The 1,153,433-nt window shown below is 39.9% G+C and overlaps 4 protein-coding genes and 1 pseudogene across 6 annotated transcripts in view; 2 read left to right on the top strand and 3 right to left on the bottom strand.

Moving 5' to 3' along the window:
- Positions 1-228,482: 228,482 nt before the first annotated feature.
- On the top strand, positions 228,483-228,892 carry LOC141498627 (activated RNA polymerase II transcriptional coactivator p15 pseudogene; annotated as a pseudogene).
- Positions 228,893-274,842: 45,950 nt separating this feature from the next.
- On the bottom strand, positions 274,843-792,030 carry FGF13 (fibroblast growth factor 13). 3 transcript variants are annotated; one of them, XM_074202173.1, is made up of 6 exons: positions 791,897-792,030; positions 513,804-513,971; positions 397,132-397,242; positions 390,540-390,643; positions 280,729-280,927; positions 274,843-279,410 (listed from the first exon to the last, which is right to left on the bottom strand). In XM_074202173.1, the coding sequence occupies exons 1-6, from the start codon at positions 791,943-791,945 to the stop codon at positions 279,271-279,273; spliced, it is 771 nt and encodes a 256-aa protein (XP_074058274.1). In that variant the 5' UTR covers positions 791,946-792,030; the 3' UTR covers positions 274,843-279,270. The 3 variants fall into 3 exon arrangements, with proteins under 3 accessions (XP_074058274.1, XP_074058276.1, XP_074058275.1); XM_074202175.1 differs by lacking the exon at positions 513,804-513,971; XM_074202174.1 differs by lacking the exons at positions 513,804-513,971; positions 791,897-792,030 and adding an exon at positions 399,377-399,563.
- LOC141500830 (exosome complex component MTR3-like) lies at positions 668,274-670,255 on the bottom strand. Its single transcript, XM_074204314.1, has one exon. The coding sequence runs from the start codon at positions 670,058-670,060 to the stop codon at positions 668,579-668,581; it is 1,482 nt and encodes a 493-aa protein (XP_074060415.1). The 5' UTR covers positions 670,061-670,255; the 3' UTR covers positions 668,274-668,578.
- Positions 792,031-1,049,669: 257,639 nt separating the features above from the next.
- Positions 1,049,670-1,097,727, top strand: F9 (coagulation factor IX). The gene is made up of 8 exons (XM_074199587.1): positions 1,049,670-1,049,788; positions 1,057,396-1,057,559; positions 1,058,511-1,058,535; positions 1,064,691-1,064,804; positions 1,074,833-1,074,961; positions 1,081,847-1,082,052; positions 1,096,074-1,096,188; positions 1,097,059-1,097,727. Exons 1-8 carry the CDS (start codon positions 1,049,722-1,049,724, stop codon positions 1,097,604-1,097,606), a joined length of 1,368 nt encoding a protein of 455 aa, XP_074055688.1. The 5' UTR covers positions 1,049,670-1,049,721; the 3' UTR covers positions 1,097,607-1,097,727.
- A 17,029-nt stretch (positions 1,097,728-1,114,756) lies between these two features.
- Positions 1,114,757-1,153,433, bottom strand: part of MCF2 (MCF.2 cell line derived transforming sequence) — a 125,357-nt gene continuing 86,680 nt past the window's right edge. Inside the window, exons 14-28 of the mRNA XM_074201817.1 lie at positions 1,147,528-1,147,613; positions 1,147,033-1,147,121; positions 1,141,989-1,142,055; positions 1,140,663-1,140,778; positions 1,140,494-1,140,563; positions 1,139,742-1,139,834; positions 1,138,474-1,138,566; positions 1,136,433-1,136,558; positions 1,135,304-1,135,525; positions 1,130,207-1,130,299; positions 1,127,141-1,127,219; positions 1,125,685-1,125,748; positions 1,121,199-1,121,305; positions 1,119,599-1,119,711; positions 1,114,757-1,114,834 (exon numbers count right to left, since the gene is read on the bottom strand). Of these exons, the coding sequence (XP_074057918.1) occupies positions 1,114,757-1,114,834; positions 1,119,599-1,119,711; positions 1,121,199-1,121,305; positions 1,125,685-1,125,748; positions 1,127,141-1,127,219; positions 1,130,207-1,130,299; positions 1,135,304-1,135,525; positions 1,136,433-1,136,558; positions 1,138,474-1,138,566; positions 1,139,742-1,139,834; positions 1,140,494-1,140,563; positions 1,140,663-1,140,778; positions 1,141,989-1,142,055; positions 1,147,033-1,147,121; positions 1,147,528-1,147,613 (1,496 nt within the window). The remainder of the gene's footprint in view (positions 1,114,835-1,119,598; positions 1,119,712-1,121,198; positions 1,121,306-1,125,684; positions 1,125,749-1,127,140; positions 1,127,220-1,130,206; positions 1,130,300-1,135,303; positions 1,135,526-1,136,432; positions 1,136,559-1,138,473; positions 1,138,567-1,139,741; positions 1,139,835-1,140,493; positions 1,140,564-1,140,662; positions 1,140,779-1,141,988; positions 1,142,056-1,147,032; positions 1,147,122-1,147,527; positions 1,147,614-1,153,433) is intronic.

Consider the following 1,153,433-nt stretch of genomic DNA (forward strand, 5'->3'; position numbering starts at 1 on the left):
TTTCTTCTTTTAACAACTGTCTGTGCATATCTGTTGACCCTTTTTCAATTAGGAAATGGCTTGATTTTATAGACAAGGTAATCCTTGACTATAAGATTTTAGGTGACAGATTTTAAAGCAACATTTTCCCTAGACCAGGTCTTTTTTCCCACTTAGTATGCTACATTGACTTTATTTTTATTCTGTCTTTGTTGACATTAGAATGTCAACTCCTTGAAGGTAAGGGCTGTACCTTTCTGGACTTTGCTCATTCTAAGTGTTTTAGAGAAAGTGCTGATTTTTTTTTTGTCCAAACTTTTTATTTTCAAATTTTATCACTTTTTGTTTCTTATTGTACTGCCTATACTACAGCTGGTTAAAGTTCTTCCCTACCCATAGGTGAATAGATTTTTATTTAGTTCATTAATCCATTTCAGTAGCATTCTTGCTTTCAGCTCATTTTTTTTTTATTAGACTAGCTGTTATTCAGTAACTCCCATTATTTTTATTGAATGGAGAAAGAGCCTTCCTCAGTAGTTGGTGTTTCGCTGTTGTATATATTTGCTTCTAGTCTTACTTATATAAAAAAAGCTTACATTTATCAAAAGATTTGCAAAGTATTTATATTCATTAGCTTTTTGTATTCTTGCAATCATCTGAAAAAGCAATTGTTATCATTACCCCCATTTTACAGGTGAAGAAACTAGGACCTAAAGAGGGTGATTGTTCAGGATCTCCCAGTTGGCACATATCTGAGGACACATTTGAACTAAGGTCTTCCTAATAACAAGTCCTATGCAATTCTTTCATTCTACTTAACCAATAACATTTCTATTTTTATCTGGTACCAGAGAATTTTTATAATTATTACTTGATAATATGCCTATTATTATGAATCAACATAGTAATTCCAGATCTTATTTCCATCTTTTTCATCACTTCTTGGTATTCTTGACCCTTGGCACCCTATATGAATTGTGCGATTATCTTGTCTAATTTTATAAAGTAACTCATTGCTATTTTAATTGGCATAGTGTGTGAATACTCCCCAATAATGATGGAGCAGTTTTGGCTTATTGGAATAAATATATGTTAATCTTCCCAGAGTTAGTCATGATCAGGGACAAACATTATTTGAGGTTTTGCACAGAATTAGGTTTACCTACATAGATACATATTTACCTACATATTTCTCAAAGTCTCTGACTTCCACTGGTGTGTGCGTGTGTGTGTGTGTAGGGGCCAGTAAGCAGCCAGAGAGCTTAGCACCCCCTTCCACACACACACAATGTGTGTGTAGAATGTGGGTAGGAGATACTTTTATTCTTAAATAGTCTCACCCACTTGCAAGTGTGATCTGAACTATTACCTCTGACTTGTCCAATCAAAGAAGGGTACAACTCCTCCAATGTAGTGGGCTGGGGCAAGGTGAAGAAAAGATGGAGGGAATCCAGGAACAGATAGAGTAGGAGTGATTCCAGTAAAAGAAGAGTCTAAAAGACCTTCTATAGCAAATATAGGGGCTACTGATCAGATTAGAAGGTAAACCTATTCTGTTTTACTATTTAGGGAATAATCCCTAAGCACCCTTTTCAAGCGCTAAATTGATTTCAAGCCTACTTTGGCATCTTGGACTGTTCTCCCTTCTGTTCTCTGATTTGATCAAAAGGAATCTTTATGAAATAGATGAATTTCCAAATATATATATATATATATATATACATATATATATGTATATATATATACATATATATACATATATATATGTATATATATATATATATATGTCACTGTTCACAAGTTTTAAATCTCTTTCCACTCTCAGTTGTAATTCTGAATCTTACTGGATTTTTCCACCATTACACTCAGCTATCTTCTTGCCTTTGAAACAATCTTCCACCATGTCAGCTCCTCATCCATTGGTGAGTTCCTTCCATGTGGTATCCATTCTAGAAATGAACTGTGCTTCAATCTTTCAGCAGTGCTTCCAACTTTGAACTTTTAAAGCCACAAGGTCCTGACATGGAACCTTCTCATTCTCACCTATGTGGTATCTTCTTCTTTTAGAATGTTAGTTACTTTAAATATTGCTTATGTTTGTATTCCTAACAGTATATTTGAAAGATAATAAAGTCATATTTAATACTATACACCTCTGTAGTCATCTAAGTATTCCTTTATTGCTATACTAATTATTTTATGGCAGCATTTACATAGGTTTGTAATGCCACCTGCATTGGTACACTGATTCTCAGATAAGTAATACATTTTTTCATTATTTAACTGATCTTTTGTTTTCTGTGGGGTTTTTTGTAACATGCTGATGACTTGTAGATTTTTATTCTGATGCTATTTAGTAGCACAGTTAATTTGAGGGGGGGATTCTTCAGGGTTTTCTAAGTAAATCATACTTTACTAAGCTATCCTAGAAATATTTTTGCTTCCAATTTTTCCAGTATTTCTTCTCTTATTTTCCCTTTTCTTGCTGTTGTAGCTACCATTTCTAAGACTATGTTGAATAATAAGCAATAGGAAAGCTTTCATTGTTTTCTTCAGTACAAACAAACATTTCTTATTTTTAGATAAAAGCTTTCAATCATAATGTGAAATGTTCCTTTCATTATTATGTTTTTAATGTCTTTTAAACATAAACAAGTACTGTATTTTATTGAATTATTTTCCTGCATGTTTTGATATAAGCAAATGGGTTTTGCTTTTTTAATTAATTTGATTTATTATGCTAATTGCTTTCCAAATGTTGAATCATCCTTGCATTACTTATATAAATCTAACTTGCTCATAATGAATTTTTTTGATATATTGCTGTATTCTTTTTGCCACTATTATAGTTTGAATTTCTTATCAATATTCATTAGTGATATTGGTTTGGATTATTTTTTCCCCTGTTTAATCTTTGTTTATGGATTAGCTCCCCATTTGTCTCATAGCAAGAGTTAGCTAAAATTGTTCTTCCCCTCCCACTGTATCCCTCCAACAACTCCCTATACCACTTTTGAGAAGAGTTTATGTAAGCAGACCCTCTGTGGAAGGTTTATAGGACCATATAAGATGAGGTATGGAAGGAGTGCCCAAATTGATGGTTCTAGCTATATTCCCTTGTTGTTACATTACCCATATTTTCTTTAATATAATGTTTTGTTGTGTGAAAGCAATATTTTCTCATAACTATATTGTGATAGAAGATTAATTCCCTTTAATGAATACTAGGCCTGTACCACATCACCTAGTTAGAAATTTAGCTTTCTATGTAAATTAGGAGAACAATGCTCAGGATGTGAAGGAGACTATCCTTCCAGGAAGAGAAGAGAAGAGAAGAATTCAGAAATAGAAACAAAGATGATAATCTTTGTAGATCAGTTTTAGGTAGATATATTGTGCAAATTCCTATGTACAGGCTGCTAAGGAGGTTGATTATTTTCTTCTTTTCTCAAATGGTATAAAGTTTAATTTCTTTTCCAGTCCCTCGTGCCCATCATGGGATGGTCTCCAATCACTTTAGGTTTGTAAATTTAATATCTAATCTATATTTTCCTGTTATGCTATTTTAAACCTATGTTTTTCAAGTTCATACAATCTTAGGCAATTCTATGGTTTTGGCAATGACCTATTTGTTCTTTAGAATATTATTTTCATGTCTTTTTCAACATGCCTCTTTTGTTCATATTTCCTTTCAGATTTATATGTTATAAGACAGTTATTAAAGCACATTTAAAACGTCCTCCTTTCTACATTCGTGTATTCTTTGTGCCCCTACCAAGATCAAGTTTTGTATAAGTCCCAAAGTGAGCCTGAAAATGAAATATACTCTAATACTCTTTCCATATTCTCAGTAGGTCTACCAAATGCACCCTCACTAAATTTCCGTTCAAGTCTGTAATTTCGATGTTAGTCGATATGCCCCAAAAGAGAAACGTTAAAGTTTCCTGCTATTAATTCTGTACCATCTAAGTGTTTTTTTTTTCTTTTTGGATCATCTTTTCTTTAAGTACCTGTTATGTTATATTTTCTACATTCATATTAATATGAATATTTTTATACCTTGCAAGGTAATACTGATATCTTTTAATTGTCTGTGACTCCTTTTAAACATATCTTCCCTGTTTTCCTCCCTACATGTTATTATTTACTTTTGTTACTTTACTTTATCTAAAGCAATGGTCATTACTCCTGTTTTTTTTAATATTCGCCTTTCTTGCTTTCCAGTTTTGTTTATCTTGTTGAGGCTCTGGTCTGTGATCAGTTTGTTGTTTAATGTCCTACCTAGGTTTGGCTTTTTCTAAAAGACTTGTAACATAAACTTGCATTTATTTACTATTTCTCATGGTTAAGATATTTTGGGGTAGAGATCAAGTTACCATCTTTTTTGGAATCCCATATCATAGCCTTTTATTTCTCAGCCTCTCTGAGTAATCTCATACAATTCAAGTAAATGCTTTTTCATAAGTTTTGTGCTTCATTCTGGTTGCTTTGCAAAAATCATTCTTTGATATTGCAGCTCTGAATTTTGTTGACTATATTTCTTGGCAAGTTAAACCTGAGGGTCCTTGGCTCCAAATTCCATGTAATCTATAGATCTGAACTTTATTCGCAGTTATTTTGTTTGATGCCTTTCTGGCAGACCAATAGTTCCTAGTATGTCTCAGCTCTGTCTGTTGACTCTATCACCTTTAATTGTAGATATCTCAAATCTTCCATGTGTGTGCTGCTTTTTCTTGGCTTTGTCTTTTGTTTTTCTCTCTGAATTTTTCTACTCCATCTGGGCCATTCCACCAGGGAATCTACCATTTTATTAAGAATTTCACTAAATATGCCAGGCTCTTGAGTCTTCTCTTGGTCTTTTTGCATTCTTTGATGGGAACAAGATCCGGTGTTCAAAGCACAGGCCCCAGAATGAAAAACAAAAAATCTAAATTCATGTCTTAGTCTAGCCACTTAATACTTTGGGGACCTTGTTCCCCCTTCTTGGAGACCAAGTTTCTTTATCTCTAAAATGAAGTGGTAAAACTGTAAGACCTTAAAGCTTCCTTTCAGTTCTAACTTTCTGGCATAACAAAAGATATTACAACTATAAATACGAACCTCTGACTAAGGTTTTTAAAGAACCTTGTATAATCATTTTCTTTTCTGGGTATTTAATTGTTTTTCTATTTCCTTTTCTTCTTGAGATTTCTGCTCTCTTTCTATTTACCCCATAATTGTCCATTAATTGTCTGAGGTCTCCTTTTTTGCTAATTCCTTCTCTCAGTTTCTTTTCAGATTTTTTTCCCTTTGAAGAAATTTTCTACCCCCTTCCCCTTTTCATAGTTTTACAACAATGAAGACAATGTTCTCTTTCCCTCTTCAATATCTTACTCTCATAATTGTTAAATAATTATTTTGAAGACACAAGTAATATCACATGCTATTTTTGTTCAAATATCTCTAAGCTCCTAGAAAACAAATTCCTCAGTCGAACATCTCAAGTTTTTTGACTGCTTGGCACCTGTGGCTGCCAGCCCCCCACCCCTTTTACATACTTATTTCATGTTACCCTATTTTCCCATGTATAAGGTGCTCCCGTGTATAAGGTGTCCTGTGTATAAGTTGCACCTTAATTTGGGGGCCTGGAATTTGAAAAAAATCTATTTCATAAAGTTATTGAACTCAAGTTCTGTTCATCATGAAATTCAAGGACCTTCTGCTCCCAGCTTTCAGGCATCTTTCAGATGAGTCTGAGGCATGGATGCATGCTTAGTCCATTCTGTTCCATGAACCTGAAGCACCATTTATATCCTCCTTGGAAATGAGTCACTTCTTTTTCATCACAGTTATTCTGGCCTACTGCTCAATCATCTTTGTGGACACAGGAATTTCTTTTTTTTTTTATAAATTTGCTGGGGTGGCGTAGTGGCATAGTGGATAAAGCACCGGCCCTGGAGTCAGGAATACCTGGGTTCAAATCCGGTCTCAGACACTTAATAATTACCTAGCCGTGTGGCCTTGGGCAAGCCACTTAACCCCACTGCCTAGCAAAAACCTAAAAAAAATTAAAAAAAATAAATTTGTTTATTAATTTTTGAATTTTACAATTTATCCCCAAATCTCACTTCCCTCCCTCCCCACCCCTCACAGAAGGCAATCTCTGTTGATCTTTACATTGTTTCCAGGCTATACATTGCTCTAAATTGAATGTGTTGAAAGAGAAATCATATCCTTAAGAAAAAAAATAAAATATAAGACATAGCAAGATTATATAACAAGATAATATTATTTTTAATTAAAAGTAATTGTCTTTGGTCTTTGTTCAAACTCCACAATTCTTTCTCTAGATACAGATGGTATTCTCTATTGCATATTCCCTAAAATTGTCCCTGATTATGACACTGATGGAATGAGCAAGTCCATCAAGGTTGATCATCACCCCCATGTTGCTGTTAGGGTGTCCAATGTTCCTTTGGTTCTGCTCATCTCACTCAGCATCAGTTTCATACAAATCCTTCCAGGTTTCTCTGAATTTCCATCCCTCCTGGGTTCTGATAGAACAATACTGTTCCATAGTGTACATATACCACAATTTGTTCAGCCATTCCCCAATTGATGGCCATTCACTCAATTTCCAATTATTTGCTACCAGAAATAGAGCTGCTATGAATATTTTTGTACAAGTGATGTTTTTATCCTTTTTCATGATCTCTTCAGGGTATAGCCCTAGTAGTAGTATTGTTGGATCAAAGGGTATGCACATTTTTGTTGCCCTTTGGGTGTAATCCCAAACTGCTTTCCAGAAAGGTTGGATGAGTTCATAGCTCTACCAACAATGCATTAGTGTACCAGATTTCCCACATCCCTTCCAATGTTGATCATGTCCTTTCTGGACACAGGAATTTCAATGGCCCTTTGCTCTCCAATCCATCTCTTCAATTCCTTCTCTAACTCAGGTCATTTGGCTTCCTTACCTCTAATGGCCTTCTTCCGCCATGGTGATATTTTGACTCAGGTTTCTTCTTCCTTGAGCCAGGCTTGGATTGTTTTTCTCAGTTGGAGGAGGCCCAAACTGACCTTCAGCAGCATGATTTCCATTCACCTTGCAAAATAGATCACTTACGAACTTGAATTCAGTCCTGGACGAAAAACTTTTTTTTAAGTTTTTTTGCAAGGCAAATGGGGTTAAGAGGCTTTCCCAGGGCCACACAGCTAGGTCATTATTAAGTGTCTGTCGTCACATTTGAACTCAGGTACTCCTGACTCCAGGGCAGGAGCTCTATCCACTGTGCCACCTAGCCGCTCCCCGCCCCCAAATTTTTTCTGAGTCATTTCTGGGCAGAACGTGGTAAAACATCACCTAATATAATAGTAACAAATGGGAAACAATGAGTGCAAAAATAACAGATGTAAAAAGGGGGGAAAATGCAAGGAAAAAAATCTACAACTACTATATAAGATACTCTGGTCCTTTCCAGCTTGCAAGCTATATTCTAGCCGAATTGATCTAACTTACTGTCCTCCTTTGGGCCTTGACACAGGTTATCTTCCATGATTTCAAAGTATTCCCCTTCCTCTCTTCTGCCTCTTAGAATCCTTAATTTCCTTCAAGTATTAGGTCAGATGCTACCTCTTCTCTGGGGCCTTTTTTTATTCCCTGCTCTTTTATAAGACCTTTTCTCCTTAAACTATATTGTATTTACTTATCTGTATAGACATTTAGCTCTGGTCTGCTCCCCCCACCCCCAGTCAAACACAAGTCATGAAATGCTTGGGTATTTTTCCCTTTATATACCTAAGGCCTCATATCCCTACTTATAGCCACCCTAGAAGTATATTTGGTTGAATGAATTTTAAAGGAGGGAAGATAGTCTTAATCCTGACAATTTGTTTTAACTATCCTGCAGAATTCACCCAATGAAGCCATTTTTACAAGCATAAATGAGTACATCAGATTGACATACATAAATCACATAGCCTTGCAGTGCTCCAAAAATGTTGGTCTTAGTGGTCTTTGCAATACCAGCAATGAAAAATCTTTTAGGGGCAAAGGAATGTTTTTAAAAGCCATTCCCCAATTGACAAATGGTCAAAGGATATGCAAAGGCAATTTACAGATGAGGAGATCAAAGTAATCCAGTCATATGAAAAATTGCTCTAAATCATTACTTATTAGAGAAATGCAAATTAAAGCTTCTCTGAGGTACCACCTCACACCTCTCAGACTGGTCAATATGACCAGAAAGGATAATGATCATTGTTGGAAGGGTTGTGGGAAATCTGGGACACTATTACACTGTTGGTGGAGCTGTGAACTCATCCAACCTTTCTGGAGAGAAATTTGAAACTATGCCCAAAGGGCAACAAAAATATGCATACCTTTTGATCCAGCAATACCACTCCTGGGTCTATACCCTGAAGAAATGATGAAAAAGGGAAAAACATCACTTGTACAGAAATATTCATAGCAGCCCTGTTTGTGGTGGCAAAGAATTGGAAATTAAGTAAATGTCCTTCAATTGGGAAATGGCTTAGCAAACTGGTATATGCATGTCATGGAACACTGTTGTTCTATTAGAAAGCAGGAAGGACAGGAATTCAGGGAAGCCTGGAGGGATGTGCAAGAACTGTTGCTGAGTGAGATGAGCAGAACCAGAAAAACACTGTACATCCTAATAGCAACTTGGGGCAATGATCAACCTTGATGGACTCGCTCATTCCATCAGTGCAACAATCAGGGACAATTTGGGGCTGTCTGCAATGGAGAATACCATCTGTATCCAGAGAAACTACTATGGAGTTTGAACAAATACCAAGGACTATTATCTTAAATTTAGAAAAAAAACCCTGATATCTTATTGTCTGATCTTGCTATCTCTTATACTTTATGTTTCTTCCTTAATGATATGATTTCCTCTCTCATCACATTCAATGTGGAACAATGTACACCATGGCAACAATGTAAAGACTAGCAAATTGCCTTCTGTGGGTGGGGGGGAGTAAGATTAGGGGAAAAATTGTAAAACTCAAAATAAATAAAATCTTTAAATTACAAAATGAATGTTTTTAGGGAGGCGCCTTTATACCCCAAAATGAGAGATTCTGCGGTCCCACCTTGCTCCATCTGAGTAAGCTGGAAAAGAAAGTGAGTGGCCTAGGGTATGACCATTGAATAATAACAGATAGCTTGCATAATAAATGTACTAAGTCTGGGTTTGAATTTACATTTAATTAATTTAAAAAATCTATTAATGAAAGTCATTTCCAGATTTTTATGGTTTACTATTGTTATAGGCTTGCTTGTCCACTATTTCAAAATTCCAGATGGGCTAATGGATATGATGAAACCTGTTGCAGTTTCTGAGAATGGAAAAGTTTCTGCCTAACAAAGGTAGGTAAGTATAAGTATAAAACACTCAATATATACACTCTAGAAGCCACTGAATCCTCCGGTTTCTTTAAAACAAATATTTCCTGATGATGCTATATTCTGCAATGCCATCTCCATAACCCAAAAAACAACAAGGAAAATCCAAGACAAGAGCAAACGGGGTTTCTTACTAGTGATGACTTGCCTGTGCAAAAGTGGACTAAAAATATCTTCAGCAACTCATGGGACTAGACTAAAGAAAGTTCAGTTATGAGAATAGATGTTTGACTATGTTCTGCTGGACACTGTGCTAGAGAAAAACAATAGCAGAAATACCCCATGGCATTAGATGGAATATCTTTGGGAAAGCTATGGCAGTACATGGACTTACACAGGAAAAATTACAGAAGAAGAAAAAACCCCGAAGGAGCTAGAGAATCTAAAGAAGCCTCTAGGAACAAAGAAAAAAAAAGCTGGTGCTTTGAAGCCCTTCACAGTATGGCTCTGGACTCTCTTTCCAGATGGATCAGGTATTATTCCCTCTTATGTACTCTGCATTTCAGTCCAATTTTGGTACACTTGCTGTACTCTGAAACATCCTATCTCCCATTTCCTTATCATTGTACAGGCTGGTACTACCCATGGCCTTTCCTCACCTCCGCCTCTTGGAACCCTGCCATCAGTAAACATGCCATTGCCAATTTGAAGCCTTTCTCAAAAGTTTCCCCTCTCATCTGCAAGTTACTAGATATTGTCTGTCTCATCCCCCAGGAAAATGTGAGTTCCCTGAAGGTAGAGGCTGCTTCATTTCTTTTTTTTTTTCCATGATCAGTGCCTAGCACTGGTATGGACACACAGCAGACACATAATAAATGCTTCCTGAGTTCAAATGAGGTGAATTGTGTCTAGGGAAAGAGCACTCACATTGAAGTTATCACGGCTCTATTAAAATGTTATTTTTTTTTCCAAAGGAATCTTAGCATAGGCGAAATCATGTACTTTGCGTTATTCCAGGACTCTATTAATTGAGTTCAAGTCAATGAAAAGGTCTTAGCACTTGTACTTAGGCGGTCCAAATCCTGCCCAGTTCATGCTGCCAAACCGCTGGGTAGATTTTAGAGCAAGATAAAGCCTCGAGGGATTGGTTATTTCCCACATGAAATCACTAGAGCGTGGGACACAATCTGGTCCCAGGAGACCTCTACAACCTCCTCTCCGACTGTTTGCAAATATGGGCCCTCGTAACCATCTGACAGCTTTGCAGTCGTGCTTTAGAAATTCTCATGATTCTGCTCAAGCCATTGCATTGTGGGAAGATCCTTCCTTCTCTGTTGACAGAGAGAGCTGGAAGGGTCTACAGAGACCATTGTGTCCAACACCCTCGTTTTACAGTTGTAGAAACTGGTCCGGGAAGGTAAAGTGACTTATGACCATAGGATCACAGATCTAGACTTAGGTAGGATCTTAGTCAAAATAATTAACCAGAAAACTTACCTCTGGACACAAGGTAAGTAGCATTAAAGACAATATAGTGCTCTTTTGCTGCTTAAAAAAAAGACAACCACACCACTTATTTAAAACCTGTTAGACCTGATGAGAAGGAAGCACTTCTGATGCAGATTGTGAATGAGTGAGAGATAGGGAATAAAAGGAGTTGATAAAGCAGGGTACTACTGTGATGGGAAGAGCTGCAAATGGTGTTCCTGTAGAGATCAGTGCTGGGTCTGGTCTCATTTAACACTTTGTAGAAATGTTCTAACCACTGGAGTTTGAAGTCCTAGGGAACCCCATGGTCCTTCTAAAAAATCTACCCCTTTGTGTCCCTGGCAGGGCTGAATGAATGATAAATCATGGGTCTGACCTAGTGGGGTACCTGTAGTTCAAGGTTCTTTTTTGTTCACCTCACTGTAGGACCATGGAATGACATTTCTGGAGTATCTAAAATAAAAGTCCTGAGCACTTGGAAATGGGATTTCTGTATGACTTACATTTAAATGTGAAAATGTTCAAGTTAATGAACATTATTTTGAAGGGTAAACTTACTATGTTCTGCCACCCCAAGCAGGATGTCTCCACCAAGCACGCCTCATAGACTTGGACACTTAGAGTCCTCCTGAGCTTCCATTCATTTTTCTTTTCTCCTGACCCTGTTTCTTCATCAGTGAAATCCAATGCAGATGGGTTATCCTCTGTAACTTAGCTTTATTAGAAATTTGTGGGAAACTGAGAAGTTGAGTGACTTGCTCATGTTCAATTTGCTTGGACGAGTCAAAGAAAAGACTTGAGCCCAGGTCTTTTTTACCTTAACCTTGAGACCAACTGCTTATCCATTATGCCAGGCTTCCTCAAGCTCCCAAAATCCTCATTCACTATCTTCAGACTATCCTTTGGGGAAGAATATTGCAAAACTGGATGCAGGGAAAAGAAATGAAAGATTACAAAGGAGATAGAGACCACCTCTCTTCTGGCAAGGAATTTAAATCATCATGTCTTTCTCATTTCAGGATGCTGAAAGAAATCCAATAGATACAACCACTGAAAAGTCCGAGAGAATAATAACAAATATTAGGAACTAGTGCTTACGTGGTCCTTTAAGGTTTGCAAAATCCTTTTCCAATAATATGTCATTTGAATCATACAACATTGAAAGGCAAGGGCTATTTTCTTCCACATATTTACAAACAAGTAAATTAAGGCAGACCAAGGTTTAGAATAGAGAGGTTCCATGGACTAGGAAGGAGCAAATGTCCCAATTATTGACTGAGAAAGTAGAGTCTGCACACTAGACTGTTTACTTTGTCTTCAGTTTCCTTCCAGATTATAAAACACATTATTAAAGGAATTGTTTGGGGCAATTTTGGAAAAGGAAATAGTGATCACAGCTAGCCAGTATGGTAGCAATGAGAACAAGCTATGCCAAATTAACCTTCTCTCCCTTTTTGACAGTTACTAAACTGATATCTCAGAGCAATGCTCTAAACAATATTTCTGCATCTCAACAAAGTATTTCATACTATCCTTGTTAATAAGTAGAGAAATAGATGGATTTCACAATGACTGAATGAGTAAACCCAAAGAATAATAGTTTGATGTCACCTTAGAGCAGTAATTCTTAACCTGGGGTCCATGTACTCTCAAGGAGTCATTCGTAAATTTGAATTGGACAAAGTTATGTCTTACTTTTCACTAACTTATAGCTGAAATTTTGCTTTTCCTTTAATTATGGATATATGCAACAAAACCCACAGTAACATTAGGCGTCAGCAGACTGGGAAAGAGTTTCATTGCAGAGAGGTTAAGAAACCCTGACTTGAAGGGAGGTCTCCAGTAAAGTACCCCAGGCATCTATCTCAGTCTCTGTGGTGCTTCCATATTTTTATATTTTCATATTTGTAGTTCGATGGAGACACAGCTGAAAGCATAGCACATTTGCATATGACCCAGTAGGGAGGGAGAGATAGCAAGTAGGAGCAGAATGTCAATATGCAAAATGGTCTCACTAAAATAATGGGCTGAATCTAAGGAGATAAGGTTGTAAGGAATTAAGACAGTCTTATCCTCAAATTCTTTGCAAAAAAAAATCAATTTCCTAAGTACAGGAAGTTAGAGATGCGATTCTGGTAAAAAAATGATCTGGGGGCTTGGTGGACTGTGATTTTAATAGGAGTACAGAATGGGATCGACGCAGCTGAAGCTTAGGCACATGGAGAAACAGAGGGGTCAGAAGACAGTTCCGGCTATTTCGGTTGTACTTTACACTGGTCAGGCCATGATGGGGGTATTCTGCTCAGAAATCAAATGTCTCCTTCAGCTCCTCTATTCATAAGAGGAAAATACCTTTTACAACTTGGTTCCATCCTACCATTCCTGCTTTATAAGACACAGCTCTTCTTCCATCAAAGGGGCCTTCCTCCTTTTCTTCACATGTGATCTAGCATCGCCCACCTCCACTCTTTTGCATCTCCTATTTCCCATGCCTGAGATGCTCCATTTCCTCATCTCCATCCTTCAGAATCCTTCATTTTCTTCAGAACTCAGCTTGGGTGCCATCTTGTACCTGACCCCTTTCACACACCTCAATTGGCAATGCCCTCTCCCACTTCAAAACTCCTTCATACTTATTTAATATGGATTCAGAGACAGATTAAGTGTATTCCCCAATAGACCATAAGCTCCATGAGTGCAGGGACCACTTTTTTTTTTTGGTTTTCATATCCACAGTCCCAATGCCTGCTGCTTAATAAAGGTTATTTCATTGAATGAGTCCAGAGGAGCTGGGAAGAGCATATTAAGAATACCAGATTTAGGGCGGCTAGGTGGCATAGTGGATAGAGCACCAGCCCTAGAGTCAGGAGTACCTGAGTTCAAATCTGGCCTCAGACACATAATAATTACCTATCTGTGTGGCCATGGGCAAGCCACTTAACTTCATTGCCTTTCAAAAACTAAAAAAAAAAAAAAAAAAAAAAAAAAAAAAATGAAGGGTTTGTGTTCAAAGAGTATCTGATACCTCCCCCATTTTAGTCAGTATAGTGAATTTTAGTATAAAGGGGTAGGACCTAAGATTGCAGAAGGAACCTATACATCATATACATACCCTCCCAATGATCAAAGGAGCATAATTTACAAATTGCATTGTATGTTAACCTAAATTCACCAAATCCTGGGAATATGTGCCAAATCAGAAGAAACCACCTAAGCACTGATGTCAAGGTTTCTGGTCCCAGGATATGAAAATTCCAGACCAACAGAACGTCAAAGGGGTACTGATAACTTTGAGATGATTTGTAAATGTTAATGAACTAACTCCAAGGTAGCACTTCACAAAACCTCTCATAAAAATGAGACCTCAAACTCCTGCCCCCTAGGCTACTCAAGACTCCCAAGTTTAATCAGCTGTTACTCAGGGTACTGAGGGGAGGGCTTCCTCTCCATCCCTCTTCCTCATTCTATTTGTCTCCCTTCTCCATCTCATTTCTTCCCATCCTCTCATCATAGTCTGTCTTTGTATCCTTACTTTATCGCTTTTCTCTGTATTTTCTAGGCTTTTTACTCTCATATACTTTGTCGTCATTAAAGGGTGGGTGCCACCCCATTTCTCACTGCCAATCATGGTCTTTACTGGCAAGGACCCAAAGAACTGGGCATGCCTGTCCCATGTCATAATTTCATAAATTATCAATTCACATCTTCAAGTCGATGAACAAGGCAGTGATGGGTCAAGGTTTTGCACTGTGTTGCCTGAAGAAGAAAAGTCTCAGGGAGGCTACGAAAGATGACTAAAAATTTGAAGGGCTACCATCTGAAAGAAGGAGTTTGCTGTTTTTTCTTGGCAGGAAAGGGGGAAAGGAGGATGAATAATGATAGCAATTATGATTATATAATACTTTGAGGTTTGTCTTTTAGAAATGTGATCTCATTTGATCCTCACAAAAACCCTGGGAGGTAGATGCTAATTGTAACCCCCATTTTACAGATGGGGAAACTGAGGCAGACAGAAATGAGGTGACTTTCCTACAGTCACACAGCTAGTAAGTGGCTGAGGCTGGATTTGAATTCGTATCTTCCTGAGTAGACCCAATGTTCTGTCCACGAGGCTCCCAAACCAATGGGTAGGAGCCGTTGAGACAAATTGGGATTTGCTAGGAAGCGACTGAAAAAACTACTGGAACAACCGGGGTTAACCAAGAATGGGACAGGCTACTTTCAGAGGGGTCTCCCTCATCAATGAGTTCATGTGTTCTCAGGTCTACTGGTGGCTGTAGAGTAAATGAGATGACCTCAGAGCTCCTCTCCAGTTCGGGAAGTCTGGGATTCTCAGGGCACCCCAGTTGGTCAGGCAAGCTGTTCATTCTTCCCAAAGAAAAGAAGAAGGTAGCTGGCTTGGGCAGCCCATTCAGGAGTTCATTAGAAGAGGGAGGTGACAGATGAGACTTCCTGCTGAGAAGAACAGCAGCAAGAAAGGGAAAAAACGAGCTCGTTAGGGTTCTTGTTTTCAACTTGCATGAGTTAGTGTCAAAGATGAAATCTGGAGAGAGGGGAGGAAAGGACAGAGGGGTCAGATATGAAAACAATACAACATGATAATGTAATTTGTCAGATTGCTTTCTTAACCTCAACCACTAAGGGATTGTGATGGCTGAAGAAGAGAATGGGGGGATGCCGAGAAATCATTTTGGAATAGGAGTACTGAGGCAGAGTGAGAAAGTCTGAATGTGCATCTAGAAAGAAGAACGCGGGGCTGGCTGGGCAGAGCTTTGGGGGGCAGATCCAGGTAGGCGTCCTTGGGTTGGACAGTGAGGAGCTCTGCCCAGAGCAGGCCTTCTTCACCTGAAACCCATGAATTCTTTTGTTCAATACATACATATTGCAGTCGAATTGCTTTCCTTTATGATTTCCCTTTGTATTTTATTTCTTACATTTAAAAGCACACTTCTCAATCCTCAGCAAGTTCATTGTTGTCATTGTCCTTCATGCTCAAAGAAAACATCAAGGAGATAATGCCATGACAAGCATGTGGACTGGATTTAAGTGTGTGTGTGTGTGTGTGTGTGTGTGTGTGGGCGCTGTGCTAAGTCACCAGCCTCATTTTCTCCTCCAGAGCCACCTGGGTCCAGTAACTGGATATGGTTCAGGATGCCTGGAGATGGCCCTGGATTCTAGGCAATCAGGGTGAAGGGACTTGTCCAAGGTCACACAGCTAGGACTTGGCAAGTGTCTGAGGCTGGATTTGAACTCCATCCACTGCACCACCTAGTGGCTTCAATAGCCTTCTAAGGGTGTTCAGATATGATAACCCCTGGTTAAGAGGGATGCTTAAATAACAATAGCTGCTTTGACCAGGGGTCAAATCCAGCCTCAGACAACAATGAATAATAACTAATTTCAAGAACTTCAAAGTTCATAAAGCATTTTATATACATGAAATCATTTGAGCCTCACAATACCTCTGACCTTATTAAGTATGCTTATTCCCATTTTTACAGTTAAGGAAACAGATGCAGAGAGAGATGAACTGATTTTTCCAAGGTCACACAGCTAGTAAATATTTGAACACATATCTTCAAACTCAAAGACTAACCCTGTGGCCACTGTAAAAAAAATGGCTTAGATCCAGTACTACACATAGAAACGACTTGTGGTTCCAAGAAAAAGCCAGGCCATGAATCCTGGGGGATTGAGGTTCAGAGAGGTGCAATCACTTGCCCAAAGTCACACAGCTGGGAAGTAGCCAAGGCAGAATTCCAACCCAGGGCTTGATTTGGAATTGCCTGGGCAGGGTCCTATCTACTCCATCACTCGATCAGTTCTCATGGTCTCTGACTCCTTCCTTTTCCCTCTTCATACACAGAAGTTGCAATTATCACAGCTCCAGTCCCAGAGCTTGGCCACACAGACAATACCCCCCTCACTCTTCATAGATTTCGATCTCCATTTAGCAGCAGAGAACTTGGGGTGCCCATTCTGAGCAGCAGAGGGGTGAGGGGTGGGAAAAACCTTAAAGACCAGTAAGCAAAATTGCTCAGTCACAATGGTAGGATTTGAACCCAGGGCAAATCCAGGAGCCTTTCCCTTGAACCACACTACCTCCTTCCCAAGGGTGCTTAGGGGAGTCCAGCCTAGCTGTGATAGTTCTTTTGAGCATGGAGAGAGTTTGGAGTCTTCATTGTATGATCTAACCTTTTCTCAGTCCCCATCATTCTCTCTGAAGCCTTGGACACTGCTCAACCTCTTCTACTGAATACTCTCTGCACTAGATGCTTTTGTGACCCCACTGTGTTTTTTGCCAAGTCTTCATGCAGATTTCTTCCCCCAACCATAGAAGGCTCCAAAGTTCTGTCCTGGGCTGCTTTCTTGTCTCCTATACTCATGCTTGGTGAGAGCTCTCATGGGTTCACTGAGGATCTCTATGGGATGATTTTCAGGTCTACACAGCTAACCTAAATCTCGCCCCTGAGTTTCTTACCTCCTACTTGGATATCTCAGTAGTATGTCCCTTAGGCATCTCAAAATCAACATGTCCCAAACAGAACTTGTCTTTGCCCGCTCTGCCCTCCCTTCGCCCTATTACTATGACCCTGCCAACCTTCCAGTTACCCAGTAATCTCAGCCTTGGTGTCATCTTTGACTCCTCACTCTTTTATGGCCTCCCTCTCCTCATCTATGGTCAAGATTTGTTTTTACCTTCAATGGCATCCTCTCCACACTGACACAATTGTCACCCTGGTTCGGGCTCTGATCACCTCTTATCTGGATTTTTACAATAACCTTTGGGTTGGTCTCCTCAAGTCTCTCTTCTCTCCAATCCATTCTGCACTCAATTATCCAAGGGAATCTTCCTAAATAGCAACTCCAACTCTGACACTTCTCTCCTCAATATCCTGCAGTGGCTCCCTATTTCCTTCACTAGCCAGTGCAAAAGCATATGGGCATTTAAAGGCCTTGTGACTTGTCTCCTTCCTATTTTTCTAGTCTTTTCTCACATATTCTATGGAATGCTAATCTTTCTCACCTCTGCCTCTTAGTCCCCAATTAAACCCCACCTTCTCTAGAAGGCCTTTGCATTCTCCTCTCAAATTGCCTCCCCACCACCACCACCACCACCACTACATGCCTTCGTTTTGAGATGACATTTCATTTATACTGCCCAGATCCAGGAACTAATGATTGACATGGTGCAACATATGTTCCAGGAGCAGAGTATCTATGTTTTTCACTTTTTTGTCTCTTCAGTACTTAGTGATGAGCTTAGTATGTATTTGTTGACTTAGAAGTCAAAAAGATTTGCTATTGCCTTCTGAGGTCATCTGCTCAGACTACTCATTCTTTCCCAACACTTGTGTGGAGCTTCTGTCATAAGAGCAGGTTCCAGACAGTGCAAAGAGCAGCTCCTTAACCGTAACCCTATCTAGGTAACTTTTGGGAGAGGCCAGATGATGATTCAGACAGAAGCAGAACAGAGGGGAAGTAAGGGCAAGTGCAGTGTGGAGGGAGACTCTAGGCTAAGAAAAACTCTGAGAGGAGAGGTATCTCTTGCTAACTCGGCCAACATTTCCAGTTCTTATTGTATTCCGTCACAAGCAGCAAAAGCATTGTCTTGTTCCTTCTAGCCACAACTACTGCAGATTCTCTTAAGAATAAAATGAGGCAAGAGACAGATGCAAGGCCTATCATCAGTCTGCAACCCTCTTTTTGGAGGTATCATTGGTGTGTAGTAACCCAAGTGGTGTCAATTATGAGATCCAGGATTGGGAGGCTAAACTGAAAGGGCCTTGACCCAGGGGCAGTTTCTCCAAAGGTCTCTCACTGTGTGCCTCCAAAACCACTGCCTGCCCCCTCTAACTGTATACTTCCTCTGTTTCCCTTGAGCTGCCCTGCGTCTCCGAAGTCCCAGGTTTTCCCTTCCTTAAAGTGAAAACAGATCCTAGAGAGGCTAAATAGGGCCACAGAAGCACAGGATCCAGTTTAGGCCAGCCATTTCAGCTTTCACAATGGGTCCCTGAAACTCAGTCAAGACACGGTCTTTGGGTCGTCCCCAGAGGCCATACATCATGCCCGGTGGAACATACCAGAGCCAAACAGTCAGCACCTGGACTATTCCTCAAAAGCATCCCAAGCTTCAGGGCTGCAGACAGGGCCCAGATGCATCCTAGGCTTCTGCTATCAGCTCTCGAGGGACTGGGCCTTCCTGTCCTTGTGCTCTGCCATGGCCCTGGATTCTCAGTGACAAACACGGAGTTCAACTTTAAATGCTAGAACACAGCCAGGGAGATTAAAGCCGAGCAGCTGGATCAGCGTCTACATCTTTTCAAGCTTGTTTTCTGGACTCTCTGGAGAGTCCATTGAGCCAGGCAGGGATTTTTTTCCCCCCACCATCTGGGCTGCTCCTGCGCTAATACACTTTGTCCCCACGCTGAGAAAATGTCATTTAAAATCCATGATCTGGGTGGGCAATTGTTCTCTCCTCCCCTCTCCGGCCTTGGGTTTTCTCCTTGCCCCTCCCTGGGCGACTTCCTTTGAGATGCATCAGTGTAGGTGAACAGCTCATTTCTGCAATGCTGTCATCTGGAGAGAAAATCATTCTAATTGTGGTTTATTTAAACTACACTGGTGTCTGTGCTTTGGAGGCCCCCAAATGAATAGTGCTGTGGGAAGCAGCTGCTACATTGGAGCTTTTGTTGATCACTCTGTTAGCTTGCACTTGAATTTATTTATTCTATTATGTCAGCCAAGCAGTGATTGGGGAGGGGGCCACATGGAGCCCCTAGACCCACAGGAGAGTCCCACACGTTTGCAGGAAGTTTACGAGAATTGTGAAATCCAAGACCCCACCTCCTGCCAGCCCAGAGAGCTTGGAATCCCGTGTGGCCCACCCTCTTCCCCTTCCCAAAGGCACCTCTCCCCAAGCCTTTAGGCTTCCAGAAAGCTGAGCAAGCTCTGGGTCCTCATGGGGGAAAGGGATCGGGGAGGGAGGGGCAATTTGCTCCTTCCTGACCAGTCTACCTTTGCCCCCTCCCTTTAATGGCACGAACACTGGCCTTATTCTGCGATGCCATTTTAACAGGGGACCTTTTCCCCAATGTCCCTGCTCATTAGACGAGCTGCAAGTGTGTGGCTCAGAGCCGACTGTCCACACCCACTAAGCGAAAATGTCAGCTAATGTTGTTGCTGCTGCTTTATGATGGGCTAGATAGAGGCTCCTGGGGGATCTCTGCCTAGGAGGTCAGCAGGAAGATAATTAAATGGAGGAAGAATTTTCTTCTTCCTAGGAAAAGGCTTTTGCAAGTGGAGAGAGGCTGTGGGGTCAGACAATATTCCTCATGAAGCATTAACTTGTTATTCTGGTTCATTTTGAAGATTTAGTGGTGTTTGCAAAGGAGTTGGCCCTAATGTTAAAAGGAATAGACCTTCTCTAGGGTCTGTTTTCACTTCAGGCAAGGGAAAACCTGGGACTTCAGAGAGGGAGGGCAGACAAGAGAAACAGAGGAAGGATGCAGCCAGGGAGTGGGCAGTGTTTTGGAGGCACTCAGGGAGAGTCCTTTGGAGAGGCTGCCCCTGGGCCAAGGCCCTTCCATCTTGCCCTCCCAAGCCTGGATCTTATGACAAAGACCGCTGGGATTGCTCCACGCCAAGGATGCCTCCAAAATGAGGGATGCAAACCAGCACCCCCAGACCATTTCATAGGTGGGGGGCCTCGGGCTAATTTTCTTCTTGCACCATGAGGGAACCAGGTGAAGGAGGAGGTTCATAGGGAGGAAGTAGCGGCTACTCTGCTATTCTCATGTCCAAGTCAGAAGCTCATATGGCCTGTGGACGTTTCTATAGCAGGAAAGATTTCAGAACAATGGGAGGGGTTACAGTGCTGGCCCAGACCACACAGCCTGTCTCGCCAACAAGGTCAGGACTGAAAGCAGAGGTTGGAGGGTAGGGCAGGGACTGCCTCTACATAGCGGTCCACAGGGCCACCCACACTGCCTCAACCTCTCTCCCCATACTACTGCAGCAGCTTTCTAATTGGCAAAGGCTATTATGCACTTTGCTGCCAAGTGATCTTGCAGAAGCCCACATCCATGGCACTGCCAGTAGCGACCTGCCTGGAGGCCAAGCCTCTCTCTGGGTCCTCCAAAGCCCTTCTCAGTCCAACCACAGCCTGCCTGCCAAGCAGGCCTCTTCTGGTGCCTGCTTTTAGGATCCCTGACTTCAGTTCAAGGGCCACTGGCCACCCCAGGCCTTTCCTCATTCCCCTAGTTGCTAGTTAGTCACTAAGCATTTATTAAGCAAATCCTAAGAATAAAAAAAGAAAGGCAAAAAGAGAGCCTCTGCCTCTGATGAGCTCCCAGTCTAATGGGCCCTCACCCTCAGTCTCTTGCAATTTTTATTTTTTTGTACTTGTGTACCTGGGTTCAACTCTCACCTAGAGCACATCCTGGTTGTGTGACCCTGGGCAAGTCACTTCACCAGTTCCCTTAAGAGTGTGAGTTGGAGGCTCATTCCAGAGTTCTCCAGCATTCCACCTGGGTCTGGGTCCCTGGGGTAGCTGCCTAACAGAAATGGAGGGGAGGGCCCATAGGCTCTCACTGTCTGCAGTGCTCCATAAATGCTTATGGCAGAAAAAGCTCAGCTTCCTGGGGACTGTAAAGGCCATGATAGACTGTTTTACTCAGAGGATAAAGGCAACATCCCAGCAGAATGAAAAGCCAAGTGGCTGCTCTAGTCCCCCAGGGCTCTTTAGGGGCCTAGCCCACCTGCTGGGGGAGCAATACTCCCTGGGAATTCTTTAGATATAGACTGGCAAAAGTGAGGGAGGCTCTGCTGTCTGAAGTCCCAAGACTGGAGTAGGGCCAGCATAGACTTCTCTGTCTATCCTGCTGCCCCCAAAGTCCCAGAAACCACTACTGACTCTCAAGTCTCCTGCTGCTATGCCTGACATTTGGGATGCCAAGGGCTGCTGAACCCATGGGGGGCACAGTGGCGAAGTGACAGAAAATCCCAGCCCCCTTGTGTGCTGCCTAAGATCTCAGGCCTCCACTGCCTGGAGCTCAGAAGCTTTAGGCCAATTCCAAACAGAAGCTTAGCAGAAAGGAAATTCTCTGGACACTGGCATGTTTGCTCACTGGCTGCTGATGCTTCCGGGGTTAGGCCAGGACATGAGGGGGAGGCTGGCTTTCTGGCAGGCTGGAGTCCTCCCTGCCTTGGAAGGCAGCTCTACTGTGGTCCAGGAGGGGGCAACAGCTCTCTAGAAGGAACAGAATCTCTGAGAGCCTCAGTTTCTCCTCTGACTTTTAACAAAAGAGGGGGGCTGGGACTAGGGGATTCTTAAGGTTCCTCCTAGTTCTGACTGTTCCTGTGTCTCTGAAATAGTATAGAATATGTTCTGGATAAGAGACAGAATAGCTGGACTCCAATCTCAGACTTGCTTTATCTGGTCCACTTCCTCTCTCTGGGCCTCAATTTCCTTCTTTCTAAAACAGGGTTTGGACAAGAGACCATAGCACAAGAGATGTGGGATCGGTCACTTAAACCAACCCTCTTATTTTACAAATGAGAAAAGTGATGTCAAGGGTGATTGATGGCCAAGGTCATGGACATTAGATAACTTCTGACTGCAAATAAAATGACTTTGCTATAATAATTCCTGCCTCCCTCCTCTTCTTCCCCTTCCCTCTCCCCAGGCCCTCTCTAGCTCTCAGTTTGTGATTATGGCAAACAGGAATATTTGTTGGTTTGGAAGACCTTTGATTCAGTTCCCAGCTCTCCCATTTAGCTCTTGGGTTATCTTGGATAATCACTTCTTAGGTCTCATTGTCTTCATCTGTGAAATGGACCAATTTGAATCAAAATACTCTAAGATCTCTTCCATAGCAAAACCTATATTCCTATGAACAAGGGATATATTTCCCCTGGAAACCCTAGTCAAGAGATCTAAATCTGATAGCAGATCTCCAAGGTCCTTGCCTCCAGGGACCCTGCTCTGCAGCTTCCTAGGATTGTCAAGGGGTACAAAACAGAGCTGGCTGAGGTATACTCCTCTCCCCAACCCCCTCAGGCGCCTCTCTGTCTTGTTCCCACCTTGCCCTCCCCGCCTGGACCATTCCAGAGACATTCCAGCCTTCCTCCAGGCCCCTAGACTTCAGGGAAGCCACAAGTATCTTCCCTTCTAGAGATTGGAGATCCTTCTCCTGCTACGTGATGCTAAGGGGAAACAAGCAGCTCCTTGCCTTCTTTTTCTGGGATTTTTGCAAGGCAATGGGGTTAAGGCACTTGCCCAAGACCGCACAGCTAGATAATTATTAAGTGTCTGAGGTCATATTTGAACTCAGGTCCTCCTGACTCCAGGCCTAGTGCTCTATCCACTGTACCTCCTAGCTGCCTCCTTGCCTTCTTTATCTGGCTTTTGTAAGTCTCCATTTTACTGAAGTGTTTTCTGTAGAGAGTTTGAGAGTCAGCCATGGGAAGCCTTTAGTATCAACAGGTGGCACCAGACCTCCAGATAAGCATTCGCTTGCCTAGGCCAAATTGTGGAAGATGATCATAGATGAAGAAGACAGTCCCTTCTCCAGGGGCCCTGCTTCCTTAGCCCCTCATTCTTGCTTGTTCCTCTCATACTTCTGCCTCTTTCTTCCCCTTATCTGCTTTGGAATGACCAGCAGAAATCAAGAGACAATTCAGCTATGAAAATATTATTCATTCATTCATTCTCTCTCTCTCTCTCCTCCCCTCTCTGTCTTTTTCCTTCCTCCTTTCCCTCCCTCTGTCTGTCTCTGTCTATGTCTGTCTCCCTCTCCCTCCCTCTCTCTGTCTCTCTTTCTTTCTCCTTCCTCCTCCTCCTCCCTCCCCCTGTCCACCCGCCCCCCCACCCTAGACATGAGGTCCTGGTGTTTGTATTACCCCAATACTTCCCTCCCTTAAAACAAGACTGAGGCAATGATGGGTTGGGGAGCAGCAGGGACTGAGTTCCCAGGGACAGGGTAAGATTTGTGTTCTTTAACTCAGGGTAAGATTTGTGTTCTTTAACTCAGGGTGTCCAAGGTTGCATGAGGCATGGAATAAACCTAGTTTCTAACATGAAATAACCTCAGTATGAGGCCAATTAATGTCACCTGAGGAGGGTGTGTGTCAGGGGTTAGGGACATTAACTTGGCGGTGGAGGAAAATAGTGGAAAGAATATTGGATTTAGAAGTTAGGTCCAAGTTCAAAATCAAACTCTCCCACCTCTGGAACTTTGGATGAGTCACTTATATCTCCAAACTCTAAGGTTCATTCCAGCTCAAAATGAACATTATTAAAATAGCAGCCAGATACTGAGTCTACCCATTCTCTTCTTATCCCTTTCTTGGGCTCATTTTTTTAGTGTTTCCACAAACTACAAATTTTCCCTGAGAATCTTTTTTTTTCTTTTACCACAGCACAGAGAAAGACTGGAATGACTGCCTTGGTTTTACAAATGGGAAAACTAAAAAGGTCAGACACTTTGGTCAAGTTCAAGCAGCAAGTTAGTGTCAGAGCCCAGATTGGAGCCCCAACCTCTCCATATCTATTTGGTGCTAGAAGCCCACAGAGACATCAACTTCAGCTTGTGAGATGGGACTCTTAGACATAAATAAGTTTAAGGCTTCAAGGGGAGCTCAATCAATCAACAAGCCATTCATTTTTGTGGCTCACAATGGTTCCTTCTTCAGTTCTGTGACAAGAAAAAATAAATCAATCCCTCAGTTGCACTGAAGCCACCTGGCTAAATGTACACAATACCAAGATGAGTACTTGAAAAGTAAAGGATCCAGTCAAAGATGGCTCCCATGTGGATGGAGTCTCTCCTACAAGTGAGTCATGGTTCTCAGATCATTCCTCTACCCCAGTGACTCTGCATTCTCTTACAAGAGAACATTCCTTTGGGTGATGATCACATCCTTTGAGTACCTGCCTATCCTCTGTGACTCATCTAAATCCTTCCCTAAATCTGCCACACTGAGACCACCTAAACTACCTAGGGATTTTGTCTAGTCCTGATATTACATGAATAATCGTGGAAGCTGGGGTCTTCAGTTAGCTACCCCATTTTCTCCACTCAAGTATTTATCTGATGACATGCTTCATATTGTTTCTCTTAGGTTCCTAGCCCTAAAAGTTCCTCTAGTCCTCATTTTAGAGAGAAGGACACTGAGGCACAGAGAGGACAAGAGACTTCTTAAGGTCTCATAAGCATTATCAGCAATGAGATTTGCAAACCAGCTCCTCTGTTATCATGATAAATCAGTGTTCAATGGAAGGAAAAAAACAGAAGTGATTTTGCCATCATGGCATGCTTTAGACCAGCTAGGCAACTCAGTGGTATAGTGAGTGTAAGTCTGGAATCTGAAAGACCTGAGAGTTCAAATCCTGTCTCAGATATTTTTTTTATCTGTGTTACCCTGGGCAAGTCACTTTACCTTACTCTTCCTCAGTTTTCTCAATTGTAAAATGGAGATCATGATGGCACCTACTTCATGGGTTATTGTGGAAATCAAATGACATGATACTTGTAAAGCACCAGACACAGTGCCTGTTACACAGATCTTTTCTTCTTTCCTCCCCTCCCTTCTTTCTTCCTGAAATATGGCAGCCAAGAAATTGAATTCAATCTTACACCTAGTATATTAGCTGAGCAAGGTAGGCACAAGACACTATCCAAGCTGGAAAATGATCAGAAAGGTAGCCTGGGTGGGGACAATTCTGGTGTGCCATATGAGGGGGAAGTTGCAGAAACGTAGGATGTTAAAGCCAGAGAAGATGACCTAGGGAAACCATTAGGGATTAAACTTTCTTTGTTTGGCACAGAGTATGAAAAGAAGAGTAATTGGATAGAAATGGCAGACAGAAATTGATGTTAGAGGGAGGAACACAAAAACCCTTTGCAATCACTATCCCCAACAGAAATGACCTCCTCTGGGAGAATTGGTGGGTCATTTTTCACCGAGATTCATCAAGTTAATGAACAAACAAATGAATGTTTCTTAAGTCCCTGCTATGTGTTAAGCCCTGGGCTAAATGTTAGAGATACAAATAGAAAAGCCAAGGCATTTCCTGCTCTTAAGGAGCTCTGATTGGGAAGGCAACATATACAAGCAAGTTCAGCCTTGGCTGAAGGTTGGCATGTTGGGTCTGACAGCAAGACCCAGGGATTCTTACATTATACAAGGAGTTAAATTAGGGGCTAGAGGAGAAGGGATTCTTAGTTAGGTCCAGGATGGTCTCAATGGCCCCTATGGGGTCTCTTCTGATTCTGAGATTCTGTGCTCTGACCTCACGAATGTCCCTTATTTCCCTATTATTTCTATACCTTCTTCCTGATTCCTTCTACCCAAGACCCTTTATTCTTTCCTTCCCCTGCCCATTCCAGACACTCATCCATCTACTGAAAAACAGCCACATCCAGTTTATCTTTCAAGTAACTCCATGCCTTCCAGAGCAGAATCAAATCCTGAAATGATTCTTGGAGACCCTTGGCTCAGTTCTCTTGTAAGAAGCTAAGGTACCTATCCAGAGGGTGAGGGACTTGTTTAAGGTCACACCAAGAAAGAACTAAAAGTGAAGCCTCTAGCTTCCTCTTATCCTCCAGAAGTCTCTCTGATATCTCACTCTCTCTACAAAGCTTTCGCTTGTGAAGTAGCATATAGGAACAGATTGCCATCTCCCTCAATTAGAATGCCTTCATCCCCCACCAAGAGAGAGAGAGCTACCTAAATAACACATAAAAAGGGGCTCATCATTACCTGTCCATTTTACCTACTTACACAGGAAGCTGAAGAATGTCTTTGTACTCTGAAGCTGGTTGATATTATTATAGCTGTCAGGAGCTGGGGAGGGGGGTGGCGACAAGGATGTCTATTGAATATCCAACTCTGAAGTCTATGACTTGGGTACTGAGGGAATAGACTCGCCCTTTCGCAAACTGTCAGAGTTCTCCTTTATGCTTAGTTAGGCAACAAACATTTACAAGGCGAGGAGATGAGAGAATTCAGAAAAATTAAAAAAAACACAACCCTTGATTGTGGAGAAGTTAGGAAACTCTAGGGAACGGGCAGCATGTATACAAATGACTTGAGAATGAATTACAGAAAAGGTGTCAACAGGAGCACAGTGATCTGCTAACTAGGGAAGACAGAAGGACCCTCTCTCACTCCCCCCTCTCCTCAGTGCTTGCGTGGTCCAGTATTTGCTCTGCCCTTATCCTCAGCAACACACACACTTTCAGAACATGCAAACACTGTCAATTGCCCTGGGAATCTGTACAAGGACGCGATAGGGAGCCCTGCCCTTGAGAGGCTGACAGTCTAAACCAAATGACAGGTGGGAAGGCCAAGGAGAATGCGACTCAGTAGGTTCCATGATGCCAATGAATAGTTTAGGGAAAGATCGGAAGGATCTAGTCAATCCAAGAGAACTGTTAGAAGCAACAGACAATGAGTTCAAATCCTCAGGCAGTATTAGGTAAGTCCTAGGTAAGTTACTCTGTCAGTCTCAGTTTCACTCTCTGAAAACTGAGGATTATAATAGCAACAAACTCTAAAGGCTGTTGTGGGGACGAATGCTAGAATACATATAAGGAGCTTTCCAAACCTTAAAGAGTCATGTTAATGCTAGGAATTATTATTGTTATTACTACATAATCTTAGAGTTGGAAGGAACGATAGCGATCAGATAGATGACCCTGAATTCCCACAATGCCAAGTCCAACAGAAGACCTCCAGGCTATGCTTGAAGACTTCCACTGAAAGGGAGTTTCTTATCATGTCTTCCCATAGTGCCGCCCTTCGGACCAAACCCATCCTCCATCTGCTCTTGGGAAGCTGTCTTTAATTCTCCCCTCTTCCTACAAAATTTCTTGAAGCATATCATGTCTCCCCCACCCCACTGCATCCTCAATTGGCCTGGGATGTTTTGCATTTTTACATCCTTCTCCCAAGATCCTCTATGCTCTTCCACATTTTCCTTGTCTACCCCACTTGGCCCAGACACACCCAGACTGGTGCTTACATAATTAAAGTGAACAGCCTTGGGAGGCTATCGACTTTTGTTTCTCACCATAGGAGTTCTAGAAGCAGGGATGGTTGGGAACGACTGGCAAGTCAGGTTCCTCCCTAACTCTCAGATTCCAGGACTCTAGGAGGTGGACTAGAGGTACTGTGTTGCATGAAAGGATGATGATCTCTCTCCGAAGGAACAGAGAACCTTTGGGGAGGCATTTGCAACTTGGCCCTGGGGATACATGGGAGGATGTGGAGGTGGGTTATATGCATTCAGGAAATTCATCTGACAGCACCGGATAAGATGGATCAAAGCAGGGGATAGAAATGACAACACCAAAACCCAGGCTTGTAAATGTATATGTGCAAACAGAAACCTGCAGATGTGAACTTTATGAACTGAAAATGACTAAAATTATAGCAACTGGCCAAAGAGGAGTTTTAGTGGAAAAGCGAAAAAAAACACTACATCTAAAAACAAAGATCAAAGGACAGAGTTTATTCAAAATCAATAGTCAAGTCTGCAATGATTTGGCATATTTGACCTCTTCCTCCAATTTCATGTTTTCAAGGAAATAAAAGAACAAGGTGAGCATTGATTGTTTTCATTTAATTATGCATGAGCAAGAGCCAGCAAGTATCTGGCATGTTTTAAGTCTATTCTTGAAGTGGCTAGCCCAAGGTGCTCAGAGCAAAGAGCTAGGAACAGTTGCAAAACAAAACAAAAAACAAGGAAAGGAAAGGAAAGGGAAAATGGGGGGGGGGCTCTTCCCACATTGAAATAACCACATAACTGAGTGGCAGATTCAAACACTTGTATGTTTGACTTACATGCATGTAACATCCAGCCCCTTGAAAATATTTGGATGTCCTCTCTACAACACAGCTGTGTAACCTTATGATTTTTCCACTGCAGATGTATGTAGACATGGATGCATGTGTCAGTTTCTATTACTAGAACTCATTAAGGTTTATAATATGCTTTAATTAATTTGTTTCTATAATTTATGTTCATATCATATAGTCATACAATAATATAATACATATAAATTTAATTATATTATCTTTGACTCAAAACCACACGTCAGTAGGTGCTATTATTATTCCCATTTCATAGATGAGAAAACTGAGGCTCAGAGAAGTGACTTGTCTGTGATTACACAGCTAGAATGAATCACAGTAAGGATTTGAATTCAGGTCTTCCCACCCCCAGATCCAATTCACCACACACAAAATGGTTTGACGTGTTTCTGACATTTAATCTGAAAATCAGGATAATGTTTACAGAGGTATAAAGGACTAAAAAGCTTTCCAGAGGTTGCATAACTACTCAGGAAGACCTGGGTTCAAGTCTCACTTCTGACACCCTGGACATATGCTCCTGGGTAAGTCACTTATCTTCTGTCTCTCTCGTTCCTCATCTGTAAAATGAGCAAAATAACATCTCCCGCCCAGAGCTGTTGTGAGGCTTAAATGAAATGATATTTGGAAGGTGTTTTGCAAACTGCACAGCACTAGATCAAGGTAGGTATTGGGATGACTATCATCATCATGCTCATTCTTGCTTCACTTTCTCAGTATCTCAGGCAACTCTAAGACCAAATTGGGGATGAGTTGTCAATCTATATCAGAGGAGGGGATTCTGTCTCTCCCCTTCCCTTCCCTCTCCTCCCTTTTTCCTCCCAGAAAGTCCTTAAAGTCTTCCATCTAAGTCAGAATCAGAACTCTACTGTGGTGGCAACAGCAGCAAACTCAAACTACTTTGTGACTTGGAGCAAATAATTGCATGTCATGGGTCCTCAATTTCCCCATTTGTAACAGTAGGGTTATTTTGAGGAAGAGCACCCTACAAACTGTTATTCCCCTGCTATCTTCCACCCCCATCACACACATGTTCTTGAGTTAGCAGAGAGAACTGACTGTGCCATCTGAGCTCCTGGTGAGGTACAGATAGGTCTGTTTGCTAAGAGCACAAACAGATTCCAGAAGGAGACTGATGGCAGTGACTTTGATTCAAATGTCACTACCGGTAGGAGCTGCTGAGAATTTCTTCTGAGCACACATCAGGACCCCAGGAAGGGACTTGGGTGACCATCTAGCCCAGTCCCCCACCTCCAAGAGATCCCTGATGATGAAGGTTCAAGATACTAAATTCCATAGGGATAATAATACCCCAGGCTTCTCCCAAGGCTCTCAGGGAAAGCTATTTGTTAACTCAAATGTGAGAAGGCTCAGAAAGCACTTGGCAAATATTCCAGCTTCCTACCTGTCAGCATTGACTCTTAGTATCTGTGAGTATCATTTCTTTGTTTTTTTTTGTTTTTAGGCTTGTATAAGGCAGTGGGGTTAAGTGGCTTGCCCAAGGTCACATAACTAGGTAATTATTAAGTGTCAGGCCAGATATGAACTCAGGTCCTCCTGACTCCAGGGCCGGTACTCTATCCACTGCGCTACCTAACTGCCCTGAATATCATTCTGAAGAGCCATGATGTGAGGCTGAGACTCCTTAGAACTTGAGGGAGCCCTGCCCCACCTCCTCCTACCCTGAGCTGTACCATTGCCTTGTCCCCTAGCATGGAGGTACTGAACACGCCCCTCATAGAAATGGATGTTCTGTGTGAGCAGGGCAAGAATTGGGTGCAGGATGGAAGGTGGATGAGAAGGCAACAGATTCTCTTGCCTACTTCTCATAAGGTCTCTAGAGTAGATTCCAAACTTCAGCAACAGTATGAAAGGGAGAAGCCAGAAGAAAACTGGGGTCACAAGGTAGCCAAACCAAAAGGAAGTAAGAGGCTGAAGCAACAGGAGTCAAGAGGACCTGGGCTTAAATGTCACCTGTGGTACACCTTGATCAAGTCATCCAACCTCTCTGGTTCTCAGTTTCCTCCTCTGCAAAGAGAAGTTAGACTTGAGGGAAGCTCAGGTCCTTTCTAGCTCTCAATCTCAACCCAACAAATATTTATTAAGAAGGACACAGTGATTTGTGTACCTTGGAGAACTGGCATGAGAGAAGGGAAGTGAATCTCTTAGAGATTGGCTCCCTGAGGGGAAAAAGGGTGCCCTAGGACACCATGAGATTTCTAAGCTACTACATGGAGAAAAAAAAAAAAAAGCTTCCCAGAAAAAGGATTCCTGGTTGGGCCTGCCTGGGGAGAACGTTTGCCTCAGGATGGTGACCCTCTTACAGTTTTTCCACCTGGGACCAAGACCCAATTCATCCCACCTCCTTATAGTCCTGTTTACCCTCTAGGAGCTTACATTCTGTATAACAAAGAAAGGGTACATCAATTGGGGAATGTCTGAACAAGTTATGGTATATGAATGTTATGGAGTACTATTGTTCTATAAGAATCCATGAATGGTCAGAATCTAGAGAAGCATGGAAAAAATTACAGGAGCTGATGCTGAGCAAAGGGAGCAGAACCAAGAGAACATTGTACACATTAACAACAACAGTGTGAGCTGATCAACTTTGATGGATACAGCTCCTCTCAACAGTTCAGAGAGCTAGTAAAACCCTAGGAGACTCGTTAGGGACAACACTATCCCCAATCAGAGGAAGAAAAGTGAAGCAAAACAAAACCAAAAAAACCCCTGCAGAATCTGAAGGAATACTACATATACTTTTTAAAAAATTTCTCTTGTGTTTTTCTTTCCTATCTCCTGGTTTTCTTTCTTTTCCCTTAGTCCTATTTCCTCATACAGAAAATGACTAATCTACAAAACAGAAATGGACATGTACAACATTCATCAGACTGTTCATCGCTGAGGGGAGAGCAGTGGGAAGGGAGGGTGGAAGGAAATTTTGTAACTTACAAATAGGCATATGCATGTGGATGAATGTTAAAACACTTTCATAACATGTAATTGGAAAAATAAAATAAAATATCAATTAGAAAAAAAGCAAAGTAAAGGTACATGTGATTGTTGGAAGAGGAAGAGGAGGAGTTAGAGAGTACTGGTTACAGCCATGGGGGAGAGGGGCCAAGAGGAGCCCTGGAGTCAGCAAGGTGAAAACCTTGATGCATGATGTCTTTCAATTCTCATTCTTCCAGAGTACAATGAAGTTCTCAAATATTTTCCTAAGCCCTTCAAAAAAACACACAAAAAAACTCCAACCAGCAGCCATGAAAATATTGAGTTGGCTATGTGTCTACTCATTGAGCCTTCCAAATCAGTTATCTCCATCCTTCCCCAGCCTTTCCCTTTGTTGACAGCTGTTATTATATTAAATTCTTGGTTTTCTGTGTGTGTGTGCACATTTGATGATGAATTTTTTAAAAAGAGAGACCAACACACACACACACACACACACACACACACACACAAACAATGGCATTCTAGAGCATGTCAGAACCCAGTGTCAATCTCCATTTTTCTCCAGCTGGCTGTGGACAGTTGCCCAAGCAGAACTAGTCTCCAGGAGTTGCTCCTGCGAGTGCCAGCTGCTATGCCTTAGGCCTGTTAAGTGGGAAGGGAGTGTGTAGATCCATCTCTGTAGGCCGGACTTCTCAATTAGCCTCCCCTCAGCCTCTGGGATTGCTTTGACAGCCTCCTGTGAAGCAGGCGGGCTTATTTATTTGGTCTCAGAGCCAGCCCATTTCCCATTTCTGATCTGTAGGCCACATTTTATAGTTGTATTTCTTTCCCTTGTGAGACTCTGGCAAGGATTTGCTACTGGGTAAATAAAAAAAAGAAAGATTGCCTTTCCTAGTTAGGAGGCAATAAGACCTTCCTAGTTTGGAAATGAAGCTTACCTTTCTCTCACACCTGCACCCAACCAAATGTGGGAACATTTTTTTCCAAGTCAAGACTTTCTTTAGGTGCTAGGGGACATGATGTTGGGTACAGGGCTGACCAGTTTCTGCACCAGTGGTTAGCTGGTCTGTATAAGCCATACAACTAAGTCATTAAAGTGGTGAAAACATCCCACAATGCTCCCTCTCCGCCACCCAACCCAGGCCACCCCCCCCCCACACACACACAAGGATCAACCATTGGAGGATCTGTTTTTCTTATCATATATACATGGCTGCCCAGTGTAAAATTTAAAGTTAAAAACCAATTTTACAGTTCCTTCTCTTTCATTTCATTTAGTCCTATCACCAAAAGACAGGCCTAAGTGAAATCTTCATATTCCTAGGGCTCAGCCTTTCTTCTTATCACAGACCCAGCCTTAGCTCTGTGTGCTTTATTTTTATTTTGTTTTAAATAGGCAATTACCCTCATGGCTTAGTGTCCTCTGAGGTGTTACAGGAGATGTGTCAGAACAGTCTACCCCCTGCTCCCCAAAAGCTCCAACAGTGATAGGCTAAAACCTTAGACTTAAAAGACCCAGAGACTCATTCTCAAAATAGCTACCTACTCCCAGTTCTCAAACTTCCCACCCTTATGCACTGAAGCCAGAGGTCCTGCCCCTACCAGGTTGCCTCAGTTTGAAGAAGGGATCACTGCAGCCATGGGGCTTAAGCAGTTAGAAAGTGATGGGAGAGTTAACCTAGAATACAGTAGTCATCACTCCTATCTATGGGGGAGAATTGAGTCTAGAGCATGTTGGAGGCAAAAGAAAGGAATTCCTCAAAGCTTTTCTAAATAATCAATTTTGTGATTGTGTGTGTGTGTGTGTGTGTGTGTGTGTGTGTATGAATTTACAATAATAGGGTTAAGACTGAATCCTTGGGATTTCATTGGCATAGGAAAGTGCCAGATGGACAAACCACCTATCTGGATCTTCAGGTCTCAGAGGCAAATGATTTGCCCAGGGTCCCAGCCTTGATGTTTGAGTGCCAAGCATGTGTGAACTGTTTTGCCTGAAACAAATATAAAAATAAACTCAATCGAATCAGCAACAGCCTACCTCTGGATCATTTGTAAAATAAATGAATAAATGAACAAAATGAATTTTGGAAAGTTGCTATTGCAAGGATTCCAATCTAGTATTTGTCCCAAGGGGACTTACATCTGTGATAAACCTAGTGAGAGACAGACTGCATGAACTATTAGCAGCAGCAGCTCACATTTATACAAAGTTTCCCAAAGCCCTTTCACGCCCCATATATAAAGATGGTCTGTTTTCATTCTTGTCTCTTTATCACCAGCAATTAGTGCCTTGACCCTAGTAGTACCATAATAAATATTAATAATAATGTTTGTCCTTCATTTTCGAAGATGATCACAGCATCAGGGAGTTGATGTCATGATAAGCACATGAAATGAATTTGAGTGAGGGGTGCTGTGCTGGAAGGGACTGTGGATATTTCAAAATAAGTGACATTTCAGATTGTGCTTTAAATATATTATTTTATTTGCTCCTCATGACAACCTCAGAATTCACTTTCTCAGACTCACTTTCTCCTCCAGAGCCATCTGAGTCCAGTGGCCAGATAGGAATCAGCCTGACTGGAGGTGGCCCTGGATGTGAGGCAGTCAGGGACAATGGACTTGCCCAAAGTCCCACAGATACTAAGAGTCAAGTGTCCGGCTGTATTCGAACTCAGGTCCTCCTGACTCCAAGGCCAGTGCTCTATCCACTGTACCAACTAGAACCCTTGTAATAAGGATTAGTTCATTGGTAGATGCTGACAGAGAAGACACAAATTGCTCAGGGTAATGTCCCAAGTGAGATTCCTGAGCATGGTATGGGTCTTTGGTGCCAGGAAATGATTGCATAGGGAGAAAGACATAAGGGCAAGAGCCTCATCTTCTCCGATCGACTACTGATCCAATCCCACCATCACTTGTCAGGTGCCTACTATAGGCAAACCACTGCACTAGCATGACAAATCTTAAGACAGAGCTGGTAAAAAACAATCTAGGGTCACAGATACAGAAGTGGAAAGGGTTAAGAGTCTGTTCAGCAGTTCATTTTGCAAGGGGGAGGAGGCCCAAATAGGGGAAGGGGCTTGTCAGGAGGCAATGAAGTACACGGGGAAGAGCACTCTTTTTGGAGTCAGAGGATCTGAATTCAAATCTTACCTCAAATACTTTCAGTGGGAAAGTCCCTGGGTCTCAGTTTCCTCCTCTATAAAATGAGGAAGGATTAGATAAGACAGCCTCTAAAGACCTTTCCTGTTCTAAGTCAACCCATGTGTGATTCTCCCTCTCTGAGTCTGGTTTTCCCAGCTGTAAGATGAAAATACCATCCAAGTTACCTTGTTCTGAGGTTGTCATGAGGAGCAAATAAAATAATATATTTAAAGCACAATCCGAAATGTCAATTATTTTGAAATATCCACAGTTCCTTCCAATGGAACAACTGTTTCCAGTTGTGTCAATCATTCAATAACCATTTCACGAAGAGATGAAATAAAGTATTTATAAACCTAGGTAAAGGTTGGAACTTGGACCCCTTCCAATGCAATCCACAAACACTTATTAAGTACCTACTATGCAAGGTCCGGAAAAAGGAGCAGTGAACATTAAGACACAGAATGAAATGGTCCCTTCCTCAAGGAGCTTGTGCTCTAACGTGGGTACAAGTACACCGGTGAGTTGTTGCTGTTCCTGTTCAATCATTTCAATTGTTATCTGACCCTTTCCTTGGCAAGGATTCTGGAGTAGTTTTCTGTGTTCTTCTGCAGTCTATTCTACAGATGAGGAAACTGAGGCAAACAGGGTGAAGTGACTTCCCCAGGCTCACACAGCTGATAAGTGTTTGAGGCTGAATTTGAACTCGAGAAGATGAGTTTTGCTGATTTCAAGCCTACTGCTCTTCCGCTGCACTTCCAGTAGCTACAGGAAAAGCTTCTCATATCAGGTCATAACAGAGCAAAGTTTTGAAGAAAGGAAACGGTCAAGGTGGCAAATGCTGGGAGACAGATTGCCAAGTTAGGGGAAGAGCAAGTAGGCTTGTTGGGCTTAATGTGAGTGTGTGAAGGAGTAATGTACAGTTAGTTTGGAAAGGGAGACTAATGCTATACTGGAAAGGGCTTTAAATGCCAATCTGTGGATTGTTATTTTTACTATAGAGGCAATAGAGAGCTATTATTGGGCATAGGGGTAACATGGCTAATCCAGTGTTGGAGAAATGTCAATTTGGCAGCTGTGTGGAAGATAAATTCAAGTCAAGAGGCCAGTTAGGAAGTTATTGCATTAGTCAAGGTAGGAGGTAATGAGAGCCTACACTAGGAGGGTGGATATAAAATAGAAAGGGAGAGCCATGAGAGATGCAATGGAGGCAGAAGACCAACACACTACATCTTTTTCCAAATGGAGATCTATGGGATGACTCAGTCTGTGGACCTGAGTGACCGACTGGCAGGACGATAGTGCCCTCAATGGAAAGGGGAAAGTTGGAAGGATGTCTGCGCCTCTCTCATTGTGCTATGTCTACCTCAGGTTTCAAAACTTCATGAAGAAATGCAACATTCTTTTTTATGTAATATACTTATTGGCAAATAAGCTGCATGTTCCTAGACTAGGGATTCTTAACCTGGGGTCCATCAACTTAATTTGTTTTAATAAATGAATTCCAATACAATTGTTTTCTTTTGTCATCCTAGGTCTGCAAAATTCTGCCAAAAAAAAACCCCCAAAACATAATTCGAAGAAGATTGTAAAATTCAATAAACAAGAGATTCAGAACACACCTCATGGGTCTGCCCAAGGTATCCAGGACCTAGGAGAAACTCCAAGTAAGTAAACTCCAGTTGTATTCATACTCTGCATCTCATCAATCATGATCCTCTAGCAGACATTGGACAAGTGTTGCTGAATTAAATTCTGTCCTTTTTAACATGAAGAAGTGTTCATGTGCAACCCCCCCCCCCCGATATTATAGTTCCCGGGTCCCAATATCTTTCTTTATCCTGCATCTTTCTGTCTTTCTCCACTACCCCTAGTCTTTTCTGGCTTTCCAGATCTTTTCATCTTATCTGTACTTGACCATCAATCTAGAAAGGTTTCCTCTAGAGAGGAACTAGCCAGCAACACTTGTAGAGAAGGAAGACTCAATTGGCAGTTCTAATTCAATCTCTGCCCTAAACAACAGTAATCTTTAAAACTAAACAATCTTAGACTGTGAGTGTTGGAAGGGATCTTAAAGCTACACTAGACTGAGGTTTTTATTTTTGTAATATAGAAATATTGTATGTTTCCAGTTATCTACAATACTAATTTCTACCTATCATTTTTGTAAGGATTTGGGTTTTACAATTTTCCCCACCCTCCCTTCGCTTCCCTTCACCCACCCCCCACAGAAGGCAATCTGACAATCTTTATGTTGCTTCCCTGCTATGCACTGATCAAAATTGTATGTATTGAGAGAAAAAACAAATCCTTGAGGAAGAAATAAAACATTAGATAGCAAAATCATGTAGTATGTAAGACAACTTTAAAAAATAATCTTTTAGACCAGAGATTTTTAAACATTTTCTGTGTCTTAGACCCCTTGGGCAATCTGTCTGGTAAAGTTTATGGGACCCCTTCTCAGAATGATGTTTTAAAATGCATAAAATAAAATATATAGGATTACAAAGGAAATCAATGCCATTGAGATAGGAAAAATCTTTTTTTAACTTCACAGATCCCAGGTTAAGAAGCCCTATTCTACTTAATCACTTCTGTTTACAGAGAGGGAGAAAGGAGGCACACAGTAAGGGAATGGCAGATCTGGTGTTAGAGACAAGCTTTCCCCAGCTGTAGTCTCATGTGCCTGGTTACTACCCTTGTACAATTGATTGATCGATAAAGAAAGCAAATAGATACAGTCTTTTCCTCCAGGCCTCAGTTTCCTTTTCTGTGCAAGGAAGGAGTGGAGTAGACAATCTCATAGGACCCTCTCAGCTGTGACATTGTCAGCTGATACTAATATTGTTCTCTCCAGCAACTCCAAACACCACTTCCTGATGCTGCCACAGCTGCAGTTGGGCCCCAGTGATTCATTACATGATTTTCCTCTCTCCTACTGCCAAGGAGAAGAGAGTTGGCTGGTTATCTAGACCACAGCATTAAGGAAACAATGGGGGTTCTTCTTGCCATTTGGGTTGCAATAGATCAGTGAGCTTGGTCTCCACATGCCCACTCCAAGCACAGCCAGCCTGTTGTTTTCACAAGTTCCACGATGGTCCCCGACTAGGAGGAGATTGAGTTAACCACTAACCTCCCTGCTCCCAGGGCACTTTGTTTCTCTTTTCTTCTGAGCCCTACTTTAATAAGAAAAGGGCAGTTTTCTTGAGCCTGCCAGCCTGTTATCCAATAATACCTTGCTAAAGTGATTAAAATTGATTAAAATGAAGAGGCAAACTGCTCTTTAAAAAAAGGAAGAAAATGATTGAATTTCTGTGCTTTAGGTTACACTTAAGAGAAGATTGAATTAACTTGAGTTTGATTGGATAAAGTGTACTTTACAAAAAATTTCCAACTTACTAAAAGTCCAAACATCTTTTTTTTCTCCCCTGGAACAGATCCCTATGCTTCTGGACTTTCTAAAGACTACTCATGATGACTTAGACAAGGATCTTAGCATATGGATATTTATATTTACCCTGGTCCAAAAGGACCAAGGAAGAGTGCGGTGGTTCCTCCCCAGTCTGAAAGAAGACAGACAGCATCCGAGGCTGAAATACACAAGCAGCATCCACTGCAGAATCTCTCATTTACATAACCAAGAGGTGGCAGTATAACATCCAAAATGTATCTGCTACATACTTCCAGTATCATTCCACACTAGAAACCAGTCAAAAATTATATGTATGTATATGCGTGTGTATATATGTATGTATATATGTATATAAATGCATACACACACACACACACACACACACACACACACACACATATATCCAACTATTTGGTTCTGTCTAAATGATTGCAGTAACAGAAGACTTCTTGTCAACAAAGAAAAAGGAATGCTGACTACCAAGCTACATTCTGTCAAGGGAACATCTTCTGAAAACATCTGCAGTGAGTGGCTTCCTTTTCTTGCCCTGGACTCCCACCCCTCTTCAGCTTTCTATTGTCCCTTTGAGCAACCAGTTTTACCCAGGTATATTCTCTCTCTTTTTACCTCTATTCCACGGAAACCTATAAAGCATTTTTTTTAATTAAAATTTTTTTAAATATATTTTAAAAATAAAGACACATAAGAAAACCAAATAGTTGAATTCAAAGGCCAGGGTTCTTAACCTGGGGTCTGTTGACTTTTTTTTTTTTAAACACATTGATATTTGTTCTATTCGATAAAATCAAATTTCTATTTGATATAACATTTGGTATTCCAATAAAATTGGTTTCCCTTGTAATCTCATAGATTTTATTTTATGCATTTAAAAACATGATTCTAGGAAAAGATCCCTAGGCTTCATCAGACTGTCTACCAAAGGGTTAAAACAGACCAAATAAGGTTAAAACTTCTTGGTCTGAGGAGCAGTTATTACACAATCCTCTGCAGGTTGCTTTCTGTTCTCAGTAGCTTTATTGATATTTCTCAAGCTATCTTTTCAGACCGCATACTCCTCCTTCATGCAGTTCACGTCTCACTCAGACTGGGCTGCTGGCTGTTCCACTTACATGACTTTCCATCCTCACTGTCTTAGCACAAGCAGTCCCCTCTGCCTGGAATGCGCTCCCTCCTCACCTTGGAATCTCAAATTCCCTTCAAGGCTCAGGTCAAGTCCCACATTTTCTAAGGGGCCTTTCCCCATTCCCCAAGTAGATACTTTAGCACATGGATCCCTTCTTCTCCCCATCCTCCAATTACTATGTATTACTTGACCAGTATTATGTGCCCTTTCCCTCCCTGGAGGCTGAGGGGAGAATCTGGCTCCTTCTCTGTATCCCCGGGAGTTAGTAAAGAATCTGGCACATAGTATGTGCTTAATAAAAAATTAAAAAAAAATTCTAGTTGAGCTCTAGAAAATCAGGAGAGATCAGCTTATTTGAAGGTAGGGGGACAAAACAGACAGCAACAAAATGCACACAAAAAAATAGCTTCACTACAGAAGGATCCATACTGTGGAGGACTATTCAACGAAAAATCAAAGAAAGTCATTTTTGGATTCATCCCACAGCCTAGTTACTGGACAGCTCCCTGGTCCTGAGTTTCCAGATTCTAGAATTTTAGGATGATTACTCCAGGGTAGGGTATACAGCCCTACAAACACCAAGGCTAAGGGAGGCCTAGGTGCAGAGGATTCTTTAATTTATAATGTTCCAGGCTAATAGTAGCTGTCATTCCAACCCTGTGTGCAATGTCCTGAGTTCTCTCATAAGAAATGGCTAATGCTCAGATGCTTTGTAAAGAATTTCTACTCATTAAGACATAATTCATCACATCCAGAGCCTACATGGATTAGCTTTATCTCCTCTTTTTTGGGGGATGTGTTGGCCCAAGTTATTAGATTTCAGTAATGGGATGGAATTTTTTGACTCCTAATATTTTTCAATTAACTATCTGTCTGCATTCAATCCTGAGTTTTGTGCCCTCTGCCTCAGGTTCCTCAATGTGTTTCTATTGAGACAGGACTGGAAACTGACCCATATTACTGTCTATCATCAAGACTTTCATCTAATTTTAAGGGAACTTCAGGCACCCACTTCATTTCATTTTGGACTAGAATTCAATCTATGTCTTATCAGTAAGGAATGTCGACCTGCTGGTCCATCAGTTTTATGGTGTTCTTTTCTTAAGGGAAATCAAAATCATAATTACATTGGAAATGCTAGTTTGAATAGAAATGCAAGAGGTTTGCAGAAAGCAGAGGGGTACAGTGAAAAGGCTAGGGTGGAGTGGGAGGCAGGCCACTTGAGTACTAGTTCCAACTCTACCACCTACTCATGGTGATCTCAGATCCTTTTCCTGTTTGGGCCTAGAGCAGAGGAAGGCACTGAAGTCTATGAGCCTCAAGGTGCCTTCCAGTTCCAAAATCCTATGATCCCTTGGCTTCTCTACCTTGCTCATCATATTATACTTCATCGTGGATTTTACAATATAATAATCTTCTCTCTTGCAAAAAGGGAACAGTATTCCATAGACTGGGAATTCTTCACAGGAGCCAATAACTAACCCTGCTAAGGCACTCTCAGGTTTACAGATTGTATGACAGACCTTCTCACTTGACCTCCATGACAACTATGTGAGGATGGTGCCATTATTCCACTTTCACCACTGACAAAACTGAGGCTCAAAAAAGATTAAGTAGTTTACTCAAGGTTACATATCTAGGACAAATCTGAGGCAGGATTCAAATGAAGGTATTCCTGAATTCAAGAGCATCCTCTCCATTATATTATCACCCTTAGGAACAAGCCACAGGAGGATTTGAATCAGTTCTTAGATCCATGTCTATGATCCTGAACAGGGCCTAAAGTGACCTTGGCACACTGTGAGATAACCGTAAGGCAACAAAAGTCACATGAGATGGCTATCTAGTGGGCATCACAGGTCCAAATGACTTCTTTTATTTCACTATGAAAACTTCAAGACAAAGGTGAATCCTTCTTACAAACATTGTTAACTTTTATTTCATTATACATCAGAAGCTTTGCTTCTGTTGAAAAGCCTTAGAGATTCTTGCCCTCAGTCCCATTTCAGATCAAAACAATGGAGATTCTGTGTTTAGATTCAGCAACTAATTTGGGGGGAATATGATACAATGCCTTTCATATTCCAAAATCAGACATAAAGACTATAGTTGAATAAGAGCAGAATAAGTAGATTTTGGGGGCCATAGAAACTAATGAAGTCTGCCCTTCCCTTGACCTCAACCCACGTGAGTATTTTCAATCTTAAAAAATGTAGGAAGGCATGCCGTTTATTGATTACTTTCCGAGTGATTTTCTGTTCCCATGAGATGGATAATTATCTTCTCAACACTTTGAAATTCTCATCTTCCTTTATCAAATCACATGCTACAAGCTCATATCTCTAAAGGTAAGCAGCAAGAATTATATTTTAATCTGTATGAAAATTTAATTGAACGTCTCATTGTATATTGAAGCAGCAGTAATTTTGAGGGTAGCAAAAAGCTGGAGCCAGAGCGAGTGCCCACCAGTTGTGGCATGGATAATCAATATTGAGCCTTGAAAAGGAATTGGCCAGCTGGGTTGCTCAGTGGATAGAGTGCTGGAGTGAGGAAAACTAATTTTTCTGAGTTCAAATATGGCCTCAGATGCTTACTAGCTGTATGACCCTAGGAAAGTCACTTAACTCTGTTGACCTCCATTTCTTCATAAAAATGAGCTGGAGAAGGATTGGCAAGCCATGAAGAGCTGGATGATTGAACAACTGAACAAGAAGAAATGCCTGGAATTCAAACAAAGGAAATCAGAGAAACCAGCGAAGATTAGCACAAACTGACCAAGAACAGAAAAAGCCAAACCAGAACAGCACATCCACATTAATGTAAATAAAGATACAAAAGCTGATTGACTCCATCAGGCATACCCAAATCAGTTACACTGAATGAGGCAGATGCAACTATTGCAATGCTAAGTTTTTCCTGACTTCTTATGTATTATGAGGGAGGGGTATGGTGAGGGAGGAAAGGAAAGGACAAAGTAAAATCATTCATTAAAAACCACCAAGACATTTTAAAAAGTTTACATTTGCTTTCTTATGGGCTTCCTTAAACTCTGACCTTTTTTTGGAAAAAAAAAAAAAAAAAGATTGCCAGTGCCAAAGGCAAATCAGCCTAGCTCATTTCTCCTTACTCTGAGGGCTGGCCCTAAACTAATTCTGCCATGACACCAGAAAAAGAGGAGACAAGGAGCCAAGAGCCTCCCTGTCAATATTGACTTTCTTCTCTGGAATTCCTCTGCTTCCTCTTCCGGTAAAGACCTTCATGTCCTCTGACCTGTTGTACGACTATAATAATTTCAGTCTTTCTCACCTCTAATGTCTCCTCCACCCAGCTGCCAAAAGCCATCCTGAAATGGTTGGCATGCAGAAAGCTTTCCATTTCCCACCTCCCCAGCCCCCTAACTCCAAATCAAGAAGCCAGGCATCAGAATATTTTTATTTGAATTAAGGTAAAAAGACTTTAAACAATTAGCTTTGGGAATAGAAAGGTAAACTAATACACAATTCATGAATTTGCTAATCGTTCTTCCCTACTGTGACTCTTACAGGGATGAGGAGAAAGAAAACAATGAGTGATTTTGAATAATTTTCGTCTAATTTTCTGTTCCACCACTTGATATTGTGATAATTAAAATATGATTTCTTCTTCTATTGCATGTGCATGCATACAAACATAATGTTCCATCATCAGTAAGACATGAAGAGCAATGGATTAAACAAAAAAGAAGCCTTTGACATTAACTCATGTGAGTAAGTCTGGAACAAGTGCCCATGGGCACACTTAGAGATAATAACTCACAGTTACACAGTGTACTGCAAGTTCCAAGGCACTTTCTTCTCAAAAGTTCAGTGAAGAAAGTATCAGTATGCCCATGAACTGAAAAAGAAATGAAAGCCCAGAGGCTCCCTAGTACAGGACTTGATACACACACATAGTAGGTATATTATAGAGTTTGGTTGAAATGAATTCAAAGAGTGAAGCGGCTTGTTCAAAATCACTGCACTAATTGACAGTGACACAGAATCAAAGTGTTGTCTCCTTACTCTACATTTACTATGTTGGACAATTATTCCTGTTCCATGCACTATTCAGAGGTCTACTCAAGAGGTTATGGAGTTCCAGATCAGGAGATATAAGCAATTTGTCACTCTTGCCTACCTATAAAAGCTAAGATTCCTTTGGCCACATCGAGGGGGTACTCCCAAGATCGTTTCTGATTATTGAGGTTTCATTAAACTTGGAGTCAGAGGAAAGCTACTAGAAAGTATTATTCAACTGCAAAAAATAAAGTCTTTGGCCTGGCTCTTACACAGTACTGGGCATGATAGGAGATCAGTAGTTATAGAAGTATGAGATACAAACATTTAATAACCAACAATTCCTGTTCTTAAACAACTTATAAAAGATTTAGAGAGATCTCACACAATTTTATATGATTTTCCAGAATGACCAATTTAACCTTAAGTACATTTGAAAATGCTCGTGGTCCTTCTAAATAAATTTACTCATGTTTAAATGTAATTTTAAGAGCAACTCTGCTGCCTTCAATTGTTCCAAAAATTCAAGGCATTCAATTAAAGTCATTTTATGGGACACATATTGACTTGATGTCCATACCAGAAATGGATAAAGCAGAGAAAGAACCATGAACACAGTCATATAAAGAAATATTAAAACCATGGCTAGCAAAGTGTCTACAAAACTTTTGACAAAATGCAGCACGTGTTTATGCTAAAAACACTAAAAAGCATAACAGACTGATATCACTAATGAGAACTGCAAGGATCCATGATTTCACTCACCAGGGATGGGAAACTCTTGGCATGGTACTTTCCCTCCAATTCATTTTTTGACATAATTGGCTAAAACTTTGGGAGTTGACTGAAGAAACACAGAGGTTAAGTTACTCGCTCAAGGTTACCCATCTACTAAACAGCCACTAACTGAGCTCAGCACTTTATCCACTAAGCCATGCTGATACTCACTAATGAGTATTGATGCAAACACTTTAAATGTAATTTTGCCAAGAGGCTCTAGCAATATATCCAAAAAATTATTCATTATGACCAAGTTGGATTTCTACCAGGGGAAAGGATGGTTCAACATTAGGGAAACAATTAGCATAATTAATCATATAAAAAAACCAAAAACCATATTTATAGCAATAGATGCCTAAAAAACCTTCAACAAAATACAGTATTTGTTTATGTTAAGCCCATTAAAAAGCAGAAATATTGGCTACCTTTTCATAGGAACAAAATCATTTCTCTCAAACCAAGGTTCAGCATTTTTAGGTAATGAAGAACACTGGAAACTTTCCCAATCCTAGGGTGAAGCAAGGATGGCCCTTTCTCTCTCCACTATCATTGACCATAGAGTGCTAGCAATGTTCAGTTCGGCAATAAGACAAGGAAAAGAAATGGAAGAGACAAAATTATCTCTATTTGCAGACAATATGATGGAAAACCCTAGAGAATCAATGAGGAAAACTAATAGAGATGATTAATAGCTTGCAGCAAAGTAAGAGAATACAAACTAAACACCCAGAAATCATCAGCATTTCTGTATATTACTAACAATTACCAGGAGAGGAAAAAGAGAAAGAAATCTGATTTAAAATGTCTACCAAAAGGCTCAAGATATCTGGGATTTAACGAGACATATAAATGTTGCTTCAAAACAAATCTTATTGGAAAAAAAAAAAAGATCTGCTTGGACTAGACATGGATATTGATATATGTCTGGAAAGTCTTCCTAATACTTAAATTGTATCTTCCATTAATAGGCAGCAAGCCTATGAATTATTTGTATTTGCTAATTATTTATATTTATTCTTCTCTCTTTATAAATATATATATATGTGTGTATATATATATATATATATATATATATATATAAAATATAAAAATCAATGTATATGCTGTCTCCTAAGTGAGGGAAAGGAAACAAGCATAATTAAGTACCTACTATGTGCCAGACATTCTCACAACCACCTTGGGAAGTAGATGCTATTATGATCCTCATTTTATCACAGTGAAACTGAGGCCAATAGAGGTGAAGTGATTTGTCCAGGGTTACTCAGCTAGAAATGTCAAGTTCACATTTGAGCATAGGTCTTCTTGACTCCAGGCCGAGCACTCTATCCATTGCAGTGACATCTGTAAGCGGAGAGTACCCACCCCAGGTGTTCACATGGACTATTTGTGCCCAATCTGTGGTAGAGCCTTCTGAGCTCATATTGGGCTGATCAGCCGCAGTTGGACACACTGTAACTTGGTTCAAACAAAGTGATGTCATTTGGGCTTTGATAACAAAGGGCAAAAACCCACTGGCTACTTTTACAACACAAGCAACTTGAGAGTAGGGATTCTTTCTTTGTCCCTAGCATATAGCAAGTGTTTAACAAATACGAATTGACAGATTGACTGAACTCTCTATACTCTTTAACCCAGAGATTTTGTGATTGTTCATATACCTTTGGAATGCCAATGACCAAAAAGGCCTGCATTTAAAGCAAACTATTTAGAGCAGTACTTTTTGAGGTAGAAATTGGAAACAAAGTAGATGCCCATCAATTGAGGAATGACTAAACAATCCATGGCATATAAATGTCACAGTATATTCCTGTGGTATCAGAAATAAGGAACATGATTAGTACAGAGAAGTAGGGGAAGATTTAAATGAACTGACTGTAAAGAGAATTAAGCCAACCCAGAAAGCAAGATACATAATGATAACAGTACAGATGGAAGAAACAATAACCACAAAACAATCAAAAGCGAGGCTGCCCAACTTGGATGACTGAGCTTGGTCTCCATGCTTCTAACAAGGGAACACCCCACTATGCTTTGCAGAAGAAGAGGATAAAGTGTATAGAATACTGAATATACTATGAAACTTTGTGGTTGTTAGATTAGTGTTGCTGAATCCCACTCTCTCTTTTGCTCTATGCCTCTTATTATATGTCATTTATCATCTGTTTGACCCTAGGAATATCACTTAACTTTTCTCTGCCTTAACTCAGTTTCCTCATTTGCAAACTGGGAAAAATAGCACCTCCTTCCTAGAGTTATGAGAGGATCAAATGAGATATCATAAAGTGCTTTGAAATCATTTTAGTACACTATATAAATATTTCACTACTACTACCACCACCATTATTATTACTTAAGAGACTGGCTCTCCAGGAGGTCAAAGAGGAAAAGAATATATTATTAGGAAATGTAGGTGACATAAAACAAAAGATTATCAGCACTTCTTTTTGAAGTTCTCTTTAGGGGAGAGTGGGAAGAATTAGCTGAGTTTGTTTCAAACTCCATTTGATTTTAAATGTCTCTTACCTTCCCTCATCTGTATGTGAAGTGAAGACATTGGAATCTGAGGGCCCCCTTCCATCTCTAAATTTATGATCTCCGGAAAGTGTTCAAATTCTGTGACTAACCTGAAAAAACTCTGAGACTGGGCTTGGCTGTCCCAGAAGATGGATGAATTGGAGACGAAGGGCTGGATAGCAGCAGCAGGACCCCTAAATTGCCAAAGGTTGGTCTGATCTGATCAGTTCAATCTCTTTGCTCAAAATTCTTAAAAGCTTTTCTCCAGAAGAAAACACAAAATCCTCAGTCTGGCATAGAAAGAACCCTTCATGTACGTAATGGAATATTACTGTGCTGCAAGAAACAACAAACATGATTTTCAGCATGGAAAGATTTGTATGAAGTGACACAAAGTGAAGTAAACAGAACTAGGAAGACAATACACAACATGTAACTTAAAACAATATAAGTGGCAATAAAAATCAGCCCCAAACAATCCACACCGAGGTTACAAAAACATTTCAAAGAACTAGAGATGAGAAAGACAACTGACCAACCTCCCCATCCACCTGGGGGGGGGGGCTCTTCTGCAAAGTTGGGGGATGAAATATGGCAGATAATGTCTAATTTAGTTTTTCTATTTTATGTGTTGGTTCCCCCCCTTTCTTTTTTTTTAAAAAAAGTCTTTGTTTTAAAGGATGGCTATCTGGATAGGGAAAGGGGGAGGGAAAAGATTGCAGGAGATATAAAAACAAAAATCATCAATAAAAATCTATTTTAAAAAGGCTTACACCTTTCAAAGATGGGGGTGTGATTATAGGTAAGCAAAACTCCAAACAATGTTTAGACTTTTTTAAATATATTGGCTAATTTTTGTTATGCTTTGACCTGCCCACCCCCTTTTGATTCTCCTTTCTAATAGGAAAAGCACTCTAAATTGGGAGAACATGCTGGGAAATGCTGATGATTTCAGAAGAAAATATATCATTACAAGTTGATTTTTTAAAAAAGGAAATAGCCCCTCAACTCTCACCCTACCTCACTTCCACCATCTGGTTGACAACGGTCCATAATCCCCTAAGGGAGAAAAGGACCTTGCCTAGGAAGAAGATGGATAAGGAGAAAAGCTAAGTTTACCACAAGATTCCTGCTTTCCTTTCTTTATCAGGTTCCCTTATTCCTTAGAATTCTCCAAAGATTATTCTGTCCTTACTCCATTATTCTAGAAAGGTTCTAAGCTCATATCTTAGACAACCACACATTTATAAATTTTCCAGATCAGTTTCACTTTAATTTCCTTTTGCCATTCTACATTCCAGGCAAACTGATCTAACTGTTCCCTCAAATAACATTCTGTGACCTGCCTGTCTGATTTTTTGTAGAGACTGGTGACTTCTTACTGAAGTACCCTCTGGTTTCCCCTTCCCTTCTCCCTTACTCTTCCTCTTTTTTCCCTTCCTCTTCACCTCCCTTTCTCCTTCCCTTCCTCCTTTTTCTTTCACTCTTACCCCCTCTTCTTCCTCCTTTTTTTCTTCCCCTCTTTCCCCTTCCTTTCTCTGTCCTCTCTTCCCCTTCCCCTCCCCTCCCTCTCCTGCTTTAAGAGAGAATCTGGGCATAGTTGATATTCAGTTTTGAGCTCTGCTGTTAGCCTGAGCCGCCCACACAAAGCAGTTCAGGTTGTATAATGTGTCCAAATATGCAATAAAAGGGGCAGATTTGCTCTCTCCACCTCCTTGCTTCTAAACAAGTTTTCTTGCTCAGTCAGGTAGGTGCATTTCTAAACACATATATGTATGTTATTGTGAATAAGAAGCCAAGCCAGCATGAGGAAATCAATGACTAGGATCCTGGCTGTGTTTAAAAAATACTTCCTAATATTTCTACTAGCTTCCATGGCCTCAAATGGGCTAATATTATGTAAAGCACTTTTCAAACTTCAAATCAACAATAGACAAATGTTAGTTATTGCTATTATTGCTATAGCAACCTTTCTCAAAGCAGCCCTGGCAGGGCTGGAGATCACAGACTATTCAGGGACCAGGGCTCATCATGGAAGATACAAGCAGGGCTCACACTCAAACTTTAAAAGTCATTTAGTCTAGTCTTCTTGTCACCTCACCCCCATTTTAGAGTTTACTATGATTCTAAGGTCTAAGACCTTCAGAAGTCCTTATAGAGATCTTCTAATCTTAGATCCCAAAGATTCAGTAAAATAAAGAAAAATGAAGGGTTTAGACAAATAGCCTCGAGGGTCCCTTCCAGCCATGAATCCCATGATCCTTTGTGACATAATCTACATCCCTCACAGGGAGCAGGATTCAGAAAGGTTTCTATAGCAGTAACTAACATTGGTATATACTGCCAAGTTAGCAGGGTGTTTTGGGAATGCTCAAGGTCTGATAGGAAAATTAATTAGTATGTACAGAAAGAAAATTTAAACCAAAGACTTCCAAGACACTCAATCTCTTCAAGTCATTCTCCAGTTGGTAAATGGTCAAAAGATATGAATAGGTAGTTTTCAGATTAAGAAATTAAAGCTATTTATAGTCATATGAAAAAAATGCTCCAAATCATTATTGATTAGAGAAATGCAAATTAAAACAACACACCTATCAGATTGGCTAAAATGACAAAAAAGGAAAACAATCAGTGTTGGAGAGGATGTGGGAAAATTGGGATATTTGTGCATTGTTGGTTGAGTTATGAACAGAACCAACCATTTCTGGAGAGCAATTTGGAACTAGACACAGTCTAGTTCCACCCTCCTCTTCCTCCCTGAGATAAAAGAATATTGCCTAATTTTGTTGGATCTTTTCATGAGGAAGGCATTGATAGAAATGTTTTGTTTGGCCTCCACCAGCTGAGCAAGGTGAGTTGAGAGAGGAGGTCAATTGTGTATTCTCATTATGCTCCATTTAGAAGGACTGGGCTTTTTGTCATACTCTGATGTTAAGGATTTTTATAGCCCTGCTTTGACAAAGACATGGGGACCACTTAAATCCCTTCACATTCATTTTATTTTATGGTGTTGTGGCTAAAAGGCAGAACATGACTTAGATCTGGATGGTCTAGCAAACAAAGAATATGGGCATGATGAACTGAGGGCTATCCCATTTGTGTTGGCTCCAGGGACAGTCCCATTCATACCAGATGCTTGTGCTTGTCATGGTGGTGGTGGGAACCTTTGAGGCTTTGAATCATGACTTATTTGCATGGTAAGAAGGGCCCTATAGGTTCATGGATGATTTGTGGGTATGCAGGGCTCCATCTTTGTCTGGATCCCTTCCATAACCTACAGTTTCTCTGTGGCTCTCTGAATGACTGAACAGGCAAAAGGAGAGCTGAGTCACTTCTGGCTCCAAGTTCTCATTGGTCAGCGCCTGGAATATTCAGCTGCAGAACCAAGAGAGGGCCCTTCAGCCCCTTCTGTCCTATTCCCAGTCCAATAGTACAAAGTAGTACCTCAGAATTGTTGCAACCCACATTTCTCATAACAATAGTGAATTAGGATATTTTTTAAATAATTTAAATAGATTGCATTGATAGCCTCATTTGAGCACTGTTCATATCTGTTGATCATTTATCAACTGGGTAATGGCTCTTATTTATTTTTACAAATTTGACTCAATTCTCTATGCTTGAGAAATGAGGTCTTTATCAGAGAAACTTGTTTCAATATTTTCCCCCCCAGTGGATATTGCTAACTGTATTTCCTTCCATCCTATCCCCACCACTTCCATTTATTCTTCTCTATGTCTACTTTCACCCTGTCCCTCCTCAAAAGTGTTTTGCACCTGATTACCCCCTCCCACAATCTTCCCTCCCTTTTATCCCCTACACACTCACCAATTCTCAACCCTTCACCTGTCTCCCATTCCTTTCCTCTCCTACCTTCCGCTAAGGTAAGATAGATTTCTATACCCAACTGAGTGTGTATGTTATTCCCTCTCTGATCCAATTCTAATGAAAGTAAAGTTCACTCACTGTGCCTCACCCTCTTCCTCTTAAACTCCATTGACAAAACTCTTTCTTGTCTCTTTTAGGTAAAATAACTTACTCCATTCTACCTCTCCTTTCCCTTTCTCCTAGTACATTCATCTTTCACCCATTAACTTCTTTTTAATATATCACACCTTCAAATTCAACTCCCACCTGTGCCTTGTCTATATCTGCTCCTTCTAATTGCCCTAATAAATGAGAAAGGTCATATGAGTTATCAGTATCATCTTCCCATGCAGGAATATAAGCAGTTCAACAACATTAAGACCCTTATGATTTGCCTTTCCTGTTTAGCTTCTCCTCTGCTTTAACTGAATCTTGTATTTGAAGATCACATTTTCTGTTCAGCTCTGGTCATTTTATCAGCATTTTATCTCCTGAAAGATTATGTTCAATTTTACTAGGTAGTTGATTCTTGGCTGTAATCCAAGTTCTTTTGCCTTCTGAAATATCATATTCCAAACCCTATGATTCCTTAATGTAGAAGCTGTTTAATTTTGTATTATTCTGACTGGGACTCAATGATATCTGAATCATTTCTTTCTGGTTACTTGCAATATTTTCTTCTTAACTTGGAAGTTCTGAAATTTGGCCATAATATTCCTGGCAGTTTTCAATTTGGGTTCTTTTTTGGAGGAAGTTCTTTCAGGAGGCAATCAATGGAGTCTTTCAGTTTCTATTTGACCCTCTGCTTCTAAGATATCAGGGCAGTTTTCCTAGATATTTTCTTGAAAAATGAAGTCTAGGTTCTTTTTTTATGGTCATGGTTTTCAAGTAGTCCAATGATTTTTAAATTATCTCTTCTGGATCTGTTTTCCAGATCATTTTTTCCCCAATGAGATCTTTCCCATTTTCTTCTAGTTTTTCGTTCTTTTGGTTTTGTTTCCTTGTTTCCTGATTTCTCACAAAGTCATCTACTTCCCTTAGCTGCAGCATTCTACATTTTAAGGAATTATTTTCTTTAGAGAACTTTTGTATGTCCTTTCCCATCTGGCCAGTTTTGCTTTTTAAAGCATTCTTCTTTTCCTTTTTTCCATTTGACCCAAATTGATTTTTTAGATGTTAATTTCTTCAATATTTTTTGGTTCTCTTTCTTCAAGCTGCTGACTTGGTTTTCATGTTCTTCCCTCATTGCTCTCATTTCTCTTCCCAGTTTTCCCCACTACCTCCCTTAATTGAGTTCTCAAATCTTTTTTGAGCTCTTCCATGGCCTGAGATCAAATCATATTTTTCTTAGAGGCTTTGGATTCAGAAGCTTTGACTTTGTATCTTCTTCTGAGTGTGTATTTTGATACTCCATATGACTCAAGTAATTATCCATGGTCAGATTTTTTTCTTCTGTTGTTTGCCCATTTTCCTAGCCTATGATTTGATTTTAATTCTTTGTTAAGATGGGGCTCTGCTTCAAGGGTGGAGGTTGCATTGTCCCAAGCTTTTCAGGATTTCTACAGCTGTTTTAAGAGCTACCTCCAAGGACCTGCAAGTTTTCAGTTCTTTCAAGGTCTTATGAGAGACTCTGCTCTCCTGGCCTGTGCTCAGGTGTGTGAGTGACCACAAGCACTCCCATCTGCCCTGGAACTGTGAGGAGGGTCCCCACTCTGAATAGGTAGCAAGCTTTATTGTGCTTCTGCTCATCTTCCTGGGACTGGGCCCTAGACTGCAACCCAGGTCTGAGTATGGGCAAAGTTACAGTCTTGCCTCAGGGATAGCAAAGAGAATCTGTAACTTCCTTCAGACCCTCTTACTGACCATGGGCTGATTACTTCAGAAGCAGCTGTCAGGTGGCACCTAAGGCCTGGTTTACTAGGGTCAGATTCTGTGCTGAGGTCTGTGCTAGACTGGGCTCTCCTCTCACCCTGGTATCGCAGAGTTTTCCTGCTGACCTTCCAGATTGTTCTTGATAATACCTGGGCTGAGACATATGAAAATTACCACCACTGCCATGGACCCAGGCACCCAAGTCTGTTCCTAGATGACTGGAGCTGGCTCCCTCCCGTGCAGCCCAGGCTTCACCGTGGGTCCTTTCTAATCTTGGTATAACAGACCCTTCCCACAGATCTTCTCAGTTGTTTGGGGCTGGAAAATAGTTTTACTCACTCTTTTTGTGACTTTTGACACTCTAGAATTTGGTTAGCATCATTATTTTAAGGTATTTGGCATGGTTTGGGGGAGACAGATGAGTTACTGCCTTTACTCTACCATCTCGGTTCTGCCCCTCCTGGAGCTATTTTTTCTGCCATGATTTCCAAAGTCTCTCTCTCAGAAACTATTTTTAAAAACAAACTCATTGGGATTAGTATAAGAGTTAGACATAATTTAAAATTCCACTCATCTAAGGAATACTTGGGATCCTGGGGAATACTGAAAAGAGGCTTAGATCTGGAGTCAGAGAGACTCATTCCCTGGTTCAGGTTTTGACTCTGTCATCTACTCTACAGAATCTAGGGAAAACCACAATTTCTTTAGTCCTCCATTTCTGCATCTGTAAAATGATGTTTAAGAGCTACTACTGCTCTTGGACCCTGTTTCTTCTAACAAAACAAAACAAAAGACTGAAAATCTTTAAAAACATCATCCTCGCCTGTTGATACCACTTACATTGTGGGGGCCTTGTGAGGGAGATCTACTTTACAAAGAGTGACACATGAGGAAGGAGAAGACTCAGGTCCAAAAGCCCTTTCCATAGGCTGTGTATATGAGATACTGGTTTCACTGAGATACCAGAGCAGCTATGACAATTCTCTGTTAAATGGGAGATGAGGGAAGCTTCTCTTACTAATATTATTATTAATTTCTCTTTTAGTAAAATCTTCCTTCTCTTCACCCCCCGCTGGCTTAACATGTTTATTCCAAATTGGCGATTCATGAAAAACTCTGAGAGATCATTTTGATTATTCAAGCAATCAGCCAAACTGATGGAGTGCTTTGCTACGTGCAGAACCTTGGACATTTAACAATCACAGGCAGACTAGGAATGCATACGAAAACTGGGAGGCTAAAAGACCACCAGAAGCTTGGTGGGAAGGGTGGAGAATGTTGTCAGTAGATCTTGTGAACAGAGGCATCTTTGCTCGACCCCAAAGTCCCTCTGGCCCTTGTGACACAGACCCCTGGCTTTGACCCCCTATCAGACTGATCTGTCCACTGATAATTGGCTCATTGTGCAGGGCTTGCATATATGGAAAGCATTTAATAAATGTATAATGGATTGGACTTAAATCCTATAATGTTAGCAGTAATGGGCCCTTAGAGATTGGGTTGGATTAAAATCACCGAGAAACCCCAGAGATCCTCAGCCATTCATTTTACATATATGTGTCATATGGGACATGACCAGAGTCAATCCATCTATTGATCAATATGCATTTATTATGTTCCAGGCACTATGCTAACCACTGGGAATATAAAATGAGGCAAAAAGCTGCAGAGTTGAGCTCCAAAAGCAGATTCTCCAAAGGGTAATGCCCACTGACTGTCCCTTACACTGATAGCCTTGGCAATCTCTTCTGATTCTTCTAGCCCTGTGAGGAGGTAGGGAAGTTCTTGCTGCCCTCTGGACAAGATGGCAAAGTAAGGAGTAGTGGTTAGCAGAGGTAGATTGAGAGGGACCTGAGCCACCAGTCCTTTTATAATATGAGTGGAATCTACTTTGTAGGCTTTGAGAACTCAAGCCAGAACTGTAATCTGGTCCAAACAAATGCTAAGTCAAACACCCCTTCTACTTACAGAGAGGCACACATCCTCACACATGCTCAATGGGGTCATTCGTTTTCCTTGAAATTGACCATCATAGAGAGGACACTGGCCTCCTACCCTCACCTTCTCTGAAGATCTCAGGGTGGTGGCTATGAATATTTATGGAAGACTAAATAGAAGAGATGGGTTTCTGTTGGTTACTTTTTTGCTCTTTTTATTCCCTTTTTGATTTTTTTTTTTTTTGCTTAAAGAGAACTCTCTGGAGCAGAGGGAATTAAAAAAAATTACGCCTTTAACATTCCAGCTTCTACTTACCTTTTCAGACATTTCCCATTAATCAGCCTTCAGGCATTCCACAATCTAGGCAATTAGACCTGATAACTGCTTCCCAACCTCTACATTTCATTGCTTCCCTCTATCTATCTTCATCCTGAAAAGTCCCCCTCTCCCTCTTGGACTCACTATCTTCCTCCAAGCTCTGGGCAGCCTTCCCTTTATTACCCTCACTCCAAGTTGTTAAGAAGGGAAGGTTGCTATTCAACTAGATCTTTTAAAATATCCAGTTTATAGAGCACCTGGCCTGGAGTCAGGAGGACCTGAGTTCAAATCTGCCCTCAGACACTTCATAATGACCTAGCTGTGTGGCCTTGGGCAAGCCACTTAACCCCATTTGCCTTGCAAAACAACTAAAAAATATCCAGTGTGTCCCTGTTTTTCTTTTCTTCTAAATCCAACACTAAGGATAGGCAGAAAAAACCTGAGTTCAAGATCTGTTCTATGACAGATTGTTTGACCCTGGGCAAGTGAATTAACCTTGAGACAATGGTTAATGCTTGGAGTCACTCACTATCATTATAGATTTCAGAGAAAGAGTCCACCTGTTAATTAGTAAAAGATTTTCTTCAGCTGGGAATTCTCTATAGCACTGAAATCACAGGTCCAGTTCCCATCTCCATCCAACACTTGAGCCCCAACATTTACCATCTCTCTATCTGTATCAGATTCACACAGAGACCCAAATATTCCCTAAAATCTCATGGCTAGTACCCCAGACAAAGCCCCAAGGGCATCTGGATCAGTGCTGCAGAATAATGTATTTTCTGACTGCTAACCTGATGCTGTGGGTGAGGGGTGCAGGGGGAGAAACCAGGGACTGGAGAAAAGCCAGATCACCCCAACCTTATTCCAAATACCAACTGTAGAAATCTCATATACCATGGAGACCTGGAATATTTATTACTCTGTTCTTAAAGTATTCCTTTAGAAAAGAGAACATTGTGTTTCATTAGGAAATCATTTTAAATTGCTTAGATTCACATAAGCGCTAGAAATAATTTTAAATCCCATTAAGTCTGAAGACTACTCAGGGCCCTTTCCCTCTCTGACAAAATAAAGACCACAGGAGCTCTCCAAAGCATTTTACTGTCCTGGTTGTTTTATTTTTTGATCTGGACAGACTGAATCACTACAGAAGTAGAATATTATTAAGGTAACAGATGGTCTTGATATGCTGAATGAGAGTATTGCTGGAAGGGGGAAAAGAGACCATTGACTACTCTCTTCTTGGCATGGTGTTGGTGGTAGCATTGTGAGTGTGTGCTGGACAAGGGTTTTGTGAAGGATTTAGAAACAGTAGGACCTGATTCCGTTCTCCACATGAACCTGAAAAATCAGGGGGTAGGGTGTTCGACGATTAGATGAGCAAGTCTTTGGGAAGTGCTGGCTCAGTGGGATGGCAGTAGGGGGCAGAGAAGAGGTGATGCTTTCTAGAGGGTCCTGCTCCAGAAGTTTCAGGGCAAAAAGGAGTCGAATTACTTGGCAGCCTAATGCATATATTCCATCCAAACAGCCAAAGAACAAGATGAAAAGTATTTGGCATTTGAAGACTTGCCAGATGACTTGATATGCATTCTTTTGCCCGTGAACAATCAAGGAATAGAGTAAGGATGACATCGAGATGGCATAGGTAACAGTGGGATTCTGATGCAGGTATTGTAGATATTTCAGCAGTCTCCAAAACGGGATCAGGGCCAGATAGATTGTGACCAAGAGGATCAAGAGCCAGAAAAACAACAGATGCAGAATGTGTTTCAGGAAAAAGAATGTGAACCTTAGTACCTTAGTGTGGAATATCGTGACCAGGGTGATGATGACTTTTCTGCATGCTGACAGGCCGTTGGACAACCAGATGATGGAGATAGAGAGGATGTGAAAGACCACAATTATCACGCTGATGATGAATCCCAGGAATGGCTTCAACAGGTTTGTCCAGAACAGCTTCAAGAAGCAGTTCACCACAAATAACAATATGTGGAACAGCCCCCAGCCCAGAGAACTCAGATACTGAAAGGAGCTCCTATTCATCTTCTTAGCTGGTGAAGATGGCAAAGGCTCCAGTGGCCCTTCAGTTAACAGGGCTGGATAAATGGGGGATGAGTTCACAATTGTTAGCATCATAAAGGCCCTTGTAATGACATCATCCTGAGTGGTAGGATCAGACTTTTTCCAATGACCACACCTCACAATGGATGTGACATGCCCCTCTGGGTGACCTTTGACAGGCCACTCCTCTGAGACTCAGGTTTTGAATCTATAAAATGAACACCATTGTTTTTCTCACTTCAAACTCTGGTTTAAGGGTCCTGGGATCCACTGAGCAGGGTTTTTTTTTTTAGGTTTATTTTTTATTTTTTGCAAGGCAAACAGGGTTAAGTGGCTTGTCCAAGGCCACACAGCTAGGTAATTATTAAGTGTCTGAGTCCGGATGTGAACCCAGGTACTCCTGACTCCAGGGCCGGTGCTTTATCCACTACACCACCTAGCCGCCCCTCACTGAGCAGGGTTTTAAGGCTCAGGTGAGATGCATAAGATCTGGAGAGCAGAAAGCCCGAGTGAATGGAAAAGTCCCTGGATTTGGAGTCAGAGAAAAAATATTCAAATGCTTCTCATTTACTCATTCTGTGAATTGGGCACGTCAACTAGATGACACTTTTCTAAAGTGAGTGATACTTTTAAGAGCCTGCCCAACTCCAACATTCTGATTTGAATCTACTCTAAGCAGCTCCTGTCAATGTTCTCTGAGTCTGATCCAATCCAATATGCATTTTTACAGTATCTGTATAGGAATTGCCATCGTGCTTGTACTCTGAGCTATATGAAGATGGCTATGAAAATATTCTGTAACCATAACTCTGAAGGATTTATATAGAGTTAGAAACCTTCAGAAAGCTAAGGGAGAGTACTGACTCATTCTATTCCATCACCATCATGCCCCCTTTATTTGGAAAGTGGTAACAAAGGTAAGGATGACCCAAATCCCCAGCCACTCGAGTAATAGAACAAAGGAAAGGGCACTTGGAGGTGGAATGGAGTGGAGTCAGGCAGCCTGACTTCAATTCTTCCCTCAAATATTTGCTAGCTTTGTAGGACTCTGGGTAAGTCATTTCCCTTCTGTCCCTGTTTCCTCTTCTGTAAACAAAAGACATTGCTCATCAGCTTCCCTTTCAGCTTTGAATCTTTACAACCCTCTGCAGTAGATTTTATCCTTTGCTGGCCAAAAGCACTTTTGGGTGTTGTTTTGTTTTCCCCTTGTGTCTGAATATAATTTGGTAATCACAGCTGTGTTTCACAAACAAGATTTTTCCCTTTGGGGTATCACTTACCATTTGGGCTTCTAACCTCAGGATCTCAGGTAACATTCCAGAGTGATATTAGACAGAGAGAGTAGTTTTTAACTGAATTCAGAAAGCTAGGGAAATGGACAAAAGGTGTTTGATTCTCCTGCTTTTTATATTGCTCTAAAGTAAGAGTAACTGAGAAGGGAAATGTGGCTCATTCCTTGTGATGGGGACTCTGATGATCTCAGACACTGAGAGGAGCACATACAATGTGCAGCATCTTGGAGTCTGAGATCTAGAGGGAACTTCAGAAGCCATCTAGCAGTCCGAAGTCCTCATTTGATAGAGGGGGAAACTGAGTCCCAGAGAGGGGAAGAGACTTAGAATCCTAGATCTAGAGCTCCAAGGTACCTCACAGGCGATTAAGCTCAATATCCTCATCTTGCAAAGGAGGAAACGGAGACCTATGGAAGTGAAATAGAATACCAACTCTAGGGCTGGCAAGGATGTCAGAGGCTTTTGAGCCTAACCTTTTTATTTTACAGATGAAGAAACTAAGTCCCAGAAGGTGAAGTAACTTGGGTTCCTAGAACTAAAACTGGAAAGGCACTCTGAGGCTATCTAGTCCAACTATCTCATTTTGCAGAAGGAAATTAAGGCCCAAGCAGGGGAAAGGAACTGTTGAATTCCAACTTCCTCATATTCATAAAACAGGATTCTAAATAGAGCTTTGGCCCTTTGTCTTGGAACTTCAAAGGTAGGTCAAAAGAAGTACCTATGGGGAGGCTAGGTGGCGCAATGGATAAAGCACTGGCCCTGGAGTCAAGAGTACCTGGGTTCAAATCCGGTCTCAGACACTTAATAATTACCTAGCTGTGTGGCCTTGGGCAAGCCACTTAACCCTGTTTGGCTTGCAAAAAAGTACCTATGTTTCCAGGAGAGACAGCCCTCTTCTCTTCACAGGTTTTTCCATTTAACAAAGTGTCTTGGTGTAGCTCTTAGTGCTGAATCTGGAGTCAGGATACATTCCAGTTCTGATCCTGCCTCTGTCACCTCCCATTTTGGATGGTCCAGAAAAAGCCATTTCCATGTTCATTCCCTCTAAAGTGGAGATGATGATATCTATTTCATGATCATGCCAAATGTACTAGAATTTTAGATGCACAGGTAATTACTGTTTTGGCTTTCTGGTATTTCATTTTCTGTTAGGTTCTTCTGATAATGAGGTCTTTTCTTTGCCTTCATGATTTTGGGAGAGGTGTACTCATCTTGTTACCCAGAGCTGAGCAAGTCCCTTACCATCTGTGGCAAAATCTAGATGCCTCATCATGCTGATAGCCTTCCTCTTTTAGACCCTGAGGACCAGAGAGGGGAAGAACTCAAAGAAATGTGGGTATAAGGATGTAAAAGAGAAAGAGGACATGACACTCTGTAAGCCTGGATTTGTAAATGGGATGATGGTGGTGGAGAGGATTTGGGAGGAAAGTTAGATACTGACAGGAGGTCCAGTCTGAGAGACATAACAGGCAGAGATGCAAGATTCAGATCAGCAGAGAGGTTAGGACTTCGTAAGGAAATATGGGAATCATCAACATAAAGATGATAATTGAATTTATGGGAACATGATGAGGTCACCAAGTGAAACAGCATGGAGGGAGAAGAGAAGGGAGCCCAGAAAAGAGCCCTGGGGGGCCATCCATGATGGGGGACTTCAACAAAGGAGACTGAGAAGGAGCAATCTGAGAAGTAGAAAGATAACCAAGAAAGATAATGGCATGAAAACCTAGTTTGTTACTCTCCTGTTTGTAGTGTTATGACAATTTCTAAAATAAAATGACTCTGGTGACATCTAGTATCATACTTATAGGATAGGAATTCTTAACCTGGAATCTGTGAACTTTTAAAAAATGATTTTTAGGGGCAGCTCGGTGGTGCAGTGGATAGAGCACTGGCCCTGGAGTCAGGAGTACTGGAGTTCAAATCCAGCCTCAGACACTTAATGATTACCTAGTTGTGTAGCCTTGGGCAAGCCACTTAACCCCATTTGCCTTGCAAAAAACCCCTAAAAACGATTTTGATTACTGTATTCAATATAACTGGTTTCCTTTGTAATCCTATGGGTTTTGTTTTCTGCACTTCAAACATGATTCAGAGAAGGGGTCTATAGGTTTTACCAGGCCATGATGCCAAAAAAGGTTAAGATTCCTGGGTCTAGAGTTGACAGGGCCTTCAGAAGCCACTGAGTCCAAACTCTACATTTTATTTTTTTCTGGAAAGATAATTTATTTATTTTTTTAGACCAAAACCTTATATTTTATTCCACAATATATTCTTTTTTTTCTTCAGAAAGATTTTATTAATTTTGAGTTTTACAATTTTTCCCCATTCTTGCTTCCCTCCCCCCCACCCCCCACAGAAGGCATTATCTTAGTCTTTACATTGTTTCCATGGTATACATTGATCTCAGTTGAATGTGATAAGATAGAAATCATATCCTCAAGGAAAAAATAAAGTATAAGAGATCTCAAAATTACATAATAAGATAACTTTTTTTTTTCTAAATTGAAGGTCATAGTCTTTGGTCTTTGTTCAAACTCCACAATTCTTTCTCTGGATACAGATGGTATTCTCCATTGCAGACAGCCCAAAACTGTCCCTGGTTTTTGCACTGAAGGAATGAGCAAGTCCATCAAGGTTGATCATCGCCCCCATGTTGCTGTTAGGGTGTACAGTGTTTTTCTGGTTCTGCTCATCTCACTCAGCATCAGTTCATGCAAATCCTTCCCGGCTTCCCTGAATTCCCATCCCTCCTGGTTTCTAATAGAACAATAGTGTTCCATGACATACATGTACCACAGTTTGTTAAGCCATTCCCCAAAGAAAGACATTTACTTAGTTTCCAATTCTTTGCCACCACAAACAGGGCTGCTATGAATATTTTGGTACAAGTGATGTTTTTACCCTTTTTCATAATCTCTTCAGGGCACAGGGCCAGTATTGCTGGATCAACAAACTACATTTTAGAGAAGAGGAAACTGAGAACTAAGGTAGTGAAGTTGCTTGCCCAAGGTCACAAAGGTAGTTTAGTGCAGAAGTGGGATTTGAACCCAGGCCTTCTGCCCCCAAATTCAGCACTGTGCATGCACTGCATGCAGATTCTTTGGCTACAAAGTTCAGTAGAATGCAGAGTGTGTCAAAGCCTTCCACAGCAGGGGTCCATTCGGGAGATCTCACAGGTGGGCAGAGCTGACCCACTGTGGGACAGCTTCAAGGCCCACAGGGCCTGGTGAACCCATGTTGTGATAGCTCAAAGGGAACTGATACTTGGATAGCTTACCTCCTATCTTCATAGTTCTAGTTTCCAAAGGTTCTTGCCTTTGACTGAGTCCCTATTGATTACCAGTTCCTTATTTTTAATTGCTTAATGGCTGCAACCACTAGCATCATTTTTCCTCAGACCCCAGCTGACACAGGCCAGGACCCTCCACCTAAGACTACTAGGAATAGTAACAGCCTTGGACCACCAACCCTATTCAACCTGCCCCCTTCAAGCCACTGCCCAGGAAACAACCCCTGTGGAGAAAGTGCCCATCATCCCCACCAACAACTGCTAACCAAATGGAACCAACAGGACAGGTCAACCAGCCTAATGAAATCAAGGAAGAGACAGGAAGTAGGTGTGTCATCACCAGCACGAATACTTTCTTTTCGCTGATCTCTATAACCAGTGGCTCTGAGAATAATAGCAAGTCATTTGGAGAACTTGGGAGGGCCCTGACAAATAATGGAGAGGAAGAATAGTGCAAAACTAAAGAAGATGAGTATTGATCAGGGGAGTCCATGGTCAATTTGATGAATACCATAAGCCACTTGAAATCACAAGGCATCTTCCTATTTCCTCAAGGTACTTCCTATTTAGACATATTCTTTGGTACCTTGGTGAAAATACACAGAACTCAAGCCTCTGATTGATACCCAATGCTAAGAGCTGCCCCCAAGCTGATTATGAACTATGAATTAAAGGAATAGACTCTTACTGGAAGCCTCTTCCTTACAATCATCTTTAAAGTGAACTGTGAAAAAGTTCAGCCAAATTTCCCAAAGAGTAGTATTTGGTCTGTTTCTCTCTCTCCTCCCCTCTCTGTGTCTGTCTCTGTCTCTTTGTCCCTACCACTCTGGACTTCCAGATAGGAGGAGATATATGCCTACCCAGTGGACTATAAGCCTGAGAATACACAGTTCATGGGATCATAGCTTCCTAATTGTAGAGTTACAAGGGACTGAAGAAGAAACTCTTGCCCACAAGATATCACACAGATACAATTTGTTCCTGGATGCTTTCTTCTGCCTTTTTGTTTCTTTTTCTGACCAAAGGTCAGCAACTAGGGAATCCAAGTGTGGACTCTTCCAACCTTGGTGGTTACCTCCTAGGTAATCCTGAATTCAAGAATTGACAAATTCAAATATTCAGATACCAGAGAGAATCCTGGGAGAAAGAAGGTACACACCAATGTGACAGCCATACAACTGGGATGTTATAGGGGACAAGGAGATGTGGACCCTACCAACCCTGCCCTGCTGCTTGGCCAATATTGGTTCAAAGTGAAGAAGAACTGTTGGTTACCAGTTCTCCAAAATTCATTTACCTTTAGAAGACAGGTTTATAGGGTGGGTCTAAGAGATTATTTGAGGGATTTTTGTTTCTATATTGGTTTGTGGACACCTTTGAGTCCTTTGATTCTTATGAATTGCTTGTGATTGATGAACTACAGCTGTTCAATACCCAGGAGTGACTGAATGCCTGGGTAGCTGTTGGAAACTCTTTTACTTAGCTTTTGAAAAATTTAAGCAGGAATTTGCTTTACCTAAAAGATTTCCCTGGAATAAAACTTGGGAGTAGAGGCAAAAAAGCAGAAAGAGAAAACACCTTTTTTGGGTGTAAATTTCCTTGGATGGAGTCCAGGCCTGGAGGTTCAAAGGAGAGAAAGCCATAAGATACTAGATTTAGAACTGAATGGGACCTTGGAGACCAAAGCCAAATTGTTTGGCAGTTTGCTTTCTCAGATTGCAGGGGCTGCAGTTCCAACTCCCACTTTGATTCTCAGTCATCAACCACCTTGAAGGTAGCCTAATTTGTTGAGACTCAATCAGAGGAATTTTCAAGAGGTGCCAAGGTTCTCATGTAACTCCATGGCAGGAGGTGCAAGGATGACTTTGTGTTACAAAGGTTTCTCCCTGCTATCTCATCATCAAGGGTACTTAGGTACTCTTCAAAGGGATTAAGAGCAGCTTACATCTCATCTCCACTTGTGGTGAAATTTACCCAGACCCTAAAACATGGCCACACACCATAGGGCCTCTTTGTTTCCCCCCACTGGTTCCAAAACCCCTTCTCTGACACTGGGATGGAGTCAGACTGTCAAGGCCAGACAATTTCCTTCAATCCCAGGGAAGAGTGGAAAGTTGCTTTTTCCCAAATGTTGAGAAAGTTTTGGATAGAAGAGTTATGGGAAAAACAATTAGAATGCACTGCCAAAAAAAGTTTTCATAAGAGTCAAGTCAGCCTCGAAGTGTACCATCATTTGTAAATGTGTGAGCTAAACCTAGAATTGATTTTTTCCCTATTCACACTGAAACATACCATTTCCCCTTAAATAACTAAATATGGATCAGAGCTTGAAGTATTAACTTCTAATGCATTCCCAAATGGAGAAGAGGTCCAATCTTCTGGTATTCCTTTCAGATAAAATACCCACTGACAGATGGAATTTACCAAAAAATGGGAGGAAAAAGGTCTGAACCAAAATTAATGGATTGTTAATTCTTCCACCTGCCTATAGTGACAAGGAGAAAGGAATGTATTCATTTACTTGGTTGATTACTTAAATGCTATGGATGGCAAGGAATCCTGGAAATAGTACTAGACTGGGAGTAAAAGTACGTGACTGGGTGAGAGTGGGCAAGTCACTGAGCCTAGTAACGTCAAAGGGAACTCTCGGAGATCTTAAATTACAGAGAAGGAAAGTGTCTGCATCTGTGTATGGCACTGCCATGCTGGGTATGGCATTCTCCACACAGACACCATCACAAGTCTCAACAAAGACATTCAATTTTTTTCAATGTTTTCCCAATAACTGATTGTTACCTCTGCTGCAAATCTTCTGTTTGAGTAGGTGGGAATCCAGTAACAGACTACTATCACATTCACAGCCCCCAATTTCTTTTTACTCAACTTCCCTCTTTCTTTTCTATCATGGATTTGGATATAGAGAAGACCCAAATATCTTGCATATAATAGGTACCTACTATATGCAATGAGTTTGCTGAAGTTCCTTACCCCAAGTAAGGCTGAGGAACACAAGCATTAAGTCACTTAAACCAAATACTCAGCTCTTTGATCAAGGAAAGGTGCCTCAGGGTTCCGAAATGTTTCCCATTCCACTAATTTCTCCTGTCATTTTAAATCTTTTATTTTTTAAATTTTGTTTTTCTACTTAAAAATTGCATTAAAACTCCTTCACTTTCTTGACAGTGTTCATATTTCCTGATATTATTCTCCATTAAGGGAATTTTTTCTAGTTTGGTTAGGCAAAACCAATTACCACATAGACCATATCTCATAATGCACGACTCGTTCTGCACCTGCAGTCCATTTCCTCTCTGCTGAGGGGAGCCAGGTCCATTTCACAATCAGTCCTCTAAAGACTTTGGACCTCCACTTTTCCATCGAGGTTAGGTGGACAACAAAAATTTATGTTGTAAAGTTCAAATCAGTACTCTTCATACACCATCATTGGTCCATGCTAAGGAGCTGATATGTTAATAGAGGGATAGCACCAGATCCTTATTGTCACACTAGCTGGAACCAAAGCCAGGACATAAGGAAGTTGCAGCTAAAGAAAAGACTAGCTAAAGAGAAGGCCATCTCAGAAGTTCTCAGAGAGGCAATTAAAGGAGTTGGCAAAGTGGCTTCTGCTGTAGTCCAAAGGGAGCCCAGCACTCTCACTCCGGAGAACACTGTCTCACCTTGCCTGGTGGCACAATAAAAGTGAATAGACAAACCACTCTGAAGATAATTGCAGCTTATGTGCCAAAAGCCAGTGGAGAAGAAGATGGAACAAAGTTTGAGGGGAAAAAAAAAACCTTGAGAGATCCTCCAAATTCAATCAACACATACATTGCTACTCAGTGACTGTGCTGTGAAAAATCTCATCAGGAAATGGGGTTGAGGGCTGAGGACTGAGCAAGGCTAAAGCCTTGTGAGACTAATCAGAAGTTCACACCTGTGTATTAGGAAGGTTTTCTTCAAGAAAAAAAAGTCACAAGGTGGTAAACATGGTGAAACTAGTTAGAAAATGAAATTAATGATATCATAGTGGACAGGAGGGGACTTGTTACAAGACTGGAACAGTCATTTCAGAAGCAGCATGTCTGAGAACAAATGTGGGAGCTGTTGTTTCAATTGTTTCCTTAAAAACCATAGTTTTATTGATGTCCTTTATATTCTCTCACATTTTTTCTAATTATTAGGCTCTACCTCATTAGCAAAATAATTCAGTTAGGCCCAACCAAATGAGACAAACCTCCATCACATGTACCCTCCCATATTGGCAGTGATTCCACCACTAAAAGTGAGAGAAATGAAAAACAGCTAGTCAGGACAAGGCTTCGTTGCCCAACACTATGATTTCCTCCCTGTGTGACCCTGGATGAGTCCCTGCCCCTTTCTGGACTTCAGCTTTCTTATCTGAACAAGAAAAGGCATGGAGTAGATAGACTCAGGTCATTCTAAGTTCTAAATTTATGATGCTGTGATTTAATTTCCAGCTGAGTCCCTCAAGACCTGTGAGAACTTGGACTTGTCTAAAATGTGTCCAGTCTGTTAGGTTCTTTGGGGCCTTGATTTCAACAACAGAAAACCTAAGGGGGTTGGAGTAGATGGCCTCATCTCCTCCAGCTCAAATCTTATTATCTTACAATTCTATAATCCTCTATATTCTCTGGGTCTTTCTGTTTGTCTACAACCTTGATGTTTTCTGGTTTCAATAATATTTTTCTTGAAGCAGTTGCATGCAGATCTCCCAAGCTACCCAATCCCTCCAGGGCTTACTCAGGAGAAAAAGATGTTGCTAAAGTGGTGGGGGATTATGGAGCTCTGTCACAGTCAACACCCACTTGTCTTTATTGGCTAATCCATCCAGTGTGAATTCTTCCTAATTTTCCTGTAACCTAATGGCTGTCACTTGGCCAAGGTCTTGCTATGGATAAAATCCATCTGTATTAGCAGCAAGTGAATTTTAAGTGCTGTGTTGGAGTAAGTGACGTGGTTGCAGTGCTGCATGGAACTCTTCCAGGGTTTTAGTTTGGGAGTGATATCATGGGGAATGGTTCTGGAAATGATTGTTTAATAGATTGTATCTAATTCTAGAGAAGATTATTAAAGGGATGGCTAGTGACCACAAAAACAGAAGTGGTAATCACTGCAAGCCAGCATGGGTTCATTAAGAACTTCATGCCAGAATAAACTCATTTGCTTTTTTGTAAAATTGATACACTTTGGTTTGAGACAACATTTTTCCAACAACACCCAAAGTACATTCTCCAAGGACAAGAACAACGTGATGGCCACTGTCATGGTGAATGACCAGAATTGTGGCAATCCCTCTTGTTGACCTTACTTCAATGTTGTAACAACTTCTCAAGATTGCCAAGACTCCCATGGCTTCAAGAATAAGATTGGACGATAGGGCCTGGATGAGAGAATGAGAAGAATTCAGAACAAGAAGTACACCCTGACCTGAAAGACTGATTAATGGACTAATAGCAGGCTAGCAAGGAGTTCCCCAATGGTGTATTTGATCTTATTCTATGCAACATTTTTTCCCCTGTGATGCGAGTATCGAAGGCTCATCATATATACTATTTGTTCTTCATTTTCTATCTTCTTTTTTTGGTTTTTGCAAGGCAATGATGGGGTTAAGTGACTTGCCCAAGGTCACACAGCTAGGTAATTATTAAGTGTCTGAGGCCAAATTTGAACTCAGGTATTCCTGACTCCAGGGCTGGTGCTCTATCCATTATGCCACCTAGTTGCCCTGTCCTTCATTTTCAAAGAGGACCATCATCACATCAGGGAGGTGATGCCATAACAAGTACATGGATTTGATTTGAGTGAGGAGTTGCTAACTAAATCATCAGCCTCATTCTTTCCTTTGGAGTCATCTGGGTCCTGTGGTCAGGCATGAATCAGGATGACTGGAGATAGCCCTGTATATACAGCAATCAGGCTTAAGAAACTTGCCCAAGGTCACACAGCTAGTGAGAATCAAGTGTCTGAGGCTGAATTCAAACTCCTGTCCTCCTTATACCAAGGCCAGTGCTCTACCTGCTGTGCCACCTAGCTGCAGAGGAAATAAAGCCAGGAAGGAAAGCTCCCAAATGATGATAGCATTGGGATTCAAAATTAATTTTTTTTATTTTTGCAAAGCAATGGGGTTAAGTGACTTGACCAAGGTCACACAGCTAGGTAATTATTAAGTGTCTGAGGTCACATTTGAACTCAGGTCCTCCTGACTCCAGGGCTGGTTCTCTATTCACTGTACCACCTAGCTGCCCCCAAATTATTTCAACAGGCTAAACCTATTAAGATGAAATTAAACCCAGAGAAAAGGGTTATACTTAATTAAAAAAAAATAATCAGCTGTTTGAGGACAGAGTGAGGGGTATATAGAAAAGACCCTGGGGTTCCAGTAGATTCCACACTTAGAGAATATGATATTGCAGTCCCCAAAGTTTATTCAGAACCATGGAATGCATTACCAGATGTATGCTGACTTTTCCAACACTAAAAAATCTTTATGAGAGAAATCTACACACTTATCAAAGATATCATGGAAGAAAACATGAAAAAGGAACATTTTGCAAATGCCATTCCCTAGCAGACCACATCAGTCACAGGCCTGACTCAAAGAACAAGGTCTCACTATCTTTATCATTTTTTGACAATAAAGAAATTGACTTGGTAGAGAAAATTCTGTGTTCCAGACTCCCCTTCAACAAGACGGTTTCTATGTCAATGTTAAGATCATACAAGGTTCCTTGACAGATACAAAACCAGAGGTGTTTGTTCATCTGTTCTCTGCTATAGGGGGATGCACCTGGTACTTTCTTGAGTCCAAGGGGAAGCCATTTCCTATGGATCCCCAAGTCGTGGATGACATGTGCAGATTGCACCAGCCCAGAATACCCCAGCGGCTCCTAATTGAGATTCCTACCCAATGACATGGATGAGGAATGTCGACTGGCTACTGGGATAGACATAGACCTGGGGCAGAACTGAGTAGGGGAAGGAGGGAGCAGGCTGCATAACAGTTGAGGAATTGTGGGGTGCATTCCACAACTTTAACTTCCTGCTGAAACAAAAAACATCTATTTAATACTAATATTCTTCCTGTGATACTAGATGGCTACACATGATAAAATACCGTAATCTCTGAGGAAGCTAAATTGTGGGTCACCCAAAGGGCACTGGAGAGGTGCGTGGTCAGAATAAATAGACGGCAACAAATTTCCCACAGCAACTCGGATATGTGAATCAGGACAAAAGATATCGAAATGATGAATGAATGGAAAAGATGATGAGCTGGTCAGGTAGGGAGAAGGAGGAATAAATTATGGACCATCTATCTTTCCACTGCTCCGGTACCCACATGATGTTAAGAACTTGGAAGCATGCGGAGTAGATCCCTGCCACGTGATGCTGGTGGTGGATTTATAGACAGCCAAGAACAAGAATCCTACAGGGAGCACTCACAGCAGGGAGACCACAGATTAGTCAAAGTACTGAAGAATGTGTTCCAAATTGGTGTGGTGATGGAGAAGCGACAGTTGTTCATGGAACTGAAAAAAACAAACAAACTGAGTGGCCACCTTATCCCACCCTCACAATGAACAGAAAAAGAAAATGATGGCCAGGAAGGTTGTGACCAACCCAAGGTTACAAAGGCAATAAGCATATGAGGCTGGATGTTGGGAAAGAGCTTAGTAGCTGTGACCTGACCTCTGGTAATGAATGTCCTCTCACTCTCCCCCCTCCCCTCCTTCTCCTCGCCCTGTGCTAAAGTCGAGAACTTTTACTTTTGACGCTACTAGGCTTAGGACAGGTATTAATTGTCATTCATTGGAACCTCTATAGAAATATTTGTGAGTTTTATATGTTTAGTATTCTTGCTAAGGATTCTATTTTTATGACATAGCTGTCATTGCCGACAGATTTGTATGTTGTCCAGCTCAAGATTCCTCTGATGGGCCATGGGCTGAGAAGCAGATCAACCTGCACTACATTGGCAGGACCATTGCACAACTAACAATTCCCCTATGGTCCATATTCTTATAGATTACATTTAAAAAAACTCTCTCTCCCTCTTACACACACACTCTTTGTCTTTTTCCCTCCCTTTGTTTTCTTTTCCTTTCCCCCTCTCTCTTTTTGTCTCTTATTCTATTTCTCTATTACTCTCACTCTCTCTCTCTCTCTCTCTCTCTCTCTCTCTCCCCTTTCTGTTTCTCTCTTTTCTCTGTTCTCTCCTGCTTCTCTGTTTTTCTCTTTCCCTCATCCTCTTTCCCTTCCCTCTCTTCCTCTTTTTCACTTTCTTTTTCTCTATCTGTTCTCTTCCTTTCCCTTTCTCTTTTCCCCTCTTTCTTGCCCTTCTATCCCTTGCCCATCCCCCATTTTTTCCTCTTCTCTCTGTCCCTAACCCTATTCTCTCTCTTTCCCCCTTCATTCACCCCCCACCAGGTTAACTGTATAGTTATTTGATGAGGTCAGTTTTACTGGCATACTAGAACGAAGATCAAATGATTCCAGGAGTCCTGGTACTCTAATTTTTAATGATGTGGCACAAAACAGCTTGCAAAATTTAAGGACTGTGCCCTCAGTCCAGTAGGTTTATCAATACTTTGCTCTTACTCTTTACCTTAGAAAGGAAGGAGAGGGCTCTCATCCTCCCAGAACTCCCCAGAAAGTGATTTGGGAGATTCTCTTCACCGAGACACTACCAGCTCAGCTGGAAGCAATCTTTCCTCTCCTGAAAATCCCTCCCTCCCACATTATACACCCTCCCCCTGTCCAGGGCAAAATGCTAGGAGAGTACAAACACCTTTGCTCTATTACCCTACAATCTTTCCTATTGCCCAGAAAGTGGCTCAAGGGCTCTCTTGCATCTTAGAATCTCCCTCTTTTCCCCACCTCCCACAGAATAGAGTGAGGATCCCAGGGGGTTATGATCACATCCTTCTAGAGGCCCATCCATCCATCTTCACCAACTCCAAATGCTCTCCACTTCCCCAGCCAAGTCACCAAGACCATGGCCCATTCTCAGTCTAGCAGAGCCGGACTGAGTTATTCTTACTCCCACCTCCAACGGACCTGTATACCAGGCCTCAAGAAGGTCTGATTCATCTCCCATCTAGGAACCTGACTACACATTCCTCCCTGACTCATTCCCTTGAAACTGCTGTTCCAACCTCCTCTTTATGCTCACTCCCCCCTATCTGCAAGGTCTGCCCTGTTTACCATGTCTAACCCAGACTCGTGGAATAAAGAGCAAATTAAATGGAAAAAAAAGCCCTCTATGAATCACTAATGGTCTAAGGGACAAAATTCTTTCAGAAGTGCACGTTGAATCATCAATGGCTAATGCAAAAGTTTCAAATGATAAATTAAATAGGATCCAAAGTCTCCAAAGAAAATAAAATCTTATAAACCATTGCTATGTGTAGAAAGAATAAGAAGAAAATGCTCAGAGGAGATAAAGGAGTAATTAGGGACATCCGAAGATAAAGCAGCTGAGGACCAGAAACATCAATGGAAGCAGCAAATGTCGATCAATGCAGTTTGAGGAAAGAGCAAAAGATAACACAAATGAAAGTGAAGAAGCAAGAAACACAAATTAGAACAGAAAGAAACCAGCAACTAATGGATATGGAGGACACAATAATGGATAGAAAATCAAGAGAGAAATGGAAACATTGGTGTAATTGGGATAACAGAAGCTACAGGAAAAAAAGTCTGAGAAGCTGTCACAGAGCCCTAATCAAAGAAAATCTTCCAAAGTGAGTAACTCTGACTAGTCTCTCTATGTAAGAAAGGAAGAGTAAACAAGAATACATAGGGGAACATTTGATGACTAATTGATTCATTCTGTAACAGTCCACAGTACCCATTCCTCCCATTCTCTCAGTTGAGGAACTTACATTATATTTCACTGATAACACTGAAACCATTCACAGGGGTTCCCCTTCTCCTGACCTCACATCATTCCTCCGTCTGCCTTCTGCAATCTGGTCTTGGATGAGGACATGGTTCATCTCCTGACGGAAGTCAATCACTCTACATGCACTCTTAATATCACACTTTGCCAGTTCTGCAGTAAGGTGCCTCCACAGTCCTGTCTTCCCTCCCTCTCATCGTCACTCTCATCGTCAATCTGCCCCTGGCTCCTTCCTGTTACATAGGAACATGTCCACATATCCTCCACCTTTAAAAAATATAAACTATGTCCTTGGATCTTGGCAGCAAGGATCTTATATCTCTCTCTCCTCTCCTGACTTAGCTTCTTGATCAAGTAATTGCCACAGGTTCCCCTTCTCTCCTTTATAAAAGCCTCTGAAATCTGGATTTTGACCTTATTGTGCAACTGAATCTGCTCTACTCTCTCCACAGTTACCATCAATCTCTTGACTGCCATATCTGATGACCTATTCTCAATCCTCATACTTCCTGACCTTGCTGTGGCCTTTGACACTTTTGATCCCTCTCTTTAGGTTTCTGTCATACTACTTCTCTCCACATTCTCCTCCTCCTTCTCAGTCATTTAGCTGGCTCTTCATTCAGGTTAATCTCAATGCCCACGGATTATTCCTGAAGCATTTTCCTGGGCCCCAATCTCTTTTCATTTAATACCATATCATGTAGCCACCTCATCAACTCCCATTGGTTCACCTATCATATCTATGCAGAGGATTCTCACATCTATATACCCAGCTCCAAATCCTTCTGCTGAGCTCCAGACACAATTTTCAACTTCCTCTTGGTTATCTCAAATTCAACTTGTCCAAAAGAGAATGAATGATTCTTTTGCCTGAAATTTTCACTTGACCATGACTTTTCCTGAACTAAGTTTTGACTGCCTTCTTAGGCGCCACTCAAATCTTATCTCCTTCATGAGGACTTTCCCCATCACGCAGGCTGGAATGGCTTTCCCACTTAGATTTCCTTCCCTCTACTAGCTGAATATTTTATACATATACATACATACATATACATATAAATATACATATATATATATATATATATATATGTCATGCCCCTCCCCCAGTTAGAATGTACACTCTTTAAAGGAATGGAATGTTTTATTTTTGCTTTTCCCTTAATTATCACCATATTTGGGCCAAAGGACGTGCCTGAGAAATGTTTGCTGACGCACTCACTCACTCACCAATATCAATAAGAGATCCTTAGTATGATGCAAGATAAACATATACATGTGAAACTACAAAGTTATCATGGGAAAGGAAAGAGAAAAAATCTAGCAACCTTGAAAAAGAAAAAAAACAAACTTTTAAAAAGGTAAACTATTATCCAGTTTAGAAATAAATGTAGCATTCTGTGGAACATAAATGCATTTAAAAAACCTTAATGAAAATGCATTCTAGGACACTCTATCTTAATTAAATAGCTAAATGTTTTTCAGAACTCAGTCAACTCAAACATATCCACATCATCCAAAGCTAACAATCAGAAGAAAGAAAAAATTAGCTTTAATGTATGCTTCACATATTCAGTTTTCCCCTTTTAGAAAATATATTTGTTGAAGATCAATTATAGACTTGTGAAAAAAGGTAATGGAGAAACACCAGACTTTCTTAAAAGAACAAAGGAATACCATCAAAGTTGGACCAAAAAATACACAAAAGTCTAATAAAAATATAGAAACGCTCTCTACAATATACCCCTCAAACATGACTACACTGTTATAAAACAAATACCTTCACTTCAAAGACAACATGTTATTGATGAAGCCATCAGCCAAGAGCCACCATGAAAGAAATGCCTGTGAAGTCTAGGAGGGGACATTCAAAATGACTAAAAGAATTATTTATAAATGTAGTAAATTCTCCAAGTCGGTTACTGCCTACGATAAGATCATGTATAGAATGAGAGAAAACGACATACCATGAACTATCTGAACTATAGCAAAAACACTCAAACTGTTATTTAGAATAAAATAATGTATTATGCTAGGATGAACTTAAAAGGACAAAGTTCACTAAGCTACCTCTGTATGGAAGTAGCCACAATATCTTTAAGAGAGATGAAAAACAAAAAAACAACTTTCAAAACAGATAGAGGATATCAAAGAAAGCCAGTTAGGAGCAGCACCAAAGGCGAAAAATTCTATATCTCTAATCACAATGTAGTTAAACATAAAGGAAGATTGAGATGAAAGGGACAGAAAAATGGAAACATTGTGTTTTGATTGCTAGCTTTAAAAATGGAAATAATTATTATAAATTAGGATATGCTTCACTCACAGCCGATCACACCAGAACAATGAGGAGGAAATAAAAGAAAATGCATCAGATTTATTGTTTAAAGATGAATGGTCGAAAAGTCCCTTTCAAATTTTTTATCGATTACAACAGCAGAATTCAAGTATCAATATGGCTAGATACAGATTAACAGGCTGCTTAACCATGTGTCATGCAACTGCAAAAAAAAGAGGCGTGTCAATAATGAAATCTGATTTCAATTGTAAAAGCTTGCAAGAAAAAATAATCAGTAATACAGAACAGTAAGAGGAAAAACAATAGGAAATACATAACAGTCCTCTGCTTCTCTGTCCCCAAATTCAAACATGACAGTAAATTTGTAAAAGGGCGCGTAAACAATAGGAAGGAAGGGGACACAATTCAGTGAGCAGAAGGAGACCACAACACTATGTTCACTAGAAATCAAATAAGGAAATCAATGACAATTAAGAAATCACTGATCTGAACTGCTTGCTGCTATAAGGATTCCCCAAATGGTTTTCTAAAAGAGAGCTCAACAGCTGACACAGAGGCAACTCAGTCTGGTCAAATGCTCACGGAATAATCACCCAAAGTGATTCTCCAAAAGAGACAAAGACACTAAGAGACAGAGATATACTGAGTGATATAGAAATAAGGCGAATTAACCAGGAGAAAGGAGAAGTAAATCAAGAATCCAATCAGAGAATACCATATTCACTTGTATTCTACCAAATGAGAGGATTTACAAAGAAGAGGGAGCATCTGCAAAGAGATAAATTGTCCAACTTGGCACAACCAGAAGTGAAGAAATGAAATAGAATAACTTTGGGGGATTAAACAAGATGAAGAATACCAGAGTGAAGTACCATGCCATATAGATATACACAGCCACGCACAGTAAACATGAACACAAAGGAACATACGCACACGCATGTATACAAGATGCATGGTCATGTGAAGCACACATGAACACAATACAATACAGGTGCGCACAACCCCACACGTGTAGATACACATTCACATTTACATGTGTACATGCACGTGCATATCCACATATATATGCGTTCATAGCCATGATAACAATGCACACAAGTACATACAGACACATGCCCATAGGAGCATAGCCATACACACATGGACCTGCCTCCCCCCCACAAAATACATGCATACATGCTTGTACAAAACACCAGAGATGACTAGGGTGAAACAATATGCACATGTATACACAGAGCCGACACAAAACATAACTCCAGAATTAAACACACACAAATACATACCTATGTAGACATACACACAGAATGCATCACATATACATAGGTACACTTGCATCCTGGACACTCACATCCACACTGATGTCCACAACACAGTAACAAACACATATACACACTCATACATGAAGACATAATACACAAAAGATAACAAATGGACACACACATACACAATACATGCATATAAGCAAACACACCCACATAAATACCATCTACATAGAGGCATATATGTAAACAAAAACACATGCACACAGGCATATTCACAAATATACTATAATTTCCCCAGAAACAAACATGTTGCATTATGCACAAACCCAGATATATGCATGATACACTTCTATTCAAGCACACAAGCACACAGAAGACACATGTTGTCACAATTATGCAAATATACATTGTACACACATATGTACACATGCCCAAACACAGATACACACAGACACACTACAATACCCCACACATAATATACATCCACACACAATACAACATACATATACATAAACACACATATAAGACAAATGTACACAAACACACATTCATGCAAAGAGACAGAAATACACATGAACCTCTTGTCTCATGAAAGCTCCTTGAGGGTGGATAAGATTTTATTTTTCAGTGCTTGGAATATGACTGAGCACAAATTATCTGCATTCTTGTTTATTGACTGATTTATGCATCAGTCACAGCCCAAATATTTTTCAGATTTTCCAAAAATAATCTCTAAGTTATATAGATTAATCATCAGAATGGAAAAAAGATAGACTACTTCCCAGAACATTTTAGGATGTAAATACGACGTTGATTTTACAACAGAGATTATATAAAAAGGAACTTTATAGATCAATTTTACTTCTAAATGTGGATACAAAAATATTAAATAAAATATCCAATAGAACATAGTAATACATTAAGGATTATTTCACCTTACCCAAGAAGGGTTGGTACCGGCTACATAAGCTATCGAATACCAAAAAGACCAGACATCATAAAATATATAAGCCAAAAAAAACCCCCTAAAACAACAATAAAAAAACACAAAACCCCTGGATAGTATATGAAGTCAATATACAGAAAAAATGCTTTGGATAAAATTCCATATTCATTCAAGACATAAACATTTAAAAGACTCAATATAGAAAATTTCCCCAATACAAAAATAATATTTATCATAATTCAAAGATGAATAAAAAATGCAATAAACATCAAAGATATTTATTCCCATTTACTTTAAAATAAGGATGCTTGCTGTCTCTACTTTTATTTGACATGATATAAAAAATTCTGAAGATTGCACTGACAAGAAAAATACTAGAGGGCTTACATTGGAAATGAAAAGGCAAAAAATAGCATTATTTGGAGATGACATGATAATTTATCTACAAAAATTCAACTGCCTCAAACCAAAAATTAATGGAGACAATGAATAAGTTTATCAATATTGTAAGATTTGAGATAAACCCACAAAAATCATTTGTATTCTAATTTACTAGTAGTAAACACCAATGAAACATACTAAAAAAGAAAAAAACAAAACTGATGAATTTTCAGAGAATCAACTTCCCTAGGAATAAGCAGAACCAATGTAAACTATAAAATTTAAATGACCAAAATAAAAGAGGAGGTAAATACCAAGAGGGACATTCAGAGTTCATGGATAGGTCAGATTAATATAATAAAAAAGATGAGGCGGCTAGGTGGCACTGTGGATAGAGCACTGGCCCTGGAGTCAGGAGGACCTGAGTTCAAATCCAGTCTCAGACACTTAATAATTACCTAGCTGTGTGGCCTTGGGCAAGCCACTTAACCCCATTGCCTTGCAATAAACCTAAAAAAATATAATAACAAAGATTCCTCTCTTCTCCAAATTTCCCATCAAAAACAAAAGGGCTTCTGACAAAATCTTTATGAAAGTTATATGGAAAAGCAATAGGCAAGGATAGTAAAAGATATACTGCAAGAAAAAGGGATGTAACAAATTCTCTACTTGCAAACTTTAATACATTACCAAAAAATATAATGACTATTAAAACTATTTGGTAAAAATTTAGAGTAGATAAATAGGATAAATTGTAAATAGAAATCCAACCACATGTATCTAAACTATTTGCATTCGACAAATCTTAGAAAAATGAAAAGAATGAGATGATATAATATTTTTAAAATGTACTAGGAAAATCAGCTGTCTGATTGAGAAGGAATTTGAACTTACATTATTTCTCATCTAACTGAAGTCCAGCTGCATGAGATATAAGTACTAAAAATACCAGTAATTAGGCTCTTTAGGTGGAATGAAATGGAATGAACGATTTATCTCAGGCATAGAGAAAAGACAAACTTGTTTGATTTCAACATATGGAAGAAATTACTAGTACACAATAAACGTGATGGACTAACAGAAAATAAAATTTAAATATTTATAGAACTAAAACATGATTAAATTAACTAGAAAGAGAACAGAGAAAAAGGTTTACTACAAATGAGACAGACAAAAAGATGACATCTAAGACATATAAGGAACTCTCAAGCATCACAATGATCCACAAGAGATAAATGGGCAATGGATGTAAAACATTTTCAAAAAATAAACACAAATTGTTAATATCCACTTGAAAAATCCTAAACCACACTGCTAATCAGAGAGTTTTAAGTGCAAACAGTTTTGAGGTCCTACCTCACAGAGAAATTGGCAAAAATAATTTTTAAATACCTCAATGTTGGTAGAGTTTTGACAAAAGAGCTATATTCATTCATTGCTAGAGGAATTGCAAACTTGTAGAATGTTTCAAGTGAGCTATATGAAAGATAGCAAATGTTATAAAAATCAGCACACCCTTTGGGCCAAGAACCAATTTGTGAAGAATATATCCTGACAATGTTATTAGAAACAACAAAAAGTGCTCTCTGCTCAAAGACTTTCGAAACATTTTGAAAAGCCTCCTCACAAAACAGAACAAAAACAAACTTGGAAGGAGCTACAATATGGGAATGGCTAAAAATTTTGGCACATTATGCTATAAGAAAAAAAGATTCTTAACCTGGGGTCTATAACTTTTTAAAAAACAGACATTTCGTTAACTATATTTCAATATAAAGTGGCTTCCTTTACAAATTTACGGATTTAATTTCATGCATTTTAAAAACATTATTCTAAGAAAGGATTGATAAGTTTTACCCAACTGTCCAAGGGATCCAGGCCACAAAAGCTTGAGAACTTCTGAGTCCTAAGACCAAGAACTAATTATCCATCATTCCTGCCCTCCAGGAGAATGTAGTCCAATTGAGAAGAAAAAAAAAGAAGTTTGTGAAAAGAAAACTAACTCCCAAAGAAATGCTAAGTATCAAATGAGTAAAAAAAAAAATCAACTCAGTAAATCAGTTAACAAAAAAACAGAATGTCCTGGGGGTGGTTGGAGAAGGAAGAAAGCTCCTAGCAATGGGCAATCAAGGGAGACTTGCTGCCAGAGATGAAACTTGAACTGGGTCACAATAACCTTTCTCTTCTGCAGGGCAGGAACAACTCTGGAAAGTAGCTGATAGTATTTTCACCATTAAGTCTGGGGAATATTATAAGCAGTCTGACTTGGATATGGAAAAAAAACTGCTGAAAACCAAAGTGCTAGCCTCTCCCTCCCCCTCCTCCATTACAGAGATGTAGTATGGAAAATTGCATATAATGTCAGATTTTTTTTCCCTCCGTATCGATTGGATTTGCTGGAAAATATTTTATTTTCTTTTTTAAAAACATTTGCTATAAGGGATGTATTGATTGGATTTGCTGAAAAAATATTTTATTTTCTTTAAAAAACATTTATTATAAGGGATGTCTCTATGAGTAGCAAAGTGATACAGGGGCTAATCCAGGCATTGTAAAAACAAATCAAAAATATTAATAAAATCGACTTACAAAACCCAAGGTGTTACTTCAAGGTAGAGTGGATAGTTAAAGCCCACCACTCTCATGGATGCCAACAACCAACATTTCCCTGGATGTGATAGATCTGGTACATTTGTACAGAACCGCATGGTTGTGTCATTGTGTACTTGTGGTTCATTAACACCTCATGCCTCCAACCCTTTTACCAAGATCTGATATTGCCAAGGACTTGGAGTCTCCTACCTTGGTCTCCTGTAATAGGGAGCTAAGGGGTGCCGGGTGGGGTTCAGCTTGGTGAGTAGCTGTCAACCACCACTTCCATTTCTCAGAAACACTCCTTGGCTGGTGTCCCACTGGTTGTCTGGCTGGAAAGGCAGTTTCCAACCCGCAAAGAATGGTTTCATTGAGCCCATAATCATTTACTTAAAATGAATTTTATCAATTTGAATCAAGTTTATAAAGCTCATATAAGCTTATCTAAGCAGCATCATGAACATTTCACTCCCAGAGAAGCTAACCGCTCCTGACATTCTAATTCACTTCCTAGTAAAATCAGAAGATAGTCTCAGTTCTCTCCTCTGTGATGTACACTATTGGAAGGAGCTGATTCTGGTCATCAGGGAACGACAAGGAGGTGCAAAGGCTAACAGGAGCCTTGGCATTAGAGGGCCTGTGCCCATGTCTCACTTCTATCACATCCTTAAGTGATGTTGGACAAATCACTTCCCAAATCTTCTCCTCTCTGTAAATTATACATATAAATACTTGCAGCATCCAAGGTTTATGTTTCTTGTAAGGATCACGTGACATCATAACTGTGAGTTGATTTTCTAGCACTGATAGACTTTGAGGTTTAAAATATTAGAAAAACTTGAATAGTAATGACAAAAACTGCCATTTCCAAAGCATTTTAGAGTTTACAACGAGGGGGCCTAGAAAAGAGACAGCTGGTCTTGGACACAGGAAACCAGTTTCAAGTCCTGCTCTTGGCACATAAAGCTTGGTGATTTATCCTTAGGCAAGCCAGTTCAACTTTGGGTGTCTCCAACTGAGGGGCTAACAGTTACAGATGACTTGCTAGTCTGCAGGGATGACCCAAGTTCTCAGGACAGAGGGAGAGAGAGAGGGAGAGAGAGACAGAGAGACAGAGAGAGAGAGAGAGAGAGAGAGAGAGAGAGAGAGAGAGAGAGACAGACACAGACACAGACACAGAGAGGGAGAGAGAGGAGGGAGGGAGGGAGGGAGGGAGAGTCAGAGACACAGAGAGGGAGAGAGGGGAGGGAGGGAGGGAAGGAGGGAGGGGGAGAGAGAGAGAGAGAGAGAGAGAGAGAGAGAGAGAGAGAGAGAGACAGACAGAGAGACAGACAGAGAGACAGAGAGAGAGGCACACAGAGAGAAACAGGGCCAGAGAGAGGCAGAAAGACTGAGACAGAGAGAGAGAGACCCCACTAAAGGAAGAGAGAAACAAAGAAAGAGAAAGTTTATGAAGCACTTTAGAAAGAAAAGATTATCTTGTTTGAGTTTCACAACTCCATGCATCTTACAAATGGGAAAACTGAACCTCAGAGAGGGGAATTAGCTAGTAAATGATCGAGTTGGGACTAAAGGTATCTCTTTACTCCCATTTATCTCTTCTTTCCAGAACATGTAGTGCCCTCACTGAGGCTTTCATGTAGATAAGCAGGAAGTCAATTTAATTCCAAACTTCAGGCCCCTCCTCCATCCCCCAGAGGCCTGTCTCAGGCGGTGCCTACAATGCCACCCAAATAAGTGCTCACAGGTTGAAAAATGTGATCAAGCTAATTATTTGCAAAGCAAATGTTTTGTAATCATTTTGGAGACAATTTCCTTGTTGTCTGACAGAATTTTAATGAATGAATGAATATATTCCATCACACAACTCCCTTGGCAGCAGGCTTCTGGTAAACAGTTGGTGCCACTTTGACAGGATGCTCTCCTCCTGCCTTTCTGCATGCCCAAACCCAACATAGCCCACCACAGGGCTCACCAGCTTTCCTTCCAGATCTCCACCTCTTGCCAACTCCCCCCCTGACCATGTTGGGCAGAGGGGTCACACACAAGGCACTGCCTTCAAGGGACCTGCAATAGTCTTATGTGCAGCCAGAACCAGATGAAAACACAATTGGGAAATATTTAACAAACTCAATTAAAATGCAATAAAACAGAGATAATATTCTATTATAAAACAAAGTTAATCTGTAGCTCTCAGGCGTCCTTCGGTGTGGTTGAGCAGCACAGTTTCTTTTTGAGTTTGACCCCAGTGATCTAGTGCACCCAGGGGAGTAACCTCAGTATCTTCCTCCTCGTCCATCTTCGGCCCCACAAAGCAACTCAGTCACACCAAATATTGTTTCGAACTTCATAACAGCTCTTAAATTTTTTTCCCTTCTCTCCACTTTTATGACCACTACTGAGTTCAGGCCTTCATCATCTCTGGTCTGGATTATTTTATTAGTTTCCAAATTAGTCTCCTTGCTTTGTCTTTCCCTTTTCAACCCATACAGATATGACCATATCTATCATTCCTCTACTCGGTAAACATTAGTGATGTCTTATTGCCTATGGGATCAAATATCAACTCCTCTGCTCACATTTACTGTTTTTCACAACCTGGTACCTCCCTACCCTTCCCATTTTCTTACATTTTACTTACTTCCAACAAATAAATGATCAAGCCATATTGGCCTTCGTGCTGTTTCTCAACCATGTATCTACATGCTTTTGCAAGACTTGCTGAGCCCTTTTCTGGGCTGCTCATTCACTTTTGGTGCCCATCTGCCAACCAACTCTCACCTGTGTCTCCAAGAAGCTGTAGCATAAGCAGTGGCCATACTCCAGTAAAACCATCTCAGCAGACAATCTGAGGGCAACCAATAAGTTTTAAACTCATAGGTGAGTTAGGGGGTTTTCTGTCCAAAACAGGTGAAGACTTTCCTAGAGGAATGAGTGGATGAGAATAATTTGTTCCCGAAGGCAACCGAAGCAGGTTCTGAGAAGGGCTTAGAGCTTGGTTAGACGTGGAAGATGCCAAGGTCATCCACCGCGTTCTAGGCCATTGCCGGCCATCCTGACTTCTGTTCTGCCACCAGATCTTGTTGACTCTGGAAGAGAGAGTGAGGCTGATGACTGTGCAGCTCAGTCTTACCTTTAGTTCATGCTCAAGTTGAGACATCACCCTGTGAAGTCTTTGGTCCTCTTCCAAAGTGGAGAACAACAGCAACAGCATTCTTTTACATCCGCTCTCCCAATGTGGAGAATGGCTCAGCCTTTTCACTTCTGCCCCTTGGAGTCACTGGCTTTCTTCAATACTTAATTCAAAGACTACTTTCTACATGAAGCCCTCCTGATGCCCAAATTACTTGATATTTCTTTTGGATGCATTCTCTAAAGTATTATAGACACCAAAGATCCTAAGACTCAGTTGATTAAATGAATTACTAAATCAGAGGTAGTAAGGAGAAGAGGCAGAATTTGAACCCAGATTGTCTGACTCCATAAGGAAGAAGGATAAAGCATGTAAAAGTTCCTGTATTTACATATTTCATGTTACCATTCCCCTCCCCATTCTTAAGGAGAATTTAAGTTCCCTGAGAACAATATCTCCAGAGTTTAGCACAAAAAACCAGCTACTTAATAATGCTTCTTGAGGGGCCTACTTGATGCTAATGATACTAGTACTCCAAGGGAGTTCATGATCCAAAATATTCCTTTCCCCCAGGTCTACCAGGCAGCTATGAACTTGTTTCCTCTAGCTCAATCTCCCTAGCAGATACTTGTCTTGGGTTGGAGAAATAATAGTGGTTTCTTCCATCTGAGAAGGCTGAAAAGTGGGTGAGTTGGAGTGACATTGAGATAATTTTTGAGCTAATTCTGAGAACTTGGCCCACACTGCATCATCTTTCAACTCTACCATTGCTTTTTCTGCTATATCTCCACTAAGAAACTTCCCTGAAAAGCTTGCCTGGTATATTTAGTTTTCTTTAGCTCTGCCTGCACCTTCTGGTTCTTGGACCACACTAATCACAAGCTCAGGCTTCAAAATCCCATAGCCATGAGGAAGGCAAAGTTCCATGGAGCCAAAGTGGAGAGAGTACAAATATCAAGGAAGAGATGTTTTGACAGCCTTTCCTTCTGCACTGTGGAAAGTATTTTACCCATTTCACTCCTCTCAGTCATAAGGGGCCATCAGATGGGGGACATGGCCCATGCTACCAGGCCTAGTCACTGTGTCCTTTGGCTCTGTTTTACTGCTGTTTTTCTTACAAAGATGGGTTCAATTAGTAATGTTTTGGTGGGGTGGGGGAATGGGGGAAAAGGGCTTAAGAAGAAATAACAGCAGCAGAACAAAAGACAACGATAAAAAAGAGAGAAAAATTGGTTTGTAAGAATAATGAGTTAAAACAGAAAGCTACCAGATGGTCATGCTGCCTTCTTCCTGGTAACTGCATACCAGGTATGCTTGTCCCCTGTTCCCTTACCCCTCCCCCACAGCCTCTTCCACAGCAATGGCCTTAGGGTACTCCCAGGGTCTTCCCTCCTTCTTAAATATGTCTTAATTACTTATAGAATTATTTTCCCATCATGAACTTCAAGGTTGATTTGCATGCTGCTTGCTCCCTGGAGTCAACATTGCCATGCTAGCTTTGGTAAGGAGGGTCAGAGAAGAGACAGAGAGAATGAATGACATAGGAACCCTGTCTCTCCATCATAGCATCATTGATTCCACTGGTGAGGCTGATCCCACTCTTCCCAGCTAAAAGAAAGAAGGTGCAGAAGCTGTCTCACATAAGGGTTCATATGTGGTATTTAGGAGACTAGGCAGAGAAACAGAGAGTTAATAGAAAAATACAGATGCTAAACAGAAATATAGATAAACATACATAGACACAGGTCTCACAATGGAATATAGTCTTGGCCAAGTCCCCATTATTGTTGTTCTTATTCCCTTTTCCCAACCCCATTTGGGGTTTTCTTGGCAGAGACTCTGGAGCGGTTTGACATTTCCTTCTCCAGCTCATTTTACAGTTGGGGAAACAGAGGCAGAGTTAAGAGACTTGTACAGGTCACATAGTTAATAAGCATCTGAGGTCAGTTTTGAGCTCAGGAAGAGGAATATTCATGACCACAGGCCCAGCACCGAATCCACGTGCACCACCACTTAGTTGCCTAATCATTAGCTAGGACTTATCATCCTCTCAGGAAGGATCAGGTTAATAGAAGATACCGTTTTTGGATGTACTGATTTTTTTTTTAAACACCAGGTCACGTCTGGTTCTTTTGCTCTATCCTTGGAAAATAAGGAACAAATTTAGTTCTTTGAGAACATCTTGATATTCTTTACTGGCTATTAACATTTTCAGGCTCAGCAAGGATGTGAAAAAGAAGGAAAAAGTAGCAGGAGGGAGATGACCAAGCATCCTTTGGACATAATTCTGACAGGTGAATCATCCAACATTAGCATTGTAAAGGACCTGAGACACAATCTGATCAAGCTTCCTCCTTCCTCACCCCTGTCTCTGCAGAGAATAGTCCATTAAAACTGAGTTGAATTGAAAAAATGCTTTCACAACCTGCCTTTCTATTCAACAGAGACAATTGACTGGATAAGTAAGACATGAATGCATCATTTCTCTCTTGAGCACATATCCAGTCTCTTGACTTGTCACAATGGCAATGCAGCATCAGTTGACAAGCACAGGAAGATATCTAGAAGCTCAGCAGGCAACCAGGTCAGGGACTTTCAGCCCATTGCCCCTGTGCTCTAAGGATCCTTGAAAAGGAGAATGTTTTTCAACAGAGAGCAGAGGTGAAATTTCCACACTTATCCAGGGGCCCAATAAAGGGGATATACATGTACTAGCCATATGCTGGGTAGGATGCAAAGAAGGAGCTACACAGTCTCTGTAGAGGGATTTCTGTGAGTTTACTACGTTAGACTTAGGAGAGTCTACTTTGGGTAGCAAGCAAGAGAAACTTAGAAATGTCCACAAAGAGTTTGTCATTTTTGTTTGGAATGCTGCTTAAATTTCTAGCAAAATCCATAAGCTTAATTCCCCAAAATAATTCTTTAAATGATCAATATATATATATATATATATATTATTAAGTGCCTACTAAATACTAGAAAGTGGTCTAGGCTGGAGATTATATATACATATATATGTGTGTGTGTGTGTGTGTGTGTATAGATAAAGATATATATATATATATATATATATATATATATATATACACACACACATATATACACACACACACAAAAGTGAAATAATCTTTTGCCATTCAAGTCCTATTTAAGGGAGACAACATAATCTCCAAAGGAGCTGGCTGTAATTTAAAGTTCCTTTGGCATGTATTACAGAGCTTGGAAGCAAAAAGTGATGCTACATGGGCAATATATTAGAAAAGAAGACATTGCAGTTATAGTAGAAAAGATACCAGACTTGAGGTCAAAGGTTCTGCGTTCAAATTCCAGTACTGTCTCATTACCTAGGTGAACTTGAACTAGTTACTGAATCTATTTGGGCCTCAGTTTCTTCTAAAAAGGAACTAGACCATAGGAGCTCCAAAAGGCGTCTAACTACTTGGTAAAATCTAGTCAAAGGGGGACAAAATCTGGTGAAACAGAGAGAGTTCGAGATTTGTAGTCTGAAGACCTTTACTGGCTCCTTGTAGAATTTTCTACATGTTACTTAATCACCATGGTCCTCAGTTCCTTCATGTGCCAACTGAAGGCCTCTGGTATCCTAAAATCCTACACAGATTACCTTCAAAATAAATACAGGGTCATTTGGTAGAAAGGCTAGCACTGGGGAAATCAATAAAGGCTTCATTTTTGGTCCTTCTTAGCTCTAAATCTATCATGACTTATGTGGCCAAGGACAAGTCATTCTATCTCTAAATCTCAATTTTCCCATCTGTTAAATGAAGGGGCTGTCCTAGGTGGTCTCTCTATTCCCTTCCAGTTGTACATATATCATTTTGTGGGTGAACTTGGATAAGGCCCTTCTCTCTCAGCCTCAGTTTCTTCCTTTGTAAAATGTGGGAGTTGGACTAGAAGATGGTCCCTTCCAGGTTGAAGTCTATGATTCTATGATCCTCCTTAAAGTATCAGGGGTGAGCATAACGTTCCTGATCAATAATCACAAACTTCCCTGGGGAAGTGAACAAGTTCTTTCATTTGCTAAAACCCCATGAAAAAAAAAAAACACATGGAAATGACAATGCCAAGCTCTCTCCTGGGCAATGGCACACCTTACTATAACATATCCAGAGTGCCAATGGACTTTCTGGTCATGTCCCAGTATGGTCTCCTCTCAACTTAGGCATGTCTATGAAGATTCATATTTGAAGTTGGGTTGGGGAGCTGGTGAGACACTACCAGTTTGGATACAAATAACCATTATTGTTAATTCATATGTTAAAACAAATAAGCAAAAATTCTCCTAATTTGGGAATGTGCTCCTCCAAGTAGATTGCAATGCAATGAGGACTAAGTAGCCAAGCTGGCTATAATAATATCATGGACAGTGAAGTAGTGCTGCAGTGTGGGACCTGGAGTCAGAAGACCTGAATTCAAATGTGATCACAGACACTTCTTAGCTTTGTGACCCTGGGCAAGTCATTTCACCTCTGTCTGACCTCTCAAGGATCATTTTAAGGATCCAATAAGATTAGTGATGCACCTGGCACACTATCAGAACTGAATGAATACTGATCACTTCCTCCATCCTTCCCTAATCTCAGTGGACTCAAGTTTAGACTTCATCACCTATGTCCAGAGAGTGGCCTAAGAGAGCCTCAGTAACTTCAGATATTAATAAGGGTCAAAGGCAGGATTTCAATTGGGGCCGTTTTGACTCCCAACCCAATACTTTATTTCCTACACTAACTATTTGCTTCTAGCTCTACTTCACAGATGAGGGAATGGGCTGATGGGACTTGCTCTAGGCCAAGGGCCCATGTCAGAAATAGAATTCCAGTTTAAGCCTTGTACCTCCAGGCCAAGGCTCTCTCCATCATGGCACAGCTGCCTCCTCTGAGGAAAGTGACAGTTTCTCTGGGCCGACCTCATGCAGTGGAAGATGGACTGCCCGTAATTAGGACCTAATCAACCATTCATTGGGCACCAGTTCCCTGCAGTAAATCCATTGTCTCGAGGAATGTGATTTAGTCTGCTCATTTAGAAGCAAGTTAGTAACTGAGCATGATATTTTTCTGTAAATATCTAAGGAGAAATAGCAAAAGGAAGAAGGGGAAATGTATTCAGTGTGATCAGTGGGGCAAGAAAATGATGAAATAGCTTGGTGGATGTTTTCTTTTGCTTCTGGCTAGCCACAGTATTCAGGGGGACAAACCAGCTGTCTGACAAAGTCAGAAGCACCAGCTAGCTTCCCCATTCAAATGCAGATATTACAGGACAGTATTTCTATAGAGTACCATTACTGATACAATCCCATCCGGGGAGAAGTCTTCTTCTTCCCCCAAGGATTTAGGAATACAACCTTGAGAGCCCAAATTGCTGGAGAAGGAATTGAGGACCCTGGACAGCACCCAATCCAAGTCCTTTAATAGAGAAGTTGACAGCTTGCTCCAGGTTTGTTATACCTGGGTTGGGGAACGTCCTGTATTCTAAACCTTCAATATGCCCCCCCCCTGCAGCAAGCTCTCCCCAAATGGAGAGGCAGCAGCTGGGTCTTCATAGACCTTTTATTTGGTTTGTTTTTGCAAGGCAATGGGATTAAGTGACCTTCCCAAGGTCACACAACTGGGTAAATAAGTGTCTGAGGCCAAATTTGAACTCGGGTACTCCAGACTCTAGGGCTGGTACTTTATCCACTGCACCATTCATCTACCCCTTTCCTAGACTTATAAATCTTCCCACTACGACTTCCCAGCTGTGACCCTGGACTAATCACTTCATCGCCATAAGCTAAAATGTCAGACATTTTTGGCCACATTTGCATCTGGATTGCTGGGGCTAAGTGCTATCCTAAATGTGGGGAAAGTCTGCAAAGGAACAGAGAGACCTCAAAACACTAGAAAGAGCCTAGAGAACTCTCAGCACATGAGCTCAGGGTTGGTGAAGAGGAGGGGAAAAGAAGGAACCTATTCTAGCCCACCTTTTGGTACCTTCAATCTGAGCTAATCAGTCTTCCTTTTCATGTGCCACACTCCATTATTTCTATTTTGTTACAAGATTAAAGTGGCTCTAATTTGGATACCCTGAAATAAGGCACCGGTGGAACTCCTGTCAGAGGGGTGGAATTCTGCTTTCATTTAGTAAAAAGAGACTTGGAGATTAAGATTTCACCTCCATCACTGTCCAGGGTGAAGGGGGTCTTGATTCCAATAACCAGTCCTGGTTCATTAGAAAGAAATATCTCTAGACTGGCAATGGACAATTCATCAGACTACCACAGCTTGAGAGAAATGTTCCTTAAAAATATTCAACTCCCTTTCCTATAATTCTCTGTCTGCTAAACAACAGTCTTTGCAGTTTAGTCTCTAGAGGGGGCCCTCCCTCCCCACCAGGAGACAATGTCCTGGGCAGATGACCCAGGACTGTTTACGCAGGCAGTGATAGCTCTCATTGAAAATGAATCAATTAACTGTCTGGCTTAAAATAAGGCTCCTGTAAGTTTGATTAGCGTGAATTAGTTCCCTGGAGCCTGATCACCCCTGGGTGAACAGAGAAAATTGAATTCCAGAGCATGTGATGACGGGGCTCAGACCCTCGACTCTTGGTGACCCAAGCAAGGAGCTGGGGAAGTGAAGCTCCGTCTGAAACAGCCAAATTGCCTCTGTCCATCTTAATGACTAGGTTGTTTTCAGGCCCCTGTTGTTGCTGATGTATGTGAAGCTACAAGGAGAGAGCTTATTAAAATGTCTGCAAGATGGGAAAAGTATAAGTCTGAGCAAGGCACAACAAGAAAAGGCAGAGGATTTGGCCTCACATACAAGTCGTGACCACCTGGGGGATTTGGAACAAGGCCCCTCCTTCTGTATTTTCCTACCCCTTCTCCAATAGGATCCTCCTCACATCTCTGCAAAGAGAGGCAACCCATTGATAAGTAGGTACCTAGGTGGCTAGGTATTCAAGGGCAAGGATTTGGGTCCTTTTGACAAATAAGGAAAGAGAGGGCCAAAGTGATGTCACATAGCACTGTCAGATCAGAGACATGGAACCTGCAGACCCCTACCTAGGCCAAATCCCTCATTTTGTAGATGAGGAAAGTGAGACTCACAGTGTTTTAGTGACAGGTGAGAGACCAGAGGTACAGGCAGGTCTCAAAGCAACAGAGTTCCTACCACACCATACTGTTTCTGTCATAGTACTGAAAATTAGCATATAGTGCCTCTGGTCTTCACAATAGCCTTCAGTGAGGCTGGGGGTAAAGGCCCAACCAGAGGGGCCTGGAGGGCAGATTATTCCCACTGTACAGATGGAGCTCAGTTGGGTTATGTGACATAGCTAGTGAGTGGTAGCAGTGGGATTTAAATCCAGGGTCACAAAATCAGGGTCAGGACCCTGTTCCTGGAAATCTCTGACTACTCTTTCCATTAGATTTCACTGCTCTTCTTACTTTCTCCTATGTGGTAGGGAATTCTCAGATGCTGTACAGACTGACAAAGACTCCAGCTGATCGGGTCCCACCTCCCTAAGCACATCAAGCCCAATCCCTCAAAGCCCCTAACATGTGCATAATCAAGACGAGGACAAACCATCCTCCAGTTCCTCTCCAAAGATTTAAGCAGACTCATAAATTCATAGACTAGAAAAACTTGAAAAGACTTTACTCATCTCCATTCCAATGTCCCCATTTGGCAAGAGGCAAGTGAGGAGCTGCAAGGGGGAGTGATTCTCCAAGATGCATACAATTATTTAGGGGCATAGTCAGGACTAGAATCCGGTTCTCTCAGCTCTGCCTCTTCACGATCTGGTGGTGAATTGTAACTAAGGTGGGGTTGTTTTGTCTCAGGATGCCAACATTGAGAAGGCACCAACACCACCACCCCTGGGTTTGCTTCCTACCTGCAGCAGCTTCATCCTGGCTAAGCTCTTTCCTCCTGAGACCCACCCTGCACCACATCAGCCTTATTCCCCTCTAAGGGGCAGCACTCCTTGTCCTTCAGCCATTGAAGACCAAAGTAACTTTCCAGTTTATCAATAGACCTTCCTCCTGGCAGCTCCACCTCAAATAAGCTGCCTTGCCCCTTGGTGCACTCTCCATGACCACCACCTCCTTTTCCACAGACCTTAAAAACTCCTCCTTTGGATTGGGTTCCCAGACTTATTTTGCTGTTCCAGTCTATTGCATTTAGCCTGGAAAGAACACTGGTTTTAGAGTCAGAGAAATTTGCTTCAAATCAAACCTTCCAATATGACCCTGAGCAACTTACTTTCCATTATCTGGATCTCACTTTCCTAATCTGTAAAATGAGAGGGTTGTACTAAATGGCTTCTGGGGTCCCTACTGGTTTTAGATATAGGATCCTCTGATTATAAGCCTAACCTCTCTTTGGACAATGAAAAACTGATGAGAGAACATGAAATTAAAGGCAATGTTCCTCCCCGTATCTCATTGTTGGAGAGGATTGGGGGCCCTCCTGTGCATTTAAAACCTATGTTCTTCTCAGAAATCTGAAGTGCTGTCCTTTATGATAATAAGCAGCCATTAACCTAGCACTCTCTGTAGCGCAAATGGACACTGAAAAGAGCAGCCATTACCTTTATAAAGCAAGTCCAGGACAGCACAAGAAAGGCTGAGGCCCAGAATGGCTCTGGGGAATCAATTACTGCTGCAGAGGCATCATTACCATGGCAACCCCAGAAGGCTAGTTGAGAGAAGTGGACAGCAGGACACTAGGAGGAGAGAGACTGAAGAGTAATGTCCCCAACTCCAACACACGCTAATTCCAGTTATAGCAAACACAGTATGCTCTCCTGGAAATACGCCATCATGGTGCTCCTGAGGATTGATTTTTAAGACAGGAAGGACAACCCATCCTTTCAGAAAGTCCTCTAGGGCTATTTCAGAAGAAGCAGAACCAAGTAACCAAGGCCCCTATGCGGTATTTCAAATGGACCTGTAGAATATCAAACCCCAGGTGTAGCAGAAACAAGCTTCTAAAGAGTTCAGATCCCTGGTGTGGCTAAAATACTTAAGGCTCTGGGAAGGAGCCTATTTTAACACCTGAATGGACATTCTAAGGTGGAAAAAGCTCTAAGTTTTCAATTATAGAATTTGGGTTTGAATCTTCAGTTCTATCACTACCTCAGTGACCTTTTCCCTCTCTAGGATTCAGTTTCCTTAAATGTAACATGGGAACAGGGGATTGGGGTGGGTTGGACATGCTTCAGGTAGACATCTGAAAGTGCTTCCAACTCTGGATCTATGTCCATCTGATAATTCTTACTTTCCACAGAATGTACTATCTTCCCTGGGAGCCATCACTAAGGATTCTAGTTGTCATCAATCCCCTGCTGCCAAGGAAAAGATCTGGCAAAGCAACTGTGGCATCTGTGATAGATCAACTAAGGAAGAACAAAAGCTTGATTGTGCCACAGTGGAGGCCCAGTTGAAATTAGATAACACATATCTGGAGTGACCTCAGTTGAGTGACATGAATGTATTCTGCAGCACTATGAAAAGGAACAGACATAATAATAATAATAATAATAATAATAATAATAATAGTAATAATGATGATGATGGTGATGGTGATGGTGATGACAGTGATGGTGATGTTTGACCTTCATTCTCAAAGACCATGGAAACAGGGCGGTGATGCCATGGCAAGCACATAAATTGGATTAGACTGAGGGAGATGCTGTGCTAAGGTGCCAGGCTCACTTTCTCCTCCAGAGCCATCTGGATCCAGGATGTGGGGCAATCAAGGTTAAGACATTTGCCCAAGGTCATATAGCTAGCAAATGGTAAGTAGCAAGTGGCTGGATACCAACACCCATCCTCCTGAATGCAAGGCCACTGTTCTAATCATGGTACCAAGGAAAAGAGAAGGCTAATACTGGAAGTAACACAGAGTTGGCTGTTAGTAATGCAATAGGACAAGGAACAAGAGATTCCAAGGTGGTAACGGTATGAGCGAAAATAGAGTCAAGACTGTGAAGGGGAAAGAGCAGAGAAGGGTGTTGTGGACTGGAAAAGTGGGTAGGTAAAGGTCTAAAGTGCATCATGAGAAGGTGTACAGCAGAAGGAGGAAGGGATAAAAGCAATCCAGGAGGCTGGAGAAAAGAATTTCACTTTTAGTTCACAGAGGTGGAAAAATGATGGGTGATGGTGCAGGGGGGTACAACCATCTATTTGTGTGGCCAACGGGAATGAAGATGGAAAACCTGGAAGCTTAGGAGGGTGAGGCATTAATGGGCAGGTCAAAGAACAATGACCAACATACCCAGGCCCTTTTGACCTAAGACCAATCTTATCATCCTAAATACCCATTTTCCCACATGCTAATTGAGGTGGATGAACTTGATCTCTAAGGCCCATTAAAAGTCAGTCTCTTCTACCCTCTAGGTCTTTTGGTCCTAACTAGAGATCTGACTTCAGAAGGTTCTCAGCTTTTCATTCTCTGGGACCTGAGAACTGCTCCTGTAACTAAAAAGTCCTCAAGACCAGAGGTGAAAAGTCTGCCTCAGACAATAACATGAATATGCAAAACAGGAGACAAGAATTAATGCATCTGTACTCTGCATAATATTTCATTTATTGAGCCTTAATCCATTCTACAGACACAATGAGGTTGCATTCAAAGCAGAAGAAGAGGTAAAATGGTGAACGACCTAGTAACCATCATTTTAGAAGAGATGAAAAGAGTGAAATTTACACATGTGAGATATTCATGAGGAATCAAAGTCAAGCAAGTTTAGGAATTAGGAGCTCATGAGATAGAATAATTCATATGAACATCTTTTGGTCTAAGTAATACATACAGCGGTTGACACTATTCAGCTTTCTCAGACACTTTATGGATATGCCAACAGCCAGGGCCAATGGAGAATGAGAACCCGCCAGGACTTGGTTTCCTTGACAAACAAGACAAGGGATACAAGATGGAACAAGGGTAGAGTTGCAAGCTGGGAAATTCATTAATTGATCTTCCTCATTTTGCAAGTCAAATGTTGGGGCCAAGAAACACAGTCATGCTGAGGCTTCCCTAGATCCTGAGAAGTGGGTAGCTTGACAAAGTAGAAAGGATTAGGCCAGCCCTCAAGCTCATATGCCAGGCCTGCCCCCTCTTCTCCTGCCTTCCACAGAAGACACATGAGAAGCTTTTCTCTTCAGCGACGTACCTTAATCCCTGGAGATCACATTTAGGGTCCACCTCAATGTCCCAGAAGTGACTTCAGGGCTCTTGGGGACTCTTTTGCTTTTTCTCTCCCCTCCCATGCACCTTCCTTACTAATCAATCAACAAGCATTTTTCTGTGCTAGGCAATGAGGGAATAGTCTCTGCTCTCTAACAGCTTACATTCTTCTAAGAGGATAAAATATGTTCAGAGGTATCTATATACAGGATCACGAATCAATCAAGAAATGAGTTATAAAAGTTAACCTATATGTAACGGTTACTAGGGACCATGCTCTACCCTAAGGGCTCTAAAATGGTCTCATTTGATCCTCAACAACAACCCTGGGAGGTTGGTGCTGCTATTGTCCCCATTTTATAGATGAGAAACCTGAGGCAAATGGAAGTCAAGAGACTTCCTAAGGATCACGCAGCTGATAGGAGTCCGGCACTAGATTTGAACTCAGGTCTTCCAGAGTCCCAGTCCAGCGCTCTCTCCATGTAACTCCATTCAGCTACACACTCAGTGAAAGGAGGAAAGGGGACTAATATCTGGGGAAATCATCCAGCATTTGTGTCGCCAAAACACAAGAGTTCTGGTTTCCAAATCAGAAGACCTGAGGTTGAACATGGGTGCTTCAACCCCCATTCCTTCCCTTCTGCTGGTTGTGGATTGTTTTTTACTGAGAAAAAAGAGCAAGTGTGAGACTCTGAAATGTGCAAGGTGCCCTCTTTCCTAAAATCTATCATTCAGTGTCCACGTACTCATATGTGTCTTGTGATGAGCACTTCTGGCCATACCACTATACGCATGCTCCTGTCTCCTCATATGCAGCAGCCCAGGAGATGAAATAGAGACCAGAGTCAGGATATCCAGAATGAATCCACCAATCAAACATTTGTTAGCTGCTTACCATAAACCAGGATCCAGTTATCTCTCAGCTGTTCAGCAGGGCTGTTTCATGTTGACTTGATCATCAAACTGTGAACTCCGCGAGGCCTCACACAGTAAGTGATTAATAAATGCATCCTGAAGGACAGGCGGAAGAAAGTACAGAAAGCTACATGGTAGGTTCAGGGATGGTCAGCTTGAGGAATCTTATAACAGTATGACTAGAACACTGGACTTGGACTCAAGAAGACCTCGACTGGAATGCTATCTCCGTCACTTGCTACTTTTCATGACTTAAGCAAATCATGTAACTCCCCTAAGCCTCAGTTTTCTTATCTGTAAAAGGGGAATAATACTATTGATACTACCCCCACCAAAGTCAATCAGGATTCTAGGTCTATGATCTGTGGTCTCTTAACATCTCCAGGCCTCTGTTTCCTCATCAGCAAAGAGAGGTAGTTGGACCTTAAATTTGATTTTACTATCACTTGCTAATTTTAATGACCTAAGCAAGTCCTGTAACTCCCCAGAGCCTCAGTTTTCTAATCTGTTAAAGGGGAATAAAACTACCTATAGCACCACCACCCACTAAAGTGAATCACAGTTCTAGGGTATATGATCCTTTGTTTCAACATTTCTAGGCCTCTGTTTCCTCATCAGCACAGTGAGATAGTTGGACCTTAAATTTGTTTTTATTGCCACTTTCTACTTTTCATGACCTAAGCAAGTCAGGAAACTCCCCTAAGCCTCAGTTTTCTTATCTGTAAAAGGGGAATAATACAAGCTATAGTACCACGCCCCCAGTAATGTCAGTGAGTATTCTAGGTCTATGATCCTTGGTCTCTTACATCTCCAGGCCTCTATTTCCTCATCAGCCAAGAGAGGCAGTTGGACCATAATTTGTTTTTACTGTCGCTTCCTACTTTTCATGACCTAAGCAAGGCATGTAACTCCCCTAAGCCTCATTTTCCTATCTGTAAAAGGGGAATAAGACCACCTATACTATCACCCTCAACTAAAGTCATGGACAATTCTAGGTCTATTCCCCTTGGTCTCTTAATATCTTCAGGCCTCTGTTTCCTCATCAGCCAAGTGAGGTAGTTGAACCTTAAATTTATTTTTCATTTCATTAGCTACTTTTCATGACCTAAGCAAGGCATGTAACTCCACTAAGCCTCAGTTTTCTTATCGGCAAAAGGGTAATAACGTCACCTACAGTACCACACCTCAATAAAGGCAAGGAAAATGCTACACCTATGATCCTTGGTCTGTATAGATCTCCAGGCTTCTGTTTCCTCATCAGCCAAGTGCGGTGATTGGACCTTAAATTTGTTCTTACTGTCACTTGCTACTTTTCCTGAACTAAACAAGTCAAGTAACAACTCCCATAATTCACAGTTTTCTTACCTGCAAAAGGGGAATAATATGAATTATAACACCATCCCCCAATAACGTCAATCACAGTTCTAGGTCTATGATCCTGGGTCTCTTGACATCTCCAGGCTTCTGGTTCCTCATCAGCCAAGAGACGTAATTGTATCTCAAACGTGATTTTACTGTCACTTGCTTCTTTTCATGACCTAAGCAAGTCATGTAACTCCCCTAAGCCTCAGTTATCTAATCTGTTAAAGGGGAAAAAAGACACATATAGTACCACCCCCCAATGAAGTCCATCACTCTTCTAAGTCTATGATCCTTGTTCTCTTAACATCTCTAGGACTCTGTTTCCTCATCAGCCAAGTGAGTTACTTGGAACTTCAATTTGGTTTTACTGTGACTTCCTACATTTCCTGAACTAAGCAAGTAATGTAACTCCCCTAAGCCTCACTTTTCTTATCTGTAAAAGGGGAATAATACCACCTGTAGTGCCAATCCACACTAAAGTCCATCACAGTTCTAGGCTTTATGGTCCTTGGTCTCAACATCTGCAGGCCTCTGATTCCTCATCAGCTAAGTGAGGTAGTTCGACATTAAATGTGTAGTAACTGTCCCTTGCTACTTCTCATGACCTACGCAAGTCACGTACCTCCCCTAAGCCTCAGTTTTCTTATCTGTAAAAGAAGAACAGTACAACCTATAGTACCGCCTCTCACTAAAGTCTATCACAGTTCTAGGCCTAGTATCCTTGGGCTCTTAACATCTCCAGGCCTCTGTTTCCTCATCAGCCAAGTGAGGTCATTGGAACTTCAATTTGTTTTTACTGTAACTTGCTATTTTTCCTAAACTAAGTCATGGAACAACTCACCTAAATCTCACTTTTCTTATCTGCAAAAGGGGAATAATACAACCCATACCCCCCACCCCCGCCAGTAATTTCAATGACTGTTCTACGTCTTTGATCCTTGGTCTCTTTACATCTCCAGGCTTCTATTTGCTCATCAGCTGAGTGAGGTAGCTGGACCTTAAATTAGTTTTTATTGTCACTTTCTACTTTTCCTGACTTAAGAAAGTCATATAACTCCACCTAAGCCTCAGTTTTCTATCTGTAAAAGGGGAGTAAGACCACCTATACAATCACCCTCCACTAAAGTCATTGTATAGGTGGTATTCTAGGTCTATTACCCTTGCCCTCTTAACATCTGCAGGCCTCTGATTCCTCATCCAAGTGAGATAGTTGCATCTTAAATTTGTTTTTACTGCCACTTGCTACTACCCATGACCTAAGCAAATAATGCTACTCCCCTGATCTTCACTTTTCTTATATGTAACAGGGGAATAATACCACCTACAGTGCCACCCTCCACTAAAGTGAATCACTCTTTTAGGTCTATGATCCTTGGTCTCTTATCATCCCCAGGCCTCTGTTTCCTCATCAGAATAGTGAGGTACTTGGAACTTAAATTTGTTTTTTCGGTCACGTGCTACTTTTCAGGGCCTAAGCAAATTATGTAACACCCATAACCCTCAGTTTTTCTAATCTGTTAAAGCGGAATAAAACCACCTATATTAACAACACACCACAATAAAGTCAATCACAGTTCTAGGGTTTATGATTCTTGGGCTCAACATTTCCAGGTCTCAGTTTCCTCATCAGGCAAGTGAAGTAGTCGGACCTTAAATTTGTTATTAATGACACTTGCTACTTTTCATGACCTAAGAAAGTCATATAACTCCACTGAGCCTCACTTTTCTAATCTGTAAAAGGGGAATAATACGACTTATATTACCACCCCCCCCACTAATGTCAATCAATGTTCTAGGTCTATGTTCCTTGGTCTCTTGACATCTCCAGCCTTTGGTTTCCTCATCAGCACAGTGAGCTAGTCGGACCTTAAATATGTTTTTATTGTCACTTTCTACTTTTCATGACCTAAGCAAGTCATATAACTCCCCTAAGCCTCAGTTTTCTTATCAGGAAAAGGGGAATAAAACCACCTACATTACCACTCCCCACTAACATCAATCACAGTTCTAGGTCTATGATCCTTGGTCTCTTAACATCTCCAGGATTCTGTTTCCTCATCAGCCAATTGAGGTCATTGGACCTTAAGTTTGTGTTTACTGTCATTTCCTACTTTGCATGACCTAAGAAAGTCAGGTAACTCCCCTAAGCCCCAGTTTTCTTATCTGGAAGAGAGGAATAATACAACCTATAATACTACCCCCCAGTAATGTCAATCTCCGTTCTAGGTCTATGTTCTCTGGTCTCTCGACATCTGAAGCATTCTGTTTCCTCATCAGCCAAGTGAGGTAGTTGGACCTTAAATTTGTTTATTCTGCCACTTGCTACTTTTTAGGGCCTAAGCAAGTCATGTCACTCCCCTAAGCTTCAGTTTTTCTAATCTGTTAAAGGGGAATAAAACCACCTATATTAACACATTCCAATAAAGTCAATCACAATTCTAGGGTTTATGATTCTTGGTCTGAACATTTCCAGGCCTCAGTTTCCTCATCAGGCAACTGAGGCAGTCTGACCTTAAATTTGTTTTTACTGCTACATGCTACTTTTCATGACCTAAGGAAGTCACGTAACTTCCCTGAGCCTCATTTTTCTTATCTGTAAAAGGGGAATAATACCATCTATACTATCACCCTCCATTAAAGTCTTTCACAATTCTAGGTCTATTACCCTTGGTCTCTAAAATTCTTCAGGACTCTGTTTCCTCATCAGCCAAGTGAACTAGTTGGACCTTTAATTTGTTTGTTTTTTTTTTTGTCACTTTCTACTTTTCATGTCCTGAGCAAGTCATGTACCTCCCCTAAGCCTCAGTTTTCTTATCTGTAAAAGGGGAATAATATTGCCTATAATACCACCCCCCAGCGATGTCAATCACTGTTCTAGGTCTATGAACCTTGGTCACTGAAATGTCTCCAGGCCTCTCTTTCCTCATCAGTCAAGTGAGGTAGTTGGACCTTAAATTTTTTTTACTGTAACTTCCTACTTTTCCTGAACTAAGAAAGTCAATTAACAGCTCCCCTAAATCTCAGTTTTCCTATCTGCGAAAGTGTAATAGTAGCACCTATAGTACCACCCCCCACCAACATCAATCACAGTTCTAGGAATATGAACCAAGGTCTCTTGACATCTCCAGCCTTCTGATTCCTCATCAGCCCAGTGAGCTAGTTGGACTTTAAATTTGTTTCTATTGTCACTTTCTATTTCTCATGACCTAAGTAAGTCCTGTAACTCCCCTAAGCCTCTGTTTTCTTATCTGTAAAAGGGAAATAATACCACCTATAGTACCCCTCCCTCCGTAAAGTCAATCCCTGTTCTATCTCTAAGATCCTTGGTCTCTCTCCATCTCCAGGGCTCTTGATTCCTCATCAGCCAAGTGAGGTACCTGGACCTTAAATTTGTTTTTACTGTCAGTTGCTGTTTTCGTGACCTAAGCAAGTCATGTAACTCCACTAAGCCTAAGTTTCGTTATCTGCAGAAGGTGAATAAAGCCACCAAAAGTACCACCCAGCACTAAAGTAATTCACAGTTCTAGGTCTATGATCCTTGGTCTTTTAACCTATGCAGGTCTCTGTTTCATCATCAGCCAAGTGAGGTAATTGGACCCTAAAATTGTTTTTAAGGTTCTTTGCTACTTTTCATGACCTAGGCATGTCATATAACTCTTGTAAGGCTTAGTTTTCTTATCTCCAAAAGGGGGAATATTGCCTGCTATCGTACCACCCCCCACTGAAGTCAATCACGCTTGTAGTTTTATGATCCTTGGTCTCTTAACATCTCCAGGCCTCTGTTTCCTAATCAGCTAAGTGAGGTAGTTGGATCTTTAGTTTGTTTTTACTGTGACTTGCTACATTTCCTGACCTAAGAAAGTAATGTAACTCCCCTGAGCCTCATTTTTCTTTTCTGTAAAAGGGGAATAACACCATCTATAGTGCCCATCCACATTAAAGTCAATCACAGTTCTAGGCTTTATGGTCCTTGGTCTCAACATCTGCAGGCCTCGGTTTCCTCATCACCCAAGTGAGGTAGCTGGATATTCAATTTGTTTTTACTGACACTTGCTACTTTTCATGACCTAAGCAAGACATGTAACTCACCTAAGCCTCAATTTCCCTCTGTAACTGGGGAATACTACCACCTTATACTATCACCCTCCACTAAGGTCATTGACAATTCTAGGTCTATTACACTTGGTCTCTTAACATTTTCAGGCCCCTGTTTCCTCATCAGCCAAGTGAGGCAGTTGGTCTTTAAATTTATTTTTACTTTCATTAGCTACTTTTCATGACCTAAGCAAGCAATGTAACTCCCGTGAGCCTCAGATTTCTTATCTGTAAAAGGGGACTAATAGCACATATAGAAACAATCCACATTAAAGTCAATCACAGTTCCAGGGTTTATGATCCTTTGTCTCAACATCTCCAGGCCTCCATTTCCACATCAGCCAAGTGAAGTAGTTGGACCTTAATTTTGTTTTTACTTTTATTTGCTACATTTAATGACCCAAGCAAGTCATGTAATTTACCTAAGCCTCAGTTTTCCTATCTGTAAAAGGGGAATAATGTCACCTATAGTACCATACCCTAATAAAGGCAATCAAAATTCCACATCTATCATCCTTGGTCTCTATACATCTCCAGGCCTCTGTTTCATCATCAGCCAAGTGAGGGAGTTGAACCCTAAATTTGTTTTTGCGGTTCGTTGCTAATTTCATGACCTAAGCATGTCATATAAATCCTGTAAGGCTTAGTTTTCATATCTGCAAAAGGGGAATATTATCACTCATTGTACCACCCCCCACTGAAGTCAATCACACTTGTAGTTTTATGATCCTTGGTCTCTTAACATCTCCAGGCCTCTGTTTCCTAATCAGCTAAGTGAGGTAGTTGGACCTTTAGTTTGTTTTTACTGTGACTTGCTTCATTTCCTGACCTAAGAAAGTAATGTAACTCCCCTGAACTTCATTTTTCTGATCTGTAAAAGGGGAATAATACCATCTATAGTACCAATCCACATTAAAGTCGATCAAAGTTCTTGGGTTTATGATTCTTGGTCTCAACATTTCTAGGCCTCAGTTTCTTCATCAGCCAAGTGAGCTAGTGGAACCTTAAATTTGTATTTTTTTGTCACTTTCTACTTTTCATGACCTAAGCAAATCATATAACTCCCCTAAGCCTCAGTTTTCTATCTGTAAAAGGGGAATAAGACCACCTATACTAGCACCCTCCACTAAAGTCATTGACAATTCCAGGTCTATTACCCTTGGCCTCTTAACATCTTCAGGGCTCTGTTTCCTCATCAGCCAAGTGAGGTAGTCGGACCTTAAATTTGTTTTTCCTGCCACTTGATACTTTTCATGACCTAAGCAAGTCATTTAACTCCCCTGAGCCTCACTTTTCTAATCTGTAAAAGGGGAATGATATCACCTACAGTACCACAGCGCTGTAATATCGATCCCTGTTTTAGGTCTATGATCCTTGGTCTCTGTCCAACTCCAGGCCTCTATTTCCTCATCAGCCAATTGAGGTACCTGGACCTTAAATTTGTTTTTACTGTCAGTTGCTATTTTCATGACCTAAGCAAGTCATGTACCTCCCCTAAGCCTCAGTTTTCTTATCTTCAGAATGTGAATAAAGCCACCAAAAGTACCAGCCCCCACTAAAGTAATTCACAGTTCTAGGTCTATGATCCTTGGTCTTCTCTCCAGGCTTCTGTTTCCTCATCAGCCAAGTGAGGTAGCTGGACCCTAAGTTTGTTTTTAAGGTTCTTTGCTACTTTTCATGACCTAAGCATGTCATATAACTCTTGTAAGGTTTAGTTTTCTTATCTGCAAAAGGGGAATATCACCTCCTATAGTACCACCCCCCACTGAAGTCAATCACAATTGTAGTTTTATGATCCTTGGTCTCTTAACATCTCCAGGCCTCTGTTTCCTAATCAGCTAAGTGAGGTAGTTGGACCTTTAGTTTGTTTTTACTGTGACTTGCTACATTTCCTGACCTAAGAAAGTAATATAACTCCCCTGAGCCTCATTTTTCTTATCTGTAAAAGGGGAATAATACCATCTATAGTGCCAATCCACATTAAAGTCAATCACAGTTCTGGGCTTTATGGTCCTTGGTCTCAACATCTGCAGGCCTCGGTTTCCTCATCACCCAAGTGATGTAGCTGGACATTAAATTTGTTTTTACTGACACTTGCTATTTTTAATGACCTAAGCAAGTAATGTAACTCCCTTGAGCCTCAGTTTTCTTATCTGTCAAATGGGAATAATACCACCTATAGAACCACCCCCCACTAATGTCAATCAGTGTTCTAGGTCTATGATCCTTGGTCTCTTTACATCACCTGGCCTCTCTTTCCTCATCAGCCAAGTGAGGAAGTTGGACCTTAAATTTGTTTTGACTGTCACTTGCTACTTTTCATGACCTAAGTAGGTAATGTAACTCCCCTCACCCTCAGTTTTCTTATCTGTGAAAGTGGACTAATACCATATATAGAACTAATCCACACTAAAGTCAATCAGAGTTCCAGGGTTTATGATCCTTTGTCTCAACATCTCCAGGCCTCTGTTTCCTCATCAGCCAAGTGAAGTAGTTGGACCTTAATTTTGTTTTTACTTTTACTTGTGACATTTAATGACCCAAGCAAGTCATATAATTAACCTAAGCCTCAGTTTTCCTATCTGTAAAAGGGGAATAATGTCACCTCTGGTACCATACCCTAATAAAGGCAATCAAAATTCCACATCTATCATCCTTGGTCTCTATACATCTCCAGGCCTCTGTTTCCTCATCCGCCAAGGAGGTGTTTGGAACTTAAATTTGTTTTTGCTGTTAACTTCCTACTTTTCCTGAACTAAGCAAGTCATGTAACAACTCCCCTAAGTCTCAATTTTCTTATCTGCAAAAGAGGAATAATACCACCTATAGTACCACCCCCCACTAATGTCAATCACAGTTCTAGGTCTGTGATTCCTGGTGTCTTGACATCTCCAGCCTTCTCTTTCCTTATCAGCCCAGTGAGCTAGTTGGACCTTAAATTTGTTTTTATTGTCACTTTCTACTTCTCATGACCTAAGCAAGTCATGTAACTCCCCAAAGCCTCAGTTTTCTTATCTGTAAAAGGGGAATAATACCACCTATAGTACCACCCCCCTGTAATGCCAATCCCCGTTCTAGGTCGATGATCCTTGGTCTCTCTCCATCTCCAGGCCTCTGTTTCCTTATCAGCCAAGTGAGGTACCTCGACCTTAAATTTATTTTTACTGTCAGTTGCAATTTTCATGACCTAAGCAAGTCATGTACCTCCCCTAAGCCTCAGTTTTCTTATCTGCAGCCATCAAATGTACCACCCAGCACTAAAGTAATTCACAGTTCTAGGTCTATGATCCTTGGTCTTTTAAACTCTCCAGGCTTCTGTTTCGTCATCATCCAAGTGAGGTAGCTGAACCCTAAGTTTGTTTTTACGGTTCTTTGCTACTTTTCATGACTTACGCATGTCATATAACTCTTGTAAGGCTTAGTTTTCTTATCTGCAAAAAGGGGAATATCACCTCCTATAGTACCACCCCCCCACTGAAGTCAATCACAGTTGTAGTTTTATGATCCTTGGTCTCTTAACATCTCCAGGCCTCTGTTTCCTAATCAGCTAAGTGAGGTAGTTGGACCTTCAGTTTGTTTTTACTGTGACTTGCTACATTTCCTGACCTAAGAAAGTAATATAACTCCCCTGAGCCTCATTTTTCTTATCTGTAAAATGGGAATAACACCATCTATAGTGCCAATCCACATTAAAGTCAATCACAGTTCTGGGCTTTATGGTCCTTGGTCTCAAACATCTGCAGGCCTCGGTTTCCTCATCACCCAAGTGAGGTCCATGGACACTAAATTTGTTTTTACTGAAACTTGCTACTTTTCATGACCTAAGCAAGTCATGTAACTCCCCTAAGCTTCAGTTTTCCCCTCTGGAAAAGGGCAATAATGCCACCTATACTATCACCCTCCACTAAAGTCATTGACAATTCCAGGTCTATTCCCCTTGGCCTCTTAACATCTTCAGGGCTCTGTTTCCTCATCAGCCAAGTGAGGTAGTTGTTCCTTAAATTTATTTTTACTTTCGTTAGTTACTTTTCATGACCTAAGCAAGCAATGTAACTCCCTTGAGCCTCAGTTTTCTTATCTGTAAAAGGGGACTAATACCACATACAGAACCAATCCACACTAAATTCAATCAGAGTTCCAGGGTTTATGATCCTTGGTCTCAACATCTCCAGGCCTCTGTTTCCCCATCGGCCAAGTGAGGTACCTGGACCTTAAATTTGTTTTTACTGTCAGTTGCTATTTTCCTGACTTAAGAAAGTCATGTAACTACCCTAAGCCTCAGTTTTCTTGCCTGCAGAAGGTGAATAATGCCACCTATAACACCAGCCCACACTAAAGTCAAGCCCTGTTCTGGGTCTATGATGCTTGCTCTCTTAACATCTGCAGACCTCTGTTTCCTCATCAGCCAAGTGAGGGAGTTAGACACTAAATTTATATTTACTGTCACTTGCTACCTTTCCTTAACTAAGCAAGTCATGTAACTCCCCTAAGCCTCAGTTTTCTAACCTGTAAAAGGGGAATAAAACCACCTATAGTACTATCCCTCACTAACGTCAATCAGTATTCTCAGTCTTTTATCCATGGTCTCTTAGTATCTCCAGGCTTCTTTTTCCACATCAGCCAGGTGAGGCTGTTGGACTTTAAATTTGTTTATACTGTTACTTCCTACTTTCTATGACCTACAGAAGTCATGTAGCTCAGCTATGCCTCAGTTTTCTTATCTGTAAAAAGGGAACAATACCACCAAAAGTACCACACCCCACTAAAGTAATTCCCATTTCTAGGTCTATGATCCTTGGTCTTTTTACCTCTCCAGGCCTCTCTTTCATCATCAGCCCAGTGACGTAGTTGGACCCTAAATTTGTTTTTATGGTTCTTTGCTACTTTTCATGAGCTAAGCATGTCATATAACTCCTCTAAGGCTTCTTTTTCTTATCTTCAAAAGGGGAATGTTACCACCTATAGTACTACCTCCCACTGAATTAAATCACACTTGTAGTTTTATGATCCTTGGTCTCTTAACATCTCCAGGCCTCTGTTTCCTAATCAGCTAAGTGAGGTAGTTGGACCTTTAGTTTGTTTTTACTGTTATTTGCTACTTTTCATGACTTAAGAAAGTCATGTACCTCCCCTAAGCCTCAGTTTTCTTATCTGTAAAAGGGGAATAATACCACCTATATTACCACCCCCCAGCAATGTCAATCACTGTTCTAGGTCCATGATCCTTTGTCTCTTAACATCTCCAGGCCTCTGTTTTCTCATCACCAAGTGAGTTAGTGGGACCTAAATATTTTTTTTAGCTACAGATCTAGGAGCTTTTATATTGAAGCACTCTAGACCCTCAGGCCAGGCAGGTCAATGTCCCCATGTGCAACTCTCTCTTCTGTTTACATATATTCAATTTGTATGCTTCCTCCAAGTTCCTCAGAATGCCCCTGGCTTACACAATTCAATCATTCTATACTATGTGCTTAGCATCCAGTAAAGAAGAAAATTTCTCTCTTTCGGGGTTAGGGAAGAGCTGGATGGGAATAGTACATAGTTCCAAATAGGACATTGCTTGGTTTAAGTAGTGCCTATCTTCAATCTGTTGGATGGCAGCAATACCCCAGATACAAAGCCGTCTCCCTCCACCTCCTGATTAAGGACTAATGATGTCCTTTTGCAGGAATGCTTTAGGAAATTACTGTGCTGATATAAAAGACTGACTTCCCTTATGGGGAACTTAGTGATCTTGCTTCAACTTTTGAGTTGCTAGAGAGATGAACCCAGCCACAATATAAGAACCAAAGGATTGGGTGGAGAGCAAAACACAGTGGTTCCCACTGGGTTGCCTGCCATGATAGAAAATATGGAAATTTTTGCTAAAGTTAAAACTTGGCAATGAGTCAGTAGGCCTGAGTCTGAGTCCCATTTTATTGCTTGCTAACTCTGTGGGACTCAGGTGAACCTTTTAACCTCAGTTTCCTCATCTGTAAAACATGTTTAATTTCACAGTACACATAGATTATAAAGTGAAAGCACTTGAGAAAAGTGATCTCTTATTATTTAGTCATGTATAACAGCAACATTGTGTGATGATCACCTCTGATACATTTAGCTCTTCTTAGAAGTACCATAATCAAAGACAATTCCAAAATCTGTGATGGAAACAACAAACCATATCCTGAGAGAGAACTATGGAGTATGAATGCAGACAAAGCTTACTATTTTTCATTTTAAAATTTCATTTTAATATAAAAGACAATATTATAAGCAAACTAGGAGAACAGGGAACAGTTTACCTGTGAAATCTATGGAAAGGGGAGCAGTTTATGAACAAGGAAGTGATGGAAAACATCATTAAAAGCAAACTGGATAATTTTGATTACATCAAATTAAAAAGCCTTTGCACAGACACAATCACTACAACCAAGATCAAAAGAAATGTAGTAAATTGGGAAACAATTTTTACATCTAGTATTTTCTGACAAAGGACTCATTTATAAAATATATAGAGAACAGAGTCAAATTTATATAAAAAAACACCAAGCCATTTCCCAATTGACAAATGATCAAAGGATATGAAAAGGCAATTTGCAGATGAAGAAATCAAAGCTATCCAAAGTTATAAGAAAAATTGCTCTAAATCATTACTGATTAGAGACATGCAAATTAAAGTATTTCTGAGGTAGCAACTCATACCTCTCAGACTGGCCAATATGACCAAAAAGGACAATGACCAATGTTGGAAGGGATGTGGGAAATCTGAGACACGAATTCATTGTTGGTGGAGCTGTGAACTCATCCAGCCTTTCTGGAGAGCAATTTGGAATTATGCCCAAAGGACAATAAAAATGTGCATATGCTTTGATCCAGCAATACCTCTATTGGGTCTGTACCCTGAAGAGATCATGAAAAGGGTAAAAACATCATTTGTATTCTGTGGTAGCAAAGAACTGGAAATCAAGGGGCTGTCCATCAATTGGAGAATGGTTGAACAAATTGTGGTATATGTATGTCATGGAACACTACTGTTCTATTACAGACCAGGAGGTGTGGAATTTCAGAGAAGCCTGGAAAAACTTGCATGAACTGATGCTGAGTAAGATGAGCAGAACCAGAAGAACATTGCATACCCTAACAGCAACCTGGGGGCGATGATCAACCTTGATGGATTTGCTCATTCCATCAGTGCAATGATCAGGGACAATTTTAGGGGATCTGCGATGGAGGATACCATCTGTATCCAGAGAAAGGACTGTGGAGTTTAAACAAAGATCAAAGATTATTACCTTCATTTTTTTAAAAAAAAGTTTTCTTATATACTACATAATTTTACTATCTCTAATATTTTATTTCTTCCTCAAGGATATGTTTTTTTTTCTCTCAATGCATTCAATTTTGATCAATGGATAGATTATAAGATTGCCTTCTATGGGGGGAGGGGAGGCAAGGGAGTGCAGGGGAAAATTGTAAAATTCCAAACCTTACAAAAAAATCATAGATGCAAACTATTATTGCATAAAATTGGAAAACAAATAAAATACTTATATAATAAATATTTTGTTATGCTTTATTTTTTTTTACTTTTCATGGTTTTTGTTCCCTTTTGCTCTGATTCTTTTTTTCACAACAAGAATAATCTGGAAATATGTTTAACATGTACAACCTATATCAGATTACTTGTTAGTGAAGGAAGGAAGGGAGGGAGGGAGAAAAACATGGAGCTTGAAATCTTTCAAAAAAATAAATGTTAAAAACTATCTTTGTATGTAGTTGGAATAATAAATTGAAAAAAAGATTCAGTGATGGATTTATTATACTCCTACCATATATAAGTTCTTGTGCTAGGGAATGGGGATACCATAACAGAGAGAACATAGACATCACTCTCATGGGGCTTCCAGTTCTCAAATAGGGATATATCAAAATGGAGTTATAGAGTAAGAAGGGTTTACAATTGTAATCGATGGTGCCAAAGCACGGAGTAGAATTATCTTATTTCTTTTGCTCAGAAGGTCAGTGAGCTAAATACCATGATTATAATTATCCTTTATCTTGATTCCACAATCTCTTATCTGTTTCCTCTTTATTCACACAACCATCATTCTACCTTAAGCTCTCACCTGGACACTACAACTGACCCCTACTTGATTTTTCTGCCTCTTGTCTTTCCCATGTCCTATTCATCTTCAAATCAATATTCTTTTTTTTGGTTTTTGAAAGGCAATGGGGTTAAGTGACTTGTCCAAGGTCTCACAGATAGGTAAATATTAGGTGTCTGAGGCCAGATTCGGACTCAGGTCCTCCTGACTCCAGGGCTGGTGCTCTATCCACTGTGACACCTAGCTGCCCCATCAAATTAATATTCTTCTTTTTTTTTGCAAGGCAAACGAGGTTAAGTGGCTTGCCCAAGGCCACACAGCTAGGTCATTATTAAGTGTCTGAGACCGGATTTGAACCCAGGTACTCCTGACTCCAGGGCCGGTGCTTTATCCACTAAGCCACCTAGCTGCCCCTAAATTAATATTCTTAAAGCAAAAGTACTTCCCTCCCATTATCAAGAATCTTCAGTGGCTCTCTAATGTTTCTAGGAAAAAAATGTTTGGCATTTAAAACCCTTCCGGAGCAGTTTCTAACTTCTTCCAGACTAATTTCCCAGCAGCACCCCCATACTCTAGGCTTCATAGCTGAACTTGCCCACTTGCTATTCCCTCAGACTGATTAAAGGATCACAGATTTAGAATGGAAAGAACATGAGAGGCCACATATATCACTTCTCATTTTATAGATGAAGAAACGGAAGTCCAAGGAATTGATAGAAAACTGGATGGCACCTCAGAGACCACTGAGTCCAATCTCTATGTTCCACAGAGAAACAGTAGGCATCATGGGCGAGATCTTAAGCTAAAGGAGTCAGAAGAACAATTGATGTAGAGAAATCCACCAGGATGCAATTCCCCACTGTGTCCCAAAGTAGATGATTCAATGTGCTGCCTATTCATTTCTGCCACTCCTCCCTCATTTTCCTCACCCACTCTCACCTCTGTCAAGGCTTTTAATTTTACCAAGCTTTCAGCTGGGTACTCGATGACATGGAACTGACAGAGCATTCATTGCTGCTGGGTTTGTACTCCCCTGCAAGAAGTCTTGCCTACTAACATCTTAAGCTAGGAATTAGATTCAGAATCATAACTAGGGCAGGGCAACCGGTGTTTGGCTCCAGGGTGTTGAATTTGGAGGGGGCTTTACAGATCCCACAATCCTTCAGCAGCTGTGGGGAAACAATAGATCTCAGCATCTCATTAAGTATCAGATACAATGGGAAGCAACCAGATGATGGGCAGCAATAGTTCTTACCTAGATCCCTCCTGCAAATGAGGGCAAGCTTCACATGTATCATCTTGTACCTTCTTGATGATGTTTGCCCCAAGAGCAAAAGTTCCTCATTTCTAACTCAGGTTGAGGGGTTTTTTTGTTATCAATCCTGAGAAATGTGTATACTGACATTTCCAAACTGGCTTCCACATTATGATGACTTACCAGTGGCAGAAAAATTGTCCTCTGAGGAATTTCAGATCACATTTTAAACATTTGCAATTATGACAAATGATCAAGGAATTGTTGATAAAGCACAAATATAAATCCTAACACATCAGCACAGTGTCTGTCTGACTATATAAGATAAAACATACCATTTTGGAACTCAAACTCTGACTCAGTCAACATTTAGTGCTGCCTTCAAAATATAAGAAGAATAAGAATACTGAATTCTCTAGAATTGTAAATAAATGTTTACAAAGCACTTTCTTGACAAATCCCCTTTTGGGTAGGCAGAGCTAGTATTTCTTATGACTCAGGTACCAGACAGCTGGTGATGACAATGGGAAGACTTTGGTTTAAGTCCCATTTATGTTAGATATTGGCTGTCTGGCCCTGAGTAAGTCCCTTGACTTCTAAGATTATGGTTTATAGAAGAGATGCCAACCTGCCCTGGAAGAGGGAGTTCCCCATGACAATGAAATCACAGATCACTTCTCAAGTCTTCCCCATGCCACATTACAGGTGAAGACACCAAGGTCCATAGAGAACAAATGATTTGCCCTGCACCACATAGCTAAGATGTAACCGAGTTGACACAGAGCTCAGGCCTCTATGTTTCCAAACAACTGGGCTCCTTCCAGACCATGCTACCTTTCATCTCTTTCCAGGACTGTTCTAACTTTAGTTGTCAAAAAAAAACCCCAACAAAAAACAGTTCTGCTAAGTCATCAGCTCTGTAGCACTTCCCAAACCGATGCATCTGTATCACCACTTTTAGGTTTCATCTGCATTATTAACATTGCCCCATCATTTTCTTAAGTCTAGACAATCAACAAAGCAATAAATCAAACCCTGATTTGTAGTGTTTGCTTGATTTTAGAAACTCTAGCGACCCTTGAACAAGCCACTTAAAACCAGGTTGCCCTTTTCTCCTGCCTAACAAAGACAACAGGTCTCTGTCCAAGTGTGGAATCAATTTAGAAATCACTCAGGCAATGGAGAGATGGTTTTGTTGTGATAAAGAAGGAAATGAAAAAAAATCTGAAAACTCATCTTCATTTCTGTAGGAGAGGAAATGTGGTAGGACATTTGTGCTTATGCCCCCACTCCTCCAAAAAAGCTCATATCCTGAGATGAGATCCAAAGGACGGCTCTTAATATCTCTGTCTAGCTCAAACGTGCTGAGAGTTCATGACATGAACTGCCAGAATTCTTTGCATTGGAGTATATGCCCACAGGAGGTATCTTCAGGAGTGGACAGATGTATTTTTGACTTTTCACCATCAAATCTGGAGACTCCTGGGGAGGTGGCTCGCTATTCCCTTTGAGGCCTCTTTTAAAAGGCTTACCCACTGCCTCTTCCTTTCTTATCAACACCACCCAGGCTGTCTTTTTTATGTGATTCTTCTTCCCTCTAAAGCAACAAGAGTAACTATGTCGCCTCAAAGTCTTAGTTTCTTTGAATGGAATATGAGATGGGTGGACTTGTTGACAGCTAAGGTTCATTTGAGCTCAAAATCTGTGACCACAGGTGGGTCTCTGCCCTCTTCTCCCTAGAACACACATACATCACTGTCACTTCCCTCACCTTTCTCTGTGTTTGTCTTCCTATATCTTTTTCTTCTTTCCCAAATTTTCCATTCCCTCATAGTGTTGCTCTACAATTTCTGCTCAATATTGGTTCCTCTCATCCTTGTGTCCTTAGGCCAAGTTTGAAAGTTCTCTATCTGTAGTAGTAAAAGGTTTGTCAGAAATATGGAGGGGCGCACAGAAGCCATGTGACTGAGTAACGCCACTTGTTAAATTGTCATTTTGGCTTTAACACTTTGGAAACTGGCAAACAACAAACGAGGCCTTGATTTATTGCCTTGGTGATGGAGATAATGTAACTTCAAATTAAACTTTAAAGTGTATCTGACATACATTTTTTTCCAGAGAGCCAATTACAACCCATTTATAGGCAGTGATGCCTTCATTATGGCCTCATGGTCCACAAAATGAGGATTATATATGCCTATAATGACCAAATATATATACATGTATCCATACAAACTGAGCTAGGAAAAAGGTTTAGGAAATAAATATTTAGATACAGATTAGCACCTTTCCTACTAATCCTTTCAATTCAAAGACTTTTTGTGACTCTATTCAATGTAATGTGCCAGGCAACAAAGAGGACAAAATGGCTGTCTTTTCCCAGAACTCCCAATCTAGTAATGGAGACAAATGCGTCTACAGGAACAGCATGGGGGGGTAAAGGAAAGAGCTTAAGTCCAGAGACACAGAGACCCCCACATTGAATTTTCTGGGCATCACTGTCATTTGTAAAAAGAGGGATGGGCTTAACTGTTCTGTGATAAATACCATGCAAAGGAGAACATGCTTGATGGCAGAGGATGGGGATGGATGCTCAGAGGAAGAAAAGAGTGTAATTGCCTTAGGAGCAAGGAAGGAATCAGGGGGTGCTTCCTGGAGGAGACAGTATTTGTGCAGGAAGTATGAAAGAGTGGAGAAAAGAACTATATAGTAATATGAAAACACTTTATAGAAATTATGTCACTTCGAGCTACATAAACCTATAAAATAGGCACTATTATTATCCCCATTTTACAGATGAGGAAACTGAGGTGGTGAGAGTTTAAGTAACTTGTCTGAGGTCAAATAGTTAAGTGTATGAGGCAAAATTCAGGTGTTCCTGACTCTCAAGTGGAATGTCCTATTGAGTATGCTGTCTAGGACACAGAGGATGGACATTTTCAGATACCAACAAGGAGTCCACCTGTGCTGGTAGAGGTTGGAATCAAGTTGTTCCCTGAATGCCAGACTGAGGACTTGCGATTGACCCTGCAGGCCATGGGGAATTAGTCAATATTTTGGAGTGTGACAGTTAAATGATTTTATCGCCTTAGGTCTGGGTTATGGCAGTAGCCTGCTGGTTGTTGTCTTTCCTTGTTCCAGTTCATTCTCCACTCAGTCATCAACGCGCTCTTCCTGTCACCTTCTTATTTAAGCAACTACAGTGACTCAGATAGAAAATTCTGTTTAACTTTCTCCCCATCTCTGCCCCTTGCCCCAAGTATTCCTATATTAGTACAAAATGACAAAAAAGAGTTCACATTTTATCCCAGAGGAAACTGTGAGCCATTGAAGTTACTTGTGGAGTAGCCTGACAAGGTTAGTTTCCCTTTTCAATTATTTCTTCACAGGAACAAGTACCCATATTCTGTTTTCTGGAAACCACTATAACAAAAAAGCTTAGGGCTATAAAACTGAAGAAGCTTTTACTATAACTTTTTTTAAAAAACACATTTCAACAGTACTTTTTCTTCCCAAACAGATATAAAGCAGTTTCCCCATGGCTAATTAGATTAAACAACCTCCAGAAATAATTACATTAGCAAGAACAAATGATGTGTTAGACAATCTCATCATTACTTGCTTATGTTGGGGGAACTGTTAATCAATTGAGCCTTTAAAATAAACTCCATGATACAGAAAAATAAATTTCCAAAAGGAAAGAAAAATAAACAAAGAAAAGAAAAGAAAACATCACATTCTATGGTCACAAGTACATTACGCAAGAGTGACTCTGATTTTGAGACTGAGATGTTGGAGATGTTTGATCTTGCCTTCGAAAATCTGGATGAGGCAGGTAGCTAGATAGCCAAGATTTGGCTAGATTCTATTTGATGGTTAAATGCCTGTCTATTAAAGGCATAAAAATAAGCCTGGGAAAAGGGTGAGGACCCTTTAGGAAAAAAGTCAAAGCAAGGTTGCTACAGTTAGACAAACTCCCAATTGAAATCAAAAGGAAGCAAGCCAGGGGAGATCTTTCAGGCAATGGAAAAAGGGGGATTTTTCAGTTTTATGGGGGTGGGGGGGTGGGGGGGGGACAGCAGCATCAACTTTGGTTGGTTAACTGGACTTCCTGGATATTTGCCCTGTCCCTTTTTTTCCACTATTAGCAGTTGAAAAAGGTTTGTGGAATAAAAAGAGGTAAAGAGGAACTTTTTCAAACTTCTTCCTTGCCTTAACTACTGGTCCAACTCCACTATTAAAGGTAAGTTTCCTGATGCTGTCTTGGCTCACTAATTGCAAATGCAAAGTCCAAAAGGAATGGTGGCTCAGTGTTCCACCAAGAAGGGAACCTGTGAAATGTGTCAAAAATGTCACAGAGTCATTCACTGGTCATCTCTTCAAGTAGCCAGAGGATTGGGGTTTTGGATAATAATAACCAACATTTCTTCAGAACTTCAGGGTTTGCAAAGGGATACACACATATTATTTGATTATGACACATGCTGGTACAGGGAGGGGAGGGCTTCTTCTTCGGGAGTCAGGATCTGGGTTTAAATTCTATCTTTCATGGGCAGACATAATCTAGCTAGGTTTCAGTTTCTTCAACGATAAGATGAGGTAGTTGGAGTAAAGGGTCTTTAAGGGCTCTTCCAGCTCTAAATATAAGGGCCTGTGATCTCAAGTGACTTCTCACTGGGCCTCAGCATTTTTTTCTGTAAAATGAGGGACCTTCACTAGATGAACTCTGAAGGCCCTTAAGAGTTCTAAATCTATACCGACATGATCCACAGACACTCAATCCTTCTGTACCTCAATTACTGGATGCCTGTACCTCAAATACTTGATGCCAGCTTCAGATCTATGAGTCTCACAGTAACCCTGGGAGATGGGTGCTTCTATTAGTCCCACTGTTATAGGCAAGGGAACCAAGGTTGAGAAAGCTTTAAATGATGTATGAGTCAGAGATAGAATTAGAACCCACATAAGCCCAATTCTAGCACTCTTTCCATGAGGCCATGCTTTCTCTGACAGATGAGTGACCAGTAGGGAGGGTAGTGTAGGTATAAAAGGGATGAGGAACTAGGTGATGGCACATGGGGCTCCAGCAGTGGGGTCCACCTTGTTTCCATCATGAAATCTACAAGGACTCTTAAGAGTCAAAGCAACATTGGATGTGGGAAAGAAACTATTAAAGCTTCACTCTACCAAAATAGTCCCAGGTTATGTCCTGTAAGCAAAAAGAATGTGCGTGCACATATTCAGGACTCAAAAGCAGAAGGGACTCAAGAAGCTATTTGGTACAACTCCCTCATTTTGAAGAGACAGAAACTTGAGTCTGTCATTATATCAATTCAGTTGCTTGAACTCCAAAATCTAACATTTCCCTCCTTTATTCCAAGAATACTCCTCACACCCATTCTTCTAACATCTCATGGCACTGTCTTCCCAACAGCCTTTGAGGGTAGATGGTAGCACTGACAATTACCCAGTTTAATAGATGAGGAAACCAAAGTCAAGGTTTTTCTTCCATGCTTCCCTTCATTTAATCTGTGATTCAGTGACACCAGCCTCCTGTTTGACAAACCAGACACTCCATCTCCCAACTCTAGCAATTTTCACCAGATGTTCTCCATTAACTAGAAGGCTTTCCCTCTTCATCTCTACCTCCTGGAGAGCTTCAAGTGCCAGTAAAAATCTCTTCTATGAGAAGTCCTTGTTGGTTTCTCTTAATGCTTGTACTTTCTACCTCTCTACCTCTCCACCTCCCTCCCTCTGTGTGTGTGTGTGTATCTTTGTACAAAGTCCTCCCTTATACAGAGAATACCATTTCTGACCTCCCTTTGCATCCCCAGCTATTAGCATAGTGTATGGCACACAGCAGGTACTTAATCAATGCCTACTGCTGAACAGAAGTGACTTCTAGCTTCTTGATAACATGTAAGGTGGGGTCCTTAAATGAAACTGGTTGGTGTAGAGAACAGAAAAGCAGACTTGGAATAATTTCTGGGGAAAAATGGCAGAGGGCCCAGGAGAGGGAAGATAATGTCAATGTGAAATGGGTCCAGCCAATAAGGGCACACAGCTTCCCTAACCACAACCCTGAGGAGTAGGTGAGGCAAACAGTAGTTAAGTGATTTGCCCAAGGCCACTACAGCTACTAGCATTTTTATAGTGCCTACCTTGTACCAGGCCCATTGCTAAGCACTTTCCAAATATTATTTAATTTTATCCCTGGGAAGGAGATGCTATTATTATCCCCATTTGACATTTGAGAAAACTGAGGTAGAAAGAAGTGACTGATTCAAGGTCACACAACTAGGGCAGGATTTTGAAGACAGGATTTGAACTCAGGTCTTCCTGACCACAGGGCCTATGCGTCTAGCCGCCTGCAAATTGGAAGCAGTGGAAGTAGTTTTTGTGGGTATTATCAGGTCTAAGGATGTGTCCATCACTGTATAATGTTGAGGGGGAAGATAGAGACAGACCACAGGATCTGAGTAACTCCGACGGGGGGGGGGGCATGGTTATTGAGGGAGCATCAACATGACTGATGTGGAAGATGGAAAACCAGATCCAGATCTCTGTGAGAAGGAGGAGGACCTAGGGTGCAGCAGGAAGGCATGGCACAGGAAGACAGATGGCAAAGAAAGGGGCATAGGGGGAACAGCATCTAGAAATGGCAACAGGGAGCAAAGAGAATTCTGACGCCCCCTCTAGGACACAGGCGCAGCTAGATGTCTCACTGGGCCTGGAATCAGGAAGACCTGAATTCAAATCTGCTCTCAGACACTCAACTATCTGTATAACTTTGGGCAAGTCACTTCACCCTCTTTACCTCAGTTTCCTCATCTAGAAAATGAGAACTAGAGAAGGAAATGGCAAAGCACTCTAGGATCTTTGCCAAGAGAACTCCACATGGGATTATGAAGAACCCGAGACTCAACAGCAGGTAGGCCGAGGTACTGCAGTGCTGAAACAGACCAGTTACTTAACAAAGGCACAGTAGGAGGCAAGCAGTCAAATTGCAATAAGCAGTGTATTTCTGTGTGCTTGTAGACTCCAGAAAACTCTTGAGTTTTCCCCTCATAAGGTAGTTGCTAACTAGAAAGAAGACTAGCATTTAGTGGAGAGAGAGCAGGACCTGTCATTGGGAAGACCTAAATTCAAACACAGCCCAGACACTTCTTTAGCTGTGTGAGGCTGGGTATCTAATATCTGGAGGACTTGGAGTCAGGAAGGCCTGAGTTCCAATCCTGTCTCAGACACTTATAAACAGGGTGACTTTGGACAAGTCACTTAACCCTTCTTTACCTCCATTTCCTCAGCTGTAAAAAGGGGATAATAATACTGCCTCGCTCACAAGACGAAATGACATAAGGAAAACTCTTTACAAATGCTAGCTCTTATTAATATTATTGCTGCTTATTCTCAGCAGAGTTTTAGATTCATAGGATTAAGGGCTGGAAGGCACTTTAGAAGTCACAGGATCATAGATTTAGAGCATGTTGCAACCTCCCAGGCCATCCAGCGCAACCCCTTCATTTTACAGAAGAGGAAATCCAGAGAGATTCGAATCCTTGCCCGGGATCACAAAGCTAGTAACTGACATGTGGCAATTCAATCCAATTTGTCATGCTCCAAATTCATCGTCATCTAATTCAGCCTCCATACTTTAAGGACTGAGGCCTAGCCACAGTATCCCAGCTTCCCCCAATGGAACAAGGAGTTTGTTTATGCCTGCTGTTAAAGAAAGGCTCCAACCTGGTCCCCACCAGAGAGGCAAGGTAAGCAGTACTTTTCCTCTGAAAGAGGGGAGATTGGCCATGACACTGCTCTTTGCTTCAGTTCAAAAAGCTCTCACACTACCTGACCACTAGAGGGTGCTAAAAAGACAACCTTTGGGATTTGTGTTAGCATTCTGTCTTAAAAAAGAAAAAAGGAGATGGCAGGTCTGTAGGTTTGGGGTTTTTCTGAGAGAGACAGACAGAGACAGAGAGAGAGAGAGAGAGAGAGAGACAGACAGAGAGACAGAGAGAACGCACATATATAAGTATGGGTGGGTGTTATATGTTTATAAACACATAACTCCTCTAAACCATCCAAATATGCTATGGCAAGCATGTTTTAGTATTGAATAATAGCGTTGAGATATATTTTGCCTCTTTATGGTTCTGGGCGCATCCCAGCACTGTCATCTGGAATATGATGGGTTGGACTTGATGGTAGTTAGGTTCTCTTCTACCTTTAAACTGATGATTCTATGATTTTATTTCCAGACCAAGTTCATTTTATTTGTTTTTGGCTCTCTCCTGGTCTAGGAGTCATCAGGCTCATAGTATACACTCAGTAAGATACTTGTTGATTTAAATTAAAGAATTTCTTCTCATTGCACATGATTCAACAAAGGTTGCAGACAATGCTAATTGGGCATGGTAGAAATATTTGCTCAATATATAGAATTTATTCCTTCCTTTTTGTTGGTTAGAGTATAAAAATGGCTCCAAAATCCTAGTTGGTCTGACAAAAAAAGGCGCTCATAAATATATGTATAACGCTTTAATCACTTTGTTCTTTTTAGGCCTTTTTTTAGTTAAAATGAATTTCCCTGTGTCAGAAAAGAAGTACTTAAATGATAAATTCATAATTTATAAGGAGTCAAAGAAATATGCCAGGAAATGGAGAGAAGGGAAAGTAGAAAATGGTGGCTCCCTGAGAACAGGCCAGCCAGGCTAAGATCTCACCACCAGGATGCCAAGGAGAGAGAGCTGAGATAATCAGAGTTAATCGGTAATCTCCAGGGTGTGGGCAGGCATCCTCTAGGAACAATGTAATCTGGAGAGGAGGATAGCACTCTGAACCTTATTATATTGCCATGGTGATAACATTTGGACTTATCCTCCTCATTCTTGCCACCATTTCCATAGTTTTTGCAAGGTCTCTTCCCTCTCCTGATGCAAAACCAATATGACCCATGGAAGCATGGAGATGGCATGCCCAGGTCCTTCTCTGCCAAGAGAGAGGACTTGGGTTCAAACCAAATAATCACAGAAGAATGTCTCTTGCTATTTCTGGGCTTCTCTCCACAGTGCAAGGTCGACTCCCAATTCCATCTTCTCTTCCCTTAGTGAACACTTCCTGAATGTAATTGAACATTTCCGAGTCTTGTAGATTCTACCTCCTCAGCATCTCCGGTATTTATTCCCTTCTCTACACTCAATAAATGGCAACCACCCTAATTCAGGACTTTAATATCTCTTGCCTGGACTACCAGAACTTCCTCTTATTTTTGTCTTCTGGCTTCCAGCCTCACTGTTCTCCAATACATCCTCCACACAACTATCAAACTGATCTAATCATGTGACCATTCTGCAGATCTTCATTTAGCCTCAGTGGTAATTTCTTGCCTCAAGGATGAAATATAAATTCTATTGTTTGGCTTTCAAGTCATATTCCACCTTCTTTTTGCATATTGTTTCCCTTCAAACAATTACAATCTAATCCAAGAAGCAGAAATGCATTCTATCGAAAAGTATTCTATCTCCTGCCCTCCCAACTTTGCACCGAAAGGCCCTCATGCCCTAGCTTTCTTCAAGCTCCAGGTTTTGAGCCACTGCTTATAGGAAGTCTTTTTTTGAGCCCTTTAGTTTTTAGGGCCCACTCTCTTTCCACTCTGCAAATTAACATGAGATCGTAGATTTCTAGGAAGAAGGAACCTTACAGGCCCAGTATGAACATTTCATTTTATAGAAATGGAACAGATCCAAGAAGGTTAAAAAGGTTACATATTCAAGGTCATACAGGTAGGGAATATCAGTGGTAGAATTTCAACTTAGATCCTGTGATTCTGAAGACATATACACGCATATTTCCATCTCTGTTCCTACAAATAGGTATAGGTATAGATAGATAGATAGATAAGGCTATATGGATATATTCATATACATTTGTATATGCCCATACACACTATCTCTCTGTGTGATCTGGGACACGTTAGGCAGTATAGTGGCTAAAGGGTTGGACCTGGAGTCAGGAAGATCTGATTCAAATTGAACCTCAGACACTTCTGAACTATGTTTACCTCAGTTTCTTCAAGAGTAAAATGAGGCTTAAACCTATATCTCAGGATTGTTGCTAGACTCAAATGAGATCAATTTTGTAGAGCACTGAGCACAGTGATGGGGACATAGGAGGAAGTGTTTAATTCATGCTTACTTCTTCATCTTCTTCCCTTATGTTCATGTACATGAATGCATTCATCTATAGACTTGCTACAAACTCCCTAAAGTTGGAGTCTTTTTCATTGTTTTTTTTTTATTTCCCAGCACTTAGCAAAGGGCCTTCAATATGGCAAGTTTTTATTGGATTGGTTTGGAATTCCTTGAAGTAAAGACTAAAGCAGGACCCTGGACTACTCCCGGGGAATGAAACCTGAGTTAAGAGTCAAGAGATCTGGGATATTAACCCAGGTCTACTACCAACAATCTGGATCACTCTTCATTAGTGCTATTTCTTCACTTGTAAAGTGTAGGCAATCCCTCCCACATGTAACTATCTGAAATCTACCCTGAGGAGCAAAGCCTGTGAGTTTAGGATTAGGGATCATGGTCTCATTGGGTCTGAATGGATCAGAAGTTTAATTCTCTGTCTAGGTCCCCGTGATTCTTGGCGCCAAAACAAAGAATAACCATTAAAGGAGGGTCCACTTTCATTCCTGCTCTAAGTCAATGATTCCATGCTCCTGATGCAGAGAACCCCAGACGCTAGCATCTTTTCCCTCTAAGATGAGCACAGACTAAAGGAGAGGAAGACAAAGACCTGGGGAATTTCTGAATTCCAGAATCACAGAATGGCACAAATGGACAGAAGCTCAGTAGTCATCTAACCAATCCCTACCTGACAGATATATCCTCAATAACATGCCTGAATTCATTGTCTTTGCCTAAAGACCTCTGTTGTAAGTCCACTCCTCTTTTCATTAACTAAGTGTTTTGAAGTTTTGCTTGCCATAGTGCCTCTCTGGAACTGCTGTCCATTATTCTTGATTCTTTCCCTCTTTCTAGGATAGGCCGTCAAATTCTTGAAAACAGTTCTAATACCCCCTTCCCCCAGTGTTCTCTTTCTTTAGGGCTAAACATGTCCAGTTCTTCCAACTAATTCATAGTCATGTGACAGGAATTCAAGACTGTTCCCCTCTCAGGTGCCCTCCTCTAGAGGTTCTCTAGTTTATATATGTCATTAAACTGATAAGTGGGGTACCTAGGTGGTACAGTAGTTAGAGCATTGGCCCTGGAGCCAGGAGGACCTGAGTTCAAATTCAATCTCAGTCACTTTAATAATTACCTAGCTGTGTGACCCTGAGCAAGTCACTTAACCCCAATGCCTTGCACCCCCCAAAAAAAAATCTAGTATGTGGTTTGATTAAGGTGAAGTATGACAGGACAACATCCTCCTTATTCCTCAGCATGCTGCCACACCTAAGGTGGCCCAAGTCTCTATTAGCTTCCTTCTATTCAATTTCAGTCAATCAGCATTTATCGAGAGCTTACTTTGAGTCAAGAACTATGTTAACACTGGGGATGCAGAGAGCAAAATAAATTTGAAAATTTTCGCTCCTCGGTAATAGACATAGCTGGTACACAGAAGACTTGGAGATTGATTGATGCCAATGATAATATAAATGCCATTACCTAGGCTGGCCATTTCCTACCAAATCCTAGAGGATAATTTCTAGGCTTTGCCTGAACTCCTGAGACTAGCCAAAACAAGTACATGTCCTTTCTTAATTGTAACTCAGGTGCTGTGCTCTTGAGTCTCCAGTAAATACAAATTTGAGCCTTGTGCCCATCAGATTAAGGAACTGGACTGTGACTCACTGAGGATTAGCAAGGTCTCTCTAGCCTACTTTCCAAAACAATACCTCTTCTGTAAGGATAATGAGGCTGACTCAACTCATTTAGATCAGCCTCAGAGATGCCTGAAAGTTTTGTGACCCATGCTTACTTCCATTCAGGACCAGGGTAAAGGAACTTAATATCTTTCAATTGAAGTCTGAGATCCAGGAAGAAGTCATGAATGATTACATTTCCCATCAAAGTGGGACTGAAGGGGAAGACAAAGAGGTAACAAGCCAAGAATCCTGCCCCCAAAGAAGTAGCTGCTGTTGTTCTCCATCCCTGTGGCAAAGGCCTGGCCTCTGGTCCACATTATTTGATATTATGGACACTCCCATTATTCCAAAGCAAAACTGTGTGGTCATTGACCACCTTAATAGAAATGTACAGCCAAGAGTGAATGAGTAAGTTAGGCCTTTCTAATGGGCCACCAACTCCTCCCAGGTCAAAGATGATTTCAGTAGCATACAAATGGGATCTTATCACTACGGCTGCCTCTGCTACCTTTGGAAATCACCATCTGGCCATGCTTTCTCTCATCCTGAGTGATTTGTCCACCTCCTTTCCACATACGTCTCCATTCAGATGCAGTGGGAGGGGCTTCCCTTGCTATTAAACTATTAAAGTAAATATTTAAGACACAAAATGTTTGGAACATCCTTAGAATCATTGCATTTTAGCTGAAAAGACTTACATGAACTGATGCTGGGTGAAGTAAGAAGAACCAAGAGAACACTGTGCACTTAAATAAGCAACGTTGTGCAATGATCAGCTATGATAGACTTAGTGCTCAGAAATACAGTGATCAAAGACAATTATAAAAAAGACTTGTGATGGAAGATGCCATCTACATTCAGAGAAAGAACTATGGATTCTGAATGCAGACTAAAGGAAATCATATTCATTTTTAAATGTTTTTCTTTCTCATAGTTTTTTCTGATTCTTCTTTTGCAATATGACTAATAAGGAAATATGTTCAATATAGTTGGACTTGTATAACCCTTACTGGACCACTCTTGGAGAGAGAGGTTGGGAGGGAAGATGGAAGAAAAAACTAGAACTCAAAACCTTACAGAAAATGAAAGCTGAAAACTATCTTTACATGAAATTAGAACATATACAATTAAATTGTAAAAAGAATCACTGCATTTTGAATGTGAAAGGGACTTTAGAGGTCATTTAATAAAAAACTCAGGCCTTGGAATCAAGAGAAATGGTTTCAAATTCTGCCTCTGACATTTAACTAGCTATGTGATCTTGGGCAAGTGACTTTTACTTCCTGGGTCTCAGTTTCCTCCACCATACCATAAGGGAATGATTCATCAGTCATATTCTTCCTGTCTCACAGGGTTGTTGTGAGGACAACATGCTTAACAAATAGGGGCCCCATCTTCACTTGAATGCCTCCGGTGACAGGGTACTCACTGGAAACTAGTATTTATAAACAGCTTTAAGGTGGTAAAACACTTCATATTCATCAGCTCCTTAAGGGTAGGACAGATCAGATGAAAAACAAGTTTTTGGTCCCCTTGGAGCCAAGATGAGTAAATTTAATCCTTCTTCCATATGTCAGCCCATGAAAATACCTGAAGTCCTTTCTTTTCCAAATTAAACATCCCTATTAGTCTTAACTGATCCTCTTAGGACACAAACTTCAGGACCCTCATCAACCTGCTCTCCTTCCAGGATGGTCTTCATCTGACTGAAGTCCTTCCGGAAACAAAGAGGGGCATCTAACCAGGGCTGAGGACAAGATAGGACTATCATCTCTTTGCTCCTACCAGTTATTCCTCTTTAAATACAGCTGAAGGTGTCATTAGCTTTTTTTGAATGTTACATTAGTGACAATTCTGCATAGGGAATTTTAAAAAATTAAATCTTATTGCTTTCAAGGGGCTATGAAAACATGAATTCAGTAACCAAGTGTTGCCTGGATGTTTTGCCAAGGAGAGAGAGTCAGAAGACTAGCATTCTAGTTAAATCTCTGCCACTAATTTAGTGGACAAGTCCCTTCTCTTCTTGGACTCTCAAATGAGCTGTTTGCACTAGATAGCCATTGAGCTATTTTCTAAAATTGCAAGTCACTATGATTTTAGAGTCTCTCTGATGGATAGGTGAGAATGAATCATTATTAATAACTTGTCTGTAAATAAATGGATAGTTAATCAGTTTTTTTAGGTTTTTGCAAGGCAAATGGAGTTAAGTGGCTTGCCCAAGGCCACACAGCTGGGTAATTATTAAGTGTCTGAGGCTGGATTTGAACTCAAGTACTCCTGACTCCAGGGCAGGTGCTGTATCCAACGCATCACCTAGCTGCCCCCCCCCCCCGCCCACGCTTTTCATCATAACATCACTCCCTCATTAGACGAACTGTTTTTCCTCCATTAAATTTTAATTCATACCCTATTCAAATACTCACATCTGTTAAACCAGTGGGCTTCAAATAAGTCAACTATAATAATATTTGTGGCAAGGTTTCCTTTCTACTTTATTGTCTCCAATATTTCCAGGTATGTTTTGGAGTCTGGGGCAGGAATTCTTTGCTCAGAAACAATCTCACCTTTCATGAACCTTTGGACATTGATAAAGCACTGTGATAGATGTAGGGGTTGAGGGATGGGGTAGACGGGGAATACAGGGATGTGGCAAGCATTTCTCCTCCTACTCACTAGACAGAAAAGACATTTGGCATTCCTGTCCTGTGGCCTTCTCCCTGAAAATCAGCCACCTTCAACACATCAGGCAGCTCCACCTCTAAAGAAGTCATCTATTTCAGAAGGAGAATGGGGGGAACCTTAAATGGCATCTTGCAAATTGCTTGTCCCTTTCTTACCTCAATGAGTTCAAAAAGATGGAAGACTCTCCTTGAGCCAATGCGGCTGCTACAGTTCCAACTTCTGCAGTAAAGGAAAGTAGCCAACAGTCCACTAGCTGTCCCTATTGATTTGCTATTTAATCATAGGCACACAATGAATACTCAAAGTCTGATCTAAAAACAACAATCAGAATAAGCTATTATGCCTTCTGGAATCTCATTTGAAATCTAATTAGAAAAAAAAAAGAGAAAAACAGAAAGTGAGGGGGGGTGATATCAAGGAGTTTTGAGATAAAGAGACTAAGAGAAGGGGTAGCTCACATGATTGGCTTCAATTTTCTTAGTAAAGATTGCTTCCAACTTAAAGGGCAAAACGTCAGCATACTTCTTTTACAGTTGGAGAAACTGAGGCTTTGATAGATGAGATGTCTTCCAAGGTCACATTGATAGTTTTTAAAAAGTTGGTATGATAAAGATAGGCAGTTGATAATTTTTTGGTTTTGATGGAGAGATCTACAAAGCAAAATGGTAGAATCTTACTGACAGCTTAACAACATTGCTAATTCTCTTTGTGGAGGTAAAGTTGTTGCATTGCTAGTCTCAATTGGAAGGGCTTCCTAGGATACTTGAGAATGAATTGAAAATACAAAATTTGAAGGTAAAAGTAGACAAAAATGAATTTCTTTCAGTCTGATTATAATCCAAGTTCAACTGATGAAAACCTTGACCTTGAAGTTGGGAAACAGACTCAGCATGACCAAGGCACAATCAAGTTCAAAGAAGCAAAACAAGTTTTTGTTTGTTTTTGGAGGCCCTTGAGCTTAAGTGACTTGCAGCAGGTCACACAGCTAAGTTTCTGAGACTAGATTTGAATTCACTTCTTCCTGACTTCAGGACCAGTTCTCTATCTGCAGTGCTACCTTGATACCCTACAAGAAAACAAGTTTTACAGCAGTCATTCTTGGACTAAAATAAAAATGCTTCTAGATGAGGAAAAAAAATGAAATCTAATTAGATCTGGTAAGAAGCTAGCAGAGTCCTGTTGGTCTGTTAAAGAGACAGATCTATTTCCTTACCCTGATCTTTCTTCCATAAGCCAAGATTTCTTTATTACTTATTTATGCAGGTATTACTTTTGCTTCCCTTTGTGCATACTGAAACAAGTGCAATTATAGGGCCACCATATTTTTATTTCACTAAGTTCGGTCGGGTTGGAATGACATTAGGTGCTGTGACATCAATTAGAGCTGAATCAAGGAAATGGTTTTAAGTAAACTGTAGTCTCACTGGGAATCAGGGTAGTATGGAAGTCAAAAAGGCAAATATCATCTTAGGTTCCATTAAGAAAGACAAACATATTTACGTGAGGTTGATGAACAGTGAGAAGGTCCCATTCTATTGAGGGATTCTCCAGTGGTAAATTTGTGGAAGGGCACAGCAGTCACATAAGCTGGGCAGGCCTGGATGGGCAGATATCTGCATCACTGAGGGGAATTCCCTTGAAATTAGAAGATCCCAATCCCGAAGAATCCACATCTAGAGGTTCAAAAAGAAGAAACTCTTTGCCCAAGAACATAGAGTAGGCAGCAGGACGGATGACTACAATGGGAAGAACACAGCTCTATTTGCATAACTGCAAATACACATCTAAGAATGAAGCAGCAGGATACTTCCCTCACCAGAACATACCTGGAGTTCTCTGTTAACTCTCAGGCAGTGTTTTAGAAGGCTATTCAGAAGCTGGGGAGGGGCCACAGAGGGGCAACATAACGTCAAGGTCATGCTATGGGATTGAAAGAATGAAAGATGCATGACATGGAAGAGAGCTGATTTAAAGTAATATCCAATTCAATCCAACAAATACTCACACGGCGTTTACTAAATCACGTTTACAGGGTAGAGTCAGGAGTTGAGTTCAAATCCAGCCTTAGAGATTTACTAGCTATGTGCCCCCGGACAAGTTACTTCACCTTATTTGTCTCAATTGCCTCATCTAAAAATGAACTGGAGAAGGAAATGGCAAACCTCTCCAGTATCTTTGTGAGGAAAGACCCAAACTGGAGTTCGACATGACCTAAACAACTCCACAACAAAACACTGAACTCATGAGAGTTGATGTGATTACTGAGAGAATATAGAGGAAGTAGATGACCCATGACAGAAACACGGTAACATCCACGTGTAAGTAAATGAGAACGAGCAATAGTCAGACACAAAGGAGACGAGCCAAAGCGGATCAGAGGAGAAGGTGGTTAACCGTGCCAAGTATAGTTGAGAAGTCTTAGAGGAAGAGGTCTAAGAACAAGTCATCACACTTGGTAATAGAAAAAACATTGGAGCTGCTTTCAAGTATCTGAAAGGTTATCATATGGTAAAGAGATTCTACATTTTTCACTCCCCCTGCAAGACTCCCACTCAGAGCATTAGGAGCATCATGTAGAAGTTGCTGAGAGCAGTTCACCAGAAGAATGGGTAGTCTAGGGAGCTCATGGCTTCCCTCTCACCAAGACAATGCAAGCAAAGTCTAGATGGATGAAATTTGGCCATTAATTGACACTTTGGACAAATGATTTTGGAGTTTATTTCCAACTCTCTGGTGGGCTGGTATACTCTGCATTTTCCCAACTACTGCTTTTTACTCACATCCTTCCTTGCATCAACAATATCCTCACCCAAACATCTCTGTTGAAATTCTTCCTGTAATTCAGGATGTGCCTTTGCTATGAAACCTTACTGACTTATCTCTCCTGAACTCTCAACACAGCAAAAAAAAAAAAAAAAAATCATCCAAACCCAAGATTTGCAGTTCAAAGGCACTCCAAGGATCATCTCATCCAATCCCTTCATCCTACATATAAGAAACTTGACATCCAGAGCAACAAGGGCCATAGTCAGACAACTACTAAGTGCATCTTAGGATGGGGCAACTAGGTGCTGCAGTGGATAGAGTACTGGCCTTGGAGTCAGGAAGACAGGAGTTCAAATCCAGTCTCAGACAACTGACACTTACTGGCTGTGTGACCGAAGGCAAATCACTTCACCCTGACTGCCTCTCACCCAGGGTCATCTCCGGTCATCCTGATTCACATCTGGCCACTGGACCCAGATGGCTCTGAAGGAGAAAGCAAGGCTGGTGACTTAGCCCAGCAGTGCCCACTCAAGTTCAATTCATACACTTGTCATGGTATCATCTCCCTGATGCCATGGTCTTCTTTGAGAGTGAAAAACCAATATCATCATCAGATTCAAACTCAGCAATTTGTGCTCCCCATGAAATTATCTCACACTTTGTATTATTTGTGTCTGAATGGTATACCATCCCGCACTCCCCAGACTGGAAGCTATCTGAAGATAGGAACCATATCTTATTCCTATTTTTGATCTCTCAGCACCTGGAACAGTGTTGGATCCATATCAAGCACCTGATAAATGTTTGTTGAATAAATGAATAAATATTTACAGAGAAAATTATGCCAGAAGATTGACTTTATACCTACTCAGATGGCTCTAAGGTAAACTTTATTAAACATGAATTCTCTGTTATTAAAAACAAACTGAAGCATAATCACATTCATATCTTGAGACATATGCATGAACCAAATTTTTGTCTACAGTTACCATTGGATTGAAAATTGAAATGCAAACAAGACCTCAAATCACCTCTCCACTGTCTGATCTCTATCCCCTGGGAAAGATCTAGCTGTCTGAGAGACTGTCTAAGCTGAAACTCATTTTTCTTCTTACCTCAAGACCCTAGTGACGCTAAAGGCATCTTAACAGGATATAGTTTGGGTTAGAAATTTGGTTTAAAGCTGGTTCTGCCCTTAATTAGCTGTCAAACTGTGGACAAGTTGCTGAAATTCTCTGGGACTCAATTTTTTCTTGTGGTGCTTGCAAAGTGTTTTCTTCATAGCTTATCTGTGAAGGCAATTGCATAAATATCATTCCCACTTTACAGAGGAGAATACTGAGGCTCTAAGGCACAAAATGAACTGGCTAGGGTTGCACAACTAGTAAATGATGGCAGCAAAGGTCTCCTTCAGATCACCGGACTCCAAGACCCCATTTCTCTTTTCATTTATAGCATGATGCCTCTCAGATGATGAGACAGAATCAGCCATTTGGTTTTTCTGTTATATGGTTTGGTCCCCTGGCACAAATTCCCTGGAGTTGTCAAAATTCTGGATCCCTCTCCCCTATCTTTAATCTTATAAATAAGGATTTATTTAATCTGACTCTGAAAGCCATAGGGAGTGGTTTGGAGATATCAATATGGGAATATTCCCCGAACACATTTTCCTGTAATTGGAGAAGGTCACATGCCCACCTAGCATCCTGGATTCCTGAAGAGTCATACTATTGGTAGACAAGTTCTCAGAGATACTACTGATCTGAAAAGGTTTTTGATAAAAGGGCCTATGTCTGTCTTTGAATGAACAGCCTCGATAGCAAGTTGTGATAGGGGTGGTGGTGAGGAGGAGGAGGAGGAGTAATAACACGTATATAGCTCTTACTAAGAGCCAGACAATAATTTACAAATATCATCTCATGTGATCCTCTCGACAACCCTGGGAGGTAAGTGCAATTATTATCCCCATTTTACAGTCGAGTCAAACAAAGTTTGAATGACTTGCCCAGGGTCACAAAACTAATCCACAACTAAAGGTGGATTTGAACTCAGATCCTCCTGACTCTAGGTCCTGTATACTGGCCAGTGCAATGTACCACTTAGCTGCCTTAAATAATGACTTTCTCCCTAAGAACTCACATTGCCCTTTGTTCAGTAATTATCTAAAAGATATACTATTGACTATTGGCCTATCTGAGAACTTGGCTTATCCCTCTTTCTAAGGCTGGAAATTCTATGAGGGCAGGGATCATGACTTAACTAAACATTCTATCTCCCTAGCACCCAGTTCTGCTCCTGTTTGTTAAAATAGCTGCACTATATAATGCTTCCTACATTTGTTTATCCTGATCACAAGATTGGCTTCAGAAGATACCCGATGCCTTCCTGAATTCCAGCAATTACGCTAATCTCTCATTCTAATAACCTCATAAGAAAAGGAAAGAAGGGGATTTAATAAGGAGCTGTTTTTGACAAATCCATGATAGTTTTTAATGAGCACCTTTTCCTTTTGCATGAGTTCATAAACTGGGCCTATACGAATATATCTTTGGGTGTTTACATTTTAGTAATGGCATAGTTTATTAACTCTTTTTCCTCTTACCCATGCCTATAATTAGGGAAGAGAAATGACTTCCCCTTGTCGCTCCCAACATTCAAATCCTTAACCTCTTCTCATAATTCAGATGAAGTGGAAGAAGGGGAGGGTAGGAGGTCAATGGACAAAAGGGATTGAAAACCTTTGCTCTTCATATCAGAAGTTAGAATATTGAGTTCAATGGGCATATCCAGGAAGATGGCAATTTTCTAGAACTCATCATACTGACACTGGATTGTAAAGAAATTCTAAGAGTCCGGGATAAATCAGGAACCTTGCTTTCCAGGACTTGGGTCTCAGAAGCCTTAGGTCTGACAAGAATCATAGCTTGGGGGGTAGGTGGCTCAGTGGATAGAGCACCAGCCCTGGAGTCAGGAGTTCCTGGGTTCAAATCTGGCCTCAGACAGTTAATAATTACCTGGCTGTGTGGTCTTGGGCAAGCCACTTAACCCCATTTGCCTTGCAAAAACCTAAAAACAAAAGAATCATAGCTTTGAATGCATGTACCTGGGATAAGAACCACTCTCAAGTGATCAGGAAGGATATGCTGGATCACTGCTTTTCCTGGGGACATAGAAACTTTGGAACAGTGGCCCACCATGGAGCTAGAATGTAAGGATACTGGGAAAATGTTTACCCCACTGTCCTAAGACTGTAAGTACTGTACATGTCCTCTAAGGTCAGCATCTGGAGCCCTAACTTTGACTTCCCCTTCTTAGAAACTGGTCTGGATCAAACATTGATATGATGGCATAGATGTGTAATTCCTTCATTAGACTGGGAGTTCCTTGAGGGCTGGGACTGTCTTATGCCTTTTTTTATGTATGTCTAGAGCTTAGCACAGGGTCTGGCACTTAATAGAAGGTTAATAAATATGGATTGATTGACTAGTTATAGCTAAAATGGAGGCCATTAAGCCTAAATCTTTCATTTTACAGAGATGGAAACTGAGGGCCAGAGTAGAATCAAAGCAGAATTCAAACCCAAGTCTTTCTGCCTCCCAAGTCTACCCTGTCCAGTGTACCATGTAGTTTCTAATTCTTTCATTTACCATTCAGCACTTTACCACAATGTTCCCTACCCACCCAGGGATTTGTACCTGTATTTGGAAATCCTGACTATGCTATATGTCTTCTTTCATCTCTTTTCCATCAACCTCTTCCCAGAAAAAAACCTGTTTGGGACTCAAAACCAGAGCCATTGCAGACTGCTAGGAAACAGTCTGAGCAGAAAGTTAATTCTCTATTACAGAACCTGGGGTAGGGCGGGAGGGGTTGATGGGAGCCTCTACAAAGCCTTTTGATTTAGTGACTTTACTATTATACGGGACTGAAAAATATTCTGAGTCATTCTACATATTTTGTGAGCATTATTCAAATTTTGCCAATATTTTCCCATTGAAATACATAATATATCAACTATATGAGTAATTTCATCTACCAAATCATCTGTGAATTAGACCCTAAGGTCTAGGAAGTCACTGGAAGTGAAGAAAAGTGAAATAATTTGGTTGGGATTGTAGAAACAGTAAATGGAAAAGTCAGGAACTGAATCCAGGTCTTTCTGGTGCTAGCTCCAGTGCACTGTACATTAAAAGCTTCATCTCCTCTACATCCTTTTGAAGCCCAAATACCTAATTTTGTAAAAGGTTTAAACTAGTTACCCAGTCTGTGAAACAACCAAATCAGTCCAAAAGATGTTTATTAAATACCCGTTATGAGCCTAGAACTAGAACTGAAAGGGACCCCAGAGAATTACTAATCTAACCCCAATTTTATAGATGAGGATACTGAGGTGTGAGAAATGAAAGGACTTGTCAAAATCTATAGGCAGCAACCCTAGCCCTCTTCCTCCAAAGCCTGGTTGTTTTCCTGTTTCAGGTGCTTGTGTGCCCGCTTTGGAAAGAAAGATTCATTCATGGGGATGAGGGGATTAGAATGTTAGGATATGAGGAACAAACATTGTTTCTCATTATCCCTGACATTTTAAAAGTTCTTTCTTTATTTAAACCTACCTTTGAAAACCATCCTTCTGTGTCCGTTGTGCATTATGAGGTCTGACTCAGTAAGGACCTCCCAGAGGCCTTTCCCTTGGCTTTTCTGTACTTTGCATAGATGGCCAGGATGATGTCCATCATTTCAGAACTACTTATACAGTTCCAAAATTGACACATCTTATTTCTCTAAATTAAAGAATTAGGCCTTTATAGAACTTTTTAACAGTCAGTAACATTCATTTAACATCACTGCCCCCACAACACATTAGGCTTGGCTTTATGAACGAGGTCTGTTGCTGGAAAGACTTTGAGCCTCTAGGGACAAAGGGGCTCAGGGCGAAATGATTCTGCACACTACCATGATCTTTTCCCCTTCAATGCTTTTTCATGAAGATAAAAGAACAAAAAGGTGTTGATGTTACCATGACTTAGTACAATCATTCTGGAAATCAATTATGCTGAGTGACAAAAACATCCATGCCCTTTGACATAGAGATCCCATTATCACATAAACCCTAGGGAGATCAAAGTCAGAAAAAAAGTTCCAATGCACGTCAAAAATATTCATGGTATTACTTTTTGTTTTGGAAATAGAGAATGTGCCTATCCATTCAAGAATGACTAAATAAGCTGGGATACACGAATATAACAGAAGATTGCTATACTGAAACAAAGAAAAAAAGATAAATTCAGAGAAACACTGGAAGACTTATGTGGACTGAGTCATAGTGGAATAATGAGAATCAGGAAAATAATACACATAGTGACTAGAATAATTTAAAAATAAAGGGAAAAAATGAAACTAATCTCTATGTAATTACAATGACTAAGAGGTTTGCCGAAGGAGTAGAGTTGAGAAAATATCTCCCACTTTGTTTGTAAAGTTGGAGAAACTAGGGATGTGGAATATTCCATATACTTTCAAAGTTGGTCAATGTTTTGGTTGATTTTTCTGTCTTTTCTTTTAAAAGTTTTTCACAAGGGGTGGCACACTACCTAGGGGAAGGATGAGGAACATATTCTGAAATTAATAAATATTTACTAAGGACCCCCCCCCCACGCACACACACACCAATTTGAGAAGCAGCCTGCTGTGGGGGCTAGAGTCCTCTCCTTGGAGTCAAATAAAGTTTGCCTTCTAATGAGGTGGTTGTAAAAGCAAAAGATGTAAATACAAATGGGACTTTTAGGATTTTGAAACCCTGTATACCAGGCAATTATCTTCTGATGGTGCTCTAATTAGTGCCAGTCACCTTAGGTTTGGGGGAACTCAGCCTTAAAATACCTTCTGTGGTCACTTTTTAGAATCCTCTGGAGATGCTTTCTGAAACTAACTACCTTGAAGTTGCCATTTTCTACTCTTTGGAAAAAAAAAAGGGGGTCAACTCTTTTATTTCTTTTTTTTTTTTTTGTTTTTTATGGGGTTAAGTGGCTTGCCCAAGGCCACATAGCTAGGTCATTATTAAGTGTCTGAGACTGGATTTGAACCCAGGTACTCCTGACTCCAGGGCTGGTGCTTTATCCACTGTGCCACCTAGCCACCCCTCTTTTCATTATTTCTTTCCATAGTCAAGTTACTTTGGGAAAGAGCTACAGAATTTTGCAAGGAATTGCACTTGCAGGTTCTGGAGCAAATAACTTTCCCTCAAGGTTCCTTTCTTCCCTAATGGTTAAAAAAATGATCTTTTGTCCATGTCTACCATTATAGATAAGAATCAACAATCAATTTCTAAACTCAAACTCACTTAATTGGGCTTTTTTCCCCCCAAACAGGAACACAGTAAGTTATCAGATAACTCAAATTCAAGGCAAATACATATGGCCTATCTCTTTTGTCTAAAATACAGTCATTGATTTGAGACATAATAATCCTCTCAGCTTTGTTAATTAAAATCATTAATGAAAGGTGACTCAGTAGCAATGAATTTTCACTGGCTTCTCAATGAACAGTTGAATCTGAAGTCTTATTTTCATTTTAATGTATTTATCAGGATGAATCTTATTGAGTAGATGAAATTAGCAAAATGTAACATTGCACTCATTGACCTTGGGCTTGTTTATGATATCGCTAGAGTAGGAAGCAAATGACTGATTTATGTCAACGTGCTGAGGAAATAACACTTTATCTTACTTCAGATACACTTCATTGTCTCTCTTTTGCTCACTTGAACAAATTCACGTTCTCTGAAACCGTCCTACCTTTCCTGTCTTTTCCAGTATTGGTATGAGAAATTAGCATTTTCCAGTTTCCAAAACCCATTCATACAGTTTTTCAGGACTGTCACAACAATCAAGTGAGTTAAGATGAACTATTTCCCCTTTATAGATGAGGAAATTGTTGGGAATTCCTGTTTCTTAGCTCTGTGCCAGATCACAGTAATATTGGATAGATGGCAGTGCCAGGGTCCAGATGTCGATCATCTGACATCGAGTTTATTCATTAAAAAAAAAAAGGTTTACTGATAGCTTAAAAAAAGCTCTTAATATTTCACTTCCCCAGAAGAGTTACAAAGAACAACAATTAAGTTAGATCAATTGACCCAGTGCCTTGCATCTGCTGGGGCCTGGGAGATGTGGCACTGGGACAAGATCACTGCCATGACTGACTGTGACTACCTTTTAGCACTTGTAAGTACAAATATCATTGTAGCTAGGTAGTATTTATTGCTTTTCCCCTACCATGCCATACTCCCTGCTCAGATTACACTAATTCCACAAAACTGACATACAGTTTCTACCAGTTTCTGGCTAATCATTGTCCTTTCTCATTCTGGAAGCGTAGAAAGCTTGCATGTGAATCTGTAAGCAACTGGGCTCAGAGCTGGCTACCTTCTGCATGAATCCCAATCTGCTAAGGAGAGAACTGAACCAGACCTCCAAAGAGAATAAACTCAGCAATTGATATTCATTTTCTTACTTTCAGGCCTAGCAAATACTTTCCTCAAGCAACCTGGGGATTTCTAGAGTGAAAACATTTTTAAAATTATAGGGGAACAAGGACTTGGCAAACTTGCCCAGAGTCACAGGGCTAAGAGTCGGAGGCAGAGTTCCATGCCATAATCAGACTCCAAGGAGAGGACTCTAGCCCCCGCAGTAGGCTGCTTCTCAACAGATCAGGGAAGGGATTATCTCAATGGGGATTACAGGCATGTAAAGGGAAAATAACCGAGAAAGCCTTCAGGAGGCTGATCAATGTGATGTTCAATTGACCTTTTGAGGCTGAATCATGACGGCAAAGAACAACCCTCCCACCTATGAGCAGGGAAATGATGGGCAAAAGGCACAGAATGAGTCGTATACGCTGTCAGGCCTGGCAGACGGGTTGATTTATTTGACTTAAATCTACTCTGCTACAGGAGAGGGTTCTGTAAAGATGGGTAGTTATAGAGAAGTAACAGCAATATTTAAAAAAAAGAGCATCAATAAAACATTGTGGAAAAATAAAATTAAATTTTTAAAAAGGTCACAGTTGGCACTCTCATTTTTATTGTGAGATACAGAAAATGTTTTCAGCAAATAGGGTATTCTAAATAAGATGAAAACACATGAGATGCCTTCATTTTTCAGTTTTTGTTTTTTAACCCTAAGTCAGTGATGTTTTTGGGAAGGAATGGGATTAATATTCTTTTTTCTTGAAAACAACCTTAATGAAGTCCAAGCAAAGGCTTCAAGCCAGTTCATTTTTTTTTGCTCTTCTTAAGGCTTTCCAGTTCTACTAATGACATCCTGCTCCAAGAGAATTAAAAGCAAATCATCAGATAATTTTATCTGTGAACATGAAGCTATTTTCTTTCAGTATTCAAATCCCTTTGAAATCATCTTCCCTTTAGCTCTTAATTTCTTATTAAGTGTGTTTTTGGTACAAGCCTGAAATCACCATTTAATTACCACAGATGGCTCTGCCTTGATCACATTTTTTTCATTTTTTCCCAGTTAAGTCTTACACTGGATTTTGCTCCAAGCAAGCTTTCTGTTGTGCCGGGGCTAAAATTCTGAAAAATGGAAAAGCAAACATCATTTACTCAATAAAACTGTGTGCAATGGATTTTTCCCCCCTTTAACTTTTTTTTTTTTGCTTTCCAAGTAGTTCTTGGGAGAAGCTGTTATATAAGAGGTGCTTTTAGGTCTTCAGCTCTTTCTCATTCTGTATGCCAGTGTTCCACCCACCCCCACCCCTTGAAATGTGCCTGAATTGTCCTGATGGCCTGGTCGTCCTCGCTATTAAAGTGAAGTGGAAGATTGGAGGTAATTATCTAGATTATTGAAAGAAAGACATAGTCATCTGGATGTTTCTGCGAGAAGGACTCGGGGTTTGAATGATGGAAAGCCTTGACCCAGTTTGCCCCCCTCTGTCCTCATATTGTAAACCTGCTACAGATAAAAAAGAAGGAAAAAAGAGACTTTTCAAGAAGCTTCTGTTTGTTCCCAGTACAGGTTAGGATACATAGAAGCATTACACATAGGTGAAGGAACCAGAAGGATCCAGGCAGTGTGAGTCTGAGGCAGGATTTCAATCAAGGTCTCCTGACTCCAGGTCCAGAGCTCTAACCAGGCTTCCTCTCAAAAGATCATGAAAGGCAAAACAATTTGGAGGTGCTTACAATGGCCTGAAGAAAAACAACTATTGAAGTTAAAAAGGACCTCAGAGGGTCTCTCAACCAAACACCCTCACTGGACACAGGAAGGATTAGGAGAATTGGCCTTGGAAACAGTATATCACCAGTTCAGGTTCCACTTGAGACACACGTCTGTTTGATCCTAGGAAAGTCACAATCTCTCTGAGTCTCAGTTTCTTTAGGTGGATAGTGAACAGTGGCGTTATCCTCACGAGTTCAAATCTACCCTCAGCCACTTTCTAGCTTGTGACCCTAGGCAAGTCACTTAATCCTGCTTGCCTCAGTGTATTCAGTTATAAAATGAGGTGAAAAGGAAATGACAAATCCTTCAGGATCTTTGCCAAGAAAACCACAAACACGGTCACAGAGCGTCAGACATGACTGAAAAAAAATGGTAGAATGATAGAAAGTTCCCTCTTAGCACTAAATTGAAGATCCTAGTAGGCAACTTGATAAACATCTTTTTGACTAGATTGAAATCTCAGTTGTTTCATGAATCGATAACCACTTGATGCTTGTCACAAAATCATAGATGGGGTCCTTTGGTCTATTATTTTGTGCTCTCATATCTAATCCTACCCATCAGATCCACTGGACCCCTGATGGCTTCTGAAATTCCAATATCTAATCCTAACCAACCCAATTCAAAGAACAGACGTTTCAGATCAGTTGTGCATCTTAACTGGTATAGGACTTTTTCTCAGCATCCCTAGATAGATAAAATGACAAATTTGGCTCTAGTCTCTCAAAAACAAAACCATGTATAAAATACCTCTGTCTTAGGAACGTTGTGAGGCTTCGATAAGACCATGATTGCTAAGCAGCCACATTTAGAGTTCCACCTCAATGTTAGCCCCAAACAGCACTTGACATGGGGCAAGGCACACAACAGACACTTAATAAATGTTGATTGCCTGAGGTCATCGTGACTTGGTCATCTACTGAGAAATCAAGCATTAGAAGCTGGGAAGCTGGTTCCATACTCATTGCTCTAAAAGGAGCACCACCAATTCAGAACTGAATGAAATTGTGAAGAGCATTGAGTCCAACCTTTTCACTTGAAAGGGAGAAACTAAGTTCTGATGGCAAGGGAGTGACTCATTTAAAGTCACACTAATAAGTTAGGAGCTAAGTCCAAACTAGAACCTTGAACTTAAGGGCCCTCAATCTACTAGGGTTGATATCAGACTTTCCTTGTCTCCATTCCAAGGATTGCTTGATGGTTTAGGTTTATAGACAATTCTCAGTCTGATTCTATGACTTGGAAGCTCCTTGCAGAGAAAAAATCTTTGTCTATTTTTGCCTATGACACCCTAAGGACAGAATGTAACACAGAGAATCTTGAATGAAAGCTTGCTTGGTGGATTATTCCAACTCACAAATAATGGAGAAAACATATAAATTAGGAATCAAATTGGAGAGCTGATCTTAAAATGCCGTTTAAATGAATCCGAGAAACTGTAAACATAGGTAAACACAGAGATTTTCATGTGATTACAAATAATTAAAAGCACTGGAGAAATCTGAACAACATGAAAGCAGAGAGAATGCATAAGAAGAGAGAGAGGCAAGAGTAGAAGTCATCAAATTTACAGCCCAAATTTCTTCTTTTAAAAGGAACAAAATTATTCCTGGACAAGGGAACGTACTTATTCTTTAGAGAAGAGCCACAAGTGACTTGAGAAGTAAACAGTCTGCAGGACTTGGAATCTGGAAGACTTGGGTTCAAATTATTCCTTGGACCCTAAAACAGGGATTTAGGCTTGATCAAGGTATCTTAAGCTGAGATCTATGAACTAGTTTTTAAAGAAATAGTTTTATAAACATATTTCAGTAAATCACTAATCCTGATTGCCTCCCATCCGAGGTCATCTCCAGTTGTCTTGGCCATACCTCACCTCACCATTGGACCCAGTAGGCTTCAGAGGAGAAAGTGAGGCTGGTAACTTATATCTTATATATATATATATATATATATATATATATATATATATATATATATATATATGATCCCCCCACTCAAATTCAATTCACATGCTTGTCATAACATCTCCTCCCTGATATCATGGTCTTCTTGGAGAACAAAGGAAAAACATCATCATCATTTCATTAAAAATGATTTCTCCTGTAGTATTGAACTTTGTAATCTTATTCCCATTCTGAGAAGAGGTTCACAGGCTTTCTCAGACTGACAGAGGAGCACACAAAAGATTAAGAAATCTTGACCTAGTCTCCAACTTAATCAATCAAGGAACAAACAGAGTCTATTGTGTGCTAAGGACAGGGGATAAAAGCCCTTGGAACCAAGTATGGACAGTTGTTAAATGAAGGAGTTGGAATGTAAGGACCCAGATTCAAAACTCACTTGTGTTTTGCTATATGAACTCAGGGAAGTCACCTGGCACGTAGAGTCCAAGTTCCCTCATCTACAAAACAAAGGATTCAACCTTCCAAATTTATGCGTCTATTACAGGATCATTACAGGTAGCTTTACAGCTCTGTCTCTGCTATAATCTAGAAGTCAGTATCACAAACTGGAATCCTCACCCATTTTCATCCTCAGGGGAACACATTTATAGCAGTGCAAAAAAAATAATAAAGGAGGAAAGTACCTTAATAATTCATTCCCATTTTCTAAAAAAAAAAAAAAAAAGTACAATCCTACAAACGGCTATGAATTCCCCAAAGGTCTCAATCAAAAATGACATCCCAGATGCCCATCCATCCATTTTTACTTCTATTTACTTCCCAGGTGGACAGGGTAAGAGGAGAACTCAGGTATCCAAAGCCTATTTTTTTATGCTTATGCCTCATTGGTATGAAACAGAAAAGACACTTAGAGATACAACCTCAATGTGAAATTAGCATGCTCTTATGTCTGATCCAAAGTACATGATTACCCATCTCTGTTAAAAGGACATATTAATGAGTGTGACCCTTTAGACAAAGAGCCTCACGAGGCACTTGAGATGGTCCAGCTCTGCCAGAGACTGAGAAGGTTAAATTACCGATCATCAGACATAATTCCCTCATTGCCAAAGAAATTGCATAACCTTTTGTAAATCACGAGGCTGTCACTCTTCCATATAGAAATGTGAAAAAACTACTTGCCAAAGAAATCTACTCATCTTTAAGTTCAGCATACAAAGTTACTGTCCTAATACAGAACACTCCTTTTTTTCCAGAAGAACAAAAACTTCACAAGATTGAGCTGTGTATACTGGGGTGGTTGCAGAGAAGCCTCGCTTTCCCCAATCTGTAAAACGAGGCTACTGTTTTTCATAATCTGCTTTATAGGGTTGAAGTGAGAAAAGAACTTTAAAGATCTAAAAGGAGGACTCTTGTCATATTTTGGGTTTGTTGGTTTCTTGGACCCTTTTGGAAGTCTGGTTAAGTCTAAGGATTCCTTCTCACAATAGTATTGCATAGAAAAGTAATGAAAGTAAAATAGTGAAGAAGAAAAAAAAACACAGTTCAGAGACCCCAGGTTAAGGACTCTTTTTCCAAAGCAATGGAGAAATGAGAGAGAATTGTGAAAATTTAAAAAGCAAACAATTGTCATTTTAATATATATTAAGCTATAATTTTTCTCTATATATGAAACAAATCTTTTCCAAAATGTGAAAATATAATTTCTACACATGCACAAAATAAATGTTACTTTTCTAATATGTAATTTTATGCATATTTAAGTATACTTTGATTTTCTAATATCTTAATATGTTTTTCTATATATACAAAATGGAATTTTCTAATATCTCAATATTTAATTGCTTTGTTGGGCATATGTAAATATTATTTTTCTAATTCAAAATATTTTTCTGTGCATATATATAAAATAAACATTACTTCTCTAATATTTTAAGATAGAATTATTTTCTATACAAATATAGGCATTGCTTTTCTAATATATCAATATATAATTTTTTCTGTGTATATATAGATGTATAAAATCAATATTATTTCATAAATATGAAATATATATATTTATATATTTATATATATATATATATATATGTATATAAAATAGAGAGACATGGATGATAGAGAAGATAGAGATCTGGTCTGTGAGACCTACCATATTCCAACCTCATCTCTGACACCTACTGGTTATGAGACCCTGGGCAAGGCAAGCACCTCTGAGGCAATGCCCTTAATTGCCAGTCTCCAGATGTTATTCAACTGTTGAGGGATGTTCTATATTGTTGTGGAATGTTCTATACTGTTGTATATCCATAAAGCCGCAGGTATGGACCCTGCACCTCTCTGAAGTATTGCTCGGTTATACACTGTATGCTGCGTCAAAATGACAGCTTATATAAACTAATATGGCTTTAGTGATCAATAAAAATGCTCTGGATAACTACATATCAACACTGTTCTCTTTACCAGAAGATTCTAAAGAGACAATTTAGGCTGGCAACAGTGAAAGAACATTTAGATTTAATTTCCACATTGCTTTGGATGGCTTACAAGGTATTTTCCTAAGATGATTCACACAATCATTCCATAAGTTGGAGAGTCAAAAAAGTATGATTATCATACCTACTTTACAATTGAGATAACTGATACTCATAGATGTTAAATGACTTTGCCAAGGTCACTCAGTGATTCCCAGTCAAATCCACTGAAACCCTCATTGCTCCTGACTCTAGGCCCTGAAGTCAAAAAATTATCTTATGGGTCCCTGAGTTCTCAGTCTAAGGGCAGCAGGATGGTATAGGGGATAGTGCACTAACCCTAGAGTCAAGAGAACCTGAGTTCAAATCCAATATCAGAAACTTACTAGTTATATGACCCTGGGCAAGTCACTTCACTCTGTTTGCCTCAGTTTCTTCATCTGTAAAATGAGCTGAAGAAGGAAATGGCAAACTTCACCAAGAAAACCCCAAATAGAACCATGCAGAGTCAGACATGACTGAAAAACTAAACAACAATTTTTAGTCTGCTGCATTAAGGATTAAAAGTACTAACTTTCTTATTGTCTAAATTTCAGCCTGACAAAGATTTCCCCTTACTTGGGACTCTATATCCCCCACTTTAAAATGAGGGTTTTTAGACTAGATGATAAACACAATCCCTACCTAGGTGACTCCAAATGATCACCTCTGTATAATAAGCAGTGAAGTAGGAGAAATTCTGTGGTGTATGAAGAAGGTGGGTCCAGGGAGTGTAAGAGAGAAGAAGTAATAGAGAAGAGTCACTGGGAAAATATGAAAACATTAGTCATCTGGGAAACAAAGGAGTGCAGAAGAGGTGAGAAAGAAGTGAAGGTACATTTCACTAACTCCAGTATAAATTCTACTCATCAACCTTATCCCAAAGCTCACTTATGCTGGAAAAGTTTGTTTAAAAGAAAAAAGAAATCCATTTTGAAAAAGAGAAAGACAGCAGGGAAAAAAGCAAATCCAATCAAATGAATTTAACTTATCCCCTTCCTAAATAATCAGGTTTTCTGCCCAAATTTGGTTTCTTTTTTCTTTTAAAGAAAGATTTCATTTATTTTCAATTTTATGATTTTTCTCCCAATCTCCCTTCCCTCCTTCCAACCCCCCCCGCCCCCACAGAAGGCATTGTTTCCATGGTATACATTGATCTAAGTTGAATGTGATGAGAGAGAAAAAACATATTTCAGGATGGTTTCTAAAGAACAGGCAAGGGTCCTTCAGATTTGGGGAAGAGCAAATATTTTAATTTTCAAAATAGCAAAGAGAACAGAATCTGCACAATATAGACTAATGAGCTTGACTTGAATTCCCAGGAAAACTCTAGAATATATTATTAAAAGGATCATTAGAAAACAATTAGAAAAAAAATGAGAGACCACAAAGTCATCTTAATGACTTCATTAAGAACCCCTGTCTTAAAAAAAATTAAAGCCACAGAACTTCTGGCAAGGTAGGTAAGTGAGATGGTATATCTAAGTTCAGATTTATCTCATTACCTCAAAATGGAAAAAAGAGGGCCTCAATACAATTGGGATAAAGTAATGCAGAGAACAAGCTGTACTAATTACAATTAGAATCCAACAAAAGAGAATGTAATAGCCATAAATACAGCCATCATGCTTAAAAATTATAATAAAATAATTGAAAGAAGAGATAAGGAATGAACTTAGAGTTTTCTTACTGAAAAGCTCAAAAAGAATTGATGGCTCAAAAGAGAAGCTAGAAAACTTGAATGAAAACAGCGCTAACCTTGAAAGAGATAATATAGGCAAAGCCAAAATGATGAAGAAACTCACCTGAGTGCTCCAAAATTCCTGACCAAACAACTTTAAGTTTTTAAATTCAAAATGAATTCTGGAGTGGTAGAAACCCCAAAAGGATGATGTGAAACAATCTTCCAGCCCAGGACAACTTAGAAGGTCAGCAAGAAAACTTTGTCTCACTAAGATAAGAGCAGAACCAACCCTAACCTAACACAGGTCAGGATGTGTCCCACCTCCCTGCTTGGCTTCCTCCCAGTCATGCCTCAGCAGGTCTGAATGGGCAGCACTTGTTTTTGTTTTGGAGCTCTCAGATAGTAAGGGAATAGGAAAACTGGTCAAAAGATTGCAGGGGATCACTTTGCTGGTACTGGGTTTAGGATTCTCTTGCTTTGCCAGGTCCCAGTCCCAGGGTGAGGAGGAACAGTAGTACACCAGAGCTTGTTGCTAAAGGGGAGAGAAACCTCAGTCTCAATTCCAGGGCCCAAAAGAGTTCAGAACACAGGCCAGCTGAGTAGTAAACACACCTAACCTTGGAGCATTACATGGAAGAACTGAAAACTTTCAGACCCCCCCCCCCACTAGAATTAGCTCTGAAAACAGCATCACAGAAAACTCCTATAGCTTGGGATACTGCCCTATGCATTCTGGAAGTTGTATTCCACGATAGCATAGAGTTAAAAGTCAAGAACAAGCCGGAAAACTGAGCAGACAGCATTAAAAAAGCCTGACTATAGAAAGTTACTATCATGACAGTAAAGATCACAACACAGACTCAGAAGAAGACAACAAAATCAAAGCCTCAAAGAAAAATGTGACCGGGTGTTGGGTCCAAAAAGAATTCCTGGAAGGACTAAAACGGATTTTCAAAAATCAGACAAGAGCAGGAAAGAAAAAATTGGGAAAAGAAATTAAAATGATATAAAAAATAATGAAAAAAGTCCAGAGTTTGGTAAATAAGGCAAAAAAATGAAGAAAACAACAAATTAAAAACAAGATTAGGTCAAATGATAAATTGGAACAATCAGTGAAGAGGAAAACTTCTTTAAAAGCAGAATGAGTCAAATGGAAAAGGAGATACAAAAGCTCACAGAAAATAATTCCTTAAAAATCAGAACTGAACAAACGGAAGCTAATGATTCCATGAGACAAAGAAACAAAGTGAAAAGAATGAAAAAATAGACAAAAATGTGAAATATCTCATTTACAAAACAACTGACTTATAAAATAGTTGCAAGAGAGATAATAAAATAGTTGCAAGAGAGATAATTTAAGAATTATTGGACTCCCTGAAAGCCATAATCAAATAAAGAACCTAAACATCACTTTTCAGGAAATTATAAAGGAAAACTGCCCTGATAGTCTAGTACCAGAGGGTAAAATAGAAATTGAATGAATCTACCCATCACCCCTTAAAAGACATCACTCCCAGGTTAAGAAGAAAATATCACAAGCATCTAGAAAGAAGCAATTTAAGAATTGTAGAGTCACATAGTCATGATCATCTAAGATTTAGCAACTTCTAAATTAAAACATCCGAAAGCTTGGAATATGATACTTCAGAGGGCAAAGAGGTTAGGATTACAACCAGGAACTACTGACCCAGCAAAACAAGTACAATCCTTCAGGGGGGAAATGGATATTTAATTTCAAGCATTCCTGATGAAAAGACCAAAGCTGAACAGAAAATTTGATTTTCGAATACACAAACCAAGAGAAGCATAAAAAGACAACCAGGAAAGAAAAAATCATAAAGGATTCACTAATATTAAATATAGCTTACACTTCTACATGGAAAGATGATACTTGTAGCTCCTAAGGACCTTATTATTAGGACAGTTAGAAGAGTGAGTATCCATAGACAAAAGGAACAGGTGTGAGTTGAATATGATGGGATAATTATTTAAAAATAAAATGAAGGACTGAGAGAGAGGAATGCAGTGTGAGAAGGGAATAACACACCTTCAATTGATTACAGAATCTTTGTAGGAAAGTAGGAAGGGAAGCAGATGAGAGAAGTGGGGCGGTGATGATAGAAGGGAGGGCAGATTGGGGGAGGGGGTGCTCAGAAGCAAAACACTTGAGGATGGAGAGGGTGAAAGGAAAGAGACAGTAGGATAAACATGGGGGAACAGGATGGAAGGAAATACACAATGAGTAATCATAACTGCAAAAAATGTTTACAGCAAGTTTCTATAATTAAGGCCTTATTTTTCTCACACACACATATACACAACTGAGTTAAATTTATAAAAATAAGAGCTATTCCTCAGGTGATAAATGGTCAAAGGATATGAACAGGCAGTTTTCAGATGAAGTAATCAAAGCTATACATAGTCATATGAAAAAAATGTCCTTATTCACTATTGATTAGAGAAAGGCAATTAAAACAACTCTGAAGTACCACCTCACATCTATCAGATTGGCTAATAATGCAGAAAAGGAAAATGACTATTGTTGGGGAAATTGAGACACTATGTGCTGTTGGTGGAATTGTGAAGTGATCCAATCTTTCTGGAGAGCAATTAGGAAGTATGCCCAAAGGGCTATCAAAACACGCTTATCATTTGATCTTGCAATACCACTAATAGGTCTGTATTACAAATAGGTTAAAAAAAGGGACTTGTATGTATAACCATATTTATAACAGCTCTTTTATGGTGGCAGAAAATTGGAAATTGAGGGCATGCTCACCAATTGGGGAACGAATGGGCAAGTGGTATATGATTGTGATGAAATCCTAATGTAAGAAATGACAAGTAGGTTGCTTTCAGAAAAACCTGAAAAGATTTACATGGCCTTATTCAAAGTGATGTGAGCAGAACCAGGAGAACACTGTACACAGTAAAGCCAATATTTCATGATGGTCAACTGTGAGTAACTTAACTATTCTCTGCCACATTGATCCAAGATATTTCTGAAGGACGTGTCAGTGTAATTGTTTCATCAATTTGACTAAACATTAGCTGTGATTTCAATAACTTTTTAATTTAAATTTTATTTTTCCAATTACATGTTAAGACAGTTTTCAACATTCATTTTTGTTAAGATTTTTTAGTTCTTCATTTTTTCTCCCTCCTTCCCTTCCCCTCCCCATGACAGCAAGTAACTTGATATAGTTCAAACATGTGCAATCATGTTAAACATATTTCCCTATTGATATTGTGAAAAGAATCTGAAGAAAAGGCCAAAATAAGCATGAGAAAAAAAACATAAAAGAAATTTTAAAAAGTGAAAATAATATGCTTTGATTTGCATTCAGACTCCATAGTTCTTTCTCTGGATGTGGATGGCACTTTCCATCACAAGTCTTTTAGAATACCACAACAACCTTTATGGAAGAACATCAGAAAATAATAGGTGATCATAGATCTCGAGGTTTTTAAGGTTGACATGTAGTAGCTAGGTGGCACTGCAGTAGTTATGCTGGCTGGGCCTGGAGTCAGGAAGATGCATCTTTCTGAGTTTAAATCCAGACTCAGACATTTACTAGCTGTGAGACCCACAGGAAGTAACTTCACTTTGATTGCCTCAGTTTCCTCATTTGTAAAATCATCTAGAAAAAGAATGACAAACCCTCCAGTATCTCTGACAAGAAAATCCCATATGGGGTCACAGAGTGGACACAACTGAAAGGACTGAACTACAACAATAGCAAAACTGACCTGCAAGGTGTGTTCTAAGGCACCACTGTTCCTATTTTACACTGGAGGAGATACAGACTCAGAGGAATGGACTTGAATAAGGTTAAATGACTGGTGAGCAGCAGAGTCAACTAGAGGACCCAGGTCTTCAAGGTTCTATCTTGGCGCTACCCTTTCTCTAATGAACATTTTTTGGAATAAGCCAATTGCTTCTTGAAATTCTGCCATAGTGAAAAATCTCAACCTCTGGACTACAAAAAAGTCAGACTTTGCTTGAGATTTTCTTCTGATTAGATTTGATATAGATTGCAGATAAAAATAATGACGATCATGGGATTACCATTTTTGATATGGCAGGATCTTTAGAAGTCATTCTGGTCATTTTAGGGAAGAGAAAACTGAGACAAGAAGATTTGCATTTTAACAGGAATCAAAGCAGCAGAGCCCCCAATGGTGCATCATAGATTTGGATAATACATGTATTTTGTACATTTAAGAGGCCTTATCAGTTTCCTACAAGTCATGCAGATATGTAAATACATAACTTCATCCTGAAAAGTTCAGTCTTACAATGTCTTATACAGTTAGCAATGGTAGAGTGAGAAAAGTACTGTCTAAGATTGGAATGATGGAATTTGTTGCACGGGAGGACCTTAAACGCTCTATGAATAGAGGACACCTTCAATGTGTGTATAGACCAGTGGTATCTAACTCAAGTTGAAACATATTTCCATGGGCAGCATGTTGACTTAGAAAATAACACATGGGGGCAGCTAGGTGGTGCAGTGGATAGAGCCTGACATTGGAATAAGAGAATAACATCTAACATTATTTAAATTATATTGAATTTTTATTTCTTTTGCCAATTACATTTTAATCAGATTTGGTAGCTTTGAGTATTGAGTATGAGACTGCTTGGGGAGCCCATTTTTGAAGCTCTTACTAAAAATTGCGGAGTAGGCGATAAAGATTGTTATCTTTCTAGTATCAATTTTTGGGGAGGGGGGAAGATTAGGGGAATGATTTCACTATATATATATGATCTTTTTTTGAGAGAAAGTGAAGTATAAGAGATAGAGAACAAATTTTGGCGTTAAGATTCAGACTTGGATACAAGTAGTGGCTCTTTGACTCTGGCAATGATACTTAATCTCTCAAGGCCTCAGGCAATTTTCTAAGACTGTGAGTTTCAGAGCAGGTGCCAACCTCCATTGGTAAAAGATATTTCTTCACCAGGAGTTCCCTAAATGAATAGAAGTCACAGGTCCATTTCCCTCCCAGTCTTCCCCTCCTCTCTTCCAAGTAATCATCTTTTCTAGTCTTTTGGAATTTTGCCTTCTTTGAGAGGGATTACAAATTGATGCTTGATTGCTTTTGAAAATCGTGAATAACAATAATGATATTATTCTGGTCGATGAACTCTCAGTCAGAGAACTAGGCTCAAAGTTTATATTGAACAATGCTGAAAATTGTTCATTCTTTTTGCAGGCATAATTATAACAAGCCAGCAGAAAACAAATGCTCACAATATTGTCGCAGGTAATTTGAGTTTTCATCTCCCTCCAGGACTTAATTTGTTCAGATGCTTTAATGTTCCCGGAAGCTTTATAGTTTAGCTTTAAACCAGATATAATTATGGAACTAGTTATAACAAACTTGGGCAAACTGAATTCAATTACAAAACTAGTTACGTAAACTTGTCTGGGCTACTTTCATTTGCTGAGCTTCAAGCAGAAACCGAAGGAGATTGGAGAGGCCTCCAAGGACTTCACCAAGTGCTGACATTCTGGGGATCTAACATCAGCCCTTTGGGAGAGCTCGATTCTCCTCTATCAGGGCAAAGATACACTGTAAATGAAAGGACCACGGGTGCAGTGTGCCAATAAAGACACAGATCCCCTACTATGGCCAGGACCTGTCAAATCCATTTTAATATTGTGTTCTAACATTGCTTGACTTCAGGTAAACAAGGGAAATGGTATACGGTCAAGTTTAAGAAGGCTGAAAGCTGAAAGTGGCTATTAAACTGGGTTGCAATCTGTGTCTAAGATAGGGCTCAGCCACTTTTCTGAAAGGAAAGTCAAATCGTTCATCCTCATTCTCCATGTGTTGAGAAGGTGGTTGGTGGGGACACGGGGGTGGGGAGATTTGCTGGAATACATGAAGCAGGCAACTTGAATTCGGAAATTCCTTTCCCATACATTCTACAAAATGGACAGTCTTCTGGCTTAAGAATCTCTGCTGTTTAAATACAAACAGCTCTCTAGAATCTTGGGTCTGTCAGCCATTCGTATTTCAGTTTAAATGACTTGAGGGCAACTAGGTAGTGCAGTGGATAGAGTACTGGCTTTGGAGTCAGGAGTTCAGATCTGGGCTTGGACACTTGACTCTTACCAGTGGCTTTGAAAAGCCACTGAATTTTGATTGCCTCGCATCCAGGGCCATCTCCAGTTGCCCTGATTCCTAGCTGGCCACTGGATCCAGATGGTTCTGGAGGAGAAAGTGAGGCTGAGGACTTAGCACAGCTCCCCCCATCACTCAAATTCAGTCTATGTGCTTGTCATGGCATCACCTATCTAATGCCATAGTCTCCTTAGAGAATAAAGGACAAACATTAATTATTATGCCCTATAATAGAAAGAACACTGGTTCTAGAGACAGAGGACCTGTCTTCCAATGCAGTCTCTGATGTTTACCGCTTGAGTGATCTTAGACAAGTTACCATCCCTCACTGAGCCTCAATGTCCTCCTCTATAAAATGAGAGGGGTTGGCTCTGAGGTTGCTCCAGTTCTAGAGAAAGAATCTTTTGATTCTAAAGAGAACCTGGAAAAGTTGGAGACAGAGAGAATAGCAAGCAATGGTACTAGAAAAGAGGGAATATGAGGGGGGGAAAGAGTGTGGAGATGAAATAAATAGGATCTGGTCACTGACAGTTATTAAGCGTGACAGAGAAGAGATCTTAGCTCATATTTATAACACATTTTAAGGTTTTCCTTGACCCTCATTATCTTCTTTAAGATTCTCAACCACCCTGGGCTAAAGGAGCAAGGGGTAGGCTATGCTTCTAAGTAGTAAAGAAGTAAAAAGGAAAGTTATGGGACAGATGAGTTAGGGACTGGCAAAGTCTCCTTCATTGTTCCCTTCATTCTCGGGTCCCATTTTCCTCAAGGGATGCTTCACTGTCCTTGAGCAGCTGGAGAGTGGAGTGGCCTTATCCTAACTAATCTTTCTTCCCTTTGCAAAGGGAGACCAACCTGGACCTAGGGACATTATGAGAGTTTTCAGGTTGACCCTACAATCTAAATGCAATTAACTCATTCATCAGTTCGTTTAACATTCATTAAGTACCAAACCTATAAAGATAAACCAATTCTTAACCTGAAAGAGTTTACAATCTACCAAGATCTTTTCTTTTTCACAAAGTTAAGTCAATGGAAAAAAGATACACGCTAAATACAAATTAGGTTTGGAGGTGGGGAGACACTAGCAACTGGGAGAACTTGGAAAGGGTTCATATAGCATGTAGCACCTGACTTAAGTCTTAAAGGAAATAAAAGCATGAAGACAGGAGATGGGAAATGGTTTGATTGAAAAAGAAAGTGGTTGAGGGAACCGATTCGTGTGAAGGGGCAGAAAATATAATTGCAAAATTTCCCTTTGCCTGGTATGCTTGCAAGAAGTCAGATTCTTGGCCCAAAGTCCTCCATCTAGTCTTAGGGCCTCATCCATCACTCTTGCTCACAAATTGACATATCCAGCCTTGCTCTCTTTCCTTGTGCTCTAGTCCTACATTCTTCATTGCCCACTGAACGTTTCCAATTGCAGGGTCCCAAATCAACCCCAGCTCAATATGTGTGGGCAGAGCCTGAGCGTCCTCTACTTTCCACACAGACTCGTCTGCTGCTAAAGCTGAAAAATGTCAAATCAATGCAATGCCTTCAGACTGCCCCATTTTTTTCCCCAGACTGTTCTGCTGATGAGCTGAGACTCTGTCTGGCACCAGACTAGGATCTTTGCCTGGGGCCATTGTACATCCCAACCAACTCCCAGCCCAGAGTACCTTCCTCCCTCCTCCTCCCTCTTCTCTTTCCTACTCACTAATTCCTCACTATCAGTGAAGAATTAGCCCAAGAACCACCTCCTAGGAGAGGTCTTTCAAACTACCTCCATTTCCTTCCCCCAAATAACTGTGTTACTTAGCTAAATTTCATGCACTGTCTTGTAATGTTACTTATTATTTTACATGGATACACGTTTCAGGTCCTTGAGGGAGGCGTGTGTGTCATATTCGTCATATTCTAACTCCGAGTCTTGCACATAGTAGGTCATCTACTTTCTGACATGGAATATGATGGCTTTGGAACATTACTCCCATCTCCCAGCCCAGAATGCTTCCCCCACTTACCTCTGTCTCTGGTAATTCTTATTTCCATTCAGAACTCAGCTCAAGGGCTGCCAAATGGTTTTCTGAATTGCCCTTCAAAAGTGTATGTGCTGCTCTCCCCCGCACTCCCTAATTCATTAGACTGTAAGCACATTGAGAGCAAGTACTTTTGGTCTCATTCTTCCTTCCCTGCCTCTGGCCTTGTACAGAGGACAAGTTTTAATAAGAAGCTTATTAAACAGGATTCCGTCATTTAGAAAGTTATCCAAAGATAGCATTGGCTTGAGTAATTGTTAACTCAGATTCAGAGTAATAGAGCTGAAAGGCATCTTTGAGAAACATCAAGTCCACTCCCCTCCCCTCCCACCATCTGACAGGGAGACTGTTTTGAAGAGTAGAAGGAACTGGCCTACGGATACACAGAAACGGACTAGGAGAGTAGGGCCTTCAAGACTAGTCTCCTCAGGGGCTGACCAGGGTCTCTGTTCAAACTTGATCTCCACGATGGTCAAAGAGGAAAGACAAATGTTGCTGTTTGGAACATCCGGCCATGAGGGCTTTGACTTTGTAGGAGCCTCTTCTTTATTGTAAAGTAACTGTCTGGGACTACTGCTTCATCTGAAGTGTTATGCTGACGCATCCTTGGCAGCACAATCCATCTGTGAACCCCCCAGAGACTCCTTAAAAATAAGAGAAAACGCAGATCTAGTGGAATGGCCTTCCTTTGGACCCTAGTGTCAGTTTAACAGACATGAAAATTCAAATGATTCAGTAGCCTCCTGTAAGAACATTCATCTCACTAGACAGTTTCTGCAAAGTCAATACACTGGCCCTGCTTAGGTCAATACTGTTGACCCAACTTCTATAGGATCGGCACATTTAGAGTGAGATTGAGGCCAAGCCTTTCATTTTATGGATAGGGAAACTGAGGCTATGAGCATGACAAGGATCTGATTAAAGGAACAGACAACAGAGCCTGTTTTAGAGCCCTGCTTCCCCAATCAATGAACTGAAAAGAGCCCCAAGACTCAATCATACACAAGGAGGAGGAAAGAGATAGTCCCTCCATTACATCTTCCCATGGCCAAGACTTTTTAGAACTTTGAATGATGAATTGAAGGGGAAACCAGGTGGCTCAAGTTCAGCTCTGGAGTCAGAAAAACTCATCTCCCTGAGTTCCAATTTGATTTCAGACCCTTCTGAGCTGTGTGACCCTAGGCAAATAATTTCACCCTGTTTACTCCAGTTTCCTCAGCTGAAAATTGAGCTGGAGAAGGAAATAGCAAACCACTCTAGTATCTCTGCCAAGAAACCCCCAAATGGGATCAGGAAGCATTGGATATGACTGAAAAAGAAAATTGTTGAATTGAAATGGTAAACACTTGCAGAAAAGCTTCTCCTTCTCTCTTTTTTCTCTGTTACACTCTCTGACATAGAGAAATTCAACTAGAAAGGAATTGTTAAGAAGAAGAAGCAAGAGAAGCACAGGATATGTGCTGATGTGCACGGCCCAGTGCTTCCTACACCATGAGTTTTCTCTTTTCTCAAGAGGTGGGAGTAAATCCACAAAAGAAAATGAAATTTGAAAGGTACCTTAAATTTTAAAATAAACCTATGCATCCCCTGCCCTTGACTGCTGCCAGTAATCCCTGCTATCAGCCTCAGGTCTACAATATTTTCTACGGATTTCACTTTCATCATCTCTTGGGATCCTACTAACACCTTAGCAAGTTAAGATAGGGATTATCTCCTTTTACAGATCAGAAGATCCAGAGATTGAGAAACAGAAAAACAACCTCAGAGGTCACCTAACCCTACCCCCTTATTTGATGTATGAGGAAACTGAGGCATATGGAGATTAGACAGCTATGCCTCTGTTTATGTAGCTATTTGGTGACAGAGCTGGAACTAGAGTACCTATCCTGAGGCTATAATATACTTCTCTGAGAAATACTGAAAATAAAATACTACTGGCTTTTTGTTTAACCACACAAACACTACATTGTAAATCCAAACATCTGAGTTTTCCATGGGAAGCTGAAGAATTCCAACCCTATATTAGAGAATCAGGTACTTACCATTCTTGGCATTAGGACTCAACTGATTTCCACCCCAAACCTAGCTAAATGGTGCTGTATTTATTCATCTTCCCAAATAAGATTGCTTTTGCATCAAAGATTTCTGGTTAAATTATTCTTTGAAGAAAAAATGGTCAAACTCAAATATTTATTTTGAAAGGGAAAGTGAATTGATTTTGTCCTCTGGAAACCCTATTAAAGCATTTGATGGCCAACTGTCCAACAGGTTTAGCATATGGAACTTTAGCTTCCCCACTTCTCTACTACTGAACACTCTAAGTGATGTCTATAGCCATTGGCATGTGACCCTTGGCTAGCTACAAGCCAAGGAAGAATGTTTGAAAATCAGTGATGGGGATGAGGGTAAGATGGATGGAGGGCAAAAGGGTAAAAGTTAGGGAAATCACAGTCTGTTAACTCAGGAAAACTATCTGATATAGAATTGGACTATGCTCGGTTGCCATTAGAATAAAACATCAAGGGGCTACAAGCTAATATTCCCAAACTAACCTGTGGGTCAAGAATGGGTTCAGGAGCATTTCTAGGTCAAGAGAGGAGCTCTAAGAGAAGCATTGCACTCCAGTGAGGATGTGTGGCTGTGTTGCTGGAGGTAGTGGATGGGGATAGGTACCAACATCAATGAGTTCATAGTTTCTGAACTAGAGGTAACCATTGTGGCACCTGGGGCAAGCAGCAGCAACTTTGAAGTAACTCATTTCTTAGTAAGACAAGGCGAACCTCAAACAAGTTGATAGTTTAGAGACCAGGGGATGGAACAATCTTGTCTCCAAGGCTATGGGGAGTTGCAGTCTATAAGGCTACAAGTCACTGTTGTCACCATAGAATTTCACATAGGAAATTCTATTGCAGCTTTTTTTGTGTTCATGTACTAGGAGGGGTGCGGATTGGGGTCAAAGTTTAGAAAGTCCAAGATGCAACTACTAAGGAATGGATAGGTGCTGTCCCTATGGGTGAATTATTGCAGTTTGTTGCTATATTTGGTTGCTTCTCTTAGCGTACCTCTGGCTCGTGCTCTCTTCCTACTCAACTAGAGTGGCGAGGACTTCATTGCAGAAAAAGTCAAGGAGAGAATTCATCTCACACTTTTGTTTCAATGGGATCATAGACTAACTAAGATCCTCAGACTCCCAAGGAGTCTGAGGAGAGATTTCTAGGTTTCTATGAACTTGGAAGCAAAAAAAGACATTTTTACTGTTGCTTACCTTTGATTTTATTTATAACTTTGTGTATTTTATGCATTGAAAGACATTTTGAGAAAGGGTCAAAAGGGGCTCATTGCAAAAAGAGCTTAGAAATCCCTCATGCAGAGATCATAGGGGTCAATGAGAATAGCATTCTTGTTGTCTTTGCATGACTGGGAAGCTGATCCCCTCTACCTACCTTTATCTAAGGACCTAGGTTATGCTAAGTGGTCAAAAGTTAAATGATTGGACCAGGGTCAAATCAATATTATATATCAAAGGTAGGATTTGAACTCAGGTCTTTCTTGATTCCAAGTCTTATCCACTATATCATTTTGAAAATGATTCTCTTACCCAAAGTTTAAACCTCAAAGGCAATATCCTTGATAATTCATTTTTCTTTGCTTTTGTTTAAATTTCTTCAAGGGATGGGGAACTTATTTTTTTTCCAAGAAAGACTGCCGAGCTCTTCACCCAAGCAATGTGGTCAGATTCACCTCTTTGAGGGACACAGAATTATTAGTACAAAGTCAGGTTGCAAGTCGAAGTAATTTCAGTAACCATTGGGTATCCTTCCTGCTGCTGGCCATTGCTATTGGCTTCTCCTTGCCCTCAAGACTTGCTCTCTCTGTCCTAGATGGCTCCTCTTTTGGTGGAAGGCTTACAAAGTAGGTTGCCTATGATGGTCCCACTTCCTCATACCATACCCTAAGACTTGCAGAAAGAGAGCTAAAAGGGGGACCCCCTTGAGTCTCTCTATTAGCCAGTTTCTTACCTATCCCTCCTTTTTTGATCATCCCCCCATAAGGTACTGATTGGATTAGAGAGGAGATTGTTAGGATTAAGGGTTCAAAGTTTCCTGTATTCAAACAGAAACATAGTGAGCCAGACTTTGTAATGTACAGGGAAAGCAAACAGATTAAAGGATTCATGAAATCAATTTATCTGTGGAGAACCTGCCTGCTTTATTTCATGTAATATTGAAGAAGTTCATTGCATGACACTATCTCAAATAATACCTCATCTACATAACTTTTGCAGATTGTATTACCAGCCTTAAAGCAATAACTGTGTCCCCTCATGCTTCTTTCTAAGACGTTCTATCTTGAAGGATGGTCTGAGTTTAATTACAAGAAGACACGCCAACTGAAAGTGCTTTTGGCAGCCAAGTATTTGTATCTTGCCAAACTGTAATTGCTATTTGTATTAACCTTCATGTAAGTATATTTCCCTTCCCTTCTATATTCTGTCCCAAGCACCCAATGCGATAGATGCCTGAAGAAAGAAAAGAGAGGGCTCATTACTTCGATTCATCATCTCACTGAGGTAGACTGTAACCTTCCCATGCCTTCCTTAGAATGGGCTGTCCACCTCATGTCCAGACTCTTCCGTTCAGTCATGCTTCTGTTGATATGGTCTTGAGCTGCTACTGCCTAGGCATGGCTCATGGTTGGCAGTATGCCACACAATGCTAAAACCCTGGTGAAGATCTGCAATTTAGATTTTCTGGAATCATTGGGCTTTATTATCTGTAGACCTAGAGTATCACCAGGAAGCTATTTGTGATGCAGTAATGCAAAGTCCAGGAAGTTGTAGTAACCCCAACTCTTCCTCCTAACTCAAGTTCAGCCTACTATCATCCTACAGGATCAAATCAAGATCGACTATTACAGGCTGGGATATTCATTCTTCTCAGCAAAATAAGGCAGCAGTCTCAGTGCCGAAAGGGATCCTGGAAGGTATCCTCCATGTCCACCCTCCCACCCTGTGAGTTTCCACTCTAACTATCCTGAGAGGTAGTCATCTAGCCTCTGCTTGAGTGCTTCTAAGAGTGGACAACTTGCTTCTCGACCTATCAGCCTGCTCCATTCCTGGAGGATGCTAGGAAGAAGCTACAGAGCACTCAATGGGCATTGAAAATCAATGAGAGAAAAAAAAGGGATAATAATTGAGGATCCACACACTGTTTTTGTGACTGCACAGAAATCATATGCTTGTGGTCAAATGCTCGGCTGATCATTGCATTTGAGTCTCTCTAAAGAATATTCAGGATCTTGCCAAGAGATACATTTCTATTTTACAGAGAGAGATCTGGCGAGGGGGTCCCAGTCACCCCCCAAGTACCTCCCTCATTGGTAAACCTTATCTGAAAATTGCCATATTTCAGTTACTCGTTAGGTAAAGTCATCATTTTTCTCTAGAAAGTCTCTTAAAAAATATAGCCAGGTTGATTAACAATCATACAGATTAATCATGCTACCAATCAAACTTGGAATAGCAGTAAGTAGACCAGGGAGGGAATAAGATGTGGGAAATGGAGTTTTGACAGTCAGGAAGGAGCTGGCTACTGTTCAGAGAAAGAAATCCTCCCTGGAACAAAAATACAAATGGGGGGGAACTGGAGGAGGAAGACTACTGTAGGCACAGTGAAAGGGATTAGGGCCCAAAAGAAAGGGCCACCATCACCTACTTCACACTTTGGGCTAAGGGCCCATCCTGAGGAGGACTGGCCCTCCCAAGTGATCTCTTCTGTCTTTGTTTCCAAAAGACTTTGAACCTCATCAATATTATTACCTATTCTGCTAGGCACTGTAGTTATATGTGTGCATATGTCCATGTATCAGCTCCCTTACAAGGCTGTGAACTCCTCAAGGGCAGGGATCAGGGGATCTGGTAGAGATGAAAGAGACCTCCGAGACCAGTTAATCCAGTCCTCTTCTTTTTAAAGGGGAGGAAAATAAGACACAGAGAGGTATCATATGGTCAGTAAAGATCAGAGGTGATATTTGTGGACAAATCCACTGCTCAGTGTTGTGCTATCTCATTCATTCTGAGATCCTTCACAACATCTTGGGCAAAGTTGCCAGTTCAAAAATGTTGGGCTTGGGTGAGAGACTAGAAAGTCCCATCATTCTCTGAGAAGTCAATTCAGAGTTTCTTTCTTCTCCCTACTCCCTTCTCTTCCCTCCCCTAGTTTTGTTCATGAATTGTTTTGGGAAAAATATAACCCTCAGTACTGCAAACATCTAGGTAGTCCACCCACTCTTGTATAATTATAGCTACTTTAGATTACCATTTGGTATTTAATGAGTTATCCACCTTCATTTGTTAGGAAGAACACAACCCACAGCAGCCATATAGGACTGCTGGAATAGTGAAAAAATTGCGCCATCTTCCTAAGACCAGTGACAGTGAGTGGGCGGCCAACTCATACTATATCGCCATACAGGTTTCACTGCAGTTGGATAGCGTTTCCTTTAGAGTCACAAAACAAGTAAAATCTATACTAACTGCCACTTTATTATAAGACAAATGACGTTACCGACCATCTGCTTATTTAGAAGAAAACCAGGGCAATAAGAAAGTTAAGCAAAAATTTCATTGGGAGTCAAGTGTCAGAGAAATAAGACTGCAAAATGGACTCAAGGAAAAGAAGTACAAGGTTTGCAAGGTTAGGGTAAACTTACATGATCCTCCATACCCTGTCTCCATGTTTGTGTACCTTCAGTCTCCCATGCCTGGAATGTTCAGGAAACCTTGTAGTTTCCTTCAAAGATTTAGCTCAAATTCCATTTTCAGCAGGAGGGCTTTCCTGCTTCACCTCCACCCCAGTGGCTAATACTTCTATTCCAGGGCTAATTTTGTTTTTTTAGTAATCAAATAGAAGTTTAATTAATTACTTTCATTGCAAGCAACAGATTTGCAAATTGCAATTTCATCATCTTGCTGCAATGGAAGCAGAGATTTTATATATGATCAAAAGGGGAAAAAGAAGGGGGAAGCTGCATCACAAAAACAATCATTTGGGGGGCTTGAGTGATCTTTCCAGGACTAACCCACCAGTGCAGAACAATATAATTACAACAGACATAACCATCCAAGAAGTATAACACAGATGTCCATCCTGTGGGAATGGTCAAGTTGATTCTTTAGTCTTGGGGGATACCCAAGCAATATTCTGCTTGGGTGCAGAATAGTTCATATAGTTTTCTCATTTACTTCATTTAAAATAGGCAACTATAGGTCAGGGAAAGAATGTAGGATTGTAATTGCTCCAGTCTGCTTTGTTTTCTCTGCTTCCCACACTAGTCTGCCTATGAAATAATCTAAATTATTAGTATATTCATTATACATATTATGTATAAAATATAACTGTGTATAAGATATCATTTTGAGCAATGTAAAAATCATAATTCTCTCTTTTTTTTTAGTTTTTTGAAAGGCAAATGGGGTTAAGTGGCTTGCCCAAGGTCACACAGCTAGGTAATTATTAAGTGTCTGAGACCAGATTTGAACCCAGGTACTCCTGACTCCAAGGCCGGTGCTTTATCCACTAAAAGGCCAGTGCTTTATCCACTACGCCACCTAGCCACCCCAATAATCTCTTTTAATAGAGGTGAGGAAAAGTATATTCCAAAAACTTGGGAATAGTCAGTAAAAAGAACCCAGGGCTATCTTCTAATTACTCTGAAGATAAGACCTTCCTCTTTCTTCTCATTAGAATATAAATTTCTGGAGGGCAAGGATAGTAGTTTTTATCTTTCTATCTTCAACACTTGGTACACAGTCAAAGCCTAATAAATGCATCTTGACTGAGTAATCTCCATGCTTGACAAAGTGGGAGGGCTGAAATGAGAAAAATACCTGCTTATCTTTAAAACTCTATGTAACTGTGGACTGTGATTGTTAGTGGAGTTGTGAACTGATCCAACCTTTCTGGAGAGCATTTGGAATTATGTCCCAAGAGCAATAAAGCTGTGCATACCCTTTGATCCAACCATGACACTACTAGATCTGTATCCCAAAGAGATCATGAAAAAGGGTAAAAAACCACATGTACAAAGATATTCATACCAACTCTTTTCGTAGTGGCAAAGAACTAGAAATGTATGGAATGTTCATCAATTGGGGAATACTTGAACAAATTGTGGTCTATAAATTTGATGGAATACTATTGTTCTACAAGAATTCATTCAGGAGGGGCCTTCAGAATAACCTGGAAAGACTTGAAAGAACTGATGTTGAGTGAAGGGAGCAGAACCAAAAGAACATTGTACACATTAACAGCAACACTGGGAGATGATCAACTATGATGCGCTTACTCATTTCAGCAGTAAAATAATCAAAGACAATTCCAAAAGACTTGTGATAGAAAATACTAGCCATATATTCAGAGAAGAAATTGTAGAGTTTAAATGCACACCAAAGGTTAATATCTTCAATTTTTAAAAGTTGTCTTATGTATTATGTTTTTTCTCTCTATTATTTTTGCCTCATTTTGATTTGATTCTTCTCTTACAACATAACTAACATGGACCTATATTTAGCATGATTATCTATGTATGGCCTATATTGAATTGCCTTCTATCATGGGGAGGAGGGAAGGGAAAGGAGAAAAATGTAAAACTTGGAAAATTTGCAAAAAATGAGTGTTGAGAAATGTGGGTTGTGAATGTCGAGTTGGGGTGTTTGCTGTCGCTGTTGTTAAGGCAGGGATATTTGAGGCAAAAATGGTCTATGGGATGGTTGTGGCACCAGGAAGCCCAATTAGTCTGAACTCATTTTAGGGAGTGGAAAACTAAGGATCAGGGAGGAGAAGTGACTTACCCAAGTTCACACACAAGGATCCTATATTTAAAGTTGAAAGGAACCACAGAGGTCAGCTAGCACAACCCCCTCATTGTACAGAAGAGGGGAACTGAGGCCCAAGGAACGGAAATGCCTTGTTTGAGGTGACAAAATCATAAGCATAAGAGGCAGGAATTGAACCCAAGTGCTTGGACTCCAAAACCAGTGTTCTTTCCACTGCCTCATGTTGCCTTTCATGATAGGTCTAGACTTAAAAAGTGCCCTGATAAAATATCAGATGTCAATTGGCATTGTTGGGTCATCTAATTCAGCCCTTTTTAACGTATGAACTGACTCAACAACATGTTCTAAGGATCCTTGTACCTACCCTTGGTACTTCCTGTATGATCCTTCAGATCCTACCGAACCTTCCTTTATTTGTGCGAGAAGTGTTTTGTAGTAGCTTTCATAGAGTTTCTGAGTCTGCCTTGGCAGGTAGACTTCCAAGTATTTTATAGTGTCTGAAGCTATTTTGAATGGGATTTCTTTCTAGCTCTTGCTGCTGTATCTTGCTTGTAATACATAGAAATGCTGAGGACTTATGAGGGTTTATTTTATATCCTGGAACTTTACTGAAGTTGCTAATTGTTTGTAGTAGTTTTTTAGATGATTTTTTTCATATTCTCTAGGTAGACCATCATGTCATTTGCAAAGAGTGAGACTTTTGTTTCTGCCTTCCCAATGAACCCTCCTTTAGTGAAGAAACATTTCTAGCTTCATCCTTTCCAATGTGGGTCATTGCTAATTCTCAGAAAGGGATTCCTTATAGTGATCCTAATTCTGCCTGAGATTTCCAATTGGCACCTAACACCAACTGGAACCAGCTCTGCCCTTGGGGACCTCGAAAAATTCTTAAGCCCTTTTGAACATGCCAACAGTCATATCTCTCCTTCCAGACACACAACACAGTCAAGATTTCTCTGTGCCTACCATCAGTGATCCCAAGCTGGCTTCCGTAAATGCTGGGTTTTACAATGACAGTCAGAGGTTTGCTCTGGTGAGCTTCTTCTCAACTCTTAGGCATGTTTCTTAATTTGATTTCTCGATTAAATAATTTATCTCTCTTCAATTACTTGAGGAAATATTAAACAACACTTCTACTCAGTGTGCCTGGGATATTTAGTTATTAACATGATGAATCCTTTGGGGTGTTTAAGCATATATTAGTCATGTTGACATCGCCAGCACTGATGCCAGTGAACTTTTCTGATGCATTTTCTGGAGGCTAGCAAACAGGGGTCATCCTAATAGAACAAAAGGAGGCTTACCTGGGTCCCCCACTGTCAGTAGCTAAAATGAACTGCTCTTTCAATCTACAGAGAGTGCTTGGAATCCAGCAGGCACTAGCCAAATAATATTGCAGGCCAGGTCAATGTGCCAGAAACAAGTGGATTAGATCCTGACCAAAAAAAAAAGGTGAATTGTAGTCCCTTATTGCTGCTTCCCAACATTGGATAGTAGAAATGGACTCTGGAGAAAGTCAAGTCATCTGCTACATTCCTGACAGGTACTCAACCAACCTTGCAGGAAGGTCTCCAGTAAAAGAGATCCCAGGGGCAGCTAGGTGGTGAAGTGGATAGAGTACTGGCCCTGGAATCAGGAGGACCTGAGTTCAAATCTGGATCTGAGACACCTAATAATTGCCTAGCTGTGTGACCTTGAGCAAGTCACTAAATCTCATTGCCTTAAATACAGAAATAAAGAGATCCCACTTCCAAATAAACCAGCTTGGTTCTCTCTCTGGATTAGCTTTCACTGCTAAGACAGCCAGCTTCAATCTACCTAAGTGGGCTTCTTAGCCATTATTCCCTAGTATGGACCTGGAAGAACAAGTCCAATTCTTCAATCACATAACAGTCCTTCAAATACCTAAAGGCAGCTAAGAGGTTTCCCTGAAGTCTCTGCATCTCCCTTCCTATGCTAAAATTGCTCTTCACAAAAACGTGGAACCGAAACTCGAGCACAATAATTCAGATGCCATCTAACCAGAGCATCTTATTGTTACTTCTTCAGAACTCCCATTCCGGAAAGTTTCTAAGCCTTCCTATGTTGACGACTTCTGTAAACTATTAATCCACGAGATCCTCCCTATTCTTTCTCTATAGACTTTGAAATCTATTCTCCTAAAATCAACATATTTAATCAAACATTCTCTCTCTCATTCTCCATTACATATTCTAATATGGAATTCTCATTTTCACTAAAGCCTCTCACCAACTCCACTTCTTCAACCAACCCCTCCCTTCCTGTTGGTAGAAATAAATCCAGATCAGAAATTTCCTTCATAAATTCCTAAATGATACAATTATACTAAAGGAGGGATAGAAATACTTTTAGCCACACTTTCTTCTACATGTACTTTTTCAAAGAATTAAAAATAATAATAATAATGTCTCCTTTAAGTATTTTTTCCTTCAGATTAAAGTTATTTCAATTTTTCTTCTGATAATTTCATTCTGTTCACCTTTTAGGCACTTCCTGGTTGTCAATCACTGTCTTTCTATTGACTTAAACACAGCATTCCAGTTTTGAATCCAACAGAACTTGTCATGATCCATTTAAGTAGACATATGTAGTTCAACAAAATGATTTGACCATGAGATGCTTCTTTCATTCCATAAACTCCAGTGGTTCTCTATCACCTCCAAGATCCCATATACAATCTTCTGTTTAGCATTCAAAATCCTTTATAACTGGCCCCATCCTACCACCTTTCCAGTTTTATGTCTTTCCTTCCCTTCCATGTACTATGATCTAGTGACACATGGCCTCCTCACACAAGATAGTCTATCTCCTGACTGGACATTTTCTCTGGTTTTCTTCCAATCATAAAATTCTCCTCCTCTTCTTTGCCTTCATTGCTTCTTTCAGGTGTCAGATAATGTCTCATCTTCTGCAAGAAGTCTTTCCAATTTTCCTTAATGCTGATGCCTGCACTTTGCAGTGATCTCCAATTTACCATGTACATCTCTTATTTGTATGTAGTTATGTACATATTTCCTTCCTCTGTTAAGTGTGAAATACTTAAGGGAATAAACATTCTGCCTTTCTTTCTATCACCAATCATTAGTACACTGCCTGGACAATGACCAGCACTTCATACAGGCTTGTAAACTTGAATATTTAAGGTTTCTGGAGAAAAGGGCTAATCCTTGATAATATTCATAGCTAGAATGTATATAGTTCTTTAAAAGTTTGCGAAATGCTTTGCATTTGTTGGCTCATTTTAACCTCACAACCATCCCAAGAAGATAATATGCATGCTATCCCCATTTTACAGACGAGGAAACTGAGATATGGTGTGGTTAAATGACATGCCCAGAGTCACAAAGCTAGTATCTGAAGTAAATTATCTAAAGTATCTGAACTCAGGTTTTTCTGACTCAAAGTCTAGTGCTCTATTAACTATACCACCGTTGTTGCCTTCTTTGCACTTTGGTCTTCATGACCCTAGGATTCAGCACAGTTGCTCACAAATGCTTGTGATTGATTACATCTCAGGTTCTATTTCTATTGCTAGCCATATCATACTGACTTATTCGGAGCTCCTGGCCAATTTGACATTTCTTCCACATGAGCTATCATCAAACTCTGTTTACTGTCTTTGTACATTTGACCTGTTAGAAACAACTACAAGTTCAAAAGTCTTCCTATCACAATTCAGTTGGATTTTGTCCTAGTTAATAGAAAGAATGGCCCTAATCTCTTTAAGTCCAGTCACCCTACAAATGGGAAAACTCACTTCATTGATTTGGTCCCTTGGTTCAACTTACAGGGATGTGAATAGACTGACCAAATGCCATTCCTTGATTCTTCAGAGTCCCAACTCAGTTTTAGCCGTACCAACCCCTAATCAAATTCCCTTCTGTTCTCATTTTCTCTCCTGACCCATTCCTTCTCTCAAATCTGTGTCTGGACTGGGAACATGGAATGCATTTTGCTGATGCCATATGGATACCAATTCCTACCCCCACTCCACTCCCTCAAGACTTACACACAAATATATTCACAAAGATACTATTGGGGTAGCAACTCCTTTTTTTTTTCTTTTAGAGTCAGCAAGTGCTTGGAAGTGACATGATATCTGTGCACAGAATAAACAGCTTCTTAATTATGCATTTTAGAAGTATTGTGTCCAGCTCCTCGGGAAGTGAACCCAAGATAATATATGCAATAGAAATGTTCTCATCAATGTTAAGCACTTTCTTTAAGCACACATAAAGGATGCAATTTAGCCATAAAATGTTCAGAAATGCAAATATCCTTTTTAAAATAACAAAATGGAGGAAAGGCTTTAGAAATGGCTTTTTGTTGAATGACTTTCTTCTCCTCACCAATCTTCTCACCACTGGGTCATCAAATGGAGTGTACACACACACACACACACACACACACACACACACACACACAGACCCTTGGTTGTTGGTCAAAGGAAAAAAAACCTCCTTGCAGATGTTTAGACACTAAAATTCCCTGGTAGCTGGAAATGCTATTGCTCTGAGTTTGTGTTTGTTTTTTTTAACCTAATACCAAGTTATCAGCTGGGCAAGTTAAAGATATTTGCTGAATGAAAACAAAGGGGTGGAAAAGAAATGAGAATCAGAATGTAGGGAGAGGTCATGTGGCCACCCACCTCCCCAAGGCCTGAATCTCTTCTCTAGCATTCTCAACTGATGGTCATGTGACCTCATGCAATATGTCCAAGATCCCCAGTCATTAGGGGCCCTTTGTAAACCCGCTAAATGTTCACTTCAGCTAGGGTCCTGTAAATAGTCTGATTGCTTTGGCGGGGGTGTCACTGAGCATCTCCCCCTCCTCCCCCTCTGCCTCAATCTCTTTTAGCTTTCCATTTGATCCTGAATGTGTCACTGCACCCAAAGGACTCCAGTATCTTTCCACAGGCAACGAACTATAAATGTTGATGATCTCTTAAGCCCTTTACCAAGGGGCTTGAGAGACCAGGGATTAAGATGACTCCAACCTCTAGCCTTGAAACCAAAATACAGCTAATTTCCCCCCCAACAGTGGAAATTGATATTTCTTTGTTTCCATTTGTCACACTAAGCTGTGGCTAGGAGGTTTCAGACCCAGACTCTAAATGAGTCAGCTGTGCAGAGCCCCAGACACACAGAGAGGTTTCCGTAGCAACAGGAGATGTGTGGGAAAGCCTTATGTACACTATAGCTTAGGAAACAGGTTTCTTTTTAGCTTTGCTAGCTGACAGGCAAAGCTTTCCCTAAGTCCTAGAGAGAGAGAGAGAGAGTTTCTCATTGCATGTATACTTGAGGGGAGTTTGAGAAACAATTTCCACAGCATAATTTCGGTGTGTGTTTTTCCCCCTGCTGTCATCAACTTTCCATCAGGTAATGGCACCTTAAGGGCTGATAGTGAATTCTAGCAACTAGACCTGCCCTATTGGCAGAAGTAGGTTCTGGAGGGCAGCTCCCATTCAATGTCTGTCCACTCATCTACAACACACGCTGTGTTTGAAATATAACTCAAATCCCTCAACAAGTAAGCGCTTGCAACGATCTCCACTCCATATTAGGGCGGACGAGATGGAGCATGCTATCTGGGATAGTGAGGGGACATAAAACCAAGTCTAATGAAAAAAATGGGTAAAAGAACCAGGAAAATTGGGATGGAGCATGATGACTGAATTGAAGTCTCACAAAGACCATTTTGGGGAAGAGGGAGAGCATGGTGCCAGACAGTAGAATTCAGATGAGTGGATGGAAGGAAGAAACGAGGAGGTAGCCCTAGATCAGGCATTCTTCACCTAGGCTAGACTCTGAACATTTTTTAAACACTAAAATATTTTAAATCAGAATTACTTTATTATTCGTTCCCTTTATATTGTATTTTATGAATCTTATAAAACTGTGGTTCTGAGAAGGTTAGAGACTACCCAAGGAGTCTATAACACATAATCAATGTAAATAAAGGGATTAAGGTGATCTTTAAAGTTGATTTGAGATCTATTACCTCAAGTCCCATTGGAGGTGGACTCAATTTGATATAAAGAGATCTATCAGAGTTGTCCAAAAATACAATATATTGCTGGGAACATAGAGCATTTCTGAATGATGACCTCTCAAGATTGTTTTAAGAAGACAATTGGAGACATAAGTGAGATTAGATGATGGCTAAGATCTAAATACAGGGTTATGATTTTAATGTTCAATTCATGTCTAGTGAAATGGCTATAGGAGATATAATCCTGAAAACGTCACTTGCAAATCCCAATATCACCTTCTGATGTCTCGGTCTTCTTCAAGAGTGAAGGACAAACAGCAATCAGGAAGTAGCAGTAGTTGTTCTCCTGGGGACCCAACAGTCTAGTTTCAGTTGTTCAGCAGAGCTCCTTCCCCCTCCCTTTCTTCCTTCTTCCCTTCTCTCCCTCTTTCTATCCACATGATCCTTATAAGGCCAGGATTACTCATCTGATCTCTACTTCCTTACAAAAAGTCTCAGGTAGACATATTCCAAATGCAACTATTGGTTAGTCACAAGGGATTGAGACTATGGTTACATTCCTACTCTGGAAAGTAGAACATTGTCCTTCTGTAAGACAGTTGTCAAATAACCCAGGGTCTCTGAAAAATTCTGCAATGAATAAATTAGCAATCAGGGAAATATTCCAGGTAAATCACATGAAGAACTGGAGACCAACAAACAAACGTTACACGCTACTTTTTAAAGTACCATACTGAAATTACCATATTTAACATGGGAATGTTTTGCTTGACTATTCATATTTATTACAAGGATTTGATTTTGTTTTATTTTTCCTCTCATGGTGCCAGAGGTAAGAGGAAAGGAGAAAAAAGAAATGCTTTTTAAAATAAAATTTAATTTTATGAAAGGCAGAGTAATTCCTTAGGCCAGACTTCCATTGCCCTAAACTCAGGTATTGGCATGTCTATTATGACTTCAACCACCCTTCCCTATCCTTCATTCCACAGAGACTGGTTTCAGCAGCCTATGCAACAGACAGCACTTTTAGATTACTTGGGTGATTGCTTGGGGAGAGGGTAGAACATTCATCTAAGAAAACCCTGGAGGTATCTATCTCCAGATGGGCTTGTACCATCTATACTCACCTGTGATAAGAAGAAATTTTGTTACCTGTCCCCTGAAAGCTCACAGTATGATTTTCTATTTCCAGGCAGAATCATTTTATTAACTTTAATACTGACCACATCTTTTTAAGTTAAACTACTTTGGAGAAATAATCACAGCTGATGAATAAAATATCACTTACTCCTTTGGATGACTACTGATAAGAGTTATGTATATGAGATGTTTTGAACATTTTTTTAACTGGATGATGGTCCCATGAACCTCTCTTATGAGCTGTAATAATGAGCTGTTCTTGACTATTTTCTCAAACATTCAGATCATAGAATTTTCTAAAATGCCAATCTTGATAACTTGTATTTCAATAAAAAAAAATCAAAGAGATTTCTTTTTTAAAAATGTATTTACTTATTTTTCCAATTATAAGTAAAGATAATTTTCAACATTGATTTATGTAAGATTTTCTCCCTCCCATTTTTCCTCCTCTCTCTCTAAAATAGCAAGTAATATGATATAGGTTATACATGCATAATCATGTTACACATATTTCCATATTAGTCATGCTGTGAAAGTAGAATCACAACAAAAGGGAAAACCACAAGAAAGGAAAAACAAATTTAAAAAAGAAAAAAATAGTATGCTTTGATGTACATTCATATTCTACAGTTATTTCTCTGGATATGGATGGCACTTTCCATCATGAGTCAATTGGAATTGTCTTTGATCACTGTATTGCTGAGAGGAGCTAAATCTATCATAGTTGGTCATCATACAATGCTGCTGTTAATGTGTACAATGTCCTTCAGGTTCTACTCAATTCACCTAGTATCAGTTCATGTTAAGTCTTTCCAGGTTTTTCTGAAATCTGCCTGCTTATCATTTCTTACAGAACAATCCCACAACTTGTTCAGCCATTCCCCACTTGATAGGTATACCCTCAATTTCCAATTCTTTGCCACCACAAAAAGACCTGCTATGACTATTTTCATATATTTGGTCTTTTCCCCTTCATGATCTCTTTGAGATTTAGACTAGTAGTAGTATTGCTGGATCAAAGGGTTCTATGGTCCTTTGGTCATAGTTCCAAATTGCTCTCCATAATGATTGGGTCAGTTCACAACTCCACTGACAGTGCATTAGTGTCCAGTTTTTCCACATTCCTTCCAGCATTAATCATTTCTCTTTTCTGTCACAGTAAGTAGTATATCGGAATTGTTTTAATTTGCATTTTCTCTAATTAATGTTGATTTAGAGCCTTTTATGACTATAGATACTTTTATAATTTCATCACCTAAAAGCAGCCTGTTCATATCTTCTGACCATTCATCAATTAAAGAATGACTTGTATTCTTATTAATTTGATTTATAAATTTCACATATTTTAGAAATGAGATCTTTATCAGAAATACCTACTGTAAATATTTTCCCCCCAGATTTCTGCTTTCCTTTCTAATCTTGGTTGCATTGGTTTGGTTTGTGCAAAATCTTTTCAATTTAATGTAATTAAAATTATCCATTTTGTAGGTCACCTGTATTCTATTTCTTATTGGTTTTAAATTCTCCTCTCCATATATCTGACCGGTAAACAATACCCTGATTTTCTAATTGGTTTATGGTATCACCCTTTATGTCTACAGCCTGCACTCATTTCAACCTTATCTCGTTTTAGGCTGTGAGATAATGGTCTATGCCTGGTTTCTGCCATACTATTTTCCAGTTTTCCCAGCATTTTTTTTTTTTTTTGACAAATGGTGAGTTCTTATCCTGGGAGCTACAGCCTTTGGGTTAATCGAATAGATTAGTATAGTTAATACCTACTGTGTCTTGTGAACCTAACCTATCTCACTGACTCACCACTCTATGTTTTAGCCAGAACCGAATAGTTTTGATAACTGAGATCTGGTACATTTAGGCCACCTTCCTTTCCATTGTTTTCGCCTTGCTAGTCTTGATCTTTTGTTCCTTCGGCTCTAAAGTTTAATTTTTAATAGTTTGATTCCAGTATGGTACAGAATAAGTAGCTAGAGTTAGAACTGCCATTTTTATTCTATTAGCTCAGCTTACCCATGAGCAGTTGATATTTTTTCAGCTTTTTAGATCTGACTTTATGTGAAAAGTGTTCTGTAATTGTATTCAGACAGCTCCCAGTTTTGTCATGGCAGGTAGACTTGCATATATTTTATATTATCCAGTTATTTTGAATGGAATTTCGCTATTTCTTACTGCAGGGCTTTGGTAATACATTGAAATACTGAAGATTCAAGTGGGTTTATTTTATATTCTGTAACCTTGCTAAATTTTTAATTGTTTTAAGTTGTTTTTTAGTTGTTTCTCTAGGCATCTCTAAGTATACAATCACATCATCTGCAAATGGTGACAGCTTTATTTCCTCATTGCCTATTCAAAGTTCTTTCATTTACTTTTTTTCTTCTTTATAAGATACTGAATAATAGTGGTGAGAACACAAAGCATTCTTTCACCCCTGATCCTATTGGGAATGTTTCTAACTTAGCCTCATTATATATGATGCTTCCTTATGGTTTTAGATAGATACTGCTTATTATTTTAAGGAGAACCCTATATATTCCTCTATACTCTAGTGTTTTTAATGGGAATGGGTACAGTGCATCTATTGAGATAATCATGTGATTTCTCTTATTTTTATTATTGATGTGGTCAATTGTACTCATTGTTTTCCTAACATTGAACCAACCCTGAATACCCAGTATCAATCCCACTTGGCCATAATGTATATTATTCTAGTAATAAATTGCTGTAATCTCTTTGCTCATATTTTATTTTAAAATTTTGCATCAATATTCATGAGCATTTCTAATAGAACAATAGTGTTCCATGACATACATATACCACACTTTGTTAAGCCATTCCCCAATTGAAAGACATTCACTTAATTTCCAATTCTTTGCCACTACATAAAAGGCGCTATGAATATTTTTGTGCATGTGATATTTTTACCCTTTTTCATCATCTCTTCAGGGTATAGACCCAGTAGTGGTATTGTAGGATCAAAGAGTAAGCACATTTCTGTTGCCCTTTGGGCATAATTCCAAATTGCTCTCCAGAAAAGTTAGAGGAGTTCACTGCTGCACCAACAATGTATCAGTGTCCCAGATTTCCCACTTCCTTCGATCACTGTCCTTTCTGGTCATATTGGCCAGTCTGAGAGGTGTGAGGTGGTATCTCAGAGATACTTTAATTTGCATTTCTCTAATAAATAATGATTTAGAGCAATTTTTCATATGACTGTGGATCGATTTGATTTCCTCTGCTGTGAATTGCCTTTGTGTATCCTTTGACCATTTGTCAATTGGGGAATGGCTTGGTTTTTTTTTTTTTTTTGAAAATTTGACTCAGTTCTCTGTATATTTTAGAAATGAGTCATTTGTCTGAAATATTAGTAGCAAAAATTGTTTCCCAATTTACTACATTTCTTTTGATCTTGGTTACAGTGGTTTTGCCTGTGCAAAAACCCTTTTTAATTTAATGTAATCAAAATCATCTAGTTTATTTTTAATGATGTTATCCATCTCTTCCTTGGTCATAAACTGCTTCCATTTCCATAGATCTGACAAGTAAACTACTCCCATCCCAGAAGGGATGGGAATTCAGGGAAGCCTGGATGGATTTGCATGAAGTGATGCTGAGCAAGATGAGCAGAACCAGAAAAACACTGTCCACCCTAACAGCAACATGGGGGTGATGATCAACCTTGATGGGCTTGCTCATTCCATCAGTGCAACAATCAGGGACAATTTTGGGCTATCTGTAATGGAGAATACTATCTGTATCCAGAGAAAGAATTGTAGAGTTTGAACAAAGACTATAATTGCCTTCAATTTGGAAAAAAAAATCTTTATCTTGTATAATTTTGCTAATCTCTTATACTTTATTTTTCTTCCTTGAGGATATGATTTCTCTCTCATCACATTCAATTGAGATCAATGTATACTATGGAAACAATGTAAGGACTAACAGAGTGCCCTCTGTGGGGGGTGGGAAGCAAGAATGGGGGGAATTGTAAAACTCAAAATAAATAAAATCTTTCTAAAATGAAAAAAAATACTTCATCAGGGAAATTGCTCTATATTTTTCTTTTTCAGTTTTAGCTCTTCCTTGTTTAGGTATCAGCACCATATTTGTGTCAGAAAAGGAATTTGGTAGGACTCTTTCTTTGCCTCTTTTTCCAAATAGTTATATACTATTGGAATCGATTGTTCTTTAAATGTTCAGTAGAATTCACTTGTAAATTCATCTGGCCCTGGAGATTTTTTCCTTAGGGAGTTCATTGATGACTTGTTCAATTTTTTTCCTCAAATAGGGTTAAGTATTTTATTTCTTTTCTGTTAATCTGGGCAATTTATAATTTCGTAAATATTCATCCATTTCCTTTAGATTTCCAGATTTAAACTGGCATACAGTTGAGCAAAATAACTCTGATATATTATTTTAATTTTCTTTTTATTGCTGGTGAATTCACCCTTTTTATTTTTGATACTGGTAATTTGATTTTCTTTTTTAATCAAATTAATCAAAGGTTCATGTATTTTGTTGCTTTTTCCCCAAATAACTATTTACTAGTTCAATTGTTTTCTTACTTTCTATTTTATTAGTCTCTCCTTTGATTTTTCAGGATTTCTAATTTTGTAATTAATTGGGGATAAATTGGTGATCACTGCTAACCTGCTGCATTGCTGTTCTGTCCAGTGAAACTGGGTCTCAGGGATCTCAGTTACTGATATATGCTGTGGCTAAGAGCCTCCTGCTGGCACCCTCACCCCACCCACCTCCACCCTCTGCTCTGGACTGCACTCCTCTTTCACCCAATTGGAAAAAACCTTTCTTGAAGACCCTCCAAGATATCTTAAGCAAGGCAATTCTCTTTTTTTTTTTTGTGGGTTCTGCCTCCCCAGACTCTGTTTAGAGGCTTTAAAGTTTTTTCAGAGGGGGAAATTAGGAAAAGCCCAGGCAGCTTCCTGGCTGCTTTCCACCATCTTGGGATCAGAGTTTTTAAGTTGGAAAGGATCTTAAATAGTATCTCTTTGGACTCCTTTGTAATACAGGTAGGAAAACTGAGACCCAAGTCAGTGTAATGATTTGTTCAAGGTACTACAGATAGTAATCATCCTGGCAGGATATGAATTTGACCTTCCAAGCTGAAAAGGATCTTAGATGCTATTTAGTCCAAGTCCCCTGTTATTCAGGTAGGGAAACTGAGGCCCAAGGCAATATAATGATATGCTCAAAGTCACACAGGTAGTAGTCATCCTGGCAGGATATGAATCTGACCTTCTGAATCCACTTTATTTGACATAAAGCCTTACTTTTTAACAAGATCAACTCTCATTTACAGAGGGGGAAGTTAGTAGAGCATAGATGGGAATTCAGGTACTTTTTGCCTGAAGTTTCTCTACATTTTATTCTTTATTATAAACTTCTGATAGTCTGTTTTTAACCTTATTTTTAATTGTTTTTAACTGAGGTTTGTCTGTACACAGTTTCTGAAAGCCATTTATTGATTTAATCTCTCCACTGTTAATCACCAGCTCCCTCCCAGTCACAATAACTGATTTTTGTAAGCTATATCACATTTATTAGGTGAATGGCTTCAAATTGATCAGTAAGATAGCTCAGTACTTTAGATTGACCAGTTTCTCTCCTCAGTCTAGAAAGTAGAGTTAGTTAATTCCATAATAATGAGGGTGTCTTCTGAGGTCAGTGTTTAATCAAGAGCAGGGTACCTGCCTCATCCAAGCTGATTTGGAAAGTATGTTCCTACAGAGAGAAGTCTAGGTCTGCTGCCATTTGATAAAGGGAATGACACTTGCCAGCTTGGAGAGGCCTTGGATTGGAGATTCATTTTTCAATTCCCTTTAATGAATACTTTAAAGTCACATCATAATTACTTAATATATGCATGTTTTTCTTCAAAAGATTTTCTCCATCTATAAGGTACTTCACCAAATGAAGCCCCTTGTTCTCCATCTCCATTCGAATGGTAATTGCCATGGGCCCTCATAAAAAATTCCATGTAGCTTTCAGAACCATAATAATAGTAATCTGAGGATGGCCTCATTTTACCCACTTGTTTATGATGAGAAGGCAAATGGTACAAACACCAGTGTCATTATCATAGTAACGATGTAGTGCTCATTACAATTTGGGTCATAATGTAAGAAGAGGAGTTAGTCTTGACACTGATGGGGGTGCAGTGACATTGGGAGCCCCAGGAAGAAAAAATGGGCAGGTTGGTGAACTTGACCGAGGTTCTCCTAAAGCTTCATTCATCTCTTTATTAGGTTGGCTAGTTTAGGAAGAGAAACTAACAGCTTGCTCCCACTCCCATAGCTTAAATATTTCCAAATCACTATATTTACTGGAAGCCGGGGATGAAGATAGTCCAAATATTGTCCTCAACTCATAGAAGGAAGGAAATGAAAGCCAGAAGGGACTTTAGAGATCATGAAGTTCAACTAACCTGGCCGTTTTTTGCCAGATAAGAAACAGGTTAAGTGAATCTTAAGATGCTGGCCTCTTCTTTCATAGAATCAGAGTTTGAGAGCTGGAAAGAGCCTCAGAGACCACCCCGTGTAACCCTCTCATTTGAAAGAAGGGGAAATTGAAGTTTATGGAGATGGAGTGACTTATTCAGGGTCACAAAACAAATCAGTATCAAGAAGTAGCCTGGCTTTGGCCCATATCACTGTTGCTCTAAGGGCTGCAAATTGAAAAAGCTGTTGGGTTGGAGGCGGAGGTGTGGAGAAGGTTACGAAGGTCCTGAGAGCCAGTCTATGAGAGGACCAGTTGAAGGAACTGGAGTGTTTAGCTTGGAGAACAGAATCAGGAAAAAATGATAGCTATATGCAGTTGCCCTTGTCACATACATAATGAATGGTCATCCAGCATCTGTTGGAAAACCTCCTTTTTGAGGTAGTCCAGTCCAAATAGACTTCTTTTATCCATTGCTCCTGGCCTTATCCTCTGGGAACAAACAGTACATGTCTAATCTCTCTGATCGTCTTTCGCACAGTTATTAAGGGCCTCTGCTGAGTTGAGGGCTTAAATATGACTCACTCCTTCTGCTGATCCTCATATGATATGGCTTCGAGAAGATTCACCATCTTGTTTATTCTCCTCCTAGCACTCTGAATCTTATCACTGTATTTCATGAACCATGGTACCATGATTGTACACATATAAGCTAAAATTGATTGCTTACCAACTCAGAGAAGGGAGAGGGAAGAGAGATAGCCTTTGTAACTCAAAAAAAATGTTAAAAATGTTTTAACATGTAATTGGGAGAAAAATAAAACATATTTAAAAATAAAATAAACCAAGGTACCCAAAATTGAACACAAAATTTCAGATGAGGACTGATGAGGGCTGAGAACAGTTGAATAATCATCACTCTGTCCCTGGAGGATTGATTCCTCTTAATACAGTCCAAGATAGCATTAGTTTTTCTGACTGCTCTTTCCTGATGCCTCCAGATCTTTTTTAGAACACTTGATATTCACTCACGCCCTCCTTCATTCTTGAATCATGGAGGGGACGTTTTTGGTGATCAAGTACATCGGTCTCAAATTAATTTCACCTTTTTACATTCTGTCCCATACTTGGGCCAGTCAGATTCCTCTTGGATCGTGGATTTGTGGGATTTGTGTTATTCCCAAATTTGATCTACATGTTTTCTGTGCCTGTATCCCAGTCAGTGGACACCGTGTTACACAGTGCAGCACTTGTTCTTCCTTGCTTCCTAAAATGGTAACTTTTGGATAAAGCCACTTGAGGCTGTGAATTTATACCTGTCCTGGATGCTGTCCTTTAGTTTTGTACTTTGGGGCATGGATCCAGGCAGTCTTCTGCCTTCCCCATTCCTTTTCATTGCCTAGCTTTACAAGACAAATGGCAAACACCATCTTACTCCCCCCCTTTCCAAGATGTGCCCCATTTTTGGCCAGGAATCTACCAAGCCTGTGTTGTAAACTACAATCCAGAAATTTGTTTAGCTCCAAAGGGAGAACAATGCAAGGGGTATACATTCCAAAGAGAAAAAAAAATCAAACTGAATATAAGGGAAATGTTTCCTACCAATGAGAACCATGCTGAAGTAGAAATAAGGGGTTTCCCCTCACTTGGTCACCTTGTCAGGCTGTTAGAGTGAGGATGCTAGCTGAAGTACACATTGGATTAGATGGAAAAGGGAAAAGAGAGGATAAGCATTTTCATTTAGCTCCTACTGGATGCTAGGGCACTATGCTTTTTTACAGATATGATCTCATTTAATACCGTAAGCTAGGTGCCACTACTATCATCCCATTTTACAGTTAAATAAACTGAGGCAAAGGCCAAGCGACTTACCCAGGACCATACAGCTAGCATGCTTCTGCAAATAGATTTGAATTCAGGTCTGCCAGTGAGTCCTTCTGCACTTCTTGTCAAGTGAATTTCTCAAAGTCACACAGTACAAGAATCAAGAGATTTTTAAAGTTAATTTTAGAGAAAAGGATACCAGTTCTATTGCCTTATGTGTTTTCAGCTCAAGAAGCAGTAATATTGAATTCAAACCTAGTTACCAGTTCTCTTGCCCAAACAAAGAATCAACTTGTCAAAGGGTTCACTCTCACTCAACATTATTTCATGTGGAAAAAGAAATGGAAAATGACAGTAGCTAAGTGTAAGACAGAACACAGGAGGGCTCAAAAGGAGAGGATGAAGAAGGCAAGAGCAAAGGGAAAGACAGAAAGACAGTTTTAAAGAGTAGAACCACTGGCTCTTGCTAAGTTTTAGAACCAGGGGATTAGCATGACAAAGGACCTAAGGGACCTCTGAGTTTAAGTTCTTCATTTGACCTAGGAGTAAACAGACAGAATTTCAGCGATTTGCTCAGGATCACACACAGATAACTAAGTTATGACACGAGAACTGAACTGACCTTTCTCAATTCAAATTAGCTTTGGCTCTACTATGCCATACTGATTTGTCTCCTGCTCTGTCTTCCTCCCACACCTTGGCTTCATTAACGACACTGCTGGAAGAATGAGGGATTCTGCATGGCAGATGGGATGAGGCGGTGCTTTCCATGCACAAGGGCCCACACAGGTAAGCAAAGGTAGGTGACTTCTAAGCTTTCAGCAGATGCTGAGCCAGAGGGCTAAATTTGAGTAACATTTGTGGAGAACATTAGCAAAGAAAATCCTGGTTGACTCAAGGCAGAGGCTCTTTTCAACAAAGTATTTAACCACCAGATACATTAAATAAAAAGTTTATAGAAAATTTATCTTGAACTATCAAAAAGCTCTATGAATTATAGAATTCCTTTTCATAACTATGATTCATCCCTCTCATTTTCTCACTGATTCCCTGGCCTTAGGCCACCCTTGTACCTTGGCTGGCTGGTTTGGCTGCCCAGATTCTGGCTGACCTTCTGTGGATTTGAAGAATGAAATCAGTAAATAGCTGGGGTCCTGCCAAAACTCCCCATAAAGGAGGTTCCATTAGTAATAAACATGTCACTAGCTAATGATCTGCAAAGGCAAGAAACTCTACCTAAAATGAAAAAATGAACACCTCCTTTGACAAGTGAAACCCATTTTCCCCTGTTATCAATTCAGTAGAGATGAGCAAATGTTCCCTACCACCAGCTCAATATTACTATTCTTAGAGAGCTTTATTACAAGACTGTCTACTGAGTAATAGCAAAGAATGGCCAGGAGACTTGGGAATGACGATATCACAAAACATAATTTACGTCCATTGTTTTAGACTTAGCCTGGTGTTTTGTATTTTATCTCTTTCATGTAATTATCTAGCATCAGCAATGCAAGCAAACACACCACTTGAAAGTGAAAGGCTATAGGAAAGTTGTTCACCTCATCTGATGGGAGTATCTAACCTGGAGCATCTGACCCTGATGAAATCACAAGTCTAGTACAAAAATAAAACAGTCATTAGTAATGCCAGACACAGTTCAGGAGGCTGAGTTCAATTCAATCCCTCCACAGTGAAAGAAAAAATATTAGAAAGCTGCTCGCATCAAGCTTATCAATGCAGGTCAGTGAAGGAAGTACATGGAAATGAAAGCCACACTTGGAGAAAGGAAAGATAGAGTTTTTTTGTTTTGTTTCAAGGCTCTTATTTTTCCCTGATTAGTCTTCTGGAAACTGGCCTTCATTTACAGGGTGGTTAGACACCTCCTTGGAAAAGTGAGTTTGCTCTGAGCATATCTAACTAGATTTCTTTTCCCCCCTTTTATTTTCTCTTAAAAGATCTTTCCAGCAGATATACTAAAATGTCTACAGCTTTGCTCCCTACTTCATAACAATACCCCCAAACAATTTCATAGGTCTCATCATATATTCTATTAAAAGTCTCATATTAGGGTCAGGAAACCCACTGGACCACTATTATATCCTAATTCTTCTAATTCTGACTATTGGAGATGCAATCTAGAGATTAAGCATGATCCTAACCCTACACTCCCCCCCACACACAATGTTTTCTTTTTGGTTTTAATGAAGTCTTTTATTTTTATATCATACAGGGTTCTGGATATTACCAATCCCTCAAATTGAAACCTTCACTTTTGCAAGAAAGAACCAAAACAATTGATTAAATGACTGCATCTGACCAAGTAGAAAACATTCTGCCTCTGTGGCATATTCTACCCTGTAGGACTCATGTATCTGCTGAAAACAAAGATGTCTGTTCCATCATCTGACCCTCCTTCCTTGAAAAGGTTTACTTTTCACATTCATTTAATTTATAGTGCTATAGTTATTATGTATATGGGTCTTCTAGTTCTGTTTATTTCACTCTTCATTGATTTGGAGAAATTTTCCATTGTTTCTCTGAATTCCTCCTAGTCCTCATTTCTTACCAAATGGTAATAATGCTATTTGCATATGACAGTTTTTTTTCAGTAAGTCCCTAATCAATGGTTTTCAGTTTTCTGCCACATAAAAGTTAATGAATAAGTCGGTAAATATTGGACATTATCTCTGACCTCCAGTAGAAGGATTATTATGTATGAATAATTTTAACCACTCTTCTTGTATAATCCTCAAGGTATTGACATTTGGACCCATCTGTCATTTTCCTAAGTGCATACTGTCTGTCTTCACACACTCACATCAAAGAGGCCTTTTATCATCTTCCCCGATTTGCAAGATATAGGACAAAAACTCAGGGTGGTTTGACTTTTCATTCATATCAATGATTTGGAATATTTTTCATACATTCCTAGACAGTTTGCAATTCTGTTTTTATGAAATGTTTGCTCATGTTTTTTAAGTATTTGCTTATTTCCCTACTATTATTTTATCCAGTCTGGTTTTGAGGAACCAAGTAATGATGTTTGGAGGCAGGGGGTGGTATGCTTGGACAGGTTGGTAGCTGACTTCATTTCCTATGCATGGAGACTATTTTAACCTCCTATTTTGTATTATAGTCGACTCTGGGGATGAGGCTGAAGTGGGAGAAGACATGTCTTTTTTTATTCCATAGTTAGAATTCTTAGTACATATGCCCAATTTCTTGCCTCATTTTATGTTTAAGAAGTAATTTCACAGTGGATATTTAGATTAAAACTAAGGTTACACTTTATAGTGTAGCAGTTAAATGAGAAAGTCTTTCTCTGGCAAAGTCATTTAATTAGGACTTGAGGTCTAATTAGTTTCTGGGGGGTAAAAGAAGAGATGAGGACTTCCCTTTATGACAGTAAACTAATACAACCTCAAAAAAATCAAATTTAAAAAAATGACTTTATCAATTCATAGGAAAAGCAGATATCTTTAAGTAGCACTTCCCCAGCCCCACCAGATTCTCCTGTGGTTTTTCTTTTCTTTTTAAAATTTCATTTAAGGCAATGGGATTAAGTTACTTGCCCAAGGTCACACAGCTAGGCAAATGTTTGAGATGGGATTTAAACTCAGGTCCCTCCTGACTCCAGGACTGGTGCTGCAACCACTGCACTACCTAGGCCTGAAGTTTTCTACAGTAGCCCATGTTTTAAGGGGGGATCCTTGAGTTGAAAATAATCTATTTATATTCTCCCCCAATATCTGTCCTATTTATTATGCTCTCATTTTTTATTAAGTAATTCTAACTGATCAGCAAACATTGGAGTGGGGAGTACCAACTCCCTCTGCCCCGCCCCCCATCAGCCAGGCCCACATCTGAGACCACAGCCACCTAGTCAGGAAATAAGAAAAACAACCTTCAACTTCCAGGCTGAAGCCAACATGGTGGCACAAAACTATGAAGGTCCTGGAACTTTTCCCAACATAACTTTGAATGAAGCCTCTAAACAAATCCTAAAGTGACAGAACCCACGACAAAACAAAACAAAAAACAAAAACAGTGAAACAACTTTTCAGTGAGCTATCTTGGGGGAACTTCAGGAAAAGGTCTGTCATGTGGGTAAAAGGAAACTATAGTGTAGGAGGGAGAGCTGGGAAGCCAGAAAAGAGACTTTTAACCATGGAGCAGCTCTGTCAGAAGTAAGGGTCCCAAGCCCAGCTTGGAGAGCAAGATTTCAGGCCCTGGGAATCTGGTGACATGTTGGACTATCCTAGTGAAGGGAGCAAATTGGAAACATTGAAATAACCAGAGTAGAAAGCCAGGGATCAGAACCCCAGCCCCAAGCAAAAAAAAAAAAAAAACAACTCCAAAGTTGGAACTATACACCCTATACCACAGGAACAAAATTCAACTGACAAAATGATCAGAAAAACATGAAAAAGCACTAACCATTGACAGCTACTATTCTGATAAGGTGATAAAAAAAAACCATGTCAAAAGAGGAAAGCAGTGACAAAATTCTTACATGTAAAGCCTCTAAGGGGATGATGAACTGCTCTCAATTCCAAAAAAAGAAATCATGGAAGAACTCAAAAAGAAATTTTAAAAGCCAAAGTAAGAGGAAGAAGAAAAATGGAGAAAAGAAATGAGAGTCATGCAGAAGAATTATGAAAAATCAACTGAAGAAAACAATCTTAAAAGTAAGACTGACCAACTGGAAAAGAAAATAAAAATGCTAACTGCAGTAAATAAAACCTTAAAAACTAGAATTAGAGAAATGAAAATGAATGACTCTGAAATACCAGGCTTCCATCAAATAAAATCAGGAGGCTGAAAAACTAGGAGAAAATATAAAGGACCTCTTAAGAAAAATGATCAAACTAAAAATAGATCCAGAAGAGATTATTTAAGGATTACTGGTTTACCTGAAAGCCATGATCAGAAAAATAGCCTTGACATTATCAGGCAGGAAATTAGCATGGAAAATTGCCTTAATCTATTCCTAGAACAAGAAGATAAAGTAATCCTTGAAAGAATTTCCTGATCATCCCCAGAAAGAGATCCCAAAATAAAAACTCCAAGGAATATTGTAGCCAAATTTCAGAATTCTCAGATGAAAGAGAAAATACTGCAAGTGGCCAAAAAGAAGCAATTTAAACATCAGATAATCACAGATTTTGGAGGATGTATCAGCTTCAACATTAAAGGATTGGAGGGTCTGGAATATGAAATTCCATAGGGCAAAGGAGCTTGGATTATAACCAAAAATCAGCTACCCTGCAGAATTCAACATATCCTTTCAAGGGAGAAATGACCTTTCAACAAAAGAGGATTTTTAAACTTACCTGATTAAAAACAAAACTGAACAGAACATTTGATCTTCAAATACAAGACTCAGAGATGCATAAAAAGGTAAATAGAAAGGGAGGGGAATGCTAGTTAACTCTGGGGAAACTATATTTCTTTTAGGACAATTGAAAGGAACAGATTTAGACAAAGTGTGTGGGTCTAAATTGACTGTGATGTGATCAAACTTTTAGCTCTTTGCTTGACATGATACTTTAGCTCATGAGAATTGTATTTCTATAGAGAGTTCTTGGAAAAATGACGTGGCCTATACTGATTATAATAAGATGATATTTATGGCTCCTGAGAATTGTACTTCTAATGGGACAGTTGAGGGGAGTGTGCTTGGAAAGGGGTTGTGGGTATAAAATGATTATGAAGTAATCTTACCTATAAATCAATCAATCAACCCTTGATAACTATACTTCTATCAGGACAGATAAAAGGAATATATCTTGATAGAGGTTTTAGATACAAGACAGCTTTAAAACAATCAAGACATGAAAAGGATCATATTAGGAGAAGATGAGGCATTCGAGGATAAATAAGACCATATGAAGAGGCACAAAGACCTATTAAAGTAGAGGTAAAGAAGGGAGAGTGGAGCACTGAGTAAATGTTACTCTCCACAGATTTGGTCACAACATACATTTTCAATTGGGTTTAAAATTTTATCATACCCTACTGGGAAATAAGGTGGCAGGAAAGACTAAAGAAAGGGGAAGAAGGGACTGATAAAAGAAAGGATGAAAGTAAAGGTAAAGTTAAAGTTGAAAAGAAAAGTAAAAGGGGAAAGGGAAAAGGCCTTATAGAAAAAAGGACTGATCCAGAGGGAACAATCAGAAGAAAAACATTAGTATGGAGGGATAATGGGAAAGGAAAGACAAAAGTATAAACAGGGAGAAGATAGCATGGAGGTAAATACAGAATTAGTCATCATAACTGTAAATGTAAATGGGATGTTTTCTTTCTTTCTCATGGAATTTTCCCCCTTTGTTCTAATTCCTGTTTTACAACATAACAAATATGGAAATATGCTAAACATGAGTGTACATGTACAACTTTTATCAGATTGTTCACTGCTATTGGGAGGGGGAAAGGGAAGGGAGGGTGTTAAGAAAATATGGAAATCATACATTTGCAAATAGATGAATGTTGACAACTTCCTTTGCATGTAATTGGAAAGGTAAATTAAAAATTTTTAAAAATCATGAGAGATGCGAGTTCAGAAAACCCTGGAAAGACTTGTATGAACTAATGCTGAGTGAAGTGAGCAGAACCAGAAGAACGTTGCATATACTAATAGCAACAGTGAGTGATGATTAACTATGATGGACTTGGTCTCAGTAGTACAATAATCAAACACAATTCTAAAGGACATATGATGAGAAGTACCATCCACATCCAGAGAAGAAACTATGGGGTCTGCATGGAGACCAAAGTTCATTATTTTCAATTTTAAAAGTTTGTTTTATGTTTTATAGTTTTTTCCTTTTTGATGAGACTTCTTTCGCAACATGATTAATATTGCTATATGTTTAACATAGTTATATATGCATAACCTATATTACATTTTTTTTATCAGGGGAGGGGGGAAGGAAGGGAGAGAGGGAGAAAAATGTGAAACTCAAAACCTTACCAAAAAAAGGACTGTTGAAAACTATCTACATGTAGTTGGAAAAATAAATGTTAAAAAGAAAATAATTGCAACCTCTCCTTCACAAACAACTCAGAGCAAACCCTAAACAACCCTGCCCTAAATGTACTCATTTGTTCCACACATTCAATTCAAAAAGAATTAATTACTAGGATCCATGCAGAGAGACAGTGTGGTGTAATGGCTAGGGTGAGCCACAAAGTGAGGAGGAATTCTGTTCCTTGGACACATACTGGCTGTGGGGCCTTGAGAAAAAAAGCCATTTTCCCTCTTAGAGCCTGGCTGCAACAACTCTTAAAGCTTTTTAAGTTTCCCCAGAGCTGCTGCTCTGCTCCCTACACCAATGAAGTCATCCCTGGTGTGGTGCAGAATTCAAACAAAAACCACCTTACTGCCAGGCACTGTACTAGATCTTAAGAATCTTTTGCTCCAGTCAGTCCAAAGTTTGGGTACTCTGTTCAGTTCTAGGTGCTGCGATTTCTGAGGTTGACAACATTGGCAAACTAGAACATAATCTGTATGTGATTTGGGGAGGGCACAGTTATGGTGACCATGGTCCACAACTCAGGGAATATAGAACCAAAGGTTATCTTGCCTCCTGCATTGCAATTTCCCTTAAGCTGCTAGTGGTCTCCCCCCCCCCCACCTTGCCAAGAAATTGCTTCATATTCATTTTTTTTTTTACACAGGGTGTCCCAAAAGTTTTGGGGCAATTTTAAGCTTTTAAAGCTGAAAACTGCACTAAGACTTTTGCGACACCCTGTAGAGTTTGTGTTTGCTTAGGAGTTCTCTGGTGTACACTTCAGTTCCATGGTGCCAGGCATCATGTGGTTTTGTTTTTGACTTCCCAACATGAGGGTGACTGGCACCAAACAGGTACTTAATAAAATCTTATCGATTCATCTAGTCTCGTCTCATCTCACCCCCTTCCCCCTTTAAAGAACCTAGCACCAGGAGGATAATTTGACTGGACAAATAAGGATTAATAAGCAGCAGAATGAGGACTCAAATCCAGGGCTTCTTTTTTCACTAGGCAACACTGTCCTCACAAGATGAGGGGGCTAGAGACCAGAAGAATCATTTGAAAGCACAGAGTGAGTTTAAACTGGGAGAAAAAGGTATTTGAAAAGCTGTGACTCAATAATACCCACTTAGACTCATCCTAGAAGCTAAGCTAACTGAAAAAATGCTCTCAAAATTTTGGAAAAATATTACCTGCTTGCTCTCTATGGTTCAAGGACTTCTAGAGGGGCATTAACCCGATTTCTTCTTTGGGAGGCAAGAGCAACAACCATTCACATAGTCAAGCAAACAGGACCTCAGAGATAAGTGACTTTTAGATGATGTACAAAACAATCTACTATTACCAAGTTCGAATGTCCACAGCTAGTGCCTAGAAAATGTGACTAGATAGAAATACCATTTGGAACAAGAATTAAAAACATGCAATATAAATCAGACTCACCTAGCAGCCATTACATAGTTAAATATGAGCTGAATCATTGAGTGTCTAGAAAGCTCTGCTCAAAAGACTCTCCAGAGCTGCTCCCCACCTGCTCGAAGTTCTACTAAAATTGGACTCAACTGTACCAAGTCACTGGCCTTCCTTTATGCTGACCACCTGCATACTGGTACAGAGCTCTCCATAGAACAGCTCCTCCTTATGGCAGGGGCCAGACTTCTCCACTATGTCTGCCCCTATTCTGCTGTCTAACTGAAACCCAATGGGGAAGAAAGGAATGGCAGTCCATCGCCCTGTTCTGGGCCAACATCCCTACTAATCCAGCAAAGCTAGTTCTGGGAGAGAAGTAGGGAGCTCCCTCCCTCCAGCAGCTTCATTCTAGGTCTGTTCAATGCTTCTACTCCCCCCACCCCCACACACCCCTATTTCCAGCTTAACTACTTTGGGGAGGAGAGGGGCATTTTAATGACAAAATTAGCTCCTGGGGAGCTAAGGACTGATTTATTATCATCTTTGTAACTTCAGTACCAATACACAGTAGGTGTTTAATAAATCCACCCTGAATGATAGGTTAGCTCCAACAGGTAGCTGCCTCTTAAAGCTGTAATTTGCTCCTTCCTTGATCTCCTGACAAGTCAAATTTGCTCTTTAAAAAGACTCGAACCTTCCTTCCCCTTTCAAAATGTTTTGTCCAAAATATGGAGAACATTTGAAATGATTTGTAAACTGTTAAACAGTACAATTTAATTTTCCCCCCAGCAGGTAAGGAAGCTGTGGGTGGAACAGTACCAAGTCCCTTGTACAAAGGACTAAAAGCACTCGCTAGGATTCAGGGAAATGACATCCCTTCTGTCCTGATGGATTTGCTTTTACCGCAGACAAAGGATGCTGCGCTTTCGACATTATTTTCAGAAGCTGATGGATGGGAACCAAAGTATTTGCATCCTATCCGTCCCTACTCTCTTCCTGCATTTAGCTTAGAGTAGTGGCCTTTCAGCCTCCAGTGGGGAAAGTCATTAAGCTGACATTTTCTTCCTCTAGGCTATTTCCTGCAAACTCTGCTCTGTCTTAGTCAACCAGTCTCTCAAATCGCTTCTGCCTGGTGGGCAGGTTTTCTTGAGACAACTGAATGGTACTTGAGGTCTGGGCCTGAAAACATTTCAGAAAGCTAGTGTTTTATTTGTTTCCCACTTTGGAGTGGCTGAAAGCTTCAAACTCACTTGGATGAGTTTGTTTTTTATGTTATTCAAACACTGATCAAGTAACCCTTTAAGTCCCTAGTCCAACTGGGAGGATCCTGGCCCAGAGGAGACCTCACCTAGAAGGTGAGACCAGAGATGGACAGTTGGAAGGAACCTGTGAGGTCATCTACTCCCGACATATTTACAGATGAGGGATCATGTCTATTACGTCTCTCACGTGCCAGGCACTGTTTTGTGAAGCTATTTGTTGAAAGGAAGAGAGGTAGAAAAAGAGAAGGACTGGGATTCGAACCCATAACCCGGGCCTCTAAGTTAGTGCTCCTTAGTGAGTGGTACTGCTTACCATGTATCAGAGAATCCAAGGAGGGCAGAAATTTCTGTACATCCTCTAAGGCAACTCACAGAAGGTCAGAAAGAGGGGAGAATGTGCCCAAAGATACACTAAGGGCAGACCTCCAAGTGGGATCCAAGACTGTTGATTTCAAGGCCAGTGACTGCTGCTGCAATTGAACTCAGCTGTACCAATTCACTGGCCTTTTATGCTCAGCACCTGCATCCCTGAACAGTGTTCTCTTAGTTCACTTATTACATTGCACCACTAGATGCTATCAGGACTACCCTTTATGTGCCTTGAGGCATAGTCTATTTGTTCATTAGAATTTTTATTATTGAGAGGAAATATAATGGATTGAGACAGTGCTGAAGGGGATAGAGATTTCAGGCTTGGAGTCAACAAGACTCATTTCCCCAAAGTTCAAAACTGGCCTTAGATATTTACTAGCTGGATGACCATTGGCAAGTCACTTCACCCTGTTTGCCTCAGTTCTTTTATCTGTCAAATGGGCTGGAGAAGGAAATGGCCAACCACTCCAGTATCTCTACCAAGAAAACCCCAAATGGGGTCAAGGAGAGTCAAGCACCACTGAAAAACAACTGAACAACAAAATAGTGGATTGATCACTGGACTTGGAGTCAACAGAATCCTAGATTCAAATCCTGTCCCTGGTGCAACTCTGGATAATCCAGCTCCACTCTCTGAGGTCTAGTGTCCTCATCCATAAAACAGGATGTCAGGGATGCCGATGGCAATCCTGTTTCTGATAGGCTACAATCAGGCACCCTGGGAGAGGTTCCTTTCAAAGACTATTAAATGCCTCTACTTGGATTCCCTGCGTTCTTTATCCCAGATGGAAAGAACCCCTTTATTCTAGAAGTCCCTGTAGGCACCTATCCAGAATTTCCTTGGCCCCATCCAATGGTTAAGCAAGTATGTTGATGCTTTCTCCCTGCAACCCAGTTCTCACTTTTTCTCTTCTCCCTTCCCAGATACCAGAGTGATCTCTGAAGCTGAGATGGATTTAGTGATCTCTTGGGCTCCTTTCTATTTTCCCTTTCTGAAACCACTTCCTCTTCCTTCTCTCACCCCTGGAGCCCTTCACCAGGTTTTTTCAGAGAAGAACCAGGATTTGGACCCAAGTCCTCCAACTGCAAACCCACAATGGTCCACAAGTCCATGATTTAGACAGACCTGCTTTATCATCTGGATAGCAGAAAAGAGAGCTTTCTGGTTGGGCTGGCTGCTCAATGGGAACAATGCAAGGCAGGGTCAAGAGCACTGGATTTGGGGTCTGGGGTGCTTAGCTCAAATACCTGCTCTGTTGCTTGGTCTGGATGACCCTGGACAAGTCAATTCACCTCATTTGTAAAATGTACTTGTACTCAGTGACCTTTAAGTTCATTTTTTTTATTCTGGATTTATGATCCTAAGCCACTTGACCTTTCTAGACCTCAGTTTACTCATCTGTAAAATGAGTTTGTACTAGATGACCTCTGAGATCTCTCCTCACTTGAAAGCTAGGATCCTAAGATCCAAAAAGAAGTTACAGCGGCAAGAACACAGATTATAGTTAGGTACTTGAATTCACATCCCACTTCTGAAGCTCTCTCGGTCTCAGATTCCAAGAATGAGAGGATCTGAACAAGTATTAAACATGCCACCTTCTGACCCATGTGGCCTATAACACTCCTGAGTGTGGCAGAATCAAATTACAATGTACCTAGGAGATCCTGAACAAAATGAAGAAAAATATAATCAAATAAAGACAATATCACATTTTAAATTGAGCCAATATGCTGGCCACAAGGATCCTAATATCAGGAAAACTACCTCTGTTTCCATTTGAGTTTGATACCACTGGTCTAGATGACCTAGGAGTTCCCTTTCAGCTACAAATCTATCAGAATACTCTTTAGGAGCCAGGCTGAAGAAGAAATCCAGTGATACAACAACCAGCAATGGAGGAAAGAGGAGTAATGATGAAAAATGAATGAGCTTTGGAGGCTGGGAAGCATATATTCTTGGTGACAAGCAACACATGACTTTATACTAACTGAACAACAAAGAAAAACACCAGATGAACTCGTTTTTGTTGTTCAGTCATTTCAGTTGTGTCCAATTCTTTGTGATCTTATTTGAGGTTTTCTTGGCAACTGAAATGTTTTCCATTTCCTTCCCCAGTTCATTTTACAGATGAGGAACTGAGGTAAACAAGGTTAAGTGATTTGGCCAGGGTCACTAGTGTCTGTACCACCTAGATGCCCTCTGAGGAACTTGGGGTTTATTAATATACATATGTATAAATAAATATATATATGATATTTCTATTTTATATATATGTATATGAATATAATGCATACTTCTATGGAGCCAAAACAAATAACCACTATTACAACGAAGTTATTTAGTTCCTTTTTTCCCAGGAAAGCTTTTGGAACACTCACAAAGGGGATCTGTAAGGTTCAGACAAATGTGATTCCTATTTAATGGCCTTGGGGATTATGAAGGGCACCTGGGCTACTGGTAGAGAACAGATATAGAAGCAGATTGTCTGTCTCTGACCTCCTCCTGGGCTCTGTCCCTCAATTGCCCAAAATTTAATGTAGATAGGAGAGATGGACAAAGAGTTCCCAATTTTTTTTCTTCACCTTTTTATAGGGCCAATTTAGTCCTCTCTGGAGTAAGCCATTCTTAAAATTTGAATTCTTCAAATGCTGGCCATTTCCTTTCTTCTACTCTCATGAAGGGCTTACAAACTGTATTAGAAATATTATAAAAATCAGAATTCAAAGACCTGGGTTTTTCAAAGTAGATCTGTGACTTCACTTCTCAGAGCCTTAGTTTCTTGTTCAGTAAAATGAGGTTGATGGGAATAGTTTTACTAATGCCCCCTTCAGTGTTTTTGTAAAGCAACAATACATCGAATGGTTTATTGCTACTGCCTTGAGACTCTTTGGGGTGGTGGAGGCTGGGGAGAGGAGTAAGATGGAGAGCCATCTGATAGGGATGCATCCAAGGTACCGATCAGACTCAATACTGGGAAATGGGTTGACATTTCTACTGAGCCAATAATTTACCAGTGATTATCCTGAAATTGCAAAGGACTTTCTTCTTAGGAAGGCACATCTTATAAAGGTCATTTGGAAGACCAAGGGAGAAAGGAAGGAATGCTGATGATTTTTAGAAGTCAACAAAAATCCCTTGGGAGAAAGTTGCTGCAGAATTTGATTTGCTAATGAATTGTGCAGTGATATAAGTAGATGTCATCCAGTCTCTTTGAGAGGGACCAAACCCCACCCCCAAACAACCCAACAATCCTGGCATTGGATTTTGTCAAGAATCCCATGTTCTCTAGCACATCAGTGTTTATAAATTTTTCCAGAGTAGCTCTGGGAGCTAGGTATTGTAAGCATTTGTATCTCCATTTTACAGCCAAGGAAACAGAGACTCAGAGTACAGAGTGACCCAAGTTCTTAGTAGCACAGCTTGGGCTTGGATCTAGGTGCTCTGATACCAAGTCTAATTAATGACCTTTTCACTACACCATACTATCTCAAGTAAGGACATTCCAAGGTCATGAGAGGGGGTCAGGGACTCTCCAGTCCTATGTCTCCTATTATCTCTAACTGCTTCTGTATCTAAATTGTCTCTATACCTGAGTAACTGATGTTAATAAGATTGACCCAGTGTCAGTAAGAAAAGGTAAAATTTAGATTCTGCAACTGGTTAATGAGGAAAGAATATTCCAATTCAATTTACTTTCTGAGAGGGTACCACTTGGGGAAGAGGAGAGCATTTAAGCTATGTTCTTGGTCCCCTTTCTGCCCACCTTGGTGAGAGAAGACCCTTGCAAGCAGACCCACAGGTTGCCAGGTGCTAATACTAATATCCCAGCACTCTGAGGAGATGCAGGATTCCATCACTTTATGGCTCCAGACAGTAACTCTGAGGGCTTAGGGGTACCTTTTTAAATTGATGACTTTAACCACAACAGCACTAGGGCTATTCAAAACTGTATAACCCCCAGTGCAGAACCAAACTTGCAATGTGCATTTAAACAGTCTAGAAAATGGGTTTCCTTCTCCTAATGTCCCCTAAGTGGTCTTTGTTAAGTCAGGTACCTTCAACTCCTCAGGCTATTTTGCAGCCTAGGAGGTGGGCTTAGGGGTCAATCATAGAAGTGGATAGTGGGCAAGTGCCTGTGGGAGAATTTGAGAGGCTAAGGAGAATGGCCCTAGGATGCTGTCATACCAGAGCAGCAGGACAGTGTTAGCCAAGATAAAGGGGCCAGCCCAGGGGAAATAACAATAATAAATTGTATGAATATTTTACTTTAAGGCATTTTTAAAAATCACATTTAATCCCTGCAACTCTAGAAAATAGATGCCATTATTAGCTCACAGATAAGGAAATTGAGGCAAATAGAATTTAAATGACTTGCCCAGGGTCAAACACCTAGAATTCATCTGAATCAGAATCTGAATTCAGGTGTTCCAGACTTGAAGGTTCACTGCTCCCCCTCTCCCCCTAGCTGTTTCAGTGGGCAGATCAGTGGTGGTAAAAGTCAGCTAAGGCAGAGAAGAATGGCTAGGCTGAATCTCAGTCAATTTGAGAGAAGAGGGAATAATGAAAGGAAGACCATGTAGCATTGCCTACTACATGCTATCTGACCCTCACAACAGGATCAGAAGGAAGGTACTGTTATTATCCTCATGTGGAAATTTAGATAAACAGAAGCAAAATGAGAAAACTTGGTGAACAGGTATGGGGAAGGAGAGAAGCTGGGTGCACTGTGTCCTGACCTGTTGTACCTCCACAGTCTGTTCCCATCTCCCTTTTAGATTTTTTTATATGATTCTCCTTATACTCTCCATTCTAATTAATTTAGTCTATTTGCTTTTCCCTTAAAACGATATTCCAGTGTCTGCTCATGTCTGACCCTTTGTTACAAACTGTCTGCAATGTCGTCCATCCTCATCTCATAGGATGACAGAATTAACGTCAGAAAACATCTTAGACAATATCTGGTCTAATCTTCTCATTTTTCAAAAGAGAAAACTGAGGCACAAGAAGACCTCCTAGGTTTCTTGCCACCTTATAGCCAAGGCCCTTCATCATCCTTCCAATTTATGAGTGTTCTCCCTCCCTTCCATTAATACTTGTATATATTTTGAAGTAAATGACTTGTAAATATGTTGCATCACATACATACACACACACACACACACACACACAATGTAAATCATTTGAGGCCAGGGACTATTTGGTCTTTGTATCTCCAGTACTTAGTACATAGCAGACAAGTGAATAAATGCTTGAAGGAGGAATGAATGGATGGATGAGTACATGAATGAATGCAAGGTACACACTAAAGGATCCAGCCAACCAAATGAAACACTGCCTGCCCTCAAGGAGTATTCACCCAGTGGGTGCTTAATAGTTGGTTGTTGAGTTGAATTGCATTGCCTGCTGTCCCTCAGGAAGAACCACAGCAATGAGCAAAAGTTTGTTGACTGAGGGAATGTGAGGCGACTCCCTGCAATCCACTCGTGTTATCTCCAACTCAGACAATGATAATGAGCTTCCCCACATTCTAATTACTGATTTCTGCCTGGAGAAACATCTTGGCTTTTCCAATTAACAATAATTTAATATGTTATTGCTTATCCTTTTGTTCTTTTTTTCTTTGAGCTCATCCAATTACTGCACACGGCTTTGTTTTCTTGGCCCTAAACACTGGTTTTAGTTTTTTCTGATGAGATTTTTCTTAGATCATGTCCTAATTATAAAGTATTTCCAGTTGTATTTAAAACCCTGGCTAAATGCTTCACATTTGACATGTATTATAAGGGTGGAGCAAGTCTCATCTGCCTGGATACTCTGGGAATATTGAAAGTTAACAAAAGGTTATTTGGGTTTTTCTAAATTAGCACTTTCCAAATGTCGAAACCATTATCTCCTGCTGCCATATTTCAAATTATATGTAACTTAAACGAAATGACTTTTTCTCACACTCCTCCCCAGGCCCCTGTATGATTAGGTAGTTGTTTATCAAATTATAACTGGAAGCCACCTAGTCCTCAATACTACAAAGGTTGCCAAACAGTCATAGGATCCAGGCCCTATGCTGGGGCCAAGAAGACAAAAAACAAACAATTCTTGTCCTTAAATTGCTTCTAATATCCTGGACCCACCTCACACCTGAGAGAAGCTTCTTGCCCTTCCTGTTTGCCTTTCACTAGAAAATGCCCACTATCTTTCACTTGAATCATAAGGTTCTAAATAAAGAGCTGGAAGGAACCTCAGAAGCCATCTAGTACAACTCCCGAGTTTTATGGTTCAGGAAACTGAGGCCTACAAAAGTGAGAGGACTTGCCCAGGATCATAAAAGCAGGCACTGGCAGGGCCAGGCTTTCAAGCCAGGTCCTCTGACAATGTGTTCAGGATGTTTTCCGTTGTGTCTATAGAACTGAATATTTTCTACATTGTCTCAACTCACCCCTTGGGATATATTATCTAGAATTTGTCTTTTTCTCTTATTTGATTTTAAACTCATTAGGGGTAAGGGATTCTTTTTAAAGATCTTTCCCTTCCTAGAGCATGGGACAGTGCTGAGGAGGGCAAATATATAGCATTATATCCATACCTAAAAAAGGAAAGGAAAGAAGAGAAAGAAAAGAGTGACTTGCTTAAAACCAGAGTGCCCCCTTTTGTAATGGGAGTTATTGCCAGGGTTAGATGTTCGAATAATGTCTCTCCTCCAGCTTCCAGCCTGCTTTGTACAACCAGTCTGCAATGACACTGTGTGAAACTCTATGAATGGTATGGGGGCTAAAAACTTTTATCATCATCATCATCATTAATAATAATGATGATGATGACAATAATGATAATAGTAATAATACCTAGATGAATCTGTCAGTTCAATCTCTTGGCACTCAACATTTTTCTGGTTACTCCACTGATTGGGTCCATCTCTGCTATCCTCTTCTCTCTCCAATCTCCATTTGAAGAGCATATACCCTAGAGGCTAAGGTACAATCAATCTATTAAGAGGGCTCATCAGCGTTATTGCACTGATTTCATTTATAGAATTTCTGATCTAATGGAAGAAATGTACCCTTTCAACCATTTATTATAAGAGGACTCCACTTTTAATCAGGCTTTTGTACTTTTAAAAGGGTCATACATTTCTGATTATCCCCATTAGTTACCAACTCAGCCTTCTCAAGTGATTGGGCAGTTAGCCCTGGTCATACTAAATCAGTGTCATGTATAAATAAATTCTCGGCAATGTAACTACGTCCTTGTGCATTACATGCAAATGTTTAGGTGACAATCACTTATGGGAAACATGCTGTCTGGGATTCTGCGTGAATTCAGGATTCTCCTGAACCAGGAGTTTGACACTATCCATCCTATAACTCCTCAGTGAAATGAAGGGACCTGTCCAAAGGAGCTAATCCAGAGATTCTTAGCCTTTGTGGGGGGGGGGGGGGTCCCATACTCTTGGACAGGCTAGTGAAGTCTCAGAATAAACACAGGGGGCTACAAAAGAAACCAATCATAATGAAATTAAGATGGATTTTTCTCAAACAAATTATGAACCCCCCTGAAATTTATCCATGGAGTTCAGGTTAAGACCTCCTGAAAAAGACCAACTCCTGTTTAGGGGCAAAGAACAGCAAGACCAGAATCTTATTCATTCTGGGCACAAGGAAGGCGAAAAGAAGAAAGGAAGGCAGGAAAGAGGAAGGAAGAAAGAAAGGAAGGGAAGGAGGGAAGAAAAGAAGAAGAAAGGAGAGAAAGAAGGAAGGAGGGAAGGAAGGAAGGAAGGAAGGAAGGAGGAAAGGAGAGAAGGAAGGAAAGAAAGAAGAAAGGAAGGGAGGGAGGGAAGGAGGGAAGAAAGGGAGGAATGAAAGGAGGAGGGAAGGAAAGGAAGGAAAAAAGGAATGAGAATAGGGTAGAAAGGAAGGAAGGAGGGAAGAAGGAAGGTAAGGAAGGGGGAAAGAAAGAAGGAAAGGAAGGAAAGAAGGGAAGGAAAGAGGGAAGGGAAGGAAGGAGGGAAAGGAATGAAGGAAGAGAAGGAAGGAAGGAGAAAGAGGAAGGGAAATGAAGGAAGGAAAGGGGGAAAGGAAGGAAGGAAAGGAGGGAATGGAAGGAAGAAAAGAAAAGAAAAGAAAGAAGGAAAGGAAGGAGGGAAATGAAGGAAGGAAATAAAGAAAGGAAGGAAGGAAACATATATATATATATATATATATATATATATATATATATATATATATATATGATGCTTGGTATATGTGCTAAGTACTGTGGTAAATGCTGAGGATATAAATACTAGTTAAAAAAAAACTTGCCCTGTCCTCAGTAAACTTATATTTTAATGAGAGGAGCCAATATACAAAAGGGACCTAAAAAGTTGGGATGACAGGAGATAGTTGGGAGGGATTAAGGACATTGTTTTGAAGGTCCAAAGACAGGAACAGGATCAGGAAGGAAATGAAAGCAGGCTTGAGCTTCTCTATAAAATGAAGGCCCCAAGAGGAATTCACCAATGGGAGAAGGGGGCCTTAAAGAGGGGTGGTCCATATTGAAAAGGCCATAGGAGTAGTTGGATGCTCCACTGGGAAGGAGTCCCCAGGCACTGAGGAAGTCCCCAAATGAAATAGAGTGGTTTTGAAGGGAGAAGCCAAGAACAAGTTCAGGAAAAGAATGAAGACCAGTCTGGGCCTTATCCTGTTCATATCAGCCTGTCTTTAACATTAGACTTTGTGACTGCACTCTTGATTCATATTCAGTTTGTGGTCCATGAAAATCTCTCAATTTTTTCTTCCACAATCTGCTCCTAACAGTGCTTTTGCCATTACATACTTCCTAAGGTGGTGCATTGACCCTCAAGTGTAGGATTTTACAGTTCTCCCTATTACTTTTCGTCTTCCTAGGTTTAGCCCCCCCTTTTCAGTCTGTCAGTTTTTAGGATATGATTCTTTCCCTCCGGTATCCCCACTCATCCAGCTTTATGTTATCTGCATTTTGATAAGCACATGTTTGTTTTCACCCAAGACACTTATAAAAATGTCACCTGAAACATGGTCAAAAGTAAATTTCTGGAACCCTCCATTTGAGTTTTCCTTCTAAGCTGACAGAGTCAATATTGACTACTCTGGATCTGATCATTCAACCAGTTCCATCTCTTTCAATTTTGCCCATAAGAATTGTATCAGAGACTACCAAAAGCTTTGCCAAAATCTAAGTAAACTACCTCTACAGCATTATCAACTAGTCTAAGGTTAGGTTTTTTGATGGGTTGGGGGAAATCAGAGGAAATGAGTAGGGGCAGACTTGTGATTTCACCAATGAAGAAAATTTATGATACAGATTGGAAACCAATCAGTAATGCAGTTTTATAAAATTGTCTGGAATCACAAGAGGTAAAGTGAATTGATCAGTGGCACTCAGCTAGTATTTTTTAGAGTCAGGATACGAGTGCAGATCTTCCTGATGCCAATGCTGGTCCTTTATCCACGCCACTACATTGTCTCTATTAATCTACTGACCATGCTGAGAAAGGACATGAGGCAGGTGTGTCACCTTCAAGCAATGCAGGCTCTTTGGGATCACCATTTCCCTTCCAATGGTTCACAAATAACATTATAGAATTTTGCCAGGAATCTAAGTCAAGCTTGCTTCTTTGGAGTCAGAAATATCCCCCATCTTCCCATGCATCCTTGCTCTTGCCTTTTTTTTTGGATGATGTTGACCTTCCTTAAGTCCTCAGTTACCTCTAGCATTTCATTCCATTCTTTCAAAGATTACTGCCAGTTCTGTACATTCCTTGTGATGCCAGATCTAAATAATTTGGATTCAGTGAAGGTAGCTAGGACTCTCCATATATCCTCTTATCTCAATATTCAACTCTCTATTAACCCCTTTTTACCCTATCTTCAATAGTCCAAGGACTAACTCTGACAAAGGAAAAAGATAGGGAATTTTGCCTGTTGCCTATGATTCACGATCATCTCTCCATTCCTGCCCCACCTTCCAAGCCATAGTCCTGTTCCTTCTTTAGTTATTTCTCTTTTTCCCCCAATAGATGTCAAAATAAAACAAAAATCTATTCTACTTTTATTATATTCCAATCCTTTTGAACTTCAGTGCTTCCAACCCAATTCTTCCAGGAGGATGCCAGACTTTGGTATTCCTTCTCTGCTAGCTGCCCTTTCTCCCCTCTTCTATACATGTCTACTTTAAAGCTAACTTGAGTGATGCATTCCTTATGCATTAACATCAGTCCTTTTAAACAGTCCTCCCTTTTCTCCCTCATCAAAAGTGTTTCTCTTTGTATCTTTATAATTGCATTTTTGAGAGCTTCCCATCCTCACAGGCTGACTTTCCTTAGAGAATTTTCAGCCTTGGCCCTTCCCTAACCCCACTCTTCTCTTTCACTCACCATTGAGTCCCCCTCTTCACTTTCTCCATCTCATAAAGGAGGAATATATGTAAAGCATTGTGTAAAACAGAGAGGTTTCAATAAATGCCAGCTATTATTTATTATTTCAATGTATTTCTAACAAGTGAACCGGGCCAGTTCCCCCATTGTTCTCTAAAGATGTCAAACCAATACCCATCTCCTCAGCTTTTCTCATACTGCTCCTCCCAATATACAGTATCCTTGTCCTTCCAGAATCTGAATTTGTCCCTGGATCTAAGTGGTTATATAATTCAACATACTCATGAATAGAATTATTGCTATAACTGATCTGACAAGTGATTGTCCAGCTTCTCTTTGTAGATGCTCCATGGAAGGGTGGACTACCTTCCATCAAGGCAAACCCATGGCTTTCCTTGAGAGGTAGTAGATTCACTTTCATGGCCTTTTGATCAGTTCTTGTTATTATGAAGTTCCCCGGATATCAGGTCCCTGATATCACATCTATTCTCCTGCTACCATTCAAAGTTTTGTTGTGATTTTCCCTCTTCCAAGATTCCTCCCTTAACCATCATCCATCATATGCAGCTCAAGAAGATGTGTTCAATGAATGTCATGTTCTGTCATCAATACACAATCTTTCCTAGTAGAATGTTTGTTAATCCTTCTTCTTTTCTTCCTTTTGGATAATTTGCTCTACAATCTAATTTTGCTGATTAGAATGGGATGATCAGTAGGAAACCTATTAGATATTTGTTGAATTTGATTCTGTTTCTTCACCAAAATCCTACTGTCTTTGCTGCCTGTAGTACCACTCATTCTCCACTCAATCTCCGGCTGTCTTGTTTGGTTTAAATGTTTCCTTGGCGTGTTATGCTTTGGTGGCTCTTATGAAATCTAGCATGGTATTAGGTACTCAATACTGATTACAATCTGCTTTCTATAAACAGATAAAATCTAAATTGAGACCATAGGACTGCTGGAATTATAATATACAGTTGTCTAGGGCAGCTAGGTGGCATAGTAGATAAAGTACTGGCCTTGGAGTCAGGAGGACCTGGGTTCAAATCCTGTCTCAGACACTTCATAATGACCTAGCTGTGTGGCCTTGGGCAAGCCACTTAACCCCATTTGCCTTGTAAAAAAAATAAACCTAAAAAAATATACACTTGTCTACAGAGGGGAAGGGATAGCACTAGTCAATCACAGTCACTGAGCATCTATCTACTGCATGCTGAGCCGTATTAGGTGCTGTGAGTCATCAAAATAAGTGATGATGATGATGGTAGTAGATCAGAGGACTTGGAATCAAGTCCTGGCTTTGTCATTTTCTACCATATGACTTTGGGAAAGTCCCTCAATTTCTATGGACTCAGCGTCCTCATTTGTAAAATGATGGCACTAGACTAGATGACCCATAAAGCTGTCCCAGTTTTAAATCTTTGACACTATAGGGGCTCCTATGGAGTTAGAGAAGATTTGATAAATCAAGGTGAATGTCTGTGTTTTTCAGAGATTTTAATGATTTGCCCCTAGAGATGCACAGTGGGGTCTATGACTGCAGAAGCATGAACAGTATCAGAGTCAGGATTTACACTGTATAAGCCTAATACAGGTAGCACATCCACACCCCCTTCAGGAGGCGAATGGTCTGACTTTCCTCTCCTTTGCTTCCCCTGATGGCACATCTCTGTTTGCCCCGCAGGTAGTAAATAGCATAGGCAAAATTTGAACCTGAGTCTTCCTGTTATTCAGAAGATACCAAATCTGCCTATTTGGAGCTTCCAATTCTAGATGGAATTTTCTAGAATGCATATCTCAAACTCCATCAATAAGACAGTCAGTATAGAGCAGTCAATCTGAATAGCCTTGTCATCATTTTTGGAGATAGCCTGGGAGCTATCTTTCTAACTAGCACTGTGTGGCTCCTAGTTTAGAATGGGAAGGTCCTACCAGTGCCAGCAAAAAAAAAAAAATTAAGATGCTAGCAGCTTTCGTTTCATTTTTATCCAAATTGATAGTGTCTTCTAACAGAACTTGATTCACCACATTACTCTGTGATTCTGCTACTAAAAGTTGTATTTGCTGTGTGCCTATATTTAAATCCCTTGCCCTCTCTGGGCCTAAATTTCTTAATCTTTCAAATGGAGTGGGTTAACCTAGTTGATGCTTCTAGCTACCATATTCTATGATGCTATGGCTACTAGCTTTAATACTCTGTACCATCTTGGTTTCCTGTGATTGATTTCCTGTGATTCAAGGCTATCTCATTCATTCACCCAATATTTATTGAGTATCTCTATGGAAGGTACTGAAGCAAGGTCTATAGCAACGCTCACATAGGCAGACACACACACAGAATCTTGTTCTATTACATCATGCAAAGAATGGTGGCAGGAAAGTGAATGTATGACTGTATGCTTTCCGTAAGTCACCTAAGAGCAGTCAGACAATTTCCAGAGATTTGCCAATTTTCTTGCCCCTTCCTGCCCTCTGCACTGATAAAAGAATGAACAGACTCCCCAGTGCTCAAGTTCAATGGGCTAAGATAGGAGTGAGAAGCTGGACAATTTCTGGGCTCTTTAAGTGATTCTGTGGCAAGGGGAGCTGGACAATTTCTGTGATCTCTAAGTGATTCTATGGCAAGGGATTGCAGGGTTGAAAAGTGCTCTGACAGCTGGTACTCATATCTGGGCCTCTTCCTTCTTTGTCTCTTTCCCCCACCCCCTTTTAGGACTTCAACTCACCCATCTGCGTTCTTGAATGATGTGCTAATCAGGAGGGGACTAATGTGATCAATTTATTTGAGACAGAGAGAAGCCCAGTCAAATTTTTAAAAAAATGATTAAGCATTCCTTTTGAAATTGCATTATTAACTTATCAGGAGCGACAGATCACATGGTGGGTGAAAAGGAGAATGAAAAATTCATCAGGGTGTTAGGAAAAAAGGGGGGATGACAATTGGAAAGCACCACTCAGAGGAATCACTGAAGATGCAAATGAGATGAATTCCATTTGAGCTGCTTATTTCGGTTACCCTAGGATTTGGTGGGGTTTTTGTAAGTGACTTATTTTTGTACCAGAAGATAAATGAATGAGAATGTTTATTAACACACTGAATTGCGTTAAAAATTGGGACCAGGATAGTTTTCCTCTATGTTCCACTGTGTGACAGGTTGGAATGAATGCTGAGATTCCCAATCAATACGTAATCTGCGCAGCCGCCCCTGGATGGGCACTAATATTACTTATCGCCATCATTTAAGTCAAGAGTGTTTTCCATTCATTTGTTCTGCAGTCTAATTTTCTCCTGATTAGAATAGGGTGATCAGTCAGACATCCCCATTTGTATTCCTTGCTTTGCAACCAGCTCATTTGATAGCCATGATCCCGTCACTTAAATCATAATAGGACAGTCATATAATCATAAGACTATTTTCCATTTCTTTGACACTTCGTTATTATTTTCAGAGCACTTTCCCCGAGCCAGAGTTTATGGGACCCTAACAAAACCCTTGTTCTGTGAGCAGAACAGGAATGGTCCCCACAGTATAGATGAGTAAATTGAAGCCCAGAGTTTATACCCCAAGGAAAATGGTTATATAAAATGGGAGACAGTGGGGAGGGAGGGAACAGTATTTGTAGTCAGAGGCCCCTAGCTCTGCTACTTTCCAGCTCTGTGACTTTGAGCAAGTCACAATGTCTTGTTATATAATCGTATGATCTGGCCATTCTTCTCTTTCTTCCTCTGTTAGATTACGAAGTTGGACTGGATGACCTCTGCGGTCTTTCAAGTTCTAGATCCAGGATCTGACAAATAGCTGAAGTACTTCTGAGTCACCTAGAAAATGTTTCACAAACATGTAGCCTCGAAAATCTCTATGTGACCAAACAATGGGAATTATTGAGTGCTATGCCTTAGTGCAGCTATTCTGCTCTCATCCTCCAACGCTACCTCTTGTCACGGACAAAAAGAAAAGCTCTCTATTCATCAAAATATTTATAACAACACTGTTCACAGTAGCAAAGGAGTAGAAACAAAAATGTATGCCCACTGGCGAAATAAAGTATGTAATAGCGTATTACTGTGCTATAAGGAATGGCAAACATGAATACAGAGAAGCATAGAAAGACTTACAGGAACTGATGCAAAGGCAAGTAAAGAGGGCCAGGTAAACAAGATACATATGACCACAATAATGTAAAAAGAATAAACAATATCCATAAAATAATTTAAAATGAATTTTGTGAAATTATAAAATTAATGAGTTTGGTCCTATGAAGAAATATGAAAAGACACCCTCCCTGTACTCATTTGCCAAGTAGACATTGCATATGACATCAGATATGTTTTCCATGTGCTGATTTGTTTTGATGAATTTTTTCTCTTTTTCCTTGTTCTTTTTTAAAAATTCTTGGCTATTAAGGATGACTTTTGGTGAGGGAAGAAGGTAAAGGATGCTGGGGGGGAACTGGGCAATCTAAAAACTAACTATATCAATAAAAATCGAATTTTTTAAAAGAAGCCTCCTCATAGCTATCATGTAGCTGTATATACAATGAATTGAGTTCCATTTCACCTCTTAAATCCAAGATTTAGTTGTTCTGAGCCACTAGTGAAGACTGTTAATATGTGACAGTGACATGTGTTCTATATTATCTTCCTCTGATATATTCCATTGCATGGAGCCCAGTACACTGGTTTTTTTTAGAGTAAGTGAGGACACCATTTTGGCCATCCAAGTGACTAATTTGTCCCTTGTACTGTCCAAAATGTTTCTTGGAAGTCGATCAGATTTGACATTTCCCTTTCAAAATGGCTTATTCAAATCCTTAAAGGTTATATTCTTATTTCAACTCTGTAAAGAAATAAAAGTTTGTGGTCATTTATCCTTAATATCCCATGAAAAGACTAGAGGATTTTCTTAAACATTTAGGTCAAATGAATTGTACAATAACTAATGAAGTTAAACTGATCCCAATGGGCCCACCATCATGGAGTCTTCAGAAGCTGGAACACCTTTAACCAAAGGTTAAAGGTCATTTCTGGTCATGAAATGATTCTTAGATTCCTAGCAAACACAAACCTTTTAACATTCAGCCAATCAGAACTGAAACTATTTTTAGTCTTTTCTCCATTTCTGGTGATTAAAATGAGAGTCAGGGCATATTTGATTTGAAAAACAAAAACGAAACCTAGAGAGTATTTACAAGGTTGAGCGAATGGAGAACAAGGAGGGGGAGGGAGTAAATGACAGTAACTGGAGTAGAACCCAGATCTCTTGACTAGGCTCCTCGTTAAGAAAAACTGAGAGGGACTTCAGAGGCCACCTAGTCTAATGCCCTCATTTTACAAATGAGGTAACTGAGGTCCAGGGAGGTAAAAGACTTTCTCAGATCCTACAGATAGTAAATGGCAGAAATGGGCTTTGTGCTCTTTCCATTGTTCTAAATTTCCTAAGGTCCTAGGGACCAGTCTATGCTTAGCACACCTGAAAGGATAAAGCTATTCATTCCAAAGTCCTGGCAGCTACAATGGTAAATGAAAATATACATTCCCTTTGTCAAGGAGACTGACCCCCCCCCCATCCCAGTGCTTGAGGTTAAAAAGCAGTCACAAGAGTCACAAGGAACCCAGTCCCCTTTCCAACACTACCAAGCAGTTTTTCTTAGAGGGCTTAACAGTGGCCTGAGGTATTTTCTCCTGCTAGTCATGCCTGTTTCTTCCATCATTCTGATCCCTTCCAAACCGAAATAAACTCTCCTCTCTCCAATATCTCAGCTAAGACACTAGAACGACATGAATTATATCCCAGCTTCCACTGTATATGCCAAGGCTCAGAGAGGATTGATTCATTCTGCAATTGATTGGGAATGGAGAAAGGGAGGGAGGGAGGGATCCTAGGATGCTCCTACATTTGAACCCCTGGAAGCACTGGGGGTGGGGGTAGGAATGGGGTTTATGTCTTCTCTCTTTGTTGTTGCTTCATCCTGTAATGTTGATGAACCACAAGAGATCCTAAATAGTGAGAAGTTACAAATCTAGTCTGGCTTTAAGGGTCTCCTTCTCATTGCCCTTTAACTGAGTCTTTTCCATAGCTTAGTCAATTTTTTAATAATAAAAGGAATATCCATTAGAACTTAACTTGGGTATTCAGGCTGAAAATTCATTTCCCAGCCTTTTTTTTTGAGTCAAACTAGAGGAGTTACTGACTCGCCTTAGCATTTTAATTGAGGAGAACAATCCTGAGAGTGACCCAAGGGCCTTTTCTCTATGTTCTTGGAGTTCACTTTTTTTTTTCTTTTTCTCATTAATTTCTAAGGTCATGTCCATCGAACAGTCAATTCGTAATTCTTACCCATGTTAATGGTCAATTTCTGCACCACAGAGTTGATAGGCCACTCCGAGAAGGGAAATATCTTGTTAAGGGAGGGAAAATGTGACGTGTTATCCTCATAAGACAGAATCCCTATGGTGAAAATTATTGCTGGCAACAATTCAACTCATTTTTTAAAAGAGGATACTGTCAGAGCACCACTGACTAGTGTGAAAAGCTCAGCCTTGGTCCATTTTCTAAGGGCAATTAGTATCCCAGGCATACCTTTTTGAGACCTTGGAACAGGGGAATAAGCTCTTTCTTAGGTTAAGTGAACCTATCAATATACAGAAAAGAACTATCTTGTCTTCCTGATCGGATCAAGCATGCCCAAAACTTTGAAAGTCTTGAAAAAAAGACAAGGTTTGATTTCTCAGGTCCAAAAGAGAAAACACCAAACAAGAGATCCTGGACCAGGAAGAAGCTAAAAATGTGTCTGTCCATAGGAGCCCCAACAGCCTACCTCCTTTTCAAGATTCCTTCTAGGTGCTTTTCCTGCGACATCTGCAGATTCCTGATAAGGTATGGGAAAGGAGATAGAACATTGCATTTAGAGACAGACGTTCAAAAGCTAGCCCAGAAAAATCCTAGTTCTATGACCCTAGGTGGTTCACCTGACGTCTCTAGACTGCTACTTTGGACAGGGAGAACAAGGGGACTAGACATGATGATCCTGAACATCCCTTCAAGATCTCTGTCTATAGGCCTTTGCTCCATTTTGTCAGTTGACACACTGCTGCCACATTAGCTCAGGTCTTTATTACCTCTCATGTAGACCAGCATAAAAAATCCTTCACTAGCTTTCCTGCCTCATTTCTTTTTCTTCTCCATACTAGCCCATAAAAAGCTATTATGTTGATCTCCCGAAGGCAATGATTTGATCATATGGTTTTCCAACTGAAAAACTTTCAATGGTTCCCTCTTGCCTGCCCATAGTTCTCTGTTATCTGACTCCATTCCACTCTTTCCAGCTAGGTGGCACAATTGGATGGTGCACCAGGCCTGGAATCAGAAATACCTGAGTTCAAATTCTGCCTTGGACATTTGCTAGCTATGTGACCTTGGACAAGTGACTTTACTGCTGACTACCACAGTTTTCCCAACTGTAAAATCGAGATCATAATAGAATAGAATCTACCTCCAATAGTTGTGAGGATAAAATGAGATTATATGTAAAGCACTTAGAACAATGCTTAGTATTTAGAAGGCATTATATAAATGCTTGTTTCCTTCCTCCCTTCTTCTAGTTTTCATACAATATCTCATACCAGATACCAAGATAAGGTCAAAAAAGATAAATAATTTAGACATAAAGGGTGATATCACAAATAAATTAGAGGAATTTGGAAAAATGTACCTGTCAGATCTATGGGATCTGAAAAGAGTCTATGACCAAATAATAGATAGAGAGGATTATTGGAAGTAAAACCAATAATTTTGATTAAATGAAATTAAAAATCTTTTGTACAAATAAAACTAATGCAGCCAAAGTTAGAGAAAAACAGAAAACTGGGAAAAATTTTGCACCAGGTTTCTCTGATAAAGGCCTCATTTCTCAAATATATAGAGAACTGAGTCAAATTTATAAAAAGAGTTATTTCCCAATTGAGAAGTAGTCAAAGGCTATAACCAGGTAGTTTTCAGAACAATAAACTAAAAGCTACAGATGACATGAAAAAATACTCTAAAATTAGTACTGATTACAAAAATGAAATTAGAATAACCCTGAGATATTACCCCCACACATTATCAGACTGGCTAATTGGTTTTTTTTAGAAAGATTTTATTTATTTTGAGTTTTACAATTTTCCCCACATTCTTGCTTCTCTCCCCTCACCCCCGACAGAAGACATTCTGTTAGTCTTTACATTGTTTCCATGATCTCAGTTGAATGTGATGACAGAGAAATCATATCCTTAAGGAATAAAAATGAAGTATGAGATAGTAAAATTACATAATAAGATATTTCTTTTTGCTATTTTGAAGGTAATAGTCTTTGGTCTTTGTTCAAAGTCCATAATTCTTTCTCTAGATATAGATGGTATTCTCCATTGCAGATAGATCAAAATTGTCCCTGGTTGTTGCATGGATGGAATGAGCAAGTCCATCAAAGTTGATCATCACCCCCATGTTGCTGTTAGGGTATACAATATTTTCCTGGTTCTCCTCATCTCATTCAGCATCAGTTCATGCAAATCTTCCCAGGCTTCCCTGAATTCCCATCCCTCCTAGTTTCTAATAGAAAAATAGTGCTCCATGACATACATGTACTACAATTTGCTAAGCCATTCCCCATTTGAAGGACATTCACTTGATTTCCAATTCTTTACCACCACAAACAGGGCTGCTATAAATATTTTTTGTACAAGTGATGTTTTTACCTTTTTTCATCATCTCTATCTCTTCAGGGTATAGACCCAGTAGTGGTATTGCTGGATCAAAGGGTATGCACATTTTTGTTGCCCTTTGAGCGTAGTTCCAGACTGCTTTCCAGAAAGGTTGGATGAGTTCACAGCTCCACCAACAATGTATTAGTGTCCCAGATTTCCTGCATCCCTTCCAATATTGATCATTGATCCTTTCTGGTCCTATTGGCCAGTCTGAGAGGTGTGAGGTGGTACCTCAGAGATGTTTTAATTTACATTTCTCTACTACATAATGATTTGGAGCAATTTTTCATATGACTATGGATTGTTTTGATTTCCTCAGCTGTAAATTGCATTTGCATATCCTTTGACCATTTATCAATTGGAGAATGGCTTTTTTTTTGGAAATTTGACTCAGTTCTCTGTATATTTTAGAAATGAGTCCTTTGTCAGAAATACTAGTTGCAAAAATTGTTTCCCAATTTACTACATTTCTTTTGATCTTGGTTATAGTGATTTTATCTGTGCAAAAGCTTTTTAATTTAATGTAATCAAAATTATCCAGTTTGTTTTTAGTGATGCTCTCCATCTCTTCCTTAGTCATAAACTGCTTCCCTTTCCATAGATCTGACAGGTAAACTACTCCTTGATCTTCTAGCTTGCTTATAATTTTGCTTTTTCTGTCTAAATCCTGTATCCATTTGGGTCTTATCTTGGTATAGGGTGTGAGCTCTTGGTCTAATCTAAGTTTCTTCCATACTAACTTCCAATTTTTCCAGCAGTTTTTATCAAAGAGAGAGTTTTTAATCCCAATAGCTGGACTCTTTGGGGTTATCAAACAGCAGATTACTATAATCATTTCCTGCTTTTGCACCTAGTCTATTCCATGGATTCACCACTCTATTTCTTAGCCAATACCAAACAGTTTTCATGACTGATGTCATTTTTATTTTATTAGTTTGACCATATTCATAAACAGCTGATGTTTGCTCAGGTATTTAAATCTGATTTTATTTGTGTGAGAAGTGTTTTGTAATTGTTTTCAAAAAGTTTCTGAGTCTGCCTTGGCAAATAGACTCTCAGGTATTTTATTTTGCCTGAGGTTACTTTGAATGGGATTTCTCTTTCTAGCTCTTCCTGCTGTATCTTGCTAGTCATATACAGAAATGTTGAGGATTTATGAGGGTTTATTTTATATCCTGCTACCTTGCTAAAGTTGCTAATTATTTCTAGTAGTTTTTTAGATGACTCTTTGGGATTCTCTAGGTAGACCATCATGTCATCTGCAAAGAGTGAGAATTTTGTCTCCTCCTTCCCAATTCTAATTCCTTCAATTTCTTTTTCTTCTCTTATTGCTATTTCTTTTTTTTTTAATAAGGCAAATGGGGTTAAGTGGCTTGCCCAAGGCCACACACCCAGGTAAGTATTAAATGTTTGAGGCTGGATTTGAACTCAGGTACTCCTGACTCCAGGGCCAGTTCTCTATCCAGCTGTCCCTGAGACTAACATTTCTAATACAATATTGAATAGTAGTGGTGATAATGGACATCCTTGCTTCACCCCTGATCTTATTGGGAATGCCTCTAGCCTATCCCTGTTGCATATAATGCTTCTTGATGGTTTAAGATAGATATTGGTTATTATTCTAAGGAACAAACCATTTATTCCTACATTCTCAAGTGTTTTTACTAGGAATGGATGCTGTATTTTGTAAAAATCTTTTACAACATCTATTGATATGATCATATGATTTCTGATAGGTTTGTTATTGATATAATTAATTATTCTAACAGCTTCCCTAATATTGAACTAACCCTGCATTCCCAGGATAAATCCTACTTGATCATAATGTATTATCCTAGTGAGGACTTGTTGTAATGATTTTGCTAAGATTTTATTTAAGATTTTTGCATCCATCAGGGAGATAGGTCTATAATTTTCTTTCTTTGTTTTAACTCTTTCTGGTTTAGGGATCATCAACATATCCGTGTCATAGAAAGAGTTAGGCAGAGTTCCATCTTCACCTATTTTTCCAAAGAGTTTATATCAAATTGGAACCAATTGTTCCTTAAATGTTTGGTAGAATTCACTTGTGAATCCATCTGGCCCTGGAGCTTTTTTCTTAGGGAATTCAATAATGGCTTGTTGAATTCCTTTGTTTTTTAGATAGGGTTATTTAAGTTTTTAATTCCCTCTTCATTTAATCTGGGCAACTTAGATTTTTGTAAATATTCATCCATTCCACTGAGATTGTAAAATCTATTGGCATGCAGTTGGGCAAAATAATTCTGAATTTTTACTTTAATTTCCTCCTCATTGGTGCTAAGTTCACCTTTTTCATTTATGATGCTAGCAATTTGGTTTTCTTCTTACTTTTGTTTAATCAAATTGACCAGAGGTTTATCAATTTTATTGGTTTTTTCACAAAACCAGCTCTTGGTTTTATTTATTAGTTCAATAGTTTTCTTGCTTTCAATTTTTATTAATTTCTCCTTTAATTTTTAGAATTGCTAATTTGGTATTTAATTGGGGGTTTTTAATTTGTTCTTTAATTCTTTTAGTTGCATATTTTGTTGATTGATTTCCTCTTTCTCTAATTTATTTGTGTAAGCATTTGAAGATATAATATATTCCCTGACAGCTGCCTTGAGTGTATCCCATAGGTTTTGATATGTTGTTTCATTATTGTCATTATCTAGGATGAAATAGTTAATTCTTTCTATAATTTATTGCTTGATCCACTCATTCTTTAAAAATGAGGTTATTTAGTTTCCAATTAGTTCTAGGTCTATATCTCCTTGGCCTAATATTGCATATGATTTTATTGCATTATGATGGGAGAAAGATATATTCACTATTTCTACCTTTCTGCAATTCATTAGGTTTTTATGTCCTAATACATGGTCAATTTTTGTGTAAGTGTCATGTACTGCAGGAAAAAAAAGTATATTCCATTTTATCCCCATTCAATTTCCCCCCTAAGTCTATCATATCTAGGTTTTCTAACAAGCTATTTACCTCCTTAACTTCCTTCTTGTTTATTTTATGGTTCGATTTATCTAAATCTGGGAGCAGGAGGTTGAGGTCTCCCACTAGTAGAGTTTTGCTGTCTATGTCTTCCTGTAGCTCTTTCAACTTCTCTGAGAATTTGGATGTTGTTCCATTGGGTGCATACATATTTAGTATTGAAATTACTTTATTGTCTATAATACACTTTAGGAGGATATAGTTTCCTTCCTTATCTCTTTTAATGCTATTTTTGTAGCTGCTTTGTCTGAGATAAGGATTGCTACCCCTACTTTTTTCCCCTTCAGCTGAAGCAAAATATATCTTGCTCCAATCTTTTACCTTTACTCTATATGTATCTCCCTGCTTCAAAAGAGTTTATTGTAAGCAGCATATTGTAGGATTGTGTTTTTTAAACCACTCTGCTAATCGCTCTTAGACATTTGATTTTTAAGATCCTAGAGGCTTTGTTCACTTGGCTTAGTAGTTCCAAGGGCCAGCCAAAAGGGGGTCCTGGTTGCTTTCTCTGGAGTGTTTGAGGTCCTCAGCAGCAGGGTCTGAGTTGACCTTGAATATTGGGCTAGGCCCTGGGGGAGGGAGTTAATCTCTTTCTGTTGAGTGAACTCTGTTGCCCTGAGGGGGGTGGGGTTGTTTATTATTTGTTCTGGGCAAAGAGCTCCACTGAAAGTATGGAGCTCAAGTCCCCAGCCCAGCTGGTTTTTCTCCAGGTGGGCTCTGAGACTCTGTGCTGAAATTCACCCTCCCGTAGCTCCTCTCCCCCACCAAAGGCTCTGAAGCTAAAGTTAGATCTCGCACTCACCCCTCACCCAAGTCTCTATGGCTGAGGCTGGCCCTCTGGCTTTCCCCAGCTGCCATCCCTATGCTGATCCTCTGCTCTAGTCTCCTGGTTCACCCATGGTCCCCTGAGACAGACCTTCTTGGTAGGTATTCTTCTCCTAGCTTCTCTTTCTGGTCTTTGTTGATCAAATTTCTGTTGAGGTTTCTCTCATGTTGTTTCTGAGGGGAAAAAGGAGCACTTATCACAGTGCCTGTCTTCTGTCCACCATCTTCGCCCGAAGTCCCTGACTTTATATCCCGATTGGCTAATTGTTGATGGAGCTGGGAAGTAGGCCAACCATTCTGGAGAAAAAAATTTGAAATTAGGTTCACAAGGTTGTGCAATAACCCTTTGATAAAGAAATACCACTACTACATCTATATCCCAAAGATAACAAAAGGGGTGAAAGGATCTATTTGCACAAATATATTTATAGCAGCTCCTTTTGTGGTAGCGAGGAATAGGAAATTGTGGAGATTGTTCATCTATTGCCAGATAGCTGAACATTTGTGGTATAGGATTATGATAGAATATTAGTGAAATATAAAAAATGATGAGCAGGAAAGTTTCAGAAAAGCATGGGCAGTCTCATATGAATTAATGTAAAGTGAGAAAAACCAGTAGACCATTGTACACAGTGATAGCAATTTTGTAATATTGTAAGGATGATGAACTTGAAATTCTTAGCTGCTCTGATCAATATAGTTATCTAAGACAATTCCAAAGTACCTATGATGAAAAATGCTATCCACCTCTAGAGGGAGGACTGATATAAAGACTGATTGCAGACTGAAACACACTTTTTAAACTCACTTTATTTTTATTGTTTTATTTTATTTGTGCCTTTTTGCAACATGGCTAGGAAACGTTTTGCATGACCTCACATTGTATAATTAAAATCGTATTGCTTGCCTTCTCAAGGAAGAGAAAGGGCAGGCAGGAGGAAGAGAGAATTTGAAACTCAAGTTTTAAAAAACAATTATTGTTAAATTTTTATATATAATTAGGAATGTTTAAAGAAATAAAGAAAAAATATTTAAAATAGGGCCTAAACTCAGAGTTGGTGCAAATGAGGTCATGAAGAAAGATTCAACAAATGTTGAAGCTTGAATTACTGAGGATGAAAATCAAGAATGCAGGATCAGAAATGACAGAGAGGCTTTAACTCTGATGGAAATGATTTTATTGGTTTTTTTCCAGGATTTTTTCTGAATACATTTATCTGGGGTTGAATTTGTCATCATCCATTTTCTGTGTTACTCCTTCTTCAAAATTGGTTAGTTTATTTTTTTGTGTAATTATGTTGTGAGAGTCTTTAAGCTGGATTCCTGTTTTCCTCTTCATATGTCAGTTCCACAAATATTATCCAATGATGCCACCTCCATGAAAACGTCCCTTATGAATCTGTAGTGCTCAGAATAATGCTTTCTACAAAGGAGGTACTTACAAATTATGGGAAACCCATTTCTACTATAGGGTACTGAAAATATGTGGTATAGTGGAATAAGAGGGAGAGAGAATAGATTTGGGAGTCAGAAGACTTGTTGAAAATGTGGAAGAAAAGGCATTGAATGTGAAGTTAGGTACCGAAGGTTGGAATCCTGGTTTTATATTTGGCGACTTGTGGCAAGTCAATGAATGACTCTGGGTCTAAGTTTCCTTATCTGTGAAATGATGAGATAACCTCTAAGGCCCCTTCCAGTTCTAGAACAGTTCTGTATCAGTTCTAGAACATACCATCAACCAGTTTCATCACAGATTATAGGATCTACTAGGTTCAAATTTTAGGTTTTGCTACTTAGTACCTGTGTAACCTTTGGTAAATCACTCCCTCTGAGCCTCGGGTTTCTATTCTGTAAATGATGAAGATTGGGCTTTTTGAAGGGATCTTTGATGTCCCTTTTGGATCCAAATCTAATAAACTCATGATTTTCTGCTAGGTTTATATCCCAGATCTGCTATTGATTAGCTGTGTGAAGATGGGCAAATCCCTTTCCTCCTAGAAGTCTCATTTTCCTTTTCTGTAAAATGAGGAAGATGACCTTCAGGGTTCCCTCTAGCTTGAACTCCTATAATCCTACATGTGGATGGTACTTTAAGAGTAGCAAATCTGCCTCCATCCCAAGAAAACTGACCAGTCAAAAGCTCATTATTTTAAGCTCAGTTGTGCTGATCCCAGGTGCATGATACCACTATTGGATGCCTTGAACTGTCCATCATAGCGGCACCAGAAGGTGTAAGGCAGGAAGCAGTAGGGAAGTGAAGGAGGGATGGTTTCTGTTGTTTCACTACCCCTTTGCTGCAGTGAGTAAAGCTTGAAAGGAGAGTCCCTTCCCCTCCCTAAATAGTATGGACTATTGATTGTTTATGGCTATGCAGGAAATTAGAAAATGGAGAGTTAGAGTGAAATAATTCATCTTTGTCCACAAGAGGGAAAGAGCAACTCCAGTTTCTACTGAAAACCAGCTCCCTCCTAGGATGCAATTTTTGAGAATCATAGATTTCTGTGCAATTTGGATGCATTATTGTGGAAAATTCTCAAATTATTATAATCATGTATAATCACAATTGTCATCTAAGAGCACATTTTAATCATATTCAACTATCAAATCAAAGAATTTGAGATATGAGGCTGAAATGACCTCCTCATTGTACAGGAAGCTCTGGCAAAAAGATGTTTTTAAAAAAATGAAGACAATTTGTCCCCTTTTGGCAGTGGAAAAAAATGTTTTCACAGAAAAAAATTATAAATTTAGATTTGGTGGGGACCTTAGGGATCATTTAGAACAAGCCTTTCATTTGAGAGGTGAAGGAACTGAGACTAGGAAAGGGAAAAGCTTACTAAGCCCACAGAGCAAATTGAGCTTTTAGCTTGTAGGGGCAAAGCTGAGATTCAAAGCCCCCCACCTCTGCCTCCCAAACCTGCTGTTTTCTCTGTGTGCACTGCCCCCTGTTGGTGCTATTGTTGTCGTTCATTCTTCATTCTTAGAGAGGACCAATGACATCATGAAGGTGACGTTTTGATATGTGTGTGGACTGAATGTCAGGGAGGCACAGCTGCGCAAAGTCATTAGCCTCAGTCTCTCCTCCAGGTTTCTACCACCAGCCTCTTAGGCCAGAGACACCGCCTCCTAACTGAACCCTTTTCCATCACCATTCTCTCTCACTCGTTTCACTGGCTTACCACTGCCAGCTCTGTCTTCCCTCTATCTACATTGCTCTTCTACTCAGAAGCATTCAGTGACTCTGCAATAGCTACACAATTTTAGTTAGAGGTTAGTGCAAATAAAGATGGATTTTGTTCTCTATTCAAGATCATAGGCCCTCTTAAATCAATTCCTAGACTCCATAAGGTCTGTGAGCCCAGGTTAAAAAGCCCTGCTTTGAATCCATTCCACTTTTATCTCTTTCCTCTTGTATTTTCCTGTGCTTGAAATGCCTTTCATCCTATAGCTCTGCCACTTGAAAATCTACCTGCATCATTTAAGACTGAGCTCAGACATCACTTCTAGACATTCTTCCTTGACAGCCTCTGAGCCAAAAGCTTTATTCCATCCCTGAATTTTCCTAGCACTTTAATTTCTGAGCTCCCAAATGGATTTTTCTAAAGCTCAGATGTAACCATGGCTTCCCTATGGTCTCTGGGATCAAATATAAAGTCCTTTCGTGGTCACTTAAGGCTCTTCACAGTCCTTAAAACACACTCTAAGTTCTACCCAAGATGTCTTTCTTGGCATTCTCCATGTCACTTCTGGCCTCCAGGCCTAAATCCTACTCCTCCCTCATCCCTGTCTCTTGGGACCTCTAACTCTCTCTTCAACACGAAGCTCAAGTGCCATTTCCTAAATGACACTTTTCCTGATCCTCTATATTTGGATATAAGTTACTCTCTCTATATTTCATATAAAATGGTGTATGTTCAAATTCTCTCCCTGGTTTCCACCCTATGGAATGTAAACTCCTTGAAGGCAGGGATAGCTTCATCTCTATCTTTCTAATATCAGGCCCTAAAAAATGTCTGGCAAATAATAGGTAGACAGCTAGGTGGTGCAGTGGCTAGAGTATTGGGAGTCAGGAAGACCTTCATCCAATTTCAACCTCAGGTACTTACTAGCTATGTGACCCTGGACAAGTCACTTCATCTCTCTCTACCTCCTTTTTCCCAGCTATAACATGAGAATGATAATACAGTACCTGACTCCCAGGGTTGTTATGAGATCGAAAAAGACATTGTAAAACACTTAGCTTAGTATAGGTGTTTAGTAAATGAATGTTTCCTTCTTCTACCTCTTCCCTGTACTGAATCATTGAAACCCCTTCTGCACACTCTACTTTGTGTCCCTGCCTTAATTTCTCCTGCTAAATTGTAGAAGGTAGACCCCCAAATCATACCTGTCACATGGTATGTGTAAATAAAATTTTACTGAATTTCTCTAAGTGTTTACTGTGTAAACAAATAAACTGAATTGACCAGTTACGTTGATTCCATGGTAATTTTTCCATTAAAGAAAGAACATGAGGGGCGGCTAGGTGGTGCAGTGGTTAGAGCACCAGCCCTGGAGTCAGGAGGACCTAAATTCAAATCCAGCTTCAGACCCTTAATAATTACCTAGCTGTGTGACCTTGGGCAAGCCACGTATCCCCATTGCCTTGCAAAAAACATTAAAAAAAAAGAAATAACATGTTGCGTAACCGATCAATATTAGTTTGATTTCCTTCTCTAGGAATTCTACAAAGAATTCTAAGATAGTGTTCCTCACTTCTAGGAATTCATGATCTATAAGTAAGAGAAGACAAAAATGTAAGAGAAATAAAGCATGGCCATGACACAGGAAGATATTTAAAGAGAGCATATTATTATGTGCCAATGGAGTTATAGAAACAATAAATGGAAAAATGTTAAGCACCTCCTATGAGTCAGGGACTGCTAAGCACTCTAGATACAAAGTGAAAAGCAAATAGACTCTGCCTTCAAGGAGTTTAAGAAAATCCCAGAATCAATGGAACATTTAGTTCTTGCCATGTCTAGCAATTCTGATTCTCATTTTAAGTGGATTTTTATTAATAGCTTTTTTATATTACCTAGATTTCTCCTTGTATCCCTTCCTCCTCCATTCCCAGAGAGTCAGTCTCCTTTGCAAATAATATTTTTAGATAAAGAGAAAAAATAACAAAAAGTGATTGGAAAAAATTAAACAAATCTAATGCTATATGTAATATTCCACACCTGTGTACCTTACCTACTACCTACTACCTCCTACCTACCCCATGAGTGGAAGAATTGACTTCTTTTATCTCTTCTTTGAGCCCAGACTTCTTGGCCATAATAAAACATTTCAGTTTCCATTTACATCATTTAAGTTGCAAGTCTTATTCTGCTTTGCTCCAGCTCCTATAAGCTAATTTTTTTTTTACTATTAGATAGGCATCATGTTAATAGTTTCTTGTAGCACAATAATTTTAACTGACAAATAGCCATTCCCCAATTGAGGAGAACATACTTTATTTCCAATTTGTTGTTACCTCAGAAGCATAAATACTTTGTTATATATGGAGCCTTTCTATGTGTCAATGATCGTCCTGGGGATATGCCTGACAGTGGACTTTCTGAAATGTATGGACAATTTGATATACTTCACTTACATAATTATGAATTGAAGACTGATTTACTAATCCACAGGTCCATCAACATTACATTAGTGTTCCTGGCTTCCCACAACTCCAGCAACATTGACTATTCCCATCTTTTGTCACCTGATGACTTCTAAAAGAAAAAATCCATGGCATTTAAGTAGGAAATGTCTAAATAGTTTACAAGACTTTGTCCTCTCTCCTTTCTTAGTCATGAATCACATCATCCAAAATAGTTTTCATTGTCCCTCGTGATAAGTCTACTCTTTCTTTGAAGTCAGCAAGCATGAAAATCTGTTGGTTTAATTTAGAGAGTCTTATCTATCTCTCCAAAAATGCCTCTATATCCTCATTCTCTACAAAATTGGGGAAAAACTTCAATGATTACCATGAAAGTCTTTTTGAAATATTTCAGATGTGCAATGCAAATATGAAATGATCAAATATTCCATGAAATAAAATTTCTTATGAACTTTGGATGTACAATAAGACCAACTCTACCAACTCTTTTGTCTCTTAGGAGAACCTGTGAGTCATCCTTTCATTTAGCTTTGACTTTCTCTTGTCTTCTGGTTTATATAATGAGAATGTCAAGATAGATGTGATTCTGTGCTTCCAGCAGTATTTCATTTGATTAAGTTGACCAGTGGACAAGGGGTCTATATTTACAGTGTGAAAATAAAGGTTGATGTTTATAGACAGTATAAAAATGAGAGATAATTAACCAGTCGATTGTCCACTCCCCCTTACATAAAATGAAAGAAGCTGCACAGGAATGAAGGTAAGTTGGCATTTTTTTTCCATGTTTCATGAGTTGCCATGATCAAGCAATTTATCAGTAAATGATTGTCTTCCTGTACTACGTCTGGTCCTCAGAGTGGAGACTACTAAGCTCAGATACAAAGTCTTCATTTTGCCAGCACCACCATTGAGAATGTAGGGTCACTCCATCCCACCATGAGGCAGCAGAGGAGGACTTCATGGAGATATCTGCCATTTGATGTTCAATTTACCTTCCACTTCGATTATTTTTTAAAAGTACTTATTAAATGTATGCATATGGGCTTCTATAAACCTTAGTTGATTTGCCCTGTAAGATGGAGTGATTATAACTATGCAACCTACCTTCTAGGGCTGCTGTAAGAAAAATGCCTGGTAAATCTTGGTGTGCATAGGGATAGGAGCTAGGATTATTTTGATTACTAGTACCATGGTTTCTAGAATGACTGATAGAATGAAAGCTTCATCCATAGGAATTATTGAAAGGAATAGGAGGGACTATAACTCACAGGCAAATGACCCCTGGAAGCAAAGCCAGCTCGACTACTCCTTATACCTCCTTCAGGGAAGCAGATAATGTCTACTTCAGGTTCTTCCCATCAGTCTCTTGACTACTGGACCTATCCAGAGAGATGAATACTGCTAAACCATCATAATCTCAAATGTAAGGCACAGAAATTCGACATTCTAATTGTCTTTTTTTTAGTTCAGATGCTGGTAGGTAACTATTCCAATGGTTCAAATGTATTGACATCTCCCTAATAATTGTGCTATATCTAACGAAGCAGGTACTTTAAGGCAAACAACTAAATTAATGCCACTTGGAACAAGCTGTTCATGGAGGAAAACGTTCCTTGAGGTTTCCGTGAACACAGTGATGGACAGGTACATTTAGCAGCTTGTGTCTTGTCATAAAAATTATGGTGCTAGGCCTTCAAGGAGGTCACTCCAATTCTCTCATGTAATTTGCTTTCACACTTCAGAAAGGAACATTCTCTTGAATCAGGAAATTGCTTTTAATTCAAACACTAGAGTAGGTACAGTGCTGAGTGTGGGTGCTCAGAGGATGTATTGTCTTGGTTTTAAAACAGAAGCTAGAGAGCCTTGTTTTGGGACAGTGGAGGAATTGTTTAAGAAAGAAATTGCACTGTTGCAGAGTTAGCCCAGATGTTTTTTGCCTGTACATTTGTTACCTCCCAAGTGACTGCTAGAGATAGGGTAGGGCAGAATGTTATTCTTGGGGTACCCTGAATACGGTATGTAAAATTGCTAACTTATAGTACTCCAATATAAGATTAACTCCCTGTCCCCAGACAGTTGGGGGGATTGGTATATTACAGATGTTAGGTGATGCTGTGAGAATTACAGATCTTTTGAAAATATGCCTTCTGGCATTTTGCCTCTTGTTAGCCAAGTATTAACCAAAAGATAAATCTTGGGGTTATGAACTCATTTTGTTGACTCTGCCTTAAATAGGGATGAAGGTACATGAAATGACAACCAATATTTAACAGTGAAAATAATTTCTTACCAATTAATGAAATTAGAAGAATAATCAGGGACAAATAGAAATGAGAGAACTTATAGGCAAGATTAGTTTTATTCTATTTGTCTTCAGTGGGCAGAACTAGGAATAGCGGATCAATGGTTGGAGTTTGGATCAATAGTTGAAAGAAAGAGATGGAATGATTACATGCTAGTAATGTTATAAAGGCAATACTTTACCCTTTGATCCAGCAAAAACATGAAGGACAGAAACATGGAGTTGATGATCAACTTTAATGTTCTTGCTCATTTCATCAGTACAACAATCGGGGACAATTTTGGGGTATCTGCGATGGAGAAAACCATCTGTATCCAGAGAAAGAATTGTGGAGTGTGAACAAATACCAAAAACTATTACCTTTAATTTTTAAAAAATTATCTTATTATGTAATCTTGCTATCTTTTATATTTCATTTTTTCCTTAAGTATATGATTTCTCTCTCAACACATTCAACTTTGATCTATGTATAACAGGGAAGCAACGTAAAGACTATCAGAGTGCCTTCTGTGGGGGGTGAGGGAGAGGGAAGTGAGATTAGGGGAACAATTGTAAAATTCAAAAATAAATAAATAAATTAGAAAAAAATTTTAAAAATAAAAGCAATGCTTATTCAAGTATGAGTTGTACTAGATGTCCTCTAAGGTCCCCTCTAAATTTAAAACTCCATAGTTTTCTTTGAAATTAATACTCTGCCCACAGATTATTAAATTTTCAGGTTGAACATTTACAATTTGGAAATCAGGTCTTGTTTTATTGATTACCTACAGTTAAGAAAGTGATCAAGGGGGCAGCTAGGTGGCACAGTGGATACAGCACCGGCCCTGGAGTCAGGAGTACCTGAGTTCAAATCCGGTCTCAGACACTTAATAATGACCTAGCTGTGTGGCCTTGGGCAAGCCACTTAACCCCATTTGCCTTGCAAAAAAAAGAAATTAAGAGTACATATAATCACCATCCAGTGTAGGCATTTAGGCAGCATATTGGATTGACTTCTAGGACCCTCCCAACCTTGCAAGTTCCAAGAATCACTAGGTTTCTGATGAAGAAGCTATAAAATTTCTTCCATACTTAGCCAAGAATAGCACCCTCTATTCCTAATTTTTGTGGTTTGCTGTTGTTGTTCAGCCAATTTTCAGTAATGTCCACTTCTTCATGACCTCATTTGGGGTTTTTTGGTAGAGATATTGGAGTGGTTTTCCATTTCTTTCTCCAAATTATTTTACAGATGAAGGAAACTGAGGCAATCAGGGTTAAGTGACTTGCCCATGGTCACACAGTAAGTATCTGAGGCTGGATTAGAAGTTAGGTCTTCCTGACTATGGGTACTCTATCTACTATGCCCCCTAGCTGCCATTTCCTATTTCCATACCCTAATTTCTCCTTCCCAACTAGAACTATTTGCTATCTTAAATCTAGTCAGGACACAAATTAAATGCTTCCATTCATTGATTTCACTTGAATTTGAATTCTGATTTGAGTGAACCCTCCCAAGTATCCATGACCAAAGATCCTGACAGGAAGACATCAACAGATGGATCATAAAATGAATTTGTCAGCGTTTCAATAATAATTTCCTTTGGTCATCATTGACAGTAGAACCATGACATTTAGACCCTAGGGCTTACGTCCCCAGCATGCTATATGAGGAAGCCAAAATGGCATTTAAAATATATTCAGAAAAAGCAAGTGGACCATAATGTTATAGGCACACAAAGTCCTTTCCTTCTGAGAATTCTGTGAGAAAGGTAGTATGGGGTTTACTATTCCCATTTTATAGATCCTAGGATTACTGACTTTAGAGGTTAAGAGGTTACCTTATTTTACAGGCAAGGACTCTGAGGTCCAAGGAGGATAAGTGACTTGCCCAAATTCACCGAGATAATAAGAAGGAGAGGAAGAACGTAGGTACTCTAATTACAGAGGCAGGGCTCTTTCTCCTGCATCACTCAGAGTAATTGAGCCTGCCAGTATATGCAACCACTCTCTCTTCCTCCCTTCCCACTTTCCCCTTCACTAACTGTTCCTTAAAACTCTTCTCTCTAAAAGTGAAAAAAATGGGTGTTGTTATTTGTTTTCTGGGACCATGATTGATTATAACAATTACACAACGTTATGTTTCCTTTTTAGGGTGATTTTCCCATGCATTACTGTACTTTCTAGTTATATTTAGCTTATATTGTGTCAGTTCTTGCCATTCTTGCTATACTCTTCTAAAATTACTCATTTTTATAATTTATCACACAGCATATTCTACTAAATTTATATAACACACTGTGTTCAGTCATTTCCCAATGAAAGGAACCCTTCTTTGCTTTAAGTAGTTAATACTAGAAAAAAAGGTGCTGTTATAAATAATTTAATCAAGTGCATAGTAGAACTTTCTTATTCTTTGAGCTTGCCATTTTTCTTTTACAAATAGTTTGTTTGTATCGTTAAACCACTTATCTGTTAAGGATCAGCATATATTTCTACTCATTCCCTGTCTATCCATCTATTTTATTAGATTTTTATGCTATGTTTGATACAAAGATTTCTTTTCCTCAATTTGTTTTCATATTCTAAGTACAAAGATTTTGTGCACAAAAATTGTATACAAGTGCAATTATTTACTTTGCCTTTAATGATTATTACTATCCTTTATATTTTGAAGAATGTACTCATATGGACTTATATCTACACACACATACACACACACATATATGAACTTATAACCAAATGAGATATAGAGACCATAACAAAAAAATAGAGTAGAAACTCATGATTACAAGAAACCGAAAAACTTTTGCATGAAAAATTTACTTCACAGATAAGAAGGGTAAAATCTTTATGTAACATATCTTTGATAAGGATTTGGTATTAATGATAGAGAGGGAATTGATACAAATATATAAGAGCAAAAGTTATTCTCCAAAAGATAATTGATCAAAGGATACAAACAAACAGTTCTCAAAAGAAGAATACAAGTATTAAATATATGAGGAACTTCTAGGGGTAGAGAAGTAGAGAAAAGTAGAGAAGTACTCAGCCAAATTCTTCCAACATTCTCCTTGAAAACATTTTAAAATAATACCTCAAATAGAATCCCTCTCCAAATAACTTTAAAATAATGCCTCAAATTGAATTTTGGAGTGGCAGAGTCAAAAAGTCAGAGTGAAATATTCTTCCAACACAAGACAAAATAGAGGCCAAGAGAGACACAGAGGCAGAGACACAGACACAGTGAGAGAGAGAGCAAGAGAGACAGAGATAGAGACAGAGACAGAGATCTATGACATAGGGATGGAAGCTGACCTGGGTCCGAGTGGAAAAGACACCAGGGGTAGCACTGAGAGGTGGTGACAGAAACAGCAGCAGTTTGGGGAGCTCTTAAGGCAGAGAGGGTAAGGGGACCTGGCAACTAGTCAGAAACAGATTGCAAGTGAACTTTGTACTAGCACAAGATATAAGACTAGATGCTGTTCGAAAACTCCATTACCTATACCCACGTCTAGGTCATGTTCAAAGGCAGAGACTTGTCAAAAGTGGAAGCCTAGAGGGGCAGTATTACTTCTGGTCCAAAGGGAGAAGGGGTCCTGAGAAACACTGCTGACTGTAATCAGAAGGGATCAAAGTCTCTTTCTGAGGAAGTAACACAGCATAGACCAAGAGAGCGGTGACCACCCACCTCTTTCTAGATCACATTACTTTGGAAGCACCAGAAACTCAAAACCCTCAGAAATTAGCTCAGAAAATAATAGTGCAATCAAGCTTGAAACTCAAGACAGAATCATCCACCCTCCCAAACTGTGGACAGAGCCAAACATTAAAATAAATTTCCAAATTAAGAAATAGGGTGTAAAAATGAACAAACAAACAACAACAAAAAAGAACATGTCAAAAAGCTACTAGGGTGTCAGGGAATATCAAGACACAAACTCAGACGCAGTTAAAAGTAAAGCCTCCAAGGAAAATATTAATTGACCACAAGGTCAAGAAGAATTTCTAGAAGAACTAAAATAGTTTTCTAAATTAACTAAGAGAGATTGAGGGGGAAATAGGCAAAGAAAAGAAAAGAATTATGAAAAGACAATTAATAGCTTAATAAAAGAGGCACAAAACTATTGAAGAAAAAAACACCATAAAAATATAATTGCAATTACTGCAAAGGGATAATTATCAAAACAATTTGATACTGACTAAGAAATAAAGTGGTGGAATTAGTCAAATAAATTAGGTACACAATACATAGTAGTAAATTACCATTAGTAATCTAGTGTTTAATGAATTCAAAGATCCAAGATTTGGGAATAAATACTCATTATTTGACAAAAATTGCTAGGAAAACTGGGAATTAATTTGACAGGAACTAGATATAGATCAATATCTCAAGCTGTATACAAAGATAAGGTCAAAATGGATATATAATTTAGAAATTAAGGATGATATCATAAGCATTAATTCAGGGAGCATGGAAGATTTCCAGATTACATCTATGGATAAAAGAAGAATTTATGACCAAACAAGATAAAGAACATTATGGATAATTTTAATTATGCATTTTGCACAAGCAAAAAGAATTCAGTCAATATTAGAAGGAAAGAACAGAGCAAGTGTCTTTGATAAAGTTCCCATTTCTCAAATATATAGAGAACAGAGTCAGATTTAAATTATGTCATTACCCAATTGAGAAATGGTCAAAGGATATAAACAGGTAGTTTTCAGGGGAAGAAATCAAAGATTTCTATAGTGATATAAAATACTGTAAATGACTATTGATTAGAAAAGTGCAAATTAAAATAACTTTGTGTACCACCTTACAACTATCAGATTAGCTAATATGACAGAAAAGGAAAATGACAAATTCTGGACAAACTCGGATAGAGTTATGAACTGATTCAACCATTCTGGAGAACAATGTGCAAGTATACTTAAAGGGCTATAAAATTCTATGAAACTTATATATCTCAAAGAAATAAAAAAGTAAGAGAACTTATTTTGTAGAAAAAAAATATTTATAGCAGCTCTTTTAGTGGTGGCAAAGCATTGAAAATCAAGGGGTTGTCCATCAGTTGGGGAATGGCTAAACAAGTGTTGGCATTTGATTGTGCTAGAATAGTATCATGCTGTAAGAAATGATCAGCAAGCTTTCAAGAAACAAAAAACATGGGAAAACTTAAATGAACCGATGCAAAGTCAAGTGAGCAGAACCAGGAGAATATTGTACAGTCATAGCAATATTGAACAGTGATCAACTGTGAATGATTTTACTTTTCTCAGGAATCCAATGAACAAAACTATTTCCAAAGCATTTATGATGAAAAAGGATTTCCACCTCCAGGAGAAGAACTGATGGTATGTATCAAAATGAGGACAACAACTAACTAAATTTCTAACTCTAAATTCATTTATTTTTCTCATTTTATTTTGTCTCAAATCAATGTAAAAAATTAATATTCATTTTTAAAAGTTTGAATTCCAAATTTTCTCCCTCTTTTACTCCCCTTCCCCCTCCTTAGGAAGGCAAGCAACTTGATATGGATTATACAGGTACAGCCAAGCAAAAGATATTTCCATAATAGACACAATGCAAAACAAAACAGACAAAAAAATCCAAGAAAAACAAAAGAAGTAAGGAAAAAGTATGCTTTGACTTACATTCTGATGTAATGAAAGCTAGAAGGTCCCAAGTCCAAACTTTCTCTGAGATCATGCAATAATATACCATTCTATACTCCCTAGAAAGCTGCAACAAGACCAGCCCAGAATTTCCCTCCAGCCCTAACAAAGTCAAACCTTAACATTAAGTCCAAAGTTACAAATAAAGGCAAAAGAAAGAGCAAAAAATAAGAATTCTACTATAAAAAAGCTATTATGGTGACCAGGACAATCAAGATATAAGCCCAAAAGAAAATGACTACAAAACACCAAAAGCAAAGTGTGAGGAATATGGGGGTGTTAGGGTTCCACAAGAATGTGAAGGAAGAATTGGTAGTTTATATGACAAAGACTGGGTTCTGCCTGTATTGTTGCCTATGGGCAGGCACTGAATTAAAACAAAAGACAGCCTCAAGATGATCAAAAACTACATTTGGTCAGGTCTGCCCCACCTAGATCTGAGATTAACCTAGGGTCTTTGCCCCTCTCCTTTGCTCATGCTCAAGAAGGTAGCTATTCTTGCTCATTAGTATGAGTAGAGTGGGGAAAATTTATAGGGAAAAATGTATCAATTAGAGTGTGAACCCAGCCAATGACTGGCACAAAGGGGGAGGAACAAAGCCTTTCAAAATGCATATAACACCTAGCAGTTCATGATTTTGGTGCCCCTCTCCCCTTGAGAGAGGTGTGCCATTCATTAAGATACCTTAATAAAAAAATTTTTAATCATTCTGGACTAAGTATTCATGAGCCATTTATAACAAAAGCATCAAGGAAAAGTGTACAGCCCTGAGCATAAGTCCAACCATATCTTTTTCCATCCTCTTTTCAATATTTCCCCCCACCCATTCACCCACTTTTATTCCTGAGAGATCATAGTGTTGAATCCAGGCCTGAGTTTCATCGTTGCCTAGTAGAGCCCGATTGATTACCCTTTCCTAAGGACTTGAACCCTAATCTCCGAAACCCAAAACAGCTGATTTCACCTTGGTAAAGCCCCAGACAAAACAAGTTCTCCAAGGAGACCCCAATGGCTCCCATTTCCTATAGAAATTATACCACCCTGCCACCTGTATCCAATACCCTATAAAAATACTTGTTCTCCCCACTACCCACTGTTGGAGTCTGCTTGGATCCTTCCTTCAATAAACAGCTTTGCATTCATTTCCATTTTTAGTGCCGTCTTCCTTTTTACCCAGGGTTCACCTTTTGACTGTTCACATAAGAGTCACTTTTCCCCTCACTAACTGTCCTTTACTTAACCAAGGAATATCACATTTCTCCCAGTCTTTTTCTCTCCTCCCCACTTTCTACCCTTGCATTTTGTAATGTAGTTTCACAAAACAAAACAAAAAACAAAAACAAATATTGATCAATTATTAGGGGAGGGCTGGGGCTAACTGTTCATAATACCTACAACGCAGTCTCTTTGTGAGCACTTAAACAAGAAGTCCCTAATTGTTCTCTCTGCTGTCACTATGTTGCTAGATCTATCTTTGGCTATTGCATCTATTTATCTCTCCTGCTTTTATATTGTATGAGTTAATCAAGAGGAAAAAAATCTCATCAGGGAGGATTTTCTTTGTAGATCATCTTTACGCATCCTGCCTTCAGTATCTATATGTTTTATTTGAATAGAAAGTTCGTTTTCTCCTAATATTATTTTTACTTAAATTAACATTGATAATTAATTTAATAGTATAGTTAATATTGGTCTTTTAATATTATATGAATATTATTACTTTTTGCTTCATATATTTTGGATCCTCGTATTTTTATATTTGCATTCTCTATCAGAAGTCCTCTCTTTTGCTTTTTTTGTTTTTTACATTTACTATTAGAGATTTTAATTTTTCTATTTTGCCAATTATTTTTTGTTGTGCAGGCCATAAGATCTGCTATCAATGATCATTTCTTTTATAAATCCCTCAGGAATAGCATGTTGTGGTTCCATGTTCTTCTCTAATACCACAGGGTCCTGCCTCATCAGTTGTTGGAGTATATCCATCCTATTGTTTTGTAGCTTTTGGTCATATATTCCTGAACTCATTTATTTCATCCATAGGCCAGATTTTACTCTGCTGCTGATATTGTCAATATTCCCCTTTGTGTTTATGCTCAGTTTTATTCTATTTGAGTTTTTAGGTAATTTCAGTCTTTACCTTATTTTTTTTTAAATTGCTCACTCTCGGGGCTGCTAGGTGGCATAGTGGATAGAGCACCAACCCTGGAGTCAGGACAACCTGAGTTCAAATCTGATCTCAGACACTTAATAATGACCTAGCTGTATGACCTTGGGCAAGCCACTTAACCCCATTGACTTGTAATAAAAACCAACCCTCCCCCCAAAATAAAATTTCTCACTTTCTAACTCTGTCCTCTCTGCTGGTAGTCTCAGACTCCTTTAGTACTTGACTTCACAGCTCCCCATTCTGCTCTGAGTGAATTTTGGGGAGTCTAGTTCAACTAAATATTACTCTTCCCTTAGACTTAGCTCCCCAAGTGATGTTCTATCCCATTCTCTCTCTCTTTTTTTTTTCCTCTCAGTTCTCTGACCTGGCAGGACATAATTCTGCCTCTCTGATGCTATTGTAACTTGGGATGATTTCTGTCCCTCTGAGAATCTGGTCAAAGTGTGATGTTGAACTCTATTTCTGGCCCATAAATGTGGCCTGCCTCCTTTTCTCTTTTCCTTCACTATTCTGAAGAGATCTTCTGCAGCACAAAATTTTGTTAAAATTCTAGCTATCTCAGCAGAATTCTGCAGTTTGGAGCCTAGATATCTATAAGAGTTTAACAATGAAATCCTAAAGAGAAAAAACATAGAAACTATTAATAATTATGTAAAAGAAAAGTATAATGATAGAAAATTTAGCAAAATTTCTAGGATGCATTTAAAGCAGTCCTCAAAAGAAAAATCATGTGCATATATACTTACATTAACAAAACTGAAAAAGAAAGAATTAACAAACTGGATGTTCATTTTAAAAATTACAAAGTCAACAAATGAACAAGCCTAAAGAAAATGTAAATGAAGATAAATTAGAATTTAGCAAGGAAATAGACAAATTGAAACAAAACTCCACAGAAATAATAAATAAAACTAAAAGCCAGTTCTTAGAAAAGAGTAATTAAAATTGATAACCCTTTAGCTAATCTTATTAAAAAGGAGACAGAAAATCAAATAAATAAAATAGCAAATGATCAAGGTGAAATCACAACACAGCCAGTAGAAATACAAAAGGAAAACCATAGGTCAAAATCATTAATGAATATTAACTAATGTTATGCAAATCTCTAAAGATTGTTTTGCAGACTACAATGCTTCATCTGAGAAGTCATTCATTATGACCCAAGTGGGATTTATAACAGGGGCAAGGATAATTAATTAGGAAAACAATTAGAAAAGTTAATAACATCTAAAACAAAACCAATCACAATCATATGATTGCCTCACTAGATGCAGAAAAAGACTGACAAAGTACCACATTCATGTATGCTATATAATTTTTTTTTTTACAAAACCAGACATGGAGGGACCTTTCTATATCATAAAAAGATGTATCTAAAACACAAAACATGCATCATATGAAAACAAAATATGCTAGAATCTTTTCCAAAACCAATGTAAGAGTAAAATAAGGATACTATCTTTCCCCACTATTCTGTGATATGATTCTGGAAAAGTTAGCAATAGCAATAAGACAAAAAAGACATTAAAAAAATAAAGATCAGATAAAACTATCCGTATTTGCTGATGACATACATGATCGTATATTTGGAAAATCTGATAGAAGACAATTAGGAATTTCAGTAAATTTGCAGGTTACAAAATAAACTCTCAAAAATCAAATTCATTTCTATATAATAGTAAAAAAATTCAAGAAGCAATAATACTAAGGAATTCACCATTCCAATAACCTACAAAATACACAAAATGTCTGGGGATTGATTTTTACCAAAGCATGGAGGAAAAAAATGTAGATTCAGTTACAAAGTGCTCCTTAAAGAAATAAGAAATGGGGTGACTAGGTGGTGCAGTGGATAGAGCACCGGCCCTGGAGTCAAGAGTAACTGAGTTCAAATCCGGTCACAGACATTTAATAATGACCTAGCTGTGTGGCCTTGGGCAAGTCACTTAACTCCATTGCCTTGCAAAAAAAAAGAAATAGGGAACAACATCAGTAACTGAAGAAACATTTAATGCTCCTAAGGGGAACATGGTAATAAAATGAATGTAAGAATATTACCAAAGTTGATTTCTACTTTTAATGTTATACTAATCAGTTACCAAGGGGATACTTTATGGAACATCATGAAATAATATTAAAATTCATTTAAAAAACAAAAAATATCAAAATAGAAGATAAAATACATAAGAATAAAAAAGGAACAGCACATCCAGATCTCCAACTATATTATAAAGCAGCTGTCATTAAAATCACCTAGTATTGGTGAGAAAGAAAGTGAGAGAGAGAGAGAGAGAGAGAGAGAGAGAGAGAGAGAGAGAGAGAGCATGAGAGACTGGATATAAAGTGCAGTATGAAACATTGGCACTCAACTAAGTGTTTGACAAAATGGAAAATATGAATTAGTTAACAAAAACTTATTTGATGAAAATTTCTGAAAACACTCTAAAAGATCTCATATCACCTTCCACAATATCTTTTAAATTCATAGGCAACTTTAATAATAAAGATCACATTATAAAAAATAGAAAAGAAACAGGTCATACACCTCCCACAATTCTGGGGAGATGTATTCTTAACCAAACCAGATCTAGAAGTAAATTTAAAAAGATAAAAGATTACTTTTATTACAAAAAAAAAACTAAAAAAACTTCTGCACAAACAAAACTAATACACTTAGGATAAGAATAGATGAAAAAGAATGGAGGAAAAAATCTTTAAATTATATTTCTCCAGTGAGGGTTTGGTATCCAATAGATAAAAACTATATAAACAAAATATATATGTAAACTATATATGTATATGACTAATAGCCATTTCCAATAGATAAGTGGTCAAAGGATATTAATAAGCAGTTCACAAAAATATTGAAAAGTATTCACAGCCACATCTCCAAATTCCTGATAATGTGAGAAATGCAAATAAAAACAATGAGGTTTCGCATCACACCCTGCAAATTAACAAAGATGATAAATGACATTTGTCAAGTTTGGAAGGGTTCTAGAATCATAGGCACACTAATATAATGTTGGTGGAGTTGTGAAATGGTATAATCTTTTGGAAAGTAATTTGAGATTGCAAATGAAGTGTCTAAAATGTATTTACCCTTTGCTCTAGAGACTCCATTGCTGGACTTATACCCTATTGAAGCCAATGATAAGAAAGTTCCCAGGAGGGTGGGACCAAGATGTCAAGTTCTCCTATATACCAAAAAATTTATACCAGCCTTTTTGTTTGTTACAGCAAAGATCTAGAAAGAAATTGGATATACCTCAGTTGGAGAATGGCTAAACAAATTATTGTAAATGAATATAAGAAATGATGTATATGATGAATACAGAAAAGTATAGAAAGATCCACACGAACTGATACAGTGAAGTAAGCAGGGCAAAAAAAAGCAAAAAAAAAAATACACAATAACTGCAACAAAGCAAATAGAACCACACATAAAAAATAAAAAATGATGGTAACAAAACCATAAAGATTAATGACTGAAACAAAGAGATATTAAAAGCTACCCCTTCACAGAAGTGAAATTTCTACAGGTCTTGTATACTGCATATGGTACCAGATAATTTCAATTTGATTCAATTGATAAGTTGTACTGATTATTTCTTCTTTTTTTTTTATTAAAAATATTTCTAATAAAGGAAAGTTTTCTGGAGGAGAGGAAGGAGAAAATAATGAGGGATGCTATGATGATGTAAAATACAGAAGATATCAATAAAATTTATTTTTAAAAAGGACTAGATATCATATTTCAAGAAACTTTGAAAGAAAATTACTCAGATATCTTTAAATCAGCATCAAAGCATAAATAAACAAAAAACCCCAAATAAAGGTTATCATCAAAACCCAGAATTTTCAAGTCAACCAATAATATTGTAAGCAGCCAGGAAAAAAATTCAAGTACTGAGGAGTCTGTCAGGATCATGATTTATCACCCACTAGAATAAAGAATTGGAGAGTTTGGAATAGAAGGATCTAGAAGGCAAAGGATCTAGATTTATAGTAAAGAATAACTTCCAACAAAACTGAGTATAATTCTACATATGAAAAAAATGGATCTGAAATGAAATTTAAGGGGAATTCTAAGCATTCCTGATGAAGACATAGAAACTTTAAAGTTCAAGCACTGGAGTTAAGAAAAATATAAAAATGTAAACAAGAATAAAAAACCATAAGAGAGAAAACAGGGATAAATTGTTTATCATCTAATGTGGGAAAATAATCCCCACTAAATCCTATCATAATATGAGGTCATTATAGAAATCTATTTAGCAGAGGCATAGGAGTGGTTGTTATGTCTTAGTGATATGAAGACAAAAATGAAAAGAAAGAGGAAGATGAATAAACTAAGAGAGAATTAAAAAATGAGGTAAAATATTTCATGTAATTAGGGTGCACAAGAAAAATTCTATACAAAGTAAAAGGGGTAGAGGGAAGAAATAGCTCACAGACAATCTTATCAAAGGAGGGAATAATATGTGCACACATATTTGGGTAGAGAAATGTCTTTCACTCAAGCAGGTAAAGAGAAGAAAATCAAAGATGGGGAATTTGAGTGAAGATATGTAGATTACAACAATGCAAATGGAAAGAACAACACATGGGTCAAAAATAAATGTTGCAAAATTATAAATAAGAAATTAAAAAGAAGAGATATGAGGACTTTCTGGGTGGAGCCAAGGTGGTAGAGAGAAGCCAGGAACTCCTAGAGGTTCTCTAAGTTTCCCACTGAAATAACTTTAAATGAAATCTCTAAACAGACTCTAAATTGACACAACCCACAAAAAGATAAAGTAAAAGAATTCTTCAGCTCAAGACTTCTTGGATGGTCTTCAGGAAAAATTTGTCTCATTTGGGTAAAGGGAGTGCAGCCTAGCAGAGGTGGGGAATGGGGAAGTCAGCAGGAGGCTTTTAGCCACGGTGCAAGACAGTAACTGAGGCACCTGGGTCCTAGCTGAGCAGGCTAGGGGTACAACAGGCCAGCAGTGAGGACCCATCCTCACCACTGAAGGTATACTGTGAACCCAAGAACAATGGTGCAGTAGGTTGGACTGGGGTTATGCTACCCTAATGTAGGGAGCAAGATGCAAGCATTGAGGCCTCAGTGCAGAAAGCCAGTGACCGGACTCCTGGACCCCAGCACAAAAAGCTTGTGCCCCAAGTGCAGAGTTGAACTTTTAAAATGAGCAAAAAGACCAAAAAGAGCCCTGAACATAGAACGTTACTAGGTTGGCAGAGAAATTAAAACACCATCTCAGAAGAGGAAGCATTTACAATATGCCTATCTGTGAAGCCTCAAAAGAAATTCAAAAAGTCCTCTTGGATGAGCTCAAAAATGATTTTTAAAAAATCAAATGAGAGGTAGAAGAAAAATTGAGAAAAGAATTGAGAGCCATGCAGGAGAATTAAGAAAAACTGGAAAAGGAAGCACAAAAACTGACTGAAGAAAACAATACCTTTAAAAGTAGAATTGGCCAAATGGAAAAAGAAAACAACTTTTTTTTAAAAGTAGAATTGGTCAAATGGAAAAGGAGATACAAAAGCTAACTAAAGAAAATAGACCCTTAAAAATTATAATTGGACAACTGAAAAGTAATGTCTCTATAATACATGAAGAATTCATCAAGCAAAATCAAAAGATTGGGAAAAATAGAACAAAATGTAAAGTACCTCATAGGAAAAATGACTAACCTGGGAAATAGACCCAGGAGAGATAATTTATGAATTTTTATTCCACCTTAAAATCATGACCAAAATAAAAAAAAAAGAGCTTGGACTACATCTTTCAAGAAATTATCGAGAAAACTGCTCAAGAGAGCCTGAGGCTGCAGGAACTGAGCAATGCCCAAATCAAAGGAACTTTTTTCTTTAAGCTAATCTGGGAGTGATTCTGACAGTGAAATTGACAAAAAGGCAAAGAGAAAAAAAAAACAAGCCTTCCAGAAAAAACCCATAAAGAAGCAAAAGACAGGAGAAAGTTCTAAGGAGTCAGCTTCATCCAAGGAAAACAGCAGCAATCGAGATGATCATATGGAAAAATGAGATATGTCATTGTTCAGGACTTTAAAGGAAAAGTCCTAATTGATATTAGAGAATACTGGATGGATCAAGAAGATGAAATGAAACCTGGTAGAAAGGGTACTTCTTTAAATCCAGAACAGTAGAGCCAGATGAAGGAACAGATTTCTGATATTGATGATGCAGTAAGAAAACTGTATGATCAGAGTCATATGAAACTTGTACTGTTTTAGTTGTTTTAATCAGTGTTTTTACATTGGCTTTTGTTTTCTAAACTATTTGTTTTCCAAGCTATTATATATTTGGATTGCAAAACAATTTGTAAGATGAATCCTTTTTTTAAATAAAATGTGCATTAAAAGTATTTTCTGAGTGAAGCTAATTGTCTATACTTTATTAAAAAGGAATGCTTTGCATCTACCTCTTGGTGTGAAATAAAATCAAGTAATAAAATCCAAAGAGAAAAGGAAAAAAAAGAAAAAAGCAAAACTGCTAAAACATCCTAAAACAAGACAATGAAATAGTCCTTGAAATAATCTAGTGATCACTTCCTGAAAGAGATCCCAAAATATAAACTTCAATTAGGCAACTTTCATTATTATCAGCAAAAGTAGAAAATATTGCAATAAAGTCAAAAAGAAACAATTGAGAAACCAAGGAGCCACAGTCAGAGTTTTATTCATCATCACATTCATACAACTCCTCCTCATTGCCAAAACTTCCATCCATGAGCTTGTCCTCATCTGTGTTTAATGTGTCATCCATGTCTTAGGAGAGGCTCTGCCTGCTCTTCTACCTATGCTCTGCTCTGGCATTGACCACAAGCACTCCCTGAGCAAGTCATTCCAGTTCATGAACCTGAAGCACCAATTGTGTCCTCCCTGGAAATCAATCACTTCTTGTTCATCAGCAATTCATGCCTCCTGCTGGACTATCTTGGTGGACACAGGAATTCCAATGGCCCTTGGCTCTCTAATGCATCTTTTCAGTTCTCTCTCTAACGCAGGCCACTTGGCTGCCTTGCCTCTCATGGTCTTCTTCTGCCTGGGGTATTTTCAGTCAGATTTCTTCTTCCTGTCATGGGTCTTGAATTGTCTTCTCAGTTGGAGGAGTCCCAAACTGATGTTCAAGTAGCACGATTTCCATTCTCTTTGGCGAACCAAATCAATTTGAACTTGAATTCAGCACTGGACAAAAATCTTTTCTGAGCCATTTCTGGGCAGAACGTGGCAAAACATTAACTACTATACTGGTAACAAATGTGAAACAATGAACGCAAAGACAAAAAGCAGGAAAAAGCAGGAAATGCAAGTAAAAAAAATTGACAACCACTGTATAAGATGCTCCAGTTTTTAGATCTGAAATTTTTCAAAGAGTACATCTCACACATGCAGAAATACAGTACCAACTTCATCATTAAAGGATCAGAGTCTGGAATATGATATTCTGGAGGGCAAAGGAGTTTGAATCACAGCCAAGATTCAAATACCCTGCAAAAATCATTTTCTTTAGGAGGAAAATAAGGATATTCAATGAAATATGAGACTTTCAAACTTACCTGATAAGACCAGAACTGAACAGAAAATTTTGATCTTCAAATACAAGCCACAAGAGATTTGTAAAAAAGTAAATGGAGGGGCAGCTAGGTGGAGCACTGGATAGAGCACTGGCCTGGAGTCAGGAGACCCTGAGTTCGAATGCAGCCTCAGACACTAAATAATAACCTAACTGTATGACCTTGGGCAAGTCACTTAACCCCATTGCCTTGCAAAAACAAAACAAAATAAAAAAAACAAGGAAAAGGTAAATGGAAAGAAAAAACGTTAGTCATTTAGACAAAAATTGTTTACCTCCCTACACAGAAGGAAAATATTTGTAACTGTATTTCTATTAGAAGAGTTGAAAGGAATATATTTAGAGGATATGCATATAAGATCATTATTATGTGATGATATTAAAAAAAACAAGAAATTTTTTAAAAAGGATTAAACTGGGTTAAAGGGGGAGGTAGAAGAGGGTAAAACATCACATGAAGAGGCACGAAAGGATCTATTATGGTAGAGGGAAAGAAAGGAGGGTGTGAGCACTGACTGAATTTTTTTTTGAGGTCACATCACAAGAAAGTGGTTATGTATTAGAATCCAGTCTAGGCTTTTTTCCTTCTTTTCCATTATATTATCTGGCCTCTCTGGAAAGGCATAAGAAGGGGTGGGGTTGAGGGATCACAGCTGAAGGTTCAATCCTCAGAAGATCTTAGTCCTCCATGGCTCAGCCTCTGCTTCTTGGGTAAGATCATGGATCAGAATGGAGACTGTTTTCTTCTGGCTCTGAGAGGCTTTGTAACATCTATGACTAGGGTCCATCATAAAAATCATATCCCCAATTCAGATTCACTGGGTTTTTTCCCCTTCAACGTAGGTCAGGGGATCTAATTCCCTAGGACTTAGTGCAGCAATTAAGGGCAAATCCAGGGGAGGGAGCAAAAGAATAACTTTAAGACACCCCCCCCCCTCCCCACAGACACAGATATAAGGAGGATGGCCAGTAGCACAGCTGAAGACTGTGAGCTCAGAGAGGGAACCTAAAGCTTCAACAATAGATTTTAGGGAGGTAAGGTTATAAATTTCCCTGCTGATCCCAAGGGAAAATTTTTGACTTTGCTAGGATTCCATATTGAATCATTGCCAAAGAAACAAAAATATGGAGATGGATAGGACCTTCAAAGCCATTTGGCTTCATCTTACACTTGAAGAAACTGAGACCTAGAGATGGTAACTTTTCCAACTTTCTGATGCACATACATAACTGGAAGAGTTAGGATTTGAACCATACATGTTGTGATAACTCTCCCTGGGGGTGGGGGGAGTGATCCAAAGGAGAGGTCATTTGCTATGTGAAGAAGAACATGGGGGTAACCAAGGAGGGAATTAATAGGAGATGAAATCCTAGGGCTTTAGTAATTGAGTGTAGAAACTCTCCCTGGGTTGAATGTGGATGGTTTGGTCTGGAGTCTCATCCTGGGACAGAGGAGAAGAGAGATTTGCATTTGTAGGTTGGTGTTACTGTATATCTGTCTTTCTCTGTGGGTCTGTCTGTGTATGATTGTTATGTATGGTTGTCTCTTCTTGGGTCCAGTGTCTGTTTCAGTGTGTGTGTCTGTCACTCTAGTAATGTTGTCTCTCTGAGACTCTGAATGTGAAACCTGTCTCTGTGTGTGCATATCTATATCTTTTGGTACATGTGCCCTCAGAGGACAGCTTTGATGATCTAAGCTGAGAAGTAAGAGGATTCTGGGTAGTGGAAGCTCCTGGAAAAGATATCTAGCAGACTCATGCTACAAGCACTTGTGGATGTAGTATCTGGTATTATAGCCCAAGATGAAGAAGGACCCAGAACAGAATGATTCCACCTACTACCTTCATGGCGATGCCCAGCTTCCCAGTGCATAGTTTGGTACAGATTTTCTCACAGTCTGAGAGCTCTCCGAGGCTGACACATTCATGCTGACCTCGTCCTGGCTGTTGTTCCATCTGCTATATTGGACGGCACTCTCCTGAAACTCCATTATTCCATCATAGGAGTGAGAAAGCTGGGCTCCGGGGGGGGCAGGGCAAGGGCTGGGTTTCTGTGGCTTTGGGGGTTCTGGAGAGGATGTGGGATTCAGGGGTGCTGTCCTCTGCCCCCCATCACCTGCAACTCTCACCTGGGATCCCCACCTGGGCTCCCAGACCCCTGGCTCTGGGGCTTGGATGCCTAGTCCCTCAATCGGTCTCTAGCTTTTGGAAGAAATAGCTGTGGAGCATCTTGCAAGGCCAGGAGTTGAGCTGGTTGGGCTGTTCAGTCATGCTGATTGAATCTTATTCTCAACACATTTGACACAAAGAGGGAATAACATACACTCCCAATTGGGTTTAGGAATTTATCTTACACTAAATTGAAGCAGGAGGGGAAAGGAGAAAGAAAAAGGGGGAGACTGATAGAAGGGAGAGCAGATTGAGAGGTAGTAGTCAAAAGCAAAATATTGGTGAGGAAGGATAAGGTGAAAGCAGTGGAAAAAATATAAACGGGGGAAAATAGGAGGGAGGGAACTATAGAATTAGTAACCATAACTGTATGAATGGGAAGAACTCTCCTATCAAATGGAAGCAGATAGCAGAGTGGATTAAAAACTAGAATTCTACAATATGTCGTTTATAAGAAACATAAATAAACATAAGTAGAGAGATACACACAGAGTAAAGGTAAAATACTGGAGCAGAATATTCTATGCTTCAGTAGAAGTAAAAAATAAACAGGGGTAGCAATCCTGATCCTAGACAAAACAAAAAGCAAAAATAGACTTAATTAAGAGAGATAAGAAAGGAAACTACATCTTGCTAAAATGCACCACAGACAATGAAGTAAATATCACTATGAAACATATATGCACCAAGTGGTATAGCAACTATATAGAAGTTAAGTTACAGGAAGAAATAGACAGTCAAACGATACTAGTAGGGGACCTCAACTTCTCTCTCTCCCAATTAGATAAATTTAGCCACAAAATAAAGAAAAAAGAAGTGGAGTGTGTGAAGAGAATCCTAGAAAAGTTAAATATGATAGAACAATGGAGAAAACTGAATAGAGATAGAATGTAATATACCTTTTTTTCAGTGGTACATGGGACCTATGCAAAAAGCAATCATTATTTAGATATAAAAACTCATACTCAAATACAGATAAGAAGAAATATTAAGTGCAACTTTCTCAGATCATGTCAATAAAAACAACATGGAACAAAGGGTCATGAAAATATTGATTAAAAATTAATTAGAAACATTATACTATTATGTAATTTTACTATCTCATACTTTATTTTTCTTCCTTAAGGATATGATTTCTCTATCATCGCATTCAACTGAGATCAATGTATAACATGTAACCAGTGTAAACACTAATAGAATGCCTTTTGTGGGGGGTGGGGGAGGGAAGCAAAAATGGGGGGGATATTGTAAAACTCAAAATAAATAAAATCTTTCTTTAAAAAAATTAATTAGAAATTAAATAGACTAATCCTACCGAATGGGTGAGTCAATGAACAAATCATAGAAATAACTTTATCCAAGAGAATGACAATACTGAGACAACAAACAAAACTTATGGGATGCAGCCAAAGCAGTTCTTAGGGGGAAATTTTATATTTTAAAATAATACATATATAAATAAATTAGAGAAAGAAGAGATTAATGAATTGGGTGGGCATCCAAAGAATCTAAGAAAAGAACAAATTAAAAATCCCAAATTAAATGCTAAATTAGAAATCCTGAAAATCAAAGGAGAGATTAATAAAATTGAAAGTAAGAAAACTATGTAAATAAAACTAAGAATTGGTTTTATGAAAAAACCAACAAAACATATGAACTTGTGATTAATTTGATCACAAAAAAGAAACCAAAGTACCAGTATCAAAAATATAAAGGATAAATTCAGTTAAAGGAATAATTGAGATCTGCTTTGCCCAACTATATGCCAATAAATCTGACAATCTAAGGAAAATAGTTGAATATTTACAAAAATACAAATTGCTCAATTTATCAGAAGAGGAAATAAAACCCTTAAAAATCCCCTTTTCAGGAAAAGAAATTGAATATACTATCACTGAACTCCTTAAGAAAAAATCTTCAAGGTCAAATGAATTCACAAATGAATTCCACCAAACATTTAAAGAAAAAAGTAGTTCCAATTCAATATAAACTATCTGGAAAAATAGGCAAAGAAGGAGTCCTATCAAAGTCCTTTTTTGACACAAATATGATGTTGATACCTAAACCATGAAGAGCCAAAAACGAGAAAGAAAATTATAGACCAATTTCCCTAATTGAATATTGACACAAAATTTTTAAATGAAACACCAGTAAAGAGATTACACCAGGTTATCACCAGGATAATACTCTATGACCAGGTGGGACTTATACCAGGAATGCAGGACTGGTTCAGTATTTAAAAAAACCTACCAACATAATCTACCATATCAAAAACAAAACTATCAAAAATCATACAATTATCTTAGTAGATGCTGAAAAAGTTTTTGACAAAATATAGCACACATTCCTATTTAAAAGACTAGAGAGCATAGGAATAAATGGAGTTTTCCTTAAAATGATAAGCAAATATCTGTCTAAAACTATCAGTGAGTAGCATTTGCAATAGGGATAAACTATAAGCCTTCTCAGTGAGATCAGGGGTAAAACAAGGATGTCTTATCATCATTATTATTCCATACTGTACTAGAAATGACAGCTTTGGCTAAAGGAATTAGAAGAGGCAAGGAGGAAGCAAAACTCTTACTCTCTGCAGATATGACGGTATACTTAGAGAAGCTGAGAGATTCCATCAAAAAACTAGTTGAAACAATTCACAACTATAGCAAAATTGAAGGATATAAAATAAACTCACATAAAAATCATTAGCATTACTAATGAAGTCCGGTAGCAAGAGATAGAAAGAGAAATTCAATTTAAAAAAAAAACAAAACAACATAAAGTATTTGTAAGTTTACCTGCTAAGACAACCAAGATTCTATATGCACATAATTAAAAAGCACTTTTCACACAAATAAAGTCATATCTAAACACCTGGAAAAATATCAGATGCTCATGTGTGGATTGAACTAATATAATATAAATGACTATTTTATATAAATTAATCTTACTTATTTAGTACAATGCAATCAAACTGTCCAAAAATTATTTTAGAGGGCTAGGAAAAAATAATAAGATTTCTCTGGAAGAGCAAAAGTTCAAGATTATCAAGGTAACTAATGAAAACAATGCAAAGGAGGGTGGCCTAGCCATACCAGATCTAAAACTATATTATAATGTAGCAGTTATCAAAACTATTTGATATTGCCTAATAGAATGGTAGATCAATGGCATAGGTTAGGTTTACAAAACACAATAGTAATTAACTGGACTAATCTACTGTTTGATAAACCAAAGATTTAAGATTTGGGCATAAGAAGTCACTATTTGAGAAAACTCTTGGAAAACTGGAAAAACAGTATGGCAGAAACTAGGTAAAGACCAATATCTCAGACCCTATACCAAGATGAGATCAAGTTGGTTACTTGATTTAGACATGAATTGTGATACCACAACCCATTAAGAAGAACAAGGAATCATTACTTGTCAGATCTATGGAGAGAAGGAGAATATATGATGAAAGAAGAGATAGAGAATATTATGAAATGCAAAGCAGATAAGTTTCGTTATATTAAATTGAAAAGTTTTTGCACAAACCAATATGACCAAGATTAGAAATAAAACAGAAAGCTGGGAAACAATTTTTATACCCAGTGTTTCTGACAAAGGCCTCATTTCAGGCCTCTTGTATAGAGAACGAAGTCAAATTTATAAGGATACAAGTCATTCCCCAATTGATAAATGCTCAAAGGATATAAACAAGCAGTTTTCAGGTAAAGAATTAAAAGCTCTTTGTAGTCATATAAAAAAGGCTGTTAAATCACTATTGATTAGAGAAAAGAAAACTAAGACAATTCTTAGGTACCACCTCATACCTATCAGATTGGTTAATATGACAGAAAAGGAAACTGATAAATGTTGGAGGTAATAACTGATAAATGTTGGTGGAGTTGTGAGCTGATCCAACCATTTTGGAGAGCAAGTTGGAACTATACCCAAAAGGCAATGATACTTTAATCCAGCCATACCACTACTAGGTCTGTATTCCAAAGAGTTCATAAAAAAGGGGAAACAGCAGCTTTTTTGCACTGGAAAAATACTGGAATGCCCGCCATTGTTGTTGTTTTTGTTCTTTGTTTTCCAAGAAAATAATATGAGGGGATGCCCATCAATTGGGGAATGGCTGAATAAGTTATAGCATATAAATATAATTTATTGCTCTATAAGAAACAAGGAATAGGCATATTTCAGTGAAATCTGCAAAGACTGAAGTGGACAGAACCAGGAGAACAATTGTATACATTAACAGTAACATTGTGCAATGACCAACTATGATAGATTTATCTCTTCTCATCAGTACAATGATTAAAAAAATTCCAAAAGACCTATGATGGAAAACGTCATCCACATATAGAGAAAGGACTATGGAGTCTGAATGCAGATTGAAACATGTTAATTTTACCTATTTAAATTTGTTTTTTCCTTCTTATGGTTTTCTCCTTTTTCTTCTGATTCCTCTTTCTCAGCATGACTAATATGGAAATATGTACAATATGTACATGTATAATCTCCTTCAAATTACTTGCTATCCTAGGATGGAGGAAGGGAGGGGGGAAACTTTACAAAAATGAATGTTGAAAATTATCTTTACATATAATTGGAAAATCAACAATGAAAAGAAGAGATATTAGAAGATATCCTTCCACAATTCCCAGGCATATATGAGAGGTAGACATGTGTTGGATATTGCACATATTTTCCGCCTATTTCAATAATTTGATAAGTTATGCTGTTTTTTTTTTATTTTTTTAACTTAAATATTTTTTTATGTGACCTGACTGTGAAAAGGAGAGGGACAGACTGGGAAAAATTATAACGACATAAAAACACATGAATAAAATTATTAAAAAATGAAAATTAGGCAAACTTCTCTTATAAAACTATCAGAATCAGGAGTCTTCCACGTTTTGAGAATTTCTTTATAGCTAATTCCATTTTCTTTTCTGAGATTTGGTCTTCTGTAAGTTTAGCTATTTTATGATCTTTGAAGATGTTCCTCTATCTTTTGTGTTATCAATCTGTTAGCATAACTACATAGGGAGTTCAAATTTTTTTTCTTCTGGTTTTGTTGTGATTTCATCTCATTTATTCGATATTAATTTTGATTTTTTGCCCCCTTCATTTTAATTAAGTCATCTAAAGGTTTATCAAAGAACCAGTAGTTAATTTTAATTATCATTAGATATTATTTTTGATTTAAATTTATCTGTTCCTCCTCTAATTCTCAGTGTCTCCTCTTTTCTGTTTGCTTTGGGATTATTAATTTTCTAATTTAAAAAATGAATATTCAATTAATTAATCTATTCTTTTTTCTTTTAATACATGTTTTATGGATATTATTTTTCTTCAGAAACTGCTTTATGTGTATCCCAGAAATTTTGGTTTGTTTTTTGTCATCATTTTCACATAATTATTAATAGCTTCTATAATTTTCTTTGAATTATTCATATTTGGGATTTCCTTGTTAATTTTTCATTATTTAGAATTTTATTTAGGCTTATGTCTTTTGCTTGTACTCTGAAATGATTACTATTTTACTGTGTTATGCTCATCAAAAGATGTATTTACTGTTTCCATATTTTTATATTTATTTGTAATATTTCTTTGCTCACATATAGGGTTATGTATGTAAAAGTTCCATGGTGTTTCTTTTAGAAATCTCATTCAGAAGATGCTATAAATCTTTTAGCTTTATCCAGAAGTTTTTCAATTCTCTGTTTCCCTTTATTTTAGCTTTCTGTTAGATTTCTCTAAAATGAAGAGCACATTAAAGTATTACAATATTACTGCATTGTTATGTCTTATTGTAATTCAGGAAATTTTTATTTTATGAATTTATATACCAAGTCTTTTGGAGTATATATGTATAACATTGAAATTGTTTTGAAGTCTGTGTTTCCTTTCAGCTTGAGGACTGGTACCTCTGGTGTGGGGCCTTGCTGAGTCATTTTCAGGGCTGCTCATCTATCTTTGGTGTTCACCTGATTCATTCCACTTTCATTTGTGGCTCCAAAATTTTGCAGCACGCACAGTGGCTGCAACCTAGTAAAACCAGCATGGTAGATAGACAAAACCAGGTTGAAGAGATAACTGATAGGCTTTGACAAGATGTCTACCCCCAAGCATGTGAAGACTTTCCTGGTAGAGTGGATAGATAAGAACAATGTATTCCGAAGGTCATGAAGTTCACTGAAGCAAGTGCTATGGAAAGCTCAGCATTTGGTCAGATATCAAAGATGCCAAGGTCATCCACTGCATCCCAGGACATGACCAGTTGTGTTGACTTTTGTACTGCCACTGGGCTTTGATGACTGGAAGAGAGTGAGGCTGATGACTTTGTGCAACTCTGACTCACTTAAATCCAATTCATACAAATCAAAATATCGCACATGATGCCACTAGTCCTCTTCAAAAATGAAGGAAAAGCAACAATTTCTCTGTTTATCTGTGTTGTGAATTTTTGTTCTTAGTCTGCTACCATGCCAGATTTTTTTATTCACTTGATGAATAATAAATTTTGCTCTGTCCTCTCATTTTTGTTATGTTGTATATTTTTCTCTTTAGGTTTGTTTCTTGTAAGTAACAGATTGTTGAGTATTGTTTTCTTATCCAATCTGTCACTCTCTTTATTTTGATTGGATTATATAACCCAGTCATGTTTCAAATTAGGAGAGTTAAGTCTACATTTTCCCACATTTGTCTCTACTATTGATTTTTTTTGAGATTAGCATTTGTTTGTTGTTCTCTTCTTTAAAGGCAGCACTGTCTCTTTAGTTATTTTTAACTTTATGTACATTAATGCAACTTTATTTCCACCAGCTCTCTTCTCTCTCCCCACTCAAGTCATGCTAATCTCCTCTCACCACCATCCGACATCCCTTTCCCTAGTTTTGGAATTTGACTTATTAATTGCTTTTTTGTTTCTCCCTTTTATCTCTATCTAGTAATATATTTTTTTGCCTTCTTTTTTTCTCTCACCTCCAGAATTAAGTAACTTTCCTTTTTTCTTTGACTTTTTTGTTTATACTATTTTTCTGTAAAGGATTACTTAGCTTATTCTTTTTAGGTTTTTTTTTTTTGTAAGGTAAATGGTGTTAAGTGGCTTGCTCACGGCCACTGTTAGATAATTATAAAGTGTCTGAGACCGGATTTGAACCCAAGTACTCCTGACTCCAGGGCTGGTGCTTTAGCCACTACGCCACCTAGCTGCCCCTGCTTATTCTTTTTTTTTTAATCAATTCTCATCTTTCTATGTCTTTTCTAAAATTTTATTCCTTGATTTCAAGGTTCTCTTATTTATTTACTCCCTCAGTGTCTGTGTTCATCATGGAGTTAAGGTTTTTGAGTTCCCTTTTCTCAATAATTTCTATATTGTTAAGTTATTGTTCTCACCCCTCTCTTATTTCTGTTATGCTTCACTCTCAAAAATATTGATTTCCTACATTAGATGGTAAGAAAAGTATTTACTGTAGCATGATAGAAATACTCTTGTGTTCCTGATCATATGGTCCATTTCCATTCACTGCGTTCATCACAATCATTTTCTCCCATTTAGGATAAATTCATCTCAATGCATGTCCTCCCTTCTTTTGGGATACTGCTTGCCCCAGGCACTCTCATTCCCACTGAAGGGCAGCTTACTTTCAGAACACCAAATCTCTATAGATTATACTTATTTTAAGCTTCTCATTTTTCTATTATAGAATATATTACCATCCCTATAATATTACACTTAAAAAGGGTCCCTTTCTCAACTCTAAATCAAGATTTCCTCCTTTTTTTCCTTCCTTTTGCAACACCTCTTTTTGCTTCCAGTTAATTAGAGACAGCTAGGTGGCACAATGGATACAGAAGTGAGGTTGGAGTCAGAAAATCATGAAATCTGAAATTCACCTCAGATACTTACTGGCTCGGTAACCCTGGGAAAGTCATTTTACCTCTACTTCCTTCAGTTGTTTCATCAGTAAATTTGGGATCACACAATTGGAATCATAACTCCCAGGATTTTTGTGAGGCTGATATGAGATAATTGTGAATCATAAAAAGTGTTATACAAGTGCTATCCAGTCATTTTTCAGTTATGTCCAACTCTTCATGGTCCCATTTGAGATTTTTTGGAAGAGATACTGGAGTGGTTTGCCACTTCCTTCTCAGACCATTTACAACAGGGAGACAGGATTCAGTGACTTACCCAGGGTCACACAGCTAGTCAATGTCTAAGACCACATTTGAACTCAGGAAGATGAGTCTTCCTGATTCCAGGCCCAGCAGTCTTTCCACTGCAGCAACATCTAGCATCACATAAAAATGCTCCTGACTTCCTGAGGTCACATCCTTCATTTCTGTATGGTTTTCCTCCACTCTTCCCATATATGCATCTTCCAGTCCTACACTTTAGTCTAACAAAACAAACATACAAAAACTCATTAATTTACCTTTGAGAGGAAGGTATGCCATTTAGTCCATGATATTTTAGTCATGTTCTACCATTGTTACTCTTAAGTTCCACTTTCTCCCTTGTTTCCTTCTACATTTTTGGAAAGAAATCTCTTATTAACAAATCTTTCTTGTTATTTGGTAATTGTTGCTACTGAGGCTGCTGCCGCCACTGTTATCATTGTTAACCTATACATCTTTCTCTTTCTATTTTTTTCTTCCTTTCTGGGATAACTTATTTAGTTTCCTGTTCCTTCTTTATTTGCTTACTATTCTTGAGGTTTTGTCATCTGGAATGTTTGCAAAGCAAATAATCTGCTCAGACCTGTTTTTGGTTTTTTGAAGGAAAGTTTCTAATATCTGTCATTTATCTATTACCTTTTTATTATACTTTCTTTTCTATATTCTTTATTGATGATGAGACTCAGGTTTGCAGAGTATATTACTCGCCTTTGCTCTTCTGAATTTATCATTCCATTCCTTCTTGCAGTTTCTGGTAGGCCTTGTGATATTTGAATTTCCTTTCCTTTATATATGGAGGTCTTTCTGTTGGTCATAGAAGTTTGAGGTTTATCAAGGGAATTATTACACACACTATAGACTTTAGAGTAGCTACACACATCTTTTTCTTTTGTAGGCAGTGTGAGAATTTTTTTTCCAATTAGCAATGTTTTCCGTGTTCTGAAGTTCAGGAGTTTGCTTGTATTTTTTCTTGAATTACTGTATTGTTTTTTGATTCATCATGTTCTCCTGGGAAACCTTTGGTACTTAGGTTGTATCCTTGTATCTTGTCTTTGTGATTAGTAGGTTTTGTGTATATATATATATATATATATATATATATATATATATATATATATATATATATAGAAAGAGAGAGAGAGAGAGAGAGAGAGAGAGAGAGAGAGAGAGAGATCATGTTTCCTTCCAACATGATTTCCTTTCACTTTGCTTCTTCTACATTGTCCTTTACCTAGGTATACAATTCCAATCTTTTGTTCTTTCTTTTCCTTTGTCACCAGACTTGCCATGATGCTTCTCACTTTTCTTTCTGTCAATCACTTGTGTTGTCCAGACCACAAATTCTGCTCTCATGAGACTTATTTTTCAATTGAACTATTTGGTAGCATCCTAATGTGTTTCTTCTCCTTTGAGTGAATCTATCTAAGAATGTAATCGAGACTCCAACCCTGGTCAGGAACTGGCTGAACTTAGACCAGGAGAGTAGTGATAAGACTCCCCAGATCACACCCCTTTTTAGAGCATGGATCCTGGAATCAGTACCCCAAGAAAGTAGCTCATGGTTTCAAGATGATGAAAACTCATTCCAAATGTAAAGTCCAGTGTAAAGAAGAAAGAAAGTTGAAAAACAAATAAAAAAAAAGAATCCCAGTATAAAGATCTATTATGATAGTAAGAATAATTGAGATAAAAAGCCAGAAAGAAAAGAATGACTCTTCTACATTTACAGGCAGGGCCTCAGAGAAAAACATAATTTAGAACAAGTTCAACTAGAATTCCTTAAAGAATAATAAATTATTAGACATTATTTTACTCATTTAAATACCAGCAAAATTGACAATCGAAATGAATGAATATTTGCCAAAAATATGAAATGTCCATATTAATAGAATAGGAAATAGAGAACTTATATAATCCAAACCTAGGAAAATAAATTAAATAACTCATAAATGAACTCCCAAAGAATAAAAACTTAAGACCAGATCAATTGATCAATTAATATTTATTAAGCACTTACTATGTGCAAGACACTGTGCTGAGCTCTAGGGTTCAAAAAGAAGCAAAAGATAGTCCATGTTTTCAAGGAACTCATAATCTAGTGGGAGAGACAACAAGCAAACATATACATATAAAACAAACCATAATCAGAATAAAAAATAGACAGAGGGTATTAGAAGCATTGGCAAAAGTTTGGGACTTAAAGGAAGCCAGGGAAGCCAGTAGGTAGAAAGAGACCAGAAGACCCAGAAGTGGAGGACAAACAGTGAAAATGCTAAGTCAGGAAATGGAATGTCTTGTTTAAGGTCACTGTTACTTGATCAAGAGTGTGTGGTGATATATGGTTAATACATAAGATATAAGATTTTCCAGGGTAAGACCTTAGAGTTTAGCTACAGAGAATCGCTGACCCCCAATTCACCCCTTATGTACAGGGAGGGGAGATGAACAGGATTGATCTCATGCACATATTTAAAACAGCTTAAGCATTTTAGAGAACCACTGAATGTCCTTGACTGGTCCTGGCCAGACTCTCAAGGCTGTACTTGATTAACATTGCCTATCTCTTCAGGAACTAGCCATTCCTGAAAGTAAACACCATAATTCTTGGGGTTTGGGTGGGGTGGCTCCCTCCTAAGACAACCTGGAAAATTTGGTTTTATTCCACAAAAAAAATTGGCAAGAAGCCTTCTTTGTTCTCAAGCTATTTAAGATCTAATTAGTCCCTCTTCGGATTGGAGTTTCACCCAAGGAGAGGATACTCTGCCTGGGGCCTTCCTAATAGGGACTCTGAAGGCTGTACCCCAAGGAGTCCCCACTTGCTGTTGATTCAGATGTTGAAGCTCCCCCAATTGGTGATGTTTTCTTTTAATATCTATGTTTATGTAGGCTTTGTTCTTCTTTTTATTATATTTTATTATATTGAGACTTATTGGTTACTTTTGCTGTAAAAGTGATTTATTTCTACCTGTTTTATAATCACTTTATTAAATATACTTTTTTAGTGTTGTTGGTGTGAACTTGTCATTTTGTAGGAGTGAATCAAAACCAAAACTCCTTAATCAAACAGGTGGGGGGCAGCTAAGTAGCACAGGGGATGGAGCACTGACCCTGGAATCAGGAGGACCTGAGTTCAAATGCGGCCTCAGACACTTAATAATTACCTAGCTGTGTGACCTTGGGCAAGCCACTTAACCTCATTGCCTTAAATAAATAAAATTTAAAAAAAAGAATCTTTGGTGGGGAGTATATAGCATGACTGGAAAGGTAGAAGTGGACTAGGTTATGAAAAATTTTGAATGCCAAACAGATAATTTTGTATTTCATTTTGAAGGTGATAGGGAGCTACTGGAATTTCTTGAGTAGGGGGCTGACATTGTCATACCTTTGCAAACATCTTTGGAGATTGGATGGAAGATGGATTGCAGTGGGGAGAGACTTGAGACAAGAAGACCCCTTAGCAAGCTATTGTAATAATCCAGAAGTGAGATAAGGCTTGACACCAGGGAGGTGGTAGTGTCAAAAGAGAAGTTTCAAAGGAGATGTTGAGAGATGTTGCAAGGGAGACATCAACAGACTTTGGCAAAAGAACGGATATGGGGAGGGTGAGATAGTGAGGTGTTGAGGGTAACATTTACATTGTAACTTTGAGGGATTGAGAGGATGGTGTCATCCTATATAGTATTTAGGTAAGATGGGAAAATTTTAAGGATAAGGATGAATTCTGTTGGACATGTTAAGTTTAAAATGTCTACTGGAAATCCAGTTTGAGATGTTCAAAGGCAGTTGGAGTTGGGCAATTGGAGGTCAATGGAAAGGTTGGGGTAGGATTTGAGAATCATCAGCATAGAGATGACAATTGAATCCAAGGAGGTAATGAGATTATCAAGTTAAGTTATGCAGTGAGAAAAGAGGATCAGGACCAAAGTCAGGAATTTACCAGATAACTTTATAAGTGAATTCTATAAAGCATTTAAAGAGAAATTAATTCTAATACAATATATAGAGTTGGGGCTTTTAAAAATCATTTCCATATTAGTCTTTTTGCACAAAAGACTTGAATAAAATAAAAAAGGAAGAAAGAAAGTGAAAAATAGAATGCTTCAGTCTGTAATCTATCATTTTCCATTCTCAGTGCTTTGGGATTGTCTTGGATCACTGTATTCCTGAGAATAGCTAAGTCATTCACAATTCTTCATCAATAATACTTTTGTTACTGTATATATGATGTTCTCCTGGTTCTGTTCACTTCATTATGCATCAGTTCCTGTATGTCTTTCCAGCTTTTCTCTGAAATCATCCTATTTGTTAATTCTTATAACATAGTAATATTCCATTACAATCATATACCACAACATGTTTAGACATTCTCCAATTGATGGGCATCCCTCTGATTTCCAATTCTTAGAAGTCATAAAAAGAGCTTCTATAAATATTTTGTACAAATAAATCATATTCTCCTTTTGGGGGGAATATCATTGGGATATAGACTGAGCAGTGGATTTGCTGGATTAAAGGGTAGGCACATTTTCATAACCCTTTGGTCTTAGAAATTGCTCTCCAGAATATTTGGATCAGTTCACAACTTCACCATCAGTGCATTAGTCTCCCAGTTTTCCCACAACCACATCCACTCCAACATTCAACATTTTCCTTTTTTTGTTATATTAGTCACTCTGATAGGTGTGATATGACATTTCGGAACTGTTTTAATTTGCATTTATCTGATAAGCAGTGATTTAGAAATTTTTATTTTACTATAGATAGCTTTGATGTCTTTGCCTGAAAACTGTCTATTCATATCCTTTGACAATTTATCAACTTGGGAATGACTTTTATTTTTATGAATTTGATTCAGTTCTCTGTATATTTGAGAAATGAGGCCTTTATCAGAGATACTTGTTGCCAAATCCCCTCCCACCTCATGTTCTACTTTGCTTATAATTTTGCTTGCATTGGTTTTGTTTGTGTAAAAATATTTTAATTTTATATAATCAAAATGATCTATTTTACATATGGAAATGCACTCTATATCTTCTTTGGTGCTAAATTCTTCCATTACCCACAAATCTGACAGATAAACTATTCCATGTTCTTTCTTTCAGTTTTTTTCTAAATGTATGTCCAGATAGATTTCAGTATTCATTTTTGTAAAATTTTCTCCCTCCCTCCCTTTCTTCCTCCAACCCTTAGACAGCAAGAAATTTGATGTAGGTTATACATGCATAATCATATTAAATATATTTCCATATCAGTCACGGTATGAAAAAAAGAATTAAAACAGAAATGAAGGGGCAGTTAGGTGGTATAGTGGATAGAGCATCATCTGTGGAGTCAGGAGGACCTGAGTTTAAATTTGGCCTCAGACACTTAATAATTGCCTAGCTGTATGACCTTGGGCAAGTCATTTAATCCCATTGCCTTAAATAAATGAAATAAAAAAAAAAAACCAAAAGGGAAAAACCACAAACAACAAAAAAGAAAAATAAAAAAGTGAAAATAGCATGCTTTGATCTGCATTCAGATTGCATAGTTCTTTCTCTGGATATGGATGGCAGTTTCCATCATACATGCTTTAGAATTATCTTTGGTAACTGCATTTCTCAGAGGAGTTAAGCCCATCATAGTTGATCATCACACAATGTTGCTGTTAATGTTGTACGTACAATGTTCTCCAAGTTCCACTCAGTATCCACTCCACTCGGTATCAATTCATGCAACTCATTCCAGGTTGTTCTGAAGTCAGCTTGCTCATGATTTCTTACAGAACAATAATATCCCATCACATTAATGTATACCATAACTTGTTTAGCCATTCCCCAACTGGTGGGCATCCTCTCAATTTCTAATTCTTTGCCACCACAAAAGGAGCTGCTATAAACATTTTTATACATGTGGGTCTTTTTTTTACTTTTTATGATCTCTTTGGGATAAAGACTTAGAAGGGTTATTGCTTCCCAGTTCCATAAAATAATTTTTTGAAATGTGACTGGTATGGCACTGAATAAATGGATTAATTTAGGTAGAATTGTCATTTTTTAATATATTGGCTTGGCCTAGCCATGAGGAAATTAACATTTTTTCCCGTTGTTTAGATCTGACTTTATTTGTGTGAAAAGTGATTTATTAAAACTTGTGTTCATATTGTTTCTTTGTTTGTCTTGACAGGTTGACTCCCAATAAGTTTATATTTTGAATTTTTCTCTTTATCTATAGATGTTGGACTTTGTCAGTAATATAGAGAAATGCTGTTTATTTATATGGCTTTATTTTTATCCTATAATTTTGCTAAAGTTGTTAATAATTTAAAATAGCTTTTTAGTTGATTCTCTAAGGTTTTCAAGGTATAACATCATATCATGTTCAAAGAGTGATAATTTTATTTCCTCATTGCTTGTTCTAAATCCTTTAATTTCTCAGAAAAAGCTTTTGACAAGATATGACACTCAATCCTGTCAAAAATACCAGAATGCATAAGAATAAATGAATCTTTTCTTGCTATGATATGTTTCTATCCAAACCAAGAGTCGACATTATTTGTAGTGGAAATAAGCTACAGGTCTTTCCAGCAAGATAAAAGGTAAAAACAAAGATGCCTATTATCATCATTCTTTTTTTCTTTTTATTTCTTTTTAGGTTTTTTGCAAGGCAATGGGGTTAAGTGGCTTGCCCAAGACCACACATCTAGGTAATTATTAAGTGTCTGAGGGCAGATTTGAACTCAGGTCCTCCTGACTCCAGGGCTGGTGCTCTATCCACTGCACCACCCAGCCGCCCCCCACATCATTATTTTTTTAATAGAGTCTTAGAAATACTAGTCCTTGCTATAAAACAAGAACAACAAACTGAAGGAATAAACAGGCAAAGAACCAAAATTATCACTTTGCACAAATTATATCGTAGCTTACTTAGAGAACCCTAGAGAGTCAAGTAAAAACAAGACTAACTGAAACAACACAGACTTCAATAGAGTCAAATATGTAGCAATAAACTTACATAAGTCTTAAGCATTTCTGTAACTTACTGACAAAATCCAATGAAAGAGAAAGAGAACTTCCACTGAAAATTACTACAGAAAATAGAAAATACTTGGGAATGTCCTGTGAAGACATATGAAGAAAATATTTGAAGATAATTACAAAATATTCTTTATACAAAAACAGAATTTACTAACTAGAATAATATTTATTATCTGTGAGTAGGGTGAGTCAATATAATAAAATCAAATACAACTTTTCCTTATTCAGTCCCACCATAATCAAACTATCAAAATACTACTTTATGCTGGTAAAAAATAAAAAAAAAATTCATTTGAAAGTTTAGGAAAAGGGTAATATAATGAACCTTCGATCCATATGGCCCTTTTTTGTTTGCTGTTTTATGGAGTTTGTAATTAAGTATTAATAATAATAGCTTTATTCTGGGTCAAACAAGAAAACAGAGGGGCCTGCAACCTCTCTGTTCCCCCTGGCTTCAAAAATCTTCCTAAAACAAAAATTATATACCCAAAATAAGGCACCTTCAGCTGAAACTCAAAAGGTTAAAAAATTATGAACTCATATATTGAGATTACTCTGCACTCTTCCCCCTTCCGCCCACTGCAAACTATGCTGTTGTCAATAAGGCTGCACTAGATGATCCAAAAGCCTGACCTATGCACTTGTAATAAAACAACCCCACACCTTGATCCCTAACTCTTTCCAATTCCAGGGAGAATCTGGTTCCAAGACATGCTAATGCTACAGTAGCCTTCTGTGTTGCCATAGGATTTTGCTGGAGAGCAGAAGAACAGAGAAAGCAGCCTCACAAAGTCTCAGATACCCAAACTACAGAAAGCAATCACTTAGCACCAGAACGGCACTGCCAGAAAACTAAGGAAGAGAAGGAATGGGATAGGAGATCTGGCCAGAACACTAAGTATCTGTGATGGAGGAGTGGGAAAGGTGTCATGTGATACTACTAAGCCTGATAGAAAGAAGTCATCACCCATCTGGGAACAGTTTAATCATCCAAAAGTCCATTGGGGCAGAGATCTAGGTTGGTGAATCATGAATTGTCCATCATGGGAGGAAGTTGAGATTCTTTGAAGTCCAGGCCTCAGGGGCACTACTACTATCAGAAGGAGAAAAGAAAGAGGAAAGTAATGGTATAAAACTACTGTAATTTTTGTGGATTTTCATTTATAATTTTTGATATGAACAATTTGGTTTCTCTCTCTTTCGAATCACATTAGCTACCTCGTTAGTTATGTGCCAAATTCACTAATTTGATACTTCTGCTTTTACTGTCTTTTAAATTAATTAATTAATTTTTATTTTTGTGCAAATGTTTTTATACATTATGAAAACATTCTTGTTTAAGAGTAAACATAATATCCCCTCCCCCCCAAAATAGAACCTCATGAGAAATAAAGGAAAGAGAAAAAAATGTGCTTCAGTCCGTGTTGCAAGACCACCAGCTCTGTCTTGGGTGGATCATATTCTTTATGATAAGTCCATCACAAAAGCTACTTCCATATTTTTCTACCATTCTGTTGCTGATCACAACTCCCTCCATTCATACCTTCCCACTACCATATACTATATTTTCTCTCTCCTTTCACTCTGTCCCTCTTTTAAAATGTGCTGTAGGGTAGCTGAGTGGCACAACAGACTGATCACCGTCCCTGGAGCCAAGAGGTCCCAAGCCCACATACCACCCCTGAGACCCAGCAACCACTTGGCTCTGTGGTCCTAGACAGGCCATCCAATCCCAGCCCCTTGCAAGAAATAAAAAAGAAAATGTGTCATATATGACCACTCTCCCCCATGATCCACTCTCTTCTCCATCACTCATATCCCCCCTTCCCCCTGTCTCCCTTCTCTCCTTTTTACTCTAGATGTTTATACCCCATTTAGTGTATATGCCGTTTCATCTCCTAGCCACCTCTGATGAGAGTGAAGGTTCCCTCCTTCCCCCTTGCCTTCCCCCCTTCCATATCATTGCAACAGCTCATTGTAAAAAAAAACCTTTCATACAAAATAGCTTAGCCTATTCCACCTCTTTCTCTTACTCCCAGTACATTTCCCTTTTAGCCATTGACTCCATTTTTACAATATATTATAGCTTCAAATTCAGCTCTCTCCTGTGCTTCATCTATAAAAGCACCTTCTACCCATTGTATTAAATGAGAAGTTATATTTGAGTAATATCAGTATCATTTTTCTATGCAGGAATACATGAAGTTCATCATCATTAAGTCTCTCATATTTTACCCTTTTCCACTCTCTATGCTTCACCTGAGTCCTGTATTTGAAGGTCAAACTTTCAGTTCAGCTCTGGTTGTTTCAACAGGAACAATTGAAATTCCCCTGGTTCACTGAAAGTCCATCTTTTCCCCTGGAAGAGCATAGGATGTTCAGTTTTGCTGGGTAGTTGATTCTTGGTTGCATTCCAAGCTTTTAGCCTTCTGGAATATCATATTCCAAGCCCTACAAGCCCTTAATGTAGTTGCTGCTAAGTCCTGTGTGATTCTGACTGCAGTTCCATGATATTTGAATTGTGTCCTTCTGGCTGCTTGTCATATTTTCTCTTTGACTTGGGAGTTCTGAAATTTGGCTATGATATTCCTGGGGGTTGTTATTTTTGGATCTCTTTCCAGGGGAGATCAGTGGATTCTCTCCATATCTATTTTGCCCTCTGCTTCTAGGATATCTGGACAATTTTCCTGTAGGAATTCTTTAAAAATGAGGTCAAGGCTCTTTTCCTGATCATGACTTTCACATACGGTATTCCAATAATTTTTAAATTATCTTTCCTGGATCTATTTTCCAGATCAGTTGTTTTTTCAATGAGATGTTTAACATTTTCTTCTAATTTTTCATTCTTTTGGTGTTGACTTCTTATAAATTCAGCAGCTTCCTTTAGTTCCATTCTGCATCTGAAGGATTTGTTTTCCTCATAGAGCTTTCTTATCTCTTTTTTCCATCTGGCCAACTCTGCTTTGGAAAGCATTCTTCTCCTCAATAACTTTTTGAACTGTTTTATCCATTTGACCTAAGCTGGTTTTTAACATGCTATTTTCTTCAGCATCTTTTTGGATTTCCTTGACTAAGCTGCTGACTTCATTTTCATGTTTTTCCTGCATCTCTCTCATTTCTTTTCCCAGTTTTTCTTCTATCTCCCTTACTTTATTTTTTTAGGTTTTTGCAAGGCAAATGGGGTTAAGTGTTTTGCCCAGGGCCACACAGCTAGGTAATTATTAAGCTTCTGAGACCAGATTTGAACCCAGGTACTCCTGACTCCAAGGCCAATGCTTTATCCACTACACCACCTAGCCGCCCCTCCCTTACTTTATTTTCAAAATCTTTTTTTGAGCTCTGTCATAACCTGAGCCCAATTTTCGTTTTTCTTGGAGTCTTTAGATACAGGAGCTCATACTTCCTCATCTTCCGATTGAGTATTTTGATCCTTCTTGAGATCATAGATGATATATTTCTCAATGGTGTTCCTCTTTTTTCCCTGTTTACTCATTTCTCCTACCTGTGCTTCCTGAGCTTTTGAGTATTATTGGGACACACACACACACACACACACACACACACACACACACGGATCTCAGTGTTTGAAACCCTGACTTCACTCCTGCTCTATGAATGACCATAAGCACACCCCTTTGCCACAGGGCTGAGGTGGGGGGGGGGCTGTTTTATTGTGGGGGGGGGCTAGACTGTGATCAGGATATGAATGTGGTCAGAACCCAGAGTCCTATTCCAGGTACAGAGGACAGACCTCTGAAGTCTCTCTCCACTCCCATACCTTCAGTGGGCTGAGCATTCAAGACTCAGTTGCCTGGGGGCTCCTGCTTAACTGCTCCATTCCTGCTTACTGGCTCCATACCTGCTTCTGTTTCCTGGATCTGGGCTGCTCCAAGGCTGCTGCTGCTAAGCTGACCCCGTTGACTGCTGCAACTGCCCTGAGGGCCTGGGCTTCATGAGCTTGCTTTGGCAGAAGTCCCCTCCTCTGATCCTCCAATTTGTGCCTGTTGCTCCCTGGGGTATAGGTCAGGAAACTGTCCCCCCACTGCCTTGAGCCGTGGCTCCCAGGTGTCCTAGGGCTGCCTCCAAGAGGCTGAAGTTTCTTCACTCTGGCGGGCAGCCCCTCTAACCCCATGGAGCAGATCCTTTCCACTATTTTCCAGGTTGCCTTGGTCTGGAAAATTGCTTCACTGTATCTTTCTGTGGGTTCTGTCTCTCGAAAATGTAGTTAGTCATAATTTTAAGATTTTTGAAATTATGGAGAGAGTACCTAAGAGAGGTTCTTCTCCTGTTGTCATCTTGGCTCTGCCCCACCTTTTACTATTTGTCGATGAAAATATTTAGAATAAAATTTTCCCTGATGACTGCTCTGGCTACATCCCCCAAATTTTGGTATGTTGTGTCATTATTATCATTTCCCTTGATGAAAATTTCCATTGTTTCAAAATTTTGTTCTTTGACTTAACAGTTCTTTAGAATTACATTATTGCATATTCAATTAAATTTTAATTATTATTTTAAATTTTTCATCAAATGTCACTTTATTGTACTATAGTCAATAAATAATACATTTAGTATTTCTGCCTTTCTGAATTTGTTTATGGTTTATATATACCAATAAATGGTCAGTTTTTGTAAAGGTTCCATATACACATGAGAAACATATAATTATTTTTCTTTTTATTCAATAATAAGGAAATATCTATCATTTATAATTTTGAAGAATTTCTTTAGAACGTTACCTTTTTTATCTTTTATTTTTAAATTTGCCTAAGTCTGAAGGAGGATATTATTATGCCTCATTATTATGGTTTTACTCTCTATTTCTCTCTTTAATTTGATTAACATTAAGTATTTAGATTCTATGTAGTTAGGTGAATCTATCTATTTATATCAAATATTGGTATTCATTCATTATCTTTAGGAATTTAAGCATAAAGCAGCTCCCTGCTTATCTCTTGTTAATGAGTCTATTTTTATTGTAACATATCTGAAGTTATGATTTCTATACCAGCTTAAGTTCTTTCCATATTAACTGTATGAATGTTTTACCTCTTTATTTTATACCCATGTGCATCTTTATATTCTAAGTATATTTCTTATCATAAGATATTTTTGGATTCTACTTATATCCACTTCCATTTTATGGGTGAAGTAATTTCATTCTCATTTGTAGTTATGTGGACAACCTTGTTAAAGAATTTACCCAGGGGTGGCTAGGTGGCGTAGTGGATAAAGCACCGGCCCTGAAGTCAGGAGTACCTGGGTTCAAATCTGGTCTCAAACACTTAATAATTACCTAGCTGTGTGACCTTGGACAAGTCACTTAACCCCATTGCCCTGCAAAAAGAAAAATAAAAAAAGAATTTTGCCACAAAAAAGCAGAAAGGATATGGAATGACAATTAGCACTTAGAGGATCATGTGATAGTTTTTGAAGATGAGGGGCGACATGGGCATGTTTGTAGGTAGAAGAGAAGCAGTGAAAGAATGAGATGATAAAAGGGGCAATCTGATAGAAGTGAGATGGAATGAGATCACTTGTGCATTTGGAGGAGTTGGGTCTTGGCAAAGGCATAGAGAAGGGTCTCTTCATCATATGAGACAAGGATAAAGGAAGAAATAGTGGCAGAAGGAATTTGTATGATGTAAGATAAGGAGGAAAGTAGGGAATTCTCAGCAAACAGCCTCATTCTTTCCAGTAAAATATGAGTCAATATTCTTAGTTCTCAGAGTAGGGGAGAGAAAGTAAGGGAGGTTTGAGAGGGATGAAAAAATTTGCAAGAGCTACTCTGAAAAGTGGGATACAAAGTCAATTATGGAGGGAAAAAAAGGCTCGTCTTGCCATAAAGGGGGCTGATATGAGGGTATGTAACACATTTTTAGTGAACCCAGTCCAAAAAAACATACATTTTATTCTTTACCCTGAGACCATTGCCTCTCTGTCCAGAAATGAATATCATACTTTATATTGGTCCCTCTCCCCAACTTGCCCCCAAATCATCTCCTTCATCACTTCTTATAGTATAACAATATTCCATTACATTCACATACTATGTTAAAATCCAGTCTCTGACATTTACTAATTGGGTGACCCTAGGCAAGGCAGTTAACTTCTCTGTCTCATTTTGCACAACTATAAACGGTGATAAAAATAGCACCTACTTCCTGTCCTTGTTAGAATCAAATGAGATAACACTTGGAACCCTTAAAACACTGTCTGTTGCTATTTCGATTGTTATTGTTATTCCAGAATTTGTTAGCCATTCCCAGATTTGCTGGCACCATTGTAATTTCTAGTTCTTTATCATAATAAGCATTGCCATAACTGCTTTTGTACATGTAGATACTTGTCCTTTATCCATTTATCTCTTTGAAGTATAAGTCTTGTAGTGGTATTGTTACATCAAATGGTTTGCACAGTTTAACAACTGTTTTGCATAGCTCCAATTACATTCTTGATTATCTTATCAATTCACAGATCTACTGACAGCATTTATGTGTCTGTTTTCCTGAAGCTTTTCCAATACTTTTCTTTGCTGGTGGTGGGGGGGATCAACTTTACCAATCTGATGGATGTGAGGTGGAACTCAGTTGCTTTAAATTACGTGTCTAAATTACTCATCGTTTAAGACATGTTTCACAGAGCTACTGATAATTTGTATTTCTTTCTTTCAAAGCTGCCCTTTGATTTCCTTTTGGACATTTGCCAATTAAGGAATGCCTCTTACTCTTTCAGTTAAGATTTCAATATGTCTTGGAAATAAGACTTTATTCAGAGAAACTTGCTGCGAAGTTTTTCCCTGTCAGCTGTTTCCCGTCTAACTTGAGCTACACTTGTTTTGTTTGGTCTTAATTTTTTTAAAAAAAAAACTGTATATGATGAAATTATCCATTTTGTATTCTATTTTAATCTTTGGATTCATCATGAATTCTTTTCTCATCAAGAGATTTGAAAGGAAATTTCTTGCTTCTTTCTCTAAATGATTTACAATAGTGCCATTCTGTTGGAGTTTATCTTGGAAATTTAGGGTTGTTCTATTTTTTTTGCTAGAATACCTTCCAATTTTCTCAGCAGTTTTTATTGCATAATGAATTCTTTACCCAGTAATTGGAGTCTTTGGGGTTGTCCAACAGCATTCTATTGTGTTGGTTTGCTTAAGTATGTTGTGTACTTAATCTGTTCCATGGACTGACACTCCTACCCATTACCCACTAAATACTTAATCAAGTAACAATCAAAATCTTTCAAAAATTACTGATGTGTAGTATAGTTTGAGATTTGGTCTTGCTGGGCCCTCTTCATATCTACTTTTCATTATTTCTCTTGAGATTTTTTTTTACCTTTGGTTTTCCCAGAGATCCTCTGATTGTTTTATCACACTGAATAAGCAAATTAAATTAGGGTTGTATTGGTAAGGGTTACCTATGAGCAATTAATACTTCTTCAAATATGTTGGTATGTTTTTACTTGTATAAAGAATGTTTCATAATTGTATTTAAATACTTACTATGTATGTCTTAGCAGATAGCCTCCTAAGCATTTTATACTTCCTATAGTAATTTTAAATGAAATTTATCTTTTCATGATACCTTTTGTTAGTAATATACAGAAATGCTGATAATTTTGTAAGTTCATTTTATGTTTCTGTATAAATGTATAATATAATAGTTTATATCCTAAAACGATGCAGAAGTTATCAATAGTTTCATTTAATTAATTAAATTAAAGTTAGCAATAATTTCATTTAATTTACATTCATTTAATTTTGGCTAAATAGCTGTAGTACTAGTGGACATTCTTTCCTTACCCCTGATCTTATTAGAAAGATCTCAAGTTTACCTCCATTTTTTAAGGTGCTGGCTTTTGGTTTTAGATAGCTATTACTTATGATAATTTTTTAAAAGTCCATTTATCCTTATGTTCCTCTTCTTTTACAGGAATGAATTATGTTCTCTTGTCAAAAGACTTTACTGCATCTGTTAATATGACATGATTTTTGCTTTCTTGTTATTTATTTAACCTGTTATATTGATAGATTTCTAATATTGAACTAACCCTGAATCCCTGGTATAAATCAAACTTAGTCACGGTACTGATGTTTCTCCTTCATTCTCGAAGGAGACTATGACATCAGGGAGGTGAGACCATGACATGAAAGTGAGTTGGATTTGACTGAGGGGGGCTGTGCTAAGTGTCCATCCTCATTTTGTCCCCCAGAGCCATTTGCGTCCAGATATGGATCAGGATAACTGGAGATGGAACCTGGATGTGAGGCAATCAGAGTTAAGTGACTTGCCCAAGATCACACAGCTGGTAAGAGTCAAGTGTCTGAGACTACCTTCCAGTGTTCTCTCCATTGTGTCACCTAGCTGCTCAGGCACAGTATATAAAGAACCTAGCTAGTTCATTGGATAGAGAACTATACCTGGAATCAGGAATACATGAGTTCAAGTGCAGCCTCAGATGCTTACTAACTATGAGATCCTGAGCATCTTATTTGACTTGTCTGTCTCAGTTACTTCATCTGTTTCTTTCTAATATCTTATTTAAAAAATTGATATCAGTGCTCATTAGGGATACTGCTCTACAATTTTCTTTCTATGTTTTGACTCTCTATAGTTTGGAGATCGACATTTGTATCATTAAAAAATGAATAGCACCACTTCTTTTCATACTATGTCTTTTTTTTTTTTAGATTTTTGCAAGGCAAATGGGGTTAAGTGGCTTGCCCAAGGCCACACAGCTAGGTAATTATTAAGTGTCTGAGGTGGGATTTGAACCCAGATACTCCTGACTCCAGGGCTGGTGCTCTATCCACTGGGTCACCTAGCCTGCCCCATATACTATGTCTTTTTAAAAAACAATTCTCAATTACTTGTAAACAAAAAATTTTAACATTTGTTTTTTAAACTTTTTCTATTATTTCAAATAGTTTACACAATATTAGAAATCCTTATTCTTTGAATATATGATAGAATTCATTTGTAAATGTGTCTGGTGCCAGTTTTTCCCTTTTAGGAGTTCATTTATGGTTTGTTAAATTTCTTTTTTTCCCTCTGAAATTGGGTTAAGTACTCTTTCTTCTTCTGCTAATTTTAGCACTTTAGATTTTTATAAATATTCAGTCCTTTCATTTAGATTGTCAGTTTTTCTGGCATAGAATTGAACAAAATTGTATCTAATAATTTCCTTTATAGCTTCTTAGATGTTTATTTTGGAGCTTAGCACAATTGCTGGTACATAGCAGATGCTTCATGCAATCTTGTGGACTGGAATTGACTTTATATATTGTGAATTAAACTTTTTCACTTTTGATACTAGTTATGATAGTTAATTCTTTATTTCCTTCCATAATATTCCCTTCTCTTTGTTTACTTCTCCCTTTCTACAAAGAAGAGGGTAGTGATAGAATAATGTACTCAACACCAATTTTTTAGAGATGATGTAATAAGATTAGCTTTTGGCAGAGGGGGAATTTTCTTCTTTTTCTCCCTGAAGAAAAATCACAAGTTCTTACTTATTATTTCTTTACTTTTTTCCTTTTTTTTCTTTTAAAATTTTATTTATTTAAGCTAATGGGGTTAAGTGGCTTGCCCAAGGTTACACAGCTAGGCAATTATTAAGTGTCTGAGGCTGAATTTGAACTCAGGTCCTCCTGACTCAAGGGCCAGTGCTCTATCCACTCCATTACCTAACTGCTCCTATTCCTTTCTTTAAATACTCTCTTTGAGCCTCACTCTCTGTGGTTATTTGTTTAGTTTATGACATACCTGCTTGAAACTACTCTCTCTTATTCCCTCCTTCCTTTTTCTTCTTGTTTCCTTGTTGAATTAAATGTATTTCTCCACCAAACTTTGTGCATATTTCTCAACTAGTTTAGATGAAAGTGAGGTTCAAGTGCTACCAACTCCCTCCACTCCTTCTTTCTTATTTATATATTTTTGAACACCACAAATATGTAAGATAATTTCTCTCATTTTTCCTCTCCTTATTCTATGTGCCCCACCTTACATCGTGCATTCCTTTTCTCCTCTATTTTCTTTCATTTTTAAAGATAATAAAAATAACATCTAAATTACTCCCAGGTCTTCTGTCTTAGTGAACTTCCTCTTTAACTTCAATAATATTATGATGCTTAGGATCCATTTGTATCATCTTTCCTTAAAAAGGTGTAAATACTTCTTCCTTGTTTAGTTCCTTATGTTTACTCAATTTACATTTTTATGTTCCTCTGCATATTTCCTCTGTGTATGTCCCTAGTGTATTTCAAAGTTCCAATTCATCTTTAGATTTTTTTCATCAGGAGTTCTTGGAGATCCTCTAACATTAAAGATTCACTCGCCCCCCCCCTTTTGATTATTTTCAGTTTTTCTGAGTAATCTATTCTGGATTATAAATCTATAAATCTTTTGACTTCTGGCATATAGTATTGCTAGCTTTCAGACTCTTCATAGTGGTGACAACTAAACCTTACAAGATTATAATTATGAATTCTTGGTATTTGTTTTTTTTTCTTTCTTTGTGGGTGCTGGCAATGTTTTTTTCTTTGACCTGAAGCATTTTTACTATAATATTCCTATGAATTTTCATATGGAAGTTTCTTTCAGGAGGTGGACATGTTGCCCTCTGGTTCTCAGAGATATGGACAGTTTTATTTCATGATTTCTTTTTTTTTTAGGATTTTGCAAGGCAGTGGGGTTAAGTGGCTTGCCCAAAGCCACACAGCTAGGTAATTATTAAGTGTCTGAGACTGGATTTGAACCCAGGTACTCCTGACTCCAAGGCCAGTGCTTTATCCACTGCACCACCTAGCTGCCCCTTTGCACCACCTAGCCGCCCCTTCTTGATTTCTTTAAGTATGATGTTGAATCAAGATGAATTTGACAGAAACCAAGAATCAAGATGAATTTGACAGAAACCAAGAATGAGTTCAGAGACAAAGTAGCCTACTGAATAGGCTTTTTCACTATCTGTTACAGGCATAAGCCTTAGTTGCTAATGCTCATTAGTAGAACTGGAACTGACCCCCCCCCAGGGAGTTTTACGTATAATTTATATATAATTTTATATATAATTTATATATAATTTTATATATAATTTTATCATGCCTCTTATCTAGGACACCACTTAGTTTAACTAAGTATGGGTGTTAATACTTGTGGTCATCTAGTGTTTTCAGGTACAAAGTCATTGGACAGCCACCAGAGCAGTCCTTCATTCTATAATCACCAAAAAGTCTCCAAATATGTCTAGGCTCTTTTTTGGTTATGGTTTTCAGGTAGTCCACTAATTCTTACATTACCTCTCATTGATGTACTTTCCAGATCAGTTGCTTTATATATGAAGCACTTTATATATTCTTCATTTTTACCCAGTCTTTTCACTTTGTTTAAAAATTTACTGTTGACTTATGGAGTCATTAAGTTTCATTTTGACCATTCCACTTGCCAAGGAGTCTGTTGCTTGGGCAAAATTTTTCACTTTTTGTACTATGTTCTTAATACTCTTCTCAGTTTTCCTCCCTATAACCCTCTTCTCTTTTCCAGTTTTTTCCTATAATGCTTTAATTTAACTTATAAAATTCCTTCAAACTTATTTTGTTTCATTTAAAATAAATTTTTTGATTTTTTTTCCCATCACCAGAGTTTCCCCAAGTATCCCTCCCTCTCCCTTTCCTAGAGTGTCATCCTATATAAAACTATTTTTAAAGGCAAAAAAAAATTGAAAAGAGAAATAAGATGAAAAAAAATTAGCATAACTATCTAAAATGTGACAGATGTCATCAGATGTTGATTAATTTCCATTTGTTGTGTAATATTTACCCCTAAAATGTTTTACTTGATTTAGCGGATATATTTTCTTTTACTATTAACATCTTCTATGTTGGTTTATCTGCTTATGCTCAGGATCTTTCATTGTCTTATTTTCCTCCTGAGACCTTCGGTAAGATCTTTCAATCTCTCTGCCTGCTCCCCTTACTACTGTCCCCTATTGCTCATTTTCTGAGACGTTTCCTTTTGACTCTGATTACTCTCGGACAGTTGAACATGCCCAATCAAAACTCATGCTTTCTCACAGTTTAAGTCAGAGTAAAACTGGATCATTAAATCCAGGAGCACTAGACCCATAATAAATCTACCCTGCTTTTTTATTTTGTTATGATTCTATAGTTGTTAGAACATCTTCCTCACAGAAGTTCTAGGAGCTAGGTAAGAATTATGGTCTATTTTACAGATGAGGAAACAAAGATACAGCAAAGCAATTAATTGGCTCAAGGTCCCCACCTGGGACCCTTCTGAATCCAAGTTTATTGCTTTACCATGTATGACTAAGTTGGGTTTGTAAGGTCTCCTGGTCTAGATGTCACTAAAGATATTATTAAGTTAACTTGGGTAAAAGAGGAATTCCTAGTTTCCTAGCTAGTTCTTTTGGTGAATTTATGATTTTAGTCTATTCTACCTTTGGTCTATTCCAACGTATCCCAGTTTCAATGGAGTACTTCTCAGAAGATAATAGATTTAAAGCTAGAAGGTACCCTGCAGATAATTTGGTTGGCCCTGAGATTTTACAGATGAGGAAAATGAGGCCCAGATAGGTTAAGTGGTAGAGCCAGGATTTAAACCCAGTTCCTCTAATTCTCCACACTGTGACAAAAATTCTCATCCTAAAGAAAGGACCTATGGACACCAACATGTTTCTAGCTGTGCACTGTCATAGCACCAAAGAGCTAGAAACAACCAATGTAAGAAATATGAAGAATCATGGGAAACTTTGTATTGGAAGTACAAAGCCAAGTAAGCAGAACTAAGAGAAAAAGTACACACGATTATTACATTAATAACAATAAAAAGAACAATAAAATGAAATGGAGTGCTGTGTATTTGAAACGATCAATTTCAGTTAAAAATGATAAAATTACCACTATTTCTTTCTTTGGAGAAGTAGAGGACTGTAGATATGAAGGTAAATTTTGTTGCCATGGATAGTAGGCAGATTGGTTAGTTTTATTTAAGCTACTGTCTTTTATTATAAGGAAAATTTCTCTGGGGCAAGGGTAGTGTTAGTATATATATTTGAAAATTACTGAGATATATAAACAAAAACCATCAGTAAATCTTTAAAATAAATAATCACAATCAATATTTGTCTTTCCCTACTGGTATAGTGACTGTGGAGCTCACAACTAATCTCTTAAGAATTCTAGTTAGATGGAAACAAAATAAAGACTGACAGATTGCTTTCCATGGGGGGGGGGAAGTAAGATTGGGAGAAAAATTGTAAAACTCAAAACTCAAATAAAATCTTTAAAAATTAAAAAAAAGAATTCTAGTTAGATCTTGAGCAGCAAATACTTATTAATTTAAAAGTACAGCATTTACCAAATTATTGTTCAATTCACTTTCACAATGCTCAAGGATTTGCAGTGGATTCAAATTAGGGGATATTTTTATTATTCATTTACCAATGATGGAGTTACTAGAATGTCAGTCCCAGGGCTTTATAGACTTTTTTCATTTGTACTTGAGAATTTTTGATCAAGTTAATCCAACAAGCATTATTAAGAGTCTGTTATGTGACCATCATGGTAGATATGTAGGGAAAAATCCTTGCCTTCAAGAAGCTTACATCCCACCAAGAGGAGAAATCATGTATGCCAACAAGCAAATATGAAAAATATAGAAAAGAAATATAAAGTAATTTTACAAACAAACTGCAGCAATCTGGAAACATGTTTTGTAGGATGTGGCTGAGCTGAGCTGAGCTGAGCTTCGAGGAAACTACATTCTGACATCTAGAGAACAGAAGGGTCTATGTTCCAAGTACAGGAGGCAGAGCTTGTTCAAAGGCATAAGGATAGGAAATGGAATGTCAAATGGGCCAATCTGCTCAGATTCTAGCATGTATGAAAGGGAGTAATGTGAAATCACTTTGAAATGATAAGTTGGAGGCAGATTGGATTGAGTTTCAAAGGTCAAGCAGTGGGGTAAAATGAGCCCAGTATGATCCAGTATACTTTGGCGTACCTTGACTAGTTCCAGTTCAGCAAATTCCTGGTGTAAACTCCAATTGGACATTCTCTTGAGAAGAGTGGGTTAGACAGATGAGGTATTTAGCAGACCAGATTATAACCTCTCAAATCTGAGAAATTCCCATAAACAATGAATGATTTATTGATGCCATCTTTTTTCACATTATTCTCACTTTTTTTGCTAGGCAATGGAGTTAAGTGGCTTGCTGAAGGCCACATAGCTAGGTAATTATTGTCTGAGGTCGGATTTGAACTCAGGTACTCCGAACTCCAGGGCTGGTGTGCTCTGTCCACTGCGCTACCTAGCCACCCCTTAGTCTCACTTTTCACAGATGTCCTCAACCAGTCTCTAGCTGGAACTATCTGACTGGATAGTATTATAGATGGGGCAGGTGAGTCCCTTCAGCAGCTATCCTGGGCATCTGATTCAGTTTGCATCTATCAACTTATAGTCAATCAAGTTCCATTCCCTGGCATTCCAGCCTTACCATAATATGGCATCTCTTCACCTTTCTAGGCTTAGATAACATGACTTTCATCCATAGGCTCTGCACTATAGACAATCCAGAAAACTGAATTCTGAATATGCACAGCACCTATCTGGCCCATGGGTGTTTGCTTGCTCTGTTCCCTCCAGGTAGAATGTTCTCTTTCCCTATTAAATAGGAATAAAGATTGGATTATATAGCAGCTGTTTTCATGTGTTTGAAGGCCTATAATATGGAAGGACAGGACTGCTTCTACTTGGCCACAAAGGGCAGAAATAGGAGTAATAGGTGGACATTGCTGGAGGCATATTTGGGTTCTGTGTAAAGAAAATGTTCCTTACCATGAACGTTATCCCCCAAAGACATCAATTGCCTTGGGAGGTTGTAGGTTTCCATTCACTGGAGTCTTTAAACAAGGGCAAGAAGAGCACTTATCTGTTATGGTGCATAAGATGATTCTTAGTCAAGTATAGGTTGGACACCTTTGATGTTCTAAAATTCTCCATTTCTCTTCTAGCATTCTAGTGACCGGAAAGAGTTAATAAAGCCTCAACACTTGCCTCCCTAAAGTCATGTCCCTGGGCAGGCTTCAAAAATGAACAATTGCTTTGCAAAACGCATCTAGATGGTTCCCCTCTGCTAGTCTGTGTGACAGCTTGTCATGCTGATTGGAGGAGGCTCCATATATCTTATGAAAGGCATCTAGGACCGACTGTAGAAACAATGTTTGTCCCATGCACTCTTCCTTTCTCTCAGATCCATATGGATACCTAGTCTGGGGGGGGGGGTGTTATTAAACGATAAACTTCATGGGTTTTAATGAGTGCAGAGAATCATGAGATCAGTTTTCAGGGTTACCCAGTTGAAACCCTGCCAATTAAAGAGGAGGCCTAGAGAGTTTAAGTGACTTGCAGAGCTAGGTTTTTAACCTATCAGAGGACTCCAAAGTCCTTATTAAGTCTACAAACATTGCCTCTGGATCTGCTAATAAATAACAGGCCTTCAGTGAAACTGAGACCTGTTAAAGACCCTAGCTTAAAAAGGCCAAGGACTCCCACTTCATCCAGGGTCATCTCTCTACTCATCTTGATCCATATTTTGTCATTGGACCCAGATGGCACCAGAGGAGCTGGTGAGGCTAGTGATTTGGCACAGCATGGCATCATCGTCTTGATATCATAATCTTCTTGGAGAACAAAGGACAAATAAAAATAAATTTACTCCTTTGGAGCAATCAACCTTTACAGGGATAAGAAAGAAACACAGACAGTTGTGATACAGTCTTTCCTGATACGTGTACTAGAGTTAGGGAAGCAAGGGCTAAGTTGAGAGTCTTTTTTTTAAGGTTTTTTGCAAGGCAAATGGAGTTAAGTGACTTGCCCAAGGCCACATAGTTGGGTAATTATTAAGTGTTGGAAACCAGATTCGAACTCAGGTACTCCTGACTCCAGGGCCGGTGCTCTCTCCACTGTGCCACCTAGCCGCCCTATAGTGAGAGTCTTTCTGAACAGAAAAGGGTGGACCAGGATCATATAGGAAGTGGTACGTGAGCTGATCTTGAAAAGAGAGGTGACGATTCAGTAACTAAGAGAGGCAAGGAAGACAATATCTGGAAAATTCAGTTTCAGTATTTAAAAATGAGCCACAGTTCTTGCTCACAGGAAAACTAGTTATTATTTCTTGTGCCTGACCCATGGAAGTGACTCCTTGCACAGAGGGCTGGGCCTTTAGTCAGCCTCAAATATTTACTAGCTTTGTGACTGTGGGCAGATCATTTAACCACTGTCTGCCTCAATTTTCACAGCTGTAAAATGGAGATAATAATGCCCCCATGCACCCCTCCCATGCACCCCTCCCATGCACCCCTGCCAGTGTTTCTGTAAGGATGAAATAGAATAATTGTAAAGTACTCAGCTCACTTCCTGACCTGTGGTAGGTGCTATCAAATGAAGGATTTTCAGAAGTTTGGGGCAGTTCTTTTGCATGGTGATTCTTGAATTTGGGGATCTGTCATAGCCTGAGAGACCTCTGATTCCAGTCTATCTTTGGGATTTCTGGCTTTTCCTTGGATAAAAGGTCTAAGTTCTTTGAATATTATTTTGTTTTGCTTCTCTCTTTTCAGATTGTCCTTCATTTCAGCATGTTAGCCTTTCCAATCCTTGTCTCTCTCTTTCATAAAGCAATAATTAAAAGAGATCACAGGTCACCTCCCAAACCACAAGACCAAACAAAAACTCTGCTTAAAAGTCAGACACAATTGCTAAATGACAAATACCAAATTCTGCAAGTAACCAGGCAAAAGATCTTCAAATATAGACGAAGAAAAATTCAAATAACATAAGATTATTATATGCCCACTAGAAACTACAGAAGGAAATGGATTAATATTGTCCAGAAGGCAAAGAAGCTAAAGATGTAATCCTGCAAATCTGAGCTTAATCATCAGGGGACAAGAAAGAAGGACATCTTATAAAAGAGAGGAATCAGCAGTATCTACAAAAAATACACTTCAAACAACAGAAACACAAGGAAGGAAATAATTGTAATAACCAAGGAAAATAACAATTCGTTCCAACTGTATTTTTTTAAGTTGTTTTTTTTTTTTTTGCAAGGCAAACGGGGTTAAGTGACTTGCCCAAGGCCACACAGTTAGGTCATTATTAAGTGTCTGAGGCCGGATTTGAACCCAGGTCCTCCTGACTCCAGGGCCGGTGCTCTATCCACTGCCCCACCTAGCTGTCCCCAACTCTATTTCAAAGGAGGAAAGCACATATCTAAAATGAATGAAAGGAAAAAAAATGTTCAGAAAGTGCTTTCTATGTGCAAGGTAGCGTGCAAAATGCTGAGGATAAACGTAAGGGTAGATAATAGAGAAATCATATAAAAGTATCCCATAAAAATAGCTCCAAGAAAATGAAAGTGTAGTATGAGTTGCTCTATGTAACACCGATGCAAAGAAGAACCAAAAAGCAACATTTTAAGAGTAAGCGCAAACAAAAGCTAGGACCACAGCTCAGGAAAGATGAGAAAAGACGAGGAAGAGAAGGCAGAATTTGCCAATTGTCAAGGAGAATGGTTTTCCTGAGTCACAAACACACAAATGAAAACAAGTACCATCAAGAGGAAGTTGAAACTTAAGTAGGGATTTAGCACCTCACTGTCCTTGAAGAGTACAAAATACCAGACTAGGAAAACTCAATTTGGGGGTAATAAAAACCAAACCAAATCAAATGATCAGATGTGCTTGATGAGCCACTGTCTTAGAAAGATTATGGGGGTGGCTAGGTGGCACAATGGATAGAGCACTGGCCCTGGAGTCAGGAGGACCTGAGTTCAAATGTGGCCTCAGACACTTAATAATGACCTAGCTGTGTGGCCTTGGGCAAGCCACCTAACCCCATTGCCTTGCGAAAGAAAGAAAGAAAGAAAGAAAGAAAGAAAGAAAGAAAGAAAGAAAGAAAGAAAGAAAAAAAGAAAGAAAGAAAGAAAGAAAGAAAGAAAGAAAGAAAGAAAGAAAGAAAGAAAGAAAGAAAAGATTATGGAAAGAAGTACAGCAAAATCTAAAAACTGTACCAGACTGATTAATTAATAATCAATTAATTATCAATAAGAATCTATAGAAAGTGACTTCTTCCACTTGGAGAAATGTACAAAAAGTCATTCAGAAGCCTAATAGGAAAGGGGGTGGGGGCACCAGGCAAGCTAGCATACCAGTACAGGTCAATAAACCAGTAAATTTCTAGTATCACCAGAGATGACACAGAGGCAAGAAGATCCCACAGAGCTCTGTATACAGAAGGGGGAAAGTGTATTTCAGAGCTGGGTGACCTAGTGTAGATTTTGTAGCACCCAGACCAGGAAACGCCAACATTCTGAGATCCCTAGCATTCTTGTCTTAAGATTCTGTAGAGAGCAGTTATTGCATTAGGAATTAGATTGGTGGTGGGTTAACCTCCAGATATGGGAGTCAACAGTGGAATCTAAGAAACCGAGTAGGGAAGTCAATCTATCCCAAAAGTAAAGTGGAAACAGGGTGTTGCACTGGCTCTGGCTGAAAACCCCAGTTCAAGAATTGAGATAGGAGAGCTATATAAATCAAAATACAGCCTGATGGTTTTGAATAGTTATTATATATAACCAGAAATGTCCAACAAAACCCTAGAGGAACAGAGAAATGCCAGGACAACTTTTTAAAAGGCTAACATTCTCTATTTTAAAATTTTAATTCAATTTTTCATTTTTTTCCTAATTAGGTAAAAATTTTTGGCATCTTTTTGAAAAATATTTGAGTTTCAAATTCTTTTCCTCCCTTTCTCCTCTCTTCCTCTCCTTGAGAAAGCAAGCAATTTGCTATAGATTATACATGTGCATCCATGTAAATGATTAATATTTCTATATTAGATGTTACAAAATAAAACAGACCAAAAGAACCCAAAGAAAAAGAATGTTTAAAACTATGCTTTGATTTGCATTCAAACTCCATCAGTTTTTTTCTCTGGATGTTGAAAACATTTTTCATCAAAGTCCTTCAGAATTGTCTTGGATCATTATGTAGCTAAGTTACAGAACAAATAAAGTGAAGATTCATAAAGAAAAAATTAATTTTCCACAAAGACTACATGAATGGCTAGAAAAAATAATGAAAGAGACAAAAAAGAAAAGATAAAGACAAAAGCTCCAGAGGAAAAAATTGGAAGGAGAATTAATAGCTCAGAAGAGATTGTTATAAATCTTACCCAAGTAATAGAATCCCTGAAAATGAGAAGACACAAAACAGGTATAAGTAACTTAATTAGATAGCAAAAACATTTTAGAACTAAATTAAGACTGTAGCAGTAATATAGTAATAAAAGTTTTTGATGTCAGCTTTTTAAAATGTGCCTGGAAAAATAGATCACGGTGAGATAATTTAAGTATCCTGGACTCCAAAAAAAAAAAACAGTGACTTAAAAAAAATACCTGAACTCCATACAATCAGATATATCTATATCTAAATATCAAATTTACATAATAAATTGCCAAGTTCTATTAGAAGTAGAGACTTAAATTGATGATGGAAAGACTCCACTGTTCACTTTCTGAAAGAAATTTCAAAGGAAATATCTTAGGAATGTTATATATCCTTAACTCAGAGCTTTCACATCAAAGAAAAAATTCTGTAAGCATTCAGAAGGTATTTCACAAGGATCCCACAGGATCTGGCAGCTTCTATCATAAACAAGAGGACATTAGGAAATGAAAAATTCCAAAAGGCAAAAGTTATAGGCTTACAACAAAAAATACCTTACCCTACAAACTCAAATGTAATCCTACAGGGAAAATAGATCTTTTGTAATCCTGTAGGAGAAAACAGATCTTTAAAGGAATGAATGATTTCCATTCACTTCTGTTGCAAAAATCAGAGCTGAACAGGAACTTTGAAGAGCAAACACAAGAGCCAAGAGAAATCTAGAGAGGTAAATTTGTTTGAATTGCAAGGGGTGATGTGATGTTGCAGTACTAAGATTTACATACAAAAATGAGAATCGTCTGCATAGGCATAATAATTTAGTCCAAGGGAGCCGATGAGATCATCAAGTGAAATAATACACAGGGGAAAGAGAAGAGGGCCCAGGACAGTGTTGGGAGACATCCATGTTCAGTTGGAATGACATGAAGAGTCAGCAAAGGAGACTGAGGAGGAACAGTCAGATAAGGAAAACAGAGAAGAACACTGATAGCAGAAGATAGTATCAAGAAAAGAGTGATGACAATGGACATGGTGGCAACGAACAAGGAGTATTCCAAGTACCCTATATGACTGTGAATCTGGGGGTTTACTTGAAAGTGCAATGATTATAATTGCCTAGCTGTGTGACCTTGGGAAAGTCACTTAACCCCATTGCCTTAAATAAAAGCACAAAAGAAAGTGCAACAATTTCTAGAAAAGGTGACAAGGGACACTATATCATCAGGAGGGAACCAAGTGACTACAAGAAGATGAAAAGAGTGAGCAAGGATTTTAAAATGAAATCAATTTTCTATGAAGAAAGCATTACAGAAAACACATTAGAAGAGGTAGGAAGATTTTGAGAGGGATATTGGGGAGGGAGGGTAGGTGAGGGTGAGCGCAATGAATGAATAGGCAGGAGGGGATGGGGAATGAGGCTTGTTTAAATGACAGTTTGAAACCACTGTCATGGGGAGGATTTGAGGTGATGGGAAGAGGTTGAGAGTGAAGGAATGGGTTCAGAAAGGATATCTTTAGGGTGTAGAAGTTTCTTCTTGAGCAGGAAGACAGTAAGGAGAAAATCACTGGCAGAGGGACTAGTCTTTAGAGGATTATTGCAATGTTCTAAGCAAGAAGTAATGAAGGTCTGAACCAGAGTCGCGATTATGGGAGTAGAGGATGGCTGTCCACTATTAATATGGCTATATATTTAACATATATTTAACACAGTTGTATATGTATAGCCTATATTAGATTACTTGCTGCCAAGGGAAGGGGGAAGGAAGGGAGGGAGGGAGAAAAATGTGGAACTCGACCTAACAAAGAAATGAATGCTGAAAATTATCTTTGTATGTAGTTGGAAAAATAAACTTATTTTTTAAAAAAAGATATTGTGGAGGAATACTATATGGGATCAATAAGATAAATAATTGATTATTGGATGGGGAAGGGGAAGGGAGCAAGAGATGCATTCGAATCATATCCAAGTGAGGTAGAAAGAAGTTATGGTCAAGGATCTTAGAGTCTCCTCTGGATTGTGCATTACCCAAGACCCACAGTTAAATAGCATTTTTATTTTTTTGTCTAAAGAAAGGACTTCTAAGTCATACTTGGGGATATTGGGCAGAGTCCTCATTTCAGGGAAAAGGGAAATGCTGGTTTATAGCTTAGAGAGGTAGAGACCATGAATTACTAGCTCAAACCATTGTTGGGAAAGGTATTACATGGAGGAGAGATTGGGGTTGGGTAGGTGTTCACCCTAGCCTACAGTCTGGGAACTTGCTATTTTAATTAATTATCCTTGCTAAGTTGATAGAGCTGAGACTGAGATATAAGAGCTGATAGCTGACTAGTGGTTGGCAACCTTGTGCTATCTGTCAGCCTTTGACTTGGGAAGGCATTTTGCCCAGGCAAGTTGCCCTTGTTCCTCTCCTTCGGGGCCAATGATAGGGAGATGGAGATCATTGCCACTGTCAGTTTTACTACAAGGCTAAGCCAAGCTCAGAGTCAGAGGTCCAGGAGGGGTCTACCTTAAGGAAGGGTCTAGTCTTGAACACCAGCTGTATATTTAGTTGTGTGATATGATGGGGAGGGACTTTGGGGAGGCCTACTTTCCCTCTCCCCATAAATTGTACTTCTCATGCCTAAAATACTCCCATGATCAATAGAGTTCTTTTGCTTGTGCTTCACCTATCTACCAGTAACAAAGAAACATCTAGGTGATTCAGTGAATAATAACACTGGGTCTGGAGTCAGAAGACCTGAATTCAAATCTAGTCTGAGACACTAGCTGTATGACCCTGAGCAGGTCACTTAATCTCTGTTCACTTTAATCTACTGGAGAAGGGAATGGTAAATCATTCCAGTATCTTCGCCAAGAAAGCCCTATATGGGGTCATGAGGAGTTGAACAGAGCTGAAGAATAGCAATGGCAACAACAAATCTGGTAAAAGGTACCAGGAAACACTGTGGAAACAAATGTCAAAAGGTCACAAGATGAAATGAGGCGACTAGACTCGTAACTCTTCTGATTGGTGTTTTGCCTAAAGATAGATATTTCAGTATAGTTGTGTGCCAGACTTAGAGCCAGGAAGACCTGGATTCAAATCCCATCTGACACTTAAACTCTTGGTATCTCATCCATAAAATGAAGGGATTGAACAAGATCTCTAAATGCCTTTCAGCCCTAAATCTCATGCTTCTAAGACATCAAGACCAGGATGACCTCTTTAGTAAGGAACTAGGAAATTTCTAGTACTATGAAAACGCTTGAAAGTACAAAAATATAAGGATGGGAATGTGGCAGAAAGAATGATTCTGAATTCTTTGGACTGAAATCTGTTCTTGGTAACCAAAGAACAGGGCAACAGATGAACAGTCATGAAGCATACCAATCGATCACTCTTGATGGGTGCCATTGGTTGGAGAAGCTTTAATGAGCTACCTGATCAAGGCTGAATAGCAAGTTGTTAGAAAAATGGATGAAATGAAAGTCACTCTGAGTTATTAACTAATTGCTGTAGGAATTAAAAGAAGGTGGGCCTATAAGATTAAAAAAAATCTAACCTTGAGCTTTGGCAGAGAAAGAAGGAAGATATTTTAGAAGGCATAAAACATTTGCCAACCTCATCTGGTGCCTCTGACTGCTTTGTTTCCTCTCCTCGAACACTTCTCCTCTTCCCCTTTTCCTTCTTACTACCTGAAGTCTTACCCATCGTTCAAGGAAGTCTTTGATTTCTCCCCAATCATGAATAATCTTTCCTTCCTTCCTTGAAATACAGGGAGCACTATTTACCTCATTTATGCCTTTTGGGGTTTGTTTGGGGTTTTCTTTTTGTACTTATACTGTAGTCTCATAGAGATTGCAGTTACCAACTTCAGTACTTCAATGGCACCTTTATGTCATCCAAGCAAGACCTCCCTCTACTGGCACACAAAGACAGTCCTTTCATGCCTTCTTTGGGATTCTTCTGCATGTCTTCCTAGAAATCCTCCACAGAAAAACCTTCCCATCTACTGCAGAACTCCTTTCTTCTGGGTCTCTGAATAATTTTGAAATATTATGCAATGATTATATCTAAATATGTACCCTCTCCCCACCTATTACCACTGGTAGCTCCAAGGCCTCAGGGAGCATGGCTCTATTATCTTCCTGACTCCTCCAGACTGCCACTAAGCAGGTATTCAAATGGTTGTTGAATGAATGAATAAGGAAACACTTATTTGATAAGGCATAGATGAAATATAACCCATTTTTATATGGAACAGATAAAACATCCTGGAGGATTTAATACTTTAATTTCTGGAACTTCTGACTTGGGCCCCTGCTGAACTGATTGGTGATGAGGGTCCTGTTTAGTCCACTTTATCTAAACACACCTGAACCATGATTCAACGTACAATTTAATCTCTAGTTTTCTTGTTTCCCAGCCCACTCCTCTTTAGTCAAACTAAGTCCCTTCCAGTTTTGACCAATAATCAAATCAATATTGCTATTGCTACTGCAAATGGTATACCCCTGCAATCCCCAAGAATTACCTTCATTATTTCCCAAATTTTCCAAAGCAATATACTCTTCTCTTCTCAATTCTCCTTCATGTGCTGCTTTCCCCATTAAAATATAATCTAATTGAGGGCAAAGACTCCATTAACTTCTATATTTCTATCGCCAGGAATTCTTCAACATACAGTTTACTTTCTAGCTTTCTTGCTTCCCAATCCACTCTTCCTTAGTTAAATCAAGTCCCTTCCAATTTGGATCAATAATCAAATCAATAGAAGTGGTTATGAATGCTGTTTCATTCATTCACCCAACACAGTGTGACACTGAAGAAGAGACTTTACGTCTTGGGGAAAGATCATGGGATCATGGATTTAGTTCTGGAAAGGACCTTAGAAATCTCATTCAACCACTTTGTTTTATAAGAGAAACTGAAAATCCAAAAAATGTTAAGGGATTTGGAAGGTCATACAGGTAGCCTTCTGCCTCTAAACTTCCTCAGCACCATACCAACTCAGTGAAATCTGACCACATGGAAAAAGTCTTTGTGGCCAAACATATTCAATGGTCTGAAGCTGTCAGGGTGGTCATCAGGATGAAAGCCTGGCACAATCTATGACAGAGGTTGGTTTTGTTTAGGTCATGCAAGCTGAAACAAAGTCATAGAAGGCAGGGGGCCTTAAGTGCAAACCTCAGATATGTTCTGAAGGTGGAATTTGTAGAAGGGAGGCAAGGGACATAACAGCTATGATCCAAAAGGTCCTAAATTCAAAAACACCTCAAGGGGGGCAGCACAGAATAGGAGAGAGATCAGGACTAACCAGCAGCAAGCAAGGATGAAAAGGGGTACTGTTACCTCAAGGGTATGTCAAGGATTCGCTCAGATACCCCCTTCTATGGGAAGCCTTTCTTGATTCCTCCAGGAGTTGGTACTTTTGAGTTCTTCAAACGATCATGTATTTGGATGCCTATTTATATGTTACATTCCATCCTCCTCTCCATGAAAATGGAAGGCCCTTGAGGGCAGAGACTTTCACTTGACTTTGTATACCAGGGTACCAGCTAAGTTACAGTACTGAAAGGTAAAAGTCTGTTTACTTGCTTTGATGGATAAATGTGGGATTAGTTTTCTAGGAGGTTTGCATCTGTGGGTCTGGGCAAGCCTTGAAAGCTTTAGGGGGTGATTTGACCCAGAAATGGAGTTGGGCATTCAGATGGCAAAGCTTAACTTCAATGCATTCAGGTTTCCCAGAGTACCTCCTCTTCCTCCCTTCCCTCTCCCCTCTCACCTCGCACCTTGACTCTGGCCTTCCTCCCGAAGAGAGGAACTGAGGCGGCCTCTTGAAAATATTCCCCTCTGATGACTGAGCTAAGATAGGATTCTGCCTGGCTGGAATTGGAAACTTAAAGGACATGAACCCCATTAGAATAATAGGCAGTAAAGTGAGGGAGACCTTAGGAAGCCTATCTTTTGCCAGCTGAGTCAGAATCAAGGTATTTTGCAACTAAAGCATTACTAAACACACCTGAGGCAAGAAAAGAGGCCTCAGCTGAGAAGGTGAAGCACTGGGACACTCCCACAGAAGGCAACTGGTAGTGAGGAGTGAGCATCATCCCAGGATGCCATTGGGTAGCTTCCTATTTAAACTGCTTTTTCTTTATTAAGCTGTTATTTCTCCATGACAAAGAGTGTAAGCTCTGCAGCTGGCCTCTAAATGAAGCACTCAGGAGCAAAAACTCAGTGACCCTGCCACAGTTAGTGTCACTGGCCACAAATCCTGTGTCTGTCCAAAGTTGGTCCTGCAGCTAAATCTGCTTCATTCAGGGTGGAGGGGTTAGTCTTTTCCTGCTTCTCTCCATGTTCAAAATGATGCCCCCCTCCCATCATTTCTCAGGGGGAAAAGGTCCAGTTTGTATCTGTTTATGTCTTCTGTCTTAGTAGACAGCTGCCAAGAAATATACTTACTGACCAATCTTCCCATCCTATCAAATCCTTAATATTAATTTCATCCTGTTCATTTCATGTCCTCTGCCCTAAGCCCCCTAGATGCTGAGAATTCAGTTTATTCTCCATATGTATGTACCCCCACCTTGGTTTGGTCCAGAGTTCCTATTGCCTAAAGCTGTCTTGGCATTCAGGACATTTGGTTTGGAGAACAGAGCACTTGGTTATGTTACCCAGATTTACTAGACAGGTGATGAGAAAAGGAAGGGTGGGTTTAGAATGACTAAGGAGCTGGGGTAAGAGAATGGCAACAGGGCTAAGTGCACCCCAGCCATTCAGGATACTGGTGTGAGACCCTAAGGATACATGTATGTGTACGGAGGTTTCAGGAATTTGTATCACTTGGTCACAGGATCAGTGATTTGGAACTGCAAGGTACCGTTGAGGTCAATGGATCCAACCCTTTCATTTTATTGAGAATGAAAAACTGAGACTCACTAAGGTAAAGCTACTTTCCACGAGTTACCCAATGAGTTAGTGTTTGAAGCAGGATTTCTTTTCTCTATCCATGGTGCCACTTTCACAGTGAAGTCAATGATAGTTACATGCTGAAGAACGGGGAATGAAGAAAAGGAACATGACTTGGTAATGGAGGTTGTTTGAATATTGAAAAAGAACAGGAAATCGGGCATTCAATGGGAAACCTTATGGTCAGTTAATAGGATAACCTTGGGGTGGCTAGGTGGCGCAGTGAATAGAGAGCAGCAGCCCTGGAGTCAGGTGGACCTGAGTTCAAATCTGGATTCATACACATAATTACCTAGCTCTGGGGTTGGACAAGCCACGTAACCCCATTGCCTTGCAAAATAAAATAAAAAAGAAAGAAGAAAAAAAGGCTAAACTTCCTAAATTTCAGTAAGAAGCCCACAGCCTCCCCACTCTAGGTCAAAAGCCAGGATCTTCTGCCTCTTCTTGTTAACTGTTCGACTACATATTCCTACATAATGTTTTATTGGACAAAGAAACCTGTGGTTCCGGGCAAGATTTCTTTAGGCCGGGGAGGGAAAACTCTGTTCAACCCAAGAGGAGGGATGAAGATCTTAACTTGGTCCAGGCTAATAAGCCATGTTGAGAATGCTCATTTGCTTTAGCCATTTCTTCTATGTTTGATGTTCATTGTAGGGAGTATCTTATATGTTGGGTTTATAAAAAAATATACATATATCACAACAGAGATGATTCAATAACCCAAGCATCTGGACCAGAAATTCCAGGCATGGTCTGAGTCTCTTAGAGTTCTAACTGTAATGAAATAGTCCAGTGATTGGTTAGAGAGACAAGATCATTTACCAATGATGTCAGAGGGTATGGGTTCAGATTTGGGCTCTGCTACTTTTTGGTCTTGGGGCTTTGTCTACATTCCAGTCTCAGTTTCCTCCTCTGAGTCATGGCAGCAGGTGTGTCTCTATGCACGTGTGCATTTTCTGTGTAAACGTGTGTATCTGTGTGTGTGTGTGTGTGTGTGTGTGTATACGCGCAGTTGCAACATTGACTCAGTCACACAATGAATGCCTTTGAATGAATGCTTTATTCAGGCTGTTGTTACTCACTGTGCAACACGGACAGTAGAAAGTCATCCACTCAGAGCCAATAGGCCAGGCCATTAACCAACAACAGTTGAGCTTTTTACTAGCCTGGATGCATTTTTTTACTGTATTTGATAACATTACATAATTGAAAACAAGTTCTTACAAGAATACACACAACTATTTACATTACCAAATAGACAAGGCATGGGCACATGCAGTCGCCCTTTTTCAATACTGGGCACCTTAGAGTACAGGATTACCATAGGGACAAGGGCATTTTCACAGGTCAGGGAAGCTCTTTCATCTGCTTGACCATCCAACGCTCCCTTTGGGCTGGTCCTCTGGCCAAACGTGGCAGCATTCCCAAAGATCTTGAGCATTCCCTGAGCCCTGAGGGGGGCAGGGAGGAGGGGGGATTTTGTGAGTGTGGAGGATCTGTCTATTTCAGCTAGGGTGCAAGAAGAGAAATCAGATTGGAATTTGGTGAATTGGTTTTGATGCCAGAGATTGAAAACCGGGTACAGGTTATATGGTGTTGAGAACCTTACTGCACCATGACAGAACACAGGTGTTACAAACATCCTCAGAACACACTCAAAAGAGAAGTCAGAATAATCCATAACGATATAATGTACTCTTCTGGATACTTTATTAGAATATAGAAGACAAGAAAAATCAAGAACATGAAGCATTCCTTGAAGTCAGCATAAGGGCTGATTCGTTTTGTCCTAAAGAAACCAACATCATATAGCGAGACAGACATTTATCAGGTTATCATTTCCACATTATTTGTACAGAGTTGAACAAAGTTCTACAAAGCAATAATAACACATTAGGGAAAAGACCAGTTAGGATAGATAATGAAATATTTAACATCAAAACACTACTTCAGCAGGGTTGGGATTCTCTTCATCAATGCCGGGGGCAGTCAGCAATTAGAAACCTCTCTTGTTCATACAGCAGGGGTTAGAGAGTTTCCAGCATAACTCGAAAAGAGTTATAGTGGGTGGGGGCACACTGTGGGCTTTGGACTAGAGTCAAGTAGGCCAGCCGGATGTTCCTTTCTAGGAGAGTGAAGCTAGGCGAGACAGACCATGAGACCTTGCTCTTTGTGGATGGAATTATGGTCACTAATGTATGAAACTGTGGATCATAAAAATGTTTACATATTTTTGGCTGCAAATGTCCAGGCATCTCCTCAGTGTGTCCCTTGTTTCTGTAAATGAAATTTATAATTACAGAAACAAAATAGTGGGGATATAGGGAAAGCTTTTCTGTAAACCAAACTCTAACATAATGGATCTCTGAAGGCAAGAAGGCCTGGGATTTCATTCAAAATGGGAACCAAAGTGATTTTGACTACTTGTTTCTTCGTGACTCCCCCCCCCCCCCCAAGTCTTCTGACTCTCTTAAGCTTATACAACCAGACTGATCCAGTTGCATCCCATGAACTCAATAACTCATCCACACACACTTACATATCATCCCCCTTCTCATACCCGTACTAGTAAGAACTAGTACAAATAATTAGAGACTAATTAAATTTCACATTTGAATATTTGAAGAGTCGATACCTGCAAAGGTTTGGTAACTTTGGGTCAAGGGTACTTAAATTTGGAACACACCCCTTCTTAGAAAAATCATCAGAGTAAATAGTGGGACTATGGTCCTGGGCTGAAAGTATATGGGTGTGGTTGTGTGCGTGTGTATGTGTGTGTGTGTGTGTGTGTGTGTGTGTGTGTGTATGGGGGGTGGCAGCCACAAAACTCTTCTGGTCTAAGTAGTTATGAAAAAAAATACTTGTCTTTCCCAGATGTTCCCCCTTCTCCTCCTTCTCCTCCTCCTCCTCCCTTCTGATCCTGCAGCATCCTTCTAGGTCTCACTGGTGATGAGGTGTACATTCTAACATGGTGCAAAAACAACTAAGGAACCATAGAAGTGAATGAAAAAGACAGTGAATTCTGGACATTTAGGTAGTCTTCATAGATGTGGAAGCTGTTTGAGGGAAGCAATCCATTTTTTTGTCTATTTTTTGTTTTTTTTTGTTTTTTTTTATATATTTTCTATATTACTTAAGACAGTACCATGTACATGAAGAGATTCACTATGCAGGGATGGTGATGATGAAAGCAGACGAAGAGTAGTTGTAGACTATTGTGTGTGAGGGTGTGTGCCCACAGTGTGTTGGTCACAGGTTTGGAAACCTTGGTAATAAGGACAGCATTTCAGCTTCAGCACTATCACCTTTGGAAGTGTCTTCCAGAGGACACATTCTTTTTGAAGCACTGGGCCTGGGAATTCTGTATTACAAGACTTAAAGCTTTCCACTTAAGCTTCACGTGCCGACTGAGGCGCAGCAATCGCCTGGTAGAGGCCAGGTAGCTTCAGCATTTGAACTCCTGTTCTGTGGGGAGAGGAAGTCGGCTACTTCCCTCAACCCATTTAAACCCAGAAAGCAAAGCAGGCTTGTGCATCCACTGATTGGTTTAGAAAGCATTGCAGATGCAAAGCAGCTCAAGCATTCTTTGAGCTCCAGGGTGACTGAGCAGGTTAGCTGTTGAAGCTAGGCAGGCTGCCCCAAAGAGCCCCTCCACATGCCTCCACGTCAAACCCAAGGAGACCAAGAGCTCCAGGGTGACGATTGAGCAGGTTAGCCAGCCGGCAAACCTGCAGAGTGAGCTAAGTGGGTAGGGGGAGTAATCACAGGCCGGAAGGCACTGGCCACCCCTCCCAGATGTGCCTGCATGGGCACATTGTTCGGGCCCTTGCGGAGCCCTGAAAAGCTTGCCTACATCTCCATTCCACCTCTTAGGTTATTCACCATCTTCTCTTTTTACAGCAGAAGCTGTTTCCAGGTAAGAAGTGCCCTTCTACCCATTCAAAAACTGGGGAATGGTCTCTTCCCCAATGGCCTTACAAGGCTAAAACTCCAAATATGGTTACAGACTCGTTTCCAACCTAGAATCCAAATAGAGCATTTGTTCAATTAACTAGCTGTTTAGAAAAGGACATCTTAATAGAAACAGCTGATTCAGAGCATGTGTGTGTGTATAGTATGTATATGTATATATATCTCTATATATGTATATTCACATACATATATATGTGTCTATATATATATGGGATAACACATGCCTCTTTTGTACAAGACAGACAGCTGCCTGTCTAGAGATGCTCCACCCAATATGGGAGCACAAGATTCAACAAAGATTAATACACATAAATTAGACATGTCATGCAACTTGATGCCAAGACTCCCACTTTCTCCCATGCAACAGATAGGGTGAGCTAAATGGACATCTAACTAAATGGCAAGACTTTTCTGGTAGAAGTAGCAGTATATGCATTTTAGAGCTAACCTGTCCTAACACTGCCATAGACACGATATTCATAGGTCCAATACATTGACAGGAGGACTTCTACAAGTAAGACAGTTCTCATCAAAAGAAAAAAAAAACACGACACAACAACACAGTAAACGACATCACTTCATTCCACAGTTCCTGTCTTTAGAATAAAAGCCACGATAATTGTTTTGCACATGTTTACATATGTCTACACTGGCGGATTGCTGTTAACCTTAATGTTATCTTCCACTGACCAGGGGGTGACAAGATTTCTACACATGAGGGTCAACACAAAAACTTGACCAGGGGGCTAAACAAACCTATAAAAATGTATTGATCATCATGTGTCAAAATCACCACGGAAAACTTAAGCCTGAGATGCCGACTCAGTTCCAACCCTGAAGTAGAGTTTGATTTGAAAGACGCAGAGCGAGAGAACCATTTGAAGTTGGAAATAAAAAAAAAAAGGTTGCGCTACTCTAAATTAAAGAAAGAGTTGTATCAAGCTTAGATATAAAACAGTAAGCAAAGAAAAAAGACAAGAAAAGTGATTAATGGTTGAATTGATTGGTTTGAGCCAATAAAAGTGGAAAGTTTTGAGATTCCCCTTGAAGAATAAAAGTGGTCTTTTTTTCCCCCTTGGTTACAAAGCAAATTCGTATCAGCAGTGTGTGCTGTTAAGTATTGTTTGGTTAGTTTTGGTTTTCCACCAAGCATAGGTAACCCCTGGGGAGGGGAGAAAGGGAGGAGGGGATGGGATGAGAGACTGGGAGAAGGGGGGTTTGGATACTGACTGTCCAATTAATTTTTCCCCCAAAGATTGGGTTTTTGTTGGCTAACCTGGGCCTTGTGATATGCATGAGCATATCATATTCTATATTACTGAACTATATCCACTGCTAGCCAGTAGATATAGTGGCTGATAAAAGGGGAGGGGAGGGGGAAACCTATGCATATTTGGTGGTTTTTATTCTAAAATTGGCCATTTGGATGAAAGACCGCCATTAAGAATTCAACTGCATCCGGAGGTAAGGTTCCAGTATAGAGCACTTGGACTTGCCTTAACCTGGCTACGTTGATTCATTAGGACTCATGGATTTGCCACCTCCATTTAACACTCCGGAGACACTGCGGCTTTTGGTGGGGGTGCCACTTCCAGATCTGGAGAATTCTGTGAGATCGTGAAGGGATGGTTCTTTGTACATAGCCACTGAAAAGCACAAAGTGACAGCAGGTGAGGTCTGAGCTTAGGGAAGGCAGGCCTCAAACGCCTCCCTCCCTCCCCTCCCTCTTTGGCAGCTGCCTCTTAGGCTTATCTGGAATTCCCAGAACAGCTTCAAGCCAGGTGCTGTGGTCAGGCAGAGGCTCATGCTGGATAAATTCGACCTTAGTAGAGGACACACAAGATTTGGAGGGGAGATCCCTAGACTTGATTTTCTCAGACACCATTATTATTATTTTTTTTTTGCTAAACAATTTCAGCTAATCTTCTTGGCCTTCCTCCACAGTTTTCTTTTGGTGGACAAAAAATAAATTACAATACTCTTAGGCTAAAATATTAATCAAAAGCTTTCTCGGGTAGAGTGCTTTATTGGTAAGGCTTGGCATACTACAACATTTAAAGACATTTAATCATAGATTCATATGAATACCTAGTGCCACATATTTAGAGCTAGGATGGTCCTCAGAGGTCATTTAATCCAACCATGTCATTTCACATAGGAGAACAAGAGAGAATTCAAAGACAATGCCAAGATCACACAAGTTGTAAATGATGGAGGCTGTCTTGGAACCCAGCTCCTCAGAGACCAAAGTCAGTGTTTTTTTCCTCCATTGCACCAAAACTCCTTAGGGAGTTAATACAAGTCTCTGAAATCTCAAAAACCATATTTTTTGTATCCATAAGTCAGTAATAGCTACTTTAAGTTTAAAAAAATCAAAAACAGACAGACAAGTTTCCTGATAACTGACATGAAGTTAAAATTGATCTTAAAAATCAATCAACCTAACACCACACAGTCAAAATCACCTCAGACATCATTTATGTGACTCTATTGGTGGAATCTTTTTTGATAAAACAGTCAATGCAAAGGACAGGTTGACAATAAATGTTACAGAATCAACAATGGAAACAACTGAACCCCTATTTATATATTTTCATTAAGGAATGAGGGGTTCTCTATGAGTAGTGCTTCAGGATGACAAATTGTTGTCTATGTTTCCTTAAAGAGAAAATAATGGAAATTTAGACAAAACCTGTAGTCTTTCGAGGCCTTGCTTCTAAGTGACTCCTGGAAAATGACGCATGGCCATGTTTGGAGAGCAGAATCTGTGGTAAGAGTAAGTAGGCAGATGTACCCATGGTTACCTTAATGGTTTCAAGTGTTATTCAATGACATTGACCTTTTCAAGAAAGGGTCTGGCATGGGAACATTGTGTTTTATTCTAATGAGATTTACTATTAATGAAAGTACTGTAGGTTTTGCAAATATAATGTGAATCCTGAGCTTCTGGAAGACTAAATTTACCTTTCAGTGGTTTGGGAAGGAAGTGTGCAGCCGGCTTGTTTTTCTTCACATGGTTTCCTTTCATTATTTCTCCTTCTTTGTTCAGCCCTAAATACCATCCTCTGCCCGACTGCTGCTGTCTGTATATCATTGATGAATACGTCACATAATAATTTTCAAACACCGATTCTTTGAACTTGCATTCAGGGGTGAAATGTTCCTGTGGAAACATAAAAAAAACAACATATATGTGGTTAGACACTCAGGCAAAATCATTCAGTATTCACTGTCCTGTAGGTGATCCTGTGTTGTCTTGGACCTTTAAAAATGAAGCACAGTTAACATAAACAATAACCAAATGGTAAGCTTGAAAAGCGAAACAAGATAACCAATTTTGTGACACCAAGAAAATTTCCAGTGATACATCATTGACCATCAACCAGCAGTATCCCTACTTGATGATGGGAATTTTTCGTAACTGTCAGCAATACTATTCTATACAAATAGAGAAGTACCCACATTCTCTAGAAGTATATGTGGCGGAGATGTCAAAACTGAGACAGAACATAGAATTCAATGCTCAGGGATTGAGCCTGAGACAGACCTACTCACTGGATTGCTTCATGAATTCTAGTCAAGTAAAAATTACCCTTTTTAGAGAGAGTTTCTTAGTCTTTTCCCCTGATGACCCCAATGTTCTTTTGATGAAGAACACCACAGCCCAATACACGGGAAGGAGGGCAAGATTTAGAAACTGAGGACCCAACTTTAATCTCAGTTCTGCTACTTTTTTTGCCTTTTGAGATCTTTGTGGACTTGGGCTGTCTTTGTATTTCCTACTCTTAGCAAAGTAAAGGGTACACAAAAAAATTCAATAAACACTAGCAGACTCCCTGACCTTAGACTAATCCAGAACCATTCCTTGGCTTCATTTTCTTCCTCTGTAAAATACAGGGGTTGAACCAGATGGCCTTTAAGGTTCCTTCTAACTCTAGACTTAGGATGGTTTGCCTACTTTCAGGATACAAACTAGGGTGAGAATCTTTTGCATTTAAATTTCAGAGTACTGGGGTGGACACATGGCAACACTCTGGGGCTGAGCCCTGTATGTGGACTGACCTTGTAGCCCAAGTACATATTCTGAAATGATCAATGACTATATCATTCTATGATGAAGGGATCATCAACAACCATAATAAGTCTCCATATCTTTAGCTTCCTGAAAAGAGCTTTTCAACATTGTTGCCTCTTTGGAGCAAAATGATTTAGTAAGATGGAAGACCATTTGTTCTAAAAAGTTATGAGACTTGAATGGGAACCTAGTAAATGCAGAATAACAAAAGGAAATGCCTGCCTTCAAAGAAATCTTAGGTCTAAGTCCAAATCCTTCAGTAGATGTATCCCCCAGGATCTTTGCCTCTGTAATAGGTGTGCCAGGCCTACACGGGATTTCTCTGCTAAACTAGGACTTTGGGGTTAATTAGACATTCAATAAAAGATGACTTTCTTCTTAATATTCCTCTTCCTTTCTCATCAATCCAGAAAAAAATTTACAAACAATTCTACCTCTTTAACTCTTTAGAGAAAATAATTAGGTACTTCATAATCCCAGGAGACAGAAAGAAATGAATGGTATCAAAAATAGGTAGCTTGCTAGTGGCAAAAGAGCATGGTGATTCTATATATATTTAATGGGTCCAAAGATGTTCTAAGGAGAAAAGCACCTTTGAAGAAAGAAGAAGCAGAGGGAAGATATTGATCAGGTTCATTTCTCCATCTTTAATTTTTAGAATCTTAAGATCAAAATTGAGGCGGGGGGAAGATGTCCCTAAATATAATCAAAGGGAGAGAACAGGGGCACAAAAGTCTTGTAATGATCTAGGAGAAGGGACATTCTGAAAATCACTATGCTATTTACGTGGAAAATGGTTGGAACTGGGAAGAAAAGAGGCAAGGGTCCCAATTAGAAGGCCATAGTAATTGTTCAAGGCAAGAGGTGATGAAGGCATGTAAAGTGGTAGCTAGATAAATAAGGAAAAAAAGAGTTTGAGATATTGTAGAGGAAGAAATTGCAAGGTCGGGCAGGTATATATCAATTAGATAAACAGAAGAAGAGAGAAGATTTTAATTAGACACTGAAGTGGACAGTAATAGGGAAGTTTAGAAGAGGAGAGTGCTTGTACATACTCATCACATAGCACCTGGAGACAGGTATAGTTTTTACTTTTCTTTATATTTCCCAGTGCTAAGAATAGCACTTGGCACATGTTTCCTACATGTTAGGTCACTGATGGTGGGAGCTAGGGGTAGGTTTTTAATCTTCTGGCTCTTTCCCATCACATTTGTCTGAATAAGTGATTTCCCATGAACAGATGGTCACACTATATGAGAAAACACCTCTATTTTTTTTCTTTCTTTTTCTATCTAAGAATGTGTTAAGTCCAATGGTTTGATCTAAAGATTAAGCAAGGAGTGGGAAGGCCAAAGGGATGAGCTGAAGGGCACTCTGGTTACAAAGTAGAATTAGACAAATGGAGAGACCCTGAAGAAGTTCCTCACTCTGAGGCATTGTGGCAAGTATGAAAATGCCATCTCCCTGCTCCTAGTCTGATGTTTGTTCTTGAACATTCTGCTCCCCACTGCCATCCCCTGGAGAGTCAAGTAATGATCTTTAAGAACCAGTGTATATGTGTGTATATATGTGTGTGTGGTGTGTGTGTGTGTGTGTGTGTGTGTGTGTGTGTGTGTGTGTGTAAAGTATACAAGTGTGGAAACAATCTAGGGTATAGATCAACATGGTTGAATGGAGTCCAAGCAGGTCAGGAGTCTGATGAGGGCCACATGATGAACACTGAGTACTACGCTATACACTCAGGGGGCTCTCACTAAATACGGGATTCAAAAATGAATGAATCTATGCCTGAGCCTCCGATATGTCCTGATTCAGCTTGGAAGGACAGCCACAAAGAAAGAACTTGGTAGGACTTAAGAAAACAAAAGAAGAGGAAGTTGTTATTTTGTTATTATTCTGCATTTCTTTCAGAGGAAAAAGTCTGATTTTTCAAGTGATAAATCTTTCTTTAAAAATCTTTATTTCTTATAGTTAAGTCTATTGCTTTTTAAACTTTTATCATTTCTTTTTGAGATATGGTGAATATTTTATGCAAGGAATCTATAAAAGTTAAGTTATAATGATAATGTTTTGGATAGAAAAATGGAAGGACTGGCATGCTGGTTAATCTAAGAACAAAAGCTAACACTCCCTTTTCTTGTTTATTTCTTGAATTATGGAATAACAATTGTTTTGAGATTGGAATTCTGTGATCTGATATAAAATGTGGCAGCTCTAAAAGGAGGAGGCTTAGACTGCAAAATGAGAGCATTCAGAATGGAACTTTTCAGCTGGAGATCTTGAAACTTAACTGGATGGCCTTGATTAAGTCCACATTCATTCACCACCAGTCCCTTGGTGACTGAGATTACCTTATTGAAAAAGATGACAGTATCCCTGGTCCTTAGCATTACTGGGGAGAGAGAAAGATATTTAGGACTACTAGTTCAGTCTAGAACCCTGAACTAGTAGTTACAAATATCAATTGTTATTCCACATGGGCTTCTGGGTAGGAAGAAGAAAGCACCAAATGCCACAGCATCCATGTCGAAGCAATAGTTATGGCAAGTGATGATCTTGTCAAATGCAAGCTTAAATGCCTACATGACTTGAGTGGAAAAGGGACCAAATGGGAAAGCCCTGGCTCTGTGGGGCTCATTTTTACTAGTCTCTTGTCCTCTAGAGACCACCATAGGACTCTGAACTTCAAGAAGTTGTTTCATAACAACGTGCCCCTTCCCTATTTTCCAAAGACCATACTGCACAAAATTACCCAGGGGAGACTGTCTGGGTACCCCAGTGGTAGAAGCACAAAGAAGGATTAAAACAAAGGGCAAATTCATCTTTTCCTTAAGTCTCAGCTGCTGGTTGTGAAAGTCACAGATATGAGCAAAGAAGAGTAATGCCACATTTCCATTTAATGGATTTTGAAGTAAACATGGAAATGAAAAAGAAAATGATATTCTAGGAACCTTGGCAACATCCTTACTACATGTTTCCCAAACTGTTGAAAGATTTTGGCACCTTTCTGTGATATGACCTCAAAATCCTAAGCAAAGCTAATATGGAATGCTCTATTTTCTCAGAACACATACAACAAAAGCACTACATTAACACAACAAATTAGAAGAAAAAAGTCACAGTAGAATAAAAAGTCACAGTAGAATAATAGAAGGTCAATTGTCCATAATTGTAAGGGCTCATAGATTTGGAGAGTTGAGATAACAATCAATGGGCAAGATCAGGAATTTCAGATATTATTCAGTGCCTTGTAAATGGTTTTCTTTAAGCTTCAACTAAAATCTCATCTTATCCCAGCAGCCTCTATCAGCCCCTCTTAATTACTTTGTGTGTGTGTGTGTGTGTGTGTGTGTGTGTGTGAGTGTGTGTGTATGTGTGTGCGTTTGGTTTCCTCCATTTCATTCTTTTTAGCACAGTGGCTGTCACATAGCACTGCTTAATAAATGTCTATAGATTGATTTATACTAAATGCAAGGCCCTGGAAATAGAACAATGATAGATACAGTCCCCCTTGAGGAGGTTACAGGGAGACTATGGTATATTCAGAAATGTATATCTGTGTATATACTAACTACAAAGACTATAAGACACACAAGAGACACATTCAAAATACTCTAGGCAAATTTTAGTGTTCACCTTCAGCTGGAGGGGGAGAAGGATCAGCAAAGTTTTTATGGAACGAGGTCAATGCGTCTACAAAAGTAATGGTGTTTCAAATAACACTGGTTGGTCTACTTTTGATTTTCTTTTAAGGAAGGAGGTAGATATTCTAATTACATGTTATGACTGAGAAAACAAAAAAAAAGCTAAAAGAGGAGAATTTAGGGATCTGAGCTGAAGGAAGAATTATGAAGAAGGCCGCACATTGAAGAAGCTCATGGGATCATAGACGTTTGGTGGGAAAGGCTCTGGAGAGCACATCACTTACAATGTCCTCACTGATGTCCAGAAATGGAAAGTGACTTAAGATCACAGAGACAGAATTGAAAGGAAGTAGAGAGGACATCAAGTTCAATTTCAGTATTTTATGGACAAGTAAGCCGAAGATGCGAGAGAGAAAGTAACACAGGAACTGATTGCTAGATTTAGAGCTAGAAGGCTCTCAGATGCCATTGAGCCTAATCTCTCACTTAACATGTAGCAGGATTTGGAAGGAACCTGTAAACGACCCTTTTGACCCCAACTTTCAGAAACTCCAAGGACACAGTTGACTCAATGCTGAAGAGCCACATGACTAGCAATGACAAAGCCTGTTCTTTATTGGTCACTGAGGAAGAAGAATTAATCACTCTGTAGATGAATAAAAGGGACTGACTCGCCATCTAGCGCAGTTTTCTTTTCTTGTTTGCTGAGTATAGTAAGAATCTTCCCTTATCTCCTTAGAGTAGGAGAGGTTCCATTACTCTTTCCCCAAACTGGCCAAATGGTGAATTGTATGGAGAGCTCCAGAGAAGCCAAATCCCTTGTTTACAGATGACTGGTCAAAGGAGTAGTTACATATTTTAAAACATATAAATTGTTATTGATTACTTCTTTTTATATCAGTTACATTTCTAAATGGGTCCTTTCTACAAAGGAACTTCCCAGAGAACCATCCCTTTTTAATAAAGAATTCAAAAGAAGGTGGGGAAAGGTACAAAAAAAACTAACCAATATATCATAAAATATTATGTTATATACAGTATTTTTCACCAGCTGAAAAAGAAAATGGGAGGAAAGAGAGGTACTTTCTCATCTTTCTCTGTTTTTTCAGGCCAAGCATGTTCATTACAATCTTGAAACATTCATTTTTGATGATTTTGATGTTCTTACATATATTTATGCCATTGCATTGAATGTTTTACTGGTTCTGCATACCTCATTTCGCACCAGTTCATAAAAATCTTGTCCTGTTTCACTGTATTCATCATGTTTGTTGAATCTAACAATGAGTTCTAATAATCCATTAGGTAGAAGTACTACAATTTGTTTAGCCATTTCTCAAATGATAGGAATCTATACTGTTTCTAGTCCATCAAATGTAACAAAAAAGTGCAGCTAAATATTTTGGTAAACATAAGACTTTTTTGCAAGTTAGTTTCTTAGAGTAAAAATCAACAATGAAATCTCCAGTTCAAAGCATATTTTAGCCACTTTTTTAAAGTATCAACTTTCTATAATCACAAAAATAGTTATGTTATAGTTAGTTATAAGTTTTTATTAAAGCATATACCTATTCTATATTGTACTTAGTACCTTTCTACTTACAGAAGGGGAAAAATAAGAAAAACCTAAGTGTAAGTATTTTTCCTCCAAACTCCTGCTTGGAAATGTAAATAACCAAAGGGACTGAGCAAAGGAGGTTGGCTACTTTCAGGACAGGCCATCCTCCTGCAGGACTAACCTCAATCACAGCTTCTATCAGTCTGAGGCAGAGAAGATCCTTTTGGGAAAAAACAGAAAGACTGACTCTAACAATGACATTTTACAGAAGGAAATTGAAGTTTTGAAAAGAGAAATGATAGGACCACTGGGTCCAAAAAAAAAAAAAAAACCCGGATAAGGATGAGAACTAAGTCTACCTAGCCCAGCATCATTTTACACATAGCAGTGGTTGGGACAAAATTGGAAATGTCCTTCTAGGGCAAGTCCTTTCTATATATGACAGACCTCTACTAGGAATTTCCAAAGATATAAAGCACACAAAGAACCCAGTGCTGATGAAGAAACAAGCCTTTCACTGGTGATGTGCCAAAACCACTGCATCTCAAAATAAAAAGACTTGACCATTCATTTCCTCACATATTCCCATCAGCTGAGCAGAGCAAGAAGCAATGAGTTTTTCTCTGGGATGAAGCAGGAAGGCCTGGCATCCTGAACTGACTCAAGGAGGAAAAGGTAACTTGGCACAGCTGAAATCTAAAACATTTCTGTGGGTCTTGTCTAGGTTAAGACACATTCGGAGGTGGCTGGAGACAAAGGTGACCACAAGGATGAAGGGTCTTATGCTTTTAAACAAAGAAACATAACTCTCATTAGTATCAGAGGAACATTATTCAGATATTAAGAAAAGGCCTTGACCTCTCTTTCTGTGAATTCTTTACTCATCAACTAAGCATAGCAAGAAACTAAGAGTTTAATTCTAAGGTTATCAGGCCCTGGAAGTCCCTTTGCCATCCCAGGTAGAAGATGGGATTTGTGTATTCATGGCACTAATGCATGTGTGCACCCCTTGATGACCCTGAAGAAACTTCTAGGGACCCCAGGGATAAAATAGCTGCAAAGCTGAAGGGCTTTGTGCTTTGAGATGAAGAAGTAAGCCTTAATTAACAGCAATTGCATAACATCACTCAACTACCAGAGACAAAAGACTTGATCTGCCATCTCTCCATATTTGCTTTTTCAATAAGATGAGTAGAGCAGGAATTAATGACACTCTCTCCGGAATGGTGGAAGAAAACACAGGATCTTTTGTTGTCTCAAGTAAAAACAAAGAACTGCATCCAGATCTAGATAGAGATATAAAACATAATCCATATATGAAGCACAAAGGTGATCTTGAGGAGACAACTGGGTGCATCAAGGACAGGATGGCTGAGAAGAGACCTTGAGAGTTGAGATGAAGAAGCAAGCCTTTAATTAGCAGCAGCTGTGTAAAATCACTCAACCACCAGCAAAAGGGCTTCAACTACCATCTCTCCATGAGGAGAGGAGGAATCAAGGAGCATCTCTCCAGAATGGAGAATCACACACAAGTCATTTAACAGATATCTGGAGATCTTGTGTCTGAGGAAATTTCTAGGGAACCCAGTAACATGATGGTTAACATGCTAATGGACTTTGTGTTTTGAGGGAAAGCAGCAAACTTAGCAATTGTGTAACAACACTCAGCTATTGACTAAAGGGCTATGTTCCAGTGTTTCTTCAGAAGTGAAGTGTCCCAGCAATCAATAAATCTCTTCGAGAAATGGCAGAAAAAATCTTGAAACCCTTCTCTGTCACAGGCAGAAGTAGAGAGCAGCACATCCATGGCATCTCAAAGAAATCTGGATTCCTCAGCAAGTTTAAAGAACATCTGAAGTTAGTATGGACAAGAGGACCCCAATGCTAAAGTACTTTGTCCTTGGAGACAAAGAAACTCTTGATTAACAGCAGAGTAAAATTGATTAATATTAATAAAAGAGTTTGAACCACCATTTCTCAGTATATTTTTTTCCTGAAAGGTGAGAATAGCTAGAATCTAAGAGTCTCTCACTGAACGGTGAAAGAAAGCCTGATATCCTTCCATGTCCTAGATAAATAGGAAATTGAACAAATATGGCATTCAATATCTATCTGGTAGCCTTGTGGAACCTGAGGAAATTCTTGGGCACATCAAGGATAGGATGATCCCAAAACGAAGGACTTTGTGATTTGAGATGAAGAAGCCATTCCTTAGTAATTAGGATCTAAGTAATATCACTCAGATATTTTATAAAGGGTATGACTCCTCCTGCCTCCCGCCCCCCCATAATATCCTGGACTCTTCCCATCAAGTGATGATAAGAGGAATCTAAAAGCCTCCTTCTGTAGACTGGTGACCCCCCCATAGTCTAAAAGGAGAAATACATCTACATGTCTCGACCATATATGTTAAACTCTGGTGACCTTGTGGTAAATTCCATAAAGGTCTGGGATAATGGCCTCAGTGACAAAGAGTGTTGTGTTTTAAGATAAAGAGGCAAGTCCTTTATTCATAGATGAGTAAAATAACGCACTGTTAAAAAATAAAAGCTTGCCCCGCCATCTTCCACTGCCTTCTGCCATCAGCTAAGCAGAACAGAATTTAAGAGCTTCCCTCTAGTGACATCAAGAAGAGCCTAGTGCCCTGCTCTGTTAATATAGGGGAAAAAAAACCTACATATATCTTAACGGGCCCTTGTGAACCAAGGAAACTTTGGAAGACCCTGGGAAAATGATGACCCACTTATGGAAGGGCCTTGTGCCTGAAGATGAAGTAAACCATCAAATAGCCCTGAGCAAGATAACCAATCTAATAAGCAAAAGGCTTGACCCATCACCTCCCAAAATTTTCTTTGAGCCATTTCATGAGCCATCATGAATCTAAGAGCCACTCCCTGAAACACAGTAAGAAGAATTGGTACCTTTTTTTCCTTTTAGAAGTTAAAATACGCAATGGTACATATATGTCATCAAAAATCCTAAGTAAACCTAAAGAATGTCAGGAGATGTCAGGTAAACGTGAGTCCAGGGCTGAAGATCCTTAAATACAGAAGACAAAAAGGAAGCCCTTTATTAGTTACTGATTAAAATAAGTAAAATAATAAGAGGTTGCTCTACCATTTCCCAGTGTCTTAGTTTTCCATCTATTGAGTGCAGGTTAAATCTCAGAGCTGTATACAGGAGGAATTAAGCAAAAGTAGGAGCTTTTATATAGTGAAAGGGAAAATAGTGAACTGCACAAATAAGGCCTAGGGGGCGGCTAGTTGCCGCAAAGGATAGAGCACCAGCCCTGGAGTCAGGAGTATCTGAGTTCAAATCTGGCCTCAGACACTTAATAATTACCTAGCTGTGTGGCCTTCGGCAAGCCACTTAACCCCATTGCCTAGCAAAAACCTAAAAAATCCAAATAAGGCATAGTAGGGAGCCTCAGAGAAATTAAGGAAACATTTAGCGATGTCAAAGTTAAAATGCCTCCAGAATGGAAAGGAATAGTTCTGTGAGATGAAGAAATAATCCCTTCCTTTAAGTTTGAATAACATCTCTAAATAAGAACAGTGGGGGCTTTCCTTGCCTTCTCCGTGTATCTTCATTTCCCAACAGTTAAACAGAGCTTGACAACCAGAACTTTATTTTGGAGGAGTTGGGGAGGGGGTGTTACCTTTCCCTGTTTAAAGGAGAAATAGGAAACTGTACATATAAGGCATGTAACACATATTAGGTGATGGCGATCCTAAGGACGATTTGCAGATGACGGAGTCCAGATGCCTCCAAAGCTGGAGGGTGTCGTGTTGTGAAATGATGGAGCAAACCCTTACTTTCTGCCTTAGTAATGTGTCTAAGGCAGGGAGGTAAGGGCTAGCCCCACCATCTCAGTAGGTCTTCTCTGTCCGGCCACGCAAAATTTGCATCTCAGATTTTCATCTTAGAGGAACCTGGGCATGGGAAAAAATCTTTTAAGGAATAACATCTCTTAAATATCTGAAACATGTGTAAGGGATCGGCGAATCTAAGAACAATTTGAGGATGGTAGAGTAAAGTTTAAGAATATTGTGCTATGAGATAAAGGAGCAATCCCTTCCTTTCTGCTTTAATGGCACCTATCAGATAGATGATAGGGCAGCTAAGTGATACAGGAGACAGCTCACTGGGCCTAGAGTCAGGAAGATCTAAATTAAAATCTGGCTTCATAAACTTACTAGTTGCACGACCTTGGACAAGTCACTTAACCCTATTTGCCTCAATCCCTCATCCACAAAATTGGGGACAACACTGGAGAAGGAAAGTGCAAACCATTCTAAGTATCTTGCCCCCAAAACCACCCTTGGACAAGTCTATGGGATCAGGCAGAGATGGACACGACAGAACAGCAACAAATCAGATAGAGGGCTAAGGGCTTTCGTCATCAAATGAGTATAGTTTCATACTCAGAATCTCATTGCACAGGTTTTGGGCAAGGGAGAATACTCTTCATGGAGTTGATATTTAATTTCTACTTTGTGTTCTTGACTTAACTACTGACATTTCCAATCATGATTGGGACAAGATAAGTCCTGAGCTGAAGAGTGTTGGGCTGGGAGATAAAGGGACAAACTGGTTGGATTAGCATTTCTGAGTTGGAAAGGAAAAACAGCCATGACCCATCAGGTGAGTGGGTCTTCTCAGAGGCAGAGCACACCCTGAATGTGAGAGAGTCATTCTGTAGGGGCAGGGCAAGGGCATTCTTTTTCTGGAGTGAAATGGGGAGCTACACATGCAAAGCTTCTAATACAGATTTGGGGATCTGACCAATATTAAGGAAACATTTAGAAACGACAGAGCCAATACATGTCTAAAGGAGAAGGCAATGAAATAAAAGAATATCTTTCTATCCTAGTAATACTGTAAGAACATTGCTGATCATCTCAGTAGGTCTTCCTTTCCCATCAACTGAGCATACTGTGTATGTGAAAGCCACCTTCCATAGTATCAGGGTAGGAAATATGTCCTTCACAGTTACGGGGAGACATGAATACATAAACTGCTTACAAAAGACATGCAAGACATTTTTCAAGAATTCGGCGACTTGGGAACCTTTTGACGATGAAAGTGTACAGATGATTCCAGCGCAGAAGACTGTAGGGTTGTGAGATGAAGGAGCAATCCCTTCCTTTATATTAGACTTAGATTGATCTAATATATTGGTAAGGGCTTGCCCCGCCATCTCAGTGGATCTTCCATTTTCATCCGTTGAGCAACTCTTACATTACCAAAACCTTGTTCTGAAGGCTTTAGCCTTTCCCTGTATTAGAGAGAATGTAAGACTACAAACACCAGGTATCCAATATATGTTGAAGGTCCTTCAAGAGCCTAAAGAACTTTTCAGTGATATCAAGGTAAAGAGGACTTTAGGGTGTCAGGCTGGGAAATGAAGGAACAATCCCATTCCATTTTATTTGGTCAGTATCTATCAGATAGATGGGTAAAGCTTTGCACCATGTACTCAGGGGAGTCTTCCCTTCCCATTCAGCTGGGCATAGATTTCATCTCAGAACTTCATTCAGGAGGATTGTGAGCAGATACATATGTCCTTGAAAAGGGCAATGGCACATACAAGGTTTCTAACATAGGTTTGAGGGTGATGGTGATCTGAAGATATAACTGGGAATAAGAGGATAAAGATGCCACCAACATTGAAAGGTGTTGTGCTGTCGGATGAAAGACCAAACCCTTCCTTCATATTAGACTAATGTTTACCTAATATTTGGTTAAGGGCTTGCCCTACCATCTCAGTGGGTCTTTCTTTCTTATCAGCTGAGCATACATCATTCTGGAGGTGTCAGGCAGTGTCTGACAACCTTCATTTATCCAATGAATAAATCGTACATGCAAAGCATCTAATATAAGTTTGGGGATGTCAGTGAGCCTCAGAACTCTGGGGATGACAGGGTCAAGAAGGCTCCAAAGTTGAAGGGTGTTGTGCCGGGAGATGAAGGAGCAATTCCTTCCACTCTAACTAATAAACATATATTAGTTAGCTGGGTAAGGGCTTGCCCCGCCAACTCAGTGGGTCCTCCTTTCCCATCAGCTGAGCAACCAAAAGCCTCACTCTGAAGGTACTGGGAATGAGCTGATAACCTTCACTTTCTTGGGAAGAAATAGGCAAATATGCATGCCATACCTAATAGCAGTTTGAGAGTGCTGGTGAGCCTAAGGACTATTTGGAGATAATGGAGGCAAGATGTCTCCAAAGCTGATAGGTGTTGTGCTTTGAAATGAAGGAGCAATTCCTCCCCCTCTAACTAAGTAATATCTATTAGTTAGTTGGGTAAGGGCTTGCCCCGCCATCTCAGTGGTTCTTCCTTTCCCATCAGTGGAGCAGAGCTTATACCTCAGAACCTCATATGGGACATCGGCGAGGCTAAGATCCATTTGGAGATGACAGGGGCAAAATGTTCCGAAAACAAAATGGAATGGAACTATGAGATGAAGGAGTAATCCATTTGTACTCTAACAGATAAATATATTATTAGCTGATTGGGTAAAGGCTTGCCTCTTCACCTCTTTTCCCATCAGTTGAGCATCCCAGAACGGTGTTTTGGGGGTGGTGCATGGGCTGCTGATGTTCTCTCTTCTGGGAGGAAATAAGCAACTACATATGCAATGCATCTAATACAGGTCTGAGGATGTAGTGAGTCTAAAAACTATTTGGGGATTACAGGGCTCTCAGCAGCAGAGTATATTTTGCATATCAGAACTTCACTCTAATACCTTCCAATAATGTTTGTTCTTCATTTTCGAAGAAGACCATGGCATCAGGGAGGTGATGCCATGACAAGAACATGAATTGGATTTGAGTGAAGGGGGCTGTGCTAAATCACCAGCCTCACTTTCTCCTCCAGGACCATCTGTGTCCAGTGGTCAGATATGAATCAGGACAACTGAAGATGGACCTGGAGGGAGGCAATCAGGGTTAAGTGACTTGCCCGATGTCACATAGCTGTGTGTCAAGTGTCTGAGGCCAGATTCGAACTCCTGTTCTCCTGACTTAAAATCCAATGCTTTATCCACTGAGCCATCTAGCTGCCCTACATTTCAGTGAGCCTAACAACTATTTGTGAATGAAGGACACAAGAGGCCTCCAAAGCTGAATGATATTATGTTATGAGAAGAAGGAGCTATCCATTCCCCTCTAAAAGATTAGAATCTATTAGTTAGCTGGGTAAGGGCTTGCCCTGCCATCTCAGTGGCTCCTCCTTTCCATGAGTGGAGTAGAGCTTACATTTTGGAACCTCATTCTGGAGATATTGGGCAATGGGGTTGCTATGTTTCTCTTTTCTGGGAGGAAATGAACTGCAATGCATCGAATTGTGCTTTGAGAATACTAGTCAGCCTAAGAAATACCTTGGGAATGGAGGGTGTAAGAAGCCTCCAAAAGTGAAGGAGGTTGTGAAGTGAGATGAAGTAGTAGTAACTTCCCCAGCCCTAAGAGATTAACACTGATTAAAAATGAGGTAAGGACTTGAATCCTCCATCTTAGTGGGACCTCCTTTCTCATCAGCTAATCATACAAGAATAAGTTATTATAAAAAAGGTATTATACATGCAATGCATCTGATAGTAGTTCAAGCAAATCAGTGAGCCTAAAAACTATTTGGGAATGACAGACACAAGATACCTCCAAAGTTGAAGAGTATTGTGCTGTGAGATGATGGAGCAATCCTTTCCTTTTGATCTGATCGACAGCTATCAGACCAAATGTTGAGGGCTTGTTCCTCCATCTCAATGGGTCCTCCATTTCCATCACTGGAATATCCAAGGACCACACTGTGGAGGGCTTGGGCGGGGGGTGGGGTGGTGGTGGTGGATGCATTTCTCTTTTCTGGGAGAAATTAAGCTATTACTCATGCAATGCATCAAAGAGAGTTTTGAGCATATTGGTGAGCCTAAGAACTATTTGGAAATGAAAGGTGGGTGCAAGATGCTTCAAAAAGCTGAAGGGTGCTGTTTTGTGAGATGAAGTAATAGCACCTTCCCCTCCCCTAACAGATTAACAGATATTAAACAGAGGGCTAAGAGCTTGAACCTCCACCTTAGTGGGATCTCCTTTCCCATCGAGTATACAAGAATTTCATTCTGGAGCTATTGTCTAGGAATCGATGTTCTTCCCTTTTCTGGAAGGAAATCAGTTACTAAACATGCAATGATTAGAGCATAACAGCAAGCCTAAGAAATATTTGGGAATGACAGGTGCAAGATGCCTCCAAAACTGGAGTGATGTACTGTGAGATGAAGGAGCAATTCCTTCCTTTTGCTCTGAGTGGCATCTGTCAGAACAAATGGTAAGGGCTTGACCCTCCATCTTGGTGGGATGTTCTTTTACATTGGCTAAGTATCCAAGAACCTCATTCTGGTGATACTGCGCAGCGACCAATGTGTTGCTTTTTTTCTGGGAGAAATAAGTTGTTACTCATGCAGTACATCTAACAGCACCTTGGGTATATCAGAGGAGAGTCACAAGATGCTACCAAAGCCGAAGCGTGCTGTGCTATAAGATAAAGGAACAATTCCTTCCTTTTGTTCTGAGTGACATCTATCAGAACAAATGGTAAGAGCTTGGTCCTCCATTTCAGTGGGAACTCCTTTCCCATTAACCGAGTATCAGAAAAGCTCACTCTGGAGCTTTGCAGAGGGATCTATGCTCTCTTTTCTGGGAGAAATAAGTAAGTTAACATGCAGTACATCCAATAGTGGTTTAAGCATATTGGTAACCCTAAAAACTATTTGGAATAAACACCTCCAAGGCAGAAGGGTGTTGTGCTGTGAGATGATGAAGTAGCACCTTCCCTTACCCTAACAGATTTGCACCTATTAATCAGTGGGGTAGGGGCTTGCCCCTCCATCTCAGTGGGACCTCTTTCCCATCAGCTGAGTATCCAAGAGTCTTATTCTGGAGGAATTGAACAGAGGTCACTGGCCTCTTTTGGGGAGAAAGAAGTTAGTTATATACATACAATGAATCGAATATTGATTTAAGCACATTGACGAATTTAAGAATTATCTGAGAATGACAGATGCAAGATGCCTCCAAAGCTGAAGGGTGTTGTGCTGTGAGATGAAGGAGCAATCCCTTCCTTTTGCTCTGAGTGACATCTATCAGATCAAATGGAAAGGGCTTGGCCCTCCATCTCAGTAGGTCCTCTTTCCCATCAGCTGAGTATCCAAGAACCTCATTCTGGAGGGACTGGGCAGAGGTCAATGGCATTCTGTTTTCTGGGAGAAATAAGTTAGTACACGTGCGATGCATTTAAACATGGTTTGAGCATATTGGCAAGCCTATATTATGTGTGCAAGATACCTCCAAAGCTGAAAGGTGTTAAGAGATGCAGGTGTATGCCATCCTCCACCCTAACAGATGAATACCTATTGAGCAGTGGCGTAAGGGTTTGCCCCTCCACCTCGGTGGGGTCTCCTTTTCCAACAGCTAAGCATCCAAAAACCTCATTCTGGAGGTTTTGTAAAGGAGTCAATGTCCTTTTCTTTTCTGGGAGAAAAAAGTTATTATACATGCAAGGCATCTGATAATAGCTAAAGTATATTGGTGAACCTAAGAGCTATGTAGGGATGAAGGGCGCAAGATGCCTTCAAAGCTGAAGGATGTTGTGAAATGAAGGAGCAATTCCTTCCAGCTGATCTGAGTGACATCGATCAGATCAAATGGTAAGGGCTTGGCCCTCCATCTCAGGGGGAAATCCTTTCTTATCAGCTGAGCATCGAAGAGCCTCATTCTGGAGGGATTGGGCAGAGGTCAGTGACCTTCTCTGTTCTGGGAAAAATAAGTTAGTACACATGCAATGGATCTAATAATGGTTTGCACATATTGGTGAGCCTAAGAACTTTTGGGGAATGATAGGCGCAAGATACCTCTAAAGTAGAAGGTTGTTGAGTTGTGAGATGAAGGAGCAGCACCTTCCCCCACCCTAACAGATTAAAAACTATTAAACAGGGGGGTAAGGGCTTGCCCCTCCATCTCAGTGGGATCTCCTATCCCATTTGCTGAGCATCCAAGAACCTCATTATAGTCCGTGTCCTTCTCTTTTCTGGAAGAAATAAGTTATTAGATTTACAATGCATCTCATAGTGATTTGAGCGTATTGGCGAGTCTAAAAACTATTTGACAATGACAAGCACAAGATGTCTTCAAAGATGAAGGGTGTTGTGTTGTGAGATGAAGGAACAATCCCTTCCTTTTGATTTGAGTGACATCTATCAAAGCAAATAGTAACGGCTTGGCCCTCCATCTCAGTGGGACATCTTTCTCATCAGCAGAGTATCCAAGAGCTTCATTCTGGAAGGATTAGTTAGTGGTCAGTGGCCTTGTCTTTTCTGTGAGAAATAAGTTATTATACATGCAAGGTATCTAATAACGATTTGACAAGCCAAAAATCTTTTTCAGAATGATGGGGCAAGATGGCGCCAAAGCAAAAGGCTATTGTGCTGTGAGATGAAGGAGTACTACCTTCTTCCATTCTACCAGATTAATCAGATTATCTCCTCCCATTATATCCTTACCCCCCATGTCAGTGGGTTCTCTTTCCCATCATCTGAGCATCCAGTAAACTCATTCTGGATGTATTAGGCAGACGTCAATTACCTTCTCTTTTGTAGGGGAAAGAAGTTGTTACACATACAATGCATCTAATAGTGATTTAATCATATTGGCGAACCTAAGAAGAATCTGCGAATGATGAGCACAATATGACTCCCAAGCTGAAGAATGTTGTGCTGTGAGAAGAACGAGCAATGCCTTCCTTTTGAGATGAATGACATCAATCAAATCAAATGGTAAGGACTTGGCCCTCTGTCTCAGTGGGACCTCCTTTCCCATCAGCTAAGGATCATAGAACCAAAGTCTAGAGGAATTGGGCAGAGTTCAAAGGCCTGAACATTTCTAGGAGAAATAAGTTATTTTAGATTACATAAAATGTATCTGATGGTTTGACAATGGTGAATATAAAAACAATTTGGGACCGATAGGTGCAAGGTGCTTCCAAAATTGAAGGATGCTGAAAGTGTTGAAAGGTAAAAGAGTAGCATGTTCCCCAACCCTAACAAATGAACACTTACAAACTAGTGGAGTAGGGCTTGACCCTGCATGTCAGTGGGATCTCTTTCCCATAAGCTGAGCATTCAACAAATTCATTATAGAGCTATTGTACAGGGGTAAATGGCCTTCTCTTTCCTGGGAGGAAAAATGTTATTGCACATGCAATGCATCAAATACAGGTTTAATCACATTGGCAAGCCTGAGAAATAACTTGGAACAACGAACGCAATATGATTCCCAAGCTAAAGAGTGTTGTGTTGTGAGAAGAAGGAGCAATCATTTCCTTTTGATTTAAATGGCAATTATAAAAGCAAATGGTAAGGGGCTTGGCCCTACATCTCAGTGGGACATCCTTTCTGATCAGTAGAGCATCAGAGAAACTCATTCTGGAGGTATTGACCAGAGTGCAAATATTTTTACTTTTCTGGGAGAAAAAAAGTTATTACAAATACATTGAATATAATAATGGTTTGACACTGGCAAGTCTAAAAATTATTTGGGAACGACAGAGCAAGGTGCCTCCAAAGTTGAACAATGTTTTATTGAAAGATGAACAAGTAGCATCTTCCTCCAATGCAACAAAAACTGGAGGAAGGCATGGGCCCTGCATGTCAGGGACCTCTTACCCATCAGCTGCTGAACCAACAAACTCATTCTGGAGCTATTGTATAGGGGTAAATGGCCTTCTCTTTCTTGGGAGGAAAAAAGTTATTATACACGTAATGCATCTAATAGGGGTTTGAGTTTATGGGCAAGCCTAAGAACTCTCTGAGGATGATGAGCACAAGTTGACTCCAAAGTTGAAGGGTGTTGTGCTGTGAGAAGAAGGAGCAATCCCTTCCATTTGAGATGAATGATGCTGATCAAACCAAAGGGTAAGAGCTTGACCCGCCATCTCAGTGGAACCTCTTTTCCATCAACTAAACATCAGAGAATCTCATTCTGGAGGTACTGGGCAGAGTTCAAAGGCTATTACTTTTCTTGGGATAGAAAAGTTATTACACAAGTAATATATCCAATAATGGTTTGACATTGGTGAGTCTAAAAACTATTTGGGAATGACCGGAACAAGATGTCTCAAAAATTGAAGGATGTTTTATTGAAAGATGAAGGAGTAGCATCTTCCCCCAAACCATCAAATGAACACTTATTATCATTGAAATAAGGGCTTTGATCTTCAGGGGGGAACACATATTAGCTGAGCATCCAAGAAATTCATTCTGGAGTTATTGTACAGGGGTACAAGGCCTTCATTTTTCTGGGAGATAAGTTATTGCACACGCAATGCATCTAATACTGGTTTGAGTATAGTGGCGAGCCTAAGAACTACCTGTGAATGACAAGTGCAAAAACCTCCAAAGCTGAAGGGTGTTGCGCTGTGAGAAGAAGAAGCAATGCCTTCCTATTGAGTTGAATGGTATCTACCAACTCAAAGGGTAAGGGCTTGATCCTTCATCTCAATGGGTGTTCCTTTCCCCTCAGCAAAGCATCAGAGAATCTCATTCTGGAGGTACTGGCCAGAGTTCAAAGACTTGCACTTGTCTGAGAGAAAAAAGTTAATGCACAAGTAATATATCTAATAAAGGTTTGACATTGGAGAATATAAAAACCATTTGGAAACGATGGGAGCAAGATAACTCCAAAGCTGAAGAATGTTGGGTTGAAGGAGGAAGGAATAGCATATTCCCCCATCCTAATAAATTAATATTTACTAACCCATGGAGTAAGGGCTTGTTCTTGCATCTAAGTGGGAATTCTCTCTATTCAGCTGAGCATCCAAGAAACTCAGTCTGGAGCTACTGTAGAGGGGTAAATAGCTTTCTCTTTTCTGGGAGGAAAGAAGTTATTACACATGCAATACATCTAAAAGTAGTTTGAGTTTATTGGTGAGCCTAAGAACTCCCTGGGAATGATGAGTGCAAGATGCCACCAAAACTGAAGGATGTTGTGTTGTGAGAGGAAGGAACAATCCCTTTTCCTTTGAATGAGAATGATCAAAGGATAGGGTAAGGGCTTGGTCCTCCATCTCAGTGAGACGACCTTTGCCATCATCTAAGGATCAGAGAACCTCATTATGGAGGAATTGAGCAGAATTCAAAGGTCTGTACTTTTCTGGGAGAAATAATTTATTACACATGTAATATATCTGATAATAGTTTGACACTGGGGAGTCTAGAAACTATCTGGGAATGATGGGAGAAAGATGCCTCCAAAGTTGAATAATGTTGTATTGAAAGATTAAGAAGGAGCATCTTCCCCCACACCAACAAGTTATCACTCATTAACCAATGGAGTTTGGGATCTGTATGTGGGACCACTTAGCCACTACGTGAGCGTCCAAGAAACTCATTGTGAAGCCATTGTACAGGAATGGCCTTCTTTTTTTCTGGGAGGAAAGAAGTTATTACACATTTAATGCATCTAACAGTGATTTGAGTATATTGGAGAGCCTATAAACTATCTGGGAATGATGAGCTCAAGATGCCTCCAAGAAGGGTGCTGTGTTGTGAGACGAAGGGGCAATCCATTCCGTTTGAGTGGAATGACATCCATCAAACCAAATGATAAGGGCTTGGCCCTCCATCTCAGTGGGATCTCCTTTCATATCAGATAAGCAAGAGAGAACCTCTTTCTGTAGGAAATGAGCACAGTTCAAAGGCTTATCGTTTTTGGAGAAAATTTATTACACAATACTATATCTAATAATGGTTTGCATTGGTGAGGCTAAAAACTATTTGGGAACGAAGGGAGAAAGATTGCCCAACATCTGAGCATCCAATAATCTCATTCTGGAGCTACTGTATGGAACCGAAGGTTCTTCTTTTTTTCTGGGAGGAAAGAAGTTAGTACACATGCAAGACATCTAATACTGGTTTGAGATTATTGGTGAGGCTGAGAACTCTCTGGCATTGATGAACACAAGATGCCTCCAATGCTGAATGGTGTGGTGCTGTGAGAAGAAGGAACAATCCCTTCCTTTTGCGTTGAATGACATCGATCAACACAAATGGTAAGGGCTTGGCCCTCCATCTCAGTGGGATCTCCTTTCCCACCAGGTAAGCATCAAAGAACCTCATTCTGTAGGAATTGGACAGAATTCAAAGGTTTGTACTTTTCTGGGAGAAAAAAGTTATCATACAAAGTAGAAGGATGTTGTACTGAAAGATGAAGGAGTAGCATCTTCCCCCACTGCAACAAATTAACACTTATTAAATAACCAGTGGAGTAAGGGCTTGGAGCTGCATGTGGTGTACCACTTACCCATCAGCTGATAATTCAAGAAATTCAGTCTGGAGCAGTATTATCTAAAAATGGTTTGACATTGGAAAGTCTAAAAACTATCTGGGAACGACGAGCACAAGATGCCTCCAAAGCTGAAGGATGCTGTGTTGTGAGATGAAGGGGCAATCCCTTCCATTTGAGTGGAATGACATCCATCAAACCAAATGGTAAGGGCTTGGCCCTCCATCTCAGTGGGATCTCCTTTCATATCAGATAAGCAAGAGAGAACCTCTTTCTGTAGGTAATGAGCACAGTTCAAAGGCTTACAGTTTTTGGAGAAAAAAGTTATTACACAATACTGTATCTAATAATGGTTTGCATTAGTGAGGCTAAAAACTATTTGGGAATGAAGGGAGAAAGATTACTCGAAAGTTGAAGGATGTTGTAAAGAAAGAAGAACGAGCAACATTTTCCCACAGCCCAACAAACGAACACTTATTAACCAATAAAGAAAGGGCTTGGCCTTCCCTGTCAGTAGGACCACTTGCCCAACATCTGAGCATCCAAGAATCTCATTCTGGAGCTATTTTACAGGACTGAAGGGTCTTCTTTTTTCTAGGAGGAAAAAAGTTATTACACATGCAAGGCATCTAATACTGGTTTGAGATTATTGGTGAGGCTGAGAACTCTCTGGCATTGATGAACACAAGATGCCTCCAATGCTGAATGGTGTGGTGCTGTGAGAAGAAGGAACAATCCCTTCCTTTTGAGTTGAATGACATCGATCAACACAAATGGTAAGGGCTTGGCCCTCCATCTCAGTGGGATCTCCTTTCCCACCAGGTAAGCATCAGAGAACCTTATTCTGGAGGAATTGGACAGAATTCAAAGGTTTGTACTTTTCTGGGAGAAAAAAAAGTTATTATACAAAGTAGAAGTATGTTATATTGAAAGATGAAGGAGTAGCATCTTCCCCCACTGCAACAAATGAACACTTGTTAATTAACCAGTGGAGTAAGGGCTTGGAGCTGCATGTGGTGTACCACTTACCCATCAGATGACCATCCAAGAAACTCATTCTGGAGCAGTATTATCTAATAATGGTTTGACATTGGAAAGTCTAAAAATTATCTGGGAATGATGGGAGCAAGGTGCCTTCATAGTTGAATGGTGTATTGAAGGATGATGAGATAGCATCTTCCCTCACCCAAATAAATTTACACTTATTAGAAGTGGACAGAATTCAATGGCTTGGATTTTTTTGGAGAAATAAGTTATTACACATGTATTGTATCTAATAATAGTTTGACACTGGCGAGTCTACAAACTATATGAGAATGGCGGGTACAAGATGCCGCCAAAGTTAAAGTGAGTTGTAATTAAAGACAAAAGAGTTGCATTTTCCCCCACATACAAAAATAATACTTATTAATCAATGCAGTAAGGGCTTGGATCTGCATATGGGACCTCTTAGCCATCAGCTGAGCATCCAAGAAACTCAATATGGAAATAAAATACAGGGGTAAATGGCTTCTTTTCTGGGAACAAATAAGTTATTACACATGCAATGTATTTAATAGTGGTTTGAGTATATTGGTGAGCCCAAGAACTATCTGGGAATGATGAACACAAGATGCCTCCAAAACTGAAGGGTACTGTGTTGTGAGATGAAGGAGAAATCCCTTCCATTTGAGTGGAATGACATCCATCAAACCAAATGGTAAGGGCTTGGCCATCCATCTCAGTGCAATCTCTTTTCACATCACATAATCAATAGACAACCTCTTTCTGTAGGTATATGGCAGAGTTCAAGGGCTTATCGTTTTTGGAGAAAAAAGTATTACACAATACTGTATCTAATAATGTTTTGCATTAGTGAGTCTAAAAACTATTTGGGAACAAAGGGAGAAAGATTACTCAAAAGGTGAAGGATGTTGCATAGAAAGAACAACGAGCAACATTTTCCCACAGCCCAACAAAGGAACACTTATTAGCCAATGGAGAAAGGGCTTGGCCCTGCCTGTCAGTAGGACCACTTGCCCAACATCTGAGCATCCAAGAATCTCATTCTGGAGCTATTGTACGGAACTGAAGGTTCTTCTTTTTTTCTGGGAGGAAAGAAGTTAGTACACATGCAAGACATCTAATACTGGTTTGAGATTATTGGTGAGGCTGAGAACTCTCTGGCATTGATGAACACAAGATGCCTCCAATGCTGAATGGTGTGGTGCTGTGAGAAGAAGGAACAATCCCTTCCTTTTGCGTTGAATGACATCGATCAACACAAATGGTAAGGGCTTGGCCCTCCATCTCAGTGGGATCTTCTTTCCCACCAGGTAAGCATCAGAGAACCTTATTCTGGAGGAATTGGACAGAATTCAAAGGTTTGTACTTTTCTGGGAGAAAAAAGTTATTACACAAAGTATAAGGATGTTGTATTGAAAGATGAAGGAGTAGCATCTTCCCCCACTGCAACAAATGAACACTTATTAATTAACCAATGGAGTAAGGGCTTGGATCTGCGTGTGGTGTACCACTTACCCATCAGCTGAGCATTCAAGAAACTCATTCTGGAGAAGTATTATCTAATAATGTTTTGACATTGGAAAATCTAAAAGCTATCTGGGAATGATGGGAGCAAGGTGCTTTCATAGTTGAACGATGTTGTATTGAAAGATGATGAGATAGCATCTTCCCTCACGCAAATAAATTTACACTTATTAGAAGTGGACAGAATTCAATGGCTTAGATTTTTTTGGGAGGAATAAGTCATTACACATGTATGATATCTAATAATAATTTGACATTGGTGAATCTAAAAACTATATGAGAATTATGGAAACAAGATGCCTCCAAAGTTAAAGTGTGTTGTAATGAAAGATGAAAGAGTTGAGTCTTCCCCCACATACACAAAATAATACTTATTAATCAATGCAGTAAGGGCTTGGATTCTGCATGTGGGACCTCTTAGCCATCAGCTGAGCATCCAAAGAACTCATTATAGCTGAGCATCCAAGGAACTCCTTATGGAACTAATATATAGGGGTAAATAGCTCCTTTTCTGGGAACAAATAAGTTATTACACATGCAATGTATCTAATAGTGGTTTGAGTATATTTGCAAGCCCAAGAACTATCTGGGAACGACGAGCACAAGATGCCTCCAAAGCTGAAGGGTATTATGCAGTGAGAAGAAGGAGTAATCCCCTCTTTTTGAGTTGAATGGCAATGATCAAACCAAAGGGTAAGGCCTTGATCCTCCATCTCAATGGGACCTCCATTTCCATCAGGTAAGCACTAGAGAACTTCATTCTGGAGGAATGCAGTAGAGTTCAAAGGCTTGTACTTTTTTGGAGAAAAAAAGGTTATTACACATGTAACGTATCTAATAATGGATTGACACTGATGAGTTTAAAAAGTATTTGGGAATGATGGGAGCAAGATGTCTCCAAAGTCGAAAGATATTGTATTGAAAGATTAAGAAGTAACTTCTTCCCCCACCACAACAATTATGAATCAATGGAGTAAGGGTATGAGCCTGCATGTCAGTGGTACCTTTTGCCCAGCAGTTGACCATCCAAGAAATTCATTCTGGAGTATTGAACAGAGGTAAATGCCCTTCTCTTTTCTAGAAGGAAAGAAGTTATTATACATGCAATGCTTCTAATAGTGGTTTGAGATTACTGGCGAGTCTAAGAAATCTCTGGGATTGATGAGCGCTGGAACGTTTTGTGCTGTGAAATGAAGGAGCAATCCCTTCCATTTGCTTTGAATGACAATGATCAAAATAAATGGTAAGGGCTTGGCCCTCCATCTCAGTGGGATGACATTTCCCATCTGCTAAGAATCAGACAACCTCATCCTGGAAGAATTGAGCATAATTCAAAAGATTCTACTTTTATACACTGGTGAGTCTAAAAATTATACAGGAATGATGGGAACAAGATGCCTTGAAAGTTGAAGGATGTTGTATAGAAAGATGGAGAGGCATCTTGCCCCACCCAAGCAAATTAACACTTATTAACCAAAGGAGTAAGGGCTTGCATCTGCAAGTTGGACACCTTACCCATCAGCTGAGCATGCAAGAAACTCATTGTAGAGCTATTGTACAGGGTAAATGACCTTCTCTTTTCTGGGAGGAAAGAAATTATTACACATGCAATGCATATAACAGTAGTTGAAGTATATTGGCGAGTCTAAGAACTATCTGAGAATAACGAGTGCAAGACGCCTCCAAAGCTGAAGTGTGTTGTGCTGTGAGAAGAAGGAGCAATCCCTTCCTTTTGAGTTGAATGACACTGATCAACACAAATGGCAAGGGCTTGGCCCTCCATCTCAGTGGGACCTCCTTTTCCATCAGCTAACCTTCAGAGAACCTCAATCTGGAGGAATTGGGCAGAATTCAAAAGTTTGTACTTTTCTGGAAGAAAAAAGTTATTACACAAAGTTGAAGTATGCTGTATTGAAAGATGAAGGAATAACATTTTCCCCCATCCCAACATATTAATGGTTAACCAGTGGAATATGGGCCTGGATCTGCATGTGGGACCTCATACCCTTCACCTTAGAAACCTAGGAACACATTCTGGAGATGTATTATCTAATAATGGTTTGACATTGGAAAGTCTAAAAAAACCCTTTTTGAATGACAGGGACAAGGTGCCTCCAAAGGTGAACACTGTTGTACAGACAGATGAAGAAGTAGCATCTTCTCTCACCCCAACAAATTTACACTTACTAGAATTTGGCAGAATTCAATGGCTTGGACTTTTTCTGGGAGAAAAATGTTATTGCACATATACTGTATCTAATAATGGCTTGACATTGGCCAGTCTAAAAACTATTTGGGAATGATGGAAGCAAGATTCCTTCCAAGTTGAAGTAGGTTTTGTTAAAAGATGAAGGAGTAGCATTTTCCCTCACCCCAACAAATTAACACATTTTAACCAACTTGGTCCTGAAATTCAGTGGGAGCTGCCACTCAACAGTTGAGCATCCAAGAAAGTCATTCAGCAACTATTGTGCAGAGGTAAATAGCCTTCTCTTTTCTGGGAGGAAAGAAGTTATTATATATGCAATGCATCTAATAGTGGTTTAAGTATATTGCTGACCCTAAGAACTATTGGGAATGATGTGTGCAAGATGCCTCCAAAGTTGAAGGGTGCTGTGTTGTGAGATGAAGAAGCAATCCCTTCCTTTTGCTTTGAATGAAAATGATCAGAGGAAATGGTAAGGGCTGGGCCCTCCATCTCAGTGGGACCACTTTCTATCTGCTAAGCATCAGAGAAGCTAATTCTTGAGGAATTGGGCATTATTCAAAAGTTTGCGCTTTTATGGTAGAAATAAGTTATTATACAGGTAATGTACCCAGGAATTATTTGACACTGGCAAGTCTGAAAACTAATTGGGAATGATAGGTGCCAGATGCCTCCGAAGTTTAAGGATGTTGTATTGAAAGATGAAGGAGTAAGATTTTCCCAAATCCCAACAAATTAACAGTTACTAACCACTGGAGTAAGGGCTTGGCCATGCATGTCTGTGCAACCTCTTTCCCAACATCTAAGTATCTAAGAAACTCATTGTGCAGTTATTGAAATAGTCTTCTCTTTTCTGGGAGGAAAGATGTTATTATACATGAAATGCAAAGAATAGTGGTTTGAGTTTACTGGCGAGCCTACAACCTACCTGGGAATGATGAGCACAAGATGCCTCCAAAGTTGAAGGGTGCTGTGTTGTGGGATGAAGGAGCAATTCCTTCCTTTTCCTTTGAATGACAATGATCAAAGGAAAGGGTAAGGGCTTGGCCCTCCATCTCAGTGGAACCACTTTCCATCAGCTAAGCATCAGAGAAGATCTTTCTGGAGTAATTAGGCAGTATTCAAAAGTTTGCTCTTTTCTGGTAGAAACGAGTTCTTATACATGTAATGGATCAATGAGTGATTTGACACTGGTGAGTCTAAAAGCTATATGAGAATGACAGGAGCAAGGTGCCTCCAAAATTGAAGGATAAATGTATTGAAAGATGAAGGGAAAGCTTCTTCCCCCGCCACAAGAAATTAACACTTATTAAGCAATGGAGTAAGGGATCTGCAGATGGGAAGATTTAGCCAGTAGCTGAGCATCCAAGAAACTCATTGTGAAGCCATTGTACAGGAATGGCTTTCTCTTTTCTGGGAAGAAAGAAGTTATTACACATTCAATGCATCTAACAGTGGTTTGAGTATATTGATGAGCCTAAAATCTATCTGGGAATGATGAGCACAAGATGCCTCCAGTGTTGAAGGGTGCTGTGTTGTGAGATGAAGGAGCAATCCCTTCCTTTTCCTTTGAATGACAATGATCAAAGGACATGGTAAGGGCTTGGCCCTCTATCTCAGTGGAACCATTTTCCATCAGCTAAGCATTAGAGAACCTCATTCTGGAGGAATTAGAAAGTATTCAAAAGTTTGTACTTTTCTGGGAGAAATAAGTATTTATAAATGTAATGGATCAATGAATGATTTGACATTGGCGAGTCTAAAAACTATATGAGAATGACAGGAGCAAGGTGCCTCCAAAATTGAAGGATGAAGTATTGAAAGATGAAGGAAAAACTTCTTCCCCCACCCCAAGAAAATGACACTTATTAACCAATGGAGTAAGGGATCTTCATATGGGACCAATTACCCATTAGCTGAGCATCCAAGAAACTCATTGTATAGCTAATGAACAGGGGTAACTGGTCATCTATTTTCTGGGAGGAAAGAAGTTACAATACATTCAATGCATCTAACAGTGATTTGAGTATATTGGCAACCCTAAAAATTATTTTGGAATGAAAAGCGCAAGATGCCTCCAAAGTTGAAGGGTGCTGTGTTGTGAGATGAAGGAGCAATCCCTTCCTTTTCCTTTGAATGACAATGATCAAAGGATAGGGGGTAAGGGCTTGACCCTCCATCTCAGTGGAACCACTTTCCATCAGAGAACCTCATTCTGGAAGAGTTAAACAACATTCAAAAGATTGTACTTTTCTGGTAGAAATAAATTATTATACATGTAATGGATCAATGAATGATTTGACATTGGCGAGTCTAAAAACTACATGGGAATGACAGGAGCAAGATGACTCCAAAATTGGATGACGTATTGAAAGATGAAGGGAAAACTTCTTCCCCCGCCACAAGAAATTAATACTTATTAACTAATGGAGTAAGGGGTCTGTATGTGGGACCACTTAGCCATTAGTTGAGCATCCAAGAAACTCATCGTGGAGCTATTGTATGGGGGTAAATGGTCTTCTTTTTTCTGGGAGGAAAGACGTCATTACACATTCAATGCATCTAAACAGTGGTTTGAGTATACTGAGGAGCCTAAAAACTATCTGCAAATGACAAGTGCAAGATGCCTCCAAAGTTGAAGGGTGCTGTGTTGTGAGATGAAGGAGCAATCCCTTCCTTTTCCTTTGAATGACAATGATCAAAGGATAGGGTAAGGGCTTGGCCCTCCATCTCAGTGGAACCACTTTCCATCAGGGAACTTCATTCTGGAAGAATTAGGCAATATTCAAAAGATTGTACTTTTCTGGTAGAAATAAGTTATTATGCATGTAATGGATCAATGAATGATTTGACATTGCTGAGTCTAAAAACTACATGCAAATGACAGGAGCAAGACGATTCCAAAATTGAAGGATGATGCATTGAAAGATGAAGGGAAAGCTTCTTCCCCTACCATAAGAAATTAATACTTATTAACCAATGGAGTAAGGGATCTGTATGTGGGACCACTTACCCATTAGCTGAGCATCCAAGAAACTCAGTGCAGCCATTGAACAGAGGCAAATAACCTTCTCTTTTCTGGGAGGAAAGATTTTATTACACATACAATGCATCTAATAGTGGTTTCAGTTTATTGTCGAGCCTATGACTATCTAGGAGTGACGAGCTCAAGATACCTCCAAAGTTGAAGGGTGCTGTGTTGTGAGATGAAGGAGCAATCCCTTCCTTTTCCTTTGAATGACAGTGATCAAAGGATAGGGTAAGGGCTTGGCCCTCCATCTCAGTGGAACCACTTTCCTTCAGAGAACCTCATTCTGGAAGAATTACACAGCATTCAAAAGATTGTACTTTTCTGGTAGAAATAAGTTCTTAAACATGTAATGGATCAATGAATGATTTGATATTGTTGAGTCTGAAAATTATATGGCAGGAGCAAGATGCCTCCAAAATTGAAGGATAATGTATTGAAAGATGAAGGAAAAGCTTCTTCCCCCACTCCAAGAAATTAACACTTATTAAGCAATGGAGTAAGAGATCTTCACGTGGGACCACTTACCTATTAGCTGAGCATTCAAGTAACTCATTGTGGAGCTATTGTACAGGGCTAAATGGCATTCTGTTTCCCAGGAGGAAAGAAGTTATTACATATTAAATGCATCTAATGAGTTTATTGGTGAACCTACGACCTATCTAGGAATGACGAGCACTCGATGCCTCCAAAGTTGAAGGTTGCTGTGTTGTGAGATGAAGAAGCAATCCCTTCCTTTTCCTTTGAATGACAGTGATCAAAGGAAAGGGTAAGGGCTTGGCCCTCCATCTCATTGGGTCCACCTCTGCCATCAGCTAAGCTTCAGAGAACCTAGTTCTGGAGGAATTTGGCAGAGTTCAAAGGTTTGTCCTTTTCAGAGAATAAAAAGTTATTACACAAAGTTGAAGGATGTTGTATTAAAACATGAAGGAGTATCATTTCCCCCCACCCCAATAAATGAATACTTATTAACTAATGGAATAAGGGCCTGGCCATGTATGTCATTGGGATCTGTTTCCAAAAAGCTGAGCATCCAAGGAACTCATTCTCGAGCTATTGTACAGAGGTAAATGACCTTATGTTTTTCTGTGAGGAAAGAAGTTACTTCACACGCAATGTATATAATAGTGGCTTGTTTTAATGACAAGCCTATCCACTGTCTGGGATTGATGAGCCCAAGACGCCTCCAAATCTGAAGGGTGTAGTGTTGTGAGATGAAGGACCAATCCCTTCCTTTTGCTTTGAATGACAATTATCAAAGGAAATGGTAAGGGCTTGGCCCTCCATCTCAGTGGGGCCACATTTCTTATCAGCTAAGCATTAGAGAACCTCATTCTGGAAGAACTGGAGGATTTCCAAGGTTTGTACTTTTCTGGGATAAATAAGTTATTACACATGTAATATATCTAATTATGGATTGACATAAGTGAGTCTAAATATTATACTGGAATGGGGGTGCAAGATGCCATTAAAGTTGAAGGATATTGTAATGAAAGATAAGGAGCAACATCTTCCCCCATACTCACAAATTAACAATTGCTAACCCATGGAGTAAAGGCTTGGATCTGCATGTGGGACTTCTTATCCATCAGCTGAGCATCTAAGAAACTCATTTTGGAGCAATTGTATAGGGGTAAATGGCCTTCTCTCTTCTGGGAACAAATAACTTATTACACATGCAATGCATCTAATAGTTGTTTGAGCATATTGACGAGCCCAAGAACTATCTGGGAATGATGAGCACAAGATGCCTCCAAAATTGAAATGTGTTGTGCTGTGAGAAGCAGGCCCAATCCCTTCCTTTTGAGTTGAACGACTTCAATCAAACCAAAGGGTAAGGGTTTGGCCCTCCACCACAGTGGTAACTCCTTTCCTATCAGTTAAGCATTAGAGAACCTCATTCTGGAGGTATTGGGAAGAGATCAAATACTTGTACTTTTTTGGAAAAAAGAAATTGCATATGTATTGAATCTAATAATGCTTTGACAATGATAAGTCTAAAAAGTATTTGGGAATTACTGGAGCAAGATGCTTCCTATGTTGAAGGATATTCTATTGAAAGAGGAAGGAATAGCATCTTCCCCAACCCCAAAAAATTAACAATTATTAACCAATGGAATAAGGAATTGGCCCTGCATGGCAGCGGTACCTCTTACCCAACAGTTGAGGATCCAAGAAACTCATTCTGAAGCTATTGAATGGGACTAAATGGCCTTCTCTTTTCTGGGAGGAAAGGAGTTATTAAACATGCAATTCATCTAATAGTGGTTTGAGATTACTGGCGAGCCTAAGAACTCTCTGGGATTGACTAACACAAGATTCCTCCAAAGCTGAAGGGTGCAGTGTTGTGAGATGGAGGAGCAATCCCTTCCATTTGCTTTGAATGACAATGATCAAAGAAAATGGTAAGGGCTTGGCCCTCCATCTCAGGGTGACCACCTTTCCCATCAGCAAAGCATCAGAGAACCTCATTCTGGAGGAGATGGGCAGAATTCAAAGATTTGTTCTTTTCTGGTAGAAATAAATTATTAAACATATGTATTTAAGTAGGGTTTGCCATTGATGAATCTAAAACATATATATGAATGATGGGAGAAAGGTGGCTCCAAAGATGAAGGATGTTGTACTGAAAGATGAAGGATTAGCATCTTCCCCAAACCCATCAAATTAACAATTATTAACCAATGGAAAAAGAGATTGGATCTGCATGTGGGACCACTTACCCATCAGTTGAGCATCCAAGAAACTTATTGTGGAGCTATTCTACAATGGTAAATGACCTCTTTTCTGGGAGGAAAGAAGTTCCATGCAATGCATCTAATAGTGGTTTAAGTATATTGGCGTGTCTAAAAACTATCTGGGAATGACAGGCACAAGATAAATCCAAGGTTGAACGGTATTGTGCTGTGAGAAGGAGGAGCAATCCCTTCCTTTTGAGTTGAATGACATAGATCAACACAAAGGGTAAGCGCTTGGCCCTCCATCTCAGTGGGACCTCCTTTCCCATCAGCTAAGCATCAGACAACCTCATTTGGGAAGAATTGGGCAGAGTTCATTGGTTTGTACATTGTAAATTTCTGGGAGAAAAAAAGTTATTACACAAAGTTGATGGACATTGTATTGAAAGATGATGGAGTAGCATCTTCTTCCACCCCAACAAATGAAAAATGGAGTAAGAGCTTGGGTGTCAATGTGGGACCACTTACTCTTTATTTTAGCATCCAAGAAATTCATTCAGGAGTTGTATTATCTAATAAAGGTTTCAAACTGGAAAGTCTAAAATTACTTGGGAATGATGGGAGCAAGATGCTTTCAAAGTTGAAGAATGTTTTGTTGAATATTGAACGAGTAGCGTTTTTCCCCACCCCAACAAATTAATACTTATTAACCAATGAAGTAAGGGATCAGCCCTGCATGTCAGTCGAACTTCTTACCCAGCATCTGATCATCCAAGAAAGTCATTCAAGAGCAATTGTACAGAGGTAAATGGCCTTCTCTTTTCTGGGATGAAATAGGTTATTACACATGCAATGCACCTTATAGTGGTTTGAGTTTATTGGCGAGCCTAAGAACTCTCTGGGATTGACGAGCGCAAGATTCCTCCAAAGCTGAAGAGTGCTGTGTTGTGAGATGGAGGAGCAATCCCTTCCATTTGCTTTGAATGACAATGATCAAAATAAATGGTAAGGGCTTGGCCCTCCATCTCAGTGGGACCAGTTTTCCCATCAGCTGAGCCTCAGAGAACCTCATTCTGGAAGAACTGGGAAGAATTCAAAAGTTTAAACTTGTCTGGTAGAAATAAGTTATTAAACATATAATGTATCTAAGAAGGGTTTGACACTGATGAGTCTAAAAACTATAGGCGAATGATGGGAGCAAGATGCCTCCAAAGATGAAAGATGTTGTTTTGAAAGTTGAAGGAGTAGCATCTTGTCCCACCCCAAGAAATTAACACTTATTAACCAATGGAAGGGTTTGGATCTGCATGTGGGACCACTTACCCATCAGATGAGCATCCAAGGAGCTATTCTACAATGGTAAATGACCTTCTCTTTGGGAGGAAAGAAGTGATTACACACACAATGCATCTAACAGTGGTTTAAGTATATTGGCGAGTCTAAGAACTATATGACAGTGACAAGCATAAGATGCCTCCAAAGTTCAATGGTGTTGTGCTGTGAGAAGGAGCAATCCCTTCCTTTTGAGTTGAATGAGATCAATCAATGCAAATGGTAAGTACTTGGGCCTCCATCTAGGTGGGCCCCCCTTTTCCATCAGCTAAGCATCAGAGAACCTCATTCTAGATGAAGTATGCAGAGTTCAAATGTTTGTAGTTTTCTGGGAGAAAAAAAGTTATTACACATTGTCGAAGGATGTTGTATGGAAAGATGAAGATGCAGCATCTTCCCCCATCTCCAACAAATTAACACTTATAAACCCATGGAGTAAGGGCTTGGACCTTCATGTGGAACCACTAATCCATTAGCTGAGCATTCAAAAAACTCATGCCCTAGCTGCATTAGCTCATAATGTTTTGACATTGGCAAGTCTAAAAACTATTTGGGAATTACAGGAGCAAGTTGCCTCCAAAGTTGAACAATGTTGTATTAAACGATTAAGGAGTAGCATCTTCGCTCACCCCCAACAAATTTATACTTATTGGAACTGCATAATTCAATGGCTTGGACTTTTCTGGGAGAAAAAAAATGTTATATATAATGTATATATTATACATATAATATATCTAATAATGACATTGGTAAGTCTAAAAACTATTTGGTTTTTGCAAGGCAATGGGGTTAAGTGACTTGCCCAAGGTCACACAGTTAACTAATTATTAAGTGAGACTGGATTAGAACTCAGGTTCTTCTGACTCCAGGGCTGTTGCTCTATCCACAGGCCCATAAAAACCATTTGGGAATGATGGTAGGAAGATGCCTCCAAAGTTGAAGGATGTTGTGGTGAAAGGTGAAGGTATAACATTTTCTCCCACCCCAACAAATTAACATTTATTAACTAATGAAATAAGGACTTGGCCCTGCATGTCATTGGGACCTCTTCTCAACAGCTGAGCATCAAAGAAACTCATTCTGGAGCTATTGTACAGAGGTAAGTGGTCTTCTCTTATCTAGGAGAAAAGAAGTTAGTACACATGCAATGCATTTATTAGTGCACTGAGTTTACTGGTGAACTTAAGAACTCCCTGGGATTGATGAGTCCAAGATTCCTCCAAAGCAGAAGGATGTTGTGTTGTGAGATGAAGGAGCAATCCCTTCCTTTTGCTTTGAATGACAGTGATCAAAGGAAAGGGTAAGGGCTTGGCCCTCCATCTCAGTGGGATCACATCTGCCAGCAGCTAAGCTTCAGAGAACCTCATTCTGGAATAATTAGGTAGAATTCAAAGGTTTGTATTTGTCCAGCAGAAATAAGTTATTATGCATGTAATGTATGTAAGAATTATTTGACATCTGCGAGTCTAAAAACTATTTGGAAATGATGGGAAGAAGATGCCTCCAAAGTTGAAGGATATTGTATTGAAAAAAATTGACAAATGGACAAAGGATATGCAAAGGCAACTTACAGATGAGGAAATCAAAGCAATCCATAGTCATACAAAAAATGCTCTAAATCATTACTAATTAGATAAATGCAAATTAAAGCAGCTCTGAGGCTCCATCGTATACCTATCAGATTGACCAATATTACCAGAAAGGACAACGATCAATGTTGTAAGGGATGTGGGGAATCTGCGACACTAATACATTGCTGGTGGAGCTATGAAGCTTTCTGGAGAGCAATCTGGAATTATGCCCAAAAGGCAATAAAAATATGCATACCCTTTGATCCAGCAACACCACTACTGGGTCTATACCCCGAATAGATCATGCAAAAAGATAAAACCATCACTTGTACAAAAACATTCAGAGCAGCCCTGTTTGTGGTAGCAAAGAATTAGAAATTGAATGAAAGTCCATCAGTTGGGGATTGGCTGAACAAATTGTGGTATATGTATATGATGGAACACTGTTGCTCTATTAGAATGCAGGAGGGATGGGATTTTAGAGAAACCTGGGAAGATTTGCATGAACTGATGCTGAGTGAGATGAGCAGAACCAGAAAAACATTGTACACCCTAACAGCAACATGGGGGGTGATGAACAACCTTAATGGACTTGCTCATTCCATCAATGCAATAATCAGGGACAATTTTAGAGCACCAGTGATGGAGAACACCATCCATATCCAGAGAAAGAACTGTGGAGTTTAAACAAAGAACAAAGTCTGTTAATTTTAATTTTTAAGTGTCTTATGTACTATAGAATTCTGCTATCTCAAATATTTTATTTTCTCTTCAAGGAGATGATTTATCTCCTAACACGTTCAATTTTGCTCAATGTATCGCATGGAAGCAATATAAAGATTATCAGACTGCCTTCTATGGGGGGATTGGGGGAGGGAAGGGAGGGTAGGGGGAAAATTGTAAAATTTAAAACCTTACAGAACTACAGTTGTATATAATTGGAAATACAATATTAATAAAATTTAAAAAAGGGAAAAAGGAAAGATGAAGTAGTAGTATCTTCCCCAACCCAACAAACTAACATTTATTTACCAATGCAGTAAGGGCCCAGATCTGCTTGTGGTACCAGGTGACCATCAGGTGAGCATCCAAGAAACTCATTCTGGATCTACTATACAGGGGTAAATGCAATTCTCTTCTCGGGGAACAAATATGTTATTACACATATTTAACAGTGGTTTGAAGATATTGGTGAGCCCAAGAAGTGTCTGGGAATGAAGGGCTCAAGATTCCTCCAAATGTGAACAGAGTTGTACTGTGAGAAGAAGGAGCAGTCCTTTCCTTTTGAATTGAATGACATCAGTCAAACCAAATGGTAAAAGCTTGGCCCTCTACCTCAGAAGGACCTCCTTTCCCATCAGCTAAGTATTAGAGTACCTCATTCTGGATGTATTGGGCAGATATCAAAGGCTTGTACAGTTTTGGAGGAAAAAAGTTAGTGCACGTCGAATGTATCTAATAATGGTTTGACATTGGACAGTCAAAGAAGAATTTGGGAATGATGGGAACAAGATGCCTCCAAAGTCAAAGGAGTGTAGTATTGAAAGATGAAAGTGTAGCATCTTCCCCCACCCCAAGAATGTAACACTTATTAACCAATGGAGTAAGGACTTGGCCCTGCATGTCAGTGGGACCTCTTTTCCTTCAGCTGGGCATCCAAGAAATTCATTCTGGAGCTATTGAGCAGGAGTAAAAGGTCTTTTGTATTCTGGCAGGAAATAAGCTATTACAAATGCAAAGTATCTGATAGTGGTTTGAGTATGTTGGGGAACTTATCTGGAACTGAGTACAGAAAGATGTGTCCAAAGCTGAAGGGTATTGTGCTGTGATGTGAAGGAGCAATCCTTTCCTTTTGAGTTGAATGATATTGATCAATATAAACGGCAAGGGCTTGGCCCTCCATGTCAGTGGGACCTCCTTTCCCATCAGTTAACCTTCAAAGAACCTTAGCCTGGAAGGATTGGTCAGATGTCAATCGTTTGCACTTTTCTGGGAGAAATATATTATTACACATGCAATGCATCTAATAGTGGTTTGAGCACAGTGTGAATCTAAAAACTCTTTGGAATGATGGGTGGACTCAAGAAACCTCTAAAGTAGAAGGCTGTTGTGTTGTGAAGCAAAGCAGTAGTACCATCCCCACCCTAATAGATTAATGCCTATTAAATAGTATGGTAAGACTTGCCCCTCCAATGCAATAGAACCTCCTTTCCCATGTGCTAAGCATCTGGAACCAAACTCTGTATCCATTGTAAGGGGGTTGATGTTCTTCTCTTTTCTGGAAGGAAATTAAGTATGACAATGCATCTAATCATAATTGTGCCTACTTGCTAACCTAAGGACAATTTGAGAATGATAGATAAAAGATGCCTCCAAAGCTGAAGGGTGTTGTTCTGTAAGATGAAGGATAAATTCCTTCTTTTTGATTTGAGTGATGTCTATCAAACCAAATGGTAAGGGCTTGCCCCTCCTTCTCAGTGGGACCTCCTTTTCCTTCAACTGAGCATCCAAGAGCCTCATTCTAGAGGGAGATGGTCAATGAACTTTGCCTTTCAAGAAGAAATATGTTATTTACACATGCAATGTATCTAATAGTGGTGTCAGCAAATTGTGAGGCTAAAACCTATTTGAGAATGATGGGCAAAAGATGCCTCTAAAACTGAAGGATGTTGTGTTGTGAGATGGAGGCACAACCCCTTCCTTTATATTAGATTCATATCTATCTAATATTGGGGCAAGGGCTTGCCCCTCAATCTCAGTGGGACTTCCTTTCCCATCAGCTGAACATAGTTTGCATCTCAGACATATTCTGACTTGTTTCTCCAGGAGCGGTTGCTTTTCTCTAGTCTAGATGAAATTAGTGACCTCACAAATGAAGTATCTAATACATATTTGGAGCACCCAGTGAGACATTGGAACTTTTTGGTGATAACCACATGAATATTACTCTACAGCTGAAGATTCATGTTGCTGTGAGATGAAGTAGTGATCTCTTCCCTTCAATCTGAATAATATTTCTCAGATGGAACGGAATGAACTAACTCCACCATCTCAGTGGGTCCTCTTTTCTCATCAGTTGAGCATAACTTGTATCTCAGAGTCTCATTTTTAGAGATGCTGGCAGGGTCTAATGGCCTTCCCTTTCCTGGAGAGAAATGAGTATGCGTACATACAATCCATTTAATACAAGTAAGGAGTTATTGGGCAACCTTGAGTACTCTTTAGGAATGACAGGGTCAAAAGGCCATCAAGGCTGTAAGAAAGGAATAGAAATTCTTTTCTTTATGTGTATTAACTCAAATGTAAGGGCTTGCCTTTCCATCTTAGAGGGTTCTCTTTTCCTATCAACTAAACATACTTCGACTCTTAGAAACTCATTCTGGAATATTTGGGCAAGGGAATATAATCTTTCCTTTTGTAGAGGAAGGTGAGATAAGGTGTCACAGAAGTGGACACTGGAAGCACATAATATAGGTTTGGGGCTAGAATTTTGGTGTAAGCCTTCAAAGCTGAAGGGGGGGGTTGTGCTGTGAGAGGAAAAAGCAAGCCCTTCCTTCATCTTAGATTAAGATTTATCTAATATTTGGGCAAGAGCTTGCCCCTCCCTCTCAATGGATCTTCCCCTCCCCCCCCATAAGCTGAGCATATTTTATATCTTAGAGCCTCATTTTAGAGACGATTTGGGCCTTGGCGATAGGCAGAGCCAATGACTTTCAGTATTCTGGAAGAAAATAAGCAACGGCACATGCAATGTATCTAAAACAAATTTGAGGATGTTGGTGAGGCCAAGGAATATTTGGGGGTGACTGGGGAAAGGTGACTTCACAGAATATTGGGCTGTGGGATAAAGGCACAATCCTTCCCTTTATATTGCATATTATAGCATATTATCCAATATTTGTACCCCAGAGCCTCATTTTGCTGGTTGAGACCAATGCATTCCCTTTTCTAAAGGAAAATTGGGAAGAACTGCATACACAAACACACACACACACACACACACACACACACACAGACAGAACATTTAATTTTCTTTTCAGTACCTCAGAAAGCCTAGGGAGCATCTGAAGAAGAATGGGTCAAGCTGACCCACCACCCTCCAGGTTTTCTTTTCCCATGAGATGAGTGCTGTATTGTGAGATGAAGGAACAAACCCTTCCTTCATATTGGATTAACATCTAACCAATAGATCCAATTTGGGCAAGGGCTTGTCCCACCATTTCAGGGGGTCCTCCTTTCTCATCAGCTCAACACAGTTTCCTTTGTAGAGTCTCATTTTGAAGCTTTTCACAGGAATGGATGCATTTCCCTTGTTCTTAAGGAAATGGGTGACTCCACATGCAAAGCATCTAATATGGGTTCAAGGAAGTGAGTCAGTCTAATATTTGGTGATGAGAAGGTCAAGATGCCTCCAAAGCTGAAAAGTGTTGTGCTGTGAAATTGAAGAAACAAAGTCTTCCTTCATATTGCATATTGCATCCAATAGATCCAATTTGGGCAAGGCCTTGTCCCTCCACTTCAGGGGGTCATCCTTTCTTATCAGTGGAAAAATAGCCTTCTTCCTTCACAGAACCTCATTTTGAAGATATTTTTAGCAGGAATGGATATGCTTTGCTTTTTCATAAGGAAATGGGTGACTCCACATTCAAAGCATCTAATACAGTTTCAAGGAAGTGAGTCAGTCTAATATTTGGTGATGAGAAGGTCGAGATGTCTCCAAAGCTGAAAAATGTGCCGTGAAGTAAAGAAACAAACCCTTCCTTCATATTGGATTAACATCTATTCAATAGATCCAATTTGGGTAAGGGCTTGTCCCTCCATTTCAGAGGGTCCTCCTTTCTCATCAGCTGAACATAGCTTCCTTGACAGAGACTCATTTTGAAGGATTTTAGCAGGAATGGCTGCCCTTCCTTTTTTCTTCAGAAATGGGCAACTTCACATGCAAAGCATCTAATTCAGGTTCAAGGAATGTGTGAATATATTTGTTGATAAGAGGGTTGAGATGCCTCCAAAGTTGAAGAGTGTTGTGCTATGAGATGAAGGAACAACCCCTTCCTTTCAATCTGATTAACATTTATCAGAGAGTTGGGTAAGGGCTTGCCCCACCATCTCAGTGGGTCATTTTCTATCAGTATAGCACAGCATGTGTCTCAGAGCCTCATTCTGGAAGTTTGGGACAGGAGCATAGCGTCTTCTCTTTCTCATGAAGAAGTGAGCAACTGCACATATAAAACAACTAATAAAGTCTTGAGGACATCGATGAGCCTTTAGAGATGACAGAGTCAAATTGGCAATGTTATTCCCAATACCAGGAGAGGATAGGTAACTGCATATACAAGACATCTAATATGTATTTGGTGGCTCTGGATAACTTCTTTTTTTTAGTTTTTTTTTTTATTTTGCAAGGCAATGGGGTTAAGTGGCTTGCCCAAGGCCACACAGCTAGGTAATTATTAAGTGTCTGAGACTGGATTTGAACCCAGGTACTCCTGACTCCAAGGCCAGTGCTTTATCCACTATGCCACCTAGCCGCCCTGGCTCTGGATAATTTTAAGCAACTTTTCAGTACTAGCAGGGTAAAGATGTCTCCAGAGCTGAAGAGCATTAGGTTTTGAGATGAAGGAGTAATCCATTTCTTTCTGAATAGCATCTCTTAATTGAAAAGGAGAGAGTTGCATAGTGTCTCTGGACCTTCTTTTCCTGTCAGGTGAGCATGGCTTGAATCACAGATTCTCTTTTTGGTGGTTCTGGGGATACTAGAATGTCCCTTCCTTTTCCGGAGGGAAATGTACAACTTCATATGCAGTACATCAAGCATATATTTGGGGACCGTTGGCAAGCTTCTCTGAACTTCTTCTGATTGTAGGGTCAGGATGCCTCCAAAGCTGAAGGTGTGCTATGAGATGAAGGAACAATTCCTTCCTCTCTACCTGAGTAACATTTATCAGATAGATGGGTAAGGGCTTGTCCCGCCAGCTCAGTGGGTCTTCATTTCCCATCAGCTGTGCATATCTTTCACCTCAGTCTCCTTCTGGAGTTATTGAGTAGGGGTTGATGGTCTTCCCTGTTCCAGAGTAAAATGAACACCTGTACACAAAAGGCATTTAATCCAGCTTTACGAAGTCTGAGGGGGAATTTCAGGTATGAAAGAATGAAGGTACTTCCACAAATGAAGGATTTGATCTGTGATGTAAAGAAGTAGTCTTTTGGTAAGGGCTTGCTCCGCTATTTACATGAGTATTCTTTTTCCATCAGCTGAGTATACTTTGAAACTCAAAGCCTCATTTTTGGAGGGTTTGGGTCCTTGTGGATTTCCTTCCCTGTGATTGGGGACAATTGGCAACTACATACACAAAGCATTTAAAACACATTTGCAGATCCTAACAAGCCTAAGGAAATTTCAGAAGCTGACATAGAGAAGCATGTCTCCAAAGGTTAAGAGTATTGTGCTGTGAGATGAAGGAATAATTCTTCCCTTACTAACACCTCTAATAGTTAATGTAAAGGTCTTGCCCATCATCTCTTCATTAGATGCCTCTTTTCCCATCAACTGAAGATATGAAGAATCTTAGTGTCTTCCACTAAAATGATGGATGATTTCCTAATACCCTTCAGTATAAATTTGGGGGGGGGTTATAAGCATCAGCATATATATGCCATCATCTAAAGTATGTTTGAGCATTCCATAAAAGTCAGGGAAATAATAGGGAAGTCAGGGAAGAAATGGTCCCGTTACTGAAGGAATTTGTGTTTTGAGATGAAATGTAAAGCTGTGCTTAACACTACACTTGAGTAACTAACCTCTCTCAGGCATTTACAAAAGGCATTGACCCACCACCCTCCAGGTTTTCTTTACCCATGAGATTAGAAGAGCAAGAATCTAAGAGCATCTACCTGGAATTGTGGTAGAAGATCTAATAGCTTTACCCTTCCCAAACAGAAATAGGAAAGTACACATTCATAGCATCTAAAACATTTGCAGAGGGTTATCTCTTCTAGGGAAATATCTAGCATTATCAGGAACAAGATAGTGCCAATGCTAAAGGGTTCTGTGCTTTGAGATAAAGGTACAAATGTTTCTTTAGTGACTAAGTAACTTAACCATATGTCCAAGTTTCTTCTTTTTCCATCAGTCAAGTGTAGCTTGAACATCAGATGTCTTTCTGTAACTATCTGGGGACTGGTAGCCTCTCTATCACAGCCAGGATTATGCAACTGCACATACCTGGATCTAAGTCACATCTGAAGGTCTCAGAAAGCCTGAGAAAATTTCTGGGGATACCAGGGAAGAAGTAACCCCGATGCTGAAGGATGCTGTGCTTTGAGATGAAGAAGCACGCCCTTCATTCGTAGCTGAGTAAGATAACTCAACTACTAACAGAAGGGCTTGCCCTGCCATCACCTTGGGTCTTCCTTTCCCATCAGCAGAGGAGAACAGGAATCAAGAAGTCACAATCTGGGATGTTGTCTCAGGCATAAACAGGGAATTGTGTAGATAACACATTTGAAAGCATACTTGGGGCACTCCGTGAGATCCTTAAAGATGCCAGTGACAAAATGTCCCCAATGGTGAAGGGTTTTGTGCTTTGAGATGAAGAAAGAAAACCTTTATTAATGTCTGAGGAAAATATCTCAATCATTAAAAAAATGGCTTGCCCCACCATCTCTCAGTGGCCTCTTTTCTCCTCAATTAAATATGATAGGAAGCAAAGAGCTTCATTTGGGAAGCTTCCTACAAGACACTCTGCATGAATGAAATCTAATACATATTTGGGGATCTTGCTGAGCCTGAAGAAATCCAGGTCCAAGATGACCCTAATGAAGGAGGGTCCTGAGCTTTGAGATAAAGGTGAAAAATCCTTGATTCTCTTTGGAATAAGATCACTCAGGTTTTAACATAAGTTAAAAGGTCTTGTGCCGTGGCATGAAGAAAAATGCCTCTAGAGTAAAGTATTATCACATGACTACTAATAAAAAAGCTTGAAGAAGTCATCTCCCAATGTCTTCTTTTTTTTGTCACCTTACCAAAGCTCCTAGAAACTTCCATAGATGCCAGGCACATGCTGGAACCACTGCTGAAGGGCCTTGTGCTGTGAGATGAAGAAGCAAGCTCTTTATTAGTCACTGAGTACGATCACGCAACGCAGATGATTAATAAAAGGGCTTGCCCCGCCATCTCCCAAGGTATCCTTGTCCCATCAGCAGAGCATAGCTGGAATCTAAGAGTCTGATTCTGGAGGAATCAAGAAAAAGCTAGTATTCTTTACTGCCTCAGGTAGAAATAGGGAACTGTTCATTCATTATATCTAACACTTATATGTATGCTTTCCCAAGTCTGAGAAAATGTCTGGTGATGTCTCTGGTGAGATGGTCCCATTGCTTAAGGATCTTGGCTTTGAGATGAGGAAGCATACCCTTCATTAATAACTGAATAAACTCTTTCAATTATTAATATAAAGGGCATGATTGTCATCTCTCCATTTCTTCTTTCCTTGTCAGATTAGCAGAGCTCCTAGGAACTTCCACAGATAATAGGCACACAATGAACTCAATGCTAAAGGGTATATTGTGCTGTGAGAAGAAAAAGCAAGTCCTTCATTTGGCATCAAATAAAATCATGAAGATGATTAATAAAATGACTTGACAAGCAATCTCCCAGTCTCTTCTTTTCCCATCAGCTGAGCATAGCAATGATTTTTAAGCCACATCCTGGAGGTGTTGGTCAGAAGATGGTGGTCTTCCCTGACAACATCATAAATGGTAAATTCTGTATCCTTACCTAGATAGAACTTTTGAAGTCATAAAGTTCAACTTCAACATTTTACAGATGAAGAAACTGAGGTCCTGAAAAGGGAAGTGACTTAGAATTTATAGACTGAAAGTCGGAAGGGATCTCAGAAGTCATTGCATCCAGTTCTCTTGTTTTCCATGGACTGGTGATTGGAGCATAAATGAAAACATCTCTTTGGGGGCCAGTCCAAAGCATATTCTTTGAATATGCCTAGGTCCAATGCTGAAGGCTGGTATACTGTGAGATGAAGAAGCAAGCCCTTCATTATTGCCAGAATAAGATGAGTGCCACATGTAATAAAAGGGCTTGACTGGCCATCTGCAGGTTTCTGCTTTTCCCATGAGTATGAGCAGAATAGAGAAGAGAAGACCAAGAATCTAAGAGCTTCAACCTTGGGGATCTTAGGAGAAGGAAAGAAGGAGAGGATAGGACTGCTGGTATTCTTGGAATCAGGCTGAAACAAGGGACCACATACCTACAAATCATGTTTCTGGGCTTAGGGAAGTCTCAGGCTGGGTCTTGAGACCCTTGGCGATCATTTGTGGTTTTATTCATTTCCTGAGTAGAAGAGGCTGCAAAGTAATCTCAAGTCTGTATGGGTTCATTCTGGAAGACAAACCTTGTAAGTTCTAGAGGTCAAGAGGTCCTGTGCAACTTAACCAGAGGTCATTGGCATCTGGCAAAACTTCTGCAATAGAGAGAATGATCAACATCTCTAATTCTGACCAGATGTATGAGAGGACTGGATTTAAGGTGAATTCTTTGAACTGTACAGATCTGACATGAATTATAAAACTTATATTCAGTCATATCAATCAACTAGATCATGTCTGTATGACTTAGGGATCAATATCATGGGAGTAAAAACAGGAATTCTAAGTTGTCAGATCCTGTTTTGTGCATTGTGAGTCTTCATATTTTGCTTATAGGAGTGTACAGGAGAATTAAGAGCTACTTCATCCTTAATCTACATACTGCTTTGCATATTTTTCTAGACCCCCTTTGAGAAGAAGCAAGATAGGAGTAAAATGTGAGCATTTAATTAGATTTCCCTTGCTTTCCAGGGTGGGGCTATAAAGAAGCATAGATTGTGAGGACTTGGCCCCTCTTATAAGTGGCCTTTTGCAACTTATAAGGTTACAAAGGCTACAAAGGTGATAAAGATAGAAAGGGAGATAAAGATGAAAAGGGAGATGAAAGTAAAGAGGGAGATAAAGTAGCAAGGTGAGAATGTGCCCAGGGAATGGTGGAGTGTCCTGAAATTCTGCCAAAATAAGGTGAAAGCTCACTCCAATGTGCTGAGAGATCCAAAGTTCTTGTGGGACAGAGATAAAGATCAAGCCAGAGGACAGGCAGCCAGGTGAATGGAAAATGGTCTTTAATACCCCCTTTGACATTTTACAGATGAAGAAACTGAGATCCTGAGAGGGGAAATGACTTAGGATTCAGGATTACTGACTCAGAACTGGAAGGTGACCTCAAAGTCTATTTAGTCCAGGCTCATGATTTATATATAGCAGTATGTGAGTATGTGAACATGTGAGCTTGGTATATTGTCTAGACCGATAAACCCAATTACAAAGTTCATGTTGACTTGACTTTGGAATTTAATAAGGAGAAAACAATAGGAATTTGTTTTAAGTATTAATCAAGAACAATTTAAACAAATGAATAAATAATTACTGTTCATGCCTATGCGATACCAATATAATAAAAATGATGATATTACAAAAATGAAGTTACACTCTTAATGTTATACCAAACAAATTACCAAGAGGATACTTTCGAGAACCAGATAAAATAATAACAAAGTTCATTTGGAAAAACAACATAAATGTCTTAAATTGGTAGGGGTAAAGGAAGAAAAATCACTCCTACATCTCAAAATAAAAAAAATAGCAGTCACCGAAGTGATCTGGGATTGATTAAAGAACAGAGAGATCAATGTAATAGACTGGAAAAGGGAGAATTAGAAACAAAAGAACTAAATAACCCAGTGCTTGATAAAGAGGAAAACATAAATTACCTAGAGAAAAAGTCTCTATTTGATAAAAAAAAAAAACTGCTAAGAAAAGTAGAAAAAATCTGGCAGAAATTTGGCTTAGACTGGTTACTTGTACCATATTTCACAATACATTCATTTTTTTTTAGATTTTTGCAAGGCAAATGGGGTTAAGTGGCTTGCCCAAGGCCACACACAATTATTAAGTGTCTGAAACCGGATTTGAACCCAGGTACTCCTGACTCCAGGGCCGGTGCTTTATCCACTACGCTACCTAGCCACCCCTCACAATACATTCTAAATGAATTTGTGACCTTAATGTTAAAGAGTACATTATAAAAGATTAAAAGAGAAACCAACCATATGCTTCTCACAGGTATGAGTAGGACATGTGTTCTTAACAAAACAAGGAAATTACACAAAACAAAATAAATAATTTTGATTCCATGAAACTGAAAAGTTTCTACACAGACAAAATAATATGAGGATAGGTATAAATGTGGTATCGGATGGGAAAAAAAAACCTTTGTATCAAATTTCTCTGATAAGGGTTTAGTATCCAAGATATATTAAAATTATGTGTGCATGTGCATATGTGTGTATATACTAATAACCATTCATAATAGAAAAATGGTCAGAAGATATGAACAATTTTCGAAAGAACTGCAAAGAATTCACAACTATATGAAAAAATGTTTTAAATTAATAGTAGTAAGAAAATTGCATATTGTAAGATTGCAAAATCACATTAAAAATAATGAAAAGGCTTGGCCTGCCATTTTCACTGTCTCCTTTCCTTATAAACTATGGCATTCTATGAGCCTCATCCTGGGAATGAACCATTAAGCTGAAACATAATTTTTTGTTGTTGTTTAGTTGCATTTCAGTTGTGTCCAACTCTTAAGGTCCCCATTTGAGGTTTTCTTGGCAAAGATACTGGAGTGGTCTGCTGTTTCCTTCTCTAGCTCATTTTACAGATGAGGAAACTGAAGCAAATAGAGGGAAATGACTTGCCCGTGGTGATACAGTAAGCATCTAAGATCAGATCTGAGATTAGACACAGAGAAGTCTTCCAGACTCCAGGTTCAACACTCTATCCACTGCAGCCCTCCCTAGTGCCTGAAATGTATATTATGTATGTATTCCCAGGAAAAGTTCATAGATTGCCATATCCTCCGCCCATGGGAAAAGAAGATAGTGAATTCAAGAGTCTAAGTATTCTTTATTAAGAAAGGCACAGGATTCGGTATCCTAGTCTCTAAAGACCAGCAAAAAATTATAATTAACACAAATGCAGGTGATAAAATGGAGGCCCAGGAAGGCAAAATGATTTAGGATCAAAGAATCATAGATCTAGAAACGGAAGGAACTTTAGAGGTCTTTTAGCTTAAGGTCATCAGTTTATATTTGAGGAAACGTAAAGACCAGAAAAGGAAAGGTTACAAAAATGGCAAGTGGTAAAAAGGGGATTCAAACCCAGATGTTTTGATTCCAATTCCAACACTCTTTCCTCTATCACAGGTTCTTTGACTTTAAGAAAAACCAATCAACCGCTGAAAAATGGCAACTTCTGAATCTATGTGTGAGAGCGGAAAGAGCGCTGGACGAAGAATTGAAAGACTGTAGTACAGAAGTAGTCCTGGTATATTATCTTGGATAAAATCATTGAAATAGGCCTCAGTGAAACAAAGTTAATGGCACTTGTGTTACTGTCAAGAGAGTTAAAGAGGAGAAAGTATGTGGAGGGGGTTTTGCAACTGGAAAGGGCTAACAGGATGTATAAAATTATTTTTAATATCATTACTAATAATAAAAATCAAAACTTCTCTGCTCTTTTGTCAATGCAAAATTAATTCCAACCCCCCCCCAAACAAAGGAAGACCTTGATGGAAGAAGAGCAACCCTGCCTCAAATTAGGCCTTCTGAGGAATGAATTCATCCATGAGGCCTTGGTTGCCTCTGCTGTCCTTCCAACCCTTACTCATACTTTGCATACTTGAAGCACTCCAAATCTTCAAAACCAGGCTTGGCTAACCCCTAGGGAGCATGAAACAGAACCCCATAGCTAGATGTGTGTAGGGAAGAGGGAGGAGGAAAGACATATCCTCTCCTGTGATGGCTGTCAATGCCTGCTTTGGTTTTGGAGAATAAACAGCCATCACTATAATGTCCCTCATGCTAGACAAGGATGCATGGAGCAGAATGTATTTTCAAAAGTGGAATAGTGGAGAAAATGCATTTTTGTGACACTTCATTTACCAGTCAAAAAGAAAGTAACAAGAATCATTTCTTTACCAAACCTGATGAAGGCAATTCATTAGTCTAGATTTTGACTGCTCCATTGAAGCATCACTGCTGTGTGCCTCGAAAAGGGCTGGGATAAAAATCAAGAACATCTGGTCGAGCCTAAGATACTATGCATCAGTGTTTCTTGGTGTAGCTACTTACAAATGGCTTTTGTCTCTAGGGAGCTACAGAGTCAGCCATAAGAAAAGGTTTACATATGAGATGTAGAAGATGGAGGTTATATAAATGAGGTCACCCTAAGTAAGGACAGGCTTATATGGAAGTCCCAAAACACTGACAATGCTCCTCTTTTGTTTTTAGGAGCTATCTGATGAGCATCTGTCCTTGAAATGTGCCAAGAATTCCTACAAATCAACCAACCAACAACTCAAACTAGTGATGCTTTCTATTTTGCATCAGAAAATTCTGTGAAACATTCTGTACCTCCTAGTCCCTTTGACAAAACCTCCCTTTAAGCATGTGGACTGTCTGAAGTTCCTTAAAAAGAATTTGGGATGTAAGGAGCTGAACTGTCATCAGTACAAGGAGCATCTAAGACCAAGATCTGTTATTTTTTATACTAATTTATTTATTTTTCCAAGTAAAGATAGTTTTTAACATTCATTTTTTTGTAAACTTTTGAGTTCCACATTTTTCTTCCTCCCTCCCCTTCCTCGCCACTTGACAGCAAATAATCTGATATAGGTTATATATGTGTAACTATGTTAAATGTATTTCCATACTAGTCAGACTAAGATCTTTCAGGTACCTGTGGTATATTGTTTTAAAAAGATAAGTCTTTTTTTAATGTAGGGGATAAAGATTGGTCCTGTAATTTCAATGCCACAGGGAATTCCCAGAAGAAGGAATTCCATCTATCAAGAGAGGTAGTCACCTTTTGGCAACTTAAAGTCCTGAGATGTTAAGTGACCTCTCCAAGATCATATAGGAAATATATACCTGATGTAGGAAGTGAATCCCAATCTGTCCACCTTCACATCTGGCTCTCTATTCACTAGACCAGATTGGCTTTTTAAAAAATATATTATGGGAATTACCGACATGGGGTACATAAAAAACTAAATGAAAGACTAATAATAAGGATACTTGCTATTCCATTCTCAAGGTTGTAAACATATTCCACACATTATTCTATATAAGCCTGAATGATTCTTCCATTTTATCAAAGAAAGAAACCGAGGCTCACAAATGTGAATTGCCTTACTGAGGATCAAACTGTCAGAGGCAGGATTTGAACCCAAGTCTTCTAGATTCCCAGTGAAGTCTTCTATCCACTAGGCTGGGTAGCATCCTTTTCAATTACAACTCAAAAAGAAGCCAAGCTCCATCTGTGTGGGGATCAAAACTGCACTGCACTGCCCAGGCAAGTTTTCTAACCATTCATGGAATAAGGACGTTGTAGTGAACACCCAGTATTTTTCACCCTGCCAAGGTACCCTCATCTACATGTTCTCCTTCCATCTTGATAAAAGATCTTAAGTTAGCAGGGTAAATATAATTATCGCACTTGACAGAGGGGTGAAACTAAAGATCCAAGCCTCTAAAAACTTTGCTCAAGAGCATAAAATACATCAGTCAGGGGCTGAGATCTGAGCAAAATCCTAAGTTTGCCTTTCAGATCAGAAAACTTGCAATAACTCCCAATGACAAGAAGAGCGGTCTCTACCTACTCATGCTTGAAGCAGTGTTCCAATGAGTCTGGCTAAGGAGCCAGGATGATGAGAGTCATCTTCGGGAACTGCTAATAGCCAAATGGCTGCTTAAACCAAAACACAGTAACGATGGAACAAGCCTTCTTAGAAATTGGATTTATTCTTAAGACTTATCATAAGATGAGCTATCAGTGAGATGGACACCTGAGAAAAGATGATGGGCCTTTGAGAACAGAGGACAAACAGAAAGCTGCACTGGAAGGAAAAGAAGAAAGACCCTCTGTGGAGAATTGATAGAATGACCAAGAAAAGTGTGATAATCCTGAATGAGATGGTGTGGAAGGGCTGCATTTTGTATCACTGAAATTGTGGCCATATCAGTGAATTCGCAGAATCATTGAATTCTCCAAGTATTAAAGCAATTCAAAGTCTATAAATTAGCACTTTAGATGATGAACCAAGTCCCAAGCTGGAGATAATCCCTTAATTGCTAAAACCCAGGACAGGAGGACTGAACCCAGGACTGAATCTATCTATGATTTCACTGCTATGTAAAACTCCCAGATGAGGAAATTTCCTTTGCTAATGCAAATTAGCACCTTCCCTGCAAATTATAATCTTAGAAACACTCCTAGAGCACTAAAAGAATGGAGACCAGGGCTACACAGTCAGTACGTATTGGATGGGCAGAACTTGAACCCAGGTCCTTCTTATTCTGAAGGAAGTTCTATTTATCATACCAGGTAGCTGCTTTTCTCTTAATTGCTAAAAAAAATCCCCTTAAAATTCCAAGTCTATTTAACTTTTACACAGTAAAAGCATTACTGAAAGACTGTGCATAAAAATGTATACATATATTTAAATACATAAAGTAACCTTTTGTTGTTCAGTTGTGTCTGATGCTTCATGACCCCATTGGGGGATTTCTTGGCAGAGATACTAGAGTGGTTTGCCATTTCCTTCATTTTGCAGATAAGAAACTGAGGCAAACAGGGTGAAGTGACTTGCCAGAGTCACCCAGCTAGGAAAAGTCTAAAGCCAGACTGGAACAGAGGTTTAGTGAACTGGACTTTTTTAATGTTGGCATTTTCCTGGAACTGAAAGCACCTGACCTCTGACTAGAGCTCCCAGAGATCCACCAAAGTGGTGGACAAACACAGGATTTCTGGGGCTGGGCTGTCATCTGCCTGGAATGATTTGGAATTAAACAACCTTGTCTATTGCATAGGAGGCTCACTTCTCATAATCACATACTTAGGAGAGTGCTCTTACAGAGTGTGTCACAAAAGGATATTCCTCATGTCCTCCCCTTATAGAGGAAGGAAATGTGGTTAATCTCGAATTTGACCCACACTAACATTTCCTTTTTACCACAAATTACAAAACTTGGAGTTAGAGCAAGATCCAACATAAGCCTTAATCTCAAATGAAGAGAAAAGTGTCTTGGAAGAGTGCTGTCCTGTGTGTGCAGTAGTTTGGAGGATCTCTACCATTCTGCTCTTGTCGTATAAGCAATAGAAGAATCATGGCCTTCTGAGGGAAGAACACACTTTGCTTCTTCACAGAAGTTAATGAGTGGAGTTGCCAACAGAGGAATCCTCTTGGAGTAAATCCTAGGGGAAAGGGACAGGCTTTAAGGTGGCCCGAAAATCTGGCAAAGCTTATTAAGAGGTTTCCCATCAAAGAGACCAGCTTCTCTTTTGTAATCATATTTCCAAAGGTAAAAAAAAAATACTTCCAGGAGCCCTGAGGTGAGAGTTAGGGTTAGTGCCAAATAGTTCTTGAACTAGAACACAGGCTTGGCTAATTCTAACAACGGTGATGCTGTGGGGTGAGTGGTCATCCAGGGAGGTAGGAAAAAGGTGATGTGGAGCTGTGAGAAGAACATGTTCTGGACATTAGGATGTGCATGTATATTAAATGTGTGACCTGGAGTAAGGCACATAATATCTCCAGGACTCAATGGAGAGTAAATCTTACACATGCTTTGGTCTTAATGCTATGGACAGACACAGTGCTTTTAAAACGATTTTTCTTGGGATCATTTACTGAAAGGTTTCCCCTATACTGGGGAACGTTAGCTCCAAACACATCTAGGAACTCAATCAAGAAATATTTAGAGAGTTATCTATCATGTGCCAGACACTAGGGGTACAAAGACAAAGAATGAAACAGTGCCTATTTACAAGGCACTAACAATCTAAAGGGAAGAGACAAGTACATATAGAAACATATACAAAATAAGTAGGAAGTTAATAAAATAAGACATAAACAAATGAAACAGAAAGTAGAGCGGGAAGGTCACTAGCATGTAAAAGGGGGAGTTTCTAGAGTTCTTGCAGTTATTTCTCCTTCATTCAGATGCCAGGGAAAAGACAGGTATAGGACAATGCTGATCTCTTCAAACTTCAAATTCTACCCAAATTTGGAATTTCGACCATGTGATATATCATCTGGGAATAGAAAATGTTTGTCCTTTATTTTTGAAGAAGACCACAACATCAGGAAATGATGCCATGACAAGTACATGAATTAGATTTGACTGGGGGAAGCTGTACTAAGTCACCAGCCTCACTTTCTTTTCCAGAGCCACCTGAGTCCAGTGGTCAGATAGGAATCAGGACGACTGGAGGTGGCCCTGAATGCGAGGCGATCAGGGCTGAGTAACTTGCTGAAGGACACACAGCTAGTAAGTCAAGTGTCTGAAACTGGATAGAAATTAAGGCATATATCTGCCCAATCCTAACTCACCTACCAGATCTATTTTGGGAGTTTCTGGGAAACTGAATCAACAAGATTACAAATGACAAAGAAAATTAAGCATGCTTTTTTTCATTTGCAAAGAAAGGAGATGAATCAACCCATTTACTACCTCTTTGCAGAGGTGGATGTGTGTATATATACATACATATATATATATATATATATATGTATATATACATATATATATATATATTACCTATAGCTATGAGTACAGGTCTTTCTAATGATTCCAATGATAGGAATTAACTAGACTTCTAATTTGTAGCTTAACTAACCAGAGATTCTAAGGTTTGAAAAAGTATTATGCTGTAGCAATGAACTCCATAGTATTCAAAGGGGCCCAAGGAAAGAATATCATTCTTATTGGGGATGGGATGGTGAAATCAGAAATGTTTCACTGGAATGACACTACCTCAAAAGGCATGGAGTTATTAGATTAAAACCTTTGTCCAGTCAATACCATTATGACTATTTGTACTTCTGAAACATAGGCTTCTCTCAGCAGCAACAATGCAAAAAAATCATAGAAGAGACTTGATATTTCAATATGCTTCTCCTTGAGGAACATTCAATATTGAACTGATTTTTTTGGATAGGAGCTATTTTAATATCTAAATGATAATGCAATCACAGATTGTGGACATATCTTTTCCTCCCAAAAGTTATTTTACACTTGAAGAAAAGGAAGAAGAGAGGCTAACTTCAGGGCACCTTGCTATTCAGCTATTCACACCAACCCTATTGAGTGCCAACAGCAGTAACACTCTTAATGAACTACACAATTGGGTATAGCACAGACTCTTCTTGGATCTCATCTAAAAGTTTAGTGAATGGGCCAAGATGACCAAGAAGACAGCATGAGGCTGGGGAAAGAGCAATAGACTAGTGATGAGTTCAGTTCCCAAGGCATCACTTATGAGCTGGGGCCTGGTGACAGCTGATCTACATTGTTCAAAGTCTGGCTCTCTCACTTGCTACTTGAATAACCAGGAATGATTCACTTACCCTCTGTAAGCCTCACTTCATCATCTGTAAAATGAGGGGATTGAAGTAAATTAATGGTTCCCAACTGTCTTTCCATAGACTACACAACAAGTTTCTTCCCAGGCCACAAAACTTCCTAACAAAGCTCATTTCTTAAAACTCAATTAACAAAAAAGCTAACAACCACCATTTATTGACTCATCCTTCTCCTTCTGAGGACCAATGAACATCTGGAGCTAGGAAACAAATAAATGCTCTTCCCTAAGGCATGGGTGCTCTTTGCTCTGAGGAGGAAGCAGCTACTTTTCCTTCAAGGAGGAGAAAGTAGATCTCCAGGTGCTGCTGTCAGGTGAGAGACCATGCAGTAGAGTGATGCATCCTTCTAGATTGTCCTAAAGCAACTGCTAACAGCAATGGGGGGGGGCAACGTCTTCCCAGCAAGCTTCAATCCAAAATCTGACAGAGACCTTTCTGAGATGGCAAAGCAAATGAAAATGACCCATTTGTTGTGATAATGTCAGAAAGGATGAAGATAATAATATCTAAATATAACACGTTATGGGCAAGAAATTGGATGAAGATCTTAGAGGCACAGATGGTGTTTTGGTCATTGGTGCCCATTGAAGGCCAACCAGGACTTCAGATAACAAAGAAAGATTTTTGGAAGTGACTGGTTCAGATTGGGATTTAGATTTCTAGATCATTTTTTAGATTACAGGAAGGAAAAAATCATGGACAGGGATCATCTACACCATAAAAGGGCTTCTGGAATTTTTCAAAACTCATCAGAAGGTACTGCACATAAAATAAAGGGTAAAGGAGAAAGCTATCTATGCAATTCCACCAAGTCAAACATGTTAGTGCTTACTATCAAAACAAGAGTAGGTAATGGTTCCTGGACTTAAGACAATTTCCATCTTCAAAATTCTGAGGAACAAAATGACTAAAGATCTTATTCTCACCAAAAGCGTAGGGGTGAGATATCTTTTTTAGGAAGAAATGACAGTAACTTCAAGAAGGAGTGATCACTTTCTCTTAGTGTTTATGACAAAGAGGATGGGGATCCTGAATTTGAATAGTCTCAAGATTTATAATTCTATGGGGAAAGTCATAGGGAGGGATGGGAAGCTCTCAAGAATAAATTCTGAACATATCAAGAAATATAATTCAAATTAAGCTGAACTGGGGCTGAGGATGATGGTATAATCTCTAGTTCATGACCTTAGTCTCAGTCTCATATTATATAGTACAAGGACTATCAGGGTCTTAAGCAAATGCAGATTATACCAACCTAGAAAGGAGAGCTAATATATCACATGACAGGTTTTACAAAGATTTGACTAAAATGTTGGGCTAAATTTATGAAAATTTCTCCTGACTCTAGAGGTTCCAAAGAAGAAATCAGATATAATAGGTAGATGTACAAAGAGGCAAAGTTTGACTTGATTCCCTGAATATCCTAAAAAGTGGAATTATGCAAAAATGGAGTGGAGGCATGGTATTTCTGCAGGTCTTCATGCAAAGGTTAGATGATACTTGTCAGACATGTTACAGCAAAGATTCTTTTTCAATTAGAGTTTGGACTAGGTGGATATTGAAATCAAATTATGAGATTCTCTGATTTAAGAATCTCAACAAGAAAAAGTCAACTCCCTTTATCACCGTTGGATGTCATTGAGTTCGGCAGCCTCGCAAAGTAAACACAATGCTTTCATGGCAGGAAGAATTCCCTCTCCCAATGCCAAAAACTCATTTTGTTTTTCCTACCCCATTTCCTCACCAGAGATGTTTTCTAATCTCTGAGCAGTTCCTCTAGGATGTCAGAGAACTCAAACATCAATGAAGGTTTGACGGTCTGGAATGATCATCATTTTCAGTGGAAATGGGCTTAATGAGAACTGTATCTAGTTCAGTTCCACAATGTAAAGCAATCTAATTGGGTTATGCAATAACAGGAGGCAGGTGAAGCCAGAGAAAATGAATAATATCATGTTTGTCCTGTTAAATTCTCTAACCCTTTGGGTTGGAGGAGTGAGATGTCATAAAGTCAGAGAGACTTGCCCTCCATAGGCTTTTCGTGTGTGTGTATCTGTGTCTGTGTGTATAAGAGGTGAATGATGTGAGTTTTCTCTCTGTATGGGAGCACAAGGACTCTCCACACAATCTTGGGTTGGGAAGAGGATAACATGCACACTAAGTCTACTGCACTAAGCTTGAAAATGAAATTCTTATGGGGACAGGGAGGAGGCCTGTGGCTTCTGGCAATTCCAGAAAGTTTCTGGGGGAAAATGGTCTCATGACTCAGGCAGCTAGGTGGTGTAACAGATGGAATGCTAGGCCTGGAGTCAGGAAGACCTGAATTCAAACCTTGGTCTAAGGTACTTCTTCACTGTCTCTGTAAATGGAAATAATAATTGCACTTACCTCCCAGGGTTGTTGTAAGGATCAAATGAGATTTTATACACACACACACACACACACACACACACACACACACACACACACACACAAACACACACACAGAGTGCTTAGCTGTTACTATTTTTATTGTTAAGACTACTCATAGCCATTCCAGAGATCTGACATGCCACACCTCATAAGACTGGCACTTTGGGTTTAGGGGTAAAATCAGAATAAAAATAAACAAATCCAGTGCAATCGATAGAATTGTTAAAAATAGCGCAATTAAACCTTATCAAGGGTACCTAATACTATTTTAAAAATATTGTCCTAAAGACAGTCATATTTATGTAACTGAGACTAAGTGTTTATCTATAACCATAGTTTTTATAATACAGCAGTGGTTCATTACACATCAATTTTAATCTGTTGGAATATTGGTATTTTAGTTACAAAAATTATATTAGAATATTGCTTTAGAATTTATAAAGCACTTGCTTGACTATTATTTAGTGAGGTTTATATTAAAATTCTGTAAGATTTATAGGAAAGAGATTATTGTCCTCTCCTTTTTTTTAAGCAGGTGATGAATGGTAGATCAGAGACATCATGAGACTCATCCAAGGCCACATCATTGCTAAGTGCCTGGCCCATCCAGGGTTATCCACTCAGTTTTCGTGCTCCTAGTTCAATGCTCTCTCAATTTCTTCCTCTAGAAGCTAAAGCAGATCTTTGACAATTGTCCCCATGTGGGTTTTTAGGGTTGTTTTAGTATAAGTGAAATTAAATCACTTGTTGAAAAACCATAACACTTATCTACAGGAACTAAAAGGAAAGCTTTCTACTGCAAATAGATTGAAAATGATGGGGTTGGCTTTCGAAAGTACAGGATCCACATGAGATGTGGGTAGCTTCAGGAGATGACTGCCAATGGTAACACAGCAAATATCATCTATGCTCAACAACAGAGGGCTGGCGGGTGGGGCTGGCATGTGAGGAATTCTTCATCACTTTTGCATGACCATTACTATTTTAAATAATGTTCAGCTTTCTGTTTCAGCAGTATAGCCTGGTAAAACATTTGCATGAGAATACAAAATGCATCAATTACCACTGCAGGAAGCACTTAAAACTTAAGGTAATTATATAGTATGGGCATGGTTTCCCAGAACTCAAACAAAATAACAACTCATTCTCCAGTCACCCTCTAAGGCAATTATTATTCTGTGTTACCCCTGATCTTGCGCACTAAAAATCCTTCTCTTTACAATTATATTCACATTATAAATTCCTACTTTGTTCTTTTGCCATCAAGCTTTCCCAGTTGCCTCAGAAAATTTGCATTCTGTAAAAAGCTGACCTAGACAGCTAATGGAGATGGATTCTCCAGTTACGCTCGGTTAAGAAGAGAAGCAATGCAAGCTTTCCGACTGTATTTAAACAAAGTATTTCTATGTGAAACACACTCCCCAAAGGGATCCCTTGTTTGGCATCCCCTTGCCCAGAAACTTTCCACAAGGCCAATGACTCCTTTGGTTGCCACTTAAGTCCTACCACAATGTGATTCAGAGCCCCTTTTATCAACCTCCTCCCTGTTGTTGTTTTGTAAGACCCCTCCTCCACCCTAACTACGCCCCCCCAAGAAAACAAGACCAGGTCTGCTGACTTGGAACTACATAGAAGGAGAAAGGTGTAGCAATCATGGAAAACGTGCAGCCTCTAGGACTGTGATTTCTTTAGGCTAGCAGTAGGAGAGACTGCAATAGTTCATCTCTGGGATAGGAAAAAATGTCACTAACTGCCCTTCAGTTTCCTTATTTCAGCTTCCCAACCTAGAACAGGATTAAATATACTTGCAAGGATCTGACCAGATAGAATATCATGCCAATAATGCTCTACTCTCCTTTCTTTATCCTCAATTCCATAGTCAATTGTCATGCAAACATCCATCCATTCAGTCATCCATTCATCTATTGCTTTTGACAATCCTGACTTGTGGCCATCTTGCTATTTATTTCGCTGACCCTAGGTCTTGGTATGTAAAATCTAAACTCAGTCTTTTCTTGTCTTTCAAGACTATTTTTTTCTCTCCATATACAACTGACAGTTATTCTAATGGAAAATTATTCCACTTGTATCTGATCACATCTCTGATAGTTACTGTATGATTGTGAATTGTAGTAGCTTTGAGAGGGTAGAGCCATGGCTTCTTCACTTCAGTATTTCCCATGGTGCTTTGGACAGGGCCTTAGTGAGGAGGTACTCTGTAAATATTTGTTAAATAAATAAATGAAAGCATGAATGAGCAGTTCCCACCTCCAAAGGTAATGTCACTTTATTATTAACAAGAACACCACATTTCAAACCATCTCAGTTGTGGTTGGCTCCTAGGAAACAGAACTCCATGTTTTAAAGTGGTCATCTGCTCAATGAGATTATCATTTGGATGCTTCAATCATCATTCAGCAGTCTGGTTTGGGATCCCACAAACACAGAAATTCCTTGGGTCTTTTATACACACAGAGACTTATGTGTCAGAACTAAAATAGTTGCTTATTTTCAAATCCATTTACTACAAAACTGATGAATGCAAAGGGAAATACATTCAGACCTTTATCTTTGTGAAATTTTCTAGTCCAAAAAGAGAAAGGGATGGTGGTGTCTCAGTTTAAGAATAAACTAGGCCAGAGGTCTTCAGCAGGAGGCAAGCCTAGGGTGGAAGGTGTGCAATGCCCCCATGTTAGGTAACCCCACAATATATCGGTGTCTTATGTGAGCATATCTCCCTCCAAGGGAGTGGCTAAAGTATCATACAAAGTACAGGGGTAAGATTTGGAGGATCATAAATCTCAAGCTGGAAAGGACCCTAAAGGTCATTGAGTCCAGTTCTCTCTTTTTAAAGATGACGAAACAGACACAGAGAAGGCATTGATTTGTTCAAGGCCACAAAGCTAGTAAGTCTGAGATATAGGATTTGAACCCAGTTGATAAGCCTGGTAGGCTAACTGCTACCCGCATGCTGCAACCTTTCCAAGAATAACTAGTAATCTGCCTATTACCCCCCAAGTTGCCCAGCTGATACTCCATGGAGTAGGCCATGGTGTCAGTTACAATGTCATTATATTGAAATCACAGTTTCAATTACTGTGGCATTCTCAGAACTCCTTATCCCTGACCCCGTTCTATGTTATCATGATTCCTAGGACACTAAAATTGGACTGCATTTCTTTATTTGTTGGAAAATTTCATAAAGAGAAAGACTTGACTAGTATCAAGCTTGAAGAAATCAGTTTAATAGGATAGAGTTATCTTTGTCAAAATACATTAGTCTACACTGCAGTTTCACCAAGCACCTCTTCCCTGAGAATATCTGCTAGCTCTCACTCAGCTCTACACCAAACAAAATAAAAAGTTCATTCAAAGAAACCCAAGAGATTGGGTTCTTTTTGCAATGGCAATTTTGGTACCAATTCTAAATGGGGCTCCTTCACATAAGAATTTACAATGATCCATGGAGTTAGTGGTTCTTGGGGGCTACCTTCTAATACTGGCACTTATTTTTACTCCTCAGATAGTGATTCAAACAGTAGCACGTCAGGAAAACTCCAGTTTCATCATTGGACATTGGATGAAAAAAAGGCACCTGACAATTGATTACTTTTGAAGATTTTGTTTTCCAATATCAAAGAAGAGAGTAATGAAATTGTATCTGAGCAGAAGGAAGCTAAATTATTTATCTCAAACTAAATTTTACCAGATGGTTGATGGTACAAACTCTCCATCAGAGAATGTGCTGTATATATTACTTTTAGGATAATCAATGGACCTAACTTTGAATTTGAATGGTATATTTATATTGAGCCTTACAGCTCCCCCTGATTCGTTGTACAAGAGGCTCTAAATATACATGATTAGAATATAATACATCTTATCATGGAGTCCGGATATCATCTACTCAAAAATCGCATCAGCCCAGAAGGACTGCTGATCTTTCCTTTTTATCTTTCAAAAGAGAAGAAAGGTAGAGACCAATTCTATCCCTCCCACCAAAAGAAAGACAGAAAAGAAGGAATCTCCCTGGTCTTAACCCTGGATTATTCTAACCCTAAGGGCCCCACAGACATACTATCTCGCATGGAAAATGAACTTTTTCTAAGGGAATAAGGAGGTCCAGACATATATCTCAGCTCCAAATTTCTTCTTTCCAATCTGCACCCTAGAACAGGGATGTACAGTACTTAACACATATTAGATCCTTAATATATGTTTACTGAAGGATTTATGGATTGATCCACTGTGACTTTGTGGAGAGTTCAATGACTCATTCATTTGCCTCTTTCTCAAGTTCTCTTAATTAGAATTTACAAGTGGATATTAAACCAAATCTCTGTTAGAGGTCATTCTTGATTCTTCCAAGTGTTAGTACCTCCTCCCATTAAAATGTAAGCTGATTGAGGCCAGGGAAGGCTTAATGTTTAGATTTGTATCTCTAGCACAGTACTTGTCTCACACTGGATGCCAATAATGCATATTCATTCATTCATTGATCTCTGAATATACTTATCCTCTCAGTGGAATGTAAGCTTCTCTAAGACAAGGATTCTCTCATTTTGATACTTGTAGCCTCAGTATCTGAGGCAGTAGTATTAGCAGCAACTTGGTGACTCAAACTGCCCTAAAGGCCTCACTTTCCACCCATCTTGCTCTGGTGAGGAGTCATTTTATATCCTTAACCATGAGCCATGAGGCCCTGAGGAAATTGGATAGTAGCTAAGTAAAAATGTGATAAAAAGAGGGTCACTAACTGACTGAAGAATGTTTGCTCACAAGGGTCTCTTTCATTTTGGGAAGCCTGCTCCCCATTAGCCCAAGCTGCAGAATACCCTTTAGGTCCCTAAAGCAATCAATACCTGACTAGAGAGCTAATTAGGGGAGGGGGCACAGTGCAGTGGAAGCTTTGCTGAGGTACAGCTTCATTCTCTGGAATGAGTTTCACATGAGGAGGAGGGAGAGAAAGTAGGAGAGAATGGAAGAGAGCAGGATTCCCCTTGCATTTGTTTTGTGATGTGTTCTTTCTAGAAGAAAAGATTGCACTTCATCTTGTATTCTATGCTTAGACATGTCATGGTACTAAAACCATGTTCTGAGAAATGACATTGGAAGCAAATCTGGAGATATTCTGAGTCTCAGGTAGAATGAATAGAGAGTCACCAAAATGCTCTAGCTGCCACTGGAGTGTCAGTTCCCCCACTCTCTGGGATCTAAGTAGTCTCATTTGGGGAAAGGAAGAGTGATCAGACATAATGGCCCATGCCAGTAAATGGACATTTAGCTGGGAAAGGAAGAATGGAACTGAAATTTGTTTTTTTCTCATATTATTAAACATCTGGTTAAGGACTTCTGTAGGATCCATTGTTGGAAAGTAACAAAAGGGGTAGAGGTCATGCCAAAGAACAGTGATTTCCACTGTGCAACTACAAAGGGGAAGGAGAGGCAGGTGGACAGCAAGCAACCAGTCCCTGGAACCCAGGCCCATATCCATCTGCACACACACACACACACACACACACACACACACACACACACGAAGTGAGGGAAATGACTACAGAGTACAGATTTGTCTTTTCAGCAACATCAACTCCTCATTCTGCTAAATCGACTCAGGGTACATCCAAAGTCTATTCTCTGCATTTTGAGTAAGCCACAAAGGACTTTCCCTAGTCTCTATATTGCCCCCGCCCTTTCTCCAGCAAGCCTGGGTCTCTACTCACTCTTGTTCCTTCAGGCGGGCCTGACTACTACCACTTCTCCCCTCCATCCCTGAACCCCAGATTCTCATTCAACCCTTCCCTTGCTCTGGAAGAACAAGCAGGACTCCATCCTCCAAGGTACTATGAGGGAGCTAGCTCTGAGGAGAACATGTGGCTGAGAGGGAACATGGACAATGACAGATGGGGAAGGTAAAAGTCCAAGTGTTTACAACTGAATCTTTTTGAATCAACTGACCATTCAATCCTGGTCTTCCAGGTATGAAGCCATTCAAATTAAAAAGGATTTATTAAGTGCCCACCCATGATGTTACACAAATGCTGGGCTGAGAACTGGGAATTTGGGGCAGCTAGGTGGGTGCTGTGGATAGAGCACTGGCCCTGGAGTCAGGACCTGAATTCAAATCAGGCCTCAGACAATTAATAATTACCTAGCTGTGTGAACTTAGGCAAGTCACTTACCCCATTGCCTTGCCAAAACAACAATTGGCAATGCAAAGAAAAGCAAAACCAGTCCCTGCTCTCAATGAGCTCCCAGGCTAAAGGAGAGACAAGACGCCCACGAACATACAAACAACTTAAAGCCAGGAAACCTTGGAGATGCCTAACAGAGAGGGGAGGGGAAAAAGCTTCTTGGTGAAGGGGGGGATTTAGATAAGAACTGGAAGAAAGCCCGGAGATAACAATCAAGAGGGAGAGCAGTCCAGGCAGATGGGCCAGCCAGAGCAAATGCAGAACTGGGAGAAGTGTCAGCAAGAAGTCAGTGGATTGAATCCTACAGTGGGATGCGAGAAGACTTGGAAGGGAAGGAAAAGATCAAAATACAAAGGGCCTTGACGATGAAATGAAGCATTTGGTCTATTTTCCTTACCTTTCCTCTGGCCCCTGGGGCCAATTTTATTTCCACTGGGTGGTAGGGGTGAAGTCAGAGCATCCATTTTCAACCTCCCACTTCCTTTGTTCCATCTCAATCTGGCACTCTCCTAGAGCCTTTCTTTCTCCATACTTCCTCCTCACCTCAGCCCTGCCAAGCAGGATGCCCCTGAGAAGAGTTATCCTGAATAAGTCCCTGCTAAGAAATGAGGAGCTTGGGAGGAGCAGTAGCTCCCAATACCTGGGAGCAGACTGGCAGGAGAGCAAGCTTAGTTTCATTTATAAAATGAAAGCAACCCATTGATCTCAGGAAAGTTCTTTTGCTCAGGTTCCTACCTTATCTGTCTTCACTCCAACCCAGCCTCCTCCATGTTCTGTGATCGATAGCAAACAAAGCCAATGCTACCAGCCTCTACCTATCAAGTACCTACTGGCACTGGGACAACAGTCTCAGCCCTCAAGCAGCTTCCTTCTGCTTGTCCCAGAAGTCAGCTCTCTACACACTGTGCCCTGATGCCTCTCTTTCATAGCTATAGAGGATTTCAATCACTGGCTGAGCCTTGTATTTACATTAATCCATACAGAATATTGCCATCTCAAAGTAAACGTATTGTTTGAAAGTTCCAGGCATGTGCTCTTGGAAATCTCCGTGGCTTCATATCAAGTTCTCTTAAAAAAAACCAAGAACTTTTTAAACGGAGTGAACTTAAGTAAGAACTAAATGTTGCAGCTTGCTGATGAATTACAACAGGCCAGAAACATCACGTCAATAACATACTTCAGATGTTATTATGAGAGAAGAATACTTTGGAAGAAGGCAGAGCAGCTGACAAAAAATACCATGGCCTCAATTTGAAATTCGAAATTCTCACATTTCAAAAAGAAGGCCCATTTAAACAACCACTGAGCTTTGTAGCCAAGAATAATTACAACACTGATTGGAGCAATGAACTCTCTGGCTGCCCCCCAGAAAAGGTAAGAGCAGAACCCTGGCATCGGGGAATCTCCCTCATTCAGAGGTGTCCAGCTCAAATTTGACACCCCTCAAGCTTTGACTACAGCCGGAACCAGAGAAAAATGGCATTAGGCAATATTTAACAAAATGAAGAAAAATCCAGTGTAATACTGAAAATGTTCATTGGCTGTTTCCTCAGTTAACAGTCAGTGGGGATCTGGATTTCACTGCCTTATACCATGGTTCTTCTTAATTCCTGGGTTTAGATGGACAATCTGAATGGAGTCAGGACAAACTTTATAACCAGATACTGAAGGAGTATATAAGTTGTATATAAGACCCAAGCATACCAAGAGGAAAATGATATGCTATCTTCCTTCAAGGAACTTACAATCTGGCCTGTAATGGAAGGTATGGATACAAATCACACATGAAAGTAGCCTAACACGAATGCAGACGCTCTGGCCCCCATACTGGCATTTATGGAAGAATCCCTATCATTTGGAAGGATTTACCACATTTTCATAGCACCAGATTGACTCCCCATATGATAAATAACCAAATGGATCAAGGGGGAAAAAAACATGGGTGTAGTCTTTGTGGCTAAAAGTACTCATAAGGCATATTTTCCTCAGCTTCCTGTGCAGAGGTGACAACTAAAAGTTCCTTAAAATGCCTCCCCAAAGAGTTTCAAAATTCCTAGTCTGCAAAGTTGTCTTCATATATATTCCTTTTTTTCCTTCTCATGATCTCTCCATTTCCTTTCTTTTATATTCTGCACACAGTTATTATGGATCCATTCTTGAGCTTTCTCCAGTCAGTCACATATGTGTCTTCAGCATAGAGAGGAGGCCACCTGCCTCTCTTTTCCTGATTCCTCCCTCTCTGCTCTGTCTGTCATCTTTACTCAATGAGACATTTAATAACTCTTCATTTACTGGGTACTGGCCAGTCAAAAGCAGAGTGGAATCCTGGGCCAAGGCACATTCCTCTGTACTACCTGATGATTTTATATCAATTCCAGATCTCTGGAATACATATCCTAAGTAGAAGGGGTGACAGGGTCACTGGGAAGGGTCTGATAGGGAAGGAAAGGGAAGGGAGGAAAGAAAGAAGTGAGTGAAGAGAAATGCAAGGTAGAGTCAATGGAAAGGGGGGGGGGGCGTCTTTCATACATGACCAGCTGGAAGTCAGGGCTCAATAAAGTCCTGCCATTACACTTTTAAAAAAAATCACATTTCCATGTCTACATTTTATTCATCTCTTGACATCAATTCAAACAGACCAGCCCCCATCCCCAAGTCCCTTCTAAAGCCATTAGTTTGCCAAAAATCACAATGCAAATGGAAATCAATTAGCATCAGGAATCTTAATGGACTGTACAAATGTAGGACATTTTGTTAACACCTGTAATAACATCTTTATTTTAGATTGGCATCTAACTCAAATCTTACAGTATAGGAACATCAGCACAGGGGAGAGACAATAGGATCAGAATCCAAATGATTTTTAACAGACTACAATACTGGTTCGAATCTTATAAGGTGAATTTTTTTGTTTTCTTGTTGTTCAGTCCTTTCCATCAAGTCTGACTGTTGATGACCCCTGTTAACCATAATTTCATAAAAATGAAATATCAAAAAGTTAATTTTATCCATGAAGTTTTATTCTCTAGGACCTTACTGAATCCATGGATGGATGTTATCATTAAGGATACAAACCAAGAGCTTAATGAAGAAACAATATTTATAGCAATTGTAAAATTTTGCCAGTCAATCAATCAGGTGACACATTAGTACACAAAGGTATCATTGATTACTTTATGAAACTCTGACCCATCCATAAGGTTTGTCGTATGTCAGAACTGACAAAGATCCAATTAGCAACAGGACTACTGTCTCCTCTTCTGATTTGATATTTTATGGTGTTATCAGATATAATATAGACATAAAACATTGACATTTCTCCCTTTCCAAAACATCGTAAGAATTTATTCAGTCTCTTATAGAGATAACCAGACCAGTTTCCTGCCTTCTCACAATGGTCTTTACTCTGATTGTTCACACAACCGTGAAAGCCCAAACTTACAGATGCAATTAGAGGTGGACTAGGCTGTTTCACTTAGAAAGAGCCTGGCCTCAGATTTATAATTAAAGACACAGACCTTGAGGAGGGCAGAGCCTAACATTCAGACTCACAAATGTCAATTAGAGGTTCATAAAATTAATTTTTTTTATCAGAAATATAGAATTAAAGAATATCAGTCTTAGACATTCCATTTGGGGTTTTCATGGCAGAGATACTGACAGGGTTGGCCATTTCCTTCTCCAGTTCATTTTACAGTTGAGGACACTGAAGCAAACAGGACTTGCCCAGAGTCACACAGCTAGTAAGTTTCTGAGGCTGGATTTGAACTCAGACTAGTCTTTGCAACTTCAGGTCCAGCACTTTAACCACTGCAATACCACATAAGGGCCCCACGATGAAATTTTGTAGAGGTCAAAGCAAACTCTTAAGTTCATAAATCTACTTTACCAGTAGTACATGGGGCAAGAGTAGTTCTGAAAGAAATCTGGAGGGATGGTGTGGGTTAGTGATCTGTGACCCAATGGAAGTCAGCTGTATTATATGGCAACTCCAAAAGCTAATGGAATCTTAGGCTGAAGTGGGAGGGAGACCAGTCACTCTGTCAGTAAACATTTATTGATTGCTTACTAGGTGTCAAGTACTTTTCTAAGTGCTGGAGTTCTTGCTCTCAAGAAGCTTACACTCTAATGGGAGAAGAGGTCACATAAAAGAAACTGTAGGGGGAGATATGAAGAGGAGGAAAGAAGTCAGGGAAGACACCTGATACTGAGACATGGTGGAACAAAAAAGTCCCAAAGTAGTGCATTTAGGGGAGAAACGAGCTCACTTGAGCTTCTTTCTTAGATGGAAGTTTTGGAGTCTGTGCGTCTCCTTTCCAATTCAAAGGACAGAAGATAGTGATGAGGTGGAATCCCAAGGCTGATAGAAATTTGCAGGATGATCGATTTTCCTAAGTAGTGGAGAAACCAGATTAAGTATCAGAGTCCTGTATACCAGTGAAAAATTAGATGTCTGAGCTGAACTCCTTCCTTACATAGAAGCTTTGGAGTTCATGTTCCCACTCTCCAGACAGAGGCCAGTTATGAGATTGAGTCCTAAGGCAATGGAATCTTGCAGGATGATGCGATATTCCCATCTCTGTCCTCCTCAGACTTCCTCAAATGATGGTGTTTGGTGTAGGTACCACAGTTTAAGTAGACTGTGGATAACCTGGATCTGCAGGATGTTGATGAAGGAGCTGGAGTCCACATTGCCTGGAGAAGACTCGACGGATACGATAGCTGTCTTCAAGGACAGAGTGGTCCAAAAAGCTTAGTGCAGTTTTAAGCTTTAACAGCACTAAGAGATCTGGGACACTCTATCATTGAAGGGTGGTAATATGAAGGCTGGATTCAACTTGTTCTGTTCATCCTCAGAAAGCAGAACCAGGAGAAATGGATAGAAGTTTCAGAGAGGCAAATTGAGGCTTTGTGTAAGGAAAAGCTTCACTGAAGACAAGAGCTGTCCCAAACTAGAATATACTGCTTTGACAAGTGGTAGGTTCCCTTCCTTAGAGGTCTCCAAGTGCAGACTAGAGGATCACTTATGAGGTATATCATACTGGAGATTCTTGCTGGTAGACTATACATGGTTACCAAAATTCTTCTCATCTCTCAAATTTTACAGCTCTTTGAAAAAGTTATCAAACAAAACAAATTCTTAGGTTGAGTTTCCATGCCATCTTTAACTCCTTGAACTGAGTCTATTAAACTTTTCACTAAGATATGATGGGGATGGAATTAAGTATTGCTCTTAGGATAGATGTCCAACCGCAACTCAACTTTCTTTGAATAAAGTAAAGTATACTTTCTTTCTTGTGACTGGGAATGAATGATAGCAAGAGCTTAAATTTAGATAATGATCTTTTGCAAAATGCCTAACATTAAGTCAAGAAAATAAAAAAATTTAAGAAAACTCTTCTATTTCCATTTCTTATGGACCATGTGTAAGTCTAAAATTTGGGTGTTCTTTTTATTGGGAGTGCTAATCAGTTCATTAATAAACATTTAGCATGGGGATACAAATGAAACAAAAGATAATTTTTGCCCTCAAGGAGCTTAGAAGCTAATGTTCTTTCTTTTAAAATGGTGTAGCTGTGTTAGCAAGTTCCAAAACAATGAAAAATTGAGTTGAGTTGAGAGTCATCAGAAGAAAGGTAGTGAAAACAGTAACTAAAGTTAAGATGATCTTGTACTGTAAGATGAAGAAAAAAGAAATGAAATATAAGAAGGAATATGAAAGTAATCTTAAATAATAATAATTAGAAATAATAGTGCTCAATCAGAATGGTTAAGTGGAAGCAGAAGTGACTTACTTGGTCAGGGTGAAAGAGGCAGATGATTACTTTGAAGGGGATGTTGAAATAACTAATATACAAATGAAACATGGGAGAAGGAAGTATCAGTCAAGGGTTCCTAGAGTGAGCATGCTTTAACTAATCAGTTCAATATTCTATAATGATGGCAAAATTGTGAGATAATTTATGATTAGTAACATATCAAGAATGTTCTGCTACTTCCAGTTGGAGATTATTAGTTAGAGATGATATTAATAGTTTTTATATAATCATAAAATATATGTCAATTATTATTAACCCTGTCTTTGGTGTTAAAAGGAGAAGGGACATCTTTTATTTGTTTATTTATTCTATTCCCACTTCAATTATCTCACTATATTGTTAACCCCTTCATTTTCATTGAGCATTTGTTTCCTGTTGCTATTGGGTCATCACAGCATAGCCCTGAATTTGGCACACTAGACCAAGTCTGAGAAACCATTGTAACCCATGGCTAAGCAGAGAGATGAAGCAATGTCATTGCCATGAAGAGGGAGGAAAGACAGAAAAGGACAGGAAAGCAAGGGGATGAAAACAAAAATAAAAGGTTATCAGAGAGTAGGAATGAATGAAAAAGGAATGAGGAGTTAGAGATTTCTCCAATGGAACTCATTGTTCTTCAGGCCAATGCCGGCCATACTGGACTTGGTGAGATCAGTCACATGGCAGTGATAGGACAATGGTTTCTAATATATGCCTAATACTGGGAGACAACAGAAGAAACCACCTTCTGGCACTCTCAGAAGATGAAGAACACAAGTTCTCAGTTGGAAATAGCAGAGAGTCCACACATCAAAGTAGAGGGACCCACTGTTAGCCTCAGCAAGATTCCAGTTAGTAACCACTGAAAATCTGATGCTGGTGGGAAACAAAGGTACACATTGAAAAACAAGCATCTAATTTCTTGTACTGCATATGGATAAGGCAGGGGGGTGAGAATAGATACCAACTGGATAAGGGGTTTTAATCATCTTAAAAGGGAAGATTCCCAATATCCAGGATAGCCAGAAAAGTTGGTAGGCTTTATATATGGAGTTTCTGGAAATTCTCTTAATCAATCCAGGAAAGACTATTTTGTTGGGGAAAGTGACAATAATGAAAGAGAGAAATGAGGGAAGGAAGGACAGGTGGATGGAAGGAGAGAGAGCCAAAGTGTGAAGAAAAGAGCCCACCAGTACTTTATGAAGGCCAGCCAGCCAAACTTGCAACTCCAGATTGATTGTCAGGTGGCAAACATCTGTTATTTTTAATGACTTCCAGTGAAGCTTTTTAGAGTTAGGAACACCAACCCTAGTCACTTTAAAGTGCATTTTCCAATTAAGAGAAGAAAAGTTCATTTTACAGAAGCATATCGCCATTTGATTGCAGGCCCATTTCAGTATCCTCTCTCAAAATCGTAGAGGTTTCATCCATTGCTTTGGCCTTAATATTTTCTCTTTGAAAGGAAAATCCTATTACTTAGGAGTCAACTCAAATCTCTTAGGCAATACTAAATCTCAACTGGTTCTTAACAAGCATTTCTCTGAGAGCCTCAGATGTGTGGGAGGGTGGGGCGGGGCAGGGCTGAATTTATAAAATATGGTATGGAAGGAAGAACACTGGATTAGGGAACAGGAAGTCTGCCTATGTGGCAGGAAAAACTACCTATAGGCTCTGACAAGCTGCTACCCCTTCCTGAGGACTTCCTTAGCTGGAAAATGAATGGGTGTATTGGATTAGTTTATCTCTATGAAAACATAATCAAGTTGAAACTTTTTTTTTTTTTTTTGCAAGGCAATGGGGTTAACTGACTTGCCCAAAACCACACAGCTGGGTAATTATTAAGTGTCTAAGGCCACATTTGAACTCAGGGCCGGTGCTCTATCCACTGTGCCACCTAGCCACCCCTAGTTGAATCTTTTAAAAAATGATCTGCTACTCTTGTTTAACTTAAGAGGGTTGTGGGAATATTCAACTCCTCATCTTTCCTATTGTTAATGCTGACTTCTCTCCCTGTAAATCATTATGTGTTTATATGTATATACATATATATGTATACACACATATATGTACACTTACATATAATATATATACACGTTTTTCTATTTAATTTTCTATGTTCATATAGTTTCCTCCCCAATCAAATATATAAGTTCCTAGAGGGCAAGTATTCTCTTTTCCTATCTTTGTATACATAGGGCCTGAAAACCTAATAGCACTTCATAAATGCTTTTTGAATGAATGTGTTGTTACAATTATTCATAACATAGCTACAATTAGGTAAGTAATGAAAGCATTTAACAAACTCTCTGGGTGCTTCCATCTTTACCAATTTGTCCACTGTGCCTATCATTAGAATAGCATTCACCAATCAATGCCCTTTGGTAGTCTCATAATGAGCAACACAGAAAGGTGGACTTAGAGATACATCAAATAAATCACCTTTCAAACTTTCTAACTTAATTGTTAAAGCCAAAATTCTGAAATGGAATTTCACGTGACGGTGGGAATGGATCTAAATATGCTACTTTTCCTCAATGATCTCTTCCTACTCATGGTTTTGTCTGCAAGAAGCTCTATGTGCCTTGGATTCACCGAGGTTTATTCTAGTTGTGTATGAAAACAAATCCAAGTTCACATCCAACTCCCCCTTCCCAGCTTTTTTTTTTGGTAATTCCCAGTGGGGAGAAGGTCAAACTTCGATAGAGTTATAGCCATTAACATTCCCAAATCAAGACTGAAACCCGTTGATTTCTATTCTGATTTCTTAAAGAGGCCATCTTTAAGGTAATAGTCCAAAAATGGATCAGGCTAAAATGATCTGATAGATTCATTAATTTTTTTCCATTAAAACAGTCAATTACACACAGTATGGTAGATTACAAAGAGCCATTGAATTTGAAGGAAAATGAAGTGAAATTGAGTCCCAGCTTTGCCATATAGTGCCTGTTTCGGCTTTAGCTGGTCACTTAAATTCTCTGGGTTTCAGTTCTCTCCTTACTCTTTTGAATTTTAAATATGTGATGTTATCATCCTAGCTCTAACTCTGATTTTTTTTGTAGAAAAATTTGTCATAAGTGTGAACATTATAAAAGGAAATACTATGTGAAAATGTGTTCCTATTTGTGACTGTAACTTCCTAACCACATGCAATGTTTCAGAGGTATGTTTTTTTCCCCTGAAGATAAGAGGGAAGAGATATTTTCTCATACAAATCATAATTTTCAGAAGAATAAAAAATGTGAACTTGTCAAAACATGCAGTTTCCTTTACAGAGATGTTATGGGAAATCCTCCCAGCAATTACTAATTGAAATCATTGCTTACATTCAGAGCCTACCCAGCAATGTGTAACCAATAAGAAAGACAGCATCTTCTCCAACATTACTGATTTGTACATGATCAAGACATACCTTCCAAATCCTTTTGTACATGATTAAGACATATCTCCAGATCCTTTTTTTATTACAAAAGATAGGAGCTAGCTGAAAGAGCTGAGAGGTTAGCAGTTAACTGGATTAGATTAGAGGGGGACAGTTTCTTAGATGAGAAACCTTGAATGAACATGGACAAATGACCACATCTTGGTGTTAATTTCTTCGTCTATCATAATAATCAGCATTTCACTGTCTATTTTATACTAGATAATGTGAGTTTTTATTTTGGTGTTTGGGTTAATTATACTGTTCAGTTACTTAGGCTAAAGGGATGATCCCAAAGTCACACTGACAATGAATTTGAATTAGATGAGTCCTCAAAGAAACCACATTCAAATTTTGTTAGAGAAAAAAAAAATGTTCCTGAATTCCAAAAGTGAAAAGTAATGTGCATTACTAGAAATAGAAGCTAGATTTTAGAAGCCAAAGGTAGAGTCCAAACTCAAGCACTTATTAGTTGTGTAATTATGGGCAAATCATTTACCTTCTTAAGGCCTCAGTTTCCTCATAAACTACTTTAGGGATGTAGACTCATCCTTGTACTGCCTACCTCATAAGGGCTGTTGTAAAGGAAAGAATTTTGCCAACTTTAAAGGACTGCATGTCCAAGTGAGTTTCCACCTTTTCTTCAGACATGTGACCATCTCTTCCAGCTGTCTTGAATAGCCTAGAAGCAAGAAGCTATTCCAAACAACATTCCCTCTGCAAGGTGCATGCATACTCTGGGATAAGTGAAGCTCATCTTTTAATTCCTAAATTTGAAAATCTGTGACATGCTGAATATTGGTTGCCCTCAAATTCCACATGTCCATGGCTATTTCATTCCCTGCCTCCAGAAAATTTTGGGGCCAGGATCTGGCATGGGTATTGGTAGAGCACAGAAGCAAGCAGGAAGTAGGGCAAGAAGACCAACTACCAGTCTCTCAACAATAACATAGTTCCCTTCTGCCAGGAAAGCAGAAGAGAGGGCAGAGGCCAAGGAGGAAAATCACGCTGGTGTCAAAGTGGTAACTTTTCAATTTGCCTACACTATTCCATCTTATGACAAGGTCAAAGAGAGAATTTTTGGCTCAAACTGTCAATGGCAATAATAGGTTATTTTTCTTACTGTCAATCTTTTACATTTTTGAAACTTGATTTTCCTATCTCTCTAATGCTGATACTGTCAGAAGTTCACTTTTTTCAGCAATGGTTTGAAAACAAATGGCTTTTGCCATATTATACAAGTACCCTCTAATACAGTGGAACAGACAACCAGCTCTTCCATAGGAGGCGCTGGAGTGCAATGGAAAATTCAAGAGAGCTAGAATCAGGAGAGCAATAATGTAGTCCTTCAACTTCATGGTCTTAAATATGCCATTTTCTATTTGGAGTCTCAATATTCCCATTGTAAAACAAGGGAGAGAGTTAAATTAGATGAGATGATCTCTCATCCCATAGGGTCAGAGATCTCCAGTGGCAACAAATCTTAGAGGTCATTGATTTGAATTTCCATTTTGCAGATGAGGTAGCTGAGGAACACAGAGGTGAAATGACTTGCCCAGGGAGAAAAGAACTAGAAACTGTCAGAGGTGAAATTAGAACACAGCTCCTGACTCCAAATCCACTGCCCTGTCTACTGTATTGTTTCTCAAAGGCCCTTTTTGGTTCTCTTTCATAAGGTCACCTTATTTTCAAATCCCTTCATGGCACAGAAGTAATGAGAATGAATGTACAAGGCCAACTGAAGACTTATTTCCCAAATGCTCTTCCATGTAGTTTTCTTTGAAGTTTCACTATTTTGACAAATTTCATTCTGATGCAAAATTTCATTTGATTTTGCTTAATAATTTGAAGGAAGAAATTGAATGTTCATGAAAATGAGTTTGAATCAAGCTGTGACAATTTCCCCAACAAAGATTCACTAATGCCATTCATTCACACTCGATTACTCCCGAGCCTCCTGATAGGTTTCACTGCCTCGCAACTTGGATCAAACAGTCCCTACTCTCTCTCACATGATAGGACATGAGCAAACCATGCTGAAGTCTCCATCAGGAAGCCAAACAAGCATGTTCAATAAGCTGGATTCATTCACCTGGTACTGAAGGATATGAGATGGCAAGACAAAGGAGCAATGATAAAAGGAATGAAAGAGTTAGTATTTATTGCAAACTTCAGATGAGCTCATGCCAGCATTTGGCAGTAGAGGGGTACAAATTAATGAGCGTTCACTGAAGTCGAGCTGCCTGGCAATGAACAATTTATTTCCTCTTCATTAACAGGATCCAATTCATTATCCTTTCCATTTTACCCTTTTTATCTTCAATTAAAATTGGTTCCCTTTTAGGCAACAGTGTGATGCTCTTACTGGTTTGATGAACTCTTGATAGATAATGACAAGTGGCGTGAAAATGTAAGTCTTCCAAATGACCAGTGCAAGTTTAAGCTATCTTTAGAGCAGTCGATATTAATATTCTTATTGTCAGAGTCTAAAGATGATGCTGATATCCTTCAGCAGGCATTTAGCCATGTCTTGATGAGTTAAACAATATTTTCTGAAAAGCAGCAAAAAATACATGCAACACTTAGTAAATTCAAATTCATTCAGAACCATTGCATGTTCAAAGACAAATCGCCTATTATAGGAAGAGTTGAAGCTCTTTGAGGGCTGAAGCTGTTTTGCTATTTGTTATATTCGCATCTCTAGTATGTAGTTCCATGTGCTTATTTATGAGATGCTTAATAAACATTGTTTATTTTTATTCTTACTATTATTCTTACTATTATTATCCATGAAGTTCAGCACAGATCACACGTCATGACGCTCCAAGGGAGGGTTACCTTGCTAGTTTCCTACAGACAGAGATCACAACTTTCCAAATGCTAATTGCTTCTAATCAATTGTGAGGCCAATCACTAGGCATAACAAAAGATTTGTTATGGATGAGGGGAACCATATAAACCATACAGGCTTCTTGTATTATGTTGGGAGGGAGTAAGGCCTGCTGCAGTTACTGTGTGCTGTCACTGCCCAAGAGGGGTGTGAGTCACTAAGCTCCTTTCCTTTGGTGAGCATCTTTCTAATAAATGTTTTCTTCTAGTTCCTTCTACCTTCACCACCTCTAAGATGGCCATACCATGAGAGGCACTGACAGGCCATCAGAGGACAGGACAGCCTCCTACACAAAGTTCAGAGTTATCTGTTTAATTTTGCAAACAAATGGTTCAGATAATCACAAATGCATTTCTACAGAATTTTCTGATTATGTCATATGATTCTTTTTTGGCAACCAACTTATCTTTCAAATTGTATCCTGTTTAGGTGAATGTTAAAAATGATATTTTATGGGTCCAAAGCTAGCATGCAACCCAAAGAAGTATAGTGGAAAGTAGAGTAAACTGAGCACCAGGGAATCTTGAAGTTTGGTTTTGTCCCTAACCTAGTATATGACTTGGTTGCTTCTTTGGGACTCACTTTCCTTATGCTGAATAATTTCTTCTGAGCATTAAAGTATATTCATGGAACCAACCTATAATCAAGAATTTTTGATGTGATGAGTCACAGTCATCCACATGTTTATCCATTATTCCTGATCAAAGACAAATCACCTATTATAGGAGAGTTGAAGCTCCTTGAGGACTGAAACTGTTTTGCTGTTTGTTATATTCATATCTCTTGCTTGATAAGATCTAGAAGGGGTTAAGGCCATCTCTGCTATCCACACAGAGAGTAAATACTAGACTAGTAAGTCTCAAGCAATAAAATCTACAAAACAGAAGTCCTTCATTTTCATGGGGGAGGGAGGAAGACAAGATGGAGCACTAAGAGAAGGTCCCGTTCAATGTGAGGTACACGACCCTATACATAGCAAATGTTCAGTAATTTTTTGTCAGACACAAGAGTTGAAGCCCTGACATGAGGATGGACCTCAGGCTGGATTGGGGAGGGGAGGGTGATGGTGGGAGTGGTAAGAGGACTATTCTTCTAATCGTTATTCTATTTGTTTGCAGTAGTATGGTGGTCCTGAAGCACCTGGACCTCTTGCCCAAATAGAAAGGTATCACCCTTCAGAATAACATTTATATTTGAAAGAAAGAGGAATCAACATATACAAAAATGATTTCTGCCTTCATTTTAGGTGATACACTACAGGCATAATAACTATTGTTAAGGCTTGAGACCCCTTGAAAAGACAAGTAAAGATGACCTCCGATTGGTATAGTCTTTTGAGTGCGGTACATTTGCAGTGAAACAGTGCATTACGTTTCCCACACTGACCAAATTCTCAGAAACCTCATGCTCGATATAGATATAGTAGCCAGATCCAAATCATTACATTGGGTACGTGCTCAATGTCCATGTAGAAAATATACATTCTTTTTCTTGAGTGAAGTCATTTCAGTAAGGGGATGTCACTCCTGGAACCTCACAGTGTAGTCTAAGGTTTTGTGTATATATGTGTGTGTGTGTGTGTGTGTGTGTGTGTGTGTGTGTGTGTTTGTGTGAAAGATGCAGCAAAGGAAAATAAATTAATGTAAAAAAAATCCTTCCCCAGATGGTTGGTTACAGAATAGTTAGCACTAAGAAAATGCCAAGAAGGTTCCCACATAGAGCCAACAAAAATGCTTCTATTTCTTTTTAATAGCAGTGAAGGGGGGCAGGGGGGTAACTCTGAGACATTAAGGCAGAGGTTAACAACCCAATCCTCCTGCCACCAATCCCCACACCATGTCTCCTGGGAACTCTGGTGGAAGCAACATATGCTAATTTTGCCCAATGAAGCAAAAAATAGAAATGCTTCTTTCACCATCCTCTTCTACTCATTTGCACCTCCTCACCACTGTGCCACCTGGGCCTCCCTCACCATAGCTTTGGAAACCTAGCATCAACCTTGAAATTCAGTTAGCAGATGGGATCCAAGGAACTCTCTGGATAATGTGGGAGAGAAATCAAGGTTCCAAAGCTGTCGGAGAGGGAGTGGGATGGGATCAAGGTTCAGCAGTTTGCTTGTGCAGATCCTTGGAGCAGTGAAGGGTCCACATCTATTAAACTCTACAAATTCAGATAGGTGGGCTGGGACAAGGCCTAGAACAGGGTTCCTTTGGCCTACGAGAGCTTGGTCAGAGATGTCTTTGTTTTCTCAGGTGTAGAAAAGTGAAGCTAAGAGTCTAGGTCATTTCTGATTCTGAGGAAACCAGGAAGAAACTGATGATCCTCGTATTATCACATATTTAGAGCTGGCAGGGACCACAGATAACATCCAATTTAAACCCTTCATTTTACAAATGAGAATAATGAAGTTCCATGGGGTCAAGTGACTTCTCCAAAGCCAGGCTTGGAATTTCAGCTGCCCATAGTTTCTGTTTATATAGGATCCACCTTCCCAACCACCTTCCCAGTGGATGGGTTAAGTGTTACCTGTGTGGAAAACTGAAAAGTCAAATGAAATGTTACAATTATTTGTTATTAGGGGTGATGGAACCATAACATTTAGGACTTAGAAGGCAGGTCTAGGGATAAAACTGTTTTGAATTATTTATTTAGCAAACTAATTTTGAACTCCAAAGACACTGTATAACGTGCCTTGAGAAAACAGAGTTTGTGATTGTTGCTTTTGGCTTGGTATCCCCAGGACCTAGGTCAATTATCTTATACATACACACCAGTCAATTAACAAATGTTGGCTTAATTAAACTGAAATGGCATGCTTTATATACTCAAGAGTTTTTCAAAAGTATTTATCCTAACAAAAAGGGTAATACTGAGTCAACACTTTTATCTGCAGGATGAACATCTAAGCAATTGTACTGAGACATATGCGTTCCCATGGCTTATTCAATGCACACACTTCATCTTTGACCTGATACTTAATAGGTGAAAGACATATGTACTTCGTGATGCTTTTAATAGTTACTGTGAAAGGAAGGAATGTGTCATGAAGGCACAGACCAAATTACAGCACCCTGCCTCCGAGTGGTGGCCACTGTGGATTCAGGGAGGAAGTGTCAGCAAATCCTTCCACCACTGATGGGGACATGGCATGGCATGGCCTGGCACAGCTCGAGTTAGCAAGGGAAAACATTAGACCACACGACTCTCAGCAGCAGCATTTGGACTGTGTTCTGTTCAAGAAAAACCTGTGTTTAGATTCTCTAAGCTTTGTGATGGGAGGAGGGGCTCATTATCAGACAGTCTATTTGCCCTGCTTTAATGTGTGATTTCTTAGTGATAAAAAAAAAAATCCTTACATTTCTGTAGCCTCAAATTCAGTTCAATTCACCTATCTTTTATTAAGCACCTGCTATAGACCAGACCCTGTTCTGAGCAAAAAGAGGTGAGTTTCTGCCTTCATGGAGCTTAGGTTCTACTGGATTAAAAAATGATTTCTCTACATTAAGATAAATTGAGATCTATCTACATTTTCCATGAGGAAGCAGACGAAGTATCACCTTGGAGGAATAAAAAATAGGCCTCAGGTAGAAAGAGTCACTTGAACTAATGTTGTAGAAGTAGAATCAACAAGATGACACCTACCAGGATATAGAAGAGGAAATGAAAAGGGAAGAGCCTATATGACTATGAAATTGCTGAGCAGGGTGCATGAAAATATTATTCTACTATCAAAAAAAACCCTAGAAATTCAGGAGACTGGGTCTCTGAATGGATGTGATTTCTTTTTTGGGTATGTTGGGCTTCAGATACGGAAGAAATGGGCAACGGGTGGAGATGGTCAACCGATATTTGCTATGGTATTAGAACAGGGGATCTCAATGAAGTCTGCAAAAGGAGATTTTGAAGTTGATAACATCAACAAGAGAGAGTATAGATAGTGAAAAGATAGAGGCCTGAAAAGAATACTAGGGTACCATCAGCAAAGAAGACTGAGAAGCAATTGGACAGGTAGGAGAACAAGATGAAAGCAACATCATGATAATCCAGCAAGAAGAGAGCATGCAGGAGGAACCAGTGATCAAAATGGTCCAACGTTAAAGGTAAAGGAAATTTGAAAAAAAATCTTTATTAATCTGACTGCTTCCACCTCTAAAATACCATGAAAGATGCCCTATTTTCAAAACAGATTTTGGTAATACAGGATACCTATAATAGAAACGGAGGATGAAAAGAAGGAATCCCCCCTCACCCCAGGTTGAATTACCTCTTAAAGGTAGGTTAGATATGTTTTTAGCTATCCAGGCCACTGGGCAGCACCTATGAGATGGGCTGTGCCTGCTATACAAGAAAACCCAGTAATTGCAAAAAAAAGGCAGATGGTGGCATGGGACAGGATCTTTTAGCAATAGCTTGTATGTCAACGCATAATTCAGTTCATGATTTTGACTTCTGGGCTTTATTTGTATGTGTGAAATGAATGGATCATACCAAGGTCAATACATTCTTTCTGACTGTCAATCCATTTGGCTGTAATGATGGGCACCTGTCAGGAGCTGGCTGACTTAATGGACTGCTGGTGTCATGGGTCAGTTCATCCACCATGCATAAGTACAGGCTTCATTTGAATCTCATTAGCTAAGCCCTGTTGATTTGTTGATTACAAAAAGAATTCGACTCAGTAAAGCAAAATGAAGCCTTAAAAGCTCTCCTCCAACAAGGATACTGTTCAAATCGAATCAGCTTCATTGTCAGATATAATCACAAAGATAACTTTGAGTAACGTTCCTCAGATTACCAGTATCAAGTGAGGCATAAGACTAGAAGACCAACACAGCAAAGCTGTTCACCATCCTTAGAGAATCTCAAAAGTACAAAGTTGGAAGAGACCTCAGAGGCCAGCTAACCAGCCCAATGACTGACAAAGAATCCCTTCTGCAACATTCCCTAAACTCCCCCTCCTCAGGCTTTTCTAGTCTAGTCAAAGCTCAAAGATCACTTGTGAGGCAAAGTTTGCTACCTCCTGAAGCAACCAACCCCTTCCACTTTGTGGTAGCCCTAATTGTTCAGACACTTTTCCTTCCACTAAATTAGAATATGTCTCACTAACATTTCCATTTCCTTCTAAGAGTTCAACCAGAACTTTGAGGTCAAGCCGTGTAAATTAGTAGTTAGTAACATAATAGTTAAGAAACACAATGATAGCTATCATAGCTATATGAAACTATCCTTTATCCAGGTGAAATATTTCCATTTTCTTCAACCCTATCTCTTATGACACAGCCTCAAGGAGCATGGTTATTCTAGGAATACTTGCCAAGCTTTGTAGTGGCCTTCCTCAAATGTGATCATTACATTCTAGATGCTGACTGAACAATGCAGAATAAAACAAGACTGTCACTTCCCTTGCCCTAGATATTATGCTTCTTTTAACATAGCCTGATACTGCATCAGCTTTTGTGGCTGCCATGTGATACTTACTATTAACTTCTATTGAGCTTACAATCCACTAATAGCCCCAGATCTCTCTTTCCTATGAAATGTTGTCTAGCCACATCTCACACTGAGCTCGTGGCAATGATTTTTTTTTTTATTTATTTGGCAACAAACACAGATTGTGGAATAGTAGAAAGAGTACAGTATCTGGAATCAGAAGACCCGGGTTCAGATTCTGACTCTCCCACTTCTTTGCTGTGATGTAGAAGTCCTTTCCCTTCTGTTTTCTGGGCCAATTCTATAAAATGAAAGGATTGTGTCAGCTGGTCGCTAAGGTCCTTTTGAGTTCTGAACTTCATGACTCCACTAACGGTTAGCATGGGATTGTGTGGACTAAAGCAGAGGGGGAAACTAAAGGTTATTTAGTGAAATTTAGGCTGTGTATACATGCAATTATTCAGATCAAAAGATACATGGGGTGGGGGGTGAGGAGAAGAACTGTATGGATTGACTATACCTACATCGGACAGATCAACTGGAGTTGGGTCAATCCCATCATTCCCACCCCTTTTGTACTACCCCCCCCTCTTCCTTTCTGAACTATTTTCTGTTCTGGTTTCTCTTAATTGAGGCACCTGATTGGGACCAGAGTGATGGCTGCTATGAACATAAATGAATAGCAACTGATGAAGAATTTGCTTTGAGTATTACTTTGATAATATGGATTACAACTTCTTTTGCCCTTTTATAGCACTCGCCCTCCATTCTCCCTTAAAACATCCAAAAGATTTCTCCTGGGTCCAAAAATGCCATGATATACATTTAGAGCCCTTCTTCAAAGCAGCTTCCAGGTGCCAGCTACAAGCAAGAGAAGATTTGGATTTTTTTCCTCCTTTAGATCTAAGTAGTCTGAATCTCAGTATTGCTCTTGGGAACTGTTTCAAAGGCTGAAAGTGTCAGCATGAGAAAAGAAAGAGATATGTGGGTGGAAAGTTGCTACATGCAAACCTGTCATACTCTTCTTTCATTTCATGACCTGAATATGCATGGATGCAGAAATTATAGCTTGTTGCAAAGTTTTTATTCTCCGCAACAAATAGAACATGGAGTGTCAAGGAGAGAAGACTGGTATATTTAGGGAAAATGTTCATCAGATCTGATCTGCAACTCCAATAGTTATTTTTTGTTAAGGAGCCCTTTCTTTCCAATGGCATACAGTGGGAAAGCCCTGCACCAAAGGCTCCAGAGCAAAATGGGGGCAGAGCTAAGCATCGTTAATTCAGACTCCAATAATTTGGAATGTGTGATGACTCACAGAGGGACTAGATAAAGGCTTACCTTTCTTACAGCAAAAGAATAAATGAAATGCCTTCAAGGGAGGAATGTTTAAAATACTTTAAAATGACGTTCATGAACTCTCAAGCCTTTTAAAAGCACCTACTTAGTGACAAACAACTGTTATCATAATTATGAATCATGTTTATCTCTTCATTAAAGCCTAAGGACCTCAACTAGAGAACATTTTCTCTGTGTCATCTGGGTTTCAGTACGTACTGGAAAGCAATCAAATGATTTATTTAAAGAAGAGCATTCTATAAAGCCGACTCACACTCCTCCCAATTAGTGGAAGGGGGTGGAGGAGGAGGAGGAAAAGGGTGTATTAGCTGCCAGCTAATATCAATACAAGTTTTTTGCTCACACACACACACCCCTCCCTGTATCTTTCTGACTTTCCATTCCTAATCTATATTAACACGAAAGAAAGAGATAAAACTATTCAAAAACTGGTGATACGAAAGCACTGAACACTCATTCACTAAGTTCTTGTGTCCTTTGGCAGCAAAGCAAGATGAGCAAGAAATTAATCAATGGCTAGACAATTGAAGCTCCCCGATCTAAACCATGAAGTGTACAGTCTCTGGTTAAGTGATCTACATTCCCATCTGAATCCTAGAGAGACAGAGCCTCTGGAATTTTGAGTGGCTCTAGGCAGAGACAACAATCATCGTCAAAATGCTAAATGCTCAAATATGGACTGTGCCTTGTTGAATGTTAAACCACTGGGCCCTTCACTCTGCAATCCTCTAAAACCCTGGTCTCTTCAGGAGCAATAGCTACCTAAATTATACTATCCCCTTTCCAGGTATTATACTGGACAATATGCTGACATTGCCCAGTTCTGTTAGATGAAATAATGTTTCTAGTGAAGGGAGCCTAAGTCATGTTTAAAGACCCACTCCATGCATCTGTGTATGTGTCTGTCTGTTTGTCTGTCTCTGTATAGCTGATTCTCCACATGGCCCTTGAAGCTTGGAGCTCTTACTGGGATGAATCTAAGAATTACTTTCAGGAGTCAGTGCAATCCCTGTATTGCCCTAGAGAGACTCTCACAGGACACGATCTTCCTTTTACAGGTGGGGAAATCAAGACAGTAAGAAGAAAGAAGCAAGCAAAATACAAGGACAAAGAGGGAACGAAAGGATGTCTTGGATGTTGATGCTAGTTGATTCTAATGATGGCAAGCCCCTTCTTCCTGCCCCCATTTAATATTCTCTCTTCCCTGGTAGTCTATGACCTTCCAACTAACATCTGGCTCTGCTGTTGCAAGCTCCAACTCTCCAAAAAACAGTCTTGTCTTACGAAGGCTGGACAGCTCCATAAATCCAAGTATGCCTGCCTATTCAATTCAGATGATTGCAAACTCAAGTTCTCACCTGCCTCAGTGGAGAGTAAAGATCTACTGCAGGCTGAATGCAGCTTCGCTGTAATCTCACCTCTTCCTGTTCTCCTAAGATCTTGAAACATCACTGCCATGAGAAATAAAGCTTCCATAGCATATTCTGATCTAAAATGTGAATATGTATATTGTTGAGAAAAGCATCTCAATTACCTGAGTAATTTAGATCAAAGTGATCAACTTTGCAGAAACTATCATTTTCTCATTAGGCATGATTTATTATGAGGTTTTGAAATATATAGAGTCCCTAGATCAGCTACTCTAGAATTCAAATGATGGGGGATATTAATCACACTAAAAACTAACTGTTCCTTCAGATTTCACTGATGTTTTCCTGAAAGAGCTCTTCATGCAAAATCAACTGCATTATGCTGGCATTTGATAGTCACACACCCTGTGATGATAAAACAGTTCCACAAAACAGAATAACAAAAAATGGAATAAATAATGGCATGATTTATTGGGAAAGAAAGCTGAGCACCAAATAAGGGAGCTGCTGCAATGGATACAAAAACTGCTCAATTATATCATGTCAATTTTTTTTTCTTTTAATGCCATTATTATTCTCATCTCCCTTTCAGGTGGGAGCTTTTATGAAATTAACATCCTACTTCAGTGGCCCATAGCAGAGTTGGCAAACATACAAACCACTGATGGAGAAGCTGTCAGAAAACCCTTATTAGAAACACTTGATGGCTTAGCTATAGAATTCTGATGCTAGACAGACCAAACAGGGATGGCCTTATAATGGAAATGATCTAAAACCTGTATACAGAAAAGAAGGTGATGAAATTCTGGTGCAAGTGGGAGAGTTTTCCATCCTGAGAATGTATTCATTTTTCACCACTCAGGGAAGTGAAGTCCTCAGACCTGGGGTATGTCCCATACCAATAGCAAAAGAGATAAATGGACTGGGATTTGGTTCTGTTATTCTGGGCAAATCCTTTCCCTTCAGTGGGCCTCAGTTTCCTTCTATGTAAAATAAGAGGATTGGACCAAGTTGGTTCACAACTCAGTGAACCACAGCATTGAATTTGGAGTTGAGGCCTGGATTGGAATCCTGGTTTTGCCAGGATTTAATTTAATGTGTGACCTGGAGCAAATCATTTAATCTCCCTTTACCTTGGTTTTTTTTATTTGTATAATAAATAAGCTGAATTTGATTACCTTTAGAATCCCTTTTAGCTCTGAATCTATTAACCTATCATTTATAATCCTATGTAATCAACAAAAGCTCCTTTCAGCTCTATTTTTTTTATTTATAGCTTTTCTTTTTTCAATTTCTTTTTGTATCCTCACTCCATTTTAATTTTTTTCCACTTAATAGTATTTTACCTTCTTCTAAATACATGTAAATATAGTCTTCAACATTCATTTTGATACGATTTTGCATTCCAAATTTTTCTCCCTTCCTCTCCTCCCAAGATAGCAATATGATATATGTTTACATGTATAATCATGTTAAACATTAATAAATCAGTCATGTTGTGAAAGAAGAATCAGAACAAAAGGGGAAAATCACAAGAAAGAAAAAAATATTAAAAAAAGTGAAAACAGTATGCTTTCATCTGCATTCAGACTCCATAGTTCTTTCTCTGAATATGCATAGCATTTTTTATCATGAGTCTTTTGGAATTGTCTCGGATCATTGAATTGCTGAGAAGCGTTAAGTCAATCATGGTTGATCATCATACAATGCTCCAACTCTAATATTCTAAGATTCTCTAGAGTTCTTTCTCAATTTTTCATTTGAGAAAAAAAAACTGAAAAGGGCTTCAGAGGATGTCAATGGAACTTTGTAAAATGGGCATCCCATCTTACTCATTCTGATATTTGGAAGTTCCTGCTAGCTCTAGGTCCCCAACTCTAATCTGCAGAAATTCTAGTTTCCCTGGGTGGTGGGATCAAAGTACATGCGTCACTGTTGTAGCAAATCTGTTAGATCTCAAGTTTGAGACTCTATAAGAGACTCCCTCTAGACTGAAAAGAAGGTAAATCACAAAAAGGAATCACAAATGATCTAAACCCAACACTAGTCAGGGCTATGACTGGGAAATGTCCTGTAATTTCTGGCCCTCCTCAAAACAGCCAAACCTGGGCACTCAGTTCCTCTGAGGTTTTGATAAGCAGTCCAGCAGGAGTGCTATCTATTGTCAAAAAACAAGTAGCCTCCCAAGGTAAAGGACATCCTTTCCTCCCACAATTTCCAGTGGAATTATATATGCTTGCATCTTAAACTACAATGTAAAGGCTAAGATTTGGGGAGACATTGAGCCTATATTTTAACAAAGTAATACCAGAAATAGGGTTAGGGTGATTTCATCACTGTGATTTAATCAGAATAGTAAATGCCCAAGTGAAAAAATTCCCTTTTGCCAACATAGGTCAGCACTTTATCTGCAATGAAATCTTTAGTTTCCTGAGCTGCTGAGAGGTGAAGTGACTTGTCCAGTCCTTTGTGACTCAGTGGTCAGCTCACTACCCACTAGATTAGCACATGCAACCTCATCATCATCATCATCATCATCATCATCATCATCATATTTCACTCACCATGGCTCTGGAAGGGAGGCAATGCAAGTATTAGCAATCAATGTGACATAAGAAGCAACTGAGGCCCAGAAAAGGGCATAAAGTTAGTCAAGATGCTCGAGAAAAGAAGCAGCTGAGCAGAGAGACCACTGACTCCATGATCAATACCTTTTACCACTACAGCACACTGTTCTATAAGGAGCTAAGACCGTTCCCATGAATACGGTCTTCATGAAAAGATACTGTGACTCTTAAAGACATGTTTAATTTCACCTCAATTCAGACTCCTCTGAAAAGATTCTAAAGAAGTAGCCTATGAAACAGCTTTTCAAAGTTCCCAAGCCAGGGAAAGGGAGGTGATATGATGGGCAGAGCTCTTGTATTTAAATTGGAAGCAATCTCAAACATGATAAAATTGTCAATTCCACTGAAATTAAATACAAATAAATAGTAACGTTAAATCGATCCTGACACACTTGTCCTTGCTTTCTCTCCATGAGGGTCCAGAGTTTTCTCTTTTCACAAAGGCCCAGAAGCATTTTCAAGACCTGTTTTCCTTAGAGATGAGGGTCACTTGGGGGATAAGCTACTGAAATGGGAGGTAGTGGGGAAGATTTTGAAATTATTAAGAGACAAAAATTCTCATGCACACGCCAGATTGTGATTTTGTATCTACAGTGAGAAGTTATGCTAACAGAGTGTGTGGCTAGCATGTTTTTGGCAGTCTATTCGCTTTATTTTGACCTGTGAGCACATATATTGAAATCCTACAAAATTTAACAAGTAGCCTATTAAGTTAGCTCAAAAGTGCCCCATCTTATAAATTTTAAGTTTGTTAATAGTGTTTTACTGAGTTTGGGGAAAAGTAGAGATTGGATAATTACTATCTGAAAGCCTGTAACTACCACAATTACCCACATTAATTCAAATTGCATGAAAAGAGAAATAACAAATGTTTAGAAGACTGCACTACGGGGGAAACTAAACAAGCCAGCACAAAGAGAACCCTGGTATTAGCAGAGAAAGGAAATCATGTATTTTCTCTTGCTGTCGGTGGTAATGAAATTAGGGCTTTCAGCACACTAGATTTGCGTATGGAGTCATTACCAGTTGGGTAAGAATACAGGTTGGCAAGTGAGATTTCATTTGATGATTTAATGACTAACAGCACTATTAAGCCTTCTTTAGAAACCCAAATGAGGTTTGGGGATTTTGCTAAGAAATTTCTATACGCATACCTCTCTTCAAAAATAATAAATACCTACAGCAAAATGCCATATTTCGACACCTTTTGTCAGTCGTCTGATTATGTATGAGTCACAGACAGAGGAGAGGAACATTTCCCAGAATCATGGGATACATGCTGGGGTGTTTAGGTGAAACAAGCAGTTCTCCCTCATTGGTCAAAAACAATTATTTCTCACGTAAAATCTTAATGAATCCAGTCCCTTAGTGAGAGTGAGGCAATTAACGTATAGTCTATGTGATCCATTAGCATCCTAGTAATGTTAAGAGCCAAAAGAAGATTCCCCAGTGTGTTGGTTGGGCCAAAGTTGCAGGAGGAAATGGACAAAAACTTACGCGAAGTAGCAGGCAACAATGGGTCATAGAATGTCTCATTGGAAGAATTCTAGCCCTAAAGCTGGAAAGGATCTCAGAGGCCATCTGTCTCTAACCTCTTAAATTTACGGTTGAAGAAACTGAGTCCCACCAAAGTTAAATGACTTGTCCAGGGTCACACAGCTATTAGAAAAAAGGATTTGAATCCAGATCCTCTGACAACAGAATCAAGGCTCTTTCCCAGAACTATATTCTGTATCTCACCTCCCACAATAGAATACAAATGCTTTGCAACAGTGTCAAAGGATGATCTTAATGTTATTTTCATATATGTAAATTAGAGACATGATAATTGAATATTGTTTATTTCTAGTGATTATTCAGAAATTCTGTACTCAGTGGGAACTAGAACTTATTATGGGAAACATACATATACTATATTAACCGTGGGCCTAAATTGCAAAGATCTAGATTTATGTCACATTTTCAGCGCTGTGTGACACTGGGCAAGTAATACCAACTCTCTGAGCCTCAGTTCTCTCATTCACAAAATGGACGAAGTAATACATACAAGGCCAACCTCAAAGGATTATTCTAAGAAAAGGGCTTTGCAAACCGAAAGCTCCAGAGAAGTGAGAGCCATTCCTCAAATAAAGCAATGCCCTCACAAATGCCCCAAAGGAGTTATGGTCTTTGTTTAAGAGAAGTTACAATGAAAACTATTAGACTCCTGGAACCACTGTTTTGCTTGTAGTAAATGAAATATAATAGCCAGTTATATCAAAATATCTCAGATGACCTAGTGGTAATAAGACCAAAGGGGGAATCGAGAAAGCACTTATTAAGCACCTAGTATATGTCATACATTGTGCTAATAAGCACCTTACCAAGACATCCTTTGTTATCTCAGTGAAGAATGAGCAATTGAGAGTTCCCTTCCCTAGTCCACTTTGTTGCTAGACTTTACATTACAATTTCATTAGTGGAGATAAACGAGAAGAAATGAGGATTTGAAACAGATTAGTAAAGAAAGCCATGTTCTCCACCTGGGATCACACTAGGAAGAGGTGTCCTGGCTCTTAAGACCCTTGCTTTTTCCATCATCCAGACTCTTAATCATAATGCCTTAATGTTGGTTCATCATGGTATCATCTTTAAAAGACATGGGCTATCCCTTGAAAAGCCAGAAGCCTTTTGGGGACAAAAAAGCAAAATAGAGGGCAAAAGTTTCTAAATACTCATCATTTTTGTATAAACATTCTTCAAAAATAAAATGGCATAGCCAGGTTACTTAGTAAAAGAAGAATACTGGGTTTGTGGTCAGAGGACCTGGATTCAAATCCTACCTCTCATACTTTATTCCCTAATTACTTTAGGCAAGTCATTTAACATTCTTGGGTCTCAGATTCCTTTTCTGTAAGGTGAGTAGATTACCCTGGTTGCCTCTGAAGTCCCTTCCAACTCTAAATCTAGGATCCTATGAATTTAGTTCTTATATAAAATCTCATTTGCCAAAGACAAGTGCTTGTGTATGCACAACCAACAGACTAAAAAGCTCAACAATACATCGGTGAGCACTTGGGCCAGACATGAACCATCTACTTTCCAGTTAAAAGGGGCCATGGTGAGGGTTTTTCCTAATTTCCAGGTACATCAGCAGCAGGAGCATTTGTATAGCACTTTAACATTTGCAGGCCACTTCATATTTAATTTGATTCTTACAACTCTGGGACTCGTATAGTGATATTATGATCCCTATCTTACAGATGAGGAAACTGAAGCAGAAAAAGGATAAGTGACCTGATCAGGGTCACACATAGCCATCAAGTATCTGAGGTCAGATTGAACAATCATTATTTCTTTGTCCTACAGTGGGGCTGTAGTGCTAGAAGTCTGCAGGCTGGAAACACAGACAGTCGCGCTTGGAGACAAAATCAAGCCATTAACTTAGACTTCTTTTCTCTTGTCTCCATATTCCTAAGTGACTTAATGAAGGACCAGCAGCAGATGTGCACATCCCTTACTTGGGCAATTTGGCTAAGTAGGAATATGAACCAATGAATCATTTTCTGGGCAATTCAGGAGGAAAAGGAATAATTAGAAATAAGGGGGAAAGACATTTAGGATCCTTGTCTCATTGAACTCAGAATGTGATACCTGAAGAGCAGATGTAGTTTTAAAAACAGAAAATGTGAATTTGAAAAATCAAAATTAAAACTCAATTCAGTAAGGAGGTATGTACTTGCCATCAAAACATTTTTGGTAGCTCAGTCAAAATTAGGTACCTGGAAGCCATCTAAACTTTCCCTATCACTTCATAAATAAGAACAGAAGAATTTGGACTGTGGGTGAGCAGGTGTCAGCAGCCAAGGAAATACTGTACACATCATATTAATCTTGCATTAAATTGACCTAGTCTAGAATGGTCACTCTTTTAAAATGCAAATGTTTTTGATTTAAATCATTTTCCCCCTATAAAGAATCTTCGCTGTTTCAGTCTCTGCCACTATGAAGCAGTGATATAAATGCTGTCCCAATCAAATGAATCTGATTATTATATTCAGTACTAATCAGAGGCATGGCCAAATGTTGGATACCATCAGAAAAATCAATTCCTAATGGCCCCCGTCCTATCTGCTACTTTTTAAACAAAGAGATCCCCCCCCAAAAAAAAACGCAACAGAAATCCTCAGCAGAGTAGGCCCATCTGTTGACAGACTCCTTGGATGCCAAGAGTTATTTGGAAAGTATTGACATTCCACATTTAGTACAATGGTTCAGAAAATGGAAGAGCCCATTTTTCCTTAGCCCCATTCCAGTTTCATCAGTTATGATGCCAGCCTTAGAATCCTGAAAAGATATGATTCTATAATAATATCCTTTTGGTATGTGAGTGATTAAACCCCAACTTGGTTGGGGCCAAGAAGGCCAAAATTTATATTTTGCCCTACCAGCACTGATGTAATTAAGGATCCTAAGGAGTGGGCACTTCTCTAGCATCAGACACATCTGCATGTAGCTTCCTACAAGATGAATTTCTTCAATATGTTCAACAAAATGCTTTCTCATGTTGGGCCAATAACACTGCCACTGCATCAGCAACAGAAAGGTCACAGTGCTTGTGGATTTCAATATAATAAAACCTCAGAAAGACAAATTTTCTTTATAGCAGGGATACCCGGGTAAATTCTCTATGGAAAATCTTGACTCCTTCTACCACGTTGGGTCTAGACTTTAAAAGAGTTCTGGAGAGTAATAGAAATATTGTACTTTTTTAAATGTACAAGGAATAACTACTGACTTAGATTTTTTTTTCTCATTTACCCCCATACAAACTATTTGGGGAATGTAACTTAGCAATGCAGTTTGGATAATACAGTTGTGAATTTATAGCCCATAAAACTAGTAATTGATTCATTAAGAAATTAACTGTGAGTATCATTTGAAAAAGAAAGTGCATTTCTGCTTATACAAGTGCAATGTGAACAAGATGACCAATTTGTGAAATAATTAACTAATGTGCCAGAAATGAGCAACTTAGTGATACTTTCGAGATTTCTGTACCATAGGTCCTATTTTCATTTCTAATGAACTGGAAACTCTGTATGGAAGAGATAAGTTTGGGTGGGAAGCAAAAGCACAGGGTTGTGTGAAATCGAGATCTTATCTGCTAAGAGATGCTATTTATGTAAGAAATCAAGTAGTAAGCTCCCAAACTTTTGGGACACATTTTATGTGCTAAAAGGTTAGTTGTTTGTGATATCAATCTCTCAGCTTTGTCTGAAGTTGATGGATTTTTTCAGATTACTCAGTTTGAGAGGTGTTCAAACTATCACATCAACCAAGCAAATGATATCTCACTGAATAAAAAAAAATCAATCCAATCATGGGAATCATATGGCAATAATATGAAGATGAAATATATTGAGGAAAAAGCTGAGATTGTAAGCTAGGAGCTGATACCAGATCTATTTACTAACAAGTGTCATTAACATTAATATGCAAAGAACATTAACTATTTCAGGTTGGAGACCATGACTTCAGTGGAAATCATTGGCTAGCACTCAATTATGTCCCAGGGTGGAAAAATGCCATTCTTATCCAGATTCAATGAACAGTCGATCTTCTGACACACTTGTGTACTTTGGGATACTGCCATAACATCCATAACCCATCATACTAAGAGTCCAGTCTCACGAATGATTCCAATTGTCGACTAAGACATTTAGACAAAATAGTCTTCCTATTGCTTAGACAAAAACCTTAAATCTAAGAATCACCAAATGCAAAGAAACAAAGCAAAAAATGTTTCTCTAGACAGTTTTGGAAGAGTACCTTAACACATTGTTGGGTAGGAAGCTCTGAATATTTGAAACACTAGTAATTGCATTTTTGAAATTGAATCATAATGAATCAAAATGATCAGTTGTAAAGTTACTTTTACCCATTTGAATGGAATAAGAACACTAAAGGGGAAAACGGGATAATTTTATTCAAAAGTATGCCCTCTTTGGAACAACAATTTCACTTCTAAAATGGAAAGGGGCGTTACAGGTTATTTTGCAATGATTTGGTGGCCACGGTGCTAAGTACTGCAGCCAGAATATAATATCTGTAAGTGCTCCTCTCCCAATGCCAAGAAGCAGCTACATTTTTCTGGTCAGAGCCCAAGTAATTTAGTTTTGCTATTTACGTCTAGCTGTTGAAAAGTTAGCTATTTATGTCTAGCTGTTACTTAAGTTTATTAAATTTTTCAAAAGGTATTGATAACCCCAGAAAAAAAATCAAGCATTATATGGTTTTGCTCTCTTAAAACTTCTACTGGTGAGGTCGCTATCTGGGTTGTAGCAATAAACCAGTGCTATGTCTATTTTCTAAATCTTACTCAGATTTGTATAACACATAATAACCTCAGATGGTTAGATTTTGCTTCCATTCCTACCCCAAAGAGAGAAATCAAATTCCTTCGAAAGTCATCTAACTGGTTTCCTCCCCTTGCCCTGCTCTCACAAAAATGGAATCCTGAAAAGAATGAAATAACTCAAGAAAGCCAGCAGGACTGGACTCCTCTGTGCAAAATAACAAAAAAAAAACAAACAAACAAGAAAAATCAACAAGACTAGGTAATATAAACAACCAAACAGGACCAGAATGCATTCTAGAAAATAATAACGGTTGTTCTTCATTTTCAGAGAAGACTGTGATATCAAGGAAGTGACGCCATAACAAGAACACAAATTGGATTTGTGCAAGGGGATGTTGGGTTAAGTCACTAGCCTTACTTGATCCTCCAAGGCCATCTGGGTCCAGTGGCCAGATAGAAATCAGGACACTGCAGAAAGCCCTGGATGAGAGACAATTAGGGTTAAGTGGCTTGCCCAAGGACACACAGATAGTAACAGAAGTTGGATTAGAACTCCCATTCTCTTGACTCCAAGGCCAGTGCTCTATTCACTGCACCAAATCAAACACCTAAGTTGAAATCACAGCAGTTATTAACCTTTGGAGGTTCTGGATTGGTGTTCAAGTGTATGTATATACATACATACATAGTCACACACATATTATGCATATATGTATGTGAGAAAGTAAATGAATTATTCAGAGAAAAAACTTAAAACCTGAAGGATGGCATACATAAAGAATGAAAACATACAGTGAGACATGGAATTAAAATGAATTACTTTTTCTCTGTTGAAGGAACATATATAATCTTTGACTGAATGCAGACTATTGTCTACATCAAGAATACACAGTTATCAACTTCACGAATTATGACTATTCAAAATAGATAATTATTGGTTTGAATCAATTCTTATGCTTGGGTCAGAGGAACCTGCATGGAAAAATGTTTTTGGAGTCGGTCTCTTTCTTGGAAATTGCTAGACTTATGAGAAACGAACACAACTGTGAAATTATAGGATCAGAGAATGGCAAAGTTGGAAGTGACCTGAAAATCATGTAATCACGGAACCATAGAATTAGAGAACTGGTGACCCACAGTCAAACTATTTAGAGCAACACTGATATGGGATTGGGCAGCCTTCACATAAAGAAACTGACTCACTGAATGTGCATTCTCTCCATCAACAAAGGCAAATTAAGTTCCTTCTGGGTATGAGGCACAGAGTTAGGTATTGGGGATACACAGGCAAAAGATGATCCATTCCTTGACCTTGATGAGTTTGCACTTGACTTTAGGCAGTGTATTCTACTTTTGGACAGTCCTAATTATCAGGAAGTGCATGCTATAGTCTCTCTGGTTCTAGCTCTAAAAAAGAGGCTGGAGTCAAAGACAATAAGGGAATCCTTCCTCCACATGACACCCTTTCAAATAACAATTAAAATAGTTAGCATAAAGCATTTTGAGATCTGCAATGTTCTTTGATTTTATTCTTATGACATAGTTCCTATGCCCTGCCTCCCCATTGCTCCTTTCTCCAGATTTAATGGCCCTAGCTTTTACAACAGATCATTTGATGGTAGATTCAAGCCTCCTTCACCATCCTGGCTGACTTCCTCAAGAAGCTTTCTAGCTCATCAATATCTTTTTGAAAATGTTGTGCCCAGAATAGTGCACAATTATGAGATATTGTTTGACAGGGGGACTCCAAATTCCCTTCTTGGGGCCAGTATACCTCTCTCTACATTGCCTAATGAACACTAACTCTTTGCTAACACACCATACTGATGATGTTGAGTTTGCCTTGCAGTTTGCCCAAACTCCCAAGTCTTTTTCATATAAACCACCATCTAGTCATATGTTCCCCATCTTTTATAAGTGGAATAATTAGGAAAACCCTGATTTTATAGGTGAAGAAATAAGGTCCAAGGAGACAAGTTAATGGCCAAGCCAAGAAGAATTTGAATTCCTTCCACTAGACTAAATTTCTGCTTTCCAAACACTAATGGTCTATCATCTTAACCAAACCTTTTATTTAACCAAATAATTGGATTGGGGGAAAAAGTATACAGAGAAACACAATTAATAAATTTGCTAACTTTTGCCCTCTGGGGATGAATATGCATGCTAAGAGTATAGATATAACAAATAGCTTTAATAAGTGTACTTCTCATATCTTATCTTATTTTCTGTAATACTTGGCTCCAAGCCAAGCTGAATAAGAGCCTGAAAGTAAGCTGAGATGGAGGCCATGCTGGGAACATTCCATATCAGCTTACATAAGAGACCACTAAGGAAGAGATGATGGACCCAGAAAGCATACACTCTAATGCTTCATGCCCATGCCCAAAAGGAGCAAGCTCACCTATCTTGCATTAATAAACAGAAACATAGCATGAAGAATTGCCTCTATCAATGACGGACTACTCAAGTTGACAGGAATTCTTTTCCATGTAAAATTATATCATGGGGGAAGAGGGGAGAGAAAAGACAGAATTAGAGACTCCTCCAGTCAATATCTTTGTCTATACAGCTGAGAAGGATACAGATGAGATCATGGGGTTTCATGCCTTGAATTTTTTTTTAATTATATCTGCATGGTCCAAGTAGACCTTGAAATAGGAATCAAAGAACGCTTTGTACACTGTGTTCAAGAACCCTTCTTGTATATGGATTGACACCATCCCAGTCTGGCCTTGCATACAGTCATATGCAAGATCTAATCTAACTGGTAAGGTCCCATCAGGAAAGCTCAAAACAGTCAAATAGGTTTATCTAATTTAATTGTGCTAATGTGAAGCTATGATTAGAAATTCCACTGCTATTTTGTAGGAATCCCAGGCTCCCAAAAAGCAAAAAGTCAATGTGCTGGCAAGGATAAATGGTGAAAGGAAAGAGAGAAGTCACACATGAAATCTCTTTCCTTTTTCCTCCAAGTCCCAGCTTAACTCCTCTATATCTTGTGTACATGAGGCTATGAGATTTTAGAGGATGGTTTGGGGAGCTAGGGGAGAGGAGGTATCTGGGAGAACTGAAGGGCAACTGGTGTTTAGCTTGTGAAGATGCCAGCTAAGTTCTCCCCTTCCTCCTCTTCAATGCCAACAGCCCACAGCCCCATATTTTTGTTAGAGTGAGTAACTGCTCTGTGGGTGGGAAATTAAGAAAGGCTTACTCTACAGCATTATTCATTTTAGAGAGTTCTTGTAATTTTCTCAACAAAGCACTGTTTCTATGGTACTTCTGTTTCTTTGTGAAAAAAACTCTGCTGTCATGTGGAGGATTTTCTATGTTTTATACTTAATAGCTATGAACCTCAGTTTTCTCCTCTGTAAAATGGAGCTCACTAATCATCTTTACACAGGTTGTAGTTGTAAAAAAATACTTTATAAACCTTAAAGTCCTGTGGAAAGGTGAACTATTCTTATTATACTGATGACACAAGCAGAAATTTGTTCAAAAACAGATCTTTCACAGTTCACAAATTATATTAACAGGAACACAAGCAAGAGGACATTTTCCTTATGTAGATGTTGGCCATGGTCAAAGAGTAATTCTACTACAGAGGGCAAAAGGGTTTCCACTAGAGATGATGAGGTATCTCAGATAGTACCAGTGCTGGAAGACATCAAACTCTGGGATAGTGTAAAGCTTCCTATATGAGATTCACAGTCATGCAAAAGAGTCCAGGCTGACAAGCCATATAGGAAAAGCCAAATGAATGACCAATGAATAGCTGCCTACTGTCTAGCCAATGGCATTCTGGAAAATGGAAAGACCAGCCTTCAGAACTGGTGTATGTGTCCCTCTATGTTGCCCAGTTGGTAAAAATGGCCAATGAGCTGGGCCCAAAATTGAAGAGGGGAAAGAAAACAAGTCAGATTGCTTGTATTTGAGGAATTATTCCATGTTTTAAAGAACCTCATACTTCTTCCTTTTATAACACCTATATTCTTCTGGGGAGACAATATAGCTGTTAATCACAGAATATACCAATGTCCAAAGATTTAAAATTGTTAGTAATCAAAGGTCAATAGATAAACATATGATGGTCAAAGATATGCTATGAATCATGTAACACTATGGTATCCAAAGATTTAAATTTTCAGTTCACCCAGAAAATAAAGGAGAGTTCCATACTGGTTACAATTAGGCTACAAAATATTGCCAGTGGAAAACTGTTTGAAGATACCACAAGAGACATATATGCCTGGAAAAGGAGATAGGTCAAAAATGTAGCAAGAATTAGGGATGACTTAAGGCCAATCCTGCACCTTCTCTGGATAACTACACAATATCAAGCAATCTAGAAGTCTCATAACATACTGACTTTAAAGGAAGGGCTGTAGGATGTGGACAAGTAATCCACAGGATGAGATATGGTTGAATTATGACCTAAACCACTGGGAGAAGCCATATCAATGCAATTACAGAGCCATCACACTACCAACAGATTTAAGTCTGTTTAAATCACTGACACAGGTCTCTGTTCTGTTTGTATCTTTTTTTTTTAGTTTTTGCAAGGCAATGGGGTTAAGTGGCTTGCCCAAGGTCACACAACTAGGTAATTATTAAGTGTCTGAGGCTGGATTTGAACTCAGGTACTCCTGATTCCAGGACCGGTGCTCTATCCACTGCACCACCTAGCCACCCCACTCTCTGTTCTGTATGTATTGATATCCCATAGGAATGGGAACTATGACTAATGTTATGTTCAACTTGAAAATATTTATGAAACATTAGGTATTTTATTGATGTTTACTGTAATGGATACTCATCATGAAGTAACATGGTTCATTTCTGCTCATTTTCAATCATTCATCAAGCATTTATTGAGTTCATACTATATGCCTAATACAATTTACCTAAGGAGCAATTCTAGAATAAGGTATTCTATGGAAAGGTCATGGGTTTGGCAAAGTTTTATACTTCTCAAACTTTCATTAACATGTGTGATAATATTATTCTTCACCTGTTCCACTAGAAAACCAATGGAGCTATGCAGCTGTGCTTAAGAGGGAATGTCCAGCGCTTCCTAGGAATAAACATTTCACTTCTAGTATTATAAAATTCAGTCTGAATCCTAATATATAATGAAATTGCTTTTTTGCATAGACGTTTGCCCTGAACATGGCTAAGACAGATGCAACATGCTTGTTCGTAACCTTGATTAAAGGTATTCAAATGAACAAAGAAACAGCGTGTTAAGATGTTAAAATGCCACCTCTTTTGCTTTAGTTACACTAATGGGCACTACCATTTTGATATTTTAAAAAAATTACCTCTCCTGAAAAATGTCATTTTATGGAATCACAGAATGTTAGAAATAAACAGCAATTCAGAGATCATCTTATTACGTCTTTATTTTGCAAATGAGGAAACTGAGGTCTAGAGAGGGGAAGTGACTTGTCCCATTTTGCTCAATACATATGGTACTCTCAAATTTGATGCTCTGGGCTAACAATTCATACTTTTATATCAGTGGCCTTTAATGATAACCCCCTGCTATAATAGCCTCTGTTATAATATACAGTCAAGAAATAATTGTATTTTTTCCATTATAATGACTAGAAGGTAAATGTAAAGTCTAAGATTTTTCAAATAACTGGGGTATCCTTTCAATTTTCTCATCTGCGAATATTCTCTAAGAAAAAATCCCCAACACATCAATAGCATCAACAGGTTCAAAGATCACATGGGAGCAAAAACACTCATTTCTATTTATCTGCCTCATGAACTTCCAATCCTCTTTCCCTCTTGTCCCTGTAATTCTTTAAGCAGGTTGTGGTGGGGGGGGGGGGGGATGTTAGTTTCTTGATTAGGTCTCTATCAAACCCAAATGAGTAAAGTTTCTAAAATGTTTATTTTTCAGCCTTCAGCAAAATTCATTACTATTCTGAGATTTTAGTACACACAAATAAAATTTGAAGTTTCTAATTAAGAAAAGTTCAATGACCATCCAACAAGGTCTAAAATGTATTTGAATGGTCAGGGAATTAGGGAGCATCTGAGTGAGAAAACACTTTGCAAGTCATCTGGCCCATCTGAGGCCAGAACCACAATCCCCTTTGCAGCATCTTTCATGTATCATCTTCTAGGCTTCTGGTTTGAAGGAAGACCTTCAATGAAGTTTACCCATAATACCTTTCCATATAGCCCATCTGATAATGGACTAGCTTTAAATCTGTCTCTATGTACTTCTACCATTCTTCTGAATTCTACTTTGTGGGGCAAAGAACAAGTTCAGTCCTAAGGATGGATTCATTTAGGCCTGAGTTCAAATATGATCATAGACACTTATTAGCTATGTGAGGCAAGTCACTTAATCTTTGTCTGCCTCATTTTCCACATCTGTAAAAAGTGGATAATAATAACAGTTAACTCCTATGGTGGTTGTAAGGATCAAATGAGATCATGTTTGTAAAAAAAACTTTGCAAAATTTATAGCTCAATATTTATACTACTTCTACTGCTGCTGCTGCTGCTGCTACTACTACTACTACTACTACTTCTACTAAACAGACTTTCAAATACAAAAAGACAGTTATGATACAGTAATATAAGATCATACATTGAAAGCTAGAAGGTTTCTCAACCAAGCCCTTCATTTTATAAATTAGGAAACTGAATGCTAATGAGGTAAAATCACTTGCTCAACGTTATCCAGGTAGTGACTCTCTTTCCTAAGTGTTCTCTTCTGCAGACCTCCCAAATTTGATATACTTTCGATATCGTCTGAACAGAATAGACAACAGTCGGACCATCATCTCTTTCACTTTGGATGATATGCCTCATAATTTAGCCTACAATTGTTATACATATATATGTATTATGTATAATATATACTTCTTGAAAATGTCATATCACAAAGTTCACTCATGTTTCACTCAGTTTGCTAAGATTCCAGGTGTTAGATGAACTTTCACCTATCTTCCTCGGATATTTGATTTTAAACCCAAGTCTACTACTGCAGTACTTATTACAATGTAGGCAGGCCACTGGAAGAGTAGATATAGAGTTGCCTTCAAGGTCAGAAGTTCTAGGTTCTAAGACTGTCTCTGATAGATCCTAGCTATTGGAGCCTGAAATTTCATCTGATTAGATTTGGTTCAACATGTTAATATGTCTCGATCTTAGTGTTATGCCATCTTACAATTAGATAAGCATGCTAACTGTGTTTTTTAAATCCACTGATAAAAATGTCAAAGGGTACAAAAGTAAGCACAAATGTATCAATAACTTCTAACTTAAGTCATTTAATTAGTTCCAAATTTACCTAATTCCATCATTAGGTATTTCACCTCTCTCCATCTCTGACAAAAGAAATGTTTTAAAGACTAGATCAAATTTGTTAAACACTAAAGAACTCCTCCATCTACCAATAAAATAATCCTATTAAAAGAGAAAGTGTTGTTCTTGTGTTAGTTGTTCTTGATGTTGGCTCTCTGGGATGACTGCTTCCCCCTTGAAATATGCACTAAATTTCCAGAATTTTAGCAGTAATCAAAGCCAGGCTTCCTTGTCTATATTTTACAATATCTATTATTGTTCCTTCCTTGCAAACTGAGACAATCTCCAATCACGTGTCATTTCTCCTATTTTCCATGAACTTTCAGAGATTACTGACATTAGAAAATATTCACATCCACAGAAAGAACTATGGGACATAAATGCAGATCAAAGCACATTATTTTCACTTTTTAAAATTTGTAGTATGTTTTTTCTTTCTCATATTTTTTTCCTTTTGTGCTGATTCTTCTTTTACAATATGATTAATATGGAAATATGTTTAACATGATTGTACATGTATAATCTGTCATAGGGAGGAGGGAGAGAAAGGAGGGAGGAAGAAAAATATGAAACTCAAATTCTTACCAAAAAAAGAATGTCGAAAAGTATTTTACATATAACTGGAAAAAATTAAATAAAAATTTAAAAGAAGGAATTACTGATATTCTACTAGCACTTTCAATACTCTGGAATGCAGTTTGTCTAGGTGTTAGGATCTGAACTCATCAAGGGAATCCATGTGCTCTTATTATTCCTTTCTTGATCATAGATTTCAATTCCCTGTTAGCAATTTTTTTTTCTATTCTTTCTAATCTTAAGATTATTCCTGGCAGAGAAAAAAGAAGCAAAATAAGAGTTAAGTAATTCTATCTCCTCTCCATCATCCATTATCCATTATCCTTCCATCTACCATGAACAACCTTCTTTGTCTTTGGGCTTTCTCTTTTGTTTAATATAGCTCTTAAAAACATCCCTTTCTGTTGCCCTTTCTATTCATTGTCAGCCTCAGTTTATCATGAGTTTTAACACTCCTGATGCTATTTATATACAACTATGACACTGTCTTCTGTTACTTGCCCTTTCAAGTAGATGTCTTTTACAAATCTTAGTTTGTTAATAAGGTCCCTGTGCACCTACGTTGGTCTTTTTAGATAATTCCTCCATTTCTTTCCCATTGAAACTACTTCTGTATTGAATTCCAGAATTTGAACTTGAAGACCTTTCATGACCTGTGGGCTTAGCCTGTTTCAGATCATTGTATTGCACCTCTCCTTTCTGTCTCAATCTCTGATATCTGCTGTGTATCTTCTATCACAAATTCTAAGACAGAGGGATCACTTCCCTGAAAATTACTCAACAGTTCCACTTCAAATATTTGTTCTCCTTGGTGGTCTGAATGAGGTTGAGAAAAGCAGTTCATTCCTGACTTTTCCAACTTGTTAAAGCATTTCCTCCAATAGTGTTGAAAAAGCTACTATGCAAGGAGGGATTTGTTTGGTTTGGTTTGGGAAAGAGAATAAAACTAGGGAAAATGGGTGTAAATTACATAGGGGCAAATTTCTGGTCACCAGAAGGCAAAAGTCCTAACAAGAGAAGTTCTCTGAAAGTAGAATAAGTTAAAAAAAAGTGGAAGAGAGAGAATCATCATCTATCAGAGATATTTAAGGAGAGGCATGTCAGGGGTGTCTTAAAGGGACATTTTAAAGAGATATTCAATTCCTGCCCTCCTCACTGTGTCTTCTGACCCTGTCTAGGTCCCTGCTAACTTTCTCGAGCTCCTGCTTTGCCATAATCCTGGTGCACTGGCTGCAATTCTCTCCAATTAGTCAAGTCCTAGCAAACAGCCTAGTTGGCTAATTTCTTTTCTCTGTAAAGCAATGGTATATTTCCAAGTCCCAGTTTCCTGGCAAAAAAAAAAAATTATCTCTCACTGTTTTACCAAAGGGCTCTCTATAAACTTTTAGAAGATTGGGTTATAAAAAAGATGAAAACAAAACAAAAATACATTATCATCCTAACATGCTTATGAAATAGTACTGACTATGCTATTCTTACTGTCATGACTCTGACTTTCTCAACATTATTCTTCCAAAACACCAAAAAAATTTGTCTAGGAATCTCACTACTTCAATTACAAACATTCTAATGATGAGACACAAATCAGAGTTAGTCAGAAAACCTGGGTTGAAGTGACTATGTGAAATTACAGACAACCACTTTCCTCCTTGGCCTGAATTTTCTCCTGTGCACAGTGAGAACCTGGATTTGATGATCTCTAAGATTATTTTAAACTGATGATCTATGACAGTAGGCATTCTACAAATATTAATGTTAACTAAGGAAACTATGATTTTCTTTTTCCACTTAAATCAAAAAGATCATTGCTGCAGTCAACTGTATAGGCAGACACATCCCAAATCTTAGGGTTCATTTTACTTTCATTTGTAGTTATGTCTTCATGTAATGATGAGGTCCCATAATAGTAATCTAATGGGTGAATAAATGTAAAGATGCACATTTCTGGAAAAATAATTCAGTATTTGTCAGAAAATTGCTAGAAAAACTGGAAAGCAGTTCAGCAGAAACAAGTTATACACTATCATCTCACACCATATACTAAGATAAGGTCAAGATTCATACATAATTTAAGCATAAAGGGTGATATAAGCAAATTAGGGGAGCATGGAATATTTTACCTGTCAGATCTATAGATAAGAGAAAAATTTATGACCAAGAAATAGAAAGCATTATGGGAAGTAAAATGTATAATTTTAATCATATTAAATTAAAAAGCATTTGCACAAACCAATGTAACCAATATTAGAAGAAAAGCAGAAAACTGAGAAAACATTTTTTTACAAGTTTCTTTGATAAAGACTCATTTTTCAAATAAGTAGAGAACTGAGTCATTAAAAAGGGTACATATCTTTTGGAAGTAGCAAGGAATTAAAAATAGAGCAATACTCATTAATTAGGAAGTGGCTGAAATTGTTGTGGTATATAATTGTAATGGAAAACTATTGTGCTATAAAGAAATGATGAGCAGGATTCTTTTAGAAAAACGCAGGAAGACTTATATGAACTGATGCAAAACCAAGTGAACAGAACCAGAAGAACACTGCATACAATAACAGCAATATTGTCAAGTGAACAGAACCAGAAGAACACTGCATACAATAACAGCAATATTGTACAATGGTCAGCTATGACTGATTTAACCAGTTTCAGCAATACAATGATTCAAGAAAAATCTGAAGGACTTATAATGGAAAATGTTATCCACCTCCAGAGAAAGAACTTAAGGGAGTCTGACGGAGACTATAAAGCATACTTTTCTAAACTATCTTTTTTCATTTTTTTGGTCTGTATTTTCTTTCACAGCATGGTTAATATGGAAATTATACTTTGCATGACTGCACATGTATAATCTATATAAAATTACTTGCCTTCTCAAGAAGAGGGGAAGGGAAGAATTTAGAACTCAAAATTATAAAAAAAAATTTCAAAAATAATGTTTACATGTAACTGGAATAAAAGAAAAGAAAATTTTAACAGGCAGGAAGAATTTGAGCAAGATCTCAGCCAAAATTATGCATATTAGAAGTTAGAAACAAAAGTAATAGTTTCAATAATATGCATTCGAATAATACATGACTAAAGAATTTCCTTTGTTCTTTTCCATAAGGCCATTAGCCAATACCAGATAAGTAGCAACAGCATCCTCCAGAGATATTCACAGTTGATAAGGAACTATATTTAATATTTTGTATTCTTTTAAGAATTTCTAATTAGCTAAATACTACAGTTGCAATACAGTACTGAAAATAAGATTGACTTGTTTTTTTTTTCTTTAAATTATGAAAACCTTTTTAATTGGGTTTCACTTGAACCAATTCCCTCAGTTGCTCCTGCCAGTGAATCTTTTTCCTAGCTCCAAAAGACTAATTTTCCCTTGCAATTTCAATTATCTCCTGAGTCAAAGCCATGAGACACTCTTAAAATTTGTGCCCTATGACCTGTCATTTGAATCCTTTTTCAACTTGGCCTCTGAAGTCGAGTACAGAGCCAATCTTAATGTATGTAGATGATAATTAGTATGTCTTTGATTTCCGAGAAATTAGCATACTCAGTCATTCTTTCAACAGAGGACCTAGACTTCCCCCAATCCCATATAAGTATGTATCTTGGTAAATTTTCCAACTGGAACATCAGAAAAAAGCATTTTCAGTTAGATTGGATACATATATACAAATGCAAAGATTTTCAGACTCAATTTTAAACTTGATTCCTTTCATAAAGAATGAAAACTTCCACTTCCATCAAGAAATGTACCAAACATGCAATAAAATTTATGACTTAAAGTGTTCATGAGGAAAGTTTATATATATATTATATATATATATATATTGCATTACAGTAATATCTTCAATATAATTTTTAATAAACACTCTTAATTTGGCTTATCTCTTCTATTCCTAAACAATCTCAGTTCAGTCTAGGCTTCAGAATTACTTACATCATAATTATAAACTATATTATCACACTTTTGATTGATTGATTTATTTATTGTTACTTACTCTTGAAAATATAGTTTTTTTAAAAAAAAACGTTTGTCAGAGAGTTCCCTGAGTGGCCACATTGATCTTTTTTGCAAAACCGTCATTTCTTCCTTGTTTCTTTTTGTGTTTTCAAAACTTCCTTCAACAAAATTCAAATCATTTCTATGTTAATATTAATAGGTCTATATCACCTTCTCCCCAAAACCAAAAGTCCTTTGACTATATTAAAATTATTTTCCTTGGGTGAGTATAATCCCTATCTCCATTGCTTGATTTCCTAGTTTTCTCTCTGCCTTCCATTCCCCTCCAAAAATTCCACTTTCTATAAGTTGTATTTTTAAAGTGATATCCCATGGGCCACTCTCAAGACTGTAAGTTGCACAGCAGGTATCAATATGCACTGGTAGAATTTTCTCAAGGAGAGTTTCTTCCACCACTGAAACTACCATTCGAGATTTAAAAACTATTCAGAAATGCATTGTAAAAATAATGATTTTTTTACTTTGTATAATTTCAAGTAACTTTTTAGATAAAATTATCATCTTCAATAAACCTTCATTTCTAGGGGATCTTTTGAAAAGCAATCTTGAGACTATAAAATGACCATGAGGCTTTGGACTTTCACAAGCTAAGAGCAAATTATAGTAATGTGTTTACTTTATCATTTCATCAATACGATATTGAATTATGAAGAAAACTGGAGTATACCTTAAAACATGAAGAATTTTTAAGTGTAAAGAAAAGCATGGTGAAAGACTGAACCTGCAAAATTATATAGCTTAGCTGATCATCTGAAAACTTTTTCATTCTTTCATTTTTTAACCATTTATTTTTTTACATCCTTAATATTTTATTTTTCTATTACATGCAAAAACAATTTTTAATGTTCATTTATGAAAATTTTGAATTCTAAATTCTCTCCCCATCTCCTTTCCCTACCCCTGCCCCAAGGGAGCAAGCAATTTCGTATAGATTATACATGTGCAGTCATACAAAACAAATGAAATGAACTTTTCAAAGTGATAGGAACATACAATAGTAGTTCTGAGAGCTTAAATATATGAATTAACTCAAGGTTTCAGGAAGCATAAGAAATAATGAACAGTACAGGTAGGAAGCAGTCCAATCTCTGGGAATGAGGATACACAAGGCTCTCTTATTTATCTTAGTTTAGGAGAGACTATGACCCAAGTGAAGGCATTGGATGAGTGGCTATCATATTGAATACTAACTTATCATATAAGACAATTTATAACTGGAAGGTAACTAGATACCATCTAGTCCAATTCTTTCATTTTTACAGAGTGGAAATTCGGGTTCCCAAAGGTTCATGCTACCTTTTCCCTTAGCTATAAAACAAAGTAAAAGTGTGAAATCTCACCACTTGTAATCAGATCTTAAATTCAAGAACTAAATAAATCGGTAACTAGTGAGTTCATCATCTTCTCTTCACTAACAATTGATTAATCACCAGGGGAGTAAAGTCAGCAGAAGATGAGATTTTGCTTTCTCTGCTACTTTACATGTGAGTGACTACCTCAGTTTACTTATTTGTACAGGTGATATGCTTAATCTAAGCTTTTAATTGACTATTAGGTGAATTTGTTGAGATACTGATTCACCTAGGTTCATTTGTATTCTGGTCCACCATTGTTATGCATTATGCCCTTGGGCAACATCAAACTAATTTTCCTAACCTTCAGTTTTCACACCTGTTAAATGGACATAATGCTATTTGCACAATTAACCTCAGATTTGTACATTACAGGATCATAAGCTTTCCACCACAACAAATTTCCTCCATTCAGGAAATGTAAGATCAAATAGATTTAGGATGATCCAATCCAAAGGCAAATAGAAAGACTTTGTATATACTGTAGTCCTTCCTTTGGATCATAAAATTAAGACCTAGTTATTCTCCAAATGGAAATTACCTTGTTTTTTTTCTAAAAGTGAATATTTATTATTCAGGCAGTCCTGGATCAGTCAGTAAAAAGACATTTATTAAGCAACTACTACATGTTAGGCACAATGTTAAATATTAGGGATTCAAAGAAAAGCAAAAGACAACTGGCCCTCAAAGAGCTCACAATCTAATGAGGGAGACAACATAGAAAGTTCTATATAGGATAAAGTGAATATAATCAGAGGTAAGGTTCTACCCTTAAGATAACTACAATAAGCATGTTTATTTTCAGAGGTATGTAAATTAGAACTATTGTTATCTTTATTATTTCAGAGTTGTGAGAATCAAAGAAGATAATATGCAGAGACTGATTACTAAGCTGTAAAACCCTAGAGAAACAGTCCAAGAAACACTCATGGGCTTGGGTACAACCTGTGAACCATTCAAGAGATACTGATGATGAAGTGTCAAAGGTAAGATGAAAGATTCTGAAACACATTTGAGTCCTTTTATGTGATAGAAAGTCTTCATTAATCATTATGGATGAAAGCAAATACAATAAGGAATGACAACTAATTACTGAATCTTTGAGCCCTTCAACGTTTCTCCCTGTCACTTGAACCTACAGCAAGTCTGTCCCCCAAGGCAACAAGAAAATATCGGGGGGGATTTAAGAATCCAGAGATCAAAGTAAAAAAAAACACTCTAAAACCCACAATAAATGAAGCTGCTTTTGTTGTTTTTAATGGCCTAAGGGTAATCAAGGGATAAATAAGGGTATTTTTCAATTGCAGAGACTAGGACTAACCACCTTTAAGAGAATTTCTATCACTGGAATCCAAATGACTTTGCTTACAAGTAGAAACACAAGCTGGTTATGGCCAAGGATAAAATAACACAACTGGGCAATAGAAAACTTTTGTAGAATATTCCTGAAAGAAAGCATTAATATCAAATATCAATTACTAGACTTGGTTCTGAGACCATCAACGAATGGACAATCATCCTTTTCCTACTGAGATATCATAATCAACCCATTAAGTAATACATTTTGCCTGATTGCTCAATTGAGGTGACATGTAAGAAAATGTTAGTTCGTGCTGAGTCCTAAAGAACTGTGGGGAGGAAAAAGTTCACTTTTTCATCCATCTGGGAATACATTGGTTATCTAATCTGCTTTAGCACTTAGTAAGAACACTAGTTCTTACTATGATAAATAGTTACAAGTACAATGGATTTGGAGTTGAAAGAAATGAGTTTGCTCTGCCGCTTAAGTCAATGAATGAGTTCCTTCCCGGCTCAAAATCTGTTTTCCTAATTGATAAAATGGGGCTGATATTGAAAACCCCTCTGAAAAAAGGCAACTTCCATATCTAGGAATATCATTAACTCACAGGATTGATAGGAGCATCAAATGAGATCATCTCAACTGTAAAGCACTAAGAAAGTCTTAGCACAACTTGTTTGCATCTGTTTCTTTAGAACATTCTACAATGTTTTCACATGTTTGGTATGGTTGCCTATTGTAATGCTCTATACCATGGTACTTTGAAAACATAAATATAGAAATGTTATCAAATCTCTAAAAGATAGCTTTGACCATCTATGATCTTCCAATTCTCCAGAAAGGACATTCTCCTTCAATTCAGTTCATGAGAACCATAATTCCACATGGAAGATGGATCAGTGACTGAACAATTAATTGTATCATCATTCTTTCATATCATGGGCCAACTTCAGCTGTTAGGAGAACTTCATTCCAAGTGTATATTGAGGAGTAGTACTCCTTTCTTGGAAAAGTACTTTATTGAATTGCTCTATCCATTAGAGGTTGGTTGCATCTCTCAACTTTTAATTGAAAGATGGACACAAATAGAGAATAAAACTGTCTTCCAGTGAAAATCATCCTATCTTTTGGAGATCAACTCAGATGTTATAGGTTGAGATGTTGATCACATTTGTGTTATTGGTATTGCATTGTTGTCAAAAGTAATTACATCTACTTTTAATTGAATAAACTCAGTCTGATGAGTTTTTGATTTTAGGAAACCAACCACTAATTCAGAATGTTTTGTGCTGGTGTGGATGGAGGGTGGGGGTGGAATGTAGGTAAAAGCAACTCTTTTCTCTCAATTTATATGCACTAAACTAACCTTTGACTGGATCGTGAGAAGATGCATAAACAACTCTTAGCAGTAGCCTAAAATGTAAAGTGGAAATCTATCATCTTTCAACAAAACCAATATTGACACTATCTTAACCCATTCATGCTTAAAATAAATTATGCTAAAATAATTTAGAAGTGCTTTGGTACTCTAAGCTTTAGTCAAGAGATCAAATTTGGGAGGTTTAAATTAAAAGATGCTTTGCTTATTTTACTTATACAGAACTCCTGAATTTATTTAACAAAATACAATGACCCTGTGAGGTAAGTGCTAATGCTATTATGATCACCCCCATTTTACAAATTAAAAAAAATGGCAATTAGAGGATTAATGACTTCCTAGTCAGGGTCAGAGGCAGAATTCAAAACCAAGATTCTCAACACCAAGTCTAATGCACTTTCATTATTTTTTGTTTTCCAAACCAAAAAATTTGGAATCATTTCTAAGAGGAATTAAAGGATAATATATGTAACTAAAAGAAGAAGGGAACAATTCCAATTAAATTTACTTTAGCACTAGTTTTTTTTAATAATGCCTTTTGCGTTATAAATGATTGCTAATCACTAGATCAAAACAGCCCACAGAGATTTTTCAGCTTGAACCTTTAGTGAAACCGAAGGGCCACTGAGGCTTAATTCAGTCACAAGGATGGAAGGAAATGTGCACCTTGTATATATTTCATGTTTAATTGCCTGTGAACATATGATACATGTACAATGTAAGCCTCTTCAGAACAGAGGCTGTTTCATTTTTGCTTTTGTAGTCCTACTGCCCAGCACAGCATCTATCAAATAGGAAGTGTTTAATAAATGCTCACTGATCTACTGAGTGATCTAACACATTCTTTCCTCCCCTGCCTTTGAGAAGTGAATGTATCTCATTGGTTTTCTATCTTATTTCAAAAATCTATAAAAAAGTTACCTAATCTTTCTTGGGAAAATGCTCCTGTTTCTTCTAAAATCCATGTTCTGGAAGACTTTTCTAATAACTAGCCTCTACTCCTCCTGAAGCTAGTATTCATCAAGGAAACCACCTTTCTGCAAAGAGAACTGTTGCTCAACTAACTCTCTCTCTCTCTCTCTCTCTCTCTCTCTCTCTCTCTCTCTCTCTCTCTCTCTCTCTCTCTCTCTCTCTCTCTCTCGTCTAGATTACCACAAGGGTACTGACTCAAATGTATGGTCTCTCTATACTGGTGCTCTAGGTTATGATGGGGCAGCAGAGAACAGAGGGCTCTGCTGTCCTCAAAATCATCTCATGGACTGAGCACTTGCCCCATTATTTCTAGTTTCTCTTTTTAACCCATTTTAGAATTCAGATTCCCTAAACTGACTGAAACTCTCAGGGATCTCTATGTTCTGTGTGAATCACTAATCACTAGGGTTAGCTTAGAAACATTCTTAAATGAGGAGACAGGGAGGGAGGGAAAAAGGGAGAGAGAGAATAAGCATTTATGAAACACCTACTATATGCCAGATGCTGTGCTAAAGACTGGAGTCTCCAATCTTCCTGTGTGATATTTCTCTCTGTTTCCACTTTCAATCGTTTGACCAAATTTCATTGAGAGCCACTTTCTTACAAATCTAGAAGTTGCTAGGTAGATCTCTTGATTTCCCCTTCTCCTCCTCCTACTTCTCTATCCCCCCTACACACTATTGGACTTTAATTGTATTGGGGAACCTTATCTCCCATTCCTAAAAGTGTGTTTCTCTACCTGCTGAGGTTTATTTCTCAGAACCAAGTCTAGAGCATTTCATTTGCACATGGATCCTGAATATGTTTCAGGAAGAAGTTGCTGCATTATCAAAAATACGTACCTATTTTCAGGTCCGGTTAGGAATCCAGTCCATCAAAGTGAGGAGAGCTAAAACCTGTTATTATAAGGCTAATTGGCCTTAAGGAAACACACAAATACCACAGAATAGACCATCCCCCCCCCCCCTCCCATTTTGAGGACTTCTTAAACCTTTTAAAACAAAGAGACATATTTTGGAAGTCTGCTATAGACTCCTACCCTTGCTTAGTAAAATATATTCATAGGGATCATGGGACCATGCCAATGGCTGTTTTTTGTTTTTTTTTTTTTTGCTAAGGTTTAGGGGAAAAAACAAAAGCATGGCTTTTTTTCCCCTTTTCAATGAATTGGAACATTTCCATGAATTCTAGGGAACTCAAATGAAGTAAACAATTTAGGACACTGAAGTCACCATATATTTCTGATTGGAAAATTAGAAATTTTTCATGTTGTATCAGAGGAAAGTATTAAGGCACAATGGAGGATTTAATTTCTTTGTCATTTCAGAGATATCTAAAGTCACAGTGACATCTTATCAATAATAATAATAATAATATAATAACAAAAGCAACAATGGCTAGCATTTACACAGTGCCAGCACTGTGTTATTTGTCTTCCATAAACCATCTGTTGCCCTATGCTGTAGATTCTCGAATTTAGGATCGGAATGGTGACATTTTGCCCAGGACTTCTTTTCGGTCAATATTTGCTATATGGTTTTTGCTGCCAAGTGCAATGGCTACAACTCCTCACCAAAATGGACAAAAAGCCTCCTGGGCCTCATTATGCATGTCAGAGGGACTTTTTGTTTCAATCTTTAGTAAATTTAAAAAGAATCCCCTATTCCCTCTCCACCCCACCCCCCACCAATATGAACACTGAGAAGAAGACAACACTGGTCTTGATGGAGGAGTTGAGATGGGAAGACAGAGTTATTGGAGGGGAAGACAGAGTACTGAACACTAATGAAGAAGAGGTCCATGGCATTCAACTTGAATCAGGGAGAGCAAATTAAGCATCAGAATAATATGCCCTGGAGGCAATCAGAGGGGGAGGGGAATCCTATTCACTTCTAAAGGAATAAACAGAAACTGGCTCAGCTTTACAAGTCCAGAAATTGAGAGAACAGTGAAACTGTGACTTTCCCTAGTGTTCAGTGCATTAAGGACTAAAGCGAAGCTGAATGCAAGGATGCTATCTCATCAATTTAGGAGAAACAGTGTAAGCTTCAAATGATTAATGTTGATGTGTAGATGATTTTCCCATGAAGCTCATTTATCTATACAAACGTTCAATTTCTATCAAGGCCAATTTTCCCTGCAGTGCCAATGAGCACTTTTAATGCTGTATCTGACACGAACTTCTAGAGCTCAGCTAGTTCAACCTTTACCTAATGCAGCTTCCCTCTAAGAGGTCATCCAGCTGCCAACGATAGTGGGAAACACCAGAGCAAAAGCAGTCAAAGGACATATCTTAAATTTATTTGACCAAGCATGGAATGATTGCAAGAGAACTGAATTTGGAGCCAGAGGATCTGGGTTTGAATTTTGCTCCAACCTGTGTAACCTGAAGCAAATGAATTTATCCTCTCTGGGACTTGGTTTCTTTAATTGCAAAATAAAGGAATTCACCTAGGTTTTCTCTAAGGTCCCCTCCACCTCTGATCTTCTCATCATTCTCATATATATTAAACATGATACAACTTACCGATGGGTACAGGTATCCCTCGCTGTTCATTGCCAGGTATAATTTTGTTTGAACTCCTTGGATGGCCACCACTCGTAACCCCACAGGTATGAGGTTAAACAGAGCTGAGACGGGGAAAAAAAAACAAAATATTACGACCATGATTTTCACACAAATGAGAAAAAAATAGTGCATCTTCACTATACATAGATGCTTTTTTTCCCCTTAGGAAAGATGCACCTGTTGAGGACATTTAAATTCATATTGTTTCCTATTAGCAAGTATTGCTTTTCTCTTCCCAAAAAGGGAACAAAAATACCTTATAATTTTCTATAAACCCAGGAACTCTAACTGGGGGAAGGAGAAAAATGTTGGGAAAACTGGAAAACCCTCTGGTAGAAATTAGAATATTTAATTTCCATATGTACTAAAAAAGAAAACCTAAGCAGTATCTATTCAATATAACTGAAGTATGCAGTCCAAAAAGCTCTTTTTTGACATCTCCAAGGTGAGGGTGAAGAATTTTCCTAGGCTCTACGGAGAGGCATTTCCCAGGCTTTAAAAACTCCCTTTAATGGCTACTGGTTTAGTTTTAGTTTGGACCCATTCGATAATTACTTCACTAGAATACAATTATATCTCAAACCTGCTACTGGTTTGGGGGAGTAGTCAAAGGCTTAGAACAATGACATAAATTGGTTTCTAATATAGGCTTCAGTATTATGGAATTAAGCTGCCTTAATCTCTAAAGAAAGATGAGTAGATATGAAAAAGGATGTAAAAAGGACTTTCATTCATAGATAGATCACTGACCACCTCTTTGAAATTCAATTTCTAAAGTTCCTCATTTTGTTAAAGATATCTAACACCCTCATAATTCCATTGGAAAATAAAGCTCTATTTCAAAATTAAATTTTGAAGTTTGAAAATAAAAGTAGACAAGCTGTTTGCCAAGATAGAGAAGGCTGGTTTCATCTATTAGGGAATTACTGAGTACAAGGCAACATACCTTGATGCCCTACAGTGTAGATATGTGGCTTACCATCTACTAACAGATCTCAGAACCAAATGAGGCTCTATGTCTCTCTTCCTCTCCTTTTCCTACATCTTTCTGGCCTCCTTTCCTCAACTTCAGTCTGCCTTTCTTCCATTTTGTATTTTTCCTTTGCTTTCTCTCATTACCTCAACAAATATGATTGATAACTATTTTCTGACATATTAAAATATCTATTTATACGTATATACACGCAGATATAATTGTTAGTTTTATATTCAATTTTAAAAGTAGGGAAATTGTACACACATTTGTGTTTTGTGTCACACAGAGATGTTTGAAGATTTTGTATCCTTAAAGAATCTTGCAAATGAAGGTGTTTGAGGAAGAGGGGGTGTTGATCGATAAGTAGGGGAAAATAAATATGACTACAGATTTAATTTGATGCTTTTCTTTTATAATGGTCAAGAGCCAAATAAAACTAGGAGCCATAGGAGACCTGGGAGAAATACCAAAGGGAGACGACAGACCACCGTGCTTATGTGAGGGTTCCATACAAATACATAATCCTGAACTATCTTAAAAACATACAGAGCACAGTCCAAACATCTGTCTAGGCCCACTGTAGGAATTCAAGGAGACCATCAGGGAAACACTGTAAGTCTGGTAAAATAGCATTTAGCACCCTTTGGAATAGTATAATCCCAACTTTTTATTTTTAAAATTGCCTATTTGCAGCCATTTAAAATGCCATTTTCCCTGAAATATGCCAAGGATAGTCTTCCTTAAAGGACTCAGATCTTTAAACAGGCAAGGATTGTTTACCCGGAGCCTTACCATTGGTCAGCAGCAAAGGTCATAGATATATTACCTTTATTTCTACTAGAAACACTGGGCTCCAGTTGGGTTTATTTTATTTTTACTTGCAGAGTAGGAGCAAGCGGGCAGGCAGCTGGTGAGAAAGAGGCCCACATTGTGTTTCACCGTTAGTAGGTTTCACTGTGTGAAACCTACACCCAGACTCTGTTCACAATCGCATACCACTCACTGAAGGAAACCGGTGGGCGTCCTCCCCCTACCAGCTGTCTACTCACTCCCACACTGTGAATAAAAATAAAACAGTACATTTTTAAAACATAGTGCCTGCAAGAGAATCTTTTGGAGGCAGTCTGTGCACCTTCTTTTCAAGACATTACGGACCAGCGTTATTGATTTCCTCTCACCGTGGATATTTGTTGACGTTGGTCAGACAGTGCTCCTTAACAGAGATAGTTACTGTGAGTGTACAGAAGTGTGGAGTCACCCTGGCTTCTCCTGTCTTTGCATACATACTGCCCCAACATCCCCAGTCCTGATAACTGGAGTACACTGACAGAAGACATTAGCAAAAACAAAGGGATTTCCTTGGGTGAATCTCTGTTGGATCGTTCACTTAAATTCAGGGTGTAACCAATGAGGAGTTAGGACATATTGTACAGTTCAAAATATAAGCATTCACACCACATGTCACTGATGGCACCCCATTCACTACTCATATTAAAAGCGGTGCCCTTCTGTTATGTGCGACACAGCTTGTAAGCCAGTAGCTCATGCTATATTTGACAAAGCAACACACATCCCTGAGGCTTGCTTTATATCAGATATGTGCATATGTTATATAATGGGATGCTGGTCCCTTGTGGAGTTGTTGACTGATGATCACTAATGCCAAAGGAAAATGACATAGAATTTTATCACTAGAAAGATAATTATATTATTTAAAGGTGCCATGTTTACAAAATATTGAGGACCTAATCAATTTTCCCCAGCCCACCCACACTAGGAGCTAAGGTCTACCTTACTAAAAAGTATGTCAACATCCAATTTACATATTGCCATAGGTGACAGTGACACAACGACAAAGGCTGTCTCTCCAATTTTGTTGGCTAGCCAAAACCTTCTTATTTCTCCTATCTCTATTTGTAAGCACAAAAATGGGCATAATGGATTTTTACCTCTTAATCTCCCCTACTTTCTGATTCAAGTTTTAATGAGAGGCAAAACTGGAGAGAAAAATCCAGAGAAGATGATGATCTACAAAACAGGGTAATGAACTGAACCCTAAATGAAATAGATGACTCTGTATTTCTTTTTTACCCATTAACACCAATTTCCATGAAAACTCAACAAAAAATGAGTCAACAACAACAAAAGAAAAATGAAGAGCTTATTAAAATTCTCCCTTTGTCATTGTTTTCTTCTAGGGATAGACACTAATTGGGCTTAGCTGGTTAAAAGCCCTTTTTAAAATAAAGAGGCTGGCTAGTCTGGATCGAAATGCAAAATTGAGCATCTCGGGTGGGAGGCAGAGAATCAACATCTTCCTCCATGCTCTTTTTGTAAGAGAGGAACCCTTCTTCATGAGAATATGACATGAATTCAAGCATACTAGCAACAAAAGCTAGTACCTTTTATTTATGAACCCAAGATGAATCCATTAAATCTCTTAATTCTCTTTGCTGGCTTGAATCATAGACTGGAATGGAAAGTTAGTCTATGAAATACCTGTTCTCTCTGATTTCTTGTTATGAAAAGAAAGCAAATCTCTCTCATTTTGGAGATAGTAGTTTAGCTTCATGTGAGCTACAGAAACAGCACTGTCTCTATAAAAATAGCTTATCATCCTACAGAACTCAATGCATTCTAGTGCTTCTCAGTTTGGCTAAATTGGCCAATTTCTTGAAGGCAGGAAATAATAAAAATCTCTTCAAACAGGTGGGAAATGATGACCAGGTTCAACAAACGTGGTGTCCTCATAACTTTAAAACAGATGTATTCTTGAACTTTCAAAGGGAGTACAAAACATTCTTCTGAGAAAAAAAAATAGCCATCATTGCTTCCAAAGCTGTTACACTAAAGTAGTTTCCATGAACTGTCTATTATCTCTTCCTTTTCAGGGGGAAAATACATAATTTATAAAGGCTGATGTTCTCATGAGAATTTTATTGGACTGATATTTACCACTGTAATGAATCTATGTTATGGAAGCTTCAACGTATGATGCCCACACGTATCTGAGAAATAAATAAAGATTCGGGCAAGTGTGAGGAACACAATTTGCTCAGTCATGCCCTTGTCTGGCATGTCAGAATGACCAACAACATGAAAGCAATCAAAATTAAAGATCTCAGTAAGATAGTAAAAAAGAAAAAAAACTAGAGAAAATTTCATAAGTGCTTATTAATTACAGACTATATTAATAAAACAGTTATAGAAAGAGAGCTATGTATTTGCTTGAGGCACTTTAAAAAACTAATGAAGAGAAAGTTCTAAATATTTCAAGGAATAATTCCATAATTCTATATCATTCCTGCCCTTTCTGAAGAAAAAGAACGAGATTGAGTAGAAAGCATTTTTATTTTTTTATCATTTAATTATATTTTTTCTTAAGGATCATTTAGGGCACAAAATAGCCTTTAAAAATTAAATGGAGATCCTGGGAGCTTAGATCCCTTAGCCTCTGTTTGCTTTGGCAATCAGTACTATGACCAACACATTTTATTCTTATCTTGGTGCTGGTTCCTCTGAGATGTTCAAGGTGCTGCATCATGATGTGCCAATAGCTACTACCTGGTTGGACAGCTGCCGATAGCTTCAACAGGCCTAAAAAAGAGTGAGCTGGGGCATTAGGTAGTTTTTATAATACAATTGTCAAAAATGTTCCATGGAAATTCCTTCAATGATCAAAATTAAAGATAATGAAGAAAGAAAGAAAGGGAAAGAGAAAAATGAAGCGAGAAAGAGGAAGAAAGAAAAGAGGGTAAATGTATTGGGGAATTGAACAACACAAATGGTATCATATAAACCTGATGCATTTGGTTAAAATCCCACAGCAAATCTAGGCAGGAATGGACTTGGACCAACTGCATAAACATAGCTACAATATCTAGAAAAGAAAAGAATAAAATGTGCTATGGATGAATTAGGTTTATCAGTCTTCAAATGCATCTTCAAAAAGATTATTCCAAGTTTTAAATTTTTTTTTTTTTTTATAAAACATATAAGTGAACACTGGATGCAGAATAAATCATCTTCAATAAGGGAACTAGACAAGGTGCTGAAGATGAAACTGGGTGAGACCGTAAGGTTGGGTGTGGTCAACTAATATCTAAAATACGAATGAGTCTCCCTTTCTGCTGCCAAAGGTCCTGATTTTCTCATACAACCTGATATGCCATTCCAAAGGACACAAGTTCTCCAATCAAGTTCGATAAAAGAAGACATAGTCTTATGGCATTATTTTACTGATGATCATGATAGGATCAAACTAAAACTCAACTTTACACTTTGCAGAGAACTGGGCAGTGGTGCAAATGGCAGGAACGTGTAAATTAAGGGATGTTCACTAGAATTCTGCTGGTCATACATACTCTTAAGATATACGACAATAATGCAGTTTGCTGCAAAGCAGTCACTCAAGTGGTCATTAAGGATTTTTCTCATCCCCAACCCCAGAAGAGGTTTCTTTGAGGGTAGGTGATGGCAGATCTCTCTGCAGTATGCTCTCGGGCATCTGCTCAGGAGACATCACTAAAGGACTTATTAACACCTTATACTGGGACCCTTCCCTATAGGTTTGCCGACAAGGGGCAATGCCGCTCTAAAGATGAGGTTGAGCAGTTGATAGCTGAGAACAGAAAAATGCTGTCTGTTCTTCTGGGCTATATTCTTAACCAACCTTGATGTTTACCAAGCATTTCTAAAGCAGTACAAATTGAGAAAAATACACTGTATGTTCCGAGACCACATTATATTAATGTTGTAGCTAATTTAATGAGTCTGATAGATAATAGCATGATAGAAATCATAATCATTTAAATAAGACCATTCACTGCCTGTGATTGTTTTTACTTTCATCCCATGTAAAGGAAAGCACATCTAATTAAGGATAATGTAAGTTCTCAGAACCACAGTTTCAGGTGTTATATATGATAGTGAACAATGTCATTTTTGAAATATTTCCCTTTGGTTTATCATTTTAATCACCATCTTGGTCTTTCATTAAATCCTGGTTGAGAAAGAAGAAGAAGCTAAATTGCATTATCTGTCTAAGATCTCTCAAGTTGTCAGATCTCAATTAGTGTATGAGTTATCAAAAGAAAAAATGGGACTGCTCTGAAGAAATGATGATTTTTCATGACATGTAACAACTCTACTCTCTTAGGATCAGACCCTTCTTAAGGGGGGGGGAGAAAACATTCTATTTCAGGCTCAGTGTGTGGGTGAGTAAATTTTCTGTGGGGAAAATGTAATAAAATCCAAAGGACAGCCATAAACCTATCGAGATTGCCATGGAGATGACATTTGGATTGCTTTTCGGAGGGTGTCAACGTTATTTCCTATAGGTCATTGTTTTAATTGTTTGTGTGTATGCGTGTGTGTCTGTGTGCGTCTATTTGTGTATGTCCCCTGATTCCTTTTTAGTAAAATATATTTAAAAAATAGAACCCTAGAGTGAGACTGTTGTAGGCATCCATGTCAGGAAATGGCAAAGTGAGTTTATGGGGGTCAGGGGGGGAATGAACAATATTTCACCAAATACACCAGGGTAGGCTATTTATTCATTCTATAGGCACTTACTGTAGGTACTGTCTTCTTCTTTTGTCCCATCAACTGTTCCATCTGCCTGCAGCTGCAGGTGGTATCCTTGTCTGCTGTACAGCTTTGTAACTATACCCTTAAGTTGGGGCTCTGTAAATAAAACAATCATCAGGTTAATTGTAAATATGTGAACATGGACTTGCATCCTCCCTGATTTCACAGGGTAGTTCTAGAACATTCTGTTTCAGTTAATGACAGAACTGTAGAGGCGTCCTGCTGAAGATGAAAATCGACAAGTTTCCAAATCAATCTGTAACATGATTAAATATGGTTTTCGATACTGTAATATACATGAGAACATCAAAGCTGCTTATAGTGTCTACAATTTGAACACTGTGTCACAAGCCTTAAAAAGCACCTCCCTAGCTTATTGTAGATTACGGATGTGCTGGCAAATGGCGCATTCCACCTTTTTATTAAGAAGGTGCAATTTCTCATAGGGGAAGAAAAGAAGGACCACAAAGATAATTTAGAGCTGGTTGCCAATCAGAGATCAAAAGACATACGCATTGAGATTTCCTGCCCCATGACTTCAATTCAAATAAACAAAAAAAAAAGAGCTCAGGCACACAACCCCTTAGGAATCAAAGGATTTGCCATTTCAGTGGAACTTAGGCACAACAGAAGAGGAAAAGGAGAGAGGGAAGAATGCAGGCAGTTATCAATTTAAAATTTAAACATTCTTCTCAGAGGTCCCTGTCTATTATTACTTAACATGTCAAAAGATGCAGTGATGCAGGGTTTTTTTTTTCCTGGGTACAACATGATTTCATAAATCATTTTCAAACTTAATCTCACAAAATAGCACATCCCGATAGCCTTATTCAAGAGTAAGATGATTATGCAATAGGCTTCACTCCAAATTCATCCTGATTTAATCATAAAAATCACAAGAACCCAAATCTGCTTTTTGAGTGTGCAGACATGTCAGCAATATCATATGTTCATGCTGACTTATATGACACTAACATGTTTCACTTCCCATTTCTTATGTATTCAGATCTGCATATGCATGTAGAAGATACAAGTACAGAAATGGCAGGAGATTGATAGTAGCTTTTTCTGTAATAATGTTTACACTTGTTAACAGAAAGCAAACGGTCCAGTGAACTTCTTTTGGTTCCGACTTGATAGAAAAGATAGAAAAGACTTGCTGCGCCAAGGCTCGACACCTTCCCTTTAACATCAAGAGACATGCCAAGATCACTTGTCCTCCCCCCCACTGCCTGCAACCCCTGAAGATGGTTTCCAGGCTATTTCTACCCCTGGGACTGGACAGAGGCACCCCAACTGGCCAATTTCAGGTCTTCTCCTTAGCAGGACAAGGAGGTAATCAAGGTTTCCTTCCTCTTCCCCGTCTTCAGTCTTCAATTATTACTCAGCTTAATGAGCTAGCTCTGTGCTAAGAGACATGCAGAATGTGGGGGTGGGGGGGGCCTGGGCAAGGATTTCAAAGCTGCACCACAGCTGAGCCTCAAGACATTGCCACAGGATAAAAAGAAACCCAGCACCCAAGCAAGGGAAATCCCTGCCTCCTGGGATGTGAGATAGCAGGCAAAGGATCAGAAACACTTTAGAATAGGGGGCAAGAGGGATTCCCCCTGATTTTCTTATAAGCAATGTAGTGCGGATGGGGGCAGAGCGTGGGCTATGTGGCCGAGACCTAGCTGTCATCCTGAAATGTCTGTGCCATTCACATGCCAGCCCTGCCCTGTTAGCCATACATGTGATGCGCATGTATGTTGCAGGAAGGAGTCTGCCTGCCTCCTTTGCTGCTGACCTCTGGCTTGGGCTCTGTTGCTTTCTCTCCTCCTTCCTTCTCCCCCTCCCCCGCCATGTCTCCTCTCCTTCTCCTTCTCCCCCTCCCCTCTTCCCCTCTCCCCCCCCCCCACCAACAGTTGCACTGCAGCAAACATGAAACTGTCACGAAGGAGGCCAGGCACGCATCGCCTTCCCACGCACACACACGCAACACACACACCCCGCGCACCGCACCGACTGGCGACGCCAAAAACCGAAAAACAAAACGAAAAACACACCAAACCAAAACAGACCCCCCCCAACACGCGCGCGCGCACACACACAGACACACAGACACACAGACACACAGACACACACACACACACACACACACGCACACACACACTTTCCAGGCTGAGCTGCCCACGGGGGTGGGGGTGGGGGATCGGGGGAAGGGGCCAGAAGCAAGCCAAGCTGCCCAGACCTGGTCTTCTCCTCCGCCTCTTCTTGGAGCCAAAGAGTTTGACCCGGGAGAAGACGTTCAACTTGTTTTTGTCGCAGCTGCCCTTGCTTTTGCTGGGGCTGCTGACACACTTGCAGGCATTGGACTTCTCGCGCTCGCGGGCTTGCCTCTTCTGCCTGATCAGGGAACTGGCGATCGCAGCCGCCATGGCCACTAGCCCCAGCACTTCGCTGCCGCCCGGTCCCCCCCTGCTGCTGCTGCCGCCGCCGCCGCTCCCGCCCGCCTCGGCTTTCGCGCCGCCGCCGGGACCGCCGCGGCCGCCGCCGCCTGCCCGGCTGCTCCTTCCTGGCGCCTCGGACTCGAGGGCTCAGAGCGGAACGAGCCGCGAGCTGGCCGCGCTGCCCCGCACCCTGGACGAGCTGGGACTCCTCCGGAGCCGGGCGCAGCGCGGCGCGGCGCAACGCAACGCAACGACAGACGGCGGCGGCCGCGGCGGCGGCGGCGGCTGCGGTGGGCGAGGGGAGGCGAGGCGGGGCGCGCGCCGCCCCCGGACCCCGGGCGGGGGGAGGGCGAGGGAGGGGGAGGGGGGCGAGGGAGAGGGGGGAGACAGACGGGGGGGGGGGGCCCGGGCGCCCGGAGAGCCGCAGAGACACACGGGCTTCGGGGAGACTAGGGAGTCACGGAGAGAGACAGGGAGAAGGAGGAGGACAGAGACAGACAGGCAGACAGAGACACGAGCAGAGACAGCGAGACGGAGGAAAAGAGAGCAAGGCAAGGGGGCAAAGGGCGAGACAGAAGCAGCCAGGAGAGGGCCACGGAAAAGGAGACGGAGACAGAGAGCCAAAGAGTGGCCAAGACAGACAGCGACAGCGACAGAGACAGAGAGAAGATGGAGAAAGAGACGGAGGCGGAGAGACAGAAGGAGAGGGAGAGCCCGAGGGAGAGCCCGAGGGCCAGGCCCAGGGAGAGGCAGAGGGAGGCGCAGAGCCAGAGGCACGCAGCTGGCCGCGGGCGTCCGGCACGGCAGGCGCCCAGCCAGCGAGTGAGCCGGCCCGAGCCGCCGGGCCCCCGGCCTCGAGGCCACACACACGCACACTCACACCCGGCGCGCCAGGCGCGCGCACACACCATGCAGACAGACGGACGCACGCAGCGGCAGCAGGAGCAGCAGCAGCAAGCCCAGTCGCAGACAGAGGCAGAGCCCCAGGCGCGCGCTCCGCTCTGGACGACGACGCTCTGAGCTCAAGTCCAAAGCCAACGGGGCCTGGGCACCGCTGCCCCCGCCCGCCCGCTCCCGCCTCCCGCCCCCCTCCTCTCCGCCTCCGCCCCCGCCTCCGACGCCGCCCTTTGCGGTAAGGGGCTGGTGGGAGGGGGGAGCCGCTCGCTCGCGCTCTCTCTCCCTCTCTCTCTCTGTGCCTCTCGCTGTCGGGTCCTGGCAACTTCTCGCCCCCCTCCTCCGCGCAGGCGAAGTTGGCAAGCGGCGAGCGGCGTCGGGAAGGGGCTGCCACAGGTAAAAAGACCTGGCCGTCTAGCCGCCGCCGCCGCCGCCGCCGCCGCCGCCTCCCCGTGGCCCTGCCGTGGCCACTGACTCTGGCTGGGACAGTACGACCACCAGGCCCCTTCCATTTCCTCGGCTCTCTCTCTTTTCCGGGTCTTTCTCCACGCCCCCCCCCCCCCGCCCCTCTCCTCTTTCCTCCTCTGCCTCCCCCAGCCTTTCCCTCCTCCCTTCCCCTCTCTCCTCTCCCCCCTCCCTTCCCCTCTGATCATTTTCCTTTCCTCCTCTTCCTCCCCCCTCCCTTCCCCTCTCTCTCTCTCTCTCTCTCTCTCTCCCCCTCCCCTCGGATAATTTCCTTTTCCCTTCCACTTCCTCCCTCTCCTCTCTTCCTCGCCTTTGCCCTCTATGGAAATTTACCAGCATTTCCCCCTCTTCCTCTTTCCTTCTCCCAAGGAGAGACACAAGTTAAGTGATGAAAAGACCAACGAATATTCTTTCGCCCTTGCTGCTTTCTCTTCTCTACTTCCCTCTTTCCTGTTACCTCTGTTCCTGCCTCTTTCCCCCCGTCCTCCTCCTCTTCTCTTCTCCGGGATTCTTTCTCTCCCATCTTATCTTCCCTTTTCCTTCTCTGCCTTCCATCTCTCTCCTCTCTTCTTCCTTCTTCCCTCCTCTCCCGCCTCCTCCTTTCTCCTCTGCCTCTGTTTCCTCAATCAGCACCTTCCCTACCTTTTCGCTTCTCCCCTTCCCACTTTCACAAGCCCCCACACACACACCCCGGCCCCCCTTCTGCTGTGTGTGTATTGCCTATACATTTCCTAGTTCCCTTCCTCTCCCTCTTCCTGGAAGGAAAACTGCAGGAAGAAAGATGGATGACAAGGCACCCAAGGCCGAAGTGGCTCCGGGGTGCATGGAAGGGAATCTTGCGGGAGGAGGCTCAGCTTCCCAACTTCCCCTCCCTGGAAGGTCGCTAAGTAGAGAGACTGAGGGCTCCCGGAGGGTTCCCCACTGCCCCCCCCAAAGCCCCAGCAGCAAGCGCCGCCGCAAGGCAGCCACAGGTCAGGGGAGGCCCGTGCAGCCTACCAGGCGGGGGTCGCTGAGGACTGCTCATTCGGGGGCCAGCGGGGAGCTCCTGCTGCACTCCCCAGCTTTCTGCGGCTCCCCACGGGATTTCCGCAGAAGAGCTTCGAAGCAGTCAAGGTTGGACAGCTCCTACTGCTCGGCTCTCTCAGTCCCGTTAGCCAGACGAGAGGGAGGGGCTCTGCTTTCCCCGGGGCACCCCCCCCCCCCCGCCACGCGCGCGGAGCTAGACGGATCTCTTATCAGTTTCCTTGCACAATCCCAGTACATTTGCACACTCTTCTCGGCTTCTCTGAAGGAAGAAGAGTCGCGGAGAAGCAGCAGTTTTGTAGCTAGGACCCGGTCCCGACTACCACCCCAGCCCGGACCGACCGGCCCAGTGGCCCAGCTCCCTTCTGCTCCCCTTTTTTCTTGTTCTTTTCAGATCCGACGGCGCACGGGTTAGACCCGAGACTTTGCCCATCTCCAGGCTCGTTCTCTTTACTGCAAAGGATGGGCTTTCTCCCCAGGCTTATTAAACCAATATGGCTGAAACAATTAACAGCCAAAATCAGTGTCCAGTACTTCTCACCAGAAGCTATTGCCCAGTTCCCTCCCACGTGCGTGTGTGCGTGCTTGTGTGTGTGTGTGTGTGTGTGTGTGTGTCCTTGGTAAAGAACACTGGTGTGTGTCTGGGAGGCACAAAGAGAAACCTGCCGGCTTGGTTAGGACCCAGTATCTAGGGAGACGTCGGGCAAGAAGCCTTCCATTTTCTGCGGGTGAGCTTCTTCACATGCCCTTTGGGCTTATCAACGATGAGAAGGAAAGGACAGAAGGAAAAAAAAAAGAAATGCAGGGGGTGGGAAAAGGAAGACGAAGGCAAGTCAAAAGAGGGGTGGAGTGCAAAGAAAAGAAACAATGTTGTTTGGGGAGGAAGAAAATAGAAAGGAGAAAATGGAAGGGAGTGATCAGAAAGAAAGAAAATAGGAGGAAGCAAAAGGAGGAATGGAGGAAATAGAAGGGGAAATCCAGGGGTACAGAGAACGAAAATGGACACAACAAAAGAGAGAGGTGGTTGAAAAGAAGAAAAATAGAAGGAAAATTGAGAGATGGAGAGAAGGAAAATGGAAGGATGGTTAGAAAGAAGGAAATGAGAAGGAAATATTCATGAGTCCAAGGAAGGCAAATGAAGGGAAGGGAATTGGAAAGGAGTTGGGATGAAAGATAAAATGGAGAGAAGGAAAATGTAGGGAAGAAAATGAAAGGGTGGCTTTCAAAAAGGGAAAGCAGGGATGGGAAAAAAGGGAATAAGAATTTATATAATACCCATATCAGCCAGGCCCTGTGCTAAGTACTTTAACAAATTTTATCTCACTTGGTTCTCAGAACAACCAGGTGAGGTGCTAATATCCCCATTATCCTGCTGAGGAAACTGAGGCAAACGATGGCTTGCCCAGGATCACACAGTTAATAAGTTAGCTGAGGCCATGTATGTCCAGTTGTGCCACCAGCTGAGTCTCAGCAAAGACATTAGAAGTGGAACATATGAGGAGGATGGCAAGAAGAAAAATTCAAGGATGGAAGAAAGGAAGAATATCGAAGGGATGTTTGGAAAGAAGGCAAAAAAGAGAGGGAATTCAAAATATGGATCACTTATAAGAAGTGGACATGTTCAGAGGGCAGAAAAGAAGTCTTTTAGGGAGTCAGAATAGCTATATTCAAGAAAAGAAAGGGCTAGTATGTAAAAGATGGATCAGCTGGGTTCCATGTAGCCCAGGAGAGCAAAAGCAAGAGCAGGAGCCCTGGAAGCTACAGAGAAGTAAGACTTGCCAATGCTTCTGAGAAGGTATATTGTACAAGAGTTGCAGGTTGACAAGGTCCCTGGCTGACTGATCTTCATTTGAGGTTCTTTTCCAGCCTGAGAGCATGTTACTTCTGTTCCTCTAGAGTCCATCTTTCCTCCCAAGTGCCAAACCCAGAAAAAGATTAAGCCATTCTTAAGCAAAGACAGAAACTGAATAGTTCCCTTGAGAGGAGAAGGATTTCCCATCAAAACAGAGAGCCCAGTAAGTGTTCTGTCCCATGATCACCCAGGGGTAGACTCCAGACTTGAGACAGTTTAGCCAACTTCTGTTCTCATTGCACCAGGTTGGAACATTTCTCATTTCTGTAGCCAGTGCAGCTGAATAGAGAACAAAGGCAGAAAGACCTTGGTTCTGTCCTGTCTCTGACACATCAAGGTGAGCAAATCACTTCCTATTTCTAGGCCCTCATGTAACTCTGAAAGGCTGATGAAGTTTCTTCTTCCAGAAATTCTCCTCACCAATGAAATCACAGGAGGACTAGTTCCTATCCATTTACTAAGTAACTCTGATGTTTTTCCTCTACCTTCTCCATGCCCTGAGTTCTTACTGAGAAGCTCAAGGGGAAGCAGGAAAGTGAAGGTTTCTAGACACTGACACTGATCCCCAAGGTTCTTTGCAGTATGCCTACTGACTGGCTTGGCCAGAGGTTCATGGATATCCGAGGGCAATGCATAGCCCCAGCAATAGATGACACATGAGATGCGATGTGTCTGAATCCCCAGCACTTAACATTGTTTGGCACATGGAATAATTGTGGTCTCACTGAATCCTTGTACCTAGTCTGTGATATGAGTGCTACACGGATGAAGGAAGAGAGAAGTGGGCAGGTCAGACCAAATCATCCCCTTGATGCCAAGCTTCCATGTTCTTTATATGGGGCTACACCACCAGACTAGAAAGATTCACTCTTAGATGGCTTGGAGCCATGCAGACCAAGCTACCCCACAGCTAAACACCCCAGCTAAACACCCCCCCCACTGTAAAACAAAAGCAAAATCAAGTAGCATTCCCTGGGAAGGGAGGAAATAAAGGCCAGTTCGTGGTCATGCATTCATTAAGCTTACCAAGTGACAGTCACTTGATACAAAGAAAAGCCAACATGAGATTCCTGCCCTCAAGGAACTTACATCCCAATGACTGACAAAACAAGCAATACAACAAGCTTACAAAATACAGCCAGGATAAATGGGATGGGGGAACACTCCCACCAAAGGTAGCACCTGGAAAGCTCCTCTGTAGATTCTGCATGGCAGAAGGTGGGGTCTAAGGTGAATCATGAAGAAACCAGGAGGTAAGAAGGGAAACTTTGCAGGCCTGGGGGAGAGCCAGGGCAAAGATACTAACCTGAGGGATGAAGGGCAGAAAATATTAATCCGTGATAGATTACTGCTTAGTCTACACTGCCTCCCTGCTGGACATTTTGGTTGAAGGAGGGGATCCGAGTGAAGCCAGACCTCCTGCTTTGGACAAAGCATGATACCAGGCTAACCGCTGGCCTCTTGTCATGTCACTTTTGGGCCTACGGTCCTGTGACTTTTCCTGAGCTGGACACAGTCCAGCTTCCTGTTTCTAGACCTCCTCTGAGCAATGATATGTTTCCACATACACCCCCTTGAACCTACCTAGAGCAGCATTGAAAAAGGGGGAAAACAACTAACACCAAAAAGCCCAGCAACAGGAGCCAGATCAGGAGCCAGGAGATCTGACTTCTAAACCTTGTCCTGCCATCTATCAGTTATGGGACTTGAACAAATCATTGAACCTGGGTTTGCTTCTACTTTCTCACCAGCAAAATAAATTGGCTCTTAGAGTTTCTTCTGGCTAATATCCCATAAGAGCTAACATTGACATAGCAAACAGTTTGTAAATATAGTCTCATCCCTAATGCCCCCCCTACCCTGTACCATGTCCTTTTCAGTCCAGTGACACTTGATCTCTGTGCTGATCCTCAAGCAAGAAACTCCAGGTATTTTTCCCTAGTTGTTGGCCCTCCACACCTGAAATGCTCTCCCCTCCTTATCTCCCCTCCTTCCCAAGCTCCCCTTGCTTTCTTTGAGTCCCTCCTACAAGAGTCCCCCCCAAAACTCTCTTGAATATTAGTGCCTTTGCTTAGAAATGATCTCCAATTTATCCTGTCTGGATTTTCTAACTACAGATTTCTTTGCAGGTTGTCTTCCTTATTAGACTATGAGTACCTTGAGGGCAAGAACTGTCTCCTGCCTTCCCTTGTCTCCTCAGATCTATGAGATGGGAGCTATTATTATCCCCATTTTCCATATAAGGAAACGGAGGCTATGAGAGGTTAAGTGAGATATGGCTATACAGTTAGTAAATTTCTGAAGCAGAATATGAACTCATGGCTTTCCAACTCCCAGACCAGTCCTTTATCTACTATGCTATCTAATGGCTTCAAGAGTTACAGCTCGTTCTCTCTCACTCTCTCTCTCTCTCTCTCTCTCTCACTCTCTCTCTTTCTCTCTCTTTCTCTTTCAAGTCAGAGCAAGATAGAACAAAGCACACTCTAGTACAGCTGAGTATAATCACTTAAACTGTAGATTCCTTGAGTGCAGGATTCCTGTACATGGTAGACTTATATGCACATACTAGCATATGTGTACATTGAAGATATACATACAGACATGAAAATATAAACATGCCTCTGTAAAAAAAATCCTTTGGTTTCTATCACTTTAATTTCCCATGAAAAACAGGCAGGATTGAATCGGTTTTTGCAAACTTGTCTAGGAGAGTTATGGGAGTTATCGGGGCATAGATTTCTCATCTCTTTCTGTGAATCCCTTTTGGCACGTCACAGATGAGGTGAAAGGAATCTGAGGAAAGCTGCTCTCAGGGGCCTTCTCTCCAAGAGAGACAGACAGTCAAACAGACATGACAGTGATGAGCAAAAAAAAAAAAGAAAGAAAAAAGAGAAAAAAAAAGACAAGTGAGCCTCTGGCTTTTGCAATCAAGAAAGAATCAGCTGCTTAGAGGACACTCAAAAAAGGAGAGGCTAGAAAAGTGGCCTTCCTTCTCAGGATTAAATCCCCTTTGCCTCTTTGCTCAGTCAGCTTCTCTTCTCTCAAAGTTCATCAGCTCATAGATATGGCCAGGCACACAGCAGAAAGCTTTGTGTCTGAGATAAGAGGCCTGGGGTGGGAGGCAGATATAGAATCCAAGAGGTCAGAAGCCTGGGGAAGGCACAGAGGTGGCAAGAAACTTGGCTGGACCCAGCCACCTTCTTTAGATGTCCTAATTATGCCCCCAAAGCATTGGGGGAAAGTCTGGGGAGAAATACAAATGAGCAGATTAGAGAAAGGCTATGCCACTTAACTGGAGTCCATAAGAAAAATGCAATTTCAAGAAACCCTATCAATGTCACATGGCTGGGATTCCAGGAACAGAAAGAGGGAGTTCTGCACTCCAGAACAGAAGTTGGCACATTTCTGAGCTGGCAAAGAGTTGGTACTAGTCACAGACATGGAGAAGAGATGCATAAGAAGCAAAGGTTTCCTTAAAAAATATTTAGAACAGAATAGACTAGCACTAGAGAATTTTTAGAGTTGTTGGATGCCTTAGAGTTCACCTAGTCCAAGGGGTCTTATCCTTTTTTAAAGCCAATGGACCCCTCCTGAGAAAAATATTTGTACATGCATTAAAATTAAAAAAACCCATCAGATTACAAAGTGAATCATTAATGCTGAAATATAGTTAACAACAAAAGCAAAACCCATGCTTACATACTCCAGAGATTAAGTATTCTTCATCTACTGCAAACCCTTTCTTTTTTCAGGGGTGGAAACTGAGATGCAGCTGAAAGGTAGTGACTTGTCCAAGGTTACAGATTGACTGGCTGTCCTGATTTGTATGCAGAATAAAAAGCCAAAAAGTCCTGAGCCTAGGTCTTATTGCTACAGCGTCCCTGTCTTCATTATTCCTTTTATCCGAGATCATTTTCTAAGTACTTAAGCTATAGAATTTACTGAAGCCACTCCTGATTTATATTTAAAATCAATTGGAAAAACACTGATTAATTCTGGTTCTCAAGAAAGAAAATTCTATAACCCCCATAAAAGTTCATTATTCACTCATAATTAATTAACATTACAATCATAAAACACGGCTGACAGTCTTCATTCCATCTATGTACTCAGTGACTAGCTAGTTAATTAGCCATAGGAGTAGCAACAACAAGAGATTCTGGCTTTTGTTGACCTCTTTGGTCATTCAGTCACCAGAACATAGAAATCTACGGTGACTGGGGTAATGACAATAATAATAATCGATATTTATATAGCACCGGAGGGTTTGCAAAGTGCTCACATATGTTATCACATTTGCTGCTCATTTGAGGTAGGTACCACATGAATTACCATTCTCATTTTCCAGGTGAGAATGAAGGTTTACCTCATATCCATAGAGGTAGACTAAGAGAAGACAAGTTTAGGCTGCCATGTGCTAAAGTTATATTCCTCAGGACCTTAAGGGTCTATGAGTCCCATAGGTGTGGACAGCTATTCCCCTGAAAGTAGACAGACAAGCTTCTACAGCTTAGCAGACTATCCTTGGCAGTAGCTGTATATGAAAAAAAGTCATCTCAGGCCTCTGGTCCTCTGATGATCAACTGGTCTCCCACTTAGCCAAGCTTGTCCTTGGCTGACAACCCAAAGTTTGAGTTCTATATGTCGATTAAGTACTGGAGGAGGGCTTTGACTGTATATGAAGAAAGAAGGAATTTTACCCCAAAGATTGTTTATTACAAGAAAGGGTTCCCAAGGGAACTTCCTGAACCCTTTTCTAAATAAGTTTTTACAAGCACAACAGAATCTCATTTCTTTGACATGCAGGAGGTGTGAACACACTAGAGATTGGTGAAACCCTACTTTTCTGGGCACATGCTATAGGAATGGCATCTCACAAAGGAGCAATTAGGTTAGAACTGATATCACAGTAGGGTGCAAAGTCCACAAGGTAGAAGGAAGATTGGTCTTAGGTCTGGTTCTATGACTTCTCCATATATTGTTGAATCAAATGGGTGGCACAGTAGAGAGACAGTTGGATGTTGAGCCAGCAAGAACCAAATTCAAATCCTGCCACACACATTTACTAGCTGTGTGACCCTGAGCAAGTTGTAGTGTCCCAGGGTAGTTATGAAGATAAAATAAGGAAATTTATGTAAATCTTAAAGTGCTACATGGGTTACTAGAGTTATGATCAAAAATGGTGTTGGCACTGAGCAAGCTACTCATCCTCTTCGGGTCTAAGGAAATTTGTGCTACTTAGCTCCCAAGGTGTTAGAAAAATTAAATGATAAGATCTACGTGATGTTCTTTGGAACAGTGAGGGATTATATAAATTTAGGGGCCAATATAAGGACCTTGTTCTTTTGAGTCTGATTTTTTTTTTCCTCAGCCTTTAACACAGCCTAGAAGGAGGATTTAATCAAGTTAGAGTTCGGCACAGCACTAGGGCCACTGCTGGTTCTTATGATGTAATGAGATTTTCTTGACTTCTTAAAGAACTGAATTATAATTAGCAGTAATCAGGGGGCCTGCTAGGTGGTGAAGTGGATAGAGCACCGGCCCTGGAGTCAGGAGTACCTGAGTTCAAATGTAACCCCAGACACTTAATAATTACCTAGCTGTGTGACCTTAGGCAAGTCATTTAACCCCATTGCCTTGCAAAATCAAACAAAAATAATTAGCAGTAATCTCTTATTTATACTTCCCTCTTCATTCCTAAAGAACTTTTTTTTCCCATCTGAAAGAACAGAGAGATAGTGGAAAATCAATCAGGGGATACCTGTGCTTTGCATTCTAGATACCAATAGGGAATGAAGAATGTGTGGAACACGGGGGTCAGTAATGCCTGTTCTACTCCTCAGCAGAAGCCAAGTGTGAGATCCACCTAAGAAGGATGAGAATCCACCAGACAGATCTGCAGCCTTCCACTTGGCTTGAGTTTTATAGGTTAACAATGGGTCCCTATGTTCATAATTTGATGCCTGTCTTCCCAAGATTGCTGCCCAAGTGTGAAACTCAGAAACCTTAGCCAGTATAGCTATATTTTTGCTGTCATCATAGAATCTTGAGATTATAAGGCTAAATCTTGAAAAGCTGTTCATTTCATAGCTGTTCACTATGCCTGCAATATAGCTAGGCATCCAAAGGCCAGTAATGGTTGCAGGCTTTTGGGTATGAGAGTTAGATTTTCCTTTAGGATGGGAAAATGAGCAAAATGTAACATAATGTGGTTTATTTACTGTTTTTTTAAATAAATACTATAATAAATGAACAAGCATGAAAATAAGCAAATCATTCAATATCTGCATCATACTTTTTTTAGGTTTTGGCAAGGCAATGGGGTTAAGTGGCTTGACCAAGGCCACACAGCTAGGTAATTATTAAGTGTCTGAGGTCAGATTTGAATTCAGGTCCTGCTGGCTACAGGGCAGTGCTCTACCCACTGTGCCACCAAGCTGGTCCCTGCATCATACGTTAAAAAAAGAATTATATAAATTAGAACAAGAATCAAAGAACTATTTCTCATTTGTACTTAAAACATTTTCCATCACTATTTAAATAAGCTTTGTTTTTCCTACCCCAAATAGACAGAAAACAGAGTACTTCCTTCTAGTTGGAAGCCTTGGAGGGAATGGGAGGGGAAAAGGATGCTTAGAGCTTTCTATTTCACTAACGTATTTGGGGGCTTCAGAGAAACTCTCTTTCCCCATATTTTCTGGCAAAGTTTTTGACTGCTTTCATACCTTAGCCCAGAAATGCCACTGGAGCTAATTCCTGAGTCCTTTTGGACAAGATGGATACTTGCTTCCTTTTTTGGTGCTCTTTAGGCTTTTTTTCAACTGCACCCTGCTTTATGCCAGAAGAGTCAAATGTGATGCTCACACTAGGCAAACATGGGTGCTGTCCACTGCTTTGTGACTCTCCCGTTGCAATCAAAGGTTTCCCTGGCAACCAGGCTCACTAACTCAATCCACTGCCCCTTCCCCTAAAAAGTCGCTGATATGCTTATTCAACTGGTTAAGTGTATTGGGGACACTTCTTTAGGAACTCTGCAGACTTTGAACTGGGCTTTTCTTTGAAAGGTTTTTGGGTGGTTTCAGAACCCTGCTTTAATAGAACATGCCACCTATCCCCAAGACTCTCCTTGGAATTTTCCATACTGAGTGCTAGTCAGTTCAAGCAAGAGAGAAGAAAGTGGAGGTCCACAAAAGCATGTCCAGAGACCAGGTTATTTAGTCTCTGCTCAAACTTTTCTTTTTAGCTCAACTTCCATGGTTCATTGAAAACTGAGTTAGCTTCATTATATAGCTAATTTGTCAACCTCAGATTCCAGATGAGTTGTATAGCAGTACAGTGGGGAGAAGAGTGATCAGGAGGCAGAAGCCTTAGGTTTGCCTTCCAACTCTGCTGCTTACCAGGACACTGATCTGGTGTGAGTCTCCCAACTCTTCCCTAAGACTCAGTTTATCTCATCTGGAAAAATGGGAAAAGAATAAACACACTGGGAGACTGGGAGCAGGCTGCCTTTCAAATGTTAAAGCACTATTAGAAACAGGCAGCCTTTTTCTATCAGGCGGCATTGCAGAAAACAGTTTTGGGCATTTTGGTCAAGAAAAAATTCAGCAGTACTTTTCTGATCAGCATCAGCAAGCTGTTTTGGAAGAGACTCTCCCTTTTCTTCCTGATCATGCTCAGCACATATTGTCAAATGTCCAGTTGCCGGTCGATTTCAAACGGCTATCAGCAGAGGGCTTAGTAGCAGTCCTCATACTGGGAAGATGCCAATCAAAATGAAAATTAAATTGGCATCTGAACCACAGTGACTCAGCCATTCTGCTAATGCAGCAACTGGGTGAGCCGGAGAGCCTCAAGACCAGAGATGCCCATGTGGGCTCTTATTAAATGTGCTTGATGAAGATGATGGTAAGGGTGAGGATATACTTTTAGCCCCTAGTTGTGTGAGAAATAACAGGAAAGAGGGAAAAATCACTAGTTTCTTGAAGCATATAACCAGAGTCTTATTCCATGTGCAAATTTGAATGTTCCTATTGGAGGGTAAACAGCAGGGCATTGGGGCAGGGGTAGGGGATAGAAGGGAGTGGAAATGAGCCCCAGATCCTATGATCCTCACTAGAGCCTTCTGTCTGAATTGAGAAATTCTGCCTCTGTATTGTCTGCCAAGATCTAGTTATTTTGTCCAAGCAAAGAGTGCTTAGGGGTATTCTTAGGAGGGACTGCTCTGGGGATTAAAAAACACCTTCCACCGAAAAGATTTTTCTCTGAAAAAGTACACAAAAATAAAACAATATGGTAGGTGACTGAGTATGGGGATTAATGTGGCCAAGGCATGTGACTGAGGCTTTTGTGCCTACCTTCTTTCTAAAGTCCTCCTGTTGGCCCCATCTCATCACCCAGTTCCACTAGGGTCCCCTCTGGTGAATATCTTTCTAGCTGGGCTGCCATGGTGCTGACTCTTTCTAATTCCTCTCTTTCCCCAACTCCATTACAGTCTTCCACCTCCAGGGTCTAATTTTCTGCAGGCTCATCTCTTGGATAAGCTGTTCTTAGAGTCAACTGGGCTGTAGTAGTAGCTAATGGACCTCCATTTACTCCCAGAGGACAACAGAAGACAAGGCCTTAACCCAAAAGAGTGACTCTAATGGGGAGAACTATAGGTGATTAACAGGCTAAACAGAGAAACTGAAAGGACAGGTGGGGTCTTTGGGGATGCCTTGAATTAAACCTTCTCTTGCCTAAGTGCACTTCTGGGCTTATGAGGTTATGTATGGAACACACACGACCTGCCATAATGTAGCAGCATAAGCACTGCAATGGGGTACTCAGGCCCGAGCTCTCACTCAAGAGTTGCAGGACCTTAGGTAAAGTCCTTCCCCTCCCTTGGACAAAATGATACGTTTAAAGTAGCTCAAAGGCTGCGGAGCTAAAATGGAACCTTGAGGATCATTTGACTCAAGGGTTCTTAATCTGGGATCCACAGCCTTGATTTAAAAAAAAAGTTTTTGATTACCGTGTTTCAATATAATCAGTTTCCTTGTGATGCATTTAAATAGATAATTCTGAAAAAGGCTATACCAATTTTATCAGACTGCCTGCTAGAGGAGTCCAGAATTCAAAAACAGAATTACATCAGTCATCCCATGGTGCAGGGGAGAAATAGAGGCACAAAGCAGGGCAAAAACTACCTATCTGTGGGTATAGACTCAGTGGGATAGGGAGAGGGAAAGAGAAGCAGGGTGAGATAGTTCATAGAAAGCTGGATTTGATGCTGGGAAGATCTGATACTCGCTGACTATGTAATCCTGGACAAGTCACTTAACTTCACCTCCTAGTAGGTAGCTGAGACTCTAAATTACAGAGATGCAGGCCACCCTACATCTGTGGAGGGAATTTCCTTCCTCAGAGCTTAAAGGAAGGAACAAAAACCTAGACCTATTCCCTGTCCTGGTCTTATGCGTTAGTCATTACACTGAGTGCTGAGGATCCAGAGACAATAGTTTCTATACACAAGGAGGTTTACTCTTTTATAGGCAAAAACAAGCTCTCTAGAACTGATGACAGGACTAGAGACCCTTATCCTAAAGAGATAAGGAGGCCATACATTTTGGTAGGGTGGATATTTGAGGCTAAGGTACTGAGGTGAGAAACACAAGTTCATAATATTACATATGGTACTATATGAGATGCCTCTTTCTTCCATGCAGAGAGATGAAAGCATTGTCTAGATAATCACTTGAACCATCCACAAGAAAATGCCAGCTCCTTCTCCCATGTACATTTGTACATTATTCACAGAATCCCTGACTAGTATTATATATTGCTAGATAGAGAACTTTGGCAAGTGTTCCTCATCTAAGAGTGCTGTGTTCGAAGGAGAAACCCTTTGGCCCCACGACAAAAGTAGCAGACTCTCCTGGCCTGGCTTTCATCAAAGAGAGGCCTGGGAAATTAAAGCCAAAGTTGAATTACTGCAATTATACTGGAAGAGAAGCCTCATCAGCCACCCGACTGACTAGGAAGAGGTGAAATGAGTTGACACCATGGATTCATTTGTCTCACGAAGCAGAAGAAACCTACATTTGTTTGTCTGAATCAAACATATATCAAAGAAAGGTTCTGGTCTCTATGCTAGACTAACTCAGTTTGTGCAAGGCAAATGGGGTTAAGTGGCTTGCCCAAGGCCACACAGCTAGGTCATTAGTAAGTGTCTGAGACTGGATTTGAACTCAGGTACTCTTGACTCCAGGGCCAGTGCTCTATCCACTGCACCACCTAGCCGCCCCCTAGACTAACTCAGTTTGGACCAGCCCAACTGGCAGCAAATTTTGCACACATCCATCTCTGCTTCAGTAGGAATTTAGATAAAGAACATAGATTTCCTTGTTCCAACCAAGGATGTCAGAGTTGGAAATCAGCTAGTCCAGTTCCCTCATCTGATAGAGGAAAACAGAGGCCCACAGAGGGGAGATGATTTGATACCCAAAGGAGAATTAGAAAGTTGTGCTTTCACAGATCTTACACTGAGAAAGTCAAAATGAAAACATAGTCCATGCTCACATTTTCAAATCCCTTTCTCAGAATTAAAGAGAAGTTTCTTTAAAAGAAAATCAGAAGACTGGAAATGTACACATAGTTTATCCTGCATTTTCTGAGCTAACCATGGAACTGAAGGGCAATGTATACTTCAGAATTCACAAGTGAATTACAGAAAAGGGCAAATAAGCGCACCAGACAAGCCAGAGTTGGTTTTCATTTCCTTTCAGCTGGAGATTTGTGTTTAGTTTGTGAATTTTATCTAACATTTACTTTAAATCTCCTTTTCTTTGTCCATTTTTGGTATATTTCACAATTCATCAGTATCCCCTAGACTTGGTGTCAAAAGAGTGTTAGCCATGAAGGCAGAGAATGACTTGAAGTTTGGAGTAGAGACTGGGGTAGTGGGTTCTCTCTCACGAGTAGAACTAAGATTAAAATAAATAATTTGAAGTTGAGATTGTACAAGGGGATTTCTGTTCATAAATGAGTTCGAATAGACAGCCCAGAGTCCTGAGACTTAATAATACAACATAGATTCCAATCTTTCTAATGAGTATTAGCCATGTGACCCCAAACAAATCACTGACCTTCTCAGAAGCTTGTGTTCCTTATCTAGGGATAATACCTGCAGTTCTTTGGGTTGCTCCATCAAGCCATCTGGGATCTGGACTTTTCTTGGAATAGGAAGAACATGATCTATTTTGAACTTCAGAGGCTTAGAAAGGCTTTCTGATGTGCAGAAAAGATAACTGTTTTGTCCATGGTCATAATAGCTAGCAGGTGGAAGTGAGGGGGTTTGAACTCAGATATTCCTGACCCTCACTAAGCTGTCAAGTTGCTTCCTTACTAGGTTGTTGGACAGTCTATATGGTGGTTTGTAAACCTTTATAAACCTGAAAAGAGAGGAAGGAAGGAAGAAATGAATGTAAAGTGATGGAGAGAGAGCTTGCTTTGGCTTCACGAAGACCTGAGTTCAAATCTTATCTCTGAAACAAACTAGTTATGTGACCTAGGCACATCACTTCAACTCCCAGTATTCCAAACCACCCTCTAAATAAGTATGTGTATTTTATATGCATGGAAATATCTAAGTATGTGTGTGTGTGTGTGTATTAGGTGGGAAGGGAAAGAAATAAGTATTTATTGAGTGCCTACTAGGTGCCAAACATAGGGACTAGGTGGCAAAGTGGGTAGCACATTGGCCCTGGACTCAGGAGGACCTGAGTTGGAATCTGGCCTATTATTTGATATTCACTAGCTGGGTGACCTTGGACAAGTCACTTAATCCTGATCGCTTCCCATTCAGGGCCATCTCCAGTCATCGTGATCCATATCTGGCCACTTGACCCAGATGGTTCTAGAGGAGAAAGTGAGGCTGGTGACTTAGCACAGCATTCCCCTCACTCAAATCCAATTCACCTGCTTGTCATGGCATCACCTCTCTGATGTCATGGTCTTCTTCCAGAATGACGGACAAACATCATCAGCATCATCATTATCATGTGCCAGACAATCTATTAAATCCTTTTTACAAATATTATTTTATTTGTTTCTTGTATACCTCTGTGAGGTGAGTGCTATCATTATCCTCATTATATAGCAATAGAAACTGAGCCAGAGGTTAAATGATTCAGGTCTTCTTGACCCTGGTCCAATCTTCTATCAAATGGACCATCAGGTAACTGTCTAAGAGTATAAGGTGCTGAAGAGTAGTTGATCTCCACTGGGAGAGTTTCCTCATCATGAGCTCCTTATGTCCACAAAATCATAATTCTTGTCCCCCCCAAAAAATACAAATTCCAACAAATAAAAATACCTGATCAGATGAATTCTTATTACCAGACAGAGGAAGACTTAACAATAAATACCTTTCCATTTCTAGAGCAGTTTTTAAAACACTTTCCTCAGCTTGGAAAGTTTTCTGAACTTCCTCTAGAAAGCAGTGACTCCCCTCATCGGTTACATTTGTGTGTTTTAAGTGAATGACAGTATTTATATTGCCCTTTAGAGCTCAGAAATCACTTATTCCATGTATATACAGTTCAACCAGGAGTTGCCATAGAGATTTTGATCAATGCTCTGAACTAGGGCCTAATTTGCACATTCTGTTGATTAGCTGGAGTTTTTGCTAAGCCATGCCAAGCCATTCCTCCACTGCTATGACTAATCTCCAGAGCTGGCTATATAAGGAATATATGAATGTTACGAACCAATCAGTTCCGGTTAACTGTACAATTCTAGCTGTGGAGCCAAGTTCGGTAACGTCCCATCTGATCATGAAGGGAAAAAAAGCAAAGCAGAAAAACAGAATTTTGGAGACTTGAAGGGGAGTAAGTGCGCCCCCACTGACATCCTCTAGCTGTATCTCATTGTGATGAGATGGCAATACTGACCCTGGGGCCTACAGGATCCCACTGATGGGACACCAGATATGGTGAGTTATCTGAAATGTGAAGAGACTGACAATGTTATGCCACACATCTCTATATGATTCACTAGCCTAAATGTGGACACGTAGCCACCAGCAAATAATGTCCCTTCCCAGCTATCTCAACTCATAAAGACCATCTATTAAAGTATAAGAGGAACTGTGTGTTCTGTTCCAGGAAGAAGGGGCACAAATACTACGGAAACTAGAACTCTCTGGTCAAATGAAGTAAGCTGAAGAAGTCAAGTGCTGATTAATTAAGTGGAAGGAGTGAACTCATGAGTTCAGTCCTAATTTGGCCATTGATTTGTTGTTTGATGTTGGAAAAAAATCACATTCTGTTTTCCTTCTCTATTCAACAAAATTAAGGGACTGTCCCTAACTTACTGAGATGCTAAAAAGAGCAGTAAAGAATCTAAAAGTTCTGGGTCTCCCAAACTTGGCTATTCCTTAAATGTACTCTTCATCTTAGCAGAATTCTTCAATGTCTCCCTACTGCTTCCTAAACAAATCCCAGATAGCTGAATCTGACATTCATGGCCTTTTATAATCTAGCCCCACGTTTCAAGACATTTCAAGTCTTACCTCATGACATTGTACTCCGCACCTTCTGTGTTCTAGCACAACTGGATGACTGTTCAGCAAACATGTCCAGGGATTTCCTCCCTTGGTTACAGCCATTCCCCATATCTGATTTGTGTACCAACCTCATTAAATGAAGGAACTGAATCAGATGAAGTCTGAGATCCACTACAGCTCTCGATCTATGAATTCAAGGAAATTACTAAAAATCCAGCTGTAAAAAAAGGTAGACTATAGAATAAAACCTATGGATGTTTGTTGCCCTCTGTCACCTCTTAGATCCTCCTCCTCACTCACAACAAAAATTCTAATTATTCAAAAGCTATAGCTAGGTACAATGACCTAGTTAAAGGGAGGTTGATATTGGCTCACAATGAGGAAAAGCTATGCAACCAGCTGAAGTTGTACAAAATTGAATGGATTGCTTTGGGAGATAGTGACCCTTTTACCACTGGCAGTACTCATAAAGGAGATAGTCAATCATCGGTTAGACATGCCATAAATGGAATTCCTAAATTGGACAGGAGATTACACTAGATTATCTCTTATGATCTCTCCCAATTTTAAAGCTCATGATTACTTGATTCACACAGACTTTCTACATGTTTTAACCAATATTCACTTGGGGACAATAATTCTGGGCAACTATGGAATATCTGGGAACCAGAGGGCTGATTACTTCTGATGACAGGATTAGGAAGGAAGGCATTATTTAAAACAGGACTGAAGGTTGTTCACCTCATCCCTCTTTGAACATTTTTCTTCTCAAAGCTTTAATGGAGAGGGTAAACAAATGACACTGTGTCAACTGGGCAACATGGCGCCAGATGAAGCATATACAGAGGAAGCCACATGGATGTTCTATTGCTCCTAATGGAAAGATGGCAAATAAATAATTATAATGAACACAATGTGGTCAATTAACAAAGGATCCCTCTCCAAAGATCACACTACTGCAGTGCAGGGACTCAAGCCAGGTATGGAATGGCTTGTGAATGTCCCACAGAATCAGAAATGATGCCCTTGTTCTCCTTTGCCTGACAGGTAGACTCATAACAATATAGTTGTCAGCCTTCCATATTACCAAGCCCCTATAACATCATTCAATACTTTACTCCTCTTAGGAAGAGCCAACAGGAATAGCATTTGTGACTGCTGCAAAATACTACTCATTTAGGGACTACCCTTTAGGACTTATTCTATTGATATGACCATGTCTTTCCTAACTAAGGCAATTTGGCAAACACATCCATGAGGATTTACTTTTCCATGACTATAAAGTCATGAGCACTCTGGTTTTTGTCTTTAAAAATCTTGATGTTATTGCTAATGAACTAGGCATGACTTTGCATTTGCAATGATAATGAATAGGCATTGATAATGCAGTTCATAGCTCTAAAAATGTTAATGAAGGCTTGGTGCATTGCTACTAGACACAGAGCTTTGCAGAGTTTGTTCGAAACAAGCATTTCTAGTTAACCAAAGTACATTCCAGTAGTGCATCTTGGGAATGAAGCATAATGAAGGTTAATCTGGGACAAAGAGACATGGCATAGATTGTGTCCCACTCATTGTGTCACCCTCATCAAATATTCCTCTATGGGCCTCAGTTTCTCCTCTGTAAAATAAGGGATTTGAGATGGTCCCTCTTGTCTCTTTCTGTTTTTATTATCTGATACAGAGTGGTAGAAGGAATTTGGAGTTGGAGGATCTGGATGACTGTGAGCAAGTCTCTTCGATTTTTCCAGGGCTCTCTGGACCTCATTTCCCTCCTTTGTAAAATGAGGAGGTTGGACTAGATGATCCTTAAAATCCTTTCCATCTCTAAAAGTCTCTGCTGGAGAATTGCAGTGGCATTATAGGAAGAGTAGTGGCTCTGGAGATGGAGAATCTGAGTTTACCCCCCCACCCGTTCTGCTACGTCTTAGTTATGGAACCTCCAACAAGTCACTTCTCCTGCCCTGGGGCTTCATTTCCTCTTCTCTAAAATGAGAGAGTTGAAGTCTATGACCTGCCAGCTTCACAAGTCATCAGTAATAATCTAAGTAGTAATTTGCTTCCAGAACTGCTTTGGGATCAGAGACTAGTTTAGGTTCCAAGCTGAAAGAGACCAAAAGGATCTATAGCATTCGGGATTGGGGGGGGGGGGGGTTGTACATGAGGAACTTCTAGTAGCAGCAGTAACACAGGTAGACAGAGGGGGGTGCCTGGCAAAAAAAATGCTCAGATTTCAAGTGCCCCTTTTTTTTTCACCAATCCTATTGTCTTGTTTGGGAGAACCAGAGGTCATTTTTACCTTCCAGATGGACTCAGCTTCTGAAGCTGCCTTGATTAGCCCATCAGGTAGGAATTGAACCCATCTGTGGAGGTGGCCAATTGACACCACTGCCCCCCTCCCACCCCCACTGAGTGGCCAACTGCCAGGAGGAATGTGGTCAGATAACTGCAACACAGGAGTCTCTCCCTGGTCAAATGCAAAGCCTTCACATGAAAGAACCCTGAGATCAAAACCTCTCCCCTGCTGATACTTAGAGATCCACAGGCCCTGAGGAATTCTAGAAGCCTCTCTGACAGGACGATTTTGCCTTACAGAAAGAGAAAGAAGGTTACTGAAGCACACAGAGAGCTTTACTCTGAAAGGCAAATTTGTTCAACCTTCCTGAGAATGAATCTAAAGTGAGCAAAATAACATTCTGACTCAGGCCTGTAATCACATCACTTTTTACATGATGAAATACAATAAAATGCACTAGACCAAAAACCGGGGCTCAATTTCACCCTATATAATTCTCCTGGAGAGAACAGTTCTCTCAGATTTACCCTAAAATTCACTGGGATATGAATCAAGCCAATGCATTTTCTGCAATCTACCAGATAAAAATATGCCTAATTCAATTTAAAAGCTGGTCCAGCTATTTATTTCAATTAGCAGCTTGGAAATATGGTCCACAAATATGGCAAAAAGACATTTCTGCTATTAATAACCATCAGAAAGCAATGTAATTTCCATGATTTTCATCCTTCCCCCAGCCAATATTATAGTCATATCACTTCATTTTTCAATTCTGGGCCAAATAAAATGTCTCTGAAATTGTCAACAAGGTTGTGACCCAAAATAAGAAAAAAGCAGAAAGAAGGGGGAGTTTATAATTTAACAGTGACTTTTCCTCACCCACAGTTCTAATATTCAATATAGTCTTTTCAAAGTATAACTTAACACACACATGCTCTGAGGGGGAAAAATGTGTTAATTCATGCTCTGATGGGAATCCTTATGTGCAGACCAATATAAACTCATCTATATTAAATCAAAGCCGCCTCATGAAAGACCATCCATCATGCTTGTTTCCCATTCTCAACCGATCACAATTCAGGAGCATTCTTCCCTTCTAACTCAGTGGGACACAGGACCATCCTGGCTAAACTGTAGTGATGAGATATGCTTTTCTCACTATTCCCATGGAGGTTAGAAGAGAGCAATACCTTTCCCAGTGTCTTCTGGATTTTGAATCATAGTCCATTCCTATGAAAGGTAATGACAACCAATCTTGGACTTAAAGTTTGTAGAATAGGGAGGATTAGGAGAGAGTGCTAACTCCAGATGTTTGCTACCTATAGAAGTGAACTTCCAGGCAGAAGAAACCTGGGTTCAAACCTTATCTCAAACACTTAAGAGTTGTGGGACCCTAGAAAAACTTTTGTTTGTCTGATGTGTCTCAGAGCCTCAGTTTCCTCATCTGTAAAATGAAGCTTTTAAGCTCTATCTCACATGCTGTGTGAGCCTGCACAAAGGACTTAAATCCTCTAAGCTCCCACTTCTTCAGCTGTAAAATTGGAATAAAAATAGCTTCTTATTACACAGTTGAATCATGTAAGGTCTCTGAGCTATGGTTTCCTCATCTGTAGAACGGGCATAATAGCAACCCACTCATCCCCCATCCTAGCTGACATGAAGACTACATGAAATGATGTATGCAAGGTACTTTGCAATCCCTAAAACACTGCACGAATGGCAGGGCCTATCTTCAATATCACCCAGGAACATACAATGTTCATTGTTCATTCATTGTACTGAGTACACAACTTGGTTCTTTCACTGTACTGAAGCCCTTTGGATAGAGAATTCTGGAAAGGAACCAGTTGCCTCTAATATTGATGCCGATTTACCAAGCTTCACCAGTGATAAAAATGAGCCAGACTTCTCCAGTCATGACACCATCCTGACCACCAATCAGTCATTTTGCTTGTTTGCTAACCATTATATTAGTGTTTGCAAAAGCATGAGAAGAAGAAGCTGAGAGCCATTTTATCTTTTTTTCCCCCCAAGACCAAAGGAGAGGAGTCAGGGAGGAATTAATGGAGAAGCATGATTTATGGGATATTCACTAGTAACTGGAAAAAGTTCACAAGGGAAAAATTTTGGAGCTAGGCAAAACTAGAGCCCATGATGGAAATGTTATCTAAGGCATCTTTATGGGCTAGAAATTCAACTTTCATATGCCCATAAAATAAAACAATTTTATGGGGATGAGTTAAAACTGTAATTTCTATTAGTGTGTCTTGGAATCTCTAGGAATTTGACAGTAGCTTTACAATTGTCCCTGAGATCTTAAATCATCGTATTATTTCTGTGAATTTTAGATTAAGGATGATAGCCATCATTTGCATAATGCTTTTCAGTTAATGAAACACTTTCCATACATTATCACATTTAATCCCAACAACAATTCTGTGAGGTAAGCACTATAGCTTCCCCATTTCACAGGCAAAGAAACTAAGGCACAGAGGATGGGAAATTATTTGGTCAGGGTCACACAGCTAGCCATTGTCAGAGGTGGCATATGAACCCAGGTTTCTCATTACTCTAAGTCCAATGTTCTTTGCACTACAAAAATGTGAAAGGGATATGGCCATCTCGTTAAAATAATGCTTATGTTATTAAGCAAAACAGATTCCAGAACTAAAAAGAACATTAGACTTAACTCCTGTTAAAAGGTTCTTTTTACTTTAAGCTTAAGATAGACCTTCAAATAAGGGCCTGAACATTTAGGAAACGATTAATGGAGAATGTAAGATTAGAACTTGGTCTCGATGATCAATCTTAATTGATTTGCTCATGCCAATGGGGCAGCAATCAGGCACAGTTCTGGGCTATCTGCAACAGTGATGGAGAATGCCATCTGTATCCTGAGAGAGAATTGTAGAGTTTGAACAAAGACCAAAGACTATTACCTTTAATTTTAAAAAACTGTAATTTTTATGTAATTATATAATTATTATGCAATTCTGCTATATCTCATACTTTATGTTTCCTCCTTAAGGATATGGTTTCTCTCTCTCATCTTATTCACCTTAGATCAATGCATACCATGGAAACAACATAAAGTCTAACAAACTGCCTTCTGTGGGGAGGGAAGTGAGATTAGGGGGAAAATTGTAAAATTCAAAATAAATAAAAATCTTTCAAAAAACAAATTAAAAAAAGAATGAATGAAATTTCACTGGGTATGGTATACAAGTCTAGTGGTGAGGGAGACCAGTCTGGTTGGAGGAGAGGGTAATAAAGGCACTTGCAACTAGAAATGGAGCTGGGGACCAGATTGTAGAGAGCCTTGAATGCCAACTCAAGGTTTGGAGACCTGATCTTCATAGTAACATAGAGCAACCAAAGGTCTCAAAGAAGCTGGGGCATAATATGACAGTGGGGTTCAATTACCTTGTCATACACCTGAGTCACCTGTGCAGTCAAAAGGTTTGAATTTTAGTGGATCAAAAACCTCAATATGCGGTGAGAGTATATCATGGTGACCTAAAATGTAGTGCTATGCTACATTTGGGCCATGATATATTACACTTAGAACACAGAATGTCAATCATTGCATTTAGGGAAGGATAGTGGCCAGGTCTAGGGACATGATGTTTTATTCTGTTCTGCCCTTGTCAGACCACAACTGGAGACTGTGATTGGTTCTGGGTCCTGAATTCTAGAAAGGATATTGAGAAGTTGTTATGCATTCAGAATGGAACAACGAAGGTGCTGGAGGACCTTGAATCCAATTCATGAAGGACTGGTTGAAGGAATGGGGCATATTTTGCCTAGAGAGAAGACTTCGGGGGTAGGGTGGGGCAGGAGGAAAAGACACTTGAAGAGCTGTCATTTGGAAGAGAAATGTAGCTTATTTTCCTTGGCCTTAGAGGGCAAAACCAGGAGCTAGTCCCAATAAGCAAATGCAGGCTAATTGGTGAGAACTTTTTCACAGTTAGAGCTGCCCCAAAATAGAATAGTCTGTCTTTGGGAAGCAGTACATTTGTCCTCACTTAGTTCAAAGATTCAATGAACACCTGAAAATATACAGACATGTGTATACATACATACATACATACATACATACATATACATACATAGATGTTTTTTGGAAGGAAGGGGAATTCCTACTGAGCCATGGCTTAAACTAGATGGTCTTTAAAGTCCTTTCCAGCTCAAAGCTCCTATGAGCCTGTGTTTACAGAGTGTAATATTTAGGTTCCATGGAAAAATACCAGTGAAGAAGTAACAGTCTACAAATTTCCCTATGGAAGCCTGACCCTGTGATCCATGATACCATCCCAAACTATAGTTTGTATATTAGAACGCCCCCAGATAACAGGTGTCACTACAGATAAGACCTTGAATCATAGATCATGGACTCTGATGGGAAGGGACCTATTTTGGCTGTCAGAGCAGCCAATAAATTCTATAACTTTCTGGACAAAAATATCAGTATAAAAGCCAGTATTATTAATTTCTCATTAAAGAATCACCATTGTGCCCAAACATGGAACTGAGTCTCTCCCTCTCCAAGACTATTTAAACTGTCTTCCCCACATTAATACAATCTGATACACAGAAATTTAGACTTTCAAAACAGGTGAGTCAGGAGGTGATGTTTTGGGTTACAAGTGGATTCCTCATTTTTCACTCCCTGTCTTCATTTCCTCACCTCCCACTCACTTGTCAACACCTTGAGATTAGGCTTCTGATGCCACTGAAACTGCTCTTTCCAAAATTTTCCTGATCTCTTAGCTGTTAAATCCCTTCATCTTTTTTAGGTCTAGACTTATTTTACCCAACTCTTTGAAATATTGCCCTGTTCTTCCTAATCTGTTCTTTGGGCCCAACTGGGACAAACCTAACATAAGATAGTCCTTCAGATCATCAAGAGCAGTGATGAGGCTTTTCCCTTTTCCTCCAGTTCAGACTGATGTCTGAATTGATGGATTCTCTTTCTGCCTCCATTCCTCATCTCCAGAGTTAAGACTCAAACTCCCATTCCCATCCCTCTGCTCAGATTTGTGCATGGCTGCAGTTAGATCCCACCTTACCAAGGCCTTTCAGGGTCTTCACTTTGCTCAAGACACAGTTCAGATGTCAGTTCTTTCAAAAGCCTTCCCCATCCACCCCCAGCTTTACTGCTTTCACCATTCTTAAATTGTCTTATAGTTCATTTTCATCTACATGTTATATGCTTTTCACTAGAAGATGCTAAAATCTTTGAGGGCCTAGATGATTGCATTTTTGACTCTGTGTCACCAGCACCCAGCACGATGACACTTCATTTATATTTGACTTTTCAACAAAATATGTACTGTGTAAAACCCTTTCCACGGGATCAATGTTTGATGATGAGATAGGACTACTGAATGTATAATGACTAGAATAGTAGAAAAGGAAAGAAGGAAGGAAGGAAGAGAGAGAGAGACAGCAGACAGACAGAAAAGAAGAAGGAGGAGGAGGAGGAGGAGCAGGAAAGAAGGGAAACAAAAAAGGGAGAGAAAGGGAGAAGGATTTGAAGAAGGAAGGGAAACAAAAAAGGGAGAGAAAGGGAGAAGAATTTGAAGGAGAGGAAAGGAAAGAGAAAGAAAAGAAAGACTATCTGCTTACATTCCTGGATATATTATCCAATGCTATAAACATTTAATTCTTTTAAAGAAATGACTCCATTCAGGGGTGGCTAGGTGGCATAGTGGATAAAGCACCGGCTGTGGAGTCAGGAGTACCTGGGTTCAAATCCGGTCTCAGACACTTAATAATTACCTAGCTGTGTGGCCTTGGGCAAGCCACTTAACTCCATTTGCCTTGCAAAAATCTAAAAAAACAAAAAACAATAAAAAAGAAATGACTCCATTCAGTCACTGTTGAAATCAATGAATATCTGGAGTAGTTAGCAAGAGAGATGAACTGGATTCAAATTCTGGTTCTGTTATCCACTAGCTGTGTGACTTTGGGTATGGCATATCACCTCCCACCCTGATCCTCAGTTTCCTCCTCTGCAAGATAAGAAAAGGAATCTTGGCACTGTCTCTCTTACAGGATTGTTATAAGCAAAGTGATCTGTAAGCCTGGCATTCTAATAAAAATGTGATTAGTCATTAGCTGTGGCAAAGGCATTTTTAACTGGAGCATTCAATATGGAGATGCTGGGTGGAGAACTAGTCTTTGGAGGAGGGTCCCAAATGATAACAGGCCCAGGATTCTCTACAGCTGATCTGTGCTATGTGTGCACCTAAAAACAACTTTGGGCTTGTAGATAAAATGAAGTCATTTTCAAAGATGTTTCCTATCTTCCTGAAAGATAGAGATGTACCTTCATTGAGGAGATGTGTGTGCTATTATAAAAGAATATGCAATGCATGTATCCTCCCTGAGATCAGTGATCATACCAAATGAAAAGACTTAGGTCAAGGTGGCCTGCCCCTTGGTGAAGTGACCTTGACATGCTGAAATAGGCAGAGAAAATAGAAGTAGCACCCAGCACAAATGGGGGTGAGGGTGGAGAAAAGATCTAAACAAATACAACACCAAATAAAAAGACTCTTAGAGGATAGGAAAAGGGACCTGGAATTATGTATCTTGGGCATAAGAAAACTGTGACTTCTCCAAATCCTTGAACATTTCTATGGAGTGGAGCTTCTAACTCATCTTGATCTTCACTGAGCATCCACTGTGAGAGGAAATGGACTGAGATTTCAGTACTGGGGATTTAGGACAAATTTGCCTCTGGTGAGGGTTGTTGCAAGGCATTATTTGAGAGAGAATATGGCTGCCATAAAAGGGGAGACTCTTAGCTAAGGGAGATACATGTTTTTCACCTTGAAGTCATTGAAATAGATTGTATTTTTCAAGAGAATCACCTTACATTTCAGTGAAATCTGTTCTGACACTCTTATTTTCCTTGTGTTTTAATGAATTGAAAAATCAAATATGGCATAGTGGAAAGGCTATTGGACTTCAAGTCATGAAGAATTGGGTCCAATGCTGTCTCAGACAGTTACTAGTTGTGTGACCCTTGGCGAGTTGTTTAACTGCTTTATGTCTCAATTTCCTCATCTATAAAATTTAAGGGTTAAAGTTAAGGGCCTCTAAGCTCCTTTCCAGTCCTAAATTTATGATCACGTGGGACTATGATCTGTGTCTGATGTAAACTTTTAACATCATTACTAAAAAGCAAAAAACAAGATGTCTCTAGACCTAGTCTGTTCCCCCACTAATCATTCCCGACTCATCAAACGTACCTAGGTTTTTACAATATGGGGTATACCTCATTAATTATATACACCCTGATTTGCAATACTCCGTTCAGTAATCAATTTCAAAATCGTCAGTAAGCCCAAAGTCATCCTGAACATGAGCTTAACCAGCCAGCTCAAAACAAAAGCTGACCCACTCCCATATAACTAGCACATAAGAAGGGAAGAATTTCTTAAAACAATAAACTATGTCAGCAGCCTTACAAAGTAGGTAATTAATATAGACATTACACTCAAACACTCTCCAAGCACGAAAGAATGTTGAAGATGCTAGCTTCATGGCTTAACTGTTGGACCCAATGCCCTTTGAGAAAAGGAAAAATAACAGAGCTTTGTCCTGCCTCTGTCCATGGTGCTAATTTTTTTTTAAAAAAAATACAGACACCACTTCAAGTGTTACTCTATTAATGTTCATTTTAACACTGAAATGACTATTGATGCACTCCCTTTCATACAGGTCCATTTTATTTTTCATGATCAAATTGCAAGCATACAGTATCTATACCCCTGAACCAGCCATACCATCTAGTTCTGCAATATCACTGGATCATATTCATTTTTGAATTCATTTAATATAGCACTTTTTAGGTTGGGGAAGGATCTTGGTGAGGAAAAAGGGAAGGATTTTCATAAAATTTTGTTTAGATGATAACCAATTGAGGAACCACTAATCTAGAGGATTTTATCACAGCACTTATATGGAGTTATTTAATCTGTTTGGGATATATCTATAGCCTTTTCAATTCAAAGAAAAATAAAATTAAATACAATATTTTAATGTACTTGCCTTCAGGATGTTATCTTGTCGAGGTAATATGAAAGGAAGACCACGGTCTCCCAAGATGGTGATTCCATTTGTCAATTAGCTAACGGGTTAACATTTTAAGTAGGATATTAGACAGCAGAGTCAATTTGAGGCTTCAAAAAAATAACCAGGTTTGTTATTCTAGTAGGGGCTTCAAAGTAGACACAGAGGCTTGTTTTTCTCCCTTAGCCTGAGCGGTCTAGGGCGTTGGTTCCAGCAGCTCTCTGCAGCATCTAGCGTACTGCCATGGAGGATCAGAATATCTCCTTTTTCCTGACATGACTCTCTTTCATGATTTCCCAGAAGGTAGATCTAATCAGAATCTCTTAGAATTTATATACTTTCTATATTCACTAATTGCATGTGTTCTCATTCCTCAACCTCCCCTAACCCCTTCCCACTTTAGCTAAGCCCTAGGCAACATAGACTTACAGCCATTTGGTATTATTTCTTCAGTTTACTTTCTTTATAAATTCAAATTGAAGGTCTATGCTTGATTAGAAGGATGACTGAGAGTTTAGAAATGCGAAATTCTGTCAATCAATCCAGTCCCAGAGTTTAGTAATTAACTATGGGATTCCAAATAAGCCACACACACACACACACACACACACAAACATATATATATATATATATATATATATATATATATATATATATATATATATCCAACAGGATGTGATACTTGTTAAATCCATTTCTATTTACAAAGAATATAGATGTGTTTTTTCAAAGTTCTTCTGCCCAACAACCATATCAGCCCAAAGAGTCACTATCCCATCTGAAGAGAGAGAAAGCAGCACAACAAGGTTTTCAGACAAATCTGATCTGTTGTACAAAGGCATCTGGAGCCAGGACGAACTCAAACTTTCCGTCCCTTAAAAATAATATATATGTATATATGGCTTAAATAAAGCTTACCTGAATACGACTTCCTTAATAAGGCCATGCTTCTTTCTTAGGCTGATCCTACCCAGACAGTTGTTGTCTACATTAGGAGCAGACACAGAGAGAGGAGATCGGAGAAAGTTTGAGGCATTATTTCAAGTATTCTCCAAGGTACCGGCCAGAAGCATCCAGACCATACTGGCGGTATAGAGAGATCATTAATGGGCATTAGTGACAGGCCGTTATGGCTTTCAAAGGTCATTAATGATTCATCATGAAGCAGTATTGTTCTGGCAATAACCAGTCCATTTCTTGGACTCAGCTAGAAGCTTCCCCCATACTATTTGCTTAAACTTATTATTTCCAGGCATAAAATTGTATTTTGTCTTCTAGAATTACGAAAAATGACTTGTAACAGGATTCCTGAGCCCATTAGATGAGCTTTTGGAATTCAATGCCTTATTTGGTAGACAGATGCTTTGTGTTGGTAGGCATTCTCCAGGCAAAAAACCTCCCCAGTAGCTTTGGGGAGGCAGAAAATGTATCTTTTAGTTTGTAAATTGAATTATTGATGAACAGAAAATGCTACAAGCAAACGAGACATTTACAAGAATTACGTTTGCTCAACCTTCTGCAACAATTACTTGGAAAAGGTTAAAATTCAACCTGAAATTTTAGGTGTCTGATTTTAAAAATTCCTGTTATACACTAAGGCTTTGTTTAATTTTTTTAAATTAAAAATAACAGAATAGAAAATTTACTAACTGCTTATGAAAAAAGATTCCCAATATTAATTATGAAAAGGCAAGAATATAGAAGTTTTCAGCATGCTACTGGAAATGTGATTCCAATACTTTTCCATAATTATATATTTTCAGAAATGTTAAAATTTGAATCAAAATTCTTTTTTAAAAACAGGCAAATTTTCATTAATTTTTTTCCTTTGGTTTTCTGTGAAAACTTCAAATGGAAATATAAGTTATTCAGAGAGAAAAAAAAAGCTTCTTTCCTCCTCATCACAGTACCTTCTCATATTGGAGTCTCATTCTGTAGGACTCTGGGAAACCTTCCCTTGAGGCAGACAGGATGGAAATCTGTCGCAGGGTCTGTATATCATCAGCATCAATGAATATTGAATATTTACGGACACCCACAGGGAGCTATATTTATTGGACACTACTGTTTCCCATACTAAGTGCTACATGTAACAAGATTCTGCAGATCCAAAAGCATTCCATATACTTAGAAAAAATTCTACTCTAACCTTGCCTTAGTGTTCTTTTCCTTTCTCCTATTGAAAACAGATTTCAGCTATTTCAGCCACACTAAGAAGTGATTGATAATATCGAACGTATTTATTCCTCTATAAAACATTTGCATTTTCTTTAAAAAAGCTTATATTAATATAGGCTTATGGTCCTATATAAAGCACATTATGTCCCAAAAGGCCTGGAAGGCAGTGAAGCAACAAAATGGATAGGATGCTAGAATTGGGGTCAGGAAAATGAATTAAAAACTTGCCTCTGAAATTTATTAGCTGCATGACGCTGAGCAAGTCATTTATTCCATCTCTCTTGGCCTCAGTTTTTTCAATATATAAAATGGGGCTAAGAGTAACAACTCACAGGATTGTTTTAAGGCTCAAGTGTAAGCAATAACAGGAATTTTAAGTACTCCATAAAGACTATTATCATGATCATAAATGCAGCCTTGGGAGGACCTTCCAGATGACTTGGCCCGAGCAAATCATTTGATAGCTGGTGGTCATTTTGGTATTAAGGTCAGGAATCCAAGTGAGCATACTTTAACTCCAAAACCAAGACTCAATCTATGAGATAGCAAGATCCTTGAAGTCTTGACAATGTGAAGCTTCCATATTGCAAGTGTCAAATATCATGCTCCGGAGAGAATCCAGTTACCTATCTTTAGAGCTGAAGGAGACCTCCATAATCATCTAACTTAAGCTCCTCATTTTACAGATGAGTACAATGAGATCCACAGAAGTCGAATGACTTATCTGAGATGGGATGGCTAGTAAGTTTATACAGACAGGATTCAAGCCTAGGCCTTAACGTTCTGGGTGTGGAATTTTTCATCACCAGAGAAAAGCTTGGGTAGAATTTTCTGGATCAGTTCAATGCCCTTGAAATCATGTAATGTCCATCTTTGTCGGCAGGAAGTCTTTCTCATATATTCCCATCTCTGCCAGTCTGTTCTCTATGAGATTATTTCTCATCTACTCTCTATATATCTAATGCATCCCTAGTGTTTTTTTAATTACTGTTTCCTCCATTTTCTAATGGAACTCCTTAGAGGGGAGGAGAGGACCATGGTTAATAAATACCTGTTGACTAACTTTGTAATGTATATTTGCTGATGATGGTAACAAGAAGGGGATTATTATAACTTGAGAAATTTTACTAAGACTTCAGTTAGCCCCCAGACAGGGGCAAGGACTACTTCTGGATATGTGGAGGCTTCTATATCTGCTCTATGGTGTGCAGACGGTTTCTTCATAAATGCCATCTGATGGGGAAGCTGAGATTGGGCTGGTGCCCACTTGTGGATTGCTACACATTCTCAGGTATCTGGTCCCACAATGGCTCACAAAGGGGCTGGTGGGTTTCTGGGAATGCCTCTCCCCTCCGCCCCAACATGTTATGGTGATTGGATTCAGACGAAAAGGAAGAAAACAAATAGATTACAAATGGAGTCATAACTGCCAAGAAAGACAATGGCTGCTCAAAATGCATTTGTTCAGTAGAGCTCACATGCCTTGCCTCCAATGAGCTTACTAAATGATAAGAGTCTTCTGAAGTACTATAGCTTCCTCATAGTCTGTGTAGAGGAGAAGTCTGAGGAGGAACCGAGGGCCCTGCTGCTCAGAGCTAAGTTTGGGCAAGCCCTGGGGGATCAGAGCAACTGAATCTTTGGTACACACACTGGTCCCAGGGACTCCTAGACCCTGAGAGACCTATCTTCCACATTCAAATCTCAGATAGCCACCTTCTTCATGCTCCCATCCCTTGTATTGCCTTTCTCTCTTTCTAGATCCAACTCAAAATGCCCATTCTTGTGGTATGGATGACTGGCAGGTGCTGAGAAGAGAACAATTTGCGTAACTACTTCAAACTGAGATATGAATAGCTGAGAGTTCCATTAATATAATTCTGAACAAATTTACATACTTCTTTAAGGTTATTTAGGTGTTATATATTTGTGTATTTGTACACATGCACAAACACACACATATTATCTTATTTACCCCTGTGAGGTAACTGCTAGTATTTCACATTATGAGGAAACTGAAGCAGAGAAAGGGAAAGTGACTTGATTTGCTGGGGTCCCATAGCGAGGAAATGCCTGCAGGGGAACAAAACCAAACCCCTTGGGTTAGATTTTTAAGTCATGATCATCATAAGATCTGACCTTTCTGTAGCAGACAGAAAGCTCAATGGTCAGGTAACAAAGAAGTAACTCTGGGACTGGGGTCAAGAAAATCTGAATCAAAATCTAAACTCAGACACTTACTAACCATCTGTCTCTGAGCAAGTCCCAGAGCCTCCATCTGTCTCAGTTTCTTCCTCTGTTAAATGGGAATAATAAAATCTTATCTTCCAAGGTTATTGTGAGGATCAAATGAATAATAAAAAATTTAATAAATGCTTGTTTCATTCCTTCTCTCTCTCTCTCTCTCTCTCTCTCTCTCTCTCTCTATATATATATATATATATATATATATATATGTATGTATGTGTATATATATATATATATATATATATATTAGTGTTTGCAAAGTATGACAAACATCTCTTTTGATTCTATGGAATAGGTACTATTGTTATCTCCACTTTACATATGGGGAAAATGAGTCAAACAGCAGTTAAGTTTACTCAGAATCACTTTACTAGGTGTCAGAGGGAGGATTTGAATCCAGAATTAAATCAAGTAATCTGCTTGCCTGTGCTATAGTTGACAAGAGAAACTACCCTCATCAAAATGAGTCAAAACTCAAACTTAGGCCAGTCCAGGGTACAGACTCAGTTTAACCATAGCATGCTTCTCACCCTTGATAGTTTTCTCTGGAGGCTGTCACAATCTTGAAGACTATTTGGAGTTTTCTTTAATGACTTCCCAATTGTGGGGCATATGAAAGGGATGGAAGTGACAACCCTGACTTTGGACACACTCTGTGCGAGGAAAACCAGTGACTCTGAAGTTAGAAGAGCTGGATTTAAATCCCAGCTTTGCCAGTGTGACCTTGGACAAGTCACTTCTCCATTTAGGTTTCCATTTCCTCCTTTAGAAAAATGAGAAATTGTATTAAATGACCTCTAAGTCTTCATATAGTTCTATATTAATGAACCTATGAACCTAAATCATTTAACATTTCTGAGCCTCAACTTACTCATCTGTCAAATGGAAGACCTCTGAGATTCCTTCCAGCTCATGATCTACGGATCCCAAGTGGAACCTTGGATAAGTCACTTCCTTTACTTAAGCTTTAGTTTCCTCATATATAAAAATTACTTCTAAAGACCCTTCCATTTCAAAATCTATGATCCCATGAAATTATTTAACCTCCCTGGAACTCAGTTTCCTCCTCTGTAAGATGACACGATTGGTCTAAATGACCTCTAATTTGATCTCTGAGCTATGATCCTCAAAGTCATCAGCTCTCTAAACCCATTTCCTTCTATGAAAAATGAAATGTTTGAATTAAAAAATCTTTAGGGTCCCTTCCAGCTCAAAATGTAGGACTCTATGGGCAGCTAGGTGGCGTAGTGGATAAAGCACCGGCCTTGGAGTCAGGAGTAGCTGGGTTCAAATCCGGTCTCAAACACTTAATAATTACCTAGCTGTGTGGCCTTGGGCAAGCCACTTAACCCCATTTTCCTTGCAAAAACCTAAAAAAAAATAGGACTCTATGCATGATCATTTTTCCTCCATGGGCTTCAGTTTCCTCCTATGTAAAGTAAGGGAGATTCACCAGAGGTGCTCTAAGTTTCCTTCCAGTCCAAATTCTAGGATTCTATGAATATTCTTACCCTTCCTGTACCTCAGGTTCAACTTGTATAAAATGAAGGGTTTTGAATTAACTGTTCTTGAAGATGCCTTTCAGCTTAAGCTCTATGACCTATGATGGCTATAGGCATATTATAGAGAGCAGCAACCAATTCTGCTGTCCCCATTGAGGGACAAGGTTATTAGCCCTCAATTCCACCCCCTCCAGCCTCAGAAGCCATCAGCCTTCTGGAGTCAAAGCTGGGGTTAGAGCCAGATAGATCAAACCAAGCTTGCCAGATACCTTCACCTGTCCAGAAAGTCTCCTTTAATCAAGTGGAGCTGTGACACATCTCACAGCTTTCATTGGCATCGTGGGTCTGAGCCTTCCTGGAGGCCCCAATCAATACTTTTACCCTCTTCTGAAAGCACAGACACATCAAAGGAAATATCGTCTGATATTTAATCATTGGCTAGTCAAAGTCAAGGTGACATCTCCAGGCCCCTTTGCCATTTACCTTGTTTTAAAAGGTCTGCACCAAATGGATGGAAAGAGAAGGGTGGGGCATCATTGGCCCACCAGGCCAACTCAGCCTCTTTCCAAATCAATCTGGGTATTTTACTGCCAGCTGGCATGGAGACTGCATTATTCTATCAATTAAAGAAGAGCTTAACATTTGATAGGGTCCACTCAGATTTTTAACCTCTTCCTGGATGCTAAACTTCCCAGTATGGGAGAAGGGAAGGAAGGAAAACAATTCTTTGGTTGTACTGAAGGAGGACATTGTGTCTAGAATGATGGTGCCTGACCCTGGTCACAATATTATCTAGATGATTGTACTTAGTTTTGTCCCATTCCCCATTTTGAAAGGGATATTAACCAAGTGAAAAAAAAAACATTCTGTGGAGGGTAAGAAGGAAGGTGAAGAGGAAGGAATCAGGAATGCTTAACTTGAGAAAAGAACTCTTAAGGGAAACATAAGAGTTGTCTTCAAAAAACTAAGATGCTCTTCATGTTGAAGAGTGATTCAGCTTGTTCTACTTAGGTTCAGAGGACCAAACTAGGAGCCATGGAAGGTGGAAAAAGAATGATTTAGGCTTGATCCCTCCCAAACTTCCTAGTATTTAGAGTTTTCTCAAAATAGAATGGCTTGTCTTAGTAGGCAGTAAGTTCCCTGTCACTGGAGCAATTACAGAACAAGCTGGAAATGTTAAGAAGGGGATTCTTGATCAGAGAGCTGTTAAACAAGATGGCTCCTGAGATCAGATGCAACTCTGGGATTCTGTTCTTCCATGATGGCAGACCCTTGAGGAAGTGCTACATGCTACTCACACTTCACTCATTCTTCTGCCATCATTTTTTCTATCATAGGCTGCAAAAAAGCAGGGCTCAAAGTCTAGCAGGCACTGGGGAGGCCTCAAACATTTCCCCACAAATGATCAATTTATTAATTGTAATGTGACAGCAAGAATAATCAAATGGCAATCAGCAAGGGAGCTGCTTCAGAAGCTGTAAGTGACTCAAGCTATAGGGCTTACTTGGCAACCTCAGGCTACTACAAGGCTCCACATGGCCTAGATGAGGACTTGAAGCTGTTCTTCCTTGAATGTTTCTTAGGAAACTTCTGGAACAGCTCCCTGGATAGACTGGAGAACTAGAATGCTCCAAGATGCCAGTCCAGATCTGAATTTCCTCATCTGTAAAATGAAGTTGAACTAGATGACCTTTGACACCCCATTTAGCTCTGAGTCAATGATCTCATGATTCTAATAAGTGTTAATGACTGGGGTTCAAATTCAGCTACTCTGAATTCTCTGCCTGATACTCTATCCACTATGCCAAGCTACCTCTACACAGAAAAAATAGTTTTAAAAACTATAATAAGGCATATTTTTTTTTTTTGTATAGCCAGATGGGTAGTGCAGTAGATATAGCACTGGGTTTGGAGTCAGGAAGACCAAAGTTCAAATCCAGCCTCAGATATTTACTAACTGTGACCCTGGCAATTTACTTACTTATTCTGCATGTCTTGGTTTCCTTATCTGTAAAATGGGAATAATAATAGTCTCTACCTCCTGAGAATGTTGCTAGGATCAAACAAATTAAAACTTGTTAAGTGCATTCTTAACCTTAAATCCCTTTCTTCTCCTCTTCTCCTCTTCCTTCTTTTTCTTCTTCCTTTTTCTCCTTCATCTTTCTCCTCCTATATATTCACTCTCTCTGACTCAAGAAACTCTTAAGGACCAAGGAACTGATTCATAGAGGATGCGACCAGAGACAGAAGGAATGCTCACTCTGGAGCTCTCCACCCTGGCAAAAACCAGAGATTCTCCCTACTATCTAAACACTGTTTTCTTTTCAAGGAGTCCATTTAGGGGATGGACTATATTATAAACAATACAGTATTTTTCTCCTAAAATGAAATTCTGTGTAGACCTCACAGGGCTATGTAATCACTTGCTGAATTACTATGCTCATAGCTGGTCAATTTGCATATGACTCATTTGCAGTTATAATGGAGGTACTATTGAAGAAGCTGTTCCAGGAGAGAAGAGAAAGACTTGTGTCTGGAATGGGGGCTAGAGTTAGAGAGGCCTGGGAGGCTAGGGCAAACTAACCCCTAAGGTCTTCTCATGTTATAGAACTCCATACCACATCCTGTCAAAGCTCAAAACTGAATGTCATGTAAGTGAGAAGATATCAAAGAAGAGAAGGGATGAACCACATTCTTTTGTATTTGAAAGCATTTACCTATTTGGTTTTTTTTTTCCCCCCAAGGAATGGTAATGGTACTTCAGTGCTCAGATCTAAGTTCAAATCCTATCTCAGACATTTTCTGTGTGATCCTGGACAAGTCACTTAATCTCAGAATCCCAGGCATTTCCTAAGGACTAAAAGTATGAGGTGTGATGCCATGGGGGTGTTCCTACAATGATGAAATCACAGGCTCTTGATGGATTTTTGTTACTCATGTGTACTGTAAAAGAGATTGAGCCAGAAAGGAGTGTAGAAATCATCTGGCCAAGTCCCCTCATTTCACAAACAAGAAAAATGAAGCCCAAGGTTGGGGAAAGGACTTACCCAAGGTCACCCAGCAGACCTAGAACCCTTATTGCCTATTCCTGACTCTACTGTCCTTGCCAATGTCCCAGAGTAACCTAATCTGAACCTTTCCAGTATTTCTCTAATTCCGGCTCACATTCCCATTCTTTGGTAAAGTTCTACCATCCCCTGCATTTCAGCAATCAATCACTGAACCAATACTGATGGTTTGCTTCCTGCCTAATACACCTTTCTGTTCTTTAGGGTTTTCCCAAGATTCACTCCTGTTAGAGTTTCCCCTCTTCAAGCCTTTCCGGGCACCCTCTCTTGTCTCTCCTTCACAGCAGCCTGTGCTTCATCCTAATGAGGAAATGGCTACCTTTACAGCAAGTTTCCTCTTCTTATCTACTCTATATAGTAAACCTGTGGACGACTCCCTACATCTTTGCTTTCCCTCCAGTTTTTGATGGAGTGGCAGGTCTTATCCATGTCATCTACTTTTCTACATATGCTTTTGAGACACTACCTTCTTAAAGGGGCAGCTTGCCCTATACAATCATCCTCTACTCCCTTTCTCTCAACGTTTCAATATCTCCCTATCTAACCTGCAAATCTGCCCAAGTCTCCACATTTTAATGTATCAGTGACTCTATTATTCTTCTTGAACTAGGCTCCCCCTCAGGGTTTCTAGAGGTGCTCCCAAGGGAAAGGGGTATGTTCCTCTCCTGCTATTAGCTCAAACTCTCACTCTTCTTCTCTTTTTGTTTTTTTTTTTTAGGTTGTTGCAAGGCGGTGGGGTTAAGTGGCTTGCCCAAGGCCACACAGCCAGGTCATTATTAAGTGTCTGAGGCCAGATTTGAACTCAGGTACTCCTGACTCCAAGGCTGGTGCTCTATCCACTGCAGCACCTAGCCATCCCTGAAACTCTCACTCTTACCAGTGATTAATTCTAAAGTTCCATTGAATCAATTAACATCAATTAGCAAGGTATAAACAGAATATGAATTTAAACCTGGAAGAAGTCAAGTAGTTCAGCCCCCCTCATTTTACAGATGAAGAAACTCCAAGAAGTTAACTGGATTACCCATGTTCATTCAAAGGGTCAGAGATCTAAATTTGGAAGGAAGTTTGGAGTCCACTGTGTCTAAAAACCCATCTAAGGTTATGCTCATGTGATAGGGAAATCACCAGTTTCAAGCCAAGCTCCTTTCCATTCCCTATTATCTGATATACAGATTTAACCTAACCACAACTGGGTTTTGTCATTTTTCTCCTTTCCTAAAAGCTGTAGGAATTTTATCCTTTTCTAACTGCCTTGAAAGAAACACATAAATGATGGTTTATGTGCTGCCTCCTCCAATTGGATTAAGAACTCCTTGAGGGCGGGGTTTGCTTATTTTTTCTATTTGCATCCCCAGTAATCGGTATACTGCTTAAAACACCAGAAGCATTTCAGAAATACTTTTTCATTCTGACACTTAAAGAGTTTAAGCGACTTAAGTTTTCATAGAATGAGAACTGCAAGGGGCCTTAGAGATAATCCAGGCCAACGTCCTTCTTGGACAGATAGGTAAACTGAGGGATAGGGAAGTTCACAAAAGCAAGATGCCAGGAGCTAAATTTGAACCCAAGCTTTCCAAAGTTCAACACGACTGTGCCTCTTCCTTGTGTTGCCCTGCCCTTCTCCTTTCTAAACTTCTGTGCTCCCTCTTTTGTAAAATGAGGAGAACACACCAGATGACGTTTGGTATCCTTGCTGTCTTCAACAAGGTGTTTATTTAACCAGAATCAATTTACAACACCAGGTTACCTGCATTTTAAAAGAGGTGCCTACTTTGTTCAGATTAAGCTTTTATTGATGGAATCTCAAATCATGAAAAGCAAATAAAATGAATATTCCTAGGTTAGTGTTAGGGGTACTCCACCTGGGGAAATGGCATCCTTTGCAGTCTCCTTAAATTATGTTGCTTGCTTCCAAGGACTTTACTATGTAGTGGGCAAGGCATGCTTTAGACGGATGCGAAAGTACCCAGCATATACATGTGGTAGAAAGCAGGAGGGTTTGAAGGGTTCCTAGACCTGGTTTAGGCATCTGTCTTGGAGAGCCCTGTGAGCTAGGGTAGACGAGATAAACTAAGGGATGGAAATTGCTACTTTGGATGGGAGGTGGAGTGGGCATGAGCAGAAATTCAGATGCTGACTTTAACCAAACCACCTGGGGTGCTGAATTTACAAAGGGTCAGGGGCTGATGCTTCTCTTATTTCTTCATAGTGTATAACCACCTGGGCAACAGGATATATATTTCTCAAAGTCAATCAGGAAAGCAAAGCACCGGGGAAGGGAGTGCATTTAGGACCCTTTGAATATGAGAAACAGACCTCTGGGTTCAATGACTAGTGCGGACTGTACAAAGAGCTACTGGATAAGGAAATGCATCTGCCTACTTTGTTAGAGTCAGGAGACTTAAGGGGATGGCATGTTGCAAACACAATAAGCTGTGGTTGATATGATTGGTGGTTTAGCTAAACTGCTCTTTATTGTTGTAATGGAAGGCCCATTGGGGAGGCAGGTGAGGCTCTATCAAGAGAAGATAAGTAAAAACAATAAAGCATTGATAAAGCTTACAAATATTAATGATATGAATAGAGATATGGACTAAGGATTGGGCTTGTGATTTTACATCTGAGTGAACCTGGACAAGTCACCTAATCTCCTAGTGCTTTAGGTCATTCTTTAAAGACTGCAAAATCCCCAGATGCTGGCCTGCATTAGCAACAATAATAAGAACATAAATTGAAATCTGATTACATAAATGGCCTCAGGATGACTAGCTTTAGAAATGGTGAAGCAGGGGATCATCTGATCCAGGGGTTCTTCATCTTTTTGTGTCACAGTCCCTTCTAGCTGTCTGATGAAAACTCTAGGGTCATTCTCCAGATAATGCTTTGTTCTCTACATCCATCATTGAAAGAAATGCTCAATTTCAGTTAGAGGCTAGTGAAAATAAAGATATATTTTTTTCCTCATCAAGTTCAAGGATCTCTTGAAAACTAAACAGAAATCTTTTGGGGGTCCATGAACCCCATAGTAAGAACGCTTTGTTTAAGCCAACCTTTTCATTCTTACTCACATATGGAAAGGGGAATTGCCCAAGTTCCCACACTGACCCTGCAGGTTTAAAAGTCAGAGCCTCTGACCTTCCAACCAATGTTGTGTCTTAACTCAGGGTACAAAGTAATAGATCAAATCATCCCTTCTACCTGATCTAGACTGGCAAGGATGACTGGTACTATTAGAAAGATGACGACGAGTGAATACAAAATGGCCAGTTTCAGACTTGATGACACTCAGAGCACAAAGATGGGTTCTGCTATTGCCAGGCAGGCCAGACTGCCCATATCTGCTAGGAGCATGAATATCTTCCTGGAAAAATGGACTGGCTGTGGGAAAGCAGAACAGGATTTAAATTTCTCAGCTCCTCTCCGCAGTTGATGCAGAAAAGGCAGAGGGGAAAACACATTTCACTTTGGGGTTGCAACGCCCCCTGGTGGACACCTACCACATTTTGATTCAAATCAAATCAAATTGAAACCCGGGTTTCTGGATGTAGAGGCAGAAGACACTGACTGACCTAAGAGGCCATCCCTAAAAGAGGTTTAAGGAGAAGAGGAGATTTTTGGATTAGATGTTCCTACACACACACACACACACACACACACACACACACACACACAGAGTCCATTCCCTTGACTCAAATTCAATGATGCTGTAATTCTCAACATGGTTCCCTTCATATGATGGTTCCTTTGGACAGATCTTGGAAATGGCAGAGGACTTCTATTTTAGGAAAGAAATGGATTTCCTGTACTCGCCCAACAGCCCTGAGGATCTAACCTAAAACCTTCATTTTTTTTTTCCCTAAGTCTCTACTTTGACTGAATCCAAATTCCTCTGAGAGCAGTCCAGAACCCATTTCCAGCAGGCCTATTTAGAACACTTCAGCCTGGTCATCCCTGGTCCCTAGTCAGACCTGCTCACAGTGGTATGGAATCAACAGTATTTGGTCAAAGTATCTAGGGAAGCAAGGACTCTTCTATTCCCTTTACCAGCTTCCTTTCCTTACAGCGTCCACGGTTCAGTGAAGTCAGAAGACAGTTCAAATCTCACTTCTGGTACTTAGCACCTTTGAAATCTCGGCCACCCCACTTCCTTTCCCTGGGCCTCAGTTAACTAATCTATTCCATGACCTTTAAGATCCCTTTTAGCCATAGAAGGCCACAGCCACAAAGCTAAGAGAGAGAGAGAGAGAGAGAGAGAGAGAGAGAGAGAGCTAAGCACTGGCTCTGTGATTTCACTGATTTGGGAACTTTCTCAGAAGGAATTCCCTCCCAGTGAAGGCCAGCCCCTTTTAATCAGAGGACTTTCTGATAAGTGTACTAGATTACCTCAGAGTCGCACAGCCAGGATATGTGAGAGGTATATCAGTTCTCCAGCCACTTCTCTTGATGTTTCTCAGTCACATAGGTAAGAATGCTAAATAGCATATAGATGGTGTTTTAATGTATGCAAAGGACCTTGGACAAATTTTATGTCACTTGATCCTTATAACATTCCTGGGAGATAGGCATTATCATCACCTCCATTCTACAGACAGGAACTTGGGCAGGGGGAACATAAGGAATTTTCCAAGACTCAGAGTTATAAGTATCCAAGTTCAAATTGGAACTCGTGTCTTCCTGATTCTAAAACCAGTGCCCTGTCCACTGGGCTAACCCAGAGAAAAGCTCCCAGCTCCAAATTGGACACTTCGGTCAAGACAAATTATCGTCAGACTATTAAAAGCACAGAATCACCCATGAACATGAGGATGATCTACAATCACCAAAGGACCTTGGAATACTGGTTACCTCAGGCTGTTGCCCATTCCACCATGTGAATTTAGATTTGGGATCAGTGATAAAATTCAAGCTAGGTCTATGTTCCTTCTCTGTTCTGTTGTGAGGAGAGGCAATGGGCCATAATGGCCAGAGACAGTAAGAGACCCAGGTTAGAAGCCCATCTCAGACCATTAAGGTATGAGACCATGGACAAGATATAGGGTCTCTCCTTCCCTTAGCTTCTTTATCTCTAAAATAGGAGTAATCACAGTACCCATTTCCTTGGTTGGATGTGTGAGCATGGACAAATTACCTAGCCTCTCTAAACATCAGCTTCCTCATCTGTAAAATGGGAGTATTCATGGCAACTATTTCAGAGGCTGACTCTATGACCATGGGTAGGTAAGTCATGTAACTACTGTGTTCCTCAGTTTCCTCACATACAAAATGAAAGTCATTTATAGAACCTACCTTACAGGATCAGTTGAAGGCTCAAATAAGATACTATATCCAAAGTCCTTTGCAAATCTTAAGGTGCTACAGCACTAGAAGTTTAGTTTGACTGCAGTTGACTGTGGTTCAAATCAATTCTAGTGTTTTTGACTCCCCTTACTTTAAGCACAAGGAAGCAGGAAACAGATTGGGATGTTCCCACTCCCCTAAAAAGAAAAAAAAGCTTTTCATTTAATTAAAAAAACACACCAACTCAAAGCCTCTCTATCACTTTGAATGGCTCATCAGTCCATTTCAAGGCAGGAGGCAGACAAACATCCCCACCTAGAGGAGCAGGCAGCAGCACCCTGAGCTGGCAAAGGCCCATTAAACCAAGCAATGAGGGGGCCACATTGAGTAGAGACCTGGGGTTTCAATCAGGGGGATGAACTCCTAATGAAAGAGAAAAGAAGGAAGGGGAGGGAGGAGGGAGCACATTTCCTAAATGACAGACTACAAATGGGCTGGAACATTATCAGGGAAAGCTGGCCCTTCATTTGAAAATGTTTCTAATACAATTGTGGAGTGAAATAGAGTGAAAGTTGCTGGGGTCTTAAAGACCATCTAGTCCAATGTTCTTGCTTTCCAGAAGAAGAAACTGAGGCACATTTGGGGTAAGGGGTTTTCCCATGGTCAGTTGATCTTATTTCTTACCTATTCAGCCTCTGCTTTGGGTGAGTGCTGCAGTCATTTGGCAACATTCATTCATCCACACATACAATCATTCTTTTTCCATTACACAAATGCAGAGATTTACAGAACCTGAGCATCTCAGTACTGGGAGGTCCTCTACAGCCTTCTAGTCCAACCCAAGTATGAACAGGAAAGCCCCTGAACAACATAACTGACACCTGAATGGTCAAACTCTTGGCCTCTTCCACCCACTCATCTAGGTTTGGCCCTCTCAAAGCAGAGAAAACAAATCTAACCTTTTTTCCACATGACTTTTGATGACATCTGTCATGGCCTGCCCCAAGCCTTCTCCTCTCCAGAAAAAATATGTGTTGTGTTCAGTTCCTTAACTATTTTTCATATGGCCTAGACCTAAGGTTCTTTGACCATTTTTATTGTTCTGCTCTGCAACTCACCCTCTTGTCAATGTGCATTCCCCAAACTGAACCAAATACTCCTGGAGGAGTCTGAACAGAAGAAAGGACAGCAGAATCACTTCCTTATTCCTGGAATCTGTGTTTCTCTTCAAACTGAACATGATGGCATTGACTTTCTTGGCCACGAAATCCCCCTGTTGACTCATAATGAACTTGCAGTCCTCTAAGACATCCAGACATTTTCTCCCCCAGATGATCTGTTATCTAATCATGGTTTCTCCATCTTATACTTATAAATTCAATTTCCTCAACGGACTTTATTAGATAGAAACTCAGAATTAAGGGAGGTTTTTCTCAGTCATCCAGATCATCATATCACTTTTCCAAGGAGAAATCTGAGAGGGAAAATATTTCTTCCTCAGAGATACAAAGTATATGTTCTCATTCAGAGAGTTTTAATTTAAAAGACATAAACAAGTTGAAATCACCATCAGGGCAATTACACTTTACTAAAAGATTATACATTTTTCTGGATGTGGGATCTGAGCTTGAACCCCAGACCCATCCCTTCCTAGCTTCATAACTTCAACTCCCATAGCTCAGTGTTCTAGAACTATGAGGAACCTTAGAGGTCATTTAGGTCAATTTCCTTATTTTACAGAAGAGGAACCAGAGGGCCCAAGAGGTGAACTCTAGACTAGAGTGGCCAAGACAATAAGTAGCAGGGCTAGAATTTGAACCCAGATCTTCTCACCCTAAAGCCATCTCTTTTTCCACTATTTTTGTTCAGTCTTTTTTCAGTTATGTCTAATTCTTCATGACTTCATTTGCGTTTCCTTGGAAATGATACCAAAGTGGTTTGTCATTTCCTTTAGTACATTTTACAGATGAGGAAATACAGCAAATAGGGAAAAGTGACTTGCCCAGGGTCACATAGCTAGAAAGTGTCTGAGGTTGGATTTGAACTCAGGTCTTCTGTCTCCAGGCTTTATACTTTATCCACTACAGCTCCACCTAGCTGTCCCTTTCCACTATACCTCACCTCACTATTTTGGATTATTTTATCTGTCATTTGTAAAGTAGGGATTCATCATATTTGCATTTATAAGGTTTTAATGCATGTAAATCACATGTGAGTTATATTCTTATAGATTAAGATATGAAGTCTCAAACAAATATTACCTGATTAGCCTTGAAGGCTGAAGTTAAAACAATATTTCACATTTCTCTAGCACATTAAGTTTTATAAGGCATACTTCTATGAATAGAAATCTGTGAATTAGCAATGCAGTTGAAATAAACTTATTTCAGTTGTATATATAGAAGATATTCTCTCAGAATCTCCATGTTGGGAGAGACTTCAAAAGATCATCTAATCCTACCCCCAGCTTCAATAAGAAGCCCTCCTATAACATAACAAATCCTGAGCTACCATTTGAAATCCATCAATAAGGGGTAACCTATGACTTCATTCCACTTTGCAATAGCTCTGACTGTTAGCAAGGTTTTCCTGCCCCAAAGCCCCAGTTTGCCAGGTGGCAACTTTTGCCCAATGCTTTTAGCAGTTCTGCCTTTTGAGACCTAAGCAGAATGTCTAATATTTCTTGCTCAAAGTTACCCAGCTTAGAAAGAATAGAGGTGAGATCTGAACACAGTCTCTCTAAACTTGAAAGTTTGCATCCCCAAATGCAGAGAACACATTTCATGTTGGATGTCTTAATAGGTACCTGGAGCTCAACTTCACTAATAAAACAGAACTCCCTGTTTTCAAACGTCCCTATTTCTGTTGAGGGCACTACCCAATTAATAATCTGGGTATCATCTTCAAATTCTCCCTCACCTCATATAATCAATTGCTTATGAAATCATTTTATCTCATTCTCTACAATATTTTGATTATATTTCCCTTTATCTCTGCTCCCCCAGTCATGACTCTAAAGACCTCATCACCTCTGGGCTGGACTGTTACAATAGCCTCCAAGTTGGTCCTCCTGCTTCCATTCTCTCCTCATACAATCCACCTTACACTCAGCTGGTAGAGTGACTTTTCCAAAGTACAGATCTCCCTATGTCATGTTCTCCCCCAATCAGCTCCAATGGCTCCCTATTACTTCCAGAAACCGACATTACCACCTATGCTTGATACTGAACACTCTTTTACCTCCTTGCCCTCATTGTTCCTTCCAAGTCTTCAATATTGCTCTTTCTACCCACCCTCGAGCACATTCTGATCCAGCCAAACTGGACCCAGCTATTCATTGCACATGCTACATCTTTGCTTCTCCCTGAGCCTTTGTATTGGCTTCCTCATATGCCTGGACCACTCATTTTCTTCACTTATGTGGCCTAGAATCCCTGGCTTTCAACACCACTTTGTGCAAGGTTTTTCCCAATCACTCCGAGGATTGCGTTCCTCTCAAATGTAACCCTCCACGTACTTTGATTGTACTTTGTAGAGACAGGAATTGGACCTGTGATTTTCCTGGCAGAAAAAGCTTTTGGTGAGACACTTTCTCAAATAAACTAATATATTTATAAGGCCCTTTTAGTTTACAAATATGATCTCTTTGGATCCTCTCAGCAGCCCTGGGAGGTAGATGATTATTGTTATTGCTATTATTTGATTTTACCGATTTTAAAAAGTTGAGACTGAGAAATATTTATGACTTGCCTAGGGTCCCATAGCTAGTAAGAGGTTGAGGCAGAATTTGAACCTGAATCTTACAGACTCCAAATCCCATACTCACTGTGCCACCTAGCTGCCAGCTCCACCACATGCATACTGGCATCAATTCCCTAGAGTATTGTCAGGTTAAACAAGCTGACCATGGTCACACAGTCATTGGATCTGAAGGAAGGTTTTCCTGGTTCGGGAGCTGGTTCTCTTTCCCCTATTTATGTGTATGTCTTTATGTCTTCCTAATTTCCCAATGTACAGTCTGGGAGGGCAGACCTTGGTGTTCCTTATGTACCTCTAGCATTTCATACAGTACTTGGTACAGTCAGTATTTAATTGCTTCTTGCTGATTTGATTTCCTCCTCCTATTCCCCAGATATATTCAGATTGTTGATGGATGTATCAATTCTGGGTACCAAAGTTGGCAGAAAGTCAGGATTATCTAATGAAATGAGCTCTCTTGCCTGTCTGCTTCTTGGAGGGGCTCTGCTGGCCGGGAGGGGCAGTGCCTCTTCTACCATCCCAGCAACCTCTGCAGTATTTCATCAGTCAGCTGAAGAGTTAAGCCTGCTGAGCTCAGAGGAGTCAGAGCTCTGCATTCTCAAGAGGATAGCTCAGACCATGGATTTCAGCTTAAAATGAAGCCTGGGCCGACGTCTCTCCTAGACACTTCTTCCCCCAGGCGATTACTCACTGTCAGGAAAAATCGGAGGCATCTATGTTTGGATCACCACCTTCCATAACTCATTTTTATTGATGATGATGTTTTTTCCCCCAAGATAAAATATGAAATGTATCTGAAATTTCAAAACAAGTCCCCATTTTGCTGAGACAGCATCAGATCACTGGTTAACCCCACTTTTCACATATTCACTTGGCATAGATGGACTTTGATGTGCCTAGTCAATGAAAGGAATGACTGGTTTATGATGCAGTTAGATGAAGTCTAGGCATGGAGCAGAGGGGAGAGGACTGCATTTGGAATCAGAGGTTATTGGATGGAATCTTGACTTGGCTGTTTCTTTCCCATGAGCCCTTGGGTAAACCATACCCCTTTGCCTTCTGCTTGCCTCCTCTGTACAATGAGGTGATGGAATGTGAAGCTCAGTAAGTTTCTGACCCCTCTAGCCCATAACTACATGCAGTAGTTGGGGGAGGGAGGGGAGTGCTGCTGCTGGCTAATATGCTGCAGTGTGCCTGCCAATGAGCAGCTCCATTCCTGGAGGGGGCAGTATTGGCTCAAGATTCCTCCCAGAGCCTACCAGGCTATGTTTTACCCTTCACAGGGGTAGGGTGCAGTCTTCTGCCAAATTCACCTTTAAGGAGGAGTTAATGGCTCTGTTCCTCAAGCATGAATGGGTTTTGATGCCATCAGGGGGGTCTGAAAGCAGACCTTTCAGAAAAGACCTCTGCCACCTGCTAAGCAAATAGATCTTCAGCAAAGGAAACTGTTGGTCCTGCCTAGCATTCTAGTCCCTAAACAATATCTCCATTTCCAATGGCATGGTTGAGACATGGGACCATAGGAACCTAGATCCTGAGCGATGATCGACCACAGAAGCCATCTAGTCTAATCCTTTTATGAAGGAGCAAATTGAAAAATGGGAAAGTAAGGTGACTTGCACCAAGGACATATATAGACTCATATGTATCTCTCTAGAGCTTAGTAGGGACTGCAGAGATCATCTAATGTGACTCCTTCATTTTATGAAAGAGGAAACTGATGCTGAAGGAGAATGAATGAATGAATGAACGAATGAATGTAAGCATGAAAAGGGCACTTATGAAGCACTCACTATGTAAAAGCATGGTGCCCTGGGAATACAGGCCCAGTTCTCAAGAACCTCACATGGAAAAATCTTCTGGTTCCTAGGGTACACTAAAAAGCAGATGGTAATAAATCATCTTTAATGTTGTCTCCCTATTCCACCTATACAGAGCAGATGAAGTGATTTACCAAGTCTCACCAAGAATTCAGCCAGCCTTTCCTATGCCAGGCCTTCTGCCTCCCAACCCACTAGACCTACTCTTGGCTCACAATTTTACTAAAGCAAGCTTCATTCAACCTTTGCCAGATGAAAAGGTCCATGTCCATATTTCTCTATATCTTTCTCCTTCAGACACAGTATGCCTACAGCTACAAGGAATAGCATCCCCTCTTGGATACATATACTAGTCAAAACAAAAATCAATCCTCAACTTGCACTTCTAACCCTCTGAGTGAGTTTTTACTCTAACTTGTTTAACGGATTTGGAGAAATTCTTAAGTCATGATTTGGAAAGGACCTCAGAGGTCATCTTGGCCAACTCCATGAAGGATGAAGAATGAAGACATTCTATAAAATCTCTGAGAAGTGTCCAACCAGCTTAGAGTCATAGAACTCTAGCAATGGGTAACTTACCACCTCTCAAGGGACAATTCTAGTATTGAACAGCTCTAACTTCTAGCATCTTCTTCCCTATATTCAACTAAAATTTGACCCCCTAGTTCTATCCTTCAAGCTACCCACAATTTCTAATGCCTCTTCAATATGGTGGACAGCCCTCCTACTATGAGTTCCAGGGCACATCAGATTATGGTTTAAGTGAGTGCAAACCCAGACACAAATCCCCCCAAAACCCCTTTCTTATGACTTTTCAAGACAGATCTGCCCTTCAGGACCGTGCTCAAGATTTGCTTTTTGGATGTTTTTCTTTAGATAACAAATGCTCTACGGTTCCATTATTTATCCAGCAGCTTGTAAAAGGACAAAGCCCAAATCAATACATGTATCATATCTTACAATATGGTCATTTCATTTATGCTAATTAAATAATATTTCCACAATACACAATTTGGCTATTTGCTAATGGAAAATAATGGCAAAGTAACTCAGGAATAAATTAGTGATCACTGTCTCTGTCTCTCTCTTCCCTCCTTTCTCTTTCTTTGTCCCCCTCTCCTCTCTCTTTGTCTCTTTCCTGTTTCTCTTTCTTTGTCTCTTCTCTGTATCTCTTTCCCCATCTATTTCTCTGTTTCTGACACACTTTTTTCAGGACTCATGTCATAGCCATATCTAGATACAGGAGCAGGCTTTGACCTTCTAATGAAATACACTCCTTCAGGCCAATCAGGAATCACTGTGTATACCCCAGCTAGGTGGGGTGTGAGTGTTGCATCCCTATTTTCTACCCTTCCTATCTCCCTCGCTAACTGGGGTACGTTGCCTTTTTACCTCCTACAGAAATCACCTAAGCAGGGTAAGATTGTCTACCTTCCTCCAGGCACTCTCCTTGGGTGACAAGATAAGCAGTAGCAGTACTAGAGCAAATCAGATCTTACTCAGTACCTCCCATCATTATTTAGTCCTGGAATGTTATATGCTAGTGTGTGTGTGTGTGTGTGTGTGTGTGTGTGTGTGTGTGTGTGTTGGGGTATATGTACCCACCTTCCTGTAACTGCCACTGCACTACTTACGGCTACTCCTCACAACCACACCCTTTCACGTCATCAACTTGGAAACTTCTTAATAAACTGGAGAATTTGCTATTAATTATTCTGCTCCCTTAACAGTAGCTCCAGGGAGGAGGCCCATAGAGGGAATATTTCAAACCAAGAACAGTCCCTATACACCTGTCCTCTGACCTGGCCTGTGAAATCCCAGGGTCCTGACAAGCATTTTCCTGATGAGGTGGCCGTTTAGTGAGAAGGCTTACACTGCAGGGATGAATTGGTGTGACCTCATTGTAAACTTACTAGGCTGGGAGCCAAAAGGTTCTAGGTCTGATTCCATTGTTATTTTTGGATAAGAAATAGTGCAATGCAATTAGAGTTCCACTTACATAGGAGGCAGCTATAGTTGATTGGATGGTTCAACGCACAGTTGCTTTTTTTTGTGGCTCTGAAATCATAAAGACTCAAGTTCAAATCTGACATCAGATACTAACCAGCTGGGTGACCCTGGGCAGGTCATTTCATCTCTGTTTGCCTCACTCCAATAGAAATCATTTGAGATTCATATTGAGATGATGTCAATTCAATACCGTTATTTCTACTTATGACCCATGCAACTATGGGCAAGTCACTTACAATCAGAGTTCTAGTTTCTTCTTGATAAAATGAATAGATTGAGCTGGATGTCTCCTGAGATCTTTTCTAGTTCCAGTTGCAGGATTTGGAGCAAATGACTACACTTCCCTTGTTCTCAGTTTCCTTCACTGTAAAATGAGGAAGTTGGACCTGTGGACCTCCCAGGGTACTCTCAAATCTAGATCTGTGACCCTTCCTCTCAGAATGAAAACTCCTTAAAGCGAAAGGATGAATTTTCATTTTCTCTTTATGTCTCCAGTTCTGAGTATAGCTCTTTGTATTATGAGGTCTTCTGTTTCTCCCATTGACTGCCATGTTGATTACAGTCTTAATGACCACTTTCCAGGGAAGGGTTGGGATTCCTCCGCTGGCCTCAGGCCTAAGCTTTCCTTGAGCCCTTTGGATTTGGGGAATCTGGATATTCCATATGGCAGGTATTTGATGACTATCTCCTGACTGAATTAATGAACATGTGTATATATTTCAAGAGCAAATGCTAAAGGTAAAGTCTGAGGGGGTTTTCTTTTACTATGGCTACTTCACTCTTATAACCAAAATGGTAGAGTATTTAAAGTGTTCTATAAATCCAAAAGTCTCATATGAATGCCATTATTAACATTATCATTAATTTACTAGAGGATAGAAAGTCAGCCTTTGAATTTGAAATATCTGTGTTCAAGCCCTGTCTCTAAGACATACTGACTGTGTGACCCTGGGTTAGTCACTTAACTCCTCAGTGTCCACAGACAATTCTCTAAGAGTAGAATTTGCAGAGAAGGTAGAGGGGATTTCTTCATCCTGAGATTCCCTCTGTTAATGAAATCACAGGTCCCACTTAATCCACTCTCCACTGTGACTAATAGTTAAGAGTTACACAAAGCAAATACAAATATTCCAAATAGGAATCAGGGTCAGGCACGTATGTGTCTTGGATATAAAGAGAATAATATCACCATGGGGAAGCTCAAAGATTGATTAATTTGATACTGAGCCAGAAAGAGAACCTCAGAAGAAAGAAGAAAATGAACATTTATTAAGTGCCTACTATGTTAAAATCTTTACAAATATCTCCTTTGACCCTTGCAACAACCATCAGAGGAGTGTACAATTACTATCCCCATTTTTCATCTGAAGAAAGTGAGGCAAGCAGGGATCAAGGGATTTGTCATATAGCTAATAAGTATCTGAGAACACATTTGAACTCAAATCTTCCTGACTCCAGTGCTTCTAATTTCCAGGTTCTATATTCCAGCCTTGTGGCTTCTTACTGCCTAAAAAACAGATGAAATGCTATTTCTACCTCACCACCAAATTTCTTTAGAGATTACTGACTCCAGTTCCTTCTGAGACCCAGAAAGACAAAGAGACTTGTTTAAAACCAGAGAGGTAATAAATGGCAGAGCTAGGATTCAAACCCAGACCACTGTGACTCTGACCTTCTGGGTTGCCTGGATCACATTGGCAGAATATGCCTGAAGCTTCCTCCACCTGGGGCAGAGAGGAGACAAGCAGTTAAGACAAGTCTCATCACAGAGAAGGTAGAGCTCTTACCTTGCAGGGGCAGTTGCCACTAGGCCTAAAATCCTGAAAGGGTCAAAATGATTGTGTAACAATAGGAAATCATAGCACTGGGTTACACAAAGCACAGTAATCATCACTTGTGGGGAAAATACCTTTGTTCACAAAGTGATCAGGGATCCTGAAAGAAGGGTCATAAAATTAAACTCATATGAATTTAAGTCCTTCCTGGCTTGTAACTCAAAAGCAGAGTTCCCCAAGGGAACCACTAGGGAAGTAGATGGAGGAATGAATTATTGGAATCCTACACTACCTGCTTAATATTTAAGGTGACTGTCTGTTCAATGTGATGCTTAGATACTATTGCTTGGAACTTACTGCTCATAGCAATTCCATATGGTGAAGTGTTGATGACATGTCTATTAAGTGTGAGCAGTACACTAAAGGCAGGGGAGGCAAAGCCAGAAATGAAATCATTGTGCCCTTGAAGAGTTTATATTTTCCTGGGGGTTGGGGATGAATATCACAGGGACACAGTGAAATAAGGGGGAAAGATACAATGTCGTTTTAAGAATATAACAAGTGGGCACCAGAAAAGGCTTCTTGTAATAGATCATCCTTGAGATGAACCAATGGAATTCTAAGAGGTAGAACCTGGAACCTTCAGGATCCCAATTTAAAACCCAGTTCTAACACTTAGTACCTATGTGACCCTGGAGAGGTCACCTCAGAACTTTGGACCCCAGCTTCCATATCAGTGAAAATGAGGCACTAGGTGAGGTGGCTTCTAAAGCCCCTTCTAGATCTTAATTTGTGATCTTGTGGTTTCCCAAACCAAAAAACCAACCTATTCTGATAGACAGGTTTGAGGTCACCAAATCTCTGCATTTGGAGCTCAAAGACTTGCATACACACATACGTATGTAAGTTCGCACACATACACACCTGAGCTTGGCTAATTCCATTAATGGAAGTCCCCCCTTTCCCAAGTCCACGTGTAATTCATTATTCACACGTGATGGTATGCTCTTGTACCCATGCAGGGGAATGTTTTGGATCTGTCTTTCATAGCAGTAAAGATAATTGCAGGGGCAACTAGGTGGCACAGTGGATAGAGCACCAGCCCTGGAGTCAGGAGGACCTGAGTTCAAATCCAGCCCAGACACTTAATAATTACCTAGCTGTGTGGCCTTGGGCAAGTCACTTAACCCCATTTGCCTTACAAAAATTAAAAAAAAAGATAAAAAAGGTAGCTGGCAGCCAAGACCCATGAGTCAACATTTGGTTTTGGATTTAGTGTTCTGGTAACTGTTAATTAGTACTCTTTCTTGTACTATTATCCTGCTTCTGAATTCATAGGCCTTAACCTGAGATTGTGCATCAGAGGATGCTGTAAAATTTAAATCCTCTTCTAAGACCTCCACTATAAAGCAAGGATTTCAATGATTCTTTCTGCTAAAGAAACGCTGATGCTATGATGCACCCAATATCTAGGGACACGAGTTGAGCATGAAGGTTGGATCGCTGCTATTCAATTTATTGTACACTGCTCAGTTCAAGAAGCAGGAGCAAGGCTTTGGGAGGCACCCAACCAAATGAATTAAAGGTTCATGCTGGCATTTGGTTGTTCTAGAAAGCAGGACAATATGCAAAGATACTTGATACCTTGTCTTTTAGACCTCTGTGAACATGAGACACTGAGGCATGAGCGCCCCCACCACTAAATCCCCTTTTACATGTTGAGTCATCAGTCATCTATGGTGTTGCTATATGGTGAACTACATGTCCCCTCCTTTTCCTGGGGCTTTTAAACCTAGGATTAAGTGAATGATACCCCAGTGGCTCTAGAAAAGGACACATTTCATATATAATCTTAGTTCAACTAGGTGCTGGGAGCTGTCATCCTTTAGAAATGAGCACATGGAAACCTAGAAGATCACTAGGACTCTAACAGAATAAAAAATCAGCTTCTCTCATTTAGCTTGAAGTAAAAGGTAGAGAAAATCATGGGCTCTTTGCAGAGAGAGTAGCCCCTAAACCATACATAGGTCAAAGCCACCATTCTGAGTTAGTCCCTAGGAAGTGAAAATCACCACTCTCCCACTCTGTGAGAAGCTCCAGTACTGGGTTGTATATGGGATGACTCTGTGCCCTCAAACAGAGAACCCTGCTTAGGAGCTTTGGTGCAGACATAAAACCAAAGTAATTTTCAAAATGACTTTACATAGAAGTCAACTGAACTGTGGAACAGTCATTGGTCTTCAGCCCAAAAAAACCTGGTTTTGAAGAGCTGCCCAACAAACTATTTCAATGAGTCAAAGCACTCCAATGTCTATCTATTGCTTGACATTATGCTGTTAAATACACCTTCTCCAGCAATCTAATTTAATGTACTTCAACTGGCTCAGCACCTAAACTATTACTGGGTGCCTGCTGGAGCTTTGGCTTCCAAGGAAGAAACTTGGCTATACTCCCTGGACACCTGGATGGAATTATTTTTTTTTTACTTTGGCAAAGAATAGCCACTTGGGTCAATTGATGGACAGTTAGCAGGCTGGAACAGAAATACTAATATTGGCTTAGGAAGCCCAAATAAATGGGTTGCCCTGGATTTGGGAGGGAGTACTGACCTTGGACATTGTCAAAGAGAAAAACTCTCCAGTACTTGATTGATAAATTATGCCAGTGGCTCTGGAATCTCATCTATTTGGGAACTCCTTCCAGTGATGCAGCTCAAAGTCCATCACATGCAGCTCTTGTCCTGTTTCCACCTGTCCATATATTCACCTTAGGGGGTCCACCCAACATTCTGGGGCCCTTGTTCTAGTTCTCTTATCATTATGAATTAAACCAGAGGAGTACATAAACTGGTCAGTAATTAAATTTCATTTCTATCTAATGATCTCAACCAAAAACCTCAATAAGATGACAAAGAACAATGATAGCTATAACAATGTGGCAAGTGCTTTAAGGACAAAAACAATTTCTTTTTCACAGGATGACCCTGTGGGGTGGGGAGCACACACAGTTCTATTTTTATCTTAATGTTGAAAATAGGGGCCTAGAATAGTCAGGTAACTCAACTGAGTGTTGATGAAAGGATTTGAACCCAATCTTCCGATTTCCAACCAACTGGTCTTTCTAGAAATTGCTCATCTGGGGACATGTGCCTATATTGTTTGGTGCTGGGATTTAAAAGGTGAGCCTCAATTCAGTGAACCAGAAGGACCCAAACAAGGCCACACTAGGTCAGATCAAAACTCCACCTCTGCCCAGGGGTACCGAAAGACCTGATAGAGGAGGAAGAGTTGCCTATGCAGTCAAACTCAGCAGTAGTTATATTCCTCAGGCACCCCTGAGGAACAGTCTTCTATTAGTTTACTGAAACCTTTGGGATGTTCCATAGCTATCTTTTTTTCCCCCTAAAGTTCCTTTTATTAAGCTTTGAGGACTGTTGTGACCTTTACCCACACCATCCAGCATTCTAAAATTTCCCAATTGCTGACTAGTGATATCCTGCATGATTTCATAGAAACTGATTACATTCCCTATTAACTTTCAAACCAAAGAAAACTAGATTTTTAGAGAGTATTATTAAGGAGAAAAGATAATCATTAAGAGTTAGTACAAAGTTACTGAGAATAAGTCTTTCTGGTTTTTACAGAGTTACTGGACTAGTCAGTGGTAATGAATAACCACATTTCAGCAATGCTCTGGACAAGATGAAGAAATAAGGGTTTGTTTTTTTTTGAGTGTCTAGTGTTCTGGATTTGGAACAAGTCAAATAACTGAAGCCGAACAATAATGATTAACATTTTGATTTCAGTCTAGAAGGAGGTCTTGGGGAATAAATCCTTGCTTTCATGCAACTCAACATCTTCAACAAGAGCCTGACTTAGACAAAAGAAGATTTATTTATCACATTTGCAGAGGACATGAAGCTGGGATGGCAAAATTAAGATAAGCAAAAAGCAGTAGGCTGAAGGTATAACAACTTTAACTACCCAAAGGACCATCCCATGGAACTTAGTAAGGATAAATGTAAAAGCCAGCATTGGAGTTCAAACAATAATGTGGGGTTACACACACATGGGGAATGTGAGAAATGACTGGAAGGAAGATCTTCGGAAAAGACCTGGGGATGTCAACAGACTGTAAGCCTATTATAAATCTACGACCATAATGTTAGGCTACATTAATCAAGGTACAGTATAAAGACGAAAGAAGGTGTTAATCTTGATGAACTCTGTTCTGGTCAAGCTACCTTTGGAGCACTAGGTTCCTCCAAGTTCTATATCTGAGAAGGGGAACTGAGAATCTAGAGAGGATACAGAGGAGGGTGATGAAGTTGATGAAGGCTTCAGGACCATAAAAATATTGACTGAAGAACACTGAGACATTCAGTTTGATTAGTAGCTAGGGAGGGGAGATGGGTTATGGAAAAACACAGTAGATTTCAAAATTTTGAAGAACTCTTATTTGAGATAGGATTCAAGTTTACTTGGCTTAGCCCTAGTGGGCAGAGATAGGAGCAGAGGGTGCAAGTTACACAGGGGTATATATTAATTTGATGAAGGGGCAAACATTCTAACTATTAGAATTGTCCTCCTTAGCAAACACTGAGTTTTCTATAATTGGAAGTTTTCAAGCAGAGCTTGTATGATCATTTGTTGGGTTTGCTGTTGGGGGGGCAGGGTAGCAGGGGAGGGATTCCTTTTTGAGCAAGTATTGGAATCTTTGCAGTTCTCTTCTACATCTGCGTTTCCATGACCTGTGAGAACAAGGAAATGTCAGCCTGGATGTTCTCCAAGTACTAAAATTCCCCAAGTGTGACCAATTATTAGCAACAGCAAGCATGTTAAACACCTTTATTTTATATAAAATATCAATATACACCATCCCAGGTCTATTGCCAATCTCCTTACGCTAGTACAATGGTTATGTGAATGATGTGACCATTTAACTTGCATTCTTGGAACTACAGTGTTTTTATCATAGGATGCAAGAGTCCTATTGGATTCAGAGCTGTTTAGATCACATCTAAAGTACAGTAGCCTTTTCTTAGCTTGTTGCCTTGCTCATCATTTTGCCTTGGTAACAACAAAATGAAGAAAAACCCAGGAGGGCAGGAGAGCTGGACACTATTATATGAGAAATTCAGGAGTATCTGAAAGAGTCAAACTGAGGATGCTTAGATTGGAGATGAGAAAACTTTGGCCAACTGTGAGGAGGTCAAAGAGGGCACCATAACCACTTTAACTACCCAAAGGACCATCACATGGAAGAAAAATGAGACTTGTTCTACTGGACTGCAGAGGGTAGAACTCTTGAGTAATAGCTAGACGTTATAGATAAGAGCTTTAGGCTTAATGTTAAGAATGTAAACTCCAGTTTAATTCTTTATATGTGTTTCTTGGATTATCATAGAGTTTGAAACATAGGAGGCATATAATAGATGTGTTCATTTATTGAGGAATATTCATAATATTTAGCTGGGCAAGGCTAACTGGAGTTTGTGAACTTTTAAAATATTTTGACAAATCTATTTTAGTATAATTGGTTTCCTTGGTTATCTTATATATTTCATAAATGCATTTAATACCAGTATTCTAAGTAGGAATCTAAAACTTTTTCCAGACTGTGAAAGTGTTACAATAGCCCCCAAAGGGTTAAGAACCACTGGTTTCAAGTTATCAAGAGTGGGATGAGTTACTTTAGAAGGCAGTGGTGGTTCCCTCCCTTCCCCTCACCTCCTTAGAGGACTTCAAATTGTGACTGTCACAGAGAGAATGGACCAGATTAGACTGGGGGTGGGGTGGAATTGAGGTCTCCTCCAATTACCAGATGTCATACTTCTCTGAGGTTCCAGGAAGGGAGATTTTTCAACAACAAATGGAAGAGCTATATATTTATTAAAACCATGTGGAGGGGAGGCTAGGTGGTGCAGTGGATAGAACACCGGCCCTGGAGTCAGGAGGACCTGAGTTCAAATCCAGCCCAGACACTTAATAATTACCTAGCTGTGTGGCCTTGGGCAAGCCACTTAACCCCATTTTCCTTGCAAAAAAAACCATGTGGAAATTAAGTAGGTGACCAGATGAAGTTGTGAACTCCCCATCACTGAAAGTCTTTAAGGAAAGACTGGATGACTATCACCTGTCAACAATATTGGGTATTACAAGGATATTTACAAGGCTAAGACATATGGATTGGGGACCATTTCAGATTCTTTTCACCTTCAAGATTCAGTGATTCTATAATGAGTAAGATGAAAATAAACCAAATGTATCTGAAAGACATCTTATAGGGAGGCAGTTTCTCTCTAGTGCTCAAACTATTCTATAGGTTGACTGCATTCAGCTGATGATCCATTATCAAATTCTGACATCTGTTGTTGATTTGTTGCTAAGGAAACAGAGCTCATTTTCCAGTATTCCTACTGTAATGAGGCAAGTTATAATCGTTCATATTACTGTATCAAATTTTTGTAACTTGGAAATTATGAATAACATGGCGAAGCCTTTTGTGTGCACAAGGGGAGAAATGGTTGTAGTCAGTTTCATCTCACACAGACATCCACATGAATGCTCTGCCCACAGTCAAAGGTGGAGAGAATGTTGTGTCACTGTCTGATGGAGGAAATCTCTGGAGAGAGGCTTTAGTGACTCCCCTGACTTAGGGAGGAATGGAAACCTGAAGATGGCATGGCAAGAGAGAATGGAAGCTGCCTTGATTCAAGAATGGAAGCACATGAAGTTCAGGGGACAAAGGGAAAGGACCATATTTGAAATGGGAGAAAATTTACAAAAAGGCTACCTTTTTTGTTGGTGTTTTGTTCCATAATTTACTCCACATCTTTTGTTACATCCTAATTTGAATCCTAGCTCTGAACTTCCTAGCTGTGTGATGCTGGGCGAGTCACTTAGCCTCTGTTTACCTAAGTTTTCTCAGCTGCAAAATGGGGATAAAAAATATCAAGTACATCCCCAATAATTGTGTGGATCAAATGGGAGGCAAATATCAAAACCCTGCAGGAATATAAGCTATGGGGTAGAACCAGGACAGTGGAATGAAGGCAGAAGCTCTCCCTCAGAACACTCCAAATGGCTTTAAATCATGACTCTAATCAAATTCTAGAGTGGCAGAACCCACAGAAAGACTGAATAAAAAAATTTTCCAGTCCAAGACAACTTGGAAGATATAAATGAAGGGTCTGTTCCACCAGGGTTAGAAAGGACCACAGTTCATCCCAGCTTGCACTCCGCCCACAGACCATAAGGGGATCAGGAGATCCACCAATCACCTCCCGAAAGAGATCCCAAAATAAAAACTCCCAGGAATATTATAGCCAAATTCCACAACTCCCAAGTCAAGGAGAAAATATTATAAGCAGCCAGAAAGAAACAATTCAAATAACGTGGAGCTTCAGTCAGGATTATACAGGATCTGGCAGCATCTACATTAAGGGCTTGGAATTCTGGTAGGCAAAAGAGCTTGGATTACAACTGAGAATCCAGCAAAACCCAGCAAAATTGAACATCCTCTTTCAGGGGAAAAGATGAACATTTAATGAAACAGAGGACTTTCAAACTTTCCTATTGAAACAACCAGAACTGAACAGAAAGTTTGATCATCCAGTATAGGACTCAGGTGAAGTATAGAGAGGGAGGACAGGAAGGGCAAATGATGAGGAATTTAATGATGCTATACTGATATATTCCTGCATGGGAAGAAGATACTGATAACTCATATGAACCTTCTAATTTATTAGGGCTGTTAGAAGAAACATCTATAGACAAGGCACAGGAGGGAGCTGAATATGAAGATATAATATTTTATAAAGATGGAGTTAATGGGTGAGAAAGGAATGCCCTGTGAAAAGATGAAAGGAGAGGTAGAATGGGATAAGAAATTTCACATAAAGGAGTCAAGAAAAAGCTTTTGCAATGCAGTGGAAAGGGAAAAGGTGAGGGGGAATGAGTGAGTCTTCTTTCTCATTGGAAGTAGCTCAGAGAGGAAATAGCATACACACTCAATTGAGTATAGAAATCTCTCTTACCCTAGAGGGAAAAAGAAGAGGAAAAGGATGGGAGAGAGGTGACAGGGGAGGGGTGGGGGTGTAGTGATAGAAAAGAGGGAAGATTGTGGGAGAGGATAGATACAACACACTTCTGAGGAGGGACAGGGTAAAAGGAGAGAGACAACAGAAATAAATGGGGTGGAAAGGAATAGGATAGAGGGACATATAGCTCGCAATAGCAACTATGGGAGAAAATATTGAAGCCACTTCTCTGACAGACTTATGATAAAGAATGTGATCCATCTCAAAGACAGAGCTGATGGTATCTGAATATACATTGAAATACATTTTTTTCCCTCTCACTTTATTTTTCTTGAGATTTCTCTATCTTTGTGGGGGAGAGAGGATTATGTTTACTTTTACAAGACTATGGTAAGAATATGAAAAAATAAAGAAAAAGAACTTGGTTTAAGACTTAAAAAGTGAGTTATTCTTGCTGGTTGTATTTGCTACTAAACCAAGAGTTTGTTTTTCCTTCTTTCCATTTGCCAACAAGTGAGGGGGCATGCTAAACACTTCTGGCAGGGCCACCTACCATCTCTTTCTCATCATAGGAATGATTTCCAGAGAGAGCTGGGGCAAATGCTTTTCTACTGGCTAAAACCTTATCCCAGGATCAGCAATTGGAGCTAGCAATTAAATAAGGGCGATTCCCCCCCCAAATCATTAAACAGACGATTGATATCTGGGTGAGAACAGGTACCTTTCCTGCATTTCTCTGCTTCATTATCCTGTGGTATCTCCATGGTGTATCTGCCTCCAAACATGTTCAGGGCTGACATTCAAAAAAAAAAACCCACCTCTAATCTCATTCCTGGGTGCAGTGCATTGTGGAAACTCTTGCCTCTCTTAGCTCCAGGATAGGCCACATGCAGATTGCCAGCCAGTGCCCTATTACCCCAATATCACTTGCATCCATTCCCCTTCTTTTTATACTTTATGACACCTCATGAATCAACCTTCATTACTCTCGATCTGGATGGCTTCAACTGTCTCTTAAATATGATTTCCAGCAATGCTCTCCTTTCCCTGCTGCTCCATCAATCCATCGAACTACTACCAGATTAATTTTCCCAATGTCCAGATTTGGTCCTGTCACTGCTCTGGTCAAAATCCATTGATGGCTCCCAATTACTCACCTAATACAATTCAAGTTCTGTAGCCCGCAATTATAGCTGCTCAATAATTCAGGGCCATATTTGCCTAGGGTGACAAAATGGTAGAGCCCAGGTCTTCCTGACTCTAAGTCATTCAACCCATGCTGCCATGCTGCCCATTCAATTGGCAGATATGAGGGCATGTCCAGAGTTTTGGAATCCCTGATAGAAAATGTGGCATAATGAATAGTACAGTGGACTTGATACCAGAAAGACCTCAGACCAAATATGTCCTTAGATACTTAATAGCTGTGTGTTCTTGTACAAGTAATGTCTTTGGATCTGTTTTCTCATATGTAAACTGAAAACCAAGGCCTCTAAGTCCCTCCCTGCTCCAAGTCAAGGATCCTATGACCCTATGAGGTTTGTACAGAGGAAAGTGTTAGAGAGAATGAAAGAACTTAGAAGAAGATGTGATTGGGGAAGCAGTGTACTGGGTCACAGGGATTCCCTGAAAGGGCTGGAGATTGTAGAGGGAAACCTGAGCAGAATCTGGACATCTGAATGACAAATTCCTGAACTCTGTCAATTTCATCTGGTCAAAGAGAGTATCTGGGGTAGGGGAGGAGGATGCATAAAAGACCTTGAGCTCTGGATATGAGGACACATGAGAAGGCCTGAAATGTTACCAGTGAAAAATGATCTCCCCACCTCCCAAATTGCCATCATTCCTCACTTGTAGGTCTCTCATATATTTAGAATGGATTTATTTGGCATACAATTATTTGGATGATTTGGGTTATAGTTGCCAACTCCTTGGGTGTAGGACAAAGATGGCAACTCGAGTGCCAACAACTAAATTGAGTTTTAAGTTACAAATAACCCAAAAGGACAAAGGAAGGATACTTCTGAATGGGCAACATCACATATTAGCAACAACAATGAAGTGGCTCAAAAGACATCACTACAGTGGTGACTAGTGGCACAGTGGATAGAGCACTGGCCCTGGAGTCAGGAGTACCTGAGTTCAAATCTGGCCTCAGACACTTAATAATTACCTAGCTGTGTGACCTTGGGCAAGTCACTTAACCCCATTGCCTTGCAATGCCCCCCCCAAAAAGATATCACTACAGACCTATGTGACTAGTTCACCTAGTCCAACCCCCTCATTTTACAGCTAAGAAAATCAAGACCCTGCAAGGGGAAAAGACTTGTCCAAGGAAACACCTAGGACTATAGATTAAGAGCTGGAAGGGACCTCAGAGAGCATCTGGTCCAAGTCCAGGATGATAAAATTTGAGAGATGCAAGGAACTTTGGCAGCTATGTAGTTTAACTCATAATCATAGAACAAGTAGCTCCCTCTTCCAGGTAACCAAAGCCCAAGAAGTCATCTCGCACACTGGGTTATCTTTGGGGCTTTATTGGAGAGACATTAATAAAAGCTTCACAAGGATACAGAAATGTCACAGAAAGCAAGGAACAGAGCTTGGATTAAAATTCAGGTACTGCAACTCTAATCTTGGGTGCTCCTAAGCCTATACCTCACTGCCTTCCTGTTGCAATCTAAGTTCCATAAGACCCAATACTGGTTCATATATCAGTTGTGCACGTCTCCAGCATCCTGCTCCATAAAAAATTTGTTGAGTTCTTGGTGTTAGAAGCTTCTAAATTGTAAGGCAGGTTTGTAGCTATAAGCAATCACTCTTCCCATCATTTTTACCTACTACTCATCCTCTGGGGTGGGTGGGAGGGCTTGTTAGCTTTGAGAAAACATTTTGCATATCAGGGCAAAGCAACAGAATTATAAATAAGTTCCATGGGAATCCCACGCAGGAAACAGCACCAACCCTTCCCCGAAGGTCTGGAGACCAAGTCTGATTCATTGAGGAATACTTCGAATGTGGGGACTGAATTCCTGCCAGTATGGTGGGTTGGAAGGCGGGTACAAGGGATGCTTCTCAACCATGTGCTGAGCTAATTGCTGTGCCAGCGTTCAATTCAAATTGATGTCAGTCCCCATTTAGAAAATGATGGGGGCTCTGGTGGAGATTCACTATAGTCAAATGACAGTTAGTGCAGAATAAAAGCAGCAACCCAATTTCAGGAAGAGAATGCAAGAAGTGAAAAGCAGCATATGAAATGGGAAAGTGGTTAGACATGGTGTCAGTGAGACCTGATCCCCAAGAAGTTACCTAACCACTGAAGTCTCCATTTTGACTTCTATTAAAAAGGGGATGGTGATAATATTTGGAGGAACCACTTCAGAGATAAACTATATATACCATGTATGTGGCAGCTAGGGATAGGGAGTGGATCTGTGATTTCAATGATATGAGGAACTTCCAGGTGAGGAAACTCCCTCTACCAGTACGGATTGGCACATTCTGTCTAACCAATAATCTTAGAGCATTTTTCTGAACAGTTATGTCAAAATCACATCAAAATAGATCATCCCTGCAGGTCACATACTAACTTAGAAAACCCTAAATTAATAATATCTGGGCTTTGTTTTTCTTAGACACTGCTTGGGAGTTTTTCAGGTAGGCTCACTAGGCCTAAAGTTTGGCCCCTGACCTAGAACACTGGGAGGGTAAATGGCCTACCCAGGGGCACAAAGATTAATAAGGCATTGAAAGAAGTTACCATGTTCTTACCAAGTTCAATGAACAATATTGTGGTACGGACTTGTAACCACTGCCATTTGGATTCTTGCTAAATCCAAAGGGGAAAGGGTCACTCCCAGGATCTAGCTTACAGATGCAAACAGCAGCTGCTGTTAGGATATGCATGCTACAATCTGGCTGTAAATAGCTTAAGGCATTAATAAGGAACACCCAATTCTGGCCCAGGCAATTAACTTTCATAGTCTTACATCTCAGCTGTCAATATTCTAGTAGCTACACAGAGAACAACACTTAGAGCAAAGCAATCCATTAGTGAAAATACTTAATGCAATACCACTTCAAAGTTGGGGTTGGCAGCCTGAGGATGTGCCTGCCCACTGACACCCTCAAGATGGGTAGTCCATTTCACTCCCTGTCTCAGATCCCTTTCACTTTGGCTTGCAGAGGACTTCAAGGACACCTGTCTAATGATTCACAGATTAAAAGAAAGTGCGGAATGGTATTGCCAAAGTTCAGAGGCCATGGAGCCAGCATGTCAATTCCCCTGACCCATTGGGCTAGGGACCTCTGGTGGTGATTAGGTAACTACCACGATCTATAGAGCATTCCTAGGGGTTTCATGGCCTTCAGGAAGCACTCAATTACTCCCTGCTGACTAATCTTCCTCAGCTAACCTTTTGTGGCGTCCCAGACAAATACTTCAGGATGTTTGGTTACTTTTCTGGTATTTATGATACCATTTAACTCATTCTAGGCCTAGCAAAAGAAAAATGAAAGCCATTCTGTCTCAGCTTCCTCCTCTGGAAAATGGAATGATGCTACTATGAGAATGAAATGCTCCATAGGCTGAGTTAGTGCAGAAATTCAACAACTATCAGGAAGAGATGATGGTGCAGAGGCTAGAACAGTAGCTTTGAAAGCAGAAGCCCTGGATTCAAATCCTGAGTTCTGCCTCTTACTACCTGTATGATCTTGGGCAAACCCCTTCACTTTTCAGGATTTCAGTTTCCCCTTCTGGTAAAATGAGAAAGTTGGACTAAGTGATCTCTAAGGTCCCTTCCAGCTCTATATCTAAGCCCCTAAACCACCTTAACCTCTTTGGGGTTCAGGTTCTTCATCTGTCGAATTAAGGGCTTGGACTAGTTGATCCCTAAGATTCCTTCCAGCTCTGAATCTAGGCTACCTTTTCTCCTCGACCAGAGCTGCCTCTGGCATCCCTGACATTTCCACTGATGACCCAAGAAATTATATTCAATGCCATTATGGTCCAGGGAAGCTTCTAACATGTCTAGAGTGCAAATAATGTACAATAAAGATAAGAGAATCTCAGAGGTGAAGAGACCTCAGTGGTCATACAAGGTAAGCAACAACCATTCCTAGAGCACGCTAATTCATTGAATTTTCTGCATATTCTTTAATGATTCAGGCCATTTTGTTCTATTTTGGGGACATTCAATTCCCAGTCTTACAAGTGGAAGACAGGATGGAAGATTCAGCACAAAACTATCTCCTCTCGTAAAGGGTCAAAAACCTCAACAACAGCCTTCGAAGTCCACACCTTAGTGAAGTGTGGGTCAGCACTAATGATCAGAAGCTCAAAGAGTAAGAGGTGAAAGGACCTTTAAAAACGATCTACCATATTTTCATCCTTACTGGAGGGGAAGTGACTTGTACAAGGTCACACTTAGCATCTGACATCTAGAGATGGAAGGGATCTCAGAGGTCAGCTACTTCAATTCCCTTATTTTTCAGAGAAAGAAACCAAGAGTCAAAGGTGTGGAACAACCTGCTCAAGGGCTCTGTTCACATAGGTAGGAAAGCACATGAAGATAACTAATATTGACCTCAAAGCAGAAATCAGAGACAAACTTGCCTTGCAGTAAATCTTTTAGCCTTTCACCTTCTCTACTCATAGAATAAAACTGAAGAGGGGGAGACAAAGGCAGAAAAACCAGTCCCTGGACATTTTGTCCTCCTGCACTCTTTCTGTTAGTCTTCACCAAAGTATTCAACCTCAAGTTTATTAGTTATGTCTTAGGCTCCAGAAGTTTTCCTCACTTCATCTGCCCTCATACCCTTGGCATGAGTGGGATCCAGTTTTAGGCCAATCTCTGAAAAATCAGTGGGGACAGTTTGCCTTTTCAAATGGGCCTCACTCCTTACTCATTCTGATAAGAATAACTTCCCTTAAAGTTCCTGTCAAATGTTTCTTTGTGGTATGGAGGGAATGCTATGCTTAAAAATAGGTCATCCTACCCTCCATGCTAGAAAGGTTTCAAGCATAGGCCTGGGAACACAATGGGACTGCTCTCATCTGGGAACCAACCAAGCCAGCCTGAGAGAGGCTCATCTCCAGTTGGGCCACAGGGCGATGTAATCTTTCCTAGGACAACTCACTAATTCCATCCTAGAAATTTTGAGAAGCTACAATCTATGTCAACCAGAGTCCCCACACAGTGCTAAACTAAACCAACAACCCATGCATCTATAACACCTTTGCTATTACAAATTCTAGTGTTATTACTATTAATAAGGCCCAAGTGAATGAGCCAAGTCAATAAGGCTGACCAAAAAAAAACATACTTTAGTCATAATTAGTTTGAATAACACCATTTTGTAGATAAGGAAACTAAGGCTTTAAAAGGTTAGGTACTTTGTCCGCTGTCACACAATTAAGTAGCAAATGGCTTAGCAGGGACTCAAACTCCAACCTACCCCATGGTGTAGTTTCAACACCACACGACATTCATGCACACTCTCTGGGAGCAACTGGAGTGCAGTGAAAAGACTACAAATCACTTTTCTTTCCTGGCCTCAGTTTCCTATTCTGGACAATAAAACAGTTGAACTTCAACAATGTTGGAGGTACCTTTTCCTGCTCTAAAACTATCCTCCTTTAATCTGTACTGTGAAAACTTCTGAAAAAGAATTCAAGTCAAAATAATTAATTTCTATGGGAAATAGACTTGCGTCAAGCGCGTCAAGCACATTAAGCTCCCTCAGCTCCAGGAAGCCTAGGATTCACACACTCTACTCAGAAGCCGAAGGCAGCAAAAGTTTTCTGCTAACCTAAAAGACGTTAATAATAAATAAATAAGAAGTTCTTGTTATTTTTACTATAAATAAGGCCCAAGTGAACGAGGCACACAAAAAGAGAATTGTCCAAACCTGAAGCCATGGGAAGGAACAGAGTGCTTCCTAATCTTGGAAAGGAGATGGCCGTAGTTTCAAATTCTGCCTTTGACAGTTACTTGCTACATGATTAGGGGCAAGTCATATAATGTTTTTGAACCTCAGTTTCTCATCTCTAAACTGGGGTAACATCTATTCTACTGAAACTCACAATATTATTGGGAGAATCCAATTATATGATTTAGGGATAGATATTTATATATTTATTGTATATTTAGGGATAGGGGACTGGACTTGGAATCACAAAGTCCTGAGTTCAAGTCCTACCTAGGAGGACAATGAACTGAGTGATCCAAAGCAAGTTACTTATCCTCGCTAGACCTCAAAATCTTTCTTTTCAAAATGAAGGAATTGAACTTAATCATCTCCATAGTCCCTTCCAGCTCTATATCTATAATACTATGTATTTTAAACATTTGTTAAACTTTAAAGGCCTAAATAAATATAAGGCATGATTTTGAGAAATCATATGACTATTCTAGAAGTCTAGAGTTCTGCACAGAGAAGGTCACTAGAAATCCACAAACAATCCACTTTGCACACTGATGTATCAGTTTAAGTGACTTAAATTAGAAAAGATCAAGAGCTCCAATATTAGAACACAGGCCCCCACCTAGAAAGGCAAGAATACTTTGGGGCAAAAGGGAGGTATCAAGGTCCCATGGAATAATAAGAGGACTTGTTTCATTTTTAATATTCAAGAGACCTAGGTTCCTTCCCCTTGCCACTGAAAATCCCAATCCTTGGTCAGACAGGTGATTGTCTTGTTTACAAAAGTCCTTCCCATATCCCCTGGGGCATTGTAGGTTTTTATGAATTTTATGAAAACTTATAAAAGCACTTTCTGAATTGAGTTACAATTCAGGAGACTCATGGTCTACATGACCATTGTGACAGTACATGGAGAGAACAGAGGAGGAGTTCAATCTTGCGTGATGTACCATTGTAAAGCTGTACCATTGTAAGATGCACTATGGATTATGCATATCTCATCTTCCTATTAGAATACCTGTGTTCAAATTCGATCTCTGACATTCACTACCTATGTGACCTCTGGCAAATTACTACCTCATTTTCACGGGCTCAGTTTTTGGCTCTTTAAATGAGGGGGTTGGACTTGATGGCATATAAGGTCTCTTCCAGTTCTGGGTCTATGAGTCTATTATACAACAAGATGAAAAGTTCTATGAGGAAAGACAAAAGCCCAAATCAACTGAGTAACCCATCTCCAGAAAAGGACAGAGGGATTTGTACACATTAGGAACCTGAATAACTGTGCAGTAGAAGTATGATAAGTAGAGACCAGAACCATTTTCCCAAAGCAAGATAATTATGAACAATCAAAGGAATCTGTCATTTGAATGACTCTAATGGGAAATTACTGTGAAGAAAAAGGGAGAAATAACTCCCTGATTGTTCGTTTAAAAAAAAAAGTGAAAGGCAATTTTAAAAACAAGAGTCATTTGTTAGTCATCTGCATTTATCTATGATCCTCAGGACATGTTGACAACTGAGAGATTCATTTTGTTCTGTCTTTGATTTTGAAACTTTTCAAAGAGATTCTAGTTCTGAGAAGTTTCCTGCATCCCAACATTCTCCTTTCTAGCTTATATTCACCCACAGGTCTCATGCAAGCCCTGGTTCAAATTCTGGGCCTACCTCTTCATTTTTTCTGGAATATGCAATGGGGCTAGACTAGATGGTCTGTGGTTTTTTTCTAGGTCTAAATCTAGGAAGTCTATGATCAGATGGTGACAAGGATTCTTTCCAGCTCCAAATTTATGAGATAATGTTCCTTTGCACACCAGGGCAAAGATAACCTAACTGGGTGGTGAAAAAATGTGGGTGGCAATAGTGAGAAGATTGGCATCAAGCTTCAGGCTAAGAGAGTTTGGAGGCAATACTTCCTGCCTCCTTCCTGGTTCTTTAATAAACTCTCCTTCCCCAGTGAAATCCCTTGAAAACTCTCTTCAGGACAATGAAAGACAGAAGGATAGGACTGAGAATGGAATTAACCATTCAAGGCTTTGTGAGGGCAAATGTTGAGGCTGTGAACCCCTAATGCCCTGAAACCTTGGTATAGATAGACAGATCCTAAAGGTTCAAAGGTACAAAGGTTAGTTGAGAGAGAAGTAGTCGCATCCTTGCCACAGGCTAACATTGCAGTTCCAAAGGTCCTGAGCCACTCATTCTCAGAATAAGCTAAGTGCTAAATATCCCAACAGGGCATTGTCGACCTGACCATCTTGGAGCAAATTCAACTCTATTTTTGTGAATTAAAAAGGTTTTATTTTGAGTTTTGCAATTTCCCCCCTAATCTTACTTCCCTACCCCACCCCCACAGAAGGCAATTTGCCAGTCTTTACATTGTTTCCATGGTATACATTGATCCAAATTGAATGCTACGAGAGAGAAATCATATCCTTAAGGAAGAAACATAAAGTATAAGAGATAGCAAGATCAGACAATAAGATATCAGGTTTTTTCCCTAAATTAAAGGGAATAGTCCTTGGTCTTTGTTCAAACTCCACAGTTCTTTCTCTGGATTACAGATGGTATTATCCATTGCAGAGAGCCCCAAATTATCCCTGATTCCATCAAGGTTGATCATCACCCCCAACAACTTCAACTCTTACTGGGCTAACCCTAGCTCCAACTTCAACTCAAGAAGAGGCAGTATTTAATGGTAGAAAAAGCATTAGTTGGATAGTCAATTCTGGGTTCAAATGTAATCTCTGACAAATATTAGCTGTGTTTCCTTGGGCAGGGCTATCACTTCTCTGGGCCTCAGTTTTCTTTGATATAAATGGGGATTATAACACTTCTAGTATGTGCTCCTAGAAGGTAATGTTTTATTACAATAAAATAATTTGGATTCTTTATTATGAAGAATGGTTTCTGGGTAGAAGAAAGGGGGTAATCAGAGGGAAAATGACATGACAAATATAATTCAATTTTAATTAATAAAAATATGAATTATTTCCCCCCAAGTCATGAGGATTCCAATATTGTCTTGGGATTTGGATTTCAGACAAGCTAGCTCTTTGCAGTCTTCCCCAGTTCTGGTCAAGGAACTATTCCTGATGCTTTTTAATTGTTTATACTTGAAGGGTATCTGAGATTTAACATGAATGGTTTTCTAAGCAGTCAAAAAGACACCAGCCAGGCCAAAGCAATGGGACTGGAAAGGGAAGATGCACTGTGGGGACTGGTAGGGGCAGGGAGAGAAGAGGAAACTAAGTCTAGGAGGTAAGAAAAAGTGAGGCCCAGAAAAATATGTTTTGCTCAGAGTCCTAGAGCTCCCAAGTATCAGTCATGGATTCCTTTCCCAGAGTCAGCTGGGTAGTACAATGGATAGAGCACCAGGTCTTAAGTCAGGAAGACTACTCTTCCAAATTCAAATCCAACCTCTGACATATACTAGCTATGTTGCTCTGAGCAAATCACTTCATCTCTGTCAGCCTCAGTTTCCTCATCTACACAATAGGGATCACAGTAGCACTTTCTTCCCAGAGTTGTTGTGAGGCTCAAATGCAATAATGATTGTAAAGGGCCTGGTTCATAGGTGATACTCAAATGGTAGCTATTATTATCATGAGCACCATTATTATTCCCTATTTTGTTTTCAGGGGCTACAAAGATCTGGTCATAGACAGGACCTTTAAATATGATAAGAGAAGTTGCTCTTGCTGCCTACCCCTTTAAAGCTTTTCCTCTTGCATTTCCAAGATCCCTTTGAGACTCAGAACCAGGGCTACCTCCTATAGGAGTTCCTTCCTGATTCTTTCAGTCTAAGTAACTTTCATTTATTTTGTGCTGTAGACATTCTATACTAGAAGTTCCCTGAGGTTAGGTGGGATCTCATTCCTGACTTGGCAGCTCCAGGACTTCACACAGTGTTTGCATGCAGCTAAATAAATGCTTGGAAGTTGACGGGAAACAGGGCATGACGGAATTGTCTAGATTTTGTCTTTGGGCCTAGATACAGTGGCAGAACATAGTGAGATCTTCATAATTGCTTGGCAAATTACTTCACACCAATTTGTAAATTGGCACCACTCATCATTTGGATATTACTTATTCCCATACTTTAATGGGAAGTTTAAGTGTATATGTATTGGGTTGGGGGTGGGGAGGAGTGATTAGAAAGTGGGCATGAGACTCTTCATTCAGTCTGTAGAAAGGAGCCAATCTGGCACCCAGGGTTACAAGTTTTATCTCTCTTGCTAAAACTGAGTTGTGGCAGGGCAGGGAAAGGATTCCTTAGCTGGGGCTCTGGATAGCATTTCTCCAGGATTGAAAAGGTTTAAGAATAAGATAAGAATGAAAACAAAATCAATAGCATAAACGATTTCAGTAATGCTAGTGAGTCTATCATCCTAAAACAGGAAGTCTTTAGCCTGACTTATTTAACCTTTAGTCAATTTGCACAGCCTTGGCATCAGCGCTCCCTGGAGTGTCCCTGCATTATCTCTGCCTGGCCCCAGGCTAATGAGCTGGTTTCCATCAAGTGATCTTTGAAATGGACCAAAGAACAGATAATTTCTTGTTGTCAAAGCTTGCTCTCCTTTTTCTCCCCCTCTTTTGGCCCAGGAGAAAATGACATGAATGAATGGCAGGCTCTAGTTCTTTCTCACTTTCTAGGACTGAAGAGGACAAACATTGAGGGACAAATCACATTCTGTGTCCAGACCTTGCAGACAAGGTGGGAGATTGAAATGGTCATAGCACAAGAAAGGGGCACAACTCTCAACCCTTTCAGGAGCACCTGGGAACCAGGGCCAGAAGCTCCAAGGCTCTAGAGCCATTCAGGGATGCTGGGAAGTAGTTATATTACTGATACATAGAGAAAATGTGGTGGCCATAGAGGGCATCTTATGTTTGGGACTCTTGTTTTAATGCTCCAGGATGTACTTTGGTCTCCAACTTAGAATCATAGGATCAGAGACTGAGAGATGGAAAGGACCTCAGAGATAAGTTAGTCCAACTTCATTCTGTTGAGGCCCTGAGTTGTTAGGTGACTTGTTTAGGATCACACAAGTATGTAATAGTAGAGTCTAAATTGGAATGAAGAATCTCTCCTTTCAGTGATGGTTACCTTACCAGTGTACCATACTGCAGTCATATCTCTTTCAGTTTCCTATAATTATTAATGTTATTATCACTGATGAAGATGATCACAGTTATAGAAGGTTTTAAATAATATAAGTACTCTAAAAACAATACTTCATTGGAATCTCATATCTCTGCAAAAGAGGTACCACAGTTATTGGTGCCATGATACAAATGTGGAAAGTGAGGCACAGAGAACTAGTGATATCTAATGTGACATAACTAGTAAGCAATACAGCTAAGGTTCAGACTTGGTATTTCAGGTTCCAAGACTCAGTTTCCCCCGCAAAGAAGTAACTGACTCTTTTTCCAACCCTCCAAATTCATCCTCCTGTCCTTCAACAATCTGACTTCATTTCATGCTCTCTGTAGAGTTATAATTCTACTTTTACTTCTCCATCAGAATAATTTATATTTGTCTTCAAATGTTCATCTCCAAGGGCACTTTTTATCTTCTTGGGTGAATTTCGCCTGTTGAATCTTAGAAGGTTGAATTCTAACCCTCCCCGCCACTGAACCTCCTGAATCCAACTGGCTCAGACTGGACCCAACTTGCCTCTTCTCTACTTCAAGTTCTAAGATGTGGTGGGAACCTGTGCCAAGGTCATTAACATTTATATTTAGAAAAAAACAGATTTTCTTTGTTGGTTGGAATCAGGTCTAGAAAAAAAATCACTTTACCTTGCCATTTCCTCTACCTCTTGAAAAAATGGAATTATCATGAAAGCTGTTCTTTTTATAAAAAGAAAGAAAAAAAAATCTTACAGCAAAGTTCAGGTTCTATCTCAGTGCTGTATTATTCCTTTATGCAAGTTTGGGGTCAAACCGTCAATGGCGTATTCTAAATACTATTGTCTACGTGGTCTATAGTATACCCACAGAAGTGTAAAGTTTCTTTTTTGTAAATCTATTGATATCCTACCAAAAGTTCTTCTCCTTTAGGTACTTGGATTTTCTCTGGAATATTTATCTTATTATTATACAAGGCTCTTCTGGCCTGCCTCTTACCCATTCTAATCCTTTGAAATAAATTTTCCCTTTCTAGAGCCATGTTCCAGTCATCAGGCCTACCTTGCTAAGTAAGGTCTAGTGACAATATGAATCAAACTTGCCCCCTTGCATGTGATTCTTTGGTTAACCTTTTTTATCATACACATTTTGTACTGTGTATATAGAGTTCTGAGGCCGTGGATTTTAGTATTGACCCTTCATGAATTTTGGTTCCTCTATATTTTACTGGTCTTGTTTTCCTTGCTATTCTTCCTATGGCATATCTGCTACTACTTAATTTATCTAGTTTGACATTTGTAGATAAGCTGTTTTCTCCTCCCATGGGTCATAAAAATTTTGACTACTAAAATCATGATGGAAGCATGTGACTGTAAGATAGAATTTAAGAAGAAAATAGAGCTCAACAGAACCTTAGTGATCACCTATTTCAAGTTTCCAGTGTTAAACTCAGAAGGAAAATGAGAGCCAAAGAAGAGGAGGGACTTGTCTGAGGTCACAATGTAAGTTAGCAGCAGAGCCTATACTACAACCTTGTCTCCTAACCAAAAAAAGTTAGCATCCTCTCTACCATACCACATTTTCCAAAGTGAAATACTTCTTCCATTTAGGATCAGGGGATTAAATATTGAGGGTGATAATGGACACCAGAGGTCACCCAGGATCAGAGGGTCATAGACAGAACTGGAAAGGGCCTGAGAGGTCACTAAGTCCAACCTCCTCCTTTTCACTGAGGCCATACTACCTAGTCATATACATACATGATATTAACAAATGGCTTATGATGTCACTGCAATGGTCATTAGAATGAATAGGTCATTGTATTTCTACAGGAGCAGATGTGTAGGTGGCATGAAATTGGGAAAAAGCCATAAAAAATTAAAGAGTACTCATGGAGTCTGCCTTCCTTAACAGTGTGACATTAGTAGGCACCATTCATTTCCAGATGTTCCACTCAGTTGGCAGTATATACCCCTTCCCTGCACTTTAATCTATCAGTTCCTTCAGAGAGGAAGTGCATATAAGATCCATCAGAATGACAAGTAGCACTTTTCTTTCTCCTTTCAAGTGGCATGTGGATGGATGCAGTTCCCATGAACCCCTGTTTCCATCACAGCCATCTATATATTGATGAAATTGACCTACTGATACTCTATTTGAGAGTGAGGGTGGAATGGATGGTGACTGACATACATAAAGGAAAATGATGCTTTTGGGGAGCAGTTGGATATGACTGTCACCAAAGCAAAGGTTAACATGATACTCATAAAGTCAATCAATTGAAAAAGAAATGGAATCATAAATAACTCCAGGTGGATACCACCCAAGCCACAGTATTACCTTTTACTGATATGTTGTTTTGATAGTTCATCCTGTGTCTGTGTATGACTCCACACATTACAATTTCTCTGGAAAAGGTGGAAGAAAATGTCAACGGTATAGACAGACTGATTCTGGGACCCAGAAACCCACCCAAAGAGATCATTTAGTTCAGTTTTCACATTTGACCCAGAGAGAGGAAGGGACTTGATCATCCTCACACAAGCAACTGTGGCCATTCAGCTCTACCACCAAGCTGTTCAGTTCAGAGAAATGTTGAACCAGACTGGGATATCTGAGAGTAGCTCCCATGAACTTCTGTAGTAACAAAGTCAAACTCCAGTTCCAGAATGATAGATGGAATGCAGAGACCAAGAGCAAAGTGACTAAAGAAACATTTATTCACGTGTTGACCAACTAAGGCATGCTGGACAGGAACAAGTTAGGACAGATTCTGTCAGAATCTTCCTCTTTCTACTCTTCCTTGAATGCTATTATTCCCATTCTCTCACCTCTCTCATATTGACTAATAGATTGGTATCATGAAAAGAGCAATGGATTTGGAGACAAATCTATCATTTACTGTGTGACTTGGAAGGTTCAATTTTTCTCTAGACCTCAGTTTCCTCATCTGTAAAATTACGTGATAACTTCTGAGGTCCCTCCCAACTCTTAATCTACCTTCCTTCATGAACCTATGCTAGTTGGCTCCAAAGTAACACAGCCCCACTAATTCTATTATCCAGCCTATCCCTTAACACACTGATACATGTGATAAGCATAATTTTCTCCAAAATTATTGTCTTAAAATGAATTAGAACATTTAGAATGCTTCATAAAATGAGTTATTCTAGTGACTAATCCACAGACCTGATGGCAATGTGACACTGAGTCATTCCAATCAATTCTCATTAAACAATTTTTATAGAAACTTGACAGATGAGCTAAAAGAAGGTCGTAGGATGGGTGAGCTCCTAGATACTTGAGCATGAGGATTAAAGATGTACCAGTGAAATTGATGAGTGACAAACTGTCTATACCAGGTTACACCATATGACACTAAGATCTACCATATGGATTGTGTTCATAAGAATCTTAGTTCTGGTTTAAATCAGGATTTTGTGTGCTGTCATATGGTTTAACCCAACTAGAAGACTGGAAAAAATGATAAAGAGTTGAAAAATTTGCAAAATGGTGGCAAATTACTAGATACTGGAGTATCTTCAGTTCTGGAATTCTGATGTGATAGTAGTAACAGAGTATAGTATCTCTGTTCCTCATCATTGATGATTGGGTTACAGGGTAATTGGAAAGAAAATAAACCTTTAAGACGAATAGAAATTCAAGTTATTACTATTATCTTTAAGGAGGCAGCTTTTTCATAAGGGACATTCCATTGACTAATCAGCAGATGGAACATCTGGATTTGTCTTCACCATTCTCAACATTTTTGCATATTAGGTTTTGGTGACCACCACCCTCCCCTCCCCGCCCCACCTTGCTAAATTCTGCTGCTCCTTTGTCTTTTCCTGTATTTTTCTGGTTCTTTTTGACTGACAAAAGCATATACTTTAGGTAGAATTGCTGAAAAGTCTTTATCATTTATCCTAGCAGTATGGCAGTGCTGAAAGTGCGAAAACAGTCTATCACCTAATGGGTGGGTTTTGAACCCTGAATCTGAAAGTGACTAGTGTATCAGAGAGGCAGACAAGGGGTTTGGGTGACTCAATCAAGGAACATGGTTTTTAATGGAGACTAATCAGAGGTTAATTAGTGTTCTGAGGTCGAACAAATTACTACATTAGGGAATGACTTTCATTGACCCAAAATCACTCAGTAACAATGCAAGATTTTGAGAAGCAAAAGTCTAGCTTGAGATAGATCAGTTATCTAATAGACAACTGAACCAGCATGTGAGTGACCTGGCTACAATAGAGATCATAATCCAAATAATCATAATCTCAATTTCTAATTCTCTAGCATATGATGGTTTTACAAAGTGATTTCCTCAAAACAGTAGGTAGGAAGTGCAAGTGATATTATGCATATTTTGCAGATGGAGTAACTGAGAATCAGAGAGGATAAATGACTTTCCCCGGGGCATACCATGAATAGGTGTTAGAATCAGTATTTGAACCTAGGTCTCTATAATCAGGACATTTTCTATAAGGTAACCATGCCTTTCAAAAATGCTTATTTGGGTTAGAAACATGAGAAAAATGAAGAGGAATCTTTCCAGTGGAATTCTCTAAAAGAGAAGATGCTCTACCTGTTGGAATTCTCACTTAACCTGTTTCTGTTCCTAAGGCAACTAACATACTAAAAGGTCCCCAAAGACTTTTGACTATGATGCTAGAACTTGCAGTTCTCTGCTATCCTGCCCAATGGTCCCTAGGTTTGCTGTACTCTCTCCTCTTTTCTGCCAACTTAAGATCCCTGGCATCGGGCAAGGTTAATTTCAAATGCCACCTCTTCAGGGAAGCCTTTGCTGACACCTCTGGTAGTTAGTGTTCTATGCCTCCTCAAATTATTTTCTATTTCAAAGTGTTACAAAGTAAGTCTTTTATATAGCTGGAAATCCCCTAAAATTCACCAGAATCCAGCCCCACTCATTTAAAATGTTTTTTTTTTTATTTTTTAAGGCAATGGGGTTTAAGGAACTTACACAACTAGGCAATTATTAAGTGTCTGAGGCAGCATTTGAACTCAGGTGCTCCTGACTCCAGGGCCAGTGCTCTATCCACTGAGCCACCTAGCTGCCCCCACTCACTTTTACAGATGAGGAAAGAGAAGCCCAAAGAAGGGAAATGACTTGCCCAAAGTCACAGATCAGGCTTTCTGACTCTAAAGACACTATATTTTCCTTTGCACATTTATCTTTTTTCATGCTATATAATTCCCAGAAAAATGGAAATTCCATCCATGAAGGCTGTACCTTTGTTTTTCTAGTGCTTTGCACATTGTGGGTACTTGTTAGTAAAGTAAACACCTGTTGAATCGACCCAAAGGCAGGAAGTCCATAATTTTCCTCATTCTAAATAAAGTCTTCATCCACACTGACCAAGAAAGGCAAGTCACGCTTTTCAGTTCTCACCTTCCTCATTCATAAAATGAAGATAATACTGTCTATGGTACCTATATTGCAGCTCTGGGGAAACATTCAAATGAGATGTATTGGAAACGAATGCACGTTTTAACCATTATATAAATGCCTCCTCATATTATTCACAGAGTGATGCAAGACAGAAATGTCAGACACACTGCTGGCAGCCACAATTCCCAGGAGCTGTCCAAATCGGCTGAACGGCAAACTGGGAAATAATTCAGAAGATAAATAAAAACACAAGAGCACATAGATAATGTTAATATGTGGTTTTCTAAGGCAATATGCAGAATCCTGGATCCTTCTGGACAGCTGAATACCCCCCCTGTTTCAATTTGACACCATTTACTAGTAAACTAAGCAGTGGTCCTGGAATCAGTAAGTCCCTGCTTTGAACCCTCCCAAAGATACTCTCTGGGCAAGGCCTTCTGAGTCTCAAGTGTTTTCATTCCCTTCCATTTCTAAATATATGAGTCTTTTCTTATAATTAATCTACAAAGGAATGAATGAAAGAAGTGTTATGCCTGCTTTCCAGATGAGAGGAGGTGGATATCTTGCCAAGGTCAGAAATTGGCAAGGCAGAGAAATCTTTCTACTATAAGATACAATGAGATCATCTTTATAAAGCACTCAGCAAACCGTAAAGTGCTATCTAATTCCTAGCTATTATTCTTCCTTTACCATGACCTACCCATGGCTAGACAAACACATCTAGATTCCCAAGACTCTCATGAAAAGAAAACCTAAGTCGATGTACCTGCTAAAAGATAAGAAGGGAGCTGGGGACCTGACCCCACTCTTCCAAAGGGGCCTTAAACCTGGGCAATGGGTTTCAGGCATGTCAGTAAAGGTCCTTTGGCAAAATGTTACGGAGGGGAAAAACATTTGTATGGAAAGATCTGATTTGCGTCCCCACCATACTATATACCACCAACTTGACCTTGGGTAAATTACAACTTTTCTCCAGACTTCAGTATTTTCATATGATCCTGCAAGGTCCCTATGGATCTAGGAGCTCAGCATCACAAACTACTTCTCCTTTTTGGGCCTGTTTCCTCTTCTATAAAATCAGAGGATTGAACTTAATCATAAACTAGATAATTAGCTTTTTTGTGTGTAGAACCCATTAGTCTGGCAACGTAGTAAAGTCAATGGACTACTTCTTAATATAAAGTTCCTAAATGCATAAAATAAAATTTATAGGACTTCAGAGGAAATCAATTATATTTAAATTATAATTATTTTACAAAACAAAGAACCCAGAGCTTAGGTAAAGAACTCCTGATCTAGTCTCTTTATGCCTCAGTTTCTCCATCTAGAAAACAATGTCATTAGAATCAATGGCCTTCCAAACCCCTTCTAATTCTAAATCTGATGATGCTATGAAACTGGCTTATCTGATTCTAAAGCCAGTGCTTTTTCTCCGGTATCAAACTTCCTCCTACTAGGTGGGTAGGGAACATATAACCTATTGGAGCTAGAATGATTCTCCCTCCAATCATTCTGGACAGCATTTTAGAACTACAGCCAAAGGACTATAAAACTGTCAATACTCTTGGATCCAACAATACCACTAATAGGTCTATATCCCAAAGACATCCAAACAAAAGAGAAAGGACCTATATGTACAAAAATATTTATAGAAGTTCTTTTTGTGGTGGCTATGAATTGGAAATCAAAGGGATGCCCATCAACTGGAGAATGCTTAAACCAACTACGGTATATGATTGTAATATATATTACTGAGCTAAAATAAATGATAAGCAGGATGGTTTCAGAAAAATCTGGAAAGACTAATATGAATTAATGTACAATGAAATGAACAGAACCAGGAGAATGTTGTGCACAGTAACAACAGTGTTGTTCCATGAAGAACGATAAATAACTATTCTAAGTAATGCAATGATTCAAGACAATCCCAAGGGAATGCTGATGCACACTATCCACCTCCAGAGAAATAACTGATATTGATCAAATACATACTGAAGAATGCTATTTTTCACTTTCTTTAATTTTTTTCTTTTATTCAAGTCTTCTTGTACAAAAAGATTAATATGGAAATGTTTCATATAACCACACACACATACAGATTACATCTAATTGTTTTCTGTCTCAGGAAGAGCAGGAGGGATAGCATTTAGAACTCAAAACTTAAAATAAAAATGTTTAAAAAATTGGGGAAAAAATAAAAGAATGACTCCTCAGACTGCCTTGAAGTTTTGCCCATTGACTGAGATCTGCCTTGCCCCAGGCACTCCATGTCATTCCCAAGTGACCTCATTTGTTCCAGATATTTTTAGCCATGGGCTCCTGAAAAGCCAGCAGAGAGGAGGCCTGTTGGGTCACACACAAACACTATGTTTGCAGAGTTTGTTTTCTCAAGCTAAACCCAAAAGCTTGTGACTTGTCCTACGCAACTGGGGAGGAAACTCTCTTTAGACTCAGGATTTCTGGAGAAGTTTGGGGGCAAACTTGGTTCTGCAGAGGGCAATGAAGAAAAAAATAGAAGAAGAGAGCTAGGTCATTTTCACATTCCTGTCAATTTCTCTGAAGATATCAAATCCAGGGTCATAGCCCTGGCCCTCCCCTTTTCCATACTACAAGGCCATGGAATTGGCCTGTGCTTCCTTCAGCAAAATCTGCAGCCCCCAAAGACTAGCTTTACTGCTCTGGTTCTAGAAATAGTTAATCTTTTGATTAACTCAAGTGCCAACCCCAGTGGTATTATAGATTCTGCTTTTGACCTAAGAAGCAAATGGGAAAAAATGAAAGGAAAAAAAGTAGAAGAAAAACCCATTCCCCTGAGAGCAGTCCCCACTTTTGCTTCAACCTAATGTCATTATTACTACTGGGAGTCCCAGGAAGGAATAATTTCTCTAGGTGACCCCTCTGGAGGGAGGCATAAATTACCACATTTAGTGCCAATGTACTCCATAAAGCAGACTCCTGCAGAATTTAAATTTTGCTCTTCATTCACTTAAAATATCCTTCTCTCTCTAACAAGGGGGAAAATGTAACACAGATGCCTTGCTTCTAATTCCAGCTTCCCTTTTTCTTCCTTCTTTCCTTTTTCTCTCCCTCCCTTCCTTTTATCCCCTTCCTTTTCTTATCATGGTTGCTTTCTTTGCTCCAGAATGGTTAAGGTCTTCCAATGTTATATTATTGTTTTTTCTCAAGGGAAAAAACAAACCTCAGATACCTCATTGTCAGAAATCTCCCAGCTGTAATAGATGCCTGTCATGGGTGCCACCTGAGACTGGGTAGGGATGACTTCCTACAGGATTCCAAAGCTCACTCAGAAGCTAGGACTTATTTCCACCCAGCCACTAATTCCCAGTGGGAAAGAGAGACCACCACCACATCTCACCAGATTACTTGGCTAAATATTTTTCCTATTGCCAATTGTTTCAATAAAGCTTATACTCATTTGGAAGCTGTACCTTTTATTATGACTTAATGGTTCATAGAAAGAAGACTGTTATTGTGATGGATCACTAGAGTACCTCTGTAGTTTATGTTGCTTGTTGTTTTGTCAATTCAACTTGGGTTTTCTTTTTTCAAAAAATATATACAGAGATCGTACTTTTAATAGCTCCTTTGTAATTCAAATCCCTTTCTGTAAGGGAAGGGGTTACAGCGCCTCCCCAGTCTGACTTTAGACCACGCTGCAGCAAGCTTTGAAAGGGACGGATTCTCACATTTTGAAGGCTGTCTAGTCTGCTAAATCTCCCCAGAGTTTTCAAATCCACAGATAAATAGGTAGAATGACATTCCAATTAAACAGCAATACAAGGTTGGGCATCTTAGCTGGCTGGTATGCCAAGATGCAAGGGTTCAACCACCTTGGAGGAGGGGCCTGGAGTGTTACTACATTACAACAGAGGTAATGAGGAATAGCTTAGATGAAGAAGGAAAAAGATAGAGACTCTATTAAGCTTTTTGTCCTGTAACCAATGGATTATGCATCAGTGTTCTTTCTTAAAAAGGGTTTAATCACCTCTTCAAGCACAAGTTTTCCATACAGTGTTTCCATCTATCTTTATTCTTATTACAATAGTTCAAAGATTTGTAATTTCTATAGTATCAATAGGCCCTCTGCTGGTACAGATGACAGCCCCTCTTCTATGGAGTAGTAGACAATCCTTAAGAGTTGCTATGTCTGAAAAATTCCTCACCCAGAAGCCAATTTGGTGATAAGCCTCTCCACATTTAGCTGAGCTGATTCCCAGGTAAGAGACTCAGAGTCCATCCCTGGACCCCAATTTAATGTCTTGCCAGCCTGGCAGTATCTTTCCAGAGATCTCAAAATATAGCCTTTAAGAGCTGTGACTAACCTCTCACCATGAGGTGGCATTTTCTGATTTCAGCAGATGCTTCACACTTATTTGTTTGTTTGCTTATGAATCCTTCTGTGGCCACCTCAATACAGCTCCTAAACATGGCAGCTCTCTCATTCCATTCAATAAACCTATCAACAGAGGACAAGAACTGAGTCAAACTAGTGCCTTGACCAAACGAAATGCCCTCTTAGGAGCTCCCTTTAGGTGGCTAAGAGACTGGATAAACAAGACAGTGGAACATTTCTGTGGGTAAGGGGCAGAAAACATTTAGCTGCTTTCAAAGATATGTTGCAAAGCTGAAGATTCTCCAATAGCCATCCAGACAGTCCCTCATCTTGTGCTCTCCTTGGTTAGAGGACTGTCTGCTTATTTTGAATCAGAATAATACTGACTGACATTTACAAAGGGTCTAAAAGTTTACAAAGTGCTCCAGCTAGATTTGTCTCAGTGGAAATTCACAACAAGCCATGAGTCTACTGCTCTTATGACTTCTATTATTGTCATCATTTTACAAAGATCAGAGAAATTGTCTCAGGGATGAAATTCGAAAATCTCTGTACAATGCTTTGCAAACCTCAAAGCACTATACAAATGTTGGTATTATTATTATTAATGTTACTGTTATAATTGTTTAGAATCACTCCATGAGTAGGTGTCAGAGATGGAATTTGAAATCAAATTTCCTGATCCTAAGGCCAGTATTGCCTCTACTATATAAAACTGTTGGTTAGTTGTAGTGGATCTCAGATTTGCCCTCCTGACTGAAAGGATGGGAAGGACAGGAAGGGTGGACCAAAAGCATTTTATCAACCCTCTACTTTGGGATCACCCTCTATCCTTTTGTTCCTCCAAACCTTTGAGAAGTGAGGTTGATTCTTTTAAGCTCCAAGTCGTCCTCTCCACCCCATCTCCTGCCATCTAAATATGAATCCTCTCTCAAACAGCCTAACTTTCTTGTCATGCAATCTACTCAATTCCCATCCTTTCTCCTCTACCACTCTTCAGCTATATGAGGAGGTGATCAGAACCTGAGGTTTGCCATTACCTGCGAACATTCCATTTTCATGTCCATGAAATCTGAAATTCCATTATATCAGCATAATCTTTTATCAGTCCATCTTTCCCCGGATCCTGTCCTCTTAACTCTGTTCTTTATCTCCAACTAAACTTCCATTCCCTCTGCCCAGGGATCAGTTCTTTCTATGGCCCTCACTTCTGAACTGGTTCTCATCACCTCCCATTCCTTACTTGAATCCCTGATGAACTAGATCAACTCCACATTTGCATCTTCTCTCAGATCTTGCCTGCCCTCCTCTTGCCCTGTATTTAACCATGGAGAGCTAGGCTCAAACTCTGAGTTACACTCAGCATCCGTCTTCTTAGCTCAGATGTATTTGCTGCGAGAGGATTTCATGAAACTCTACTGACTATAACCACTGCAAGTTTCTTATCCAATCTCAACTGAGTCTTCATTGCTGGAAGGCAATAACTCAACTCTTCCCTACTTGAGACCCTATTCCAGTCTCCACAGTAGCTGTTCCAAAAACCGTCTCTTCTCTCTTTGACCTTCCCAATTAGAGCCCCTAATTCCATTGCAGCTGAGGATCTTGCCTCCTCCTTTATCTCTCCTGCCAAACTGAGGCCACTCTTTCTTCACCACTCCTCATTTCACAAGACTCAGATAACCCTCTCCCTATCTCTTTCTTCACTTCTATTTCTGATGGCACAAGCTAGACCTTGGGCTCCAAAATGCCTTCAAAAGTGTCTTCTAGAAAGAGAATTTTCCCTGTCCTCCAAGCTTTCAAGGCCTTCCTCTGGGATATAACCTTCTTGTATCTAATACACAATAGTTATTTAAATGTTGTCTCCTTGAGTAGCCTGTGAGCTTCTTTGGGATAGAGGCTGTTTTTTGCCTTTCTGGCAAGAAGTCTCTGGCACATAATAAGCAATTAATGAATGCTTACTGCCTACCTGACTTGAGAGTATGTCAGACTATCTCCTAAAGTTTTCATCTCTTGTGCCAATGGAACAGGAATAACAGTCAGGAGCACTTGAGACAAGCTGAAGGGGATTTTTGTCACAGATTCCCATGATCCAAGCAGCTTTTCTCTTCTTTTCATTGAGGCAAATGGCTCTTCTTCAGAGTTGTTTTCCTGAGCAAAGACTTTACCAAAAACAAACAAATACAAACCTGGAGGGACTCCTATCCCATGTAAAGACAGCTTGGTCAATTCCCACAAAAAAACCTTCTCAGTTCTCGGCCAAGGCTGTCCAATGGTTCCCCAACATGGTCTTCTTCCTCCTCTGGGCCAAGTCCTGGAGCAGATCCTACCTTCTCTATGGGCCCTGTCCCCAAGAGTTTCTCCTTTATTTGAACTATCCAGCAGTCAATAAGCCATCATCAAGCACTCACAGTGTAATGAGCATAAGAGACATAAAGGCAAAAAGTCTGGGCCTTCAAGGAACTTGGCTTATAATAGAGGAGACAACATGGACATGTAGAAACATTTACAAAATAAATGTAAGGCCATTTGGGGAGGGGCTGCACTAGGAGCTGGGGATCAGGAAAAGTCTCACGTAGAAGGCAGAGTGTGAACAGATATTTGAAGGAATCCAAGGATTCCAAAGGGCAGAGATAAAGAGGATGGACATTATAGGCATAGCAGCCAACTAGCTGCCCAAAGGGAAGGAGACGGAAGCTGGGTTGTTGCAAGTGAGGGAGAACAAATTGGTCAATTTAGCAGGACAGCTATTAAGGTAAGATGAGGCTAGAAATGCAGGCTGATGTATACTGCCCACTTTACACTAGAGACTTCCAAACCTGTGTCATATAGCATAAGGTTGATTTGGGCCCTCTCCCACTACTTCTACTTGAGACCATCACACCTCTGTCTCTTGGGTCAGGGAAACATTTAATCATATTACCAAAGAGCACAATGGAAGAAACAAGGTATATAGAATAAAATGTTGGACCTGGAGTTTGTTAGACCTGAGTTCAAATCTTACCTTAGAAACTAATTAGCTATATGACTCTAAGCAAGGCACTTCAGTTTTCTAGGTCTCAGAGAATGGAATCAGTAACAGAACTTTCCTATCAGGAAAAGACTGAAATGAGAGTTATATGTAGCTTGCTTTATAAACCTTAATATACCATACAGAAAATATTAATATTTTTGAGGAGAAACAGCTTCAGATATCAAAAGGACAAGTTTTTTTTTAATCTGGAATCTGTGAACTTTCAAACTATTATTTTGATCACTATAGTCCATTATAAATGATTTCCTTTAAAAATATTGCATATTTTATAGGATGCATTTAAAAACATTTTGGGGGGGGCAGCTAGGTGGTGTGGTAGATAGAGCACCAGCCCTGGAATCAAGAGGCCCTGAGTTCAAATGCAGCCTCAGACAATAATAGCTATGTGACCTTAGACAAGTCACTTAACCTTGTTGCCTTGCAAAAAAAAATACAAAATAAAATTTTCTGAGAAAGGAGTCCATGGACACATACCAAAATAGTTAAGAACCTTTGGAGACAAATGGGAAATTCTGAGATCTTTATTTCAACCATCTAACCTACTTTGCTCCAGTCTTGGGCCATAGCTGCCTTAGAGGAGTGTGTCATGGATTTTAGTGACTGATCAAAACAATGAGAGAGGGGCATGTATTGGAATAGAAACAGTGTCAACCTAACTGTGAGTTGTGGACTCCGCTTTTGTTTTTATTGTCAGATCTTTTCCTCCAAGATAAAACTGCTCGATAACATTCCAAAGTAAGTCATAGTTTGGGTTTTTTCCTTCCCCCATTTAGAAAGCATTTTTCCCCTAAGGAGACATTCAAGAGATGATCATAAGAATTTTTAAGACTCCCACTGCCACGCTAGCTATCTCCAATTACTTTTTTAATCTAATTAGAGGATCAAGGCTGTAGAATTACAAATGAAAAGAATGTTCAACAAATCATAAATCAAATGTTGGCCTATTCCTCTCCTGATTCCTGCTGGCAGCACCTGTTGTCAGTCCATCAGTCAATACCATTTATTGAAGGAATGCCTACTGTGTGTGGAACATTCTACTAGACCTCATGTGATAACATTGTCAAAGAAAGGGAGAAAGGTTGTCTCCTGTCTTGCTCTGTTTCATCCCTTCCTGACAAGATTTTCTTGTGAACTAGTGGCTATTAGCTAGGGGATGGCAATGAGGCCTGTGGTAGGCAGTTAGAAGAGTAGAGATTGGTAGCTCAGACCTTAGGCTCAGATCCAGCTGTAGTATTTATTAGCTGTGAGGCCCTGGGAAAGCTTTGGAGTCTCATTTTCCTCATCTATAAAATAGCAAATTTGCTATTTATCCAATCTAACCCATCAGGTATTGTGAGGAACATGGGTTGTATGCTTTAAGGCAATTAAGAAATGATACTCATTATTTTAAAAGGCCAACAATGATTGCTCGGGCCATATTTGAAGACATTAATCCTGAGTATTCTTTACAAGAACAGTGTTTTAAAGAACACTGGACTGGGAATCAGAGGACCTGGGTTCCATTCTGAGCCCTTCCACTAATTATCCATGTGAATATAGACAATTCCCAGCCCAGGGTCTCAGTATTCCTTTCTGTAAACTTTAGGGATGAACAAGACAGCACCTCCCATTTCTAAGCCACAGCATGGGGAATCTTAGCTGATGAAGAGTAGTAGATATGATGATCCATATATTTCTTAACAAGTCCAAATTTCTTATCCTGCTGATCCAATAAGAAACAACTATCACTACTTTTGAAGCTGTTGACTAAAGTGTGGACATAAAGAGGAATTGTCATAGACCCTATCTATCCTTCTATTTTGCTTTCATGCATCGTTTTAAGAGATCCCATTCTTTGAGAGAGATTGTCAGATTATAGAGAACATCAAAAGTAAGACACAGGAATTTGAACTTCATTCATTCAACACTACGGATCCACTGAATATTTCTAAGCAGAGGAGGAATGTGACTAAGCCCACGTATGGTGAAGATTAGGTTAGAAGTGATATGAGAGACATACTGGAACAAGCCTCCAAGACAATCAGGAAGGCCAGTTAAGAAGTCATCAGGATGGAGGTGGCTAGATGGCACAGTGGATAGAGCACCAGCCCTGAAGTCAGGAGAACCTGAGTTCAAATGTGGCCTCAAGACACTTCATAATTACCTAGCTGTGTGGCCTTGGGCAAGCTACCTAACCCCATTGCCTTGCAAAAACCTAAAACAAAAAACCCAAAACAGTCATCAGGATAGTCCAGCTAGGTCATAAGAATAGTGGCAGTAGCAAAGGGGGAAAGAAGGTACAGAAGTGAATAGATGGTATTTGATACCCATTTGGATGTGAAAATTGGGTAAGAGGCAAAGGTCAGAGAGAACAATGAAGTTTCAGACATGGGCACCTGGTTTGCTTGCCACTGCCAAAATCAATCAAGAACCAAGCACTTTTATGGGTCTCCTTTACCCTTGTGAGTAGATAGCAGACAGATTGTGCAAAGTAGTATAGTGAGAGGGGAAGAGGGTCACAGGAGCCTAGAGCTAGAGTTGGAAGAGTTTTCAGAGGTCATCGAGACCAATCTACTCATTTTATAGAAGCAAAAACTGAGGTCCAGAAAGTATAGAGGCTTGCCCAAAGGATCCCAGGTCTAAAATTGGATGGGACTATAGAGATCATCTCATCTAACCTCCTCAGTTTACAAAGAAGGAAAACAAGAGGACCAGGGCCTGTAGTGAATTGTCTAAAATTACACAGGTACAGGGGTAAGAGGTAGAGTTAGGCCATGACCTCAGGACCTTTAATCCCAAGCTGAGCACTTCTTTCATTGTATTATACTCTCTCCCCAAGAATGGCAGGTACAACATACACTTTTCCTCCCTCAGCAAGACACTACTCTTTAATAAGTTCTTATCCATTAAGGTGAAGGGTTGAATTATATACTTAGACAAAAAGCCCAGCTCTTCAAGTAAGGAAAAGGGATTGAAACTGGGCAAGTGATTTCATTGATACAGGAAACTTCCTCTATCAGTGTGGATTGGCATCTTCAAGCAACTACAGTTTTGGGGAAATTACCTAGGTGAAGTGACTTCTCCAAGGTCAAACAGCCAGTTGTCTATCAGAAGGGGCACCCGAACCAAGATCTTCCTGACTCTGAGACCATTTCTCTCAAATTCTTATGCCAGGCTGCCACAAGTAAGACAAGAGACAATTTTTAAGCAAGCAAGATACCTAATGGCTTCAAGCCTCTTCTTAGAGGCCTCCATGAACAGAGGACTTACTACCTATTGAGTCCATTTCATTTTGGGAGCAATTCTCATTATTACAATGTTTTTCATTCTATTCAACCAATCTCTGTTTCTTTCTTATTCCTGCTTCTGACTTTCAGGGTCAAGTAGAATGAGTTGTATTTTTCTTCCATGATAGCCTGTTGACAGCACATATTCTGTTTCCCTCTAGGTTTTTGTTTTCTTATTTGGGCCAAAATATTGTTAATATGCCTTTTTTCTAGACTAACCTATGAAGAAAATATGAAGGGACTTTTGAAAAAAGTTTGATATTTTACTTCTTCTCCCCTATGAATCAAATCACATCCAATCAAATGAATACAACAAAGAACACCTGATAAGTGCATCTCATTTACAGCATCCCATCTTTCTGGGAAACCTTGAATTGTTCATGGTTTTATTCTATCATTGTAATACACACATTCTTTGCAGAATATGGCTCTTACAGTCTGCAGAATTGAAGGGGTATTTGTAATACAGCTATTTCTGGGCCTCAAATATACAAAAGGGGGAGTCCAGGGAAGCAACAACCAGGAAAAGAACAGAAAAGACTTAGAAGTCAAAACTAAGGATGAAAATATGAAGAAGCCCAGTGTTCATGAGCCGATAAAAAAAACACACTTTCGTTTTCTCAGTAGAGAGGTGGAGACGATGGATGTGGAATGTAGTATATACTGTGAGACTTAATCACTATGCCAACTGGCTCTGCCTAAATGAGTTTCTTTGTTGTAAGGACAAATTTATAGGCAAGAGAGAGAAGTTAATGGGCCATACCAAAAACGACAATAAAACTTAAAAAAACCACAATGATGTGTAACAGCCAAATGGCCTCACTGTCAAACTCATAAATGAATAACAGTAAGCCCATGTCCTCAAAGGAGGGGTTTTCTTTCCCTGACCTGCTGTCCATTAAGATCACATCAATCTTCTCTGGACTGAATCCAATTAGTATGGTTTTATCCAGGCTTTTGACTTTACAAACTGATCTACCAACATCCTTCATGGAGCCATTGTATTGGCTGCTTGGTCACTGGCCATATTCTAAAGCCATTTGGGGAAGGTAGAAGAAGTGAGGAAGTAAGAATGGATATAAAAAGATATCTGATCTTGTGCTAACAATAATTATATGTTTCTGGTGACTAATGGGGATAAGGGTATAGCAAGCTTCAATCACAGAAAAATGGGGAGATTGTTTCATTAAAAAGGTCATAAAAGAGCTGGCATTACTCTGAATACACTGAACAGGGTGTTGCAATAATTTCTTTCATTAGAAAGACCTTGCTCCTCAAATGAAAATACATTTTATTCAATTCCCTTGGGGGAAAATGTCTTCCATCATTTGGTCAGAATGACTTTTAAGGCTCTATTACAATGTATCCTCAGGAAACAGACTCATTTTGGATGTCCTTCTTATCATTTTTTTGCAGGAAATTGGAAATATGTGAAATTTCCTCATTACTAGATCCTGGCATATAAGCAATCTAAGGATCATTCAATGAGAAATTATTTGCCAAACATCTCTTACTTATGACCCACTTAAGGTCAGCGTCTTCTTACCAAAAAGTAACAGGAGGTACCCAGATGCACTGAGAGTTTTTTTCTCATAAAAAACTCATTTTAGAGTGAGTTATAGCAATGAAGTTGGCCATAAGAAAAGGGAAGCTTCCAGAAAGTACTCCCACTAGTCCCTTGGAGCACATTTGTAGTACCTACAAAAATGTTAACATTTGGCTTTGAAAGGTGGAAAAAAAGATCAGAAACATTTATGATTTTTGATGTTAGGAACCTTTGACCTCCGTCACTTCTTTCATTTATCATTTCTCTCAGGGGAAAACAAACAAGAGATCTCTTTCTGCTGCAGTATGCAAGCCTTTGCTTCTCCCTGCAATGGAATTATAGCAATGATTAGATTCGTGCTGAGGAATGATCCAAATATTCTAAAACTCTCCACTCTGGCCATTTGTCTAATGGGCAATCGCTTACAGCCTAAACCTAGCAAGCTAAGATTACTGTTCAAGGAATGGATAAGTTTGGGGCTGGAGAAGGAAGAGGTTGACTCCAAGGGTCCCAAATGAGCCTGCATGAACATTTGATTTCTGGCTCTAATCCATGAAAATTTTGTCAGGATTGCATAGACAGTAAATATAGAATATAAAATACTAGATTTAAAGCCAGAGTAGCTGAATTCAAATCCCATCTCTTATCACACATTACTTAGGTGAAGTTGGGTAAAGCCCACTCCTTCTTCCAGGGCTCTTCATTTTCTCCTCTGTAAAATGAATTTAGCCTAGGTGTTCCCTGAGGTCCCTTCTAGTTCTAAATCTATGATCCTATGTTGCTTCATTTCCCTAGGCCTCAGTTTCCCCCTTGTAAAATGAGAGAATTGTTCTAAATGACCTCTGAAGACTCTTTAAGCTTCAGATCTCTGGGTTTTGGATTCTAAATAGTATCAAAACATGGGCAGAAAAATGCTATTTGCCAGAGGCAAGAGAATGTTTAAACAGCACACCCCTAATTCTAGTAAGCAACACCTGACTGTGTTCTGAGATCCCCACAATCCAGCCATAGATGGTCATGGCCCCTGGCTTCAGAGGGTTAACTTTTAGAGGGCTTGAATCAGGTTTAATGTTGTAATGAGGGGAAAAAAAACCACTCTCATTCCCCCTATAACTTCTGAGGACATCGAGAAAATGGGGTAGGCTAAAAGATAGAGAAATGAGAACTTCCCAGTCAGGCAGGTGGGGAAGTCTTCAACCCATGGAATTGATTTCCTGATGGAAAACCTGGGCCCCTTCCCATTCTCCTCTTGTCCCAAGTTTCAGATTTATAAAGATAGCTTCTTCAAGAACAGAATGCTCATCCTCTCCTAAACTGAGGGCTCTGTGATTTCTCACAGGCCCCTGGCATTCTAATTCTCCAGGCTTTCTCCAGGGAGGGAGTTAGCAATTTGAGGAAATGGGTTAACTCTTTCAGGGTACCTAAATTCCATTAAGTCAATGCTATCTGGCCTGCACTCTGAACAGGAGCAGACACATGGGCATGAGGATTGGCATAGACTCAAAATCAGCCTAGTCATTTCTCAGGAGAACAAAATTCTAACTAGATGGGGGGGGGGGGAAGAATGCAATCTACTGTGGAAAATGATGCCAAAAAAGCAGATATGGTTGCAAGGTACAGTCTATTAACACAAAAGAGGGAAAAGACTGCCAATCTTTTTAAGAAAAGTTTTCCTTGGCATTCCATACTGCTTATTCTGGGTCTGCCACACAGAACACTCACCAGAAACTCGATTCCCCACTGCTCAAAGATGATGGGAATATAAATATTCCTCTCAAAGCTGGATTTAGGATGCTGAGTGACAACTGTCCTTGCCATCCTTTATTCGAGACAAGTATCCCTGAGACATTGTGTGTAAATCAGTTCATGCTTTGAATCCAACCAGGGAGCTGATGGTGCAAGCAGGACTGCACTAAGCCCTCTTGAAATGCCAACCATTACCAGGCTAATTTAGCTTTTGCGTCAGCACAGCTTTTGACGCATTAGATTTGCACTGAAGGACCCTGCTCTGAGCCTGAAAACATCTGGCCTGAGCCTGATTCCCTGAGCTACCACGACCAATTCTAATTTCAAGACAAGTATATGATAATCATACAATGTGCTGGTAGTCACAGAGCACCCAAGAATACCAATCATGTTCAAGAGGGGCTCCAGATAAAAGAAACATCTTTATGTGACCTTGGTGTTCTCAGCTCCCCGGAAAAGTAAGAGATTCAGTGGAAGGGTACATTCCGAGAACTACTGGGGGGGGGGGGGGCGTTACTGGGGAGTAGGGGGAGTTAAGATGGGTGGTATCATACATGATCCAGAAGGAATCAAAAGCCTACAGGGGAAAAAAAATGAACTGAACTGAATATAATGTCATTGAATTGAGATAAATGCAAAGCCCTATACCTAGGTTCCAAAATCAGTGAGAAGTATTATGCCATAGTGGATATGCCATTGGCCCTGGATTCAAATCCCATGTCAGACACAAGCTGCGTGACCTTAGTCAAGTGTAAAATGGCTGGAATCAGTGGCCTTTGAAGCCCCTTTCAGGTCTCAGTCTCTTATCATCTTCAGTATAAGTTGAATGCACAGTGGTTGTCTGAAAAACAGGGAGGTAGGTGTGGCCAGTGGGCTGGATCCTCAATGTGAATGTGACAAGGAAGCCAAAGAAGTAAACACAGCCTTAGAGCTCATTAATGTGAAGTCTAGCAGGAGGAACTGATAGTCCCACATCTTCAGATAATGCTGATAATAAAGTATTGTGGGAAAATCAGACCCCAAGCTATGGGGAAAACAAAGGTGGAGGTCACTTGAAGACACTGAGGTAGCCCAGGAGAGATACTAGCAAAGAGAGGCAAGCTGGAGGGGGATTGATCTTGTTTTGTTGGGTCTCCAGGAGAGAATGGGTAGAATTTCCAAAGTTGGCCTTGGGAGAGACAGACTTTGCTTAACAACTAGGCTGTTGCTTCTCTGACCTCCCAAGCTACCACTGCTTTTATTTCCATTTGAGAGGCACCAGAGGAATGATCATAAACACTTGTCTGGAGTTTGACCAAATACTTTGTTCCTAGTCATCCTGGGAACCAGGAAGTAGAAGACTTCCTGAATTCGTTTCATGTTACAGAGAAGATTTAGAAAGTTTACATGACTGGCTCAAGATAAAGCAGCTACTGTCAGAGCCAAACTGTTCCCACTCAACAGCACTGCGGCACCTTGCAGAATGCTGCAGAGCCCATCAGTAAGATGGAGAATGGAGGTCCAGAGTGCTGAATCAGAGTTAAAAAAGAATAGGATGAAGGGGGGAGGAGGATAGCTGTTGCCTGTGTAGAAAAGAGGATTCCTTCTCAATCCATATTCATGTACAGTCTGCAAAGAGATGCTGAAGGCCCCAGAAAGGCCCCAGGGAGCCCTGTTGCTAATTAGACCAGCAGCCCACCCTCTCAGTAAATGCTACCCTTGCATGACTTCCTCAAGCTCCTATTCAGAATGGAAACAAATATAATCAGCAACCTCAAGGTTTTTCACCTAAAGCAAACTGTGAATACTTTCAAAGCTGTGGCTAATCCCTGGGTTGTGGGAAGGAATCCATTGTTTGTTCTGCATTGGGAAAATTTCCATTAAGGTGAAATAGAAATCAAGAGACACGTCTTATTGAGAATCACTCTGTGAACATGCCCTAGCAGCAATGTGACACTGGTGGAGAGTCAATTCCAAGAAAGAATCCTTTGTGCTTTAAGCAAGAAAGAAGATGCAAGGTCGTGTTTATCCAAACCCTCCAGGAACTGAGACTGCTAGAGCTTGAGGGGTCCTCCAGATTAGCCTGTCCAACCCTTTCATTTTTCAGATGAGAAAACAAAGGCCTAGAGAGGGGACTGGACTTACCTCAAGTCCTACAGTTCATTAGAAACCGAACCCTCCAAATCCAGGTTTTCTTGTGCCATCGTGCAGAGCTCTGACTCATTTCTCTTCCAAAACTTGCACTGTAGGGATTGAGGGTGGGGGCCAGCTCAGCAGTAGCTCCACTCACCTCAATTACAAACCATTTCCATTCCTGCCCTCACTTTATCAAACTTGTGTGTGCAGAGAATTGGGAATTATAAGACCTGAATTCAAGTCCCTGTTTATTAGTTGGGATGAGTCTCATAACCTTTCTGACCCTGCAGCCTCATCAGTCAGTCAAGAAATGTTTCTAAAACTCCTACCATGTGTTGGGCACTGTGCCAAGATCTAGGAATCTGAAGAAAGACAAAAGCCAGGCCCTGCACTTGAGCAAGGGGCTCACAATCTAAGAGAGGAGATGACTCCCAACAAATTTGTACAAATAAGTCCATACAAATAAGTGTGATGCAAGATAAATTAGCAATAGTCAACAGGGAAGGCACCAAGTAAGGCTTCCTGTAAATTAAGGTGGGGTTTGAGCTTGGCCTTGAAGGAAGCTAGAGGAGTCAGAAGGCAGCAATGACAAAGAAGCTTCCAGGAAGTAAAAACTAATCAGTCAGGAGATGGAGTTTCTTATTCTGGAAACAGCAAGGAGACTGTATCAGTCCCGAAGAGTGAGAGTGTGTGTGTGTGTGTGTGTGTGTGTGTGTGTGTGTGTGTGTGTGTGTGCATAAACCATAAAAAGATTGGAAAGGTTGGAAAAGATTGGAAGGGCTTTAAAAAATCAAAATGAAGATTTTATATTGGATCCTGGAGGTGATAGGAAGCTACTGTAGAGGGATAGATAGTGAGACCTACATTTTAGAAAAATCACTGATAGCTGAGCAGAGGATGGATTGGATTAGGGGAGACTTATGAAAGTGAGGTCAACCAGCAGGCTCTTGGAATAATCCAAGTGTGAGATGGATTGTACCAGGTTGGCAGCAACATCAGAGGGGAGGAGTTATTGGGAAGGTAAAATTGACAGGTCATGGCAACAGAATGGATATGGGTGAATGAGAGGAAGAAGAGTTCATGATGACATCTAAGTTTTGAATCTGGATGACAAGGAGGATAGTGGTACCTTTTAGAGTAACAGGGAAATTAGGAAGGAGTTCTTGTATGACATACTTCAGAAGGTTGCTGGAAAGATCAAATAAGATGATCCTTCCTAGATGCCAGGCATAATTACTACATCCAATGTTTAGCCCAAAGGCTAGCCCATAGTAGGTGCTTAACAAATGTTTATTGAATAGCCTGCTAAGGAGTATATAGTTCACAGGTCTGCTGCTGCATTAAAATTTCATCTTTCTTTTTTTTTCAACTGGGAGAGGGAGAAAAAAGCTTATTAATTGAAATATGACAAAAAGTACATTTAAAAAAACATAAGCAAATGAGTACAAAAGGATTGTGATCAAATCAATGAAGTTTTCATGCCAATTTGTATAGCTAACCGTATTAATATATAAAAAGATTTGCAAAGAGAGTTTAATTTGGCCACCGTGGCAAGCACTCTACAATAAATGAGCTGTGTATGTAAATAATGACCAGAGATTTAATTTCTCAATGCCAGAGCAAGCTGCCAAACAACATGGCTAGCACTGGATGAAAGTCAATCAATCAAACCAGTGATGTGGGAGCTTTTCAGAATGGCAGAGTTGGAAGGGAGTACACCCAAGGGCCATAATTAGGAGTTCTGGTCCCTAGGTTATGGGTCACAGAGTGGGCCAAGAACAGACATTATGGACATAGAGAGAGTGCAGAAAGATCACAAGGAGAGAATGTGGACTTCAGCATACAAGGCTACTTTGGGAGAGACCCCAGGGGAAGAGAATTGTATGTTCACCACTGGGGAGGTTGCTGTTGGGTAAGGGAAAAGGGCAGGACTGAAGAAGCTGGCAGCTTCCTAGTTTAAATAATTTTCATGCCAACTAAGGGCCAAAGTCAGTTGTTTCTACCTATTGAAGATTTATAAATTTTGTCTGTACTCTCTATATTTTGGTACATGAGAAGAAGCCAAAGTTCTGGCACAGTCTATTCCAAATCTATCATTTTATATATAGGAAAGCTGAGTATAAGAGAGATGAAATGACTTACCCAAGGTGATACAATGAGTCAGTGGTAGTCTGATACCTAGTTTGGGCATTTATAAATGGTCAATGGGTGCATATGAACATTTCTGGAATGCTACCTTAGCATTTGGAATATAGTAGATTTGGAAAGAGAAACTTACCATTAGGAAGTATTAGCACCTTTACTATCTCTGCTTTGGGATTTGCTTGAAAATATAATCAAATTATTTACTGCTTAAAAATGATATAAAAACTCCATAGCCATATGAAAAAATGCACTAAATCATTAATTATTAGAGAAATGCAAATTAAAGCTTCTCTGAGGTACCACCTCACACCTCTCAGATTGGCCAATATGACCAGGAAGGATAATGATCATTGTTGGAAGGGTTGTGGGAAATCTGGGACACTATTACACTGTTGGTGGAGCTGTGAACTCATCTAACCCTTCTGGAGAGCTATTTGGAACTATGCCCAAAGGCAACAAAAATGTGCATACCCTTTGACCCAGCAATACCACTACTGGGTATATACCCTGAAGAGATGATGAAACAGGGTAAAAACATTACTTGTACAAAAATATTTATAGCAGCCCTATTTGTGGTGGCAAAGAATTGGAAATCAAGTAAATGTCCTTCAATTGGGGAATGGCTTAGCAAACTGTGGTATGTGTATGTCATGGAACACTATTGTTCTATTAGAAACCAGGAGGGACGGGATTTCAGGGAAGCCTGGAGGGATTTGCATGAACTGATGATGAGTGAGATGAGCAGAATCAGAAAAACATTGTACACCCAAACAGCAACATGGGAGTAATGTTCAACCTTGAAGGACTCGCTCATTCCATCAGTGCAACAATCAGGAACAATTTTGGGCTGTCTGCAAAGGAGAGTGCCATCTGTATCCAGATAAGGAGCTGTGGAGTTTGAACAAAGTGCAAGGACTATTCCCTTTAATTTAGAAAAAAAACAGATATCTTATTGTCTGATCTTGTTACCTCTTAGACTTCTCTTCTGTTCTTTAAGGATATGATTTCTCTCTCATCACACCCAATTTGGATCAAGGTACAACATGGAAACAAAGTAAAGACTGACAGAGTGCTTTCCGTGGGTGGGGGGAAGCAAGATTGGGGGAAAATTGTAAAACTCAAATAATATCTCTAATAAAAATAAATTTAAAAAAAGATATGAAAAACAGGAAAATTCAAGTTTCCGTGGCAAGGTCATAAAATGTCAAAGGTCAAACAATGCATAGTCAGATCCACGGCTATTAATCCAAGAGAAACTAGAAAGCTAAACACAAGTAATCAACATGGAAAACCACCTCAGGATGCTCTAAAAATCAGTTTAAGTTGTTTTCATGCAATACAAATGTCTACAGGAAGAACAATGAATAGTCAAAAATCTCGCTAAAGAATGGGAGCTCAGGGCAGCTAGGTGGCACAGTAGATAGAGCACCGGCCCTGGAGTCAGGAGTATCTGAGTTCAAATCCAGTCTAAGACACTTAATAATTACCTAGCTGTGTGGCCTTGGGCAAGCCACTTAACCCTATTTGCCTTGCAAAAAAAAAAAACCCTAAAAAAAAAAAGAATGGGAGCTCATCAGATGTTGTCAGGTCAATTGTTTCCCCCACCTGCGAGGTCATTACCCCTATTCTCTGCCTACTTAACCTAAGTCAATCCTACCATCCTGCTTGTGAAGCTTAGCTTGACCTCTACCATGATCTTTCCCCTCAATGGGCTCAGAGAACTTGGATTCACATGCCATTTCTGACAATTACTTCCTGTGTGACCCTGGACTTGTCACTTAATCTCATTGGGCTTGCTCTGTGAAATGAGAAGACTAGACTAGACTGGCCTGTGAGGTCCCTTGCAGGCCCAGATCTAAAGTCCAATGAATATTGGTCATCTGTCCCATTCATTCCTCATTTGGCATAGGTCACGTACTTGTAGGTCTAGCTTTTCATGGGGCACATGTCTTGTGTTCCCATAGAAACAGAAAGCATCTTGAGGTCAGCAGAGAAGTTGTATCAATGGAGACATCCAAGAAATTAACTTTTGATTCATCAGATCACACATCTCAAAGACTCAACTGTGATCCAGAATAGAGAAAAATGGCTGGGATAATTTCAAATCCAGAGGAGAAATAATTTGGAAAGTAATAATCTAGAATTTGGTTTGATGGCTAAGTATTATCAGAGATTATTTAACAGTCAACACTCAACTCTTTAACATTAATTTTCTATGGGGTGGCTTTTCTCTAGTGTCTCATAGACATTAAACCTCAAAACTGGAAAAGAACCAGAATGGTATAGAGTCTATTAAAGTACATGGCTGGTAACTTGACTCCCTGCAGAGGAGTATTCTTCCCTGACTAAAGGTATTTTAGCAGGCTTCAATTGCCATACCCAGTTTTCTTTGGGGATTTCATCTTTTCATGGGATAGAAATGGAAGACTGAGTGCAATTGACTTATTTCACAGAGCTCATGTTGGAACTACTATACAAGCCAACCAGTCAAACTTGACAAGCAAACAGTTCTCTGATCTCATTTTACACCATCCCAGTCTGATGAATTTCTATATACATTTCCATAGCTAAATGGACACCCCTCACTTCTGTTTCTACCCCTATGCTGTCTGATAAAGCCCCCGCCTTCAACCTCAACTGGCGCTACCTTTTCTATGGAGCTTTTCTTTACCAGCTCTCCAAGTCTCCTTTTCTTCATTTCTACCATGGAGATAAGTTTCTTTCTTGAGAAAGGATAATGCAGATCTGGGTTTTAATTGCTGTAGGGAACTTCCAGGAAGAAAATCCCATTTGCAAATGCAGATCATCATTTGATCTTCCCTTGGAGTCTTGGAGAATACTTTGTGGCACTGAGAGTTTAAATGACTTAGTCAGGGTCAGTCAAGTTTCAGAGGAGAGTCTTGAATCTGGATCTGGATTTTGTTGACCCCAAGGTCAAAGAAACAACTTCCTAATTATCAAAAGAGATGGCATAGCCCGACTTAGTCACTGAACTGGAATCTTGGTGGCAGGGGAGGTGGGTAAGTTTAGTAGACTGCTTTCTCAGTGTGAGTGATATGATATGGGAGATAGAAAAATAGTAATATAAAATTAGACTGCATTTATTTTATAAACTGGGAACCTGAGAAGGTGATTTACCCAAAGTCACATCGGAAACTTGAACCCAAGTGTTTTTACTAGCAGTCCTTGACTTCACCAACTTTATTATCTCCATGTCCTGAACACTTAAGAAGCAGTGAAACACAGGGGCTCCCTTAAGTGCCCCTCCTAATCACTGTCAATTAATCTAGCAAAAGAGTCTTTAGTATCTAAAACCTATACTTGAGAAACAATTGGTTTTCATTGGAGTTCCCAGTGGTCCAATATTTTTGTATTATTGAACAAAACTTGGCAAACTTCACTACAGTTGAAAAGGCAGTCAATGAAATAGTCAGACTTGGGAGAGACTCCAGAGTGAGGCATATCATGAAGAAAACCAATCAATGATGCTATTCCGAAAACCTTGCCCCGCATTAACAGCATAAGGGCTGGAGTGCTCAAATTTGAGTCATGAAGGCAGGTTCCAACTCTTTCTCAGATACTTATTGGCCATGTTCTTCTGAACAAGTCTCTTAATCTCATAGTCAGTTTCTCACCTTTAAAATGGAGATATTCATAGCTATGCTACATACTGTCCATTCATTCCTCATTTAGCACAGGCCATTGACTTGTAGGTCGAGCTTTTCATGGGTCACATGTCTTGTCTTCCCATAGAAACGTGTGAGGTTCAGATGAGATACTGTATGTAAAGAGTTCTGCAAACTTCAAATCATTTATATGAATACCAGCAACAATAATCATAGGGTCATACATCCAGAAATGGAAGGAACCTCAGAGACCATCTGATCTAACTCCCTCACTTTACAGATGAGAAAAGCAGGGCCCAAAGAGATAAAGAAATTGCCAAAAAAGTTACAGGTATTAGGAGAGAGCTGGGACTAGAGCTTGGGTCCCTCCACTCCAGGCTCACAGATTTTTCACTTCTCTAATGATGACATCCTTACTCTAACTTAGGTCAGGGCCAAGTAGGCCAGCAACCTGGCTTCCCCTGATTCTCACCCCTGCCAGTTAATCTTCTCTTTTGTCATTTTTCTTTGTATTACACTTATGTGAATATATTTTATAATAATACCAATAGCTATTATTATTATTATTATTATTATTATTATTATTACTACTAGTGACATTTATATCATGCTTTCAGTCTCAAAACATCCAAAGCACCGGCCCTGGAGTCAGAAGTACCTGAGTTCAAGTCCAGCCTCAGACACTTAATAATTACCTAACTGTGTGGCCTTGGGCAAGCCACTTAGCCCCATTTGCCTTGCAAAAACCAAAAAAAAAAAAAAAAAACCCATCCCTTCATTTTACAAAGGAGAAAACTGAGACTTAAATTAAATGACTTGTCCAAGGTCATACCCACAGGATTGTACACATAAGACTGGAAGGGACATCAGAGACTCATTTTGTAAATGAGGAAACTGAAGCCCATAAAGGTTAAGGTTTAATGTCACACATGGGTTCACAAATTTAGAACTCAAAGGGAGATAGGAGATCACTGAATCCCACTTCCTCATTTTACAGAAGAAAAAACTGAGGCCCAAGGAGGAGGAGTCCTTAGGTTCAAAACTAGTGTTATTTTCACTATACTTCACTACCTCCCTATAGGTAAATGTTGCTATTATTCCCATTTTACAGAAGTAGAAGCTGAAGGTCAGAAAAGTTAAAGGTCTTTCCCAAGGACACAAGTATCTGTAGTGGGGTTTGAATGTAGGTCTTCCTGTTGCCAGATTAATGGCAAATCCAGTGGGAAACAGATCCTCCCTAATAAGACACATATATTTCTTATGGACAGGAGTAGCTTTGTTGTTTCCTTTGCATGCCTGGGCTTTATCTATCACCTAAAAGTGAATTGACAAGGATCATAGAATGAAAGGAACCTCAAGGGCTTTCTAGCTCAATGCCCTCTTACTCCTCTACATTTCAATGATGAGGAAACTGAAGCTCAGGAAGGTTAAGTCTAAGATCCAAAGTCACATGAGTAGTAAGTATTTGAAGTGGGATTTGAACCCAAGTTCAAGCCTCTTTATACCCAACTCACTAAATGTATGCAATAATCCCAAGAAACATTTATGAAGTACCTCCTATTTGGCAGGCACTATGCTAAGTGTTAGTTTAATTTAATTCAACTGAATCAGGGTAAAATTGTCTGATGAATTCAGAACTTATGAACTATTAATGAAGACACTGGGCAGGATGAAGCTAGAAGCCTAGGATGCCAGTTGAGGTGGACCTTAAAGATCATATATTTCGCATATGTATCATATTTCACAAAGAGAGAAAATGACTTGTCCAAGGACATGCAGAGAGAGAATATTGGTGCCAGGTGGTAAGATTTCTTACACTGGGTTTTTGCATGATGTTGATAAATACAAATAAAGTGATCATTTGCACATGAAACTAGATCTACCATGGGCAAAGATGTTCTCAGAGAGGAGAGCCAACTTGAGTAAAAATCCCTGCTCACACAAGTCAGTGATGGTTTCCTAGGATCATTGCACTGGAGCAATAGGGTTCATTGAGTTTTAACAAGGGTGGAGTGATGGAGGCTTGATCCTCAGGTGCTACTATCTCTGAAACCTGTCCTATGGACATCCAGAGATTACTGTCCCCATGGCTCATCATAGCTCTTCATGGATCTGAAAACTGTGGCACATGAGTTAGACTGCCATTCTATCTCCTGATAAGGCCCCATTCCAACTGTCTTCTCTGCTCAAGTCAACTACTTGTGACCCAGAATTCCTAGTTAAGGCTCTGAGGTCTCAATCTAATTTTGTTTATTTGGGGGGAATCTGGTTTTACCATTCACCCAATTACAAGCTAATCGAACAGCCAATTCTGCATGCCAATTTGAGATTTAGGAGATCTGATCAAGAGTCTTTTAATGTGGAAGCAACAAGAACCTTCTCAGAGAATACTGTATTTAATTATAAGCTCCCAGAAAACAATAGCATCAAACAGAGAAGCAGAAAGGAAACACATCAGCCATTGCCTACTGGGACCCATGTTTTGGTGTCTCTCCTATTCTTTTGGAAACACCCTTTGCTCTTTCTGTGCTTTCAAAGGAAGAACAGATGGTACCTGCAGAATGAGAGCAAAGCAGCTAAAATGGGAGCCAACACAGACCTTGTAGGCAACATGAGGAACACAGCACTTGGGGGCAGATGGGGATTTGTGTCCCCCCCATCCCACCATTCAAATGATTGTGACTGGGTCAGTCTCTGGGCCGTGGGCTCCTCATCTGGAAAATGAGGATAATTGTTCATTTGTGGCTTCTCTTTCAAAGGGTGACTGTAAGGTTCTAATAGAATAACAGAGGGAATTGATGCACCTCTATAAAGATTCATATGAAGGTAGGTACACATCACTGCCAATACCATGGATTTGGAATCTGAAGAAGAAACTGGTTTCAGATTCTGCTCTTTTCCTTCCTATCTATGTGACCTTGTAAAATTCACTTAAACTCTTTTATGAAGCGAAGAGATTGGACAAGATCACCTCTAAGGTTCCTACTAACTCTCAACTGAAAGTTCAAAAGTTCTGTAGTCACTGGTTTTTCTTCCTCCAATTGACTGTAAGTTCCTTGAGGATATGGATAGGGATAGGGATAGGGACTGGGGTAGGACACAAGCATTCATGAAGTTCCTACTGTGGGCCAGGCCCTGTGTGAAGCCCTTGACAAATAGCACCTCATTTGATGCTCACAACAGCCCTGTTAAGTAGTTGCTGTTATTATTTCCATTTTACACGTAAGGAAACTGAGGCAGTTGGAGAAGTGACTTGCCCAGGGACACACAACTAATATGTATTTGAGGTGGGGATTGAAAGCTCAGGTCTTCCTGATGCCAAGGTCAACACTCTATTGCCAGGATGAGTCATATGTGAGAGGTCTTCCAGGTTCTGAGGGGAGCTGCCTACTAAGCAGACTATGCTGCCGCTTCAAGGCATGGCCCATTTCTTATTCACTCAAAGTACATCAAGATGAGTTATTTTTGCCAGATGTAGCCTATATTATTCTCTGCTCATCAAGGGGGCTTAAAATGTCAATGCTTCCAGGAGTAAGTGGCATATGTCGTTCAAATGTCCCTCAGCAGCTTGGTTACCTAAGCATGCAATGCCCAATGGCCTTGATGGCGGGAGTGGTTTTGAAGGTCGATGTGGAATTGTTTCAGGAGCACAGTTCTCAAAATAACAGAGGCTCACAAATCGAATTCTCCAAACACATGGGTGGAGGTGGCCATATGACTGTTGAAGAACTTGAGTGAGTGTGTATGTTGGCTGGGACACAATTAAGTGTTTATAGAATGTAGGATTCAAAGTCTCTTGTCCAACACCTCCCCAAGGACACTCTCTAAGCTGCCCACTATTCAGCACATTTAGAAGACTCTGTGGAGAATAAGCAAACATTTTAATAAAATGTACTTTAGAATGCTAACAACATGTCGGAGAAGGCAAATGTTAACTTAGAATCCCACTAAAACTCTCAACTGGACAGGGCCTCAGAAATCACTTTATCTTCTTTCCAGAAAAAGAGACTGAGGCTCAGGACAGTGATGGGTCTCCAAAGTCACCCAATGAATATTCTCAAATTTGTGTTAAAAGAAGGGAAAAAAAGAGGGTATTGAATGAATTCTATAAGGCACACCAGTTGAATCCCTACTAATAAAATGAAGCAGTGGTCCTGAAGACAAGGTCATGGCCTTTGAGTAAGGAAAATCTGGTTTCTAGCCCCAGAATTATCTGGGCTTTGTCCAAATTGTTCTGTGACCTTGAACAAGCCCATCCCTCCCTCAGATCTCAGTATTCTCCTCTGTAATAAGAAGGAGTGGAAGCAGATCATCTCTTCTCAGTCTCCTACAGGCCCTAAAAGTCAAGGAAAGAGTTAAAAAACACTGACTCTTGAGTTAGAAGATTTAGGTTCAAATTTGACTTCTGGTGCATCAAGGAAGTAATGTTATCTTAGTGGCCTCAGCTTCTCCCTCTGTAAAATGAGGGGTTTTAACTAGACGGCCACTGGATTCCTTTCTAGGTCTGGGCTTAGGATCTGATGATGGTAACCCTCAGGTGGAGCTCTTCTCTAGGTACTCATCTCATTACCAATGATCTGGATACTGAATCTTAACCAGCAAAATCAATTCCCACAATTCCACCAAGGGAAGGCAGAAAGAATATTTTAAAAATATAGCCAGGTTTTTATATCAAAGAAAATAAAAGAAAAACGAGAAAGGAAAGAAAAAAGAAGAGAGAAGAACAGAAGAGAGAAGAGAGCAGAGCAGAGCAGAGGAGAAGAGGGAAGAGAAAAGTGGGGCTCCTTAGAGCCCTGAGACTGCTTCATCGCAGTATGTGTCCTATACTTCCCCAGTAAAATCACCATTGCTCTGGATGCTTGCAGGACATGATTTCTGCCACACGGGGGCAGCTCAGCACACAATTCTGACAAAGCAGAGCATTTTGTAATGAACATATCATTTTGCTTCTCCCCAGCTTTGGAGTCTTCAGGGGGGTTGGAAAGATGCAGGCCAATTCCTCTTGGATTCTCATGAGTTCTAAAGGTCAGGTGGGCACTTTCTGTTCAACTCTGATTGCTAATTGCTGACTGCTGTCTAGTTTTTACATGGGGGGAGTGTAGGGGGGGCATGGGGAGACCCATTGAGAGAACATGCCAGAAATCTATTATCTCCTCTCAACGTTTTAGCTAGAACACAAGGTCAAGAGATTGGTCTCTCAAGGGTATGCAGGCCAGCCATGGGGTGAGGATGCATTCATGAACTGAAATGAACCAGTGACATGGATCTTCTGGTGGGGAGATGACAGAAAGAGATAAAGAATTCCAGTGTGCCAAGGGATGAAATAGAAAAGGACATGATCAGTGAAAAGGGAAACACTTTTCTCCTTCTAGTCTCCCAGGTTCAGAATCTCAGTGTTATCCTTCACACCTCATTTTTTCCCACCCCATATATCCTATCTTCTTTCTACCTTTCCCATAAAACCTCTCAAATCCAGCCCCTTCTCATCTCTCACACTGCTGTTACCTTACTTCAGGTTCTCATCACCCCTTGCCTCCACAATGGACACCCTGCCTCAAGTCTCTCCCCACAGCAGTCCATTCTCCAAATAGCTGCTTCACTACCTTCTGAGTATGTCACTTCTTTATTCAGTAAATACCAGGGAATCTTTTAGCCCCCCAGGATCAAATACAAACTCCTTTTTCTACCTTGTAAAGACCTTTAGTCCTTGGTCTTCTCTGGATTTTCCAATCTCAGTGAACACTGGTCCCTTTCATCTTCTACTCTGTGTGATTCAAAGGGCCTTCTCTCTGATCCTCCATCTCCCACCTCTGTGCCTTTGCCATGGTCATGCAACACCCTGCCGCCTGTAAGCAGCAGCTCAAAGAACATCTGCAAGGAGACTTTCCTGATCTCCCCAGCTGTTTTGGGTCTTCTCTTCCCAACTACCTTATATTTACCTAGTGTAATGCCCCCCCCCCCCAGTTTATTCTTAATGGAATGCTTGATTCCTCTCTGCCCTGCTCACAAGGAAAAGGCTTCTTTGGTACAAGTCCCTCAGGGCTCATATCTCTGGAAGAGTGGTGTGCCCTTGGGAGGCCCTCACTGGTCCCACAGGGTACTCAGTGTTCTGAGAAATTCTGGCTACAATACTTTGAGTTCCTATAGAGGAGATGGAATACGGTAAGAATGACTGGGGCAAACACTGGTTCTGAAAGTAATCCCATAAAAGGGAGGCTAGGTGTGTTTGTCTATTGGTCATGTCATAGGAACAAAGTATCTAGCCTCCTTGATGGATGACAAAATAGAACTCCCTAATGCTCTTCTTTCTTTTTTCCTTCATTCTAATCCTATGAGAGGTAAGGTGTTATAGTAGTTAAGGCACTGGGCTCCAAGACAGGAAGATCTAGGTTCAAATCAAATCTGAATTTCAGCAAATTAACTTTACTAGACCTTGATTTTTTCATGAGAGCAGGCTCATGAAAGGACCTTTCAAGTCCCTTCTGACTCTAGTTCAATAATTCCATGATCCCATTTCAGAGGTGGAGGGAACTCCCACAGTGGAAACTGCTTTTACCAAAGCAATTCAGGAAGTCATCAGTACCTTACCATCTTACTGAGCTGTGAGAAGACCTGGGGATTGAGTAACTTGCCTATGCTTAATGTCTGTCAGAAGTAAGTTTTAGGCTTAGATATTCTGAACTCCATTCCACTATGTTTCCTCCCCCTTCAGACTCTTCATTGGACCCTTTATATCCAGTCATTATGTTCTTCTGTTCTCTAGTCCCCCATCAGCCATAAGACATCCCCAGAGGTATTTCACACTCAATATATGCCAGGCCCAACTCAATGTCTTCCTCCTAAGCTCACTCCTCTTTCAGACTTCCTTATTTCTCTCAAGGGAAGCACTATCATTCCATTTACTTCCACTCTACCCAATGATGGAAGTCAACCTCGACTTCTCACTCCCACTCATTCCCATATCCAATTACCCACTAAGACTTTTTGTTTCTACATCTGCAAGATTCTTTTCATTCCTTCCCATCCCCTCATTCACACAAACAAAAACCTGCTTTGGGCTCCCCCAATTTCTCCTACTTGGTCTCCTTGACTCCATTTTCTTTTTCTCTCCAACCTATCTTCCACAGAGCTGCCAAATCACCTTGCCGAGGCCCAGATCTGGCCATGGAACTACCCTGCTCCAAACGTTTTAGTGGTTCTTTCTATGATGAAATGTAAACTTCTTCGATTTAGCATTGAGAGTTCTTCAGAATCAAGCCCCAGACTGTCCTCCTAGACTTCTGCATAATATTCTCCTTGATGAATTCTAGGTTCCCAACAGAAGAACCTATTTCTTAGTATTGGAATTTACTCCATTCTCTTGGCCTTTGCACAGGCTGTCTATTCTTCATGACTGGTAAGTATTCCCTCTTCATCTTTGTTTCATAAAATTCCTGGATTCCTTCAAGGCTCAGCTCATATATGGTCTCCAGTGGGAAACTTTTCTTATTCTTCTTCATTGGTAATGATTGCTCACTCATCTGCAAATTACTGGATATAACATTTATCTGGGCACATCTAGTAGAATCTAAGCTCTATGAGGGCAGGGACTGTTGTGTTTTTGTCTCCTGGGGCAACATAGAATCTCTCACAGAGTAAATGCTAATTCAGTGTGTTTTGGCTTGGCCTCTTCTAAGAATTTTCCCAAAGTTGTGAAATCAGAGTAATTGATACTCACTTTTAGAAGATGCTGAAAGAAGCAGGACTGAACGCATGAGGCCCATCATATTCCCACATCTCAGTGGGGATGCCTTGGCAGAACCAGAACAGAAGGTCCAGGAACAGAACAAACTATCTCAGGAAAGCCACATCAAAACCATTAATTCCTGCTCAGAGGTGAGGGATGACCCCTTAACGTGTTAAAATAGACCATATTGAAAAGAATAAATTGCCATCAATTTACAGAATAGAAGCTGTACAACCAGTTCCTTTTTTGAAGAGTTTTGAATTGGGGTAAGCTTCTCTATGACTTCTGCTCTGCTAAGAGAGTCCAACTATGTACACAATCAGAAGGTTAAAGCCACCTCTGAGCACAGGGATCTGAGGTGACTGCCTTGTCAGCTCAGCTCAGTTTTGAAGACATGATTGAATTAAGATGTGAATATCTAATCAAAGACTGATAAATGTCCTTCTAAACAGAAAATTTAATTCTAAGCTGCTAAGTATACTCCTGTATCAGATTAGGAATTTTCCAGAGAAATAAAACATGCTCCCCATATTAGAGAATTAAAATATTATCCCATGTGCTGGGATTTTGGTTTTACATCTTTTTTGGAAAAACCTGTAATTTCATCTGGGCAGTGGGGGGCATACACTGTAAAAACTTCTTGGGCTACATTGGTAGTTATCCTCGAACATAACTTTATAGGGTTAACTATGTCACTGAGAAATTGAATGATTTGCCCAAGGTCACTTAGCTAGCACGTGTCTGAGGAAAGATTCAAACCCAGGTTGGCCTCTTTTTATTCACTATGTTACACTCATCAGCATGCTCTGGGTTGGGTCGGAGGAAATGTCAGCGGGCAGTACTTTTTGAGGATTTTTGTTAATTTCCAAAGTCTTTAAATGTACCTCAACTGTATGATGTTTTTAACCAGATGGCAAAAAACATCAATGTCTCTCTCTTTTTTAAAGAAAGTGCCTCAAGGATTGTTCTCTGAGGTATGGGGACATTTTTGTTTCTTAGTGAATTTCTCTTGGTTTAACTATTTGAGCTCATTTTTCCTCTTCAACAGACAAAGCAAACTGCTACCAGATGGGAAAGACAAAGCTAGTTGAATTCAAAACCATCTAAGGCTTGAGGCTGAGGTGACTGTGGATAAGGTTGAGAGAACTATTGTGGCCTATTCATATCTCAACAATTACTTGAACAAATTACTTTTTTTTATTTTGCTTCTCCTAACAACTATGAATGGAATCAACTTCATTTTTGGCTTCTTATCAGAAAGATGGTAGATAAAGGTAGTACCCGCAGAACTCTAGAGGGCACAGATCCTTCTGATACCTGGCATCAAAGGTGACTGGCTCCACATCAGCTCTTGTTCCAAGGTCAAGATCAAAATTGATTCACCAATGGTACAGTCTGGGCCATCTGGCAACTTCCAATCCAAATGAACTCTGAAGCACTTTTCCCCCTCCACAGAGAACTTTTGAAAGAAGACATGAGTAAGACAACAGAGTTTGAAATCAAGAAATTTCTAAACAGGAAGCATTAAGAAGAGTGGACAAAAATGACAACACTTCCCTGAGCACGTCCCTTACTACACCCCTCCCACCATAATGGCAGTGTGGATATTCCTGGAGACACATTCTATTTCTGGGACAAAGAAACAAAGGCATTATCAGAGGTAGCAGAAGTCATTACCAATTTGCATTAGTAACATTTTGCGTAATTGTGTTTTCTGATAGTGGAAAGTGACCGTGCCACATCCTCAGCTACCACCAGAGACCAAAGTTGTGGAACTCTTTGAATGAAAGAGTTAAAGAGGACCTGAGGGAAATAGGATTTTTTTTAAATTACAGGACAACAGAACTGTGGAAAAGAGGCCAAATGCTTAAAGAGAAGTCAGAGACTAATCACTGCATACTTTTGTATTTTCCTGCATTACACTGATCTCTTTAAATTTACTGACATAACTTAAACATTATTTCTGAAGACAAACCCTAGGGGATTTGTGGTAGCTTCCAGAGATTCTTTTGAGTCATAAATACTGTCATATCTATTCAGTCTAGTAGAAATGCAATTTCTAATGTGTTTATATAAGGCCTTATATCATAGTTGAAAAGAGGACTGGTCATGAAGACACAAAATCTGAGTCTGAGACCTAGCTCTGCAACTCCAAAGATTGATGACAAGTTGCCTCTCATTTCTGTGTCTTAGTTTCCTCTTCTGTAAAATGATGAACATGGAATAGAGGAAATCTAAGGATTCTTCTAGATTTGCCATTTGTGATCCTGGAAGAGCGGAAAGACTATTAGCTTTGAAATTAGAGAACTCCACTAATTGTGTGACCTTGGGCATATCAATTAATCTCTCTAGGCCTCAGTTCCTCATCTCTAAATTGGCAAGGGATGGGAGGTATTGTTGTAGATATACATTAGATGGCCTGTAAGAGCCCTTCCACATCTGCCATTCTGTGACTCTGACGCAATGGAAAGAATTCTAAATTTAGACTCAGAGAATCTAGGTTTAAATTGTGTATGATCTTGCCCAAGTGCCTTTGGTTTCCCAGGCCTCAGTTTCCCGACTTACATAATAAGGGGATTGTGCCAGGTAACCTTTGCGCTACACCTCTGTCTCAGTTCCAGGTCAGCAATGAACAGCTACCATTGGTACAGCATTGTGTTAAGGGCTTCACAATTATGATCTCTGTTGGTCCTTACAATAGCCCTTGGCTGTGGGTACTCTTATTGCCCACCCCAATTTGACAGATGAGGAATGTATGAAACAAAGTGTAGCTTGTCCAGGGTCACATAGGTAGTAAATGGCTAAGGCTGCATTTGAACTCAGCTCTTCTTGACTCGAAACCGCTCTGGAGCCCCTAAGCAGCTTAGTAGCTCATCTAAACCAGGAGCCTTCTCTCAAGCTCAGTTTCATTATTTTTAAAATGAGGATAAAATACTGTTTCCTGGGTTCTGCCTCACAGGGTGAGGTCTTGTAAGGGTGAGGTCAAAGAAGACAATGTATGAGAGAACCTTCTATAAATGATCAAGAACTATATAAATGAAAAGTCTTGCCAAGGCCTCCTGACACAGCTGTACCAGAATGGGCACTTGGAAGAATGGCCACTGTACTGTGAATCAACTGTCTTCCAGGTATCTCGATAACACTATATCAGCCAATGATGCTGGATACTGCTGACGCAAGAAGAAAAAAAAAAGAGAAAGTACATGCTCATGAAAGTTTTCTGGCCTGAAGAGTAAATGAAATTCCAAATGAGTCTGGACCCATTTGAATTGCAGATATGACAGTTGGGCAGACCTTTCTGAGGGTCAGAATCTGACATCTGTAATACAACCCTAAGTGGTTATTAGGAAATTATGACAGCCCATCACTGACCATCAGCAAGAATCAGCAGAGATTGATGAGTGGGGTGTTAAATAGATTGCTTTTAACTAGAAAGCTGTTTGGTATGGGGAGGCACAGAGATGCTGCAGCCATCATGGTTTTTAATCTATGAGATAGCAACTAGTCAACCTGGACAAAGTTTTAACTTAGCTTCTGATTAATCAGTCCCTTCCCTTACTGGGCAGAGCTATTGGACCTTTGCCCCTTAGTATATCAAAATTTAGAATTTGCTGACTACACTGACATTCCTTTAGTAATAAAAGAACACCTAGGAACTAGCTAGCAAAAATTATTAGTTACAATGTCACCCTCATATTACAGGTGCTAGTTCTCCCTTATCACCCTGTATACAGTCTTTTTAAATTTTTTTTATTTTTTAAGGCAATGGAGTTAAATGACTTGCCCAAGGTCACACAAGTAGGCAATTATTAAGTGTCTGAGGCCACATTTGAACTAAGGTCCTAATGACTCCAGGGCCAGTACTCTATCCACTGAGCCACCTAGCTGCCCACCTATACACACTCTTACTTAAAATAGGATGCTATTAGAGGACACTAACCTTTTCCATCTGGCTGCCCCACCAAAGGTAATACTCTTTCTCTCATAGCAGAAGAGAATGTTTGTCCCAAGGATCTCTATATTTCCCTCATTGTCCTTCCTCAAAAGCCAAATTTGTTGCCTACCTTGCTGTGTTTTATGGAAAACTTATGTAGGAGTGCAAAAAAACATGTTACAGCTCTAGCTCTCAGTTTATTTCACTGGCAAAGCAGGGAATTAACTGGATCACCTTGAGGGTTTCTCCTACCTCTAAAATTTACTTTTTCTATTGTAGAGGCATAGGGTGAGTCTTCAGACATTCTGGTTTCATAAATAGAGCCATGATGTTAGGGAGGAGGGTTCAAATCTTGTCTCTTGACACCTATTGATTGATTCTGAGCAAATCGTTTCCTAATAAGTGACCCAGGTACCTCACTGAAACAACGCATTACAATCAAGTTGCTGAGATGTATCTGTGGAGGATGTTTTGAAACAGGGAGTTTATCACATGGATGAAATTATAGCTCTAGACTACCTTATATGATTCCCTTTCCCAATCCCTCTGAAAGCAGGTCATAAATTTATGGAGACATGGCTAGTAGGGAAGATGTTTTTATAACTGTCAATGCAGGCAGATATGACCAAAATTGTGACTTGACTGACCCGTTTTTACTTGCTATGTTGGCCTTGCCTGTGACAAACCAAGACCAGGTAAAGTCTTATTTATGAATTATTAAAGGCTTCCATTGTGACACCAGACCAAATGCAAACAATGATCTCTTCCAGCTGCCTTACATTAATATCCTATAAATTCAGAGAAAAGTTTCCAAGTTAAAGCAGTCTTTGAAGAGGAGCTGTCCAAACATAAGGGTAACCTGGCTCACTGGTACTTCTGTCACCACTGGTAATGCAGCCATGCCCCAGTACCTTTAGAGGAGATATAAATGATACACCAGAAGAAAAAACATTCAAGTGAGCCACAAAATCATCTTTTGCCTCTTTTGCTCTGTTAAAACCTCCCCAAACTCACAGATGATATGCCTACTGGATGTGTCAGAGGTCAACATAAGTCTGATCCGACATCTTGGCATCACTTCGCTGTTAAAGTTAACTAGTCTCCAGGGCCCAGTTAATTGGCAAGGCTATGAAGGGTTCTCTCTTTCTTAGAAGGTAATCAGAGTACACGTCCTAAGTATTGGACCTTCCTTTGATAGGTCATCAGACCCAGGGACCTGAAGCTAGGCCTGATAGGATAGAAGCATTCCAGAAAGTCTTAGGTGGGTCTTATTCTCTTGCCAACCAATTCATAGAAAGAGGGAAAGAAAGCTGGCTTGGCAATTGCACATACCTTGGCAGGAAACAGAGGGTGAGATAAACCCTCAATATCAACTTTCAATCTGGGTATTAATGGGAAACAATGACTAGTGCCCCAATACACAAACATAAATACATGCAAACCCACAATTTATATGGTTGAAATGCAATCTTAAGAAATAGTAAAGACCAATGGATCTTTGAAGGGATATAAATTGCTGTCCTTTTGCCTAAGGACTATATATTAGGACAGCTTTTGTAATGGAATGATCTATCATGCAAATGAGAAAACCTTAGAAATTTGACAGGGATATCTTGGGGGACTTGCATGTTGCCAGGGCAGGGGTAAGGAAGAGGATGCTACTAAATTGTTAATTAGAAATAAGAAAACCAGTTTATAAAAGTTACTGCTTAATCACTTTTTTTAGGTTTTTTGCAAGGCAAATGGGGTTAAGTGGCTTGCCCAAAGCCACACAGCTAGGTAATTATTAAGTGTTTGAGACCGGATTTGAACCCAGGTACTCCTGACTCCAGGGCTGGTGCTTTATCCACTGCGCCACCTAGCCACCCCTGGTAATTTTTTTTTAGAATCACTGTCTTTTTAATGAACCCCAATATACCGTCTCCTACAGTGCCAGACTGGCTTATGTGTGTCAACTTTCAGAACTAGAGGTGGCAACCCAACGACTTCCCAGTCAATATAAGAAAAAAGAAAATACACGTTGTTATACTTCTATCATAATAACAGACTTATAAAGCAAATATACTTCCAAATGTTAGGCACTAAAAAGAACCTCAGTTATGTGACCAGACCACTGGCAAAAGATAAGCTAATGGATGAACCATTCATACAATCAAAGATCCAGTGGCAGCCAATGGACACTGAACTTCTAGCAAGAAGTGAATGCAAGTAACCTATTCTAATATTGGAAACTTGATTCGAGAAAAAGCAGAAAACATGAAGAGGTAGAGAGTAGAGGCTGTTAAGATATCATTCCCTTAAGATGTTACGTTTCCATTCTCAGAACTAGAGTTTGCAACCCAATGACTTTTTAGTCAATATGGAAAAAAAAAGAAAATACACATTGTCATACCTTTTTCATTATAACAGCATCATAAAGGCAAATATACTTCAAATGTTAGCATGAAAAGGAATCTCAATTACATGACCAAACTACTAGTATAGGATAGAAACTAACACATGACCCATTTGACAATCAAAGCTATAGTGGCAGCCAATGAACTTGGAACTTTTGTATCCTTCCATATTCTCAACCTAGAAAAGTACATGCATTTTTCAATAAAGTTGACATCAAGTCATTTCCAATTTCATATTCATTGGTCTACGTGAGGTCATTCCCCCTCCAAGTTGAGTTTGGAATGCTGAAATGGATATAGATGGACAATGTTTATTGTGGTTTCTTTATAAAGTCATTTCAAATATTTGAATGAGAGCTTTGAGAGAAAATTGGATATTATAAAATAGATCAACCATGTGAAGTATTGAATATTTCATTCACGTCTCAATTTAATTCATGGCAAGAAGAATTGTACAAACCTGTACTTTAAGCTGAAAAGGAAAACATTCTATGCATCATTTCCTAAAGGCATGCACTTCATTTCCCCAAATGTGACTGGCCGTGCATTACATAGACTGTCTTTTCCCATTCCCCACAGCCTTAAAAAGCAGAGAAGAGTTGGAAAATGTTGAGCAATCTTTGCATTCTTGTTTAAGGGGCATCTATGGACCGATTGCCACTTTGGAAATGCAAGGGGATGGAACCAGCACAGGGCTGATGGTAGCTAATGTAGCAAAGCATCTTGGGCAGCCAAAAAGGGACAGCATAACGATGGGTGTAGGGGAAAACCTGAAAACATTTTTGGGGGGAGGGGGAAGCAGCAGTGCAATCTCTCCAGTGGCAGTTGGCAATGATCGGTATTGTACAGTGTCCCGAAGGAGACTGTATAACACTGGCACAGGCAAGCAGGAGCAGCATGAAGTGGACTTGGCCTCCTGTGTCAGAGGTGCTGGGCTGACATAGGCCCAAAGCAACCAACCAGCACACTGCATGTTAGAAATGAATGAGAAAGAAAGAAAAGCAAGAGAAAACAAATAAAAACACCGATCCGGCGTGCACAAACCTTCCGGCTCTGTGTTCTCTTTGAGGTGCACTTGCTTCAGTGGGCAGCAGAAGATTTCGTGACACTTAGCACGAAAGGGGGACTCTTTTTTCTTTAATTCCGCTGATTGGATGGAATCTTGCCGTAACATAATGTATTCTTGTGTGCCGGGGGGAACGTCATCCAGCGCTGCGGTCACCACATAACAAAATGAACTTGAGTTAGAGCTTCTCAAAAGTAGCCATCACCTTACACCAACCCTATTCCCGTGGAAGAAAATCAAACCACATTTCTAAGAGTCCAACAAAACAAACCAACTGGCTTCATGAACGCTTTCTCAAGTGACTTGGTTAAAAATATTGCTGCCTAGAGAAGAACTACTTGGCAATTCACACCGTTATTGCAGACTCAATGAAAATATTATCATATGATGCTGGGCCAAGAAGCAGAGCTGACTATACAAACATAACATGTAGATGCTGCATGTATTCAATGAAGGTTCAGCATAGACATTCTAGGTAGAACTGGCTGAAGGCCATCAATCATCAGCAAATTAGGGAAATATGCCTGTGATTACATGTCTGTTCTCAACCTACTGGTTTAACTCTTGGCTGCTGGCCCAGATGAAGGACTACCAGCACATCCAAAACACTGCTTGCTGAGCCTGACAAAGTGACCAATTGCACTTGGGTTTACTCTTTGATGATGAAGGGGAATTGAGGGTTATCTCCAATATTTTAATGTGCTAAGGCTTCCAAATCAGGACAGCAACTGGCATTTAAATAAAGTTGCCATTGGGTTGAAAACAAAAGTAACCAATCCTGGGATAGTGTACTTATTTCTTGGTGGCTACTGGGCATTTTGTTTCATCAAACAGGTCAATGAAGTACCCACTCTCCTCCCCCTCCCCACCCCTACATCTCCTTCTGTCATTGTACACACACACATATTTAGCATTCATCTCTTGTGGGTTGGTTCACTTATTCTTTCTCCCTACTGAATAAAAAGCCACCCCACTATGGCATTCTTGTGCTTGCTAACCAACCACCCACCAAAGTCATTACCAGTTTGACCTTTATTAGGAAAAAAACACAAAATCAAAACCAAAAAAACAAACAGAGGACTGACCACATTACTGAATGATTATATTTCATTCTCTCCACAATTAGGCCATTCCATTTTCCCTGTGAGTCAGTGTCTCTGTATCTATGATTAATGAGCTGTTGACTCACAGTACACCCCCAAATGTCTAAACTCCATATGGATTCCTCAGGAGAGATACCAATGGCAAACTTGTTATGGTAAGAATAATTCTGAAGTGTTCTCAAGAACAGCCTGAGGTTTCAATGCCAGAGAACTGGATATTCCTGATGGGCAATAACATTTTGCAAATGGGTGAAAGACCAGAGAGAAGGATCTTAAATGATTTTCATGGACTTTCTTTCACTTTGGGAAAAAGTGGGATACAAAAGAAAAATCACTTGTGCATGAGTATTATGAGTTCAGAATGAGTCGTTGACAGATTTCCCCCATTCAGAATTGTTGTCTTCTTTATGAGTCATTAAATTATGCAGGAAGGTGATGAATATTTTAGTCAATTTCACTGGCAGTAATCAAAAATATTATGTTGCCCCAGCACAGTAGCTTGATTCAGTAGAGATTTATCTCCTAGGAATATGATGATGATAACATCTCAGGGCTCCATTTATGGATATAGTTCTTTCTTGGAAGCAGATTCCAAAGCATGTGGAATTATTTACCACCATAAACAGATATTTATGACAATACAGCCATCAAATTTCAGCATAATAGCACAAGAGAGATTTTGGTTTTGATACTCCAGAATATCTTAGGAAATCTTTCAAATTTGGAAATCTAGAAAAAAGAATTATCCATAAAGGATGACCACCAATATATTCCATTTGAGGGCCCCATGTAGTTAACAATACACTGCCATATCACTGATATGAGATAGGGCAATGAAGAAGAAAACAGGTTGGCATATGAAAGAGGAATTTATTCTTCTGAAATCTCTGAAAAGTATGAGAAATCTGTTTTCCCCCTCTTGTTTTATGGCTGCAATAATGACGTCACAAACAGACATTTTTCAATATTAATGCCAGACTGAAGGCAAGAGCTTTGGCTGCATCACTAGTCAGCGGCTTCTCTAGTCATCAATTCCCCAGAAAAGCCCCAGGCTGCCATCATTTGGGTTTAATTAGATACAGTGGGTTATCTGAAACATACCACTGTATTACAATGAAAGGGATATTATGACGGATCTAAGAGCCAAGACAAAAATATATTATGACTGAGGAAGCAAAGAGGTCACTGAAATCCAAGGCAGCTGCTTCCCACAAAGCTTTCCCTTTTTGTTTTGTTTTTCATTTTTCCCCCTTCAGATTGAATTCAGCAAGAGTCAAAGGTGTCTCACTTCTTTAATGAGGGCTTTAACGAGTCATCTGTTTGAGCAATAACATAGACTCGGGAGATTGTCTTGGGAATCTGGGAGTTAATGGGCAAGCTTTGTGGCTTTCACTGGGTCTTCATTAGAACTACTTGTCAATTCCAACCTGAATCCATCAAACCAGTAGCTTGGTATGGCATCCACAGGGGCTCCCGATTAAATTGCTGACTGTTCACCCAGTTGTTGAAGCAACATGGAAAGACAGTTGCACTGACATATAAGAAATCATAGAATAAGAGGTCAGAATGGATGAAGGATGAGGATGTGTTCAGAAAATGTATTCATTTCAAAGTCTTCCAATAATCAATGAGATATTTTCATGGTATTGCTTTAGACAGCAGAGGCAAAGGGGGACAGAGAGTATATGTTCTTATTCCCAAGCAATGGAAAATAGACTGCATGGCTTAGTGGTTCAGGAAGGGAAACAAAGGCTGATGGAAAAGGAATCCGATGTTGCAACAGGATTGGAAGAGGGCTTTTCCGTTCTTCACTTCGTCACCATATTTTCTGCCTCCTACTTCAACTTTTTTTCTCTTCTCTAACTTCTGGCACAAGGTGCCTAGGAAGTTGTCAGATAGTAAATGCAACTGGGTCTACCTTCTAATACAAACACAAAAATCCCCCTTCCCCAATACCCAGGCATCTAGGAAAGGAGGACACAAACACAGACATGGTGTGGGGTGGGAGATGGGTACACACACTGGTTTAGGCCTGTCCCAACCATAGCAGAAAGATCAAAATTCAGTTAGCAAAACAGAGAGCAGACAAAAAGGGAGATTTCAGTGAGCTATAATGTCTAGTCAAAAGAGAACAATTACTACATCCAGTGGGAAGAGATGGGATCAAGGTGAAGAGCTGGTTAGCAAATGAGAAAAATGAGGTAAGGGGAATCAAAACACATGGCCGAAGATTCACTCTGAAACCTCAAGGGTTTCCCAACTTCAGTAACTGTATTAACACCTGTAGATGAAAAAAGATGCTTTCCACTGGCCCCTGGTCACACAGGCAATATGCTGAAGAGAGATAGTATTGGGTTTTCCAAATGGAATGTTCCCGGGATTAGGAAAACCAGGGTCCTCTTCTTCTGAATGACTGGGGATCCATCCTTGATTTTCCACCTTGTATGAACCAATGTGGATTTGAGAGAAGCAGTTTGTTCACCTCTTGGTCTGGGAAGAGCAGCTCCTGGGACACAAGGAATCCCTGGGGGGAAACTTGTCTGGGTCTATCTGTACACAGCAGGAAAGAATGACTTATCAGGTCAGATTGTAAAGTGGAGCTGCAGTTGATGAAGCCTGGTCCCAGGGAAGGACTTTGACTCCTGCCTAAAATTCTATGAATTTGAAACCAGAGGAAGAAACAAGGCCAGTCCAGCCTCCTCCTCTTCATTTTTCCATTTCTTGTGTCTTCTGTCTTGATTCTGTCATCTTTTTCCTCTGCCACAGGAAATATTGTATTTATCTATTATTTACTAGAAATAAGAGATTACCCCTGTTAGGTGAAGGATATCCACATAGATGCTTACCATATCAAGTTCAGCAGTGACCTTCACTCTCCAGAATAGGAGAGAAAACATAACTATTGATTTCCAATACTGAAGATAGTCAATGGGGTATTTTGAAGGAAATCTGTTCAGGGTCGTATGTGGGCAAGACCTTTGAGAGAGGAAGTCACACTGGGCCCAGCATCATGAAGACACACACACACACACACACACACACACACACACACACACACTCAAAAGTAGCCCACAGTATCAAAGAACTAACATCAAAAACAAAAACTGAATGGGGAGGACTTTATGATTTTTGCATAATGATAGTTAAAGACTCCTTGTACATGAAAATTTCCTGATATTTCCAACCAGTGGTGATAGAGCTTCTTCTTTCTGAAATTCCACCAAAATGTTTATCTCTCATTGTTTTCATTTCTAATTTCAATTAGTTTTATTTGTCAACCATTTTCTCTCTACCTACCTCTTTCCCAATTGGCCCCTACAAGAATGAGGCACCACATGGGTCAGAACGCTGGTTACTTTCAACAACAGTGTCTAACACGGAACTTTGTATATAGCAAGCTGGGGTGAAAAGAATAATTTGTGATATTAGAAGAACATGATAAAAGGGGATACATTTCTTTGGTCCTATTAGTGTTGACGGAGAGAATCACAATCCAGATTATAAGTGACCTGAATTATGGAGAGGATTACTTGGGAAACCATCCAAAAGATCAGTCCAAGGAACTGGAATTTTTAGTTTGGAGGAAAGAAGACTCCGGGCACAGGAGAATTATTGTCAATTATTTAAAGGTCTGATATGTGAAAGAGGAATAAGATTTGTTTGGTCTTTTAAATTTTAATTTGGCTTCAGATTACAAATCCAGAAGACCTGGGAGAAAGATACAGAGGGACAAGCTTCAACTAGATGTTAAAGAAAACACTATAAATATCTTAAAAGTGAGAATTATTCTCATATGGAATGGCCTGGCTCCTTCCTACCCTTGCTCTCCTCTACTGACTCTATGATGTGTCTACACTGGCATTTCTATATTCCCTTGAATACAACACCATATATCTCAACTCTGGACCTTTGCTGGCTATTGCCCCAAGCCTATAATTCTCTCTACTGCTTCAGTTTTACCTCTCAGTTTCCCTGACTTCCTTTAACATTCAACTCAAGTCCCACTTTTGAGCAGGAAGCATTTTTTAATCTTCCTAACTTCTGATGCCTTTCTTTCTCTCTGAATGCCTTGTATCTATTCAGTATATGTCAGCTATATCTAGCTGTTTACATGCTGTCTCCCCAGTTTGAAAGTAAGCTCCTTGAGGGCATGGACTATGTTATGGCATGTCTTTCTATATCTGGAATACTGAAACTTCATAAGTAAGAAATGCATACTGACTATCTTGGGAGTAAGTAGGCTTCTCCTCTCTGGAGGACTCCAGGTCAAAGCTGGATGCCCATCTGGTTTGGATATTGTAAAAGAGATTTCCATTTGGATATAGCTTGCACTGGAAGGTTTGGGAGATCTAGTGGTTTGGTGGAACCAGCTCAAAATAGGTCAGTAGAAAGCCAATTTCATATTTCAGTTTGAGAAGGAAATCAGCAAACGCTAGGAATCGGGGCTCACTTTGTTGTTTTGTTTATTACCTAAACTTATGAAAGTGAAGGAGGAATGTTTTCATGATGTAGATGAAACTGAAAAATGTGTAATGCATACATATTTTTGGAAAGCCTGATGTTAAACAAATACCAGAACAGTGTTGCTGAAGTCCCATCCAAATCTGACTTCATAACTAGAATTCACTTATGACCTCAATCATCAATGAAAACTTTAATAGAAAGTTGGAGGAAGGAAGTTCAATATAATTTAGCTTTTAAATCCAGAAGGAAATGGTTTATGCAAGACAAAACTACCCCATTAAGCATCATTGAAAAGTAAAACAAGCACAAAAGATCCCTTCCTATCATAGTGAAGATTTCTATGAAGTAGCTAAATGACTGCAAATCTGACATTGTCAGTGATATCACCCACTTCAAATGTCTGATAAGAGAAGTAACTGACATTTCTGAGAAGCTTGAAAATTCCCCAAAGCATTTTCTGCCCATTATTTCATTTAAATCTCCCAACCGTCTGTACCTTTGCTATGGGCCAACTTGTTAATCTCCCATTAGTATCAGAGAAAAGTTGGGCTCAGAAAGGTGAGGTGACTTACCCAGGGGGGGCACAGATGGGGTCCAAGGAGGGAAATGAACTAAGGTCTTCAGGCCTCCTGAGTCCGGTACCCTGGACCCCCAGGAGAGGCAGTCACAGTGAAATGAAGAAACCGATGGACTGAGATGCAAAATATAGAGTTCCCCTACTGGCAGCTAGGTGGCGCAGTAGACAGAGCACTGAGCTCAGCATCAGGAAGACCTGAGTTCAGCCTCAGATACTCCCTTAGTTGTCTAACTGTTGGCAAGTCATTTTGCCTTTCCCTGCCTCAGTTTCTTCATCTGTAAAATGAGAATAATAAAAGCACTCAACTACCAGGGTTCCTGTGAGGACCAGATGAGACAATATTTGTCAAGCCCTTAGCACAGGATATAGAAATGTTATTTGTTGGGGTTTTTTGTTGTTATTGATGAGTCCTTGGTCAAGGGAGTTCCCTTCTCTGGGCATCCGCTTCCTGTCATGTGGGGCCCATCATTACATCAGAGAACTAGAGCTGCAAAGGGCCTTAGAGGTCTGCTATCCAAGATCTTTTCCTTTTACAGGTGTGTAAAGTGAGTCCTAGAGCAGGGATGTCTCTTGGCCAGGTTCACTCAGATAGTATACAAGCAGAGCCTGGACTCACATTAGAAGGCTGGTATGGAGCTAATGAGCTAACGATTTCCAATTAGAATACCTTCACCCCCCACCACATCCCCAAATCCAACTAGCTTCTTTTTCTTTAATCAAGGACAGAAATCCAACCAGGAACATACTAGGAAACTGCTAAAACAAAGGCTCATGACCTCAGCAACATCAGCTCAGTGTTAGGACCATGGAATGTCCAAATGAAGTGTTTGTTTGCTGTCTTGGAGGCCCAAGACTGCCTAAGCTAGGCCCGTTCTTCTCAGGAGACGTGGCCCTTTTCTTCCCTGCTATTAAAGTAACTTCACAAAGATGACTCACCACCCTTAATTAATGATACACGATGCTCAAGTGGAATGAGCTTGCCATCTCTGAGGTAACAAGAAGGCAGCCAGCCACTGCTGTGAGACAATAGGGCCGGGCCAGGAGATGCCACAGCTGGAGCAACCATCCAGTCTTGGAAAACAGTTAGAACACAGCGAGAACAGAGAAAATGATGCAGGTGTTATCTTAGACAAAGTGAATGACAAAGGCCATTATAAAACTGATTCCTCCATACCGATAAAGATAGAAAACCAAATCTACCACAGATACATTGGTAGTGGACCCACATTTTTCTCATTCTATTTACTGCCTGAGATACAGGAGGAGAATGTATTAGTTCATGCTTCCTAATTGCTTTCAGGAAAGAACAGTGACACAAGTGCAAAGACTGCTAACTATCCCAAACAATCATGAAAAATACTCAACTGAGTGATGAACAATTTACTTCCCTGAACAAGACCGGGCAGCTAGTTGTGAGGTTACAACACCCACCATGGAGATAGCCTGCAAAATCCCTGAAAGTCTTGGATTGTGAGATCTACAATTGACCTCAGGTACTGCCTAGGCCAATTCTGCCAATACCCAGTGAATGGAAAGCAATGGCTTAAGGCCATGTAATTCCTAAGAATGAGAAGCCAATTGAAAGCTAGGGCTTCTGTTCTCCAAGCTAGGGGACTCCTTACTTAGCCAAAGATGCCTCCATATTTTGGACTTCTCCCTCTCTTTCATCCCTAACATCCTAGGAAGTAGTGTGGAAACTTCTTTCAAAACTTTCTTTCCTTTCACTTGACCTGTCCTCCACCCTTACTAGGCCCTTAATACCTAATAGATGGATACTTCAAGAAGTCTTTCTGTAGAATTGCCTTACTCTGAGGGCCTTGCCTCTACTAATTCTCTCCAGTTTATTCTGCATGTGTGTGTACATCATAAATACTTGATGCTAGATTATTGACTATTCATCAGCTTCCAAACTGGTTCACTAATTACAATGTCTCTCCAATATGTTTCCAATTACATTGTGCCAAACTATCTTTCTAAAAGAGCAGCGAGGTAGTGCTTCAGTGGATAGAGTCAGGCCTAGAGTCAAGGACACCCCTCTTCCTGAGTTCAAATCCAGCCTCAGATACTTACTAGCTGTTTGACCCTGGGCAAGTCAATTCACTCGGTTTTCCTCAGTTTCCTCATCTATCAAATGAGCTAGAGAAGGAAATGGCAAACCACTCTAGGATCTCTGCCAAGAAAACCCCCAACAGGGATCACAAAGAGTCAGACACAAATGAAGTAACTGAACAGTAACAAATAACATCTTCCTTAAAACATCACTTCCAGTTTAGCACTAGTCTGTATCCATAACATTCTTCACTGCACATAGAAAAAATAACAAAATCTTGAGCAGATATTCGAGACTTCCAAAATATAGCTCTAACCCACTCTCCCAGACTTCCTAGCAACACTAGACCAATAGGGGTCTCTATTTTCCCTCCAAAGCTCTGTTCTCTTTAGATACCTGCCTTTAGCAATATTGTCTCTTCTGACTAGTATGTCTTGCATAAAATATTCTTCTCCAGAAATCCAAATGCAACTTGTGCTCCAAGGCCCCCTTCAATTCCTCCAGCTACATTAAGCATGTTGAAACTCATTGAACCCACAGCCATCATGCTTTCATGTGAGCTTATAACCAATGGCATGCTGACTTTGTCCAGGGTAGACATCCAAGAAATGCAGAACAAAGGAAAGAAAGAGTGAACATATAACTGAATAGTCACAGCATATTTGTGTGCAGCCACCTAACATGGAATGAGAGAGGAGAGAGTGTAGGAGAGGAGAACGAAGACTCATTTGGGGATCAAAATAAGTTTTCATTTTTTGCTACTTGTTGACTGTGTTTCCTTGGGGAAATCTCCAAGTCTATCTTAGCAGTTAAAGGAGGAAGTCAGAAAAGATGGGTTCAAATGCTACCTCAGACGGTTTACTGGGTGACTCTGGGAAGCTCTCATCCTTAGCACATCTGTAAAACAGTCTCATCCTTAGCACATCTGTAAAACAGGGATAACAATAGCCCCAACGGCCAAGGGCTGTAATGAGGACAAATGAAGTAACATAAACCTTCAAGCATTTCAAAAATGTGAGATGCTATTACTGTTGGAGTGAAACTTTAGGGCCTGGCCTCTGGTATCTACAACTGCAGTTCAAGAAAAGAAATCTTCATCCACCCTGAAACTTGTGGTCCTAGAATGTCTTCTCGACACCAAAGCCAACTCTCTGGCCTCTGGGCCAGGTTTCAAAATAAGACATAAAATGGGGGTCCGAATGTTTGTGTGCTCCCTACCTCAGATTCAGCCTGGATCTGCAGGGTGCAAATGAGTCTCAACAATGCTCACCAGGCCAAGATTCTCACCACATCAGGAGATAATAAATTAGGTAAGAGAAATCCCACTAAAGGGTAGCTCCAAGTCTCATGATTTTGATTCTATCTTAAGAAAAAAGTTCAGGGAGCTAAGCCCAGCATATTCTCGACAAGTGGCATGGACTCTCTCCATCCCTGTAGCAAAGTGGGGCAAAGTGACTCAGGAGGAAACATTGTTTTCTGTTGATTTCCTTCTTACTCATTGGGGGAATCTCCTATTTACTAACTCTTTCTCTCATCAGAATAATAGAAATTTCCCTATTGCAGTGTGGGTAGAAGGGAGAAGGGACTTGTACCCTGGAGGGGGCCACAATATACCAGAAATGATACTCTTCCCTTTATCAGTGATTACTCACCCTTTACCAGTTTGCCCCCACCACGATTGCTATTTTCATGAAATTTTCCTTTTTGACCCAAAAGCAATTAATGAGCATAATTACATATTTCCTGCAAGCTTCAGCAATGATTTCCAAATTGATTCTCTCTTGGATCAGGCTACTCCAACCTGGGCCAGGGGCACCAGACAGACAGACAGACCGGCAGGCAAACAGGCAATAGCCATTTCTTGGGGTTTTATTACCACTCTTAATAGTTTCAGTCAGACAGTTCCAATGACATCATGGCGACTCAGAGAAACATCTTTGAAACTTACTCAATCTTTGATCGTGAACTTCCCTTGGGCCTCTTTGCAAACTAAATTGCTAGTTCTTCCTTTATCAATCTTTTCTATTTTGTTTTTAGGTCACCACATCTCAAGACACTAAGATAGACTCTGTAATATACTCACCAAACTTCTCAGGGAACAGTCCACCCTTGCTATGTCAAATCACAGGATCCTCACCCTCTAGATTCTCTCTCCTGAGGACCTTCCCTATGCTTCTCCATGAATGTATATTCCAGAAGAGTTTTCCACTAGCACCCTCTCCTTCCTGCTCTCTAGGTGTTTATTTCCTGTCCGGAAAGAAGATTCTAGTTTCAAACCAGTTAGACCAGAGAGACCCTAGAAGTCAGAGGTCTTCAAGAGACCTGGGATTCCAAAAGAGTCAGGAGCTGGAGTAATTAATCTAAGGTCACTGTTAACACGCCCCCACCTTGGTTGCACCTTAGTAGCTACAGGAAAAAGATATCAGAAACCATGAGGCATTCTTAAGCTGGGGTCTAAAAATGTTGTGGGAACTGTATTTCCATGTAATGATATTCTTTGGTAGTGCTACATATTTTATTTTAGGCATTTAAAAATAGTATTCAGTAGTCCAAAGGTTTCACCAACTTGACAAAGGAGGCCATCATACACAAAAGCTAAGAACCCCCATTATAGACCAATCTTTTAATTTAAAAAAGGGAGAAAATGAGGTCTAGAGAAAGGAAAGATCTTGTTCAATGTTACATAATTAAATGGAAGACAAACATGAACCCAGGTCTCCTGACTTCCAGTCACCTGGGCTGCTTCCAGCAAATTCATTCAGATTATACCCTATATAAGTGTCCCAAAACAACGAAGGACTGATGCCCCAGGGCCTCACTCACTTATTCTCTTCAAACCAGGCAGTTTCTCTCTATTTCTTCTTTCCTTTCTCTCAATAGTCAATCACAAGACACACGAGAATTCTTCACAAGGAAGTTATTTTTATCTAATTACAGCATTTTAGTAGTCGATATGGAAGCACAAATCATTTTCTTACATGAGGCTGCCTCCAAGTGGGGCTGGGGGGCGGGGAAGAGGAGGAGGAGAGGCTGAGAGGCAACATCCAATCCTTTCAGAAAAATCAGCAATGTGGATATTTCCCCCAAAATAGCCCAAAGAGGTCAGAATACACCAACAAAGAAAAGCCTACAAAAGGAGAGCATATTGAAAAGGTTCCTAAAACATTTTCAAGGAAGGCAGTGATGCAAAGTAGTTAGAATTCTAGACAGGGAGTCAGGAAGACAATTTCTAATCCAGCTGGTCACTTTTACTAGTTGTGTTGCCTTGGGCAAGCTCATTAACGTGTTTGAGCCTCAATTGTCTCCTCTGAAAAACAGGGACAATAGCATGGACATTGTTAAATCTGAAGGAAATAATGTACATTATCTTTGTAAGGTTTGTAAAATCTTGATGAACTAACAAATTATTATTATCATCATCATTTTCATCAACCTTGCTGACTATTTGGACCAAGCTTGTGATTTCATCATGTGTTCTAATGAGGAACTTCCTTCTGGATGCCAAACCACATCTGCTCCAGTTGACAAACTTAGAGACATGCTTAGAGAATTGGGAGGATACATGACTTACCAAGAATCCTACAACCAGTATGTAAAAGACTGTACTAGAACCCAAGTCTTTCTAACACCAAGACCTACTTTCTCATTCACTTCAACACGTTTTCTCTCATCTGATCATCATTGTCATCTCATTCTTCTAATCTCGATTACTAGAATAATATTGCTGTCACTTATTAAAATCAGATAACCATGCAGTATAATGGAAAGGGTACTAACACTAAAGGCAAAAGATTTGGGTTCAAATCTCAACTCTGGGAACCTAGGCAATCCACTTGCTCTCTCTGGGCTTCAGTTTTCCTCCATGTGTATAGTAAGGACATTGGAATGCAATGCAATCTCAGCTCCTCTAATGCTATAACTCACACTTGCATAACAATTTCAGATTTACAAAGCACTCTCTTTATGACAATCCTCTAAGGTAGAGAATATCAATATCCCATTTTACCAATGGGAAAAACCAAGGCTCAGAAGGGGAAGTAATCAGCAGAGATAGGTGGTAGATGAGTGTTTAGCACATTGGACCTGGTACCAGGAAGATCCAAGTTCCAATGCAGCCTCAGAGACTAACTAACTGGGTGACTCTAGGCAAGTCAATTATCCTCTGTTTGTCTCGATTTCCCCATATGTAAAATGGGGCTAATAATAGCACTTACCTTTCAGGATAGTCATGAAGATCTAATGAGATCTATTTGTAAATAGCTTAGCACAGTTTGGCACATAGTAGGTGCTTTTATAAGCACTCATTCTCAGGTTTGCCTAAGTGAGATGTGGTAGCCCTGGGACTCAAGCTCAGGTCTCCAGGTCTTCTGATGATGGTGATGGCTGAGGTGGCTGCTGCTGTTGCTAATACTAGTAGCTAATCATGAATTCTCAGGAATACTTCTAAAGTCCATCCATACTACTGTTGTCATACCAACCCCTAGGAGGGAGAGCAGGAAGTAGAGTTCTTATTACCTGCCCCCTTTCCCCCCTCCACATTTGACATAGAATGAAATAGAACATGGTCGAAACTTAGCATGAAAGTCAAGACTCCAAGATGGGTTCATTCCACTAAATAGCCCTGAAAGCAAGGCCCCCTTCCATATTGGGTTTTGGTCACATGCAGTACTTTGAGGAAAGGGTGGGAGCACTCCTACCCAGGGGACCATTACTGCAGAGAATACAGATGGAAGCTTCCATGCCAGCTCAGAGCCTACTCCAAATTTGGGCGGGAGGAATTTCGCAGCAAATGGTATTTGAGTTTGTTTACTCTTGGCAGCTGTTTCTGTTTAAGAGAAAAGCAGTATGATTATTTTAAAAGCCTGGAGCCATCAACTGTCCTTAAAATACCATTTAATGATTTAGGTGTAAATGAATCATAAACACTTGGATTAAACTTCCCCGCATTCCCTCCAAACCCAGCTGGTTAAATGAGGTTGGAGGACGAGGCTTTCCAAGATGAGGACCATGCCCATTAAGCATCTGTCATTCAGGAGGGGCTATTATTGTATCCCACTTTCAAATTCACCCCTCCCAGAAAAATCTAACAGCCTGGATGGAACACTTGGTAACCCCCACTGTGTTACACTTATAGCAGTAGCTATCACTATTTCCATAATATTATTATGAGTTGTTCTTATCATTTTTATCACATTATTTCACTAAATATTATTTTCATTACATAATCAGTTATTAGTACATTTATCATCACCTGATTCATGAGTGCCTATAGCCAAAAGATTTACTGCCTAGCAATCAACACAGTGGTTGAGCTGGGTTAGCCTGAAGCTGCCATACATACCATTTGGACTCTACTCCAAGTCTTTTCAGCTTGGTAGGACCAACTAGAGCTGGGACTTCTTCTATTTGTTTTGCCCTTGAAAAAAGCAATTTCACCGTAACTTCATGAGGAGTCTCCATGGCGAAGGAGAAAGAGTTCCAGATGGAAATTCAAAGGTTGTTGGTTCAAATCCTGTCCCTACCACTTACTATCCATGTGATCTTAAACAGGTCACTTCTCTCTGGGCCTCCATTGACTCGTCTACAAAATGAGAGAGGTAGCCTAGATGGTACCTGAGGTTTCTTCCTGTTCTAGATCTAAAAATTCTTATTTCTTTTGGCAGTGACACTTTATCTCCTTAAGTCTCAGTTTATTGTAGAAAATGAAAGAATTCCTCAAATGGTCTCTGAGGTCCCTTTTTGCTTTACAACTGTAATCCTTTGTGTGTCACTGGACAAGTCAATTTAACCTCTCTGGGTCTCAGTTTCTCTCCTTGTAAAATAAGAAGGGTAAGATATGACCTTTGAGATCCCTTCCAGCTATAGATCTATGATTTCATTCATATATATAAATATATATATATATATGTATAACCTTGTACATATTCCTCTTCCTTTCCTGTACATCAGTTTCTTCATCTATTAGATGAAGAGAGGAATAGATATGATTACTTTTGAGCACTCTTCTAATCATAAATCTATAATCCTATGAGGATAGTAAATCACTTCATTCTGCTCCTTTGTAAAATGAGAAGTTTGGATCAAACACCTTCAAAGGTCCCTTCTAGCTCTACATCAATCACTAAATTACTCAAAATTTATTAAGCACCTCTGTGCCAGGCACTGTGCTCAATTCTAGGGCTATAAAAGGTACCAAAGGCAGTCCCTGCTCTCAGAGGGCTCCCAATCTCCTTAAGACAAAATTTTCTCAGAGGTTTCAGTTCATGGTCCTGTGAAGAATGTAAAAAGGAAGGTGGAGGGTAGTAGGTAAAAAACTTACTATAAAACTATAAATACTGTCTGATGAAGGTTTTTGGTACAAGACATTGCCATGATAGTACATGTTTGCTGAGCCAATGAAGGTTCCAAGAAATTTCAACGAGTCAATCCAAAAACCAAACCTACCCATAGATTTATTGTGGCTTAGCTTTCAGGTTTGCAAAGAGGGAATCTTATTGTTTAGTTATACTAAGCTATGCATTTACAGAATTGGGGATAACTGGAGCCAACTTTGGATTTCATTATACCAATATAAACCACCTGTAAATGTACATGGTTGAAGACTGGCTAGAGTGTAAAAACCTACATATTGCAGCAGGATATCCAAAATGGCAATGACTTGATTGAAAACTAGAATTCCTTTTACAATCTAATCCCTTGAACCTCTTTGTCCTTCTTATTTTTCTTCCTTAAAGCAATCAATCTCTCCCTGCCTCCCTGTCTGTTTCCCATCAAAGAACAGAAAAACAAAAGGGAGTGCTCAGGATCTTAGGTCTAGTCTTCTCAAAACAAATATATGATGCTCTTGTGTTTCCATCCAAGACTGGAGGTGCCAGAAAACCTGCAACCAATGTCTTTATCTCTTTGTTGGGCCCTATCAGGGTTGGTTACCCTGAAAAGGGTAGACTATTCTAGTCAAGTTCAGTAGCCATGAGCCTCCACCCCACCTCAGTCAAAACGGGAGGCAGATAGAGTAATGAGGGGAAAGCAAGGCAGCTGGCCAAGGGAGATGAATGAGGGCTAACTAGCTTCTCCCATCCCCCATACCAGATGGAAGGAGTGACTGCTCCTTTAATTTAATAAACCTTCCCATGCCCTGCCAAGGACAAATCACATTCTGCTTACTGATGTTCTCAGAGCCTCTGAGGAGCCTCTGATATCAGCCTTATTTGTTGAGGGGAGGAATTATGCAGGGAAATTATTTGTCTTGATTTTCTTCTCAAAATGAAGGGGGGGAGGAGGTAGAAACTTGATATAAGGGAACAAATGTCCAAAGAATGGGGTTCAACCCACAGAGCATTTACTTTTGAGAAAAATCTTCGTTCTCGGACAAGTGCAACCATTCTGGAAGCAAGACAAGATGGTCAAACATGCTGGCCCTGCCTGTGCTAAAGGGCAGTCACAATGACATGACCCAGATGAATAGACTGATTGGGCTAAAAGGGGAACACAGCCACTCTGGAGCCACCAGCTGGCTCACAGACTCTGGCGCCACCAGTCAGAGGACATTCGTGGCGGCAGCTGATGAATCTGCAAAATTACAGTAGAATGGCTGGGCAATACCAGAGAACATGGCTAAATACTCCCTTCCTTATCTTGCCAGGTATGGGAGTTCAATTTCGATTAGAGATTCTTAAACCTAGAGTTTACTGGATAGATTTCAGGAGGCCCTTGAACAAGGATGGGGAAAAAAGTACATTTTTTATTTCAATACAATGGGTTTCCTTGGTAATCTGATGAATTTACAAAGATGACTCTGGAAGGGAACCATAAACTTAACTGATGACCTAAGGGGTCTACGACATAAATAAAGTTAAAAAACCTCTGATTCTAAGTCCAGTGTCATACAGAGTCACTTGACTTCACTTTGAATCAGTTTTCTTCTCTATCATATAAGAGGGTTTGGTAAGATGGCTTCTAAAATTCTCCCAGTTCTGAATCTGAGCCTATATTGCTAGGAACTAAAAGACCTGAGAGATCCCTTCTAGCATCACCACTATATAAGCTTCCCTCATGTGCTGGAGAGGTCCAACATCTATTTCCTGTACTCACAAATCAAGGCTCCAGATAAAAGGCTGGGCCACATGAGATCTGCCCCAATAACAAAATTCTTTACATTTTATTTGGAACTTTGCTTTCCATAGTGATCGTGGATCCCAGAGACCTGGCAGCAACTTTGCCCTCTCCAACCAACCTACTGTAGTTAGATTTCTTATTGAATTGACTTTTCATTGGAGAGCTCTGTTCAAAAGAATTCCCCTTCATCTTAGTTCTCTCCTCAAAGTAGCTGCCTCATGACTTCTACAATCCACATGCTGTTTTGGTCATGTTCTTTCCAAGAAATTATTATCTGTTCTGGATCTTCTCTGAAAACCGTCCATGAGTTTCGCTTTGGGACCTCCTCTGATAACTTCCTAGCAATCAACACAGTGGTCAAACTGGGTTGACCTGTAGTTGTCGCACATGCCATTGGACTCTAGCCTTGGCACCTTGGTAGGACCAGCAAGAACTAGAACTACTTTTGGGGGGCAGCTAGGTGGCGCAGTGGATAGAGCATTGACCCTGGAGTCAGGAGTACCTGAGTTCAAATCTAGCCTCAGACACTTAATAATGACCTAGCTGTGTGGCTTGGGCAAGTCACTTAACTCCATTGCCTCAAATAAATTTTAAAAATTAAAAAAGAATTAGAACTACTACTAGCTTTGACCTTGAGATGTTGATGATGGATGTTTTTGTCTTATTCTTGGGTTTGACTTACAAGGAACAAGAAGAGGTGTTGGTCCCAGTAGGTTACCAAAAATGCCCACTCAATGCTTAGGCTCTCATTTTAAAATCAACTATCCTAGGAAGTAAGCCACCCTATTTGTTGAGAACAGTTGCTGAATATTTAGGGGGCAATAATTAATTCTTCAGTGTAACCTGCAACATAGCAACTCATTTTAGAGTTCATGACTATCAGGTCTTAAAAAGCTTCAGTTTCTGCCTAAGACCCCATGCTAGGTCATAAGAAGGGGCATTGGATACCCAGTTCTTCCTTTTATCCACTGGATAAAACTGGAATAAATGAGGAATAGTATCCCTTCTCTGAGAAAATATTTTTATTCTGTCAGAGGATGAAAGAGAAGACTGGCAGTCACTGAAAGGGAAGGCATGCTATATTTACCTCAAATAATGGATACATATTGATTTTACATACATGAAAGATGTCATGTTGATTTCTTTCTTGATGGGTAGGGGGAGAAGCTAAAGGGAAGGAAATAATTTGAAACTCAAAATGAAAAATGAATGTTAAAAATGTAAAAAAATTGTATGCACAGTTTAGTGTAACTTCATCCATTAGACATTTCTTGCTTCCTACTTTTAAGTTATTATGCTAACCCTTGTTTGGAGGAGGGGGAAGGATAATGACTTGTTTCCATGGTCCTTTAATAACAATGAACTTGGATCATAAAAGCATTGGAACAAAGTAGTGCCCAAGGGCACCTCCAAGAGACAGAGTGATTTATCCAAGGTCACAGAGTAATAAGTATTTGAACTGGGATTTTTTTTTTTTAGGTTTTTGCAAGGCAAATGGGGTTAAGTGGTTTGCCCAAGGCCACACAGCTAGGTCATTATTGTGTCTCAGGACGAATTTGAACTCAGGTACTCCTGACTCCAGGGCCGGTGCTCTATCCACTGCGCCACCTAGCTGTCGCTTGAACTGGGATTTCAACTTGCATTATCCTGACTGTAGAGCTTTGTGTATAAGATAGTCAAGTTATATAGGGAAAATGGGCACAGAGATTGGTGGAATACAAAAGAGGAGATGATAAATGCCCAACAGTGGTGTTAGCAAAGAGTTCCTCAGATTGAGGATACATCAGTCTCAGCTGGAAGAGAGCAGGGAGAAAGAGTCAGTGATTTGTCTCTTGAATTAGTCCTTGAAGGGTAGGTAGGTCATCTAACAGGTGAATAAAGGGAGGGAAGAACATAGCTGATGGCCTGAGCAAAGTCAACAAATGGGTAAGAGTAGGGCATGTTGGTGAGATGATATAGCGGTCCTGTAATTCAATGAATAGAGAGTCTGGGAAAGGAACAAAGGGAAGATTAAGCCAGAAAGTGGAGGAATCTCAGAATTGTCAAACATGCTGTGCTTGGGTCACATGCAATCCACAACAATCTCAAGTGCAGACTGAATACTATAGGACATAGATATGTAGTGTGTGATTTTCTGCCTCAATAGATGTCCCACAACAATCCTTATGAATAGTTTAGTGACTCCTGTTTCTATTTGTTCTAGATAAGTGATTTAAGTGATGTACAGAAGGAAAGGAGTGCAATAGAATGAGAATACAGACTGTTGCGTATATACATACAGATAGATGCGCTAGTAAATGTTTAATAACTGGCTTTCTGAAACAATGTAAACGTAACATACTTTTAACTTTAATCTGCACTACTGACATTTTCTTGATCACTTTCTTTCTTTTTTTTTTTTAAAGAAAGGCAAATGGGGTTAAGTGGCTTGCCCAAGACCACACAGCTAGGTAATTATTACATGTCTGAAGCCGGATTTGAACTCAGGTTTTCCTGACTCCAGGGCCGTTGCTCTATCCACTGTGCCACCTAGCTGCCCCCTTGATCACTTTCTTAACTCTAGGTAATCAATAAAACAAGACCTGATTTCCAAATTGTAAATGTTCTACCTGAAAATTTAATAATCAGTTTGATCAAGCTCTAGCACGTTTCTGGCATCATTGAGTGCCCCAAATTTCCTTTAAGAGACATGCTTCTCAGTTAGATTTGTGTATGGAATAGACAAAGGAACACAGATTTCAAAATTAATCTTCCAGTAAATATTTCTGCTTGGCTACTAAAGAAATTCTCTAGGGGTTTTGAGTTTGAATCCATAAGCATCCCTACTAGATGCATTTAATGAGTGCAGGATAAGTGGACTATATTTAGACACCAGCATTGTAGGATGGGTGTGATGGACCCTATAATAGAATGGAAAGAATAAGACGTGCTCCTTCCTTGAAGAGACAGAATGCTTGCTTCTACCCTGCAAGCTATCTGCATCTTCTGGCTTGGCAGGGAGGGTCTAAACCTGAGCCTCCAGTGCTCCCAGATGGCAGGTTGGACTCAGAGAACAACATCAATTCCCAGTGTGCAGAAGACCAAGCCAGGTGTGGGTTTGGGTCTGCTGTGCATGGCCATGTCCATTTAAAAGCTAGTGGCAGGTGTTCACTGTGCAGCTGACAGCAGGCAAAGCCCAGACAGTCAGCACCAAGGCTGCCAGAATCTGAATCCAAAGGGAAATATTCCCTAACAAAGAGGACAATGCTTAATTGAGAAGTGTGGGATAGCAGAAAGAGAAGTGTGTGGAGTCAGAGGATCTGGGTTTCAATCCCCCACACTGCTACTTGTGACCTCAGTTTCCTCATTAGTGAAATGACTAAGTAGGACCAGATGATCTCACAAATCCTTCCCAACTCCACCATGTATGCCCATATCCATCTAACAAGCCAGGTCCTACCGAAGCTGGCAGCTCTAAGAAAGGTATAGCAAGAGTGACCTTGTCTTTGGCAGGAGACAAAAATCCAAAAAGAGGGGCAGTTAGTGAACTCAGCATAGACTCTGACAGCTAAGCAAGGTCAACTAAAGATCCTAATACAAATAGATAAATTAGATACCATAGGTATAATTGAGATTTAGTACGATGAGACTTTCAGAAAGGAATCCCTCTCTGAATTGGAAGCATGGCAATCAATGATTTAGAAGTAATGGGGCTATACATTCAGATACACACATACACACACAAACATATATGAACACAAAGCTGTCATTCAGCCATTTTTAGTCATGTCTGATCTGACTCTTTATGACCCTGTTTCAGGTTTCTTGGCAAAGATCCATTTTCTTCTTTAACTCATTTTACAGGTCAGGAAGTTGAGGCACACAGGGTGAAATGACTTGACCAAGGTCATACAACTAGTAAGAATCTGAGTCTGAATTTGAGCTCAGGTCTTCCTGAGCCCAGGCAGGGTACTCTATGTACTGCAGCACCACCTGCCTACCCTTTAAAAAATGTATATGTATATACACACCCCTTTCTAGTTCTCTATGATCTATAATAGAAGAGGAAGGACAAGAGGGGTGTATGTCAGAGAGAGAGAGAGAGACAGAGAGAAACAGAGATAAGAGACAGAGATGGGGGGGGGGGGCAAGGAGGAAGAGACCAGGGAAAGGAAGGAGGGAGAAAGAAAGAGGCAGGGGGAGAGAGTGTTCTTAGACTTTTATCTACCAAGACACAGCACATTGTAGTGGAATGGGAGTCACAAGAGAGTTCTCCTTTTCTATCACTAACTCACTATGTGATCTTGGTGAGTCCCTCCTCTCTGAAGGCTTCAGATTTACTGTCTGTAAATGATGGGTCTTTGAGCAGATTGGACAGTGTCCAATCCTCTGAGAATCCCACCTAGGAGCAGTGATGTGGTTTTTAGAAGGCTAGCCTCCTACTAACTCCGCTAGCATCCTGGCCACCTCCTGGGCCTAAGAGCCAAGTTTCAAGTGCAAAAGAGAGCACTAGTGGATCCATGGAGGAAAGCCCATGCCCTCTCCTCCAGATAGAGCTACAATTTCTCCAAGTCTTCCCCTTTCCAGCCCAGGAACCCAGACTTCAGGGCTCTTCATTCTCTTGAATTGTCCCTTGGTTTTCCCATCCATGGATTAGCAACCTGATGCCACTTTTCCGATTCAGGCTTTCATAAAGCAACTGACTCTGCTGCCCGTCTGTGGTATCTGTCTTGAACCAGATCCCAGTCTTCTGGGGTTTTCGTTCTAGCCTGGACACCCGACCCTGAGCTTCCTGCTTGTTCACTATGCTTAACAATTTGATGGAGGGATAGGGGGGTTGGGGAGTGGAGTTGTGACTTGGGCTATACTCTGCCTCAACAGGAAGGATATGCACCCTTTCCCCTGGCAGGAACAAGATGAGGAATCAGAGGCTGAGACATCTTGTGCCTTGCTCAGGGTAAAATAGCTCTAACTGAGGCAGAAATCAAATTCAGGGCTTCCTGAGCCTAGGAGGTTCAGGACTGTCAGCACTGTGAAGCCTTGTTCCAGTGCTGGAGAGCTCAACTGCTTTGGAAATTCTACCATGTGTTGAGATGAAATCTGACCCCCCCCTCCATCATTACCACCTAATTTTCCTCCCCCTCCTAGGGGAAGGCAGAACACACTTAATATTATTTCCGCAGTTCTCCCTAAACCTTCTCTTTTGCAATCTAAACATATCTAACTCCCTCTACCAGACTCAGGCCATAGAATCATACTTGGAAAGGTGGCAGGAGCAGTAGAGGAGAGACTGAAAGGCAAAGAAAGAGGGGATATGACTTGTCTAATGTCTCACAGGTCTGGTTATGTCTAGATTCTGTAATTTTCTAAGTGCTGCATTTTTCCCACCGCACCATGAAGTCTGATTTGAAGTCCCTTCCCCATTCCTGCCTCACCACTCCCAATGAACTGAGTCCAAGCTCTGCAGACTAACAGGGCTTAACAAGTGACTTGTTGATTAAAAACTGAACTGAAATTCCCTGTCTCTTAAAATATGGTGGCCCAAATTTAGACTGCTGGAGATTAATGTTATACATAGAACTGCAGGAACAGAACAACTCCAAGCCTGGAAGGGTCCTTAGAGACTATCATTCAGCCTCTTCTGGAGGGAACTATGGCCTACAGAGGGGAAGTGGTCAGGTGTCAAGGTGACTCCAAGGTCACATGGTGGCAGAACTCAAATTTGAGTCCCGGTCCTGAACTCCACAAAGGAGCACATCAGTAGAGAGTTGGAAGAAAAAGAACTGACTCCCTTCCTCCTCTTCACACTTTCTGAGGGTTTGTTTTTATCCCTAGGGGAGGGGAATGGGGAAAAATCTTCTGATAAGACGTGTCAGTATGTCCAATGTTCCAAAAGTAGGCATAGAGGTTACAGGGTACTATGAAAAGAACATTAGATCCTGAAATAGAGGTCCTGGGTTCAAATCCCAATGCTGACTTTCACAATCTATATTATTTTGGTCAGTTCACTTCCCCTTCTGAGCCCCAGTTTACTCCTCTGTAAAGTGAAAGGGCTTCTGAGGTCTATTGGAGCTCTGGATTGATGATCCTGTTTGAAATTGGAAAAGTGCCACCCCTTCCAGGCCTCAGTTTGCTTTTTTGTGAAAGAAGGAGGCTGGCCTAAATGATGAGAAAGGTCCCTGCCAGCTCTAATTCAATGGTAGCTGGGTCACCAGAGCAAATGCAACAGAAAACTGAGCAGAAATAGAAACAAACACCTTGGAAGCAATTATTCAATGAAGGTTAGTCAGCATGGCCTCTTGAAAGAAAATTATGCCTGATGATTTTCAAAATCATTAAATACATTAAATACAGCAACAGACAAGAGTTGCTAGGGGGTTCCAGAGAAAAACTCCAGTAAAGTAAAAAAGACACAGTCAGAGAGCAACTGAAGGAGATGCCAGTGTCCTCCCCATGAAGTGAACAATCAGTAAGCCCCTAATTCTTTCTCATGTTTTGGTAAGAAAATATTCAGTTGCTGCAGTCCCCAATGCTAGCACAGAATTATGACTGTCATCATGTGATCACTCGGGGGTAGCCTGGTCCAGGAAAGCGGCCATTGAGGCAGGGGTTCTTGCAAAAGATGCCTGAAGCTCATCACCTCCTAAGGAAAATGGACTCTGTCCTCTTGGGTCAAGTCCAAGAGTGGCCTAAAGTCAGAGTTGAAAATATTCCGGTCAATATTCTTCCCCTAGCACAGGAAACACAAGGCTTGGTAGAGCCGGCCTAATTAGTAGTTACCTTACAGAAGCAACTGTAGCAGAGTGGTTTGGATACTGGACTTGAAAGTCAGAAGACAAAGTCCAGATAATGTAATTGATACAATATCACTGTGGGCTAGCAGTATCATGTATCTGTCCCCATTTTACAAATGAATAGATGGAGGCTCCTAACGGATACCCAGAAGGTGGAGGAGCGAAGGCTAGAACTCTGGTCATGATCACTTGATTCCAACTTAGGCATTCTTTTCCACGGTTCTGTCCCCAACTGCCTCTTAACTAGTTAACACTACAGGCTTCCTCAAACCAAAAGTCATAAGAGTAAGAGCTGGTGAGATATCAGGCATGCCCCCATGGTCTGGCCTCTTCCAATTGCTTTGTGTTAGTGTCCAAGATGGAAGAATGGGTAACTAACTGATGTCATCTCTCAAAGATGCCAACAAAGTAAACAGAGGGTGGTATCCCTATCACCATGTAATGGAAATGGAGGAGAATACAGGTGGCTGTTCAATGTGTACCTGCAAAGTCACATAAAATAAGACAAGGCAAAAGGGTAAGTTTGGGACCTTCTGGTTGCAAACCAGTGATAACTAAGGTTATTTTGCTGAGAAGGAAAAAAGGAGTTGCTACAGCAAATAATATGGAGAAGCAAAATTGGAATTATTCAAATCTGAGGGTGAATAAATGAAGATTTTTGTGATGATTATTGAGAGGCAATTATCCACTCTCATCACAAAAGAAAGAAAAGAGGAATGATAATCCACAATTTCTGGCATTTATGAGGCACTGTACAGCTGGAGGGCACAAGATTGAGTGGGCTTGCCCTTATTTAACTCTATATTAGCTCTAAGAGCCAAAATGGGATAGACGTTGACACACCTGCTTGCAGGTGGTGAAACCCAGGTGAGGGCTCATTAGATCACTTCTTCCACTGAAATTCTACATTGGATGAATCCAATGGTATCATCTATCCAAATTCAAATCAATTCAATTTAATTTAAAAAAAAAACTAGATAGTCAGATGCTGTTCAAGGTTCCATAGATTAAAACAAACTGAAATAGACCCAATCTCAAGGAACTCATATTCTATTGGAGGAATACAGCATGCACACAGATAAGAAAACACTAAATGCGTTCAAAGTAATTGCAAGAAAGACATCATAGTAACAGTTGGGGAGTGATCAGGAAGGGTTTCATGTAGGAGGCAGCACCTGAGTTGTGCTTTGGAAATGTCTGGAAGGAGAGCATCTGAGACATGCAAGACCACTCATACAAAGTCACAAAGGTGGGGCATAGAACTTTGTGCAGAGGGAACAGAAACTAGGCCAGTTTGGCCTGAACCCAGAGTGGCTGAAATTAGTCTGTAAAGGGAAACAAGAAGTACGTAGTGGAAGGGCTTTCAATAGCAGGGTAAAGATTGTGCATTTTATCCTAGAGGTAGTAAGAAACTGCACAAGAATTTTGAGTAAGGGAGTGATGTGGGCAAATCTGTGTCTTAAGAATTTCCATTTGGCAGCTGTGTGGAAGATATATTGGGGAGAGAAAGGATGAGAAAGATAGACTACTTAGGAACCATCACAATAGACTGGGTAAAAAAAAAAGTGATGAGGGTCTGAACTAGGGAAGAAGTTGTCTGAGTAGTGAAAAGGGAAGGATTTGAGACACATTATAAGGCTAGCATTGATAAGATTAGGTGGCTGGGAATCTATGGAAATAAAGGAGGCTATGGAAAACTAGAATGTGTCCAGAGGAGGTTGACAAGGGAGAGGGGAAGAGTCAAGGGTGACTGCAAAGGACACTTCAAGGCTCAAATGAAGTATCAATGTGTGGCATGTGGATGAAGCCAGGTAGCTACCACCAAAGTGGAAAGGACACCCAGGTCTATCTCCTCTGAGTTCTTTCCCATTACAGGGTAAAAGGGAGTGGTCCACAGCTGTGGATCATTAAGAAGGGGGAAGGGGAAATTCGTTTAAAATGCTAAGACCCACTTCTATAAATTTGGCCCCCTCTTTCCTTAAACATCCCTGCCATGCCCTCAATTTGGACTACACCTTTGGGTCTAGCTGATGACTTGGGGTCAGTTTTGCTATCAACATATGTGAGTGCTCTCACCCCCTTTCCTCTGTCCCTTTGTGAAGTGGACTTACTGTTCCTAGCCCACAGAATGCTGAGGTGATTTCCAGATAAAGCTAGGAGCATTGAGGGCTTGACATTAGATAACAGCTGATGAAGTTACAAAGTATAAACAAGCTAATGGGTTTAGCGGGTGTAGCCATTCATTAGTTGTCCCTTTTGGAGAGATTGTGATCTAGGACAGGGCTGTCCAAAATGTGACCTAAGGGCTGCATGCAGCCCAAGGTGAGATTTTATATTGCCACCTGTGAGTTTACTAAATGCTTTAGTAAATGAAGCTGAGCTACCACAGAGCTCTCACTAAAATGGCTCATCACAATATATTGTCTTTTGTTTCAATATAAACTTTTATAAATAAGGTTGGGCAGCCCTGATCTAGGACATGAGGGGTAATGAAATAAGATTTTTAAGGTACTAGAGAAATATTTTCAAGAAGCTCTAAGTGGAGCTTGATAGTGATAATGGTGATAAGTTCTCTGTAAGTTTAAAAGAAAAGATGAATTTATTATTATTATTACTATTATTACTATTATTATTGAAGCTGAATTATATGGAGTACAGAAATTTGGCCTTGGAGTCAAAATGACTGGGATTCAAGACTAGCCTGTGACCAATGTTGCTTCAGTGGCCCTGAGAAATTCACTTAAACCCTTAATCCTCTAGGTAGCTCTTTAAATCTATAAGTTACAAAGAAGATGTGACCTCCATTTGCAGAAGAATTTCCCTCTCCTTTCTTAGGAAGTTCCTTATATCAATGAAACCATAGGTCCAATCATCATTATCAAACTTAAATAGATTGAACATGTTTATGTATCTTCCTGGAATAGGCAATTTTCTGACTCCTTACTCAGAGGTCAAATAAACAAAGTCTAAAACTCTGAAAGCAACACCTTGCAATGAGCAAAGGTATTTGACATAAGACCTGGTAGAGTTCTTTGAGTCTTACTTTGGTCAAATGAGAGTGGAGGCCAAGAAAGGGCAGGATGGCCCCAATGACTAGTGATAACACTAGGGAACTGAGAGGGAGGGAAAGAGCAGGACATATCGAGGCCATAGGTGTCTAGATGATGAATGTAGAAATCTTTTCCAATTACCCTAAAACTACCTGCTTAGAAGGGACTGAATGCTCAGACACTCTTCACCCTGAGCACTGGCCTGAGATCGCAGACTCTGTATTGGCTGGTAGGAGCCCAGGGTCTGTGGAGCTTGTTGACTGAAATGAATTAGAACTGAGCTCATTTCCTTGTCACAGATCTCTCATTCTCAAACCTGAAGGATGGATGTGTGAGAAAGCTAGTGCTGAAGAACACGAACCAAAGGAAATGGAATATGTGAGAGTTTTCCTGATGAATGACACTAGACAAACACACATCAGCACACAAAGGAACTCAAAATGCATTGTGGGGGATTACAAATCACTAAGATGAGGAGTTCAAAGCAGCATGCCTGGAGATTTACTTGCAGAAGAAGCAAATGAGTCACTCTGCCACCTACAAAACCCTATAAACCTAACCGTTAAAATTCACATATTCATGGAGGTGGGAGGGAGGCAGTCAGTATGGCCTAGCAGAAGTAGAGTTAGCCTGAATACCACCAGGTCCTGGGTTAAGTTCTGCCCCAACACATCCTGGTTACATGATCTGGTCAAGTCACCTGAACTCTTCAACTCCCTGAACTGATGAGGTGGAGAGAAAGTGCTAATCTGATTGAAACGGGCTTTTCTTCTCCCTCCCAGATCAGTAGAATCCTACATCTAGTCCATATCCCTATAAGAGAAGCATGGGACTACAGAGCATTCAAAAGGAGAGGAATCACAAAGGTTATCCAGTCTAATCTCCTCAAGTTGTTACTTCTCCTTCGGCCCAAGAAATCCAGAAAACTATGGTGCTTGTTTTGAATTGACTTATCTGTGAACATCTTGCATCCTTCTTCTTAGAATGGAAACTCACTGAGGGCAAGAAATGTTTCATTTTTGTCTTGCTATCACTAGCACCTATTAAGGTACCTGCACACATTTGTCACTTAATAAGTTCTTGGTGAATTGAACAGCAGGAAAATCAAGAATCTGGTGGCCAAAAGATCATGTAGAACGGTTACTAGGTTCCACCCACCCCAGGTCTCTCCACATCTGCTACTTTGACTTTTCAGGGAGAACAGAAAAAGGAGATGAAAGGTGTGGGAGTGGGAAGACAAACTTGAACCCAGTGTCCCTGGATGATTGGCACTTACTGAGGATTAGGAAATGGATTTTCTGTTAAGCAAAGGACTATAGTCCTGACCTCCTTCCCAGGCCTCCACTCCTATCTTAGACCTGCAAATACTTGCTTATAACAAGAGCTGTAGCACATTTGTTGATCTGGTCAGTCACATTTTTGAAAATACCATCAACAGAGTAATATTAAGGATGATATCTACAGAGAGATGATTCCCATACAGTAGCAGTACATTTACTCAGTATTGCCCAGACATGAGCTGTTGCAAACTGGTGACTTTTCTAGATAACTGAATGTTCCTCCTTCAGATGCCAACATTAAAAAATTCTTAGAACTGTTTTGGATAGAAATTTTCTTTTTAAAAACATGCAAAACCCATTTCCTTTAAAAGTTGGATAAAGTACTAGAATAGAAGTCAGAAGGAAACCTTGAATTCAAATCCTGCTTTGACACTTAGTTGTTTGATCCTGGTCAAGTCACTTAACTTCTCTGTGCTTCAGTTTCTTCATGTTGAAAACAAAGGGGTTAGACCCAATTGTCTCTGAAGTCCCTTCTAGTCTGATCTAGGATCCTAAAAATTTCTACTTCTATATCAGAAAACTCAACAAACATCTCTGTTTTGGGGCAGCTAGGTGGTGCAGTGGATAGAGCACCAGCCCTGGAGTCAGGAGTACTTGAGTTCAAATCTGGCCTCAGACACTTAATAATAACCTATCTGTGTGGCCTTGGGCAAGTTACTTAACCCCATTGCCTTGCAAAAGAACATGTCTGTTCTATTAGGAAGGAATTAAAGCTTGTTTTGATGTCTACCATATTTTTTCTTAGTGTTCTCTGCATCGGCTAGCATCCTTCCCAGTCACAAATTTGACCCTGAAAGAAGTCCAGAAAAATTTTGAAGTGAAGAAACCTTTCCATTTCCCCTTCCACTATAGGGAACTAGTGCTATAGCATTTGGGTGGTTTAACAATACATCAAGACTTGTAAGAGAAAAAACTAACAGATAAAAAGGGGCCCTGGGGTGCTTTAGAGCAAAGGTGACCCATAACATTCTAGTGCAGCCCAGATCACATTAAAGCGTAATTGAAAAATATTGAACAAAATAAATTTTAAAAACAAAGATAATATTAATGAGTGGTTTTCTAAATCAATATGTGGCCTGCAGGGATCCTCATTATTTAGTGGTCCCTGTGTCTATTTGAGTTTGACACCGCTGCTTTAGAACATAATAAAAGGCTCATATTCTCCTACATTGGAAAATACTCACTGGGAATGCAGTTAAGATATTAATCTACCTTTCCTGAAATTTTGGAACTTCTCCTAGCCAGAGCTTCTAACATCTACTCCATTTTCCCCTGTGTTGTCATCCAAAGGCACAGGGTATCAGTCTACAAAGCAGAGATGATCAAATTAAGGAAGAAAAATTATTATCAATCGTTTACAAATGCTCGAGTGTACTAATAATAAGAGAGGTTCAAACTAAACCATTTTGGAGGTAGCCATCAAGTAGACAAAAGCGGTAACACTCAATGCCAGGTGGAAGAGGTCTACTCATTCATTGTTGGTGAAACTGCAAATATGTAGAGTCATTTTTGGAGAAACAACTTCAACCTACCAAGTAAAAATTTAAAAAATAATCATGTGCTTTGACAAAATGAGCTATCTGTGCTAATATTTTCAAAGCATCAGTATTATAATCACAAAAAATTAAAAATACTTGGAATATGACATAATCATGGAACAGTAAATAAATTGTGATAGTAATCATACAGGAAATAGTATACTACAGTACAATTAAGAACATTTATGATGAATTCAAAGAAATGTACAAGGATCTAAATAAAATAATGAAAAAAAAACTAATCATAAGAACAGAATCCCCATTAACTCTGACCATATAAAAGTAAAAGTACATGAGAATTAATGGACAAAATCATAAGGAAAATTTAGAATGAAAAATTATTATATTTTATGCATTAATTTCAATTCTGTCCAACTACTTCATGCATAAATTAATTTAAATGTAAATCATTATTAAGCATACTTGGTGGGTTGTACTGATAATCAATATTAATATTTTAGGAAAATATTTTTAAAAACCAGGCTAAATCATTAAGCTACAGAATACTGGCCAGTATTCCATCGGTTTACATTAATACCAAGATGGTACAAGAGGAAAAAGGATTATCTGTGGAGTCAGAAAATCTGATTAGCTTCATTACTTACTGACTGGGTAACTTTAGGTAAGTCACTTTCCTTCCCTAGGTCTCAGTTTCCCCTTCTATAAAATCTTTCAGTTCTAGGGGTCTCTGATGTGAACTCTCAACTACTCATGGAATGGTTTGCAATGATGCATTCATAGCCTTATATAGCACTAAACCAGAGCTAGCTTTGCTAAATTTTACTGAAGATCAGTTGCCATTCACTTATCGGTCATTCAAAAGACATTTCTTGAGTTGTGTGTCCAACATGGGTAGGAGTCACAAAAGTCTTCATTCTATGCTGAAGTTGAAGCATGTCTCAGCCCTCCTGGGCTTGCAATATAAGGAACAAGTTGAAAGAACTATAAGCATAGCAATAGCATCACAATGAACTCTATGGTAAGGTCACCAGTAGGTTAAACACTGGCCCTGGACTTGGAAAGATCTGAGTTCAAATCTAACCAGACACTTCAAAGATATATAATGCTAGTTAGGTCAATTAACTTCAGATTTGACTCAGTTTCCTCATCTGTAAAATGCATAACAATAACACCTACCTCCCAAGGTTTCTAGAGAACAAGAAATAGTATTTGTTATTATTTAGAGACTGTAGAATATTATAAATGCAAGCTATTATTAGAGATAAGCAGACTACAAAGGAAATAGGGAAAGGTTTCTAAGCACACTGGGATGGAGGTACTCGGAAAACTTGATGAAGTGTAATGAAGGATGAACTGAATTTCTTTTTTTTTTAGGTTTTTTTTCAAGGCAAATGGGGTTAAGTGGCTTGCCCAAGGCCACACAGCTAGGAAATTATTAAGTGTCTGAGGTCGGATTTGAACCCAGGTCCTCCTGACTCCAGGGCCGGTGCTCTATCCACTGTGACACCTAGCCACCCTGATGGACTGAATTTCAAGGAGATGAGAAGAGACAGATAGCAGGATGAATAAGGGAAACAACTTCAGGAAAGGCAAAGAGAAGGAAGCTCCCTGGTGCCAAGAAATGTATTTGTCTGTGCGCCAGCACCCTACTACAAAATAAGAACTTCACAGCTATTTGTTACTTTGAGTTGCAGGCCATGGAAATGAGCCAAAGAAAATGCCCCACATTACCTGAGACCATGGAGTCAGGAAAGTAGATTAAACACCACTGCCCTAGACCTCAGCCTATTTGTGCAAGATGAGGGAGATGGATTAGATGACCTTCTAGCTTGAGAACAAAGATCCTGTGTATGATTTGGGGCCTCATTTTTATCCTTCTGGCCTCTGTTTCTCACTTATAACATAAGCTGGTTGGACTTGATGGCATATGAAGTCCCTCCAAGCTCTAGACTGAGGTTCCCACATATGACCTTGACCAAGTTACTTGGTTATGGGCCTCTGCTTCCTCCTCTATAAAATGAGGGACCTCTGAGATTCCTAAAATCTCCAGACCTAGGATCTTATACTCCTATGGAAAGATTAAGGAGAAACACCTTGGAAGACAGGTGAATAAAGTCATAGCTGAAGGCATAGAAAGTCATTGAAGATTTTGAGAAATTAATTCCAATTTTGTAGATTTTGATGAAATTAATGTTTAAAGAAGAACGGGCTATTCAAGATAGACTAGAAAGGGGAGATATTGGAGGCCGGGAGACCAACTGGACTAGGGAGGGGTAGGTTTGCAGTATTCCAGGTTTAAGATAATGATGACTAGGAGAAAGAACTAAGGAGAAAAAAGCAAATGTCTCAACAGTAAGAGTGGCAAAGATTACTGGAATCTGGTTACTATATGAATGAGTATTAAAAGCCTTACATCTTCCTCTAACCACCACATATGAAGTGAGTATATGATTCATCTTGTCATCTTCAATCACAGAGTTCTTCCCCATTAGAGCTGTAGGCCATCCGGACCCTTATAGACTGAAGACTTTTTTGATACTTCTAATCTCAGCAAGAATAACAGAAATCCAACAGAACATTCTATAAAGTCAGCATGAATAATCCAAGGTTTCAAGAATCATGCCATATAGATTCCCTCTATTTCTGAAAGACAACATGTTTCAAAATAATGTGTCCTTTTCAGTTCTCAGTAGGATATCAGCCATAGAGATCAGATTAGGTTTGAAAATACAAACTAGTAAAAAAAAGGAAATTAAAAATCAGAATTGTCAGCTTCTCGCTTAACCTTATAATGCTGAAATGTTACAATATTTAATATTGGCTAGATTCCTGGATAGATACAAAACATGTTCAGCTCAGAAGTTTTCTAAGTTCAGGGTGTACCTCTATAATCTTGTGAGGTTGGCACCGAGACCAGTCATTAAACTCAATTCAGTTAAAATCAATTCCAAAAACATTTATTAAAGCACTATGATAAAGTATTGAATTGGATGCTAGGGATATAGAGTTTAAAATGAAGTGGGTTCTTCCTTCAAAGAACTCAACTTCCGTTGAAAGGAAAAGAGGGCAATAGCAACACCTGTCCCTGATTTAGCAGCTTATGGTCACAGAATTCTACAAATATCACCTCATTTGATTAGCATTTTACAGATGGAAAAATATGAAGTTCCAAAGTGAAATGAACTTTCTCATAATCATACATTCAGGGACGGCTAGGTGGCGTAGTGGATAAAGCACCGGCCTTGGAGTCAGGAGTACCTGGGTTCAAATCCGGTCTCAGACACTTAATAATTTCCTAGCTGTGTGGCCTTGGGGAAGCCACTTAACCCCATTTGTCTTGCAAAAACCTAAAAAAAAAATCATGCATTCATTGAAGAGATGGGATTTGCAACTGGAACTTTGGGATCTTATTTAGCCTGGAGGAAAAGATATGGGAGGGTGAGGTGTTGATATAAAGAAAAACTTACTAGCAAAAGTAGAATGGAGAACTTGACAAATGTAGTGAGTTCTCCATCACTGGAGGAAACCAAGTGGAGGTTGAATGTCATAGAGTGGGTTCTATAAGAGCAATCAGTGTTAATATGGCAGGTAAGAAAGTTAATGTACTACATAAAGAGAATTATAATATCCAGGGATGGGAAGCCAGAGTCCCTTAATACCCTATCATACTCAAACAATATCTGGAATATTGTCTTCATTCTTGGGATCATACTTTAGGATTTCAGAAGCTGGTTTCAAGACCCCCAACCTATTCACTAACCCTGCCTATTTTACTAACTCCAGGGCTCTGGAAGTTTGGACTTCAGTTGGCAGATGCAAGAGCAAGACTAATAATGACATGAATATGGATTTGCTTTTCAAGTCTCAGGTTCTCTTTGGATCTACAGCAGAAATCAGTTTTTTTTCAGTTTTAAATGTTGTTCAGAGTAGGGCATATAAAGCAGTTCTCAGAAGAAAAACAGTCAGGAAATCTGTGAAACTTTGAAAACTTGGGAAGATTTTTCTCCAAAAAGAAATCTTTCTCTCCTACATGATGCCAACTAGTCTTATGGGAGGAGTCCTTGATAAAGGGTCCAGAGAACAAATATTCTAGTCTTGATTTTGTTACTAATCATATGACCTTAGGCAAGTGACCTCTATACTGTGAGTATCCTTATCTGGAAAATGGACATGATCACAAATGCTTCTCCACCTCATATGGTTTTTCTTAGGGGAGAATAATTCAAAGAAGAAATGTCACAACCTTTTGAATTCAGAGCATGAGGGGTCTGATGAAAAGTTAATATTTTTCTAAACTAAAATTTGATCTCTAGGCTGTCTCTTTAAACAGATATGATGCCATGAAAATGACTGAAACGATTGCTCAGATCAGATCTTACATTGTCCCTTTAAGAAAATATGGCATGTTTTCATGTGCTCGGCATGGAGTCTAGAAAATATGGGTGGCCCTCAATGGGTCCTTTACTCTCTCTGAGTCACAAGCAACACCATGAGATTACTCTACTAAGCTCGAGGTGGGCTACAACCTACATTAGTGAAAAGAGTTCCCATAGCAAGAGATTCCCAGCCTAATGGGAATTTCCATCTCTTTTACAAATTCACAGAGTTCAGAGCAATTTACTGATGAATGCCACAGCCTCAAGTGTGCAAATCTGCCCAGTGGAAGCCCTAAAGTGGTTGCACTGGAGATGGATTCAAGTCTTTTGAGTAGCATGCCTCCACTTGGCCCACAGCTCTTAAAGCTTAGAAAAAAATTCTGGCTGATCTTCTGCTGTCTTGCTAAGACTCCAGATTCAACTTCCTGGGGCCTAAAACTTGCCTGATGTTTGGCAAGTTTATTTTCCTTGGCAGATTCTCCTTAAACTACCAGCTTCCAGGCAGACCCCACCTACCACAGTCTACTGCTCAGCTCTGACATAATGAGCACAGAGTGTGACAATTATTTTTTTCAACTGAGATTTCAGCCTTATGACCAAGTACATAGGGAAACATTTTCAAAAATAATGAAACCAGACTCATCATGCCAAAAGATGTGAGCAAAGTCCATAGATCAACACAGATTCTGTAGTTGGTTGATTCCCTTTGTTTCTAACCTTTCTGTGGCCAAATCCAGCAAGTAATAGTAACCCTTCCCTGTTTGTGAAAGAGTGATGTTCTACAGTGCAGGTGCAGGACAAAGTATCCTTGGAATCAGAAAAATTGGATTCTGGGTCCAGCTGCATAACTGCCTAGTCATCAGAGATGTAACTAGGGCAGGGCCACTGAGGCTTTGCCAAAGGGCAGGAAATTTAGAAGTAACAGTTCTCCTCTACCTGGTTCTACTCTCATCCTGAGCTGTGTTTCCTCTCTTGCCAACAACATAAAAATCTCCCAGTGCCCTGGGACATGTTTCTTTTGCATAGCTATTACAGTGTATGCCGGTGAGCCTCCCCCTCTGGGATAGCCAATTGACAACAAAGTAGAAGCTCCTTGTTATCTGAAGGGAAGCTTCCTCCCTTTAGCTGTACCCCAGATGATTCTTCTCCTACCCCCAATCATGAAAGCTTGGTATGAACATTCTGGTATATGGGGCAGGTCCCTCTACCACTACACCATTTGCTTCAAGAACAAAATTGCTATTTAGGTCTCTGTTAACCCTATGGCTTTTAATAAATCGTTTCAGATAAAGAAAGGGAGTCAGAGGGGCGGCTAGGTGGCACAGTGGATAAAACACCGGCCATGGAGTCAGGAGTACCTGGGTTCAAATCCAGTCTCAGACACTTAATAATTACCTAGCTGTGTGGCCTTGGGCAAGCCACTTAACCCCATTTACCTCAAAAAAACCTAAAAAAATAAGGGAGTCAGAGAAAGATAAAGAGATTTGTCCAAGGTCACATAGTAAAAGTCTGTAAGTAAGACCCTGAGCTGGATTTGACTTTAGATCTTCTTAATTCCAGGTCCAGGTCCTTAGCTCCTTCAATGTAAGGCTTGGATGTACTATTGATAACACATATTTTGTCATTTTAATATATGAGCAAATTTGACCTTTTATAACTAGCCCAGTGTCTTTTGGATGTGATTTTGAATAATCCCTCTATTTGCTTTATTAGGTTACCCACTGGATATGGTCAAAGGTTGGAATTGAAGACTTTTTATTGCTACCTGTCTTAATGTATCTGAAAGTGAAGGGCTTTTGCACTACTCAACACAATCATAACCAAGGCAGGGCCAACTGGGGTCTTTGTCTAGGGCAAACACATTTAGAGGGCACTCACAACAGTACTTAGCAACTTTTTAGGAAAAAAATAATTACTTAAAATAGGAAGCTTCTACATTGTGGGCTGAGAGATCTTTCCCTGGTCACACACAGCAGTCTCTTCAGTAGCATTCTTGAACCATTGTCCAAGGGGCTCTTTCTCTTCCCCATGGGCAAGTGACTTCCACTGAGGATGTGTTTTGTGCAGCCTGATCCAGGCTTAGTTTGAGGTACTTGTGATGGGGTCATCTTTTTCTTTTGTTTTAAGTTTTTTTTTTTACAAGGCAATGGGGTTAAGTGGCTTGCCCAAGGTCACACAGCTAGGTAATTATTAAGTTTCTGAGGCCACATTTGAACTCAGGTCCTCCTGACTCCAGGATCGGTGCTCTATCCACTGTGCCACCTAGCTGCCCTGGGGTCATCTTTTTCAACAAGCATCTGAGTCCTGGGGTTCATAAATATCATGAGGAAGTATCAAGCATGAAGTACACTGCAGTTTATTACCAACACTGTCTCACATAAGGATCACGATAGCCCTGTGAGGTAGGGATGACAGTCATCATGCTATGAAATTTCTTTTTTATTTTTAATATCAGTTCCATATTCTCTTCCTTCCTCCTCCCCCTCCCTGGCCCACTGAAAAAGCAATAAATACAATACTCATTGCACTTATCATTAGCCCTGTTTTGAGGATGAGAAAACTGAAGCTGAGAGAAGTTTAGGAATGTATCATCACCCAGCTGGGAATGATCAGAAGCAGGATCTGAACCCTGATCTTCTTCACTATCTCTACTACTGAAAATATAAGATGCAGTCAGAAAATTAAGCACAAAAATATATCATTTACATTCCTAGGGTATATATTTATACAAAAAAAATAGCAATAAACACACACACACACACACACACACACACACACACACATATATCTGTCTAAACACATATTGGTTTCTCGAAGATTCCAGAAGCCTCACTCAGACTTGCCAATCAATTCAGTGAATCTGATAATACTGGAATGGCAGTTAGAGTAAGCCAACATACCAGCTATTAGGACTGAGACAATTTCTACAGCAACTCCAAATGCCTTTGACTTGAGCATGATTGCCTTTAGAGCTACACAACTCTGGTAGGAGAGAGCATGTACGGACAGATCTTTTTTTCACATCCCTGAGCTGATAATATTCTGTGAAATGTAATTTATGAGGTAAAAGAGACCAAAACAGATTCTTGAAGGAATGAAAAATCGATATAATTGTCTTTGGGCAGGACAATATTTCATCAAGTCCAGGAAGATGTTACAGTTCCCCCAAAGAGATCCCACCATTCCTCTTTGGTAAGCCATTCCATTGCCAGAAGACTGATTTTCCATATTGAAACAAATTTAAATTGATTTTTTTTATTGCTTCATCTGTTTTCAGCTTTCAAGAATCAGAAATACGCGAATTCAAAATCTGCTTCAGACCTTGGGCAAGTCATTGAATTTTTCTCAGCCTCAGTTTCCACATCTATAAAATAGGGATAATAATCTTGCCTCCTAGAATTATTGTCAAGATTAAATGTGGTAAAATGGTTTGCAAAATTAAAGCATTATAGAACTGTGGATTCTTATTAAAAGAACTAAGTGTAAACTTTAATATTTAGTAATTAGTACAAATATTAATGATACTCAAATTTAACTTAGTCCCTTCCCCTGCCAACTCCTTAGATTAAGACTCAAGGTCTTCCACTGACTGTGATTGTCTTTTGATAGCCCCCTAGTCATCATGGGCCTTCCACTTCAGCCAGGCTGATCCCCCAAGTGCACAACGCTTACAGTCCCACCTCTTTCCTACTACTCATGCTGTGCCCCCCACTTTTATGCATTTCCCAGATTTCCCAGTTCCCATCCCCCTCTTTTCTTCTTGTCTTAGTCTCTCCCAGGAGATCTCCTGGAAGAACATAAGGAGCTAGTTCAGCTCTACAAGTTTAAGAACGAAGAACCCGAGGCCCAGAGAGAAGGCACTAGACACATAGCTGCTAAGTAGAAGAGCCGGGATTCCAATGCAGCTTTCTTTCCATTCCTCTCGGACAACCCAGACTCCATCAGGAAGCTTCTGTCAGTTCTGTGTAAAGCAAGAGTCTGCTGCAGGCAAACAGTACACAGAATGGTATTTTACTCTCAGTCTGACTCATGTGGCTAAGACAGGGAGAGCTAAAAGCTGGCCTCTCTATGCTGCAGCTTTAATGCCAAATCAACGTCAGCACCAAGTCCTGGGGGTCCCTGTCCCACTCTTTTACCCTCCTTTTCTCTTTCTTTCCCCCTTTTCCACAAACGCTGTGGCCTAGGTCTTGACCTCACTGGTACCGCCAATCCCTCTGAAGTTCAGAAAGGCAAGAAGGCACTGTAGACCAAAACAAAACAATTGAGTAAAATGTTGCAACGGGAAGGCCCCAGAGAACATAGACTGTCAGAACTAGAAAGGACCTGAGAAAGCCGAATGTCAGGACTGGGATGGGCTTTAAGACACAGAATAACGAAATCAGAAGACACCTTGCAAATATCGAATGGTAGAGTTAGGGGGGACCTAGAACTCAGAATGTTAGAACTGGACTCAGAATCATAGAATAGAGTCCTGAAACTGCAAGGGAGCTTAAGACACAAAATGTTCAAAGCCAAGGAAAAGTGCTATCTTCAGTGGTCAGGCTGAATGACATCCACCCATGATCTCTTCCCATTCCCTAATTTTACAAATCAGTAGAACAAGGCACAGCTGGGAGAAATAACTTGCTTACAAGTCACACAGCAGTGACTCAATGGCAGGCAGTGTTGGGACTAGAACCCCCTGCCTTTGTTCTCCTGATGCAGTATTTTTTTTTTCTGCTACATAGTGAACAATGCCAGTTTGGGCCCTGTAATATGATAACATTTGATGAGGCAAATGGGAGGCAAGTGATACCATACAGCTGAAGTGCCCCAGGCTCAGGTAGGAGTTGCCTTTGCCAGTGAATCCTCAATACCACTGAGGCAGAATCTTGGCTTTTTGTCCTTTCTTACTAAGAGAAGCTAACTTGTGAGGCTTGACTTGGGGCCAGAGCCTTGTACTGGAGAACCTGTTTGGTACCAAACAGATTCCACTGGGAACACAGGGCTGCAGATGCTTGGATGGGTAGGATCCTTTCAAGCACAGTAACTTCTCTGGGGAGTTGTATTTAGCCAGTCAGTTACTAAGTCTTGGCTCTTTTCCGTGTAATCCCTGAATTTGCCAGCTAAGAACAATCTCCTCAAAGAGAGAGGCACATCTCAATTTTTGCTTCCAGCTTATCAAAAACCAGGGGGACCGATTGGTGGCATCTGCTGCATGCCCCTTTTGTAACACAGGCTGTGTGTTTTCTTGTTTGCATATTAGATTTATACCAATAGGACTCTCTGCCATGTGGCTTCAGGCTGTACTTTTGTGACTGGGTCCAAAAGTGTTAGCTATCAGGAAAATGTGAACTATCACAAGCTGATGTAAGTGGGCAAGGAGGAAGCTGGGAGATAAGCCACCTTTGGGGGGAATAGGAGGAGGTCAAGCTAGAAGAGAGGCAGTCTTGTTTGTCCAGAAAGCTGAGAAATAACGTTTGAGGAGGAAAATCTGGGTCATAAGGACACCTGGAAGCAGAGAGCAGCCCAGGAACAAGTATCCTGCATCCAAGAAAGGCTTTGAGAAGCAATTGCAATTGAGGTAGTCATGTTGAGAGGACCTCCCTGACCTTTCTGAGACTTAAGATCCTTTCTTGTTTTGACAGTCTCTTGTTCTAAGGGTCCTGTTCGTTCCCTTACTCTGAGAACGAAGCTCTCTTTCAATTCTTTCTTTCTATATTCTTGAGTCTATTTTATCACTGGGATTTTATCTTCTAAAGACCCCTCCCTCAAGCAAGATCTTTTACCCTGGGCTCTAAGATCTCTCATAATTCTATCTCTGTGTTTTAAGGGCCCACTGACTTCAAACATTTGAATATCAGCTCCCTGAGGACAGTGACTGGCTCTTTTCTTCGTGATATCCCCAGAACCTACTACAAGGTATGAACCTCATAAATGCTTGCTTGAGTCAGTTCTAAGGTCCTCCCTACTTCTGCTATGTCATGCTTTTGGGTGCAGCTGTTAGTTAAATAATCAGGAATTCCTGTGTTCCTTTCACCTCACAGACTGTGTTCTATGGTCATTTCATCTGTAAAATGTTACCAGGCAAGCTAATTTGCTGCTCTAGGCCTTCCCAAAATGAGGAGGTTCAATAGGTTGACCCAAAAAGGCCCTTCCAGTTCTCACATTGCATGATTTGGTGACTCTGAAGCTACTTTTTCCAAATAATCACTTTATCACTATTCTGGCTATCTAGAATAATGCTACTAATAAAGATCCTAGACTGCATTGGAGCTTGTGAGGATAAGAAACAGGTGGTATTCCCTTGACCCCCTTCCTTGACATGACTGTTTCAGGATTGTGAGACCCCAACAAATGTCACCTCTGGCTCCTTTGTAGTCTTCAACAATTAGACGATGAATTTTGGCTGTCCCTTATCTCTCCTTTCCATTCTTTCAACTCAGCTGCTACTCTGACCCCAAAGGTCATAAGCTCAAGCAGTCACACACATGCACATACACGAGCTGGTGGAGAAAGCAAGGGGTTATTTGGTCTTGTCAGTCTTTGAAATATGGAGTTTCCTGCCCCAATATCCCCTCTCCACTGCCAGCACACACATGTACACAAAAGTACCTCAGGCTTAGGTCACGAGTCTCCCTGTCTCCTTGGGATTTATAAATCAAGTCTAAGTAGCACAGGCAACTGAGTCAGAAGACCTAGTGGTGGTGTTTCAATATTGTCAAAGGCAAAATAAAAATACTAATAAGGAAAGGAGGAAAATCCATACCGGTACAGGGTAGTGGTGGTACAGGAACACACACACACATACACACACACACACACAGACAGACAGACACATAGATAGACATACACACACACACACACAAGCACACACACAGCATATTCTGTTTTCTGTTCCTGTAATTCCAAGCCTTTCCCTGACATAAATCTGGGCCCTCATTAGCCTTTCAACCCACTAAAGTCACTTTACAGACACATCTACCTTTTTCATGGAGCAAAACTTCCAAAAGAAGGTCAGCCATTTAGAGCTGGAAGGAAGCAAAGAAGCCATCTGGTTCCAGAGCTGAAGGAAACAGATAAGGATACTGAGATCCAGGGACAATATTTAGATTTAGAGCCAGAAGGAAGCTCAGAGGTCATTCAGCTCAATTCCTGAATATTACAGAGAAGGAAAATGGGGCCAAGAGAGGTTGTGAAATCAGTTCATAGTTCTAGAACTGGAAGGCACCTCAAAGGCAATAAAGGCCAAGCCATTCATCTTACAAAAGAGCAAACTGAGATCTAGGAAGGCAAAGTCACTTGTCTAAGTCATTTGAATGTATTTGAATCCAGATCCTCCAACTCAAGACTAAATGCCCTTTCCCTTGTACCATGCTAGCACACTTGGAAAAATACCTTGGCTGCCCCAAGAAAGTCTCAAGGCTTCCAGAGTTTTCTTGTCTAGATATCAATGGTACCCTTTTCTTACTAAAAGGGGAAAAAACAAAACAAAACAATTCCAAATGAATCATAGTTGAAACTGCAGTTTTCTGGAGAAATTGAGGCATCACTGTTACTGAGGCACCCTGCAGCATGCCTCCTGAGTAACATGTAGAAGGGCTGCTTTTGTTTTCATTTATATTTGATGCTTGAATTGAACCCTGTTGGATCAGGTGGCCTGTTGGCTGCCTCTGCCCCTGTGCATTTCCCTAAGAGAAGCAAGAACCCCACAGTGCCTTCACTGAGGGAAATCTATTTTTAGCCTTTCCTGAACCCGACCTATTAAAATGTGTAAATAACTTTCATCTTGCCCCAGGTCTGGACAGCAACCACAGGGGAAGGAGGCAGCCAGCAAGGTCAAGGTGACTCAGACCCTTCCATGACAGCAGGATTTGGCAGAACAGTAGCCACAGCCATGTTTTTCCTTTCATTGCACAGCCATGATGTATTTTACATGCAGTACCTCACTGGTTCTTCACAAGATCAAGGTGGCTAGAGGCCTAGCTTTGGGATCGGCAAGATTTCGGATTCAAATTCACACAATTTGGATGTTTGACCCTAGCCAATTACTCTACCTTTTAATACCCCAAGTAAGTATCTAAGAAGATACATCAGTAGGGAGGAACTCTGCTCACCTGAGAGTTCCCTAGATCAATGAAATCACAAGTCTAGTAAATGATAATAATGAACAGCACAAGTTCTATAGTGCATTAAAGCACATTTAACATATGTTATGTGTGACACTCCAGAGGTCTCCAGAGTGAATGGCCCCCTGCCCACATTATCTTCAAGTTTGGATCCAGGGAGCTGAGGGACTAACTGACGCAGAGAAGCTCAGAAAGTGGGTCCAGCTTCAACCCCAGAACAAATGTAGGAACAAACCCAGCTGCAGAAAGACTGGATTACAACTTCTGCTGAGATAGTATCACATGAAACAAGAATTTTCTGAGTTAATTAATGTCCTAGTGTTTAAATTAGAAGAAAGACTCTCTTCTATCTGATTTCCCCCGCAGCGACCCACTAAAAACTGGACAAGGAAATGATTCTTGTCCTTAATGAAAGGAATTGTGAGACCAGATTCTCTCTTCTAACTGTCCTGCTGACATCTCATTTCCCTCATTTTGGGTCAATTATTTTGATTTTTCCCCTGGGGGGAAAAAACCCAATGAATTTTTTTTTCATTAGGTTGCTGCAATCAGTGGTAGGCCTAACAATATGACAAGAAAAGGAAGAAGAAAAATAAGAGGAAAAGAGGAAGAAGGAAAGGAATAGACAGAATAGAAGAAAGAAGAGGAGGAAAAGGAAGAGGAGAAATATGAGGAAAGAGGATGAAAAAGAGAAAGAAGAGGAAAAGGAGGAGAAAAGAAGAAGCATGAAAAACAGGAAGAGGAAGAGAAAGAAAAAGTTTCCTTGTCCCTGAACAAAGAAGTGGTTGTAGAATTGTTAAGAAATTATTCAAACCAGAACATCAAACTCCACCTGGTAGACTCCTAGAAAATGATAGGTATGGCATCTAGAAAAGGTTGTTACCCCTTGTCAGGGAATATCCACTCAAATGGATTTCAGTCATAAGAATTGGTGGGAAGTGATATTCCATGTAAGTCATTCCCTTCTGATGTGTCTGAGTACAAAAAATATGATCTTGAGCTTTGAGTCACTGCAATTGGGAATCCTAATGTCTACAGAAACCACTTCTGGCCATTCTCCATCCGCTGAAAAAGACAAAGTCTTGAAATATCCACTTTGGGGATTCAAGGCAGGCCTGCTTTTAGGTATCATGTGAAACTAGAAACTTTAAAAGTCCCTATTTGTTGGTACAAACCAAACTTGAAGCCTGTTGAACTTCCACTTAGCTGGGTCATGTGTTCTGTTTGTCTGAGAGCAAAGGCTATTGACAAGAGTTGTTACTGCAGTGGTCATAGTAAGGGCTTGCCTACATTATGGTACATATTTAGACATACAGAGAGCTAGAAAGCACTGGAGAGGAAATGGGAATGGATTCTACTTGTAGGGTCCCAGATATATCAGTCCCCCTCTTCTTTATCTTTTTTTCTCTCCTCTTGTTGGACCCTCAGTTTCCTCATCTTCAAAGCCATCATAATGCAGAGAACACAGAACTTGGAGTCATAAGGCCAAAGTTCGAATCCCAGTTCTGCCATTTACTTGCTGTGTTACTTTGGGGAAGTCATTTCTCTTCTATGGGCCTCAATTTCTTCATCTTTAAGATGAGGGGGTTGAATTAGATGCCCTAAATTCTAAGTCTGTAACATGGAAGTAATAATACTTTTAGCTGTAAGGGAAGAGCTTTAAAAACTGTGAAGGAGCCTAGAAACAGTAGCTCTTAGCCTCTTAATGATACCATTTCAACTTACATTACCATCTTTTCTGTCCCTAGGCTTGTGGCTGAAACCTTATCACCTTTTCTTGGAACAGAATTCATTTGCCCCATCTCTTTTTCACAGATAATCTCCAAATCTCATTTTCACCCTGCCTTTCTCCCTTTTCACTCAGCAACCTTTTACCAGGATTTATTGAGAGAAAAAAACTCAACTCATTCGAGCTTCACCCCCTCCTGCTCCATCAGTGAAAGTGCTAATGAGTAAGGAAGGAGTCAGAGGTGGACAAGCAAGGAAGAGGAAGACAAGTCAAACTGGGCTGTTTTGAGCTAGGTCAATCTTGGGCCAGGCTGCAGGACAGAAGCACATCTCCCAACTCCATTGGCTCAATAGATACTTTTGCAAAAGCTGGGACAGAATTTCAAATACCCTCCCATGGTGCCCTTCAGATCCCAACCCAAACCAGCAGTAAGCATTTCTTTCCTTAAAATTCATACTGAAATTCTGATAACTTATTTCTAAGCACCTCAAGGGGACCCATTAGAGCTCAGCAGCCATCACCCAGCACCACAAATTTGACTAAATGATGTTCCAGACTTGCTGAAAAGGACCATATTTAATTTTATATGGATATATATGTGTGTATATGTATATATATATATATGTATATGTGTTATACAGAAATATACATATATACATATATATATATACACAAGTGTGTGTGTGTGTATGTGTGCACGCTCGTGCACAGGCATGTATAGAGATATTCAATAGACGAAAATTGGATGATCCCTGTGTGAGACGTAGCACTACTTCAAATGCAATCTTCTATTCTCAATCCCCAGGACATACGACTGACCCTTCCTTCCAGGGGAGAGAATGTGATGGGGTCTAAGGAAGCTAGAACTACAAACAAAAGACAAAAGATCTGAGCTCATGCACTAATTTAGCTTTGGGAAAGGGAAATAGGGAAAGCAATGAGGAAGATGAGCTTGATATAGGCTCCTTGGGAAGAATCAACAGGTTTAGAGAGCTGGAAGGAAACTTAGAAGTCACTTAGTTCAATTCTATGATTTTATAAAAGAAAATACTGAGCTCGGAAGAGATGAGATCATAAAGGGAACAGTGGAGCCAGAATCCTAAGCCAGGGCTTTAGCCCCACAGAATCCTAAAAATCAGAAATGCCTTAAGAGGCAGCTGCACTCAACCACTCACAACAAATAGTGTTTAGCTTTTGCTCAAGTGCTACCAACCAGCAAGCACTCATACCTCCAGAAGAATGCAAACCATTTCTGTATAGTTCTATTTGTAAGAAATGTTTTACTCCCTCAAATCTCAATTTCCTTCATGGCAACTTCCATTAATTGTTCCTACGGTATAGTTCTACCTACCAGGGCCAAGAAGGATAAATATAATGCTCCTTCAACATGACAGATATCGACAGACTTAGTAATAGAATCACAGAGCTCAAGAGTTGAAAAGGACCTTAGAGGCCATTGAGTCTAACATTCTTATTTGGCAGGTGAGGAAACTGAGACCCAGAGATATAAAATGGCACAGCTCTAGAGCTGGAAGAGACACAGAGGTCATTGTCTCCAAATTTCTCAATTCCTATGTAATGATGGGGTTCCAACCCCCAATTTAATTCATGAAATCTCAGAAGGCCCAGATAGCTCAAACTAATCAATTTAAAGTATAAGTAATGACTAAATCCAAAATCAATGTGAAACAATTGTAGTTCTTTGGCCATTGGAAGAAGGCAGAAGAGTTCCAGTGAGAATCATTCCAAAATGAGATATGGAGCCAAGCCCCTGAGAGAGAATCACTTTGGGAGATGAAGGTGGGAAAGGGAAAAAAGAGTTCCTCTCTTTCTTTCTTCTTTTTCCTCTTTTCTCACTCCAGTATTCCTAGAGAGATTGGACTAGTAACAGTCAATGAATCTGACTTCAATGAGAGACCATGAACTATTGGGAGACACCATATCCAACCGGAAGTGAGTTGTCCAAGGGAAGGCAGCTTCAGAGTATGGGTCCCTCATATTGAAGAAAAGTGCCAAGAATGGACTCCCAAACTCACCATTTCTTTGTTCCTTTGTTCCCAGCAGAACACCATATTGAAAGGGAGCATCGTTAGTTCTCTAGCAAGGGAGGAATCATGTGTTGTCCTCTGACTTCACTTGAGAGTCACTACATTTCAATTTCTGATCTGTGCCCCCTCACAGCCCCTATGTAGAATGGTCACAGAGTCCTCCCCAGACATTTGGTTAATCTTCTAGGCACTGGAGAGAAACAGAAGCTGTAAGAACAGTCTCTGCTCTCAAGAGAATTTACATTCCAAAGGGAGAGACAGCATGTACACTAAGAATTAGATATAAAATTGAGAGTGAGTAGAAGGAAGTTAACCCTACAAGGGGAGCTATAGTAAGCAGAATCAGCTACTTTAGACACAGTGTCTGTCTCTTTAGAATTTGTCCTTCATTTGCAGTAGGCAAAGGGCAACAGAAACTCATTGAATTTCACAATTAAAATTACCTTTATCTCCAAAAAGAATAAGAAGATTCTTTAATTGGCTAATTAAAATATTAGAAAGCACTGACTGAGACTATTCCTTTTCACAAACACACAAAGATAATTATCTGCTCCTGTTGACCATTCAAAGAAGACTATGTAGAGGAACCATTTTCTAGATGCATCTGAAAGGCCAAAAATATACTGATTTGAAGTCAATGAGTTGTGAGAAGATGGAAATAGAAGGAAGGGGATGGGGAGGGGGGCAAAGTGTGACTGTGAGACAATGTCTCCTAAGATAATTCTCATTCAAATCCAGTTGGGCCTTTTTAAAAAGCCAAGTATCTCATATTGTCCTTCCAGGGCTAGAGACAGCTAATTATACTCACATTAAAAACACCATGATTTTTTTAAAAAGCCATCCTTTTATCTCCACAGAAATGATTTTCCATTGAAATGTAAGCAGCTGGACCCACTCCATAATGCAAGAGTTGATCAGCTCTCATCCATGTTTCACCAAGAGGAAAAAAACCAACAATCTTTAACTAGAACTTAGCCAAAGAACATACTGTGGCTTTCCAATTCACAGTAACAATGTGCTCTGATACAAACCTGTTTATAATGTACCGTTTGTGTGTGTGTGTGTGTGTGGCATTTCCTAGCTATAGAAACAGGGCAGCACCAATGTTCTAGAGGGTTAGAGCAATAGAGTAAGATCAGCATGAGCAAGGGCAAGAGAGGAAGGTGGAGGGAATTCCAGGCATTTGAAATTCTGAATTTAATCCCTTAAAACTCAAGCATGATTTCTGACCAGAATAAAGGAAAGAAGGAAATGGGTAAAACGTATCATACCAATCCCAGAACACACAACATTTCTTACAATTTTACCAAAGACTCAATGAAGACATTAGAAAGTTGACTAGAGTATTAATATATATTTAGTTACTTGCCCTGTGTCATACAGCCACCATGGGTCAGAGGTAATATCTGAATTCAGATCTCCTGACTTTGAAACAAGCTCTCTAATCACTATAGGAGGCTGGGGGAAGGGTGGCATGGAGAAAGAATTATAACATTTTCTCAGGTAAGACACTTTCCCAAGGGATAAGAGGCAAGGAGTAAAGTCTGAGGAATGTTCATAGGAGGCCTCCCAAGAGTTTCTAGCTCACTGAGAAGCAAGCTCATATGAGAGGAGTCACTCAGTATCCTGAATCACGAAACCCAGTGCTGCCTCCTGACCTTGCCATGACCACTACAGGCAGTTATCCCATCACTCATTTTCTATTCACTTCCCTCATCAAAATCCTTCCCTTTCACTATTCTTACCCTATTTTCCTGCTCTGTCACTCTTGTTGAAAGAGTAAAGAAATTATTGCTCTTACTGTAATCACTACCAGTCTGGGTGGAGGTACACCTCCACTTCTCCTCTCTTTCTTGTTTCTGCTTTCTCCACTTGAGTGATTTTCCATTATTGTCATTCCCCCACACAAAAGATATTGATTCACTTTTAAGGGCACTTGAAATTCAGTCTGTAGGCTATTAATTAAATTCTTCCTCCTTCCCTTTTCTCTATTCCCTTAAATCTTTAGCCTCCTAGTACCCTTCTGTAGATGAGTGGTACCGCTTTACTCATTCTTTTACCCATTAGTCAATCTGCCTTCTTTCTTAAAGAATAGCAGAGAAACAGGATTTTTTTAAATTACTTAGTGTTTTCTTGATGATTATAAGAATTTAGCTTTCTTATACTTCTCTCATTTGAGTGGTTTTCAAGGTGAATATTCTTCCCATCTCTTCTTGTCTCATTATGATTTTTTTTTAATAAATGTCTTAAACTTCTCTCTTTTGTTGAAGGTTCTTCTTTTTTACATTGATGATTAGATCTTTTTGTTCTACATTGAGATTATACCTAAATTCCTTAGTTTTTTTGGAATATCATGTTCCATTATTTTCTGAGCTTTCTTGTGGCTATAAAATAGTTTCATTATTAGAATAAATCTTTTCTAATATCTACAGATCTGTCTCTTGGCAATAGTTTGCCAAATAGTATTGAAATTCTGAAATGTAACTACTCCATACTTTGAAGTTTTAAGCATGAGTCTTCTATGTTTTCATCCCTCCCTTCCTACTCCATCCCTCAATCCTGGCAGTGATCTATGGATTTCATTAATTACTATTCTGTTCTCTGTATTCAGTAGTTTGTGAAGTTTCTTGTAATATCTCCTGAAGGATAGTATCCAAATTTTCTTTTTATTTTTTTTTATCATTTATTTCTTTTTTCTTCTGGGAGACATATGAACTACAATTATTCTTTACCCACTGTATTCAACACCATTACTTGACTTGTATAGAATTAATGTGTTCTTCCAAAGTTGATATCATTTGCATCTGCTGAACTTTCTCCCCCTCCTATATTTCTAGCTATGTTTTTTCAATAATTTTCAGAGCTTTTTCAGACACTGCTACCTTGGAGAGATTCTCCGAATTCAGCTCAAAGTTTTCTACTCTACTACTTTTTAAATTAAATCCACTTTAAAAGCTCTGATTTTTAACCTAATACCTATCTTAATGCATACTGTTAAATTTTTTTGTGTGTGTCTCTTGTGAATCATCCTGAAAGTCTTTGCTATTGATCCAGGGAATCTATGGAATCCAGAAACTGATTTTTGACGGAAGATTTTTGATCCCTTTTACTTCAAAATATGATTGTTTCAATATATTATGATCTTTTAAAAAGTTCATTTTTTTCTTTCAGTCTCTCTGGATCTAACTTCAGAGAATTAACAGCCATCCACCCCCTTCCCTTCTTCCTCAACTTCTTAGACTCCATCCTCCTGAACTGTCCTGATCTTAGGCACTTTTGAAGTCTTTAAGTTTTGATTTACCTAACTCTTATCTTCCTGCTTCCTGAAGTCTCCTGCCTGACTCCCCCTCTTTCCTCATCGACCATTCTCACCCACCTAAGACAATCCCATTTATTTTAAGGGCATGTCAGGATTCGGATAAACAGAAGAAACAAACAATTGGATCTTCTAATATCTACTTACACAGATTGCTATTTTCTCCATATGGTAAGATATAAAAAGACACTTAGGAAGTCATTTTCAGTGACTTTCATGGTTTACAGGCAATGGATTTTAGGGCAAGATAGGGTATGCAGAGTGGGGACACTGAATCTCAGGGCTTGATGGGTCTGCTGAGGCTGTCAAGTTCATCCTATGCCTGAATCAGCCTAGTCTGAATCACAGCAGGTGGTTCTGGTAATAAAGTGCTGCCTGAGTGCTGCATTAATAATAAACTCATCAAAGCACCTGGAATGTAGTGAAGCAATCACCCTATTCTGAAGTGTACCTTAATGTGGTCATTAGAAATCCACAAAATGGAAGGAAGGAACAAAAATATCAATGATGAATAAATGACCCTGGGCAAGAGTTACCAGAGCTTGTCCAAAGGTCAGAGTGGATATTAGGTACAAGTCTATGATGAAAAGCTGATGGAATGTGGAATTATAAGGGGTATGTTAAAACCGAGAGCTAATTCTCCCTTACAACAAACCTTGTTGCCATTGCTCAGTTTCTTCATCTGTCAAATAGAGATAATAACTTCTAGTTGCCTTAAAAGCCTATTTTCTGGAATCCAAGATTATCCAAGTGAAGACACTTAGTGAATTGTCAAATAAAAAAGTTATCAGCATGGCTCCTGCTTCCACTGAGGATGATTCAAAATTATTAGCCCACCATGCCTCGGTATAAAAAAAAAAAAACCAAAAACTTCATCAAGACCCACGGTCGATACTCCAGGGATAAGTTGCCTTCAAACTTAGAAAAACACAAAGCCTATTATAAGGTTCCATAGACAGTAATTTTCTTTTTTCTTTTTTTTGTTGCAAGGCAATGGGGTTAAGTGACTTGCCCAAGGCCACACAGCTAGGTCATTATTAAGTGTCTGAGGCCGGACTTGAACCCAGGTCCTCCTGACTCCAGGGCCGGTGCTTTATCCACTATGCCACCTAGCCACCCCAACAGTTATTTTCAAGTTTGCTAAGAGTTCCATTGATCCATCCCAGGATCCCAGGGCCATCTTCAAGCTATGAGGATGCAATGAGAGGAAGATAAAGAGGAGGACAAAGGAAGAAGAGAGATAAGAAGGGGGAAAGAAGTATGGCAAAGAGGGAGAAGAATGGCAAGAAGTAAAAAAGAGACAAAATGAGCAAAGAAGGAAGAGGAGGAAGAGGCAGAAAAAAGAAAAGGGTAGAGGAAAAAGGAAGAGGAGAAGCCCTAGCAATTGGGAACATGGGAGAAGAGAGGATAAAAGAATATTAGAATAAGAAGGCATTAAGAAGTAGAGGTATAAAGAATAAAGCAAATTATATTCCAAGTCAAAGGATCTAGACTTGAAATTTGCCTCTTCACTTCTGATTTCTCAAGACAGTCAAAATGACTGAGGATGATTCCCTTGATATAGTTCACACAGATACAAGTGGAGAGAGTGGGAGTATTTTTGCCCTACACTCATAACTAGAAAGGATAGCTATGTTGCTCGCCTTCAAACAACTACTTTGAATTGGGTCAAACTGATGGTATGTTAGGAAACAAGAGTCAAAACCTTAAAGATGAAAAGGAGATTATCTCTTGTAATCCAGTAGCAATGTTGCAAAGTCCTTCCCTCCCAATCCCCCCAAGGAGGAGAATTTCCCATGCCTTGGGGTAATGGGAATAGCCAGAGCTCCAAAGTGGGCATAACCACCAAGGTTGTGCCCTACAACACTGCCATTTAAAAATACTTCAAAAATATCATGTATATATAGAAACTTCTATGGTGATACTCAGCCCCACATCTCAGAAACGGAACAATTCATAATTACTTTGATTTATTTTCTCCTCTTGAATTATAAAATCAGTTTGAGGTACTCTCTGCATATTGCTAGCCTGTCCCAACTTGTGATGCTTCTTTAGGGTGTCAAAATTGCTAGAGGTAGCTTTATGGAACATTTCCCCCCAAATGTAAAGAACAAATCAAGGAGACACTTCTTATATTAGGCCACTTCACCTGTTTTACCCTTTAATAGAGAAAAGAGCCAACAGGCAAGATGAGCCCATGGGTCACATAGCCCATTGCTCTCAGGTACCAACACACCTCTGCCTTTCATATCCTCTTGTGGGACATTTCTTTTCAGAACATAAGGATACACGTCTTTAAGGATGCCCGGGCTGACCAAAAAAAATTACCAGCTAAGAGAAGTTCGGAGCAGAAATCTATAATGTCTTTTAAAGCACAACATTAGAAATGACAACCCGAGATTAATTAATCCAAGGTTGACAAATGGATGATTTCATTGTCTCAATTCATCTTCCCTTTTGTCTGTTTGGTTTCAGGTTTCCCTGACATCACATTGTTGCCATGGCAATTTACATTTTGAACTTTTCAAAATAATTGTTTTTGCACACAGCAAGCTAAATAAGAATGATTAAGTCCACTTAAAAGAACGAGAGAAACTCAGCCATGGGGACAGTAAAGGTCATCCTCCAAGACAGAGACAGAACACAAAGCTTCCAATTCCTATGCAGCATTCCTTGAGTCCCTCCTGGCCAAGAATGTCAACAAGTTCTAATTAGAAAACTCTTTCCCATGAGGCTAGCAGTTCAATGGAAAAATTCAAGAACAAATGTCCACAATTCCTAATCAATTTCCTTACTCTGGTCCTAAAATCTTCTTGGAGGGGCAGCAGGGTATGGTGGAAAAATTCCTGAGACCTGACTCAACCTCTTAGTAATCCCTTACCTGAACTCAGGCAAGATATATCACCTCCCAAAGTCTCTTTTCCTGGGTTATGACATGAGGGCCTAAGAATCTCCCTCTTCTTATTCTAATATTCACTTATCTTCTCTTCTCTCATGTTCCCAATTGCTAACAGTTCTCCTCTTCCTCTTCCTCTTCCTTCTTCCTCTACCTTTTTCTTTCTTCTGCCTCTTCTGCCTCTTCCTTCTTTGCTCATTTTGTCTCTTTTTACTTCTTGCCATTCGTCTTCCTCTCAGCCTCTTCATACTTCTTTCCCCCTTCTTTATCTCTCTTCTTCCTTTGCCCTCCTCTTCATCTTCCTCCCTCTCTCTGCATCCTCATAGCTTGAATGTGGCTCTGGGATCCTGGGATGGACCAATGGAACTCTTAGCAAACTTATTGGACTTTGTCAAGCACTCCTGTTCCTGCAAAATGTCAGACTTCAACCCCTTCATTTTAAAGAAGAAAAAATTGCAGCCAAGAAAAGGCAAATAACTTACCTGAAAAGATACACAGGTTGATAGAATCATAAAATAGATGGGAAGGACCTTAAAAGATGGAGAGTCCAATTTCCTTATATTATAGATGAGGAAACTGCCCAGAAAGATGCAATGACTTTTCCAAAGTCACACAGATAGAACTGGCTGAGGTCGAATTTTCTGCTGAAATATGGTAGTAGTGAAAAGAATACTGGACTTGAAATCAGAATACTTAACATAGGATCCTGTGTCCCACTCTTATTAGTTATGTGACCCATAGGTAAATGTATCAATTTCTCTCTCTCTCTCTCTCTCTCTCTCTCTCTCTCTCTCTCTCTCTCTCTCTCTCTCTCTCTCTGTATCCCTCCCCCTTCCTCTCTGCCTCTCTCTCCCTCTCCCTCCTTTTCTCCTTCCTCCTCTGTAGATGAGTGGTAACAATTGTCCTGCTTCCCTCACAAGGTTGGAAGGATTCAATGAAATGAGAAACACAAATATGGCTTGTTTAGCTTTCTACAAATGTGAGCTACTTTGATATAATTTGGAATAAGAGGGGTTTCAGCAGTTGCCAGAGCTATAACTGAATTCTTTCCCCTAAAGGTAAAAAGATTTGACCTGGGGCAGCTTGTAACCCAGAAGAAAGGCTGACTATGGGTGCCGCTAAATGACAGCAGGGAACTGTGAAAAACCAGGAAGCAAGGGTGTATGTGTTAGGTATCAGTGCCCTTGGTCAAAGCACCATTTGCCTCACCCCGTGCTAGTTACAGCTCTAATAGTTGCTCCAAGCTTCCACTAAGGGCTGAAAGGAAGCCCCCCCACTCTTCCAAAAGGAGCTCTATTTTCAGATGTGCTCATGCAGGGACAAGATTGCCAAGAGGCCAAGGCAAGATTAATGACTGAATCCCTGAGATTCTTCTTCTAATTAGGTCCAGGATTTGTCCTCGAGGTTATGTCAGGAAAATCTCTCTCCTCTGCCCCCACCTCCACCATACTTTGTCCCAGTGTGAGGTGTGTATAGGGAGATCTCACTAAAGCTAAAACCCAGACCTGAAAAGCATAACCAAATAAAATATGACAAACAAACCAGTATCTCAAAAACCATTAGCACTACAGGCCATCAGGACGACTCATTAAAATCAAGGCTATTAGTCTGCCATAATAAAGACCCAAAACAGTTTCATTCCATCAGAAACCCATTCCCAGCCAAGCAATGTCATTTGGTTTTCAGGGGCAGGACCTTGTCGTGATTTACTTCCTTTACTGCTGGGCAGAAATGGTTCCCACTATTCTGAATCCCTAATTATGGTTGTGAAAAGCTGATGAATAAAATTACCCAGAATTATGATGAGAGACATGAAACATGGGAGAATGAAAAGGAAAGCATGAAAGGCTGGATGGAGCCACAGACCCCATTAAACATGAACCACACCCAATTTTTCAAATCACTTTTCGATGTTTTTTATAAAGATGAACCATGAATGTTCATAATTGTACATAGCCTAATGTCTATCAAACATTAGTCCATTTTGCTTTTATGTACATTGAAAAAAATAGACTCCAACAGAGATGCCCTACAGTAAACATTCTCCCAAATCTGCCAGCTGTTATTACCATTAACAGTATTATTAGATGGAATAGGTGCTAATCATACTCTTGGATACCCTGGCAATGTAGGAGGCATTGTAACCCAAAAGAACAAACACTGGACCTGGCTTCTCATTCTGGCCCTATACTCACTACCTATAGAACTATGTGCCTGCCAGTTACTTAACAATTTTCCCTGTGTCCGATGGGGTGATATTATCTGTCCTAACCACAGTATTGCTGTTAGGAAGTTCACATGAGACAAAGCCAATTAAAGTGCTTAACAAAACATCAAGTCCGATACAAATATAAGAATCCTTATTAAATAATAATCATGAAAAGGATGAGAAGCACTGGTAATAGAATCAAAGAAGATCTGCTCTTAGTCTCTTGTTCAGCTCCTACTTCTGAAACATATGGGTGTGTGACCTTGAGCAATACTCTCCTTACTTCTCAGTTCTCCCAGGAAGCTCCCTCTAAGATCCTAAGTTGCATAAAAATATCCTACAGTAATAAGATCAGAGAAGGAGTTCAAAAAAAAGAAAAGGAAGCTTTGACTGAAATGGGATCATGCCCTGTAGTATTGGACAAGACCATTTAAATCTAATCTCATTTTTAACAAGGGAAAAACTGTAGCCTCAAAAGAAGAGATCTGCCCAAGGTCACAGAGCATGAATCCTTGGTAGATTGGTTGTTTTTCAGTCATGTCTGACACTTTGTGACCTTGTTTGGGATTTTCTCAGCAGAGATTGCCATTTCCTTGTCCGGCTCATTTTGCAGATGAGGAAATTGAGGAAGACAGGGAAAGTGACTTGCCTAGGGTAACACAACTAATAAGTGTCTAAAACCAGATTTGAACTCAGGTCTCCTTTGCTCCAGGCCCTGTACTGTAGCCACTGTGTCACATAGCTGCCTTCTCTACTCTAAGAGATCTGGTAAATCCTTAAGTACATAATCAATTTTGGTTCATCATCTCTGTGAGGGCATAGCAAGTTGAAAAGGTTATGAGCACAAACCAAGTGAAAGAATTTGGATCTCTAGGTTGAGAAAGTTGAAGAGTGGTTAATGGAGGGAATGTCAGAAATTCCAGAAATATTCAAGAGATGGTGTCTGAAAGAAGGAATTAGGAGAGCTCACCTCTAGGTCTGACCCTACCATGGCAGTTTCTCTTTTTTCTGATGAAATAATATCTATCAAAATACAAATAAAACCAACATTAAAACTGCTTCTTTTGCAATCATTAGCTTGAACTGTTTTGCTCTTGGAATTTAGACTCTCTTGGGCCAAGTCCCAAAGCTTTAATGTAGTTATGACTCTGATCTATCTCCTGCTACATCATGGAATCTTAGGAATGCAGCTTAAGATGGTATCAGTAATAAGGACTTTGAAGCCTGTTATGCAGGTCACATTCTGGGTAGAACAAGCTATACCAATGCATCAATAACATCCACAAATGAATAGTCCAGATAACTGATAAGGCACTTTCAGATTCTTGAACTTGGTAGAATCTTACCTGGTCCCTGAGATTCCTTAAAGCTTTGGCTCCAGGGCACTATTTGGGACCTTGGGTAAATGACTTGACCCTGGCCCTCATTCTCCTAACTTGAAAAATGAGAAGTTCTTTAGGATGGCCTTAGAGGGTCTTCCCAGATCTAATATGTCATCATCATAGGGACCCCATGAAATGGAAAGGTCTCCTTGGAGATCTTGATGCAGAGGCTAGATGACCACATTATGGGTCATTATATAATGGAGATTTCTTGCTTTATTTTTTTAAGTAGAACTGCCATTGTGGTGCCTACCAACTTTTAATATGGGGGAATCTGAGGGCAAAAATTGGTCCCCTACTTTTACTGACAGAACCTGAGGGCTCAGAAGGTAAGGATAAGATCCTCCAGTTATCAAAGGGTAGGGACAGCACTAGAATAGCATCTTCTGGATCAAAGTTCAAGGCTTCTAACCTTCTTCCCATCCCACCCCCCCAGAGGATGCTCCCAATTAAAACAAAAGTTTGACTGGAATAAGGTAGATGGAAGACAACAAAGACCAAAATGGAATGACAAGACAAACAACTGAAGAATTAAGTAAACACACATTGAGCTTCAGAATTTTTATACAATTTTCTTTTCTTTTTAATAGCAAATCTTCCCTAAAGGAATTTCTGACACTGAGTTTGGAAAATGTATTTTCCTTTCGGAAGAGGGCTCCCAGATCCTTTTCATGGACTCCAAATTGCACAACAGGTCTGCTAACTATACCACTTTTGTGGAGAATTTGTCTCTTTCTCTTTGAAGTTGTTGGACTGCAGGCATCTTTGAAAAAAATGAGCAAAAGAAGAAAAAGAAAAAGACAGGCTATCTTTTACAAACACAGTGTTGCCATGGCATGAGATTAGGCTGCTGGCTCTCTAATTAATGTTGCTTTCTGCTTTTCATGGTGCCCATGAAAGTCTAGACACACTCAGCAGCAAGAAAGGGATGGAGAAAAGAACCAGCCCTATTTGCTCCCCCACTCACCATTAGAACCCTTTTGGAGAGACAGAGTATGCCAGAGAGGATCATGGGTAATGCCAGCCTTTGGATTAAGGACCTGTTAGGAATTTTCTAAGAATAAGTCAGTTATTTTGCCACAGGAGAGTTGAGAGTGAATAAATGAATGTGCATGTGTAATTAAAAGGAAGATATAATTTATTCTACTTTCCACATGAATTTTCCCAGATAACTTAAGATTGCTTCTATAGGATCCTGAACTATTTTTCAAAAAGTGGAAATCTTTCTTGAATGCATTCCATCTTTGTCTTCTTTAAAAAGGGATTTGGCCAAAGACAATTTTATTTTTCCTCACAACTGTGGATCAAGATTATAAGCCTGTCAGACTGTATAATGCTATGTAAGAGTCCAAGAACTGAAGGCTTCCAGTCCTGCTCTATCATTTACCACCTTGTAATACTGAACAAGTCTTTTACTTTTTCTGGTCCTCAGTTTCCCTCTCTGTAAAAAAGGGTAGATTGAGATGACTTTCATCTCTACTGATGTGATTTCAGAAAACTAAGAACTGCAACTGTAGAACTGTAATGCAGAAATGACCTGAGAAACTTCCTGGGCAAATAACTGTTTGCCTCTACACTAAAAGGGTTCATATAACTATTTTCATAGTGGGTTTGCCTCTTGTCCCTGAATAAAGATAAACTATCACTTGTTACTTCTCCCATAATTCGGCCTTTCTATAGCAACACCCCTTCACTTCCCCATCACACCACATACATACACACACACACACACACACACACACACACACACACACACACAGAGAGAAAGAGACAAACTTCTAATCTGTTGCTGGCAATCAGGATTGGCAAGCTTATTGATTTTGAAAAGTATGAAGTAAGAGTACATTGGTTCTGAATGAAGAAGTGAAGAATAATCCCTCAAGTCTGGCTATTCATGAGCCATCTGAGTAACTTCTAGCTTCTTACAGCATACAGATCACCAAATGAATGGTTTTCAAAGAGTTCTATTAGTTGCTAATTGAACACTTTGGGTGTGGAGTCAGAAGACAGGTTCAAATGCTTCTCCTGCTATTTTTACCTGTGTGACATTGGTCAAGTCTTTTCCCTTCCCCATGCCTCTATTTCCTTCTCTGTAAAAATGGCCTTGATGTCCTCTGAAGGCCCTTGCAGCTCCAAAGTTAGCAATCTTTTGGGATTGCAATCAGAAGACTTAAGCTTGGCTTTGCCACTGATCACCTATATGATTTGGAGCAAGCTATTACATCCCCTGTACAGCACAGCAAACATTGTATCTACAAAGACTGCCTAATTTTTGAAAATGATTTATTCTTTCAGAGATTATTTTGTTTATTTCAGCTATATCAACTATAATTGATATTTCAATTTATACAAATATCATATGGTAATAACACTGAAGTAAAATGAACTCTGCTCCTCAGTAGGAGAACTGAGGACACCAGGTTAGCCCAGTGGTTAACAAGTGTCATCACTAGAAGGTAGGCTATTCTGTATTATTACAGAAATTAGGGGAGGATATTGCTCTAAGCTCTCCCTCAGTCCTGCCACCCCTCCCTGGGCCCCCATAAGCTACACCACATGCCTAGATAAGGAAGGAAGCAATAAAGTCATGAATGTAGAGAGGTCAGACTGTCTAACTTTATAACCTAAATCAAAGATGTAACTAATCAATGCATGACTCATACTTAATCCCCTGGAGTTTTAATCTTGTGCCAGAACATTCTCTTCATTTCTTGACTCTATTAATACTCCACTTCCTCCTAACTTGGAGGTAAAGAGATGGACATCTTTCTAGCTCCTGAAGACAGTGTTCCCGCCACCACAAATAATTAATTCCCTCTCCTTTGAAGCCTGTGCAATCAATTTGTGTGATAAAGTGAACAGAGTACTGACATGGGTTTAAATACCAAATCCGATGCTTCCAATGTTACTGTGGGCAAATTTCTTCACATCCCTGGGCCTTGGTTTCCTCATCTGTAAGTCAGGTGGTCCAGTGGACAGAGCACTAAGCCAGGACATAGGAAGACCTGAATTCAAATTCTACCTCAGAAACTTCCTGTGTGATTCTGCATAAGTCTCTTAACCTCACTTTACCCATTTCCTCATCTGTAAAAATGGATATCATAACAACACCTACCCCCCCAGGGTTTCAAATATTTTTAAAGAATTTAAACACTATATAAATGCTTATTTTTTTCCCCATTCCCATGTTTGAATTCAGACAAGTCCCTTTTTCTTCTTGGGTCTCTGTTTTTACTGTAAATTGAGGGAGGTAGATTAAATTTTCCCTTAGGTTCCTCTATATCCAGAATCCTATGATTATCTTCTTTTTATGCTTTGTAACAGTTGTCTACACAGTGTCCCACCTTCTACTTTTCAAGGACATTCCTGTACCCAAAGCTTTACTTATTTGTATTCTGTAATGTGTCAATCATAGGAGCAGCTAGGTGGCACAGGACTTGGGAGTCAGAGAGACCTGCATTCAAATGTAGCCTCAGATACTTACTAGTTTGTGACTCCGGTCATTCAACTTCTGTCTTAGTTTCTTTATCTGTAAAATGGGGATCAGAATAGCACCTACCTCCTCCCAGGGTGAAACTCAAATAAGATAATACTTGTAAAGTGCTTAGGATGAGGTATGGCATAGAGCAAATACAAATAAATAAATAAACAAGTGAATGAATGAATAAATAAATTAGCAAATAAGCAAACAAACAAACAAATAAATAAACGGATAAATAAATAAATAAATAAATGTTAGTAGCCTTTATCTATCCCATAGCAATGGAAGGTAAACACAAAGAGGAACTCTGTAGGAAATGGAGAAAAGAGTTGATATTTAAAGGTGGGAAAGGCATTCTTTGTCTTCTATTATCCATACAAATGAATTCTGTCACTAAGGGAGGCAACTGGAGTTGAAGTCATGGTTATTAAAATTGGTTAAAAATTGACTAGAGATGATTGAGAGGCAAGATAGTACAGTAGACAGGGAAATGATCTTGGTAAAGCATTACAGAGTGTACAGAGCATCCCAAATGTGCACATTAAATGCCTGGTCTCACGCTGAGCTGCCAGAAATGGAGGTGGCTACTGAAATTGATCTGGGACTTGACCAGATACTACTGAGAAACAGTCTCATAACATGGATAGTACATTGGACTTGGAGTCAAGAAGACCTACATTGGAATCCCAAGAGCACAAAGTTGGTGTTAGAATTTTTGAGTTAAGAGTAGGGGAAGAAACAAATTGACCCTGGACAAGTCCCTTATCCACCCTGTGTTTCAGTTTTCTCATTTGCAAAGTAAGATAGAATAGATTCAATGACTTCTAAGATTGGATTCTTTTTTGTTGCTGTTATTTTTGCAAGACAATGGGATTAAGTGACTTGCCCAAGACCACACAGCTAGGTCATTATTAAGTGTCTGAGGCTGCATTTAAACTCAGGTACTCCTGACTCCAGGGCTGGTGCAATATCCACTGCGCCACTTAGCTGCTCCTCTAAGATTGTTTTTAATTATAAATCTATGAGCTGATAAACATGATGCCACTAGCCAACTATTAAGGAAAAAAGAATTACTTTGAATTCATTCTTTAAAAAGTCAGTGGATTGACTAGCTATTCCCACAAATCATAATCTCATTGCACAAAATGGTATCCATGAGGTAGTATAAGCAGATATCAATTATTGTTGCAGCAATACCAAGTGCTCTGCAAATCATCTTTCTGTTTTGTTCATCTCTAAAACAAGTTAGCATGAATTTCAAATATTCCATTTGATCCTTCAGTAAGTTAACAGAGCCCCATATGAATCATTCAGGTTTGGGAGATAAATTAATTTCTTGGTGGAGCTTCATTTAATAAATTGCCCCATCGGTGTATAAGCTGGGCCCCTGCTGTCCCAGAGGAGTCACATGCCACTAAAACGTGACAGAACTTGGTTTCATTTAAAAGGGACACTGCTACAAAGATGAAGCAATGGAGGCATATCTAATTCAGATTTACAATTCTGGAAACAAAATTCCATTCTTTAGCACTAACTTTCGATGTTATATGACTGCAAAGCACAGAACATCATCATCTTTAAGGAATCCAAATTGCAGGTCACCCAAAGGGCAATGGAGAGACACATGTCGGGTGTAAATAAATGGCAGTAAATGATGTGAACAATGCAAGCACAAAGCAGAGAAAAAATCTGCTCAAAAACATTTTTGACTTATAGAAAAGAACCTGTGAGCTGCACTGGTAGGCCTTCATTCAGTCACTCAAAGGGCATTTATTGAGGAGCCATTTGGCGCCAGACCTCATGCTACACATAGTATGTATTTTGGTATTTATTCATCAATGTACAAATCCTGCCCTCCTTCCATGAGGAATTTTGAGTCTCTCCTTCCAACTTTTTAGTTTCCTCTGATGTAGTGTCTTCTCCCATTAGAATGGAAGCTCCAAGAGGGCACAGACTATCCTTGACGTATCTATATTGCCAACCTTTACCGTGGTGTCTAGTTCATAGAAAGTGCATAAGAAATGCTTTTATCTGCACTGATGTTTCCAATGTCCATCATTCTGCAGATACAGGTCTCAGGTTATCATATAACCTTCTCATATTCAAAGTGGTCATGTTTAATTCCTCATCCTTCTTCACCTCTCTGTAGTATGACATGATGCCACTAGGCAACTATTAAGGATAGATTCCAGATAGATTCTGTCCTTCATGAAATTGATTAGCTATGAGACCTTGGGGAAATAGCCATCTCTCTGAGTCTCATCTTTCTACTCTGTAAAATTAGAGAGGTATACTCTGTGATTCCTTCATGTCTATGATCCTTGGCCTCAGTTTCCTCTTATGTAACATGAGAAATTTGAACTAGATGACCTCTAAGGTCCCTTCCATCTCTAGAGCTAGAATCCTGATACTTGGTTGCAGATACACCTCCTTCTTCTGATCCTTTTATCTCTCCAACTAGTATTTCTCTATTGCCTTTGGTGGTTCTTCCTTTCTTCTCAATATGATTATTCCCCAAGTCTCTGCTTTCTGTCCTTTGGCCTACACCCACATTTCTTCCTTTCATCAAATTCATGCTGTTCCAAGATTTCTATCCTGACCCCTTTTCAGATGACTATCAAATCTATTTGGAGCCTCTCTTCTGATCAGCAGTCTCCCCACCTATCTCCAACTCATCCTGGCCAAAACAAGTGGTTTCCCCCTTTTAATCAGTATTTAATTCTAAATTCACTATCTTTATTAGTGATTTCTTAGTTCCACCTACATTTCCAAAATGAGGGACTTCAACTTTGTGATCTGGACTGGCTTTTCTAATCTAAAATCTTTTGATCACCATTTACCTGCACTATTACAAAAGTATCTTAATAAACCTCTCAATTTTTAAATTCTCATTCCTTCTAAAAATCACTTTAATGCCCTTAATGGACTAATTTGGAGGCATATCTACTTCAATTCTTCTGTATGAAAGTCTTGAGAGGCTTCCAAGTGCCTACTGAGTGAAGTTCAAACTTTTCTGCCTGACATTTGACCCATTCTAAGTTCTGGCACCAACCTGACTAATCCCTGTCAGCCTGACTGTGCACTAACCAACCCGAGCCCTGTACTGGAATACTCTTCCTCCCTATTTCGGACTACTGAATTATCTATTAAATGCCATTTCCTCCATGAAGTCTTCTGTGATCAACCCTGGTTGAACTAACCCTTCCCCTTGGAGCTCACTTAGTATCATGTGGCATTAGGAATGAGAGTTATCTGCATCTATGCCTCATGGAGGCAGGGACCCATACATGAGAATAACCTTATAACCCTTCCTCCCAGGGGCAGCTAGGTGGTATTGCAGTGGAAGACATGAGTTCAAATGTGAACTCAGATCACCACTTACTAAATGTGTTACTCTGGGCAAGTATCTTCACCCTGTCTGTCTCAGTTTCCTCACCTGTTAAAATGAACTGGAGAAGGAAAAGACCAACCACTCCAGTATCTTTGCCAAGAAAACTCCAAATGGGGTCATGAAGTGAAAAACGACTAAACATCAACCTCCACTCAGTTCCAAGAGGCAAGAATAGTGTTTGACTTAAAGAAAAGCACTCAATACATTTTTGGACTGTTTAAATAGGGATTTTACTTAGATACAAAGAGATCTAGTGGGGGGAGGGCAGCAGGATGGCAGTGTGCCTAGAAAATTGGAGTTTGCTTTAAAACAAAAAAAAAATTGTTTTTGTTTTTAGAAGAAGCATTGGATTATTGGTTAAAACACCTGAACTTGTAATTCCTAGTTTTACCACTGACATGTTATGGGACTTTGAACAATTCAGTTCTACCTTCTTGGCCTCACTTTGCTCATCTACAAAATGATATCTAGAGTCTTTATTCACAAGATTGTTGGAAAGTTTGAAGGAGATAATGTATGGAAGCATTTTGTCACAGTAAAATGCTATATAAATGATAACCATAATTATTAGGGTTTCCCCCTAGGTCCTGTGACTCACTTTTTCCAAAGTTAACTTGCAGGGAGTATAGCACAGTGCTATACTCCCTCTTCTCCGTCCATACTTCTAGATAAGAGACAATAGTAGAGGTGAGTAAAGGACCCAGTGCTGGATACAGTTCAGTCACACTCCTGTCTGATTTTATTCAAGTTGCTTGCTAACCCTAGGTTTCTTTGCCAGAAGTCAAATGCTGTACTCTGTAACACAGAGGCCCTGAGACTTTCCTGCCCTCAACTCTCTCAAAGTCCATTCTTCCTGTCCCTAATGCTTCTTCCAAGTCCAGGAGGCAGGCTGCTTTTCCTGGGTAAAGTTGCCACAAGTCTCCCTAAGGAGGTCTAATTTTAATGCCATCATTTTAAAGCAGTAACCTTGGGTTTTGCCATGAAAGGCAAAGAACACCCAGGAGGGAATGACTCAGCACAAAGCATCACCCACGCCCACCACGAGCTGAGGCTCAGCTCCCCAGGCCTCTGAAGCATCCTTGGGAGAACTGGGACAGGCCTGAAAAGTATTCCTGTCCTGCCCCTGGAATCTTCTCCCACCCCACCTGTCACCCTTGGCCCAACTTTACCTAGGATGGCAAAAGGCTGCACAACCTTGGAAGGATCTCCCTTCCTCCCCCCAAAGGCTTCCTGTCCCAGAGTCTGGGCCAACCCTCTCTTACTTATACCCCACCCCCTGCAGGCCCCTAAGGAGGAAATCCAAACCAAGCCAGTTCTCCTAAGTCTCCTGTGGAAGGAAGATTGACAGTAGAGTTCAGCAATGTTTTGGGATGTGTCATGGGAATGAGTGACAGCGAGCAGCTGTACCCACAGTCCACTGAGAGAAGAGGAAGGAGGAACAGTCTTCAATCTAGGGGAATTCTTATTTTTCCAGGCTGAAGATGTTGATGGCCACTGATGGAGCAAAAAGTTTTTTTGTGTTCTCCTTGATTGTTGGTATTATGATCATTGGTCAGGAGGAGGAAGAGGAGGTTTCTCCTCTTTCTACAGGTTCTCAGATGGCTAACAGCCACCCCTAGATTGCTGCTACTCCTGCCCCACCCTCTTATCCTAAGTTCTTCAACAGTGAGCCCCAGACAGATAGATCCTTTGGACATCTAGGTAATTCACTTGGTTTTCAGCAACTTTCTCTCCCCGGTCTCCTCCTCCATGTCTATCTACTCCTTCACAGTCTCCCCCTAGAAATAGAAATCATAGAGATCCTGCTTCTAAGATAGGATACATGAATCCTAAGGCTCTATTCCTCTTCTTTTTTTCCTTTACTGTCTCTTTCCCTCTCTCCCTCCCTCTTTCTTTTTCTTTCTATTCCTTCTCCCCTTTCCCCTTCTCCTCTAGAGTCTCCTATCTCTCTCACCAGCTTCCATGAGTTCAACTCTCACTTCGTCAGAGCTTTCCCTATCTAGCCCTAATCTCTCTCCAAAACTCCATTCCACCTTCCCAAATGCCTAATGAACCTCTAGCTCTACCAAGACATCCTCTGAGCATCTCCTAGAAATGTCCAAAATGAAATTCATCATCTTTACCCACAAACCCTCCCTTACTCTTAACTTCTCTATCTTTATTTTCTTTAACTGCATTATTCTTCCTCACCTCCCATGTTCACAGGTTCAAGGTAGAACCTGTGATTTCATTGATGTAAGGAGTTCCCAGATGAGAAAACTTCCTCTGTTCATGCAGCTTGGCATATTTCTCTGCGATATACTCTCTAAGAGAGAGCACTGAGGGATAACTGACTTGCTTAAGGTCACACAGCTAGAATCAAAAAGAGGCTGGAATTGGTTCTTAACATGCTATTCCCCTACTCTGAAAGCTTTGGTGGCTCCCTAGTCCATTAAGGAGAAATAAAACCTCCTCTTTTTGACATTTAAAGTGTTTCAAGGACTGAATCTGACCCATATTTTCAGACATGTTTTACATTATTCGCCTCATATAGTCTGTGGTTTGGTCAAATTGTCTTACTTGCTGAAAGGACAGGATTTGGAGCTTGGTGACTTGGTGACTTGGGTTCAAATTCCATCTCTGGAATTTGCTACCCTGTGTGACCTAGTACAAGCTTTTTAACCTTTTCTGGACTTCAGTTTTCATACATGAAAAATGAGAGGGTTAAACTACATGGTCTTCTAAAACTACTGCCAGTTCCAAACAATGATCCATTTCCCACTCTCCTTTGCCCAGGTTGTCCCTCAGTCCTGGAATTCATCCCTTCTTCAGCTCTACCTCTTTTATCTCCAGCTTCGTGAAAAACTCACTTCATGGGGGCAGCTAGGTGGTACATTGGATAGGGCCCTGACCCTGAAGTCAGGAGGATCAAGTTCTAATCCAGCCTCAGATACTTGATATGTATTAGCTGTATGCCCTTTGGTAAGTCATTGAACCCCACTGCCTCACAAAAAAACAAACAAAAAATCCAATTCAATTCAAATCTTCCACATTAGACCTTTTCTGGATTCTAACACTCAGCTTCTAAAGCCAGCCCTTCCTTTAAAATTCTCTCCGAATCATAATTTCATATATAACTTCCTGTGTGTATGTTCTATACTCCAACTCTGTGGTAGAATATAGTTTCTGTGAGGCCAGGGATTGTTTCATTTATACCTTTTCATTCTTTTCAGCTTGCAGCATGTCTGACATGCAGTAAGCCCTTAATAAATGTTTCTTGACTTATCAAAATATGTATATTTATAAATTTGGGGTCTGAGTGAAACTATAATTTTGCTGGTGTAGGAAGCCTGAGACTTCCACCAATATAGACCAGCAGCCTTTCTTGCTAGACTTGCCTGGGCACACAGGCAGGCACATATGAGAAGCAGACTTAGCCCTAAGTCATTCTTTCTCTTCAACAAATTGGCTGGCCTCTAGGAGACATCACCTCAAAATCAAATGCTATCTGGAACAATATATTTCCTAAATAAGCAGCTTTACACAAAGGTGTGATTTTAGGAGTCAAATTCTCTCTCTCAGGTTGGTTGATTTAGCTGTTGCCTTGAATCTCAAGGACACTTAATCCCTTAGGTCTTATTGAATGAATGAAGATCATCCCCTTTAATTTCAGCTCTAAAGCACCTGCTTTCCAACAGACCTATTTAACTAGTTCTTTCATAAAATCTATCGCAGTGCAGGTGAACCACTCTATTGAAAGCAGCAATGATTGGAGGCCTGTTGCAAAGAACACATAAAGAAAGGCGGGCTAGGATTAGGAGCATTATAGACAGAAAAGGCCTGCTTCATGCTCTCTTCCTCCTCTCTACCTTTGTCATTCACTCCCCATTCCTATTTCCTTTAGGGCCACTCCCCAGCCCAGTATCTGCTCTACAAGCTCTCCTGGCTCCCACAGCATCCTTTCCAAGCCATCAAATGTCATTCTTGTCTCACAGTCTCAAAGATTTCAAAGGCCTCACAAGCTAACTAGTGCATTCTATAACCTGATCCCCTCCATAAGACATCCCAGCCTTTCCTTGAAGGGAACAAGGGACAGAAGCTCACTCTCCTTCCTAGACAGCAGTCCATTTTACTCCTCTCACTCTCATTGTTAGAAAGTTTGTCAAACTACCAAACCTAAGTTTGCCTTTATGCATCTTTCTCCTGTGGCAACTTTTTCTGCTCTCTGAGGACAATCAGAATATACCTCTCTTCTATATGAAAACTCTTATAACATTAAAAAAAAAAACTACTTTGTGACTAATCTCAACAACACTCTTCTCCATGTTAAATTCCTCACAGTGTAAGAACTGAATGGCACTGTCACCAAGATTGTCCTCATTTTCAAAGTCCTTGATAAAATGTGGTGCCCAGAAAAGAACACAAAGCTCTGAGTAGGGAACAACCAAGGTAGCAATGTTCACCTCTTTATTCTAGGACATTCTGTCTTCTTCTATTCAACCAGATATATATTGCCTTAGCTTTCTAGGCTATTGAGTTGTAATAAATGTGCAGATCACTGTTACCTCCAAATTCCTCCAAACAAAACAATTCCCCAGCCACACTTGCTCCATCTTGAACTTGGAAAATTAATGGTTTTTAACCCAACTCTCATGCTTTGCCTGTTTTGAAACCATTCCCCACAAAATGCTATCTATGTTATTGACTCCCATTTTCTGATATACTGTCTTATTCATCAATCATGAAACTAGGTCATCTAAGGGCCATCTATGCACTCAATATTGGAAAGACAATTTTTAAATATGCCTAATGCTATATAACTTGCAAATGGCAGAGCCACATGAAAGGTCTTCCTGACCCCAAGGACAGTACTCTATGCACTAGACAAAGCCATCTTCCCAGAACCAATTTCAATAAATCTTGGGCAAAAGGAAAAAGAATTTTTAGGGTGGAGCCATGATGGCAACAGGAGAAGAGTCTCTCCTAGATGTTCTCTCCATAATATTTCAAAAATCATAAAATTATGACTCCAAATTTTCAAGAGACAAAACCCACAGAGGGATCCAATGATGCAATTCTCCAGGCCAAGGTAACCTGGAAAATAGTGGAAAGGCTCTGCTCCACTGGGTTAGAGGGGTGGCCTGCCAGAGTGAAGGAACTTCAGCCTCCTAGAGGCAGCCCCAGGGCACCTGGGAGCCAAGGTTCATGGCAGTGGGGGCAGTTTCCTGACCTACACCCCAGGAGCACTGGGCACAACTTGGAAGATCCCGGGGGGGGGGGACCTCTGATAGAATGAGAGCATGAAGCCCAGCCCTCAGGGTGCTCAGCGAGCAGAGGTGGCCTCCGCAGCCCAGATCCAGGACACAGAAGCAGGTAGAGACAGTAAGCAGGAGCCCCCAGAGAACTGAGCCTTGAGGGCTCAGCCTACCAAAGGTAGGGGAGTGGACAGAGACTTCAGAGTTCTGTCCACTGTACCTGGAACAGGACTCTGGGGCTCTGATCACATTCAGATCCTGATCATAGTTTAGGCCACCCCATCGAACATCAGGACCCCCCACCTCAGCCCCATGGCAGAGGGGTGCACTTGTGGCCATTCATAGACTAGGAAGGAAGAGAGAGCTTCACACACTGAGATCCTTGTGTGTGGGGGGGTATTCCAATAATGCTCAAAAGCTCAGGAAGCATCCCAAAACAAGGCACAGGCTAGGGAAATGGCTGAACAGAGAAAAAAGAGGAACACCATTGAGAAATACATTGTATATGATCCCAAGAAGGATCAAAATACTCAGTCTGAAGATGAGGAAGTACAAGCTTCTGCATCTAAAGACTCCAAGAAAAATGGAAATTGGGCTCAGGCTATGACAGAGCTCAAAAAAGATTTTGAAAATCAAGTAAGGGAGATAGAAGAAAAATTGGGAAAAGAAATGAGAGAGAGACAGGAAATACATGACAAAGAAGTCAGCAGTTTAGTCAAGGAGATCCAAAAAAAAATGCTGAAGAAAATAACATGTTAAAAACCAGCATAAATAAAATAGATAGAACAGTTCAAAAAAGTTATTGAGGAGAAGAATGCTTTCAAAAGCAGAATTGGCCAGATGGAAAAAGAGATAAGAAAGCTCTCTGAGGAAAGCAAATCCTTCAGATGTAGAATGGAGCTACAGGAAGCTGTTGACTTTACGAGAAGTCGAGACACATTACTTCAACACCAAAAGAATGAAAATTTAGAAGAAAACATGAAACATCTCATTGAAAAAAACCACTGATCTGGAAAACAGATTCAGGAAAGATAATTTAAAAATTATTGGGATACCTGAAAGTCATGATTAAGAAAAGAACCTTGACCTCATTTTTAAAGAATTCCTACAGAAAAATTGCCCAGATATCCTAGAAGCAGAGGGTAAAATAGAAATTGAGAGAATCTATCGATCTGCCCTGGAAAGAGATCCCAGGAATATTATAGCCAAGTTCCAGAACTCCCAAGTCAAAGAGAAAATATCACAAGCAGCCAGAAGGACTCAGTTCAAACATCATGTATCTACAGTCAGGATCACACAGGACTTAGCAGCAACTACATTAAGGACTCATAGGGCTTGGAATATAATATTCCGGAAGGCAAAAGAGCTTGGAATGCAACTGAGAATCAACTGCCCAGCAAAACTGAACATTCTCTTCCAGGGAAAAAGATGGACATTCAATGAACCAGGGGAATTTCGATTGTTCCTGTTGAAACAACCAGAGCTGAACAGAAAGTTTGATCTTCAAATACAGGACCTAGTGAAGCACAAAGAGTGGAGGATAAGGGTAAAATATGATGTTGAACTGTGTGTATTCCTGCATGGAAAGATGATACTGATAATACTCATATGAAACTTCTCATTTAATAGAACAGATAGAAGGAGCTTTTATAGATGAAGCACAGGAGAGAGCTGAATTTGAAGATATAATATTTTGTAAAAAGGGAGTCAATGGCTAAAAGGGAAATGTAATGGGAGTAAGAGAAAGGAAAGGTGAAATACGCTAAGACATTTAATATAATAAGATATTTTTATTACAATGAGCTATTGCATTGATATGGAAGGGGGAAGGTGAGGAGGAATGAGGGAACCTTTGCTCTCATAAGAGGTGGCTCATAGAGGAAACAGCATATATACTCAATGGGGTATAGACATCTAGAGTAAAAAGGAGAGAAGGGGGAAGGAGGGATGTGAGTGATGGAGGAGACGGTAGACTATGGGGGAGAGTGGTCAGATATAACACATTTTCTTTTTTACTTCTTGCAAGGGGCTGGGATTGGATAGCGTGTCCGGGACCACAGGGCCAGGTGGCTGCTGGGCCTCAGGGGTGATATGTGGGCTTGGGGCCTCTTGGTCCCAGGGCCAGTGATCAGTCTGCTGCACCACTCAGCTACCCTACAGCACATTTATGTATAGGGACAGAGTGAAAGGAGAGAGAAAATATAGTATACGGTAGTGGGGAGGTATGAAGGGAGGGAATTGCGATCAGCAATGGCAAAGGTGGAAAAACATGGAAGTAGCTTTTGTGATACTTATCCTAAAGAATGTGATCCAGCTGTGACAGAGCTGGTGGTGTTGGAACATAGACTGAAGCACATTTTTTAAATTTTATTTTTATTTTTATTTTTTCCTCTTTCCTTTACTTTATTGCTCATGAGGGTCTATATTTTTTGGGGAGAGGGGGTATTATGTTTACTCTTAAACAAGAATATTGTAGTAATGCATAAAAAACCATCATTTGTATAAAAATTTAAAATATATATATATTATATATATAATATATATATATGTGTATATGTATATATATATGAAGATGACTCATCCCCAGTTCCAATCTCATTCACATTCACACATTAATCACAGGTCAATACATATTGGACATTTCATACTAAATGTCCCCAAAACACAAACTCCACATCAAAAATAATTCATCTTCCCCCCAAAATAATTTTCCCCCAAAATCTAATTATGTTTTGTTATATATCTTATGTGCACATAACATTTTACAATTTGCAAGCATTATTGGTTTTGCATTATTAGTTTTTATTTTCATAATATACCTGAGGGAGATATACATAGAGAACCCAGATTATTTATATTAGATCATTAGCAAGAGAAGAAACCAATGTGTAAAGGGAATAGCCTTTTTGTTATTTGAGGTAAGGAGGAACCTTCTGATATTCAGAAAATTTGAAATAAAGGAGTCACCAAAGGCTAGAGGTGGGAAGGGGTGATTCATACCTTATTACCCTCAAAATTCAAATTCAAAAATAAATACCTACAAACATGACTATTTTCTCATCTCTGTAGTATTTTAATGATAACAAAAACATAAGTACCGAGGATGTATCTGAAGAGAATAGGGAAAAGACAAGCTTCCACAAATCATATTTCAGAATATAACCCATATTGATTATTCTGCAATTTACCGGAAGTAACAGATGATATAAGATGCCACTGTCTTTGTGGCTTGTTGATAGTTTAAAAAAGTATTTGATTAAGCAGGATAAAACACTGTCCTAAGGCTGATTTCCAACAAATATAGAACAGAAAATGGAAATCTCTCAATAATCAGCCTTGTATATCTTCTTTTCTAAATACTATCCTTTTATATGCAAACCCTTCTTGGGGTAAGGGTTAAGTAGGTTTTGATCTCAGCTAATACACTTGCTGTATGACCCTGAAGAAGTTGCCCCATCTCTCAGCGTCTCATTTTCTTCATCTATCAAATCACATGGTTGAACTCAATGACCTCTTAGGTCCCTTTTAGGTCTAAATCTATGATCATATGATCTTCATATTTGTAAAAAAATTCATAATACCTTGACTCACAGAAAGGATTTTACCAAAGAATTTCTCCTCAGGATTTCTTTAAATAGCAACCTCCCTCTAGCATGCTTAAATAGGAGTCATTGCTAAGCATTCAAATTTGGAGGAGTATATGTATCCCATAAAGGATATTTGTCTCCTCTCCCAAACACACTTTGAGTCCAATTGGCTACAAATATTTACTGGATTGCAATTTCCCTCCTTCCTTTTATTACCCTATAGCCTCTCAGAGGGGCAAAATGAGGTACAGATGAAATGGCCTAGAGGAAAGAAGGAAGAGAGGGGCAGAGAAAGAGAGAAAGGTGAGAAGTTGTACAGCAACTGAAGACTAGTATAGGATGGGCATGAGATGCCAATGTCAGCTAAAAGGATAGAGAGAGAGAGAATATACCTATTTTAGTATGTGGACACTATCAGGAAAAGGAAGGAGCTTTTGAGAAAGGTAGAGGGAGAAATTAGTGTTTATTTCTGCCAAATCACAATGTGACACCATCCCACCTGCTTATGTCTACAAGGATATTCAATCCCTACAACAAAAATAAAAGAGCTCAAACTGAATGAATCCTCTTAACCTCCCAAATCAACCCTCTCCCTCCCAACTTCTTTCAGGTGCACCACCATTTTAATGGAAGAAGACCATTATTCTCTAATGGGAGAAGACAAGACATAAAAGAGAGCTGAAAGGTGAGGTTGAAGATAGACAAGTATCCATGTTAGGAAACAGTGGCAAAGTTAAGAGAGTGAAAAGTAGAACAAAGAAAAGAATGAAGACCGCTTGGCCTGGGTCTTTCCTCAAAATGGCAGCTCCAGAAAGAATTCCAGAATGGGACATGAAAGCCATAAGGCCAGTAGATTTTTCCTTTGAAAATCTTCTTAGATTTAGTATTTTATTTCCATCCCCACAATAAATATCCTGTCACTTGAATTATCAACTTGCTTTCTTCTCCCTGATATTTCCCCTTTTCCACTGTGCCTTGCCCACCTCTGCCAGATTAATTTTCCTACAGCTATGTTGCACAGCGAATAGAACAATGGACCTGAAGTTAGAAATATCTCAGTTCAAATCCACCCTCAGATGCTAACTGTAGGACCCTGGAAAAGTCACTTCACTTCTGTCTCAATTTTCTCAGTTGTGAATGAATATAATAATAGAAAATATCTCACAAGATTGAGGATAAAATATTGTTTGCAAAGTGCTTTATAAACCTGCTGTTTCATAGTACTATTTTCACCATATCACTCCCCTAGAGTGACCTAGGATAATTCCCAATTCCTATCAGGAAAATCTAGTCTCAACTAAGCTTTTTGCATATTCCCATTGGGCATTTCAAGTTATAACCTCCTCCAAAAACTCTTCCACAACTGATCAAATCCACAAGGATCTAGCCCTTCTTGAACTCGTGACTTTGATACCTAGTCATGGATTCTGATAACTATAAGGAACCTCAGAAACCATTTTGATCTAGGCCTATTTAAGTGAGGCTCACATTTACAATTACCCTTTCAACCTCTACCTGGAGACTTTCAGTGACAAGAAACTCACTACCTAGCAATACAGTGTACCAGTGTTTCCTAATTGTTGCTACATTCTACCCAGTTCTGTCTCTTTGTACTTACTGATCTAACTCTGACCTCTGAAGGCAAGTCTTCCTCCTTTCACATGACAACCGGCCAGATAATTCAAGATGGTCATGCTTCATCTCTGAGGTACCACCTCACACCTCTCAGACTGGCCAATATGACCAGAAAGGACAATGATCAATGTTGGAAGGGATGTGGGAAATCTGGAATTTAATACATTGTTGGTGGAGCTGTGAACTCATCCAACTTTTCTAAGAGCAATTTGGAACTATGCCCAAAGGGCAATAAAAATGTGCATGCCCTCTGATCCAGCAATACCACTACTTGGTCTATACCCTGAGGAGATGATTAAAAAGGATAAAAACATCACTTGTACAAAAATATTCATAGAAGCCCAGTTTCTGGTGGCAAAGAACCGGAAATTGAGTGAATGTCCATCATTTGGGGAATGGCTGAACAAATTGTAAGTTATGGAACACTATTGTTCTATTAGAAACCAGGAAGGATGGGAATTCAGAGAAACCTGGAAGGATTTGTATGAACTGATGCTGAGAAAGATGAGCAAAACCAGAAGAACATTGTACACCATAATAGCAACATGGGGTTGATGAACGATCTTAATGGACTTCCTCATTTCATCAGCGCAACAATCAGGGACAATTTCAGGGTATCTGTGATGGAGAATACCATCTGTACCCAAAGAAAGAATTGTGGAGATTAAACAAAGACTAAAGACTATTACCTTTAATTTTTTTTAAAAAAGTTATCTTATTATGTAATTTGCTATCTCTTATATTTTATTTTTTCCTTTAGGACATGATCTTTCTCACAGCACATTCAATTTTGATCAATGCCTAGCATGAAAACAATGTAAAGACTATCAGACTGCTTTCTGTGGGGGGTGAGGGCAGGAAGCGAGATTAGGGAAAAAATTGTAAAATTCAATTAAAATAAAAATAATAAAAAGATGGCAATGCTTCTCTTCTTTATTTTTTTTTGATTTAAATATCCTTATTTATTTGTTTTTCCAACTACATACAGTGGGAGTTTTCACCAATCATTTTTTTGCAAGTTTTTTAATTTTACATTTTTCTCCCTCCCTTTCTGCCTTTCCACTTCCCTTCCTCCCTTTCCACCCTCCCCTGCCCTTGACAGAAAACAATAGGGTGTAGGCTCTACATGTAATAATGTTTGTCCTTCATTTTTGAAGAAGATCACAACATGAGGAAGGTGATGTCACGACAAGCACATGAATTGGATTTGAGTGAGAGGGCACTGTGCTAAGTAACCCATCTCACTCTCTCCTTCAGAGCCATCTGGGTCCAGTGGCCAGTTATGAATCAGGACAACCAGAGGTAATGACACACATAAGACAACTTTTAAAAATTGAGGATAGTAAGCTTGGGTCTGCATTTAAACTCCACATTTCCTTCTCTGGATATGAATGGTATTTTCCATCACAAATATATTAGAATTGTCTTTGATAATTACACGGCTGAAATGATCAAGTCCATCATAGTTGATTATCACTTCATATTGTTGTTAGTATGTACAGTCTTCTGGTTCTGTTCATTTCACTCAGCATCAGTTCATGTAAATCTTTCCAAGTTTTTTCTGAAATCCCATCTCTCATGATTTCTTATAGAAAATATATTCCATCACATTCATATATCACAATTTGTTCAGTCATTCCTCAATTGATGGGCATCCTCTCAATTTCCAATTATTTGTCACCACAAAGAGTTGCTATGAATATTTTTGCACATGTAAGTTTTTTAGCCTTTTTTGGGGATCTCTTAGGGATTCAGACCTAGTAGTGGCATTGCTGGATTAAAGGGTATGCACAATTTTATTGTACATTAGGCATAGTTCCAAATTGCTAACCTTTCCAAAAAGGTTAGATCAGTTCACAACTCCCACCAACATTGCATGAACGTGCCAGTTTTCCCACATTCCCTCCAAACGATCATTTTTCTTTTTAATCATATTGGCCAATCTGATAGGTATGAGGTGGTACATCATCGTTGTTTTAATTTGCATTTCCTTAATCAATAATGATTTAGAGTCACTCTTCTCTTCCATAGACTGTATCCAATTCTTTTAATCAGACCTCATATGGTATGGTTTAATGTGGCTTCCTCATCTGCTGGTTCTCCTTTGTTCACAGATCATCTTGGGAACACCACTCCAAAATCATGTTGCCTAAAATATAATTCTAAGCAGAAGCCACAAGGTCATTGTCCATATACAGCTCCCTTTAAAGTGCCTACCTAATTTATAAAAACCTAAATGTAGAGCTGGAAGGGACCTGAGAAGTCAACTAATTCAAACCCCTCCATTTGAAGTGTCTTATCCAATATCACAAAAACAGTAAGTAACACAGATGAAATTCAATTTCAAAACTTCTGATTCTAAATTCAATGTTCCTTCTAAGAATTCGAGTGTAGCTCAAATTCTGAGTAGTGAAGTGAGTACTCAAGGGAAGATGTCATCTACATCAAGTCAGCTAGGTAGTGGAGCTTAGAGATTCAGGGCCAGAAGACCAATAAAGCCATCTGGTCCAATTACTGATGAAGAAACTAAGGTCAACAGAGGGGGAAATGACTTTCACAAGGTCATACAAGTATTAGTTCTTCTACTTACAAATGCAGCACCCTTTCCATTCTACCAAGCTATTTCTCTAATCATGGAAGAAATGACTAAAAGAGCTAACTTGCTTGTGGTCATTTTTGGGAAAATGTGGTTCAATCTGTAGGTCATAAAAAAGGACATTTTTAACATATACACATGGGTAAAAGTGCCTCAAATGCACAGCCTGGCAGCATTGGCCCTTTTGGGGAGACTGAATCTTCAGCAGTATTTATGACACAACAAATCAGTGTTTCTATCTGAAAGCTGCCTGCATCCAACTAATAACTACTATGTACATTTGCTTTGAAAGAGTGGAGCTTATTTAAAGATATAGCTTTGGGGGTGGTTGGGAAGAGTGTGGGGGGGGGGAGTAGAATGCTCTGCCTGAGGAAGGAAATTGCAGAGGTTAGTGAAATGCAGGCAGGCTGGGAAATGGGATAATCGATTGCCCTCCTGAGTGGACTGTTCTTTCACTAGAATGTCTACAAATTTGGACAGAAAAAAGCAAAAATGAAGATCTAAGAATACCACACCCCTCTTCTCCTTATGGGAATGACTCAGAGATTGTCTTTTAATCCATTCTCTTTAAAAAAGCATTCATTTGCAAGAGACTCATTTGTCATCTGAAACTAAAGTGCACCAGAGCCATCCAGGGTGTCACTCTTTAAGTTGCTAAATCATTTTCCCTAGCACTTGCTGCAGGGGAGATTACAGAAGAGATGATGACAAACACTCCACAGCCACTCATGACATCAAAGCCATGCTTTGGCCAAGCTTTGTCTTGGCCAGAGTCACAATGGAATCAAACCCACTTTCTAGAGATCCCTGTTTCTTCCTCATTTTCTCCTTGTCTTTTGTTCTATGTCCCTTGTCCTTCATTTCCCCATTTTTCTTTGTTCTCTCTTCTTCCTGCTTCTTTCATATCCTCATTTTCTATTTCTTTGAGATGATGGGATCACATATTTAGATTAAAGATACCTCAGAGATCATCTAATCTAACCACGTTATTTAGCAGATGAGGAAACTGAGGCCCAGAGAGATTAACAGTCTAATCACACAGTTAGTAAATGCCAAAAATATGAATGGGAATATTATCCCCTCCCCAAAATAGGCACAAGGAGTAGGTATTGCTCAGGGACCCTGAGAGTAATCTCTAAACATTATATTCAAATCAATTCAATTTCCAGGTACTATGCTAAGCACTAAAAATAGAAAAACTAAAACATATTCATGTCTGCTTTCAAGAAGCTTACTTTCTACTGGAGGGAAAACAATATTCATATACATAATTAATTTTTTAAAGTTCATAAAATACATACAAAATAATTTCTTGGGGGAAGCACAACTGCAGGAAAAGGTAAGAAAGACTTATTGTCAGAGATGGCACTTCAATCAAGTCTTGAAGGGTATGAGGAATTGCAGGAGGGAGAGGAAGTACATCCAGACCACAGAAGTAAATCTATGAGAGATGAAACTGTCTGTGCTGCATAGGATGGAGGTCATGCTCCTTGATCCAGTGGTTATGCTCCTTCATTAAGGGGTATGGAGAAATAACACTCTCCTAGATAATAGCAAGGGAAATTCTTGATATTTCTGTATCCATGGAAGTCCCCAGATATCCATCAATTTGGCTTCCCTTTTAAAATGTCTCTGTAGTTGAAATGTAAAGAATGATAAAAATAGTAAAAAAGGGAGAATGGAATGATCATATCTTTAGCCTGGGTGATCAGAGGTGTAGTATGGAGAGAAATGTGAATTTAACAAAAAAGAAAAATATATAAGACTTTATCCCTCCCCAAAGGAAAAATGCCACAATTCCTCAGAAAAAACATGGAACTTTTATATTTTGCCTTATTGTATCTTGTTCCTTCTTTTCATGATACTGATTATTTCTTAGTAAAAATAAATAACCAAACCCTGCCAGGGAGACTAGAGAGAGCTTTAGCTAGTAATGTTCATTAAGAAGGACTCGGGCTCATAGTAATTTTTGTAAGATTGAAACCAACCAAAGGGAAGAAGACATGAGGCATGTTTTTGCCTCTAATGAAAATAACCAAGTGACACGTCTACCTAAAGAGGAAAAAAAAAACAATATTTAGAAATAGAAAATGCCACATTTCCTAGTTCAGGGGATGTTCTCTCACACAATTAAAAATAATTCTGGGTGGTCAGGATTGCTATTGGGTTCCTCGAGGTCAAGATTGCCATTGACTTCCTCAACACTCACTGTATGTCAATGTTAGCAACTTACCTTCCACCCTCTCCTGTTTTTAGAGATGCAAATATTCTCATATTTCTACTCATTCTTATATAGGGCGGTGATATGGAGAGAGAGCTTTAAAATTCACATGGCATTTGCCTAAGTGGAAAGCTTCAATGAGATAGAGTGAATCTGGGCTTCTTCTCCATCACCATCACAAGCATTTCCATAATGTTTTAAGGCTTGAAAAGCACATTGTGTTCATTATCTCACTTGAACCCCATAGCGATTCTGAGGTAGAGATCTTCATTTTATAGATGAATAAGCTAAGGCTATGAAGAAGTGTCCATGAATTCCCACTAAAACCTTCCCTGGTGGGGGTAGGAGGGGAGTATTACAGGCACAATTAATCATATCTTACAGATAAAGGAACTTAGACTCAGAAAGGTCACATGACTAATCAGAATCTCAGAAATGAGATTCAAGTCCAGGTTTCTCCCAATTCCAGGTATAGCATTCTTATACCCCTACCCCTCAAAAAAAAGTGAGAGGAAGAAGAACACAGGTAAATTATTTCTGCTAAGCATATTTCTACAAATGAGTAGTTCCTACTTCCATCTACCACAAGTGCTACATAAGCTGCCTATCAGCACTCTGGACAGCTATACTGCTGGAAAAGCCAAACTGCTCCATGGTTTCATAAGACTTCCCTCTCTAGAGTCAGGAGTAAGTTGCCTACTTGAGATGTCAGGCATTAATCAATGCTGGAGTCTCCCCGGGGGAGGAGCAGAAAGATTTTCATCCAGGATACGGATAATTCCATTTAATGTCCTTGAGATTGGTTCAGAGGATGTATTTGTCACTCCTGACATCATCCTTTTAAAGTTACATATCCCCCAGAAGATAAGAAAGTACATGATGTAAAAGGCAGGTCAGGTCCCTGATTTCTTACGGTGAAACACCATTTCCTAGCAACTTCTCAGTTTACAGAGCCATTAAAATTTAACCTAGAAACAAAAACAAAAGACAAAAAATTCCTAAAATAGGAAAGGAAAAAAAAAATCATCCCCCCCCCATCCATTTTTGGTTTTTTTTCCCCTAACATCAATTGTATCTGCTTGGTTTCTGTAATTAGTAACAAAGGAATCCCCCTTTTTTACTTTTGATCATTAACATTATCTCCCTAGTGTCCTTGACTTAGGGAAAATCCAGAAATCATCTGCAGCTTGGAAACAAAATATTCTTATTAATTACCTGAATAAAAAAGATTTCTGTGATGATTAGAGAGCCAAATTGGGCATATAGCTAGCTCTCTACCTAGATGGAAAACTATAAGAAACTTCTTGAAAGATTTGCTTAAGAATGAAAATACAGATTCACAGAATTTTAGACTTCAAAGTGATACCAACATTTATTTAGATATCTTTTTCCACAGACATGGGAATCCAACTTTTGTCTAAAGACCCTGAGTGAGGAGAACTCACAACCTCCTGAGAAAGCCCATTCTACTTGGAAATAACTGGAACTGTGATTAAGTACATTTGAACTCAGGGCTTTCTGACTCTAGGCCCAGTACTCTATCCACTACACCACCAGTGCCTCTATTGATTCATTTTAAGATTGTAGGTTACCAAACAACAAGAAATTACTTTGCTATCCACTATGTTTACTCTCCCCCTAATAAGAGAGATGGTATGAAAGAAGTAAGGGTTGGAGAAGCATGGAGGGGTTGTAATTTGAATTACTGGAAAGAATGTTCTGTTGAATGAAGCCACAAACTCATTGTAGTACTTGAGTAATCATCACCTAAAGACGAAATAGAAGAGAAGACACTGAAATTGGAATTAGGAAGACTTGGGTTCAAATCTCATGTCAGAAACTTTGTAAACCTGGCAATTCACATAACCTCTATATGCCCAATTTCTTCATTTTAAGAATGACAAGGTAGGACTTTATTATCAGTCTCTAAGGATCTTTAAAGCTCTAGATATATTATTTTATTTAACAGAACCCAACAAGCATCTTACTTCTGCATCAGAGAGCATAGATAGCAAAGTATTCTGGGTACTCCTAGATAGCAGATAGTATCCCCCAAGCTCCAAATGAATTTAATAAAGGGTGAACACTGGGGTACTGGTGATATTTTAGCTTAAGAAAGAGGAGGAGCCTTTCCCCTGGGAATAGATCTGGAGAATAAAGAATGGTAGTGCTCCCTATCCCCTCATTCCATCTTTTCAAAACTAGCCCATATCTGACTGAGATCTGCAATGTCTACTACGGTCATGCAAGAGAACTATAATAGACATTTCTAAGAGTCGCTTCCCATTTGCTCCCAGATACATGCCATGTAGGACCATAACTATTATGCATGTCAATTAGGCAATTACCACATTATGTACCCCCACACACACACATCTGCTCATAACCTAAAAATGCTCAAGGACTAAAGGCACCAAAGTTCCTCTTTCAAATCAAGTTCCTGGAAGGACTAACCAATTTTCCCACCAAACCATTTCACATGGCTATTAGATTCCTAAGTAAGTTCACAAAAGTCTAACACATAAAAATAGTTTACTCTAAAATACACTATTGCTATGGGAAATGCTAGAAGCAGCTAGGTAGCATTGCTGAGCCTGGAGTCAGGAAGACCTGAGTTCAAATGTGACTTCAGACATTTCTTAGCTGTGTCATCTTCAGCAAGTCACTTAACCCTTTTTATTTTCAGTTTCCTCATGTGAAAAATGAGCTGGAGAAGGAAAAGACAAACCACCCTAGTATCTTTGCCAAGAAAAGCCCAAATGGAGTCTCAGAGTCAGACACAACTGAAAAGTTGAATGAATATACATGGAAATGGTACTAATAATCTGAGTCCTATCACCTACCAATGGTTCCAAGATTTTGCACCTAACAATGACCAAGCATGTATTAAACAGATCCTCTGCTAGGTAGTCACTCTGGGCCCCTAGGTACTCGCTATGGGAATAAGGACATAGAGCCTACCCTTTTTAGCTCTAGTCTTCTTTTTCAGACTGATCCAGGGAGAATGGAAACTCCTAAAGGGAAAGACAGTTGGAACTTAGTCTCTGCCTTGCTAGTACCAAGTACCAACCCTTGTACATACGAGATGCTCAATTAGCATGAGACTGTAGAAAAACCCCTGGCTCAGGAGTCACAAGACTTGAGTTCAAATGCCTGCTCTGAGATTTGAAAAACTGTGGGACCCCTTCCCTGGGTCTGTTTCCTCATCCATCAAATGCCAGGTTGGATATGATCTCAGATTCTTTTGAGACTCTGAGTGAATTACTGAACAAAGCAATGTTTTTTCCCAGACCACAAAATTGATGTGTGGACCCTTGGAGCTGCCCTAACAATGAAAGGAGAGAGAGGGAAGAAAAAGGGTATCATTGGTTCCAGTAGAGAAGAAGGGAGTAAAACAGACTCAGCAGTGGAGGGGTGAGGAAGGTTAGGATGGTCCCTGCTACTTTTGGTTAAAGAGGGAAGATCCCAAGGTTCTAGGAGAAAGAAGTCTGGGTAAAGGTTGGAATCCATTCATTTATGTGGAAAGGATACTCCTAAGTCAGAGGTAGCTTGAGGAATACAGCACTACAGGAAAGTGGGTTGGTTTTTTTTGTTGTTACTGTTTTGGGGAGAGAGAGATGGCCCCCTGGTGTTTTGAAAGAGTTAAAGTATAATTCCCCTAATACTCAACTTCAGCTCTGGAGGTCAGAGCTTCTTATATTCCAGTATTACCAGAACCAGCCAAGAAAACTGCAAGGCTATTACTCAGCATTTCCAAATGATCAAATTATATTTTCCCCTTGCACTATCTCAAAGGAGGGTATTCAGCAGCTTTGCTACCTAAGAAGCCAAGAGAAAAATTAATTTATCTACCTTAAAAACGTAACAGGTGCCTCGTTAAAGACATCTCTCCTCTAGTAATCTTCCTTGCAACCCCACCAGATAATCAAGGGCTCCAAATGGTTTCATTTTTGCCCCTTAATAAACAAAAAGTACAAACATTTCCCTGTGCAGAATAAAGCCTGACCTTAGATGTGAGTTCAGCCAAGTCGCACAGTGAATAGGGTCTTTTCACATTCTTTCATTGAGTCTTCATGCTGCACATTAGATACAGTCACTGAGATAGAAGCTACACCCATGGGACTCCATGGGTGTCTGAAAGACCCCTTAAGATTTGAGCTGCTGATTGTCTTTCTCTTGTCACCTCAAGAGGCCAGGGCTTGCCACGGAATTCTTTTTGTGTTTTCCCAATACAGGTTGGCCACTAGTGATGTGGTCTCCTGGTTGACTATACAGAACACAAGAGAGTAAACAATGCATATGCTCATTTGAGACTACTTTGGCAGTCACTCACACACAAAGAAACTGAGCAAAGTAAGGCAACATAGTCAGTACCTTATGGAGTCCAGTGAAAATATCATACACTGAAACCAACACCAACTGAGCAAATGATTGGAATTGATCCCTTATGATTATCACAGCAAAACTCTCTGGAACCTATATATTAAGGTGGCCAAGAGAAAAAGGTTCATAGTAGTAGCTATTCTGATAGTTACCTGGGTCTTCTGATGCTGGATGACTTCTTCTGCCTTTACAGCTGCAGTTTGGGGGGGGGGGGTCTATACTCAATCCTCCTGAATAAAAGTGGCTTTGTAACTACATAAGCAGAGCCCCCCCCCCCCCCACTGTCTGTAAGACCTGGTAGAGAGGTTCCTTCTTTGGATCAATGAAGCTAACTGAATAACCCAGACACTCAGACTTTGGGTCTTTGATATATCTCTAATTACTATCATTGTCTAAATATTATCCAGGGGTCATAGTCACAGTAACCTTGACACTCTAGGTTCATCATATGCCTTTACATCAAGGAAAAAAACATGGGGAGAGAGAAGGTAGGAGCAGAGATGGCACCTTCAGTTAAAGTTTAAAGGCAGCTCCCCATTTCTCCTGCTCCCCCAAAGCTTCATTTTAGAGGAGAAAAATGTCTTTCTACAAAATCACTTGTATATGCACATTTGAGTCTATTATTGCAGTCACTGGCACACAAAGAAGCTGAGAAAATCAAGGCAGATTTTTTTTTCTGCTTTTGTTTGTGTTATTTCCCTTCCAAGCTAAGTCTGTCACTCTTGCTAAGAGTGGCTTTAGAGAAGCCAGTGAATTAAACCAACTCAAGAAGAGCACTTGGTTGCATCATATCTCAGGAAGGTCGTGGGTGGTATCCTCTTCTCACTTGCACTGCTCATAGGCATCTGTATTTGCCAAGAACCGAAAAGGTTTTACAAGATGATGGAGCATCTTAGTTCTAAAGAGATCAGACTTGGATCCCTGATTTCCTTGACCTAGAGAACTCCTAGGAGACAGAATTCTATCTACTGATGCAGGTTAGCACCTTCTTTAAGAGTTGTCTAGTGCTATAAGATATTAAGTCTATGATCACACACATAGTATGTGTTGAGTCAGAATTTCAGAATTTGAACCAAGACCTTCCTGGCTTTGAGACCAATCCTATCTCCAATAGAGGTACCATCTTTTCCAATAGAATTTTTGACATTCTGTGGACGTAGGCTTTTGGAACTCGTTCAGTAGCAATCATCCAAAAGAAGCAGCAAGACTATCCATCCAGCAGATATCTCTACATTTGCATGGCTGGTGTCATCTAAATACAGGAAACTGGACTAAGTTCAAATCCCAGTTTCATCACTTTCTATTTTACTACAGACAAATCATTCGACTGCTTTCCCTATAGTTCCTTGATTGATCTTCCTGCCTTTAAGGCTCTCTTCTCTCAAATCCATTCTCTAATTAGCTGCTAAATTATTATTTCTAAAACACAAATCTGACCATATTAGCTCCATACTCAGAAAGCCACAGTGGCTCCCCAGTACCATCAGAATAAACTACAAACTCCTCTATGTGTTACTTAAGGACCTTCAAAAACTATTTTTGCATTTGATGTCCCATGACTCTTCCTCCTCTTCATTCTCTCTAAGCTTCATTCCAATTAAACCAATATACTTGTTCTTCCTGTTCAACTCTCATCTCTCTGCTCTGTTGTTTTTGTACAGGCTGCTTCAGACACCTGGAATTTTTTTCCTTTCTCAACTCTACCTTGTAGGATTCCTATTTCCCTTTCAGTCTCAGCTCAAGCACCACCTCTCACATGAGGCCCTTTCCGATCCCCCTCCTATCATAAGTTCCCTTGTGACCCGAAGTTACTTTTTGAAGTTACTTTGGAACCATGTGTTGCTTTGGTATTGTGTGTTGAAGTATTTAGATAATGTTACTCCCCTCCCTACTTGAATAAAAGCTCTTTGAGAGCAGGAACTCTTTCATTTTCATCTGTCTTAGGTGCTCCCCACACAAGGGCACCTAAAATAATGTCGGGTACTTAATAAGTTTTAACAAATGATTTTTAAATTGAATTGTTGAGTCTTAGTTTTCCCATCTGTAAAATGGAGAGAGGGGACTAAGTCATTTCCAAGGCCCTGTTCACCTCTGCTTTTGCTTTTTGACTAGAACATTGTTTTGAAGATAAATGAGTTGTGGTCATAAAAGTAAAAAGAACAGGCATTTAGATAGGTTTGCAAAACAATTTTCAAATATCTCACCTGAAACACTGCAAAGTCTGAGCATTCAAGAGGCTCATTAAATGAGAAAGGAGTTTGGTGGCTTGAGCAATCCCCTCCCCCAGTATGCCCTAGGTGCTTAATAAATGCTTGCTGATTAACAATGCAAAATAATATTGTTCTGGATAAAGTTACTCCCTCAATAATTACAAGCCCCTGAGGATGTTATTTGGACCAGCTCTCTTGCAGGTACACAATCCAAATGCTTTCTTAATAGAATCACACTAATAACTGAATAGGAAGGAATTGGGAATGGAGCAAGTAGGAGTTCCTCCATAGTTCTTCTTCCTTCGCTTAAGAATTTTAAAATAAACCATCTCATCACAAATTTCTTCCCCCCCCCCCACCATCCCCAATCATACCCATGAGAGGCTTAAGATTGGCTAAGCTTTGAATTCCCTGTGTCATTATAAACTCAGTCACAAACCTGGTAAGTCAGGGTCTAAACACCACTTAAGCAAATGATAGGGAAGCAGATCTCTCTTCTTTTCAGCTTTTCAAAAAGTCTGTGCCCAATTCAGTGTTGGAAAAGGGCCCTCCTCGGGAGGGCCAGTAAAGTAATAACAACTCTTGAGAGAAGGTTGGTAATTAAGTTTTCAGAAACATTCATGTCTAGTCTATAACTGATTTTCTATTTAATTTCAGTGGATATTGGAGTGGTTTTGGAGAGAGAAGGAGAAATCAGAGAGTGATGGAAGCCAACTCCAAAAACAGAAACAAATACAGGTTATTAGGAGAGAAATCAACTTTAACATGCTTTTCATACCTGATTATACTAACTCAACTAAGCTCTAGGTCCTAAAGCAAATGCCAATGCATCACACCAGGTAAGAATATGTATATATAGAAACCAGGTAAGAATGTGAATATATATATATATATATATGATCTCTAATGAATGGCACAAAGTCTCTGGGGTTTCCTATCCAACAGTATACCCTTCTGCCCCAACACTGGAGTCTATCACACTCTGGGATCTTTCTCGTCCTCTCTCCAGCCCCAAGTGTTAGAAATTGGAAGTTTACCTTTGATCAATAGAGAGAAACCTTTATTTTTAAAAGAAGTCAAAATGGTCATCATAACCAACAGAGTATCAATTAACCCTCTTGAGAACTTGGAAGAAAATTAAATACATATCTTGGACTATAATTTATCCACAAAGATGCTGTGGTTATTTCTATCTCATTAACAGGATAATTTAGTTTGAATTCATAATTTTTAACTGAACTTAAACACCAAATGAAATGACCATTTCCATATGCATCATAGAGCAGGAAGGAGGGGGTTATATGCCAATCTGTGGAACTCTATTAGAGAGAGTAGACTTTTCTTTTTAAGTATATACTAAATCCATCCTGTAACTTTCCAATCAATTCTGCCTCTCTGGAACTCCTTCTTGCCTTCATTTTGGACCTTTGACATCAGAAAAACTCAAGTTTGAAACCTAGGAGCTGTGACAAGTTCTTCAACCTCGTGGTTGAAGGTTTCTTCATCCATTAAATGGGGATGATAATCCCATCTACCTCCCAGGATAGTCTGGTTGTAATTGTATCTCCATGACTAAGAAAAATAACTGCCTGGAAAAAGGATGTAGGAGTTGCCATCTTTCCCCTTCCTCCCCAAATCATTATGAACTGCCCGAAATTCAAGGACAGGTAGAAAGCAGAAAAGGAAGAAATACCTCAAGGTAGGATCAGTTCTGCCCACTATAATTTCCTGAGTTAAGCTTCATTTCCTCATAGATCTGTTTCCATTTCTTCAATTAACCTGAAAATCTAATATCAAAATCAGAACACCAACCTTTACTGTTACCTCCAAGTAGCAATAGAGTCTAGCATGCAAAGACACGGGTTAGTGTGATGAAATTAAGCACAATTTTCTTCTGTTATCTTTCTTTGACTCCCTTAAAGAATTCATTTAGGAGAAATTTATCTTTTTGTTTGCTTGCAATAGATCCAATTTTCCCTACTCACAGAAGGAGCCCTTCTCTGACTTTTACCTCCTGAACAAACCTCTGGACAGTTAATTAAGAATCCATTCTTGACTAAACTCAAAGGCATTGCCCATCTGCTTAGTTCATAATAAAATAGCATTAACATTACAGAGAAAATAAAACTGGGGAATATATGTTATGCTAGTTAGCTGTATTCTCCCTCCCAGTACTTTTCCAGGCAAAATACAATGTTTTCTCCATTAGATGCCTCTGGTGCCTCATCAGGGTGATGAAGGTCACCCTGGGTTCCCTGAGACAGCCAGCAGAGGCAAATGTTCTCAGAAAGGTTCATCACTAAAGAGTTGGCCATTAGGAGATGAGGATTTTTTTCTGCAGCAACTTATAAAGACTACCATGAAGGAGGGAGTGAAACTAAGGGATTTTGACTGGTAACAAGACTATTCACAATAATAGAATCAGCATCGCTTGAAATATTAGATCTCCATCCTTGCTCCACATCCCTATCAGGCCTGCTCACAAGGCCCACTACATCTAGGAAACCCCAGGCCATGTTTCACTACATAGTTACTCTGTTACACAATATATGTTCTCTAAAATGTTGCAGTTCTAGAACCATAAACAAAATAATATTACTACAGTTACTAGAAGAGGTGGCAATTGACTCTTTTATTCCACTTATCATCTCATTAACTTCCCAAATCAAAATACCCTACCCTGAGCCAAAACTCCCCTTAACGCACTGTCTCCCCTCTCCCGTGTCCAACTAAAATATAAGCTCCTTGAGGACAGGGATTATCTTTGGTTTTGTATTTGGATCCCTCATGCCTGGCAAAAGTTTGGTACACATAGTAAATAATTAATAACTAATTTTTCATACATATGGGGAGAAATTTCAAAGAGCATCAGAACCACCAAAATCTTACATGGCATCTGACATTTACAAAATTTAACTGGCTATCATCAATGTCAATGAAGATGAGAATTTTAGAAATAAGAATGAATAGAGGGCAGGGAGGTGGCACAGTGGATAGAGCACTGGCTCTGGAGTCAGGAGGACCTGAGTCCAATTCCAGCCTCAGACACTTAATAATTGCCTAGCTGTGTGACCTTGGGCAAGTCACTTAACTCTACTGCCTTAAATAAAAAAAAATAAATTAATAAAATAAATTTACAAAATGAATAGATTAATTATTAAGTCACATAAACTTGGCAAAACTAGGTTCAACATAGTGATGGGGTCAGAAATCTAACTGCAAGTGGGTGAGAAGTGAATCACTGGTAAAGAAGGAAGAGTTAGGCTGGTAGCCTCCTAAAGATGTCAAGGGAAGAAGAAAGGTTGATAAATTCAAAGGAAAGTGTTTTTGTTTATCTGTTTGTCTTTAAGAATCACAAAGACTTGAGCAAGTTTGTAAGTATCAGGGAAAAATCTTGGAGACAGAGAGAGCGTGACAATGAAAAAGAGGGAAAGAATAATCAATGAGGCAAGGACCCTTATAAGGACCCTTATAAGATGTCCACATCGCTATCTTAGAAAGGAACAAAAGAAAAAAGCAGAAGTAGGAATGTAAGAGGGATTGCTTTAAGTGATTCAGTAAAATTTTTTAAAAAGCAAGTTTCCCTACTCAGAGAGAGTGACCCGTGGTCAAGGTAGGTGTCATAGGCATCACAAAATTACAGATTTAGATGTGGAAGGGATGTTAGAGTCCATGTGATACTCTCCCCTCATTCTTCAGATGACGAAATTAAGGCCTAGCAAGGTTAAGTGACTTAAAGTCAAATAGATAGTAAACATTAGAGGAAAGCATTAGAAGGGGCATTTGAACCCAAGCTCTTTTGATGCCAGAGCGAGGAATTTTTCTGCATTACCACTTGGGGATAAAAGAAAATACAAAAGGCTTACCATCCAGCAGCTGAGGTTGCATTTTATGAACCTGTGGTAGATCAAGTACATAGAGTTTACTGGCTTCCTTTCATAACATTAAGTAGCTTGAGAGTAGGAACAAAAGAAGGACAATAATAGAGATGACAAGCATTTGACCATTAGCAATACAGGACTAGTCAAAGGACAAGAGGGTAATTAAGAGAGAAAAGTGAGGCTAGAACAGAAGACTGAGGAACCACAGTTTGAAGTGAGGTTGACAGAGGAGGAGTGAAGCAGTATGAGGTTGCAGAAGACACAAAAGCAAGAAGACTGCAATCAAAGACAAGAATTTCAGAGATCATCTTATGGGGATGCCCATAAGAACAACCAAATGGGCAAAGATGAAGATAGGCATTGGAGGACAAAGAAAGACTGAATCTAGTACTGGTCTCATGGAGGGAGCAGAAAGAAGAACCTGGAGGTTGGTCTATGATCACCTCACAGAACAGGCCAAATGAGGAAAAATTCCAGAGAGGCTAATGGTGGCAGAGGATCAGTGAGGAATAAAGGATATGCCAATTCCATCTCCTCCGCATTTGCTGCTTTGGGGTAGGTAAAAGATGGGGTCACCCAAGAGAACGTGGTAAGAAATGGAAGACAGATAATAGAGGCTCAAGAAAGAGAAGAAAGCAAGAGGTAAAGATGAAGGATCAAGAGAAGTTTAATAACACAATAGCTGCAGAAGGCTTATAACAGTGGGGAAGAGCAGAGGACATGAGGTGCTAAGAAGGAATAAAACAGGAAGGAGAACATGGGAAAAAGGAGTTTTTGCCAAGGTAGATGGGATTGAGAATCACTGAGATTAGGATAGTAAGAAGTAGAAATTTGCTAACCAGACGAGGGGGTATAGGCTAAGTGGGCCCCAAGGTTCTAATTAAAACACTGGTATGAATGAGCTTGGGGGGGGGGGTATATCCCCTGTGGAACCTTCTCTCTTGTTTGTATAAGGGAGTGGTCAAGAAAGGCTTTTAAAAATACCTGCCAGCTCTCCTAGGATACTTAATGTGTTCTGCCTCCTACCTCTATGAGATTTGGAGGGAAATGTTATTTTTCCCACTAGGGTTATTCTTCTTATTTAGAGTCACCTGAGACCACTTCAACTTTGTGTATTTATTAACTACTTCTAAATATGCTTTGGTTAAATGTCCAAGGCATGAGGGTTATTTCATTGGCAGCCTCAGACTGGATAATAGCAGAAATTGATCAGCTGCACTGCTTTCTTATTCAAGGTCCAAAAGAACATGCTTCTTAGAGCAAAGAAGAGAGGCCGACGGGTGCTTCAGGACAACTATTCAAAGCTCTCTGGGCCTGCCCTGGTTTTCTTTGGGTCACAGGCACCTGGCCCAGGGTTGATTTTCAAGGCTGCATCAGTCCTCAAGAGGTGAGCCAATGCCATCTCAGTGACAGGCATAGCCATGGCTATTTCCCAAGCAAAAGGCATGATGAAATTCCCACAGAGCTTTGGCCTCTTTGACTCCAATGTAGCAGTAAGCTGCTCTCTCTTTCAGCTAAATTCCCCAAGTCAGAGAAGTCCCTGAGGAAAAGGACTTTTCATGAAGTGGGTCACTCTTGAGGAGTCACAGATCTTGGAGGCTCCCAAAGAACTAGAAACATTTGCTACCTGTCAGAAATCAAGTACATCTACAAATAAAAATGCAGAGGACTATGGGAGCTGAATATCAGAAATTCTTTAAAGCTTCAAGACCCCCAGCCAGTCTTGCAGGCAGACAAGTTGTGGGTGGGAGGCCTAAAACAAGTAACCGAAAATTGTCAAAGGCAATGTGTCCAACTCAATAGAAATGGGACCATTCAACTATACAGAATTATTTCTGCAAACTGTATATTGACTTATCGATGCTTTATTGTATTTTTATTTATTCTCTTTTAATCTGATTCAGGCTGCATCGGGGAGAGTTGAAGGCTTCATGTAGGTTTATTACCTCTATTCTACAGCATTAGACCAAGAGGTGAATACATTAAAGAACACTAAATCAGCTCTTAAGTGCCCTATGGATGCCCAGAGTTACAATGATAACTGGTAGAAAATCAGAGAATTTATTCAGTCATCCCTGAGCAACAAAGTTGATAATGGAAGAGAGTGTGATGCGCATATAACCACTGGAGGATGCAACATGGGCCTCAGTTTCCTAGTCTAAAAAAATGAAACACTTGTACAAGAGACCCTCTAATGTCTCTTTAAGCTCTGTGCTTATGATCTTGTGACTAGTAATCCCATTAAATTCAAAAACGATTCATTATACAACTACTATGAATGGAGCACCATCCATGGTGCTGGGAAAAGTTCAAAGTTTAAAAAAATATTCAAGGATCGGAGTGGTTGTTTTGAGTGAACTGCTGAGTATTCTGTGTGATGGTAACAGAGGTAATCTAAGAAGGTCCTATTTCTTCTCCTTCCATCATCAACCATTTCTCACTTCTACCTCTTCTCTTCCCCTCCCAGGAAATACCAATGTCCCTTTCCACTTCTGCACATCACAAAGAGCACAAGAAGCTATATATTTTCCAAGGTCAATTTTCAAAGCATAAAAACATCTGGAGTGTCTAGGATAGGTTATAAAGGGATTCTGGTCTTCTGTGTACAGCTGTTTCAGAGATACCGAACCACTCAGCCAGCCAAAGGTTGTCAAGGAAGTCACAAAGTAGTGATGTGGACACAAATTGCTCAGTCAGCAGTTCTGAATGGAACCAATTAAAACCATTGCTCAGATGTCCAGAACAGACCATTCCTTGGGGAAAACACTAGGCTATGAATAGGACTCCCAATCCCCATTAACACCAATTATAAAGATTCAGTGACTTCTACCTCTTTAGAAAGCCAAGCAAGCAAAGAAAATTATATCCTTCCATGGGTTTTCAAATAAGCTATTAAGAGTGAGAATCAAAATAACAGGCATAAGGTGATTAGAGATGCACTGGAGCACAGGTGGATCTGGAAATAACCTTGCATTGCAGGACTGAAGCAAACACCAGTCCCCTTTCTTCATACCTACTGCTTGAGGGTCAATCATTTTATTTTTCAGAAAAGTGTTTTGAGCCTCCCACCTCATAGCAAATAGATCATAGGTGCAGAATGGGTGTGCATTATCAGACATGGCCAAAAAGTTAATTTCTCTAGCATTACTGTACTTCTCTGTTATGAAAGGACAGAGTCATTGGGAAATGACAGCAATTTTAGAGAGCATCAATAAAATAATTTTTTTAGAAAGAAGTTCAAATCAATTCGTTGTGTACGATTCAGTAGCTAGCTGATGAATCTATTTCTTTTCTGGTTATTAATTTGATTCTTATCACCAGAAGTTTGGACACAAAGGTAATGAATCATTTAATCATATTAAGTCCCCAGACTAACTCCAAAGGCAGAGAAGGCAACTGCATTGATAGAAAGAATATGCATACTGAGAAAATTGTGGCTCTTTCCAAATTATTGATTCATTTGCAGTCATAAAACTGGATTTTGAAATTTAAATCACATTTGAGACTTTAGAAATCACTAGATCCAACTCCTAGTTTCTGAGGGTGAGGAAATGGTGGCCCTGAGAGGAGAAGGACCTCGTTCCTAGCAAGCAAGAAGACTATTCTATTCCGAGACCTCTGATCCCCAAATAGAATACTCTTTGTCTACACCATGGCAACTTTTAAAGATATCAGTGATTTCTTCTGGGTTTCTATTCTAGAAGATGGAATTGCACTATGCTGTTTCCTCCGGCTACTGAGACAGTAAGACCTAGATTTGAATCTCAGTCCTACATTTTGATAACTGTATGATCTTGGATGTGTCATCTAAATATTCAGCCTTAGTTTCTTCACCTGTGAAACAGAGAAAACACAACTTGCAATACCTAACTCAAAGATCTGTTATGAAAACTGCCTAAAAGCATATATGCAAAAGAACTTTATCAAATACTAAGTAAATGTCAACTACTGTTCTGATGAATTCCTGTATGACAGAGCAAGGGGGAGGAATAGGGAAGCAAGGAATCAGCAGTGATTAAATATCTACTGTGTACCAAACACTGTCCTAAGTGGTTTCGAAATACGACCTCATTTGGTCCTCATAACAACCTTGAGAGGCAGACACTATCATTAACCCCATTTTTTAGAAGAGGAGACAGAGGCAAGCAGAGTAAAGTGAATCACCAAAGGTCACCCAGCAAGTAAATGTCAGAGGCATGATCCAGGTGTTTTCTTGCCTCTACCTCGGCATGTCACTTCATTTTGTCTAATCTCAAACAATCCTATATACTTTGAAGATAAAGACCTCATACTAGAGATTTCTACTCTGGATGACAGCACAAGTCCCTGACATTGACATTTCCTAAATAACTACCAGGTAATGACAGTATCCACACAAGAAATAAAAATGTTAAATTTGTTCAAACAAATAGTCATTTCAAAGGCATCAAAAAGACTGCATTCAATCGATAAAGGAATTCAGAAAACTGCAGCCTTTCTTCCCTCAGTTTTTGTTTGTAGACAGAGTCCCAGACTCTACCAAATTTTATGATCCAAACTCCAGCTATTTCAGTTGAGCATTCATCCTATAGAGATATGTCGAAGTGGACTCACACAGTATTCTGATGATGCATTAGACCCAGTTTAAGGCACACATGGGGTGAGGAAGGGAGGAGGGTGTTCCAATGTCTCCAGCCTTTTTTCCTTTGGGTCTCAATGCACCAGGGTCATGAAAGATAGTTTGGCCCAGTAACTAGAACCTGGAAATCAAGAGTAAAGGTACATCAGGGTCTCAGATACTTACTAGTTATGGGGTGCTGATCAAGTATTTAACCCCTTAGAGCCTGACTTTTTTCCACATATAAAAGGAGGATAATGACAGTATATACAGACTATTTAGGAATAACATAAGAGATAATCAGGAATGTACTTTGACAACCTTAACGTCCTTTAGAATATGAGTTTTATTATTATTATTGTTATTGCTATTATTATTATTACCTCAGCTAATGGAAAAAGGAGGATAAACTGCTAACCCTAAAGGGTAATTTTTTTTTTCAGTTCCTTAACCTTTCAAAGAATACTTAAAATACTATAAATAGAGAGGCAGTGGGATATACTTCAAAGAGCCATGGAGGTTAGAATCTAAAGAATGTTCTGAGTTCCTGGGTATAGTACCAGCTAGTTGTATAATCTTGTCCAATGGACTGCATCACTGAATCTCAATTGCAAAATCTGCAAAATGGAAACAATCGTACTTCTTTCTACCTTCCTCATAGAGTTATTCCGAAAATCACGTGACAAAGTAACAAAATGCTCCGTAACAAAAATTCTCTATAAATTTAAGAAAGAAGACACAATTGACCCATGGACACTCCTGGAAACACGTTAATTCAGTAGAAAAGTAAAATGATTTGATTCTACTTTTATAGATTTGGAGCAGGATGAGTTCAAACCTTTCATTTTACAGTTGAAGAATCTGAGAACTTGAAAGGGTAAATGACTTGCCCAGGTCACTCAGCCAGTAATGTCTTAAGGTAGAGTTTGGATTAGGACTCCCTGCCTTCTAGGCCAGTACTCAATTTACTACACCATTATACTCAGAATTGTTGCTTAGTTGTCTCAGTCATGTCCAATTCCTCATAACCTCATTTGAGCTTTTCATGGCAAAAATATGGCATTTCCTTTCCTAGCTCATTTTACAGATGAAGGGACTAAAGCAAACAGGGTAAAGTGACTTGTCCAGGGTCACACAGCTAGTAGATTTGAACTCATGAAGAGTATTTTGACTCGCACCCAGCATTCTATTCATTGTACCATCTAGCTGCCTTCAGAATTACTATAAGCATATTCAGTATCCCAAGCCTAGTAGCATATAAATAAAAGTAATTAAATCTTTTTTGCACACCAGCTCCCTTCATGTGAGTCTCTGTGTCTCTCCGTCACAAATACACACACACACACACTGTCTCTCTCTCTCTCTCTCTCTCTCTCTCTCTCTCTCTCTCTCTCTCCCTATAACCAGAGATATGGAAACAAGAGCTCTGGTTTTGGTGGTGAATTTCCTGCTCTCCAACTTGCTAGCTGAATAGCCTTAGATAAGTCATTTAATGACTTGTATTTTCAATTGTAAAGTGTAGATGATTTTCCATTTGAAGGATAGAAAATAGGTGCTTTGAAGTAAGTGAAAATATAACAAATAAACAGCTTAAGCAAAAGCCCAGCAGACTCAGTGAGAAAAGATGAAAGCCTTGAGAGGATGCTAAGTCTAAACCTAAGACTGTCAAAACCAACATCTCTTTAGTGGAAACCGGATTATATAAGATGGTTCGACAAACTACAATCACTCATCTAGTATATTGGAAAGAGTGTTGAATCCAGAGTAAGAAGTTTGTACTCCATTTCCAGTCATTATTAGCTATGTGATTCGGTCCAAAATGCCTAGGATGAGGTCCGATTTCGGCCTGTATGGAACCTTAGCGGACAATATAACTCCATTTTAGAATTGAGAAACAGAAGGTTCAGATAACTTAAGTGACTTGCTTAAAGGCATACTGATCTGAAGCAGCAGAGGTGAGATTTGAAGCCAGGTCTTTAGCTGCAACATCATTGCTCTTTATACAGTTGTGCTCATTCAGTCATTTTAGTCATGTCTGAATCTCCATGATCGTAGTATTCTATCTATTGTGCCACTTTGTTGCCTAATATTTTTACAGTACTACACTGTAAAAGTGGTGGAAAAAATACTCATAACATCAGTTTACAGGGCTGGCTGGCTGAACAAATTAATTAATGTATGGAGGTTAATTTGTAATGCATAAAGCATTATAGAAATGTTGGCTATTGTTATTTGCTTCTCTTTTCATTTATAATTAAATGCTTGATGTCACAGTCTAATTTCCTGGCATTCTAGTTGCATGATGGTCTCTTGAGAGGAGATATTGAATGAGGGAATGGAAGGAGAACAGCCCAATCAAATGATGCATATATGCAGAATGTAAAAATCAGTAAACGAGTTCATTAATGAAAAATACTAAAGGATCCTTTACAAACATCAATCTGTTTTGTCTGAATGCTTCTGGGCCAATGTCTATGAAAGAGAAATGATGTTTTGCTCACAGGACAGGTGGAGTGAAACCAGAAAGAAGAAATACTATCAGATTGGTATCAGGAGACCTGAGTTCTAGTCTTAGCACTGAGGAATATGGAAAGAGTGGCAGATTTGGAGGCAGAGAACTATTCAATATTCACACATTCCTATATGACCTTTGACAAGATAATCAAACTCCCTGAGTCTCAGTTCTCTTAGCTGAGACTGTTTTCTCAGTAAAATGAGAAGGTGGGAAAAGGTGACTTCTGGAAACTTTATCTAGGCTCTCTTGGCATTGGGACCCTAAACAATTCACTGAGGGACTGGAGGGAAGTCACTTATCTTCTCTGTTGCTCAATTTCCTCATCTATAAAAGTCAGTAGATTAACTAGATAATCTCTTTAGACACCTTCCACATCAGGATTTTTCAAAAGATTTTCTTATTTATAGCCTTTATCTTGACATCAGTCATTTCTAGAGGTATGGGGAAGGTTCTCTCAGGTTCATTCTCTCTCTCTCTCTCTCTCTCTCTCTCTCTCTCTCTCTCTCTCTCTCTCTCTGTGTGTGTGTGTGTGTGTGTGTGTGTGTGTGTCTTTCTCTCCTCTAGATAGAGTCAGCCCTTGCAACAATGGAAAATAAGGAATACATGCTACAGTAGCTACATGTAAGCAATGCATATAGCAATTCTCTGACTCTGCTAATCTATATTTTCAAATGCTACCTGTCCTATCAAAAAAAATGCCCCTATTCTGATACTTCCCATTTACCATTAATGGCCACATCCATGGGCAAGGGTCAGTATTATCACTATGGAACAGTTGAAAAGAATCTGGTCTTGCAGTCAGAAAATTAGGCTAGGTTTGAGCCCAGGTTCTTTACTTTTTTCACTGCATAAAGATGGCCCACTAACTTCACCATTGATTCATTCATTCAATAAACAATGATTAGGCATCTACCAGATATACCAGGCAATCAAGGAGATGCAGACTTTATATAAAATTTGCTCTCAGTCATCTCGGAGTTTGTAGTCTGGGATAGAGAAAAAACAAACACACAGACAACCACAGTAGCCAATATTACTTGCTAAGTTCATTGGTGAGTGGTTTTGTGGCACAGAAAAAAAAGAAAACCAGTCTTGAAGCCAGTAAAACTTCATTTCATTCTTTCTTGTGACAAATACTGCTTAAATGTCCATGAACAAGTCACTTCAATTTTCAGTGCTCTCTAGGCAACTTGATAAGTTTCTAAGCTACAGGGAAGGTACTGAGCCATACTTGGAGCTGAATTCTCCTCATCTGCTCTTGATGCAAACAGCATCACAGATCCAGTCCATGAATTCATTAGAAGGTGTTATGTGATGTCCAAGGAGGCAGACTGTTGGCAACTAGGGAAATAAGGTAGTTAGAGGATGGGTAGGAATCTAGGAAATGAGAAGGAACTTTCTAGGTATCGGTAACAGTGGAAGCAGAGTCAAGAGACCAAAGAGCATATTTAAAACCACAGAAATAGGTCTGGTTTCCTTAAAATATAGACTTTGTTTAGAAGAGTCTCAGTTTCCTCATCTAAAAAGGAGGCTATAAATGCTTCCACCATGATCTTCCATCAAAGAAATTTGTGAGAAAATACTTCTGTAAACTGGAAAGTCTAAAGAAATGAGCTCTGATTATTGGTTGCATCACTTGTTACCTCTGTAAAATCAGAGGGTTGGACTTAATAGCTGCTTATTCTCCCTTCCTGCACAACATTCTAATGTAAATTTAACCTAATAAGTAAGCAGGATGGAACTCAAGACTTCCTTATAGAAATAGAGCTGTGGAGGGTATAGCTTATTCACAAGGAAAATGATAGGGAAATGGGGTGGGGGGATGGAGGAGAATGTAGCTTTGGACATGAAAAGATAGAAGCAGTGAGGCAAGAAAATTCAGGATGGATGAGGGCAGATAAACAAATGGAAATGATATTGTCATCAGCGACTATCATGAAACATCTGGACAGAAGGAGGAAAGAGGCCAGAGGACAGAAAGGGGAGCTCAGAAACTGATCACCAACCTGAGGAGTTGAGAGATTTCAAAAGTCCAAATATCTGAAAAAGCATTCTCCTTCTCCTTCTCCTCCTCCTCTTCCTCTTCTTCATTCTCTTTTTCTTCTCTCCCCTTTCTCTCTCTCAAGAGAGTGAGCAGCTAATATGTCCTTAATGATGCTTTTATCCTTTAAAATATACAGTAAGTAATAAGAAAACTTTGATTCTGTCTTTGATTATCAGCAGCAAGGAGAAACTGACTGCTAAAGTAGAAATGATAGCATCCTGTGCACAGGAGTCATTTCATCTGAGAATTTGTGACAGAAGTGAACACAATGCAGGCACACTATGACATACACTGCAGATCTGGTTAGAATAGATTTCAAAAACATTTAAAAGAAGAATTGGAAGGAAAATTATCCAGGGGAAGCAAGCTCAGGAGGTATGGGAAACTCACAAAAATGAAAGGTAACAATTTCAATTTAAAGGAAAAAAGGGAAGAGATGTGGATGCACAGGAAACTCGCATAAAAATAGTAAGGTAGGTAATGAAATATAAATATACCGATATAATGAGGAATTTTAAGGACAGCATACATAGGGTTAAAGCTTAGAATGAAATGGGGCTTGAAATAAACTTTAACCAAAGCAAAAGGGGCACAAGGAAGGGACAACAGCTGCTTGGTTCAATGGAGTGATAGTGACAGTTGTCTGAGAAAAGTCTGCTTTACTCAAGTCTTATTTTGCTTCTGTTTTCTCTGTCAGGAAAAGAGGATGTTTGACTGAAAAGGCAAAAGCCGAAAAAGTTAATATAAAATGGAAATCCAAGCTATATAGGAAGATGATGCCTGCAGTACACAGTTAGAATTTATGATTTCAATGGTTACAAATGTAAAGCCTATAACAGATTGCTTTCTGTTGAGGGAAGGCGGAAAGGAGGGATTGAGGGAGAAAAATTAGAAAACCTCAAAAGCCTTGCTAAAAATTATTGGTAAAAACTACCATATCATGTAGTTGGAAAAATAAATAAAATATTTATTAATTTAAAAAAAATAATAAACATTGTTCAAAAAATTTATGAGTTCAAATCAAAAGATCCAGATAAATGACATTCTATGATACTGCAAGAAATAGTAATTATGATCACTGAGACATAGTCGGTGATATTTAAAACATTGGCAATAATAGGAAAAGTGTCATGAAATCTGAGAAAAGCAAATATCCCAATTTGGGGGGGGAGGGAAAAGGAGAGGGGGCAATAGCGAAGTTTGAAATCTAGGCCAATAATCTTAACTTTGACTTCTGGCAAAATTCTAAAATGTATTAATAAATAAATGGTTAATAAAAAGAAGCAATGAAAGAGCCAGGATTGCTTGCCTGACTAACCTCAATTACATACTTTAATAGAGTTTCTAGCTGGTAGATCAGACAAATGTTGTGGACATGATATACTTTTCAGCAAAGTATGTGATTAAGTCTTTCAAGCTATTCTGGGAAATGAGATGAAGACATATGAGCAACATGATAGCACTGTTAGATGGTTGAATGATCATCTAACAGCACCAATACCTAAAGAATAGTCAATAATAGTTTAGTGAATTATGGAATCTCAGAGTGTGAAAAGACTCCAGCAGCCATCTCTAGTCGACACATGCCTCAAAGAGAATCTCTACCACAATATATCCATCAAGGGATTCCCCAACTTTTGCCTAAAGTACTCAAGTGAGAGTGAACACATTACCTCCAAAGGCAGCCTATTCTACTCTTGAAGACTTGTCCCTTAACGTTATTTTTCCAACATTAGCTTGAGGAGGCTTCTACTGTAGTTTCAGGAACTATTTATGATGTTATGATGCAGAATTGTTTAACTAATGATTTCAGTGGACACACAGCCTAGAGGGAGAGCTAACACTGAATGACCAAAAATGTCTCAAAGGTTGGAATATTTAATAGATTAAAAGGATTCATTTGGGTTCAAAAATTCAAGTACAAGATGAAGCTGGTGGAATCATGGCCAGAAATCAGCTTATGTATGTTCCCTTTTGGTTGTAAAAACTGCCAACAAGTATCTGAAGCACTGAAAGTATCACAAGGCAAGAGATTAGATCATTTATCTTTTTAAATCCTAGATGAGGGAAATAGCAATGAGGGATCAAGGTTACAAAGAAGCAAACTTAAGATCCCAGGATCTTACAAGATTCATATAATTAAGTAGCATGAGATGGTTACCAAGAAAGTAAATGTGATCTGAGGTATATGGAGCAAAACCACAAACATGATAATATTCCAAAATGTGGAAGCCATGAAATTGGACTGTATTCTGGCTTAATCATTTAGCGTACTGTGTTCAGTTATGGCTACCGCATTTTTGAGAAAGATACTAATAAACTATAGACTAGCATGCAAAGGGGAATCAGGATAATCAATGAATTCAGGATCATGTAAGCTGTTGAAGAACCTGTGGTTTTCTAGCCTGGAAAAGAGAAGACTTTTTCAAGTTTTTCGTCTCTTAAGATCTAAAAATGATTGTCACATAGAGGCCAATAGCAGGGTTTAGGAAGGATGTAAGCAGACTGTCCCATATGACCAATGAGGATTTCTGAACAATATGACTAAAAGAAATCATAAGGGAATTAAATGATAGAAGCAGAACATGGGATGATCTTGTGTAAAGAATGATAATGGACAGACAATTAGAGAGTTCTACTTGGTACCCTTACAATTCAACAGAAAGCAAAGAAGGCCTCCAGCATGTCAGATGGATATTACATTGAGGAAATCTTCTAAAAGAACATGGATACAAGTTATAAGAGATGGATGAGCATGAATGAGTTGCAATCATCATCAGTGGAAGTAATTCTGAAATTGATGAGATCAGAGATCCCATTTGATTATTAAGTACAGAGAGATCCACTGATATATTAAGCATTTAGAAGAGGATATTCGTGGATGGGAGGAGATATGACAGCTGTCTGGAAGTATCTGAAGCACTATCACAAGGCAAGACATTAGATGATTTATCCTTTTAAGTCCTAGATGGAGGATGTAGTAATAAGGGATCAACGTTACAAAGAAGTACATTTAAGTTTAATGTGAGCAAAAATACGCTAGTCAATTGAACCTCCCAAGTAAGATAAAGTGCTTCAGGAAGCATCGGGAACCTCTCACTAGAGGCTGGATGACTCTTTTTCGGGATACCAGAGAGCAAATTCTTGTTCAGCACAGAGGAAGACTCTGAGGTCCATTTCAGCTTTGAGATTTTGTGAACAACTTTTTTTTTTATTACTCAGAGGCTGGGAGCTGTAACTATCAGTGGCCAGCAGATGTGGCTCTGAAGACTTGATTAGAGCAGCTGATAAGATGTGGATGACTGTTGGATAAAGAATACCTAAAGAATTACAAAAATGCTCTGGCCAAGTCTTCAGAAGCTTTAGAAACCTGCTACAAAAGCAGGAGGGTAAGTGGATTATGCAACAGTATTCTTCTCCATTACAGGAAATCATTTGCGTTTATGTTTCTATAATTCAGACATGACTAGCTCAATGACTTCCCCAGATGGAACAGAGCCCAGGGATATAAAGGCAAGATCAGCACAACTCAACTTCTCCAGATAGGAAACAGATCAAATTCATAATGCCCAAGGGAAAGCTGGCAAGGAAAAAACTTCTCTAGCCTTCCTTTAGGATGTAGTCCACTAAAAGCATCACTATCTCACCTGGGGATACTGTTCAAGGTATAAGGAAGAGGACTATTCGCAAACCAACAAATCTCCCTGTTAATCAGGCCATTCTTCTGAAAATGACATTATCCCTATCCTTCCACATCATTTTTTGTTTTCAATAAAAACCATCTGTCTATGGTATGGAGCTCTATAATAACATCTGTGCTGCCGGAGACTATTATACTTTGCCAAAATTAGAAAAATTCAGTCTTAAATTGAAGAAGCTATAACCATCGCCATGCTCCATCACCAATGGCAGTTTATTCATCCCTATGTTCAAATAACTGAGGATGAAGTATGGTGGGGATAAAGAGAGAAAATGTTCCTTTCTCTACCCTCTAATAGCACCAGCTCTTGGAGAAAAGTTCACTCCTCCCCCTCTTCATTATCTAATGTGTCTGGAATTTAGTTATGGGGAACAATGGCAACTTTTGGCCATTCTCTAGCTAACAACCATAAATCCATAAATAACGAGCCACCAAGTGACAGATAAATAGCATGAAAGTCAACCTGAAAATGGTGACCATCTCTGAAACACTGGCCACTTATACAGATGACCTCATGAGCTCATGTCTCCACTTAGAAATAATTCCACCTCCTGATCCCAAGTTATAAACAACATCACAAAGCACAGACATAAAATGAAGCATTCTACCCACTGACCTTAAGTACTGAGATGCTGGAGCATGGGGTAAAGACATCAGGTAGGCAACCCTAAGTAGTGGTCTAATTGTCAGGGAAATCTATTATAATGTTCAGATGCTGTTTACCTCCCCCACTCCCACCTTCCCTACCAAGTATCTACAACAATTTAATTTTCCTCTAAATTGCAAGTCAGGCCAATAAACCCATGATTTAAAGGGTTTGTTGAGGTAGAAATGAGTTATTGAGATTTATGTTTTTTAAAGGCACAAATGAGTTATCTTTGAGTTTGTTCATAGATGTCCTGAAGGAGGGATCTTAGAGGGCAACTCTGTCGTTTCATAGATTAGAAAACCGAGACCAGAAGATTACTTGTCCAAGTTTATAAAGATAATTAATGAAAGACTCAGACTCTAACTCCAAAATTGTTGTGTTTTTCCTGCAAAATCATGCCTCACTGGAAACCTCATCTTAGGAGCCTTGGAATCTGATGTCAGCCAGTCACAGGGGTTGTGACTTTGGTGCTATGTCCAATGAAGTGATTCTAATCTAAGAAGAAAAAGCATCACAACGTAAAGAATGGATGGAGCACTATAGCTGGAAGAAGGGAGATTTGGGTTATGATCCTGCCTTAGATACTTACAAGATTTATGACCATCAGCAAATGGCTCTGCCTCTGTGAGTAGCATTCAGTACCATTGAGCCTCAGGAGTTGAGAAAAACTGCACTGAGAAACTCTAAGAATCATAAATGGGAGAAAAAATATTCATGTATGTGAATATTTGAATTGTATTATTATCTAGAGTCTGGACAAATATGAAATGATAGAAAGTGTTTAGACTTACAAGCTCATATTCTTTGATTGTTTGTGGTGCAGAGGAAGGAGCACTGGAATTACCTGAAGTCAGAAGCCCTAGGTTTCAATTCAGAGCTCTGATACTCAGTAGCTGTGTGACCTAGGGCAAGGCACTTCACCTCTCTAGGACTCAGTTTCCTTATCTGGAAAAGGAGGAAGGGTGATGGATCAATCTCCCTTCCAGCTCTAGATTTATGATCCTGTGGATGATTTTGTGCAAGATGCTTCCCTTTTGTAGAATCCCAGTTTCCTCTACTGTAAAAGAAGAGGGTTAGAAACTTCTAAGGATATACAAATGCAAGTGATTATTACTGTTGTCACTATCCTAATCAGTTAATGCCTTAGGTATCGATAGTAATTAGCTGTGGGTGAGCCAAGAGAAAGAAGTTGTAAAAGGACCTAGGAGTAGGGGTAACCAGAAGGGAAAAATTAAGCCTTAACAAGAGAGATACAAGGAAGACAAAGCTTGCTCATCTACCAGATTTTTACCCAGGTTCAAACCAGCAGAGAAGTTTCATGGGTGGTGACTCTTAAAAGTGGTGACTTTCTTCCTTGGCATTGCCTTTGTCCCACTGCTCATCTGGAATTCATATATTTCTTTGAGATTTCTTGAGGAAGAAGAGAAGATTGTTGTGCCTCTGCCCAGAGACCCAGAGACCTTCAGTGTGTTTCTAACAAAGAAATTTGGAATCAAGAAGTACTGTTCTTTAGGAAGTAGCAGTTTTCAGCTTTTTATGGCTCAATCTGTTGGATAAGATGTCCTTAAAGTGGATGTGTTTTATCTGAGATTCTGACTTGGGTCTGTCTTCTGTTGCTCACCATGAACAATGTGTTTCTTCATCTTCCTTCCCCCCAAAAAATATCTATTCCATGACTTCCATTTTATCCCAGACAGATCAGCTCTCATGAGGGTGAAGCTCTGGCAACAGCTGGACAAATGCAAAGCAATTAGAGGACAAACCTGATGTGCCCAGAGACAGCAACGACCAGGTAGGACAGTGCCAGCCAGCACAGTTTTCTTGACAGTGACAAAGTATGCTCTAACCCTGGGGTAGAGCCAATCCCAGCAGGAGATTTGACTATCTGATGGCCCAGGGCCAATCAGACAAACATTCTTCCAGAGCAATGGCAATAACTATTGCAAGGGTTTATAGAGGGCAAAAGAGATGGCATGAGAAGCAAGAGGTATCACAACACTAAGGAAAAGGCAAAACCCTTTCTGCTGGAGTTGTTTCAGAGAAATTAGGGTGGAAGCCAAAAAACTGAGAAGGGATGGAAGGTTTTAGGCAAAGCCTAGATGACAACTCTTTGGGTCTGTTGTTTTAGAGATTGGGGATATAATTTGGACTAGAGATGTGGCTTCAAGTGCCTTCAAATCTCAAGGTGGTAATGAATGCTACAAGAGGACACAGAAATTATTTAATCCCTATCTGTAGAGACATAACTTGGGGTCTGAGAGGGAATTGTATGTGGGCAAAATGTGAGTTGGAGAGGTACAAATTCTGGGAGTAACCCCCAAAATTGGGACCCAGTATGTTTACACAAGATGGGGTAGAGGTAGAGGGAGAAATGGAGGGGTGAGGAGAGACAGACAGAGATGAAGAGAGAGAGTTGGAAGGGAAGATGGAGAGAGAGAGAGAGAGAGAGAGAGAGAGAGAGAGAGAGAGAGAGATAGCAATTTGAATCCATCTAATCATAAATACAGCAATCCTTAAGAGCCACAGTCTCCTATAATACAGGACTGGGAGCTTTTGACAATCTAATTAGAGAGTATCGTAGTGAAGAGAAACAATTAATAGATCTATAATATAGCATCAAAAATGCATAAATTATTCCATGGTATTCAGAAGGGCTCCTCACAGCTGCTGGCTGCTATTGAGCAGAAAGATGGGGAAAGAATGGGCAGGCATAGAAACAGATTTATTCTTCACCTCCAAACCAGATCTAGGTTAATAGTCAAGAAAAGGAAAATAGAGAGAAGTCAAAAGTTCAGCTCCTAGAACCATAAAGTCAATTGAATTTCCCTGCCATGCTGTAGGTACTTAAAAAGGACTTCATGATGGATGCTGTCAGATGATTCCATTGCCCTAATACTCAAAGCATTAACTCTTTCAAACCCTGAGGCCTACATAGTTCTCCTTTCCTACAGTCTGAGAAGCTTCAAGTTAGAAGTTCAATCTCTAACACAATTCAGGAATTCCTTCTACAGTTTCCTTGACAGAGTTAGAAATTACTGAAATTCTTCCAGGGAACCAGAGCTCACTAACTCACAAGAACACTAGTTCTAATTTTGTATAACTTTGGTTATTATTTGCCATACTATGATTTTGGAACCAAGCAAAGATACTGAAGAGTCAAAACAAAACCTAATCTGAATACTGAGCAGGATCATTACTAACTCTTCAGTGGAGTAAATGTAAGGTTTGGTATCAAGATGACCTAAGTTCAACTCCTACCTCTGTCCATGTGTGACTATGGGCAAGTCATTAACCCTCTCTGAGACTTTCTAAACTTTTCCTCAGTTTAGCTTTTCACAGAAATCCTGAAAGATTAAGATAGTGTATGTAGAGTGTTTTGCAAGTCAATGCTAGTTATCATCATCATCATCATAATTAATATTATTGTATAGAAAACTGATACTAATGTCTATAAAAACCGTTAACATCTTTATCAATCAGTTTGCAATAAAAAATAACTGACATCAACAGGGCTTCAAATCCATTATCTAATTTGTTCTTCAACAAGCATGTGTGGCACATAATAAAGATATCATTATCCCCAAGCAAAACTTCAGGCACAGAAAGGGTTAAGCAATTTGCTCATGGTCTTCTGAGTACAAATCCAACCATCTTTCTTCTATACCACAGTGACCTTTTAGAGTCAGGTCCTATAAAAGTCTTCTCCTTCATGAGAGATCTTGGAGACTCACCCTGGACCAAGAATTCTTAACCTGGAGCTTATAAATTTTACAATTTTAATAATCATAGATATGATTTAAAGTATTACACAATAATAATTATATATCATTATATGTTGGATAAAGATTTCAATTCAAGTAATTTCCTTGGTGTTCCTATTTTAATTTATGCATTAAGAAACATTGCTCTTAAAAGAGGCTCAAAGGGTTCTATAAGACTACTAGAAGGATCCACAAGACTCCACGAAATAAGAGTTTGTAGTCAAAAGATCAAATTCTGAGTCCAAATCCTTCTTCTTGCTCACTGGGATGTTCCTTCTAGGGCTTCGTTCTCTGGTTTGTCTACCTATGTATAGTAAATGCCCCACCCAGCACACTTCATGGGGAGGTCATTTCACTTTCCTGTGCCTCGGTTTCTTCATTTGTAAACTGAAAGATTTGGGCTAAATGGCTTCTGAGATTCCTTCAAGTACCAAAGCTATGATTTTATAAAGCTATCAGCACACCCTCTCTTCATGCCAGAGTGGAAGGAGGCATCTTACTAGATAGTTCCTGTATCAGATGTTTTTTCTTTAGTTTGAGGCAGGGTTCTGTCTGGAAGCAGGGCTATTTCCAGAACTGACTGTGATATATACTAATATAAAACATCAATATGACTTTTATAAAATATATATCGAAGAACCAACCAGTTAGAGGGAACCAAAGAGGGTCTCCCAAGTCTAATCCCTGTAAGGATTAGATATAATAGCCCTAGAAATAGACTGAGCAGGTTTCGATGAAATCTGTCCAATACTCCTACAGCAGTCCACAGGTGGGCAGCTCTGATACAAAAGACTTCTTCTTTAGAGTCATTTGAAAGCCATAACTTTGGTTGCTACCTGATACCCACATAAAGCATTCATTTTTAGCACTAGTATCTTCTTGGTTATGAAACCCATCTACGATTCATGGGGCATCATGATCTCAGAAGAATGAAAACTTTCGAAGACCTAAAAGCAATGTTAACTATGTATATGTAGGCTATGATATGTTGCCAATCATGACTTGTGTGGAAGAAGGGGCAAAGAAGACACCCTCAGGGCCATCTGCATATGAGAGGGCCAGGAAAGGAAACTGGGAAGTGGTAAACACAATAGGTCTAACCTGGTCTCCTTTGCTCTGCCCACTCACTGGCATAGGAGAACTTCTACTCTGGGACTGGAGTCAATAGTGGAGCAAGAAGGCAATTCTTAAGAGTTCCTCCTTCATTTTTTCCTTTGCACCTCTTAGAAAATTCATGGGGGAAGAAGTTCTCCTTCCCTAGCCTCAACAGAAAAAGTGTTTTGTAGGAGAAGCATACTATAGTGCCTGTAGAGCCAAGCCACAGAAGCAGAGTAGAGCCCAGAGTCAAACCTAGTCAGTGAAAGCAAAGAATGGTCTCAGGAAATGACAGGCCCCAGCCTGAGACTCTTGCTGGCCCTAGAGTGTGAACTAATGTCCCTTTTGAATGTACAGAGCAGTACCTGCAGCTTGGATCTCAGCAAAGCCACATCTAGCAGGGCCTAGTGACACAACAGGATCCATCAGGGTTCAAGCCATGAACCAATCAGTGTCCTTACAGCCCTCCTTACACAGGCCCTAGCCACATAGGTCCCCTACACATGTGTCTGTCCATTTGTGGGCTCTACGTGTGTTCACTTTTCCCACTGATGATATCGGGTATGTTTGTGGCAGAGTGAACTCTAGCTTAGTAGGCAATTGTTCTGTGTATTCAGCTTGCTGCATGCTGTCTTCCCTATTAGACTGAGAGCTCCTTGAGGGCAGGGCCTGACTTTTGCCTTTTTTTTGTATCCTCAGCATTTATCACAGTGTCTGATCCATAGTAGGAGTTTAAGAAAGACCCTGACTACTAAAATAACTGATCTAATATCATTATTATCATATATAATATAAAGAAATGTTACCTAAACATCGATAATAAATGACTGATTTCAGTAAAGGCCTTGATTTTGAGCTAGCCATGTCCTTTAGCCAACTTGAGTCATGGAGGTTGTATCCTCAGATGTTTCAAATGTAAACCCAGAATACCTGGAACTTGGAATATTCATCCCCTGGCAAAAACCAAGTTGCAAGTGAGTTTGGAGAAGAGAGCAACCCAGAGGGGGCTGACAAAACTGTAGACTTGTCATTAAAAAAATACTTTAAACACATGATCACTTATAATCTTTCCAACCATCTGCTGAGCTAAGTATTACTCTTATTCCCATTATACAGATGATAAAAACTGAGGCTTAGTAAGGTGATGTGATTTAACCAGGACTACCCCGCTAAAAAGGTTTGTTTGAACCTGGCTAGTCCTAATTCTGTGTTCAGAGATCTATGCCCTCTGGCACACTGTTTCTCCCCTATGTCTCTACGTATCAGATTCCACTTGGCATTACACTTATTTGTCTGCATGACTTCTATGCTACCCCAACTCTGCCACTTGGTTCAATTACCTCTAGGCTTAAAAGTAGGAAATCAATCTTATTTATCTGATGTTTAATAAATACCTGCTGACTAAATCTGATATACCTGTCAACATTTGACATTGTGGCCACCCCCCAAAACAGCAATCTCTAAAGTATCAAGGCCAGCTTTTGGTATTATGGATTTTTTAAAGTCTGCCTGGGAAATTCAATTCCATCTGACAAATAGTTATTTAATGTTTACTATGTGCTATGGATCATATTAGGTACTGAGGGTACCAAGAGAAAATGAAAACCATCTCCTTCCCAAAGACCTTACATTTTCTTAAGGAGAAATAACATTACAGAGTATATATGAAGCTGGGAAGGCACAGAGTTCAGAAAAGGTCTCTTCACAGGTGGTATCTGACCTGGGCCTCAAAGAAGAGGGAGAACATGCATAGCAAAAGAAACTTAACTACTTCCAAGTTTGACTTAAATTTCCACAGAATCCCCAAAGGGAATGCAAGGGAGAACCATGCCAAAGATCAAGCCCATTTGTAAACTATTAAGGACTCTTAAAATGCAAGGTACACAAAAACACCTTTTCTCTCCTTGTTACCTCTCAGATTTCCTTAGGTTCTCAAAAAGAATGGGAAGTTATACAAGAGTTGAGACCCGTTCTCATCCATGCCATAGACCTGAGCTTTGTACTACACTTCAGAGGGAAAATTACAGAGCAAAAGAAATTCAAAAGTCCTATAAGTGGCTATACAAATGGCAGCCTTAAGCCCTTTAATCTTGGAGTCAGCTTCTTTGTAACACACCGAGGGGAAACTATAAATCTGGGTTACAGACAGCACGTCAAAAATCAGGTGTCTCTTGTGAGAAAGAAGGTGACTTACTCCCTGGGGAAAAGCAACTATCCACTACAATCTCCTCTAAAATATAACTACTGTGTCATCACCCCCACCATAAATAATCAGTGATCATAGTCACTTTGCAAAATATCACCAGAGGCCTTTGAGACAATAGTCAAGACATGTCCTAGTGCAGTCAATCCTCCCAACCCAGTGGGTGCTCAATATAAGGAGATGGCGAGGAGGGATTCACTCTGGGACATATTCTTGGGCTAAGAGTCAGTGTCAGATTGTCCTTTTCATCTGAAATCAAAATGGCCCTTGGTCTCTGAGAACTTTTTGTCTAGTCAGGAGGTCAAAACAAAACCCTGAACCAATTACTGAGAGATAAAGAGCTAGCAATAGTGAGCAGGGAAAGGGCTAAAGTTCTTAGCAAAGATGAGGAGAGGGAGATTTGTTGTTGGCAGATCTGGGGGATGGGAGGAAAGGGGGGCATTTGAAGTAAGGGTACAATTTGAGTAAAATCCCAAGGATGGAAATGAATATGGCATAGAATTAGAGATGGGTAGCATTTGAAGGATTCTTAGCAATCATCTAAGTCCAGAAAGAGAAAACTGGGCTAGTCATGTTTTCTTACAGAAGAGGGGTAGAAAGTGGCAAAGCTGCAATTTGAGCCCATCCTATGAGACACTATATCCAGCAATCCCCCCCACCCCTGACCCCACAACTGCATCAGGCCTTCATTTCACAGAGAAGAAAATAAGAGGTCCAGAGATGGAAAGTTATCTGGTCCAGGATGGTTGGGTCCAGAGCTAGAATTTCATTTTCCAGATGCCTACCTTAATGCTTTTGTCAAGGCAAGATGGTGCCTTATATCTTAGTTATTTTAGCACAAGTTTTCCTCTCCCTGCCACATTCAGCTGGATTGGAAGCTCTTCGAGGGTTTGTTCTGTGTCCTAACTATCTTTATGTTCTGCAAATGCATCAGAACTTGCATCCAAAGAACAATTATATGGATTTGACCCAATCATTTAAATGCTGCCTGCCTTCGTTTTCTCAACTGTAAAATGAAGGTGATAAGAGTCTATTTCCTAGCATTATTGTTAGGGGCAAATGAGATATTTATATAAAATACTTTTCAAAGTTTAAAGTTTTACATAAATGTTAGCTATTCTTCTCTAGTTCACCCTCCTCATTCTACAGAAGGCCAAGGGTGTAAAGGGCCTTGCCTGAGGTCACAAAGGATCACAAGCTCAAAGATGCACAGTCCAGTTCAAGACCTTCCTTCTATAGATGAAGAAACTGAGACCTAGTAAGTTTCAGCCACTTACCCAGGATCATATAGTTAGTAAATATCTGAGGTGAGATTTTAACCTAGAACTTTTCAAAGCTGTCCACTACTCTATACTATCAATAATGGGGTTTGTGGAATTATGGTGTGAAGATTTCTAGGCTAAAGATGCTGGGTCAGGAGTCAGAGTTTATATTCCATGTCGACTGCCCAGTGTCAAACGTTTAATCAATTCTCCATCTTTGGGCTCCTCCCCTCTCCTCTAAAAACACTCAAATGTACTGCTGTTGGGACCATGGTCATAGAACAGTTGGTTCTGTAATGAAAGACAGAAAGAAATTAGAATCTGTCTAAGCTGTGAGGGATTTTAAATGGATCAACTTTGGTGAGATGATACACCTGCCCCCCCCACACACAGAGCCTTCCCCTGTGACTCCAAAGTGCAAGAGGATGCAGAAACCAAGAATTGTACTCACTTATTCAGTTTTGCTCAACTCTTTCCTGAGTGAGGAAGAAGTTAAAGTAGGAACAAAATAATTATAATTACAGATTCCTACTGTAGTTTGCTGTGACTAACCACGGACTGCCTTCATATAGAGGCTGCCCCCCTTCTGTGCTTTCTCTGCTTTCCTTTTCTATTCCATTGCTTGCTCCCATTGCTATCAAAAGAAAACACTAAAAATTCATTGTTTTAATGGATGACTTTCTGGGAGAGGAAGGAGGAGGAATACAGAGGGTAATCAGCCAAAGTAATTAAAAATTGCATTTTAATAGAAAGAATAGCTGCTAAAGCTTGTTTTGTGTTTGATGGTGGCCACATTGATAGCAATCCAAAAGCAATGGGCAGTCCAAAAAGAGACAAACCTACTCCCTGGCCCGAGTCCCTGTGAGGCAGAAGGTGGATACTTAGTCCTTGGGGGTTAAGTGTCTTGGCCCAGGTCACATAGCTAGGTAATTATTAAATGTCTGAGACCGAATTTGAACTCAGGTCCTGCCCCAGATACTTAGTCCTTGGGCAAGAACACATCATGTTCACCAGGACATTGACCAAAGTGTAGACCTTGGTCAATTTTGAAGTTAATTTATAGGATAAAGTGCAAACAGAGAGGAATGAATTCCTCTCTAGCTCATAGACAGGGTGGAAGATATTTGGAAAGGAAGGCTGGGGGAGAGAAAAGGAAAAATGCTTTGCTTTACTGGTGGATGTGGTGCTGCTTCTCCTGCTCCCAACTTTTAAAGGTCAAGGGTCGGGGCGGCTAGGTGACGCAGTGGATAGAGCACTGGCCCTGGAGTCAGGAGCACCTGGGTTCAAATCTGGCCTCAGACACTTAATAATTACCTAGCTATGTGGCCTTGGGCAAGCCATGTAACACCACTGCCTTGCAAAAACCTAAAACAAAACAAAAAAAAAAAGGTCAAGGGTTTAATAGGATGAAGGATTCCTCTCAGCCACCTCATGCAGTTCTCAGCCACTGGATTTGCTCACGTGTGGAAGCTCACTGCCACAGTCACTGATTCCCCTTAATTCTTACATGTACATGGAGGGGCCTGGACTGGCTTAGCCTTCAAGTCCGTTCCTGCTCTGAGATTATATAAACAAAGGCCACTGATCCAAGAAGCTAGGCCGGAGGAGGTACACACAGACACACACAGGAAAACTCTCACAAAATTGCATTGACTTGCCTCTTCTTATGGAATCCTGTCTGCTTCTGCCCCCCTCTCTGCCTTCTGACTTCCCTCAAGTCTCAGCAATAACACTTTCTTAGCCTTCTTATCTCGAGCTTCTTTCTCTACAGCTGTCTGCTGGTTGACTCCCTATGAGATGGTAAGCTACCTGAATATAGCCCAATCGCCAGCTTGCGGAAGGGACTTGGCTTATTAAATACCCAATGATTGATGTAGCCCAACTGATGGAGGAACTCGGATCCTCACCATCTTCTGAAGAACTACCTGAGTTTTTCTTCTGAGAAAACCCTCCTTGGATCAGAGAAGCTGAAAGGGCTCTTGGAGGTCATTTAGCTCAACTTTATCTTTTTAAAATAATAATAATAATAATATCATCAAGCATTTCTCTAAGACTTTAAGGTTTGCAGAATACATTTGAGCCTCACAACAGCCCAATGAGATAGGCTATAATTATCCCTATTTTACAGAAGAGGAAACTGAGGCTAGTCGAAGTTAAGTAATTTATCTAGGATGTCACAGCTAGTAAGTATCTGCGACCAGATTTCAACTCAGGTCTATCCTGATTTCCAGGATAGGCTTTCTCTAATATACTACGGAGCTTCCGAGGAAGGAATGGGGACCCAGAGAACAGGAGGGACTTGCAATACGTGGCAGACATAGGCCACTAAATCCAGAACCAGGATTCAAAGCTCTAGCCATCTGACCACACTGTCCTGCCAAACTCACTCCAGGAGCAGTTTTTCTGTCTAGGGTCCCATTCATGCCAACATTATATTAAGATTCAGTCTTTCAGGCCCCCATTTTTTCTGCACGCTAGCAAAAGGCTCAGTTACATGATCATCATCTTCAACTGTTCCTTCTCCCAGTTGTACATTCATGACATCTGAATGGCAAAAGGCTGTCAGTCATTTCAAAACAAACATCCCATTGCCTTAAAGTTACAGTAGACTCCCTTGATCCAAGAAGAGAAGCTGCTCTTGTGAGTGCTGATCTACCTCAATGGGCACAAGGGCAGATGGGCTGCCTCTGATCTGAACATCTAAAATAGAATAATTCACAGTTCTTGAGCTTGGCTTGCTGTTGTTTTTGAACGGGTAGATATGGTCTTCAGGAAGAGTGTCAAATGATTTCAGAGCTCGTTCTAGAGAGCTTTCCAGTTTCCAGAGCACTTTTCCCATAACAGCTCTGTGGGCTGAGGAATGCTGTAATTATCATTCCTATTTTACAGAGGAAGAAACTGAGGCTCAAGAGGAGAAGCAACATTCATTCCTACTCTTCAAAATCCTTCACTTGTCCCTGCAATCCTTTGATGGTCCTGGGCTATCTCTTCTTCCTTTCTCAACCCATCTCTTAGAAAAAGCTGCCTGTCCCCAGCATTTCCATTTTTTTTATTCTCACTCCCTTTGTAATTTGTTCATTATTCAACTGAAGCTGCATTTCCCCAAATTACCAAAGATCTCAAGTGCCCAAATGGATGGTCTTTTCCCTTCCTAATTCTTTTTGTTCTCCACCTCACTGTTCTGCTGCATTGAATCATGTAGATCACGCTTTTCTGGATGCTGCCTCTTCTTTGGGTCTTGATACAATAACTCTCTCTTGCTTCTCCATCTACCTCTCCGATAGCTTTCTCTTGCCTTCCTTTGTTGCCTCATCATCCCTTTCATATTCCCTAACTCTGAGGACCCCAAGGTTCTGTCCTGGGCCCTCTTTTTTTGAGGATGTGAAGACACAAACTAAACAGTCTTGCCCTTCAGAAGCTTATACCCTATTGAAATTTGCAGAGAAAGAATGCTATATTCTTGGTCTTCACATTGGGCAAACTGAGGTCTAGTACAATAAATGGCACATAGTAGAACCTTAATAAAACTTTATTGATTGAACAATTGAATTGGACTACATGTTCTCTGAGACCGACTTTATGGAGAAGGCTTTCCCTCTCTGGGACTCAGTCTCCCCATTTGCAAAATGAAAATAATAATCCTTATACCACTCATCTCAAAGACTTGTTGGGAAAGTCCTTTGTCAATAGAAATGGATACAAATATGCTAACAGGGTTGTGGAATCCTAAATGGGATTTCAAAATTAATCCATTCTGTGTCTTCTCCTTCCCCTTTCCTTCTCCTTTCCTTCTCCTTCCCCTTTCCTTCTCCTCCCCCTTTCTTTCTCCTCTCTCCGCCTCCTCTGTCAATGCTGATCAGTTATAATTAAATGTTGCCTTTACCATGAGGCCTTGATTAGCAGAAGAGGACTCTTTGAAAAATGAAAATTGGCATTAGGAACCACTTTGTCACTGCAATTAGGCACAAAGAATGCCAAGCAATTGCTAGCACTCTTTGCCATCAAACAGCTGGTTTCTAAATGCTACTAATGAGGAAAAGAGAAAAATAATGGCACCTGTAGATTTATCGATTATTTGGCAAAAGAGGCAAAGAGAGGCTTTCTGTTAGTAAGGGATGTAAGTTTCTCCTGTAGGCAAATCTTTTTTTTTTAAGGTTTTTTCAAGGCAAATGGGGTGGAAGTGGCTTGCCCAAGGCCACACAGCTAGGTAAGTGTCTGAGACCGGATTTGAACCCAGATATTCCTGACTCCAGGGCTGGTGCTTTAATCCACTGCGCCACCTAGCTGGCCCCCTGTAGGCAAATCTTAAAGGCTGAGGCAAGGATGTTCCCAGCCACCTTTTAAGGGACTGTCTACTTGCCATCCTTAGTTCAATAGGCCACTGGAGCTTTTTGAAAAGATGACCAACCTTCAAAAGATAATACAAACTGAATAAATTCCTCGAGACTTTCTGAGCACTGGGCATATAGACCTATGAGATGGGGAAAAGCAATCACTGTCAGAGGAGTAGAAGAATCGCCCTCTTAGAGAAGGGGGTTTCTGAGTGTGGCCCAGAAAGAAGAGAAAGATCATGAAAAGTGAGATCAAAAGAGAATGTGCCCCAGCAAAGAAATGCACATAAATAGGAAAGGGCAGGATGAGATCAGGGAAGAATCAATGGAACACTATGTGAAAGGAATGAATAAAATGCAGGAGAAAACTGGGCCTTAAATAAACTAGATTTCAATCATGCCTTTGTCACTTACTAGTTAGTTGTATGACAAGAACAAGCCACTTCCCCTACCCATGCCTCAGTTTCTTCTTCTGTAAAATGAATGGGATAGGCTAGATGATCACTAGGGTCCCTTCCAGCTCTACATCTATGGAAGGGCAAGAAGGAGATGGCATTTGAAGGACAGATGCCGAGAACACATGAAGAATGCAACTCACATTATTTTCACAGGAGGCCTACAGTTCCATTTAGATTCGTAGCAATGGAGAATATTGACCAAATGTCTGCTGCAGTGCTGGGAAACTTCCATGAAACTAGGTTAGCTAGGAAGCACAGTGGAATGCTGGGTTTGGACTCAGCAAGAACTGAGTTCAAGTCCTGCTTCAGTTCCTTACTACCCGTGGGACCCTAGGCAAGTCACTTTACCTCTGTCTGTATCAATTTCCTCAACTGTAAAAGAGTGATAACTGACACCTCCCTCCCAGGGTTATTGTGAGGATCTACTGAGATCCTCTGTAAATTACTTAGCACTGTGTTTGACCTAGAAAAAGGTACTTACTAAAGGCATATTCCCTTCCCCTTTCCCCATGCAGATGATGAAAGAAGGCTCAACTTTTGTCAATATGGAGTCCCCAATTTTAGCTAAAGAGATGAGTCTCCTCTTCAGTCTCCAGCCCCTCATCTATCAAAGAAAGGGAAAAGGCATTGAATAGCACCCCAAAGGGCTATGATCTAGGAAAGAGTCAAGGCAAAAAGACACAACCACAGCCGTTAGGGAGACCCCCATCCGGGAGTCTCAAATTCTAGTTCCTATTAACTTTCAGGTCAGACACCATAGTGTCTGAAGAGCTGCAATGGAAAGCTTGGCTTCTGTTCACAAAAATCTCTAACAACTGGCCTTGAACACATCTATATGAACAAAAGACTGCACAGGGGGTTCTGGGGAGCTGCCCTAGATGAAGATTCCCAGCCACAGCAAGGGAGCAGGTCCCTCCCATCTCAAATATTTTGCAGTTCTTTACCAGCATAAAGCTAAAAAGCAGGTAGGCCTGAAGTTTTCATTAGAACTAACGGGAAACACACAAATCTCCTCCAAAGTGTAGCCACATGAGAGAGAAAGCATACATCAGTTCTCATTAAAATGAAAATCCAAATGGAGATGCTTTCCATCAGCAACACTAATTATATGCAACACGAATAGGATAAAAACCCGGGTTTAGAAAATATTAGCAACACTGCAGCTAATCATACTAATGCTTTTTAATTCAATTCAATTTAACAAAATGTACCATTCATTACATCCCTAGAATGTGCAAAGCATGAAGAAGATAAAGGGGGAAAGGGAAGAATCACTGTTCATTTTCCTCAGATGAGGTGCCGTCCAGCTGAATACTGGTCTACAGACCAGGAATTCCCCAAGGAGAAGGGACCATTTCCTTTTTCTCTTAGTTTCTGAAGCAACTAGAGATGGCTCAAAAATGTATTTCTTTGTTTCTTTCTTTTCTTCACTATATTTATTCCTCTAGTGATTTTTCAACGCAGCATAAAAGTGAACTTGGACTCTGAAAGACTCTTCCAGGAGAGCCCAGACTTTGGTGATTACTGCAGAGCTGGACAAGAGTGCTCAACTTCATATCTCCTATCTGAGAAACAGCCTGGGTGCATGAGGCTTGATGACTCCTAGAAGGCTGGCTAACAAGAAATGAATCTCTTTAGTTAAAGTAACTCAAGAAGACGTTTTATTAAGATACTGCAAGTTTCTCTCAGTGGAGAGAGGGAGGTCCCATGGTGTTGATCCTTAGGGTCAGAGAACTAGAATCAAAAAGGATGTTACTGAGTTCCTTTGATTTGTCAAATGAGGAAACCAAGGACCAGCAAGGTGAAGTGATTTTATAGGATCCTAAGATCCTACCTCTAGAGCTGAAAGGGACCTCAGAAGTCACCTACTCCAACCCCCTTATTTCACACATTAGAAAACTGAGGCAAACGGAGGGAGAATTTTCCCAAGGTCACAAAGTAAGGACTACTGCTTAGTTCAACATGTTTCTTCAGCATCCTAAGAAGGAACTCAAACTGTTCCTCAAACATCCTTATCTCACTGACATTCATTTTCTAAGAAGAGGACAATAATCTATATTTGAAACCTGGACATGAGAGTTTATACTAGCTCTATAGGGCAGATAAGACATATCTGAGGAGAGAGGGAGTAAGTATTTCGGCACCAGGCCAACTGCTTTTACACATATTATCTCCTTTGAGCCTCACCACAACCCTGTGAACAAGGCAGCTGCTGTTCCCACTTTACAGCTGAGGAAACTGTGGCCAACAGAGATGAGCGATTTGCCCAGCCACACAACTAGTAAATTTCTGAGGCTGAATTTCAATTTTTCTTGACTCCAGGCCCAGCACTCTGTTCACTGCCCACCTAGCTTCCTCTTAGCCTCATTTCATCAAACTGCTCAGCTGAAGTCACTGTTTTAACATTGGAGGTAGTTCCACTATGTAAAACATGTAAGAGATGAAGAGAATCAAAGAATCAGATGGGACCACTCATCTACCATGTATGCATTCTATGTTTCTTCTGCCCTAACCATTGTGCTCTCTATTCCCCAATGTTCAAATGTATGGAATGATGGAAACAGACCTAGTTCTAGAGTCAGAGGATCTGGGTTTAAATCCAGATACCAACACTGTTTTGTGATCTCAAGCAAATTAATTTTGCCACCTGGGGTCTCAGTTTCCCCTTCTGGACAATGAAGGCATTGGATGATATGGCCAATGAATTTCTTCTAGCTATAGATCTGGGATGCCAGTCCTTGCAGGGCTGTCCAGAGAACCAAATGAGAGCATGTATGAGAAAGTTCTTTATAAATTCTAAGACCCCAGGTCAACAGAGGTACTTTTACCTCTTCATTTCAACATGTACCATGACCATGACCCCAGACAAAAATAGTAAATTGGATCAAATAAAAAAGCGCCTTAAATGTTTAAGTGGTTAAAGAATTTTCTACTGTTTCTTTGATGCCACTTATAATGAAATATCCTAATTATCATCCAAACTAATAATGTTTGAAAATAGATCAACAGTAAATTGGAATGTCATTTTTTCATTAAAATGACTAACTTTCAAATGGTCTAATGAGAACAGAACATTAGCATTCTGATGAATATAGACACTAGATTCATAAAGTTAACAACTGAATTTGTTCTTCATGTCAGAAGCAATGGATCAACCTGTTGGCCATGACAAGCCCTTTCTATAGTCCTTTCCAAAACAACCAACCTACCAAGCTGGCAGTACAAGGTTATCTATTTTACAGAGGTTGGTGCCTGAGGCTCACAAAGATGGCTTGCCCATAATAGGCCTAGATCTCCTCTAGCTGTCATAATTCAGTCCAATATTTCAATGGATCTATAAGGTTGTCAGTGTGGGCATTCCACCAAGGCTAGTGATCAGAATCCTTCCATGTCTGCTTAGACTGTGTGACTTCCATGCACATTCTCCTCCAAGTTATCCCAGGGACCACCCAATGTATCTAAGTACATCTTATATTGGAATCCATGAACAGAATTCTTTTTTTCTGTTTTTATTGTACATGTGTATTTTTCTTCAGTTCAATAAACTTTTCTTTGTGGGAAAACATTCAGGACTATGATTTTGCTATAACAACCATTTCAGGATTCAAAGATTAATCAATGTTCATTGAAGCAAACTGAATAAAACCTTTGGTATATATTACTTGTCAAGAATTCACTATCCCGGGGCAGCTAGGTGGTGCAGTGGATAAAGCACCGGCCCTGGAGTCAGGAGTACCTGGGTTCAAATCCAGTCTCAGACACTTCATAATTACCTAGCTGTGTGGCCTTGGGCAAGCCACTTAACCCCATTTGCCTTGCAAAAACCTAAAAAAAATTCATTATCCCTACATAGTCAAATCTTTCAACTCAAGATCAGGGAAGCCAAACTCACCCAAAAAGTGAATAAGGGTAGGTTAATTTTCCTGAACTTCAGTTTCCTCTTCTGTAAAATGAAGAGATTGACCTGGATAGCCTCTGAGTTCCCTCCTAGTTCTGGGGCAAGTTATTTCATCTCTCTGGAACTCAGTTTTCTCTTTTATGAAAATAAGGGCATTAAACTAGGTAAGCTCTGAGACACTTCCCAGTTTTTCAAAGAGGAACTATATAGTTATATAGATGTATCAATATGTATTTATATAAATAAATCTAATTATATAAAAATATAATATACAGAATTCAATCTACCTGTAGGTAGATTGAGACAATAAAATCAATGTTTCCCCCTAAAAAAATCTGCCATATAAAAGAAAAGCATACACTATTCTGAATTATTCACTCATGGTAGCAGCGCCAGAACATGAATAGGCCATGCTGAAAAGGGGGGAAAGACTCTGTTCCCTACACATTCCAAGTGTTATTAGTAAAAATGAGTGAAGTGGGAATACTGGTTTAATGGGACAGATGAGGCCCAATACATTTGGATCTAGATTGAAGTTTGACAAAACAATCCTATTTTCCCCCCATTGAAATTCATTATCAAATCAAAATATGTTCCATTGGATTTCATTGCTTCAAGATGTATGCTAAGAAATCAAAAAGGTTTCCTATCCACCAACTGGGGACATGGAATTCCTATTCTATCAGGGTGTGAAGGTGACTCTAAGCTATCAAAGGTTATTCTATTGGAGCCTGAACTCCAACGGGGCCTACCAAGCCAGAATGGTTGCCACCATAGTCTCAGTAAGCAACTAATCTGTTTGCCAAAAAGCAGCCTAGCTAAGCAGGAAAATTACATCATATTATAATTACTGATAGTCAATGAGCCACTGGAGAAAGTGAAACATAAGAATATGTACATTCTTTTACAAAAGGAAATTAGGAGATATAAAGGAGTCACATCTAAATAGAGGATGGTTCATAGAGTTTCTCTGCTGGGGTAAATAAAGCAGTGGTGCATTGGATGATATCATGCACCCAAAAGCAAGAAAAAACATCCTTTCCTACCAAGCTGCATTGCCTTGCCATATAATACGCAAAACAAGCCTAAGAAAAGAAATCACCAAGAAGACAAAGGTAGGTTATGCACTAATACCTACTGAAGAGTTTGAGAGGATAAAAGAAGGAAGAGCTCAGTAAGATCCGCCCAATTAAATTGGTACAGACCTCAATACTCAATGACTTTCATGCAAAAATGGGCATGATGGGCATGAGTGAGGGCTCTGGAAGGTACATTGAAAAATAAGGCTCAGGATCAAGTAAGGAAAAAAGCCAAAACTTGGAGATGACACAGAAGTATCACATATGAATCATGATGATATTCTTTCTAAAAAGAGAGTTAGAAGGTTCTACATGAGGGGAGGATTGAGTAACATCAGCACCTTTCCCCCACCCGGTAAAATAGATCATATATGAACAGTCAATGTGTGGATATTCAAGTGGCAATTTCCAAAGCAGCTGTCTATGCTTCAGGTTACTGATGTGGTAGAACCAAGATGAAAATCAATGTCAGAGAGAGAGAGAGAGACAGAGACAGAGACAGAGACAGAGACAGAGACAGCGACACACAGACAGAAGCAGGCAGACACAGACAGAGAAATGGCTAGTGGATGAATCAACTATTAGGGGAGGTTGTTGATTGACTGATTAAAACTACTTCATGCTGCAGCTACTTCATCTCATTACCAAGAGAAGAGATGGGCAGTCAAGGGCAACGTCACTTAGATTCTAAATCCATTTGAACAAATCTTACAGAAAAGGATAGAGAAAGATTATGAGCAGAATCACTCATAAAACAGCGAGAAGTAGTAGACAGAAAAATGAGTTGGCAGAAATCTTGGCATGAGGTCTGATTAAACCAGAAAATCCCAATGGCAATTAAAGATAAAAGTGGAAAGAAGACAAAAACAGACTAAAAAAATGATTAAGGGAATATTTTTTTCCAGCAATGACAGTGGGGCCATTGCATTTCGATTCAAATAACCCAACATGATCCAGATGGATTTCTGAATGACACAAAACCAAAAAGAGATGTGAAAGCAGATGGAAATCAGAGCTTTTAGGCACAATGTTTTTGAGGGAGCTAAGGGATGGATTTTCTCAAAGAGGAAAAGCCAATAAATGACTGAGGGGATCCTAGATGATATTATTACCCCTAAAAAGGAGATTTAAAGAAAACCAATAACCATTGACTTTTACAGTTTTCCGGTTCTACAAAATCTTTAAGAGAATGATCTACACAACTATAGATGACATCCCCAATAAAAATATGCAAGGAGAGTAAGCAAGCTTTCAGAAATTAGAATCAATAGTTGAGGAAGGGAGAAAGGTAGAGCCTTGGAATAGTCACACCATTAACTGAAAGAAGTAGTTAATGCAAGATCCAATCACAAATACTATAGCTTGACTAGAAGAAAGTACTTGATGAGGTAGATTCAAACATCACTCCTAAAAGATCTCTTCCAAAAAGGGATCTCTCTTATATATGTTATAGCTTCCTGATAGATGCAAAGACAAAAATAGGACTGTCTGATGTTAATTATCAAATATAGCATAATGCAGAAAGATGTAGCCCTCTTTCTGGGAAATTTCTAACAGAGGGTACAAATGGAAGAGAGATTTCCTAGAAGTCGGTCCTCTAAATTTCATCCTACATGAGAATCTTATCACTCTAATAAGTACATAGCAAGTCACAGAACAACAAATGGAAAAGCGGATGAAAATGTCTATTTCATAGTCTGGGAATAGGGACGGCTCTGCTAATGCACAGATAGAGCAAACTCCCTCTACCAGGCAGTGGCTTCTCTGCAGCCTATGATTGTAGAAAGTCCTTAGTAAGCACTTATTCAGGGTCTCACAGAGTTACTACTTGAGTTCAAGTTTTCTTAGTTCTAAGAACAGATCTCTATCTACTATGCTCTGGTGCCAAATTCTACATTTGAGAAAATGGACAGTGTATACAATGGTTCCAAGCTTCTCCTAATATAAAAACTCATAGCTAAAGACAGATATTCTTTTAGTACTGTATTATTGCTGAAACTAAAACTGTGCGTCACCCAAAGCACCCAATGCAGCTATAAGTCAACCTTAATGCATGGGTTCTGCATTTTCTTTGAATAGTGGTCCCCTTGGATAGTCTGGGAAAACCTATGAGCCCTTTCTCAGAATCATGTATTTAAATGAATAAGATAAAATATATACAATTTAAAGAAATTCAATCATAGTGAAATACAGTTATCAAAGGATTTTTAAAAAATAAACATTCTATGATTCAAAGTAAATAATCCCTGCCTTAAAACTTTATGTAAATGTCCAGCTAGTGTTAGTATGTGAGATCCATGAGTTAGGGAGGTCATTGACAAGAGAAAAGCTTTCTTGGGAAACTGTCATTTTGAGGAAGGTTTTAGTGGATGTGTAGAAATTCGGAAGTTCAAAAGGAATAGAAATGGAGCTACCGAGCCACGCAAAGATTCCTGTTGGTCAGACGTTGATTTACTTTCAAAGTGCAACATTATCTACATTTCATTGTATTGCAACTTATTTTATTAACTTTTCCCTAATACATCTGAATCAGGTTCAGGCCTCAGGTCACATATCTGACACATTAGTTTAAAAGCAGATCAGGACATACTAGACATGAGACACAGCATGAGCAGAAGCACAGACACAGCCCAATGGATGGAAGAGGGGGGGTTCAATATCTGTCCTGAGGAAGTCACACATTTTCCCATTTTCCTTCGGGGCAGCTATGTGGTGGAATGGATAGAGCACCGGCCTTGGATCCAGGAGTACCTGAGTTTAAATCTGTCCTCAGACACTTAATAATTACCTAGCTGTGTGGCCTTGGGCAAGCCACTTAACCCCATTTGCCTTGCAAAAACCTAAAAATAAATCTGAAAGGGGGCAGCTAGGCGGTGCAGTGGATAGAGCACCGGCCCTGGAGTCAGGAGTACCTGGGTTCAAATCTGGTCTCAGACACTTAATAATTACCTAGCTGTGTGGCCTTGGGCAAGCCACTTAACCCTACTGTCTTGCAAAATAAAAAAACATTTTCCTTCATGGAGAACAGGAGCCACTGAAGGCTCCATTTGAATAGATAAATATATGCCTCCATTTATAGATTTTAGCAAAAAATTAGACAGTATAGCATATAATTCAAAGGGTAATGAGTCTGAAGATAGGTCAAGACTTTATTCTATCTTTTGTTCTCTTCTTTTTCCTCATGTTTTTAATTAGAGTGTAGAAAAAGATCAACTCAAAGGTCCCTTTATAGGCTCCAGCTCCTATGATTTGCTTTGCCTAAATAAAGTTCTTATTGCTAAAAAGAGTTCAATATTCAGAGAACGTATCCTGGCATCATGAAAGGATCTCCCTGTCAAGACCTAAAGACTTTCCACGATTTCCCAAGTTCTTTTTTTAAAAACAAATGCTACAAAAAATGTTTAGTGACAATAGTCTGTCACCAAAAGGCTGCCACTAATTAGCCATATACGAGAGACCTTGGGTAAATCATTTCACTCATAAGGATCACAGTTGGGCTCCATCATTTAAGAGCCATTTTATAAATGCTTACTCACCAGTCACCTTGTGCAGGGAAATTTACTTGCTGAATGTACAGATGAAACCAGGTCCCTCCTCTTTCCTGGGCTTCCAATCTAGCAATTCTAGAGGACCTCCTAAAGTTGTCTAAGGTCCCTCTCGGTTCAACAGTTTGCTGAACAATTCTTCCTGCCATAAATCCCTACCCCCAACTCCACACACTGCCTTCCCAAATACTGATTTTAGAAGTGCAGCAGCTGCACCATTTTAAATATTCAAAACCGTTTATTACAAATAGGATATATTTCTTGATCAAAGGCAACTGCAAGGCTGAATGAGTGCAGGGTCTTCTTATTGGAAAAACATCCCAATATGCCTTACTACAAGCCAAATGATATTAAAGCTGAGCATGAGAGTAAGAGATGGGTGCAGAGGCAGCCAGCACGGGTATCAACAGCTCCTGGGCACTGCTTCCTATACTGCCATTTCCAAAAGGTCCAATGGATGGAAAACCTACTCAGACATTGGCTCCAACTCACCAAGCTGAAGATCCCAGAGAAATTTCATGGGGAAACAAGAAAATGAACCAAGCTGCACATGTTCCCTCTCTAGTGCAGCCAGCAGAAGGTGAAGTCACATCAAAGAGGAAAACTGAGGGATCTTGTACTCCATGCAAGCAGGAACCTAAAGGGGTATTGGAGCCCCAGGAGACTGTGTTCTCCCTTTAGATCTCTCCTGGACACTAAGAACTGAAGACATTAAAAATGTATTTTCAACTAATCCTAGGAACAGTGATGATAACCATCCATATTTATCTAGTGCGTCTTATAAATTATTTTACATCCATGCCCTCAGTGTCTTTACAAGTGAGTTAAGTAATTAACTTGCTAAGTTATTGGTGCAGTATTAGTACAAAAGAGAAAATGGGGGCTCACAAAAGCAAAATGAAAGACTTGTTCAAAGTCACATATCTAGTAAGGGATGGAGTTAGAAAGATTCCAAGGTCTCTTACTCCAGGGGCAGTGGTGTTTGTCCTCTTGCTTATGGCCAGTAGTTTTATATTGCTTTAAGGTCTGCTGAGTTTTTACATGTAACCTCATTTAATCCTCATGACAAACTTAGGAAGTATTATTATTATTATTATCATTATTATTATCCCTGTTTTACAGAGGAGGAAATGGAGGGAGATAGAGGTTAAGTAATTTGTCCAGGCTCATACGACTAGTAAGTATCTGAGGCAAAATTTGAACTCGGTTCTTCCTGACTTCTAAGTTCACAGTCCTGTCCAGCTGCCTCTGAATTGAGCTGAATCTATTGAGGACCTAAGGACATGAGGGACCCCAAGAAATCACATTTTGTCTTACCATGGGGGTGGGATGGTGACCCTGCATACACTGTTCCAGGCCCAGAAATAACCTAGGAGGTGAAGGGAGAAGGGGAGGAGTATGAAAAAATCTGGAAGTTCTCCCTTGACATTGCCCAGGGGGCACAGGAATGGCTAACCACCAATTTGAGGGTAAACTCCCTGAGAGTACACAGTGGCTTGATTTTCTAGGGCTTAGCAAAATGTACTTAATAAATGCTTTCTCATCACTTTGTCATCACTAGCTCTTTCATTTCCTACAAATCAACATTGGCAAAACTGAGAGAGTAAGGCCGGAAAGAATAAATGGAGATTGTGGGTAGCTCAAGGGAAGGTTTTGGGAGGGGGGGGAGAGTGGGCAGCAAAGTCAGCAACTAAGGATTAGAAGGGATATAACTGGCACAGAGACAAAAGGGCCATGAGAGCCCAGCTAGGCCAAGGTCTTTACTTTCTAGATGGGGAAATGAAGTTCATAGCAGTCAAAAGCCTTGTCCATAGACACAAAAGTTGTTAAGATTTGAATCTGAGTCCTCAGACTCCAGATCTATCATTCTTTCTATAAGCAGTTCAATTCAATTTCAAAGAATACTCCTTGTACCTTCTTTCTAACTCTGCAATTGCTATGAAAGTTCTGAAACAATAGGAAAATAGGACTTCATAGGTTCCCAGAGAAGAACCAAGAGGATTAAAACTGTAGTACAATGCACAGAATGCTGTGCTAGGAGTCAGGAAGACCTGAGTTCAAATTCATGCTCAGACATTTCCTAGCTGGGCATCTCTGGAGACTGAAACTTAGCTCACTTCAGTTTTTCCATTTGTAAAATGGGGATAATAATAGCGTCTCCCCTTCTCCTCCCCCAGGGCTACTCGGAGGATCAATGGAGATGATATTTCTAAAGCACTCACCATAGTGCCTAGATTATTATACTTCTTATCTTTACTAAACAGGCCCTGCTGATTGACTGAGCACATGGCCCCAAGAGGGAAAAATGATGACAGTTTCTTTGCTAAGAAATTATTCTAGAGGGCGGCTAGGTGGCACAGTGAATAGAGCACTGGCCCTGGAGTCAGGAGTACCTGAGTTCAAATCTGGCCTCAGACACTTAATAATTACCTAGCTGTGTGGCCTTGGGCAAGCCACTTAACCACACTGCCTTGCAAAATCAAAAAAAAAAAAACAAAACAAAAAAATGAAATTATTCTAGGGGAAATTAAAATGAAACAGACTTTAGTTCGATCTGGTTGCTAATTCTATCCTGCGAGTTGAGTGTCTGGGGGGAGAAGGTTCTGTGAACAAGACTTATTTGCTTCTATCTCCAATTCTTTAATCATCATACTTTTAAATATAGCACATTTTTCTTTCAAATGAGTGGCCAACTTGCTTGTAATATGGGGGGGAAAAGCATGGAGCTGATAATTGGCCTAGTTGGGATCTAGTCTTGCCCCTACCACTGCCTTTCTGTGTGCCTTGTTGCTGGATAACTTCAAACAGAAACTGAACAATCACGTTCCAGGGATGCTGTGCATTGGACTCCTAACTCAGGGAGGAATAAGTCTAGATGACATCTGAAATATTTTCAATTTCACATTAGAGAATGGAAAAAAGGAAAAATTTAACCTTTTCATTTTACCCAGAAGGAACCCCCCTTACACACACACACACACACACACACACACACACACACACACACACACAATCACACCACACAGAAGGCTAAAACAACAAGAACAACAAAGAAGGCCTAGATGTGTGACTTTTCAGCCATAAGTAATTTCCTTTAAAATATAAAGGACTGTGAGTTAAGGATAAGGGGCACTTCATAAACTGTTTCACCTATCCCATAAACTTATGGAATATAACTTCCATTATTAATGACCTTCAGAAATATTATAAAATCAACATTCTCTCAAATGCCACCAGACAAGAAACACATTTCTCCTCTCAACCAATGTACAACCCTGTGATGTGGATTAAATAACATGTTTCTTTCTCACTGCCATATGACCTATTTTGGTAAATGAGAAAAATATATCAAAGGTAAAGAGAGCTTTCTGTGTCTAGGTTCAGAAAACTCCTGGCCAAGGACAACCTGATGTTCTCCCCATTCCTGGTCATTGGCTCCAGCGCAGTAGTGGCCTCTTCCAGGCAAGTGGTCATGGGGAAATCCAGACATTCACCACGCTGTCAAAGGCCATCTTTGATTCAACCATTCAACTTTTAAAAATAATTTTTAAAGTTATTTAATATATCTATTTTGAATTTTACAATTTTTCCCCTAATCATGTATCCCTCCCCCCACCCCACCCCCCACTCCAGAAGGCAGTCTGTTAGTCTTCACATTGCTTCCATGGTATACATTGATTTAAGTTGAATGTGATGAGAGAAATCACATCCTTAAGGAAGAAAAATAAAATATAAGATATAGCAAAATCACAACTAAGATAACAGGTTTTTTAAAATTAAATCTAATAATCTTTAGTCTTTGTTCAAACTCCACAATTCTTTCTCTGGATACAGATGGTATTCTTCATTGCAGATACCCCAAATTTTGTCTGATTGTTGCACTGATGGAATGAGCAAGTCCATTGAGGTTGATCATCACCCCAAGCTTCTGTTAGGGTGTACAATTCAACCAGACATCATATGTTGAGTCTGGACTCCCTTATCCATTACCAAGGCAAGTGTTGGGGGGGGGGCAAGAGACAAGGAAGACAAGTTCTCCCTTTTTATACCAAGGTCTCCATTTATTCACCAAAACACAGGTGCTTAAATATCCCTCCTAATCTCTAATCCACTACCACTCCTGTGGCACTTAGTAAACAAGACTCTGGTGCTCAAGGACACCGGGTGATGATAGTTTACAGTGCTCCCACACACAACAGTCCCAAACAGTCAAGGTATTTTCTCATATGAGAGCTCACTGTGACTTCTTTCAAATCTTTCAAATAACATTCCCTTGTCTCCTCTAATACTGCCACCCTTACTCACCCAATGCAGGCTCTCATTACCTCTCACCTGGACTACTGCATTAACAGGGTGGTCTCTCTCTCCTCCAACCCATCCTCCATTCAATTATCAAAGTGATTTTCCTAAAACTGAATTGTCACCTCCTTGGCTCCTTCATAGATTCTACTGGCTTCCTGTCATTGCCTGGATCAAATATAACTTGCCCTATGCCCTGCTTCTTCAGTCTTCTTATATCTAAATAACCCAGTCACATACACACACACATACACACCCAACAAGACTGACCTTCTCTGCTATACCTTACATAAGACAGTTCAGCTCCAGCCTCCAAACATTTTCCCTCATTATCCCCAGTATGGGGAATCCACTCCCTCTTCATCTCTACCTCCTGACTTCCTTGAAGTCCCAGTGAAAATCCTACTTTCTCTAGGAAACCAAATTTAACCTTCATAGATCATGTTTGTAACACAGGTGTTTGCATATTATGCCCATTAAACTCTAAGCATGTTGTAAGTAGACTGTCTTTAGCCTTTCTTTGTATAGCCCATAGAAGACACTTCAGTTTGCTGAGTGACTAACAAAAACAATCATAAAATGGAACCACCAGAACCAAAAGAAAGGGTCTGGACAGGGAGATATAGACCCAAAACTAACTGGAAACTAAATAACCTCATTTTTAAAAAAATTAGTGGATCAAACAGCAAATTATAGAAAGAATTAATTATTTCATCCTAGATAATGACAATAATGAAACAACATACCAAAACCTATGGGATTCACTCAGGAAATATATTATTTCTTTAAATGCTTACATGAATAAATTAGAGAATGGAAATCAATCGACTAAATATGCAACTAAAAATTTAGAGAAAGAACAAATTAAAAAACCCCAATTAAATACCAAATTAAAAATTCTAAAAATTAAAGGAGAAATTAATAAAATCAATAGCAAGAAAACTATTGAACTAATAAATAAAACTAAGAGTTGGTTTATGAAAAAACCAATAAAATTGATAAACCCCTGGTCAATTTGATTTAAAAAAAGAAAGAAGAAAATCAAATTGCTAGTATCATAAATGAAAAAGGTGAACTCACCTCCAATAAGCAGGAAATTAAAGTAATAATTCAGTAATAATTATTTTGTCCATGCCAATACATTTGACAATCTAAGGGAAATGGACAAATATTTACAAAAAATATAAGTCGCCCCAGTTAAATGAAAAGGAAATTAAATACCTAGACAACCCTATCAAAAAAAAGAAATTCAACAAGACATTATTGAACTCCCTAAGGAAAAATCTCCAAGGCCAGATGGATTCACAAGTGAATTCTTTCAAACATTTTTTTTAGTTTTTTTGCAAGGCAAATGGGGTTAAGTGGCTTGCCCAAGGCAACACAGCTAGGTAATTATTAAATGTCTGAGGCTGTAGTTGAGCTCAGGCACTCTGGACTCCAGGGTCAGTGCTCTATCCACTGCGCCACCTAGCCGTCCCCCTATCAAACATTTAAAGAACAACTGATTCCAATTCTATATAAACTCTTTGGAAAAATAGGTGAAGACGGAACCCTGCCTCTTTCTATGACACCAATGTGGTGCTGATACCTAAACCAGGAAGAGTTAAAACAGAAAAAGAAAATGATAGACGTATCTCCCTGATGAATATAGCTGCAAAAAACTTAAATAAAATCTTAGGAAAACGATTACAACAAGTTATCACTAGGATAATACACTATGACCAAGTAGGATTCATCCCAGCAATGCAGGGTTGGTTCAATATTAGGAAGACTGTCAGGATAATTAATTATATCAATAACAAACCTATCAGAAATCACATGATTATATCAAGAGATAGCTGAAAAAGCTTTTGACAAAACACAGCACCCATTCCTACTAAAAACACTAGAGAGTCTAGGAATAAATGTGTTCCTTAGAATAATAAGCAATATCTATCTGAAACCATCAACAAGCATCATATGCAATGGGGAAAGGCTAGAGGCATTCCCAATAAGATCAGGGGTGAAACAAGGATGTCCATTATCACCACTACTATTCAATACTGTATTAGAAATGTTAGCTTCAGCAATAAGAGAAGAACAAGACTCACTCTTTGAAGATGACAAGATGGTATATCTAGAGAATCCAAAAAAATCATCTAAAAAACTACTAGAAATAATTGGCAACTTTAACAAAGTTGCAGGATATAAAATAAACACTTATAAATCCTCAACATTTCTATATATGTCTAGCAAGATACAGCAGAAAGAGCTAGAAAGAGAAATCCCATTCAAAGCAATCTCAGACAATATAAAATACCTGGGAGTCTATCTGCCAAGGCAGACTCAAAAGCTTTTTGAAAACAATTGCAAAACACTTCTCACACAAATTAAATCAGATTTAAATAACTGGGCAAACATCAACTGCTCATAAATAGGCGCAGCTAATATGATAAAAATGACAATTCTACCAAAACTAAACTACCTGTTTAGTCCCCTACCAATCAAAATTCCCAAAAATTACTTTGATGAGTTAGAAAAAGTTGTAGGTAAATTCATATGTGGAAATAAAAAGTCAAGAATGTCCAGGGATTCAATGAAAAAAGTGCAAAAGAAGGTGGCTTAGCCTTACGAGATCTAAAATTACATTATAAACCATCAGTCATCAAAACTGTCTAGTATTGACTAAGAAATAGAGTGGTGGATAAGTGGAAGAGACTAGGTGCAATAGCAGGAAATGATTACAGTAATCTACTGTTTGATAAACCCAAAGAGTCCAGCTATTGGCATAAAAACTTTCTCTTTGATAAAAACTGTTGGGAAAATTGGAAGTTAGTATGGAATAAACTTAGATTAGACCAACACCTCGCACCCTATCCCAAGATATGATCCAAATGGATACAGGATTTAGACATAAAAACAATATTATATACAAACTAGAAGATCAAGGAGTAGTTTACCTGTCAGATCTATGGAAAGGGAAGAAGTTTATGACCAAAGAAAAGATGGAGACCATCATTTAAAACAAACTAGATAATTTTGATTACAGTAAATTAAATTAAATTAAATTGAAATTAAATTAAATTAAATTTTGCACAGACAAAACCACTGTAACTGTAACCAAGATCAGAAGAAATGTAGTAAATTGGGAAACAATCTTTACAACTAGTATTTCTGACAAAGGATTCATTTCTAAAATATACAGACAGCTGAGTCAAATTTAAAAAAAAAAACAAGTTATTCCCCAATTGACAAATGGTCAACGGATATGCAAAGGCGATTTACAGCTGAAGAAATCAAAATGATCCATTGTCATATGAAATATTGCTCTAAATCATTACTTATTAGAGAAATAAAAATTAAAGCTTCTCTAAGGTACTACTTTACACCTCTCAGACTGGCCAATATGACCAGAAAGGACAATGATCAATGTTGGAAGGGATATGGGAAATCTGGGACACTAATACATGTTGATGGAGCTGTGAACTTATCCAACCTTTCTGGAGAGCAATTTGGAACTACGCCCAAAGGACAACAAAAATGTGCATACCCTTTGATCCAGCAATACCAATACTGGGTCTATACCCTGAAGAGATGATGAAAAAGGGTAAAAACATCACTTGTTCAAAAACATTCATAGCAGTCCTGCTTGTGGTGGCAAAGAATTGGAAATCAAGTAAATGTCCTTCAATAGGGGGCTGGCTTAACAAATATGTATGTCATGGAACACTATTGTTCTATTAGAAACCAGGAGGGATGGGAATTTGGGGAAGCTTGGAGGGATCTGCATGAACTGATGCTGAGTGAGATGAGCAGAACCAGAACAACATTGTATACCCTAACAGCAACATAGGGGTGATGATCACCTTGATGGACTTGCTTATTCTATCAGTGCAACAATCAGAGACAATTTTGGACTGTCTGCGATGGAGAATACCATCTATATCCAGAGAAAGAACTGTGGAGTTTAAACAAAGACCAAAGACTATTACCTTTAATTTAGAAAAAAACCTGTCATCTTATTATGTAATTTTGCTATGCCTTATACTTTATTTTTCTTCCTTAATGGTATGATTTCTCTCTCATCACCTTCAAATTAGATCAATGTATACCATGGAAACAAGGTAAAGACTAACAGACTACCTTCTGCGGGGGGTGGCGGGTGGGAAGCAAGATTAGGGGAAAAATTGTAAAACTCAAAATAAATAAAATCTTTCTAAAATAAAAAGGAAAGGTTCTGGGAAAGGAGGAAGAAGACTTGGAAGGAAGAAGTCCTGGAATTATCATCATCATGTCCCTTATTGAGTCATTTCCTTTCTCTGTGATTCAGTTTGCTCATTGTCAAATGGACCCAACTAGCATTTTCTGGCTTAGTAAACATCAAAGAATCAAAAAAGATATTTAGATAACATAATAGTAAATATTTATATTATGCTTTATGGGTAGCAAAGTACTTTATAAACATCACTCTCATTTTAGCCTCATAATAACTCTGGGAGGTAAAGCTCTTATTATCTCTATTTTATAGATGAAGAAACTGAGAAACAGAAAAATTAAGAGACCAGCCCAGGGTCACACAGCTCCTAAGTGCCTCAGACTACATTTGAACTCTAGACTTCCTGAATCAAACTCTAATGCTCCCAACTTTCAAGCTACCTATTTATTGTGCTATCATAAATGTCTCTGAATATATGGATATATATATATATATGTATGTATATATATATACAATCATATATATACATATATATATATATATATATATATATATATATATATATATATATATGGAGGGGAGGAAAGAAGGGGTGGAAGGAAAATCTGGACTCAGGAGCTCATATCTGAGTACAGAATTCTCACTAATATAAATCAACAATTCTATAACTTTCAGCATTGAGCAGTTAAATGAGTGACTCACTATGTGTCAGTATGTTAATGATACATTTTGAACTCAGCTCTTCCTGACTCTCCAAGTCAGCCCTTTATCCACTATGCCAAACTAGTATTTTAATAAATAAATGTGGACTGTTACTGTCATGGTTTGTTAATAGAGGTATCATCATCACCCCTTGTTTATAGATAAGAAAACTGAGACTGAGAGAGTGGCAGTGATCTCTCCCTGGGCATCCAGGTCTAAGTCTACTAAATTCCTGATTTGTAGTGCTCTCTGTTTCTGTCTCTGTCTCTATCTCTAACCCTCTCCTTATGATACCTGCTGCTTCCAAATCAGAGGGCCTCAGAGAATGCCGGGCAGCAGAGAGTCTGGACAGCCACAGGGGCTTATGGTAAATGGACATTAAACTTGCCCAGATAGAAATTGATTGCACATCTCTCTCTGCATTCCTCTTTTGCCCATTTCTCCACCATAGCATAAGAAGAGAAAAGAAAGACTTGTTTGAGGCAGCTGGACCCCGTGAGCCTAGACTGGACAACAGCACCATATTGCCCTCCTTGGCTCTTCCACACAGGCAGCTCCTATGCTTGGGATGACAGTTTGGAAGTTGCCTCCGGGTCAGTCACATGGTTTTCCTATTGAGGAGCTATCTAGGTTGACCCAGCTTCCCGACTTCATAGCTAGATTCCATTTGCCTCTGATTCAAATCAATTGGTGTTCTTTGTTTAGTCCTTTCTTTTTCCTTTGACCTCTGCCTCTTTTTCCTACCTGGGGAAGAGTTAACTCCTTTATTTCTCTAGCTTATTTCTTCTCTGCTGCAAAATCTGTATTCATAAGAAATCCTCAATCTTCCAAGTTCCCAGGCTCCCTCCCTTTCTACCCAGAGCTATAGGACCACATTACCCTTTCTACAAAACCATGGGGTTGAGTTACCTGTCTGTTCAGTTAAAATGTCTTAACAAACCTATGGATATATTACAAAAAGAACCTTTATTCAGGCAGAGATATCTGGGACCTATCAAAGTTCACGAGCATAGCCAACTCCCCCAAAGATAATCCAGTTCATCTCTTCCCTGGGGCAAAATTCTAGTCCAAGCTGGGTTCCCTCTGCCCTCTTCTCTTCACTAAATAGACATGTCTTAACCTTATTCTTCCATTATCTAAGGTCATAGATTCCAAAATACAAAAGCTTTCTAGTGTAACCCTAAGCAGAGATTAGCGATGAAAATGAGAGACCTTTTCACTTTCTACAGATGCAAAAAAATCATATTTCCTTCAGAGAGAAACCGTTTGGTGCCTCCTGTTTAATTTTATGTTCCTGTTATTGTTCCCATCCAGTTACTTGCTATATGCATAAATATGAATTTATAATTGCAAAATACTAGTGACCCCTTTATTTCCAAGTTTGACCTAACTTCTCAAGTTCCTTCCTCTTTTGGATCTCAGTATACCTCCTTATAAAATAAGGGAGTGGAATGCATGAATGAATGAATGAATGAATGAATGAATGAATGAATGAAAGAGCCTAGGGTCGCTTTCAAATACTAAATTATAACAAACCACCTAACCAATACCTCTTCCCAAAGATCACGTGCACAAGATCCTCACGTGCAAAATGAGGCAAACAATAGCACCAACCTCACAGAATAGTTGTGATGATCAAATGAGAAAATCTGTGCAATGTGCCTTGCTACAGTTGGGGAAAATTTTAAATGTTAACTATTATTCTCTATTTAGAGCTGACTGTGTGTGTGCAAAGCTGTTACTAGCTAGCAAAAAGCAATCATTTCATTTAATTAAGAGGAAATAAAACTGCTATAATTTTCTTGACTTGCTAAGACCCTAGAAGATTCAACACTTCTTGGTTTAATATGTTGGGGGGGGCAAGTTATTTCCATTTCATTGCACTAAAAACGGGAGCCCCGATGCCTATTCAACTATTAATCAGCTTAGTTAAAACAAGAGCTGGTACTGTAGAAGCTGCCAGGTTGCATGGAAAGCAATGTTCATTTGCACAAGGACTAATTGCTGCCTTAATATTCAAGTCTTCCCATTACCATCAGTTAGATACCCCATTTCAAAATGACCAGGATCCATTGGCCCTGAGATCCATAAAAGGGGTTCACAGGGCAGAAACGTCACTAGGAATTATTGTAGCCAGGGCAATCTCTTAGGGTGACATGAACCATGCCTCAGTTGTGGGGGTAGAGGCAAGGTTGAAAATCTCCCTAGGTTGGAATGGGGAGAATGGGGAGCAGAGATCATGGAACAGTAGCCCAAGACCATTATTACTATGAAGGCTATCACATGCTAGTACGTGGAGAAATAGAAGGGTAGGGTAGAAGTAGCTCACTCCATTTTGTCATCTGGTGGCTTCCTACTATAACTAATTTGTCTTACCAATCTGGTGCAAAACTTTGGTGTTCCTACATTGTGGAGGGCCTCAATTTCCTCAGTTTTAAAATCAGGAGACTGGATGCAAGTTTGATCACTGATGCCTCAGCTTCCCTCCTTCCGCTTGACTCCTCGGTTTGGCAATGCTAATGCATTCAGACTTGCCCCAGCAAACAAAAGCAATTAATTGGAGTCTTTAGAACAGGCCAAGCCTGAGGCCTGAGGAGGTCCTGGCTGGCTCTTTGCCCAAAACATCCTCCAGGCAATAGGCACTGGCTGTAGCAGGAAGGTGGCTGACACAAGATGCCTTTCCCTAAGGAAGAGTAGAAGCTAGGCCTCTGGACTTCACCCCAGATACTGGCTTCCTGGCCACAGCCCACCCAACCTGGAAGACCTAAAGGCAGGAGGTTAATGCCCCTGCACATCCTTTTCCAAGCCTGGCCAGCCTCAAGTAGAGTTGAAGCAACTGGAGAGGTGGCCTGAAAGCATCACTAAGCCAAGTCACTCTGGGTCCATGTGCCCCAATGTCTTGAGGAGGAACAGAGCCCCAGGAAAACCAAGGGGTCCAAGTGCCACATTTCTTCAGCTCCTCTCTTTTGGGCTTGTCAGCTAAAATTAGCCCATGCAGACTCATCCCATTCACTCCAGTTCTTCTGCAGGGAGTTATCTGATTTTATTGGGAAAAGATTTGCTCTTATATAAACTTACTTAAACCTGCTCAAATGTGCTGTCACTTAAATTCGAACTGAAGCATCCCTGTTTCCATCATGCACCATTGAGCTGTCCAAATTCAGAACTGTTCTCATGACATGAAGACAGGCACACACTTCTTAGCAGGACAGTGTTCCTCAGTTACCACATTTGTACTCTGTCAGAAAACTTTATTCAAGGGCAAAGATAGAGAATCAATTCCATGAACCTCCTAGTCTTCTTAAATTATCCCAGAGGTTCTTAACCTGAGGGCCATTAACTTGCTGATTTTTTAAAAAATAATTTTTATCATCATATGTCAATACAATTCTTTTCTTTTGTAATCTTGTATGCTTTATTTTGTATATTTGAAACGATTAGGCTGAGAAGTGGTTCATAGGATCATTAGATTGACAAGGCGATCCATGACACCACAAAGGTTAGGAATCTCTAGATTGGAGAATTAATTCAACTTAATTAAACTCAAAAATCACTTACTAAGTCCTTACTGTGTATAAAACACTGTGGTAAGTTGAGGAACACAGACAAGACACAAAGTCCCTGGCCCTGGCCCCAAGGATCTTAAATTCTGCAGGAGTAGGAGATATACAACCTCTACACTACACAGTATATATAAAGTTAAACAAAGTCATTTCAAGAAGGAGAGAATGGTAAATGAGGTAGAAAGACAAGGGAAGGAAACAAGGCTTCATGAAGAGAACGGCACCTAAGATTTCTAGAAACACAAAGCACAAATACCATCTAATACTGTATGTCTAAGAATTTAAGCCCTAGAGCAGGGCTATCCAACCTTACTTTTAAAAGTTTTATTGTACCAATAGACAATATATTTTGATTTGTCATTTGAGTGAGAACTCTGTGGTAGCTCAACTTCCTTTACCTAAAGCATTTAGTAAACCCACAGCCAGGAGGCATATGGCAGGTCACATTTTAGACAACCCTGCTCTAGAAAGCTACAAGGGACTCCAGGAACCATCCAGTCTAAGCCTCTCATTTGATATAAGGAGAAATGGAGGCCCAAGAGCCAGAATGAGTTGTCCAAGGTCACACAGGTAGAGAGGGTCTGAGGAAGGATTTGAACACAGGTCTTCTTAGTTCAGAGCAAGTGCTTTTTCTGCCAATAAAATTTTCAACTTGAAAACACCTAAAAATCATCTTGTATAACCCCAGAAAAAAAGGAGGTCCATGTAATTCAGAGTATAAAGGGACCTAAAAATTATCTGAACAGATGATGAAGGTGAGATCTAGAGAAGTGAAGGGACAAGGGAGAAATATGAAGCCATGCCTGGTAACTCCAAGGGAACTGTTCTTTCCATTGAACCATACTGCCTTCCCCTTTCAGTGATTTGCCTGGTATCACATCAAGAGTAATTAGCAGAGCCAAGGTTTGAACCCAGTTCCTCTTATACACAATCTTTCTATTCTACCACGAAGCTTCCATTAAATCAATGCAAATGTATGGGCTAAGGGGAAAAAAATATCTATTCATGCTAAGGACCAATGAATATTTTCATTTTTCTTTGTTTAAAACAAAGCCAGTCTGACTTCAAAGCCAGTTCTCACTTGAAACTGATACTGGCTTTATATTTTTTTACCCTATTGAATGAAAGCCCAGAGGCCTTCTGTAGCCTTCCTTGGATATCATTTTTTAAAAGTCATAAAAACTTGAAAGTCAAAGAGAAGAAGGGTGGGAAGAAGACTCAAAGGATCAGAAGCCCTGATGAAGCAGAAATGAATCCCACATCAGGAAGAAGCCTCTTCTCCAAACACTGGGTGATCAACACCAGTGCCAACAATTTATCTAGCTTGGGGACCATCTTAATGGTAATCCAAAGGGAAAACTGAAAACTGGTCCTCAGGTGAGGTTGACCTGTAATCTGGGCTTTCTGAGTTTCAGGGATGTGAGCTGAGAGTGGGAAATGGGTCTGAAGAAGCACTGACCAAAGAGGTTCTCAATTTTATTAGAGGCAAGTGGACCTAAGCAGATGGGAAGCTGGTCTTGGAGTCAAGAAAGCCTGGGTGCAAATCCAATGTTTGACACATATTGGCTATCTGAGCCTGGCAGGTTCTCAAAACTGCTGTTTCTACAGAGTTGTTTCAAGCATCAACACAAGCACAGATCTAGAGTTTATCCATATTTGAATGGAGCAGTAAAAAATGAAAAACAGGAACACATTTTCTGGGCAATTCTAAGTCAAAACACTTTTTAGAACCTACAGAGTAAAAAAGGAGGGAAAAAATGATGGACATAAGTCTTAAGTCTTATTAGTTCTTAACTAATGGAAACAAAGAAAGGTCATATCAGACATTAGAGACATATCAACTGTTTCATTGTCCCTGCCTGTGTATCTCCTCTCAGTAGGGGTCGGGGGAGAGAATTAGAATAATATGTAATAATTATAGGTGGCATTTAAAAAATTATTTAAGGTTTATAATCCTTTCCTGATAACAAACCAGTGAGTCAGGTAATACAAATAATCTCACCCTCATTTTAGAACTGGGAAAACTGAGGCCCAGAGAAGTAAAACGACTTACCTAGGGTCATGTAGCTAGTAAGACCCATGGGCTTACACAAAAACCAGATCTTTACATTCCTAATCCAACACTGGCTCTGACCCTAAAATAGGAATGGATCTCAACAACTAGAGATCCAAATACCTGGATGTTTAAACCAAATTTTCATATTAAAAACATCATAAATCAGAATCATGAATATATCTCAATTTTTGAGAATCAAAAGGAGGCACAAAAGACAAATAGTTCTCATTTTTATAGACTCATTGGGGCATAGAGAGGAAGAGTGACTTACCATCCTGCCCCCCACCAATACAATACAGTCTCCTTAAGATCAGGAACTGTCTTTGCATCCTCAGCAACTAACAGGGGTGCCTTACACAAAACAGGCACCTAAAAAAAGTTTAGTGAATAGAATTATGTTGGATTTTACAAATGAAGAAACTAAAGTCTGATGATAAGAGTTTCTAAATCTACCCTCAAGAACATCCTGAGCACATATGAGGCAGCTAACATAGCCTCATAAAATAAATGAAACGATTACTATGTCAAAGGCACTAAAGTCCAAGGTGGGAGAACCTGGGTAATAGACTGGGGACTAGAGATGGTTGTCTTTATATTCCTTCCATTTAGCCAAGTGCCTTCAGATTGTGAACTCTTGAGATGCGGCCCCATTTCTGCCTTTCTTTGTATCTCCAGAGGCTAACACAGTATCTGGCACATAGTAGGTACCTTAAAATGCTGGATTAACTTGAATTGAATTTTCCAGGTGACCCAGTATATTAGCATATTAAAATGTAAATCATCTTCCAAAGTGAAAAAAAATCTTTCAGAAACAAGCATACATTGTTCTTTAGGGTATCTGATTCTCCAAGTCTAGATCGCTGTGAATTGAGATTTTTCCATGGCAAAAAAATCAACAAAAACCCAATTCCAGCCCCATCTATGTCCTTTCCTGAGTGGCCATCTTTGTGTCTTGTTAGCAAGTCCACACTCCCTTCCTAATCCTCTCTAGAACTGAGAATAGAAACCAAATCAAGACTATTGTTGTAGACAAGGACACATCAGTTGCTCCATGGCTCCAATCACCAGGAGTGGAGTTTCCTGACCAAAGTTCCCTCTCTGGCTGCCATTCCTCTCCATGGGCTATATTCCCCCAATAGAATAGAGCCTTTGGGAGGCAAGGATTATCTTGCTATTTTATATTGGTATCTCCAGCAGTTTGCATAATGGCTGATACATAATAATCATTAATGATTCATTCCTTCATGTTAATAATACAGATTTAGGAAATCAGTCAGTTTTTTCTTTCAAATTTCCTTTTAATGTGTTCTGTCTATTCCAAGTGATAGGCGGTAAGAGTTTCACAGCTTTTTTTTCCCTGAGAAATATAAATTTCCTTACAATTTCAATCAACAAAGCCTTTCCATTTAATAAGTGATATGGGGGCAGCTAGGTGGTGCAGTGTATAGAGCACTGGCCTTGGAGTCAGGAGAACCTGGGTTCAAATCCGACCTCAGATACTTAATAATAATAATGACTTAGCTGTGTGGCCTTGGGCAAGCCATTTAACCCCATTTGCCTTGCAAAAAACCTAAAAAAATAAGTGATATGTTCCAACTTTGATTAATAAGTGTCTGCTTGCTGGTGAAAGAAAGGGAAAGAAGAAACTGATCACACTTGGGTATCAAGTCAAGCTCTCCAAGGATATTCTGCACACAATATGAAATGTCATTATGTGGTAACTCAGGAGGTGCTAGGCTAGGACTAATGTGCCTAAGTAGCTGACTCATTTTCTCTAAAAGCTAATTAGTCAGCAAGACAGAGAAAACAGAAGTCTATGGAACAGTGTCAACAGCCCCTAAGCTGAGGCACAGGACATGAGTTCAAATTCATCCTCAGGCACATATTACCTTCCTGGGGCAAGTCACTTCATTTTTCAAGATCTTAGGTTCCTGATTTCTAAAAGAAGAGAATTACAATAGATGACTTCTGAAGACCCATTCAGCTCTGAGCCTTTTAGCTGTCCAGCAGGTATGTGGATAGCTCAGGGTTAGGCATCATCACACAATTCTCCGTGAGTGGCCTGGGACTCATATACAGAAGATAACATGTTTCCTTAGAGAAATGTTTGCAGGGAAAAAACTCACCATGATATTGATCAATTTCTATCATTTCCGAGAATCAAAATGCCTCACTTTGACCCAAAAGTCCATATCTCACAGGACCCTCAAGAGAAATGTCATACTGTGTTATTTTCAATGTCTGTTGTCTCATTTTCATTTAAATTGCACTTGGTACCATGACATATCAATGTTACCATAATGTAGTCTGTTTTAATTATGTGCCAGATCTCAAAGTTTAATTAGATTCTATGGATGGAAAAAAGGGGCACACTTTGCTCACTGAACAGATGCTGGCTTCTTAGAGCACTGTATTTAGTCTTCTCCAAGGCTGATGTTTTGGATTATTATATTGAGGATTCAAGATACAGGGAAAAGATCCAAAGAAACTTCGATTGAAGTCCCAGATTGAACAGCTAACCAGTTGGGCAACCATAGCTAAGCCATGAAACTCTTAAGACCTCAATTTCTTTTCCAACAAATGATGGTCACTCAATTCAACTCAACAAACACTGATTGACCAGCTGTTATCTAGGGTGGCAGGGATTGCACCAGGTGTTGGAATACAAAACAAGGAAATGGTACACTTCACCATTGCCATGAAGATAACATTCTACCTGGGGAAACATCAAACCTACAAGCAAGTACCTACAAAATATATGGCAAAGCAATTTCAAGAAGAAGAGACTGTTAATGGCTCCACAACTCAGGAAAAGGCTTGGTTCGGTAGTAGCACCTGAACTGGGTTTTGAAGGAAACTAGGGATTCTCCAAGGCCTGCCAAAGAATGGAGGGGATTTTAGACATGGGGAACTCTTCATGCAAAGGCACAAAAGTGGGAGACATGATGTCACATATGGTGAAAGGCTTATGACCCTTTAAAAAGTTTGGATGGGTCTAATGTGGCAATACATGTGATGGTGCTTTCAGAGATATAAGGCCTGGGGTGGATAGGTGGCACAGTGGATAAACCACTGGTCCTGGAGTCAGGAGTATCTGAGTTCAAATCTGGCCTCAGACACTTAATAATTACCTAGCTATGTGACCTTGGGCAAGTCACTTAAACCCATTGCCTTGAAAAAAGAAACAAACAAAACAAACCCAGCAGGATAAGGCCTTATCAATATGTGCCTCAATATTAGTGTGTGTACATCTGAACTACCTAATAAGAAGATCAACTTCCTCAAAGGTAGAAATCAAGTCTTAGTCATTCGGAATCCTTTTACACTAGACCTTACATGTAATAGATGCTTAAGAAAAGTTTGTTGAATTAAATGGAATGTTAAAAGGTAAAATTAGTGGAAATTCCTCTGAGATAGGCAGATAGGCAGGCAAGCAGGCAGAACCATATAAAGAAACGATGGGGATACTGAAATGGGAGAGATGAGGTATGAAGAACAACTGTGAGATAGGATTGATCATTTCCCATTTCCTTTACCATGCTACCAGCCACAGACATTTTCTCACTAAGATCCAAGATAGTCTTAGAACCAATTTAACCCAATCAAACTCAACACACTGCAGAATGCCCACGAAGTTCTGCTGAGAGGATGCAGTCAAGTCTGCAGGAAGCCTCAGTGAAGCCAGCAATTCGGTTCTCTGACCTCCAGACAATATGGCTCTGTGACTGCTTAAATGCTGCCTCCTTTAACCAGTTATTCTGAGGTGGTACAGACACAGCCATGGGGAATCAAACTAAACTACAGTCACACCAGTCAACAGGGACCAAATATATTTTAGGAGGAAAATTCTTTTTTCTTTAAATGCTTACCAGTATTCCACTGTGAGTGCAAAAGGAAAGCTCAGGTCTTGCTAAAAGGATGCCTGGAGAGTCAACTTTCCAATAGCACAATGACCCCCACCCCCAGACATCAAAGTAATCTGGGTTTCCTCTGATCAGCAGGAGCTTAGTCAAAAGCAACGTTCAATGGCAACTCTGGAAGGGCCTCTGCCTAGGGCAGAGAATAACACTCCTTTTGGCAAGATGGTGGAGGATTCCAAATGTCAGTCACATCTACTCACCATTCCACATAGATGAACAGACAAAGAAATGTCACAAGCTCACTAGTTGGGAACCTGCATTATGGGAAGCTCTATTTTGACACACATACATCTAAAGGTCAGAGGCAAAGGTCTCACCTTTGGGTATCTGTTAACAAAGTGTATTCTCCTACTCGGGCCATTTGGTTGTGAAGGGTCACAAGGTAGGTGTTTTTGTTGAGTTTCTATTTACCCCTGGAAAGGACACAAAGAGCTCCCCACATGACCCAGTTAACAGAGCACTTGTGAAAGAACCTCTCGCCTCAAAAAAAGGATGACCTTTCCATTAGGAAGAAAGCATTTCACAGGGTTTCTTCTGTCTTGATGCATGGGGTTTCTGTGGAGGGAGGATGGAGAGAAGAGTCAGTGTCACTAAGGAGTTCTCTATATGAACTTACTGCAGGAAGTAATTATGAAATGTGAAAAATCAAAGCTTCCCAGAATGGGAAGGGACCAGCAAAGGTCACATGGGGTTTGGAGGGAGTGTTCCATTTGTTGTTAGAGGCCCTAGGGTCCAGCTCTTTCATTTACAACCTGTGTGACTCTGAGTGTCAGTTTCTTTGGCTGTTCAGTGATGGCATTGGGCTAGTTAAGTTCTAAAGTCCAATCTACCTTTCAATCTATGATCCATCAACACCAACCCCGACCAGCATTGATTAGTCTGCTTGAAGATGAGATTATCAGATCCTAGCTTTCCAAATAAACTACAGAGACCATTTAGTCTAATCCCCTAATTTGCCAGAGAAACTGAGGCCCAGGGCATTAAAGAGACTTACTCAAGATCACAAAAATAATATGCATCAGAAACAGGATTTGAATTCAGGACATTCAATTTCAAAGTTAGTACCCCTTTTCGCTGATGGAGTAGAGATAGGTACAATCTAGGAATATCCTGGTTTTCACCAGGACTTCTGTCCCTGTGCTGGAAAGCTCTGAATATAAGAAATTTCTCCTATAAACTATTTAACTAGAACCGTAATAGGTCATAGAATTAAGAAAGTGCAGGGATAAAAGTTACTTAATAAGAGGGCTTACATTACTGATATCAGTCAGTTATCAGTACTGATACTTCGTATTAAGAATCCAATAAAAAACAGGGTCAGTGAATGAATAGACTCATAAATATTTCATGCATTATAGATTGTACACAGAAAAATAATGCTCATGGAAATTAGGCCTGACATTTGAAAATCAAAATTCCATACATACATTGTTTTCACTAATAAAATCTTAAGTGCAAAGAATAGCAGAGGCAAAAAGGAGCTTAGAGATATGTAGTCCAATACCCCTTTCCTATATGGAAGAGGAAACAAAAAACAGAAGGAAAGGACTTGCCCAATAGAGCATATGGACCATCACAGAATCATAGAACTGGGACCTTAGGAATCATTTAATACAAACCCCCCGATTTTACAGAGGAAAGAACTGAGATCAGACAAGGAAAGTGACTATCATGGGTATAAAATGTAGATTTAGACTTAGAAGAATGCTTAAAAACCATTATTCAACTTCCTCATTTTATAGATAGGGAAGCTGAGACTCACATGTTGGAATGGACTGGCCCAAGATAATCTAATGACTGAGCTAGCAGCCATGACAGCTTTACACATTTTTCTTTGTTTATTCAATGCTTACACACTCCAATGGTGATTTGACATGGAATTCTAAAATCAATGCCCAGGCTATGGGATGGATGAAGGTAAGAACATGAAGAAGGTATTCAATTTCTACTTACAGATTCGGTCTTCAAAAAGGAATTCACTGATCAAAGACAATTCTAAAGGACTTGTGGTAGAAAATACCATCCACATCCAGAGAAAGAATTATGTAGCCTGAATGCAGATCAAAGCATACTATTCTCAGTTTTCAAATTTGTTTTATGCTTTATGTTTTTCCTCTCATGGCTTTTTTCCTTTTATTCTCATTCTTCTTTCACAACATGACTAATATGCAAAAATGTTTAACATAGTTATACTTGTCAAGGGAAGGGGTGAGGGAGAAAAATGTGGAACTCAAAATCTTAAAAAAATAATGAACATTGGAAACTATCTAGGCATATCGTTGGAAAAATAAATAAATTTATATTTTTTAAAAAGGAATTCACCCTAGAGCATCATTATTTTAAAAATTGTATCCTTGGGGTGGCTAGGTGGCGCAGTGGATAAAGCACCGGCCCTGGAGTCAGGAGTACCTGGGTTCAAATCTAGGCTCAGACACTTAATAATTACCTAGCTGTGTGGCCTTGGGCAAGCCACTTAACCCCATTTGCCTTACAAAAAAATCCTAAAAAAAAATTGTAACAACCCACCAAGATCTCTTGACATGAAGTTAATTTAGTTCCAAAAAAAGCATCTCAATGGTTTGAAAAGGTGAAAAAGTCATAGCATGAAGACATGAAAGGTCTACAGAACCAAAGAAAGACGACAGTGCTCCTAAATGAGTCCATTGAGATACAGTTTCAGAGAAAACTAGAGCTGAAAGAGACTTCAGACATGAGCTATTTCACCCAGACCTTTTTATAAATTGTGAAACTGAGATCCAGAAAAGAGAAAGAACTAAATGGAAGTTGAAAAGATGGATACACAACTATATCAACAACCAGAAAATAGCATAATAAAAAATGAATATTTTATGTAGAAGGAGGGATGAAGGGCCAAACATGGGCAGTTAAGGAAGGTTTCTGAAAGGAAATATTCTGGATTGAGGAATGAAGGAAGGAAGTGGTAAGTATTGCTGGAAAGGTAGAAAGAGGGCATTCCAAAAAAGAAGATTAGCAGGAACACAGTCAGAGAAATGAGCAAATCAAGGGGACAATGAGTACAGTATTGTCATTTTATTGTGGACAACATTTAAAAGGTCCTGAACTAAGATTCAAGAGATTAGTCAAATGTGACCACTGACTTGCTGTGTAACCTTAGAAAAATTGTTTCCACTCTATGAGCCACAGATTCATGATGGGTAAAATGAGAACAGTGGGGAGAACAAGAAGAAATTTGCCTCTCAGTTCTATCAAATGGCTATAATGGGTAGAATGAACAGTGAGACAGGAGCAGGGACTGGAAAGCCATAGTGAATTCAAAATCTTCCAGAATGAGGAGTCAAGCTTTCACAGTAAGTAATAAGGATTTTCTACTTAGAAAACTACCGTCCTCTGATGTGGCTACGACCCCCAACAGAGCAGATTGCTAAACTGGGATACCTCGGAGTGATCATTTTCTTTTGTTCATCTCTCTCTCCCTCTCTCTAATGAAGCTCATGCTTCGATTTAATATACTTTAGCTCACAAGAGGAAGATTTCAGTATTTCAAAGGAACCAGGAAGGACTTCAGAGAAGTTTCTGATCTCCTTTGACTTCAATAGAGTATGTTGTGGTGCCACATTATGCATTTGCTTTCTCAGATGGATGTTCCATATGCCCTACTGTTGCACAGTTGGATCACTCTAGGACCTGAGGTCAAATAGAGGGCTGTGGAAGGAGCCTTAGAGATCATAAATCTTGGATCCTAGAAGCCTAGAATTGGAGGGAACCCCACCGAGAGCTGAAACATTCCCTTCAAGATCCCCAAATGGAAGCCCTCATGAAAACCTCCAGCGAGTGGGAGGACAGTATAATCTTTATACAGGACGACTTAACAAATACTAGGTGACAGCTATCAAGCCCCTCGCCTCATCTTTTTTTCCTTCTCCAGAAGTAGAATTCCTAGTTCGACACAATAATACCCATATGACATAGACCAAGGTCTTTTACCATGCTGTCTGCCATTCTCTGTTAAGTGACTTGCTCAGGGTCACACAGCTTATAAGGCTAAGGCCATGTCCTAAAAGATAGGAGTGGCAATCTAACCAAGGTCCAAACTTAGACAATAACTAAAAAGCAGCCAGCCATCAGTGGCACTTTATCACTACATTCAAGAAGCTAGCAGATAACATTAACAGCAACAATGTGAGATAATCAACTGTGATGGGTGCAACTCCTTTCAGTATTTCACTGTTCAAAGACAATTCTGAGAGACTTGATAAGGGCAATGACATCCACAACCAGAGGAAAAGCAATTTCTGAATGCAGAGCGAAGCATACTATGTTTACTTTTTAAAATTTCTTTTATGTTTATCTTTCTCATGGTTTTCCCCCAGTTCTAATTCAAAGTGGCTAATATGGAAATATGTTAAACACAATTATACAACCTATATCAGATTGTTCAGTGCCATGAGGGGGGAGGGTAGGAGGAAAATGTGGAACTAAAAACTTTGAAAAAGGATGTATGTTGGAAACTATCTTTGCATGTAAATGGAAAAAAATTTAAAAATTAACTAAAAAAAGAAAACAGTAGACACTCAGTACACTTTGGAGTGATTCAGAGAGTCTGAGCTTTTCTTTCTCTCTAACTCTCAGCTGAATAAACAGAATAAGAAAAGGAGAATATGTACAATGTCCTCATTATCTAGCTTCTCCAGGAAAACAAATGTCATGGCAATAATAAGAAATAGTCTCCCAGAAAGGCAGGGCAGTTCAAAGGGCAGTGTCTAGCTCAGTAAGAACCGAGATCATATGGCAGACAGAAACAACAATTGGGGCTAAAAATCCTGGCTGATTTTAATTCTATATACTTCCCATATATCCCCTTCTCTCCATTCACACAGTAACTAGCACAGTTCGAGCCCTCAACACCTCTTGACTGGGTTACTGCAACAGATCTAATGTCTCCCAGTTTCCAATCTCTCTCCAGTCTGGTCCATTCTCCACACATCTGTTAAATTCTTAGACCTGATGGCAGGTCTCATTACATTCCCTCAATCCTCCCCAAGATGCTTCAGTGGTCCTCTAGTGTCTCTAGGGTAAAAAACAGTCTTTTGTTTGGCTTTGGAAGCCCTTCAAAATATAGCTCCGATTTCTCTTTCCAGACTAATTCCACATTAACTCCCCTTCATTCACTCTGTATGCCACCACATCTCTCACCTCTGTGTCTTTGCTCTCTTATGATCCTTAGAATCTCTAATTATGTTGAAGGTTCATGTCCATAGGGATACACCCATTGACACTGGTCATCTCAATTGGTAGCACTCCCACAATATCTAAATTCAGTTTCTTTTGCATGTATTTGATAGTGACTTTTTTTGTGTCCATGTTGGATTTTTTGGCCAGGAGAAAACAAACTCTTTGGAGAGCAGGAAAGCTTTCATTCTTGTTTTTGCTTTGCCAATAACATGCACAATGACCAGTTCAGAGTAGGTACTACGTAACTGCTAATTGAAATTACTAGAATCAAAAATGAGAGTTAAATCAGCACATAGCAAAATCTGAGATGATTCTTGGGGAAGAAAGAGGGGGGAAGGCTAAAGAGGGAAATTCGAAGATTAGAAAAATATATCAATAACATATAGGCATTACTTGAACTCTCAAAAATTGAAGTAATATTTTATTATCTAATTATATCTAGATCTAGATAGATAGATCTCTATGTGTAAAGAATATGAAGGGCTAAGAGCCTCAGGGTCCTCATCTGTATAAGATCCCTTTGAGTTATAGCATTATATGACTAAGTCCATGTTGTATAGCACGTTTGACATTCCCAGGCCTTCAAGTCTTGCCTACTGTCATCAGAGGCCTCTGAGCCCTTGTCCAAAGATTAACATCTCCCACATGGGCCTGCAATGACTGGCATTATTGAAGAAAGCAATTACCCATGAATGCAACAAAGCAAGTATGAGAAAAAAAAGTGAAAATTAGTTGAAGATGAGCTGATAACCCTATGGTGCTACATATCTTATTAGGATCTATAACATTAAAACTGAATAGCAAATCATTGGTGGAGAACCAAAATGACAAGCTCTAACACTTGCATTACTTAGTGACTTTGTTTGCAGAGTTTACCCTCCCACCACGGACTCAATAATCACCATTCTGGACACCAAGAGATAATCTGAACTGCAAGGCATCTCAGGGGTCATTTAGGCTCTAATTGACACTAAAGTTCCAATCCCTTCTATCACATTTTGCATTCCTTTCTTCATTTGCAAGGGACCACATTGCTTTTGGGGTTAGAAGCTATACCCCTTGAACAAAGGAACTGATACAGATCCTCAGTAAATGCCTGATCACAGGAATGCCAGGGCTCAGAAAGGAGCTCAGAAAACATTCAGACCAACTCCATCATTTTATAAAAAAAAAGAAAAAGAAAATTAGGGTAAGAGAAGGCAAATAAACTTATCTAGGGTCACACCCCAAAGAGAAAGCAGAGTTGGAACTGGAACCCATATCCCCTCCAGTCAAATTCACTATGCTTTCTAGTCCATCATGTCAACTTAACCTTTCCAAAACAGGAATGGGAACAAGAGGTAGGCTACTCCATAAACTTTCTCAAGATCAAATTACAATACTTAGCAATAAAGGGTAATTAGCATGAGAGCAGTCAAGTTTAAGTTAATCTGTAAAACTGCAGTCCATGGACAGGAGGGCCTGTTGCTGTCTGTCTGTCTCCTTCTCCACCTCCTCCTCCTCTCTCTGTCCCCCTCCCCCATATAGAATAGAGCCAGCCACATAGAGGATCAATTGTTAAAGCCTGCACTTGAATCTTCAGGTGGTCCATCCAGGACCAGTCTCTCCCTTCCCAATTCCTAACAGCTGCTGTCTCTAATATCTAAGGACTTTCTCTCCTGATGTCTCCACTCTCTCTTTCTCTTGGTAAAAGAGCAACACTCTAAAACTCCAGTGCACCTTCCCATAGTAATTGAAAGGCAATATGCCCAAATAGCATATTTCATCCTTTTAATGTATGAAAAGTCCATACTTTACCAGGGGAGTAGTAAGTAAACTTTGAAAGTCAGATTTTCCTAAAGTAAACACTTGAGGATAACAAAGAAAGCTGCCAATGATCTAGATAAAAATCATAGAACCTGTGGATCTGGGGAGTCTTTGAGAAGTCTATTGATTTCTGACCTTTACCAATTCAGAAATACTGTGCCCTCTCAAGTCTGTTCAAGTCTCAGAGGGTGATGAAGTTTCCCTTTTAAAAAAAACATATGAAGACAAATTATTATATAGCCACATAAGATTTTGATATTAATATTCATAATATTCAGTTGATTTGCAAAGCTATTCATGTGTGGGGAGGCTAGGTTGTCATAAGCTTACAGTGTTTGTGACAACTCTGTGGGTTTTTTCAAACTGGGAAAACTTCCATTCCACCTTGGAAAGATCTCATGAAAAAATTCAGTGTTGAATCCTAGGGGAAGAGGGATTCCCTCTAAATGATAAGACCCTCCAGATTATCCAGTTTGGAAAGGGCATTGTGCTGAAGGAATTATACCCCACAGCACTGCAATTTTTCAATGAAAACCCCTATCCCTCTCGAGAGTTTTACCTAAATGTGCAAACAGAAAAAAAATCCAATAATGCTTATTGCCTAGTGTATGGTATGTGGTTGGATAGAACACATTTAAATTTGGTCCATGAGCATATCTTACACATGTGGCAAATGAACACTTGTCTTTGAGAAATAAAACAGTATTTAAGGACCCGAATCTTCCTCATGAGAAGCAAAATTCCACAGGAGAGACACCAATATCCTTGTAATGATGTTATAGTTCTGTAAATCATTAGTTACAATAATCTCTAAAGAATCAAACTGGTGTCTCACCCAGTCCATTGTATACTCCCAAAGAAATATCACATCTTAATGTCTCCATTTATACTCACTCTGATACTGTTGTTTGCATCAAATTCCTTTGTATTTGATTTGGATCACTTCTGTCATTCCTACAGCTTCTATGCATTCAGAGTCCTCATCATCTCACTAACAGGTTACTTCAACATCTGCCCCAACTATTTGCCTTGTCTGTTTTCCTACTTCTGTTCTACCCTACATACCACCACAAGATTCACCTACCTCTCTAAGACATATTTCAAAATGACTTCCAATTATCCATTGATTTCAGTATTTTGTTATCTAAGCAAACAATTCCACCTATAATTCAGACCTCCTTAGCAGCAAAAATGCTATATACATATACATATATATATATATACATGTGTATATATATATAGAAAAACATAGACATAGTCTTAGTAAACAGATACTTTTAAATAAAAATACTCTCACCAATATCCATGAGACAATCAAAAACTCAAATTTCTGAAATATCTTAACATGATAGTAATATATCTCACAATGACATAAAGTAATATGTCTCCCATTGTACCAGCTCATAAAATATTTAAAGGGGCCATATCCACAAAATTGCATATAATTCAGTTGAGATGACTATCAGGAAAAAAGTGGATACATTATGCAGCATCATCTGTCTTTTTAAAAAATTATTAAAATTTGAGTGTAAGTAACCAAATCGAATCGTTAATTCTACTCTATCATTAAAGTCTAGTGCTTCAACATAAATAGATGTTAATATGTAGGTAATGCACAGCGGTATAATTACTTCATATTTGTCAATTCAGATTAACAACTGTCTGGAAAAATTAACCAGCATTATGCAAGATGCAATTCTGTTCTGAAACTCTTCAGAGCCAGCACTTCCACTGAGGTTCAATTATACCTTTAGCTATTCCACTTAACACTCAAAGAGATCTGCTATTAAAAAAAATCCCCAACACTTGCCTTCCAACCTGACTTGGACCAAAAGGATTGTTCTGTCAGTGACCAGTTACCTCATATACAGAGTACAAAGTGTACATAGTCAGAAAAATCCTCACAGATAAGGCTAAGCAGGCCCCTCTTCTGGTCAGCAAGAATAGCAGTGCTCTCTGGGTAGAGTAAGGATCAAATTTTGGAAAACAAAGTTGAGCAGGGTACTTCACAATCTTAGTCAGGGCTGGTGGGTCATATTCAGCCTGGGTGATTTTATGTGGGCTTTCTGTGGGTTTACTAAATGCTTTAGTAAATGAAGGCCTGCTACTGCAGAGCTCTCACTAAATGGCAAATCAAAATATATTGTCTGCTGTTTCAATAAAAACTTTTAAAAGTAAGGTTGGACAGCGCTGAAGTGATGGAATACAGAGCTCCAAGCAATGTCAGCCAGCTCTTCCAATGGAATCACAGAATGCAGAAAGGTCACCATCTTCCCCCACATCCATGCTGAAAGGCAACCGGGTATCCATTATGATAAAAAAGAATGCTGAACTTATAGTTACAAAAGACCTGGGTTTGATGTCCACCTAAACCCATTGCCAACAGCTACCATGGGTCAATCAATTTGTTATCTGAGGCTGTTTTCTTTTCTGCAATATGCCATGTCCTGTCTCTGTCATAGTATAAGAACAACAGTGATAAGCCAGAAAGCAATCAGAGTAGGGCAAATGGGATGAAGAATACTGTTGAGATCGTGCCTGTAGGTAATTATTTAAGGAACTGGGGCTATTTATCCTGGAAAAGAAAAGAAGTGGTTGGGAGTAAGGGGTAAGGGTGAGAACCATAGCAGGCTTCAGACATTTAAAGGGACGTCAAATGGAAGAGTGAGTACAATTCTGCTGAACCTTTTTGCTGCTGTTATTGCTCAGTCATTTCAGTTTCATCTGACTCTTTGTGTTTTCTTGGCAGAGATGATGAAGTGATTTGTTATTTTCTTCTCCTGTCATTTTCATGATTTTTTCTTCATCCTTGAAGAAGACCATGATATCAGGGAGGCAATGATGACAAGCACATGAACTGGATTTGAGTTGAGGGGGTTCTGTGCTAAGTCACTTTCTCCTTCAGAGTCATCTGGGTCCAGTGGCCAGATATGAATCAGGATGACAGGAGATGGCCCTGGATCCCATGTCATCAGGGTTAAATGACTTGTCCAAGGTCACACAGCTAATGTGAGGAAAAACAATATGATAATAAGAACTATACAAAGGTGGGGGTCTTTCTCAGAAGTAACCCTCTTCCCTTTCATGGGAGATTTTGATGCAAAAGCTGGATAACCATTTATTTGATATGCCATCAAGTGGATTCTTAGTACAGATTGGACCAAAATGCCTCTGGCATTATCATCCAACTCTGAGGTCCTAGGATGATATGCTCTCCAGCACAAAATGATGATTCTTTTGTGTATTTGATATAAGAATGACCATATCAGTCTAACACCTTTTCTTTCCTCGTGAGCCTTTGCTCAGGGCTAGAGTCTCTCAGGTTCAGATAATAGTTCTCCTTTCTGACCCCATAAACTACAGATATGAGTCCAGGCTTTTGTGCCCAAGTTCTAATCCTGGCTAATCCTTTCCAGTGAGACTAGCACATTCTAAAAGATTTCCTGTAACAGAAAGTCTATCTTTCTTTTCTCTGCACACAACAGGAAAGAAATAATCTCTATTTTGTTAACATATGATGTAGGTCAGTAGAAGGTTGGCTGGACTTATTTTTTCTTAGAACCATTTTTCTCTTCAAGAATTTCTGTTCCAATGAGGCTGTAAAGTGGTGGTGGCAATATGTAACTTTTCACAAATGGGTGGCTATGTATTTCCAGGACAATAATGTATATGGGGGGGGGGGAGACAGCAATTTAATCCAAGGAGCATGTGTGGGTGTGCAAATGACTCTTGCAGGTGCTGGGAATTCAGCCAAAACTGAATCTGTACCCATTCTGGAGGCACTCCCAATGCTGGGAAATCTAGCAAAAGCACATATCATCAATCTGGAAGGGGAGGGAAAGAATATAAGCAACAAGAGATCCAGAAAAGGTACAGGGAAATGAATGCATTCAAGGATAATTTGGGCTAGCTAGTTCCTAAAGACTTACCAAAACAAGTAGAGTAATTCTTTCACTAATTGGATGCCCCCTTTAGGCAAGCCACTTATGCTATTAGGCGTGGTTTCTTCCTCTAAATTTTGCAACTGTTTGAAACAATCACCATGAGAGGATAGCTGACGACAGCTTTTCAGATACCTAAGATAATCACCTATACAGATAGTGATCTACCAGAGGTCTTTACTTTCAACAGCAAAAATTTGGGCAAGTGGATGTGGAGATAGCTAGAGATCTATCCATACAGGTATACATGCATATACAGGCATGTACATATGGACATATAGAATATATGTGTATGTACTTTCATTTTCCTAATTTACAATTTATAATATAGTCATAAGATTAATATATTGTATGTAATCTATAACCATAGAGGGTAAATATCATTATACAATATATAACAGTATAATTACATAATTCTGCTCCTGTGTGTATGTGTGTGTGAAGGAAGGATTCCCTATCCAGTCCCAGTCCCATAGGGGCCCTGAGTAGACAGGAAGTCCTCCCTACCCAGCCCCACCCATTCCCCATCCAACCTGCCCTAGGTGAACAGAAATGACCTTTCAAATATCTAATTATGTAGTAGAGGTAGATGTATTGGGAGTGGAGAAAAGAAGAATCTGTAGTACAAAGGAAGTAAACTTTGTAAACGTCCAAATGCTGCATTAATGTTAATTAGGGCTATTTTAACTGTGTAAAAATGTGTCACCTCCAAATCTTGCTACAAATTTTGGGGACTAGAGTTTGCACTGGTTCAAACTACCAAACAAAATTGGGATCATGCACACCACTTCCTCCCCACCCCAATCAGGTGTTCATCAGGAACTGTGCTTCTTTTTTAAAACAAGAACCAAATCTAATTAAATCCAGTTTTAGCTATCTAAGCATTATTTGTGGGGCATTGATTATACAAGGTTGTCCTTTAAAAAGCACTCCCTTTTCAGTGGCAGGAAAAAATGAATTAAATCTACTCTTTCCATTCCATTTTCCTCATTCAGTACTATAGATGTGTCTCTGTAGGACAGATGAGGAGATAGAGGTACAGAAGCTAAGTGACCACATATAATATATCAGAGGTAGTCATTGGTTCCAAGGTTTCCCTGAAACTCAGCACCCCTGCTGACTTTGTCTATGGCAGCTAAGGATGCATTGCTAAGTTGCACAATGAAAGGAAAGACAAAGCTAAAAGACAGTCCTGACCTCAAGAAGCTTACAAATGAGGGAATTCTTCTGAGAGTTGAAAAAAGAAAGAACAAATACACAAGTAAAATAATGGAAATCTCAATGTAAGCACAGTGATAGGAGACAGGGGACCAGAGGGAAACTCAGCAACATCCATGCAAACTATGGGCTACCAAGGCAAGACCACTGCCTTCTCTCCAGCTTAGGCTACTAAGTTTAAAACAGAATGGCAGGGGAGGCTATGTGGCGCAGTGGATAGAGCACCGGCCCTGGAGTCAGGAGTACCTGAGTTCAAATCCAGTCTCAGACATTTAATAATTGCCTAGCTGTGTGGCTTTGGGCAAGCCAGTTAACTCCACTGCCTTGCAAAAACTAAAAAAAAAAATACAGAATGGCAGCAAAGGTTGAGTACAAAACTCAATGCATCTGGAGGCTATAAAAGGACCTTTGGAGTCATCTTCCTCAAATAATACCTGAAGAAGATTCCTTTTCACAAAAGACAGAAAAAGCAGAATTTTTAAAGACTTTTTTAATGAGCATCTTGAAAACAAACACAATCTCAGTGAATTATAGCTCAACCATTTCTTAGGGGGTGGAAAGAAGGGGGGTAGCAATATGGAGAGATCCCCATCATATATAAATATATATATATATATACATATATATATATATATGTATGTATATATTACTTAATTCTTTTTCCCTCCCTTGTCCTTTCCCATTTCTTCAGTGTTTTGGTTTTTCAGAAAAAAACAAAGTTAAAAGTTCAATATCTTAAGGTGATATGGAAGTCACTGTCTTTAAGTGACCAGATTTCCAAAGGGAGAGGTAGGAGTAGATGGTATGTGGAGATTCTGTTCTTGACTTTAAGGAAGCGAGGCATTTCTGATGTCTGACAATGGTGGTGATGGGAAAGTTTCTAGATGTTGTTTTCAAAAGTATTAAATGGTAACAAAGTGGGAATGAAGAAATCTTCTGTCTCCCCTTCAGGAGAGACAAATGTGCATAGAGTAGGGTACCTGGGTGAGAAGAAAGACCTGGGGGGCCTCCTACCCACAGGGGTCAGAAGGGAATGTGACCTGGCTGATCATTTGGTAGGCTCGGCAGGCGGCTCTACACGCTTGGCATATAGCTTAGTGGCAGGCTCCTTGGGAGGCTTGGCAAACAGTTGGGTCACAAATTGGACAGGGGGCTTGGCAAACAGCTCTGTGGCAGGCTCCGCAGGAGGCTCGGCAAAAATCTCAGCTAGAGATCTGATGGAAAGCTTAGCAAGAGTCTCAGCAACCTCCGCAAATAGCTCAGTGGCAGGCTTGGTGGGAGGCTCAGCAAACAGCTCAGCAGAAGGCTTAGAAGACTCGGCAAACAGTTTGGTGGCAGTCTCGGCAGATTTGGGAGTAATCTCGGCATAATGCTCAGTTAACTGTTTAGCTGGAGATTTGGTGAAGACCTTAGTCAGTAGCTGAGTGACTGGTTTAGCGGAAGGCTTGGCAGGCTTGTACAGCTCAGCTGGATACTTGGTGAACAGCTTCGCAGGAAGCTCAGGGAGCAGCTCAGCAGAAGGCGTGGCAAGCTCTGCAGCAGGCTTGGTGAAAAACTGGCTCGGGATCGACGCAGCAAATAGCTCAGCAGCAGGCTTCATGAACAGGTCGTTTATGGAAGGCTCTGCAGGCTCAGCAGGAAACCCCTGAATTTTGCGAAGTAGTATAGTTAGCTGGCGTTCACTGACGTGTTGTTCCCTCTCTGCCACTCTCTGGAGATGGGTTTGGATTCGTGTTTCTGTTCTCTTCCTCCTGGTGGCTCTGACAAGGCATGCCCGCAGCATGGGGTAAAGGCGCTGGCAGCCCTTCATGCCCATTTGCAGGCCTTGCTTCCACAGCTCACATGGGATGCCTTTTCCACTGCCCAAAATAGCAGACACTTCATGTCGGTTAGGCATAACCGCCATGGTCAGGGAAATGGCGCCAATCTTCTCCTCATAGTAGACAGGATCTAAGAGCCAGGCGGGATCGTCACCCTGGGTCAGGATCAGTCCACAAGCCACAACGACATCATACATTTTGATGCCAGCGTCTGCCAAGGCCAAAGACGAGGCTGTGATACCAGAGGCCAAAGCAGAGCCACCATCCTCGAGTACCAAAACGTATACTTCAATCTGGGTCCGGGGGTAGAGCTGCATCTGTACGGCGGGCAGGAGTGCCTCATAAAGGGCCTGACTTAACTCTTTCTCCTTCCTTCTGTTAGCAGGGCAAAGAAGCCCTGCTCTTGAGAAAGGGGCATGGTGAAAGTTACATACCAGCCGGCCTTGGTGCACCACCGATGGCTGAAAGCCCTCGACTTGGCGTGGGCCAAACACGGACACCACGATCTTGGTGTATCCAGTTTCCAAATAGGCCGAACCAGCAGCCTGGCTCGAGTTGCCGGCCTTCACAAACACAGGTCTCTGGTGCAGAGGATCTCGGTTTGGGATGTAATCCTGGACCTCGATCTCTAACACCTGTTCTGGAGGAGCATAAAGAAGAGGTACCTGCGACTCCTGCGGACCCTTGATGCGCCTGCGGTCTCCCGGCATGGTTGCTTTCCAATGGCCGCTTTCGTCTGTCCCGTATCAAAAGTCCCTTCTAGTGTTTAGGAACGCTGTAACACGGAGTAACCCCGGGCTGACAGCTGGCTGTCCGTTTTGATCTCCAGACCTTCGAGATTCTCAACTATCACGAGATTTTCAGTGGAACCATGCTCACACTTCCTCTTCCTCCTTCCCCTACGTTCTGCCCCTCCCCTCTTCCTCTGCACATGCGTGGCTTGTAACTAACTTAAACATAACTACTAGCAGGGATCCAGGAAGATAAATCTTCCAGAAGAGGAAACTGAGGCCCAGGGATGAGGAAAATCTAATTAAAAACAGAAACCTAGACATGGAAGGAACCCCATAGACCAGATAGTTCAAGTCTTTCAGGTTTAAAAGAAATAACCAAGGTTTCCAAAGGCAAGGGCCTAAGTTTTCCAGATTTCTATAGAGCTAGAACTCCTCAATTTCCACATAATAATGCGATTATTATAATTATATATAAAATATATATATATATATATATTATAATTAATCATTATTAATAACTTAATAAAAAGTCATTGCTTCTATATTTTCTTAAGGTTTGCAAAGCACTTGACATATATTACCATATGTGAGCTAACAATTCTGTAAAATAGGTGCTACTTGTATATGAAGAAATTGAGACCTTCTGAATAAAAGCTCAAAAAAAAGCAGAAAACTGCTAAGTATGAAAAAGAAGTGACTTAAAACCAGAGGATCATTTATTTGAAGCTGGAAGCGATTGTAGAGACCATCTAATCCAACCCTCTTTCTACCACTTTTGTTTCCTTAATCAAGACTTAGCAGCTTCTGTGGCTGAAAATTCTCATTTTCAGGGATCAATAAAAAAGACACCAACTCTCAGATTCTCATTTAGAATTTTGGAACGTTTATTTTGAGGAGGTATATTATTCTTAACCTTTCATTTCGCAGGTAGTCATGACCCTCCTTCATTGATAGTGGCCAAACTGCTACTGATAGACTTCTCCATACCTTAACTCAGATGACCAGAGGATCCCACAGGATCCCACAATCTTTGGAGCACAAAGAGATCACACATAAGATCACAAAGCTACAACTACAAGGGAAACTTGGGTCGTTCAGTTCAATTCCCACACTTTACACATGAGCAAAACAAAGACAAGGAAAGTGAACAAATCATACAAGTCAAGTTCACACAGGTAGGAAATTGGGGTTTTGAACCTATGTTCACAGATGATAAATCCTTTACTACCACATTCTTTAGAAAGCATTTTACTGAACACCTAATATATTTGCTTTCCATCACACCACATTCTTTAGAAAGCATTTTGTTGAACACCTAATATATTAGGACTAGAGACGCAAAAAACCAAAAATGAAAATGGTTTCAGTCAAGTCACTACAATCAACATAAAAGTCTTTCCAAATTGGTAAGACCTACCAGAATTTCCATTTAATAATACAGGAGCCCTGGAAAACTTAAGACCTTCTTCATAACATGAAATATATTTCATACTAAAAGCAGCAAGCATGAAAAGACATGTGGTAGGGTAAATTAATGGACTGATTTTGGTTTCAGAAGATCTGAATTAAAATCATGCCTTTTACATATACTTGACATGAGAACATAGGATAATTATAAGCTTTCAGAGTCCCAATTACATCTCAAAGACAATGAATAACATAGGAATTACCAAGTCAATGGAATTATAATATAAAAAGTTGAATAGAGTTCTGAATTCATAGGACTGTACATATGGGTTCATGTATTCATTTATATAAACATTAATAATCACACTATAATTGATTCACAGGTAATTGGTAGTGGAGTCAGTTCTCAAATTTTGCTCTTTTGTCTCTACTACTAAAGATCAGAGACATGAATTGCACCAAATTATATTCTATTCTCCTCTCTCTCTCTCTCTCTCTCTCTCTCTCTCTCTCTCTCTCTCACACACACACACACACACACACACACACACACACACACATACACACAGCATTTTGCAATCCAATGCTATATTCTATCTGTCCCTCCTCCCTCCTTGCCTTTTGATAATAAAGAAAGATAAAGGTCGGATCTAGCAGACTAAAACATCTCCCAGAAAGTCTTACCTTTATCTCCCCAACCAAAAGTATAAAGTTGATCTCCTCTAGCAACCCCTGAGAATTCTCCTCATTTAATTAAGTCAAGGAAAACATAAATTGACTTTTCTGCAAATGTGTTTTTCAATTCAAAACCTCTTCAATTTTAGACTGGGATCAATTTAAAAAATTTTCTACTCAGAAGGAATTTACAAGATTTATACTTATATTATTCCCTATAACTACTTAGAATGGAAAAAGAAATCTTTTTAAAAAGAAGACTGTTTATTGCTTTCATGCAAAATGTGAAACTCAATTCACATTATTCCCAGCACAAATCTTCTGAGTTAAAAGTACATTCAGCAGTTTGAATATTCCAAGTAATAATAATGATGCTCAGTGATTTCATGGTTTTTGTGTTGTTTGACCATAGGAGTGACTTGAAGTGGCAAAGGCAGGATTTGAACTCATGTGCTCTGATTTCAAATCCAGAATGCCTTCCCCTGTACCTGTTGCCTGCCTCTCAACTAGAGATAAGCATTATGTTGCATATTTTCCCACTCATTTATAATGTAGAAAATGCCTATGATTTTTCTTGTTCATCTTTCACAATCCAGTGAAAGTAGGTAGGGAAAACAGTATCATCCCCATGAAGATAAGTGAGACTCAGAGAGATTGAGGGTCTTAGTCAAGGTTAAATACGGGGAATGTTAGTTCTCATACTTGAACCTGGATATTGATTTCAGGACAAGTACTTTTCCCACGAAACTACAGATACATTTCTCATCCTTAAAAATACTGGTAGTTCAGCAATTAATGAAGTTCTCTGGATATAATATTATTTCTCTCAAGTCTTTATTGAATATTTATCATATATAAGATCCTGAGCTAACTGGTAGAAACAATGGTAGCTAACTCAGGGTTCCTATAAATGCACAGACCAATGGGAATAAGTATATGACTTACAGATTTGAATATGATAAGCATACAAAACAAGGTCATTTTGAGAAGAACTGACTAAGCAGTGGGGATGGGAGTAGTGTTCAAGAAAAGTATCATGAAGGAGGCGGCAAGTAATATGATTCTAGGCACCTCAAACCCAAAAAACCTTCTAAATGAGAATTCCAGAGTCAATCCTTTCCTCAGTGATCAATAAAAACATGAATTTCTATCCAACTTGTGGCATGGACAAAATGATGATGGACATTTTGAGCTTGGCAACTCTTCTCATTCCTTATTTCTTTGCCAGTATTACATTCAAGGGGATTAATTAAAAATTTACTCTTTAGAAATAATCCTTAAAGGAAGACAGGCCTGGACAGAGCAGGGCAAGGAGGAGAAGGAAAACAAGGGAAACTTGTGGCCACATAAATGATAACTTCCTAATATAGCTTGAGAAGTTTTCTGGGGCATTATATTAGAGCAGTTGGAGTCTTTCCCAAATATAGTCTCACTTTAACGAACAAACAAGCAATAAAAAGGGAAAGGAAAGGAAAGAAAGCATAGCCCAGTTGCTTTCCCAAACTTTTTCCTGTCACAGAAATAACTCTGAGGAAAAGGCGCCAGGATTCAGCCAGGACAATCACTGAAGGACGAGGACAGTGTGTCCCAAAAGTCTTAGTACAGTTTAAGCTTTAATAGCTTAAAACTACACAAAGACTTTGGGGGCACCCTGTATGTGGATCCCAGGAGCGTCGATGTAGAGCTGGAAGGCAACCTCACAGTCCATCTAGACCAAACCCCTCATTTTACAGAGGAGGAAACTGGGGCTCAGAAAGTGAAATGACTTGCCCAAGGTCACACATAGGATTAGAGACTCCTATACAGAGCTGGAAGGCAACCTCACAGTTCATCTAATCCAGCCCCCTCATTTTACAGAGGAGAAAACTGAGGCCCAGAAGGTGAAGTGACTTGTCCAAGGTCCCACATAGCATTCTAGGTCTAGAGTTGGAAGACACTTAGCTCAGAGGACATCTAGCTCAACTCCTCATTTTACAGATGAGGAAATTGAGTTCCAGTGAGGGCAAGAGAATGACCCAAAGTCACACATGTGATCACAGATTCACATAAGGCAAGCTGGAAGGGACTTCCGTGATCATCTAGCCTTACCCCCTGGATGAGACTTATTCAACATCACACTTTGGATCCTGGGTTCAGGGATCTAGAGTTAGAAGGAACCTTAAGCAGTTATCTAGCCCAACCTCATCACTGAACATAAATGACTTGCTCAAGGCCACAGATAGGCTCAAAGGACCCTAGATCTATGGCATGAAGGAGTCTTAAAGGTCACAAAGTCCAACTCCCTCTTTTGACAGAAGAGGAAACTGAGGTTTACAGAGGTTAAGGAGCTTTACTAAGATCAGATAAGTAATATAGGGCAGAGTCGAGTGTGGTTCCTTTTTTTTTTTAAAGGCTCAGTCCAAAGAAGATGCCTAGAGTCAGGCAACTCCCCAACTCATTTGACCCATAGACTCTTCTCCACAGGGCAAAAGCTTTAGAAAACCCAGCTGAGTTACCAGTCAAAGGCTAATTCCTAAAAAACCATTTCAAGTAGCTGCCATGTTGGTTATATGGCTCAGCTGTGGCTCATTGACATAGAATACCCTCAACAGAAAGTGTTTTGGAAACCTTAAAAGAGCTCTCTAGAAAAGATGGCTGGGGTGATTCATCTATAGTTCAGTTATTAATATATACATATGTATGTGAATATATATATATATATATACATACACACACACATACATTAGATATAAGGAATAGAAAGGAGTATTGAGCTCCTCTAATTGAATTCTCCTATTTTAAAAGGAAAAACCAAGGTTCAAATTAGGGAAAGCCCTTTTCTAAGATTATTCAATGAACAGCAGAGACTGGGACCTGAACCCAGGTCTCTAAGAGAGCAGGAACTCTCAGCAGTCAATTCAGTTCAATTAGCATTTAAGCCACTATGAATGATGTGTCTAACACGCAACTAGAAACATGACCAAAAAATGAAATAGTTTGTCTCCAGGGAGTTTCAATTCTACGGGGGGGTGGGGGGAGATAAAACAAAGTATATAGAAAGTAAATAGCCTATTTCAGAAAAGAACAAAATAAGGCTTGGAGAAGGACAGAGCAAGGATCCCAAAAAGCCTCTTGTAGGAAGTACTTGAGTTGAACACTGAAGAGGACTAGCTACTCATTCAAAACTTGGAGATTAAAAGGGTAGGTATTCCAGGCATGGAGAACAGCTTGCGCAAGAACATGGAGGTGGTATACGGAAAGAGTAAATAGGCCAATTTAACTGAAGGAGCAAGTGCATGAATGGGACCACTGTGAAAACAGCTTGGATGAGCAAATTAGATTGTAAAGGGTTCTAGATACCAGTTGAGACACGAGGCATTAGGGAATCACGGAGGCTTCTGCAGAATGGTCAAATTAGTACTTTAGGAATCTCACTTAATGGAGAGAGGAAAGAGGAAAGACAGAGCAACAAATGACCAGGCTAATTTAACAGACTGGGAGAGAGGTGATCAGACATAAAGGAGGATAGTGGCTATGTGAGCAAAAAGAAGTGGGAGAATGACAGATATCCCTTCCTCATCCAGAACATATTTTATTAGGGAATCACCTTGAGCACTAAGAGTGACTTGCCCAGGGTCATACAACCAATGTGTATCACAGGCAGATTTTATAAAAAGCATTAAACTTGCAAGTGAAAGAATATGGCTTTGGAATGAGAAGTTAGGTAAGGAATCAGACTTTGGAATTCAAAGAAGCCAAAGTCCTAAGATTCTCTAGCTTTTCTTCATGAATAATCTCCCCAAAGATGTCCCATCTGGTCATTATTCACACAGTGCCTGAGCCATGGTCCGCACCTGCCAGCTAGTACATTATCGAGAAAATAAGCTACTGCCCCATGTAATTTATCCTCAAAGAGTGGGACAATTAAGTCAGCCCACATGTTCCCTCTTGGCTGTGTGTCAGCTCCCCAGCATCTTGAAATGTCATCCTTGCGGCTTCTCAGCCCAAATGGCCCACCTGTTTATGACAGCCTGAGAGAAACAGAATTAGATTGTGTAAAGAACAATGGATTGGGCTGGAACCCAGGCCCTGCTATGGAGTACCTGTGGGCCTTAAACTAGCTGCTTAACCTCACCGGGCTTCCTCATTTCCTTATTTTAGAAAAGGAGGGAAAAGGGAAAGACAGTTGAACTCTATGATCCTTTCTAGCTCAAAATTCTATAATCCTATGAAGCTAGTGAAGACATGGAAATGCACCCTCCTATCCATCCCAGATACCCGATGCAGGTCAGAGACACACACTCTAGAACACATCTCTGACCACATAGAAGTTTCACAGCCTGAAACTCCATAGGAAAACATAAATCACCCATAGGCCTGCCCTTTCAGGTCACCTGTGGTCAAACCTGGCAGGATCTCCATTCAAAAGCGAGGGCTACACATTGCTTTTAGGGGACAATCTTCTGCTGTTTACCCCAGAGTTTGTGTGTTTCCCTATTTGAACACTAGTCCAGAAGCCTCTGGGGGCTGGAAAGTCCAGGATTCTGTCAGTTTCCCAAGATTCTCCAGAGTAAAGTCCTTCCCTTTCAACTGTTTGGAGACATTCCTTACACGTAGAATGTACGCTGTTCCTTGGCTTGAGGTTCCCAGGCACTTACAGAGGGGCTCATGGATCTAAAGCTGACTTAGATCAGGAGGTCAGCTCCTCCTTCCTCACTAAGTCAACAAATATTTCTTAAGATTTCTGGGCTCAGAACTAATAAGCAGCTGAGAATATAAATAATGAGAAAGACAGGAGAAGAGTCTGTCCTCAGAGTGAATACTTTCTATCCCAAGAAATTATTGCATACATACCTATCCAAAGTCCATGGCAGGTAATATCAAAGCATTGGAGAAAATGAGAAAGAGTCATTACAGAAGATGGGCTGGAAGCTGGGGCTTCAAGAGAAGCCAGGAGGTCAAGAGAAAGAGCATTTCAGGCCCTGTGGAGGGCCAGGGCAAAGGCATTGAGGTAGGGCATGAGGTGTTCCATGAAGAGAAGAGCAAAAAGACAAAGCCTTGGAGCCTAGGGCATAGAAAAGAAAGTGAAATCTAAGGCCTGAAATGAGAGGAAGCGGTCATGTTGAGAAGGGCTTGAAATGTCAAACAGGAATTCCTCTTTCCTTGGAGAAGATAGGATTAAGAGAAGCCTTTACCACTTTTAGCTTAAAATCCAAGGAAACTTTCCATTATCTCAGGTTCTTCATCTCTCAAATGAGGGATTTGAGTTCAGTGAATTGCAAGGTCCATTTAACTCTCCTAATGCAGGCATAGGGAACCTGGGCAGGACCAAGCTTGGAGGAGATGGGGGGGGCATTTGTTCAGAAGAAAAACAGTCTCATGATTTTACTTATGCGAATTTGCATGGTAAAGCTAGAATTTATTTTCCACTTTGCAATGAATAGGGGCTGGGGGAAAGGGTACAAGCACAAAAGTTTGCATATCCCTGTGCTATGGAGGTCTTCAAGGCTCAACTCAAGCACCAGTTCCCCCAAGAGGCTGATCCTGCAGTCATTAAAGTCCCCCGACTGAAAATAAGGGAAGGGGAGGGGGAAGGGGAGGGGGAAGGGAAAGGGAGAGGGAGGGAGAGGAAAGGCAAGGCAAGGTGAGGGAAGGGGCTGGGCCAAAGGCTCCAGTAGTAAAGAAGAGAGCTAGAGTCAAACCTAGCTTCTCTAAAGTCAAATCAAGAGTGCTTTCCATGAGGCCAACTTGTCTTTTGTGTACATTTTAGGCTAACTAAGCTGTGTCTCTTAGAATAAAAGCCCCCGAGGGCATGAATTGGTGGGGTATTTTGGGTGGCTCCCCAACACCTTAGAACAGTGTCTACCACATGCTAAGGGCTTTTAAAAAAAGTTTTTCTGGTTGACTGACTTCCATAAAACTTTAGAGAGCAACAAACCTGGGGGCCCAAAGGCCTGGCTTCCCAAAGTCTTTAAAAGGGGTAAGAGAAGGGCAGTTAGGTGGCACAGTGGATAGAGCACCGGTCTTGGAGTTAAGGACCTGAGTTCAAATCTCAGACACTTAATACTTACCTAGCTGGGTGAGTTTGGGCGAGTCACTTAACCCTATTGTCTTGCAAAAAAGAGGGCTGGCTCCAGTGACAAACATGCTTTCCTAACTTGTCCTGGTGTGTTCTGAAGAACAATTTGTACCAGGCTCATGCCCGCTGCTTCTGTACAAGTTCACAGCAGGCACAACATGTTAGGTTAAGTGGAGCGTAACCAAAGTGCCACCTAAGCCAGATGTGAACTCTACAACACAGGCACTGTGATCACCTCCAGTTCCCAACTTACGATGTGTCTGTGCTTTAGATGCTGCTGCATTGATGAAGCAGGCCTTCTGGGTCTGGCTAGATGAAGGAGAGAAGGAAGAGTGGGAGATATGCAATCAGAAGACCCAAGTTCAAATCATGACTACTCTTTATCTGTGTGGTCTGTGCCAAATCATTTTAACTCTCAGTTTCCTTATTTTTAAAACAAGAAGGTTGGACTCAATGAACTCAAAGAACCCTTTTCTTTTCCCTCTAAATGTCTGGGCCTTTGAGCGTGCCAGTTGATGTATGAATCCCTAGTGGATCTGAACAATGTGCTAGGAGTTCAAAGACCTGGATTTTGAATCCTGATCACAAATCAGATACAGCTTGGTCCCTAAAAGAAACCAGGGTCCAGGGCTGAGCAGATGGTTTAAGCTTAGAGATCAGGACACCTGGCTCTGTTTGTGAGCAGGCAAGAAAACTGGCTACTCTGCTCCTCTGACTTTCCTGCTTCCTCACTTGAAAAATGGGGTAATATTTATATGGACTCACAGGGGTTTGGGTAAGGAAGTGCATGGTAGATTAAAAAATAAATCCTCTTCGACTGGCCTAGGGGGAACCTGGGAAGAAGATACTGGGGTTTGAAGGGAGGGGACAAAGGCAGCCATCCATACCACTTAGGCTAGGCCCTCCCAAGGCCTTCTAGGCAGGAAGATGGCAGAAGGGGAGCAGGGTCAAGGGCAAGTCAAACCACCTTCCAGAGCCTCAGTTTTCTAATATGTAAAATGGGAATCCAGTCCAATTCAATTTAACAAATATTTATCAACTGCCTGCCACGTGCAGTGCACTGTGGGACAGGTAGTTGATAAATATTTATTAAGTGATTACTATTTGCCAAACACAATACTAAGCACTAGGAATACAACAAAAGGTAAAAGACAAATCTTGCTCTCAAGGAGCTCACAATCTGATGGGAGAGACGACATCATGCCAACATTTATGTACAAACCAGTTATAAACATAGAAGATAAGGAGGAAATAACAAACACAGGGAAGGTACTCAAAATTAGGGGGATCTGGAAAGGCTTCCTCTACAAGGCAGGATTTTAACTCAGACTTGAAGGAAGTCAAGAGGTCAAAATGAAGAGGGAGAGCATTCCATGCATGAGGTACAGACCAGTGAAAATGGCAGAACAGTCAGAAGGCCAATGTCATTGGCTCACAAGGTACATAAATGGGAAAATAATGATCAAAATACTTGCTTTACAAAGCTTAGCACAGCTTTGGAGACAAGGATCTAGAGCTCTAGGGCCCAGAATTCAGACATCTGAGGGTCAATGGTGGGGGGTGGGGGTGGGGGTGGGCTCATTTTTCCCCATGCTTGAATCCTACTGGATTTTGGCCAAGTCTCAACCCCCCCCCCACCTCTTTGCTCAGGTGGGAATGTTCTCACTGGGGGCATCCAGTTCTCTGGTCTCTCAGTCTAAGCTTTTTTTTTCCTTGAGGTACAAAATGCAGGAAGTATTTATCATTTGGCAGCCTCTCCATTAAATACTTTATTTCTTGTAGACAGAATGAAATAGGCCAGTGAAGTTCAGCCAATTTGTCTTTTGATCCCTTTTATTGGCTCGTTAATGATGAATTCATTTTAACATCCAGCCCCAGAACCTAATCCACAATTGCTCTTAATGTAAATGAGGCTTTGTCCCCTCTGGTCCCCTCTTCTGAAACATCATAAATCAGGGCTGGTTGCTTAAAGCACTAACAAACAGGCGGAGGCCAACTTCAGAGGCAAAGGGTCCAGTGCAGAAAATGATGCCGATAATAGAAGAACAGAGGGAGAAAAGGAGGGAGAGGAAAGGGGAAGAAGAAAGAAGAGGAAGAGGAAAGGAAAGGAGAAAGTGATGAGATGGAAGAGGACGAATGGAAAACAGATGATAGGGCAGGGAGAGATGAGAAAATGGAGGAAGGAGATGGAGGGGAAAAGAGAAGGGAATAGCTTTTAAGAAGCAGCCAGCTGGTAGAATTAAAAAAAAAAGTTTGAAAAGCTGAATTTGAATCCCAATCCTCTTTGTCCCACCTACCTTCCAAGACCCTTTTGAGAGAGACAAGTGTTTTGTAAACCTTAAAAAATGCTAGAGAAAGGGGAGGCAATCAGTTAACAGGCATTTATTGATTATGAACTGGGGATAAAAACAAAAAGAGGTAAAAAACTGTACCTGCTCCAAGGAGCTCACATTCTAGTTGGGGCTGGGGGAGGAACCAAGGAACACTATGCAAATGGCTAAATAATGCAAGTTATGGATAGTATCAGTGAGAGGTCATCTCAGAAGGAAGGCATGGGAAACATGAGATGGGGTAGAGAGGGAATGGGAAAGAAGGTACTGATCCATGTTACCATTGGCGCCTTACACTTCTGTTTTTGCCTATCAGCTCCCACCAGTAGCGAATGAATGACCTGAAACTGACAGCAAAATCAGTGGTGGACAGCTGGCAGCCCTGAGTCCAGCCTATCTGCAGAAAGGATCAAAAGATGATCTACAAACACCATGCTGCTACCCTCCCTAAAACTGGGGAGCTCCTGGCGGCTAGTCCACAGACCCCTAGTCTTTAGGAAGGGCACATCCGTTCGAGAGATTTTGGTCAGTATCTTTACATGGGGTTGAAACACCTCTGAGAGTAACACCCTTGGAGGATGGTGAGGTGGTTACCAAGTAGTATTTGGTGCCTTCTCTTGCTTTTCCCGTGTAAGGGTTTTGGGTCTTAGTCAAGCCTCACCAGCCTGTCTGCCAATCCAGCTACAGGTCTCTTGTCCTGTCCTCCTGTATTTGACCTTTACCTCCTTGACTCTTAATTTTCTCTTCTCTAAAATGAGTGGGTTGGCCTTCTAGAATCCCTTTCAGTTCTCAAAGTACAACCCCCTAATATCTCCAATAAATGCTTATCCAGGCTCTTCAGGTAGCCCTACCCAGTCACTAGCTTTGGATCCAAGGACAATCCATCAAAGCATCATATAGCACTCCACTTCTACCTTGCATTGGGGAAAATACAGAGAAACAGAGCTATTCATCCACCATTTTTTTCAAGTTCCAAATCCACTTTTGGCAAAAATGCTCCATAAAAATTTTCTCTCCTACCATCTATCAGGATGGCTAATAAAAACACCATCCCAAGGTTGAATAACCCAAAGCATTATAAAGAACAATATTTAAAAATAAATCTTTTAGATTCATTTGTGCTAAATGTCCTTCCATTAACTGATATGCAGTTTTAAAGCTGTCATTATCTTGAGTATATAATTAATCTAGTTCCAAATGACTAGTTTTCAAATAAATGGACTGGGTAGGTTCTAAACTTTCTTTACCACAATGACATGTCCATAGTATTAATTTTATGGTCAAGGCATCCCATTAGGTATGTCCTATTAATACTTCAATAAAAGGGGTTCAGCTCCCCCCACTGAGGGAAGTACTCTTTGTGGGTATCTGGGATCAAAAGGAGACAGCAGGACCCAACCAAACTGTTTAGAGTCTATCCATATGCTGGTCAAGTCCTCAGACAAGATGGCATACAGTGACTGTTTCTAGGGCCAGACAGATATTATGCTAATTTCACCCAGAAAATATGCCTGTTTTTATCTGGTTCTCTCCTCCTTAACTGTACAATGTTCCCACCACATTAATCCCAGTTGGAACTGAAGATCCTTTTCTCCGTTGGGTCTCTGAAATAGTATGAGTATGGAGTGGTATGATAAGGGATGGGGAGAAGAGGGAGAAGACATCTTTCCTTTCTCAGGTGGCCCTGACTTGATAATGAGGCAACTGGTGAGTTAGGGGATAAACCCTGGTCACCTCCAGTCAGGGGAATATAAATATGGAATCAAAATCCTAGGTTCTTGTCTCAGCTCTGCACCTTATTAACTGTGGGATGATGGTCAAAGGGACATCACCTCTCTGTCTCATCTATTAAAACATTGGGTACAACATGTGCCCTGTCTACCTCACTGTATTGTTTTGAGGAAGGGACTGGTAATGCACTCTACCTTTCTTATTTTACAAGTAAAGAAACTGAGGTCACTAAGGAGAAACAGTCCGGCCAAGATCCCACAGGTCATAGCACAGCAGAGTCCCAGTGCAATCAAGGGTTCCAGACCCAAAATTCAGCGATCTTTCCATTTGTAGCATGTTGCTTCAAGTAAGAGTACAAGTTAAGTACCTTGCAAACCAGCAACATTTTCAGAACGATATGAGCTACCTCTGGTAACTTGAAGAGTTTTGAGTTAGTTGGAGAAATGTATTTCAATTGAATCTAGATTTCTGAGTCCTAAAGCATAACTATCTGCATAGATGATAATGGTAGGAGCATTATAAATGGATTCAAAGTCAATGGGGAAAGCAGTTGAAGAGAGTCAAGATAATCCTCCCCAATGACTCAGGAAGACTGACCTCAAGGGCCACTTCTATCCCTGTCTGGTCACTTGACCTTAGACAAAGCATTCCCTGTCTTTCTGGTTCTGAGTATCCTTCAGTCAAAAACTTGACTGAGTTTTTAAAGTTTAAAGTTTTAAAGTATTCTATGCCTCTGTCTCAGAGAAAAATTGCCAAGGCAACTGCTTATTTTCTTTTTCTTTTTTCTCTGGGAATGCTCCGACCACTCTGAAGGTCATCAAAAACCTGAAAATCTACACTGGCAATCATTCCTGGCTCAAATGGTGATAAGTGGAAAAGGTACTTTGTCACTTAACTGGTTGTCTTGGCCCTCATGTCCTTGGGCCTTAACTTAATTTAACTAGATGGGTCAGCCTTAAAGTGATGCTCCTATAGTCACATAAGCAAGTTAAATCTATTTTGCTGGGGTCCTAGGTTGGGAGGGAAACGATTTGTCAGTCTTCCTGAATTAGAATAACAAGGCCAGCCAGACCCTTCTTAAAAGAAGCAACTACAATTCATTTGCATGGAAGACAGGTGGAGAGTAATACAAAATGACTCACAAATGATGAAGATTTGAAATCAAAATAAATCAATATGAGCAAAATAAAAAAAAAAACCAAGTCTAATTTAGAGTATATGTATGACTTGGAAAAACTTATTCATGAGTTATAGGTTAGCGGGCAAGTCATTAACTCTGTAAACAGGGCTGGTGATACCTGTCCTTGGCTCCAGTTCTTGGGAGGACTTTACTCATGACGCTCATTGAGCTACGTGTACTCTCAAAGAAATGAACACATACAACAGTAAGTATTCACCAGGTGGCAAGAATAGTTGATGACCAATGTACTGTCCAAGGGAGCTTCTGGGAGGACATGGATAAGTTAATGCAGAAGGTCCATCAATATCTATCCCTGAAGAGAAGATAATCATTAACAGCCCCACAGATCTATACTACTTACCTCACAGAGATACTGACGGAATCCATAACAAGAATCACGCTATATCAATGCCAGGTAGAAGTATCAAGATGGAGATTTTTTTTTATTAAAGATTTTATTTGAGTTTTTGAGTTTTACAATTTTTCCCCCAATCTTACTTCCCTTCCCCCCCCCATGGAAAGCAATCTGTCAGTCTTTACTTTGTTTCCATGTTGTACATTGATCCAAATTGAGTGTGATGAGAGAGAAATCATATCCTTAAGGAAGAAACAAAAAGTCTTAGAGATAAGATCAGACAATAAGATATCTGTTTTTTTCTAAATTAAAGGGAATAGTCCTTGAACTTTGTTCAAACTCCACGGCTCCTTATCTGGATACAGATGGTACTCTCCTTGGCAGACAGCCCAAAATTGTCCCTGGTTGGTGCACTGATGGAACCAGCAAGTTCATCAAGGTTGATCATCATCCCCATGTTGTTGTTAGGGTATACAGTGTTTTTCTGGTTCTTCTCATTTCACTCAGCATTACTTCATGCAAATCCCTCCAGGCTTCCCTGAATTCCCATCCCTCCTGGTTTCTAATAGGACAATAGTGTTCCATGACAGGCATAAACCACAGTTTGCTAAGCCATTCCCCAATTGAAGGACATTTATTTGATTTCCAATTCTTTGCCAGCACAAACAGGGCTGCTATGAATATTTTTGTACAAGTGATATTTTTACCCTTTTTCATCATCTCTTCATGGTATAGACCCAGTAGTGGTATTGCTGTGTCAACGGGTATGCACATTTTTATTGCCCTTTGGGCATAGTTCCAAATAGCTCTCCAGAAGGGTTGGACGAGTTCGCAGCTCCACCAACAGTGTAATAGTGTCCTAGATTTCCCACAACCCTTCCAACAATGACCATTACCCTTTCTAGTCATATTGGCCAGTCTGAGAGGTGTGAGGTGGTACCTCAAAGAAGCTTTAATTTGCATTTCTCTAATAATTAATGATTTAGAGCAATTTTTCATATGGCTATTGATTGCTTTGATCTCATCTGTAAATTGCCTTTACATATCCTTTGACCATTTGTCAATTGGGAAATGGCTTTTTGTTTCAAAAATATGACTCAATTCTCTGTATATTTTAGAAGAGTCCTTTGTCAGAAACATGAGTTGTAAAGATTGTTTCCCAATTTACTACATTTCTTTTGATCTTGGTTACAGTGGTTTTATCTGTGCAAAAGCTTTTTAATTTAATGTAATTGAAATCATCTAGTTTGTTTTTGGTGATGTTCTCCAACTCTTCCTCAGTCATAAACTGCTCCCCTTTCCATAGATCTGACAGGTAGACTAGTCCTTGATATTCTAATTTGCTTATAGTATTGTTTTTATGTCTAAATCCTGTATCCATTTGGATCTTATCTTGGTAAAGGGTGTTAGGTATTGGTCTAATCTAAGTTTCTTCCATACTAACTTCCAATTTTCCCAGCAGTTTTTTATCAAAGAGAGAGTTTTTATCCCAATAGCTGGACTCTTTGGGTTTATCAAACAGCAGATTACTATAATCATTTCCTGCTATTGCACCTAGTCTATTCCACTGCTCCACCACTCTATTTCTTAGCCAATACCAAACAGTTTTGATGACTGATGTTTTATAATATAATTTTAGTTCAGGTAGGGCTAAGCCCCCTTCTTTTGTACTTTTTTTCATTACATTCCTGGAAATGCTTGACTTTTTATTTCTTCATATGAATTCACTAACAACTTTTTCTAACTCATTAAAGTATTTTTTTGGAATTTTGATTGGTAGGTCACAGATGGAGATTATTAGACAGAGAGGCAGAATGGCAGATTATGTGGAGCTGACCTCTGAGCTCCAGACACAAGGGTTCAAGTTCCACTTCAGTTGCATGCCAGCTGTGTGATCTTGGCCAAGTCACTTAACCTCTCAATGACTGAAGTGACCCTCTAGATTTATATATTAAAGGGAAGGTGCCAATCTACTTTGATATGGGAAATTTCTTTATCTGGGAGTCTCATATACCAATAAAATCCCTGATCTAGTTCACATCTTGCCCTCTTATTAAGACACTGAAGAACCCTTGAGCTTCCAGATAGATGGAGATCTGGAAAAAGACTTCAGAGGGAAACTTGTACAACTTTCTCAGGTTACAGGAGAGGAAACAGAGGTCCAAGAAGTCTTCATAAGATCACAGAATTTATTTAGATTTACTTAATATCATTTAGAACTGGAAAGACCCTCTGATGCCATACAGTTCAAACCCTTCATTTTACAAAATAGGATACTGAGGCTCAGGAAACTGAAATGTTTTACTCAAGATCACACATATGTTTCCAGCTTTAGTGCTGGAAGGGACCTCAGGGACCATCTAGCCCAACCCTCTAATTTTACAGAGGAGGAAATTGAGGTCCATCGAGGTAAACCAAGGTCATAGAGGTAGTAAACATCAAAGAGAGACTTGGAATCCAGGTCCTCTGAAACCAAAGCCAGAGCTCTTTCCATTGTGTTTGCCACTTCAGTTATAAGAAATTGGTGCATTCCTCCTGTGTGACATCTATCATGATGATAATATCAACAATCTCATTTTATCACTGATGATAAACTGCATTCTATACAGGAATTCAGTTACATTTTGCTTATACCAATCCAGATAACAGAAAGCACTTGTGCATAGTCACAAAACCCAACACTAACTTGTGTACTGAGTATGCCAATTCTAAGCTAAGTCTGCCAAGAGATCCAGACATAGCAGCTTCAGTGGTTACCTCGTAAGGAGTGAATTCTGTTTGGATTGTTCCCAGGTATCAGCCAACCCATCCTTATAAATGCTAAAGAAGCCCAAAGTTTCCCAGAAGAAACCAATTCTGCCCTTGTCCTATTTTCATATAACGGAATCAGAATGACTTCTGCAAACCTTCAGCTTTCTCAAGGAAGACATCTGCTGAAAACAAGCCAGGATGAATTAGCATTCTCCTCCTTGACCTGTTCGTTGTGGGGCAGGGTTTCAATATGTGACTACATGAAGAGGGTACTGGCTTTCTCCCTTCCATGAAATGAATTTGTTGCATCACCTCCAGAGTCTAAAAATGTAACAACAGCAAATGACTGGGCTGGGAGAGGTCAGTGGGGAGCAGGAAAATAAAGGTAGAAGCACGATTCCTCCTGTGGGTAGCACTGAGATGTGCTACAAGCATTCATGCACATGGTCACCAGCAAGTCTTCTCTGAGCAGAGTTACTAAATCACCTGGCCTGTCAAGTGGAATGGCCACACCGTGAATCAGGCAAGGGCCAAGAGTGGAACAGACAGAGCAGAGTCTCGACTAAAGCTGTCAACTTTCTAAGTCACCTCTTTGGGAAGGGGCACACTGACTGGAACCAGGTGTTCATGTCTCCCCAAGTCTAGAAAAACAGACAAAAACACCTGGATGAACTGTGAGGGGACTTGGAGCTCAGTTAGTCACAGACACACACACACACACACACACACCCCACACATATACATATCCCCCCATTACAAATGTTGCCGATGAACTAAGGCCTAAAGAGATAAAGGCCTGTCCAAAGTCTCAAAACTTAAGAAAACATAGAGTTCAAGTACTCACTTTGGATCAGCAAAATCTGACTTTAAATGGTTCGTCTGACATCTACTAGCTATGTGGACATAAGCAAACTATGAAAACTCAGGTTCCTACAAAAAGCTAACACATTGTGGGACTGCTGGATAAGTCAGACCTTTCCCACTGACCATATGCAGTCTGAATATCTCACTTACTATATTTTCCAACAAGAACATTGCACAAGATTGCTACCAACATAGTGACAAATATCTTTAGTGAGCATGTTATCTCTCAACTTTATCTCCCCCCCCAGATGTTTATTAGTAGTACATTAATAAATAAATAAATAAATAGAAACAATTTCTATTGTAACATGTTTCAAAGAAATCTGAATAATTTCGATGGAAAGTTAGGAAACAACATTATAAAACAAACTGTATTATGGTACTTTGTTCTATCGAATTAAATATTGTAGTGGTGATTATTGCTGTTCTAATTAACAAACAAAACCCACAACAGGATCTTTTGCTCTCTACATCATTCAGTCAATGGTAAAATACTAAAGTAATGGATTACTAGTGAATACCACTTGTGAAAACTTGCTTGTTCCCTACTAATATTCTGAAAATACCTTCAATTTATATATAAATGAACCTGTCAAAAATTTTGAATCAGTAGAGGAAAGCATAAAAGGTTGCCTATTTTTGAGGTTCTCTATTTGGTCACCTTTCTCATAAATAATATCTGAGATTTCTTTTCCATCTTTAGTATCATCACCCTCCTTTAAATATCATATTTATTGGTTTCAATACTATCAATCATATGGCCTCTCATTTCTAAAATATATAGAGAACTGAGTCATATTTAGAAGAATATAATCATTCAAAAAAATACATTCATTCCCCAGTTGATAAATGGTTAAAGGAAATGAACAGGTAATTTTCATGTAAAGAAATTAAAGCCGTCTACAGTCATATGAAAAACTGCTTTAAATCACTATTGGTTAGAGAAATACAAATTTCAACTCTGAGGTACCATCTTACAAGTATCAGATTGGCTAATATGACAGAAAAGGGAATTGATCAATGTTGGCGGAGATGTGGGGAAACTGGTACACTAATGCACTATTGGTGAAGTTATGAACGGATCCACCTATTCTAGAGATCAATTTGAAACTATGCCCAAAGAGATAGAAAACTATGCAAACCCTTTGATCTAACAATACCACTATTAGGACTATATCCCAAAGAGATCATAAAAAAGAGGAAAGACGCACATGTACAAAAACATTTATAGCAGCTCTTTTTGTGATGGTGAAGAACTGGAAATTGAGGGGATGTCCATCAATTGGGAAATGGCTAAACAAGTTGTGGTATAGGAATGTAACAGAATACTATTGTTCTGTAAGAAATGATGAGCTTGCAGAGTTCAGAAAAACCTAGGAAGATTTACATGAATTGATGCTGAGTGACATGAGCAAAACCAGGAGAACACTGTACATGCTAACAACAATATTGTTTGATGATGCACTATGATAGACATAGCTCTTCTCAACAATATAGTGATCAAAGACAATTCTAAAAGACTTGTGATGAAAAATGCCATCCACATCCAAAGAAAAACTGTGTAATCTGAATGCAGATCAAAGAATATTATTTTCACTTTTTAAATTTGTTTTGTTTTTTTTCTCGTGATTTTTCCCCTTTAGTTCTGATTCTTCTTTCACAGCATGACTGATATGGAAATATGTGTAACATGATTGTGCATGTATAAACCATATCAGATTTCTTGCTATCTTAGGGTGGGGGAGGGAAGGGTAGGCAGAAGAAACTTTACAAAAATGAATGCTGAAAACTATATAATCAGAACAATTAATTAACAAAAGCCAATTATATAAGCTTCCAGTCTGGATCCCTTTTATCATTTGATCCATTCCAGATGCTTTTCCTCAAATCCAGAGACTTAAAAACAACCACAAGTAGTGGATGTGCATAGGAATAGGTGCATGAAAGACAGGAATACTATTTTGGAATTTGATCCATTCAAAGAATTTATTAAGCACCGACTATATATGAGGCAATGGAAATACTAAGGCAAAAAAAGCAACTGAACCAAAAAAGAAGAAAATCCAAAGTCTTAACATTGCATCTGTCTCTTAGGGGTCCTTCTTGATGAGGCATCAGAGTTTACAAAGGAGGAATCTAAGGAATGAAGAGGCAAATGATAGCAGCAATCTGTGTCCCCTGACTCCAAACCCAGTTCTCATTCTAGTGGATGGGCTACCTCTCCTTCAAATGGTATCCCAGAGCATCTAAGAGGGCAGCAATACTTCAAGTCAAAGAATGGCTTGCTAAGGGTAGAGCTTGGGTATCAAGTGAGTTAGGGTATATGACCCTTGAAATGTTACCACATCAAGGCATCTCAATAAAGGTAGCCTTGTATACTAGAATTCTATGGACTCAGAGGATTTTAAAATGTTAGAGCTGAATTAAACCTTAGGGACCCTCAGAGGAAATAACTTACCCAAAGTCACATCACTAGATGGTGATTATAGAGAGTTGGCTAGATCCTCTCCACTTCCCCTTCGACAATCTAGGCCAACATGTACTTAAGTGGCAATCCCCTTGGGATTTGCCTCTCCCCACCCACAACCTGTACACTGGAAATGCACCATGTCCTTAAAGCAGCCCATCCACTCTACTCTTTGGAGTACTCATTTCTAGGAACTTTCTTCTTAAAAGTTATCTTCAGTCTATCTCTATTTTATACCAATTGCTCCTAGCTCTTGGGGACTGAGCAGAAGACCTCTAATTGCCCTTCCAAATCCAAGCTCTTCCCTAGGCAGAAAGGAGGGGGTAGCGTTAAGGGTAGCTGGAGCCCAAAGAATAGTACATGGGGGGAACTGGATTAACAGTCAACACCAACAACCCCTTCACCTTTCTTTTCCCTCATCCCACCTAGTCAACCCAGAGAAGAAGATGGAAGGGCTTTGCTTAGTAGGAGGGAGTAGTGGGTGGTGAAAGGAGAAAGCCAGCAGCTTCAGTGCCACGTAGGCGAGACTTACTTCATCCTGCTCCCAGTGCCACCATGCAGAGAACTCACTGGAGGAAGACCCAGGCCTATTTTGGACAAGAGGATTTGGAGTGTGGAAGTCAGCTGCTGAGATGAAAGCTGGGGGGAGAGGGACTCTTCACACTACATTGCCTAAGGTCAGAGAAACCTGAGATGTCACAGTAAATATAAGAGGATCTGGATAGTAATTCTGCCTCTGATGTTTAAAGCTGTGTGATCCTAGACAAGTCACTTCTCTGATCGTCCATTTCCTCTTCTTCAAAAATAAAGGGGCTAGAGTAAATGGTCTTATGAACTTAGTGAGACACTATATGACTCAGTTCACCCTACTAGGCCTCAGTTTCCTCCTCTATTCAAGATGACCTCTGAGGTTCTTTCTAGCTAGAATCGACAGTGTTGATGATGTCCATAGTTAAAGCTTAGAGTCCCCTATCTGTCCCACTTCATTTACCCAGGGATGGTTTTATTGGTGGTGCTATGACATTTCATCTTCCATCTTGATGCCTTTGCAAAGGCTGTCCACTAGCACAACCCCTGGCCTCACTGAGATCATATTACAGGAGTGGCAATAAAATTTATATAGATGAAAACAATATGACAAAATCTCTTGGAAAGAGTAGAAAATGCAAAAAATGGTGACAAGAGCAGATCGTGTCTTAGGCTCTCTCTCATAAAACTTCTAAACTAAGGACTCTAACCAAATTTTGGAGAGACAGAACCCACAGAGGGACCCCAGTGAGGCAGTTCTCCCACTCAAGGTAACCTGGAAAAGAGCAGAAAAGCTCTGATCCCCCGGGGTTGGAGGGGTGGCCCTCCAGAGGGGTGGCCCGCCAGAGGGGTGGCCCGCCAGAGTGAAAGAACTTCAGCCTCTGGAGGCAGTCCCAGGGTGCTGGGAGCCGCGGCTCCCAGCAGTGGGGGAGTTTCTTGATCTATGCCCCGGGGAGCACCAGGCACAAATTGAGGTAACAGCGGGGGACCTCTGCCAGAGTAAGCATGTGAAGCCCAGCCCTCAGGGCACACAGAGAGCAGCAAGCAGCCAAGGCAGTCCCAATCCAGGAAACAGAAGCTGGTGGAGCTGGTAAGCCGGAGCCCCCAGGGCATGAGCCTATTGAAGCTAGGGAGAGGAGAGAAGAGAGAGACTGCTGAGCTCTGACCCTGGAAGAAGACTCTGGGGTTCTGACCACATTCAGATCCTGATCGTAGTCTAGGCCCCTCCATAGAACAGCAGCCCCCCCACCTCAGTCCCATGGCAGAGGGGGGTGCATATGGTCATTCATAGACCAGGAGGGAGGACAGAGCCTCTCACACTAAGACCCTTGTGGGAGTATCCCAAAAGCTCAGGAAGCACCCCCAAAACAGGCTAAGGCTAGGGAAATGAGCAAGCAGAGAAACAAGAGGAACACCATTGAGAAATATTTTGCCTGTGAGCCCAAGAAGGGTCAAAACACTCAGTCTGAAGATGAGGAAGCACAAGCTCCTGAATCTAAAGACTCCAAGAAAAACATAAATTGGGCTCAGACTATGACAGAGTTCAGAAAAGAATTTGAAAATCAAATCAGGGAGTTAGAAGAAAATCTGGGAAAAGAAATGAGAGAGATGCAGGAAAAAAACATGAAAATGAAGTCAGCAGCTTAGTCAAGGAAATCCAAAAAAATGCTGAAGAAAATAGCATGCTAAAAACCAGCTTAGGTCAAATGGATAAAACAGTTCAAAAAGTTATTGAGGAGAAGAATGCTTTAAAAAGAAGAATTGGCCAGATGGAAAAAGAGATAAGAAAGCTCTCTGAGGAAAACAAATCCTTCAGACAAAGAATAGAATTCACGGAGATTGATGAATTTACGAGAAATCAGGAATCAATACTTCAAAACCAAAAGAATGAAAAATTAGAAGAAAATGTGAAACATCTCATTGAAAAAACAACTGATCTGGGAAACAGATTTAGGAAAGATAATTTAAAAATTATTGGAATACCTGAAAGTCATGATCAGGAAAAGAGCCTTGACATCATTTTCAAAGAATTACTACAGGAAAATTACCCTGATATCCTGAAGCAGGAGGCAAAATAGAAATGGAGAGAATCCACATATCCCCCTGAGAAAAAGATCCCCCCAAAACAGCCCCCAGGAATATTATAGCCAAGTTCCAGAACTCCCAAGTCAAAGAGAAAATATTACAAGCAGCCAGAAGGACACAATTCAAATACTGTGGAGCTGCAATCACGATTTCACAGGACTTAGCAGCAACTACGGTAAAAGCTTGTAGGGCTTGGAATATAATATACTGGAAGGCAAAAGAGCTTAGAATGCAACCAAGAATCAACTACCCAGCAAAACTGAATGTCCTCTTCCAGGGAAAAAGATGGACTTTCAGTGAACCAGGGGAATTTCAAATGTTCCTGTTGGAATGGCCAGACCTGAACAGAAGATTTGATCTTCAAATACAGGACTCAGGTGAAGCATAGAGAGTGGAGGAGAAGGGGAAAATATGAGGGACTTAATGATGATGAACTGCATGTATTCCTGTGTAGAAAAATGACACTGATAATACTCATATGAACCTTCTCAATTAACAGAGCAGGAAGAAGGAGCTTTTATAGATGAAGCACAGGAGAAAGCTGAATTTGATGATAAAATATGGTGTAAAAATGGAGTCAATAGAAAAAAGGGAAATGTAATGGGAGAAAGAAAAAGGAGAGGGAGAATAGGCCAAGATATTTCATATAATAAGATTTTTCTTTATTACAATGAGCTATTACAATGATATGGAAGGGGAGAAGGCAAGGGGGAATGAGGCAATCTTTGCTCTCACGAGAGGTGGCTAAGAGAGGAAACAGCATATATACTCAATGGGGTATAGACATCTGGAGTAAGAAGGGGGGGACAGGGGAAGGGGGGGGATGTGAATGAAGGAGGAGAGGATGGACCATGGGGAATATTGGTCAGATATAACGCATTTTCTTTTTTACTTCTTGCAAGGGGATGGGATTGGATGTCCTGTCCAGGACCATAGGGCCAGGTGGATCCTGGGTCTAAGGGCTAGTAGGGGTGCTTGGGGCCTCTTGGCCCCAGAGCCAGCGATCTGTCTGCTGGGCCACTCAGCTACCCTACAGCAGAATCAGAGGGAAAGGAGAGAGAAAATATAGTATATGAAAGTGGAGAAATACAAAAGGAGGGAGTTGTGATCAGCAAAGGCAATGGTGGAAAAATATGGAAGTAATTTTTGCGATGGACTTATCATAAAGAATATGATCCACTTGCAACAGAGTTGGTGGTGTTGGAACACAGACTGAAGCACATTTTTTTATTATTATTTTTGGGGGGTGCAGGGTAAATGGAGATGGGTGGTCTGCCTGGGGCTGCATAGTAGGGTGATCGTTGGGTGCCTGAGGCCAGATTTGGCCCAGGTGCTCCTGGCTCAAGGGCCACTGCTCTGTCCGCCACCCAGCCGCCCCTACTATTATTACTATTTTATTTTATTTTGGGTCTTTTTTCCTTTTTTTTTTTTTTGGTTTATGCAGAGCAGTGGGGTTGGGGTGGCTTGCATGTCACACAGCTGGGTGATTGTTGGGTGTACGGGCCGGATATGGCCTTGGGTGCTCGTGGATTCAGGGCTGGTACTCTGTCCACTGTGCCACCTGGCCATACCTACAATTATTACTATTATTTTTTTATTTTACTTTTAATTTTTTTCTCTCTCCCCTTTACTTTATCGCTCAAGTGAGTCTATATTTTGGGGGGGGGATTTTGTTTACTCTTAAACAAGAATATTTTATTAATGTATAAAAACATTGTACAAAATAAGAATAAGTAAATATTAAATTAATAAAAAATAAAAAAGATTAGAAAATGCAACACGAGCAGAGAAGGGAGAAAATACTTATAGAAAGGTAGGAAGGAGTGCTAGAGACAGTTGCAGGAAAGAGGCCATATTGATGGCTAGGCTCGTAGGATGGGAAAGATATCAAGAGGAAGTCTAGAAAGGAACAGGTCATTCAAGCAAAGGAACAAGAAATGTGTCAATAAATTTTCAAGATTTATTGTTCAGCCACTTGAGGGAAAAGATATCTTCAATATAGGAGTTTGGGGTTGAGGAAGTGTTCCAGGAGTTTGCATCTAAGACCCACTCCTAGACCCTCATGGAAGGAAGCAATATCAAGTACAACAACCTCTCTGCCCCGCCCCCCACACACACTTATTCCAGATTCACAGTGTTTTACTGCCTTCCTTCAGCAAAGAGGAAAGTAGGTGAGCCTAGTATATGAGAAATCTTATATAAGACTATCTCCTCTGAATGTGACCAGTGGCCAAACATCATCATTTTCAGGGCATTTTCAGTCTTAAGACTCAGACATTTTCCCTACGAAAATAAAGTCAGTGTATCCCTAGGGCCAGCATTGAACTCCGGTGAGAGTTTCTACTCAAAATCTTTTAAAAATTTTTTTTCAATTACATGCAAAGGTAGTTTTCAACATTCATATATATTTCTGCTCAATATCTAAAGGTTTCATTTGCTACAAATCTATCCCTGATAAGAATCCTGTGATCCAAGTCTCCAGTGAATAGTTAACATTGTTGCTTCAGTGAAATTCAATGACTACAATTTTTAAAAAAAATATTCTTGAAGGGGGCAGTTAGGTGATGCAGTAGATAGAGCACCAGCCCTGGAGACAAGAGGACCTGAGTTCAAATCCAGATTCAGACACTTTAATTATTAATTTAATTATTAATTATTAGCTGTGTGACCTTGGGCAAATCACTTAACTCCATAGCCTTGTAAAAACTAAAAAAAATTATTGAAGTCAAAAGCTATTGAAATAGGTTTTTGTAGAATCCACTCACAAGAGCCTTAAATTCAGAACTGGCTTCTAGTTCTATTCATTCAGTGCAAGTCATTTCCACACACTGGGACTCAGTTTCCCTATCTGTAAAATGAAGGCTAGATTAGGTGATCTCTAAGGACCCTTCTCAGTTCTTCTATTCCAAGTGACCATGTGGCAGAGTAGAAAGGGCCCTGAATTCAAATTCAGCAGGTCTGAGTTTAACACCTGTCAGCTATGTGATTCTGGATAGGTCATTTCCTCTCAGCAATTTATTTGTAAAAATGGGACAAAAGAGCTTTTCAGAACCTTTGGAAGTGGGAAACGTGGCTCATAAATGACCTATAGAACACTTAGAGAAGTGGAAGATGTTATTAAGATTTTCTCTGTAGTATTTGAACACATTCTCTGATAAATGCTTTTTAATGAGAAATCACATCGCAGGTTTAAGTGGAGGAAAAATAGACTTGCCAAAAAAAGGGAAAATTCAGTGCATTAGATATTAACTTTGTCTTTTATGAGAGCTAAAAGAGCCATTACACCTAAAGCTTGGAGAAAAAAAGCAAGCATAATTTGAGTTAGGATCTAATCTGCAGCAAAAATAGAAGGTAGTATTTTAGAATGAGAATCAAAGTTGCCCTCCTCCCCCATCTTGTTTATAATTGAGTAAACAAAATTAAATACAGGTGTTGAATATAAGTTGGAGATCCAGAGATGGCACCAGATGTGCATAAATAGAGATGGGATGGCCTGGCCTTTCCAAGTCACTATGGGAATGAAGCTCCTGGGAAATTAGAAAACAAGAGTAAAAGAAGCACCATTTTAGGAGACAAAGTCAGCAACAGGAGACCAGTGTGGTCAAAGGCATCACCTAAGCTGTATCCTAGGGCCTCCACTCATTATGGGACCAGGACCTTGGATTCCACCTCACAGCTTTCCTAGAACAGATGAATTTTTCAAATGTGCAGTGTGGGATGTTCGATATTAACAGCCCACATGAGGACTGAGGCCATCTGCTGACTTGCCCTTTCTGACTGATTTTTTCCATCCCTTTTTCATGCATAAGCAGAGCTCATATTCAATTGTGCCCTTTGCAAAAATCTATGTCTTACAGACACCCAATAAGGTGTGGCATAATAACTGATACTTTTTAGGGGCTTTCCAGCATACAAAGTGCTTTCAATCATATCACCTTCTTCACTGCAGCAGCCCATCGGAGAAACTCACTAGAAAACATGAATGAGAGGTTCTGAAAGAGGGGCATCATGGATACCAACCTCCAGGAGAGAGCTCTGAGGTTATCTGACCCTTGCCAGACTGGTCCTTTCCCAGGAAGGGACTTGCCCAAGGGTTACATAGATCTAAAACTGGGAGGGCTCTCACAGTACAGTATAGTACAGTAACCTAACCCTCTCATTTTATATAAAAGGAACCTGAGGCCCAGGCAGGGGAAGGGCTTGTCTAACATCACACAGAAAATTAGCATCAGAGGCAGGATTTGAACCTAGATCCTTTTACTCCTGAACTGTGACTGAACCAGCAGAAGATTGATTTATATAGGGCTTTAAAGTTTACAAAGGATTTTCCTTATAAAATACACAATACAAGTCATTATTCCTTTTATATCCCTAGAGAAACTGAGACTCAGAGAGGAAAGACTTTTAAAGCCTGTAAGTTCCTTGAGGACAGGGACAATTTCAGATTTCATTTTTTGTTTTGTTTTTGTCTATCTGTGTAACACAGCACACAGTATTTGTTCAATCTATACCTGTTGAAGTGAATTGCATCTCACAACAATCTTATGAGAGAGTTCCTTGTGTTTTCATTACCTCCTTTTTTTTAGGTTTTTGCAAGGCAAGTGAGGTTAAGTGGCTTGCCCAAGGCCACACAGCTAGGTCATTATTAAGTGTCTGAGACCGGATTTGAACCCAAGTACTCCTGACTCCAAGGCCGGTGCTTTATCCACTGCGCCACCTAGCCGCCCCTCATTACCTTCTTTAACAGATGAAGAAACTGAGGCACAGAAAGATTGTGACTTCCCTTTGGCTACACAATTATTAGCTGTAAGAGGAGGGGTGGGAGTCATGGTTTCTTCAACCCACAACTCGTGCTGTTTACTTTTTCAAGGTAAACTCCATCGAATCTAAATACTGTGTCCTTCCCCTAGAGCCCCAGAGTGACCACTGGACTTGGAGTCAGAGGATGTGGATTTAAATTACAATCTTAATGCTTGTGGAGTCCTAAGCAAACCACTTCATTTTATTGGGTCTCAGTTTCTTCCTTTGTAAAAATGGGGAAAGGAGAGTGTGACAAAATGATCTTGAAGCTCCTCGAAAACAGAATAAAGGATTCATCCAGTAATGGCCAGCTTTATTGTTCTGGGTCAGAGAACCCTAAGTTTGATCAACCTGGGCTATGGAACAGCAAGAAAACCAAGAGCTCTTCACCCAATCCAGGGCAGCCACAGAGCCCTGGAGAAGCTGAGACCATTATTTCAGGCTCACTGATTGCTGACGCTGAGCTAAGTGTTTAAAAGAGCCTCAAATGGAACATGTCCCCCCAGTGAACTCAAGCAAGGAACACTAACTGCTGATCCATTTGGTAAAAATGACAATTTTTAAGACAATTTATTTCATCTTGAAGGAAAAGAAAAGGTCAGTAAACTGTTCATTCCCTAGAAGGCTATTTTAAAAATTGATGACCTGACTAGGACCAGAAGATGGAAGCCATAAGGAGTCCTAATTTGTCTCACTTTGTGATAATCAGAGCTGCTTCAAAATGAAACAGGTACCGAACTCCTGATGATCGGTTGCATTCAAGCAGTTGCTGGATTAACCCCCATTAGAGATAGTATGGAAACAACTGAAATCTCAGACATTATGTACGTAATATCCCAAATCCCCATGCTTTATAAAATGGTCTTACAAACAAACAATCTGAGGAGAAGCTGGATATGTTCTAAGGAGTTTAGGATAGGGAAAGGAAACAGAAAATAGAAAGGAGGAATGAACTAATATAAAAAGGAGCTATAACTGGTGTGTGTGTGTGTGTGTGTGTGTGTAAGAAGGACATGGAGGGACTAGCAATATTGATGCCAAAAATAAGATGGCCACTGTAACATTATCTTTGGAGGCAGAGAAGAAAAAAGGAGGGAACACCAACAGTAATATTTAGAATTTATTATGCACTTTACAAAAAACAAGAAGCCATATCAAATGGAAATTCATGATTTCACATATAATCCTTTTGAGCCCTGATATGCATTAAGAAATGCCTTTTCTCCATTGGGGGGCATTTAAGTACCAAATTTTAAAAATACAAATGAATAAATGAACAAATAATAAATGAAATAGTAGAGCATTGGTAACAATACAACTTTATCCCATCAATGAAAAAAAAATATTTTAAGACCTCACTTATCTAACATCTGAAGGACCCAAAGTACTCCATAAAAGGGGATTTTCTATGGCCCCTAATATTCTAGAGATGTTCTTGAAAATTTTTAAATTTCAATAGTTTTGGGTAGAAATCTTTCCAAAAGGATACTTTCTTAGCTCCCTAAATAGAAAAAAATTCGAATCTGATATAACCTTTCTTGATGGTACAGTTAACATTCTGAACATCCATACAGCAATTCCCCAGTGCTCCAAACACAAGGGTTCAAGTTTCACCTCAGTCACACACCAGCTGTGCAATCTTGAGCAAGTCACTTAACCTCTCAATGCTCTTAAGTGACTCTCTAGATGCATATATTTCAGAGAACATGCCCCCTCCGTATGGGTATAGGAAATTTCCTCATCTAGGAGTCACCTGAGCACTAAGTCGACAATCCAGTCCACATCTTGTTTTCTTATTAAGACTGCCACCAAAGAACCCTTGAACTTCCAGGTACATAGGCTTATAGAAATAGAACTGGAAAAAGACCTCTTAGACTATCTTATCCAACTCTCTCGGGTTACAGGGGAGGAAATAGAGGTCCAAGGAGACTTCGCAAGATCAGAGAAGCATGGAAGCCATTTTGTCTGTATATTCCACAGGAGTACCATGCTTTTTGAGTGCCTGTGTTTGCTTTTAATAGTTTAGTTGCACTTTCTTCTCATTGAATAATATTAATTTAGCCATCCCTCACTTAACTCCAATTCACTTGCATGTCATGCCATTGCCTCCCTGATCTCATGGTCCTGTTTAAAATGAAGGATAACCAACAACAAAAGACTAAGGTCACTTAACCTCTCTGTTCATCAATTTCCTCATCTGAAATATGAAGAAATGGAACCAAGTGGTCTCAAAAGTGCCATTCAACTATGAATCTATAATCCCATCACTCTACAAATCTTGACTGGTCCAAGTCTCCTAAGACCATAGACATTTATCCTAATTTACAGCAAGAGAACTTTGCCATCATTTGCTTTCAAATCACAATATTATTTTCAAAAGAACTCAAAAATCACCCCTGTAATTTGGACAAGGTTGCTAGAGTTCAGATGCCTCAGCTTCTATGGAATCTTATTCTTACTATGCCATTTTCAAATCCAAAGTGAGGATTTTCATGCCAATGCATATACAAACATTCCTTCACATTTACAACAAAAACATGAACTGTTTCACAAATTCCACTCATAGGGAGGGTGCTGCATTCACAAAAGCCATGCTTCATAAAATAGAATTTGAAATGAGTCTTCCTCATTGCTCGTTGACATCCATCCAAGTAACTTGTCTCAGTTATTCACTAGCTGTATGACCCTGGACAAATCACTGCTAACCTCTTAGTGCCTCAGTCTCCTCATCTGTAAAATAAGAAACCAATAAAGTCCCCTACCACCTCAAAATCTATGATTCTATGTGGTAGAGGTTGTATTTTAATCAAAGGCAATAGGGAAATGTATGACAAAGGAACCCTGTCTTAAGAAACACAATAAACAAACTACAAGCATATATCAGACACCACCAGATGATGAGAGTGTTTTTGTTTGTTTTTTAGAAAGCACTTTGGTTACTATAACCTCCTATTTGATCTTCACTACAATTCTGTTAGGGAAATATTGTCAAAATTCTCAGTACATGAAAAACTAAGGATCACAAATGTTACTTGCCTAGGGACACAGAGATAATAAGAGAAAGTGCTAAGATTGATAACATTAAGGCAGCAGAAAGGATAAAAGATGGAGATTTAGTAACTGAGTTGTGAACCAGACCCAGTAGTGGGCAACAGTTGGGGGCCCATTTTATTTGCATTCTGGGGTTAGGAAGCAGTCTGCTAACTTTCAATTTCACATATCTAAGCAAGTTAGTGTCATATTCAGAGAAAAAAGCAATAAGGTCACTATAAATAGGAAAATTCAAAATCAGGAACAAAGTAAATAAACTAATAATGATAATACCAATCACGAACATTAGTCTATGAAAACAACCAAATGGAATGACAGAAGACTGAGGATCTTACTTCCAGAAAGTATGGAGGGCAAGGGAAATCTTGACATGACCTACACCGCTTTCTGAACTTCATCCTGACCAATAAGAAAGAACAGGATACTGAAGGGCAAGGAAGAAGATCATAGTCTGAAGTCAATCTAAACGGGGAGAGAGTGAGTTTCAAAGAGTTCAAAGAAAGGATATACTCAAAATGTATGGCACATGATTTAATTTTTTTCAGGTAAATTATCCCAAGAAGTTGGGAAGCTCCTAAAAATGAAATGCTTATCAAAAGAAAAACATTTTTTATCTCATACAAAAATGGCCACCTAAAAATGCAACATCAATGCATAAAAGAACTCATTGACCAACCTAGAGGGTTTAAAGATTTGTTGAGAAAATACAAGCAAGACTAGGAAATAGAGAAAAATGCACAAGAGTGGGAAAACTCTCTAAAGAGTGTCAGGAGGAGTGAAGCTCAGAACAAGCTGAGACTGGAAATGAATGCAAAGTACACCAAACACAGGTTTCTGGGAGACATTTTTGAGCTACATTAGAGGTAAGAGTTGATCAAAGTAAGGATAGGACCGGTGCTCAGAGTACATAGAAAACCAGGTGATTATGAGAAGATAAGACAGATCAATTCTAATGTTCTTTCTGTTTTTTTCTCTTAAGAATAATGATCCTTGAATTGAGGAAAGACTTTTAAAAAATTAACATGGAACTGAAACTTACAAAGATTGATTCTATAGGAAGAGAATACTTAGCAGCCCTCAATGCATCTTCCATTTGGTCCAAGAAAACATCAACCCAAGGCCTTGAATGAACTGGCAGGTATAATTCCTGAGAAGCCGCTAGAGACGATGGGAAATCTGTGGAGAAGGGGAGTGGTACCGGAGGACTGGACATAGGGAAATCTCATGCCAATTTTCTGAAAAGGAAAGAGGTAGAAGCTAAAAAGTCTAGGTCAATGAGCTTGACTGACTCTTGGCAAAATTTTGCAACACATGAGTGACAGGATAGCTTGTGAGGAAGCAGGGTTCACTGAGAGCCAGCACAGCTTCAAAAAGAACAGGTCATGCCAGAAATATGGCATTTCCCTTTTTAGCAAGGTTACTAGACTGGGAATCATGGAAATGTCATAAACATTATATGACTAGATTTCAGCAACGCATGTGACCAACGTTATGTGGATTTGGAACTAGGTTAATATTTAGACTCACTGATGAAGAGATGAATTTCCACTGAGAGGGGAGGTCCCTCCTGAAGAGCTTCAGTGACTTGCCAGTGACCAGAAGTTCAACATTTTAATCAGTGACTTGGATAATGGTATAGTTGGCGTGACTGCCAGGTTTGGAGATAATAGAAAGCAAGAAGGGATAGCTAGCATACTGAATGCAGGAATTGAAATCCAAAACAGTCCCTGTTGCATAGCAATGATTTATTCTTCCCTAATTGCATCTCTAGAAAGTTTCTCTCAGTGGGCTCTTTCAAACTTTCTCCTCTATTTTCTTTTTTGTGACCTCAACACCATCTCACACCACTCTCATATTTATGTGAATTTGACACCTATGTTATTTAGAAAATTGAGAACAAGTGAATTTCTTCATCTCTACTCCATATCTCAAAATTGTACTATATTTCACTTATCTTCTCCTTTTTTTTACTAAAATCACTGAAGAAAAATAGGCCTCCTTTGACAGGCTAAACTTCAAATCCATGTCCTCTTTCCAATCTCCTTCCTCCCTTCTCCTCTTGGAATTGATGCAATCATTTGATCTCTCCCTTTCTCTCCCTCTCCCCATGTCTGTCTGCCTGTCTGTCGACATCTCTGATGTCTCTGTCTGTCTGTCTGTGTGTCTCTGCCTATCTCTGTCTCTGTCTATCTCTCTCTTCTTTCCCCTCAGCCTCCCCTTGCCTACAAATGTGAAACTTTTGTATTAATCTTTACTACACCCTCCCAGCTATACTTATGATTATCTAAAGATCACTTCCATGACCCAACTGGCTTCTCACCCTGGAATATATCTCTCCCTTTGGTAGATTCCTTGCTGAGGCCTCAATTTTTGAGACAGGTCAAGCTACCCTTGCTTTATTCCCCTTCCCAACTGTGCTTCAAACTTTTAGCCTTTATCACCATGTACCTATGCAGGTCCCTTTCTTTCACCATATTTTTCCCCAGTAAAATGTAAGCTACTTGTCAGAAGGGACTGTTTCTTTTTGCTTGAATCACCAATGATTGGCACAGTGACTGGCACAGGCTTACTGACTTGTCTTCCTGATAGACTGAAAAAATCAGCCAGATCTAAAAAAGCAAAATTTAACTATGACAAAGGCTACATGAAGAGAGGAAGGATTCCCAGAAAGGAGAAGACAGGTAAACTCTCATTAACTGGTCCTGGTCAGAGCATATCTGGAAAATTGTGTTTGATTCAGAGGACCAAATTTGTATATATAATTTGTTGTATATTGTTTTATTTATCAATTGTACCTATATATAATTTATATTATATATATATATATATTCATTTTATATTTATGCACTATATATATAGAAGTACTTGCATTCTCCATTTGAATTTGTGATTATAATTTCTTGTGCATATAATATGAATTGAGAATATAATTTATAAAGATTTATATATTTATTTATCTTATAGTCAAGTTCTACATTTATGTAAGTACTTGCCTCCTCTATTGGATTTTATACATATATATAATTCACTATATGTTCAAATTATATATATATATATATATATATATTTCTTCACTTGATATTTTTGTTCACTACATTTATATACATATATGTCACCTCTCCCATCAGAAGATAAGTCTTAGTTTTCCTTCCTGTATCCCCAGTATATTGTACAGTACGGTAATTGGCTTTGGAAAGGTGCTTAGTAAATAATTACTCACTGACTTATTGTATCAGTGCAGGTCGAATGAACTAGGTTCCACAAGCCTTGCTAATTCTGAGATTCTAAGATCCCATATCTTCTCACCCCCTCTGCCAGTGATTTTTCCACCAGTTAACAAAATGAAGTAATGACTACCCAGGTTTCAAAAGGCATAATGCCAATGAATAGCCTCATGAAGCTTTCTCTCTCTGAATACAATTTGATTAATAAAAGGCAGCTATGTTATAAAAATAAGAGTGCATATTCACCTAAGGAGTTTGGCTTTTCCTTCAGCCTCTCTGAGAGGTAAGCAATGCTAGTGTCGTCAGAAAGATGTCTATGGTGGATGATATGGTTGCCATCTCAACTCCTGACTCCAACCTCATTGTCCTTTCCACCAGAGTATGGGGACACTTGCTTGCCTTGTATTAGCCAAAGGAATGTACAGGAAATGAGCAGCATGTTGGAATCATCCAGTGAAGAGGGGTAATGGGAGGGAAAGTGGGAAGAGCAGCAACTGATAGCAGTGGCGAAAACCCTCCATCCAATGAATTGGAAAGAGTAAGAGGCTGCTATGTGCTGTTGTCCCTGAGACTGAACCTGTCAGGAGGAGGTTGAGGAAAGTAAGGTGAGAGTGAGTGACCTGAGCAAAACGGAGGGACCAGCAGTACAGTTGCAGCTTGGCCCAGGGCATCACTCTGGCTCATGCTACGTAAAGATCTACACACATTGTGCATCAATAAAAGCTGCCATCTCCTCATCTGTAAAATGGGGATATGTGAATGTATGCATATCTGGGCTCCAGGGTCAGCCTGGGAAAGACACACTGGAAATATTAAAGCATTATGGAAAGTGATGATGTTATAATAATCATGCCACAGCATTTCAATCTTGGCAACTGGCATAGAGAAACAAACCATTCCTTATTACCTTTTACAAGGCCCTTCTTCCCTCCCCTCACCTCATTTAACCCTGACTTTCTCCCATCCAAGGCCATCTCCAGTCATCCTAATCCATATCAGGTCACTGAACCCAGATTCTCCAGAGAAGAAACTGAGGCTGGTGACGCACCACAACACCCCTTCACTCACATCCAATTCATTTGCTTGTCGTGGCATCACTTCTCTAATGTTAAAGTCTTCTTCAAAAATGAAGGATAAACATTATCTCCCCTCCTTGCAGTTTCCCTTTCTAAAATAAAAGAATTGGACCAGATGACTTGCAAGCTCCCTTCTACTCTAAAGTGATATTCCTATGACCAAATGGATTTTTTTCTTCAACTCCTATGTTATACACATTTGAAGCAGGGCTCAGACATTCTCCACCAAGGACCCCTGACTGAAATTTTCTGCCAACTCAGGTCCACAGACCCTTAGCTTATTAATTTGGGGGGAGAGGTACAAAGGCAGGCAGCACAGATGGTGAAGGAAGGCAAGATACGCTACTCTACATGGTGAGGCTGTTATCTTGATTAGTCCTTCTCAGCTAGCTCTGGCAATGCAAGTGTCAATCTTATTGTCAATGTATACCTCCTTGGAAAGGACACTGCCAATGTAAGTGAATTTGTCCACACTACTCAAAACTTCTCCATTTGCTGTAACCAATGTTTCCACATATGGATGGAATGGTGCTGGCTGATGGAGCTCCTGGGTTTTCTTGGTGTTCATTGTTGGACCAAAATAAGCACAAGCAGCAGAGAATCGATCCATACTTTATTGTATCTCAGCTTCAGAGACTGCATTGAGGCACCATCACCTGCAAACAGAAGATCCTGCACCAACGCTCCCTCCACTTTGATCTTGACTTGCAGCCTTTTCAAGTTGAAGAATTTGTCATCAGTGCAGTAGCTGACCTTGAGACCATGTTCATCCTCAGTAGAGGTGTTTGATAACATGGTTGAAAACATCATGCTAAAAAGTATGAGAGCAAGGACACATCATTGTTTTACTCTAGCAGTGACTGGGAAATCTCGAGAGCATCATCCACTCTCCAGAACCCAGTCATGCAAACCATCATGAAACTCACATATAATACTGATAAATTTCTCTGGGCAAACAGCTTTTGAGATAATTTTCCATAAACCTTCATGAATAACAGTATTAAAGGCCTTGGTCAGATACAACTATTGTATACAGACCTCTGGTCTGTTCCTGGCAAAAATGCCTGGAGTCGTCGGGAAGCAAAAACACTGGCTCTCAGGGCAGTGACCATCTTCCAGGTGAAGGATCAGACTATTGAGAAGGACTCTGGCAAGAATCTTACCAGAAATGACTTAAAGAGAAATACCCCTGTGATTGTCACAGGACAATCTAATCCCTTTACCTTTATAGAAATGGACAACGGAGGCATCCTTGAATTCTCTTCATGCCATATAACCCGGATAATTTCAGTCAATTTTTAGATGAGCAATGGACCCCCCACTTTGCAGATCTCAGCTGAAATAGAATCATCACCAGGTGCTTTGCCACTTAAAAGCAGCCTAATGGCATTCAAAACCTCTTCTTCAGTTGGAACTTCAGCTAGGGACTGATAGACTTTTTGAGGAAAACAGTTAATGGTTTCTGTGTTGATTGATGCTGGCCAGTTAAGAACACCATGGAAGGGTTCAGTCCATCACTCTAGGATCATGTTCCTATCATTATTAATGATATGGCTAATACTACAGAAAGAGAAAATGACAAATGTTGGAGAGGATGAGGGAGAATGAGATTAATGTACTGTTGGAGGAGTTGTGAATGGATTCAACATTTCTGTAGAGCAATTTGAAACTATAGCCAAAGGACTATAAAGCCATGCCCGCCCTTTGACCTAGCAATGCTACTACCAGGTCTATATTCCAGAAAAGATGAAAAACAGGAAGGAAAAGTACCTATATGTATAAGGATATTTATGGCAGTTCTTTACTAATGGCAAGGAATTGGAGACTGAGAGGATGCCCATTGCTGGGAGAATGGCCAACTAAATTGTGGTATGAGATTATGATGAAATGTTATTCTGTTATAAGAAATGAAAAACATGAGCAGATACAACTGGAAATATACTATATACAAAATAACAGCAATGTTGTTGGGTGATCAAATGTGAAGGACTTACCTTTTCCCAGCAATGGTGTGACCAAAGACAACCCTGAAGGACTTATGTTAAAGAATACTATCCATTCCCAAGTTGATGGCTTCTGAATATAGAGGGATACATATTTTTTCTATTGCATTTTTCTTGAAGTTTCTCTTTTCTTTGGGGAGGTAATGTTTACTTTTACAAAATGACTATTGTAGTAATGTTTTTCATGATTACACATTTCTAACCTATATAAAATAATCTGCTTTCTCAATGACAGGGTTGGAGTGGGAGAAAGGGGGAGAATTTGGAACTCCAAAGTTTTAGAAGTTGAAACTTGTTTTTGAATTGTAACTGGGGAATATAACATAAAATCATTTTTTTAAATAGTAAAAAAAGAACTCCTAGTCGAGAGTGTTAATAATCATTACAACTTCTGAGACTGATATTCAGACTAGAGGGAAGTATGCTCAGTACAAAGCCCTGGTGAATTGCCCAAATAATTTTATGTCCAACTCTCCATATCCCAAATGGAAAGAAGTAAAGTCTGATACCAGCACAGTCCTGGAGGCTGGAGATCAATGAATTGAATGAGTTTCTTGCTAAAAGGGGGAACTTGGGAATATAGTTATCATTTTGTATTCAAAAAAATGGAGGATGTTTATATTATTTCTACGGGATGGAGAAGAATAAAAATGTAAGTGTGTAAAGCTGAATGACCTTATTGCTTCTAAAGAGGGATTTGGAATAACAGCATCTCAGTGAGAACTCTCTTTTCTAATAGCAGAGACATTTCTTCTGAGATGCTACCCAACCTATCCCCAGTGAAATCTTTTCCATTTATGAATGCTATTTATTTCCAAAAAAAGGACCTACTATTACTTGTCATAAACAAGGAAAAGTTTACCTAAGAGGAAACAAAACAAAGTCCTCAAATGAACAATACCATTCATGCTGAAAATAGCTTGGTACTCTGCCAAAAGATGAATGCAAAGAATGGCCAAGACATAGCCCCCATTTTGAATTCTTTATACAAAGAGTTGTTTGCAGTCTCCAATTTATGCTCAACACTTAGTCAAATGTGACTGTGAAATTGCTATGTCTCCAATTACTGTCTTTTACAATGAGTCTGGGAAATGGCACTGCAGAAAACCTGCAAAATCATATCCCATAAACCTTTGCTGGGAGAACTTATTTTAATGTCCATTTCTTGCCAAGTTGAAGTAAAATTCGAGTGGTGCCTATATGATGCCATATGCTTGTCAATGGAACTTCATTTATCATTTCAAGTCTTAATGACCAAAGCCAGATATCTCACAATTCTACTGCAGTCTCTGATATAAACAATTTCACAAGACTGAATTGGAGAAACTCAGGATAGGAAAGGATCTTATCAGCCACCAAGCCACACCTGTATATTTAAAGAAAATCTACTACATTGCAGACAAGTGGTTATACAGTCTCCATTTGATGACCCTGAGTGAGGGGGAAGCCACTATCTCCTGAGACAACCCATTTCATTTGTGATCAACTCGAATTACAAGTAAGTTTTTTTAAATCAATCCATTGTTCCTAGTCTTCTCTGGGACCAAAAGGAACAAGGCTTCCATGCAATAGGTCTTTCAGTACTTGAAGCTATTAAACACTACTTAGTGTCTCTTCTCTACCCTAGATGACACATCCCCATTCCTTCAACCAACTATCCTAAAACATGGCCTTAAGACCTTTTACAATCCTACATGTCAGACTCTGGATCAATCCCAGGTATATCAATATCCTTTCAAAAAAGTGGTACCCAGACCTGAACACCATTTTTCCATGCCATCTGACCAAAGCAGAGAACATCAAGGCTACCAAATTCTTCATCCTTTACTCCCATCCCATACCCACTTCCCTTTTTTCTTTCAGTTGAGACTTTAATTGGCACAGGTACTGTCTTAAAGGAATCTCCCTTTTCCAAAGGACACATGATGAAAACTGCTATCTACTTCTAGAGGAGGGATGAACTCAGACTAGAGAATGAAGCATATTTTTTCCTTTTATTTTTTTTGCTTTCTTTTTGTAATGTGGCTAATATGAAAATGTTTTGCATGATTTCACATATAAATCCATATTGCTTGCCTTCTCAATGGTTGGGGGAGGGACTGGAAGGGAGAGAATTGGGAATCCAATATTTTTTTAAATGAATGTTAAAAAAAAGTCAAAGGGATTGCAAATGTAGGAAATGAATGCAAAGTCCCTAAGGCCAGGAACTATCTTGTAGTTTTTGCATTTACATCCCCAGGGCTCAGTGACACACAGTAAATACTTAAAAATGCTTTTAAATGAAAAAGAAAAAAGAAAACTCCCTTTACCCCTTCAAGTTGAATGTCTCCCATGAAATCCATTTAAAATGGAATCGGTTAAGAGCTGTGATTTCATGGGTCCAGAAAATTTCTAATAAAGGAAGCTCTCTACTGAGGCAGATTCCCACCGAAGCTCCAATTTAGAATTTTAGAGAATTGTGGGGGTTACTGAGAAATGGGCCATGAATCCAAGTCTTCCTGACTCTCAGGCGACCTCTCTGTCCATGACCCTACATTGCCTCTCCAGTGCTACCTCTATTAACTCAGCAGAAAACTGCCTTAGCCTTCTTTTCTGATTGTCACATCATTCCACTGGCTCATACCAGGTTTGTAATCTACTCACTTCCCAACATCTTTTTCAGACCAACTACTGTCTAGCAAAGCATACTGCAAACCTGAAAGACTCAGAATTCCTCTCATATACTTATTTCTTCTCAGTAGATAACAGATAAAAAATGGTCCTGAAAGAAATAACTGCTCTGATGTATCCATTTATTTCTAATAATATGAGGACTATTGTACAGATAAATAAAATTATTGTCGATTATAGGTTGTAGTCGAAATAAAGGGTCATTAGCCTGTAAGCCCATCTTAAACCATATTCATGACAGCTCCAATAGTACAAAAAATGGAAAGAATAATGATAATTATAATTATAGAGTGCTTTAAGGTTAGAAAAGTGATTTGCAATTATTTTCTCCTAAGAACCCTCAAAGATGAGTGCTATTACTATAATCCTATTTTACAGTTGAGGAAACTGAGGCAAGCAGAGGTTAAATGATTTGCCGAGGGTCACACAACAAGTGAATGTCTGAGGTCAGATTTAAGCCCACAAATTCCTGACTACAGGCCCAGACTTCTATCCACTGAAGCACCACTTAACTACCTAGTCTATCTCATCACATTTCCAAATGGCTTTTATCTCTTCTACTTTTCTATATTTGAAAAGATTTTTATTCACTGTAGTTTGAAGCTTACAAGTATTTATCATTATTAAACAGTACTTGTCCTTTTTAAATGTCAGTCAGCCTTAAATTAAGCACTTTTAAATGCCCACACTATTATAGGCAAGAGTCGATCTTGAGGTATCTTTTCACTATGCTATAACCAATACACACACACACACACACACACACACACACACACAGAGAGAGAGAGAGAGAGAGAGAGAGAGAGAGAGAGAGAGAGAGAGAGAGAGAGAGGTAGTATTAGTAGGAAGAAAGACTTAGTCATCCATTTGTGAAATGTTGGACTTTTATTCTTCTATTGTCAAAGCTCTCTCCAAAACTAAGGTTTTGACCTGAGCTGGTAGGATCTTTCCTTAACTCCTGACTTAACGCCTCAATTTACAAATTTTAAGTTGGATGTAGCATTTTCATTTCCTGATGGCTGCAATCAGTAAATGGGAGACAATGAAGAGTCAAAGAACTCTAGCATGAGTCTAGATACTTCTACTCAGTGTCTCCTCAAAAGTGAGGAGAGTAATAGTTTGCCCAACTTCCCCCCCCCACACACATATACTACAAGGGACTACTGTAAGGATCAAATGCAATATTTTATGTTGAGTGCTTTTCTAAAGCCAAAGGAAAGGCACCATAGAAATAAAAGTACTTATCATTACCACTGTTGCTGTTAATGAAAATGAACACAATTTCATCTTAATCATCCTTCTTAGAATTATCATCAGAAAATCTGGCATTAAATGAGGATCTCTTTTATGAATTTTGAAGGTAAAATCTCAACAAAAATAACTTTTAAAATAAACTCTTAACAGTAGTTACTATTTAGGCCCAGGTTTGGTCTGCACAATTTTTGATTTATGAACAGAATTGTTTCAGTTTTTATTGAAATTTCCAATAGGATTTATTATAAACTCCTGTGTATAACTCTGAAAGCTCTTCATTCACGACCTGACCTCGACATTATCCTTCCAGTCTCATTGGACATTGCTTCCCCGCCTATATTCTGTAATCAAACCAAAACGGCATTCTCTCTGCCTCTCACACAACTTTCCCTCTCCCTTTGCTGTGTCTATTCAATATCCTTCATGTCTAGCATTTGCTCCCCCCGTCACATGGAGTTCACAAGACACAGCTCAATTAATGAAGCCTTTCCTGATCCCTTCCAACTACTAGAGGCACCCCTCTCCCCAAATTACTTTGTCATGACTTTCATTTGTTCTCTTTCACTAGTCCGCTTATATTTCTCACCTGTTAGAATATATCAGTTCCTTGAGGGTAAGGCATTATTCCAATGTCTCTACTTATATCCATATCGACTTGTATTAATGCCTAACACGGTGCCCGGCCTCTTCGTTGTTGTTATTGTCGTTGCTGTTCAATCATATTCCACTCTTTGTGACCCCCTGGACCATATAACATCAGTATTGTTCATGGGGGAGGCCTCTTGGCAAAGATACTAGAGTGGTTTGCCATTTCTTCCTGCAGTGGATTAAAAGAAGCAGAAGTTAAATGACTTGCTCAAGGTCACATAGCTAGCAAGGCCAAGTACGAACTCAAGTCTTTTTGACTTTAGGCCTAGTGCTCTTATCTACTAAACCATATAACTACCTCCACATAGTAGGTAGTAATAATAATAATAATAATAATATAATAATAAATAATTGTTGATCTATTGATTTTTTGTTTGTTTTAGCTGCATAGGTTTGAGATTGGAAAAGAAATCTGGCAAACAGACACATCCTTTGTCATAAACTGAACACCTACTACTTAGTCCAGAGGTCCTGCGTAGAGTTGTGATATACTCACAACCATCATGAATGAGAGAGAGAAACAGAGAGGCAGAGAACGATAGATAGAGACACTTCTCAGATGCTATATTCTTGACGCCATCAGCACTGATCCTTGAGAACAAGGATCTTCTCATGACCAGGGACTTTGATTTCATTCTATAGCACATGTTGTTTGAGCCAAATGGAGATGATTCTTCTGGCCTTGTCACCATGAGTCACAATGTTTTCAAAGCTTCCCAAAGGCACACCTATCTCTGAGTCTTGGTTCCAGAACAGACATGATTTTATTGAAGTAGATTATGTCTGTAGTGGAGAACCAGAGGGAAGTCTCTAAAATAGTAAGATGATCCCCTATGGAGGATCAGGGGGGAATAGGGAAAACTATTCTAGGAAAAAGTATGAATGGTTGCAGTCTTCATGAGATCGTACACTCATCAAAATCTTCAGAAGTATTGCTGAAATAGAATGACATATCGATGTGTCACTCCTTTGAGAACCAGTTTTCAGTTGCTTATTACTGTTTGAAAATCACTTTCTTTGTGGACTTTGTGGACGCAGAATACAAGCAGATGAGCAGGCCACTTTAGCCTCAGGTTCTAGTCATCCTAGCTCTTCTACCATTCAACCGTGTAACTTTAGACAAGTCTCTCTTTTCCTATCTCCCTCTGGGCTTTATTTTCTTCATCACTAGTAGGAGGGAGATGGGCTAAACGATTTCTAAGACCTCAGCCAGCTAAAAAACCAATCTATAATTTCTTTATTCTAAATACATTTATACAAGAGTCTCCACACCTACTGAATCTGAATAATTTATGTATTATAGGCTAGTATGGCAAGATACAAAGTGTCTCAATTAGGAGGCAATCAAAGAACTCTCCTGCACCAAAATGAAAGGTCAGAAAAAAGGATCACTCTTCCCCTAGACTTCAGGTCCTAGAAACTAACCTGGGTATTAACTGGGGAACTAATGAGAAACTGATCAATCAAAACCTTCTTTTTATTGTTATCTGCCTGGATGCCTTGAAATGTTTTTCAAATTAAAAATAAATCAATAATTGAGAAAAGGATCCTTTGTATTTACACAGAATTCAATTAGATTCAGCCTTAGGAATATGCAGTGAGAACACAAAACAGCAGAATGGATGAGGTAGTGGTTGCTAATTAATTATTATATTTTTAAAACATTCACAGCATCTCACCATTTATATAGAACAATCAAGAAATGGTCGGCCAACATTTCCTTTAAGTCCTCCACTGAGTGGGAATCCAGCATTTCCTAAGGAAGCCCATTTGACTCTGAAAAAACTTTCAATGTCAGAATATTCTTTTCTTCCATCTGTCTAACCTCTCTCTGCACTTCTCATTCCTTTTGCTTAGCTATGCTTTATAGGGCCAAATAGAAGCCATCTACTGGCTCTTCTACATGACAGTCCTTTACCTCCTTAAATAGAGCTGTCAAAATCTCCACATGTTGACTAAGGATGAATGGGACCCATTTCTTCCTACATTGGATGGAATGCCTTCAGAGAGCAGGACTCTTTTCTTTAAAGACCCAGTCCTGGTCTCTGAGGTTGTCGCAGACAGGAGAAGAGTGGGGTGGAAGCAGGTGACTTTTTCCAATTTGGGGACAAACTTTAACTAGACAGATATAGATTTAGCTATATTCATTAGAATGTAAACTCAAAAAGTCTGGGGCTGGGTCTGCCCACATGCATTTGGGAGGAAATAATGAAGGTCATGGGAGGAAGGTGTAAGAGTGAAGGCTGACACCATTTGATATCCTCATTAGCATGCCTATGGGGAATTGGTCAGGACCCAGAGAGGCTTGAAAAATTAAATATCCAAAATAACTTTTTGAAGATTGCTGTGAATCTGACCAAGGAGTATAGCTCAGTAGAGTGTTCTAGACCTGGGCATCCAAGCTTTGAGCCAGATGCCAAGAGATCACTGGCATGGGAGGGCTTAGAGTAGTTGAAATTCTTCACATTACAAAAGGATTCACTGGCAAAGTCTCTTACCAGTAAGCTTTCCTAGGACTTTTAAAATAGGATTTGGATTATGAAAATGTGATTTATACTCAGCTTTTCAGGAACACTTCTGCCTAAGGAATAAAGAACACATAGCTGGAGTCAAGAGAAATTTAGTTCAAAACCTTACTCTCCCACTTACTGGTTGTGTGACCTTGGGTAAGGCATTTGCTTTCTCTAGATGTCATGGTCTTCTTCTGTAAAATAGGCAGGTTAGATTGGATGGTTTCGAAGGACTTCTCCAATTCTAGAGCTAGGATTTTATGACCTAAAGGCAGGCTACCATAGCTCTTCAGAGTAAAAGATATCACTAAATATACCCAAATATATAATAATGAAATGGGCTGCTCACATCAGAAGGCTAAACCAAGAAGATTCCCAGTAAAGAGACTGGCCCAGCTAGGACTTTCATAGCTGAGACTATTCCAAGGTCTGTACAGGAGTCTGTAGGGACAGCAGTCTGCATTATAATGCAGAAGAAATGCCCCCATGGCTGAGTTCTTAGAGCCAATGAAATAAAAGTTTTAGTCTAGTTTCACCAAACTTGGGGATTTGATCAGTAATTACTTCAATTGTAAGTTAGTAACATCCAAACCCCCCTCAAATCTGGGGTTGCTCCTGGAATCTTAATAAGGAACATGATAGCAAAACTCTGCTAATTGTCATTAAAATTTCAAGATTTCGAAATGAGTTGAATGTGTATTCTAGGATATGAATGCCCATAATCTTTTTCTCCTTTCTCACACACATTCTTTCATGCTTCCATCCTTTGCCTTTCAGAAAGTGGTCTAGTAGAAACAAATGCTTCTAATACAGCCCTAAAGACAGGCATGCTTTGGATCAAATTGATGTTAAGGGACAGATTCACAAATTTTGCTGTTATAGACTTGCTTGTTCAGAGGTTTCAGTCCCAATCAGGAATATCATCTGAGCCTCTGTTGAACTTTTCCAGGGAGATGATGCCAAAAAGGCCACTATCGGAAGCAGAAGACCTCTGAGGTCCAGTGTGTCATGACTTCTCAGCAAAAGCTACTCAATGCCAGACCTGTTCCAAAAGATGCCTCATGGAACTTCAAGGGATTTTTTTGGTCCTAGACACGGTAACTTTCATTTTCAACCAGATTGAGGCTTGTTGTTTGTTTGTTTCCTTCTTAAACAAGAAGGTAGAAAGAACCTAGAAGATGAGAAAGAGAGAAGCAAGGAGAGTCTAATTAACAGAACAACTTCAGAAAGAAACATTCACCAACTGAGAAAATTGGTTTTGATTCTCCCAGCTCCCTCTGCAGATGCTGTGGCTTCCTGGTATATAAATGGCTCAACTTTCTGGGAGGGATGTTAAAGCCAAAGCCCTGCAGAAGCTTTTACTTACTAAAACAGGCAATGCTATCACTCTGAACAGTCCAAAAAACAGATGCAGATGTTTTACATCAGATGATAAAGAGCCAAACTAGATAGAAGGTAAATACATTTAGTTGGAAATAGAAGTTTAGTGATCATCCAACCTATGAATTCTGGACCTTTTTTGTTGTGGCCCGGACTTCTCCTTTGACAGTCCAGGAAAACCTATGAACACTTTGTCATAATCATGTCTTTAAGCACATAAAACAAAATACACAGGATTACAGAGGAAATCGATTATACTGAAATACAGTTAAAATACTTTTTTTAAAAAGTTCATGGACCCCAGGACAAGGATATCTGATTCAGTCTAAAATCACTCTACTTTGCCTTTCATACCCTATGCCCATTTTACAGAGGAAGAAAGTGAGGGCCAGAGAGCAGAAAGGGACTTAACCAAGGTCACGAAGCTAGTTAATGGAAGAGATGGAAGTTATAAATGTTTTTTACCCTAAGTTGCCTCCCCTATTATTCCCCTGTAAAGAGATAAAAGAGGGGTGTGGTGGGGAAGAAGCAACAGTATCATTTTTTTATAAGTAGAAATTTAGCCTGTGGTTCCATGGAGGCTCCATGAAAAAAAAAATGAAGCCATAATTAGCCCTTAGAGGCAGAGAAGCCACCAATAGTATTCTACTGAAGAACAGGATGGGGGAACTGTGGTACAAACTATTCATAAAAAGAGATTATATGATCAGCTACCCGGAACTGTAAGAGACCTTCAGGATCATTTCCTCCAACCCCCTCATTCTACAAAGGAGGATATTATCCAAAAGAGTTAAGTATTTCCCTGTGTCTGGTGTGATGATGCCTAATCCGATACATTACATCAGTGGGAAAAGATCTCCCTTTATCTGTGCAAGATGGGACCATAGATATATCACAGGACCTTCCAACATACATGTGAAAATTCATGCATGATAGGACTAATGAGTCATCTACACCTCCAGGCCTAGCTTTGCTATTTGATGGTTCTAGACCTTGGGCACAACCCTGCCCTTTGTTGGTCCTCAGTTTCCTTCTTTGGACAATGAAAATTGGGCACAAGGTGATCTTCAAGTTCCTTGCTGAGGCGACAAGTGGAAAGCGCATGAGCTCTCAAGTCAAGAGACATAGATAAAAATTTTAGCTTCAGGTGACTTTGGGGATGTCAAATGGCCTCCCTGAGCCTCAGCTGCCTTGTCTATACAATGGAAGGATGGAGGGCTGGACTAGAGAGATTCTCTGAATTCCCTTTCAACTCTAAATACAGGACTCTTGAGCAAGTTAATTCACAACCAAGAACTGTGTTCTCCACTATAAAGTGATAGAGTTAACTATATGACCCCTGAAGCTCCTTGTAATCTCGAGATATAGGATCACACATGTGATCTTAAATCATCATCTCCTTGGGGGCAGCTAGGTGGCACAGTGGATAGAGCACCAGCCCTGGAGTCAGGAAAACCTGGGTTCAAATCTGCCCTCAGACATAATTATTGCCTGACTGTGTGACCTTGGGCAAGTCACTCTTAACCTCATGGCCTTAATAAAATAAATAAATAAATAAGGAGATTTGCTTAGGAAAAAAATAAGCTCTTTAAAACTCAACTCAGTTTCTTTATTTATAAACTGAGGGGATTGGACTAGATAGTTCTCCACATACAACTATGACTCCCAACTCAAGGCCAACATCTCTAAGTACTTTCTGTAGCTCTGGTGATAAGTTACCACAGTCACCTACATACCTTTTGCCCAAGTACCTTATGATGGCTATAGGATTGAAAAAAGTTAACTGGGACCAAAGTCACTTTCTAAGAAATGAAGAAATTGCTTTGTTTGGTGCTGTCTTGCCTTGTCTGATAATAATCATGTTTCAGTATAAGCATAATGTGAGTGTCAGTGCATTGTGGAAAAAAGAGACTTAAATATGACTCCTATCGCTATGACTGACTGTTCAGTAAAATGAAGGGGGGAGGTGGACAAAATGATCCCCCAAATCCCTTTCATAGCAAAATCAATGAACTTTGGGCAACTGGACCACTCTGTAAAGCCAGAGTAAGAATGGTCTTTAGAGGGCTCCATATTCTCCCCTTCCTGGCAGCTCCCTCACTAAAGGTTCTTGCTCTTAGTGAATTGTAATAATTAAAAATTGAACTGTAAAAATGTGGGATGGCTTTCAACTCTTTAAATTAGTAAAAATATTTTTATTCAAAACAACAACTGAAGTGATAAATTATTCCTGCCAAGGTGTCAGCTAAGAATGACCTCAGATGAGGCCCTGCACAGAGATAGGTTGTTTTGCAAATGGATCTCTGGAAGACCTTCAAGCTGTGATCTAGTGGAAGGATTTGGGGAACTAAGGGAAACAGATAATCTGGATTCAAGTTTTGATACAGCCACTTAGAATCTGTGGGATCGTGGACAAGAAGAGGCTTTATGTCTCTGGATCTGTTTCCTTTTATGTCAAAAGAGAGGCTAGGACTAGATCACCTCTAAGATTTCTTTCCTGGTCAAAATCTATGGTCCTTCAAGATCTAAAAGAATATACTCCTGTTGGAGATTGATACTGTACCAATGGGGGGGGGGGCATAGAGAAAGAGAGCCCCATAAGGGTACATGTGAGTGGCTCAGAGTTTTTAGGGCAACCCCCTCAGGACCAAATTCAATGGCCTAATGCAATGGTAAGATTGATAACTAGTTAAAAAAGAATCAACAATGCTTCTGAGACAAGCATAAAGTATCCCCATCAAGAAACTAAGCAGGTTGAGCTAATCCAAGAGAGAAAATACTTGGGGTTCCTGGATGGATAAAGAAAATCTTTGAGGTATATGAGCCTTCTCTTGAATCTCCACAACAGTTTAGCCAAACCTAAATATTTCCCCTTACTTTTTTTTTCATTGCTGTTAAATGGATTAAAAATAAATTCCAAGCGTTCACTTTGCTGGGGGAGGACAAATGGAAGGAGTTATTCTTAGCAACCCCCTGGCTGCCTGGGCTGCCAACCCCTGTTGAGTGTGTGGCACCTTTGTCTGCCAAAGTCTTCGCAGACACACACACACACACACACACACACACACACACACACACACACACACAGCCTCCCTGGAGCTGGGACTCAGTGGGGGTAAAATGTAAACAACTATATCAGTTGTTCAAAGTCCTTTGAAAACATGCTGGGAAGAAGGGTCTCCTGATGAGAACAAGAATTGGCAACTCAAAGATCTGAAGTTGAAAGATACTGAGGGTCTTTGAGTACCACAGTCAACTTCCCCTTCCCCCCACCAATTCTCAAGCTTAGCAACCCCTAATCAGAGACTATACAAGCTGCAAGGGACTTGAGAACATCTAGTTTTTTCCTAAGTACTCTAGTCAACAGTAGAACGCATGCTGAACTAACAATCCAAGCATGTGAATTTGAGTCCACCTCTGTTGTTGTCTGCTTGTGTAACCATGGACAAGTCTTTTCCCTTCAATGAGCTTCATTCTCCTTGTCTGTACACTGAGGCAATCAAATAGATGGTCTCTAAGATCCCTTCTAGACCTGTTCCATTGAGTCAATTTCAGTCCAATTCACTCTTTGTATAGCAAAATAACTTGAGCCCCAACCCCATGGCAGGGAGTTAAAATACTCTACTAAAGGTCACAAGGTAAGGTAGTGGCAGAGCTGGAATTCACACTCAAGCTCTGAGACTCCGAGGTCAGCACTTTTTCTATTGTACCACACTGTTTATACACTTCTGTTCTCTTAATTCGATTCATCCAGCTCAGCCCATGCCAAATTCATCTGCCTCAAACATGACTTGGCATATGCCACTTCCTAGATCAGAAACCTCGAATACATCCCCTTTGTCTAAGGAATCAAATCTAAGCTCTTTATCTTAGCATCCACAAGCATTCCCATGCTTCCCTAGAAAAGCTTTATTCACCTCTTCTCCAGCTGTCTCAACTACTCACTCCAGAAATGTTGAGCTCATTTCACATTGATTGGGAATCTTTACCTGACCAGCCTAGGCTCAGCCATGCTCTCCTCAGAATTCCTTTATCTGATAGATCCTTCAGTGGGTACTTCTACAACATGGCAAATTGTGATTTCCTGGAGGCAGCCCTGGGTTCTTGAAGGCTATGCCTGGAGAACACAAGCTCTGGCTGGGCCTACAATGTGCAGAGGAAACAAACACCCAGGGCCTGACTATGTAGTTATACATTGAAGGTCATTCAGGTGAAGACCAAAGAGGCTAACTTCAGATCACTTGGGAGAGTTCCGGGGTAGAGGCCAGAAGTGAACTCTTCGAAAACTGCAATTTAATCATCTACTGAAGCAGTACAAGGGATCAGGGCAGCAGGTACAGCTACAAAATCTTAAATCCTTATAAAGTACTGAAGGATATAAGGAGTCCTGACTTTCCAAATTAAGGGAAGGAAAGAAGGAAGTGCCTTTCTTTATATGGCCAAAACAAGTCATCACAATTACATGTCTTTTAGCCTTGGTTATCTCTCTTTCTGTTTATGTGAGTTTGGCATTTGTGTCTATTGTTCTCTTTTGTTGACTTCCAGTAACAATGCAAGCCAGCATTTATTAAGTGCCTACTATTATCAGGCACTATGCTAGACAAAAGAGAAAACAATCCTGGGTCAGATCATACAAGTCTTTTCAGGCTTCTCTCAATTATCTACATTCATTTTAATGGGGCAACAATATTCCATTGACCACAAGTGGCTCTACCATTGCCTAACTGATAGGCAGACAGGTGCTCAATTAATGTATCATAAAGTAAGGAGGAGCGAAAACACTGATAGGGTAAGAAAACAGAAGAGGAGGGAAAAGGAAAGAAGAGTAGAAGAGGGGAAGAAAAGGGGCGGAATGGAAAGAAAAAGAAGGTAATTTAATATAATTTAATAATAAGGGAGAATAGAAAATAACACTTGGGAGAGGGGAGCAATTCTCTCCCTTTTAGAAATTCTTCACTGAAAGAAAAAAAAAGTACATTTCTCAGGTTTGCTTTTACTTCTTTGTTTCTTTTGTGAGAAACAGAGAGACTTTTGTTGGCTGAGAACCACTCCCAAAAAGGTATGGACAATACAAACCCTGATTTCTTGCATTTGCTCATTTCTGAAATGGCTGGCTGGCTGACCTTCAGAGGGTCCAGAGCCCTGTCATGTAGGCAGAGAGTTCCAAACTACTGTCAGCAGGCATTTGCCCAAGCTCTCAGAGAGTTCACACCTTAGTCTTTGATTAACTCTACCCACTGGCAAATCAAGCCTAGCAATTCCTCATTCCGCTCCTTGCCATTGGTGGGATGTATTTGGGTCACCTCTAATTTCAACACTCACCTCCTCGACCCTCCAAAAAATTTCAACTTCACTCAGCTATAGGTATGACAGGACCTCACAAATTGTAAATTATATTACTAATTAAAGCACACAAGGTATGCAAAATAACAAGAGTAGTACTCATTTTTTTGAACCACAAAAGTACTATTTTATTCTCACTCACTCATAACTTGGGGTGGCATTCTTCTGACAGAAGAGGATGAATATGTATGCCACATTAACATTTTATAGTAGAGAGTTGGGAAGAAAACAAACCTTACCACTATTTGTTTTAATTTCAAGAGATTCCAATTTTACAACTGACATCACTGTCATTTTTTTTATTAAATTGACGCCAAATCTCACTAATACAGCTATCAGTGTTGCTATTACATTTGATATTGATTAAAATTAGACATCACTTTTCAACCTCCATGGGAGGCAATGCCAAGCCTTGTAGGTCTCTTTTCTATTTATAAAATAAGCCTCATAAAAGCTGAGCAGAAAGGGTCTATATTTGGTGGTGGGTCCCCTGGGTTGGAATCTTTCCTCTTCTACTTTGCTTTATGTGTGAATTTAAGCAAATAACTATCCTTCCTTGGACTTTTGTTTCCTCAACTATTTCTTTTTCTTTTTTTTTCTTTCAATACTGGGTCTTCCCTATCTTATTGAGCAAGTGGTCAAAATATAAAAATGACTAGCCAAGAAGTTTTAATTTGTTCCATTTCTGATGTGAGCTTCCACTTCTGGGGATTCTTCAATATTGGTCTTAGAATTAATGTGGATATCTGATCAATCATTTAGCCTACTGTAACCCAGAATTTCTGAGTTCCAGACATTCATCAGCCTCAGTATGACCAGTAGCAGGAATTATAAACATGTGCCACCACATCCAACCATTTGATATTTTCCAACTCTAAATGTTAAAAGTAAAAATGGATAGACTTAGCTATTTGAAAATTGTGTAGGGCTTAAAATCACAGCATGCAAAAAAGAGAGGAGATGACCTTAGAAATCATCCGGTCCACCTACTACTTCATTTTACAGATAAGGAAATTGAAGGTCAAAAAAAGGACAATAGCAGAACCAGAACCTCCAACTAATGTCATTTTCTGAGAAAATCAATTCATTTTCCCTTTTCTTCCATCAGGACTAATTCAATTAACTTAATCATCAATACATAAATCCAAGAGATATGATAAAATGTCCTTGTCAAGTCACCAAAAAGTCTGAAAGTGCCCAATACAACATCAACATAATTCTAATCTCCCAGGAACATCTAAAACTAGGTTTTGCCTTGATTGAGGACACCCCTCAAGCCACATGTTGTACTTCTGAATGAAATAATTTTTTAAAAATCGATCAGCAACAGATATAGTACTATCTTGGATCCTTTACTCTTAGCACTGTGTAAGAATGGGAATATGGGTTTGCTGCAGAAAATAATCAGCAAAAGACTACCTATGCTTTTTCATGTGTATATCAACAATACCTAATATGTGACTACAGACTATTATAAAAGAATTATTATGAAGAAAAATCAAACATATGACAACATTTTCTTGGTCTTTTAATAATACTATCATCTTTTCTGAAATAGACAAAAATTCTATCCATAAATACCTTTAATTTCATCACCTGAAGCATTAGTACATCTTCAAGTCTAGCTGCTATCTCTGACTTCTTAGGTGCCATTGCCACTTCTTTCTGACACATGTGGCACTAAGAGGTAATTCAGTTCAAATGCAGTAATCCCACTGCTGTCACTAATAACCACTAGAAAAAATGTGGGCATATCTGTTTCAATTCAGGTCTGTCTAGTTTCTTCTACAAATGCTCTCTGAATAAATACCTTCACTAAATCTCTCATCAAGTTCTCTGCAATTCCATCCCCGCCCAATTATTTGTCAGTGTTCAGTGAAATATTGTTCAAAAATCCTGTCATCCTCCTCTATAACGTTTTGCAAATGAACTTGTACTCTAAATCTTTGTTGCTACTGGCTGTCATGTCCATTTCACTTGGCTAGAAGAGTATTCACTGGCTGATAGTTTCTGGATTCATTTCATCTTCTGACACTGGTGACATGTACAGGAATAATTAAACTTTTTTGAGACATGGTGATCAAGTCACTGTCTTAATTTCTGTCCATTTACCATTTTTAGAGTCAATAACGTGTTTAAAGAGGCTCCAGTGGAACCACAGTGATCATATATACTGGTTCAGCTTCTCATGCTCACTTTCCTTTAATTTGGTAGTTATTTTCAATTAGTATAAACAATGAAACTCCTAAAAGTGGTCACATGCATTTGAGTTCTTAAAATTCAAGTTAAAATAATATAGCACATGATAATTGGTTCCAGGTTTATGGAATTATGCAGTATAAATTCAAATAACATGGCAACTTCAGGGGATTCTTTATTTGCACTTATCTGGATGTAGTCCAATTTATTTTGACTTGTGTTCTACTCATTAAGTGACCTGTAGTATCCAAACCACTAATTCTGAAATCTCAACCACATAAGTAATTCCTTAACATATAATATATTTCATTTGTTATGATACTGTTGTTTTTTAACATTTTATTTGTTTTCCAATTATTATACAATAGTAATATGTACCCATCATTTTTTTCAAGACTCCCCCGCACAGAAAGCTGTATGACAGTCTCTACATTGTTTCCATGCCATACATTGATGTAAATTGAATGTTATAAGAGTAAACATAATAATAAACATAAACCCCCTCCACCCAAGAAGATGAGAAACCTCAAGAACAGAGAGAGAAAAAAAAAATTGTACTTCAGTCTCTGTTCAGATTTCAATGGCTCTGTCTCTGGGGTGAGTTGCTTTCTTTATCATAAATCCACCAGAGAAGTTGCTTGAATATTTTTCCCACAGTTGCTATTACTAGCTGTACCTCCACTCTATTTCTCCCCACTCTCATTTATTCTATTCTCTCTCTCTCCTTTCATCCTGGCCCTGTCCAAAAGTGTGTTGAATCTGAGTACCCTCTCCCTCGATCTTCCCTCTCTTCTATCACTTCTTTGCCCCTTCCCTCCCCCCACTCCCCCTCATCCCATCCCTTTCTTCTCATTTCTCTCTAAGGTAAGATAGATTTTCTCACCCTATTAAGTGTATATGTCATTTCCTCTCTGAGCCATTTCCGATGAGAATGAAGGCTCACTCATTCCCCCTTGCCTTACCCACCTCCACTCCATTGAAAAAGCTTTTTCTTGACTCTTATGTGAAATCTCTCAGCTTCTTCTTCATCTCCTTTTCCTTCTTCCCAGTACTTTCCCCCATCGCCCATTATTGACTCCATCCCTTTACTACATCATACCATTATATTTTGCTCCTTCCTATGTCCTGTCTATATATGCTCCTTCTAACAGCTCTTATAAATGAGAAAGTTCATATGAGTTATCAATATCTTCTTCCCATGCAGGAATACAAACAGTTCAACATCATCAAGTTCCTCATAGTTAGTCCCTCTCTTCCACTGCCTCGGTGGTTCACCAGAGTCCTCTCCTTGGAGATCAAACTATCTGTTCAGCTCTGGTCATCTCAATAGGAAAGCTTGAAAGTCCCCTGTTTATTTGAAAGTCCATCTTTTCCCCTGAAAGAGGATGTTCAGTTTTGCTTGGTAGGTGATTCTCAGTTGTAAACCAAGAGCTTTTGCTTCCAGAATATCATATTCCAATCCCTATGAGCCCTTAATGTAGATGCTGCCAGATCCTGTGTAATCCTGACTATGGAGCCTTGGTAGCTGAATCGTTTGTTTCTGGCAGCTTTTAGAATTTTATCTTTGATTTGGGAATTTTGGAATTTGGTTATAATATTCCTGGAAGTTTTTCTTTTGGAGTCTCTTTCAGGAGGTGATAGGTGAATTCTCTCGATTTCTATTTTACCCTAAGTTTCTAGGATCTCAGGGCAATTTTACTGTATTATTTCTTGAAAAATGAAGTCTAGGCTCTTCTCCTGGTCATGACTTTCAGATAGCCCAATAATTTTAAAATTATTTCTTCTAGATCTGTTTTCGAGGTCAGTTGTTTTTCCAATGAGATATTTCACATTTTCTTCTAATTTTGGGCTTTTTTGGCAGAGTTTTATTTCTTCCTGCTTTCTTGCAAAGTCATCAGCTTCCTTTAGTTCCATTTTACATTTGAAGGAGTTATTTTCTTCAGAGAGCTTTTTTTAATCTCCTTTTCCAGCTGTCCAATTCTGCTTTTTAAGGCATTCTTCTCCTCATTTGCCTTTTCTTTTGCTTTTTCCATTAGGCCTAAACTGGTTTTTAACATATTATTTTCTTTAGTATTTTTTGTATATCTTTCACCAAGTTTTTGATTTGGTTTTCATGATTTTTCTGCATCGCTCTCATTTCTCCTCCCAATTTTTCCTCCACCTCCCTTAATTGCTTTTCAATTTCAAAGTCTTTTTTGAGTTCATCCATAGTCTGAGCCCATTTTCTATTTCTCTTGGAAGTTTTGGATACAGAAGCTTCGATTTTGTTATCATCTGAGTATGTGTTTTGATCGTCCATGGGCCTAAAGTAATTCTCTATGGTCAGATTCCTCTTTTTCTGTTATTTACTCATTTCCTCAGTCCAAGATTAATTTATAGCACTTCCAAGACTTTGGGGTTGGTTTTTTTTTGGGGGGACACCCCACTGGGACCTTTATTCCTCCAAGGTCTTATGCTCTCTAGTCTGTGCTTTGATATGTAGATGACCACAGCCACTTCCCTCTGCCCTGGGCCTATAAGGAGAGATTCAGCTTGGTTTTTAAGTATAGAAGCCCAAACTGCAATATGTGAATGTAGGCAAACAGCACAGTCCTACCCCAGGGAGAGCAGAGAAATATCTGCAGACTTCCCTTACCATCTCTGGGGGTGCAGGCTGCTTTCTCCCGATTCTCACTGCAGGTTCTGTGACCAGCACTCCCTTACTCCACACTCATTCTGGTGGAGCAGAGTTCTCTCACCACCCCTTCAAGCTGTTGCTGGTGATCTCTGTCATGTGCTGTGCTGAGCTGGGCTGGACTGTGCCACAGCTTTTTTTCCAACACCCAGTCCTGGTGAACACACCTTTCCCTCAGAACTTCTAAGTTATCTTGGACTGCGAAAATATATCACTCAGTCTTTCTGTGGGTTCTGCCCCTCTAAATTTTGGCTAGAGACATCCTTTGTTTTGGGGGGGTTTGGGGGGTTGGAGTTCTTGGGAAATTTTGCCTTCACACCACCAACGTGGAGATACTGTTAGTTCTTGTCACATTCAGTACCTTCCGAAAATATTTCTTATTTTTAAGTCACCTGAGGCCTTCAAACCCTTTCATTTATTGATTCTCAACTGAATTTCCCTAGGAAGCTTTGACTTTCTTCCCTGTACACACTATCATACTGAAGACCCCAAGTTAGAGAAATGTCTGCTGACTTGGTTTGAAAGATCTTGAAATATTCTTTATTCCAAGTTTATTTAGGAATTTTTTCCCAAAGCAAAAAAAAAATTTAGCATTAATTTAAAAATATTTCACTTCTAAATTCTCTCCTTCTTCCCTCTCCACTCCCCCCCCCACGATTGAGAAGTATATAGGGTATATATATGTGTAGTCATGCAAAACATTTCCATAATAGTCATTTTGTGAAAGAAAAATATAGACCAAAAAAAAACCTCAAGAAAAATAAAGAAAGCTTTAAAAAGCCTGCTTCAATCTGTATTCAGATACCATCAGTTTTATCTCTGGGGACGGATAGCATTTTTTCATCACAAAGTCCTCAGAGTTGTCTTGGATGTATTGCTGGGAATAGGTAGATTTTGAAATATTGTTCATAGAATTTCTATACAAGAAATGTTGACATATGAATAAAAGTGATTTTCACTGGGATTATTTTGCTTATGTTCACTGAGACCATATCAAGGTGTAGTCACTGTGACCACCACCAAGAATTCCATGCAATAGTGCTGCTTCTTGTCTATGATCACACAATAAAAATAATCTCAACAATTCCTTTATTTATCTCTACTAGAAGACCTGATGATCCATCCTTCCATTTAAGAAAAAACTTCCTTTTGTCTTATTGTGCAATTACAGAAAAAATGTCACTGTGAGTGTGATAGAGTCTTTTTAGTTCACCAATTCGTTGGTCATAGACAAAACTCACATATGAATACCTATATAGATAAATTAAAATTAGTAGATGGTCTAATATTTGTGACCCTTTCCCTACCATTATGGCTAAAGTAGAAATCATACTCCTCAATCCTGTTCCTTCTCCAATCTTTTTTTACTTCTGTCAAAAGTACATCCTTCCAATTTCTAAGTCAATCATGGACTGTTCTCCCTCTCACATCCCTTATATCTACACTGGGGGTCAAGTTTTAACTCTATTTCTCTACATATTTTGCATCCAACTCTTCTATTAACATATCCTAGATCCTAGGTCTAGCCTTCATTTGCTGATGCCTAAATTACTGCAATTTTTTTCAGCATAACTTTCAAATGGATATTACCAAAGCACTGATATCACCATGCTACTCCCTTCTCAAAAACCTTCACTTGCTCCCTATTGTCTTCAGGATAACATAAGAAACTCCTCAGCTAGCAATGTAAAGCTCTCCACAGTTTGGTTCTCACCTAGCCACCCAAACCAAATTACCCACTGTTGTTCTCTTCAGGCAGTCTCTCCTTTTTGCTAACTTCCTGTTTCAAATTGTCCTGCTATATATTCCAGGTCTGCAACATTCCATCTCCCATTTCCACACTTTTGTACGTGTACCACATCCTCTTTTCACGTCTATCCTTTTAGAATTTGGAGCACAATTCAGATACTACCTCCCAGATGGGACTTTTCCCCTCCATGTAGCGAGTTGTTAATATTCTCTCTCTCTTGAAATTCACTTTGCATAACTTTGTATTTCTAAAGGGGAAGAGTCTCACTTGTGATTTCTTTGATTCAGAATGTTTCCAGTGTGAAAACTCACCCCACTAATAAAATACAAGCAACTCCTCCGCTTACAGGTAGTGTCTCAAACACTCAGATTTTAAATGGCCAGTGGTCACAAGGGCAGGCAATCCTTCTGCAGAGTAATCAGAGGTAACATGACTTGCCCAGGATCACACAGCTAGGAAGTATCTCAGACTGGATTTGAATTCAGGTCATCTTTACTGCAGGCCTAGCACTCTAGCAATTGAGCAACCAGCTGTGGTCTATATGTCCTTATTTGTGAACATGCTCCATTTTCTCTTCAGTAGAATGGAAGCTCCTTAAGGGAAGCAGCTGTCTTGCTTTTTTCTACATCCAGTGTAGTGACAGGCACATAGAAAGTATTCAAGCAACAGCTTGATTAAGTTGAAGCAATACTAAAATCAAAATGACTCACACGACCTTGATTTTGAAGAAATAGATGAGAATAATTGTTCCAAGTCAACCTCTAACTAATCCAAGAATCAATTATCTCTCTCTCCCTCCTCCTCTTAAGATGACCTCTCTGAACTACATGGCAGTTCCTACCATACCAGACCTCACATCTTGTTTAAGAGACATGGGAGTAAGGAGAGGCTTAATAGAACTTCTCATGAATTATGTCTGGATACACTTACTAAACTAGATTATAATTATTTGTATGTCTTATCTTAACTACTGGATAGCTAGCCCTTGGGTCAAAGATTCTACATGATTCATGGCACTAGACACAATACCTTGGAAATAATGGGTATTCAATAAATGTCGGTTGTATTGCTGAAGAAGGAATTACCCTATATATTACAAACATACTATATTTTCACTTCTGTCAAAGTCGCTACCAAAGATCCAAAGTAATAATGAACAGCAACAAAGTTTGTATGTATAGGATTTGTTTTTTTTAATGACAGTATAAAGTTGCCTACTTGTGTATCCGATTCATGAAGACAGAAATAGTATCCAAATTCAGCTTGCACATATTTCCCCCCCTTTTCTAGCAAAGTAGGTATTTAATAAATAGTGAACAAATGAATTAATGAACTAAACTCTTTTATCCTCTAACAGGAGAAAAAAAATCTTCAAGCAAAAGCCATATAGCTTGGAAAGAACTCTATCTGAGGAGAGAGGAAACTGGCACAGGGCAGCCATGGAACCCTGAGCAAAGTCTTTCCTCTTCTCTGAGTGGGCATTTCCTCTTCTGTGGAAAAAAGAACTGGGGAGTTCTAAAGACTCTACCAGCTTTCAAGTCATGTGATCTGCTCACAACCACCTAATCATTTGAGAGACATTAGGGAAATCATGAGTGTCCAGTTGCGGGGAGGAGGAATCATTTTAAATCTCCTCTGAGACCTTCTCACTTGGAAAAAATCTTCACATTTAAGGGCCAATAAATTTCACAAGCTTCTCCAATCTCCTCCAGTGGAAATGTTGGCATTACCCCTAGCAATTTTTTCCCCTTGGCACAAAAAAGACATTTAATTCTTTTTTCAGATTGTGAAATCATAAATTTTTGGAGGGTTTCACCTGCCATTCACTTGAAAAAATAATTAGTTAAGAATGAAAACTATTTTTCCTCCTTGATCAAGCTCCAATAGCTTTTGGATGGATTCTCAGTAATAAAAATAATAGCTTTTATTTACATAGCACTTCTTAACTCTAACGGGTTTTCACCACCAGAAAGGCATTTCATCCTCAGCAAGCCAGGAAAAAAGAGGATGGCAGGTTATGTATTCACCCATCTTAGAGATGAAGAAAATAAAGCTTCCAAAAGTAGCTTGATCCAAGTTCATACAATTAGTAAGGTCACAGAGCAGGTTTAATTGAGCCACTAAGGTGCTGGGTAACCTTGTACAAATCATTTCACCTCCATGAAATTAAATTTCATCATCTCATAGAAATAGCAGGCCTTGAACTGAGAGGGGCTTCAAAGGTCATCTTGTCCTTATTGCTAAACAGGTACCCCTTCTGCCAAGTAGTGACAGGCACATAGAAAGTATTCAAGCAATGGTTTAATTAAGTTGAAGAAACACTACAATCAAAATGTCTCACAGGACCTTGATTTTGAAGAAATAGGCAATAAACCTTCTCTGGGCCAGGGGTGATATCCCAGGGAAATAAAGACAAAGAAGAAATGGTCCCTGCTCTCGAATTGCTTAGAATCTATTTCAGGGAACACCATGTATACCTAGGGATAAGTAAAAATATAGTCTAAGTAAATTTGTGTTCATCCAAATTCTACCAGTGATGGATAACTCACTACCTTCTGAGGGAGCTCATTAAAGTTCTAAGAGTTCGAAAGCTTTTTTCTTACCATCATATTGAAATTAGTCCCTTTCCATAAGATCCTAGATTCAGAGGTAGAAGAAACCTCAGGGGCCATCTAGTCCAATATCCTCATTTTACAGATGAGGGAACTGAAACCCAAAAAGCTTCAGTGATTTCCCAGAGTCACAGAAGTAGGAAGGAGAGTCAGAACTCAAATTCAGGGCTTCTGACTCCAGAACTAGCATTCTTTCTACTAAGTCACAATGCTCACTGGTCCCAGTTCTGTTCTCGAGAGTCAAATACAGTATGACAAATCACACAAATCCCTAGTTCCTTCCACTGATCTTCTTATGTCCCCTCCCTGAACCAACTATCCATCCTTCCAGGTCAAAGGTCTTCCAAGAAGGTGTCACCCAGAAACAAGCTTGTAAAATGGGAATAAATAGATTCCTACTATCCTCTGCTAAATGAAGGCTATGAGGAGCTAACATGTGAACTAAGTTCTAGTTCTCATGTTCTGTGGTTCACCAATGGACTACCTTCAATCTCCTCCAAAACAGGATGCCAAAAGATTCATTCAGCAGGTATTTGGACATCATATCACTGTACACAATGTTACTGACCCCATGCATTTCATCATGCCTCCTCCTAGTGATCATTAGTCCAATATCAGGGTAGAGTAGGACTGAAGAGGGGCAAAAAGGCCAATGTCCACTAGTATTCTCATCTGCACTCCAGCCAGATAGTGTTGGTAGATGGCATCCTTAGTTGCCACTGTCATTTGGGGTCACTAAGTCTGAAGATTTATAAGGTCTCTGCCCGCCAAAGAGTGACCTCATTGCAGATCGCTGCTGCCAAATGATTGGCCCCTGCAGTGAGCCTGAGCATCCACTACTAGCTCATGTCAGATGTCAAAAAAATATTCCTAAGGCAGAGATAAAACCAAGTCAGTCTCCAACTCAAAAATCTGAAGACGTCCTTTCCTACCTCTACGATAAACTAACTCCAATCCCTCAGTTGGGCATTAAAAACCCTCCATAAACTAACACAAATTAACATTAAATATAAAAGGATAAAAATAAAATAGGGGCTTGTCCCCATACATTTCCACCTGAACTTTATGAAAAAATATGAGAATGAAATACTAACAATAATTTTAACAACTATGGAATGCCTAGTAAGACACTACATGGTGGTAGGAATTATTCATCACAATCTTATGATCTCTCATAGACTGATAGGTGACAAATCCCTGGACCACAAATACAGACTTCAAAACAGCAAGGGAAAATCAACCAATAAACCATATTGGAAGAAGAATATTATCAGCAAAATGATGCCCACAATTGTCTGGTTCTACCACTGGTACACAACCATTTGAGCATCTTTTCGAAAGATATCTCTATACTACACATGTATAAGTGCTAAAGTATATGAAATCAAAACATTTCAAAATATAGAGTCATGGGGAGATAACAAAATCATGTGAAAATTGAATAAGGAACCTATCATTGCAACCATCCTGTTTACAAAAGACCGAAGACCTGGAAGAATCTTAAACACCATCCAGGCCAGGAGTTTGTAATCTGTCACGTGTAAATATGTTTTTAGAAATAATTTAACAGCTATTTCAAAATAATTGGTTTCTTTAATTATCCAATGTATTTCATATATTTAAAACATGATTTCCAAAGATAGTTCATAGGTTTCACTAGAGTATCAAAAAAAAAGATCAAATAGCCTTGATCTAGTCCAGTCTTCTCATTTTATACATAAGAAACCTGAGATGGGAAGAGAGACTTGCTCGGAGACACACAGGTTGTATGACTCAAAAGAGGAATTTAAACTGACATCTTCAAGATACTTTCAGTGAGCCTATGAAAGACAAGTTTTCATCTCAAAACTTTTATTTTTAAAAAGTCAGTTTTTAATGTATCTGTGCAATAGTTGTCAGAATATTAAAAATAAAAAAATTAGGGGTGACTAGGTGGCATAGTGGATAAAGCACCAGCCTTGGAGTCAGGAGTACCTGGGTTCAAATCTGGTCTCAGACACTTAATAATCACCTAGCTGTGTGGCCTTGGGCAAGCCACTTAACCCCATTGCCTTGCAAAAAACATAAAAAAATTAGTGGCACAGTAACTTGTCTTTGAACCATTTTTATCTGAACACCAATGAAAAATTAAAAAGAAGAGACTACTAATATCACTGCTTTCAATATCATATGAGAAGGTATATAAAGCATTTGGTATTTTATCACATTTGATCCTCAAAACTAACTTGTGAGGTAGATGTGATTATTGTCCCCATTTGCAGTTGAGAAAACTGAGGTTCATAGTGGTTACTAGAACTTGTTCAGATGTCTGAGCTAGAAATGGAACTTTGATCTTCCTGATTCTGCAGGGAGCAGTCTATCTTCCATGCCATGTTGCCCATCCTAAGACTCTGCACCTGGTAGGTGAGTGACCATGCAGGTTTGTGAGAGAGTGCTTTGAGCACACAGCTTTCTCTATATTAGACTTTTTAGAAACGTCCCTCAAGGATGATTTTTAACAGTCTATTGAGTTGAACCCTTTTCCAGACCATGGAAGTCCGTCCTAGATTCTTTATTGTGTCCTCCAGAATAACACACACACACACACACACACACACACACACACACACACACACACACACAAAATTCCCAATTGAAAGACAATGGTTCCCATTACTATTAGCCCTGGATTCACCTGTACTTTAACTTTTAAGGAAATTGTATCTATTTAATGCCCATTAAACATTAAAATTAAGAAGAAACATAGAAATTATCTGATATCTTTCATTTTCCAGTTGGGCAAACTCAGAACCAGGAAAAGGGAATCGACTCAGCCATCTATCAAGTGAGTGGCATAGTTGAATGAGAAGCCAGATCTCCTGAATTCCAGACTGATATTCATTTTTCCCTCAATATTCCATGGCCAAGCAGCCTCAAGACTTCAATGAGCATCCTAGAGTAGCAAGCCTTGATGACGTGCCATCCTACAGGCAGATTAGTTGGGTAGCACGCCCTTCCTACAATTTCCAGGTTTGTCCAGGTGACCAAATTGAGATGTTGCATGAACTGTTTGAGGCTACAATGGGCCCAAGACCAGGACACCATCCTAAGAAGATGAATTCTGACTTTTTCATGGAGCTAATACGAGAAAAGCAATGGATCCTCAACCCAGTCCTCGACATATTAGAACCTCTGATTGAAGCTTGAGCAGAAGCATTCTGGCCCTGAAAGATTTGACTGAGAGGACTGAGATGGCAAGGAAGTGGCCAAGTTGAGCTTTTTCATATTTCTGTAAAGGTTGGCCACAAGAGAAAAAGGAAGAAGTTATAAAAGCTTTGGTAGGGGTTTCATGCATGTTCCACGGGCACCAGAAAACCCTGTGAAGATGGCTAAAGGAGCCATTTCTACCTCTTTCCAAATGGCAGCAGGCAGGTCACTCTCATTTCCTCTGATCCTCATTTGTTCATTATCTCAGTCTTAGTTTCTCCTCTGTCATCCACAAGCTGTGTGGCCTAATCATATCCAGTCCCTTTCTTGGTCTATTTCCTTTTCCATAAAGTGGACAAGCAGGGACCTAGAGTCAAAAGATGTAGTTTCAAATCCTCCTGCTGGAACTCATGAGCTCTGTGACTTTGTTTATATCACTTTTCCTCACTCAGTTTCCCCCTCTAGAAAACAAAGGGGCTGAGTTTGTTGATTTCCAAGGATCCTTCTATGAAAGGACCTCTGAGTTTCCATCCAAATCTAGTTTCAACTCTGACATTCTGAGTCCATTCAATCCAAGGGTGATGATGTAAGCTCCCTGAGGACAGAGATTGTTACATTTCTATCTCTGGAGTTCTAACACCTAACACAATGTCTTGCAAACCTGTTTGCTGCATGTAAGTGCACATTGGGATCCATAAGAGGTAGCTAAGGTCTTCCATAACTAGCCATAACTAACATGGATGATCCAAGTTCTTTCATCACATTTTCAACTCTCTAGTGGTTTAAGGATGAGTGACTTCAAACAATCTTTTATAAATATCCTGGGATTCATGACACCTATATGTCTACCATGATGAAGACAAATAAATAAAGAACTCAAGAGGATTTAGGTAAAATTCACTGTAAAAATACTAAGATCAAAGAGCCAACTGTCAGGGGAGAATGTGAATGCCTGGGTTAGGGGGAATACCAAGATAAGTGTGTTTTTTCTAAAATGAACAAATAAATCAATTCAAAATCCATTCATTAGAAAGAGCTATTAAAATATACTCAAATTTGATCATACCACAAGGATATACTATAAAACTCATATATAAGTAAGACTCTCTATTTTATAATAATGGAACCTTTAGGTGGAAAGGGCATTAGGGGTTACTATATACCCCTCAATAAGTAAGCAGTAGGTCTCTCCTTAAATGGAGAATTTACTACCTCCAAAGTCCATCATACTTAAAGCTAAAATTGTTATCCAGATCTTCCTTACATTAGCCTAAAATTTCCTTCCTTGAAATTGCCCTCCATTTGTCCCAGGTCTCTTCTCTGAGAACAAGCAGGGACACACCAAAAACTTCAGACATCTGAAGAGAATGATCATGCAATGATGAAGTACCCCACTCTTCCTTCCCACCCCACCCTCAAGTCTTCTATTTTCTAGGCTTATGAGGAGAGCTTTACAGGTAGAGATGTGCTGAGCATAAAATTAGGGAGCCAGACTTGATGGACCTCTTAAGTGATTTTTAGTTCTAAAGCTATAATTCTACTGTTCTATAGGGAGTTTGAAACTTCCACTATCATTTGAGTGAAACCAAGCAAAGAGTCTAGGAAACAGCATGTGTTTCTGTTTTCTGAAGTTCCTTAGTTTTGGGCACTATTCCAAAGAAAAGTCAAAACCCATTTGTGAATGTTATCACTTAACAGAAGAGAGAGAACTAGTCTTAACAAAATATTTTAACATGAAATGATTTCACCCCGAAATGGGACACATTATACTCCAAATCACTGAAGATATTCCATTTACATGCCCCAGCCAGTGTAAAAGAAATCATCATGCCATCAATCAAGCTAGATAGAAGAATCCTCCCAAAGAAGATCACAGTCAAAGGATCTCCCAGGTCAAATCAGTGGTTCCTGGAATACCAGTAGGAGCAGTATGGAAAGTTACAGTTCCTGAGCTTGGAGCTTGTCAGAGAGAACCCACTACAAAGAAAAGCAGTAGGAGTTTAGCAAAATGACAATCTGTTCCAAAGCAACTTTCCCTCCTGCAAAAGAGGGGTACTACTTGTAGAAACCCTTGATGACAGTGGGATATTGGTCATGCCAAGGTTATGGAAATAAACAATATTAGTTAGGCAAGGAGAAATCACTGGCATGTTGAACAAGCAGTCCCCAAGGGCAAGGGCAAGTTCCAAGTCTAAAGACTTGGTTGAAGAAAGTTATATTTGGGTAGCTCAAGGGCACATTGAGATATGAGGTTACCAAAAAAGCAAATTCAGGAACTTACAAACTGGTGGTGATGTCCTAAGATTAACCTATTAGTCTACTATTCCAATGATTATTCCCTTTCTATTATTTTTTCATTACTGACCAGTTTTGCATTTACTACTTTTGGGATCTTTAGTTTCAGTTTTCCAGCATTGAAAATGAAGGGTGTGGACTATACTACTCATCTCTGACACTTACAAATCTGGCCAGACTCGGTTCTCTTCTTGGCACACAGAAAACAGTAATGTGAAATAGAACATGGCACATATATTCAAGGAAGGATCATTTGGAGAAAAATCATGATCACTGAGGTCAACAATTTCTCAGATAGTTGGCTTCTTTGGCAAGATATCCCACCCCTCTGCTAGCATGTGGAAGCGTCCTCTGGTTCAATTCCAGATGAGATGAAGGAATTTCTCTTTGGATTTTAGGGCTATTGCTCTAACTAGTGCTCTCTTTAGCTCACAGTTGGAGAACAAGTACAAAAGCTGGGCTCCGGAGCACCTTTCATGCGACCATCTAGCTAGATGACAGGCCTAACTAGCAAGCCTTCCAACAAAGTCTAGGGCACTACAGGGCTGGGTAGGGACCACAAAGTGAGGGACACTTTAAAATGTGCAAAGTTCAGATGTTAGAAAATTACATTCTCCAGTATCTGAGGTATTGATTTAGGTAGAAGGCAGATCCCATGTTCATCAGGAGATCATTTCCAGGTGCTAAGAGATGGAATTCTCAAGCTCTACCCAACAAATAGCCATATGTAGAGCATCAAAGAATTCAAAAAGGTCCTACAAAACCATTTATTCTTCTCACTCATCTCAAATCTCTACCTCACTCTAATTCCTAGAGGCAGAAGGTGAGACCAGAAAAACTGGTGACTGTACTAAGGTGAAACAATAAGTTCAGAGTAAGGACTAGATTCCAGGTCTCCAGTTCCTTATTCCCTGATTCTGTCGAGTAGTCATTTCAGACTCCAAACTCAGAATCCACCAGGCTAAGTGACCTCACTCAACTCCTTCTCGAACAGCTAAGTGAGTTCTGCAGACAGAGTTACAAGAAAAGTCACAGGGATTCTGCCCAAGCCATAAAGGCATCTGAAGAGGCAGGCCCAGTGAGACCCAAAGGACACCAGTCACAAAGGGTTCAGCTATAACTGCTTTGCTGTTGTAGAGTGTACATTGTACATTTCAGCCCACATTTAGCTGGGTTCCTTGTCATATGATGGTGATTATTTCAGTCTGCCAGGGAGAAAGAGAGAAAGCAGTCCCCACAGTGAACTAAGGTTCTCTGGATTAGAAAGAACTGCTCCCAGGAATAAAAGGAGAAAAAGACAACTGAACTCAAAAAAAGAACCACAGAAAACAAAAATATATCAGGTGCAAGCTTCCAGGAAACAGCAAAGTGAGCTTTTCAAAGCAAAATATGTAGTATGTAATGTCACAAGGGATGACATACAGAGAGATTCTGTTACTTCTTTATAACTTGAAGAAAGACAGCTTGGACGGCTGTCAAAAAGCACAACCAAATCAAGGAACTATTGCCAGAGAGGTTGTGTCAGCCTTGTTTGAACAAAGGGAGAAGAGAATGAAAATGATGATGACTGTGCTGTAAGGTCTGAACAGTGCTTTATATCCATTGTCTCCTTGGATACTCAAAAAATGGGTGGGGTAGGGATCTGTTATCCCCATTTTGTACCCGAAGAAATGGAGTATCAGACAGATTAACTGATTTGCCCAGGATTATATCTATTAAGTGTTAGGGGGAAGAGGAGGAGGAAATTTCCAGACACTAAGTCCTAATGCTTGAGTGCTCTGGTGCTGTCACTCTCTAAACCTCAGTTTCTTTATCTGTAAAATGAAGTTAACAATATTCAGATAGATAAATATGTATATATATATATATATGTGTGTGTGTGTGTGTGTGTGTATAATATGCTATAAATAAGCTTTACCAATTACTCTCTATAGATAGATAGAGATCTAGCCATATGCAAAATGACAGAGAAAGACAAAGGGAGACAGAGAGAAAGTAATTGGCAAAGTTTAAAGCAGAAAAGAAATGTCAATTATTTCAATGCCAGTGCCTCATCCTGGCATGGTGGAGCCTGGAATTTCGAAGGTAATGCCAGCAGAGCACAAGCTCTGGAGAGCTACTCATCTGGCAAGGCTTTGAATATGGTGTTGGCAACACACTGAGTCTGCTGTCCCAGGACCATCCTAGTTAAGTGAGTATGTATAGGCTCATCACCAGTATGCTGGTCATTTGGTCAAGACAGTCCAGGCAACGGTCATTTTCAAAATGACACCCCGGCGTATACAGGCCCCACTTGCTTCACTAAGAACAATATCTCGTAATGACACGATGTTTGCAGGTTTCCGAAATGCTTAACATTTTATCTTCCAAACTACCCTGGCAAGGTTGGCATTATGGTTGTTGTTGCTATTATTATTATTATTATTACTCCCATTTTACTGATAAGGGAACTAGGGTCACAATATGGTAACTTGCCCACAGTAAAAAACTACTAAGTTTTTAAATAGAATTCGAACTCAGGCCTCATAACCTACATAACAGTGACTTAGTGATGGAAACATCTAAAGAATCATACAGGTTTTACACCAACTATAAAAGTTAACTTGGTTGTTGGTAATCTAAATGAGAGCTCTTTATCCAACGACTACTACTTAAGGGAAGGAATCACAAATATCTTGACCTGTATTGAAAGCCATAAGACAAAAAAAAATTGGCAGCTAAATGGAAGGATGGCTCATGGGTATTCGTTGGAGAGACAAATAAAGAAACTGGGGAAACTGGCTGTACCGTGTATCCAAAGGCTTAAAAATGTTGCTTAGATGTTAAAGGCTGTTGAAGAGCATAAAGAGGTACAGAAATTTAAGGAAGAACTCAAAAGGTCCTTTTAACTATATCAATACACACTTTAATTCACAGTCATTTCAATGCAATGCTGGATATAGGGAAGGATGATAAAATGGTGGAAAAATATGGCTTTGGAGTAAGAAATATAAGAAGCTAAGTCTTATAAGCTATATAGAATATACATTATTAAAGATTATGAATATTTTCTTCAAGAAGAAAATAAGGAAATGCTGGATAAGGTGAAGACCAAATAGCTTTTTTATAAAAAAGTATATATATATATATATATATATATATATATATATATATATGTGTGTGTGTGTGTGTGTGTGTGTGTGTGTGTGTGTGTGTAAACTACTAAGACACATGTGGAAAACAGCTATCTGCCCCAAAAGACCACTGACTTATTAGAACAAAGACAAAAATTAATACTAAATAAGAAAAGAAATGAAAATGAAAAATCATACCATGTGATTAAAACAACCTCAATCTTAGGTATTTGAAAAACCAAGTAATTCATAACAGAAAAGGAGGGGAAATGATTAAAAGAATAGGCATTGGTACCAACTATCACTCTATCTTCTGGAAATTAAACTGATGTAAATCAATCATCAAAATGAGGAAACCAAAAAAGTCCAGAAACTATGATACCCAGAAAATACTTGGTTCCTTGCCAAAGGAAATGAAATGGCAGCCAAGGGCGGTATCAATTTAGAACATAAATGTGATTGTAAAATCTGTAAATATATTGTGTAACTCCAGCAAAACATAAGCATCTTGAGGGCAGGGACCCTCTAACTCATGTATCTGTATTCCCAATATCTAGCATGGTTACCAGAACAAAGTGGGTATTTAATACATACTTGGTGACTGAAAAAAGGACAGTGGCAAAGATATAAACCAAATTTCCAGAAAATTTGGCAAGAGACTCAATTAAACCAGAGCATTCTGAGAGCATTTAAAAATGAAACTGGAAGTACAAGAACTGAAAATTGCAATCAATTTGACAAGATGATAATAACAAATTATTCTTTTTTATCATTCTTTCTGCATCAAATCACATTTTTAGTCATACAACTAATTAAAAGGTGCAAGAATGAAAGAACCTACCAGGCTTATCACATGTTGAGCAAAACTGAGGATTTGATTCATTAGGGCAAAATGGCGCCTTAAGGGCTCTCCTCCACCAAAGTGTCCCATATTTTAACATTGTTCTAGATTTCCTGAACATTATACCAAGAACAACTTCATTAAATTATCCTCTGACTGCAAAGATCAAACAAGACTTAAGACAGGATGTTGCAAAATACCAGAAGATTACTACTATTATATGAGTATACTGAGGGCAGAGTTCATATGGAAGAGTGGTTGTCAGACAATGCTATTTGCAGAAGAAATTCCATTTTGTTGAATACATCAGGGTCCAGAACACTGCAGAGTCTTTAAGATTTGATTCAGAAGCACACAAAAAGTCAGTCTAAACAATAACACCAAAGAAAATCAAGTAGACAAAATGCCTGTCTAGACTCTGATATGCAGTTGGATGGGCATTCTATCAATAAATTTACCTTGGAAAGACATTGAATATGGACCACAAATTGAATTAACAATTGAATGGGAGGAGAGTAGGCAGGATTAAGAAATTACAGTGCCCTTAAGGGCCCCAAGTACCTCCCTGAAACAAAATCCCATCCTGTAAAAGGCAATATACTTCCTATATATCCTTCCAAGACTGAAAAGCATGGATTAAAGTTGGAGGTCCCTCAAAGGCCAATGGAAGCATGAGCATGAATTGGCTGCTGCTTATTAGGAGTAAAAGATAACTCAGGAGAAGCCACATAAAAGATATTATCAGAGAAGTGCATTATTACACAAGAAAGTGGGCTAATCACATAGAAAGAGCAAGGGCTATACACTGGACACCCTGTGTACTTCAATAATAGCCACAGAATACCAGAGATGTAGAAGGAGCCTCTCACTGTGTTAAAAGAACACATTCCCCTTCTCCACACCCGTAAAGAACTTGACATAAGACATGTACAAGAATCACTCAGCTTAAGAAAGAGAACATCGCTGGAGTCTGCTCATCACTGGAATTTACCCACTCTCACTTGATCTTCATTTGGCATTTGGCAGCTCACTAACACATTTTCAAGAAATGTTCCATGTTACAAATATATGTGTTTAGGACTCATCCTCTTATCAGACTATATACTCCATATGGGCAGGGACCCATGCTTGACTTCAATTGGATATTTCCTCTAGAACCTAGGACAGAGCTCAGGCACATAGTAGACTCTCAATAAAAATTTGCTAAGTGAATGCATGGATTAATGATTCTGTGGCAAAAAAATATAACCGGGGTACCTTAAACTCAGGTTCTGACTGAATGCTTGGTTAATCATTGAAAGTGACTCAGAGTAAAGTGATGTCAATTGTTAATGAACGATGACAGAAGCTTAGAAAATGATTGATTTTATAGGTCAGTGGGGAATTGTGTGAGATCAGCTGAGATCCATTAAGGACTGAAATTTCTCAACATCTTTTCTCCTTCCTCTCTGCCTAACTCCTGTCCATCTTTCCTTTTCCAGAAAGAAGTCACAAACGAAGAGAATTCAAGATCAAAAAAACAATTTACTTCCAGAAGTCAGGGAGGGCAGGAAAGAGAGACAAGGGAATGCAAAAAGTGGGAGGAAGAATTCTGGGGAAAAGAGAACTAAAAAACCAAGTGGGTTAGTTGTATCCATCTCTCTTTACCTGGTGGTTTCTAGCTCATCCCTTAAATTTCAATTCAAATGTTACTTCTGCTCTTTGAAGCCTCCTCAGATCCCATAAAGATCCAATATAGCATTGCATTTGCCACTCTCTGCCACATCTATCATGTACTATTGTGCATTAGTTAAAAGTGCTTGGTATCTTCTCCCCCCAATAACATATGACCCCAATGAGAGTAGGGACAGTCTTAGCTTTGCTTTGTCTCCTCCTTTATATCATACTTTACAAGTTTAACAGCAGAGTTGCCATAAATTACATTTGTTAGATGATCCTTTGCTGCCATGTGCTCCATCTTGCTAAATCAATCAACCAGGTAGGAATGTGGACTAGACAGTCTCACAGGAATCAATGGAACAGACAATAATTAAGAACTTATTGCAGTCCATAGCACAGAAACAATTATGAAATACTGATGCTGCAGAAAAGTTTTGGTTCCTTAGTGTCAGGTGCAGGCCAAATATATATATATATATATATATATATATGTCAACTTTAAAAAAGAAACTATTAACTTTTTGCTTTCCTGTCATAGTTTGTTTTAATGCTTATAAGTCATTACAATTTTTCATTTCCTCTGTAAACAGCAAACACAGTCCTAATACAATTCCTTCAGTAATATCTAAGCTTGGACCGAATTTTCAAGAGGAGTCACCCAAAGTATTATCTTTTTTATTTCATTCTGACAATCTGATTTTTTATTCATATTGTCATTAGTAGAGCCTCTCTCTCCTGATGAAAACAGGACAGCATTAAAATTATAGTTCCTACTGATAATGTGGCCTTAAAGACAAGGACACTTGTGCTTGAGTCCTGCCTCTGACATTACATGTCTGGCAAAGCCTTCTTCTTCTAGAGTGGCATTGGGGAGGATAATGAAAAATGGAGCAGGGTGTACAAAGAATCTCAGTCTTTTGGATGCCAGTAACATCAACAACTTATACTTCAATAATGCTTAAATATTTGTAAAGCACTTAATATATATTATTTCATTTGCATCTCACAACCACTTTGTGAGGTAGGTGCTATTCTTCTTAATTTATAATTGGAGAAACTGAGGCTCAGGGAAATTAAACAATATCATCAATCACACATATAGTGTCAGAGACATGACTCAAATACAGGTTTTCTGAACTCCTAAGTTCACCGTTCTAGTCATTATGACACAGTCATACTCTAGGAATATTTATCTTTCTGTGTGTCATGGACCTCATGGGCAATGTAGTGACGTCTATGGATCCCCCCCTCAGAATCATGATTTTAAATTCATAAAATACATAGGATTACAAAGGAAATCAATTATGTTGAAATGGTTCTCTATATATTACAAAAAAAGGTTATGAACCCCAGATAAAGTACTCCTGAAGTCTAAATATTGGCTCTTTATTCAGTGATCAGTAACTGGACATACTAGCAGAGGAATAAAATGTGAGTGTATATCTGGTTGAGATTCCTGATTGGTCAAACATTTGGAAAGCCAAGGGGGGGGGGCTACTTATCTGACTGCTGATAAATACAGATAAGCTAGTAGCTACATTAAAAGCCTACAATGCAGCTCACAGCACTGTCCAAGGTGCTAGAGGATATAGAAGCTAAGCAAAGGCACTTCCTGGCCTCTTAGAGAAGGCTTTGCTTTCTTACTTAGTCCCCTTTTCTGACTCACTATTCAATGAATCTTACAGGACTTGGAGTCTTCAGGTACCCTGAGCTGACTATCCCTCTGATCTGCTAACTTCTGAGGACTACGAGTTTTGCTCAAGCTTGATGCTATTGAATCAAGCTACAAACAAAATTTCCTTGGCCTGTCAAATACTGGTGAACCTTTCACTTCTTGACACCTCAGAATGCCATGTGACAGACTGGCCCATTCCACAGGGTACTATGAATACTTGCCGATAGAGACCAAACTGTGGTAGGTCCTGAAAGACTTTGAGACTATTCATTAAGGGATGTCCATCAGTTGGAAAAAGACCAGCTAAAAAGGCTCAGCATGAAAAGACTGTCTAGCACATTATAATTTTTTCCCTAACTCAAGCATCTCATAAAACCATCTAATAAAAATCAAGTTCATTCAAATTTATAAAATGTTTTATACAACATTTGATATGAAATCATTAATATTAGCATTATATCTGTGAAGAGGTGTCAATCAATTGCCCTAGAGGTCTACTCAGAAGCCCTGTAATCCTTATTCCTAGGCTACCTAGACTGAAAAGCACATCCCTACTCCACCCTCCCCTTCCAAAGGGACCTTTGCCCTACTATTGTTACCAAAATACCCTTCATGTTACACCAAGAAAATAGGTTATATATATATATATATATATATATATATATATATATATATATATATATATATATATATATGTATATTTCATTTTATGTGCAAATATTCCCATTCCCAATAGAATGAAATGTCCCTGAAAGCAGGGACAATTTCCCTTTTGATTTTGTATTCTCAGTACCTAACTAACACATAGGCACACAGAAGATGCTTACTGAATTGAACAGAATCTCATTTTAGCTTTCCAGCTAATCTGGTCAATATTACAAGTATTATTAGCTCCCTGTTATAGACAGGGAAACTGAAGCTTAGAATAGTACACATTTATTGAGTAAATAACATCACAGATTTGGAGCTGGAAAAGAAGCTACCTAGTTTAATTCCTTCATGTTGGAGATAAGGAAACTGAGGCTCAGAGAGGTCAAATAACTTCCCCAAGATCACAGAATTAGTAAGTATCACAGATAGGATTTAAGTCTAGGTTGTTCTGACTCCAGGTCTAGTAGTCTAACCATTTAGCTACTGCCTAAAGCTTGCAGGGTTTGTGTTCTGTGGCAATGGTGACCCAATCACAGAAATACACATTTCAATGTAGGGATATGGAGAGAGACTAAATCTGGAATTTCTTTGGACTAGATAACTCCCAGATGAGGCAACTCCCTCTAACTAGATAGGACAATCCATTCTTTGAAATTTATAGTCTTGGAGAGTTGCTTAGAGCATTAAGAGGTGAGGTGACCTGCTTAGAATCACGGTCAGTATCTGTCGAAGACAAGACTTCAAGTTGGGTCTCTGCATTGTATAATATTATCCCCCATCTCTGTATGTACTGCAATAATGTGAGGGCTACTTGTGAACAAGTGAAAGTTAATTACAGCCCTACCTTGTTTGACAATGAATCACTTTTAGGAAAATGCAACTCCAGGAAAAACATTATGGGAGAGTGATGTGTTGTAACAACAGATCTGAGTGGTTTTCGAACTGCTAAGTCACTCGAGTCAGGATCAGGCATTGCCCAAGTTGTGTTTATGGGTGGCAAAGGGGCATTGTGGGGTGATAATGAACATTCATAACAGGGTTCAGATGACTGCTAGGCTGTACTATCATTAGAACACTGCAAGTGGTGTTGGCTGAAGGCAACCTTCTATATAGAACAAGTTCCTTCTTCCCTTGGAGTCATTCTAAGGGTTTCTTAGGAATCTCTTTCTGGTGTAAAAAAGCACTGACTTTTTAATCTATCAATATGGACTGATATAAGTGTAGTATTTTAAAAAATAGATTTTTATTTCCATAGTAAATTCTTCCCCTACCAAGTATTCTGTTTGTTCTTATCCTCTTTTCTTCATCCTTTCTTCAGAGTTTGGCTGTTAACTTTCCTCATCTTGTGGTATTTAACATTTAATCAACCTGTAATGTTGCAAAGGGCCCAACCACAAAACCTACCTTCCTATTACCCATCAATGTAGCATATGAGCTTCAGGAATTAAAAACTAAATTAGAAGCATTTATTTTTCCTCAAAGAGCAAAGAACATGTCATGTAACACAGTGTTTCTTTTAATATTTGAAATAAAATCAATATATATGGAAATCTACATTTTCCAATACCAAAAACCTAAAGTTCACATATCTCTGGAAGAAGACTTGCAAAAGAAAATTATAACTAAATTAGAAACTTCTTAAGAATATCAGTTGAAAAATTCAGGTCAAAATTTCCATTTCAATAATTATGTTTTCCCTCAGCATTAATTAGCATTTAATCTAAAAATAAAAAAAAATACTCTTAGCTGGTTCTCCCTTTAAGTAACTTTGCCATCAAAGAATTTCATCAATGGAGGATTTTCATGATCTTCCATAGGTTCAGTCTATTCTACCACTATATTCATGTAATGCAGAGGTGTCTTATAAGCCCTACAATAATGATTCTATGAAAGCATATTCACAGGAACAACCTATCAAGTGAGAAGGGATTTGAGCAGGGCCCCAGCAATAAACTATACCTCTGTCATCTGAGGACCAACTTAGCTAAGTGTAGAAAAGCTCATCACCATGTTGCCCATTGAAGATGGATTTTTTGGCCACCTCAGTTCATGATGGTCATTTCCTAAGTCAAAGTAATATTTCAATTAATGTTGATGGAAAGAAAATACTACTCAAAAAATCCCAGATCCTTCAAAGACTGAAGCACAATGGTCACTACTTGCCCTAGAATTCAAATTTTGTAATCTGGATTTAAGGATCTAAACCCAGAGCTCTTTTTGAATGAACCTTGGAATAGATCAAGAGAAAGGTGTTCCATAGTGAACATGTTCCAAAAAGTCCCTTCATAAGTCAAAGGTTATTACGGTAAATGACTGCCTACTAAGTCCTTGACCATTCAGTAGCTTCACTTATTCAGAATATAGCCAAGAAGCAGGAAAAAGGTCCAAATATATAGGAAGTACAGTACTCATGCTCTTAACTCTAAGAACCATCGTACCTTTCTGTACACACACACACACACACACACACACACACACACAATGTTAACAAGTCTGACAATGTGCTTGCTTATCCTACAACAGAGGAGAAATAGGGAAAACAGGGGCAGCTAGGTGGCACAGTGGATAGAGCATTGGTCCTGAAGTCAGGAGTACCTGAGTTCAAATCCACCCTCAGACACTTAATAATGACCTAGCTGTGTGGCCTTGGGCAAGTCACTTAATCCCATTGCCTTGCAAAAAAAGAAAAGAAATGGGGAAAACAGAAAGGAGGAGAGGGACTTGTTCACATAAAGAAAACAGTAGGTACCAGCTGAGAGTCTGACAGCAAGAGACAGGGAAGGTAAAGAAAGTTACTCCATTTAGACCTCAAGTCCAAAGAGTAAGATCCAGAAAGAGCATCCAAATAGGAAAAGTAAAAAGTGGATGAGTCTAAACTATGACAAAATCTGAAGACCAAAATCAAGAAAAAAAGAGTCAAGAGAGAGTTGGCCACCAGTGAGTAAACAGGAAGAAGATATGACGAAAGATGATATGGTGCTCAGTTCAAGAGGAACATCAAGAAAACCTGAGGAATTTGTGACCAAAGTTTTCCCTGATTTACTCACTTGGGAGATTCAATTTTTAGACTATCCCACAGTGGTATCTACTTGCCCATTCATTTGCCCTATGGGATTCTATACCTATGTATAGAATGGGGTCTGACAAAAAGTAAGCAGTGTAGTACAATGTAAAGAATATGGATCTAGGTCATATTATCTCTAAGACTTTGGGGAAGTCCCAATCTCTGTATCTCAGTTTCTTCAACTGAAAAATAGACTTGACAACATCTATATTACCTATTTGCAAGGTTGAAGAGAAAGTGCTATTGGGACTTCTAGCTCTAGTCCAATCTTAAAGTTAAGGTTCTGAGGATATAGGATAACATTGATCTTACGCATCATTATGTAATAATTACAATAGCTTAATTTATCACTTCTTGTTTTGTCCATCAAGCCTAGGTATGCACTCCAAGTCCAGCTTCAGTCAGACTATTCTTGTGAAGACCAATACTATTAAAAATAATCATCAATTAGAATTGAGACCTCTAAAATTCAGTAAAATGGGACCCTTTGTTTCAGGGGCAAACAACCCTCAACACTTTACCAAAACTCAACAACATTACTGAACATTGCCGAGTACAATTACTCATATTCATCAAGCAACATGTCTTAGATGCTTCTCTCTGCCCTTTTTCTACCCCATTTAAGAATCTTCTCCAACTACCAGCTGCCCCCACTTCAGGGAACCAGTTTCCTCGAACCTTTTAGATCCCTTATTGCACTTTCCCCTAGAAGCCTGCTATGACCTCTCCCTTGATGCCCATAGCCCTTTACTCAGATCTCCTCTCTATATTTATCTCACTGTCCTATAGAGTTTTGTTGTCATATCATTTCCCATTAGATGGGATGTTCCTCAAACAAGAATTCTAAATTAAATCTTAATTTCACATTGCATCTAGATCCATATACAAAAAAATCCTTAAGAAATTTTTACTGACTTGAATTGACACATGACAGCTAATCTGATGAATTAATTTCCTACTGCATTAATAAAGGTTTCAGCAATATTTAAATAACAAAGCAGAGAATTTTTATTCCAGAAAGATTTAAGAGATTAAATAGTATAATTTCCTGATTTTACAGATGAGGAAACTGAGGTCTAGGGAGATAAGGTGTCTTGACCAAGACTAAATGGCAAATTATGATCAGAATTAGGACTAAGACCCTAGTATCTTGAGTTCAAAAGTTATTCTTCTTTCCATACCTTTAACTTGCTAAGCTACACTGGTATTAGAGTGAAGATTTGAACTCAGAGCCTCTGACTCTAAATTTACACTCTCGTCATTTATATCCAGTGGTATCCACTTAAGTCAGCTTGTACTGAGAAAGTTTTAATGATGATTTTATGATGTAAAGTTCATGGTTATGGTATCATGTTTGATCCTTTCACTTTCAATATGGACCAGAACATTCACTCATCAAATGGTGACTGAGCACCAACATAGTAGGCATAGGTAGAAGGGGAGGCTGAGGGAGGAAGAAAACAACAAGATTCAGATTTCATTTCTTAAACATTTCAGTTATCTCGTCAACAACTCCATAAGATAAACAGTAGAAATATGAAAGAGGACTACTGAAAGTAGATTCTAGAACTCTAGAAGAATCCTGAAAGCTGGTGAGCATTTGAGACCTCAAGTCTCCAAGAAGACTCTTCCACCTTCTATCTTTCAGAAATTTGGAAATCTGATATTCAGGAAGTTCCCTATGCAGATCATGATGTCCCTAGAAACATATGTTGATGCAGGTGTATAAATTAAATAGCTTTGGAACACTTTGTGGGATAAGCATTCAATCACAAATGAATTCTCTCTCAGAAGGACAGAAAGTTCCTGTGACCCAGTCCTAGGGAAATCCTCTGGACCAGCCTATATTCTTCACTGACCATCTGGAGTTTCCTGTTGCCATTCCATTTAGCTACCTTGGCAGCAGGCTGCTATTGAATATACTTCCATCATGTCAATCCACTCATCTTCTGGGAAGAAAACTGACAGTTTTGCTGCATTAGTAGAAAACTCTTGAGTTGTTTGGTCCAGACCAAAACTTTCACTAGTGTGGAGAATTTTCAGAGTAGAAACTTACCCAACAAATGCAGATCAGTAATTCCTTCACAAATTCTTGTCTTCGAGAGTTGCCTGGGGGGGAACTCAGAGGTTAAAAGATTTGCCCAGGAATAGCAAGTAGATGTCATAGCCAGGAGGTGTCAGACAAAAGGACTAGAACATGGGTCTTCCTGACTTCATGACTGACTCTCTTATACATTGTCTCTCTACTTCTTGTCAAAGTTCTCCTTCAGTTGAAGGTCTCTTAGAATTAAAAATACCATCTACTTCGTACATGGAACTTTTCTAGGTGGGCTTCTGCATTTCAAGACCAGCTTCCTCACAAGTCAATTTTAAATGACAAGACCAAACTCAACATCAATCACTCTCTTTTTAGCTGCATCAAGGTAATGATTACTGGGGTCCTTAAGTAGACCAGACACTCATTTGAACATTTGCCACGGTGGGGGGGGGGGGGAATGAAAGAAAACAGGTTGCAAGTTCTCAGTGTAGCTAATGAGTAAAAGTAATGTGTCCTAAAAAATGATGAGCTAGGTGAATAACTATGGTAAAAAAAATCTGAAATAATAATAAAAAGAAAGAGGTAATAGCCAAGACTATTTTGGGTAAAAGTCATAGGAAGAGGCAAAATGCCCTCAAAATTTGCCCTGCCAAGCTTCTAAGATAGCGTAGCTAGGTAGTACAGTGGATAGAATTTTGGATCTGGAATCAGGAAGACTTATCTTCCAGAGTTCAAATGTGGCCTCAGAAACTTACTAGCTTTGTAACTCTGAGCAATTCATTTAACCCATTACCAATACCTACTACATTGTAAATATCCTAAATTTGGGCAATGTGTAAATAAGGAGAACATACCAACTCAGGGTTGTAGCAATGTGTCCCAGATTGGTCCTGCCCAATTTCCAAATGGATCAAGGATGTCCCTAAACCTTGCGTGGCATTGCTTTTCCATGACTGAAACTGGGACAAAAATTCTGATCTTTGCAGAACCCCTAGTCAGAGATTTATGTACAAATGAGGCATGAGGACAACCAGAAAATCGAGTATAAACCCCCTTGATGGCAGGAATTCTAACATATTTATCTTGATATTCATAGCCCAAAACACAGGGCTTTGCCCAGGGAAGCCAATTAATCAACAGTTTTGGAACTAAATTTAAAATGGCTACAAAAATCAGCATGTAGGTAGGCAAACTGGAGTCCATAAAGGACATAGTTACATACTGCCTGGAGAGGAAATGAGCTACAAATTTCTGTACTTTCCAAAGCTATACAACAGGAAGACAGCATACTTCATAAACATGAAATGCTGGAGGGCCAAATGCTAGGTAACATATGATTTCATGCTGAAATTAATAAGCCTGAGACTACAGTTTACAGATACACATGCGGTTTCACTTAAACCCATGAACACATTCTGTTATTGATTTTTTTCCTCCTAATTCAGTCAGGATGCCAAGACTGTAAATCCAGTCAAGTCCTTTGTAAACAGGATTCTTGAAGTTTTGTCAATAAAACCATCTAATCAAGAGTTAAATCCCCTAATTTAAACTCAGAAGGAATAAGAGTTAGGGTCTGGGGAGTTGAAGGCCCCAATTTGTGGGTAGAAAGAATACTTAACCTCAAATCAGGACATCTGGAATCAAATCATGGCTAAGAAATGTTACTAGTGATGTGACTTTAGGGAGGACACATTCTCAGTCAAGGCAAAGGAATAAAGGAATAGATGCCTGTATGGACTGACTAATATTTTTTTTTAGGTTTTTTTTTTTTTGCAAGGCAAATGGGGTTAAGTGGCTTGCCCAAGGCCACACAGCTAGGTAATTATTAAGTGTCTGAGACCGGATTTGAACCCAGGTACTCCTGACTCCAAGGCCGGTGCTTTATCCACTGCGCCACCTAGCCGCCCCTGGACTGATTAATTTAAGAGTATTTATTAAGCATTTAAAATGTAAAAGACGTTGAAGATACAAAAAAGTAAGAAAGCCCTTGTCCTCAGGAATATTTTTCTCTGAAGGGGAAAGAAAATGCACAGAAGAGGTTTCAACTACAAGTCAAATAGAAGATCCCAAGGTCCTTAGCATATAAATAGCAAAGTAGATGGTGATACCCCTTCATTCCTAAAGTTGAACCATCTGACAGTACCTAGAATTTTAGTGATGTGACTCTTCTTTTGGGGGTCCTTCACTAGCTGTGGTTATTGATGAAGTAGGGGTGGCAATACCTGCAGAGATACTTGTCAAGATGAATCTCCATAACAGTCATTCCTCAGTATAACCATAGGGGTCAAAGGAAAAGCAGAGTTCCTAGTCCGAGTAGCACTCCTTTTCTTGGGGTTCTGAGAGCTCTTGTCTATTGGTAGTAATTGATTGACAGCTGTTGCTGTTGATGTTGATGGTGGTAATAGTAGTGATGGTGGTAATAATGATGGCAGGTCCCTTCTTCATAAAAGCTTTTCCCCTTATGATAGTTGCAGGGGCAGACTGAAAGCAAGGTTGGTGATCTAGGAGATGCTTCTATTCTTGGGGTGCTTAAGTATCAAGTTGTGAGCTGTCTATTGAGGTCTGAGGACTGGTGGTAGTCAAGATGGTAGCAGTGGTTTCCCTCTCCTGGAAATGTCACCTTTTGTCTCTCAGTGTGCTTTATTGCTTCAGTTGTGCCAGTGTTGGCATTGTTTGGCAGGAAGTGGCTGTTTGACCTTGAGAGACTTACTTACGTCTATGGGTTTTTTGCTTACTTCCATCTAAAATGAGTGGGTTAGACTTCACAATCTCTGCAATCTCTTCCAGTAAAGCAATGATTCTATGTCCCTATGATCTCTCTGAGCCTTAGTTTCCTCATTTGCAAAATGAGGATCATAATACCTAATACTAGTCATCTCCCAAGGTTGTGATGTAGAAAGTATTCTGCAAACCATAAAGCACAGTAGACTATAAAAATAAAATCAAAGGCAGTCTCTTGTTACCTAAGGACTGCAAAAACACATTTCATACAGTCTTCTACTCTTTGGATAAGCCAATGAGAAACTGCCTTCAGTTTATAATATAAACATATCACTGCATCATCATACACAAGAGAATGTTTGAATGTGAGTAACATTCAAACAAGTATGTAGGAATAGCAATATCAAAAAAATTGTACCACAGTTTCCAATTCTACTGATGGAATGTAATGAAAAATTATTGTAACAAAATTGAGCTATGAAGCCAAAATCTGTTATTAATCATTTTCATCATTCAATATATTAAATAATGAAGAGAAATCTAAGACCACTTTTATAACCTTAGGATTTTTAAGAGTTTACTTTGTCATTCCTTTGACAAGCATTCATCACATTAAATAAGAAAGAGAACTCTAAGACCACTATTATAACCTTAGGGTTTTTTAAGAGTTTACTTTGTCATTCCTTTGACAAGCATTCATTAAGCTTATTTATAAGTCATCTATTTCCCCTCTCTGCTCCTTCTCTCTTCCTCTGATATTCTGGGTCATCTTGTTAAAATGATTCCATCTTCTCTTGTTTCATTCTTTCATTCCTTCTTCATTTCATTCCTTCCTGGATTCCTTTATAATCCATCAGAGAAAGCAGACCAAATCAATAAGAAACTTTCTAAAAAAACAGCTCATCTTCTGATCCCAATATGCCCTTTTAAGTTTAAAAGCAGAGGTCATTCTCCAGTAGCCACTGTTACTAAAGGGGAAACACATTTCTCACTCTCCTGGACAGGCGTAGTCATTTTGGAACCTTCAAAAAATTAGGCTTAATCTGTCAGTGGAGTCCCAACTTCCTTTAGTGTACTACCATCAATTAACTGGTTTCCATATGTCAGTCCCTATCATCAATACTCACTTTACCCTCAATTCCCTCAACTCTCACAAATCATGACATCCTGGTTTTGAATTCGTGCTCTGCTGCTTGCCACCCATGTGACCCTGGTCAAGTTACTTCCTTCTCTGGGCTTCAGTATTCTCAGTAAAGTGAATGGGTTGGTCTTGTTCATCTCCCTTTCCAGTTCTAAGTCCAATAAACTTGGCTCTCTTCCATATCAGCACCAATGATACCCACAATATGATCTTCAAGGAAGCTCCATATTCATATCTGTTTCAAGTACCACTGGAATATGGTATTGGACCTTAGTGAATAAGGAGAAACGTCATAGTGTCTAAATGATACTCTAAGTAACAAGGTGGTTACACTTGTCACTGTGGAGAGCACCAATGAACAGACTGAGATTTAAAACGTGATCATGAAACAAACACACTATGATAGCATATAAGCTTCCCCATTTCAAAGTTGGCAGAATGCATGACATAAATGATAAAGACTTATGTCAGGAAGACATGAGTTCAAGTCTTACCTCTGATATGTAATGGCCATGTGACTACAGAGTTACCCTCCTCTCAAGGTTCCAGGCAGCTCACCAAGACTACCAGTTACAAAATTATTAGCAATGTGCATTGATTGGTGAAGGACTTTTCTACACTGAGATTTCCCAGAACTTTTGACCAATGTAATCACAAGTTTGTCCTGCACTTCCCTAAAAGATATCAAAGTCACAAACCCCCCAGGTTCAGTAATGACCATTCTCTAGGACTCCATGAAGCACATAATGTATAACTCTCAAATGTGTTTAGCATGTAAAATGGCAATATAATACTTCACTGCCTTTGAGTCTTATGTTGCAATTGACTGTAAGCTCCATGAGAGCAGGAAGTATACTAGATTCAAACTTTGTATAGCTCTGTGGCTTTCATAATGATCTCATAGTTATAAATTTTTGCTGTTAGGTTTTTTTAAAAAAAATCCTCACTGAGACCCTCTGCAATGCTTCATTATTCTCTATTCTTGAAAATGTTTATTACACTCATTTTTAAACTAGAAAATCAATATGAAAACAAAACCAAAATAATCATAAAAGAAAAAATTATGAAAATGAGAGGAGAAACAGATAAAATAGAAAATGAGAAGATTTCAGAAATGGTACACAAAACATTGAGCTATATCTTAAAGACAAACAAAATGGATAAACCTTTAGCTAATATGATTTTCAAAAAGGAGAGGAAAAATCAAATTATCATATTCAAAAATTCAACTAGTCAAATTCCCAATGAACAGATGAATTAAATGAATTATCATCATTCCACCAGAATTATCAGTAATCCACACTTTGCTGCAAGCAAAACATTTTGGTTTTGCTAACCAACAGAAAAAGGAAAGGAATGAATACCTACAAAATGTAAAATACCTAAATTGACAAACAAGTAATAGAGATTATGATCAATCAAATCTCAGAAAGTAAACTTTTCAAAACTATAAATGATTTACCAAAAGAAAAATAAAATAAATACTAGACTAAAATGTTACTCTCAGACTACCAAAGGAAGTGCATAAACAATGTTAAATAACATAGAAAGAAAAGCAAATAACGATTGACTCGATAACTAATGCAGACCCTAATTCAAAGCCCTAATTGATTCCACTGTTTAATTATAAACTCACCTAAACAGCACAGAACAACTACAGGAGAAGCCAACAAATACAACTCAAGCCAAAGTTGACCCTTCAACTTAGGATCAAAGAGCGGCAGATTTAGCACTGGAAGAAACCTTTGGAGGTCATCCAGTACAATATTCAGTCTTATCAGACTTACAAGGTTATTACTTTCATACAAGTTCTGTCTGTAATATTATCTTTCATTTCATTTGGAATATTTTAAAAGTGTTTTCAGTCTTACATCTATATCAGACTCATTTTTCAAGCATCCAAAACATGAATAAAACTAGTGTGTACATTTTTAGACAGCTTACTGAGTAGGCCCAAGAAGGCATCAAAGAAGAGGGTAATTGTTTTCTTCTGAATGTGCCATTTTCAAATGAACTAAACAGTAACCATTTTAACAACTTAAGACAAACAAAAGGATTCGCTTTCCTACCTTGTGGTTGTGATATTGCTTTGACACATAGCTGATTCATAAACTTCTAGAAGGGGAATAATAGTTCCTTGTCCTTTGGATTGTCGTCCCCAACTCCAGCATCACTGCAAAGGTAGCTTAACCTGGATCCTTCTCTTTTGTTTTTTTTTATGTTTTTGCAAGGCAAATGGAGTTAAGTGGCTTGCCCAAGGCCACACAGCTAAGTAATTATTAAGTGTCTGAGACCAGATTTGAACCCAGGTAGTCCTGACTCCAAGGCCGGTGCTTTATCCACTACGCCACCTAGACACCCCCTGGATCCTTCTTAAATGCAGACCATCCCAATAGGCCACCTAGGCTAGGGCTTTGCCCCAGTGAATCATCAACAAAGACTGTTGATAGGAAGAAAGATGCGATTAGTGAGCAGATACAGAAAATGACTCAATATTTCTCGTTTGTTTAAATTGGCACTTTCATAAGAGACTGAAAAATTACTTTTCCTCCTAAAGACCTTCACCCAGTGACTATCTAACCTGGAGGCAATTAATTTTCAGTTTCATGATCTCAGCTTAGAGTAATGCTAAAATCACTGGCTAGTACAGGTCATAAGAACACAGGAAGACAGAGGGCAGAGGGTCACTTTTCCTTTCATTCTCTTACAATTCAACTTCATCTTTTATTGTTTTGTTTTCTATTCCTTCCTGCACCTTTTCTTTCTTCCCCAATTGATAGTGTTTTTTCCCTCAACTTCTTTCTATTCTCTACCCTCTTCTAATCTCACTTCCTCCCATTTGGGAATTAAGGGAATTTCCCCAACTATATTTGCCATTTTTCGATCAAATTTACTAGGTATTTCTTAGAACATCTTCTATCTATTAGGTATTGCACTTCATGCTAAGGATACAAAGACAAAATACCTCCTGTCCTCAAAAAACCTATACTCCACTATGAGGGAAACAATACAAACATTGACAAATAAGTCAATACAAAATATATAAACAGTAATTTGATGGGGGAGAGAGGAAACACTGTCAGGTAAAAGGACTATTAAAGGTTTCCTGTAGGAGGTGATATATGAGATGAGTCTTCAAGGGAGCTCAGGATTCCAAGATATAGGAAGTGAGGAGGTAGAAGATTCCAGGGATGAGAAAAGGGGACAACCAGGACAAAGACATAGAGGAAAGATATACATAGATGCAAGGATTCTGCAAGCCCTGTCACAGAGCTCTGAAAAAGGAAGTCATCAAGGAAAAAAAAAAGCTAGATCCAAATGCCACTATCCTAATATACTAGAAATCTCTGAGGACAATTTGACAAGGAGACACACAAACCCCATACAACGACATTGCAGTCTCAAAAGAATCTTTACGTCCGTTTCCAACCAGCCAAAATTTGCTGGCAGCGACAGGTTGTCACAAATCAAGATATAAATTCCCAGAGCACATGACTGGACTGGGAGACTTGCAAATTCTACTACTAATCATTTTCTGAGCCAGGAAAGGAAAATCACTTAACCAGCAGATTTTCTATGAGACCAGAAAGGTTTCTTTTCTTATGCAGTATCAATCAATCACCAAATCTGCAATGTGCATTGAGCATCTAAGACATCTATCTGCAACTGGTTGTCCTGTAGGTATCTGAAACTCAACATGCCTGAAACAGAACTCATTATCTTTCCTCCCAAAGTCTCCCTTCTTCCCAACTTCCCTATTAACCATCCTACCAGGCATCTGGACTCCCAACTTCAGTGACATCCGTCAATCCTTTCCTCACTCTACATATTCAATTCATCACCAAGTCCTACAATTTCTGCCTTTACAATTGCCCTCAGATACATTGCCTCCTTTCCAATAACACAGCCACCATCTTAGTCCAGGGTCTCATCATCTCTCAGCCAGACTACTGAAATAGCCAAATGATTGACCATCCTGCCTCCACTCAGCTGCCAAGGTGATTTCCCCAAAGCACAAGTCCATCCATAAGGTCCCACTCCTGCCTTAATCAATAAGTTCCAGTGCCTCTCTATTACCTCCAACATCAAATACAAATCACTTCACTATTTGAATCTTTTCATTACTGGGTACCTTATGAACTTCCAAGTATTCTTACATTTTATTATTCTCCACTCCCTGTGATCCAGCTTCATGGTTCTTCAACCACAACATTACATCCCTCCTCTATTCTCCTTTGCCAGACTGTTCTCCTTGCTGGGAATGCCATATTAGCCTCTTATTTCCCTAACGTCAACATTCAGCTGAAATTCCACCTACTCCAGGAGACCTTTCCTGTTTACCACCCTTCTCTGTAAACACCTTGTATATAATCTGACTTTTTACATGTTTTCTCCTGCTTCCCGAGGCAGTAACAGTGTTCAAACATGTGCTTGTGCTTGTGTGTGTGTGTGTGTGTGTGTGTGTGTGTGTGTGTGTGTGTCTCTTTGTAATTCTGGAGTTTAGCCTACTCTTTGCCATATAGAAGGCACTTAAGAAATAAAGGTTTGTTGAACTGACTAGGATATGTGTCTGCTGTAAGAGATCCCAAAAAAGTAGTTCTAGGCTCTGCCTCAAAAAAGCCTATGGCCTAGTTTGAAGGGCATTAAATTAAATGCAGACAGAGGCAATGACATAGATTTTCAAAATTAAAAAAAAAAAAAAACCATAAAGCCTTAGGAAAGTACAATGAGAATAGACCAAGACCAAACGGTCTAGGAATTCATAGGAAGGGTAGAACATTGTAGGAAAAAGGCATGTAAGGGAGGTTTTGTGGAGCTGTAATTGGAAGTCAAGTTAAGATGCAGTCCAATAGAGAAGATGGAGACTAGCAAAAGCACCTTAAGAAGAGAACAAGCACAAGCAAAAGTATGACAGCTGTAACGTGTATGGTATGTTCCACAGATGTGGAAGAGACCACTTTGATGAGAGAAGATTCAGCTAGGGGAATAATAAGAATTAAAATCAGAAAGGGGAGCAGGGACCTTAAATCCAGGCTGATCAATTCAAACTAGTCCTATAGGAAAGAGAAGTCTCAAGGATTTAGGACAGGGGAATAATGTTAACAGTGTTGTGCTAGATGAGTGGAGAGGGTGGGGTTAAGAGGTGGTAGGCTAGAGGTAAGCAGGCCAGTTAGGATGCTGGATGAAATAAGCAATGGACTAGGAGTTAGTGAATCTGGGGATTTCCCTGGGGAAATGAATTGCCATCTCTGACCATCACTTATTTTTCTGTAAAATAAGGATGTTAGACACATGATCTCTAAATTCCTTCAATAGTGATGACAGAGGGAAGGAAAGGAAAGTAGAGAAAGACATCATTTATAATACACAGCTAAACATGCTCATAAGTAAAAACAAGACTTCAAAGGATCTCTTTGATTCCTAAAAACACATTCATCCTTCCCAGATACTGTATAATGCCAAAGAGATTGACTTTTTTCATATACAGTTCACAAACAATTTCAAGGATAAAAATGATAGGTAGAAAAAAGCAATGAACATCTAACACCATGAATTTTACCAGAACTTTTCACACATGTGTCAAGTTTGAAATTTTCCCACCTAAAAGGAAAGGGGAAAGAAGCCAGAATGTAATTTTTCAGCCCCCAAGCTCACTCTGTTGTCAGGTTTCTCACTGAGGACTGGAGAGAGACAAAGAAGCCAGTGCCAGGGAGAGCAAATTCTGCCCCAAGCCATATGTTTCACCCAATCTGAAGTTGCAGGATCCAAGTGTCATCATCATTTTGGTGGGACATCTGTAATCACTGTTAATTTCGCTCTTTCTTCCTTTGCCACAAAGCCATTGCAGTTAGCCCCTACTTTATATGCTGACTGCTGGCAAGGCACCGGAATTCAATTATGCTCCAGTGTTCTGGGGCCTTTTATGTCCCTTGCCTTAACTTGGACTGACTGAATCAGCAAAAAGACTCCTCTACCTTTGAAAAAAATAAATCACATTTTTTGATCCTATAAAAACAAAGCTTGGGGCAGCTAGGTGGTGCAGTGGATAGAAGCACCGGCCCTGGAGTCAGGAGGACCGGAGTTCAAATCAAACCTCAGACACTTAATAATTGCCTAGCTGTGTGACCTTGGGCAAGTCACTTAACCCCATTGCCTTAAATAAAAAAATTTAAATTAAAAAATAAAAAAACAAGGATCAACATCTTCTATGTAAAGCCCCCTCCCCCAATGTGAGAGCATCACTTGTGACATGTTTAAATACAGAAAGCCTTTGTAAACACAGGCTCATGTTCCAGAACTACTTGCCCAGGAGACACTAAGTAATAATTCATAAATCTCAAAGCAAAGGGAAGAGGTGTAAGTAGACCGAAAGGGCCAAAAAGAGCCCTCAGACACACCTTTTCCAAATATTTTAAATAAAAGGGAGAAAGAAAGAAAAAAAGAAGAGGAAATGGTAGTGAGAATGCTACAGTGGCTCCATCAGAACTCTGAAACTCAGCTGAGCTGTCCAAGGTACCCCAGGGATCAAAGCTATTTAAGGAGGATCATTAACCAATGGGCAGACAAGAGAATAGACTTCTTTCTAATCCCTCTTTAGATCACAAGCTCTTAGAGCAGGAAGAAACCTTCAAGATGATACAGTATGACCTTTTCATTTACACTGGAGGAAACTGAGGCTCAGAAAGTTAAAGGGACTTAGGATCCAAGATCTTTCTTATAAGGACTTTTCCCCAGAATTAGGAGAGAAAGAAAACATGTGCTTAAGTGAAAAATAAAATAAAATGATTTTTTAAAAAACCTATCAACATGAATGTATCAGTTCTAAAAAGATAGACCTTTGCAAAGATAGTAAGTAGCCTGGGATTACTGAAAGTGATGTGCACTTCCTCACATACCGGTCAGTCTTCTCTACTTCCTACTAAATTCTATGTCTAGTTGAGTGTCCACAGCAGGAGTCCACAGTCTCTAGGAGAGACTAAATAAATGGGCTTCCTGTCCAGGAGCATGTCTGGATACAGATATTAATATTCATTGTTTATTCATTTTGTTTGTCCAGTATGAATGGTTAAACAAATTTCATTCTTATCCATATGGACTATGTTGAGGAACCTCACCAGGTTCATAAGAAAAAAAAAATCTTCAACCTAACCTTTAATGATTAATCTTTAATGACTACTGATAGGGGAATATATGTAATGTACACATGGTAGATCCATACATGCACATGTGTGTATTAATAGCTTCAATATTATTGAAATGAGGAATTTTCCTCCATCCCACCTCCCCAACACACAGATACACACACACACACACACACACACACACACACACACACAGAAATGTCAGCAACACTACCACTTACCCAGACAGTAGAGTCATTCTATCCTGTTTCTTCATCATAGATATCAAGTTAAAAAAGATTTTAGAGAAGCACAAACAAGCAGAACAGCTTTGAAAGTCTGAATTTATATTATATGTACAGAAAAAGTAAGCAATACAGGATAGAGATATGCTATTTTATGTAGAATCCCTTCATTATTATATTCTACTGAATATTCATTTTCACTGATGCTTCCTAAGGTCAGAATAAACAAAAACAATGGGAAAAAATATAAGAGATTTTATAGTTTATCTAATCTAATCCTCTCAAGGCCTAAATGTGAAAACTGAGGCCCCAAAAGTGGCAGAGACAGTAATTGAACCACAAGAGTTTTTTTTTCTTCTTTACCATCAAGATATATTTGACCACCACAATCATGAGTGTGTTTCTCTCTTCAGTCCTGCTCCTCTGCGCTGTTGTCACTTGGGATCAAAAAAATGTCAGAAATGCAAGAGGCCTTGGAGAATCCTGGAGTGGTGAAATAACTTGCCCAGTCATGCAAGTAGTAAGCAACAAAACTAGGATTTGAATCCAGCTCCTGTGATTTCAAAGTCAGGCCTTTTTGTTCTCCATGACAATACTCTTCATTTCTGTTGGGGTACAGTGTTAAGAGAATTTAAAGCCTGACCTGTGGGGAGGTAATATGAAAACAAAGATCCAGGTGTGGCAATGGGGAAAGAGCAGTATTGAAGTTAATGGATAACCTTGCTACCTAGCCACAATAATATTCAAAAACTATCAATGGGGCAAGAACTTGCCTAAAAATCAAACTTTACAATGGCAGAACAAGACCAGCCCAAAGACCAGTCACAGAGGGCCTTATTCAGCACGCTCACCACCATGAATGGGAGGGAGTTACATCAATCACTGTCGGGACCTTTACTTTTGAAAGGATGGGTTAAGCTCCATAAGCACTGCTCCTAGAGGGAGGATCATCAATTTCTTCAGTGTTATTTACAGAATCATTTCCAAAAAATGGAACAATTGGGCTTTGCTATAGTAAATAAATTTTAGGGATGCTTCTTCTGTCAAAATTACTTTTTGTTCTAGTTCACACAGCGTTGAGGTTTCAGTACTCTTTCCATCACTACACAAAAGTGCAGAAACCCTAAGCACACGAGCTGTTTCTACCTTGTCAGTCTCACAGTACATTATCTTTAATTTGTTAATATCAAATCTGCATGGTTTCTTTGGGGAAGGGAGTAGTGAAATTAAATCATTAGAGTTACTGAAGATGCCAAATACAATGTGAGCTTTCAAGGCAGAGCATTGCTAATTCTTCAAAAAGTTGATAAAAATCAGTAAAGTTGTTCCATAGCTGAGCAATTTTCACAAAGGGAAAAAAACTGTCTTTTTCTATTTTCAGCTAGCTAATGAGGGCTTCACTAAAATCCATTGGGAAAGGCAACAGCAAACAAACTGAGGTGACGAAGAGTGCATTTTCCAAATAAACCAAAAACTTTTTCTCCCAAAGAACCCTCTGCTATGCTAGTTTATATAGTAACTGACAAGGCGGATGTGTTACAGTTCATTCACCACACATTTATCGATACTGCTATACCCAAAACAGCACGTTAGGCATTGGAAGACACAGACAAAATTACGATATTAACTCTGTCCTCGGGAGTTTACAGCCTAATTAGGTCAGATAAAGCATGTAAGAGAATATAAGAGAAAGTGAAGAACTGCTTAAGAAAAAAATAGTGATGCTAGAAGATCAGTTGAGGGCAAGACCATCATGACCAGCATGGATTAACCAAAGTTCCATGGAGCTAATGAGAGAATGAGTATGATGTCTACAAGGAAAGTGAAAAAGGGAGAAAAGGTGAACATTTCAAGAAGAAAAAAAAAGGAATAAAAAAAGACAAGATGGGTTTCAGATTATTTTGAATTCCCCATAGCTCCAGATGTCTATCCACAGCTGTGGGCATCTAGAGCACTGAGGTTCTATGTTCTATTTGTTCTGTTCTTTTTCTGTTCTTATTCAGAGAGAATAAAAAAAAAAGTTAAGCACACTTGCTGTTGAAGGAGGCAGAAAACAAGGGTATGTACCCACTAGCACTAATATGAATCCTCCTCCACAATAATTGATGAGTTTGCACAGGAGCTGCTAAACCCCTGATGGTGAGTCACCTACTACGAGAACAAGAACTGGGCTCACCAGGAAAGTAACAATCCTCTAACATGCCAGGCTGGAGGCACCTGCACTAATGCCATGGCTTTTAGGGGGTCACATATTTAGAAGAAAGACAAGTTAAACAACCAGGTAAAGAAAGTTTTTTGCTCTTTGGCAATGGACAATGGCAGCCACTCTTCAATTCTGCATCAAGAAAAGGCCCCTCCCAAGCCAGATCCAGTTCAGCATATTCAACCGCCATGTGTCTAACGTGCATACATCCAAATGGAGATGCCAAGATGCAACAAAGCTGCTGAGACAATTTTCTCATTGCAATTGCTAGAGGTCCGCAGTGGTGACAATTTTCTGATTGCAATTGCTAGAGGTCCGCAGTGGTGAGCCCGCCTCCTCTAATGTATTTGGGAGCACAGAAGAAATGACTTCAATATAATACAATTCCAGCTGCCCTGCTCCTTCCTGGGGAATGTATTTGGTGATTTTTAAGCTCAGAGTTGTAGTTTCTGGACAAGAGAGCAAAAAGCTTTAAGAGAAAAAAAATCTTTGGTTTTAAACCAAAAAAAAAAAAATCCCACATGAGGTCAGAGTGGTAGGACAGAAATAGCAGCATGTCTTTTTCTTCAGTTTCCTATTCCATTTCTTGATTTCAAAGAGATCTCTTTTTTTCAGCTACAGCAATGTAATGAAATATCCCAGGAGTCTTTGTGGAGCTATAGAGCACTATTATCTTTCCTTATTTTTTATTGCTTGGCTATTTGTGATGGGTAGAGATATGGAAACTAGTGCTAAGTCTGCCACCAATTTGCTGTAGAAGTACAGCCAGACACCTTCCACCACCCCACCCTCAACACCTACCCCCCCCACCATGAGATTCAGCTTCTCCATGCAGGAAATGAGGGAACATCAGAGACTTCCAGCTCTGAAAACCTCAAAGAGACTCCAAAAGATGACCTCTGCATTAGAGCATGATCTAACTCTATCCTTTTATTTCTTAATAGGATACCTAAATAGAGGACTATGAGAACAATCTCTGACTCTGGTTCCCAGTATGGGAGCTTCTTCCTCAAATGTGGACTTTAATCTATCCTTGACAATTGTTTGAGGCAACAGAATGATTAAGTGACTCACCCAGGGTTACACAGGAAGTTGACAGAGGAGGGACTGCAGAATCATAGATTTAGAACCAAGACTGATGTCTGAGGTCATCATGTTAAACCTCCCTCTCATTTCATGCAGAGAAGTTAACTCATTTGTCCAGGGTCATAGAGCTAGAAAGTGTTTAGGTTCAAATTTGAACTCAGAACCTCCTAATTTCAAACCCAGTGTTCTATCTATTACACTATTCTGCCTTGACTTCTAACTGGCACAAGTCTCATTAATTCAAGCCCTAGCATGGACTTGGTTTTGCTCTAAATATGAAAAAGAGGGGTGGCTAAAGCAAATTAAGGGTATAAAGCAAGGTTTCAGAGGGACACTTAACCTACATGGGAAAACAAGCCCAGTTTCCAGCAAATTAAAAAAGGGCTTTAGCAGCAATCCATTTGCTTGCAAGCAATCAATACACTAATTACAAAAGATTCTTTTGCATTCAATAAAGCAAGTCTTGTAGTAGCCAGGCATAGTTAGGCAGTGAACTCGTGTATTCTTATCTACCAAAAAGCACTGAAATTGTCCATGTCTACTTTAGATTTCCCACTTTTCATTGATTTCAATTCTTTCTACCTCCGCCAGCAATTCAAATGAATAAGGTTATACTCTTCCTAACCATTCCAAAACCCTGTAGTCTTAAAGGGATGATAGGCCCTCCATGGATGAAGACCTTAATAAGGGGCTTCATGATTTGCCACAATCAAATCCCTTTAGTACCTGGACACCTGCCCACCAGTAAGATTTATGTTCTATTGGCATAGCCTTTGGGAACTCAAGGACACTTCTGTGCTAAGGACAGCCAATAGAAAAGGACTGGAACAGATGGAGGCATGATCTTGACAAATTACTTCTCTTCACTGGGTCTCAGTTTACCCTTCCATAAAATGGATATCAATTAAAAGGTATTTATTAAGAATATCCCATGTGCTAGAGAAACACAGAAAGAAGTAAAGGAGTCCTTGCCTAAAAGAATTGAGAATATAGTAAAAAGAATCAACATACAGGAGATAATATACAGGGTATCTCTAAGTGTGGTTTTAAATCTTAATTTCTTAAAACTACACTAAGACTTTGTGGAAACCCTATAGAGTTATAAAGGGATATATAAAGTAGAAATAAGATAATTTTAAAGGAAAGGATTAGAAGCTGAAGAGGGGGGAATATTAAGAGGGAGTCACTTAAACTGAACCTTGAAAGAAAAGTGAGATTATAAGGGTTGAGGGGAGGGGGAGAAAGGAGTACATTCCAGGCAGTGCAAAGGAAAGAAGATGAGAGGTGGAATGTTTTCTGTGTAGGAGGAACTGGATGAAGGCCATTTGGACTAGACCACAGCTTTTCAAATTGGACTGCAAGAGACCCTGAAACATCCCAAGTTTGTTTTATCTTGTTTTTTTAAGTGAGCCTTATGTTATGTGTTAATAGGCATTAAAAATAATAATTCTAGAGGATTTTACTATAAGGATTCTATTCAAGTTTTATTTAAATTGATACCAGAAAGGAATATCCATGAAGGGAAGTGACACGGACAAAGTCTTGAAAGGTAGGTTGGGGCCAGGTGGTGAAGACCTTCCAAAGCCAAAATAAAGGGACTTGTACCCGATTTAGTGAAAGCTATGGATCCTGCCTCAGAATTGTTTTTGAGGTCCACATTCATACTTGAAGGAACTGCTAAATTTCTGTTAGTGGTTAGTGAAAATAAAGATGCAATTTTTCCTATCCAAGTTAAAATGGACCCTCTGAAATTTTTCTGTGATCTCAGATTAAAAATGTCTGTCCTACCTGAGCATGGTGCTGAGGAGGCAACTCTAAGACTGTAAGTTGCACAGTAGATACTAGGGAAAGGAGCTTCCTCCCCAGGATCTCCATATGAAGATGAAATTACAAGTCCCTACATTATCGTTGTACCAGGCTACAGCACAGAGAATGTTGGACTTGGGAATCAGAAAGACCCAAGATAAAATCCTGCCTCAGACAATTACTAGATGAGTAACCATAGATGTCACCAAGATTCTCTTTGCTTCAGGTTCCTTCGTCTATAAAATAGAAATAATAACAGCATGTACCACCCAGGGTTGTTGCAAGCCTCAAATGAAATAACCTATATAAGTGCTTGCTTTGCAAACCTCTTTATAAATGGTGACTGATCATCATTATCACTACTTCATAGAGTTTTGAGGATCAAATGAAGTTATGTTTGCAACATGCTTTGTAAACCTTAAAACTTTCTATGTATCTAGGTATCTATGTATACATACATATATATCTATAAGTATGTGAATAGAATACTCCACTAGGAAATCACAAAACCTGGGTTTGAATTCTGTTTTCAACATAGTTTTTCCACAACAAGCAATGATTCCCCCCACCCCCAGTCACTAATGCCTTCTCTTTTACAATAATGAATTCCTATAGAGTGCAAATGGGAAAAACAAAATGCAAAAAGCAGCTCTTATCTCTTATCTGTTGAATATAAGTATTTAACTTTACCCATAAAAAGACAGGCAGTGCCAAGACTATCTTGGAATTATAAAGGCAGGGCAACTAGAGGTAGAACACTGGATAGAACCTAGAATCAGGAAAACTCACTATCCTGAGGTCAAATCTGACCTCAGACTTCAGGTTTGAAAATCCCTGAACAAGTCACTTCACATTTTTTATCTAAATTTGCTCATCAGTAAAATGAGCTGGAGAAGGACACAGCAAAGCACTCCAGTCACTTTGCCAAGAAAATCTCAAATGGATTCACAAGAGTCAGATGCTACTAAACAACTACAGATAACTCCAGGTTGTTGAAAATTATCATCTTTTCGAATTAGAATCTTTACTTCTGGGGCAGCACCGGCCCTGGAGTCAGGAGGATCTGAATTCAAATCCAACCTCAGACACTTAATAATTACCTAGCTCTGTGACCTTGGGCAAGTCCATTGTCTTGCAAAAAAAAAATTATCTAGAATCTTTACTTCCTTTTAAGCCTCAGTTCAACCATCACCTCCTATGGGAGGCCCTGCCTCATTATTAATACCCTCTTGTGCAGGAAAAAACTTTGCAGTTACTTTGCATTTATTTTATATTTGTTGAAATGACCAAACAATAACAAAATAATGAAAATTTCCACCCCTTCCATTAGAATATAAATTCCTCTTCGACTATTCTGCATGTGCATTTGAGGCAGTTGTGGGATATCAGAGTGATCAGAGCACTTTGTCTGGAGTCAGGAGAGACCTGAATTCAAATTTGACCTCAGATACAGAATGTTACATACATTGTCTGATATAGGTCACGGTAACAGTTGATTTTGCTTAACTATTTTATTACAAGGGAAGGGTTTTGGTATTGGAATTACCAAGGAAATCAAAGATCACACATTGGAAAGTCATTGATAAACAAGAGAATAACTTGAGGAGGATGACCAGAATGATGAAAGATCTCCAGATCGTGAAATAATGGCATCTCCTGGGATACAGGGATGTTAAGCCTATAGAAGCAGTTTTTAGAATATGATCTAAAGGACCTCCTCCTATCTCTGACCCTTTCAGAGGGTCAAATCTACTTACATAATAGTACTAAGATGTTATTTCTATAACACCCATAAACAAAAGCTCTTTGGGATTTAAAATTCTAATGAGATCTTGAGACCAAAACAATCTGAGCAATGTTGCCCCAGAGAAGACTCTAAGGTCATATGATAGCTATATTAATGTATGTGAAAGGTTATGTTTAATTGATCCATTCTGTTGTGTGTCACCTAATAGTGCAAAAGAAAGCACACATCAAGTTAATATAATGAGGATTGTAGAAGTCAACCAACTGTTCCACCAAAGAAACCAGGTGCCCATACTGCCAAGGTCTTGGTACCTTGGAGAGATTCACATTTGAGGCTGTGTATTTTAACTTCCAGAGGAAGTGAGGGGGAATGAGGAAATGATGCTAAATGGCTATTTGGTGACTGCACCAGCAAATATGCCCATTGCTTATGAGTCTCACCAGAGTTCTATCTCATGGCCTCTGTCAGGAATTCCTTTTTTAAACTAGGAATCAGTTAATTTACTATCAAGAGTGGGAAATGGACTACCTTATGGTCCTTCCCATAGGGGATCCAGGTGTTGTAAATGGGATTTCCGGTCAGGACTGACTAGATGACCTCCGAGGTCCCTTCCCACTCTCAAGTCTGCACTTCTGAAAGGTTGGACTAGTCCACTTTATTTTTACCAGAATATCATTCATTAATCTATAATCTGCTAATTCAAATTCCATCTAATTAGCAGAAATGAGGCTAAATATACTAGGAATGATGTAGTTTAAAAAGAAAAACTTTCATAACTTTCACTTCATTCATTAAGCCTTCCTTGATTTCGAAGGATCATAGCTCAAGGGCTGGAAGGAACTTGAGTCACCTAGGCCAAGTCCTTTACAAATGAGGAAAGTGAGACCAAGAGTTTATACAGGTGTTCAGTATTGGAGGCTAAATGTGTACCCAAGTCCTTCTGACTCCTGAGCTCATAGACTCTTTTCCATTGAGCATTCCACTATCTACCTTCTTGGCATTCTCATAGGAACTTGTTCAAACATCTCATTTGAATTGTATCACAGCTTCACCACCATACATGAGGATCTTCTCCCAAACTCCTTCATCATTTTGGTAAAATCCATATAATGTTGCCAAAATGCCTTCAAATGCCTAAAATAAAACCATAGAATTATAGAGGAAACCAATTATATTGAAATAGACATCAATTTTTTAAACCAAATTCATAGTCCCCAGGTTATAAACTCCTATAGATATAATCTAGCAACTAGCAACTAAGAATCATGTCTTAATCCATCTTTGTATCTTCTTCGGGACCCAGAATAGACCTTTCCACAAAGCAGATTAAGACTTCATTCAACAGAAATGAATTAAGTGAAAAATATTTTTGTGCTTTAAAAATATCACCTCCCAAGTCATCCTTCCATGCAATCATTTTGTTGAAAGCCAGGCCTAGCAGTCTATAAGTCAAGACACTGTAGTTAGGTCCCCAACAATAAGCAAACATTAGCTCCTGCTCAAATCAACCAGGAGTTCAGAGGCAAAGGTACAAAATGAACTCAACAAGCAAATCAAGAAATGTGTCCTCAGTCATTCCTTAGCTTCTCTCCAAGGCTGGTAGGTCACTATCGGATACTACTGCACTAAAAAATCAATAAAGGATATTTCTATTGATTCTGCTCTTATCTCTCATTGGGAAACCTAAGGCTCAGAGAAAAGAAAGAAAAAAGACGAACAATCTTCATTTTTCTGATTCCTTCTTTCCTATGTGCACAGCCTTTTTAAAAACAGAGAATCATAGATTTGGAGCTGGAAAGGACCACAGAGAGGAGCCAGTCCAGCTCCTTCATCTTCTTTGTCCCACCAATTCAAAGACTGCTTAGGCCTCTGCACAAGAAGGAGGTTGATTTCTAAAAGCACCTGGTAGAAATCTTTTTTTTTCTGTCAAAGTCCCAAAGGTTGTTCCAAAAAGAAGACCATTTTATATGCTCAGGACTCAGTTTCCATAGAGGGGAGCCACCTCTAAGGTAAAATCTCTTAGTTGGAGAGATTAAGCACATGGACTTCATCAGCCTTGGACCAATGACAGGAAAGATTTTGAGGTTGAGCAGATGGTTAGGAAAGAAGAGTTACTAAGAGAAGGAAGATGGAAGAGGAAAAGGATAGGATAAGGTGACGCGGGGCCAACCAAAGACTAGATATGAAGTAGCTCTTCTCTTTGGAAAATAAAACCCAAGAAAGCAGGGAGCTTCCTAACCAGGCTCATCCCCAAAACTATGTTACCCAGAATTGGTAGGTAAAGATGGAGGGTGTTTAGGAGGAAAAAGAAGGGGTTATATCTCCCACATACAGTATATAAATTAGAATTTCATTTGTTAATAGGTTCTTTTAAAATTTAAATACTATGAAAGGGGTTGGGGTGGCTAAACTCTTAGTCATTCACATCTTAATGTAAATCATTTTAATCACTGAGCTAAGATCCTATGAAAATGAGAGGGTGGTGGGGAGGAGAGAAGCAGTTTTGGAAAGGACTTCAAGCAATGTCTTGAAACTTCATACTTGGACAAGAACCAGAAGATAGGAACTAGGTAAAGAAAGGGAAGTAAGATGATATCAAAAACAAACCTACCTTATTTTGGATTTTTGCCAGGGCTCCAAAAGCCACAAGTGGTCTTATCTAGCTTAGAAAGCTGACCTAGAGCATACATGTGAACCAAATAGGAAGAAGAACACAATTCAACTTATGTACAGATTATATCAGCTTGAATAGAATCTCTGTCACTTGAGGGGGAAGTGCATAGACGAGCACCTTTATGAAGTCCCTAGGTCTTCACTTCTCACGTTTCTGTTATGATTATGCTACCAGGTGAGGTCTCTGCTTGAGGCAAACTGTTCAAAGTACTGAGACAAGCTACCAAACCAAATCCAAGAGCTACCTGGACTGCTAAGAGAGAATGGAATGAATCCCCAAGCAAAAGAGAAGGAAGAGGTCATTTAAGTCAGTGACTAGTGGATCATGGCTAGAAAGGGAGCAGTGATCAGAAAGTCAGAGACTGAAATAAGGAAAGGTCACCACTCAGGATCCTGTAAACAGGGAAAAACTAGGGGCAGCTAGGTGGCGCAGTGGATAAAGCACCGGCCCTGCAGTCAGGAGTACCTGGGTTCAAATCCGGTCTCAGACACTTAATAATTACCTAGCTGTGTGGCCTTGGGCAAGCCACTTAACCCCATTTGCCTGCAAAAACCTAAAAAAAGGGAAGAACTAGGGAAGAGGAGACCAGGAGAAATCTGGCTATCCCAGGAGCAAAGTGATGATTCCCTGCTCAGACTGATCTACAAGGTATTAAGTCTTTATTCCAGCTCCTGGAAAGAAAGGCTTCTGGATAATTTTTTCACCCTGACTCTTTCTAGATTTTATCTAGAGCCATCTAGGACTTTCCCTGCATCTGGTGATGCACAGGAGAGCATGTCCCTTTGTGTCTAGTTAGACAGCAAGGTTTTACTACTTTGATCACCTTCCTCATTATTTACTTTCTTTCATGTCTTAATTAAAGATTTTGGCTATTGGATTAGGAGTGTCTTTTGTCTGATGTGACAGCAGAGAAACAGATTGAATGGGAACTTGCCTGGGTGAGGCCAAGGGAGGAAGACAGCAAACTTGGTCACAGAAACATTACAAATCCTAGCTCTCTCACTTCCTGCCTGTGTGATCTTGGATCTCAGGCTCATCATTTGGCAAGTGAGAAGGTCAGATCAGATGGCATCCATCAACCCTTCCAATTTAAGATCTCTGATTCGGTGATTATCTCATGCACCTATATTGACCCTAGGGCAGCTGGGGTTTTTTTTTTCACTGAAACCAGAAATATCCCACTTTCTATCAACCTCTGAAAGAAGAAACTCTACACATGCACTTATGATGTGATTTGTTATTTCTAAATAGAAAGCAAATACTTTGCAAGATCTGCCCATAGAAAGCAAGATCTATGAGGGGAAGAATTGTCTCATTTTGTCTCTTTATCCTGAATATCTAGCAGATGGTGAGTGTTCAGCAGATGTTTGAGGGCAATTAGGTGGCACAGTAGATAGAGTTCCGGGCCTGGAGTCAGAAAGACTCAAGTTTAAATTGTGGCATTAGATATTTACTAGTTGGTGACACTGGACATCATTTAATCCTGTTTACCTCAGTTTCCATATCTGCAAAAATGAAGTAAAGAAGGAAATGGCGAACCACTTCAGTATCTCTGCCAAGAAAATCCCAAAAAGAGGTTACAAAGAATCGGGCACAACTGAAATGTCTGAACAGCCGTAAGTGCTTATTGGGTTAAACTAAACCTATGTGAAAGATCTGTCAACTGGCCAAGCAAATCAGTAGAGGCAGTAAGCTATAAGAATTTCGAGTAGAAAGAGATCACCTCAGCCTGGGATGGTCAGAGAAGACTTCTCAAAGTAGGCAGGATTTAAGTTGGCAACTGAAGAATCAGCAGAGGTAAGAATGGTGGAACTGAGGGAGGAAGCGTCTGCAAAGAGTAACAGGAAAAAAAGCGTGGAGGCAGGAGTGTAAAATATGTCACAGCAACTGATCAAGACAAAAAATTCATTCTAAGTTCACAGAAAGGTTGACTAAAATTTAAAGATATGTCAAATTCTAGCATAGCTTCTTGAGGGACTTTATCCATCAACTGGGGAGGGGGGCACACACCTTAAGATCGTACTAACATTAACCATGCAAAGTGAGAAAGATGTGAAGTCACCTGTTGATCTTGGCCAACTCAAGCAAATCATATCAGTCAAGCCCACCAAATGTCTTAGCAGAGACAAGAAGGAGGGTTATGTTAGTCTCCTGGGTCTTAGTTTTCTTCTCAGTAAAATGAAAGGGCAGGACTAGAAGACCTCTGAGATTCCTTCTGAGTTTGGATCCCAGGATCATGGTTAATTCCTTCAAAAGTCTCCTTTCTTCACTTTTTTAAACCATCACAGCCTGTGAATTCAATATCCAAGTTATCATAATCTTGGATGTTCAAAATCTTGGATTTTTTCCATTGTGGATGCTACTGCAAAGTCCCTATCACCAAGTGCCCTTACCCAAATCTTTCTGTAATTCTAGGAGAACTTCGAAAGAATAGCTCACTGCCCAATGATCCTAAACCCTTTCTTAATGTAAGTCATCAATACAAAAGCTGTAGGCCTCGATTTGACCCAAAGAATCCAACAAGTGAGGCTTCAAAATCCCTTGGATTTAGGGAGCAGTAAAACTCAATTAGCAGCATCCAGAATAAAGTGTCACTATTTACAGAACCACCCTAGGGGAGGGTAGTTTGGAGGCTGAAGGAGAGGAGCCAATTAACCAGAACTCAGGAACAGAAATCCTGCAATGGGCAAAAGGATTTGGGAGCTTAGGGAAAGAGCATCTGGCCAGGCAAGGTAAGAGCTCAGGGTAATCAAACCTTCCAAAGCAGTCACTAAGAAGCTGGAAAATGTCCTGATAGAGTGAAGGATGCTGGGGTTTTAATCATTATAGGGAGATTCTTTTAAAGTAACTATTCAATTCAACAAATAATTCAATAAATATTTAATAAGCATTTATCATGCACCAGTAGGTACTATGCCAAATTGCTGGGGGATTCAAAAAGACGCAAAAGACAGTTACTGCCCTCAAGAAGCTTACATTGTAATGGTATTTAGCCCATAACAGAGAAGAACCACAGGAGAGATGTCCTAAAGATTTCGAAGAGCTACTGTATGGAAGAGGGATGTGACTTGTTCTTCCACACCCAAGGGGGCAGAATCAGGAACAGTGGGTAGATGCTAAAGAGGAAGAATTGATTTCAGGTCAGCCATAAGAGTGGCTTGGGCATCCTCAGGAAGTCACTACCTCACTTGGTCTCCCTGGAGGACTATTTAACATCTGGAGAGGTAGGAGTTTGAGCAGATGGCCCCTAAATGCCCTTCCAACTCTGAGATTCTATGAGTTATTCAAGAGATCCTCCTCATCTCCCCCTGATAGTACCCTTGAGCTGCCTTTCCTCTCTCCTGGCTGTTTTTCTGCTGCCTATAAACACTCCTATGCCTCCTTCCTCCTCAAAAGGTACTCACTAGATTCAACCATCCTCCAAATCTATTGCCCCATCTCTCCCCCACCCTTAGTGGTAAAATATGTATCAACAACCTTAGAAAATGGTAATCCATTTCTTCTCCTAGTTTCTAAGTTCTCTGTGATATGCAGCTTCTGATCTCATCATTTGGCTAAAACTGCTCTCTCCAAAGTTGCCAATGAGGTCTAGTGTTAAATTGTTAGATTTAACAATTCTCCAGCTCATCTTTACTGACTTCTCTGTAGGCTGTGACACTGTCGATCACCTTCTCTTCCTCCAGTTTCTACTCTCGGGGTTTTGGGGACAATTCTCTCTCCTGGTTCCTACCTGTCTGATCTCTCCTTTGTCTCTGGTGGGCTCTTCAGCTAGGTCATGCCCAATCACCATGGCCGTTCCCCAAAGCTTTGTCTCTAACTTTCTGTTCTTCCTATATACTACAATGCTTAAAGAGGTCAGTATCAGTCCTATGCAGGTGATTCTGAGATCTCCATATCTGCCTTAATCTCTCTCTTAGGAACTTGTCCTATATAATATCTTTCAGATGTTCCATAGGCCTCCCAATCTCAACCTGTATAAAACAGAACTCATTATTTTTTTCCCCAAACCCTCCTCTCTTCTGAACTTCCTATCACTGTCTAACAGTCCTGCCATACTCCCTGTCACCCAGGCCTACAACTTCAATCTCAGAATTACCCTTGACTCTGATCTCACATTAACAATCCATCTAATCAATTGCTAAATCTTGTCATTAGCAACAATGGACCCAATTTCCCACAACTGTTCCCTCTTCTATACTCACACAGCAATCACCCTGATACAATTGCTTTGGCCCTGGATGACTACTATAGCCTTCTTTTTTTTTTTTTAGATTTTTTTTCCAAGGCAATGGGATTAATGGGGTTAAGTGGCTTGCCCAAGGTCACAGGGCTAGGTAATTATGAAGTGTCTGAGGCTGGATTTGAACTCAAGTACTCCTGACTCCAAGGCTGGTGCTCTATCCACTGTGCAACCTAGCCGCCCCTCTACTATAGCCTTCTAATTAATCTTCCTGTCTCAGATCTTTCTCCAATTTAATTCTATTCATGCTCAGACGTCAAAGTAACTATCCTAAAGAACACATCTAACTATATCACACCCCTCCAATTCAATAAACTCTGGTGGCTCCCTATTACCACCAGAATCAAATATAAAAACCTCTGCCTAAAATTCAGAGTCTTCTACAACCTGGCCCCTACCTAGCCTCCCAGAAGTCTCACCCTTTACTCCCCATATGTTAGCCTACATGCTCTTCCTTACATATGACACTCCATCTCTCACCTCACTACAGTTCTACCTGCTGTGCCTCATGCTTTGAAGGCTTGCCCTTCTCACCTCAAACTCCTGACTTCCTTCAAGATTCCTCTTAAATTTGACCTTCCTTCAGCAGGTAACCTTCACCACCCTCTTTCTAATCCCTTCCCTCTGAGATCATCTTCCATTTATATGGAATCCATCTTTTTGTACTTTGTTATTTGTATGTGGTCACCCTCATTAGACTGTAAACTGTTGGAGAGTAGATAAGGTCTTTTGCCTTTCTATGTCTAGTCAGAGTTTGGCACACTGCCTCACACACAAAAATGCTTCCCTGATACTTGCTGACCAACTTCACCCCCACCCCCAAGTTGCTAGAGCTCCTAGCCCATTTGCTTTTGTGTATAAGTGCCTTCCCCTCAGAGACTGGAAGCTCCATTAAAAACAGGGGCAATTCTGACTTTGTTTCAGTATATACATGACCTAGCTTACCCAGTACCTGGTTCTGTGGAATAGGCTCTTAATAACTGTTTACTGATTTAATGACTGACAAGCACCATGTCTATGATTGTTGAGTGATTCCTTGCCACAGCAAGGGGGAGAAAGTGTGATGAAGTAGAAAGAATACTGACTTCCAAATTAGATGACCTGGATTCAAACTCTGGCTTAGTCATTTACTGTGTGGCCTTGGCCATGTCATTTAACAACAATAATAAAAATATTTAACACATATAATTCTTATGTTCCAGACTCTGAGCTAAGTGATATAGAATTATATACTCATTTGATCCTCACAGCAAGAGGGGGAGGGAGATGGGGGGGGGGGGAGAGGCAATGTGCTCCTTGCTCTAATTGCACAATTTTGTTGATGGCCAGAGCTGTCCTTTCCTCTGCCCGGCTGCTTCATTATCCTGAAATAGCTATGTTGAAAACATCCACTGTCTTCCAAGAGAGCAGCCTCCTTGCATGGCATTCAGGGAAAAGGGTGCCAGCTGCCCAGCTCTGAGAAGGCAAATTTGCTTTGCTCCAAGTGACAAGACAACTGAGGCCCCCGAAGTCGTCCTGGCCACAGTGGGTGAAAGAAGCCTTGTGGTAGCTGAGCAGAAAGCAGCTCAAGGCCAAGTTTCACCTTTGGAGACACAACTTTTCAGTGTTGCTTTTTTTGGCAGGCAAATCACAAGGCAAATGAGCACACAGAAATTTGTCACGGCCAGCCTGCCAGACACACCAGCAGCTAAAGGAGACTTGTTGACCAAGCTGGGGTCCACAAACCAGAGCTTCCAGGCCCAAGAGCATCACTCACTCCCCCTGCAGCTTTTAGAACCAATCTGTCACAGTTTCTATTGTTCTATGATTTCCAAAAAACAAAACGCAAAAGCAGAAAACTTGAATTCTCTGGAAGCACTAGCGTTCACTGGAAATCCTCCAGGCAAGAGTAAAATATACGTAAAGAAAAACCAAATGGAAAAACAAGCAGGTCCATTTCTCTCCCCTTGTCAAAGCAGAGATCAGAGAGGTTTCACAAAATGTAAGCCGGGCAGCACAAACCATGTTGTTTACTTAATATTCTTTCAACAGCCAGATAAATATTTTAAGAACCCTGGCTGTTTACTCATCCACAATTCCATAGCTGCAGAAATGCCACCTTCCTTTTTTGGAAGGATTTCGGGAAAACGGTTCACATCTCTAAGTCAATTTCACCTAGAACCATCGCAATCGACTTTTCACTTTTAATTGTTGCTGTTAAACATGGATTCTCCAAAACACTGAAGCCTGGCTACATGATACCGAAGTTTAAGAACTATAATTAATATGCTCGTTCAAGGAGTGCATCTCTCTTAACAAGATATATTTTTGGAAATATTATCTAACTGAAGGGCTGCATAAATAGTTGGGCTTAAAAAAATAAACCCCAAGCTTTTATTTTTCCAACGAATTGAGTTATATAATAAGTCTAGAAGCCCCTTCCTTTCAAGATGCATTTTTTAAAAGGGGGGGGGCATGGACAGGTGAGAGAATATTACTAGGGTTACTTAGACCAAGCAGGACAGACCATCTAACAAGGGGAGAAAGGGCCAGGTGAATGGTTCCATGATTGAAAGTCACCCGGAGGAACTTACTGAAATCTGGAGGAGCTGATGACATCTGATGATAAGATGAATAGAGGAAGAGAAGAGAAGGAGAGAAAAGGTGAGAGAGACAGAAACAGATGAAAGGGACAGATGAGGAAGTGACAGAAAACATATGCCATGTGAGAAGGACAAAAAATAAAATAAAATAAACAACATGAGTCTTACCCAGAAGTCATTTAAGAACAAGAACAGTCCCTAGAATTCAGGTGTAACAAGCCCAAAGAAACATGAGCTCTAAAATCAGCACACAGTTCCAGCTCGAACTCCCTCATTAACTGAAGCTTCAGAATGTCATCCTCATATGTGGCTATCAGTACAGTGGACTGCAGGATTCTGAAGGAAGGAGAACTGGCCTTAGAGCTAGAAGGACGTCTTGTCTCTTAACTAGTCATTAGCTAGTTAATTGTGTCGGAACTAGGCTGTAGGGGGCGCCTAGGTGGTTCAATGGATAGAGCACTGGCGCTGGAGTCAGGAGTACCTGGGTTCAAATCTGATCTCAGACACTTAATAGTTACCTAGCTGTGTGGCCTTGGGCAAGTCACTTAACTCCATTTGCCTTGCAAAAACCTAAAAAAAGAGAACTAGACTGTAGGAAGTTGTTTACTTTCTCTGAGTTTTAATTTTCCTATCTATAAAACAAGAGAAAGGGATAATAATAATAAAAATAATAATACTAATATCTCTCTTGTAGGGTTGCAAGTCAAATGAGATGTATATAAACACTGCAGACCTTAAAACACTATTCAAATTTCAACTATTATTATAACTATTGCAGTATTTAGAGCACTGTGATATCTCCTTTACTACCCCATTATATGTTATCTGGGTAATTACTATATTCTACTAGAAGAAAGTATATTCTTTGAGGGCAAAGACTACTTCTTCTTGTGTCTGTGAGCTCCAAGCCCTACCCAATGCTGTGCACTTTGAAGAGGTTAAAGGTAAAATTACTATGGGTAAGGACTCATCCAGTGATTTTATTGACACGGGGAACCTACTGATAAGGAGACTCCCTCTATCAATGTGGGTCAGCACCTTGACTGCAATTCATTGTCTTAGCACAGTCTAGGACCCTTCTAGATAAAATGGTTCTCCCAGGATCAAAAAGTCAGTATATGTCAAAGATGGAATCAAACCCAGATCTTCTGAGCTTTGAAGACAATTCTCCACACTATACCCCAGTCATATCTCTGAAATTGAACTGAACTAAATTGAATTGGATTTCAGTAGCCCTATACAGAAGAGAGGAAGAAATGGATGAATGAGAGAAAACACATATGAGGAAGACAATGGCCATAACTTCCTAAATTGAATCAATTCAGAGAAAAGAGACTCAAGGACTAGTATTTCATATTACCTCATAAACTCATTGTTATATCCATATTGGTCAAATATAAAAGTCCCCAGTCTCCCTGGGGACAAACTAGATTGTTGAAGAAGAAAGATGGTCTCTTATTGCAAATGAGTAGAGAACTGCTGGAAAATTCTCCCTTTTTTCCTCTCTTTTTTTTAACCACCTCCTCAAAATGTCTGATAATCTGTTATTAAAATCATTCCTTTGGGTCAAGGCTAAGTATTTGTAGAAATCCTTGGTTAAAATGGAAATGGGGGAGGATGGTAATAATATACATTTAGCCATTATCTGTTTTTTTTTAGGTTTTTGCAAGGCAAATGGGGTTAAGTGGCTTGCCCAAGGCCACACAGCTAGGTAATTATTAAGTGTCTGAGACCAGATTTGAACCCAGGTACTCCTGACTCCAGGGCTGGTGCTTTATCCACTGCACCACTTAGCTGCCCCTTAGCCATTATCTGTTAACACCTTTACATGGATTGGTTTTATGGGACACTTTCCAACATACTAGATCAGTGGTGGTAAACTCAAATAAAAAATGGAGCTACTGAACCATATTAAGCATTCCTGAAGGATGTGTATTGATTTAGAAAATCACCTGTTATTATTATCTATGCTTTATTGTATTTTTATTTAATTGGCTAAGTATTTCCCAATTATATTTTAATCAAGTTCAGACTGCACTCAGCAGTGTTGAGGGCCACAAGTGGCTGGCTGTGGGCAGCGTGTCTGATGCTGGTGGGCTATAGAACTGCAGGGAAGGGACCATGGGCCAGGTAAGTTGTGATGTAATTGGTAGCAAGACACAGGTGTTGAGTAGATGATTCCATGGGGAAGCCATTCAATGGACACATTTCTTAAGTCCATACTTTTGGTTCAGGCAGTAGGGAGCACCAGAGCTGGAAGATGAAGGGCAGTGGGTGGGGCCAGGTATTCAGGAAACAAAGATTAATTTCTTTATTCCTTCAATGGACATTTGTTATGGGGCTAGTATGTGCCTGGCTCGACATTGAGTGCAGAGAATGCTTAAGAAAGGAAGTAGCTCTGGTGAGGAAAGAAAAGGATCCTCAAAGGGGTACAAGGTCAACGAGTACCAAAAATACACTTCCCAATTCTGACCCAATCTGCTGGGGACCATGTTAAAAGAGCTAGCTTGGCCAATCAAGGTATGCTATTCTCATTTCAACCCTTTCTGCCCTTTTTCCATAGGGTTTATGGAGAAGATACAGGGAGAAGGATGGAAAATCCACTACCTGTAGAACCCTTGGGGAACATGGGAAATGGCCTCAACCAACTTCTGAGAGCTCTTCAGAATGAAAGAACAGAGTCAAAAGCCACACAACCCAGCCCACCATCCTAGAGACTTTAAAGATGACAATACAAAGTTGATGCCAACAGACTCCAGAGCCATTGCCAAATTTAAGACAATCAGAAAGGACATCTACTAACCCCTGCTTCTGTCAGGGTGGAGAACATTAGCCATTGACACCAATATTGTCTCCATTCCACGATCAATACCCAACAGAAAGTAAAAGGGCAAAGAGAGATTCATGTTCAGGATATACAGTTCTTAAAGTCTATATTCTAATGGACCCAATAATAATTTTTATTATTAACACATATCTCTCCATAAAGGGCTCCTAGAGGATTCCTATGCAATGGAACAACATTGTAGTGGAAAGAGAAAACTAACTCTGAATGGATTCAAGTTCCACCTTTGCGACCTATTGTTGAGGTAACTACAGCCAAGGCACTGAATCACTTAATGCTGCAGGCAGCTCTCTAAGACTTGAAGTTGAAGAGAAAAGTACTTGCTTGTACTGGAAGGGATTTCCTTACCTGGGAATTCTCTATAACAAGGAGTTCAAAGGCCTAGTCTCTATACCTTCACCCTTTGATGTTTGTCTCATGCTTCAACACCCAAGAAGATTATAAAAAACAAACTGGATAATTTTATTACATTAAATTAAACCATAAACAAAACCACTGCCACCAAGATGAAAAGAAATGTAAATTGCAAAAGGGAAACAATTTTTACAACTAGTGTTTCTGCAAAGGACTCATTTCTAAGATATATAGGAGAACTGAGTCAAATTCATGAAAGAACAAGTCATTCCCAATTGATAAGTGGTCAAAGGATATGGAAAGGCAATTCTCAGACAAAGAAATCCAGGCTAGCTATAATCACATGAAAAACTACTCTAAATCACTCTTAGAGAAATGCACATTAAAGCATCTCTGAGGTACCACCTCATAACTCTTAGACTGGCCAATAGGACTAGAAAGGATAATGATCAATGTTGGAGGGGATGTGGGAAATATGGAACACTAATGCATTGTTGATGGAATTGTGAACTGATTCAGTCTTTCTGAAGAGTAATTTGGAATTATGCCTGAATGTTAATAAAAATGATCCAGCAATACCACTATTGGATCTGTATCCCAAAGAGATTAATAAAAAGGGTAAAAATCGCACTAGTACAAAAATATTAATAGCAGCTCTTTCCATAATGGCAAAGAATTGGAAATTGAAGGGATGTCCACAAATTTGGGGAATGACTGAACAAACTGTAGTACATGAATGTTGTAGAGTACTATTTCTCTCTAAGAAATCATGAGGTACATGATTTCAGAAAAACCTGGAAAGACTTGCATGACTTGATGTGGAATGAAATGAACAGAACCAGAAGAACATAACACACTAACATCAACATGGGGTGAAGATTAAACATGATGGACTTGTTCATTTCAGCAGTACAAACAATCAAAGACATTTTTAAAGGACTTGTGATGGAAAATACCATCTATATCCAGAGAAGAAAATGTGGAGTTTAAATGAAGACCAAAGCTTATTTTATTCAATTTTTAAAAGTTGTCTTATGTATTAGATAATTTTATTATCTCTTATGTTTTCTTGCTTCCTTTTGGATCTGATTCTTCTTCCACAACACATTCAATTTTGATCTATGTTTAGCATGGTTACAAATGTAGTGCCAATATCAGATTGCTTTCTGTTGGGAGGCAGGAGGGAGGGAGGGAGGGGAGGGGAGGGGAGGGAAGGGGGGGAGAAAAATCGTAAAACTCAAAACCCTGTAAAAAATGATCGGTTAAAAATTACCAAATAAAGAGAGAGTGGTGCTTCAAGGAGGGCTTTGCTATCCAAATTCACAAGGAACCTAAATTTGAAGGGTAGCCTGCTATTATACTGCAGGTGAATGTGCTCTTTGTTGGTCCCCAGGTTTTTATCAAGTTCGTGAATATGTGGAGGAGGGGAAACTAATATGATGAGAGGAAAAGGAATCTGCTGGGAGAAGGCTAGCCCAAAGAACCAGGGATACTTAATCTGGAGAAAAGAAGAGCTAGGGTGGGGAGAGGAACAGAAGAGCTGTCTTCAAATATCTGAAGGGTTACCGTATGGAATATGGATAAGACTGTCTCTACCTACCTTTCCAGAACAAGCTCATGCTAATTGCCTTAGTGTATTGCATTCTAAGCTCATGATAATTACCTTAATGTATTCTGTACTCCAGCCAAACTAGACTCATGTCCATCCTTGGCTCTGATCTGTTTCTCACTCTTGTTTCCAGATATTTGTTCTCCCAGTTCTTTACCCATCAAATGAAGTCCCCTCTATCCAATTTTGCTGAAGTCCTAAACTTCCTTCAAGAATCCACTCAGTAGCTACCACCTCAAGGACGTCTTAACAGAAGCTCAAAATTCAAAGAAAACTCTGAGGCTAACCCCCATGCCCTAAAGCAGGACTTCTCTCTGTAAAAATGCCCTCCAAATGGTTGGCATTTATTTGAAGGAACGATGCACCCATTTGAAGATCCTTTTAGGCAGCTCTAATTGGGAACAAGTTTGTATTGATGTCAAGACTAAATTTGTCCCTCTATACCAGTCACCCATTGCTCCCAGGTCTGACCTCTGGAGCCAGACAAAGAAAACCCAAACCATCTTCTTTGCCCTGGACTTACAAAGACCAGAACACTGTGAACCATGTCATTGTCCATCCATCCATCCATCCATCCCCTTCTGCCCCACACACAATCCCAACCAAGTCTCTTCTTCTCCGGGGCAATAGCTAAGCCTCATTTGACAGAGCCACTAGCTCATTCTCAGTTCTGGTCACCCTGGCTCCACTTCATTCATAACATTCCTCAGTCATGGTCTCCAACACTGAACACACTGCTCTTGACATAGTATGTCCACAACAGGACAAAGAAAGGTGATTCATTCAAGCAGCACACATTTATTAAACACTTTCCATGTGCAAACAAGGGAGCAGAAAGACAAAACAAAAAATAATCTCTGCCATCAAGGAACCTTACACTGACTGAGGGAAATAGGATTTCTACAGAAGAGTTAATTACACTATAAGGTGAGGAAGGGGAAAAAAGCTAGTTAGAGGGATATGGAGGGAACATTCTATAGGAGGCACCATATGAATGGAGCAAACAAGGAAACTAAGGAAAGAAATTCCAGGCAGAAAGGGAAATCTGGGCAAAAGTGTAATTAGAGACAGGAAAGGAAGTATCAAGCTCAAGAACTAGCTATGCAGGTCTAAATATGTCTGAAAAGGTAGGTAGGAGCCTAGGTAGGGAAGGGAATGAAATGCTCACCTGAAGAGTTTCTTCAGCAGCTTCCTAGAGGCAATAGGGAGCCACTTGAGGTCTTTGAATAGGGTAGGATCCATGATTGAACAGGTGTTTCAGGGAGGTTATTTTAGCATTTGCACGGGAGGCAAATTTTTAGAGATGGGAGAGAATAAAAGAAAGCAAAAAGTAATCAAGACCTGAAGGACAGTGGAATCCATGTGAATGAAGAGGATGGATGTGAAAGATATTAGATATTGGGCAGAATTAGCAAGATTAGATGACTGAGTGAATTAATAGTGAGGGAGAATCAAGAGTCAAGGATGACTTTGAGGTTTTGAACCCAGGCATAGTAGAAAGAGCTGTCTTAAAACAGGGAGACCTGGATTCAAGTCCTACCTTTGATATCTAGCTGGTGTCAAAGTCAAATACAAATAGGAGCCTCTAATTCTTATATCAACATCTTTACAGGCAGTATATCAACTTTGTTTTAAAAGGAAATATTATCTATGTTGTATTATACTTGTTTTAATTTGCTAAGTATTTTGTTTAAGTATTTCCCGATTACATTTTAATCTGGTTCAGGTTATATTCAGGAGTTCTGTAGACTATAGCCTGGGAGTGGGCAATGTCTTTAATGCCTCTGCTTTCCAACCATAGATGGTGCCCGCCTGCACTGGTAAAGGGAGCTTCCTTACCAAGGAGTTCCCCATTCCAATGAAATTGTACCTTTATTATCAGCTTACCAGCAGAGTGCTTGTCCCATTTAGAGCAGGTATCACAGTGTACTACAAAGAGCGCTGGGTCAGAATCAAGCTAGATCTGGTTTAAATATCAGCTCTGGAAACAAGTAGCTATGTTAACATGGGCAAGTCATAACCTTGCAGATCTACAATTTCCATATATATTTAAGCCATTGTAAGTATCAAATAAAATGGCTGTATAGCAATCTGCAAACTTAAAGTCCCTACCATATGTTAATAGCCACCATTAATATAAACATCGTCTAGCTATGTATCACCACCAGCACCTAGAACATTCCACTGAATCTGATAAAATGAAGTTGAGCAGGGATCCATGTAATACAATAGAGTACCAAAAAGAAATCAACCTCATAAATATATGCAGGAGGAATAATTGGACTTGTGATTGTTCTTGAAAAGATCTTGGGAAGGGGAGTTTAAGTAGAAGATTGTAAACTTAATATGAGTCAACAGAGTAATGTGGCAGGCACAAAAGCTAATTAATGTGACCTAGAGCTTCTTTAGGAGAGGCAAAGTTTCCAGGAATTAGGGTGGGGTGATAGTTCACCTGTGCTCCATTGTCTTCCTCTTCAGACTTTTTTCTGGAGGGTTGTCTTTAATTGTGGTGTCAGTTTTAGGACACTGATCAGATGACTTCACATGTCTCTCTCTCAAACTTCATCCCAATAATTAGATAACTCTTTAGTCCCTTTTCCTTTTGTCCTATCACATATCATCTCTTGCCAGATTTCAGTCCCATGAGATTTCCATCATCTATCTCCTCCTCCCTTATTCACAAGGCCCTGAATGAAGGTGGAGAATATTACCAATTCATGAAATCCAACCTCAACTAAATTTTCACTGCAGCAAGATAGTCCTTTTATTCCTCCCTAACTAATTACTTCCCTTGCTTGCTACTATCAAGTTTCTCTCCCCTCAAGTCCCTCACATTTCCCATCCCTCACCTAAGGACCATGATTGCTACTTTAGTTTAAAAAATGAAAGCATTAGATATGAGGTGCCTCTTTTTCCATTCTCTTCACCTCAAAACCACTGGACATCATCTCCTACTCTCTTCTTCCTTCAGTCTGTCAGAGATGATTTTTCTCCAACTAAAGACTAACCCTTCTTCACAAACTCTTGATCCATGTTTAGCCATCTTCTCTAGGAGACTGAATCCTCAATCCTCCCCCTCTCTCTTCAATCCCTATTTGCTGGTTCCTTCCCTACTGCCTTAAACATGCCCCAAGTCTCCTTTATCCTTAAAAAGCCTTTGCTGGACTATATCATATCCTCAAGCTATCATCATATATTTCATTTCCCTTTCTTAGGCAAATTCCTTGAAAAAATTGTTTCTACTTGCTGCCACACTTTCTTCTCAACTCTTCCACTCTTTCCAAACTCATTTCCTCATCACTCAACCGAAACTATTCTCTTTATTAATAATCTCTTGATTGCCAAATACGATGATCTTTTTTTCAGTCCTTCTCCTTCTCCACCTATTCATCATATATGACACCATGGATCACAGGCTCCTCCTTGGCTTTTCCTGACACTGCTCTTTCCTGTTTATTTTCTTCCTTATCTCACCCCTTCCAAGTCTTTTGAAAGACTGGCTAATCAACCACATCACAAGCCCTAGCTGTCAATGTTCCTCAAGGCTTTATCCTGGAGTCTTGCTTTAGCCTTCTCCATGATCTCATCAGCTCCCATGATAATCTCTATGTAGATGACACTCAGATCCAGCCTCAAACTCTCCCCTTACTTTCAGTCCTGCACCACATCCTAATCGTCTTTTGAACATTTCAGATGGACTAACCTAGAACTATCTTAAACTCAACACATCTAAACTTAAATTTAATGACTTCTCCTTCAAACCATCCTTTTTCCAAACTCCCCTATTTCTGCTGAAAACACCATCATCCTTCCAGCATCATAGATTTATCATCTGAGACTCTTCACTTTTCCTCACCACCCATAGTCAATCACTCACTAAACTTTGCCATTTCTATCATCACAACATCCCTCAAATTCAATCCCTTTCCCAGCTCTCAAAACTTCTCATCGATCACCACGATAGTCTCTTAATCTCCCACCTGAAGACTACTACTACTCCAGTTCATTCTGAAGAAACTGTTCCTAAAATAATTTTCTGGAAGTAAAAATATATGTGATGCCCCTATTTGACTAACTTCAGTTGCTTGGTACTGCCTCTAGAAGAAAATAGAAATGTTTTTTTGGTTTGTAAAGCACTACACACCCTGCTTTCAACCTATCTTATGAGCTTCACTGGACATTACTTCTTCTCCTATTCTCTTGTCCAGCCAAACTCCCTTTCTATTTCTTACTCACAATACTCCACCCATGCCCCACGTTCACTCTTTAACTCTGCCCCCAAAGAGCAAGTCCCTCTCTTTCTTTAAGACACAGCTTGGGCACCATCTTCTTGGGCACATGGAGCTTCTCCTGATGTCCACCCTGCCAGGACCCTCTCTTCCAAACTACCCTGTACGTAGCTACCTCATATATATTTGCATGTATTCACTCTATAGTTCAATAATGATTCTCTGGACTTGTTTTCTCCCTTATTAGAATGTAATCTCATGGAGAATAAAGATTGTTTCATTTTGTGTACTTGTATTCCCAAAGCCTGACACACACAACAGTCACTTGACAAATACTGATTGAAAACAGAAAGTGTCCAGGGGTGGACAGCTAGGATGATGAAAGGCTTTGAATATAGGTAATAAAAATCCGCCGCAGGAACAGGGAAGAGAAAAGTCCGGAAAAGAAAAGACTTGGAGGGAACATGATCTGTCTTCCATGTATTTAAAAGGTTGTCATATGAAGAAGGGATCAGATTGGTTCTGTTTGGCCCCAGAGAGAACCAAGAACAGTGGGAGAGTTGTCTAAACATGGAATGGTCTGCTTCTCCCCCACCATAAGTTTCCCTTCCCCCAGAGTTCTTCAAGAAGAGATTGAAGGGGGGGTGGCTAGGTGGCGCAGTGGATAGAGCACCAGCCCTGCAGTCAGAAGTACCTGAATTCAAATACAGCCTCAGACACTTAATAATTACCTAGCTATGTGTACTTGGGCAAGCCAATCAACCCCATTGCCTTGCAAAAACCTTAAAAAAAAAAGAAGAGGAAGAGATTGAAGGGACAACTAAATGGCTCAGTGGATAGAGCACTGGCCCTGGATTCAGGTGGACCTGAGTGCAAATTCCAACTGCCTAGCTGTGTGACCTTGGGCAAGTCACTTAAACCCATAGCCTTAAAAGATAAAGTTTTTTTTTAAAAAAAGAAGAGATTGGAGAATCCCTTGGTGGGTATGTTACAGTCGGGTTTCCTTTCTGAGGTTGGACCACTAAGACCATCTCCTAAATAGCAAAATCTGTGATTCTACAAATTCTGCTTCATCTCAGAAGGCAGAGGTAGGGGAAATCCTAGGAAGAAAGATTTAGGGGGATAAAATACCTTCCTAATAAGTACAGCTATGGAGTGGCTAGGTGGTACTGCAGTGATTAGAATGCCAGACTGGAGTCCCATCTTCTCTTCCCGAGTTGAAATCCAGCCTGACTAGCTGTGCGACCCTAGGCCAGGCACTTCACCCTGTTTGCCTCAGTTCCTCATCTGTAAAATGAGCTGAAGAAAGAAATGGCAAGCCACTTCAGTATCTTTGTTGCGAAAACCCAAATGGGGTTGAAGAGTGACTGAATGACTGAACAACAGTAATTGGAATTATCAAAATATATACTGAATAATCTGCTAAGAGGAGCGGTGAGCTCCTCCCTGTCCTCCAGCACAGGCTGTAAAACCCTTTGTTGTACATTCTGGAGAAGAAAAACGCCAAGTTATACATCTCTGAGATCCCTTCCAACTTGGAGGTTTTAGAATTCCATAATTTCTAACAGTTTGTGCTAAACAAAACCCGTGCTGAAGAGATGTGTGTTACCTTTACTTTATGACATGACTACATTTACCTAGAAACTAAAGCTGCCCCTCACATTGTAAGTTCTCTAAAATATTCACAGATGTGGAAAACTTACAGAAGCAAAAACTAGATCTCAAATTAAACTACATCTAGTAATAATATTCCTTTAGGATGATGGAGGCCCCAGACAAGGTCATTTATCCAATACAACCAGTCCCCAAAAGCATCCTCTAACTTCACTATTCTAACCTAAAGATACTTTCTCTCCTGGTTAGGGAAGGCTAAGATGGGTACTACAGAAACCAAGAGGCAAGGAGATACCTGTGGTAAATGCCAATCATCAGTAGAACATTGCATATTTCGATTTGTATTTTGCTTCAAGGATTCCCCCCCCCCCCCAATGCTTTATTTCTGGAGATTATCCACCCCCTTTTGATTGCTTAATCTGAGCAATTTGCTCTCAATTCTTATCAGCAAGTTTAGGCCCAAAAGGAGCAATCAAAATGGCACCATCCTTCTCAAGTAGATGACTTGAACATAAAACAGATAGTACAGTTACACAAAGACCCAGTATGCCAGAGATTTCCCCTTTGTCACACCTCCCAATCTGCATTTTTAGCTTCAGCCTGTTTATATCTAACTTCCAAGTTCTACTTTCGATCTCCTGACGTTGATCTCCTTTCTCCACCTTTCTCCTCTTCCAGTGATCACCTTTCACAGTACCTGGCCTAGAAAATAGAGTTATGGGTAGAAGGATCATCTCTTTAAGACACAGTCTCTCTACCCTCAAGAACAGCTATTGTCCCAAAGAGCTCACATACCATGAAGAATGCTAGCAACAGAACAATAAGCAGTTTTGAGGACATGTCCTGCTCGGATCATCTTCACTTGAGAGACAATCTTTATGCCTGTGATCTGCACCAGCGCAACTCTGCCCACACTGGGAGGGCTACAGAAAAGAGGAGCAGTTAATCCAGTTCCCTTACTCCGTCCCATCTTTTGCAGATGCCCAAGAGCATAGTCCTAGGGTATGTGAACACACAGCACTTGCCCATTGGATTTATCATCTCTTTTAAAAAAGCTAAATTAAAAATACAATAAAATGGCAAATTGCTGCCAGTGTTCTGAGCTGGTGGCTTGACTCAATGAGGCATTCTACTAAAAGGTTCTTACCCCTTACTCCCTTATTGGTAAAACCACTAGCTTACAACCAGTCCACATGGCAGCTCAGTGGCTAAGCCTGCTGCACTCTGAACAATCAATGGATTATTCTTTTATATTTTCAACATTGTTGAGAAAGGGAAAATAGACAAAGATTGTCTATTGATCACACTGTAACACTCCCCCCTCCCCCAATTTGTTTTTCAAAGCTGAAGCCACAAGGAGGAAAAAAAAATCCTCAGCTAGCTCCTAAATCCAGAGAGACCAAGATGATCTTCACTGAAACAGTTTTCATATGTGCCCCATATCCAGCCACAAATACCACAAAGCCTGGTGGGATTTGAGGAGCTGTAATAACCATGACAGCAACATCAACCATGTAAAGTAGAGAAGGCACCCTCTCCACTAAATGGATGGGGCCTGTCAGTAGGCCCAGGGGCCACTGGGCAAGGGGTCAGCTTCTGGCAATCCGCTTGGAATCTCTCTACATAAGCTGGGTGAGGGGCCCAGGCCACAAGGCTGACCAACTCCCACTGAAAGCAGGGCTGAAATGGAAGGCACAACACATTGGGACTGTGGCAAACAATGCCCCCAACCTCCCTTGGAGAGAGAGAGAGAAATCGCTCCTGCTCTTCACTACTGTCCAAGCCTCAGAGCTTGTCTTTAGCAAATTTTGGAGGCCCCAAAGCACATCTAGGCACTACTCTCCAGGAAGCTAACTGCTGAATTCATTGGAGGGGGGGCAATCAAAGCAAAGCTGCTGGACACCCAACACTGTAGCCACATCTTCCCCTTTACAAACTGACAACTACAGCACCCAACGTGGGGGACTTCTGAGGAGACAAAGGGCAAGTTTCCAGGTACACACCTAGGATTCAGAGCTCAGCTAGAACATTTCCTAAAGGACTTCCTTCTTTCCAGGCTGGATGGTCTATGCATCCATGGAGAGGAGGAAGGAGAGAGTAGTTGAAATCCCATCAAACCACCCAAAAGCTTTCAAAACAACTTGTTGACTTCAGTGAAAGGAACTGTTAATAACTAAGCTACTGGCCAGCTCTTTTGACTTTATTCAACCCTGTTTTCTCCAGCACAGGCAGAGGGCGGGTCCCCATGGATAAAATCCAAGATGCATCAGAATATCATTTTCCAAACCTCCATGGGTGTGTAGCTAAAACCATAATGTTGACAATGAAATTCCCTAGAAATGAATACTCGTACTACTAAAAAGTTTTGTGGTTCTTACAGAAAAAAAAGCCTTTCATGGTAGCTGTAAAAGATTTTGATTGCCTGGGTCTTTTAATACTTTATTTTAAAGCAACAAATACTAATAGTAGGCTGAAACTAGTGCAAATATTCTACATTAATTTCCCAGTAAACCAATAAAGCAACTTATTTTTTCAAAAGTGTTTCTTAATGATTCCTTTGTCATTAGGCCTGAAATGCAAATAAAACATTCTTAGATGAAAGAATAAGGTGCTACAAATGATAGAGATGTAATGGTGGAAAAATCATACCATACATTTAGTAAAATACTTTATTTCATACAAACCAAAATCCATGTTTCCTGATACCCAGGCTACAAAATTCCACATGAGATGTTTCACAGTAACCACCATCATTTTCGTATAGTTTGTATAGATTTTATTTTATTTTTCACAGTGGAAGGAAGGTAAGACAACACTTATACAGAAAACTCAGTTAAAGGAATGAATTCAAAACCCTGTCAGCTTCCAAGTGGAATTACCTGGATTAAGATGGGTTGTGCTACAATTTTCAAATGTGTTTATCTGGGCATTTTGTGGAAAATAAGGCTTCTGAATGATTCTCAAGCCATTCCACCTTATCACAGAAATGCATATTGCAAATGTTCAGCACAACACGAACAGCCAGTTTAGCAGCCTGCTTTCCAAAGTTTACTATTTCAATTAAACCTTGACTTAAAAACCTTCAGTCAAGAGACCTCAGCTCACATGAAGCAAGCAAAAGACAGGAGCTTGGAGCTCCCCTCCCCACAAGCTAGTAGTGTAGGGTCTCCCCTCTGCCTTCTTTTGTCCATGAGAGAGAAAATCCTTTCTCTTTACAGTCAGGGATAATGATGGCCAACTTTTAGGTGGGGAAGATTCAAGTTGCTTCCAGAAGAGTTTCCCCTTCGCCCCTACTCCCCAGGAGAGGGAGAGAAGAGACAGAAGGTTCTATGAAGGTGGTGTTGAAGGGTAGTGGGTAAAGAAGCTTCCTCTTCCAAAACAGCTAAAAGAGCAAGTACCCAAATTCCTGCAATTTCCTCTGGGGATGGGACACGTGTTAACCTATACCCAAACCCTTTCAAGGGCATCTCGGGCCATTAGCTAAGTAATGGGTGGGGCTGGGGAAGGGGTCAGGGTCATAGATGAGAAGGAACTAATCTGCTCAGTGTTCCTCACATCTCCCCAACACCTGTTCTCTACATCTCCCCACTCTGTATCCATAGCAATTGTTACCCAATTTATATCCAAGAGCAGAGAAACCAGTCCACTGCTTGCTTGGGGGGGGGGGGGGGGTGAGGAAGGGATGGAATGAAGAAGAAATGGGATGGGGCAGGAAAAGGGAAGTGGAGAAAAGAGGAAGGGGAGAGAGGAGGGAGGGAGGGAAAGAGAGAGAGAGAGAGAGAGAGAGAGAGAGAGAGAGAGAGAGAGAGAGAGGAGAAAGGAGGGGGAGAGAGCAGGGGAGGGGACAGGGGGAGAGAGCAGAGGGGAGGGGAGAGAGCAGTGGGGAGGGGAGAGAGCAGAGGGGAGGGGAGAGAGCAGAGGAGGGGAGGAGGGGAGAGAGCAGAGGAGGGGAGAGGGGAGAGAGCAGAGGAGGGCAGAGGGGAGACAGCAGAGGGGAGGGGAGAGGGGAGACAGCAGAGGGGAGGGGAGGGGAGAGGGGAGAGAGCAGAGGGGAGGGGAGAGGGGAGAGAGCAGGGGAGGGGAGAAGGGAGAGAGCAGAGGGGAGAGAGCAGAGGGGAGGGGAGGGGAGAGGGGAGACAGCAGAGGAGAGGGGAGGGGAGAGGGGAGAGAGCAGAGGGGAGGGGAGGGGGGAGAGAGCAAAGGGGAGAGAGCAGAGGGGAGGGGAGGGGAGAGGGGAGACAGCAGAGGAGAGGGGAGGGGAGAAGGGAGAGAGCAGAGGGGAGGGGAGAGGGGAGAGAGGAGAGAGCAGAGGGGAGGGGAGACAGCAGAGGGGAGGGGAGAGGGGAGACAGCAGAGGAGAGGGGAGAGGGGAGACAGCAGAGGAGAGGGGAGGGGAGAGGGGAGACAGCAGAGGAGAGGGGAGGGGAGAGGGGAGAGGGGAGAGAGCAGAGGGGAGGGGAGGGGAGAGGGGAGAGAGCAGAGGAGGGGAGAAGGGAGAGAGCAGAGGAGGGGAGAGAGGGGAGAGGGAGGGGAGAGGGGAAAAGAGAAGAAGAGGAGCAGTGGGCAAAGAAGAGAGAGGATGGGTGGGGAAGAGAAGAGGAGAGAGGAGGGGGGGTGGACGGGTTCAGATTCTCCCTGGCTTCCCCTAATCCTGCCCATCCTGAGAACCGAGTGGCCAAGGGGCAGTAGCTGGGGGGCGGGGGCAGCAACCAGCAGAGTCCCCGGGCCAAGGCTGTCAGTGGCAGAGTCAGAGGGGGAGCTGCCCCCTCTGCCGGGCACTGGCATGGCGCAGGGGGGGTTAAAGGGAGCAGAGCCTTTGTTCTCCCTGGGGTGACTGCTCTGAACTGAGCGCGGAGTCTGCGCGGCCCGGAGCCGGAGGGGGGGAGCGGAGCGCTGGCGGTCCGCAAGCGCCAGAGAGGCAGGCTGCCTGCCCCCCCCTCCCCGGGGGGCCTGGGGAGAGGGACTCATCGGCCGCCCTCGAAGCTGCTCCCTGGAGTCCGGGCTTGTGACAGCGCCAGGAGCCAGGAGAGCCGGCCGGCCGCTAGCCAGGGGAGGCGTGCCTGCCTGGCTGGGGCCGCTTTCTTTGTTAGGATCCAGGCGGCCGGAGCAGATTGCCGGGCGCGGGGCCCTCAGGTCGCACTTGTCCAGCACGCACGCACACACGCGCGCACACACACCCGCACACACACCCGCACACACAGCCGCACAGCCCGGAGCGGCGGCCCTCCATTCCCCCCGCCTCGCTGCTCAGGGTCGGCCCGGAGAGGCAGAGACGCCGGGCAAAGTGGCCGGGTCCCGAGTGGAGCGGTCCTGAAACGCAGCAGAGGCGGGCCCTGGCGCTCAGCTCCGACCCGGACCCCCGCCTCCCAGGGGCAAAGGGCAGCGCGAGCGCGAGCAGGGCACGGGCAGGGCAGGGCAGAGGAGGCGGAGCGCAGCGGGCCCACTTACCCTTCGAAGCATCCTTCTCCTCCTTGGGCTTCATCACCTTGCCACTCATAGATCCCAGTTTGCTGGGCACGCTCGCCCCGAGGAACGCCAAGCCTCCCGGAGCCGGCCGCACTCGGAGGGCTCCCTGGGCAAGGGGGCAGGCAGGCAGCGCCCGGCAGCCGACCCTGGGGCTCGGGCTCGGGCTCCGCTCGCCCCAAAGGACTCCGCCGGTGCCTACGGGGAAGCGGGGCAGGGGTGAGTGAAGCGCGGAGGCACCGCAGCCCCCCCCCCGGCCCCTCCAGAAGTCAGAGAGACAAAAGCGAGTTGTCGCTCGCTGTCGGGGGCTGCCCCCTCCCCGCCCCCCCCCCCCCCCCCCGCGCTCGCCCTCTCCTCCCCACCCCGATGCCAGCTAGAGCCCTGGAGAGAGCGCAGCCGGGACCCGGAGGCTTTTCCAAGGGCCCCCCAGCGCAGCCGGGGCTCGAGGAGCCGGGATGGGGGGGGGAGGGGACGCCCGCCCCGACAGCGCGGGGAGCAGCGGCGCCCGACCGTGCCCGGCCTGGGGAAGGCGGGGAGGGGGGGCGCCGAGGCGAGGCGGGCAGAAGCGAGGAGGAGAGAGGGGGGAAAGAGCCGAGCCCGGCTGCCCTCCAGCTCCGACAAAGCCGAAAGCCAGAGGGCAGCCACTGTGTGCACATGTGCCGAGCGCCGTGTCAGCCCGTCAGACCGCAGAGCCCGGGCCAGCAGCCGCCCTTCCTTACCTGCTGTCTCTCCCACAGCCACAGCCCCTGGCTCCTCGCTCGCTCGCTGCCAGCCAGCTGCGAAGCCCCAGCGGCGGCGGCGGCGGCGGCGCGTTATATATAAACGGGAAGGTGTGGGCACGGAGGGGGGGGGGAGTTGGGGGAGGGACGGGACCCACACAAAGCCGCCGGCTGGCTGTAGTAAAGCAAGAGCGCGACAGGGGCGCGCCGACGTCAGCCGGGAGAGAACCTGGCCAGCCCCTGACCGATGCCGCGGAGAGGGGAGCGGGAGCGGGGGCGCGGGGCTCCGGGGCCCTCTCCGCCCCCCCCCAGCCCTTCCCTCTCTCAGGGTCGCCCGTTAGGGCAGGCTCTGGAGCGGAGCACAGAGGGGGCGGGCGCCTAGACGAAGCCCCTCCCCCTGTGCCCGCTCCCCCTTCCCGCAAGTGCGGAGGGCCCTGGCCGGGCTCTGGGAGGTCTGGCTGCCTGTGCAACAGATTCCCACCAAGAGGCCAAAGGAGAAGCGCCAAGGCTCCCCGGGCGCAGCCTCTCGACTCGCACCTGATACGTTGGCTACCCATCGAGGCACTGAGGATGGAGGGACTGAGCCACCCCCCCCCCCGACCCGAGGAGGGATGCCTGGCAGCGCGGGCAAAGCTAGCTTGTGTGTGTGTGGGGGGGGGGTGGATCACCCTGTGCCCGCCAACCCTCCGCTGGCGCTTTCCTCTCCCTCCCCGGGAGGAGGGGGGGCACAGCCAGCTCGAACTTGTAAATTGCTTGGCATGGAGAACAGACCCGCACCTTCTTCTGCGGGTCGGGGACAGGGGAAGGGGGTAAAACAGAGAAAGGCAGATCTCCACTTCCTTCAAGGGTGGAATCAGAGGGAAGGGAACCTGGGGAAGGAGGAATGGCTGGGCACTGCCCAGAGCTTCTGAGAGGGCCCTGGGGCTCTAGCATCAGAGCTACCACCGGCCACCGCAATAACCTCTAGCATGTAGGGGCTATCGCTGCCCCCCCCACATACACACACCTTAATTCGATTCAGTTAATGGTATTAAAGTGAGCGCAGACAGCATAGAGATGGATTAGTCCTCCCGAAACCAGGCAGTAACTCAATTAAAAGAGCCTGCTGCTTCAGCGCCAAGGACCCAGCGAGGCAGCTGGCTCTGCCGCCAGGGTTGAAAGGTGGGCAACTCTGGAAACTCAATTTGCAGCCTCCTTCCTTGCTTAGGGAGGAACTGGGGGGAGGACGGGGCTGCCTTCTCCTGTCAATTATATCACGAAACTTGCTTGATGACAAAATGGCATTGCCCAGTCCAATGTTTCCCCAGTAATGAATAGCTGTACTAAGGAAAAGAAGACGATAGCATAGCCTGTTTCTTTAAATGGACAAGATGGGGGAAGGGGGCCAGAGAGAATGCAAAGGAAAAGAAAACTGAACCTTGTGAGTGGTTGCAGGGAGGGAAAGAGCCCCAGCTGCTTTTTGACCAAGTTTAACATTTCCTTCTAACTGAAAGCTAAGGAGGGGAACCAGGGAACCCAGGATGTGCACTTCCTCCCCTTTCTGGCCCTTGGGCCCTGCCTGTGGTGCCCTTCTCAAAATAAGGTTTTGAATTTCAGAAAATTCAATGCAGAGGAATTACAAAGGAAACAAAGGACCCCCCCCCAAAAAAATCTCTGTTGGAGCCCAAGTTAAGAAATGGTCTAGTGCTGCCAGCACAGCATTGGGAATCCAGGCCACCTAGCTTCCTATCCAATTCAGGACTCTCCAGGTCATAGAGCTTGGACAATATAGTTAACCTTCCTGAGTATCAATAATCCTCATCTATAAAATGGGAATAAGTCTAGAGCAAGCTGGGACCCATCCAATTTGTAATGTAAATTACTTTGCAACCCATAAAGCTTTCTATCTGTGTGCTATTATTAACAAGAATTACATTTTCTCAAGGCTTTTTTATATCCCTCTGCCCCACCCCTCAGTAAAATATAAACTCCTTAGAGACTAGGGAGATGAGAAGGGGCACTGTCTCTTTTACTCTAGAATCCTAGAACCCAGCACACTCATTGTAAATAGTAGGTGTTTAAGAAATGATTTCTTGTTCATGAAGAATCAAGATGGAAGCAATTTTTGAGCTGACCTATGATATCTGAATTCTCTGAGCCTTCTTAGTTTCTTCCAAAACTTTATATACATATATGTGCACACCCCCACAGGTTTTCTCCACAATGGAACTGCTGGACTAGTTACTGATCATTCTGACCATAGGACTGGAAACCTTCTCTTTACATTAGTTTCCAAAAAAGCAAAAAAGAATCCTTAGGCAAATCCTTGCCTGCACTGAGTCAGTGTCTGGTAAAGCCTGTGTAGAAGAAAACAAGGCAAGCTGAGAAACAAAATAGGGGTGGAAACTGGCAGTGATAGAGAAGAGGAAATTCAGGATTTAGTACCAAAAGAACTACATCCAGGCAAATGAAACACTACCTGTTCTGAAGTATCGGAAGGGCTGTCCTGTGGGAGAAGGATTATTACCCTCGTTCTGTTTGATCCCTGAAGAAAGAACAAGAAGAAAAGCAGGGAAAATGCAAAGAAACACCCCCACTTGGAGCTGTCCCAGAGTGGAATAAGCTGCCTTCAGAGTGGTGGGTTACTTTTTCTTAGCAGTCTTTAAGCAGAAGTTGAATGACCACTTCTCAAGGCTATGAGGGCCCTTCTGACTCTCGAATTCCCATATTCTACCAAAGGGAATTCAATTTCAAGCAGTAGTTTCTCCTTGTACCAGGGAATGAATGTATTCACTCATACTACTTTGTGTATGTTGAAACAAGGCAAGTTTATATCATCAGTGTATGACTTGGGGATGGGTAAGAAGAGAAGGGAGGGAAGAAAGGGACAGTATCAGAGACCTAGAACTGGGAAAGGCCCTTAAAGGTCAGTCAGGTTTACCTCTTTTTCTCTTCTTTTCCACTAGGGGATCACAGATTTCAACATTAGTTAACCTAACTTGCTGCCTTTACCTTTCTTCTTTTCCAACCCCACTGTTCCCAAGACTGTCATCTATTTGAGATAAACTTGCCCTGTCTCCATACACAGATGAGTTAGGTAGGCATGGATAGTTTTAGGATTTGTAGTAATTTTCCCTATCATCAAAAAAATCCTTCCATGTTTCAGCAGACTGAATTACCAGCTCTTCCAGTGACTTGAAAGTACTGTTCTGATTGAGTCAGAAAGGATACAGAAATCTAGTACCTTGGGCCTGGGACAGATCTTCTAGTGACTAGGGCCTAGTCCAATCCACTGCATTGTAGAGAGGAAGAATGGAAAGATCAGAGAAAGAAAGCGATCTTTACTTCTAGTGACCTGTATCAGATAAGAGAGCTAATAAGTCAACTATAAACTGCTAAGAAGGTTTTTTGAAATATCATAAATAAATTGAGATGATGATATGGGGTTTCCCAAATCTTTCTCATTTGCATCAGAGCCTGGAAACCATTTTCTGGAGCTGATCTGGAAAAGAACAACCACTAGTCAAGAGGGCTCCAAGGGGGAAATATTCCCAGTAAAAAGATGATTTTCTTCCCTAGAGCTACAGTGAGGAGTCTGGAGCTGATTAATGGGAGACAGGTGAACACTGCACTGCAGCCTTAGGTCTGGCTATGATGGTCTGCCTCCACCATACAGAGCTTGGTCACATATATGACCAATGGATTCTTTCCCTAAATGCATGTGACTGGGACATTTGGTCTCATTTTTAACGACTGTCCATATCACCGTCTGGCCTTCACCAACATATGAATGTGTGACCTGCATGTGAGACAGAAGACTTTCAGACTAATACTGTTTGAAAATGGTTCTGTGAGGTCATCACAGTGTGGAACAAAGGGAGTTTAGCTTTCTTCTGAAAAATCAGTGATCTGATAGGGAAGAGAAATTCTTTATTTTTTCTCTCATGCTCCTTGCCACCTCTCCTATCAACAAATGCCTCTAAAATTATGGGATAACAAAGGTAGAGATGAACGGGGTCACAGAAGTCATATCATCCATCCCTTCTTTTACATATGAAAGAATGAAGACTGAGAGCTCACAAAAGGACTAAGAGCACGCTGTCTGGATCCTAGGTTTGATCATGAGGCTCTCAAAAAAATCAATGGTTCCTTAATTCTAATTCTTCTTTTACAACATGACTAATATGGAAATGTGCTAAACACAATTGTACATGTGCAACCTATCTCAGATTGTTTGCTGCCATCAGGAGGTGGAGTGGGAAGGGAGGGTGATAGAAAAATGTGGAACTCAAAAGTTTGCAAAAAGATGAATATTGAAAACTATCTTTGCATGCAATTGGGGAAGAAAGGTTTGGAGTAAAACAGCAGGGGATCTCAGAGATTCTCCAGTGTAACCATTTTACAAAGGAGAAAAGAGAGGTCTAGAAGGTTAAATACATTGCCCAAGGTCACACAGCTAATACCGAAGGCAAAATTTATATCCTGGTCTTCTGGACTCCGATTCCAGAATGTTGTCCATTCTACCCTCTAGGTTCCAGGTTGAGAAATGACATGAGGTACATGGGACTGAACTTGTTTTTGTTTCATGAAAACCTTTGCCCAGCATCACCCCGGAGTCCTGGGGAGAGCAACCGGTACCATGCTGCATTTCTTCATATATTCATATAACAAAGGAAGGCTTTTGTGCCTTGACCTTGGACTTGAGGATCATTTTCATTTAAAGTGTACCTCTAAGCAATCTAAATGTTAGTTTCTGAAGCCCTAGAACCAGGATATGTTTCAATGCATTCCAATTCAAACTTTTCTTTCCTCTCTTTCAGTTTCTTCTTCTGGAATCAAATGCAGACCTGAATGCGTATGCCCTGTGAGAAGTTAATGAAGCTCTGCTATTTCAATATTTTATCTTAAGGTGGGCAGATGAGTGTCAAAAATCTTTCAAGGTTCCAAGAAACTGAAGTATGATAGCTTCCCTTGTAATTTACCATATGGATCATTTACATGTTGCAGGATGTCTCTTGTAAGTGAGTGCTCATCAAGAAGGGATGCAGATGATACCCTTTCATCTTCAAAAGGCATTTACAAACTGCTACTGACTGACTTCCCTATCTTGTCTCAATAGCCAATATTTTTGGACAGTGCAAGACTCTGTGGGAAAGATTCAAAAAACTGGACAAATTTCCTCAGTCAGAGAGGAATGGAAAATCAAAATGATGACCCTTGCCCCTTCCTTTTTCCCCCTCCCCTTTTTAAAACTTCAGGTTCCATTGATTCCTTTTCCATCAACATCACATGTCCAGATGTACCCACACACCCAGTGAACCTTCTTCTATAACAAAGTTAAGCAAAATTAACTGGCACAACAACCATGTCTAGTATTATGTCTACTAAACCCATAGTCCTTCACCTTTGCAAAGATATAATCAGGTATTAACAGTGCCCAAGCTTTCCAAGGAAAGGAGGGAGCAGTATTTCCTCATTTCTCCTTTAAGGTCAAGGTTTGACCTTTGATTTTTCCATAGCCCTCATTAACTTGGTCTGCAGACTCTCCTGCAAAAGAAGACATTGGAAACATCCTATGCAAACCAGTTCATTTGCTCGCATTTTTAGAAATCTAGCAGCCGAAGCCAATCTAAGAAGAGCTCTTCTTTTCAGTGATCCCAGAAAAGACCTGAGACTGTTTTGTTCTCTGATGAGGGGGGAATCCAGGCTGAACAGCAATATATGATTACTCCACTCTTGCACAATTAGTGAACAGCCACATGCCTTGACGAGTCCGTTGAAGTTGAAGTGCCAGGATCAAAGAAAGATTTCGATTCAAGTTCTGTCTCTGACACTAGCCATGTTACTCGGGCAAGTCTCTTCATCCCTCTGGGCTTACACTTTCCTCTGCTCCTCAGTAAAATAAGGACACTTCTACTTGTCCCACCTGCCTCACTGGGGCGTTATGGTGAGAAAGACAGTTCATAAATCATAAAACAACACCCCAAGAAATTAATTTTCTCCACTTGTCCTTCACTTGGCTGCTGTTCTCTGCCAGCTATGTCTTTTCCATTCCATTCTCATTTGCATTGCATTCCTTTTGATCTTACGCTGTTTCTTACTCATCCTAGACATTATATGGTGTCATCTAGCTCTCAACTTTGCAAATAGGAATATCAAGTGACTATCTACCCTAGTCTAAAGCTAGCATCTGGAATTTTGTCTCTCCACTAGATTCTCAATCTCATATATATATATATATATATATATATATATATATATATATGTTTGTGTGTGTGCATATATTATATACATATATATATATGTATGTATGTATGTTTCTCCTCTCTCTGTATCTTTTCTCTGTCTCTCTTGGTCTCCATTCTCTTACTCTCTCACTTATTTATTGATCTTCTCCTCCCTTCCACCATTTTGTGTTTTGTAGTATCTTGCAATCCCCTTGTGATAGGAATTATCTTATTGAGGAGAAATAGTGGTGTCTGCAAGGAGAATGGGGGATGGGGAGAGAGGATGGAAAGAGAAGATTTTGCTGTTATTGCTCTTTCCTTAAGTCCCTGTGGGATGGAAGAAATAGAATCTGCTTCACCTGAGGTCTGGTTAGTTGAAAGTGTGAATGCCAGGGCTAGTTGCCAAAAGAGGTTGGGGTGGGAGGGACAGGGGTTGCTATAGGGTCGTTGTTCTTTTATTGTAACTATGCATCAAATTCCCAGTCAAGGCAACAGAGACAGGCAGCCAAGAAGGCCAACCCCAGGCATAATGGTTCCAGTTTGCCCAGCCATCAAAGATTATTAAGTTAGTAATGAGTCAGACTTGCTTTGGAGTAGGAAAGGACATGCCCAAGGGTCAGGCAATGTCCACAGAGGTTCCTGGTGTTTTGTAGGCTGGCTATTCTAGAAGCCAGATGCTCCTCTGTTCTTTTTTTGAGAATAACATCCATTGAGAACTGAAAAGCGTTCTTAGAGGACTTTTAATTCAAGCCTGCAATTTTATGGAGGAGGAAATTGAGGCTCAGAGAGGTTATGAGACAGGATTTCAACTTTGGTCCTTTGAGTCCTGATCCATTCATCCCAATCCACTCTCCTGCCTTCCCCATGACAAAGTGAGACAAACCTACTTTATTTTGGTACACACCACACTGGCATATAATAAATCTTAATAAAGTTTTATTTTTTCACTTTTTGATTATTAGACCTGGGAAGAAGTAACATAGATCATCTAAGCCAGGGTGGGGGAAACCCACTCTCAGACCAGTGTCAAGACAACCACAGGCATTACTCAAAATTCAATAAATCCTGGAACTTTTAGGGTTAGGATTTTTAAGTCGATAATTTTGTATGGCCCACAAATGATATTATAAATCTCCAAGTGACCCTTGGCAGAACAAAGGTTCACCACCCCTGATCTGATCCGAATGCTCCCTTTAAAAATAAGAAAGCTCAGGCCCCAAAGATTGTGCCCAGTTCTCCTGAACCTCAGATCCACCATACTAGGTTCAGTGAACTGAGGCTGCAAACCATCCAGGTTGGAAAGGCTAGTTTTCCAAGAAGATGCTCCTAAAATCATCATTGTTGTCTTTTTATTTTTCATTCAATCTTGCATAGACATTTCATTATCAATTTTCTCACATGAACCTGTTTTGTCACCACTCTAGCCAACACATGGTGTGAGAGAAAGTCGAAGGACCACAGCTCCATAGTAAGAAAGGACCTCAAGAAGGCATCTGGTCCAACTTACTCTTTTTAGAGATGAAGTGACCTAAAGTCACACAAAAGATAACAAATGAGTTCAAAAGGTTACCAGGGGCTATCTAATCAAACCTTCTCAATTTACAGAGGAGGAAACTGAAACTTAACAAGACAAAGTGACCTGGCCAAGGTCACATAAGTAGTAAAGAGAAGAGTTGGAATTCCAGGTCAGTCCTCCTGACTCCAAACTCTGACTTCCATATGGAACACTTGCCACCATATCCGGGACATGGAAATGCATGCTCCGATGATGGTCAAAGCATCATGGAATTCATTGGCAGAGTTGGGAGGGACCTCAGAAGCCATCATTCTAGGCCAACCCAACACACCTGATCGAGAATCCTCTTTGCAAAATCTCTATCTCCAAACAGATCATCCAGTCTAGGTTTGAAAACCTCCAGAGAAGGGCAACCCACTTCCTCTTTAGGCAACCTGCTCTGCTTTGGGGCAGTTTTACTTGGGAGGAACTTTTTCCTGGTAACAACCTAAATGAACCTCATTGACACTTCATCGTTCTCAGTTCTTCCATCTGGGGCCAGGCAAACTCAGTCTCCTCTGTCTTGTATATGACAATTCTTGAACTACTTGAAGGATGCTTTTGTGTCTTCTTTGGTTCTAGGTTTCGACAAACTTAATATTCCAACTTCCTTCAATGGGATGCTCATATTGTATGAACTCAAAGTTTTTCTCCATTCGTGTTACTCCCCTTCTCTAGTTTATGTGTTTCTTCAACAATGGCAGCTAGAAGTGATCACAAGGTCAGAGGTAGGGTCCTCTGACCACTACAGAGGACAGCAGAATGAGATCTCAGGTTTCCCTATAACCAGAACTTGTCACTTTAGGGCTGCTAAAACTATAGCTGGAGATTTCCTCCTATGTTTGGGAATGAAACCTTTCTATTCCTACATAGGCTACAAATCCTTGCCTCTGGGTATCTGTGCCTCTAGCCTCCCAGCCTTCTCCTCCCAAGCAGGTGTCACTTAACCAAATGCTTTGTGAAGTGAAAAAAGCACTACTCTTGGAGTAAGAGAACCTGGGTTTAACTCCTCTCTCCTCTACTTACTAGCTGTATGATCTTGGTCAAGTCACTGATACTCTATGAGCTCGAGATTGCCTATCTACAAAATGGGGAACATAGTACTCAAGCCAGATACTACAAAGGACTGAGGAAAGAGAATAGTCAAGGATTTAGTGACCCTCAAAATGTGCTAAAAATATCTTTATCATCTGGGGTAATGGAAAGTAGACTGAGTAGATTGTCCAGAAGGGTAGAAATTCTGAGGGCTAACTTCCCTTCCATTGCATCTCCCTACCTCCTTGAGCTCTTCAGGAGTAGCTCCATCTTTTTTTCCTAACACATGATGAATGAATGAAGGGCACAGTGTTTATTAAGCATTTACTATGTGTGAATGACTGAACATACAAACATGGTCAAAACATGACAATTTCTCAAGGAGCTTGCATGCTAATAACATATAAAATAGGTTTCAGTCATAGGGCAGATGGCAAGGTTCCCTGATTTTTTGGGTGTAGTGTCCAAGCAAATGGTAATCCATCTTCTTTAATCTCATTTCAACCGATAAAACCATATCTGATTCTGATTTGAACCATTTGCTACTGCAAGAAAGGCAGTAACAGCTGAGAGGCAAGCCTGGAAGGTGGGGGTGGGGACTTGGGAGCAGCTGAGCAGTAGGAAGGATCTGGTCCCAGAGCATGGAAGGGAATCCCCATCAGTAGAGTAGGGCATGATCACAGTTGGGAGAAAAAAAAACAGTCTGTTGAGGTCTTTGGTTGTTATTCTGCTGAGACAGAGAATGGTACAGAACTTCAGCTCAACCAGAACATTCTTTGAAGCAGTTTGGCAAGAGCAGTCCTTTTAAAACCAGCTGTTCATTTGAAAATCTCAACACAGTCCAGCACCTATCATGTGCAAGTCACTGTAAACTGCAGATGAAATCAAATGAAATTTCCTGCCCTCAAGGTACTTACCTGCAGAATATAACAGAATGATGAGTAAGTGTAAGCATAATGAATAGAGAGCAAGAAAGCTCTACCATCTGGGGGAATCAGGAAGGCTTTCTAGGGGGAACAGGTGGCCATGGAAAGTTTTTAAGCAGGAGAATGATGTGCTCCAACTTGTGATTTCAGAAGCTTATTTTGGCAACTAGTTGGAAAAAGGATTCTAGAAAGAAAAAAGACTAGAAACAAGGAGATCATTTAGAAGCCTATTGTCATTGACAGATTGACACATAAATTTACAGTTGGAAAGGACCATGGGGGCCACTGAATCCAAATTCATCATTTTACAGATGAGGAAACTGAGGCTATGAGACATTACATTACTTGTTCAGGGACATACAACTATTGGATGTGTGAATCAGAGTTTGAATTCCGATTTTCCTGACACCAACTCCAGAATTCCATCTACTCTACCATGTAGTTTCCTCTTAGGCAAGAGGATATGAACTAGAGTGGTGACTTTGTGAGTAGAGAGAAGGGGACAGATGTGAGAGATGTAATGAAGGCAGTACAGTGGATAAAGCAGTGGGCCTGGAGTCAGGAAGACTTGAGTATAAATACAGGCTTAGATACTTCCTATTTGCGCGAACCTGAATAATTAGCTTAACCTCTGTCTGTTTATTCATCTATAAAACTGAAATAATAATAATACCACCCAGGGGCAGCTAAGTGGCACATGGATAGAGCACCGGCCTGGAGTCAGGACTACGTGAGTTCAAATCCAGCCTCAGACACTTAATAATAACCTAGACTGTGTGGCCTTTGGCAAGCCACTTAACTCCATTTGCCTTGCAAAACCCTAAAAATATAATAATAGCTCCTACCTGCCAGGGTTGTATAAGGAGCAAATGAGATAATATTTGTAAAGTGCTTACAAAAGACCTGGCACATAGTGAGTAGATGCTCTTTCAAGTTAGCTATTATATTTTAAATAATGATTATAATTCTGAACAAGACTTCAAACTGACTGGATATGAGAGACGAGGGAAAGAAGAAGAGTTAAGGCTGACTCAAGTTGAGAACAGAAATAGGAAAATTTAGAAAAGGGATGCGATTAAAGTGGATGGTTAAGTACCTTTTTGGCCTTGTTGAATTTCTAACAAGATCCTGATATCTAGGTGGAGATATCCAGCAGGAAGCTTGGTGATGCAAGGCCAGTTCTTTGATACATAGATCAAAGAGACATCTGAATTAAGGTAATGATGAAAGCCATGAGAGTTGATGAGATAATATAAAGAGAGTCAAGAATGAGAAGAGCCACTAGGACTGGGCGTTAGGGAGCTATTATGCATAACAGCTAACAAAGGAGATAGAGAAAAATCAGACAAGGAGAATTAGAAGAGGGTTCTCAACTGTGTCAAAAGATGTGGGGAAATTAAGTGAGAGGAGAACTGAGACTGTAGAGAACCTTGGAGAGAGATGTTTCAGTTGAGGAGTGATAGAAGAAGCTAGAATGGAGCAGGCATAGGATAAATCAGCACTTGGAAATCATTTTCCTCAGTGCAGAAAATCAAGCTTCCCTGATCTCTGTCTTTTAGTGTGCAAATCCAAACTGCATGGCTGATAGAGGTGGTTCATTTTTTTTTTTAAACCAGAGTGTTCTAGAAAAGTCATATGCACCTTGAAATTTTTGTAAACAGAATTGTTTCCAGTGTACTAGAGAAGTTACACTTTAAAGCTCTAACTCCTCCATCTATCTTTTTTTTTTATAAAGTAGAGAATCCTTTTATAATTAGAATAATTTATCAATAGATTTACAGTTTTAAGGAAATTTAGCTTGCTTTCAAGATGCTATCTAATCACAGTAATTGCAGTGTAAATTTTTTAAGTAACAGAGATTCAAAATGGTAGCTGCATGACTGATATCTTAAAGACAAACATGGTTACATTTTAAGAGGCTGATGGAAGTGCAAGGATGTTGGGGACCATCAATGCCCAATAGGGGCCCTAACCATTATAACATCTGAGACCAATGGTAGATGATATGGAAAAGCAAAGATGCAGAAACCTATGTGCCAACCCATTCAACATGGTTCTCATAAATGCATGGACACCAAGAGAGAAAAATTCAAATCTGTATTCTCTCAGCTTTATCATTTTACAACTGATTCAGTCCTGAGTCCACCACTTATTCTCTGGGACAAGTCACTCAATCTTGCTGGGCTCAGAATCCTCACTAGTAAAATCATAGGGCTGCACTAGATAATTTCTGAGATCTTTTCAAGGTTCCACAATTCTATGAGTTTTTAATGCAAATTAAAATAATGCTTGCTCAAGTATTGGTGCAATTGCATTGATGAAGAGAACTCCTAGTATGGAAATTCCATACAAGGAACATACTGTCACCCAACAGGTTGTTTGTAACTTGCAATAAGGTCCACTAGGAACTTTTCTCAGGATGGCAGAGCCAGTACCTTTGAGAATTGAAAAGAATTATTGCTATGCCAAGTGACCCCCCTATGGTATTTTTGACCATGTGTTTGGTCAACTCAAATGCTTGTATATACTAATCTATATTCATGTCTCTCGATATTAGAATATTTGTTCATATGGGTAGAAATTGGTTCCTTCACTACATTTACATAGCCAACACTAGCACAGTATCTAGCACATAGTAGGCACTTAATTAAACTCTATTGCCTGGATGATTGTGTCAACAGGTCTATACTACTTGCTTACACCACTGTTCCATGACAGCTTGGAACATCTATTCATCACTCTTCTGAATATGTCTGGTTTTGCTTTCCTACCCTTTCCACCCCCCCCCCCACCTTCTCCCACCCCAGTCCACCTACTTCCATTCCCTATGCTATATAAGTGGTTGAAAACTAGATAAGAATTGCAATCAGGAAGGTTCCATAAAGAAACAAACCCAAGAAATCTGTTTACTCTAACATGGGAATCCCTCTGTATCATTAGGACTGAGCTGTACTGATCCTCCCTGTCCCAACTATCTTTATATTAATCTCCACAGAGGTCTAGCCAACATGTAAACAAAGACAACTGAAGTCACAGGCTGGAGGCCAGAGAAGTAGAGTAGAACATGGAGGAGAAGGCAGTGACCGGTAGGAGGGAGGCCTTGAGAAAAAGGTTGCATATTCTATTCCCACTGCTTCCGGGGGAGGGGTCTTTTCACTGGGGTTCTTCATTTTGGAGTGGGAAGACGAGGATAAGGCAATTAGCTACCAACATATTACAAATGTTAAGTATCATAGATTTAGGAAAGGACCTAGAGGTCCTGAACAAGCTTCGCTAAAGGTTTGGGGGTCTGATTTTTTCCCCAGGAGTTACTTTCTTTAGATACACACCAAACCCCACACCAGGCCACCTAATCTTCATTTGGGAAGATTTCAACAGGCTCATCAGTCCCTTACAGCTTCCAAACAGTTTGTTTTACCTACCTTAGGAAAGGAGATGCACTGGGCCCAGGAAATGAGACACAAGAAATGAAACACCATGGGCCACAATGTTAAAGAAATTTGGGGCTATTAACTCCAGGGGTCACTGGATCCCAGGGAAAGGAAGGTCCTTGATCATGTCCTCATCGTGCCTTCCTGGAGTTTGCAATCAGCATCTGGGTCAAATCCAAGAGAGAAATCGAGAGACAGAGAGAGAGAGACCCAATTGTGTACCAATTGTAAAAAGCCCCCCGTTTCCCAGAGATCTGGGCAAGAAAATAAGACTGTCGGTGACAATTATCAGGGTCACTGGACTGGACGCTCTTCATGTCGGACTGAGCTGAAAAGTGGGAAGTCACAGGGTCTACATTGCAGCTATTTTTAGTGAAACTGAACTCCTTCGCCCAAGATCTTTAACTCTCCAAGTCATTTGAAGTGGGGGGAGAGCAGCTGTGCTGGGATCATCTTACTAGACCAAGGCTCTGGGTCAAGGGAAGAAGACCCAAGCCTAAGTAGATGGGCATCAGACGAAGGGTGGATGTTCATGTTTTCCCAAGAGGAGTCAAAGACAGTAAGGAGGAGTCCTTTCCAGCCCCCAGGGAAGAAGGAGTTACTTCCTGGGATGGGGAGGGCCTTTCCAGTGAGACTGAAACTCAATAGGTAGATGACGTGAAAGGGGAAAATCGCTGAAGGCAAGGCCTCCCTTTCCTTCCCCTCCCCCTGCCGTGTCTCTCTCTCTCTCTCTCTCTCTCTCTCTCTCTCTCTCTCTCTCTCACACACACACACACACACACACACACACACACACACACAAACACACAGAGCCAGGTCTTCATCTGAGTCCAGATCCTGGGCTGAGTTACTAGAAGGGTCCAGGAAAAGTGTCATCATCTTAGATTGAGGCCAGGGATGTCAGTATTGGGGAGGGCAGCTGTCCAACCAATATGCAGCTGTCACTCATTGCCCTAAGAGGTTGTTTTAATGAGGGAAGAAAATTCAGTGAAGACTTATTTTTGATTCAGAACTTGGCCAGAGGTGCTGATTCTGAATATATACATATATATATATATATATAAAATCTGTTATCTAGTTCTTTAATGCTAATAATCCTCTCCAAGCTCTTTGAGATGACTTGGTGAAATTTGGCACGAAGGTCAGTCTGAGAGACACTGTCCTCACACATACACTACACTTTCTTTTTCATTTTTGAGATACTGCTATGTTGGTCTCTATCGCTAGTTTGTTCATCGTTCAAAGAAATGGCCTAAGGAAGCTTCCCTCAGCACCAAAGTTGCCCCTAGTCCCATTTCTTGACCCGTTAGCTCACAATATCTGACATTATTACAGAATGTTATGCTTCATTCATCTAGCTTCATTGGGTTTTATCACATACAGCTGGTGTTGATGTGGTAGACTGGTCTTATATAGATATTACATATTTATATATAGTATATATGTATGAGAGTGTGTGTGTGTGTGTATGTGTAGTTAAAAGTAGATTTGGGCAAATTAAGGTCAAAAGATCTTTTAAAAATTTTTTTTTATTTATTTAAGGAAATGGGGTTAAAAGTGACTTGCCCAAGAATTGGAAATCAAGTAAATGTCCTTCAGATGAGGAATGGCTTAGCAAACTGTGGTATATGTATGTCATGGAACACTACTGTTCTATTAGAAACCAGGAGGGATGGAATTCAGGGAAGCCTGGAGGGATTTGCATGACCTGATGCTGAGTGAGATGAGCAGAACCAGAAGAACATTGTACACCCTAATGGCAATATGGGGGCGATGATCAACCTTGATGGACTTTCTCATTCCATCAGTGCAACAATCAGACACAATTTGGGGCTGTCTGCAATGGAGTATACCATCTGTATCCAGAGAAAGAATTGTGGAGTTTGAACAAAGACCAAGGACTATTAATTTTAATTTAGGAAAAACCCTGATATCTTATTATGTAATCTTGTTATCTCATACTTTATTTTTCTTCCTTAAGGAATTTGGATCAATGTATACCATGGAACTAATGTAGTAAAGAATGGCAAATTGCCTTCTGTTTGGGGTGGGGGGAAGGAAGTAAGATTAGGGGAAAAATTGTAAAACTCAAAATAAATAAAATCTTTAAAATGAAAAAAAGAGTGACTTGCCCAAGGCCACACAGCTAGGCAATTATCAAATGTCTGAGGTCACATTTGAACTCAGGTCCTTCCGACTCCAGGGCTGTTGTTCTATCCATTGCACAACCTACCTGCCCCTCATCAAAATATCTTTAAGAGTCTTTAATATCTTTTTAAGACCAAAATATCTTTAAAAGATGTCCTGGAAAAATCTGGCAACCTTAAATTAAAAGGTTTCATTTCAAATTACATTCTCTCAACTCCGATGTGTGATCTGCATCTGACCCTGGCAAAAGACTGCCCATGTTAGCTGCTTGGAAAAGCTTTGTGGATTTTAAACCCCTCCAATCTCTTCTCAATGCACATGAGTAGCCTCCTGAAAATCAAAGGGAACAGTCTCAGAATGCTCAGGATTCCAGGATTTTCAGCCATTAGGAAGTTTGCAGGAAGTTTCTAAATTTTATGCAACCCCATCATCATCTATATTTATTTATTTGTTTGTTTGTTTGTTTATTTATTTAGGGTTTATTTTGTTTTCTTTGCAAGGAAATGGGATTAAGTGGCTTGCCCAATGCCACACAGCTAGGGAATTATTAAGTATCTGAGGTCAGATTTGAACTCAGGTACTCCTGATTCCAGGGCTGGTGCTCTATCTACTGCACCACCTAGCCCCATCACAATCCCATCATTTTAGACAAAGAAACTGCAGTCCAGAAAAGGGAAGTGACTTGCCCACAGTCACATATAGGTACTACATAGCAACGTTCAAAGTCCTTGGTTCCCTTTTCCACTATCCTACATTGCCTGACATTGAAGGCAGGAGATTTGACTACTAAGCTTCCTCAGTCCCCTTCGGATCTAAGATCTCAGATTCGAAGCCTAACCATTTAAATTTCAAGGAATCTCCCATTTTGTCCTTTCATTTTCTAGCACCACCCTCTTCCTTCTTACCTTCTGTACTAAAAATGAATTCCATCTTTGGTTGTTTTTATTTTTTGGTGGTAGCTTCCCCCCACCCTGGTTGTTCTTATATATATAGTTTGAGCTAAATCAGTTCAGCCACATTTGAGTAGATGAGGGAAAAATTCTACTTATTCTCCTTCCAAAATAAGATCCTCTTTTGGGCACACAGAAAACTCAGAGAAGGCTGAACCTTTCAAACTTCCCACTTCACATATGGGGACTCCTCTGTCTTTGATGCTTTTAACTTAATTAACTTTTTAAAAATTCCAAGTGGATTGCTCATTTTGCAAACTCGTATGCTCATCTGTCATCCTGGATATTACCCTGGCACACATGGACTTCTGCTGCCCAAAAACAGAGAGAGGTAACAGGCCCTGTTGGCTCTAGCCAAGTGTCTGCCAGGGCAATGTGAGCGCTGTACCAGCCTCCCTGAGACATCAGGTAAAGAAGTAGTTTTGCAGAGAGGAAGAGTCCCTTTTTCCCTCTCTGTCCTTCCTGAATGCTCAGCACCAGTCCCATTTGACTAGTATCTCAGAAACAGAATTCTCCCTAATGGACCCAGGGCTAAAGCCTGACCACATTGACTGGTGGTTTCTCTGGGTCATTTCCTGGCTGCTCAGCCCATTTCTTCAGCTCTTTGGCCCCTTTGTTTGGAATGCCTCCGAAGGGCATGTTGAATTCCCAGACTTGAACCCCTCTCACGTCAGTACACTTGCCACAGGGGTAAACCACAGGATACCTCCTTGAGTTGGTGTGGGGCCCAGCAAGCCCAGCCCAAGTCCCAACTTCCCACCAAGCTGCTGCCTATCTTCTCAGCCTATTACCTGAAGCAGCCTACTTCCAAATCCCTTAAGAATAAGGAACAGATGCCTAAGACCTGACATCCTCTATTTTTCTCCTGGGACAGAAGGGAAGAGTCAGGCAGGCAGCCACCAGGGCCACACTGCCAATGAGCTGTAGCACCTGCCAGCTTCAGCCTCCTCCTCCTCCTCCTCCTCCTCCTCCTCCTCCTCCTCCTCCTCCTCCTCTCCTCCTCCTCTCCTCCTCCTCATCCTCCCAGCATCCAGAGCCCTCCTGCCCTCATGGAGACAAGGCAAAGGGAGCCCTTTCCAACTTGCAGCACTCTGCCACTGGATTCGATGAACAAAGGGAGTTTAATAATAGAATTCTGTCGGTGTTATTTATAGCTTCAATTGCTCAAAACACTTGGAGCTTTTCTTTAAAAAACCCAATTCAATGTCAGAACCTCATGGAATTGCAGACTCCAAGAGGAGTCAGAGGGATCTCAAAGGGGACCTAGTGTGAATTTTCCAGAAAGCTAACTAGAAAGGAGTTATCATTCTTCCTTTATAGATCAAAGGGGAGATAGACCAGGAGGCAGAGCAGAAGTGGTTCAGATTCCAGTTCTACTATATGCTATCCTTGTGACCTTGGGCAAGTTGATTTTACCTCATTGATCCTCAGGGAAAGAAGGAAGAGAAAAATCATTTTGAAGCATCTACTATGTACTTGCCAGATATTTTACTAAGCGTTACAAATCTTGTCTCATTCAGTCTTCACAATATACCTAGAAAGGAGGTGCTATTAGTTTACAGTTAAAGAAACTGAGACACAGAAGTTAAGTGATTTAATATGGTCCCATAGTTAGGTATCAAAAGCTGAATTGAGTTCATATCTTAGAGACTCCAGGTCCAATGCACAGTAGCAGCAGCTTCTTCAGTGTCCTTACCCGTAAAATGAGGGAGTTGGACTAGGTGGCCTCTCAGTTGCTTTGCAGCTCTACATCTAGGATCCTATATGTAAATCACTTTCCCTCTATGAACCTCAGTTTCCTACTCTATAAAATGAAGACTAGATGGTCTCTGAGGCCTCTTCCAGTTCTAAATCTTGAATCCTATAATCTTGGAAGACCATTATAACAATTAGAACTCTCCTAAAATGCAAATGGGCTATCTAGAAAAGCAAGTTACAACATTACATTTAATAAAAAAACCAAATGACCAAATGAGTTTTAGCCACTGGGCAAGAGAATTGAACCAGATGACCTTGCAAGTCTTTGTCAACTTGGTAATTCTATGGAAAACCCTTCTAAGGACTCACTACATGGATGGTTAAAGAAGACAAACAGTTTTTAAAAGAAGTGCAAATTATTAACAGCTACACTTCAGCTCACTAATATGAGAGATGCAAAGGAAAACATGTTTGAGATATCAGGTCTTCTTTTCTGTCTTCTAGCCTCTCAAAGCATCTCCTAAATCTAATCTCTAAGCTGAGGACCTCTCACCTCTTACTTTATAGAGAAAATTGAGGCCATCTACTGTGAACTCTCTTTTCTTCTATTCATCTCACAATCTATTTTCAGAACCCACTATTTCCTCTTTTATTGCACTCTCTCATGGATAGATGGTCATTAAACAGACCAAGACCAGTGGTGAGAGGACAAGAGATAGAGATATAGATAGAAGGAGGGAGAGAGAGGGAGAGAGAGACTGGGGAGGAGGAAGGGAGAGAGATAGAGAATAATTCATACTCTGTGCTCAGTCCCAGGGTACATATTGTACACACACACATATAAAAAAGGACTATCTTTGTCTTCAAAAAGCTTACATTCTAATGAAAGGGAACTGGGAAGGGTGATTAGCTGTGTGTGTCTGTGTCTGTGTGTGTGTGTGTGTGTGTGTGTGTGTGTTTGCAATCCTGGTTCTGGGCAAGATAAAACAGAAGTTCACCAATCAGAACTGACAGATCCTGGGGATGACATACCTGGAAGACTGGAAAGATGGCAGTGTCATTAATAGAAATAAGATAAGTTTAGGAGGAAACTTCATTAAGTTTCTTTTGGGCATGCAGAGTCTAAAACATCAAGGGGACAGACCTAGCTGGTAGGTATTACTATTTATTCTATACCTAGGTATGAAAGACATAAGTAGAGAGAAAAGTAAACAAGAAAGTGTCATAATCCAAATATCTACCAACTATGATAGATAAAGGCTATTGCCCTTCCCATCAACTGTTCTCTCACTTTCAATTTTTCCAAATGTTTACATGCTAACAACAACCCTGTGAGGTTTGAAAGAGCAAGTACAGGGGTAATTAATTGATAGCCATACCACTGAGTGGGAGCCACAAGTACTAAGTGTCCAGCATCATCAAACACATTCTACCTTAAAGAAAAGAGGTATCTTAAAGATATTAACCTTTGGGCCCTGCTAAGGGCCAGCATGCATTATTACCCTCATTTTACAAAAGCAAAATTGAGGTTCAGACAGTTTGAGTCTTGGACAGAGTCACTAGCAAATGAAGCTTAAGTGAAATGTAAAGACTTAAAAAAATATGGGAAACAAAAACTACCAGAGGAAGTATGATGGAGTAGAAGGTGAATCATAAAATCTGGATTTGAATCCAGATTTGCCACTTACTACCTGTGTGACATTGGGAAAATTGCTTCCCTTTGCTGGGCTTTACTTCTCCTTCCCCCATCCCCCAAATAAGGATGTTGGAAAAGATAGTTATTAAAAATCTATGATCTTATGATCCAACAACCCACTCCTGAAGACTTCAAGAAAGCTTCAAGAAAACTTCAAGAGGGTGGCTAGGTGGTACAGTGGATAGAGCACCGGCCTTGGAGTCAGAAATGCCTGGGTTCAAATCCGACCTCAGACACTTAATGATTACCTAGCCTTGTGGCCTTGGGCAAGCCACTTAACCCCATTGCCTTGAGAAAAAAAAATCTTAAAAACAAAAGAAAACTTCAAGAAAGTTTTTTCCCCCAGAACTAAAGCAAAACTTGGTCCTATATAATAAGTGGTTTGGGGGGGGGGGGGAATCATTTTTTGTACTGCTGTGGTTTGCTTTGTTCGTAGATAACTTCAAAACCTCTGGGTAAACGGTGGGGTCTGGCTGACCAGAAACCACACAGGTCTTAATTCTTTTCAGATAATTTCATTAAATGAAGTACAGTCAAGGTGAAGGCAGATTGCCATCAAACATATTACAATTTTGAAGGGTTGCAGCAGGACTCAGGCCTGAAAGCCTGAAGTCACTAATGTTCTCTGATTATCAGAACAGAACAAACCAGGCAGAGCCCGGGGACATACCTTCAAAACCTTGGGGATGAGGAAGAGAGGCATGCTGAGTAGGAGTCCATAGAATAGGAGCAGCAGACAGGGAACCTCAAAGAGAGAGAGAAGTCCACAGAGCTTAGCATGTCCTCCAAGTTAGGATCAGACATATATCTGGGACCGTTTTTTTTAAGAAGTTATAGACAGAATTTTGATAAGTGAGAGAAGAGTAATAGACATGTTCTTTGAGGTAAAAAGAAGAGAGGAAATGGGGGAGAAGTGAAGCATATCAATTAGATTATGAAAGGAGAGAGGATCAATGGAAGGAAAGGGATTAAAGGGGTAATCTATAATATCTCTTTCTGGTCTCTAGTCATAATCAACAGTACTAGAAACCCAGACCCTCAAGATTACCCTAGAACTTTAAGCATAGTAGTCTGGAGACTAGAATCTGAAACAGTAATCTGGAGACCTAGATCATCAAAGCAAATGACATGGGGAAGTAGACCTAGAAAAGATAATGTACCTTGGTGGGGGTTTGTCTAAGATATATTTTGATGTCCTTCCAATTTTGCAGGGGTACATTGGACTGATTCTCTACATAGGATTTTGCAGGAATAAACAAGAAAAAAATTACATTTTTTTTCCTTTTCTTTTAGGTTCCTATTGGTGAGTCTGTTTTCTGGCTTACAAGACAGAAAAGACTTAATTTGTATTTTTAGATAAACTTTTTAATCATATGTCATAGAAAGGGATTTGTGAGGAGAGTGGGTACAAACTTAAAGTAAAAATGTAATAAGGCACACAAATAGAAAATACATGGTATAAACGTTAACCCACAATTTATTATTACCACTGTAGAGGCCTTATGCATGTTCCCTTAAGTGGGGCTCAGCAGTCTGCTAGGCTCAGAACCTTTTTGTAGAATCTACATTTGGCACTTTTGTCCACAATCAGGGGGGACTCTCCTTAAAGCCACCTTTCTTGGATGACTATTTCTCCTGATTGAATGTGTCATCATCATCATCGTCATCATTATCATCATTATCATCATCATCATCCTAACAAACTTTTATGTAGCACTTTACATGTTATCTCATTTGATAGGTGCTGTTACTATCTCCTTTTTGCAGATGATGAAATTGAAGCTAATTAGCCCAGGGCCACAGTGCACCATCCAGCCACCTCTTACTATTCATTATGAAATAGGAGAAGAAAAGGGGAGAAACTTTCTCCTTCTGCTCCTCTTCCCACCCAAGAGCAATTCCTTCTTGGGTATTTGGTTCAAACTCTCAGTCTGGAATCTGTTCAACTCTTCCACCACTAGACAGGTTCATAGCTTGAGTGGTGAACTGCTTAGATTTCTCTACCATTTAAAGCCCTTAGGGGCAGTGGTGAACTTGTCTGGTAAACCAATTAGCTGTTGACCCAAACAAGAGGGTTCGCATTGCATAAAGAGATCATAGGACATAAAGCATTCTATTTATACTCTTGAAATTTCATCAGACTCTTACACTAATTACATTAAATTATTTGGAGCCCCTGCTCTCACACTTATCACAGAATAGCCACAAAGCCAAAAGCCAAGGTCATTCACAGGAACCATCTCATATCACTGACAGCTAGCCATAGCAGAACCATATGCAGAAGACAATTAGGTCTTTTTAAAATGCTAATACCTTTTCTGTTCTTGAGGGCAGAAGTAACATTCAGCTCTGACCAGTGGGTCACTAGTCCCCATCCTTAAGGAGTTTATACTTCAATAAAGGCATTTATTTATACTAAAATAAATAAATAAAAATACAAGGTAGAGAGGGGAAATGGAAAAAGATGATAGATTTTAAAAGGGAGGGATCGGAGGTGGAAACAAATGGCGACAGGAGAACAGACTCTCCTAGGAGCTCTCTTCAAAATATTTCAAAAACTTTACAATTATGACTCTAACTAAATTCTAGAGAGACAGAACCCATAGAAAGATCCAATGAGGCAATTTTCCAGCCCAAGGTAACCTGGAAAATTGTGGTAAGGTTCTGTTCCACATGATCGGAGCGGGCAACAGTATGCCAGAGCAAAGGAGCTCCAGCTTTCTGAGAAGAGCCTGCAGGGCGTCTGGGTCCCTGGGAGCCCCAGCTCCTGGCAGCAGAAGCAGTTTCCTGACCTGCCAACCCAGGGAGCACCAAGAACAACTTGGAAGCAGGGAAACCTCTGCCAGAGAAAACACAAAGCCCAGGCCAGCGTGGCCCTCCTCAGTGTGGTTGTGGCCCTCAGCACAGCCCAGATCCCAGGAAACAGAAGTAGGGCCACTGGGTTGCCTATCAGGGAACTGCCCGGCAGCTGCTTCCAGAGCATTCAGTCCATGGAAAGTAAGGGTGCAGGGGGAGACCGTCAAGGTCTGCCCTCTGTCCCTGGGACAGGACTCTGGGGCTTTGTCCATATTAAGACCCTGGTCACATACTGTCATAGAGCAGGGACCCTCCTCACAAAACAAGGGCAGAGGGGTGTCCTTGTGGTCATCCACAGACCAGAGCACAGGCAGGAGAGCAGTCAGAGCCTCCCATAAAACCTTGAAGGAATTGAGGTCCTTGTGGGGGTGTCCCAGTAGTATTCAAAAGCCCAGGAAACACTCCAAAACCTGGGCACAGGCTGAGGAAATGAAAAAACAGAAAAAAAGGAACTTGACCATAGACAATTACTTTGGTCCCATGGAGGATCAAAATACACACTTAGAAGACGAAAAATTCCAAGCTTCTATATATAAAGACTCCAGGAAATATAGAAGTTAGTCTCAGGCTATGACAGAGTTCAAAAAAGATTTTGAAAATCAAGTAAGAGAGGTAGAGGAATAATTGGGAAGAGAAATGAGAGAGATGCAGGAAAAACATGGAAACCAAGTCAGTAGCTTGGTCAAGGAGATCCCAAAAAATGCTGAAGAAAACATTTTAAAAATCATTTTTAGGCCAAATGGATATGACAATCCAAAAAGTTAATGAGGAGAAGAATGCTTTAAAAAGAAGAATTGGCCAGATGGAAAAGGAGATAAGAATGCTCTCTGAGGACAGCAACTCCTTGAAATGTAGAATCAAGCTAAAGGAAGCCAGTGACTTTGTGAGGAATCAAGACACAATAATTCAACACCAAAAGAATGAAAAACTAGAAGAAAATGTGAAATATCTCACTGGAAAAAGAACTGAGCTGGAAAACAGATCCCAGAGAGACAATTTAAAAATTATTGGGTTACTTGAAATTCATGATCAGGGAAAGAGCCTTGACTTCATTTTAAATAAATTTCTACAGGAAAATTGTCCTGTTATCTTAGAAGCAAAGGGCAAAATAGAAATTGAGAGGATCCACTGATTTCCGGAAAGAGAATCCAAAACAAGTAACCCCCAGGGATATTATAGCAAAGTTCCAGAACTCCCAAGTCAAAGAGAAAATACTACAAGCAGCCAGAAGGAAACAATTCAAATATCATGGAGCGACAGGATCACACAGGACTTAGCAGCATCCACATTAAGGGCTCATATGGAGTATAATATTCCAGAAGGCAAAATAGTTTGGAAAGCAACAGAATCAACTACCCAGCAAAATTGAACACCCTCTTCCAAGGAAAAAGATGGACTTTCAATGAAACAGAGAATTGCAAATATTCCTGTTGAAATGACCATAGCTAAACAGAAAGTTTTATCTTCAAGTACAGGACTCAGGTAAAGCATAGAGAGGGTCGATGAGAAGGGTAAATTATGAGGGATTTAATAATGATGAATTCCATGTATTCCTGCATGGGAAGATAATACTGATAATACGTATATGAATCTTGTCATTTATTAGAACAATTAGAAGGACCATATGTAGATAAGGCAAAGGAGAGACCTGAATTTGAAGGTATAATATATTGTAAAAATAGAGTCAATGAGTGAAAGGGAATGTACTGGGAGAAAGGAGAGGTAGAATAGGCTAAGATATTTCATGTAGAAGAGTCAAGAAATAACTTTTGCAATGGTATGGAAGGGGGGAGGGGGAAGGTGAGGGGAGATGAAGGAGCCTTCATTTTCATCAGAAATGGTTCAGAAAGGAAACAGCATATATACTCAATAGAAATAGAAATCTAGAAGAAAAAAGGAGAGAAAGGGGACAGGGGGCGGGGAGGGGGGATGTAGGTGATAGAGGAGAGGGTAGATCATGGCAGAAGATAGTCAGTTGTAACACATTTTCTTTTTTACTTATTGTAAGGTGGTAGGATTGGGTGGCCTGTCCAGGATCAAGGGACTAGGTGGTTTCTGGATCTCTGGGGTGGGATGTAGGTTTGGGGTCTCCTGGCCCTAAGGGCCAGTGCTCTGTCCATTGAGACACTCAGCTGCCCCACAGCACATTTTTGAAGAGGGACAGAGTGAAAGGAGAGAAAAAATATAATAAATGGTAATGGGGAGGAATGGATGGAGGGAATTATAATCAACAACAGCAACTATGAAAAAATATGGAAGTAATATCTCTGATGAACTTAGGATAAAGAATGTGATTCACCCCAGAGATAGAGCTGATGGTATTAGAACACAGACTGAAACACATTTTTTCCTCTTTCTTTCACTTTATTTTTCATGAGGTTTTATATTTTTGGGGGAAGAGGAGGGACAAGACTATTTTAGTTGTGGGGGAAAAATAAGAAATTAATAAGAAAAAAGAAAAAAGGGAGGAATCAATTTTAGGATCTTAATTATTCTAGAGCTGGAAGAGACAGTTTAAAGGTTAGTCTACCTCCCTCATTTGACAAATGAGGAAACTGAGACCCAAGTGGTTCTGGTGCCTTGCTCAGGGAAACACAGATACCATGTACCATGATACCTAAAAGAATTTTAGTTAAAGAGATCAGGTATGGCTTCATAAGAGAAGAGGGTAAGTAGGCTGGACTTTGAAGGAAGAGGACAGCTTGAAATGTGAAGGGTACACAATCTGGGCAGAGAGCAGAGGATCTTAAAAGCTGGAAAGACCCTTAGAATTCACCTAGACATCTTCCTCCATCCCTTTTTTATGGAGAAGGAAACTGGCAGTTAAAAACAAAGTCAAGATTTGAATCCGAATAGCAGGCATGTGACTCTTTCCTCTAACCCACAATACTACTTCTCATCATTACCAGTTTTCATCTGCTTTGCATCCTTTGATGTGATATTGAGTTCTTTTTTCCCCTTGATATTGAAATTGCTGTAGAAAAATTTCAGGGTCTGGAGTTCAGGGATTTCAAGGGGGGAAATACTCTTTTTAAAAATCTGAAGCTATTTAGCTTCCCTGTGAGAGTTAATAGTCAAAAACAGGCAGGAGTTTTTCCAGTCTACTTACCTGCACCTCTCTAATTGACTTGGGACATAAAATTGTGTCTCAGTCATCAGGGTCTGGACTTAACCCAGTATTAAATTATCAACTCCATGAGGACAGGTGTAAGAGACTATTGAGGAAGTAAATTTTTAACACCTGTTGTCTGCAAGCACCAGGGCATTGTTTGACTTGTAATTAGAGAATGCCTCAGGATTGGGAGTGAAAAAGGGTATTTAAGCACTTGCTTGGCTTTGAATAAATGGAGAACTTTCCATCTTTGTATCCTGCTTCTTCATCTAAGTAAAAGATAAGGTAGCCAGCAGGACCACAATAAATGGTGCCCCACACAAGGACATGAAGGCAAGAAAAAAGCTGATTTGGGGGCTATCTGATCAGAGTCTGGGATAAGGACTAGCAGATACAAGCAAAGAAAAAAAAAGCTTCCAGGTGACATCCAGGAGCAAAAGACTTCAGAGAGGTAACAAATTTCCATGGGACAGATATTAAGGAAGTTGGAAAAAAGAGGTGTAGAGGTAATCAAAGGTAAAGAGGTAATCAAAGGTAAAGTGTATACACCTCCATGACCTGAGGCAGAAGAAATAAATAAGTATTATCAAGAAAAGCCTAGGATCAGTCCTACAGCACCTAGTGAAGAAATTTCAGCATTACAAAAGGCCATTGAAAGGGCAAAAGATCAGAGAAAAATTTGGGGGGATTTAGGAGCTGACTTCAGCCATAGCCTGTTAGTGAGGAGCCAGATCCTTTTAATCCAGGAAACTTTAGGAGAAGACATGAGCCAGTAAATATAAAAGCAGTCAGATTTAAAGAAGGTGGTAGAAGACTATGGGGCAATACCACCTTTTGTCTGGCTACAATTGAATACTCTTGCATACTCCATATTAAGACCCAATGATCAGAAGCAGATAGGGCATGTTTATCACCCAATCTGTCTTGTGGATGACGGAGTTTGCAGAACAGTCTAGACAGATGGTTTTGAGGCATGCACAAAGTCCCAATGCTACCACATATTATGAACAATTAAGTGGCACAGGTCAATTTCTCAACAACAATGCAGACCAAATAAATTATGGGTTAGAAACACATGAAAGAATTGCTACCTATGTAAAGAATGCTTGGGGACGTATTCCAATACAAAATGAAAAGAAAGAAACATTTGCACTTATCAGACAAATGATGAAACTTTTGTATATTTTTTTGCCCTGCCACAGGATACAGTAGGAAGAACTTTAGGCAATGTAGGAGGAATAAATGTATTAATAAAACAATTAACATGGGCTAATGCAAATGCTGATTGTCAGAAAGCAATGATTGACTTAAGAAAGGATGCCACCAGGGGCTGCTAGGTGGCGTAGTGGATAAAGCATCAGCCTTGGAGTCAGGAGTACCTGGGTTCAAATCTGGTCTCAGACACTTTATAATTAACTAGCTGTGTGGCCTTGGGCAAGCCACTTAACCCCATTTGCCTTGCAAAAAAAAAAAAACCTAAAAAAAAAAAAAATAAAGAAAGGATGCCACCATTGAGGAAATGATTCAAAGATGTGACAGAGTAGGGTCTCAGGTGTATCATACAGAATTAATGGCAGATGCATTTGCTAATTTTCATATAGGCTATAAAGAGAAATGGTCTTGCTCTGTTTGTGGAAAACCTGGACATCTAAAGAAAAATTGTAATATTGCCTGAGGAGCTAAACCCAGAAAGATCAGAGCACATCATCCTAAAACTCCATGCCCACAGTGTAAAAAGGTAGAACATTGGGCATCAGAATGTAGACAAAGAAATTTAAATGGAGAAAGGGGCCCTCTCCCAGGGGCCCCTCAAAAACAATCATGGGGTATGACAGTTCAAGACCAGCAGGAGATGAAATGCAAAAAAAAAACAAAAAAAAAACCATTTTGACAGAAAGCCGACCCATATCAAACTACTGATGGTCAAAAGTACAGGAAAATTTAGTGTTCCTCCGTATGCTTCTACTGAAGTACCTATTCACCCTTTACACTTAATGGATAAGGAGTTTACGATCATTTTGGCTCCACCAAATCCAGAGTATACTCATATCATACCTTTAGTAAAGCACATGAATGGGGAAATTTTGTCTATTGCAACAGTGAATGCTAATGATGATAGCTACATAAATGAGAATCAATGCATAGTAGCTCAATTACATGTTTTCTCAAGATCTGGTAGAAAATGGAAGGAAAAGGAGTTGAAAAAGGGGCCAAAACTGAGAAACCACAGTGAAACTATGTTTACAATTACGATTTCTTCAGAAAAACCTCTTTGTGTTATCCAAGTAGAAGGAATTGCTTTCCTAGGCTTGATTGATACTGGGGTAGATTGGACTGTGTTCCCCATACAGAACTGGCCACAAGCTTGGCCTGAACAAGCTGCCTGTACTAATCTAGCAGGCATTGGGGGTTGACAAGAAACAGAAATTTCTTGTCAACCCTTGAAATGGAGAAAAGAAGATAAAGCAGGGACTGTCACTCCTTTCAGAGTTGAAGGACTCCCTACAATATTATGGGGAAGAAATATATTGTGTCAATTAGTTGCAAAAATTAGCACAGATTCTTTGATTGGGGCTGCTGTTGAGTTGGGAATGAAGTCTCCCAGGCGACACTGCAGGGTGATGGAGCTTCTTCCTCAGTGGCAGTCCATCACCCAAGCACCAGCACCATGAACAGGATGTGGAGGACCTACTAGCTACTCCATTTGGCTGCTTCTGCCTGCCTGGCAGCACTATGTGAGCTAAGTGTGACCCAATTCCCTAAACCTGCTGCCAACTTTAGAGACTCCTCGTCAGGGCTACCAACCCTGATGTCCACTCTAGCGCCCACGACAAATTCCACTCTCTAGCCTACAACCAAGCATGCCACGACCCTTGCTCCAGCACCAGAAAGCAGTGAAGTACACACTAACTGCACTTCCTGTGTTGAGAGCAAAAATGTCACATGCTATTGGACAGTTTATAATGGTGCTGGCCACTGTTCAGAAAATGCAACAACTCCAAATTGTACTGTTGTTAACAACTCAAGTAATTTAAAATGTTCTCTTTTGTCAAATGAAGGAGGTAGACTAACCTTTAAACTGTCTCTTCCAGCTCTTCTGGATTTAAGATCCTAAAATTGATTCCTCCCTTTTTTCTTTTTTTTTTTATTAATTTCTTATTTTTCCCCCACTACTAAAATAGTCTTGTCCCTCCCCTTCCCAAGAAGACAAAAGGTGGTCTTGCCCCAAATTCTTCCACCACCTTCTTTAAATCTCTGACTGCTTTTATATTTACTGGCTCATGTCTTCTCCTAAAGTTTCCTGGATTAAAAGGATCTGGCTCCTCAATAACAGGCTATGACTAAACTCAGGAGGGGGGAGGGAGAAGGGAAATCTTCCTTTTTAGAACATTGAAACTCAAATCTGTGTCTCAGAAAGTATGCATGCTTTGCTGCAGGAAGCGAACCCCCCAACTTATTCTAGAAATCAAGGGATCCCTATGCTTTCTTTCTGTTTTGGGGAGGAGGGTTGAGCAATGACCACATTGTTCTTAGGCTATTTATTGGGAAGCTTTGTGATCTCAATTAGTTAAGAAAAAAGGGGAAGAATACTTTTTTCTGGGATTGGGAAATTTAGATTTTATCTTCTGAATGAACCCTGTGCCTATGGCTAATATCTCTGTAATAAAATAGCTAACTTTGAGTGTTATGAAGTTGCTCAAGGATGTATTCAAATTTTTTTGATTGGCTATTTCAAGATTTTCATGAATATATATGAGAATCCTCAAGAAATCTTGATTGGGGCTGCTAGGTGGCCCAGTAGATAGAACACTGGCCCTGGAGTCAAGAGTCCCTGAGTTCAAATCCAGCCTCAGACACTTAATAATGACCTAGCTGTGTGGCCTTGGGTAAGCCACTTAACCCCATTTGCCTTGCAAAAACCTAAAAAGAAAAGAAATCTTGATTACAAAAGTTTCTTGACCAGTCTTAATTGGTACGTTATGTATATATATATATATATATATATATATATATATATATATGTGTATATATATATATATATATATGTGTATATATATATATATATATGTGTGTGTGTGTGTGTATTTAATCATCAATAGGACGTTTTCACATCTCTCTGCTGTCCTGGAGAGGTAGGAAAATGTTTCTATGTTCTCAGATCTGGTACTGGCCAGGGGATCAATCTCAGCTTGGTAAATGTGTTTCAAGAGAGTTGTTTCTAATTGTAAAACTCAAAATTAAATAAAATATTTAAAGAGTTGTTTCTGTTTGTGCCTGTGTGTGTGTGTGTTTGTGTAATTCAAAAGGAAATTATATTTAGATAAATTATATATCTAGGAATTTGGGAATATTGGATCATATAATTTACTAGATTCTTTTGAGAGAGAGATTTGTACTAAATTTTGTAATCTGATCTGTTTTGATGCTAAAATTGATATAATTATTTACATTAAATGTTACTCTTTGGTTTGGGTTTTGGATTTAATTGATTTGGGGGAAATAGCAAGTGAAATTGATAATGATTCAATACAAGATCTCCCTCCAGATCAGCTGAGTCTGAAAATAATCCACCCTCTTGGATGGTTTACAGGAAATTTGCCTCAAAAACAAAAAGGGAGATTTGTAAGAGATTGTTGAGGAAGTGAACTTTTAACACCTGTTATCTGCAAGCATTGGGGAATTGTTTGACTTGTAATTAGAGAATGCCTAAGGATTGGGAGTGAAAAAAGGGTATTCAAGCACTTTCTAGGGTTTGAATAAACTTTCCATCTTTGTCTCCCTTCTCTTCAAAGTTAGTCTGAGTAAAGGACAAGCTAGCCGACAGGACCCCAATAGACAGGGGCCTTTATCTTACCTAAACTTTGCATCTCTCCTCAGCATCAGGGACACTGTCTACATGGAAATGATTTAATAAATGTCTGAATGAATCTAGATGATAATGCTTAGGCTGGAAATGAATTTACAATCTAGAATTCCAGAATTTACAATCTAGAATTCCAGAATTTACAATCTAGAATTCTAGAACCAGAACTGGAAAGGACCTTAGCGGTCAACTAGTCCAACCTCATTCATTTTTATAGACAGAAATGAAGACCTAGACAATGGAAATGAGGTAGCAAAAAGCAGAAGCAAAGAACCCAGGTCTTTGACTCCCAACTCTGTCCTCTTTTCTTAGACATTCTGAGGGGTATTGGTGTATTGTAAGAGTGCTGAATTTAGAGTCAGTTGACCTTGAGCAAGTCACTTCCCTTCTCTGTGTCTGTTTCCCCATCAGAAAAAAATAAGGTAATGTTCTCTTGTCCTATCTTATAGCTGTACTGACATCTTTCACAGAAGACTTTACCTCAGCTGTCTCCAGGTGAACAGTACTCTCTCTCTCTCTCTCTCTCTCTCTCTCTCTCTCTCTCTCTCTCTCTCTCTCTCTCTCTCCCCCCTCTGAAATCACTTTGTATATACTTTGTATTTCTTTTCCTTGAGTACATAGTGTCTCTCCCCAGTAGAATAGAATACAAAAAATTCCTTAAAGGAGGATTTTTTTCATTCCTATTTCTTCCAGCAGACCTAGGATGATGCCATAGGTTCTTAATAAATAATGTTTATTTCAATACACTGAAAGTGGGATGTCACGAAATAACCTTGTATCTGACCATAAGCTCATTTCTCATTTCATCTACTTCCTATGTATGATCATGGATAAATTGGTTAATCTTCTCTGGGACTCAGTGTTCTCATCTATAACATAAGTAGGTGAGCTCAATGACTTCTAAGATCCTTTCCAGATAGAAAGCTATGTTACTACAAACATGAAAGTTACTTTGAACCTTAAAAGGTGGCATGTAAACACTAGGGCTTGTCAGATGCTTTTGACTCAGTCCTTGCTAAAAAAAAAAAAAAAAAAAAAAAAGGCTTTGGGTCAGCAATGGCCCCATGAATCTGATAGTTTCTGCACACTTCAGCTGATCTCCATGCTCATTCAATGAAGTCAAGAGTTCTGTATTTGGAGGAGAGGACAGCAAACTCCCACATAGTTTAAAAAGCTTGCTAGGTAGGTCATGATGCAGTGGCTGCTTGGGGAGAGTAATTAACCACCAAATGAATGCCTTTGGGCACTGGAAAGAAATAAGGTCATGGTAGTCAGTGACCTTAGAGAATCATTCCAGAACACGGAAAAAACAGAGAATGGAAAAAGTAGAGAATGCCAAAATCCCAAGCTAATTGAAGAATGTGCTAGAACAATGATCACATAGGATGAAGTGATCCTTCTCTCTCTTTTTTTGTTTTTGTTTTTAGGTTTTTACAAGGGAAATGGGGTTAAGTGGTTTGCCCAAGGCCACACAGCTAGGTAATTATTAAGTGTCTGAAACTAGATTTGAACCCAGGTACTCCTGACTCCAAGGCCGGTGCTTTATCTACTATGCCACCTAGCTGCCCCAATCCTTCTCTTTTTTTAAAAAAAATTATTTATTTAAGGTAATGGGGTTAAGAGTGACTTGCCCAAGGTCACACAGCTAGGCAATTTTTAAGTGTCTGGGTCACATTTGAACTCAGGTGCTCCTGACCCAAGAGCTGGTGCTCTATCCACTGCACCACCTAGCTGCCTCCATCCTTCTCTTAATATAGATGGAAATGAATATTATGATCTGTATCAAATGCTAAAATACTGTCAAATTGTAGAATACTGGGAGAGAAACTTAGGGAAGAAGGCTGTACTGGGAACTAACCATAGCGTGATGCATTAATAGGAAGAATAGAATCTGAAATACTCACCAGACACATCTGGTAATGTCATCTCCAGCTCTTCCGAATGGACGGAAAATCAGGTGTTATCTGGTAGTCAAAATTTTATCAGAGCTATATCAAAGGAACTGAGTTTAGCAACAGGTGGGAAAGGAAAATTTAAATAAACCAGGCTGTGAAGTTTAACAGACAAGAGTTTGAATTCTGCCTCTGACACCTACAAGTCTTTAGCACAACTTCCTACCTCCCTGGATCTCATTTTCCCCATCTTTCCCAATATAAGTATCTTAAGTTCTTCCATCTCTTATGACCTGGGATTCACATTTTTTATGTGAGACCTTAGGTGAGTCACTTAAGTTTCATGGACTTCAGTTTCCTGATCTCTAAAATGAGGAAGCTGGACTGGATGGTCTCAGAGCTACTACCACCTCAAAGGTCTTTTATCCCAGAATTGATGTTCTGCTTGTACTCATTATTTAACAGCAAACTCCCACCCCATTCTACTATCCCTGTCCCAGTGACAATGAACCATAGACTACCAAAGACTAAATTCCTTTCCTAATTCTCTTAGAGGCATTTACCCCAACTCTACTCTTACAACGAGCTTCTTTTGATCATTTTGAGCCCCTCCATTATGCCATCTGGAATGCCTGCTCCATAATTAGCAAATCTCCTTTCACCTTAAACCCCTTTCTTTCTCACGTCTTCCATATTCTAACATTTATTGAGACTTGGCTCTCCTCTGACAACACTCCAACTCGGGCCATCCTTTAGAGTACTGGCTACACTATCTCATCTTAGTCAATAATCATGGTACAAGAATCAGAATATTCCTTGGTGCCTATTGACATTTCCAGAACCTCTCTCTACCATAATCTTTCTTCAACTACTTCATCTTTTAATGACCCTGCTCTCCAAATTTATCACTTGATCCAGGTTCTGGGGGCTCTTATCTCCCAACACCCAATCATTCTCCTTCCTATTGTAATGAATCTAATGCCTGGCTCACAGTCTTTTTCTCTACGCTGTCTATTGCATATACTCTAGGTAACTTCAAACATATACCTTTATATTCTCTTAAATACCTTAATTTTCCAGTTCCTAAATAAATTCTGTTCCCTTTACTTTCATTTCACCTTTCTTCTTTCATTCCACATCATCTATGAGTTCTTTTCACGCCCTAATCCTTAATCTTAATTGTGACATTCATATTTTTCAGTCGTGATTAATTCCTCATGACCCCATTTGAGTTTTTTTTTTTTGTTTTGACAAAGATACTGGGGTGGTTTGCTATTTCCTTCTCCAGTTCATTTTACAGATAAAGAACTGAGGCAAACAGGGTTAAAGTGATTTGCCCAGGGTCACACAGTAAGTAAATGTCTGAGGTTGAATTTGAACTCAGATCTTCCTGACTCCAGGCCCTGTAACCTATCCACCGAACCATCTAGCTGTTTCTTTACTGGGACATACAGTCCCTCAATACATCCCTAGGACAAAAAACTTATACTGACTACATTTTTTTTTCCTTTTCATGAACTTGTTCAACTACATCCATTATCCTCTCCTCCAATAGTTCTCCTGTTCATGTGCTGCTAAAGGGAATACAAGGAATCATGAAATTGAGTTGACTGGGTCCACTAACAACTTAGTTATTTAATCTCAGCTGAGCCCTGACTTAAATATGACCATAATGTACTATCTAGCTCACTCACCATGCTAGCTGTGCCAAATCTTCTCATTTCTCCTCAAGCTTCCCTAAACAACTTCTCCCCAAACTGCTCAACTGAGGCCCACTACTTACCCTTTTCTCCTTTGTTCCCCCTTTGCCCATATAGCCCTGTCATTTTATTGCTCATTATCTCTATCTTCCCTCTAGTCTCTAATAAAGAGGTGGCCCTTTGATTGCCAAATCCAACCCTTCTATATGTACTCCCAAATCCTTTCCTAGCTATCTTCTTCAGCTGATTGATACAGAATCATATCCACTGTCTCTCCCTGTCTACTGGTTCTATTCTTGCTACCTTAAAAGCACACCTATATCTCTCTCATGATCTAAAAGAAATCCTTACTTGATCCTATCATTCTACTTGCTATCATCCTATGTCTCTTCCTTCCTTTTCTGCTAGGCTCCTGAAAATGACATCTCTATCCATTGCCTTCACTTCTTTTCTTATCACTGTTTTCTAAACCCTATGCCATCTGACTTCAGACTGCCCCATTCAATTCAATTTGCTCTCTCCAAAGTTACCAATAGTTTCTTAATTGCTCAATTACATAGCTTTTTCTCACTCTTCATCTTTTTTGACCTCTTTTGGTCAAGGATCTTGCCCTATAGACCACTTTTCCTACTGGATACTCTCCTCTTTAGTTTTTGTTACATTACCGTCTCAGTGCTTCCCCCTATTTTACTAACAGTTTGTTTTTCATTTCCTTTGCTTGATTTTTAAACAGGTCATGTCCATTAATTGTGGATGGTCCCCAAATCTATATTCTGATCCTTCTTCCCTTTTTTCTCTATGCTGTCTCTATCAATGATTCAACAGCTCCCATGAATTCAGTTATCATCTTCATGCAGATGATTCTCAGATCTTTATAATCAATCCTAGCCAGTCTTCTGGACTCAAATTCTACAGCTCCAACTGATAGGCATTTCAAATTCAGTATGAACACAATAGAATTTACTGCATTTTCCAAAGAAGGCCCCCAGGCTTCCAGTTTACCAACCTTGTTGTCTTCCTCTATATACAATCAGTTGCCATCTTGTATTTTCTACCTTCACAGGATTTATTTTTTAAATCCCCTTCTCCCCACTCATAGCCATCATCCTTATATTAAGCCCTCACTCTAAACCTCTTGCCAAAACCATTGCTAAAGTCTAATTAACCTCCCTCAAGTCTCTCCCTACTCCAGTGAAGTCACTCTACAGTCGTTAAAACTAATTTTCTTAAATTGTAGTTCTTCCTGTGTCACTACCTTGCTCAAAAACTCCAGTGGCTCTAGATTACCTCCAGTATCAAACAGAAATTCCCCTGGCATTTAAAGCTCTTCACAAACTGGCTCCTTCCTGTCTTTCCAGTATTCTCACACTTTTTTGGTGGTTGTTGTTCGGTAGTCGTATCTGACTCTACATGACTCCATCGGGATTTTCTTAGCAGAGATACTGCAGTGGTTTGCCATTTCCTTCTCCAGCTAATTTTACAGATGGAGAAACTGAGACAAACAGGGTAAAATGACTTGCTCAGGGCCCCATAGCTAGAAAGCATCTGAGGCTGAAACTAAACTCAGGAAGAAGACTCTTCCTGACTCCAGGCCGAGCATGCCAATGAGCTGTCCTTCTACACTTCACTTCTAACAAAAATGACCTACTTTGCTATTCTCTGAACATAATATATTATGACCATCACCATGGCTTTTTACTCACTATCACTCATCAACCTCCACTGATCAGATCTTTATTGATGAGCACCCACATTTATTGAGGTTCTAGAAAGAATATTTGCTAGAAAAAGTAACAAGGATAATTGTCACAGAAACATCCTCCCCAAACTAGGGGCATAATCTATCTTTCACATAAAAGGTAAAAAAAAAAAGTAGCAGGCACAAAACTTAAAGAATAGATGTGTCCAAAATGTAAACCCGACAACTTTTAGTACTGCTGTTTCTTCTCTTCTTTCATGGAGTTCTCAAGAAGTTTCCATTAAGTATAACTCCCTACTGAACTATAAGAACCAGTGAGTGCCCTGTAGAAGCTACCTTTCCTTAGTGTCCTCTGCTGTCAGGCATTAATGCTCTGGGATCACTGCTACCAGCTCCAATAGACAGTGCTACTGACTTTTTTTTTTAGGTTTTTGCAAGGCAAATGGGGTTAAGTGGCTTGCCCATAGCCACACAGCTGGGTAATTATTATGTATCTGAGACCGGATTTGAACCCAGGTACTCCTGACTCCAAGGCCGGTGCTTTATCCACTATGCCACCTAGCTGCCCCCTGCTATTGACTTTCAATGGGATCTGTGATGGCTCTGATGGAGCTTCTGGCTTCACTCAGTTCTTTGGAGGGGGTAGGGCCAGAAGGGTGAGGAATACATGGAGGAGAAGAAGAGAGGATCCTAGATGGAACTCTTCTACTGGACTGACCTAATGCTAAGTGAATGTCTGTGAATATGCTCAATATATAACAATACTTTGTCCCACAGCTGTATCTGATAGTTTCTAGCTAATCCCAGGATGCCTATGTGGTATCATCTTTTTCTACCCATCAATGAAAACATGGCATGTTTCTCAATTTTTTTTTTTTTGCAAGGCAAGTGGGGTTAAGTGGCTTGCCCAAGGCCACACAGCTAGGTAATTATTAAGTGTATGAGACTGGATTTGAACCCAGGTACTCCTGACTCCAAGGCTTGTGCTTTATCCAGGGCCAGTGCTTTATCTACTACACCACCTAGCCACCCTCATGATTCTCAATTCTTTAAAGACTAGTTTATACCCAATTTATATCCTTCATTGACTGACTGAGTCAATCTAACTGGTTGGGCCTTCTGCACTTAAATTAATTGGGATGGGAGTGGAAAGTTGGATCCTTAGACTACAACCACTCTGGGAAGGATGGAGTAACAGAATTACTCCTTGTGCTTTACAGATAAGGAATATGCTGCTCAGAGAAGGAAGCTGTCTCATTCAGTGACATGCAGCTAGGAAATGTGAGGGGTAGGATTCAAACCCAGTTCTTTCTGCTTATAAACCTCAGTTAGTTTCTCCCATGCTGCAGCAGCCTCTTGTCAAACTCTGCTCATTCTGTCAGACCAGATTAACTGAAGATCTTGGCACCTTTGTAAATGTAATCTTTCCCCTCTCTAAATGGTTTTGTTTGATGTTCCTTTTCCCCTTAATTCCTTAGTAAAGCTTCTACAACCCTGCTCTGTGATGATTTAATTAAGAAAGGAAAGAAGGGCTTGTCAGTGCCTGCTCTGAAGAGTCCAGGGGGAAACAATCTAGTTCCTGCCTGGGACTGAAGAAGGATGATAGCTTCAGTAAAGAGAATTGAATCTGAGGCCACAGCCTCAGGCTGGAGTCCCTCAAGTCCTCTTCCTCTCGCCTCAAGATGTGTGCCCTGGCTGGTGCTTCAGTTTCAAATGCATACCTCTAACAGCTGAGTAAACTAGTACCATCTTTCAGATTTCAATTACACTTAAAAATCTGCTGCTTATGCATTAAATGTAATTGTGATATAATGGCAATTGTGAACACTAGATGGGCTATCAAAAGTTCTCAGACAAGAACCTGAATGCTTCCACTTAAAGGCTGTGTGACCTTGGTCAAATTCCTTTCTCTTTTCCAGCCTCAGTTTCTTCAACTGTTAAAGGAAAGTATGGGACAAGGTGACTTATAAAATTCATTTCAGCTCAGGATAGATATTCCCAAGTTAAAATTGCTCCTTTTTTTATTAACACCATGCTGCAATGCCTATAATCACATGACTCAGGAGAGATGATACTCAGTATAAATTAGCACATCATTATCTACATTTACTAAAGTAGAGAGTGTAAGAGCATGAAGGGACCTTAGAGGCCATCCATTTCAACCCCCTCACTTTAAAGATGAAGAAAAAGAAGTTGACAGAAGGAAAGTCTTACCTAGAGTCATATAGGTAGTAAATGGGAAGACCAAGAATCATATCTATGACTCTTGCCATTATATCCAGATTTCTTTCCATTAAATCACAAGGCTTCCTTCTTAAGCATCTTCATAATGGGTCAAATCAACTACAGGCATTTTTTTTTACCTAATAGTCATTGGCTCTGGAGAAAATGCAGCATTAGACAGAACAACATAATGGGGGTAGTTAGCTGCATGGGTATGATGACATAAAAAGCATTGAATTAGACATGGTGGGGCTTCATAGCAGTGGAGTTTAGCTGTGTCTCACTGAGATAGAGGCAGTATGATACACTGGAAAAAGTCCTGGATTGGAAGTCAAAGAACCTGAGTTCAAATACCATCTCTGTTGTTGTATGATCTTAGGCAAGTCACTTATCATCTCTGGGCCTTGGCTTTCTCATGTGTAAAAGGAAGGGGATGAACTAGATGGCCACTGAGGTTCCTTCAACTTCTATAGTTACAATCCTATTGTGTGACCCTGGGCAAGTCACTTCATCATTGTGGTCCTCAGTTTTCTCCTTTGTAAAAATGAGGGAATTAGACTAGGTGTTCTCCCAGGTTCCTTCCAAATCTAGATCTAGGTTCCTCTGATCTCTGGTAATTGCAAAGTAGCACTGGTCCAATCCTTGTCCATCATAGTGAAGCACTGGGGCAGCTAGGTGGCGTAGTGCTTCACTATGATGGGTTCAGGAGTACCTGGGTTCAAATCCAGTCTCAAACACTTAATAATTACCTAGTTGTGTGGCCTTGAGCAAGCCACTTAACCCCATTTGCCTTACAAAGAAAAACCTAACAAAAACAACAACATCATAGTGAAGCACCATATGCTGGGACCGACTATGATGTTTCGAAAATACATATTTTTATATTTCATCAAGAAATTCTTATTCTAATAAAATATTTCTGAGTTAAACACTATTCCTGATTGGTCAAGATAAAATGTCTTTGCCGTTCATATTTTCTTAAAATTATGAATTCCTGGGCCACCAGATATGAATGTGAGCCAAAGTAAAAAATCAAATCATGCCTAGAAAGAATGGAATTATTTGAGACACTACCTCATTTGCCAATTGATTTGAGAATGTCCATGTTAAAAGATGAGCAATAAAGAGATTTGTCTTGTTGGTGGGGCAGGGATACTACAGAGAAAAAGACATTTGTCTAGTGCTTCTGCTTATGGATCTTCTGGGGTCAGAATGGGAGGATAATGAGCAACAGAGACTTCTGATCCTGCAAAGCTATGCATCATGGGAATTTCTCCCAATTTCTTTGGAGATAAAAATCTAACTCTGACATCTGATGACTTACAGATTCCTTCTCTCTTCAACTCTTCTCTAAAACTGGGTGAAAGGGCTATTGAGGCTTTCGTGACCTTTCTTCACACCCATTCCCAGTCCCATCATGCACCAGTACAATTATAATATTAAATGTTCCCTAAATCCATACCAAGTTTTGCCAAATCCATGTCTTTACTTATATTAGGCCCTTTATCTATAGTGTCCTTTCCAATCTCTGCCTATTTAAAATCTTTGTAGCTGACAAGGCCCAGCTGCCTTTTCCCAGTAAAAAAAAAAAAAGTCTGCTGTATTCCCAGTGTGTATATACAGGATATGACAAAGAACCTCCCAAGACTTATACAAACCAGATGACTATATGACTACCTACTTCTGGTAATTCAAGGTGTGTACGTGTGTTGATGTTGTCTTTGAATTCGCAACACTTAACTCAGGGAGGGGGACTGGGGAGAGGTAAGAGAGAAAGCAAGAAATTGTAGGATTAGAAGGAATCCACAAAGTTCTGCTAATGATTATGAACTCTTGGGAAAGAAGGTAAAGGTCCTAAACACAGTATTTTTTTTATTACTGCTACCATTGGAGGGCAGTGGCTTTGGGAAGAAAGATGAGGATGTGAGAAACTAACAGCTGGTGAAGAAGATGGTGTCTCTTAACAAGATACAGATTTCTGGACCACAGTTTTAAATAGCAAAATGACAAAATCTTGGCCAGGGATGAAAAGCACCTAATGAGGGCTGGTAAAATTGTATTTGCCTGGTGTATTCCAAATCTAATCAAAAGGTCTTTGAATGGAAAAAGAAGGGGGAGGGGGATAAATGCCTGAATTTATCTACCAAGTTAGAAGCCATAAACAACAGCTCTACTGTAGAAAAAAATAAGACTAGTAGAGATGCTTAGAAATTCAGAGGAGAAAAATAATCTAACAACAAAGTCAGAAATAATATATGACTTCAGATATCTATATTCAAATACATAAAACATAGGTGAACTAGATGAGCAAGGCAAAAAAATATGCCCATGAAGGCAAATTTGCTACCATAGTTGTTACTGAGACATGTCAAGATAACATCCATGACTGGCTTATGTCTCTGAAAAGTTATCCCATTTTTTAAAAATCTCAGAATTGATAAAGGGGTGATGGAGTAACATTTTCTATTAAAGAGGATCTTCCTACATGGATAGATCCAGGAAGTAGAGGGAATGATAGATTAACAAGGGGGACATCCTAGCTAGGAAGGAGGATTCCAGTAGTATGATTAGCTCTGTTCTACTAAACATTTTTATCAGAGGTTTGGATAAGGACACAGTTTGTCATGGTTATCGAATTTAGGACTGATACATAGAAACTCCACCTCTCAGAGTATTGATTTTTCTATCTAAAAAGATTTCAAAAGGTCAGAAGAATGGAGTGAAACTATCAAGCTGAAATCCAATAAGGATAAATGTAAAGTCTTATTCTTAGATTCAAAAAATCAATTTCCCCAAGTTCAAGGTCCGAGGCTGAATTAAGTGCCACAATTTCCAGGGCTAAGGAGATAAAAATAGTACGAGTGTAATCACCTCCAGAAACTGTATTCAGAACTGGGTGTCTTGGTTTAAGAAGGATGCTGGAGAGAGCCCAGAAAAGGATAACCAGGATAATGAAGGATCTTGAAATCAAGTCATATGAAGATTAACAGAAAGAACTGGGTATATTCAACCTGGTAAAGAGAAGACAACTAATTTTGAATAGCTGGTTTTGTGGAAGAGAACAATGAACAGAAGTTGTTGCAGTGAAAATTGAAGCTAGCTATAATGAAAAAAACTGCCACTGAACACTGTCCAAAAGTAAAATGGCCTGCTTTGGAAGTTAGTGGAATTCTCCCTTGCTGGCGGTCTTAAACTGACATCTAGGTGATTCTTTGGTGGGTATGGCATAGAAAGGATACCTTTTTTTCCTCCCTCTCATTCCCCTCTTTAACCACCTGCCCCCTCCCCAAATTTTTGTATTTTATTAACTACCTTGTACAAAAAGAAGCATCTTTTCAAAATACATCTGTAAAAGAGTGGCTGCATTCAAAGAATCAATTTGTGTGAAATTATCTTGGGTGAAATGAATCAAAAGTGAAAAAAATACATGATGACCATAAAACAGAAATTAGATTCCTAAATGAAAGTCATACTCTGAGAAATTGTAATAAACCATCTTGGTCCTGGAAAGAAGATGGTGAAATATATGACCCTCCACTCAGCAGAGAAGAAAGGGTCTGTGGGAGCAGGATCTTTCATACATTGTCAGACCTTTGAAGAATCAGTTGTTTTTGGTGAATTGTTTTTCTTTGTTACAAGAAAGGATTCAATAGCAGTATCAGCAATATTGTAATATAAAACCAAAAAGCTTTGATAAAAGCTTATCTTAAAACAAATAAAAGGGGGAGAGTTAGAGGAAACCTTTTAAAAAAAAACCAATAATGGGGAGGTAGTTTTTCCATAGTTACCTTTTCCCCATGGTCAGCAATGTCACCCAATCATCTAATATACTTTCTGGCATACACAAGTGCAATTTGTTCAAACTTGGCAGTAGTTGGAGAGGTTTAATAAGAAACTGCTGCTAGACTTCTTGTAAGTCCTGCCCACGATTGTAGCACATCAATTTTCATTGTACCATTCATTTGCCTTGGCTGTTCAAAGCTCTCTGCGGAGTTCAAGATATGCATGTTTAAATAAGCATTTAAAACCTACATTAAAATTCTGAAGAGTGAGGCGTGTGTGTGTACACACACACACACACACACACACACACACACACACACACACACACACCTGAATGTAGACACCTTCCAGGATTAAGAAACCTTATACAGAGGACATTGGAGCTGGAGGGGACCTTAAATGCCAACTAGTCCAAGCCCCTCATTTCACAGAGAACCTAGAAAGAAGAAAGGACTCATTTCTCCAAAGTCAAATTAAGGCAAAAGCCCAGGTCAAAAACATTGATGTCCTGGCTCTTACCACACCTTCATGAATGGGTCTTTACTTTGTTTTATTTTTTGGTTTTTGTCTTTGAATTCACAACACTTAACACAGGGTTGGGGTAGGTGTTGAGCAAAGGCCTGTTGAATGAATGCTGATGGATTTATTTTGGTCATTCTGTCACCTAGGAGATGGCATGTGTGGTCTGAGTCTTCCAAACCCAGGCCAAGTCAGGGAATGCAGGGACCATAGCACCTGCTTCCCCCTGATCCCAAGGATATCAGGAGGGTGGTGGGGAACAGAAGCAGTGCTTGAAATGATCTGATTCTTGGGCCCAATGAAGCCTTGGTACTCACTGACTAGAAAAAAAATTGACTAAAGAAAGAAAGAGAGGGACTTGATCTGGAATTTCAATAGCATAAGGGACTCTGAGGTGAGAAAATTCCCTTTACAGCTGTGGGTATGTACGTTGCGTATGTTATAGAGGAGACAGAGTCACAGCAATAGAGATAAATTTGATTTAGATGTATGATTTTATTAATGCAGCAAACTCCCAGTAGAGAAACTCTTTCCACTGATATACATTGTCAACCTGTCTAATTGCCTAGAGAGCCTAAGAGACTTATCCAAAGGCCCCCAATAAGTATGTGTCAGAGGCAGGACTTAAAAACAACTACTCTGCTCCAGTAAATGAGGGGCTTGGACTAAAAAGGGAATAAGATGAGAAAGAAAAGGCACTAGGTTTTGAGTCAGAGAGAATGAGTTCCCATTCCAGCTCTGCTGCTGACATGTGTCAGGTTTTGGTCATGTGATTTGGGAAAGTCATTCTCTTTTTCAGTTTTAGTTTCCTTTTCTATAAAATGGGTATAATGATGTTTGTGCTCTCTACTGTTGTACATCAGCTGTGGGGAAAGTACTTTCTGAACTGCAAAGTACTATGTGGATCTCATCTGTTATTAAGTTCCCTGAGCCTTGATCTCCTCACCGTTAAAATAGGTATAATGATATTTGCACTACCTCTCAACCTCCCAGGGCTGTTTCAAAGAGATTATTGGCAGTCTCAAGGTTCTCATAGCATGTGGGACCCTGCTTTACGCTGCCCTTGTTTATTTGTTGGTACTTTTCCTTAGCACTAAGACTATGGATTTTAGATCCTAGAATCCTGGAGTCCTACATCTCAAGATGGAGAAGATCTCAGATGCTATCTGTCCCAACCCCCTCATTTTGCAGAGGGGAAAAACCAAGACCCAGGAAGGTAGTGAATTTCATAGAAAGTATTTAAACCCAGGTCCTCTGACTCTAGACTCTTTCCATTGTCCCATGGATTTTTCATCTTGGCAGAACAAAAAAAATGAATAAAATATTTTTAAAAGTCCTTCCTGAGCACAGTTTTTTGGGTAACTTCCCAACATAGTAATAAAGACTCATGTGCCTTCTTCACCATACCCTGTGAAGTTCTTGTTTCTTCTGCAGCTTTCTGTGACTCCCTCTCACCCTCAGACTCTTATCTAAGTACTTCACCTTGGCTCATATATCAATGAAAAAACTAAAGCCATTGGCCAAGAACATCTCATTTCATCTCCTTCAGCTATCCACCCCTCACTTCATTCTAAGCTTAGATGTAAAGGTAGCCCTTCTTGCCAAAGCTAGCCCCTTCCTATTCACCCCGATCCTATTTCATCCTTTCTTCAACAGATTACAACCCTATCATTCTTACCTGCTCATTAATCTTGATCTCTCTGTGTCCTGCCTAAAATATAGCCATGTCTTTCCATACACAAAACCCCTCTCACTTCATTCTTCTATCCCTGGTAGCTGGAATACTCTAGCTCTCTTCCCTTTTGTGGCCAATCTCTTGAAGAAATCTTTTACACTCACTTCCATGCTCCTCCTACATTCTCTAAACCCTCAGAGATATGGTTCCAACCTCACAGCTTAACTGAAGTTGCCCTCTCCAAATTGCCAGTGATCTCTTCATTGTCAAATCTCATGATATTCTCACAATCCTGACCCTTCTTGAGCTTTCTATACCCTTTAATATGGTTGTTCAATTATTCCTCCTGGCTATTCTCTCCTTTTTATGATACTGTGCTTTCTTGGTTCCCTTCCAGCCTGACTACTCCTTCTCAGTCTTCTCTGCATGCTCCAGGTCATGATCAAAAACTATGAGTCCCCCTCACTCAGACCTTGTGCCAGGCCCCCTTCCCTTTTGTATTTATATTTTGCTCCTTGATCAGCTCCTGAGCTCCCATAGGGTCAATCATCATCTCTAAGTAAATGATTCTGAGCTTTCTAGATTCAGCCCTAGTCTCTCTCCTGAGCCACAGTCATTCAACTGCCATTGAGGCATCTAATATTTAATGTCCTGGAGGCATCTCAAACTCAATTTGTTCAAAAATAATTCATTAACTTTCCCCCCCAAAACCTCTCCTCTTCTGAAGTTCCCTCCAGTTGCAGTCTGGGAACCTCAATGTCATCCCACTCATTCTACATAGCTGATCCCTTAACTTCATAATATCTAAACTGTATGTTCCCTTCTTTCTACCCCCAGCAGTCACCCTTGCTCAGGTCTTATCACCTCTCCCCTGATCGCCCTGCCTAAGCTCTCTCCTCATTCCAATTTACCCTCCGCACAGGGGTCAAGATCAGCCATGCAGGAGCTTTTCTCTGCCTCCCCTTCCCCCAAGGTTGCTAGTGACATCTTTGAGATGACCGTAACCAATACCATAAATATACTGTAGGAATCTCGTTATTGACATTTTTTTCTCTCCCATGCAAGCTCCATGAAGGCCTGGGCAATGTCTCCCCTTTATTATAGCCCCCACGCTTAGCAGGGAGCTTGAGAAGAGCAAGCACTTTATGAATATGTGTCACCATTCTCACTGTTCAGTGAAAACTGAGATTCAGAAAAGCCAAGTGATTTGCTGAAAGATGTAAAACTTACATGTGTCACAGAGGAGATGTGGCCCATAGAATCACAGAACCTCAGAGCAGAAAGGGACTCTAAGAGTCAACCACTTCAATTCATACATGAAAAAGAATCCAAACTATAGTTCCCATTAGGGAAAGAGAAAGGGCCCATTTCTCTTTCAGACAAATCACACCAGAAGGAAGTTTGGGGTGATGACAATTCTCATATTGCTTCTTCATAATCTCCACCCAAGGCTCCTCAGTTATCAGCACGAATGCTCTTTCCACTATACCACATTTGAATTGGTGGATACCTTACAGACAGTCACCACAGTCTCCTCCAAAGTGACTAAAAAGTCAAAAATGCCCTTTTAATCATTACCCATGGGCTAGTTAGAAAGAACTCAAGTCTGAGTTTTAGGAGCCCTAAGCACCAGTTAAAGTTCTGGATGCTACTTTGTGACTGACAAATTCTCTGAGCCTCTGTTTACCTTTCAGAGAAATGATGAGAAGAGCACTACCAGCTCTACCTAGCTTATGGAATTATACTAGTGATTCGATATGTGAATGTACTTTGAGAAACAAAATGGAATAAATACAAGGAGATGTTTCATTTTTAAAAAAGCTTTGGTAGATTTTAAAAATCTGGCATGAATATTTTCTAAAACCAGAAACTCAGATTTGGAAGTGACTTCTGAACAAGCTATCTTGTCCAAAATCAAAATACCCTATAAGACATCCCTGATGAGTAGCTAAACACTCTTTGTTTCTCCGAGGACAGAGAGAATTACCACTCACAGAGATAGCCCAGTCCACTGCAGGTCAGCTCTATTGAGATTTTCCAGTTTATAAGCCAAACAACCTCACTGTAGCTCTGCCCCTTTATTAGATAACATGAGGTCCCTTCCAGCTCTAGAACTATGGAACCTTGAGCAAATCTCCTCTCCCTGAGCCTCAGTTTCCTCTTCTGTAAAGAGTTGAATTTCATTGCCTCTTCTACCTTAGATCTGTGAATCTATGTTTCTGAATAAAAATCCCAACTCTGCTCTTGCACATTGAATGACCTTAGCCAAGTCTCCTCCCTTCTCTCACCCTTTGTCTCTTGTCAATGAAATGAGAATTCAGAGACCTCTGGTGTCCCTTCTAGTTCTAACTCTATGGATCCAGAAGAAATCAAATGCTAATGAGTGGGTGACTGCCACAGCATTACTAGATGGCTACAAATGAAGATGCAGAATCCCTGAGGATCACTGAATCATTATCTCTCTCTATGGTTCATAAGCCTGGATGCACAACAGTACAAATGTAATATTTACACAAAGCTGTGGGCCCCATCCCCAATAAAGTCCAAACCTTGAACCTAGAAGGACCAGCTTTCCCCATGGGTCGGAAGAAGATGTATCCCTTTGAAATCTGGTGTCTGGCCTCCACAATCATGGAATTCCAAATCTGTCAGATGGGTACCTGTTTTCAAGCCCCGAGTTGCCTGGCTGCTGCTACCAGGGAAATGGGGGGGGGGACTAAGCTGAACTCACCTCTTCCAGCAACCCAGAGGATGACAAGTCAATGAAGGTGGCCAATTTTATCTAGCCTGAACTGTCAGGATGCTGTAGCAGATGAAATAGGCTCCCTATAGGGAAACCAGGTCAAAAATCCCAAGGAAGCAATGCCTGGAAGTTCTAGGTAACCTAGGTTGTCAAAGAAGGACAGCAACACAGCTACATTGAAGGCCACCCCACCCCCACCCCATGATCTCAGGAAAATCCATATTTTATCTTCTGCTGTAGCCAAGAATAAACCTTTAAGTTGGGAGTGGAGCATGAGAGATGGTAGATGGCTACACCCTAGGTTAACCTTTTGGCCCTCATAGTTATTCTTAGCAAAACCTTCCCTCCACATCACATCCTACTGGGAATCTACTGTAGGAAGATTAAGACACAAAATGATTGGCCACTAAGATGTCACAGTGAGAGTGATCAAAGTTATTATGTGCCAAAACACTGTACTAATCACTGAGGGGAGGGAGCACAAAGGAAAGCTAAAATGTAAACTGGTACCCACCATAATGGAGCTCTCATTCTAATAGGGGTGGGGGAGACAGCTACTATATATGCAGATGCATTCAGAGTCAAAGGAAAGTATTCTCAGAGAGGAAGGTTCAGAGGACTGAGGGGCTGGGAAAGGTAGCTTTGGAGCTGAGATTTGAAGAAAGCCAGGAATGTCAAGAGGTGGAAGTGAGGAAGCATGGGGAAACACCCAGTACAAAGGCACAGAGGTGGGAAATGGATGAGCCAGTGTGAGGGACAGCAGTTCGGCTGGTATTGTTAGAAATGCAGTATGAGAAGATTAGAAAGCTAGGAAGGGGGCAGGTTGTGAAGATGCTAAATCAGAAGAGTTTATATCGGATACAGGTCACTGGAGTTAATTGAACAGGTTTAGGGGAATGGAGGAAACTTCAGGACAATCCCTTTGGCAGCAGCTATATATGGAGGATGGATTGGCATAGGGAAAGACAGGGAGAAAAAGAAGTGATGAGGACCTGGGATAGAGTCATGACTGTTGTATAAGTTGAAAGAAAGGAATTGGGACAGTTAGGTGGCACAGTGGATAAAGCACCGGTCCTGGAGTCAGGAAGACCTTAGTTCAAATGTAATCTCAAACACTTAATCCCATTGCCCCACAAGAAAGAGAGAGGGAGAGAGAGGGAGGGAGGGAGAGAGGGGGAGAGAGAGAGAGAGAGAGAGAGAGAGATCCAAGAGATGTGATGGTGAAAGAAATGACAAGAATTGTCAACTGGATGCTTATGTGGGATAAGTGAAGGTAAGGAACTGAGAAAGACACAGACAGAGAATATGGGAGAATGAGAGAATTATCTCTTTAAATTTTTTTAAATTTTATTTAGTTATTTTTTATTGATATGCACATGCATATTTCCAAGTTACAAAATTTCCCTCTACCCTCCATTCACACCCCCTTCCCCTCAGCAAGGAACAATCAGGTTAGCATTTTACATACAAATTTTGTTAAACAGGTTTACAAATTAGTCATTTTGGGCATGAGGAATTAGGACTGAGGGAAAGAGATACATAAGAGATCATTTTTATAAAGTGTTCATCAGATTTGGAAGGATTTTATTTTTTTCTGTGTGTTTTGTTTTGTTTTGTTTTTCTTCCTCTGGTTGGGGACAATATAGTCCATAACCAGTCAAATGTAGTTGCCCTAACCCTTTGGACTGCCAGGAGATGCTGCTTTCATCAAGGTTGTTCATCTCATAATGTTGTTGATGTGTACAATATTCTCTTGGTTCTATTCCCTTCACTCAGCATCAGATGTTGTAAGTAATTCCATGCTTCCCTAGAGTCCAACCCTTTATGATTTCTTATAGAGCAATAGTATTACATGGTATTCATGTACCATAACTTGTTTAGCCATTTCCCCAATTGATGGGCATCCCTTCAATTTCCAATTCCTTGCCACTTTAAATTGTGATTTAACAGTGATAGGAAGTTCGGAAAAGGATGGGGCAAAAACAAAGAATTCTGTTATGGACATGTTGAATTTGAGATGACTATGACCAACAGGTCCCCAACAGTCTAAAAGGCAACTGGAAAAAAGAGACTGGAACTTTAAAGAGAGGCTAGAACTCTACATCAGGGATAAATGGAGAGGGAAGTAGCAGTTAAACAATGAGATTGGGAAACCAATAGATTTAGAAGAAAGGAAGAAGAAAGGAATTGGAGGCACTGAGTATATCAAGTATCAAAGAAGGGGAAGAGAAGTATAAGATGATAGCAACTAAGGATGGTAGTCAATTGAGGGTTTTTTGAGGGCAGAAGCATGTTTGTAGACAGTGAAACAAGAGATAAAAAACTAAAGGTCACAGAGAATTGGGATGATAGTGTGAGTAATCTGCTTTAGTAAATAGGAGAGCATGGGATAAGGGGCACATATAGACATGGTGGCCTTAGGAAGGAGGTGGGTGTGAGGGATTATATGAGAGGGATATGAGATGAGAAGGGACAAATAGCCCTGAGCAAATGGTCTCAATATTTTCAGTGAAACCTGAGCTGAGGTCTTTAGCTGGAAAGTTTGGGGGAGGGGTGCCACAGGAGGCTCAAAAGAGATATGAAAGTTTTTAACAGCTGCTGTGGTGAGTGGAATAGAGAACAAATTAAACAGAAATAAATGAATGCCTTGCTTCCATGAGGACCCAGTTGATAGATAACAGAAATCTGTGGTGGTTCCAGTTGGCTAGGGTTTTGTGATTTCCTCCAGCTTTCTTGAGTAGCATATAAATTGGAGTGAAAGAGAAAAAGAATGGGAGTGATATAGGGGGAGGGGTTGCTAAGGGGTGATTGACATTGGGGCAAGGGAACAGAGGAATCCAGTGTACAGGACAGCATGGATTCAAGGAAAGGAGGGCTGTATAGCTAGTTCAGAGATAATGGCTTAGGAAAGCATTGAGGGCCAGAGGGATTACATGTTTCAAAGAAGACAAAAAATAGGAGTCAAACAGCACAGGGAAAAGAGAAAATATAAAGAATTTTGATCAGATAAAAGAATTTGAGAGTTCACAAACATGGAAGTGGACTACTTCCAGGTGATGAAAAGATTAAGTAGATATAAATTCCTGTGTTTAGTTGAAGTAGAATCAAGGAATAAGTAATGAGGAGGGAACTGACTGAAGAACCAGGAAGTTAAGGTATATGATAGAAAAAAAATATATACATATATATATACATATATATGTATATATATGTGTATATATATATATATATACATATATATATGTATATATATATATATATACATATATATATATATATATATATATATATATATATATATATATATATATATGTTTGAAGTTCCCTAGCAGATGTGGGCCCTAGGGAAGGAAGGATGGAGTGAATGGGAACAAGGAAGCAAACAGCACGGGTTACAGAACAGAATTTGTTCATCAGTAATAGCCGGGACTTCAATAGTCTTGGGCACCCAAGAAGGAGGTAGGAGTTGGTAAAGCAGAGATCTCAGAGAACAAAAACTTAATTGGTATTGTGGCAAGATAGCCAACAGTGACTCAGAACATAAAGAATATTCCTTCCCAAAACAATGCTTCAATCAAAGTTTGTAGATTATTCCTTGATAGCTCACTCCATAGAATGTAAAGAATCCATAGAGATTCCTTGGTACAATCCCATCTTAGAGATGAAGATGAAGGTCCAGAGTTGGGAAGAGACAATCATATTTACACATCTAATTATGGAAGAAGCTCAAATCTAAGCCTTCCAAATATCAGTCCATTGGTCCTTCCAATACAGCACATAGCTTCCTTGGGGAGGATGTATCTGCTCAGATATTATATAGATAGAAGGACCAGATGACATGATAAAAGGAAAGAACAGGTTCAAAGGAAATAAGGTTGGGAGAACAACAGGACAAAAGCTTGTGATATGTTCAACAAGAGGATTTCTAAGTACCCAGTCATGGAGGAAAAATAATCTGGGTAATGAAGAGAACTAAAGTTAGCTAAGGTCAAATACAGACAGAGGTCACAGGAGATAAAGATGTCAAGGAAGTGAGAAATCAGGGTGTGAAAAGGGTGATCAATATGAATATTTAAGTTCTGGAAAATGAGTCAGATGTGGAGTGGGAGTAATGGAAAGAAAGTGACAAAGATGCAGATTTAGTCTTATATCAGGAGAAATTTCCTAACAATGAAAGCTATCTCAAAATAGAATGTTACCTTGGGAGGAGGGAGGTCCCCATCACTGGAGATCTTCTAGCAAAGGGGGGCCACTTGCTAGAGATATTGCAGGAAGGAATCGTATTCGGGCTGGACCAGATGAACCCTGAGGTTCCTTCTAGTCTGGAGCTTTTGTGATCGAGGTTTTAGGATGGCAAGGGATGGGGTTGAGAAGAAGACTGTTAAAAAAGGAAGGGGGAGAGGATCTAGGATCTCTGTAGATTACAAAGTCAATGATCTTATCCATTGGAGTTATTAATTGTAAAAAAATTTGTATAAAAACCATAGGGCCTGTAACACTAATCATTGGTATGGTAACAGTAATGAAGTAGTTGGGCAAACATTTGTCGGGCACTGTTGAACATTTTTGATGATGGAGGGAAGGGAGGAAGAGGAGGTGTAGAGCACAAAGATCTTGTAAACTGGGTTGATGAAAAAACATGGGATAATGGATTCACAGGAAGGGAGCTAAGAGGTGACCGAGTCCATCCCTCTGATTTGGAGGAGAAACTGAGGCCAAGAGAGGTCGATGAATTTTTCCCAGTTCATATAGGAATGAAGTGGCTGAGCTAGGACTCCAAGCTCAATAATAATCTTTCCACTGCAGTCTTCTAACTACAAAACAATGATGACCTTAGGAAATCATCGACCTCTCTTGGCCTCAGTTTCTCCTCCAAATCAGAGGGATGGACTCGGTCACCTCTTAGCTCCCTTCCTGTGAATCCATTATCCCATGTTTTTTCATCAACCCAGTTTACAAGATCTTTGTGCTCTACACCTCCTCTTCCTCCCTTCCCTCCATCATCAAAAATGTTCAACAGTGCCCGACAAATGTTTGCCCAACTACTTCATTACTGTTACCATACCAATGATTAGTGTTACAGGCCCTATGGTTTTTATAGGTACCACTTATCACTAATGGGTTCCTGGTATTGGCCTCATGTTTCTTTCTTTTGGGAACAAGTAGTTGTGTGCTTGCTGCAATTTATTTGTGTACTGATTTTTGAAGGATACTATGACAGTGATTTTTCATCTCTGTGCTTGTAAAATGTATTCCCAAGGCCAGCGATGGCAATGACATAATTAAACCCATAACCAAAGATAAAAGGTAGTAACTCAGAAAAAAATGGCTTGTGAGAAGCCATAAGCAGCCTGTTTTGTACCCCCCCCAAGCGTGGAAGAATCATAGACAGCTTCTCCTTTGCCCCCCTCCCCCATACTCTGACACTATTCCATACCTCAGGGACACAAAAATGAAACCAGAAATCAGGGTAAACAATGGGAAGAGAAGCATTTTAAGACTCATGTTATCTACAAATGAGAAAGTCATAGAACTCAGGCGAAGGGCACCTGCTCACAATTTCAGGGCTTCATAATAAGCTGAACTGAATGCAGGCTCATGGTTTAATTTCTGGTTTGTTCTAAGTGACTGTCTTATCTGTAAAACCAGAGCCTACTCAGAGCAGCTTGCCGCCAGGTGTGCGAGTTGATCTATTAAAGTCTACTATGAGGATTCTCACAGAGGATGACTTCAAACACACAGTTCATGACCACTTAACATCTGCGCAAATTGGCTAGTCATTTTTTATCTTGTTTAAATCTGTTAGGAAAGAAATGTTATGCTATTTCAGCGCAGCATCTCACAAGCACCAAACAATTACCAGACAACAAGATAATCCCAAGTTTATGTGTTTCATTAAGAGTTAATGTCTGATATCAACCGCATTGATTTTTCCTGAGGATCTCAAAGCATTAAATCCACTTAAATAAACTGCAAAAAACATGAGAAAGCAGTTGTGGGTGGGGTTTTTTCAAGAAAGTCAAAACTAAACACAAATCCTACACTTTGGTTTTCTTTCACTTTCACTGTTTCTAACACTTAGGTTTGTACAGTCTTCCTCAGACCAACCAAAACCTAGTGGTATCAGATAAAGCTTATCTAGAGAAGGATAATATTTCTGGACATTAGCCATGTTCTGAAATGAAGGCCTTTGAAATAAAAATTTATGGGAGTTGGAGACTATGGCCAGAATTTAACTCATATCTTTCAGAAATCTGGACACATTCATGAGTGATTAGTATGTCAAGAAGATTCTCTATAGTGAGATCTGGAGTTCATTTTAAAAATCATTCTACAGTATTTATGTAAACTTTTCTGGACCGTATCTTTTGTGTATAGGGAAATCCACCTGTGGAGGACACAGACAGAAACATCACTTCAGTGGGACTGACTCTTCTGAATTGCAAGAAGAACCTTTTCTCTAAGACATGAACTCAACTTTTTTGTATTATGGACCCCTTGGGCAGTCTAATGAAGCCTATGGAGAAACTCTCAAAATTGTGTTCATAGATGAATTAAAAAATTGGATTACAAAAGAAAACCATTCAGGCCTCTGCTTTTACTCCATCTCTGATTACCTTCTATTAAAATTAAAGAACAAATGCTGGGGGCAGCTAGGTAGCGCAGTGGATGGAGCACCAGCCCTGGAGTCAGGAGTATCTGGGTTCAAATCTGGTCTCAGAAACTTAATAATTATCTAGCTGTGTGGCCTTGGGCAAGCCACTTAACCCCATTGCTTTGCAAAAAAATAAAGAACAAATGCTAAGGCTAAAACCAAAGCCCATATTTATAAGCCATATATCAGCTTTGGATGAAGTAGGTCTAAAACCTCTCGCCATGCAACATTATCTTTCTTCTCTCACTGGAATGCCCACAGACAGTAGCACTAATAAAAATAAGTGAATTGACCAGTTGGATTTTGGTCACCTAGTGTCTTTTGAACGTCATTCTCTCGTCCATAAAGTTCTGACTACATAGCCAAAGGGTCTTTTTTCTTTATTGGAGCTAGTTACAAAATATCTATACATGCTCCAAAGTCCATGTAGGGAGGATATCAGCTGAGCGTGTTTATAAGAGCTGAGTTCATTGGATGGTTCCTAATATAACAACACAATGAAAGAAATCATAGACACATAGGAATAGGGAAAGAAAGATCAAAGCAAGAAAAAAGAGACAGAATGTTGAAAAATGAGAGAAAGGGGGGAAAGAGAGAAATTATGAAAATACAGAGGAAGAAATGAATGATGGAGCAGAGGGGAAGAGAAGAAAAAGAGAGAGAGCAGGAAGAAGAAAGAAATGAGAGAATGAAGAGTGAAAAGAGAGGAAAGAAGAGAGAAAGAAATGCGAGAAAAGAGTAAACAAAAAAGATGGATTAAGAAAGGAGGAATGGAAAACTAAAGAAGGAGAGAGGGAGAAATAAGAACAGGGAACATGATTGGGAAAAAAAGTGAAATGAGAATATGAAAATAGGGAGGTCATGAAAAATGAGAAATGATAGAAAAATGAAATGAAAGAAAAAGATAAAAAGAATAAGGGGGATAAATGAGAAGTCAAGGAATTGGGTAGATTAATAGATTGTGGAGGGAGTTAGCATTTACAGCATGCTTGCAGTATCCATGTAAAAGTGTTGGGGGGGCAGTCTTGCTTTCTATAAAGAAGGGCCTTGTTCTAGTCTGGGGAGCACAGGAAGATATTCTGTAACTGGTTTGCATTCACTACAAACATGATAAAGCAGAGTCTTTTTGATTAGTTGTGAAGCCTGAAATTGAGTGAATTCAAAACACATTCACTATCTCTGGGTATGGTTCTTTCTGTTCTGATTCTTTACCTACTATACCAGGCTGTCCAGAAAGAGAAAAAAATACCAAAATAAAAAATATAGGTAAATTATCAAAAAAAAAATAAAGAAAGACAATTATGGGAACCAAAATGAGAAATCAAAGTATAGCATTATTGAGCAAAACAAATGAGAGATATGAGAAATTCAAAGAAACATGGGAAAATTATATAAATTGATAGAAATTAAATTAAGCACAATGAGGAAAACAAGTTATCTAATGACAAAATGATATAAACAAAAAGAACACCGAAAGGGAGCTAAGTCTAAATAAATGCAATGACCAATTCGTATCCCAGAGAGAAGATAATGAAACTACCAGCCAAGAAGGGCTGGCAAAAATGGTAGGAAACTACAGGAGCAGAATGCTGCCTATACAGTCAGCCTCAATCACTTCATCTACAGGTTTTGCTTAACTGTTCTTCTTTGTTGGAAAATAGAGAGGATTCAACAATGGAGATAATGTTAGCACAAAGAAGGAAGTATCTGGAAATATCTGGAAATGAATAATGAAGAAAAATTTTAAATCTCAATGAAACTTTTTTCAAGAAACAAATGAGATAAAAATTAAAAAACAAATAAAGGTCATAAGGAGAAGGAGAGGACCAGAGAGGGGCAGATGTCCTGATTTGCAGAAAAAAGTAAGAGAACAGAGTCTGAAAACTGTGACTTTGTAAACTTGACTGACTGTTGACAAAAATCATAGGACATGTTATTAAATGAATGGTTATTCAACATCAAGAAAAAAATAGTGATAATAGAATCAGTATGATTTCCTCAAGGCTGACTTGGTTAGTCAGTGAGCATTTATTAAGCTCCTTCTAAACACTAGGGATATGAAGAAAGCCTAAAGACAATCTCTGCCCTGGTGGAGCTCACAGTCCAATGATAGAGACAACTGTAATCAACTATGTACAAATGAGCAAAGTGGAAAGATGGGAGTAGTCTCTGGGGAGGCATTAGAATTAAGGGAAATCAAGAAAGGTTTCTGGCATAAGGTAGGACTTAAGCTGAGATTTGAAGAAAGCCAGGAGGAAGAGAAGAGGAATGTGAGTGTTCCAGACAAGGGGAAACAGCCAGCAAAAATGGTCAAAAGTGAGATATGGAGTCTTGTGGGACAGCACGGAGGTCAGAGTCATTGTCATATTAATAACCCCATTGCTGTTTTGAAATCTTGCTAAGGTCACTAGTCTTGGATATCAAAGGAATAACATATACATGGAAAAATATCTGTGTATGTGTGTGCTTATGCATATATGCATACATACATACACACATACACACATATACATGTAAAGAAAAAGTGCAAGCACAGGACAGTTATGTGGATTCATAATGGATGAATAGTTAAACTCCCAAAAGTCATTAAATATGCATATAAAATCAAAAGAAATATTCTTTTGTAATAGTCCAGGGATCCATTTCTAGCTTTGTGGTGTTTAACAATTTTATCACAGACTGAAGGCATAGATGATACATTTATCAAATTTCCAAATGGCTCAAAATTTGAGGGATGGCATGCAGAAATGGATGGCAGATTCTGGATCTAAAGAGAGTGATAGTCTAGAACATTGGACAGACCTAATATGGAGTTTAATAGGAATAAATATAAAATCTTACACCTGGGTTGAAAAGAACATTTATTTATTTGTTTGTTTGTTTGTTTTTTGCAAGGCAGTGGGGTTAAGTGACTTGCCCAAAGTCACACAGTTAGGAAATTATTAAGTGTCTGAGGCAGGATTTGAACTCAGGTCCTCCTAACTCCAGGGCCGGTTCTCTATCCACTGTACCACCTAGCTGCCCCAAAAGGACATTTACAAGAATCTAAGAATTTTAGTTGACTTAAACTCAATATAAGTCAACCCCCAAAAACAGATATAACAATGATTTTTAAAACTTATGAATAAAAATTTTAATAGTTATTGCCATTTCAAATTCTCCTTCTTCAAGATTTTAACATATAGAGACTTGGACAAAGAAATCAAAAATGTGCAGTTACAGGATGAAACACAAAGCATCCCTGATATCCTGACTGGTATAGTTGAATTAATGATGCTTTCCATGGCTGCAAAGGATAAGCTTACAACTTAACACTTTTTAAAATTAATAAACTATAAAGCATAGCTATTTTGTCCACCTATGCAATAGAACATAAACCATTAAATTGAAAGGAATAACAAGAAGATAGTAATTTGCTTGAAGATCTTTTTTCTGATCTGATTGAAAAAAATATAGGAATGAGATCATAACAATAATGCTAATAGTTTTCAAAGTCCAACCTATCATCTGCCCTGAGTAGGGAGAGATATGATGGCACAGTAAGAGAATGTCAGCTAGAGAAATGTATAGAAAGGGGCTTTAAATTCCCTGAATTATGGTAATGTTGAGACCTGTAGGACCCCCCAAAATTCTGGTCAATTAGATACTAGCAATACTACTGATAAAGTTAACCCACACTTTAACCCTAGCCCAATTTGATGAACTGTTCCTATGAATCTAAGAAATTGATGGGGTGGCAGGTTGGCCCTACTAGTCATCATTATGACAATCAGATTGACATTGAGGAGAGCAGAATGAGTGTTCCTTGTTTTTATTTCAGTTCCCAAACAAGGAAAAATATAGCAGAACAAATAAAAATATCAATACTTCCAAAGACTAGAAATACTTCTGTGCAGATGATTCTGATCACTAAAATAAGCAAACCCAGTGCATAAGGACATGAATTGAAGACATGAATACTTTCATTATGCATCACTGCTATAACAAAATTGGAAACAGAACAAGGACTTCATGCTACCTTTTTTTTAGATGGAACTCTCAACTCCAAGTCATAGAACAACATATTGATGACCCATGCCAGGAAATAATTTTTTTAAAAAACTTCATTGTTAAGCTTAGATTAGATAAATGATAACATCAAGGAACTAAAAAATTGGAAGAGGTAAAAATGAAAATCTTATGATCATTTGTATTTAACTCTTCACTGAAAGCAAACTCTAGAAATTATATCTAATAACAGATCAGATTGAAAAAAAATGTTACTAGAGTCTCACATGGTTTTGAAGAGGAGATATACATACTCAGACTGGAATTTTGAAATGCCTATTTTTTAGTTTGATTGAATGAATCCAACCAGCAGATCAATTAAACTAAAATAAATTTTTTTAAAAATTTGACATTTGCTAAAGTTATTGTGATTTATGCTCTTCTCCAACACTAATAGAAAGTATAACAAACATTTTAGCACTTGCATATAGCAGTAAATATAGCAGACATTGTCATGACAAGAACCATAGGGAAAAATAGATAGAGCTATCAAGGAATAGGCCTAAGGATAGACATCTAAAACTACCATGACAGAATTCACTTGAGGGACTTATTAAGGATCTGTAGAAAGGTACTGGAGGAATAATTCAGTAGCTAATTAATACACTTAGCAAAAACTTGAATGCCTTACTTTTCAATTCCTGTCAAACAAATAACAGTTTGTGGAAAGAAATCCAGAAATCACGAGTTCATTAGAAATTCTTTATTCCTTCAATCAGCAATTGAAATCAAAAGTTAAAATGTTAAGGTGGTACAAGTTAGAGAAACTTAAAGCAAAGTAAACAATTCAACATTAATCAAAAACTTTTCTACAGTGGTTTGAAAACTTTAAAAAAAAAGGTCATGGGCAAGATAGAACCACCAAAAGAGGATAGTGGGAAAAGTGTTCTATTCTATTCTATTCTATTCTATTCTATTCTATTCTATTCTATTCTATTCTATTCTATTCTATTCTATTCTATTCTATTCTATTCTATTCTATACAGTATCAGGAAGTTCATCAGTCATCTAAAGTATAAATTAGATCAAATGAGAAACATAAATGTTATGCAATTAGAATAATGAATGACAGAATGGTAATGTCAAGGGAGGTGGCTGAAATTTTAGCCTCTTTGTAAAGTTGAAAAAAATGATGGAGTTGGTGCCTAGGTGGCGTAGTGGATAAAGCACCAGCCCTGGAGTCAGGAGGACCTGAGTTCAAATCCGGCCTCAGACATTTAATAATTACCTAGCTGTGTGGCTTTGGGCAAGCCACTTTACCCCATTTGCCTTGCAAAATAAATGATGGAGTCCAGTCAGATCCATAATTATTGACTCATATGCTTGACAGTACTTTGTGAGTCGATACATAAGGATATCTGGAGGTTACATATTGGCTTGATTTAAAATGTTAATGTTATCCATGCTTTCTTGATTTATTTTCATTTTTAAAATCTTTCCAAATTACATTTTAGTCTACTTCAGGCAACACGAGTTGCATGTGGCAATGGGCTGTGCTGTTATTTGTTGTTAATCTCGTTTGTTCTTTGCTCTTGAAGAGGACCAAGACATCAGGGAGGTGATACCACGACACGCAAATGAATGGGATTTGAGGGAGGGAGGGCTGTGCAGTCACCAGTCTCACCTTTTCTTCTAGGGCCATCTGAGTTGAGTGGCCAGATATGGATCAAGAAGACAGGAGATGGCCCTGGATGCAGTGGGAAACAGTGGCTTTTTAAAAGCTAATGTTTTTAACAGGTCTCAGTCTGACAGAGACAACACCCATTCAGTGATGAGGCGAGGTAAGAAATGACACAGAGAACATACACCTCAGTGTTAGAGTATTATAGAAAACTACTCTACTTAAAACATGTTTATCAACATATTTAAATTATAAGAAATCGGGATTAAATGTGACACTTTTCAGGGAGACCGTTTAAATCCATTATCATTCTGCCTAACTACATATACATTATCTCTCCTAAATAAGAAAGATGGTGTTTAGAAAGTGTTTATTAAATTCTTTCTATGTACCAGGCATTGTTCTAAGGGTTTTACACTTGTTTTGTTATTTGATTCTCACAACAATCCTGGGGAGGAGCTGCTATTTTTACCCCCATTTTACAGATAAGGAAACTGAGCAGACAGAGGTAAAGTGACTTGCCTAAAGGACACAGAAGTGGTAAATGTCTGCAGTAGGATTTGAACTCAATATTTAGAACAGAACTGGCACATGGTAGGTAGTTCATAAACATTTATGAATTGATTGCCTAACTGACCCAGTATACTATCAGTATACTATCCACTGTGTCATCTCACTGAGTATAGCTTCCAAATTAAAGGAATTGAACAGAAATATTTTACTATTTGATGCACACGAATCACTTCTAGTTACATGGCTCCCCAGTTCAAAAAAACTCCTTCGTTATGTGAAATCTTTCTCCAATGACATTAAAATGTCATTTGACTTCAATAAATATAAACACTTATGCTGTGAAAAGATGGAAACTGAAGGCTTCAAGCCTGAAACTTCTGAGTCAAAAAGGATAAAGGTGATATATATACTCTTCTCCTGACAAGATACACTGAACACAAAGAGAAAAAGAAGGCTATGAATTAATATGTTGAAACTACTAAAATTCTGTGGTTGACACTGAATGGGAAGAATTCATTTAAAGCAATTAACACCTATACCATACAAGTCAGATTAAACATTTGGAATTGTAAAATGAACTAACAGATTTGCAAAGTATTCTAACAGAAACTTATGCAATATTAATCAAATTTAAAGCCTACTCATCCTAAAACAGTTATAGGTTAATATTTCTACACTAAAAAAAAGAAAAGGAGTAAGAAGAGACATTATTACAGCACATGACAAACATGTCATAAACTCAAAGAAATTCCTTCACTAAGCAATTGTAAAGACTGATAACAGGTGGATGCCATTGGAATTGTCGAATGTAACTGAAAATGACATAGACTCAATGGAGCTATTAAACAACTGAGTTCTGAGAGGTGGATCAAAGGTTCTCTATGGGCAACATCCACAAAAACTTAGCCAACGATATGTTAGTAAAAAAGCTTCAAACAGATGGCTGAGCCAGGTGAATTTGTTCTGGAAATGGAGGGTTTATGATGACAGCTCAGAACCACGTCATTCCCACCAGAAAGTACAGAAAGGTTATCCTGAAGATAGTAATCAAGATTTATTAATCAAGAGAGCTTTTTTCAAGAAAATATTGGAAATGGTGCTACATGTCATTGAAAGTTATACAAATGTAGCACCAACTGAATACTTCAAAAGGCATGACATGAGACAACTATTCATCAGAAGTTCACAGTCTTTCAGAGATTGTGAGACAACAAATTATGATGTTGTAAATATAGATCTCAAAATATCCCAGACAGTTCAACCACGAAATTATATTGGAAACAAATGTGAATCATTTTTTTGGTCATGATCCCATTCGGAGTTTTCTTGGCAAAGATATGGAAGGGCCTTTGGCCATTTCTTTCTCCACCTCATTTTACATATAAGAAAACTGAGGGAAACAAGGCTAAGTGACTAGCCCAAGGTCATATGACTAGTAAGTGTCTGAGGTCAGATTTGAACTTAGGTATTGTTGGACTCAATCACCAAAACATAACAATAATCCATAAAATTTAAAAATAGCATTTCTATAATACATATCACCATCCCCAAAACATATAATCACCAAGTTATATGTCATGAAAAACTCTCAATGAAGAGATGTAGCCATGATCAAAATCATATGTATATATATGTATATATATATATATATATATATATATATATATATGTATATGCTGTCCTGTTCACTATTGGGGTTGTACTAAGAATGCCTTCTGTGAATTTAGGGAAGTTGAACTTATATCCTAATTCCTTTATCCAAATATCAGAATGTAAGGCCATTGAAAACAGGGACCAATTCATTCTTTTCAGTTGTATTCCAGTCCCTAGCACAATGTGTGGCATATATTATGGATTTAATAAAATACTTGCTAATTGGCTGAATTACAAAAATCTCATTAGATCCTCACAACAGTGTTGTTCCTATTACTATCCCACTTAAGAGATGAGAAAAGTTAGGAAGCCAGAGGTTAAATGATTTACCCAGTATCATGTAGTTTGTAAATGTATGGGGTAGGGTTTGAATTCAGGTCTTCATTACGCCAAATCCAGTGATTTATTCATCATACCACATAACAACCTTTAGTGTTTTGTTTTGTTTCGGTTTTTTGGAAAGAAATGGGAGATAATGTATGCTGGAGAAGAGTTGGGAGGAGAGTGAGATTTCTTTTTCATATTTGAAGGACTTCTTGTGACAAGGATAAAATTTGTTCTGCTTAGTCTCTAAAGGAAGGTCTGGGATAATAGGTAGAAGTTACACAAACAGATTTTTAGTAATGCAGGGCAAAGCTTCCAAATATGTAGAGCTGTCCCAAAGTGGAAGGTACCTGTTTCCTTATTGCCTCTAGAACAATACAGAAATAGATCCTCCAAAACCTGGCTCCAAGCTGCTTTTGCAGCCATGTCTCACATTGCTTCTCTTTCTTTGTGTATCACTTCCAGCCTAATTGCATTACAGACCTCCAAACTCCAGGATAGCTTATCTTCCTCCTTCCTAGTCATTTTCTCCTTACTACATTTCAGAAGTCTTAGCTGCCAAAGTTACCCCAGAGCACTCTGCTCGGGTCTCTCATTTACTCCTTTCATTCACTATCTTGTCTTTAGGCACACGGTGTCTCTATCACCAACCTTGGCAGAATATAAATTTCTTGATGGCAGAGACTTTCATTTTTCATTTTATTTAACATTCATTCTTAATTTGTACCTAAAACATTAAATAGAAAGGGCATTTGTGTCTACATAGTAGAACAGAAAAAGAATTGTACATGAAAGTACTTGTCTATAATAAATGCATTTCACTTTTCAGTTTAAAGAATATAATAAGGGGAGCGACTAGGTGGCGCAATGGATAGAGCACTGGCCCTGGAGTCAGGGTGTACCTGAGTTCAAATGAGGCCTCAGACACTTAATAATTACCCAGCTTTGTGGCCTTGGGCAAGACACTTAACCCCATTGCCTTGCAAAAACATAAACAAAAAAAAGAATATAATAAGTTCAACCTGTAGCTTTCAAAGTTTCCTCTTTTCATCTGAATATTTTAAAGAAAAGTTAATCTAGAGGGAAAGGGAAAGAAAAAAATGGAAAGTGGATCAGGTTAGGGAATCAGAGAACAATGAGGGAGAAAGGGGATAAGACAAGGAGAAAAGAAAAATAAAGATAAAAGATTGGAGAGAAAAGAGAAGGGAAGAGTTAAGAGAACAAGATGATAGTAACAGAGGAAGAGAACAGTAAGGCTGTTCCACAGATAATAATCCAGAAGGAAAGGGGTGATTTATTTTAGTTGAAAGGACCTCTATGAACCCTCTGGGAACCCAGGATTGCCAGGAAGGTTCAGGTCCACGAGGTTCACAGTTTTTACTAGAATTTTCACTGATATCCCTGCTGCTAGTACATGGTGAGGAAACTATTTTAAAAGCTATGTTTAAAAACCTTGTTCAATGTACCATTGAAAAATGTTTGTGACAGCTCTGCTTGAATTTGTAACTGGAAGTTCTATAAAATAAGGTAATAAGGGCTCAACCATTGTTAAGAGAGGTATTGTATTTAAATGAATACATGCTTAGTTATGCTTTGTAGCTCCCCCAAAAAAGCAGGGGCAGTTGGTTGTGCAGTGGCTAAAGCACAGGCCCTAGAGTCAGGAGAATCTGAGATCGAATTCGTCCTCAACAATTACCTAGCTGTGTGAATTTAGGCAAGTCACTTAACCCCATTGTCTTAAATAAATAAAAAATAAAATAAGAATAAAAAGGGTATTGAAGAAACTTTCTAGAATTGAAGACAATTTAGTCACTGGAGGATTCTACAATCTCCAATCTTTCCTCTTTCCATTTTGATTAGTTGGCAAGTTACTTGTTATGGACACATGAAACTCTAAGAAAATAACATAGACTTTTTCTTAAGCTGATCTAAAGCTAGGAAGTAAGTCCAATTCTTAAATTGGTAGCGACTGCCTATTAGGGCTAAGAGACTAATAAAAGTGAAAGAAGGAAGAAATTGCTAGCAGATGAAGAAAACCTGCTAAGGTATTTGATACCACATTAAACTGAAATATTAGATCTTATGTACTAGCCCTAAGAGGCATTCAAAATTGAATTCAAGGTGAATCAGAAAGGAATCCTCTAATCCAAGTCAGGGAAAAGAAGATTTCTTAGAGTTAAGTATTAGTGTGAAAGGTATCAAATTGTATCTAAATGTTTTGTTTTATTTCTGAAAGACAAGCTGCACTCAGATTCATTACACTTAGAAGTTTTAAAAGTTTTATATTTCAAAAGGTGGGGACAGCATGGCCATTTTTAACTGTTAATAATGTTGAGTCTCTTTCCTGACTCCCTTAACCTTTCCCCAGGCAAGCATTGATGGGGTGAGAGACAAGAGAGACAAGTTCTCCTTTACACCAAGATCTCTTTATTTGCCAAAATGCAAGTGCTTAAATATCCTCCCCAGTCCCTGGTTCACTTCCACTTCCACTCCCGTAGCACTTAGTAAAACAAAGCTCTGGTGTTAGAGGATACCAGGTGATAAAGGTTTACAGTATTCCCACACACATACACACACAACAGTCCCTTACATTAGAATATATATTTATATGCATATATAGTTTTAGCCTCATCATTTGAATCATGAGATCAAGAAAACTGGAGGTAATGTGCTCAAGTTGCAGAAAAGGTACCAAATGGAAAAAATGTCTCAAATTTCTCGAATTCTGAACCAGTAAAGTTCAAGTTACAGGACTCTCACTATGACCTAGTAACAACTACTTCAAATCAAAATCTTTGGTAGTCTAGAGTCAACCCCTCCTCATTTGTGATTTTCCTCTCTTTACTGTTACAAAAGTAAAAGGGTAGGATGTGGAAAGAGGCAAAAAATGGTGGCTGGTATATATGAAGTAAGAAGAGAATATGAAAAGCATCAATGCCTACTGTTTGTAAAGGGGGTAATAGAAATATAAAGCAGTAGGAGGAAATTTCAATTCATTTTAATAAGATATTAAAAGACAGGGCAGGTTGAAAAAAGAAGAGATGTAGTATAATATTAGAAAGGAAACTTGAGGTGGTAGAGAGTTCATTCACTTTGGAGTCAGAAGATTTGGGTTCAAATCTTGCTTCAGTTCTCTAGTTCTTTTGGATCTTAAATAGTCTGGTAAATGAGGGGGGTTCCTGGGGTCCAGAGATCACTTGGAGTCTTTGGAAAAATTTCAAGTGGTACATGAGCTTGAATATAAAAAAATATAACTTCATTGTCACTCGCCTCTAATTGAAATTGAGGATCTCCTTCAATTATGAATTTCAAAAAAAAGTCATATTCTGAAAAGGGTTCAGAGACTTCATCAGGCAGTCACAGTTTCATGAAACACTAAAAAGATTCAGAACCTTGGATTAGGTGATCTTTTAATCCTCTTCCAACTCCAGATCTCAAATTCTGGATTATTTCTGTTTGGGATATATTAAGCTTGAGGAGCTAAAGAGACAGCTAGTTAAAAGGGGCGAGAAGTTAGTACTAGAGATTAAATATTTGAAAGTCAGTCATCCTCAGAGACATGACAACTAAAGCCAGAGAAGAAAAGAGACTGCCAAAGGAAGAGAGCCAAAGAATCCATGAATTAAAGCCAGATGGGACCTCAGAGGCCATCTTGGTCAATCCCATCCTTTAACAAATAAAGAATCCCAAGGTGAGTAACTCACCAAAGATGACACAGGAATGAAATGACAGACTCATAATTGAAATTTAGGTTCTTAGACTCCAAATTCTTTTCCACATTTCATCCAATTCTCTTCCACCTTGTCCCATCTCAGGATGTCTTACATTTTCACTGGCCTAGAATCACCATTCCTGAAATGGTCTTCCTCCTTATCTCCACACCTGGCTTCTCTGGCTTCCTTTAAATCTCATCTAATATCTTGCTCTCTTCAAGAAACCTTTCCTGTGGGCAGCTAGGTGGTGCAGTGGATAGAGCACCGGCCCTGGAGTCAGGAGTACCTGAGTTCAAATCCAGACTCAGACATTTAATAATTACCCAGCCATGTGGCCTTGGGCAAGACACTTAACCCCATTGCCTTGCAAAAAAAAAGAAACCTTTCCTGATATTCCTGAATGTTGTTTTCCCTCTGTTATCTTTGCTTTATCACAGTTTAAAGCATATCCCATATGCTTTATCCCACATTGTTTATATGTTTATTTGTTAAACCCTCTACTAGAATGGGAACTCTTCAAGGACAAGGTCTGTCTTTTGCCTTTCTTTATATCCCCAACACAGGACCTGATACATAGGTGGAACTGAATAAATGCTAGTTGTCTGACTGACTGACTGACAGAGATACAGAATAGAGTCAAAGAATTTTGGTTCTTTATATTCAAATTTGGGGTGGTGAGGCAGAAAATGGACAGTATTCAGAGAAAGGCAACCAGGGGAGGGAAGGACTTGGAGTGTCATATGAGAAGTGGTTGAAGGACCTAGGAATGTGTAACCTAGAAAAGAGAAGTCTTGGGGAGACACAGTAGCTATCTTCAAGGTTTGAAAGGTTGTTGTGTAGAAGAGGGATTAGATTTGTTGGGCCACAACTAGAAACAACCGAAGAAATTGCAGAGGGACCCATTTAGGTTCAATGTCAAGGAAACTTTACTAACAATGAAAGCTGCCTCAAGCTGGAATGAGCTGTCTCAAAATGTGGTAGGTTCGCTGATCCTTGAAGGTCTTCAAAAAGAGTCTGGGTGACCACATGTATTGTGCACTATAATGGGGGTCTCTTTGGTGTATGAGTTGGATAGTCCCACTCAACTTTCAAATTCTATGATTCTGTGAACTTCAGAATATAATCATACTTAAGGCTACAAGAAAGAGGATGAACCAATAACAGAGACATAGAATTGGTCTGAGGAAGAAATTCCTAGTCCATGTTTTTTACATTTGTACTTTTCTCAAAATTTTTGTATTTTTACTACTCATTTTTTGAAAATTTTGAGTTCTGAATTCTTTCCTTTCCTTCTGTCCCTCCTCAATCTATTGAAAATTCAAAGGATATGATGACAATTATACATGTGAAGTCATGAAAAATAAATTTCCATATTAGTCATGTTGCAAATAAAAAAAGCAAAAAAGATAAAGAAAGTAAAAAAAGTCTGTTTCAATATGAACTCAGAGTTCATCAGTTCTCACTGTCTGGAGGTGGATGGCAATTTTTCATCATGGGCTCTTTGGAATTACCTTGGATCACCATATTGGATCAGAGCAACTAAGTGAAAGACGATATCACAGAGGAGAGAGGCAGTTTCACATGTCAGAGAGGTTCAGAAGAATGAGGAATATGAAAGAGACCAATGGATTCAATGATGAATAGATTATTAGCTATTTGGGAAAGAGTGGGTTGAGAAGGGTGGTATGGAAGTGGAGGTGGAAGGCATAAATGACACTTTGTAGAGGTTTAGTAGTGGAAAGGAAAAGAGAGACAAAATGGTGGCCATCAGGGGCATAAGGTCAAAGGATAGCTTTTTTGTTTGCATGTAGGAAAAGGGGAGATCTGGACATATCTAGAGGTAGAATGGTCACATGTAGTAGTTTCCTTGACAGTGGTCTACAGATACACAATTTCTCCAGATCATTAAATATCCTAAGACATCAAGGCCCTCAAAGTTAGACCTTACTTTTATAGATGTATAGGATTACCGGATTACCTCCAAAGTAGTGAGGGCTGATTTGGGATAATTCTATTGTGATCTTGCTGCCATGTAAAAAGGACCTGCTTATTAGAAGTAGACCTGGGACCAATTACTGACATTTTTCATACCCCAGGAGAATCAGTTTTCTTGTTTCCTTCACTATAAGATGGCATTGAATGCAGCCTCTACTCAGTTGCTACATTCATATTCCTATAGCACAAGTGTGATTGTATATCTCCTCTGTTCAAGAGCATCAATAGAGTCTTATTGCCTCATCTGGCATGTATTCTTTCCAATCTGGCTCCTGATCATTTTTGCAGAAAGATTTCTCCAGCATTCCACATTCCATACCAGTCAAACTGGTCAGTTTGCTCTTCCCCATATACTATATGCCATTCCTTCTACTCCCTTATTGCCTTTGTCCAGCATGCCTATGCCAAAATATCCTTAGGTCATTTCATGTGAGATAATTTGTGCTTTCCCTTTCCCTTTTCTATCAAGGACCTTGTATTTATTCTGTTTATAATTTGTATTTACTTCTCTGTGTGCCCCTTCCTCTCTTAACATATAATTTATCTGAGGGCAAATAAAGTATCTTTTGTTTTGTCTTGGTATTACTTGGGACAGTGTTGCATAGAGGAGGAATATAATAAATGCTCATTGCAATGGGAGTTTGGGTTGGACCTCAAAAGGGCATCCAGTTGAAGCAGGTCTCCAGTTGGATATCTCCATACATACTCAGAGCCCCCATTTCCTTGGCAGGACTATGGCTAACTCGATTTGAGCCTTTCTCTTAAATCTCTATCTTCCTTCGCCATGAGTTGACTCACTCTGTGAGACATGGGATGCTATAGCTGATGATTTAAAAACAAATGTGCAAGCACAGATGATTTTTCAGCCAATTTTCCAATGTGGCCTGATTAACAGCTAATCAGAAATTAATGCCCTGGGTAGAATATTTTTTCTCATTTTGACAGTTAACAAATCAGGGTGATATTTAAGCGGTCACTTTATTACATTTCTCCATTCCTGGTTTAACTCCTATGAGGCATGACACTGAGTTGTCACCTTTTCTGACTGCTCTTTGAATCTCCAGAGTTTTCCGAATGGGAGAGACTGTGGGAGCCTTCTACTGGGGTCTGTACCACCTGGACAGGAAATGAATATAAGATTAAGATGTAGAGGAGGGTTGCTTTGGTTCTTCCGGCTCTCCCCTGACCAACCTCCTACCACTAAAGAGGGGTCAAATGGAAGAATACCCATGGGAGATCCAGACTCAAGATCTGTCTCTGTTCCTTAGTAGTTGTTTGGATATAGGCAAGTGGCCCTCTTCTAGCCCTCAGTAAAATGTAGGTGAGACTCTTGGCTCTATTCCTCTCCCACGGCTGGCTTAAAGATTATGATGGATATGAAGGTGCTTTGGGAACATTTAAGCTCTGTAGAAATATCATGTATCATGTTTTGACTTCTTGGATGCCCTAAGCATCTACAATGTCACAATGATCCCTTTGCTAGCATTAAACTCTGAGATTTCTTGGTCATGGGTTATCTCTCTAGTGCACATTGTTTTCTAGCTTCAAGCTCCACAGCCTGGCAGCTAGACACCTTGTAATCTAGGATACAAATACCAAAGTCATAGCTGTCAGTCTCCAAATCAGTATTTATTCTCTAAATCATTTATTTGACAAGTATTTATTATGCACCTCCCCTGAGTCAAATACCATACCAGACGACAGGGAGACAAACTCTGAAACCAAACAGACCCTGTCCATGGTGAGTTTCTATTTGACTAGAGGAAATAAAATTTCCTCCAACATGACTTCCTCCAACAATATTCCATCCAAACAACATCAGGAAACACTCGTAATTCCCCCATCAAGGTGTAAGCCTTCTTGGACAATAGTAAAAATAGCTCATGTTTATAGAATGATTTAAAGTTCACAAAACACAAGGCATATTATCTCATTTGAACCAGATAATTTCAAGCATGGCATCAAAAACAGAGCTGATGAGCTGAGTTCAAATTCGACCTCAGACATTTACTAATTGTGTCACCCTCAGCAAGTCACTGACTTTTGTCTCAGTTTTTCTAATTGGTCTCAGTAACTTCAAAGGTACCTTCTAACTCTAAATCTATGATCCTTGTGAAGGAGTCACTTTACAATGAGAAAACTGAAGCTGAGTGATTAAATGATTTACCCTGGGTCCCAAAGCTAAGAAGGATCTGGAGTAGAATTCATATTCAGGTCTTCCTGACTACAATTCCAGTGCTCTAAACACTTAACCTCCTTGGGACTCAGTTTCCTCATCTACAAAATAAAGAGGGAGGATTAGGTGATATTCCTTGCAGATCTTTATCTATGATCTAATGAAGATATACATAAACACATAGATACACACAGAGTAATTTCTGGGAAGCAAAGTATCAACAGCTGAAGGGAGAAGCAGCTTCCTGAAGGAAGTGGTACTTCAGATAAGCTTGAAAGGAGCTAAGGCTTTTATGACATAGATGTAAAGAAGGAAGACATTCCAGACATGCAAAGGCATGATGGCAGGAGATAAAATGGCAAGTACAGGGAACAAGGAAGCCAGTTTGGTTGAAACATGATGCAGAGTAATATACAGTATAGAGGGGCTCTGTTTGCAGTAGACAGAGCACTCAGTCTGTTATCTTTGTGAATTCAAATCTGACTTCAGACACTTACTAGCTATGTGACTCTGAACAAGTCCTGTTTCCTCAATTTCCTCATCTGTAAAATCAGTGGAAGAAGGAAATGGCAAACCACTTTAGTATCTTTGTCAAGAAAACCCCAAATGGAGTCATGAAGAGTTGGACACAACTGAAAAAAAAAGTGACTGAACAAAAACAATGTATAATAAAGACTGGAAAGGAAAACAGGGAGCAGATTGTGAAGATTTTTAGATGTCAGTCAGAGAAGATTGTATTTGTTCCAAGAGACAATAGGGAGCCACTCTGGAGCAGCAGAATGCTATGGTCAGCTATATGGCATGCATGGCAGAGAGTTAAACTGGAAGCAAGGAGAGTAATCTCACCTCTATTCCCTTTTTAATGTCACTTTTATTTTGTTTTGCTTTCTCAATTAAGCTTTAATTCTCTCTCTCTCTCTCTCACCTCATCCAACAAAGGAAAACAAACTCTTGTACCAAATATGCCAAGCAAAACAAATTCCCACACTGGCCATGCCCAGAAATTGATGTCTGATTCACTATATAGTAGATGGCATCATTGATTCACTAGAACCTTTGTCAGTCATTGCATTAATTGGTGTTCTTAAGCCTTTCAAATTTTCTATCCCAACAATGATTGTTATTGCACAAATTGTTCTCCTGGTTGTATTCTCTTCACTCTGCACTCTTGTATGAACATATAAGTCTTCCTATGTTTCCTCTAAAACCATTCTTTTTGTCATTTCTTAGTATCCATGAGTATTTTGCATCATTCAATTGCCATAATTTTTTCAGTCATTCCCAAACTAATGGACACTCTTTTAGTTTCCATATTTTTCCCACCAAAAAAGAGATGCTATAAATATCTCTGTACCTATGGCTCCTTTTTCTCTTTGATCTCATTGAGGTCTAGGTCTAGGAGTGGTGTTACTGGATCAAAGAGTATATGTTGTTTTAATACCTTTTTGGGACACAGTTCCAAATTGCTTCCCAGAATTGTGGTACCATTTCACAGCTCTATCAGCAGGCCATGAGTGTCCTTACCTATATTCCTCTAGGTCAGATCTTCCTGTAAAAGAAAACATGTTCTCAATTTCTTTTTGCCAGCTGTCATCGAGACAGATACACAGTGTTTCTTTAGGTTCTCCTGGCTAGGAGCTCTGGGGGTATACACTGGGGGTTAAAGAAATCAGAAATGTTATGTCAACTCAACCCAGTCAATGTTTATTAAATACCTACTGCATACAAGGCACTGAGAATCCAAATACAGGACACTCAAGATCCCTCAAAGATGTTTGCATTCTGCTGGAATGATAAATAGAAAACTCTAACACAAGTAAATTAGAGGAAGGAGAAAGTATTAGCATTTATGAAGTTCCTACGATGAGCCAAGCATTGTGCTACACAGAACAGTAACTAAGGGATCAAAGACTGCTTTCCAGAGGAAAGTCCAGCCTTGGAGGCCTTCAAAGCAGTTATTGTACAGCCCAATTCCCTGTCTAAAGGCAAAAAAAACCTCAAAATTCCCTTTGACTCAGTCACACCACACCACTCCGAGAGGTCCCTAGTAGTAAAGGGGAATAAAGGATTTTGGAGAAATCTTCATTTCTGATACTACTTAGTTTTAAACAAAACTAGACTCTCTGAGGTGAGCTTTCAGGAATTCAGAGTTGGGCTTAATGCTATTCACTTTCCCTCTTTGAAACATAGAAGCAAGCATCTCCATACTACCTGCCTCCCACAGTTGTGACAAGGAAGGCAATATCGTAAGCATGTGCCTTTCCGATTTGTGGGGGATGTTCCTTTTTTCCCCAAGGTTTAGGTCATACCAAGGCTGGCATCTGCCTGCCCTTCCAGAAGTCTTATTTACCCATTTTTCACTGATGCTGCTGCTCTACTTGTGCCAGGTTCTGAAGAATAATCCTCTATATCACCCTGTGGGAGAAAATGGAGGAAATTTAACTTTCCTCCTCATAAGTATGATTTGTTCATGGTATCACACTGTTTGTCTTATTCTCAAGCAAAAAGAAACATCCCCAGGCCAGGGACAAAAGGGTCAACAGAAAACGTCCTCTGAAGAGAATATCTATTCAGCCTGAGTCAAACTGAAAAATTATTTGAACCAAATTGCCCTGCAACCATTTAGATTTTTTTATAGTTTCTGTTGTGTTTTTAACTAGGAAGTAGGGAGTATGGCCTTTTTAGACACCACTAGCTGTTTCTCAAGTGCCCATTTTTAACATGACCCCCAATTAATCACTTTCTCTAGGGAAGGAGATGTTGAGTCCTTATTTTTTTTTCTTTAGCAGCTATGCCACATCCTGAGAGGTGATGCCCTGCCTTACAATGTTCTTAAAGCACCAAGCATCTCTGATTCACACAGCCAAGGGCCTTAGTTGGCAGTTCTACCTCCTTGGGCATTTAGAGGTTTAATCTTGACAGTCTGACTAGGCCCATACAGCAGACATCTCCAACCTTACAGAGCCATTTGGATGCCTCTAGTCTTATCTTTCAGCTTAGAAAGAATGACCACATAATGAAATAGAAGTTACATCCATACTGCGGGACTATGAAGTCCATTAAGGAGCTTTATTCATGGAAAGTAGTTAGGTGCAGTGGAAGAAGATGATCTGGGACTTGGGAGGTGAGGCAGTGTGGTATATAGTGGCTAAAGGCCAGACCTGGAGGTAAGAAGACTGGGGTTCCAACCCTGCCTCTGAAACTTACTTGCTGTGATCCTGGGCACTGTGACAGCACAGAATAAGACTTGGTGACTTGTGAGGACCCTTCCTTCTAAATCTATGATCCTATCACCTGGATTTCAATCCCTTCTCTAGGTATTATTCATAAGACCCTGGCTAAGTCTTTTAACGTCCTTGAGCCTCAGTTTGCACTTCTGTAAAATGAAGACACTGGACTAAATTGCCCCAGGAATCCCCACTCTACATCTACTAAGATTCTATGCTTTACAAAATGGGAACTTCAGCTAGGTGGTTTCTCAGGTCCCTCTCAGCTCTGCTCCCATGATAGTGCCATCATCTATAGTGCTGGATGCACAGTGAATATGCAGTTCATATCAAAAAGGCAGGGCAAATACTAGGGGTCAGCACAAAGCTTTGGCAATCATCAAGGTTGTTCTGTGCTGCTTACTCAAATAGGAACCAGCTACAATAGGTGATGCAGGACCTGGATTAAAAGTCCTGTTTCTGTAGGACTGTGAGCAAGTCACTTCAAGTTTCTGCTCCTGAGTTTCTCCTCTGCCCCAGGAAGCAACATGGCACAGTGGGTCTGAGGATCTGTATTCAAATCCTGACTTTGCTGTGTATGGTGGCACTTGCCTGTACTCCCTACTACAGGGAAAGGTTGAGGCTGATGGAAATATAGTTACCCCCAAGAGCAAGGAGCCATGAGGGTTACCTAAGGACAGGTGAACCAAGCTAGGGAACAGAGCAGCTCAAAACTTATATGCTGATTAGTAGTAGAATTTGGTCCCTGGGTGGACTCTGAACTTCCAGCCTAGAAGGGAAAGACTCAAAAAGAAAAAAAAACAAAACAGAAAAGTCAAGTCAAGCCCAGCTTCACCACTGAGCCTCAGATCCAGAGAAGTTGGACTATGACTAGATGGTCTCTGAAGTCTCTCCCAGGCTGGAAAGTCTGTCCCTGGCTCTGCCCTAAGTCATTAAGTGAGCAGCTGCCTCAACTTTCTTTGGGATACTAGCTCTTCTAGATGGTAGGAAAGAATACATAGGTGTATCACCTTTTAAGGAATGACTGACTGCAAGAAACATTTCCCTCCTCTCCTGCCCAATTGGTTTAGCATGTAAGCCACCTCCTACTGAGTTTTATAGATTATTACTCTGTTGTAATGATGCTTTCAGTAAAATAAAGCTTATTATCTTATTAAACAGATGAACACAATTAAAATTCCCAGATATCTCTCTGCATACCTGCAAATGCCAGTGAGGTAAGAATCCCGCTTTGGGAAAACCTGGATTACAAAACGTAGGACTGGAAAATAAGGAAATTTTATGATGATATTTCTGATCTTGTAGATAACGGGCAAGAAGAGATCCTAGAGGTTATTTAAAATACTTTCTCATTCCCTCATTTTATAGAGAAAGAAACTGAGGAAACTCAAAGAGGTCATAGGCTTAGAGTGCTTTTATCAAGCTTATGGATCCCTTCTTGGAAGAACACAAATGCACAAAACACGTAGCATTACAAAGGAAACTAATGACATTGAAATACAGTTATCAAAGTTAAATAAAAAAAAAAAAACAAAAGAACAAGACACAAGTTCACTGATCCTAAGATCAGAATGCCTGACTAGAGACTCTTAATGGTTCTGGTAATTGTACAGAGAAGAAAGTAACCTGCTTGGAGCCACCCAGAAGATCCTGAACTAAAACTTGAAAGGACTTAAGTGGTTCTTTAGCCCAACCTCCTCTTTTTTACAGATAAGTAAACTGAGATCCAGTGAGCCTCACAAAGGATTCGAACCTGAGTCTTCTATGATGTAGCATGGGGGAATGGGAAGAACACTAGGCTTTGAATCTGGAGACCTGAAACTGAATCCTAGTTTAGATACTTAGTGACTGTGCTAAGTCAATGATACCATTCAACCTCTGAGGGGTTTTCTTCAACTGCAAAATAGGAATAATAATAGTTATGTCTCTTTCTCGAAGGTTGGAGTGCAGGAAATGATAAACCATAGAGAAAAAAGAAAGATCATCCCACTTCCTTAGGATTTTAGGTAGTTTAACCAAGGATAGCAATACCAGAATAAATGAAGCTGAAAGTACTGTGCAGTAGGGAAAGCAGTGGGTAGGGCATTAAGAAGAACTGAGTTCCAATACAGCCTTGGACACTTACTTAGTTGTATAATGTCAGGGAAGTCACTTAACCTTTCTGAGACTCAGTTTCCTTATCTGTAAAATGGAGATAATATGAGCACCTACTTCCCAGGGTTGTTGTGAGAATCAAGTGAGATAATGTGTACAGCTCCTTCAAAATCCTCAAGCTTTCCATAAACACAAGATGTTGGCATTGTTGTAAATATATCAGGATCAGAAATATGGAGAAAGAAAGGACCTCAGAGGTCACCTATGTCCCTTTTTACAGATGTGGAAATTGATGTACAAAGAAGTTAAGTGATTTCTCTGGTATCACAAAGTTAATACTGTTTGATGCAGGATTCAAACCCAGGTCTTCTTTCTTCCAGTTCTAGTAGTCTCCCCACTTCACCAGGCTGCCTCTAATTACAAAAACCAGAAGTCACCTGGCCAGCAGTCCCTTCCTTAACTTGAGTCTGGCTTTCAAGGAAGCTTTTCCAGCCAAGACCTAGGGGGGGAAGGAATTTTGATGTGATCCTCCTGCTCCAAACACAGGTTGACCACATCTCTCTTCTGACTTGGGGACTTTCCTTTTATTTGAAATGGGAAATTAAATGAAAATGAAGTTTAAGTTTTTCCACTGATATCAAGAGGAATGCCCAAAGATGGGTACAGAAGGTCAGATTTTTCTACTCTAAGAGTGATTAAGGTAACATGTATACAGTCAATAGAGTATTAGATCTGAAGTCAGGAAGACCTGAGTTCAAATCTAGTCTCAGCCCCTTAACTACATGACTTTGGGAAAGGCACTTAACCTTTGCCTCCATTCCTTTACCTATGAAATAGGGATAATAAGAGCACCTACTTCCCAGGGTCATGGTGAGGATCAAACAAGATAATCCTCATCAAGCACTTTGCAAACCTTAAAGAGCTCTCTAAATGCTAATCATTATTATTATCACTATCGTTATTGCTATACTGCGTGTGGAGGCAGAGGACCTAGGTTTATAATCTATCTGTCTTGGTCATTTAGAACCTGTTGGACCTTGAGCAAATCACGTGACCTCTGTGAGCCTCAGTTTCCTCACCTGAAAACCAAGGTAGTGGCAAGGAAGGTAGATGGCACAGTGGATAGAGCACTAGGCAAAGGTCTGAGTTACAACACTTAATAGATGTGTGAATCTGGCCAAATCCTTGAATTTCTAAGGAAGAAACAAATGAAAGGGTTGGTCTCAGTGGCATCTATGTTCCCTTCCATCACAAAGAGAATATCATGAGAGAAATCATTTCACATGTCAGACATATACACAGTATTAGTATCATTCAAGCTTCTTTATCTCTCTTTGCCAAAAAGACTTACAAAAGAACAGGATTTCCCTACACTCATTGTTATCTCTACTTTTGAAGCACTGAGCAAGAAAACGTAGCCCATTCAAATAAGCAATCAAAAATCCTTCTATAATTAAATTCCGCTTCTCTTCTATTGTATCTCATTTTTCTTCATTTTCACCTGCAGATTTTAACCTGCATGCATACAGTCAAGTTAGAAACATCAAAATACTTCTTTTAATTACTTAAAAAACAATAAAAAAATAGATACCATTCTAAGATGGATCTGACCTTCTCTTTGCCAAAGGTCTTACTTAATCAAGATGTCCCATAACTATGTTCTGGAAACTGTTGTCATCCACAAGCCAGATATTACAAATTAGAGGGGTCAGAAGACTATGGGAAAGAAAGGGAAAGCTGCTTCAGTAGTCTGATTATTGATATGGGGCTAAGGGAGAAAAAAATGAAGCATATTAATAGGTCACCAGTGTTAGAGACATAGGAACCTGCTAATTGCCCACCAGAAATTATAGATTAGCTTCTGAATCAAAGAGCTAAGAGAGAAGGAGGGCTTCTTTTTGTTTTGTGTATGTGTGTGTGTGTGTGTTTTAGACTCATTAGCAATTATGATAATGGATATGCTTTCATAGGAGAGACTAATTGCCCCGTTCTCCAGGTTCCAGCCAACTTTGCTATAAAAATTAATTATGTGGCATGTACAATATGTTTAATGATCAACTAATAAACTCATTCTCAAGCAATACCATGGGTTGGTATTCAAAGGCTCAAGCTTCCTTAGGTGAGGGATGAATACTGAAATCATGGTGTATTCATGGAATTGGGTCCCAAGCCCATCTTCGTTTGGGGCTCAATATATACATCTAAAAGCCTGGCCTGGATTTGGGTAAATATATTCAGAGTGTCCAAGACAAGTGAATAATTACACTGGACAGCAATTACCCAAAACAGACAGCTGCTCTCTAATCCAATATCAGGCTCAGTCTCTAACACAGTCAGCTCAAAGAACATAATGGAAACTGATGAAAATAACCAGCCTTTTCAAATCCCAGAATAAAGGAATGTAAATATAGAACTGGGACTTGTGTTTCATGATTCATTTTCATATATTTCCATCCCTTGTTTGATCTCAATACCTTTATTTCAATAGTTACAGGAAGAGAAAGCTTGGGAGGCTAGTGAAACGGCATACCGAATGCGGAAGAGGAAAAACACAGTTATTATGTAATTGAAGTCAATGGCTTACATTCTAACACAGCATGTGTGAATGGAATGCTGTGGTACATGATCGAGCTATTTCATTATCACATCTGTAATGCAGATAGATGGAAAATGCTCTAACTCTGAGCACACTAATTTCTCAACAGATATATTAACTCAACTTTGTAAGAGTTACACTCTTAAAAACCTGCTTGTATTTTTTAAGAACCCCCAAAATACTTTCTAGCCTAACCTCCACCTACCAACCCTCTTAATTCTGTCCTAGGATGTCCTCAAATCTTGTATGTGGATCACTGTCATACCTTCTTCTCTGATCCTCATCATATCTATCTATCCTACATGCTGCTATCAGAATCATCTTTTAAAAACATTTTCACTGATAGTATTTGTTTTTATATCACTTTCATTTCTGGATATATCCTTCTCTTCTCCCAAGAAAGCTATCCATTGAAACAATTATTTTAAAAGAGAAAGAAGAAAAAAAGCAATTCAGCAAAGCAGAACAATACAATAATAGAATCTGATAGTGTATGTGGTGTTCCATGCTCATGGCCCCTCATCTGTGCAAAAGAGAACATGAGGTCCATTTGCTCCGTTATTCTTTGGAGCCAAGCTTGGTCACTATCAGTACACAATATTCAGCCACATATAAATTTTTCTTTCCATTTATAATGTTGTGTCATTCTGTATGTTTTTTCCTGTTCTGCTTAATTTCTCTGTATTAGTTCATCTGAATCTTCTCAGGTTTCTCTGTCATTCATCATAACTATCATTTTTTATGGCACAGTAATTTACTGTTTTGTTGATGTGCTAGACTTTGACCACTTCCCCCCAAATATGAACATCTCTTTTGTTTCCAGTTTCTTGCTGCTACGGAAAGTGGCAAACTGACAGAAGATATGACCCTGGTCTTGTCACTGCCCTGCTCAAAAGTCTCCTTGTATCTCCACTGCCTTCAGAAGAAAGACCAAAGTCTTTACACGACATTTGAGACCCCTGACACATTCAAGTTTCTTGTTCATTCCTCCCCTACATAAAACACTGCCCGAGTAAAACAACCTATCTTTACATTCCTAATAAGCGTTTGGCAGAGGCATCTATGGAAATTCTGCTCATTTTCAAGCTCAAATGCAAACATCATCTACTCCATGAAGCCTTTCCTGTTTCTTCTCCCCCTCCTGCCCCCACTTCCTCCAATTGGATGTCATCTTTCCTTCCTCTGAATTCCTACAGTACTTTGTTTATATCATTCCTGTGGCTCCAAAATTGCAGTAGAGTATTTCTGTGTTTTCTTTCTCCAGATAGATTGACAATTCCTCAAAGGCAGGGTCAAAATTATATTTAGGATCATAAGACCATAGATCCAGATCTGGAATGGACCTCAAAGGCCATCTAGTTCAACCCCCTCAATGAACTGAGGAGAAAACTGAGACTCAGGGAGAGGAAAGGATTTGCCCAAGGTTGCTCAAAGTATGATACATTGAAAACTGGAAGGGACCCTCCAATCCAAGCTTTTTACATTATAGAAGAGGTGGCTGATGCTCAGAGAAGGAAAGGGACTTCCTAAAGCCACCTGGTTAGTTAATAGCTTAGACAGAATCTGAAATCAAGGCTTTTGTCTCTAAATTCACATTTTATTGGTGGGGGCCCTCCCTTTCCACTTCACCCATCCTTCCCACCAGTCCTTAGCCATAGTGATTACTCAAGGAAGATTTCTGATGCATATGAAGATGCTCTGTTCTGTCCTAAATCAAGTATTAGGGGTGGACATGGTTATGTGGGCCTCATGTCCACACTCTTTTGCTGGGTTCCCTGGGTACACAGGAGTGTCTATTTCTATGAGAGGCCAACTTTACAACATGAGAATGTACTTTCGGGCACGTCAATATGGTGTCCTATATGGTATTATGCCAGGGGCTTACAAGAGCTGATAGACCTAATTTACCATCAGGGAGCAACTTGAGCACTGCCAGGGACCTGTTATCTTATTATCATCATAACATTCCTTTGGCATGCATATTCTGCTCCGTGCTCTACACTGGGAAAACGGGACACAATGAGGTTAAGTGATTCAAAGCTTGGCAGAGTCCTGCCTCCATTCCAGATCTGCTTATTCCTGCCTCTATTAGCATATGTTGCTTAGTTATCTGAGGACCAAAATCAGACCTGCTGCCTGTAGCTGCTATTCTTTGACCAGATAAAAGATTGAAGCCACATGCCTTGTGATTTAATAGGAAAATGAATTCAATGCCAGAATACTATTTATTGCTCCTGACCTGAGCCACCTCTTATTTCACAACATGTGCCCAGGAGTACTTATTGTTAACATCGTGGCTATGGACCAAAGGGCTTCTTCAGTTGGAAAGAAAATTGTCTATTAACACAAAAGTGCTGGGATTAATTAAACACAGGAGCGGGGAAAATAAGTGAGATACAGAAACCTGGTTTAGGCTGTAACTAGGGAGGGCAACCTGTGCTGTCGTCCAGGATACTGAAATTGAAAGGATGTTGATAGTGCTTGCATTCCTTCGGCAGCATAGAAGCAAGTTACCTTAGTATCAGTTAATCCCAAATAATTAAACAGGAAGATAACAGATGGTATACTTCTTCCTGCCCACCTCCCACACTCACTTCTAGTAGTATTACAACCTCACTAGCACTGGCATATGTTTTGACCTCAGTTTTTGCCCCATTAGGCATCCCTTCCCTTCCCCCCAACTCCCCTCACTAAATCAAGTTTGCCTTCCAAACACTGAGTTGAGGACATACTTCAGGCTGTTCATCCCAAGTCTGCTTCATGGATCTTGTCCTGGGTTCCAAAATTTGCCTGTTCCAACTCTGCCCTTAAGCACTGTGTTAACACTTTCTACAGAAATCATGGTACAGGAGCTCCATAGGTGTTTGTCATCAGACATCCAGAAGGCCACAGGAAAGCACTCTAGACTGAGAAACAGAGAACCTGTCTTGAATACTGTGTCATCTACTTTCTACTGGTATGACCTTGAATTAGTCACTGCCCTTCTAAATCGTAATGAACTGTGAGCCATATAATACTAGTGATGAGTTAAAGAACTGGACCTTCATTGTAGAGGAAGTCATCAAAGTCTCTTGAGTAGAAAAGCAGGTACCAGGCCCAGTGCTAAGCAGAGAAGCAGGCAGGTAGACAAAACTAATCCTTGGCAATCTGTCTCTAGTCTATCTTCAAAGTGGCTTATTTGCTATTCTGGGAACTTGGGAGTTTTATTTCTTTGTCCTTCTGCATAGGTTGTGACCCATGTCTGGAATGTCTTCCCCCTCACCTCTGCCTACCTGAGAATTCTTAATTTCTCACAAGGCCCCACCCATGTACCACCTCCTCCCATCCCCAAAGCCTTTCCTGGACCTCTAAATGGTCTGCCCTACCTCTCTCTGTCCTAAATGATAATTTATATACATACATATATATATATATATAAAATCTCCTTTTGTCAGCATATTCACAATGGCTAGCACATGGTAAGTCCTTAATAAATACTTTTTTGGTACTGGAAACAATCAGCCACCTTTAAGTTCCATATGAACAATCTTGTTCTCTCTCAATTTCTGTGTTTGTGTGTCTGTGTGTGTGTGTGTGTGTGCACATGTCTGTCTGTATCTGTCTCACTCATAAGTTTTATAGTTTTTATTTATTCTTTTTCTACTAACAAACATTATTTTTTAATTTTTTTCTCCCCTCCTCCCAGCTTTGTCATGTTCCACAGTATATAGTCAAGCAGACAGAATTAGCAGGAACTGAAAAACTCCTTAATTCACAATTGCTAAAGCAAACAGGAGCTGATCTCAGCTTCATATTATAACCCTCTCCTGTTGCATAAGGTGGGAATAGGGAGACTAGGTCTAACTCAGGGCTGTGTCTTACTATCATTCGTTTTTCATTCCCTATATACAGAACATCTAGAGCTGATGGAGATCACCAAATCAGGTCTCCTCATTTTACAAGGGAAGAAAGTAGGGCCAAGGGAAGTTAAGACAACTAATCAGGGTATCCCAAAAGCTAAGTGTCTGAGACCAAATTGGAACATGGGTCTTCCTAACTCCAAGTCCAGTACTCTATCCACTATACCAGTGGATATACTGTACTATCCACTATACCACTAGCCATAGGTCTTACTGACCTATTCACTCTCTCCCTCTCACAACTATCAAATCACCCTACAGTTAAGTGAATGCTCTAATGGTAGTTTCCAAATTTACCCTATATACAACCAGGAAAACCACTCTGATTCACTCAACCCATGACTCCCTCCCTTTCATGTTCCTCCTGCCAGTCTCCAAAACTCCAGGCCCAGCAGTGAGGTTCTTTCCTGCAGCTGTCCAAGTGCTCCACTGAATGTTGACAGTTGCATTCTTGTCCTCTTCACCCACCCAGGACACAGCTGCTTCATCTCTTTCCTTTTTTGGCTCCCAAATCTTGACCAAGAGAGGGTAAATTCCTTCTTTAATGTTACACAGCTAGTGAATTGATGTTGGGTGAGAGGAGTAGAACCAGAAGAACATTGTACATCCTAACAGCAACATGGGGATGATGATGAACCTTGACAGAATTGCTCATTCCATCAGTGCAATAATCAGGGACAATTTTAGTGTACCTTCAATGGAGAATACCATCTGTACCCAGAGAAAGAATTGTAGAATTTAAACAAAGACCAAAGCCTACTACCTTCATTTTTTTAAAAAGGTGTCTTATGTGCTATATAACTTTGCTATTTCTAATATTTTATTTTCTCCTCAAGGATATGATTTCTCTCTCAACACATTCAATTTTGATCAATGTATAGCATGGAAACAATGTAAGGATTATCAGATTGCCTTCTGGGGGGGAGGTTGGGGGAGAAGTAAAAAATTAAAAATCTTACAAAAATGATAGATAGAAACTACTATTGTATAAAATTAGAAAACAAATAAAATATTTAATAAAAATGTTACACAGCTAGTCAGTATTGGTCATGCTACTTTTACAGAGGTCTAATCCTTTAGACTCACTCTAACATGTGCCAGAGTAAAGCTGGAGATCTTGGAATGTGGCTAGGAATGGGAAAGAGTCAGAAATATTGCCCAAATACTGTTATCCTATAGGCAGATATTTAAACATGACTGATTTTAGGCTCGTTTAGATTGGATTGGGAATGAGGAAAGCTGAGTTCTTCTTTCAATTTTGTCACTTACTAACTGTCTGACCTCAGGCAAATCATTTTTCTTTTCTTGGTTATTGAGAATTCTTGTACCTCAAAAATGCTTTGACTTAATGAAAATTTCACAGTGCCTAAAATGAGTGAATCTTATACTTCCAAACAGAGCATAACAACATATAAGAGATTCAGAAATGATGGCAAAGTGAAAGATCACAAGAGAATGATGTTTCAGGTAGTCCTCCTTTCCTTTTCACAGATTGGAGAATTACCAAAATGAAGTAAAATCAGGATAACTCATATGAACCTTCTCATTTATGAGAGCAGTTAGAAAGAGCATTTATGGACAAGGCACAGGAGGGAGATAAATATAATGGTATAAAATAATGTAAAGATGGGTGACCCAGTGGATAGAGCACTGGCCCTGGAGTCAGGAGGCCCTGAATTCAAATCTAGTCTCAGGCACTTAATAATTACCCAGCAGGGTGAAATTGAGCAAGTCACATAACCCCACTGCCTTGCAAAAAAAAAGAAAGGACAAAACTTATTTATTGGGGAGCTAGGTAGTGCAGTGGATAGTGTAAAGATGAAGTCAATGGGTGAAAAAGGAATACACTAGGAGAAAGGGAAAGGAGAGGTAGAATGGGCTAAGATATTTCACATAAAAGAGTCAAAAAAAGCTTATGAAAAGGAGTGGAAGGGGGGAAGATAAGAGGGAATGAGTGAGCCTACATTCTCATCAGAAAAGACTCAGAGAAGAAATAACATACACACTCAATAGGATATAGAAATCTGTCTTACCTAGAGGAAAAAAGGAAAAGAAAGGGATGGGAGAAAGGGGACAAGGGGAGGGGAGGGGAGGAGAGGAGAGGTATAGGTGATAGAAGAGAGGGAAGACTGTAGAAGACGGTAGTCAGATACAACACACTTCTGAGCAGGAACAGGCTGAAAGGAAAGAGAGAACAGAATAAATGGGAAAGGGGAAGAATAGAATGGAGGGAAATACAGATAATAATAGCAACTGTGGGAAAAATATTAAAGTAACTTCTCTAATAGACTTATGATAAAGAATACAACCCATCCCAGAGACAGAGACGATAGTATCTGAACACAAACTGAAGTACATTTTTTTCCTTTCACTTCATTTCTCTTGAGGTTTCTCTATTTTGGGGGGGCAGAGGGAGGTTTATGTTTACTTTCCATAAAAAGATTATTGTAGTAATGTGAAAATAAATAAATCATTTAAAAAATTTATCAGGAAAATTAGAAAGCATCAAAAAAATAGGCAAATTGGTAGGTTTTTTTAATAGGGAGGAAAAGAACCAAGGAAAAAGATACCAAAAGATATACATACAGAGTGAAACAATATCAGAAACTGCATCTAAAACATTACTAGAAACCCTTAGCAATATAAAGGGTTGACCTTAGAATCAGAAAGACCTTAGTTCACATTCTCACCCAGAAAGAGCCTATGTGAGCTTAGGCAAATCACTTAACTTCTCTGGGCCTGTTTCCTCTTCTGCAAATGAGGCAGTTTGATTACATAGCCTCAGATGTCCCTTCCAGCTCTAAATCTATGACTCTATGATCCTCACATGGATAGACACATCAAAGAGAATTTAAATTAACAAAAATCATCACAAGAGAAAATAAAAGACCCGAACACCATTAAGAAAACCTGGGAGGGAATGGAGGAGGAAATGTAGCTAAAAAATAGAACTTGGTTGGAGATAATGACAATGTCCTCCCAAATGCAAAAGAGCATGAAGAATGTGAAAATATCAGTGGACGCAACCAAGAGCAAGAATAATGCAATGGAAGAAAGTATGACAGAGAACACCAGCGGGGTAGGAAAACACACTTCAGAAATAGCTCCACTAGGAGATTTCAAAGCAACCTAGATGAAAGTGATAGATAGAAAGGTCAGACGAAGAGGAGGCCATCTCACAATTATTCCAGTCCAAGCAAGTGTGAAAGAAGGGTCAGGGGAAAATAAGCATTTATATTATACCTACTATATGCCAGGTACCATGGTTAAGCACTTTTCAGAAAAAAAAAAATAACCACTAAGTTTCCAGAAATAGTTTGAGAAAACTTCATAGAAGTACAAAATTAAAAAAAGGAAAAGTAACATTCTACAAACCAAATGTATACTTCTGTTCAAATAAGGAGAAATTCCAAATTCTATTTACACAGGCAGTTGAGTCAAACTTCAAATACATGGAGCAGAGGGGGGAAATCTTTCCTACCGCCAAAAGGAAGAAAGGCATTCCATATCCAAAAAAGGTTCCTTTTTAAAAATTCAATAGTCTCACCAGGTTTTTCCAAAACAACCAGAAAATACTAAAGAAGTTAGATTTTGACAGATCTAGAAAATGGAAAATTTAGGTCCCATCCTAGAATTCATTTCCCTGTGAACCTGAGCAGAATGTTTTAAGACCAAAGATGGGACATATACTGAACAAAAAAGTCTCCAAATTACACAAGAAGAAGAAAAACAAGTGACTTCAAGAAAACCTTTTGGAAAGAAGCTGGATAGACAGCGAGGAAAACTGAATAAATTTAATATTACATACATTAACAAGTTAATTACCATTAAAAATTAAGAGTTTCCAGGGGCAGCGAGGTGGCGCAGTGGATAGAGCACTAGCCCTGGAGTCAGGAGTACCTGAGTTCAAATCCAGCCTCAGCCAATTAATAATAACGTAGCTGTGTGTGGCCTTGGGCAAGCCACTTAACCCCATTGCCTTGCAAAAAAAAAAAAAAACTAAAAAAAAAATTAAGAGCTTCCATAGCCAAGCAGCTTCATTTTCCCTCTTTTGACCGATGAAGAGTACAACTAAGCTCACACTCTTTCAGAGTTGCCTATGGTTCATAGAAATTGGGACTTGACCACTGTGGATTAGCACCTGTCAGAGGCAGGACAAACCCAGAGCATCCTGACCCCTAGCAGCCTCTTTAAGATGACCCAGAGGATCAGCCTTCATAACTCTGATCATAAATCTTTTGTTATTGAATTGACACTTGAGTTCAAAAATAAATAAATAAAAGAAGGATGAAATAATTAAAAGGAACAAAAAAAGGGAAAAATAACAAGGATGGAAGACAGAAGGAAAGAAATGTTTTAAACACATTTACAGATTTCATGATATAAGATATAAGAATTCTGTTTAGCAGTGTCATGTTGAGCAAAAATATTTTTTAAAATGTTTAACCTTAATTTGAGAAGACCAAGACATCAAGGAGGTGATGCCATAACAAGCACATGAATTGGATTTGAGAGAGGCGGTGCTGCGCTAAGCCACTAGTTTCACTTTCTTCTCCAGTCATCTGGGCCCAGTGACCAGATATGAATCAGGATGACTGGAGAGAGCCCTGGATGCAAGGCAATCAGAGTTCAGTGACTTGCCCAAGGTCTCACAGCTAGTACAAGTCAGGTGTCTGACTTGTCTGTATATATATTTATATATATACATATCTCTCTCTATATATATAGATATACATATTTATAGAGAGAGATATAATGATAGCAATAGCTAGCACTTTAATGATTGTAAAGCATTTTATAATATTACCTCATTTTATCTTCATGACAACCCTGAGAGACAGATGCTATTATTATACCTATTCTACAGATGAGAAAACTGACTTGATCAGGATCCTGCAACTAATAGACACCTAAAGCTGCATTTGAAGTGGGGGTTCTTCCTGATTCTAGGTCCATATCTCTATCCACTATACACCCTGGTTGCCTAAAAATAAGTACATTTATGCTTTCTTCTGACAAAAAATATGCAGAAAGCTATACAAAAGATGTAAGGTGAATTTAAGGAAGAAATCATGATCTGTAGTAACTCAAATCCCATGGTCCTACACACAAAAAGACCCAGGAGTTACATTTATTAGGGGAGGGGGGACTCACATACAAAAAGAAATGGAAAAGTAACAGTACTTGGAAATGCCAATGTTCTGTTACTAGAATATAAAAAATAAAGCAAAAGATACATAAGAAGCTATAGCCTAATATTGAACAAAATGAATTTAATAGATAGTGAAGATTTGATAGAAAAAGCAATGAATATACTTATTTATCCTAAGTACATAGAATTTTCACAAAAAAATATTCATAGTTCCAGAGAAACCCTAGGAAAAGTTATAAAGGTAGAAATGTCATATATTATACTTACTAGGACCTCAAAAGTAAAGACAACCCATATACAACTTAATCAAAATCTATAGGAGGCAAGGGGCGGCTAGGTGGCATAGTGGATAAAGCACTGGCCCTGGAGTCAGGAGTTGGGTTCAAATCCGATCTCAGACACTTAATAATTACCTAGCTGTGTGGCCTTGGGCAAGCCACTTAACCCTGTTTGCCTTACAAAAACCTCAAAAAAATCTATAGGAGACAGCCAAAGTAGTACTCAGAGGCAAATTTATAATACAGAATGTTTTACATTAATGGACCAGAAAAAAGAAAAACTTCAGGAATTGAGTCTGTATTAAAATAAACTGGAAAAAAAAAGAAGGCACCAAAGAAACATAGCAAAAGGTAGATCATTAAGATCTTGGAAGAAATGAATAAAATGGAGAACAAAAAAAATGATAAATAAAACCTGAAGCTGTTTAAATAACAAGCAGAATCCTGATAAACAATGAACAAATCTAAATTTATAAAAAGAACTAGAAAAACATTCACTGCCAAAATTAGAAATTTGAAAGGTTAAGTCACTTAATACTATGGTGAACATGAACACTTGTACAATATTGCATCTCCATGGGTCTCTATGGGGCAGTTTTCTCATCTCTACCCTGCTCTTTCTCAAAAGGACATATCTTACCAGTCACGATATCGTAAAAGGTCTTGAAATGAGACAGGTCCAAGAATGAATTTTCATAAATCTTCTGATGACATACTATCTCAATGTTCTAAAGACTGTTTCTAAGCACAAAATATAATCATGTTACTATCAAATTCTTTTAATGAGGCAAATTTTATTCAGTTTCCCAATCAAATTTAAGACCCCAAAGGAAAATTATTAGTCAATATTACGACTGAACAGTCATGCAAAATAAAATTTTGACAAATAGAAATCTAGCAGGATTTATACTGAGAATGCAAGGATGGTTCTATCCTAATAAAATAACAAATATACACAATAAAAACCTGAAAATATATAAATCAATAGAGGGAAAATGGTCTTTGATTAAATTATGTATGCATTTGTGTTTTTATTAAAAATAGGAAACTTTTAACTCAAAATGATTTGAATAAAAAAAGATTGTTATAGTTACATTCCAAGTTATTTCTTCCCCCCCACTAACTCCATACTAGGAAAAACCAACTTTTGACAGAGATATATGCATATATGTACACACACACACATATATATATATATACATATACATACACATACCACATATATATGTTAAGCTATGCAATATACAGTTCCATATATCAGTTCTTTATCTGGAGGTAAAAAGCCTCTTCTTTTATAGATCCTTTGTAGTTGACTTGAATATTTATGCAACTAAAAATAGTTATTCATATTTGCTCTTTAACAATATTGCTGTTACTGTATACAATGCTCTCTTGTTTCTGTTTGCTGCACTGTTTTGTTTCATGAAAGTCTTTCCATGTTTTCCTAAAATGAACCTGCTCATCATTTCTTATAGCAAAGTAGAATTCCATCACAATCATATACATAAATTATTAAACCATTATCCAATTGGTAGGTATCCCCTCAATTTCCAGTTTTTTGCCACCATAAAAAGAGCTGCTATAAATATTTTAAAACATATACATTCTTTTCCTTTTTTTCCTGATCACCTTGGGAAACAGATTTAAAAGCTGGGTAAAAGGGTAGACATAGCATTATACTCTTGAGACATAATTCCAGATTGCTCTTCAAAATGGTTTGAGCAGTTTCACCAACAATTCCAATTTTTCTACCTGCCCTTCAGCACTTATCATTTTCTCTTTCTATCATTTTAGCTAATCTTAAAGTTGTTTTAATTTGCATTCGTCTAATTAATAATGATTTAAGAGCATTTTTTCATTTGACCACATATAGCTCTTTTTTTTTTTTTTGCAAGGCAATGGAGTTAAGTAATTTGCCCAACAGCACACAGCTAGGTAATTATTAAATGTCTGGGGTCACATTTGAACTCAGGTACTCCTGACTCCAGGGCTGGTGGTCTATCCACTGCACTACCTAGCTGATCCTGACCAATGCTCTTTTTATTTATTTAGAAATTCTTTTATCCATAAACTTGATGGGTGACATGTTCTTCTAATTTATTTATGATATCTCCTTTTATGTCTATGTTACGTATCCAATTTTGATTTTATCTTGGTAAATGGTGTAAGACATGGAGCTATACCTGCCAGATTCCTTTCCAGTTTTCCCAACAATTTTTTACTAAACAATGAATTCTTAACCCCAAAGCTTAAATCTTTATATTTATCAAACACACAGGTTATTATAATCTTTTACTATTGTGTATTGTATAGCTACTCTACTCCACTGATCCACCATTCTATTTCTCAGTCAGTATCAGTTTGATAATTACTGCCTACACACACGCACATACACACACACACACACACACACACACACACACACAGACACACAAACAATTTAAGATCTAGCACTGTTAAACCTCCTTTCTTTGCATCTTTTCCTAAAATTCCATTGATGTGCTTGACCTTTTGGTCTTTCAAATGAATTTTCTTATTCCTTTTTTCTAGTTCAATAAAATAAGTTTTGGTTTACTTGAGATCTCACTGAATAAGTAGATTTAGGTAGAATTGTTATTTTTATTATATTGGCTCTGACCAACCAAATCTGACTTTATTTGTATAAAATGTATTTTATAAATATATTCATGTGGTTCCTGGGCTTATCTTAGTAGGTATGCTCTCAGGTATTTTATATTATCTATTGTCACTTTAAATAAACTATCTCTCACAATCTCTTCTTGCAGGGCTTTGTTGGTGATATATAGAAATGCTCATGATTTCTGTGAGTTTATTTTATTTCCTACCACTTTGCTAAAATTATTGTTTCAGCAAGTTTCTTAGTTGAATCTATAGGATTTTCCTAGTATGCCATTGTAGCATCTACAAAAATTGATATTGTCTGTTCTGATTTCTTCAGGTTTTTCTCCTATTTTCTTCTTTTTTCCTATTGATAGCATTTCTATATAATGAAGAATACTGCTGATAATGGGCATCCTTGTTTCACTCCTGATATCACTGGAAACATAGCTTATACCGTTACAGATAATGCTTGTTGATGGTTTTAGGTGCATGCTTCTTATCTTTTTAAGGAAAAATGTATTCATATGTTATGCATTTAAGTGTTTTTAATAGTGATGAATATTGTATTGTGTCAAAAGCTTTTTCTGCATCTATTGATATAATCATGTAATTTTGGTTAATTTTCTTACTGATATAATCAATTATGTTAATAGTTCTACATATGTTGAACTAGTCCTGCATTCCTGGTATAAATCTCACTTGGACATAATATATAATCTTTCTGATAAATTATTGTATTTGCCTAGCTAGTATTTCATTTAGCATTTTTCCATCAATATTTATTAGTGAAATTAGTCTATAATTTTCTTTCTCTATTCTTGCTCTTCCTGGTTTAGGTATGAACATCATATTTGTTTCATAAAAGGAGTATAGTAGGACTCCTTCTTTGCCTGTTATCCCAAATAATTTATTTAATAGTGGAATTAATTCAATGATCTTTAAATGTTTGGCAGAATTCACTTATAAATCCATCTGATCCAGATGTTTTTTCTTTAGAAATTCTATAGCCAGTTCAATTTCTTTTTCTAAAATAGGTTCATTTAGATATTTTCTTTCTCTTTCTGATAATCTGGATATTTTATGTTTTTGTAAATATTCTTCCATTTCACTTAAATTATTCATTTTATGGCATATAATTGGTCAAGACAGCTTCTAATAATTGCTTTAATTTAATCTTCATGAGTGGAGTATTCATCTTTTTTCACTGTTGATATTACTGATTTGGTTTTCTTCTCTCTTCTTTAAAATCATATTAACTAATGGTTTAGCTATTTTATTAGTTTTTTTCATAAAATTCACTCCTACTTTTATTTATAAATAAAAAAGGTTTTTTTACATTCAGGTTTATTAATCTCATCTTTAATTTTCAATATTTTCAATTTGGTGTTTCATTGAGCATTTTCAATTTATTTTTTCTAATTTTTTCACTGCATACCTACTCAATTCATTGATCTCTTCTTTATTTTACTGAGAAAACATTTAGAAATAAAAATTTTCTTCTGATTACTGTTTTTGCTATATCCCACAAGTTTTGATTACTATCTCATTATTATCATCATTCCCTTTAAAATTATGTATTATTTCTATGACTTGTTCTTTAACACACTCATTTTTTAAGATTAGGTTATTTGTTTTCCAATTAATTTTCAACCCCTTTCCATGGTTCTTTATTAAAAGTAATTTTTATTGGTTTATTATCTGAAAATGGTACATTAATATTTTTACTTTTCTGCATTTAACTATAAAGTTTTTATGATGGACTAGTTCAACATATGTAGAACTATTAACATAATTGATTATATCAGTAAGAATAGTAACCAAAATTGCATGATTATATCAATAGATGCAGAAAAAGCTTTTGACAACATACAATATTCATCACTATTAAAAACACTTAAATGCATAACGTATGAATACATTTTTCCTTAAAAAGATAAGAAGCATCCACCTAAAACCATCAACAAGCATTATCTATAACAGTATAAGCTATGTTTCCAGTAATATCAGGAGTGAAAAAAGGATGCCCATTTTATGTGGTCAATTTTTGTAAAAATGTGAGAGAAGTTATATTCCTTTCTATCCCCATTCATTTGTCTTCAGATGTCTATCATATATAGCTTATTTAAGTTCTATTCATCTACTTGATTTCTTTTTTTAGTCTATTAATCTAGTTCTGAGAGAGGAAGGTTGAAATTCCTCTCTATTATACCTTTCCTATCTATTTCCACCAGGAATTCATTTACCTTTTCCCTTAAAAATTTAAATGTTATAGTATTTGGTGCATATATGTTTGGCACTGATATTACTTCATTATCCATTCATTTTAAATTTATTCTAGCTTTAACTTTGAGATCTTGATTGCTCCCCCTGCTTTTTTTTTTTACATCAGCTGAAGCATAATAAATTGTACTCTAGCCGTATATTTTTACTCCATGTCTATCTCTCATTTTTAAATGTTTCTTATCAACAACATATTTTCAGGTTCTGCTTTTTCAGTTTCCATTTTTGGAATTCTGTTTTTTCATCCAATTCATATTCAAAGTTAAAATTACTTGTTGTCTAGCTCTCTCCATCTTACTTTTCCTCTGTTCCGTCTTCTCTTTCTTTTTACCTTATGCCTCCTCAGAAATCTAATTTATTTTTGACCACTGCCTCCCTAATCTACATATCCTTCTGAAAATTCTTCCGTTATCCTATACCCTTGCCCTCCTATTTCTCTGTAAATAAAGAAGACTTTTATATCCTAAGAGAATGAGGTTCTGGCACAACCTGTCCTTCACCCTAGCCTCCCCTCCATTATAGCTATTCTTCTATTCACATCTTTTTTGAATGAGATAATTTGTTCCATTTTTACCTCTCCCTACATAACTTAATTTTCAGGATCATTGCATCATAATCAATTCAACCCCAAGTCTCCTATCTTTGTGAACTCCTTCAAATTACTCTAGTAATAACATTCTTAAGAGTTACAAATAGGGGCAGCTAGGTGGTGCAGTGAATAGAGCACTGACCCTGGATTCAGGAGTACCTGAGTTCAAATCCAGCCTGTGTGGCTTTGGGCAAGCCACTTTAACACCATTGCTTTGCAAAAAAAAAAAAAAAAAATTACAAATACCATTGTCCCACTTAAGAAATAAACAGTTTAACTTATAATTAGTTTTCCTTATGTTTCTTCTGATTCTTGCAAGTCAGCTTTTCTGTTCAACTTTGGTCTTTTCCTCAAGAATGTCTGAAAGTTCTTTAGTTCATTAAATACTCATTTTTCCCTACTGGGTCACATTCAACTTGCTGGGTAGGTTGTTGCAAACATAGATGACTTGCTCTTTGGAAGCTTATATTTCACAATCTGGTCTTTTAATGTAGAAACTGCTAAATCTTGTGTTATCCTGACTGCAGCTCCACAGTGTTTAAATTATTTCTTTCTAGTTGCTTGTAAGATTTTCTCCTTGACCTGGAAGCTTTGAAACTTAGCGAAAATGAACCTGTGATTTTTCAATTGGGGATCTCTTTCAGGAAGTGATTTTTTTAACTTTCTATTTCATCCTGAAGTTCTAAAGCTTCAAAGACATTTTCGTTAATAATTTTTTGAAGTATAATCTCTAGACTCCTTATTATCATGATTATCAGTTCTTATATGATCTGTCCTCACTTATTTTTCTAAAGAAATAGCTCCTGTTCTCTTCTATTGCTTTATTCTTTAGGTTTTGAATTCTTATTACTTGATGTCTTATGAACTCACTAGCTTCTCATCCAATCTTATTTAAGTAAGTTTTGGGAGGTCTTTTTCCAATGGTTGCCTTTCTTTTCATTATTTTCTTGATTTCCTAGCATTACTCATTTCTTTTCCCACTTTTCCTTCAGCCTCTCTGATATGACTCTAAAAGTCTTTTCCAAAGGCTTCTAAGAATTCTTTGGGTATTTGGGCCCACTTGACATTGCTTTTTAAGGGCAAAGTAGCTGTTTTGACTTCACTGTCTTCTCCCGTGTTTGAACTCCTATTTTTTTCTCCCACCATAGTGACTCTCAATGGGCAGGCTCCTTCTCTGTGGCCGACCTGTTTGTCATGGCCTAGGTCTTGGCTGTTAACTTGATGTTACGGTTGGACTCTGCTTCCCGAACATGGCGGAGAATGTCTGCAGTTTGGGGGCCTGTGCTTTGCTGAGCTCTATGAGGGGTGTAAGAGGGTATTGGAGGGGTGGGGGAGAGGGGAGGCTGACAGGCTTGAGGGATGGGGTGAGGGCCTGACCTGGGGTACTCCTCTCCATGGCCGGGCCTCCCAGCTGCGCTGCCATGGCAGTCTTGCCCGCTGCGGGCCTTCAGGGCCCCAGGTGTCAGCTCACCCCTCTGGGCTAGCCGGAAACCTGGGCCTCCGTGCTTCTGTGAGTGCCCACCGGCCCCTGTGAGATGTGGCTCATGGGCCTGGAGGAGGCTGGTCAGTGGGCCTGGGCCCTGCGCCCTGCAGAGCCCCCAAGCAGGCTCCTCCAGCCGAGCTGCCCAGCTCTGGTGGCACCGCCCACACGGCTGCCCTCAGGGCTTATTGTCTCCTGTTAGGAGGCGACCCCAGCGAGGGGATCCTGCTGTCTTCCCAGTTGTTTTAGGCTGGCCCACTGCTTCACCTTGACTTTACTTATTTCTGTGCCTCCAAAACAATCTCCTTATGAATTAGTTTTAGGGGTGGCTAGGTGGAGCACTGGCCCTGGTGTCAGGGGGACCTGGGTTCAAATCCGCCCTCAGACACTTCTGAAGGACCTAGCTGTGTGGCCTTGGGCAAGCCACTGAACCCCACTGCCTTTAAAAAAAGAGAATTAGTTTATTTGGAGAGCGATTTGGGAAAGAAAGTTTGCTTTATTCTGCCATCTTCCCACAATTCCCTCTCAAAATGATTTCTAAAGGCTTTCTCATGGGGGGCCATTCCCCATGTCTTCTTGAAGTCTCTCACAGATGAATGCAAATTCTGACAGATGGCTTTGAATTTGGATCAGTGATACATGGAGAGAGGAAAGCCTAGCAATGCTTGGAAAGGCTCATCTAAAGGATAAACACAAAAGGAGGAATGTTTCAACTGAAGCAACTCTAAACAGCCTCAGCTAAAGTATGGAAAGGTTATGATTTGCAACAGTGAAGGGAACATTCATAATGACTATAACTATAGGTACTGGAATTATTTATGTAATCCAAAAAACCTCTTTCAAACCAAAAGTTAAATTCATACACAACAAGGAAACATTAGATGCATTCCCACTAAAAATACATATAAAGTTGGATTGTCCTCTGTCACTGGTTTCAATTACAAAATTTTAGAAATGGTAGCTAAAGAAATAAGGTATGAAAAATGAATGAATAAACATTACTAATGAATAGCTAAATTAACCTATTGATACATAACATGACTAAATCGTTAAAATAGAAGGGCAATCAAAAAATGGATAAGTGATTTTAGAAAAGCAATGGGGTATAAAAAGACCTCAAGAAAATAATTGGTAATTTTATTTCTCATTACCAAAAATCAGAAAGAATAAAAGTTAGTTTTTGCAAAAGTGACAAATCAGATTAACTGGTTAGGTGTTAACCTACCAAAGACTTAAGATCCTCTTTTTGCTCTGTGCAGCTTTTCTGGCTGTTTCCCATGCCTGGAAGGCTTTTCCTTCTCAACTTTACCAATTGGTCTCCCTGGTTTCCTTTAAATCTCAACTTGAAACCTTCCTCAAATCCTCTTGAATCCAAAGACTTGCCTTTTTAAAATTATTCCTATTTATTTTGTATATAGTTTTCTTTGTAATATATTTGTCTGCATGTTTCCCAATTAAATTATAAACTCCTTGAGAGCAGGGATAGCCTTTTGCCTCTTTTGGTACCCCCAGCATTCAGCACAATGCCTAGCATAGGAGGAGCTTAATAAATGTTTATTGATTGATTGAATGATGGAAGAGAACTTTCAAAGGATCTTGCCCAAAGAAAGGAAGAAGTAAACAAATGAAGGAATACCTTTTACCTACAATGAGCTCAAGGGAACACAGTAAAACTGTTAATGTGCTACCCAAATTCTTTCATATACTGAATGCAATGTAATCAAAGCACAAATAGATTTACTTTGTACGATAAGATAAAGTGATAATTAATGTTATATTAAAAAAACAAAATTCTGTTATATTTTAAGGTTGAGAAAATGATAGCAAATGAGGGTAAAAGAGTAATGAAACAAAAACCTCCAGAAATAGAATATATATATATATATATATATATATATATATATATATATATATACACATATATGATACTATTTATATACACATATATATGTGTGTGTATATGAGATAAACGTCTGATGAACTCCAGGTTATAGAACAATGGAGAAAGGAATCATTATTCAAAAACAATGAACTGGATAGCAGCATGGAGTAAAATGATTTTAAATTCATAATATGTACCATGCAGAATAAGAATTCTGGTTGTATAAGTGGTATAAACAAAAGAAATCATTTAAAATTTGAAGAAAAAATAATGTATTTATCTCAATTGTGCAGAGGATAAAATAGCTAAGGAATAGAATAAATTTCTGGAGACAAAACAGATTTGATTATCTGAAAATTCAAAAATAAAAGATCTGTCCATGAAAACCCCCCAAATAACAAAAACAAAAAGAAAAGAAACAGATTAAAGCAAAGCATCTTTGATACTTTGAGATCTTTGATCTCATGGATGCAGACACTCCTTCCACCCACCCACTTCAGATTGCAACCAATTCATGACCTAATCTCACGCGAATCTGGTCCAACTTCTCCCATAAATCTTTCAAAGGAGATGTTCCCAAAAGCTTAGGGGCCTTCCTCTAGCACTTTTAGCATAATGTAAATGTCAGTATAGCTACAATAGACCCCAGAACTCATTTAATTTAACCCCTCATTTTCAGATGAGAAGGCTAAGCCCTAGAGAAAGCAATGGAACTTGTCCAAAGTATACAACTAGTAAGCAGCAGAACCAGAATTTGAATTCTTTTTTCTTTTTATTATTATCATCAACCTTGTTATTATTATTAAACATTGAATATTATTAAAATTAATCAGATCATAGATTTAGCTCAAAAGGGACTCTAGAAGTCATCTAGTTTAATCTTATTTCAAGGCTCCCTGAGACCCAGGGAGTTAGGTGACTTCCCCAAGGTCATGCAGGTAGTAAATAGCAGAGCTTAAGATTTGAACCCATGTTTTCTGACTCTTGATCCAGCACTTTATATTGCTGTGTGTAATGGCTTTTCAAGGCTATCAAACTGCTTTGTGAAAACTAACCTAAGTTCTGAGAAGGACATCTCCACATTGGTTGGAGAATAATAAATTTTTTAGCCCAAACAAATATTTGACATCATCTCCTAAGTCACAGAAGGCTCGTGATCTGAACCTCTGTGAGAAGTGTTCACCCTGTAAAGAGCTGAAATCCCAGATATTTTACTACTGCTGCTGCTGCTGCTGCTGCTACTACAACTACTACTACTACTAAGCATTTTGTAGTGCTTTAAAGTTTGGGGAGGCCTTTACATATGATACTTGTTTGATACCCCCAATATCCCTGTGAATGAGGGGCTCATTATTCTCATTTAACAGGTAGGGAAACTGTGAGTTACTTGCCCAAGATAATACACTAGTATCTGCAGGCAGTTTGAGTTCCTTACCCCAAATCCACAACTTTATTCACTGTGACATCTGACTAACTATCTAGACTATTCATATTTCAGATACATAAACTGAATCATAAATCAAACTGATTGTGCCGATATCTATTTCCTCCTCCACTCATATGAGATTACAAACTCCTTTGTGGCAAGGACTGTATTGTTCTTCATTTTTTCATTCTTAGGTCCCAACACAGTCCAAAGTAGGAATTTAAGAAAGTTTGCTCATTTATTTGATTGAATTGAATGCAAGTACAGGAGGGGAAATAAAAGTTTTCCTTTTAAACCAATGCTCAGAAATGGATTCCAGCATGACTTGATCTGACCTCAGTTTGAGTCAAATAAGACTCTTTGAGGAAGATTTAGGAAGCATGTGTTTTCATGATGGTTTCCATTCCCCAGAAAGATGGAGTAAGTTTTGACTCCAAGCTGAGCCAGATGGAAACCCCATGGTCCCACTGATGATCATTTCCACTTAAGTCTTGTCAGGTTGAAGAGCATATGTCCACAAGCAAAGAACAAGGCTACTTTCTTGTACATGCTCTGAATGCTCTAAATGAACTAGATGATCAGGATTTTGCGGCTGTTTCTGAAAATGCTCTCTCATCAGAACATTTAATGTGCTTCACCAGGCACAGACCTTCTGGACAATTTGCAAGGAATGCAAAAAGCTGTTGATTCTCTTCCTTTTCCTAAATTAGAAGATGAAATGCTGCTTTAGAAGACAATGAGAAGGTACTTGCTTTGTTGCTCTCTGTAAAATGTAAGCTTGGAGAGGGCAGGGATGAATGTGATCTTGTTCATTTATCACTAGGGCTTAGCACTGCCCTAGACTGGGGAGATAGTGACTCTAGTCCTTGGAGAATGAGACCCACAACCAAGCCCTCTGGGAGATCAAGGATCTCTGACTATATTTGTTCCTCATTCTTGAAGAAGACCATGATATCAGGGAGGTGATGCCATGACATGTGATTTGGATTTGAGTGAGAGAGTGCTCTATTAAGTCTCCAGCCTCACTTTCTCCTCTGGAGCCAACTGGGTTCCATGTCCAGATATGAATCAGGATGGTTGCAGATAGCCTTGGGTGCAAGATAAAAATGGGTTAAATGACTTACTCAAGGTCATATAGCTAGTAAGTGTCAAGTGTCTGAGGCTGAATTTGAATTCAGGTCCTCTTGATCTCTGGACCAGCTTTAGCTCAGCCACTTCTTTGATTTTGCATTGAACAGTGCTCTGCCACTATAGCTCTTAGAGGAGTTCGAATCCCATGAGCCATGAGGACCCTTTTCTGTTCAAGGATCTCTAAGAGACTGAGGAAAACTAGTATGATCTGAGGCCAGGCAACCTGTTCATCAGCTCTTTGGATTGGCTGAAGATTGCAGACTTTGGCCTACCCTGACTCTTCTCCCAAGAATAGACCCAGCTGCCTGGCTTCTCTCCCTCTGGAGGCTCAGGAGAAGACTTCTAACCCTGGCTGTGCCTCAGTTTCCCTAATAACAATGCATTGTTATTGTCCAAATAACGGAAGACACTCAGAAAATAGTAACCATGATCTTTCCCCTTCTCTGGAAATGAACTTGTCCATCCAAACTTCCAAACATTTAGTAAAGTGGAAAATGAATTATATTTGGAATCTGAAGATTCCCAGGTATAAGTCATGATAATATCACTTAGGCAAATCACATAATCTTTCTAGGCCTCCGTAAATCTATAAATCTATCAGCAAGCCTTTATTAAGCTCTTACTCTATACTAAGTTCTACAGATACAAAGAAAGGCAGACATATAGTCTGTGCTGTCAAGGAGTCCATAGTATAATGGGAGAGACAACATGAAAATAATGATACATATAGAAGAAACTAGAGAATGGAGAAACTGGAAATGGTCAGCAGAGAGAAAGAATTAAGAGATACTGGGAAAGGCTTCCTCTAGAACATGGAGGTCCAACCTTTTAGCTCTTCTGGTACACAATCGCCCATGAAAACCTTGTCAAAGGCTGCATATAGAATCTAATATTTATATATGACTACAATGTAACCCATATTACCAATGAGTATATTAATCGCATGTAATAATGTTGTCTGAATGGGCTTTGAAGGCTGTATGTGCCTGTGGGTCACAGGTTGAACTCACCTGACTAGAAGATGGGATCTGAGCTGAGACTTGAAGGAGATCAGGGAGGGAGGGAGAGCATTCCAGGGGAGATGGACTATCTTGTAGGAACATGAGACAGGAGGTCAGTGTCATTGGACCACAGAGAACATGAAAGGGGGTAAGAATGAGAAGACTGCAAAAGTGAGAGGAGCTTAGGAAAAAGCCAAATCGATGATTTTATATTCGATGTTGGAGGTAGTAGAGAATAACTCTAGTTTATTTAGTAGTGGGGATGATCAGATGTGTGCTTTAGGAAGAACACTTTCATAGCTGAGTGGAGGAAAAACTGAAGTGGGGAGAGACTTGGAGCAATGAGACCAAGCAGAAGGCTACTGCAATAGTCCAGCTATAAGATGATGAAGAATTTCAGCAGCATGTTGGCTGTATCAGGAGAAAAGGGGGTATGTATGAGAGATATTGTGAAGGTAGAATCAACAGGAATTGGCAAGAGATTAGATACGGGAGGACTGAGAGTGTAAGGAGTAGAGGGTAACACCAAAGTTGTGAAAGGTCTAAGAAACAATTAGTGATATTAGATTGGAGTTCAGGAAAGAAGTTAGAGCTGGACAAATAGATCTCCAATTCAGATCATCACAGATCAATTTCAGTTTCCTTATCTGTATGGATTTTTTAATTCTTTGTGCTTTGTGTCCTCACTGTCCTATACAGGGCCTGGCACATAGTTGATGCTTAACAGATTGCCTGTTGATTGATTGTAATAATAGCAGCTATCACTCATGTAATGCTTTAGGATTAATAAACCACTGGATGACTATTTCATTTGATCCTCACAACAAACCTGCTAGGTAGGTGCTATGATCCCCATTTTACAGACAAGAAACCCGAGATTGAATGAGGTTGTGACCTGCCCTTGGTCAAATAACCCCTAAGAGTCTGAAACAGAATTTGAACTTGGATCTTCTGAACCCCAAATCCTAATATATTTCCACTGTATCACCTAGCTATCTAACCAAGTGTGAAACTCCATATTCTTTAAATCTATGATTAGATGGCCCCAATAGTCAAATGCCCAATCGAACTTTGATCTATTCTGGAAAACTTAGCCAAGTAGGGTTAAACTCAAATAGAACCTGAAATCAGCACATTGACTAGTTTGAAAATGTCCACTATCTGTGTTTTCTTGTATTTTTATTTATTTTGTTAAATTTTTCTCAATTACATTTTAAATTACTTCAGACCACAGTTGGGAGTACTTTGATACCTCTGACCTAGCCCAATGGATAGCCTATTTCTAATTCTTTTCCAAAAATTTCTTCTTGATCTTCAGTCATCTCTTTCATTTATTTTCTAGACTTCACCTTTCTCAACTCACCAACCCCTACAAAGGTTTGGTCCATGTCCAGATAAGCAGTTTGGAGCTTAGCCAGAAACAGATAAGACAGGAGATTTGCCAGAGATTTTCTTGCCTGAAACTCGACTTTTATGAGATCAAGAAGCTGGCCTAGCTCAGAAAGACATCCACATTCAGGGGCTTTGGAATCCAAAGTAAATCAAATTCTGAAATCCTCTAAGATTTACCCATCTTTAGAGATGTGTATGTTCCACCTCTATGCAAGTAAAAGATATGCTCAGAGGCAGTCTCATCATGGTTACAAAGGTTAAAGGCTAAACCTTTGAACTGCTGTTGAAGATGTCCCCCTATTTAGGTTACAAACATCCCCCTCGATGCCACTATTTGGGAATTTGTACTGACACTGATGATGTTTCTTTGGTGGGATTGTGAGTTCTCCCTGTCCTAGGTCCTCATTGACACTTCCTGGGGAATGAAGGATTGATTTCTGGTCCCTTTCAGAGCACCTAGAGCAAGGTCACATAGAGAATTTAATATTTACCTATGTTAAGTAAATGTTAAATTCTTTATATGGCCCTTGACAAGTTTTTGCTTAGCAATGAGACCTAGAAAAGCTAAAAAATTTGACACCCCCTGACCCAGAACCTTGGAATTTAATCTTGAAGAGAGCAGTCTGAGACAATTAGATCTGAGAGACAGAGAAAAGTGGGGATCTATAAACAGAGATGAAAGTCAGTGAGTCTCCACAGCTTCCCAAGGAACTACATGGCCCCAATAGAAGAGGGACCATGTGTGTACAGCAGCTGGAGGCAGTTGTAGAGCAATGCTGAGTTTGTAAGATAAAGTTTCAAATGGTCAAGGATTTCTTGGACCAAGCCTTGTGACTATGGCAGAGCACAAAAGTTTCTGAACCAAACCTGCTATAGAAAAGAGGAGTTCTTCAGTGATGCTGTTTCTAGCCCAACCAAAAGAGTTCTGGTGTAAATTAGAACCAAATTACATAGTCAGGCTGTAAGAAGATAGATCAAACCCAAGTATTACCTAGGACTATGAGTCATGCAGAGTGGTAGATTCAAAGGGAAAAGAGGTGAACTCTATAATAACATCCAATTTTTCCCCTTGAGTAGAAGAGTACCAGTTCTAGGAATGAGATTGTAAATCTAGAGGACTGTATAGGTCTTTGGGGTAGGTGAAGGTTTGGTAAGTTGCTTGACTCCCAAGAAACCTAAGAGTGCTTTCTCCATACACATCAGCCTCAACTCTAGAGAAGCACTACGTGGAAGACTCTAGGTTCCTAGGAATGATAGAAATTCAATACAGAAATAAGAGTTGTTTGCACTGGTCACAAGCCTAGGCAAAAACATTTTCTATTTCTCATTTTTTGTGGTTGTTAAATTACAATAACACCAAGAAATGTTTATTAAGTGCTTCTTCAAAATAGAAGCTCTGGGGAGAGTTCACCAATGGGAAAAGGTTGCAGTGGGAAGGGATGTTCCAGGGTGAGAAAGGCCACAGATGATGAAGGAACTTCCAGGAAACAAAGGAAACTAAAGTGTGGTGATGATGTAGTCTGCAGGATAAAAAGCAAAGCCAGGAGAAAGGAAAAAACCATCCCTTAAATTCAATATATTGATAACTCATATGCTTACATGAGAACTGAGGGACATTTTAACCTTTTCTCTAGAGACCTAAATTCAAGCTAAATTGTGATGTCCACAAGGGATATCTTGTGTGGTGGCATAAGCAAAAACAGGGCAATGTGGAGCTGGCTTCAAGACTGAATATGAACGAAGGGGTGTGTACACACACACACACACACACACATACATATATACATACATATATATGTACACACGTGTATTTGTGTATAAGCAAATGGAAAGCTTGAATGGTGGTAAAAAAAAATTTTGGTAAAAAGGAACAAAATTAATCCTTGGTCACCAGGACAAAGTTTTGCAAATTCCCTAGTAACAACAATAATCCGTTTCATTTCTAGGGCATATTTTCCTTTCTTTTCAAAGTGTTTCCACATCTATGCTCTCATTTGATCTTTCTAACAACCCTGTGAGGTAAAGAGGGTAGCAATTATCATTAGCCTTATTTAGCAGATGCAAAATCCCGAAGAGACAAAGTATTCCATACTTCTGATAAATTTGGAATGAAAAAAGGACTCTGAAAATTCATTAGTGGGTGAGGAAAATTGGCAAGTAAGAGAAATGGACTATTGCACCAGCCTCCTAACTTATCTCCCAGCTTCTAATTTTTTCATTGGAATGAATCAAACCTACTCCTGCCAACCTACAAAATGTTGCTGATAACATTACATTGCCCTTCTCAAAACACCTGAAATGAGGTGCCTTCTTCTTTGTTTTTAGAAGAAATTTCAAATGTTTAGACTGCCTTTCTGGCTTGCCACTACTGAGTCTCTTATACCTTTCCAGTCTTTATATAATCAAAGAATTTATGAGTTGGTAAGAACCATCTAGTTCAGAGCATACCTGAAAAAGACATACTCAACAAGTGTTTATCTCACCTCTACTTGAAGACTCTCACTGAGGAGGAAGAAGTCACACCATGGTTCTCTGTCCAACATATCTATTTTTGGATAGCCCTGATCATTGGTTAATTTTTTCCCCTCTCACATGCAGCCTAAATCTGCTTCTTTTCATCCTTGACCCATTGCATTAAAAGAGAACAAATTGCCCATCAATCATGCTCCCTGAGTCTTCTAAGTGCAACATGCCTAATTGCATCAACTGACATTCATGTGGAGTGAATCCAAGGTTATTCATCATCCTCTTCATTTCCTGTATGTATGTGTATATATATATATATATAACCACTTATTTTCATGTTGTCTTCTCCATTAAGATATCAGCTCCTTGAGGACAAGGCCCATGCTTTCACCTTTCATTGCCTCCCTAGTGCTTGGCCCAAAATAAGCGCTTAATAATAGATGCTTGTTAGCCAACTGACTGACCATTCTGGTTGCCTTCTCCTCTAATACCACCTCACATATAGCCTCTGCTTCATTTCAATTCATCAAACTTTTTTCATGCTTCTCTTTGCAAAACACTGCAAGATGTTGGGGATTTGAATTCAATGGGTTGACAATAGCTCACTTTTATCTCATTCCTATCATAGGACTATAACTATAGACTTGAAAAGAACCTTAAAGGCCATCCAGCTCAACTTCCTCACTTTATAGATGAAAAAACTGAGGCCCAAGAAAGGAAGTAATCTGTTCAAGGTCATGCAGGTAATTCAATGGCAAAGCAGGGAATGAATCCAGGACTTTTGATGCCAAACCCAGATCATGTTGTCTCTTTACAAAGCATTTGCTACCCATAGCCCTTGGAATGAGAAAGTACATGCATTATTTTTGTTTATTTTTACTTCACTTTCATTTTCTTTCTTTAAAAAAAATCACTTAATATCTTTTCTTTTGACATTGCCTAAATTCCCCTCTGTCTCCTGTCTTCCTCCTACTGCCAGAGAACCATCCCTTATAACAAAGTGTTAAACAAATTTGACATTATAGTCAGTATTCCATGCCTGTGGATCCCAGATCTGCAAAGGAAAGGGAGAAGGTGTCTTCTCATAATTTACATTAAGGAAAATTTAGCGACATTCACTTTCTTTTGCTTTAGGGTCCGTTTTTTTTTTCTTTTATATTACCATTCTCATCATGTATGTTGATTTCCTAGAACTGTTCACTTTGTGTCAATTCACTTAAGTCTTCCCAAGGTTCTCTGAAGATTTAACATTCATCTTTTCTTACAGCATGGTAATATTCCATTATATTCATGCACCACAGATTGCTTAACCATTCTTCAGTTGTTAGGCACCTGCTTTGTGTTCAATTATAAAGTGCTTCTGTAAATATTTGACTATATATGGCAAGTTTTTACAGTGACCTCGCTGGGTTATATGTCTAGCAATGGATTCACTAGGTCAGAGAGAATGAAATAGCTTTTGTGGGATTGTACTACAGCATCAATACTTTGATTCAGCAAAACCTTAAGAGTTCAACATGCATGCTATTGTGAAAGGGGATAAAAAGTTGAATGAGACAAAGGTCCTGCCCTCAAAACGTCTAGTTACAAGAAGTCTAGTGGATAGGAAAAGGGAGGGCCAAGCAAGTATTCATGTAAGACAGAATACAATCAATGCTATTTAAAAGTTTAGAATGTTGTGGGGAGGGAGTTTGTAGGAGGGAAATATCAGGGTGAGTCAGGTGGTATTAAGTAGGTCATTGGGTAGGAAGTGGCTATTATTCTAGGCTTTAGGAATAGATGAACAATAGGATTATTGAGCAAAGACGATTATGGCACAGCACTGAAGGCCCAGATAAATGCCCTACTGCTAGTGGGTTAATCATTCCATCTTGATATGCAGCAGCATATTAGTATTTGAGTTGGCATAATATGTTGAAACCCAGGCTGAAGATGGTGAGTCTAAAGCAGAGTTCTCCAACAGTAACCAGCACTTTTTTCTAACCCACTGCTTATTATGAAAAGCCTATTGGCCTGAAATAGAATTTCTCAAATGTATTCAGGGTAAACACAGCTTTGTAAATTACCAACTTCTCCCCTTCCAGATGGCCATTAGAAGCACTGGCCAAACTCAGGCTTTGATTGAATTCATTTATTTAGACCCCAACAGGGTCCAAAAACCTGCCCTCTGCTACTTGTGTGCAAAGCAAAGAAAAATTTTCTGGAATGAGTGAATGTCCAATTTTCCTCTGGAGCAGTCCGCAGACATCAGAGATCCCAGTCTCTCCTAACTCTCTAAGAGTAGGATGTTAGTAGATTATAAGTGATTTCTGTGAGCAATAAGCAGTTGAGGTCAAAGATACCTTAAGAAAAATAGGCACAGGTTCAACTAGTTCGTTCCATTTGCAGCTTGTGATGCTTTTATAAACTTCTCATAGACAAATGCCAGAAATGTAATTAGGAATTTTTGTACTTGGGACAATCAGCACAAAGTGGGCTCTCACTTGAGGAGTGAAGAACAGGGTGAGGTAGCTAACTAGTTATGTGGTAGCTTTCTAGTTTGACTAATTACCTTCATTAACTTAATACTAAGTACTCTTGTTTCTGTACTGCTGAAGAGCTGGCAGTGCCCTCTAATTTCAGCACCCTGGGCCAAAGCTCTGTTTCTCCATTCCTAGTTCCATCTCTTCATAATGCTATGCTCAGTCATTCTCCAACACAATTAAGTAAAGTTGACACTGTTTCAAAACTAAGCATACAAATAATACAAGCACTGAATAAAAATAAGCCTGATTAATTAAAGCTCTTTTTAATGAATGTCCCCTGTCAGATTAGTCCCACCAAGAAAGGGGAAGTTTATATTAATTTTGGCTTGACCACTAGCTTGTTGTGTGGATTTGAAGATATCATTTCCCCGCTCTGGACATGAGTTTACTTCTTTGTAAAGGCATGTATTTGGACTAAAGACTAAACAATTTCTTTTTTATTTACTTTTCCAATTCTATGTAAAGATAATTTTCAACATTCATTTTTGAAAAGTTTTCTCCCTTCCCTCCCTCCACACTAGAAAGAAAGTAACCTGATATAGGTTATACATAGTAGAGTCACGTGGCACATATTTCCATATTAATCATGCTGTGAAAGAAGAATCAGAACATAGAGGGATGAACCACAAAAAAGAAAAACCAAAATACAAATTTTGAAAGGTGAGAATAGGAAGGATAGTTTGATTTTCATTCAGGCTCCAAGTTCTTTCTCTGGCATTTTCACAAATGTTTGAGAATTATCCTGGATCACTGTACTGATGAGAAGAGCTAAGTCTATCATAGTTGAACATCACGAAATGTTGGTGTCACTTGTCCAATGTTTTCCTGCTTCTGCTCACTTCACTCAGCATCAGTTCATGTAAGTCTTTCCAGGTTTATTTGAAATCTGCTTGTTCATCGGATCTTATAGAGCAACAATATTCCATTATATTCATATACCACAACTTGTTCAACCATTTCCCTAGTTGATGGGCATCCCTTCATTTTCCATTTCTTGGCCACCTCAAAGAGTGCTGCTATAAATATTCTTGTACGTGTGGGTCTTTTCCCCTGTTTGGTAATCTCTTTGATATTGCTGGATCAAAAGGTAGGCGGTTTTATTGCTCTTTGGGCATTGGACTAAACAATTTCTAAACTCCTTCGAAGAGCTGACATTCTTTGAATGCCATGCATCTTTGAATCTCATAAGGTAGCACTGAAATCATGGAAGCTGCCATTTTAATCCCCAGTTAAGTATCCAGTTAATTCCTGAGTTCAGAGGGCTTTCTGACTGGTGCCTTTCTTTCATCTAGTAATCACCCACACTCAAATAGTGCTTAGAAACCCCCAAATATTTAACATATGCCTGTCATTTAATCTTCTCAGTGACTCTCTGAGATATATATAATGTAAGAATTCACACACACACACACACACACACACACACAATGAGAAAACAAAGGTAAGGAGGAATGAAGTCACTTGCACTGAGTCGCATAACAAATTGGTTTTTGGTTTATTGGTTTTTTTGTAAGGCAATGGGGTTAAGTGGCTTGCCCAAGGTCACACAGCTAGGTCATTATTAAGTGTCTGAGGTCACATCTGAATTCAGATCCTCTTGACTCCAGGGCCGGTGCTCTATCCACTGTGCCCTCCATACACATAACAAGCTAATAGACTAGAATGTAAGTCTCCAGATTCGTAGTCCAGTAGTCATTCTACCACACTGCCTCCTCTCCCACCCCCAGTGGGGCCTTCACAGTGTGGTTTCATTACATGATAACACTTATATAGTACTTTCAAATACTTAAAAGCATCTTACACACATTTCAATCCATTTTCATAACAATTTTAGGAGGTTGGCATGTTATTCCCATTTTATATATTGGGAAGCTGAGTTTTATGAAGATTAAATGACTTGCTTGTGCTTTGGGTCAGAAGTGAGATTGAACTCAGATGTCTCCTTTCTGTAAGTAAAACACTGCTTTGTAACTCTAGCTTTTAAGGCAGATATAATATGGCAAACTGGGACCTCTGTTACCTTTCTTGAACATTCATATGGGATATAATCGGGGATATCTAAGAGCCAGCTCTTACCAACATCTGAAAGCCAATTGTTAAATTTTCGGTGTGAGCACTTATATTTTGGCAATTGACAAATGCTACAAATCAGGGTGTACCATATTGTTTATTTGATTGTTGAGACATAAGAAAGTGATGGAGGAAATGTTTATAACTTAAAGGTATGCCTCTTGAACATCGTTTTTCAGAAAACTTGCTGTTAAACAACTGCCAACATACCAAGGGTAAGGTTCTAACTCTCTGAGAGAAATCTGCTTCTGCTGACTCATTAGGGAAATAATCATACTATCAGAAGAAACCCTGTAAAGCGTGACTAGTGTCTTTGAAAGAATACATATGAAAATGAAGGACTGAAGAGCACATATTATGTTTTCAAGTTAAATTTTAATGAAGACAAATATAAAATTCTATACTTGAGTCTAGAAAAAATAAGATGAGGAATAATTGACGTGCAAGAATTAGCTAAGTAACTTAATTAACAAGAAGCAACAGTGTAATTGTAACTAAAAATAGCATGGGGAGACCAGGGCAATGCCCTAGATGTCAACTTTCCAGGGAATAATTCTTCATCTTTTCCATTACCAGTCACTCTAGCTACCCATTCAACTTGGGGTGCCATTCAAGGATGCTGCAGCAATCAGGAGCCTTTCCTAGAGCACCTCTTCACCGCTCATCTACACCAAATCACTATGGGAGGATATGCTTGGGAGTGGGGTGGAACAGGCAGCCAGGGATCAAACTCCATAGATGAAAGGGTGACAATCGACTTCTCATAGTGCCCTGAGTGAAATAATACTGATGAGGAAACTGAAGCTTAGTTTCATGTGTTTACATGTAAGTGGTTACATGATTTGCCCAGTGTCAGATTCCCCATCTGTAGAATAAGGGGTGGTAGACCTCTAAAGGCCCTTCTAGTTTTATATCTATAATACTATGAATAAACAGCTTTAGCCAATATTAATAGTACCCTTTTGGTAACTATATTATTATTAAGTTTTTATTATCAATAGTGTATAGTGGGTACTGGGCCTGGAGTAAGAAAGAGTTAGGTTCTACTCCTGCCAAAGATGCTTGTTACCCATGTGATCCTGAGAAAATCATTTAACCTCTCTGGGTCTCAATTTCCTCCATAATCAAATGGATAGGTTGGATCTGATGGCCTCTTAAGATTCTTCCCAGTTTTAAATCTATGATCCTATGATCCAATTTAACTCTGTCCTTTTGATATGGCTTTGTTTGTTCTTCATTATTTCATAAAAGGTCTTCTCTGATCTCTTTGCATTTCTTAGATAAGTTATTATTCCTGGCATTGTAGAATTCCATTATTTGCGCATACTTCATTTCATTGTTGCTTAATTGTTGGACAATTATTTAGGTTTCAGATTCTAACAATTACATGCAATGCTACTATAATAATCTTTGAACAGGTAATACTTTGATTTTTTTTTTCATAAAAACTTTCAGAAATTCTTCCCAACAATAAAATAAATGGATTTTAAAGTTTTGCTTGTTTTTCTACCTTTTTCCTCAATTGTCGGGTTACTCTTCAAAGTCAATTGACAAGTTTACATTTCTTCCATGAAAACGTAAGAGTATCCATTTCTCCCCAGGTAGTGGAATTCTTTGCTTTTCATCATTCTTGCCAACTTGATGGATTTGAAGTGGTACTTTAGTAGTATTTTCATTTGTATCTCTTTGATTAATGAAACCTCTCTTTATTTTGCCTGGGAAATACACAAGACTCATCCAAAACCATCTGAAACCTAGCTTATGGTAACCAAATACTTTTAAAACTTATTTTTATTGATATATTTTGTTTTTATATCACCTTCATTTTCAAATATTTCCCTTCCTCTTTGCCTACCCATACCTCCCCACTACTCTACCCATTAAGTCATGTCTTGTAAAAAAAGATTTTAAAAGAAAAAGAAAGCAGCTCAGGCAAATCAAACTCCATAACAGATATATCTGACAGTATATATAATATTCCACACCCACAGTTCCTCACCTTTACAATAAAGGGAGAGAGGTATATTTTCTCATCTCACATCCGGGGTCAAGATCCTTTGTCATTAAAAATGCAATTCCTTCACTTTCAGTTCTTGAGTTTTTTTTCTATCAATGACAATTTGGTCATTTTGTATATTGCCTTTCTGCGTCTGTTCACTTCATTCTGCATCAGTTCATAAAAGTCTTTCTATGCATCCCTGTAGTCTTCATGGTCATTTACTATAGCACAGTGGACTCTGAATCCACTCTATTCCAAAAGTCATTAGTTAGCCATTCCTTTTTTGAGAAATATTAACTTTAACACTTAAAACACATTCAGAAAACTTTCAGGAGACATGGAACTGTTTTCAGCTCATGTTTCTCATTGTTTGGATGTAGAATTCAGGCGGAGACCTGAGTTCAAATCCTAGCTCTGCCATTTTCTAGTGCAGTTGTTAGTGTTGTGATTCAATCGGTTTTTTAGTTGTTTTTCACTCTTCATGATCCCATTCAGGATTTTCTTTGGAGAGATACTGGAGTAGTTTGCCATTTCCTTCTCCAGTTCATTTTACAGATGAGGAAACTGAGGCAAACAGGGTGAAGTGACTTGCCCAGGGTTACACAGCTAGGAAGTATCTGAGACCAGACTTGAATTCAGGAAAATCCACCTTCCTGACTCCAGTCCCAGCATTGTATCCACTGAAGCGTCATCTAACTACCTCCTAGGAAAGTTGTGTGAAGTTAATTGACTGCTCTGCTCCTTAGTGTCCCTTCTATAAAATAAAAGAGTGAGACCAAGGTCCCTTCCAGTAGTAAATACTAAAACCCTCTCCATACCAGGCTTGAATGATCCTATTTTGAGTCATCTCTTGGGAAAAGTTAGTCAGTGTTAAATACCAGTGGCTCACATTTACATAATTCCCCAAAGTTTAAAAAGCCCTTGCTGACTTACCAACTTCAGTGGTAAGGCAGAGGGTGTTGAAATGAATTCTTAGAAAACTTTTCAACCAAAGCCTCAATCTGGAAAGACCATACAAGTCACCACAATTTCTTGAAGCTTTGCACATATTCAGAGGTGGAGGGAGGAGGGGGTATTAGACTGGAATCTTTCAAAGCACAGTGTCAAGTGCACCCATCTCCCTGTCACTTCTCCCTGTCCTCAACACTAACACTCTCAGGCCTCTTCTCACTTCTTATCTCTTCCTTACCCCACCCCCCCCTACTCCCACCCCAACTGTGGCAGACATAGACCAGATTCTCTGTTTTCCTCAAATCAAATCTCAAGCTGCCTTTTTATTCTTATCATCTATTTTCCCTTGGGAGGGTAAGCTCACTAGCGCTCTCCAATGCCCAAGAAGTGAGTGGGAATGTGAACATTGGTTCTAATCAATAGCAGCTGGGAAGGGATCGAAAAATGGTGGCCTGCCATCAGGATTTTCTTTTCTGGCAGGAGAGTTTATTTTAACACCCCATCCCCTTAAATGATAAGTAAGAGCCTAGGCTGGATGCAGCATTCTATAAGACCAGCTACCTAGTCATCAAGGCCATCCTTGGCTTTTCAAAAGAATCAGTGCTATAAAATCAAAGAAAACATTAAAGTTTGGCCCACCTGCCTGAGAAGAGATGGATTCAAGATGCAGAAAGAGTCCTATTGTTTTGTTGGTTGGTTTTGTTTTAGCCATCGCCAAGACAGGAATTTGTTTGACTTGACTGTATTGGTGGTGATGAAGGGAGGTAGGAGGGAGAGAAAATAAATGCTTGTTCAAGAAAAGAAATTTAAAAAAAGAAAATATTTGGGTTAGGGTCACAGGAGGGAGAAGAAGATGCAGTTAGACAGAAGCTTATATGAAAAGACTGAGGGACTTGGAGATTGAGAATTCAGTGAATCAACAGTCTAATGTGGAAGTCAATACTATGGTGGGGGGAGGGGAATAGCTAATGTCCCAGGGGGAGAGTGAGAGTAACCATGCCATAGGGGGAGAGAGGAGTAACTACCCTTTCTCTAGCTGTTGTACTTACAGAATGAATATGAGGGTGTGTGTTTGATGGACAGGCTTTTTCTTTTCTTTTCTTTTCGATGTTTTTGCCTAGGAGCAGCAAATTTTATTTAATTTTTCCCATTGCAGGTAAAGGTAATTTTCAACATTCATCCATTTGCAAGTTTATGAGTTCCACATTTCTCTCCCACCCCTCCCCATGTGGTGAACAACCTGGTAAAAGTTGTACATGTACAATCATGTTTAACATATTTCCATATTAGTCATGTTGTAAAAAAAGGAATCAGAACTAAGGGGAAAAACCCATGGAAAGAAAGAAAAACATGAGGATTTTAAGAATGAATATAGTTTGCTTTGCTCTCTATTTAGAAACCATACTTTTTCTCTGGATGTGGATGGCACTGAGGAAAATGCCATCTCTCTCAGGGATTTGTCCTTGATCACTGACCTGCTGAGAGGAGTTAGGTCCATCAGAGCTGTTCTTCACAAAATGTTGTTGTTAACGTATACATTGTTTTCCCTAGTTCTGCTCACTTCACTCAGCCATCAGTTCATGCCGTGGGATTTCTTACTGAACAATAGTACTTCATAACATTCATATACCATAACTTGTTCGGTCATTCACCAACTGATGGCATCCTCTCAATTTCTAATCCTTTGCCACTACAAAAAGAGCTGCTATAAATATTTTTGAACATGTGGGACTTTTTCCATTTTTTATGATCTCTTTAATACAGGTCTAATAGTGGTATTGCTGGATCAAAGATTATGTACAGTTTTTTGGGCTTAGTTCAAAATTGCTCTCCAGAATAGTTGGATCAATTCACAATTCTACCAACAGTGCATTAGTTGGACGGGTTTTTTCAAAGAGATTATGGAGGAGGGGAGTGGAGAATCAATGGTGTTTGGACACATAATGACTCTCTCATTTCCACCATGCTATTTGCTTTCAATGGGAATGTGGTAGCAGGCATTCACAGACTATGAGAAACCCAAGACACTTTGTTCTAGTATTAAGGAGACAGAAGTGATGCAGAGAAGATGCACAGGGAGTGAGGAAGTTGACTTCCACTAGGTATCCAAGAGCCTTATGGCATCCTGATTACTGGGTAGCCAGGCAGTTACCGGGAGCTGAAATCAGAAAAGGCACCCATCCATCAGGTTGCTATTGTGCTTTAAACAAGCTATGAGTTAGCCACATGCAGTCAATTTCAGTTTTGCTTTGGGTTTTTTTTTTCCTGAGAGTCAGGCCATCGTGAACACGTATTGATCTCTACCATCTTGTGCCCCAGCCTTAGTTCACACCATAGGGACATAGACACAAGCCCAGGAAGAGTTTCTGACTTCTTGAGAGTCTGGATCCATGGACCAAGGCTGCGGATTGAACATAATTTGTTCACTCCTTCATTCACCCATTCAGTCATTTGATGAACATTTGCTATAACCCAAGCTCTGGGTAAGGCGTTGAACAAACAAAGGCAAAACTGAAACAGTTCAGAATCTAGGCTCTGCCAAGCAGAAACACTCCAAGAATAGGCAAAGATGTAGTACAGGGAGATCCTTGGAGAGAGTCATTGGGCGACCCTGTAGTGGAGGGGTGGCCAAGCCAGCACACATGCTTCCTGGAAATGGCAGAGGGAAATCAAGTAAGAATCAGAGGAAGGAAGTTAGATTAGCAGCAGTGGCAGCTGCAATCAGTGGATACCCTGGGGCTAGAAAATTCACCTTCCTCCCAAACCTCAGCTGGCCCAGGAAGATGCCAAATGGCAAATTAGAGTTTATCTGAGCATACTCAGAATACCCTGTATGCATGCCTGTTGGGGGTGAGGGAGAGGGAAGAATGGAAGGTGACTCTGAGGAATGAACATGGGTGACCAAAAAACAGGGAAGTTACCAAAAGGAGATTTTGGGGAAAGGAAATGAGTTTTGTTCTGGACCAAATGTCCAATAGGTAGTTGTAGAAACAGGACTAGAACCCATAAGAGAGGACTTGGGCACACAGATCTGGTAGTTATCTACACAGTGATTACAATTGTAGCCATGGAAGTTGATAAGATCACTGAGAAAAAGTATATAGAGAGGAGAGATGAGACCCTTGAGATGTACACACAGTTAGGGGGCAAGGAAGTCTGAGGAGCAGTAGCCAAGAGAGACAGTATCCTGGAAGAAAAGGAAGTCAGGTTAGCCAATCCTGGATAAAGCTATTCAACCTTGTCAAATTAGAGCTCACTGCTAACTTGGAGAGTTTCAATTGCGTCATGAGGTCAGAAGCCAGATTGTCAGAGAATGTACAGTCATGTCCCATGGGGGTAATGCTTTTATTTTTTCTAACATTTTACCCAATTTGATTAAATGTTTTTTAAAACTAATTACCTTGGGAGAGGTGAATCAGTAAGGCATAAGCTAGTGACAAGAGGAATGGGCATAGCCTAAGACAGTTGGGGCGTTGAGTCAAGTGATTGGTGGAAGCACAAATATCCAACCATAGAAGCAGGCAAAAAACTCAGGCCCAGGAATTATTCATCCAGAGGTGGAGCTAAAGGGTGATTTGCAGCCAGTTGCTCTGAGATTCTGGCAGAGAGAAATAGGTTAAGTGGCCTAGTCAAAGTGAACTGGGCTGCCTCAGGAAAGAGTGAGGTCACGATTACTGGAGTTCTTTCATTGAAGTTTGCATGACCACTTAATGATGATGTCATTTACACAGATTTAGAATTAAAAGGGACCTTGCTATCAAGTCCAACCTCCCATTTTATAAATGGTAAACTGAGCCACAGAAAGGTTAATAAATTACTTAGGGTTTAAAATTATCTGAGGTTGAATTTGAACTTGGGTATTCCTTGCTCCACATGCAGCTCTTTGTCTACTACCTCAATTCTACCTAATCCTGTGGCAGGGTGGGTTAAAATAGTCTCAGAAATCCCTCTCAACTCAAAGATCCTATACTTCTATTTACACAATAACCATAATTACATAAATGAAAGAGTGTAAGTAGCCCTATATTCAGTCTCCACTTCAGAGGACTGACAGTTATTTAACCGCAGATATGGGACAAGGCTATGTTGGTTTACTTTGCTTGATTGTGCTTAGTTGTTTAAAAAAGGGCGATGAATCATTGGGAGTAAGTGATTTTTTTAAAAAGAACATTAACTGAAAAAATGTTAAAGAAAAATCAAGTTCTACAAATCTGTGATGAATTTAAAGGAATCCTGGATTTGTCACAAAGATGAACTCGACCCAATCACCTCTCATTATCTGGATTCACCTGGAGTCCCTTAATAAGTTGGGGAGCAAAGTCAGAATCTGGGTCAATTTCATCTTATTCCTCCTTTGCTTACATAAAGATTAGCTCTGGTTAGAGTCTAACTCATTAGTTCTATTGGCTTCCCTTTAACTTGAGGTGCAAAGGGAAAACAGTATTTGAGACCAGGAAACAAGAAAATAGGGATGCCTGGAGAACCACACAGTTTGAAAGGTTCCAAAGTTAAATACACTTAAGAACCTCGGAGGAAACAGTTGCAAAATGGAGCCTTGCCTGGAGGTCAGAGAAATTCAGAGCTGCCAATATGCAGTAATCTAAATCTCTTGCAACCTGCCTATTCCTTCCAGCCCCATCCCAACCATCCACGACAAGCTGTCACCTAAGTGCAGTAGCTTCCTAATTGGTCTCCCTGCCACTGGTCTCTTCTTTTGCAAACCCTGTCCCAGGAAGCTGCCAAAAGGATATCCCTGAAGTCTAGATGTGCCCAAATCAGTCCTCTGTTCCAGCAGCCTGCAGTGCCTCCCTACTGCCTCTAGGATAAAATGCCAACTTCTCTGGTTTTCAAAGTCCTGGCCATCTGGTTTCAGTTTCCCTTTCCAGGATGAGTGTACCCCTCACCCAATTCACTGTGGCAGCCAAACTGACTCACTTACTGATGGCCATATATGACACTCCATTTCCTACTTCTTTGCCTTCCCTTCTACTTCTTCCCTCTACCCCTCTCCTTCTTCTTTTTTTTTGGGGGGGGGCATTTTTGCAAGGCAATGGAGCTAAGTGACTAGCCCAAGATCACACAGTTAAGTAAACATTAAATATCTGAGGTCAGATTTGAACTCAAGTCCTCCTGACTCCAAAGCTGGTGCTCTATACACTGTGCCACCTAGCTACCCCTATAACCCTCTCCCAGTTATACTTACTAATAGGCAGCTAGGTCAGTGGATAGAACCTTGGATTCAGGAGGACGGGAGTTTGAATCCTACCTCAGACACTTGCCGCTTACTAGCTATGTGACCTTGGACCAGTCACTTAACCCTGATTGCCCCTCATCCAGGGCCATCTCCAGTTGTTCTGATTCAGATCTTGCCACTGGACCCAGATGGTTCCAGAGGAAAAAGTGAGGCTGGTGACACAACACAGCACCTCCTCACTCAAATCCAATGCATGTGCTTGTCAGGGCATCGCTTCCCTGATGTCGTGGTCTTCTACAAAAATGAAGGACAGGGGGAAGCTAGGTGGTGCAGTGGATAGAGCACCAGCCTTGGAGTCAGGAGGGCCTGAATTCAAATCTGCCTTCAGACACTTAATAACTCCTAGCTGTGTGACCTTGGGCAAATCACAACCCCTTTGCCTTGCAAAAACCAAAAAAAAAAAATAAACAAACAAATAGGAGAAACATTATTATTAATATTATAATATTAACTGTGTGACCCTGGCAAGTTACTTTACCTCTTTGAAAATCATTTTCCTTATGTATAACACAAAGGGTTGTTGTGAGGAACTTGAGCTAATGTGTGTAACTCTCAGCACCATTAATAGTATTTAACAGACCCTTAACCAAAGCTTGTTCCCTCCCCTTTTCTCCTTTCTATTTATTTGGCCTCTATCTTGTGCTTTGCTATCTGATTGTCTCCACCCAATAGATAGTAAGGTCCTGGGGGGCAGAGTCTAGCACAGTGTCTAGCCCATAGTAGGGGCTTCATATGCTTGGATTGAAGCTTCCAGAGTTGGGTGAAGAAGGGAACATATGGGCTCCTTCCCTAGATGCTGACCAATGCTAACTATGAAATAGAAAGGGATAGAGAGAGTTTCTATTCTTGAAAACTGACCTGCAGAGTGATGCTTCATTGGGGATGTTGAATCAATGTCCAAAAGCAAAATGCCTCCAATTTTTATTGAACAAGGGCAACTTTAGTGTTCCTGGTCCATCCCCCAGGGTGGGCATCCAGGCTCCTTCCATCATGTGGCTTCCTCTCTCTGTGTGCGGTTAGGGCTTACTCTTGGCTTAGAGAATTTATTTCATTGATTGCCTCGACCACAGCCCCATTCCCTAGCTGATCCTTATTTAGCCTGAATGGATCAAGGCTGCCTGTCTTCTCAGGAGTTGTGTTGCTCCCACCGAATTAGACCCCACTGATTTATTACCCAGGCACTGGTTCATCTCTCCCCTGCCAGCAAGGCTGCATGAGCCGTTAGGCACCAACTGGTGTCAAGGCTATTGATATTTACGATGAAGCTTTAGGATGACCCAAAATTCTAAATTAAATCTGCTTGTTTCTAAGACCCCTTAGAAAAGTCCAGCATAACAAAATTTATTTTCTTTGTGCTAATGGAAAAATTCAGGGCTCCTATGAACTTTTTAAAAATAAACACCATGAAACACTCCCCAAGTGACAGCAACCTCTGCATCAGCTTTGCCTTAAAAGCCCCTGGGATTGATGCCTCATAGGTTTAAAACCATAAGGGACCTCAGAGGTCAATGAGTTCAGTTTCTTCAATTATAAGCAAGGAAAAACTTTGGTCCATACAAATCAAGTGACTCCCCCAGATCACAAAAATAGTGTCAGAATTTGGACCTGGACACACATACATACCCCTTCCAACTCACGTTCTCATTTACCAGATTGACAATGCTAGAAATCTTCAATTCTCTGGTCATTTGTTTTCTCTCTAGGTCCCAGACTTCTTTGACCACACCCCACCTATTTCCATGTTTCTGAGATAGTTTCATAAGATCCAAGTTTTAAAAACTGGAAGAGATCTTGGAGATCAAGTCCAACCTTCTTATTTTATAAATGAGGAAAGTGAGGCAGACAGAGCACATATGACTTGCCCAGGGTCACTCAATGAGTATCTGAGGGCATATTTGTGCCTCCAGACCCAAGGCTCTTAGTGGGAGAGGTCCTGGATTAGAAACCTGGTTTTGGGGGGAGGTTGGGTCTTGGCGCCTACAAAAACCCAAGTCCAAGTCTAAATTTCTATCCATTTTTGCCACCTAGTTCCCACTAAATTAGACCCTGCCCTGTTCCGAACATCTCCCACTAAACACAGAAACAACATGCAAGATTTATTTTTTTTTCATAGCTGCAATGGACCACTGCAAAATCTTTGGCTACAAAAAAGCTGAATCTGCTTCTTGGGACTTCTTACCCAAGCATAACTGGACATATTCCTCTTTTCCCTAAGAATTCCCTTCACATATGTGAAGACTGGTACTCTCTGTCTGCCCCTTCCCTTATCTTTTCCCCAAGATAAACAGACCTAATTATTCTAATCAATATTAAGATGGAATGTTCTGTAGTTTTCGCCCCATCTTTTTTACCCTCTTCTTTATATCCTTTCTAAATAAATGTTGCTCAGAGCTCCAGGTATGATCTGACCAATAAAAAGCACAGAACAATTACTATCTTCTATGCTCAAGAGGTAACACTATACTCTGTTTTGAAGAATCCTTGAATACCAGTAGCTTGAACTCACTGCTGACTCTCACTAGCTTTGTAGGCTATTGCAATCCCCAGAGCTTTCCCTTAGGAATTGTTGTCTAGCTCCATTTTCCCCAATCCTGTACTTGGTAGGTTGATTTTTTTTTAACCCAGTTATGTAACGTTACATGTTTCTTTGTTAAATTTCATCTTCTTTATTCAACCTATCATCCTATCCTGTGGAGATCTTTTGGGATCCCTAACCATTATACAAGACATCAGTTGCATATGCTCAACCTCATGGGTACATGCTGACATATCAAAAAGGCCTCCTATGCCTTCATCCTGGTCATTGCCATAAAGGTTGACTAACGAGGCCAAAAAGAGATCCTTAGAACACTTTACTGTAGATCACCCTCACACTGACACTGACTACTCTGGGTCCTGCCTTCCAATCTGTTAGGAATATACCTGCTATTTACCCTTTTACTACGCCCTCTGGACGCCTGGGCACCGCCATTTACCTTGCCACTGTGTCAAGAGAATGATCACCAATGGAGTGTGCTGAGGATCTATTATATCTTGGCACAGTCACTTTGTGATGAATGAAAAGTCTTGAGGACAGAGTTTCTGGGTATTAATATCACTTTATTAGTTTAGTTAGCTAATCAAGAAATTGATGATCAGTGGTTTTTTTGGATACCCAAAGACCAAGACATGAAGGGACCAGAAGCCTCAATATGCATTTAGAAAAGGGGGGTCCCCTGGCAAGTGAAAATCAGGCAAATAATAAGGAGTGAGGTGGGGTACAAATCTTCAGCTCCTCCCTCTGAGAATGACTTGATCATGGGACTCAAAGAATAAATGAGGATTGTTTTTATTTCCTTTATTTTTTCATTCAGGGACCAGCCCCTGAAGGCCAGTCTTAAAAATGAAATCATAATTTAATTTTTGGTTGTTAATATAACAACAAAATCATAATTTCTCTCAACGTGTATCCCAAGTTGATATTTCTGCTTAAACAAGGAGCTCCTCGTTGTTCAAGGGCATCAGCATAGGACCGAATGTAAAAAAGTCTTGAAGCTCACTTAGGTCAACTCTCTCATTTTACAGATTTGGAAAGGATGGGTGAGAGAGGTTAAGTGAACTATCCGAGGTCCTTCCAGAAGTAAATGAGCAGCAGGGCCAGAAATCTAACCTCAGATCTCTGCTTTCAGACTCCAGACTTCCTACTACACCATGCTGAAGAGGAAAGGATGAAGAAAGAAGGGCATAGGTCTAGTTCAAGACAGAAAAAACAATCCTGATTGCCTGCTATGTCAAATGATGAAGGGCAACAGTAAGAAAAAATACTGGGAAGGCAATTTTGTTTTGCTTTGTTTTGTTTTGTTTCTGGAAGACAATCCCCATTGCCCAAGGTCACACAACCAAGTAAGTATAGAGTTTCTGAATCCAGATTTGAACTCAGGTCCTCCTGACTCCAGGGTTGCTACGCCTGGAAAGGTAATTTAGGACAAAATCATAGAGACCCTGGAATGCCAGGCAAAGGATTTTGCCTTACATTTAGTAGACAAGGGGGAGCCATTGAAGGTATTTGAACATGGGACTAATCTAGTCAGCTCATGCATTAGGAATTCTGCCTGAAGTGTATAGGAATAGTGTAGAAGGATCCGAGAATGAAGGAAGAGAGAGCAGTGAGACAACAGGTATGAAAGTAGAAATGAGAGGTACTGAGGTCCCCAAATGTTGGGAAATGAGCTATGGCCTTTACAAGCAATTCTGGCAGCAGGAGTGGCTAGCTGCTGTCCCTTATATACAGAGGTGATGACTATTCCATGTGTGCTTTCCTCCCCCTCCCCCAACAGCAGGGCAACTATTGGAGTAATTGCGCTGAGTAGGACGACTGGATTTTTGCCCCAATGTGCTGACCAGGTTGGTATTCTATTCTCTCCACAGACCAGAAAACCAACTTGCCTTTGTGCCTACTATAGTCTCCTGCCGGCCCCATGACACGGAGAGAGACCTTGCTCATTTGCTGAGGTACCAGCTGCCACCTCAGGGCTGCCATATCCCAGGGCTCACTTGGCCCACTCCCTCACCCCCCAGCCTCCATGAGGACACCAGCCAGACTGTCTGGGTAAGACCGTGCATGCAGTCAGTCCATCCTCTAGGAACACTGCCATTAGCTACCACTTTAGCCTCCCATCTGATTATGCCCCAGGTGAAAACCAGTCTTAGTTACATCCCTGCCTTTGAGTTGTGACTCCAATAGTGAGGTTGCCCTTTCCTGGAGCTCCTACCACTCTCTCAGCTGGTTCTTTCTTTTGATCAAGAGCACACATATATTTTGAGGGCCACAGGCTAATGGTTGGGGGTGAAGGATGACAATGTGGCCATGAATACTAACCAAGGTAATTGGCCCTTACAGTTGCCAAAGCCATGACCTTGACTTCATTATTTTGGTTCTTCTCTGGGAACACTGACCTCCCAAGTCAAATGGAATTATTTGACCCAAAGCTTCCAAAGTGACTTAGACCTTAAAGCATTCTATGAAAGCATGTTATTCCTAATTAAATTAACCCTGCAGAAGGCCATCATCCTGTAGCATGATGGGACTTGATGAAATAAAAGTTCTTTTGACATGATAATATTAAGCTCTGCTTTAAAAAATATGAAATTTTCAGAGGCAGTCCAATTTAAAGTGATGATTTTGAAATCTCCCAAGTGAGAATTTTTCTATCAAAGCAAGAGGAAATGTTGTGCAAGAAAGAAGTTGCAGTTTCAACCATGCGAAGACATAAATATCACATATTAATAGATTTGACCTACTTGCAATCACAGTCAGCTTCATTTTCATCTTGTCTGTATGTCATAGAGATTTTCTTTTTGCATTGCTTGTTTGGAAAGCCAGGGGGCTGACAGACTGGATATCTGTGGGTCTGTAGAGAGAGGAAAGGGACCATTGTGCATGCTAATCCTCAGAAGAAAGAAAGCAAGAAAGTCACCTAGCAAAAGGTCTGGAACATTATTCTGCAACTTTGGACAAAAATTTATTTTTTTGTCCTCGGGACAAAATATTTTAAGCCAGAAGGAAACTTAGAGGCCATTTACAAAATGTCTGAACTCCTACAGACGAGGAAAGTAAGACCTAGGGGTACAGTGACTTATCCAAGATCACATAGGTAGCATTTGAATTAGGAATAAAATTGAATCGAAGTCCCCTCACTTCAAATTCAGTGTCCTTCCCATTGCTAGTGCTTCATATCAGAGAACGTCCCTTGGATTCAGTGTCATTGATCATAGACTTAGAGCTAGAAGAGAATCTGTGCCCTCTAGTCCAGTTCCGTCATTTTACAAAGGAGAGAAAATGAAGCCCAGCAAGGTTTTTTTGCAATAGAAAGAACATGGGGTTTAAAGTCACTCCTATGACCTTGGGCAAATTACTTTATTTCTCTGGGCCTCTATTTCTGCAGGACTTAGACAAGATGGCCTCTGAGGTGCCTTTACTGCTCTCAATCTATGGTCTTCTTCTGAATTCTGCTATTCCCCATGTCAAAAAAGGAAATCTGAGTATTTTGTTAGCATAGCCAGCAAGATGAATGCGAGATAGCCTTGAATATGGCAATTTCCTAAATGTGTAGTGATCATTCTGTCACCTGGCAGCAGACCCCTATCTTCTTCCTTTCCACTCTGGCCCTTTCCTGTCTTTCCAGGCTTCTCACATTTCTGTCATCCACACTCTGTATAATCCAGCAACTTTGATCACCTTGCAAATGAAATTTCAACTCCCATCTCCCTGACTTTGCATTGGCTACCTCTACTGTTTAGAGTGTTCTCCATCCTCAGCACTGCCTCCTGGATTCTCTGGCTTCCCCTAAACCTCAGTCCAGTTCTTACCTTTGGGGGAGACCTTTCCTGATCTAACGCCTTTTAGGGCTGCTTCCTCTGATATCACTTTTCATGCATTCTGAATAGATACATCTCGTAGAAGAAAAAAGTAGATTCTCCAGTAGCTTCACCAAGAGGCAGATGGTCACTTATAAGGATATTGTAAATGGGATTCATCCTTTGGTAGGAATTGAAGTAGATAGCATTGGAGGGTCCTTTCAACTCTCTAATTCTCTATTACAGGAAGAACATACTAAAATGAGGATACTTAGCAAAATAGCATAGCATCTTTGAAATGAGAGGGTACATAATGTCCAAGTTCCATTCCCTCATTTTACAGAACAGGAAACTGGGACCCAGGGAGGCATCAACACTCAGCTAATTTGTGGCAGAGTCCGATCTCCAACTCAGGGCCTCTGTTTTCTACTCCTACACTCAGTCCACCACATTAAATTTCTCCAGAAGACCTTTCTTTACAAAAGGTCAGCAACTCAATCAGCTAAACTTCCATCCACATAAAACTCCCTAGGCTTCATGAAGGTGTCACACCTAATAAATAAAAACTCATCACAAATGTACTTGCCTTAAAACCTTCACTCTACCTACATCTGAGCCCCCTAAGGAAAGAAAACAAACTGTGGCAAAAGATTACATTTAAAACAACACTTGGAAATAAGTGTGAGTCAACTTTTTAGCCTCTGGAGTGCTTACATTAAAATATATTCTTTCCAAATGAAATTTTTAAAAAAGCAATAATATAGCCAAGGGAGCTAAAAGGGTAATTTTCCCCTTTTCCTATTTCTGATGAAGTTTATTATTTATTTTTTGGATTCATGCACATTCTGCTGCTCAATATTCTTTTTTAACATACCCTACATCTTTCAGTTCTTTCCTTTGGTGGTATATATGCCTGCAGAGCATGGAGGGGAAAAAAAATCTATGAATTTGCCATCTTTTCCTCAAGAAATATATTTGTATTATGCATCCTTTGTGCTTTGCCTTGAAGTAAAGAATGAAACTTGGGGTCAAGGGGAAAAATGAACTTATTCCTTGCTCATCATCACCACTTGCAGACATTCCTCTTGTTTTCCAATGATCTGTTTTTATTTTTATTTTTTTAAAGATTTTATTTATTTTGAGTTTTACATTTTTTCCCCTAATCTTACTTCCCTCCCCCCACCCCCACAGAAGGTAATCTGCTAGTCTTTACATTGTCTCCATGGTATACATTGATCCAAATTGAATGTGATGAGAGAGAAATCACATCCCTAAGGAAGAAACATAAAGTATAAGAGATAGTATGATCAGACAATAAGCTATCAGTTTTTTTCCCTAAATTAAAGGTAATAGTCCTTGATCTTTGTTCACATTCTACAGTTCTTTCTCTAGATACAGATGGTATTCTCCATTGCAGACAGCCCCAAATTGTCTCTGATCGTTGCCCTGATGGAATGAGCCAGTCCATCAAGGTTGGTCATCACCCCCATGTTGCTGTTAGGGTGGACAGTCTTTTTCTGCGTCTGCTCATCTCATTTAGTATCAGTTCATGCAAATCCCTCCAGGCTTCCCTAAATTCCCGTCCCTCCTGGTTTGTAATAGAACCATAGTGTTCAGACATTCCTCTTGCTGCCATCCATTTGCTCTCTTTCCTGTTTTGAGAGTCACTCCAATTTTCTCTATCATTCCCATCCAGATCCTTGTTTCTTGATCTACCAGTCTCCAGATCATACTCTTTTTACCCCCAAGGAGTTCAGTAATTGACTCACAATCTTTTCCTCCACTTCTACTCCTGTCCCCATACCTGGGAACTCGGATGTTATAGGGTCATAGATTTAGGGCTGGAAGAAATCTCAGTAATTACTTAATCCAACTTCCTCATTTTATTTTATTTTATTTTTAGGGTTTATTTGCAAGGCAAATGGGGTTAAGTGGCTTGCCCAAGGCCACACAGCTAGGTAATTATTAAGTGTCTGAGACCAGATTTGAACCCAGGTACCCCTGACTCCAAGGCTGGTGCTTTATCCACTACACCACCTAGCTGCCCCTGCATCATTCTTCCTAAATAGAGTCTTCCCTATGACGTTTAGTCCTTAAATCCTTCTCCCTTGTTCCAATATATCATTATTGCTTTGTCTTAGTTTTGATTATATAGTTGACAAGTCAGTCAAGAACATTTAACACTGTGCAAAACATTGAGGTACAAGGAAAGGTTCTTGAGGACTTTTCATTCTAATGAAGAAGACAACATGTAATTAACTACATATATGCAAGATGTATACAGGGTAGGTGGAAGCTAATCTGTTGGGAGAAGGCACTGTCACCTTCAAGAAAAGAAGTGCAGAAAGCAAGAAATGATCTGAGTCTTGAAGGAATCCAGGAAAGTCAACAGGCCAAAGTAAGGAGGAAGAATGGTTGAGGCACAAGGGCCAGCCAAAGTAGCTGGATTCTACAGTCATTGGGGGAAAGTAAGGTATGAGAAAACCAGATTAGAAGGAGCCAGGATCTGAAGAGCTTTTAAAGTTGAACAGAGAAGTTTTTATTATTATATCCCGGAGGATTCCCAAGAGCTCAGGTGTGCAACATATAGATGTGGTGAGATGAAGTTAAGTTTGTAGGGTTGAGGAGGAAAGGAGTAAGTGAGCAACTGGTTGGGAATTGGAAATGGGGTTTATACACTGGCAGCTGGGAATTCAGAATCAGTGAATTGGGGCAAGTAAGGGGAGATGGGGACTCCCAACCATGAGGAGGGAGTCCAGATGAATAGTTGCAAAGAAGTCTGTTAAGGGAGGCATGTGATGAGATTGTTTGAGATTGTCCCTTGAGGTTCAACCTTGTGACAAGTGCTGATGTTGTATCTTGGGAAACCCCAGGAGGCCACTCAGCTCCTGGAGTGGAAATGGTCCATTAGTCCCTTGATACTCTATCTTTTCACCATTCATGCCCTGCCAATTCTCAATTTTAGCTGCCTCCACCATCTGCCTTCTCAGCAACGACTCTTAAGCTCCTGTACACCCCAGAAGGATGTCACACAGCCATGCAATTTACGTCAACTACAAATTCATGTTATCTCATTTCAACAGGGACCTCACCACTGAATGAAATCCTTTTATTCTTCCCTGAGTGATTCTATAAAGTGCCCCATAGCAGTTATTCCAAACCCCCTCCTTGGTTCAAACTCTGTACCAGCCTCATTCTACCTCTATCTCAGTCAATGTCCTGACCTCCCATTTTACTGAGAAGATTTAGGTCATTTATCATAAAATCCCTAACCCCCCCCCCCATCTCCCATACCTCCAAAACTCTCTACATTATCACCCATTTTCTTTTCCTTTGTTCCAGGCTCTGGGGCATAGAGTCGTCAATTTCTCTACCCTGCCCTTGATCAAATTCCCTTTTCTCTTCCAGGAATTTTCCCCACCATTTCCTCCTTCCTCCTCTGCTGCCTATAAAATTTCCCAGATTTTTCCCAGTCTTAAAAAAAACCCTTCATTTAATCTTCCCATTCTCTCAAGTCATCGTTCTATATTTTTCTCCCTTTCACTGCCAATTTCCTAAAAAGAGCTGTTGATACAGCTGCCTCAGCTTACCCACCACCCACTTCATTCACAATCTTTTGCAATCAGGCTTCCAACCCTTCCAACACTCATTGCAATTACTCTCCTCGGGATCACTAATGATGACTAAACCCTTTCTCAGTCCTCACCCTTCTGGACTCTTGTACAGCTTTAGACATTACTGACCAGCTCTTCCTCTGGATGACTCTTAGTTTCTCTGACACTAATTCACCTCCTGTATGTCTAAATGATCCATTTCTATTTCCTTTGCTATCTAATCATCTTTTTCTTATCCCCTAAGTTTGGGTTTCACTTAAGTCTCAGTCCTAGATCCTCTAATCTTTTCTCTCTACAGACTCTTACTTGATGATCTCATCTGCAACTATGAATCCAATTATCATTTCTATGTAGATGACTCACAGATCTATATAGCCAGTCCTATGAGCCCTGTCACTGACAGCTGTCTGGTGAATAGTCATCAGCAATTCAAATTCAGAATGCCTTAAAAAGAAATAATCAATATCCCCCTAAACTAGGGGTTCTTGAGTCTGGAGTCCATGACCTTTATATTTTGAGAACTATATTTTAATATAATTGTTTCCTTCATATTCCTATACATTTTATTTAATACATTTAAAATCGTGATTCTGAGAAGGGGTCTATAAACTTTAGTAGACTGCCAAAGAGTTCCAGGCCTGAGCACTACATAAATATAATCATCATTGTTATTATTATTATTATAGGCCTTCCTCTCTTCTGAATGTTTCTGTTTTTATCAAGGGCACTACAATCCTCCCAGGTACCAGGTTTATAAACTCAGAGTTATTCTCAATTTACAAAATCAGAAAATTGCAGAATTAATGTTAGAAGGGTCCTCAGAAACCATCCAGTCTAACAACTATGTGAATAAGAGTCCACTTTATAACATATCCTTCTAATGGCCCACCAGCCTTTGTTTGTAGCCCTGGGGTTGGGGCAGGTGGCAGAGGGGTAGGAACGAAAACCATTACCTCCCAGTACAGTTCATTCTTCTTTGGACTGGCCCTCCTGATTAGGGAATCTTTCCTTATAATAAATCAAAATCTCACTTTCAATTATTTATGCTCATCACTCCTACTTCTTTCTCCTTTACCCCAACATCCAATCATCTTTCAAGTTTTGTTGCTACTAATTGTACATTTCCCTCATCATTTTCTTTTTTTTCCATTCAACCATCACCTTAGTTCAGCTCCATACCTCCTTTTACCTGTACTGCTGAAACAGCCTCGAAATTGGTCTCCCCACCTCCAGGCTCTCTCTTCTTTAGTCTATCCTTCAACATATATGCCAAAACAACCAAAGACAGGGATCTGACCATGTCACTTCTGGACTCAAAAGTCATCAGGGCTTCCTATGGCCTATAGGATTACCCCTCAGCCTGGAATCTAAAGCCCTCACAATCTGCCTTCATCTTCCTTCCAGATTTTTTTTATTTCCCTCCATTTCCTGTCTTTAATAAGCCAGATGGACCTCAACCTATTTACTGCTTCCTTTACTTGATCATGCATCTCCAAACCTCTTGTGCCTTTGCAAAGATTGCCTCTACATAGCCCTGCTTTCCCTCTACCTCTTAGAATCTCTAGTTTCCCTCAAAGACTAATTCAGTTTTCACTTCCTACAGAAACTCTTGGGGAGCAGTAGTTGTTAATATTCTTTCACTCCTCCAATTTCCTTGAATTCATTTACTCATCAGCTTACAAATTGTGTCCTCCTGTCTCTTCCCCCTCTTCCCCTCATGCCCCAGAATGAAAGCTTCTTGAAGCCAGAGGCTGATTTGTTTCTAACTTTGTATCACTAGCACCCTGCTGATGGTCAGTACAGCTTAAGTATTTTCTGATGACATCACTGAGAAGGATCTCAAACCCTGATTCTTCACTTACACAAGTTGTGGGACTTAGAACAAATCAATCATTCTGGGCATCAAGTTTCCTCATCTGCAAAATGGGGATAAGAAGCCCATCCCTACCTACTCCCTCAGCATTGCTTAGAGACTGCAGCTCAGTTCAATGAAAAGTAAATTAATCTGGAACCAGACCTCAGTTTGACTCCTGATTCTGCTCCTTCCTACCTGTGCGATCTTAGGCAAGACTCATCTCTTTTGGAGGCATCAGTTTCCTTATCTTTAAAATGAGGGGGTAGAATTAGGTGAGCTGTCACTGCTTTGTGACCCTCAGAAACATCCCTCTGGGCCTCAGTTTCCTTTCCTCTTCTATAAAACAAGGAGTTTAGATTAGATAGCTTTTGAACATTTGGTCATACTTTAAATCTATGATCTTGTGATCTCTAGGGTCCTTAGATAAAAACCTAATTATCATTCTAGTCTAAGCCCTTTAAATTTTTTTTTTGCATGATTTTCCAAAGCATTACATTATTATGGACAATTGGAACCTGGACCAAAGTCCTCAGGTCCTATTCCCATTTTGGGCAACCTTGGAGACAGATTATGCTGGGCCAAGAGGCAAACTTGCCACCTGATGCCAGGTAAAGCAAACCAACATTCTTCTCAAGTTTCTAGAAAACCTTCTTTTCCTGGGGCCTAATGGAATCAATAGGGCTCTGATTGCTAGCGGATACTTTCCCTATAAACCTTCAACATTATGCTGTAGTCCCAACGGCTCCAAACAGCCCAGCAAGAACACTGGAGATAACAGATTGGATGCCATGGAAACCGAGACAGACCTGGTTTTAGCAGGCTGTGCTTTAGTGATTTTGTTATTTATTTATTTATTTCTCCTGGATAAGCCATCAAGCTACAGAACAAACCTCGGTAGAACATCTTCTTGAACCTATTTGTATGGGACACTGGGCAGCTAATATCTAAGGCAGCTCACCATTTGCTTCCCCTTTGAAGAGATATGCTGACTATCAGAGTAATGACAGACTGTACATTATGTTCTTGGTTTCGGTGTCCAGCCCGGGGATGGTTTACAAACTCTTTGTGTGTCCTCACTCAAAAATGAAAAACTAACATTGCTCTGGGGCTGGAAAGTTTGAGAAGCCCAGGATATACCTATCTCATTTCACTATCTCCATAAGGGAGGTATTTTATAGATGGGGAAAATAAGGTTCAAAGTAAATACTAGGGGGGCAGCTAGGTGGCATGGTAGATAGAGCACCAGCCCTGGAGCCAGGAGGAGCTCAGTTCAAATTTAGCCTTAGACACTTAATACTTAGCTGTGTGACTTTGGACAAATCACTTAACCTCATTGCCTTGCCAAAAAAAAAAAAACAAAAAACCTTAAATGCTAGTCATGGAAGTAGAAGCCAGGACTACATGGAAATGAGCAAAATCTAAAGACATGGGAGGAAGAGAAGAGAGGAAATAGATATTAACAGCAAATGGATCCACATAAGATAAAGCAGAGATAATGGGGTAGGTTAACACATAGGACAGAGAACCAGAACAATTTGTATTTAGATGTCATCTCTGACACTAGCTGGGGACCTTGGGCAAGTCTCTTCACTTCTCTAGGACTCAGGAAGTTCCCTTAGATTTAGCTATTCTCACATTAACGATTCCCTGGGTCCTCTTCTCTTTTGTCTGTTCATAGACTCAGTGACTTCCTCAGGGTGCAGCTAGGTGGTGCAGTGGATAGAGCACCAGCCCTGGAGTCAGGAGGACCTGAGTTCAAATCCAGCCTCAGACACTTAATAATTACCTAGCTGTGTGACCTTGGGCAAGTCACTTAATCCCATTACCTTGCAAAAAAAATCAAAAGACAAAAGCAAAAAACCAATGTATATCTATGATGCAATACAAATTCTGCTGGCATTTCAAGTCCTTTACAGCCTGGTTCCTACCTACCTTCTCCAGCCTTATTGCACTCTAGGGCCAAACCCAAATGGCCTACTTGTAATTTTTTCCCACCTCTGTGCCTTTGTCTGAAATGATCTCTATCTTTCCAAATCCTGTTTTCCTCAAAGCTCATTTCAAATGCCTTTGCCCACATGAAGTTTTCCCTGATCCAAACCAGGCCCTCCAAGTATCTTAACCTGTTGTTTACTCTGATAGAATGTGAGTTATTTGAAGGCAGGGATTATTTCATTTGTGTCTTTGTAGTTCAAATGTGTAACACAATGCTTAAGTATTATTCTACCAAGAAATATCAAGTAAAAAGTACAATTAAGTATGTGCATTGATTTGTATCTCAAATGCTAACCATAATGTTAAATGACCTAGTGGTCACTTAACAAATGCATATTCATTGGTAAGTTTTCCAGTTAAGGAAAGGAACACAGGCCTCTCTGGCACCCAGAGGGGCCCTCTGCCATCTGCTAATACTGACTGGTTGACTCTGGGGAATTCATTGACCATTTCAGTAAACAAGGTAACTCTGTGAAGAGTGGTTAATTGCGGTAAGGGAGAGTTTCCACATCTTATTTTATTAGTTTTCCAATTATACACAATAGTAGTTTCTACCCATCATTTTTTGTAATGCCTTGAATTTTACAATTTTTCCCCCCACCCTCCCTTCCTTCCCCCTCTCCCCCCACAGAAGCCAATCTGATAATGTACATTATTTCCATGCTAGGCATTGATCAGAATTGAATGTGCTCAGAGAAAAAAACATATCTTTGAGGAAGAAATAAAATATTAGAGATAGCAAAATTACTGACATTATTTTCCAATCCTAAAGTGTAAATTCAGAATCAGAGGACCTGTGTTCAAATGTTGACCCTGATACATACTAGCTGTGTGACCTTAGACAAGTCATTTCACCAGAATCCCATTTTGCCACCTGTCAAATGAAGGCATTGAAATAGAGGGCCTCTCTAATCACATTTTTCTGAAATGTAAATCAAAAAACGAGGCCACTCAAGTCACACATGTAACTGCGAGAGGGCTGGCAGTAGAGCCAGGAAGGGTTCATTTCAAGTCAGACCTGCCTGTGTTGCTTACTACTTGTGTGATGCTGGGTAGGACATTATCCCTATTTGTGCTCTAGGCGAGAGGATTCCTAAGTGTGGCCTGAACTAAATTAAGATGCAATTGGCAAGTATTGGCAAAGTGATAGAAAGACAATAAAACATAGCTGCCATTACATTTTTTTTTGTTTTTGGGTTTTTGCAAGGCAATGGGGTTAAGTGACTTGCCCAAGGCCACACAGCTAGGTAATTATTAAGTGTCTGAGGTTGGATTTGAACTCAGGTCCTCCTGACTCCAGGGCCGGTGCTCTATCCACTGCTCCACCCAACCACCCCGCCATTACATTTTAAACCTAAGTCAATATACAGTCACAAGGTTATTTAGGTACAAATTAGCGGTCCCTCGTTTGATTTGAATTTAACACCACTGGTCCAAGATACAGAAAAGGTACAATTTTTAATGGCCAATGACATTCAGCAATCTAGTACAAATAGATTAAAACCAAACCAGGACAACTGTGGCATTGAGGCATCTAAATCTCAAGGTAGTTATGAAACCTCTTTGGGTGGGCGATGGTGATAGGGTACTCACTCCCTTTGTAGGTGATGAAGCAAAGGTTCAGAGGAATGAAATGTCTATCTGTCTCAGGAAGAGAAATCTTGAGGGTTCTCTTGATTCCAAGTCCGACCTTCTAACATCCCAAGCATAACCCATATAGGGAAATAATCCTGGGAAGCCTAAGGAACGATCCCATGCCACCCCCCTCATTTCCTTACCTTTTCCTGGAAAACCCACCTGCCTCTCATTCCTCTTCCAGTTTGCTCTTCTCTTATCTCACACGCTACTTGGATTCTATGCCACATGTCTTGTCCAAGAAATAGGGTGGGGATGGAACTTCAGCTCTGCACATCCAGGGGTATTCCATCATTTTCCAAAGTTGGGTGAGGATTGGTCAGCCCAGGGAACTCTCTGCATGGGAATAGATAGATATGTCTCAGGATGCTGACTAAGGTTAAAAGGAAGTGAAGAGAAGCTCATTGATAGCCAGCCAATGACAAAGACAGGATTTGAACTAAGCCTTCTGGTTCTGAGCCTGAGAACCCAACCCTTTACCTCTATTTCATCTTCTGAAAATTAAACTATCATTAACATCCGTTTCCTCCAATCTCAACCTGCCTCTTCTGTAGAATCATTTGTTCATTTTCTGTGTTCCTTGGCTCCTGCTGTGAGTCCTCAGACTTTGACATAGGTCAGGTGGGTCCCCTGGCAGAAATGAACCCTGGACAACTTTTGCTCTGCTCCCATATAGGCTATAGGTGCAAATGAGAGAATAGATGCTCTGCTCTGGGCAGAGCAAAGCAAGCAATGCCAATGGTCAGTTGGGATGCAATTTATTCACTGTAGTTCTTGTTTAGAAGAGGGAAATAGATTGTGTTGAACCAGAACAGTCTTCCTATTTAGGAGAATCCCCTTGGGAGCTGGGAGTCCATTCCTTCTCCCAAGCTGAGAAGGCCCAGTAGGGGATGGATCAGGATTCAACTGTATGACCTCCAAGGAAGAAGGTCTAGATGAGCTCTGGATGCAGGAGGTAGCAGTCCTTTGTTTACTATCTTGGGCCTCAGTCAATTCTGCTGGGTCGACTTCCAGTGAAGCCAAAAGGTTGGGCTGGCCCTCAGCAGAACCACAAAACATTCCAGCTGGAATAGATTTTAGATCTCTTTGGAACCAGCTACCTTGTCTAACCAAGGAGGAAACCAAGGACCAAAGAGAGAAAGGGGTGAGAAAACTAGGAGACAGGAATCTGCAACTCTTTTTTCCTGGCCTAGTGCTCTTGCCACTTTAGCCCCCGAATTTTTTTTAAGTTTTTTTTTTTCTGCAAGACAATGGGGTTAAGTGGCTTGCCCAAGGCCACACAGCCAGGTAATTATTAAGTGTCTGAGGCTGGTACTCCTGACTCCAGGGTCGGTGCTCTATCCACTGTGCCGCTAGCCCCTGACTTCTAAAAGAATCTCTACTCCTCCTGAAGTTGGGACAAATAAATTCTTTACTGGTATGAAAGGAAGGACATGATGCAAAATAGGTATTCCTTCAATTGTCCTCCTTATACTCTAATAGGACTTTGAGCAGGAATAAAATGTACAGCTCATTCCAGAAGAGGAATCCATGGGTGGGCCAAAGAAGATCAATGATTTACCTAAAGCTACTCAGGTCTTAAACACAGGCCCTCCCACCCCAGAGCCCTTTTCCCTTGAATGCAAATGCTACTGTAGCAGACCTGGTAAAACTTACACACAATTCCTATTTGCAAGCCTTTGACTGGAGCTTCTTGGACTTTTTCTTTTAGAATCTAATTCCCAGTAGAAGACAATTCTCCTCTTTGAGCCTACCAACCTATAAAAGAGGATTTCCAATAAGACTCTTAAGCAGGGGTGGGGACATCTGACCCATGGACCATTTGGTCTGGGGCTGCCATGGCAACCGCAAGTGGGACTTGAAATTCAATAAATCAAGGAGCTTTTTAGGGATGTATTAATTAAATGCTTGACCAAATACAGCAGGCAATTGAGGTTGTAAATATCCAAATGGCCCTTGGCAGAAAAAAGGTTCCTCACCTCTTCTCTAGAGAGTAACATAATTGAATTTTCCTAGCCTACCAAACAAGCATTTATTATTCATATATTTATGCCAGACAATGTGTTAGGCATAAAGGGCACAAAGACAGAAGCAATATCATCCCTGCCCTCAAGGAGTTTTTATTAAATTGGTACAAAGAAAGCCAATGCAGGGAAACCTTGGTAGAGGGGAAGAAGGAAGGGGAAGCAAGAAGAAGAGAGAAGTTACTAACAGCTGGGAAACCACTAAAGGTCTTTAAGCTAAAGATCAGTGACCCTAAGCGATGCAATTGAGGAAGAAGAGCAATCCAAGCAAAGAGCATAGCCAGGGCAAAGGCATGAGGACGGGAGATAGATCTTTGGATGTGAGAAGCAACAAGGTCAGTTTAATGGAATTATAAAGCGCACAAAGGGGAGCGAGTGTACAAAATTGGAAAGTAAGACTCGAACCTGGTTGTGGGAGTCCCAAGTTGGAGTCTATATTTGATCCTACAAGTAACAGAGAGCCACTGGAGTTTATGGAGTTGGATTTGGGGTGATAGGAACAGACATATATTTATGACGGCTGTATGGAAGATGCATTGGGGGGGAACTTATCAGAAAGTTAGTACAATGGGTCAAGAAGAAAGAGGGAGAGAAAAAACAAATTCTCCTTCTAGGTTCTCAGAGCTATCTGTTGTCAAAACAGGGGTTTGGGAATAAAGTTCAAACTTAAGAAGTGACAGGAAGCACAACTTTTACTGTGACTAAAAGTCTGTGCAATTTGATCAATCCAGGGACCAGTTCTGATAGAAAGACCAAAGACTCAGAATGCAGAACAAGATAATTGGGGGTGGGTGGGATTGGAAACATGGTCAATTTAAACATTTATTTTGATTAACTATGAATGAATGAATGAATGAATGAATGAATGAATGAATGAATTCAGGCACCAATCTATCTAAGCAAATACAATCAGTGAAAGTGTAATAGGACCTAAGAATGGTAGAGTGCCATAGTGGCTAGTGACAAGCGGGAAATCCTGAGTCTTCATCTCCTCTCTGACACTTGCTAGCCATGTAAACTTGGGCAACTCATGTCACTTCTCTAAGCCTCAGTTTCCTCATCTGTGAGGCAAGGATTAAAACAGCAGTTTGTTATAACAAAGGCTTGTTGTGAGAATTAAATAAGATAATGAAGCATAGGCAGCTATTATTCTGATGTCCATCCCTCGGCACTGAAACTGCTACTTTTTCCATTGAAGCCTGTCCCCAACCAGATTGCTCCATTTTCATTGTTCTCATCTAAGTTTCAATATACTGAGAATGTCAAAGTCAGAAGGAACCTTAGAGTCTACCAAGTCCAAGAATCCCCTCTGAGTAGTGGGTATCCAGCTTCCACTTGAAGTCTCCCAGGCCACGCTGGGACAACTCTCAAGAGAAAGGCTTTTCACCATCAGGCCCAGGTCTGCCTCTCTGCAATTTTTATCCTTTGATCCCCTAAGACCAAACAGAAAAAAAGAAAAGTCTAATCTTACTTTACATGTACCAGTCCTTCAAATACTTGGAGAGAGCTCCCTGAGTCTTCGCTTCTCCAACCTAAACATAAATATAGTAATGGTGCTATGATATGTGTGTATATACATACCTAGCATGGTGCTATCCATTCATTGATTAAACTAGGATTCCTCAATTACATATTACGTGCCAGACAATATTTTAGGTGTTCATTTATTCATTAATTGAACAAAATATTCTATTAAGTAAGTGCTAGGCACAGGGATACAAAGACAAAAAGGAAAAGATCCTACTGAGAAGAAGTCATTGAGTCAAAAAAGGCCCTGAGTCAATTAGGGTGTAAGTGTCAAGTGGCGCCAAGGCCCTGTGCTCAGCCGCTGGGGGCTACAAAGCCAAAAACCCGTTGTAGTCTCTCAAAGAGCTCCCAAAGTAATGAGGGAGCCAACATGAAAACAGCTATGTCCAAAGGAGTTATAAAGGAAATAAGGTGGAGATAGTGTCAGCGTGAAGAAACTAAGATTAAGAAGGACTTAGGAGGACAAATAAGTGGTACAGTGGATAGAGCATCGGCCCTGGAGTCAAGGAGACCGGAGTTCAAATCCAACCTCAGACACTTGATATTTGCTACTTGTGTGACCTTGGTCAAGTCACTTAACCCCATTGCCTTGCAACTCCCCCCAAATAATGATAATAATCATAATGATAATAATAATAATAATAATAATAGACTTGAAAGGTGTTCTTTCAGAAGATGAAACTTTAAAAGCTGACATTTGAAGAAAGCAGGAGACCAGGGGGAGGAGGAAGAACACACCAGAGATGGGGGACAACCAGTAAAAAGACCCATTCTGATGGAGTGTGGTATGGCATGTCCCTGGATTACAGGGTACCTGGGGGGAGGGGTAAGACTTCAGAAGACTATATAGGTAAGAGGGCACCAGTTTATGAAGGGTTCCAGAAGCCAATCAGGGTATTCTCTATTTGATCCTAGAATTTACAGAGAGTTCTGGAAAGCTTATCATAGAAGATATGGTGGCTATAGAGCCTGTAGCAGGTAGAGGAAGAGCAGATTTTAAATACCACTCTGATTTATAATGGTTGTGAGTATTTAAGCAAATGCCAACCTCTCCAGGACCTTCACACATCTCTCTCTGTTTATAAGATTTAAAAAAGATCGAGATCTATATTGGAAGAGGCAACTTCCTCACTGGGAGCTCTCCACACCTGTGATGAGGGTCTAGCTAAAATAGCAAAAAGAAGAAAAAAACACAGAGTAATCCAAAATCATTTTGTAGGAGAGAACTAACCACTGGAAAGGTCTAGGACGGTTCCTGTGCTTTGGAGAAGTAGAAATTTGACAAGGTGAGGAGTGAGAGTATTCCAGGCCTCCCAGAGAGCCCATCACATAGGCAAGTAGGGCAAAGCAGCAAGCACAGTTTCACTGGAACAGAGAATGCTTCCAGACAAGTAACACAAGGGCCATCTCGAAAAATAATCCAACAGTCACCAAGTATTTAGAAGGTGTCCGCTATGTACAAGGTACTGTGCTAAACACAGGGGAGACAAAGAAAGGATAAAATACCCTCTAGGAACTCTTCAGACTATAATGGACTTTTAATGGCCAACAGAGCAGTTTGTATTTCATCCTTGAGGTAATGAAGCTTCTGATACTTTTTGGGCAGCAAATGGCATATAAAATGTGTCCAATATTTTCTCCACAACATAAGGAGATGTGACCCAAATAATCTCTAAGGCCCTTCCAGCACAGTCTAGAACCTTCTCAAGCCAATCTGAGACCACTGCCTTCTGGTCTAGGTGAAAATTGTCCAAGGCTTCTTTCCCCTGATGTTGAACTTTCTTGGGGTTGAGAGAAACTTCTAGCATTTTGGGTGGGAATTTACCATCAATAAGACTGGGCTACCAGGGTAACTCTATTCCCCAAACAGTGCACTTCTGTTCTACAGAGCTCTAGCTGGTGTGAGATTACCTAGATTCCAGGCTTCCCAGCAGCTGTGAGTCTGAACAAGAAGTGGTGATGTCAGCCACATTTTTTGCAAGTGGCAAGTGGCAATGAGCTGAGCTCCTTAATTCCACAGAATAATCTCTGTCTCTATCTCTTGGTCTCTTATTTATCTATAGCTCTCTGTGTCTCTATCTCTCTAGCTCTAGCTCTCTTGTTAGCTCAGAGGCAGACAGAAATCCAGGGGCAAGGCTAGAGAAGGGTGAAAACAAAGTCTGCTCTTAGCTTTGTGTGTTATGTTTGGTTTTCAAAGTGAAAAGAATGGCCAAGGCCACTTAGAGAACACTCTCTGGGCTAGGGATGAGTGGTCCTGAGTCCCAGTGCTAGCTCTGACTGTCTCTGTTGCCTTGGCTAAGTCCCATTCTCTTCCTGGGCCTCAGTTTTCTCACCTCTACCAAGACCTGAGAGAGAGAGAGAGAGAGAGAGAGAGAGAGAGAGAGAGAGAGAGGCAGAGAGAGGCAGAGAGAGACAGAGAGAGAGAGACAGAGAGAAAGAGAGACAGAGAGACAGAAACAGAGACAGAGAAAGAGACACAGACAGACAGACAGACAGACACACAGAGAGACTTCAGGGAGAGTTCCACATGGTCTGGGAAGCTGTGTAGGGACCAAATCTAATCTTCATCTTTTCATTTCTTTTTTGCTCTGGGGTTGAGGAAGGCCATCTGAGCACTACAATAAGTCTTTTGTTGAGCATGAATCAAGCAGTAATCTTTGGTAAACCATGAAACATTCTTTTTTGTTCAATCTGTATAACTTTGTATTAAAGACAATTCCAATTTTTGCCTATAAGTCTGATGCCTCCTCAGAGCCCCAGGAAGGCTGTTCTGGATTAGGGACATGGATAATGATTTTAAAAGGCAGCACTGCCTATTAACTGAGGGCATCAGATCTTGTAAACAATGTGGAGAATGCCATGGGGGTCTGGTATGCCTCCAAAATACCTCAGCTCATTCAGTATATACACAGAAGCTAAGGACTTTGCTTCCAAAGAGGTGGATGACATAGAAGCAAATTGCTTTGGAGAGACTGTGCAGGATTTGTAGATGTTCTGTAACTGGTTGGCTAACCATGTGATGATTGCTTTTAAAAGTATTAGTCAGCATCCACCTGTCTTTTGCCCCCATCCTTTTGGCTGCTCTTTTCACAGTTGGATTTCTTTGCTCACTGTGTTCAGTGAGATACAAGAGCATCATTGAGATGCTGTAAGGAGAGAAATTTTGGATTGTTCTCTTCATTGATTCCATGTGGTCCCATGAAACTGGCCCTGGTCCTGGGTGTCTGTGCTTTTTGTTTTCCATTCTTGGTGAAGGGTGTAGAGTCTTTGACCTTGAAAGCTACAAAAAGCTAGGAGAGTGAACCACAGGAATCTGGGAGTTGGATTCCAGGCTAGGTTTTATGGTCAATCCCAAAGAACATGTGCCAAAGAGCAATGAATGACTTATAGAAGTAATCTTCTAAGAAGGGCTCATCCAGCTGTCATGTTACAACTGGATGTAAAAATGATAGGACCAAGGCATTGGGCTAAGTTGACCCTATTAGCTCTCCAAAGATGAAGAGGTATAGGTAAGAATAGGACCTCAGGTATTCAGGAGAAATGTGAATATATTTGTTTTTGCTCTGGCTCTGAAATGATAGCGAATTGATGTTAAGTAGTTGAACAGTACTGGAGTATTAGTCCATGGTACCTGACTACAAAGGAAAGCCAACTAGTGGGGCTGGAGCCACTAGAGAGAAAAGAAACTTCCCAAACCCATTAGGAAACCCAAAGGGGTAGATACAGTTGCCTTTGCTCCAGAAGAGTAAACCAGAGTGCATTCATTATGGAAAAACATTTTTGTTACGTATTTACTATGCGGCAGTCAGTCGGAGGATTTCATAGAAACAAGCAAGAAAACCCTTACCCTCGAGGAGCTTATGGTTTAATGGAAAAGACAATAGATAAGCAGCATTGCAGTGTAAGAGCAGGCCAGGAAGTGACAGGGAAGTCTATAGCCAGTAAGATAAAGCAAAAGTCCACCTGTCATAACTGAAGAACTCAGAGGCAGAGACTAGGTTATTTAAAAGTAAGAGGTGAAGTCTTCAGTCCAAGTAGAGAAAATGTTGTATGTGGAGGGAGGTGAGACTAGTGACTAAAAAACATCATTACAGAGGAAGAAAAATGAAAACCAGTCATTGTTGACTGTGCACCAAGTGGATGCTGCCCCAAAAGAATGGATTTTTCAGAGGGAATGTGTGGCCTAGAGATCTGACCAGAGACCATGGAGAGTTGAGTTCTCAAACCTTGTTCTGTTAGGCTCAGAAGTTATGGCTAGAAGAGAGCATCTTAGCCAACCCCATCATTTTACACAAGGAAACAATTTCTGGGAGATGCAGTGACTTGTTTCTGGTCACAGAAATGATAAGTGGCAGAATCAGTGTACTTTCAATTGTATCATGCTCCCTCTCTGCCTCAGGACCCCCTTTCAGAATGGGAGGCAGTTCAGGGGAGTGGAGAGTGTGGGGGTGGTGTCTCAATTACTTCCCCCAGCTCCCATACCATGCAAGCACCAAAGACAGTGTCAACATCTCAACTTCTGACTCTTGACAGTTGCCCTTCCAACAATGTCACTCTTTAGGGCTATGGTCCTGAATGCCAACTCCTCTTGCAGCCTTGGGACCACTGACAGAACTCCTGTTTCTGTGAGTAGAAGATACAGCCGTGCCTAGGAGCTCTAGTCACTCTGATTAAACAAAGCTAATTAAGATAGCCTCGCAGAATGACAACAGCTCCAGCATTGGTGTCCCTGTCACTCACAGTCTTGGAGATTGGCCCTAGCAAATCAGAGTGACTCAGTCTGGCCAGCATGTCTGATTGTGCCCATACTGGATAAACATGGCCTTCATCTTGTGGTTTCCTGTTTTGACATTTACTAAATGAGGATAATGTTCCCTGAAGCTTCAATTAACCCCCTCCCTCCCTCCATGCTTTCTTGGGACTCCTTTGAATGAAGACCCACAAATTGTACCAGAAACATTTTCTCTGAGCCCTGGCCCCTTGGCAGTCTCTCCAATACATTGAGTGTAAGTGACAAGGTTTAGTGCCTCATGAGGCCCTGCCAAACTACTCTGGATAAAACACTCTACTCAAATTCACAGCATCACAGATGGAGAGAAGATAGGGACCTTCTAGAGGTTCCTTTGGTGGACTAGAGGTCATCTAGGCCAACCCCTCCTAGACTCCCTCCCCCCATTCTTTTAGAGTTTAGGAACCTAAGGCACAGTGAGAACTCAAAGCAAATGAATTGGATTCCTGTGAGGGGAATGTTGTGATAAGTCACCAGCCTCACTTTCTCCTCCAGAGAACTGAATCAGAACAACTGGAGATGGCCCTGGATGTGAGGCAGAGTTACATGAGCTGTCCAAGGTCACACGGTATCATGGAATTCAAAGCCTGTCTAACCTTTATTGCCATGTCATATCCCAAATTCAAGTCATTTGCAGGGTATGATCTTTGCAGGGTTTAATGCAAAGCTTAGCTTAGGCACCACCTCTCACAAGAAGCCTGTCCTGACCGCTCCAGTTACCAGTATTCTCTTCCTCTTGGAATTCCTCTCTTTTCAATTACTGGTGGATATGGATCCTCCCAGAAGGACCTAAGCTACTTGAAAACAAGAAATTGTTCCTTTTGGTCTTTGTATTCCCAATGTCTAGTACATTTTAAGGGGGTGAGGGTGGGTTAGGGACTGTATCTGCATAGGGAACTCTCAGTGGCAAGACTCCCTCTAATAATGCAGGTCAGCATTTTTCCTGCAGTTCACAGTTCTAGAAATTTTCCTAGGGTACTGACAAGTTATGGGATTTACCCAGGGTCATACAGCCAAGATGTATCAAAGGCAGGACATTGAACCAAGGTCTTCCTAACTAGCTCTCAAGTCATTACCTTCCAGCTACCTTGCACACAGTATGAATGTTGTATTGAATTCAAGCCTTCTGATACTTCTAGATACTTCCTCCCTCCCGAAGTTCAACAAATAAGTATGTAAAATTTGAGGGCCCCCACTCAGGAGAGAATAGTCCCTCAAGATCTTCAATGGATTTCATCTTCATTGTGCACAGTGAATAGAATGCTGTGCCTAGAGACAGGAAGACCTAGGTTCAAATTCAGCCTTTGTTTGCAAAGAAAACCATGACATCAGGTTGCTGATGCCATGACAATCACATGCATTGGATTTGAATGAGAAGGTACTGTGCTAAGTCACTAGCCTCACTTTCTCCTCCAGAGTTATCTGGGCCCAGTGGTCAAATATGAAACAGGATGACTGGAGAAGGCACTGGATATGAAACAATCAGGGTTAAGTGACTTTCCCAAGGTCACACAGTAAGTGTCTGAAGCAGGATTTGAGCTCAGATCCTCCTGACTCCAGGACTAGTGCTCTATCCACTGAACTACCTAACTGCCCTACACTTACTGGCTAGGTGTATAACCTTGGGGGTGTCACTTAAGAAATCTGCCTTAGGCCAGATAGGTGTACCAGCCCTGGAGTCAGGAGGACCTGAATTCAAATCTGACCTCAGATACTTAATAAGTGCCTAGCTGTGTGACCTTAGGTAAGTCACTTAACTCCATTGCCTAAAATAAGTACAAAAAAAAGTCTGCCTTAGTTTCCTCATCTGTAAAATAAGCTGGAGAAGAAAGGGGCAAACCACTCCAGTATCTATGCCCAGAAAATTCCAAATGGGGTCACAAAAATTAGGACACAACTGAAACAACGATAACAATTGGCTGATCCTACAAGGGAGAAAGGAACAGCCCCTGACTCTGAAAGAAGTGTCATTATGTACTTCATCTATAAAATGGGGCAAACACCTCTATTCTTTACCTCACCAGATTGTTATGTAATTCAAATGAGGCAACAAATGTAAACTAATTTTCAAAATGTCAAGAGTAATATAAAATTCAATAATTGTCATTATTATAATTACTACTACTACTCAAGAGGCTATTTGGTGTCCAAGACTTGGAGGTAGAAGATGTGCTTGAGGTTCAGTCTTGCCTTTGACACTGACTCCTATGTGACCTTGAGTTAGTCATTTCACTTGTGAGCCAAAGAACTGAACTACAATTTACCCTTAGAAGGTATTTGGTCCAAGTTTCTCAGTTCCTATGGATGATGAATCTAAGAGCCAGGGAGGTCATATGGGTACAGATCCTTTATTAAGCCAGGCACTGGGCTATTTGTTTCACCAAAATATCTCATTTGATCTTCACAACAAACCTAAAAGGTAGCTGTTATTATATCATTCCCTTTTCACAGTAAGAGGAAGTTGAGGGGGGGGCAATTAGGTGGCACAGTAAATTGAGAACCAGCCCAAGAGTCAGGAGGACCTGAGTTCAAATTGGACCTCAGACACTTAATAATTACCTAGCTATGTGAGCTTGGAAAAGTCACTTAACCCCATTGCCTTGCAAAAAGAGGAAGTTGAGGCCTATAGAAGGTAAGATTTGCCCAAAGCCACACATCTATTAAGCATATGAGGTTGGATTTGAACTCAGGTCTTTCTGACTCCAGGTCTAACTCTCTAACCCAGTGCCACCTAGCACCATGGAGATGATGAGTGGTACAGCTGAGATTCTAAGCTCTCTGATTCCAAATTCAGTGCTCTCACCATTCTTCCCTACTGACCTTTCCAATATTGTAAGTTCCTTGAGCATAGAAACTATTTTCTTTTGTCTTTGCATCACCAAGGTCCTACAGAGGATCGAGCATAAAGTAAGTGCTCGATTGAGTTTACTGAATTGAATTAATACAGTACTTTATGGTTTGTAAAGCATGGTGCCTAGATTATCTCATTTGTTCCTCACAACAATTAGGTGCTATTTAGACTTATTTTACAGATAAGGAAACTGAGGCTGAAAGAGTTGAATTGATTCGTCTAGGGTCACACAAGAAGGATTTGAACCCAGGTCTTCCTCACTCCACATTTGGTACTACCTCTTAAAAAAAGCAAAACTAGCATGAGAATAAAAGCCCTTGTAACATAACCTCCTTTGAAAATCTGAGCTCTCCAGTGACCAGGATGAGCATTTTAATAGTTAGCTATTGCCTTTAGAGCTGAAGGGTTCATTCATCAGTAAAAGTTGGAGTACTACTGTGATCTGCCTATAGAATAAGTAGTCTATGGCATGCTGCTCACACGTTCAGAAGTCCATGAAATTCTGGTTGCCAGATTAAAGAGGAAGATTCTAGAGTCCTGTGTGAGAATAATCACAGTCTAGTTTTACCTGACCAGAAAGAAAAGCAATTAGATGCGTTCATTCTCCTAATGGGATGTGAGAAGAATAAAGAGGGGGGAAGTGATACAGACACATGGGAATCTTCCTTTAACATCTACACTTACATTAGGAGATAGATGGCTAGTTCTCCCAAACAACAACTTCAGCACCATGGAGAGGGAATGACTTTTATCTCTGGCCCTCATTTCACTCACTAGACTCCTGAGTGAGTTGGTTCCAATGGTAGGTCTTTAATGTTTTTATTCTGTACAGTTTTCGCCAGAGCTTCATCTAGAGGTTAAACAAGAGTGCAATTAAGGCTCCTTCCAACTCGAAGACTCTGATTTTACCCCTTTTTTTCAGGGCTCTTTTTTTTAGGGTTTTTTTTTTTTTGCAAGGCAAAGGGGGTTAAGTGGCTTGCCCAACCACACAGCCAGGTAATTATTAAGTGTCTGAGGTCGGATTTGAACCCAGGTACTCCTGACTCCAAAGCTGGTGCTTTATTCACTACGCCACCTAGCCGCCCCTTCAGGGCTCTTTTTGTTGCCAAAAGCTCACTTGATCAGTGGGGTTCACTTTGTAAAGAGCAAGTATTCCAATTCATGCTTGATACCAAGGCATCCCCTCCTAAGAAGGATGGGTGAATATTCAAAATGTGGGAACTGAATTAGTCCCCTCAACATATGAGGTCCCATCCTTCTCTGTCAGTTTATGCACCAAGGTCCTTCCAGTTCTCCCATATGTCACAACATTTGGGGAAAATAGATATCCTCATTCAGGAAAAGACATAACATCAATTTTATTTCTTTCAATCAGAAAAGTTGTCAAAATTATTTGATAGTTTTGAAGGTGATGATATTAATGGTAGACTCACAGAATTTCTTTCAAAACTCAGGGTTCTTCTCTTCTAACCCATAACTGAGTAGAAATCTCTTCTACAGTATATCTAACAAGTGGTCACACTACCTTTAGAGAAGGATCCCTTGAGAAAAATTTATTTAATTTCTGTGCAATTCTAATTTTTAGCAAGATCCTCCTTACGTTGAGCTGAAATCTATCTCCTTGTAACTCATAACTATGGATCCTTGTTTTGTCGAATGAAACAAAAAAAAAAAAATCTAATCACTTTTCCATGTAGCAGTCATTTAAATTGCTGAAAGCATCTATCATGATCTACATGAAATAGTCCTTTCCCCAAAGATTAAACATTTTCATTTCCTTCAACTTACTGTTCAAGAGAATGGCTTCCACTTCCCTCAAAACATGAGGAAGACTATTTCCTAATATTTCCCTATGATAGGTGCCTCTGCACGCTTGATTACTGAGGCATGGATGTCCATAAAGATGGCACAATTTTAGGCTACATGACCAAAACTAGAATATCCAAAACAAGAGAGAAGATAGTGCCATTAATCTCTACCCTTACATCAGGTCCAGTTTGAGGAGCTAGGTTTCAGAGAGATATGAACAAATTGGTAAGCAAGAAGAAAATAATCATGATAGTGATTTGTTTGTAAACTATTTGGCGAGTTTGAGATTTCAAGAAACACAGTCACGCATCTACCTTAAGATAAGTACGGAATTTATTGCATAGTATACAAGTAAGGTATACCTACTTATTCTGAAAGGATATGGCAACACTATGTGTTCTTTGGTTCACTCACCCACTGCTATCTACTAAGATCTACATTTTCATCTAGTCTAGGAAAGCACAATTGTTAATAGACTATTGATTCAATTCAAAATATTAGTACTAGATGGTCCAGAGATATTAGGAGTCTGTAATTTTAGACTGAGGTAGACAACATGAACTGAATGTTCCTATCTGGAATAAGTAAAGCTTAGTGACCAATGAATACTCCAATTATAAGTAGATGAGATAAGGCTAAAACAGAACCTGGTACATTACCTTTGAAGTCTGGGACACATGGATGCTCATCAGTCATTTTAACTGTCTCTAGCCATATGTCCTTCTTCCTTCTCTGAGGAAAGGGACTAGATCCAGGGATGTTGTAAAGCTCAAATGAGATAATGGATCCAAAGCAGTTTGAAAACTTTAAAGCACTCTATGCCTGTTGGTGTTGGTGTTGTTAGCTTACAGTCACCAGGCCTCCAGACTGGTGATGACTTGATTCTTCAAGCCTCCTACTGCACTCCTGCTGGTTCAAACAATGTTTATAGTGCAATCTAAGTGTCTACTGGTAAATGGTTTACTACTGGACTCTGCAAGGAAAAGCTTGTACACACTTGTAAATTTATTCTAAATTATTAACAATTTCTTAAGTCCAAATAGTTGGCAAAATGATCGTTCTAGTCTTGATCTGTAGCTTTTGTGAATTTCTAAAGTGTCAATATTTACAATGAAAATTTACCATCAACTCTTGCAAGCAAATTAAAGCTAACTTCCTCTGGCAGTATCTAGCCAGCCTGAATCATTCCACCCCTTGATTGATAGTACAAAGGTGAGTACCTTTCTAAGTACAATGCATGGTTTCCCACATAAATTACTCAAACCCATTCCGTTCCCACACATAAAACATAAAACCACGCAAGTATAAAAATATCTTACTATATCTGATATGATGGTATAAAAAATACAGTGGAGCTACTGGCACTGCCACCATTTCTGGCACATCCTGAGAATTTCCACAAGAAGTCTGAACTCAAAACTATAGTCAAGTCATTGCCCTTCAGTGTTGGTCATGGCCCTGAAATTTCTGCCATGGATGAAAGTCACTGTCCTATACTGGCTATAAGCAGACAAGAGTAAGAAGAAATGCATCCAATAGACCACTTGGGAAGAAAGCTTATGATTCAGGTTTTTTATTTCTGCACTCTGAGTTGGGAATTCAAATAGGAATTTCACATTCACCCTGGGGAAAGAGAATCCAGTCCAAATATATAGGGGGCTAGATATTGAAGGCAGAAGGAGAAGGGGATAGTAGAGGATAAGATGGGTAGGTAGTGTCATGGAAGCAACAGACATGAAATGGGTGGACTTCAGGAGATGATGGAAGACAGGAGGGCATGATGGCCCAGAAGGTCATGAAGAGTCGGACACAATTGAATGACTGAAGAGCACCACCACCAACAATCTCATAATGGAGGAATCCATAAACTGCTATTAATAATATATCAACCTTCTTCATCTTCCTCTGCATCAGAGGTCACAGCTCCTTTGGGCAGCATAGGAGAACAACTCAGCATAGGTACAGGGACCCAATTCCCATTATGCCACTGTATTTACTTAACTCTGCACAATACCCAGATACATTTGCTCTCAAAATGAAGATATCAGCCAGTCCATCACTTGATATATAGAGGAGAACCTAGTATTCAATTTAATACTCATTGTGACCATCACGCCTTGTCCAGTATTCCACTTCCTCCATATTCTTAGTGAGAGAGGGAGGTGTGTTATTTATAATCATTTAATCGAGTAGTGGACCTGGAGTGCTGCCTCCCTAAGCACTTTATAAATATTAACTCATTTGATACTGATAATTCTAAAAGGGAGATACTTTTATTACCCCCATTTGAGAGTTAAGTAAAGTGATGCAGTCAGAGGTTAGGGAAATTTCCTTGGGCTGCATAGCTAGTAAGTGTCTGAGGCTGAATTTGAACTGTCTTCCAAGTGCATCACTCTAACCACTGTGTTGTATTGATGCCTACCTCCCATTCTACTGCTCAATTAACAGGTTGTCAGTAAATGAAAATCTGTGGAAGTCAGTCAACAGACAAACTGCCTCTAGAGGGTAGGTACCCCAAACAGCAATCATTGTAAGTATTGTTTTCTTTTGCTTCATTCAATCCTTCTATAGGGTCTGCTCCCTCTGGCTAAAAGAGGGGACCCAACTGGTGCCCAAACTGTGAGACACTTCTCACAATGCTGACATTGAGAAGAGAGCACCACTAGATGACAAAAAGGTCAGTGATATCCCTCAATGAAAAATGAATTTTCATTTATATGAGCTCAACAGACCAGGGGATCAGTGGTCCTATTCAAATGTGATACTAGTAATGAGAAGGACTTAATGATTACATGGTTAAAGGTTATTTTTTGAAGGATTCACAAGATCACTTAGAAATCAGCGGCAACATGGTCCTGCCAGACTGACTCTCAGGTGACAAGCCTGTTCAGTGCTTATATGCAACTCCCCGAACTCTGAGGTTTATGGTGTGACTGATAAGTGAGTCTAGTGACATGGAGGGCAGATAATGACCGAAACCAAGTTAACCTATCCTTCTTGTACTCTTCCTGTGGTTAGAAGTGACCTCAAGAGTAGCATTGGCTAATCCAGAACTCCAATGAGCCCAAATATTGAACTGAGTCCCACCATTTTGAGTCTAAATTAGGCCTCTGTTTCACATGGGCAGTGATCCCCAGACCTTAAGATAACATGTCTTTTTCACCCATATGCTTTGGGCTGCTACATGGGTATATAAATCAACAGATTACTAATTAATAGGTTGTGTGCTCTATCTAAGGAAGAGAAGTAATGTACATAACCCCATCTATCATCCCAATCAGTAGCTCACTGGTCACATCAAAGCTGGGCCTGGTTGCCCATAAATCTGTCCCTGGCTTGATTACATGATTTGTTCCTCTGTACATGTTCTTGTTGTGTATCTCTAAGGGGCAGCAACAAGGCAGGACCTGAGGGAAGATGGGTATGTGCCTGTCCTTATCTCAGAAGCCAGAAGCAGGTGGGGGTTGGAACTAAGGGAGGCTGGTTCCCAGGGAGATCCAAACCTGAGCACAAAAACAATACTGAAAACGTGCAGATTGTATCTAACATACAGAAGGCAAATTGAGTCCATGTAGGAAGGGGGGTCTTTTTCAGGAGAAGAATACAACTTGTCCATCCACCATGCAAAGCTAGATACTGAGTCAGGCAAATTCAAACCTAATATAAACCTCAATGCATGAGGAAGGTTATATTTTTCAGCCTACTAAGAGACCACAGACCACCTTGCTTCCTGGAAAGAAGAGTCGCTATTGAGGTGTGAGCTGAAACAAGGAGCTTCATCCATGATGTTGGAACCTTTGCTAACCCTTAACTCAGGATTATTTTTTTACACCACTCTTCCTGCTACCTGCCCAGGGAGTTAGGGGGGGCTTTTCTGATGTAGAAAAAATATCTGGCAAAAGCAATCATAGAGATAGAACATAAGATCTAATAGGATTGTAGATTTAGAGCTGAAAGGAGTTTTAGAGGTTTGATTTAAAGGGACATTTTAATGATGAAGAATTGAAGGTAAATGCCCTGCCCATGGTCCCAGAACTAGGTCCTCTAACTCCATTCTCTTTTTTTGACTTTTGCAAGGCAATAGGGTTAAGTGACTTGCCCAAGGTCACACAGCTGGGTAATTATTAATTGTCTGGGACTGGATTTGAACTCAGGTCCTCCTGACCTCAAGGCTGGTCCTATAACTACAATCCAAAGCTCATAAAGTGCTATTTGTTGTGGCAAAGAACTGGAATGAATGTACATACCTGTCAATCAAAGAATGACCAAAGCAATAGTAGTATATGAATATAATGGAATATTCCTGTAGGAAGCACTCAGGGACACTAAGGAAGATTTGTCAGAACAAACATAGAGTGAAATAAACAGAATGAGGAGAACAACTTACAAGATCAGCACAATCGTCTAAATGAAAATAATAATGAAAGAAATAAAGCAACTGATCAATACAGTTTTAACTATGCATAATACACCAAAACAATTATAGTAGCTCATCTCTCAGTGGCAAAGAAATAGACATAAAGTAGATGCTTTTCACAGGAAGAATACCTAAACAGACTTGTGGTACATGAAAGATACATATGAAGAATTCGGAGAAACATGAGAAGACTTGGACTTGCATGAACTGATTCAGAATAATACAAGTAAAACCTGAAAAACAATAGTCACAATGACAGTATAACAAAACTGAGAGTTATGTTGTTATAATGAGCAAGCTCAACCATAGAGAAGATTTATGAAAATATGCCTCCCTTCATTCTCAATAGATGTAAGGGATGACTGCTGTGAAATATGTCATATATTGTCAGATGCAATTTATGAATATTTTCCTGAATTACTTCCCCCCCCCTTTCTTTTTTTAGTTTTGGCTACCAGGGATGGCAAAAGGGTGATAGATATATTTGGAAATGAAAGTGATGTAAAAAAAACCCAAAAGAAATGTTAGAAAATAAATCAACGGATTCATTTAATGTTTTCTAGGTTTAACTGGGCCCTGATCATAGTCTCATTCCATTCCAATGACCTTCCATTATAAATGCCAGGTGGTCTGCCACTTACCTCTTCTGAGCTTTAAGAACAAACAATACTTCCATTCTTGTTTTAGTTAGTATCCAAATCCATATCCCAGATATACCAGGAACTTCATCCTAAGGAGTCAAGTTCAGGAAACTAACAAACAAAATTCTAGGCTCAGATTTTGCTTGTTTCTTTGCTTGCATTTTAGAAAAAAGCCAAGAATATATCTCTTCACAGGGAAAAAAGAAAAAGAACAAAGAGGAAAAAATAAGCATAAGTTATCGATTCATTATTATGAAACACTAGAGAAGTAAAATGGTAATTTTCTGTGTTATGTTTCCTCTTCAAATTCAAATATCACATCTCAAAATTTCAGAGAGAAACTAGGCCATTTCTGAATCTTGGTGATCCATTTTCATTAACAGTGGCCTCTAGGACTCCAGATTAATCTCAAGAAGTTCATCCCTAAATTAATGGGGAAAAAAGCAAAGAAAGGTAGCTTAGCCCTCCCTGGTATAAAATTATATTATAAAGCATCAAAACTGTTTGGTACTGGCTAAAAAAATAGAGGGGGAACCAGTGGAATAGATTAAGTGCCAAAAAATCTGCAGTCATTAACTATAGTAATTTGTTGTTTAATAAACTCAAAGTTTCCAGCTTCTGTAATAAGAACTTACTATTTGATTAAAAACTGCTGGGAAAACTAGGAGATAGTATGGCAGAAACTAGAGAAAAGGTCAAAATTTAGTCATAAAAGGTAATGTTATAAGCCAATTAGGAGAATGAGAAATAGTTTATCTGTCAGTATTAAGTCTTTCTCATTACTAGTATCACATTTGAATAGAACCACTGATCCCCTGGTCTGTTGAGCTCATATAAATGAAAATGCATTTTTCATTGAGGGATGCCACTGACCTTTTTCTCATCTAGTGGTGCTCCTTTCTTTTTTTTTTTTTTAGTTTTTTTTTGCAAGGCAAATGGGGTTAAGTGGCTTGCCCAAGGCCACATGGCTAGGTAATTATTAAGTGTATGAGACCGGATTTGAACCCAGGTACTCCTGACTCCAGGGCCGGTGCTTTATCCACTGCACCACCTAGCCACCCCTCACTGTGCCACCTAGCCTAGGTGCTCCCTTCTTAATGTAAGCATTGGAAAAGGGAGCATTTAATGACCAAAGATGAGATAGAGAACATTATGAAAGACAAACTAGATAATTTTGATTACATTAAATTTAAAAGGTCTTGCACAAAGAAAACCAATGCAACCAAGATTAAAAGGAATGCAGTAAGTTGGGAAACAATTTATACAACTAATATCTCTGACAATGGACTCGTTTCTAAAATAAATAGTGAACTAAGTCAAATTTATATGAAAACAAGTTATTCCCCAATTGATAAATGGTCAAAGATATGGAAAGGTAGTTCTCAGAAGAAGAAATCAAAGCTATCTATAGTCATATAAAAATTGCTCTAAATCATTACTGTTTAGAAAAATACAAATTAGAACAACTCTGAATATTGTCTCAAAAATAAAATATTCAAATTTTTTAAAGAAAGAAGCCCATCCCTACTGTTGCCAAGAGATTGGTGTACTCAATGAAGATTTGAGAGTTGGTAAAAGTGAATAAATTTACATTTTAGCTCCAGAGTTTTATAATAGCTCAGGATTTAATATGCTAGGCTGCCAAGTATACAGATTAAATCTTTCTCCTAGAGAGACCATAAGCTGCTTGAAGACAGGTTCAATAACAAAGGATTAGGTGAGATACCTCAGGGAGAGAGAGGGAAAGGGAAGCAGCCATGAGACCTGACTGAGCTGAGTGTAAGAGAAAAGGAGAATTAGTCATAAGACCAGGCTTAGACTCAAGGGAGTTTGGCCATATGACCTAGAGGTTCATGGTTCTCCAGCCAACCTAGGCCAGGAGTATGTGGTTCTAGCTTAAAAGAGAAATAGAGAAATCACCATCCTCATAACAAGAAAGAAGAGAGAAGAAGATACTTCTCTTCTAGGTCCCTGCACTTAAATACATTTCTGTAGTGGGTTGGACAAGGGTAGCCCTTGGGAAGTGGTGTAGCAACTGGCTCCAGGTATTCTCCAGTCGGCAAGTTACAAGCTGGTCTTTCCTGTCCTGAAATGCATGACCTTTAAGTCCAATATGTAATTTCCTGTGGAAATCGATTGTCATTTCTGCATAAGCTTGACCCAACAATGATAACATGGCCAAGATCATATTGAATTTCAAAAGGAAGTGTTCCCACAGAACAGTCAGGATTTTAACTGTGTAAAAGATTACAAAATTTGTTTTCAATCACATCTCCCAAGTCCATAACTTCCTGTATCACTACCTTTAATGGTTCTGGCAACTTAATGACAAGATCAAGCCTCCTGATCCCTGAAGCCACCCCAAGATAAATCAATACCAACCTGGGCCTAAAGAACATCAATGAATCTGGAACAGTCGAGTAACCATTATAGTCAACCCATTTGGCAGCCTGTGAGGAATCCTAGATAACCCAGGTCACTGCTCTAAAAATGATATTCATCTTCTGTATATTATTAGGCAAAGCTGGCATTGAGTACTTCAAGACCATCTGGAGAAAGGGTACATCAGACCTAATTAGAGCTGAACTTCTCCAGGATGCCAAGAGTGGTGACAGTGAGGGGAGGAGTGCAGAACTGTACTTGATATTATTGCAATGGTCCAAGATGTAGCACACATCTGGCATTGGCTAACTCTTCTGAGACCAGAAATTTCCAGAAACCCTGAGGTACAAAATAGAAAGGCTGACCGGAGAGACAAACACTGACTTTAACCCTTCTAATCCTTCAATGCCCCAGCTTGGCATAGTGGGTGGAGGGCTAAACTAGAAAAAAAAATAAACGAGTTCAAATACTAATTCAGCCATTTATTGTTTAGAACACTGAGGAAGTAAGCTGCTGAAATGTCACTAAAGGCCACCAACACTGGGGAACAATATAAACAATATATTCAGTGTTTAATAGACATTCAATGATTGATTAATCGAGGCGAGTAGCTAAGATCAAATTTTAACTTGAACAAGCACCTCTCTCAGCCAAGGTTTCCTCATCTACAAAACAGGGGAGAATATGGATATTGGTGTTCATTTAAGAGTACCTACTTCATGGGGTTATTTGTATCAAATTTAGTAAGAAAGGGTGTTCAAACAAATTTTAGTGCATTTTTAAGCTTTAATAGATTTTGGAACACTCTCTCTCTCTCTCTCTCTCTCTATATATATATATATATATATATATATATAATTTGTAAATCTCATTAAAAAATAAAAGCATTGCAGAAATATTAGTTATTATGACTATGATTATTAACAACCATCATTAAACTCAGACTTATATCCAAGGCATTGGTAATATAAGGCATAAGATAGAAGACAAACAGTCTCTCTCCTCAAAGATCTTATTGGAGGAAATAGTATATATTCCTATAATAGAAAGCATTGTGTAGTAAGGGAAAAGACAAAAGAATTTGAGAATTTGAGGGAGGAGAGGATGTTTTTGGTAGGAGAAAGGTATCAGGGTGAGACCATCATGTGAGAAAGGGAGCAACTGGGACTTAAAAGAAGAGAGAGCAAGAGAGAGAGAGACAAAGACAGAGATAGAGAGACAGGCAGAGAGAGAGAGAGAGAGAGAGAGAGAGAGAGAGAGAGAGAGAGAGAGGAGAGAGAGAGAGAGAGAGAGAGAGAGAGAGACAGAGCCGGGGTGGGGGGAGATAGAGACAGAGACAGACAAACTGAGACAGAGACAGAGAGACAAAGAGAGACTGAGAGAGACAGAGACAGAGAGACAGACTGAGAGAGACAGAGAGAGATAGCAGAAATCAGAGATGAAGAAGGCAGGCATTCCAGATACAGGGGAGGGAACTGTAATAATGCTCAGGGATGGGAAAACAAAGGATGTAATGGGGGAGGGGCAGCTAGCTGGACTGGGATACAGGGGAAATGGAAGGAGTATGAAATATGCCTGGAAAGGTCAGCTTCCAGCAAGAATCCTTGACCTCAAAAAGTCTGGAAAGGGAGATGGAAGCTAGATTGGAGAAGGCAAGTATGAAATGCCAGGCTAAGGAGCTCAGATTTTTTTTTTTCCAAGAGCTAATAAAGAGGTTTCTGAACAAAGGACTAAGCCTGTCAGTCCTGTACAGGAGGAAGATTATCTTGGCAGCTGAGAGAAGAATGAATTGGAGAGAGGAAAGAAGCCCTTAGAAAACTCACCTAGAAGCTCTGCAAGCACTGCTGGGGGTCTGAATGAGGGTAGCGGACATGAGACTAAGAGAGGGGGAAAGATGGAAGCAATCGTGTGGCAGAATTGACTGGCTAGATGGGAGGAGAACGGGTCAGGGATCCAGGAGAGCCAACAATGGCAACAAGGCTATAAGGCTGGGTCGCCAGCAGGATGGTGGGGCCCTTGGAAGGAAAAATCAGGTCTGCCATCCCTTGCAGGAGGACTGGCTTCAATTAGTGCCTCCTGATACAAAAAGTGACAATGCTCTTAGTGGTGACTCATGTCACTGCTTCTGGAAAACATTGGATGTGACAAGTCTGAAGAGAGAAAGTTCCTCCATCTTCTGGGCCATGTTAAGTTCCCATGACATCTCTCCTCTCTTACCCTACCCCCTCACTTCCCATTGCTGAGGGGAGGAGAGAGGGGAGGGAGGGCCAGCAGCTGCTCTACAGTCCACCCTGTCTTGGGTTTACCTCCCATCTGAGCAGAAGCAATTGGTAAGAAAATGAGGAGCCTAGGCAGTGCTGCCAGCAGCTGATCATCCAGCAACAGCTGGAAGTAGCCATTTTTGAGGCTGGACCAAAGGACCAAATCTGATGTGAAGCAAACCTCAAGTTGAGAGGGAGGAAGAAACTGTCTCCTGTATGAGATCAAAGGGGACCAAAAACAGGTTAGGATGGGAACTCCCCTCAGCCCTCTTTTTAATAGTGTATTCTTTCTGCTAATGCAGTGCTGCTTAAGGATATTAAGTGTTGCACCCTCTAAATTCTTCACCTTGGGCTCCAGTCCTGGTTGCCCCACCCCTGTTTTGGCTCTGTGGATAATTACAGCACTTGGTTTGTTTTCTTCTTGCTTCTTATCTGAAAACCACATTTCCTCCTTCTAAGAGAGCCAAGTTCTCTAGGCAAGCTGAATCCAGAACTAGGAGCAATAAAAACAAGCCTTTGTTCTAGGAATGCTCCAAGTCAGTACTTTACATTCATTCCATACACATGTATATTTATTTATCTGCATATGTGTTGCTTTTTTTAGTTGAATATATGCTTTGGAAGGGCAGGGACAATTTCAATTCTTTTTCCCTTGGATCCTTAGAATAGTGACTGATAAATGAATATTTGTCAGACTGAATTGAAAGAAAGAAATACTGTATTTGCAACATCAAGGCAACAAGAACCTAGCTCTAAGAGTTATTCTCACATCAGGCTAAGAAAGAACCAGATAAAAAGTAGAACCTCATTAAGATACAAGAGTAATTGGGAAGGGCCAGGAGAGCCAGGATAATTCCTGTCATCACTGAGCCCTACAGAAACCATCCTCTACTTCTAACAAAGCCTGTTAAAGTGACAGATGTGGGCATTTCCACACACCTGATCCATATAAATGGCTGTCTTGGTTTGCCAGTTCTCACTTTTGCCCCACCACAAATAATGAGTCTTCTTTCATTCTCACTAGACCCAGAGAAGAAAAGCCTTGCTCTAAATGCATAGTTCAGAGATACCCTAAAGTCATTCATGTCATAAACCCCAAGGACAAAAGCAGGCACTGCTGTCACGCCAGTAGGGAAGAATGAATACATATATGTGTGATGCCTCTAGCCAAGGTCCAGGCGGCTCCACAATGGGCAACGCAAAGATACCAATCCCATTAATAGTGCAAATCACTTCTGTTTGGGGTGGGGGGTCACATGGACTGTCATCAAAACCATATCTTCAACCAGGCACTTTTTTCCTAAATTCAGTTCTGGGTCAGCTCAATCCTTTTTTTGAACTCCATGTAAAAAAAAAAAAAAACCAAAATAAAACATTGCAACTAAAATAGTGGTTTTTACCAGACTTATCTCTCCCACTTTATTCTTCCTTTCCAGTTTCTTCCAGGGAGCCAACCCTTATAACAAAAAAAGAAAAAAAGAAGAAAGAGTCAGCAAAACAAATTGACATATCAAGACAACCAAAAAGCCTGGCCTTCTCTGTAGCAGTCTAGTCCCCCCCTCTTCTACAAGGAGAGGCTTCTTCTCACACCTTTTCTTTAAGGTCAAGTTTGACGATTATCATTACATAGTTTTCATCGTCAGCCATTTTGTTTCTGCTGTTCCTCTCCTCAATGTTATTCTAGTTAGTGTATTTATTGTTTTATAGGCTCTGCTTATTTCCCTATGCTCTGGTGTATCTGGCTCTTCTTGTCTCTCTCTAAATTGATTGTGTTAATCATTTCTGTCAGTAAAGGAATATTCTATGGCATTCATGAACCCCATTTTGTTTAACCATTCCCTAATGGATGGACATTTCTCTTTCCATTTTTTGCTCTCTACAAAGATTGTTACTATGAATATATGGAATCTTTCATTTTTGGACTCCAATTTTTCCCAAATGAAATCATCTCAAGTATCACTGGCCTTGAGGAAGAAGACATTGGGAACAATCCTCTGTTATCTAGATAGAGAACTCCTCTGGAGGTTAAAGTGCCTCTTAATCCAATTGTTGTCTTCTCTTTCTTGTTTGGATAGCAACACCTTCAAAGCATTTACAAGGTACTTAAATGTCTTATTTTAAAGGACAGTATTTTCTCTGTTTAGGAAGTTTTTTAAAAAAAAAACTGTTTGACAAACTATGAGAATATATTACCTAAACCAGAGGCAAAACTAGATGGAGAGTCCAGAGTTTTGCTCCAGGGTGATGACCCTGGCAAGTCTTCCTTTCTTCCCCAAGGAATACCTTTCCTCTTCACAGTGACAGTCTTTCCCATATCTCATTCCAGAGCGGGGGGGGGGGGGTGAGGGCAGTTGAAACCGACCATGCCAGATATTCTGGGGAACAGGTGCCTCCTACTCATATGAATGAACCCAAGGCGGGACTGTTTGCTGCCCAGAAATATTACTCCCACCATCTCCACTCAGTTGAAATTACCCCAAGTATAGTCCTAAGTTAAGTAATAAACACAGGAAAGATTTCATGGAGATGTATGTTACTCTCTCATCTATAAGGAATGAGGACTTCTAAGATTTGCTACCCCCAAAGCAAGAGATTTATTTAAGACTCTGGCAGTGATGTGAACAGTTTTGGTTTCTGAGCCCCCAAGAGGTTTGGTTCACAGCAAAAGTTTTTCCTAATCCTATTGAAGTGGGAAGTTGCCTTCTTCACAGAGTTGGTCATTGAGCTTAACTCCTTCATTTTACAGAGCAGGAAACTGAGATTCCAAGAGATTAGGTGCTTTGCCTAGGATTACATAAGTAGCATGCAGGTCCTCTGATTGCAAAATCAGTCTAAGCATTTATTAAACATCTATTTGATACCAAGCACTATCCTAAGCAGTGGAGATAAAGGGAGAATAAAAACAATCCCTCTCTTCAAGGATCTTACATTCTAATGAGCTTGGAGGAGTCACTTCCACTCTCTGGGTCTCAGTTTCTTCATCTGAATAAACCATTGCTCTATATAGCTGACAAAGAGATTTTCTGAAAGTCTGCTCTTGTCATGGTACCTCCCCAATTCAATAAACTCCAATGACTCTCTATTACTTTAAGGATCAAACGTAAACTCCTCTGATGAATTTTTTTTTAATTTATTTAAGGCAATGGGGTTAAAGTCACACAGCTAGGCAATTATTAAATGTCAGTTCACATTTGAACTCAGGTCCTCCTGCCTCCAGGGCTGGTGGTCTATCCACTGCGTGACCTAGCTGCCCTCTTCTGATGAAATTGAAAGCTTCTTATGCATCATTCTCTCCCATGTTCTTTATATACTCACATAAAATTATGAGGAGTCAGATTTTGAAAAATGCTAGATTTCAAACAGAGGAGTTTATGTATGAGCCACTGCAGTCTACTGACATCTCTTTGTCAGCAGTGCACAGATCAAATTCTTATTGGGAGAGGCAGGAGAACAAGGAGGCTCCAGCATCTAAGGACCTTCCAAGTCACCACTCATCTTGAAATTATCCCCTTTAGCAATTTGTGCCTATTTCAAACTGAGAGCTAGAAGTATTGCTACTGACTCATTCTCCCTACTCATGGCATCTGAGTCAGGAGTCAGGTTTGGTTCCCCATTTCTATAAAAGTCCCAACCATTGTGTAGAGGAAGAGACAAAAGATTTAGACATTTCACAGATCTGTGAGAATGAGAGGCATTAAGCAACACCTAGGCATATTCAGTGCAAGGAAGGGCAGCTTCTCTGATGATCCATCAATGGCTCCCATCTCTCTTTGGGTTACAACCCAGTCTAATCAACACAAGAATCCAAGCATGGAGCCCTCAAGGGACTAGATGCCAGTTATGTCTACTATCTCTTGCAAATGAGACCCAGTCCTACCTTTTATCCTAAGTCTCTCTTTCTTCTATCCCTGTGTTCTGCTTTGTCAAGGGCAAGCTAACTGCTGATATGTAACTGGAATAGCGCAAAAGAAACGCCTGCTCCTTTGTGTATTAATAACCTGTCTGAGTCTTTGAGGATGAATGAATGAATCAATCAATCAATCAATCAACAAGAATTTATCAAGTACATGCTCTATTTAAGGCACTATACTTACTACTGGGGATACAAAGAAAAAGAAGACAGTCCCTGCTCTCCAGAAGGTCACAATCTAATGGGGAAGATAGTATATAACAGAGGTTTTAGTGCAAGTCAGATGGAAAGGTCTCATCATCTTTAAGATATAGCAGGAAGGCAGATTAATACATCTTTATCTATTCAATAAAATGACATCTATGTCTTATGTTGAACCATTAGATAGTGTCAAGGATTTTAGTAGTGATATCTTTCTTTTCTAGGTCTTCCATAGCTATAAGTGCTGAGGAGCTGGGGACTACAGACTCTGCTCTTTTGTGGCGATTGGTCAGTACTTGGAGGTGATGGTTGAAGTAGTAGTGGTTGTTTGACTCACCTGGGGGGGCATATTCTGCTTCTTGTTTCACCTTGCTGCTTCAACTAGGCTGGGCTTTCTGCTCCAATGATGGCACTTAGTTGGAGGAAAGAAAAAAAGAACAAAAAGAAAACCTCTTAGTCCCTGACTACCCAGGGACAGAGCTGTACCAAACTTTATTTTCAGAAAAACATGGCTTCCTAAATTTCTGTCATCTTTTGGGAAAGAATTATTTTTCTGGGGAATTATTTCCTATGGGGAAAAGGGAGTAGCGTAGCTTGGCTAGAACAAAGAATAGGTGGACAGTTATGAGATAGAGCTAAAAGGGTGTATTGGAGCTTTATACAGAGGATCCTGAATTGCAGGATGAAGAGGGTGAATTTTAGTGGACACTCGGAAGCCTTTGAAGTTTTTTTTTAGTTTTTTTTGCAAGGCAATGGGGTTAAGTGGCTTGCCCAAGGCCACAGAGCTAGGTAATTATTAAGTGTCTGAGGCCAAGTTTGAACTCAGGTCCTCCTGACTCCAGGGCCGGTGCTCTATCCACTGTGCCATCTAGCCGCCCCTGGAGGTTTTGAGGAGGAAAATGAGTGACATGTTTGTGAATAAAAAATATCATTTGCTTAATGAACCTTTTTGCCAGTCAGCCAGAGGCAGCATCTAAAGAAAGTCAAGATGGAAACAGATGATCAAAATGATGCTAGTCACTCTTCCTTAGATGAATGATTCTTATGGTACCAAGAAAGGCTTACTCTAGGAGACAGTCAGGAATTTATCTAGTGATCTGCAGGCTAGCTTCAACTTTTGCCCTGTAAGGAAGAATGGACGTGAGGGAGTACATTCCCTATTCTTGTTTTGGACCTCTTCCAGTCACTTATCTTTGCCCACAAGATCCACTGGGGTGAGAATGGATTAACATATGAGAGTGGATTGTCATATCTACCTTTGAAGTCAGGATCCTTCATGATGCCTTCTCTGATTTCTCCTGCTCAGGTTCACCCCCAATAGTATCTCTGTAACCAGAGTATCTCTCCTTTCTCCAATATCTCATAATATCTAACCTAGGAGCAAAATTCCAGGAGCATAATTCGCCATCTTATCATTGGCAGGTACTTTGGAAGGCTCCAGGCCTGTATCTGAATAGCAATCCTTTAGACAACTATGCAAATATACAATATCCCCAGTGGTCATCCAACTTCTGCTCAGACTTCTTGACTTCTCCTTAACATCTTACAGTGGTGACCACCCTCATCTCCTGAATAATCTCTTCTCCCTGGGGTTTTAAGACATAGCTTTCTCCTTGTTGTCCTCCTACCTAATGCAGTTCCTCCTCAGTTTCCTTGGCTGAATCATCTCTGTCATGTTCCCTAACTGTGGGTGTTCCCTAAGACTGGATCAGGTCCTCTTCTTGTCTCTTGTCACACTCACTTGATGACTTCATCAGCTCACATGGGTTTAATTACCGTCTCTGTGCTGATGACTCCCAAATCTTTATTTCTAACCCTCATCTCTCTCCTGAGCTCCAGCTCTGCAAGACCAACTTACTACTGGTCATTTTGAACTCAACAAAAGGTAGATATATCAAACCCAACATGTGCAAAACCAAACTCACTATCTTTATCACCTAAATCTATCCCCATCCTGAACTTTTGTCAAAAGCACCACCATCCTTATAATTAGTCACCCAGGGTCACAAAATTCAGTTAGCCTCTCCTCTTCCTTCTCCTTCATCTCACATATCCAAACAGTTGTAAAATCTAGTCACTGCTATCTTCCTATTTCTCACATCTATAACTTCTTTCTACTCTCATTGAAACCCTCAACATCTCTAACCTGGACTATTATAATAGCCTCCTAAAGTCATTTCTCCTCCATCAAATTCATCCACCACACAACTACCTAATAGACGTGCCCAAAAGCACAAAAATGACCATAGTACTCCTCTTCACAATAAAATCCATTGGTTCACCTTTAGGGTCAAGTCTAAACTCTTCTGGCACTTAAATTTTTCACAAATGGGTTCCAGACTAACTATGCAGAGTTATTATACATTACGACCATTGAGTCATATGGTAATCTACCCAAATTCTCCTTCTTACTCTGTTACATACAGCATTCTCCATCTCCAGGTTCTTAACTGTCCTCCATATCTAGAATACTGTATATTGTTTTTCGGCCTTACTCAAAACCTCTTGCTTTTAAAGGTCTGTTTCAATCATTTTCTTCTCCTAATATTTCCCTCTAAAGCCAGTCTCCATTCTTGTTTTACCTGGATCATGCATGTATGCATTTCCCTGATCTCTTGAGGCTGTAAGTTTTAGGAGGACAGGGACTGTTTTCATCTCTCTCTCTCTCAATAATTTGAATGGTGACTCTTACATTTACTGTTGTTATTCATTCATTCAATCAATCATGTCTGACTTTCTTGACCCCATGGACCATATCATGCCAGGCCCGTCTCTCCTCCATTTTCTCTCAGTCTGTCCAAGCACATGTTCCTTGTTTCCATGATACTATCTCTCCACCTCACCCTTTCCTTTTGCCTTCAATCTTCCCCAGCACCAGGGCCATTTTCCAATGAGTCCTATTTTCTTTTTATGTGGTCAAATATTTAAGCTCTGGCTTCAGGACTTTACCTTCCAGTGAATAGACTGAATTTATTTCTTTAAGTTTTTATTGACTGATCTGATCTTCAGTCCAAGGGACTGACAAAAGTCTTCTGCAGCACCAAAATTTGAAAGTATTAGTTTTGTGGTGCTCAGCTTTCCTTATATGCTAACCCTCACATTCATAAATCACTATTGGAACCCCCCCCCATAATATTAAGTATTTAATAAGTGCTTGCTGATTGAAAACCTCAAGGTAAGGGGAAGTCCACTATCCCATGGAAGTTCATTATACTTTTGGACAGCTTTGATTCTTAAGGCATTTTTTCCCTAACATCAAGCCAAGATTTGTCTCCCTATGACTTTTGTCCATTGCTACTTCTGGTTCTTCCCTCTTCCACATGACTGTCTTTCCAGTAATCAAAGATCCTTATCATATCTGCCATCCCTATTTGGCTGAAACTTGAATCTCCTTTGAATCTCCCTGAGGACAGGATCTATTTCATATTTCATCACATTCCCAAAACACAGCCTGGCTGGGAGAGACAGAGCCAAGATGGTGGAGTAAAGGCAGAGACTAGCTTGAGCTCTCCCCCAACCACTACAAATATCTTTAAATAATGACTCTAACCAAATTCTAGAGTGGTAGAACCCACAAAAAGATTAAGTGAAACAATTTTTCAGCCTAAGACAACTTGGAATATTGGTGAGAAGGATCTGCTGCATGGGGGTAAGAGAGAAGTGCAGGGCCTCTTGAGCTGCACCAGAGCAATCACAACCATTCAGCAACAGGATGCCAGGCAACTGGGTTAGTGTAAGCAATGGTAGTTTCCAGATCTCTCAGGCAAGGGATTGCCAAGGACCACTTGGAGGATCAGCAGGAAATAAATACCACATCAGGGTGAGATGGGATCATAGTTCAGCATAGGCCTCAGCAGTGCAGACCTGACCCCAGCAAACCAGGAGCCTTAGGAGTCACTGAATCAGCAGGAGTAGCTGCTTCCAGAACTTTCAGCTCACAGATGATAAGGTGACCAGAAGGAGATTACAGGGATAACTTTGCTATCACTGAGGCAGGACTCTGTTATTTGGCCCATACTCAGATCTAGGTCGCAGTCTGGGGTCCCAGTCCCAGGAAGAAGAGTGGAAGTACAACAGGGCTTACAGCCATTGCAGAGCAGGGACTCTCCTCATAGTTCCATGGAAGAAAAGCATGCTTGTCCACAGATCAGAGCACAGGTAAGGAAAATAATAACTTCTCATAAGATCTTGGAAAACTTGAGGACCTGCAGGTCCCTAGCAGTATCTCTGAAAATGAGCTGCAAAGACCCTCAAAAACTTGGGACAGTGGTTCCTCTACCCTGGAAACCAAGCCCCATCTTTTTTTTTAGGTTTTTTTTTTGCAAAGCAAATGCGGTTAAGTGGCTTGCCCAAGGCCACACAGCTAGGTCATTATTAAGTGTCTGAGACCAGATTTGAACCCAGGTACTCCTGACTCCAAGGCTGGTGCTTTATCCACTACGCCACCTAGCCGCCCAACCAAGCCTCATCTTAACAAAGTTAAAATCAAGTCAGTCTGAGGGAATGAGCAAGCAGCAGAAGGAAAAAAAATCTAACTATAGACAGTTACTGTGGTAATATGGAAGATCAAAACACACACTCAAAAGAAGATAGAAAAGTCAAGGCTTCTATATCCAAAGCCTCCAAGAAAAATATGAATTGGGTTCAGGCTGCAGAAGAGCTCAAAAATAATTTTGAAAACCAAGTAAGGGAGGTAGAGAAAAAAAAATTGGGAAAGAAATGAGAGGGATGTGAGAAATTCATGAAAACTGATTCAGCAGTTTGGTGAAGGAGACACAAAAATACTGAAGAAAATGACATCTTAAAAACAGACTAGGTCAAAGGGAAAAAAGAGGTCCAAAAAGTCAAAGAAGAGAAGAATGCCTTACAAAGCAGAATTGGCCAAATGAAAAAAATAGATACAAAAGCTCGCTGAAGAAAATAATTCCTTAAAATAAATAATGGCACAAAGGGAAGCTGAGGATTTTGTGAGAAATCAAGAAATAATAAAACAAAACAAAAAGAATGAAAAACTATAAGAAAACACAAAATATCTCCTTGAAATAAACAACTGACCTGGAAAACAGATCCAGAAGAGATAAATTAAAAATTATTGGACTACCTGAAAACTATGACCAAAAATAGAACCTAGATATCGTTTTCAAGAAATTATTCTGATATTCTAGAAGCAGAGGGTAAAATAGAAATTGAAAGAATCCACCAATCACTGTCTGAAAGAGATCCCAAAATGAAAAATGTAAGGAATATTATAATTAAATTTCAGAGCTCTCAAGCCAAAGAGAAAATATTGCAGGAACTGGGGAAGAAACAATTCTAATATTGTGGAATCAGTCAGGATAACACAAGATTTAGCAGCTTCTATATTAAGGGATCATGGGCCTGTAATATGATATTCTGGAAAGCAAAAGAACTTGGATTACAATCAAGAATCAACCACTGGGGCATCTAAGTGGCACAGTAGATAGAGCACTGGCCCTGGAGTCAGGAGTACCTGAGCTCAAATCCGGCCTCAGACACTTAATAATTACCTAGCTGTGTGGTCTTGGGCAAGCCATTTAACCCCATTGCTTTGCAAAAAAAAAAAACAAACAAACAAACAAACAAACAAAAAGAATCCACCACCCAGCAAAATTGAATGTACTCTTTCAGGAAAATAGGTGGACATTCAATGAAACAGGGGACTTTCAAACTTTTCTGATGAAAAAAACCAGAGCTGCACAGAACATTCAATCTTCAGATACAAAACTCAAAGGAAGTATAAAAGGTAAACTGGAAAGGCAAATCATAAAGGAACTAATGATATTGAACTGCTTATATTCCTTCATAGGAAGATGATCCTGGTAACTCATATGAACTTCTTCATTTATTAGGGCAATTAGAAGGAACATATATAGACAAGGGACAGGTGGGAGTTGAATTTGTAGGGGTAATATATTAAAAAGATGGGATTAATGGCGAGAGGAATGTACTGGAAGAAAGGGAAAGGGAGGAGAATGGGTTAAGTTATTTCACATTAAAGAGTCAAGAAAAAGCTTTTTCAGTGGAGTAGAAAGGGGGGAGGTGAGTGGGAGTGAGTGAATAAGCCTTATACCTATTAGCTCAGAAAGGGAATAACACATTCAATTGGGTATAGAAATCTATCTTACACTACAGGAATGTAAGAGAGGAAAGGGATAGAGAAAGGGGATGGGGTGGGTGATATATGGGAAAAAAATTCTGGGATGGGGTGGCCAATGCAAAGCACTTTTGAGGAGGGACAGGATGAAAGGAGAGAAAGAATAGAATAAATGGGGTAAGGGGATTAGGTTGGAGGGAAACACACAAATAGCAATAGCAACTGTGGAATAATTTTGAAACAAGTTTCTCTGATAACAATCTAATTTCTCAAACATGGACAACTGAATAAAATTTATAAAAACTATGCGCCATTCCCCAATTGATAAATGACCAAAAGATAGGAACAGTTTTCAGATGAGGACATCAATGCTATCTATTTAAATCATTCTTTAAAATGTCCTAAGTCACTATTGACAGGAGAAATGTGGGCTGGAACAATCTGAGGTACTTACTACCTTTATCTATTGGATTGGCTAATAGGACAAAAGAGAAAATGACAAATGTCAGAGGGGATGTAGGAAAAATGAGACATTAATGCTCCATTGGAGGAGTTGTGAAGGGATTCAACAATTCGGTAGAGTAATTTGGAACTATGCCAAAAAGAACTATAAATCCATGCCTACCCTTTGAGTTAGCAATGACACTACCAGGTCTATATTCCAGAAGAGATTAAAAACAGGAAGGAAAAGGATCTATATGTATAAGGATATTTATAGCAGTTCTTTTCTGGTGACAATGCCCATCATTTAGGGAATGGCTGAACAAATTGTGGTTTGTGATTAAGATAAAGGGCTATTCTGTTATAAGAAATGATGAACAGGATGCTCTCAGTAAAAAAAAAAGACTTGCATGAGCAGATACAAGGGGAAATGAACTATATACAAAGTAACAGCAATGTTGCAGGATGATCAGCTGTGAATGACCTACCTTTTCTCAGCAATGCCCAAGAGAACCCAAGAGAATTCTGAAGGACTTATGATAAAAATATTATCCATCCCAAAGACAGAGCTGTTGGTGTCTGAATACACATTGAAGTATACTTATGTTTTACTTAAAACACACACACACACACACACACACACACATCCTGGTTCCAGGCATAAAGCATGTCCTTAATAAAGGAGCTGTCTTTGGAGGCAATGAACTCCTCTTCACTGAAGGTCTTAAAGCAGATACTGAAGTCCATCTTTCAGATGAGTTCTATTAAGCATTGTTTTTTTCCCCAATTGATACTTTATTTCTGCAATTATATGTTATAAAAGTTTTTCAACATTCATCCACATGTATATGCATATTTTAAAGTTACATAATTTCCTCCCACCCTCCCTTCACACCCACCTCCCCTCAGTGGCAGTCAATTGAATATTGTACATACATATTCGTGTTTAACTTGTTTACAGATTAGTCATTTTCAGTATTAGGAATTAGGAGTAAGGGAAAAGAAAGAAAACCAGGAGACAGGAAAGACATAAATGAGAGGAAATTTTTTAAAAAGTGAATGTAGTGTTCATTCAGATTCTACAGGGTTTTTTGTTTTGTTTTGTTTTTCTGCTTCTGGATAGGAATAGCATTGTCCATAGCCAGTTTCCTAGTGTTGTCCTGGTTCTCTGAACTGTTGAGAAGAGCTGCATACATTAAGGCCGATCAACTCACAATGTTTTTGTTAATGTGGACAGTGTTCTCTTGCTTCTGCTCCCTTTGCTCAGCCTCAGTTCTTGTAATTTGTTCTATTAAGCAATGCTTTTCAATGAACTAGATGGACATAGAAGTAACTGCAACCTCTCTGAATCTGTGCTTCTGTGAACTGAAGTTTTGGCTTCAGAATCCAGTGGTCCAGAATTATGGATGTGTGTCCAGCTTGTTTTGTGGAGGTTGTCTACCTTAGCAGGCCACACACAAAATGTTAGTTCTAGAATTGTAAGGGATCTCCAAAGACATTTAAGCCAATGCCATCATTTTATATATGAGGAAACTGAGGTCCAGGGAAGTTAAATGACTTGTCCAAGGCCACCCAGGCAGGTAGCATTAGAGATAGGATTTGAACCCAAGCCCTCTAAGTCTGAAATGAAGACTCTACCCCACTATACTTCTGATATGTATCATCAGTCAGGGTATGATAGTGTTCTTACAAATTGCTTATCTAAGAAATGCCTGCTTTTTCCTCAGTCTCAATTCACCACTTCTTAGGGAAACTGGTACTGTTATCATGCTTTTCTTACAGAGTCGGGTAACTTGACAGTGAGGCATCCTCAGGAATTTACCAAAAAACCTTTGGCTTACATTTGTAGCTTTCATAATGATAATCTAATTTGTTTCCATCTTCCCTGGGAGACAGGCAGGGAAACAAGATTCCTAGTTTACAGGTAAGAAAACAGAGATTCAGAATGGTTAAGTGCTTCACCCTGGATCACACAACTGGGTGTTCTGGTTTTCCATACATCCGAAGGCTTTCCATTGCACCCTGTTAGGGAGAAGTGTGGGTGGGCCAGCTTCCTACCTCCCACCTGTGTCTGCCCAAGCCGGAGCTGGGCTTTACAGCTAGTGTCAGCACTTGTGCTTCCTTCTCGGAGGCTCAGAGCACTCACACTGAGCTCCCCAGTTCTGGATTATGTACAGAGAATTCTAGTCCTCGCCAATTCCAAGAGGCTGGGGTCATATGCATGGCTTGCTAGTTCCGTTTCATTCTTGATATCCCCTTGACATTAAATATCAAGGCTCTGGCATCCTGAACTGGGGTAATTAGAGCTCTCAGACGGAAACAACAGGGCCACTCTCTTCCTGCATCCTGGCTATCTCAATGATCACCATGGCTGTACTTGAGTCAATGCTTCGGCAGTTGAACTAATAGAAAGCATGGGCTCCACGTACATCGTTGTGGCGGAGAGGACGTTGGAGGGAAAAAAGGATCAGAAGGGGTGTCAAGGCATCCGGCTCTCCCACTACCTCACCTTGTGATCTCAGACAAGGTACTCCCATGTTGAGGGCTCACTTTGCCCATCTGGAAAATGAAAGGTAGGAATGGATGATCTCAAAAGTCCTTTCTGACTTTGACATTTAGATTGTTTTCAGTAATAATAAGTGACATCCTTCATGTATAAAGGTGATACTTTAAAGACTGATCTGATATCCATGAATATAAGAATATCTGATCTGATATCCATGAATATAAGAAAACTCTAGATATATGAGGAAGGAATTTCTGGACAATGGGTATAACAGGTTTAGCACCAGAAGGATCTTCAGAGGCCATGTATATTTTATAATCTGATCAGAAAAGTACAATAACTCATGCAAAGTCATATGAGAAGGAAATAGCCAAGTTAGGATTCAAACTCATGTCCTCTGATTCCAAAGTTGACAGTGTTCCTTACATTGGGGTTGCCTAATCTCCTTGAGATGGTTAGCTAAGGCCATGGAACTGATTTTTGCTAAATTTTTGTGAAATGCTAACTAGCCCATGGAGGGATGGAATCGCTGACCTCAGCCTCCTTAGCACATGGTTGTCTTTATCTGAGTTAACCAGTCCAAGTTACTAAAAATACTTCCTCTAAGGTACCTCTAATGTAGAGGCAGGAAGGTATTTTTGACAGTGAACATTGTTTATATTTTCTTGGTGGACACACTATGTATATGAAACAATGGACAGGTTCATTCCTATCACAAGAATACTTGGGACTCAATGGGAGAAAAACTGATTAGAAACTTCTGTCAATCTGGAGGGTGCTGCATACTGTGAGGAGTCAAGAGTTCTCTTCCATGCTTACTTAATCACTGCTTGTTTAATAGAAGAGATGGATTCCAATTGTAGATATGGTAATTTACAACTTGAGAGCTTTTTAGTTTTCCAATTTAAGGGAATGGAAGCTATTTTAGGATGGAATGATTTTTAAATATAACTAGAATTTAACCATTCTAAAAATAAGCCCTGAAAACAAACAGATGATTTAAAGCCAAAAGAAGATTTACCTTCTGTCTCCCACCAGGAGGTAACAGGGAATGGCGTTGTTCCTTTCTGTCATATAGAAATGACGCCAGGAACTGAAGCCCCAAGCAGATTAGAAAATGGGTACCCAGTGATTTTATAAAAAAAGAAGAGGCAGGTAGCTGCCTCTCTATTCAGTGCAAAGACTTCTGGGAAGTTCTCCTAACATATATAACTATTCCTATGAAGACTACCTCCCCCATCTCTACCCCTAAGTTGTCACATTGCCTGATAATTCTACCATTAAAAGTTTATTCCTTAAAAATTTCATGGCCTTTTTTTTTATTTAGGTTTTTGCAAGGCAAATGGGGTTAGGTGGCTTGCCCAAGGCCACAGGGCTAGGTAATTATTAAGTGTCTGAGGTTGGATTTGAACCCAGGTACTCCTGACTCCAAGGCCGGTGCTCTATCCACTGTACCACCTAGCCACCCCCTAAAATTTCATGGCCTTAAAGTCTTCAAGAAGTCCCTAGTAAAATGCCAAGACCCTAGTTATCGAGTAATGTTATTTTACTTATTGGTTCATCTGATAAGTATAAACACAGTACTATGTGTAAGGGAATACAGAGACAAAATCAAAACAGCCCCTCCCGGTGGGGAGCTTAAATAGTCTATTAGGAGAAACATCATGTACCCATTTAAGTAAATAGAAAATAGATAGCAAAGGAATAAGAGGGTGCTGACAATTGGGAGAGTGGAGTGAAGATCAAGAGAAATTTTTGAGCTTTAAAAAAAAGATTGTTATAGAAATGGGACACAGGGGTTGTGGTAAGAAATGTTGGGCGAGAGAATGACATCCCTTATTGGCAGTTTTAGTCTTGGACGGACCCCACTTCAATCCAAAGCCAGGGCATTGTCCCCTAATCTCCTTTAGTTGCTGAATTTTTAAGGACTTCTACCTCCTTTCCCTGAGCTGGCATCAGCAACTAAATGGGCTGATACAAATGAAGGGCAAGAAACCTTGGTTCCCAGGTTCTACTGAGCCCTTCCCAGAATGCTTCTTGATGCTTCTGTAAGGGCTTGTACTCTCCTGCCCTCTGCTCTTTCAGAGCTTGGCAAAATTGAAAATGATATTCAGGATGAATTGTTCCAAAGTGAGCTGTGATTTCATGACGTCCACAAGGGACTAAGCAGAAGCAACCAGTTCATTCCTGCTTGTCACTGGCAAAGGAGAACACAAAGCTAGGGCCACAGGCCACAGGGATGTCGCTTCCTGTTTGAAACATTGTTTGCCTCCCTTCCCTCACCCCTTCAGAATTTGCTTTTCCATGGGGCAAAAATAGTTGCTTACTCTGTGGCAAATATAGCCAAAGCAACACTTCTTCCTTTTATTTACTTCTCCATCTGTGTACAAGCTTCATCAATGATGACAGCAGGAATCTGCCCTGTTTGGGCGCACAGATTTGTGAGTTAATTGACACTGGGGAGCAGCTGGGAGCACATACATCCTTCTCTGGCAGAATATGCTGAAGCCAAGCCCATCTGGGGGCTTCCCCTATCTCCCCAATGGAAGGTTTGTTTTGGGACCAGAGGGCCCTAACTTTGATAGGGAAGGAGATCATTTTCCCAAGAGGTGGGAGTGGGGGGGGGGAGGTAGAGGCGCCAAGCCAACAAAGAAGGCAGGGCTGAGATGGGCATGGAAGAACCACTGTTGGCTATACTCCATGCCCCAACAGATTCCCTGTAAACAGCCACAATGATACAAGGTATATACCATGGGGTATGCAACACGTGTGGAGATCTACCAGGCAAGCTCCAGACCGTCTGGTTGGGAGGCCTCTGCTATGAGATTTCTGGGATAAGGTTCCCATGATGCCTTGGAAAGTAGAAAGTTATACTGTGAAAGAATGAGCACCTACAAGGAGAAAATCACAGTCTTACAGTATTCAAATTACTACTTTCAATAACTTTTTCACCAAGAGCAGAATCAATCATTCAACCAGATTACTTCATAGTACAATGGAGGAACAGAATTCTAAATCAGATAATACTTGGGTTCACCTTCATAGATCTGTGACATGATATAAGCCAGCTGATCTCCCCAGGTCTTAGTTTCTCTAGCTATAAAATGAGGAAGGTAGATTTAATGGTTTCTGAGGTCCTTTCCATTTCTAGAGCTATTATTTTATGACGTTATGAAACCTTGAAATACTCACGTAACTACTTGAAACATACTTTTCATGTTTTCCAAGGAAAGATTGCTGGAACTAGAGGCCGAAGATTTAGGTTTAAGTCCTGCCTCTGACCCTGGCCACTCACATGAACCTTTGGCAGCTTAGCATTGTTAGACCTCAGTTTCCTCATCTAGAAAGTTAATAGGCTGAACCAGATGGCTTCTGAAGTCTCATCTTGCCATAAATCTATGAGTCTGTGACCTTATTAGTTGAATGTCTAGAGACCATAGCTTTATACCTTTGGTCTTGGAGACAATAGGTCAGAGTAGGTTCCTGAAGCCAGAAGGACCAACCAGGGCAACTGAGGCAGATGACTGAAATTGTCTGGTCAAACATCTCTATTGTGTCAGAGAGAGGGAAAGAGGTAGGGATATAAAAATATAAAAATGAATCCATAGATGTAAACACTTAGCACCAATTCAGTTGAATTCAGGTGACATTTTATAAGCACCTACTATCTGGGGGCTCCTGTTGCTATGTGCTAGAGATACACAAACAAAAAGGAAACAGTCCCAGCTCTCAAGTTGAAATTCTATTGAAGGATCCAAATAACAACAGCATTTATATAGTACTATGTCTATTATGTGACGAGGGCTTTCCAATTACCATCCCATTCAATTTTCATTTCCTTATTCTTTTCTTTTGAAATTTTATTTTATTTTATTTTTCCAATTAAATACAATGGGAGTTTTATTTGACATTCATCCATTTGTAAATTTATGAGTTTCATATTTTTCTACCCCTTCCCTTTTCTCCTCCCTCCCCATAGCAGCAATCTGGTAAAAATTATACAAGTATATTCACGTTTGACATATTTTCATATTAGTCATGTTGTAAAAGAGGAATTAGAACTAAGGGGAAAGAAAAAAAAACATGAGAAAGAAAGAAAAAAACATAAATGGAACAATTTCAGTTTTAAAACAAATAAACATAGTATATTTTACTCTGCATTCAGACACCATAGTTCTTTTTTCATCTGGATGTGGATGGCATTGATCCTAGCAGGTCTCTCAGGGTTGTCCTCAAACTCTAAGCTGAGAGGAGCTGTATCCATTATAGTTGATCATCTCACAATGTTTTTGTTCATGTGTACAATGTTCTCTTGGTTCTGCTCACTTCATCCAACTTCAGTTCATGTAGGTCTTTCTATGCTTCTCTAAAGTCCAATCACTCATGGTTTCTTATGGAACAATAGAACTCTATAACATTCATATACCACAATTTGTTCAGTCATTCCCCAACTGACAGGCATCCCCTCATTTTCCAATTCTTTGCCACAACAAAAAGAGCTGCTATAAATATTTTGGAACATGTGAAACTTTTCCCATTTTTTAATGATTTCTTTGGGATATACAACTAGTATTGGCATTACTGGGTCAAAGGGTATATGATCAATCTTATACTTCTTTCTATCCCATTGGATTTTTCACAACAACCCTGTGAGCCAGATGAGCTCCATTTTACATGTCCCACCTCTGACATATTCCATCTCTAACACACTTTATGTGATCCTGAGTAAGTTATTTAACCTCTCAATGTTATGAACAGAAAAGGTGCTGTCCTACATTGGAAGAAGGAATTTGCTTACCTGGGAGTTCTCCATGCCAATAACAAGTGGAGGCCCTATCCCTATTTAAGCTTGGCAAAGCATCTTTCCCTTCCCCCCCATTCCTTTTCACTTTCTTCTATCCCTTCTCTTTTCCTCTTCCTCTCCCTGTCTCTTTCTCTTCCCTCTCCATCCTCTGCTTTCTAGAATCATAAAGTCAGTAGGTAGCTTAGGCTAGATTTGAACTCAGATCTTCCTGATTCCAAGTTCAGGGCTCTGTGTACTTCACCACCCAGCTGCCTGTTCCTGGAATTTTCTACTTCCAATTTTTGCTAGCTGTATACCCACCAGCAAGGCATCTGGCCTCTCTGAACCTCAGTTTCACTTGATAAAATTAAGATAATGCTGTTACCACTGCCATCCTTCAGTGCCATTAAAGATGCTTATGTATGGGAAGCACTTCATAAACCCTGGAAATCTGTACCAACATTCACATCATTATTTTGGTAACTTTCTGTCTGTTTTTGCTTTTGCTTCAAAGATTATTTCTGGAATTGATGCTTCGAGGGGAGCCTCTAAGTACCTAAGCAAATGAGCTTAATAGCTTTGAGCCAAGAGGTGGCAACATGGGTAATGATGAAGAATGTTGGGGAAAATGCAGCGCTTATGGCAATGAAAGGGTTTAAAAGGACTGAAGGCAGCCGTGGGCACAGATCCAAGGTTGGAGCTGCCCTCCCTCTGATATCTGCAATAACCTTGCTAGTCTCAGCTTGCTTTCAAGCAATGTATATCTCCTTGTTTTCTCACAATCATTTTAGCAAAGAATCTAACCCCTCTCCTTCCCAAGTGCTTTCTGTCTCCCAAGCTTCAGGTTTGGAGACAGAAAAGGAAGAGCTGGGGAGAGGGAGATATAAAAGATGCAAGAGGCGAGAGGAAGACAAATAAGGTCTGGGAAGATTGTGAGGGAATGGGGTCTAAGGCACAAGTGGAGGAGATTAGTTTTTGCCTCTGACTAGAGAGAAGAATGAGAAGCTGGCCACAGAATGAAAGGTGAGCTGATGAGAGAATTTGGTGAAATGCAGTAATGTCCATCACAGGAAAGTAGGAGGAATGGTCATCTGCTATGAAGGAGGGCACAGGAGGTGCTATGATGGAAGGCTTTAGGAAAGAGCTTCAAATTATCTTTGGGAGTTCACTAGAGAATCTGCAAGACTGAAATCCTCCACATGAATATGACATCCTCAAAGAAAGGTCCCATTGTTTTGTGTTTTTGAAAAATGACTCCTGAACTTAACTACATGAACAGTGGGTGCTGGACAGCTCCAAGGAGGAAGATGGATGGCCTGGAGACAGTGGCCCACTTACCGAGGTCCCATTGGAAGCCATGGTTCCTGGAAAAGGGTCAGCCTCCAGATAAAGAAGCATTTTCTATGCCATGTCTCCATTTAGAATCAAGCGAGCAGAAAAAGAACTTTGTTGCTTAGTTTTCTACCCTACCTTTTGCTGCAGGGGCCTAAATAGATCCTATGTAGCTAAGGTGACTGAGTCCCCTTCCATCAGACAGTCCATTGGTCAGCAAGTTTAATAGGTGCCAGACACTGTGTTGCCCACTGGTGCTGCAAAAAAGGACAAAAACAGCTCACAAAATAATGATAATAATAACAATAGCAATAGCAACATTATATAACATGAAATATAACTATTAGGATAAACAACAATACTATAAACAAGGGCTTACATCCTCCTCCTCGTCCTCCTCGTCCTCCTCCTCCTCCTCCTCCTCCTCCTCCTCCTCCTCCTCCTCCTCCTCCTCCTCCTCCTCGTCCTCCTCCTCCTCCTCCTCGTCCTCCTCCTCCTCCTCGTCCTCCTCCTCCTCCTCCTCGTCCTCCTCCTCCTCCTCCTCCTCCTCCTCCTCCTCCTCGTCCTCCTCCTCCTCCTCCTCCTCCTCCTCGTCCTCCTCCTCGTCCTCCTCCTCCTCCTCCTCCTCCTCCTCCTCCTCCTCCTCCTCCTCCTCATCATCATCCTCATCATCATCGTCCTCCTCCTCCTCCTCCTCCCCCTCCTCCTCCCCCTCCTCCTCCCCGTCCTCCTCCCCCTCCTCCTCCCCGTCCTCCTCCCCCTCCTCCTCCTCCTCCCCCTCCTCCTCCTCCTCCCCCTCCCCCTCCTCCCCCTCCCCCTCCTCCCCCTCCCCCTCCTCGTCCTCCCCCTCCTCGTCCTCCCCCTCCTCGTCCTCCCCCTCCTCGTCCTCCCCCTCCTCGTCCTCCCCTCCTCCTCCTCCCCCTCCTCCTCCTCCCCCTCCTCCTCCTCCTCGTCCTCCTCCTCCTCCTCCTCGTCGTCCTCCTCCTCCTCGTCCTCCTCGTCCTCCTCCTCCTCCTCCTCCTCCTCCTCGTCCTCCTCCTCGTCCTCCTCCTCCTCCTCCTCCTCCTCCTCCTCCTCGTCCTCCTCGTCCTCCTCCTCCTCCTCCTCCTCGTCCTCCTCCTCCTCCTCGTCCTCCTCCTCCTCCTCCTCGTCCTCATCGCCCTCCTCCTCGTCCTCCTCGCCCTCCTCCTCGTCCTCCTCGCCCTCCTCCTCCTCCTCCTCGTCCTCCTCCTCCTCCTCGTCCTCCTCCTCCTCCTCCTCGTCCTCCTCCTCCTCCTCGTCCTCCTCCTCCTCCTCCTCGTCCTCCTCCTCCTCCTCCTCCTCCTCCTCGTCCTCCTCCTCCTCGTCCTCCTCCTCCTCGTCCTCCTCCTCCTCCTCCTCCTCGTCCTCCTCCTCCTCCTCCTCCTCCTCCTCCTCCTCCTCGTCCTCCTCCTCCTCCTCCTCCTCCTCCTCCTCCTCCTCCTCCTCCTCCTCGTCCTCCTCCTCCTCCTCCTCCTCGTCCTCCTCCTCGTCCTCCTCCTCGTCCTCCTCCTCCTCCTCGCTCACATTTACACAGGGCTTCCAAGTAAAGTCTCAGGCGCTTCACTAAGCACTCTGCAATTATGTTCTCATCTGATCCTCCCAACAACCATGGGAGGGAGGTGCTATTATTATTATTATTATTCCCATTTTACAGATGAGGAAACTCAGGCAAACCAAGGTTAAGTGAACTGTCCAGGGCCATACAGCTACTCAGTGTCCGAGATCAGATTTGAATTCACGCTTTCATGTCTCCAAAGGCAACTTAAGTGGCTCAGTGCTAGGCATGGAGTCATAAATACCTGAGTTCAAATCCACTCTCAAACACTTACTAGCTGTGTGACCCTGAGCAAGTCTTTTCACCTCTTTTATCTTAATCCACTGGAGAAGGAAATGACAGACCACTTCAGTATCATTGCCAGGAAAACCCCACGGATATTATGATCCATGGAGTCACGAAGAGTCAGACACAACTGAAGAACAACTTCCTGACTCCCAAAACAATGTTCTATTCATATGCACAAATGCCAAGGAAGTCAAAGATGGAAAGATACCAAAAATACCAAATAACTACAGTGGCACACTTTACAATACGGGAAAAAGTCCCTGTAGACAAATCAAATCAGCCAAGAAGCATTTATCAAATGCCTCCTATGTGCTGTGATGTAGAGATTCAAAGACACAAATGAAATTGTCCCCGCCCTCAAGGAGCTTACATTCTAGCATGAAATAACATGAACACATACGTAAATCTACAATATACAAAATAAAGGGAAACAATTTTTTTTAATGGAGAAAGGGAGAGAGAGGAAAGGGACTTGCTACCTGGGGAGGGGCATGGCTAAGGGAGGCTTCATGTAGGAAATTGTGCTTGAGTTCCAAAGGAAGCTAGGGAATCTTAAGAGGCAATGGTCAAGCAGTAACTCAGTCCCAGACATGGACCTTATGCCTTTGCAAAGGTGTAGTCTAGTAAACAGAAAAGGGCTAAACAAATGATCACATGTCATTGCAATGAAATATTATCATACCATTAGAATTATCAAACATGACAAATTCAGGGAAACTTGGAAAGACTGATAAAAAATGGTAGCGAAACAAATCAGGGGAACCATATTCACTCCTACAATAAGACAAATGAAAACAATCAAAATTACTCTAATTATGATGACCAATCATTTTTTTCCAGACGACAGATGAAACACACCTCTTTCTCTTTGATAATGAAGTGGAAGACTGTGGTAGACGTTGTTGGACATGGTCATTTGTCAGTTGGTTGTGTTTAATTGTTCTTTGTTACAAGGGGAAGTTCAAAAAGGTGGGCAGGGGAGGTTGGATTGGGAAATGACTGCGATAAAACAAAAAAGGATAATTTAAAAAAAATTGTAAATGGAATTCTATCTTCTCACTGACATAATATATTGTTACTTCAGAGATGCTCTGGTTTAATCTCTGAGGAATGTTCTCCCCTAGAATCTTTATCAAGCAATTATTATTCTGTAAACAAGCAAAAAAACAGCAAAAGCTCTTTCTCTAAGAAGCTCTAAAACAACTGATGAATGTTTGCAAAACACTTTACATACATACACTGCTTCATTTGATACAACAACCCTTTGAGGTAAGTCAATAACTAAGCCTTTGGGATGACAAATGAAACAGGCTTACCTAGTTCTCTTTTGCTACTGTCTCCTCAATCACAAGGAATGGGTTTCAGACTTGAGAGGGTAGAAAGTCTTTATCATTTTGTTTGCCTGAAATTAGTCAAAAAAACCTTTGCCACCCTACTGACCTCCGTGGCATTTTTTCCCCCTTCAGTATTGTTCTTCCTCTACTCTCCTTAATTCCCCAACCCAGGGTTCTACCAGGTGACTAAAATGGTATCTTTCCTTTTTTAAACATTTTTTTATTGTTTAGAATTTTCTTTTTAGTCTGCTGAGGGAGTTCTACAACCCCTTTGTGATGTTAGCATACTCAGCATTGGAGCAATCAGTTGACAAGTATGTGAATTCATTCATTCATTCATTCAGTTTGGCAATTGGGATTAAGTGACTTGCCCAAAGTCACCCAGCTAGTACTGTCAAGTATCTGAGACTGGATTTGAACTCAGATCTTCCTGAATGATATAGCTGGTGCTCTATCCAAAGATAGCTTTCTTTCCACTGTGACCAGGAAACACATAAGGAACAGACTAGATTGACCATGGCTTCCTTCCTATTCCATTTTACACCTTTTTAAATTCTTCCCTTTCTTCCCCTGCCCCCACTCTTGGGGGCAGCCTTGACTGGGACTATGTTCCCTACCCACAGAAGTTGGAGCATTACCCAAATTCATCCCAAATCTCAACTTTGCCATTGGCTGGTCGGGGCAATGGTTACCTAGGTCAATCTAAGGCTGGACATTCCCATAACTCTCCCACCTCCAATGGCTAGGAAATTTGGGAGCTGTCCACAGTATTGTTTAGAGATGAGCACCACTACCACTAGGAGTAGCCATATCCTGGGCTCCTGCCCCTCCCTGCCCAATTCCACGTCTTACAGCACTGGTTTCATATTCTAGAGGCATTTGTTTGAATGAACACAAAGAGCAAGCTTGTTGAATTCAAAATCAACACAAAGGTCACGGTATTATACATTCAGAGCTGGGAGAGATCTTAGAGATTATTAAATTCAGCACTTTCATTTTACATGGTTAATAAGGATCTGAGGTAGGATTCATACTCGCATCTTTCATATCCAAGTCCAGGATTCTATCGACAGCGCTACCTAGAGGCCTTAGATGGGAGAGGTCACTAAATATGTTCATAATGCAGTATTATTCCTGCTTAAATTTCTCCTGTGAATTATAAATATCTTGTCATTGTTGTAATGAGAAACAATTTGGAATGATACTAAATAAAAAAAATCACTGAATTGATCATGTTCTTTGACTCAATAATGCCATTGTGGAGTGTCTATAAAGGAGGTCAAAGATAAAACGAAAGTTTCCCTATATACAAAATTATTTCTAGCATCTCTTTTCTTGTGGCAGCTACAAATTAGAAGGGAAATGAATGCTAACTGATTATGAATTGGCTGAATAAGATGTAACACATGTACATAATAGAATATTATTGCACTGGAAGAAACAATGAAAACCATAGAAACTTGGAAAGACTTGTAAGAGCAGATGTAGAACCAAGAAAATAGAATTAGGAAATCAATTTCTTTGATAATCATGATGGTGTCAAAATTATAATAAAACACTCCAGAATTCTGAGGAAAGCAGTGGTCAGTTATGAAGACCTGACAATGAACCATGCTGACTGTTTCTCAGGAGAGAGATGATAAACTACGGGGATGGAGCAAGGCAGCTATTTTCAGACATGGCTAATGTTTTCACTCTTTTATTTTGCTGGGCTATACTTATTTGTAACAAGAGAGGCTTCTACTTTGGAAAGTAGGAAGAGTCACTGGAAAGGGATGTTAAAAATAATTGTTTTTATTTTAAAAAGAAAAAAATCCTAGGCAACTCCTCTACTTTTATTCTTTTCCTATGTGAATTCTGATCCAGGTGGCAGAGTGGAAAGTCTACCGGTCTTGGGATCAGGAAGAATGGAATTCAAAGTCTGCTTCAAACAAAGTTGTGTAACAGTGGATGAGTTACTTTATTTTTCTGGGCCGATTTCCTCATCTGAAAAGTGAAGGGACTGGCCTCAGTGACCTCCAAGCTTCCTTCCAGCTTGAAATCTATGGTCTTATAAACACTTATTGAGCTTTCATTTTTTTTTTTACAGAACACCATATTAGGCACCAGAGGACATATAAACTTTAGAAAAGAAACAATGCCTGCTTCCAGGGAATCTGAGGCTAAGACATACAGATATAAGTAATGCTCTAGAGGACCTACTTCTATTGCTTTGTCTGAGCATTTTTTTTTTCCTTTCCCTTTCAAATGTCATTTGACAGTCTCCTCCTTAGGGTTTGTCAGGATCTTCAACACTGTTTATAGCCAGGAATTCAACCCTGGGTCTTTGACATTGCAGATGAGTGTTTAGGTTTCTTCCCAAGGATCCTACTTCTCTAAGAACTTGTCCTTTGGCACCAGGGCCGGCCTGCCTGCCTGCCTGCCTGCCTGCCCGCCTGCCCGCCTGCCTGCCTGCCTTTTTTCACCACTTTTTTAAACCTACAAAGAAAAACAAGCCCATTTGTCATGGGGCCCTGATCCATGGACAGGAGCATTCAGTCTGCTCAGCAGATGTGTACTAAGAGTGGAAAGGGTGACTCATGAGGCTGCCAGTTTGATAAATATGGAGGATCACAGGACTTAGAGTTAGAAAGGACCTTCGAAATCATCTAGTTTATCTCCTTCATTTTACAGGTGCAGAAGCCAGAGCTATGACAGGCAATACTGGCACCTGGGATAAATTCACCAAGCACGGGAGGAAGGGAGGGAGCGAAGGAAGGAAAGGTGCACAAGATGTTCAGTCTCTGGAGTACAGTTTGATGAGAGCTCATTCTCCAGAGAGTACAGATCCACGCCCCTGAATCTGTCCCGAGTCCAATGACCTCCAAGGACCGGACAATTTCTATGAGGAGAAAGTAAGTCCCCTTTGACTAAGTACTGTTGCTTTATCTGAGTTGTGCAGGGGTAGAGAGTGGATATGTAATTGCATTGGTAGAGGGAAGGTTGCTACCTTCTCTGCAACTTAAGAATATGAGTCCTAGAACATCGAAAGATTGAACAACTTGCTCAGGGTCACACAGTGAGGATGCGTCAAAAGTAGATTTTGAATCTTGGTCTTTCTAACTCCAACATTGGCTCTCTCTCTACCATGACACTCCCAGTTACATATCTGGAAAAAACTTGAGGAACTCAACTGGCAACGTGATTTTCCCAAAGTAAGAGATGATATTTGTTTTTATCATAATGCAGAATCCAAACCCAGGTCCTTGGATTCCCAATCTACTGATTGTTCTTTCCTCATATCCATTCTGCTATCTCAAGACCCTCCAACCACTTACTCCAACTCTGTTTTTCATAAGCAATTGTTTGGTCTAAATGGTCTAAATGGTCTAAAACTTCCAAGTTGGTCTCCCTCCTGGGGAAAGGAAATTTGGAAAGACCAATGAGAATGAACCAATCTGTTCTGCAGTTATATTAAATGAACCACCATCCTGGTCTCTAGCAAATTTAGCAGGAATGAGGCAGTTTCTCCAAAACTCAAGAGTGCAGGGATGAGCTGACCACTGACCTTTATTGAAATTGCAGTCCTGAAAGAGCTGCCCTTGGAGCCCTGGTCAAATCATCATAATACAATGTCTCCAGGACACCCAGGCTGGCAGCAACCTGTCAGACTGACATATCTTCACTACAGTCAACAGACTCTTCTTCTTCCTTCTCATTAGCTTGGCATCAAAAGCAGTGAGTGTTTGGCAGGACTTGGTTTTGCACATCTTCTACTGATTTCAAGACAGGATCTCACAGTTAGCAGTTCCCCATTGTCAGTTGCCAAGCTCTCCCTGCCAGCGTCCTCCTTGCTACAATAGATTACTTTGATTTGGTGTTCTTTGTTGGGTTTCTGGCATTTCTCCCTTGGAGATCTCAGAACCCCTAGGGGGCATAGTCTAACAGCCCTGACCTGCCACTTTGCAGTTCTGGCTAACCTTGGGTCTATTCTTTGAAACTTAGAAGGCAACAAGATAGAAATAATGTCACACTCACTTGGGTAGGAGTGGGGTAATAATTGGCAGCAATCTGAAGACCCAGTAGCTGGAAGACAATGGGGTATGGGTAGGAATGGAGAGACCAAGAAATCTACTTCATAGCAAGAGGGGAAAGTAAAGAGTGATTGTGTGGAGAAATTTGGAGCAGATCTCTCTGTTTTTTGTTTTTTTTTACTGGGAAATACAGAGATTCTTCCTTTATTCTCGGGATGCAACTCAAGAGGAAGTATGGCATAGTGGATTGATTGCTGTCTCTGTTGATTGGAAAACTTGAGTTCAAATCTTGTCCTGACACCTGCTAACTGTGAGACAATGGGAAAGTCATTGTACCTGTCTGAGCCTGTTTCTTCCTATGAAAAATAAGGGTAATGATGCCTATGGTTGCTGTCTTGCAGCATCACAGTAGGATTCAAAAGACATAAAGGATCATCAAGCTAGAACTGAAAGGGACCTCAGAGATCATCCAGATTTAATTTATTTTTTCCAATTACGTGTAAAGATAATTTTTGTTATAGTAGCAATGATATAAATGGTTCCCAGGTCAGCTTCTAAAGATCTACAGATGAAACACTACCTATAAGAAATCAGGAGTAGGTCGATTTCAGAAAAACATGGAAAGACTTACATGAACTGATGCTGAATGAAGTGAGTAGAACCAGAAGAACATTGTACACCTTAACAGCAACATTGTGTGATGATCAACTATGATAGACTTCGTTCTTTTCAGCAGTACAGTGACCAAAAACAATTCTAAAAGACCTGTGATGAAAAAAATCATCCATATCCAGTGAAGGAACTAAAGCAGGTCAAAGCTTACTCTGTTCAGTCTTTTTTTATTTGTTTTTTTCTGTTTCTATGTTTTTCTCCTTTGTTCTGATTTTTCTTTCACAACATGACTAATATGGAAATATGTTTATCACGTTTGTACATGTATAACCTATATCAGATTACTTACTGTCATGGGAAGGGGCACAGGTAGAAAAACATTGAATTCAAAAAACGAAGTTAAAAACTATCTTTACATGTAATTGAAAAAAATTAAAGAGAAATACCATACCTTTCAAACTGAGTGTTTAAATAGATAATGCCAACACCTTTTTTATTTGCACATTATTGAATCTATTTAAATATACCAATACTCTTAAAATAGAAATTAAGACTCTGTCTCTTAATGATCAACCTGCTATTAACTTAGTGTGGTGAATAGAGCCTTGGACTTGGAATCACCAAGACCCAAGTTCAAATTCCATCTAAGATACCTACTAAGTGTGAGACCCTGGGTAAGTCATTTGAACCATCTGTACTTCAGTTACCTCACCTGTAAAAGGAAGGAGATGAATCAGAAGACCTTTAAGATCTGTCCTAGCTCTAAATCTACAATCCATATCCTGTTCATTGTTATTGATATCTAACATACTTTAAAGTTTACGTTTTACAAGCATTATCTCATGTTAGCCTCACAGCAATCATGTGAGAATAGCATCATAGGTATCATTGTCCCCATTTTACAGAAGAAATCATCAGAGAGATGAAATGATTTGCCTGTGGTTATATTATTAATAAATACTGGAAGTCACATTTGAACTCACATTTTTTGCATCCTCCATTCAGCCACTAAAGTGATCTCCTAAAGCACAGATCCAATACTCCACCCAATACTCTCTCTCTCCTTCCTTCTCTCTCTCTCTCTGTCCCCCTCCCTCCATCTCCTCTGATGACTTCCTCTAGCCCCCAGGATGAAATATAAAATCCTCTGGCATTCAGAGCCCTTCTTTTTTAATTTAAAATTTATTTTCATCCATTTGTACATGCATATTTCCAAGTTACAAAATTTCCCTCCACCATCCCTTCCCACCCCACTCCCCTCAGCAGGGAACAGGAAGGTTAGCACTTTACATACATATTTTGTTAAACATATGTACAGGGGCAGCTAGGTGGCATAGTGGATAAAGCACCGGCCCTGGAATCAGGAGTACCTCTGTTCAAATCTGGTCTCAGACACTTAATAATTACCTAGCTGTGTGGCCTTGGGCAAGCCACTGAACCCCGTTTGCCTTGCAAAAACCTAAAAGAAAATAAACATAAGTACAAAGTAGTAATTTTTGGCATGAGGAATTAGGATTGAGGGAAAGAGATACATAAGAGATAACTTGTAAAGTGTTCATCAGATTCCAAAGGGTTTATTTTTTTCTGTGTTTTTTTTTGTTTTGTTTTGTTTTTCTCCCTCTGGTTGTGGATAATATAGACCATAACCAGTCAAATATAGTTGTCCTCGCTCTCTGGAACGCTGAGAGGAGCTGCTTCCATCAGGGTTGTTCATCTTATAATGTTGTTGATGTATATATTGTTCTCTTGGTTCTACTCTCTTTGCTCAGCCTCAGATCCCATAAGTCATTCCATGCTTTTCTAGAGTCCAACCATTTCTAGTTTCTTATACAACAATAATATTCCATAGTATTCATGTCCCATAACGTTTTTAGCCAATTACTGGGCATACTCCCTCAATTTCCAATTCTTTGCCACTATAAAAAGGGCTGCTATGAGTATTTTGGAACATGTAGGACTTTTCCCATTTTTTTACAATATCTTCTGGATATAGACCTAGAATTGAAATTGCTGGGTCAAAGGGTATGAACAGTTTTATTGTTCTTTGGGCATAGTTCCATATTGCTCTCCAGAAAGGTTGGATTCATTCACAATTCCATCAGCAATGCATCAATCCTCTCCAACATTGATCATTTTCCCTTTTTCTCATCTTGGCTAATCTAATAGGTGTGAGATGATACATCATTGTTTTAATTTGCACTTCTCTAATCAATAGTGATTTGGAGCATTTTTTCATATGATTCTATATAGCTTTAATTTCTGCATTTGAAAACTGTTCATATTCTTTGATCATTTATCAACTGGGAAATGACATGTGATCTTATAAATCTGATGCAGTTCTCTATATATTTTAGAAATGAGACCTTTATCAGAAACCCCAGTTGGGAAGATTTTTTTCCCAGGTTTCTGCTTTCCTTTTAATTTTGGCAGCATTGATTTTATTAGTGTCAAAGTATTTTTAATTTAATATAGTCAAAATCATTCATTTTGCAATTTATAATGTGCTCTAATTCTTGTTTGGTCATAAATTTATCCCTTTTCCATAGATCAGGTAGATAGAGTATTTTTTGGTCTATTAATTTATCTATGGTATCGCTCTTTATATCTAAATCTTGTGCCCATTTTGACCTTCTTTTGGTCTAGGGTGTGAGATGTGGGTCTATGCCTAGTTTTTGTCATACTAATTTCCAGTTTTCCCAACAATTTTTGTCATATAGTGAGTTCTTATCCCAGAGGCTGATGTGTTTGGGTTTGTCAAGGTGCAGATTGCTGAGGTCATTTGCTGCAGCTTCTTTTAAACCTCTCCTAATCCACTGATCCATTACTCCATTTCCCAACCAGTGCCAGGCAGTTTTATGACGGCTGCTTTATAACATAGTTTTAGATCTGGTAGAGCTAGGCCAGAATCCTTCTTAACTTATCCCCTGTATCTTTCCAGGCTTCTTAGACCTCCCAGCCTTTTATGTACTCTTCAGTCCAGTGACACTGGCCTCTTTGCTGGTCCTCACAAATGATATCCCATCTCCTAATGCCAGGCGTTTTGCCTGGCTGTCACTCAAGCCTGGAACTCCTTCCCTCCTCATTTCTGCTTCTTGGCTTCATATAAGTCCTAACTAAAATTCTACTTCCTATAAGAAACCTTTTCCAAACTTTTAAAATTCTACACAATCATAAAACAATCAGCAGAGGGCTTTCCTCTATACATTATTTTCCATTTACCCTATATGTAACTTGTTTGTGAGACAGCTGGGTACCTCAATGGATAGAGCATTGGTTCTGGAGTCAGGAAGATCTGAGTTCAAATTTAACCTCAGACACTTACTAGCTTTGTGACTAAGCAAGTCACTTCCCCCCATCAGCCTCAGTTTCCTCATCTATAAACTAACCTAAAGACAAAGACGACAAACTACTCTAGTATCTCTGCCAAGAAAACTCCAAACGGGGCCACAAAGTGCTGAACCCAAATTAACAACAAACTTGTTTACATATTACATAGTTATTAACATGTGTCTCCCATTTGATTGTGAGCTCCTCAAGAATAGGGATCGTCTTTTGCATTTCTTTAGATTCCCTAGCACTTTGCACAGTGCAAAGATCTCCCTCTCATTGCCAGAGAAGAAAGAGGGAAGACAATGGAAATGGGATGGGAAGAAGCCCTCCAGTGTACAAAGTCACAGCTTGGTCATGAGGGAAGCTTGGAAGATACTGCCCACAAATGACATTTCAGTCAAACTGATCTAAATCAATATTCCATCTCCCTCCTTAATGTACTCATCCTTAGAATGTCCTCCTTCTTCCTTGCCACCTCCCAGAATCCTCGTGTTTCTCTAAGATTGGCACCACCTCCTTTGGAAAGACTTCTCTCATTCCCCCATTAATGATCTCATTCGTCTCAAATTAGCTTGTATATATGGAATCCACTTTGTAGCATGAAGTAGAAAGCAACTCCCCTGAAGTCAAGGATTACTTTGTTTTTCTACTAATATCTAAGACAATGACTAGTACATAGAAGGCACTTAAATTCTTGCTGATTTCAAGAAACTCAAAAGAGGACAGAAACCCAAGCAGTAGCAATAAGAACAAAGTTTTAGGGAGTCAGGCTGAGTCAAATGGCTGATTTCTACACATCCCCTGAATTTTGACCTTTGAATCTAAAATAAATTTCCCACCACTCTTGCTGATCTCTCATTGTTATACAAGAATTCTACCCTTGTTCTCTGCACAAACTTACTTCAATACAAATCTCCTAGATCTATTACTCAATCAATGACCAACATTAGGAGAATTCCCTAACCATTTCTTTACAAAATGGAGACAATGAACTAGAGACAGCTCAAAGTTCTCTTCACTTTAGAAGCACAATCATCCTTCAGAATCTCTCATTGGACCATGGCTCTTCCCATTCATCTCAGTCCTCTGGGTCTTGGTGTTTAAAAGATGCCCTGCTGCCAATCTGGTCTGGCTTTCTGATTTATACTTGCTCTCAGCCCATCGCAAATCCTACTTCCTTCCTCCCGCAAGAATACCTTTCTCCCACCCAAGCACTGACCTAGTCTACCTGCTTTAGTTAGACCTGCCTCAGGTAAGAGATGATCTCCAGCCAGTCCAACAGACAGGTGGTTGCCCAAGGAGACCACAGCAAGCCTAGGTTCCTTGAAGTGGTAATGCCAGGTAACGAAGAGATGTGAAGAGAAAGTTGAAAAAGAAGTACTGTTTCCTACAGTGAAAAAGAGTGGGGAAATGAAAAAGGATTACAACAGGTAAGGGAAATGAGTCCTGGCTTAAGCACTCAAATAGGAAAGGGAAATCAAAGCAGATACGTGTACTCTGGATATCATTATCAACTGAGATAGGGCAGCTAGGTGGGACAGTGGATAGAGCACTGGCCTTGGAGTCAAGAGAACAGTAGTTTGAATCTCGCCTTAGACACTTAACACTTCCTAGTTGTGTGACCTTGTGCAAGTCACTTGCCCGGATTGCCTCACATCCAGGGCCATCTCCAGTTATCCTGATTCCTATCTGGCCACTGGATCCAGATGGTTCTAGAGGAGAAAGTAAGACTGGGGACTTAGCACAGCCCCTCCCCATTCAAATCCAATTCATGTGCTTGTCATGGTATTACTTTCCTGATACAATTTGAAAATGAAGGACAAACATTATCTACTGAGATAAGTGCAGTACTTAAAAACACTAAAACCAGATGAGATACTCTTCAAATACTCATTCTCTTCTTCATCCTGAATATACCTATATCATTGCCCTGGTATTATAGTTCAAATAATACCTGTAGCTCCCATCTTACAGTTTGAGCCTTCTTTGTGATAGCTAAATGAGTTAGCTAAAGCAAAAAATACCACCATTTTACAAATAAGAGAACAGGTGCACGTGGCCCTCTGTGAGCTGTTCATGCTCACATAGATGAGAAGGTAAAAGAGGGGGCTGAAAGTCACATCTTCTGGCTCCAAGTACCCACATTATTTACATTGTACCCCCAAGATAGAAGGGATGGTTATTAGCATAGAGATTCCTTGCACAATCTCTTCATTTTTATTGATTTTTCCAGTTTCATATTAGCTCTTCTAGCTAAAATAAATAAACTAGAGACTTTACTCAGTCCAAAGAAAGTGAGATTTCCCACTTCCTAACAGTGTCAGCTTGACAGTAATAGCATCTCCTCTCTGTTTCATAAGGCCTGACCTAGTTAATGTCACTGCTTTTAAAACACATTTCCTGAAAGAGCATGGGAAACAGTACCACAGGCTGCAAAGAAGTGTATGAATTGCCACAAAAGGAGTGAGAGGTCAGGACAGAATGCAAGGGCCCATAGATCAGAACATTCTGTATCCTTTCCATGAGTCTTCCTGAGATGACTAATGTGAGGACCCTGAATACTCTGAAATCAGGAACTCTTTATTACTTTCTCCAAGTTTACCTTGATGGAAGCATCTTGTCTCAGCAGTTCAGAGAGCCAGATTAGATCAACTATGGACAATGTTATCCCCATCAAGAGGAAGAAAAACAGAACAAAACCAAACAAAAAACCCTTTCAAATCTGATGAACACTTTATAAAATTTCTCTTATGTATCTCTTTCCCTTAATCCTAATTCCTCCTACCAAAAATGACTAATCTGTAAATATATTTATCAAAAATATGTATGTCTAATGTTAACCTGACTGTTCGCTGCTGAGGGGAGGGTGGTGGGAAAGGATGGTGGAAGGATATTTTGCAACTTAAAAATATACATGTGCATATGGATAAAAAATAAAGATGCTATTCAAAAAAATAAAATACACTCACACACACACAAAAGTTTACTGTATGCTCTGAGGGAATCAAGTTATACAAATCATGATGCTAGTTTCTTTTCATGGATACCCCCTATTTCAAGCTGAGTAAACAACAATAAAAAAAAACATGTCATGAAAACATCAAACAGCATAGACAAAAAGAGATCAAGGCTATAGCCCACCCTCATAACAGTGAATGAAATCTCTCTAAAGTAAACCTTGCAGGAAATTAGTTGGGGGGGGGGGGACTTCCTTGTGGGTAAAGTAACTAGATGGCTAAATAAGTCTCTGAGGCTGGATTTGAACTCAGGAAAATCAGTCTTCCTGACTCCAGTCTTCCTGCTCTATCCACTTCACTGTCACCTAGTGGCCAATCAGTAGACGACATACTTTCTTTGAAACACGTTGAACTCTCTGCCCATGACTTTAGGAGTCAGGAGGCCCCTTTCCCAGAAGTCAGCTTTTCATGTGATTCATTGTCTCTTACTTTCATCCCTTTCTCAGTCTCTCCCTAGTTTTTCTCCCTTTTCCATATTCCCACCCCCTGATGCAATCCCCATTTCTGCACAAATCTCCTTGGAGTTTCTACCCTAGCACATTCTTATCTGAGAATTACGTACCTTATAGCCCCATGCTGGAGAGCTCTCAAAAGAACAAATAGGAATAATAGGCTGTTGATGTCAAAAGAGACCTTAAAGCTCATCTAGTCCATTTTATAGATCAAAGAAATTGAGGCCCAGAGATAGAAAGGGACCAAAATCACATAGGTTGGGAAGGAGCACGACTGGGAATTGAACTCACACCTTTTAAATCCTAATCCAGGCTTCTTACAACTGTGTCACACTGCCTTGACAAAGCAATGACACTTGGCTACAAGAAAAGATACATTATATTCAATAGTCTCTGGTTAAGATACCTGGGCTTCAATGCCACAGCTGTAGGAGATTAGCAGAGACTGAGATGGCTGGGGGTAATATGGAGCACTGTCTGTATAAGAACAGACCACAAGCCATAGCACACATATCTCATGAATGCCATAGCCATTTCATTGCTGATTACCATGTAATATGAACTCTCTATTTTTGACCACCATCCCAATGCCCCAAGCTTCAGGGCTGATGTAATACTCTCCAATCACTCTTGTTGGGAAACAGAATTTTCCCTTGAGTGAAGCTCCTTGCTATGGTGGTCTCCAGAGAGACTTCCTACCTTGGCATTATCTCCATATAAGCTTCCCTTCAGGAGGAGGACAAAACTCCTCACCTTGCCCCTGCTGGGCCAGTACAGAAGGCAGTGATGGATGCAACATGGTTTTGAAAAGTTTTCCGCACTTACTGGAATTTTTTTAACACCCTGGCACTTCATTCTTCTCTGGGAAACTCACTCATCCAAAGCAACTCCTTTTCGAACAAATATAAGAGTGACGGTGGCTATTCAAACTGTGAATCAGGAAGACAAGGGAGAAGGAGGGAGAAGAAGGGAGAGAGAAGAGGAAGAAGGAGAAAAGGAAGGAAGGAAGGAAACAAGGAAGGAGGGAAGGGGAGGGAGAAGAGGGAAAAGAGGGAGGGAAAAGGAGGAGGATGAAAGAAAGGAATTAAGGAAGGAAAGAAGGAAGGGGAAATGGGAAAGGAGAGTTTAAGAGGAGATGGGAGAGGAGAGAAGGAAAAAGGAAAGGAGAGAAGAGGAATGAAGACCGGAAATGCAAAGGAGATATGGAGGAAGGGAAGAGTGAAGGAAAGGAAAAATGGAAAGAAGAGAGGGGAAGGAAGTAAAAGGAAGGGAAAAAAATGGGAGGAGGGAAAAAAAAACTGATGCTGAATTAAAGTTTTGCTCCTGCATGTTACCATCCTCTTCCTGGCATATTAATGAAGCTCTGAATACAATCTGCACCTTTTAGCCTTCCCAGGCTAGATACTTGGTAATAACTGAACTGTCAACTCTCCAAGGTAACCTCAGTCCCCATTAATCAGATGGATCAACATTCCCCAGATATTAGAAAATGCCCATAGCTCTCCCATTCATCACTGTATACTCTTGGCTCAGGCTAGAATCATAGAACCTTGGAGGTAGAAGGGACCTTCAAGACTATCAAATCCAACCTGTTCCTTAGTATGAATTCTCCTTCCAATATTTTGGACAAGTGATCATCTAACCTCTTCTTGAGTGCCTTTCATGACAGTGAGCTTACCATCTTATAAGATTGACTATGTCTTTCCTGAGTCCCAGAATGCAGGGGAGTCCTCTGGAATATTCATAACTGCTTTAGGGAAGAGTCATTATAACTATAACAGGGATGAAGAGATCACTCTCTACCTGTTGCCCAACTTTCTTAAACTGTCCCATATGGTTGAGGTTAACATAGGGCCATGTTATACCTCCATGAAATCACTTTACTTTTGTAGGGATATGTGTACAAGGGTGCTACCTCACTTGGAAGAGGCAGAGGTCAGAGAAGATGGGGTAATGGCACCCACCATGTCCCAACATATATTATGGATATAAAGAATTTGAATGTCTCTGCTATGATGAAAAGTGTACTGGATTTAAATTTAGGTAAACCTGGGCTCCAATCCAAGTTCAGCTACTTACCAGATTATGGCTTTGTATCAATCACTTTAACCTAGTAGCCTCCTTCGCAAAAAATGGGCATAACATTTTGATATTCACTTGCCAAAAATGCTATGAGAGCTAGGGCAATAATAAATTTATAGTTCTCTGTAGGCATTAAGTGACCCTTAGATTTCACAATTAGAGAGAGAAAGGAGGGAGAGAAAGTATTTAAGTGTTTATTATCAGGAACTTTGCCAAGTGCTATTGCTACAAATATGAACGTACAAGGAAGTCCCTACCCTCAAGGAACTTACATTATAGCTAATAAGAGAAGCCAAAGCAGGGAGGGAGGCAGTGCAGAGAGCAAATTGAGTTGAATGTGAAGTGAGCATGGCAGGGGCCCCTCATGAAATGGCAATCTGGGTTAGGGACACACCAATCAGAATGTAGATATTCCCTCCAGTGATGCAAATGTTCCCTCTAATGATGCAGATTGCAATCTGTTTCTGCACAATTCTTGACTCCTTTTCTCCTATAAATCCACCATGGAAATAGAGGGTCTATCTAACATACTGGTGAATTCTCTTGCTTTTTCTTAACACCTATAGGAACTCAGTGGGACACACAGGTTGTCCTAAGTCCTCATTTTTTCCATATGATTGACCCATTTTCTTTCTGGTTTAGACAGTTCTTTGATGATATCCTTTATTCTGGGGATCTTCTCTATGGTTCTTTATTCATTATGAGCTACCTCTTGCTCAAGAGACTGTAGCATGTCATGAGTCCCAGCAAAACATCAGTAAGAGGTTGGAGCTAAAATGGTAGCTCTATAGAATATTATTGTTATAACTGGTTACTCCCTCTACATACAGTGACAGTGAGATCAGCATATAAGAGCCTCCTGAAAACTTCCTCTTTCAAGAAGAACCTGACCCATCACACAGTCATCTGTGCCTTCATAACTCCAATAATCTTTATAAAATAAGATACTATAGAACTGACAAAGTGGTCCCTTTCTGTAACACCAAACACAATCATGTGGAGGATTGTAGGCCCAGAGGGAATAGAGGTTCGCATGGCCAGGAGGCCCTGCTCCTATTCACACTGTCACATTAATGTTGATATTAAGGGAAGTTTGCTTCAAAGGCCCAGGAAATGAATTCTGAAGAGTGGGTTTTAGACATCTCAGCAAGTGGGTTGAAAAAAATTGCCTCCAGCATGTATTATTCCAATGTGGCTAGCTTTTCTGTAATCTTTCACATTCAAGGCTGTATTTCCAGGCTCAATCAGGGCTATGGCCACTGCCAATTCAATAAGGATTGAAAAATCGGCTGAGAGAAGCATCCATTAGATATGTTCATGAAATATCACCCCCTCTAGCACTGCATCTCCCATGCATAGAAGGTTTATAATGGAGGTTATTTAATTAGCTGTTTTAATTGAACAATAAAACACGCTCTTGGGTGAGCTATGTTTACACTGTCTCCTCTACAGGATAATGAGAGTGACATTTCCCTAACTCTTGTCTGTAATTTGTAGAAAGAATGACAGTGACATGGAGACCAGGGGAAGGGGGCAGCTGTTCCATCCCAACTACTCAAAACCCTGACATGAAAGAGCCTAACCCCAGGCTGACCAGGGGAGTCAGCAATTTTTCTCCCTCCTCCAGAGGCACCAAATTCTGGCCTGGTTTCTGATTACTGCTCAATTCTAGGGCAAATTTGTTCCACAAATCAAGGCTAGTGACATGGACTTCAGAAGCCAAGGAACTAGCTTGAAAGCAGAGTCAGAACTTGGCAAAATTGAGACCTTTCTAGTCCAAGTCTCTAGTAACATAAGAATAGAGTGGAATGGAGTAGAATGAATTCAGGAGGCAGTGGTTGTACCAAATTGGCACTCTGAGTCTCAGAAGTGAATAATGGTATCTTGGGATGGCCAAAATCTCAGTGGAACCTTGACCGAGTAGGAGAAACACCTACCGTAGCTTTCTTGGTCGCGTCCTGGTTCATCTGTAAAATGAGGGAGTTAGACTAGAAGTTTTGTTCAACTCTGCTAGGCTGCTGTAGTTGAGGCACAAACTCCCATCCAATAAATGCTGATGAAAACTGTATTTGATACAAAGTTGGGAAGGGATAGATGACATACTGGATCACCAATTCAGAATTCAAAAAGCAAGAAAATTAAGGTGAATTTCATAAGATAAAAATGTAACAAAGATAAATATAAAGCCTTGCACATGAGTTAAAAGTCCCCTCAGAGGATACCCAGGTCAGGGACCCATGTTGATGAACTCAGTATGCCCTAACACAAAAGGAACCTGGGGCAGCCTTACATATCAGTCCAAAGGATTTGAAGGGTACCCACTAGCCAATGAGAAGGAGCCAAGAAGTGAATGATGGGGGAAATACAAAGAAGATTGAAACACCAAAGACTTCATCAGAAAAATCCTCTATATAGCACAATCATAGGGAAGCACAAAATCAGAAGGAAGGATGAATCAGGAATTTTGAAATAGGATACAACATTCTCTTCACAACTATTATATGACAGAGGAAGGTGAAGCAATTCCTGATAAAATACAGAATTCCAAAATGGTTTACAGAAGAAAAAACATTAATTAACAAAAGTAAACAGTGGATATAGGTTACAATTTAAGAGCATTCAATGCAAAATTTTAAAAATTCAATGAGCAGATTGGGGGGGGGGGGGAGATTTATTATGGAAAATTTCTCCAAAGGAGTAAAAGAAAAATGAACAGGAATGGAATTCAAAAATATTGAAGTGGAGGGAAACACAAAAAGCATTAGCAAAAGGAACACATGAATTCTACATCTACCAAAACTTTGTATATACCATTTGACTTTGAATACGAGATGAACAGTTATAACAAGTATTACAGATCTCTCAAAAGAACACATTTGTAATTCAGGAAATAATACAAGAATACTATGCAGCACTTCTGAATGCAGATCTCAATCCAAAGATCCACAGATTGCCTCCAAAATTGAAAAATCATGCTTCAAATTCCCAAATACCTGTGTTTAAATTTAATGATTAGAATAACAAAGAACTTCATATAAAGGAAAGGAAATGAGAATAATGTAAAATTACTCTATCACCAAAAAAGCAAAGAAAGTGAAATAGATTCTGAAAAAAAAAAGCTCAAGCTATAAATTTAACTGACACACTCTACAAGTCTTTAATCAATTTAAGAGAATTAAAGTGCTTTGATCATTGGATAGAGACAGATGACACCACAGAGGAAACATTATGTGATTTGTGTGATCCTGGCTAGAGGATTTTTATGTTCAAGAATAATTGTCGATCCGGAGGCGAGCTCAGTCAAGCAGCAGACCAGTCTCGGGATGGAAGAGCCCCAGGTCAGAGGATGTCAGCCTAGTATTCTTGAATTTCCAAAAGGAGGCTTTCACTTCTCTTTTTAGTGTTAGTTCATTCCCTTTCTGATCTCCTCCAGACCAACCAAATTCATCATTCCCCCATCTTTCCCTGCCTTCTCCCAGCTCCATGCAATTCAATAGGCTGTTTGCCAAATTCAATTTCATCATCAGGGAATTTAACCATCAAAATCCCTGAGAGGAACTTTATCAATGTAGACAGGTGCCTCCTGGGAAACTTAGAGTTTTAGAAAGTTGCTAAGAGGTGGGTACTAAGGGGTTAAGTGACTTGCCCAAGCATCCTGTTGCTGGTATGTTTCACTGGCAGGGCTGGTGTTCAGATCTTTCTGACCTCAAGACCAGTCCTCTGTCCAACATACCAGAGGTGTCAAACTCTCACCTGTAATAACACTTCTCAGTGTAGCAAATCGTATTCAAATGTAATTAGGAAATAGTCAACACAATAAATAAAATAAAATATAGATAATGTTAATATGTGGTTTTCTAAGTCAATATGTAGCCAGCAGGGACCCTTCTATACAGCTTACTGGCCCCATTACTACTTCAGTTTGACACAACTGCACTGTACCATTTCCTCTCTTCCACTAAATACTCTTTAAATAATACCCCAGGGCAAGAGTCCAAAAAATCAGCTGCTATTTGTTGCAGCTGTTTATGATCTAAATAGCTCACGAGGATATCTCATGTGCACACATAGTCTCTCCACCTCCCATTATGCCTAGCATACTGACACCTTGAGGATAGAAATCATATCTATTCACCAGTTGCTGATGCATGTCCCAAATTTATATACCTAAAACACAAGTCTGAGTTTGTCACTGCCATGCTCAAGAAGCATCAGAGGCTCCCCAGTGTCTCTAGGATAAAACACAAACTCCTGTTTGTCATCAATCTGGCTTGACCCCATCTTCACTGACTTACATTTGAACACTGCCTTCCAGAAAGCCTACATACCAGTCAAATTGCCCTACTGCCTGTTCCCTATGCACAACATCACATCTACCATTTTCAGACATTTGCCCAAGCTGTCCCCCCCCATCTGAAATGCAATCCTTCCTTGCCCTTGCCTTCTTGAATTCCTAATTCACTGCAAGCCTTGGTCCAAGTACCCATCTACAGATGACTTTTATTAAGTCACTCGCCTATTAGTTGTCTCACACTCTAGGAAATTATTTTGCATTCATTACCCTGACTCCCTGACTATATGTCGTATTCTTCTAGTGGAATGTAAGATCTTTGAAGACAGGGATTTTGTCCTTGTATCGCCAGCACCTTGACCAGTGTCTTGTATTCAAGATGTCCAATAAAAGATGGACACATTGAATCAAATTCATCCTTCCAGGAGGATCAATCAAACTGATCCTTCCAGAACTCATGGTAATAATCAGCAGGACTCAACACAATGCCTTGTACACAGTAGATTAATTTTTTTTTTTACTCTTAGAAAGATTTTTATTTATTTTGAGTTTTACAATTTTTCCCTAATCTTGCTTCCTTCACCCTACTCCCCACAGGAGGCAGTTTGCTAGTCCTTACATTGTTTCCATGGTATACATTGATCTAAGTTGAATGTGATGAGAGAGAAATCATATCCTAAAGGGAAAAAAATGAAGTATAAGAGATAACAAAGTTACATAATAAGATATTGGGTTTTTTAAAAAAAATTAAAGGTAATAGTCTTTGGTCTTTGTTCAAACTCCACAATTCTTTCTCTGGATACAGATTGCATTCTCCATTGCAGACAGCCCCAAATTGTCCCTGATTGTTGGACTGACGAGATGAGCAAGTCCATCAAGGTTGTTCATCAGCCCCATGCTGCTGTTAGGGTGTACAAAGTTTTTCTGGTTCTGCTCATTTCGCTCAGCATCAGTTCAAGCAAATCTTTCCATGCTTTCCAGAATTCTCACCCCTCCTGGTTTCTTATAGAACAATAGTGTTCCACGACATACATATACCACAGTTTGTTAAGCCATTCCCCAATTGAAGGACATTCACTTAATTTCCAATTCTTTGCCACCACAAACAGGGCTGCTATGAATATTTTTGTACAAGTGATGTTTTTATCCTTTTTTTCCATAATCTATTCAGGGTATAGACCCAGTAGTGGTATTGCTGGATCAAAGGGTATGCACATTTTTGTTGCCCTTTGGGCATAATTCCAAATTGCTCTTCAGAAAGGTTGGATGAATTCGCAGCTCTACCAACAATGCATTAGTGTCCCAGATTTCCCACATCCCTTCCATCATTGACCATTGTCCTTTCTGGTCATATTGACCATTCTGAGAGGTGTGAGGCGGTATCTCAGAGATGCTTTAATTTGCATTTCTCTAATAAGTAATGATTTAGAGCAATTTTTCATATGACTATGGATCACTTTGAATTCCTCATCTGTAAATTGCCTTTGCATATCCTTTGACCATTTGTCAATTGGGAAATGGCTTTTTTTTTTTAGAAAATTTGACTCAGTTCTCTGTATATTTTAGAAATGATTCCTTTGTCAGAAACACTAGTTGTAAAGATTGTTTCCCATTTTACTACATTTCTTTTGATCTTGGTTACAGTGGTTTTGTCTGTGCAAAAGCTTTTTAATTTAATGTAATCAAAATCATCTAGATTTTTTTAATGATGTTCTCCATCTCTTCCTTAGTCACAAACTGCTCCCCTTTCCATAGATCTGACAGGTAGACTACGCCTTGATCTTCTAATTTGCTTATAATATTGTTTTTATGTCTACAGTAGATTTATTCTTAACAGAGGGCGTTGATAAGGAAGCTGAGAAAGCCGTAGTCCAGCCCCAAGGGCACTCAGTTTAAAGGTCACCAAAACTATTTGCTGTTGTTTGGCAACATTGAAAGATGAGAGTATCCAGTTAACAAAAATAATTCATTAAAACAGTAAAGTACTAAATGCTGATCTAGGGTCAGCTCCCCCTCACCCTGACCTCTTCCTCACTATAAAGCAAAGGGCAACCCCAACTCCCTCAATTGAAAGCATAATTCATGCCACTTTGCCCTAGATGTGAAAATTCCTAGTTATTGCTCCACTTACTAGTTGTAGGAAAGTCACTTCTCCCTCTAGAGACCAAATGAGAAGCTTAGACTGGATGGTTGCTTACAGTTGCTAGCTTTAAATCTCATGATTTTATCTTTTAAAAAGTATTGCTGTAGAGCACTGGTCCCGTAGTTCGGAGAACCTGAGTGCAAATCCAACCTCAGACACTTAATGATTGCCTAGCAGTGTGACTTTGGCCAAGTCACTCTTAATCCCATTGCTTTAAATAAATAAAAAAAGAGCATTTCCTTCTGGATCTGGATCATGGCTATTATCAGGTTCTATAAGATAATCAGATAGTATGTTTGATAAACTTTCCTAGGGACTGCAATAGTAACTTAAGTTAACTTGAATATTTTTAGTCTAAAAGAAGGTGTAAACTTGAAGTGGCCTTAGAAGTTGTCAGTTTCAATATTTGTTGTATTATTAGTAAGATTAGTAATAATTGCAACTAATATTTATATAACACCTTCAGATTTGAAGAGTATGTTACATATATTATCTCATTTTATTCAACCCTGGTAGATTATTCTTATTTTTATGGATGAGAAAAGTAAGATTGAGAGAGGTGAAATGATTTAACTAGGCCTACCATAGTTTAAAGGGATCTGAACAAGATTGAGGCCATTATGACTTCAAGTCCAGCCCTCTATCCACTAGTAAATAAACCTCCAAACTAGACTTTCTTTGAGAGATCCCTCAGTTTTGCAAAGGGTTCTGAGCAAAACTTTTCCAGATTCAAATTTCACCTTAGCTCATGAGCTTGATATAGCAATGAGCATTTATTAAGTATCTAATGTATGCTACGTATTATGCTCTCAAAATACTTTGGCAAATTTTAGTACAATTTTAGCAACTTGTTGGTCTGTACCTTCATTATCTGTAGAATGAGGGACAGATCCCCAGATCTACAGTTTTAAAGAGAAATTTCTCTCATTTGTGTCTCTACATCCTCATTACCCAAACTGTCAGGTTCTCTTGGCTTGTAAATATTCAATCTGAGTCTCAGAGATTCACAGCAGTAGGAACAGATGTAGACAAGGTTGTGCCAGAAGCCAGAGTCCAGTTGTGCACCATTAACTCTCCTTGATGCTCTTGGTCCTTATAGGCAATCCCTTGAACACAGCTTGTTCCAGCCACTCAGCTGAATCAGAGAAGAGCATGGATCCCACCAAAGGCTTTGCATAGGCTAAAAGTCCTCCTTAGAAAGACACTTCTCTAGGTCTCCATTTCCATATCTATAAAATGAGGAGATTGTACTAAAAGATCTTTCAATTTCCTTCTAGCTCTAAATCAATAATCCCAAGGGACCTAAGTTCAAATCTTGATTGGGTCACTTGAAATGGGCAAGACCTCAGTAAAGTTACTTCACATTTTCGGGGCTTAGTTTTCTCCTGGGAAGGGTTTGAATCAGGTGAATACTAAGGCTTCTCATAGCTCTAAATCTATTTTTCTACAATCCCAATTGGTGGAATTCTCTAATCTAGACTCAGAATTTCAGAGAATTCAGAAAATAAAAACTGCTTACGTCCATGGTAGGCTTATGACTGTGCACTTGTTCTACACTGTTAAATGAAGACTGCAGTGCCAACTATCTTTAGGTCGGGTGGAAGTCTCGGTTTATTTATAAACTTCAACTCTTATTCAGTGTCAAAATTGTGTGCAGCCTAATTAGTACAAGCAGAGTAGCACTGATTTCCCGCTGCTTGCTGTTGCTGCGCCACAATTTTGAACATAACTGGGGAAAGTTGCAATTTGCTAACAGCAATAGGCTAGCAACATGGCATAGCAGCTAGAGTGCTTATCTCAGAATCTGAAAGTCCTGGGTTCAAATCCTGCCTCTGACATCCCCTATATGAGCTCAGAACTCAAATGGCTTAGCCCGACACCTCAGGGCAAGCGCAAAGCTGAGTACCTAGCAAATGCTTAATAAATATTATTTGCACTGAATTGAAGACTCTCCACAAACTGGTGCCAATCCAATGAAAGTCATCTTCCATTTAGTGCTACATAAATTCTCAGTTCCAGGCTACCTGGTCTCTAATGCATTCCCAGAAGCATAGTAGTTTATTCCAAAGAGATCCCAGAAGCCATCTGAACTAACCACACCTGACAAAAAATCACCTCTCTGAAATGCCAAGGCAAGCAATCATCTAGTTTTCTTCGGAAGGCCTCTAGTAATGGGTAGTCTGCTATTTCCTCAGGACATCCATCTCATCTATGGATAATTCCAATTATTCAAAAATGTTTTTTCCCCCTTTACATGGAGCTAAAATCTACCTCTCTGCAACTTCTCCACTTTGCTGCTTCTTTTGTCTTCTGGGGTCAAGCAGCATAAGACTGATTTGTTTCTATCCTGACCACCCTAAGTCTTGTCTTCAACAGGTTCCACATTTGAATTTTCTTCAGCTAATACTCACATGGCATGCTCTTGAGTCCTCTCAAGTGTCTGAGGTCATGATCATTCTTTGACTATTTCACACAATGACTTGTGTCAACCCATAACTTATGAAGACCCCTCAGCTCCTTCTCAGATGTGTGACTATCAAGCTATATCTCCCACATTTCCTATTTGTGAAGTGTTGTCTTTTTTAGACTAAATCACAGTACTCAGAGTTTTTCCCCTATGGCATTTCATTTTATTAGCTTCAACCAATGTTCTAGTCAGTTGAGATCTTTTTAGATTACAACTCCATCAGGCACCATGTTTGCTACTCATTCAGCTTTTCATCATCTAAAATTTGACAAGCATGCTATCTATGTCATTATCCAAATCTCTGATAAACATATTAAACAGAACAAGGACACGCTCAAATGCCTGGAGCACTCCTAGAGACCTCCTTTTGAGTTCATATTGATCCATTAGTAACTACTTTTTAAGTCCATCTCCAACCAGAATTGAATTCTCCTAGCAGTGCTATCTTGATCCACATCTTTCTATCTGGTATATAAGCGTGATAGACCAATGTTCAAATACTTTACTTAAACCTAAGCAATAGATATTTAAAACCCTCCCCGATCTGCCTAACAAATAAAGAAATGAGATTAGTGTGACATACTTTCCTCATCATGAGGCCATGCCAATTCAAGGTGAACACTGCTTCCTTTTCTAGATGTTGCTTCTCCTTCAATAATATAACTTAGATGTTTGTAAATTACTCAATGGCCTACAGTTTGCAAGCTCTACTTTCTGTTCTTTTTATGGAAAATTGGAACCTTTGTTAACCTCCAGTCTTGTGGCATCTCTCATTCTGCCCATGATCTTTCAAAGGTCCCAGACAGTAGCCCATCAATAACATCAATCCCTTCTTTCATTCTGTCAGGGTTTGGAAATGGGAACTTGCCAAGAGAAGATGGCTATCCTTTTGTGATCTTACTATATCCATTTTGTATTAACTATTGTTTCTGTTCTTTCCATTCTGAACATTATTCACTTTGGTAGAGAAACCCAAAGAGAAAGTTAATTTTGTCATTTTCATTCACTTTGGTGGAGAAACCCAAAGAGCAAGTTGTTTAATTTTGTCCTTGTTAGCACATTCTGTACACGGCAAGCATCATTCTTTTCTCCCCTTGATCTTTCTCTATTTTTTCCCAGTGTGGCCCCAAAGAAACTTTTGAGTGCCCTTAGCATTCAATACCAGAAACAACTCTCGATGGGCTTTAGTGTTCTGAAAGGACTGTGCCACATTTTTCATTACCTGCCCTTGTTTCTGCCTTCTGCAAGGTTTTGTATTTAAAAAAAAAAATCTAAGTTGGATGAGACAGTTGTTTGTGCATTCACATTGGTCCTTTATATAACACTCCCCCTTATTTCCATCATAGCAACATGTTGTGTTGTGTCTTTAGCATTGGATTGTTGATAGCTTTGAGGAATCCTTCCAGAACTGTGACACATTAACTCTTGAAATCTGGGCATTATTCCTCTTATGACTTTTCCAGAACCTTCATATGGCATGTTTAGAGACTTTTTATCTTTCTGATTATACTCTTCTGGACACAGCTCAAATTGTCATTGTTCTCCCTAAAACGTGGCACCTCGAAATGAATGTAATACCCAAGTCTTCATCTGACATTTTTGGACATGTTAACTCTTTAACACTGCCAAAGGTTCTATTGTATTTGCGAGGATCCATGTCACACAAGTGATTGATACTGAGTTTTCCTTCCATCAAACAATCAGGTCTTACTCAGAAAAGCTGTTTTCTATGTGTCTTCTCCATGCTGTACCTGTACAATTCATTGTTTGAACTAAAGTCTGTGATATTACATTATTTCCTTTTGAATTTCATATAGGGGACATTATGGCAAGGTGGAATGATTGGTCATGATAAAGGTTCATTCCCCTTGTCACCTCAAAAAAGCAACACACATACACACAGAAATGTAACAAAGCAAAATAACAAAAAGGGTTAGGAAAAACCAAATGCATCACATGGAAAATCACCTCACAGAAAGATGAAGTTAATGAAGAAATATTTTTAAATGATCAATATTATGGGTTAAGGAGGAATTCTTTTTTTTAGTTTTTGGTTTTTTTTTTTTTTTTTTGCAAGACAAACGGGGTTAAGTGGCTTGCCCAAGACCACACAGCTAGGTAATTATTAAGTGTCTGAGGTCGCATTTGAACTCAGGTACTCCTGACTCCAGGGCCAGTGCTCTGTCCACTGTGCCACCTAGCTGCCCAAGGAGGGATTTTTAAAAGGAAAGAACAGTCAACTAGAAACTCAGAAATAAAATGGGATCAAACAAAAGACCGTTAGAGCGATTTTTGCCTTTCTACCTTTTCTAGTTCTGCTTCCCTCCTCCACATACTTGTAATGCCTTCCTAATCTGCTCCACTTGCCAGATTTGTCATATAATTCTCCATTAAAGCACTGCCTACTCTAGAAAGCCATTACCAACTGGTGAAGGCTTCCAGGATCACCTCGTTTTTTGAACCCCTAACATGCCTAAAGGTGACATCATGAGACTATGAGGCCCCCTTGATAGCAAGCACCCAGTCCCTTACTTCCCTAGCACAGCACCCTCACATGGTAGATGGTCAATTCATCTTTAACATGGAGGATGACATTGACCAAAATCCTCTTTGCCAAAGACCTGGCCAAGTGACTTCCTTAAGGAGTATGACTGTATGCCAGCAATGTCACATTTGAGCAACTCAGTCTTTAAGGGAAGGGGAGAGATATTTAATGATGAGCAGCACAGTAATAATGTTAATAAGATGCAGAAACATGGAATCACAAAGGAGGCTGAGAATTCTACTGGTCATCTAGTCTAGCGTATACCCAAGAAGGTAACCAGGGATCAAGTCCCTTCCCTGAGGCTTATTTCTTATGGTCTTAGATAAGTCAACTCACCTCCATGAACCTCACTTTCCTTTTCTCCTCTCCTCCCCTCCCCTCTCCTCCCCTCAGTGAAAGATTTCAACAATCATTTTTCTGCAAAGTTTTGAGTTTCACATGTTTCTCCCTCCATCACTCCCTTCCCTCCCCCCTTCCCCCTGACAGAAAGCAATCTAATATAGTTCATACATGCATACTCAGTTTTCTTTTCTATAAAATGGCTAGATGGCTTCTAAGTTCTTAGGGGCAGTTAGGTGATTTGACAGATAGAAGGCTAGGCCTGGACTCGGGAAGACCCACGTTCAAATTGAGTCATAGACACTTACAAGCTGTGTGACTCGAAGCAAATAACTTCACTCTGTTTGCCTCAATTTCTTCTTCTGTAAAATGATATGGAGAAGGAAATCGCAAGCCAAAAATGTAATATCTTTGCCAAGAAAACCCTAAATGGGGTCATGGAGAGTCAGACACAGCTGAAAATGACTTAGTAATAACAACAAACCTTAGACAAGCTACTTCAACTGCCTAGGGCTCAGAGTCCTCCTCCAGAGAATGAGGGATTGGGCGGGATGACTTGTAAGGGCCCTTCCAGTTCATGATCTAGCACCCTATACCAGATGGAGCCCTGTAACTTCTCAATCTTTAACCCATTCGATAAGGGAACTTGGCCCAAAGCAGAACATTCTCCTGTGCTGTAGCTCCTTTACACATTGAGCTCAATTCTTCCTCCCTGTCAGCTCTCTTCTACACAGAATCCTCTCTGGGACTGACTGGTTCCTGGAGGCAAATAGGAGACTAGTGGGGTGAGGAAGGGATATTACTAGTTGGCACCTTGGAAAATTCCCTGAATCAGCAATTGTCTGTCTGCCCCTCTCCAAACCCAAAATCCTGCAGTGTAGAATAAAAGTCAAACTGTCTCCCTGGCTTAAGTGATTTTCCTAGCCCCATCAGGAAGGGTTTTATATTTTCATAATATAAGATCCTGCAGCTCTGATACCTCCCAGATTTAATTAGTTGGCTTGGCTTCCATTTGCAGTACTTTCCAGAAGTGGTTTTCATGCCCTCACACTCTCCATATTATTACAATTTCCATACTGGCGTTTCCATCATTGCTATGCTACTGTTCAAGAGATGGAGGCACAGACAATTAGTGACCTTCTCAAGGTTACCTAAAAGCAATGACAAAATTCTTGAGAGAAGCCAAGTCTTGGATTCTTCCAAAGGCTATGCTGGGAGAGTATTGTACCAAAGTTTGGCAGAGCCTCCAAAGGTAGAAAAGCTTAAAATTCGAGCACTGGGAAGTTCTCCATGTTGGCCACCTAAGGACTAGTCTAGAAACAAGAGGAAGTCTCAATGCCACATTGACCATGGTGTGGTCAGAGACTAGGGTTGAGGGGACTGTTCAGCTGCAGCAACTCTCAAAGACGATCCATAATTCACAGAGGAGCTTTGAGCTGCCCTAGGAAGGGAAGGACCACACCAACTATAGGATCATAAAATCACAAACCTAGAGCTTGAGGCAACTTTAAAGACTAATACAATTCCTTCATTTTCAGAAGGGGAAACTGATGCCTGGTCAGTGGAAGGGACTTACTCAGGGACACCCAGCAACTAAGAGAAGAGTAAGGATCTAAACACACACTGTCTTCTCTGAATTCCCCCTGAACATTCCTCTTCTCACCTTGGCATTAAGCAAACAAATTAATATGAATATAATACAAATCATGCTTTCACAACAGTGGAACATATGCTGACTTCAGTTTGAATCCTGGCTCTGTTACTTATTACCTGGATTACCTTGGTCAAATCACTTAAGGCCCCAGCACCACAGTTTCTCATCTGTAAAATGAGGCAGTTAGACTAATTTTTAACCTACAACCCCATATGTGACCTTTAGCAAACTACTTAAGGTCCTTAAGCCTCAGGATCCCCACCTCTAAAATTATGTAATTTGATCTCTTAGGTCCCTTGGAACTCAAAAAATCTATTTTTCTATGATCATTCCCACTGCACTATGTACATCTGAAGGCAGGAACTCTACTCTCTTTTTTAGTATCCCCCACATCACCTAGCACAGGGTCTTACATAAAGTAAGGAATTCGATAAATATTTGATGCATGAATGAGAAACTCACAAACACCCAGCAAAGGTCAGTTGTCTAAGAAACATCAACTGTGACATCTTCAAACGCTAGGCTGCAGACCACTTTAATTGAGGAATTCTCTGTAGGCGCATCCCATGTCAGATAAGGGAAGATGAGCCAAAAAAGTGAAGGATCTGTTTAGTTAGTGAGAAACAAGCCTGATAACTAGGAACACTGAAATGGACCTTTCACAGATCCTGTGCTAGGATCAGGGTGAGATGAGCTAATTGGCCCATGACCCAGCATGCAACAGCTAATCTATTAGGAGGCAAGGGAGAACTGCCTAAAAACCACTATTTCTCTTCAGTAACATTTTTGGTCATCTGAATCCTGCTCCAAATGGCTGACCAGAAGTCACAAGAATCAAATTCAAATGGAGAAAAAAACGGGGTTAGAATCAAGAGACTTATGTCTGCCATCTACTTCTAACACTCACTGTATGACCCTGAGAAAATTATTCTCCTTCTCTGAAGTTCACTTTCTTCATTTATAAAATAGGGGTCACAGATTCATAGATTCCAGATCTGGAAAAGATCTCAGAAACTATCTAGTCTAATCTCTTCATTTAACAACTGAGAAAACTGAGACCTGGAGAAGTTATGGGAGCTTTCCAAGGTCACAAATATGATTGCAGATCTAGAATTGGATGAGACCTCAGAAGCCATCTAAGGCTCAGGAAAGTGAAAGAACTTGCCTAAGGTGATATACAGGATCCAAGAAATAGATCTGGAAGGGACATCAGAAGCCAACTAGGCCCAACCTCATCATTACTCCTAGAGAGATCTTGGGGCCATGGAGGAGAAGTGACTTGTCCAAGGTAATGCATGTAAATGAATGCCAGAAATTGGATTTAACCCTAGTCCTTGGATCTGAGAGTCAGCTCTCTTACTGTCATACCTCCATTACAAAATTATTCTAGGAAAGTGTTTGGTAAACTTTTGAATGCCAGGGGAATTTGATTTAGTGATAATATATTCTGCCTGTGGGTTCCTAACAGGTAACTAATTGTTCATGGGCTTATGGCAAAGAGAAAACAGATAGATTATATTTATATCACTGTAGGCTAAGTCCAAGACTGAGGCATCTTGGATCTGCAACTGTGGTTAAGGAACACAGAGACAGAAGGCAAAAGATCATTGCAAAGAGAATAAGAATTGCCTTAAGGTAGGGCACAATAGCATATAATCTCATTTGATTCTCACAGAGACTATAATTCCCATTTTACAGATGATGAAACTGAGGTTCAGTGACACTCCTAATCATAAAGTTAGAAAAGCCCCCAGAGCCAGAACTCTAGGTCTTTTATGACTCCCCATCCAACACACATTGTGCTGCAGAGAGATCTTTGGGGGGTGCCAGGCTAGCCAGTTGCTATGTAGCTCTTACACTCTGACCTTGCTCTCCACCATGTACTGGAACCTAAAACTTGCCTCATCACCCTAGCTTTTTCAATGTATATCCCCAAGTAGCGCCTGCCAGACATAGGCTCAATTTAGCAGCAAAGAGAGACAGCCTAATTCTGAAGAGACAGGCCAAGTGATTCAGAATCCTTATAATTATAGGCTCCTTGTACAGTTCTGGTAGAGGAACCTGCCTGGTGGAGCCATGACTCACCCAGCTGGGGTTGAAGGGAGACATTGCTCTTGATCATTGAACCAAGAGACCAAAAAAGTATAATCCAACCGATTCTGCCTTACACAGTTACCTCTGTTGACTAGGAGAAAGGGGCCCCCGAACTAACGCCCTTTGATTATGGAAACACATTGGAGTAAATGGGATTGAGTCCTTACAGTGAGAATAAGAAGAGGATACACTGATACCTTCCATCAGATCTCTAGTATTCTTCAGAGGACAGCATGGCTACTACATCCCACACCAGGCTTTTTACCTGATCTCTCCCCCAGTTATTAAAATTCACTTCTGTTGGAAAATATTGTATACTCATTTCCCATAGACTTTGTACCAGTTCATCTGTGCATATATTGTTTAGACGCCAGTAGGAGGAAAGCTCCTTGAGGGCAAGAAAGGTTTCATTTGCCTTTGTATTCTCAAATGCCTAGGAAAGAGTCTGAGACATAGAAGGTCCTTTATGAGAACTTAATAAAATTTCTTGGGTTGAAATCAACCTTTAATCTTGATACTAGTCAGGAAGAATGAAAACCTGACTATCTTGATAAAAAAATGAAAAGCAAAGATGAGGAGAGAGTCCCTAGCATTTCGGCGTTGTGGTCCAGGAGCTGAACATAAGGTGCTAACACATTCCTGGAGAGTTGGAATGAAGGCTCCTCATGCCACCATCTTTCTCTAAAGATGAGGAAGGAATGTAATGCGAATAAGACACAGTGATCTTGTTCCTGACTTTCTAACCATTGTAGCTGTTTTTCAGGGTGGATCTAGACCACCTTGGAGAATAGGGAGCCCTCTGTGACTACAGGGGCTTAAAGTGAAGGGGGCTGCCCACTTGAGGATTTGTGAGAGGAGATTCTTGCTCAGGTCCAGAATTGCCTAGCTGGTTTCCACAGGCCCTCCCAACTTAGATTCAATAATTTCATCCCAGAAACTTTTTGAATAGCAGCCAGCAGGGATCAAATCATCTTAAGAGTCTAGAGTGTCAGAGATATGGGAAAGAGATAGAAGACGGGTAATACATCACTTTGTCCCTGTAATCAGTTTGATCATATAACTAAGTGGCTGCCTTGGGGCTGTCACTGGGATCCCTGCACCCAACCCTCCCTGGCCCTGCCAAGAGGAGGAAGCTGGGTCATACATCATAACCCATGTTTGGCCTATTTCAAATGCTGCCCTCTTCCCTAGGGCTCTCATCAGTAGCATGCCTAATTGGTAAAAGTGGCAAGAGCTCATAATTTAGAAGTCCAATCCAAGCAATGCCACCTGAACAAATGGAGCAGCTCATCCATCTTCAAGGGTCCAGTTCAAATGCCACCTCTCCCAAAAAGTTCAGTGATTACCTCCTGCCTCTAAGATAAAACACAAGCTCTGGGGTTTAAAATTCTTCAGAATCTGGTTCCCATCAAGTTTGTCGGAGTAATTTCCTCTTCACACCCTAAGTTATAACCAACCTAACCTACTTGCAGCTCACTGAAAACAGCCTTCTTTCTGATCTCTGTGCATTTGCAGAAGAGGTTACCCCCCCCCAAAAAAAAAAAAAACACACACACACCCTACCCATACGTGCTACGTTCTCCCTATTCATCACTTCCTTTTGGAAACTCAAACTCTCTTCAAAGTTCAGTTCAAGTGACATCTAATACACAAGGTCTTTCCTGTTGTCCTCCTATCCACTGTGAGCTCTTCCCTCACCCCGTCCATCCCCCAAATTAGGATCTCGGATCTAAAACGAGAAAAGAGCTTAGAAGTTACGGAGTCCTAGTCCCTCATTTCACAAATGAGAAAACTGAGGTTAAGAAAGTAAAGTGACTTGATGCTTTTAACTATGTATTGTTGTTGCCCCCACAAACGGACTACAAGATCCTAGATGACAAAGGACCGCTTTCTGTTCCCCTCTGCTTCCTTAGGGCCTAGCACAATGTCAGGCACACATAATAGACACTTGCTGAATTGAAATGGTTCCCAATTCTCCCCATCAGGTGTAATACTTCCCTCTTCCCATAGCATCAAATTGCCAGCCTTTCTCTGACACTTACCAAGGGTCCATTTCAATGGAGTCATTGGTCTCCGTTCTCTAAGTGGTAAGCTCTGTGAGGCCAGGAATTGTCACAAATACTTTTGTCTCCTGGGAAGTGCCAGATGCCAACCTGCAAGTATTCAGAAAACATTGGTTCAGTTTGAAGCAAAATAACAAAAAAAAAACCAAACCAAAAGTCCATTTAGTTGGGCACGTGGCATATTCACAACTATTTGATTACAGTATAGAATCCTAAGATGTCAATGGACAGAATCAAGATGTTTTTCACCCCTTTCATTTCTCAGAGTAATTTTCCAAATAAAAGCTTTCTAATTAGGCTGAATTGATTGGCCAATTTACATGGTTAAGCAATTATGCTTAGTCAAAATGTTTTCATTCTTAAAAGGTTGCTACTTTCCCTATTTAAGGGATGCTATAGATAGAGCTTACCTAGATTTTAGAAAAACATTTAGCAATAATAAAAGTCTCTTACACTGTTCGTGTGGGCAAATTGTAGAAATTTGAGCTAGAGATGAAAGTACCATTACCTGTTGATTGGCTAGACTCAGGATTTATTCGTGGCTCTGCAGCAACTTAAGTGGTCATGACCTTGGTGCCATAGGGACCTATGTTTGTTCCTGTGCTTGTGGAAAAGAGGGTGAATGATTTGGATAAAGGCATAAATGACATCCCTAATACCATTTGCAGATGACACAAGGCTAGGAAGGGCAGTCCTAACAGCAAAGCTCTAAATCAGGACTCGACTGGAGCCAGCTTCAATTAGTTGGGTGGAACCAATTGTGAAAATTTCACTGTGAGCTTTTTAGACCTCAGATTTCTACAAACACTATAAATCAGAGTTAGATTTACTATTTGTCGATTTTCGAGACTTAAGTGAGTGTAAATGCTGAAAACTAAGCTAAGGTGTGTATGCATACATTTCCTACCCCACACTCCTGTGCAGTTTTATAAATCTGGCTTGGGTTCAGCAGGAAGATGTACTCATAACCGATTCTCAGGTATTGGAATCATCCCCAAACTGGGGGCCTGGTAAATGATTGTAGGCAGATTCTTATGGTGAAGATGACCATGATGATACCTAGAATTTATATCGATTTTAGATGGGAGAAGTACTTAATATTCATTATCTCATTTGAGCCTCACAAAAGTTTGGTTTCAAGGGTGGCTAGGTGGTGCAGTGGATAAAGCACCGGCCCTGGAGTCAGGAGTACCTGGGTTCAACTCTGGTCTCAGACATTTAATAATTACCTAGCTGTGTGGCCTTGGGCAAGCCACTTAACCCCATTTGCCTTTCAAAAAAAACCTAAAAAAAAGAGTTTGGTTTAATCATGTTACTCCTCTATTCAACAAACTCCAAGGGCTCCCTATTACCTCTGAAGTCAAATTTAAAGTCCTTTTAAAACCAGGTTTTAATCTTCCCTTGAAGTATTGTTGTGAGTTATTCTCTTTCTTCCATTCTTCACTTCAGTCAACCCAGTCTTTCTACCACTCCTCCCAGATAACCTTCTGTCTCCCATTTTTGTGCCTCTGTGCAGACTTTCCCTGATGCCTGGAAGACACTTCCTCTTTACTACTGTCTCTTGGAATCCTTCATTTCCTTAACATATTATCTAAATTTATATCCATACTGTCTCCCTTCATCAAATATAAGCTCCTTTGTGGCAAAGACTAGATTTTATTCTGCATTTGTATCACACAGGAGGCACTTATTATATATTGGCTGATTGCTAATATACTGGATGACGAGACCCAAAATGATCATGTTCCATGTCAAGTTGCAAAAATCACATCATGCTACAAATTGAGTTGAATCTAATCAGATGAAATTTAATAGAGACAAATGTTAAATGTTATGTAGTCCGTGCTCTGAGAAGTTCAGATTCCCAGAATAGATAACATTAGATATTTGGGAAAAAAAACTCTGGGGACTGCGCGTGATTTTGATTAAAGGAGACTTTGGGGAAGGAGAGAGGAAGGTAGAAGAGAAAGTAGAGGTTCTCCTTACTGCTCTAGCCTCTGCACTCCAGTGCCAGTGGTTTCATCTCAAAGTCTCGGCTTAAACTATTGGTCTAATACCTAGATACCAGGTTCCAAATTGATTTGCTCTCTTATAAAAGACCAAGAGGGTGTGACCAAGTCTCTTCAATCAATCCCATTACACTTTCTGGACAGTGTCACTCTATTTTATCCAAAAGCTTTTACTACTTCTAAATCAATTAAGGACTTCTCGGGCCTAGTCTCATGTCTGTGATCGATTTATTCTTTCAATAAAGGTGTTCTCCACTGATAAAGGTGTCAGAGTGAAGCATCTCATTAGCTACTTCAGCTGGACCAGTGTGAATGGCTGATTGATTGATTCAATCAACCTCACCTCCCACCCCCCCACATACTTACAATTTGATTCAAGAAATCAACTTCACAAGTAAAAGATAGGGGAGGAGAGTGCTAGCAGGCTTTTTGGCTAAAAAAGTTCTGGGGCCTTCAATGGATCAGCATCGTCATGTGGCCTACAAGAAAGCTCACGGAGCACCCAGAAATAAGGAATTAATGTTTCAATATTGACTTCCAAGGAGGGCTCTATTAGATCACCCCAAATATCCATTGTCTGCAGACTGATTCAAGGATGAGCCTGGGGATGAACTCTGAGTCTGTCATTCAAAGACCAGCCTTATGGATGGAGAAAGCTTATGCATATGGAAGAATGGGAAAGGGGAGATAGCGAGAATCCTACTAAGCCATGGAGATGGAGTGAGAATGGCATTTGGGGATAGAATGCCTACATCATTGAAATTACAATTCTTTCAAGGAACAAAGGACAAATAAATGCATTCCTGATGAGGTCTGTCACAACCCCAGACTTGCAGTCAGGAAGACCTTGGCCCTAATTAGGCCTCAAACATTTAATACCTCTCTGAGCTTCAGTGAATTCATTGATAAAAAGGGGCTAAGAATAGCTCCTTCTCTACCTCTTAGGGTTGTGAGGATAACATGGAATTATGTACATGAAGTGTTCTACAAACTCTAAACTTTATATATGTCAGCTCATCTCACTTTGACTTCATTCCCATCAATTTTCCTGTAGTATTTCTCCCACCTAAAAGGAACTTCCTTCTTCCTTCCAATGCCAGCTTACTCTCTTTTCAAGATCCTTCCTTCATATTTCTCCTTCAGGATTTCTCCCTTGATTTCCTTTCCTTGGGGTAGCTAGGTGGTACTGCAGTGGATAAAGTACAGGGCTTGGAGTCAGGAAGACTCATTCTCTTGAGTTCAAATCTGGCCTCAGAGACTTACTAGCTGTATGACTCTGGGCAAGGCATTTCACTTCTATTTGCCTCAGTTTCCTCATTTGTAAAATGAGCTAGAGAAAAAAATGGCAAACCACTCTAGGATCATTGCCAAGAAAACCCCAAACAGGGTCATGAAGTGTCAGACATAACTGAAACAACTGAACAACAACTTAACACTCCTCACTTCTGCTGTTGTGTCCTTGTGAAGGGCAATCAGAGGTCCCAGGATGAGAATTTGAGAATTGGAAGGGACCTTAGGGGTCACTGAATCTAAACACTACATCTTCCAGAAGCAGGAGAAAATGTAGTGCCTTACCCAAGTATTAGGAAGCAGAGTCAACATTTTACTGCCTGTCAAAATTTCAGAAAAACCTGGAAAAATTTACATGAATTGATGCTGAGCAAAGAACATTGTGCAAAGTAATAGCAAAGCTGTATAGTGATCAACCATGACAGACTTAACTCTTCTCATTTATACAATGACCAAAGACAATTCCAAGATTTGTGATGGAAAATGCCGTCCATGCCAGAGAAAGAACTATAGAGTCTGAATGTGGATCAATACATACTCTATTCACTTTAAATTTTTTTTCCTTTCTCATAGTTTTCTCTTTTTTATTCTGCTTCTTTTTTCACATGATTAATCTGGAAATACGTTTGGCATGATTGTATATGTATACTCTAAATCAGATCACTTGCTGTACTGGGGAAGTGGAAAGGAAGGGAGGGAGAAAAACGGGGAATTCAAAAGTCTTACAAAAATGAATGCTCAAAATTATATTTTACATTTGATTGGAACAAAAGTAAAGGAAAAAAAATTTCACCACTGACTCAGTCTCCCCATCCAATCCTAGATACACTGTGCCTCTCCCATATGTCTCTAGACATATTCTCATTCTTTGTCCTATGGCTATGTTTGTAATATGCTCCAGTCTTATCTGTGACAAACAGCTGTATGCAAGGAATCTGCCCACAGTGAAGAGAAGCTCAAAATTAGAAGGTGAAAGGGGCTTTCTAGAAGGTGGCAGGAAACATAACCACAAGAAGTGACAGCTAGCACAGTATCTTCTTTCCCTCTGGCTATACTTACTCTTCTTTTCCAGGGGTTTACCTGCTTCAATCATGCTAAATGGATTTTTTCCCATAGCTTCCAGATATGTACATATATATACATACATACATATTAAATATATATATATATATATATATATATATATATATTCTTGCTAAAGAGTTTTCTGATTGAAGTAAACAACCTACAGTAGATAATGGGATTATGGAGTATGATGTCACTGAAATAAATATATAAATAAAATGTATTTTTAGGGTATGGTTTAGAAACTAGAAATAAGATTTTCCATTTTTTTGGTATTGTGTAAGGAGCATGCAATTATATGCACATATATGTATATTATACATATTATGTATGGATAAACCCCCCATAATCCTACAACCTATATAGTAGGTCCTTCACTTTAAGTGGGAAACTCTTCTCTAAAGTAAGAAAATAGAGGCAGCTAGGTGGTGCATTAGATAGAGCAGCAGCCCTGGAGTCAGGAGTACCTGGGTTCAAATCCAGACTCAGACATTTAATAATTACCTGTGTGGCCTTGGGCAAGCCACTTAACCCCATTTGCCTTGCAAAAAACCTAAAAAAAAAGAAGGAATTTCCTTACCTGGGAGTTTCTGATACCAAGGTAATCATATATTCAATCATTATTCCATATGGAAATTTATGATTTATGTTTACATGTATGGATGTATGTAGACAAAGATATATACATCTATATGCATATGGAAACCAAAAGACCTGGAGCAGCATGATCCTGGGGAAGAGAGAAAAAGGGGTTAAGTCTTTGTTTCAAGGGAGAGCTCTGTTGGGGGAAGAAAAATCATTAGGAAATTGTGGTGGTGCTTAAAATAATCAATAGAACATTAAAAATAAAATATTGTAAAAAAAACTTGAATGAAGTGATTTAAGAGCCCTCTCAACTCTAAATATATTTTTCTGATGATTTCCTAGCTCAGTAATGAATGTTCACCATTATAATTGAGTAATAAAGAAAATGGTCAATTGTATGTCATAAACTCCAGAGAAAAGAGTGGAAATATGAATGGCAAATTTTTAGGAAGATTTTTTTCCAAAATGGTTACATTTTTAAAAATGTTACCTAAAAGGGTAAACTTTAGGTATTCAGAAAATGCACTTCTCTTCCTAGTGATGGCAAAGAAATAAGATGCCATTGCAATTTGTGCAGCAGCAAATCTCCCTCAAGCCTCCCAAAACTTTTTGCATCAGTGGGACTGTTCTATGACAATCCAATTCCTACCAGACCTGATTCTTTTCCTAAGCTGCTGTGGCCTTCAAAATGTGTGTGGTATGAGAACAACCTTCTGTCAGTAAGCTTGGCAACACCCAGCTAACTAATCCCCAGATAATAGGGCCATTCAAAGACTTCCTAGCTTGAGAGGGTCTGCTGGACCTTGGATGCCACTGACGGTCTTCCAGAGCCCATGATAAAATGAGGCATTGGAGGATGTTGGTGGAGGACAGCAACAGGTTATAGCTCTATATATGGAAACGATAACAATACGACAAATGGTTCTAGGTCAAGGACTAAAATTGTAGGCTAATATTCTACAGAAAACATAATTTTGCATTGCTTCGAATCTTCTGTGGGACACCAAGTCCCATCTTTTACGTGATATTCTTCCAGTGAGGCTATAAGTTATGACGTTGGTCTCCAAAGCCTGAAGAAGCATCACTGAAAAGCCATTGGAGAAGGACGGGATAGGTGGGAGTATGATGCACATGAGGAACTGCGTCAAACAGACAAGAAGGCTATCAGCAGAAAGGTACGTGGATGAGAAATTATGATTATGATTATGATTATTATATATTATTGTTACCGTTATCTTCCAACACCAACCAAATTAGTGATGGCATGGCTTGCATATTATATTTAATATAATGAAGGGTATGTTGTGAAAAGACATCCTTCTTACTTTCCTTTACCAGAATTGTTTCATCCCATGGCCAGATTTGATGGGAAACAGGGTTATTGGTGATGGTCTGGATGCTGAGGGAGTTTCTTGACCTTTGATTTGGTTTCTCTTCCTTCTGTATCAGTGAGGTACTTCAGTGCTCCCTCAACTCTGTACAAGTACCGGTTGCTTATATGGCAAGAGTCAGGTATGACAAATGGATTGCTTGCAGGCATCCTGGGTATCCATGTAGGGTTAAGAGGCATTGAGGCACACTGGAAAGAACACTGGCAGTAGTCAAGGACCTGAGTTCAAATTCTACTCTTTATTACCTTGCTGAAGGGCCTCAGTTTCATCCTCTGTAAAATAAGGCTAGGCTAGATGTCCTTTGACATCTCTTTCAACTTTTAATTTCTGGCAGTCTCTGATGTGATGTTAATCTCCCAAAGAGAATATTAATTGTTCATTTTCACCACTTGGGGGAGTTTGAAACAAACTTCAAGACTCAAAGATCTCTCCCTCTGAGGGAATAAGAGCATTTTAAAAAGGGGGGGGGGGGGAGACATCTTTAACTATGTTGCCCGATGTCAAACATTTGGCACTTATGGAGGTGACAGACGCAGAGGAAAATGAAGTTGCTGAATTGAGAAATTCTCAGTGATCCTGTCTCTGACAAAATGGGCTCAAGGGAGAAGCCCTCAGGGAGCAATCAGAAGTGTGAATGCACCCCTACTCTGATCCCTTCTTCAATGTCATACTGCAAAATTACATTAACTCTGAAATCTCCACTGTATCCTGTGCCCCTGGACCTCTCACCACCTCCTCCCTCCCAACTCTTCTCCACCCCCACCCCCATCCCTGCATTGGAGAGGGTGGAGCATGGACTTTTATTTGTTAATGAAAGAGGAAGTCCAGGGAAGCTGTCTCTTTATATCCCCCCTCCCAACTGCAGGACTACATTATACCCTCCCTCTCTGACTACCCCCTCCCTAATTTTTAGGCTTTTTAAATATGTTGTTTTCCCCATTAGATTGTGAGTTTCTTGAGGGCAGGACTTCTTTTACATTTTTTTTTATCCCCAGCACCTAGTACAGTGCTTAGCACATAAAATGCTTATTGCCTATATTTCAATCATCTTTAATTCTTCAGATGCTGTTGGAGATCCGTCTAGGACTTAAAAATTTATCCTCTAGAGCTTCTGTGCCAAAAAACCCATCCTCCTGGAGCCATACTGGCTGGTTCTGAAAACATAAACACCAAGTCATCACTGCCACAATGTCAGTTTGTATATATATATGAATAAAAGAAGGAATGAATGATAGCCCTGATTCTGTAGTGGAAAAAGCATTAAACTTGGAGTCAAGAGGGCTGACATTTCCAAGCTGTCTTGACTTAGCTGATATGAATTTCAGAAGCCTTACCTATAAAATGGAGATAGTAATAATAGCTAAGTCAAAGGATTGTTGTAAGCTCAAATGACATGACTGGAAAGCATTATGCTAGGCTTAAGGCACAATATTAAAAGCTAGATGCTATTCTTATTGAAAGCTACAGTCAAAGTCTTGGCAACTTGGTAGGACCTGCTAGGATTTATGGTCTGTTGGCACAGTCTGAGATTCCATGGAAACATCTATGCTATGATGAGACCTTAGAGGATGACCCAGACAATAAATTCTTTTCATAGTAAAATAAGACTTGCTTTATATTTTAAAGAGTTGGGACCACTTTTGAAGGGCAACCTAGTCGAAGGCGGCATAGTTGATAGAGATTCAGGGTTTTAGACAAAGAGACCTGGATTCAGATTCCATCTCTTGACACACAGGAAATAATATGATCCCGTGGAAGTCATTTAATTTATTAGTAGCCCCAGACAACTCTCTGACCACCACCTCCTCTCATTCTGCTCTGTCTTTTTCCAGTCCTCTGTTTCTCTTATCCCTTCCCCTCCTAGCTCCCTGTAGGCCAAGATAGACTTCTATACCAAACAGAGTACATATTTTATTCCCTCTTTGAGTCAATTCTGATAAGGATAAGGTTCAAGCATTGCCCACTACCCCCACCTGCTATCTTTCCCTCCACTGTAATAGGTCTTTCACACCTCTTTATGTGAGATAATTTACCTCATTCTACTTCTCTCTTCCCCTTTCTCCCTATGCATCCCTCTTTCTCTATCCTTAGTTTTTTGATCATCCCATTAGAGTCAACTCACACTTGTGCCCTCTATCTATGTATACTCTTTGTAACTGTTCTAATAGTAGGGAGGGTCACTTTCACTGGCACCTCAGCACACATGCCTGAAACAAAGTCCACTCTGCATTCACCCCAATGAAACAGACCTTTCCTGCTGCCCTTCTAAGTTGGCTTAGGCTGGAAAATTGTTTTACTCCATCCTTTTGTTGATTCTGATGCTCTGGGATTTATTTTGAGACTTCCTTTTAAATTTGTTTGGAAGGCGAGTTCCTGTCCTTTCTCCAGCATCTCACCTCCACCCAGAGTAATTTTCCTTACCCTGACAACGCTCAATAGCTACAAGTTGTCAAGCAGGAGCCCCAAATGCATTAAAGGTAAAGGGAAATCACTTCACTCAGAGCTCCCTATTATCTGTGAAATTGGAGGTCTACTACAATAGCAAAAAGTAACCTGTCTCTTTCTGTCCACAGAACACTGAATTCTTAGTATTAACTCCAAGTCATTTGATGAAAGACTTTCATTTTTGCAAATGAAAATAATCAGCATACATGTCCCCTAAAACCTGATCCATAGGCAACATGTTGGCCCAGAGTCACAGATTAGCCAAAGCACGATCGATTTTGACCATGAAGCTAAAACCAGGCAGGGAATGAGAAGGAATAATAATAAAATGTATATAGCATATTGTTCGAGGCACTATCTTAAGAGCTTAACAATTATCTAATTTGATCTACATGGCAATCTTGTGAGGAAGACTATTAGTCTAATTTATAGATAAGGAAACTGAGGCAAGCAGGAGTTGATGCATTTGCCAAGGGTCATACTTTTAAGAAGAGTCTGAGGCTAGATTTAAACTCATGTCTTCCTGACTCTAGGCCCAGCACTCTAACCAATATGCTATCGAGTTACCCCAGCAAGTTCAGATGTAAAATTCCCCTCCCTTGGTATTTGTTAAAAAAAAATGTCTCTATCATAGATGGCGACAAGAAAGGATCGTGTCTTAGGCACTCTCTCATAAAACTCATAAGGACTCTAACTACACTTTCGAGAGACAGAACCCACAGAGGGACCCAATAAGGCAGTTCTCCTACTCAAGGTAACCTGGAAAAGAGCAGAAAGGCTCTGCTCCCCAGGGGTTGGAGGGGTGGCCCACCAGAGGGGTGGCCCGCCAGAGCGAAAGAACTTCAACCTCCCGGAGGCAGCCCCAGGGTGCTGGGAGTCACGGCTCACAGCAGCGGGGGAGTTTCCTGAGCTACACCCCGGGGAGCACCAAGCACAAATTGGGGGAACAGCGGGGAGACCTCTGCCAGAGTGAGCATGTGGAGCACACAGTGAGCAGTGGCCAGCAGAGCACAGATCACTGAACAGAAGCAGGCGGAGCAGGTAAGCAGGAGCCCCCAGGGCATGAGCCCATTGAACCTAGGGAGGGGAGTGAAGAAAGAGACTGCTGAGCTCTGTCCTCTGCCCCTGGAACAGGACTCTGGGGCTCTGACCACATTCAGATCCTGATCGCAGTCTAGGCTTCCCTATAGAACAGCAGGGGGCCCCCACCTCAGCCCCGTGGCAGAGCGGGGGCTCATATGCTCATTCACAGATCAGGAGGGAGGACAGAGCCTCACACACTGAGACCCTTGTGGGAGTGTCCCAAAAGCTCAAGAAGCACCCCAAAACCAGGCTCAGGCTGGGAAAATGAACAAGCAGAGAAAAAAGAGGAAGACCATTGAGAAATATTTTGCAAATGAGCCCAGGAAGGATCAAAATACTCAGTCTGAAGATGAGGAAGCACAAGCTCCTGCATCTAAAGACTCCAAGAAAAACAGAAATTGGGCTCAGGCTATGACAGAGCTCAAAAAGACTTTGAAAATCAAATGAGGGAGTTAGAAGAAAAACTGGGAAAAGAAAGGAGAGAGATGCAGGAAAAAAACATGAAAATGAAGTCAGAAGCTTAGTCAAGGAAATCCAAAAAAAATGCTGAAGAAAATAGCATGCTAAAAACCAGCTTAAGTCAAATGGATAAAACAGTTCAAAAAGTTATGGAGGAGAATTCTTTAAAAAGCAAAATTGGCCAGATGGAAAAAGAGATAAGAAAATTCTCTAAGGAGAACAAATCCTTCAGACAAAGAATAGAATTCAGGAACATTGATGAATTTACCAGAAATCAGGAATCTATACTTCAAAACCAAAAAATGAAAAATTAGAAGAAAATGTGAAATACCTCATTGAAAAAACAACTGATATGGAAAACAGACTTAGGAAAGATAATTTAAAAATTATTGGAATACCTGAAAGTCATGATCAGGAAAAGAGCCTTGACATCATTTTCAAAGAATTACTACAGGAAAATTGCCCTGATATTCCAGAAGCAGAGGGCAAAATAGAAATGGAAAGAATCCACCGATCCCCACCCCGCCCCCCCAAGAAAGAGATCCCAAAAAACCAACCCCTAGGAATATTTATAGTCAAGTTCCAGAACTCCCAAGTCAAAGAGAAAATATTATAAGCAGCCAGAAGGACACAGTTCAAATATCGTGGAGCTGCAGTCAGGATCACACAGGATTTAGCAGCAACTACATTGGAAGCTCGTAGGGCTTGGAATATAATATACCAGAAGGTAAAAGAGCTTAGAATGCAGCCAAGAATCAACTACCCAGCAAGGGTGAATGTCCTCTTCCAGGGAAAAAGATGGACTTTCAATGAACCAGGGGAATTTCAAATGTTCCTGTTGGAATGGCCAGAGCTGAACAGAAGGTTTGATCTTCAGATACAGGACTCAGATGAAGCACAGAGATTGGAGGAGAAGGGGAAAATATGAGGGACTTAATGATGATGAATTGCATGTATTCCTGCATAGAAAAATGACACTGATAATACTCATATGAACCTTCTCAGTTAATAGAGCAGGTAGAGGGAGCTTTTATAGTTGAAGCACAGGAGAAAGCTGAATTCGAAGATAAAATATGGTGTAAAAATGGAGTCAATAGGAAAAAAAGGGAAATGTAATGGGAAAAAGAAAAAGGAGAGGGGAAATAGGCCAAGATATTTCATATAATAAGATTTTTCTTTATTGCAGTGGCAATGGTGGAAAAATATGGAAGAAACTTTTGCCATGGACTTACCATAAAGAATGTGATCCATCTGCAACAGAGTTGTTGGTGTTGGAACAAAGACTCAAGCACATTTATGATTATTATTATTATTTGGGGGGGGTGCAGGGCAAGTGGGGCTGGGTGGCCTGCCTGGGGCCGCATAGCGGGGTGATCTTTGGGTGTCTGAGGCCGGATTTGGACCCAGGTGCTCCTGGCTCAAAGGCCAATGCTCTGTCTGCCACCCAGCCACCCCTACTATTATCCTATTTTATTTTATTTTATTTTGGGTCTTTTTTTTTCTTTTTTCTTTTGGTTTTTGCAGGGCAGTGGGGTTTGGGTGGCTTGCATGTCACACAGCTGGGTGATTTTTGGGTGTACGGGGCTGGATGTGCGCTCAGGTGCTCGTGGCTCCAGGGCTGGTGCGCTGTCCATTGTGCCACCTGGCCATACCTGCAATTTTTACTATTTTTTTATTTTAATTTTTTTTCTCTCCCCTTTACTTTATCACTCAAGCAAGTCTATATTTATGGGGGAGGGGTATTCTGTTTACTCTTAAACAAGAATATTTTATTAATGTAAAAAATTATTTGTACAAAATGAGAATATTAAATTACAAAAAGTAAAAAAAAAAAAAAGAAAAAAATGCCTCTATCACCTCCTCAACTCATCCACACTGAACCTTTCAAAAGTGAGTCAATTCAAATCAGAGTTGTAAATAGGTGATGACTGTGTGAATGTTAATGTTCTTTTTTTACCAGGGTAAAGTCTTTTTAATTCTCCTCAAATCTGAGTATGTTAATATAATTTTGTCATTTTCTCAGTACTACAGAGTAAACTATTATGAGCCCTAAAAAAAGTGAATTCCTCCTCCCCCATAATCCTTGGCTTCTAAGGTCAGAGGATCATTGATTTAGAGCTAGAAAGAACCTTAGAGGTCATCTGGCTATATTGCTTCATGTTACATTTGAGGAAGCTGAGGTCCAGAGATGTTAAGTAGTCACACAGTCAGTAAGGAGCAAAGCAGAAATTTGAATCCAGGTCTTGGCACCCAATATATCATTCTTGCTAGTAAATCTCAGCAAAAAATTTAAAACAAATAATTTCAAATTTTTCAAAATGGTCAGATAATTTCCTTCCTCTAAAATTTATAATTAGAACTCTAGCAAATATGATTTTAGAGGAAAAGATAAAATTTGAAAAACATTATTCCTCAACCTCCCATTTCCCTTAGTCCCATTTCCCTTAGTCCCCTGACCAATTAGTTGCTCAATCCTGTTGATTTCACCACATGAGAAATAATTCATTTGGACCCCTGCTCTTTTCCAATCAGGATCAATCCATTTGATAGGATTCCATAGAGGAGGTGATTGTAAGTTCTGTATATTAGGTCCCAGAACTGTAAGCTTGCTCAACCATAGCTAGAGGCCCTCCACCATTGTTTTTCCTTGTCTTGATGACCAAGCCCAGTGTGGCAGAGATGATTCAATTACATGGAAAATCCTCCAATTTGTTTTTGCACCTCTGTATCATTCTCTCTTGTCCAATATGAGCAAGTGACCATCTTATGGCCATTTATTCAGTGGAGATGTTCTATGCTCCAACCAACTTGTGACCTTGTGCATTTTAGCTTATGCATCATATGTCAACCAAAGGGATTCTGTATTTTATATAGTTTCTCTGGAATGTCTAGATAGTACAGGTTATCAAACTCTATAAATTCAAGGTCCTGGAAGAAGAGGGCATCTCAGAGTGTGACAAAGATATCATATAAAGTACCATTAGCTCACAGTTCTCCCTCAGTCTCTTTTATTGTAGGTAGGACAATTTGAATCCCCACACCACCATTCAATCTCATTGCCTTCTCTTCATTTGAAAGGTCACCACTGCTCACCTGCAATAGATTCCTAATTGGCCTCCCAGCTTGTAGTCTCTCCCCTGCCCAATCCATCATCCACACAGTTGTCAAATTGATATTCTAAAAAGTCCATTCCTGGCCCAGAGATCCCACTGCTAGGTGTATGCCCCAAGAAAGTTAAAAAGAGAAAGAAAGATCTTCTGCATTCCTAAGGAATAGTAGCAGTGCTTGTGAAAGGAGAAAGGGATTTAAAATAGAGTGAAGGGGTTAAAGTAGTTGGTAAAGGAATATTAATACAATGGATTATTGTGCTAAAAAAAATCAGGAATTCAAAGAACCAAGAGAAGCATGCTAAGACCTCCAGGAATTTATGCAAAGTAAGGAGAATCAGGAAACCTACATATAAGGTGATTACACATTAATGAAGAAGAAGAAGAGAAATGGAAAATCATTTGTACAACCAAGTCTGGGCTCAAAGAAGAGATAAGAAAATACATCACTCTCCTTTTTTCTTAATTTCACAAGTGGGAGAGTATGGGTGTAGGCTTGACTAATACATTGACTGGTTTTGCTGAATCAGTTTTTTTTTCTTCCTTTTTCTTCTGGATTTCTGGTTAGGGGAGGGTAAGAGATATACTCAGAAATGAAAGTTATGTAATAACAAAAATATTGGTAGAAACTTTTTACAATTTTAAAAAATAAATAAATTACAGGTCTGAGTATATCACTTCCCACCATAAGAAGCTTCAATGGCTCCCTATTACCTCTCAAAAAACCAAACTGCTCTTACTGGCATTTAAAATCCTTTCTAATCTGACTTTATCCCATCTTCCCAGACTCATCCCCCATTATCATTTACTTTAGCCAAAGTGACTTACCTGCTATTCTCCCTCCATGATATCTCATTGTCCATATTCATTCCTTGCTACAGGATATCCTCATACTTGGTATGGTCTCCCTACCTACCTTGTAGCATCCCTAGCTATCTCCAAGACTCAGCTCAGGTTTCTGCTCTCCTACAGGAAGACTTTTGTAGTATCCCAGGTGTTAATTCTCTCCACCCACCCTGAACTGATGTCTGGCTCTTCATTTCTTTTGCATTTGATTCTCTCCAACCACACAATTTTTATTCAATGATCTGAACTGCATGAACCTAAACAGAGAAAGCACTGAGGAAGAGAAGTCTCGGTTCAAATGCTACCTGAGTCAATTGGGCATTGAAAGCAGAAATTAAGAGAATGCAATTTAAAATGGACCAAGTTAGCTAATCTAGTTAGACAGGATTAATGATCTTCATAAACAGGCCATCCATCAAATGGGGGCATGAGGTAGAAAGAATGATCTCTCAGATGCTTTCCGGATCAAACAGGTCATGATTGGTGATTCAGACACTCTATCGACGATATGCCAACAGCATCATCTTCCTACAAAGGACAACACATTCATCCATCCACAGGACGAAAGGTGAGGCTGTCAGCCTATTCAGGGTGGGCCAGACACTGTCTAGAATCACTCTGCCCAGTCTTGGGCTGCATAAGCAAAAATAACTCATTCAGGGGAAGGACACCTTGCTGACTTGAAAAATTAGATACTCAGATTTGAGGAGAATTAAAAAGATTTACCCTGGTAAAAAGAACTGAGGGAAGACTGCAAGATTACAAGAGTAGAAGGAATACAAAGTCAGATTTAAGTTTGATGTTAGAGAAAGTTTTCAGATCCTTGGAACAGGAGTAGAAGTTATCCTTCCTTGGAACCTTCAAGCAGAGACTGGGGAGCCCCTGGGCCAGTAGAAGGATCCTCTAAGGTCCCTTCTATCTCTGACTTTCTGGGATTTTCTTTCAGAGAACCTCAGTTCTTCCAAAGGATGGTCATCCAGTTAGGTGCTTCTCTAACTTCCCTGGGGTCAGCACAAGAGGATGGGAGCTTACAAAGCAATTCAAGGGAAATGAGCAAGCTATGAGTAACATGATCTTGAGAGTGAACCCTCATGGATAAGAGACATAGAGTGAAACTCAACTCAGCCTCGGTGGAAGGTTTTTTATCTGTACCCAGTCATGACATCAGTTTTGATGGTGTTTGAAGCTATGAATTGAAGCCTGATGGGATCATTCCCTAACACTGCCATATTCCCCTGGTGGGGAGGGGGGCTGAGATCTTGAAGGGCTCAGACTTTAGAAATATGTATAAGATCTGGCATCACAAAGACAGGAAAACCATCAAAACCAGTATCTAAAGGATGCTATGAGAGTATTGGTTTTATGGATGGAAGATTCAGTTTAAAACTCAACTCTGTTGTTTATTATTTATTATTGTGTGGCTTTGGGGAAGTCCCAAAAGACATTGGGGTTTTTTTAAATCTAATTGTAACGAGACATTACATGGGATGGCATGTAAAATGAAAGGGATGTACTAGGTATTTTTGGAAGCTTCCTTCCCATCTAAATCTGGTACCCTAATGGTCTTAACTACAAAAATTTCTTAGGAAATAGAGAAGGCATCAATCTTCTAAGTATTCTACTCATTCAAGGCCTAAGGAAATTCATGTGTGGTTCATTCTATAAGTACTGGTCACTCTTGATGTAGAAAAAAAGAAAAAAAAACTTGTACTCAAGACTTAAGTTCAAATGTTGGCTTTGTCACTATTTGTTTGACCTTAGGCAAATCACTTCAACATCCTTTGACCTCAGTTTCCTCATCTGTAAAATAAGGGATTTGGACTACATGGTTTCCTAGCTCCCTTCCCGGGATAGAACAGTGATACTATGAGAGAGCAAGTGTCTTCACTGCTCTGGATCTCAGTTTCCTGTTCTATAAATATCATTGAACTGATCTTCATGGCCTCTGGGGTCCCTTTTGGCTTTTGATCTAAGCTCCTATGATAATAAAGCCAAGGATAAATGGAGCAGAGGAGAGATAGATGACATTCATTTAGGTCTCACAAATACCAATAGTACCTTCCATTCGAAGGTGATACTTGGTGCAGTTTTAAACTTTAATAGCCTACAAATGCACTAAGACTTTAGTATCATCCTGATTATTCCTGTTCATTCTCTCATTTGTTCCTCAGGAAAGCCTTGTGAAAGGGGCAGGGTCAGGATTATTATCTCCATTTGTTATATGGGGAAGTTAAGTTTTAGAAGGGTTGTGTGATTTGCTTCAGTTCACACAGCCAGTAAGAGGCAAAGCTGGTCCTGTGGCCCAAGTCTCCTGACTCTTTCCACAGTGTTCATCCTACTGGGAAATCTAACCAGCGTTAGAAAGAAGACAAGGTAAGCGGCCAAGGAAGAAGGGTGAATTTACTGCCTGTTTGAAGCATCCACGAATGTGTGCTTTTGGATTCGGTAGAAGTCCGAAAAAAAGACTCCTCCTATAAATAGTGAATGTTTTACTAGTGAGCTCCAAAGCCCCTCGGATGTGAATCATTTTAATTTTATCATCAAACATTTGTCAAGCACCACTATCTGTGGAAGTCATAAGGTGAAAGAATTCAAATTCAGATTTATTCCAGAGTCTGTTAGAGGCAAAGCACTGGGCGTAAAAATATACAAAACAAAACAGATCCTGTCCTCAAGACATTTACAGTCTAGTTGGTCAGTATTTCACAGTGCGCCCTGCAAATTACTGAATTAGGCCTCCAAGCTAAAATATGGGGCATAGTGGGAAGCTGGCTTAAGAAGACTGTCAGAGTAGGACAGTGAAAGGGCATGTACAAAGTCTTTGCCTGCCTAGGATGGAGTGGGACAGGTTGGCTCAGGGAAAGTCCTAAGGCCCTACAGACAAGCTGACATTGTATTTCAAGGCTGGTGCCATGCATATGGCCTAGGGAAAGTGGGGAGGGGGAGGAAAGAAGGGAAAGGGGAAGTGAAAGGGAGAGATTCTAGAACAGGAAGAAGCCCTAGGTGAGGGGAAGGGGAACAAGGAAAGGGAATCAGAATTTATGAAGCACCTACTATGTGCTAAGTCCTTTATCAATATTATCTCTTTTGATCCTCACAAACATCCCTAGAAGATCGATGTTATTACCCTGTTTTACAGTTGATCAAATTGAGGCAGGCAGAAGTAAAAAGATATGCCCAGGGTCACAAAACCAGTACATGTTTGAGGCAGGTTTTGAAATTAGGTCTTCCTAAATCCAGGACTGGTGCTCTATCCACTGTGCCAGTTAGTTGCCTTAGAGATGATATTATAGATGAGAAACTGAGGCCCACTTAGGTAGAAAAGGTATACAAAATTTTCATAATTCTTTGTGAAACTATAGCTACCCATTTGTATACATAAGTTACTGCTACGAAATATTGCCTGTATTTATTTTTAATTTGAAACTTTGCAACTGGGAATTTACAACTGAAATATATTTGTTGATTGTCTTTGGCCAAGGTCATGATGCAGGGGAAAGATGAAGAAAATTGTGAATGTAACAGAAAGAAATTGGGTGGAGATGTAAACTGACTACCACCTACTCTTGAGATGTAAATCGACCACTATGGAAAAGATAAAGAGAATTATGAATATAGCAGAAATGAAATCTGTAATCTTAAAGGCTGCTGATCTTGTCAAATTGGGTGGAGGTCCCCGTTCTTGATGTATCATTGATTCATTAATGTAAAATTTGTATCCTTCACCTTCTACCTAAGCCCAGGTCCAGTAAAGGGGAAGGGAGTTCACCTTTTGCCCTCTGGATGAGAGGCAAGACATAAAAACCTGGGTTGGACACCTGCTCTGACCTTAAGAAGGCTGTTCTTTTACCTCTGTCTCTATCTGTCTTTGTCTGTCTCTCCCCCACCCCAATACCTTCCTATGTGTTGTAACTTCTTTTAATAAATTTTTGTTTTATTTTCACCCTTGCTTTCCGGAGTCTGAATGACGATTCCTCATAGGCAGAACCAAACTCAAGTAGCCAGCAGCTACAGTCACAGAGTCAACTAAGTGGCAGAACCACAATTCAAACCAAGATCCTCTGTCCCTCAATCCAGTGCAGATTGCCGGCCTTCTTCACTTATGTAAATGAAACTATAGTCTCTCCATCATTGTCACTTGTGCATGCAGTAGGAATGGAGAACAATGATACATACACAATCTTTTAGCTGGTCTTCTTGGGGCTGATGATATATCTGTGAGTTGGTGATCTAAGGAACTAGGTTAAATGACCATAATGATTCCCAAATGGTCACAGAGATTGCTAAAGCTGATCAAGTATCTGGGTAATCAAAAGAGACCATTGAAGGACCCAAGAGTTTTGTTGTTGTTGCTGTTTGGGAGATAGATAGATAGATAGATAGATAGATAGATAGATAGATAGATAGATAGATAGATGACAGTAATGCAGAGTATCATGGGGGCAATGAGACCACTTGGAGACAAACTTTGTAAATCTTTTTCTTTGAATTGTTAAGGAAATCTTCCTTCTTCCTTTAGCATCTAAGTTAAGCCACACCCGAGGGCCTGACCTCCAACCTGATTTAGATGGCATGGTCTTCTGCAGGGGCAGTGAGGGAGTGCTGGAAACACCCAAGACCACCCAAAAGAGACCCGTCCCCAAAAGGCAAAATCTCCAATGTGGATCTTGGGTTCACTTCCAAGTCACCACCCCTTCCATGGATTCTGGGGGAGAATTTAAGGAGATTGAGGATAGGGTTGACCTTCCTGCCTCCTGCCTGGTCAGCTGGCCCGATCTGTTCAATCAGCAATCCATGTTGGCTTCTCTTTAAATTCTTCTTAACTTTTCTATTATTCTCTTACTGTGTTGTAACTTCTGTTAATAAATCTCTATTTTCTTTCCAAAACCGGCATTCCCGAGTCTGAGTTGTGATTCATAGAGAGGCAGAACCAAACCCAAGAAACAAAACACTGACTATAATAGATAGATGATGAATAAATGGATGGAAAAATAAATAAATAAGCATATTTATTGAGTACCTACTCAAGTACCAGAAACTGTGCTAAGTCTAGGGATGCAAAGATAAGCAAACAAGTCAATTCTTGTCCTCAAGAAATTTACTTTCTAAGAGGAAAAGAAGACTACACATTAAACAGAACTGGAAAGGAAAGGGAATAAGGTAGGGTAATGGTTGAAGAGCAAGTGTTGCTCATCTCAAGTGAGGGGGTGGGGCCGTGCCTTGAGGGGAGGCAGAATTCATGAGTGATCTCTTACATGCACATCATCAACTGCTGCAGCATGAAGTCCCAATTCAGTGGATTCTCAGTCCCTTTTAATCATTTTTTCATACAATTGTCAGGATCATAAAATCTAGGCCTAGAATGGTCCTTACTAACCATCCTGTCTGTTCTTCCTTTTTTCAGATGAGGAAACCGAGGCCCAGAGGGATTAAGCAACATTTTCCAAGTTCACACAAAGCACCCAAATCGAACCAAACCTCTCTCCAGGGCCAGTGACTTTTTTTGAGAGGAGCGAGGGAGAGAGAGAGCGAGAAATTCTCCTAAGGGAAGATGGGAAGATTCATCTCACCTACTTGGCACGTGATTCCCTTGCTTATAACAAAAGGTCTTCTCAAGACAAATCTGTTCAGAACCTGGGAAATTTTTCCTGATTGAAAAGCAGCCTTTTGCTTGGTGAGGTATAGTGGCTTCACCACCAAGGACAGGATGAATATTTGATTAATGTTGCTATCCTTATCTGGCCCCTGGAGTCTCCTTAGTCAAGAAACACTGAATGAGGGGGTCTCATTTAGAAAGCCCAGTGCTGCCCCTCCCCATACACAACCCTGGGAGAATCTCTTGTGATGGAGCTATTTCTATTCAGAAACCATTCTCTGGAGCCATGGGAAATCTCTAAGAGAGGTGACAGACTGCAACTGCCAGAGCCCTGAATAATGAAAACAGATAAAAGCCTGGCTGATATGAGGAACTTATGTTTAAATGTAATTTATTTTAAAATCTCATTCAGCAGAGGAAACAGCCAAACCTGTTTGAAGAGAGAAAATGAATGTTTGCAGAGGAATCCAACTTTCCTCTGCCTCCAGATGCCAGCACTTGTCAGCCATGTAACCTAGGGCAAGTCATGGGACCTCTCTGTGCCACCATTTCCCCCTCTGTAAAATTGGGGTAATATTGTTTGGGTTGTCAGCCTCACAAGATGGTTGAGGGAAAAAGCACTCGATGAATTCTGAAATGCTATAGAATCATGCTTTCCTTTATTTCCCCTTAGATTGTCCCAAATGTCTTGCTCTAACAGATCCTGGTTGATTTCATTTTGGTCACTGTCAGAAGACCTGGCCTCCCAAGTTTGCCTCTAACAAACAAAGTCTTTGGTCATACACAAATCACTTCAACCTATGGGAACTTCAGTTTTAACACTTCGAGAATTGGGCTAGCACAGACCCACATAACTTCAGAGTAGCAAGGGACCTCAAAGCACAGACCCACAGAACTTCAGAGTAGCAAGGGACCTCAGTGACCATTGAGTTCAACTCATATTCTTTTGATTTTCTCTTCAACATTTCTGACAAGCAGTAGTCCATCCTTTCCTTCAAGATTTCCAATGAAGAAAGAGCTTCCTAAGCAGTCTGGATCACTAGAAGACCACTAAAGTCTCTTTCCCATTTCATGATTCACCTTATGAGTGCATGAATTTTGAATATGTATATAGTATATAAGTTTAACTGGCTATTATGGGTCACCGAGTGATCACTGTGTGAGTACCATTTTGCTAGAGTCAAGCCACTTTCTGAGATGGAACTAGTACTCTTTTTGTTTTTGGGGGGTTTTTGCAAGGCAGATGGGGTTAAGTGGCTTGCCCAAGGCCACACAGCTAGGTAATTATTAAGTGTCTATGGCCAGATTTGAACCCAGGTACTCCTGACTTGAGGGCTGGTTCTTTATCCACTGCGCCACCTAGCCGCCCCTGGCACTGGTACTCTTGACTTGATAATCAAGGTCCTTTTCCATTCTGCTGGGATCATTTCTCCCCCCCCACCCCCACCCCACCCCAGGAGAGAAGTCCTCTTCAGATGCCAGTTGCCCTGCTGGATAGTTCCTCTACTATCAATAAAGAGGTTGGACCTCTGGTTCTCCAGTTTGCCAATCCCTGAGGAGGCCACCTAGCAGGAATCAGTTTCTTGGAGACTACTCAATCCCAAGTAACCTGCAAGTTTTTGACCTTTAGGACTAAATCAGGACATAGACAACCTTAAGTTCTAGGTGACCTATCAAATCATATTTGGGTGTCCATGTCTGTCTCTCTGTCCCTTCTTCATTATAGAATATGAAATGAGTATACTGAGGGTTGATGGAGGGAGAGATCACTCATCTGAGGAGAGTCAACCTATCAAAAAATATTTATTAAAATGTACCAATATTTCAGGCACCATGCTAAGTGCTGAGGATACAATGAAAGGCAAAATCACAGCCCTTAGCCTCAAGGAGCTCACAGTCGAATGGGAAGGCAAATCACAAATAAGTATGTGTATCTAAGGATGTAAGATGGAAGGGAACTCAAAGGGAAGCTCTAATTGGAGGGAGGAGAAGCCTAGAAATGACCTTGAGCAGTGAGCTCATTCTTAAGATCATCTTTACAAAGTGGGCAAGATATCAACTGCTGAGAATTAGGGTGGGGAGCTATTTTGGGCAGAGTGAATGACATTAAACAAGGATCTGAAGCTAGGAAAGGACAGATTGGGTTCAAGTAATAATAATGAGGAAACAGGGTACCCTGAGTACCTGAACAGAATAGGAGAGAGAAGGCTGGAAAGTTCGATGGGAGCCAGAATGGGAAGGACCGTGAACATCAAATCAAGAGTCTAGTCTTGATTAAAGAGGCAAAAGGGAGTCACTGGAGGGCTTGAACAAAGGAATAGCATAATCAGAAGGTTGGTCTGGTATCTGTGTGTGTGACTGGTTTGGAGAAAGGGAGAGAAACTGGAGGCAGGGAGACAAAGAAAGGGAGGAGTAGTCTAGGGTGGTAGCAATAGTGATGAATATGAAAACCTTGATGAAGGACTTGGCCACCGATGGGACTGAAAGGAGAGGAGAAGGAATCATTGATGACTGGCAGGAAGCAAAGGAGGAGAGCATCTGGATGACAGAACTGTGGCCAAGAGGTAGAACTGAATAGGAGAGAAGAGGAGAAATTCATCTTGGGACACAGAGAAACCCACCAAGACAGTCACATATGCAGGGTTGAAGGAGCTTAGGAGAAAAGTAACTCCTGGAACTAGGGCTTCATGTACCGTGTACATGAAACCAAAAATTAAAACGACAGATGGTTGGCTTTCTGCTCTTCAATGGATTCACATCACAAAAGTGGTCCAATCAGGAGTAAGTCTTCTGGGAGTCCAACGTGTCCTGCTTGTGAAAATTTTGACAGTTTTTTTTCTCCCTCTCTCAGAACCTGCTCCTTAAAGCTACAAAACACAGCTTAGAGGGGGTATTTGCTATCTGTATCCATGTGGGCAGTTAACTTACCCTCTGTGGGCCTCAGGTTCTTTATCTCTAAAATAAAGGGGTTGGACTAGGTGACCTTTGATGCCCTGTCTGTCTCTAGATCTGTGATCTGGTATGACTGGCCCCATACCAGACCAGTTACCTGTATTTCTCAGTCTCTACTGCAATTATGCTTTAGTGGTGCAGGGCAGCAACTCTCTCATTTCTGTCTTTGTAACCCCCATGTTCAGCACAGTGTCTGCCACAAAGTAAGCACTTAATAAATATTGATTGGTTTGGACCCATTGATGTTTTCCATCCATTAATAGTTGAACAACTGCTTAATTTCTTGCTTTGTTGATACAGAGGGTTGTTGCTTGCTCATTTACTGTCCCAAAGTTTATGACCTGGACCTCACAGAGCAAATTCTTTACTTTTTCCCTGGCTGAAAGAAGGTGCCTTACTTGAGCTGGTGCCCTGTTGTCATCATCAGCGTCATTGCCATCATTGTTAGCATCATAGCGAGTGCTATATAGCATATTAAGGCCTGCAAATGAAGAAGGAAATGGGAAAACATTCTAGTATCTTTGCCAAGAAACCCCAAATGGGGTCATGAAGAAATGGGCAGGACTGAACAATGAAAGACTTTCAAAAGATTTGCAATGTTATCTCATTTGATCCTCACAAGTGGAGGACTTGAAGATCCTTATCCTTCCAGAAAGGGGAAAGTATCCTCATATCTCTGTTAGTGGACTCCAACAAGAGACACTTTCTAATCTGAAGATATAGGAAGGATCTACTGCCTTAAAATTGGACTGAACTCACCCTAGTGACAACTGGAAACTTGGTAAATATTCAGCCTCACCTAATCCCTATGGGGAAAGTCAACTCTATGTTGCTGCTTCCTTGAACCTGAAGAGATCTCACAGTGGTTTGGTAATCCCATAGAGACCATCCCTCTTTTCTTTCTTTTTTTCGGCAAGGTAATGGGGTTAAGTGACTTACCCAGGGTCACACAGCTAGGTAATTATCAAGTGTCTGAGGCTGTATTTGAATTCAGGTCCTCCTGACTCCAGGGCCTGGTGCTCTATCTACTGTACCACCTAACTGCCCCCCACCCCACTTTTCTTGGCAGGTACTGGGACTCCTCATTTCTTTTTGACCATACCCCACCACTCCTCCCTCCTCCTCCAGGGCTTGGGAGAGAACATGGAGTTAGGTGTTCAATGGTGGCTGGAAGTTCTCAGTTATTAGCCACAGATTCCTTATTCTCCTAGGGTTTTTGTTCCTCCTTTTGTTAGACAAATGGGTCAAAGTCCCACAATTATCAGATTATACAGTTCACTTTTGTTTTTTTCTTAGTCCATGCTGGGAAGCTGCAACAGTAGCAGCAAATCATAGCTTTGAATGCAGAAGATTAGCAGAGACCTACTGAGTAAACAAATATGTGTCTCTTAGAATCTGATCTTTCCAGTATTAAATTCCTTATGCTCCATTTAGAGGCTAGGCCAAGCATCCAGTCATGGGCTTTGGGGACCAGGGCTGAGTTCAGGACCCGGACAGAATGAACCTTGGCATACCTGGGAAGAATCCAGTTTACTATCTCTTAAAAATGAGAATAAGATTTTTTCCCCAAGATCTTTTAGTAAATTGGCCCAGGGGATGAGGCCCTTAAAATCGTTTAGGCTTCCAAGCTTGTTCCTCATCTAAGGATTGTTATACCTAAGGCCTCTCCAGCACCATAGATAGAAATCTGGCACTCAGAACAAATTCAGTTGAGGAAGAGAGTACCTTGGCACAGGCAGACTTTAGGATAGATGGTACAACTGCATCACATGAGGAAGCCTGTTCCCCTCTCTCTTCTCCTTTGATTCTCTAGTGCCCTCCCCACCCTGCTTCCTTTCTTTTCCCTAGTACCCACTTCCCTTCTGACCCATTCTAAAGGGATGGGCTAGCAGAGGGCTTTGAAGCTCGACCTGGAAAACTTCAGAACATAATAGGGAAGATCATCCCCCAAGATGTTGGGAACCATGGCAACCCCCATCTACCTATGCCCAGTTATAAATTCGGAGGGCTCAAACATAGTAAATCTAACAGGCAGGAAGTGGGGCAGAACTATTCCTATCATTCTCAATTTGGTCCCAATTTCTCTGAGGTTTATACATATATATTTATGGAGAGAGTTTATATATAGCTTACCTGCCTAAAGCATGACTCATGCCATCAAAATGTGACATCTTTTAATGTCGAATACATACTCCACACTCTCTCTTTCCCCTAATTTGACATGTTGCTTTGGAAATAAAAAGATGCCCAGAACAGCTCCTTTCAATCACATTAAGATACACTCTCTCCCCTCATCCTGTAACTGAACTAATATAATATTTACAGCGGCAGGGGCAAACACACATCAAGTCAATGGAAAAAAAAGGCAGAATTAGAAAACAAAAAAGAAGATTCACCAAGGGGTGGTTTTCCCAGGAAGGTCAACTCATTGGCACATGGTAGTTGAACAGATAGTGCAGATGCCCTAGAGTGCTTTAAAAAGAGTAGATGGGTGGAGGCATTGGTAGAATACAGGACATGGAATCAGAAAAACCTGAGTTCAAATCCAGTCTAAGAAACTTCTGAGCTGTATGGCCCTGGACAGGTCATTTCATCTTTTTTTCATAGTTTTGTCATCTGTAAAACGGGTATTATAATAATAATAGCAGCTATCTCCCACGTTTGTGGTGAAGATTAAATGAGATGAAATGTGAAATGCTTTGCAAACCTTAAAAATTTCTATGAATGCTAGCTATTATCCCTGTGGACTGGCAGAATGGACCAGTTCTAAAGAAGATAAAATGCCATGAGGTCAAATGCCAAGGTCTATGTCTGTTCTAAAAATTCAGTGGCCCAAGTTCAGGAGAGGGAAGACTGGACAGGAAAATAGTTCGTATGAAAAAGAGATAGAAGTTGAAGTGATCTCTTTGGGGAGTCCCAGAAAGCCAATGCAGTCACAGGATACAGTAAGAGAGCCAGAATGTCCAGGGGAGATGAGAAGCCCCTTGCTACCTGCCCCTGGGCCAATCCCAATAGGAGCAACCATCAGGTTCTAGTTTTCTTATGTCAGAAAGGATAGTGGTGAACTAGAGAAAATCCAGGGGAGAAGGAATAAGAGAGGAGGCTAGGTCTCAAGATCATGGCATGGGAGGGAGATCTGGTTGAAAGAACTAAGCAGTTAATGCATCAAACATTTGCATGGTCCCAGGGAATAGGAATATTAAAAAAAAGACAGTTGCTGGTTTCAATGAGCAGGTATCTATAGAAAGTGTTTAATCTGCCAACAACCAATCAATTAGCCTATTAACCACCTACTGTGTGCCAGATATTATGATAAGCTCTGGGAATACAAAAAGAGGCAAAAGACAGTCTCTTCCCTCCAGGAGTTCATAATCCAGTGGGGGAGATAACCACTCAAACAAATCTATGCCAACATGATTTATACAAGATCAATATGTAATCATTGACAGAGAGAAGGAACTATTAGAATTAGGAAGGGCTGGAGAAGATGGGATTTTAGTTGGGACTTAGAGGAAGCCAGGAAAACCAGTAGGTGGAGATGAGGAGTGAGAGCATTCCAGACATGGAGAGCCAGAGAAAACGTCAGGAGCTTAGAGCTTGTAGTTTGCTGAACGACAAAGAGCCAATTTCACTGCATCAAATTGTCTATGGCGGGGAGTGAGGTATAAGAAGACTGGAAAAGCAGGAGGGGGCTAGGTTATGGACTTTGAATGTCAAACAGAGAATTTTGTATTTCATCCTGGAGGCCTGGATCCTAGGTCCTTGGAGCCACTAGTTCTCTGAGTAAAAGAGAGTGACATGATCAGACCTTCTAGCTCAAGGAAAATCACTTTGGTGACTCAGTGAAGGGTGGACTGAACTGGGAAGAGAGTAGAGACAAACAGACCCACTAACAGCCTATAGCAATAAACTAAGTGTGAGGGGATGAGAACCTGCACCAGAGTGCTGATAATGTCAGAGAAGAAAAGGGAGAATATTATTTGGAAATTAAATTATTTGGAACTGGCAACAGGTTGGATAGAGGAGTAGAGTGGTGAGAGACAGTGAGCAGTTAAGGGTGACTCCTAGATTATGAGCCTGAGAGAACAGGAGGGTGGTGTGGTCCTCTACATTAAAAAGAAAGGTAGGCGAGGGGAGGGTTTAGGGGGGAAATGAGTTCTGTTTTGGACATGTTGAGTAGGCCTTCAGGCTGAGTTCTTTTATAGTTAAACATATAGTCCAGAGACATTGGCAATCTGAGAGACAAAGTCAGAGAAGACAGAGAAGAGAAAGAGGAAGAAGAAAATGGAATGGCAAAATGTGTGGAAAAACATTGTTTTGAGCATATCTTTTCTATTACTTCTCTTTGAAATTAAGATGATCCTGGAGTCGAGCACAGGAAGAATGTCAGGTGGATGAAATCTCAGCATTATGAGGGTACTCAAAGGTCCAGCCCCTACCTGAACAAGCCTCAAAGCCTCTATGTCATCCCTGATAGGTGGCAACCCACTTGGTTTTTGGATGATACCAAAATTTCATAGAAAACTGACCATGGACTCAGGAAGACCTGGGTTCAATTCTCACCTTCGGCACATCTTAGCAATAAGATCCTGGACTAGTCACTTAACATCTCAGTTAAACAGCTCCCTAAGACTAGAAGTCAGAGATATAGATCTGATTTATGAATTTCCCACATGGCCAACATCGCAGAACTGGAAACCAAAACGGTCAATTCAATCCATTTTGAGAAGAATTTGTAAAGCACCAGGGACACACACACACACAAAACTTACACTCTTCCTGGGAAGTTCACTAAGTACAGAGAGAAATAAGCTAGGAAGATTATGATGTTTTGCCTTATATCAAGCCCAAATATGACTCATTGCAATTCCGACCTATTGGTGCTTGTTCTATTCTCTGGGGCTAATCCTTCTGATAAAGGATAGTCTTTTGGTGCTTCCAAAGCAGTGTCACTGACTTAAGTGTTCTTTCTACAAATGCAGATTGCAACCCTTTCCTGCCATTGTAGATAATTTCTTGAGTTGTTGGGTTCAAAAGAATTCTTCACTACCCTTTGAATGATCCTGAAGCTCTCTAGACTTAGACTGGTTCTTGGATGACAGATACCCAGACCATCTACTGGTTACTAGGCAATTAGAAGTAAAAACTAGAAAGAGCGGAGTTTGGAGGAAGGGTACCTGGGTGAGGACAAGGTAGCTGGTAAGGAGATGAAGAAATCCAGAGAGAGAGAGTCAAACTGGGAGTAAAAAGTGGACATGGTAGAAGCCTCTCCTAAAATGATCATCTGACTTAGGGACTTACAAATCAGGAAAGTGGTTCTTACTAGACAGCTAGGAAGGTTGTGAAGTCCCTTACCCAGAGAAGGGGTAAAGACTAGAATGACTTAGACTTTTCTAGCCTGCTAAATCCATTCAGAATTTTCCTCTCCTTATAGTATCCAGAATCAGTGGGCATCAGAGTAGGACTTTTGAAGTTTTCCTTTAAAAATACTTGAAGGGGCGGCTAGGTGGCACAGTGGATAAAGCACCGGCCCTGGAGTCAGGAGGACCTGGGTTCAAATATAGTCTCAGACACTTAATAATTACCTAGTTGTGGAGCCTTGGGCAAGTCACTTAACCCCCTTTGCCTTGCAAAAAACTAAAAAAATACTTGAAGATAAGCTATTGGGTTTTCTTTACACCATTCTATCACTTATTTTTAATCTCTCCATCTACTGGCTCCTTCCCTACTATCTACAAACATGCCCATGCCCGCCCCATCCTCAAAAAGTCCTCAATTGATCCTTCCATCCCTACTAATTATACTCCTATATTTCTTTTGAAATGGCTAAACTCCTTGAAAACACGTCTACAGCAAGTTTTTACTTTCATTCTCTTCTTAACTTCTTAGAATTCAGCCTCCATTTCATCATTTCAATGAAACTGCTCAAAGTCACCAATAATCCCTTAAAAACCAAATCCAATGGCCTTTTCTGCCTTCGCTCTCCTTGACCTCTCTGTGACCTTTTAAATTTAGGTCACTCTCTCCTCCCTGATACCCTCTTCTCCCTAGGCTTTCAGGACAGCACTCTCCTGATTCTTCTCCTACCTCTCTGACCACCCTTTCTCTTTCTGTTTTGCTGTATCCTCATCAAGATCATGCACACTAACTGGAGGTGGCCCTCAGGGTTCTGTCCTGGACCCTCTTCTCTTCTCCTTTTATATGACTGCATTTAATGATCTCATGAGCTCCCATAATTTAATTACCATTTCTATGCTGATGATTCTCAAACTGACCTATCTTGTCCTACCTCTCCTGCTGACCTCCAATCTTTCATGTCTATCTTTCAGACACCTTGAACTGGAGATCTAGTATATATCTTAAACACAACATGTCCAAAACTGACCAAACATTATTTTCCCCTTAAACCTTACCTTTTTTATTAATATAGAGGATGACTCCATCTTCGCAAGTCTCTCAGGTTCACACTCTAGGGGTCCCTCTCAACTCCTTACTATCTCTTGTCACCCTGTCCCCATATCTAACCTGTTGCCAATACCTGTCCATCTTATCTCTGCAACATCCCTCAAATATTTCTATTCCTTTTCCCTGAAATTATGACCACTCTAGTGTAGGTTCTCATCACCTTACCCTTCGACTACTGCTACAGGCTGCTGATGGTCTGTCTGCCTCTATTAACTCCCCACTCCAATCCATCCTCCATTCAGCCACCAGTGATTTTCCTCAAGCTGGCTGATCTAATTATGTCACTCTCTCCTACTCAGAAAATTGGGGGAAAATTGTAAAACTCAAAAAATATCTTTAATAAAAATTAATAAAAAAAAAAAAACTTGAGTGGCTCCAAAGATCTAGGATCCTGGCCTCCAAGATGAAATATAAAATTCTCCGCTTGGCATTCAAAGTCCTTCATAACTTAGTCCTGTCCTTCCTTTCCAGTGTTCTTATACCTCACTCCCTGCCATATACAATTTGATCCAGTGAAATTGGCCTCCTTGTTGCTTAACAAACTAGATGACGCTTAACTCCTGGCATTTTCTCTGACTGCTCCCATGTTTGGAATGCTCTCGCTTCTCACCTCCACCTACTGACTTCCCTGGCTTCTTTTTTTTTGCAAGGCAATGGGGTTAAGTGGCTTGGCCAAGGTCACACAGCTAGGTAATTATTAAGTATCTGAGGCCAGATTTGAACTCAGGTACTCCTGACTCTAGGGCTGGTGCTCTATCCACTGCACCACCTAGCCTGGCTTCTTTTAAGTCCCAACTAAAATGCCATCATCTCCAGGAAGCCTTTCCCATCCCTTCCTAATTCTAGTGGTGCTTTCCCTCTGTTAATGATTTCGTATTCATTTTGTATAAAGCTTGTTGGCATAGATTTGCTTACATGGTTATCTCCCCCATTGGATTATGAGCTCCTTGAGGAAAGGGACTATCTTTTGCCTCTTTTTTATCCCCAGAGTTTATTGGTGTCCAACACATAGTAGGCACTTGATTTTATTGAATGAGTAAGTGGGGAAGATGGTAAGGTCATGGCTAATTGTGCAGCCCTAAGGATCTCAGACAGTTTCTTGGGAAGCTATATACATGGAGGCCAGAGCTATGATGAGTCTTCATTGACAGTTCAATTGACTATTTTTTTCAATGCAGATTCATCCAACCTCCAGCAGAGAGCTTTTCCATTTTGCTTCACAAATGCTGTTGTGATCCCTTACAGAGATAAACAGAATTAACAAGTTGGCTTGTGAAAATAAGCTCAGGACACTCAGCATCAAGAGAAAAGGACTTAATAAAGAAAAACGATAAGGGGTAGAAAAGACAGTGGCCCACTAATGAATTAATAATCATGTTTATCCTCATCCCTGGATCCTAAGCTATTCTTGACATCCTTTTCTGTCATTAGAGAAAGGAACTAATCTTGGAGAGATTTTTCAAAGATATAGAACCTGCCATGTGTTTTCTTTCTTTTTCTTTCCTTTTGTCTTCTTAGAAATCTTGAGCACTGACAGTTTTTCTCAGATGAAAAGTGGAGTTTGAGGGAGGTTTCTGTAGACTAGTCTAATTAAAATTTTGAGAAAATAGGGATTGTGACCCAGTAGGAATTCAGGAAGGAAAGACTTTTCTTTGGGGTAAGTTGAAAAATTGAAGGGTATGGCCTAAAGATGGCCTGAAGAAAATGGGATGAATACTGATTATGACACCCAGAGCTTGGAAAGGAAAAGAGAATGCCTTCTATTCTTAGTTATAAAATAGATACATTTTCTTGAAGGTTACTATCATGCTTTCTCAAATGAAATTTTTGGTTCGCAATGTTATAATAAAGTCCAAATGATTTAGTATCAACAGCTGGATTTGAGAGGAGGGATATGTCAGTGGGTGGGGCAAAAAGAGCCTGAGAGAAGTCTAGGGAGGCTGGACTCCTAGTCAGATTTAGAAAGTAGCAAGAAGACTCAGTTTTCTAATTTGCTGCCACATCTCTGTCATATTCAAAAAAACCTAAGGAAAGCAGATAGGTAGTTCAACTGATATTATTCCCATTTTACAGTAGAGGCTAGCAAGGCCCGCAAATGCCAAATGAGTCCCTCAATGTCACAGAGCTAATAATAAATATTCAAATCTTTATTTGAACCCTGGTCTCCTGACTCCCTTCCATGCTCTTGCAAATGTGATTGTTCTTTTTATAGGACATTGCCTATAAGGCTGGAAGAAAATTCAATTCCCTTTAAGACTTCCAGAGTCATTCATTCAACAAATATTTATTAAGTACATAACTCTATTCTAGGCACTGAGCTATATTCCTGAAGCTCCATCAGCCCTTGCCCTCAGGGGGGTTACATTCTACTGCATTTCTTTCAGCTAAATTGTCCTGTGATCAAACTGGAGCTGAGGCTCAGTTAGTCTGACTGGTCGCCAGATGTCAAAGCCATATTCCATTGGCTGGCTCACATGTAATACTTTTCTGGGTGGAGAGTGCCCACTGCTGGAGTCTTTGAAAGCCCAGGGTCACCTCTACACTATAATTAAGATCTAAAGAAACATTTTATTGAAGAGGACGAGAAGAACTCATATTTCCCAAGAACCCTGGGGTAAAAGTTCTTTGATCCTACATCTCCTATGACAGCCAATACTGTTGACATATAGCAAGTTTGGTCCCCAAAGAAAATGAACTATTCATTTCCACATCACATCATTCCAAATTTCTTTTTCCTGGCAAGTTGCTATGGTATACATACTCCCCTTGGAGGCAATAAGGAGCTTATTCCAAGGATCATAATTCAACAGTCTCAGACTCGCCAATGTATTTGTCCTCAAATGTGTCTTCTGAAACTCACCCAAGTACAAATCCGATATATATCTACTTTGTGTCAAGGCATTTGATGGTCAGGGTCATCACAGTTGACCAGATCCCACTGCCCAAGTTGAAATTTATAGAATAAAGCCATGGTGGACCTGAGCTGCATTTGCAAAAACCTGAAATGTATGCTAAGACACAAACCTTTTCTATGGAACCATGCATCAAGGATCTAATTATCTGGCTTGGTGAGAAGGATGGCCTGTAAGTCTCTCTTTATCTAGGCACACCCGATAATGCTATTCCATGTGATTTTCCCCTTGTTGCTTTGCCTGTCTGCGGGCTAATGCAAGAAGATCATAAGGATGAATGATGGTCATTGCATCCACCAGACTGAATTCATAAATATGGTGAATATATCTTAGCATATCTCTCCAGCAGAAATGGGAAAGTACTGCCCTGGAAAGTTTTCTACACTTAGAAGACAAATATCAGCTGCACAGTATCAAGGGAAACATTGGAAGTCAGGTCACTTCAGTTTTCATTCTGGCTCTGCCATTAATTCACTATATAATCTTGGGCAAATCATTTCATTTTTCTGAGCCTCGGTTTCATCATTCATAAAGCAACCAAATTGAACTAAATGACAACTCAAGTCCTTTCTTGGCACTGATATTCTAGGACAATAGATGATTTTAGATCCACATGCTACAGGACTGGACAACAACAAAAAAGCATTTCTTAAGTGCCTACTATGAGCCACACACCATGCTAAGTACTGGCCATACAAAAATAAAAAGGAAACTGACAGGCATCATGGAACTCATATTATAATTGAAGGTGGGGAATGGGGAGAGAAAATAGCCACTTAACACACTGTAATAGCGATTAGCTTGTTTTAAGCTTAGTAGCAATATAATGGCACCAAATATCCATACGGCTATTTCCTCTGTGGCTTTAGGGAATTTATTTTAGGAGAAAAGCTATGAGCTTAATTGCAAATTCTGATCCCCCAATTATGGAGATTCCTAATAACTAGGCAGAGGTTGGCCAAAATTTTCATTTATATCTATTTATAGTTCACCTCTGACCTCTTTGGGGTGAAAACAAAATTCAAGTTACTAGAAATGTTTGGATAAAGAAAAAACAAATTATTTATAGTGTCCGTAGATAGGTACTAGAGAGGAAGTAAAGGAAATAACCAACTTTTCTCAGGACTTTCCTTTGCTCTTAAGCATGTGGGTAAACTGGAGACATTAGCCCGGGTCTTCTGCTCTAGATTCCTGTAGAGTTGATAGTTCTCAGTAATACCCTTTTCCACCCTGGCTCAGTCCAACATTCTCTTTCTCCTTGCCCTGGTTGCCTCAATGGTACTGCTTCTTATATCAGCTCTAACCCCACTTCTATTCTACTTCCAGGCTCTCAGAATCTGTCTGGTTATGAGATACCTCCTTCCCTTACACCAGCTTTTTAGGTTGCATGGCTTTGAATGATTCAGGAGGTACACTGGTCCTATTCACACTCAGTTCTGATTAAGTGATTCCAAGAAGTAGTCTTATCTAGCAGTGGTAATCACTTTTAAGTGGGTGGAATAATCAATGAAGCTCCTTTACTCTGTTCCCCAGCTTTAATATTTTCTGTCCTCAAAAAAATCTATTGAAATGTATTTGGCAAAATCCATAGTCCCAAACCTTGGATAATGCTTAACTGACGTGGGAAGGTTCTACGTTTTCCTTTTTTTTTTTTAATATATCCCCTAGTGCTTTTTACTAGAGTCTCAGGAACAGGTTGTCTGCAATAGTTTATGATCATATCTAGTAATTAACTTCCTTCTCCAGAAAACTTAAACTTCTACTATAATAGAAAAAACTCCAACCTCCAGTGCCTATCTCAAGATAGCTTCTTCTCTTCCTGAACTGGGAAAGAATTCAATCTCCAGGGCCTTTGGTGATTTATGCCCCGTTCCACCCTCCACCCCAAGGCAGCTAGTCCAAGTCTTAATGGAATGACTATTGCAGTCACTTAATAACATCAGTAGGAAATGCAAAATAGCTAGATTCAAAGAGGTATGCAGCTAACAACAAACTAAGCACAGTTTAAAATTAACATAAGATGCATTTGATGTTTTTGTTTGGTCATTTTAGTCATATCTGACTCCTCATGATCTCATTTGGGATTTTCTTGGCAAAGATATAGGAATGGTTTGCCATTTCCTCCTCCAGCTCATTTTTCAGATGAGGAAACTGAAGCAAACAGGGTTAAGAGATTTGCCCAGGGTCACACAGCTAATAAATGTCTCCAGTCACACTGGAACTCAGAAAGATGAAGTCTTTCTGACTCCAGGTTCAGCACTCTATCCATTGCAGCACTACCTAGTGGCCTGAAAATATACTTATGAAAAAATATATAGGGGCAGCTAGGTAACACGGGGGATAGAACACTGGCCCTGGAGTCAGGAGGACCTGAGTTCAAATATTAGGCAAGTCACCCAACCCCATTGCCTTGCAAAAACCAATCTCTCTCTCTCTCTCTCTCTCTCTATATATATATATATATTATATATATATATATATATAGCTATAGATATAGATATAGATATAGATATAGATATAGATATATGATATAGATATAGATATAGATAGATATAGATAGATAGATAGATTTGTATATAGCATTTTCCATGTGGATTAATGGAAACAAAATAATTATACAAAAGGAGCGCATTATGTATGCATTAAAACTGACATATTTCCCAATCTCATCCAAGATATCATAAGTCATAGTCCCTGGTTGGATATCCTTTACTCTTCTGTGACTTGTTGAGCTATCTGACCCTTAGCCTCACTCTGTGAATCAGCTGATCCCAATCATCAGAAGAACTATAATTCTAACTTCCTTAACCTGAATTTTCAGAGGACCCAGAATGCTTATCAGTGTTATTCATTCTTGAGGTCCAGTTTGCAAAGTCTCCTGGATCTGAAATATCTTTCTGAGGCAGTCTCTCTGGTTCAGGTTGACTTTTTTTTTAGGTTTTTGCAAGGCAAATGGGGTTAAGTGGCTTACCCAAGGCCACACAGCTAGGCAATTATTAAGTGTCTGAGGTCGCATTTGAACCCAGGTACTCCTGACTTCAGGACCGGTGCCTTATCCACTACGCCACCTAGCTGCCTCCCAGGTTGACATTCTATGCCATTCAAATAGTCTTTTTATCTCAGAGTTTGAATTTGTTCATCTTCAAATCCAACTGATTCACCCCTGACAATAGTAATTGTAGTGAATTATATATGTATAGCTTCCATATGCCTCCAGGACAACTTTGTAAACAGGTGAGTTATGCAGTCCATCCACTACAACACATGGAATGGCTTTCCTTCAGTTTGCTAACCTGCATGTCCTATGAACATCAATGTTTCTCAGCAGAATTCTGTCCCTTTATGGCAAATTTTGCTGATAAACTCAGGCATCATCATATCGTTTTGCATTTCCTTCAAGCTTATTCTAGGTTGAAGTTGGAACTAGGTGGTCAACTTACCTCAGCTTCCCTCTCAACGAGAGAAATGTAATGGTTGGATCTAGCTGCAGTCTCTTCACCTTCAGGAAATCCAAAACACAAATTAATCAGTAAGTGTGCCACATGCCCATATAACTGCAAATGGGATGTAAAATTATGGGCATGCTTCTTTCTGGTGAAGCATCACACACGTAACTTGGAAAGCCACATGTTAACTCCACTGTGATTTTATTCTGATATCAGATTACCTAACATGCTTATCAGTGTGTGATTGAAATATTCAGGTCTTGGGTCCCCTTTGAGACAGTATTCTAGACTTCTTTTTTTTTTTTAGATTTTTTTTTGCAAGGCAAAGGGGTTAAGTGGCTTGCCAAAGGCCACACAGCTAGGCAATTATTAAGTGTCTGAGGTCGCATTTGAACCCAGGTACTCCTGACTCCAGGGCCAGTGCTTTATCCACTGTGCCACCTAGCCACCCCTATTCTAGACTTCTTAATGCTAGTCAAAGCTACTATTTTTTTGACCAGTGAACTTTCAATGTCTTTGCTTTGCTCCAAATAGATCCTAGCAGGAAGTCCATAAACTGAAAAGTATTTATTCTCAATATGTCATCCACTGGATGTTTTCTGGTTCTTGGTTGGGTACGTTTATGCATTCATTGTGGAGTGATCAGTCATGACCAATATGTGACTTGTTTTCTTGCTAAGCCCTTCCAAAATTATAAAGTCAATGCAGACCAATGGTGATATGACTATCCAAATATGTGGCACAAGTCAGTAGTACTTTTCTTTGCCCTCAGTTACCATGCACTTCTCACACTTCCAGGAGACAACTTGGCCCAGTTAAATGTGTTTCTTATTCAATATAAAGTCCTTTCTTGACTACATTCAAAGTTACCATGTAAACAACTTTCATGATCATAGAGTGATCTGCTTCCTGGTGCTATGTACGGTATAAGTTGCAGTCCAGTATCATATTCTGAGATACGTCTTCAACTTCAGCCTTCATTTCTCCAATCAGGTGTCCTCAAGGGGTTAGTACTTGAGCCCTATGACATCACTTCCTCAATTCTTAGCATGGATTGCATCATATGGTCTGCCCTTGGCCATATGATCACTTCACCAGTCATCCACAGTCATCTGGCATCAAAAGGGTTTCTCAATGAAGAAAGAGCTGAGATTAAAGAGATATCTATGAAAGTAGTAGAGAAAAGTGCTAGCATTCAGGAGATGTCTTGGAGATAGAAATGACGACTGCTTGGATACATGAATATCCATGAGTAAGAATGAGAAGTTAGGCATGATACATACGTTGTAAGCCTAGGCGAATGAAAAGACAAATTATGCTTCTGCTTTGTCTAAATTTTAGTTTCACAACTCTATAAGCCATACTTCATGTCATGATCCTAACCCTTCCCAAAACAAGAGGGCAAGAAGATAATTGTCTTCTGTAGTTCTCTCTTTTTAGGAAAGAGGGTGAGGAACAAGAATTGGAATCTGGACCACTGGTTTTACCATTGTTGGGAACTTCCTGTATGCACATCTCCTCCCACCAATAAAAATCAGCAACTTATCTCTAACTTCATCTTGGAAAATTATTTAGGACACTGAGAAGTTGATTAACTTGCCCAGGGTCACAAAGTTAATTATACATATATATATATATATATATATATTTAAAAATAGATCTTCCTAAATTCTATCCATGGTGCCATTTTGGTTTTTTGCTAGGAAGAGAACAGGTTTTCTGACTCCAGGACAGGGAAAAACAACTCTGTTTCCCTTATTCTGTTCTTTTCAAGTCTTGCCATCCCAGAACCCTGGAATTTTTAAAGGATCTGAGCAGGGGAGGGGAAGCAAACCTAGACCACTCCCCTGGGATCAGGGGGTGATATCTGGGAGGAGTTACCTTTCCAGGAAACCACCCAAAAATTCTCTTGAGAGGGGAGGTAACCAGGAGAAACAAGGGCTGCTCTGTATTTTCATATTTGGGGCCCAAGTTTCTCTTGCTAACCAGAATGTTCTTGACAACCCTAATTGTTTTTCCCCAATGGGTGTCTCGAATGCATATTTGATTCTGTGCCTGGCTGAGTTGACTCTATGAAGACAAGCTTAACACCATTCCTTCCTTAATAAATTGGCTGGCCCAATTTCCTTTTCAATGATTGTTTTCTCAACCTGCAAAATCCAGGAGGTTTGTTCACTTCTGTCCAGGAAACCATAGAACATGAGAGTAGGTAGGGGGTCATAGAGAACCTGTGTTGGGGAACATTTCTTATACTTTCCAAAGCAGGGACTTTTGTGAATTAAATTACATAAATATTTATTAAGTGCCTACTGTATGGATGGTCCTGTGCTCATTTCATGGAATCATAAATCTAGACTAGAAGGGACCTGAGGCCTTCTAAGTCAACCTATTCATTTGACAGGGAAACTGAGGCCCAGGGAGGAAAAGTGATTGAATTTCAAAGGAGTTCAAAGGAGGCTATGGAGTCCTACTTCCCCATTTTACAGCTGAGAAAACTGATACTCAGGGAGGCCAAGTCACTTGTCAGATAGTAAACTTCAGAGGCAAGATTTGAACCCATTTCCTCTGATTCTACTATACTGTTTCCCTGCAGAGGAATCAGGAGAGGTTGGTTCAAAGTTTAGATTAGATAGAATCCTACACTTATGGAGCTCCGATTTTAATAGAGAGCTAAAGTACAAAGAGATAACCTCAATGCATTAATAGAGTCAAGATCTCATCAGGTTGGGAGCTCCTCCCAATCAGACATTTAAGTGTCGACCATGAGCCAAGCACTATTATAATACTCTATGAGGACAGATTGCAGTCTGACCTTACCTGTGATTTTTCTCTATGATTTCCCTTGAAACCTCCACCAAGAATCTACCCATTACTCTGTATGCCCTTTTCTAGGAATATTTAAAAAATTCATTAATATGTTTTTCAAAGGGCAGCCAATACAGCGGAAATGGAGCTATAGTAGACAAGGGCCAAAAGGAAATTCATTTATTGTCCTGTTACCTGGGTCAGTCATGTGACTGCTCCAGTGAGAAACTCCTGCAGCCAAAGGCAGTTGATCACAATGGTGTCACCCCTGGAGCACCTGAGCAAGGTCATGCAGGAGAATTCATCCCACCACCATTGTCATAGAGAAGCTCAAAGAAATGAAGCATCCCTTTTGGGCAGAATCATCATTCTAGAAGTAAGGGAATAGCCTGGGAGAGGACTAAAAAAAGTAAGGCCTTCAGTTGTATATAAAGTAAGGCAAAAAGGAATGGATACAACTGGAGCAAATTCTCCATCTCCTATATGCTCACTAAACTGCATCTCCCTTGAGTAGCCTGGATTCTATTAATAAAGCCTAATGGGTTTGGAAAAAACAACCATCCAACACTCAACATTACATAGTTCTCAATGCAACAATCAGGGTTATCCATCAAGTTAACTCTTACTCTACCTCCATCTCCTCTAATAGTACATTTCCTAAGTTATCTGCTCTATAGCATTTCTCCTATATAAGTCACGGTTGGAATATATTTTTCCTGAACTATGTGGTAGCATCCTTCCTTACACCCACTGTTCATCTTTGAGTATGTCACAGTTTTTATTCTTCAAAGGTACATAATCCTTAGCTCTATAAAAATGATGTTTAAGCATACGAAAGTGGTACCCACAAAATATTGTGTGAAGAGAAAGGTTATTACTAATGACATCAGAGAAGCTTTGTGGAGCGAGTGGTATCAAAGATGGACCTTAAGAGATGGGTAGAGTTTCTTTTTTTCTCTTTTATTTATTTTTTCTTCTGAATTTTACGAACACTAAATAAAATGATTATTTTCATACATATAATAGTATGCAAACAGGGGATTATTCATGAAACTGATTCTATCATATACAGTTTGCTTTTAATTATAAGTGCAACATGTGACTTTCAAAACTGTCCTATTTGTCTGTGCTTCTCTCTGGCCTTCCTTCTGTTCTCATCTTCTCTATTTGAATATACTTCATTGGTTCCTTTTTCTTTCTTTCCTTTTTATACGCTACCCTATCCCTACACATCCCCCCTTCTATTCACCCTCAACTGGGGAAAGAGAAAAGAAAAACAAAACCATCCTCTGGAACAAATAAGTATTGTCAAGCAAAACAAATTCCCACATAAACCAAGTCCAAAAGTTCTATTTCCTTCCTGGGTAATGGATAGATTTCAAGACTGTGAGGGCATGGGTGGAGGAGATACTGAGTATAAGAGACTCTATAAACAAAGGCACTGAAGTATATAAAGGGAACCAATAATAAACCAGTTTGGATGGAGAATAGACCATGTGAGCTCAGCCTGATAAGATGGAATTTAATTAGGATAAATTCTGTACTTGGGTAAAAAATCAATCACACAAGTAAAAGCTATAGAGTATGTGGCTAGTCAGCAGTTTGTGTTAAAAGATGTAAGGGTTTTAGGGGATTGCAAGCTCAATATGATTCTGGCATTCTATAACATAGGGACATTCAGATCTGTACTAATTCATGTAAATCTAAAGACCACTTGTAGGGAATGGCAGTGTGAAATAGTGGGGAGTAGGAGTGACAGAAAAAACTTTGAATCCTGAATTTGGAGTCAAAGGACCTGGGTTCAAATCTGCTCTTTTCTATTTACTGCTTCTGTGTGGTGCATGAATAGAGTATCAGGCCTGCTGTTAGGAAGACCCATTGTCCTGAGTTCAAATTTGACCTCAGATTTGATGCTTTCTAGCTGTGGTAAGTTACTTCATCCTGTTCATTTGTAAGAGGATCCAAAGAAGGAAAAGGCAAGCCATTCCAGTATCTCTGTCAAGAAAACACCAAATGCAGGGCAGTTAGGTGATGCAATGGATAGAGCACCAGCCCTCCCTGGAGTCAGGAGGATCTGTGTTCAATTGCAACTTCAGACACTTAATAATTACCTAGCTGTGTGACCTTGGGCAAGTCACTTAATCACCTTGCATTGCAAAAAACTAAAGATAAGCAAACAAAAAATACCCAAATGGGTCAGGAAGAGTCAGACATGACTCTGAAAATCAAAAACAAAAGTGACTGATAGCTGACATCACTGGTCCTCAGTTTCCTCCTCTGTGAAAGGTTTGGACCTGATCACTGCTAAACTCCCATTCAACTCGAAAGTTTTTATCCAGTGAGTCACAAATATCTAAGTTCTTCCCTAGGTGAGCCATACAACAGCCATCCTGGAATCTTTGCACTGAATAAAGACCTGCAGAGGGCAGCAAGGCAAAGATTCAAGTTCTCTTGGCAGATCCTTGGCAGGATTTCACAGCAGCTCACCTTGTCATTCTCTAGAAAACAAAGGGCTGCCTTTATAGAATTCGGGGTTGGTTGTCTATTTTGCTTACCTGACTGCTATCTAAAGAAATCTTCATTGAGGCTGTGTCTCCTGGAGGAAAATACTTTGTGATATTGAAATAGACTGTTCTGAACAGAATAGTGTCTTGTGAGCTTTTTGCCCAGGACAGGTGGCACAAAATGAACCCAGAGAAAATAATATCAAACAAGCCCCAAAGTCATCTTTTAGGGACTGGGCAAGACTCCAGGATACCAGAGGACATACCATTGCTATGAAGGGTAAAGAACGGTATAGATGGAAGCAATGCCTCCAGCTGTTCCACCCAAGTTACACACCTTGTTTTCCCCAAATAGAGACACTGGAGATATCCTTGGGGGACCTGGTGGTGCAGTGGATAGAACACTGGGCCTGGGGTAAGGAATGGTCAAATATGGTCTTAGATACTACTATGGGATTCTGGGAAAGTCACTTCACCTCTATTTGCCTCAGTTTCCTCAACAGTAAGATAGATAATAGTATCTACTCCCTGGGGTTGTGAGAATCAACTGACACAATATTCATAAAAGTGCTTATCACAGTTCCTGACCCATAGTAGTTATAGAAAATTTTCCCTTGCCTTACCCCAAAAGGTGGAAAGCGAAGAATAAGCTAGGCAGTCATTACTCTCTTTATAACACTTACAGACAAGCATCTTTTCCAGCTTTAGGTCCCAAAGAACCTTTCCATCACTAGAATGGTCTTTTCAACAAAGGAGCATATAAGATTTAGTGTTAAGGCCATGTGGGATCCTTTGGGACTTTCATAGGATCACAAGATCAGAGAGTTAGTTGGAAGGGGCCTCAGAGGGCATCTACTCTACCGTGTGTCTGAGGAAAAATTTCCATTACTAAGTCTGCAGTGGAGGTTGCTCAAGCCCCTGCCTGAACCTGATAATGAGGAAGAACTTTCTGAAGCAGCTGGGCCCACACGGGGACCATTCTAATTGGGAGGAAGGTTTTTCTAGTACAAAGCCTAAAGCTGCCTCCCTCCAGGGCCAAGCAGAACTGAGCTTTCTGCCATGTGACAGACTTTCAAATGCTTGATGACAGCTATTGTACCAGCTCGGAGTCTGCTTTTCACCAGGATAAATATCCTCATAAGAAAAATAAAGATAAAGTAGGTGGTAAGCCTTTACTATGTGCAGGCACTGTGCTGGCGTCTGTGAACACAATCAACCAATAAACAGCAAATAAACACCTACTATGTGCAGGCACTGTGCTAGCGTCTGTGAACACAATCAACCAATAAACAGCAAATAAACACCTACTATGTGCAGGCCCTATGCTAGAGTCTGCTAATATAATCAATCAATCAACAGTGAATAAACACCTACTGTGAGCAGACACTATGCTAGCCCCTGGGGTTACAAAAAGAGGCAAAAGACAGTTCCTGCCATATAGATGCTTACAGTCTAAGGAGAAAGATCACATCTAAAAGGGAGCTGAAAGCAGGAGGCTGGGAGTAAAGTGGAAACGTCAGAAGAGTTAGGAACCAAACCAGATTAGAAGTGAGCATGACTGGCGTGGGTATCCTTTCTCAAATGCAGATTCCGGAAAAGAACACATCCACCAGTGGTATAGCCACAGGGATGAAGGGACTCCAGCTTCCCAGTCAGAGGAGGAGGCTGCAGAGAGGAAGAAGACTTCCTTAGAACCAGAAGCCATAGAGAGGCAGATTTGGAGTATAAATGTCTGAATCATTAGAGTTGTTCAGTGAATGAGAAATGTCGAAAAGGTAGCGAAAAACTAGGCAGCCCAGGATCCTTACCTGGAAAAAACCAGCAGCTTGGAGCACTGATGATTCTCATTGAGTATACCTTTGTTATTTCTCTGCATTATGTTTTTCAAGTTTGTGCCCAGGTGTCATCTCTATCTTTATACTCACTCCTTCCCTTTTTCTTGCCACCAGCTCAAGACTGGCATGCCAGTGGAGCAGCCAAGGCTTCTTTTGCTGCAAAAAGACTTCTGATAAACACTAACCAAATTCAAATGGATCAGTTTTCTTGATTCAGGAGTTCCCTCCAACAATTTAGATCACGATCCATTCATACCTGCCTATCCTTTGCAACACTTGGCCATATCTACCCAGGGATCTACCCAATGGCTTGGAGGTCTTCCCCGCTTTTTTGCTGACTGCATCAATAATGCTACATTATGGCTACCCTGTCATCCCTCATTTCTGACATCCTTTGCTCCCAGTTCTTCTTTGGAGCTTCTCATTGATTCTAAGTTATGGCCTGCTCACATCCACCATGCACCTTTCCATTGCTCTCTATGTGATGCTCATCTTTAGTTCTTTAGCCTAATTCTGCAGCTTTCATCCAATTCTCTTGGTTTCGAAGGATATTTACTCTGGGGAAGAGAAGGCAGGGAGGGGCATGGTAGCTTTCTTCAAGTATCTGAAGAACTTTCCTGGGGAAAAGAGAATAAGCTATTCCTTTTTGACACAGAGGGCAGAACAACTGCCAAATTCCTTCTATGACACCAATAGGGTGCTGATACCTAAACCAGGAAGAGTCAAAACAGAGAAAGAAAATTATAGACCAGTTTCCTTAATGAATAGGGACACAAAAATTTTAAATAAAATATTAACAAAGATGGGGGTGGCTAGGTGGCACAGTGGATAAAGCACCTGCTTGGAGTCAGGAGTACCTGGGTTCAAATCTGGTCTCAGACACTTAATAATTACCTAGCTGTGTGGCCTTGGGCAAGCCACTTAACCCCATTTGCCTTGCAAAAGCCTAAAAAAAATATTAACAAAGAGATTACAGCAAGTTTTCACTAGAATAATACACTGTGATCAAGCCGGATTTATACCAGGAGTGCAGGGTTGGTCCAATATGAGAAAAACCATCAGCATAATTGACCATATCAACAACAAACCTAACAGAAACCATATGATTATTTCAATTGGTGCTGAAAAAGTTTTTGACAACATACAGCTCCCATTCCTATTAAAACACTATGGAGCATAAGAATAAATGGAGTGTTCCCTAAAACAATGAGCAATATCTATCTAAAACTATCAACAAGCATTATATGTAATGGGGAGAAGCTAGAAACATCCTCAGTAAGATCAGTGGTGAAACATGGATGTTTGTTATCATCATCATTATTCAATATTGTATTAGAAGGGGCGGCTAGGTGGCGCAGTGGATACAGCACCACCGGCCCTGGAGTCAGGAGTACCTGAGTTCAAATCCAGCCTCAGACACTTAATAATTACCTAGCTGTGTGGCCTTGGGCAAGCCACTTAATCTCATTGCCTTGCAAAAAAAAAAAACTAAAAAAAATATTGTATTAGTAATAGTAGCCTTCGCAATAAGAAAAGAAAAAGAAATTGAAGGAATTAGGATAGGTAGTAAAGAAACAAAACTCTGACTCTTTGTAGATGATAGGATGGCATACTTAGAGAACCCTAGAAAATCATCGAAAAAACTACTGGAAACAATTAGCAACTTTAATAAGTTGGAAGATATAAGATAAACCCACAAAAATCCTCACCATTTCTATATAGTATTAGTAAGACACAGAAGCAAGACCTAGAAAGAGAAATTCCATTCTAAGTAACAGAAGACAACATAACATACTGGGAAATCTACCTTCTAAGGCTGACTCAGAAACTATGTGAAAACAGCTATAAAACACGATTCACACAAATAAAATCAGATCTAAATAGCTGGACAAATGTCAATTGCTTGTTGCTAGGCAGAGCTGATATAATAACAAATCTAGCACAATTAAATTACTTCTTCAGTGCCATACCAATCGAACTTCCAAAAAATTACTTCATTGAGCTAGGGAAAAAACCAACTGAATTCATATGGAGGAACAAAAGGACAAGAATATCAAGAGAATTAATGAAAAGAAGCTGGAGGGCAGAACAAGGAATAGTGAGTGGAAGTTGAAGAAAGGTAGACTGAGGGTAATGTCCAGTGGAATAAAACAAACTTCTGAGCTATTAGCAATTCCCCAAAGTAGAATGTGCTTCCTCAGGAGGTCAATGGGTTCCTCCTCACTAAAGGTCTTCAGGTGAAGTATGGGTGATTGTTTATTGAATGTGGATTGAACTAAATGGCCTCTGAGACTTCTGCCAACTCTGAGATCCTGTGACTTTTAGTTTCTCCTTCTAGTTCAAAGAAAAGTCTCAGCAGAGAAAACAGAAGCAAATTAAGAGTTGAGTAGTTCTATCCTCTCTTCATTGTCTGCTTTCAACAATTCATTTCAATTCAATGAAATGATCATTTATTAAGTCCCTATTATGTGTCAACATACCAAACAACCATTAGAACACTGGCATTAAAAAGATGGATGGGGAGGCTAGGCGGCAGTGGATAGAGCACCGGCCTTGGAGTCAGGAGTACCTGGGTTCCGATCTGACCTCAGGCACTTAATAATTACCTAGCCGTGTGACCTTGAGTAAGCCACTTAACCCCATTGCCTTGAAAAAACTAAACAAAACGATGGATCTTTATTTCAAGATGAGGTGTAGGATTATTAGAATAGCTTTGTAATTATCCTCTCACCATTCTATTTAATGTGACCCCAATGTATAGTCCATCTTCAACGTGTGTTCAAAGTACTCACAAATGCACACACACATAACATGCCCCACCCTGCACACACACACTCTCACAGACTTGAATGAGCCCTATAGTTATCCATCTAACAGTGTTGGGCAATAAGCATTATTCGTCCACTTGGTTTTTCTTGTATAAATGGTTAGATCAAACTCTTTTGAGGGATTATGGATTTCTATCAGGAGACTCTGCTATCTCTTGCTGCTCAGTGCAACCAATTCTACAATGTCCTTTGCACAGACATTTCTAGAGACCTTTAGTGTGTATGGAGAACCCCTTTTTCAACTTGAATTCTGTGATGGATTTCTTCAGTAACAATCTTTAAAGATCTTAAAATCAGTATCACTCAGAGGGTTACAAGTAGGCTGCCATACATATCAAATAAGGGATTACCTAGAAGAACCAGAGTGGGGGCAGCTAGGTAACATAGTGGCTAGAGCACTGGCCCTGGAGTCAGGAGGAACTAAGAAAAACCAGAGTGAAGTCAGTTAGCAAAGAAACTGAAAAAAAGATAAGCCTGCCAAGTGGTAAGAGCAAAAGACAACTGATGGACAACTCATGTGCTCCACTAATATCATTATGATGTCAGAAGCAAGAGGACTATGCCCTCAACCCCAGTACGCAAGGTGACTCTGCATGACAAACTCATGGAAGCTATGACCAAGAGTTATCTAAGACAGTCAGGATGAGAGGTTGCAATCTGCATCCCTGGAGAGAATAACCACACTGGTAAGAATAGCTCTATTTGTGTATATGCCAGGTCCTGTTCTAGGCACCAGGGATTCAGAAATAAACACAGTTTTGGTCCTCAGAGAGCTTATTTTCTACTGGACTTATCTACTTTGAACAGCACAGTGACCTTATACCTTCTTTGATTCCGCCCACCCCAATATTACTTTTTTAAACAGAACCTGTGATTTCCTCAGCAAGATCAAGGTTCCTGATGAGGAATATTCTTTCCATATATAGCTTCCAAAAAGAAAAAAATGCAAATATTTTATGGAGCATTTATAGGATAGACAAGAGTTATATAAAATTAAATGACCCAAAATATGTGAGTTTTTAACCTATGGAGAAAGAGTTCTCTCCCATGAAGTTTGGGTCACACTGCAATCAACTATCATATTTGCATTTGATCTTTTTTGTACCAATTCTTAGTGTTACAGTCATGGAGAACCAGATGGGAATCTTAGAAAACATCTATTAAGAAGCAGTTTGGGGTGGGGCAGATGGAAAGGGAGCAATTCACAAAAAGCGCATTGGATTTAGAGGTCCAGGATCTGGGTTCAAATCCTGACGCATAATCTTAGAAAAGATCCTTTTACCTCACTAAGCCTTAGTTTCAGACTCTGCAAACTGAGAGGGTTACATTGAATAGACTCCAAAGTTTCCTTTCAGCTCTGAATATCATGAGAGATAATTTATCTCTACCACATTTTGTTGATGAGGAAATGACTTGCCCAAGGCGATACAACCAGAACTGGACTAGAATCTTGTACTTAGTGTTATTTCTATTATACTTTACTACTACCAAATATTACACAAAGCTCTGGTCAGCACTGCCACTAGCGTAATTCTCTGATACATGAAGTAAAAGATCATGACCCTGATATTATGTCTTCCTACTTCGATTCTCTCCCCTTTCTAATCTATCCTTCAAATAGCTGCCAAACTGATTTTCCTAAAGCTCAAATTGAGTCATAAAATTGTCCTTCTTAGTAAACTTCAGTGGATCCCAATTGCCTCCAGGATCAAATAAACACTCCTCTGTTTGGTATCTAAATCCCTTAACAATTGGGTCCAAACCTATCTTCCCAGAATTATATCACCATAGTCCATCCTATATATATGATGCTCTGGCCATATAGTTTTCTTGATGTTCCTTCTACTTGAGACCACATCTCCCATCTCCCTGCCATTGCATTGGCCAAAGCCCATGCCTAAAATGTATTTCTCTCCTTCAACCCCTCAGAATTCTTAGTTTTTTTCAAGATTCTATGAGACCTTCCTGATCCCCACAGCTGCTAATGCCTCTTCCCTGCTCCCCCCAACCACCAAATTCCCTTGTATCTATTTTGTGGATCACACCCACATGTGTGTGTGGTGGTGGTGCTGTTGTTGTTTAGGGCTTTTTTTCAGTCGTGTCAAACTCTTCACGACCCCATTTGTGGTTTTCTTGGCAAAGATCCTAGAGTGGTTTACCATTTCCTTCTCCATCTCATTTTACAGATGAGGAAACTGTGGCAAAATAGAGTGAAATGACTTGCCCAGGATCACACAGCTAGTAAGTGTCTGAGACCATATTGGAACTCAAGAAGATAAGTCCTCCTGATGTCAGGCCCAGCACTCCATCCACTGCATCATATTTATATACATATGGACATGTTTTCTTCCCTGGCTGGACTACAAGATACTTAAGGGCAAGGACTATTTTCATTTTGCATTCTCAACACATAGAACAAAGGCTGGCACATAGTAGGTCCTTAATAAATGTTAGCCACTAGATCTACATGGTGGGAGGGAGGGAGGCAGACATAATGGACAATCCTCCAGAACAGAACGGAAAACATTCTGTCAATTTCAAAGTGTTATTAAACAAATTTGAGTTCTATCTTATTTGTGCTGTTTATATTGGCATCCTCTATCCACTTTTCCATCTCTTCAGGTGCATTGGCCTTTATCAACAAACTCTCCTGCTTTACTTGGAGGCAGAGGAACATTGAGTATCTCTCAGTGCCCTTGAGAAATACCTCAGCTGGCTCAGCCTTAAACAGTGAGCAAATACACCTACGAGCTAATGAGCAGGTTTGCCCACACACTTAGGGATGGGGACCCTGCCAGTGTTTCCCCTCCCACGCCACTGATCATAGCTGCCATGGCCTTCCTAGATCTTGTCACAGGACTTGACTGCAGATCTCAGCTCTATCACTGTAGCTTGGCACCAGTTGGTGCTGTTCCTTTCACTGGGGAGATCATCGATCCACTAAAGCAGCTAATAATTCATTGACTTTCGCAGGATTTCTGATTTAGAAGATGAAGGAAGATCCCTTAGAAGTTTTCTAATCCAACGCCCTCAGCTGACAGAGAAGGAATTTGAGTGCCTCAGAGTTGAAGTGACTTGTGTAAGGTCATATAAGTAGAGTTGAAGTCAGATCTGAACCCAGGTCCTCAGACTCCCAAATTCACATTTTGCCAAAGTTATTTAAAGGAAGGGAATTGTCTAAGAACATATGCTTGAAATGTAAAGAAATTAGTTGAAGCAGGGGGGAAGGAGGGACAGAAGAAAGGGTGGAACTGAGGCTTTTATAACACTGTCCCATCAGAGTGGCACCCATATTTGACCCAGAACAACTTCAACTTCCTCGAGCCTCAGTTTCCTCACCTTTCAGATGGGTATAATCATCTCTTTCTGGGAAGCTTTGGATTATAGTAGAATTGTCTATTTGACTGAGTTCAGAAATCTGCTGTGCTAATGAGGAGCTGTGCGATGTTGAGCAAGTCCTTTGGTATCTCTGATCTTCTGCTCCCTCTTAAGTAAAGAGAGGGGAGTAGACAAAATAGTGTGTGGGGAGAGTGGCAAGACCCAGGGAGAGAAGGGATAGGAAAGGACTCAACACAGCAAAATTATGTCAAATGTGGGAATTTTACAACTAAAGGATGCTACCGAGCCCAAAGAATAAGCTGCTAATGGGGAAATCCCAGTCATTGCACACCCCAGATCAAACCTCTGGCCCAACACTTCCCTAGGAGTTGGCATCAGGCTGTGGGAGGGTTCAGAGGGGAAACCTATGTATATGGAGGTTCAGAACCCATGATGCTTCCTCCTTAACTCTACAATTCCCACATTCCCTTGGTGTTCCCCAGAGAATTGTGGCAAAACTGGTACATCCAAGATGGCTACTGGCCATCCTTCCCCTTCTACCTTAATAGGCAGGGGGCCAAAACCCTGGTCCAGCATTTTTAACTATTTACCAGAAGCAAATAGATCCGCACCTGCCCTTTGGAACCATCTTTCAACTTCTCTACTTGCACAATCAACAAGCAAAGGTTGGGTGCTGCTGTGTGAACATGACTGACTTACCACTATTTCTGATCATTTGCTATTCAGGATATCTTTTGGGTGCTGAAGGCACAGGTTAGTGTCTTATTCAATTTCTTTTGGTCACAGGTATAAATGAAGAGCTAGGGGACCTTCCTGCTAATTGGTTAGGATGCCAGAGTCAGTCAATGAGATAAAAAATCCAGTGAGGTCACAGGTGGCTTGGTAGCTTCTGGCTTCTCCTATTGGCAAGGCTCAATTCTGATCATCAAAATTCCATGATTTTCTTGGATCTCTTAGATGCTGCAAGTTTCATGGATTGCTTAAACTTATAAATCATCTAATTAAATTCTCCCAATTTAGTTAGAAGTAGAAACTGAGGCCCAAGGAGTGGGAGGTCAGGGTATTTGATTGGGGACGTAGAAGTCCCGGGGTGAAGTTTTAGCTTTGTTCCTGTTTTCTTATATGGCCTTAGGTGACTTCTACTTCCTCTCTGAGCCTGTTTCTTTGTCATTTAAGGGGTTAGACTTTTGCTTAGGCTTAGGCCTTGGAAACAAAATTCCCTTTACCTTCAATAATTCATTTCAAGAAACAAGTGTTGGGGCAGCTAGGAGGTTCAGTGGATACAGCACCGGCCCTGGAGTCAGGAGTACCTGAGTTCAAATCCGGCCTCAGACACTTCATAATTACCTAGCTGTGTGGCCTTGGGCAAGCCACTTATCTCTGTTTGCCTTGCAAAAAAAGAAAGAAACAAGTGTTTATCACCAATACCAGAGATACAAAAAGAGGCAAAAGAATTGTCTCCAAGAAGCTTACAATACAATGGATCTCCTCAACAGCAAAAAAAGTTGTTTTGTTGTTCATTCATTTTTCAGTCATATCTGACTTTTTGTGAGCCCAGTTGAGTTTTTTTGGTGTCCTTTTGGCAAAGATACTGGAGTGGTTGGTCATTTCCTTCTCCAGACTCCCTCTCTACTATGCATTTATTTTGCTTTACTCATAGACTGTTTCCTGAGGGCAGAGACCATTGTGTTTTTATCTCTGTATTATCTCTGTATTTCCAATGTAAGCACCTGGTACATTACAGATGGTTCTAATGCTTGCTGAACTGAATTGAATCTCACAGATGAGGAAATCAAGGCTCAAAGATAAAAGACTTAGTCAAGGTCCCACAACTAGTAAGACTCAGAAGCAGGATTGGAATCCAGTTCTTTCTGACTCCAAGCCCAGCAAGCCATCTGCTACCAGGCCATGGTGCTTCTCTTCCACTGTCCTTTCCAAACAGCCAGGTGAAGCCAGAGCCACCATGCCAACTTGCTGTCTACTGTTTACAGACAGACCTCTCCACCTTTCAAAGTTAACCAAGGTACTTGAAAGGTGAACAGCTCCACAAGGTCTAATTGCCTGGTACTATTTTAAGAATCTATCTTTTTCACTCGAAGTTTGCAGGATGCAGTGCAACCATTTACCTTTTCATTAGAACACTGGGATTTATCTGCAAGCCCTATCGCCACTGTCACAGCTAGAAAGGAAGGGCTTTTATCTGTCTCTAAGCTCTAGGAGTTGATATTTTAGGACTCTTTGTACTCAATAGAGATGTCTAGGGGAGGAAAGTGAAATGGAGAACTTCCTTAGCAGTTGGAGCATATTTTCACTGGGAAATTGACAAGCTGGGGTATGCCCAGGGGAAAGGGATCAAGGCCATAGGGAGAAGAATGGAGACCATGTTATTCAAGGACTTAGTGGAAAGGGTTCCAGACTTGGAGTCAATTCCATTCAAAAAGCAACTTTTAAAACATTATTTCATTTCAGTATCTTAGGGCTAGAGAGAACCTTATGGGTCATCTGGTTCAAGCCCCTCATTTTAAAGATGAGGAAACTGAGGCTGATGGGGGGGGGGGAAGTGACTTGAATAGCATTACTATCATGCCAAACAGGTAAAAGAGCCAGGGTTCTACATCCAGTCTTCTAATTCTAATCCATCATCCTTTTCTATCACATACTAGAGATAAAAAGACAAGAGAAAAATTAGTTCCTGCCTTCAAGGGGCTAATCTTCTACCAAGGGATACTACCTGGTTACATATTAGTAAGTGCAGGAGATTTTGAGAAGGGAGAGAGTACTGACGTAACTAGCATAGCAACAGGAGGCATCAGAGAAGGTTTCCTGGAGGATTGAACAAAGCTAGGGAATCTGAGGAGTCAATGTCCTGCAGGCTAATGGGCTAGCCAATGCCAACACATGAAGTTATGGGATAGACTTACCTAATATATACTCATTTTTCAGTCTTTTATTTTTATTCCATGAATATCTTTTACTTACATATGTGATTCTCCTTAAGTAATAGATTGTGGTGTTTAGTTTGGAAATGAAGATAAAACACCAACTTTGTGGTGTGTAGCAAATGAAGTTGGAATACAGAACTTAAGAAAGGGTGAAAAGGGAAGTCTGGAAGAATATTCTGGAGGACTTTAAGTACTCTGCTGAGGTGTTTGCATTTTACCCTGCACCAAAGATGTTTGGGGATTTTTTTTTTAGTTTTTGCAAGGCAATGGGGTTAAGTGGCTTGCCCAAAGCCACACAACTAGGTGTCTGAGGCCTGATTTGAACTCAAGTACTCCTGACTCCAGGGCTGGTGCTCTATCTACTGTGCCACCTAGCCACTCCCAAAGATGTTTGAGCATGGGAGCAGCATATTCAGACTTGTGTCTCATAAAGATGATTTTAATAGCTAGTTGGAGGATAGATTGGTGAAAGGAAAGGATGAAAAATGGAAGCCCACACAGAAAACATTAATTTGGCTGAGAAATGAAGAGAATCAAATTGAAAGTGAACAGAAGAGAATGAATGAGAAAGATGTTGTGAAGATAGAACTGACAAGACTTTGCAACTAATTGGAAATGGATGGGAGAGAACCAAGAAGCCAATAGTGACTGGTACTACTGTGTTAACCTTAACAGAAATGTGGAGATTTGGAGAAGGGAGAGGGTTAAGGAGGGAAATAATGAGCTACAATTTAGTCAAACTAAGTGTGAGATGATCATAGGATCTTTTGGTGGAAATGGTTACTAGTCAGCTGGTGACGATGAATAGGTGATGAGGAGAGACATTAGGGATGGGTACTGAACTTTGGAGATCACCTCAATAACAAAGATTACTGAACTAATGGGAGCTTATGAGAGAGAGGAAGGGGGAGGAGGAGAAGGAGCAAGAGGAGGAGGAAGAAGAGGATGATGATGATGATGATGATGATATGATGATGATGATGATGAAGAAAGAGCCCAGCACAAAGTCTTAGGGAAATGGCCAAGGGAAAATGGGATGTCATTGGTAATCCAGGAAAGAAGCTAAGAAGGAAGGGACAGACAGAAGAACCAGGAGAAAGAAGTAATGTTATAAAAACCAAGGGACAACAGGAAGAAGGAGGTGGTTAACAGTATAAACAGTATAAAAAGTTGTAAAAAGAAGTCAAGAATATAAGCTGAAGAAAGGGTATCATATGTAGCAGGTAATCTTAGAGTCAAAGTTTCAGTTAAATGACCTGGGGATCACCAAATGAGTAGGAAGAGAGGAAGAGACAGTGGGATTCAATAAAACACAATTAGTATAGAGAAAAGAAAACTAAGACTCATGGTTGCAATTTAGTCATTTTTCAGCGGTATCTGATTCTTTGTGCCTCCATGTTGGGTTTTCTTGGCAAAGATACTGAAGTGCTTTACCATTTCCTTTTCCAACTCATTTTACAGATAACAAAACTGAGGCAAACAGGGTGAAGTAACAAAGAAGTCACAAAGCTAGGAAGAGTGAGACTAGATTTGAACTTATGACTTCCTGATGCCAGGCCTGGTGCTCTAGTCACCATTATGCCACCTAGCTGGCTCAAGAATCATGATGACCATAATCAAATTCCTGAGGATTGTCTTATAAGGAATCACATTATTAATGAAGATATAATTACACTTAATCTGGTTGACTATAGGAAGAAGCGGGGCAAAAGGGTGAAATGCTATGGAAGTTGATTTCAGTCTAATATAACAATGAAAGACCTTAAAGAATCATTTAAAATGAAACAAATATTCTTGTGAGAGAGGGCAACTAGATGACACAGTGAATAAATTGTCAGGTCTGGCGTCAGGAAGATTGGTCTTTGAGAATTCAGATCCAGCCTCAGATACTTACTAGGCTTGTGACCCTAAGCAAATCACTTCATCCAGTTTGCCTCAGTTTCCTAATCTAAAAAATGAACTGGGGAAGGAAACAGCAAACCACTCCAGTATCCTTGCCAAGAAAATCCCAAGTGAAGTCGCAAAGAGTCAAACATGACCGAGGGGACTGAACAACAAAAATCTTACAAGGAAGAGTTCCCCATCTCTGGAGGCCTCCAAAGGCAGGCCAGTTGCTAATGATTTTGTAGAGGCAATTCGTGTTTGGGGTAGTAGTTAAGACAAGGTGCCCTTTACAATACCTTCCAATTACAGTATCCTATTCTATGATACGCTCCTTACTATGAATTATTATGAAACTGATATTTCTGTGAATGTTAGATTTAATATTGCTGTATCAAATTGCAATATTGAAATCAATCAAGTATAGTAAGCCTAAGCAACACAAACTATTCTGAGAGTTGTAATGATGATGATAATGATGATGATGATGATCATTCTCTTTTTTTTGCAAGGCAAATGGGGTTAAGTGGCTTGCCCAAGGCCACACAGCTAGGTCATTATTAAGTGTCTGAGACCGGATTTAAACACAGGTACTCCTGACTCCAGGGCCGGTGCTTTATCCACTGCGCCACCTAGCCGCCCCGATGATGATCATTCTCTAAGAAGACCATGACATCAAGGAGGTGATGCCATGACATGCAAGTGAATTGGATTTAAGGGAGGGCTAGCCTGTGCAAAGTCACCAGCCTCACTTTCTTCTCTGGAATCATCTGGATCCAATGGCCAGATATGAATCAGGAAGATTGGAGAAGGCCTCGGATGTGAGGCAATCAGGGTTAAATGATTTGTCCAAGGTCACACAGTTAATATGTATCAAGTGTCTGAAGTTGGATGTGGACTTAGGTCAGCTAGGTGTTCAGTGGATATAGCACCAGCCCTGGAGTCAAGGGGACCTGAGAAATGTATAAACTTTACATATGGTACTCAAAGTCCCACAACCTCTGACACTAGCCTGGCCAAAAGAATAGCAATGGATGCTGGTGATGTCAAGGATGCAACTGTTGCTGAGACTGAGCTTTTAGTTCCCAGACCTTTGGTGCATTTGGTGCTTGAAACCTCAAGCATTTTGTATCCCAATGAACAACAAAATATCATCTTTTCCCCAGAGAGGTCTACGCCACATAGAGACACCAGCAGAGATACCCAAGGAAAGTCACTCAAGCAATGAAACTCCAGAGAGCCTCCATGTCTGTTCTAGCAAGGCATCAGCTAGTGTTCATATTCTCCTAGAGTCTAAAAATTACAACTCAATTCCCACAGTGTAATGAGCCAGACTAAAATGAGGACAGAGGCCGAGGCTGTCTCTGCTTTTATCAACCAACAGACATCCTTGGAAGGGAGGGATACAGCTACCCTCCATTGGACTCTTGTAAGAAACAACTTCCTTCTTACCCCATAGATCAACTGCCCTGTTTCTTAAATTGTGGCAAATTAGAGTTCATTTAAGGAATCCTCAAAATTCTTTGGCAAGTTCAAATGGGCTTCTAGCCTTTTCAGATGCTTTATTCTTGTGAACTAGGGTCTCATCTCCAGGAATCTTTGACAATGCACGGTGTTAATTAGATATATTTTCATTATCTATATACACTCCCTGAATACAGTCCTTCTGAGGCTTCATTGGGATATGTTGGGGGAAAGGAATTGGCTTCTCAAAGCAGAGATAAATTCTGGTTCAATTTGAACCTGAAGATGCTTCTAGTGTGATCCCAATGGACTGGGACTGTTTTTCATCTGGGGATCAAGTCAATTTGACAAGCATTTATTAAACACCTCCTGGCACCTTATAGGTACTGGTGGACAAAGAGAAAAAGAAAACAGTGGCTACCTTCAGTAAGTTTACATTCTCTTATGGAGAAATCAAGATATCCACATATAAGCGATTACACAATAATGCAAAATAAAAGAAAGTAATAGTGGGAGAAAAGATCCCAAGAGGTAGAGATGAAAAGGGAGGTCATTTCAGGCAGGGGATAAAGCCTGTGCAAAGGCAGAGAGGTGGGAGATGGTATGGAGTTGATGAGGAACAACAAGTAATTCAACTGGCCTAAAACTTATGACACGTGAACTGGAATAAGATTCTGCAGTAAGGTTCTGGAAAGATGGGTTCGAGTCAGACTGCAAAGGACTTTAAATGCCAAACAGAAAAGGTTTTATTTTATCCTAACAGCAATAAGGAGTTTCTGATATTTGTTAAGTATGGAAATAGCCTGATCAGATCTATGTTAGTGAAGTATTAGTTGAGTAACTGCATCAAGGAGGAATCTACCCTCACTGAGGCCCATCCCCAGAGGTCTGACTGGTTTCAGCCATAGCATCTCACACATTCCTTTTACTAAGAGGATCACGGTCTGCATCTATAGTGACTGTACCTATAACTGGGAAATCTTTGTACCTCAATGTCTGAAGATCTATTCAAGTGTCAGTTTCCTAAGACTAAAGAGATTTCAACCCTCTAAGATGACAAAATATAAATAGTTTCTGAAATTTGGAGAAGTACTCATGGTATCTGGATGCAGGGAACCTTTTCCACCTAAAATCAATAGCAATAGTGACAAGAGACTGATCTGCAGCTAAAACTCCATCAAGCACTGGTCATTTCAGGACTGACTATGTAGCCAAAACATTTGGACAACTGCTTTCTGAAAAGATAAAATGATCTTTCTAAATGACGTATCTGACCATATTCCCTCCCCTTCTCAAACTCTATTGGCTCCCTTTCATCTCCAAGATAAAATATTTAAAAATCTGTTTGGCTTTCAAAGCCCTTTGCAGCCTGACCTGCCTCTCCCCCCCCCCATTTTTCAGCCTTCTAACCCCTTCTACCCACCTTATACACTTCTGTCCTGTGACATTGGCCTTATGCTGATGCTTCATGAAACTTCAGATTTTCACTGGACAGGCCTGGAATGCCCTCTCTCCTCTGCCCTGTCTCCTGGCTTCCTTCAAGTCTCAGCTAAAATCCTACTTTCTATAAGAAATCTTTCCCAATCCCTTAACTATAATGCCTTCCCTCTACTGAATATGTCCTATTTCTTCTGTATATAGCTTGCTTGTACACATTTGCTTGCGTATCATCTCTTCTATTAGATTATAAGATCCTTGAGCTAAGCTTTGATATTTTTTTGCCTTTCTTTGTATCTTCATGTAGGCGTAGTGACTGACTGCAACTCACTGAGTTGTCCCAAAGGTGATTAGCAAGGATTTGATGAGTTCGAATTTAAGGATTTCTTTTTAATCTCAGGCCAAAAAAGAAAGCCTAGTGGGGTTTTTTAGTACCATAAAAATCCTGGTTAAAAGAAAAATTAGATTCAAATTCCCAAAGGTGGATCTTTAAGTTTCCCATGGGAAGACCCTAATCCTGGGCTCTAATGGCAAACTACCTTGAATTAGAATTGAAAATAAAGTCACTGTTTGGATTTTTCTTTCCTGACCTTGATTCTCATATGCCAATAGTATGTTTATTGATTTTATCTTCAGTTTTTCTTGACCATGAAAATGCCTCCCAGATTCTCAGTCGACCGAAGAGGTACAATTCAGGTAAACTGGAAGAAGTTGTTCAAGGAAACCTTGAAAGAGAATGCATAGAAGAAAAATGTAGTTTTGAAGAGGCTCGGGAAGTTTTTGAAAACACGGAAAAGACAGTAAGTACTTCCCACTAGTATCCTCTTCCCATTCTACCTTATGGTGCGCAGTTGTTTGAAGGTTCACAGAGGTTCTTCGGGGAGGAACTCAAACCCTGACAGATCCTAGCAAAGTAGAAATGCTTCAAAAGAACCAATCTAGTAAAGTATGAATAAAGAAAGATACTCCTTGCTGTATAGTTGGCCCACAATGGAAGAATTGGAGGGGAAGGGTAGGAACACAAAACTCATATACACAACTTAACAGAATGTGTTTTAATAAATGTTAGAAAAAAGGAGCACTTCTGTTGATGAAAACATAAATCTAAACAAAGGAGGAGTAAGAACCACTTAATAACCACATACCTGGGCAAAGTAAATGATGGAATATGATGGGAAATTTTGAATGTGATTGATTTCTTAGGATATAAGAAGGATGATTATATTTTAAACCACTTAAAAATATTCACTATCCATGATCTCAGAGAGCAGATGTTGAAATCTATTTTACCAGGAGTTATGTTGGTAGATGCTTAACAACCAAATTTCTGGGAAAAAAATCCTATGTTTGGTACACTTCTACATTTAATCTCATTAGAAACATTTTCTCCATCACTTTATTGAGTCTAAAAAATCAACAGCAGACCAAATGAAGTCCTAATTTGTAGTATTTGATGATTTCCAAGGTATAAATCTAAAGATCTGGTACAATATGGCTCCAGTTTATCTTCCTGTTCTCCAATCCAGAGGTTAGAATTATATATGTTATGAGACACGGTTATTGTATCAGGAATCATTTTTCTTAAATGGTTTTCTTTATTACAAGGGAAGGATACATTCCATTTGAAGAATATGTCCAGAAACGAATGCAGTTTAAAAACCAAAGATATCAATAAAAGTTGTTTTAAATATAAAAAGAGCTAAGTAGTGCTACCATTCATTTTCTTCTATTGTTTTCTCTTTTCTTCGTAGACTGAATTTTGGAAGGAGTATGTGGGTAAGTATTGAGTTCATCTCACTGGAAACAAATGATATCTGTCAGAAGGGATGCGGAGCCATCGGTCTCATTCCTGCTATGACCTAGGTTTTGAGGCAGAGGTACCTTCTTGGAAGTCTTACTTCTGCCGGAGGTCTTCTGAGAACTGGGGCAGGGGCAGTTGGCACGATCATTTTACGTACACTTCCCTTGATCCTGGTCAGAAGTATAGATATTATGATCCCCTTTTACAGATGAGGAAACTGAATTCAGAAAGATAGGGTCACACAGGTAGAAGGTGAGGGAGCTAGAACTCACAACTACAACTTTTAAGCTTGAGAGGTGATGCTTTTTAAAAATTTTCTTTTCTTTTCTTCCAATTACACGAAAGATAATTTTCAACATTTTTTTGAGTTTCACATTATTCTGCCTCTCTCCCTTCCCTCCCCCTCCCCATGAGAGTGAGTAATCTGATAATAGTTCCATGCTTTTTTTGATTCTAGTCTTGTACCTCCTCTCATAGGCATTGTTATAACCTGAGCAAAGAGGAGGAGACAGCTGAGGGATGGACATCACCAGCTAGATGTCATTTGCCAGCACTACAATCAATCAATAAACTTTTATTAAATGTGGACAATGAGACACCTCAGTGAATTAAATGCTAGATCTGGAGTCAGGAAGACCTGAGTTCAAATATGCACTCAGACACTTACTAGTTATGTGATTCTGGGCAAGTCACTTTACCCTCTTTGTCTACATTTCCTTTTCTATACAACCAACTGGAGAAGGAAATGGAAAACCCACTCCCATACCATGGCCAAGAAAACACTATATGGGATCACTGAAAAACAATGACTAAGACTAAAGGCCTTGCACTGTCCTGAGGATACAAAGAAAGGCAAAAGGCAGTCTCCACCCTCTAGGACCTCACAATCTAATGGGAGAAACAATATACAAACTATGACCAATGAAGCTAAAGACAGGATAAATAGCAAATGAATGGCAGGCAGGCACAGTGGGATACAAGGTGGGGCTTTAGCTGGGATTTAAAGGAAGCCACCAGACTTAGCTGAGGGAGGGAGGGCATTCCAGACATGGGAGGCTGCCAGAGAAAATGCCCCCAGCTGAGAGACAGAGGTTTTTTCCCTTTGGAACAGTAAGGAGGTCACCATCACTGGATGGGAGAGCACCTGCAAGAGAGGGGGGAGGACTTAATTCTAAATACTGGGAAGTTTCCATTGGAGGAACAGGTCAAACCCCTACAGATGGGCACAGTAGCTGCAGTGGAGTCAGGAATAGGGAGTTGGACATAATAGTCAGTCACCAAGACCTGAGTTTGCAAGTTGCCTCTGATATTTACTAGCTATAAGACCTGAGCAAGTCACTTAAGCTGTCAGTTTCTTCAACTGTAAAATGGAGATAAAGTATAGCACAAACCTCTCAGGGTTATTGTGAAGACAAAATGAAACATTCTGGTTTAGACAGTGCTTTGTATTTCTTCTTCCTTTTTTTTTAGTTTTTGCAAGGCAGTGGGGTTAAGTGACTTGCCCAAGGCCACACAGCTAGGTCATTATTAAGAGTCTGAGACTGGATTTGAACTCAGGTCCTCCTGACTCCAGGGCTGGTGCTCTATCCACTGCATCACACAGCTGCTCCAGTGCTTCAGATTTCAATGGCTACTATTACTAGTTATTACTCTTATGGGGATGATCTTTTCCTTTTCTTTCACTATCACCAATGGAAGTCATGGCCCTCATTCAAAAGCAAAGCCTTCAAGCCACAGGTCTCTAGCCTCAGTCCTGTCTTAGACACACACCTAGGAAGTATGAGACGTTGAGAATTAAGGTCTCTGTACTTCACTTTTCTCATCACTTCATGGAGCAGTAGAGTCACCCATAAGAGGATGAAAGGCCAGGGTTCTAGCTCCAATTCATTTACCAATTAATTAGTGATGTAATCTTGTACTACCTAGGCAGGCAGGGACCTCGAGTTGAGCCTCAGCTATGTACCAGCTGAGTGACCTTGGGGAAGTCACTGAACCTTTTTCAGTCTCAGGTTGATCTTTTGTAAAATGGGGCTGGAACTTAACAATCGCTGGCTAACATTCGAGTAGTACTTAGTAGTTTGCCAAGTTCAACTCAAACATTATGTTTACCACAATCCTGGGAGGAACATATGACAGGCATTTTCTCTGTTTGACAGATGAAGAAACTGAGACTCAGAGAAGAGAATGTGACTTGGCTATGGTCACACATGTCCTAAGTCCCAGAGATTTAGTTTGAACTCCAATGCCCCTGTTTTCAAGCCCTGCCCCTAGCCCCCTCAGGAACACTCCCTGAATCACTTCCCAGAGGTGTTGTGAGAATCAAAAGAGATTGATATACGCAAAGTGCGTGGCACCTGGAAGGAAGATTTGGGTTCAGATTCTATCTTTAACAAATATTGGCGATATGACCAACTTCTAAATGTTACCAGGTAAACTGAGTCTCTAAAACTAAGCTATAGTTATTTGTCTTCGTTCATACTGGGAGTCCCTTAAGCCAGTGAAAACAAAGGTTCCCTCCTCATCTTATCCCTATTATGGAGGCAACATGGTGTATTGGATAAAGAGATGAACTCAGAGTCAGGGAGAACTGGGTTCAAAGATCACCTCTGAAAGATATTGGACACTGATCCTAAGCAAATCATTTAATCTCTCAGTGTCCCCAGCCAAGTGACCAAGACTACAAGGTTCAGGACAGGTTGTAGAGGGATTTTCCTCACCTAGGTGTTCCTTTCATCAATGTAAATACACGTCTAGTCCCTATTCCCATTATATATTAGCTATCTCCAACCCAACCGCCCCTCACCCACCCCACTCATGTTGGTAGTTTACTTGCCTTCTCTGTAATATGAGGTGATTGGACAAGCTGTTCTCCAAAGTCCCTTCCTCCTCTGCCCATCTATGACTCCATGACTATTTAGCCCAATATAATTTTTCAATAAAGACCAGCTTAGCAGCTCTCAAGATGAATGTCTCACTTGGCATGAGTTACTTGCCTATCTTCTTTGACCCCTCTTAACCTTTAGCTCTGCCTAGCCCCCCAGCAAAAACCCAAGTCCCTAAGGGAAGGCTGAAGGCGAGATGAAGTGACACTAGCTGCCAGGCCCTGTTTCAGCCAATGAGTGGCTGCATAGCTGGCTGGAAGCCCAGGCCCTTCACTGCAACATCCTCAATAATTCAGTGGAGTCAGCCCATAATGGAAAGTGCTAGCAGAGTGTGTTTGGAAACAAGTGCCCAACGTTGCCGAGAACATAAACCAGTGCTACCATCTTTTGTTGTTGCTCTTAAGCAATAGAAAAAAAATTAGAGTATTTGTACCAACATGTACTGGGACATGTTTGTGGTCACAAAATTGGAGTGAGTAGTTTTCCCCTAAGGAAGGAATGATAGTCCCTGTGTTGGATCCACAGAGATGGGCTAAGTTTTTGTAGCAGCGAAGGCCACTTGGAAAGAGTGATACAATCAGAACAGCATTGGGAGCTATATGGAGAAAAGGCATAGAGAGCAAAAGTAAAGTCAGTGTTAAGAACACAGGGTAAATGAGGGGAGCAACCCAAAATAGGGTGGGAAAGGCAGCATGGTGTCAGATTAGAGAAGTCCTTGAACATTAGGGAAAAGTTTGAATTTTCCTTGGCAGGAAATAGGGATCCACTAAAGATTTTTCAACAGTGTAATATGAATAAAGCAATACAAAAGAGTAACTATTCTGGCAGATATAAAAGGGAAATGAGGAGGAGAAGACCCTGGGCAAATCAAGTCAACTGTCTCTGCTTCAGGGTCCTCATCAATAAAATGGTAGATTTGGACTAGATGATGTCCAAGGTCACTCGCAGTTCTGGATCTATGTTCCTATGTGTGACTAGTTCTGGGCAAGTCCCTTCACATCCCTAAAGGGTTACATGAGATGAATTCTCAGGTCCTTTCCAGCTCTAGATCTAAATCAATTTCCTCATCTGTAAAATAAGGAGGGTGGTAAGGTCATTCCAGGTACTTCTAAGCTATGATCCTATAATTCTATGACTTGTAACAGAGTGACAATATTACAGGTAGGTCCTGATGAGGTGACAGCAATGAGAACAGGGAAGAGAAGGCACAGGAGGGACGTACTAGGTGGGGAGAAGGGGCAGTAAGGGGATGAAATCAGGTATAATACCCAGTACTTGATGCAAAAAAGGATAGTGAAGGAAGACTCAAAGAAAACTCAAGGTTGTGGCCATGGGAGACTATGCATACAGGGCTGTTAGAGACAAAAATAGTAGAGTCAAAAGCAAGAGTGGATTGGGAAGAAAGATAATGAGCTCAGTTTGGGATATTAGGAGTTTGAGGTGTTGCTGAGACATCTTCATGAAGAAGTATTGTAAGTATTTAGAAGTTTGGGTTTGGAGTGCAGAAGAAAGGACAGGGCTAGAGAGCAGTTTGGAAATTACCAACTAAGGGATGATAGGTAATGTCATGGGAGCACATGAGATTGCCAAAGAGAGAGTGTAGAGAGAAATGAGAGCTGAGGGTTAACCTTTGAGGGTCACCTACATTATGGAGTAGGCTAGGTAGCACAGTGGATAGAGTACTGGCCTAGGAGTCAAGAGGAGGGGAGTTCTAATTCAGTCTCAGACACTTGCCACTTACTAGCTGTGCGACCTTGGGCAAGTCATTTAACCCCATTGCCTTAAATTAAAAAAAAAAAGAAAATGAAGGACAAGCATCACCATATTATAGAGCTGAGATAGAAAACAAAGAGTTAGTGAAGGGTATCAAAAAAGTAGTTGGAGAAGTTAATGGAGAACCAGGCAAGTGAGATTGCTCAGAGACCAAGGGAGGAGAGAGTATTCAATGGCTAACAGTGCAAAATGCTAAAGAGTAATCAAGGAAGATGGGGTCAGACAAAGCCCAAAGGATTTGACTGTTAGATCATTGGTGACTTTAAAGAGAATAGTGGTGAAGGTAGCAGCCACTTTAGGATGTAGTCATTTACATTTCACCAACATATTTATTTAGAGGGCATCTTGTCTCTGGAATTATAAGACTGAAGTTCCCATCCCACCCCAGATGCTCAATATGAGGAGATGAGACAGTAGCTAGATGAAAAAGAAGGGCCAAAGGAATGGTTTTTTTATTATTTAGGAGTAGAGAGATTGGAATATGTTTGTAGATTGACAGAAAAGAGCTAGTGGAAAGGAAAAGCTTTAAATTGCATGAAGGAGGGATGGGTGCTAGAACAGTATCCTGGAGAAAGTAGGAGAGAATGAGATTGAGGGCATGAGTCAGCTTTACTAATAGAGGGAATACTTATTAATTTCAAGGAAATGAAGAATCCCTATGCACATGAACTGCTTCTACCCCTAGGCAGGGTGGTTCCTTATTAGACAGATATATATAATCCAAAGCCTTCTTAGCTTGGCAACACCTATCAGCTCCCCTGGCACAATCTTCAAGGATTCAAGACTAAACACCTCCATGCCAGGATGAAACATCAGAAGAGTACTTTAGTGGGAGAACGTGGAAAAAACTCTAATATGCTAGATTTCTTGTCATTACCCTCCCTCTAAACCTTCATTTTACCTTATCTTTCCCACTACCTGCACCTTTATATTAATGGCAAGACCCTAAGTCTCAAGCATCCTGGCTGATACTTGAAGGTCTAGGTAAAGACCTTGTAGGTGAATGAATAATCTCTAGAAGATAAGCAGCATTAGAAGCAGCACTAGACTCAGAACACTAGAGGGAGGTCTAGTTGGGTCTATAGGTGTATGGAAGAGAAGGTCTTCATTCTCCATGGGCTCAAATAGAAGTTCTTTTCATGTCCTTTACAGTATAAATAAAGCCTTGTGAACCAGATGACTTGTAAGAAGAGCAGGTGACTACCCTTGGAAAAGTATCAATTTCTCAAGATAGTCACAGTCCAAATCCATTGTTTTTCTCACTACACTAGGCTACTCTTCTTTCCTCAGGGAATTCTTCTAGAAGCTCCAAAAATAATTGAGATCATTCATTTTGAGGGCTACTAGCTTATATCTCAAATCAGCTGTTCTGGCTTGATGCTCAATATAGGCTCATATCCTCTCTGAACTTGGGAGTCTGAGGTTTAGAAGTGGGTAGCTTCTCTGCTAATTCAGTATGTTATTCTATCTCAAAGATGGCAATCAGTGTGAGTCCAATCCCTGCTTAAATGGAGGTGTGTGCAAGGACGAAATCAATGCCTATGAGTGCTGGTGCCCAAGGGGATATGAAGGAAAGAACTGTGAATTAGGTAAGTCAATACAGTCCAGAATTGATTTCTGTTGAAAAACTGCTTAACACACAAAATGGGTAAATATAACATTTTAATTCTCAGGACATTTTATGATTTTTTTCACAATATTTACTTTCTACTTTCTAAAACACCACATATATCTGTATTTGCTCTGAGGTAACTGCCTAGAACCGTATTGTCATTATAGGGATATACAATGAATGACTCATAGGGTTTACCTAGGTCAGCAAGGTAGCAATAGAAGTGACAAAGAAATCTAGCCCTGCAGGCTCTCTCTCCAGTCAAACCACAGGGCAGAAGGGGAAGACTACTGACTGTTGGCTATTAAGACAGCCTTGGAGGAATTGCACCTGTCAGTTCAGCTTAACTTCCTTGGACAAACATCTATTAAATGCCTAAGTAAAGGCACTATGAAGATGATAACACTCCAGTGGGATATAGATCTCTTCAATGCAAGCATTTCCTCCGAAGAAGAAAATTGTAACTCATCCAGGCCTCCCCATCAGTTTACCATCAGAGGAGAGGGTAAGAGTATACTCAACCTACCAGGGGAACTTCTTTATAGTCTATTCGCATTACAAAGATATCATTGGAGTCCTGAGGTGGTCCACTAATTAGCCTCACTCTTGCCATGTGACCAGTCCATCTTCTTATTCTCTCATACATTTCTTGGATGACATCCTTTATGTTCTTTTGTGTAATTCCTAATTACTTATATACTATTGCTTGTTGCTGACCATCATGCACTTCTCCAGTCAAAGTTGTTAAGTAGCCACATCCTCAGGAAACTAACATATAACCCAATTCTTCCAGAATTTATAATACAATTCTCTGTGCCAGGAAATATGAGAGGTGTTGGGAATACAAGACAAGATGAGCAATTCTGCCCTCAAAGAGCTTAAATTTAATTGAATTCTTCTGGAGGTCTCTCTCTAGCAAGAGTAGAATACCTGGTGGATTCTTAACATGGTTTAATCATTTCCTCCTTCTGGAGTCATAGAAAGTGCCGAAGGGAACTGCTTTTTCAGACAAATTTCATAATGCATGCATTCAACTGGCTATGGTCAAAGAAGCAGTGAAACTCATATCTGAATTCCAACTAGGTGGAACACTGCTCATTGTCCTATACAATCTCAGGCTTCCTCACCAAATCTTTTTGCCTAATCCTTTAATGTACAAAATCAATCTAGTCATCTACATCTCACCAATGTATTTATGTATAAGGCATCTTGTCTCTGGAATTATAAGACTGAAGTTCCCATCCCACCCCAGATGCTCAATACCTATCTGACTTTGGACAAATCACTTCCCTAGTTTCCTCAACTGTAAGGGGTTGAACTACATGGCTTCTGAGGTCCCTTCCTAGATTCCATACTTAGGTCCCAAGATCCTCTGATCCTATGACCATTATCAACAACATCCTTCCACCCACTCCCAACCTCAATGCTAATTCTATCCTGAAAAACTATTTCCCGAGTTTTGGGAGATGGACTAGTCCAATCAAAACCCAAAGATCCTCAACTCCATGTTTTACCATCTTCAGATGAAACTGGCACCATATTTGTGGAAGGAACCCTGGGTTCATAAATGATTCTTTTTCTTCTCCAAATCTCATACAGAAGAAAGAGAAAGGACCTGGGCTTGGTGGATATAGAGTATCACAGGCTTCATGGTGCCAACAGAAGAACACACAATTCAAAGTTCTGAGATAAGCAGACATAAGAAGCCACAAACTTAAAAGAACAAGAGAATCAAAGGGACACAGACAATGAGGTAGAACCACAGTCATCCATAAAGGTACCAAGAGATCCCTCTACTGTCTCTCTTCAAAACATGCCCTCCCTCACCCCCAGATGAAAAGGAATACAACATTAGGCAAAGGGAAGGACAGGAAGGAGAAGAGATGAGGAACAGGTATTAATTTGCCTGTATGTTATAAAATATCTACCCTCCTCAGCTGGTTGAAGAATTGTGAGTTATGTACTTTTGATAGGGTGGGCAGTGAGGTGATGCAGTGGATAGAGTGCCAGGCCTAGAGTCAGAAAGACTCATCTTACTGAGTTTAAATCTGGTCCCAGACACTTACTAGTTGTGTTCCCTTGGGTAAGTCACTTCACCCCATTTGCCTCAGTTTCCTCATCAGTACAAAGACTGAGCCCCTCACCTTGATTAGCTGAACCCCAGCTTTGAGTCCATACTTTCAGCTTTAAGAGTTGCTAAATTCTGCAGTGGTAGAAAAAGAGTCTTGCATTTATTTATTTGCTGGGAGGGGGTGGGAGGAGGAGCTCAATCATTTCCCATTCTAGCTAGCAGCATTCACCTGAAATGCACTCTTGCTCTAGAATGGCCCAGCCTAATGCAGCTCCCCTTAAGGTAGAAACAAAAAGAAATCTTTGAAGTAGTTACTTATTATCAGCTTAAATAATGAAAGCCTGGGAGCAGAGGGAATAACCCAATTACGCATTCAATAAAGAAAGCATAATTGAAACTGGTCCCTAGCATTAAATATTCCTAAATGACTTTATCGTCTCAAAAAAGAAAAACTTTGGGGGCTCAAGGGAAGCCAATGTAATTGCTGGCTCTCTTGGGGCCTGGAGCTGGTCTGGGCCTAGTGGCATATGGATCTCTACTCTGACTCAGGATGGAAGGAAGGGCCTGTTCTTTTGGTTCAGCCAGTTACAAATTTAGAGGTATTTCATTAGTTTTTTTCTAAACTTTGAAATTTTATGTTTTTGTTCTGAACTTTTAGCCAAGCAAAATAATGATTTTCTTCCCCAGAGAAAAACTGGACTGAAAAATAGAATTGTACTTGAAACTGGGAATCACTGGAATATACAGCTGGCTTCTCTTTTGAAAAATAGAATAAATTCAATATGAAATTTGGAGAGCCATCCTGCTTGTCTGTGATACTTTCTGGGACTACATTCCCCTCTATGTATTTTTTAAATGCTTGAATGACCTGTTTTCCTTTGGCTTCCTTTGAGGGGAGGATGTCTACCCCCTACTCTCAATCTTAGCTAAAAAAAACAAACAATTTTGCAATAAATAGTCAGGCAAAGCAAAGTTACCCTTTCGTCATGAGAAAATCTATGTCTTTTTCTTCATCTTGAGTCCCTCATCTCTGGTTGGAGGTTTTTACAAAGGAGATGAAAGAGATCAAATCCCTTACTATCTGTGTGCCTTGGTTTCCTCCCCTGAATAAAGTTGACTCTAGGGTTTCTTCTTCTAGCAGTAATGTCTTCCCAGTTTATACAGTACTTTTAGCAAAATGATAATAAAAATAGATCTACCGACTCCACAAAAAGATCAAAATAAATAATTTTTTAATCAAGCTTAACTAAGATAGGAAAGAGATTATGCTGGGGCAATGGTTATGATTATAAAGTAAACCTTTTTAAAAAACTTTCTTGGGTTTCCCCTTCTCACTTCCCCTTGGGTCTCTACTCCCCTTCTGCAGAAGAAAATCTAAGTAGAAACTGAGATCACAGTTGCACTCTGGTCAGCAGACCTACAGTACAACAAATGGAGAGAGTTGGAAAGGATGCAGGAGATTATCTGTTTTAACCCCTTCCTGGAGGAAATTCAAACTCTTTTATCTCTCAGATCCTCTGAGTTGGGAAGTGACTTGCCCCCATATCAGAGGGTCTTAGCTTGAGGCTTGGAAGGGACTTAAGACATCACCTAGGGACTGGATTCTAGTCCAGCCCCTTCATTTTAGAGTAGACGCAACTAAGGGTGACTCGATTGAGGGACTTACTCCTGGCCAGTAGCCAGGATTCAACCAGTCACTAGACTGCTACTATTACATGGGACTTCCTGCACCCATAGCCTCCCACCTTGCTTTCAAGGGTGTATATTGTGTTCAAGTTGTTTCCTATTGTGTGACCAAACCCCACTTGGGGTTTTCTTGGCATAGGGTGGTTTGCCATTTCCTTCTCCAGTTCTTTTTACAGATGAGGAAACTGAGGCAAACAGGATGAAGTAACTTACCCAAGATCACACAACTAGTAAGTGTCTGAGACAAGATTTAAACCCAGTAAGATGAACCTTCCTGACTCTAGGCCTAGAACTCTATCCACTGCGTCACCTCACTGCCTACCCTATGAAAGGCACATAACTCATAATTCCTCAACCAGCTGAGAAGGGCAGATATTTTATGACATACAAATTAATACTTCTTTCAAATGTGACATTTCTACTTCAAATATCAAAAGCTGCACTCTTCAATATGGTGCTGCTTTTTCTATATGTTGGTTTCTGGTGGGGATGGGGAGGTGATGGAAGGGTCGAGAGGTGGGGATTAGGCAGATTTAGCTAAATAAATAGCAACAAGGAACTTTGTGGTGACCTCATTGTCCAGCAAGCCTTTCTGTTTATATTTTCAGGAAAGATTGAGGGTTAGATGAAAGGAAAGCAGAAATGGGGACTATAAACTGTCCTATCACAAAGTTGGTTGTAAGTAAATGTGAATGGGCAGAGGGATCCTGTTAATGTTAGCATGGGGCAGGGGTGGGGTGGAAAAGTGCTCCATGAGAGGTAGTATTTTGAAAGATGAACTCTTCCAGAATCATAGAATTTCAGTCTATGAGGACCTTACAAAGCTTCTCTTTCACCTGTCGCAGTTTACAGAGAAGGAAACTGAGAGCCAACAAAGAGATCTCAATCAATCAACCAAAACATATTGAATAAATGTCTACAATATGCCAGTCATTGTAGTAGTCACTAAATTCTGAGGTTACAAATACAATAAAAGAAATGATCTCTTCTTACAAAGAGCTTATGTTCTATTGAGTATACAAATAAGTATATACATAAAATAAGTATACATAGAAAATCAGTTTTTTATGTTTTGGCAAGGCAATGGGGTTAAGTGACTTGCCCAAGGTCACATAGCTAGGTAATTATGAAGTGTCTGAGACCGGATTTGAAACCAGGTACTCCTGACTCCAAGGTGGGTGCTTTATCCACTACACCACCTAGCCGCCCCATACAAAATCATTTTTAAACCATTTTTAAAAATGGTAATTTGAAGGGACAGTTAGGTGGTGCAGTAGATAGAGCACCAGCCCTGGAGTCAGGAGGATCCGAGTTCAAATCTGAATTCAGACACTTCATAATTACCTAACTGTGTGACCTTGGGCAAGTCACTTAACCCCACTGCTTTTGCAAAAACCTAAAAAAAAATGGTCATTTGGGAAGGAAGGTACTATCGGTTGGAGAGAACAGGAAAGGCTTCATATTAGAGAGTGATTTTTGAGTTGTGTCTTGAAGGAAGAGAGGGATTCTGTGAAGTGGAGGAGAAAAAAGAGAGCATTAGAAAGGAATAGCCATTACTAGAGAGGAATAGCCAGTACAAAGGCATGGCAAGAAAGATGGAGTGATGTGTGTAAAGAACAGAAAGACCAGTTAGACTGAACTGAATTGGGAAAGCAGAGGAATGTCAAAAGAGGCTAGGAGTACAGGTAGATGTTCAGGATGTGAAAGCATTAAAGTTATAGGAGTGTATAGTTGATTTCAGAGGTAATAGGGAGCCCACGGAGTTGAAAGAGTAAGGGGAATAATATAGTCACATTTGCATTCAAGAAAAAACCATTTTGGTAACAGTATGGAGCATGGACTGGAATAGGGAGAGACTTGAGGCAGGGAGACCTATCAGAAAACTTTCAATAACTGAAGATGGCTTGAACTAAATTGAAATCTGTGTTAAAAGAGCAAGAATTAGGATTGCAGAAATGTTTGGGGGTAGAAATGGCAATGGTTGATAGCTGATTGGACATGTGAAGTAAAGGACAGTGAACAGTCAAGGAAGAGACTGAGGTTAAGAACCTAGGAGATTAGAAAGATGGTGAGACCTTCAAGAGGACTAGTGAAGCTCTAAAGAGGGATGGATTTGAAGAAAAGATAACAAACTCTGTTTTGGACATGTTGACCTTGAGTTGTCTCTGGGACATCTAGTTTGAAATATCCAATAAATAATTGATGATGTGGAACTGGAGATCAGGGAAGAAATGAGTCTAGATCTGGATACAGAAATATGGGAGTCATCTACATAGAGATGCTAATTAAACCCCTAGGAAGTAGGAAGGTCACCCAGAGAGGGAATGGAGATAAAGAAAGTCAAGGTTCCTATAATGGAGCCTTGTGGAACACCAATATGTGTCTGTGTTTTATGGGTGATGAACCAGAAAAGAGCATGGAGAAGGAATAGTCAGATAGGTAGAAGGAAAACCAAGAGAACATCATGAGAGGCCAAAGAAGAGGCATTACTTCAGAGGAAAGAGCTGGCAATAGGACTTAATGCCACTGGCAAAAAAAATCATGAGATTTGGTAAATAAGAGAATACTGATGACTTTTAAGAGAGAATGAAATCAGAAGCCAGATTGCCAAGGACTGAGGAATCAGGGAGAGGAAAGGAAGTGGAGGTAGCAGGTAAGGACAGTTTTTCCTAGGATCTTTGAGGAAGAGATGAGAGATACAAGATTGCTTGAGGTGGTAGCAAAGTCTAGTGAAGAGAGTTTTTTATCTTTTTTGTACGTTTTGAAGAGATTGACGATTGAAGTGGGTTTTGGGGGTGGTAATCAATGCTGTCATCTTCTGGAGAAGTCAGGATGGTATATGATAAGACCACATGCAGAGAAATCATCTTCCTTGGTAGAGAGAAAGGTCATCTCATTGTCAGAGAATGGGGGAAAGGAGAAGAGAATGGAGGATGATATCAAGGGGATTTGAAATGAAGAAAAAGAGATTAGAGGAAGGTCATACCTAATGTTCTCATTTTTTTCAGTAAAGTAAGAAATAGGGCCCTTAGGTGACATAATGGGGAAGTGTAGTGTGTGAGATTTGAGGAGGGAAAAAAGAGAAGATATGGTATAACCTTTGTAGGGATTAAGATAGGGAATCAATCATGGAAGAGTAAAAAAAATTCCTCACTGTAGTGAGGACTCATTTTAATTTAGATAAAAATGAATTTATACTGTACAAGTTCAGTTGGGTGATTTCCTCTAGCACTATTCAACAGCCTGTGAGTAAGCATGCAGGAGGTGAGTGATGGGAGCAATCCCAAGATGATCCCAAGATTTGGCAAACCATAACTGGTAATGGGACAAAGAGGCAAGGAATTTGAGAAGAAAGGATAGTGAAGAATTGAAGTAGCAAACTATAGAGTAAAGATGGGGCAGTGAGGCAAGAGAAAGGGTAATGGTTTTAGAAAGGATTGTGAGGTGGAGTGATCAGAAGTCTCTACAAAGGATATAAAAATGTAGGAACTTATAATTAGAAAAGTCAAACACTTATAAGTCATAATAAGATCCAGTATGACTTCATGTATGATTATGGTGGGATAAAGGAATAGGTCATAGAATTTAAGGAAACTAAAGAATTTGGAGGTTAAGAAGTCTAAGGAAACATTGACACGCATGTTGGAGTTTCCTGCTAATTATAAGGGCAGGAGATGGGAAAAGGATGGAGAAAAGGAGAATTTTCTGGAAGTCTGTAGTCAATAGTCATGAGAGATTGGGAGAAAGGTATTTTGGAACTTCAAAAAAGGAGATATTGCTGATCGATGGTGATAAAGGAAGAGCTTGGAATTGAAATAAGGAGCAAAATACTATACCAATCCACATCCTGCCCCAGCCCCCAGGACCAGAGTTTGGAGTGTTGGCCAGTGGTGGAGAGGAGGGAACATAACATCATCACAGGCAAAAGTGAGAAGTGAGAGAAAGAGGTCCAGGACAAAGGGAAGTTTGTTTACTATGGCAAATGAATTCTAGAGGGCACAGAGGAAGGGTTAAGATTAGAACAGGATGTCAGTGTGATATGCTTTGGAGATTGAAGATGAAAGAATGGGAACCAGGGGGGAATAGTTTGCTTCTAGGTGAGAAGTTAGTAACCTTTAGAATAGTAGTAAAGGGTTGCTATTGCTGGACAAAGGACGTCGGAACAGGGCCTTATTGGCTCTCATCTACTGGTTCTGTAAGGTAGGTGTGGGTGTAGGCTGGGGTGCAAGAGCATCAGAATAAATGTCTTAGTTATCCAGAACCAAATCTAGTGCCTTTTTTCCATTCTATACCATGGCATGCCCCAAGCCAATCCACAGCAGAGGACCATGGAAAGTCAACTAGAATTAGAATTAAGGATCCTTTCTAGTCCTCAGTTTCCACATTTCTAATATAAATGGGTTGGATAAGAAGATTTCATCGACCCCTCCTAGAGCCAAGTGTATGATGCTCCAACCTGCCTTTGGACCTTGTGTCTGCTACTTACCCCCTGACTGATCTTGGACAAATGAAGGTTTAAGTACTGCTCAACCACACTTACATGATCTCGGCCAAGTCACTTGACCTTTTTTTTAGATTTCAGTTTATAGGCAGAGGGGGATGGGCTGGGGAAGGCAGGAATTAACTGGCCCATGATCCCTTTCAGCTCTATGGTCTTGTAATTGGTCATTCACTTTGCTCCCTTTGGCTTTCAGTTTTCTCATCTGTTAAATGAGGAGGTTAGAATAGATGACCTCTAAAGGCCATTCCAGACCTATTTACTAGCTCTATGCTCTGACAATGAGAATCTCCCAGCTTAGAGGATCCCTGGAGCCACAGGGCAAGGATGAAGGTAGGAAATAACCAAAGTAGTCACAGGACACAGAATCTGACCTGGTGGTGGGTGGATGGGGAAGGGATGGAGACCCAGACAGGCCAAAAGGCTCCCTCCATTGTCAGCCCTTCACCTCATCTACAGATTGGCTGAACAGTCTCTCCAAGGCTTGTTTGCTTTGGCTGTACACTTTCACATTTCTGGATAGAAATACAATGATACTAAGTGAAGGGGAAAATAGCCAAGGTTATCAGCACTGGCTGGAGCGGGAAAAGGTCTTATTTTTTTTTTTTTAAGAAAAGTACAAAGTCACATTTGTATTCATTAAAAACAGCTACAAACCTAGATTAAGCACTTGGGGATTATCTCCAAGACAGGGGTGGAATGCCAGTTCCTGTAATGCCCCCTTGAGAAAATATTTACTTTTTTATTTACCTGGTAGCAGTGCTGTACAGTGGAAAAAAACTGAATTTAAAGTCAGAAGACCTGGATCTTAAACTTCAGCTTTGCCACTTTACTACCCATACATCATCAGGCAAATCACTTCCCCTTTCAATTGTCCCTTCTCAAAAAATGAGAGGATCAGTCTGGGTGACCTCAGAAGCCCCCTTCCTGCTCCTGATTCAATTACGGGCCATACAGGAATGAGAATGCCCTCTAGTCCATATCAGCTTCTACTTGAAGGCCTCCAATGGAAAAGGGCCCATTTCCACCCTCTAATTCCTATGGGCTTCCATTTGAGAAGAGCCCATTTCCTCCTGAAGGCAACCCACTCACTTTGAGACAGCTGGAATTATCTCCTTTTCCATTGCCCCTGCTCAGTTTGCCCTCTGAAGTTAAAATAACTAGTCTTCTCCTCCCACTTCCACAAATACTTGAAGACAGTTCTTGTGTTCATCTCTCATTTTTCCTATCTCAAAAAATAAACATATCAGGCTAGATGATCTTTAAGGTCTCTTCCAGTTCCCAATCTATCATCCTGTGCCATCCTCCTGAGTTCCAAATTCCTCCAGTGATACCACTGTTGTCTACACTGAATTCAACATGGGTAAAAATATATAAAGTCTTATAATTCAGTTTAAAAAAAGCTTCACTTGAACCAGAATCACAGAAGTGAGTTGAAAGGAAATCTCGGCAGTCACCTAGTCCATCCCATACACAAAAGGAATCCCCATTTCTCCCATAGGTGACTTCTTTCTAGAACCTCTATTTTGAAGACGATCCTGTTAACAACCATTCCTCCTCCTCCAGACATAACCAACAAGCCCAGCTGAGGTGCCTACGACTCTCAATTCCCCCAGGCTTTTTGGGTCCCCCTTTATGGGTTGTCTTCTCTGATTAGAATGTAAGCTCCTTGAGGGCAGGGGTTGTCTTTCTTTTTGCTTATCTTTGTATAGCAGATGTTGGTTGACTGAAGAACTGACTTCCCTTCCAGATGCCAGCTGCAGCATTAAAAATGGCGGCTGTAAGCAATTCTGCAAGATGAACAACTTGAACAAGGTGGTGTGTTCCTGTACTTCGGGATACATACTGGCAGAAGACCAGAAGTCCTGTAAACCCGCAGGTCCGAATTGAACCAGATTCTCTAAAGTCCTACAGCTAAGTTCATCCATACTAAATCCATTCACCCACAGCATTTATTAAGTTCTAACTAGAATTTATTAGGCACCACTATGTACCAGGCATGATGCTAGGCCATAAAAATACAAACATAAACCAAACATACAGTTCCTGATCTCAAGAAGCTTAACATTTTATTGGAGGAGACAGCATGTACATATACATATATATATATATATATATATATATATATATATATATATATATATATACATACACACACAAGATTTCTTCAGGTGGGAGGATCCTATCCAATGGGGGGGTTCAAAAATATTTCCTTCAGGAGGTGGCACCTGGGCTGGTTTGTACAAAAGAACAGAAGCTGGGAGAGAAGGAGAAATTCTGGGACTATTAGAGTTAGAATCAGAAGTGTAGAATTTCCTCCTTTCAATCTCATTTTCTGCATCTAACAAGATTTGACTAGTTAGAGGTGCTTACCTTAGAGTTTGAGAACTTAGATTTACCTAGATATAGATAAGATGGATATTCTTGGAAATTCTAGGGATTTTATTTCATGCATTTCAAAATATTATCCTGAAAATGGGCCATGGGCTTCTTCAGGCTGCCAAAGGGACCAGGTCATCAAAAAGAGGAAAACCCCTGAATTAGATCTCCAATGTCCCTTCCCTAATTCCTTTATTTATTAAATGCCTCCTGGATGCCAGGCAATATGTTGGACACTAGGGGTACCCAAGCAAATCAAAATGCAAACTATGCTCTTCAATCACAAATACTTTGAAATGACTAGTGTGGGAATTCTCAAATTTCTTAAATTTCCTTCCTTCCTTCTTTTCTCCCCCCTCCCTTTTTTCCTTCCTTCTTCCTTTTCTTCTTTCCTCTTTCTTTCCTTGTTTTTCTTTCTTCTTTTTTCCCTTCCTTCTTTTTTTTCTTCCTTCTTTCTTCCTTTCCTTCCTTTTTTCTGTCTTTCTTAGTCTTTCTTACTTTATTTTCTTTCTTTCTTTCTTTCTCTTTCTTTCTCCTTTCCTTCCCTTTTACTTTCTTTCTTAGTCTTGCTTACTTCCTCTCCTTTATCTTCCTTTCTTCTTTCTTCCTTTCTTCTTTCTCCCTTTCTTCCTTTTCTTTCCTTCTTTCTTCCATGTTTTTCTTCTTTCTTTTCTACTTCCTTTCTTTTCTTCTTCCTTCCTTCTTTCCTCCTTTTTTCCTTATTCTCCCTTTCTTTTTTCTTTCTTCCTCTTTGTCTTTTTTCCTTCTTTCAAGATGAATTTTTCATTTCTGTCCCCTCCCCACAGCCTGAGTTCTTTTAAGGTTAGTGGTGTTCTCTTAGGCTTTCAAAACATGGGGTAACCCCACTTGGCAAGGCTGGTTTAAATATTTGTGAGCCAGTAAATCAAATTAATCAGTGGTAAATCCCAAGAGGGTCAGAAACTCAGAGATAGAGTGTTCTGAGGATGATTCTGTTAGCCCCTGCCTAGGAGACTCTGCAGAGATCATCGAAAATCCCTGGGTCTCCAACTGGGTTCCAACAAGCTTGGCATGTTCTCAGTCACTCTTGCAGCTATACCCTTTGGTCAGATTGATCCATGCCATGCATCTGGGCTGCAGGGAATCAATTCTCTGGGTCAATATTTCTAGGCTACTGCTTGGTCATGCCCCCTCAGAGAAGGACTGTGTTGATTGGATGTTTCATGTTCAGAAAGGTTCAAAAACCACTCTCTTGCCACGCACAGAAATATGGTCTTTGAACATGAAGTCAGAGGACAAGTCAGTACTCACGACACTGATCGCAGTGATGCTTTGGCATAAGAGAGAAACAACTTGCCCAATCTGGACCCAACTTACCTTTCTAACCTTATCACTATGACTTATTCCTATGCCTCCTGGCATCCCACCTCCAAGCTTTTGCCCAGGCTGTTCTCTCATGCTTGAAATGCAGTCCTTCACTTCTGCCTCTTAGAATCCATAGTTTTATTCAAAATTTAGCTGAAGTGCCACCTCCTACCAGAAGCCTGTCCTAATATGCCCAAGTTCCAGTGTCCTCCACAGAAACCTGCCTTATATTGATTTATGTATATTTTATAAATATTATCATAAACATATTTGTACATCACTTGTCTAAGCAAATTTGTTGACCCCAAGAGCAGCCCCATCCCCTTGCCTCAAGCTTCTTGAAGACAGGAACTGTTTTTGTCTTTGTCTCTTCAGCAGCTGGCATGGTGTCTGGTATACAGTAGGGGCTAAATAATTTCTTGGTGATCAACCCAATGAAGCGCCTTGGAGTTGCCTCTGAGAAGCAGTTCCTTTGGGCCTATTTTATAAGGGAGAAGAGTGTTTCTGATTTCTCAAAGGTGGAATCTTATTAATCTGGTATATCACATTTTGAGCCCTGCCGGCATACACAGGCGGCCTGCCTATCTCAGCATCAAGGTGCATCTTAGCAGAGGAAATTGAAGGCGCCTCCAATAAACAGGAGTGCCTCTGCAGCAACTTAAATGAATGATCTTTAAAGCTTTGGTGTCTGTACGAGCTAGGTGTTAACCCCACTGTGCCTGTTGTGGGGGGGGGGGGCATTTGGGAAACATTCTCTCCCCTTTCTTCTAGCTATAGGTATTGAGAGAGATCGGGTCTGAGCTGTTGCAGTTTGAGGTCTACTAGCCATGGGTGCTTCAGTGTTTCTAGACAAGCAGTCCCTGACTCAGCAACCCCTGATAGAAACTGCAGGTATTTAGGAATTGAATCATTGGATCATAGAGCATTGACCTGAGAAGGACCTTGAAGGCCTTCAAGTTCAACCCCTCCTTTTATAACTTAGGAAACAGATCAAGAAAGGTTAAGTGACCAGCCCAGGGTCACTTAGCTAATAAATTTCTGAGGTAGGATTTGAATCCAGATCTCTCCTGCCTCCAAACCTAGTTCTCTCTCTACTTTGATAGCTAGAGGCCTCTGCGAGAAGCAAATTCAATTCAATTTGAGAACTATTAACGTATTGCTGATTATAAAGGTGGTAGAGCATGGCGGATTCAGGGTTGGGTGTCAGGAAGATCTGGGCTCAAATCCCACCTCTGATGCTTACTAGCTAGGAGACCCTGGGCAAGTCACCTCACCTAGCTTAACCTTAAGACACTCCCTCAAAATTCTACTTAAGTACAAAGGAGGGTCCTAGGAGCTAAGAGCTGGGGACATGGACACAAAAGTCCAACTGCCCACACTCTTAAAGGGCTTGCAGTCTACTTGGGGGGAAATAAGGTACACATAGATTAAATCAATACCAGATCTATTAAGGAGGGGGTGAATATTAATAAGTGAGTGGCCCAGGGAAGGCATTTTGAAGTGACCCTTGAAGGCTAAGGAGCCCGAAAGGAAGCCAAAAGGAGACCAAAGATACAGCCAACATCTCCCAAGTACCTGTGCCACCTCTCACTGCATTAGCTGAACTGGGGGGTCAAGAGGCAACCACAGTTGTCTGGTGCTCACTGACACCACTACTGGCCCATTGTGTTGGCACAAATAATACATTGTAAAGAAGTCATTTCACCCATCTATGAAAAAGCTCATCGAACAATGGATAATAAAAATAGCAGGACAGTATATGACTTGTGCTAGGGAAGTTTCTATTTGAAATGCATTACAAAAAGATAATAAATATAATAGTAATAGTAATACCAATAATACAGGTATTTAGGTTGTTCTTTAAAATTTGCACTGTGCTTTATACATATTTTTCCCCATTTGAGCTTCATGACAATCTTGTGAGGTAGGTGTTATTACACCCATTTTACAAATAAGGAAACTAAGGCTAAAGGAGAAATAGTGACTCACTCATGGTCACTAAACTAATAAAGGTAAGATGCAAGATCTGAACCTGATTGCTCCCAGCTCCAAATCCAATGCTTTTCCTGCTCCCCAAAAAAATAGCAAAAAAACTCTCTCTGATAGTCCCAGCTTTTCTAAGGCTATACCCATGTCCACAATACCTCCCTGCCTGGTCCCTCGGTTTGGCCCTCCTGGCCTTTGGTAGGCTCTAAATCTCCTACTGGCTAAAACTCAGGTAACCTTGGGAAGGGAAAAACAAATTCCCCAGAGATTAATGGTTTAAGACTCTGAAATTCCATTGCCCATCTGGGCAGGAACACTGCAGTGGAGAAATTCTTATCTGACATGAGCTTGGGAAGACAAAATGAGACCTACTCCCCAACTTTGAAACAAGTCATTGTTAAACTTGACTTGCTTTGGAGGGAGAACTAAACAAGAAATAAACTTAGCTGTCACTCACGGGCATTCTGCTCCTCTCCCAAGCCATTACAGATGCTTTCTATTTCTATGGAAGCTTTTGTAACCCGATTTCCTCTTTGGGTACATGTGGTTACCTCACTACAGCTGGTTGCTATAGAAATATTGGTTACAAGATGCAGAGGTAGAAGGAAAATGGGACATTTGGCATTCAGGCACCTGGGAAGACATAGAAATGCATCTGGAGACCCCCTGAGTCTGGCTGCAGATTTCCTTTTTAACAGTCAGTCCATGAGATGGAGGAGGGCTTCGGGATTTTTGCTGAGGCTTGGAGACTGAGAAAACCCTGAGAAAAGGATGGTCAAGGATTTGGGCATTTGCTTCTGATGGGAGGCCATGGGAGAGTAGAGAAAAAGTATCACTAAACTAAGGCCAGGGGCAAAGGGAGACTGGGAGGTTTAGACTCTGTGATATCACACCAGGCTCACAAGATCATCAGCTCATAAGAAGGCCTTGAAGGCCTTCTGGTTCAATGCCTTCATTTTACAGAAAAGAAAACTGAGATACTAAGAGGCTAATTTATTTGTCCAAGGTCGCACAGGTTCTAAGATGCCACAATAAGTTTTTGCTCCACTGTGTGATATACTTCAAAGCCCCTTCATTTTCATGTCCGAGAAAAGCAATGCACAGAAGGGTTAGATTACTTTTTCCAGGGGTAGCTAGGTGGTGCAGCGAATAGAGCACTAGCCCTGGAGTCACTTCAAATCTGTCCTCAGAAACTTAATAATTACCTAGTTGTGTGACTTTGAACAAATCATTTAGCCCCAATTGCCTTGTATCCAGGGCCATCTCCAGTCATCCTGGTTTATATTCTGGACATTGGACCCAGATGGCTCCAGAGGAGAAAGTGGAACTGGTGACTTAGCACAGCCCCCCTCCCTCAAATCCAATTCTTGTACTTGTCATGACATCACTTTTTTGATGTCATAGTCCTCTTGGAGAACGAAGGACAAACATCATCTGCCTAGTTGTGTGACCTTGGCCAAGTCACTCAACCCTAATGCCATGCAAGAAGCAACCCCCCCCAAAAATCAGATTACTTTTTTCAAGGAAGTTTCATTGGTTCCCTACTGCTTCTAGGATAAAATCAAAACTCCTGTAGTTGGGACTTAATGCCAACCCTTCCCAGTCTGACCTTAACTGACCTTTCTAATCTCGAGTTTACAAATTTTCCATTTCTACCACACTGGTCTATCTGATATTCCACATCTGAGATATTTGATCACCTCCCATCATACCTGTGCATGGGCTGTCGCTCATGACTAGAAGATTCTGTCTCCTGAGCTTCCTTCACAGTTGACCTCAGGGGCCACTTCCTATAAAAGGTCTGACTAGATTCTCCTGGTTTTTAATGCCTTTGAAACTACTCAACATTAATGTGTAGTTGTTTTGTATTATTGAGGGGCAGTGTTAAATAACAGAAGTAGAAAAAGAAAGTTGGCCGGTAAGTCAGGAAGACTTGAGTTCAAATCCTACCTTTGCCATATTCTGATCAGAAACCCAGCACTTAGCCTCTCATTACTCTCATACATGTTATAGAGAAGGTGCCCAAAGGCATTGGGGAAGTGGTTTTCCTCACCCTGTATTTTTATTTACTCAACTGTGGACATGTTTTGCCCTCAATAAAACACATACTCTGAAAACAGAGAATGGTTTAGTATGTTCCTAGAACAATTTATACAATACGTACATCGTAGGTATTTAACAGATGTTATTCAGTTAGATCAGCATAGCAAAAAAGGCTTAGGCTGAAATGTCAGAGGACCTGGGTTCAAATCCAGAGTTATTTGTATGACTTTATTTCTTCACATATAAAATGAGGCCCCTTCTTGCTCTCCACCCTTGATTCGATGATGCGAATTGAATCATGATCACTAGTGATGGAGTCATTTCCAGGCCTTCACTCTGTAACGGTGAAAATTCATGTTTGGCTCACCTATATCTTGGATTAAGAAGCTGTTATCAGTTTCCTTTGCTTGGCCATTGGCCTCTTTGTGTGGGAGGTGCAGGAACTGAGATGCTGACTCACTTGGAAAGGAAAAGGCTATAGGTGGTATTCAAGGTTAGAATGATACAGTCTTGAAACCTGAGGACACTGTCCTTCCCTGTCTCAGAAAAGGGGTAATTGGAAATAACTATTCAGCTGTCCAGACTTGGAAAACATTCAGGGTGTTTTATAAAGACATTTAAACCATTTGTTTGACAGGACTTCCCACCCCATTAGGTTGCATTGTAGATAGAGACTGAGGCTTTAAGTCAGGAAGATCCAAGTTCAAATGTGAATTCAGATACTTAGTGATCTTGGACAAGTCATTTAACCTCCTCATCCATAAAATGGGCATATTAGCATCTACCTCTCAGGGTTGTTGTGTAAAAAAGGGAGATAATATTTATAAATAATTTTGCAAATGTTCAAACATAATATAACTGCTACCTAAATGAAAAAAAAAATCCATTCATTGGCTCATATCTGCCAGTGAGGCTGCCCTGGGCCTCTAGCACCAAGCAGGACCTTCTGATTGTTTGCTTTCCGATTTCCCAAGAGAAGCACCACAAGAGTGACACTCTCTTTCTCTTCTAGTACCATATCCATGTGGAAAAGTTTCAGTTCCTTACAGTCTTACAAAATTCACCCGTGCTGAAGACGTCTTCTCCAATATGGACACTGTCAACTCTACTGAGGAGGAACAGAGTCCAGATGCAGTCACGGAAATCATTCCAGTACATAAAGACGTGACTCGAATCGTTGGTGGAGAATCTGCTTGGAAGGGGCAGATTCCTTGGCAGGTATGGTACACAGAGTAAATTTGACTTAACACAAAGTGCCAGCCTTAAAAACAGATGGTAATTTGAGGGATGCTAGTTAATGTTTCCTTGTTTCAAAACATCTTTCCCCACCAATATACAGAATTCCACCATTAGAGATTCATTCTTTGGGGTGGGGGGTTGGTGACTTTCAGGAGATAGGGAATGCACTTCATCATAGAGTCTCTGGAAAGAAGATATATAGGTTTTTTTTTGTTTTGTTTTTGCAAGGCAGTGGGGTTAAGTGGCTTGCCCAAGGCCACACGGCTAGATAATTATTAAGTGTCTGAGGCCGAATTTGAACTCAGGTCCTCCTGACTCCAGGGCCTGTGTTCTATCCACTGTGCCACCTAGCTACCTCTGAAAGCAGATATTTTTAAGACTTCAAAGTTTTATTCCTTGATGTTGTTGTCCCTCAGTTCAGGATTGTCTGAATTCCATCATATTCATATACTGCAATTTGTTAAGATATCCCCCCGTTTCTAAGGGACACCTCTCTAATATTCTTTTCCTTTCTTTTTTCCTCCTTTTAATCCTCCCTTAAGGATCAAGAAATATGTTTTGCTTGTGACTTCCTTGGTATCATTCTCTTTCTTAGCCTATGAAAGTCTATGTCTTTTGTCTTTTGGAATACTGTATTCCAAGTTCTGTTTGCTTGTTTTTGTCAGAAGCTACCAGGCCCCATATAATCCTGACTGTGGGACCTTCCTACTTAAAGTCTAGAAATTATAGTATTTTTTATTTGATACTAGAGTTCTGGATTTTGCTTAAGATATTAATGGAACTGTTATTTTTAGGGTTCTCTTTAGGAGATGATTGGTAGATTCTAGGTTGAGGAAGGACATTGAAAAGCTAAAGAATTCAGAGGGAGACAATAAGGTTGGTAAAGGACCTTGAGGTCACAAAATATGAGAATAAGTTGAAGAAACTAGGTTTTTTTAGCCTGAAGAAAAGAAGGCTGGGGGCAGAGGATAGCAGTGGTCAGGAGGTGTGATAGCTATGGTCAAGGTTTTGAAGGACTTACAAATAACCACTTCTTTTGCTTGGCCCTGAAGGAAGAATCATGAACATGGTTGGAAATTAGAAAAGAGGCTAAATTGGGGCTATAGGTCAAGAAAAATTTCCTACCAATTAGAACTATCCAAGAGTGATATGTTTCACATGGGGTTCCTTCATGAACGGGTTCGCCCACATAGCTGAAGAGGTTCCTTCCAGCTAAAGGGAGGCTCTGTTTGGGAAATGATTTGGCCAAGATTTCACTTATGTATTGTAGTAACACAGAATTCCTAAACCAGGTCTTTCCATTACAAATACAATATTCTTTTCACTATATCATGCTCTATGAGGGGTAGGAGGGTTGTGCTGTGTTGCTCTTTGCTTTTTTCCCCTCCCTTTCTGTGACTTAATTATTTATCCAGAAAAAGACCTTTTCATTTGGATTCTCATATCAGTCTTACTATATATCCTATCTAGACAAAATAATTCTTAGCAATTGGGAATATGCTTGCTACTATGATGACTTTTGACCCTGGTGTATGTTTGTATTATCTAATAGAACTTAATATCTATTCTATATCCCCTTTTGTGTAAAGAGCCAGGTACTTGGGGCAGCGAGGTGACACAGTGGATAGAGCACCAGCCCTGGAGTCAGGAGGACCTGAGTTCAAATCCAGCCTCAAACACTTAATAATTGCCTAGCTGTGTGGCCTTGGGCAAGTCACTTAACCCCATTGTCTTAAATAAATAAAAATTTTAAAAAAAGAGTCATGTACTCTCAATATTGAGGTATAAGATATGAAAGCATCTTCAGGAAGATAGAAGAAGTTAAGCATGCTTCTGCAAGCAAAGGAAAGGGGAAAAAGTTGGAAATTGCCTACTGTTTTCAGGAACAAGAATCACTGTCTAATAGGATTCTCCTCTGGGAAGCCAACATCAGATCCACAAGGCTTCAAGTTTTTCCAGTAGTTGGGGTCCCATTTCTAACTGTCTTCTTGTGCCATTATAGCCTGGGTTGGTTTTTTTTTTTTGATACTATCAAGAAAATCTTACTGTCTCTTAACCTCTGCTTATGTCAGTCAGAAAACAATAATTTAGAACTAGAAAGGATATTAAAGGTCACTGAGTCCAACTTCCTCATTTTGCAAATGATGAAAGGGAGAACCAGAGAAGTTAAGGGACTTGCCCAAGGTCACACAGCTAATAAGCATCTGAGGATTGAATTCTGGTCTTCTGACTCCAGATCATTATTCTATTAACTGTACCTATTGATATTTTGAAGTAAATCATTCATTGGATATGGAGGTTGAAGGAAAGGAAAGAGTAGAGGATATTCCCTTTCTTATGGTATCAACTGTTTGACAGTACTCAAAGAAAATCGTTCCCAAGACGTTACAGTAGGGTAACCTGTTCCTATTGACGTTACTGTTGGACATTGTTTTGTATATACTTGACTGTTACTTTAGTCAGTCAGTAAACATTATTAAGCATCTACTGCACACCAGGCACTGTGATAAGTACTGAGAATACAAAGAAAGGCAACAGACAGGCCTTGCCCTCAAGGACCTCATGGTCTAATTCCTTGTGTATGTGTTGTTTCCCCCCAGTAGAATGTAAGCTCCCTGAGGTCAGGGACAGTGGCAATTTGGTTTTTGTATCACTAATATAGAATACAGAGCACATAGTAGGGGCTCAATCGAGGCTAGTTGGATTTCAATAGTTTCTTTATCACCAGAAAAAAAGTCAGGGAGGAAGGGATGAAGAAAAGAAAGGGAAAGAAGGAAAGGAAGAAGGGGGAAGAGGTTAACCAGGCCAACTGCATGATTTCTAAGCTTCAGTTTGAAAATACTACATTGGTGAATAGGCCAAGTAACACAGGAAGTCTAACTCCCATTTGCTGACTCACAAAGACTAAAACCCAGTGTTTCTGAGTCCCCACGGAGATGATGCCCCAGGGTGACTTGGACCTGGCTGTAGCTAATTTTTCACAAACATTTTTCAACCAAAGGATGGTTTTCTTATGTCTTAAAAAAGTTTTTTGGCCTGTTTTTTTTTCACAAGGTTCCCTCCTTTCCTGGCAGCTAACATTGCCCAAAGGTCAACTTTGAGTTTACCCAAAGCAGATATAACTTAGGTACCTGAGGTAAAGCTCTTCTCCTCTTGGCCACCATATTTCCCCTCCTTTACAGATTTGATCTGAAACCTCAACATCCTTGACAAGACATTTCAAATTCACCACCAGCACTACCCCTCAAACATTGTACCCCATCCCCTCCCTGCTGATAGACAGACAGGGAAGGAAACTGATGGGGAAAATCTCCAAAATATACTCAAAGTTTGCTTCTAGAGGTATATATCAGGATGTAGTGCAAAGATGACTGGAATCAAGACGACTTGGGTTCAAATCCTGAATCTGACAGTATTGACTGTGACACTAGTTGTATGAAACTAGGCAAGCCTCTTTCCCTCTTGAAGCCTCAGTTTCCTGAACTGTAAAACTTAGGTAATCATATTTGCATTGCCTATTTTACCTTACAAGGCTTTTTGAGAGAGTGGCAAATCTTAAAACATTATTGGAAGGCATTATTATTATTCCTTTACCTACCATATTTCCTTTCTTCTTCTCTCTTCATTTTCTCTCTTCTCCCTTCCTATCTCTTTCTAAAGCTTCAAGCAGTGGTTGTCAGAGAGAGGACACTCATTTAGTTATGTTCAGAGTACCTCATGTCCCATACATTCTGTGTGTGTGTGTGTGTCTCTATGTAGCAAGAGTTAAGAAGCTGAGAAAAAAGATATCTAGGTTTAAAGTGGGAGTTCAAAACAAAACCTGAGTAGCTCCATTTCCTCTGATTGATTGGGGCTCTGAAAGGTTAATGGGACTCGAGGCTGATCAGAACATTTCAGAGAATTAATAATAATCATAACCATATCATAATAAAGTATGTGTAGGTGTAGTGGAGAGAGAGAGAGAGAGAGAGAGAGAGAGAGAGAGAGAGAGAGAGAGAGAGAGAGAGAGAAAAGAAAGAAACAAATGGAGACAGAGATAGAAAAGGACGGACACAAGCACAGAGGGAGATGGAGAGGAAAAAAAAATTAAGAAGGCCAAGAGAGAAATAGAAAGGAGGAAGAAAAAGAAAAATAGGAAGAAGACAGAGAGGGAGAGAAGGGAGTAGGTAGTGAACAAGTGGAAAGACCAGAGAGAGTGTCAGAAGCTGAACCACAAATCTACTGTTTGTCAGTGGGGTGGTGCTGAGTGGGCTCCAAAACCATGAGAGGACAGTAGGACTATCACCTCCCTCAATCTGGAAATTGCTCCCCTCGTAATGGGACCTAATATTTCATTAGCATCTTTGGCGACCACATCATAATGTTGGCTCACACAGAGCCTGCAGTCTGCTAACACCCTTAAATCCTTTTTCCTAGGAATGGCTTCTGGTAAGCTGGGCCATTCTGATCCTAGACTTGTGCTGCTGATTTCCTTCCTTTCTTTCTTTTTTTTTAAATCTAAGTGCTGGGCTTTATATTGATCTCAATTGGATTTCATCTTGGGACTTTTCCATTCTGGCCAATCTGTCCAAATCCTCTGGGATTTCGAGTCTGTCAGTCATTGTAGTGATGAGCCCTCCCTACTCTGGGCCATCTGCAAATATAATGGTTTCTTCAATGCCTTTATCTAAGAGGCTGATAGTAAGTGCCTACTAGTAAGAACTGCACTTCTTGGAATTCCCATTTGCCAGGACTTGTCCCCTCCCCAGCAAAATTATCTTGCATTCACCTATATTTATTTTGTGTTGATTTAATTATGTAAAGATTATTCCCTCCCAGGAAGCTCCTGAAGGACAAGGGAGGTGACAGATTGATGAATCTCAATGTGGCCTAAGGTCACATTAGCATTTTTGTCTGTCATATAAAGATTGATAATAATCATAATAGTAGCTAGCATGTATAATAAGTTATTTAAGGTTTTCAAAGCACTTTACATGTTATGTCATTTGATCTCCACAACAATAAATATCACACTATTCATTGATAATGAGTTTTCAGCTCACTAAAAGCTTGGAATCTTTTTCAGACCAAATGCTATCTAATCCTGACTCCCCCTACCCTATAGCTGTGGAAGTGAGTGGTTTTTTTTTCCCCATATCCTGGGATTGAATTTATCTGGGCGAGGTGACTTCACCGTGGACAGTTCTATCTTTCTACTTATAATGGGCATCTGCTCCCTCTTAACCATATTGGTTCTGTCTGTCATTCTTGGCAGAGAAAATCTATGTAATAGAAGAATTAAACAGCTCTACTTACTGAGACTTCATCATGTTTTAATTTCCTCTCATTCACCCTGAGCAGTAACTCCATCTCTTCTCTAATGAAGTATCAGGTGAGATTGAAAAAGCATTGAATTTGGAGTTGAGAGACCTGGGTTCAAATTCTGACTCAGTGACTTAATTGCAGATGTGACTTTGGCCAAATCACTTCTCCCTCTGGGTGCCAGTTTTCTCATCTATAAAATGATGGGATTGGGTTAGATGAGTTCAAAATTTTCTTCTGGTACTAGATCTAGGATTCTTTTTGCTTCTCTCTTATAGCGTAAAAATCCTTGTCTATTGTTCTCAATTTTCTTCTCCAACTTTATTTTCTACCCAGCTTGAAAAGTCCTAACAAGATTCTTATAGGATCATATGACATGGTCTGCCCTTGCTCTTACCTCCAACTCATGGTTTTTTTGTTTTTGTTTTTTTTTTAAGAAAGATTTTATTTAGTTTGAGTTTTGCAATTTTCCCCCCATTCTTGCTTCCCTCACCCCCCCCACAGAAGGCAGTCTGTTAGTCTTTATATTGTTTCCATGGTATATATTGAATGTGATGAGAGAGAAATCATATCCTTAAGGAAGAAACATAAAGTATAACAGATATCAAAATTACATAGTAAGATAATAGGTGTTTTTCTAAATTGAAGGTAATCAACTCATGTTTTTTTTTAAAAAATATGAGTTTGTCAGTGAATGAGCAATCACTCTAGATAGCCTCTCTCCCCTCCTTCCTCTTCATTGCATTTGTTTCTCGTCAGACACCTAGTTGGCTCATGCTGGACATGGAGTCAGGAAAACATGAGTTCTAATCTGACCTCAGACAATTATTAGCTGTTTGACCCTAGCCAAGTCACTTGACCTCTGTTTCCCTTAATCCATGGGAGATGAAAATGGCAAACCACTCCAGTGACTTTGCCAAGAGAATCCTATGAACAATATGGTCTAGCAGGTCACAAAGAATTAGATATGACTGGACCACAACAACAAAATCTATAAAAGAAACTTCCTGTTTAAATTATGAATTGAGAAATCCACAACATTGTTGTCAATAGATAACCAAAAAGAAGGTTGCCTACAAAGCCGTGAAGCTGTTACAAATGGTTTTTAAAAGTCTATCTGGGGAGGCTAGGTGGCATAGTGGATAAAGCACTGGCCCCGGAGTCAGGAGTACCTGGGTTCAAATCTGGTCTCAGACACTTAATAATTACCTAGCTGTGTGGCCTTGGGCAAGCCACTTAACCCCCTTTGCCTTGCAAAAATCTAAAAAAAAAAAAATAAAAGTCTATCTGAAATTTAACATAGTAGTAATAAAATTGCCCCACTAGTCTGTAGAACTAGAGAACTTCCCTAAAGAACTTCCTTCTGCTCTCTTCCATGTATTTCTTTAATCATTTGTTCTGTTTGAAATACTTTTTTCTTAGAAAATTTTCAAAGAGCTAATCGGAATAGTTTCCTGACAAAGATCCTTCTCTGAAAACCAAGGGGCTCCTGCATGTATTTTTTTAAATGTTCAGTGCTGATCTTTTTTGCCTCCTTTTTCTGAATCTCTGTAATTACCAACTAGACCCTACTTCTCATTAATATCTTCAGAATCTCATTCAAAAAGTCTTTTCTGTAGGCACAGGATGGCAGATGTCCTGAAGGTAGACAATTGAAGTTGCTTCAAGGACAAAGGACAAGCAACAATAGCATCGAGGTTCCAGAGAGAAGTCAGGACTAGAGGTACACACCTGGGAGTCATTAGCACAGAGGTGATGGGAGTGAATGAACTTGTCAATGGAGAGTATGGCAAGAGAAGGGGCTAAGGGAAAACCCACAGGGAAGATTCCTTTTGGGGAATCAGGAACGAAACAAAGAATCAGTAAAGGAAGGAATGAGTATGGAGAGAGGAAAACCAAAAAAAAAGGGAAGTATTTCCTGAAGCCAGGGATGAGTATGCATCCAAAAGGACCCATGGGGGTCACCCACGTCAAAAGTAGTTAAGGAAGATAAGGGTAAAGGTCACTGACCTTGGAGGAGCTATTTGCAAAGAATGAAAAAGTAAAATTGTTAAGCAGAAGAAAATTCCAGAGATACAGATGAGCAGGGGAGTTTTGTTACTATGATGTTCAATTTCAGATAGATTTTTTTTTAAAAGTAATGCAAGTTCAGGGTTTTGTAGGCAAACCTCCTTTTTTGTTATCTATTCAGATGTTCGTGTTTGTTGATATGTCAATTCATAATTTAAATAGGAAATTTCTTTTCAAGATTTTGTTGATGACCAGGCAGGCCCAACTCTTAGTGGCCCCATGGACAGTACAGACTATACTTATCCATGGGATTTTCTTGGCAAAGATAGTGGAGTGGTTTGCCATTTCTGTTATCATTGGATTAAGGCAAACAGTGGTAAAATGACTTGCCTAGGGTCACATTGCTGGGCACTTTATGAAACAGGGGTTATTTCTTTTATTATCTTTCACATGTACAGGGCCTAACACAGCATCTATTACAGAGTAAGTTCTTAAAAATATTTGTTAACTGATGGACACTTACTTTTGGAACTGTGTTCTCAGAGAAAAAGATACAATCTTATCTCTAATAGGAGAGTTTCTAAAATTCTACCTTTTCCATTAATCGATCTACCATTTACTTCTACAATTTAGCCCCAGAGGAAAGTTAGTTGAAGGAGCCATTAGTTTGCACAGTGCTTTAAATGTTTTTAGAAATCTGTATGTAATCAATGTTCAGAGTGAACTTTGGCCTCAGAAGTCCCCTAGAACCATGCCAGGGATGGAACATCCAGAAAGAGGGAAGAAATGTTGCCACTGTCCTCTGCCCTGGTTAGACCAGATCTAGAGGAATGTGTTCAGTTCTGAGCAGGACGTTTTTGGAAGGACGTTAACAAAGGTGAGGCATCAGATGTAAACAACTATTTTAAAAAGTTAGGTCATGACGAGTAGACAGAGCTCTTGAAAAATTGGGACCATTGCCCATGTCCATGGTTCTACCACTTGTCTACTTGCCCACAATTTGCCCACCATTGCCAGCAGTCACTCTCCAATATTCTGGACTGTCCAGTGCTTATCCCCCTCCTCTCTTGAGCTTCCAGTCTGTTTGAATTGTGTCTATTCTCTCATTTCCAGTTTGAAGAACATTCTCCTTCATAGAGAAGACTGAATCAAAAAGAAATAGTGAATTCCTGAGAGAGGGGCTATTTTTGTTTGTTTGTTTGTTAATATCATTTTCTTATTAACATTTTTTAAATGTTAAATGCTATTATGTGAGGCATGTGGGTGGGCTAGTATGTGGAGTACTGCAAGGGGAGTCAAGAAAGATCTGAATTTGAATTCTGCCTCAGATAGTAGCTAGCTGTATGACTCTGAGTGAGTCATTTAACTCCCCTCAGCCTCAGCTTCCTCATATGTAAAATATAGATAATAGCACTTACCTCCCTGGGTAGTTGAAATGATTTAATGAGCTAACATATGTGAAATTCTTTACAAAACTTTGAAAAAGCCTTTATCATTATCTTCATGCACCTTGGGCCATTCTGGGTCTTCCCTCTACTTCCTGGGCATCATCCTTTTATAGGTTTTGGCCACTCTTTTGTATTTATTTTCCTTTGGTGATGTGCCCTTTTCTTCCATTTCTTGTACATTTCCTTTTAAGATTTGATATAAAAAAGAGTACCATATTGGTTCAATTGGACCATGAGAGACAGCTGTAACAGATGGGATATTCCCCCCCAAAAGTGTTTTCATTGATTCTAGCAAATAGTCAACTCTATCTTTTCATGTGGGGATGGGAAGGATGGTGGGATATGACTGACCTTAATCCCACCAAAAAATCTTAATTCAGAAAGGGCAAGCTACTTTTGGGATTAAGGTTAAAAGACAGTAAATTTGGAATCTGAAGACCAGGTAGGTTCTCCATCTTTTGTCTTGGGCGAGTCACTTCACCTTTATAAAGTCCAAATTTCCTTATCTTCCAAGAGCAGATAATATTTGCATAATACATTTCACTAAAAATCAACTGCACAAATATAGGTGGGGGTATATCTAACAATAAATTGTTGAATTGAAAGGGATATGGGGGGTTTAGGATCACAGACTTAGAAATGAAAGGCATCTTTGAGGTCATCTAGTCTAAAACTCCTTGTCATTTTCTAGAAGAAAAAATTGAGGTCTTAGAGAAGTGACTTGTCCTACCTAGGTCACACAGGTGATAAATAAAAGAGGTAGAATTTGGCCTTAGGTCTTCTGATTCCAAATCCAACATTCTTTCCACTGCACCATGCTATGTTGGCTCTCAAACTCAAGAGGAGTCAATAGTATGGCATGGCATCCTGACAAGTTCAGCCTGTGTGAAGCTGAGGAAAAAAAAAAAGAAAACCATAGGCTTGGAGTTAGGACAGACTTTAGATGTCACCTAGAACAATGCCAGAGAAGGAGCATCCAAGAGGGAGGTGATGGTCATGCCCTGATTAGGCCAGATCTGGAAAGCTGTGTTCACTTATGGGGAAACCATTTATGAAATGCCATTTACAAAAGGGAAGATGTCCAGAAGACGGTGATAAGAATGGGGACGGAACTAGAAACCACACTGAGTTGTTCAGTTTGGAAAAGAAGGCTGGTGGAGTGGGGTGGGGGGAGAGAGAAACCTGATGACTCTGTCCAATTATTTGAAGGGTTGTTCTGTGGAAGAGCTGTAAAGTCTTGTATTATTTGACTTCATGGGGCAGAACTAGAAGCAATGGGTACAGGCTGCAAAGAGGCAGATTTCAACTCAAAACTTTTTTACATTATGACCTCCCAACAGGATGGAACTTAGAGGTTTTCTGGCAGAGTCTACCTGGCCACCTCTCAGCTAAATTTTAGAAAGGATTCCTGTTCACATGATTGATGATGATGATGATGATGATGATGATGCTTGTCCTTGGTTCTCAAGGAAGTTCTTGACATGAGTGAGGTGACATGCCATGACAAAAACGTGAGCTGGATGTGAGTGAGGCGTTGCTGGGTTAAATCACCAGCCTCACTTTCTCCTCCAGAGTCATCTGAATCTAGTTGCCAGATATATGTTCACAGGTTGGACTATTTGATCTCTGAGGTTCCTCTTGCTCGGAAATGCTGCCTTCTGGGAGTCCTCCTCCCACCAAGGTCTGGGAGGATCAATGAGATAATCTATGCAAAGTGCTTTGTAACCATAAAGGGCTGCAGAAATGGGACTTATTATTCTCATTCTTCCCATCTCAGATGAAAATGGGTCACCTTTATTTGAAATGAAAATACTGTAACCCCCCCCATCGCCTTCTCTGTTTTTTTTTTAAACTAGAATATTTGTCCCTATTTTTAGAGTTGTTTCTGTTTGATGAAATATCCTTCAGTGATTGTTCAGGCTGAACAATGAATAGCACAGCTCGAGATATTGGCATTTCCCCCAGCAGCCCATGAAAATAAACCATGGCCCATGAATAGGTGCAGGATACCTGGAGGTGGAGAGCAAGCTTCCTGCAGGTCTATCATGCTGAGATAGTTTAGTCTTGTTGGAAAGAGAGAGGCAAAGGAAATGGGAATGGAGAAGAAGAAAAGAGGGAGAGGGAGGCAAGGAGCAAAAGAGAGAGGCAGGGGGACAGAGGGGGCAAGAAGCAAGGGAGATAGAGGCAGGAAGAAGATGAGTGGAAGTGGAGGGAGAGATCGTGGGAGGGAGAGACAGAGACAGAAAGATTAAGAGAAAGAGTGAGAGAGAAAGACAGAGAAGGAGGGGGAGGGAGAGAGACAGAGAGAGAAACAGAGACAGAGATTGAGAGAAAGAGTAAAAGATAGAGTAAGAGAGACAGAGATAGAGAGACAAAGAGACAGAGAGACTGAGCGAAATCGTGAAGACAGAGAAGAATGAGAGAGCCAGAGACAAAGACAGACAAGACAAGACAAAGACAGAAAGAGTGAAAGACAGAGAAAGAGACAGAGAGACAGAGAGGGGGACAGAGACTGAGACAAAGACAAAGAGAGACAGAAAGATTGAGAGAAAGAGTGAAAGACAGGCAAAAACAAAGGGAGACAGAGAGATTGAGAGAAAGTGAAACTGAAAGACAGAGAGAGAGAGAGAGAGAGAGAGAGAGAGAGAGAGAGAGCAATAAATTCTACTGTTCCAAAAGCATTTCTCTAAAGAACAAAGAGATTGCCTAGGTCAGGAGAGGTCTACCTGAAATACTAATGCTATGCGGTGGTAGAAGGTAGGAAAGGTCTGGAGGAAAAAGTGATTCTTCTGGCTGGGGTTCTGAACAAAGAACTGCAAAGAAGTGATGTGAACTAGAGGGTCACAGTCTCCCTAGCCCATGGAGAATTGAATCCAAATGGCTTCCCAGAAATTGGCCCTTACCTGTGCTTTGGGAGGTCCTCTTGAAGCCTGGTTGAGCAGAATTCTTCCCCCAACAATACAAGACACCCCCACACACACACACACACACATACACATTCTCCTGCTGTTCTAGATTTACAGCTGGGGGGTGGGCGCTTGGGGATCAACTGGTCCAAGCCCGTCACTTCACAGGTGAGGAAATGGAAGCCAAGGGAGGGGAAAGAATGCCAAGATTTCAAATCCCAGGACCATATCTCACCTTTGTGCTCTGCTGCTTTTCCATGGTGCCCCATTCATGTCCCTCATTTGACAGATAAGGGATAAAAGGAGAAGGTGTCGGTCCGTGGTTTAAGTGAGATCTCCCAGCCACGAGACAGCCCAGCTGGGCTTTTACCCGAAGCACCTGGCTCAGACTCCAACCGAGGCCTTGCAGTTTCCACCACTGGGCCATAGTATTATTAATTAACCCTCTGAAAAGGACTACTTTGAAGTACATGGCAGAAACTTAGGTCAGACCAAGGTGTGAAAGAAAAATATTAGCTCCACATGAAAACAGCATGCAGATCTGTCCTGATGAAGGGGGAATGAGGACTTGTTGCCCCTTGGAGCTGGGCAAAGCTAGCCTTTCATGGGTGGCTAGGTGGCGTAGTAGATAGAGCACTGGCCCTGGAGTCAGGAGTACCTGGGTTCAAATCCGGTCTCAGACACTTAATAATTACCTAGCTGTGTGGACCTTGGGCAAGCCACTTAACCCCATTTGCCTTGCAAAAACCTAAAAACAAAGCTAGCCTGTCTTTCAGAACTGATCTGAACAGTATCAGATTTGGGGGGTTGACTGTCAGCTGGTGATCAAAAGAATTAGGGACCCTTGGGGAATAAGTTCAAGCCCTGGGACCTCTTGCTCCCAAGGGAATCACATCCTTAGCTCCACCCTTCCATGGGGACCTTTGCCTAGAGTAGGGATAAGAGAGAGGAATGAGAGCTCCCCACAGATCTCACAACCTACTCAGATTACCTTTGATACCCTAGGAAAAGCCAGGCTTCTCCAGTTAGAGAAGGAAGAATTTCAGGGAAAATAGAGTCCCACTCTTTTCTCATTGAAAAACCTCATTGCCTCTTCTGTTGAGCCACACCTCAAAAAGATCATGGACAATTTTTTTTTCCAGTGGGCTATGAATCTATACCTTGGCTTGAGTAAAAAGAAAAACCTTAACAATCCCTGTGTGTTTGTGTGCTTCTCTATATAAAGTGTGTTTAAACAAATGTTTATTGCGCCCTCTAGCGGTCAGAACTTCCCACTTCTCTCAGCAGATGGATCAGGGTTTGGAGGCCTATGGGAAATAGATGAAATTTGGGAAATTGATCCAGAAAATGAAGAGAAGCAAATTTTTCTTTTTAACTTCACCACAAAGAAATCCAATATTGCTATAAACCAGGGGACTTGCTCACGGATTTCATAGCACAGATCTTTTCTCCCACAAGCCTTAGATCAGGAATTGTAAACATGGGACCTGTGATGTTGGGGTTTTTTTCTTAGTGTTTTGATAAATGGACTTGATAGAGTTGGTTTCCTATGAAAGTTAGTGTGTTTTATTTGGTACGTTTTTGAACTTTATTCTTGAGAAGTGATGTATGGTCTTCATTGGACTACTACAGGGGTCCAGGACGTAAGAAAGGTTCAGAACCCCTGCCTTGAATGACTTTTCTGCTCCATTCCTGGGCCAGACTGGGGAAAGATCTCTCTTGCTTCAGGCATGTGTAAGCCTGAAATCGACCCATCATTCTATGCGGAACTCTAGGGGTATATCGCCTACTAGAGTTCCCCATTGCCTAGTTAGGTCTGAGGAAGAGGCTCTTACGTTAAGCTTCATTTCATAGCATTTCAGGTTAAAGGAGATTCCAGGAGCCCTCCTAGACAGGAATATATTTTTCCAATTTTTTTTCTTCCAGGGAAGAAGATGCCACTGGCTTCTTGTTCCAACATGCTTGATGCTAGATTATGAATTTCAAGTTTCTACCAGGGTCAAACTTATTATCTCCATGGTCCAATTCAGACACTGACAGACTCACACTTTCTAAAGAATACTCATGAGGCCACAAATAATCAAGGAAGTCTATCTGTTTTACCTTGACTGGCCTTTAGCCCTTCACCCCTACCCTTTCCTTCAACCCATTTTCTTTGGGAAACAGTGACAAAAACAGACTGACCCTGATGAGGAATATTTCCACTGCAGACCCTAAAGAACTCTCTATATTATTCTCAATGGGACCATGAAGAATTGAATTTTGTTCCCGTTTTCTTGCTTGTCATCAGTTCAAAATGATAAATCAGAAAACCTTGGTGCATTTCCTCACACAGGTCATTTTGAATGGAAAGATTAAAGGGTTCTGTGGTGGCTCCATCATCAATGAGAAATGGATTGTAACTGCAGCCCACTGCCTTGAATCTGCCGGAGAAATTACTATTGTTGCAGGTAAGCAAAATAGAGCTTTGGACAATTACCCATTGAGATATGCCATAGCATCACAAGACTGTCCCCAAACTGAATAAGCTATTGTAAAAAGAGAGCAAATTTGCCATTACTGGATATATTCATGTATATTCATCTTGAGGGTTTTGTAGAGGGACTAAATGACTAGGGAGAGCATTCTCCTCTGTGGGAGATCCAAGAGCTAAATGAGAAGAAAGTGCTTTCTTCAAATTAGTGTTTGGCCTGAAAAATGGAGCCTTCTCCTTCCACCACTGGCCAGGAAGATAGAACCATGGAATTGGAGCAGGTGAAAGGTATTTTAGAGATCATGTTACCTGGCTCCTGGGATTCTTCTGGCAGGATCATTTGGTGTCGAATATGAGTTCCTGGAGACCCTAACAAAGTCCATGGCACTGGGCACTCTGGAGGAGGACAGAGAGTTCTTTCTTTAGGAGGGAATGTGGAGGAGAGGAGTGCTAGAGTGGTACCAAGGAATGAGTACTGGTTTTAAAGTCAGAGAAGACCTGGGTTCAAATCTCGACTCTGCAATGTATTACCTGACTGATTGTGGAAAAGTCTCCACCTTTTCAAATCCCAGTTCTGTATCCATGAATTGAGGGGGATTAGACTAAATGCACCCTAAGGTCCCTTTCAGTTTTAAATCTTTGGGTCTTGTGTGTAGAGAGCCCTTGACTGATCCCTTATGACCTAAGTAGCTTTGGAAAAATCATGTGCCCTCTCCAAGTCTCAATTTCCTCACCTGCAATAGGGGGATTGTGGGGAAAATGCTTCAGAAGATTCAAAACTCTAAAGAGATGTAAATGATGAGGCAAAATCATAAATGCTAAAGGGTACCATGTTTTCTTCTGTTAGGTGAGCACGATACAGAAACTTCAGAAGGCACTGAACAGACACGCCATGTGATCCGAGCCATTCCTTACCCTGCCTATAATGCCTCCAAAAATAAATATGGCGATGATATTGCCCTTCTAGAGCTCGAGGAGCCCTTGACACTGAACCAGTATGTGATTCCAATCTGCATTGCAGACAAGAAATACACCAATACCTTCCTCGGATTTGGTACAGGCACTGTGAGTGGTTGGGGCAAGATCTTTCACAGGGGTCGGTCAGCCACTATTCTCCAGGTCCTAAATGTTCCCTTCGTGGACAGAGCTACATGCCTGCGCACCACCAAGTTCACCATTTCCAACAGCATGTTCTGTGCTGGCTTTCACCAGGGTGGCAAAGATTCCTGCCAAGGAGACAGTGGGGGGCCCCATACTACAGAAGTGGAGGGCACCAGCTTCCTCACGGGCATCATCAGCTGGGGAGAAAAATGTGCTGTTGAAGGCAAGTATGGCATCTATACGAAGGTTTCCAACTACGTCAAATGGATCAAAGAGAACACAAAACACATCTAAGCCATACCAGCTTTGCTTCCTTTCTGGAATGTTGTTATTTGGGATTGAGATAAGCAACAGGAATGGCTTTGTTACTAATGAATTTCCCATCAATTGTTAGATATGAATATATATATTACATATACATATATACATATATATATATATATATATATATATATATATATATATATATATATATATAATCTCCCAATGCTGCTCTTTTCTTTTGAACAGAGAGAATTCTGGCTAGAACTCAGACTACACCATTGTGTCTATACAATCACTGAATAAATATTATGCTCTGACAGTGTGATCAGTTCCAAAAAGTCAGCTCCTGCCAAAACTGTGAAGCAAAGTTTGTCTTCCTAACTTCGTCGGACCCTAATCCCTCTTCTTGCCATGATCCCTGGATTTTCGTTGCATCTCTTCCCCCTTGAGTTTCCATTCTCTCCTCAACCCATCTTCTCTTTGTGGCTCCTTCCTTGCCTCCTCCCCACTGGACACTCAATGCTCAGGGTCAGCATCCCATGGCCCCAGTCCTTTCATGTTCTTCTCTCTCTACCCAAACGATGTCACCAATTCAGCCCTTTGGCCTTCCCCATCCCATTTTGTAGATAGCAGCCTACTCTCCTACATGGCAAATCAGTTCCATACTCTTAAAGGTCCCCACAAGTAGCATGATCATTTCTGTGATGTGACTTGTAAAATATCCAGAATCCTGGGGGCTAACATGAATTGGAAGGAGTTCTCCAGGGTCTCTACTTCTATAACCTGACCTGAAGATATCTCATTAATCTCCTAGATGCCCTCTCTAACCTAGAGCCCTCTGTTGCAAGATGATGATCAGGTAGCTAGAGCAGTAAGCATCTAGCTGGGTTTGCCACCCATCGACTGCTGCCTTGGCTTGGGCACATCCTGGGAGCTGCCACTTGAGGCCTGACCCTGTCAGCATGACCTACTCATACGGGAGACTCAGGGTGAGGGGACGAGGGAGAATGGAAAGACAGTGCTAAGGAGTTGTGAGATTTGATTTTTCAGAAAAATACAAAATCCAGTTGAAATTCATCAGGAAATAGAGTGAGGTCCCAGGAAGAGGGCAAACTCTGGCAAGCTAAAGCTGATCAACTCACCCCAGGGTACTGCTCACACTGAATACCTGTATTGTGAGTCCTCAAGAAACCTGTTTGGAAACAGACTTGCCGCTCATAGGACAACCATCCCAGGAAGCAAGAGAAGGTACTCCCAAAGGGCAGGGACTTTTCCAGGTCTCATCCATGTACTTAGAAACACCTAAGTCCTCCAAGAAATACTCATTGATTGGAAGTGGATAAGCTGAGGAGCTAATCCAGAAATCTACAAGGGCCTCATGGGCAGGGTACAGCAAATTTGGCAAAGTGGCAGAGTCCGGAACTGAGTAGGGATATTTGGACTGGAATCTGTGTGGGCCAGAGCAGAACCCTTCCCCTCACTATACAATCTATCCATCCCAAACTAATTATGTGTGAGATGCAGGGGATACAAAATGAAATCTCTACCCTCAGGGAGCTTACATTCTATGAGGGTAGGAGTTCTTAAACTTTCAGGGGCCATAAACCCCTTTAGCAGTCTGGTGAAGTCTATAGACCTTTGCACAGAAAAATGGTCTTCTTGGTACTTGAAGGTTTGCAAAGGCCTTTTCAGTTATTGTCTCATTGGGTTCTCACAACAATGAGCCTAGGAAGTAGCTGCTTTTATTATCCTCATTTTACAGATGAGGAAAATGAAGCAACCAGCAATTAAGTGACTTGCCCAAGGTCACACAGTTAGGAAGTGTCTGAGGTCACATTTAAACCCAGGTCTTTTTACCTCCAAACCCAGTGTTCTGTGCATTCTTTCTCACCTATGAAACTGAAGATAATAGGTTTCCCAAAGCAAAACAAGGAATTCTATTCCTGTTGTTTCTGACTAGGAACAGAGGAGAGACACTTTTGTCTCCCTTGGGTTTTAGCAGTATGCCAATTCAAGATTCCACAACTTTAATGGACAGTTGGAGTGTGCTCTACTCTGAAAAAGCAAGGCCTCCTGGCCTCCTCATGATGATCAGCTGCCATGGAAGCAGACATCTGGTGGCCCCACCAAGCCATGAACTCAGATCTTTGGGAGCTAGAATCCCTAAGGCCTGGCCCACAGTGGCTAGAGGATTGAACTTGATGTAATGAATGCCCAGGTTAAAATTTGACCTCTCGGGGCAGCTAGGTGGCACAGTAGATAGAGCACTGGCCCTGGAGTCAGGAGTACCTGAGTTCAATTCTGGCCTCAGACACTTAATAATAATTACCTGGTTGTGTGGCCTTGGGCAAGCCACTTAACCTCACTGCCTTGCAAAAAACCTAAAAAAATATTGACCTCTCAGCCTCAATTTCTTTATCTGGAAAACAGGATAAAAAATATCTCTTGGCACAGGGCTGTCTCCAGGCTCAAACGACATCCTTTCTAAAAAAGTGCATGGCAAACTTTCAAGCACCACAGTGGCAGTATATGGGGGCGGGGGTGAGTGGATGCAGAGTATTGGAGCCTACATCTCCAAGCCCATCCTCCCTTCCCCTTGGGGCCAGCCATTGCTCCTGCGGTTTGCCAGCTCTCCTCCTTGAAGGATGTCTCCTCACATCTCTCCAACCTTGGAGCTTCCCTCCCAGCTCCAGACCTATGATCCTGTCGCAGCTTAAGGGAGCCCTGGGGATGACAGCTTGTGAGCTATGCCCTTGTCTTCTACCTAGCTAGCCCATGCCAGGATCATTAACGCTTTCAAACGCACAGGAGCTACTTAGCCCAAATGGACTGAAACATGCTGATCTCATATTGCAAGTGACAGATTAAAAGAGAATCCTTGCTGAGTGGGGAGAAGTACAAGATTCTATCACAGACATTTTCCCCTTGCTGTTTAAGGAAGACTTTGGGGGCCATTCTTAGAAAACCAGCTGCTTATAGTACCAGCAAAAAGAGAGGACTATGCTTGCCCCTCTTTTTAAGCCCTCCTTATTTTACAGATCAGGAAATTGAGGCCCAGAGAAAAGAGAAGTTGTATAGCCAGGAAGTAACAGAGTGGCATTCGAATTCAAGTCTTTATCACCTGTCACCTATCTACTGACAGGACCCTCTACCAGATTTCCTTCCAGCGCCTCCCCTCTCCAACCCATCCCTCTCCAAACTGGCATTCCTTTTGCATAGGTCATGGTTCCCTTCAGTGCTAGCCCTCCAGGGCAAAATACAAACTCCTCAATCTGGCTTTTAAAAACCTTCCTAATCTGTCTTTCCATACGAATTTTGCATTATGTACTCCATTGTATAAACTCTGTTTCAGTCAAAAGGATCTCCTCGCCATTTCTCAAATCTCCTGCTCCATATTCTGCCTCCCTGCATTTGAATAGGCTGTGCCTCCTGTCTGAAATATTCTCCCTCTTTCCCTCTACCCCTTGAAATCTCTAGCTCCATTAAAACCCCTTCCCAAACCCTTCAGACTTTAGTGTTATCACCTGAAATTACCTTGTATTTTACATTTGCCTATCTGTGTCCACTTTGTTTTATCACCTAAACTAAAACCCTCATTTCATTAGATGAGGAAACTAAAGCTGGGAGAGTGACTTGTCCATGGTCACGCAGGTACCAAGTAGAATAATGAGAATTCAAATGCAGTTCTTCTGCCTCCAGATTATTTTAGAAACTTAATAAATAAGTATCTGTTGGGTTGCATTGAACAGGGCAAACATTGGAACTCAGGTCTTTTGATTCCTACCTAATCCGGTGTTCTCTCCAGTGTTCCAAGCTGTTTTCTTGGGTTTCAGCTTTTTTTTTTCTATAAAACTTAGGGGCTAGATTCTGCTGCTTCCTCCCTATGTGACTTTGAACAAGTCCTTTCCCTTCTAAGGTCCTTGGTTTCCCCCTCTTTAAAATGATGATCTCTGAGGTCCTTTCCAATTACAATCTTAAGATCTTTTGGTTTAATCATTTCAATGACATCCAACTCTCTGACATCATTTGGTATTTTCTTGGCAAAGATACTAAAATGTCAGTTCTGTACTGACTGAACTGTGCTAGTCACTGGGGGTGCAAAGACAAAAATGAGACACTTCTTGCCTTCAGGAAGTTTCCTTTCTATGGAGGAGAAACAACATGGACCCAGGCGAATATAGAATGCATACAAAGTAATTGGGGGGTGGTGAAGGATAGTTCAAAAGCTTTGAATGGAACTCGAAATAGTGGTACAGTGGATAGACCATCAGACTTGGAGTCAGGCAGAGCTGAGTTCAAATGTGGTCTCAGATACTTTCTACCAGTGTGACCCTGGGCAAGTCACTTCACCCTGTTGGTCTGTTTCCTCATCTGTAAAACGAGCTGGGGCCAGAAATGGCAAAACCACTCCAGCATCTTTGACAATAAAATCCTGAACAGGGTCCCCAAAAGTCAGACATGACTGAACAACAACACCATCAGAGATTGCAAGAGGAAGAGGAAAGGAGGGAGAACATTTTAGGCAGGAGGCAAAGCCCACTCAAATGTAGAGAGATGGGAGGCAAAGTAGGAGATTTGGAATTGGCAAGGAAACCATTTTGACTGAAATAAAGAGTATGTAAAAGGTAATAGTGTGAAATCAGATGTAGGTGACAGCTAGATTGTGGTGGTCTTTATTTTTTTTTTTAGGTGACTTGCCCAAGGCCACACAGCTAGGCAATTATTACGTGTCTGTGGTCACATTTGAACTCAGGTCCTCCTGACTCCAGGGCCAGTGCTCTATCCACTGTGCCACCTAGCTGCCCCTTTATGAAAGTCATTAAAAGATTATCTTAAGAGTGATTGAGTCACTTCAGTTCTTCTTTCCAATGAGAAGTTTAGGTGAGATTCCCACCCAGGTCCCCTCCAACTCTGGGGTTCTCTGATTTCTGTTCAAATTCATGACCTAATACAATTTGCCCTGGATCCCCAATGGACTGGCTGCCCACCCAGTAATTCCCAGGAATCCACCCTCCCTACACCAGTTGGTCAGTGCTCCATTGGAGCTAAAGGCATAGCAGAGGGAGGGCTATTGAGCAGTTCCCAGATGAGCTTCAGTCAGAATAATTCAGCAGTAATCAAATTTAGTCTGGTAAGCTGACTTGCCCCACAGACAGACTCTCCTTAATGGGTTGCAATCAGGAGCTGAGGGAGCTTTTCCCGATTGAAGGCCTCAGGCTGTCTGTAAGTATTAAGAAGCAAGACCTGGAAGCTCAACAGACTCTGGGAGCTGCTGAGCAAATGGGCTATTTTGTTGCCAAACTGTGTGGAAAGGACTTGGGGTGGAAGGGAAAGGGGAACTCTTTTTTCTTTTTTTCTATTGGGTATGGTGGTAGAGAGGATGCTCTTCAGTCCTGTCTATATGGACACAGTTCACAGAGATCATGAGATCCCGAGTAGCATCAGAAATTTAGGAAGAACAAGGAAAAGGGTATTGAATTTAATGTCAGAGAATCTGGATATATCATTCATTCCCTGGCTGACCTTGGGCAAATCATTTCACTTTCTTGGATCTCAGTTTCCTCCTCTGCAAAATGAGGAGTTTGAACTAGATTCTAACTGAGTGACTGGGTGATTCAGGATCTAGTACACCCAACCTGTAGGCTGAGGTGTTTAGTATATGTTCATAGGATTAAATAGCTATTAGATGGCATAACTGTTAATCTCATAAGGAGATGTTCCCATTAGTGGCTTATAACGTGTACATTTAGTTCTCACAGTCCATTTCCCCATTAGGTTGTGCTATTGAACACTGGGAGGCATTCCCCTTGGGAAAATAAAATCAACTCTACCAACTAATAAGAGCATCTCCACAAAGCAAAAGACCTTTCAGATCTCAGATTGAAAAGGGGGGAGAGTACCCTTAATGCTACTGTGAAAGTTGTGCAGCATGGAACAGTGGAAAGTGTTTTGCCATCAAAGGACCTAGATTCAAATCTCAGGTCTGTGGTTTATTATCCATGTGACCTTAGGCAGGACACATGACATTGTTGAGTCTCAGTTCCCTCCTCTGACAAACGAGGGAGTTGAACTAGATGACCCCCAGGTACCATCTATAATCTCATAAATTGTATGTATTACTTTGAGCCAATTACATCAACTCCTTGGACCTCAATTTCCTCCTTTTGTCAAACGAGGAAGTTGAACTAGATGGTCTGCAACATCCTGTCCAGGTCATCATCAATTCATTGATCTCTAGTCAAATCCCATCTGCTCAGGCAGAATTTCAACAATAACTCTGAAAGCATAACAGAATATGCTCTCAGAAAAAGGCAATGAGAAAAGTCAAGTAAAACCATTTCTTTCCTGACATATGGACCTGGATTACCATCAGCCACCAAGTCATACAAAAATATTGGCCCAGCCCAGGATTTAAATGTGTTGCTTACAGAGACTCTCCATTATATTACAGGTATGGGGGGAGGTCAGCCACATATTCTGATCCTGGTTCTGATAACACTGATGCCTTGGAGTTGTTTACTTGCATTTACCTTTCCATGTAGGTCCATGCTCTCTCTCCTTGCTCTGATAGCTGCTTTTTTTCAGTACTTACCATTTTAGAGGCAGCTCATGATGTCAGTAGTCTCCAAAAACCTTTGATTGCATCCCCCATCAGTAAAAATATTTTGAGCATTTGCCTCCAATATGTGTTTATTTGCTTATTTATAAATTATACACATGTAATATTCAGAGGGACTGCTAGGTGGTGCTGGAGTGAATAGTGCTTGTCTTGGAATCAGGATGACTCCTCTTCATGAGTTCAAATTTGACTTCAGACAGTTGCTAGCTGTGTGACCCTGGGCAAATCACTTAAACCTGTTTGCCTCAGGTCCTCATCCTCAAAATGAGCTGGAGAAGGAAATAGTAAATTGAACCAGTATCTTTGCCAAGAAAACCCCAAATAGGGTCATGAAGTGTCAGACACAACCGAAACCACTGAACGACAATGACTACTAGAACCATTATAAAACTTGCCCAAAAAAGCAGAATTTAGAACCCAAAGAAATAAGTAGAAAATATTATGTGATCCTAGAGGCACTAGAGAGTTACTAGGGTTTATCGATTAGGCTAGCAACATAAATCAGACCTCAACTTTAGGAAAGTCATTTTGGCATCTGAGTGGAAGATGGATTGGAATGAGGGTAGATGAGTCAGGAAGACCAATTAGGAACTTTTGAAATGGTCCACAGTATAGGTGAAGAGGGTCTCAATTCAGGTGGTAGCTGTGTGAGTGGAGAGAAAGGGATGCATATAAGAGATAAGTGGAAATGGAGAAGACATGATTAGGCAAGCGACTGCCTATGTGGGATGATTGAGAGTGAAGATTTCAGGATAATAGCAAGATTATGAGCATGGCTGATTAGGAGGATGCTGGTGCCTTCAGCAGTAACAAAAAGATTTTAAAGGAGAAGTGGAGTTGGGAGAAAGATAATATAATGAGATCTAGGATGGAAAGTACCACTCATCTATGCCTGCTCATCATGTGTGACTCACTCTCTCCCACTCAAAACAAAAAGAGGGAAGGTGGAACTCTTACTCATCAGCCATTGTCTCCAGAGCACAGAGCTCAAACTCTGAGTTTTTCTTTTGCCATCACAAGGTAATCTGGGGAGCAGAAGGGGGAGTGGGAAGGAAAGGAGAATTTTCCCAGTGGTTGCCACCTAGTTGCTTCCGTGGATGCCCAGAGCAGTCAATAGTTAGCTCAGATCAGAAAGGTTAAGAGGTAGACAGATAAAGGTGAGACTAGAGTGGGGAAGTGTTGGGAGATAAGGGCCTAGAGGGTAGGAAGTGATCCGCCTTCCCACTCGGATTGGCTGATCGAATATGACCCTCAGGGGGCAATTGATCATGGGAGTTGATCACATAGGAACCTCAACTGCCACTTTGAAGGCCATGGAATTAAGTCAGTCTGCCTGTCATGAGAGGCCTAAAATATAGTGAAAGGGGGGGATGGGAACTAGTGATCATTATATATAACTTCATCAGTATAGGAAAATTTGATTATAGACAGGCCACAGGTTACAGTAATGTTCACCCAATGACAAGAGAACAAAAAGAATAGTCCCCAGCACGTTGGGTGGCCTGCCATTGGGGAATTTATGGCAAGACAAGGACCAGAGTCAAATAGGATACGAAAAAGGCATAGTTGAGTTGCAATCAGCCTTGTTGGAGGGTATGTCCATATCAATAAAATCTCAGGTGTAACAGTGTATTAGAGAGTGATGGAGAGCATAGCCAGATTTTAACAGAATATTTGACAAAATATCCCATGCCATTCTGGTCGACAAGATGGAGAGATATGGACTAAATGGTGATACACTTTGGTGAATTTGGAACTGAATTATACTGCTGTTGATCTCTAGTCAAATCCCATCATCCCTCCCACTGAATAACACTGGAAGAAGTCACAACCCGGCTGTTTAGGTCAGTAACTTAGTTAACAAAACTGTGAATATTTCAGCTATTTCAGACACTAAGCTAAGCTGAGCATTCAAAGGGCAGGAAAAATAGTCCTTGGGTTCAAGGAATTCACTTTCTGATAGAGAAGAAGACATGTGAACAACTAGATACACACAAAACACTGATCTTGCAAGTGGAAGGCAATCTGAGATGGGAAGGGACTAACAGTTGGGGATATGGGGGTGATGAGGACTGAGAGTCATTCACTCTTTTCTGAATTTACCAAACCATTCTACTGAAGGAATTCAGGGAAAGTAAGGGCCAGAGGAAGGAAGAATGGCATTCTAGGTATGGGGGAAATAGCTAGGGCTAAAGCCCAGAGATCAGCCATGGATTGTAGTATTCAAGAAACTGGAAGTAGATCTTAGAGTTTATAATGGGGAATAAAATATCAGAAAATTGTCAAGATAGAAAGGGGCCAGAGCTATAGGTGCCAAGCAAGAAGTTTATATTTTATTCTGGGGCTGATAGTCATCAGAGTTTATTGAGTAGCAGGGTTGACATTTAGGAAAATCATTTTTATAGCTGAGTGGAGGATAGATTAGAGTAGGGAGAGGCTTTGAGCAGAGGGACCAATTAACTGACTTTTGCAATTAGTCCAGGCAGAAAGTGATGAAGGCCTGAGCTACTTTTGTGACTATGTGAGTAGAGTTATGACAAGTAAAAGAGATGTTTTAAGGTAGAAGTGACAAAATCTAGCAATGGATTAGCTGTGTGAGGTGAAAAACAGTAAGGAATTGAGGATGACACCACGTGAATCCGGGTAATGGAGAGGATGGTGGTACTCTTGACTATAATGGGCAAGTTCAAAGGTAGAAGAGCTCGGGAAGAAAGATAGTGAGTTTCTGTGATACATTTAAGATACCTGGAGGATATTCAGTTTGAGATGTAAAAGGGAATTGGAGAAGGATGTCCATAGCTCAGGAAAATAAGGTTGGATTTTTAGATCTGGGAATAATTTGCACAAACATGATCATCAAAGCCACAGGAATTGATTAGATCACAAAGAAATAAATAATAGAATAAATAAATAAGAGGGTTTAGAGTCTTAGGGGACATCTAGTATTACATGACATTTCATGGATGAACAAGACCTGTAAATAGTCAGGTAGCGTGAGAGATAAGTAGAGAGACATGTCACAAAAACCTACAGAAGAGAGACCAAAAAGAAAGATGATCATTGGTGCCAAATGTGACAGAGAGGTCATGAAGGCTGAAGACCAAGAGAAGGCCATTAGATTTGGCAATTAAGAGACCATTATTAAGGTTTGAGAGGGAGTTTTAGTTGAATGATGAGGTTGGAAGCCATATTGCAGAAGGTGTAGACTAGAGGTAAGTGAGGTGAGAGAATGTGGAGAAACTAACTGTAGATGCTCAAAGAGCTTAGTCATGAAAGGAAAGAGAGACACAGGATGAAAGCTATGAGCTATAGTTAAAATAATTGAACACTTTGTAAAGATGGGGAAGACTTGGGCACATTTGTAAGGAGTATAGAAGGCGCGAATAGTTAACTAGACTTTGAAGATAAGAAAGAACAGTGATGGTGGGAGCAATTTTCTGGAGAAGCTGGAAATGGATAGGGGCAAGGATTCAGGTAGAGGCTTTGTCAAGGAGAAGGGTCAACTCTCTATTGCACGCCAGAGTGAAGGAGATAGGGGAAGGGGATCTGAGATATATGAGATAAAGAAGAGAGAACTTTCAGTGGATGTCCTCAGGCAAAATTCTCAAGTGAGACAGTGGAAGGGAAGGATTCCTATGAGAAATTTGAGAGGATACAAGAAGAATTACAACAGTTGATGTAGAGAGTAGTAAAGTGAATCAATGAAGGATCCAATTCCTGGAAGGTTTGCCTTATTGCAGTGAGGACCCAGATGAGATTAGATAATAAATTTGTAGTAAGTCAATCCTCAATTTCATCGTTTCCTCCAGTTCGATTAAGAAGCAAATGGATAGGGGTGGCTAGGTGGCGCAGTGGATAGAGCACTGGCCCTGGAGTCAGGAGTACCTGAGTTCAAATCCTGCCTCAGACACTTAGTAATTACCTATCTGTGTGGCCTTGGGCAAGCCACTTAACCCTGTTTGCCTTGCAAAAAAAGAAGCAAATGAATAGGCAAGTAGAGATAATCTAGAGTTGGGGTTTGACAAGAAGTAATCATCCAATGACAGAGAACTGAAAATAATGTAGTGATGAACTGGTTTACCAAGGAGTTGCTATAAGGAAGGGAGGAGAGTATAGTCAGACATTGAACTCATTGAGGAAGATAGGGAAGAGATGAGGTAACCTACATAGAGTCACACAACTAGTTGGTGTTGGAGGTAGGACCAGAACCCAGGTGACCCCTCTGCTGTATCATATTTCCTCTCAGGAACAAATAGTTGTATTAACCTTGCCAACAGCACACATAGTCAGTGAGGTGGTACCATGGATAGTGCTCTGAAGCTTGGAGTCAGAAAGACCTGTAGTTTCAGACACTCAATAGCTTTGTGACACTGGGCAAGACACTTCATCTCTGCTGGCCTAAACGTCCTCAACTGTAAAATGGGGATGATAAAAAAATGATAAGGGCTCTTTTGAGGCTCAAATGAGATAATATTTATAAAACACTTTACACTGTGCCTAGCCCATAGTAGGCACTTCACAGATGGTCATTTCCTTCTCCTTTCCCACTCCCATACCTAAGTGAAACCTATCCCTCAAAAGAAATAAGCTGCTTTTATGAATGATATTTAGAAGGTGGGAATAAGAGGCAATATATTATAAATGAGGTTTTAAGTAGAAGGGAGTATGAAGGGTGTCATCAGAAAAATGAATGCCTGGGGGGGGGGATGAGTCGATTACATAGTGAGAATGCTAGGGTAACAAATGGATAGTCTATACACTCCATTGGTAGCTAGAAAAGGTCAAGAAAAAACTAAAACTTCCCCCCTCCCAAACACATTGGATGGACTCCCTGTAATGAATTTCTTGGGGGAAGGTTATAAGAGTTGCACAGGAAGAGCAGGCAAGAATGGATTGCTAGTAGCATGAAAGGAGGGAACCCCAAATCAAGGGAACGGTGACTCCAGCAGAGCACTGAATTGGAGGTGTCATTAAGGAACAGGCAAAAAATGGGAGAACATACAAGCAATACTTTACTAGACAGAAATAAAACTGTTAGGTATGAATGAATTTATTGAGCATTTTGATTTTCAAATATAATTAACAGTTTCAATAAGCATATCTTAACAACAGAATTAGATTTTCAAAATGAGTGACTTTACTACCATCAATTACAACTAGAATCTTGTCAAATTTCAACAGTGCAGTCGCATTTGTGAACACCAAAATCAAACATTGAGGGTATAATCGAATGGCAACCTTTAAAATATTCTAACAAAAATTTTTATCTATGGAACATAAACTTTAAAATATTACAACAGGGGGCAAGTAGGTGGCGCAGTGGATAGAGCACCAGCCCTGGAGTCAGGAGGACCTGGGTTCAAATCCAGCCTCAGACAATTCATAATGACCTAGCTGTGTGGCCTTGGGCAAGCCACTTAACCCCCTTGCCTTGCAAAAACTAAAAAAAAAATATTACAACAAAAACTTTTATCTATAGAACCTATCAATGTGCTAAACAATTAAAGATCTACATTGACTGCTATAATAATAAAATATTATAATAAAAATGTTTATCTATAGACCTAACAACAGTCTAAAAAATTAAACACCTATATTGTCCACTATAATATTAAAATACGATAATAAAAACTTTACCTATAGACCTAACAGTAGTCTAAAAAACTGAAACAACTACATCGACTACTATGAGAGGCAAAAAAGACCCCCACATTTTCTACATAAATGTATTAAAAGTTAAGGAATACTGCTCTTATATCAATATATTATCTATTAAGTTTGTCCTCTAACCACAGGACTGGCACATATGACAAATTAATTGCCAGAGTATTTAGATTCAATCTGTAGTGAAATTTAAAATATACCGAAATATTCATGAATGATTTAAAAATTGTCCATGATGGATTGCAGCAATTGGACAATGTGAGGAAATATCAAGTTTCCAGGTCTCTGATTAAAATCCAACTAATTTGTTATACTATTGTACAATCCCACAGGCCTGGCCTATGGAGTTAACTAGACTAGAGAAAAGCATACTGCTCTGCCACAGTATTCCGGTGTCATTGGAGTGTCTGACAGTCCCTTCATACAGTAACAACCGCAGGAAAATGTGCACATTTCACAGTACAACTCTGAAATCATGGCTCGGAAAAACAGAGTTGCAAAACAGTCATCTTCCAAACTACAATAGAAAACATTTAAGGCAAGTCAGATGGCTCAGAATTACTACCGCACATACACTACTGCCCCTAAGGGTTTCAAAACAGGAAATTGCATTCTTACAGATTGAAAAAAGTGTGTGTTACCCCAAAAGGGGAAAACTCGAAGAAACTCAGCACACATTGTGAAAAAACATTAGTAGAACAGTTTTTTTCCTCTCCAAAGTTCAAAAGGAGGTAGAGATGCTAAAAAGGACATCTCTCTTGCAAACGTGGATAAGAAAATAGCTATGACCCACGTCCCAAAGTCACAAGGCAGCAAATGTAAACCTCGCCACTTCCACTTTGCCTTGGAACTTTGGCATGTCTGAAGACTGATCTGCCAACCCTGTGTGATTCAAACTGCAAAAAGAGGTGCTTTTGTACTGTAGCAAAACAGTGAATTACCTGGTCACTAAGTTAGTTTGGTACATCATAGCCACATAGTGAGAACAGAATTACATTGTTTTTAAAAAAAGGAGAACAATCTTCTGTGCTTTTCTTTTTGGTCAAACAAAATGTACTACCTGTCCCCATCCATCCCCCTACTCCATCCCCAAGTGCCTAGATGGAGATAGTTTTGAGTGAGTAAAGATTGAGTTGAGTCGATGCCTGATTTGGGAGGTGGAATCTAAAATAGTTGTTCTTGAAAAAGCAAAAAGAACCCTGCATTTTATCCCTTAGTTTCCATGGGAAAATGGAGATAGCTCCTAGGAGCATTGGCACGGAAGTGGTGAAATTAGGATCCATTCCACCGTAGGGCAGAGAAAGTGATGAGGTACCATGGACAGGGCAGAGTAATCCCAATGATTATTGTGCTATTTTTTTCTGTAATACTGCCATGAGGGGTGGGAAATGTTAGTTCTTGCCTGAAAAGGGAGTATTCAAATGTAAGTGGGAGCTGGGGGGGGTCTCTGTTAGTGCTCCCTTAATTCAAGGGGGATTTATCTTTCTTGTTTTACTCAAAGCAACATCTAGAAAGTAATGAAGCATGATACTATTATTTTCCTTCCCAGAATGCATTCTACCACAGAAACCTTCCAAATCTATAGTCAGATGACATCCGTCATTGTTAGTTAATGGCATCTATTTTATGACACAAAGACTGGGAAGCAAAATAAACAGAATAAATATCTTAAGCCCAGATTTCACAGATGCTTCACCAAGGATGCTGCATGCACAGAGACCACATTTAAGGCCTGATATAAACCTTGTTAAAGTGCATGAATATTAGTGCAAATACTCTATCATCAGGTGAAATCTATAGTGAGGTTCTAATGACTTTTAAAAAACCCGAAATTTGTAAAATATCCCCCCATCCCCCTAACACATGCACTAGAAAAAAGTTTTTGATTCTAATGTTTCAATATTCAGCAAATGGTCAAATACAGTTTCCTGTGAGGCTGTACAACCTGATCAAGACCATGTGATACAATTTCATTCTACCATGGTCCATTGAAAAGGATTCATTTTCAATCAACTGGTTTGGCTGTGAAGGTTGAAAATGCACCTTTGACTATTAATAATAATAGCTGGCATTTCTCTAGCACTTAAAAATTGGCAAAGTGCTATACAAACAAAATCTCATCTGATCCCCATAACAACCTTGTAAGAAAAAGGTAATAGTTATTGTTATGCCCATTTCACAGATGAGGAAGGTGAGGCTCAGAGTGGTAAAGTGACTTGCCCAGGGTCACGGGTGAACAAACATCAGAGGCAGGATTTAAAATCAAAGTCTCATCTGTCTCCAAGTCCAGCTCTCTAGCCACCTTTTTACACTGTCTTTCAAATAATAAGAAATATGCTGTGTGGATCTGATTGGAAACGCCCAATGGGCAGAGATCATGTTCTCTATGCTCATATTTTTGAGTAAAGAGAGGACTTAGTAGGATAATGATCATGACTAGGATGCCTGGATTATTGCAAAGGGCCTGATTTTCTAAAACACATTGAAACAAAGTCAGGTTTGCACTAACATATTTAGAGTTGGGATGCAAGAAGTTATCTAGTCCAACCCCTGGTCCTTCACATGAGGAAACAGGTCTAGAAATGTTAAGAGGCAGTTAGTGACAAAAGGGAAGATTTGAAACCAGGGATTCTGGATACAACTTCAGCACTCTTGTAATTGTACTGTATTACCTGCCATTAATCGGATTGTGATTGCAATGGAAACTCATTATGGCTAGGAAAAAATAATGTCTCCCAAAATACATGAGAGCTTAAAATCAAGGATTTGTCTTTGCAAATTAAATCCTTTTCTGAAAGCACAGGCCCAAAGTGGATTTAAATTTCTTTGTTAGCATGAGCTTTCGAAAACCAAACCAAACCAAACCAAACCAAACCAAACCAAACCAAACCAAGAAAAGGTGCTCATGTGCCCTCAAAGCTACTCTGATTAATTATGGTGATGAATGGGGTGAAATAAAAACCCATCAGATCTTTCATTTCCTAGACCCTGAATTGAATTGCTCTAAAAATTAATGTAATTAATTTTCTCCTGAGTTCAAGATCAGGACTTATGGCTCTTTTAATACATTTAAAATGCTGATGTTATGGAAAAGGCAACTCTGATTCTTTCTGTTCAAGATGAATGTTCACACCCCATGAAGGTCACATGAGAAATACACAGCAAATGTTCATGACCTGAGCACAGAGGCGTTTGCCCATTTTGCAATGTTAGTCCACGGTTTGCATTCTGTGTTAATACTGTATTGCTTATTAAAAAGCAATCGAAGCATGTTGATCTAAAAAGATCGCTGTTCTGTTTGCAAGAACACAATCATCCTCTCTTCTTCCTTCCTCTCTTCAAGTAGAGAGCTGGTCAGATTGGGATCCATACAACTTTCTTTGGCCAGTGCTAGAGTCAACAGCAGCAACCAGTGGATTTGGGGAAATGGGACTCATTAAAAAAAGCATTTGTTTTGAGATGGGGAGGTAGAAAGGGAAAGATGGGCCCAATGCCTCTCCCAAAGGGTACATTCTCCTCTAGCTGGTGAAAACTGAGAAAGGTAAAAAAAGGTCTTGGATTCAGCCTGTGTCGTTGTCTTGAAATGCATCTGACGCCCTCCTTTCAGTTTTCTAAATTGCACAAATGAAATACATATAATTCAGACATTGTGTTGAGCATTCCTATCTATGAAGCAAGGAAAGAGAAGCTGTGTCTAAGGGATCTATGGCAAGCCCACTATTTATAGTCTTAGAGCCTTGATTTGCTTCTTGTACAAATTCAAGCCAGATTAGTTTAAATCAAATGTGGGAGGGGTTGCTGTTAGAATGCTGCCATATTAGTAAAGGGTGTCCCTTGGCATAGAACCTCAAGAACCACATGAAACCAGTGATTTGATTCAGTCTTAGGCCAATACAAAGCCATACCCTATAGTTGAAAGAAAATAATGTGGGTGGAAATAAGACTCTCACTTAAAAGGAAATATGCGTCTTCCTTCCAATGGTGGTTTTGTATAGACTATACATATCTTGCACCAGGAAAGGTTTGCAAGTGAGTTAGTTCATAGAATAAAATGTTTGCATCCTGGAGGAATGCACATACATACATACATACATACATATATATACATATAAGCATACGGACATACACGCACATAAGAGGGAAGGGCAGAGACACCCAAGTTATGATCACTCAGCTTAGATGGATTAATTTAGACTTAGAAATGTAGAGGTAGAAGGAACCTCAAAGGCCAAGCCAGCCCCCATGTTACAGAGGCCAAATGATTTATTTGAACTGACTTAGGTAGAAAGTGGTAGTGTTAGAATTTGAAGCCAGGTCTGGAATTCAAATCCTGGGCATCCTTCAGTTTACTCTGCTTTCCCCCCCCCCCCCCAGCCAGAGATATCAGCCACACAAATTATATAAAAATAGGTACCCCTACTATGACTTCAGCAGAGAAGTGGGAATTACGGTATTAAATAACATGAGAAAATAGCACTCTGGGTACTTCCCAGGACAGAGGAGAAACACTTATAGGTATGAGATTCTCAGAGGGTCAGGTCACACCTATAATATCTACTACATTTCTTTTGAAGGTTCCTTCAACAAGACAAAATATCTAGGGTTTCGAAGGTTCTCTCAACCATAGCAGCTTTGGGGAAGGAGAAGTTTAGCTTTCATAAAGAAAAAGAAAATTCCAGTATTAAAGCTAACTAAGGAAAAAAAGTGCCCAATCCCCAACCCCCCCAACCCAATTTATTTATTCCCAAATATACTTCTAAGGGCCAAGCTGTCCCTCCTGTATGTCTAGTTGACATGCAGTATGACATAGATGTAACTTAGTTACCTCTATGATCTGGCCTTAAAAGCAGCTAACAGATTAACTCACATAATACCTTCAGCTTTGGCCTTCCGAACCCTACTGTCCCAGATTACACTCTGTGAACTGGCCCCCGGAATGGCACCTTCTTTTCTTCTGTTTGGATTTTTCACCGACCTTTAAATAATAAATGAATTAATGGCCAACAAAAGCAAGCGTGTGCTAATTAAGAACCTAAACATGGAATAAGGCAGCACAAATGTTCCCCCAGCAACCTGGACTCTTTTCAAAGCTTCAGTGAGCATAGGTTCAATGGCAAGTTGACCTTTGACAGAGAAAATGCTTAGATCTGTTATGGCTATTTGTAATGGTTCTTTATTACTTCCTACATGTGTTCACGGTCTCTTAGGGACACAGAACCTAGTTAATAGAGGAATCCACTCCATATGAATGACATTACTTTTTAGACTTGTTCATGGTCTCATAGGGACAAAGCACCTAGCTAAAAGAGGAATCCAATTCATATGTATGACATTACTTTCTAGACTTGTTCATGGTCTCTTAGGGATGCAACACCTAATTAATAGAGGAATCCAATCCATACGATGACATGACTTTCTAGAATTGTTCATGGTCTCTTGGGACACAGCACCTAGCTAACAGAAGAATCCACTCCATATGAATGACATTACTTTCGAGACTTGTTCATGGTCTCTTAGGGACACAGTACCCAGTTAATAGAGGATTCCAATCCATATGGATGACATTACTTTATAGACTTGTTCATGGTCGCTTAGGGACACAGCATAGACTAGCTAATAGAGGAATCCAATTTATATGAATGACTCCATCAAAGCCAAATGCTTTGGGGGAACTAAAAAGCATGAGAATTGTGTTTCAAAGTTTGAAAGGCTCATAGAGTGCTCCTTCTGAACATTCATCAAGATCACAAAATCATACTCTCAGCAGATTGTGGTAGCCTTGTCCATCTTGTATTCTTCTAGGCTAAAACAGGTCCTTGTTCAAAATACCTCGGTAACAAACAGATGGGATGTCTGCGCTAAGTCAATATTCAGAGCAGATAGCAGGAGAGTGGTGGTGTATCGGGGGAAGTGCCAAGCAGGATTTAAAGTGAATCAATGCAATGGACCACAGCTATTCATCAGCCAACATAGCCCAACAAAGTGGGGAAACCAACAAGGGCATCATGAACTTAGTGTGAACTCAGTCCTCAAAGCCCCTTGCCCAGGTCTCTGCCAAGTGTACTCTTTTTCAACTACCAGGAGAGGTCACCCTCAATATGAGGCAGGTGCTTGGATAAGGGAAAGGAATCCCATCCTTGAGAAGGAACATGACTCCTCTGCTATTTATCATGGGAGGCATCAAAGGAAGGTTGACAAAGGTCTAGCAGAAGCAAAAAGGGTGATTTTGAACCAATGTGCCCTAGCAAGAAGGAAGGAAAGGCATTTCAGATCTGACACCTACCCTTCTGCCTCTCCATCCACATGTAGGAGTGAACAGGCATCCCCATTTTTAGCCAGCTGATCATCCTCTTCTTTCTTCTCACATTCTGTAAGGGCTTTAGACTTTCTTGGAGACTGGAAAGTTGTTTGGAGAAAGTGTGTTACGGACAAGCTCTGTGGCCATCACCTGGCACAATACATTCTCTGCGATATATAAGCTATAGGGATTAGCTAGAGTGGGGGGCATTCTTTTGGCAGGAATAAAGGTAGAGACATTGATGATCACAAAGCAGAAGGGAGAAAGGCTTAGCATAAAGAATACATTTTTATTTGAATCAGCAATTCTCCTTTAGCCAGAGACAGAAAATAATAGAACAACTAAATTCTCAATTACATCATTTCTAAGAATAAACCTCAAAAACATTTTCATTTTTTTATTTTAAAATACTGCACTGGTAAACTGGTCTCATGAAAAATTCCTTTTGGCACATATAAAAGGCAACGACTGTGGACGATAAATTTACGAACCAGTGGGACTCTTGGGCATGCCCTCTACTACACAAACTTAAATGAGAGGGTCCCATGGAAAGCTTCCAAAAGCACAATAGCCTTCCTTGCTCGACCTTAGCTGTTTGTTGATGTGATTTCAAAATGAAGCCATCCATATACCAAATGGCCCAAGGCATACACACACTGACTGTACTGAGCTGGAGAGTGGACAGTGAACAGAAACAAAGCATGACTTGCAAGAGCAGAAGCATTCATTCAGCAGAAGTCCTCGGACTATGGCGATCACAGCAAAGTACAACTGAAAAAATTCAAATCCATTCAAAAAGAAGAATCTCTCAGTCAATGATCTGCATATCCACAGAAATGAGACTGAAAACAATGTCCACGACAAGATCAAGGCTTCAAATCTCTTGAGAAATAGGTTTTCCAGACAGGCTCAACAGCATGAAGGAGAGAGCTAAGGGTTAATCCGCAGAGAGGTTGCACCAAAGTAAGGCACCTATGAGACCAAGGCACAATGGCAGAACCTCTACAGACAAGCTTGGCCCCCAGACCAGCGTCAATGGTGCCAGTTCTTCTCTGGCCACTGCTTGGAGCAGTGTCATGGAGAACTCACAAAGATAGATAATCATCATAGTCAGTTAGATTTCGCCTTTGAAATTCATCATCTCACTCTTCTTGCAGTGTCTCAACCTTTCGGAACCAGGTTTAGTGGTTTCTCATGCCCAGCTAATGAGGGCTCAGGGTATGCAATTGGGGGGGGGGGATATACCGAAGAGGCAGAGAGTAGACTCAGACAGTGGTCAAAGATCACTCCAACTGGACAGATAACCTTTGTACAGATCATTAGGAGTCCACAACAAGGGTCTCCTAATCCTCTATTTGTTAGCAAGAAAGGGTAAAGAGAAGGAAAACACTCTCTTGCTTAAGTTCTAATAAACTACTACTGACAATGCTTTTTTAGGTAAAAATATGCCTTATATTTTGTTATATTCCATATTAGGATTTGTGACTTGCCATAAAACATTAATCAATCATGAGATATTTGTTTCCTTTGAAGACACTGTGGCTGGAACAAAGCCAGAGTTAAAAAGATTTGTCAATTCTGGCTTCTCCATGCACTGATTATCTGTGGTCAACTTCTCTGTGATGCTCTGCACACATTTGGGCTTCATACCACTACTACCACCCTCTCCTACCCGTGTCACTTGGTGTTGGCTCATAAAATGCTGATTCTTTTAAGTGTTACTTTAGATCAAGAAAGGTTTTGGAAGAACATGAGGCTGAAAATCCCAAATAGAAAGATGCTGATCCCCAAGTTTAAGAGAAGCATCTATGCCATAGTCCCCTTTCCAACACACTAGGTTGGCCCCATGGATCAATTGGCCCAATATTCTATCTCTAGAAAGGGTTTTTCCCTGTACTTTTCCCCCTCTTTGCCTCTGACCCAAGTCTGGAATGCTCTCCCTTGTCATCTCCTCTTGCCATCCCTAACTCCCTTCAAGGCTCAGTCCAAGTGCCAACCTCCATATGAGGATAGAGGTTGATTTGTCCTTATAGACTTAAATACACACTACATCCCACAAGGAGAATATAAGCTCCTTGAGGACAAGGAGCTTCCTTGGTCTTTGGACCCTCAATGCACAATTCACTAGTACCTACTATGGGCCATATATATAATGCTAGGTCCTGAGGATAAAAACTATCAACATGAAACAGTTCATACCCTCCAAGAACTTATATTCCAAGGCTATAATGGCATCAGGGAGCCACACAATAAACACATGGTAAAATAAAGGAATGGTAACCATTCTCCATGCTGCTGACCTTAGAAGGTTAGGGCTATGCCCCCCCCCAACATCCCTAATCCCATGCCGTTGGCTCATTATTGAGCAGTCATGGATATATCCTACCAAGCTGAGAGGCTCCAGATGTTTGCTGTCTTGTAGAAAATGTTCATTTGGGCTAATTTTTTAAACTGGAAGAACCATTTGCAACCATCCAAGATAGGCAGTGTTGCAAAGGGACTAATGTACTGGCCCTCGAGTAGGCAGTTCTGGGATCAGATATGATTTCTGACCCTTGTTAGCTGCATGGCCCTGGAAAGGTTACATAACCTTTGCAAATTGTGGTTTCCTGATCTCTAAGATAAGGGAAATAGCACCTACCCTCCATAAATTGTTGTAAAACCCAAAAGAGGGAATAGAAACGTCAAATATCACTATTGTGGTCAATCTGGTTCAATCCCTTAATTTTACAGCACAGATGCCAGGAGGAACAGCATGTGAGCTTAGTCTTGAAGGAAGGGATTTCAACAGGCAGAGATTTGGGAGCAGAGCATTGTAGATGGCACATTGGAACGAAGTGAGCCATGGACTTTGAGGCAGGCCATGATGTAATTCTAGGAATTTGGGATGTTCAGATTATCAAAATCCTTCCTTAGTACATTTACCCGAAGATGGACCTTGTTACATTCACCCAACCCTTACCCTGTATGTAGTATTATTGTGGTCAAACACGATAAAACATTGATTGGCTTATTTCAGAGCCTACACTTTGTAGACCCGGTGGTAGCTTTGATCCACTGGTAAGACAAAAGGCGATGATTTGTAAAGCTTTTGTAGATTTCATTTGGTTTCAGCCTCTACCTCCCTTGTCTAGTAAGAAAAGAGCTGCAAAGCTTTCCAAATGATAACAGTTGGCCAATTCCAAGTGACCTGGAATAGTATACTCAGTGGAGAGACCTGAAATTCTAGGGCATTTAGCTGGTCAACCTCAGGGGGACTTCTCTATACAAAGAAAAATCAAGATCACATGAGGGTCACTTCCATGCAGTTCACAATACAATCAATTTCACATTTTTTCTGCATGGGCTCTCCACATGATCTCAGTGATTTAGAGAAACCACCCCCCCTTTTCTCACTTAATATGGCCTCAACACCTTTTATTTCAATGTATCATCACTAACCAATTGGCTCCCATCTTCTTCTTCTGTGTCTGAACAAGCCAACAGGAAGCTACTGCTAACCCATTCCTCCAGGTTTTCACCAAGTTCCACAGTCAGGGATGTCCTCGAGGAACCTGAAAGAGAAAATACGAAAAGCTGCAACTTTGGACTTTGGCTTTTCCTTCTGTTGTGAATCGACATCTTATCACAAACATTCAACTAAGAAGCTTCCTTAGTCCAAGATTCGGATCTTTTTCTGCCAGATCAATGTACATTCTACAAATTTGGCCTGAACGGTTGAAGTTTCAAGTAGCCACATTAAAGGTTTATTAAGAGCATCCAGAGTTTAAAAGAGATTTTATGGGAGGAAGCTGAACCTCCTTAAGCGAGTCTGTCATTTATCAGCACTTTAGATGGCATAACCTTGCCTGCAGACAAGGAATGACCAACTAAAAATGATTCTTATCTATTCATTAAAGCAGGCTAAACAATATCTTTGTGGGAGAAAATGCTACATGGGATCAGTCACCATAAATAGAAGCTTGAAGACATGACAGTTGTCTTCAAATGCTTGGAAGGCTATCATGGGGAACAGAGATCGGCCTTGTTTTACTTGGAAGAGAACAGGACCAAGAACCATGGAAGGAAGTCACAGAGAGGTAGATCCAGGCTGGAGGGAAAGAAACCCTTTTTAACAATGACAGCTAGTCCAAAGTAGACTTGAACTGTCCCAGGTTGCCCTAGATTGCTCCTCACTGAAGGCCTCTAAACAGAGACTAGGTGACCACTGGTCACGGACAGTATGCTGAAAGGACTTGTATTCAGCTTTCATGACCTCTGGAATTCCTTCCAACTCTGACATTCTGTGATTTGATGGCACAGCCTTCAACCATCTCTGAAGGATCGTCATAAAGAAAAGCAATTTGATTCAGTCTACTCTAAAGGCAAAATTAGAAGAAATGGAGAGAAGCTGCAAAATTAGGCAGCGTTAGACAAAATTAGGCTTGATGAGAGTAAAAACAGCTAACTGTGAGCTAACCAAAAGTCAATTGGACTATATTGTTCTGGGGCCAGGAGGGAATTCTCTTTTACAGAAGTCTTCAAGCAAAGACTTAATGACCACTCATCAGAGATTCTGCAGAAAGATTCTTGTTTAGACACGGTCCCTTCCAACTCTGAGATTCTGTTAGATTCTAAGAAAAATAATTTAACTGCCTTTCTCTAAATCTATTTACTGCATAATTGAGTTTTCCATTCATTCACACTGGCATCCCCCTCCCTATTAAGCCAAATGAAACTTTATGAACTTTTCTATCAGCTAATGCAGATTTATCTAGTTTCAAGCAGAACAGAAGGAAATAGTGCTTATTTGATTTGAGGGGAGAAAGGGCAATAAGAGAAAACTTTGCAAATTCATAAGTGTCCTTCACATTTTGCTACTAGATCTTTCTATATCTTATTGGCTGGCACTTAGCTCTAACAGCCAGTGATGAGTTCAGTTCACATCATAAACATGGGTCTCCTACAAGTGCCTCAATTCTGCAGAAAACCACCTGGAGACTCAGACCTATCCCTAACCCTACTCCTCTCTGTGAATAAATGAGATGGGGCTTATACATACTTTTGCTTGTTTTTGTCTGAGGTGACAGAGCCAAATTGTCCAAAGTCACAGGGCTTGTGCGATCAGATTCGTTTTCTTCGGAGCTTATGGAGACTCGTTGCTGCATTCTGAAACATTCACCATGTGTAGATGATTAATCAACTGGAAATTTCATTCAATTCAACAAATAGCTATGAAGTAGCTATTACACGTGAAGGAAGCACTGGTCCAGGCTCCAAGGAGTATGAGAAACAACAAAAATGTCCAACTTAAAAGATGGCAGGCCATTTGGAAAGCAACAGGGGCTTAATAGCCCTGATGTGTATTGACTTGGATATCAGTCGGTGAGAATACTGTTAGAAATCTATTTGATTAGAGCAAGAGATTCTGATTTGGATTTCAGTTGGAATTTATTTCAATTTCTGATATTCCTTTAGTTAAGGATGACATATCAGCTTGAACTGAGTCTTATGTTTAAAAAACAACAAACTAAGCTGCCTCTTTATACAAGGGACAAACTAGTAAATTTAGTCGCACTTTATTCTTTTTGTATTTTGGGGAGGTTTTTGCAAGGCAATGGGTTTAAGTAACTTGCCCAAGGTCACACAGCTAGGTAATTATTAAGTGCCTGAGACTGGATTTGAACTCTGGTCCTCCTGACTCCAGGGCTGGTGCTCTATCCACTGGGGCACCTAGCCGCCCCCAGCCCAACTTTAAATTAATCTGTTTAATGAAAAATTCAGAGAAGCTGTGGTTTTCTTGGTCAACACAATTACTGATGTGCTATGTTGATACCATTATATCTTTTTATTCCAATATCCTGTGAAGGTGGGATCATTTTAAGCCCCTCTTGAGGCTCTTAGAGGTATATTCTACACTACTGAGTTCTCTCCAAATCTTCAAGCAAAAAGACTCCTTGACAAAACTAGGTTAGAATGACTAGAGCTTGGTCCCAACTCATCACTAAATGAATACCTTCTTATGAAGAAAAATCAGGTAAAATCTAAGAAGACTATAGGAAAATGGGTTGGGTTGATCTCTTCTCTCCCCTATTACCTCCTCCCCTGAAATACTCCCAGTCATGGTCTTGCATCAGGGCCCTGGGGTCTTAACTGGAGGAGGGTACTTTGTACTGGCTTCAAAGTCCTTTCCCCAGTGACAGAAAATCCAAGTTATGGCTCTGTTTATCAGTTGGGTTTTAGAGGATAACTTCTTGAAATAGAGGGAAGACCAGAGGGACCCCAAGTTCCTTCTGATCCTAATAATCTGAGTTGGTGGAGGAGGATCCAGGATGCTGCTGTGTATCAAACCACAAGTTATTGACTAGCAGGCTTTACTGATGAATATACAAGAAACACCCTAGCTCCCCAGGTCCGAATATTGTGGAAAATCCTTGTTGCTGTGCAGACATTTAGTCTTAATGAATCAAATAAGGTGCGCGTATAAATGAAGTTTGAACCTTAAAAGAATTCTAGTTGGTTTTTCACCAGCTGTTAAGAAGTCAATTACTGCATCCAACCTAGCAGTCTTTAATCCTATTACATATGGTCAAAGCCCAAGGATTGAAAAGTATTGAGCGCCCAGAAGGATGGAGACCTCCTGGGTAACTCTGGCAAGACTCTGACAATGAATCAGCCAATGCACCCCTACCTCTGGTGACCTCTGAAAGGCTACGTCCAAGCCAGGGGAAAAACAAGGTTGGTGCTGTTGATCTGTGGTACCTACAGATGCTGGATCAGGAATTTGTAAAAACAACTTCTTATAAATCTCCAGGCCAGGATTTCAAAAGGTTTAACACTTGCTGGATCCTACACAAATATTCTTAGAAGAAAAAAAAAGCACAAGGGTCAACACAGTAGGAGGGTGAGGCAACAGAGGAGGAAACATTGAGTCCTTCTTCCACATGAAGAAAAGTTAAAAGAATCTCAGTGGGTTAGAGGGAAGTTTGAAGTCAGGGACTATAAAATGGAGTCTGGTGAAAAGAGTATGGGAACTGAGGGAAGATGGAGAACACATTGGAATGGTCAGTGGGGTTACCAGGGAGCATTGGGTTCAATTCTATTCTGCCTTCCATTAAGAAGTATCTGTTGGAATGGCTGTATCCAGCCCCCAAAATTCCAGCCTTGGTTCTGTTGAAAGGCATGGGGAGAATCAAAACTTGGGGAAATAGCAATTTGTGTATGGCACACTCCTGATGATGCATCTCTCTAAAGAATGCTATTCTAGGTCCAGGGAGTGAGAGGGTAGGGGGAGGGCTGGTGGTCAGGGTACAGAGTAAGTCTGATAAATAGTCACAGTCCTCAAAGCATACATGAACAATCATGCCAGAGCAAGAACTTTGAGCCTCAGTCAAAGACAGGTTCCCTCCTTTGCACTGGAAATAGCTAAACCACTTATGTCTCTGCTACCTATCTCTTTTTCCTCATTAACCAGGTATTTCCTAGCTTTGACAGGGCATTTAGATGTCACAGTGGATAGAGCACTGGCCTTGGAGTCAAGAGGACTGGAGTTTGAATCCAGTCTCAGATACTTGACACTTACTTGCTGTGTGATCTTGGACAAGTCACTTAACCCTGATTGTCTCACCTCCAGGGCCATCTCTAGTCGACCTGATTCATATCTGGCCACTGGACCCAGGTGGCTCAGAGGAGAAAGTGAGGTCGGTGACTTAGCACAGCCCCCACCACCACCACCCAAATCCAATTCACATGTTTGTCATGGCATCACCTCCCTGATGGTATAGTCTTCTTCAAGAATGAAGGACACACATCACCATCATTAGCTCAGACATTTTGTATTCAAAGACTAGACGGGCTTGAGGAGGGCTCAAAATTTCTCTCCTAGTCAGCGATCAGAGGGTCAGAGTTGAGATCATCTAATCTAACCATCTCATTTTACAGAGGAAGACGCTCAAGTCAAGAAAGAAAAAGAGACTTGCCACTAGCACACAGGTAGTAGCTGAAAGAATCCATTAATTATAGCACTAGCTCCAGCATCAAGTAAGTTTACTTGGAGTCTGAATACTCCAGGAATACAAAGACCTGAAATCAATATAATTTCTTTTTTTCAACATCGTTTGGATTTTAAACAAATACAAAATGAGAAAAGAAAAAAAAAAGAACATTGCCACATATGTAGCAGACCATAAGAGATCAGGATGAGTTCCTGAGAAACATACCTAGTAAAAATTGTGTGTCTCCTCAGCCTATTCCCAATCACCATTCGTCTTTGTCCTTTAACACCCCTTTGCAGCTCAGCAGTCGCTCATCAAAGGCAAAACACACATCAATTTCCTCATTCACAAAACACATCGTCTGCCAAGGACAGATTTTAAGGGAGATCTTTCACTGTAACTCTGAGCAAAGAACGGAACTTGTGTTGTAATCAAAGGAAAGAGCATTGGCTTCACAGTCCAAGGCCCTGAGTTTAAAATTTGTCTCAGATACTCCCTTTCTCTCTTTGATTTTCAGTTTTTTTCCCTTGAAAATGAGAAGCTGGAGCTAGGGGTTATTTTCAGTTACATCTAGCTCTTCACCCATGAATTTCTGAGTTGCATAGAAATAATCCTATAACCCCCAGTCTCTTGACTGACCCAACACTAAGTTGAAACTCTATCCAGGTGTCGAGTGGAATGAGTTTAGAAAACTCAGAAGCATAATTTGAATGAAGAGAGAAATGTGAGATCAAGACAGGCCAATAATATATACTGATGGAGAGCAAGAGGCTTAGTTAGAATTGTGTGACAAGGGCCAAGAGCTCTGTGCTCACTGGCCCCAAGTTAGGAGACTGAGGTAAGCAGGACCGCCAAGCTAGAAAGGACATCTGTGCCCCTGTTGGCGCTGTATCCTCAGCTGGTCATGCCTTCAGCCCTTTCTTAGCTGTGACACTGTCCTACAAATCAAGGTAGATTTCCTAAAATCCCAACCCCACTCAATAGCTAGAGGTGGTAAAGAGAGGTCAAATGGCTAGCCGGTAGAGGAAACAGAAGATGGAGGAATACAGCAGAGAGAAAAAGGGGAAAGCTTAGGGAAAAAAGCTGTTAGTCTTCCATCCAGTAGCTCTCTTCAGAAGCAGAGTTCTCCCTCAAAATATAGATATCACTTTTCTGGAAAATCAACTAGCTGAATCCTAAGGAGGCTTTGCAAAGGACATGATAGCAATCATCACATCTGGGGGCCTCCCTAAGAGTTATTGCCCTGCAGTTCTGCAACCCCTACCACCATGACTTTCTGACAACTTAATGCTTGGCCCCGGGTATGCAAAACAATTTGCATACGCAAATCAATCCAATCCATCGCCTAGTGTCCAATTGCGGCAACTGTTAGACGCCATCTGGTCCCATACTGAAGCACAGAATGAGGAAATTGATGCATGTTTTGCCTTTGATGAGTGACTGTTGGTCTGCAAGGAGCTATTGAAGGACAAAGATGGTTCCATGTCTAAGTTTCTTCATTCCAGACAAGATATGATAGAGAAAGGGGTAGTAGTGAGCCCTGAAATTACTTACCCCTCCGTCAACTGGGGAACAATTGGAATTGGCTCCGCAGCCTGGTTCTGTTGCTGCATCTCAACTGTAAAAAGAATACAGAATTTCAGGGTTTCCAATGACCACAGAAAGGCTGCCATTCCTTATTTTATTCAAAGACTGAATATGGCTTAGATGAAAATTATTACCACTGGATAAAACTACACTAATTCTGATTGACTGAGAACAAGTAAAAGATCATGAAAGGACTCAGCTATACCCTGGTTCCCCACTCCTCAATAAGAAATACTATTTTCTGACCATATAAACAGATCCAGACCACACTTCACTTCCTAGCACCCTGACATCTTACCATCAGACTTGCAACTGGATGGGGAGCACTCCCCATTTTGCCCTAGATTATTTTTGGTTTATTGCTTCAGAAGCAGAAATTGAGTTTTGGTTAGACTGATAGTACATAAAGGTGAGGAATATCTAATAAGCCTGGAAAGGTTATGAAGGGCCTTGAATGTCAAACAGTGTATGTGTTTGATTCTAAAGGTAATAGGGAGCCACTGGCATTTATTGAGGGGGGATAATACAGTCAAACCTATTTTTTTTTTGGAATTTATCTATATTTAAATATATTTATATATTTTGGAATATATCATGTACAACTGTGAGGAGGATGAATTGGAGAGAGGGTGAGACTGGAGGCAAAGAGAGAAATTGCCTTTGAAATAGTCTAGAAAGAGGTGATAATCACTGGAACTAGGGTGGCAGCAACATGAGTTCAGAGAAAGAGATGGATTTGAGAGATATTGCAGGGTTGCAGGGGCAGAAAAGACTTGGAAACAGAGTGTTTGTGTGTGTGTGTGTGTGTGTGTGTGTGTGTGTATGGTAAGAGGGAGAGAGATTTTTGAGGATGACTCCAAGGTCATCAATCTGGGTGATTGGAAGGGTGGGAACCTGGCAAGAAACAGAGAAATTCAGAAGGGTGGATTTGTAATACTGATTTGTATAATCCTGGACAATATTTCTTTTCTATTCTACTATATTTGCAGAAATGGCCATTTATTCAGTGTTTTTTAAGTTAAAAATAAAAGTAGTTTTTGTTTTTTAAAGAGGGATTAGTTTATGGAACTAAAATAATGTGTTCTGTTTTGGCTATTTTGTTGAGTTGAATTGTAGATGCCCATATAATATTCTCAAGAGAATGCACTGACCACCTAAACCAAATAGTCTGTCTTCTTTTAAGCAGTCTCCTTTTGCTACAAATTGATCAGCTGGAATCCTGGCCTGTCAAAAAATCTCGTAAGTTAGGTTTGTTGACCACTTCTGGGTGGGCTGCTAAAAGTAAGTTCCTGGAACCTGGGCTCAAAGACCAAGCTGCCAGTTGCAGGGTGTTGGTGGTCCATGAAGACATCCAGTCCTAGCAAGAGGTAGACCCAGTCCCTCCTCCACCTAGACCCAAGCCATTTCTTAGCACCCACATTACCTTTGATAAGTTCTTGCTGCTTAATCAAAATTTTCCTTATTTCACTCAACCAGGCTGTCTTGGATTCCATTGTCTGGGCCTAAAAAGGAAGGACAAGATGACGTTCGGGGACTTTCCCCAAGTCCAGCTTTGGAATGATAGAACAAAGAAAAGGGAGAGGTGGTCAAAAGGGAGCATACTCTAGGAAGGCCCAAGTTCTGCATTTAAAGTTACTGTTGATCATGGAAGTCAGTTACCACCACCTTCAGTAGGAACCACCCAACCATTTTCAAGGTCTTCAATTGAAGGCATAATACCCATAATACCCTAAACCACCATAAAATCCAGTGTAGACATTTTGTGTGTTGCACAGGAAGGTGTCTTTAAATAATCTTGATGTGGTTTAGTTTAAATTTGACTTTTAAAAGAAGAAAGAAAAAAGGAAATAAGCAAATATTAATTAAGCACCTACCATGTGTCATACACCTTGCTAAGCACATTGCAAACATTATCTCATTAGATCCTGACAACTCTAGGAGAAAGATGCTATTATTATCACCATTTTACATTGAGGAAACTGAAGCAGAGGTGTAGTGACTTGCCCAGGGTCACATAGCAATAAGTATTTTAGGACAAATTTGAACTCAGGTCTTCCTGATTCAATGTCTAGTTCATTGTCCACTCTGCCACCTAATGGTTGCTTAAGAAAAACAAAACAGGGGGCAGCTAGGTGGTGCGATGGATAGAGCACAGGTCCTGAAGTCAGGAGGACCTGAGTTCAAATCTGACCTCAAACACTTAATTCCCTATCTGTATGGCTTTGGGCAAGTCACTTAATCCCACTGCCTTGCAAAAAGCAGAAAAAGAAAAAAGAAAAACAAAACAAAAACATTTTGTTTCTGGACTGACAATTAAGATTTCATTTGGGAGAATTTCTACTAATTTTTGAACGCTATAAGTTTCTAGATCTAGAACTGAAAGGGACCTCTAAGGTCATTGAGTCTAATTCCTTATATAATAGAAGAGGAAACTGAGGCCCAAGGAGATGAAGTCACTCACCTAAGGTCACACAAGTAGTAAGGGAGAATTTGAACCCAGAGTATCTGACTCCAGTGCTTTTTTCCACTGTGTTCTAACACAAATGAATCATATGGAATTGGCTAGGGTACTGAGAAGGTAAGGGACTTGGCCAGAATTGAGGCAGGATTTTAATCCAGCTCTTCTGCTTCCAAACTCAGTACTCTAGACACTATACCAGGTTGCTTCTCTTCACGGCAATGATTTTGTTAAAAGCTATCCACAAAGCAGCTGAAAATGTTTAAACCAAAAATGTTGTTGTTCAGCCAGTTTTTGGTCATGTTCAACTCCCCATGACCTCATTTAGGGTTTTCTTGGCAAAGATACTGAAGTGGTTTGCCCTTTCCTTCTCCTGTTCATTTTAAAGATGGAAAACTGAGACAAACAAGGTGAAGTAACTTGTCCAGAGTCTCACAATTAGTAAGGCCAGATTTGGAAGAGGGAGAGGGAGAGGGAGAGGGAGAGAAGGGAAGGGAAGGAAGGAAGGAGGGAAGGAAGAGAGGGAAGGAGGAAAGGGAGAAGGAAGGATGGAGGGAGAAAGGAAAGAAGGGAGGAAGGGATGGAAGGAGGAAAGGAAGAAGGGAGGGAAGGAAGGAAAGAAAGAAGGAAGGACAAAGGAAAGGAAGGAAGAGAACAGGGGATGGGAAGAGAAGGGCAGAGAAGGGAAGGAAAAGGAAAGGGGAAAGGGGAAAGGGAAGAGAAAAGGAATGAAAAGGGAAAAGGAAAGGAAAGGAGGAAGGGAAGGAAAGGAAAGCAAAGGAAAGGAACAGGGGAAAAAAGAAAAAACACTCCAAAGCACATATACTCTTCCATTAGGTGACTCCATGTTTACCTCTCCCCATCTCCCAAATTAATTATAGCACTGGTGTCAAAGATCTAGATTCAAATGTGTAGATGAATTGCCTTTCCTTCTGTCCTTCCCTGAAAGAAGACAGCTGAGGGTAGCTTGTGGCACACCTGGCTGGGGTCCCAGTCACATTCTTGATGGGAAGAAGCCAAACTCTAGGGTGCCACAGTTTTGTGGTCTTGTAATTGTGACAAGTAATGCCAGTCATTCTTAGAAACCTGCCTGGAGCATTTCATTAGCATGTGAATGCAGCTACCTTAGATACCTGCTAAAGCTGATACTCCCAGGATAGGAATGTACCAACTGGTTTCCAAGTCAGGAGACCAGAGTTCCAAAATTGATCCAATTACTAAGTACCCAGGGCAAATCACAACCTCTCTGAACCATTTTCTCATCAGTAAAATGAGAGGGTTGGAATAGAAGGCTCAGATGGCTTCTCCCCAGTTCCAGTGCAGCCAGGTGGTGATGCACTGCATAGAGATGGGAATCAGGAAGACTCCTTTTCCCGACTTCAAATCTTCCCTCAGACACTTCCTAGCTATGTGACCCTGGCCAAGTCACTTCATCCCCTTTGCCTCAGTTCCTCAACTGTAAAATGAGCTGGAGCAAATAGCAAACCCTATCAGTATCTCTGCCAAGAAAAACCCAAATGGGGTCACAGATTCTGAAACAATTGAACAAGAAAAACAGTATGGCTTCTTCCAATTCTAAATCTATGATCCTATGATTTGAGCAAGTCTCTTCCCAAATTTGGACCTTAGTTTTCTCTTCTGTAAAATGATGGCATTAGATTATTTAGAAATTGAAGAACCCCTCCAATTTCAAATATGTAATCCTATTGTCATATGATCTATATGACCTTGGCCATGCACCTTTCCTTCTAGCCTATGTTTCCTCATCTGTAAAAGGGATTGGATTTTATCATCTCCAAGATTCCTTCCCTACTCTAACATTTTACTATCTCCTAAGTAAATGTTCTAGAATGATATGGCTATATGTTTTAATCATGTTTCAAACACTATGGGAAAGGAACTTTGATGGGAAAACTTTTGGAGATGAAAAGACATCCCATGATTTACGAGATTTATAAATTCTGACTTGTATATAACAGGTTTTCTGAATGCAGACCATGACTTGAGAGGCCATCTTAGAAAGGTGCTGACCTGCACAATGTAAACTTCTTCACGCCCACTGTACCAGATTTCAAATTTGCGGTTATCTCCCTTCACGTTCTCAGTGATTCCAATGGCACTCATCTGCAAAACAAGGACACATTCTCGTGAGCCTTTTATTTCAAATCTGAGATTTAACTAGGGCCATGCACAGTACCATATTCTACATAAAAAAATGTCACGCTCCCTACAAAATGAACATTTTGTGCTCAGCAATTATGAATTACCAAGCTACAAATTCTATTGTAGTTAAGAACATATAAATGTTTTCGGTGAAACATTAGAGCTCAACTCTAAGTACTCATTGTAATTTGGAAAATGGATTATTAGTTCTAGAGGAGATAAAAAACAAACATTATAAATCCGAGCCAAGTGATTCATTTTAAATTGGTCCTGTGTAAATCTTTAAATAGGTACTTTTTTAAAGGAACTGCATCGGGTTTTTTCATGTTTTTTTAATCAGACACAGAAGTAAAAATGTCCTTTAAGTTCAACAAGAAAATGTTTCCAAGAAATTGACTTAAGACAGCTATATTTCATTACTTGGTCACCTGACACATTTATTTAGTTTTATTTAACTCTGTTCTATTCAGTCAATACCCAAGTAATGAGAAAACAACCTGGAAAATCCATCCAAATGGCCAACTGTACACTGCCTCCCTCTATCCTCACCCACCAACCGCTGAGAGAGAAACAACATTTGGTGGACCAATGGTACAACCTCTTTCCCACCACCTCCTTTCTTCTCCAACCATGGAATTGTATACAAAGAATGCTATCCCATTTTATTCTATCTTTCACCACTAACAGTACAGCTGATGTCCTCTCAAGTCCTCTTTTCTCATAGATGTACATATATGTTTTCTTTAACCCCTTACACCTTCCCCTTGTTCCTCTAACTTTAGCCTGGTTTTCTCAGGGGAAAAAAATCACATTTGCTATGTACTTCATTGGTAAGAAATAAACAAACCATGACTGGTAGGAATATAACTAGTGAAACTCCTCCATCAAGGAAAAGGAAACCCACATATTTTACAGAGAAGAGACATACTGAATAATCAAGGCCTTTAATCTCTACAAGTGTCTAGAAATTTTCCATCAAAGATTTGTACCATCACAGAATGCCAGACCTGGAAGGGACTTTATACTTTATTACTTCCAACTCACTCATTTTACAGAGGAAGAAATTGAGGCCAAAAAGGAGGCAAAGTAATAGACCTGGAACTCAAGTGCAGGCCTTCTTATTTCAACTCCAGAATTCTTTCTATCACAATATGCTGCCAATCGCTAGTTTTCTTTAAACAGTATTATTTTATTGAGTGATATCTTACTGCATTTTACTTTTCCCCAGTTTGCTTAATTATAGCTTCTCTATAAGGCAGAGAAGGGCTTTGTCTGCATTGGTAGAGAAAATTTTCTTACTAGGAACTCCCCATACCAAGGAAATATTTGGCACAAAAAGCAAAAAACGGATTTGATAGGTTTGAATGGCCTAGTCTGAGAACTATTTATTTATAGATGTTGATGGAAAGGGCAGCTAGGTGGTGCAGTGAATAGAGTTCCAGGTCTGAAGGCAGGGAAGACCTGAGTTCAAATACAGCCTCAGACACTTACTGTATGACAAGGCTCCGGGAAAGTCGCTTCATCTTATTTGCCTCTGTTTCATCATCTGCTATAATGAGTTGGAGAAGGAAATGGAAAATTGCTCCAAGTGCCTTTGTCAAGAAAATCCCAAATGGGGTAATAAAGAGTCAGATGCAACTTAAACAACCCAACAAGAAATTGATAGAAAGAGCTTTGACTATTGAATCTGGTGAGACCAGAATCTGAATCCTGCATCTACTAGCTATGTACCAAGGAGAAAAGTCACCTCACCTCTATGAGCCTCAGCTTCTTTATCTGTAAAGTGGGGATAGTGATCATTGTATGACTTACATCACAGGCTGGGTGAAATGAGGAAGCTTCAAGAACTATGTACAAGTCCATTGGTACAATTTTGGGGTATCATATTCTTAAGAAAAGGCATTCTGAGCTGCAAACACTGAGGTTTTTGACTTGTCTGCCTAAGAGAGATGTCTAAGTAGAGGATGAGGGACAGGTGAAGAAGAGGAAAGGCGAACAAGAGGTTACAAGTACCCTTCTCCTTCTCCTCTGATACTCAAAAGGCAAATTTCATATTTCCTTCTCTATCTCAGGTGGTCATGAAAAAAATCCTATAGCATTCTGTTATCCCCCCCCCCCCACCAGGGGTACCCTGGTCAAGGAGTTCTAACTTTTAACTTCATTTTGTAACCACATGGGGGAGACCCAAGGACATTAGCAGTAGGTCAAGAAAACTAACACTGGAACTAAAGATTCCCAGGGCTCCCAACTAGCTCTCTGCTAGTGCCACCAGAGCAAAGCATTTCCTTCCTGTCTCCAGAGGAGGGTTTAGTCAACACTGTTAAAGTCTGAGTTATTAGGATACATACTTTTGAAAATTGGTTTGCAATTCAATTTGGTTAGCTGCAAGTGAACTGCTCTTAGATGACCTTCTGTGTATCTACAGGAGGGCAGATGTGAACATTCTGGCCAATTTGGAGGAGGAGGACTACAGGGTGCTGATTCTATTGGTTTAGAGAACTTCTGGTGAGAAAACTCCCTCTGACCATGCAAATTAGTAGCTAGCCTGCAATTTGCAGGCTCAGAAAATTGCCTATAAATATTAGAAAATCTGTCTGCATGGTTTAATATCCTAGATTACAGTAATATGTTTCAGCTAGACATCCATGGACTCAGAACAAATATAAATTTCAATTCTGCTCCAAACAAATATTATTTGACCAGAGTCCAACAGAATCTTGGAGACCACCTAGTCAAGGAGTGCTTAACCTGAGGTACATGTGCCCCCAATGGAAATGGGACACTGATGGCAAAACAAAGTACATCTTTATATTCACTAACTTCTAATTGAAATTTAGCATTTTCTGAAATTGCTTCAAACATTTTTTTCCAAGGGGAGGTCCAGTCTTCACCAGACTGCCAAAGAAAAAATTAATTCTTTCAGTTTTATAGATAATGAGACCTAGAGAGGTAAGATGATTAACCCAAGGTCACACAACTGGTACAAGACCAGAATCCAGGTCTCCAAATGACAATCCAAGGTCTTTCCAATGAGTTTTGCTGCTGTCACATTTCAATCATTTCTTTCTTTGGAAAGTTAAATCTATAAAGTCAGAAATCCTTCATGCAGTTACCTTTTGATGGTAATGAGAGTGATTTTGTAGAACTCAAATCATATGGCATGGAAGGAAGAAATGACCCAGGAAAACACCCATTCAGATGATGGCATTTCCTGAGCCAAAAATAAGGGCATGTGGTCTAACAAAGCCTCATTCACAGGGACACATTTTTATCTTGAAACAGGGACAGTCCTGGAAAAATCTGGGATGTCAAAAGTCTACTTGCTTCTCTGTTGGCAACAAAATCAATTTTCTTCATAAAAAAACAAGGACCCCAGTATATCTGTATGATATTTTCTACTCCCATACTCCTCACCAACCCTATCCCTTGATTGCAGGGAGCAAACCTAAGGGGTTTTTTGGGTTTTTATACTCATAAATTCCTCCCCCCCCATTGGTTGGAAACAGCAGCCCTAAAACTCTGAAGGCTTACTAAGAGCATCTGAAGAGGTTAGAACAGTGATTAAATCACTCTCCCACTTCCAGCAAACAGATTTAATTATACATAATTCCCACCTCTTCAACTGCTCTTACCACCAGGTTGGGGATTGCTGGGTCCATCAGGAAGGAAATTAGAGTGAGAATAAAAACTCTTGAATTTGCTCATCAAAAGCAATGAGAAAATTCTGGAAAAACAATTTGGCATCTCACAGTCAATAAATCTAAATACCCTTTGATCTCAAGATATCACTATTGGGTATATACCCCAAGCATGACAAAGGCAGAAGGCAAAAAGGACATTTATAGTAACATTGGTATTACAGCAAAGAACAAGACAGAAGGTGACTCAGGGAAGAGATAAACAGACTGTGGTATATGATTGTAATGGCATAATATTGCACCATAAGAAAAAAATCAGAGTACAGCAAGCAGAATTAGGACAACAATGTACACAGAGGACAAAGAAAAACAACATTGAAAAACATAAGAATTCTGATCAAAATAGGAACCAGCTATGCCTTCAGCTGACTGCAACTGAAACAGAGCTTCCACCTTTCAACAGAGAGATGCTGCATTTTCAGGGGACATGGAATGAGAAATACAGGTTTGGATATGGCCAATATACTCATTTCTTTTGCCTAGATTGGGGTCCTTTACCTTTTTTGTGTTGTGGATTCCTCTGGTAGATAAGGCCAATAAACCCTTCTCAGAGTAATGCTTTTAAGTGAATAAAATAAAATGCATAAAATGACAAAGGAAATAAAAGGTTAGTCAAAAGTAAGGTGATTTTTTTTCCTCTTCTGAGTTCACAGACTCCCTCTGAAACCTACATATAGACTCTTTGGGGATTTGGCAAAAATGTATTTCTTTATTATTAGGGTGGGTTCTAATGGGTCTGGGGAAAGGACCGCTGGGAAGTGAGCTGCTGTTGTTTTTTTTAAAGTGTGTGTGTATATATATACACATATACATATATGCATATATATATATATATATATGTGGAGAAAGAGAGACAGAGAGAGACAGAAAGAGAGACAGACAGAAAGAGAGAGAGAGAGAGAGAGAGAGAGAGAGAGAGAGAGGAAAGGGGGAGAGAAATACAAGCGAGAACATGTAGAGAAACACCATAGGTTCTAAGTCTTTGAGTCCACCTCTGCTCATAGGATTCTTTGAAAAGTGTACCAAGAGACAGAACAATGTGCTGCAACATGATGACAATACACCACAGTGATGCACAGTCAATGAGAAAGAGTTTCAGAAAGGAAAACAGTGGCGAGCAGACAGCAAGTACAACTTGTCTTCACAAACCCAAAGGAATGCCCTTGTTCAGGGTTGTCTGCACACCACAATGGGTTTTCAGGGGAGACCTGTAGGGAAAGACATATACATGGATGCATCATATGGCAAGAGATTAAATATATCTTACTTTCAAATAGTGCTTAAAGCTATAGAAGGGTGTTCTCTCATGTCCGTCTCCATGTTCATCTCTCCTCTTACAAAATACAATAGCTTTCTCATACAAGAAAAGGTGGCGCTGCATGGGCTTGAATCGGGCAAAGTCCTTCATTTTGGTGGTACCTTTTCTATGACTAATCCAAACACTGAATGATCCTTGCATTAATACCCTGCCCAGGTCACTTAGGTTACCCTAGAAATGAAATGTAAAAAAAAAATCATTAGTGTGCCAACAAAGATGCCAAGAATCAGGAATAGTCAATATTGAAAGGATTATGGGAAGAAAGGCATATGAATATGCCCTGGGCAAAACTGTGGATTAGTCTAGACATTTTGGAAAACAATTTGGAATTATACAAGAAAGCTCTTTCTATCCATTCACTCAGTGATACTACCAGATAAGGGGACAACTGAGACAGAAAGACAGACTCCATATACCAAAGACTCATAGCAATACTTTGGGAGGTCAGCACTAACCTGTTCTAGGTGTCCATCCACTGGAGAATGGCTAAATAAATTGTGATATAAGGATGTATAGGAATATTACTGAGCCATTAGAAATGACAAATATGAGAAATTGGGAAAACACGGGGAAGATCCATGTGAATTGATACAAAGCAAAGAAAGTAGACTTGGTAGAATAATTTCAGCAAAGGTCACTATATTAGAAAGGAAATGAATGTAAAAGGTAGCTTGAATTTAATATTGAATTCAGTTCCCCCAAATTAATGAAACATACTTCTCTCCTCTGTCTCAGTAAAGAGGTGGGGGTCTATCTTTGTTAAATGTCACATAACCTCAGGAGAGGTAGCTGTTTTATATAGTTTTCTTTAACTTTTTTTGTTGTGGGTTCAGAGAGTGGAGGGGTGGTAGTATTATCAAGGAATGGATATAGGAATTGATACCAAAAGGTATCAATAAAACACCCCTATTACACATGAACCTGAAAATCATAACAGCATATAGGTCTATGTCATCAGATCTGAAGAGCCCATTCCACTTGAGACACCCAAGTAGATGAAACATAACCAATTCTCATCATCCCAATAGTTCATACAAAGCATTGGTCCAGGTGTTCATAATTACTGCTCCCCACTTACATCATAGCCAGTAATGGCAGTCTGATGCATGGAATCATTGACCGACTTTAGCAAGTCCAACATCGCAATGAGAGCTTCCTGGAGCTGTTGGACACCTTCACAGCCAGCACTGTATTTGAGTAACTCCTAGGGAAAGACAACCAGAACCAAACTCAATATTACCTGATATTAACAATTCAAGAAAAGAAATAGATGCAAGGCTTGGTTGGTTGTTTTCCATCATAACACAACCTCTCCAATGAAGTTCAGAGAATATTTCACTGACCTCACACATTACTTTAGTGCCACAGTCACTAATTCTTTTCAAAAACAAGGAAGATATAAAATGGAGCCTTATGGCTAGGAAGCAAAGGCTATGTAGAGCATTGGGCTTCTGCAAGTGTTTGGATATCAGTTTAAAAGGCAGAACTGTACATAAGTGAGAGATAAATGGATCAGATATGCAATAAAGAGAACCCAGCTCCGGTCTCGTTTGAGACCTTGTACCAACTTTAGGGCATTCATTCTCTGGGAGCCTCAGTTTCTAAAATCAAGGATAATAATATTTATGCCACCTGCTCTACGGGGCTGTCGGGAGCAAAACTATAAAGAATAAATATAAACGTAAGGTATTGTTAAAACTTGTGGGGAGCCTGCTTTATTCTTGTGGCACAACAGTTCATGTATATAAATATGCACACAACCTGGCCTGCTCCAGAATAAAAGAAACAGAGGCTGCAACAATACTCTGGGGGAATGCTATCTTTATCTTTTCCCAAGGAAGCCAAGCAACCTCTCTTGCAGCACTTCCATTCCATTATGAGACAGGGGTTTGCATTTTAAATTTTTATTAATTCTTATTGAAGGTTATGCATGTGAGTTCCTCATAAAAAAACCACCAGGAAAACAGCTCTTTGGATGGATAATTAAATGGCTAAGACAATTCCAGATGTTCTCAGTTGGATGATGGTTGAAGTTTATGCCAAAGGGCCTTTCTCACATGATCCTTTAAAAATAGGCATACCTTGGCTGATGTCATTAAGTGGTTCTATAAAACTTAAAATTGGGAGAAACAATGTTGCAGGGAGCCACTAAGAATTATATATCAGGAGTAAGCAATGCATCAGTAAGCCGACTCAGAGGAGTTAAAACCTCAAGCGCTGAAGCATGAGTTCAAAGCCAAGCATCTGATTAGCATTGCAGAGATAATAAATGATACCATGGAGAGGGGTTCTGAGATAATGTACCAATGATGCTGCTGTGAACAAGCGTTGGTTGGGGCAAAATTATGCAAGGTATTATCGAATAATGTTTTTATTAGAAAATCCTTTGTCCTTCATTTAAAGTTCTCTACCAGTCTGGCGCCTGCTAACCTTTCCAGTCTTATTTCATATTTCTCTTCTTCATATACTCTCCGTTCAAGGCAGATGAGCCTGCTGGCTGTTGCCTGTAGACAACATTTTGTCCTCTCCACCAACTTCTTTGCATGGGTGGTTTTCCAAATGTGTGCATTTTCTTCTAATTCCTGTCTCTCAGAATCCCTGGTCCTTCCAGGGACTACTACATAGCTTAGGGACTACTATGTGAGGTCTTTCCCAATTGTCCCCATCCATTAGCACTCATTTGGTCTTGAAGTATCTTTGTAATTATTATCTGTGGCAATCATGTCTCCCTAGTAAATTTAAGTTCCTATAAGGCAAAGATTTTTTTCTTTGCATCCCACAACCTAGCATAATGTCTGACTCATATCTAATATAATACTTAATATTTGGTATTTACTAAAGAAATGTGGCCCAGTGAATTGAAATGAATAAAGCCAACTGACCCGCAATGGAGGGCTTGGGATGGGTAGGCATTCATTGATGGGATGCCATCCATTTTGCTGGAGGGAAGAACGAAACCAACTTTCAGAGTATTTGGGGAATGTAACATGACAAAAAATTGGTACTTGACTTGGCAAGGCTTAGAGTCTACCTCTTCCAAATGTGGCCTAATGAACTATCAAAACCTTTGGTAATTTCCCCAGAAGTTAATAAAGCAACAAAAGGTATCACGGGAATACCTTCAAAAGCAACTGATATTTTGTCAGCCGCTGCACTGGTTTGAGCAAATAGGAGTCAAGGCCAAGTTTATGTTCCAGTTTCTTTTGGCATTCCTGAGTTACAAAAAAGACAAAAACAGAAAGATCAGTGCATCCGAAGTATACCATGTACTCATAAAAGTGCCACTTTTATTTTAGGTTTTTGCAAGGCAAACGGGGATAAGTGACTTGCCCAAGGCCACACAGCTAGGTAATTATTAAGTGTCTGAGGCTGGATTTGAACTCAGGTCCTCCTGACTTCAGGGACCAGTGCTCTATCCAGTGCACCACCTAGCCGCTCCTAAAAGTGCCACTTGTTAAATGACAAGTTCAAAAATGTGTATATCTGTGAAGCTTCAAATAAGAGAAAGAGGAAAAAGAGAAAGAAACCAGACAACATCCCAGATGGCATAAGAGTTTAGTGTGTTTAAGACAGTTTACAAGAGACTGGAAATGATCCCATTAATGTGGTGGAGGGAAGCCCTTAAATTCTATAGCCCTAAAAAGCAGTAAGCTTACTGAATCATTTACACTTTAAAAGGTTCATTAGTCCTGAATTGGGTATGTTAAAAAGATGTATAAAAGGGGAAAAAAACATTTAGGGAAAGAAAGATGGACTGGAGACTAACATGAAAACATTTCCTAAGACATTAATGCAAATGAGTATGGGTTCCATAGGCCATAGGCCTGGGAAAAAACTAGTCTGAGTTGAAAAGAAATCACATGAGATGTGCGTAAAGGACTTTTTCAAGAAACAGGAAAACATAACCCACATCATTGGCACTAGATTTCTTTAGGCTATTGTCATACTATCACTAGACAGCATGACCACAACCTTGGGTCTGAAGTTGTGGGGACTTCCAATTAGACAGATCGTTTGGACCAGTTGAAAAGATTAGAGGGCAGTTTGCAAAATAAAGATAGCTTACATGGATGGAGGAAAAAATTAGGCAATCAACAAACTGGAGCACTCTTGCATGCTCAGTACAGTATAATGGAGAAAATGAGAAACTCAAAGTCCAGAAAACTTAGATTCAAATCGACCTCTAACTGGTTATATGACCTTGGGCAAGTCACTTAATCTTAATTTCTTCATTTGTAAAATAAAGAGGTTGGATCCACCAACCCCGAACCTTTGAGCATTCAATTTATTATGTGTATTACATGTGGGATAAGTCTAACAGCAAAATTCTAGGAAGAATTAGCATAACTCACCAGTTTTCCGCCCTCCTCAATAAAACAACACTCACCTGGAAAAAGGCGCTTTCTGAGCACTGCCTCCAAAGCAGTTCCGACCTGGGTTTGTTCTGACAGTACTTCTCATAGATCTGAAAATCAATTCTCTGGGAGAGAAAGAAAATGCAATATTGTCGGTATTTTCCCAATGGATTAATCACAAGGCAAGATTAAAAGCACGTGTGGAGGTACGTTAATACCTGTGGAGAACAGGCCCATTCTCTACTACATCACGATGAAATGACACTAACTGTGTGACTTTTGTTAAGTCCTTTTCCCTGCCTGGGTCTCAGTTTCTCCCTCTGTCAAATGAAGGGGGGGACTAGATGGCCTTTAAGGTCTTTTCCAGCTCTAGATCTAGAAAATGATCTCCCCAGATGGGTTTAGTGATTTTTAAAAAACCAATACATTTTCTATGACTCTCAGGAGTAAACTCTTGTTTTCCATGCCTTTCTACCTTAGTGGCTTTGCAATTAAAGATTGTTTTTCAGATCTGGGTTTCCAAGAACATACATTTGAGGAGAACATGCCACCTGGAGTCAAGGTCTCTGCTTTAACAAAGGACAACATACTCACAATAGCTCAAATACAAACAGAACCCTAGATTCTCGAGACCAACTGGGGTCCCTTGGAACAGCAAAGCAGGAATCTTCGAACTTGGAAGCTAACTGGGCCTAAGAACTCCCAAGTCAAGAAGTTCTCTTTTAAGGCATGATTTTGTAGGAGGGGGAAACTATATTGGGAAATGAAAAGTGATTTAACCAACCCTTTCCAGGAAACAAAATCCCACGCGTTGTGGTGTTTCAAGACAGCTTTCCAGGCTGTGCAGAAAAATCCTGTGAAAAGTTTAGAGAAGACCAGACAGTTCTTCCATTGTATATAAGAGAGAAAACAATTCTATGAAGTTAAGAATGCCTGATTCATCATTGACATACTTGTTATGGAATTCATAGATTTCAGGCATGTTTCCAAAGAGAACGTCCTTCCTGTTTCTCAGGGCAGGTGGCATAAGTGCTATCATCCCAGGGTTGTCCATCTCCTCTCGGTAGCCCTGGCCAATCCAAAAATAGGCATCAATTTTTTAAGGTCAGACCTTCCGTTGCTTAACAATTTTGTCATTCCTCACCTTTATTGGTATTATTGTTCTTATTTTAACAGATGAGAAAACTGCGATTCAGAAAGGTTGTAACTTCCTCAAGGTCATAAAGCTGCTAAGCATCAGGGACAGAACGTGAGACTTTCCTAACTCCAGTTCAGTGTTCTTTCCTCCCTCCCGTGAGCCTATTAATTCCACAAAGTGTCTTGAGCAACTTTCCATTGACATCCATGTCTATACTGTTGTCTTTTGGACTTCCTGGGTCATCATTATTAGAACATATGCTGGCTGAATGAGTAAAGCCAGGCTCTTACTTTAGGCTGAGTTCGTTATGTAAGAGAGAAGTTCTTTCAGACATAGAGTAGCTTATTGTGGTTGGTACCTTAGGGATCATGATGTGTGATGAGAATGGTTCTGGACTTGGGGTTCAGATGACTCACGTGTAAGTTTTATCTAGTTCGGCCATGGCTTGGACAAATTCTTTCAATTCTGTGGGCTTCAAAATTTCTCATCCACACAAATGGGGACAATGATATTCCATCCCTACCTAATTCTCAGGGTTACAGTTAGAGCCAAATGAGCATATACAATATGATTATAAACCTTAAAGCACTGAAACAAATTTAACATCATTTGATTGTTAACTCTTTTAGGTAGGAGCTCCTGTTCTTTTTGAAAATTGTATTCTAGCATCTGGCATATAAGCCCTTATTAAACACTTGTGGAATTGGATTGGATCAGAGTTCAACATAAAAGAAACATCCTGTTGACATACACTTAGTAACAATTTAGTCTAGAATGAATATGAACATCAAGGCAGCCTTGCTAGAGGGCAGGACTTGGAATCAAAAAAGTAGGATTCGAATCCAGGTCTGGATTCGAATCCTACCCCAAGCACTTAGTGGTTATGTAACCCTGGGCAAGCCGCTTAATTTTTCTGAGTATTAGACACCTCCTTAGGACTTGCCTACAAAATCAAAGATGGGATAACATTATCAGGACTACTTACCTCACTTAGCTATTGTGAAGATTAAATGAGACAGTATGTAAAAGCACTGCAGTTTTAAGATTTAATAACTTAAAGCGACAAGACTTTTGAGACATTGTTGATTTCAGACAAGGGGGAGGAGGGGAGGGAAATGACTGAAATACAAATGGCACTTACCACCAAGACAGTGAACAGCTCTTCCACATATACCCTCTCAGTCTCAATTAACTCATTTATAACATGGCTGGGAAGAAAAGGGAAAAAAACACCTTTAATTACTAGAATCTCTATTTCTTTGGTCATTTAAGGTTATAAAAACCTAAATAAACCCTATGAGGTAGGTAAGTGCATAAAAACACAATTGCCATCGTACATCAGTCAGAATTGTGCTGTCAAATGAGAATCAGATGATCTAAGCTGCCTTTATTTTAAGAAAGAAGAACCAGCACAGACAAAACACCTGCTCGTGCTTTTAGTCAAAGTGAAATATTAAGTCCTTTTGGGTTGAAACATCAGTTACTGAAATCTTGCTACAAGATTTCTAAGCTAAACACTGTTCATTCTCCCAACCCTTGAACCAGATCAAATGATTTTTAAAAATTTATTCTGGAGACTCAAAAACATCAATTTTCTTTAAAAAAAAATTATTAGCAAAGAGTGAATTTGAAGCACAGAAAACTGGATTTGAGGCCTTACTAACTGGATGACCTTAAGTAAGTCACTTCCCCTCTCTAGGCCTTCTTCTTTCTCTATAAAATAAGGGAATTGAGTTAGATGGTCTTCAAGGCCCCTTCCAGCTCTAGGTACTTCAATATTCCAATGGATCTACATGCATAATCACAAGATAGACATATATGTATGTGTGTGCACAGTCCCTCCAATGATACAAGCTGAAAACCATCAATGCCTGCCCATCCATCTATGTCTTCTCATAAATTTACTATGGGTAAGGGCAGCCTACCCAATGAACAAGGAGAACTCCAGTTCTCCTGATGGCTTGATAATAACAATGAATCATCTAGAATACCTTTCTCTTATTAAAATGACTGGCCCTATCTTCTTTTTTTATCTATACAATAATGATTTATTTATAATAAAGTCTGATCCTTATTCTCCAAAGTAGAATCTTTAAAAAAACTGATTATAAAATTTTAGTCATTTTTTTTCACACAATTTCAAATTGCTTTCCAAAGTGCCTGGATGAGTTAATTTACAATGCCATCAACAATGTCTGTCTTCCTACAGTCACTCCAATAGAGATCATTTTTTTCATCTTTGCCACTTTCCTAGGTATGAGGTAAAACCATAAAATTATTTAAATTGGCATTTATCCTATTTTTAGTAACTTGTAGAAATATTTCAAATAGTTGTTAATGGTCTGCATTTCTATTCAAAATTTCTTGTCCATCTCCTTTGATCTCTTATCTATGAAAGAATAGCTCCTGGTCCTATATTTGTGTTAATACCCCATATATCTTGTCATAGATAGGTAATACAAAGTTCCCCTCCTTTTTATTCTAGTTGTATTGATATATTGTGCTTTTACATCACCAATTCTGGTGCATCAACTCCTCCTTCCATAAACACTCTCTTGGTCAATCACTAATACTAAAGAATAAAAACTAAGAGCAAACAAAGTTCAGCAAAACTAACTGACAAATTAAAAAGTTTGATCTTATATGCATGAGTGACATATCCATATCTCTTTCCTCTTTAAACAAGCCAGAGGAGAAGGGCAAGGTACTTCCTCCTATCTCTTCTTTGGGGACAAGGACACTCATTTTTGTTCTTTCCAATTAGTCATCATATAGTTGACTTCACCACTCCCTAAGCAGTGAATTCTGCTATAAATATTTTAGTATATATGGGTCTTTTTTTGTCATTGACACCTTTGGGGTCTATGATTAGTCACAGGATCTTTGAGTCAAATGATATGAATATTTTAGACATTTTCTTTGTATAATTCTAATTTACTTTCCAGGATAGACCAACTCATAGTTCTTCCAGCAGTGCATCAGTATGTCCAATCTTTCTACAACTCATCAGTCTTCTTGGGGTTTTGTCAGTTTATGCAAAAGCTTCTCAAAGGAATCAAAGATAGAAATAAAGGTACGATATATACCAAAATATTCACAGTAATATGGATTGTAAAAGCTCAGAACTAGAAACAACATGGTTTTTCATTGATGAGTTGTTAACTAAATATTTCAGTATAATAATGTAATAAAAAATGCATTGTTCTATCATTTCTGTCACGTCCAGCTCTCCATGATTCCTTTTAAGGTTTTCTTGGAAAAGATAATGGAGTGGTTTTGCCATTTATTTCTCCAACTTATTTTACAGATGAGGAAACCAAAATGAACATTTAAAGTGGTCTATCCACGTTCACACAGTTAGTAAATGTCTGAGACCAAATTTGAACTCAGATCTCCCTGACTCCAGACTCAAAGTTATACCCACAGAGCCAACTAGCAGTCCCTAATGAAATAACACTGTGTTACAAAACAATGAAAATGAGACCTAGGAGAAACATGGGAAGATTTGAATCAGCTGATGTAAAATGGAGTGTGCAGAATCAGGGAAAAATATGCAATCTATACAAATTTTAACAATGGAAATTGACATCCTTCCTTATGAAGGAGGGGGCTGAGAATAAAGACTACTGCCTACGTTGTCAGATGAAGTTGATATGTTGATTAGTTGGTTTTGATTGATTTTTTCCTTTGTCACAAGGGAAACTGCCCTGGGAGGGGAAGAGGAAGGCATATATGCAGAAATGTCTGTGTGGGTTTTGAAGGCAGCAATAAAATCTCTTAAAAATTTAAGTAGCTAAAGAATTCACCGAAAAATTATCACAGCAATACTAAAATTTTTCTGGACAATAGAATTGTTTTTCCTACATTTATTTCTCTCAGAGAGGCAATACAAAAGTGGCTAGAGGGTTGGTCAGCTCTGTTACAATAAATGTTTAACAACTATCTCTCTGAAAAAATGTCTGCACGACATGTTTAATCTAATTATTAATGCTTTCACCATTACTTTCTGAAGTTGAGACTACTGGTATCAAACTCCAATTGAAACAGGGCTAATAAACTATTCATAAGCATCCCTGTAGACCTCATATTGACTTAGTTTAAAAGGTAATGTCATCTATGCTTCATTATATTTTTATTTATCTTGTTAAATAATTCCCAATTATATATATATATATATATATACATATATATATATATATATATATATATATGTATAGGTTTTTGCAAGGCAAATGGAGTTAAGTGGCTTGCCCAAGGCCACACAGCTAGGTAATTATTAAGTGCCTGAGACCGGATTTGAACCCAGGTACTCCTGACTCCAGGGCTGGTGCTTTATCCATTACACCACCTAGCCACCCCCCCCAATTATATTTCAATCTGGTTCAGGCCACCCTCAGTAGCATTGCAGCTATGAGCTACATGTTTGAAATCACTGGTCTAAATAATCAACAGAATAATATATCTAGCCCTAATTTGGGGTATTTGCCAATTTCTGAGGTGTGAATGTTCATAATAATGACTTTAACAGGCAGATCTCACAAGCTAGTATGAATTGACTCTAGAACACAGCCTTAGAACCAGGAAGCCCTAAATTTAAAACTTGTCTCTGACACATACATCTTGCATGACCTTCCATGATTACCTAAGCTCTCTATTTCCAAGGAAACTATCTAAGAGTCTATGTTAGACATGAGTATTTAAGACCCTTCCAGTAGTGACATTACTCATCAGGACTACCGAAAATGTAGTGCCCTTAATTCTCTCACCATTTCAATGATTGTTTTAAGCACAATTCGCCCCCTGCCCCATGTCTCTGTCACTTGATAATTTTCTGTGACATTGAGTGGATAGATCCTCTGCCTGCTTTAGAAACTTGCTAGAAGACAATGGTAGTAGAGCTTTTGAAGCAGACTCTTAGTTAAAATTGATTTTCAAGATAACATGAATTAAAATTTTTCTTCTGCCTAGCATGAATAATACTTTAATGTAATTTCTCACTTTGACCCCCGAGAACTTTATCTCTTGAGTATTTTTAAGTCTCAATTCAGAAACTTACTACCTCTATGACCCTGGCCAAGTCACTTAACCTCCCTGAGTCTCATTTTCTTATCTGTAAAATGGAAATTGCAATTGTTCTTTGTCCTTCATTCTCAAAGAAGACCATGACACCAGAGATAATGCCATGACATGCACATGTATTGGTTTTGAGTGAGGGGAGCTGTGCTAAGTCACTAGCCTCACTTCCTCCTCCAGAGTCCTCTGGGTTCAGTGTCCAGATTTGAATCAGGACAATTGGAGATGGTCCCTGATGTGAGACAATCGAGGTAAAGTGACATTTCCAAGGTCACACAACTAGTAGGCTCGATTTGAACTCAGGTCCTCTTGACTCCAAGATCTGGTACTCTATCTACTGCACCACTTAGGAGACAGCAACATCATCAAGCTGGCAGAGCTGGGAAGATCAAAGGAAATAGAGTTTGCAAAGTGCTCTTAAAGCATCATGACTATATGGATTTTTATTATTGCTAGTAGTAGTAGTAGTAGTAGTAGTAGTAGTAGTAGTAGTAGTAGTAGTAGTAGTAGTAAAATGTCTTTATATTCTTAGCCTGGGATACTTATATCATTATAAAAACACCAATTTTTGCAGGATCTGCAAAATAGTATCACCTTCTATTTTCTATGCATTTGATGGTTTCCAAAGTGCTTTCAAGTACATGAGATGGCTAGGGAATGTATTATTTTTTTTCCATTTTACAGAGAAGGAAAGAGCAGTTTAAGAAGGGGAAATGACTTGACCTCACTCATACAACCTCACAAATGAGAATATTGGAATAAAAATCCAGTTCCTCAGTGTCCTGGTATAGTGTGCTCTTTCTCCCTACCCACATGTCTCTGTCTCTGTCTTTCTGTTTCTCCACACACACACATACCCACCACACACACACACACACACACACACACACACACACACACACAGAGAACAATTTAACAGAGAAAATCCTCCAAGGTCCTATAAAAAGTACACAGGCAAGCTAGGATTTGAGCCCAGATAGTCAGACTACCAATCCAATGAACTTTCCATTCCATCATATTGTCTCTCAATCTCCAAGTAACTTCTCTCTGTTAAAGTGGATATGATAGAAGTGGGAAGGGGGGAAGGGGGACAGGACAGAGGGGTACAATACCTTTTAAGCACATTCAAATTGTCTTCATTGTCTGAAATAATGTACTGTACAGAATTTCTCTTCTCTTGATAATCATGCATCACTTCAATCTAGAAGACATTTGAAAGCAATACTTATCAGTTTTACAGTAAAAGCAGATGAGTAGCTGAAAAATCAATCACACCATTTGTTTCAAATTAGGTCTTCACCTAAGTCAGTAACATCCATTTTTCACAACATTCCTGCCTAAATATAAGTTGCAAGATATCAATAGTCTGCAACTTTATGAAACCATGTTCACTAATGGCAAACCAATGACTTGTGATTAAACAGTCAATTTCAGAACATCCAGAACATTCTCTTCCTCTTTGATACTGATCATAACCCTCTATAATGAGAGAAAGTTGCTTGCAGTTCAGATATGATTGAATGACTCGCCTAGGATCAATCAATCAGCAAGTGTCAGATACGGGATTCGAATGCTTGACTATAAAATGTATTAGCAAAGTTTCTTACTTTTCGGGAGTTCTGATTTTTTCTTGATTTCTTCCCAGGAAGAGAGAGATCAAAGGAGAATTTCAAAGAAGAATTAAAATCCATCCCTTCAATAAAAAGAAAGAAAAATGTGAGAATCATTCATTTGACTTTAATATAAATACTGAAATAGATATATCCCATGAATCCTATTTCAAAGAGATCACTCAGAACAATGATTTGAAGAGGAGTTTCATAAGATTTGGGACTTAATTCTAAAAGGAATCAGAATCTTGCAAGGTAAATGAACCATCAGATGAGCTGGAGTAGGGTCTCAATCTCACCTAATAATAGTACAATATCTTAGAGGCCTTTAAAAATGCTGAATAATCAGCACTCACCCTCTTACAATCTCAATCTGCATAAAAGCTTCCACAATTATTAGGATCATCTTAAAAATGATTTGGCAAAGGCAGGGAGCTTAAATAACTAGACCAAATACTCCCTAACAGCCAGTGACTAGAACAACCAAGACTGGATCCTGGAAGTTTCAGGTTTCCAGGAAGGCTAGTATTCAGCCAATTTGAGTTCTTAAAAAACCAATGGGTAATTCTGGCTTGGGTTCTCTATACACCATAACTCACTGGTTCTATTTACATGAAAAGTAAAGTCTCTGGGGTTTTTTCCAACATAGAAATTCTCTTTCCCATTTCAAATAATAATTCATTTATGATGTAGAAGATAAGTCCTAAGGAATTGTGAGGTCCACAGATATTAAGTGAGGTCTCTAGGGCCATAAAACTAATAAGCATCTGAGGCAGAATTTGAACAGAGGTTTCCTAACCCCAAGCATATTGTTCTTTCCATAGTGTCTCATTATCTGCATGACAATGAAAAGGATCTATGATTTCATCAGCATTTTGGATTCACAGCGTGTGAGTTCTCTCAATGAGGCAGATCACAACCTACCCATAACCAAGCACATCCATCCTAGACAGTAGCATGACAGTTGTATGAACCTTATTAATAATTGAACTTATTAATCTGATCTCATTTGATGATCTCATCAGCTCCCATGGATTCAACATCCCCATGAAGATGATTTTCAGAACCCTTCATGCATTATCCCATTGCCTACTGGTCATGTAGGACCGAAGTCCCATGGACATTTTAAACTTGACATGTCCAAAATTGAACTCATTATCTCTCCTCACCCCCCAAAACTCTTCCAGCCTCTAAGTTTCCCTATTACCATATTAAGCATTGCCACTGTCCAAAGAACCCAGGTTTACAATCTAGGTGTTACCCATGATGCTGCACTCTTAATCATCCAATAGGTTACTGCCTCCTGTTGTTTCTACCTTTACAACAGTTCCCATAGATGTCCCCTGCTCTCCTCTGACAGGTGAAGGCCCTCTCATCCTTTCGTGACTTGACTCTTCAGCAGTGATAGTGTCCCAGTCAATCTCTCCCCACTCCAGTTTATCCTCTACTTACCTACAAAAGAAATCTTCTAGAAGGGCAAGTCTGATCATAACACTCACCTAGTCAATAAACTCCATGGGCTCCCTGTTATGTCCAGGAACAAATAGAAATTCCTCTTTTTTGACTTCTAAAGTCTTTCCCAATCCTTTGTTTTCCCTACATCTCCAGTCTTCTATGATCTAGAAACACTGACTTTCTTGGTGATTACATAATCACTCCTTCTCCCAACTCTACACCTTTTCACTGACTATCCTTCTAACTTGGAATGTTCTCTTTCTTCCAGCTGTTCACTTCCCTGCTTTCCTTTAAGTCTCAGCTAAGATCCTATCCCTTCTGCAAGAAGCCTTTCCAGGTCCTCTTTCATGTTAGTGCCTTCCCTCTGAGGATATCCCCAATTTATATGTATATGGTTTGTAAATAACTCTTTGCAGATCATCTTCTCCCACAGACTATGAACTCCTTGAAAATCAGGATTGCTTTTCCCACTTAATAAATGCTTGTAGACAGACCAATCACTTTGTCCAGGACTACACAAGCTAAGAAGTGTCAAAAGTAGAATTTGAACCCAGGACATCTTAACTCCAAACCCAACACTCTACTAGACCAAATCACCTTTATTTTCTTTGTTTAAAGAAGAATTAAACCTATTTCTCAGAGAGTAAATGGGCCTTGTTCAATGAAAGTCCAACAACAGATTCAAAAGCACAACAATGACAAGTTAGAGAATAATTATTAACTTTAAATATGATTCTTCTTTTTGGTTTTTGCAAGGCCACAGGGTCATGTGACTTGCCCAAGGTCACACATCTAGGTTCTTAATTATCTGAGGTCACATTTCAACTCAGGTCCTCCTAACTCCAGGGTCGGTGCTCTATTCACTGAGCCACCTAGCTTCCCCTAAATATAATGCTTTAGCTTCAGATGGTTCCAGTGACAGATATCCAATGTATAAACAATCTTTCAGGAAATCTTGTCATGTGTAAAGGAAGGTGGACCCAAACCATATTTAATTCTATTCATGCCCATCCCCACTGGGAAGATACTTCCAAAATTCAGTGTTCAATATTCTACCTGAAGTCAAACAGTCCCAATTCCGCTGGTTTTGGTTTAGGGTTGTTTGTTTATACTGAATTGATTAAATCAATTGACTCTCTGTGGTTCTTTGAGTCTTCATTTGTGGGGTCGTTAGGTGGCGCAGTGGATAGAGCACCGGCCCTGGAGTCAGGAGTACCTGAGTTCAAATCCAGCCTCAGACACTTCATAATTACCTAGCTGTGTAGCCTTGGGCAAGCCACTTAACCCCATTTGCCTTGAAAAAACAAACAAACAAACAAACAAAAAACAGTCTTCATTTGTGAGAAAGAGCTTTTCTACAGTAAGGTAAAGTGGAAAAATACAAAAAAAATCCACAAAAATAATGATCATTTCTATCGTCTCCCACCAAGAGCCAAAGGGAACCAGAAGTATCCTTTATGTTAATGTAAAACCAAAAATATTTTATGCAATTTTATTGAGTCACATAAAAGAGCAGTTCCAAAATGATTTGAATACATTTTGTTTGGCTATTTGTAATAGATTTTATTTTTCTGGTTTTCTTGTTGAGGGGTGGATATATAGAAGTAAGAGGGAGAAAATTCAGAACTGAAAATAAAACTGATTTTTAAAAGCTTAAATAAAGAATCCCCCCCCAAAAAAAAAAATAAACAAAGAACTGAACAAAAAAAGGGACAGGCCTGCTCAAGACAGGGATAACAAATCAAATAAAAATGTCCAAACTAACTTGTAGATGTAATAATTCTTAATATTCATATAGTACTTTTAGTTTTTGCAAAGCCTTCTTCATATTTTATTTAATTCAATCCTTATAACAAAACTAGGAGGTAGATGCTATTTTTGTCCCATTTTCTGGGTGAAGAAACAGGCAGAAAGAGGTTAAATGACTTGTCCATGGTCACTAAGCTAGTAAGTATTTGAGGCAGCATGTGAGCACAGATCTTTCTGCCTTGAAATCAAAGTGTACCATCCACCACACCACCAAACAATACCCAACTAAATACAAATAGGTTATTTCATAGAATTAAAGTGCTGACCCTATTCATATGGAAAAATAAATGAATAAGTATATCAAAAGCTAAGAAATAATTTTCCCAAGGGGGGCTAGCACTACTAGATATCAAAAGCAATAAATATAAAAACGACATTGAAATAAATGAATGAAGCTGATTCAAGAACCCAGAAATAAAGTCAGAAAGATATAAAAGATCCATATTTGATAAGCCCACATTCAAAAACCACCAGCAAATAGAACCACAATTCAAAAAAATTATTTGTATAATGGGATGGCCATGTGAACAAAAGAAATTCACCTCCCATCATACTCCACAATAAACTCTTATTGCATCAGGGTCCCAAATACATAAAAATAATTCACAAAAAAACCAGAATAAATAACAATGATGATGATGAAAATATATGTCCCAATAATACAGAGGGAAGATATTTGTATCATTCCCATTTAGGAACTCACTGAAGTTCAAATAAATGGTTTTTATTTTATAAAGTTAAAAGAGTCACAAGCAAAAAAAAAAAAACATCTTTAAAATTAAAATTAAAGAAATAGAGTGGGGAACTCTTTGCATTAAATATATCGGATACATCTCCAATATCCAAAATCTATAAAGAAATGCTGCCTATCTACTGACCAAGAATACATTCTTCCCAAAGGAAGTGGTGAAATGGGGCAGCTAGGTGGCGCAGTGGATAGAGCACTGGCCTTGGGGTCAGGAGGATGAGAGTTGGAATTCGGCCTCAGAAACTTGATTCTTCCTAACTGTGTGACCTTGGGCAAGTCATTTAACCCTGATTGCCTCACATCCCAGGGCCACTCTAGTGGTCCTGATTCATATCTGGCCACTGGACCCAGATGACTCTGGAGGAGAAAGTGGGGCTGGTAACTTAGTACACTCACTCAAATCCAATTCATGTGCTTGTCATGGCATCACCTTTCTGATGCCGTGGTCTTCTTCAAAAATGAAGGACAAACATTATTAGTGGTGAAATGGAATGAAAAGATAATTTATGAAGAGGGAAATACAAATATTTCATAAGTACAAGAAAAGATATTTAAACTTTCTAATAATCAGAGAATAGATATCTTTAAGAAAATAGATATCTTTAAGATAACATCATGCAAATGTCTGGGAGCTAAGATGGTAGAGAAAGCAGTAAATCTCCATAACTCTCTCTCATATTCACCTCCAAACAAGGATAAAAAGTGTTCCCAAAAATCCTCCTGGAATAGCAGAACCAGCAAAAAGACATGATAAATCAGTCTTTCAGCCCAAGAAACCTGGCGGATGAGCAGGATAGGGCTCTCACTAAGGTAAAAGGGGAGTACAGTCCAGGACAGGAACAAGCCTCACATCAGCAAACCAGTGGTAGATTCTGAATCCCACTGTGATGGAGTAGACAAATACCAACACCTATGCAGCTAATGTGTCTCAACAAAGTCAGGGGAATGGGCAGATTCCAGCTCTGAGAACTTCCACATGCTTCAGTGTAGCCCAGGACAAAGAGGCAACCTCCAGTGGCCAGATCACTGCATACTTCAATGTCTCCCCAAGACAACACAGAAACACCCTGCTGGTCTCTGCACATGCCAAGAACCTGCACTAGAACCCTGACTCAGCTAGGTAAACTGGCAGACCTCTACAGCTGCCAATAGTACCAGTCACATACCCCTACCTAGTCCCCTCAGTGCAGCATGAGATCTGAGAGTCCCCCACGGACTTTAGGGTAACATCAGTGCAGCACCAGATAAATAGCAGTCCTTTGCACAAGAAGCCTGACACAATACCCCTTCCACTCTGGGTACAGAATGCAAACTTATAAGAAAGAAAAAAGGCCAAAAAAGATGAGCAAAAACCAATAACAAACAAGAGTCTGGCCATAGAAAGTTATTATGGTGATGGATGATCAAGACACAAACTCAGAAGAAGACAAAAAATATCAAAACACCTAGGAGGATAACTCCAAAGTAAAAGGGGGAGTGGTCTCAAGTCCAGAAAGAACTCATGAAAGAGCTCAAAAAGGAGCTTTAAAACACGTAAAACAGGCAGAAGAAAAATTGGGTAAAGAAATGAGAGTGATGAATACATTGTTTGTGGAGTTGTGAACTGATCCATCCGTTCTGGAGAGCAATTTGGTATTATGCCCAAAGGGCAATAAAAATGTGCAATCTCTTTTGATCCAGCAATACCATTACTGGGTCTGCATCCTGAAGAGATCATGGAAAAGGGTAAAAATTCCACATGTACAAAAATATTCATAGCAGTCTTCTTATAATGGCAAAGAATTAGAAATTGAGGGGATGCCCATCCATTGGGGAATGGCTGACCAAACTGTGGTATATGTATATAATAGAACACTTGTTCTATAAGAAATCATGAGAGATGCGATTTCAG

The sequence above is a fragment of the Macrotis lagotis genome, chromosome X (genome assembly GCF_037893015.1).
Source record: "Macrotis lagotis isolate mMagLag1 chromosome X, bilby.v1.9.chrom.fasta, whole genome shotgun sequence".
NCBI classification, from domain to species: Eukaryota; Metazoa; Chordata; class Mammalia; order Peramelemorphia; family Peramelidae; genus Macrotis; species Macrotis lagotis.

What these genes read in the sequence shown, in the direction of transcription:
- LOC141500830 (XM_074204314.1), bottom strand. Translation starts at nt 670,060, where the DNA reads ATGCCGGGAGACCGCAGGCGCATCAAGGGTCCGCAGGAGTCGCAGGTA.
- FGF13 (XM_074202173.1), bottom strand. Translation starts at nt 791,945, where the DNA reads ATGAGTGGCAAGGTGATGAAGCCCAAGGAGGAGAAGGATGCTTCGAAG. An exon ending in GGAGAAGGATGCTTCGAAGG is followed by an intron (nt 513,972 to 791,896) that starts GTAAGTGGGCCC and finishes TGGTGACCGCAG; the next exon opens with CGCTGGATGACGTTCCCCCC. An exon ending in AGAGAACACAGAGCCGGAAG is followed by an intron (nt 397,243 to 513,803) that starts GTTTGTGCACGC and finishes TTTTATTTACAG; the next exon opens with AGCCCCAACTTAAGGGTATA.
- F9 (XM_074199587.1), top strand. Translation starts at nt 1,049,722, where the DNA reads ATGACTGACTTACCACTATTTCTGATCATTTGCTATTCAGGATATCTT. An exon ending in AGGGGCAGATTCCTTGGCAG is followed by an intron (nt 1,082,053 to 1,096,073) that starts GTATGGTACACA and finishes TTCCTCACACAG; the next exon opens with GTCATTTTGAATGGAAAGAT. An exon ending in AGAAATTACTATTGTTGCAG is followed by an intron (nt 1,096,189 to 1,097,058) that starts GTAAGCAAAATA and finishes TTCTTCTGTTAG; the next exon opens with GTGAGCACGATACAGAAACT.